The sequence below is a fragment of the Bos taurus genome, chromosome 10 (genome assembly GCF_002263795.3).
Source record: "Bos taurus isolate L1 Dominette 01449 registration number 42190680 breed Hereford chromosome 10, ARS-UCD2.0, whole genome shotgun sequence".
Lineage (NCBI taxonomy): Eukaryota > Metazoa > Chordata > Mammalia > Artiodactyla > Bovidae > Bos > Bos taurus.
This window is the reverse complement of record NC_037337.1, coordinates 48,887,436-50,040,868: the sequence shown is the minus strand read 5'-3', so window position 1 is coordinate 50,040,868 and position 1,153,433 is coordinate 48,887,436. Positions and strand designations below refer to the sequence as shown.

The window sequence follows — 1,153,433 nt, the reverse complement described above, 5'->3', positions numbered from 1 at the left end:
GAGTTGCCATCTCGGCATTTGTAAATTGATGCTCCAGTGGCCCCGTCGGATGTTGGGTCTACATACTGTCTCAAGTGGTGAGAAGCTGGGGTTCAACTGCCCACTTGATTACAGGAAGGGTAGAATGGGGCCCGTGCAAGAAGGGGAACTAGAACTGACAAGCCATATGAAGTCAGGATCCTAGAAGGCATATTTGGGCATGCAGGGTACAGAGTCTGAACTCCTGTTATCCACCCAAAAGGAAACCTCAGTTTGGTAATTAAAACAACAGCTGGCTGCAGTCATTGTTTAGATGCTAAGTCATGTTTGACTCTTTGTGACCCCATGAACTTCAGCATGCCAGGCTCCCCTATCCTCCACTATCTCTTGGAATGTGCTCAAATTCATATCCATTGGTCGGTGATGCTATCTAGCCATCTCATCCTCTGCCACCCCTCTTCTCCTTTTGCCTTCAATCTGTCCCAGCATCAGGATCTTTTTCAATGAGTAGGCTCTTCACATCAGGTGGCCAAAGTATTGGAGCTTCAGTATCAGACCTTCCAATGAATATTTATGGTTGATTTCCTTTAGGGTTGACTGGTTTGATCTCCTTGCTGTCCAAGGGACTCTCAAAAGTCTTCTCTAGCACCATAGTTCAAAAGCATCAATTCTTCAGTGCTCAGCCTTCTTTACTCTCACATCATCCCTAACTACTGGAAAAACCACAGCTTTGATTATATGGATTTTTGTTGCACAGTGATATCTCTGCTTTTTAATATGCTATCTAGGTTTGTCATAGCTATTCTTACAAGGAGCAAGTGTCTTTTAATTTCATGGCTGTAGTCACCGTCCATAGTGATTTTGGAGCCCAAGAAAATAAAATCTATCACTGTGGACCAATAAAACCACTGAGATGCCCATCATAAGAAAATGCAAGACTACTCTGTAGAAACATTTCACAAACCAAGGGCCATGGGACATCCCCCAAATGGGAAAAATCCCTTGTTAAAAGTAAGCCTGCAATTCAAAGAAAACAAAATTACAAATCACAAGAGAAAATAATCCTTTAAAAGAGACAGTAAATGGGCAGGCAGAACAAAAAGGGAGACTAAAAAAACCACCACGACATTGTAAAGTAATTAACCTGCAATTAAAATAAATTTTAAAAAGACTTAAAAAAAGGGAGACTAATATTCTAAGAATTTAAGATAATAGGACAATCTGAAGCAGGCAATAAAAATAAATATATTCAAAATGATTAATGACATAAAAGAAAGAATGGAAGCCATAACATTAGAACAAGAATCAGAAATAGCTTTGACTAAGTCATGTTATACTTCTGGAAAAAAAAACAAAAACAGAATTATTGAAATTTCAAACTAAATAAATGACAGGTTAGTTTCCTAGGACTGCCATTAAAAAGTACCACAAACTGCACGGCTTGGAACAATAGAAATGTATAATCTCACAGTTCTAGGGGCTACAAGTCTGAAATCAATCATTCTCCCTCTGAAACCTGCAGAGAAAAGATAAATTCTTGCTTGCCTCTTCCAATTTTGGATAGTCCCCAAATGTCCCTTGGCTGGTGACAGCGTAATTCCAATCTCACACAATATATTCCACATGTCTCAGTATACAATGCTCCCTCTGAGCATGTCTCTGTACAAATCTATCCCCCCTTTTTTATGGACACCAGTCAGATTAGATTAGGGTAATCTTAGTGATTTCATTTTAACTTTCAAATAAGGTCATATTCTAAAGTACTGGCAGTTAGGACTTCAATGATTCTTTCTTGGAGAACACATTTCAACTCATGTAACATTAGATCAGATATAACAGAATGGAATTAATAAAAGAAAAGATAAATCAGAAAATTATCCAGAATGCAATATAAAAAAGAGACAGAAAATCTAAAAGAGAAGTTCAGGGCTTCGCTGGTGGCTCAGTGAAACCAACTGCCAATTCAGGGGACACAGGTTCAATACCCGGTCCAGGAAGATCCGACATGCTACGGGACAACTAAGCCTGCGTACCACAACTACTGAGCCTGTGCTCTAGAGCCCTAAAGCCACAGCCACTGAGCGCATGTGCAAGCGCTAGTGAAGCCTGCACTCCCTACAGCCCCAGCCACACAATGAGAAGCCGCCACCATGAGAAGCCTGTGCACTAAATGGCGCTGCAACCACAGAAAGCTCTCACTCAGCAACAGAGACCTAGCGCAGTCACAAATGAATAACTAAGAGACAAATTCAAAGTTATACAGGACAAGACAAGATTCAACACACCTCTCTTAGAGGAGTTTCAGAAGGATGAGGGAGAAGCAATATTCAATGAGATAAAAGATGAGATTTTTTTCCAGAACTTATGAAAAATAAGTGCTTAGATTCAGGAAACATGCCAAGAGGAAGCAGAGCAAAATGTCCAAAGCCATATATATATATATATATATATATATCTCACATAATGAACTGAGTGAAAGTGAAAGTCGCTCAGTTGTTCCCGACTCTTTGTGACCCCATGGACTGTATAGTCCATGGAATTCTCTAGGCCAGAATACTGGAGTAGGTAGCCATTCCCTTTTCCAGGGGATCTTCCCAACCCAGGGATCGAACCCAGGTCTCCCACATTGCAGGCAGATTCTTTACCAGCTGAGCCACAAGGGAAGCCTAGGAATACTCAAGAGGGTAGCTGATCCCTTCTCCAGCAGATCTTTCTAACCCAGGAAACAAACTGGGGTCTCCTGTATTACAGGTGGATTCTTTTCCAACTGAGCTATCAGGGAAGTCCAATGAACCTATAGAACACCAAAAATAAAATTTTCTAAAATGTTAACTATGAATAAATAAAGATTAGACTGATGGCAGATTTCTCATCAGCAAAAATAGAAACCAAATGAAAACTAAACTATGCTGGTATTGAAGGCTTTCCCACCCAGACTGAGAAGGCTAAGGAGGTGGTAAAAAAAAAAAAAAAAAAAATGCTCCATGAAATCATTCCAAGATTTGGTCTGCCCAGGTCATTACAAAGTGACAATGGGACATCATTTACTTCTAAGGTCACCCAAGGAGTCTCAAAAGCATTGGGCATTACTTATTATCTCCATTGTGCCTGGAGGCCTCAATCTTCAGGAAAAGTAGAAAGAGCCAATCAATTCTTAAAATCAGAGATAAAAAAGATAACCCAGGAGACCTCCCTGGGATGGAAGGAGGCTTTACCAATAGCTCTCCTCTGCACCTGCATTGCCCCTAAGGAACAGGTTGGTCTTAGTCCTTATGAGATACTATATGGGACACCTTTTGTTTATGTCAATGACCTCTTTCTAGATCCAGAGGTTCAGACCCTCCAGTCTTATACCATGGCCATTGGGCAATTCCAACAGGATATACGCTTGTGAGGTATGAAACAGGACCCAAAAGATTCTAAAGAGTCACCACTATATGCTCCAGGGACTCAAGTCCTAATTAAAGTCTGGAAAGATGGGTCCCCAAAGGCTCAACTACAGCCCACATGGAAGGGCCCCTACCCTGTAATACTTTCTACCCCCACAGCAGTCAAGGTACCAGGACATGACTCCTGGATTCACTACTCACAAGTCAAGCCATGAAAGAAAACAGAAGAGGACACTCAATACACCTGTGAGGCCCTGGGAGATCTCAGATATCTATTCAGAACTACCAATTAGTGCCATTCTAATGAACACCCCCAAAATCTGGTTTCTGGGGATAAAATTTCTCAGGATAACTCTAAAGAGCCAACACAGCTTGACAGAGACTGTACTCCAAAACAGACAGGAGATATATCTTCTGATCCCTGAACAAGGAGGGACTTGAGCCATCGTGGCCATGTGAATTTAAAATTGACCAATGTCCCTACTAGTCCTTGTTATGCTATATTGATGATGCTTATGATTATTCCACGTACTGTCAATTGGCTAACCTGTTTTGTCTCTGCCCAGGTCAACCAGCTACAACATGCAGTGCCAGTTCAACAAAGATATAAAACTACAGCTGACCACGGAAAATATCACACACCCTTGGACACTGCTATAAGGACTCTGAGGCTTGAGACTAGCAAGAGGGGGAGGCCCAATACCCCTCGCCGTCCCAGTTCAGCAGAAAGTAGCCAGAAAGACCTCGACGCCCCTATTCCCAAAGAATTAGGCCTCCCATCTCTTGAGGGGGGAATATTAGGTAGGTAGAATAGGGAAAAGGAGTCCAAAATGGTGGTGGCCACAAGACAAGGAAGGTCAAAGGGAGGTCCAAGGACCAGAGTGAAGACTTCAGGCAGAACAAACAGCACTCCTGGCTAAGCCCAATTTGCATAGGGCAGGCCCAGGTGGAGGAAAAAACATATAAAAGGAGGAGCCAAAGCGCTCTCTCACGGACTCTCTCTCCCGCGTGCGTGCGCTCTTTTCTCTCTCTCTCTCTCCTGCTATCTTCTAAATAAAATGGAGCTGTAACACTGATTTGCCTAAGAGCTGTAGCACGGTTTGTCCAAGACCCAAGAGCTGTGACGCGCCGAGGGCTTTAATGTGCGTTGCTCCAAATCTTTGTTGTGACGAGACAAAGAACAGAGGAACATACACTCGCATGGTGGCTGGCTAGGAGCATGGTGAGGGCTCTTAGGCCAAGTTCTGTTTCTTGATCTAGGTTTTGACTACATGGGCTCATTGAGCTGTATAATAACGCTATCTGTGTTTTTTATATATATCAGTTCAGTTCAGTCCCTCAGTCATGTCTGACTCTTTGCGACTCCATGAATCGCAGCACGCCAGGCCTCACTGTCCGTCACCAACTCCCGGAGTTCACTCAAACTCATGTCCATCGAGTCAGTGATGCCATCCAGCCATCTCATCCTCTGTTGTCCCCTTCTCCTGCCCCCAATCCCTCCCAGCATCAGAATTCACTTCATTCTTCTGCAAAATGTTGAAAATGACAGTCCCAGTGACTGAGCATATTAGTTTGGGAATCAGAAACACAAGACTCGAATCTTGCCTTTTTCCACTTGCAACTTCATCTGGGGTGCATTTCTTGGCAACCTTACATTTTTATTTCTTTTAATATCAAGTGAGAAGAATAATCCACCTCATAAGCTGTTCAGTTCAGTTGCTCAGTCATGCCCGACTCTTTGCGACCCCATGAATTGCAGCATGCCACGCCTCCCTGTCCATCACCAACTCCCAGAGTTTACTCAAACTCATGTCCATCAAGTCAGTGATGCCATCCAGCCATTTCATAAGCTGTTCAGTTCAGTCGTTCAGTCGTGTCCAACTCTTTGCGACCCCACGAATCACAACACACCAGGCCTCCCTGTCCATCACCAACTCCCAGAGTTCACCCAAACTCACGTCCATCAAGTCAGTGATGCCATCCAGCCATCTCATCCTCTGTTGTCCCCTTCTCCTCCTGCCCCCAATCCTTCCCAGCATCAGAGTCTTTTCCAGTGAGTCAACTCTTTGCATGAGGTGGCCAAAGTATTGGAGTTTCAGCTTCAGCATCAGTCCTTCCAAAGAACACCCAGGACTGATCGCCTTTAGAATGGGCTGGTTGGATCTCCTTGCAGTTCAAGGGACTCTCAGGAGTCTTCTCCAACACCACAGTTCAAAAGCATCAATTCTTCGGCACTCAGCTTTCTTTGTAGTCCAACTCTCATATCCATACATGACCACTGGAAAAACCATAGCCTTGACTAGACGGACCTTTGCTGGCAAGGTAATATCTCTGCTTTTGAATATGCTATCTAGGTTGGTCCTAACTTTCCTTCCAAGGAGTAAGCGTCTTTTAATTTCATGGCTGCAATCAACATCTGCAGTGATTTGGAGCCCAGAAAAATAAAGTCTGACACTGTTTCCACTCTTTCCCCATCTATTTCCCATGAAGTGATGGGACCAGATGCCATGATCTTACTTTTCTGAATGTTGAGTTTTAAGCCAACTTTTTCACTCTCCTCTTTCACTTTCATCAAGAGGCTTTTCAGTTCCTCTTCACTTTCTGCCATAGGGGTAGTGTCATCTGCATATCTGAGGTTATTGATATTTCTCCCTGCAATCTTGATTCCAGCTTGTGCTTCTTCCAGTCCAGCGTTTCTCATGATGTACTCTGCATATAAGTTAAATAAGCAGGGTGACAATATACAGCCTTGACGTACTCCGTTTCCTAATTGGAACCAGTCTGCATGTGTATATCCTCAGTCACTTCAGTTGTGTCTGATTCTCTGTGACCCCATGGACTATAGCCCACCAGGCTCCTCTGTCCATGGGGATTCTCCAGGCAAGAATACTGGAGTGGGTTGCTGTGCCCTATTCCAGGGGAACTTCCCAACCCAAAGATTGAACCCAAGTCTCCTGTATTGGCAGGTGAATTCTTTACCACTAGTGCCACCTGAAAAGCCTATATATACATGCGCGCACACACATGTATCTGAAAGTGAAAAGTGAAGTCGCTCAGTCATGTCCGACTCTTTGTGACCCCATGGACTGTAGCCTACCAGGCTTCTCCGTCTGTGGGATTCTCCAGGCAAGAACACTGAAGTGGGTTGCTATTTCCTTCTCCAGGAGATCTTACCAATCCAGGGATCAAACCCGGGTCCCCCACATCGCAGGCAGACACTTTACCATCTGAGCCACCAGGGAAGCTCACACACACATATACATATACATATTTCAACAAAAAGTTTTTAAGAGAGAAACCAGAAGAAAAAAGGATAGTATCTTCAAAGCACTGAGGAGAAAAATTCAGCAAAATGATCATTCAAGTAACATGATAAATAAAATAAAGGCATTTTTCAATCAAATGAAGACTGTGAAACTCTACGATTCACCACCCATGCAGAAAGAACCACTAAAGGATGTGTTGTAACAGGAAAAAAACTGTACCCACGATGAAGGAATAATATTGCAAGGAGCAACAATGAAAGAAAAAATTAACATATAAGGTAAATTTAAGTAACACTCCCTGAAAAACCAACAGTAAAAAAGACTAGTTTTTAACAAAGGAAGAAATAAAATCCTGAGGGGAAAAATATGAATGATGACAGTGATCTTTGGGTACAAAGGCCCTTGTATAAATTGGGAAAAGGGAAGAAATATTAAATTTTGGTTTCAAGTATTAATATATATGTTAAAAAAATTTAATGGAATTTCTTATCTTTTAGTTATTAAATATAAATTTCAACCAGTGGAGAGGGGAAAAGGGATATAGAAAATTCAAGAGAAGCCAGTAAGTTTAGCCAAACTAACTAAGAAAAGACAGGTATACTGGAATAAAAAAGATTATAGGGAAAAGTCTAAAGAAAGTGAAATTTAAATGGATTAGATTGGCCAATAAACAGAAATATTCTTATATTTTTAATAATTTAGTTATATGCTATTCGAAAGAGACATGCATGAAATAGAATGACATATAAGGTTGACACCAGTCAAATACTAATCCAAAGAAAATTTAAAAACACTAAGATCAGAAAAAATTTAAGACGGGATAAAAACCTACTAGGAGTTAAAAAGGTCATTAGCTTATGAGAAATAAAAGTACTAGTTAATTCTTCAAGAAAATATAACAATCATGAGATTGACTAAAGCAGACAACATGGCCTCAAACTACAGAAAGAAAAAAAATTTACCAAATTATAAGAAGAAATTGATAAATTCTCCACTATGCTCCATTCTTAAACACTATTAGACTTTTAGGTCTGCTAGGTCTGGCTGATGTGCATACATTTCATCTCCATAACTAAACCCTGAACTCTCTGAAGTCTTCTGCCATGTCCTCCAGCATATAAAAGGCACTTTCCCACCCCTCAAAGTAATCATACATAACCTCTTCTCATATAATGGATGAAAGGCTAAGTGCTATAACAAGTACAAAGCACAAAAAGTGCATACTAATAATTTATTACTAATAGTAAATACTTATTTAAATACTTAAGCAAATATGAATTAATAAATTCATAAATACTTAAGCAAAATTAATTAGTAGTAGAATAAGTAATGAAGATTTAAAACAGTGGCTTGAAAAGAGAGAAAACCTATTATTTCACTATACTTCTTTTACAGCATTTATGAGACACCAGGTCCAGGCTGAATTATAAAATTACTATATTAACCAGAGGATCACTTATATTCCTTCTAAATGGGGGGAAAAAATTAAACCTGGAAAAATGAAAGAATAATAAACAGAATTTGCATTTAATGGACACAAGACACTAGCAATTATGCTACCCCCTAGTGGCAGAGCAAGGCAAACCCAAAGAGTTTTGTATCTTACAGGTCATTTTCCTAACGAAAATACAAAGCTACAGACCACAGAGTTGATAGAGATGTGTTCAATTAATGTCTGTTGTTATTGTCATCATTATCACCATCATTTTCATCATACTCAGCCTATAGCTAAATGCCCTTGTGACAGCCAGCAATTTCCAGGCTATCAGCTGCGGCCAGGGCTGCAAGGTCGCGTCACATAGAGAGGGTGATTCATATTCAGGGAACAGCTTTTGGCCACTGTTCTCAGTGGTGGCAGTATTAAACACCAGGAAAACAATCCAATCAAAAGGTGGAGAGAAGACTTAAACAGACATTCTTCAAAGAAGACATACAGATGGCTGATAAACACATGAAAAGATGATCATTATCGCTCATTATTAGAGAAATGCAAATCAAAACAATGAGATATCACCTCACACTGGTCAGAATGGCCATCATCAAAAAGTCTGCAAATAATAAATGCTGGAGAGGGTGTGGAGGAAAGGGAACCCTCCTGCACTGCTGATGGGGATGTAAATTGATACAGACACTATGGAGATTCCTTAGAAAACTAGGAATAAAACTACCATATCATCCAACAATCCCACTATTGGGCATATATCCTGAGGAAACTATAACTGAAAAAGACACATGTACCCCAATGTTCACTGCAGAACTATTTACAATAGCTAGGAAACAGAACCAACCTAGATGTCCATTGACAGGTGAATGGATAAAGTTACAGTACATATACATCATGGAATATTACTCAGCTATAAAAAGGAACACATTTGAGTCAGTCCTAATGAGGTGGATGAACCTAGAGCCTATTATACAGAGTGAAGTAAGTCAGAAAGAGAAAGACAAATATCATATATTGATGCACATACATATGGAATCTAGCTGGAGGAGGAAATGGCAGTCCACTCAGGTATTCTTGCCTGGAAAATCCCAAGGATAGAGGAGCCTGGTGGGCTACAGTCCATGGAACTGCAAAGGATCAGACATGAGCAAACGAGCATGCATGGAATCTAGAAAGATTGTACTGATGATCCTATTTGCAGGACAGCAAAAGAGATGCAGACATAGAGAACAGACTTGTGCACACAGTGAGGGAAGGAGAGGCTGGGGCAAATAGAGCGGCACGGAAATATATACATTACTATATGTAAAACAGATATCCTGGTGGGAAATTGCTTTACAATGCAGGGAGCTCAAACCTGGTGCTCTGTGGCGACCTAGAGGGGCGGGATGGGGTGGGCAGTGGGAGGGAGGTTCCAGAAGGAGGGGACATATGTATGCTATGACTGATTCATGTTGATGTATGGCAGAAACCAACACAATATTGTAAAGAAATTGTCCTCCAATTAAAAATAAATAAAATTTAAAAAATAAACAAACCACACATACAAAAAGAAAGGTGTGAGTGTAATCATCAGACACTTGGAGACTTCTTGGCCTTTATAATATATCATGCTAAAGTGGCTCTTTGAAGATTAGTAACGTATAGTTCTGTTCTTCACTGTTCTGAATAACACTAAGGGTGTCCATCATGGTATAGAATACCATTTTCAAATGGCCCTAAACTAAAAGAAATGGAGGAAGACAAACATTTCAGTTATAACTCTATAGGCCCCATCACATGTGTATGTATGCCCCACGGAAAGTCTATTAAATTCATGTTCAGAAATGAGTTAAAGCCCCTAATTGACATGAGATTCTATTATAGTAAATGCCATAACCTCTAGATAGTGGGCAGTAATTTTATCATTTCTTACTTTCATGAGGCTCCAAACTCAAATTTGTTGAAAAAGTCTAGCATGTGGTTTCCATTAAGCTTCCATCTAAACCCAATTCCCCAGTGCAGGCTTTGCACAATGTACTTCTTTAACAGAAAAGTAGTGTTAGAATCCCTGTCCTCCACATGAAATGGTACTCTTTGTAACTTGAGTAATTTCCCTTAGGTGCTAGGTCATTTTAGTTGTGTGTCTTTTGGACTAGTCAGGTGGAATGCTTAACTAACAGTATTAAATATTTTCATGAGTTACGACTAATCAGTGGCAAAGGAGCAGGAGCTGGAGACAAACACAGAAGGAATGTGAGCAATGGCAATTTGAAGGTGACTGGGCAGTCTGAAAGGCAATAGGTCCAAGTATCCTGCTTTAAACGTTTAATGTTTGCACTTCACACAAAAGCTAAACACAAATCCAATCCACCTGCCTATTTGGTTGTTTTAAGTTTAAGAACACTGTTGAAATAAACTTAGCTACAAAACAGAAACATAGAAAACAAACATGGTTGGGGGTAAGGCGGGGAGAGATAAATTGGGAGATTGGGGTTGATATATACACCCTATATATAAAATGGACAGCAAATAAAGAGCTTCCTTAGTGGCTCAGTGGTAGAGAAGTCACCTGCTAATGCAGGAGACGTGGGTTCAATCCCTGGGTCAGGAAGATCTCCTGGAGAGGGAAATGGCAACCCGCTGCAGTATTCTTGACTGGAAAATAGCCAGGATAGAGGAGCCCGGTGGGCTATAGTTCATGGGGTCGCAAAGAGCTGGATGCAACTTTGTGACTAAGCAACAACAAAGTAAGGACCTACTGTATAGCACAGGGAACTCGATTCAACACTCTGCAACAACCCATCTAGATAAAGAATCTAAAAACAGAGTGGATATATGTGTGTGTGTAGCTAGTCTCTTGGCTGTGCACCTGAAGCTAGCACAACATTGTAAGTCAATTATACTGCAATAAAGTTTTAAACAATAATAATAAAAATAAAAACATTGTTCACTGTGAAAACCACAACTGGTTACCATTTCAAGCCCCACAGAATGGCTAAAATGAAAAGCAATGTACAACACTGCACATTGGCAAGGACATGTTGCGTCTGGAACATTGTTCCACGTTGTTTGGGGGACTGTAAAATGGAACATTGTGGAGAATCGTTTGGCAGTCTCGTACACAATAAAACCTACATCCACCCTATGGATGTAGCCCACTACTATGTACTCACTTAAAATAAGTGAAAATGTAGTTCCACAAAAAAGATTTGGACATGAAGAGCAGCAGTTGTAAATTTTGACAAAATTCAATTTATTGGTTGTTTATTTTACAATATACTCTTTTGGCATCTTACCTAGGAAAATTTTGCCTATCTTTGGGTTGTGAAGATTTTATTTTCTTCTAGACTGAGCGGCTTCCCTTTCACTTTTCACTTTCATCATTGGAGAGGGAAATGGCAACCCACTCCAGTGTTCTTGCCTGGAGAATCCCAGGGATGGGGGAGCCTGGTTGGCTGCCGTCTATGGGGTCACACAGAGTCGGACACGACTGAAGCGACTTAGCAGCAGCAGCAGCAGCAGAAGCTTTATAGTTTAGCTTTCATAGATAGGTCATGATCCATTTTCAGCTAACAAAAAATGTGTGTACATAAAAGTTCAGTGCAGCTTTATTTATAATGGCCCCAACCTAGGAACTATTAAGTGTCCATCAACAAGATGATGGAAAAACACAGTATGGCATATATATCCATGCAGCAACAACAAGGAATGAGCAACTGATGCACATAACAACCGAAATCAATCTCAAAAACATCATGTTGAGTTTAAAAAAGAGCAGACGCCCAAAAAGTATACCATTTGTTTCTATTTATAACAAGTTAACAATAATCACATCTAATTGAAGGCACAGAAACCAGAACAATTTTTGCCTGTGTTTAGGAATCAGAGGATGCTGAGTGAAACAGGAACAGTGGAACTTTCTTGGGGAGAGATAAAAATGTTCCATAATTTGTTCTGAGTGACACAAAAACTCAATCTCCAAAAGTCCTCAAGTTGTATACACTTAGGACTTGCACATTTTACTGTATACATATTTTATCTCATTTTAAAAAAATTGCTGATTTCAGTGGTGATATGCTGATATTTGCCCTGATGAACTGAAAATCCACTTGAGAACACCTTCCAAAGAGCAAGGCTACTTTCCTGGAACAAAGTAAAAGTCAAGTCCTTGCACAGTGTTGTCAGAGAGAGAAGCTCTAAGGCAGAAAAACCAGAGCAGAGCAACTTGTTTGGCTTCTAATATTGAAAAAATTCACTAATGACAGGTTCCTGAACTTCTGCTGCTTTCTTCCCTAGGAACAGCTGAGTGACAACAAACAGGATCCATTTTTTTTATATTAACTTAAAACTAAATACTTTTATTTTCAAAACAGGAACCTGCAGCAGAATCTCAGATTTCATTTTGAATTCAGCATACCCGTTTCATCCATTATTCATCCACACTGCACTTTCTTGGTTTATGATTTTACTAAATTTCTTCATTTGAATTATGGCCTTGTGGTCAACAGTGGGCGATATATTATTCTTATATAATTTTTAAATACAAAGGCAAATGGCACGGAACAATTAGAATCGATGGCTTGGGAGTCTGGCTCTCGGATGTCATAGGCAAACACTATGCTCTTGACTTTAACCTATGGGTTCCACTTCATGAGGGTTGTATTTTTCATACATCAGAGGTTTTTATAAATTTACTATTCAATCCAGCAGCCCTACTTTGTTCGCAAAATATAAGCAAAACAAATATGTCAGGGTAATGATGCCAGGACTCTCCCTTATTGAAAAAAGCAGTTTATTAATACCTTATTGCTACAAGCTAGATCTTATTATCATCTTGGGTCATTTAGAATCTTATTAGGTATTCTGCTGGTGGATGAATAATCCTGTGATAAATTCTTTGCCATGTCCTTCACAGTTGTCATAGCAGGATCATAAACAGCATTTATAACAATCTAGCCTAGAGGAAGCGGCTGACAATGGTCTGCTTAGCATGCAGGAAATATTCAGATCGGCTGTGTCTGGTTAGACACAAGCCCACAAGAGAGATCCCAAAGTTAAATGTAGCATGGGTTTCTCTGAAGATTCCCCTTCGAAAAATGCATGAGGTCAGGGACATGGGGACCAAAAACACTTTGGAAGCCACAGATAGTTTCTTTCCATCAGATCTGCCGGGCAGCAAGGGAAGGCCCAGGTACAGGCTATTTTATTTCTGATAGGCTGTTTGGGTCTTCATTTGAAAACTCCAGATCAAGTTACACATTATTTCACACTGACCAATTCTGTGTTCTCATTTTGACTTCACATACAAAACTGAGACTCACTTGTGTTACTAATTAGTACATTTGATGAGTCTGAAGGAAAACAACATTATGGGTGTCATTCCCAGCGTAAGCCAAGTACTCGTGCTCTGTTTCAAAAGTATAGATTTTGGCACTTAGAAAAACCCATGTTTTCATACATATTAAACATGCAATTTTGTGTTATGTGATATTATATATGCCTATACTCGTTCCTGTTCACATAAGGGGAACTATAGGTAGACGAGTGCAAATCTGCTACCGCTATTCTTAGCAAAATCCACGCAAAGAGGCAAAGGAGCCAGTCCAGTATTTTTCTAGCCTCATCTTCTGCTACTCCCTGCCAGTTACCTCAATTAATCCATAATTCATCTCTCATCATTCTCTAGATATGTCAGGCCCTTTTTCAAGTCTGGGTTTTTATAAAAGCTGCGGTCTTTGTCCAAAATACCCTTGCTCTTTTTTTCTTTGCTAAATACTCTAAATTGGATTCTCCCAGAATCAGAACCTAAAACAAGCATTTGAGGGAAAAGACTTTATTTGGGAGGTGACCCCAGGCAACAAGTAGAGTGAGGATATGAGCCAGAGAAGAGAAGGAATTCAACAGTGAGTGTAAACTGTGAGCAATCGAGGCCCCACCTTCCTGGGGACCTCTGAGAGACAAGATAGAATGCACTTCAGGTTGCCCACCTACCCAAAGGGCAAAGAAGCAAGTAGTCATTGGCTACAGGCTGCTCCTGGCAGGGCTTAACTCCCCAGCACTTTCAGCCTGCTCCCTGCATGGGCTGAATCTACTGTCAGACAAGTTAGGAACAGTGGCGTCAGGAATATCCTGATGGTGAATGCTCAGGGGATGTGTATAAGACACTGACATCCTCTATTTCCCAGGCCAAGTCCTCCTTATATTCTCCAAGTCTTAGTCAAAGTATTATTTTCTCTGGGAAAGCTTCCTTCTTTGATTTCTCCCATCTGTGTTCGATGGTCCTTCATTTGATTCTCATACCATGATGCTTAATCATGGCACTAATCAGATCATGCTATAAATGTGACTGGTGACTGTCTCCCCTTCTAAATTGTAAGCTCCTTTAGTAAAGAATTTATGTCTGACTCATGTTTGGATCACCAGTATAGTCCTTGACAACATTACCAAAAAAAAAAAAAATTTAGCAGATCCAAATATTTACCGAGGACCCACCATAAGTCAGACACTATTTTAGGAGCTGAGGAAAAGAGCAGTGAACAATATATTCTACTCAGGGGTCTTATAATGAAAGTAGAAGCGAAAAAAGTAGGTAAAAGCCATATAGTCAAAGTGATAGGACAGATTTTAGGTATTAGTAAATGCTATAACGAAAACAAAAGAGAGGAAGGGGTAGAAAAAGACTAGCGTGAGAAGAGGTTGCTATTCTTGTGAGGCTGCTGAGAAAAGGCTTCTCTGAGAAAGTAATCTATGAACAGATATTTAAAATAACAATGAGCAGGAGTTACTGGAAAGGGAAGGAGGAATAGGCGGAGCCCAAAAGACTTTAGGTAAGTAAATTACTTTGTACATTATAATGGTGGATACATGTCATTATACATTTGTCAAAACCCACAGAATGTACACCACCTAAAGTGAACCCTAATGTAAGCTATGAACTTCGGGTGATAATGATGTTTTAGTGTAAGCTCATCAGTTGTAACAAACGTACCACTCTGGTGAGGATGTGGATAATGGAGATGCTGTGTGGACAGGAGGGATATGGAAATTTATGTACCTTTTGCTCAGTTTTGCTGTGAACCTTAAAACTGCTCCCAAAATATGTGAAACAATAATGAGAAGGACTCACAGTTGTGAAGGCATGGGAGAAAGATGGCTCCAGGTGAAGAAAGAGCATGGTCAAAGGCTTGGCAGTGGTAGCAACTGGGGCATACTAGAGGGTCAGGAAAGCTGCACTGTGGTGAACAAAGAGGAAAAGATGAGGGGAAGAGCTCTGAGGGGTGTGCAGGGGCCAGGTCATGTAGGGATTTTCTGGTGTTATAAACTAACTAAGAAATTCCAGATGTTCAAGTTGGATTTAGAAAAGGCAGAGGAACCATAGATCAAATTGTCAACATCCATTCGATATAGAAAAATGAAGAGAATTCCAGAAAAACTCTACTTCTGCTTCACTGACTATGCTAAAGCCTTTGGCTGGGTGGATCACAACAAACTGTGGAAAATTCTTCAAGAGATGGGAATACCAGACCACCTGACCTGCCTTCTGAGGAATCTGTATGTAGGTCAAGAAGGAACAGTTAGAACTGGACATGGAACAATGGACTTGTTCCAAATCGGAAAAGGAGTATGTCAAGGCTGTATATTGTTACCCTGCTTACTTAATTTATATGCAGAGTACATCATGAGAGATGCCAGGCTGGATGAAGCACAAGCTGGAATCAAGACTGCAGGGAGAAATATCAACAACCTCAGATATGCAGGTGACACCACCCCTTATGGCAGAAAGTGAAGAGGAACTAAAGAGCTTCTTGATGAAGGTGAAAGAGGAAAGTGAAAAAGCTGGCTTAAAACTCAGCATTCAAAAAGCGAAGATCATGGCATCCGGTTCCATGACTTCATGTCAAATAGATGGGGAAACAACGGAAACAGTGACAGACTTTATTTTTTAGGGCTCCAAACTCACTGCAGATGGTGACTGCAGCCATTAAATTAAAAGATGCCTGCTTCTTGGAAGAAAAGTTATGACCAATCTAGACAGCATATTAAAAAGCAGAGAAATTACTTTGCCAACAAAGATCCGTCTAGTCAAAGATATAGTTTTCCAGTAGTCATGTATGGATGTGAGAGTTGGACCATAAAAAAGGCTTAGCACCAAAGAATTGATGCTTCTGAACTGTGGTGTTGGAGAAGATTCTTCAGAGTGCCTTGGACTGCAAGGAGATCAAACTGGTCAATCCTAAAGGAAATCAATCCCGAATATTCATTGGAAGGACTAATGATGAAGCTGAAACTCCAATAGTTTGGCAAACTGATGCAAAGAGCCAACTCAGAAAAGATCCTGACACTGGGAAAGATTGAAGGCAAGAGGAGAAGGGGACAACAGAAAATGAGATGGTTGGATGGCATCACTGACTCAAAGGACACGAGTTTGAGCATGCTCTGGGAGAAGATGAAGGACAGGGAAGCCTGGCGTGCTGCAGTCCATGGGGCTGCAGAGTCGGACACTATTGAGTGACTGAAAAACAACAAATCTAAATTGATCTAACACCCTCACATCAAACAGAAGAAAATTCAAGACTAAGTTAAAAAAAATTTTCCCCCTCAGTGGTCTGGATATTTAGGGTACTATTAATTTGTGAATTTCCTTATCACCATAATACTTGCTTCACTCTGGGTGGTGCAACCATTGGGCTGCAATGCTTGTTAGAATTCTTTCTCAACTACCTATTACTCACTCAGTCAAAAAAAGAAAAAGAAAACCTCACCCAAAATACCACCTTTGAAATAGCAACAATGAAGTATCAGTCCCTTATGGCAACTGGCTCTTGCCTCTATTACAGCTGACCTTTGGAAGTACTGTAACATCACATGGCCTTCCGCGTTGGCTCAGACGGTAAAGAATCTGCCCGTAGTGTAGGAGACTCCAGTTCAATCCCTGGGTTGGGAAGGTCCCCTGGAGAAGGGCATGGCAATCCACTCCAGTATTTCTGCCTGGAGAATTCCATGGACAGAGGAACATACCATCACATCCTCAGTTTCTCTTCAACCAAGTAAAAGGGCAGAGACTTAATGGCCTTTAGAGTATCTGGCAGTCCTACAAGTCTATGCATCAAAACAAAGTGAGAATAGAAGTTATATAGCTGATTCTTTTGTTTAACTTTGTAATAGGAAAATTTTAAAACATGCAGAGAAGTGGAGGGAATGTATAGTGATGTTGCATGAAGTCAGTATCAATCTTGAAAATTTTCAAGCATTGTATCATGGCCAGCTTTTTCATGTACATCAGAAACTATACAACCAAATATCCACTGTTCCTTCAAGGTGGAAGCTCTGAAAGTCCATCTTCTTATCGAGTGATGCAGTATACTCTTCCACATATTCTTTATGTTGACTTTGGGACATGGCTTGGAACCAAGGCCAAAGAATAAGGCAGATGACCATTCAGATGATAAATGTAAACCTTAAATGGTACATACTGAGTTTCCATATTGAAAACAAATACTTTTTAAAAGGAAATAGCTTCTTTTCCTTGACTGGGTAAAACTAGCTTTGAAACTAAATACATATTTTGAGCAGTGGTTTATCCACTACTGGAATAATTGCTTTTGTGTATTTATTCAATAATTATTCAGTGAATACTGCACATAAGGCCCAGAAATAATACCATGACTGTGTGTGAATCACAGTCCTTTCCTTAAGGGCTCACAACCCAATAGATGAGAACTGCAGGGACTCTGGTGCCTGTGTACCAGTCTGCTTACTCACACGTGGTATAATATCTAGATACTTCAATTTGTTTTTGCTTCCCTCTCCAAGGTGGTCTTTGCTATAGTTGACAGTCACCCGTCTTCACCTTGCTGAGCAAACACATTTAACTCTAACATGTTTCCCTCTCTAGCATAGACAATCTGTTTATCCTTAAACTCTGCACATGGAGAAGGGTGAGACGCAGGCGACCAGGCACTCACAGACACTTGCTACCAGGGCACTTTGAAGCATGCATTTCCACTCTGAGTAAGCAGTTGCTCCTGAAGTGTCTGGTCCCAGCTAGATCAATTGCTCCCACAATTCCCAGTGAGTCGATGAGCAGCTCTCTCACTGACTGAATGACTTAATGCCAGCCAATTAAAGCTTAAACTGTCTAATTAAGCCGGAGAGGGAGCCATCAACTCGCTGAATTCTGAGGCCCGTTAACGTCACCTAAACAATAGAATGATGTTAGGTGTGTATTTGCAAAAAGATGTGTCTGGACTGAAAAAGGTCAAAACCTGTTTCAAATTCATACACAACTCTTTCAATGGACGTTCTTCTGAATTCCCTTTCCTTTTATATAACACAAAGCTAAATGTACATCATTACATGGCACTCTGCCATAAATGTTTTCCATTTTGATTTGTGTTTTGCGATTCTCATTGACTAGTGTTGTTTATCGTATGACAACTACCAAACAGCTCCATTGCACTCATTTAGCCACAATTCACGATTAGTATGTGCTTCTTTCTCAACTCCTACATCAACATCACAACAACTCCCCATTTTCCCTCCTCTGTGAACAATAAAACTGCTCACTTCAGAAGCATAATGCCCACCATCCTCAAGAACACATAATAGAAAAATTTGCTTTAAAATCAAAGCACTCATTTGTGAAAAATTATAAATTATCTGTTCTAAACTCTTTTCCCTGTAAAACTAGCACTTGCAAAGAATAGAAACATATACATGGAGAGATGCTAGATCCTGACTTCTTTAGCCAAGCATGAACGCCTTATAAATACCACTGCAGACAGAGGTACCACCGTCCTAGTTTATCCCTAATGCTAGAACTGCATCGGCCCCTGAAATAATATTTAGCAAAGAGGCATTTTAAGAAAGTCAGCATGAGAGAGAAAAAAAAATCTTCTCAGGTACGTGTATGTTATTAATCATAATTAAGGCATATTTGACAGCTTCTTGGCAACAGAGACGATTAGTTCCTTTCTCTGACATCAAAATCCTAAAGGAATACTTGCTGTTTCATTACCAACTTCACTGGTCTTTATACCTATAATATCCACTTTGAGAATATGAGGTCTTAGAGAAACCTGAGCTCTGACAATTACTGTTTGCCCACTGCTGACACCATGTAAGGTATAACATAAGCCAGGCTCTTACTAAAGATAAAGTACAGGAACCTTGCTGGGGTTAAAATGTGAGTTCCAGGAAAACTCGTGGTCTGCCCCATAATGCATTTCCACTGAAGGGTCATCCTTCAGAGTTGTTGGTTTTTGTCTGTGCAGGTAGCTCTGCACTTTTGATTTTCCATTAAATTGGAAAGGGAGCACTTGGTTCCCAATGCAATGGCATCCTCTGATAAGATGGTGAGAAATGGGAAATGGATCCGTTTCAAGAGAGAGACTCATTTTAATAAAACCAAACAAGAGACTCACTCCCATTTAATCATGCCTCATTCCATTAATGTGCTTTCTAAAACGATGCTGCTTCCTAAAGGTTCTTATGATGGCTACATCATAAAGGAAGCATCTTCAGGATTTCTGTTTGGTGCCTTTACAGGTGATTTCAAAGAATTTATTCTGTTCATTTATTGATTACAAATTTCAGCCAAGTTTTGCTCAAACCCAGCAAGGAGATTTTGACCTGTTACATGCAAATTCCCAGGCTCACTTTCTGCTGTTACCTTTCACAGACAACATGGGCCTAAAAGACGCTTGCCTATTTTGGCACCTGTCTAATAGCCCAGGTTGAGATTTAGGTGGTTCTCGAACAGAATGTTTCTACTTGAACAATGATCATTGCCATTCTCAAATTTCTCTTGCTCATGGTTCGTCTTAGGTTGTCTCTTACTCTCTCTTTCTTACAACTTCTCTCTTTGCATTCTTTTAGACACTCTCTCTTCCTCTGTCTTCTTCTCTTATGTCTTTTTTTATCGGTCCAGGATGAGAAGCATGGGGATCGAGGGAAGACAAATGGCTTTGTTTCCATCATGTAGATAAATTGAAAGCAAGCAAAAAATTAAATCTAAGTCTTCAACTTAATTTTCCCACAGAGATCTAGAAGCAGAATCTGTGATGTCCTGGGGTTGGAAGGGACCTCAAGGGGGAAAAAAAATCAAGTGCCCTTTCTCCATCACACAGGCTACATGTCCCCTGCCAGACCAGTTATTCACTAAGAAATGGTTTCTGCTTCCACCAACTCAACATCATGACTATAATGTACCTTTTAAATATGGTCTTCAAGATGTTAAAATCACCACCTCTGCTGATTTGGGGTTTTATTGTCTATTCTTCACTGTATCGCATCTTAGGTGAGATCTCAGGGATTTAGCGATTAGCATAAATACAGCAGTCTGATCATCAAAAGTAATTAATGGCATAAAAATACAGTCTTCCTGCTTTTGAGGACTTGTTACACACATCTTGATCTTTCTTGTTAAATGAGTACTTCATTCCTGTTAGCAAATTATCTACCACAAATTGTATTTAGATAGAAAACAAGTTAGCTTAATATATTGACATGTTTGAAACAACACAGGAAGTGACTCAGTATGCTGTGTTAGCAATAAGTTAATAACCTATGAGTAATTAATAATTCTAACAACAAAAGAAATACCAAAGTTGCTTTTTGCAACTAGGTACAATATACAAAACAGGCTTTATGGTTTTTTTTTTTTTTAAGTAAAATTGTCAAGTAGGGATTCTGTCAAACTGTCAGATGAAAATTTAAGAAAAATTATGGTTATTTATTTTTTCTTTCAGAACTCTCATTTAAATATTGCTGAGGAAAGGAAAAGGGGAGGGAGATACTTTATTGTAAGTGTTCAATTTACCATGAATCCAAGTTTTTAAAATTCTAGGAAGTTCCCTAGTGGTCCAGTAGTTAGGACTCGATGCTTTCACTGCCAGGGACCCAGGTTCAATCCCTGGTCAAGGAACGAAGAACCCACAAGCCACGTGGTATGGCCAAAAAAAAAAAGTTTCTCACAGTAAAAGAGAAGTGTAGGGGAGAAAAACGTTTTCCTCAATCCTTAGTGCCTGGCTAGGTCTGAAAATTAAACTGACAGATTAACAGAAGGAAAAGCATAAGTATTTATTTAATCTAAGTTTTATACGATGCTGGAGCCTTCATAAGGAAATGCGGATCCAAAGAAACAGTTAGACCCAGTATTTTTGTGCTGGGTTTAAAGAGGAGTGGGCAGTCATGGCACACACAGTAGGAGTGAATGGCAGTAAACTGGGGGAAACTCAGCAAGGCCTGTTTGTTCAGATTCTCTTTGTCTCAGCCTCTCTTTGTATCCAGAGATAAGGATGCTCCTTTCCTCTGGGTACAAGGAGGGCACCTCTCACATGAGGGTTTTATGACCTGTTTCAGAGAAGGGCGAGGAAAGGGTCAGAGTGACGGTTCTGCTTCTGCTTTTTTCTCAAATTTCTTCAGCTTAAAATTTTCAATATGTAAAGTTGCCATATTTTGGAGTAGCATGTCCTGAGTTCCAACAGAAGTACAACAAGTGTAGGTTTCAACAGATAAATGCAATTCTTAACTGAGAACCTTGGATTCCCTTTAACAAGTCTCTACTCATCATGTCATTGTTTCCAGGGAGTCAAGCTGTCCTGTCCCAAGAGAACCTTCTTTTTGAATTGATTTTCATTTAAAATACCCCTAGTTTCAGAAAGACAAGCTTAGCACATATGAGTCCTTACAGTTCACATCTGTGACTCGTTTCTTAAAAAATCAATGATATTTGCTTTAACGCCACAATCTCCCCTCACCACAAGAGATGATGTGAGCTTCAGGCAGCTCAGCATCATCATTTGTAAAGCTCAGAGTTGGACTTTTACAGGAGAATCGAAAATGAGAGACTGACTTAACTGACTGCTGTCAGAGAAGCTCTTTGGAAGCTCTTCTGGAAGCTTCCATGTTTGGCATTTCTATTTCTTGTGCCACTAATGTTAAGATAAACAGCAAGTTTGGGCAATTTGAGTAAACCTCTCATGTCATCTGCTAATCTTCAAGATCATATGGAATAAACACAAATTTGCCCTATCGATGATTTAAAGTCTCTTTGGTATGAGGATTATGAAAATATGCTAAACTAAAACAAGTCTTATTTTTTTTTAAGTGTACTTCACTTTAATCATGTTTGCAACCTGTTCTGTGCTCAAGAGATAGATGAGAATAATTTCTTAAGTTAAAGCAACTAAAAGAGATTAACAGTGAAAGACAAAGGGACTCAGACTTCTTTTCTCTGATCTAGGAAGGGAAACATGGAAGTAAATTACTGATTTCTCACAGGCAACTGCATCAATTGCAACTTCAAGCTCACATACATTACCATCTCCCAATGATAACATATTACATAGTTCATCCAGGTTGAAGGCAGCACACATAAATAAAAAGAGACTCAAAAACTTCATATTCAAAGCAAAATTTTGAAAATGGGGACCTTCCATGGCCCTTGCAGACACTCCCATTTATACCTCCTTATAGCTGCATTTATATAAAATGAGCTTTCCTCATTATGTTTCCTTCTATGAAATCTCAAAGGTTATTTTTATTATGAAATATTTAATGGAAACAAGGATAGAAAGTCATTGAAGAATCACAAATGTAACTTACCACTCACTGTGGCACATGAACATTTTGACATTCTGACATGAACATGCGTCAGATCTTTTTTCTTAAGGAAACACACGACAGAGGCAGTTGAGGCCCCTCGAGTATCTCAGTCAAATTCATGGTGCTGTCCCCTCCCACCCACCAGAGCCACTGACAATCCACCATGGACAAGACAGCTGTGTTGCATAACTCGCATGGCCCCTGGAGTTGTTCTCGGCAGCATTCTCAATGCTGGGGTTGCACTTTATCGAAAGTTTTCCTCATTTTCATTTTTCGGGGGGCAGGGCTGGGCACACTAAGAAGCAGACTTCCCTGGTGGCTCAGTGATAAAGAATTCGCCTGCCAACTCAGGAGACATGGGTTCAATCCTTGGATCGGGAAGATCCCCAGAGAAGGAAGGCAACCCACTCCAGTATTTTTGCCTGGGCAATCTCATGGACAAAGGAGCCTGGTGGGTTACAGTCCGTGGTTATTATTATTTTTTTAATAGATCCTATAAAAATACCACCACCATGGATTCAAGATGATTGTAATAAGCAAAAATGGTCAAACGAATAAGCCAAACAGTTCTTTTGTGGACATGGGATGGGCCAAGCATTCTCAACTATAAGCTTGAAAACAATGCCAGCCCATGAAGCAACCATTTAGGTTTAAAAAAAAAAAAAAAAAAAAGGATTCTGAACAGAATTGCAAGGATCATTAACTATAACAGAACAGTGCATTCCCATAGGAAGTTCTTATAAACACGATACACCATCTTGTCATCCAATATTCAGAGAACATTTGGAGATTTAAAATTGGATTTTTATTCTGGATATAAAAGTTCTCCAGTCATAGTTTAAAATAAAAAGCAGCAGCAGCAAAAGGTGGGGCAACAGCAAATTAAAATTGACACTTAAGATTAAGTTAGTCAGTACCCTGTTTCTTTGAAAACTATTAGATGTTTTTAAATATATTTTCGACCTTCACTGTTCACCCTCACACAATTCCACCACCCACTCCACATTTCCTTTTCCTGCAAGGACTCTGGATACGACTTCAGTGCAATTGTGGAGCACATGCCTCTCTCCCTTTAAAACTGAGACATCCTCAAGATTGGAAAAGGTAGTCACACTGAGAAGACAGATCAGAGACACATAGTTCCTATTCCCAAAGCTAAAGTTACAAACGGAAAACAGAGCGTTGAATTCACAATCCAAAATTTTGACTGGAGGATGTTGCTAGCTGTGTTCTTCTAACTCTTTTGTTGCCCAGAAACCTACAATTCCTACTGTTTAGAGAAACACTCCAGACCAAGGAAGGACCAGGTTTCCAACTTCCTTCTTGATCTTGCTTCCAAACTAGTGATTTAAGGAAGACAGCTGAGAGGAGTCAATGAAGGATCCACCAGTGAAAACTTTAAGGCACCATTCATTCACTTACTCATTCAACAAGTGTTTATTGAGCTTCTATGGTCACAAACATATCATGGTGAACAAGATTCCTCACCTTCGTGAACTGTCTAGGGATGAAGACCAACCTAAGTGAAACTATTACACAAATGAATATAAGTCTCCAAACCACAGCCAGTACTTGGAAGGAAAAGTATAAGCTCCTATGGGAAATTGTAAAAGAAGCAGGCTTTTCTAGATTTTTAAGCTGAATTATAAATAAAAGAAAGATGAATAGGTATAGGGGGTGAGTGGGGCTTCTCACTGGCCCAGGTAATGAGTGCCAAGGGCCTGTAACAGGAAGTCACAGAGGATGGTGCACCTACTGTATCAAGAAGATTCAAGTAGAAAGAGGCAGACAGGAAGCTGAAAAGTGAGCCAGGGCCTGATCACCAAGGGTCTTGTAGGATACTGTAAAAGATTGTGGTTCTGGTCTGAAGAGGAATTTGAAGCTATTGGAAGGTTGTGAATAGTAGGATTCATGATCTAATTAAGTTTTCAGATCACTCTGACTGTCATGTTGAAATGTATCAAAGGGGGTCAAAGAAGAGAACTAGGAAGACCAGTGATGACATGATTTGATGTGCAATTTTTAAGATCACTGACTACCAAGTGGAGAATGTGTTGGAGGGGAGCCAGAGTACACTCGAGAGAGGAGTTCATCGGCAAGTGCAGCCACACAGGTGAGAGATGCTGCTGGTGTGGGCCAAGAGGGAGCCAGCACGCCTGGAGAGCCACGTGGTGACACCGCCACTCTCCCTCTGTGCGGCCCTGTGTGGGTCCCAGGAGCGCTACCTTCCAAGGTGTCTGCATGGACAGAGAGAAGCTCCTCTTCAGGAAGGCTCCTAAGAGACTGCAATCTTCGGTTTCAGGGCCGAAACCTCTCTCACCCCTCCTGAGCTATTGACTTATTTTAGCCCCAGGCACATGAGACAACCACCAGTTCCGGTGCCTTTGTCGTGTTGGTGGAGAAAACTCCACGAATTTCAAGCCCGCATTCTCCAAGCACACCACTTTTCCCTTCCCGCCTCTCTGTGACTAAACTCAGTCTATCTTTTAGTTTACTTTTCCGTTTCTTATTTTGTTCTCTCAAGTTTTAAAATTTTATCTAGTGGCTATATGTAAACACATGGCTATTTACCATTTAGCAAGATTCCATAGGAAATTATTAACTATTTATTATTTAACACTTATTTTGCTATTTAAAATATAAAAGGGAAGATTGCTTTTCTATTTACAACACTTTTGTCACTAAATGTGTGGGTTTTCCACCCTAAGGAATTGTCCAGTTCCCTGAAGACACCAAGTGGGGGTTCTACAACTTAATTCAATCCTGACACTAACTATCCCGAGTTAGTGCAGACCCCACAAATTAAGGGCTCCGTCCCACAATTCTGTCCCACTTCAGACTCCAGTCACAAGTAATAGAAGCCTAGGGTATCCCCACTTCTGTCGTACATGGCCACAAATTAGAGTTTCCCACAACCCTCTCTTAGTGTTTGACAATTGTCTGTAATGGCTCAGTGAACTTGGTGAAACACTTTACTTATATTTGCTGGCTTATTATAAAGGATATTATAAGGGATACAAATGAACAACCAAATGAAGAGATACAGAGGATAAGGTCCAGAAGGGATCCAGCTGGAGTCACAACATCCTCCCAGCGTGTAGATGTGTTCACCAACCCAGATACTCTCTGAACTCTGCAGTATAGAGATTCGTATGGTGGCATCATGTTTTAAACATGATTAATAACTCAATTCAGACCCTCTTCCCACCCCAGAAGATGCAGGATAGGTCTAGAGGATAGTGGTCTGAGGGTCTCAAAGTTCCAAGCTTCCAGTCATGCTTGGTCTTCCTGGTGACTAGTCTCCATCCTGAAGCCACCCAAGAGTCCCCAAACATCAGTCATCTCACTAGTACATACAAGAGACACTGTGGTCACTCCAGCGATTTCAAGAGTCTGAGAAGCTTTGGGGTCAGGAACTAGGGACTAAAAACAAATTTTATAACAAAAGATGGCCCTATCACTCCTACCAGACAGGAAATTATAAAGATTTAGGAGCTCTGTGCCAGTAACTGGAGATGAAGACCAAATATATATTTCTTGTTATATCATAGTATGATAGATATTCATTTCAGAAATACTCTAAAATGTAGAAAAGCTCAAGAAGAAAATAAAAACAATCTGTAATCCCATCATGGAGAAATAACACCAGTTAACATTTATATGGGTATAGTCTTCTAATCTTATTTCTATGCCTGTGTATATACCTATCATCTGTCATCTTTCCCACAGAAAAGAGAGACAGTGCATGTATGTGTGTGAGTGTATGTGCAGGCACATTTGTGGTTATACGTGTTTGTATAAGTCTCAAGTCCATTTTGGAACAATGAGATAAATGGATAAAAAGATAAACAGATGACAGGGACTTCCCTAGAGGTCCATTGGTTAAGACTTCACCTTCCAAAGCAGAGGGTATAGGTTCGATCCCTGGTCAGGGAGCTAAGATCCCTCATGCCTCAGGGTCAAAAAACCAAACCACAAATCTTAAGCAACACTGTAAAAAATTCAATAAGTACTTTCCAAAAAAGAAATGGTCCACATAAACCAAAAAAAAAAAAACTTTAACAAAAAGAGATGATAGTTAAGTAGAGAGACACAGAGATAGATAGACATTTTGCCCTGAATTTTGAGTACTAGAAGATTTAAATCCTAGGCTGTTTATTTGACAATGTCAAAATTGGTTCATTTCAACTACTTCTATCAATAAATAATATGCCTGCTTGTTCAATCAGAAGCAATTATTTGGCTAAGTGATGACTGATGACTTAGAGGTTAAGTTATTTCTGTCTTTCCATCTTGAGTCCTAAGAGTATTCAGGTTGATGGAAGATTGACTATAGATAAAAAGTAAACACTCTCATGGTGATGTAACAGGTTCCCAGATCATACAGCACATCATATTTTAAATTGTTTATACAGCAAACTAGGTTGCCAGTGTAAATGACAAATCTCTTAACTTTCTTGTTTCTGGCAGCAATCTGTGAAAAAGCAGAAAACTGCTTCCAAGTTATATCAAGACTTGTTTTTTTTTTCCAGTTGTAAACCAACCTGAATTTTGTTCCCAGAGGAAGGCACAACCAAGAACTACAAGCATCTGGACTATCTGCCTTAAGTGGGCTGTGACACCACCACCACCACCTAGAACAGAGCACTTGGAACTCACACAGTAAAAACAAAAAACCCATGACCAAACTGCTCTTGAACAGATATTCAACCCTGCCCAACTCCTTCTCCGATACCACTTGCATCCGCTTACAAATAAAAATATCTAATAGCCAATTTAGTCCATATGGTTGCAATATGGCCACATGAGTATGACCTTTTTATATAGACATCCATAGAAATTTGTGGCCGCTATACCATTCCCCACCCCAAAACCAGAAGAGCATACTGAAGAGTTTCCAACATGTCTTAACTGTATTAACTAGAAGGACGAAGGGCTCACTTCCAGGGCTTTACCACGCCAATTCTTTCTGCTTCTCTTCTATCTTCTCTTTCTCTCTTCCTATACTTACTTAAAAAACTTCAATTCTTTGAGGGTTTACTGTTGAGAGGGATACAGTTTTTTTTTTTTTTTAATTAAATAATTCAGTTGAAAACTGTAATATGGAGAAATTTTTACACCCTAGACTTAGCACCAAATCATCTTCTAATTCCCTACCTCTGATCAGTCAGGATATGCTTAGGAAATGTAATTTTATTGGAATATAATTTAGCCAATTTGAAAACTTTTATTGGCATGTTACTTATTTCAGACACTATTCGAGGCACTAAGGACTCCAAAAGAAGGAGGCATAGCCCATCCTCATGAATCTCCCAGTTTAGTAGATATCCCAATAAACCCTAATTGAGTGGAATATTCTGAATTTTTAAAAAATACTTTATTAAAAAAATTGAATGTGTCCTTAAATTTTAATATATAAATACATGGGTCTATATTCAACTGTAAGTTCTCTCTGATTAGCCTAGTATCTATTCCTCCTGACAATGAGTGACAAAAGTTGATGGTATCTATATAATAGACACGTTTAAGAATGTCTGCTCATACTCTCCTTGTGAGAGAGAGAGAGAGAAAAAAAAAAAGAGAGCCCCAGAGTTAAGTTTAGTCTATAAAACATAACCCACCTGATCACAGCTAAATAAACCAGGAATAAACACTTGGCTCAAGCTGGTTCCAGTCAGATTTGGTTCTTCCTCTCATAGTTAAAGTAGACAAGCTTGGGTCAGAACAACTCTCTCATTGAAAACATCTAGAAAAGTTAACTATTAAAGAAAAAAACTGTTTGAAGGCAGAACACTATAAGGCATCAAGACTTGAAGAAATAGGATCCCAGAGAGAAAGAAGGCTCAGAGACTTGATTCATACACTTACGTCCTTTGAAAAAGTGAAAGCATTAGTCACTTACTTGTGTCCTACTTTTGCGACCCAATGGATTGTAGCCCACCAGGCCCCTCTGTCCATGGAATTTTCTAGGCAAGAATACTGGAGTGAGTTGCCATTCCCTTCTTCAGGGGATATTCCCAATCCAGGGATCAAAACTGGATCTCCTGCATTGCAGGCAGATTCTTTACCATCTGAGCCTGTCCTTTCAGTTTAGTTGCTCAGTCATGTCCAACTCTTTGTGACCCCATGAATCACAGCGCGCCAGGCCTCCCTGTCCATCACCAACTCCTGGAGTTCACCCAAACTCATGTCCATCGAGTTGGTGATGCCATCCAGCCATCTCATCCTCTGTCGTTCCCTTCTCCTCCTGCCCCCAATCCCTCCCACCATCAGAGTCTTTTCCAATGAGTCACCTCTTTGCATGAGGTGGCCAAAGTATTGGAGTTTTAGCTTTAGCATCAGTCCTTCCAAAGAACACCCAGGACTGATCTCCTTTAGGATGGACTGGTTGGATCTCCTTGCAGTCCAAGGGACTCTCAAGAGTCTTCTCCAACACCACAGTTCAAAAGCATCAATTCTTCAGCACTCAGCTTTCTTCACAGTCCAACTCTCACATCCATACATGACCACTGGAAAAACCATAGCCTTGACTAGATGGAACTTTGTTGGCAAAGTAATGTCTCTGCTTTTCAATATGCTATCTAGGTTGGTCATAACTTTCCTTCCAAGGAGTAAGTGTCTTTTAATTTCGCGGATGTGAGCCTGTTCTTTAGGCATCTGCTAATCCTAAACAAGAAAAAGAACAATATACCCATTTGAGTGCAGAGTTCCAAAGAATAGCAAGGAGAGACAGGAAAGCCTTCCTCAGCGATCAATGCAAAGAAATAGAGGAAAACAATAGAATACTAAAGACTAGAGATTTTTTCAGAAAATTAGAGATACCCTGGTACATTTCATGGTACATTTCATGCAAAGATGGGCTCAATAAAGGACAGAAATGGTATGGACCAACAGAAGCAGAAGATATTAAGAAGAGGTGGCAAGAATACACCGAAGAACTGTACAAAAAAGATCTTCACGACCCAGATAATCACGATGGTGTGATCACTCACCTAGAGCCAGACATCCTGGAATGCAAAGTCAAGTGGGCCTTAGGAAGCATCACTATGAACAAAGCTAGTGGAAGTGATGAAATTCCAGTTGAATTATTTCAAATCCTAAAAGATGATGCTGTGAAAGTGCTGCACTCAATATGCCAGCAAATTTGGAAAACTAAGCAGGGGCCACAGGACTGGAAAAGGTCAGTTTTCATTCCAATCCCAAAGAAAGGTATAGCCAAAGAATGTTCAAACTACTGCACAATTACACTCATCTCATGCACTAGCAAGGTAATCCTCAAAATTGTCCAAACCAGACTTCAACAGTACATGAACTGTGAACTTCCAGATGTTCAAGCTCGATTTACAAAAGGCAGAATAACCTGAGATCAAATTGCCAACATCTATGCAGAAAATGAAGATCATGGTATCTGGTCCCATCATTTCATGGCAAATAGATGGGGAAACAGTGGAAACAGTGTCAGACTTTATGTTTTTGGGCTCCAAAATCACTGCGGATGGTGACTGCAGCCATGAAATTAAAAGATGCTTACTCCTTGAAAGAAAAGTTATGACCAACCTAGACAGCATATTCAAAAGCAGAGACATTACTTTGCCAACAAAGGTCCGTCTAGTCAAGGCTATGGTTTTTCCAGTGGTCATGTATGGATGTGAGAGTTGGACTGTGAAGAAAGCTGAGTGCCGAAGAACTGATGCTTCTGAAATTTGGTGTTGGAGAAGACTCTTGAGAGTCCCTTGGACTGCAAGGAGATCCAACCAGTCCATTCTACAGGAGATCAGCCCCGGGATTTCTTTGGAAGGAATGATGCTAAAGCTGAAACTCCAGTACTTTGACCACCTCATACGAAGAGTTGACTCATTGGAAAAGACTCTGATGGTAGGAGGGATTGGGGGCAGGAGGAGAAGGGGATGACAGAGGATGAGATGGCTGGATGGCATCACTGACTTGATGGACATGAGTCTGAGTGAACTCCAGGAGTTGGTGATGGACAGGGAGGCCTGGCGTGCTGTGATTCATGGGGTCGCAAAGAGTCGGACACGACTGAACGACTGAACTGAACTGAGTGATTGTGTCATCAAAAAAGCAAAAGAGTTCCAGAACAAACAGCTACTTCTGCTTTATTGACTATGCCAAAACCTTTGACTGTGTAGATCACAGCAAGCTGTGGAAAATTCTTCAAGAGATGGGAATACCAGACCACCTGACCTGCCTCCTGAGAAATCTGTATGCACATCAGGAAGCAACAGAACTGGACATGGAACAACAGACTGGTTCCAAATCGGGAAAGGATTACGTCAAGGCTGTATATTGTCACCCTGCTTATTTAACTTATATGCAGAGTACATCATGAGAAACGCTGGGCTGGAGGAAGCACAAGCTGGAATCAAGTTTGCCAGGAGAAATATCAATAACCTCAGATATGCAGATGACACCACCATTATGGCAGAGAGCGAAGAATAACTAAAGAGCCTCTTGATGAAAGTGAAAGCGGACAGTGAAAAAGCTGGCTTAAAACTCAACATTCAGAAAACTAAGATCATGGCATCCAGTCCCATCATTTCATGGCAAATAGATGGGGAAACAATGGAAACAGTGACAGACTTTAGGGCCCCAAAATCACAGCAGATGGTGACTGCGGCCATTAAATTAAAAGACGCATGCTCCTTGGAAGGAAACTTATGACCAACCTAGACAGCATATTAAAAAGCAGAGATGTTACTTTGCCTACAAAGGTCTATCTAGTCAAAGCTATTGTTTTTCCAGTAGTCATGTATGGATATGAGAGTTGGACTATTGAGAAAGCCAAGTGCCAATGAACTGATGTTTTTGAACTGTGGTATTGGAGAAAACTCTTGAGAGTCCCTTGGACTGCAAGGAGATCCAACCAGCCAATACTAAAGAAAATCAGTCCTGAATATTCATTGGAAGGACTGATGTTGAAGCTGACTCCAACACTTTGGCCACCTAATGTGAAGAACTGACTCATTTGAAAAGACCCTATGCTGGGAAAGGTTGAAGGCAGGAGGAGAAGGGGACGACAGAGGATGAGATGGCTGGATGGAATCACCGATTCAATGGACATGAGTTTGAGTAAACTCGGGAGTTTGTGATGGACAGGAAAGCCTGGCATGCTGCAGTTCATGGGGTTGCAGAGTCGGACACGACTGAGAGACTGAACTGAACTGAACTGAATCCTAAAGTGATGGCTGAAGGGCTGAGAAAACCAGCAGAATGTTCAGTGGCTTCACAGGACTGTAGGAAGCAAACTTGTAATTTAGGACCCACCAGAGAACAGTAGCCATGCTAAATATCTCAGGGTTTCAACTGGGAGTCTTTAAGAGCGTATACTCTGCTAGTAAGAGGGAATTGGAACTAGATGGTTGTTGTTCAGTTGCTATATCATATCCGACTCTTTGAGACCCCACGGACTGCAGCATGCTCAGCGCCCCTGTCTTTTACTATCCTCCGAGTTTTCTCAAATTCATGTCCTTTGGGTTGGTGGTGCTATCTCACCATCTTCTCCTCTGCTGCCCACTTCTCCTTTTGCCTTCAGCCTTTTCGAGCATTAGTGTCTTTTCCAGTGAAACCCTCACAATGGCTGAATTTCACTTCTCAATCAACATAATCTCAGGCTGAGTCAAGGTGATCTGTCCTTGTGTAGGCAGCCTCTAAAATGGCCCCCAGTGAAACCTACATCCTGGTCCTCATGCCCCTGGGGTAATCCTGTGAGTATGGGCTGGACTTAATGATTGCATTCTAACAAACAGAACTAGCAAAATGTGATGGGTTATCACTTCTGAGATTAGGTTACAGAGAGACTCTCCTTTCGCCCTGCACTGCCTCTCTGCTTCTCTCTCTTGCTCTGAGGACAGCCAGATACCATGTTATGAACTGATCTATAGAGGAGGTCTATATGGCAAGGAACTAATAGCTCCAGAAAGCAGTCAGTGAAAACTTGAGGCCAGCCAATAGTCATAGTAGTTATTAGCTTGTCAGAAGCAGGTCTTCCCCCAGGGGAGCCTTCCGATGAGATCATATCTGTGCTGAGTTGTGTCCGACTCTGCAAACCTATGGACAGCAGCCTGCCAGACTCCTCTGTCCATGGGATTCTTCAGGTAAGAATACTGGAGAGGGTTGTCATTCCCTCCTCCAGACAAGGCCATGCTGCTACTACTGCTAAGTCACTTCAGTCGTGTCCGACTCTGTGCGACCCCATAGATGGCAGCCCACCAGGCCCCCCCATCCCTAGGATTCTCCAGGCAAGAACACTGGAGTGGGTTGCCATTTCCTTTTCCAGTGCATGACAGTGAAAAGTAAAAGTGAAGTCACTCAGTTGTGTCTGACTCTTCGTGACCCCATGGACTGCAGCTTTTCAGGGTCCTCTGTCCATGGGATTTTCCAGGAAAGAGTACTGGAATGGGGTGCCATTGCCTTCTCCGAGACAAGACCATAGCCCCTGCTAATAACCTGAATTTCAAATATGTGAGAGAGTTAGAGACAGAGGCACCCAACTAAGTCATACCTGGATTCCTGATACACAGAAATACCAAGATAATAAATATTTTCATCTAAAGCCACTGAGTTTTGGAGTAATTTGCTACTCGGCAGTAGCCTATATCTTAATGCCTTAAAGAGTGAAAAGCAATCATCTCTCAAGGACTACAAAATCATCCATTTTCAAATTAGCTCTAAAATTTTTATAAATGTTGTCTGACAACAACAAAATCTGAATAAAGATAAAAACGACCTCACTATTTAAGAGGAAAAAAATTAGCTTCAGATTCGCCAGAAATTAAGATAATGGTATTATCTGAGAAGGACTTTAAAAGGATTGAAATGTTTATGAAAGTAGATGGTAGGACAGAGAATTTAATCAGAGGACTGAAAAGTACTGTCTGAAAGAATCAAACAGAAATGACAAAACCAAAAATACAATAGCTAAAATTAAAAATACAATGAATAGGTTTAACAGCAGACTAGACATAGCTAAAGGGAAAAACTAGGAACTTGAAAATTGTTCACCAAAAGGAAAAAGAGAGAAAGAAAAAAAACCCAGATTGAAGAGCACAGTAAAAGTTAAACCTGGATGACAGATGAATGGATAAAGAAGATGTGGTACACACACACACACACACACACACACACACACACACACACACACACTGGAATACTACTCAGCCAGAAAAAATGGATGAAATGGCATTTGCAGCAACATGGATAGACCTAGAGATTATCATACTAAGTGAAGTAAGTCAGAAAGAGAAAAATAAATAGCATATGATATCACTTATTTGTGGAATCTAAAATATGATACAAATGAACCTGTTTACAAAATGGAAACAGACTCACAGACAGAGAAAACAAACTTACATTACTAATGGGGAATAAGGGTGGGAGAGGGAAATTAGTTTGGAGTTAGGAGATACAAACTATTATGTATAAAGTAGACAAATAACCAGGTTCTACTACATTGCACAGGGAACTACTGAATACTTTCAATATTCTATAATAAACCATAATGGAAGAGAATATGGAAAAGGAATGTACATATATGCATGAATCACTTTGGTATACATCAGAAACTAATACAACATTGTAAATCAATCACATTTCAATGAAAAGTAACAAAATAAAAATTTTAATTAAAGATGGAAAATGCAAAAAGTTCTATGTGCAGGAATTTTATAGGTAAAATTATAATACTACTGAAAGACAAAAAGAACATATATAAAAAAGAAACTCTAGCAGTAAAAAGTAGGAAACACCTAAATGTCATCAAGAGGAAAATGAAAAAAAAAAGTGGTATCTTCATTAAATGAAATATTGCATAGAAGTTAAACAGAATAAACCAGACATATGTATCAATAAGGATAAATCTGGAAACCTTAATGTTTAGTGATTAAAAAGTTACCAAAAGATAGTACAGTATCATAACTCTGATCAGTCAGGTATGACTCTTTGCAACCCCATGGACTTGCAGTACACCAGGATTCCCTGTCTTTCACCGTCTCCCAGAATTTGCTCAAACTCATGTCCACTGAAACAGTCAGTGATGCCATCCAACCATGTCATCCTCTGTCATCCCCTTCTCCCCCTGCCTTCAATCATTCCTAGCATCAGGTCTTTTCCAATGAGTCAGCTCTTCACATCCAGAACTTGTTATTATACATAACTATTCAATCAGGAGCAAAATTACTCCAACCTAGGCTTCTTTGATGGAGAAGGCAATGGCACCCCACTCCAGTACTCTTGCTTGGAAAATCCATGGACGGAGGAGCCTGGTAGGCTGCAGTCCACAGGGTTGCGAAGAGTCAGACACAACTGAGTGACTTCACTTTCACTTTTCTCTTTCACGCATTGGAGAAGGAAATGGGAACCCACTCCAGTATTCTTGCCTGGAGAATCCTAGGGACGGCGGAGCCTGGTGGGCTGCCGTCTATGGGGTCACACAGAGTCGGACACGACTGAAGCGACTTAGCAGCAGCAGGCCTCTTTGAAAGCCTTGGGAGGGGCTCCGGCAATGTGTTCACATGGTCACGTGGTGGTTTAGTCTCTAAGCATGTCCAACTCTTTGCAACCCCATGGACTATAGCCCACCAGGATCCTCTGTCCATGGGATTTTCCAGGCAAGAATACTGGAATGTGTTGTCATTTCCTTCTCCAGGGGATCTTCCCCTCCCAGGGATTGAACCTGGGTCTTCTGCATTGCAGGCGAAAAATTTGTAAAAATAAAATATTTTAACAATGTTTGGTTAAGACAATTGTCTCTTCCTATGCCAAGTTCATCATCTGTCTCCCTTTCCTTCATATGAGGTAGCATTGGAGTGACCATGAGTGCATTTGGAAATGTGATTTAGGAGAAGTTGGGGGACACATTTAGGTTGGGTTTTGTGAGGCATGCTCATGGGCTTCACCGCATCCAATGCAGAAAGTGCTCCCAGAGATACTCCTGCTGCTCACCGTGTGGACCCTCGAGCGGCATCGTGACTCAAAGGTAGATATCCAAGGTCAGACCAAGACGTAAACAAACCCTGCACCACCAGGTCCAAGAAGCATGGTGAAAGTCAGAAAAAAAAAAAAAAAAAAAAGCCAAAATTTAGAATGTGTGAAAGTAGAAGCTGGTCTGTGGAAAATTCTTCCAGCCAGATACATAAATCTGAAAACTGGATACTCGGTTTTCATCAATGTCTAATCAAAACAAAGTTCCCTCTTGTCAGGAATAAACTCACAACTGAGCCTATATAATTATAAACACATTGTTTTGTTTTCTTTGGGAGAAAATCTTACAGAAGAGAATTTATCCAGATTTTAGTGCTTCTAAGGCAAACACATGTAGTAGTAGCACCAAAGTGAGAATCTGTGTCTGCAAATTTCATGCTGTATAAATTTCAATTATCAAGAAAAAACATTGATTAACCATGCTAAAGTAAAAAACCGTCCTGTATTCAGGTTACTGTTTTGGTAACAGAATTTCTCTAAAAGTTCAGAAAGAAGTATCTATTTAGAAAAAGCTAATTTAGAAAATTAGACAATATTATTAAATCATTTCATAGGAAATAAAAAGTATGCAGCCAAAAACTTACAGAAAAAGTGTAACAGAGGTATGTCAAATAGTTAATTACAAAAAATTATATCATTTTTCTAGACTTTGTGATATTCATGAGTTTATTTGTAGTTTGCTATAATTTCTTTTCCCATTATAAATAAACATTCATTTTTTAAAAGCTACTAAAATTTTATAGGTTTCTGGTGTGGAAAATTAGGGTCTGCCCCCAACCACTGTTTATTATTTATTTATTATTTATCAATACCAGACCACCTGATCTGCCTCTTGAGAAATTTGTATGCAGGTCAGGAAAGAACAGTTAGAACTGGACATGGAACAACAGACTGGTTCCAAATAGGAAAAGGAGTCTGTCTGTTTATTTAACTTATATGCAGAGTACATCATGAGAAACGCTGGGCTGGAAGAAACACAAGCTGGAATCAAGATTGCTGGGAGAAATATCAAAAACCTCAGATATGCAGATGACACCACCCTTATGACAGAAAGTGAAGAGGAACTAAAAAGCCTCTTGATGAAAGTGAAAGTGAAAAAGTTGGCTTAAAGGTCAACATTCAGGAAACGAAGATCATGGCATCCGGTCCCATCACTTCATGGGAAATAGATGGGGAAACAGTGTCAGACTTTATTTTTCTGGGCTCCAAAATCACTGCAGATGGTGACTGCAGCCATGAAATTAAAAGACGCTTACTCCTTGGAAGAAAAGTTATGACCAACCTAGATAGCATATTCAAAAGCAGAGACATTACTTTGCCAACAAAGGTCCGTCTAGTCAAGGCTATGGTTTTTCCTGTGGTCATGTATAGATGTGAGAGTTGGACTGTGAAGAAGGCTGAGCGCCAAAGAATTGATGCTTTTGAACTGTGGTGTTGGAGAAGACTCTTGAGAGTCCCTTGGATTGCAAGGAGATCCAACCAGTCCATTCTGAAGGAGATCAGCCCTGGGATTTCTTTGGAAGGAATGATGCTAAAGCTGAAACTCCAGTACTTTGGCCACCTCATGCGAAGAGTTGACTCATTGGAAAAGACTCTGATGCTGGGAGGGATTGGGGGCAGGAGGAGAAGGGGATGATAGAGGATGAGATGGCTGGATGGCATCACTGACTCGATGGACATGAGTCTGAGTGAACTCCAGGAATTGGTGATGGACAGGGAGGCCTGGCGTGCTGGGATTCATGGGGTCGCAAAGAGTCGGACACGACTGAGCGACTGATCTGATCTGATCTGATCTGATTATTTATCAACATATACAGTAAAAACTGAAAATGTATGGGAAGAATACGAAGTAACTTCGGGATCTTGTTTACCAAAGGCATAGAAAGAGCAGCCAGGGTGATGGGGATGCTGATTTCTCTGTATTTACAGCATTTTAAATATTCAGCAACTGGAATCATTAAAGCCTGGTATAAGTAAGCATCCAGTTAAATCTGAGAAATGGTTTCACTGATGGAATCATCTTTTAAGAAATCAGGTGGGATAAGATGAGCCTCATTCTGTAAAATTGAATATCTTATCTCTATTTTTATTAAATAGATGCAGTGAAATTAAGTGAGATCATAGGTAAAAAGACTTTTGCACATTATAAAATAATACTGTCAAAAGTGTTACAGTTTGCAAAATGACAATCTATACACAAGTATTTATAGTAAGAATGTCAATAATATTACCTGATATTTATTGAGTACTCATTTTATGATAGGTACTCTCCTATGCATCTGACATGCCTTTATCTCATTTAATATTCCCAGTAAGTCTATGAGGGAAGTACTGCTATTATTCCCATTTTATTTATCAGATCAAATAGGTAGCTTTTTAATGGCACTAGGAAATATTAATTATATTTAACACCCACAAAATATTTAAGTCAACTGTCTCATTTCACTCAAAAACCATCAATCTGGGTATACGATGTCATGCAAAGGGTGGTGGGGGTGATGAGCAGGAATAATGCAAATAATCACTGAGTTAATTTTATTCTCACTGAGTTAATAATATTCTCTCAGTAGTTGCTGCTGCTGCTAAGCCACTTCAGTCGTGTCCGACTCTGTGTGACCCCATAGATGGCAGCCCACCAGGCTCCCTTGTCCCTGGGATTCTCCAGGTAAGAACACTGGAGTGGGTTGCCATTTCCTTCTCCGATCCAATGACTACATTTGCATAAAGCAGGGAGTATGTGCTGCAAACAGGGGTTGAAAGAGAAAAAATTCCCTGCCCCTACAGAAATAGCCAATCAAATAATAAGGAGTAAAGAGAAACTCAGAGAACTCTAAAATTAAAGGGGGTAGGGAAAAACTGGAAAGAAAAAAAATCACCAGGCCAGATTCTTGGTAGACCTCATCCTGTCTCACCCCTAAACTGATCCAGAATCCAGTAGCTTTGTTCCCAATGCCCTGAGTCAGGAGCAGGAGCTTTGACATCTCCTATCGTGGTCAACAATGGAGGCGTGAAGGGGATCTTTGGTGAAACCAATGGAGAAAAAGAGTTGGATGGACAGTTTCCTGCTGGAACATGTTGGGAGCGTGTAGTGTTTCAGCCACAGGCTCCCGATGATGGAACTTTCGTTGCTGAACATGAAGATCATTTCAGCACCCTACAATTATGTGCCTAATTAAAATTAAGAAATTAGAACACAGTTAAAAGGAATAATATTTTGCTCACAGCTAATTTCATTAAAGTATTAATGAACAGGACTCTTTTTATGGCCAGAGGGCAACCACTTTCCACAGAGTACTTCCATGCCAGCTAATTTATTCATGCATGAAAAACAATCCAATGAGAAATGAGGGAGCTCAGAACTGCTGGTCCTAATTAAAATATTTAAAACACCAAGTCTCTTTTCTTCCATCTAGCCAAATACCTAAGCTTGAGCCAGCATGGTGCCAATTAACATGGAAAAAGCAAACACAAACACCCATGGTTTCTGATTAAAGAGCACATTATGGTACCATGCAATACATTGTTCAGCACATATATGTAAATGTTTAATTAACCCATGTGTAAATCTCAGCAACATTCAAAAATCGATAATTTAATCCCTAAACAAGTGTCGATCTGTGGAGGGGAGACACTGACTTATATATTACAGTGTTTTATTCTAACCTAATTTGAAGCAGTCATGTGCTTACCCTACTCAAGTGTTTCTTAAGGCAAAGAACAGGGAGGAGATTCTTTGCTTGGCAGATTTCTCTTCCTATGGCAGCAAGACTGTTTGTGTGAAATTGTTATTCGCCGAAGACTTGTGAAAGAAACTAGGTTAGCCTTGGGTGATAGGAAATTTTTCATTAATAATGTAGGGGGAAGTCTGGACCTAAACCCATTTGTCAGCCTGGACAGCAATGACAATACACACACACACACACACACACACACACACACACACACGTACACACACACCCTCTCCTCTCTGTTAACTAAAGACCTGTCTGTCAGAACAAACTCCAGGGACATCACTGCCTTGGAAGCATGTTAGAGAGAAACATTTGAAACTGAGAATATAAAGATTTGAAAACTTTACTAGTATTTACTTGAACTTTATCAATATGTTACAACTAATTCTAGAAGGGGAATTAACATTTCATAGGCTGCAGTCCATGGGGTTGCTAAGAGTCAGGCACGACTAAGCAACTTCACTTTCACTTTTCACTTTCATGCACTGGAGAAGGAAATGGCAGCCCACTCCAGTATTCTTGCCTGGAGAATCCCAGGGACAGAGGAGCCCAGTGGGCTCCCGTCTATGGGGTCGCACAGAGTCCGACCCAACTGAAGCGACTTAGCAGCAGCAGCTGAAATAGTTTTAAATACTTTCACTCTAGTTATGTCTATCTAGTTAACCATCCCTTGAGGCAGGCTGAGCAAAGGAAACCAGAGATGAGAGCAATGAGTCACTTGGTGAAGGTCATGATCAACATACGTTAGAGTCAGAACTTGAACCCATGTCCTTCAACTCCAAAATCATTCTACTATGTAGCAACTTTGCAGAACTATTAAGAACTAATAATTTTTCTTTACATAAGCAATATAATCTTAAGAAACCTAATTACCGACCTTTTAGCCATTAAAAATCATCTGTAGTTTGCTTTTGAGCACTTCTTGGAAGGGGTTGGGGGCGGGCGGTTAGGATATATTATACAACTTTTACTCCTAGGGTTTCTCATTGTTTTTCCAACAACATAAATCATGGGATTTTAGACAAAGATCTGAGAGGTCATCTTGTCCACAGGGTTTCAAACTGTAGCAGCAGAATCCTTTTTCAAACATAATCTTTAACATAACAGCAGTACACTGTCTCCAGTAAAAGCAGAGCCCCCTAATGGAGAAGGTGAATCTTACTGCCGAAGATGGAAGCTGAGGCACCACCCCAGAACTCATCTTCTAAAGAATCGTGCAGGAAACGGGGTCCAGAGAGGTGAGGACACAAGCAACATAATAGACCTAGAATATGCTGAGAGCAATCTTGACCACTTGCCCGGTTCTTTTTACCATGGTCCCTAATGGAATCAACAGAGACTATAGCACAGGTAAAATTACAAGAGCCAAAAAGAGGTGAGAAGTTTCATGCAAAATTACCAATGACAATTAAAGAATGTGTGGCCGTGAGGAAGGTTGGTGCACAAAACAAGAGGTAAGATTGGAGGCAAGAGGCTTACAAGAGAAGCATGTTTCATACCCACAACTGCAGGTTCTTCATTTCACTTCCCTAGGCCCCAGATTCCTCAGCTGCGAATGGGGTTAATATCTCACAGAACTTTTTTAAGAATAAAAAAAATTAGTGAACATGCCATTACAAAAGTGCTTTATCACACTGCACTGCAATTGCTCTGCTGTCTATTTCTGCCACTAGACTACATTTATTTCAAGATAATGTTTTTTACTATCTCTTTATCCTCAGTGCCTATCTGGAAAAGGTATTTCATTCGCATTGGACAATGTTGTTAAATCCTTAATGCTAGGATTAATCTCTAACATACACTAAGCATTTACTGTGGTTAACACTGACACTGAATATCTGATTTTACTTATTTATTCCTCATAACAATCCATAGACTGATATTATTATTGTCTTCATAGCAAAACTAAAATCCTGAGACACAGAGAAGCAACGTGCTTGCCCAAGTTTCCAGAACCATTAAGCTGTGGAGATGAGATGCGTATTGTGATGGTTCAACTGCAGAGTCCAAACCCTTATTCACTATGTCCTTCAAGAGCAGCCAAAATGGGATAAAAGATACTTATCAGCTAGAGAACAAAACAAGTTTAATAGATGGAAAGCCATGTGAAGCACAGCACACATTCACTGAGAAACAGGAGATGCAAATTCAAAGAGTTTTATTTTCCATGACTATGCTCACAAGCACAAGTTAGGGATGTTTAGAGTACATCTCTGATCTCTAAGGATGATGCTGTGGAGTCCAAGTTTCCATCACACAACTCTCAGAAGGATCACTGATCTGATTCAACAAGCCTAAAAAAGAAAGACTCAAATATGCAACGGCCAAAGGAAGAGAGGAATGGGGTGGGGAGGAAAGAGGGAACATGAGAACAAGGTTCATGATGCACCAAGAATTAATTATTCCTGTGATCATCAGCCTCCCTATCCTCATACCTACATACACAAAAACCCGTGCTAAACAGTGAAGTTGATGTGTCTGGTTACGAAGGAGACTGATGAGAATCAGCAGAAACTGGCATCAGCCCTCTCTCATATTGAATCACTCTTCTAAAATATAAGAAGACTCAGCAAGGCTTTATAGAAACTAAGTGATATAGCCATACTTGATCATAAAGGAAAGCTGTGCACACCTGGGTTACATCCCAGATATTTTCAGGGGCTTTCTAAAGACATTTTTTATTCTTTTTTAAAAATTTACTTATTTTTAATTGAAGGATAATTGCTTTACAATATTGTGTTGGTTTCTGACATATATCAACATGAATCAGCCATAGGTAAACATATGTCCACTCCCTCTTTAACCTCCCTCCCACCTCCCACCCCATCCCATTGCTCTAGGCTGTCACAAAGCCCTGGTTTGAGTTCCCTTTTCTGGGACTTTTTATTGGGAAGTCATGATTCATATTACAGTCAGAAATGGAATAAGGTGCTGGATGGACCACTATGCAATATTCTTCATTAGATTTCACATTTAATTGGTAATTACATTGATGTATACAAAATCTCTCTTTGAAGGTAAGATGGATTACATGTTCTTGGGTCTCTAATTTGCAGATGGCATTGATTAAGCCCTTGGTGATTATAGCATTTCAATTATTAAGATGATTTCAAGGAAAGAGCTACTACCTCATCACTTTATCTTCCAAAACTTTCCTATATCTTATGAAATTTCTCAGTTGCTTAGAATCTGAGTTAAACAAAATGCATTTTCTTATATTCTAGCAACATGCAAGTATTCCAAACATTTGACATGTCCTCCAAAACAGTCAGTACGAGAAAACTGGATTTTTCAAAAGGTTTGTTTGTTTTAAATTCTCTCTCCATAAGCAAGTTTGGTTTTTGAAATTTTCACGTTCAAGAAAAAGAAAAAAAACAAAAGCAACAAAGCAGATCTCCAAGACAGGGCTTGCATTTTTACGCATCTTTAGCCAGACAAACATTTGTCCTCCCCAGAAGTGGGACAGCTATTCTGAAGAATGTAAACTTGCTGTTTTCTCAATATGCAGATAGGCTGTTGTCACAGATCCCCATAGTAATGAACAACTTTTCAATATTTAATAAGCCTGGCATTTCTGTCCCCAGGCAGAGAGCGCAGACGTTTGGTATCCAGCTACTAACTGACCATTAAAATACAGAATCTCTCTTTAAAACGTGCTTCACAAACAGGCTGCATCACGTGCGGTGGGCAGCGAGTGCTGTCCTCGGCCAGGAGGTGGCCTGTTCTTCCGCCTGACGAGGGCTGGGAAGGAGCAAGCAGGACTACACTTCTCAGTACTCAAACAGCGGCTATAACACAACACTGCTTAGAAACAGCTTTTTAAAAGGAAGGGAAAGTCCATCAAAAGCCCTTTTCTTTGCAGTGTTGTTAGCACCAACAACAGCCAAGCAAGTGGTAATTAGGAAATCAGCCTTGGGGTTTTGTTTTTTCTTTAAGTGTGAAAAAATGAAATTATTCTTTCCATTCTTTGAATCTGTTATTTCCTTTTTTTTTTTCATGTTTGCCTGTACACAGGAGTGTTTTATGCTGTCTCTGGTGTGCTGTGTGAGTGTGAATGTATTGCAACAATAATGCTCACTAATTGGACAGAGGAGCCATTATTCAGTACAATATTTGAGCATTTTAACAGTGGCTTTTCCCCCCTTTAGTCCAAGGAGTAAAAACTAATGTGAATGTGATTATAGGGAAATTCAGAAAATTTTCGGATCATTTTCTGAATAATGGGAAAGCTAATATAATGAGTTCTCCTTGCTCTTACTGAGCATTAAGAGAAGTTGTTGGGTTGTAACTGTAATTCCATGTTAACACAAATATTCCCAGGATCACATCAAGCACACAGATGTGAAAATTCTTGAGTGCACCCACTACAAAAACTATTGTTACCATCGCTTTATAACACATGATTGCTTCTTATTCTCTTTCAACATCAGTAGAAATTGTGTTCTTCAGTACTGATTTTTATGAGGAAACAAGGTAATTTTTTTCTTAATCATTTCAGAATAGCTGCACACAGAATGATCAGAGAAATAATGAAGATGCACGTGATGGGTGACTGACTTCCTAGCAGAGGATCAGCTCTAATCACCGTTTTCCATCAGTACAACCCCAACCCATGTCTCTAAAATGACAACTCTACGGTCTGTGGGCCACTTTCCAGGAATATCAATTCTAAAACTATTTATGGTCATTTACTGCCATGCATGAAAGGGAGCAAATCTGTTCTGTGTTACGTCAGGAAATAAAATGAGGACCAGGGGGTAAAAATACAATGAAGCAAGTTCAGGACCCTCATGAGAACGTCCAGGCAGAATTGTACAGTCAGTAAAAAAGGAATGACATTAGGCCATTTGTAGAGACATGGATGGACCTAGAGACTGTCATACAGAGCGAGGTAAGTCAGAGAAAAACAAACATTGCATATTAATGCATATTAATCTAGAAAATGTGCAATCTAGAAAATGGTATAGATGATCTTATTTGAGATAAGAAATAGAGACAGAGGTACAAAACAAATGTATGGACATCAAGGGGGGAAAGGGGAGATTGGGAATGACATAAATACTATTGATAATATGTACAAAAATATATAACTTAATGAGAACCTACTGTATAGCTCAGGGAATCTTACTCAGTGTTCTATGGTAACCTAAATGGGAAGGAAATCCAAAAAACTGGGGATGTATGTACACATGTAGCTGATTCACTTTGTTGTACCACAGAAACTAATACAACCTTGTAGAACAACTATACTTCAACAAAAATTAATTTAAAAAAGAACTGTGCAGTCATGGAATGAGCAACATAACTTACAAAGTAGGGATCCTCAAAGAAAGGGTGAATGAGTGTCTATCATGGACACTACTAGCAATGTTTTAAGAAAAAACATTAGTCTATTTTTTAAAACCTCATGTGAAATCCCAAAATATAATAAAAGTGAAACAGCTCTGCTCTGGTTGAAGTAGAAGACATAGAACTCCATTCAGTTTTAACCCCCAAAGCTCTTCAGGCAACTCCACAAGGCTCCAAGGAACACAGTTTTAAAAATACTGCTATAAAAAATCTTCCTCAACTATGTGGAAGACCATACTAACCCAGCAATTTTCAAATTTTCTACACTGGGAAACACAGGGCAATGATAATCAACATATAGAACTTGAACCCATGTGCATACCCAGATTCAAATATTCCCCCAAAAAACATCAAGAGGAAGTAAAGCAACACAAAATTCACAGGCAAGTGATAAGAGTTCAAGCAGGTCTCAGAGAGCTGGTTTTAACCTGGCCCACCTCACCCACTCAAGAAATCACACAGAAGACAAGAGGGTTAGAAATATGACTGAGGTAGCCTTGTTCTACTCTAATTTGCCAAAGTAATACATTAAGAAATATTCACAACTTTGAGTATCTTACCAATAGTGATCAATTCTTTGGGTCACACCTCACCACTGACCACAGCACACCTGGGATAACCATGGGCTTAAGACCCTCGATGACAAATGAACTGACACCCATAGCCAGACCAAAGCCCCAGAGCTGATTCTACATGCTAGCTAACACTGGAAAAGAGGTGAACATTCGGATCTCCTTGCTAGTCCAGTGGTTGAGAACCTGTCTGCCAATGCAGGGGACACCAGTTTGATCCCTGGTCCAGGAGGATCCCAACTGCTGTAGGCAGCTAAGCCCTCATACCGTGACGACTGAGCCCTCGTGCTCTAGAGCCCGTGCTCCACAAGAGAAGCCACCACAATGAGAAGCTTTAGGACCATAACTAGAGCGTAGCCCCCACTCGCTGCAACCAGAGAAAGCCCGGGCGCAGCAACACAGATCCAGTGCAACCAAAGAATATGTACATTTTCTTAAAAAGGTGAACATTTTTATGAAATACTGCAACCACTTTAAAGTCTCCAAATGCTGGGGATTTTATGTATAAAAACACAGTGGTCAGTTTCTATGAGGTCAGAGGGTGGGGCATTACACAAAAATCAGCCTGAGGGAATTTTACTGCTCCTGCTCCTTTGAAATTCTTGCAAAGCGCTCAAAGTTGAGATCTATCTACATGGTATAATTTAAAACGATGGTGTATTTTTTTGAGCAAAGAACTTTTTTGAGTCTTTATGAGGCACCAGGTGTGGTTCTGAATTTTTCACATACATTAACTCTCTGAGGTTTCACAAGAACCCCATAGATATCTGGCTAGTGTTGTTACCCCCTGTTTATAGATGTGGAAACTGAGGCTTAGACGAGGCATCCAAAGTAGCTCAGCAGACTCTACACAATAGTTGAGTTGCACAGATGGGATTTGGACCCAAGTAAATCTGACCCCAAAGCTCATAAGCTGAACTTCTACACTGTACAAGAAGCCTGAAAATTTCTACTGTCCATGAGGAGACTGAAGCAGTAGCTCACCAAAAAGCTAATTCTCAAATTGTGAGTGAGCTCCTTATCTCTCGTCTATGCTGTTACTGAGCAGCAAAAGAAAAAGAAATAAATAGCAGAGGTGACACAGTATTGTAATTATCTTTCAACTAAAAATAATAATAATAAAAAAAAGAACAGAGGTGAGGAATTGGAACAAGGGTGTGGCTAAGCTACTTTTCCTGCAAAGGGAAAAAAAAAAAAAAGCCAAGGATTCAGATTAACTCACCCAAAGATCAAAAGAGAATTTTTTCCCTTTTGGGCCAAGTTAGTTGCCACTCTTGGGCAGCTAATGTAGGACTCCAGGGGGCGCTGACTCTCTGCTGTACTCAGTGCAGGACTGAGAAGCCTCTTGGGAACTAGCCCTGAGCAGGCCACAGGAGACCTGTGGCTCTGCCCTGTGACCACCACAGCAGTAACACTACTGACAAATACCTAGAGTTCATTAGAATTGCAAAGCCTCCTAGCCATCACGGAATTGGATCCTCAAAACCAACCTTGTTTACAAATAAAGAAGTTAAGAAACAGTACAGTAAATGTCCTACATACAAACTTTCAAGTGGGTAACTTTCCAAGGTACAAACATGCATTTGCATGTCCACTAATGCCGTGCATGAGTGAAACTGCAGCTTACCCTCCTTCTCCTGTTGCTGATGATCCTTCAGTTCTACCATCTTCCACCTCCTCTCCCTCCTCCAGTCAGTAACTCTTCTTGTCTGTTCACTCAAGGCCACACTGGGGAGAAATAACTCCAGAAAGAATGAAGGGATGGAGCCAAAACAAAAACAATACCCAGCTGTGGATGTGACTGGTTATAGAAGCAAGGTCCAATGCTGTAAAGAGCAATACTGCATAGGAACCTGGAATGTCAGGTCCATGAATCAAGGCAAATTGGAAGTGGTCAAACAAGAGATGGCAAGAGTGAATGTTGACATTCTAGGAATCAGCAAACTAAAATGGACTGGAATGGGTGAATTTAACTCAGATGACCATTATATCTACTCCTGCGGGCAGGAATCCCTTAGAAGAAATGGAGTAGCCATCATGGTCAACAAAAGAGTCTGAAATGCAGTACTTGGATGCAATCTCAAAAACGACAGAATGATCTCTGTTCGTTTCCAAGGCAAACCATTCAATATCACAGTAATCCAAGTCTATGCCCCAACCAGTAATGCTGAAGAAGCTGAAGTTGAACGGTTCTATGAAGACCTACAAGACCTTTTAGAACTAACACCCAAAAAAAATGTCCTTTTCATTATAGGGGACTGGAATGCAAAAGTAGGAAGTCAAGAAACACCTGGAGTAACAGGCAAATTTGGCCTTGGAATACGGAATGAAGCAGGGCAAAGACTAATAAAGAGTTTTGCCAAGAAAATGCACGGACCATAACAAACACCCTCTTCCAACAACACAAGAGAAGACTCTATACATGGACATCACCAGATGGTCAACACCAAAATCAGATTGATTATATTCTTTGCAGCCAAAGATGGAGAAGCTCTATACAGTCAGCAAAAACAAGACCAGGAGCCAACTGTGGCTCAGATCATGAACTCGTTATTGCCAAATTCAGACTTACATTGAAGAAAGTAGGGAAAACCACTAGACCATTCAGGTATGACCTAAATCAAATCCCTTATGATTATACAGTGGAAGTGAGAAATAGATTTAAGGGCCTAGATCTGATAGATAGAGTGCCTGATGAACTATGGAATGAGGTTCGTGACACTGTACAGGAGACAGGGATCAAGACCATCCCCGTGGAAAAGAAATGCAAAAAAGCAAAATGGCTGTCTGGGGAGGCCTTACAAATAGCTGTGAAAAGAAGAGAAGCGAAAAGCAAAGGAGCGAAGGAAAGATATAAGCATCTGAATGCAGAGTTCCAAAGAATAGCAAGAAGAGATAAGAAAGCCTTCTTCAGTGATCAATGCAAAGAAATAGAGGAAAACAACAGAATGGGAAAGACTAGAGATCTCTTCAAGAAAATCAGAGATACCAAGGGAACATTTCATGCAAAGATAGGCACAATAAAGGACAGAGATGGTATGGACCTAACAGAAGCAGAAGATATTAAGAAGAGATGGCAAGAATACACAGAAGAACTGTACAAAAAAGATATTCACGACCCAGATAATCACGATGGTGTGATCACTGACCTAGAGCCAGACATCCTGGAATGTGAAGTCAAGTGGGCCTTAGAAAGCATCACTACAAACAAAGCTAGTGGAGGTGATGGAATTCCAGTTGAGCTCTTTCAAATCCTGAAGGATGATGCTGTGAAAGTGCTGTACTCAATATGCCAGCAAATTTGGAAAACTCAGCAGGGGCCGCAGGACTGGAAAAGGTCAGTTTTCATTCCAATCCCAAAGAAAGGCAATGCCAAAGAATGCTCAAACTACTGCACAATTGCACTCATCTCACACGCTAGACAAGTAATGCTCAAAATTCTCCAAGCCAGGCTTCAGCAATATGTGAACCGTGAACTTCCTGATGTTCAAGCTGGTTTTAGAAAAGGCAGAGGAACCAGAGATCAAATTGTCAATATCCACTGGATCATGGAAACAGCAAGAGAGTTCCAGAAAAACATCTATTTCTGCTTTATTGACTATGCCAAAGCCTTTGACTGTGTGGATCACAATCAACTGTGGAAAATTCTGAAAGAGATGGGAATACCAGACCACCTGATCTGCCTCTTGAGAAATTTGTATGCAGGTCAGGAAGCAACAGTTAGAACTGGACATGGAACAACAGACTGGTTCCAAATAGGAAAAGGAGTATGTCAAGGCTGTATATTGTCACCCTGCTTATTTAACTTATATGCAGAGTACATTATGAGAAACGCTGGGCTGGAAGAAACACAAGCTGGAATCAAGATTGCCGGGAGAAATATCAATAACTTCAGATATGCAGATGACACCACCCTTATGGCAGAAAGTGAAGAGGAACTAAAAAGCCTCTTGATGAAAGTGAAAGCGGAGAGTGAAAAAGTTGGCTTAAAGGTCAACATTCAGGAAACGAAGATCATGGCATCCAGCCCCATCACTTCATGGGAAATAGATGGGGAAACATTGGAAACAGTGTCAGACTTTATTTTTCTGGGCTCCAAAATCACTGCAGATGGTGACTGCAGCCATGAAATTAAAAGACGCTTACTCCTTGGAAGGAAATTTATGACCAATCTAGATAGCATATTCAAAAGCAGAGACATTACTTTGCCAACAAAGGTTTGTGTAGTCAAGGCTATGGTTTTCCCAGTGGTCATGTATTGATGTGAGAGTTGAACTGTGAAGAAGACTGAGCGCCGAAGGGTTGATGCCTTTGAACTGTGGTGTTGGAGAAGACTCTTGAGAGTCCCTTGGACTGCAAGGAGATTCAACCAGTCCATTCTGAAGGAGATCAGCCCTGGGATTTCTTTGGAAGGAATGATGCTAAAGCTGAAACTCCAGTACTTTGGCCACCTCATGTGAAGAGTTGACTCATTGGAAAAGACTCTGATGCTGGGAGGGATTGGGGGCAGGAGGAGAAGGGGACGACAGAGGATGAGATGGCTGGATGGCATCATTGACTCGATGGACGTGAGTCTGGGTGAACTCCAGGAGTTGGTGATGGACAGGGAGGCCTGGTGTGCTCTGATTCATGGGGTCGCAAAGAGTCGGACACAACTGAGTGACTGAACTGACTGACTGTACTTTTCAAAGTATTTAAAATACAAGATTTAAAATGTTTTATTGTTTGAGTTTTATGTATTATTTGTGTGAAAAGTATTATAAAACTTATTACTGTGTGTCCAGTTGTGTTAGTTGGGTACCTAGGCTAACTCTGTTGGACTAAGAAATTGGACTTACGAACATGCTCTCTGAATGGAACTCGTTTATATGTAGGGGACTTAATGTACCTGAATCTTGCAGAGGTGAGGCACAGATCTCCTGATGTCAGAGTACCTCCTTCTTATCACATCCCTTGGTACAGACATTACTCACTTGCTAGACAAGTAGTAGAACCTCGTATAGGTGGGCAGCCTGTGACCTGAGTTCACAGCCTGGCTCCACCATTGTTCAGTTGTTAGATAACCTTGGCAGGTTACTTAACCTCTCTAACCCTGTTTTCCAAGCTGTAAAATGGGAATCATAATAGTACATGTCTCACAGAGTTTTTGTTAATTGTTAATTAATTGAAATTAAATGACAATGTATATCAAGAGTAAAGCAAAATGGGGCTATATGGGAAAATAACTAAAAAAATAGTGTATATAAATATTTGATTGGTTCACTTTGCTACACACCTGAAGTGCTAACATAACACTGTAAATCAACTATACTCCAATAAAAAATTTTTTAAAAGATAGTGAACATATATCCATTGCCCCCAAAGATGTCCTCTTGACTTGTTGTAATCACTCTCTCTTAGATGTCTCCCTCTTCCAAGCAAATACCATTCTGATTCATGTCACTGTAATTGAGCTTGTATATCCTAGAGCTTTAAATAGATAGAATCATACAGTATGTACTCTTTTGTCTGGCTTCTTTCACTCAACATAATCATTCTGAGAGTCATATATGTTGTTGCTTATATAGAAAGTTCATTTCTTTTTATTGCTGAATAGTATGCCATTACATGGGTATATCACTATTTGTTGATGGCTCATTGATGGCCATATGCATTGTTTCCAGTTTTTGGCTGCAATAAACAAAACTGCTATGAACATTCGTGTATATACCTTTGTATGTGTGTTAGTCACTTAGTCATGTCTGACTCTTTGCAACCCCAAAGACTGTAGCCCACCAGGCTCCTCTGTCTAGGGAACTCTCCAGGCAAGAATACTGGAATGGGTAGCCATTTCCTTCTCCAGGGGATCTTCCTGACCCAGGGATTGATCCTGGGTCTCCTGCACTGCAGGCAGATTCCTTACCATCTGAGCTACAGGGAAGTCCCTATACCTTTGTATGGATATATATATTTCCTTCCCTCTTGGCTGGAAACAACTTTGAGTGGAGTGGCTGAATCGCACGGTAAGTGTATGTTTAACTTTATCAGCATGAGAGTTCCAGTTCCTCCACAGTTCTATCAACACTTAGTACGGTCAGTCTTTAAGCCATTCTAATGGATGTCTCATTGTGATTCTAATTAGCATTCCTCTAAGTACTCTTGCCTGGAAAATCCCATGGATGGAGGAGCCTGGTAGGCTGTAGTCCATGGGGTCGCTAGAGTCGGACACGACTGAGCAACTTCACTTTCACTTTTCACTTTCATGCATTGGAGAAGGAAATGGCAACTCACTCCAGTGTTCTTGCCTGGAGAATCCCAGGGACGGGGGAACCTGGTAGGCTGCCATCTATGGGGTCGCACAGAGTCGGACACGACTGAAGTGACTTAGCAGCAATGCCTATAGGTATAGAGCTTCTCCTCATGTGTTTATTTGCCATCTGTATATCTTCTCTTGTGAAGAGTCTGTTGAAATGTCTTGCTTGTGTTTAAAAAAAAATTGGGTTGTTTTCTTACCATTGATTTTTGAAAGTTCCTCATTTATTCTGGATAGAAGTCCTTCATCAACTATATCTTTACAAATTAAAGAGTAAATCAGAATGGCTAGTAATAGTAAGCATTCATCAAATGTTAGTGTTTATTACTAATTATTCACTCGTTTAAGAAACCTGAATCATATATTGCTGTTCTCTTCCAGGCCTGTGTGCTTGGGCCTGATGATATGTGACAAACCCTGCCCAAACGTTACTTACAGTCCTTGAGAGACCAACAAGAGGAGAGGTTTATAAAGCAAGGGAGGGGGGAATAAAATGATACCGGCAAGTTATAATATTATACAGGTACATAAAATGTCATTTTATCTAGAGCAGCCAGCCAAGATGCTCTAAGAGAGTTTATAAAGCAGTATCTTTAATTCTAAGAACAATGCTACAAACTGAAACACAGTTTCAAGTTAAATATCGATGTCACCATACTTTATAAAAACAAACAACAAGCTCCTAAGATTTAGAGTTGAAGACTCTCAGTTCAAACCCCAATTCTATAACCTACTAACCTTATGACCTTAAGAAAATAATTTAACTTTTCTCTGAACCACAATCAACTCATCTCTAAAACTGAGATAGAAACGTTCCTGGTGGTTCAGTGGTTGAGAATCTGCCTTCCAATGCAGGGTACATGAGTTTGGTCTGGGAAGATTCCACTTGCCTCAAAGCAACTGAGCGCACACACCAGAGCTACTGAGCCTGCCCTCTAGAGCCCACATGTGGAAACCACCAAGTCCGCATGCCGCAACTACTGAAACTCCTGCACCTAGAGCCCACATTCCACAGCAAGAGAAGCCCACACGCCGCAACTAGAGGAGCCCCTACACACTGCAACTGAAGAGAGCTTGCATGCAGCAATGAAGATATAGCTGCTGCTGCTGCTAAGTCGCTTCAGTCGTGTTGGACTCTGTATGACCCCAGAGATGGCAGCCCACCAGGCTCCCCCATCCCTGGGATTCTCTAGGCAAGAACACTGGAGTGGGTTGCCATTTCCTTCTCCAATGCATGAAAGTGAAAAGTGAAAAATGAAAGTGAAGTAGCTCAGTCGTGTCTGACTCCTAGCGACCCCATGGACCACAGCCTACCAGGCTCCTCTGTCCATGGGATTTTCCAGGCAAGAGTACTGGAGTGGGGTGCCAGCACAGCCATAAATTTTAAAATATATAAAACTGACATAAAATAATAATACACTTCACGTTTGTTAGGCAGATGGAATGATGTACATGAAAGTGCTTTGTAAATTTTCAAATGTGATTATAATTATTACTAATTATGGGGGGGGCAGGAGGATAAAGAAGTAGAGATAAAGGAGGACAGGAGGAGAAGCACTTGACATTTGCTGAGGGGCCTGGGCAGCCACAACCAGCAGGGGTCCTGCCATGCTCCCATGGTCTCAGGTGTACACAAGGATGATGTCTCTCATTAAAAACAGCAGACAGGGATTCACTCCAAAATTTAAATATGCACAGCCAGTTCCCGTCCACGTAGTCAGCTTTCTTCTTATTCACAGCCTCTACAGACTCTTCTGAGATTCAGGCATCTTTACTTCGGGAAACCACATTGCCCCTCTGTGAATGTGTGCAACCGGAGCCCACACTGTGCCTCCATCCTGGGAGACTTTTTGGCCCCTGGGGCTCACTCCCTAGTCACAAAAAAATGCCACTATCAGACCCAGGCACATGGGTGGGCAGCCCATCCCAAGCTATCTGAAGAAATGTTTCTGTTCACCATGATCCCTCTGGAGGCTCTGCCAAGCAGTACTGATTAGAGCCCCAAGGGGGGTACTCTGAGGTTGCTAAATGGACAAAGACAGTGAACCTGGGAAAGAATTGGCATCATAAAAGAGCCTAGGGACTGAGAGAACAATGAGCAGAGCAAGACGGCAGGGTGGGAAGGAAAGGCCATACGTGCCAGACTGGGACTTTAGACTTTCCTATGGAGAGGGTATAAAGGTAATTCAGTCAACTCAAGGAAAATCAGTGGTAAAAGCTGTTTCTAAAATTTTATGAGGCTATGAATTCACAGTTTTTTTCCAAAGAAGCAAAACATTCTCTTAAGCATATACAGAAGTAGGAAGATGAGGCTAACAGCAGTAAAGAGTACAGGCTTTGGGGACTTCCCTGGTGGTCCAGGGGCTAAGACTTGGAGCTCCCAATGCAGGGCGCTTGGGTTGGATCCCTGCTTAGGGAACTAGATCCCACATGTCACAACTAAAACCTGATGCAGCCAAATAAATATTTAAAAGAAATAAAAGAGTACAGACTTTGTAATCAAACAAAATTCCAGTGCTTTTATTTACTCACCATGTGGACTTGGGAAATTATTCATTGCTCACAGCCTCAGTTTATTCACCTGCAAAAATGGCTAGTATTTACTAGGGTTTGAACAAGCTAAAATGAACTACTTAATTATGTAAAGCACTTACCAAAGTTCCTGGCACATAGTGAGTGCTCTGAATTGGAGTTACTATGGATGAATTAAAGCAGCACGAAAAAAATGATGATGTTTGCCAACACACTGACTAGCATCAACTGACATGAACTTGCCTCCCCAGTGCAATTTCTATCTTCCCAGAATAGAGAGTGTAAACTATAGACTTCTAGAAATAAATTCCATCTAGTCTATTAGAAAATATATATAATAACATCAAAGTGAGGAGAAGAAATTCAGATCGAGTTGGTCCAAACATTCTGGTGTGGTGAGAAACCTGTATGCAGGTCAGAAAGCAACAATTAGAACTGGACATGGAACAACAGACTGGTTCCAAATAGGAAAACGAGTATGTCAAGTCTGTATATTGTCACCCTGCTTATTTAACTTATATGCAGAGTACATCATGAGAAATGCTGGGCTGGAAGAAGCACACGCTGGAATCAAGATTGCCAGGAGAAATATCAATAACCTCAGATATGCAGATGACACCACCCTTATGGCAGAAAGTGAAGAGGAACTAAAAGGCCTCTTGATGAAAGTGAAAGCGGAGAGTGAAAAAGTTGGCTTAAAGCTCAACATTCAGAAAACAAAGATCATGGCATCTGGTCCCATCACTTCATGGGAAATAGATGGGGAAACAGTGGAAACAGTGTCAGACTTTATTTTTCTGGGCTCCAAAATCACTGCAGATGGTGATTGCAGCCATGAAATTAAAAGACGCTTACTCCTTGGAAGGAAAGTTATGACCAACCTAGATAGCATATTCAAAAGCAGAGACATTACTTTGCCAACAAGTCATCTAGTCAAGGCTATGGTTTTTCCAGTGGTCATGTATGGATGTGAGAGTTGGACTGTGAAGAAAGCTGAGTGCTGAAGAATTGATGTTTTTGAACTGTGGTGTTGGAGAAGACTCTTGAGAGTCCCTTGGACTGCAAGGAGATCCTAGAGGAGATCAGTCCTGGGTGTTCATCGGAAGGACTGATGCCAGAGCTGAAGCTCCAATACTTCGGCCACCTGATGCAAAGAGTTGACTAATTGGAAAAGACTCTGATGCTGGGAGGGATTGGGGGCAGGAGGAGAAGGGGACAACAGAGGATGAGATGGCTGGATGGCATCACCAACTCAATGGACGTGAGTCTGAGTAAACTCCAGGAGTTGGTGATAGACAGGGAGGCCTGGCATGCTGCGATTCATGGGGTCACAAAGAGTCAGACACGACTGAGTGACTGAACTGGAACTGGAAGCACCACTAAATATTTTTACACCATTTTATGGTGGGGAGGGACTCATCATTTCTGTAAGCAAACTAAAGTTCTCACTTGCCACTGGAAAACACAGTCAGTCACAAAAGTTACGAAGCTAAAGAACACTAATTTTCAAGCCCTTTAACACTTAATCTGGTTCTACACATAACACAGACAGATGGAAAGTATAAAATAGGGTTTAAATGTATAATTTGTGATCTCACTGTTAGCAAAACACAGGTTCGTGTGCCTGATGCACAGCAAGACCAAACAATACCAAACGTTGGAGTTTGGGGCAGAGAAAGGTTTATTGAAGGCCATGCAAGTAGATGGGTGGCTCATGCCTTAAAACCCCCAAATTCCTCAAAAGCTTTCAGCAAAGCCCTTTTCTAGGAAAGGTGAGGAAGGATCAAACTTCTTGGTATCAGAACTTTTGTGCTTGAGGTCAAGTTGTGGTCTGGCAATGAAGTTCCTATAAATCTCCACCAAATAAAAGTTACTCTCCATTCTGATGAGAAAGGGCAAGGTTCTAAGGCACAACTTTCACCCTCAGAGGTCCAGTCCTGGCTAAGAAGAGGTAGATCTCAGCTGGAGACTTCCTCAGGACAAGATCCCCAGACTCTGCCTAGCCGTCACTGCTGAGGAAGCCAGGAGCCCAACCCAGCTGGGCCTCAGGCTCCTCAGGCCACCAGTATGGCGGGAGCCAGTCCTAAAGACTGATCCTATGTAGACGGCAGCTGCCATTAGGTCTCAGAGACAGGGATGGGGGCGAGGTTCACCAAGACCTCAAGGCCTGGGCCAGGCCAGTGGGTGGCCCTGGAGAGGGCTCTGGAGCCCTCCAGGACACAGCCCCCAGACTGTTCCCTAGGGCCCCCCAGCTCACCCACTCAGGGCTGAGTGACCCAGGGCAGGGTGAGCTAGAGGGTCCTGGGGAGGAGGCTGGGATCTGCCTCTTACCTCACTCTCCATGTGACAGCCACCACTCTACCAACTGTTGGATGAATCCCCCCAACTAAGGGTCGCTCATTGACAGTCAGTCACTCATTGATAGTCGGTCGCTCAGTGACAGTTGGTCACTTGGGGGCGGGGCCTACTGCAGCACTGACCAATGGCTGAGCAGGACTACTACCAGTCTCGAGGTAACCACTCACTGCCTGGTAACAGGGTGGGTGTTTTAATGGCCCACAGCAACTGAGGCCTGCTAAGTGCTCAGTGGCACTCTATTACAATTAGACAAAGGGATTCCATTCAAAAGCCATAATCCACAGAGTATAATCAAGGCCCAGCAGCCAGGGTTCACCCCACAAGGAGAGTATTAAGAGGGCATTGAGCTATTAATAATATTTGGAAAGAAATACCAGCTCAGGGAAGAAGTCCTTTTGAGAAGAAAAGAAGCCATTTTCTGACAGCCTTGGGCAGGTGACCATGGCTGAAAACAACACTACACATGTCTTCTGGGCTGTTTATCTTTATTGTCACCATTTTTACAGGCAAATAAAGTATCTGTTCCCAAGAGAACCCCCCACTATTAAAACTTTCAGAAATCTCCTCCCTGCTATGATCACAATCACTACACACACACACACACAAGTGCAGCTGTGGGACTCTCCTTCATTAATGTGACCTTTTCCTGCTCTGTCTAACCCTACATGGGGCTCTGGTGACAACTTGGGCCGACTTTTTCTGGAGAACCTAGTTCTTCACTCCTAAGTCGGAAGCATGTCCCCTTATCCTGCTCCATTCAGTGATCAGAAAATCCATGAGACAACCTTCTCCCTCAGAACAAAAGGGCTTCCAGGATGTTTCATAGGCTCTTCTCTGTGGGTTTGAAATTATACACAGCAGTGCCAAAGGTAAGGCATTTCTAGAGGTTTCTTTCCCTTTTTATTCCAGTTCTGGGTGTTTTTTAATTTTTTTATTCCCGCTCCCTCTCCCTCTTGTGGTATCTATTTGTGGCCTACAGCAATCACTTTAGACTTTTTAGACACGTCTGGATAGAGATAGATGACACAAGTGATCTACTTATCTTCCTTTCCCATCACCAATAAAAGTGACAGCCCGCCTAATTAGGCCTAATAAAGCAGCCGCAGAAAGAGTGGCGCCACGGCGATCTGAAGAGAGATGGCGCTGACCCGGAGATTCAGGTGCTGCCTTAAGGCGTTGCTGCTATTACTTTATCTCCAGTACATTACAGCTCGGCTCATGCCATATTCAAATGCAAGTAGCATGTTTTTCTCCTCAATTCTTAGATCAAGAACAAAAAAAAAAAAGAACCCCATCTAATCAAAAAAGGCACTGACAATTTTTCAGCCCCACATTAAAAGCAAAGAGTCATTCAGAACAGTGCACTCCATATTCTATTTTATAATATCACTTTAAGCTATTGCTTTGAATCTCAGACATTTCTTTGTTAAGAAGGAAAATCAAAAATTCATCAGAAGAAGTTCTTTCTTCCCCCTTCTCTCTCTCTTTTTTTCTTCCAGGGCTAGCATGGGGTTTGGAGCTGGAACCAACATTTGTAGAAGTTAGGAGTCCTTAAGCAATTATTGGCGGTGAGAGTTTGACACGCGGGAGAGTTGTCAACAACTGACTTTAAACAAAGTGGAAGGAAAGAGAAGCAAATGGTGCTCTCAGCAAAATTAATACACAGGCCTGCAAATTAATGATGTCATTTATTTTTTTAAAGAAGGGGAAAAAAATCTGAACTTTGCATGAAACAGCATTTTAAGTACATCTTTGCAAAAATTATCAGATTGTCAAAGGGCATCAAAGTGAACTGAGTCTGCAACTACTCATAATATTTCCATATATGCTAAATGCAAAATTTATCTTACTTTATTCTCCTATTCTGCAGCAATTATTTAAAGCTATTAGAAAGGGGAAAGTGTCCTTGATCTGAAGTGCCAATGCTCGTTCTATAGCATTTATAATACAAAATATAACCCCCTTCTCCCCCATTTAAGCAAGCATGCACGCACATGCACACACACTCTCACACACACACACACACATTCTCCTCTACTTACTATTGGCCAAATGCTACTTGCCCTGAGCATTCTATCTTACTTTACATCCATGGTTTTGACTGCTACATGTTTCTAAGTAAGTTCCCCCAATCTCTACTTCCATCTATTAGTTCTGACCTTCTTCTTCTGTATCCAGAATGACACTTATCACCTTCTTAGCCTTGCCCAATGTGAACCCTCTTCAAACATTCCTCCTCTCCCACGTTCCCCACCTGCAGTGGTAGTTACAGCTCCCCTGCTGGTAAGCTGTGGTCCATGGCAAGTTCTCTCTCTTTGCTGTGCTTGCCAAGACGGGGATGCCATGTGTAACACTCATGGCCATCATCTATGGATGGCTTGCCAAGTGTTATGAAGAATGACATATGCTGCATACAGTAGTTAATTACCCTGAAAATTCTGTGGAATAGGCATATTTTGTCCACATGTGCTAATTGGTGAAGGAACTTTCAGAAGTAATGTAATCTGTGCAAGGCTGCTCAGCCAGTAATGTTCAGAACTGGAACTGGTACCTGCTGACTATTAGGACAGATCAGTTAAGTGGGGTGAGGGGGAGGGGCTTTAGAATTAGTGGCCAAGTTGTTTCACTTCATCATGAGCATCCTTACAATTTATGCACCCTAATCACTTCTCCTGAACAGTGGGATGGGCCTTTAGTTGAGTTTCTCGTCCCTACTATCCCTCCCAATATATCACATTATAAGAGCAATCCCCATTTCTTCACACACAGAATCTCTGGCTCTTCCCCCTATCAGCTGGGTAATGCTGGGAGACCCACTTCCCTTCCCTGAGGACCAGTTTCCTGTTCTATAAACAGGGATGCATGACATTGCCTTGTAGGCTCTGATCAGGATCAGAGAGGCTTCATGGAGAGGGCCTAGCACAACTGCCACAAACCAGAAAGCTCAATTAAGAGCAATCGCTGATAGAAGCAAAGTCCAATGCTGCAAAGAGCAATACTGCATAGGAACCTGGAATGTTAGATCCATGAATCGAGGCAAATTGGAAGTGGTCAAACAGGAGATGGCAAGAGTGAACATCGACATTTAGGAATCAGCAAACTAAAATGGACTGGAATGGGTGAAATTGACTCAGATGACCATCTTATCTACTACTGTGGGCAAGAATCCCTTAGAAGAAATGGAGTAGCCATCATAGTCAACAAGAGAGTCTGAAATGCAGTACTTGGATGCAATCTCAAAAACGACAGAATGATCTGTTTGTTTCCAAGGCAAATCATTCAATATCACAGTAATCCAAGCTATGCCCCAACCAGTAACACTGAAGAAGCTGAAGTTGAACAGTTGGTTCTGTGAAGACCTGCAAGACCTTCTAGAACTAACACCCAAAAAAGATGTCCTTTTCATTACAGGGGACTGGAATACAAAAGTAGGAAGTCAAGAGACACTTGGATTAACAGGCAAATTTGGCCTTAGAGTACAGAATACAGTACGTACACTTATGTAAATCCTTTTTCACTCAGCATGATAGTTTTGAGATCTAGCCATGTTGCTGAAAACATCAGTAGTTCATTTTTATTGCTGAAGAGTATTCCATTAACAAATATAATATGGTTCAGCCATATTGTTGTTGATGTACATACACCTGAGCTGTTTCCAGTTTGGGGCTCTTATGAATAAAATATTATGAACAACAACAAAAAAAGAGCAATTGCTATTGTTATGGCCATTCCTTTCTGTCACTCATACCTCACAACTCCTTGAAAGCACAGCTGATGAGGTCTGCTGGGAGGTCAACTGTCGAAGGAGGATAAGATCAGGCTTAGAATTTTATAGACCTAACTGGATTGGTGAGTTTGCCACTTATCATCTTGTGATGTTCAGAAAATCACTTACCTTTCGAGCCCTCAGCTTTAGCAATGATAAAAACTGGGTATGATGACACTATATGAGCACTTAAGAGTTGGTGAACACTTCCCTGGTGGTCCAGTGGTTAAGAATATAGCTGCCAATCCAGGCGAAATGGGTTCAATCCCTGGCCTGGGAAGATTTCACGTGCTGCAGGACAACTAAGCCCATGTGCCACAACTACCGAGCCTGCGCACTAGAGCCCATGGGCAGCAACTACTGAGCTCACATGCCCTAGAGCCCGTGCTCTGCAGCAAAGAGTAGTCCCTGCTCGCCACAACTAGAGAAAGCCCATGCACAGCAATGGAGCCCTAGCACAGCCAAATTAATTAATTAATAAAAAATTTAAAAAGAATATGAGCGACCTAAAATTTCTAAAAAAGAATTTGTAAAAGTTCTAAATGTGATAACACAGAGAGAACCCCTAGTACTGCATATGACAAGCAGATCCTCTCATTAACCAGAAAGAAAAGGAGGGCCTACTATAATACTGCCTGTATTCCATGCCAGGCATGTGCTAAGTGTTTCACATACATTCTTTGCTCTAACCCCCCACAGCATCCCTATTAGGTCACTCCCTGAATCTCTATTTTATAGATGAGACAAGTGAGGCTTTTCTAGTTGTAATGTATGGATGTGAGAGTTGGACCATAAAGAAAGCTGAGTGCCAAAGAATTGATGCTTTTGAACCGTGGTGTTGAAGAAGACTCTTGAGAGTACCTTGGACTGCAAGGAGATCCAACCAGTCCATCCTAAAGGAAATCAGTCCTAGATTTCATTGGAAGGACTGATGCTGAAACTGAAGCTCCAATACTGTGGCCACCTGATGAGAAGAGCTGACTCATTTGAAAAGACCCTGATGCTGGGAAAGACTGAAAGCAGGAAAAGGGGACGGCAGAGGACAAGATGGTTGGATGGCATCACCAACTCGATGGACATGAGTTTGAGCAAGGTCTGGGAGTTGGTGATGGACAGGGAAGCCTGGCATGCTGCAGTTCATGGGGTCGCAAAGAGTCAGACATGACTGAGTGACTGAACTGAACTGACGCTTAGGGAGACCATGCAATTACAGAGAAAGTAGCTGGGCTGGTATTTTAACCAAAGCAGCTTCCCTCTGGAAATAGTGCTCCAAGTGGGCTTAGATAATTTCAGAGCCCCTTTCCTCCCTTTGTGAAGACGTCACTAACTAACAGCTCCACTCCCCCCAATCCCTTCCCACAGACTCAGCACACAAACACACAACTGCTAAACTCAGTCACACTAGGAAACCTTTCAAGCATACACCTACTGCTGGCACCTACAAGTGTGCCTTTGTTTCTATTACTTGCATTGCTATGCATCCCACTCTTTCGTCATCCACCCTCCTTATATTTTCTCAAGAACCATGATCATATTTTTTATTTCCCTTACCTCTCACTGGAGTTCAAAGCCAATCAGAAAGCATTAGTAAAGGTTGTTGATGGAGCAAATGTGGTCACAGGGTTTGTACCATCACAAGAAGGATGATTCATGTATGCCCAGGGCTCTTCTTCATTTTAAAGAAAGAACACTTAGCTGCCATGTCCCATCATTTGCACATAAACTCCAGACCATGTCAATTGAACAGAACAGAAGCTGGGCTTCCTTTGCAGCTACTAGAAGTCCTAAATGGATGAACGCTAGGTCAGAATGTTACCATTAAATATTTTTTACTATCTCTTTTTTTGGCTACGTACTCCCTGCTATTGATTCAGCATCTTTTCAATATCTCAGGGACTCAAATGTCAAATGATTCCTTCACAGATATATTTCTAACCTCCACACCCAAGTTTCAAAACACATATGTCATACAAGGAATCTAATAAATCCCCTGTTTTGTTTAGTCTGATCATCTTAGCCAGAAGCAATTAGAGAGCTGTATTAGTATTTGGTTCATTTCAAAATGTTTGGGCATGCTTTGGGTTCTGAAAATCCATACGGTAACTCTTGGGAAGAATCCTTAGGGCCCCTTAGAGGTGTGCTTCTGTACCCAGGCAACCAGAGCAATGCCTACTGACAAGCATGTTACAAACACAGCCAGTCTGTGAAGGACTAATTATGGGAAAGAGTAGTGCTTCTCTTTTCTCCATTGCTGGTTAGAATCTACTGCAAGTGGAAGCTGGCTTTTGCACTCCCCATCACTGATTTGATGGACATGAGTTTGAACAAGCTCTGGGAGTTGGTGATGGACAGGGAAGCTTGGCGTGCTGCAGTTTGGGGTCACAAAGAGTCGGACACAACTGAGCAACTGAACTGAACCTTGGCTTTCTGCTCCCTCGTTTGCATATACCTTTTTTTTGTTTTGATACCACTGGTTTTTTAAAAAATATTTTTAAAATGTTTATTTATTTGGCTGCACCAGGTCTTAGTTGCAGCATGTAGGATCTGGTTCCCTGACCACGGATTGAACCTGAAGCCCCTGCACTGGGAGGATGGAGTCTTAGCCACTTGACCATCAGGGGAGTCTCCCTTGAATACACCTCTGTAAGTAATTCATCAGCACACCAAATGCAAAGAAATACGCTTCTATAAAACACAAGTGGACCCTGAGGGTCTGGCATTGCTCTCTCAGGGATTAACGGGTAACAAATGGCATTAAAGCCTTTATTTCATTTTTTTGCCACACTGCTTGGCTTGCAGGATCCTAGTTCCCTAAACCTGGGCCTGGAAGTGAAAGTGCCTAACCTCTGGACCTCTGGGAGTTCCCAAGCCCTTAATGCAATGAAACCACGAGCTCTCCCGTGTACTCCTTTCCAAGGAAGGCACATATACACGCAGATGTATTGCTTTTAAATGCGGACAATAGAGCTATGACAAGAACAAAAAAACTTCATCTGTAAAGAGTTTTGTCAATAACCCCCTGGCAAGGACGGGTCCTTCTCCTTTTGAAGGCCATGTGCTCAAATTCCAGAACTGTTTGGTGAACTCCAGGGCAAAATGGGAATGACATTCCTGGGATTTAATACATTGAGTGACTTTTGCATTAAGTACATCTTCCATATCACAAAGAGGTTTCCTCTGGTCTGTGAAGCCTCCCTCCTTCCAACACTGATAGCACTTCTTGCCAGACGGGAAAAAAATTGCTTTTTAAATATTGACTTTCTCAGTCACTGCCAAGGCCACCCAGTCAGCCGTGAACCACATTTGTTGCTGCCACCTTATATAGATCTTGAACTCCGCCACTTGCCAAGCAGCATCTCTAGGGCAAAAGCAAAGTTACAGTCATGACCCAGAGCTGAGATACTAGGCATCCAAGCCAGAGGCAAAGGAATCACTGCCTCACTTCACTTTAGGAGTCACTACTGAACCTCAAACCTTTCACTCCAATGCTCCTGAGCCCACCTTGCCCTATGAAGTTCTTCTCTATCCTCCCTTCCTCCTCCTCATCATTATCATCACTAACACTTTTTTTTTTTTCCTTAGAGGGGTTTTTGGGGGGAAAACGAATCTAGTGGTAAGTTCTTTTTTTAAATATTTATTTATTTATTTTAATTGGAGGCTAATTACTTTACAATGTTGTAGTGGTTTTTGCCATACCCTGACATGAATCAGCCATGGGTGTACATGTGTCATCACCACTGACAATTATTTTAAGAGTTACAGCTTTCCTGGTGGCTCAGATGGTAAAGAATCTGCCTGCAATGCAGGAGACTGAGGTTCAATCCCTGGGTTGGGAAGACCCCTAGAGAGGGAATGGCAACACATTCCAGTATTCTTGCCGGAGAATTCCATAGACAGAGGAGCCTGGCGGGCTACAGTCTGTGGTGTCACAAAGAGTCAGACATGACTGAACCAACTAACACTTTCACATGCTAGGCATTCTCTCAAATTATTTTACATATTACTACCTTCACGATTTCTAAGAATAACAGCTAATACTTGGATAGTACACACTGTCAGACACTGTCTTACAAATTTCACACACATAATCCTCACAACACCCCCAGTAGATAAGAACCCTTACCATCCTAGCTTCATAGCTGAGGAAACAGCACAGGGTAGTGAACACATAAGTAAGTGAAGGGGCTGAACTTCAAACACAGGCTGCCTGGCTCTAGAGCCTGCTGTTCCCCTCTGATCCCAGGGGAAAGACAGACCTAGAGCAAGCAATCGTATCTCCAGGTTTCTTTAGAGAGGGATTCAAAAGGGGTTTCTCTAGGGCTGAGTCTTGAAGGACTAGGAGGAGTAAGTCAGGGAGAAAAGAAAAGGCAAAGTTTCCTGAAGGGAGGAAGGGTGTACACACAGACCTGGGGGAGGGCTTACTCAGGGGACTCCAGGCCGTTCTTGAAAGTCAGAGCAAAGGATGCAGAGGAGGAGGAGGAGGAGGAGGAAATAAAAGTAAAACGTACTGAACTCTGTCCGTGATGACCCTGCTGGCTCGTCTAAAGTTAGACTGCACCCTGAATGAGAACAATGACAGCCTCAAACTAATGCGAAACTAAGGGCACTGTTACACGTGGGTTTCCTTTTCAGAACGATTCCATGGTAGCCTTGTGGCAGCCATGCTAGACAAGAAAGGGAAACCAGGTGGGAAGCTATGAGCATAATTTAGGTAAGAAATTATAAGGGTTTGAATGTCAATGTCAGTAATTATAAACTTAGGAGAAAATTCTCAGTCTTGACCATTTTGCTAATGTTTTAATTAAAAATACCTGTCTAGATAGGGGGTTCCTAAAGCCCTTGTCCTTTAGAGCATGGGTCCCCAACCCCAGGGCCACAGAGCAGAAGGTGAGAGGTGAGGGATTGAGTGAAGTTTCATCTGTCACTCCCCATCACTCCCATTATTACCTGAACCATCCTCCATCCCCATTCATGGGAAAGTTGTCTTCCATGAAACCAGGCCCTGGTGCCAAAAACTTTGGGGACCATTGCTAGAGTACTTCACTGCAGCCAACCCTTCTCCATGGAGCTCACAGGCTAGTATCGTATCTTGAAATCAAATGTAAATGAACTCACCATTTCACGTTTTATTATACTAGAACTCAACTGCTTAGCTATTATTGTTGTATAATATTAGTATCTACTTAATCAAAATATTAAGAGCTCATGTTTGTTTAATAAAAAAATAAAATCTTTTCCATCATTATCCTCTTTTACATGAAGCAACTTTTACCATAGGACTTCAAAGTACATCCCTATATCCCTATATATTATGTCTCATTTTGGGCCATGGTTCTTAAGTGCCCATAACTTACCAGGAAGTCACAGGCTGGCTGACTTCTTACAACATCTGTGCAGATAAGTGATACCATGCCTGGCTCAAACTAGATGTTCATTAAGTTTTATTGAAAAGAAATGAAATCAATCCAATGAAAACCTATCATTGGACGTAGGCATGAACAATTTTCATTTAATACTTCACAAACCTACATGTTATCCCATAATGTCCTCACAAAAGTCTATGCCGTTTTACTTCTTTTCTTTGGAAAGGTCTCTTGCCAGGATGCCTTACTATAGAAGCAGGGGTACAGTGACCAAGAGACTGGCAATCACTGCTAAGGGACTTGCAAGATTTACAAGAATGACTCCTGATTATCCTCACAATCACAAGGAGCAGGACTAGGGGACACTTGAAACAGGAGATAATTCAAAAATATTCCATAGACCACTAGGATTTTAGAGCCAGAAGACACTGGCCCAGAAAGGTGAAGGGGTTTACCTGAGGTCATGCAGCCAATTAACAGCAGCCTGATTCTTAATTCCTAGACTTGTATTCTTTTCACTATCGCATGCTGCCTGCTCATTTTGTGTGAAAATATTAATAAAATATAACTAGAAACTTGATGGTATGTAAGTCAAAGATGTGTAAATAATGGTAAACCAGCCTCAAAAATCCTAATGTTTAGTCCTATTTTGATGCTTGCTTTTGGATGGCCACTTAATGTTTTTGAATTTCAACATTCCTGTTGGTCATAGCTGTAAATCCAGCAGCTCTATCCATGAGGCTGAATGCTTCCTCTTCCACAGCAGCTTCCCCTCTGCTCAGAAATCTGTGTCTCTAAGCCCTGTGTTCACCTCAACCTATAACCTCCTTTTCCTTCTTTCCTTTCATAAGCAAATTGCCCAATAGAATCTACACTCACAGCCCCTACATGGTCTGGGTCAAAGGTGTCCCCACCAGTTCTCAGCTGTGCAACTTGGGGCAAGTCACTTAACCTCTCCATGGCTTGGTTTCCTTCTGTGTAAAACAGAACTATTAATAGTTCCTACAACCAGGTTACTGCAATGTTTAAATGACATAACGGAGACAAAGCATATAAGCATTCACTCAACAAATAGTTATCCATTGCCTGTTTCAGGAGGGATTCCGGTAGAGGGGATAGAGCACTGAACCTTCAAAATAAATGAGTTCTCATCTCCACAAGGCTTCAGAATTTCACTTTTGGGAGTTGTTCTGCACCTCCTCAACTCCTGTTTGGATGCTTACAATAAGGCCCTTTTACTTTCTTTTTGAACATTCATTTAAAAATTATTTATTTATCCATTTTTGGCTGCATCAGGTCTTAAGATGCTGCATGTGGGTGTGGCACACGGTCTTCGTTGCTCCACAGCATGTGGGATCTTATTTTCCCAATCAGGGATCAAACCCTCATCCCCTGCATTGGAAGTGTGGGTTCTTAACTACTGGACCACCAGGGAAGCCCCAGGCCCTTTACTTTCAAGTAAATAGAGTGTGCCTCTTTGCCTTAGAATTTAATGAAACTACAGTAGATTCTGAAACAACACGAGTATGAATTGTATGGGTCTACTTATATGTGGATAGTTTTCTAAAGTAAATATTACAGCACTACACAATCTATGGTTGGTTGAGTCCATGGATGCTGAACCGGCAGGTATGGAGGAACGTTATGTATGGAGGACCAGAGGGCTGGCTGTAAATTACACATGGATTTTTGACTACCCAGAGATTTAGTGCCCTTCACCCTGACCTTGTTCAAGGATCAACTGTACTGTGAAAACTGTTAAAAATTCAACACAAATACAAGGCATTTTATTAGTACTCCTCAAGTTTAAGCACAGGTCTGGCCACCCAATCCCAATATTGTCTTTCCTTCTTTGGGATGCTGGAATCTACAGTAAATTAGAATCTTCCCCAGGTATCTGAATAACAAACCAAGTAAAAATTATACGACTTTCTATTCGAGTCCCCAGGCCACAAATGTGCAAATCGGTTCAAAGTGAAGTCTCCCTCAATGAGATTTTCTTAACGCTCTTTGGAATCTGTCTCCTCATGCTGACTTGGCCCCACTCTGTGCTATATTACGCTCACGAGGCCAGAAGCTCCTGGAAGGCAAGGTGTGTATCTGGTTCACAGTCTCCCTCTCCCTGACACTCGCTTTGGCACAGAGCAGGCCTACAAAACTAGGTATTGGTGACCAGGCACCAGGAGCAGTGGAAGGGCTGAGCCCTCGGAGGGCAGTGTGTGTTGACGGCCAGCTCTCTGCCACACTCACCACATTCTCCTTTTCGGCCCATCTGTGTGCCTTATAAGTAAATAGAAAATGCTAACCTTAGCATATTCAAAAGAACGTTTTAGCATGCAGCAATTAGGTTATCTCTCGGTTATTTATTTCTTCGGCTTGTTATTAGCTCTGCGCAGAATATTATTCTAATTATGTCAGCCCAATCAGCAGTATTGCATGTCCAGGCTCATTTCCATTAGTCTGAGCTTTGTCTTTCACACTGTGATACTAATTCAATGAGACATCAAACATTTAAATCGACCCGGGATGCCGAGGTCAGGCGGTTTTGCCCTTCCACTCTATTAGCACTCGGGTGTAATTGTGTTCGTCACTCCCCACATGACGGATAGTATCAGGGTGACCATCGGAGCACAAATGAGCAATGTGCTAATATATTATTTTGTTCTATAATACCAATATGTGTTTATTCAGTGCTGGTGCTGGCCAACTTGAAACGCTCACTTTAATACAGCCTCATCAAATGCTGCTACTCCCAGTGAAGTATTTGGAACATTTGCTAGATTTTCAAGGGAACTGGACCAAAGTAAGGAAGATAAAAATGGTTGCCAGGGAAAGGAACCATGAAGGTCTCAAAAGCCTCTAACAGCAACAGTGAGGACTTGGAAATCATAAAAACAGAAGGTACAATGCAACTCTCTTTCTCCTCAAAGCACTTTGCAAAAGTCTTCCATTCTGTGGTAAATAGTTTAAAAATCAAGGTGCAGCCTACGGTATCTGAACAAATACAAACTTGACCTGGAGTTAGTGGGCACTCTTGATTTTCATGACTCTGTTTTTGACAGTGAGGGAAATGGAGGGAATCGATAAGCCGTGAAAAGAAAAGTTTTGGGAAGTCTGTTAGTTTGTTTTTGTTTCCATGACAGGTAGATATCTGACAACAAATGCTGTCCCTGAGACCTCAATGAACCCCATCTGTGCTCTTACCTGTTATTTACTCTTGTCATTATGAGACTTGAATTTGAATATTAGTATAACATAGTGTCACCCAGAGAGACACAGTTTTGATCCCTGGGTGGGGAAGATCCCCTGGAGAAGGGAATGGCAACCCACTCCAGAATTCTTGCCTGGGAAATCCCATGGAGAGAGGAGCCTGGTGGGCTACAGTCCATGGGGTTGCCGAGAGTCAGACACAACTTAGCGACTAAAACAACAACTGCTACCCATAGCCTTAGTTTATTATTATTCCACATTTTAACTTCTCAAAAAGTAACTAGGGAAGCTGGTTTGCCAACAAGTCCAAGTCAGTACAGCATACTGCCTGATCAGGAGGTACTGTGAATTCCAAGAGGAATTCTGTTACTGAGTCTCAAGGCCTTTTCACAATCACCATAGGGCATCTCAAAGTGTAAGTGAAAAACTGAAGGAACTTCCCTGGTGATCCAGTGGTTAAGTCTTTGCCTTCCAATGCAGGGGGTGTGGGTTCAATCTCTAGTCAGGGAGCCAAGATCCCACACCCCTTGTGGCCAAAAATCCAAAACATAAAACAGAAGCAATGTTGTAACAAATTCAATAACGACTTTTAAAATGGTTCACATCAAAAAAAAAAAAAAAATCTTAAAAAAACAAAAACTTAAGCCTGGAGAAGTTGGTATCTAAGCTCAAGATCCCATAGCTTGTCAATGATAATGCCAGAGCCAGGTCTGGGTTTTTAGATCCCTGTATGGTAATAACCTGTTCTAAACCCCCCAGCTGTCTGCCCCCATCTCTCAACTGCAGGCCAGAAGTTCGGGTCAGCCCTGCTCTGGTGACATCCCTTATCCAGGCTCTGCTTCAATCTTGGCTCCACACACAGTCCATGTAGCCTGGGCTTGGCTCTTTGCCCAGGTGGACTTATCTATCTTCTCCAAATCATAAACTTCTTAAACTAATGCTTGCATGTGCAAAGATCTGCACTGAAAGAACGGAAGAGGATAAATCATCCCTAACCTCTACTGATAGGATCAATGAATTACACCAATATATGTTAATTGAAAATCTGCTCTTTATAAATATAGATAAAGCTAAAAAAGGTACAATTAAGTACTTTTTTAAAACTCACCACTGCTTTAAGTCACCCTTCAATGTCTTTTTGTTCTATTGATTTTGCCATTTTAAATGTAGATGCATCTTTTAATTTACTCTAAGGAATTAGCTGAGAATCACCCATTTTCTGTTTTGGTCTCAGTTTTGCATGCCAGAATTGCCTCTAATGTAGATTCCATCCAAGTTTAAGATACAAAGTTTTTGTAACTGGTCCCATGTGAGGAAAAATGGAACTTTTAATTTTATTACTGAAATTCGATGAGGAAACTGAAAGCAAACTCATAAAAAAGAATTTGATGCTATTACTAGTCAACAGTTTGGGTTCAAAAGAATGAGCGGAGCTTCATGTGGTTTAACAAATTTTCCCACAATATTTCTGCACATTGATACCTGCATATTGAAAGGAGCACATTAGACTTTTGTTCTCAAAAGATTGAAGTTGAGCAGAAATGCAAGCAGAAATAAGAGACCAACTCCAAGGTGAAGGTCCGCCCCCTGAGATGCGGACACAGAACTTTTGAGTTCACAGCACTTTGGAAAGGTGACAGGAGCAGTAAATAAACCATTGGATTAGATGAGAGGTCAGCAACCTTTTAAAAGGGGTATGCTCAAGAGTTGACCCCTTTCTTTCTGGCAGGCTACTCCCTTATGGACCACGTCTCTGCAAAGTAAAAAAAGGTTGAACTACCACCTGCCAATGATCAGCTCGGTGGCTGACCCTCCTGGCTACTGGTGGTCAAGCCATCCATGTGCATGTCAGAGAGCTTGGCTTAACCGTCACCTCAGGCAGTGATCGGTCAGGCTCCCTTGTACCAACATGGAGATGTGTGGTACAGAGAGGAAAATTCATCACACCAGCTTCCAACATACTTCTGATGACAAAGAAAGCACTGGAAGCATAAGATAGTAGATATGATAATAAAATAATTCATAAGATAATTCTTTACCAAAAGGAAGTGGGAAAAGGCTAAAAGACCAGAACATCAGAAAAGTTAGTGATCATATCCTACGCTTTCTTCCCCTCCTATCAAAAAGAAATCAGACAATGGAAATAATTGGACAAGTTCTCTCATGGGGGCAGGGTGGCACATGGAAATCATAGACTAGGAAATAAAGAAAAAAAAAAACAAACCACAGTCAACATAAAATGCAAAAGTAGCCACTTATTTATGCACTCCTTCCGTTTATAAAAGATATGTTTGAGCCTCCGGCTGCATGTACATAATAATTAGCGGTAATGAATATAAATGATACTCACAACTCAACCTGTTTACAGAGTCCCCACCCACACCCCTCTCCATATCATTCAGGGAAGAACTGGGTTTGGAAATGAGATATATGCTGTGTTTTGGAGCTTGACAATGACTCAGATGTTATCAAAACTGAGGACAAGGAAATCAACTAGCAATTAACATGGCATGAAAAAGCCAAATTCAAAGAATTTGGCACTTGGAGTCCTAGGCACTGTCACAAAGTAGGACCCTCTTTCTCTGCAGATATTTGTCCACAGAGTAACACAATTATTCCTGCACAGCCCAGCACCTGAGAGATGCTGAGGGCAGAAATTCAAGGAGCAACTGTAACAGCATAAGAGGTCTGACAAAAAGAACACAGAACATTAAAAAAAAAGATGAAGAAAAGAATGACACCTCCTTAGTTTATTGGGACACTGCCCTCTTTGTAGAAATAAACTACAAAGCTGTTTGCATTTATATGTCAAACTGAAGAAACTTTTCTAAAGTTTGCTTTTTAGTCATTCTTGATTATCTGTAACATATTAAGAGATGAGAGTGCAAAACCAAGCTAACAAGAACTGAAATGGATGTCCTTCCTTTAAAGTTCACTCTCAAAGCTCACTTTATTCCAATAACTACTGGACTTACATGCTACTCTTATTTATTCTTCCAAACAAGAGAGGACATCTGGTTTCCTAACTGAGAGGATATTTGAAGCCAGAAATTCATATGTATAAGAGGTTAATAGTAACAGCACAAAGACAAAGGCAAGAAGTAATATATAAAATGCTAGAGACCAAGTTAGTGTTAGTCACTCAGTCGTGTCTGGCTCTTTGCAACCCCGTAGACTGTGGCCCTCTGGGCTCCTCTGTCCATGAAATTCTCCAGGCAAGAATACTGGTGTGAGTAGTCATTCCCTTCTCCAGGGGATCTTTCTGACCCAGGGATCGAACCTGGGTCTCCTGCACTGCAGGCATGTTCTTTACCATCTGAGCTACCAGGGAAGCTGGAGACTAAAAAATCCCATAAAATCAGATATAAAATCTCTTGGAAATAGTATCCAAGGACTATTTAGTGTGAAGGAACACATCTTTATAAAACTCAATAAATATACCTGAGAATTTTACAGTACAAAAATGGGCTGGACTAGAAATGGAAAGATACTGATGTTTGGTATGTTTTGTTTAGTGAGAAATAAAGAATGCCACACATTTTAGGAAAGGTTCATATCCTCAGTTACATACACAAAACAAAGTTTGAGGGTTTAAAAAGGCCAGCCTTGGGTTTCCCTGGCAGTCCAGTAGTTAAGAATCTGCCTTGCAATGCAGGGGACACCAGTTCAATCCCTGGTCTGGGAAGATCCCACATGGACGGGAGAACTAAGCCTGTGTACCACAACTACTGAAGCCCTCGTGCCCTAGAGCCTGTGCTTGGCAACAAGAGAAGAAACCGCAATGAGGGGACCGTGCACCGCAACTAGAGAGCAGCCTCTACTCGTTGCAACGACAGAAAGCCCACGTGCGGCAACAAAGACCCTGTGCAGCCATAAATAAATATTAAAAAATCAATAAAAAGGCCAGCCTCAGGGAGTTGGAAAATTCATTTGCAGAACACCTCATTTTCCTGTGGGCCCAGGAACCAATGCTTCGTGCTCTGACATTCCTGAGAAAACTTTCCTCGCTGTTGGATACACTTCTCTGTCTGAGGATCTTACAGTCTAGGACATTTCACAAGCGGAAGGGCCCCGAGAGATCAGCAGTCTCAACCACTGAGAAAACAAGCCAGCCCAGGGTAAGGTGGGGACCTCCCAAAGTCATGCAACAACACAGGGGCAGAGGCGGAACGAAGGATCCAAGACTCCAGTGGTTTCTATGAAATTAAGTACGATGTACAAAGACGGCTACAAATTTGGCCCCTTCGAGCTTACTGCCCTCCTAGCTTAACCTTCTGAAGGAGAGAGAGAAATCACAAGAGGGGGCAGGAAGTACCTGGGGCATCCGGGCATGTGAATAACAAGAGGAAGCTGAGCTCGTGTCACTTGCTAGATCCTAAAGCCCAAACTTTCTCACTTGCCCTTGCTCTTTTCTCGCTCTAAACCTGTGCCTCAAACTTACCTCATCCTGGAAGCCCACCAGGCTAGTCTATCCTGCTCCGAACTCTTCCCAGCATCCCAACCCTTCCACTGACCAGCCATGTGATAGCTGCCTGATGACTTAGGGCTCCATTTCTCTCTCTAAAAGATAGGAACACTAAGATCTACTTCCTAGGATGGTTGTGGGTTTCAGGGGAGATAATTTGTGTAAAGGGCCTAGCACAACATCTGACAAATAACATATGATAAGTAAGTGCTCAGTTAAAGAAAGATCTTAGTCCTTTATCTTGTCCATTATCACAAGAGCAAATAAATCTCCACAGCCAAGTTGTGGGGTGACTCTCTCTGGGAGACCTCAGCACATTATATTTAGTTTTTTCATTTTGTTTTTAATTGGAAAAGACCTTGATGCTGGGAAAGACTGAAGGCAAAAGAAGAGGGTGGCAGTGGATGAGACGGTTGAACAGCAACACCAACACAATGGACATGAACTTGGGCAAACCCTGGGAGACAGTGACGGACAGGGAAGCCTGGCAGGCTGCAATGAATGGGGTCGCAAAGAGTCGGACACGACTTAGCGACTGAACAACAAATGGTTGCTTACAACGCTGTGTTAGTTTCTACTGTTTCAGCAAAGTGAATCAGCTATATGAATATACGTAGCTCCTCTTTTTTGGATTTCCTTCCCCTTGACGTCACCACAGAGCACTGAGTAGAGTTGCCTGTGCTATACAGTAGGTTCTCATTAGTTACTGATTTTATACATGTTGTTCAGTATTTTATACATAGTACTATATATGTCAAGCCCAATCTCCCAATTCATCCCACCCTCCTTCCCCCTTGATATCCATATGTTTGCTCTCTAGATCTGTCTCTATTTCTGCTTTGTAAATAAGATTATCTATACCAATTTTTTTCCGATTGTACATACATGCATTCAATAGGCAATATTTTTTCTCTAACTTACTTCACTCTATATGACAGTCTCTAGGTCCATCTGCCATCTCTACAGAAGACCCAATTACTTTCCTTTTTATGGTGGAGTAATATTTAGTTTTGCTATTCTGGTGTCCCTCTGGTCTGACCCCCCATGAGTTCCTGGAGACCAGGGGTCAACTGTACAGATGTCTTTGCATGTGGGTTGAATTGAAGTCTTCTCCTCTCTTGCCTCTCTTCTCTCACTTGATTGGAATCATTTCCAGAACAGAGATTCTGTATGTTTTTTTCACAAATATGGTTAGCACAGGTTGGCTCCCTGGCACTGACTATGCCAAGCTGATAAATAGTAACTAAGTTTAAGGGTTGTTAGAATCGTTTGTGAGGCAATTTCATATACAGAAATTCAATTAATCCTCACAATTACCTTAGAAGGCAAGCAGGACTTTTATTATTATCCCCATTTTAGATAAGAGAAGAAAACGGAGGCTCAGGTAGGTAAAGTGACCTGCCTCTCCCCTTGAGTGGGGCTGACAACTTTTGGAATCAGGAGCAACCTTGCCTGGCTTGGCAGTTTTCAAAAAAGGGTATTAAGCCTTCCCCTAGATGAGCTTTAACACATATAACTGCTCCTGTGCAGTATCCATTCAACAAGGAGTCCCTAAACACAGATCAGATCAGTTGCTCAGTCGTGTCCGACTCTTTGTGACCCCATAAATCGCAGCACGCCAGGCCTCCCTGTCCATAACCAACTCCCGGAGTTCACTGAGACTCACGTCCATCGAGTCAGTGATGACATCCAGCCATCTCATCCTCTGTCATCCCCTTCTCTTCCTGCCCCCAATCCCTCCCAGCATCAGAGTCTTTTCCAATGAGTCAACTCTTCACATGAGGTGGCCAAAGTACTGGAGTTTCAGCTTTAGCATCATTCCTTCCAAAGAAATCCCAGGGCTGATCTCCTTCAGAATGGACTGGTTGGATCTCCTTGCAGTCCAAGGGACTCTCAAGAGTCTTCTCCAACACCACAGTTCAAAAGCATCAATTCTTCGGTGCTCAGCCTTCTTCACAGTCCAACTCTCACATCCATACATGACCACAGGAAAAACTATAGCCTTGGCTAGACGAACCTTTGTTGGCAAAGTAATGTCTCTGCTTTTGAATATGCTATCTAGGTTGGTCATAACTTTCCTTCCAAGGAGTAAGCGTCTTTTAATTTCATGGCTGCAGTCACCATCTGTAGTGATTTTGGAGCCCAGAAAAATAAAGTCTGACACTGTTTCCACTGTTTCCCCATCTATTTGCCATGAAGTGATGGGACCGGATGCCATGATCTTCGTTTTCTGAATGTTGAGCTTTAAGCCAACTTTTTCACTCTTCACTTTCACTTTCATCAGGAGGCTTTTTAGTTCCTCTTCACTTTCATAAAGGTGTGTTATCTGCATATCTGAGGTTATTGATATTTCTCCTGGCAATCTTGATTCCAGCTTGTGTTTTTTCCAGTCCAGCGTTTCTCATGATGTACTCTGCATATAAGTTAAATAAGCAGGGTGACAATATACAGCCTTGATGTACTCACTTCCCTACAATTTCAGCATCTCCCTACAGCAACTCGTTTTACCTTATCAACCATCAGTCAAAGAAAGGTTAGCAAACTACAGCCAAATCTGACCTACAACTAGTTTTCAGATGGTCTACAAGTTAAGGATTTTAAAGGGTTATAAAAAACTAAACAAACAAGAAAAGGCAACAAGAAAAGATGTATGAGGTCTATAAAGCCTGAAATACTTACTATCCAACTTGTTTTAAAAAAGGTTTGCTGGCCCCTGAATCAAACTGTGGTTCTCTTTGGCAGTCTGAACACTTAAGAGTTCAACCTATGGCCCTTCTCCAGCAATAGAATAGGACTTCATGCAATGTCTTTTGGGAACCTCACTTTGATTCCCATTTTGCTCTCAAAGGAAGTATCTGATGTGATTCTTTCAATGCTTAAAAAATTAAGACCACCACTGGTAATCCTAAAACACAAACCATTAAACTGATTGGTTCCTTTACCATCAAGTAATAACGTACAATAGACACCCCTGGTGTTGTTCCTGACCCAGTACATCCTTGGTCCTTAATCACATCCCATGTTTCATTCTTAAGGGAGCTTCAAAACGTCCTGCCTAATGTTACTGTTCACTATTTCTAAAACTTATTTTAGTCCTTTATCTTATACCATAATAATCACTTTTGAAAATGAGCAAATACTTTCAGGAACAAGGATTTAAGGACTACACCTTGAATAACTTCCTTAGAATCTCACGGGTAGTACAGAGCCTGTTTGACCCAGCTCACTTTATTCTACATCCGGGCCTTTCCATTGCTATCCCTAAAAGTCAAGAAGGTTTTTAAATGGAAACAATTAAGGACCAAACCCTGTTGGTTAGTGACCCTCCCCAGCTGCAGCCCACTTTAGGAACAGCTATCCTGAAACAGCCTCCCGGGCTTTCTCTTAGAGGGTCAGCCCTGGTAACTGCAGTTCCGCCTTCTCGGATTCAACCAACTGTGGACTAAATCTGCAGGTGCAGAACCTGTGGTTCCGGAGGTCCGTTATATTCCATCATCTTCCACAATGGACCTGAGATCTGCGGATTTTGTTATCCAGGAGTGTTCCTGGAAGCAATTCTCTGTGGATACTGAGGGATGACTGCTCACAATAAGCCACACACAGCACTCCAGCATTCCCCCCACTGTTGGGACTCCAGCTACTCACCCTGTCCAAAGAAAAGTGGGACAAGAACCCATTCCCAGTTACATGGATATAAGACCTGGTGGTTGGGTTTGGGTTCTCTCACTACTCACTAGCTATAAGACCTTGAATCAGTCACTTACCCTCTCTGACTCTGCATCCTTATCTAGAGGATTAGAGGGGTCACACCTGACTTATCCTCCTAGTGCTGTCATGAACTGCATAGGTGAGACTGCATGGCAAAGTGTTTAGTCCACTAACATTTTGAAAGCCTGTACAACTGTAAGAGCTGTTATCAGAGCAACAGCCATTCTGCAATCAGTCTGAGATGCTTGGAGCTGGAGTAATCAGTCTTCTTAGTACACCCGCTATCAGAATTTGGACATGTGGATTTTTCAGGGGAAAGAGATAAGAGTTTTGCTTTCTCCTTTATTTCATCTCTAAACCACATGGGTCTCCAAGGTCTCAAAGGACTTTTTATTTAAGGAAAAGACAGAAGACAATGCACACACCCCAAAAGGCTATAAAGGACTATCCACGAAGAATCTTTGATTTAAAAAAAAAAAATGACAGGAAGTCCTGCCACCAGGGAAGTCCCTAATAGTCCAGGGGTTAAGAATCTGCCTTCCAAAGCAGGGGATGTGAGTTCAATCCCTTGTCAGGGAACTAAGATCCCATATGTCACAGGGCAACTAAACCTGTGTGCTGCGACTACTGAGCCCATGTGCTCTAGAGTCCACATGCCATAATGAAGACCTAGCACAGACAAAATTTTTTAAAATTTAACTAAGACAAACTTTAAAAAAAATATGGCAAAAGTATCCTTATCCATACTGCCAATTAGATGAGACAAAGTGATACCAACTCCATGCTGAGTCCAGGGACCATCCAGAAAAAACTTACATATTATCAACTTCAAATTTCTGTGACAATGTCCTGTACATAGATACTCTCACATGAAATGAACTTAATATTTGTGTGTTTTGTACCTCTCTGCACTCACCTCAGCAATTAAGCTCCTGTGTACTTCATCTTTCACTTGACAACATGTCTTTCATTTGACATATCAAAAGATTAAGCATATATTTTTCCTCCTCTCTCAAACCAGCCATTGCGTCTATGGAGCACTGATGCCCTTCCTTGAAAGTGCTGTTCTTTTTGAGTAGTTTTCACCTTGGGACTAAACATCTTTCACCTTCAGACTTGGTCATAATGTAGGCTGGTCCAGAAGAGATGGGTAAGGCCAGGGGCCACCACCGTTTGCAAGGGGAGGAGGTTGTCTGGCATCATTTTAGGACTGCTGGGAAAGTTAAAAGGAAGTTGCTAGCTACCAACGAGCTACCAATGGGCCCCGTGCACTCTTGCTTTTCTGCAAGCCCCTCTTTCTCATGGGGCTTCCCAGGTGGCTTGGTGGTAAAGAATCCACTTGCAGTATAGGAGATGAAGGTTCAATCCCTGGGTTGGGAAGATATCATGGAAAAGGAAATGGCAACCTGCTCCAGTATTCTTGCCTGGGAAATCCCATGGACAGAAGAGCCTGAAGGGCTACAGTCTATGGGGTCATAAGAGTGGCACAGGACTTAGCGACCTAACAACAACAACCTCTCTCACATGACACCAAATACTCTGCATTCCATAATTTAAGGAAATGTGTACAAAATTCTTTGCAATTAATGGGTAAACATGTTTCAGTTTGTAAAAGCTTCAACATTAATTATTACAAATTTCATAGTTTCACATTTTTCATTCAGTAATTCCTTTCCAGAATTCCAACATGTTATTAAGCTCTTGCAAATTTCAAAGCCCCCAGCTCTGTGTTTATGGATCCAATGGTTTAATGGTCCTGTTGTCAACTCTCGCTTGGGCTGTAAGAGAAGATTTTGAAAGAGGAGTGGGAGTAGGAAGGTGTGAGGGAAGACCAGAGTTCCTGGAGCAGAAGGGCATAGGACCAAAACACTCAGATTTTTCACAGTGTATGCTGCTCCTTCCTATTCTCCCAGGGCCAAATGTGCCACCAAATACTGGGGGAAATCTTGTGTTTAAAGTTGCTCCATTTCTCAGTACTGATCTAGAGTATCCTATAAATCTTCCCAAATTTGGCAACATGATGTACTAATATTGGAAAGACAACTATGCTAAGAGCATGGCTCCCAGCTAAGGATCCAGGCGTAGATGCACCTCCTGGCTCCATGACCCCCACATTACAGACCTCCTGCACCTCACTCATTCATAAAGAGGGGTCAATGCCATCAATCAGCCTTAGCACTGTTATAAGCATGAAGTGTTATGAATTAAATGAAAGTTCTTTGTAAACTATAAAGTGCTACAAAATGCAAAAGAACATTGCTATTAAGTTCTCCTGGCTAGTCATGTGATAATTCACAGGACACACAGTTTGTAAGGAGATTATGTGTATACCCAGGGTTCCTCATGGTTCTTTGTGGAGATAATTTCCAACTTCTTGCTGAAACTAACAGGAATTCCCTGGCGGTCCAGAGGTTAGGATTCTGTGCTTTCATTGCCAAGAGCTTGAGTTTGATACCTAGTGAGGGAACTAAGATCGTATAGGCCTCCTGGGGTAGCCAAAAAAAAGTGTGTGGGGTTGGGAGGGATGAAACTAATCGCATAAGAAGTCTTCAAACATGAGATGTAGAAAACTGGCCTAGACTAAAAGGTGGAAGTATTCTAACGTTCAATCAAGCACCTACATTCTGCATGCATAAACACATATTCTATTTCGTTTCTTTTGGTTTAAGGAACTCAGAGAATTTACTCATGCCTACCTCTGGAAAAGAAGGGTTAATGGTTTTCACTCTTGACTGTGAAACTGCATTTTACTTAGTCTGTACACAAAAACTTGTGCTATACTACAACTAAGTTGCATAGGTCACTTCTGCTTATTCCCCAAGAATTTTTGTTTGTGGGGGGTGTTTCATTTTGTTTTGCCAAAGAGCTCCTGAAAAGTGACAGAACATTCTCACAGAAGGCTGTTTATCGGACCTGAGAGGGTTTTAAACTAAATTTAGGTAGGAAAAGGGAATAACAAAAAAATATCCAAAGAAAATCAACTTAAGGAGCTCCCAGTGGTTAAAGCTGAAACAATTTAGGCAACAAAGTAGGCAAATTGGTAGTGAATTATAACACCAGAGTATAAAATAAAAACCCTTGTGCCCATACTGATATAAATAAATATCTGAATAAGTAAAAATATTTGGGAGAATAGACAAATCTACCGAGCAGAAGAATTTCAAGTAATTTACGTAGCTAGGTGCCACAGCCTCAGGAGGTGGAGCCTAACTCTCCTCCCTTCCAGTGCGAGTCAGGCACAGCGACTTCCTTCCAGAGACAACAATGTGGAAAGGGGCAGAGGGCTGTGTCAACTTTGCAGTGGAGAAACCAGACAAACTACCTCAGCCAAACGATCGAGGTGAACACCAGCAGTGGTAAGTCATGTTGCTTGTATGTGGTCTCCATTTACTATAATGAGAATGGCACTTGATCTCTGTGGTCTTCCTCCCAAAACCTACAAAACCCTAGTCTAGTGAGGACAAAGCATCAGACAAATCTCAATAGAGACATTTTATAAAATTCCTGACCAGTACTCTTCAAAACTGTCAAATAGAAAAACAGGGAGAGCCTAAAAATTGTCACAGTGCAAAGGAGATTAAGGAAGCATGACTATTAAATGTAGTATGATATTCTGGATGGGATCTGAACACAGAAAAAGACATTAGGAAAGAACTAAGGAAATCTGAATAAAGTATGGGCATGCTTACCAAGGATCCATATTGTTCAGTCAGACTATCAATAATGGTTCATTAATTGGAACACATGTGCTATCTTACAATAAGATGTTAATAACAGAGGAAACTAGATATAGATATACAGAAAGTTCCTGTGTTAGCGCTTTAATTTTTTTGTAAGTTTCAAAATGTTCTAAAAAAAAAGTTAATCTTTCAAAAAGATCAAAAAACTACCTCTCCATTCAATCAGCAAATATTTAAATGCCTACAATATGCCAATAACTGTCAGATACAGTTCTTACTCTGATGAAGTTTATGTTCTAGTAGGAGAAGGCATCACAAATAATAAAGTAAATTCATAATATCAAATCCAAAGATGAATTTTAAGCCATGGAACAAAATGAGAACATCTCAAAGAGGCATGTGGAGCATTAAAACTTGGAAAATGCTTACAGATTTTTAAGGCTCTATTTGTCATTACAGAGCAAAAGGTTCTGCCTTTGGGCTTATCTAGGTTATCAAACAGATGGCTTGTAAAAATTTATTTAAAAAATTTTGTGATTATTAAGAATCAGCAAGTGGGGACTTCCCTAGTGGTCCAATGGTTAAGACTCCACACTTCTAATGCAGGGATATGGGTTCAATTCCTGGTTGGGTAGCTAAGATTCTACATGCCTGTGGCAAAAAACCAACAAACAAACATAAAACAGAAATAATATTTCAACAAATTTAATAGACTTCAAAAATGGCCCATATTAAAAAAAAAAGAATCAGCAAGTGTTCTCAGCAAAGAATGCAAAATCACACATTTCCTTCAATAATTTGGATGAATAGAAAGTAAGATTTTCATAACTTTATGTACTAAATGACAACACAAATCCAAAGGGATCTTGACAGGGTAAAACTATGTAGTAATGTCAAGGGTGAAATTTAACAAAAATTTGGTTGCAAAATTTGCACTCATATCCAAACATTTCAATTGCACAAATAAAAGATGAAGGATCAAAGTGAGTGGCATTTTCCATGAGCAGAGACTCAGAACTTTGGTTGACCATAGACTTGATTGGTGCCAACAGTTCAATGTGGTTAATGACACTTCAGTCCAAACTGATAGGAATTAGTGTACAGGTCAAAGAAGCTAGTAACCGTACTTATCTCTGCTGTTGTCAGGCCACACCTGGAGGTTCTTCACCATTTATAATCACCATATTCTTAAGGAATATTGACAAATGAGTGTATACAGAGGAATATGAAAGAACAGTAAAGACTCTGGTAACAAGTAGCTTACATGAGTAGAGTTCAAGAGTAAGAAATATTTACCATAAGAAAAAGGCTAAACAAAGATGTATTAGAAGGTGGATATTTTCTGGCTATAAAATAGTAAAAAAAAAAAAAAAAAGAAAGTTAGTCACATAGTCATGTCCAACTCTTTGGGACCCCATGGACTGCAGCCCTCCAGGGTCCTCTGTCCATGGAATTCTCCAGGCAAGAATACTAGAGTGGGTTGCCATTTCCTTCTCCAGGGGATCTTCCCAACTCAGGGATCAAATCCAGTTCTCCAAAATAGTAAAGAAGTTGATAAACCCTCTCCCCAGAAAACAATGATAAAACTGGACAAAATTGTCCAAAAAAAAAAAAAAAAGCAACCATATCAGGACTCTAGAAATTGATCAGATCCAAACAACAAATTGGGAAGACTTTCATCATGAAAAGGTGCTGAAACAATGGGACCGTGTGGTATTCTTACCTGGAGTGGTCCTTATCCCTTCCATCCCACAGCTCAGTCAGTATGTACTATAATTTTACCAGGACATAGCTACTCAAGAAAACCAGCAGATTACTGTTAGCAAATGAGGTTCAAGTGGTGAGTGAATTTGAGAGGGAAAATAGAAAACCCACTCTAAGAAAGGAACAGGGAATTTCAGTATCTCTTCTAGCCTGAGATTATGGTCCTAGGTAGGAAATGCAGCAACCACAAAAAGAACCAGAAATTTAGTGGGAAGATACTTGACTAGTTTCCCACAGAACCCTGACTGATCGCCTGATTCTGTTCATGCACAGGGAAGACAAAACCAGGCCTGAGAACAAGTGAAAACTGAGGCTAATCTGAAAACAACATGAACATTCCACGTGCTTTCCAATGGACACAGAGATCAACGGGCAAAGAGTGGGAGTCTAGTGTTTGTGCAAAGTTCCTGGCCAATTACTGATTAACTAATAACATACACAGGCCCATGGGAAACCTCTAGGTGACCAGGTTGAAAAATAAAAACAACTGAAAAATCAGAGCACAGATATCAGTGGTAGCACATCACAGGGTACACAGATTCCACAGATTAAGCCCAAGAAAGTTACTTTAAAAAAAGAAAAGAATTTTTGGTTTCCACTGCAACATGTAATGGAGAAGGCAATGGCACCCCACTCCAGTACTCTTACCTGGAAAATCCCATGGACGGAGGAGCCTGGTAGGCTGCCGTCTATGGGGTCGCACAGAGTTGAACAGGACTGAGCGACTGAACTGAACTGATATCAATGTGTCGTGTTCAACTTGCAACAAAAATGTACAAGTCATGTTAAGAGGCCAGGAAAAAAAAATGGTCTGAAGAGACAAAGCAAAATCACAACTATTCTAAGCTTTGACACTGACACTGGAAATAAGCTTGTCCATTTTTTCACTTGATCAAGAGCAGATGAGTAATATAAGCAAAGAGGTGGTAATTCCAAGAAAGAATCAGGGACTTCTCTGGTGGTCCAGTGGTTGATATGCCATACTTCCAATGTGGGGGAGGGGAGTGGGTTCAATCCCTGGTCAAGGAACTAACCTTGACTTAACTAAGACATACAGTGTGGCATGGATTAAAAAATTAAAAAGAAAAAAGAATCAAAAGGAAGTGCTAGAGAGCAAAACCACTTTAAAAGACATTCAGGTCAGATCAGATCAGTCGCTCAGTCGTGTCCAACTCTTTACGACCCTATGAATTGCAGCACGCCAGGCCTCCCTGTCCAAAACCAACTCCCGGAGTTCACTGAGACTCACGTCCATCGAGTCAGTGATGACATCCAGCCGTCTCATCCTCTGTCGTCCCCTTCTCCTCTTGTCCCCAATCCCTCCCAGCATCAGAGTCTTTTCCAATGAGTCAACTCTTCACATGAGGTGGCCAAAGTACTGGAGTTTCAGCTTTAGCATCATTCCTTCCAAAGAAATCCCAGGGCTGATCTCCTTCAGAATGGACTGGTTGGATCTCCTTGCAGTCCAAGGGACTCTCAAGAGTCTTCTCCAACACCACAGTTCAAAAGCATCAATTCTTCGGCGCTCAGCCTTCTTCACAGTCCAACTCTCACATTCACACATGACCACAGGAAAAACTATAGCCTTGACTAGACGAACCTTTGTTGGCAAAGTAATGTCTCTGCTTTTGAATATGCTATCTAGGTTGGTCATAACTTTCCTTCCAAGGAGTAAGCGTCTTTTAATTTCATGGCTGCAGTCACCATCTGTAGTGATTTTGGAGCCCAGAAAAATAAAGTCTGACACTGTTTCCACTGTTTCCCCATCTATTTCCCATGCTTTTGATAACCTCATCAATAGACAGTATGGTTTAGAAAAACAGTGATCTTGAAAATACATCCATAGGAATATTCCAAACTGAAAAGGAAAAATAAAATTTTAAATAAAAGGAATAGAATATCCAGTAACTTGGGACAACTGCAAAAGGTATAACATACATATAATAAAAATGCAGAAGGAAAAGAAAGGACAGAAAAGATATTTGAAATAATAATGGCAATGTAGTGTGTGTATGCATGCTAAGTCACTTCAGTCATGTCCGACTCTGTGACCCCCATGAACTGTAGCCTGCCAGGCTCCTCTGTTCATGGGATTCTTCAGGCAAGAACACTGGAGTGGGTTGTCATGCCCTCCTTCAGGGGATCTTCCTGACTCAGGGATCGAACCCACATCTCCTATGGCTCCTGCACTGCAGGCAGATTCTTTACTGCTGAGCCACCAGGAAAGCCCCAATAAAGGAAGAGAATATTGCAAAATTCATGACAGATACCAATCCACACACCCAGAAAGTTCAGAGAATACCAAGTATGTTAAACACCAAAATCTAGGCTGAGGAATATCACATTGAAATTGCAGAAAATCATAGTCAAACACGAAATCATGAAAGCAGCTAAAGAGAGAAATCACTTTAGAGGTGTACATATAGAGGAACAGGAATAAGAATTACACTGAACTTTTCTTTAGAAGCCACACAAGTGAGAAAAGATTAGAGTGAAATATATAAAGTGTTAAAGGAAAAATGCGACAATCTAGAGTTCTGTATCTTGTTAAATTATCCTTCATGGTAAAGCAGAAATAAAGGCTTTATTGAGGGAATAAAAAAAGGTGGGGGTGGAATTTGTTGTCAAATCCATTATTTTAATTGAAGACTTCACTCTGTCTCAATAATAGACAAGTGATCCTTCATGTAGAAAATAAGTAAGGATATTGCTGAAGAGCACCATCAATATAAACTGACACTCATAGAATACTTCACCCCAAAGCAGCAGAATATATATCCTTAATCTAACTTGGCATAACACCCCAAACAGATTCCATTTTGGTTAATATAATACAATGAATGAATTTAAAAGGATAGAAATTGTAAAATATGATCTTAGACCACAGAGTAAAGTGTGAAATATTAGTCACTCAGTTGTGTCTGACTCTTTGCGGCCCCATGGATTATAGCACAACAGGCTTCTCTGTCTCTGGAATTCTACAAGCAAGAATACTGGAGTCCCCTCTCCAAGGGATCTTCCCAACCCAGGGATCAACCCTGGGTCTCCCACATTGCAGGCAGATTCTTTACCTTCTGAGCCACCAGGGAAGCCCCTTAGACCACAATGGAATTAAACTAAAAATCAGTAACAGAATATATTACACAACCCACTTCTAAATTATACATGGGTCAAAGCATATTTTTTTCAAAATTTTAAGAAAACTAAATGAAAAGGAAGATACAAGTTACTGAAACTTGTGAGACACAGAGAAAGCACAGTCTGGAGGGAAACTGATAGCATCAAATGCTTATGCTGGAAAAGAGGAAAAGCTCTATAATCAACAACCCACACTTTCATCTTAAGGAAAACAGAAAGAGAAAAGCACCATCAGCCTAAAGCAAGCCAAAGAAAAATACAGTTAAAACTAGAGTAAACACCAATGAAATTGAAAATATGAAATCAATACAGAAAATAAAACTAAAAGCCGTTTCTTTGAAAAGATCAACAAAATCAATAAACCTCTAGCAAGGCTAATCACGAAAAAAAGAGAAGAAAAAATTATACTTTATCAGAAATGAAAGATGGGCCATCTCTACTGATCCCATAGACATCAAAAACATAGTAAAGGTATATTATTAACAGTTCCATGATAAACTTGATAACCTAGACAAAATGAGTTTCATTTCTTGAAAGACATAATCTGCCAAAACTTACATAAGAAGTAATAGATGGTTCTATTTCAAACTTTGAATAAATAATCAATAATCTTCTAAAGAGGAAGCACAAGGCCTAAGTAGGTTCACTCATGAATACTATGAAACATTTAAGGAAGAAATGACATCAATTCTCTGCAGTCTCTTTCAGAGGATAAAAGCAGAAATAATATTTCCTAACTCATTCTATGAGGCCAGTATTATCCTAATACCAAAACCAGACAAAGACATTACAAGAAAACTAGTGACCAGTATCTCTAATGAACATAGATGTAAAAATCCTCAACAAAATGTTAGGAAATGAAATCTAACAAATACATAAAAAGAATTGTACACCATGAGCAAGTTGGATTTATCCCAGGTATGCAAGGCTGGTTCAACATTCAAATATAATTAATCTATCACATCAAGAGATTAAAAAGAAAAATCACAGGATTATATCAATCCATGCAGTTTTTCCATGGATGCAGTGCTTTTTGCACTGACAAAATCTAATATCCATTCACAATAAAAACTCTCAGTAAACTAGGAATAGATGATAACTTTCTCAGTTTGATAAAGAATATCTATATCATTGACTCGATGGACATGAATTTGAGCAAGCTCCAGGAGTTGGTGATGGACAGGGAATCCTGGCATGCTGCAGTTCATGGGGTTGCAAAGAGTCAGACACGACTGAGCGACTGAACTGAGCTGATCTACAAAAAAACCTACAGCTAATATTACACATTATAGTGAGGAAGTAAAAACTTTGCCACTAAAATCAGGTACAAAGCAAGAATGCTCCCTCTAAAATGAGAACCACCATAGGATTTAGCAATTCCACTTTTGGGTATTTATGCAAAGAAAATAAAAACATTAACATGAAAAGATATGTGCACACCATGTTCATTATATCATTATTTATAATAGCCAAGAAATTTAAACAACCTAAGTGTCCACAAATGTGATATATGTGATGTAATACTGACCAGACCAAAGTCACCCAATCTGTCTGACTCTTTGTGACCCCATGGACTGCAGACTGCCAGGCTCCTCTACCCATGAAATTCTTCAGGCAAAACTACTGAAGTATCTTTGATGAAGAAGTATTCCTTCTCCAGGAATATTATTCAGCCTTAAAAAATAAGAAAACTTTGTTGTTTGCAACAATATGAACAGACCTTGAGGGCATCTTGCTAAGTGAAATAAGTCAGAGAAAGACAAATGCTGTATCATCTCACTTACATGCAGAATCTAAACAACAAATTCAAAATAAAAAAGCATGAATTCATGGATACAGAGAACAAATTAGCAATTACCAGAGGTGGGGGTGAGGAGTGAGTGAAATGGAAGGAGGAGGTTAAAAAGTACAGACTCCCAGCTATAGAGTAAATAAGTCATAGGATGTAATGTACAGCATGGTGATTAGAGTTAAGAATATTGTGATGTATATTTGAAAGTTGCTAATAGAGTAAATCTTGAATATTTTCATCACAAGAAAAAAATTTTGTAAATCAGGAGGACAGATGTAAATTAGATTTATTGCGGTAAAATTTGGGGGTAGAATTTGAAATTAAAAACAATACCATTTACATTAGCATGTAAATAATGAATTACTTATAAATCTAACAAAATATGTACAAGATCTGAGGAAAATTATAAAATCTCTGATGAATGAAATCAAAGAACTAAATAGATATTTTATATTAATGGATAAGAAAATTCTATATTATCAATATGTCAGTTCTTCCAAAATTGTTTTATAGACAAGGCAAACCAAATCAAAATCCCAGAAAGTTATTTTATGGATCTCAACAAACTCATCCTAAAGTTTATATGGAGAGGCAAAAGATCCAAAACAGTCAACGCAATATTAAAGAAGAACAAAGCTGGAGGAGTGGCACAGCAACTTCAGACTTACTATAAAGCCACAGTAGTCAAGACATTGTGGAACTGAAAAGGAATAAACAAACAGATCAATAGAACAAAGAGCGCAGAAATGAATCCCTATAATATAGTTAATTGATTTTTGACACAGGAGCCAAAGCAAGACAAAGTTACAAAGATGGTCTCTTCAACAATGGTGCTAGAACAATTGAATATCCACATGCAAAAAAATGAATAGACACAGAATATATATCCTTCACAAAAGTTGACTCAAAGTGGATCACAGACCTAAATGTAAAGTGCAAAATGATTAAAACTCCTAGAAGTTAACATGAGTTAGATGACCTTGGTTATGGCAATGACTTTCAAGATAGTACATCAAAAGCATCATCCAAGAAAGGAATAATTGATAAGTGGGACTTCATTTTTAAAACTTCAGCTCTATGAAAGACAATGTCATGAGAATTAGAAAACAAGCCTCACATGGGAAGAAATATTTCCAAAAGACGTATCTGATAAAGAACTATTATTTAAAGTATACAAAGAACTCTTAAAACTCACTCATAAGGAAACAAACAACCTAGTTTTTAAAATGGGACCAAAGTCTTCACAGCTCTCCAAAGAAGATACATGGATGGCAAAAAGCATATGAAAAGATAGTCCATAGCATATGTCATCAAGGAAATGCAGGTTAAAACAATGAGATACCACTACATACTTATTAGAATGACCAAAATCCAGAACAGTAACAATACCAAATGTTGGTGAGGTTGTGGAACAACAAGAATTCTCTTTCATCACTGGTGGGAATACAAAATGGTGCAGCCACTTCAGAAGACAGCCTGGTGGTTTTGTTACAAAGTGATATACTCTTACCATATGATCCAGCATTTTCATTTTTTTGGTATTTACACAAAGGAGTTGAAAATTTATATCCACTCAAAAAATCTACACACTGATGGTTATAGAAGTTTTATTCACAATTGCCAAACCATAGAAGCAACTAATATACCTTTTAGAAAGTGAATTCATACAACAAATATTATTCAGAGCTAAAAAGAAATAAACTATTAAGCTATGAAAAGACACAGGAGCCTTAATTACAAATAACTAAGTTGAAAGACGCCAGTCTGAAATTGATGCTTTTAACTGTGGTGTTGGAGAAGACTCTCGAGAGACCCTTGGACTGCAAGCAGATGAAACCAGTCAATCCTAAAGGAAATCAGTGCTGAATACTCATTGGAAGGACTGATGTTGAAGCTGAAATTCCAAAACTTTGGCCACCTGATATGAAAAACTGACTCATTGGAAAAGACCCTGATGCTGGAAAAGATTGAAGGTGGGAGGAGAAGGGGATGACAGAGGATGAGATGGTTGGGTGGCATCACTGACTTGATGGGCATGAGTTTGAATAAGCTCCGGGAGTTGGTGATGGACGGGGAAGCCTGGTGTGCTGCAGTCCATGGAGTTGAAGAAAGTTGGACACAACTGAGGGACTGAATTGAATTGGACTGTCTCTGTGACACATTTTGGTAATTATTGCAAGATTTCAAACATTTTGATTGTTATTAGTTTTGTGTTGGTGATCTGTGGTCAGTGAGCCCTGACGTTACTATTGCAAAAAGGCTGCAGTTTGTTGAAGGCTCAGATGATTGTTAGCACTTTTTAGCAAAAGAGCATTTTAAAATTAAGGTAGGTACAGTGATTTTTCAAACATAATGCTATTTCACACTTGCTAGACTTTGGTAGAATGTAAACATAAGTTCTACACGCACTGGGAAACCAGAAAGTTGGTGAGACTTGCTTTATGTTGATTCTTGCTTTATTGTGGTGTTCTGGAACCAAATCCTCAGTATCTTGGAGTTGGTGATGGACAGGGAAGCCTGGTGTGCTGCAGTCCATGGGGTTGCAAAGAGTTGGACATGACTGAGCAACTGAACTGAACTGTATAATTTCAACTCTATGAGATTCTAGAATAGGCAAAACTACAGACACAGTAAAAAGATCAGTTGTTGCCAGAGGCTGGAGAGAAGAATGGATGAATAGGTGGAACATAGTGAACTTTTAGGACAGTGGAAGTGCACTATATGATACTATAATAATGAATACATGTCAATATATATTTATCTAAACCTTTGGAATGTACAATACTAAGTTATTGTTTAGTTGCTAAGTTGTGTGAGACTCTTTTGTGACCCCATGGACCGTAGCCCACCAAGCTCCTCTGCCCATGGGATTTCCCAGCCAAGAATGCTGGAGGGGGTTGCCCTTTCCTTCTCCTTGCCAACTTAGGAATTGAACCTGCGTCTCCTGCATTGCAGGTGGATTCTTTACCAGTGAACCACCAGGGAAGCCCCACCAAGAGTGACCCTTAATATAAACTATGGGCTTACAGTGATGACGTGTCAACATATGTTGGTCAACTGTAACAAACGTATCACTCTGGTAGGGGATGTTGATAATGCAGGAGGCTATGCATGTGGAGGGATAGTGAGTTTGTGAGAAATCTCTGTAACTTCCTCTTAGTTTTGCTGGGAACCTAAAGTGTTCTAAAACAGTAAAGACCAAAATTATATAAAAAATGAGATGAGATAAGATAAAATAAAAATCAGTGGTTGTCACGGGTTTGGCAGTAGGGGAGGGAGAATGAATAGGCAAAGCTTTGAACACTTTTATGGTAGAGAAACTTCCATGTAAAACTAATGTGGATACATCTATATGTCAAAACTCACAAAAAATACTACATAAAGACTGAAACTTGAGCTTCCCTGGTGGTCCAGTAGTTAAGAATCCGCCTTGCAATGCAGGGGACAAGGGTTTGATGCTTGGTCCAGGAAGATCCCCCATGTCATGGGGCAACTCAGCCCATGTGCCACAACAATTGAAGCCCACACACCTAGAGCCCAGGCAGCAAGAAGTCCACGTACACAACTAGAGAGGAGCTGCTGCTTGCCACAATTAAAGAAAAGCCTGCATCCAGCAGTGAAGACTCAGCACAGCTATAAATAAAAATAAAGTATTTTTTAAAAAAGGAATGAGCCTTTTGGTAAAGGATAGACAATAGTTAAGGCCTTACAAATAGCTGTGAAAAGAAGAGAAGTGAAAAGCAAAGGAGAAAAGGAAAGATATACCGATTTGAACACAGAGTTCCAAAGAATAGCAAGGAAAGATAAGAAGGCTTTCCTCAGTGATCAGCGCAAAGAAATAGAGGAAAACAACAGAATGGGAAAGACTAGAGATCTCTTCAAGAAAATTAGAGATACCAACAGAACATTTCATGCAAAGACGGGCTCAAAAAAGGACATAAATTGTATGGACCTAACAAAAGCAGAAGATATTAAGAAGAGGTGGCAAGAATATGCAGAACTGTACAAAACAGATTTTCATGACCCAGATAATCACAACGGTATGATCACTCACACTCACCTAGAGCCAGACATCCTGGAATGTGAAGTCAAGTGGGCTTCAGGAAGCATCACTATGAACAAAACCAGTGGAAGTGATGGAATTCCAGTTGAGCTATTACACATCCTGAAAGATGATGCTGTGAAAGTGCTGCATTCAATACGTCAGCAAATTTGGAAAACTCAGCAGTGGCCACAGGACGGGAAAAAGTCAGTTTTCATTCCAATCTCAAGGAAAGGCAATGCCAAAGAAAGTTCAAACTACTGCACAATTGCACTCATCTTACACGCTAGTAAAGTAATGCTCAAAATTCTCCGAGCCAGGCTTCAGCAATATGTGAACCATGAACTTCCAGATGTTCAAGCTGCTTTTAGAAAAGGCAGAGGAACCAGAGATCAAATTGCCAACATCTGCTGGATCATGGAAAAAGCAAAGAGTTCCAGAAAAACATCTATTTCTGCTTTATTGACTATGCCAAAGCCTTTGACTATGTGGATCACAATAAACTGTGGAAAATTCTGAAAGAGAAGGGCATACCAGACCACCTGACCTGTCTCTCGAGAAACCTGTATGCAGGTCAGGAAGCAACAGTTAGAACTGGACATGGAACAACAGACTGGTTCCAAATAGGAAAAGGAGTATGTCAAGGCTGTATATTGTCACCCTGCTTATTTAACTTATATGCAGAGTGCATCATGAGAAATGCTGGGCTGGAGGAAGCACAAGTTGGAATCAAGATTGCCAGGATAAATATCAATAACCTCAGATATGTAGATGATACCACCCTTATGGCAGAAAGTGAGGAAGAACTAAAGAGCCTCTTGATGAAAGTGAAAGAGGAGAGTGAAAAAGTTGGCTTAAAGCTCAACATTCAGAAAATGAAGATCATGGCATCCGGTCCCATCACTTCAAGGCAAATAGATGTGGAAACAATGGCAGACTTTATTTTTGGGGGCTCAAAAATCACTGCAGACGGTGATTGCAGCCATGAAATTAAAAGATGCTTACTCCTTGGAAGGAAAGTTATGACCAACATAGACAGCATATTCAAAAGCAGAGACATTATTTTGCCAACAAAGGTCTAGTCAAGGCTATGGTTTTCCCAGTGGTCATGTATGGATGTGACAGTTGGACTGTGAAGAAAGCTGAACACCGAAGAATTGATGCTTTTGAACTGTGGTGTTGGAGAAGACTCTTGAGAGTCCCTTGGACTGCAAAGAGATCCAACCAGTCCATCCTAAAGGAGATCAGTCCTGGGTGTTCATTGGAAGGACTGATGTTGAAGCTGAAACTCCAATATTTTTATCACCTGATGTGAAGAGTTGACTCATTGGAAAAGACCCTGATGCTGGGAAAGATTAAGGCAGGAGTAGAAGGGGACGACGGAGGATGAGATGGTTGGATGGCATCACTGAATCAATGGACATGAGTTTGGGTAAACTCTGGGAGATGGTGATGGACAGGGAGGCCTGGTATGTTGCAGTTTATGGGGTCACAAAGAGTCGGACACGACTGAGCAACAACTGAATAACAATATATAAATATTGGTTCATAATTGTCACAAATATATCCCACTAAATACAAGATGTTGATAGAACAGAAAATTGGGTGGGTTGGAGGAGTATATATGGAATGCTGTTTATTTATTCTATAATCCTAAAATTGTAAGTCAAAAGCATATTTTTTAAAAACATTGAAACATCCCTACACATACACACAGGAATGGCTGCTATCTGTCCCCCGCCCTCCCCAAAAAACAGGCATTACCAGGTGTTGGTGAGGATGTACAGAAACTAAAACTTGAATACTACTGGAAACAGTAGTATTAATGGCATAGTCACTCTGGAAAACATTTGGGAAGTTTAAGGGTAAATTCAGATTTACCATACAACCCAACAATTCCACTCCTAGAAATCTATGCAAAAGAAATTAAAATGTAAGTCTATACAATGAGTTATTCATGAATATTCATAGCAGCATTATTTATAACAGACCCAAACTGCAAAACTGCACATGTCCTTCAAATGGCAAACTGGTAAACAAAATGTGGTATACCCATACAGTGGAATGGACAAATGGAATCTATAAAAAGGAATGAATCAGTGATTTGTGCTACAATATTCACAAACCTCAAACACATTATCCTAAGTGGGATGTGTTAGACAGGAAGAACTATATAATATATTATTCCATTTATTTTTAAATTTCAGGAAAAGAAACCATAGAGCAGGAAAGCGGATCCGTGGTTGCCTGGGGCTGGAAGTGGGGAGTGACAGTAAGGAAATTTATAGAGGTAAATGATATACTCTAAACTGGAATTGTAGCTATGATTACACAGCTTCTTTAATTCACCAAAGCCATTAAATTGTACACTTATAATAGGTGAGTCTTATGGATATAAACTATACCTCAAAAAAGCTATTAAAAAGTATTTATAATTTTCTGGTGGAAAAGAAAATAAAATCATTCCATATCATTCAAACAGTGAAAATGAAATTTCATAGAAAATAATTCTAAGGAGTTAGAATTTTAGCCAATATGTAGAAGTACATACACTGATAATCAGAGCTCCTCACCAGGAAAAATTATGATTCTAAAGCAAGAGCATTAATACTGTTGGTTGGCCAAACCAAGAGAACCCCTTCTTTACCAAAAGAACCTAAACTTTAACTAGCTGGATATTCTGTTATTTGTATCTGAATAAATCTTAATGGATAAACCTACTTTTCAGCAGAAGGAGTCTGAAAGAGCTGAATAACTTTTTACCAGGGAAGGCATGAAATAGTCTTACTAGAGTGAAGGGATAACAGTAATGGTTGGATTAAAAAAAAAATTTAAGCGTCCATTTTGAAAACCACCTGCATATAGCTATTCTCTGAAGAAAAAAAAAAAGCAATTGTCATCATGAAAATATCTTTATAGATATAGATCCATATAAATATAGATACAGAAAGATATATCTATTTATAGATATAGATAAAGAAAGATATAGATTGTTCCCTGGGAGAACTTGAAGAGCAAAATAGAAGACAACTTTTTTGTTTCATTTTGTTTTTTGTATTTTTTTAATCTTTATTTTTTAACATCAAAAACATTTTCTATTGGGGTGTAGCTGAGTAACAATGTTGTGATAGTCTCAGGTGAACAGTGAAGGGACTCAGCTATGCATCTACATGTATCCATTCTCCCCCAAACCCCTCTCCCATCAGGCTGGCACGTAACACTGAGCAGAGTTGCATGTGCTATACAGTAGGTTTTTATTGGTTATCCATTTTAAATATAGCAGTGTGTACATGACCTTCCCAAAGTTCTTAACTATCCCTTCCCCCCAGCAGCTCTGAGTTCGTTTTCTAAGGCTGTGAGTCTCTTTCTGTTTTGAAAGTAAGCTCATTTGTATCCTTTCTTTTTAGATTCCACATATAAGGGATATCACATGATATTAGTAGGAGACTACTTTTACTAGGAGATGCAAGGCACACAAAAGTTTCAGATTTGTCCTCTGTCCTTAAAACGCCAGAAAGGCAATCTTTGTAGAAGCAGGTAAATACACCTGAAGCAATTAGCAGATAACAGACATTGTACAATGAAACCGTAGATTGTAGGGTATAACAATTAAATTCTGTAGAAGCCAAATCACAGACAGCTTTAAGATCCACCAGGATTAAAATATGCTACCTGATGGTGAAACCATACAATTAACTTAACTGTCCACAGCCAAAACAAGTTATTTTGAACCAGGTATTAAGTAGTCTTTTGAAGGCTTCTGACACCAACATGCTGTTAGATAATATTCAAGTGGTTTCACAGGAACAAGAGAAATTAGTGCTTTCAAAAGAAGTCATTTAAAACAGGCTCCCCAAGATCATTTCTGGATGTGCAAATTCACAGTGGATTATTTCTTGAATTTTACTTATCTCTAAAATCTACATATGAGATACAGCAGTGAAAGTTTTGATAGATCAGTGCAACTTAAGCACTGCTATCATGACAGTTATCACAATTGGATTTTTTTTTCTTTATATTTTTCCATCTGCAGTCTTGCTTTCTGTAACTCTGGGATTTTTCAGAATGGCATCAACACAAAGACCTGTGTTATTTCAATACTATATATGGAAAAGCCTCCAAGCAAAGGAATTTTTTGGTGGTTCAGACGGTAAAGAGGAGAACTGGGTTCGATCCCTGAATCAGAAAGATCCCCTGGAGAAGGAAATGGCAACCCACTCCAGTATTCTTGCCTGGAAAATCCCATGGATGGAGGAGCCTGGCAGGCTAAAGTCCAAGGGGTCACAAAGAGTTGGACACAACTGAGCAACTTCCCTGTTCTTTTTTTGGGAGAATTAAAGTCCTTTAACGTATGCACTGGTAGGATTAATGAATCATCTGCTTTAAATACATTCTCATTGAAGCTGACTCCAGTAATCAGTTGTGTGAATTGCTTTTCCAAGAGTTGTCACCCACTCTCTCTTCCCCACCTTGTTCCATCTCTTCTCCTCCCTCTATCCATTAATGAACTTAATTTCAAGAGGTCTGAAGAGGCAATAGGTACATGGACTCCAGGAGGTAACTGGTTCCCTTGTGAAGCTGACTAGCTCTTTTGGCACTGAACCCACAGTCTTTGCTCCTTTAATACCACGACCACTCACTGAGAGCTCAGAGGACCCATCTCCCAACCACTAGTAAATGACCTGCTGAGAATTCACCTACCACAAACTCCATCAATGGCAGATCTGGTGTCTAAATTTGCAGATAACTTTTACCTGCTGATAGCGTTTGAGATGGAAGCCCCTATAATAGAATAAAAACATCTCAAATACAACACTTCTCTTGACCCTGAGTAATTATACATAACAGCTACTTGCTGTGAAAATTTACAAAAACTCATCTCCATTGCTCTGTTCATTCTACTTCTAAATAGCACACACTGACTTACTTCATTATTCCTCATACCCAAACCTCACTTTCTAGCAAGCAAATCAACTTTTGGTGCCCTGTGCGAAGGAATAATTCCCAAGAGTACTTGAAGAACTAAAACTAATAACTGCCAATACATATTTTTAATTTTTTTTTCTCTAGAGCAAATCAGATCAGATCAGATCAGTCGCTCAGTCGTGTCCGACTCTTTGCGACCCCATGAATTGCAGCACGCCAGGCCTCCCTGTCCATCACCAACTCCCGGAGTTCACTCAGACTCATGTCCATCGAGTCAGTGATGCCATCCAGCCATCTCATTCTCTGTCGTCCCCTTCTCCTCCTGCCCCCAATTCCTCCCAGCATCAGAGTCTTTTCCAATGAGTCAACTCTTTGCATGAGGTATGCTGTAGCATATTTAAAATCTGTTATTTTCCCTGATATCCTTCTGAAAGTTACTCCATTTTAAAAATTTTCTCAAAAAAAAAAAATTTCTCAGCTTAAATTTTCAACTGAATGGAATAAGTATCTGACAGAGTTCTGTTCTGCCTTCACTTTCTATGGTATTTCTTCCAAAGCTGTTTATTGCCATTCTGACTTCTAAACTGGTTTTATAATTATGCCACACATTCCTATCACAATGAACTTCCTTGCCTTTAAAATGTGTATATCTGAATTTAAACGCTGGTCACCATGACATTTGTGGATTTACTTGCCTCTACTAGTACTGGGTATCAGCTCATATAATACTTTCAATTTATTTCTCTTTCAGAGAAAAAGCCTAATAGAGTTAGTGAACAGCATTAATAGCCTAGGATCAAAATGACCCAAGAATGAAAGGAGTCTTTTTTTATTTTTTGCTTTATGTTAAAATCACAAATTTAACTTATGATGATTTGGAAGTGGAGGCAAATGTAACTTCTTTGTTTCATCTATATTTGATGTCTTCCTTCACAAGTTCTTACCCGCTGTTAAGTGAGAAAGAAAGAGCTAAATATTCGAATTCAAAGCTCAGTCTGATCTGATTATTTCTTCAGTCTTTTTAGAAAATGTTCAGCCTGTCAGACAGCATTTCCTTCTTACTATTTCTCTCTTGTGAAAGAATTGATGCTTTGGAGATGTGGTGCTGGAGAAGACTCTCGAGAGCCCTTGGACAGCAAGGGCAGCAAACCGGTCAATCCCAAAGGAGATCAGTCCTGAACATTCATTGGAGAGACTGATGCTGAAGCTCCAGTACTCTGGCCACCTGATGCAGAGAGCCAACTCAATGGAAAAGACCCTGATGCTGGGGAAGATTGAGGGCAGGAGGAGAAGGGGGTGACAGAGGATGAGATGGTTGCATGGCATCACTGACTCAATGGACATGAGTTTGAACAAACTCCAAGAGATGGTGAAGGACAGGGAAACCTGGTGTGCTGCAGTCCATGGGGTCACAAGTTGGACACAACTTAGCGACTGAACAATTTCTCTCTCAAGAGAACATTCTGGGTTTCTGGGCAGAATGGTGTCTACATATGCTGGTGAATGAGAGACAAACAGACCCCTTGGGCATGTGCTGGCTGACACCTGAGGATCTCCAGGACAATGTCCAGCTGTTGTGTGTCCAACCAGCCTCAAAGCTGGAATTGTCCATTCCCTTGGTTTGGCCAATACTCTCTGTCATGGCAAGACTGGCTATCTGCTCTGCAGCCCCAAAGACAAAGGCACGTGGCCCTTTCAGGGTAAGCGTCTCAGGCAGGTCCCTAGCCTCTTCTCCTTGTCATGCCATATGCCCGAATTTATTTCATGGGGCTGCACCTTAAGTTAATGAGGGAAAGTCTGGAAGATGATACCATCCCAGAGTCTTCAAGGGAAGTTAGATAGGACAGACGAAGTGGAAAGAATCCCTTAGGCTTCAATATTATACTCACTCATATAACATATGTGCAAATGCTCTGGCTCTTGATACTCTGGACATATCTAACACTGACTACTGTTAGTTCCCTTTTGGATGTTCAAGCTTGCTCTTACTTGGCCTCAGCACATAGTCTAAAGTACAATTTCTAGTGCTTTTGCCCTTGAATCCCTCTTTCCTCACCAAAAAATCTTAGGTATGAGGACTCAAAAATACACATAAGGATAGACTGACTAATACATAATAGAGTCTCATTCATTTGTGATGAGCTTCACTAAGGAATATTTTAAAAGAAATTCCACTTTTATCATTTACTCACAATATCCATAATAACTCACAGGAAGCTAATTATATCATTCAATAAGCTTTAGGGAACAATATAGGGAAAAGAAAATAATTATTTTTAAGTACTATATTATTCTTTTGTAAGTGAAAAGTTATTTAATGTGCTTGGGAATACTTAAAAACTGTTTTAGTCACTCATATAGCATACATAGAGCCTAACTTTCACTTGCAATCTTTATATTCATCATCATAGAAGTGAAGTTTGTTCTCTTCAAACGAAACTACAGATAGGCCATAACATTTAGTTTTAGTCACATTACAAATGACTAAAGCAAAATTATTGAAATCTTCACATTGCAAATCGAATGTAAACTGATGTCAAAGTGGAAATGTACACATACGCATTGTTTAATAAAGAATGCTGAAAAATAACGAAAGCAATGATTTTCTAAAACCATGTAATTTTGTTGAAATTGAGACAAAGCTCCTGACTCAGAATGCCTGGGCCAGCCTGGAAGTTCTTACCCTGCCAATATCCTGCCTAGCTTTCCAAAAGTGATGGCCTTATTATTCAACTAAAAAATAAAAGACCCATTGCCTAGAACACCACATCCACTTAGGTTGTTTTTAATATGCTGCTATGATATCTTAAAACATCTTATTAACAGACTAACCTAAACAAGATCAATCAGCAAAACCATTGTTTCCAAAGCTTTGGGAAACATGGTCCATTCCAGATTACCAGTCTTATCTCTCCACTGGAAAATTAGGCAGGCACGTTAAAGTCTGGCCTTTAGGACTGCAAGACAAGACCAAGGATCACATCCTTCTCAGGCAATCAGCATACAAATTCTACAAAGCACTTTTAAAATAAGCAGACTAAATTTATCACGAGAAAAATACAGGAAAACTTCAACTAAGCCAGCGAAGTGAAAGTTGCTCAGTCGTGTCCAACTCTTTGCAACCCCATAGACTGCAGCCTGCCAGGTTCCTCTGTCCATGGGATTCTCCAGGCAAGAATACTGGAGTGGATTGACATGCCCTCCTTCAGAGGATCTTCCTGACTCAGGGATCAAACCTGCATCTCTTACGTCTCTCCTGGATTGGCAGGCGGGTTATTTACCACTAGAGCCTACCTGGGAAGCTAGATAACTAAGTGCTTTGTAAATAAGTTGTCCTTAGACATCCAGGACTACAGGATTAATTAAATCAATTATGGTACATCCACACAATAAAATACACAGGGATAACTAAAAATCATGTTCCAGAATTTTAACTGACAATGGAAGTGTTGTTATATAAAATCTTCATATATGAAAAGGTCATTAAAAAAAAGCAGGATCAACTTCTTTGTGTGTGTTTTTAAAAACATATATAGAGACTAGAAAACTAGACTATATAGACATCAAAAGACCAGGAAAGTTTATTTTACATGATATGTTTTTTTTTCTTCTTTTCATTTATCTCAGTTTTCTAAATATTATGCAATAAATGTTCATTATTTTAATGTTAGAAAACATAATGATAGGAAAGTGATTAAGCTACTTCATTATATTTCCTAGTTAACTGAAAAGTAGGCAAAAGAACTTTGGAATGGTTCAAGAATTTTCATCCACATCCTGGTTACTGTCAACAAAACCCTATGATCTAATTATATTCAGTGGGGCTTCCCTGATGGCTCAGTAGTAAAGAATCTGCCTGCCAAAGCAGGAGACAGAGGTTCGATTCCTGATCCGGGAAGACCACACATGCCTCATAGCAACTAAGCTGGCGCATCACAGCTAGTGAGCCTATGTTCCAGAGCCCAAGAGCCTCAATTGACTACTGAAGCCTGCCCACCCTAAAGCCTGTGTTCCACAAGAGAAGCCACCGCAATGACAAGCCCTCTCATTGCACCTAGAGAGTAGCCCCAGCTTGCTGCAACTGTAGAAAAACCCACGCAGCAACAAAGACACAGGACAGCCAAAAACAAATAATTATATTCTGTGAAATCAGTCAGCCAATCAATTCTGATGTCTGTGATATCCAAAGGAGTTAAGTCTTAAGTTTTTACTTTCATTCAGTTATTACATCACTAAGCTGATAAAGAACTTGGTAAAAATTCAAAACAAGTGAACACGATTATACCTTACTTCTTAATTAAGCATCTCATAGGAACTACAGCTTATGAAGATAAACATCACTCATCATATCCAGAGAACCATGAATGCTGGTGTTAAGGGTTTAATATTCACTAGTTCAAGCATCATAGTTTGGAATGGTATTTAGTAACTAAATTCCTATTTCTTGTTTACACGGTGTCTGTCTCAAAAGTTAAATGCAACACAAATTCCAAAGAGTTTAGAATGTTTGAGATTCTTGTTGCAATCCTGTTATAATTTAATGCCTTTTTTGTTTTTGGCCATTTCAAATGTGCAAGTTCTATTTAAGTTCTTATACCCCCTTCCAGATTTTAAAAAATGCGTAGTCACTTACTTTTTTGAATAGGTTATAATATTCAGGTGGCTTAAACATCAAAAAGTAGAAGCTCCCCTCCCATCCACATACCTATCAACGCAGTTCCCACCCTCCTTCAACAATCCTCATTATTAGTTTCTGGTTTATCCTTCTAAAGATTTTTTTAAATGTATATTCAAGCATAGTATATGATTGTATGTATCTTATTTCCCCCAAAATATTATATTGCTATTCACCTTCTTTTTATTACTTAACAATGTACCTTTGAGATCTTTCCAAAATCAGCATAGAAAGAACATCCACATTCTTTTTATAGTTGTACTGTTTTTTGTATGAATATGCCATAGTTTATTAAACAATCCTCAACTGATAGACTGCTGGGTTGCTTCCAATCTTTTGATAATACTGTGATAAATGGTCTTCTGTGCATAAATTATTACACAAATGCTCAAGTATTACTGCAAAGTAAAACGTTGAAATGTCAGGTCAAAGGGTATATGCATTTTTAACTGTCACAACATTGCCACATTGGCCTCCAAAGGAGTTGTACCAACTTAAACTCCCATCACCAATGAGTGAAATTCCATGTTTCTCCACAATCTTGCCAACATAATGTGGTACCTAACTTATAGCTTCTGCCAAACTGGTTAAAAATAGTATCTCAGTATATTTTTGATAGACTTTTCTTATTATGTATAACATTGAGCATCTTTTCATGTATTTAGGGATTCTGTTTGCTTCCCTTTTAGGTCAACTCTTCAATAAATGTTTTCTTATTGAAATTGAAGGAACTCTATAAACATTAAGGAAATTCAACATCTGCAGTATGAGCTTAAAATCTTTTCCCCAATTTGCCATCTTTCTTTTGATTTTGCTTATCATGATTTTTGCCATGAATATGAACATACAGACATGCATATTAATACATACACACAAATGTGTTAATCTTTTCCTTTAAGGCTTCTAGATTTTGTTATAGTTTATAAAACCTTTCTTCCTTATTCTGAGATATAATTTTTTGTGCCTTCTTTAATGGGCTCATTTATTGATATCAAAATTTCTATGCATTTGGATTTTTCTTGGTATACAGTGTGAAGTATTGATCCAGTTTTAATTCTTCCAGAGGCTACACTACTGTCTCATCAATAGTTTTTGAATAGGTTATTTCTCGCTAATTTGCATTGCCACCTTTCACATATCAAAACTGTATATATTTTGAGATCTATTTCAGGATATTCTAGTCTATCCCATTGTCCTGACTACATGTACTAATAACATTAATTTAAAACTAAGAGTCTGTAACACACATTGACATCTGGAATATCTAGTCTCACTAATTTTTGCTCTTTACAAAGGTTTCTGGCTGTTTTTAGGGGGAAAAATTGCCTGATTCTGAAAAACTAAAATCTCTTTGATATTTTTGAGGCACCATGTTAAATTCATAAATTAACTGACATTTCTATAATGTTGAGTCTGTTTAGCCAAGATTAGGATATGCCTTTTCCCATTTTTTTCAATTACTTTAGGTCCTTCAGGAATGATTTAAAGTTTTTTTCATATAAGGCTTTATTGCTATATTTATTTCTAAGTATGTTATCTTTGGGATTGGTAATTGCAGATGTGTGTTTTCCTTTCTTTTATGTACTCATTGTTCTTTGTATATATGAAAACTAGTCATTTCTGTTCATTTTATACCCTATTATCTTACTAAATTCTCTGCTTTCTTCTAGACTCTGTTTTTTCTCATAGGCTTTTTAAGTATACAACAATAGCAGCTGCCAACAGAAATTAGGATTGCTCCTCTGTAATTTTAATGTATTTATTTTAAGATGTTGAGGAGTAGTATCTCCAGCCTCCAACACAATGTTAACTATACTACATCTTTCTCTTATTCCTAACTTTAATAAGTAATAAGTGAGGAATAAGTCTATAGTCTCCCCATTAAAAATAATACTTGTTTCAAAGAAAAACATGATTCTGAATTAGTGGGTTTGGGGTTGTCTTCCTTGAGAAGAGGGTGAGCCAATTCTCTATGTGTCAGGGAGAATGACCAGATTTATTTGATGAAAAGAAATTTCCATTTCATTCTGGCACATAGAAGACTATGTTTCCTAGTGCCCTTGCTTTTAGAAAAGAAATGTGGCTTCTTCTGACCAATTGTTATCACCTTTGAGCCAAAGAACAAAAGAGAATGTGTAAGATTTCTATGTGCTTATTATTTCCTTTGACGGCAATTGAAGAAAGCATGAGTTTCGGATGATGTACCCACACAAATGCCATGCCTCCAACACCCTCCCCATGTGTGGCTTATGAAAAAGAGGTTCCTTCTTACCAGCAACCAATGTTTCACGTACACTCTGAAAAGAAATAAACCTTGTCTTGTTTTGTTTTTTTTTTTAAATAACAATAATTCTTGTTATTTTATCTCAGCCCTCTCAGTTTGGGAGCGGAAACAAAAATATTTTCTTTCAAAGAAATATATTATTTTACTGTGGATTTTCTATCAAGGATAAATGTTGAGTATTTTTAAAAGTTCCTTAGATTTACCAGTATTATAAATTATGATCAAAGATTTTCTAATATTCAAATGTGTGTTTCTGAAATAAAACCCCACATGATTTGTACTTTTAATATGTTTCTGGATTATGCTTGTGAACACTTTATTTCAAATTTTAAGTCTATGATCATAAGTGAGATTGGCCTGTAATTTTCTTTGTCTAATTCCTTTTAGGTTTTGCTATCAGTTTTTACACTTGCTTCTTACAGAGATGTTGGAGACTTTCTTCCTTGTTTGATGTGCTGGAACAACTGAATTATCTTTAAAGTGATCTGATCTTTAATGGCATCCTGGAATTTCTCTGTGAAACCATCGGGTCTTAGTATTTTTGGGACTGGTTCTTGGTCAATTTCCTCTGTTTGTACAATGGAGCTGTTTAGATTGCCAATATCATTTGGAGTCTAGTTGATAAACTATTACTTTGCAGAGTAAACTATTAAATTTAGAAGAGTATTTCTTATAATTATCCCAGTTTTTTTCTTTTCTATAAATTCCCCTTTTGTTCCCTAGTTTTCATATTTGCACTCTCCCTATTTTTACTGAATAAATCAGCAAATAGTTTATCTTGCCAAAGCTTTTGGATTTATTATTTCTACTACATTCATTATTTTCTGTTTGTAGTCTTTCCTTCATTCTCTCAATGTATTTCTCTTTTTATAACTTAAATTGGATGCTTATATCATGATTTCTATTTTTATAGTGTGTGTATACACGTACACATACAAACATATACACATATACATATATAAATTTTCCAAGGGTTACTTTAGTTACATCCCACAGTTTCTGATATGTAGTATTTATATGACCATTTTCTAGCATCCTGGCATTTGAGTTTATCCTTTTTCTTTGATGCAGTTATGGCTTATTAGAGAATTTAATTACAAGAAGATACACAACAATTTTTTTCTGTCATTCTAATCCTCCACGTTAGTCTTCATTATACTGTTAAATATATTCAGTGCTTACCTCTAGTCCTTTCGCTGGTATTAACCTAGTCGTAGTTAGTTGAAATGTGTTTTCCAGCAATTTCCACAAGAAGGACTCCTGATATTGCTGCACCAAGTCATACTGGAGCCTGGGGCAAAAGAAAATCAGTAGTAATGATCCTGTTTTCCTGTTAAAGTTTTGATACTTTATTTAACATAGATTTTTTCATTATTTAGTTTAACACTGCATTAAATATTATTGTTGATTATTGAACTTTCTGTACTCTCTTAAATTCTGTGCCCAGGTTCATGTTTCTTATTTGAAGAATGGTTTGACTGACTCACTCTTTCCTTGAGGAACTTTCAGGTTGCTAGTCATTTATAATCTTCTAAAAGATATTGTAGAGAGACTTCCCTGGTGGTTCAGGGGTTAAGACTTCATGCTGCCAATGCAGGAGGGGGCATGGGTTCAATCCCTGGTCAGGGAACTAAGATCCCACATGCCATATGACATGGCTAAAAGATAAAAAAGTAAATAATTTATTAAAAGTGTTTTAATTTAAAAAAAGATGCTGTGGAAAAGTCTGAATCCAGCCAATTTTTTTTCATTTGTTTTTTAACTTTTTGTAACAATTCTTTATCTTCAAAGTTTAACAACTTTTCCAGGATCTGTCTTGGTGTTGATCATTCTGGGTCACATTTCCTTGGCACACAGTATGACTATTAAATATAGAGACTTGAGTCTTTTTCTTTTTTGAACTGTATTTTAAAATATTAGTATTTGTTTTGTAACATTTTGGGTTTTCTTCTTTGGATATTCAACTTAAGTGCTTACTGGATCTCCCTTGTATATCTTCTAATTTTTAAACTCTTTGATTTCTACTTCACCATGTTCCCTTTTCTTATTTTTATCTTTTACATCCCTAGCAATATTTTCCATATTGCTTGTTACTTCTTCCAGTTTTGTCTTTATTTCTGTGCTGGTTTATTTTTTCCTTCTACTTCTTTCCTGATTTCCACCAGTTTATATTTCTTTTCTTATGACCTCTTTTTTCAAATACTGTACTGCACTTCCACCTGGTGGGACTTGTTAGAAGAAGTGATTGCTTTACCGAGTTTTTGTTGTTGTTTTGATATCAAAATGTTTATCCATAATTCTTATCTGCTTCATGACAACATCTCTGGTGAGTAATGATCATCTGCTAATACACTTTGCTGCACCTTTTCTTCCTTTTTCTTATAGTTTCTCTACAGACATTGTTCTAGTTTCTTTTTTATTACTTATTATTGATAACAATAGAGGACTGAAAATTTTTTATCTGATGAGGTTAAAACAAAGGGAATTTGGACTTAAAACTATGAGGTACAATTTCTGGTGGATATATAATTCACGAGATAGTGGGATCATATGGAACAGACATTCTTCCCAGCCTTACTTGGCTTAGCTTAGAGGACCCTGGCAGCCAGGCAGTCAGCCCCAGGCAGAGCCTGGACAGTCCTATACAGTCTTAACAGCCAGAAGCAAAGACTTATACATACTGATGCCAGGGGTTCCTCACTAAAGGCTCAATCTAATCATTTCAAAACACAGTTGTGGTTACCAAGTCCACCCACAGGCTCCAACATTCCAAACCAATCTTTAGTGCCTCTGTTAGTCTGCCCAGGATGTCATAACAAAATGCCACACACTAAGCAGCTTAAACAACAGACTTTTTAAAGCCTATTTTCCCCACACTTCTGGAAGCTAGAACTCCCTGATCAAGGTGCAAGAGAATTCAGTTTCTGGCGCAGGCTCTCTTCCTGGCTTTCAGACAGCTACTACCTTGCTCTGGGCTCACATGGCCTTTCCTCAGCACATGTGCATGGAGACAGAAGGAAAGTGAGATCTCTGGTATCACAATTTTAAGGACAGTAAACCTGCTGGGTCAGGGCTCCACCCTTATGGCCTCATTTAACCTTCATTACTTTCTCATAGGCCGCAATCTCCAAATACAGTGACTTGGAGAGTTAGGGCTTTAACCTGTGAGGCGGGGGGGGGGGGGGGTGGGCGGAGACACATAAATATTTAGTTCATAATAGTTCCCCAAACGTTGTCAAAACAAATTTAACTCTATCTATGGAGTTTCAGTATACAGATGGTGATTCCCAACCATCATCTCTTCCTTTCTTATTTGACTGTTTTCACCTCTGAGTGTGTTCAGCGAGTCTCCAAACCCGAGGGTAACTAAGTGGAAAGACACTTCCTGTTTCAAAACCAGTGTATTTAGTTCCATTGGGTCTAGAGTTAATGGACCTGATGTTGCCTTCTGTGGACAGTGCTATGCCCTCTTTCAGAGGTTTAAGTCTGTTGAAGTCTTGTAAAACTGGTAGAGATGGAGAACTGAAGACCACTGATTTAACTTTCTCTTTTTAGTGAATATAAAAGTGAGTGAAGTCGCTCAGTCGTGTCTGACTCTTTGCAACCCCATGGACTGTAGCCTACCAGGCTCCTCTGTCCATGGGATTTTCCAGGCAAGAGTACTGGAGTGGGGTGCCATTGCCTTCTCCAGGGGATCTTCCCAGCCCAGGGCCATTTCCTTCTCCAGGGGATCTTCCCAACCCAGGAATCGCACCCAGGTGTCCCACATTGCATGCAGATGCTTTAGTGTCTGAGCCACCAGGGAAGCCCTGTAAATGTGCTCAATTATAATGCACTGTTCCAAAATATCTATTAATTGGTATACAGACATATGCATATATCTATATACCCTGTGTAAAAGCTGTGTCTCCTCTGTTGATGTACAAACTCTTCACTCCCTAATAATTCTTCAGCACAGACAGATCCTCCATCATCAACAGAGGCTGATGACAGCTTCAGAATAGAATGGGTGAGCATTGCAAAAAAACCCAGGTTGGGATATCTATATGCCTCTCCATCAGCAAAGTCACCCCTTCAAGGTACCCTCACCTCTACTTTTGTGGGTTCTTTGACTCTCTCCCATCTGTCTGTAGGGCCCAGAAGGAAACTCTGATTCTTCAGCAAAACCAGCTCTTAGCAGTGGGTTTATGTGAGATATGTTGTCCCTTTGTTTGCTGCTGACAAGCGTAAAGAACCACTTTCACTGCTGATAATAATGGTTAATTTATCACATCCAGCGGAGGCTGACCTCTGGGTGTCCCAGCCCCTCCATCACCTTCACACCTGCTCAAGCTAATTGTTAGAGCCAAGTGTAAATGAAAATCAACTGGGCTAATAATGAATGGAGCCCATTACTCGCAACAGCACATTGCTTTACGAAGGTTTATCAAGAAACATTATAACCAGTCCCCTGGTCACAGTTCCCTGTTTCATAGATGAGAAAAAGCAAGCAAACAAGAAGGGACCTGCCCAGGAAAACAAGCACAGTGACTGAAAACAACGTCTGATTTTACCTCCCAGAGCTCTAGAACAGTCACCCCTGCATTTACCAAAATTCACTCACATATAAACAGAAGAAGGATTAAGATATTTCTCCAAATGTTCTTGTCATCTGTTTGTATAAGCAAATGAGATCATTACCAGAGATGAAGACTCTAATTAATATGCTAATCTCGTTCCTCCATCACAACCATTTTTAAGGCGGTTGTCTCCATGGCTTCTCCAGTCACTGCCACCTGCCCTAGAACTGCCTTGCCATTTCCTTCTGAAAGCACAGACCCAGCTCCAAAATGTTAGAAATGAAAGAATGAGAACTCCCATTAAAGAAACTCCCATGAAAGAACTCCCATAAAAGAAACTCAGAGAGCTTTACTTTGATCTACTTCACTGAGCAAGGAACAAACTGTTACTGAATTCCCAAACCAAAGGTAGTTAAGTTCTTAGCTCCCAGTACTATTAATAAAAGCTCAGGTGATGAATAAGTACATTGTTTTCACTTGGGATCTTTTACCAGAAACTTTTTTTTTTTTAACTGCATAAGCTTGCTTGCTTGTAGCTGCTTTGGCTAGGAAACTGCAAGGTCCTACTGACATGAGGACTACTTTTATTTGAGGCGAGAGTCAGCATTTCAGGGAAATCAGGGCATTTTACACTTTGGTTATGTGACTATGAGTGTTTGGACTAGGGGTATATTCAAACTGTGGTCTCCATTTTAATTGCCTTTTGACAACTGAGTATCTTCAAGAGGCAGATATTAGAACACCAGGAATTGTCAACTGTATTTGAAGAAACAGCTTGATGGAGTGCAAGAAATAGCTTCCAGTCCCCAAGGTAAGGGGTTGGTATATTTAGGGAATGTTTTAAAGTTTTTTCATCTTGTACTTTATCTGTTCATTTTTAATGCCACTTATAAGCAGTTGCATACTAGCAAAGTAATGCTGAAAATTCTCCAACCTAGGTTGCAACAGTACGTGAACAGAGAACTTCCAGATGTTCAAGCTGGATTTAGAAAATGCAAAGGAACCAGAGATAAAATTGCCAACATCCATTCAATCATAGAAAAATGAAGAGAATTCCAGAAAAACTCTACTTCTGCTTCACTGACTACACTAAAGCCTTTGACTGTGTGGATCACAATAAACTGGAAAATTCTTTAAGAGATGGGAATACCAGACCACCTGACCTGCCTCCTGAGAAATCTGTATGCAGGTCAAGGAGAAACAGTTAGAATTGGACATGGAACAATGGACTGGTTCCAAATTGGGAAAGGAGTACATCAAGACTGTATACTGTCACCCTGCTTATTTAATTTATATGCAGAGTACAGCATGTGAAATGCCAGGCTGGATGAAGCACAAGCTGGAATTAAGACTGCTGGGAAAAATATCAATAACCTCAGGTACACAGATGACACCACCCTTATGGCAAAAAGCGAAGATGAACTAAAGAATCTCTTGATGAAAATGAAAGAGGAGAGTGAAAAAGCTGGCTTAAAACTCAACATTCAAAAACAAAGATCATGGTCTGTGGTCCCAATCACTTCATGGAAATAGATGAGGAACCAGGAAACAGTAACAGACTATTTTCTTGGACTCCAAATCACTGCAGATGGTGACTGCAGCCATTAAATTAAAAGATGTTTGCTCCTTGGAAATAAAACGATGATGAACCTAGATAGCATATTTAAAAAGCAGAGACATTACTTTGCCAACAAAGGTCCGTCTAGTCAAGGCTATGGTTTTTCCAGTAATGTATGGATGTGAGAGTTGGACTATTAAGAAAGCTGAGTGCTGAAGAATTGATGCTTTTGAACTGTGGTGTTGGAGAAGACTCTTGAGAGTCCCTTGATCTCTTGGATCTCCCTACAAGGAGATCCAACCAGTCAGTACTAAAGGAAATCAGTCCTGAATGTTCACTGGAAGGCCTGATGCTGAAGCTGAAGCTCCAATACTTTGGCCAGCTGATGTGAAGAACTGACTCAATGGAGAAGACCCTGATGCTGGGCAAGACTAAAGGCAGGAGGAGAAGGGGATGACAGAGGATGAGATGGTTGGCTGGCATCACCAACTCAATGGACATGAGTTTGAGCAAGCTCCAGGAGTTGGTAATGGATAGGGAAGCCTGGCATGCTGCAGTCCATGGGGTAGCAAAGAGCCAGACACTATTGAGTGACTGAACTGAACCGATAAGCAGTCGACATCCCCCCTTCAAGCCATAATCAGAAGGAATATGCATCCCACAGTAAATTCAGCCATAGACGTAATATCTTTAATCCCATACGTCTGAGTAACATTTTTACGAACTTCTACCAAGTGCTTCTCTGCACTTCCAAACATATCAGACCTCAAGATCAGCAGCTTGAGATCAATTGGGGCCAAATACCAAGTCAATCTGTTTTAGAATTGAATTGATCATTCATAGGATGCAAATAACCCCATTATAACTTGACCAAGTGGAATTGATTTCCCATAACCTTGATTCTTGTCCAACTTTCCAGAAGACTACTCTTAAACCTGGTTGAAGACCCAGGGCTTTGCACTGATAAGACCTATACTTGTCATCTGCTTAAATATGGGCATCTTCCTTCCAGGTTTTGTAACTCATGGACAGATATAAAAGAGAGATGTACTCATCAGGGGCTTCTGTGTTATCTGCTTAATAGCCTTCAGTCTGAGGGGCACCATTCCAAATTTATACAGCACAGCTTCTGCCTGTAATGTGACAAGGCCAGGGAGGTAAGCACACATTGCCCTCAATAGCAGTATCCAGTGATTCCAGAGGAACAAGGTGTGAACTGTTGGTCAGGCTGGGGGAAGGAGGCAGGGAAGAGAGGGAAATTTCCATGGTCAAATGAGATGGGACAATACTGGGTTTAAGGGACAGGGGAGCCTAGTGGGCTGCTGTCTATGGGGTCACACAGAGTTGGACACAACTGAAGCGACTTAGCAGCAGCAGCAGCAGCAGCAGAAGTCCTTTTATCAAGGCAGAATTTTAAGTCTAAAAAACATTATCAGTCTTTTAATTTCCATGAATACAGAATCCTTGCTTCAGAACACTAGTAAACATCATATATAACATTGGTATTCAACAGGACACCAGATGGAAACACTATTCTAAAAGGCCCTGCCCTATAAAAGATCCAATATACTACTCTAGTAGGGAAGAACAATTAACAAATCTATCCACTCACACTTAAAAGCGAGGGGTAGGGGCTTCCCTGGTGGCTTAGTGGTAAGGAATCTACCTGCCAATGCAGGAGTTTGATCCCTAAACTGAGAAGATTCCACATGCCTCGGAGCAACGAAGTACATGCACCCCAACTACTGAGCCTGCATCCTAGAGCCCTCAAGCCCCAACGACTAACCTCGTGTGCTGCAACAACCGAAGCCTGCGTGCCCTAGAGCCTGTGCTCTGCAACGAGAAGCCACCGCAAGGAGACGTCTGAGCGCCGCAACTGGAGAGTAGCCCCCACACATCACAACTAGAGAAACGCCCACACGGCAGTGGAGATCCAGCACAGCCAAAAGGAAATAAATAACTCAAACAAACAAACAAAAACAGTGAGGGGCAAAAACTATTACCTTCATTTACAAACTGATATGGATGAGTTTTTTGATTTGGGGTTGTTCAGGTATTGTTGCAATAAGCCTGCAGAGCGAACGATCTCCAAACCTCACCCACATATAACAACCAACATTTACATCTCGTTGATGCATCTCTGAATGGGATGGAACCACTTGGCTTCAAGCAGTAGGTCAAATGCAGGTGTCTTCCAGGCATTTCTCACTCAGGCATCCAGTTTAAAAAGCAGTAGTCTACTGTGGGTGTGCTTTTCTTGTGGGATAAAACAGGAGCACAAAATTGCTGTCAGACATTTGCCGAATGTCAGCCTCAGTGCAGAGCTGATACACTATCCCTTTTACTGTGTTTCATCAGCCAAAGCAAGTCGAATGGCTAAGCTCAACATCCACAGGACTGGGAAATATTACACCCACAGCCAAGCCAGGCAAGGGCTGGGAGGGAGGAACCATGGTGGGCAAACCATATCTACCACACTGACCATAAATTCAAATCCAAAGTGTAACCATGTGTGGGAACAGCCATACTTCTATTTTCTTCAAACACAAATGGCCCGTTTAGTAATAATTCAAATATACTAATGGTTAGACTTGACCATAGGAATATAGACTCCATTTCTATTCTTCATTCTTCTTCCTGTACTGGACAAGTTAGTATTTGGTATTTCTAATCCAGGAGAGTTACATGTTAGGGCATTTTCCAGTTGATTTCTTAGTATGTATTTTGAATACCAACACCACAATCAACCTTTTATGTAAGAGCAGTGACACATCTTGTACATAGCATAACAAATGACCACCAACTAATAGCTTAAGACACATATTGGTTATGTCCATACACAGCTTAGCAGGGCCTCTTCAAGGCTGTGATCCAGGCCTGGGTTCTCCTCTGCAAGCTTGGCTGGGAAAGCATCTGCTTCCAGGGTCACTCAGGTTGCTGGCAGAACTCATGTGCTTGTAGTCATAGGACTCATGGGCATCTTGCTTCTTCAAAGCTGGCAAGGAGAGCAAGACCTTAGAGCAATTTTGTTGGCAATTGTAGAGCCTTTGCTAGCAAGACAGAGCCTTATGTAACGTAATATAATCCCAGGAGTGATAGCCCATTATCTTACCATGTTCTATTGTTTATGCACAAGGGGTAGGGATTATACTAAGGCGTGAACACCAGGATGTAGAGCTTACGGGGACCACCTTCAAGTATGTCCCTTGCAACAAGAAACCTAAAAAATATATTATTTGTGACTTACTCTATCCCAGCGTTGCCCAGCTTTTCTCAGTGGAGAGTCCTTCTCCATCATGTTCTAGAATTGCATTTACTTAGATGAACCCACGTTCACTGGGCAGTTCTATTTCACTTTGTATTTTAAGATCTTTTCAGGGTAGGAAACTAGCCGATGTTATTCAATCACTGAGTGTAGTCAGTGTCATTAACACCTGAATGGCCCAGAAGTCATTCCAGCCAGAAAAGACCCAAGTACCAATTATTAGACTGTCGTGATTTATGTTTGTGCCTGATGTAATAGACATAAGTCAACTGCTTATACATGGAAACGTAGCCATTGCCTCACAAGAACTACAGAGTATGACTCATGCTGTGCCTACCCACAGCCAAAGCCGTCAGTTAATTCCAAAGGTATAAACGTCAATTAAATAAATGGTTTGGCAGCCTAAATATTTAACAGCTGGATGATGACTGGAATTTTCACTTTTCATTCAGTCACACAGACATGGTTTTGGTAAAAGAAATAACTGAAGTTTAGGGTAGTTTTCCTTTTCCTAAAAGTCATCCACCCCCAAACATTTGCTGAATGCCTACCATGTTCTAGGTACTTTGCTTACTGTTGGGAATACAGAGATAAATCTATTCTTCACACTGTTTCCCTTTTAACTTCATGTTACCTACCCTGCAAATAAGCAACTTTCTCAGAAGCCATCAGTACCCAGGGGCCTTCCCCACTGCTCCTTTTCAAATATTTCTTATTGTTCAGAAAACCCTAATAATTAACCAAAAATCACTTTGCTGTGGCAAAACCTCAATACCTATACATCTCACTGGCTCTGAAGAGTAACTGGAATGAGATTACTGCCTCTGTTGACAGAAATTTTGTATTTATTAAAATTCTGAATGATGGAAAAACCCATATGATAAAAATTTATTACTATGATGCCCATTATAATACCCCAGGATAAGAATATTTTGCATTCCTACCATATATAAAATAGATAAACAACAAAGATTTACTGTATAGCACAGGATACTGTATTCAGTATCTTGTAATCATCTTTAATGGAAAAGAATCTGAAAAAATATATAGGTAAAAATGAATCACTTTGCTATACACTGGAAACTAATACAATACTGCAAATTAACTATACTTCAATAAAAATAAAAAAGAAAGACTGCTTTGTTCTACAAACACTTGAGAGCTAAAGATCACTTGTAACAAACCAAGCAAATGCTTCAATGTGTGATAAACAGGAAATGCCACACGGAGAGGGACAATCTCAGACCGCTTAGCCCTTTCTTTCCCTATACTTTTTCTGTAAGTAATTTTATATATTCCCATGGCTTTTATGTACTGAATCTTCAGAGGGAAAACAGATAACTTACTTTAATAATCATTTATCATAAGCGTGGGATGGGGGTGATGGTGAAACTCTTGACAAATACCAAGGACTCCTCTGTTCTTAAAGCCCCTTTATTCTCAAGGACTCCTTTATTCTAATGTAATGGCTCCTGAAAAACTTCCCTTTTCAAGGATACTTTTTTCAAACACAATCAATAATCTACAATCAACTTTGTAATCTCTTTGGAAACCAGGACCTTTTTGGCTTTGGAGTTTTAAAGATAAAATGCACAGCAGGATTCCTACAGACCAAATATTTAATTTTTTTTATTTGTGGGTTATGAATCAGATTACTAATATGGTGGTGTTTGATAGGAATAGAAAGTCAAAATATAGTTTCTCAAATTATTAGTTTTAGAATTCCAGAGATGAAATGAGTTTTAAAGCACATCTGGAAATGATATGCTGGAAATGAGCTTTAAGGCACATCCACCCAGAGCTTGGGTCCCTTAAGCAACATCTGTAACAAGTGGTTGTCAGCCCTTGTTCCAGCAGCTCCAGCAATGGAGAGCTCCCTACCTTTAGACCAGAGATCATTCTGTCTTCCCAAACCACTTTAAAAATGTTTTACTTGGTCTGAGTCAGTTCTTCTATAACTTTAATCCTTGATCTTAGTTATAGTCCTTTGAGTCTCATTGGACAAATATAATCCCTTCCTATAACAGTCCTCAAAATATGTGAAATCCCCTACCATATCCTCAACACTCCATTCTAAAGATGCTTTGCTCCTTGAATTATTCCTTATAGAACATATTTTTGGTTCTGTCACTGTCCTGCTATCTAATCTCTGGGCCAGATGATTTTAACCAGGATTTTGTAAGAATCACAGCCATTCTTGTGATCAATAAGAAAAGAAAGGGTGAGCAGCTGTAGTAACTGCACCCAGAATTAAGGATAACACTTTCTATATTATTCTGTGCCATGGACCAAGAAGAAACTAAATATACCCAGGTGAGTATTTTGCTTCCGTGAATGTGATAAACCACATGATCCATAGTGGATTAAAGGCTGAGAATCATTATTTTAAATGCATTCCAGTTTATTCTTTGAAAAGTGTAGCAGCTGAAATGTAATACAAAAACCCAGAAGTGGGTTAGCTAGGACAATGCAGACTGGTTCACTAAACAAAATATTTCCCCTCTTCCTACACCTCCTTGTCTCTCAGGAGTCACCTGAAATCTTAACTCTTATGTGAAACATTAGTTCAGCTCAGTTCAGCCACTCAGTTGTATCCGACTCTTTGCGACCACCATGGACTGCAGCACGCCAGGCTTCCCTGTCCATTACCAACTCCTGGAGCTTACTCAAATTCATGTCCATTGAGTCAGTAATGCCATCCAACCATCTCATCCTCTGTTGTCCCCTTCTCCTCCTTCCTTTGATCTTTCCCAGCATCAGGGTCTTTTCCAAGGAGTCAGTTCTTCACAACAGGTGGCCAAAGTTATTGGAGTTTCAGCTTCAGAATCAGTCCTTCCAATGAATATTCAAGACTGATTTCCTTTAGGAATAACTGGTTTGATCTTGTAGTCTAAGGGACTCTCAAGAGTCTTCTCCAACACCATGGTTCAAAAGCATCAATTCTTCGGAACTCAGCTTTTTTAATAGTCCAAATCTCACATCCATACATGACTACTGAAAAAAACCATAGCTTTGACTAGATGGACTTATGTCAGCAAAGTAAAGTCTATGCTTTTTAATATGCTGTCTAGGTTGGTCGTAGCTTTTCTTCCAAGGAGCAAGCATCTTTTAATTTTATGGCTGCAGTCACCATCTGTAGTGATTTTGAAGCCCCCCAAAATAAAGTCTGTCACTATTTCCATTGTTTCCCCAACTATTTGCCATGAAGTGATGGGACCGGATACCATGATCTTCGTTTTTTGAATGTGGAGTTTTAAGCTAGCTTTTTCACTCTCCTCTTTCACTTTCATCAAGAGGCTTTTTAGTTCCTCTTCACTTTCTGCCATAAGGGTGGTGTCATCTGCATATCTGAGGTTGTTGATATTTCTCCCAACAATTTTGATTCCAGCTTGTGCTTCATCCAGCCTGGCAATTTGTATGATGTACTCTGCATATAAGTTAATAACCAGGCTGACAATATATAGCCTTGACATACTTCTTTCTCAATTTGGACCCAGTCTGTTGTTCCATGTCCAGGTTTAACTGTTGCTTCTTGACCTGCATACAGATTTCTCAAGTGGCAGGTAAGGTGGTCTGTTATTCCCATCTCTTGAAGAATTTTCCACAGTTTGTTGTGATCTGCACAGTAAAAAGCTTTGGTGTAATCAAAAAAGCAGAAGTAGATGTTTTTCTGGTATTCTCTTGCTTTTTCAATGTTGGAATTTGATCTCTGGTTCCTCTGCCTTTTGTAAATCCAGCTTGAACATCTGGAAGTTCATGTTTCACGTACTGTTGAGCCTAGCTTGGAGAATTTTGAGCATTACTTCACTAACATGTAAGATAAATGCAATTGTGTGGTAGTTTGAACCTTCTTTGGCATTGCCTTTCTTTGAGATTGGAATGAAAACTGGCCTTTTCCCAGTCCTGTGGTCATTGCTGAGTCTTCCAAATTTGCTGGCATACTGAGTACAGCACTTTAACAGCATCATCTTTTAGGATTTGAAATAGCTCAGCTGGAATTCCATCACCTCCACTAGCTTTGTTGGTAGTGATGCTTCCTAAGGCCCCACTTGACTTTGTATTTCCAGGATGTCTGGTTTTAGGTGAGTAATTACACCATCGTGATTATCTGGTTCATTAAGATCTTTTTTGTACAGTTCTTCTGTGTATTCTTGCCACCTCTTCTTAATATCTTCTGCTTCTGTTAGGTCCATACCATTTCTGTCCTTTATTGTGCCCATCTTTGCATGAAATGTTCCCTTGGTATCTTTAATTTTCTTGAAGATATCTATAGTCTTTCCCATTCTTTTGTTTTCTTCTATTTCTTTGCATTGCTCACTGAGGAAGGCTTTCTTATCTCTCCTTGGTATTCTTTGGAACTCTGTATTCAAATGGGTATATCTTCCCTTTTCTCCTTTGCTTTTAGCTTCTCTTCTTTTCACAGCTATTTGTAAGCCGTCCTCAGACAGCCATTTTCCCTTTTAGCATTTTTTTCTTGGGTATGGTTTTGATCACTGTCTCCTGTACAATGTCACGAACCTCCATCCATTGTTCTTCAGGCACTCTATCAGATCTACTCCCTTGAATCTATTTGTCACTTCTACTGTGTAATCATAAGGGATTTGATTTAGGTCATACCTGAATGGTCTAGTGGTTTTCCCCACTTTCTTCAAGTTAAGTCTGAATTTGGTTATAAGGAGTTCATGATCTGAGTCACAGTCAGCTTCAGGTCTTGTTTTTGCTGACTGTATAGAGCTTCTCCATCTCTGGTTGCAAAGAAAATAATCAATCTGATTTCGGTGTCGACCATCTGGTGATGTCCATGTGTAGAGTCATCTCTTGTGTTGTTGGAAGAGGGTGTTTGCTATGACCAGTGTGTTCTCTTGGGAAAACTCTGTTAACCTTTGCCCTGCTTCATTTTGTACTCCAAGGTCAAATTTGCCAGTTACTCCAGGTATCTCTTGACTTCCTACTTTTGCATTCCAGTCCCTATAATGAAAAGGACATCTTTTTTGGGTGTTAGTTCTAAAAGGTCTTGTAGGTCTTCATAGTACCGTTCAACTTCAGCTTCTTCAGTGTTACTGGTTGGGGCATAGACTTAGATTACTGTGGTACTGAATTACTTGCCTTGGAAATGAATAGAGATCATTCTGTCATTTTTGAGATTGTACCCAAGTATTGCATTTTGGACTCTTTTGTTGACTATGAGGGCTACTCCATTTCTTCTAAGGGATTCTTGCCCACAATAATAGATATAATGGTCTTCTGAATTAAATTCGCCCATTCCAGTCCATTTTAGTTCACTGTTTCCTAAAATGTTGATGTTCACTCTTGCCATCTCCTATTTGACCACTTCTAATTTACCTTGATTCATGGACCTAACATTCCAGGTTCCTACGCGATACTGTTCTTGATAGCACTGGACTTTACTTCCATCACCAGTCACATCCACAACTTGGCGTTGTTTTTGCTTTGGCTCTGTCTCTTCATTCTTTCTGGAGCTATCTGTCCACTCTTCTCCAGTAGCCTATTGGGCACCTACCAACCTGGGGAATTCATCTTTCAGTGTCCTATCTTTTTGCCTTTCTATACTGTTCATGGGGCTCTCAAGCCAAGAATACTGAAGTGGTTTGCCATTCCCTTCTCCAGTGGTCCTCATTTTGTCAGAACTCTCCACCATGACCCGTCTGTCTTGGGTGGCCCTACACAGCATGGCTCATAGTTTCATTGAATTAGACAAGTCCATGTAATCAGTTTGATTAGTTTTCTGTGATTGTGGTATTCATTCTGTCTGCCCTCTAACACATAAGGATAAGAGGCTTATGGAAGCTTCCTGTTGGGAGAGACTGACTGTGGGGGAAACTGGGTCTTGTTCTGATGGGCAGGACCATGCTCAGTAAATCTTTAATCCAATTTTCTATTGATGAAACCTTAACTGGCAGAGATAAATTTTGAATTCCCAAAGTGCTTCCTTTGGATGCAGGACTAATCTAGACTCCAAGGTCCTCTACTTTCAGCCATGTGTCCTTGGACAGAGTTCCTGACCATTCCTCCCAACCTTTCCAGAGCTCACTTTCCTAAGGACTAACATGGGCGTTCTTCTACTTCACCAGGCAGCTCTGAATTTCTTAACATAGTATTTGGCAATGTTAATTAATTGCCTTTCTTTTAGTCTGCTCTAAACTGTGCTCAAAACACTGAAGTGCTAAGCTCCAAATACAGGATATATCCAGAATTATGGGCCCCAGAGAAAAGATATTATTGTAAGAAACTGAAATAAGAGTCAACATAATATTATTGCATTGGCCATCTGGGGAAATCATCCTAGGATATTACCCACAGTTATGGATAACTTCTGATATAAGACTTAAGGTGCCAACCCAAAATGTTCTCTGCAATGTGTCAATCCAAATAACAGCTATCATCAGATGATCAACAAACTTGCCACATGCATTACCTTAAGAAATGTAATGACAAATGCCTCTAGTTTACAGTAAAATTGTCCACGAGATTGGTGCTCTAATTTGGCGTGATGCCAACTTCTATGACAGACAAGTCCTTGGATAGGAGAAGGGCAATTCATCAAGTCATCACTCAAGAATCTTCAGTTCCTCACCACAAACCTGGGACTCCTGGAGCAACCTTATCACGTGTAGCACAATCTTCTGAGTACATAAACACAAAGGAGAGTCTGCCAGCCACACTCTCCCACCACCAATTAATACATCAACACTCCAGTTTGCACATTGGTCTCTTGGGGGCTTTGTACACGTGAATTGATTCCTTAGCCTAATCCCCTCTGGGAAAACGAACTGAATTCTGTTCTTGAAAAGCTGAGCTATACAATCTATGCTATCCAAACTCCCACACTGGCAGTACGCTAAGTGCCCTGGAACCCCTAATGACAATACCTATGTATTGGTGTCTCACCGACCATGTAGGAGGGGAATAACTTGCAACCCCTTTACCCGCCACCAGACCCTCCTCTGCACTACTTACCAACTCTGCTCCCTCCAAGCAAGGAGGAGTTACTGTTCTGTTTTTTTTCTGGTCAGATTTAGACATCTGACAGGCCACTGACAAGACAGGGTGGTCCTTAGCAGCCTGACTGACCTCTTTACCCCCTTCCCCCAGTCACCTGGCTCTCAGGTATGGCCTTCATCTCTCCACCTCCTCTGAGATAGGAGTACAACTGGGATGACAGACCTGATCACTTTCTACTCTGTTCCCACAGGCTCAATGGAATACCCGGTTTCAATGCTCAACTTAGTGATAAGATAGGTTTGAATGGAATAGGATATATCTTTTGACCTTAAGCACAAGTCACCTTTCTCTTTCTAACTTTTATCAGAGAACCCTCGAAAAACCCCATCCCCTTAAATCCTAAAAACTTGCCAACTGGTTTCATTTATGTTAGTCTAATTTTCCCAAAGAGAATATAATCTCCCTGAAAATGTGGCTGATTTCTGGATTCTTCCTGTACTTTTTTTTCTTTCATAGTGCGCAGCACTAAATATTTATTCACTGAGGCCATTTAACCTTCACTTAGTATAGATATATTTATTTTTATCTTAAGCCTCTGATCTTTTCTCACTAGCCCAATCAATCATCATAGTTGGGTTCTTGGTGCCAATGCAATTATAACGCAAATTCAACTTGAAGTGGAATTGTGGGACAGGACTAATTACAAGGTGATCCTTGAAGTGACCCAAAGTATAGTTATACTGAGTTCCTAACAAAAATTAACAAAAATTTTAAAATTCTTACAGAAAAGGCACAGCTCCCCTAAAATTCATTTGAACATTCTAATTTGAAAAACACTGATGACTACACAGAATAAATCAGAGATGATGAATAGATGCCAATAACGGATAAAGAGGTATCAGATATCCACACCCTCAAAGTACACACATTACTTGAACTTCAAGGACCAAAGTGAATTAATATTCATGAGGAAGAAAGAGACAGCCAGTTTAGGGAGAGAACTACCTAGGGCAACAAAGGATACCCAGGGAGGAAGGGGGTGTGGGATGAGTTGGGACATAGGAATTGACATGTATACACTATTGATACTGTGCATAACGTAGACAACTAATGAGAACCTACTGTATAGCTCAGGGAACGCTACTCAGTGCTCTGTGGGGACCTGAATGAGAAGGAAATCCAGAAAAGAGAGGACATGTGCAAATGTATAGCTGATTCACTTTGCTGTACAGTAGAAATTAACACATTGTAAAGCAATTATACTCCAATGAAAATTAATAACAACTAAAAAGGGTATCGATAAATACAAAAAGCTATGACAAATCTAGACAGCATATTGAAAAGCAGATACATTACTTTGCTGACAAAGGTCCATCTAGTCAAAGCTATGGATTTTCCAGTAGTCATGTATTGATGTGAAAGTTGGACCATAAAGAAGGCTGAGTGTCAAAGAATTGATGTTTTTGAACTGTGGTGCTGGAGAATACTCTTGAGAGTCCCCTGGACTGCAAGGAGATCAAACCAGTCAATCCTGAAGGAAACTAGTCCTAAATATTCATTGGAAGAACTGATGCTGGAGCTGAAGCCCCAATACTTTGGCCACCTGATGCAAAGGTCCGACTCATTAAAAATGACCCTGATAGTGGGAAAGATTAAAGGCAGGAGGAGAAGGGGACAACAGAAGGCAAGATGGTTGGATGGCATCACAAATTCAATGGACATGAGTTTGAGCAAGTTCAGGGAGATGGTGAAGGACAGGGAAGCCTGGTGTGCTACAGTCCATGGGGTTGAAAAGAGTCAGACACAACTCAGCAACAAACAACAAAATAAAACAAAACAAAAAACCAAGGAGACCCAAGTCAGATCTCCTGCCATGGTTTCCTGAAGCTTCCCGATTCTTGCCTGGGTCATGAGCCTGACACAGCTGGGTGTGTGGTCAGGGAGCAGGCTCTGCAGTGACACTGCCCGTATTCCAGTCCCAGTTCCACACCACCAGCTGTGGCTTGGGAAACTTGCTGGACTTCTTCAGCCTCCCTCTCCCCATCTGTAGTACTGGGATTACAATGGCTTACTTACGTACAGGACACACAGCATGCAGCTAATTATCCTGGGGCCTTGACTCTTATTAACTTTCCAGAGCCATTCTTCAGACCTCCCTATCAACAGAGAAGAGGATTACTCCTCCGGCTTAGGCTAACCCTTCCATCTTGGCCTGGGACTCCACCATCCTTCTCCCACTTTGGAGAGGCATTCAGCTGATTACCTCTTCCCTGTCTGCTACACACATCCACTCAGCATCCCAGTGCCCTCTTTCACCTTAAAATCTCCTCCATCAACAAGATATCCCTCTGCAAATACTTTCCTATATCTATCTTGTTCTTCAGAGAAACTAATAGAAAAAGTGGTAGGGTAATTTTTTTCAAAGGCCAATTCATAACAGCGTTATAAATGCCACACCTATCCTCTGTTCATTTCTCCACTCTGTCAGCCTGGAGACTGACCCGCACTCCACTGATTGCTCTCCACAGCCTGACAGTGCTTCCCAGATGCCAGATCCAATGGCCATGTGTCACTGACAGTTATGTACTGGACAGCAACATTAGACTATACTGAGCCCTCTCTCCTGATGTTCTGTTTCCTAGGGTTTCATGATACCACAGTCTCCTTATTTTCTTCCCACCTCCTTAATCACTTTTTCTCTACTTGTCCCCTAAACATTGATATTTTTCAGGGCTCAAAATTTGACTTTCTTCTCATCTGTCTGCTTACATGACGATTTCATTGCCTTCCTGGATGAGTTTATGATTCCAAAATTTACAGCTCCAGCCCTGGTTTCTCTCTTATATTCCAGTTTGCCACTTAGCCAAATGCCTGTGTATCTTCACTTGAATGTCCTACAAACATCTGAAATTCCACGTACGTGAAACTAAACACCTACATTTCCTTCCAAAATCTACTACTACTCTTGTCTTCCCTACACCCATATCTGACAAATCAAAAACGTACTTTTGCATTTGGAAATGTGAGTTTTTTGAACCTCAAGCACATACATGTATATACACACATCAAAATTTTAGCAGGATTACTCCAAAGTGTTTGGAGTGTTTTTAAAGGACCTAGAAAAGGAAGGAATCCTATCCCCTTCCTCTACCTGAAAGCAGACTCGGTTCCTTTTCAACGAGATTTACCTTTTTATCTTTAGCACTCATCCCCGGATATCACCTCCTCCAAGAAGGCTTCCCTGAGCCCCTGAGAGCACGATACATAGCTCTCCTCCATGACCCCCTATTTCAACCACTGCACTGTTGAATATCTTAGTAACTTACTATCATCGCCACCAGTTAACAGAGCTTTCTCCCTCACCAGGATCTGGGCTACTGTTTTATTAATATTTATCTTTGTAATCCCAGTGCCTGACATAAACAAGTGCTCAATGACATTGGCAGAATGACTGCACGGCAAATGCTAAAAAGCTGGATGAGGGAGGAAGAGTCCATGATTGAAATTAGAGGCTGAGCATTTTACTTCAGATGCTGTGACTCATTGTGTGACCTTGGCAAGTCCTCTTACCTCCAAGCCTGGGTTTTTACATCTTTTAAGGAAACTGGAACAACAACAGTACCACCTTCCTTATAGGGTTACTGAGACAATTAAATGAGATGAAGTCCATTACATTTCCTAGCAGGTTCTGTAATATTTTGGGGAATCTATTGGGTCGGTGAATAGAAGGCAACAGAGCAGGGGAGGTGGAAAGAAGACAGAGGAAATTAACAAAGTTCTACTTGGTTTCCCTGGTGGCTCAGACGGTAAAGCGTCTGCCTGCAATGTGGGAGACCCAGGTTCAATTCCTGGGTCGAGAAGATCCCCTGGAGAAGGAAATGGCAATCCACTCCAGCACTCTTGCCTGGAAAATCCCATGGACGGAGGAACCTGATAGGCTACAGTCCATGGGGTCGCAAAGAGTCCGACATGACTGAGTGACTTCACTCACTCATGTGATATAAACTCCAGTTCCCTAACTCCTCCATTTTGAAAATGAAAAGCATGTCAGGATAACAAAGATAATCCAAAGGATCGTTGGCTAACAATGTGATCAGGGATTAATGGGGTTTAGGTTGGAGGAAACATTGAATAGATAGGAATGGAATACTGGTGGCTTTGTGGTGCTTGAGCTTTCTCAGGAGGTGAGGAGAAGGGCCAAAGACCTGGAGCACTAGAATATGTTTTCTCCCCGAAAAAAGATCACAGTGCTATACCTAACCCAAATGGAATTAAAATGGTTAAAGTCACAAAGCAGCTCAGCATTCATTAGGGATTCGGGCACAGGCGATGCTCAAGCACTAATATTAACTATGGTTCTTAGCCTTTGGAGTTGGCGAGATGAACCCAGCTTCCTGCAGACCAAACACTTATGCTAATTGAGGAGAAACTTTCTGGAAAAAAAAAAAAAAGGCAGCCAAATCTAAGAGACCTGTCAATGCCAGGGTCATCAGTGAAGTGATAACCAGCAAAGAGCTGAAATCAAAGGCTGCATCTGCCTCCCTGTGCACATTCTGTTCAGTGGGAGCCCACGGTGGTCACAGCTCCTTTAACAATATTTATAATGAAGGAACGACGTTGGAGATGTCAACCTTGATTATTCATAAAGCGTCCTCCTGCTCAGATCCACCCTGGGGCTAACAGTAAAAGTACCTGATTCCCAATTCTCAAACACAAAAGCATACAGAGCTTGAAAGAGGAGCTGACTAATAAAGTTTGCATATCCCTAAGAAAAAGAGCATACAAGGAAGAAGAAAAGGAATGGCAAGATTAAACAAAAACAGTAAGCTTGGATGGGAAATGATAAAAATTTTAAAAGGCAAGAACTTAAATCTATTTTCCTCTTTTTTCCTAACGTCCTTGTTCATTTACATTTCAGTATAAGCCATTTGGAGGAAACAGCTGTTTCATCTCCCGACTAGAACGCTGAGGTGCTTTGAACACTTACTGTGGGAGCATAATGTTGCTAAACTCTATTCTGGAGAGGAGTCTAGTGGCTTTAAACTGTGAGGAGAGGCAGAGAGAGGCCTTCCTCTCTGGTTCCATTAGACAAGGAGGCCTCAGAGCAGAGGCTTTGAGGACTCACTGAGGTGGTCTATGTAGGGTGAAGAGTCCCAGGCCAGCTCTGGAGTTTACACCCACCTTCTCCAGCCCCCTAGAGCTCTATGACCTAGTTACTTCTTTCTCAGTTTCCTCATTTGTAAGATGGGAAGATTAATACCACCTCCTCCTAGGGCTGCTGAGAATATTTAATAAATGAGAAAATAAAACCCAGAGCTGGGATGATGAAAAAGTTAAAGCGTTAGTCTCTCAACTGTGTCTGACTCTTCGCGACCCCATGGACTGTAGTCCCCCAGACTCCTCTGTCCACAGAATTCTCCAGGAAAGAATACTGGAGTGGGTAGCCATTCCCTTTCTCCAGGGGATCTTTCCAACCCAGGGATTGGACCTGGGTCTCCTGCATTGCAGACAGATTCTTTACTGTCTGAGTCACCAGGGAAGCTGGGATGATGGTCAGCACTTAACGCCACTTGGGCTTCACTTGTAGCTTAGTCAGTAAAGAATCTGCCTGCAGTTCCAGAGACCCAGGTTCTATCCCTAGTTGGGAAGATCCCCTGGAGAAGGAAATGGCAACCCATTCCAGTATCCTTGCCTGGAAAATCTCATGGACAGAGGAGCCTGGTGGGCTGCAGTCCATGGTGTCTCAAAGAGTTGGGCACAACTGAGCGACTAACACTTATTAATGCCACTTAATTGCTGTTGTTATCAATCCCGAGAAGTCTGGTCAAGTAGAAACTGAATTATTCGCTTTTGGAGTTGATTTTAATAGAGCTATGGTTTGAGCTTATGGTAATAACATGCTGACTGTCAAATATCCTAACTCTTCTCTCCTTGGCACACACTGGATCAGATTCCTGGTTCCCTATGGTTGGATAGGGTTGTGTGACTAGTTCTGACAAATAATTGTGAGAAGAAATACCATGTATCACTTTTAAGCCAGAGCTTTAATCGGCGGTGTAAAACCTGCCAGAACTCTCTTGCTCTTGCCATGATACCTGCAAATGTTCAAAATGATGGACCATTCCATCAACCTGTTCCAGGTTTATAAATCTCTTGAATTTTAGCTGATTTAATATCTTTTCTCATTTTTGGAAACCCTTGCTGCCGCTGCTGCTGCTGCTGCTGCTAAGTCGCTTCAGTCGTGTCCGACTCTGTGCGACCCCATAGATGGCAGCCCACCAGGTTAGTAGCTATTCAAATATTGGTTCTGCCTCATTATCTCTATTGCATGTGACCACAAAAGACATGTACAGGGTGTTCTTGCAGCAAATGTTCACAATAGTTAAAAATGAGAAGCAACATCAAAATTCATCAATAAGAGGATCACTAAAGTGAATTATATTCCTTCAGTGAAATATTACATAGTAGTTAAAATGTGAACCAACCATATACAAATAAATATGTACAATTCACAAAAATCTCATAAGAATAAAGTATTTTTAACATATAAAAATGCTACCTATATTTAGAGGCACACAAAAATGTAGTTAAAAGTATAAAAGTATGCACGCGTGTATGCTCAACTGCTTCAGTTGTGTCCAACTCTTTGTGACCCTATGGACTGTGGACTCCAGGCTCCACTGTCCATGGGATTCTCCAAGTAAGAATATTGGAGTGGCTTGCCATGCCCTCCTCCAGGGGATCGTCCTGACCCAGGGATCGAATCCACAGCACCTGCATTGTAGGCAGATTCTTTACCGCTGAGCCACTGGGGAAGCCAATATAAAAGTATACATGAAAATTATAAATATAAAATCAGAATAGAGGTGGCTTCTGAAGGAAAAAAAAAGTATTACAATCTGAGGTTGAGTATTAACTCTAAATATAACATCTTATTACTTAAAAAAAGAAAAATATGAAGCATATATCACAAAAAGATTATTATAACTGTGTATGTTTAAAATTGTTCAAAATTTTTAAACAAACATGACTAAATGAACATATAAAGATACATGCCAAGGCATGTTCTGCTAAATAACAGAGTCATTCCTGAACACATTCAAAAGGTACTTATTATGTTGGTCCAGTCTCTACAGAGATCCAAAACTACAGTAGGTTAGACAAGTCATAAGTTTCTCTTCTGTGATCACAGTCTAGGAGCTGGTTGTCCAGGACTGGCAGCACAGTTCTGCCATCTTCAACCCCATGTTTCCATGACAAGATAGACCGATGCTCCACCATCTCCATCACATGTACAGAAGAGCCAATGGGATAGCAAGAAAATGTCAAGGAGACTACACTTCATTCCTTTTAAGGTTATAACATGAAATTGCCACACACAGCTCCTTCTCATATCATATTTGTGAGAACTTTACTGCATGGCCACATCTTGTAAGGGAATGTGAAAAACGTACTTACTCTCTGGCTGGGAAACCACACAACCAGCTAAACTTTGCAGTTCTGTTGGGCTGGCCAAAAAGCTCATTCGGATTCATCCATCACATGTTACGGAAATACCCAAAAGAACTTGTTGGCCAACTCCAATACTACTAAAGGAAGAATTAAAGAATGGATACAGCTGAACCACTAGCCACCTCTGCCATAGGATAGATTAGGCGGAACTATGACAGAGGCACAGCAGGAACATTTACAAAGGGGAAACTTGTCCTTCTGACTTTATCTTGGGATCCAACCTCACAAATAGTCCCTGCTCATCTTTCATTTCCAAAGGTGCCTAGCTCTAGTCTTACTCAGCTGTCCTGCATCCCATAAGCACCTTCCAAGAGCAAGACACTCTATGAGGTGCTATAAGTTCAAAGATGGAATGACATGGACCCTGCCTTCACCTATGGTCAGCACTAAAATGGTAGTATCGGTTTAATCTGAGCGTTGGGGTGGATCTATGAGCCAGCCAAAAGAGCCTCTGAAGACTTCTCTGTAAAGTCTCTCCAGGCTTTACAGAGCATGTGGTCCTGGAATTGAGGCTTGCAGTTTGCGAAGGAAGCTCTCAGGGAGATAAGGTTCTGACCAGAGAGAATAAAATATGCAAAGAGAAGGGGAAGCATAACATGTACAAGAAAACAAAGATGTTCAGTGTGATGTAAATTAATAACACAGTGAGCCAAAAAGGAAGCTGGTAGCTTGCGTGAGGTCAGATCATGGGCAGTCATTCACATGGAGGCATTCGGATTTTATTCTGCATATACAGAGGTAGCCAGTAACAAATTGTGAACCAAGGAAGGGACAATGTTATAATAGGTGTGTTAGATCACTCTGAAAATAATGTGGAAGATGGATCAGGAGGTAAAGAGAACTATTAACAGGAAAAAAAGGCAGGGGTCAACAGTTTGGGGGATGGGGAAAGATGAGTTCAAATTGCACCTCGTTTGCTTTGAGGTCCCCAAAGGATAACCAGTTTGAGATGGCTGGTAAATATGGTGTTAGATACACATGAAGCTCTGGAGAGTTCTGGTTTCCACAGCCTGTTACTCCTTGAGTTTGCAGTTTCTGGGACAGATAAGACGCTTTTCAGCCTCAGCACTCATTTCTGCTTCTCATTTCACAGGCTGGTCTGCCATTCCATGGCAGTCGAAAACTCGTGTCCCCTACTCCCCATTATACTGTACTGGTCCCCATTATACTGTACTGTCCCCATTATATTGTGCTGGCGGCACAGGCTGGAAATTCAAATCTAGCTGAATATCTTACTAACGGAGTAATGTCAGCCTGAAGGGGCACCTCTGGGGTGAGCACCCAGCTTTCATTTGTCCCTGTCATGTTGAGCAGCTTTATCAGACAAGATGAAGGCAGACAAAGCATCATCAACCCATTTCCAATGACACCAAGACATTACAGGCAAATTTGTGGATGTCAGGTGGACAGTTCAGAGAAAACTAAATATGCTAAAATCAACAAGATAAAATAGAATGGGGAAACATGGAAAGCTTGTCAAATAAATGAATCGCAAAAGTAAACTTGTGGGGAAATTCTGCTAAAGGTGTTTGCTACCCAGAATATTTAAGTCTTCTAAAGGATGCTGGAAATGTTATCCAGAGCATAGCAACCACCATTTCTCAGGGCTCAATCAGCAAAACAAACCTGAATCTATTTTCCAGGGAGATGGTTTCCACTTTAAATAAAATAGGTGACCAATGATCTCTGTTAATCACTGTTCTATTCTACAAGTATTCCCATTCACTCACTCTAGATCTCTGGACACACAGCTTCATTTCTCTATAAATATCTTTCTAGAAATGTTATTTCATAGTTACCTGTTCATCTATGTATTTTTATAAGTACTAATCAAGACTTGAGACAGCTTCCAGACTGTCATCTGACCAAGCTTATCCGTATTAGATAGCCCCTTGACTAATGTTCACAAAGCCCACCGTACTTCTCTCTCAAACTTTCATCGCCATTGTAGTTCATTATGTCAACAAGTTTCAATGTTTGTAAGCTCCATGACTGATTCATTAGTCTGTCTCCAGTGCCTCATGCAGAGCTGGCCCGTAGTAGGCACAGAATAAATATGTATAGAAAGAGTGAATAAGTAAAAGAAAAAGTAAATGACTGACACCCAACAAGATTCATAACCTGACCCTCCTACACTGTTAGTGGTAATGTAAATTGGTATAGCTACTATGGAGAACAGTTTGGAGCTTCCTCAAAAATCTAAAACTTGAGTTGCTATATGATCCTGCAATCCCACTGTGGGGCATGTATGTGGATAAAACTAATTTGAAAAGATATATGCACCCCAACATTCATAGCAACACTATTTACAACACCCAAACATGGAAGCAACCTAAACATCCATCCATAGAAGAATGGATAAGGAAGATATGGTAGGGACTTCCCTGGAGGTCCAGTGGTTAAGACTCTGTGGTTCCACTGCAGGGGGTGTGGGTTTGATCTCTGGTCAGGGAACTAATATCCTGTATGTGCTGAGGTGCAGCCAAAGAATAAATAAAATAAAAAGGAAAAAAGATACAGTAAATATATGCAATGGAATATTACTCAGCTGTAAAAAAAGAATGAAATAATGCCCTTTCCAGCAAGATGGATGGACCTAGAGATTGTCATACAAGTGAAGTGAAGTCAGAAGAAAGTGAAGTCAGAGTTGTGAAGTCAGAGAAAGACACATATCATATGATACCTCTTATATGCAGAATCTAAAAAAAATATACAAATGAACTTATTTATAAACAGAAATAGAGTCACAGATATAGAAAACATCTACAAAGAGGAAAGGTGGGGAAAAGAGATAAATTGGGAGTTTGAAACTGACAGATATACATTACTATATTTAAAATAACCAACAAGGACCTACTGTATAGCAGAGGTAACTCTATTCAATATTCTGTAATAATATAAATGGGAAAAGAATTTGAAAAGAACAGATACATGTATATGTATAACAATCATTTGGCTGTACATCTGAAACTAACACAACATTGTGAATCAACTACAGTCCAATATAAAATAAAACTGAAAAGTTATCATTACCAAAGGGGAAAGGGGGTGAGGAAAGATAAATCAGGAGTTTGGGATTAACACATACACACTACTGTATATAAAATATAGATTGCCAACAAGAACAGGGGACTATACTCAATATCTTGTAATTACCAATAATGGAGATCAATCTGAGGGACTTCTCTGGTGGTGCAGTGGCTAAGACTCTGCATTCCCAATGCAGGGGGCCTAGGTTTGATTCCCAGTCAGGGAACTAGAACCTGCATGCCTCAACTAGGATCTAATGCAGTCAATTAAATAAATATTTTTTAAAAAGAACCTGAAAAAGAATAAATATATACATACACAGATATATTCAATTTGGGGTATACCTGAAATGAACACAACACTGTAAAACAACTACACATCAATAAATTTTTTTTAATATTCATAATCTATATTAGTAACACAAGATAATGTCAAAGCTCTTTTTTGTGCAACTATTTCATGATGGGAGAATAAATTCTTTTAATCACTTTTTTTTTTAACTAACTGTTCATCATTACTCATGTCCATCTTGTCAGCTATTTCTACTTAAATAAACTATATACCTCTAGACACCAGCAACAGAGGACTCGTCTGAGAGAGAAAAGTAGCAAAGAATATATAATATTGTCACCTGCTCTCCAGCACTATAAATTCTGCTTGTATAAAGTAGATGCTCCAGAAGAGAAAGACAGTCAGTTCCTCCTTTGCTCACATTCATTTTTTAGCTAGGAAAAAATCATTGTTAAAATTCCAAGCAAAAGCCCTTATGCATAAGGCATGAATAAAAGACTATTTGCTATACAAGAGCTGATTTGGCTATGAACAGGAGAAAGGTGGAAAGAGAGAGAGAGTCCGGAGGTAATTCAAAGAATGCGACAGAATGTAAGTGAAGCTAATCGCGTCAATTCTCTTTGAACGGCTCCTGCCCTTTTTTATTACAGATTCCATGTGCAGCTGGTGACGTGGCTCTGCTCCACACTCAACTTATAGCCATCAAAAATTCTCTCTGCGGAACTTCCAGGGAGGATTCCGTCTGGTGTAAGTGAGACACATTTCATTTTTACAGTGGCCTAATTAAGGTGTTCCAGTCCACATTGGTTCCATAAACTGTACCATAAAAAGCTGCTATTTACAAATTTTGCAAGCAAGCAATGGATTCCACTACCCCACGAGGAGCAAAATGCCATTTAAAAATTGCCATCGTGGAAGAGTACTGGACAGGTGCTCTTTATTCGGTAAAGACCAACCCAGATTCCTGCCTGCCTAGATACTGGAACTTCTCCACCAGGTAGCTCAAATTGTTAATTTTAAAATGCCCAAATTTTAGCTATCCTCACCTCTAGTCCAAAGACCCAAGAAGTAGTTTCAGAAGATGACCAGTTCCTCCCATACCAACAGACACAGGAAGTGAGGGAGCCATTTTTCACCCTCAAAAGGATTAGCTCATTAACTGAGGATCCAAAGCTCCAGGTAACATCCAACCTCAGGTAAGTAACCCCAGCCGCTGCCACTCCTGGTGACACAAAGTGACATTTCACAAAAAGTGTTTTACTGCTTAATGTTTTGCTCCTTTAAGCATCTGGAGGTTATGATCACCTTTAAAGTGAAAGTCAAGTCTCTCAGTCGTGTCCAACTCTTTGCAACCCTATGGACTGTAGCCTGCCAAACTCCTCCATCCATGGGATGATCACCTTAAACCATAGTTTTATTCTAATTCATTTCACAGTTGGGTCATCCTCATTTTTAATATGTGGAAAAACAGACCTTTAAATATAAGTTTCATAAACAAACTTTTCATTCCAAAGACTCTCCCTCTTTTTTTGTCTCAATTTCTTTGTACCAGAAAAGGCTGCTTGCTTGTTTTGTTAACTTGTGTTATCAAGTAGAAACAGTATTCCCAAGCAGACAGGCAGCAGGTAAAGCAGGTCAGTCTTCTTCCCCTTTTTATATGGTTCACGGGCTTCTCAAGCAAGAATACTAGGGTAGTTTGCCATTCTCTCCTCCAGGGGACCAAATTTTGTCAGAACCTTGCACTGTGATCTGTCTCTCTCGGGTGGCCCTGCATGGCATGGCTCATAGCTTCATTGAGTTACGCAAGCCCCTTCACCATGACAAGGCAGTGATCCGTGAAGGGGAAAGACTGAAGGCAAAGGAGAAGAGGGCGGCAGAGAATGAGATGATTGAATAGCATCACCAACTCAAGTAGATATGAACCTGGGCAAACTCTGGGAGATAGTGAGGGACAGGGAAGCCTGCAGTCCATGGGTCACAAAGAGCTGGACACGACTTAATAACTGAGTAACAACTTCTTCCCCTGTGTGAGTGCTATAGAGCAGAGGTATCTGCTTTACCATTAGGGTAGATTTGAATATCCATACCCACTCAGGACAGAAAAAGGATATGGGTCTCATTTTTCCATAAGTACATGTCAGAAAGTAATCCAAAATTAGGCAACTGTGCAACCATTCTTGTGACCACTCAAAAATAAAGCATCATTCACAACCCAGAATGGGAGACTTTTTCTTTCCTAAAGAAACATATTATGTGAACATTTTAAATACCCTAACAAACATTCAGGCAGACTTGCAGAAACTTTAGCCTACTCTCTAAAACATTTGGGCTGTCATATATAAATTTCACGCCCCTTCAGTGGAAATGACCATTCAGAAGGCCAAAAAAAAAAAAAAAAAAGTTGAGGGTTACATTGGCCAAATTCTTTGGTTGCCAGCTTTAAAGTTTTTCCTTCCTGTGAAAGGCATTCATACATTTAAAGGACTGTCCACTGTCCCCCACCTCTTTTATTTTGTCAATAGCAACAACCTAAGAAATAAAATGTATAAAGCACCATACAGCACATCCTCCAAATTCATTTCTTCAACCATCTATCGATCATGCAGTGCTTCTTACTACTGAAGATTTCAAATACTTCTTAACTATGGCTTCCATTCCATGCCCGCATGCTCAGTCTCTAAGTCGTGTCCAACTCTTTGCGACCCCATGGACTGTAGCTCGCCAGACTCCTCTGATCCTGGGATTTCCCAGGCAAGAATACCAGAGTGGGTTGCCATTCCCTTCTCTAGGGAATCTTTTTCCAACCCAGGGAGTGAACCTCTGTCTCCTGTGTTGGCAGGCAGATTTTTACCACTGAGCTACCTGCAAAGCCCCTCCAAACCACAACTGTACCTAAATCAAAGATAAGGTATACTGGAATTGAGAAGAAAGTAAGAAATTTAGATTCTTTTTTCCATCTCCAATGGCCAGGACACTTGAAGTATGTCCTTTTACATTTTTAATCCCAGTTCCCTAGAAGCAAAATGTGTAAGTATTCATAGCATAAAACAAAGGGAATCAAAAGAATAATTTCATGCCACAACTATTATTATGAGTGATAAAATGGCTAGTTAGAAGGCAATTCACACTTTAACCACTTTTGGAAACAGATGGTTCTAAATGTGACTAATTTTCCTCAACATTTAACAGCAACATCAGAAATTAAACATGTTACAGAAACCATTCAGGTTCGGTCCCACCCGTTTTCATCAGTGTTGTCTACTAGGGAAATCATACGACATTAACGTATTTACATTAATTGAAGGAGGAAACTTGAAGAAAGACAAGAATTAGCTATTCACTGCATACTCCAAAGGGAAGGCTGGCTGCTTCTTTCCCATTTCAAACCAAACACTTGCTGGTTTCCCTTTTGGCCAAGAAAGTTGATGGATCAAATTCAGGTTTTAAAATAAATTCCCTTAACTAGAATCCTGATGCATTCCCAGGAGCTATAGTATATTTCCACCTCAGAAGAATAAGAATATCCTACTTGTAAACATCTTTGTCTATCAAATGGTAAGAGGGCTTGAAGCAGCAATCCCAACTCTAATGCTGGTTTTGTCTGAACCTACAGCAAACAATCAAGGAAGAATGCAGATTTATCCACTCCTCCTAGTGGCTTCCCCAGGGCTCAGATGATAAAGAATCTGCCTGCAATGCAGGAGACCCAAGTTTGATGCCTGGGTTGGGAAGATCCCCTGGCAAAGAGAATATTCTTGCCTGGAGAATTCCATGGACTGAGGAGCCTGGTGGGCTACAGTCTATGGGATCACAAAGATTCGGACACAACTGAGTGACCAACACTTTCACTTTCACCTGGTGGTTTGCAAAGGCACTGTTTAAACTCCAAGTCTTGACATGCATTGGCTGTACTGACTTTTCTCAACTAGCCAACTTCAGTGAAAACTGGTTCCCCAAGCCCTCCGTGTTCATATATGACTTAGATGATATAAAAACATGAAGTGTTTGTAAAGGCTTCTTCTGAAATCCTTCACTCTAAAGATGTGATCATCATTAGCATCTCCTGTCCTTCTTTTTCAAGGATGCACTTAAAACAATTTATGAAGAAATACAGATATGGATGTTATGTTTGAATCTCAAAAGGTCAACCTCAAAATAAGCAGGGGGACGAGGTGTCACCTACCATTCCCAACAAAGGCAGAGGGACAGCAAAAGTCCTGAGACAGGTGAATGAGGGTGAGGAAGGAAACGGGGAGCCTGGTGAGCTCAAAGTCTTAGGATCCTTTAGTCTGAGAAGATGGAGAATGAAAAGAGGGATGACTGAGGGTGACCAAAGTCTTTAACGTCATCAGGAAGAGAGAAAGCATCAACGAGAGCTTGTTCACACAACTAGAATAGACTTGGGGGGACTTCCCTGGTGGTCCAGTGGTAAAGAATATGCCTTGCAATCCAGGGAACATGGGTTTGATCCCTGGTTAGGGAACTAGGATCCCACAGCTGAAGAGCAATCAAGCCCAAGCATCACAACTACTGAGCCTGCATACCACAACTAGAGAGTTTATGCACTGCAGCTAAAGATGACGCGCGGAAGATGCCACAGCTGCAACTAGACCCAACACAGCCAGATAAATAAGAGTGAGGGAAAGGCTGGGGGCCTGAAAAAAGGGGCAATTTTGACATTGCAAACAGAAGCATTTAGGATAAAACAGTGCTTTCCACAGTAAATCGATGTAAACAATTTCCTCCAGCCTCCTCCCTTTTGTAATGATTAAATGAACTAGTATCTGTAAAGCTCTAGAAGAGTATACATGTTAAGTGACCATGACTACTTATTATCAACATCATCATCATCAATTCCTTCTACCAAATTACAAGATCCTTAGAGACTGGGTTGTATCTCATTCACATTTTAATTCCCGCACAGTGCCCTGCCCACACAGAACATGTGTCTGCTGGCCAACATTAAACAACCAGCTATGTGGGGTAAACTGATGTGGAATGACGACCAGTTTCATGGTATAAATACCCCCATCAGGATGAAGTTCAAGCAACCAAGATGATGTCATTGAAAATGGTATTGGGAAGAGATGCACATCATCCTTTCTTGGGGGCTGTAAAAGCTGCTCCAGTCCATGCCCGGATTCATTTAGTAAATAATTATGGAACTGGAAATGCGCCAAACCTTAAATGATTTTACATGATGGCCAGCAGAGAGCCAGGTACATGACTGTCAGGAGTAGAAGCATCTGTTCACCATCATCTGTACTTTCAGTAAAATTATCAGGTTTTTCTCCCAACCAAGAATTTGACCTCTTCATCACTCATTATGTCACTATGACCAAGGAATTCTACTTAGAACTTTAGCAGAAAACCTTGTCATAACAGGATATATGGGAGCTGTATGTGCCCATAAACAAAAACTATGTGCTATGGTATTTACTGTCACCAATAAAATGTATACTATGGGTTAATAAACCAGGAACACCAAGTACTAAATGAAATGAATATGAGTCACTCAAGAGAAAAAAACCACAAAGCATTAGAACACTTAGTGAATTCTCAGTTAATACAATCTCTTCTTGTGAAGAAGCCTCCCTTCTACACAGACTCAAGGCCCTGTTGTCCTTGAATGATCCACAACAACTCCCTCTTGATCTACTAATAGTCCAGTCCCACACTAGGTCCCTCCCAGGGCAGCTGCCTCAGCCACTTGGGCACGGGAGCAGGTCACCCTGGGGGTTCTGTCTCCCTGCCTTTCACTGAGCTCTCCCTAACCTTCACTGAAGGTACTCAGAAACAGAAATATACTTTGAACTGCTTTTCTGCTTAGCAAAATTAGTCTCTGAAATCTCTGCCTGAAATATGTTTTCTTTTCCTCCTCTTTTAAAATGAGGCCCAGCTTAAAGATTCTGAACTTAGCAGGAGACTACATTGGATCTCCTGCTAAGTGAATTGGTGGAGAGACTTCATTGATCACTGGTTGATCAATATGTCAGTCACAGAGCTGGGGATAAGATAAGGGTAGGATGCATGGATATTAAGACAAATATGATATGTTTTCTGACTTTAACAAGCTTGCCACCCAGTGGGAGAGCTAAACATACAAAACTATAATATTTTATTTTAAGTAGATAATTTCAATATAATATGATACAACAGGAAAACACATGGGCATTAGGTGCTGTAGGAACTAAAAGGAAGTCACTAAACACAGTCTGTGAGTTGGATGGAGTCACAGGAGGAGGCTTCCTATATAGATGAGCCTGACCCTGAGTTTTTGTTTTTTTTAACGCAGGATTTATCAAGGTAGCACTTATACGCAGTAAAAATTATACTTTTAGGTATACAATTTTACGAATTTTAACAAATGCACATGTGTACACAGCCATTAGCCCGATAAAGAGATAGAATATTTCCATCCTCTTAAAATGTTCCCTTAAACTCTGTTGTGGTCAAACTCTTTCCTCCATATTCAGCCACTGGCAATCCCTGATACGATTTCTATGCCTATAGTTCTGCCTTTTCCAGAATGTCCTCCAATAAAGGGAATCATAGAGTATGTAGCTCTTTGTGTCTAGCCTTTTTTATTCATCATAAATGCTTTTGAGACTTATCCATGTTGTTGTACACATCAGTAGTTTGTTCCTTTCTATCACTGAGTGATATTCCATTGTATGCAAGTCTCCCAGTTTGCTTATCCGTATATCAGTTGAGAGCCTTTTGGACTGTTTTCATTTTGGGCAATTATAAATAATGCTGCTACAGACAAAAATAAAATGAGCCCCAGCTCTGGTTGCTTTCATCTGCAAAGAGGAACACTATTTTTGTTGTCATTTCTGTTTCAAACTGCCCCGTCTTTCTTGGTGTACCTCCCTCAGTCTCCACTTGACTTCTCTCAGTCTCTGAGTGACTGTGAATTTCTGCGTGTCTATTTAATCAGAGTGCTTCTTCGGCATGAGATGTAACTTACAATGAAAAGCTGCTCTCAGTTAATGCCTCACTAACTGAACTCTTTCCTTTCTTTAAGAAAAAGTCTTCATACTTCAGGCAGAAATCATCATGCTCTGCCAGCAAGTCATGTATCTCTCACCTCCGGACATCTCTGAATGTTTTTCCCTCCCAGTCCCAATTACAATGGTCCATACCTCTCTTCTCCTTAAAGAAGACACAGAGCTTTTCCAGGTCCAATAAACAGATAACCAAGACTGCAAAAAAAAAAAAAAAAAAATTTCATCAACCTAACCAAGTACAATAAAATGTAACTGGGGTTCAGATCCAGGCATCCATAAAGGACTATGTATTTGATTTCACTCAGTTTATTGTTCTAATACCAGGTGACATTCATCAGTGGAACAGTCTACAAATTATTAAATCTCATCAAAGAAGATTCCACACTCTTGCTTTCCTTGGCAGAAATAAATCCCTTGTTTAATATATGTGTGGAGACAAATTAATTCTTCTCCCTTTACATAATTCCTGCCAATGAGAGCTCTATCATAACATATATCATGCAGATGCTTAAAAAATAGTGTCTTATTTTTAATAGTCATTAAAAGCAGTTTTAAATTCATGAACTCTGGAGTCTGCACCCAAGTAGGAGGGATAGTGGAACCAGCTTATGAAGAGGGCTTGACAAAGGAGGCTCAAGGATTTACCAAAACATGTAATTTGGGAATCCCTGTTTAAGAAAACATAACATGGGCTTCCCTGGTGGTCCATTGGTTAAGATCCACCTGGAAATGCAGGGGACATAAGTTCAATTCCTAGTTGGGAAGATCCCACATGCTGCAGGGCAACTAAGCCTGTGTGCTGCAACTACTGAGCCCATGTGGCTAGAGCCCATGATCTGCAATGAGAGAGGCCAGCACAGTGAGAAGCCTGCACACTGCAACTACAGTGCAGCCCCAGCTTGCTTCAACTAGAAAAAACCTGAGTGTAGCAATCACCGACTCGATGGACGTGAGTTTGAGCAAGCTCTGGGAGCTGATGACAGACAGGGAAGCCTGGTGTGCTGCAGTCCATGGCCGACTGAACCACTGAACTGAACTGAGTATAGCAATGAAGACCCAGGGCAGCCAAAATAAAAATAATAAATAAATCTTTAAAAAACACAACAATAATGAATATCAAATTAGGTATAAAAGAAAATCTTTACTTAACATGGGTATGTGCAAAGTGAGGAGTCCTGAAAACTATATTTCATAAGCTTCATGGTAAACTACCTCCCACCTAGGTTTTCCTAAGAGTCCCTACCAGTGCTTTCTACACGTTAAACCCATTACAGAGGGATGCCTACTTAATCATCACCCCATCCTTCTGAGAAATGCCCTATTTCTAGCTTTGCTGCAAACTGAAGAGACCAAGGTTTTAAAAGGTTCAGCAACTTGTCCAAGGTCACAGTGCCGTAGAGGATAGAGTTAGCACCTACCTCCAGCAGCCTATGGTTGGCCAGAACACAATGTGGCCTCCTAAGACCCAAAGATTACACAGAAGTCTTCTACACTTCTCAACATTAGTTTATTTTTTTTCCCATCCTAACTTTCCCAAGGAAAAAAAGGCACAAACATAAGAGTGTTTAAAGTGCACATAAATCTGGACCTTGAAGTTGCACAGAAGCGACTCCATCATTAGGTCTTACGTTTTCATCCCCAATTGCTCCAATTCAATTCTCCCAAACACAATGAGCCCCTTCATCAGTCATGGCCAAATGGGTTTCGAGTGGATGAAAGTTATCGCTGCTGGTTGTGGGGTTCTCCAAATCACTAAATTCAGATCATTTCGAATGTCAAACTGGCACTTAACAGGAAACAGCTGAGAATCTGACTTGATTTTATTTTGGAGTAAAATCCTTTCCGAGCTAAGGTATTATACGATAATTCCTCACATTACCTAGAAGTGTCATCAAATAGAAAATAAAGATATTCTTCACCTCCTTAAGTAATTCAGAAACATTGGAGATGATCCTTCTAATGCGGAAAGCTCAGGAATAAAGTTGCTCACTTTCAATGGGCGCATTAACTTCCTTAGGACCCAGAAGCTATCGGGTGCAGTGAAATAGGTAATTTAACAAATGGACCCTAAGAGGCAGAAGGAGCTAAGTATCTAATGAATCCACCACCAAATGTCATTTAAAACTGAAATGAAAGCCACAAAGACCTGTGCAAGCATGAATTAAGCTAATCAAGAGTGTTTACCAAACATACTGAACTTCACACACAACATACGCATACTTAGAGCCTTGCTATAGCAACAGTACTGCTGTGTTCCAACCAAAAAATGAGAGCTTTAGACAGATTTGTCAATGCCATCCCTATTTTCAAAGCAATCTAAGAACAGTTTACTTGCTTAACAATTAAAAACCATTTGCTGTCAGTATGCATGGGTGCTCAGTTGTGTTCGACTCTTTGGAACCTCATGGACAGTAGCCCACCAGGCTCCTCTGTCTATGGGATTTTCCAGGCCAGAATACTGGAGTGGGGAGCCATTTCCTTCTCCAGGAGGTCTTCCCAACCCGGGGAATAAACTCATGTCTCCTGTATCTACTGCATTAACAGGCAGATTCTTTACTACTAAACCACCTGGGAAGCCCTTTGCTATCAGTAATGGAGGGGAAAGAAAAGGGAGAAAAGCACTGTGTTCCTCAATTCTGGCTGGCATACTAAGAAAAATTATCCAGATGAACTCAATGGCCTACTGCTTCTGCCATCTCTTTTCTGTAACACATTCTGGTCTAAAGATGTGCCCCCTATAACAGTGTGGGGCACCAAGGATAAGTCTGAAAGGACTAAACAAGCAGGAACCTAAAGTCAGGATCCTGTAAGCTTGTTTGAACTGAAGGGGCCCAAATGCAGCATAATCTCAGAGTCACCTCACTTGCCAAGGAGTTGAATTTGGTATGGAGTGGAGCTATTTTGAGCCTCATACAAAGTTAAAGTTATTATTTTTTCAAGAATCCAAAAGATCTCCTTGGAGGTCACTTAAACACTCTGAGCATCACTTTTTTCTTTTTTTCTTTCAAATATTTATTGAACAACATGTGCCAGGCACTGAGGTAGGAGCTCTACGTAGATAGTCATTCATCTTTGATTATCTTGTTCATTCTTTTGACCCCAGGACATAGCATGGTACCGGGCATACAGCAGATGGCTCAAAAGTAGCATCATCATCATTATCACTCTTGTTAATGGTGGAGGCATTCAAAGGTGACACAGAGGTCAACATTTTTCAGAGGTGCACTCCTATCAGGCTCATGGAAGCCCTAAGTCCTGAGAGAGAGAGAGAGAGAGAGAGAGAGAGAGTGCGTGTGTGTGTGGCTAAAGTAAGTTGTTACTGGTTAGAAAAAAATGATTCTTGTGTTCGTCATCAGAAATCTACAGTACTACTTTCTAAGGAAGGCCTGTGTATTACACACTAATGGCTTCTAAGTCAAATTACAAAAGGAGATTTAATTAAGAATATGACAATTTTACCATGGCATCTCTGAGTGACCCTCCACGCCATGCTCTGCTTTAGACGATTTATATTCATCCACACACTTAAATCTCATCACTTCCTCTTGTGGTAGTATTGGCTCCATGCCCCACTTTATAGGTAGAGACGCTAAAAGACTACTAGGAAACCAGGGAAAATGAGCAGGGGGACCAGGCCATATGTTCAGGAAGAAGCCCTTCTGCAAGTAAGGCAGAAATCTAGGCAAAATCCTGAGAGGGTCCCTGGGGTGAGGAGGTAGAGAATTTGGTGAGCTAAAAATCAGTGAGCTCTTTAGCTTAGGAAGAAAGAATGAAAGGGGAAATGATCAAAGGCTATAAAATCATGAAGAGTAAGGAGACCATAAACATGGGTTTGTTCACAAGATGAAAGACTGGAGATGGAAAATATGAGAAGTGAAGACAGATAATGGATTGGATGTAATCACCTAAGAGAAAATCACTAAAGAGAAAAAGATGAAGGGCAAAGTCAAGATTGATGGCAAAATCTGTCCAAAGGAAGATGAATGTCTTCTAGACACACTTTTACTGACTCTCTACTAGGTTTCTAGCTTCACGCTAAGCTCCTTGCTAATGATTGCATTTGATCCTAGTAACAACCCCTCCAGGGGGAATGTCGAGTTTTTTTCACAGTTGCTCAAATGCTTGGTCAATTAAATTCAGTGCTAGTGACTGCACCAGAATAGCTAGGTTATTTTCAAGTTTTCATGATGTCTCTAAATCCATTGCTCCTGGTCACTCAGTCTTTGTGTTTACCTATTTCTCTGTTTCCATTTCACTCTAATTGAATTTGGAGTAACTCTGCTATTTGAACAACTATGCTCTCCCAGACTCCTTGTTCTCCTTCCTAACGAATGCCCCCATCAGTCTCTCTATCTGTTATAGACTGAATGTATGCCTCCTCCTCAAATTGCTAAATTGTAACTCTACCATCCTATGTGATGGTATTAGGAGGTGAGGCTTCTGGGAGGTAATTAGGATTAGCAGAGGTCATGAGGGAGGGGCCCTCATGAATGGGATTAGTGCCCTTTTCAGAGTTAGGAGATAGGGGACATCCCTAGCAGTCCAGTGGTTAAGACTTCACCTTCCAGTAAAAGGGGTGTGTGGTTGAGAAGCTAAGATCCTATATGCCTCACAGCCAAAAAACAAAAGCATAAAACAGAAGCAATATTGTAACAAATTCAACAAAGACCTTAAAAATGGTCCAAACTAAAACAAAAATTTCAAAAACAGAGAAAGCTTGCTTCCTTCTTGGCTCTCTATCATGTAAGGATTCAATAACAAATCATCAGCCTGTAACCTGGAAAAGGGCCTCACCAGAACCCAACTGTGCTAGTATACTATGATCCTGAACTTACAACCTCCCGAACTGTGAGGAATACATTTCTTTTGCATATAAGCCAGTTCATCAATAGTATCTTTGTTAGAGTAGCAACCCAAACTGACTAGGACATTGTTGTGCAGAAACCTAGGGTTTCAGAGGGAGGGGAGGGGAGGGAGAAGAGTGGAGGGTTCAGGATGGGGAACGCGGGTGTACCTGTGGTGGATTCATTTCGATATTTGGCAAAACTAATACAATATTGTAAAATTTAAAAATAAAATAAAATTAAAAAAAAAAAAAGAAAGAAACCTAGGGTTTCTTTTTAAAAAAAAAAAAAGAAAGAAAAAAAATCAAGCAAAGAAAGCTGTTTATGTGGGTCCAATGGCAAAATGTAAAGTAGACGTAGCCAAAAGAAGTCTTTGCGAGCTAGAATAATAAAATGCAGGTTTTTAAAAAGATGGTATTCAGCTGTGATAAACATAAGTGTTTTGACTTTAGTTGAAAAAAATGTAGATGTATATAGGTTTATCCTGTTAAAAAAGAAAAACAGAGATTTGGTCAACAATAAACCTAATATGTGGCTTCCCTCATGGCTCAGTGCGTAAAGAATCCATTTGCAATGCAGGAGGCCCCAGTACATTCCCTGGTTTGGGAAGATCCCCTGAAGAAGGAAATGGCAACCCACTCCAGTATTCTTGCGTGGAGAATCCCCATGGACAAAGGAGCCTGGCAGGCAACAGTCCATGGGGTCGCAAAGAGTTGGACATGACTCAGCAACTAAACCACCACCACTACCAATCCCAGTTTGTATCACCAATTTAATGTAACTTCCACAGAAGATAATATGACTTGTGCCTCAGTAATAGCTACTGTGCACAAATCAGAATATACAACACAGGGACTTCCCTGGTCGCCCAGTGGTTAAGACTGTCCTTCCACTGCAGGGGGCTTGGGTTTGATCCCTGGTTGGGGAACTCAGATCCGGAACAGTATAAAAAAAGAAAAGAGTCCACCCAATCCCACCCTCGACAAGAATACTGCTTTCACTTCTAGAAGCTATGCCTAGAACAGCTATAATTTGTTCAAGGCAAGTGATCACGACAGTGAAGAAATTCAAGCCCTGTCATATGAGGAATGATTCCAGTTAATGGGAATACTTAGCTGCAAATACTAAAAGGAAGACCAGGCATCAAGGAGAGAAAATAATTGTTTTCAATTATGCAAAGGGCTCCCATGTGGAGAATTGGTTTGTGTTGGTTCGTGTTATACAACTTCAAGAGGCAGAACAAGAACCAATAATAGCAATGATAAAAGCAGTTACCTTTTATTGGGTTCTTTCTCTGTGTCAGATACTACACTATATTATATATATAAGTACATTATATTCATTACCCTATTTAATTGTCACAACAATCTTGATGTTAATAAGTGGCAGTTACCAAGAAACAGATATAAAACCAACACACAGAATAATATTCTAACAATTAGTCACCAGAGATGAAATAGGCTATGTTGAAAGAGACCGGTGTCTGTCTTGTCACTGCCTATGACCAATTATGTGCTGGAAAACCCTAGGTGCGAGGATGCTGTCGAGAGAATTCGAGCAGCAGGGCTGGGTGAGGTCCCACAAGTCCCTTCTAGTACTTGCTGGAATAAAAAAGATATAAACAAGGAAGGCCTAATAGAGGCTTCTGAATGGATGAAAACAGAGGAACATGAAACAGACTTGAAGGAAAAACTGAAACTTATTTCAAGGAAAGTGAGAGGTCATTAATATAAATCAAGACATCTTCAGTAACAGAACAAAGTCTCCTCTCTACAGGGTGGTTTCTGTCTGGTCTCCTGCAGTGGCAAAGGTGATTGGGTGAGTGAGCCCTGGAGCCACGTGCACCCTTTCGATTTTGTGAAGAAACTTCAGGTGACGTGCTGGCTTCTCTGGATCCTTTTAGGATTTGATAGCTGCCAGATTCTAGAATCCAGTAAAGTCTCCAAACTCTGATGGTTTCTAACCACCTCAAGATGCTATTCCCCTCATGGCTATTTAATAACTACAATGGTGTGCCTGCCAAAACAGCCTCGTGTACTCTGAAAGGCCTTGGACAATCCAAAAACCTGCCAGCAGCAAAGAAAACTATGGGGAAGTGAGTAAATTGGAATTCTTCAAAATAGTACTGGGAGTATTTTAGATATTTAGGACAAGATGTGTGATGGCATTCGATTTTAGAAACCATATCCAAAGCCCATCTTCACTTTTTTTCCTGCCTCTCATGTGCTCTTTGCCTAAAGGAGCAATTGGATCTACTATCTAAGATGTGCTTCCTACAAGGAAGGGAGAGAGAAGGGAATGAAGGGCACATGAGAAAGTAGATAGCAGCACGGAGGCGAAGGAGAAAGAGAAGAGGAAAGAAAGGTACATTTGCAGATAGATGCACAGAGTGGGGTTGTGCCCCCTTAAAGATAGTAAGGGACTAATGGAATGATTACAGCTGAACTGTAAGAATGGGGAGCCAAGTCTACATGAAGCAGCTCAGGATACAAATGGAAGACACAGGTGTCAGCTGCCACCAAACACCGCTTCCTGGGACTTCTCTGGCAGTCCAGTGGTTAAAACTCCACTCTTTCCATGCAGGGGGTGCACGTTCCACCCCTGGTCAGGGAACTAAGATCCCACATGCTGTGCAGCCTAAAAAATATTAAAACAAACCAAAAACCATTGCTTCCTGCCTTTCACTTCAGAAACAGGAAGGAGAGTCGATATCAAAAGTTAATATCAAGAACTTCCCTGGTGATCCAGAGGTTGAGAATCTGCTTGCCAGTGCAGGGGACACTGGTTCAATCCCTGGTGTGGGAAGATCCACATGCCACGGGGCAACTCAGTCCATGTGCCCCAACTACTGAAGCCCATGCACCTAGAGCCCGTGCTCCACAAGAGGGGCCAGCACAGTGAGAAGTCCACATATCGCAACTAGAAAGCAGCCCCTTCGCTACAACTCGGGAAAACCCGAGTGCAGCAACGAAGACCCAGTGCAGTCCTCCCAAAAAGTTAACATCCAAAAGCCTTTGAGACCCAATTTTTCCCCAGTATTGAGCCAGTGTGCCAGTACATCAGCCACCACCTCTTCACTGGGAAATGCACCGTCCTGGCCTATAGTTTTGTCCTAGGAGGGCAGTATACCCATTTGCTAAATGATGTTTCTAGAAGAAACCCTTGCTCTTGAGTAGCAACAAGAGATTCACAGAAATTCAACTCCAGCAAGAACCCTCTCAAAGCCATTTTTCCTAGTTCCCCTGCACAAAGCAGGTTTTTCCCTCCACTTAAACAACAACAATTTGTTTTACTTTGATAGGTCCTCCTAAATAATGGTTTCATCATTAAACATCTGGCTTCTTCCTAGCAGATTAGGCCTCCAATGAGGAAAGTGTGTTTATAATTTTAATTTGAAACACAGCACATTAATATGCTGATTCTCATAATGTTTGCCTTAACCTGTTTGGAGAAATTATGACTACAAATATCTTGTACACAACACCTCTAACTACCAGCTTGTACAAACAACATAAGAGCCGGAGCGCCTCATCCAGACGATTGGAACCACTTCAGAGGCGATCATGATTAGTGCTTTGGCTGGAAGCCACATTTTACACATAAACTCAGCATCTGTCTCTGAGATGCTGTCCTGGGCTAACAGACCCACCTCCACTGTTACTAATAAGCACATTCAAGAGAACCAGATGGTCTGACGGGAAGAATCTGCCTTTTCCTGAGCTAGGCACACTGGAGGGAGGGCATCCAAGGGAGGCTCTGAGTCCTATTTCCTCAGGCTCCAGGTCCCTGCGATGCTGTGAGCAAACAGTCTCCACTAAAAAAGAATGTAAATGAGGGTTCTATTCATTATTTACGGCTGGCACCTTGCCATCCCCTCCTCCTCTGGGTGACGGCTGCCCGTAGGAACAGGGAAAGCATCTGATGAGAGCTGGGCAACCCTGGAGGCGTCAAGTCATTGCAAAGCAGTTTCTTTTCTTCTGCAGAGGATCCTGCAGGCTCAGCATTTCTGGCCCACAGAACAGCTGAGCTTTTCACTTCCTTCCTAACAAAGCACTGGAGTTCTCTGGCCTCCACGTTTGTTCCAAGAGTGTTTATTTACAACCCAACCCAGAAAAGCAGCCTTGCTGCTCTATTCTCTTTCCAGAGCTAAGGTTCTTTCCCCTGAGCCTGGGTTCAAGGGAATACAAAAACCATTGGTCTACACAGGGGAGGCACTCGCAAGCAAGTTCAAGACTCAACTGGCCAGAAGTTGCATCAAGAGAATGGCTCTTTCCTTTTGAGTGAGTGTCTACAGACCTTAAGCTATGATACTTATATATTTCACACATCTACATCATCTTTTGCGAACTTATTTCAAGCAACATGAGAGTATGGAACATGCTTTATATTTACTCTTAATTTCTCCAAAGTACCAACCAGTGTCCAGAAGATCATTGTTAGACCCTTAAACATGGTTTTTAACTCTTCAGTGAATGTTGTGACTGAATACAAAATGTTTAACTTTATATTTTGAATTGAATCGAATTTATTTCCATACATATTTCAAAATCAAAAAGCTCTTGTTGCTGGGGTTGACACAGACCAGCTCTGTGTGTTGACTGCCAAACATCAGATTCTTTTCCATCCCATATGAGAGTTTTTTCTTTCAAAGATATAACCCTAACTGTTAAGAAAAAAATTAAACAGAGAGTAATGGACATGACTGTATGCTTTCTTTTTGAACATGGAAAAATTTTCTTGCCTAAGGATATAAAAGATGCTGGCTGATAGTACTAGTCCAGATCCTTTGACGCAAGTGACAAAATCCCAACTCTATTCTTATCAAGGGGGTAGGGATGTGTTAGCTTCTGAATTCAAACTATAAAAAGGGCATGGATGGAGCTACACTCAGGGTTGGGTGGATACAAGGACACAGAGTTATCCCCTCTCTCTCTTCCTCCTCCCCACCCCACATCTCTGTATGGGCCTGCATACTTGCTTCACTTTCTCTATACAACTAACCCCACAAATTGGAGATACGGCCACAGGCAACCCAGGCTTATATCCCTCTAGCCACACAAACAAGACTGCAGAAAAAGGATTGTTTATCTCCATCAGTCCAGTTAGAAGAGGGAAGGATCTGGTTGGCCTAAGGTGAATCGGGTTCCCATTCCTGGGCCAGTCACATGACTAGAGGGAGAGTGAATGAGCTCAGCTCTGACTCTGTCGGGTGTCCACCTCTGACCCAGGAGAGAGAACCAGCAGGCACCCACCAATGACCGATGAGGAAATACAGACACTTTTCAAAGATAAGCAGTGCTGCTAAAGGAGAAGGCAGGAAGAGAGTCTGGACCAACTCAGTGTTTTCTGTTACTTCGTCGTTGTTTAGTTCGCTAAGTCATGCTCTACTCTTTTGCGACTCCATGGACTGACAAAACGTGGTCCACTGGAGAAGGCAACGGCAAACCACTTCATTATTCTTGCCTTGAGAACCCCATGAACAGGATGAAAAGGCAAAAAGATATGACACTGAAAGATGAACTCCCCAGGTCAGTGGGTGCCCAATAGGCTACTGGAGAAGAATGCACAAATAGCTCCAGAAAGAATGAAGAGACAGAGCCAAAGAAAAAACCCAGGTGTGGATGTGACTGGTGATGGAAATAAAGTCTGATGCTGTAAAGAACAATATCACATAGGAATCTGGAATGTCAGGTCCATGAATCAAGGTAAATTAGAAGTGGTCAAACAGGAGATGGCAAGAGTGAACATCAACATTTTAGGAAACAGTGAACTAAAATGGACTGGAATGGGTGAATTTAATTCAGATGACCATTATATCTACTACTGTGGGCAAGAATCCCTTAGAAGAAATGGAGTAGCCTTCATAGTCAACAAAAGAGTCCAAAATGCAATACTTGGGTACAATCTCAAAAATGACCGAGTGATCTCTGCTCATTTCCAAGGCAAACCATTCAAAATCACAGTAATCCAAGTCTATGCCCCAATCACTAATGCCGAAGAAGCTGAAGATGAATGGTTCTATGAAGACCTGCAGGACATTCTAGAGCTAACACCAAAAAAAGATATCCTTTTCATCATAGAGGAATGGAATGCAAAGTAGGAAGTCAAGAGACACCTGGAGTAACAGGCAAATTTGGCCTTGGAATACAAAATGAAGCACAGCAAAGGCTAACAGTTTTGCCAACAGAACGCACTGGTCATAGCAAACACCCTCTTCCAACAACACAAGAGACAACTCTACACATGGACATCACCAGACAGTCAATACTGAAATCAGATTGACTATATTCTTTGCAGCCAAAGACAGAGAAGCTCTATACAGTCAGTAAAAACAAAACCGAGAGCTGACTGTGGCTGGACTCCTTATTGCCAAATTCAAACTTAAACTGAAGAAAGTAGAGGAAACCATTAGGCTATTCAGGTATGACCTAAACCAAATCCCTTACAATTATACAATGGATGTGACAAATAGATTCAAGGGATTAGATCTGATAGAGTGCCTGAAGAACTATGGACAAAAGTTGGGAACACTGTACAGGAGCCAGTGATCAAAACCATCCTCAAGAAAAAGAAATTCACAAGGGCAAAATGGTTGTCTGAGGAGGCCTCACAAATAGCTGAGAAAAGAAGAGAAGTAAAAGGCAAAGGAGAAAAGGAAATATATATCCATCTGAATGCAGAGTTACAAAGAACAGCAAGGAGAGATAAGAAAGTCTTCTTCAGTGATCAATGCAAAGAAATAGAGGAAAACAAAAGAATGGGAAAAACTAGAGATATCCTTAAGGAAATCAGAGATACCAAGGGAACATTTCATGCAAAGATGGGCACAATAAAGGATGGAAACAGTATGGACCTAACAGAAGCAGAAGACATTAAGAAGAGGTGGCATGGATACACAAAAGTACTACATTAAAAAGATATTCATGACCCAGATAACCACAATGGTATTATCATCCAGAGCCTAGAGCCAGACACCCTGGAGTACAGAGTCAAGTGAGCCTTAGGAAGCATAAGCATTGTGACGAACAAAGTGGAGGTGATGGAATTCCAGCTGAGATATTTCAAATCCTAAAAGATGATGCTGGGAAAGTGCTGTACTCAATATGCCAGCAAATTTGGAAAACTCAGCAGTGACCACAGGACTGGAAAAGGTCAGTTTTCATTCCAATCCTAAAGAAAGGCAATGCCAAAGTATGTCCAAAGCACTGCACAATTGCACTCATCTCACGCACTAGCAAAGTAATACTGAAAATTATCCAAGCTAGGCTTCAAAATTCTTCAAGCTTGGCTCAACTACTTGAACTGAGAACTTTTAGATATTCAAGCTGGATTTAGTAAAGGCAAAGGAACCAGAGATCAAATTGCCAACATCCGTGGGATCATTTAAAAAGGAAAAGAATTCCAAAAAACATCTACTTCTGCTTCATTGACTATGCTAAAGCTTTTGACTGTGTGGATCACAAGAAACTGTGGAACATTCTTAAAGAGATGGGAATAACAGACCACCTTACCTGCCTCCTGCGAAATTTACATGCATGTCAGGAAGCAACAGTTAGAACCAGACGTGGAATAAGACTGGTTTGAAACTGGGAAAGGAGTATGTCAAAGCTGTATATTGTCACCCTGCTTGTTTAACTTATATGCAGAGTACATCATGTGAAATGCTGGGCTGGATGAAGCACAAGCTGGAATCAAGACTGCTGGGAGAAATATCAATAACTTCAGATATGCAGATGACACCACCCTTATGGCAGAAAGCAAAGAGGAACCAAAGAACCTCTTGATGAAAGTGAAAGAAGAGAGTGAAAAAGCTGGCTTAAAACTCAACATTCAAAAAACAAAGATCATGGCATCTGGTCCCATCACTTCACGGAAATAGATGGGGAAACAATGGAAACAGTGACAAACTTTATTTTTTTGGGCTCCAAAATCACTGCAGATGGTGACTGTCACCATGAAATTAAAAGATGCTTGCTCCTTGGAAGAAAAGCTATGACAAACCTAGACAGTATATTAAAAAGCAAAGACCTTACTTTGCCAACAAAGGTCTGTCTAGTCAAGCTACAGGACTTCGTTTTTCAGTAGTCATGTATGGATGTACCAGTTGGACCATAAAGAAAGCTGAGTGCCAAAGAATTGATGCTTTTGAACTGTGGTGATGGAGAGAGAAGACTCTTGTGAGTCCCTTGGACTACAAGGAGATCAAACAGGTCAATCCTAAAGGAAAGCAGTCCTGAGTATTCATTGGAAGGCCTGATGCTGAAGCTGAAGCTCCAATCCTTTGTCCACCTGATGCAAAGAACTGACTCACTGGAAAAGACCCTGATGCTGGGCAAGACTGAAAGCAGGAGGAGAAGAGGATAACAGAGGATGAGATGGTTGGCTGCCGTCACCAACCAAGGGACATGAGTTTGAGCAAGCTCTGGGAGTTGGTGATGGACAAGGAAGCCTGGTGTGTTGCAGTTCATGGGGTTGCAAAGAGTCAGACATGACTGAGTGAACTGATCTGAACTGGACTCCCATGGACCCACCAGGCTCTTCTGTCCATGGGATTTCCCAGGCAAGAATACTAAAATGGGTTGCCATTTCCTTCTCCATGGGATGGATCTTCCTGACCCAGGGATGGAACCCACATCTCCAGCCCTGGCAGGTAGATTCTTTACTGCTGAGCTAGCAGAGAAGCCCTATCTCTCTTATAATGTGGTGTTGTGGGGAGGGAATTATGCAACACATGTTTTTATTATGTCAGATGTTTGTTGCTTCAAATAAGTTTACTTCTACAACTTTGGAGAATGAAGACAAGGATTTGACTCTTGATAATATTTTTGATCTTTACCCTAACAACTTTTGAGAAATACAGAAATTCTGTCATCCCATACCTCATTTCTAATGTCTGACTGCTGTTGTTTTTGTCTTAATTAAAATCCAATGTGGTAGGAGTTTTAAAAGGCATATAGTTCTACAAGGGGTGGTTATAGAAAATAATTGTTCTCCTATAACCTCCCCTCCATACCAGTAAAGCATCTTTACTATGTAACTGAGTATTTACCTCCATAACTCTAATAGCAAGTATAAGCTTTTTCCTTTTGCATTTTTAGTTTTAAGTATTACTTACTGGGACTTCCCTGGTGATCCAGTGGTTAAGAATCTGCCTTGCAATGCAAGGGACTTGGATTCGATCCCTGGTCAGGAAACTAAGATCCTACATGCCATGTGGCAACTAAGCTCATGTACCACAACTAGAGAGCCCTCATGGCTACACCAAAAGGTCCTACGTGCTGCAACTAAGATCCAACTCAAATAAATATATTTTAACATTACCTATTGATTTTTCCTATTAAAAATAAATATTTCACTTTTTCTCTGCCCCAGCTCCCCAACACACACACACACACACAAACACACACACACACAGGCATACTTCCAAATTCTCTGTGCCCAAACCTATTTTTATCATACTTTTGGTCTGCTCATTATCCACTTTTACATTATGATTATGTAAATGCTATTCTACTACTGAACCATGAAGTCTATTATAATTTTACTTCTTTTGCAACTTTCTATTTTCCCTAGTTTTGCTTAGTTTTCTGGTTTGCTTAGTTTCTTAGGAATTCTCACTACTATTATCTTCAGACTATCCCCTGATTACCCAACTTTCCTTTCAATTCAGTCAAACACTACCATTTTATTTTTGGAATTCTCTCGTCCTGGACCTTCTGATCAGCTCCAATCTTCTGGTTGCTCTCTTGCTCTGTTACACAGATTCATCCAGGAGTCTCCTTTAACCATCATCCTGAAAATTTTCTTCACCTCTCACTTGGGTTGAATTCTTTTTTTCTCACTATCTGTATCTTCATCATCGTTTATTTCTTTGTTTTGACAAATACTTCTTCCAGTTGCCTACGAGAAAAATCTACAGGAGAGGCAAAATATTGTGGCCTCACATGTCTAAAAAATATAATATTTATTCAATTGGTACACTTCACTGATATTTTAGCTGGGTATAGCATTCTGTGTTAGAGAGCACATGCAGAGTCTAAAGTGATTTGGATTCCTGATCTTTGACTATAATCTTCCCCCTGTTCTTTGAAAGCTTTTAGGACCATTTTGACCCCAGTATTTAGAAATATTTTCAGGATGTGCCTTGGCAGGAATCTATTTTCATCTATTTTGCTAGGTACTCGATGGATCTTTTCATGCTGAAAACTTTAGGTCTAAGTTCTTTTTATCCTGACACCTTCCAGCCCTTGAATTATTTATTGGATAGTTTCCCTCATTTTCATTCACTCAATTCTCAGTTTCAGGAATTTCTATATTCAGATGTTCAAGCTCCTCATCTCATCTAATTTTCTTATCCCCTTTTCTACTGTTTTATGTTTTCTTGCCTTCTTATTCTGGTTTCTACAAAATTTCCACAATCTTATTTTCCAAATCTTATATTAAGCTTATGACTTGCATCATAATTTTTTCCAAGACCATTTTAGTTTCTATTCTTCTGATTCTCCATTTATTACAACATTCTATTCTTGCTTTGTGAATGCAAAATCATCTCTTAACTGATTCTTCCTGAAATCGCCTCAATTTTTTTTTTTTTTTTTGGCCTAAGAGTCTTTCATTTTAGGGAGAAGCAATTCTCAGATGCCTGGTTGATTCTTCACTGTCTGATCACATTTAAAATTATATCACTAAAACACTTATGGAAGTTTTGAGTATGTAGGTTAGATTTTCAGCTCTGGCTTACTGTTTCCTTGGGAAGTCTCCAACATTAATATTTTTAGATCTTTTCTCATAGCCTAGTCAGACTGTTCAGACACTGAATTCCCAACCTCATGCATGAAGTAGAAACTGGCTGCTAGCTTAACAGGAATCAAATGGAAAAAGAAAACCAAGTTCTCAAATTCAGGAAATTCTCCCTATTTCTATATGGGATCCCTACCCTCTTAAATACTTTATGTACCTTAGTTCAAAGAAAAAAACTTTACAATTTTCTGTTGTATTGTGGGAGGGGGGCAATGTTTAGCTGTTCTTGGTTGAGGAGGGAACAGATGATTTAACCTGCATTCCCAGGTGCTAGTGGTAAAGAACTTGCCTGCCAATGCAGGAGACGTAAGAGACATGGGTTTGGTCCCTGGGTTGGGATGATCCACTGGAGGAGGGCACAACAATCCTCTCCAGTATTCTTGCCTGGAGAAACCCATGGTCAGAGGAGCCTGGTGCACTACTGTCCACAGGGTTGCAAGGAGTCAGACACGACTGAAGTGATTTATAACATATATAGCACATGCATGTCCAATATAGGAGCTACTAGCCACTGAAGCTATGTAAATTTAAAATAATTTAAATTAAGCAAAATGTAAAATTTGGTTCCTCAGTTGCACTAGTCACATTTCAAGCACTCATTAACCACATGTGACTAGCGGCTGTGGTACTGGATAGCACAGATAGAGAATACTGCAGAAAGTCCCCCGGGCCAGCACTGCTCTAATTGTTCTGAAATACACTTTTGACCAATGCTCATGTTTCAGTCCTATATTCCAGAGATATCTGGTATCCCCAATTCCTGAGCCCACTGGAAGTTCTGAGGTACAAATCTGGTTGAGTTTTTGGCTTTTCCTATCAGGTTGGTAACTCCATACAAACAGTGATCTTGGTTTTGGTCACTGATAAGTCAAAGGACCACGAAGAGGGCCTAGCACAAAGTAGATGCTCCATGATGCTTACGGAATGCTGAGAAAATGTTTTCCCTCACAGTTGACTTAGGCTTCAGAGTTCTCAGATCTGCTAAGTCAATTAACTACTCATCCTCCCTGCTGTCTGCTTCTAAAATGTTATTGTTAACCTCTCCACTTCCACTCTTTCTGTTACTCTCTACGTTTTATTACTGCTATGTTGGAGGGGTGTCAGGAGGGAACAGGGATAAATGTTCATACTCAATCACCATTTTTAACCCCAAGTGCATTTCTAAATGAAAGGGAAGGAAAAATACATTAAGGATACCAACTTTTTAAAGGAAAAGATGTAGTTTTTCTAGGGGGGAAAAAAAAACTGAAACAAATACCAGAGAGGCTCACAAAGACAGGACTTATACTATACTCAAAAGAAGAAAAGACTGATAGTAGTTTTAAGAATAAAGCCAATTCATGGTTTAGAAAAGTACGTTGTTTACGGTTTTCTTACATGATCATGATGTAATAATGCTTATTATAGAGCATTCACAGGACAGCATACCTCATAAGTCAAAGCACACTCCACCACAGAAGGAGGCGGTCACCTAACCAGCTTCCAACACAGCTATGGTGCACAAATAGGCCGAGGTTTGCTAAGAGTCCTGTAACCTAGACCAAGAATTGGAAACGAATGACCCAAAGAACCAGGGATGGCCTAGGACCCATACGGCTGGAGCATCAGCAGCAGTGCACCTTCAATGATCAGTTCTGCAGCCTAACTAGAAGGACAGTGTCTGGCTGCATAGCTAGCCAAATCTATTCTCAGATCCTATTCTGTATTTTTAAAATTGCAATAAAAAGTTTAATTTCAGACACTGAGTTCACCATTTATAAATACACTAAAACATAGTCAATGCTAATTCAGATTACTAATAAGTACAGTATTTTAACAAAACAACTTCTCTAAAAGGTCATAGGCAAACCAGTGACCTGTTTCACCGAGAATATTTAACTGGTTTGAAATAAGAAAATGAATTCTTTTCTAGGTTTTGAGGCAAAAACTCTGAAGACATATTATTGTTAAAAAAAAAAAAAAATGGATGACTGATACTCCATTCTGATGTCCTTGCTGCTGCTGCTGCTGCTGCTAAGTCGCTTCAGTCATGTCCAACTCAGTGCGACCCCATAGATGGCAGCCTACCAGGCTCCCCCGTCCCTGGGATTCTCCAGGCAAGAACACTGGAGTGGGTTGCCATTTCCTTCTCCAATGCATGAAAGTGAAAAGTGAAAGTGAAGTCTCTCAGTTGTGTCCAACTCTTTTCGACTCCATGGACTGCAGCCTACCAGGCGCCTCCACCCATGGGATTTTCCAGACAAGAGTACTGGAGTGGGTTGCCATTGCCTTCTCCATCTGATGTCCTTAGGGTCCTAAAATACCCCCACTGACAGCTGAACCTTTCCTATCATAGAAAAGAAAATCTCCTCTATTATTAAAAAAAAAGAAAATCTAAGCACCTAATCCAATATCCTTTAAATCGATGTTTTTGATTTAAAAAGAGCAGAATGAGTTTCTGTAACTAGCAAGGAAGAACCCAGACTGCCAAGAATTCATATCCCCCATGTTAGGAACCTCTAATTTACACAGAGAATAGTGTAAGAAGTAAATAACCCAACATTTTTAAAAAAGAACAGTAAGAGATTCTTGGGGTTCTGAACGTTCCATTTTATGCCCAGTATAAAAAAACAATTTGGAAAAAAAAAAAGGGTACTTGCATAACTTCAAGGTGTCTTCCAAAATATTTATTACTGTCTGGTTGTAATATATCTCTACAAACTCTGATACTCCTCACTCTTCTCCTTAGTGTGGGCTGGACTTGCTGACTATGGTCTAGAGTATAGAAAGGGAGAAAGTACCTCTGGAGTAGAGAAACCTGGTGGACATGACCTGACACAGAGATCAAAGTTTACACGGCCAGTGATGGGTCCTGTGACAGCGCTGTCCACCCTCCCATGATGGTAGAGCACACTGCCACTTCTATGGTATTTCTCCCCCAAAGCCACAACTCAGTCTCATGATGAGAAAAATCACACAGACCCAAACTGAAGTACCTTCTACAAAATGCCTAAACAGAAAACCAGAAGGACTCAGAAACTGTCATATTGGAGACACGACAGCTAGATGCACATGCTACCCTAGATGGGCTGCTGGCTAGAAAGAGAACGCTGGTAGAAAAGTGGTGACATCGAAATAAAGTCTACTTTAGCCAATGGTACCGTATCGCACCAACGTTAATTGTTTAGTTTTGGTAAGCATATCACGGTTAAAAAAAAAGACAATCAATTTTTAAATAAGGCTTGGATAAGAGAAAGGATCCCTAAAATATTGCTTTCTAGAGAGGTATTTATTTCAAGGAACACGATTAAACTCATGCTTTATCCAAATTTATGACCTGCCTTTTAACAGAGCTAAAGCAGTGCTGCTTTGTTACACAGAAAGCCTCTCTCTGTCTCTCTCTGAGTAGCACTGGAAATTTGTGGTCTTTCACACCCATTCTAGAAGCATTAGTCTCTCCTCTGTCAAAGATCTTTATACTCTAAGTTGCAGAAGATGCACTGAAGAAAAACTCACATTTTAAGGCAGGTTAGCTCCCAAGATCTAGCCCCACAGCAACATGGAATAAAATTATTTTAAAAGAGTAACTGAGACTGATTTTGTTCTGAAGGTTTGGCCTGCTATAGCTGTAATTTCAAATACGCCTTCTAAGAATCCTCTTTAAAGCTGTGTAAAGACATTATAACTACATTACTTCTATCTCTATTATTATTAAAATACACCATTCTATACCAAGCCAACAGGCCTACCCTGTAGGCTGAAGTTGGGCTGGAAAATGCGCTTGCTTTGACTTTATTTCCCAGAGCTATTAGTAGACAAAGGGTGTGACCTACCTTACTGCTCTCCTTTCAATCAGTGGGTATAGTGAGCAAGTGTACTTGGCCATTCACTGTCTTAGGTACCAGGGATACACAATTAAAAAGACACAGTCCCTGGTATACCTATTTGGCAAATGTTTGAAAAAAAACTGGCAAAGGTTCAACTTCCTGAATATTCCATTCAGGTGTCCCGCTGCCAGCTACATCTATCCTGTTACCAACCTGCTTGTTCACCAGAAGATATGGGCAAGAATGTTCATAGGTGCCTTGTTTCCAGGTTTTGAAATTATGAACAAGTCATCAACAATAGATTCAATAAATAAAATATAAGGGCTCCTTGTTCAAAAATGAAGAAATTGAAGACAGCACACAGGGACAGAGAGATTATAGATCAGGAGTCAATGAGATTTCTCAGCTCACTACAAAAGTTTCAGAGCTCAAAAGTATCACCACCATTATGAAACACAGTTTTGGAAGTCCTAGCCATAACAATCAGAGAAGAAATAAAAGGAATCCAAGTTGGAAAAGAAGAAGTAAAACTGTCATTGTGCAGATGACATAGTACTATACATAGAAAATCCTAAAGATGTCACCAGAAAACTACTGGGGCTAATCAATGTATTTGTAAAGTTGTAGGATACAAAATAATACTTAGTGTCACTGAACTATACTGCTAAATCTGGTTAAAATAACATGTTTTATATAACTGACTTGTACCACAATTTAAAAAAAAAAAAACATTTAAAAAGAAGTATTGGTTAATAGAAGGAACATCCCCAAACTTGCTTTCTTCCATCATGGGGAGTAACAGGAAAGTCCATCTAGGATTTAGAAAATTAGGTTCAAATTCCAATTCAACTCTCACTGGCTGTGTGTCTTCAAGCAAATAGCTAAACCTCTGTGAGAGGCAAATGTGGTAATAGAAAAGTAAAATTTTTAGAAAGCACTAGACTTCAGAAAACTGGTGGCCAAGTCAGAGCTGAGCCTTATGCAAATGAGTTTATAGTGCATAGGTCACAGAACTGCTGGAGGGGGTGGGTAACAGGAGCAAAGGCTATGTCCCTACCTACCCCTCAAAACAGAGGGAGTCAAACCAGGAGGTCCGTCAATACCCCTTCTTGATCCATGTTTAGTCAATGATCCTTTGGAGAGAAAGAGCTGGTATACCACCTACTCATGTTGAGTGCCTAGCAGGTGAAAGCACCCCAGCTTCAAGGGCGGTGGGGGACACCCCAACCAGCCACACAGTTTCCTGCACTTAGAGGAGCCCACACAGGGGTTAAGGTCCTGTGGCCACTGTCTTCCATTTCTTCATTTTTGAACAAGGAACCCTGCACTGTCGTTTTGCACTGAGTCCTGCAAATCATGCAGCAGGCCTGGTACCCAACACTGTGCTTAGCGTCCAGGACATAGAAACAAAACAGACCAGTACTCTCAGGGAACTCCAAGTAAGGATATTACCTGGGAGGCAAATTCTACATAACAAACAGGACATTCAAGGAAAGACATTAATGTGCCTGTTTTATTCCTTAGCCTGATGACAGATAGAAAGCTCTAAAGATTAAAGTACTTACTTATCCTTAAGACAGGTTCTGGTTTGGTTGCACACGAAACACACACAAACACCCCTATAGACTCACCTAGCCACACCCTTGTGAGATGAGCTGTCTTCCTGGACGCTTATAGCTCCCTGAGGAATGTCCATCTGGACACGCCAGGGACAGCTAAGTGCCTGAAGCTGTGGTTCTTAAAGTGTGGTCCCCAGTCCAGGAGCATCAGCAATACCTGGGAGCTTCTTAGAGATGTTAATTCTCAAGTTCAGCCCCAGACCTCCTGAAAAGCTCTGGGTGTAGGCCCAGAAATCTGGATTTTAACAAGTCCTGCAGGTGATACTGATGCAGAGGTTAGTTTCAGAACCACTAGCCTAGATGATGGGCTTCCCAGGTGGCTCAGCGGTAAAGAATCCACCTGCCATTGCAAGTAGACAGGGATTCAATCCCTGGGTTGGGAAGATGCCCTGGAGAAGGAAATGGCAACCCACTCCAGTACTCTTGCCTGGGAAATCTCATGGACAAAGGAGCCTGGTAAGCTACAGTTCATGGGGTCACAAAAGAGTCGGCCACAGCTTGGCAACTAAAGAACAACAAAGCCTAGATGATCAAATGTAATCACTTTATCACTTTGAAGTATGTTTGTTATCATTTCTTTTTTTTTTGGCTGGGGAGGGTGTGTTGGGGGAATTGATGGAGGGTCAGGTTCTTCCCAACATCCCCCTTCTCACCCCACAATACCACAATCAACAGCAATTCCCAAAGTTTCCTTTTTTTGTGTGTTTCCCACAAAATTGAATTTAACTTGCACACTTTGTTTTCGCCTGTTCATTCAGGACACAATGTAGCCCCCGGTTCCTTGTGAACAAACGTCCCATTAGAACATGTCAAGTACCTGATCACTTGCTTCATGTCTGCAAGAGAAGCCTCCGTGATATTCTCGATCTAAACAGCTGAGTTAATGCCCTGGGACAAAGGGGCCTGGTGTTTGGGTGAGCTTCCATGGGACTGACCGCCACAAAGAGAAGCTTGTTGAATGCACACACAAAAAAAGGAAGAGACAGGTGGCAGAGACGAGATCTTTATGACCCTCTGATTATTCTATCAGTTAGTTAAGGCATAAATCCATCCCCTGACCTAACAAAATACTATTTTACTTCCTTTCACTCCATATTTTATCTTTTATAGCCAATAAAACATAAAAACCTTACAAAGTTTATGTTCTCATCAATTTTTGCACTAAATGACAATAAATTAAGTGGCAGTTATTGCAGCCTCAACACAGGCGTCAGCCTGAAACTTTCTGGAAAGACAATCCTCCCTTCCCACTGGCAGAGTTCAGAGCTGCCAGTCAAAGACGCAGCCATTAAAATGAAATGTTAATGGCATTGCCATTCTATTTCTTTAAGTAATTAGATGATGCTGAGCCTTTACTCATGTTTCTTCAAAATCTGCTCTGGACACAGACTTAGAAAACTGCAGGGGAAAGGACAGTTAGGGAATTTGGGGTGGACACGTACACAGGGCTGTATTTAAAATGGGTAACCAACCAACAAGGACCAATTATACAGCACATGGAACTCTACTCCACGTTATGTATGCCATGTGCCAGCCTGGATGGGAGGGCGCTTTGGGGGCGAATGGATACATGTATGAGTGTGGCTGAGTCCCTCTGCTCTTCACCTGGAACTACCAGAACATTGTTAATCGGCTGTATTTCATCACAAAATAAAAAGTTTAAAGTTTGGGAGAAAAAAATCTGCTCTGGAGGCCAATAAATAAAAAAGAATATGAAAACACGAAACCTTAAATATTTGTCAGATATAAGAAAAAGCTACAGAACTACTCTGAGTTCAATATCTTCCAGTTCTCACTGTAATACGGTTGCCCAAAGCTCCACAACACTGAATGCTTCCCAATGCATAAACTCGAAGTATACTTTTAATTTATATAAAAATCACTTAACCAGTGTTTCTCCAAAGTTCCATGCCATGAGTCAGTACCAAGCACTTAGAACAAGACCTGGCGCACAGCAGGGGCTCAACATTAGCTCCCACTCTTATTTGTTATTGTTGTTACTGTAGCTGTTACTGTGAGATTTTGTGCTAGTACATGCTATTATGCGCTAAGAATATGAAGTGAAAAGTAAAACAGATGTGGCTCTTCTGTTTTCATGAAGTTTATGGGCTAGCAGCAGAGACAAATACCAAAAAATAGTCAATAAACATAAGTTAAAACCTGAACAATTAAAATGTAACCCATGGGGGATGCAAACTAAGAAAAGCCCAGAGTAGTTCTGTATCATTTTATGATTCTGAAACCTCTTGGATACTTAGTTCAACCAAATCACAACCCCTCCCCAGATGTTTCCAAAGCCTTCTGTACTACTATGCAAATTTCAAATATAAAACAGCCCCCAAAATTGCAAACAAATATTCATATTTTATTACTGTACCATTCAACATCAGAAACACTGTACTAATTTTGTAGATAAGAATTTATTTTTTTAATACTCTTAACATTTCCAAATACAGAAACTGAGATATCCCAAGAAACAAGCCTGTGTTCAGATATATTCGGTGAATCGTCCATGAATTTTCTTAGAACTTTATCTGTTCAAATTAATTCATAATTAAGGTTAAGGTTTAAGTATGCGTACCACTTTCTTGAACATTATAACTATTTCTAAATAATATAAAAACTTGATTAAAAACTTTTGTATTCAACTTTTTAAAATTATAAACTGGGTTTTCCAGTGACTTCACTTACAGCCAAGAGCAAGAAAAAGAAATTCTTGACCACAGAATGTGGAGGCCCATTCTTAAATATAATCTGTTTCACAGGGAGAACTGGGGAAATTCAGGAAGGCCCACTGGGACTGTCACTCAGAAAAGTACTAGGGTTGGGGGGAACCCTGAGAGCACCCCCCAGAATTCTTTGTACCCCTGCAGGAGGGCCTGGGCTCTGGATCCAGACCCCCATGTGGATTCTAGCTCCACCTCTCCATGTCTGAACTGACAGCCAGTAGGTTAACCTTGCTCAGTCTCAGTCTCCTGCTCTGGAGAACGGGTACTCACTTCATAAGGAAGCAACTGGAATAGTTGGGGGAACGGATGCAAATGCTTCTTAGCATGATGCTGAAACACAGTGAGTGCTTCTCCACAACCATTCAAGCCTCTCCAAACTCTGTTTCCTAATGAGACAAGACCCAAAGTCACAATTGCAATAAAACACAAACCGGGACCCAGAATGCTCTTTCCACTTCCCATGTGCTTGTTCTTGAACATCATAGTCCTGCCCTCGGATCCCCACAGGCCCCCAGGGGAGGTATCACCCCATGGAGCAGGCGGCAGGTAGGTGTCCTCTGAGTCAGTCTTTAGAGACCTCTACAGCCTGCCCTCTGGGCTTCCCTGGCAGCACAGTGGTCAAGAATCCACCTGCCAATGCAAGAGACATGGGTTTGATCTCTGGGTCAGGAACATCCCCTAGAGCAGAACATGGCAATCCACTCCAGTATTCTTGCCTGGGAAATTACATGGATAGAGGAGACTTGTGGGCTATAGTCCATGGGGTCACAAAGAGTCAGACACGACTTAGCGACTAAACAATAGCCTGACCTCCTGATATGTTCAGCCCTGGGCCACATCTCACAGGGCAACTTATTACCAAAGTGGAGACTGCAGCTAAACCAATAGGTCCAAGCAGAACTCTGCCCTCCACAGTTAGTTCATCACACATATTACCTAGATACATAGCAATCAACTCCTGTGTGCTAAGAACATTAGTCCCATAACACACTCAGGAAGGGAACCTCCCTGGTGGTCCAGGGGTTAAGAATCCACCTGCGAATGCAGGGGACATGGGTTCAATCCCTGGGCCAGGTAGATTCTACATGCTGTGGGGCAACTAAGCCTGAGCAGCACAACTACTGATCCTGTGCCCTAGAGCCCATGCTCCCAACAAGAAAAGTCCTGGAAATAAGCCTGTGCATCCCAACCAGAAGGTAGCCCCCACTCGCCACAATCAGAGGGAGTCTGTGTGCAGCAACCAGGACCCAGGGTAGCTATAAATACATGAATAATTGTTTAAAGACACCCGGGAAGGAAAAGTCTTTAGACTGTGATCCTAAACCCTTTCCTCCATCCATTTAAAACACACTTACTACTGTATGCTATCTGTCACACTTCATGCTAGACTCTAGATACAAAAATGCCAAAGATTCAGTCCTTGTCATCAAGGCCTTCACAATCTTGGAGGAAGAAGCTGCTTAACAGACAATTTTAATATGATGTTGTCATTATAGTGGAAAAAGCTACACACAAGATATCAAAATGTTTTTCTGTTTGGAATCTGGCCTGGGAAGTAAGGTATTTAAGACCTAAGTGTTTTAAAAAGCTCTTTCAAAATGACTATCATACCAACTTTGGTTAACTGATTAATACACATCAATTGTAAAAGACCCATGAAATGAAGACAAGCAAAAAGGAAAATATAACTTATAATCTTACTATCTGAAATAACTACTGTTAACATTAGCTGCATAGACTTCTAGGTTTTAAAATATTGATAGATATTGATTACTAAACAAGATATGAGATCATTTTATGCAGAGTATGGTAACCTGGGATTTTCCATAAACATATATTAACGCATTTCTGGAGCAGTGAATGCTCCCCTAATTTATCATTTTAAGTGATTACATAGAATTCCACTATAAGTTTCATCATTTCTTTCACTGTCCTCTACTGTGTGATATTTAGACCACTTCCAGTTTTTTTGGCTATAATAAACATTATGACATTCTTGTTCACTCATCCTTTCAAAGCCAGATTACTTCTCCAGAATAACCTCCTTGAGAGTTGAATAGTTGGATCAAAGGGTAAGCATGTTTTTAAACTGACACAAACGAGCCTATCTATGAAGCAGAAACAGACTCAGACAGAGCAACAGACTTGTGGTTGCTGAGGGGGAGGATGGATGGGGGAGGGATGGAGTGGGAGTTTGGGATCGGCAGGTGCAAACTATTACACACAGAATTGATGGACAAGGTCCTACTGTATAGCACAGGGAACTATATTCAATATCATGATAAGCCATAATAGGAATTATGAAAAATAATGTATACTTGTGTATATCTGAGTCACTCCGCTGTACAGAAGAAATTCACACAACGTTGTAAATCAACTATACTTCAGTTAAACATTTTTTTTATTTAAAGGGTTCAGCATATTTTTTAAGACATTGATACCTGTCACCAAATTGCCCTACAGAAAAGCTGTATCATTAACTATCACCATTTCCCCATGTTCAATTTAGAGCATTGTTCTTCTTACTCTTTGCATTTCATACTTTTATTTTTTTAAGATTATTTTATGTAGACCATTTTCAAAGTTTTAATTGAATTTGCTGTTAATACAATAGCACATCATTTTTATGTTTGGTTTTTTGGCCCTGAGGGATGTGGGATCTTAGCTCCCAAACCAGGAATCGAACCAGCACTGGAAGGCAAAGTCTTAAACACTGGACCGCCAGGAAAGTCCCCATATTTTTAAATTTTAATGTACCCACCTTAGTTAAAAATGTTGCTTATAAGAGCATCTTTTTCAGAGGCAACTATGACATTTGCTGAAATTAGGCAGCTGTCAGCTGCCCAATCATCCCAGTTTGAATTTGGGGCCTCAGCACTTCTCAAATTTCACCATGCACAGAAGTCCCCTGGGATCTTATTGCAATGTGGGTTCCGAGTCAGTAGGTCTGGGGTAGAGACTGAGATGCTGCCTGTCTAACAAGTTCCAAGTGATGCCAAGCTTCTAGTCCATGAACTATACTTCAAGAAGCAAGGAGCACAGCTCTCTTATCTCAAGCCCCCTCCCAACCCCTAAAAGAGGCCCTCATCTCTCCAGCATCTTCCTCCTCAAAAGTGCCCAGCAGGCCTGAAATCCCTCTACCACTCACTCCTACTCCTTGTGCTGTCTTAAACAATTCACGGAGGGCTTCCCTCATGGCTCAGTGGTAAAGACTCTGCCTACCAATGCAGGAGACATGGGTTCCATCCCTGGTCCGGGAAGCTCCCACATGCCTTGAAGCAACTAACCCACGTGCCACAACTACTGAGCCTGTGCTCTAGAGCCCACGAGCCACAACTCCTGAAGCCCACACACCCTAGAGACCATGCTCCACAAGAGAAGCCACTGCAGTGAGAAGTCCGTACACCATAGAGAGTAGCCCCCATTCACCACAACTAGAGAAAAGCCGGCACATCAGTGAAGTTCCAGCAAAGTCAAAAACAAATAAAATTATAAAAAAATAACACCAACAATTCACTGAACATCAAAGGGCCTCAGTTTACCCATCCGTGAAATGAATAGCATGGAGTATCTGGTCCCTAAGCTCCTTCTCACCTCCCTGCACAAAGAGGTGTCCCTGCACAAAGAGAAGTAGGCGTACCCTGGGATGGTTCTGAGTATCTTCTCCCTGTCAGCTCACAGGCCGCACTCGGAAGAAGGCCAAGAGAGGGGATGACACTCCAGCAGCTGGTGACAGCCACAGCCCAAGGAGAAAGTACCCTGAAAGGGAAAACTCTTGTCCAACTTCCTCTCTCCTGGGGAGTCTCCAGTTGTAATCACGTACACCTCTGTTCTCTTCCCCAAAAGAAGAGATTTAACAAGAACCTAAGGCAAATTCGCTCATTAAAGGAACAAAGGGGAAGGAGGCAGGAGACTGTTAGAAATACTGCATCTGTAAATATCTCACCAAAGAGCCTCTGAAGGCAGCTCTGGGCAAAGGGAGTCCAGCATCCTCGATGATACTTCACGTCGTGGCCACTCCCTTTTGTTCTGTTTTACCCTCTAGCTTTCCTGCAGCAACACTTAAAGGTAGGCAGAAACAGAAAGAGATCCTCAGCACCAGTGCTGGTGGAAGTGGTTATTTAAACAGATGTTGGATCTACAGACATATTTTCTGCTTTGCCAATAACATGAAAATGTGGCTGTTCTTCTGTGGGAGGCTTCCCAAGCAGCTCAGAGGTAAAGAATCTGCCTGCGAATGCAGGAGATGTGGATTCGATCCCTGGGTCAGGAAGATCCCCGGGAGAAGGACATGGCAACCCACTCCAGTATTCTTGCCTGGAAAAGTCCATGAGCAGAGAAGCCTGGCAGGTTATAGTCCACGGGAGTCACAAAAAGCCGGACGTGACTGAAGTGACTTAGCATGTATGTACGCTTGTTCTGTGGGGACATCAGACGTGTATTCTCCACCCTCAAAGAAGACGGTCATGTGCCCAGTTCAATTAATTTACTGAATAAGACCATGAACCTAGTTCACTTTAGTTATCAAATAAGACGGTGAAAGGTTGTCTCCTTAAATCCTCTTGTCTTTGGAAAGACTGAACCAGGATGGTTTCTTATTGGTAACAGTGCCCTTCCTTGACCCTCAAAAGACACTTTCCCCACCTCTTTCTAGGTACTGGCAGGAAGTTTAACATGTTCATGAAATGTTTTTTCTCACATTCATTTCCTTTATCTTCCTCTGAACAACTCCTAAGTATTTGACTGGTAAGTGATCTTTTTTTTTTATTTTAAAAAAAGTACCCACATCCTCTGCCTTTCTCTTCTGGGGATGGTATCCCTTTCTTCCCAGGGTCTCCCACAAAACTGGGAGACTTTTGTTGCTCAAATCAGGCCTGAATTAGGTATGATGGTCAACTCTAATCGAGACAGAACCGAATATCAATAAGCACAAATACATCAGCATCTTCCACTTTAAATGCTGGTGCTGCTGGCATAACTCACTTCCACTCTGCAAGCCCAGAGTCCCCCTGTGGACTGTTCACCATGTCCTGCTTGCCCATGTTGAGGTGGAGCCCTGGCCAGGACGTGTTGCTCTGAAGACCGACAACCCTAATTCCTCCCCATCATTCTGCAGCTTTTCAGCAGGACCCAAGCAATAAAAAGATCAATAAGAAAACAAATCCCCCCTGATTAGGTCCTACTTGATCTTAAACCCACAGCATCCAAGATTTCAGCTACATAATGCTGACTCTGGACAAGGGGAATGGACTTTTCTTAAGAAAATAAATTAGATGAGCACACGGAAGAAAGAAAACGGACATGCGACTAACTGCTAAAATATCTGAGAGCCTTCACTGAGGTTAGTGAGCTAAGCAAAGGGCAACGGTTTCTTTTCCCATTTTCTTCCGTTTTTTATTCTCTATTGTCCCTTCTCCCTGGAACAAATGTTTTGCTTTCAACAAATCAGAATCTGAAAAAGAATAAATATGATTATATGAATAACTGAAAAAGAATAGATATGTGTATATGTGTAACTGAATCACTTTTCTGTACACCTGAAATTAACACAACTGTAAATCAAATATACTCTGATAAAAAAATCTCAGTAGAGTGCTTGGGATGGAGTAAATGCTCAAATATACATTTTTTTTTTCAGGTACTACTTTTTGATCAGAGATGCCTTTCTTTCTCTTGTACACTGGTGTTTTGTTTTCCACATTGAAATTATAACATACCCTAAAGACAGCAAATGCAAGTCCTAGGAGTCGCCTTGCTACAAGCCATCAGCTGCGATCATATCAAGATGAATGTATTGTCAGGAACCTGTAGGTAGCATTTCATTTACCCCACTCCCTCCTCTAAGACAGGCTCAGCCAGGGACTAGATTATTATGCAAGCTTTCTGGACCCACTCCAAATGTAGATTGCAACTACAATTCGAAGGGAAACTTATAAAAGGTGATAGGAAATAAACCTTCTACAGAACACTTTTTATTAAAAAAAAATTAACCTTTTCAAAGTTTAATTCCATCCTATGTACCCATAAATAGACCAGCTTACAGGAACTAAAAGCTAATCCTATAGTAATAACACAAAGCTTGATATCTCATTCCACACGATCATTAATACTGCTTTAAACATCACAAGAAATCTCTTCGACTTCTTAAGCTTTGTAATTCATTTCTGTACACCAATTCAAGAAACCTCATTAATTTAGGTGGCCTTTTTGTGGTACATCTGAGGCACGCAAATATTTGAGGTTTTTACCTTAGGTCAGAGATTAAGAAAAAATTAACTTTTCATTTTCAGGAAGGATTTATAAAAGTGAAAAAAAAAACACCACTTTTGACAGTAACGTGTTTATGTCATCTAGTTCGAAAATAAAACAGGCTGCACAGACCATCGGAAGTAAAAACTGAAAGGAAAAAAGGAGAAAGCTTTATATAAATGGTAGAGGTATTTCTTATGAAAGGAAAAAAAAATCTGGTTACCTCTTCACCATTTTCTTCCATAACCCAGTTTCCATATTCCAAATGAGAGTAAGATGGAAGAGCTTTGATTTGGGAGAGGAAAAAAATCCTTTGAACACTGATCGACACACGATTTGTGCAATTATTTTACCTAGATTTAACTCCCTCTTCTCAACTCTCTAGTCATTTGATTGACTGAGATGCTGTGTCCATTGAGCCGGTTTACAATTATCCTTAACTTCAAAGCCTGTTCAATAGGTATTTTCCATTCTTCATTAGAACTCGTAAATGTATAACCTGCACATAAACAAGTCACTCTGCCTAATTAAATGGAATCTCGTCGTCTCTATTAAAAATTTAGAAGTGCTGCCTGAGTATAAACATGTCATCTGAGAAGGGGGGAGGGAGCACTCCTGTAACATCCGTGCATAACCAACTGAATCGCTTGTAAGCGAAGGCACGTTAATAATAGCAGAGATGCACATAAATTTTTCTAATTATTTTACTATCAAGAAAGATTGTTTAAAGGTAAAGGATTTTCATTTTTGGCAGTTACCCCCTCAAGTATTATCTAAATAATATTTCTAGGGAAATGTAGTCTGGGTGCTTAAATTTACTTCAGAGATTATCACATAGCCTTTCCCCTACTTTCTTTTTCAAGCACCTGTGTCCTGGAACAAATAATGGTGTTTTTCTCTAATATTTGTATTTAGCTTAGAGAATGAGTTGTTTGTTCTGTTCTATTTTTTTTTTTTTAAACCATACATTTAGAGCTAGAATTCTTAGGAAGATAATCCCTAAAAGCTGTTTTGGAAGTGCAAATGTGCCCAGAGTGTTTTGAGTTTGTATTGTTTGGCCTGTTGAAGAAAGCAACGGTTTTTAAACTCTGCCTTTTTTTTTGAAAATTGATGTAGGAATTTTAAAGAACCTCCAGCTAAACAAGCAGTTGAACTTGTGCTTCTAATTCACTTCCCAGGTTCCCAACATTCTTTAAAAAAAAAATCTCTTCATAAAGTTTGAAACAATATTTGTGACATTGAGCTTTATGTCAGAAGACCAGGCAGAAATGGTAGCGTGTAAATGTTTGAGGAGGCAGATGTAGATTTTTGAGCTGTGAGGTGTTTTGTTAGCGCACCCTCTTGTGGTCAAACATTGTCAACACACTTTCTGTTCCACATTTTTTTTAAAGAACAAGTTCAGCAATTCACGTAGTGTAATCCTGACAAAAATAAGCCGCAAGTCAGAGTTGGACTTTCTAGTTTTTTGTTCGGTTTTGGACCCTCTCCTGTTCTCCAAAAACAACTTATAATGCATTCACTCAAGAGAACAGGAAAACGTATGCAAGTTCTTAAATGTACGAGATCTAACACATATGTGCACAAGTTACACACAGTATTCCTAGTGATCTGGGAAGAGAGAAATTCTTCTACATGAAATGACACCCATCCCCAAATGTCCTTCAGCTGGCCGTGGAAGGGATTCCTTCCCCAGCATCCACACCCCTGGCAGATACCTATCTATAGCATGAGGTTGACATAACAGCTCTAAGCCATGTGGATGATGTCACCCATCACTGCCTGAAATGTCTTAAAATGCTGTGATGCAGACTGAACTCATCTGCAAGGAGAATATATATCCCCAGCAGACCAGGGGCCCAACTGCCTCAGTCCTTGAGTAGAAGTAAGTGTAGCTTTTTGTTATATCTGCTCCAAAAGAGCTGCTGCTGCTAAGTCGCTTCAGTCGTGTCCGACTCTGTGCGACCCCATAGACGGCAGCCCACCAGGCTCCCCCGTCCCTGGGATTCTCCAGGCAAGAACACTGGAGTGGGTTACTATTTCCTTCTCCAATGCATAAAAGTGAAAAGTGAAAGTGAAGTCTCTCAGTTGTGTCCAACTCTTTGCGACCCCATGGACGGCAGCCTACCAGGCTCCTCCATCCATGGGAGTTTCCAGGCAAGAGTACTGGAGTGGGTTGCCATTGCCTTCTCCGTCAAAAGAGCTACAGGTATTCAAGTGAATGAAGTAACTATATTCAGGAAGTTCCATAATTAGTTAAATACGTAAAATATAAACCATTTAAAAAACTAACATCATGGTACCTGGTCCCATCACTTCATGGCAAATAGAACAAGAAAAAGTGGAAACAGTGATAGATTTTATTTTCTTGGGCTCCAAAATCACTGCAGATGGTGACTGCAACCATGAAATTAAAAGACACTTGCTCCCTGGAAGGAAAGCTATGGAAAACTAGACACCATATTAAAAAGCAGAGATACTACTTTGCCAACAAAGGTCCATAGAGTCAAAGCTATGGTTTTTCCAGTAGTCATTTATGGATATGAGAGTTGGACCATAAAGAAGACTGAGTGCCAAAGAATTGATTCTTTCAAACTGTAGTCCTGGAGAAGACTCTTGAGAGCCCTTTGGACTGCAAGGAGGTCAAACTAGTCAATCCTAAAGGGAATAACCCTGAATATTCATTGAAAGGACTGATGGTGATCTGAAGCTCCAATACTTTGGCCACTTGATGCGACAAGCAGACTCACTGGAAAAGACCTTGATGCTGGGAAAGATTTGAAGGCAAAAGGAGAAGGGGGCGGCAGAGGATGAGATAGTTAGATAGCATTACCAACTAAATGGATGCAAATTTGAGCAAACTCCCAGAGATAATGGATGACAGGGGAGCCTGGCATGCTGCAGTCCATGGGCTCACAAAGAGTTGGACACGACTCAGCAACTGACCAACAACAAACCACTTCTGTGGTTTCAGAATGTTCTACCTAGAAGCTTCACTGAAAATCAGGATCTTTATAATAAATCCTGCCTTTGACCAGAAAACCTGGGTTAAGAAGCTTTGAGAAATGAGACCTTCTCTTTCATACATTGGATTTTAGATCTTGAGGGGAGCCTGGAGATTATAAATTGCAAATTTGTCTCATCACAGGTTAAAAAATAAATAAATAAAAGCCCACTGAGGTGTAGGGATATGCCCAAGGTCTCCTGGTAAAAAGCAGCAAACCCAGGACTAGAAGGCCATCTCCCAAGTGTATAACTAGCATGGCCCATTCTCCTTGCAAAGAGCATCCTGGCACCCCATTCCTTGTGGAGGCCTGGGGTCCACAATCTAGCTCAGTGGTCCCTGAACTGCTACTAAAACTACTTTTCTGCTAATGAGTGGTCTGTCCTGTTCTCTCCTCACCTTAAGAAATAAATGATATTCTTTCTTTGTGTTTAGTCTTTGTTAGTTTGATTAGTATGTGTCTTGGCGTGTTTCTCCTTGCATTTATCCTGTATGTGACTCTTTGTGCCTCTTAGACTTGATAGACTATTTTCATGTTGGAGAAATTTTCAACTATAATCTCTTCAAAAATTTTCTCATATCCTTTCTTTTTCTCTCTTCTTCTGGGACCCCTATAATTCGAATGTTGGTGTGTTTGATATTGTCCCAGAGGTCTCTGAGACTATGCTCAGTTCTTTTCATTCTTTTTACTTTATTCTGCTCTTCAAAAGTCTTTTTCACTATTTTATCTTCCAGCTCACTGATTCATTCTTATGCTTCGGATACTGTGCTGTTGATTCCTTCTAGAGTATTTGTAATTTCAGTAATTGTGTTGTTTGTCTCTGCATGTGTATTCTTTAATTCTTCTAGGTCTTTGTTAATTGATTCTTGCATTTACTCCATTTTGTTTTCAAGGTTTTTGATCATCTTTACTATCATCATTCTGAATTATTTTTCAGGTCATTTGCCTATTTCCTCTTCATTTATTTGGACTTCTGTGTTTCTAGTTTTTTCCTTCATTTGTGTAGTATTTCTCTGCCTTTTCATTATTACCTTTTTTTAACTTATTGTGTTTGAGGTCTTCTTTTCCCAGGCTTCAAAGTTGAATTCTTTCTTCCTTTTGGTTTCTGCCCTCCTAAGGTTGGTCCAGTGGTTTGTTTAAGCTTCGTATAGGGTAAGATTTGTGCTGAGTTTTTGTTTGTTTGTGTGCTTTTCCTCTGATGATAATCAGACAGGTAATCCTGTCTGCTGGTGACTGGGTTTATATTTTTGTCTTGTCTGTTGTTTAGATGAGGTGTCCTGCACAGGCTGCTACTGGTGGCTGGGTGATGCCGGTCTTGTATTCCAGTGGTTTCCTTTGTGTGAGTTCTCACTATTTCATACCCCCTAGGCTTAGTTCTCTGGTAGTCTAGGGTTGTGGTACATATTCACAATGGAATATTACTCAGCCATAAAAAGGAACACATTTGAGTCAGTTCTGATGAGGTGGATGAACCTAGAACCTATTATACAGAAGGAAGTGAGTCAGAAAGAGAAAGATAAATATTGTATTCTAATGCACATATACGGAATCTAGAAAAATGGTACTGAAGAATTTATTTACAGGGCAGCAATTGAGAAACAGACATAGAGAACAGACTTATGGACACGGGGAGAGAGGAGGAGAGGGTGAGATGTATGCAGAGAGTAACATGGAAACTTACATTACCATATGTAAAATAGATAGCCAAAGGGAATTTGCTGCGTGCTTCAGGAAACTCAAACAGAGGCTCTGTATCAACCTAGAGGGGTGGAATGGGGAGGGAGATCAGAGGGAGGTTCAAAAGGGAGGGGATATATCTATATACCTATGGCTGATTCATGTTGAGGTTTGACAGAAAACAACAAAATTCTGTAAAGCAATTATCCTTCAATAAAAAAAATCTAAAAAAAGAAACAAATGACAACCATATTCTTTAAAACAAGACTAGCAGCCATTGCAAACCACAACCAAACTCAATACAACAGTGAATACAGCATCCTTCCCAGAAATGTCCAGAATTCCCAGTCCATTTGGGGTCATGTACTGTGGGGGCTCCCCTCATAGCTCAGTTGGTATAGAATCTGCCTGTTGTGCAGGAGACCTGGGTTTGATCCCTGAGTTGGGAAGATGCCCTGGAGAAGGGAATGGCAACCCACCCCAGTATTCTTGCCTAGAGAATTCCATGAACAGAGAAGCCTGGCAGGCTACAGTCCATAGGGTCACAAAGAATCATACTGTGGAGCTCATCAGCCAAACTTTTTATACAAAGTGGAATTAGAGTACGTAAGGGAACCAGTAATGTGCCATTTTTATTATAAACGCCAATGTTAATACTCCTCCATGACTGACTTTATAGGATATTGGTCATTCATGAAAATAAAAGCCCACAGGATGACTCACTTTAAGTAAAAGAACTGAAGAGGGGCATCATCAGTTGCCCCCAGCTGATGATACATTACACACGGATGTGTACATAGCAGAGCGATTCTCTGAGGTTGGAAATCCACCAAGATCTGATGTGGTGGTGGTCATAACAGAGACGCCCACAAGATGGCACTCTTCTTTACCTTTAATTCATAAGCCAAAAAGAGGCATTTTCCACAGTCTAACAATAAATGGGATATGTAGGTAACTCCATATAGTATCATGTTCAGTGTTGTAACATGCATCACAGTAATGAAAATCTGCCCCTCACCTCATTGAGGATGAGGTTTGTGTTGATGGAAGACAGAAAGGCCTGGAAAGATGAGTGTTGGTGCTCTGAGGAAATGCCAGGCCTTGGGAGAAAGGGTATGTTGGGGTGGGGGGGCAGGGTATGGTTGGGTGTGGTGGGGGGTGTGTGTGTGTGTCTGTGTGTGTGTCTCTGTGGGTGTGTGTGTACCACATGCTTCCATATTTTTCCCAAAAGGTAAGTTCTGTCTTAAAAGTATGTAAATTAGATAGACTGCCTACTGTCTTAAGAGTTTTCTATCTTCAAGGCCAAAATAGAGGCTCTCCAACTACTGTGCCTTGCTCCACAAAGTCCCCTCTGAAGAAGCCTTTCCGTCTTGGTCACATACATACACAGAGCACTCCCTCTCCTGAGCTGGGAGTGCAGGAACTGCCAAGTTCTCTTTAGTAGGTGGTAGATAACATCTGACTTGGCAGGAAGATGGATAAACGAAAAGAATAGACGGACATTATCAGAAGACCTCAGTGACCAGGCCAGAGCTCTCAAAGCTCACTTTCACAGCACTCCAGTTCCACAAACTAGATAGAAATGTGTGGCCAATAAAAAAAAAAAAAAGCTGGCTTTTAAACAAATGGTCCTGGAACAACTGAATGTCTCCGCACAAGATAGACCCTAGGCACAGACCTGGCATGCTGCAGTCCATGGAGCTGCAGAACTGGACACGACTTAGTGACTGAACAACAACAACAGAGCATAGACCTTACTCTTTACACAAAAATTAGCTCAGAGTAGATCGTAGGCCCCAGCATAAAATGGAAAAATACAAAAACTTCTTAAACATGGAAGAGAATCTACATGCCTGTGGATTTGGTGATGAATTTTTAAATACCAATAACACGCTCGAAAAGAAAAATTAGTTGGACTTCATCAAACTTAAATTTCCGCTCTATGAGAGTCACTGTTAAGAAAATGAAAGCTAAAGCCACAGATTAGAAAATATTTGCAGAACACGTACCTGATAAAGGGCTAATATCAAAATATGAAAGAACTCTTAAAAGTCAATGATTTAAAATAAAGAATTAAAAGGAGTCAAAAATCTGAGCAGACACCTCACCAAAGAAGATATAGACGGCAAACAAGCATATGAAAGGGGCTCAATCAGTTCAGATCAGTTCAGTCACTCAGTCGTGTCCGACCCTTTGCAACCCCACGGACTGCAGCACGCCAGGCCTCCCTGTCCATCACCAACTCCCAGAGTTTACCCAAACTCACGTCCACTGAGTCGGTGATGCCATCCAACCATCTCATCCTCTGTCATCCCCTTCTCCTCCCACCTTCAATCTTTCCCAGCATCAGAGTCTTTTCCAATGAGTCAGCTCTTCACATCAGCTGGCCGAAGTATTGGAGTTTCAGCTTCAACATCAATCCTTTCAATGAACACTCAGGACTGATCTCCTTTAGGATGGACTGGTTGGATCTCCTTGCAGTTCAAGGGACTCAAGAGTCTTCTCCAACACCACAGTTCAAAAGCATCAATTCTCTGGCACTCAATACTACTGGTCATGAGGGGTTTGCAAGTGAAAACAACAATGACATACCATTACAAGACGATTAGAATGACAATATCCAAACAAAAAAAACTGACAATACCAAATGCTGGCAAGAAAGCAGGGTGCGGGAACACTCACGCAGTACTGATGGAAACACAAACCGGTACAGCCACGGTGAAAGACATTTTGGTAGTTTCTCACAAAACTAAACATAGCCTTACCACCTGACTCAGCAATTGTATTCCTAAGAATTGTGTTCCAAGACGGCATCATCGATTCGATGGACACTGTCAAAAACTGGAAGTAACCAACATGTCCCTTAATAGATGAAAGGATAAACTGCGCTACCTCCACACAATGAAGCATTCCTCATTTGATTAAAACAAACAAACAATCAAGTCATTGAAAAATATGGATTTATCTTAAGTGCATATCACTAAATGAAAGAAGTCAGTTTGGGAGAGCTGCCTACTATATGGTACCAAATATATAACATTCAGGACAGGAAAAAATATAAACCCGATAAACATATCACTGGCTGCCAGGAGTTGAGGGGGGAGGTGAGGTTGAGGAGGTGATGTGCAGAGGATTTGGGGGTGAAGGTAATTCTGTGTGATACTGTAAAGCAGATGCAAACTAGGGAAAAAAATTATTTAGAAGATTACAGAATGGAACAAAAAGTATGATGATCCAACTGTTAGGTCCACAAATCAAGGCAAATTGGAAGTGGTCAAACAGGAGATGGCAAGAGTGAAAGTTGATATTCTAGGAATCAGCAAAATAAACTGGACCAGAATGGGTGAATTTAACTCAGATGACCATTATATCTACTACTGTGGGCAAGAATCCCTTTGAGGAAATGGAGTAGCCCTCATAGTCAACAAAAGAGTCCAAAATGCAGTACTTGGATGGATGCAATCTCAAAAATGACAGAGTGATCTCTGTTCGTTTCCAAGGCAAACCATTCAATATCACGGTAATCCAAGTCTATATCCTGACCAGTAATGCTGAAGAAGCTGAAGTTGAATGGTTCTGTGAAGACCAACAAGACCTTTTAGAACTAACACTCAAAAAAGATATCCTTTTCATTATAAGGGACTGGAATACAAAAGTAGGAAGTCAAGAAACACCTGGAGTAACAGGCAAGTTTGGCCTTGGAGTATAGAATGAACCAGGGCAAAGGCTAATAGAGTTTTGCCAAGAGAACACACTGGTCATAGCAAACACCCTCTTCCAACAAGAAAAGACTCTACACATGGACATCACCAGATGGTCAACACCAAAATCAGATCTTCTTTGCAGCCAGAGATGGAGAAGCTCTATACAGTCAACAAAAGACCAGGAGCTGACTGTGGCTCAGATCATGAACTCCTTATTGCCAAATTCAGACTGAAATTAAAGAAAGTAGGGAAAACCACTAGACCATTCAGGTATGACCTAAATCAAATCCCTTACGATTATACAGTGGAAGTGAGAAACAGATTTAAGGGACTAGATTTGATAGAGTGCCTGATGAACTATGGACAGAGGTTCATGACACTGTACAGGAGACAGGTATCAAGACCATCCCCAAGAAAAAGAAATGTGAAAAAGCAAAATGGCTGTCTGAGGAGGCCTTACAAATAGCTGTGAAAAGAAGAGAAGTAAAAAGCAAAGGAGAAAAGGAAAGGTATATCCATTTGAATGCAGAGTTCCAAAAGAATAGCAAGGAGGGATAAGAAAGCCTTCCTCAGTGATCAGTGCAAAGAAATAGAAGAAAATGATAGAATGGGAAAGACTACAGATCTCTTCAAGAAAATTCAAGATACCAAGGGAACATTTCATGCAAAGATGGGCTCAATAAAGGACAGCAATGGTATGGATCTAACAGAAGCAGAAGATATTAAGAAGAGGTGGCAGAAGAACTATACAAAAAAGATCTTCACAGCCAAGATAATCATGATGGTATGATCACTCACCTAGAGCCAAACATCCTGGAATGTTAAGTCAAGTGGGCCTTAGGAAGCATCACTATGAACAAAGCTGGTGGAGGTGATGGAATTCCAGCTGAGCTATTTCAAATCCTAAAAGATGATGCTATAAAAGTGCTGCACTCAATATGCCAGCAAATTTGGAAGACTCAGCAGTGGCCACAGGACTGGAAAAGGTCAGTGTTCATTCCAATCCCCAAAGGCAATGCCAAAGAATGTTCAAACCACCGCACAATTGCACTCATCTCACATGCTAGCAAAGTAATGTTCAAAATTCTCCAAGCCAGGCTTCAACAGTACATGAACTGTGAACTTCCAGATGTTCAAGCTGGTTTTAGAAAGGGCAGAGGAACCAGAGATGGGACTGCCAACATTCGCTGGATCATCAAAAAAGCAAGAGAGTTCCAGAAAAACATCTATTTCTGCTTTTTTGACTGTGTGGATCACAAGTGGAACTGTGGAAATTCTTAAAGAGATGGGAATATCAGACCACCTGACCTGCCTCTTGAGAAATCTGTATGCACATCAAAAAGCAACAATTAGAACTGGACATGGAACAACAGATTGGTTCCAAAAGGAAAAGAAGTATGTCACCCTGCTTATTTAACTTATATGCAGAGTACATCATGAGAAACGCTGGGCTGGATGAAGCACAAGGTGGAATCAAGATTTCTGGGAGAAATATCAATAACCTCAGATATGCAGATGACACCACCCCTATGGCAGAAAGTGAAGAACTAAAGAGCCTCTTGATGCAAGTGAAAGAGGAGAGTGAAAAAGTTGGCTTAAAGTTCAATGCTCAGAAAACGAAGATCATGGCATCTGGTCCCATCACTTCATGGCAAATAGATGGGGAAACAGTGGAAACAGTGGCAGACTTTATTTTGGGGGGCTCCAAGATCACTGCAGATGGTGACTACAGCCATGAAATTAAAAGACGCTTACTCCTTGGAAGAAAAGTTATGACCAATCTAGACAGCATATTAAAAAGCAGAGACATTACTTTGCCAACAAAGGTCCATCTACTCAAGGCTATGGTTTTTCCAGTGGTCAGGTATGGATGTGAGAGTTGGACTATAAAGAAGGCTGAGCACCAAAGAATCGATGCTTTTGAACTGTGGTGTTGGAGAAGACTCTTGAGAGTCCCTTGGACTACAAGGAGATCCAACCAGTCCATCCTAAAGGAAATCAGTCCTGAATATTCATTGGAAGGACTGATGTTGAAGCTGAAATTCCAATACTTTGGCCACCTGATACAAAGAGCTGACTCATTTGAAAAGACCCTGATGCTGGGAAAAATTGAAGGCAGGAGGAGAAGGGGACGACAGAGGATGAGACAGTTGGATGGCATCACCAGCTCAATGGAGATGAGTTTGAGTAAACTCCGGGAGTTGGTGACGGACAGGGAGGCCTGGAGTGCTGCAATCCTTGGAGTCACAAAGAGTCAGACACGACTGAATGACTGATCTGATCTGAACCCAACTGTGTCACAAATGTATGAAACAACTTTATTATAATAAACAGGCCGGCGGGGGTGGGGGGAATAATGCTAATCCTGGTAACTCTGAAAATTAGTAGAATCTGTAACACCAAAGGAAATAGGAACTGCACACAGCACTGTACTCTAGTCAATAAAGACTTTTCCTTGGGGACACGGGTTAATAATTCTGATATCTATACACATATACTGAAATTGAACAACTAAGTTAAAGGATGGCAGATGGCAGGAACCAGATTTCTCATTGTTGGAGTATGAATTTACAGATAAAGAAGGGGAGATGGCTAGAATGAGCCACGCAGTGGTGGACTGGAGCTGGTGATATTAGTATGCACTCATACTTAGCTTAATACACATACAGATGGATACATACAGAAAATTTTATAGGCATGTGTATATACACAGATAGGGCTTCCCTCACAGCTCAGTTGGTAAAGAATGTGCCTGTGCTACAGGAGACCCTGGTTTGATTCCCGGGTCAGGAAGATCCCCTGGAGAAGGGAAAGGCTACCCACTCCAGTATTCTTGGGCTTCCCTTGTGGCTCAGCTGGTAAAAGAATCTGCCTGCAATGTGGGAGACCTGGGTTCCATCCCTGGGTCGGGAAGATCCCCTGGAGAAGGGAACGGCTACCCACTTCAGTTTTCTGGCCTGGAGAACTCCATGGACTGTATAGTCCATGGGGTTGCAAAGAGTCGGACATGACTGAGCCACTTTCACATATACACCGATTAGTATACCCACATATATTTCCTTGCTCTTTCGGCTGAGAGGACCTAGAAGCAATGCATCCCCACAGCAGTGAGCATACCTAATGCCCAGATCCTGGTTTCTAATACTATTCTCCATGAAAGGAACCAGGGCTGCTTGGAGAAGTGGTAGATTCGAGGACTGGAGCAGGAAATATACAAGATGAGTTTGGAACATATTGTAGCTCCAAGAAATAAAGAACTGCTGAAAAAAATTGATGTGTCACAGGGACACAGTGTTGTGGGAAACACACTGACTGAATCATCAGCACGAGTTATTTTATGACAGGAAGCTCTGGTAAGGAACACAGAATTAACAAGCCACCACCAACCAGAAGAATCCAGGTCAAAGGTCAAAAGGAGACGCCACGTATCTTACCACCTCCCAGAATCCTTCTTGCTGGCATCCACTTTGGCTGAGCAATGCATGCACCATGAGGAAGGGCCCTGAGTCAGAGAGACTGGCCGAACACAGCCCAAAAACTAACCCCATGACCATAAAACCCGAGACTGCGAGCCATGTGGCAGAGGAGTCCTCCTGGGTTCCCTTACTGTCCTGTTCTTGGCCCAGGTGCCCCTCCCCAATAAAGTCTCTTGCTTTGTCAGCACATGTGCTGAATGTGCTGAATTCTTTTTAGACAATTCATTTCTGAGTATTAGAGAAGAGCCTCCTTTCAAGCCCCAGAAGGGGTCCCCTTTCCTGCAACAGTAGGAGTCAACTGAAAGAGCTCCTTATGGCCAAAATGGGAACAATTAGAGCAAGAAAATTAAGTGGTGTTGGATTACAACCTAAAACATGAAATAAGTATCCATGAGGCCATACTGATATAAACTACTAATTAAATTAATGAAAAAGGAAAGGAGACAAATCCACTCTGCAGAATTCCAAATAACTTATACAGATACTCCATCCTCAAGGAGACGGCATGTAACCCCGCACTTCTTAAGTCACTTCCTTCCACAGAGGACAGCATGGAAATAGGAGGAAGGAGTAAGACAGCAACCTAAGACAGGTGATCAACGTTAACATCTAAGTGATGTTACAGTGATGGGAGGACCTTTGGTACAAGATGAGGAAGATGGCATCTTATCTCTGTAGACTTCCTCCAAAAATATGCTAATCTAATCATGAGGAGAACATCAGACAAATTCCAACTGAGGAACATTCTACAAAATATCTGACCAGCAATCCTCAAAACTGCCAAAGTTACCCAAAACAAGAAAAGTTTGAGTAACAACCATATAAAAGAGCCTGAGAAGACACTACTACATATCATATCGTGGGTGGGATCATGGAACAGAAAAAGGACGTAAGGGGAAAACTCAATAAACTATGGATTTAAATTAATAACAATATATCGATGCTGGTTTATTCATTGTAACAAACATATCACACTCTCATGTTTTTAAAAAGGGAACACTGGATGTGGGAATACAGGTACTCTTTTACTATCTTCACAGTAATTTTGTAAATCTTAAACTATTCTAAGATTAAAAGCTTGCTATAAAGAAGTGTTAACAGTTTTTTCCCATTTCACACACATGCACACACACAAAATTAATGAACAGATTTTTCTTCCATTTTTATTAAAATTCTGCTGCAGAGGCAGTGGATAAGTTAATTACCAACTCTGTTTGAGTAAGAGAATAAGAGATTTGGGTTCCACTTCTTACCGGCCATAAGATTTTGGGAAAGTCGACCTTGCTGAGCCTCAGTTCTCTCGTCAGTCAAATGGGCTCATGATACCTATTCCAGGCATGCTGGCGGAATTAAACATCATAATCTATGTTAAACACATAACACAGCACTTGACACAGAGTAAGCGCAAGAGATTGCTGCTGTTACAAGCTAGCCAGTGTGGACTGATTGATAAAACAAACGTCCTGGTAGTATATAGATTTAAACAGAAAAACTCAGAATGTATAAAATCTCTATACTGGGTTCCTTATTGTGAAGGAGGGAATAACAGTTTTTCTCTTAACCCATCAAACATCAATATCAGTGCCCGAAAAATATTCAATATGTACTTACTCCAGGTTCAAGCAATACAATCTAATTCATAGAGAGCCAGGTTCAAGCAATACAGTCTAATTCAGAGAGAGCCAACCTCTATGGGAGAGATACAGGTTTTTTCCTTCTCTAATCAGCTCAGTCTGTCTCCTGCGCTCAGCCCACACTAACGGATCTTTAGTCTCTGGCTCTGTGGGTGCAGCCTGAAAAAGGTGCTTCCTCCCCATTCCCTGTGCCTTCTTTTCTCTGCCTCTCCTCTTGCTCCTTCACTCCCTCTTCTCCCCAAACCTCCCTCCCATGCCTATCGGCAGAGACCCATCTCTGCTTCACGGTCAAGTCCAGAGACTAAAACCCTACACCCAGCAATGACTCATGCCCACTAGCAAGCCTCCTTATATGCTACGAAACTCAGCGGGGACATTTATAAAGCTTTCATAACAATGTGGGGAAATGCTTATGTTTTATGGTCTCATATTTAGTGAAGGCAGGTCCCCAAATTTAATATACCTTGTGTTCTCTAATATCTTTAAACATGCATGGAGATTAAAAAAAAAAAAAGCTATACTAGACCTAAATGTTAACAATGGTTTTCACTGGATACCTGTTATTTTTACATGTTTTTCTTCATAATTTGAAAAATATTTTTCATGTTTTCTACATCATGTTACTATTATAGTCAGGAAAAAAACTTACAGCTGTGGAGCCCACTGTAACAATTGCTTCTATTTGTCTAAAACAGAAAGGTTACTTTTTAGGTTATGCTGTATATGTGACAGTCAAGTTGATTTTATATGATTAAACTGTTTTTAAAAAAGAAAGAAAGAAAAAGCAGTAGCTCACAGAGGAGTTTCATTGTAAAAGGCCTCCTTCTACTCCTTGGCCCCAGCAAGGCAGGCTGCAGAACAGGAGGAGAGAACGGTTCAGGAAGAGCCACCATATACACTTCATTTCCTAGAAACATTTTACACACATATTTGTGAGGCATGGAAACTCTACATACATGATTATAAAATTCCCCATCCATAAACCTACTTCTCACTTATATAACACATTCTGTGATGTCCCCAGAAGTGACTCCTAGGGGCCTGGCCCCAGGAACAAGAGTGAAAGCACTGCCTGGAGGTAAGACCACCACGCTGGTTTAACACTTCCATCTGAAATAGACACCACACACTGCGGGCTTCTGGCCTTTTCCGTGTTTGCTGATCTTGTGGGACCAAAACTCCCCTGAATCTAGGCGGCCTGCTAGTCCCTACAGTTTCTATGATTATCTTTAACTTCAGCCATCTGACTTACAGTAGCAGACCTGGATCTAGACACAGGCTACCCACTGGGCACCCCCAAATCTGTGTTCTTTGTTGTGGCGGTGGTAGAAAATGACTGATTGATTATTTAACTCACCTCTGAAAAGGGAGCCCTCATAAACCTTTGATATCTAAGCCAAAGTTTCATCCTAAAATATAGCAAGGCAGGTTTGAATGGCAGTTTGAACTGTGCTTACAGGTAGGTTTTTTCCAACATAAACAGTACGTGTGTTTTCACTATATAGATCTTTAATTAAGTGTGGGGTAAAGTGTGCATTCAATTAGAGATCACGCTATGCAGGATCCAAAGAACTAGGCCTTGAATATGGAAAAAAATGAAGGCAGTAGGTGAAGGGGACAGCACGAGATGGCTGGATAGCATCATCGACTCAATGGACATGAGTCTGAGCAAACTCCGAGAGACAGCGAAAGACAGGGAAGCCTGGCGTGCTGCAGGCAGTCCATGGGGGTCGCAGAGAGTCGACTGAACAACAACGAGGGCTTGAATTCGGATTCTATCTAAATTCTTTAAGCTTCCAGCTCTCAGGTGAATCGTGTACCAATTCCTTTGTTTTCAAGACAGCGATAGAGCATGAAGGATTTCCATTCCATGGGAGGTCAGCTCCCCTAACCCGCGCGTCGTTCAAGGGTCAAATGACCTATCTTACCTGGCTCTTCCAGTTAAACGTCTAGAATTTAGTTTCCAGTAACGCTGCCTATTGAGTTATCCTCAGGCCCAGAGCAAAATTTCCCCGCCAGGCTGCTGGGATGGCGAGCGGCCCACAGGACGCCGAGCGTGCAGGACTAAGGAGAGTTGTGATGAGTCTCACCTGTGGGAGGGCAGCCGTGGGCACTTGCACGTGGCGTGGGCGGAGCCACTCGCACCCTCACCCCCCACCCGACTCCTTGGCAACCTGGGGCGTGCTCCGCTCGCTCCCCGCCCACCTCCCCGTGTGCTTCAGGCCCCCGCCCAGCGCTCTAGGAGAGGTTGCCTAGGGGACCGAGGGGCGCATCCCGCCCACCTAGCTTCTCCTGCACCTGCCCACTCACCAACAAGTGTGGTTCCTCCAGGGGAAGATAGGAGGCTTTCTACTTGGAATATCTTGAGGGTTGCGGCTGCAAAACGCATTTCACCAAAGACTGAAACCAGATAGGGCTCATCAGCCAGTGTGGGAAATCAGTGCTCAAGAGCAGCTAGGGTGCTGATGTTGAGCTAAATATCAGTGCTAAACATCAGCTAAGGACCACGGCAGCTCATATACAGTCCTGTTCCTCCACCTTGAAGGTACCTACCAAGCCCTCCAGTGCCAGTTCCTCGCCACCTGCGCCTGATCACGCCCTGCTGAGTGTCTGGCGTGGGCCTCTCAGGCCGGCACGGCCCACCTGCACTACAGATGGATTCCGGGCGAGACAGCCCCATGTGGCTGATATTCGCTCCTGCTTCCAAGAAGCAACAGGCTTCATTGGGTCTGAGAAAAGGGAGGCAAGGGCCCAGTCCACTGTGAGGCAGGGATCTGGCATTAGCCAGCCCTCTGCATTGCTCACTTCTTGGAGACCAGCAGTTCCACCTGAAGGAGGCCTTCGATCACAGTAACAGAGGAGAACTGCAGTCTCCCCCGAAGTTGGCTTCCTGGGCCAGCCCTGCAGTGTAAACCTGAGACCCTATATCCCATGATCTTCTCCCCGCTCCCTGCTGCCTGGAGGACACAGCTGGCTCTTCGTGTAAAGCCCATGTGCAGACACTGAGCCCTGATGCACAGGGTTCCTACTGCACATTCCCTACCCCACCCAGTGGGCACCAGTGCCCACCTCCTGGACAGTCCCAGAGCTTAGCAGGAGCCCCATGGCCACAGCCCCATCCTGCTAAAAATGGGATGGGGAACCAGCCCAGCCCCAAGAATAGCTGTGGTTGATATTTAAACTGATGGACATTTCATCCCTGTGCAGTACTGAACTCACTGTACAGGCTGCCTCAGTGGGAGAGAGTGGCCACGAGGCTTGCAAACGTTAAACTGACCTAGAGGTTAGGTTCTCAGAGGTAAAGAAAGGTCAAGTCGTTTCAAGAGTACAGCCTGTGCTGACCAACCACTGTTCTTCCAGAGCCCCTGCCCTCTCAGGATTGCCCATTCCTTGAAGCTCAAAATTTGCCTTTCCATTTCAAGTACAAGGCAATAAATACTTGCATTCACGTGGGAGAAAGCAGTTGCTAGACCAGGAGAAAAGACAGTTACAAAGCCAACTGATTTTGTAGGAAGCATGATTTCCACCTTATTTTGTTAACTTTGGTTGTCTCAGTCTCTGTCGCTTCAGGGTGTAAGCTGATCACCATCTAGTCAGGAAAGCAACCTGCAGGGTTTGTGGGGACATGATATACAAGCTGAGGGAGCCCTTTGGGCCCAGGAGAGGCAGGTTCTCTCAAAGAGGTGGGCTCTGGGGTGAAAGGAGGAAGCAAATAGTCTCTTCCCGGAAGAGCTGAGCCACGTGAGACTGAGTGGGATAGTGCTAAGTGGAAGACAAGGCTGGTGAAATATTCCCTGCTCAGGCCAGCAAAGGCCTGGATTTCTATGTGCAGATTTGGAGGTCTTGGCCAAGGGAATAAACAGAGGATACAGAGGCTAGGAATAAGGCTGATGTGCATTCTCTGCTTCTGTTCATATTAGAAACTAGATGTGAACTATGCAGAAAGCTCACATTAAAATAGAACTGGCAGTTATCCCACTGAAGAGCTGAGAAGTTTTGATTCCACCTCCTCCTCTGTTTCATCTATGCTCTGAAATAATTTTCTATGGTTTGTTTTCCCAGCAATTTGGAATACACTATCCAGAGAGCATCCGTCATCTTCCTTCTCTTGCTTGAAGATTCTAAATGGAACCTCTAACTTAGGCTCTTCAAAGCACAAAGTTAGATCTCAATCATGGAGCTCTGAAGTATCTGGAATACTTAGGATTTATATGGAACAAATATTGTAAATTATAAAATTTCAGAAGAGAAAGAAGTCAGGAGGTAAACATAAAAAGATTCCCTTCCAGCAGTTCATCCTGGCATGGGGGCTGTCCTGGTGACTGAGGGAAGAAATGGTATAGAATCAGAGCAAGACTGGAAAATAGATTTTACCATTAGGCAGGGCCTTATCCCCCCATTCACTACACCAGTCACTAAGCTGTTCCCAGATAGAACCAGTACTGTGGTGGGCAAGTTTTTAATTCCCTGCAAACATCCAGGCTCCCCCGTCAGAGGTCAGGACACTCCAGACGCTGTGTGGAGGTTGGTACTGTTCCTCATCCCTGGGCACTGCCGTGTTCAGTCTCTGAACCCCGCTGTCCCATGGCCAGGCTACTTGCTAAAGGCTTGTTGCTTCTTCCTTTACTCCAGAACCCTTCCCTTGAAGACAATACAGGTATATACATCTTCTTGAACAGGACTTTGGAAACTCAAAAGCTGCCTAAATCTTCCATGAAGCAAGGGGAGCCTGATTTTTACTGCCTGAACCTCGGTCTTCCCTTGTCAGGATGGGGAAGGAAACCTGCCTCTCGCTCTATCCTATGAACTTACTGCCAAGGAAACAAGACCTCATTCTCAAAAGGTTGTCCTGCCAAAATGTTAACAGTGTGATTAGTTCCAGTTGGAGTTCCAGTTGATTCAGATTTTCTCCTTTATACTTTTCTGTAGTTTTGAACTTCCTATAGTGACTCTGCTGTCTTCTTCCTGTATGTCAGGGAAAAAGTACAAAAATAATAAAATTCCTGTTTTAAGGATTGTTGTTGTTGTTCATTTGCTAAGTTGTATCCAAGTCTGTGACCCCATGAACTGCAGCACTCCAGACTCCCCTGTCCTTCACTATCTCCTGGATTTTGCTCAAACTCATGTCCACTGAGTTGGTGATGCCATCCAACCATCTCATCCCTGCCTCACTCTTCTCCTTTTGCCTTCATTCTTTCCCAGCATCAGGGCCTTTCCCACTGAGTTGGCTCTTCGCATCGGGTGGCCAGTTTGGAATTTCAGTTTCAGCATCAGTCCTTCCAGTGAATATTCAGGGTTGATTTGCTCTAAGATTGCCTGGTTTGATCTCCTTGCAGTCCAAGGGACTCTCAAGAGTCTTCTCCAGCACCACAATTCAAAGGCTTTAAGGACTACCTCTTACAAAACCCTTCCAGATGTTTTATCCCAGGTGAGAATCAGCTACTGTGGACCACCAAGTACCTTACCTGTGCCTCCATCCTAGCCTTTATCACTCTATGTGGTCAGCACTGCCTTGTTCTTCCAATTCTCAGTGATTAGTTCAGTCACCAGCATATAGCAGGCTTTCTACTGAATATGTTAATAAGTCAATAAATGAATAAGTGAATGACTGACAGATCCTGTATTACCTGCTCCACTCTGGACTTTAAAATGTTTCTTAGTCATAGATGAGTTCATATCTATTAGTCATAGATGAGTTCATATCTATCTATTAGTTCATATCTATTAGTTCATTTTAGGACAAAGGTGATCCTTTAAGACCAAGATGGTTTTCCCAAGCTCAGAAATCCAAGAAATATGGCAATTTTGCTGATATAGAAACCTAAAACCTGTTTGAAATATTTATGTATTCCTGATCCAAACTCCTTGCTAATCCTGGTATTAATTAATCTTTTAAAATTATTAATTATCTTTAATAATTAATTATCATACTTGGAAGTATGATAGTCTTGGGCTCTAATGAATTACAGCTAGGAAAGTTCTAATTGTCCTTACCTACTACTTGAAAAGGACAGTCACCTCCACAGCCAGGTTCCATTGACATAACATCTTTTATGGTTTGTTTCTTATTAATAGAAAACTGATGGTTCTATTACCGAACAACAAGGGTTGCAGGGAAGGGCTAGTGACCATTCTAAATACTCAGCCCACTTCTCTATTGTGATTTCAGGGGTTTAAGAATGCCCTCTTGAACCCCAGCCATTCTCCTTTTCTTCACTAACTCCTTTTGTTTCCATGATATGGGAAAAAAGCCTTCATTCCAAGATAAATCCTCCCTATAAACTTACCTTCAAGAAAGAGACATGGCTAACAACACTGTCAAGATTTCACCAGCATCCTACAGACACTGAAAGGAGAGAGAGGCCCTGCAGAGACCAAGCAGGGGAGTTTGGAGAACTTAAGTCTATCCTTAATCAGTCCCAGTTTTGCCCAGAGCTTACCTAGCTTTCAGACTAGACATAGGCTATTTAATGGTAGAATCTTTGGGTTGGGATTTCTCTAAGGCCTATATAACGTGGCTTCTGGTTCACTCTCCCTTTACCCTATACTGTGGAGAACAAGACTGAGCAGGATGATTAGGGACGCAGAGCTGGTAACAGCACAAATGCAAAAGAGGACTTGCAAAGGGGGAAGTGTGTTTTTTTCTGTTTTAAGAAACCTGCTGACATAGGGAATGCTCCCATTTTTCTGCAGAAATGCTGCCTTCAGTGGACAAAATTCAGCCACAATCAAGCTAATTGAATGCACAAATGTAATATTTTTCCAGGGCACCTCCAATTTAATGCTTGATGAAATCGTGTCTTTCGCATATATTTACAAAAGCTTTTCTTCATCCAGAAATGTCTGTTAAAATTGCTTATAGATGCTGAGATAGCAAATCACTCTTCTAATGTAATGAGATAAGTCATCTCTATAAACTTTGCTTGCTCAAATGTACTCGCATAAAAGAAATCAGGCTACAGGCTTTTTTCAATAAATAGAATGAACAACTAGAACTTGATGGCTATAGCATGTTCTGCCTCATTGCTAAGAGATGTTTAAAATTGCTCCCTCTCTCTCTCTCGAGCAGCGCAGTTTTCATTTTGGTAGTTGATGGAAAAAGGAGGTCAGATAAACTGATGTGGATAAGAAGCCAAAGCCGTTTGTCAAAATGTGGGGAGAGGCCTGGAGATTGGAGTCATTTTAAAAACTAAAAATTGATTTAAAAGATTTCTGTCCTCAAATCATTTTTCTTGCTAAATGTAGCCACTTTGTGAGCCTGGTTTCCTCTGCTCCAGTTATCTTTACCAATAATTTCTGCCAAGGGAATTTCACCTACTGGGAAGAATTGTATGTACAATCATTGGTGCATATCCTGGTAAGACAGGTCCAAAGATCAGAGTCCATGGTAAAGATGAGGCCTTGAGAGCTTTAGCCATCTGTTTCTTAAGATTTGTCTTCCAACTCTAATCTGGAAGCCAACAATGTGACACAAAGGTTTAGTAGGCCATCTCACACACCCCCAGGGTCACCATATAGGGCTGGTACGTATGGCTGCTCAGGCCATGCACTGTGTAACTCTGAGGGGACACACCATTCACATAGGCTGCAATGTGAAGGGTGTCATCTGGAGCTGTGCAATTTAACAGTCCTGTCCAGCCCCACCATGCGAGTCAGAGGAGAAAAAAAAAATCATATCTTCTCATTCATAGTTTAATTAGTTTAATAAGTTCCCATGGCTACACTGCATGAATTTATCTTTAACTTCTCCAAGAATACAATCAGAGTTCTTATTATCAGCTGCCAAAGTATGAAAGCCTGCCTGGTGCCCTTTTCCTTCCTTTACAAAGTGAAATTGGGAGAAAAGTCAAATCCCCAGATGGTTCTTTACTTCAAGAAACAGTTTGGACAGTGGACTGTGGAGGACACGCTGGAATCCAGAATATGAGACCGAATTCCACGTGCTGTTTTTGTTGGTTTTGGAAAACACTAGGCAGCCACTGGTCCATTCAGAGGAGATAGCAGGCAGTGTCTGGAATGGTTCTCTGGGGGCCTTCCTTTTGCCAGTCTGTCTTTTGAATTTCCTTTCATACCTGGTGGGGGGTGTGGACCACCCAGACCAGGGGCTGGGAGCGCCTGCCCAGCCCTGCCTTCTCCCTCCACTTTTCTGTCTGCTGGTCAAACTGTGTGATGGGAAGAAACAAAGCCTAAATACTGCTCAGCCCCATCCCTTCTGAGGTCAACACCAGACTATGGGGGGAAGCAGAAAGTCTCCACTTTGTAGGCAGTTCTTTGAACTTTGCCCTCAAGCACATGAAAAAGTCTATTTTGGGATGAGAGGAATCAAATCTAATATGCATAGGAGGAGACATTTGAGAAAAACCCCTATTTTTAGCCTAACTTGCATTATTCTTTTCTTTTTATTTTTTATTGAAGGATAATTGCTTTACAAAATTTTGTTTTCTGTCAAACCTCCACATGAATCAGCCATAGGTATACATATATCCCCTCTCTTTTGAACCTCCCTCCCATCTCCCGCCCCATCCCACCCCTCTAGGTTGATACAGAGCCTGTTGGAGTTTCCTGAGCCATACAGCAAATTCCTGTTGGCTATCTATTTTATATATGGTAATGTAAGTTTCCATGTTACTCTTTCCATACACCACACCCTCTCCTCCCCTCTCCCCATGTCCATAAGTCTATTCTCTATGTCTGTTTCTCCATGGCTGCCCTGTAGATAAATTCTTCAGTACCATCTTTCTAGATTCCATATATATATGTTGGAATATGATATATATCTTTCTCTTTCTGACTCACTTCACTGTAGAATAGGTTCTAGGTTCATCCACCTCATCAGAACTGACTCAAATGTATTCCTTTTTATGGCTGAGTAAGAGTTGACTCATTGGAAAAGACCCTGATGCTGGGAGGGATTGGGGGCAGGAGGAGAAGGGGATGACAGATGAGATGGCTGGATGGCATCACCAACTCGACGATGGACATGAGTTTGGGTAAACTCCAGGAGTTGGTCATGGACAGGGTGGCCTGGCGTGCTGTGATTCATGGGGTCGCAAAGAGTGGGACACAACTGAGTGACTGAACTGAACTGAATATTCCATTATGTATATGTACCACAACTTCTTTATCCATTCATCTGTTGATGGACATCTAGGTTGCTTCCATGTTCTAGCTATTGTAAATAGTGATGCAATAAACATTGGGATACATGTGTCTTTTTCAATTTTGGTTTCCTCAGGGTATATGCCTAGGAGTGTGATTGCTGGGTCATAAGTTGGTTTTATTCCTAGTTTTTAAGGAATCTCCATACTGTCTTCTATAGTGGCTGTTCAATTTACATTCCCAACAGTGAAAGAGCATTCCCTTTTCTCCACACCCTCTCCAGCATTTATTATTTGTAGACTTTTTATAATGGCCATTCTGACTGGTGTGAGGTGATATCTCATTGTAGTTTTGATTTGCATTTCTCCAGTAATAAGCAATGTTGAGCATCTTTTCATGTGTTCGTTAGCCATCTGTATGTCTTCTTTGGAGAAATGTCTGTTTAGGTCTTTTTCCCACTTTTTTATTGGGTTGTTTGTTTTTCTGGTATTGAGTTGTATGAGCTGTTTGTATATTTTAGAAATTAATCCTTTGTCAGTTGTTTCATTTGTCATTATTTTCTCCCATTCTGAGGGTTGTCCTTTCACCTTGCTTATAGTTTTCTTTGCTCTGCAAAAGCTTTTAAGTTTAATCAGCTCCCGCCTGTTTACTTTTGTTTTTATTTCCATTACTCTAGGACGTGGGTCATAGAGGATCTTGCTTTATCAAGTGTTCTGCCTATGTTTTTCTCTAAGAGTTTTATAGTTTCTGGTCTTACATTTAGGTCTTTAATCCATTTTGCATTTATCTTTGTGTATGGTGTTAGGAAGTGTCCTCATTTCATTGTTTTACATGTAGCTGTCCAGTTTTCCCAGCACCACTTATTGAAGAGGCTGTCTTTGCCCCATTGTATCTTCTTGCCTCTTTTGTCAAAAACAAGGTACCCATAAGTGCATGGGCTTATTTCTGGGCTTTCTGTCTTGTTCCAGTGGTCTGTATTTCTGTTTTTGTGCCAGTACCATACTGAACTGATGACTATAGCTTTGTAGTATAATCTGAAGTCAGGAAGATTGATTCCTCCAGCTCCATTCTTCTTTCTCAAGACTGCTTTGGCTATTCTGGGTCTTCTGTGTTTCCATATGAATTGTGAAATTTTTTGTTCTAGCTCTGTGAAAAATGCCATTGGTAATTTCATAGGGATTGCATTGAATCTATTTCTACCATTTTATCTTCCAGCTCACTAATTTGTTCTTCTGCTTCAGATATTCTATTGATTCCTTCTAGAGTATTTGTAATTTCAATAATTATGTTGCTTGTCTCTGTATGTTTATTTTTTAATTCTTCTAGATCTTTGTTAATTGATTCTTGCATTTTCTCCATTTTGTTTTCAAGGTTTTTGATCATCTTTACTATCATTATTCTGAATTATTTTTCAGGTAGTTTGCCTATTTCCTCTTCATTTTTTGGACTTCTGGTGTTTCTAGTTTGTTCCTTCATTTGTGTAGTATTTCTCTGTCTTTTCATTATTCTTTTTTTAACTTATTGTGTTTGAGGTCTCCTTTTCCCAGGCTTCAAGGTTGAATTCTTTCCTCCTTTTGGTTTCTGCACTCCTAAGGTTGGTCCAGTGGTTTGGTTAAGCTTCCTATAGGGTGAGATTTGTGCTGAGTTTTTGTTTGTTTATTTGTTTTTCCTCTGATGGGCAAGGCTGAGTGAGGTGGTAATCCTGTCTGCTGATGATTGGGCTTGTATTTTTGTTTTGCTTGTTGTTTAGATGAGGTGTCCTGCACAGGGTGCTACTGGTGGTTGGTGATGCTGGTTTTGTATTCAAGTGGTTTCCTTTGTGTGAGTTCTCACTATTTGATTCTCCCTAGGGTTAGTTCTCTGGTAGTCTAGGGTCTTAGAGTCAGTGCTCCCACTCCAAAGGCTCATCAGGGGTTTATCTCTGGTCAGGAACGAAGATTCCACAAGTGGTTTGTTATGGAATTAAGTGAGATTAAAACAAATATCCAAAAACAAGAAACCAAAGATGAACCCCAGAATAATGGCAGTTCCAAAATCAGGCAAATAATAATTAAAATAATGGAATATACACATATACACCCATGCTGCTGCTGTTGCTGCTAAGTCACTTCAGTCTTGTCTGACTCTGTGCCACCCCATAGACGGCAGCCCACCAGGCTCCCCCATCCCTGAGATTCTCTAGGCAAGAACACTGGAGTGGGTTGCCATTTCCTTCTCTAATTCATGAAAGTGAAAAGTGAAAGTGAAGTCACTCAGTCGTGTCTGACTCCTAGCAACCCCATGGACTGCAGCCTACCAGGCTCCTCCATCCACGGGATTTTCCAGGCAAGAGTACTGGAGTGGGGTGCCATCGCCTTCTCTGATACACCCATGAGCAAAGTCAAAACAGTCCAACAAAAATAGAGTACAGTAGATTGACCTGGCAAACAAAGGAAACCAAACATTATATTTACCAGTTAAGAATGAAACTAATTAAAGCACAAATTGGAAAACAAAATTAAAGCAAGGTGCCAAGTGGGGAATAAAGCAATGAAAGCAAAACTAACAAATATGTTGAGAGGAAAGGAAAGAAAGAAAGAATAGATATGCAAAGTTAAATAGAGGTAGATGAAGAAGATTTTCATACATTAAAGATTAACTGCAAGGGGAAAAGAACAGTAGGAAAGGCAAACAAAGGAATACATGTAGAAACATATAATAGGTTTAAAAATTAAAAATATAAAAAAGAGAAAAGAAAAAAACGGAAGAAGAAAGAAAATAAGGAAAAGGAAAATTCCACAGAACTGCAAAAGCCCAATGTAGAGGCAGAGGTTTATAACAATAAAAAAATGTGACTGAGGGGCAAAAAAAACTCAAAAGCTTAACTGGATTTCATATTGCCAATAAAATCAACAAGTAAAACAGAGGGGGAGGGGGAGAAAAAAAATCCAAAAGATTCTACAGAACAAGTCAAAAAGTAAGAATAATGTTTTTACTGAGTCACTGCTGTCAAGAGTCCTTTCCCACAGTGGGAGTCAAAGTCCACCTTCCTTCCCTAGGATGCCCTCCATCGCTGTGCTGATCTCTGGACCTGCTGTGGGGGCCACTCTAATCTGATCCTATTCCTGTGCGTTCTTGCCTTCAATGTCCACAGTTATCAGCACTAGTGCGTTTTCTTTTGTGGGAGCTCTCAATGGCTTTTTATATATTCCATAGACATAGAGGCTGTCTAGTTGACCGTGTGGATTTAATCTGCAGCTTGTACAGCTGGTGGGAAGGTTTTGGGTCTTCTTCCTTAGACACACTGCCCCTGGGTTTCAATTGTGGTTTTATTCCACCTCTGCTTGTGCATCGTCCGCTGGGCTTTGCTCCTGAGGCTGCCCTGGAGGACTTGGGTTTGCCCCTGTGAGGGACAGGTGTGGAGGTGGTGCAGCTGCTTGGGTCGCAGGGATTCTGGCAGCACCAGGTACTCAGGGGAGTTGGCGGCTAGGGCAGCAGGAAATATAGTGCTCTAGAAGGGCATGGCAACCATTATTGGCCAATACACTCCAGTATTCTTGCCTGGAGAACCCCGCTCCCTGACAGAGAAGCCTGGCAGGCCACAGTCTACAGGGTTGCAAAGAGTCAGCCACGACCAAAGCGACCCTGCATGCACAGACAGAAGACTTATTTTGCCTGTGGCAGCTCTGCCCCACTAAGAGTTGAGCGTGAAGGTGGTGCAGCTGCTTGGCTTATAGGGACCCTGGCGGTGCCAACTGTGCAGAGACATGGACTGCCTTCGCCACAGGAGTTATGGCCCTATCAGTCTTTGTTCCAGCTTCTTGTAGCTGGCGCTCAGGCCTCTTTGGCCAGTCTTTCTCCACAGCTCCGCCCGTTCAGGCACTTAAAGGGTTCCCTTGCCTGGGGTCCTTCTCTGTTGTTTGGTGCATCAGGCACATAGAGGAGCCCCCTGGCTGGGATCCTACTCTGTGGATCGGAGCAGCAGGCACTTAAAGGGGCACCCTGGGTGGGGTCCTATTCTGTAGTCTAGTGCCTCAGGCACTTGCTGGGCCAGCCTCTTCATTGTTCAGCTGCCAATGCTGGCCTGTGTGGGGAAAGAGGCTACGGTGATGGCTCCACCCCCTATGCTGGACTCAGTGGTATCGCCTTGCTTCCACGGCTGCTGGGCTTTCCTCCACAGACATTTCCCCCCACAATCTCTTCCCTCACATCCCCTCGATCTGTCTCTTCACAGTCAACAGCAGCCCTCACCCTGGGATTGCTCCACAATCCCTAAACTCCAGCTCCTAGCCGCTGCACCTTCCAGGGAACCAGCGTTCCTGTCTGGGGTATATATGGCTGTGGCAAGGACTGTCTGATTCTCATTCCATTTAGGGTGCCACAGATCAGTTGTTTCACTCTCAGCCTTAAATGTTTTTCCTCTGCCTCAGACAATTGCCCTGATGTGGGGATTGGACTCCTGCTTCAGTTCCCCAACTTGTTGAGAGCTGGTCCAGTCCCACTAACACTCCTGTTTTTCCCCCTGGTTCCTTCATCCTATCAACGGACGTGGTTCTCTATATTCTTTTCCACTGGTCAGGTACTCCTGTTCACTCTCAAGGGGTATTCTGCATGCATTTCTGTGTCTGAAGATGTATTCCTGATGTATCCATGGAGAGAGATGTACTCCAGGTCCACCTACTCCTCTGCCATCTTGTTTCCCCCCTAATTTGCATTTTAAAGAATATCTCATTGGATTTACAGGCACTTCTCAGACCACTTAGGGACTCAAAGAGTTACGTTCCATCTGAATTTCTACCTAAAGTTTGCCAAAGGTCAAAACAGCAAATCAGTCAGCTCACAGATGTCTCATCATGTGCTTAATGTGGTGGTGTTTTCACCAGATCTGAGAGCTGCAAAGTGGGGCAGAGGTTCTCCAGATTCCCCTCTGTCCAACCAGCCCATTTCACACCTGCATTTCCATTACTGCCTAGACCCTGCAGGCCACAAGTGCATTGGACATTAGCCAGAAGTCAAGAATTAGCAACTAGCAGAGCATCCTCTCCAAACAGGAAATGTAAGAATTTAGGGATAGTTATCAACACTGCCCCAGCCCTACCCACAGCTGACGGGAGATACCTGTATGAGTAAGCTGTCCGCAGGGTCCTGGGCTAGAAGCCTAAGAACAGTGTCTTCACCTGGTGAATGGAGACAGACACATCAACACACATACCTGTTTAGCTCGCAGCCTAGCCTATCCATGGAAGGAAGGACCAGAGACCACGTGACTCTAGGAAGGCACCTGGCTGGTTGGGAGGAGAGTAAGAGGGAGATGTGATTCTCACTGCACTGACCCTTTGTGCCTTTTGAAATGTGAACCAGGTGTAAGGATTAGCTCTCCTCCGTGATCAAGACCGTGTGAAGTGTGTGGAGAGCTTCCTCCCAGCTGTAACACTCTCCCTTAGATTTCAGGGTGAGGTTGAAATGTTTCCTTCTCTGGGTCATCCTTCTCAATCCTCCCAGGCAACACCGCTTTCTTCTTGATGCACCTGTCCACTTGTGTTACACTGCCTGGACAAGAATGCTGTAGCCTGACTCACTGACATGTGAGCCCTAGAGGTTGGGACAGGATGTTGTTTATTCCTCTGACTCTTATGGGAACATTTGCAGTATTTGCTGAACACACCATCCCACCCTCTTCCCAGTTTGAGGCCCCTGCAGATGCTGGTTTTCACCTGTATAAAGATGAGCAGAGATGAAGGGGTCATTCTGGGATTTCTCCCAAAGAAATTTCTTGGTTTATCCCTTGGGTAAACAGAGATGCCCAATACAATCTTCTGTTTATAATGAAAGGTGAACCCATCCACTCTTGATATGCTGCCTGTGCTGTTCCAATACACTAGGTGCTAACCACGTATGGACATTGATTATTTGAAATGTCAATAGCGTGACTGAGGAATTAACATTTTAAATTATTTCATTTAAATAAATGTAAATGTAAACAGCCACATCTGGATAGTAGCTACCATATTGGACAGCTCCTTTCAAGAGCTTTCTTCCTCGAGGGGGCAGCCTTACCAGCTGAACAAGACCACCCTGAAGCCTGTCTTGATTTTGAAACAATTAACTGAGAGCAAGGTCCACAAGTACCTGTTCCAACAGTAAAAATTCAGTTTATTCATCTGTTTATGACACAGTACTCGAGAGGCAAAGTGTTTCACATCATAGATTCCACTTCCAAATCCTTGGAATGTTCATTTCTTTGGCTATAAAGAGGGACTAGCCGGGAAAGCCAGGTAATGCGTAGGAAACTAAACTAACAAAAGAGCGGGTGGGGCGGGCAGCGCTAATGTCATCCTCCCGGGGACGGGCACAGGGGGCTGTTAGCCGCGGGCTGACTGCGGAGAACTGTTAGCTGGAGCACGGAGCAGCCGTCCTCGATGCTTGGGCTGTCGCGGGGCTTCAGTCATCCCCACCACACAGGTACAGCAGCGCTTTCTGGTAGTCGCCCTTGGTGTCTTGCTACAAATGGCCGAGAAAAAAAGAAATTCTAGGTCAGGAGACAGATCCAAATTCTGCAGGAACAGAGAAGCAGGCCCACGGCACATGGAGGCCCTCTGGGACCTGCCCAGATGCCCCCACACCATCAGAGGATCCTCAGAGAACGGTCCAGGGGGGTTACTGCCACAAGCGTAGAAAACAGGGGGTTCTGGGATTAACATGGGAAGTGACCAGAGGACAGAACCTGGTCTGCTCCTCCTGCACTGAGGTCCTGCAGACACCACCCTCTTTCTCCCCGGCCTGCACCGTTCCAGAGAAGACACACGAGGCCCCTTCCTGTCTCCCTGTGTTGTTTTGTGGACCTGTAACGTCACGTGGGAATAAGCTGATGGATTAAGGAAATAATTACTTAGAGTCTAAATGGCCCCAGAATTTTAAACATATGCCCTATGAAACCTAGTTGCAGTGAACTCAGCTCTGAATTCATCCCTGGTGACCACTGACATGCCTTTGACATTTTCAGGATCTTTCAGAAAAAGGGGTTTGCAACATACGTCTGAAATAAACACAGTGGGGGGACCACGGTGACTGCAATCAGTGCTTATAAAAGGATGCTCCATCCCTCCCAAACAGGGACAGGCTACACCAGGGGAAGAGACGGGGGTTCCGAGTGAGGAAATGCTGCCCAGGCTTATCACAGAGGAGTTTCAAGAAATGCAAATATAATAAAATGCAGTTTGAATTGCCTGAAGTCTTTTCAGGATGTTAGCAAGTCTTACAGGATCACTGTCATGAACACCAACTATCACTGTAGAATAGGTGTGGGAAATATAAAATATTTGCCTGATTCTTTAACTTTCCAGGACACGTCGTAATAGCACTTTGAGAATAAACCCCTGATATTTGATGAGTAGCATCTCTCCCCTGGGGAGTTAGGAAACAGAAAACCACCAATGGCAGAAAACCGCCATTGTTCTGACGGACACCCGCCTGGGACCCCCAGCCCTCTGATGGCCAGGTGGGGCCTTACCTGAATATAGTAGTACAGGGACTTGCCGTACTTTTTCTTGAACTCAGATCTAATTTTCAACATGTCCACTTCACTGCGCGAGACCATGATTCTAATCAGGACCTTGTCGCGAGTGCCCTTGCCCTGAAAATCAAATTCATACTCCCAGTTACAATTCACTGACAATGTTAATCATTAAAAAGGAGTCTAGCGGGGACTTGGTGATCCAGCAGGTAAGACGCCAAGTTCCCAACTCAGGGGGCAGGGGTTCAATCCCTGATTGGGGCACTAAGATCCTTAATAAAAACTAAAAAAATAATAATTAAAAAAAAAGTCTGGTCGGTTCTCTTGCACATGGAACTGATCTAGGTTCTTGATGCTGCCCTAAGAGATTACAATGATAACATTGAAACTGCTGCCTAAAGAACAATGCGCATCTTGGAATTCCAAACACACAAGGGGCACAAACCCCTGCACACCATGCATTTAACAAACGTGAACTGAGCACTAACTACTGCAAGGCTCAGCGTTAAAGCACGCGAGTTCACCCATGTAACACAAAGCTCCTGGCTCTTGGGGGTTCGGGGAGCACACGTAACCATGTTCACCACAGCTCCGTGCCATCATGAATGGAACAAACAGTAAGGACCACTGAGTTTACTTCCGGAACCTTACACCAGAGAACAGGTCAAACGTGACATGGAACCTAAGGGGAAAGGGAAGTGAGGCCGTGTGGATCAGAGGGTGGCCCAGGAAGAGGCGGCAAGGGCTCAGAAGCACAAGGCACATGTGACAAGTGGAAAAGGGGATGGGACTGCGGGAAGAGATGGCCACTGAAGGGAAGATCGCAGGGCTGGCTTTGGACTCACACAGACTCAAGTGCAAGTCTGGCTATGCAACCTCAAGCAAGCCGCAAGCTTTCCAAGCTCCATTCTCCTCCTCTAGAAAGAAGACGGCCACACAAGCCCCGTAGGTTTTTCAGTAATGATTTACGATGAGGTCAGCAGCACAATGCCTCCTGCACAGTGGTTGCTCAGGAGCCTCTCTCTTCCTTGCCCATCCTCACCCTGGGGCACCAGGGGGGAATCACTGAGAAAGCTGAGCAGGAATCTAACGTGATCACCATCTGGCATTTTCCGTCCTGTGGCACTCTGTTTTCTGCCTGTCCACAAAAACGCACTGAAGTAGCTGGGAGAAGCCGAAGACTGAAAACCACTGGATTGCGGGCTTCCCTCTGTCGGGTGCAAGCACAGCTGACCAGTGTGGCCACCCAGACAATGGGGTCTCTTCCGCCATCCATTAGTTAAGGAGACTTAGTGTGGGGCACAAAGAAAGAAAAGCCTAGTGCGGAAACATGGACCTCTCGGCAGGCTGCTCTTACCTTCATGGAGTCATACAGTCTGTCAGCAAAATACAGGGGCTTGTTCTGAATGCACTGAACTGCGGGGAGAAGAAAGGGTCAGCAAATGGGCCGCACAATGGGAAATGCTCAGGGAAGACGGGGATCCTCTGAAGCCCCGAGGGCTTTCAAATCAGGGGAGTCTGAGGGCCACAGAAACTGACGCATATATGTGTGTTGCCCCCAAGGAGAGAGCCCTTTCCCTGGTTATCTTATTCTGCCTGGGCAGCTCTCCATTCTACCAACATAAGCCCTTCTTCAGTCCCACATCTTAAACTCATACGGTGAAGATTATGAAACTACCCACAACATGTAAAGAAGTCACACTTCCCAAAGCCACCTGAATTATCAGGATGGTCATTCGTTACTGCTCTGCTTCAGCACAGTGGACTGAAAGATGATTCCACTGGGACGGGGCAGTGGCGGGGGCGGGGTGTGAGTGTGTGTTTGAGTGTGTGTGTGTGTGTGCGTGCACTTGCTTACCCAGATTCAGAAAGGCATTTTCCAGGTCTCCTTTGACCTCCTTCTTGATGCTCTCCAGCATGTCGTAAGGGCTGTAGCTCTTGTACCTTTCAAATACTAAAGAAAAGCAACAAACAATTATTGTAACAGAGCCACTAAGAGAGCTGTCAGTGGTCACCCACAGAGTTACACGTCACACACACATGGATGATCACAGCATCCTGGGGTCAGGGACTGCCTTGTGAGCCAGGGCCAGCACTGCACCAGTTGCCCTGGGACAGCCCTCCCATGCATCCGTCCTGAATGGCACAGCTCAGGGCATGTATTTTGACCATCTTCATCTCTATAGAGTGGAACCCTTTTTATCTAAGCTACAAGAAACAGTACATAGCACCCAGCCAAGTCCATTATTTCAAAAAATTTGGCAAGATAAAATGACCTAGACAAGAAGAGGCAGCCCACCAAACAGGCACCAAACATGGAAAACATTTAGGACAAAAATAAAGCATCCAAAATGGGAGAGAAGGTTGAATGGACTTGGTGAGGAAAAACGCATGAGATTACAAGGTATAGAGTAGAGAATGAACTCTGTTCTGGCAGACCCGAGCCCCAACACAGACACCTGCTGGCAATGACCCAACTGAGAGGGCCCTTCATTCAGGCCCCGGACTCTAAGACCTCCCCAGAGCAGCACCCACCTTTCTGGAGGTGGCACACGCTCCGCTCGGTCATGATGCTGATCCACTTGGGAACATCAGTTCCTTTCCTCTTCACACCAGCATCATAGAGATCCTATGAGCACAACCAGCCAGGAAAGTTAACCCCACAATCCAGAGAGCAAGGTCGTTAAAAACACATCATGCAAAAAAAAAACAAAAAAAAATCTATGCGTTCAAAATGCCAAATGAGAAAGGAGGATGGCACTGCAGGCACAGGAAAAATGTGCTATTTTCTTGATCAATGTCAAAGTCTTGATCAAGAGCAGGCTTCCCAAGGCACAGACATGCAGTATGAGACTAGGCTGTGCGTGAAGCTGATGCTGAACCAGTCTTCCCTGAACGCCAAGGGAAGAACCAAGAGCTCATCTACAGAAGGACAAGCCAATGCTCACTAGTGCCTCCAGCTCGCCTCCATGTGGCCCTTCCATCTACTGAAGACAGCTGCAGGCCAGGTACCTACCCTGGGCTTCTTAGAAACTGAGAAAATGATGTAGCTGGGAAAAAAGCTGCTTCAACCACGTCCTCAGTTTCTAGAAAATTTAGGGGCTACAAGTAATGCTAAGACTGTCAAGGAAGGAGGGAGAAAGGCTTACGCAGGAGCCAATACTCATTGAGTGACCGTCCACTATCTGGGCGCTGCAAAGCCTAACTTCCATTTCTTTATTAAAACGCTTTTTCTACCTTCTGCTAAAAGTACTCTGTGAAATATACTGAATTTTAAAACTAAAACGAATAACCTTGTTCTTCAGCTCCTCTGAAATACACTGAGACATCTGTCGACCCTCTGGGAAAGGCAGGCAGTTCACAGTGATCTGAATCAGCTTCCCAACTAGTTCTCAGTGATTATGGGATGAGAAGCAGCAGGAGTTCCATTTGGCCAGAAAGGAAGGAAGGACCTCTGCCTCCCTCGTCTTCTCCCCACGACCCGGGGCGGTGAGCTTGCCCATCCCTGGCCACGCCTCTACCACCTTCTTCCACTGCTGTGTGCTGTATATACTGTATTAGGGTTCATTTGCAGCAACTGCACACCAGTGCGCACAGCTGTAGCACACCCTGCGGAAACTGGTTCCTCCATACAAGCAAAGCCTGAACGAGCAAATGTGAGTCAGATGCTGATCCTGTAACTAACACCGGCATTATAAGGTCGTATAACTATGACTCCCAGAAAGTGAAAATGAAGCCCACAGGTTCTTTGACGTTTCTCCCTCCCAAACACGGAGCCTACTTCCTCTCCTGCTGTCTGGAGGCCAGACCTAGGGCCTTGCCTCTAAAGAACAGAGTGTGACAGAAGTGACAGCATGTGGCTCTTGAGATCACATCCTAAATGGCACCTGGCTTCCTCCTGACAGTCTCTCTCGGATCACTCTCTCTGGGAGAGCCTGCTGTCACGCTGTGGGATCACTCAGACAGCCCCTTAGCGAGGCCCATGTGGAAAGGGACTAAGGCCTCCTGTCAACAGTCACGTGGGTGGGCCATCCGGGAAGCCTCCTGATGCAGTCAGGCCCTCAGAGGATGTAGCCCTGGTCAAAAATTTGTCTCCAACCTCAGGAGAAGCCCTGAGCCAGAACCACCCAACCAAACCACTTCCCACTGCCTGACCCACACACACTGAGGGGTAATACATGCTTGTGGGTCTAAGCCACTGAGTTTCGACGTAATTTGTTACACAGGACAGATGACTACATAGACGATCCAGAGACTAGGAAACAAAATATCAAACCAAGAAGCTTGGCACTGACCCTGGCATCCTGGTCAATCAGTTCATAATCAATGACAGAGCCATCCTCTGCTCTCCGACCCTAAAAGAAAAAAAGAGAAAGAACATCAAATTTATATCTTTGTACATTTTAAAACTGAAAATGTTGATTTCTCCCCAACTCATGTAAGCCACTATTTACTGAATGGACACCCTCTGAAAATTTTTCTTCACTTAAAAGTCTAGGCAAGACCAAGAATTGCTACAATAATTGAGGCAGTGAAGTGGGGCGCTATACCCTCTGTGGTACCCATTCCTGGGCTAAGCACCTTACAGAATCCACCCTCTGTCCACCCCCCAAAAAGGTAATGATATTTAAATTCCTTCCCTTGGAGAGCACACAATCCCGAAGGAGAAATAAGGATGGGATAAATGGTAAAGCAACACAGTATCTGTGGCTCTAAGCAGATGAGAAATGCAAAAAAAGGAAGAAATCCATCAAGTAGTATCATCAGCAAAGTCTATGGACAACGGGGTGCAGCTGAGGTAAACCCAAAGGATGTGTCAGATGAGGGTGGTACAGGGGAACGGGAGAAAGCCCCTCCACACAAGAGGAAAGTCTCAGAGGACTGAGGTGAGCAGGGGGAAAGCCGGGGAGGAAGATTAAGGGAGGGCCGGTGGACGGAGGATGCCTGAAGGCAGCTGAGAGTTTGTATTTGATACAGCAGAAATGAGTTTTGATCAGGGTACGAGTAAAACGATACAGTGGATTTCAAAATGATGGGTAGGTGGCCACACTCAGGGCAGGTGGTAGAGAAGGGAGCTAGGGAGGGCGGAATGGAGCTGTGACAGCAATGGAGGTGTGGGTGGAGTGTGCCCACTTGTCTTCAGGGTTCCTGGATGAAATTCCTCTTCCCTCGCAGCGCTCAGAGTCATTAATCTGCACGTGGGTCAGACCTCAGACTTAGACGGAAGTGCCTTTCAGCTACATTAATGTGTTAACCTTGGCAAACAAGCAAAGACCTCCTCTCCAGGCAAACCACTACCTGGACAAACTATCCCTTAAGAAGCGATAACAGGTGAAAGAAACAAGAGGGTCACTTCCCACTGGGTCCTAAGTGATGACAGAGAGAGGCAAAATGACTTTCCCCGAGTCACAAGGCTGGCACACAAATCCAGGCCAGGAGCTAAGAGCTGCCTCTTCCTCCTCTGGCCCCAAAGTCCACCTGACCATACGGTTTTGCAGGATAAGAAATCCTATTATACAAAAATGACAACTCTGCAGTTAAGAGTGCAAACCCACTGTCAAAATACAGCTGGAATTTCTGAGGCAGGCCCAGAGGACTGAGTTAATTTGCTCCTGAGTATAAAAGGAGGTATGCAACTTGCATTGGGAGGAAGCAAGGACAAAGCAACGAACCGGAAACCAACCTTTGCGAGGGCGACCATCAGCTTGCGGAAGTCGCCAGATGTGTCGGAAACGATGTCCTTCTCCAGATCGGTCTTGTACACTTGGAAAACAACACATCTAGTTTAACACTTCCTGCCTACGCAGCCAGCCACCCCACCCAGCCCCTGCCCACTAAGCCTCTGAAAAGCAGAAATCTGTGGCAGCGTGGATGTACCCCTAAAAATGAGGGTGGATTCTCAAGAAGGAATTTTACCCTCATAAAATCAGAACTAGTATTATTGAATTATTATCAGTGATAAGGGATACACAGAGCGGGATCAGACAGGGGATCCTCAAGCTCAGCTGTGATCAGGGACCTCCTGTCTAGCTAAAATACTATTTCCCAAACTTCTTGATTACACTTATTTAGAACATCGAACAAACTGGAGGACTACATACACATACACACACAAAACTGTGCTTTATATCTACTGATTGAGGAAACGCACAATGGTAAAAAACTAGTAAGAATTAAAGGGTACTTTTGAATGGATTTGTATTTTACTACTCAAAATAACACCTATGTTGAAATGAAGTACCACATATCAGGTACGCTGCATCATTTACTCCACCTCTGGCCTCCTATACTGCTTGGTGCACATGGGTTCTTTTGTCTCCTGAAACAATGATCCACAGTCAAGTCTGGGAATCTTCTCAGCAGACACTGGACAGCACTCAGTACATGAAATCCATGGGGGATACTTTCTACTTCTCCCCATCAGATCTCTTTTGTTTCATAGTCTCTGCTTTCCCTCCCATATATTCTTCTGAACTAGTTCTAGGCGGATGTAGTCACAAAGCCCAGGCCATCAGGAGATGGAGGAGAGTGACCTGGTCACAGCAAACCCCTGGACAGTCCAGATGGCAGATGTTTATACACACGGAATCCAGGGATCCTATCCTGAACACCAGACCAGGGGGCCAGGATAGTGGTCCCGGAAACAAGGTGGAATGGGTGCACCATGGAACTGGGGCTACTCACTTTCCTTGTAGACTCTGTTGATTTCCTGCAGCTCCTGGTTGGTCCTTGAGCAGATGATCTCAATGAGAGAGTCCTCATCAGTCCCCAGCCCCTGGGAACCAGGCAGCAGAGACATTAGCAGGGAAACCCCTCCCAGCCACTAGCCCACTTCTCTGAACTCAATCAGGTAAATTGCACACATGGGTTCGGTCTACAGTGCACCCCTTTCTGCATTCCTCCAGAGGGATCTGTACTGATTCCTTGGCACAAGGTGATGTTATATTCTATTCCTTTAAAAAAAAAAAAAGCTTCACTAGAATAAAGGATGGTTTAACTGGCATGTTTTTTTAGCTCAACTATATATATATATATATATATATATATATACATAAATTTCCTTACTATATATACACATATAGTGAAATGGGAAGAGACAGTAATGGAATACACTAAAATGTTAAAATATAGCCCTTTTTGGCGATGGGTTTATAAAATGAATAACTTCATCTTCTCCTTATGTTTCTTTATTTTTCAACTCCTCTAATAATCAGCCATTATTTTCATAGAAAAGAAATCATTTTCTTTATTACACAATTCTGCTCATTAATTTAAAATAAAGGAATATAGAAATTTTGAGCTGTCATTGGAGGTCAGCATTGTTAGATTGAAATAAGTCTTTGACGAGGGAAAGGTATAGATAAGATAAAATTTTTAGCTTTACCTCTTTGAAATGTAAAACTGGGTTAATGTTAAAAATTTCATTCTTGTACTTCCATTTTTGCTTGATTACTATGCACTCTTCAGGCATTTTAGAGAAGCAAAAGGAAATAATGAAGTGCCAAATAAACCTAGACACCAACACTTTATTAAGGAATGAGAATTTGATGGGTGATGTATTCAAATTTAATATATACACTTTTGAGCTGGCGTGCCAGATAGCTTGAAAGGACTCAATGAAACATGTATTTCAAAGCTGGCTTCATGATCAAAGTCAAGATTTAATAATCAGGATTCTCTAATACTCATCTTTCCGAATATGGAAATATCACTTTGAACTAAGCAGAATTACAACTGTTTAAAATGTAAATCAATTATAAGGTGTTAATACAATAAGAAACTTACTTATCCACATGAGAAGTGTGTCAGCTATTAATTAAACTTATTAGAGTTTATATGCCCCTAAAAAAGTAGTTTGTATAATATGAGCTAAGCCTCAGGTTAATAGTTAATTCTGAATTTTATTCCTCAATCTAATCTATGAGCCAAGGCCTCTTCTCCCAGAGTTTTTAATCATGGTTTGTAGAGGTGCTTGCAAAACCAAAATTTCTTCCCTTAGCAAAAGGTCTACACAACATTCTATACAAATATTACACAGAGACTACGAAGCATCTTCAGATATTTTAAGGGGCAGTTTGTCAATCTCGAGGATGTAAAAATAGTCTAAAAAATAACTCATGCATTGGAAGAAATGTTATTTCTTAACATTGTTGAAATATAAAATAGGTATAGCAACATAGATTTGTTTTCTTGCATCAGTGATATGCCCATTTTAATATAGGAAAATTCTGACAGTGTTTTTTCTCTATATTTAAAAGTGACCTTGGCGATTTCAAACTTGGCCCAAGCTCTCCACAGACTGTCCACAGTTCCCATCACAAGGGCAATGTCTACTGTAACATATGGCAGATACTGCCAGTGGTACTGCCAGAAGTCAAAACAGATATTTTTTTAAGCATTGTTCAGTTAATGTCACTTGGAGCTTTATGGATTTCAGAAGGGTACTCAGCTGTGATAGCTAATGGATGAGCTGGCCCAAGGTCAAAGATCCAGCAGGCAAAGCACGTTTCATTGGACCCAGTTACAGAGATTACAATGGCGATGGACAGCTCTTACAGGTCTGTTTCAGGTCACTTATACCTAATAACAGATACAAGTAAAACTGCACAAATTGCAACTAAATGAATTCTTGGAGAAAATAAGATAGACTGATCTGAAGTGATGATGGTCAGAAGAAACCCAGGGGAGGCTGGTTCATCCACGGCTCCAAAGGTCCCAAGACTGAGTGTTTTCAGTGTTCTTTTTATCAAGCAGAATCTTTAAGTGTTGTTGACATCTTATCATTCTTAATTATACCTTCCCTCCAACATAGTCTACTTAGATAACTCAGAGCAAGTCTGCTCAAATAAACTGAGCACAGCTTAGGCTTAAGCCGGAAAACTGATTTCAGAGCAAATAGCAGCCCTGAGCTATCAACTTTTGGGCCCTGAAAATGCCTGGCTGGGAAGCTGCCTCCCTTTCGAAGTGTTCTGTGGGAGAAGTGATGACAACTGAACTGTAACATTAGCTAGTGACAGGCTTACAGGTCTGTCTCTCCATTAATTCAGAAATGGCGGCATCACAGAAAACACACTCGGACTTAGAACTGCAGCTTTTCCCTCTATACTGAGGCTTTACCCAGCTTTACCAGCAGAGGGCAGTGACACATTATTCAAAGTGTCACAGGCACCTTAGGAAAAGGATTCTATGCTTTGCTGTAACATGTGTTTATGTTTCTGTATCTATTGCATTTATGTAACACTTGATGTTTTAGGTACACACAAAATACAGGGGCACTTGAAACCTGGAATTTTTACTCTCTACTTTAACCTTAAAATCCATGTTCAAAATAACTGCAAAAATACAAACACCACTCAGCAGTATATGCTTTGAAAACACAGGAGCCATTCATGATCTGAAATCTCCCTTAATATCCACAGTGATATTCTGATTTTGCCCGAAATTTGAATCAAACAATGGGACCAGCAAGGAGAAGGTCAGAAGAAGAAACAACCAAAAGAGCATCAGCAGATTTCTGTTAAGCTTCACTTAACAAAAGCTATGAGTTTTACTTTTGCCTTAATGTCATAACAAATCTTTTTTAAGGAGGAAGTGTAATCAAGGAAGTAGTTTTTCCAAATGGTATTCCAATTGCCCAGGTGCCAAGCAGTAGCAGCTGGTAACTGACTTCTCTGCATCATGAAATTTCTTTACAGTCTTAAAAAAAGTAATTGAAATATTTTTGGTACAAATCCTGAGACTTAAAGCTTCAGTTCATTCCCCCAAAATGACTCCAAATGAGAATTCAACAAAACTGAAAATCACCTAATTATACTCAGAAAGCTGTAATTCACAAATATTAATGGCAGATTTGACAGAGATTGCATTTTACACGTTTACCTTCATGGACGCTTTCAGCTCAGAAGCATCATACTGAGCAGGTGTTTTCAATAGGCCCAAAATCACTGTCTCCAGGTGGCCAGACAAGGCTGACTTCAGTGCTGATGCAAGTTCCTTCAGAAAAACGGGCGAGAACATGGAAAAGTTGATTAGTAACTGATAGTCCCTTTAAAACTAATAAGACAAAAATAGAGGCCTGTGTTTGTAAAGCAGGTTGTGATTCTTTGACAACTCTGGGGTGTTGGGTCAAAGTATTCTTCAACAGCATTCCCTTTGGCCAGACCCAAAGGTCAGAAACTGGAAGATCAGACCTTGCTCTGATAAAATCCAAGCTGATTCTGCCTTCTCCCCCATAAATAAAATGAAACCAGAGCGGCACACAAAGCCTCAAAAAGCTATGAGTGAATGCCTTTCACGACTTGCTTACACTTACCCGTGATTCAGCCTACAGGGGGCAGGGCCCTTTCCAGGGTCAAGGGCCTTGCTAAGAAGGAGGTGGTCAGAGTGGAGAGCTGCCAGGGAAGCAGAGCCCTCAAGGCCTGCTGATAACTTCCTGTAAAAGACTTTGTGCAACTGTGCCAGAGGTGGTTCCAGAAAGTCTCCAGCTGAAACCAGAGGCTGCCACGTGGCTGAAAGTAGGCTCATGAAGTTTTCCTATGCAAAACACTTCACCTATTGAGAGAACCTCTGTTTTCCATGCCAAGTTGGAATGGTGTTGACAGAGGTAGTGAGGATAAAGTCCCCTCATTCACTTCTTAACTTCCCCATTGTGTACTGTTTCTTAAAGGTTCCACTGTCACCATAAAAAATCCACTGACTGATTTTAAGTCAGAGGCCTGAGTCAGCAACACATATGCAGACAGATATCCCAATTCAATGTGGCTTTTACAGATGCTTCCTCGGGGATTAAACCTCCTACAAACCATGAGCACTGAGTGATGGCTGAACTCTCTTGTTACAATAATTTTTCTTCTTTCTTTTCACTTTTTCCCTCTTCTTCTGTCCCTTCTTTCTTCCTTCCCTGCTCTCCAGCAGCACCATGGCATCTATGATGTTTAGCCTCTAGAGGTGTGTGCAGGCTTTAAGAGGTGATGTGCAGCCTGCTTCAGAGAATCTTCTCAAATCATTCACAAATGTCGAGAACTGAGATGGGTCTTAGAGATAGTCTGGACCAACCCTCTCATCACCTACTTTCTCCGGCTTCCCCAAGTCCTAGTAACACCTAGCACTTAGGAGGGGACTTTCAAAGCTACTCCTTCCAATTATAGCACCAATTTTCCAACTTGAAACTCTGAGGTTAGGTAATTCCAAATTTAGTCTACCCTTGACACTTCCCTCCGTCCATTCTCTGTTCAGATCGCAAATAGCATCTGGGCACCTACTGACTTCTTCCACTTCTATAATAAACTTCTCATGGGCGGTCAACTTCCTGCTTCTCACACTGTCAAGCACAGGGCTTTATACCCTGCAGAAACTCCAGATATGTTTGACAAATAAAATACGACCATTCCTTATACAGAGAAACCTGGCATCTGCTCGAACATGAAAGAAACATTAAACTCAATCCTCTGCCCCAGCACCTGTCCACTTCTACTAGCTGTGCCCATGGTTCCTCTTACCCAGGCAGCCTTGGGCCCTATTGTTAAAGACTCTACAATACAGGGCTTTTCCCATTATTATGCAAACAATAAGGTTTTGCTTTGAGGATTTCCTTCAGAAAGTATCTCAAGGGACTTCCCTGATGGTCCAGTGGTTAAGACTCCATGCTCCCAATGCAGGGGGCACAGATTCGGGGAACTAAGTTTCCACATGTCACACAGTGTGGGCAAAATAAAATAAAAACAAGTGTGCAAAAAGTTATCTTAAGTATTTTATGTATCTCAATTTAAAATACAACAACTCTCCTTAGTCCAAGGCTGACAGACATCAAGAATCAGTAGGACAGTGAGCTGACCCCAGCCCACAGCAAAGCCTATGAAGTCACCAAATCCAGCATGATTCTGCAGTATCTTCCCTCCAGCAGGGTATGCAAGAGCTTGGTTCTCTATCTATCTCATATGAAATTGAGATCCAGGCTTCTATGATTCAATGTACACTTGTGTGTCCACACCCAACTGTGTTCAAAGACCACGCCCTGTAAGTGACAGCTGAAGGGGCAAGTACAGGCGTTTTGTCCAAGGAGGTGGGCCTTCTGCTCCAACTGAACTCAGCTCTACCAGCTTACAGATCCTTTTGGGAAAGGAGAGAAATAAACACTCCCTTCCATGCCTCACTACAGTAGGTTAGTAAAAGTCTAGCTGGAAGAATGGAGAAGGCAGTGGCACCCCACTCCAGTACTCTTGCCTGGAAAATCCCATGGACGGAGGAGCCTGGTAGGCTGCACTCCATGGGGTCGCTATGAGTTGGATGCGACTGAGCGACTTCACTTTCACTTTTCACTTTCACGTAATGGAGAAGGAAATGGCAACCCACTCCAGTGTTCTTGCCTGGAGAATCCCAGGGACGGCGGAGCCTGGTGGGCTGCCGTCTATGGGGTTGCACAGAGTCGGACACGACTGACTCAACTTAGCAGCAGCAGCAGCAGCAGCTGGAAGAAGAGCTTTATTGCATATGAGAGGAAAGAAACCACATGCTTTCCTATTTATGTCCTTTCCAACTGTTTGAGAGGTTGGGCTTGGGCTTGACCTGCAAATCCCTGGACCCTGGGGGTCATGCCACCCCAAGTGTAGAAACATCTTTTCTAGAATCCTTCCAGCTTACCTCCACTGTGACTACCATCTTTTCTAGAATCCTTTCAGCTCACCTCCACTGTGACTATGAGTGAAAACTAAAACAGAAGCTGCAGGGAGCCATGCTTACGGCACTGTCCAAGAATAAATCAAACGCTTTTAATAGCAAGAAGTTAAAAATAAAGCAGCTTGTCCTTAAAAATAAAATTTCCTAACACCACGACAAAATAAAGGATGAACAAGTGCTAGGCTGATCTTTAACCGCTAGCAGACAAGTAAGTGAAAAAAAACAGAGAAGACCCTTTCAGCAATGGCAGCATGGCACATTGAAGATGGCCTGGAGACCAAATAAACTACACTAACTAAACCCCGGTGGTTCCAGAGGTCTTAAGAACTCAAGTGAATTTTTTTTTTTTACTTTAATGAGAGGTGCATGTCAGGATCAATACTCAATAGAGGTTAGTGTCCTAAGATTAAATTAAAAACGTTTTATCAAGAGCCAGCAGAACTCCTGAAGGTGAAATGAGTGGCTACATGTAGAGAAGCGCATGCCCACCACAAAGTAAGCATTCAGTAAATGATACCTGCTGCTGTTGTTCCCCAGCCTTTCTATTTCTATTTCCAGAACTGCTGCCTCTACATGCTCTGGCTCGGAAGAGGTTGTGGTCTTTATGGAATGACCTCCAAGCACCCCAGGGGCCACACATGTGTGAGCTGTGACTCTTACAAGGATGGAAGGGGGAAACCTTGGCTCCCCTACAGTTCCAGAAGGCGCTTGCTGGTAAGAGAATTCATGAAACGAAAAACTAATGGCTGAGGACCTGAAATTCAACAAGCAGTGCCCTACAGCCCTGCGCCTGCTGTACCTTCTTGGTCCTTCTCTGGTAGGCGAAGGCAATATCCTGTCTCTGTTCATTGCTGCGGTTGGTCAGGATGTTGACGATGGTGACCTCATCCACACCTACGGAGATACAAGTTGTGAAGTTACTCAACCATATACTCTAGTCCTTTGGGTTTACAAAGAAGGGTTTAAGCATTTTTTTTCAACCTGATATATATATATAGTTCTCTAAACTGAAATATCAAGACATTAAGGTTTGTTCTCTTTCTTTTTGTCAGCACCCTCAACTCAACATGTACATCCTCTTTTTTTTTTTCCTGACAACCTCAAACCTCAAGCCCAATTGGACCTCTAAAATATCTGTATTAAAAAAAAAAAACTACTTTATTCATAAATTGCTTTCTGGAATCAACAGTAGGAGGTGCATTTGTGGGCTTCAGCAGTCAAATGAACAACAAAGATTTAGAGGGATTTGAAATGAAGGTCCCGAATTGCCATTTAACTGGGGATTTAACAGACAGTAACTACAACCTGAATTAATAGAGACAATTATTTATATTTATTGCAGGATTATAGCTGTATAAGCAGCTAGGTATAATTTCTATAATTATAGAAACTGTCATGACAAATGAGTCAGATTTAATATGGCAGTTGTATTTTAATAGCATAATTGATTAATACAATTCTACTTACCGAAGACTAAATTGTTTTGTAAGGAAAATAAACGTTCCACTGCTTTTAATCTTCAATAGGCAATTTTAATAATCAATTTTATAACTTTATTAAAAAGAGTAAGTGTTTTAATCTAAATTAAATCTAAATTGGGAGCTTTGAAGTGCCACCAAAATATTTTAGTACCTATTTTAATTGGAACATGTGTATTTACAAAGATAAGCAATGCCTTCTGGTATCTGAAAGTTTCCAATTTTACATCAGAAATACTCCTAACATGCCATTTAACTGAAGAAAGCACAATTTTTAAAATTCAGAAAGTGAAAGGTCTCTCTCCTGACTGATGATGACTTTGTTTAATAAAAGGAAGAGCCTTTGCCATAATAGGATAGGTAATTTCTGAGTGAGAGAGAGCACAGTGGTGAAGCCTACAGGGTCATACATGAATTGCAAACAGCCTGGCCTAAAGAAAATCAGGAGTTGCCAAAGTCAGAACTGTCGTGCTCTGAGGCAGAGGTCATGAGCAGACTGACAGAGAAGATACTTTAAACTCTCAAGTGTGTTAGAAAGATCAAAAGCAGAAAGTTAGAATTTCTGGGTATAAAAATAAATAAAATTTATTTTTGTATTTATATACTCATTTCTAAGTGATTTTATACCAATGTTAGGGCTTCCCAGGTGGCTCAGCAATAAAGAATCTGCCTGCCAATACTGGAGACACGGGTCCTATTCCCGTGTCAGGAAGATGCCCTGGAGAAGGAAATGGCAACCCTCTCTGGTATTCCTGCCTGGGAAATCCCAAGGACAGAGGAGCCTGGGGGGCTATAGTCCATGGGGTGGCAAAAGTTGGGACGCAACTTAGCAACTAAACAACATACCAATGTTAGTCAGTTACCTTAACTGCATTTATACCTTCAGCCAGTGTTAATGCTGACACCCAAATGCTGAATATGAAATTATTTCCAAGATGCTTATTTCAGCACTGCATATAATAAATAAACAGTGAAATGTCTAATAACTGATTAAATGTTTTTGTTCATATAATGGGGTACTATATAGACATTTTAAATGATGGTATTAACTGACATGAAAAAATGTTCACAATATACTGTTAAGGAAAAAAATGGGTTGCAAACCATATGCCTAATCTACCCTGATTTTTGTAAAATGAATGCTCATGTGTGAGAAAACACAAAAACCTCTTTATACCAAAAATAAATTTTTAAAATTTCTATTAAGAGTATAGCTGATTTACAGTGTTGTTAGTTTACACCAAAATTTTAATAGTGATCATCTGAGTGGTAGGATTATAGATAATTTCAAGTTTTCATCCTTTCAATTATCTAGAGTTTCCAAATTCACCGTGATGAGCATCAAAAGGGTATTGTGAAAAAATATATACACTGTGAATGGCATATAACCACTGATTAAGAGTCAACTAGTGATTTCACCTCATGAGACTCCTAGTGTAGTTCTAAATACTTTGGTTAGAATAAAACATGATATGCATGATAGTCAGGAACTGTATCTGTATCATTCTCTTTGGTTTCTAAGACATCCTAATGCAAACCATCTTACGTAACCTTCACGACAACAACGTGGCAGGGTGGCTATTTCTCTTCCTAGTTTATAGTTGGGGAAGCTGAAGCTGAAGCTGCTGTTACCCATGGAAACATCTGCCCTCCTGGGGTCCTGGTCTCTACACCAGGATAAGGGATCTGAACCATGACCTCCAGTTCTGCTTCCACAAAACACTAACACATAAAATTGAACTTGATCTTACATTTAGTCTTAATTAGGTCCAAGCCTGATAGATTTCTTCACAGACTCATCAAGGCTTTTGGGACTACTTTAGGGTATGTCTGGGCACGTGGGTATGCATGGCTACCCACACAAGTGTGTTCACAGGTGCTCTCTCTCTCTCAATAGTCTATACCTCTAACTTTATATTAGAAAAAATGCTTGTTTATAAATGTCTTTTTATTTGACACTTAACTTTCTTACCCAAATCTGAAAATGCTGGGAAATAACAAAATACAATTATATCCTCTAACCTCTAATAGTTCTGAAACCAACTGGGGTTGCTGACCTGAATTCAGGCCAACAAAACTGACCCATAAAAAATTATTCTTCCCTGGAAACAAATACAAGGTTGTGTTTGTGTCAGAATAGGTCCTGAGCCCACCTGAATGACAGTCACATGAAGCTTTTATTAAAAACACAACAGCCTGGGCCCCATCCCGAGATCTGATTAAAGACGCTTGGGGACACGGGACCTGGAAAGCACCATTTCAACCAGCTCCCAGGTATTCTTTTAGAATCACCACTAGAGGTGGAAAAGCATGTGTAGGGATTGGAAAGGCTGCTGGCAATCTGTCTTGTGTATATTAAATTGCTTCTACCACCTGCTTCATTCCATTTCTGTCCTTTATTGAGCCCATCTTTGCATGAGATATTCCCCTGGGATCTCTTATTTTCTTGAAGAGATCTCTAATCTTTCCCATTCTATTGTTTTCCTTTATTTCTTTGCATTGATCCAGTGAGGAAGGCTTTCTTATCTCTCCTTGCTGTTCTTTGGAACTCTGCATTCAAATGGGTATACCTTTCCTTTTCTGCCTTTGCTTTTCACTTCTCTTCTCTTCACAGCTATTTGTAAGGCTTCCCCAGACGGCCGTTTTGCTTTTTTGCATTTCTTTTTCTTGGTGATGGTCTCAATCCCTGTCTCCTGTACAATGCCACGAACCTCCATCCATAGTTCATCAGGCACTCTGTCTTTCAAATCTAGTCCCTTAAATCTATTTCTCACTTCTACTGTATAATCATAAGGGATTTGATTTAGGTCATATCTGAATGGTCTAGTTGTTTCCTCTACTTTCTTCAATTTAAGTCTGAATTTGACAATAAGGAGTTCATGATCTGAGCCACAGTCAGCTCTCGGACTTGTTTTTGCCGACTGTATATACAGCTTCTCCATCTTTGGCTGCAAAGAATATAATCAATCTAACTTCAGTGTTGACCATCTGGTGATGTCCATGTGCAGAGTCTTCTTTTGTGTTGTTGGAAGAGGGTGTTTGTTATGACCAGAGCGTTCTCTTGGCAAAACTCTTATTAGTCTTTGCCCTGCTTCATTCTGTACTCTAAGGCCAAACATCCTGTTACTCCAGATGTTTCTTGACTTCCTACTTTTGCATTCCAGTCCCCTATAATGAAAAAGACATCTTTTGGGGGTATTTGTTCTAGAAGGTCTCGTTCAATTTCAGCTTCTTCAGCATTAGCGGTTGGGGCATAGACTTGGATTACCGTGATATTGAATGGTTGGCCCTGGAGACGAACAGAGATCATTCTGTCACTTTTGAGATTGTATCCAAGTACTGCATTTTGGATTCTTTTATTGACTATGAGGGCTACTCCATTTTTTCTAAGGGATTCTTGCCCACAGTAGTAGATATAATGGTCATCTGAATTAAATTTGCCCATTCCAGTCTATTTTGGTTCGCTGATTCCTAAAATGTTGATGTTCACTCTTGCCATCTCCTGTTTGACCACTTCCAATTTTCCTTGAATTATGGACCTAACATTCCAGGTTCCTATGCAATATTGCTCTTTACAGCATTGGACCTTGCTTCTATTACCAGTCACACCCACAACTGGGTGTTGTTTTTGCATATCAATAACCTCAGATATGCATATGACACCACCCTTATGACAGAAAGTAGAGAACTAAAGAGCCTCTTGATGAAAGTAAAAGAGGAAAGTGAAAAATTTGGCTTAAAGCTCAACCATCACTTCATAGCAAATAGATGGGGAAACAGTGCAAACAGTGACAGACTTTAATTCTTTGGGCTCCAAAATCACTGCAGATGGTGACTGCAGCCATGAAATTAAAAGACGCTTACTCCTTGGAAGAAAAGTTATGACCAACCTAGACAGCATATTAAAAAGCAGAGACATTACTTTGTCAACAAAGGTCCGTCTAGTCAAGGCTATGGTTTTTCCAGTAGTCATGTATGGATGTGAGACTTGGATTATAAAAAAAAGCTGAGTGCCAAGGAATTGATGCTTTTGAACTGTGGTGTTGGAGAAGACTCTTGAGAGTCCCTTGGACTGCAAGGAGATCCAACCAGTCCATTCTAAAGGAAATCAGTCCTGAATGTTCATTGGAAGGACTGATGCTGAAGCTGAAACTCCAATACTTCGGCCACCTGATGTGAAGAACGGACTCATTTGAAAAGACCCTGATACTGGGAAAGATTGAAGGCGGGAGGAGAAGGGGATGACAGAGGATGAGATGGTTGGATGGCATCACCGACTCAATGGACATGAGTTTGAGTGAACTTTGGGAGTTGGTGATGGACAGGGAGGCCTGGTGTGCTGCAGTCCATGGGGTCGCAAAGAGTCTGACACGACTGAGCAACTGAAATGAATTGAACTGACTGAACTGACCAACTGCTTCTGTGAGGTGCAGGGTCAGCTACAATCTTAGGGAAAGAAATGCTTACCTTTGTTCAAAACCCAGGTAAGAAATAACACCTGAAGAAAGTTCACTCCACAAACTTCAGTGCAGTCCCATGCTCTTGATCAATGAAACCTCTCTTAGCAATCAAACAATGAAACTTTCTGTTCACAGCAGCTTAGCGTTTAGCCAACAGTCAGAATCCAATCCAATTATTGAAACTCCCCATAAAGAGCCTGCGTGGTTAACCTGAATCTCACCTGGGAGGCAGCAAAGGCTATAGTCTGAAGGCATCTCAGTGTATTTAACTAAATTATTCATCACGCAAACAGCCTGCTGTGATGCAGTATCTAGCATGCTGGGACCCCTGACCAGTGAAGGATCTGATACATTACACAAATGCTAATACCAGCAAATACAGAGACAACTGAAAATGATCTACCAGTAGAAGCCCCTCCTCCTTCTGAAAGCCTCACCTATATCAGCTGTTTCTCCCCTACCTTTGTCTTCAAGTTTCAAATCGAACTAGAAAGAGGAAAAAAAAAATCACTGGGCCCAGGATCAATGGTTGAGTCAAAGCCACTTAAGGCATATCCTACGTTGGAACAGTAGGATGCACACATCTGCCAGTGGGATTTAACCATCTTATCTTCAGAACACCGCTGCTTCCTCTCAACCTGCTATCGTAATTGGTGAGACGGTAATTCCTGCGGAAAATGGTTCAGTCCAGGTTGAAGCTGCAAGGGTCATCCGGTGACTCATCACTTCTGCTCAGGATGCAGCTCAAGGATGATGGCCGAACACTCAGCTGCCTATGTCAGCACAATCACCGTCAAAAAATACACAGCGAGTACCAGCGCTCCAGGAAACCTCTACACTGAACAAAGTTAATCCCGGCGCGGGTGCCTCTGCCACTCTGGATCTGTACTCTCTGCTCTTTTGTGCCCGTATGAAGGGTAGTGTTTGCTGAGAGAAGAAGCCTAGCTTGAAAATAAACTGTGTGAGTGAAGCAAAAGCATAAAGAAAACAACAAGCTTGAATAACGCCTCTTTCCTCTTCCCATTCTTCTTGTGTTGGATATGGACGGTCACAAAGTAATGTGAGCAAAGCCTCAGCCTGGGAGACAGTGACACGGATGGGCGATCCCACAGAATGTGGGTGCAAACACAGTAAATTCTGTGATTCAGACAGATTTTTTTAAATGTTTTTTCAATGTAGTTTTTATTTTATATTGGAATATAGGTGATTTACAATGTTGTGTTAGTTTCGCTGTACAGCAAAGTGATTCAGTTATACATGTCCATAAATCTACTCTTTTTCAGATTCTTTCTCCATATAGGTTATTACAAAATACTGAATTGAGTTCCCTGTGCTATACAGTAGGTCCTTCTTGGTTATCTATTTTATATGTAGTAGTGTGTATATGTTAATCCTAGCCTCCTAATTTATCGCTCCCTCCAACCCTTCCCCTTTGCTAACTGTAGTTTTATTTTTGAAATCTGTCAAGTCTGTTTTGCAAATAAATTCATTTGTATCATACTTTCAGATTCCACATATAAGTGATATCACATGGTGTTTGTCCTTCTCTGACTTACTTTACTTGGTACGATGATCTCTAGATCCATCAATGCCACAAATGGCATTATTTAATTCTTTATTACGGCTGAGTAATATCCTGTCATATATGTGTATCACATCTACTTTATCCAGTCCTCTGCCAACGGACATCAAATGTCTTTTCAGCACGAAGAGAAGTTAAAATTTTCAAGACTGATGAGGATCTAAGACACACATTTATTTGGCCCCTGAGAGAAAACAGCACAAAAGGTTTTAAGCATTTATTCCTTGAATGAAAATGGCTGGCCAATCTTCTCAGCTAACTATACAAATAGTCCACTCTGAGCTAGGGCATCTGGAAAATCAGTCTCTGATCTAAGTGCCAGTCACCTGAAGCCACAGTTCTGGCAAGAGATACCACAGGAAGGCACCATTGACAAGCAGGGTTCACACAGAAAACTCCGGGGTCGTGGGTCTCTTAAAACAAAGAACACTTGCAGTCTAAAATAATGGCTGAATCCAAACCCACAAAATGGGCCTCCTGGAGTCTCCTCCTCTCTGCGGGTGGAACCCCAGGCCTGCTCCACACGTGGCATTCCATGGAAAATGTGCATCCTTACTGACCATGGCAAGGAACCAAGAGGCCATTCTGAACAGGATGCTGACTCACATCTGCCAAGACACTCTGGTTGCACAGAGAAAATAGATTTCATTATGCTTGATAAAGGACTCAGGAGGCCCTCAGGGCAGGGCTGACTGGTTAGAAAATAAAGGAAAACTGCCCAGATCTGCTCCTTATCTAGATCAGAGGAAAAACCAGGACTTGGCTTAGATTACTGGGCATATATCAAAGCTCGGAAACCACCTTTGCAATAAGGTCAAAGGAAGGCCATGAGAGAAAGACTCATGGGTTTTATTAAAACAGTATCAACTATTCACTGAATACCTACAATTTACCAGACATTTTACGAGGTACTTTGTACAAACAAATCTCTATTGCAATTGTCACCATGTCTGTGTGTGAGGGGTGTTATGGTCACCTCCACTGTACCCAGTGAGGAAACCAATGCTCACAAGGCAAGGGCTCACCCAAGGTCACACAAGTAAGTCACCTGCAGAGCTGGGATTCAAGTCAGGATTAAAGACCTGCATTGGGCTGTTCTGCTTCCTGTTAGAGAAAACTAACCAAAACTAAAACATGAGGCAAGAGGAAGGGAACATGTCCTCTGAGTGCAGCTAACTGCCCTCCAAGACTTTCTCCAGGGCTCACTCTCACTCGACTGGCTACTCACCACTGATTACAGCACAGGCTCTATGGCTTAGGGTTTCACTTGTAGATTTTGGTCCAATAGAAAGGACAGTTCCCAAGATTACGGCTTCAGTGCTCTCAAATTCATGAATGGTCTTGTATCCAGCCCAGTAAACTTCTCTCATTCTTTTCTCAGTGCTTATAAACAACCGGCCTCTCAAATTTCCTTTGAACCAGCCCCATCTCAATGAATTAATGTTTGACATGTGTTTATCCTGTATCACACGAATATCCTGTATACTCTTATGAGTCACATTTGTACCTTTCTGGAATTATACTGTGGTGCTTTTTTACATGACACTCCTCCATCTTGTTCCTAAAAATCATCTGACACAGTAATGCATCTGTTTGTCTATAGAACTGGATTTACTATTCACAACATACAAATGTACAACCATCAAATAATCTTTAGATAACATTTGCCACACAGTAACAATGCACAGCCACTGATGAAATAACCCCACTGAGGTTTCTTTAGGAGAAAGAGCTAGAAGACCCTCTTCTGAAAATAGCCATTCGTAACTCAGCAGGAACCTAAAGTGCCAACAAGAGTGGTTTTAGGGACAGGGAAGCACGTGCATGCACACACACACACACGCACACCATTGCCCAAAGTATCCTTCCTCCCATCTGACACGGTGCTACCTGGCCTGATTCAGAGAAAGCACAGTTTAGCTAACTACCTCTAAGAAGAAGGTTCGGCTGAGAAATTAAATTTCTTCTATTTCCATTCTGCTCTGGTCTCACCTCAGCTGAGTCCCTTAGAAAGGATTTAAGCATCATCTCTTTGGTAATCCCACTGGATTCTTTAATAATCTAGAACCCTGTCGGCCTTCTGTGCATAATCACATTTCTGCGATACTACAGGACCAGCAGAAAAACACAAGGGCCACTGCTCAAGATCCAAATCAAATAAAACTGCAAACGAAGGATCGTGCATAAAATGCAAGCAGCAATTTGTGCCCTGTCGCTCTATCAGCCTCCTGAGTCAGAAAGTAAAACATCCGAACAGATGCAAGAGAAACTGCCACACTCACCCTGAGCTCAGCTGACAGAGAAGTTACTATTTATTGCCCCAGCACTGCAGACACCAGATAAGAATGTGGTGATTTCCATGGTCCCAGGGTGTCACCGGTATTTGATTTCCTCAATGGACAAGAGGTAACGGTTTTTTACAAAAGAAAGAACTGAGAGGCAGGCAACAACAGCCAATGCCTACAATGAGAAAGGCACCAGGGACTCCTTTACCCAGGTTGCACAGGCTCCTTAGCTTGAGTGTGGCATCTACATACCTGAGTAGACAATGATCTTCTTAAGAAAATCAGAAAATCTGCGCCCGCAATAAAGGTGGCTATGACTCAGCACTGGTCACTTTGTTCCCAGCAGTGCTGTAAGATGAGAACTCAGTCTAGAGTAAACTTGAACACAAAAGAGAAAGTCTTCAATGGGAAGGTTGTGTTCCCTTCTATTCAACTTCCAGGATGGTGAGAAGGCCTGGGCTATGTGAGTCACAAAGGCCGTTCCCACAAGCGGGCTAGCACCCAAACTTGGGGGTTCTTGGTTTGGGCTCTCACCTCCAAAGCCCCTCCCAGAGGAGAGAAGCCACTTTTCCCAGCCAATCTGCCTCCCAGCATCTTCAAGAAAATACATTCCTAATTGCTGTCTCAACTGAATAAATATACCTGTAGGTATGCAGGTGAAATGCAAAACACACATCCAGACTTGCTTCCCACTGCCATGGGATGTTAGTCTTCTAGCCATGCTTGAAAACTTAAGCAGTTCCATTTTAAAAGTATAAGAAAAAAAAAGTGCAAAAACTTGCAGCATTTATGCTTCTATACTTGTGCTAATAAGAAGTGGGGGAAAAACACCCGCTATTGCAACCCTTCCGGAGAACACAAATACAGCTAAAATCAAAACTGGCAATAATAATAGGGCAACTCATTACCCTCCCCTTCCAGAGAAAGAGAGACCAAAGCTGTACCAATTTATTGGCACTTACTCTAACTCTCGGGTTGTGCTGCTTCTAATTACAATCTATTTTATGGAGTCTAGATTCATCCTTTTCTAATTTAGCTGACTTTCCTTTCTAGTTATTTGGACCCATATGGTAAACCACTCACAGCTGTGTTGTACACTCCACAGTATATATTTAACCCAAGGCCAATCTAGACCAAGAGACTCCTACAGATTTAAGTCTCAGCAACCTCTTGTTAATTAAGCAATATTACTACTTTTGCACGGCTTTATTCAGTTTCTAACTAGACATTAATTGAGGTAAGTAATTGCAGAGTCTACCTCAAGCCAGAACATACACAAAACAATCATGCCTTTGGTTGAGGTGAGATACACGAAATACTGAGACCCCTTAAAACCAGAAACAAAGCAGACTTTCAAGGCATGAGCTAAATTCACTTTCGAAAAAGGGACCCAACCTCACTAGGGGACTGTTAATCCTTTGTGGATATGGTCCGGATTCCGGATCTGTCTTTTGCTGCCTTATCTTGCCAGCCACGTGTCCACACTCACCTTTAAGCTCTGGTATCTGTGTACATTTTCACTACTATACAGGTTAACTATGTACCTTCTCACATGATCCCAGTGGCCTGGGTGTTAGAAAAGGTTAATGAAATGAAGCCGTCACCCTCAATGAACTCACATTCTAGTAGGAGGAGACAAATCCGTAGATAAGTAACTTTAACACAATGTGACAAGAGCTATAAATGAGATGAAAAGTATTATGAGACACAGTCAAGGAATAATTGATTCTGCCTTCCTGCTAAGAGAAAGCTTGGAGAAGAGGCTGTGCATTGGCTCAAGAGACGAGTGAGGGGACTTCACTGCCGGTCTAGTAGTTAACACTCCACACTTCAAATCAGGGGATGGTGGGGAGGAAGGTTCAATTTCTGGTTGGGAAACTAAGATCCCACAAGCCATGTGGCATGGCCAAAAAAAGTTTACCAAAAGAGAGAGAGGGATAAGTGGGAACTGCCCAGATGTTAGAAGTGGGATAACACTCCCACTAGAGGAGGGCTGCACACTCCTGAGAGAGCAAAGGCTCTGTGCGGGGCATGAAATAGCCTGGAGATGAGGCTAGACAGAGACTCTGTCACAGATGAGGCAAGGAGGCTCTTTAGAAATAAAGACAGATGCCCTCGCAGCCCAGATGAGAGATTTTAAGGGCAGAGGGCAAGGGAGGGATGAGAGCTACTTTGAGGCCTTCTGACCAGTCTATGCAGCACCACCCTACAGATCTCAGCCAGGTCTGCCCCTGCTCACACTCCCCACCGCAGGCTTGCCCCAGTTCACAGTTCTTGTGTTTCACAGCAATGAGTAACCCTCAGCCACAGGTGACCTGCTCGCAGCCCTTCTTCCTTAGAGCACTCAGATGACAGGACAGTCGATGTACGTTAGGCAGTATAAGTAATGCCCAGCATGCTCTACATTTGGCACACGCATAAACACGTATGCACACACACCTGGGCTACACCATCTGAGAGGGAGGCCACAGAGAGGCACCTTTTCATGGCCCTTTGGCTTTTGTTTGTATCAGCATTTGAGCTTTACCCTTTGTTTCCTTTGATATCAAGGAAGCACCAATTATTTGCATTGTGTTCTGGAAAAGGGTTTGAGGTGGAAGCTGGGTAAGGTGTGGCACAAGCTTCCTAATTACACTTAAAGTGAAAGGCATTCTAAAAGGGAAGGTAAGATCTCAATTAGCTTATTTTTTTTTTTAAAGTAGTGTTAATATCTTAAAAGATCAAGAAGGAGAAAAAAAACAAAAAGGGATGTGACTTTCTCAACTATAGCTGACCCTTGAACAACTCAGGGATTTAGGATGCTGACCCTCCCCACAGTGGAAAATCCACATTTAACTTATAATCCACATATAAGTCAACCCTCCACATAACTGATTTCATACCCATGCATCTAACCAACCTCTAACTGTGTAGTACTATAGAACTCACTATTGAAAAATATCCATGTAAGTGTAGTTCAAACCCATGTTGTTCAGGAGTCAATTGTAATAACTTCATTTGTTTTTAATTTGGTTTATTGCTTCCCGTTACAAAGGTAATATATGTCATCATGGAGAATTTGGAAAATACAGAATATATTGAAATTATATATGTATATATATGTATATACACACACACACAGAACAATGCTTTATCTTTCTGACATAAAAAAATTGTTGTGGTGTGATCACACTGTACATACTATTTTAGGAAGAGAGAGCTTAACCGTGAGGCTCGTGAGATCTTAGTTCCCTGACCAGGGGTTGAACTCAAGCCCCTGGACCACCAGAGAATTCCCTGTATATACTATTTTATGTCCATTTTTTTACGCAATTGACAAATCTAAGGTGAAATTTATGTTAAAATGACTGTGCCAAAAGTTGCACAAATCTGTGAATATACTAGGAAAAAAAACAAACATTGAATTGTACATTTTCTATAGGTGAATTGTATGGGATATGAATTTTATCTCAATAGCAATGTAAAACAACTGTTCATAAACTTTACTTTTCATATTGTGGTGACAGTCTACAGATATTCTGTGTAATATAAATAGAGCTATCATAATTTACCAAGTCACTCCCCAGCTAGAAGAGAGACCTGGATTTGTCACCATCATGACCAATACTGACAGTAACATCTTTGCTACAACACTGAGCTCTGTATGGGTATCACAGTCTTTCCTCTCAAGAGTATCTTAGAAGAATTTAAGGTTCTAAATATACCAAAAATCTAGAACTTATTTTTAAGGGTCAACAGATTTAAGAAAATTCAGTTACTCTTTAAAACCACCAGGCACCAAAAATAAGTAAATAAAAAGCAGTCCTAAGTGGGACTCACTGGGCATTACGTTTGGGAAAGAAGACAACAGGGGGCCAAAAGCTGGACCTACAAATATGACATATATCTGATATCTCTAAAATCACAGATAGAAAACGTTCTCATGCCTGAACACAACTTATGGCAAAGTAAGAAGTCTGGTCCTGCCAAGTGGGTGGCGAAATGTTAGGGTGCGTGAGAACACAGCCCTGGGGCTGGACCGAGTCACATTCAAATCCCAGTCTGAACCACAGTCAAGAGACCTGGAGCATGTTAATCCTAAATTGTGTCCTCCATATATTGGGGATGATAGCACCTAGCATGAGAGGATTAATCTGAAGTTTACCTAGGAATAATGTTCCTGAAGTGCTTGGTGCCATGCCAGCCCATAACGAGCAGCACTCAATAAGGAGCTCCTGCAACCCTGATAATGGTGATGTCAGCTGCATTTGACCAAACGGGAATGTAGGAATCCAAATCTTAGCTTTCCAGACGTTTCTGCTTAGAAACTTGAGTATTTTTCTACTAACTCAGAAAGGGCCTGAAGGTATTTTTATTACCCTGGGAGTTTCAGCTGTTACCAGAGGTCACTTGCGCAATCTTTACATTCCAGTGCGCTAAAAGCTTTCTCATGCAGGGATAAAGGCAGCCTTTGTCTCAAGCTTGTAAAAGGCACCATCTTTGTTAGATGAGTGAGCTGTTAAACTTCGATTGTATCTCTACAATGGCTTGTTGGGAAACCCTAGGAATATAGGCACATCCAAATAGTGAGAAGGGGTGAGTTTAGAGGAGAGCAGACTGTGTGTGCGTGTGTTAAGGTAACATACTCTGAGTTGTCTATATGGCAGGCACCACGCTACATGCTTCATACTTCACAACAACCCTGTGAGGTGGGAACTTTTATTAGCTCCCCCTTTATAGTAAGGAAGTTCAGGCTTAAGGAAGCGAAATGTTTTCCCAGAGTCTGCAGTTAGTAAATTAGTGGCAGAGCTAGGATTTGAAGCCACAAACACACATGCTCTCATCCACCAGGTTCCACCAAGTATAACTGACTGCAGGGAGATAAGACCTGCAGATTTTAGTCTCACTTCCTGATTAGTGACTTCCTGACTTCCCAGGCTGGCCTTTGACAAGTATGGTCATTTAAAAGCACCAAAAGAGATGGCTTTTTGAAGGTTAGTTAGTCATCCAGGCCAGACGTGCCCACAGTGTCCTCATGGAAACTAAGGTTGCTTTGAGGCTGATGATGCAAGCCTATGTCGCATCAGAACCACAGGACCTAAAGGATCTTTCTACATTCCTTCTTATCCCCGGAAACACAGTATCCAGTTTCTCCAAGGGTTTTAGGAAAGGTGACTATGCAATTTATCCTGCAAAATATGACAGTTCTGAGGGTGCAAGGGGGCACAATCAGTAAATATGCAGGCATAACGGGGATATATGGTGATCCCAGTTTTAGGCCCCCCAGGTTACCCTGACTGAGGTCAGGTCTCCAGTCTGCAGTGACCTATATGTGAACTGTTGGGGTGTGTCAACAAGCAAAAACACTCTATTATCCTAATGTCCTGCGGCTCATCAGCAGGGGATGAACCAGCAGTCAGAACAGCTGCTGGATCACATCTGTGTCTCTCAAGCTTTGCATGTAAAGAAGTGCTTTCTCCAAAGGGAGGAAAGAGTGTGGTGAATCACAAGCATCACCACAATCATCACAGTGTTTCCAGGGAGCCAAGGATGGAGCAACCCCAGAGGTACATGCTTCATCAACAGAAGCCTGAAAGTCTGGTCACAGGCTTTTGTAGATACAGAAAACAGCATGATGACCTGAACAGGTCCTTGCTCAACTCTACCCGCAAAATGCTTTATCTGCTTTATTTCAGAACGGAAGCTTTTATGCCTCCTGGTCCTCTCTTACTCATCCTGGAACTCTAAGAAATACAGTCATCCCGACAGCTCTTTAAATCTAAGCTCTAGGCCCAAGGAGTGACATAACTTGTGGAGTTAAAAAAAAAAAAAAAAAAAAGCCTGGATTTTTTGCTCATTAGATCAATCTAAGAGCAAAGCAGCAAAATGTATCCAGCAGTTTTCCAACAAAAGTGATGAAATTCAAGGGGACTTAGGACCACAAAGAGGCCCTTAGGGATCACCATGACCAATCTCGTCCTTACAGAAGGGGTACTGAGGCCTCTGAGCTCAAAGCACACACCCAGGGCATCAGGCCTCCTGGCCCTGAAATATAAGCTTATATCCATGTCACTATGCCATTCGGTTAACTTCTCATCTTTAAATCTTCTCTCTCCAAGGGGAGGAGAGAGGGAGGAAGCTGGAAAGAAGAAGGGAAGGATGGGATGGAGTAGGTTTGGATCACTTCATTAAAGCTCAATGACAATTTCAAATGACCAATGTATGAAAATGAAAGACAGAGACTAATAACATTTTGGTGAGAGTCTGACAAGATGATAAACATATGGCTTACCTTTGGTCTTGATGGCTGTTTCAATGTTCAGAGCATCCCGCTCAGCATCAAAGTTAGTGTACGCTTTGACTGACCCGTATGCACTTGGAGGTGTGGAGTGCTGAGGTTAAAAGACAAACACACTGAAGTCATACACATTTAAAATCTTTTTGTTGAAATGTCAATTACTAAAATTTTTTATCCTATTGTTTTGTTTTTTAGCAATTCACATCATTCTTAGACCAGGGAACTTGTAAGTATTCTTTGTTTCCAATGAGAATTCTTCAAAGCCTCAACTAGTTAAGAATTTGATAAATCTATTTTTACTTTTCATCTTAATTTTTGTGCAAGCTCAAAGTGGACAACACAAAGCTGGGTACTTGAAACCACCTGTTTCTCTGGGGAAGGCTTTGAAGAGCACAAAACCGGGCTGGCAACAATTTGAAACAAGCTGGAAATGTGGAAATGCCTGAATGACAAGTGTGTTTTGCCAAGTTTTTGCTACAGGCACATGAATTTCCACTGGGCCTGTATCACAGTTCTTTAAAAAGCAAATGCAGAGTGCCTGTCTGCTTTTCTCTATCAGATAAGTGAGGGAAGTGTCTTCCTCCTACCCCTACTTTGGCCACAGCCGTGGCACCAAGGTGGTCAGGCCACATGGCCCACATCCTCTACATACTGGCCAAGTCCCGCCTCTTTTCTCTCCTCTCTCTACCCTCCCTTCTGCTGTCTTTTTTTTTTTTAACTTTTTACTTTATATTGGGTGTATAGCCAAGTAACAATGTTATGATAGTTGCAGGTCCACAGCAAAGCAACTCAGCCACACATGACATGTATCCACTCTCCTCCAAATTCCCCTCCTATCCAGGCTCACTGAGCTCTACTCAATGCCACATAACATTGAGCAGAGCTCCCAACGTATACATATTTCTCCAGACAAGACATACAGGTGGCCAAGAGGCACATGAAAAGATGTTCAACATTGCTAATTATTAGAGAAATACAAATCAAAACTCCAATGAGATATCACTTCACACCAGTCAGAATGGCCATCATCATAAAACCCCTCTGCTGTCTTTCACACAACCCCTTCCACCAATACTCTTCCTAGAATTTTGTTTTTCTGTCTTTTAAACCATGCACTCACTCTTGCTTTCCAGTGCTTTTCAAGGCCCTGGAAAGCTGTTCTTGATACTGTTCTTGATCTGAGGGCCCCACCCTAGACTGAGGTAATAGCACAGTTTTATGTCAGTTCTCCTTTCCAAAGTGTTAACTCTTCTCCTTTGAAATGCTCTTACAGCTTTATTCCCCTTTGCTATCCAGTCCGAAAGCAAAGGACAGACTAAACAGCACTGGCAATGTTCTTTAGGCTGGCTGAAGGGCGGTGGAGCTATCCACCACCTTCAGCACCAAGGCTCCCCCATCCTGCCTCCCCCTAGAACATACGTCCCATCATATATGACTTTGTCATGGCTCGGTTTCTGGAAAGAGTAAGAGACCGAGTCACCCTGACCTACCTTTCCACACACACACATCACGTTACAAGGCATCCCAGCATTTATTATTAATAGCAGGGAGGTTGAACAGGTAAACAACTAAGATGCCATCCTTTCAAATGGCTCCCAGGACAAACCCATGAATCTAAGTTCATGACTGGACAGAATATTTTAAACTAACTTGTGATCATCTTGGCTAAACAGTAAATCCAGTTAATATATATAACTGAAACCCAGTGGATTATCAAGGTGTTTTTCATTATAATTTCACTAAACTTTTCAGTAATTAACTCAATGGAAATAGAGCAGACAATCAAGAAAAGGTAAGGACAGAGTATTATTCTGAAATACTGACTAGATATGTTAGAGTGGCTACAAAACAAGTAAAGAAATCTATGGGAACACATTTTCCTATTTATTAACAATTCCAACCATTATTCACAAAGGCAGGCAGTCTAGTCATTGAGCCATATGAAATGTGGCTTCGTATAGCAGGTGCTATGTCATCTCATTTCAAAAACAACGGTGAGTAGGGAAACGTTTTGCATATTTTTATATCTCTGGAAATAGAATTAAATGGGCAATTGAAGCAATTACCTATAAAATTCATTTACCCGAAATTCAAATTAAGAAGGAAAAAGTAATGTTTTTCTTCTCTCAATGTGCTAGAGAATACATGACATTTTCTGCTGCAGTCCCATCTCTGCACACCGAGAAACACATCATACCTGAGGAATTTCAAAGGCCACATGAAAAGCGCTCTTATGAAACCTGATACTAAAAACGAATTAATGATCTACTCCATTAAGAAAAAAATTATTTAGACTTGTCTGGACCTCAGTGTGCCACTTGTATGGTTGCCAGCAACAGTATGCACAAGGTCCAAGAGGAAAGATGAAAATGAGGGAGGCTGTATACGCCATACGACTTGTGCTTGCACCAATGACATCATCGGAACATTTTATTGGTAAACATCAGGGGCAAAGGATTCTGTTCCTCGTGACCCAGGCTGCTGGTGACCCACTTGAGTGCTTTGTATTTTAATTTCAGTGACAGCATATTTTGAAATATCTCTAAGATATGCCTACAGACCAGTGTCACTGCGGAGTTTCTGTAAAAGCCAGTTCTGCTAAGATGACCTGGAAGATGTATGGTATTACTAGGTAATTTACACATTCACAACTTTATATTCTACTTTATTCTAAAAGCATTTGCAATGACTTATAATTTTGAATATAGCTTTCAAAATTTTTGACTGTAAAATGAAACAAAAAAACCAAATGCATCAGAATGTCTAGGTTCCTGTGAAAGACAAATACAATTCTGAGCTCCCTGGAAGCCAAAGCAAAAAAAGCATCACGATGAATTAGAATATAGAATACTTTTATTATTTAGTTAAAAAAAAATTCTAGCGGTTTTAGAGAAAAGCTTTTCCAAAACATGCAGGATCATTTTCAATATGGCTGCAGCTTGATGCAGCCATTAATAAAATCTGAGGGCGTGATGCTAAAAGTTCTGTGTCATCATAACAAGTACTATCACTGGCACGTTAAGTATATAGCAGGATAAAGTTCCAGGCACATCAGTGTCACCAGTGCATGCCCAATTTTGATCTGACACCAAAACAGTTTCTGGAGCCATAACATTTCTTTCAAACTGAACTACCAGGAACAGCTAAAGTAATGGGGAAGACAGGAACCAAGAGGGGAACGAGTATCTTAATTCCGTCCTCATTTTCTTTAGACGGACAAGAAAAGAAGGGGCACAGTTACCCAGAGATGCCCAACTATCAAAAATTACACAAAATGAAAACGATATACTTACATCACCCTCCAAACTGAGCTTGCACAGAATTTCATGAACGGTAGACATTTTGAAAGAAGCTGGAAAAAAAGTACAACAAAAAGTCCTTATTATGAAGAGACTTTGCCTTCCCCTGAAGCACAGCAATTCATTATACTAATCTCTGCTTCTTGGACCATTTCATCTGGTGATACTAGAGTAATATTTGCAAATAGATGCAATTCTCATCTTGTGACTCAGAAAATTAAAGCTGAGAGATTGTTTGCATTGTTTGGGATGGACTACAGAACTATCTAGTTTTGTTCCTGCTCTGCTCAAAGAGAACTTGGGATGACTGACTTGTAAATACAAAAATCAAAATGCTTCCCAACAGCAGTGCAACTTGTCCAAACAGGATGAGGCTGAATCTTTTGGTTCTCCTAAAAAACAGTAATCTTGGCAAACTAGCCATTACTTCAGTATTTTTCACCAGTAATTTAATATATGGAAAAGGGTCTGCAAACTATGGATGTGAATTGAAATCAACAGCATTTCATGGTGGCTCATTCCTAAATAGAGCCCTTTATTACTATCCCTAATTATTCTCTTAGCTCACCAATGATGAGAGGTATTAGAAGACATTAAACTGTTGATGAGAATGACAATGGACATATCTTCTGATGTTAACTCATCCTATGAAAGAGTAATAATCCTTGTATTTAAGATTCAAAATGGCTGAAATGATGTCATCTTCCAGTTAATACACTTAACCCGGCAGTGATACCACAGCCTGATGAATTGGCTTTCCAGCTTTGTGATCACAGTTCTCGGAATTGATGCACCAACCCCTGCCAAAAAAAGTGCTCAACTGGCAAGAAATTTACCTCAGCCGAGACAAGACAGATCATTCAGCAGCAGCCTCCCCAAAATAAAGAAAATAGAGCAAAGCTGTGTCCTCAAATAGTGGAAATGACCTCTGAACTACAGCAACTCCTGTTTTGCTCTTTTATTATTATTTTTATGTTTTTATATATTTGCACCAGGTCCTAGTCATGGCATGTGGGATCCCTGATCCTGGGGAATGCAGGATCTTCAGCTGTAGCATATGAAATCTAGTTCACTGAACAGGGCGAGAACCTGGGCCCCCTGCATTGGGAGTGCAGAGTCTTTGCCACTGGACCACCCAGGAAGTCCCTGCTCTTTTTGCTTAATGTTCTCTGATCAAGGAAATAGTTTCCATGCAATTCAGCTTTCTGTTTTCTTCCAATAGTTGGCTTAGTTTACATGTTTTCATACAACTGGCTTGGAGGGAGTATTTTGACACAGACATTTTCTCATTTATCAGAAGGCTCTGAACTAGGCAGATTCCAGGCTCTGTGGGGAGTGAGTTATAAGAATGTAAGAGAAGAGGATTTGCCTTTATTTGTGGTTATGGAAATATTTCTGCAAGACTTTCACAATGAACTTTGTCCTACACCAACTCTTCTCTCTCGACTGATGCTTATAGAAACTTTTTGAGCATGGCAAAAAAGAAAGTCACAGGTATTCCAACTCCTCCATTCCCACAACTCTCAGACACTATCACATACACTCCCAATCCCTGCAATATACCCCACCACTGGGATATAATCTTAATTTGTAAAGTTGTCCTCCATAAATAAACTGTGGTACATCCAGACAATGTAGTATTATTTAGCACTAAAAAGAAATGAGCTATCAAGTCATGAACAGACACAGAGATAACAAATGCATATTACTAAGTGAAAAAATCAGTGTGAAAAGGCTACATATTGTATGATTCCAATTATATGACATTCATGAAAAGGCACAACCATGGAGACAGTAAAAGGCTCAGTGGTTGCCAGGGATTAGAGGGTAAGGAGGGAGGGAAGAACTGGCGGAGCATAGAAGATTTTTAGGGCTGTGATGCTATAACAGTGGATACATATTATTATACGTCTGTGAAAACCCATAGAATTTACCACACCAAGAGTGAAGCCTAATATAAACTATGGGATTTGAGTGATAATGATGTGTCAATGTAGGTTCAGCAATTAAAACAAATGCACTACTCTGGTGGGGATCTTGAGAGTTAAGGAGGCTGTGTGTGTAGAGGGGATGCTGGAAATACACACTCTGTACTTCGCACTCAATTTTTCTGTGAACCTAAAACAGCCCTCAAAAGTCTACTTTCTTTAAGAGTAGCCAGACTGTCCAGGGGCTTCCCCTGTAGCTCAGTTTGGTAAAGAATCTGCCTGCAATGCGGGGAGACCTGGGTTCAATCCCTGGGTTGGGAAGATCCCCTGGAGTAGGAAAATGAATACCCATTCCAGTATTCTTGCCTGGAGAACCCCTATAGACAGAGGAGCCTGGTGGGCTGCAGTCCATGGGGTCGCAGAGTCGGAAACAACCGAGTGACTAAGCACAGCACGTCGCACAGACTGTCCACTAGCCACCAGCCACACGGCAACCAGACAGCCACCAGCTATCAGACACTGAAAGGTGCTCAGTCCAAACTGAGATGTGCTCAAGGAAGTGTAACATACACACCAGATTTGGAAGACTTAGCGTGAGAAGGAGACTGTAAAATCTAATAATTCCGAACTTCACCTTGGGCCAAGAAACATTTTATAGGGTCACCTTAGTATCCTGCTGAGATTCACCAAAGCGGAGGTGGATTCCTAGGACATGGACCACCTAGCCTTGACTCTCACTCATGGGGCTCAGTCAGAACTGGACTAAGTCTGCAGTGAGGGATAAACTGTTATCCTCTGCCTTGTGGAATTCTAGGCCTCATTATAAGCAGCTAAGAAATAAAAACGCCAAAACAAAAAGACCAGTAAATCACAACTGTTTCTGGATGGATTTATTAGGCCAGGTACTTCACATCAGTTCTCATATTTAGGAATCCGCAGCCACAGAGGCAGGTGAGGTTCTGCCAGGGAGTTCTTTCAAGTTGCCTTTCCAGCTCTGAGCACCAGCCTGGGAGACAGCTGTCTCACCGTGCCCTAGATGGATCCCTTGGTGCTGTACAAACCACAGAACATGAGATTTAATAATCCTTCTCACGCCCACAACACACTAACACAGAAAATCAGATTTTAAAAACCAGATTTCCCTTCCCATTAACTATTTTGGCTCTTTCATGCCACTATCAACTACATTCCTCTATTTTATCTTGTCACAACAGTTCATTATCCAGCCTTCTGCAATGTTCTCTTACTCCAGCTCCATCCAGCCCTCTATCTATTCCCAGCAAAAGTGGACTTGAGGGACTTCCCTGGTAGTCCAATAGTTACTTAAGAACCCACCTTTCAATGCAGCAGTTGTGGGTTCGATCCCTGGTCAGGGAACTAAGATCCTACACGTCGGAGGGCATCTCAGCACACACACCCCAACTAGAGAAGACCACAAGCTGCAACTATTGAAGCCTGCGTGCCACAAGGAAGAATCGGCACAGCCCCCTCAAAAAGAAGAAACAACAAAGTGGACTTGAGCCAAAGTGTCCCTTGCTTCTCCTCAAACATACTGTAACCACTCTAATCCACAGCATCTTGACTCGTGTCTCCTGTCTCTTTGTCTTCCCCTCATCTTCTCCTAGTTACAGACTCTGCCCATTTCTCAAGTCACTAGCACTTTGGCATATGCTTTAATAGAGTGGCTGCGGCCCCCTCCCCGCAACACCGTCTCCCACCTTTCGGTATCAGAAATACTTTCTGATACCACTCAACTTACTTGCCGTGAAACAGTATCCATGTAATCAAATGGCAACTACATAGCACAATTCAACAAAACGGTCATCTGCTGGACAGAGTCCCAGTTCCCCAACAGATTTAAGAAGCCTCTTCACACTTCAGGTGCTAAAGAAACTTTCAGAAACAGCGAATTGATATTTTGCATAATTAACATTGATATGTTACTATTTACAAGCATTCTGCAGAAAAATAACATCACAATAACCAAAAAACAAGATCCACGAAGCTTGCTATTTCTCCATGCAAGTGTCTTCTGCATCCATATAAATACTTCCTACTTCATGCAAGCTTAATGGCAAAGACATTTTCACCTTAGAAATAAACATGGTCCTAGTTCTTCACTACGGCCAATCCATTTATTTCTTCACTATATCCTGGTCTCCTCACTATATCCAAGATCCTGGCAATGCAAAGTCATTTTGCAGATGACTAATTAATCTCCAGAAGAAACAGTCGGCTTTGCCACTCATAATATTTGTTAAAACATTAGCTTAATATAGTGCTTTTGATTAATGAAAAGATGTCAGGGTGCTGCTACCCTTGAAAGTGGAAAGAGAAAGTCTTGGCAGGGCTACTGTAGGTTACAAACACTGGTGACACCCAGGAAATCAATCAACAAGCCCCTAACACATACACACACACACACACACACACATTCTCTCTCCCCCTCTCAGCCTGCCCCTCATTAAAAGCTGAGACAGACACACACAAAACTATGTAACACCGACTTCACTTCTGCAGGACCTTCCAGCTCTCTTCCTTTCTCGGCCCAGGAAGACAAGACCAGGTCACCCAGCTAATGACGAAGGGAGGCAGGGGCCCAGGTCCAGGTCCTCAGACTCAAGGGCCCTTTCAACTTCACCACAGTGGGTCTTCATTCCAAGAGGTTAAAAGAGAAGAGAAAGATAAAAGCATGCATGAGGCTGGTTAAATACCTAAGAGGTGACATACTGACTAGTTTGAGAAGGGCAGTCACTCACTCTGGAAGGCTCAAGCCAGAACAACAGAGGAAGGTCAGAGGAGATGAGACGCGTGTGAATGTTCCGGGGGTGTGAAGACACAAGGCCAGGTTTAAAACCAGCCACATCTAATGGGGTAGCATGTGGGGGCCTGAGAGGTAAGTTTCTGGATGGTGCGTATTTAAGTGTGGCTGTGGAAAGGGATTTGACCCCAATACTCACAGTATCCATTCACAGTATTTGCTCTGGAGGCTGAATTTTCTTACTGAAACAATAGCTTTGCCTTGGTGTACCTATTGTTAGGACAGTAACTGTCCATACCATCGGGGACAATTCCACCCCTACTGACCACTCAGCACAATGAAAAATTCATAAGCCCATTATAAGCAGAACCACCACTTCTTTTCAGGCAGATCTCTCTATGGAACATGAAAATGCCATCACTGCTTCCAACAATGCAACCTCACCCAGATCTCCAACTGGTTTCAACTTGCAGGAAAGAAAAACACAAAAATCAGCAAATTCAATCTGTTGATGAGTACCTCCACATAACTGAGAAGGGCTGGGTGACTAGACAAGGCTGTTAAAATTACCTTTATCAGGTAAAGTTTTTTAAGAAAATAACCAGAGGGGTACAAGGAGACTGACTGAAAGAGCCACACCCATTTCAAACTGGCTTGAAATAACTCACCACTGGGAAGGGAACTCAGACACCCCACCCTAATGAAAGGAACAGACAGTTTCCTCTGGCCTTGAAAATATTCATAAATGAGGCTGTTAATTGCCTGACTACCAAAGATTTTAGAGTGCAAAGCTAGACATTAAAGAAAGCTGTGCAGCTGCTGGAAAACAGGCAACTTACATCGAACATAAAGACTATCTTAAGGATCACTTAAGAGTTTATCTTAAAAAAAAGATTATACTGTACTTCAATGCTTCACTTCCACAACACAGTTACAAGTCGTACAAGTAAAACAGCCTTAAACTCTCCGCTAACCCCCACCCAGTAAAAAGTAAAACAAAGTTTGCAAAAAGGTGGAAAACAAAAAGTAAACCAGAAGTTAGCATTTCAAATAATAAAAACAAGTTCTACTGAGAACCAGATCCAGAAAGCCCAAATAGCAATTTGTACAAACAAACAAAAACACACTGCAACAGGCTCATCTGCACAGCAGAACCTGAGTATAACCCAGCAGTTTCGTGGTCACACCCACTTTCAAAATGTGGAGTGTTGATGTGTTACCACAAAACACATCCCTAGCAACCATGATGAATTAATCAGGAACTGGATGATACAAAGGATTTTTAAAACCAAAAAAAAAAAAAAAAAAGGGTGAGGGTGTGGAGGTGGAGGGCTGGGATTCCCCACCAAGCCCTTGTTTGCAGTCCTGTGTCTACAGGACCAGACTGAAATTTTAAACCAAAAGGAAGGAAAAAAAAAAACGCATGAGTCGGGGGGAAGAGGTGGAGCTCCCACTATACTCCACTCTCCACCCCTTCCCCAAACCATTTTTATTTAACAGAACCTTTCTGAAAGCACCCAGTTTTCCCCTTGGTTTTTATGGTCTTGATTAATGTCTGAGTCACAGGCGCAAGTCATTCCCGAGAAATACTGGAATTCTGCCCAGTGGCCTTGCTCAAACAGAGCAGGATGGACACAGCAGCACTTGCTCTGGCCTGTCCCTTTTGCTGCCTGATCTGAATCAATATTTGTTTGCTAACTTCAGACACAATGCAGCCCCCAGCTCTCAGAGCCTCTCAGTCAATCTCCTGATGCAGGGTTAGAGTAGGCGGAAAGAGACAAGCAGAAGAATGATGTCACTTGGCTCCAAGCACTCTCAGGGTTGAGAAATCAAGGTCTTCCCATCTACAACTCAATTTCAGTGTTTTATGGCCCACATATTACATTTCTAGTGGGGCCCTGCTGCTTACAGTAAGAAGTCCACACAGCATTCAAGATTTTCCACACTCTGGACTCTACCCACTTTTTCTTAAATAAAGCACATGCATACACACACACATACACACACACATGTAAAAACACTCAGCACTGAAGTCGGATTGGATTGGTAATTCTCCAAACACACTCACTGCTATTCTGTGACCTCCATGTCTGGGTTTTTCAAGTCCCCAGTACTGGGAATGCTCAATGTGGATCAGCTGACATCCTCATGCAACTTCAGGGTACAAAAATTACTGTTAACTTTTCTCCTGCACCTCTCCCTGCTCCGGATTCCTGTCTCTTGACGTGTCTGTGAAGTATCAGAGCTGAGAGCATAAAGTCAGTCTTCTACTCTGTTCACCCCCAGGGTTCCCGTCTTAATCATCGCCATTTCCCCATAGGTCTGAGCACAGTGCTCAGCAAACTGGAGGTATTCACTGACATTTTGGTGTGTTTTACACACACTGAGTCTTTCCACATTCTGTCCTTTCTCCCTTCTTTTCCAATACACTCTCCTTTCTCAATTTTCTTTCTCTTCCTCAGACTGAATCTCTCAAACGCAGTTCTAGTTCCACACATACAGAGCTGGAGGCGTCAATTCCCAGCCTCTATTCACATCTTTGTAATGTCTGGTAGATCCATTCAGGGGACAGACTCTTTATCGTGATCTGCAGCTCTTCCCAACTCCCACAGCCCCTCATTTATACCACCTTTATATCATCAGGGCCCCCTGGGTCCTAGCTCTGTCCACAGGACAATGTGGAAAAGTAACCTCCATCTGCCATGGCAAGCAAAGTGGGAAAGGAGGCAGGAGGGAGTAAGGGTTTGCAAGTGGCCTTGGGACTCCGATTTCCTCTGAGCTGGGAGTGTGGAGATGGATGTGGCAGGTAGACACAGGGCAGGGAGTCCATGTGACAGACACTCCCTTGACTCAGAACTTTCGGCACCAAGCCTGGGAGGATAACTCAGACCACTTGTATGCTACTGACTTCTCTCTGACAAGACTAAACTAAGATGGTTTAAAAACCTTCAGGCTGTGCCCTAAAAGAGAGCTTTGGAGGTCATCTCAGTGGACCCACTGAGAAGGGCGAGCCTGGGCACCTCCTGACCCCTTCTGCTGACCTGCTCCCCAGCTAAGTAGACGGGGACCACATCTGGCAACTGGAGGAGGAAAAAGAGACCCGACAGTGAATGAGTCGGGTAGGGGGCATCTTTTATTCAGAGACTGCTGTCCTCTGAGGTAGCCTACAATGAGAACAGGGTGTGGCACCAGGGGAGGAAAAAAAAAGGAGTTGGATTCCAGTAAGCAAAAAAAAAAAAAAAAGAGTATTCCATTTCTGTTCTTACAGTCAAATCCAGAAGGCAGGTTAAGTCATGATAACAAGCAACAACACTTTGCCTAGCAGGTTTTAAACATGAAGCTCAGGTCTGTGGAATAGCTGGATTAAAGGGGAAATGAGCCCCAATCAAGTTCGGAAGCTAATATTAATTTGGGAAAACGTAAAGTTTACAATCAATTACTGCCTATACAATTCACTCATTTTTGTTTTTCTCCTCACTAGATTTAAAACCTAAAGAGCAGAGTGGTGCTTTTTTTTTTTTTTGGTCTGTTTTGTTCACTGCTGTATCCCTAAGTGCTTATACTAGTGAGTGGAACATGAAGTGAAAATGAGGTGTTAGTTTCTCAGTCATGTGCAACTCTTTGCGACCCGATGGACTGTAGCCCACCAGGCTCCTCTGTCCATGGGATTCTTCAGGCAAGAATACTGGAGTGGGTTGTCATTTCCTTCTCCAGGGGATCTTCCTGACCCAGGGATTGAACCCAGTTCTCCTGCATTGCAGGCAGAGTCTTTACCATCTGAGCCACCAGGGAAGCCATAGTGGAACATAGTAGATGGAATACCTGAGTGGAACATAGTAGATGCTTAATAAATACTGTCGAATGTAGAGATGTTTAAGGCAGCCCAGGAGAGCCTGGGATATTCATCTGGCATACACACACCCTCAGTTTGTAAGATATGCCTCAGCAGGCCCACAGCCCCACACAAAGGAAGGACAAAGGCCAGATTCTAGGTGCATCGGTGCAGGAAGAGCCTACAAACCCCAAAATCAATAACAATTGTAGGAGGATATCTACCTTGCCAGGAAAAATACTTAAATTAGAAATCAGTCAGGAAACTAATGGCCACGACTGCAGACGTATCAATCGATACAGTATTTTTAATAGCTCAAAGGATGTTAAATATTGACACCCCAGTCCCAAACCAAGTTAATGATCAAAGCCAGTGAGTCAGCAGTATTTCCTGGGCATTTACAACAGGCAAGCCATTTCGCACTACAGGAAATCACAAAATCTAGGCAGTTTCCCAATCATAAAACTCCAACTAAAAAAATTTAGCTTGATGGTCACACCCTTCCATGGCAGTTGCAATTTATTTCTGGGGAAAGCCTTGACTTAAGCTTTGAGATAACAGATGGAGTTAGGGAGGTGAGTTCCACAGGCAGTGATCTTAACGCCCCTGACCAATAAGGATACCGAACCTGGCCTCATCTGAGATCTTCCTTCACGCTGCCTGGATATTATATGGCTCTCTGATTCCATAGCCTCAAATGTTATAAATTGCAATGTTTAGGTTCAAAAACGTGCCTTGCTATTTTTTAAATAACACAACTCCCCTGAGTTGCTAAGGATTTTAGGACCACCAACATTCCTAATACTGAATATTAACATATATTGATTCAATCTGCTACTCTCCAGCGGGGTATAAGAACAATGAAGGAGGAATGGGAGGAATGCATCAGAACTGGATAAGCATGGTCGGGCTTTTGCAATATGTCAGGGAGGAGGATCTCCAAGGAGGCAGGAGGAATACAGAGAAAAGTAGAGATGGTGATAAGGACATAATTACAATTACAATAATGTGATCAAGGCCAGCATTAAAACTAAGAAGACTTCCAGTAAAATATTTCAGTGATTTTTTTTCTTCTTACCTACACATCTTCCCTCCCACTTCCCACCACTCCCAACCCCCAAGCTGGGCCTGTTCTATCAGTACTTTCTATGGAAATGCCTTCTACAACATTGCTTCAGTGCGACAGTGCCTTCTACATTCCAAATGACCAAGTTCGGGACAGGCAAAGTATGATACATTTTGGATAGAACCTATCAAAACAATCAGTATGAGCTCAAGGGTCCAGAACCCTGGACTCCATGACCTTAGGGTTCTGGATAAAGACCCAGTAAGTCCCTATGAGGGTACTCCTCTTTTACACACAAATTGAGAATATCTTCCAACAGCTTTAAAATGGCAAACCTTAATACAAAAAGAATGATACTGCTTTGGTATGACACAACGCTTTCAGGGTGCTTTACAAATTTATTTTTGAATGAACATGTTTTGGAACCTTTGATAGTAACCCTCAGGGACAATTCTTAAACTTTCATCGATAAGGAAATACATGCCCACTTCCCACCGTCTTAACAGCGCCTTGATGGAAAACAGCCCTCCACGCCAGGCGCTAGGACCGACCTCACAGAGCTACAGGGAGAGGCCTAGGGGGCCACGCCCTGTTCTGTACCCTCTGTCTTTGACTCATTGTCGCATCAGCACCAGTAAGTCAGTGACAACTCTGCCCACATAACCACGGGGGACACTTCCTTCCTGAAGCAAAAGTGGTCGAGCAAATTGGAAACTCTTCAGATACACGGAAATCAGAAGTGCTCTCCTACAGGATAATCTAGACAAAGGAGAAGTAGCTGAGGTTCTTTCGTTCTGTTCCGTTCTATAGGGGCAGGAGGTCGCTGCTAAAAACCCCTACCCCTTATCGTCCGACCAGTTGCTTCCCTCTTGCTGGTTGGCACAAGTTCCACAAATGCACATTTGTTTCAAGTCAACTTGCAACAGATGGGGATCACTTTCTAGACGGTCGTAAGGCTCGTGTTTAATGTGGAGGGTGTCGCACCCTCTGCTCTCCTCCCGACCCGGGGCTCCTAGGGTGGCCACACCCAGCCCCCCGCATCGCCTGGCGCGTCTGGAATGTGGTGCCTCCCTCTGGCCCCCTCCCCGGCGCCACCTCGTCTGGCTTCCTAAGTACACTCAGGAGGGATGCCCGACCCCTCCTTCTGCCTTGCATCCCCCATGCCAAAGCACACCCGGCGCCCCTCACTCCTGTCCAAATCTCCTCGCCACTGGGCACCGCCCCCACCCCCCGCCCCTCCCCCGAGCCCCTAGTGCAGACGATCCCTCCGGCCCTCTCCCGGGTCCCCGTCGCCGAAGCTTCTCTTTGCAAGGCTGACTCCTTCCCTGCCTCTCCGCACCCCACCCCTCCACCCCGCTAGCTCTGCGGCCTCGGGCTGTAGCGGATGGGCGGGCGGGGCGTCCCGCTTACCTGGGCCGGGCGCAGTGCGCTTTGAGCTTCCCCAGAATCTGAACGGAGCCGGCTGGCCTGGGTGGGGCTTTTATAGTCACCACATCCTCGCGGTGCACTGGAGGCCTGCCCTGCCCCGCCTCTCGAAAGCGGACTTGGGGGTGACTCACCCTTCCCGCCCCGCGCGCCGGCCAGGGCCGCCTCGCCCTGGAACATTCCCTGGGCCGCGCCAGTGGGAGTGGCCCCGCGCCCACTGCCGTACCCTCCGGTAAAGCGCCGCTGGGACCTCCCTGAGGCCTATCAGCGGCCTTTTTCCTCCCTTTCTCTGCTTCTCCAGCGCCACGTCGAGTTCTCAGCCCTGCCTCAGGTTCATATCAGTACAGTTGCAAGACTTTAGTAGACTATGAGGTTGGTTTGTTTTTTTTTTTTTTTAAGGCGTCGATGCAATGGAAGGAAGAACAGTTCCAAGAAACATAAATCGTGATTCCCCTGAGCTGGGCCGTTGGCATCCAGTCCTCGGTTACCGTCTGCAAACATATTAGCTTAACCTCTGACCAGCCATTCCCGGGAGGAGCGCTGGGAGGAAGAGTTCCGCAGTGTCCTGGCTGGCAAAGGATTCCTCCGCCTTGGGGCACGCTGGTACACAGGGAGCCACTATGGCTGTTGGTTAGTGGGTGGGAGGCTAAAGCCAGGAGCAAGATCCCACCCTCCAGGCCGGGGAGGCGCCCGTTCCCCAAACCTCCCGAGACGCCGGGCCTCCCGCGTGTCGGGCAGCTGTGCGTGTCCTCGTGGCAGGCAGTCCCAGGCTGGGTGGGGACCAGTGGCTTTGAACCTTGAGTTCCAACAAAGAAGTTCCTCCCTTCCTTCTTTCCTAACTGGCTTTTTTTTTTTTTTTCCTCTCAACCTCAGCTCCCTGGCTTAGTTTTGCTATTTCTCGCTTTTTTTTTCTCTGCTTCTATGAACCACCGTGGCAACAAGCACGCAAATGTGATTTTGTGTGTGATTGTGAAAATACTGTACTTCAAAGTAGCTGGAAAGTTTTGCTAAGAATCCCAAAAATCTCGCTCTGCACCTCTGAATTCTTTCCTTTCACACACCTCACGTAGTAGCTCTTTCTCCTGATGCTTCTATGTTTTAATCTCCTGTCTCGCTTAACGTCTGTTTTTACTTTCCAGTTGAGCGTCATTTCATTCCTGGGAATTAAGAAATGGCGAGGCCAAGACATCATTGCCAAGCTCACAGTAAGTCCAGACCACAAATGAGGTCTCTAAACACTCAGCCCAGAGCTCACTGTTACCCGTTTCTTCCACTCATAATGAAACATGACAGACACCGTCAGAAGGACAAATAGAAAACAAAGCAATTCTGTTGATACAATCTCTGATTTACATTTGCGTTCAGTTGCTAAGTCGTGTCTGCCTCTTTACCACCCCACGAACTGTAGTCCACCAGGCTCCTCTGTTCATGGGATTTTTAAGCAAGAATACTGGAGTGGGTTGCCATTTCCTTCTCCAGGGGTTCTTCCCCCTCAAAGATCAAACCTGCCTCTCCTTAATTGGCAGGCAGATTCTTTACCACTGAACCATCAGGGAAGCCCATTTACCTTTCAGTTCAGTTCAGTTCAGTCGCTCAGTTGTGTCTGACTCTTTGCAACCCCATGAATTGCAGCATGCCAGGCCTCCCTTTCCATCACCAATTCCCAGAGTTTACCCAAACTCATGTCCCTATGGGGTCACACAGAGCTGGACATGACTGAAGTGACTTAGCAGCAGCAGCAGCATGTCCATCGAGTTGGTGATGCCTTCCAACCATCTCATCCTCTGTCGTCCCCTTCTCCTCCTGTCCCCAGTCCTTCCCAGCATCAGGGTCTTTTCAAATGAGTCAACTCTTCGCATGAGGTGGACAAAGTATTGGAGTTTCAGCTTCAAAATCAGTCCTTCCAATGAACACCCAGGACTGATCTCCTTTATGATGGACTGGTTGGATCTCCTTGCAGTCCAAGGGACTCTCAAGAGTCTTCTCCAACACCACAGTTCAAAAGCATCAATTCTTCGGTGCTCAGCTTTCTTCACAGTCCAACTCTCACATCCATACATAACTACTGGAAAAACCATAGCCTTGACTAGACGGACCTTTGTTGGGAAAGTAATGTCTCTGCTTTTGAATATGCTATCTAGGTTGGTCATAACTTTCCTTCCAAGGAGTAAGCGTCTTTTAATTTCATGGCTGCAGTCACCATCTGCAGTGATTTTGGAGCCCAAAAAAATAAAGTCTGACACTGTTTCCACTGTTTCTCTATTTCCCATGAAATGATGGGACCAGATGCCATGATCTTAGTTTTCTGAATGTTGAGCTTTAAGCCAACTTTTTCACTCTCCTCTTATAGCTCCTCAATTCAGGCTGAAATCTTTACAACCAGAAATTGTGTTTTTCTGCCTACTCCCTGAATATTTTGGAACAGAAGGAGACCATAGACTGACAATAATGGTGGGCTGGATTCTGTCTCCGTTCTGTTCTCCCGGCTGGTTGCACAGCCTCTGATTCCCAGTTGTGCTGTGATAGGCACTCTACAGAAGATAAGATTTAATTCAAATCATGTGGAATACCTAGGAGCCAAGTATCCAAAAGAATGCTTTTGCTTATCTAGGGCATCTAGCAAATCCAAACATACAGATCTGTTCAATAGCCAGAGTCGGCTTCATACTGCAGAACTTCACATTGGTGTTTTCATAAAGAGGAAACTGTTGCAGGTCATGGATTGCTCTTTCTGAGGAATGTGGGGCCAGTTCTGCCAGTTGAAATGAGCTTTTGAAACTCTGTGCAAAGATCCTTTTTTCTTTCTTTCCCGCCATGGTTGGAAGAATGTTTACAACAACAAATCTCAGATTATGTCTCTGCTGCTGTGCATTGTCCTCCAAAGCCTTGACTTTATTTTGTTCATGCTTCATCTGCTGTACTTCAGCACTACTAATTGTGCCGAGCTAGCTCCAGTACTTTGGCTGGAAAATCCCATGGACGGAGGAGCCTGGTAGGCTGCAGTCCATGGGGTCACTGAGTCGGACACAACTGAGTGACTTCACTTTCACTTTTCACTCTCATGCATTGGAGAAGGAAATGGCAACCCACTCCAGTGTTCTTGCCTGGAGAATCCCAGGGATGGGGGAGCCTGGTAGGCTGCCATCTATCAGGTTGCACATAGTCGGACATGACTGACGTGACTTAGCAGCAGCAGCAGCAGTGATAAGATGGAGAAGGCAGTGGCACCCCACTCCAGTACTTTTGCCTGGAAAATACCATGTACAGAGGAGCCTGGTAGGCTGCAGTCCATGGGGTTGCTAAGAGTCAGACACGACTGAGCGACTTCACTTTCACTTTTCACTTTCATGCATTGGAGAAGGAAATGGCAACTCACTCCAGTGTTCTTGCCTGGAGAATCCCAGGGACGGGGGAGCCTGGTGGGCTGCCGTCTGTGGGGTCGCACAGAGTCGGACACGACTGAAGGACTTAGCAGCAGCAACAGCAGCAGCAGTGATAGGCACTCACTAAAACTTAGCAAACGATAGAACTATTCACCCAATAATAGAATGTTAGAGCAGAGAGGGGCCATAACAGGCTACTTATCCAGTCCTTGATTTTTATAGATGTAGAAACTGGAGCCCGAATAAAGTCTCCTGCCCAGTCCAGAGATGGAAGAATGCATTCAAGTTACTTATTGCAGTTTAACAAATTACCACCAAAACTTAGTGGTTCAAACATAAATAAAACTGTTTGCTCATGATTTTGCAATGTGGACAGGACTCAGGGGACAGCTAGTCTCTTCTCTAATGTTGGGTGGGGCTGCTCAACTGGGGCTGCAGGATGGAAAGGCATTTCACTCATTTGTCTGGTGCCTCCACTGGGGCTGTTGGAATGCCTGGGAGCAGGCTAGATTTCTCTGTCCCTTGGACTGTCATCTGCCAGGTCCTCCTCTACACCGGGATAGTAACAGCAGCCGGCTCTCAAGAAGCAAAAGCTGGAGCTGCCAGGCCTCAGCTTGTGGGCTACCCTAAAACAGGCTGGATTGGTTTTGTGGGCTGTAGTTTGCTGATCTTCACTTTAATCTGTCATCTGATCCGTCTTTGGCTTTGCCTTCTGGCCTCTTGATTCCACTCTCTGAGATGTCTTTCCTTTTCCTTAAGAATGGTCCATATTTGTTCCCGAGTAGTTCTCTCAATCTTTGTCATGCTAGTAGAGACTCGAAGGCCCAGAAACTTCTTTTCATTTTTGAACTGTTTCTGTGTCCAACCTGGCAGTCCTTTCATTAATATAATTATCTTTAAAATTCTGTGGGCTTTCTATACATCTTATTGAGGTTCCTTCTGTGCTCCAAAATTTATATCCGATGGAATTTTTCTCAAAACTTTTGAGGAATTTCTGTAAATTTTAATGAGGCTTAACATCCAAATGCTCTAAAATTCACATTGATTATTCATATTGATTATCCTTTTTAAAAAAGATCTCTCTGAGTTTGTCAAGCTGGAACAATGCACTTAAGATTCTTAGAAGCCCTGAGATGGCCTTCAAAGTACCACATTAAATCTTTCTGGAATCTTAAAAATAAATAAAAGGGGACTTTTCTGGTGGCGCAGTGGATGGGAATCTGCCTGCCAATGCAAGGAATCTGGGTTCCATCCCTGTTCTGGGAAGATCCTTCATGCCTGGAGCAGCTAAGCCTGTGCACCATAACTCCTTAGCTTGCACTCTAGAGCCCGAGCCACAACTACTGAGCCTGCAAACCACAACTATTGAAGCCTATGCTCTGCAACAAGAGAAGCCACTGCAATGAAAAGCTCATGCACTGCAACAAAAAGAAGCCCCCACTTGTCAAAACTAGGGAAAGACTGTGCAAAGCAACAAAGATCCAGTGAAATAAAAAATAAATAAATTTTTTTGGAAAAAAAAAAAAAAGATTTTGCAACCACACATGATTTGATCTTTATCCTGGGGCCATTTCTTATTTTCCAAATCTTTCTTTGGCTAGAATTCTGCTTAAAAGCCAAACATATGCTTACTTAGTACTTTTTTTTTTCTTTTTTACTTTATCATACACAGCTAAAAGAACACCACTGGCATTTTCAGCATTCTGCCTGGAAATCTCCTTGGCTAGATTCATAAGTTCATTAGGCACATTTTCTATCACTTGTGTTACCACAGGCAACAGTAACATTAAACATTCTGCCAACACATAACCTGGGCTGCCTTTTTTCCAATCTTCCATGGCAATTTCCTTACCACTTTTCCAAGCTCCAGTAACAGTCTTCTCTCTAGTTACAGTCTGGAAGTAAAGTCCATGTCACATATTTTAGGTTTTTCTTTCAGCAACACTTCATGTCCACATTCTAATTTCTGTTTCAGTCTCCCGTTACTAGGAAATAAGCCTACTTTCAAATATTAGAAACTTAGAACAGCAACAAATGTATTTGTTCTGATTCTATAAAGGGCAGAGTTCATGGAATCAGCTCATCTATGGTCTGTTTAGCGTTGTTTCAGTTCAGTTGCTCAGTCGTGTCCGACTCTTTGCGACCCCATGAATCGAAGCACGCCAGGCCTCCCTGTCCATCACCAACTCCCGGAGTTCACTCAGACTCACGTCCATCGTCAGTGATGCCATCCAGCCATCTCATCCTCTGTCGTCCCCTTCTCCTCCTGCCCCCAATCCCTCCCAGCATCAGAGTCTTTTCCAATGAGTCAACTCTTCGCATGAGGTGGTTAGGGAGACTCAAATGAGGCTGGAAGATCCATAAAGGCCTCCTTCCAGCAGAGTAGTTATTGACCTTCAAAGGACTGAAAGTGGAAGCTACCAGGCCCAGAAGTGAAACAGTGGCACTTCCCTGCATCCCATTGATCAAGGGAAGTGATATAACCTAGATTCAAGGGAAGGGGAAATAATTTCCTTTTCATAAAGGGAGTGATATATGTCTACATGAGTGGAAGGAATTGTTGGCAACCACTTTTGTATACAATCCACCACAATCCTTAAACTAGTAAGTGGCAGAACTAAATCTACTGCTTTTTCCATCACACCATCTCTCTCACACACCACCACTGCTTCAGTAAGAAGCAGGCTGTCTCTAAGTCCTCTACATTATATGGTTTAGAGTTTCACTAACCATAAAGCTGTTCTTACCTTGAAACTTGTTATACACAATCAGTATATAATAATGTATTATATTTGAAGACATGGCCAGAAGAGGAAAAATACCTATTTGGAAAACCTGATATCCAGAATATCAGAATATTCAGATATCAGATATATCACATATCAGAATATCAGAGTAATAGAAAGAAAAATAGGGAAAATGAAGGGGAGAACATCACCAAAAAATAACTGAAGACAATTTTCTAGAACTGAAGGCTATGAGGCTTTAGATTGGAAAAACCACAAGTAATGGAAAAACAAACCTAAGACACATTATCGTGAAATTTCAGAACACTGAGCGGGGCCAGGGGAAAGATCCTAAAAGATTTCAGAGAGATTTAAAAAACAACTCATTTATGAAGGGTAAGAACAAGACTGGCATGATACTCAAGACTCAGATCTTAGTTTCCAAATACTATTCCCAGTAAATAAACCAGTTCTTAAAGCAATGGCTGGATCCAGAGATGGAACAGAGAAAATCCATGGTGAGCTTTGTGCTAAATGACTGATGGTAAAAAATCAAAAAGACAAAAGAGACAATTTAAAGGAGTTCTCACTGGTTAAAACTGAGGGTTATTTGAGCATCATATTGAATAGTGATAGGAACTGATGATACACATTGAATAGTAGTAAAATAGAAAATACAGGAGTGGACAGCAGAAGTTCTTAATTAGAGAAGAATGCTAACTTATAAATGTATCAGGAAAGATAAATAAAAAAAAAAATCATTATTTTGCAACTAGAATTCCATACCCAGGCAAACTATAAATCAAGAATGGACTTCCCTGGTGGCACAGGTGGATAAGAATCCACCTGCCAATGTAGGCAACATAAGTTAGATCCCTGGTATAGGAAGATTACAAATGTGATGGAACAACTTAGCCCATGTACCACAACTAATGAAGCCCATGTGCCTGGAGTCCATGCTTCACAACAAGAGAAGCTACTGCAATGAGAAGTCTGAGCACCACAACAAAGAGTAGCCCCAGCTCACCACAACTAAGAAAGCGTGCACACAGCAACGAAGACCTAGCATAACCAAAAATAAATTAATTTTAAAAAGAACGCATGCATCATTAACATTTTTCAAAAATATTGTTTATGCCTACGTGCCCTATGTTAATTTCCTAACACTGCCGCGAACAAATTGCAACAAGCCTGGTGGCTTAAAAGAACAGAAAAGTACTCTCTTGCAATTCTGGAAGCCAGAAGTGTGAAACTGAGGTAGCTGCAGGGCCACACTCCCTCCAGAGGCTCTAAAGCAGAACTCTTGTCTCTTCCAGTTTCTGGTGGCTCCAGTCATTCCTTCTGGCTGCATCACTCTAATCTCTTCCTCCTACTTCTCAAGGCCCTCTTTTCTCTTCCCGTGTTTTCTCCTCTTCTGTCTTTCAGAAGAACACTTCTCATTGGATTTAGGATCAATCTAGATTCAGTTCAGTTCAGTCGCTCAGTCGTGTCTGACTCTTTGCGACCCCATGGACTGCAGCATGCCAGGCCTCCCTGTCCATCACCCACTCCCAGAGTTTACTCAAACTCATGTCCACTGAGTCAGTGATGCCCTTCAACCATCTCATCCTCTGTCGTCCCCTTCTCTTCCCGCCTTCAATCTTTCTCAGCATCAGGGTCTTTTCCAATGAGTCAGCTCTTTGCATCAGGTGACCAAAGTATTGGAGTTTCAGCTTCAAAATCAGTTCTTCCGATGAACATTCAGGACTGATTTCCTTCAGGATGGACTGGTTGGATCTCCTTGCAGTCCAAGGGACTCTCAAGAGTCTTCTCCAACACCACAGTTCAAAAGCATCAATTCTTCAGTACTCAGCTTTCTTTGTAGTCCAACTCTCACATCCATACATGACTACTGGAAAACCCATAGCCTTGACTAGACAGACCTTTGTTGGCAAAGTAATGTCTCTGCTTTTTAATATGCTGTCTAGATAACTGAGGATAATCTTTCTTCATATCTGTAACTTATCTTCAGATCTGTAACTTAATTATATCTGCAAAGACTCTTTTTCTCAACAAGGAAATATTCACAGATTCTAAGACTGAGGATGTAGACATAGCTTTAGGGCACCACCATTCATCCCACTATACACCCTCATCTCAGGAGACTTCTGAATGGTGTACTTCACCAGAACAAGAGAATAAAGCAAAATTAGGAAGCAGTGGATTCAGAAAACAAGGGATTCAATGCAAAAATAAGTGAACAGAATTCCCAGAATGATGGGGAGGAGAGAACTTGGAATGAGAGCTGTGCAGCAGGCATTCAGGGCAACCAGTGTAGCTTGGAGAAGGGGACTAATGGCTCTAGCACACGTGCCTCGGAAACAGTAGGAGGAAGCAATTACCACAGGGGTTTTAAGTTACTGAGAAGAAATTAACAGCTCCATTGAGCATGATAAGGAAAACTATCAATGAAAAGCTCTGGGAAAACAAAAACTTGCTGCAGCATGCTATAAACTGAATGTTTATATCCCATCCATGATTCATATCTTGAAATCTAACCCTCTACATGAGGGTATTTAGAAATGGGGCTTTTGGGAAGTGAATAGGTCATGAAAGCAGAACACTCATATGAGATTAGTACTTTTATAAAAGAGTCCAGGGAATTCCCTGTTGGTCCGGTGGTTAGGACTCTCTGTTGTTACTGCTGAGGGTCTGGGTTCAAAATCCCAGCTCGGGAAACTAAAATCCCAAAAGCCACGTGGGTCCTCATCAGATCTTGATCTTGGACTTACCTACCTCCAGAGCTATGAGAATTTGTGGCAGTTTGCTGTGGCAGCCCAAATGGACTAAGACACACATATTATATTCTCTAAAGATGACCCATCCCAGATGCTCCGCTACAATTCTACCACTTTTCCCTCAAGAGGAGGAGGATATGCCCAGTTCCCTTGAATCTCATGACCTGTTGTGAATTATTTGACCAACAGAACACAGCATAAGTCATGCTGTGTGCCTTCTGAGGCTAGATCATGATTGCATTTCTACTTTGTTTACTTGAGACATTTGCCTTGGAATCCAGTCACCATTCTATGAGGAAGCACAAGCAGCCTATGGAGAGGTTCCAAAGTCTACGGCTGACAGCCAGGACCAACCTGACATAAAGCCATCTTAAAAGTGGGCCATGCCAGAAGCAGGGCACTCAAAAGCTGGGGCTCTGGAACAACCCAGAGGGATGGGGTGGGGAGGGAAGTGGAAGGGGGGGACACATGTTCACCCATGGCTGATTCATGTCAATGTATGGCAAAACCCATCAATTATCCTCCAATTAAAATAAATTAATTTTTTAAAAAAAAGTGGACCATGCCAACTGAAGTTGAGTAGAGACAAACCTCTTCCACCAAGCTCTGTCCAAATTGCAAATGAGTAAGCAAAACAAATGACTGTTTTAAGAAACTGAATTTGGAGGTGGTTAGTTATTAACATACAGCCAAAAGGAGTTTCCGTGAGAAGATAATGAAAACATAACACATTATGTTATGCTCAGGTTATGTTCCTGTAATTTTAATTCTATAAACAACATTAGAGAAAAATAATGTAATCATTTGTGTGTATAACATAGGTAAGGAGTAAAATATCTCTTTTCATTAAAACATAATAAATGCTACTTAAAACTGAAAAATTAAGAAACAGTGGAATGTTATTCAGAAATAAATTGGTGAAACTCCACAAGAAATAGCTGCAAGTGCTGAAAATATTTGGCTTCTTGGAGCAGAAATTGTGAGTACTGTGGATGAGGGTGAGTAATTTCTCTGTGTGTGTGTGTGTGTGTATGCTGTCACGGAAGATCCAAATTCCTGACTTCATTCTGATTATTTTCTTTAGCAACCTTTTTCTTTAAAGTGGGCAGCAATATACTCAGCTAAAAGATTGCAATTTTCAGCTTCAAGAAAAGCTCCTTAAAAAGAAAACAGCAGTTGACATGGTGTTTTGGTTTGTTTGGTCTGGTTAGTAACTTTTACCTGAAATCCCCTTTCCTCCCTACTTCCTTTGCCTAATACTTGCTGTGATATCTGGAGCTCTTGCAGTTACTGTGGGCGCTGAGAAAAACTAGACGATGGAAACTAGGCACAAAAGATGGAGAACAAAAACCTTGAGCATGAAAACAAAAAAGCATAGGGCAAAAAGTCAAGAGGAGACTGTTTTCCTGATGATTGTTAAGCCATGAGTTCAATCCTGGACTGCTTTCCTCCAGACTTCTTTTACATGAAAGAAAAAAAATTAATTTGTACCTTAAAGTACTTACATTCAGTCTCTGTTACTAACAAATAAGCTGAACACTAACTTACATAGAATTATATAGAAATCTTGTATAAATATGTGCCTTGTACAACTATTCTCTTGTATAACTTAGCTGAAGATAAAAATTAGAAGAGGAGGGAAGATGAAAGGAAGAGGGAGAGGGAGAGAGGGAAGGAAGGAAAGAAAGAGGAGAATCAGAGAGAATGAGTCAGTAAACAAGAATGGGGCTTGGAGTGAACCCAGTCCTGGGGTCTTATTCTGTGTCTGCTTCTTTGACAACCTCAGTTTTCTCACTTGTGATACTGCAAGACAAATGTAAAGATTAGACAAAGTATTAAAAAGTGCCTAATGTATTGTACTGTTGCAAAAAAAAAAAAAAGGGGGTATTTCATTGGCTTTTTGAGTTCTTCCAGCATCTAGCCCTGTTGAACTCATGGTAAGTCTTCAAGAAACTTGTGTTGAATTAAGGTGCTTTCGGTGTGGACAAACCACAATTTGAGATATTTTTCAGGGAAATGTATGCCTCTTTTTCCCAGTTGTAACATATACTTTTGGTCTCAGCTCATTCTATACAAGGCATCCAGAAAAGCTTTCCAAGAAATAGTTCTGATTACATGACCCCTCTCTGGAAATCCTTCTCGCTCCCCGCATCTTTCCCTTCACTCCCACTTTGCACCCCTGCCAATCACACTCATGCCTCCACAGGCCTTTTTTCAGACTGTTTCCCTGCCAGGAATGCCCCTTTCCACTTTCCTCGATAGTGAGTTTCTTTCCCCCCAAGCCTCAGACCAAGTATTTTCTCATGAAGGAAAACCTTTCCCAAGCTCTTCAGGTAGATCTGGCTCTAATCTGTTTCTCTTGATATTTTTGTGTCCCTCTCCTCTCTATCACTTTGTATTCTTATTCTTTTATTTGTTGGTCTCTGCAACTAGCCAGGAGCTCCTTGAGGACAGGTCTTTGGTTGTGCTGACACTGTTTTTACCCAGTACCTGCTGTTATTGTATTTCTCTCCACAAACACATTACTTTGTCCTTATTCAAACTTAAACATACCTGTTAAATATTAATGGGCTGTTAGTAGTATCCAGAGTGGCTGGAAATGGCTGAAATAGGAATTCCTAAATGTTATCAGTGAGAAGACAATTTAGGAGTATCTATCAATATTAAAAATGTTCATACTAGGGAATTCCCTTGTGGCCCAGTGGTTAAGACTCTGTGCTTCCAATGCAGGGGGCACGGGTCTGATTCAGGTGCTGTGGCCAAAAATAAATACAATTTTAAAATTAAAAAAAAAAAGTCTTGGGGGCCCAGTGGTTAAGAATCTGCCTTGCAATGCAGGGGACACAGATTCATTCCCTGATCAGAAACTAAGATCCCACATGCCACAGAGCTACTGAGCTCACACACCACAACTTAAGAGTCTGCACGCAGCAACGGAAGATCCCGCATGAAGCAATGAAGATCCCGCATGCCACAACTAAGACCCGACGCAGCCAAATAAATAAATTAAATATTTTTTGAAATGTTCATACACTTTGACTGAGTGATCTTGCTGCAAGAAAGCTATCCTGAAAAGGGTGTGTCTTATATGATCACAACATATGTGTGTAAGGATTTTTATTGTAGCGTTAAAAGACTAATATACCCTAAATGCTTATCAGTGAGGCTAAATTAAAATGATAAAATATCTGTATTATCAACTGAAGCTGGAATAGATCAATACGGACAGTTTTCAAAAATACAGAGTAGGGACTTCCCTGGTGGCCCTACTCTAGGCTAAAGCTAGCCTACTCAGTGGCTAAAGCTCCCTGCTCCCACTGCTGGGGGCCTGGGTTCAATCCCTAGTCAGGGAACTAGATCCTGCTTGCAGCAGCAAAGATCAAAGATCCTGCATGCGTCAACTAAGATCCGGTGCAGCCAAATAAATAAAATTTTCTAAAAAATTTAAAAAATATAGAGTAAAACAAGAGAAAGCAGAATATCAGTGTAGCCTGTGTCTTGTTGGCATGCTAAGTTACAATACTAATATATAAAACATTATAAAAACAGATTTGGCTACAAGTATCCACCTTATTGTGATGATTCTTACATTAAATTGCTGAGATATTGGGATGCTTCCTGAGCCATCATAGTGGCATCTTAGTTCTTACCTCAGCACATTTTGCTGCATTTTTATGGTTTGGCAAGTAAGAGGATAAATATTTCAAATTCTCCCAGCCTCTATCATTCCTTCAAGCAGTATTTTCCACAGATGTTGCACAACATATATACAAGTATTTGGTGCCAAGTGTCTGGAATGATCTTAATTCTATAATAAAAAATGTATCTTTTAGTCATAAGAGTTTGCTCAAAACAGTATTCATCATAAAATAAAATGTTTAGTGAGTATAAAAACACATAGAGATAGCTACACCTTGAACATTTTCATCTTTATTAAATATCTACTAGATACTTTTTTGAGTGTTTTGACTATTTTTAAACTTTAAAGACCTTATGATTTGTGAGTTAAAAAGTCAATTAGACTAATAATACTAATTTTGAGTATTTATATTGTTATATATGTATATTTATATTTACATATGTGTGTAAGTGTATACATATATTGGAAGGATATACACCAAGCTGATACTGGCTAGCTCTTGGGAAAGAAGAAGACTGGTGTATATGTGTAAAGGAGAATGCTCACCTTTTATTTTATACACTTCTTTATATTACTTGATTTTTGTTAACAATGAATATATGTTACTTCTTTAATTGTAAACATGGTTTACATAGAAAAAATAAATATAGCTAGTGAAAAGAGGGCTTCCTTCTTTAAAGGAAGATTATGATTATGACATATTAAGATTATGACAGTCTGTGCCAGGCTTTGGGGAAAACTTCCATCTTCTTGATGGTATTTTTCAAATATATTTAAGAAAATACAATTAAAAAATAATAGAGTAAAAGTTATACCACAGCACCCTCTGTGAAAAACTCAATCTGTGAGAAAACCATCTAGTAAAATTTCATTTGATTTTGATTCTTCTGATCATAATTTATGATAATACAACCTATGCAGGGCCAACGCTTACACAGTTCATATACTATACAGAAATAAAAAGGTTTGCTATACAAACTGATATAATAAATAAGATATATTGTGGCATAAGGTTTGTGGAAGGGTAGATTAGACTTCTTTATTCAGATAACCTTTGTCTTACTTGTAGTAGTTTATTTCAGGGCACCATAACTGCTTATGTATCAAGCTGTACCATCCGAGTGGGAGCTCCCTATTCATCTTTGCAACTCCAGCACCTGACCCAGTGTGGGCACATGATAGGCTCGTCATCTTTCAAGGTCTGACTTTGCCGGACTCTTCTCTATTGCTGAGTCCTGTGCTAATCATCATCAACCTCAGGAGGAAGAGGTTCTGGTCCTAGTTCTGATCCTAATTGAGTTTACTTGAACAAATCATCCAGGATCTATGATTCTGTTTCTTACCTGGAAAACAAAATGAGGCACTTTGACTAGAAAATCTTCAAATTATCTTTTAACTCTAAAACTCAATCTTTAATATGCAAATATGACTGATTTAGGCACATTAAAGTATATAAGCACATGGATGTTACTAAACAGAAACAGGTCTTATCTATTCATTAAAACAGACCCAACAGGATTTCTAAATGGATATATTTTGAACAACAAAATTACATCTATTTACAAGGAGATCAATAGATCATTTTTTATTGAATACAATTGGCCACCTTCTTTCTCTGCATTCCATTTATGTCCAGATTAGGAAGTGTACTCCTTGTGCAACTGAATATATTCATATAAAGTTGTTTTAATTCAGATCTTTGAGTCATGAGACCCCAGCATGTTTTTCATCCCTAAGTTATTCAAATGCATAGCTGTGACTGAGAAACATCAATTTAAAGTGAAATAAAGCTGTTGGGATATTATCAAAATAAAATGAACTAACAGGCAACTGTTGAATCTCTCTCATGTTGCAAAGGACTTTAGATTTTTAATAACCTGAACCTGTGATAACATACTTAGGTAACTAGATACGGGACATTATGCTGGGCATATTCAGATGCTATCAGCATTGATTAGGTTCAGAGTCCTCCCCATTTTGTAAGGGGACATTGGCAAAGAGCAAGCAGTATGAAGCTGGTTTTGCAACCTAAGAGGCCAAAGCTGGTGCAGGGGTGCTATAGAAGGATGTTGGAAGCTAGGAGAGAACTAAGCTAGGCATCAAGGGAAGAGCTAAGGACATTATGATCTTTTAAAAATTTTAAAGGACAAAAAGCAAAGATGAAATCAAGGTTATGTAGCTGGAAAAACACAGAAGCAAACAGAAGGAGAGAAGGAGCCTGGCAGACGAGCTCCAGGTGAGCTGACATGGCGTCTTGCCACACTTGCCTCTGTGGCCAACGGACAGTGATACCTGGTGGCCAGGCTTGCTTGATGTGAAGAGCAGACATAGACGCTGAATCATCTCTCCCACTGCTTCAACCAACAATGCAAAAAAAGAAGACAAAAAGGAGAGGAGAGGAAGAAGATGACGGTGGAGGAGAGCACTGTGAGGGAGGATACTGTGACACGGGGGAAAGGGCTGAGAGTCAGCACTCCTGACCTTGACATACCTGCCTCCGCTCACCAGCTCCACCTGAGTCTCTGCACCCGGGGACTAGGCATTTTAGCCCAGATCTTCAGTGAGGCTCTCGCTAGCTCTTAAATTTGTAAGACCTAGTTAAAAACAGAGTTTAAAATTCTTTAAGACTCCATTAAAACAATCAGTGAAAGATTCATCATCTGACTTTATTACCCAAGCAGCAGGATTTTAGTTTGACTCCTTAACACTTTGGCAACTGGTTGTCCATGGGCCCTTGATAAGAATTCCTGATTGCTTTCTAACAGGGTGGATCTCAGGACTGTGTTAGAAGCAAAAGGCAAACAGATGGGTGGGCTGCTCTAAACAGCTCTGGTTGCACTTTTTTTCCTTTTCTTTTTTCAAATGAGAAGTTAGTCTTCCCCAAATCCCAATGCTCCACTCCCTAATTTGGAGATGAACCAGATGATTTCACTGGTCTTTCCCTTCTCTGGTTTCTGTGACTCATCAACTATAGCAACCAGGGTGGGGTTAAAATAAACAACGCTAATGCTCAGGTTATGCTGTAGCTCAAAAGGAAGGAATCTGAGAAAAACTGTTAAGATAGTCAAAGAATGAAAAAAAAATAGGACTCATAGTACTCCTAACTCATTCATCTTTCCCAGGAGGTCATCCTATATCCAGTGCCCCCATTTTTCTTCTTTAATTAACAACTACATGAATGTTTTGTTTATTGATGTGTATATTTTTCTATGAAAACTGGTAAAATGGTTAATGTAGTATAGAGAGAAGCCTACTTGATTTTGATCACTCACCTCCCCGAAAAAGCTCCAGAATCTATCTGACTATAGAAATCAAGGCAAATTCATTCCATTTAACCAACATGAAGTATCCACTATATGCCAGGTACTAACTAGGGCAAGATTGTATATAGCAGATGCATGACAGGAAAAAACACAGTAACTCCAATTTCAAGATCTGGTGGAGGTAAATGAATAATTGTAATTTCACAAATGTATCAGAAATGAAATCAAAGTGCTAGGGAAGCCCAGGAGCAGTTAACCTTAGAGAAAGGAATGAGATAGTCCCTCTTGACCAATGCATTCAAGGTTACTCATAGCTATTAATACTTGAAGTCATTGTGAAAGCATAAAAGAGGAAATGTAACACATACCAAAGTATTCCATATCCATGTGAAGGATCAAAGTAGAGAGACACAGCTGTTAATTCTTAAAAAAAATCATTCCATTACAAAAAAAGGTACAGAGGATTAGTCACTGGAGAAGGTGTGTCTACTTATTTAATGACACTATTGTGAAAACTGTGGAAATATTTTTGAAAATTTTTCACTTAAGTATTTCCCTCAGAGCCCAAGGCAAATCCTGGTCACTTGAGAGTTTTCAGGAACAACTTTGAGACAAGGCTCATGACTCAGAGAGTAAAGGGAGCAGAAGATACTGCCAACAGGGGTTAAAAATGCATGAAGGGGTGATCAGGTCCTCGTTGGATCACATTGTTCAATGGATGAGTAGTATCTTTTTTTTTTTCTAGTTTTAAGGAAATTGATTGTTCTGATATGAGGTCTGAAGTCAGCCCAATGAGGTTTTCAGAGTTTTTGAGATACTAAATATTCACAGTTATGTAATGCTATTTAAAAGTGGTTTCTTCCTTTTTTTTTTTCAGTGAAAATGTCCAAAAATATAGTGGACTGAAATGGAATCTTCAATAATGACATAAATGAGGATTGAGGTATTTATATACCAACAAAAATTCTCAAAAACCCAATACTCCCACGGGCAAGGGAATGGTCAGGTTTGCTGCTGTTTCCAATGAATGACATCAGCTACCTGTAAGTCTCCATCAAAATGAATTCAGTTAATACTGTTAATTTCTTTTCCCTTCCAGAGCCTGTGGTATTCATGTGGGCATTCCGGAGAGCTGCAGCAAACTTAAGACGGAAACCCAGACAGCTGAAGAGGAAAGGGATAAGGCACAGAGTTACTGGATAGAGATCAGCCCAGAGACCTCCACCAGTCAGGCCTTACAAAGGATGACTACTCGCCTGGAGCTGCAATTATTCATCCTTCATAAACAGAGATCGCTTCTCAGAATTGTTAACATTGCTTCTGTTAGTCTTTAAACAAAGCGGTCTGTTTATAAGTTAGGAACATTAAAAAAAAAAGTCATCCACCTTGTATTGTTTAAAAAAAAAAAAAAAAAGAAGTCTGCACACACTCGATACCAAACTGAAAAGGAATGGAGAGGAGATGGAGGCATAGCCTGAGACCCACATGGGTTTTTAACTGGCTAAGTTCAATTTTCTCTTTCAAGGCTGTAGTAGCCATTTTAAATATTTAAACATTAACATAAATACCACACAAACATCAAAGCGTTCTGGGGAGGAGGTCATGCCATTATTTACCCAAATGCTCAAGTCTCTGAGGGAGGGCACCTTGGGTTTCAGCTTGGGCTCAGGTGCTGGGCTCACTTTCTCTTTTTTTATTTTCTAGACGCCAGAGTCCAAGCATTAAAAGGTAAGGAGAGTCCAGCAAGATAAAAGTAACATTTAAAGAGTTAACCATTCTTTTTTAAGTGACCTTCTTGGGAGGATACCAACTTTTCCGCCCCCCAGATTTAGAATCCACTTCCAAATGATACAACTGGAATTTAATTCCCCAAAAGAACAACTTTTGCAAAGGAACCTTTATCCCATTTAGTATAGCTTTGAGCTCTAGAGGAAGGCGAGCCATCTGACTTACCCTGCATGAGGATCTGTAGTACTGATTACCACCAGTTCTGATATGTCCAACTCCAGTAGACTTAAGATCTGCATCGTCCATATCATTGGCTTGGCCACATCGTTACATATGTGGGGGCAGGCGTATCTGGTACCGCAGAAACAAAGGTGAACAGATTGCCAGTAAGACTGATCACTATAGCCTCAAGTTTAGGCTGAAAAAATAGCCTCCCTTGATTTCTCTGCCCTCAGATTGCCCTAGTTTCCATTCCGCCTCCCAATCTAGCTGACATATTTCAGCCACAGTTTCCATTATAGAAGTTTAATCATGTGGCCCACCTCTACTGCCAGCCTCATTAAAAAGCTTTTGATTATTCCCCATCTCAAGACAAAGGCTTCTGTCTCTAAGAAGGCACGTGGGGCTTTTTATTGACAACTGCTCCCCACCACATTTTCTTAGGTATCTTTCGGTTCCTTCCCCATAAATACCCATGGCCAGGTCTTAGGCACCCTGGAAGGCCTGCCATTCCAACAAGCGGTGCATGTTTCTACCTCTGCAGCATGGATTTTACTGTCCCTCAGCCTGAAATTTCCCTTCCCATCTGACAAACTCCTTTCAAACTTCAGCTCAAACGATACCTCTCATTGATGTGATCTGACAATACTTCACATTTATACAGTGACTTACAGTTTAAAAATAACTTTTATATACATATATATATATATGTATTATTTATTGGAAGGCCACTAGAGCCTGTAGAAAATGATGGGAAGGCATCAAATTCTGGATTTCACAGATGAAAAGACACAGGCTCAAAAGGGGAGAGACACTGCCTTAGCAAATGGTACAACTGAGACTCATTCAGTGCTCTCTGCTTCCCACTCATCGCTTGCTTCTTCCAACAAACTCTGTACTGGTTACTTCTAAGATGCAGCCTCTCAAACCTCTCCAAGTTACAGCTGACAATTCCCCAACTGCTGGATGTGAATTAACTTTAGCAGGGGCCCCTGAGAGGTGGAAGGCTTGGCTGACAGCAAACTCAGCACTCCCTGATATGCAAAATGACATTTTGGCCTTAGGCACTTAGTAAGTTACACAGTCCTTGCTCCTTAGGAGTAAAAGTTTTCAGGCACTAGAGTGTAGCATTAAAAAAAAGCCAAACTGAATTACGAACTGACCTACCACTTTATTAGCTTCCCAACATGCATACATATAGAGACATTCAAGCCTGATGCACTGTGATTTCAGTCTCCCTTATCCTCTTCCTGAACTCAAAAGAACTCATTGTTCAAGTCTATGAGGTTGCATGTTGGAATTGGACAGAGATTACTTCCCGCTGCCCACTGTGGCACTCGGGAAATTATAATTTGCATCACTTTTGGTGGGGCAGAGAGCAGATATACTTGGGAAATACATTCAATTATTTATTTTTCACATTAGTAAAACACTGTTTGCATATTGTTGGAACCCAAGACTAGTTAAAAATAAAAAACAAACTCCATAAAATACATTCCATTTCTTATTTGTATAGAAATTGTTTACTTTCTCATTCAATTAAACAAAGATTGTAATCACTTTATTTTGGACTCATTTCTCACTTTCAGTTGAAAACTTCAGGAGTAAATTTAAATATTGTCTCATGGAAGATTATGCAGTCAGTTAAGACTGTTCCTGGACACAACATGCTATTTATTCGGAGTCTCATCTAACAGGTTAAAATTTAAAAAAAACCTTACAGTTTAGTGTCTGCAGTCTAAGTTCGGTAGAAGTTTGTTGAAAAGCCAGTTTGCAGAGTGGGGAGGAATTGAGTTTACTTGACATTGGAGAACATCCCTGGAGCTGGAGTGGCTTCCAGAGTTGTGTGAAAGAGTAGGTTTCTTTTCAGCATGCCAGTGACTTGTACATGGGTGGACATGGGTATCTCTTTGATAAGCTTTTTTTTTTTTTTCTGTCACAGAAAGAATCACAGGTTACATATTCATGGCCAAACAAGTTTTGGGTGCTAGAAAGAATGTTTTTAAGAGGTTTTAAACACTGTATCTTCCAACTATTAAATCTAACCTGAATTTGAACTTACCTTGTCGCTCTTAAATGAGATATAGTAACATTAAATGAGTTAGTATTATAAAACTGTATCCAAAACACGGAACTTCAGTGTTTTTTGAGAGGTAGGTGACTGGTATGGCCTTTATTAAACATGAATTTTTATTAAAATTTTTTTTTCTTTTTTTGGGGGGGTGGATAGGGGTGGGCCTCATGGGATCTTAGTTCCACAACCAGATATCGAACTCTGGCTCTCAGCAGTGAAAGTGTAGAGTTCTAACCACTGGTCTGACAGGGAATTCCCTAAATACAAGTTTTTAAACTTCTTTTCTTGTGCAGGGTTCATAGCTGCCCATAGACTTGCCCTTGTGAGTAAGGGATCTAAGACTGAGTTACAGACAATTTAGCTACATGCTGGAATATGGGGAGGGTCTTATCAGCACAATTTAATAGGTGTTGATGGTGTATCTGGAGGCTGGCTAGTCCTGAGTTTGGTCTTGGGTTAGACATACATGTATAGAAACGTAATTGTTGCCTCCAAGGAGCATCTGTTTACAAAATACTTGAAAGAGAATAATGGAGGTAAACAGCTGAAATTCAAAATTGTGGTATTATAATAGGCAGAGTAGGAATTTAAAGCAGAAAAATTTTGTTTTTAGGGTGTTCAATTGTAAGGAATTTTCATGTCTGGGACTCTAAAAACATGAGCCCCTAATTCTCTTACCCTTGCCGTTTAATTTAGGCACTTCTATTGCCTGATTGATTATTAAATCTAATTAGCCTTTTCCCCTCAGTCGTCATCCTTTTTGACTTTCCTATAATATCTGACACTGGAACAATACATTTTTAATAAACTATCTATAAAATAATCTCAAATTTATAAAGAAGCTGTAGAAATAGTACATACAGCTCCTGTACACCTTTCACCAAGACTCCCTGTTAACCTTTCTCTGCCCAAGTCCCTCCAATTTGAGGCTAAGTTGTAGACATGATGTCTCATTACCATATTATACTTCAGTGTCTATTTCCTAAGTACAGGGCATGCTCTGACATAACCACATCGAAGGAAATGAACAAAGATGCATTCAGTTTAGTTCAGTTCAGTTCAGTTGCTCAGTCGTGTCCAACTCTTTGCGACTCCATGAATCGCAGCACGCCAGGCCTCCCTGTCCATCACCAACTCCTGGAGTTCACTCAGACTCACGTCCATCGAGTCAGTGATGCCATCCAGCCATCTCATCCTCTGTACTACCATGTAATCTACAAACTCCATTCAAATTTTGCCAACTGTTCTAATAATGTCCTTCACTGGACTATACAAACCAGGATTATGAGTCCCATTCAGTCAGTCTTTAAGTAGAACAGTCCTCCAGTGTTTCTCTTTCACGATCATGACATTTTTTAAGATTACTGACCAATTACTTTACAGACTATGCCTTTGGGTTTCCCTGGTATTTCCTTATAATTTATTTGGCAAGAACATATCACAAAAATGATGTGTTTTAGGTGCACACCTAGAAACATACATTGCTGATTTGTCTCATTACTGGTGATATCAACTTTAAGCACTTGGTTTAAAGTTTCTGCAAGGTTTAAGCATTAAGTAAACTAATAAGCATGTTATGCTTATTATTAATATCTGAGTGTGAGATTCTTTATGATTACTCAAATATTCTCATCTGCTATCAAGTTTTCACCCATTGCATTTAGCATTCTTTGATGGTTTTTAGCTTATTATTATTGTAATGGTTGCAAATTCGTGAGCTAATTCCATCATTCTCTCAAGTATATTGATATTCTACTACAGAATATTCCCTTTTGCCCCATTTTTAATTCATTCATATAAGTATGAACTTGTAGACTACTATTTTACTCAAAGGATTTCAATCTGTTGCTATCATTAATTCCTGCTCAAATGTCACCAGACCTGGGAACTCCTTTAAGCTAGCTCCTGTATTCTCTTGACATGGAACCATCATTCTGTGAGCACATCCACACTTGCTAGTACAAGCTGATGCTCCAGGTTCATCTTCTTCTTTTTTTAATAATTTATTTTTGGCTGTGTTGTCTTCATTGCTGCACGGGGTTTCTCTAGTTGTGGCGAGCGGGAGCTACTCTCTAGCTGCAGTACACAGGCTTCTCTCATGGAGCAGGGGCTCTAGGGTGTCTGGACTTCAGTAGTTGCGGCACATGGGCTCTGCAGTTTCAGTTCTTGGGCTATAGTGCACAGGCTCAACAGTGGTGGTGCAGTATGTAGAATCTCCTGTATTGATAGGCAGGCTCCTCAACTACTCAACCACCAGGGAAGCCCTCCAGGTTCATCTTATAGTTTCCCTTCCCCATTCTCAGAACTAGTAATTTCTCCAAGGAGCATCAGTTTTAGTGATGAATGGGACTTAGAAACCAAGGTCTGGATACCGGTGCTAGGTATGTTCATTACTACCAGAGGGCTGTTGCTTCCAGAGCCTATCAGCAGAATTAGGCAGTATGGATGCATATGTACACAAACACACATCTATTTCACCATCTCTCTATTAAGTACCATGAATTCATTTCCAATTCCAAATCAATACCACAGGGTTTATTCTTGCTTTCCTCTTTCCCATTATTCTTGGTGTATTTGCTTGCTCAGTTAATTTGGTATATAACTAAACTCCCAGCCACTTGACCCAAAAAAAGGGGGAAGTGGAGGAAAGAAAAGAAAAAAGGCCACCTTGGTTCCAGACATGTCCCAGTTTCTTAGTATGTCAGCCCAAAGGTGGGCCCCTAACTTTCCTGTTTCTCTCTCCTAAGTTGCAGACCCACATCTTCAGTCTATAGGTTCTGAAGGATATCACCTGAATCATAATGCCGACATTTGGTTGAAAACATATCTAGTTGTCTTTTCACCCCATCTATATTCTCCCTCTAATATTTTCATAATATAAAATAATATGAAGTCTTTTTCCTTTCTGAATAAACCATTATATTATAACTCTTACAAATGATGTCATTTTGCTTAAAAAGCCTTCAATATCTCTTTACTTTATAAATTTATTATTTTGGCCATGCTGCACAGCTTGTGGGATCTTAGTACCGCCCCTAGCAGCGAAGGTGCAGAGTTCTAACCACTGGACTGCCAGGGAATTCCCTCTTCACTGCCTTTAGAATCAAACCAAACTATCTGGGAACAATAGTCAATCCCTTCCACTACCAAGCTTTAACTTAACTTCATCCTCCATTTATCATCCTTTGTTGTTGTTCAGCTGCTAAGTTGTGTCCAACTCTGTCACCCCATGGACTGCAACACACCAGGTTTCCCTGTCCTTCATTATCTCCCAGTTTGCCCAAATTCATATCCATTGAGTCAGTGAGGCTATCTCATCATCTAATCCTCTGCTGCCCTCTTCTTGTTTTGTCTTCAATCTTACCCAGCATCAGGGCCTTTTCCAATGAGTCGGCTCTACGTGAGGTGGCTAAAGTGTTGGAGCTTCAGCATCAGTCCTTCCAATAAATATTATTTAGGGTTGATTTCCTTTAGGATTAACTGGTTTGATCTCTGCTGTCCAAGGGACCCTCAAGAATCTTCTCCAACATCACAATTTCAAAGCATCAATTCTTTGGCTTTCAGCCTTTTTTATGGTCCAACTCTCACATCCATATATGACTACTGGAAAAACCATAGCTTTGACTATGCTGCTGCTGCTAAGTCGCTTCGGTTGTGTCCGACTCTGTGCGATACCACAGACGGAAGCCCACAGACAGAAGCCCACCAGGCTACCATCCCCAGGATTCTCCAGGCAAGAACACTGGAGTGGGTTGCCACTTCCCTCTCCAATGCATGAAAGAGAAAAGTGAAAGTGAAGTTGCTCAGTCGTGTCCGACTCTTAGCGACCCCATGGACTGCAGCCTACCAGGCTGCTCCATCTATGGGATTTTCCAGGCAAGAGTACTGGAGTGGGGTGCCATTGCCTTCTCCACTATAGGGACCTTTATCATCCTTTACCCTCACGCTTATTAAATGAGCATCTTAGCTACTTCCTAAAATCAGTTCTTTTCATAAAAATTTCTCTCACGCTCTAATGCTTTGCTTCCTCTTTATCCACATTAGTATTTATTTGTTTTTCAAACATAGCTTAAAGGTCATTCCTACCATGAGTTTGCCTTACTTCTAATTATCCCCTTATTCCTGTCACTATTGTGCGTGTATACTTATCTCCCCAACTAGATTAGGAAATTCCCTTAAGGCAGAAACCAGTATTATCTTTAAATCTCAAGAGACTGGTATAGTATACCCAAATGATGGTCAAATCTGCACTATCAATTAAAGAGAGGACAAAGTTTTGACAGGTGTTAATAAATGCAAGAAGATATAGCTTTACATGGTAAAAACATGCAGGTAGGGACAAGAAAGGCTAATCTGTGTGTTGGTAAAGCCGGGATGGAGCAGATGTTGCCTTAATGCAGGGTTTGGGAGAGATCTGAGACCCGTGGCAATGGTGTGGCACTGCCATACTGGAGTGTGCTTCTTGAAGTTAACATGCACACACTCTCCTGTGCTGTATACTTTTGAGTAAGCAAAACCTGGGATAGGGAATATGAAAAGATTAACTTTTCCCCTCTAAGAAATGCATTTTCAAGAAAGGGGAAGGAGTGATTCAACTCACTAACCACAGAGTCTTTAGGTGTCTTCACTTTCAAAACATCAATTAAGTCACACTCATATTCCCTCTTCCCAACCCCAGCTCCTCAGAGGATTGACAAGATTATACCACGCATGTACAACAATAAAAACCAACCCTTCGTAGGTCCTTGCTTGATCACTTCTAGCAGTAGCTCATATATAGAAAGCAAACATATATGCCAAGGTAACTGAATCTTCCTATTTGTTGAGATAACCTGGAGACTCATCCTAGAAATATGTCTGGGCCTCGACACTTTGAGTAAGCTTTGCTCAGCAGATCACCCTCAATCTCCAGATAGATGTGTATGTGTCTGTCCTTATGTACTCTGATAAGAAGTCTGCACACTAGCCAAGGGAACACGACAGTGGAAGTGGAAGGATCAATGAAATGCATAGCCTTTATTTCTACACCTCAATGATAAGCTCAATAAATCCTGACATAAAATATTCTAAGGCTTGATTAAAAAGTACCTGCATATATCTATAAACATGAAAAACTGTCTTAATATCTCTACCTGCATGTACATCAAGAACTTCAACTTGGGAGCAAAATATTAAAAAGTGTTCCCTCTCTACCCTAAACATGTGCCTCCTTCTGATGTCTTTAAAATGTGCATGGTATCTAAACAGAGAATCCAAAAGAAATGAAAAGAAATAGGTTAACCTCCTTTGTAGTTGAAAAAGTAGATCCAAACAGAACTATTTCCAAGTTTTGCAATGAAGATTTTCATTGTTTCCACCTCAGTTTCTTATTCTTTAACAATTATAAATCTGACTTCCATACTGGCCACTTTAATAAAATCCTCCTGTTACTAAAGTTCTATGGTTTTCCTGGGGCCGCATTCATGGTCCATTCCTCATTCATTCTTGCTATGCCTTTCTTTGCTCTGATTTCAATCACCACAGATACACCAAATCTGCACTTGAGTTTAAAACTCAAATGATCAACTATCTTTGACACTATCTATCCCTATCTCAGATTTAATATGTTGGTAATAAGACATTAAAAAAAAAAAAGTGTCCTTTCTTTTCTCTCTACCCTAAACCTAATCTTTCTATATGCCTAAAGTCTTCAATGGCATTGTGGAGGTTTAAAAATAGGCTCACTAAATCTTTCTATACTCCTCCCTTGTGAATCCTCAGTGTGGACTTGGTGACTTATTTCTAACAAGGAAAGTACGGCATAATTGACTGTACTTGACTTCTTGGACTGAGCCATAAAATACACTGCGGCTTCCTTCTTGCTCTGTCTTGGACTGCTCACTCTGAGATAAGCCATCTGCTATGTCATGAGGACACTCAAATAGACCTGTGGAGAGGCACATGTGGTGAGGATGCGTTACAGCTGACAACCAGTGAGAGACTGAGGAGGCCCACCATGACCACGGTGAGCTTTCCTGGAAGCAGATGTTCCAGCCCCATGCAAGCCTTCAGACGACTGCAGCCCCAGCCAACAGCTTGATGAGACCCTGAGCCTGAGGCACCCAGGCAAGCTGCATCTGAACTCCTGACCCACAGAAAGTCTGAGATAATTATTTATGGACTTGCCTGGTGGTAGAGTGGATAGGAATCCACCTGTCAATGCAGGGGACACGGGCTCAATCCCTGGTCTGGGAAGATTCCACATGCCAAGGAGCAACTAAGCCTTTGCACCACAACTACTGAGCCCACATGCTGCAACTACTGAAGCCCATGAGCCTAGAGCCTGTGGTCCACAACAAGAGAAGCCACTGCAATGAGAAGCTCCTGCACTGCCACAGAGTAGCCCTGACTCTCTGCAACTAGAGAAAGCCTATGTGCAGCAATGAAGACCCAGCAGGGCCAAAAATAAATAAATTTTTAAAGAGAGTCTTAAAACATACCTACTCTTTAAAAAAATAATAATAATTTGTGGTTTTAACTAGCTAAGTTTTGGGCTAATTTTTTTTTAAATTATTTTCAATTGGAGGATAATTGTTTTACAATATTGTGTTAGTTTCTGCCATATATCAACATGAATTAGCCATAGGGATACATTATATCCTCTCCATCTTAAAATTCCCTACTTCCCACCCCATCCCACCCGTCTAGGTGTCACAAAGGACTGGATTTGATCTCCCTGTGTCATATAGCAAATTCCCACTGGCTGTCTATTTTACACATGGTAACATATGTTTCACTGTTACTCTCTCAATTCATCTCATCCTCTCCTTCCCCCATTGTGTCCATAAGTCTTTTCTTTATATCTGCATCTCCTTTGTTGCCCTGCAATTAGGTTCGTCAGTATCATCTTTCTAGATTTGGGTTAATATAAAGTATTTTTCTCTTTCTGACTTACTTTACTCTGTATAATAGGCTCTAGGTTCATCCACTTCGTTAGAATTGACTCATAGATGTTCCTTTTTATAGCTGAGTAATATTCTGTTGTGTATATGAACCACAGCTTGTCTGTTCAGCTGTCAGTGGGCATCTGTTGCTTCTGTGTCCTAGCTAGTGTGGGATAGTAGTAGTTTCTTATATAGTAATAATAGCACATCCAGCCCAGAATTCAAGGGATACAAGTGATGAAAGGAAATGAATGTGTTAAGCAAGCCCTCCTCTTGCTCTAGTCACACTCTTCATCCTTTCTAAGTAGTGTATTTACAAAGTATCCCATGAGGAACCTGGAAGCCATATTTTACTCCCCCTACAAACTATATCACCAAGTTGTCAGTTTTTTCTCTTATCACTTGAGCCTGACCCTATTTTTATTACTTTAATTCATTTTTCAATTATTATAACATAACTTTGCAACTTTTCTACTTCCCTACAGTCTTTCCCAGCTCCATTCCATTCTCTACACTAATGCCAACAAGAACTTTTTCAAAATTATACCTGATCATGTTATTTATTTTTATTAAAAAATCACTACTTGTTCCCACACTGCAGAGGACAGAATTCAAATGCCATAGCATAGCACGCCTGTTCCTGTCCTATAGCTCTTTCTCTCTCTCCCATGCTCACAGCCTACACTCTGGCTGGCTGTCACCTCTGCATATGCTGCTTTCTTTTTGTGTCGAAGACCTTTCATTCTTTCCTTGTAACTCTTACTTATTTTTAAAGGCGCAGCTCAAGGTTTATCCAGACCTTCCTCCTTAATTATCAGGTCCTGGTTAGATGACTTCCTTACTTTACTTTCTTGGGGTACTTACCACAAAGATCAGTATTGTGTCTGCCACTAGAAGGTTAGCTCATGGGAAGACCAAAATCTATCTTTGATACTGAGATATTCATCTATTCATATATTCAAGTTCTATCTACTGAGCGACTTATGTATTATGTATGTTGTACACAAATGAACAAAACATATATGCCCCGCCTTGGCATAGCTTGTAATCTATTTAAGAAGAAAGACAGTAATAAGTACAACAAACAAATATTCTGATACATGAGTAAGAATTTTATGAGAGTAAACATGGGGACCAATTTTAGGTTGTGTGGCACACAGGTACACTCAAACATTTACTGAATGAAATGTTTATACCTTCACCACAGAGATTATGTAGGCCAGGCTCATTATATCCTTGCCAATACTGACTGTTTTTGTTTTTTTAAAAACATCTTTGCTCGTACTGTCAATGTCACTTTCTTGCTTATACATTCTCAGTACTAAAAATCAATAAAAAGAACACAAATTCAAATATACATTAAAAAAAAGAAGCTTGATTAAGCACAAGTGGAAAACAAAAACTAGCTTTATATATATTATCAGAGTTACTCTAATAGATGGCTAAGATAATTTTAAAATAATCTCTTATAAGATCACACATTTTATTAAGTAAAAACTAAAACTAAAAAAATGAAAGTCATGTCTTTCTGGTATTCAGAAGTCTAAAGTAATCATTGCTTAGCTTTTCTAAAAGAGAAAATTACTAGGGAATCCCTGCCTCTCCCATGGTTCACTGCCAAATGATTCACAAGTAGAGTATTTCAGGAAATATGGGTATGTGACAAAAGTTAAAAAAAAAAAATCATGACTATTGAAACAAAGCTTAATATTTTAAAAAGGGAATGGCAGGATGAGGAAACTATATATTAAAATATATAAGACAATTTCATTAATAACTAGTCATTAATTTAAAATATTATATAACCAACCAAAAAACTCAAAACAAAACTTGGTAGTAAAAAGAATATTTAAATGCTACTTACAACAGCTGAGAAGGTCACTGGGGCTAATTTCCTATATTAATATAAAATGCATAAAAAAATTCCAAAACCAAATTTTGCCTTGGATTATAAAGCTTGTATTTTATAAATTAAATGAGTTCATCCCTTCATAAATACAAATAGTTGGCTATAATAACATTAAATGATTGGCCCTTTCCTAAATTCACCTTCATGGTCCTGAAAATTTTAAATTAATTAGTATAGATGAGGAAAAAGAGCTTCTGTTTTACCACATGTTAGTCTTTCTAGTTGAAATATGAGATTTCTCTGGAAAATACACTCATCTGTTTGTTTTTAGTAGTGTATTTCAACACCTAGCCAGGATTTGTGCCAAGGGACAGAGGCAGTCACCGAACCTGTTACACCACAAGCTTTTTTTTTTTTTTAAACAAATTGATGATTGCCCAACAAAAAACTGTTAACTTCCTTGTGAATTTACATAGGCAGAGAGCTTTTTATTTTTCTTTTTGGCTTCTGCAATGGAATTTCACCAGTTTTTAAAGGTATTAACTTTGTAACCTGCAACAATCATCATTTTAAATCAGTATAGAAAAACTGTCAGATAGGTCAGAAATAGGGTTTACATAAGTCAAAATTATCTCTGACAGTAGCAAGATTTAACCTTCTGAGCAAACCCCAATAGACCAGCATTACAACTGAAATGATTAACCTAATGTGTAGTTACTAAGTCATGTCTGACTTTTTGAGACCCCATGGACTGTAGCCTGCCAGGTTCTCCTGTCTATGGGATTCTCCAGGCAAGAATACTGGAATGGGTTGCTATTTCCTCCTCCAGGATTAATCTAATACATAATGATAAATATTGCTCTTGAAAGAGCAAATTATTTTCCTACTTTTTTTTTTGCTAAAGGTCTAGTATAAAAATATTTTCTTCTCTCTGTATTTCCCTGCCACGATAATGCTAAAACATATCTATAGTCTCCTCAAACCTCAGGTGTTAAGGGCATATTAGCCTGTTTGAGTTGGAACACTGCTTCACATAGTCCAAGTGTTTTTTTAAGGCACTCTAAGAACTCTCAAGGACAGTAAAACAAAAACATTCCTGTTGCCTACAGATCTTTCAGGTATATTTTCCCTCAAATTTTTCTAAACTAAATGTTGTGATAACTGGTTTTTCTTTGTTTTCCATGGTACAGTCTTTAAGTTATTTTTCTTTTACTCGAAGCCACTCCTTCATTTTCAACTTGCTGAGCAGGCAGGCTTTTCGTTTCCACGGAAACTGAATTCCTGTGGCTTCGGGTAGGCATTCTTGTCCCACCAATCTAGGAGAAGCAGCAAAGAACAGGACAGTTTAACATGTTTACAATACAGTCAACTCTATTGTTTACACATGAAATAATTACCCTTCAAATTGTCCTTTATATATTTTTAGCCTCTAGCCACTTAACTGCCTCTATGCAAGCTTTAATCTGACAGTTTTAAAGTACGACAATTTCAAATAACAATCAGGGAAGCAGACAGATCAGGGTAAACTGAGAGAAGTAAAGAGGAAAATCACTCTTTTGTGATTTTTTTAAATTTGGAAAAGTTTGAAATGTTAAATGAGGAAATGAAGGAATGACAGACCTTTAGAGCAATGTGCTTACAATAATGAAACTGAAGGGCAGTGGAAAAGAAGAAATGAAAACTAAGAAGGGAGGGAAAGGAACTATAAGAAGGTCAGCGATGGTAAAGACAGAGAAGAAATTATGAATTCGAGAAACAGACAAAGAGTAAGAAAAACATAAGAGTCCAAAAGAGAAGAAAGATACAAAGAATAAATGTGAAAGGAAGAGAAAATAAGACTCCTGTTTGAAACGAAAACTGAAAAATACCCAACAAAAACTGTAGCTAAAATGACTTAAAATACTGATAACTCGTTCTGTCTATTCTTTCACTTGTTCCAACTAATTAACCACATTTATGTATTTTCTTGGCCAAAGTTAACAATGTACAAGAAGTTGTCATTTCTAAAAGGATTCTCTCAATAATAAGAGTGGAGAATTGAAAAATATAAACAACCTTTGTAAACCATAAAACCACTGTAAATTACAAAATAATCCTCAGTATCTGCATTCTAGCTATTTCTCCAAAGGAATTGTGGACATTTGCAGATTAATACAGAAAGAAAAAAAAAACAGAAAATATCTACATGATATACAAGCGATAGATGTTGTGGAGTGAAATATTGAGAAGAATAGAGGACTCAATAATTTTTGACTCAAAGATTTTTGGCAGCAGGAAAGGAAAAGTCAGATTCACTCACAGAGAAGAAAAGTTTTCCTTCAACTAAACTCGAACTGGAACTTCTTACATGATACAAAGAATGGGCTACATGGTAAACAGTATCTCTAACAATGGTTTTACAAAAGTTTCTGAGAAATATCATTCAACTGTTATTTCTAGGACGGATGCAAAAAAAAACATTAATTATAACTAAAATATTGAGTTATAAAAAATACTTAGCATTAAAACACAATTTACTTAACATTTTATTGTACTTTTAATAAGGCACTGCAGTCACTAATTACTAACACTTGTTTTTATATTTTTCCATATCCTACTTATCAATTTTTAATTGCATCACCATAATTTTATTCTATGTATTCTTCTGCAAATTGCCTCAAATATTTAATGAAATAAAAAAGTATACATAAAAACTGAAAAAAAATTATAACTCTGCTTTTCATAGGAACATAGGGATTTAACTATGTGGTTGCCTTGCTCATGCCCTCACTGGGCAGGCTAATAGAATTTTCTTTAGTTGACTATAAACCTAACAAAAAACAGAAAGTTTTGCTAAAATGATGGGTTCACAAGAGCATACAACTTTACCTATCGTTCCAATAAACACTGTTTTTAGAATGGTGTTGTGATTAACATGGCAAATATGGACACCAGGTTGAAATGCATAGCGAAACAGATTAATAATAAACAACCTAGTGGAACATTTTATTTCAGAAAAGATCCTACCTTTTGTTGCGCTGTGGGACCCAGTGACTTAGGTGGAAAAGTACAAGGTATTCTTCCGTGATGGATATGATATGGTAACAAGAGACTGGGATCTAAAGGGACCCAGGGAACCGAGAGGCTGGAAGGCACACCAGGAAGACCACAATGTGTTTTATGCAAGTTGTACGCTGTCCTAGTAACTTTTCCATCAGAGGTTTTGTAGATCAGGAGCGAAGAATCTTCTGCGGCGTGAGACAACAAGTAGGAACCCTCCTGCAAGCTAAATTCACACAGTAAAACTCAACTCACTGATTCACTGTGTCAATTTCAATAGCATTTTCTTAATCATGACCTATTAATAAAATAAAAAAACAATTAGGGGAATGGGACATCATCTCTAAAAACACTCTGTTGATCAAATAAGATTTAAGAATCTTCTAATCTATTTTCATGCCTTTTTAGCAACTAGTTTTAGTTCTTATTCCAAGTTCAGGATATATAATTATTTTCTTTTCATTGTTATGTCAGTCAATTTGGAAGTTTTCAATAATTTAATGGGAGACAAATAGTCTGCCTAATTCTCTAATTCCTGGACAACACATAACGAAAAGTACACAGACATATGAGTATGTAAGAACACATACATACCATTTCTATACACAACATTTAATTAAACAAGCACTGTAACTACTTTCTGTCTACTAACAGGTGAACAGAGATAGAAAGGTGAATGTGACACACTACACTGAAAAGTTTAAAATAAAGCGGCAGAAACAGTTAACAGAACAATCACAATATGAGGGGCCCTGAGAATAATAGCAACCTAAGCAGTTAATAGGTACTGAATATTTATCATGAACTAACTGTTGCACTGTTTATGTCCTTTTTGTCATTAAATCCTACACAACAACAACAACAACAACAACAAATCCTACACAACAAATCTTGAAGGGATAAAATTATTAACTCCATATTAGAGACAAACAAAAATTAGAGATATTAAGTAATTTGCCCAAGTTCTGAGTGCAGGACCTGCATATAAACCCAGGCAATCAAACACCAAAAAAAACCCATACCCTTTATTGTGATCCTCTACTATCACAATAAGAAGTTCTGTCAAATTTGCATTAAACCCTTTCTCTTTAGAAAGCTTTAAGGAATTCAGTGTACCAACATGAAGAGGTAAAAGGATATGATTGACATCCTGTGTGTTCCTTTTTTGTTGTTGTTTTTACACTCTTCCAGTGCAAAGGTACTATGGAGGATATCAGTTCTTCCTCACAATCTATCATTAAAAACAAGGATTAATCATACTTATAAGTCATTCTTCTCTAGAATTTGTGAACATTACCCATCAATGGCTTGTAAATGTGATTAAGGACACAATGTAACAACAAAAGCAAAAATGTGAATAATGTACTTTGGAGATGGAGTAAGGGACTACAACCTAAGAAATATAGGTATTTTTCCAAAGAAGGCATCAGATCAGATCAGATCAGTTGCTCAGTCGTGTCCGACTCTTTGCGACCCCATGAATCGCAGCACGCCAGCCTCCCTGTCCATTACCAACTCCCGGAGTTCACTCAGACTCACGTCCATCGAGTCAGTGATGCCATCCAGCCATCTCATCCTCTGTCGTCCCCTTCTCCTCCTGCCCCCAATCCCTCCCAGCATCAGAGTCTTTTCCAATGAGTCAACTCTTCGCATGAGCTGGCCAAGTACTGGAGTTTCAGCTTTAGCATCATTCCTTTCAAAGAAATCCCAGGGCTGATCTCCTTCAGAATGGACTGGTTGGATGGCCAATACCATTAATCATCAGGGAAATGCAAATCAAAACCACAATGATATACCACCTCACTCCTGTCAGAATGGCTATCACCAATAAGACAATAAATAAGTGTTGGCAAGGATGTGGAGAAAAAGGAATCCTTGTACACTACTGGTGGGATTATAAATTATGCAGCCACTATGGGAAAGAGTAGGGAGGTACCTCAAAAAATTGAAAATTGAACTGTCATATGATCCAGCAATTCTACTCTTGGGTATTCATCATATATCAAAAGATATATAAACACCAATGTTCACTGCAGTATTATTTATAAAAGCCAAGATACAGAAGCAAGTTAAGTGTCTACTGATGAACAGATAAATAAGATGTGATAAAAGTACAATGGAATACTGCTGCTGCTGCTAAGTCGCTTCAGTCGTGTCCGACTCTGTGCGACCCCATGGACTGCAGCCCACCAGGCTCCTCCGTCCATGGGATTTTCCAGGCAAGAGTGCTGGAGTGGGACGCCATTGCCTTCTCCGACAATGGAATACTACTCAGTCATAAAAAATGAAATCTTGCATTTGCAGCAACATGGCTGTATCTAGAAGTTATTGTGCCATGTGAAACAAGTCGGAGAAAGACAAATACCATACGACCTTACGTATATATGGAATCTGAAAAGCAAAAGAAACAAAAGTAAGATAGACTTACAGACACATAAACAAAAGGGTGGTTGCTGACTGAGGATAGTATGTGTGTGGAGAAACAGGCACAGGGGGCTGAGGAGGTACAAACCTCCAATTATAAATAAGTCACAAGGATGTAACACACAGCATAAAGAATATAATTGTAACAACTTTGTATGGAGATATGTGGTTATTAGACTTATTGCAATCACTTCATAATGTATGAAAATATCAAATCACTATCTAGTATACCTGAAACTAACATAATATTGTACACTAACTATATTTCAATTAAAAAAGAAAAGAAATACAAGCAGCCACTAGAAGCTGAAAATTAGGCAAGGAAACAACTGATTCCTAAGAGCCTCCAGAAGGGGCCAGCCCTGCTGACACAAGTTTAGTCCATTGAAGAGAATTTCAGATCTTTGAGCTGCAGAACTACAAGAGAATAAATTTGAGTTGTCTGAAGCCATTAAGTTTGTGATAATTTGTTATAGTGGCAATAGGAAGCCATTATAATAGCTGTACAGAAAAAAATGTTTAACTGTAAGCTCAGTAAAGCCAGATGTTATTATATTTCCTTCCTATTTATATTTTCACAATTCCACTTTGACACAACAGAATAAATTTTGTATTTCTAGGTTATTTTCTGTCTATTCCTAACAAGATGTATTCAAAGTTTTTTCACCCAAGAAAATTAGACATACCAATGAAAAACGCCTCCAGAGTACTTACCTACTTAATTTTCTTAGAATGTGTTGGAGGATGTTAAATAAACTTGAAATCCTATTAAACAGAAGAAATCAAAATAAAATTAAGGAACAAAAAAACTTACTCTTAACAACTGTAACTCCTTGGGAAAAGAAATGTCTCAATAACAAAACAACAGATGAAATAATGTAAAACAAATATCTAAATGTATTTCTAACTTGACTGAATTTTAGTATTTACTTCATTTTTGCCATTTTCTGATTTCCCTTAAAAATCATAAAGTATTTTGGCTTGTGTCAGTCAGAGCAGTGATGAGTAAAGAGATCACTATTTTAAGCTATGATTTTTTTTTAAAGAATGTATTTCCCTTTGAGTTCGTGTTTTTTAAAAAAATGTTTTTGTTTTTATGGCTATACCACGCAGCATATGGGATCCTAGTTCCCCCACCAGGCATCAACCCCCCTGCACTGGTTCATGGAGTCTTAACCACTGGACTGACAGGAAAGTCTCTCAAACTATAAATGTTTTAATAAGTTTCTAAGTTTAAAATTTTTGAAGTTTAAAACGTCTTTAGCAGAATTAATCTGCAGAGGAGTTTGCCTTTTAGAGATGGTGGTGGTGAATTTCAAAGAAATTGAGAGGTACTTTAAATGAATAAAAGGAAATGAAATATAAGATATTGATTTAAATATCTCTTCTAGACCTACATTCATTCCCTTGATTATTTATTTAAAAAATGGTTTTCATTGGGAGAGGTAGAGCAGGCAGTGCATAAATGTACGGAAAAGCTTTTCTATTCACATATGTAAATAAAAAGTTACCCATCAAAAGAAGTAATACTTATAACAGATGTTTAAGTATAAGCAAGGAAGTCAAACTTGAATCTACAGCCTTCAAAAACTATGACAAGCCCCAAAGCTGGAACTACAGAACTAATATAAGTCAGGGCGATTTCCCATCCTTTCAGATGAATCAAACATATTAACTACCAACTGTCATCCTAGCTCAGCAGTGTGCTCTGGGGAAAGTCACTCCAAGTTCCAGTTTCCTCATGTATAAAATGTAGATTAAAGGTACCACCAGTTCTTCCTGAAAAGTTGTGAGATGCAAATTAAATTAATTTCAATCTGATGTACAGTAACAGTTGGTAGAAGAACAAATTTTTAGAAGTTAGAATACCTGAATGAATGTATATATCCCTGAGCTCAAAGTCTGACTGGCCTATTTATTCCCACCTCTGGAAAGAAGTGAAATATGTGTGCCCATACTTCACCAAGATGGAAGACTCCTCTATTGTTTTAGCCTCCTTTGTCTTAAGTAGAAATACTGGTGCCACTAGAACATTTAATTTGGAGATGGAAATGATTAATGTAAAATGGATCACAAACTGGGTCAAGGAAAGCCTCAATTTATAAAAGGATGAAAGTCTTGAAAATAAATAATTTAAACCAATATTTAGTGATAGAGGAAAATTAATGATCACGTTAACAAGCTTTTAAATTCCTACCACAAAATTTCTTACTTGAGTGCTGAAAGTTTTTCTTTCAATTCTTCTGAGGTAATTTCTTCAAGCAGGAAAAGCTTTGATGTAAATGCATCAATATGTCCTAAAATAAAAGATCAAACTTAAAAAGAACAATTGCTGTATTTAAAAATCAAAAAAGCTAAGTTATCCAATCTTTTTAAAGATGTTTTTACACAATTGTCATAATTATAAAGGAACTTTATATTCTAAAAAGAGAAATAGACATTTTATTAAGTTTATTAAGTAAAGCTGTACTTTAAAATAATACCAGAAGTCAGATTATAAAGGAATATGTATTAATTCTAAAATATTTGCTGAACATAGAAAAGTTTATACATGTCCACATCAAAAAAATCATCTCTAAGTCTACAATTTAAGAACTGTTGAAACAGTGGTTTCTAATTTCTAGTAAAACTTTCATTTTTATGGAAATTAAATTTTTAGAGAGCTTCCCAGGTGGTGCTGGGGTTCCCAGTGGTTCAGCAGTAAAGAATCTGCCTGGAATACAGGCACCATAGGAGATGTGGGTTTGATCCCTGGGTCAGGAACATCCCCTGGAGCAGAGCATGGCAACCCACTCCAGTATTCTTGCCTGGAGAATGCCATAGACAGAAGAACCTGGTGGCCTACAGTCCACAGTGTTGCAAAGAGCCATGACTGAAGCGACTTAGCATTCATGTATGCATGTACCATAATATTATAAAAGCAAGCAGATAAAATATAGTTTGGGTATGATAAATACATTACTCAGACAAACTTGGTTAAGGTAAAAACTTGGCTTAAATATTCACAATAGCCAAGATGTGCATAACCTAAGTGTCCACCAACAGATGAAAGGATAAAGGTGTGATACACACACAAATAATGGAATATTATTCATCCATGAATTGGATGCTAAGTGAAATAAGTCAGAAAGAGAAAGATATATACTGCATGATAACTTATATGAGGAATCCGGGGGAATAAAAGTCAAACTCAAAGAAAGAAGTAGAAAAGTGGTTCTCAGGGGTTGGGGGCTAAAAGGGTACAAACCTTCAGCTACAAGATGAATAAGGTCTGAGGATCTAATGTATAACACAGTGACTCTAGCTGATAATAGTAGATTATATAACTGATATTTGCTAAGAGAGTACAACTCAAATGTTCTCATCCAAAAAAAAAAAAAAAACCTGGAGATGATGGATTTGTTAATTCAACTAGATGAGAGGAATTCTTTTACAATGTATACATACATCAAATCATTACGATGTATGATTTAAATATCTTAAAATGTTATTAGTTATACCTCAATAAACCTTAAAAAAATCTAGCTTATTTTTTAATTAAAGCACATGATAAGATTTCCTACGATTAAAAAAAAAAAATTCAAAATAGTCTGCTCCAAGTCTTACTTTCTTATAAACATGACCTAATTCTAGAATTCAAAGAAACAAAACAGCAAACGCTCATGATTACACTTGCACATGTTCTCCCACAAAACAGGTTGAGACACAACACTGAGGCCTGGGAATGTGCCAGGGAAGTGATACAAAAAATGGCGTTTAGTTAAATGTTATATAATCACATTCATACAAAACCCATGTTATTACACCAGTCAAAAACATCAATCGCTAAGAGTATAATATTCACTAATGCTGAAAATAGTATCACTTTAATTTTTTTAGCTTCCAAAATTTGGTTATCAGAACACATGACCTGGATAGTTGACATCAATCATAATACAAAAAACCTGCAAATAATTTAGTATCTCATTTCTTATCTTGCCCCCTTTCATTTCATCTGCTTTGTGCTCATAAAAAAGAATTAGAAATATTTTTACCAGATACTTTTCTTCTAAGACAACAAATCTTTTCCCATGCCTACTTATTCTTTCCTGTGCCAAGTTTCGGTTTCACCTCTGCATTTCTAACACTCATTACACAGTGACGTTTCTAATAAAAAGGACACAGTTTAATGGTTTAAAGACTGTCAAAAGGCAATAAATATTAAGCACAATAAAACAGTTTAGACATTTACTAAATGTGTCTTTGAGGAAACTCACAGTTCTTACCTTTTTAAAGCAATCTCAATGAAAAGTATGTATTATAGTATATGTCAAATACAGTTAGTCTAAAATATACAGAGAATACTGTACTAAGTTCCATGAGGGCTTCAATTCTCTCAACATTGGAACATTTTAACCAGTGGGCCTCAAATGAGTTCAGATGTTTATTTCCTCAGTCCTTGGGGCAACTGCACAAGACTTGGGATGGCAACAGCTTTCTGGCCTCGTAGACTCTTGCATATCACAGTATGCTATCCAAATACTTTTTTAAGTGTGTCAAGGTTGGAAAGGTTAGTTAATACAAATCAGGGCTTTACATACATGCATGAATTCATACATATATATATACATACACACACACACATACATGTATATAGGCAGTCCCTATTCTACATGTAGTAGGGGATGATAAAAATAATCATGCATAAGTCAAAATTATGCAAGCGATTTTAATAATCAATGGGAAAAATTACAATTGCTCCATTACCTTTAAGATTTTTTGATCAAAACATTATAAATTCCCCATCAGTAATAAATGCATGGAGAAATGAAGACAGTAAAAACTAATCTTTATTTAGTAGACTATAAATTGCAAACACTGAGATTTAAAGTATTATTTCATTATAAAACTCATTAATAGTAGTCTGAATAGTGCTTGTCACTTTCTCCTGTTACAACTTATGATAGGGAGCAAGCACCTTTTCTATGCTGTGGAGGGGTTTCACACTTGCTGATCATTGTTGGATCAGCTCCCAACGTTATACCCTTTGCACTTTTAAGGTCCTGAAATATCTCAAAGTGTTTCTTCAATGTAAAATACTGTGCCAGGGTCATTTCTTCATCCTTTATGCCACAAGCACTTTCCTTATTTATGTGAGTCAGTTCACTTTCACTAAGTTCCTCTGGTGGCTCATCTTGTCTCTTGAACCTCAGCAGTGTCAACATTTCTACTGTCAGTTATTTCTTCTATAACTCCATTTATATTCAATTCAAATTCCATTTGCAGCAGTATGGTCTTTTGTTTCTTTGCTGTGCTTTAATCTTTGTTGGCCAATTCCCTCTTCTGATTATCCACTTTTACAAAACATCATGTGAGTTTATCACTGGGAGACAAGGAGGGAACACAACTAGACATTTTGCTTTCTATGCATGATCTCAGTAACAGGTACACAGCGACCAAAAACAATGACAGACTCTTAAAGGAGTGATATGATTGGTGACTGGTCATGACGCAAGTCTGTTATTTATGTAGTGATCTGTGAACTGAAGAGTCAGCAGTAAAGTTGGTAGTTTACACAATTACAGTTAATATGCCTTTGTAACTGACATTTGTGGATATCAGAATAGCACAAAGGAAGGACTGCTTGTATGTCGACTGCAGAATTGATATACATTAGATAACTGAAAAGTAGATACAGAAGTTGTGGTAAGATGACTTTTGGAATTTTCTTTAGGGAGTACATATTAGTGTTTGGGGCAAGAGGGAAAAAATAACACAGCAATCTAAAGGAAGAGAAGAACATGTTCATAGCAAAGCAGGGAAACAAAAAACAAGTATTTTTATTCTACCTAAAAAGGAGACTAGGAGCTACAGGAAAGGTATTCAAGGTATGGTCCCTGGACTACCAGCATTAGCACTACCTGAGAACATGCTACAAACGCTAAAGTCTTAGGTTCCAATCCAGACCTATCGAATCAGACACTCCTAGGGTCAGGGCCAATAATCTTCAATCTAACAAGCTCTACAAACGACTGCGACACACAGTCAGTTTAGATAACTGCTGAACTGGAGTCCTATAAATCAATACACTCTTCAGTTCAGTAAGTGACATTTTGTATCTCTTGTGTTTTGTATGATACGCTGTATCTGAATCTCTCAATCACACATGTAAACTCTACTCTCACTTTTCTCTCCAAAAGATGTAATGTCAAAAAAAACAAAGAAAGCAAGCTCTAACGCACTGGTCCCCGGCTTTGATTTCTGAGAAGAAACTGTCTTAAATTTCTTTGAAATTTTGAGATCATAGAGCTGGGCAGGGAAAACTAACAATGAAATGCCACAGTTAAATGGAGGAGCGGCTAGCAAAGGTTGAGTGAGGAAAACACAGGTCACAACTTAGAAAGGACGAGGGTGCATGATTGCATGGGAAAGAAATAGGAGCACATGGAAATTTTCTGGTTAAGATTTTATCCCAGTTTCTAAGACACAATGAATTATTTGTATTCAGTCACACTGATTAACATTGTTATACACACAGTGAGTGCTTCATTTTTGTTACCTCTGACCTCCCCCCTCCCCGTTTTTTCCTAGCCCTGTTTAAGGTTTACAGCAAAGTTATAAACACTTAAAAATTGTGACCAGGACTTCCCTGGTGGCACAGTGAATGAGGATCTGCCTGCCAATACAGGGGACACAGGTTTGATCCCTGGTCAGGGAGGATTCAAAATACTGCAAAGTAGCTAAAGCCCGTGCACCACAACTACTGCACCTGCATGCTGCAACTACTGGAGCCCATGTGCTTAGAGTCTGTGCTCCACAACAGGAGACGCTACTTAATGAGAAGCCCGTGCACTGCAATGAAGAGATGCCCCTGCTCGCTGCAACCAGAAAAATCCATGTGCAGCAACAAAGACCCAGCAAAACCAAAAATAAATAAATAAATACTTGAAAAAAACTGACTAAATTCTGATCCTGCCACTGGTGGACTCTGTGGCATATATGAGGGTTTCTTTTTGTTCTTGTTGTTGCTGTTTTAAATAAGCAGCATCTTTCATTTTCAACAACAAAGTCATCCTTAATAAACCCGAGGATGCTATACAGCACAACTCTGAGGATGACCATTCATATGGAATGGACTGGGCACACTGTTTCTTGGACGGTGTACAATGTGGAGATAATAAAAATATTTTCTATTTTATATGTAACAGAACTCTACAACAACATTCAAAGGAGAGGACCACCTGTCACTCCACTTACTTAACATGAATAATGTTTAGTTTTTAATTTCTTTAGAGAAAAAGTAAAAGCTATAATATTTTCTTCTTGTATTCCAATGGCTTGTCTTACACACATCTAGGAAAAGTAAAATGAATAAAGTATATAAATTCTGTGGTTTGTTATCTACCATTTCCCTTCTCCTTGACTTTTTACTGCTCCTTCAACCAATTATGCAAGCCAACTTCACTCTCTAAAAAATACTTATTGAGCACCTCTGTGTGTCAGATACTGTTCCAGGTGCTTATGATGTATCAATAAACAAAACAGACAGAGACAGGCCATAAATACTATGAGTGATTAAATTACATAATTTGTTAGTGGTTACCAGAAAAAGGGAATGGGACTATATTCAGAGCCAAAAACCAGAAGAAGAAACACACTTGGAGATGTGAGTCTGGCACTGAGGGCTGCTTCTCTCTTAGGAGCACCTGTTAATCTGGAGAAAGCAACTGAGACCTAAGAGATGAACCAGAGTTTTCAATAATCTCTCAGGATTAGAAGAACAAAAACTGCTCTATGAATTAGATAAACAAATGTTCTGAGTTCGGACACAGGCTCAGTGCTTCTCTACAAGGACTTATAGCTTCAACATACAGTGGCACACATGGATAAGATTTATTATAGCAAAAGGATACAAATAAAAGGAGAATCCAAAAAAGGCAAAGAAGTGTGGGATAAAGTTCAGAGAAAATGAGATGCTATCTTCAAAAGTCCTTTGTTGGCTTTCTATTCGGGATGATAAAAAAGCTCTGAAAATGGACAGTGATGATGGTTACATGGCACTATGAATGTACTTAATCACAGTAAATCATGCACTAAAATCATACAGTAGGACCTCCCTAGCAAGCCAGTGGCTAAGACACTGTGCTTCCAGTGCAGGGGGCATGAGTTAGATCCCCGATCGGGGAACTACGAGCCCACATTCTGTGGCCATAAAATAAACAGGTAATTTTTTTTAAATGTGTAGTAAATTGTACCCTGGAATTGTTAAAATGGTACATTTTATGCTACAAACATTTTTCTACAATTTAAAAAAAAAAAGGCCTTTCTCACTGGAGCCACACAAGATCCACTTAATTCCTCCAGCAACATCTTTTTGTACCAGATAAACTTAATGAAGACTCAGCACTCAATGCTTTTATTGGGGGATGCATCATGCAGGCAACCCTCTGCCTAACACATACCAAAATTCCAGACACTCAGAAAGCAGATGTTCAGAATAAGCCATAGTATTTATACAAACAGTGTATGTACAATGAGCCCTCCTTATCAGCTAATGGACGTTTTACATCAGCGTAGGAAACTGTTTACTAGCCAAGTTCCCAGATGCTAGCAGACAGCCAGCCTTGCAAGCAGGTTTTTCCAAAGACTGGCAATGTCAGACCATGAATGGCAACATCCCAGCAGTAAGAGGGAAATATACTGGGCTTTCTAGGGTGCAAAGCCAAGCTTCAAACTACCTAACTCCCTGTAATTGGATTACAGTGAATCCAGATTGCTAGTGTAGTCAAGAGTAATACAGGAAGACAACACTGTAGCTTTGACATCAAGTCCAGAATTTTTCATATACAATTTTCTGGCCCCTGATAAAGAATATTCTGACATACAATGAAGAAACATGGAATAAACAAGAAGAGAGAAAAACAACATGGCACGGAATGAAGTGTCCCTGTAAAAAGATATGCTGAAACCCTAAATTCCTACTCCCTCAGAAAGTGACTTTCTTTGGAAATAGAATTGTTGTAGATGTAATTAGCTATGATGGGTGGACCTTTAATTCAATATGAATGGTGTCCTTATAGGAAAAGGACAGAGACATACAGGAAAAAAGATCCTGCATGATGACAGAGGCAGAGATGAAAATGATATATCTACAAACCAGTAATGCCAAGGATTGCTGGCAAACACCAGAAGGAAAAAGGGGCAACAAAGGATTCTCTCTTATAGGTCTCAGAAGGAGCATGGCCTTTTAAAACCTTCATTTTAAACTTCCAGCCTTCAGAATTGTGAAACAAGAAGTATCTATCATGTTAAGCTATCCAGTTTGTGGTACTTTGTTATGGAAGCCTTATAAAATTAACACACACACAAATAATAGAAAAGACTTGCAAAGACTCTACATAACAGAGGTATTAGATACAGACTTTAAAGCAATTCTGCCTAATACACCTAAGATGGATTCACTGTGCCTAAGACATAATGCTTTTGAACTGTGGTGTTGGAGAAGACTCTTGAGAGTCCCTTGGACTGCAAGGAGATCCAACCAGTCCATCCTAAAGGACATCAGTCCTGGGATTTCTTTGGAAGGAATGAAGCTAAAGCTGAAACTGCAGTACTTTGGCCACCTCATGAGAAGAGTTGACTCATTGGAAAAGACTCTGATGCTGGGAGGGATTGGGGGCAGGAGGAGAGGGGGACGACAGAGGATGAGATGGCTGGATGGCATCACTGACTCGATGGACGTGAGTCTGAGTGAACTCCGGGAGTTGGTGATGGACAGGGAGGCCTGGTGTGCTGCGATTCATGGGGTGGCAAAGAGTCGGACACGACTGAGTAACTGAACTGAACTGAACTGAAGACATAATTGAGACTTTTTATAGCAATTATACAAAAGAATTTCTACAGAAATGTATAAAAAGAACCAAATGAAAAGTCTAGAACTAAAAAAATACAGTAAATGAAATTAAGGACTCAGGGGATGGGTGAAAGAGTGTAATAGGGATAGTTGAAGAGGAAATTAGTAAACTAGAAGAAAATACTGAGAATCATGCATGAGGAGTCAAAAGGAGGGTAAATACAGAAGAGCATGTAAGGGATGTTCAGAACACAGTAAGATGTAACATAATACAACCTAGATCCAGAAGAGAAAGCAAATTAGCAGGAAGTGATGTCTGGTGAGATAGTGACTGAGAATTCTCCCAAACTGGTAAAGGTCATCAAATCACATACCAAGGAGCAATATGTTATAAAATGAACATGTACAAAGGAATATTTACAACAACAAAGACTAACATAGGTACAACGTAGGACAATTGTTGAAAGGGGGAGAGATAAAATTTAAAGTCTGATAAAGAAAAGAAACATATTACTTGCAAAGCAGCATAAATGGATAAACAGCTGACTTTTCAACAGAAACAAAGCCAGGAAACATGGAGTGGGGGAGGGGCAGGTTGGGAGTCTGGGGTTAGCAGATGTAAATTACTATATACAGGATGGATAAACAACAAGGTCTTACTGTATAGCACAAGGAATTACATTCAATATCCCATGATTAAAATATAATGGAAAATAATATAAAAAGAACATGCGTATATATATACACACACACACACATACACACATATATATGTAGTGTAACTGAATCATCTTGCTCTACAACAGATAAACGCAACATTGTAAATCAACTATACTTCAATTTAAAAACAGCAAACATTGAACTGATAATTAGAAACTCCTCTAAAAGAAAGCTCTAGGCCTGCAGGCTTCACACGTCAATTTTACCAAACATTTAATTAAGAAATAACACTGATTTTTACAGAAATTCTACCAGATAACAGAAAAAGAGGAAACAGATCCCAAATCACTTTAAGACATAAACTTAATCTTAATACCAACACCTCACAAGGAAACTTACAGGTCAATCTCACTTATAAACACAAATGGCAAGATAAATATTAATAAAATGAATCTACCAATTGTTGGACAGAGGCATGGGGTCGCAAAGAATTGGACATGACTGAGTGACTAACAATTTCACCAATATTTAAAAAGAGTAATATATCATGAGCAAGCCGGAATTATGGCAGGAACACAAGTTTGGATTAACATTTTAAAATTAATTAATATGATTCATCACATTAGTAGAATAAAAAGGTTATACCATCACATAATCTCAATAAATACAGAGAAAATATCTGAAAATTTCTTTTTTTACCCATTCATTATTAAAATTCTTAACTAGGCATAGAAAGGAACTTCTTTCTTCAAACAAAAGGCATACACAAACACCCATACAAAACACTACATAAAATGGTGAAATGTTGAAAATCTCCTCCTTTAAGATTAAAGACAGACAAAGACGCCCATTATTTACCTTCTATTTGAATTCTAGGCAAAGGGAGCAAGGAATAAACAGGTATAATGATTGTAAAGAAGAAGTAAGATGGTCATTATTTGCCAAGAACATAATTGTTTAACTTGAAAATATAAATTATTAGAATGAGCTTAGGCAAGTTACTAAGATACAAGATCAACATACAAAATTAATATGCAAATAAATCCTGTATTATCAGTAACAGCCTAATAAGAAAATAAAATTTCAGAAATATCATTTATAATAACATATCAGCCAACAACAAAAATATTTAACAAAAGATGTGCAAGAACTTTACAAAGAAAATCATAAAGATATTAATAGAAATTGAAGATATAAACAGAAGAATATCTAAAGTTCACAGATTGACGGATTTGTTATTATAAAGCTGTTAATCTGTTCCACATTGACTGAGTCAATGCACTTCCTAACAAAAAGCCCAATCTTCCTGTTGCTGTTGGCTGAAACTGACAAGCTGATTCCCAAATCTGTAAATGCAAAGAGCCAAGAATAGCCAAGAAATTCTTGAAGAAAAACAAGCTGACACGGAACTACTCCATACTCTGTAATGACCTATATGGGAAAAGAATCTTAAAAAGAGTGGATATATATGCCTATATAACTGATTCACTATGCTGCACACCTGAAACTAACACAACATTGCAAATCAAATATACTCCAATAAAAATTAATTAAAAATAAAAAGTTGACAAGATTTGCTTCATCAAACAGTAAAAGATTTTATAAAACTAATGCAATTAAGACAGTGCTAACTGTCTAGCTAGAGTAATTACTCTAACTAGAGTAATTAAAACAGGATAAAGAAATAGGGAGTCCAGCTTAGATTCATATATATAACTCAAGTAAAATGGGACAGCAGAGAATGGATAGTCTTTTTCAATAAATGGTGCTGAAAACTGGAAAAAAAAAAAAAAAACCACTTAATATTCCAGGCAAAAATAAATACCACATAAACTATGTGTCTGGAAAATAGAAAATAATTTTAGGAAGGTTTCCAGAAGATGTTATATTCATGATGCTGCTGTAAGGAAGACTTGTTAAACCAGGCAAAAAAACACTAATCATAAAGAAAATGGCTAAATATTGGTCTTTATTAAATCCAAAAGATACCATTAAGAGACTGAAAAGGCAAGAGCAGGAGAAAATTACTTGTAACATTTAAAACCAACAAAGAACTAACAAGCAAATAAACAAAAACTTGACAACAGTGAAAGAGGTTTGAAAAGGCAATTCACAAAAGTGAATATCCAAATGATTATTAATCATATGACAAAGTGTCCAACCAAGGAAAAGCAAATTAAAACAATAATGAGAGGGGGGAGGGAGAGAGAAAAATAATAATAATGAGATGTTAATAATACATACCCACCAGCGTGACAAATTAAAACTGATAATGCCAAGTTTGGGCAAGGATGTGGAGAAGATATAACCCTCACATGCTGCTAATATAAGTGTATACTGGTATAATCATTTTGGAAAGCTTTCTGGAATTATCTAACTGAAGATAATGTAGCTTAAGCTATGACCCAGTAATTCCACTCTCAGGTATGTGCCCAATAGCAATACATACACATTGCTCTAACAGACACTTATGTTCATAGCTGCATTAACAGACACAACCGAAACAGGCTCCCAAAGTTAAATGCATAAATAAATGGTGGTATATTCTTAAAAAGGAAAATGTGAAAAAGAAAAATATTGTTACATACAACGTAAACTTTAAAAACTATTAAGCAAAAGAAGGTATAAATGAAAGAACTTTATAATTCCATCCGTACAGAGCTGGCGAAACCCAAATGATTACGTTAGAAGGCGGGACACTGGTTATTAGTGGAGAAGAGGAAGAAGGCTATATAGGCAAGTGGCAAAAAGTGGGTCTCTGGCAGTTTTCAGCTTCTTGATCTGGGTGTGAGTTACAGAGGTGCAGACTTTGTTATGTAATTCCTTGAGCTGTACATTTTTCACTTTTCTCCTGCATTGGCAGGTGCGTTCTTTACCACCTGGGAGGTCCTTTTCTTTTCACTTTTCTGAATGTATGTTATACTTAAAAAATAACATATATGAAAGAAAAATATTATCAAAGCAAAGGTATATGTTACAACTGACAGTATTTTAGGACAGAAGTAGTACTACGTAGATCTTTTTGAAAATTATGCATAAATATAGAGAAGTTCTCAGTTTTTTGCTGTTGTTTTAGCCTGCTTTTAATCTTTGGTTAAGAAATCCTTTTTTACTCTCATATTTTGATCTAAATTTTAGGTTAATAGCTATTTTTTCTCAGTACAAAAATATACAAAGTATAACTTCATTGTCTTGTGGTATTTATTTTCATTAAGGAGAAGTGTACTTTTAGGGCATTATATTACATAATATAATATAGAGAAGGACAGGGAAGTCTGGCGTGCTGCAGTCCATGGGGTCGCAAAGAGTCAGACATGACTGAGTGATTGAATAACAAGAAAAATTACATAATCATTGTAAGAAAAAGGATTTGTGTATAGAGTCCCTGAGGTAGATTCAACAAAATGTTACTATTATTACTATTTTGACTGTACCCTGTGGCTTGCGGTATCTTTTCCTCAGTCAGGGATTGGACACAGGGCCATAGCAGTGAAAGAACTGAGCTGTAACCACTGGAATGCCAGAGAATTCCTTGAACAAAATATTATTATGTCCATTACCTACAGATGAAAAAGCTGCGGACTCAAAAGCTTAAATGATTTTGCCCAAAGTAAAAAGAAAACTGTAAAGTATGAAGTACTCATACACATATCTTCTGACTCACACATTCAGCATGATTTTTAAATTCCATTATAAATGAAAAGCACAGGCTGTGGAATCAGAAAATACATGGATACAAATCCCAGATTTCCCACAAACTGTAATCTTGAGCAATAAACTCTATGAGCCTCAGTTTCCTCATCTGTAAAACAAAGACAGACAACACTTATTTTACAGAATAGTGAGGATTAGTAACAATGGATATACAGTCCTTGACCTACATCACATACTTCATTAATGACAGTTAGAAATACTGCTGCATTACTTTATATATAGAAAAATACACATATATATGTCATATATACACACACACACATACAGTTTCTGAGGAAAATTTTGGAGTATTTCAAGTGTATTATATTATAATTTGGTTTGAGAGTGGTAGATACATAAGGAAGCAAAAGGAGAGAACAAAACAAAACACACAGCAATACCCTAAGAGCTGTTATATTGGGAGCCTAAGAGGAGCAGAAGCTAAAAGGACAAGAATAGTACAGGGAGGAAGACTGACACACAGAATCAAAAAACAGAATACTTGAAAAGAAAGACATTACTAATTTCAAGTGTACTGTTCAGTTGCTAAGCCGAGTCCAACTCTTTGTGACCCCATGAACTGCAGCATGCCAGGCTTCCTCGTCCTTCACTATCTGCTGGAGTTTGCGCAAACTCATGTGCATTGAATCAGTGATGCCATCCAACCATATCCTCCTCTGTCACCCTCTTCTCTTGTCCTCAATCTTTCATAGCATCAGTCCTTCCAATGAATATTCAGGGTTGATTTCCTTGAGGATTGACTGGTTTGATCTCCTTGCAGTCCAAGGGACTCTCCAGAGTCTTTTTTGACATCACAGTTCAAAGCATCAATTCTTCAGCACTCAGCCTTTTTTATGATCCAACTCTCACACATGTACATGACTACTAGAAAAACTGTAGCTTTGACTATAAAGACCTTTGTTGACAAAGTGATGTCTCTGCTTTTTATTATGCTGTCTAGGTTTGTCATAGCTTTTCTTCCAAGGAGCAAGCATCTTTCAATTTGGCGGCAGAAGTCACCATCTGCAGTGATTTGGGAGCCCAAGAAAATGAAATCTGTCACTGCTTTCATTTTTTCCCCATCTATTTGCCATGAAGTGTACACTATAACTCATATCTAGCAAAGCATCATACAGGTAAAAACAATTAGCCTTTATTTAGATGTCAAAGGGAAATAATAAATACTTTTGAAGACAGATGTACCAAATAATATTTTGTATACATCTTTTACCTCTTGACCATCTGTAGATAGGCACTCTTCTTTAAAACTAAAACCACTTAGTCTACACAATGTAAGGTAGAACTACAAAATAGAGAGACTAAGTAATGAGTCACACATGCTACTTTAGAGTCATATCTGATATATAACTTATTTTAACTATATTGTCATACCAGACACCACGAGGACAAACTCTTACTGTTTTTATCTTATTTCCTGAATGCAACTGTAGCAAAAACTTATTTAGGAGTCTATTCTCCTAAACTCCCTTCCTGTTGCAACATTTCTCTTAAATTAAAAGAGTAATAAAATAAAATTATAAAAAACCTCAAAACTCACAGATGTTTTTAAAACAGTATTTTGAAACATTCACCCCCATATAAAAAAAAAAAAAACCCAAACAAAGCAAACACATCATGTAAGAATACATAAGTTTCTCACCAAACAGTTGTCAAAGACACTAAAAACACCACCTCATTACATCAAAATGAATGGCTTATCAGGATTCACTGATGATAAACAGCATGTAAGGCAATGATTACTTATGACTTTACAGAGTACAGTAGTCCCCCCTTATCCACAGGTGATACAATCTAAGAGCCCCCAGTAGATGCCTAAAACTGATAGTACCAAACTTTACATATACTGTTTTTTTCTACACATACATACCTATAATAAAGTTTAATGTATAAATTAGGCACAGTAAGAGTTTAACAGGGCTTCCCTGGTGGCTCAGATGGTAAAGCGTCTGCCTGCAATGCATGAGACTGGGGTTCGATTCCTGGGTCGGGAAGATCCCCTGGAGAAGGAAATGGCAATCCACTCCAGCACTCTTACCTGGAAAATCCATGGACAGAGGAGCCTGATAGGCTACAGTCCATGGGGTTGTAAAGAGTCGGACACGACTGAGCGACTTCACTTTCACGAGTTCAACAACAGTAACTAATTATAAGATAGACCAATTTTAACAATATACTATAATAAAAGATTTCTGAATGTGGTGTGTTTTTCCTTCCTCTCAAAATATCTTACAAACTGAATGCCTTTTCCATTTAATTTAATACTTATCTGCTCTGTGACAATAACCTTGCACTATGAGGTTTGTTTTGCAGTTTGACAGCAAAACAAACATGCGTTCTTTATCCTTCAAAACTTCAAGACAGAAGATTCATTCTGACCACAGATCTTTGCCACACTGCATATAAATTTTCTTTCCTAATTAAGAAAAGAAAGCTGAAAACTTTCACCTTTTCACTTAAAGGAAGCACTCTGCAGTTTCTCCTAAGCATATCTAAATTCCCAGTATCACATACTCTTGCACTTTGGGGCTGTTAAGTTAAAAAAGGGTTACCTGAAGATAAGCACTGATAACTGCGATACTACAAAGTGACTAATGGGCTGGAGAAACTAGAAAAGGGGTGATTCACATCCCAGGCACTATACAAAATGGTGTGCTTTTTAAAACTTACAATTTGCTTATTTCTGAAATCTTTCATTTACTATTTCAGACCACAGTTGACTAGTTGAAGATAACTGAAACCACAGAGTGAAACTGCAATTAAGGGGTGACTATTGTAGTTTTGATGAAGTAAATCATATAGATGTAAATGACGGTAGTTTTATTTGTTAAACTTTACATTAAAAAAAAAACTTAAATGTTTAAGTCAAGAATGTCTATTCTCTGTTAGTACTTTAAAAAGGATTTCAATAGTGAGTTTTTGCTCGGTCCCCTCCTAACACAGACATGGCTGACAATTGTTTTCAAATAGTTTACATGAAGACTGTTGGTGGGTTTCATGGCAACAGGTCTTTGGAGGAACACTGTAACTGTGGTTGTTGACTGAAAACTACAACAATAAACTTCTGGCAGTGTGTATGAAGAGGCAGGAAGAGGCTAGAGCACCACCAATCTTTAGCTACTTCCTTTTGGGGTTAAGTAGAGAGAGGGTGGTCATGTATGATGTGAGAGTTGGACTGTGATGAAAGCTGAGTGCCAAAGAATTGATGCTTTTGAACTGTGGTGTTGGAGAAGACTCTTGAGAGTCCCTTGGACTGCAAGGAGATCCCACCAGTCCATCCTAAAGGAGATCAGTCCTGGGTGTTCATTGGAAGGACTGATGTTGAGGCTGAAACTCCAATACTTTGGCTACCTCATGTGAAGAGTTGACTCATTGGAAAAGACTCTGATGCTGGGAGGGATTAGGGGCAGGAGGAGAAGGGGACGACAGAGGATGAGATGGCTGGATGGCATCACCGACTCGATGCACATGAGTTTGGGTGAACTCCAGAAGTTGGTGATGGACAGGGAGGCCTGGCGTGCTGCGATTCATGGGGTCGCAAAGAGTCAGACACGACTGAGCGACTGAACTGAACTGAAGAGAGAGTGAATCGATGATCTTATTAATACTCTCATAAAACATGAAGACAAAATATTGATTAACCAAAATACAGAAAAGGTTTTCAAGTGAGTGACCTATTTTTGGATCAACCAAGAAAAGCACACTTATAAACACTTAATTACATACCAGAAATTATGCTAAGTACTACAAGAATATAAAGTTTCATCAGACTCTGACTTTAAACCAGTTATTGTCTACTGGGAAGATAGTGAAGTGAAAGTTGCTCAGTCGTGTCTGACTCTTTGTGACCCCATGGACTATACAGTCCATGGTATTCTCCAGGTCAGAATACTGGAGTGGGTAGCTTTTCTCTTCTCCAGGGGATCTTCCCAACCCAGGGATCGAACCCAGGTGTCCCGCATTGCAGGTGGATTCTTTACCAGCTGAACCACAAGAGAAGCCCAATGGGAAGATAGGACATGCTTTAAAAAAACAATTAAGTAGAAAGCAACAAACCGTAAAAGTGGTTAAAAAAAGGCAATGCATTGAGATATCAAAGGAAGGAAATCACATGAAGGAAGGGCAGCTTGAGAAGTCTGGCATGCAGTGAAATATAAGGGATGAATTGAGAAGTATAGGAGTAAGGATTCCAATGGAATGGAACAACATCAGTAATGATTATCAAGTAATCCTTTGTGTGAAGTATGTTAACTGTATATGAACCCAGCCAACACAAATTAAGATCCTGCCTAACTATTCCCCTAACAAAAAACAAAACAAAGTAAATAAACTCTTTCATCAAGATAATATGTGAGATTTAAAAAATGTCATAAATTTAAGAAAATTTCAAAAAATATATTTTAAAACCAATTATATAGTACTTTTAAAAGAAGCTTGTTAGAAAACACATGTATATTTTTTCATTACACTCCTATTTTTTTTATTTTTTAACTTTACAATATTGTATCGGTTTTGCCATATATCAACATGAATCTGCCACAGGTATACACGTGTTCCCCATCCTGAACCCTCCTCCCTCCCTGTACCATCCCTCTGGGTCCTAAATATCTTAAAAATAAAATGATTACACTGACATTCATATGTAACTAATAAAGAAGTAGGAGAGAAATCAAAACATATGATAATCACTACTCACACTCTGCTATTTAACTCTGCAGTAGAAATGTTTTAATAGAAAGAAATACTAATACAATCAGAAAACTGAAAATTAAAAGTACAGAATTTACAGATGAATTGAACTGTGTATATTTACAAAGGAATTAAAAAGGAGAACAAAGCCTCTTGTTTAACTTACCAACATAAAATGAGGAGTTGGAATGCAATAAACTTTCAGTCCATAAGCGACAGAGTTCACTTTCAGTCAGAGCTTCAACTCCATAACAAGCTTGATACTCCACTTTTGGTAGTACATAAACTGGAAATTGCTGCAATTCAAGGTTATACTCTTATAAGGCTTTATTAATTTACTATTAACAGTAAATACATTTGCCTATATAACTTTGCCACTTTTCAAAATGCTTTCAGGTAATCTTATTTCATCCTTTCAAATACAGTTGGATGCAGGCAGAAATATGGACAGAACCCTTAGTAGACATGGGCAGTGGTGGATAAAAAAGAGATCGTGAACCAAGAGCCTCCCCTACTGCTGCTAAGTCGCTTCAGTCGTGTCCGACTCTTAGCGACCCCATGGACTGCAGCCCACCAGGCTCCTTCGCCCCTGGGATTTTCCAGGCAAGAGTACTGGAGTGGGCTGCCATCACCTTCTCCATCCTCCCCTACCCCCAACCACAATCAACATAGCTCTCCATACATAAGCATATTTTCTTTCTGTCACTGAACATGACTGATAGGATACTTGGAATAAAGCCTGGGTTACATAATTGCCCAAAGGTTCAAAACTAGAAGCTGGGAAGCCATGACTGTAATACATACTAATCATTCTCAAGAGGGTTAAAAAAAAGTATGATTTTTTTTGCCCGTTTAAACCATTAGTCACATCATCTCAGGCTTAAATACTCTGAGCAGCTTGTTTTCATTCTACGAATGTGTGAGCACTAGTACTTACATTAATACACATGGATGTTGCTCTCTTCATTAATACAAAAGACTTTATTCCAGACACTACGTACTTGACAAATTAGCCATTTAGCGTTTATTGGTCAGGACTGTACAGATTAAGCAAAATGACTATACCTACGACTAGTCTAAATGAGATGTAAGGAAATCCATGCCTGTAAAATAATATAATGCTAGTCATGTTCACTGTGCTCATATTAACTCATTTCTGTCAAAGAAAATTCTAATCTTAATAGCAGTCTCTTCATTTCTAGCTGCAGAGGGAAAAACACATGATTTAAGGAACTTAAAGTTATATACCCAGTTAGTACTTGTGAGATTGGGCTTCCCTGGGGCTTCCCAGGTGGCTCAGTGGTAATAATCTGCCTGTCAACACAGGAGATGCAGGTACTGCAGGTTTGATTCCTGGGTCAGGAAGATTCCCTGGAGGAGGAAATGGCAACCCACTCCAATATTTTTGCTTGGGAAATCCTATGGATAGAAGAGCCTGGTGGGCTACAGTCCATGGGGTTGCAGAGAATCAGACATGACTTAGTGACTGAACAACTTCTGAAATTATACTAAGCTGTCATTCACTTTTGTACTTGAAACTACTTCATAAATGTTTCAGAATGACTGATTTTTATAAACTGGCGAATTTAGTGGGCCTAAAAAAAGATCTTCACGATCCAGATAATCACGATGGTGTGATCACTGACCTAGAGCCAGACATCCTGGAATGTGAAGTCAAGTCGGCCTTAGAAAGCATCACTACGAACAAAGTTAGTGGAGGTGATAGAATTCCAGTTGAGCTATTCCAAATCCTGAAAGATGATGCTGTGAAAGTGCTGCACTCAATATGCCAGCAAATTTGGAAAACTCAGCAGTGGCCACAGGACTGGAAAAGGTCAGTTTTCATTCCAATCCCAAAGAAAGGCAATGCCAAAGAAGCTCAAACTACTGCACAATTGCATTCATCCCACACGCTAGTAAAGTAATGCTCAAAATTCTCCAAGCCAGGCTTCAGCAGTATGTGAACCGTGAACTTCCTGATGTTCAAGCTGGTTTTAGAAAAGGCAGAGGAACCAGAGATCAAATTGCCGACATCCGCTGGATCGTGGAAAAAGCAAGAGAGTTCCAGAAAAACATCTATTTCTGCTTTATTGACTATGCCAAAGCCTTTGACTGTGTGGATCACAATAAACTCTGGAAAATTCTGAAAGAGATGGGAATACCAGACCACCTGACCTGCCTCTTGAGAAATTTGTATGCAGGTCAGGAAGCAACAGTTAGAACTGTACATGGAACAACAGACTGGTTCCAAATAGGAAAAGGAGTATGTCAAGGCTGTATATTGTCACCCTGTTTATTTAACTTTTATGCAGAGTACATCATGAGAAATGCTGGACTGGAAGAAACACAAGCTGGAATCAAGATTGCCAGGAGAAATATCAATAACCTCAGATATGCAGATGACACCACCCTTATGGAAGAAAGTGAAGAGGAACTCAAAAGCCTCTTGATGAAAGTGAAAGTGGAGAGTGAAAAAGTTGGCTTAAAGCTCAACATTCAGAAAACGAAGATCATGGCATCCGGTCCCATCACTTCATGGGAAATAGATGGGGAAACAGTGGAAACAGTGTCAGACTTTATTTTTCTGGGCTCCAAAATCACTGCAGATGGTGACTGCAGCCATGAAATTAAAAGACGCTTACTCCTTGGAAGGAAAGTTATGACCAACCTAGACAGCATATTCAAAAGCAGAGACATTACTTTGCCAACAAAGGTTCGTCTAGTCAAGGCTATGGTTTTTCCTGTGGTCATGTATGGATGTGAGAGCTGGACTGTGAAGAAGGCTGAGCGTCGAAGAATTGATGCTTTTGAACTATGGTGTTGGAGAAGACTCTTGAGAGTCCCTTGGACTGCAAGGAGATCCAACCAGTCCATTCTGAAGGAGATCAGCCCTGGGTTTTCTTTGGAAGGAATGATGCTAAAGCTGAGACTCCAGTACTTTGGCCACCTCATGTGAAGAGTTGACTCATTGGAAAAGACTCTGATGCTGGGAGGGATTGGGGGCAAGAGGAGAAGGGGACGACAGAGGATGAGATGGCTGGATGGCATTACTGACTCGATGGACGTGAGTCTGAGTGAACTCCGGGAGTTGGTGATGGACAGGGAGGCCTGGCGTGCTGCGATTCATGGGGTTGCAAAGAGTCGGATGCGACTGAGCGACTGATCTGATCTGATCTGAACATAATGGTGGTGTAAAGAATAATTCAAATCCAGTAAAACTTCTGTGAACAATAACTTTGGTTCATTATTACCTTTGAATATTGTAAAATTCAACAGCAGTGCTTCTTAAATTTCAATGTGCATGTGAATAACTATTTTAAAATAAATGTGGAATCTGAGGTGAAAATGAAGTCTCTACATGTGTAAAAAGCTGTTGTTCCTGGGGCCAAAGTCTGAGTAGTAAGTTCCCTACAGTGTCTCTGTAATTTAAAAAAAAAATTATGATTAGGATAATATTATTGCTGTGTGCTAAGTCGCTTCAGTTGTGACTGACTTTTTGTGGCCCTATAGATCCTAGCCTGCCACGCTCCTGTGTCCACGGGATTCTCCAGGCAAGAATATTGGAGTAGACTGCCTTGCTAAAATCACTTAATTGTATAATAATTCTTCAGTAATTGGTAATCTGCATTTAAGGTTGCTTATAGTTGCAAATAAAACCCAGAGATAAAGAAATGAAGGCTCAAAGGGTTAAGATACGTGCTCAAGGACACATAACCAGTTCACAGCAGAGTTGGAAAACGAATAATTGAGAAAGAAGATCCTCTTTTGGATCATGAATAGGTAACAGAATTAATTCAAGATTTCTTTTCAAATTAAAAAACATTACTCTTTCTGAAGAAAGTACTCTGGGGGATTTTCTTTGATAATACTGTCATATCTATAAAACTAAGTCTTGAATCTGGTATTAATTTATGTATTCTACTGCCATCTCCAGGAAGCCAAGGGAAGGAAAAGTCTGAATATTTTATGTCAGTACTCCAAAATTAAAGTGAAATTTTAAGTACAAAGTTCTACAATTATATAAATTAAACTTACTGTTTTCTTTATCCCTTAATTGTTCACTTCTAAGTGAAAGCTTCTCTTGGTTTTCTACCTTCCAATTTATCACATAAACCTTCCAAACTTTTACATACATTCCAAAATATTTCATGGCTAGTATCCTGTCACTAGGATAGTGACATAGGTAGTATCCCAATAGGTACATTTCTGTTGTTTCCTAAGATTCAAGCACCTTCAGGATACTTTTCTCTGGACCGACAATGCCAATATAAACTTCAAGATAACTAGATCTGAGTTTTTTAATCCCTTCAGAATATCACTCTTAGGAAATCTGGTTAACCAAGACAGACAATAATATAATAATAAATCATTCAGAGGTATTTGGTCTGGATTTCACAACTACATGTAGAACTCAGTAAGTTCTAGCTTCATCTTGTGTTCCAAATTAGCCTCTTTTTCATCAATTGAGAGTGGCTGCTGTTCTAGGTTCCCCTCTGTTGTACAAGATTAAGCAGAATCTTGATGAGAAAAAATAAATGATACTGGAAACTAAAATCTCAACTACAGTAACAGAGAATTGAAGAAACAAAGGGGAAACAAAAAAGAAGAAATAAGGTTCTTGAATAGCAGAAGTTGAAGAGACTTCTGAGTGTTTTAAAACTTGGTCTAAACCAGTTGGTTTTTAAGAAGGAAATGTTAATGAGGATGCATTTTTACCTAACTGGAGTTCAAATACTACCACTTCAAAATTTTAACTAGTGCCTCAATTTCCCTTTCTTAACACCCTCCTCTGTCCTCATGTCTCAATTTTTTCTCACTTATTCAATATTTGTTTATTGAATTTCTATGGAACAAAACATTTGAGAAAAACAGATGACTAGGATATGATTCCGAAGGGAACACATTCTACTAAGGAATTTATAATATGTGTACTAAACTATTACATATAATGATATATAAAATAAGTATTTGCTGAAAATTTTAAAATTATACTCAGGGTTTGACATAATGAGAAACAGAAGGCTTCTATTTAGCTATTCTTTGGTGGTTTTGATATATTTTGATGAAGAGTGAATACTCTCCTATAAGGTTTTACAAATTTCACTTTGGTCAAGTGAATGACAATGTCCTTAACAGGTTATCTCACTGAACAATTAAATCAGGGTCTAAAATATTCCTAAGCTATCCTTACTTAAGAGATCTTGCCCATCAATAATTTCTAAGTGTTATAAGCTGGTAGGTCAGTGCAGAGTGGTACGGGCTCACAGAAATGATGTTAGCCTCCAAATAATCAGATAGCAGGTAAGAACGAATGAAATAAAATCTTGAAAATACAATCCAAAGCACTGACGCTGGATGTATTCAACATGTGCATGCTATGGCTATTAACTTCATCACAGTTAAGTACAGATGAGACAGGAAAAAAATTACTAAATAAAATCTTTTAATACAGAGGATACTTGTATTTATAGAAAAGGAGACTAAAATCAGACCTATAGCATTTTGTCATTCCCTATGTTCTCTTTTAAAAAACTCTCCACCATACATTTAATTCAAAACCAGCTGGTTTCTAAAATTTCAAGTCTGAACCAGTGATGAGTACCAATTATGAGAACTTCTCTTTTCTTCTTCTTCTTTTTTAAAATTCAGTTACACCTTAATATGATAAAAGTAGTAGTCAGGGACTTGATCCACAAGGGTCAATGCTGGAACATCACAGTTCCTTAGCCCCAAACACACTGACATTCTACAGTGATCACTCAGCATTCTTAATGGGTGGCAGGTTAAATAGCAAGAAACAGATTATCAAAAAAGGAAGGAACTGGGACTTCCAATGTAGGAGGTGTGGGTTCAATCCCTAGTTGGGGAACTAACATCCCACATGCCTCATAGGATGGCCAAAAACATTAAAAAAAAATACAATAAAAAGAAAAGGAGGAAGAGAGGGAAAAAAAGAAGGAAGAAAGGAAAGCAGGAGGAGGAAAGAAGAGGGGAAGGTAAGAAGGAAGGAAGAAGAAAGGAAAACGAAGGAAGAAAAAGTGAACTATGATAAAATAGAAAAAGTCTTATTAAGAAACAAAGGAGAGACTTCATTATTTCTTACATAATCATTTATACCATAAAAACTCCTCTTTACCTAAATTCATTGGTTACATACACAAAAATCGAACTAACCTGAAAGAGAACTTAAAATATCAAATATAACAAACTGCCAAAAGAATCAACTACTCAAAGTGTAGCAAAAACTTTAAGAAAAATATTTATACCAAATCCCCAAAGAAACAATAGGGGAAAAAGAAAAGACATTTAGTCTTCTATCAAGCCTGGGAAGACATCCTCAAATGTTCATGAAAGCCCACCTTTCAAAATGTAAACTTCTAAAATAACTCAAAAAGACTCTTAAAGAAAGAAAGAAAGGGGCCAATAAAGGAAAATCCAAAATCACAGAGAAAGCTGGAACATATGAGCCAGTCTAGGTCAAGTCTATAATGGTGCTGTTTTTCACAAAGTTTATATATAGTCCACACAAGTTATCAGCATTCATGATTATTACATTCAACTAAACTTTATTAAAAGTGCTTTTAGTATTTTACTAAAAAAATCTCAACCTGAAAAAACTACTCTAAGAAAGATCAATAACTTAAAATCAAACTTCATCACAATGGCATGTTCAATATTTGCTGCCCACCTACTTATGCTACGATATCCCAACTCCCCAGGTAACAACTTACTCTTCTGATTTTCTTCCGTTTTTTAGAACGTGGTCTGGTCTCTATCCTCTGGACGCTGCATCGCACAAGTAACAACAGGTCTTGCAGGCTAAACAGCTTATAAACAAAATTTCCTTCCTGAGGAGCTACATATTCTGATGTATCTTCAACATAGTCCTGAAGTTCATATGGCAATCCTTTAAAAATAATTATATTCATCATTTTTATTTTAAACTACATTAGCCCTTTATCCATCATAATCCAAGATAAAACAATTGAACTACCAGCTTTCTATTTCCTCTGACCATTACACTATTAGCATTTCTGTTTACTGCAACTGTAACTCCAGCAAGAGCTGAAATCAAAGCTTTAAGGTTCTCTTCCTTTTATTCTACTACCCTCACAAATATATCAGTGAGACAATGTCTGAAGTAAAAAAGTTTTAAAAAGTAAAAGTTTTAAAAACTAGTGTTATTCATAATAGAGACAGACCTGAGGTGCAGCCATATATCTATTTTACAAAATGAAAAAGTACAAAACTGCATTATAACATCAAGAATAAGTAAAATTTAGATTAATACACATTTATCGTGATTTTTGACACACTTCCCCTTCATCATTCGGCAAACCACATTATCTATAGCTTATTGGCCATTGTAAATGTTGAATAAACACAGGTTACAAAAAGCCATACAACTGTGGGTGGGTTTTTGGAGTGAAGGTTTTTACACAGTCAATGATAGTTCATTTTCCAATCAAAATGAACCATCAGTGACTATGTAAAGATCATAAACTTTATTACAAAGAGCAGGGAGGGGAATGAGGGGGAAAAAACCTAAGGACAAGGAACAGGCAAAACAGTTACTATAAAATTCTTTGTAAATATTTACTTACGTCCTTTTGGCTTCTGAAAGGCAGAAGGCCAGATAGACTTCGGCCAGCTACAGGCATCTGACGGAGCAGAAGGCTGCTCAGAAATAGGAGGCTGTTTAGAGTTTTCCGAATTCATTAAGGGCAATTCAGGTATTTTTCTGGAAATTGGTTTTAAGAGTTCATCCTGCATTTTTAAAATTTCTCCAACTGGATCAAACTTTTTATATACTCGTTTGATAGGTTTTTTTAAAACACATGACTCTTCAGGACAAGTACTATTGGTCTGGTTTCCTGTAGAAGTCTGTCCTGAGGAAGAATTTAGGCTAGCTGGTTTAGAACTTAAATTAGAACCCACTTCAGCTGTCTTTCCATGACTATTACTTTGACACTCCATATCAATGATTAAACAGTCTTCATCTGTATCACTACTGTCAAGAACTACATCTTCAGTGTTCGCTGCTTCTGATGTAACAGTCTTTTCCTTTGAATTAGTGTCTGTGTTCTCTAGAACATTTACTCTTTCATCAACACTCTCCATTTCAGTGGCCATATCATTTTTACTAGAGGTTTCAATTTCCATAGAACTTTCTAATTGTAAGGGATCAGATGTTTTCAAGTCACTATCTTGCACCAAAGGCTTGTCAGAATTTGATACCTTTTCACCACATGGTATAAATCTCTGATCATCTTTATTTTTGGACTCTTCAGGGCCACTGTCTATCATACCAGTCACCAGCTGTTTCTCCTTCTGCAACTGTTCCATCAGAATCTGAGATAAGCTTCTAGAATGAGCAGAAATGTCTGGTGAAGTTGGTGCCTCAGATGTGTCTGCTATGCTGGGGGCTGTGAGTGTATCTGTCATGGGGGCTACTGTGGAGGTACTTGCTGGACTTGGTGACTTTGATGGTTTGGTGGTGGTTGCTCCAAAAGTTTCAAGTTCTGTGACATCATCATCAAACTCCAGATCCAAATTTTCTAGGGTCTCAATTTTTCGGCACTCGTTAACTTCATAAGATATCTTAAGAAAATATATTGGCAAACTATTAGCAACAATTCTAGGCCACCCCTCACCTATCAGTGACCCATCACAGACATAGTTCATACTCTTTAAAAGGAGAAAGAAAAGTCGAATGGTTTTGAAAGGTTCTTGCTTTGACAGAGTATTAGCAACTATTACCCTTATCCTCCCAATGAAATGTTGACAAAACACAGAAAAAATTTCCAAGTTGCTATACCATAGGAAACGGGAAATACTTGTGAACTACTACATCTCAAGAGGTATTCCCACTAATCAAAAACAGGTAGGACCTCAAAGAAGAAATGTGAGGCCAAACAGGAAGGCAGTGGATTTCCCTTCACACACACTTTATATGCTCTCGCAGAGACTTAGGTGACCAGGAAGAAAGCCTCTTGCCACTCTAAGGAAACTGCAACTGTGGAAGAGTCACCAGCCTCTAACATCAATCAGTACCTTTTTTCACACATCCACTCAGGGAAAACAACTCTCAGCAGTATGAGGAAAAATGGATAGGAAATGGTTTTACTGTATCTTGGGACATGAAGCCATTGAAGGTTATAGTTTTTACGTACTGTTTTAGTTGTGGAAGAACTCCAGACAGTTTTAATTTATTCAGGAATAAACTGTCTTGTCAAGTAGCAAAATTTCTCCTTAGTCTGGCAGAGTATTTTGGATAAACACCATGAAATTGTCTTACAGCTTAGGATTTGAGAGAAAAATACTCTGATAGCCTCAGGCAGTGAGTAAGATCTATCTGTGTAAATCACCTCTCTGAAACTCAATTTCCTCATCAGTAAAATAATGATAATAGGGTCATCATCTTAGGTTTGTTCTAAGCATTAAAAGTGCAATTATATATAGAAAATTTCTTGGTATAGTCAATCATAGTAGTTTCTCATTAAACAATACCACATTTAGTAAAAAAAAATAAAATAAAGCTATACACTGTTTACGTGAGGCATTCTTACACAAACAGGTTTAAAGAGAAACAATGGGACATGACATCAAGAAATAAAGGATTAACAATATTAAGTGTTAGAGAAAAGTCAATGCAAAAAGCATTGGATAGAAAAAGGAATCCTATGTTGAACAAAAGATCAAGTCCAGGAAATTCCTGGACAGTCCAGGGGTTAGGACTCTGTACTACCATTGTCAAGGGCATGGGTTCAATCCCTGGTCAGGGAACTAACATTCCACAAGCCACAAGCCACATGGCTTGACTGAATTAAAAAAAAAAAAAAAAACCTAAAAGGAAAAAGATGAAATCCATGATGAATAGATTATGATTTGTGACATGCCAAATAACATTAAAATTGTCAAAACTGAAAAATAAAAGAAAAATTTGAAAGAAACAACTGTACTTGGTCAATGATACACTATTTCTAAGTAAAGAAAGAGATGTAGAAAGTATGAATATTTAATAACTGAAACAAAGATACATGAATGACTGAAAACATACACATAGACTACAAAGATATACCTTTTCCCGCCCAAGGATCGAAGGGGTATTTCCAAAGACGGACTACAAATTAATACACAAAGAAAATATCAATAAAGTACAAAGCAGAATCTACTAAGGTCTGACTGTTTAGAAGGAAATAAAATTAGAAATCATTAAGCAAAAAGTCAACAAACAATAATAAATGCAAGCACTTGGAAATTTAAAACTGCCCAAACTGTTGGATAAAAGAAGAAATTAGAGAGATAATTACTGATTATTTAAAAAGCAACAAAAATGAGAACAATTATTAAAAATCAGAAATATCATTCATAGCCTTTTCAAGAAATAGGTAAAGGATAACATATTCAAAATAATGAAATTTCATAAATATAAAACCAAAATTAATGAACTGAAAAACAATGCTCTCATTCCTGACAGAACAAATTTGGGTAAAATTAAAAATGGTATTTATCTATAAATATGTGCTTATAAAAGAATTCTGTTAAACATATTAATTATATCAATAAAATTAACACTTCCTTAATGTCATGAAATACCTAATCGGTGTTAAAATTTTCTAGTCTGATACATTTCTTTTTACAACTGTTTATTGGAATAAGGATCCCACCAAGATCCTGACTCTACATTTGGTCGATGTCTCTCAATTTTCTTTGTCAACAACTCTCCCTTCAGTTCAATTCAGTTCAGTCGCTCAGTCACACCTCTCCCTTACTCTCTGCCAATTCCGATATCCACCAGATATTTGTAGAAGAAACTAGATCAGTTATCCTGTGGAATTTTCCACATTCTGGATTTTGCATCCCCATGATATCATTGAACACATGCTTCCCCTACAATTCCTATTAAATGATCTAGTAGCTTAATCAGATTCAGGCACATTTTAAAAAAATCTTCATATGTTGTATGTGGTAAAGTATACCTCCCACTTCAATCAGGAGGCTAATGATGTTTGGTTATCTTTCTTCTTGTGATACTACAATTGTTCTGTTGCTTCATCAAGTGTCAACAACCTATTCTATCAAAATTCCTTACTGACCTTTTAATGATTTTAGCAGTCATTGATGATGATCATTGCCTAGATTAACTATTTCATTAGGAGTTGCAAGGTCTTCTCTGGTGGCTCAGAAGGTAAAGAATATGCCTGCAATACAGGAGACCAGGGTTCAATCCCTGGGTCAGGAAGATCCCCTGGAGAAGGGAATGACTACCCACTCCAGTATTCTTTCCTAGAGAATGCCACAGACAGAATTCTGGTGGGCTACGGCCCATGGGATTGCAAAGAGTCGAACTCGACTGAGTGACTAATGTTTTCACAATCACCTAGAAGCTGCAAAATGGTAACAGTAAAATTCTAGCATTACCGTGAAATACAGTTTGTACTGGAAAAGACAGATATTTGAAATTTTAAAAGTTTTCAGAATAATGATACACTAGCATCCTCTGAAGGTGACTAACACTCTTTTAAAAAGATATTATTTTAAATTCATGGATTTTAACATATTTCATATGTTTCCAGCTACTGCAGAGTTGTTTTTTGTGACAGTCAAGCTAACACATCTCGGGTCAACGGGAAAACCTTCAAGCATCTTTTTTACACAATTGCAGTTTTATTATAAGATTTTTGCTTCTTTGATTGGCATTTGTACCTCCTATGCTACAATTCTTGGTATCTAATACAAACATAAGTACTTGTGTGTTTTATCATACTATCTAATACGTTCAAAGTAAGAACAGCAATATCATTACTAACAATGTGATTGTTAAATGAAATTTAAGATTTTTTGGCAATTCTTTCTGAACATGATATAAATTTTTGGTCACTAAATTATCTGAATGACCATTTTCACTTAATATATATTGGATATCACATTATAGTTGCATACCTAGAGCTTTCTGATTCTTTTTATAGGCATACTTTGGAGATATTGTATATTTCAGTTCTAAACCTCCCCAATAAAGCAAATATCACCAAAAAAGTGACTCACACAATTTTTTTTTTGTTTCCCAGGGTATATAAAGATATATTTACATTATAGTCTATTAAGTGTGCAATGACTTTATGTCTTTAAAAGTATATACATCTTAATCAAGAAATACTTCACTGCTAAAAAGTGCTAACAATCATCTGAGCCTTCAGCAAGTTGTAACAGTAACGTCAAAAATCACAGATCACCATAACAAATATAATTATTTTGAAATATTTAAGAATTACCAAAATGTGTCACAGTGACATGAAGTGAGAAAACGCTGTTGGAAAACGGCAATGAGTGACCTACCTGATGCAGGGTTACCAGAAACCTTCCATTTGTAAAAACCCAAAACAGCATCTCTGAAGTGCAGTAAAGCAATGTGTGCCTATAATTGTTGCATAGTAGGCTACTGAAGATGTACAGTTTATTTAATAAATACCCTATTAAGGGACATGAGGACTGTTTCCAATAAATACCTTAGAGCTGATATGAATATCCTGCACAAACATTTCATTCTTTTCCTAGTGCACCTTTGAGCTACATTTCTAGAAGTGAGAATTCTAGAACAAAGGATGAACATATTAGCTTTCCTCTGTTCTGTTGGTACATCTTTCTTCTTACTATTTCTGACTGTAGAAATGTTACAGCAATCATCTTTTTTTCCTCTAATAACTTTGTAAGAACTTCCATCAACAATCCTCTTTTGCTTCTCATGTTTAATTGAGATGGGTTTATCTGTTTAGATTGTTACCTGTAGGATAACAATCCTGTGTGGGACTGTCCCAGGACAGCATTCATAGACTCATGGCTCTAAGCCCATGTTTCATTGTTACCACTAGATATGTATCTATGTATGAAGGTTGGTTTTTGTTCGTGTGTGCATATAAAATCTTTAGTACATTCTACTATCTGCTTCCTCTTTTCCCCTCTACCACAACTGTCTGAAAACTTATTTTTCCTTTACCTTTAATGTCTTGTTCTGCTCAATACAGACTTTACCACTAATGATTTTTCCCGAGTGAAGGCTTCTGTCTCGGAAGGAACTTTTGTTTGTTAGTTTCTCGAGTTCTTAGGGCCCACGTCATCTCAAAACTACGTTGAGATCCTGAGTGTCCCTGCACTCACCTACAAATTAGAGTCCATCCACATTATCTTCATTTATTTTCACATCTTTCACCATCCTCTTTCCATCTGAGATTATTTTCCTTGTGCTTAAAGAATATCCAGGCTTCCCTGGTGGCTTAGTGGTAAAGAATCTGCCTGCCAATGTAGCAGATGTGGGTTCGATCCCTGGGTTGGGAAGATCCCCCAGAGAAAGAAATGGAAACCCACTCTAGTATTCTTACTTGGGAAATCACATGGACAGAGGAGCCTTGAGGGCTACAGTTCAGAGGGCTGCAAAGAGTTGGACATGACTTAGCAACTAACCACCACAACAAAGAACATCCATTAGTGGGGGTTTGCGAGTAGCAAATGCAGTTTTTATTAATACCTGAAAATATCTTTACTTAATTTTTTATTATTTAAGGATATTTCACTGGCTATTTTCTCCCACCACAATATACTGTCCCCACAAGTCTCCTGGCTTCCATTGTTGTTTAGAAGTTATTTGCCAGTCAAACTCTCAGTCCTTTACAGGCAATGTGCCTTTTGGTTCTTTGGTGGCTTTTAAGAGTAGTTTTTGTCTCCAAGTATGGTTTTGTCCGTTTCTCTCTTTCATACCTTCCTTTTGGGTCGAAGTATACTGATGTTGGACATTCTCACTATATTCTCTATACCTTGTGCCCTATTCTCCATATTTTCTTTTCGTTGTTTGTGTTTCATTAAAAATAGTTATTTCAGACCCAACTTCAGTTTATTAATTCTCTTATCAGTTTTACCTAATGTGCTAATAACCATCTTTACAGAATTCTTAACTGTACTTGATATATTTTTCACTAAAATTTTTTTAACTTAGGTCTTTTTCAAATCATTGTTTGTGATGGTTCTTGCTCAGAGTATCCAGTCTCCTTCAGTGTCTAGTTATCTTTAAATGCTTTCTGGATGCTATATTTGAAAGTTATTTGTAGAAATAATATGGAGCTCAAAATGTCATTCCGTCCCTCTAAGAATTATTTTCACTTGCTTTTGCTAGGTATCTGGAGATACCAGCAATCCAAAAGCATCTGAACCCAAGTTCAAGGCCTGAAAACCCAGGATACAATCTATGAAAAAGCCGATTTATTTCTGGTTCATCCTTATTCCTGGGGTACAGCCCTGCAGGGTCCAAGCTGCAGGGTCCAAGGTGGAAAAGTGACTGGTCCTGTGATGCTGCCAAAAAGCACATTTTCTGTTGCCTCTTTAGAACTGGCAAATATCATTAAGGCAAAAATTACCCTACGTGACAGGCCTACCAACCTGGATTCCAGTTTTCTTTACTATCTCAGTCCTATACGTTCCCCTTATCTTGTTAGGTCTTTGATGATTCTAAGAAATAAATTTATATAATAAGTACAGTGTTTTTCAATTGACATCAGTAATGGATGGTCCAAATTATCTGGCCTGCCATTACTGAAAGAAGTTACTCCGTCATTTTTTATCCCTCTTAACCTACTTCATTTTTTTCATAGTACTTGTTACTGACATTCATCTCATACCAATGTAAGTTTTAGGTAGATTTTAAAATGTAAAACAAAACAGAAAACAACCTATAAAAACTTAAGAAAGGTTGGAAGTGCTTTACGACATACACATCATAAAAACATTGAAAGGCAAATAGTAAACCAAAAAATACATAGGCCAATGTGAAAAACAAAAGGTCAATATTCTTAAAATAGTATGAGTTCTTATGTGTAAATAAGAACTACATTTTCCTATTTTATTTTCTAATCTGGCTTGCTCTCTCATTTTATTCAAGTCTTTTTTCATATTTCCTGTCCTTGGAAAAGTGTTCCTGATCATGAATCCTATTCTCATCTCTTTTCCCTAACCTGCTCCATTTTTATGCATAGCATTTATTAATATTTGTTTTTGATACAGTTTTAATTATGTGTCCTGACACTGATGTAAATTCTGAGAAAAAAGAGGCTTCATTTTTATTTACTGTTGTATCAGTGCATGCAATAGTATCTGCTCAATAAATATTTGCGGGATAAATAAATAAAAGTTTTGTAAAATAGAATGTCTTACTCTAATAATCATGGGAAAATATTTTACAATACACAAAATAATAAAGGTTAGTATTTATGAAATGCCAAGCACTGTTCTAAATGCTTTAGATGCATTAACTCATTTAATCTCAAATAATTCTACAAGTTAGGTTATCATTATGCATGCCTACATGCTCAGTTGTGTCTGATTCTTTGTGATACCATAGACTGTAGCCCACCAGGCTCCTCTGTTCATGGGATTATCCTGGGAAGAATATTGGAGTGGGATGCCATTTTCCTCCTCCAGAGGATCTTTCCTGCTCAGGGATCGAACCTGTGTCTTCTGCAGCAGCAGGCAGATTCTTTATCACTGAGTCACCTGGGAAGCCCAGGTTATCATGATATCCATCTTATAGATAAGCAAACTAGACACAGATTATATAGTTTGCCTAAGGTCACATAGATAATAAGTATATACTAATAAGGATTAACAATTCTGCTAAATACTTTCTGCATCAAACTCATCTGATCCTTTTCATACCTAAAAACTATTGAATACTAATGAAACCAATTAAATAAAACCATTACCACACTGACCGCCATTACTGAGTTCTTAGTATATAAATACTACTAAAGGCTGTGCTCAACATTTTATGTATAAATATCAAATTTAATCCTGACAGTAATTTTATGAAGCAGTAATTTTTATCATCCTTCTTCCATAATAGAAGAAAACTGAGGCTGAAGGAGGTTAAATAGCTGTCTAAAGTCTAGATCCACCAGGGGTTCAACTTTAACTTTTAATCTAACGTTTATATTTTTAATTACCAGATTTAGAGACTTGTAGTAAAACATTACACTTTAAAAGGATAAACAAGTACATTCTCTTAAGGAAAAAAAAAATAAAGTGTTACATACATCCATTTCAGATATATATTCTTCTGGTTTGTCCATAAATACTGCAGACACTGGAACAGATGTATTTTTGGACATCATGAATTTTAAAGGAACTTCATGGAAGATTTGATTTCTCTCTCTCATTGTCATTTTCTTTTGGGGAAGTGGTGAATTAATATAAATTACTTTAATTGGTTTTGAACCTTAAAACAGAAAAAGAATAGGAGTGATTAATTTGTAGTAGTCATAAAAAAATAAAACAATATAGGATGTACAACAGAAGAATTACTAAACAGAGAGACACAGGATAGGAAAGTGGAAGCACATGTCCCATACATGTGCCTTGAACATGAAGAAATTCAAAGACTCTTAGAGATGTAAAGGCAAGAAATTCTTACTGGCAAAAAAATATGTTCTGTTTCTAACAAGTTTTTAGAGGATTTTCTGTTATTATTAATATTATGCTTTTACTGTCATTATTACTCAGTTACTCTTGAGTTATACTTTCAAAAAGTGATAAAATGGTTACCAGAGAATATTTCATATTTAACCCTAACTTGTAGTTTTATTTTTAGACACAGTCCTTCATTTACTAGAACTGTGCTATTACATATAAGAATATTAATTCTAGAAGATACAAAAATCTATTACATATGAACAAAAACAGAAAGGAAAAAATATTTTATACAGAATTCATGTGTAAATATTAATTTTACCATCAAGAGAGAGACTATGTTTATAAGTATAGACTTACTTTAAATCTGAATTCCAATAATAGGTAAGTAAACAAGCCCTAGAAACCAATCCATTTGAGACTGTCTAATAAAATATTACATTCCTTTCATTTCAGTGAAAGACAGAAGAACCTTTCCCATTTCATATGTTTCTGGCCACCCTAAACTATAATTTTTTTCTCTACTTCTCACAAACCTAGCATGCATACAGGTCCTAGAGATCTAATAACTCACTTATGAGAGTCAATTCTAGAGCAGCACTATGTAATAAAAAGTTCTCCTGAACATAATTGTCAAATTTATATCAACCTTAAATCAAAACTTAAGCTTTTTGTATTTGACAAATGACCACCTGTATTTAGAGAGCTTAAAATCAACTGTTTGAACTCCTCTTTTGAAAGCATTACTTGATGTGGCAAATCACACACCTGCAACAGGTATTACTTGAATACACACTGGAATTTCCCACTGTTCCTTGTAGCTTGGTCCGTGATTATTTAATAAGGTAAATAATGACTGACTAGTTAAAGCTATCTGAGGGTGGTATCTTGCAACAAGCTTCTCTGCATTTGGGTCTTCACTAATGTCCTGAAAAACAACGTAAGACTTGTTACTTGATTATACTTTTGGAAACTTTGACTAAGTAATGAGAAGAAGGGAGAAATTAAGAAAGGATACTTTAGAACAATCAGTTTACATGTACTTTATGAGAAGTAAAAGATTACCTCATAAAGTTTTAAGGAAGATCCCAAACCATCTTACTACTTACATAATGCATAGCTGCAGCTATTTGTTCTGGTGTTTCAATGGCTGGTATGGTATCTTTTGACAGCTGCAACTTTGCAGGCATTGAGGGAAATACTGTTTTCACATATTTTACACTTCCCTAAATAAGAAAAAAATGGATGTTTTATAGAAAAATCGTGATGTATTTTTTTCCTGAAGTATCGTTTCATTAAACTTAAAATTCTTCATTCTACTAAATGCAAATTATCAAATTTAGAGCCTTCTTAAGACAAGACTTTCATGTTTTTACTTGACAATCACCATATATGTGTTTTAAAAAAAGGATCCAAGATAAGGATGCCATGGAATTTTCTCTGTCACTTTAAATTCTAACCTCTCATTTTATTCAGTACAAGTCAAAACCTGGTGTAAGAGAAGATATCTTCTCCACACACATACTTCCAATATGATTGTGAGTAAAATCCTTTAAAGAGGCTTTTTGCTTGTATTCAGGAACATTAAAAAAGGTAAAAACTAAGAAAATCAAGAAATAAAGTTGGTAGTAATAATTTTTAAAACATCAAATACTTGTAGCCATATAATAAAAGGGGACACATATGTATCGCATATTTTAAAAATTACATCTTGCTACTGCTCAAAATTTAAGCATAAATACTGAAATATATTTAAATTATGTTTCTATGTGAAATATAAATATTTCAGACAAAAATATGTTTATTTTTATTTTCACATGGCAAAACTTACCAATGCGAGAAGAGTTTTTTCTAACTTGAATCCCATCTCTATTCTGAATGGGAAGAATCCCATTAAGCTGGTGACCTCATGGAGAGTATAGAATTCTGGATACTTTTTCACTTGTTCAATACAAGCTTTTAAAATTTGCTAAACATTAAAAATTAAGAGAAATTCATTTTTACTGTACTTCTCTAACAATGCAACAAAAATAATTTAGTTACATATGATTATATAATTGTTTATTTCAAGTATGAGCCTCATTCATTAACTGAACTTCTAATAACTCAGGCATACTGTATATTCTTTATTTGATTCAAACTCTTATTTTTCATAACAATTCTTTTTAGCTTAATTTCTTAAAAAAAATGATGTTTAATAATCCTAAAAGTAGCAATTGTATTAGAATTCTCCAGGCCAGAATACTGGAGTGGGTAGCTTTTCCCTTCTCCAGGGGATCTTCCCAACCCAGAGATCGAACCCAGGTCTCTTGCACTGCAGGTAGATTCTTTACCAGCTGAGCCACAAGAGAAGCTCAAGAATATTGGAGTGGGTAGCCTATCCCTTCTTCAGTGGATTTTCCCAACCCAGGAATTGAACCGGGGTCTCCGGCATTGTAGGCATATTCTTTAACAACTGAGCTACCAAGGAAGCCCTAGAATTTAAAGTTAGAGAAGACATATTTTCTATGCTACTTAAGAAACTGTCAAAGAAATAGAGACGTGAAAATTTTAACACACTTTGTGGCAATAAAATCAGCTACATGAATGATTAGAAATAAGTTTAATACCCTAAAAATATTCCCAAGCACAATGAATTAATGAAGTAGTTATCTTACAGGTTATTCTAATCTTCAATCTAAAAACTAAATGAGGAAGGTTATAACTAATTTGTATTTTCTTCTCTCTAAAATGTTCTCAAAATATTAATGACTTACAAGGAAATGTAATGAGGAAGGAAAATTCACTGTTTCACCCAAACAGAATATATTCCACTTGTGATGACACGTAAATAACTCAAAGAAGCACAGCAATTTTGGAGGGGGTAGGGGAGTTAATAATGTAAAACCATACACACTACATTATCATCTAAGATACAATTGTCTCTCGGTATCTCTGGAATCTTCCATGGACACCAAAATCTGAGGATGCTCAAATGGCTCACATAAAATGGTATATAGTACCATCAGCCATCCATATTGACTGACACAGAACTGGCAGACATGGAGGACCAAATGGATGTGTTTTTTCTTCATCTCTCAATAAACTTTAATCTGAACCTTTTAGAATATAGTTAGTATCACAAAAGATTTCAGCAATAAGTATACTTTTATATTTTATATCCCCTTTCCCTTCAGACATTTATAAAATGTGTCATTACAAATCAGTATCATTACTCTAATACCTTTTCAAATATAATTTCATTTCATCTTCTCCTCTTCTTTAATCTTCTCTCCCTGCTATCTTTCACAGTTTTCCCCTCAATTCTATGCTTTTTAATAATGACTCTGATATTTAATTCAGGATATTATTTGCAATTGGGCTTCACCGGTGGCTCAGATGGTAAAGAATATGCCTACAACGCAGAAGACATGGCTTTGAGCCCTGGGTTGGGAAGATCTCCTGAAGAAGGGAATGGCTACCCACTCCAGTATTTCTGCCTGGAAAATTCCAGGGACAGAGGAGCCGGACAGGCTCCGGTCCATGGGGTAGCAAGAGTTGGATGTGACTGAGCAATTAACACACACATACACACACATATTACTTGCAGTTAAGGCATATGTAGGATAATATGGAGAATCTGTTTGATTAGATATTTATCTGAACATCTTTCTTGGTAAAACTCTGTTGAGTGTCACAGCCTTTAAGTAAGTTTACTCAGTAATCATGGCAAAAGAAAAATTCAGTGTAAATCTATGACAGTTTTATACCTATACTCAGGGGCTGGAATCAAGATTGCCGGGAGAAATATCAATAACCTCAGATATGCAGATGACACCACGCTTATGGCAGAAAGTGAAGAAAAAGAACTAAAGAGCCTCTTGATGAAAGTGAAAGAGGAGAGTGAAAAAGTTGGCTTAAAGCTCAACATTCAGAAAAGTAAGATCATGGCATCCGGTCCCATCATTTCATGGCAAATAGATAGGGAAACAGTGGAAACAGTGGCTCACTTTATTTTCTGGGCTCCAAAAATCACTGCAGATGGTGATTGCAGCCATGAAATTAAAAGGAAGGAAAGTTACTCCTTGGAAGGAAAGCTATGACCAACCTAGACAGCATATTAAAAAGCAAAGACAATACTTTGTCAATAAAGGTCCCTCTAGTCAAGGCTATGGTTTCTCCACTGGTCACAAATGGATGTGAGAGTTGGACTATAAAGAAAGCTGAGCGCAGAATTGATGCTTTTGAACTGTGGTGTTGAAGAAGACTCTTGAGAGGCCCTTGAACTACATATAAGGAGATCCAACCAGTCCATCCTAAAGGAGATCAGTCCTGGGTATTCATTGGAAGGACTGATGTTGAAGCTGAAACTCCAATACTTTGGCCACCTGATGCGAAGAGCTGACTCATTTGAAAAGACCCTGATGCTGGGAAAGATTGAGGGCGGGAGGAGAAGGGAACGACAGAGGATGAGATAGTTGGATGGCATCACTGACTCAATGGACATGGGTTTGGGTGGACTCCAGGAGGTGGTGATGGACAGGGAGGCCTGGTATTTTGTGATTAATGGGGTCGCAAAGAGTCAGACACGGCTGAGTGACTGAACTGAACAGATATATTACATAGTATTAAAGGTATTTCACAGCTGGTAGGTATTAAGTAACTAAAAGATCTTATTTAAAATATTTAATTTAAAAATTTTAATTAATAATTTACTTACGTTGGAAAAACAACTAAGTGAACAAATGAGGTTAAGAGATTCAGGCTGATCCCCATCACCCACCCACGAATATTATTTAACACTCAAAGTATATTGAAAATTAAAAACACCAAAAACATATACATGTACACATCATTACGAAGAAAGATGAAAATGATTATGCTCCAGAAAGAGAAAATACATTTTCATACATGTTTCAAGCTTAACATTTAACAGACACTACTTCTGGCAATATGCTAAAGTAGTATCTTGAACAGCACTCCTATCCAAATAACACAGATGCTGGCTAGGTTACAACTAGCAATTTTCATGCATTGCTGGGCTTGGTAAAAGCGAGAAGAATCTCCAAGAATCATAACTAAATAAACTCCAAATACCTATAATGAGGAAAAACAGGAGCAGTGAGCAGTAAGAAACACATGAAGTGGCTTGAGAGCAAATGTCTCAACTAGTTCTAAGATTAGGTAGGGAGATGAACATCAGAGTGCTACATTTAATGCTTGAGAAGCAGAGATCTTAATAGATATATATATACCCACATTCACAGCAACATTATTCAAAACAGAAGCAAATCAAGTGTCTATCAATGGATAAACAAAATGTCCATATACATACAATGGAATATTCACCCTTAGAAAGGAAGTTCTGCCACACACTACAGCTGGATGAATCTTGAGGACATTATGGTAAGTAAAGTAAGTCAATCACAAAAAGACAAATACTTTATGATTCCACTTATATGGGGGTATCTACTTTGGCCACCTCATGCAAAGAGTTGACTCATTGGAAAAGACTCTGATGCTGGGAGGGATTGGGGGCAGGAGGAGAAGGGGACGACAGAGGATGAGATGGCTGGATGGCATCACTGACTTGATGGACGTTTGAGTGAACTCCGGGAGTTGATGATGGACAGGGAGGCCTGGCGTGCTGGGATTCATGGGGTTGCAAAGAGTCGGACATGACTGAGTGACTGAACTAAACAGCAGACAAATTTAGAGACAGAAAATAAATGGTGTGTGATACCGTAAGAACTAGTTTGTGTTTGTTCCTTATTCCTGACACATAGCCCCTAAAGCTCTTGGAATCTCCTAAGTGATAAGAATGTCTTCTTTATGCTAATAAGATGACAAAAGGCCCATAGGCAGCTAGTCACAAGTAGCCAATGATTTGATCAAGCATACCACTAAGTAATCCCCACAGAAGCCCCCCTCAACAATCTCAAGAATGGGATCCAGAGAGCTTCTGGGTTGAAGACACGGAGGTTTGGGAGGGTAGCGTGCTTGGAAAGGGCATGGAAGCTCCGTGCCTCTTCCCTCACAACTTGCGTTATGCATCTTTCTCTTCCATTTGGCTGTTCCTCAGTTGTATTCTTTATATTAAACTGGAAATAGCAGGTAAAATACTTTCCTGTGTTCTCTAAGCCATTCTACCTAATTAATGAACTCAAGGCAGGGGTGAGTCATGGAAACTCTAGGCTCAGTGTCTCAAGAGTTGGAGAATCGATTGGTATGAGGGAAAAATCCCACATAAATGGTTTCAGAAGTGTTGTGAATAGAAACAGTTCAGAGACAGGGATAGTTTCAGTTTTACAGGATGAAAAGAGTTCTGGAGATTGGCCATACAAAAATATGAATGTAGTTAATACTATAGAACTGCACATTTAAAAAATGATTAAGCCAGTAAATTTAATGTTATATGTATTTTACCATAATTAAAATGAATTTTTTAAAAAAGGTAAGGAAATTCTGACACAAGCTACAACATGGTTGAATTCTGAAGGCATTATGCTAAGTAAAATAAACCAATCACAAAAGGACAAACACTGTAATGACCCACTTTTATAAGGTACCTAGTGAAGTTAAATTCATAGAAATAAAAAGTAGAATGGTGGTTGTAAGGGACTGTGGAGGGCAAATGATGAGTTATTTAATGAATATAGTTTCAGTTTGAGAAGATGGAATAGTTTGGGAATAAATGATGAAAATCTATTCACAACAGTGTTCAAGTATTTAATGCTACTGAACGATCCTTAAAAATGGTTAAAATGGTAAATTTTGTTATATATTTTACCACACCAAAAAAAGAGAAATATAAGACAGACTGAAACCTAATAAGTTTGGGAATCCCAAAAAAAGACTTGAGAAAATGAAAAAGAAGCAATTAATTGAAAATGGCTGAAGGAGGTGGGAGGGGAGTTCAGGATGGGGAACACGTGTATACCCATGGTGGATTCATGTTGATGTATGGCAAAACCAATACAATATTGTAAAGTTTAAAAAAAAAAGAAAATGGCTGAGAATTTTAAAGAATTGATTATGAATTTAAATATACAGATAAAGAGACACAATGAACCAAGTAGAATTTTCTTTTTATAAAGTACATTGTAATGACACTGTAATATATCAAAAATAAAAAGCAATCAGAGAGAAAAGACAAATTCCGTAAAAGAAATTGACAATTAAACAATACATTTTTCAATAATACATGAGCCAGAAACAGGAGAATTTTATCATCAAACACTGAGAAATAAAACAAACTGTCAACTTAGAACCATGTATGGACTAAAGCTATCTTATTAAAATGAGAACAAAGTAAAAATATTTCCAGGTAAATAAAAAAGAAGATGGTTCACCACCAGGAGATTTTCATGAAAGGAACATCTAGAACATAAAGCATTTTAGGAATAATGAAGAGGATCTCAGAATGTATATTTGAAAAGAGGAGATGGAAAGGCAAAAAAAGGTCCAAATTTGTAGTTAAATGAAGACAAATATTGCCCACATAAAATAATAATGCAGGTTGGTTTAAAAAAGAGACAGGATTATCATATGACCCTACAATCACATTTCTGGGCATATATCCAGAGAAAATACACTGTTTGAAAGGGATAGGGGTCAGTTAGGTAGTTCGGTATGGTCATGTACACACCGACATATTTAAAATGGATAAGCAACAAGAACATGCACATGGAGCTCTGCTCAACGTTAGGTGGCAGCCTGGATGAGAGAGGAGTTTGGGGGAGAATGGATACATGTACATGGATGGTTGAGTCCCTTTGCTGTTCACCTGAGACTTCACAACATTGTTAATGGGCTATAAATCAATACAAAATAAAAAGTTTTTAAAACTTTTATTTATTTGGCTATGCTGGGTCTTAGTTGTGGCATGGGGTTCCTTCATTAGGGATTGAACCCAGGCCCCCTGCATTGGGAGCATGGAATCTTAGCAAGTGGACCACCAGGTAAGTCCATTTTTTTTTTCTTTAAAATATACTTTTTCTAGCTCCATAAACTGAAATATTCTCAGAAACACTGATCAACGTAGGTGCAGTGAGCATCCCCAGTGCCCAGACTGTAGTCTTGAAATACCACTAGAAACTAAGGCTCTAGGAGCTTCCTGATTCCAGGGCTCAGTTAGGTATTGTACAAAACAAGCTTCAAAGACTTCTAGAATGACTCGAAGCCAGTATGAAGAACCCATCACTGTTCAAAGCTGGTATTATCTGAGTTTCAAAAAGGATAATTGTAGTGGACTAAAACCCATCAAATATACTTATCTTCATGATTTAATAATATTTTTAAAAAAACAGTGATCACCATTGTAAAGTAAGAAGGGGCCAATTATGTTTTTGAAAACTGATAAAGAATCTAGCAGTTTTTCTTCTACATGAAAAGGGAAGCCAAACAGTAGATGAGGAAAAATATCTTCATAAAATTATTCCAACTAACGAATAAAAATAAATGATGCAAATAGAATCTTATAATTTTGCAGACCAAGTGAATCAATGAATCCAGGCATTAAACATCAATAGCTCCTAACATCTCAAAATCAGACATTATATGTCAACTGATTAAAGAATACACCACCATCTAAATATGTTCAATCCCTTTGGCAAGACTATAATTCTGATCAAGTTTTGGATCCAGTTGACAATTTCTAAGAAATACAGAGGAAAGAGGAACATGTTGAGGATTATTATGAATATGTAATGATCAAAATCTAGACTATAGGAAAGTCTACAGGTCAAATGATCCAGGTTCTTGATTAGATAGCTAAAGGGAAAAAAAAATATGGGGGGTAACTGGTAGATTAAAAGAAACTGTTTTATCAGGTAAAGGAAAAAACATCCAATGTACACAGTAGTTTCCTTTATCCAAGGGGGATATACTCTAAGACCCTCAGTGGATGTCTGAAATCATGGGTAAAACCAAATATTATTTCCTATCCATATATATCTATGATAAATTTAAAAATTAGGCACAGTAAGAGACTAAAAAAAATAAAAACAATTATAGTGATATTGTAATAAGTCATATGCATGTGGCCTTGGCCCTCAAAATATCTTACAAAATCAAGGTCTCTTCAGTCTTAACTAAGCACTGCAGCTGTAACTTTGGCAGTTTGAGGTGGGGCAACAAAACACAAATTTCTTTTTCCTTCATTATAATTTCATGGATAGAAGATTTGTTTCTGATGTAAATTTTAGCAACTTCAGCATATGATTTTTGTTCTTTCCTTACTAAATTGAGAACTTTCACCTTTTTACTTAAAGGAAACACTCTGTGGCTTCTTTATGACATACCCAAATTGCCAGCGTCACTACAGTGGCATTACTGGGCTATTATCAAGCAAAGTAAGGGTGACTTGAACACAAGCACTGTGTTACCTCAACGGTCATCTGATAACCGAGGTGGTTACTAAGAGACTCATGGGTGGGAGATGCTAGACAAAAGGATGATTCACATTCCAGGTGGGCTGAAGCAGGATGCTGAGAGTTCATCATGCTACTCAAAATGATATGTGATGAATTATTTCTGCAATTTTCCACTCATGGATAACTGAAACTGAGGAAAGTGAAACTGAGTTGAAGGAGGGACTACTATTCAAGCCATAAAACTTTCATATTTACAATATTCAAAAAACTCCCACAGATTAGTAACAAAAAGGGAAAATACAATAGAATAAAGGGAAAAACCTGAACAATCAATTCATAAGAAATGACCAAAAGACACGTGAAAAGATATACAGTCTTTTGTACAGAGCACTCTATCCTTTAGCTTGATTAAAACTAACATGACTAAGTATCAGTTTGTTGAGAATGTGGAGTGAAAACTTCTCAAAACCTGATAGGTAGAATGTAAAGTAGCGTAACCAGTTTGGAAAACAGTCTAACATTATCTATTGAAGTTGAAGATGTGCCTATACTATACCCACAATTTCATTCCTAATCACATATCCAGTAGAAATGTGTGCACATGTGCAAAGAGACATGTATTGACAATTTTCACAGGGGCACTGCCTTGAATAGCTCAAATCTAGAAACAGTCCCAATTTTTAAAAATTTATTTATTTTTTAATTGAAGGATAATTGCTTTACAGAATTTTGTTGTTTTCTGGCAAACGTCAATATGAATCAGCCATAGGTATACATATATCCCCTGCCTTTTGAGCCTCCCTCCTATCTCCCTCCCTATCCCACCCATCTAGGTTGATACCAAGTCCCTGTTTGAGTTTCCTGAGCCACAGAGCAAATTCCTGTTGGCTATCTATTTTACATATGGTAATGTAAGTTTCCATGTTACTCTTTCCATACATCTCACCCTCTCCTCCCCTCTCCCCAAGTCTGTAAGTCTATTCTCTGTACAAACAGCCCAAATGTTGATCAACAGAATATACTATTTATGTGCATTCGTAAATGTACAGAAATGAAAATGAATGAAATACAACTACACACATATATATATACGTGAAACTCACTAACATACTATTGAGTAAAGCAAGAATTTTGCTCACATAGTACAAAAGGGGGGACTCCCCAGGTGGTCCACTGGTTAAGAAAACACCTTGCAACGCAGGGTATGTGAGTTTGATCCCTAGTCAGAGAACTAAGACCCTACAGGCCATGGAGAAACCAAGCCTACACGCCACAAGTACAGAGGTCAGCACACTCTGGAGCCTATGTGCCACAACTAGAGAGTCTGTGCCCTGCCATGAAAGATCCCACATGACACAACAGAGATCCCATGTGCCACAACTAAGACTCAACGCAGCCAGATAAGTAAATACATAAATATTAAAAAATAATAATTCACATAAAATTTAAAAACAGACAAAAGAAAGCCTGAACGACCAAAAAAAAATTTTTTTAAGGCATGGAAATTATCAAAGAAGTCACTTGGCACAGTGATTATTTCTTCAACAAGGGAAAACACTATTTAGGAGGGATACACAGAGGGCTTTCAGGTTAATGGTAACATTTTATTTCTTGACTTGGAAGAGTCACAAAGGTGTTCACTATATAATTATTTGTTGGAAAGCTATATATATTTGTTCTAAATACTTTCCCATAGGTACATTTCATACCATAAAATTAAAATTTGAAAACAATAAAAAATTAGTTAAATATCAATGAGTCTTTGGGGTGAGATATAAAACGTAACAAGACAATGTGCTGCCAAGTCAATCTGGGTAAAAAGACTTAAAGCTGATTGCTAGCTATCAAATAATGTACTTTGTTAATAAACATGTTTATTTTATAAAAGTGGTAAAATACCCTTAAAATCTACATCTTAACCATTTTTAAGTGTAGATTTCAATACTATTAAGTGTATCACATTGATTTGTACAGAGACTAGTTTTAAAGGCTTAAAAATAATTCAGACTAGGGTTGATATGTTTAGATGAATACTACAACTCTAAATTTTTACTGTGTCCACTAAATGATGGGAGGTTGCAAGGCAGAGCGATTTCCATGCTTTTTTATTTTTGCTAATATATCTGCATGAATAATTTAAATATAATAATAAAAAAATTATCTGATGAAATTTATCATCTGGTGGCTGTTTACCATGAGGATAGTGAACACAAATTTATGATTCAGTTCTAAAGGATCATTCAGATTTTTAAGGACTAAGATAACCCCTTAAACCCCATTCTCTCCTAAGGCAAATCAGTTCATCACATTAAATCATCCATATGAGTAAAATACAACTCAAATACAGTAGCTAGATCATTAAAAGAAAATATATGAATATACTGTAGTGTCTGATTTTGAGGTGTTATTATTTCTAGTATTTCCATCACTTAAATACATGATGAATAAAAGACCTACATACAATTTGGTCTCTAATTTGACAACATTAATATATACTTTTGGAAAATCATCACACATTTTAAAATGCTGCTATTGCCTATCACTTGGCAGCTTAAATAAATGTGACTTTTCTTTACCTCTGTGACGAGACAAGCATCGTCAGAAAGCATATTATAATCCTGGGCACATTTCTTTGCAGAATTCTGCAAAAATTTTAGGAATTCTGTAACCTCTTCATTCACATGTTTTTTCATTTCCTGATTTTGAAAAAAGAAATAGACACATCTTGGAATAAGACGCCTAGTTAAAAACAATCACTTCTCAATCAATGCATTAATAATTTGAACTTAAATTATCATATCCAAAGCAGAAATCACAAAACAGTTAACTGTGCAAAAAGAGAAAAGCTGATGACTAACATGACAATCAGAAATTACATTAATACAGAATTACAGAAATACATTAATTTTAAATAATTTCAGAAATACATTAATTTAATAAAATGTTCTGAATTAACATAAAAAGGGACAAACACTCAAATGGAAAAATAAGCACACATATGAATAGGCAAGTTACAAAACAAGAATTAGAAATGGCTTATAAACACATGCAAAGTGTTTATTTTCATTAGTAACCACTATAATATAAAGCAAGAGATTGCCATTTTTTCCCCATATGTTCAGTATTAGTGAAGATATTCTGGAAAAACCTTTGTACAATAGTGGTATATACAAATTGGTTTAAAATTATTGCAGAACGATTTGCTCATGTATAACTGCAGCTCAAAGCCTTAAGAACATGTATAGTTTTTCATCTTGTAATTATATTTCTAAGAATTTATCTCAAGGAAATGATCACAGATATGAACAATGAGTTTGCAACAGTGATGTTCAACACAGCAACACATAACTGAGAATTCGGAAACTACTTAACTAAAGTAATGATTACACAAAAATTTTAAAGTGATTCAAGGTAAAGTTCTACTACTAGTACTTAACGTGAACTAGGGTGAAATATACTCAGAACTAGAGCAAAATGCCTTAACTATAATAGAATAAAGAACAGAATTAAAGCATTAATATTCTGTCAATTAAATTCCTTTTATTTTTAATTTTTATTAATAATATTTATTATACCTAAAAACAAATTTAAAATACTTCCTAACTTTTAAATATTTTTTATGGAAGTTGAAGAACAGAATACATACCAAGTACTGCAAGTAGTCATTTTTATTTATTCCAACAGTTTTGGAATTTGGAGGGACTTTTGCATATTTAACCAATAAATCCACATAATTTCTCTGTTCTCTCTGTGAGAAACGAGAGAAACGAGGATAAGGAACTCTTGGTTTTGGAAGAAGAACCATTCCAACTGTGGTTTTAACTTTTTCCTTTGCTTGAGCTGCTGAATTAACTGTTGGCTCATTTTCTACAGAACCTGCTGAGGCATTCAAATTTTCTCCTATACGTCTGGAAAAAAAAAATACAGTTTACAAATATGTGCTTTTCATAAGAAGATTACTATCATGAAACTTCATGATTCTCAATCACCATGGAGAATATAGAGTGATTAACAGACTAAATTCTGGATTATTATCTAACTCTGCCACCTGCATTTTGATATTTAGCCATTTAGTATAAATTAAGTATTCTGTAGGATAGGATCATATCACAAGTCTACCTTCAATTATCTGATGGAGAGGAAGAGGCATATCCTGAAACAAGTTATTCACCTTCAATTATCTGATGGAGAGGAAGAGGCATATCCTGAAACAAGTTATTCAGTTTGGAAGTTTCTCCCCTTTATTGAAGAGGGGTTAGTTAATCACTCTTGCCAATTACATATGCAAGTATTTTGGATTTACATTTTATTACAATGCAAGTTGCTTTTTAATACTTAAATTCTTCAATAAGATATATCAGTTAATGTAGTGAACAAAAGCCAAGAGGAACAGGATAGGATGAGGTCACAAACTTGCAGTTCACAAATTCATTGAGATTCTAAATTTTCTGGTTTCCTCTGCATTTAATATCTCAAGAATTAAAAAGAAAGTCTGAACACTATGTGGATATATTCTATGGAAGCAATAGTTGTTTGAAAAAAGTTGTATAATCCTCTATCACTCATGCACGTGGCTGAGTCGATAGAAATGTCTTGTATGAATACAGGAAATCTTGGCGTGCTGCTGCTGCTGCTGCTAAGTTGCTTCAGTCGTGTCCAACTCTGTGCAACTCCATAGACGGCAGCCCACCAGGCTCCCCCGTCCCTGGGATTCTCCAGGCAAGAACACTGGAGTAGGTTGCCATTTCCCTCTCCAATGCATGAAAGTGAAAAGTGAAAGTGAAGTCGCTCAGTCTTGTCCAACTCTTAGCAACCCCATGGACTGCGGGCCCACCAGGTTCCTACGTCCATGGGATTTTCCAGGCATGAGTGCTGGAGTGGGGTGCCATTGCCTTCTCCAGAGAACCTGTTACCATATTTATTTCTAAAATGCTACCCCCAATTAAAAAAAAAAAAATCACCTTATTAACCCAGTTAAGGTTCATGAACACAAATTTCTTACCTGGTACATATTCTGTCTCTGTTATTGCTATTCAGTGTTATAATCTACATTTTTCATAAGAGTCTTAAATTACACACACAAAACTACATTTTCTTAGCCTCTGCAACTTTAATTTCCACCACAGTAACTGTACCCTACCTATGATTTGGTTCCAAACTAAACAACAATAACCAAAAGGAAGGGAAACTAATGATAGGATGAATGTCTGCTGATTCATTCTTCATTCCTCCATTCATTAGTACTTATTTTGAGTGACTACCACACGCCAGCCCTATGCTGGGTAGTAGACATACAACCATACAACCAACACTGAGTGCGATAAGTCTCTACTCTCTAGGATTTTATAATCAAGTGGATCAGGCAAATGGATGGGGAAGAAAGAGAAGTAAATACGTACATCAATACAATGTGACTATGGAGACCTTGGGTTTCCAAACCGAACATATTGACTAGGTGACTGGGGAGAATCCTAAGGATATGGAAATCAGGGATTAAGAGGAAGAAAGGGGAGGGGAAAGAAAGATCCAGAGCAATGATTTTCAATCTAACAGTATTAACCCTCAGAGCATTCTGAAATCCTGTGCATGTATCTGGGTTGTCCCAAAATAGAAGAATAGAAGGCATTTAGAGGTCAGGAATACTAGATTTTTATAATGTGTGGTAGTGTCCTGCACAACATTCAGAGGTCATTTCAAACTTTCCCTTCTCATATACAAATAAGTGTGGTCTGTTATTATTATTGTATTATTATTATTTATCCAGCAATAAATTTTACTTTTATTCTTATGATTTTTTTGTGATACAGTTTATCTTAAATCCAATTTTATTCATGTCAGCTGGTGCATCTGACTACTTCATTAAATCTTCTACTGCAGTAGCATCTACTATAGTACATGATAAAAATGATTTTCCTTTTATTTCATATAAGGCATTATTTTAAAGTATTATGTCTGTGGCTACTAATATCTATGAATTTCAATTCATAGCAAAGAGGTGTCTTATTTCTTATTAACATTTGTCACGCAAAGTAGGAGAGTTTCAGCCTCGTAAGTCTGAGAATTACCAATATCAGTGTCTGGATGAAGGGTGAGACAAACCCCATCTAAAACTACCACTAATGTGTTTTAGATCACCTTTAAAATACTAGAATAAATATGGTAAAAATTTCAAAACTCTTAAAAAAAAAAAAAAAAAGACTTAAGAGTCCCCCCAGTAAGCAAAGTATTCAAGACTACTCTTTTAGAACTAAACTGTATGGAAAACTAATCAAGAGAGCAGGTTAGTGAACAGAAAAAGAATATTGGAAATTAAAATAAGGATGCTTAGATTGGCTCTGAAAATAATAGAGGTGAAGACATACTTAGCTACTAAAGTTTCTCCAATAACTGTATAAAAATAAGCATATTTTAGGTTAACAAAATGAATATTAACTGCTGATCTTGGGAGAAATGTATTACAGAAAATTGATTTCTCACTAGAAAATGTCTTGAGAGCTATTCAAACCTAACAGTATTGTGTCCGCAACTCTTAACAATACTGCTTCACAGCTGTCTCTCTGAATATGAGAACATGTCTGTCCTTGTGGCACCAACTGGCAAATTTAATTAAGCTGCTGCAGCAACAAGATGCTGACTCAGATATGCCAGAGTAGAAATGTCAAGAAATTCTAGCAGTTTAAATTGGCTACATTCAGCAAAGAATGAAATGGCAGTGCATCAAGATCATTTCTGTGTGCACTGCTGTCAAAATCTTCATCAGGGCGCAAGCCAAAAGCATCTGACAGGGTTTCTCTATCCACATTTACAGCATTATATTTAATTTAAGTTGATAGTTTGAAGTTTTCTTCCTTCATTTTGTCAACTACCCATTCTCCTTTTTTACCTTAAGTTTCCATGAAAAAAAGGCAGAATTCAAAACTTTTTGCTTCCTATGCTTTAAAGTCTCCTGGTTTGGGTAGCTTCTTTAAGTGGCATTTGGAAATGGTACTTCTAGCTCCCATCTCAAGTCTACCTGTACCCACTGAATTTGATTTACTTATGTACATTAAACATGGTAAAATTTTTTCTTCTTTTTTTGTATTTGAAGCTACTTTCCCTTTTGCTGCCTTAAAACTCAGTTATAAATATCTATAACCAGAAACTAATTTTTTTAAAGGCAAATTTTTACCTTTTAGTGGCGGGAGAAGCGTTGAATAAAAACCTCATGTTGTTGAAAGTAGCATAAACACAGGTATCACTATTTTCCCAAATATGTTATTTATAGAACATAAAAAATTGCAAAATTAGGACTAATAAATTTACATTCTTTCTAGTTTTTTTTCCATCAAGAAAACTGGTAATTAAATATAGTCTGAAAATTCATTCTTACTATAAGAAAAAAAGATTTTAGGAGTTAAGGGTACTCAGCTTCCAGTAATATGTCCTCTCCTTTACATATTTCAGACTATAACCCACACTTGGAATATGCTGAACAGAACCAGATTGACAAAGAATCATAAAATATTTAAGAAGCAGAATGAATAAGACTAATACTGGAAATTTTTAGTCTCGAAAGATGAGGCTGAGATAAAAATTAATAAAAGTGAGTTTTTTTTTATGAGTAAAGATATATGTGCACTAAATCTCAGGACATGAGTATTGGTAGGCATTCTTAGATTCAAATAAACAAAGGCAATTGTTTAACTGGTAATAAGTTTTAAGAAGTTAGTTATCTCCAAGAAGTGGTACAAGTTGGATAACAGAAATAGCTTCTGAAAAATATTCATAGATGCACACTGATAAGGAATTTACAGTCTTAACCTTTTGTAGTTGACACTTGCAAAGACAATAATTTCTTGCACTTTGGCAAGAAATGTTGCTCCTGAAACTGCCTCTTTAACGCAATTCTGAAAATGTCTTATTAATACAATTTCTGCTTGCCTTTATTTGAACTTATCTATTTATCTGATGGAATCAAAAAAGGACTTGTTTAATGTTTTTAATGGCAATCTGGCAATATCTATAAAAATTAAAATCACACACGCCTCTTCCTTTCATAGGAACTTATCCTTATAGCAGCATGTATATAAAAAGGATGCTGTTTGTAATAGTAAAGGAATGAAAACAGCCTAAATGAACATCAGTGGTAGTAATGAATTGATCCCACTAAGAAATACCACAGTCACCAGAAAACTAGAAGGAAAATTAGAGAGTGAGATATCTCCATAGAAAATAGCTCATTATCTTTAGAGGAGTAGTTTTAACAGCCTAGTGAGGGTAGGAGACAGATCGTAGTGAGATGTTTAGTGAAAGCAAGTGCAATGGGATGTGCAGTAAAGGGAAGGTGTTCTCCCCGCCCCCCACCCCCATTCTGTTTCTCAAATAGATGCTCCAAATCTGTCTTTTGGCTGAAGCATTTAATCCATTTAAAGTAATTTTTGGTAATGCTATCTTGTTAACTGTTTTCTGTAGGTCTTACAGCTTTTTTGTCCCTCATGTCCTCCCAGCAAGCATATACAAGCACAAAGAAGTCTAAGTACAAATGAGAGAAGAGGTAACAAACTAACTAGGAGGGAATGTGAAATTCAGGGATTGAGACAGGACAAACTTGAGCATGCTTAAATACTGATCAAGAGAGAAGAAAGAGGGAACAAAGACCTGATGGTCTAGTGGTTAGGACTGAGCTTCCACTGTAGGGGGCATTGGTTTGATCCCTGGTTGAAGAACTAAGATCCTGCAAGTTTGCACCACTTGACCAAAGTATCCCCCACCCAAAAACAAAAGAGAGAAGTGGGAGTAACAGGGGATGCTAATTGACAGGATATTGAAAAAGTAGAAAAGATGGGGTCCCATTCCATGCAGAGAGTGGAAATATGTTTCCTCCATTGCAAAAGGAGTGGAGAAAGATGAAAGTAGACATTGAGCTCTCCTAAGGGAGCTCCCCAATTCTTCATCTGGCATATTATCACTTCTTTCTAGTAAACTTCATGACTCAACTTTAAGATTCATCCACAATAGAGTAGAAGCAGCCAATCACAAAGGAAAGAAGAGCTGTTATAGGCAGGTAAGCAGTGAGAAGGGGAAATTATTACTGTCACAATACACATTTTCATACCAGAAATTTGGACGTATGACATCTATGGCAATTTGGTGGTATCTATTAAAATACAAAATGTTTATAGTATCTGCCCAAATAATTCAATTTCTATAAATTTATCTTATAGAAATAATTACAAGAAATTTATAAATGTTACTGTTTAAAACTGCACAAACATTTTACAATGTAAAACTAACTAAAAGAATTAAAAGTATCTCTGTAAAGTAACATGTAGCCATAAGAAGACTGAGGTAATATAGGGGCACAAAATACCTGAAGTATTATGTTAAATGAAAAAAACAAATTGCAAAAGTTTTATAGTGTTTATAGTATTTATAGTGTGATTTCCACCCCCACTCCCCCTCTTTTTTGGGCCACATACTGCATGGCTTGTTCCTTGACAAGGGATTGAACCCAGGCCCTCAGCAGCAAAAGCATGGAATCCTAATCACTGGATATCCAGGGAACTCTCCCCATTTTAATATGCATCTGTTCACGTGTAGAGAAAGATCTTAAAAGATGTTACATATGTACACCAAAGAGTGGTCTTTTGAGGATACTAAGTTCTTCTATTTTCTAATTTTTACATTCCTATAATTCAAATGTTTCATAGTGGATATAGACAGATATAAAACTTCAAGTATCAGAAAAATATCAAATATGGATATAAATAACCAAATAAATAAGCATATTACCTGCTAGATAAAATACATAGTTCTTTTAAACTTGGAGCCATGGACTGATCTTTATAATTTTCTCGAGAAAAAAACGTCTTAAGACCATTTTTTGGTGAAACATCCCTGAAAAACAAAGTAATTTACTTGGATTTGACAACTGAAATATCAGGCTAGATTAACAAGCAATTACAACTGCAATTTAAAACTACATGTCCCTGACCTCTCCTTTCCCAGAAAATCACCTCTTAATATTTTAACTTCATGCAGCCATGAAATTAAAAGAAGCTTACTCCTTGGAAGGAAAGTTATGACCAACCTAGATAGCATATTGAAAAGCAGAGACATTACTTTGCCAACCAAGGTCCGTCTAGTCAAGGCTATGGTTTTTCCAGTGGTCATGTATGGATGTGAGAGTTGGACTGTGAAGAAAGCTGAGCGCTGAAGAATTGATGCTTTTGAACTGTGGTGTTGGAGAAGACTCTTGAGAGTCCCTTGGATTGCAAGGAGATCCAACCAGTTCATGCTAAAGGAGATCAGTCCTGGGTGTTCTTTGGAAGGACTGATGCTGAGGCTGAAACTTCAATACGTTGGCCACCTCATGCAAAGAGTTGACTCACTGGAAAGACCCTGATGCTGGGAGGGATTGGGGGCAGGAGGAGAAGGAGACGACAGAGGATGAGATGGCTGGATGGCATCACCGACTCGATGGACATGAGTTTGAGTGAACTCCGGGAGTTGGTGATGGACAGGGAGGCCTGGCATGCTGTGATTCGTGGGGTCGCAAAGAGTCGGACATGACTGAGCGACTGAACTGAACTGAACCAGATGTATGAGTTTAGATGTTTTATTTCTTGTACAGTTTTTAAGCTAGGCCCATTTTGAAATTCTCCAATTTCAATAATCAGCTTTGTTTTTTCTTTTAGTACTCATCTTAGGCTCTGTGGCATACATTAAGCTGTTTGATTGCTCAAAGAAAATGCTTCTCAACTTATTTTTGTCTCATTCACTATTGTGCTCGGCCAAAAAACACTACAAAGACTGATTATCCAACTATTTTTGTTTATTTGGCAAATGTGATCAATAGTGTGCCTCTACTAAAACCACCTGTAAGGTCATATATGATTTTCCATATTGTAATTAACTTACAGACTAACATACTGTTGTCAAGGCTTTCCATCTAGTAAGCATCAAATAAATGCTGGTTGAAGGAAACAATTTAAAAATTAAATACACTGAGACCCATTAATCTAGGGATGCCAAAAATTAGTAGGATTCTATAGAAAAGGACAGTTCCAAGGTCTATAATGCAATGCAAAGGCAATGCAAAGGCCCTGAACCACACTTGGTTTCACCATGTCAACGGTATAGAAGAGCATCTGTGTTGCATTTGAACATATTTTATAGCAAGAAACATAAACGAGCATATCTCTAGGAACTTACAACAGAACAATCTAATCAAATAGCACCTGCAGCTGGCCATTCCTAAAATGGGAAATTCTAGCATATTTGTACCATATTCATTTCTATTTTTAAAGGTGTTTATCTAAAAAACAATGATTAACATACAAACAACAAAATTAAAAAATCTTATTTGGTATACACCAGGGTAGTTTCTTATTACTTGCTATGGTACTGTATTTGTGACATCTCATTAAATTCTAAAATTTTTGCATAACATACAAAACAAAGTCACAGGCCCCAGGGATTGTGAGCTCCTTGGAGGAAGGGAGCACTGTTTGCAGTAAGCAAGTACTTATTAAGCACATACTGATTTTATTTGATAAATTTGACATGTTACATTTTGTAAATTGAAGGTGTATAGCATGTTACTTCAATGACATTTCTATATTGTAATATGATTGCCAGTGAAGCAATATGAATTATATTACATCATTATACACAATATCATCATCTACATTATACTAGAATACATACTGATTGAATCTTTGAGTCAGGTGCTATCTTAGCTATCTTTGTTATCTCTTATATTCTCCTCTGCTAGCAAACTCCTTCACTAGTACAGATGCTCAGTTAATGTGTGTCAAATTGACCTAAAGCAGCACATACATTAGATTTCTAGAGTCCTTTATTTGGGATGGTCTCATACACTTCTAAAATAGTCTATGCATCTACATTATCACTTGATATAGAGTCCAATATAAAAAAAAGCTTGTCAGTTCTTAAAGAAGTTCTATTACTTGTACAGATATGGGCTAGGTTCTTGAATACAAGAATATTCCAGTATTTCTCCTTCACTAAGACCAACAATAAATACAAGATGGACTTATACATAGAAACAATCTACGTGCTTTGGGAGAGGAAGTACAGTCAAAGATAACTCAAAACTGCTCAGTAGGTGTAGATGAGAATCGTAAACTCTTAAGCCATTGAATTTGTCCTCTTGTTTCCTCCAGATCTCTTCAGGCCAGATACCCTCCTTTCCTAACCTAGTCACCAGACCCACTCAATCTTGTTGCGTAGGTGCCTAGTCAGTCCCTCAGTTGTGTCCGACTCTTTAAGACCGCCATGGACTGCAGCCTGCCAATCTCCTCTGTCCCTGGAATTTTCCAGGTAAGAATACTGGAGCAGGTTGCCATTTCCTTCTCCAGGGAATCTTCCTGACCCAGGGACTGCACCTGTGTCTCCTGAATAGGTAGGTGAATTCTTTACAGCGGAGCCACCTGGAAAGCCCCTCAATCCACTTTAGGGAATTACAAACAGATGTAACTCACCAGTTCAACCTTGGTTCACCCATGGCCATCATGGAAGTCATATTCCTAGATTTCTCCTTCACTCTAGTTCACAACTGTGCTGCCTGGCAGTGCAGGCTCTTAAAGGAAGAGGATTTCTCCAGAATTTGCACTCAACTGAGGAAAAACCAAAGATCAAGAACAAAATCAGGTGATTGGCGGGCCAGATACTGTTAACTCAGATGAGGCAAGAACCTGTTCCTAACACCTACCCTCACCCGACACAGACACTTAAAAAAAAAAAAAAAAAGAGCAGACAGATGAATATTTCCAAGGTCTTTGAGGAAGAACCGCGAAGCTGACACAGGATCAGTCCTTCTCCATTTAACTTATTCCAGGAACTTCGCGAAAATAAAGATGGAAACAGATTGGCATTCTCATTGTTCACATATTAAATCCCATTAGGGCACGGGATGTATGTCTTGACTCAGCCCCCTGCCCCGACTCCCTTACTGCCAAAATAAATCATGCTTCCACCTTCCCAAAGATAATTATGGGGCAAATTCTGGCGAGCGACGAAGGGCAGAAGCTCTGGATATCAAGAATCTTTCAAAGAGAACCTCCCTTTTGCGAAGACTGAGGTCTAGATAACTTAAGTGGCATTTAACGGGATCAAGAAGAGGAATCACTAGCACTACAAATCTGGTCTGAACATCAACATTCCAAGTTCAGTGCATCTCCTGTCACCCTGTGCGTACAGATAAGAGTTTGTGAGCAACGCAGTCAAATGCTAGTCTCTCAGTAACGAACGGGCCTCACCTGTTCCTACTGAACCCACCTTCCACACTTTTGCCCAGAGAGGGGCTGGGGCAAGAGAGCCGAGGAAGACACAAAGAAGGCTGAGGGAAAGGGAACTAAAGGAGAAACAAGGTTCCAGGGAGGTAAGAAATCTGCCAGCAAAGCCGGAGAACAGGTCTGCGCTAGCATCAGCTGTGTGCAGGGTCCCGGCACGGCCGCCATGTTCCCGCCTCCCGACTCTCACGAGCGCGCCCTCCCCACCGCGTCTCCGTCACGAAGCTGCCTTGCCGCCCACCTCGTGGTCCGCGGCGGCTCTGGCCCAGACCGCGACCCCCACGGAACAAAAACACACTCCCCGACCGTCTCCTTTCTCTCGTGCGTGCGCGACCTAGGAAGGCCTTATTTAAAGGAGGCGGTGGCGCCGCCTCGACCCTGCGTGATGGCGTCAGCAATGACGCAGTGGGCGGGACCCTCTCCGGGTCCCCAGACTCCTGGCAGTCTGCCCTGGAAGCTGAGAGAGGATTTGCTGGATACTCGCTTGAGGGGCTACCGCTGCTAAGTCGCTTCAGTCCTGTCCAACTCTGTGCGACCCCATAGACGGCAGCCCACCAGGCTCCTCTGTCCCTGGGATTCTCCAGGCAAGAATACTGGAGTGGGTTGCCATTTCCTTCTCCGGGCTGCATGTTGTCCTAGAAAGTCCTCCACCTTGAGGGTATGGTAAATTGGAAGGACAGGTGACAAGTACAGTACTGGAAATACCCAGACTTTATTGTGACTTTACTCAAGTGTCTTAACTGACTCATCAATAAAAGAGATATTGTGAGCACGTGTGTGTAAGCGTGGAGCACCTATTCAGTAGTTTTTTGAGAGGATTAAATGCATTTTCCTATACTTAGAAAAGCATTACAACCATTAAGCTGTCTATTTCTCTTGACTAGCAGTAACCTTTTACCAAGAAGGTTTGCTTGGTTACATCTCCCTTCCAGAATATCACATGTATACTGACCTGTCCCCTTACCTCTTTGGTTCCTTAGAGCTAAGAGGCAGTCTCTTGGATTATACTCTTCAGTAAGTCCTTAAATAAAATTGAAACTCACAGCTCTCATGTTGTGTTTAACATTACAGATACTATGGGAACCCAATGAAGAGGGAACTCATTCTGACTGAGACAATTTAGAGACTACTTCAGAGAAGAAGTTTCATTTCGCTGGGTCTTGAAGGACTACCTCTTGAGAAATTTGTATGCAGGTCAGGAAGCAACTTAGAACTGGACATGGAACAATAGACCGGCTCCAAATAGGAAAAGGAGTATGTCAAGGCTGTATATTCTCACCCTGCTTATTTAACTTATATGCAAAGTACATCATGAGAAACGCTGGACTGGAAGAAACACAAGCTGGAATCAAGATTGCCAGGAGAAATATCAATAACCTCAGATATGCAGATGACACCACTGTTATGGCAGAGAGCAAAGAGGAACTAAAGAGCCTCTTTATCAAAGTGAAAGAGGAGAATGGAAAAACTGGCTTAAAACTCAACATTCAAAAAGCCAAGATCATGGCATCTGGTCTCATCACTTCATGGAAAATAGATGGGGAAACAGCGGAAACAGTGTCAGATTTTATTTTGGGGGGCTCCAAAATCACTGCAGATGGTGACTGCAGCCATCAAATTAAAAGACACTCTTTGGAAGAAAAGTTATGACCAACCTAGACAGCATATTCAAAAGCAGAGACATTACTTTGCCAACAAAGGTCCGTCTAGTCAAGGCTATGGGTTTTCCAGTGGTCATGTATGGATGTGAGTTGGACTGTGAAGAAAGCTGAGTGCCAAAGAATTGATGCTTTTGAACTGTGGTGTTGGAGAAGATGCTTGAGAGTCCCTTAGACTGCAAGGAGATCCAACCAGTCCATTCTGGAGATCAGCCCTAGGATTTCTTTGGAAGGAATGATGCTAAAGCTGAAACTCCAGTACTTTGGCCACCTCATGTGAAGAGTTGACTCATTGGAAAAGACTCTGATGCTGGGAGGGATTGGGGGCAGGAGGAGAAGGGGACGACAGAGGATGAGATGGCTAGATGGCATCACTGACTCCATGGTCGTGAGTCTGAGTGAACTCTGGGAGTTGGTGATGGACAGGGAGGCCTGGTGTGCTGGGATTCATGGGGTCGCAAAGAGTCGGACATGACTGAGCGACTGAACTGAACTGAACTGAAGGACTACTAGGAGTTCACTGGATAAAGGGGCTGTGGTTTTGGGGGTGTGAAGAGCACAGAAGTATGAAACAGTGTGCATGCTATGGGGAGAACAGCTACTGTATCACTGTGTTGGGCAAGGTGAAGGCCCTTAGACCAGGGAAAAGGGAGGGGCCTAAGAGGATTTTTAAGGCGTGCTAAAGAATTTAGAACTTTGGACTTATTCTTTGAGTTATAGGGAAAACACGGTGTGTGTGTGTGTGTGTGTGTGTGTGTGTGAGAAACAGTTTTTAATTGAGGTGTAATCCATGTTCCATAAAATTTACTTCAGTTATTCACTGATTTTTAGTTAAGTTCACAGCTATGCAGCTATCAACACTACCAAGTTTTAGAACATCTCCATCACCCTGAGAAATCCTGTGTGCTCCTTTTCAGTTAAGGAGCCCTGAGAAATCCTGTGTGCTCCTTTTCAGTTAAGGAGCCCTGAGAAATCCTGTGTGCTCTCTCTTCCCACCTCTGCTGCTGCTACTGCTGCTAAGTCGCTTCAGTCGTGTCTGACTCTGTGCGACCCCATAGAGGGCAGCCCACAAGGCTCCCCCGTCCCTGGGATTCTCCAGGCAAGAACACTGGAGTGGGTTGCCATTTCCTTCTCCAATGCATGAAAGTGAAAAGTGAAAGTGAAGTCGCTCAGTCGTGTCTGACTCTTAGCGACCCCATGGACTACAGCCCAGCAGGCCCTCCATCCATGGGATTTTCCAGGCAAGAGTACTGGAGTGGGGTGCCATTGCCTTCTCCACTTCCCACCTCTATCTCTGGCCAAACACTAAGCAGCTTCATAATTCGACAGAGTTGCCTTTTCTGGATGCTTCAGATAAACAGAATTATACAGTATATAGTCTTTTGCATCTGGATTCTTTTCTCCGAGTAGATCATCCATTTTTGAAGATCATCCATGTTGTAGCAAGTATTAGTAATGGTTTTGTTGCTAAATGGTAGCACATTTATGTATATACCCATTTTGTTTATCCTGTCGACACAATGAATGTTAGATGGTTTCCACTTTCTGGCTATTATGAGTTATCTTGGTATGAACGATTGTATACAAGTCTTTGTGTGAAATTTGTGTTTTCATTTCCCTTGGACAGATACATAGGAATAGAATTGTTGGGTTGTATGGTAAATTTGTGTTTGACTTTTTAAAAACACTGCCAAATATTTTTCAAAGTGATTGTTCCATTTTATTCTGTGGATATTCAAGCAGAAGAAAGATTTTATTTCATTTTTGCTAAACTGAGAAATAAACTCGTAAGTTGTACAAGAAGCCAATTTCATTTTGAAAGAATTTACAAGAGTAGTTACTCATTTTGAGTTTATAAAATGGTTCAGTGGACCACAATTTCAAAAAGAACTTTGATTGCAAATGCAAGTACCTGGCTAAGTGAAGTTATCAGACTTGTTATGTGTATTTCTTCTCGTCAACCAAATCAAGATAGAGAAATGTGCAAGATCATGTTTTTTTTTTTTTTTTAATCAGTACCACATTATTTTCCTACCCCTCAGCTAACAAGCTTCCTTTTTTGCTTTATCTGAGATGAACTTGGCCATGAAGTGAAGCTGGTAACTACTTCACTCAGGGAATTTCTTGAATTTACAATCATCCATAAGGTATTTTCAAAGTGAGAATCCAGAAATAGCCCCCTAGCAAAGACGTTTCAATCTAGTAATTGATTCAGAAACTAATGGGAGAAATATTGTTGCCAATAGTAGTTTGTTCTAATTAGGCTTTTCAGCAATAAATGATACTTCAAGTGAGGAGGAATTATCATTACTCCTGAAAAGCCAGAGAAATGCTAGCTATGCTGTCAGAACAGAATGACTTAAGTATTCAAATTTTTCTATTCAGAATATAATAGTTTTGAAGTATATTTTATTGGATTCTGTATAAGATGGTCTCTGGGCTAAAATAAGACCCCGAATTAACTGTTCATTTGAATACCAATCTTTTTTTTCTTTTAATTTTTAAAATTTGAAGTATAGTAGATTTAAAATGTTGTGTTACTTTCTAGGTTATCACAGGATTTTGAATATATTTCTCTGTTCTATTCCATAGTACCCTGCTGTTTATTTATTGATACACATTAATAGTTTTTAACTGCTAATCCTAAACTCCTAATTTATTCCTCCCTATCCCCTTTCCTTTTTGGTAACCATAAGTTCGTTCTCTATGACTGTGAGCCTGTCTACATTTTGTAAATAAGGTCATTTGTATATTTTAGATTCATCATTTAAGCGTTACATATGGTATCTGTTTTTCTCTGACTTATTTCACTTAATACAATAATCTCTAGGTTCATCCATGTTGCTCCAAATGGCATTCTTTCATTCTCTTTTTTTTAATGGCTGAGTCCACTGTATGTGTGTACCACATCATCCTTATCCATTCCTCTGACAAAGAAGAGAAATTTAGGTTGCTTCCAAGTCTTGGCTATTGTAAATAGTGCTGCTATCTTTTTAAATTAGAGTTTCCTCTGGATATTTGCCCAAGAGTGAGATTGCTGAATCACATGGAAACTGTTTTTCCATTTTTAGTTTTTTTTTTTTTCCAACCCCCATACTGTTTTCCACAGTGGTTGCACCAATTTCTCAGCAGTTTTTTTTCCCCCTCCACATTCACTCCATGAATGCTAGTTATTTATAGGTAGCCCCTAACTATCCCACAGAGAGAAAGTAATGATAGCAGAAATAATTCCAAGTAGGATAACTAAATAAGTATCTGTCTTTAGAATACAATGTGTATTTTATGGAAACAGTAAAGAAAGAATGGTAGAAGATAGATGTGAGACTTGTTAGGGGGTGACTATTGTAATTAACTGTGAGGGAGGCTAAAATTAATTTTTGTTCTGTAAGCAAAGAACAAGTCACAGTTGAAGCATCTTCTCCCCTACAAATAAATCATTCTGGAATTTTAAATATTGTTTGAGAAATCTATCAGGCAGATAAATAACAAATGGATTACTGAGACATGACTATATCTTACTAGAGTCAATATTTCCCCTCTAAAGGAGAAAAAAATCCAGAATCATAGTAAACACACAAAGACTTTTGTTAGCTCCTTAATCATAGATAAATGACATTAAGAAAACAAGCTCACAACTGATGGTACAGGAAAAGGATAAAGTGGCTGTTAATCTAGCAAGAGGCTTCTGCCACTCTTGGATGTTTAGGTTTGCCTCCAGACAAACTGGGGATCCATCAGTGTGATTCATGATGTTTGTTATATGCAATGACTTTGGGGATCATTTCAAATATTTATTTTACTAAGTGCAAGAGACGCTTAGGAATGTGGGTAGAGGAAAAGCCCAACTCAGTTGCGTTTAGTCTGACTTCAGTCTGACTTCCAAATATTTTATAATGTCAATGTCCTTGAGATTACTTTGAAAATAATTTATGATGAGGCTTTGCATCATTAAAATCATGTGATATTTAGCTGAAGTTAACTCTATTGGTTTACTCCTATCTGATCTACTCAAGAGAAGGGGCCAGGCTGGGATGGTACAATGATAGCCCAGGTAAAGTCAGATTTTTAAAAAGTCTTTGGCATCTTTAAAGCCTTTGGCATCATTTTGACATTCTCCTTTAATGATTTCTAAAGCAAAGATGACAAAGTGTGGTGTGAGTTCAGGTTTTCTCCCCTCCTACATTCAGGGTAGATATCACCGATCAGTCATGGCACTCCTTTGAGAATCCTCATTTCTGCAATTCTGGCAGCTACTATCAATCAATAGATGTTTCCTCACAAGTTGAAATTTCCTTCTTTGCCTTTTCTGATCAAAGGGTAGCTCGATCCTTGTATATGTTTTGTTCCCTGCAAAATAGAGACAAATTATATTTTTTAAAGTACTACCTTATAGACCAGTGCTTCTCAAACGTTAATATGCAAACCAATCACCTGGGGATTTTGTGAAAATGCACATCCTGTTTTAGTAGGTCTGGGATGGTGCCTAGGTTTTTGCATTTCTGACAAGGTCAAGGTCATGAGTGATGCCACTGCCACAGGTCTATGGACCCACTTTGAGTAGCAAGGTTGTCCTACTCCATTCTATGGAGACAAGGTAGAAAACTGTACATGCAATTCAAGAACCAAGTAAAAGAAAGAAAAATGAGGCAAGTGTTCCATTAGAAGCTGAAATTTTATTATAGGATAACAGTACATAAAGCACATCTAAAATTGATGTGTTCAATGCACTTTTAATAAAGGTAATGTAATATTAAAGGTACAGTTTCTAAGTACAATATAACAACATTCATATTAGAATGAAAATCGGAGTATTTAAAAGACAACATTAAATCTCTCTTTTTTACAGCTTGTATTTACAAAATGAATCAAAATATTTTTTTTTAAATTGAGGACTCAATAAAATAACAAACGGCTGGAAATAAGCAGACTACTGTAAGAGTGAATTGAAAAGAAAACCCAATGTCAGTGAAAAGTTGGATGATCCTCTAATAAAGATCATTAGCAAAGTTTTAGTACAATACTATTTTTTAGGATTCCCATAAATGGCTTGCATTTTTAGTGTGGCAGAAAAGGAGTTTTTACATACTGTACACAAAACAGACAGCGCATATTTATAGGTACAGTATTACTGTTTCCGAACTTGCATGTATATTTACAGAAGGCTGAGTTTGTTACTCACAGAGTTTTGTGAAATTTGTGTGCTTAATCCTCAAGACCTACACACAATTAGAATCAGCATTTCATGTGGTCTTTGAAAATGTGGCTTTAAAACTTGGTTGTAGAAGAAAGTATTAACCATAAGGCTTGGCATACTTTATAAATTTACCAAAACAACCCAGGAAAAAAGGTGGAATTGGGGCACACTTGTTGTTATTTAACAATTATCAAATGCTGACATGTGCTGGCCACTGTGCAGACACAAAGAGATACTATCCCTATCCTTAGGAACCTTAGGATATGAAATGGTGCTAAAAAAAAAAGTTTCAATCCCTTTCTAAGCGAAGCAATAAGGAATGAAATAATTTGTATTCAAAGAGATTTCTCCCTAAACTGTAGCCAATTCACTTTAAAAGGTTAACTATAAGCATTAGCTCTCATTAACCACATGATTGCATTTATAATTAAGGTAACAGCAACTCTTCCATAAAAATGGAAAATGTCTAGAATTGTGGGTAAATATTCAGTGCATGGAAGCCAATAGCCATGGCTTGAGAATTTATCACCTTCAATTACAAAAAGTGCAGTAAACAGAAACATTTGCTCTATATTTATAAATTGCTCAAAAATCTTTGCTAAAGATCTTACAAATTCAGTAATATTACAGAACAATTCTAATCAATATTTAATAAGGTTAACTACATCCTTAGTTAGATATTTGATATACGTGGATTTTTCTTTTTTAAGAAAGCCGATAGGTCTTGGGAGAACAGGTGAAAGAATTAACTAAGCTCATTATTAAATGACTTTTAAATGAAGGTCCTTCACTCAGTTCATGGAACTGGTTGAGGTCAAGTTAACACAGAACATCCCTTGTCAAAGCTGCTTTATGGCCCATGTTCTGCCATGATAGCGGATGTCTCTATACTTCTCATGGCTCAGGTAGGAGGGGAAAGGTTTATTCTGCCATCAAGCCAACAAGGATATTTTATATAAATGTGTATTATCTATTATAGGAGCTAAGTACACAACTCTGTCAGGTGCCAATAATAAGGTGCCTTAGTAAGGAAAAAATAATACTCCATTAAACTAGAGTGTTTCTTTAGGATCTTGAAGGCCTGGCAAATTATTTTTCAGCTTAGGAGATATGGTATAAAGCCAAGTAGCAAACATAAAGTAAATGCTAATACATTTTCATATATCCATATTTATAAACAAATTCACCCTATAGATGTCAAATATCCATACTAAGGAAGTAATTTTATCCTAATTAAATACACTCTAGAATAATTTATATCATGATATTATGTATTTAAAGAGAAAAGCATGTCCCAAATCCAGCACTCTGATACAGCTGCCAGTTGGGCACAGGTAGATATATATATATGTATATATATACAAATATATAGTTATACTCAGTGAAATTAACAAGACCCAAAGGTGGTATTGTCTAGGAATAAAAGGGTTTTTTTTTGTTGTTCACAAAAGTAACTTATCTAGCACCACACATCAGAAAAACACAAAAATAGCACACTCTAGTTCTAAACAGCTATGTCTAAAATAGATTATATAGTAAAACCAGTATTATACAGCATATTGTGGATTTGATAAACAGATAAATATTTGCACTGAGTAGGCTGTTTATAATATAACATTTTCTTATCTATACAGAATGAAAGCCAAAAAGTTAACTGTATAGAGATGTGCAGAACAACATTAAATATTATGACTCAAAAGCAGGGACGAAGGTAAATTTGAAAGAAGAGTAAGAGAGAAAATGTTTACAGGCCATTACAAGTTCTTAAGTTAATAGTAAATAAGGAATCAATTGCTCAAGTTGAAGAAAGCAGTAAACAAGAGATTGCATTTACATGCAGATGTCTAAAATTTGTATTTTTTTAAGTCTATGCACAAAAGTCATTTGTTTTATTGCTTGACATTCAGTTATGGCTAGATTATTTAACCTATTTTTTTTTTGTACTTTGGAAACAAGAATATTGTTAAAGGTGCCATAAAAATGGACAACATTGAAAACGGTTTGCAAATAAACCACCTAACACTGCAGTTCTTTATACATATTAAAAGCCTTGTCTGGGGTTTGTCGTATGTTAAATATATTTAAACTGGGAAAATATGTTGTTGCTTGAAGCCTCCCATTGGCCCAAACATCCAATACAAAAACACATCTCCACAAAAGGAGCAGGCAGACAATACAGGTACATTTAAAGAAGCAGCCAGCTAATGTCCTAATGTTTAAAAATTTACCACTGTTTTATATGAGATTTCAAACCATTGTGGCTAAGAAGAGAGTTTTAGATTCAGGAAGATGTGTACAGTACATACAGATTTGTGTGTGTGTGTGAAATCATATTCACTATATTGCTCAAGAACTATCTGCATTTACATATGCAATCTGTTCAATGATAACCAAGTTCATAGGAATACTATTCATCCATGTTGAAGTAATGAGGAGAAAGGAATCACACACGAACACTGCAAAGAACTTAGTTGCTCTTGGAGAACAACATAATGGCACACGCAGCATGTCAAAGCTAATAGGAAGCTATCTTTCATCAGTTCTTAGAAGGGAAAGAGAAAAAGAGGTGTGAAGTTTGTTGTGGCAAACACTAAATGTCAACAGTAAATATGGGTTTTCTAGGCATCTCCTTAAAATTCTCATATTCACCTTCTTAACACAAGCCTCCACGTTATGTTGCATTGCTGAAAAGACATTGTTTCTATTTAGACTGAATATTCTATCATTCATTTATAAATAAATAAATGACTGAATGTATTTATTGCTCTAAGTTCTGAGGGTCTGGTTAAACATGGAGATCCCCTCCATCTACAATATTTCCTTAGTATGAAGCCAGCCTTCCGGATTATTTTAAAAACTGTACTGAGAGCCTGACAAAAATGAGCTCACTTACACAAACAAACAAGCAAACAGCCCCAGAAGTGAAACCAACTACTTTGTAAAGATAGTGCTTGCCAGCCTTATCTTAAGAATAAACAATAATAGGAAGGTCTCTTTCATCAAATCTGGTGGAACCTCTATAATAATACTAGTGTTTTGGGAATACAATGAAGACGTGTATCACAGACTGTAATAGATGATTTACTGTTGCAACTGCATTTACGGGCATATACTCTGATCTATAGGATAAAGTTGTTTGTATGGGCTTCTGCTGTGTCATACGGAGAAGGCAATGGCAACCCACTCCAGTACTCTTGCCTGGAAAATCCCATGGGCAGAGGAGCCTGGTAGGCTGCAGTCCATGGGGTTGCTAAGAGTCGGACACGACTGATTGACTTCACTTTCACTTTTCACTTTCATGCACTGGAGAAGGAAATGGCAACCCACTCCAGTACTCTTGCCTGGAGAATCCCAGGGACGAGGGAGCCTGGTGGGCTGCCGTCTATGGGGTCGCACAGAGTCGGACACGACTGAAGCGACTTAGCAGCAGCAGCTGTGTCATATCTTTGTAAGAATGAGAACTAAATGGTATAATATGTATGTCAATAACTTCTGTGTGTGTACATGTATGTGTGTATATACATACATATATATATATGTATATGGAGAGAGAGAGATTTATGCCAGTTTTCACAGTCTTTATCATCAAAACAAGGTGACGGTTTCTTTTTTATCTAAACAACATGGAAAGTTATCCTAAATTTTGCTTTTCCATGGGGTAAGAAAATATGTAAATCTTCTTGTAAAAATGTACTCTAGGTGTGGAAGAATCAAAGCGAACAATTACACTGAGGTTCACTGAGGTTATGGAAAGTAGCATATTGAAATAATTACTTTCAAAATGTTTCAAAAACATAAAATGTTACCCTAAAAGCTAGCTCATGTTGCTGTTACATTGGTGGGTTTTGTTTGTCTTTATAGCCATTTGCTCTTATATTAACTCAACAGATTACAAATGTGGAAGTAAAAGACAGTTAAAATCCCCCCCAAAGGAATTTTTTTGTTTGTTTGTTTCTAGAGGAGAACACAGTGAAAATAGGAGTTACTTGCTGGTATTTGAAAAGAAAAAAAAAGGTTTCATCTTTTACCTCTCTCACTGCACTGACAGGCAGGGCTCTTATCTCATGACTGCTTCTAAAAATTGTTATCCATACTATATAGAATTTGAAATACCTTTTAATATATAATGATATAAATAAAATATATCAAGAATATTTTAATTATTAGAGAAACGGTGAGTAAAGTACGCAGGACTGTACTTTGAATGATGCTCTTGGTTGATTATGACCTATTAGTTTATCTTTTGAACATACTGGCATCACTTTATACTGCTCTGGAAGTTATTCAATGTTTTTAAGCACATAAGACTGAAGAACATATACATTTTGAACAAAACAAAATGAACAATAGTGAGGTTTACACACACGCAGTTCTACACAGTTCACTTGTGCCTTGGAGGGATAGTATTATCATAATTATTAACAATACAAAACACAATTTTGTCCCAGTAGTACTGGCCACCCTGTTTTAAGAGTTTTAGAAGATCCCTGAGCACATTGTTTGTTTCTTATAACCCGAACTCCAAAATGATAGGGCTTCTATTATTGATATCAAGATGGATTGTCATTCACAGTAAGTCAATCGTAAGGTGCTTATTTACCCTTTCTTTTTTCCACCAATCAGCACAAAGAACTGTCAGAAAATAATGTTTTATTATTATTATCTTCAAATAATAGCATTGGAAGGACACATGATTTAAACAATCAATGTTGGAAACAGTGGCTTTAGGATTATTATCTGGCTGCCCCTCAACAATAACAAGTGATTCAATCGACATTCCTTAGCCAAAAACAAAAGGCAAAAAAAAAAACAAAACCATGAAACAAAACCAAAAAAACTGTACAAATATGTAATTTTCCCTGAGGGATCAAAGTACACCTGGAAGTGCTCTATGTACATATTGCACTAGAGAGGAATGAAGAACATGTGCAAAAAAGCAACAATGAGAGAAGCTTACCTCCTACTTAAACCTTTTCATTAAAGATTCTACTAGGCTGTTTTGCATTTTGGAATGTCGGAACACAAACAGCTATTCCTTAAGTCTAAAACTAAAAACACGTATTTCTACTATGGCACATTCAATGAAATAAAAAGTTCTCCAAAGACAGATAGACAAATTCCATCAAGAAAATAATACAAAGTTTGTTTGTTTGTATTTCTTTTTTTAGAAAATTACATTACTTTCTTTCTTTGTTTCACATTACAAAATCTTTTTTTTCTTTACACAAATCACATTTTATTGCAGGAATATTTCAAGTGCCATCAAATATTTATAGAAGGGTTAAAAAAATAGAAGTCTCTCTAAAGTGGTCCAGACAAGGCTTTGTATAGAATAAATCTTTTTTTTTCCATCTTCTAGTTTTGATTTAAGTATTTTGAATACATTTTCTTTTCCATTGACACTTAGTAGCCTAGAAGCGGTCCGACACATACACATCATACATACAAAAACCACACGCACGCGCGCACACACACACACACACACACACACACTCCCTCCTCACCTGACCCTCAGCCCATCCCCATACGCTCACAGAGATCTGAATATCCACACTATAAAGAACAACCAAACTTAGAAGCAGTGTCTTAAGTAATGTTTTCTTTAAGTTAGAAAGGGTGAATTAGGATGCTGAAGACTTAAAAAAAAATCCACACCTTTAAAGCAAATTAGGATGCTGAACACTTAAAAAAAAAAAATCCATAGCTTTAACCACAATTTGCAAACTGCCCCCAAAAGCACTTTCATCTGCACTTTTGATTTCATTGTGACCAAGGCCAGTTTCTTCACTACACAGTGCAACCATTTGGACACCACTGTAACCCAAGGTATTCAGGCTTTGTGCAAAAGCCTTATTTACCAGACGTTTAAAAATTGTATAAGAGGCATCACAGCAGTCAGGATAACAATGATGTGATTCCAATCTTTAAAAGACTATTGGACATTTGAGTTTAGGCAATTTTAATTACAAGAACGATTAAGAATAATTGTTCTATATCAGCAAGTATTTTGTGTCATCACACAGGTATTTCTATAATAAGGAAGAAAATAAAAATACAAAGTTTTTCACATCCTTCTCTGCACTTCATATTTTTTCAACAAAAACTGTTTAACTTCAGATCCCAACTTCGATCCGTATAATAGTTGTTCCCTCATTTCACCGAGCGCGCCTCTACTACTCTGTTCCTACACTGTCGATGTACTTCGTCTTAAAGTCCACACCCTGTTTTCTTTCACAAAGACCTGGTAGCAGCATCATGTCAATGTATCTTGGTTTACTCCAAAAGCAACGTCACCATGGAGTGACTTACTGAGATTAGAGCGTCATTTTTTGTTTGTTTGTTTTTTTTTTTTGCATTAGGTACATGCAAAATCCTTTCTGGGAAAAGAAATTTATGTTCAACATTGTATTCTCTCTCACCCTCAGAGAAGTCCAATTAGCTCTCATCATTTCACAAATGGACACTGGAATTAGGTTTAGTTGCTCTTTAATGCGCTAGCACCTGAGGCTGGTCATATTCAGAAAGCTTTGGTTAAAAAGAAGTTAATAGACTTTAACAAAATCACCCCCAAATTTAGTGAATCAAAATGACAAAGAAACAAAAACAAACCCAAACCCAAACAAAACACACTGTTTCTTCCCAACAGGAGAAACAACAGGGGGAAAAAAAAAGGATGAATAAATAACTGAACTAAAGTTGGTACTCTATTCAGAGTATAAATACTATTGATTTTTCAAGGAACTATATTTATTTAAATTAAAAATTTGATTTAACCCTTCTTGCCCAAATATAAATACTATATGCTGGTAGTTACCTCTCTATATAAAGTCACATAAAGTTTTATATGCTTGTAAGAAATTTAAGTAAATACTATTCTCATCTTCTACTCATGCTTATACCCTTACTGTATTTTTTTAAAAAAACTTTTTTTAAAAGATGTTATTTAGGCTTCATACACACTTCTGTGTGAATAGTTCCTTCCCCTTTTCCAAGTCCCTCAGGAAACAAGTCAGAACATCAGTGGAGTTAAAAACAGAGTGGAGGGCTCTGGGTGACCCAGCAGGAGTTGAATTCCTGCAGAAGATTGGAGGACGGGGGAAGAAACCCTGGTGGTAGAGGAGATCCTTTCTTCCCTGTAAAAGGGTGCTAGGAAATGTTCACCTTTACACTATGGGAAGATGTTCTCTCTACTCTATAGACATGGTCTTTGATGTCAGGCCAGAGGTTTGAATCCCACTTCAAGTGTGACTAAAATCTTCTAAACGCCTACATTCCCAAAGGTCACTTATTTTAGAATATGCACACTTGTCTTATCAGACTGTTCCTTTCCCCTTCCCCCCTACTGGGAATTATGTAAAAATCAAAAGACACACACATACACAAAATTAAACAAAAACAACTCAATATTTCTCACCTGAATCCAAAAGCCAAACTGTCTTCTAAAGATTTAATAAAATAAATTACAGTCCACAGTTTTCTAGTGAAGATAAATACAAAAGAAAATGTTTGCAGCTTGCATCGACTTCACTTTAAAGACTTAACAATAGTTAACATTTAAATAAGAGAAACTGGTTCAACATTGTATGTTTCCTTTGCCTTCCTGTCCATTGACTGTGACATATGGAGAAGAGTGTTCTAGAATGACACCATGGAGAGGCAGTTAGTCTAGAAACCATTCACTCTGAAAGTCTCAGGGTTCCTAGATGATACCAAGAACATAAACATTCACGAAGTAAATGCTTCATGTCTTCACACATGGGGAGTGTGCGTTTGCTCCAGACAAACTCTTTGGGTCCTTCTTCTACTAAAAGCTAGATTCTGATAAATATTCTGGTTACTGATCTGTTCTTAAAGCCTAAGAATTCCAAGTTGAGACTGAGTCTACTCAACTGTGTGAAATGAGCACCCCCCACTCCCCAAGCTCCATGAGGTGGCATGCTCAAAAGCTTTGGATAAATACTATGCACGAGGGCGTAAATCCACCCTAATCAACCACTCAACTTTGTATGAAGCATAAACACATCTATCCTTAAACTCATCCAAAAAGCAAAGGACAATTTAGGGAGAGTTCTGTGTCTAATTCCAAATTCACGTGTAAAAAAAAAAAAAATGAATCCAACAGCATGATTTCTAGATATGACCAGCCAGTCTTTTAAAAATAATTGTGTAAACAGCAGCATAAATACCTCCCGACGTACCTTCCAAGCCTTCTCAGTTAAACTTGTGTTTCTGGTGCACATGCGACACGACAGTGAACACGCTAGCATTTAATTTAAAGAAAAAAGGTGCAAAATGAAAGTGCCTTATCAATTCAACAGGAAAAGCTACTCCAGTAACTACATTTTATATTAATTAAAACAATATATAAACAATATCTCTTTTTAGCTATATATAGTCTTCATGCCCATTTACCCTGTAATATATTATAATGCTATTGTTGCTAGTGCCATGGACCCTTTTCGTGCCGTCCTGCTGACTGGCAATAATCGGTGAAAAAAATAAAAACTTCCTTCATGAGACAAAGAGCAAGTTGTGCAAAGTAATGCCGCAACCTCCGCTATGCACACCAGTCACCGATTAGTGCTGGACCCTCTGTGGTTACCGACAGATGGGTGATTCTGTAGAAAGTCTGTGGGCAGTGAGCTACAAGAAAAGGACATCTTCCAACTTTAGTACCCGCCTTCTGTTGTAAACAGAGGTCAACGATCAAGAAGTCGAGACAGAAAAAGGGTCCATATCTGTAGGCATAATGGAAATCATATGCATGAGAAAAACAAGTTCAACTTTTATTTGTTTTCATTGTTTCCCCTCCTTTGCCTGACCCCGATCACCAAAGGATGTGCAGCGTGTTGGCGCTCCAGGTCTGTGCAGGGCCATATAAAGTGTCTCGGTTAATTGATTTGTTTGTTTGCTTTTCATTGTTTGGACTTCAGACATTCTAGAAGTGCTTAGGTGATACATTTACCCATCAATCTGCATGGCTGGCTCAAATTCTGAAGTGAACAACTCCTTGTATAATGGAGGAAAATGAAGTCGCACAATGTCTGGGTATATTGCTTTAAACGCCATGAGCTTTTCTGTATGCCGTCCACATAAGGCTCTTAATGTAGACACCTTGCATATTAACTGTAAGTGGAAGAAAGGACATGGGGTCAGGACAGAAGAGATGCCAGAATCAAAAATCAGGGAATCTGGACGATCGTCACAACACTGTTTACAATGATGAAACACACTTGAAACAGCTTAAACATCTAGTAATAGAGGGATGGTAAAAATAAATGATATAGAATACCAGGTATATGTTAAATATGATTTTGAAGACAAATATTGTCTTCAATAATTTGCAACCCGAAAAGACGCTCATAAACAAAAGAACTCAAGTCTCTTACTTACTCCTCCTATTCCAACATGCTTTCTTCTCTGTCATCCTGAACCCTGCCTTTTACCACTGGGGAAAAGGAAGAGATGTGGTGACAGAGAACCGAGAAGTGGGCAAAGGGGCAGCCACGGGTAGATAAAGTCACTGCTACTACAGGCAAAGCCATCTGTTACATATTTTATGCAAAAGGAATACTGGCTCACTCCAATGACAACAAGTTTCTTCTCTAGAAAGAGCTCTGCCTAGAACAAAGCAATTCTGGGTCTGAGCAAAAGGCCCTGGTTTGGGGGAAAAAAAAAAGGTTAACAGGACTGGTGGAGTCTCAGCATGGACTATTTACCTGCTGAGGACAGTAGCATGACTTGCACAAATGCTTTTTAAACTCTAAAGCACTGTGCAGCACAGAATATTCAACTCAGAACAATTCACCAGAGCATCAGTCTTGACTCTGTGTTATGTTAGGTGCTCTCTATAATCAAAGACCCGGATGGTATCCTGGCATTGGGGCCAGAAGATGGAGAAGAGGTCTTCTTCCATTTCCCATTCCGGCCTCAGTGTCTCATTTAATAGATGCAAAATCAAAAACAAACTGCAATTAACCCCCAACTTCTTTCTGACCTTGCCTAGCTATCAGGAGGAAAGAATGAAAGTAAACAGGAAGAAAATCCCAAAACTTTCAAATCATGGTCTGGAACAATAAAACAAATAATCCAAGAAAGAACGGGGCTGATTTTTCTAAGACTACATACATACTGCTAGCACCAGCACCGAAGGATATTAACCTATTTTAAATTGCCATCCTAATTATATCTTTACTGTGAAAGATAATAAGCACAAAAGAAATCTTATGTTTTGCATACAGGGTAGTAATGAGAAACTGATGAAGAAAATACAAAAGCCATTTATTGTTGATTAAATAGAATGAAAATTAAAATAGATGGTTACTCTGGATGCTTTAGTCCTTCATCACTTCCTTCTTCTAAATTCCAAGATTTAAATTCTAAGTTCTCTAGTTTATATCAGTATGGGACATTAACTCTGCTTTCTGCCCATCTCTTATGGAACAGGGCGGGGGGTGGTTTCAGAATGATTAATAGTTGAAAAAAAATTCTATCATTGCTCCGTTATTCCAATAGAACTTAACCTGAATTTTGGCACAAGAGAATTTTTTGAAATGGAGATACTTCTTTCTTTTCAGTAGCTTGTCACTTACTGAGAATTCTGGGGTCTGGTGGGATGACTTACAAACATGATTGGTGTGATCATTGGCAAGGGATAAGCCAGCTGTGTCAACTGGAAACCTTTAGCTCTCACCTTTGTTAGTATTCCATCTTCTCGGTGATTCTTCTGTAGGACATGTTGAAGAGCTAGCTGAATTTTCTGTTGCAGCTTTTCAATTTTTACCTTTTCCTGCAGCCATGAGCGATCTAAATGTGAAAACCAGACTCCTTAGTATTCTTCTAACATTCTGTCAGAAAACCCAACTCCTCCTGACTCTTAGATATAGATTATTATACCACAATACAGAGTCAGGGACTATTAGGCCACCTTCACCCCTCATTCAAAATTTGCTCCTAAAGAAGAAGAAAACTAATCTATGACACAAAACAGAGTGCTAAGCCTTTCCATTTTTACTGACATCTGAAGGAAAGGAGGGTCCTCCTCTTCCAAAAAGATAGTCATTTAAATCTAAAACCATGCTCAAACAAGTGCAAATGAAACCACCACAGCCCCTCAACACTTTCTAAAAGTTACGTTTCTGAATGAAATACTCATATCAATTCACCTAGCCATTACAAAAAATATGAAAATTGTCTTATAATTACAAGGCAACTAAACTTGTCAAGAGAATGCCAAATTAATTAAGGTTGTTAGTTTAGGATAGAATCTTTATGACTAAGAAGTCCAAAAAGAAGATAGCAAATTTTCAAAAGTAGTTATCACCAAGAGGCAGTACTGGTTAAAAATAGAGATTAAATTTAGATAAACTTGTGGATGACATCCAAATGGACTTTAAGAAAAAGGAGAAGGTTTTAAACACCACGTTATCTTGGAGATTGGTGTTAAGGAGGGCAAGCCTACTCTACCACAGCGTTTCTCTTGTTATCAGAGGTTAATTGTAGACAGGATTTTATTCAATTCTCATCTCTTAAGAGTTTATCAGAATAGCATGAGGTCTTCTTAAAATAGGACATGTATAAATGTGTGTAGCAGAGGGATTGTTACCTGAAAAACTGAAAATTAGATTTTAACAAGGATGGCAGTCTCTCTTGGTATCCCCCTGAATATCCTACAGCCATTATAAGTTGTGTACTTGTAAAAATTCTTTACCTGGACAATTGAAAAACCATTAGATTTGGTTATCTTACCTGCTGACATCAGGACAAATGCAGAAAATAATGCAATTTCATCTTCAGTCAGGTGCATAGAACATAAACTCTTTCCAAATTCAAACACAAAGCTAATAAAGTCTTCACAACCTGCCAAAATTAAAGACAGGTTAGGATTTTAGTTATTATCCTAGGAAAAAAAGATGGAAAAAAGTGAAGAGAGATCTACTAGTTGAAGATCAGGGAGAATACCAATAACATTTCTTGTAGTTTAATACTTTCAAACCTTAAAAGAAAAAATCAGTTTAGCTACCATCACCATTACTACCATCATTCACAGAGGGAACTTTAAAAAATATTGTAACTTAAGATATATACATGTATTCTTTTATTGATCACACCACATGGCACGTGGGATCTTAGTTCCCTGACCACGGATTTAATCAGTATCCCCTGCAGAGGAAGCACAGAGCATTAACGACTGAATTGCCAGGGAAGTACCATTGGCAGTAAACTTTTATTAGGTGATTACTATGTCAGGTGCTGCTCTGAGAGGATTCTTTGAGCATTCTATCAATACTACAACAGCCCTATGAAGAAAGTATTATTGTTACTACCCCACTGTAAAGGCGAGGAAACAAACTTGGGAAGAAAAGGAATGTACTCAAGATTTCACAGGTAGGAAGTAACAGCCTGAGATTCAAAGCTAGATGCCTAACTTCAGAGCCCACACTTTTAACCAACAGTCTAACAGCTATAGTCTGAGATGCTAATTTCACTCATTTTTTGTTTTCCTTGAAACAAACAAGAGTGTTAACATGCTTAAAAATGAAAACAAATGACACTTTATGGTAGTAAAACCATTATAATTATTATAGAAGTGAAAACATAGAATGAGAAAGTCCCATAAAATAAAAATCCACCCCCCAAAACTGGTTAACTTTGGTGTCTGTTGTTTCAGATTTTCATATTATGTGCATATAGTTAAATGTCAATGGGCTATTCTCAAGTATATATACCTCTCAAATATATATTCTCAAGTATATATGCCATTTAATTGTTTTTGAAATCATTTAACAACATATTTTGGATACTATCCCAATCTTAGTGACTTTATCTCACTTTATTTATAGACATCTAAAATAATTTATTTCTAAGGTATATGCCACAGTTTCACTTAACTATACTTTCTTTCCCTGATATCTCATTAACATTGTTATTTGAGGGGTATGGAAGGGCAGACTTTCAGGTCTTTGCTTGATTTTATGTAGCAAATCATATCTTCCAGTTTACTGAATAACATCCCTGCAAACCTCGTTCTTAAAATTTGGAAGGGAACTGGAAGAATATATAACATACATTTCTTTGACAACCAAATAGATAAAATCAAACTCTAGACCTTTACATGTCATATGGACACAAAGCATTTGAGCTGTGTAAATTTTCTATGGTAATTAATCAGAAAGTATTATTAACACAGGTATGCATTAGTATATAACATCCTTTAACTCTTATATCCAAAAACCCCACGATTTCCATTTTGTTTAAGAGCTATCACCCAACTCCCAATTTTTTCCCCTAGCCCTGATCTGAAGACCAAGCACCCAGAGGTTTTCTTACCTAAGGATTTGAAGACATCGGGGCTAGCATATTTCCCATCGAAGTACACGGTATTGTTCTGAGAGTCAAAGGCACGGCACATTCTGATAAATACCACCTCTAGAGAACCTAAGCAAAGGCAGAAATGGAATGGGTTATTCTGTCTTGGTGAGTTGATTTTGACCTTAGAGACCCCCTTCTGAGTCAACAGGGCTGGGCTTAGCCAATGGGCACTCAGTTACTTATCTCTTTTTTTTTTTTTTAATTTTATTTTATTTTTAAACTTTACATAATTGTATTAGTTTTGCCAAATATCAAAATGAATCCACCACCGGTATACATGTGTTCCCCATCCTGAACCCTCCTCCCTCCCCATACCATCCCTCTGGGTCGTCCCAGTGCTCTAGCCCCAAGCATCCAGTATCATGCATCGAATCTGGACTGGCATCTCGTTTCATACATGGTATTTTACATGTTTCAATGCCATTTTCCCAAATCTTCCCACCCTCTCCCTCTCCCATAGAGTCCATAAGACTGTTCTATACATCAGTGTCTCTTTTGCTGTCTCGTACACAGGGTTACTGTTACCATCTTTCTAAATTCCATATATATGCGTTAGTATACTGTATTGATGTTTTTCCTTCTGGCTTACTTCACTCTGTATAATAGGCTCCAGTTTCATCCACCTCATTAGAACTGATTCAAATGTATTCTTTTTAAGGGCTGAGTAATACTCCATTGTGTATATGTACCATAGCTTTCTTATCCATTCATCTGCTGATGGACATCTAGGTTGCTTCCATGTCCTGGCTATTATAAACAGTGCTGCGATGAACATTGGGGTACACATGTCTCTTTCCCTTCTGGTTTCCTTGAATAGTCAAAGCAATCTTGAGAAAGAAGAATGGAACTGGAGGAATCAACCTACCTGACTTCAGGCTCTACTACAAAGCCACAGTTATCAAGACAGTATGGTACTGGCACAAAGACAGAAATATAGATCAATGGAATAAAATAGAAAGCCCAGAGATAAATCCACGCACATATGGACACCTTATCTTTGACAAAGGAGGCAAGAATATACAATGGATTAAAGACAATCTCTTTAACAAGTGGTGCTGGGAAATCTGGTCAACCACTTGTAAAAGAATGAAACTAGAACATTTTCTAACACCATACACAAAAATAAACTCAAAATGGATTAAAGATCTAAACGTAAGACCAGCAACTATAAAACTCCTAGAGGAGAACATAGGCAAAACACTCTCTGATATACATCACAGCAGGATCCTCTATGACCCACCTCCCGGAATATTGGAAATAAAAACAAAAATAAACAAATGGGACCTAATTAACCTTAAAAGCTTCTGCACATCAAAGGAAACTATTAGCAAGGTGAAAAGACAGCCTTCAGAATGGGAGAAAATAATAGCAAATGAAGCAACTGACAAACAACTAATCTCAAAAATATACAAGCAACTCCTACAGCTCAACTCCAGAAAAATAAATGACCCAATCAAAAAATGGGCCAAAGAACTAAATAGACATTTCTCCAAAGAAGACATATAGATGGCTAACAAACACATGAAAAGATGCTCAACATCACTCATTATCAGAGAAATGCAAATCAAAACCACTATGAGGTACCATTTCACACCAGTCAGAATGGCTGCGATCCAAAAGTCTACAAATAATAAATGCTGGAGAGGGTGTGGAGAAAAGGGAACCCTCTTACACTGTTGGTGGGAATGCAAACTAGTACAGCCACTATGGAGAACAGTGTGGAGATTCCTTAAAAAACGAAATAGAACTGCCTTATGATCCAGCAATCCCACTGCTGGGCATACACACTGAGGAAACTTATCTCTTTATTTAAAAGGGCAGAGTTCACTAGGGTAATTAAAGACTTCTGCCTAAGCTAAAGCCTGTATTACTTAAGAGAGATTGTGTCCTGCAAAAATACAGTCTTGGAGTTGCTAGAAACACATGTGTGCGTGCGTGCTCAGTTGTGTCTGACTCTTTGCAACCCCATGGACTGCAGCCCTCCAGGCTCCTCTGTCCATGGAATGTTTCAGGCAAGACTACTGGAACAGGTTGTCATTTTCATACTTCAGGGGATCTTCCTGACCCAGGAATGGAACCAGCGACTACTGGGTCTCCTACACTGACATGCAGATTCTTTATCACTGAGCCACCTGGGAAGCCCAGAAACACATACAGTCCTGTTATTAAAACAAACAAACAAAAAGCCAGGGCTATCTCTCTGAATTCCATAAACAGCCATCTTCCTAACAACTTATCAAAACATCCTGAGGACCTGGGGCACAGAAACAAAACACAAGTGATGGTTAGGACTGGGGAATGCAGTGTGTCTTTCAAATTAATCTTTTCACAGAGAGAAGAAGCAAAATGGAGGGAATGTTTCCTTCAAATAACTCAAACATTAAAAAAAAAATTCCTTAGTTTCTGCAAGTGAAACCTGAGCTATTATCATTTGGAGAAAAACTGTTCCCGACACCTTCCTTACCAAGCATTTCTTTAATAAGCTGGTGAAAGCAGGTTAGGAAGAGATCTCAAAATTCACTTGCAAAGCACATACCTGCTTTGAGAAGCACAATTTGATCGTTTTGACATAGTTCCATAAATCCATCAATGCGTTTGGCAAACTCCACCACGTACTGTATAGCTTCTGTAATTTTGATGGCACACAATTGCCACATCACCTCCCGCTGCTGTTGAAGAAGGAAATACATTAACATCCACGGTTACCCATATCTTTGACTCAGCTGTTTTAAGTTTTCCTATTGTGTACAATCCTTCTTTGGAAATAGATTCCCAAAAGCTAGAGGATTTAAGAATAAACAGTTGGCCAGTTACTTGGGTTACAATGATTGCTCCCAAGTTCTTTCTCATCTTCTTCAATTTCTCTCTTGCCATGTTGTTAGCAAAGGGCAGGGGGGAGATGTTATGGTCATAAAGGCAGCGGAAGATGAAAGCCCATGTGAGGAAAGTCACGCATGCCGCTGCTTTAACCCTGGGCCACAGAGAGCGGGAAAGTAGAATCTCCTTTTAAGCAATTACCTGGCCTTGGGGAATTTCATACCACTTTACTTGAGGAAGAGAAGAAAGGGGAGTCAGTTACATTTCCTGTGCGCCTGCTATGAGCTGGGTGTTTTCTGACATCCTTGTCTCATTTCACTTTCACAAGAACTTTTTCTCATTTGCCATAAATGAACACAAATACTCAAAGAGGTTTCACAGCTAGGAGGTACTGGAGCTGGGATTTAAACCCCCGCATTTCTGGCTCTGAATCCTGTTTTGCACACCCTGTGGCTGTTTAATGCTTTCCTGCTTCCCATTGTAACTGTGGCTGCTGGTGCTACCTCAAAGGCAAGCAAGGTGATGTGCTGCTATTTCCCAACCTGTCGTGCTTAATGCCTTTTTATACAGCCACTCTCCAGTTTAGTTACAGGCTAACCTGGGTCCGTCTTGCTGCTCACTTACTTTCCCAATCGTAGTTTAAGGCTGTTTCCACCAATATAAGGGGGTGGGAGAAATACTCAATCAGGAGCCAGGGCTCATGGTCTAGTCCTGATGTTTTCAACCTCCAGCCGTAAGCTAAGGGATGTTAGTTTCCTTGTACGTTAAATGAAGAGGATTAACCTAAATAATCTCCACGGCACTTCCTAAACCAGCATTTCCATGATTTGGAGGGGAAATTGAAGCATTTTCTTTTCCTAAGGGCAGAATGGATAATTAAGTGTCCCCCTTCTCCAGCCCTGCCTTCGCATTTGAGTAATCTGTTGAGCAGTGTGTTTTATAGAAAAAAAATGAGTAGCAGCTGCACTACTTCTCAGTCTCATATTGCTAGATTCAGACTGGAGTTAGGATCATAGCTTCCAGATCTTTTTTTTTTAAACACATATTCTCTAAACTCCTTCTTTTTAACCTCTGAAACCATGAGGCTAAGATTATTTTACATCGACTTCCAGACCGTGAAATCTCCCATTGTGATATCGGGAAAACTCCCAACTCATTGAGGCTTTTGGAAGCAGCTTAATCTAGCCCCCTGTAGATAAATGATGGGACAAACATGTACAGTTATCAGAACAACAGAATCTCTGTGCTATTTCTGAAATTTTGCATAGTGACATTTCAGTAAGGTGACAAAGCCCCAGGAACATAATCAGCTCTGGAAGAAAGATTATTAAATAGAAATCTGGTATCTGATGAAAGACATTCATTTTTTGGTCTGTTTGTATTCAAATCTTTTCCATTTCCCAGCGTTGCCTCAATCTTAGGTAAAACTGTTCAGAGTCTACCTTGTTTTGATAATTCTCAATCTCCTCCTGCAGAAAGGTCTGCCACGTTATCTGCTGGAGCTCTTCTCTCAAGTATTGGCAAGTTTCCAGATGTGATTTAGATATATTCTGTGCAAGGTGTTCTAAGGAGAAAAACAGGAGATCACGACATGAAAAGCCATTCTTCTTTGGATAACCAGTGTTTTCCCTACTCAATTATTCAATTTAAAATGTAACAAGTATAAAGCAACAGGCTGAACCAGGTTTAATTATCTTGACATATTTAAGTAAGTAATCTGGAACGATTCTGTGTTTTAGAGCAGGAAGAAGGACAGGCAAAGCCAACATCTAACAATAAGACGGCATGCCTTCAAAGACCCTGCTAATCTTGACCTTCTGTGCCTTTACACTAGTGTCTGGGAGTAAGCAAATATCGACCTAGAAAAGTTGTGAAAAATGACTGACACAATCTCTACTTGGCATTTTTATGAAGACACATCTGCCACATACATTTATGGGGAGGGATTACTCTTGAAAAATTGGGAAATGGTATTTTGTATGACAACAATTATGTGTGGTATTTGTTTTTCCTGCAAAATTCAGAACAAGCATTGCTGAAAGCCTACCCAGTCGTTATATATATAGTGTGGTGGTTAAGAGCTGGACTTTGCAGCCAGATTGACTAGGTTGGAATCTCAGCTCTGCTATTTAGTAGTTCTGTGATTTTAGGTAAGTTACTTAACCTCTCTGTGCTTCAGTCTCCTGATATGTAAAATGAGAAAAATAGTACCTATTTCATAGAGCTTCTGTGAGAATTAAATGAGTTGAGCACTCAAAATAGAGAGGATAACACAGCATCTGTTACATAAAACATTTGTTCTCATACTGAAGTGTAAGGATTTTGGAGATATTAAAGAAATAGAAGCCAAACAAGTTTCTCAAGGAACTTATAATCTGGTGAACATGTACAGACATGCGGAAAGGACAATTCAAGACATTAGACAATAAAGCGTGAGGTTGAATTATATCAGAAGAGAAAGAAAAACAAAGGTAGTAGGTGCTATCAGGGAAGGGAGAGATGAGGAAAATTAGGCGATGCTTCTCGGCAGAAGAGGAACATTTGGACTGGATCCTGAAGAATGGGGAGGGTTTGGTAGGCAGAGGCCAGTGGTGTGAGGCAGTGGGCCAGTTCCACATTCGAGGGATGGTAATTGAAAGAACAAATATGGCATTTGTAGGAGATAGGAAGATGTGATAGAATGATGATTCAAAACAGGAATATTGGTAGGTAAGAGTCCAAATCCTGAAGGATCTGAATGTGGAGACTGAGAGTATGGACTTGACTGACAAGAGGAGTCAGTGGGATTCTCAAGGGGGAGCTCACATAAAGAACACTGTACTGGGAAACAGAACATGTAGTTCTGCCACCGGGGGACTGAAGGATGGAGAGCCTGGAGGACCAATTAGAAGGCTGCTGAAATCCAGACGTAAGGGACTAACGGCTTGAAATACGTTGCTAATAACTGTTACGGAAGGGAAGGACAATTAAAGACGTATTTTAAGGAAATCCCCTGGTGGTCCAGTGGTTAGGATTCCAGGCTTCCACTGCCGCAGGTGTGGATACAATCTCCGGCTGGGGAACTAAGATCCTGCAAGCTGTGGGTGTGGCTATAAAAAGAAGTATTCTAAAGAAAAATTGATAAGATTCCAAGAATACAAAATCATACCCCAAAGTGATCCTCTCCTTGCATCTTGAATATAGAATAAGAAAGTTATTTAAAACAATGGTGCCGAGCGCAAACTTAGGAACTAATAAGACTATTTATTTAGAAATTTGTTACTGTCTTTCTCAAACAGAATCAGACTTGTTTGTGTGAAAACAGAGCCAGGATCACGTAAATGAAGCTTGAAACTAGAATCTCCTTAGAGAAACTGAAACACAGTAAACTCAACAACCCTACTTGGCAACACACAGACATGAAAACAACATAAGTAAACATCATAAACAATAAAACACAGATGCAAGGAAAAAATACAGGAAAGAGACAGAAACTGAGAGGGGAAAGACGGAGAAACCAGCAAATTATTTGTCTTAGAATCAGTGATGCTTGTGAAGAGAAGTGGGGAGTAAAGACAAAAATAATGGGGAAGCATAAACAAGAAAATAAATGTGTAAACAGTAAACCAATTTTTATAAATAGGGGGAAAAATGATGTAGATGAAGGGTTCACAGGGAAGCTGGGGGAATCCTGGAAGGGGAAGAATGGGAAGAGGCTCTCGGTATTATCTTCCAGATCCTCCTTTTCTCTAGTTAACATGGTCAAGCATCTTCCTGTTTCATTTCATCCTAAAAATTGTCGCCCCTACCTGTTTGAGTCCAGCTTTTAGAAGCATTAACAAATGACGCAATGTTCCATGACCAGTAGAGGGCAGTGGCTGCATTCTCACCAGCTGCCTTTGATCGAAATTCAGACTTGATTTGGCAAGTGTAAGATTTTAGACACTTTCCTATTTTTAAGTCTCCATTTCAGCAAAGAAGAAAATGCTCAGATGGAGTAAAAGCTAAGGAGTTAGTGCAGTCTCTCAGACAAACAGTCTGGTATAGTGAAATACCTTGGAACTAAGAGTTGCTGCTACTGCTGCTGCTGCTGCTAAGTCGCGTTAGTCGTGTCCGACTCTGTGCGACCCCATAGACGGCAGCCCACCAGGCTCCCCCGTCCCTGGGATTCTCCAGGCAAGAACACTGGGGTGGGTTGCCATTTCCTTCTCCAATGCATGAAAGTGAAAAGTGAAAGGGAAGGTGCTCAGTCATGTCCGACTCCTAGCGACCCCATGGACTGCAGCCTACCAGGCTCCTCTGTCCATGGGATTTTCCAGGCAAGAGTACTGGAGTGGGGTGCCATTGCCTTCTCCGTGGAACTAAGAGTTAGGAGACCTCTTTTCTGGTCTGAGCTCAGTTGGGTAACTCATTTTGTGACAAGCAAATCAGTTCACTTCCTCAACCATGACTGTGCATCAGTAGAGCCAAGGTCTAGATACTTCAGATAGAAAATCCTGTCTTCTAAGTCACAGATTTTCATAGTGGGATGGAACTTTAGATATTATCTGGTCCAAATCCTCCTCACTTTGTAGGTAATAACATTAACAATGATGATGAAAGATGACACTGAGGTAGAGTTTACTATGTGCTATGTGCACATATACACACACACATACATATACACGTACACAGTCATACACACACACACACACACACATTTTATCCTTAGTCTTTATGACAACAAATCTAGGGAGAAAGATACTAATGACAATTGTACTAATTATCCCCATTTTACAGATGAAAAAACCAAGCAACAGTGAGGTTAAGTGACTTTCAAGGTGTCATAGCTGGCAAGCGGACAGTGATTCAAACATATACAAAAGCTCCAGAATCCATGCTCTGAATCTTTACATTCCATGGGTAGGGAGATTGCAGCTTACAGAGATAACGTGACTTATACTAGGTTGTACAACCTACAGCAAAGCTAGAATCACTCACATAAGCTGACTTCTTGTCTCATGCTTTGCCCAGCTGTCTCTCATAGAAGGCTTTAGTAATTATAGTAATAACTGCAATTAGCTGTTTTATTTTTTATTTCTTTTTCTTTCTTTTTTTTACTACACCACTTGGCTTGCTGGATCTTGGTTCCCTAGCCAGATCTGTTTGTGTGAAAACAGAGCCAGGATCACCTAAATGAAACTTGAAACTAGATCCTCTAACCAGGGATGGAACCAAGGACCCACGGCAGTGAAAGCACCATGTCCTAACCGCTGGCACGCCAGTGAATTCCCGAGTCAACTTTTAAAAAAAATGAACATAGATTGTTTATCTGGAGTATGTAACTCAGGTACTAAGTGTATTGGGTGGGCCAAAAAGTTTGTTTGGGCTTTTCCATAAGACGTTACAGAAAAACCCCAACAAACTTTTTGGCCCACCCAATACATAAAGGGCAAAATTTCACAGCCAGAAAGTCAGATATATTTCACTAAAAGTAATGGAGTGTAGATACTATTACGGAAAGAATTGATCTTAGGATATGTTAATTTACAATTTTTTCCAATTGCACAAGTGGTTTCATTTGTTTCAAATCTAATGACAAAATTTAGCCTAAAATGAAGTTTTTAGTTAAAGAAAGAGCAGGGACTTAAACCCTAAAGGAAATGTCAGGGAATTTTTGGAGAGCTTTATTTTGGAGAGCATTAGCAAAGTCTTTGACCACTTTTAAGCCACTCTTAACCCCTCAAACAATTTTACACATGTAAATGGGACAGAAAATCAGAACCCCATTACATCCTTTTTCCAGTTAAATTCTTGTTTAGTTTTGGGTTTGCAGAAAATCCTGATGATGACTTAATTTTATTCATTGTGGGAAATGCCACAATACATGTGAACAATCCCTAGTTTAGGAGAAAGTGGAGAATGGAGGAAAGCACAGGGCTCCCAGGCTCACTGGAGGTGACAGCTATGGAAGAGGAAAGAGCTTGGTCAGGGAAGAGGGGCTGGGGAGGCTGAGTGCACTTTCAGCCCAAGTGCCACGTTCAGGAGCCACACACAGGCCAAGCCGTGTGGGTTACCTCCGGGTTGAACATCCGACAAGCAAACAGGAGAGATTCACTCGTATTTCTCATCAAGTGGAAGCACACCTAAAGTGAGTCAGGTCATCTTTCATGATATCATGTCAGCTTTCAATCAAATCCTTATTCATTTCTGAAAATTTTACTTTCATTACAGCTCTGCTTAAGGTTCAGCCAACCAAGATCTCATGACAAAAACGGAAGGTTTTTGTTCTAGTTCAAGAAAAAAAAAAAAAAAATCAAACCTACCTCTGCTCAGCTTGGCTTCTAGTTCAGAGGTTTCTCTGTTAATCAAAAGAGCTGTGCTACACCTTTAATGCTGTGCAGTGGTTAAAGACCAGGCTTAAAATGTCCCTGCTCTTGAGGATTTAAATTTAGACCCATAAAAAGGTGCTTGTGTAAAAACCGTAAAGAACATTCAATTTGTTATATTTGGAGAAAGATTTTACTGGAAATATAAATTTCACTTAAAAACTGTTTTGTGGGGTACAGAGGTAGAGGAAACCATCTAAAGAACACAACCGTTATTTCTGTGAACCAAGGACATCTGTGCTCAAGTCAGAACCTGCTGGTTCTTTTCCATGTTCAGTCTTCCTTCTCTCCTGGTCTTCACTTAGTCACCCCCACAGCAACTAATTGAAATATCCCAGAGGATTATAACCTTGTATGAGGAACCACGGGGTGAAACAGATCAATTTCGCAAACAGCAAAGGTCCTTATCAAAGTTTCTCTAATAATAGTGCTGTACTTAAAAATCGATTAAATATAACAGAGGATGTTATAACACGACTCCCTTGAAATGAAAAGCTTTCTATTGTCTGTGCTAACATTTCTAGGTCACATCTCCCAAGAAGCACCAATGTCACAGGAATGAGGAAATGACAGTTTTTTTTTTTTTTTTTTTGCATGGTGAGTCTTCTATGGAATACATCAGTTTTGTCATTAACATCCATCACCAAAATTTTGGAAAGTAAAGAAGCCAATTTCCCTTTACTGTTTATAGACTACATCACAGTTGCAAAGGTGAGATGCATACAGGGACTGGGAAGTGATGTAAATGCCGAGTGGGATGGACCCATGGAAAGGTGGGAGGCCTTGACTGGTACCAGTTGGTTGTTGACATTTACAAATACTGACCCAGTGTAATCAGATCATTTTTCTCCCCTCCCACAAGAAACTGAAAATCTGAACTTTCAGATGGAATCCTCCAGGTTTAAATTTTTAGCAACTAATTCAAAAATTGAAAAGCTCTGCACTGGTTAAAAAACCATGTTTATGGGCCAGGTTAAGTTGGTGGGTTGCCATTTTTATAACTTCCAGTATAAATCAATACTTAGAATATAATGAAAGCAAAGGAGTTGGTGGGGCCATTCCCTGAGCTTATAGTTTTCTCTGGAATTTAAGACTGCTTTAAGTTCATGTTGTCTCAGCTCCGAAGCTGAGAGGTCGGTCAGTTTCTTGGACATGTGACGGGAGACAGTGGATAGAGAAAAGCAAGGGGAAAGGTAGAATTATGAAGTGCTTCCAAGGGAGACTACCCTGCTGGCTCAGACGGTACAGAATCCTCCTGCAATGCAGAAGACCTGGGTTTGATCCCTGGGTTAGGAAGATCCCCTGGGGAAGGGAATGGCTACCCACTCCAGTGTTCTTACCTGGGTACTTCCACGGGCAAAGGAGCCTGGAGGGCTATGGTCCATGCGGTCACAAAGAGTTGGACATGACTGAGCAACTATCACTTTCACTTTCCCAATGGTAAAGGTGACTTGCCCTTCTGCTGCTGCTGCTGCTAAGTTGCTTCAGTCATGTCTGATTCTGTGCAACCCCATAGACGGCAGCCCACCAGGCTCCCCCGTCCCTGGGATTCTCCAGGCAAGAACACTGGAGTGGGTTGCCATTTCCTTCTCCAATGCATGAAAGGGAAAAGTGAAAGTGAAGTCGCTCAGTTCTGTCCGACCCTCAGCGACCCTATGGACTGCAGCCTACCAGGCTCCTCCATCCATGGGATTTTCCAGGCAAGAGTACTGGAGGGGGGTGCCATTGCCTTCTCCAGAATTGCCCTTCTAAATGCATGTTTTGTTTTTTTTTTTCTGTGGGGCATGTGGGATCTTAGTTCCCTGACCAAGCATTGGAAGCGCAGTCTTAACCACTGGACAACCAGGGAAGTCCCTAGACGCATCATTTTAATATCATAACTTAGAGGAAAGTCAGACATATCCCATTTCCTTCAAAGGCATCAGTAGTACATCCCAATGGAAACACAGAAGCCATTACCTAGTTCTGCCATGGACACAGTTGGGGAAGTCTCTCCATTGGTGAAAGAGCAGTAGGGGAAGAAGCCTGATGCTGGTGTGTAGTCACATATGGGTTCTGGTTTGATTCCATTGATATCAAGACCTGACTGGTCCGGGGAAGGCTGTATGTCCAGGTAGAAGCTGCTGACGGCAGAGTCTGCCTTGCTGCCCTCGGGGGTGTGCCCGTCGATGTAGTTGCTGAGGTCATCGTGAAGCTCCGTGAGCCCGTTGGCCGAGATGTTATAGGTGGGAGTCAGCGGCTCGGCCTCTCCAGGCTGCTGTTGGTGGTCTCGCTGCTGCTGCTGCATCCGGTGCTTCTGTACTTCTGCATACAAGCTGTCTCTCTGCTTTTTCGACATGCGGCCAAATTTTACAGCTGGAAGAAAAAAGCCAAGCCACACCATATACAATATGTTTTTCTCCATGATCCTCTCTGGTATGCTTTAGGACTTCCTTTGAAGTTGCAGATAATTTTAATCAAAAACCACATAACCACCAAATAAGGACATGATCCAGAGGTGAAAATGGTCCTACCTCACATAGGCTTGCTCCACATCCCTGACAGCAAAGATACATCCTGGAGGAGCTAAGTTTCAGAAACAGACCCAGGGCTGGTAGAAGAGACCTAGAGCAATGATCAGCTTGGTTTTCATGCTGTCACATAACCCTATGCTCAGTGGGAGCTACTGGACTGCGGTTTGATGGGTTTGTTCCCTCTCGACCCAGGCAGTTGGTCTAGACACTTCTTTTCTTAGTGTTCAGACTCGAGCACAGGGATGCACAAACTCACCGGTCTACATCAGGGCACAAGCAGTCAAATCTCCACATGCGTTCATTTCACTAATCCGTACACTTAGATGAGTTTCTTTCTGATCAAATAGCCAAATCTGGGGCTTCCCGGAGCAAGCTCAACAGACTGCATGAAGCATTTGCAATTCCCTGGGTTACACCTCTGAGTGTACCCCTCGCCTGCTCCTGGGTCATGTGGCCCCTTTGAAACCCTTGGACCCATCTTAAAAGGATACGTTCTGCTATTCTCATTGAGCCTCAAGTGAAAAAGAATATTAGGATTTTGGAAGTGGTAGGCATGGACAGAGGGGCCTGGTACACTGCAGTCCATGGGGTCGCTAAGAGTCGGACACGACTGAGCGACTTCCCTTTCACTTTTTACTTTCATGCATTGGAGAAGGAAATGGCAACCCACTCCAGTGTTCTTGCCTGGAGAATCCCAGGGACAGGGGAGCCTGGTGGGCTGCCGTCTATGGGGTCGCACAGAGTCAGACACGACTGAGTGACTTAGCAGCAGCAGCAACTGCAGCTCTGGGGAAGATCCCTGCCAGGAGAATTTGTGTTCGCAGCCCTTCTCTGTGCCATGTGTCCCCACGTTTAAAGTGGAACAGTGACTGGAGTAACTTTCCAGTTCACTTAGCATTTCAAATGATTTCTCTTGAAACATCGAGATAACTGAGAAAAAAAAAAACTCTGTGATTTCCTGGTCTGAACTCCCCCACTAACCCATTTATTTCTCAGCCTAAGTAGGTATAGATAAAGCCTCTGGCGGAGGGACTAAGATCTCCTGATTATGGTTAAATTTACACCCGACTGGGTAGATGAATTCACACATTTGACCATCAACAAAATTCTGTGAGTCTTGGGGCAAGAGGCAGGGTAGATGGAAGTGAAGTTGGGAATCAGTGCCCAGCCCAACTTGTGGGATCCTTTTCCTGCCAAGGAGGATGTGGTTTCCTTTTGCCTAGAGGAAACAAGTGAGCAGGATTCTGGGCAACTTCCAGTATCCATGGCTCAGGTGACAAATTGGGTGGGACTTGTTAGATAGCAGTCAGGCTGATGTGGGCTATGAATTTCAGGCCTAAAACTGTCGTCGTTTAGTCGCTAAGTCACGTCTGACTCTTTTGCGACCCCGTGGACTATAGCCTGCCAGCATCCTCTGTCCATGAGATTTCCCAGGCAAGAATACTGGAGTGGGTTGCCATTTCCTCCTCCAAGGGATCCTCTGGAACCAGGGGTTGAATCACGTCTCCTGCATTGGCAGGTGGATGCTTTGCTGCTAAGCCACCAGGGAGGCCCTGTCTAAAATTGTATAAGCCCCCAAATTCACTCCAAGCCCACAATAACATGAGCTGTCACTTATATACAAAATCTTCACAAGGCATACTGAAGGTACTTAATTCTTTTTGAAAAGAATAGTCTAGAATCCCCAAAGGGATTAATACCTCTAATTAATAGGGGGAAACTGGTTCTGCCATGACTCTGAATTGTGTTCTCTTTTCTTAATGTTAAAAAACAGTAATCACACTATCCCCTAAGTGAAATAAATGGATCAGGTTTTTGTTTTTTGGCCACAGCACACAGCTTGTGGGATCTGAGTTCCCTGACCAGGGATCAAACCCATGGCCCTTGTAGTGGAAGCATGAAGTCCTTACCACTGGACCACCAGGGAATTCCCTGGATTAGGTTTTGAGAAAATGCACACCCATCTGTGATTTTTTAACTTACAGACTCATAAGAGATAAACCTAGTTGTGTGAGTTCAGGGCCACTGGAAGTTGAAATCTGTAGAGTTGCATATCACAGGAATTTCAGAGGATATGGTGTAAGTTTTATGACTTGCATCTTCTGATCCGCAAAACTTCCCTTTGCTTCTACAAATTCTAAGAGGCAATCCTGTGTACAACTTGTGCCTGGGTAGGTCCACAGGCCCGAGAACTTCTGATTCTAGGGAAAGCAGACACTCAGAACACCTGTCTAGCAGCCTGAAAGGTTTTTCAGACCCTTATTTTTCCAGGGTCTGAAACTCCACTGGAAGTGATGTTTCCTTCAGAGGGATCTCTCACGGTAGCCAACCAGCCAGTATATTCAGAAAAGTCCTTAAACTGTATCTACTGTGCTATCAGCCCAATTTTCTTATATAAGAATAGCCTTGAAATCTGGTGTTGATTATTTAGTGCACTGAAAACAATTTTCCAGGAAGATCCTAAACTGTTTTGCAACTGTTAAAATAGCTTGTTTTAATGAAAAGAACATTTGTCATTGAGGCCTGCTTTGCACTATTTCCACACATACTGGATGTACAAATATTTGACTTTGGATCCAGTTAGCATAACAGCTAATGCGTCCCAACTGCCAATAAGCTGACTAGTATAAAGCACATAACAATTAACTCTGCCTTGTGTTTTCTATGAGAAAAAAAAAAATACTTCTAGAAGGTATCCTTTTTCAGACCCTCAGGTGACACCTTACCTCCCATCAATCCATCCACCTGCAATGACTTAAACATCAAAAATCTGAAGGTGTTCTGACCACATAGACATTTCTTCTCCATGCCCCCCATCCTGCCCTGCATCAGCCAGTGAGCTGACTGGATGGTTTATGGATGAGAAAGTAACTGCTGTGATACCCACAGGGATGCCAGAGGAGGGAAGACTGGAGGGGGTGGTGAGGGACAGAGGGGACATATTCTGGCAGACTTGGGTCCAGGCTTCAGAAGGTACTTTCACAACCCTGTGCTATTATGCAACATAGGCTGCGAGAGCTCACCATCTCGAGACATCCCCACGGCAAGGCATTTCTGTAATCGACAGTGCTGGCAGCGGTTTCTACTGGTTCGATCAATCAAACAGTTCTTTTGACGAGGACAGGAGTAGGTGGCATTGCTTTGCTGACTTCTCCTGAAAAAGCCCTGTGATTCAGTTATGAAATAGAAAACAGGTTAGTGTCAGCTTGAGCTGAATGATACTAAAGGCAGGAAAGGAAGCGCCCGTCGGCATGAATATTTAATGGAGAATTAAAGTTGTAGCACAATCATCCTGGAAACCATTAATGAAATTAAAGTCACTTCTTTTTCCTTGAGTAAAATGGGTCCCCAGAGCCCAATCCTCTGTCCCTTACACATGCAAAACTTTCTTTAATTGCAATAGACATTTGCTTATGTAGAAGGAAGAGGACCAGGCCCTGTTCTTGGCTTCTAATGATTGAAAGCTATATGCTTAATAACAGTGGCACAAAGGCACTCATCTTTAACCTTCACCTCCAACACATTTTTAGTAGAATAAACAGAATGCTTCTCCGTATGCCCAGAGACGAGAAAGTGCTAACCTAAGCGGACACTGTGGCAGTCTCAACTAGACCAAATAAATCCACCACTCTTTAGGTATCTTTCATTCCCCAAGTCAGAATCTACTGCTCTAAGAAGTTAAATGACACGTGGGTGGATTATCTTGGCAGATCAACCAGACTGGGAATACTCTACCCTTGAGAGTTTGGAAAAACCATCTTTTCAGAATCAAGGACTTTCAGATTGAACAAATCTGAGCTGATGTTCATCAAGTCCCACGTTATTTGTTAAGCACTGTTTTGTAAATAAGAAGGTGTAATAAGATGCATAAGGAGTACTGACCTCAAGGATTCCATTCATTTACTCATTTATTTATTGACTCATTCATTTTTGCTAACTCCTTGAGCTAGATTCTTTCTAGCTCATTAATGTTCATTGCTTAGTCTTTTCTTAAAGCTGTCAGTGTTCCTTTTAGTTACATTTTGGTAGCAACCCATGAGTTTTGGTATATAGTATTTTCATGATTATTCAATATGAAACACGTTCTAGTTTTCAATAGATCTCTTTTTTAATCCATATGTTATTTAGAAGCACATTTTAAAAAGCTAAAGTAAGGTTGATTTACAATGTTGCATTAGCTTCTGGTGTACAGCAAAGTAACTCAATTAGATATACTCTTTTTCAGATTCTTTTCCATCATAGGTTATTACAAGGTATTGAATATAGTTTCCTGGGCTATATAATAGAAACTTGTTATTTATACAAGCACATTTCTTATTTTACAAATGCATGTGGGGTTTGTTTCTGGTTATTGCTTGATAGTTGACTTATCTCTCATTGGTTTTGAAAACTAGGAATGTATTCTGGAAAAAAAAAAAAAGGTAACCAGAGCCATTTCTATGAAGCAGAACCATGAAGGTTACAAAAGTCTGTTATCATCTTTAAATCTTTAATGGCAACGATAGTTGACCATGACCAAGGGGACACCAGCACCAAAGGGTAAGGTAAAACCCTGAAGAACGGATAGAATGACAGAGCGCTGGGCAAACTGATACGAGTGCTCTCTCACCAGAAGATTTTTCTGGAGGCCAACTTGGCAGTTATACTAAAATCCTTTAAAAACATGCCTATCCACTGAACTAGAAATTACTCTTTAAGGAATATATTTTAAAGGCATGATAAGAAAGGTACAAGGATTTACCTACTTGGATGTTCATCACAGCACTATCTGTAAGGTAAGACACATTTATAAACATGCTAAATGTCCAACAGTAGTGAACTGGAAGAGTCATGTTGGATATCTGTATATTCAGCAACCACTAAAAATGGTATTTCAGAAGTACAGTTATTGACATACGGTGGTGATAGAAATGTACTACTTAATAACAAAAAAACAGCTAAAGAACTAAACACAATATAATCCAATTTTGGAGGGAAAATCCATATATTTAACACAGAAGAAACCTTTGGAAAATTATGCCCTCAAATGAAAACAAATGCTGATCTTTTTTTTTTTTTTTGGTTTGTTTATCTGTGCTTTTTGATTTTTCTATACTATGTGAGTGGAAAGGTATTCGAGCTACACAAGAAGAACTATTCACTACATCTGCTTTTTTCCCTGACAGCTGGGGACTCTGTGGATTAAGTCATGGTTCTGATGGATATAACCTCGGTTTCCAGTTTTTTCCTTTTGGAGACCAACCTAGGATGGGAGGGGCAGGCACTGACCTTTTACCAACTCTCTGATGTCTACCAAGCTATTCACTAACCAACGTGGGCAAGGTTAGGGGCCCAGGATCTCAATCTCTCTACTATACTTCAAATTTTCCTGATATCAAGTCTGATCTCTACTGTGAGGCAATCCCTCTTTTCTCAAAATATCTAAAGCTGTTTTTCTTTTTTTTTCCTTAATGTGTTTCTTTTCTCTGTGACAAGAAAGTGAGAAGTAAAACTTTCTTGGCACTTAATAGACTTCAAGAAAATATAAATGGTAACAGAGGCAGACGATCCTTAAAAAGAGATACCAAGAGGTCACCTGTCTATGTATTCGGTCGAGTCAGGGACATATAATCTCTGCCAAGGCTGAAAGGTATTTCGTTCTTTCTTGAGACTATACCACTCCATGTTTGCTGTCACTGCAGGGGCTTGTTTGTTTGATCAGTTGCTCAGTCACATCCGACCCTTTGTGACCCCACGGACTGCAGCACACCAGGCTTCCCTGCCCTTCACCATCTCCCAGAGCTTGCTCAAACTCAGGTGATTGAGTAGGTATTGCCATCTAACCATCTCGTCCTCTGTCGTCCCCTTCTCCTCCTGCCTTCAATCTTTCTCAGCATCAGAGTCTTTGCAATGAGTTGGCTCTTTGCATCAGATGGCCAAAGTATGGGAGTTTCAGTTTCAGGATCAGTCCTTCCAATGAATATTCAGGATTGATTGGTTTCATCTCCTTGCAGTCCAGGGGACTCTCAAGAGTCTTCTCCAACACCACAGTTCAAAAGCATCAATTCTTCGGCGCTCAGCCTTCTTTATGGAAGTGGAAGTGACAAACAGATTCAAGGGATTAGACCTGATAGAGAGCTTGAAGAACTATGTACAGAGGTTCACAACATTGTACAGCAGGCAGTGATCAAAACCATCCCCAAGAAAAAGAAATGCAAAAAGGCAAAATGGTTGTCTGAGGAGGGCTTACAAACAGCTGAGAAAAGAAGTGAAAGGCAAAGGAGAAAAGGAAAGACATAACCATCTGAATGCAGAGTTCCAAAGAACAGCAAGGAGAGATAAGAAAGCCTTCCTAAATGCACGATGCAAAGATAAGAGGAAAACAATAGAATGGGAAAGACTAGAGATCTCTTCAAAAATGAGAGATACCAAGGGAACATTTCATGCAAAGATGGGCACAATAAAGGACAGAAACGGTATGGACCTAACAGAAGCAGAAGATATTAAGAAGAGGTGGCAAGAATACACAGAACATCTATACAAAAAAGATATTAATGACCTGGATAACCGTGATGGTGTGACCACTCACCTACAGACAGACATCTTGGAGTGCGAAGTCAAGTGGATCTGAGGAAGCATCACTACAAACAAAGCTAGTGGAGGTGATGGAATTCCAGCTGAGCTATTTCAAATCCTAAAAGATGATGCTGTGAAAGTGCTGCACTCAACATGCCAGCAAATTTGGAAAACTCAGCAGAGGCCACAGGACTGGAAAAGGTCAGTTTTCACTCCAATCTCAAAGAATGTTCAAACTACCACATAACTGTACGCATCTCACATGCTAGCAAAGTAATGCTCAAAATACTCCAAGTTAGGCTTCAACAGAATGTGAACTGAGAACTTCCAGATGTGCAAGTTGGTTTTACAAATGACAGAGGAACCAGAGATCAAATTGCCAACATCTGCTGGGTCAGAGAAAAATCAAGAGAATTCCAGAAAAAAAATCTACTTCTGCTTCATTGACTATGTTAAAGCCTTTCACTGTGTAGATCACAACAAACTGGAAAATCCTTCAAGAACTGGGAATATCAGACAACCTTACCTGCCTCCTACAAAACCTGTATCCTTGTCAAGAAGCAATAGTTAGAACTGGACATGGAACAACATACTGGTTCCAAATTGGGAAAGGAGTACGTCCTGTATATCATCACTCTGCTTATTTAACTTATATGCAGAGTACATCATGTAAAATGCCAGGCTGGATAAAGCACAAGCTGGAATCAAGATTGTTGGGAGAAATATCAATAACCTCAAATACGCAGATGATACCAGCCTAATGGCAGAAAGTGAAGAGGAACTAAAGAACCCCTTGATGAAGGTAAAAGAGGAGAGTGAGAAAGCTGGCTTAAAACTCAATATTCAAAAAACAAAGATCATGGCATCTGGTCTCATCACTTCATGGCAAATAGATGGGGAAACAATGGAAACAGTGAGAAACTTTATGGTCTTGGGCTCCAAAATCACTGTGGATGGTTACTGTAGCCATGAAATAAAAAGACATTCCTTGAAAGAAAAGCTATGACAGACCTAGAGAGCATATTAAAAAGCAGAGACATTATTTGCTGACAAAGGTCCATTAGTCAAAGCTACAGTTTTTTCGGTAGTCATATATAGATGTGAGTTTGACCTAAGCAGGGGTTTAGTTTGTGTTTCCTTTTGCTGATAAAAGGGAAAAAAAGGGTCTGTGTCACAAGGATTCTGTTCCATTTTGTTCTCTAATCACTGAATATGAAGAATGTCTACACGATCTCTCTTTTTTTCTTTAAATGGAGCCAGTATATGCAGACTGCACCATTATCTCCCAGGACCTCGTCTATAGACCAAATCACAGTATCTGCCACCTTTCTTTCCAGGTTCTTTTGTACCTTTAGTATTCTTAGGATCCTTTACATGTCTCCACTTTCTTAAAAACTAAGAAATCCATGTCTAGACACCACTCTTGAATAATGCTTGGGTCATTATCAAGGGGAAAAAAGGTTACTCTTTAGGTTTTACACATTAAACTTAAGTGAACATCAAACCACCACTAATCAAGTTCCAAAATGTTAGCACAGAAGCCATATACAACCACCAGTTTGCTCTGCTAAAAGGGAACCGTGAGAGGGAATAATGATGATGATACTGGTGAAGATATGATGGAAGGAGAGATCTTAATGAATGCATTATTTTAAATATATTTTTTAATGTGGACCATTTGTAAAGTCTTTACTGCATTTGTTACAATATTGCTTCTGTTGTTCGTGTTCTGTTTTTTTGGCCATGAGGCATGTGGGGTCTTAGCGGATTGAACTCACATTCCTTGCATTGGAAGGTGGAGTCTTAACCACTGGTCTGCCACGGAAGTCTTCTAATCATATCTATTTATACTGTATTTTCAATGCTTTCACATCTTGAGGTCTTGCTAACTCAGAGCCGATTACACTTCCCAGGGCTACCTAGCTTCTAGAAATAGCAAACAACTTGCCTGGGAGCATACAACCAACCAATCCGGAGACTAGACCGGTCACCGCCTCCCAGGTTTTCCTCGCCCTCTCTCTGCCTCTGACTGACACGGCTTCTCACTGTGGTCCCCTGTGTGGCATGCTATGCCTCCTATTTCTGCTGCTGCTAAGTCACTTCAGTCGTGTCCGACTCTGTGCGACCCTAGAGACGGCAGCCCACCAGGCTCCCCCGTCCCTGGGATTCTCCAGGCAAGAACACTGGAGTGGGTTGCCATGTCCTTCTCCAATGCATGAAAGTGAGAAGTGAAAGTGAAGTCGCTCAGTTGTGTCGGACTCTTCGCAACCCCATGGACTGCAGCCTACCAGGCTCCTCCGTCCATGGGGTTTTCCAGGCAAGAGTACTGGAGTGGGGTGCCATTGCCTTCTCCAATTTCTAGGGACCTATGTTATAACCAATTTCTCTCCCTTCGTGGCGGTCATGTTTGTGTCTTAGTTGTCTTACCGTATCTGATTAACACCAATCCCAGGTAGCATTAAAGCGTGCTGATTATTTGCTCGTCACCCTGTGCTTTATATGGATTCCATCACTTAATTTTTTTAAATTATTGGAGGATAATTGCTTTATAACGTTGTGTTGGTTTCTGCTGTACAACAACACGAATCAGCCTATATCAGCCTATGGACCAGTATACATGCGTCCCCTCCCTCTGAAGCATCCCTCGCCCTGCCATCCCACCCCTCCAGGTCATCACAGAGTGCCGGGCTGGGCTCCCCGTGTTCTGCAGCAGCTTCCCACCAGCTAGCTGTTTCACAGATGGGAGTGTGCACATGTCAGCGCTGCTCTCTCAGTCCGTGCCCCTACTCCTTCCCCCGCCGTGTCCAAGTCCGTTCTCCACGTCTGGGTCTCCATTCCCGCCCTGCAAGTAGGCTCATCAGTACCATTTTTTAGGTTCCATATATATGATTAATATATGACATTTGTTTTTCTCTTCCTGACTTACTTCATTCTGTGTAAGAGGCTTTAATTTTGACAAGGGCAGCCTGAGGCAGGCACTATCATTTTCCTGGTTTTTAGGTCAAAGAACCTGAGGCTTAGAGAGGCACTAGCTCAGAACCCAAACCCCTCCCCACTCTCCCCCTCCCCCCGCCCCCCCCCCTCCGCCCCCCAGCGTGGGATAAAGTCAGGATCTGAATTCAGGTGGTTTAATTCCAGAACTCACACTTTTATCCCTTTTGTTGTTCTTCTGCTTCTTTTGTGTGTCAAAAAGGATTCCCACTTGGGGGTTCTTACAGAAGGTGACCATTAAAGGAAGCAGTGTCAAGACACAAGGTATGCATGATCAAGGAGCAAGACTGATCTGTTCTGAAATTAGTTTTCCTCCCGGTTAACCCCTTTAGCTGGCCATGTTGTCACTGCCCAGGCATTTAATAAATTCCTCTTCTATAGCCACCTCCTGATGTGGGTTATTCACACAAGAAAGTCAGTTTCACAATTTCATGATTTTTCCCTCATTTATCACCAGGAGGGTTATGTCCTCTTTAATTCACCCTAGTTATTTCTAGATTACTTTGGCTCATTTAGAAAACAAAACAATAACAACAACAAACTGAATCCAAGGCGCAGTCACTATCTTTAAAGATGTCTGAGAAATTGTACCACCTATTTGCAAGACAAATCCATGAGGCTTTCCACATGCTCTTGAAGCAATGGTGCTGAGGCCGGAACCAATACGTGAAAAAGGACTCCACTTCTTTAGCTGTCTCAGCTCCGAAGGGCTTGGGGAAAGCAAACGTGCAAATAGACACACCTTACTCTTTACAATCCCATTTACTTCTCACTGAGTCATTTGAGCAAGTGCCTGTGGAAAGTTCAGGGAGTGGCAGCACTAAGAACCACAGGAAAAACCTTTCTTTTGGACTAAGTTGACAGCCCACAAGGCTAGCTATCAAATACCAAAGGGGAGGGGTCAGGCAGGTTTATAAGGTGAGAGCCATGGAGGGAGGGAAAGGGTAAGCCTAGGTGAATCAGACACACCAAACTCTGCCTTTCAGATAGAACGAGGGCTTGGTGTTCCTTTCCTGCCCCTTGTCTCCCCTTAAAACAACAACAACAAAACTCCACAACCCTACAGGGATTTCCCTGGTGGTACAGTGGTTAAGATTCTGAACTTTCAATGCAGGGCACATGGGTTCAATCCTTGATCAGGGAACAAGAATGCCACGTGTCACAAGGCACGGCCAATAAACAAAAAAATAAGAACTCTTCATTTCAGTATATTCTTGGGGTTTCTCAGAGGATTTGGGCAGTTAAACTGATGAAGTATTTAAAGCGAATGAGCATATACGAGGAGAAGGATTAGAAGGGCAGAAAGGAAGAAAGGGAGAACGTATGGTAGGTATCTTCCTTCATAAAGCGAGAAGCCTGCTCATAAATGGAGAAGCCGGATCTTGATTGATGTGGGACCTGGAGAGGGTCCCACTGATAAACGAGTAGGCTGGGATCCCGGTCCTAGGGGTGGGGAAGCTGGCGGCCACACAGAGAGCAGTGACAGCGCAAGGCAGCGCTTGGAGTTTTGGGGAGGAACTGAGGAGGTATGGGTAGAGAAGAAAGCGCGGAAGCTGCGAGTCAGCTGGGACAGATGTTAAATATACAATGGTGGAGTTTCACTTCTAAAAGCTGAGCTAAATGACTTCTTTGGCTTTCTGAAAAGTTCACTTTTTATGGCTGTCCAGGTACATGGAGATGTGCCATTACAAACACGGTGGGCTTGAGCAGGGGGCCACCATGATGACATTCAGGATACCGGTATTTGGTGTGACTGTGGCACACTACCACCACCTAGTGGCAGCAGACTCACATGCAGTTATTGCAAACAGTACGTTAGAATATGCAAACAGCCTTTAGAGATGAAAGGAAGTTGAGATTACTTGACTCAGTAGTTCTCCAACTGAATGTGTATCAGAATCACCGGTGGAACTTTTAAAAAATACACCTAAGATCTTCTGAACCAGAACATCTGAGGGTATATTCGCTGACATACATGCCCGTTTGAACAATGTGAAAGTGCCATTTTTGTAGGTCAAAAAAGACAACGCGTCATTCTGTATGGTAAGCATTTTAACAAAGCTTCCTGAAGACTCTGCTGCTTTCCCTTTGTTAAGAATCAGGGATCTACTCTAGCTCTCTGATTTTGCAGATAACAAAAATGAAGCTGAGAAAGCTGAGTGACATGTCCAAGGCTCCCCCGTGGCTTCATGTCATTGCTGGGACTTGAACTCCAGCATCCTAATTTTAAGTGTAGTGCCTCCCACATAAGCATCTCTCCTGCAGTGTTGGGCTAACAAAACCCATGTTACTCAGTCTTGATTTCCTCACATTCATCAACCTTCCACCTCCATTTCTACTGCCTCAAAGAGAATTTGCCAGTGTTTCCTGCCTTATTTCACCAAGCCTTTCAAAGTGCCTTCTGTTGAGTTTTATTTCTAACTTCTGCCTCTGTTCTTTGGAAAATTCTATTGCCTAGTTAAAAAAAAAATTATTTGGCCATGCTAGATCTTAGCTGTTGCATGCAAGATCTTCTATCTTCACCGTGGGATCTTTAGGTGTTTCATTGTGGGATATAGTTCCCTGACTAGGGATCAAACCTGGGTCCCCTGCATTGGGAGTGCAGAGTCTTAGCCAGGGAAGACTCTACTGCTATATAAAAAAAAAAATCTGGCTGTATACTCTGAAAATTTTCATTGATCCCATTAGATTGGCGTTTCCTAGGATGGGGACAGAGGCCATGGGTATGGGAGAAGGCTGATACTGGGTTGCAAGAGCTGAATGTCAAAATTTCAGAAATTTTGTGAACCAATTGTTAAACATAACCATTATTAAACATTAACTTGACATATACATACTACTATATATAAAATGGGCTTCCCAGGTGGCTCAGTGATAAGAATCTACCTGCCAAGCAGGAGATGTGGGTTCAATCCCTGGGTCGCAAGATCCCCTGAAGAGGGAAATGGCTACTCACTCCAGAATTTGTGCCTGGGAAATCCCATTGACAGAGGAGTCTGGTGGGCTGCAGTCCATGGGGTTGCAAAGAATCAGACACGACTTAGTGACTAAACCACCACCACCATATATTAAATAGATAACCAACAAGGACCTACTGTACAGCACAGGAAACTATACTCAATATTCTGTAATAATCCATATAAGGTAAAGAATCTGAAAAAGAATGAATATATGCATATGTGTAACTTAATCACTTTGCTGTACATCTGAAACTAACACAACCTTGTAAATGAATTATATTTCAATAAATTTTTTTTAAAAAGTGATGAAGAAAATGATAACAATGCAGGTTCAATTTAAAAGTATGTCATGTCTGTAGCCATCACATTGTGAAGGGCACAAAAAATGTGAAGATCGATCCTTCCAATTTTTAAAAACTATTATCTGATTCAGAAAGTAGTTGCTCACATCATCACTGACAAATGAGAGAAGTTCCAAAACATGCTTTTCCTTGTTTCACTTTCCTCTTATTATTGTAAATGAAAAATCACATTGACGCTATAGTCTTTCATCAACCACAACCACAAGTGTGGATGTAAGAGTTCAGCAAAAATCAATGAGTGTATTCAATGAGAATCATCTGTCTACACACATACTATACATCATATATAGAATATCTACTATATATTATATGGGTGGCTCAGATGGTAAAGAACCTGCCTATAATGTAGGAGACCTGGGTTCGATCCCTGGGATGGGAAGATCCTGTGGAGAAGGGAATGGTACCCACTACATTATTCTTGCCTGGGAAATCCCATGGAGGGAGGAGATTGGCGGGCTACAGTCCAAGGGGTCGCAAAGAGTCGGACACGACTGAGAGTCCAACTTTCACTTTCGTTTCATATATTATATATTCTGTTTATAATAATGTATTGTCAATTGCACTACTTGTAAATTGTATGTAATTGTATCAGTGACATACATACTACAGTTATGTATATATAGACACTGTTTTCCAGAGAGCTGATTGTTAAAAACTGACCAGCGGGTGACTGGACTGAGCCCAGTCCTTGCTGGATGCTCAGCTTTCCAACAGGCTGTCTAAGTGGCTCCTCTCTATTTTGGATAGGCACATACCCAGAGTTGTGGCGTGGCCTTCTACAGCCCCATCATCCCCACCACCAACACACACATATACAAACATTCTCCAGAAACTTCAGCTGGATGGCTTTATCTTTTTAAAAAATTAAACTATAGCTGGTTTACAATATGCCAATTTCCTCTGTACAGCAAAGTGATTCAGTTATATATGCCTTCTTTTTTATATTATTTTCTACTATGTTTATCATGGGATATATTTTAAAAATATATTTATTTATTTATTTTTGCCTGTGCTGGGTCTTCACTGCTGAGTGGGCTTTTCTCTAGCTGTGGCAAGTAGGGGTCACTCTCTAGTTGTGGCGTGTGGGCTTTTCACTGCAGTGGCTTCTCCTGTTGTGCAGCACAGGCTCCAGGGTGTGTGGGCTTCAGTAGTTGTGGCTGCTGGGCTCCAGAGCGCAGGCTCGAGAGTTGTGGCGCACAGGCTTAGTTGCTCTGTGGCATGTGGGATCTTCCTGGATCAGGGACTGAACCCATGCCCTGTGTTGGCGGATGGATTCTTTACCACTGAGACACCAGGGAAGACCCTATCATAGGATACTGAATATAGATTTCCTTTGTGCTATACAGTAGGACCTTATTGTTTATCCATTCAATACATACTGAATGGCTTTATCTTCATTCCGAACAGAACACTTCCAGACCCACTGATTATTTTCCCAGTCTCTTTTCCTCCAGTGTTTCCTTGCTCAGGCAAGGGTACCACCCTTAACCCAGATATTCAAAGCAGAAAGATGGGCCTCCCTGCTCCCTCCCCATCCACATGCATGCAGTTACTAAATTAGGCTGTTTCTGGTCATCTTCATATTCCTCAAATCCATCTACTTTTCTCTATCTTCACTGCAATTTTCTCAGGTTCCCACACCTGCCATCTTCTGAATGGGTTATTACACAGCCTAGGACTTGGAGCAGTCAACAAACACTTGCGGAATGAAAGACCAGAGGAAAAATGATGCCATGATAAAAACCTGTGGTGACAATCACATGGTGAGCTCCTATTCTATACCAAGCACCGGGGAGCACGCTTCACAAACATGATTCACACGCAATTCACAGCTTTACAAAGCAGGTATTTTTATGTCTATTCACAAATAAGAAAATTCCAGTTCAGAGAGGTTAAACCATCTTTTCAAAATCACACAGCAGTTGAAGGAGAGGCGCCAAGATTTGAATTCTTGAAATCTGGGTACATCTTAACCCAAAGGCCAGAGAGTTCTTAATATATTACCCAGAAGACATGCATACAAAGATACGGGGCAGACCAAACAAAAACAGATAAACAACAAACAGGTAAAAAAGCCTCACTTTTCAGTTGTACAAGGTTTCATATAATGGTTCAGACATGAGCTGAGGGAGATGGCATTTTATAGGGTATCAAATACTAGGTTTATACAAGTAGGAAAACAACTTTCCTTTGCTAGGTCTCTTTAATAAAAGGCTTTGAAATAGACGTGACATTTCCTATTGGGGTTATTAATATCTTCGCCCCCAAGTGGGCCTTAGCGGCAGAGACCTGTAAGTGTGGCTGGGAAGGTGTTGGGGTGGGGTTCTGGCTCTCAGGGGCTCCCCTCCTGCTCGGGGCTCCTTCCCAGGGAGGCACAGGCTGAAATGCTGATCTGATGTTTGGTCTTTTGACAATTTTCACTTAATGAATTGATTCCTACAGTTCATTAACATACCCACTTCCACTTCTGTATACACATATGTCTTAATTAGCTGCTCATTGGCTGTTTAATTACAAGAAAACAGCTGACAGCTGCCTTGCTGAATTCTAATGGCAGACGCGTTGGAACGGCTACACATTTGCTTTTGACAACCGAGATTTATTCATAACTCTATGATTTATTGTGAATGCTCATATGCCTGAGTGGATTATTGTATTTTCCAAGCCAACTGAAATGTTGGGATCTGGGAGACTATGGAAGTGGGAATCCCTCTCATTTCACTCCCGAGGCTGAGAAGAGCAGAGAATCCTAGCTGGAAAGGTATGAACTCAATTTCAGTTTTATTTATTTTCGGAACTTCCTGTTGGAATGTTCAGAAGTATGGGGGAGAGAAAAAAGACGTATCTTTGGATAAACGTGGGCTTGAAAGTTAAGGATTTAAAGTTAAAAAAGAATATAACTGGCAACTTAATTTTACTGAGGGGGAAACAGGGCATGCATAAATTAAAATCAAAGAAAGGAAGAGGCAAAAGAAATGATAAAATTAAAGTCGGGGGAGGCAGGAATAACATTCCAAAAGGAAGCAAAAGAAAAGGGAAATTTGTTCTTTAGGAAAAAAAACAAAACAAAACAGGAAACATCATTTGCCAAAGTGAGCTGGTATGGCCCCACACTCAGGCAGCTGGTAGCAATAAATCATGGCAAGATGGATCTTCTCAACCACTTTTCCGTTCAATAGTGACTGAACTCCCCGTAGAATTGTACGTGCAAATGCTCTCTGATTAAAGCTGACCTCATGTGTTGTATTTGGTAAGAGATGTCTGTTTTGCCATACATCTGGTGATCTGCCATGCTCAGATCCAATCCTGGTGACACATTCAGCAACAGTGATTCCCAAGCAGGCATGAGAGGCCTTACTCTGAGCCAGACACCACGGTACACCCTATGCACCACAAGCTCACAAGCCCAGCATTTTCTATGAGCAGAGGCATGATGAAGATCAAACCAAAGAAATCGAAAAAAAAAAAAAAAAAAAAAAACTAAAACCAAAAAACCCCCTCAAATACCCAAATCATCTTGATGCAAATTGGGGTTTAACACATCCAACCACTTGTGCATTTATTTCATCACAGGCCTGGAATATGTTGCTAAATAAAAAATTTGTTCTTACCACCTGTCTAAAACAGAAATGAAATTCTGATGTCACAGGATGTAATAACAGCCAAATATAATTTTCATTTTAAATGGCTAGCTCTAATACTGGGGCCAAGTGCTATAAAGTGCTGAAGTAAAAATGTTGAGCATAAATGTACTAATGCTGAAAAGTGGACAAGATTGACCCAGGGTGAGTGAAATTTTACAACTGAAATGAAAATATTAGAACCCTTAAAAAAGAAAAAAAAATTTGGGCCTAAAAGGAACATTTGTGGATATGTGTTTTTAACCTAAAACATAAGCAACTCCAGAAAACGCTTTAACTCTTTAACAGAAAAAAAAAAAAAAGTACTGATTTATATGTTCTGGGATATCTCTGAAAAGACTTGCTAATTTCAGAGAGAATATTTGTTAATGCAAAAAAAACAAAAAAATTCCAAGTTCTCCCTTTCCTGGGTGGAAGAGGAAGCTTTTCATAAGACATCATCTTAAATGTATTAATTGATGAATAAATATTTGACACATTCTTAGACTTATCACAAGGTAAAGGGTCTTAAGTGTAATCAGAAATCAATTTACTAACTTCAGTACTCAACTGTACATTATTATTTAAGAAGTTAGGGACTTCCCTGGCAGTGCAGTGGTTAAGACTCCATGCTTCCACTGTAGGGACCATGGGTTTTAAACACTGGTTGGGGGAACTAAGATTCTGCATGCCACGTGGCATGGCCAAAAACTAAATAAAAATTAAAACTGGCACACACAAAAAAATCTATGATGGACAAAAGCGATCAAAATTTAAAAAAGAAGTCATAGTTGAATGATAATTATAGTTAACACTACCATATGATATGTAAGAAAGTTGATATGAGAATAAATCCTAAGAGTTTTCATCACAAGGAGAAAAAAATTTTCCCTTTCTTTCTTTTTTTTTTTTTCATTGTATCTGCAGTTAACCTTTGAACAATGCAAGGGTTAGGGGTTGTAAACCCTCATTTAGTAAAAAATCCAAGTTTAACTTTTGACTCCCTGCAAACTGAACTACTAATAACATAAATAGTTAACAAAAATTTTGTATGTTGTATGAGCTATATAATGTATTCTTACAATAAAATAAGCCAGAGAAAAGAAAATGTTATTTAAAAATCACAGGGAGGAGAAAATATACTGACAGTCCTCTGTTGTATTTATCAATACCATAAGTTTATGTCCTTTGTTTTCAAGATGAATTGTCTGTCAGTATCTACATCCATATTGTCATATACAATACAGGAGATGTTATATGCATTACCAACAGTAGACATCAAATATGAAAAGATAACATTAAAAAGAAATTCATATTTATTTACAATTTCTCCTCAGTATTATTTATTGAAAAAAATCTGTGTGAGTATAACTCAGTGGACCCATGCAGTTCAAACTCAAGTTGTTCAAGCATCATATGTGTATGAGAAAATGAATGTTAGCTGAAATTATTTTGATAACCATTTCACAACATATGTAAATCATACCATCATGCTGAATGACTTACTTATACAGTAACGTATGCCAATTATTTCCCAACAAAACTGGGGGAAAAAGTTATGATAGAGCCCCAAAGACTGAGAGAATATGGATGAAAAACTGTGTGTGTGTTTTTTAATCTTGAGATAAATGTTTCATCATTATCCTCTAAGCAGCCGCTGTATCTAATACTGAAGGTAGGAACTGAAGTCGGATGATAAACAGAACCATGTCTCAAAAGAAAAGTGAAAAGGAAAGTGAAAGTCACTCAGTCATGTCTGACTCTTTGCAACCACATGGACTATATCCATGGACTTCTCCAGGCCAGAATACTGGAATGGGCAGCCTTTCCCTTCTCCAGGGTATCTTCCCAACCCAGGGATCGACCCCTGGTCTCCCCCATTGCGGGGGGATTCTTTACCAGCTGAGCCACCAGGAAAGCCAAGAATAATGAAGCAGTAGCCTATCCCTTCTCCAGTGAATCTTCCCGACTCAGGAATTACACCAGATCTCCTGCATTGCAGGCAGATTCTTTAAAAACTGAGCTACCAGGGAAACCATATCTCAAAAGAAAGCCTCAACCATAAACACTTCAGCATTTGTATTCACTTTGAAGAGCCAACCTGAACCCTGAAAAGCAGCCTCTCATTTTATTTCTGGCCTTCTCCTCTGTCTCCATGCTCCAAGGCCCAGCCCCTCCTCCCTGGCAAGCATGCCCAGCCTACATGACACCCTCTGCTAGTGCTCACCCAGGGCTGGGACTACTTTCTGTTCCAAAAGCTCAGAAACATCTTTTCTCACAAAGCTAAGCCCTTCTAGGCCTGGATTCAACAGTCTTCTGAAATGCAATATTCAGGGCTCGCCCAATGCTAATACATTGTTTCTTCATTATTTCCAAAGAACAAGGGCAATATTTTTATAATAAAAACCTTGGCATAACAGAGCTCTTAAAAATTTGGGATGGCATACTGTCTAACCTTATCTTCCACTGTAGAGAGAGTAACCCGCTGCTGCTGCTGCTAAGTCGCTTCAGTTGTGTCTGACTCTGTGAGACCCCAGAGACGGCAGCCCACCAGGCTCCCCCGTCCCTGGGATTCTCCAGGCAAGAACACTGGAGTGGGTTGCCATTTCCTCCTCCAATGCATGAAAGGGAAAAGTGAAAGTGAAGTCGCTCAGTTGTGTCCAACTCCTAGGGATCCCATGGACTGCAGCCTACCAGCCTCTTCTGTCTATGGGATTTGCCAGGCAAGAGTACTGGAATGGGTTGCCATTGCCTTCTCTGAAGTAACCCGCTGCTCTTGTTAAACCAGGCTACTACATCTTGTCCCTAGAATACAACTAAGACTTGCCCATTTTTAGGCTCTGGATGCCTAGAGGATGTGTGCTTCATGGGTCACATCTCAGACTGTGGCCTCACCCTAGTATTGCATTCTTCATATGCTACAAATGTCTCATCTCCACAAGTAGACTGTGAGCTGCATGAAGGAAGGATTCGGTCATCTTTTTTTTGGTTTGTTTTTGGCTGTGCTGCATCTTTGCTGTGGCAGGTGGGATTTCTATAGTTTTGCCACTCAGGGGCTTTCCCAGTTGCAGAGCATGGCCTCTTGAGTGCAGAGCCTCAGCAGTTGGGTTTGTTTGCCATGCGGCATGTGGGACCTTAGTTCCCCAACCAGGGATCGAACCCGAGTCCTCTGCAATGGAAGAGCGGAATCTTAATCACTGAACTGCCATGTCTATAGCCACACCACTCTGAATGCACCCAATCTCGTCTTCTGTGTCTTTAGATTCCTTATAGCATTTATAAAGCACCCAAGGGGGTGCTCGTATTTTCGTTGTTTATATTGGCAGAGCTACATATCAAATTATGAATGGTCACAAAATCAAGACTGGACCCACAGATGTCCTGGAAATAGTGTCTGACTATACAGAGCACATTGCTCAGGCTTGCCCAAGAATAACGACCAGAACCAGTACTCAGTGAGTGCTTCTTACACTAGCACTCTTGTGAGTGCTTCACCTAAACGTGTGCAACAACAGAGGCACAGAGAGGTTGGGTGGCTGCTCAAACTGGTAAACAGCAGAACTCTGACTTGAACCCAGGCAGTCTGGCTCAAGAACCAGAACATAAGTCTGACACTGTGCTGTCTCTCTGCACACAGCCAAAGGGATATAGAGAGAGTGAGCTGGGAATACTCAGGAACCAGAAAAAGAGCTACCAAAACACCCACTTGTGCTGTTCATGTGTAATGCTTACCTGAGCAAGTATGTGGTGAAGACAGAATCATTTCAGTGACTATATATAGGTCCTATGATTTCTTGTGGCTTCAGGTTGTTTTTAAAATGCAATTCAAAATACATTCACAAAGTGATTTTTTTCAGACAAAGACTGAGTCACTTTTTTTCCTCTTATTAGATATCTATTTATATATCTAATCAGAAAAGTGAAAGTGAAGTTGTTCAGTCGTGTCCGATTCTTTGTGACCCCATGGAATGTAGCCTACCACACTCTTCTGTCTATGGGATTTTCCAGGCAAGAGTATTGGAGTGGGTTGCCATTTCCTTCTCCAGAGGATTTTCCCGACTCAGATCGAACCCAAGTCTCCTACATTGTAGGCAGACGCTTTACCATCTGAGCCACCAGGGAAGTCTAATCAGAAATTTTCCTTAAATCTGATGATTCTATCACAGAGATAAATTATCGACAATCTGTCATGATACAACCATCTCCATCTGGTTAGAATATGATAAATCATTAACACCACTGGCAAAAGTAGAAATCTCTTGACTTCACTCCTACTAGAGATAAAAATGTTAGTTGTCATGTACATACCACCATATATAAAACAGATAACCAACAAAGACCTACTGTATAGACTAGGGGATTATACTCGGATATTAAAGAATCTGCCTGCAATGTGGGGGACCCAGGTCAATCCCTGGGTTGGGCAGATCCCCTGGATAAGGAAATGGCAACCAACTCCAGTATTATGGACAGTATTATGCACATCCCATGGACAAAGGAGCTTGGTGGGCTACAGTCCATAGGGCTGCAAAGAGTTGGACATGACTGAGCAACTAACACACACATAAGGGAAAATAATCTGGACAAGATTCTGAATAACTGTGCTGTACACCTGAAACTACCATGACATTGTAAATCAACTATACGTCAATTAAAAAAAATGTTAATTGAGGCAGAAACTATGGTACAGAACAAATACTACATTCATCAAATATAAACACATACCACTGTATAGATCCTAGACTGGGCATAGGCCCAATCTGTTAATGAAATTAAGTTTTAATTGTTTTTGATATTTCCATTGTATAAAGTCAATAGTGATGAAAAACAGAACTGCAGACAACCAAAACCACGTTGGCACTGAGGCTGCACAAGACCTGGAAGGGAATCTAGGAAAATGACAACAGGGAAATAATAGCTGCCCTTTGCTTTCTTATCACTTTCATTTTTGTCATAAATAAACAAAGAAAACACACATCGTTCCTGCCTCTGTAAACAGTGGTACTCAGGGAATCAATTCAAATCTTTCTGAATAGCATGTTGTTAATCTTCAGAACTGCTGGGGTGTTTCCTATGAAGTAGCCTGTGCCCTCTCCCTGGCCCTGCCAGGTTCTGTATTCAATTCAATTTGCCACATTAAACTATGTGCGGCATTACTGAGAGACACAGACGGAGTGAGCAGCTTTGTCTGCTTGGGACCTGTCCACTTCAGAAAACACCTAGGTGACAGGCAATGCACAAAAGTCAAGTCTGCTTGGAACTCCTGGTAGAGGAGCACTGCTGGCTATACACCTTTCATCAGGAAAGGCCATGCTAGGCAATTATCCTCCAATTAAAAACAGGAAAAAAAAAGAGAAAAAAAGAGGCTATGCCATCCCCTACAAGGGACAAGAAGGTGCAAACACAGAGTGAGTGAGGATGATGTGTGACAACTGTCCAGTCACATCAGCCAAATTAACCTCAAAAATCAATGAAATGACAGCTGTCATAGACAGATCCCTCTCTTCCTTACAGCTTGGGGTAACATAGGCCAGGCAGCTGATTTCATTTGTTTTAATTTTAATTTAGTAACTAATTTGGAGGGAGGGCAAATTGAGGAAATAATTTATTTTCCTTGCTAATACAGAAGCTTGAGGTCTTGAGGGTTACCAGAGAGATGAATAATTCAGTTTCCTTTGAGTAGAAAGTTCTCTATTTCTAAAGATGAGTGAATTAAAAAAAAAAAAAAAGTATGTAGTTGGTGTGCGGAAATCTCAAGCTTCCCCAAGATGAGATCGATATGAAGCATTTGTACACTTACAAAGTGGTAAATGTTACGATGAATGATTAACAGTAAAACAAGACATAAGGATGCTATGAGGGAAATTTCTCTTAAGTCTCTTCAGTAGTTACTTGTGTGTGAAGGTGGTTTTGCATTTTATGACATTGTATTTTCTAATTTCACTAAAGGAAATCTAACCAAATATGTGGATTTTATTTTTTTCCTTCAGCATCCAAATGCTTTCGGGCTAATCCAGGCCTGGTTCAGTAGCAAGCAACTGTCTCAGAGGCCTCCTGCGTGTCTAAATAGCTTCTCTCCTGTTTATCTTGCACTGTTTTATCCTGTAAGCAAGCTGTCTCAAGGCCCTTCCAAGATAAGCAGGAGGATTTAAATCTTAATAAATTGAAATTTGAATAACAGAGGCAATCTAGGTGCAGGGGTCTTGAATGATTAGGAGAAATGTCTCTATTTTCCATTCCCACATTATGCGTGTGCTGTCCATGTTGCCCTGTGATCAGCATCAGTAATGATTAAAATAGTAACAACAGCAAGAAGACTATTAGATTTAAATAGCACTTTTCAGCTTATAAGGACTAAGTATAGTTTTTACTTCTATTCTTGGAACAGTTCTAAAAGACAGGAAGGATGTCACTTTATGGATGAAGAAACAGAGTCACTAAAAGAGGCAGACGTGCCTAAAACAATAGGAACAAGTGGCGGCCCTGGGACCAGAACTCAGTTCTTCCCAAAAACCTTGCCACAGTTTGACCAGACGTATCAACATCTGTGTGCCAACAATAAGATTTTCAATCGCATTCCCATTAAACTTATCGGAAACGCCTTCTTATAAAGCTTATAACAGGGACATTACGAAGTCTAGAGTCATCTCTTTTTTGAAAGAAGATAACCAGAGAGATATCAATGCTGGGATTGGAAGTGACAAATGAGCCACACTCAAACGCTTCTCTCCAGCCTCCCATTATTTTGATGGGAGGTGTTTTATATGTGTGTGTGCCTGTGTGTATACACACATATATCTATATATAAAACTTCCTTCACTGTAATGAACACCCAATGCTTATTTCGTCCTGTTGTTTCTCGTCACTCAAAATGCCAAGGGGTTGAATTTTTAGGCATCGTAGAAGTAAAAAATAAAAGTCACAAAGATACCCCCACCCTGAACATTAATAGAAACAACAACAACAATTGAAAAGGCTTACCTTGCAGCCTTCACATGTAATGACACCGTAATGGATTCCTGATGATTTGTCTCCACAGATCTTGCATGGAATAATTTCAATTTGAGCTGCAACAGAAGCACGCAACCAGTTAATTACATTTTCTTTTAAACACCTTATAAAAGCGTTCCCTGATCAGCATTTGTATCGTGAAAACTAATAACCTGCTAAACATTATACTGCATTAACTATTCATTGCTGAACTGTGAGGGTCCCCCTAGAGCCCTGGACTAAATTATGGCTGCTCGTTATATAATAGCTTTCAGGTTATTAAAATGGGTCATTTGAGAAGGTGTTTAAGAACCCACAAGAAGACTGGAATCAGCATTTCAAAGCCTTCAAGAACTGGAGAGTTCGCAGTTTAGGCCTCAAAGCAAAGCAGATACTAAAATGTTTCCTCCGATCTCATTTTCCATCATTATTTTTAAAAGGTCATAAATCTGTGTTGGCTAGAGCATTGTAGCTTGGCAGGTGAAGAAAAATAGACTCCAAAAAGTTAAGACTACTTAGGAAAACGATTCAAGATATTAATAAGTTACATATGTTGGTAAGAATTCCTTACTCATCTTTTCTTAATTAATGGACTTGCCATGTGTTAAAAATTAGTCCATTTGTGTATGATCAAAACCTTTCAACCATAACGTTAATATCCTATCAGAATTTAACAGTGATGAATCTGGACAAATAGAATATGTAGCTTCTGAGTTATTTATGCTGAAAATTGATTTTCTGGTATAGCATGCATGTATTTCTATCTAACTGATTACTTAAAGATGTCTCATACTGGAGGAATAACCAAATAATTAATATATATTACACCAAAGTTCCCAAATATGATAAAGCACATTTCTAAGCAAACATACTTTATCTTGAGCAGAGTTGGAAAGAGCATAATTAAGGATCAAAAAATAACTTAAGGAATAGAATAATTAGGCAAAACAAAGTACTTGGACCACCTCTTAAATATAATTTATGTGTGAAATAAAGAATTGACACTAGGCTAAATATACAGGATGGTAACATTCACCAGTTTACCTGAAACATGCCATTACACTAAATTTATTTCCATGGTTTTCACTACTGGATATGTTAGATTATCTACTAAGTCACACATAAACACAAATTGCAAGTGCCCAAGTATACTTCATTTTCATAAAGACCCTACCTAGTGCTATGCCTCACACAAAGCAATGACTGGTCTATGGAATGTATCGATATTGCATGATGTAACTAACACACGTACACAGAGTCCAATGTCACATTGAGCCCAATTTCTTCCAATGTCATATCACATCATATCCAGGGGTAATTTCCACAACCACTTACTCTAGATCTGATGTAATGTCATATTCGATACTTTGAAAGAGCACGCATTACTGGACTTAACCTCATTACACATGATGTGTTCCCGTTAACTTCCTTCCAAGGGGACTACAAGTACTGCAGGGTCTTTTAGTGAGTCCTTTTCCTATCAATCCCTTTTAGCGTTGACTTACTTAGTTTCATGGTCCAGAGCTAGACACTGTTCAAAATCTCACATCCAATAAACGTGCCATAAACCCAAAGCCTTCTAATACCCCAATAATGGTGTCTTTGTACACGAATATGTCTATTTGGAATTATGCAGCTTAATATGTTATAAGATCACACTCAACAAAAAGATCTTCTTTAAGTTGGTCTCCTCATCTTACAGACTAGCTTGATTTCTTCAAGGAGAATTCATTGTTAAATCTAAACTCTAGTAATGTTACACACTTTTGGCTCCTCCAATATTTTTAATATATGGTAGAGGCACAGTTTTATGCCATAGATTGTTTGCAGCTCTAGAGAGAGAAGATTTTGCCCAGTGATTTTTAGAGACAAAAGCCAAGTGGTAGTAGAAAAAGCCTGAAAGGTGGTATCAACTGAAAGTTACTGCCTGGATTCTCCTATGTGGATGAACTAGTCTGTAATGAGAACCAGCCTCCCCCATCCCAAACCTTCAGGAAGAGAATAAATAGACAACACAAAGTACTTGAAAGTGTTCATCATTCAGTCATGTCTGACTTTTTGCGACCCCATGGACTGTAGCCCACCAGGCTCCTCTCACAATGGCATTCTCCAGGCAAGAATATTGGAGTGGGTTGCTATTTCCCCCTCCAGGGGATGCGATCAAACCTGGGTCTCCTGCATTGCAGGCAAATTGTTTACCATCTGAGCCACCATGGAAGCCCCATCTATTAAATTCAACTGATATAAGAAATAAGGAAGACAGAGCTGCTTCTGCTTATACCTCACCTCAAACTGTATTAAGAAAAATTAGACAAATCTTGTTAGGCTTTATAGTTTAAGTCAGCATCAAAGTGAAAAGCAATATTAGCACTAAACTTGGGCCTTTCAAGAGTTATTTTCTTAAAAAAAATGTTTATTTATCTATCTTTGACGGCACTGGGTCTTCATGGCTTTGTGCTGGCTTTCTCTAGCAATGGGTCTCCATTGCTGTGAGCTGCATTGTGGTGAGAGGGGGCTGTTTTTCATTTTGGTGTGTGGGCTTTCCATTGTGATGGCTTCTTTTGTTGCGGAGCATGGGCTCAGTAGTTGTAGTGCATGGGCTTAGCTGCCTGGAGTCATGTGGGATCTTCCCGGGCCAGGGATTGAACCCATATCCCTTGCATTGGCAAGGGAATTCTTAACCACTGACCACCAAGGAAGCCTAAAGGTTATTTTCATTTCATCTTAGCAATGGGGAGGTCAAGCATACCTATTCAGTCCTCTATAAGATAGGAAAAGCACTAGGCAGGCCAGATAGGGAGCACTGAGTAGAACTATATGTATCTGGATCAAATGGAAAATGGTGTACAGTTGTTCACTGCCTGGATTGCTAGTGGATGATCCAAGAGAAGTGCCATGATGATGTTTAAGGCAGTGACCAAACTGCCTACTAATGGCTCCTGGAATCTTGAAAGTGGTCTGGAAGCCTGGTAAGGAAGGGTTTACTCATGATGGGGGTGCCCCTGGGATTGACACCCCAACCCAGAACTTCTACCCTTGGGATGGCTCTCAACCAGGCTGGGAAGAGGTTGGGAGTCAGGGTGGGAAAGTCACTGTGGTATAAATCCAGGGTTTGGTGTTACTACCACAAAGGACCATTGGCCTACGTCAGGCTCCCAAACTCCTGCTGAATCTTCAGTCTTGCTGTAGCTCTGGAGGGCACTCTAGCTGAGACATATTTTGCAAGACTTTATGGAAGCCAGATGCTTCCTATGAATGGACTCACTGTAGACTGGCCTGCACTGTCCAGTGAGCGGCGAACTGCCTAGACCTTTGGTCCCTGCGCTGTGTTTGTGCCTGGCTCCAGTGGGCAGTGTTGGCCAAAGATTCCAGGTTAGAACAAGCTTCCCTAGGAATCTCGTGGTGAGGTGATGGGAGGGTTCGCCAAAGCCAGGTTCTGATATTTAAATTCATCGGGTTAAACTATTCTTCTAGCCTACCTCTTTGGGTGGCTCTCTTAGCTCAGAAGACAATTTCAAACACAAGTGCTCTTTAGGAAATGACTAAAATCCACTTGCCCCCAAAAGCAAATTCTCTGAAAGTGATCTGATCACATGTGTTGATCTTTCCAGAAAGCAAACATTTGCAGATCAGAGCAGGGCACTTACTCAATCTTCCATTCAATCCAACAATGCACAAAAAACCACCTCCTTCTATCTTTTTCAGTCAAGGTACAGAATTCAGACGTATCAAAGAGGGGAAAAAAATAGTCAATGCCTCACAAATTTTTCAAAAGGAAAGCAGTTCAGCTCCACAAATTGGCGTTTTCAGACCAATAAGAGGGAACAGGACAAAAATCTCCCTGCCCTTCGCTTTCCATCCCTCAGGCTTTTCCATTTTCTAACAGGCAGTGTTGCGTCCTTTTAAAATAATCTTCTTGTAACAAAAATTATGAGTCTTGGCCCATATATATACTGCACATATTAACTCAGCCAGTATTTCAAAGGATGAAATCTGTCAGACACCACTACTGTCACAAGTATATTGATTAAATTAGTCCACATCCATATTCATTGCAGCAAAGAGAGTTTATTGTGTAGCGCGGAATAGCTGAAGCAAGACGCACACATATAATCATGAATTGGCTTAACAATGAACAATCTTGCTATGAAAAATTCTAATTTGCCCACATTTTCAGCTCTATTGCCTAAATAATTTGCTCTTTCATGCACCCTAAATAATTCAAGCAGCTCTCCACACCTGCACAGGCAAATTTCTGCAGTTTTCAAGGAGCTAACAACAAGTGGCAATGGGGCGTCAGGAAATTCTGGAATGCAGGTGTGCTAATTAGCCAAGTGGTCCTTAGGCTGGCCTGTCATTTAGCACTGCACCTCTGAAAGAAGTTTGCTTTCTACTTTTCATTATAGAAGATAACAAGACATTGGTGTTCTCAACACCTGACTTGTTTCTCAGACTTATTTCTGGTGTTATCTTGGTCCCAGAGAAAAATGCCCATTTTTCCCAAGAATTAAAAAATACAAAAAATTTTTAAACATGTAATTGCACAAGAGTTGTATCCATCACTTTAATCTGTGGGTGAAGAGTGATCTCTCAACAATAATCTAAATGGATAGATAGTAATCAAAAGAAAGAAAAAGAAAGTCGCTCAGTCGTGTCTGTCTCTTTGCCAACACCATGGACTGTAGCCTACCAGGCTCTTCCATCCACAGGATTTTCCAGGCAAGAATACTGGAGTGGGTTGCCATTTCCTTCTTCAGGGGATCTTCCCGACCCAGGGATTGGACCCCAGTCTCCCGCATTGTAGGCAGACGCTTTACCATCTCAGCCACCAGGGAAGTCCAGATAGTAATCAATAATATATCAAATATTCAGGCTTATAACATGTCAGGCATTATCTAATCTATAATTAGATAATCAGGCTGTTCTAACAACCCTACAATGTAGGTGGTATCATTGTGATCATCATCTGTATTTTTTTAGATGACAAAACTGAAGCTCAGAGAGGCTAGATAACTTGCCCAGTGTCAGAGAGCTAGGAAGAGGTAAGGCTGGAAGGTGGACACATTTTGTCTTTTTCTCTAGCTCAAAGTCTTGCACCCCTTTGGTCCTGCCTCTTCCTCATACTGAACAGTCAAGTTGAATGTCTCCAATACCTTCAAACATCAGGACAAACTGCTCCCGGTAAGAAATCATTAACCGAGGATCAAAAGACATCCCATAGGTAATCGAGTTAAACTTAATACTACTGAGAACTGATGTCAAGATGTCTTTCTAGTTTATAACTGGAAATAATCATCAACCTTCTGAGACCATTCTTCTCAATTTTATAAAATACCAAGTTTGGGGACCTTAGGGTGACCAGTACCAATGCTGAACACTTCTTAAGACCAGGAATGTTACTTCACCAACCTCTCAGTCTCAGTTTCCTAGTTGAAGAGTCAATGATATAATGTCTAAATGACATAGCACATACGGCCATTTTATATATGTATTCTATATATATGCACACCACACAATTCTTAGAGTTGGCACTCAAAACACAATTATTATTATTGTTATTGTTGATAAGAAATCCTGCCTTATAGCGAAATGAAATTCTTTTCTGCGGACTTTAAGCTCTTTCCAAAGTGAGGATAGAGAAAAGCAGCTTATCCTCCAAATAATATGACAGGCAGTTCATACCAGCTACCACAGCAATCCTTTACAACGTTGGCACTTAACTGGTACAACACAGCACATGTTACAATCAATGTGGGATGTGTCATAAGGCATTCATTGCTAATAATAGCAAAAAAAAAATTAAAGATTTGAATGGCTCATATAAAAAATAAACTAATACAGACCTAAGCTTATCCCAATAATATCTTTCACTCTAGCTCACTTGCATAACCATATACTTTCTTGAATTGGGCTGAACAGGGTGGGATTACTGTTAGACTTGCTAGGAAATGGGCAAGTCCTGGGTACATCCATGACAGTATGTCACATATATGAATGCCAAGCAATTGTATGTGTTTTGCAAAAACTGTCAAGAACTGCTGCTTAAAAAAAAAGTAGTTTTACACCGATCTGTTGGCAGCATTTTTCCTGGAAGGCTGAGAATATGGAGGACTTTTCACCTGCTATGTTACATATTCCTCTAAAGTTTGAATTTTTTTTACTACCAACATGCATTACTTTTGTAAGCAGAAAAACCAATAAAGATTAAAAAGAAAAACCCTAAGGCATTTGATTTTATTTTCAGCAAAAATGGCTTGAGTCCTTTATGGATTAGTCACTTTATTTTATCCCCTGTTTAAAACTGCTGGGGTATTAAAGGCTTCAGCAGCTGCCTGGATGGCGGTCTGGCTTGCGTGTCAAGGCCAGCTGTGGGGGGAACAGGGAGTCTTCACCTGGTTCCCTGGAGGGACTTTGGTGACTCCTGACTTCTACAGTTTTGTAGCCCCTCTGGTCTGGCATCACTAGTTTCAGGGTCTCCAAGGACTCTGATGGTGCCCGGCTGAGGGGGCAGAAGTTGGGGCTGAAATTCACCTGCTTGTGAGCCCTGCTGCAGAGTGGCTGGGGTAGCCTGGAGGAAGGGAGCCTTTTTCTCTCTCCACGCTCTCACTGTTGTTGCCCAGGGCCCCAGGCCACCATCAGGGTTTGCAGAGAGCTCACAATGCAGCTTCATGGTGGGAGAGAACAGACTGTGGGCTTCGAACAGTCTGGCATATTCTGTCACCCTGGGCCTAAGGCTTGGAGTATAGCATGCATTTGTTTCCCAGGCCAGGCATGGTCAATAGTCCTCCTGGGTGAGGAGGACCAAGTTCCAATTACATACCCTGCAAACTAATAATCAACTTGTTCTGCCATTTTGTCTACTAAATATATACTAAATATAATACTGGTATGTGTTCCTGGTATAGTCTTTTCTTCCACTGACTTTTGGATTTTCTTCATTATAGTACTTGATCCTAGTTGAACATCACCAAAGCAATGACTCCCCTAATAGAAAAGTCCTACCCCTTTGGTCGAGCTGTCTTGTGGTCATTTCTGGCAGCAACGGTAATGCTTGATATTTGCAGAGTTCTGTAACAGTTTTTAAAGTTTTTGTCCTCATTGGCTTCTTTTGGTTTTGATGTTCACAACAACTCTGAAGTAGGCAGATGGGTCTTATTAAGCCCCATTCTGCACATGTGGAAAATGAACCTCAGGAGGGTTAAATGGCTTCTTCTCTATGTCTAGATTCTCAGGGTTTAATTGTAGAGGCAGCCACCAAAGAGGGGAAAAAAAAAACAATAAAGCTTGGTGTCTCTTTCTTCCTCAGAATTATCTGATGCCTTTAGGTTTATGTCATCGTCAATCTGGGGCTCTCAAGGGGAAATGCCATGAAAAAGTAAGAGGTGGAGGCTGACCCAGCTCAGAAATGGAATTGGCAATCCTCCTGCATTTCCCTGTGACCCTCAACTCCCTGGGTGGCCTCAAGCAAGTCGCTTACATCTCTACTTCCTCCATCCATAAAATGGGAATAACTCCTACCTCCCAGGCAGGTGGTGGTAAATGAATGCTCACAAAACTCTTTGAAGATGAAAAGACCTATATAAATGGGAAGCTTTAGGAAGCTTGGCATATCATCCTTGGCAAGGACCAGGACGCGGTTCCCTCACTACCCACAACAGGCTCTGCCACAAAGAGAGTAAAGAAAAACCCAAAGAACTGTAATTTTCATCTGCTAACTAGACTCAAAGTTTTTCTTTGTTAGTTTCCAAAATGCCTTCCTGAGGGACTGTGTGTGTGCATGTAAGTTGCTTCAGTTGTGTCAGATTCTTTGTGACCCTATGGACTGTAGTCCACCAGGCTCCTCTGTCCATGGGGATTCTCCAGGCAAGAATACTGGAGTGGGCTGCCATGCCCTCCTCCAGAATCTTCTGGACCCAGGGATTGAACCCACATCCCCTTAAGTCTTCTGCATTGGCAGGCAGGTTCTTTACCACTAGCGCCACCTGGGAAGCCCCGAGGTGACTAATGAATTCAAATGTCATTATCTTTGTCTCAGCTTGACAGACACATAGATGGAGAAGTCACTTCTAACAGTGTCACAAGCAAAGTCACTGAACTAAGCCTTTCACCAGGACTTGGGCTGTCTTGCAGAGGGATCACGGAAATGGCATGATTTCTATATTTTATACACAATAAACACGTTACCCTCTGGCATTCTAATCCTCGGTATTAAGTTTATGTCTGACTCAAGTGTTAGTCGCTCAGTCCTGTCCAGCTCTTTGCAACCCCATGGACTGTAGCCTGCCAGGCTCCTCTGTCTATGGAATTCTCCAGGCAAGAATACTGGAGTGGGTAGCCATTCCCTTCTCCAAGGGATCTTCCTAACCCAGGGATTGCACCCAGGTGTCCTGCATTGCACGCAGATTCTTTACCATCTAAGCCACCAGGGAAGTCTGACTCAAAGGACCCTGTTAAATTACAGCCACGCAAAAAAAAAAAAGTCCTGTACCTTACTTCGCCTTCCCCCACCCCACCGAAGGTCTATGCCTTTTGTACTATTGAAAGCCACCTCTTAAAAGCTTTAACTTGATTGTGGTTTCTGCTGAAAATGTAACAGCTTTTTAAAAATCATTTTTAAAAATAAAACTGTTACATATACTTGCCAAATACTTACACATAAACATACTTCAAACTCTCCAACAGATCAAGCATTTGCAAAGGAAATCTAAAATATGACAAAATCAGAGTTTTGAGACAGTAACTCTTTCCTTCAGTCTTTAGCAAGTACAACTTAGGCACTTAAGAGTTAAAACTCTGGGCCAGAAGGCCCCATATGAATTCAGAGAAAGCTGAGCCGTGTATGCAGGAAATCTCTGAAGAATGAAGAAGATAGGCACATGCTGTCATGTGGCTTTCTGTGAATATGCAGGTAGTTCTGACAACGGGAACTGAGTATTAATCCTTTGTGATATGTTTCTATCTCTGCTGGATTAAGCTTTCCAGAGAAACTGACTCGCATTCCCTGATGCACATGTGTCTTTGCTAAAAGCCAAATCCAAAAGGGTACTTTTATCCCTAGACAGGGAAATTATGTCAAATTGGAGAAGAAACAGATTTTTCATACAGAAGATCAGTGGATGGTTTTGATTTTTAGATCAAGTTCTCTTTCTTGAATTTTCCTACTACACAGCCATGCACAGAAGACCTCAATTTAAGGCAGCATACTCTTTATTTTTTTTGGTAATTATTGGTGACCAGCTAAAACTTAGGACAAAATAATTGAACAGTAAGAGAAATTGCTTCCTAATTTTACTTATCCAGGAGGTCAAATGCTGAATAAATTCTCACCCAACAAAAGATGATGCTGTTAAAATCAGCAACACAAATACTTTTCTCTTTTTTGGGGTCTTTCCTAATCTAACCTCCATCACTTTTGTGAACAATGGGAATATACTTGTTTTTGAGGATTCGTGGGGTTATGTGAAATCAACAATGAAGACAAGGGTAACTGGCCATTCAGCTAATTATTCTCAGTTGGGATAAGCCCCCTCAGTGAAAACAGTGTCAGACTTTATTTTTTTGGACTCCAAAATCACGGCAGATGGTGATTGCAGCCATGATATTAAAAGACGCTTACTCTTTGGAAGGAAAGTTATGACCAACCTAGATAGCATATTCAAAAGCAGAGACTTTACTTTGCCAACAAAGGTTCGTCTAGTCAAGGCTATGGTTCATCCTGTGGTCATGTATGGATGTGAGAGTTGGACTGTGAAGAACGCTGAGCGCCGAAGAATTGATGATTTTGAACTGTGGTGTTGGAGAAGACTCTTGAGAGTTCCCTTGGACTGCAAGGAGATCCAACCAGTCCATTCTAAAGGAGATCAGTCCTGGGTGTTCTTTGGAAGGACTGATGCTAAAGCTGAAATTACTTTGGCCACCTCATGCGAAGAGTTGACTCATTCGAAAAGACCCTGATGCTGGGAGGGATTGGGGTCAGGAGGAGAAGGGGACGACAGAGGATGAGATGGCTGGAAGGCATCACCAACTCGATGGACATGAGTTTGAGTGAACCCCAGGAGTTGGTGATGGACAGGGAGGCCTGGTGTGCTGCGATTCATGGGGTCGCAAAGAGTCGGACACGACTGAGTAACTGAACTGAACTGAAGATTCTAGAATTAACTACGTTTTTTCAAAATAAAGTTCTTAAGAGATTTTCTAGGACCTTGAGATCAGATATGTCTAACCAAAATCCTTCTCTTAAGTTTCTCAGTGTGGGTTAAGTCATTTAATATCGGCAAGAAAAAGAATCCATCTTATCTTACTAACAGGTTAGACTATGATCAAGAGAATTTCTTAAAACCTTTTATTCCGACAATAGACATATGTCCCTTATATAATTCTGGATAATACTAGACCAAAAAAAAAAAGTGTCATCTGACTCACAGAACTGCAGCTAATCTTTTCTAGCGATCAACCTCACTCTAGATACCCATTCCTTTTTTCCCCTTAACAAGAGCAATTGTGCCACATTTAGGTTACGTCTTCCTTTGCTCACAGTTGAGAGCAATGGGGTCAGCTCTTTGCTTTCATCATTCAAGGTCTGTTTTTGACAACAACAGAAAAGAACATCTTTAAAACCAAAGCAAATCTGTAGATCTTATCTAGTTTCTGCTTTACCAAAAACATCAAAATTACTCTAACTGCGTTTTATGAAATGACCTTACTTTACACCATTACCTCAAAATTCTCACACCCAAGCCCAAGAGATAAGCACTCTATTTTACAGCCCTCTTAACTTTGTACCTGCCTATGCACACCTCAAATTATAGTCATTCTATGACCTTGGTAATTCAATTTACAAGATTTTGTTTTTCAATGGATACTTGAAATGTTACAAAAATGAACAAACCTGGTGATTCAATTACCAGTCCAAAGACAGAAAAATCCATTGACACAGTATGTGTGTGCTAAGTTGCTTCAGTTGTGTCAGACTCTTTATGACTCCGTGGACTGTAGCCCACCAGGCTTCTCTCTCCATGAGATTCTCCAGGCAAGAATACTAGAGTGGGTTGCCATTTCCTCCTCTAGGGGGAATCTTCCCAACCTAGGGATCAAACATGCGTCTCTTCTGCCTCCTACATTACAGGTAGATTCTTTACCACCAGACTAACCTGGGAAACCCCATAGAAATCTATTTGTTCTATATGATTTCTTATGAGTCTGGTCCATTGCATGCTTAGCATAGAGCATCACAGTTCCCTGAATAAATCAATCAAAACATTCTGTTTGTCTCAGAATCCTCTTTAAAGGGCCAAAGTCTCCTGCCTAAAAAGTCAGCAACTGAGTGCAAACTCCAACTGCACAATTTCTCTGACTTCTTAACAGTGCTATAACCTGCTGAAGATGTGCAGAAGTAGGTCAGAATAACAAGAATCCAGGTTAAGCCATCATACCTCATCAGGCAAAGGAACCTATTGTTTCTTTCCATTAGCTTGGTTTTCGTGAAGATCAATTACTGTTCACTGGATATTAGATCATATTGTTTAAGAAATATTCCCTAACCAAATTGTTTGGATTCATGCCGGAAAAAAAAAAAAAAAAAAGAAAATAACTTGTAACTTTAAACCTTGAAAATACATTTGCTTTCCTCTATATTAAGCCATTGAAGGCTAAGATGATAACACATGCATAGCCACAGAAACACAGATCGGTGACACCAAAAATGTCGTGCTCTACAGACCATTTCAGGGGGTGACGATGGTTAAGACGATTGCCTCACAGCCCAGACCCCTACTCTACCTTCGCACTATTTCCCACTTTACAAAGTCACCGTAGAATTAACAGGAAGAATGGAGTTCTGGGCAAGAGATCAAGGAAGGCTCTGGTCTTTATTAAAAATCACAAGCAAATTATTTAGACTTGCCAGAAGCAGAAGTGTAGATGTTGTCATACTAATCATTTTAAGACTTTAGGATCTTGAAGGATTAGTGACCAATTCCTAGAAGACAAATTCCACCAGGTTTCCACCTCTAATTTCCAGAACCTACCCAGTAACATCTAAGCAACAGATACCGCAAGTTCTAAGCCTCTGAATACAACAGTGCTGTATTTGTGGATTACAGGCCAACGGTAATTTTTCTTGAAAAAAATTCTCTTTTATAATGTTTCTCTAAGATAATCCACTCAGCCAGACATAAGAATGATCAGCAAAGATCCCAAGGAATTTTTTTCTGACTATCTAAATGCGTGTTCTTTTAACGTGCTTATTAAAGAAACATTTCCATTCTTAGTTACAATATATAACATCAATTAGACAATAGATAACAATATGCATTGATAGCTGAAGCACAGTTGTTTCTTTTGTCTGTTCCCAAGGGCAGAAAGCAGGAACGAGTAGCTCTTTCCTCATTGGAAAGGGAAATACAAAAAAAGGCAGCAGAGCCTTGAGGATATTAAGTGGTCGTGAGACAGAAGGAGAATGGAGGCTCCAGACCAAGCTTAGAGATCATCAGATTTATTTTAAGAAGGTCTGACATCTAAGCATCAATTCCCAGACCATAACACCTAATAAACGTCACGTTTCTGTGCAAGAAAAAAAAAAATGTATATCTTGGGGGTTTATCTTGAAACTATTTTTATGTAAGTCATACACTAGGGGTGGGGTAAGAATGCCACAGCCGTGAGAAGATAGCAAGATAAGGTTCACAGCACTGTCCTTCCTATTCCATTTTCAGTTTCTGCTCCTCTAATCCAAGGAGCTTCTTTTGCCTGCAGACAAACATTTCAGATGACATTTTATGACTGTCCTGCACAGACTCCTATCAGCTAGCCAGCACTTAGCAATGTGTGTCTCTGTCATTTAAGAGAGCCTGAGTGAGCATGACACTATGGTTGGCATATGTGAATCTTTCTAATTTGCAGTAAAAATGCACCATTCACACACTTTGGTACTTTGGTACGGCGAGGTTTTGAAATCTACTTCACAAGCAATGGCAGCACATTTCACATCCGATAGAAACACACTCTGATTGCTAACAGCTGCTACAGGCACATCTTACTGTCAGAGCGAGAGCTCAGAATAGCAGGTCCTTTTTAATGCCATTGGCTGCTACCATCTTAAATCATCATAACACATGCACACACGTCCCACACGCTCACGCATGGGGGGTCTCTCCAGCTATAAGTCTCACCATCACTAGCTGGGAACCTGCACCACCAGGCATGCCAAGAGGGTACATAGAAGCCACAAGCACACTTCCATCTTGTTACATCAGCTTTCCTGTATGTGAATTAAAGATGACAGTTAACCCCCCCTCCTTTTTTTTTAAGGGAGAAAAAAGAAAAGTCCAACCTTGAAAGTGAAGAGGAGAGGCTCACTTTGCAAACTCTAGAGGATGGGATTGAATTCCTGCCCCGTTACCTACTAGCTTTGTGAACCTGGGTGGCTTTTTAAAATTTCTCTGTGCTTTATTTTCCTCACCTTTAAAATGATCCCTACCTTCTTACTGGGTTTCCCTGATGGCTCAGCAGCAAAGTATACGCCTGCAATGCAGGAGATACAGGTTCGATCCCCGGGTTGGGAAGATTCCCTGGAGAAAGAAATGGCAACCAGCTCCAGTATTCTTGCCTGGGAAATCCCATGCACAGAGGAGCTGGATGGGCTATAGTCCATGGGGTCACAAAGAGTCAGATACACTGAGCACAGCATGCATACACACACATCCTTATTATAGGGTACCCAAGTGCTTGTAGAATAAGTGCATAGTACATGTGTGCTTAGTTGCTCAGTTGCGTCTGACTCTTTGTGACCCCATGGACTGTAGCCCACCAGGTTCCTCTGTCCATGGGAATTCTCCAGGCAAGAATACTGGAGTGGATTGCCATGCCCTCCTCCAGGGGATCTTCCCAACCCAGGGATCAAACCCAGGTCTCCTGTGTTGAATGTGGATTCTTCATCATCTGAGCCACCAGGGAAGCCCATGAATACTGGAGTGGGTAGTCTATCCATTCTCCAGGGGATCTTCCTGACCTAGGAATTGAACCGGGTCTCCTGCCTTGCAGGCCGATTCTTTACCAGCCGAGTTACCAGGGAAGACCAAGTGCATAGTCTAACATAGTAAGTGCTTAAAAAATATTAGCTATCAACATCATCATCATCACCTATCTTTCAAGGACAGTAGCATTTGGCAGGGGCTGCTACTGGAATTGCAGGAATGAGCAGAAGAGAGAGAGGTCATTATATTCCTTTTCAGATACAGTGAGTTCGGCAGCGCTATTTCTACTGCAGAGGCCTTGTATGAGATATAACACCAAGCAGGTACAAAATGTGATGGAAAGAAACCATTGGGGATCAAGCAGCTCCCCCACCTTCTAGGTAAAGCCCACAGCAAGGCTGGCATCATGAAGAGATGGTAAGCAGAGGAAGTGGGAGCAAGGCTTCTAAGCACTGTGTGGTGAAGCAGGGAAAGAACACAGCTACTGGGTTAGGAGGCTGCGAAATTTACCAGATACTCGTGAAATTTTGTGAACCTCTTTCTCCAGGGCTCAGCTTCTCTCTTAGGGAACAGTATAGATATTCCCTGCCCCAAGGTGCAGTGTTGCACTGGATAATCTTCCAGATTCCGTCCTGCTATATTTCACAGCAATATGATGATTTAGAGTGAGTTGAACCCTTGTTTCCCCAACAGTTTGGACATCTTAAATGGCAAAACCCAGCAGGTGTCATCTAAGGTGTCAGGAAAAGTAGATACAGAATGTGGAAGAGAACTCCATCTGGAAACCAGTTTGTCCATGTTAATGGCATTTGGTCCAGGAAAGGGAATGCAATGAAATGTTCTCACCAAGGTCCAGAGTAAAAGCTCTGGTAGAATACCCACAGGAGCTAGAACACGCTGTTTCTATACACCTGCTCCTCTTTTTTAGGCCTTATTATTTATTTTTTAATAAGGTTTATTACTATCAATCAAAGAGAATTCCTTTCAATATCATACCTGTCATGAAGAAGAGACAGGACAACAAAATGCAAACCCGATGTGGATGGAAAATATTTTTTTCCCTTCAAGGTAAAAAATTTCATTGAATGTCGTAGGGGAGAATTAGGATGCTTTAATTTTTCTCTCTCTTTCATTGTTGTTGTTCAGTAGCTAAGTTAACATCCGACTCTTTGTGACTCCATGGACTGCAGCACACCAGGCTTCCCTGTCCTTCATTATCTCCCAGAGTTTGCTCAACCTCAAGTCCATTGAATTGGTGACGCCATCCAACCATCTCATCCTCTGTCATCCCCTTCTCCTGCCTTCAATCTTTTCCAGTATCAGGGTCTTTTTCAGTGAGTTGGCTCTGTATCAGGTGGCCAAAGTATTGGAGCTTCAGCTTCAGCATCAGTCCTAGTGAATATTTGGGGTTGATTTCCTTTAGGACTGACTGGTTTGTTCTCCTTTTATGGAAGGCCACAATAGGTGTGCTTTTGCTTTAAATCCTTAGAGGCAAAGACTATATCACATCAGTGTTCTTGTCTGGAGAGTCCCAGGGACGGGGGAACCTGGTGGGCTGCCATCTATGGGGTTGCACAGAGTCGGACACGACTGAAGCGACTTAGCAGCAGCAATGCAAATCTACTTCCCATTGTTACTTGTTTTTCAAAATAAAACTATCTCTATCAGTGAAGCATTTTAGGACCTTAAGCTACATAGTTCCCAGCAATAATTTTCTTAGTCAAGGACTAAGTCCGAGGCCGTGTCGGGGACCATCAGGACATAGAGAAGTAACTTCGGAAGCAAGGTCTGGTGGTATCATCAAAATGTACTCATCAAACAAAAAGAGACTTTCCTGTGAGATGTTGCGGAAACCAATGCCCAGAGGGGTGACTGGAGTCAGTCTGCTGCTGCTGCTGCTAAGTCGCTTCAGTCGTGTCCGACTCTGTGCGACCCCATAGACGGCAGCCCACCAGGCTCCCCCGTCCCTGGGATTCTCCAGGCAAGAACACTGGAGTCAGTCTAGTGCTCCAGGAAAATTAACCTAACTACTTTCCATTTCCTGCCCTGATCTTGCCTTTCCTGTTATTTAAAGGGACCGAAAGCAGCCACAGGCTTCCCTGGTGGCTCACCAGCACAGAATCCTGCCAGCACAGGAGACGCGGGCTCGATCCCTGGGTTGAGAAGATCCCCTGAAGGAGGAGATGGCAACCCCCTCAAGTAGTCTTGCCTGGGAAATTCCATGGACAGAGGAGCCTGGTGGGCTGTAGTCTATGAGGCTGCAAAAGGGTCGGACATGACTTAGCGACTAAACAACAAAACAGTCACTGAAAGCAATTCCCCAAAAAATAGAACTCAAAAAAATTAAGGCTTAGGAAAAAAAATCATTTGCATAAGTGTACAGATGTTCAAATTGAAAATCTGAATGGGACGGGATTTTTTCAGGTGTGTATCCTTGGGTAACTTTGTTTAAAAAATCAGTCATACCTCAAACACAACCACCAATAATCAGAAAGATGGCTAGCACTTATGAGGAATTATTATTTGTTTAAAATAAATTTTGAAAATATGTCACAAGTATAAGCTTGACCAGGTCCTTACCCATCCCCACCCTCTAAAATAAACAAATAGCTTTTCTATTAAAGCCAATTTTCTGTTCTTGGAATTAGCTTTTTGAGTTGTCAGTTAGACGAGATGAACTGATAATTTACCAAAGCAGGTAACTCTACCAGAGAAATATCCAAGTGTTTCTTTAGAGTGAATTACTTCATCTATGAAAGAGCAATCCTTTCCCATCTTTTGGTCTATTAAGCTAAATGGTGCTCAAGAGAGAACACTTCATTGCCCAATTAGACAGGACAGTTCATTTTAAAGTGAATTTATTATTTTCCTTTCTTTCCTCATTCCTTTCCTTCTTGACTTCTGTACATTACTAATTCATTTCAAAGAATGTTTTCTCAGGGCATAATTTTACAAATATTCTTTGAGAACCTATATCAAAGTTCTGGGCACTCTGCAAAAACATAATGCTATCTGTAAGGCAGGGAGTTCTCAGGCATAGTGAGTGAGAACAATGATTTTAAAAGGTCTGAGTGACTTTTATGTCGTGTCCTTCCAGGGGCTTTCCTTAAAGGGGCTTTCAGGAAGAGATTAAAATGGGGAAAATCAAACCCTGAAAGCGGTCTTTCAAACTCTGAAAGACCCAAGGCTGCCTTTGGTCTAACCTATGTCAAAGGGTCAAAGGGTTAGGGAACTCTCAGCCCCATCGGATACCATGTTTCTTCACTCCTCTCCTAACCTGATTAATAGCTATGTTGCTTCTCTAGCCCTACTGACTACCAGGCCCATATTCTATTCAGCTAAAACCGAGAGATGGGAGGTAAGAAAGGATGATATAGGAAAATGCTGAAAACCCTGAAGGTCAACTAATGAACTCCCTAAACTCATGATGTATTTTATTTTACCTCTTTTTTTTAAACATTTTTCAGCAGAACATTTTTGTTTTTTATTTTAACTGTAACCAAAGGCTCTTCGGATATCTTGATATCAGTGATATCAATGAATTCAAAGAAACAAATTCTATCAGTTTTTTTCAAGATTCAGATCATTAGTGCCTAATACACTGAACACACCCAAGATCTGTACATTTCCAGTGTGCTTTCTCTGACCCACTCCCATCTGCACTGTAGCTTGGTTCTTTGCCCTCTTAATCTACAGGCCCCCATTTCAACTGCTTTTAAAGGCACAAGTTAAAATAGGCAACAAAATGATGTATTTTAACATTCTAGGGATTTAAATTTGTATTCATTGTTATTTGAATTAATGTTTAGGCAGTCTATGGAGAGAATAATTGCTAAATGGGGGTGGAGGTGGGGAGATGAGCCACAAAGGCTTTAGCAATGGGCTTAGAGGGCCGAAGGGTCTGAGATCACGAAGGGTAGATTTAAGAATGAACACTTGGTCTAGATTGCTGCCGCTATTTCATGCCCCTGTAGCTATTTTCCTCCATCTGCAACAAGTCAAAACAATCCCTGGGAGAAAGGCACAGGGACAAGAAAATTAGTAACAGTTTTACATATTATCCAGTAAGTGGCATTTGAGAAACCTTACAAAAAAGAAACTTTAAGAAAGTCCATTTTTATACTCTCAAACACACTGAATTGTGAAACAAGACAAAACATGGGTAGGACTTCTCATGGAGAAAACGTCAACGCCACACCTCACATTTCCCGTCAACTTTTTTTAGGGTGCTCTCGTCTCGAACCCCGTGCTGAGTAAGGAGGTGAGGTTCGCCCAGCCCGGAACCAGGGAGCTCTGCACTGCCTAGCACTAAGAGCACCAAGCGGCTCCACGGTGCTTTAGAACCTAACTCTGTCCTCTTAGAGACTTCTCAACCGGTGCTGCAGTCAGAATTCTCCTGTGATCACCATCGGGTTATGACAGTGAAAATCATCATTCTGTGGTCTTCCCAGGCAGGAGTGTCCCTTCTGTTTTGCCTCCATTTGGCTTCCCACCCTTGCTGCTTGCTGTACAGCTGTGTTAGTCAGTGGAACAGTAATTCTGACATGAAAACATGTGCGATTGAGATGGTTGTCTGGACAGTGGACACATACTGGGCGTGTGGAGGTGCTCCTGTGCTGTGACAGAGGATGGCTTCTGACCATCCTTCATTTCTGTTGTAACCATCATGCGTGCGTGCTCAGTGGTGCATGACTCTTGTGACTCCATGGACTGTAGCCCACAAAGCTCCTCTGTCCATGGGATTTTTCAGGCAAGAATACTGCAGTGGGTTGGCATTTCCTACTCCAGGGGATCTTCCTGACCCAGGGACTGAACCCCCATCTCCTGTGTCTCCTGCATTGGCAGGCGGATTCTTTACCATTGAACCACATAGGAAGCCCCTTTTGACCATTATCTACATATTAATTTTCTGGAAGAAGACAATTAGCTGCCAATATTTTCTTCCAGCAAAATCACTGGCACCAGCCTCTACCCTAGAATGAGGACTGATCTTCAAAGTATGATGCTATCATTACCACAGGCCACTTTGAACTCCTTCTTTGGCAACTGCTCTTAGTGCCAACGGGATGAGAAAGACAACTTGTCACTTAAGAGTCGCTTTTTTTTTTTTTTTAAAGGTGCACAGCCTGGCTTGGTCTCTTTATTCATCCCAGTAACGACTGGCTGTTTTCAAAAATGAAATGTGCTTTTTCAGAGGAACAATGGTCACTATGGAGAATATTCAAACTTTGCCAGAGGAATGGAAAGTGGTTCCAGAAAAGAAATCACGTATTCGTTTTTGGCCGTGACAGTGCTTTTGGCACAGAGGTTTAGCCTCCCTGGTTGACTGCTTTAAAGGGGCAAAGTTCACGTGGAAGCATACCTTCTAGTACATTTGTTAAAATAAAATCAGCCTCATTACCTAATAATCTAAATGACTTTGGGAGGAACTTCTGAGTCACCTATTTCCTCCTCCTTAAGTTACTGTTCAATTCGTGTGGACTTTGTGGAAATTCTGATTTCATGACCCATCACTGCTGCATTAAAATATGCTTTCTGATGTCATGTTCTGAAATAAACTAAGTTGTTTGTGACAACTACCTACACACAAATTAGAAAATTATATGACAAGGAGTTCAATACAGCCTGCAGCAGGGACCCAGGTTATTACTGGAAGTCGCCATCGGCATGGTTTCTGGTTTCACAGTAAAAGAAGACGACTTGAAAGTACTCGGTGGTTTTGATGCTCTTCTGAAATGAAAACATTCAGTGAGTGCATAGCACTGGGTTGTCATTAATGTCAGCCATGCGAAAACACTGTCTCCATGAACACAACAGTCACTCCCCATCCAGACCATGGCTTTCCACTCTCTGGTATTTTGGACATTGTGCTGGTACTTTTCCAAAAGAGAATCTTTGGGCAATCCAGTCTAGGTACTCGAACAATATAACACTCTTCAGTGAACAAGTGGCCTGAATTTGCTGAAGTTACTCAATAATTTCCATGAGAGAACATGTTCCTTTCTGAGAAATACTGCAACTGAGTGATGAAATCCTCAAACTTTGAAAGGCAAGAAGTATAAATACTACATGTAAAGGTGCACAGGATGGGAATTCATTGTCAGTCCAGTGGTTAGGACTCCATGCTTCCACTGCAAGGGGCACAGATTTGATCTCTAGTTGGGGAAATAAGATCCCACAAGCTGTGCAGTGCACCAAAAAAAAAAAAAAAAAGAAGGTACATAGGGTTGGTTCAAAATAATTTAGTGGATAAAAATCAGATTTTATCAAATACCAGGATATCAGAGTAGCTTTACATTGTTCCCATTGAACTTCTTAGTAAATATGGTTGCACAGTCTTATTGATCATAGCAGAAAACTCTGGCATTCTTGCTATCGTTGATGATGTATAGTATCTTTTATGTACAGTGTCTGTTGCCTGACTATACTGTAAATAAGCAACAAAACATGATACTTCATCTCAAAGTTATGAGGAATGAGAAATCAAGAATGTTGTATAGGGGGGATTTAATAGAACATTAAAAAACAGTTGCCTTTTTTTTTTTTTTTTGCTCTATGCAATCAAGTTGGGCACAAGAGAGAAGAAAATAAACTTATTTTCTGAGGTTTGAGAGTGTTAGGAAGTGGTATCTGCTATCATATCATCAGTGTATTTTGCTTTTGTTATTCCCACCCCTCCATGCATTGCCCATGAATTAATTTAAGAAACAAGGAAGGCATCATGGAATAGGCAAAATTTATAATCTGTGTATCAATAGTTTCTTCCTTTAGTGCTCACCAAAAAGACATAAAAATTTGTTTTTGGCTATAGAATCATATCTGGAGAATATCAATAGATGTGTTCTCAGTTATCAATTCTCTTCATCTGGACATTAAGGAGATTAAAGTTACTGGAGGCATATAATAAACTTTCACTGCAAAAGAATCTTTCTTGACATCATTTGTTTTCCTTAAGGATGGTCAGAAAAAAGATGTATATGGAAGTATATATTGTCATGTAAATGGTGACTCTCAAAAGAGATGAAGGAATCTAAATAGCACTGTCTTCATTCTGAAACAATAACAGTTCAATGGCTGAATTCACACCTTAATATTATACCAAACGCAGGCTTATAAAAATAAGTTTTCAGTTATGTGAAATCATTACCACACTTACAGAAAACAAGAGGAGCACTGTGCAGAACCACAATGGTTTTGGTGCTCTTTCTGCTAATTTAATTTGTGTGAAAGATGTGCTGTGTGGACCACTTATTCTATATCACACCAAACCAACACCTTTAGAGGAACATAAGACAGCTATGAATCAAGTCACATCTTTTCATCTTTCAGATTTCTACAAGATGTCTCAGGGTTCCATAGTGATGTCGACTGAGGGACACGACAGCTACGCAAGGCCTGTGCAAACATTAATACACCCGTGTGGAAGAGACGGACGCACATTTATCTTCAGCACTTGGAAATTGCTGGTAAGAGTGATTCAGTGCCCTTGCCTCTTGTCTTGATAATCTCGTATCTTTTAAGCAAAAGGAAACAAATACTGCATAAGAGCCTTACCACACTGACCTCAATGTGGAGTAAAATGACAGATACCAAGGAAGTAGAAGCCAGGCGTTCACACAAGTGATTCTGATGGTTTGGCTCCTTCTGGTCTCTGCTCAGTTCCTACATCTTGGTCAGCAGATGTGACAGACTTAATTAAAACCTGCTATTTCTAAGGTTTAAGCTATTAAAGATGGTTTGGGTGTATGAAAAGCCATCTCTGTTCTCATTTCATTAACAGTCTCCATAAGAGGCCATCATACTAACTGTCCATACTAACATTTCCTTCCTCTGGAAGGAAAGTTAGAAAACCCTGAATAATTTCTCTTGCTGCCCTTGTAATGACACCTCACCAGCAACCTTCCTTGTCTGAAACTCTTTCTCTGGATTAGACAATAAAAGTATGATTCTCCTCTTGTGAATCATAGTTTTTGTTTTGTTTAGTGTGCTCTAAGGAATTAAATTTAACCTTCAGACAGAATTCCAGGTCTGTAAAGACCTCTGAGATCACCCAATCACACCTCTGACATTTTAGCTAAGACAACCTGGGCTCAGAGAGGTACAGCGACTGTCCCAAGATTTCCAAGTTGGTGGGAGACACAAGAGAGAGTTCCTACCCACATCTTCTCAGTCTCCAGCCATCCTTCCCACTAGGTTGACCCTTACCTCCTCATTTCACAGATGAAAAAAACAGAAGCGGTATCAACAGAAATCACTCACTTGGGAGGAGTGAGCAGAGGTTAATTTATCAGAGTGGCTAGTGGAGGTCTTGGCAGCCACAGTGGGCCTGACCTTGATGACATGAAACACAGGACAGTTCATGGGTCACGGCGGTGGTGGAAGGGAGATGCAGAGAGCTTTGGAATCACAGGCACAACAGCAGGCAGCTGGGGGTGGAGAGAGTTATCAAGGGGGAGAAGGTCCTGGCAGACTGAAAAAAATTATACTGTTACCAAAGAGGAAAATGATATTGAAAGAAAACTGTTCACTGGACATTTTCTCCCAGTCTCAGTCCTGGCCACCATGCACTGCAGATGTACCTCCTGCTGCTGCTGCTAAGTCGCTTCAGTCGTGTCCGACTCTGTGCGATCCCACAGATGGCAGCCCACTAGGGTCCTCCGTCCCTGGGATTCTCCAGGCAAGAACACTGGAGTGGGTTGTCATTTCCTTCTCCAAAGCATGAAAGTGAAAAGTGAAAGTGAAGCCGCTCAGTCGTGTCCAACTCTTAGCGACCCCATGGACTGCAGCCTACCAGGCTCCTCCGTCCATGGGATTTTCCAGGCAAGAGTACTAGAGTGGGGTGCCATTGCCTTCTCTGGTAGACGTACCTAGAGATACAGAAACTTGACTCGCCTTTACCACTCCCTGGAAGGCTAGATAATTATTAGCTGTCTCTACTCTCCACATGTTGAGAATGAAAGGTATATAGAACAGGGACCAGTCTTTCCTCCTCATCCAGTATCCCTAGTGCCTAGGTTCATGCATGACACACAAGAATGAACAGATTAGAGAATTTCATCGCCTGCTTCTAGAGGGAATGAAAGGGTTGTTGAAGCTATCCTAGACAGTTCTAGGCATTTCCTTCGTGGAAACCATGAAGAGAACCAAAATAAATGAAAGAATTCCTAATTTATCATAAAAACAAAACAAACATAAATCACTTGGGTAAAGCAAGTGATTCTTTTCTGAACTACATTTACTACATTTGCCACCCAAAGTTGTCAAAGGAACTTACAGGATTGAAAAAAAAAGAAAAAAAGGCCAGGGTTAGGGGTGGGGAGGCAAGGAGGACTCTAAGGATGAGAATTGTAGTAATACTCTTCTAACATCGTGGGCTGGTTCACAGGTGGTCAGCACATGGATGGCCTGTGTGGGCTGTCAGATGGCAAGAAGTAGCTTTAGAGATAGAAATCTGGACCCAAAAGCTGAGCAGGCCACTTATTAACTCAGTGACCACAGGCAAGTTATTTAACCTCCCATCCTCCATTGTGTAATTTGTACCTCAGAGGTAGTAGTAATGACTTCACAAGGTTGTTAGAAGGCTCAATGTCTCAATGTAAGAAGATATATAAATGACTATCTCAATGCCTGGTACAAACTGGTAGCCCTGTGATTACATGAGCTATTGGTCTTTTTATCTGATCTCAGATAATACTCAATAATCAAAGTCAATCTCCATCTGCTTTTCTGAATCAGGTGTTACTGCTTTATCCTGAGATTACTATAAGGTCACGGTGGCAAGTGGGTTTCAGCTCATTTTCCCAAGTCAGATGGATTTCTAGTGGATGCTTAGGATGTTGGTTGTGATGAACCATGCTCTGGTTGATTGTGATGTCTGCCAAAGGTGTGGAACCAGGCTCGTTGGTGCTAATATTAGAAGTGGTAAGCCTCTTCTAGTGTCACAGAGTAGCAGCTACATTAATATTATATAACAAAGCATAAAGAAACAGAAAGAAGGGGTTAAGAGTCAGGTGGTCTGGGTTCTAACTCTAGCTCTGTAACTAGCTAAAATGATTTTGTTCCAGTCATTGCTTCTCCATGAAATCACTTTCTATTCAAATTCTGTGATTTACCAATCTTGATTTTTAAAATGCAGGCAAAAAAAAAAAAAATACATAAGGCAGGGCCTGGCCTCCAGGAAGTCCTTGATGGTTATCTGTTGAGATCATTTGAACAAAAAATAAAAGCCCAAGTTTGTCACACGGAAGTGTAACAGTTAAGTATTTTCTGTCCTCATTCAAAAAGTTTGACTCTTCCTACCAATGAAGAATAAATTTGAAAGGAGAAAAAAGTTACCATATTTTTGGCACTAAAAAAAAGAAAGATCAGCTAGTGCTTAGGGATGCTCTAAGAAACACACGGCTGTTGAGAATATGGCAGCTCTTTAATAACCAAGGCACCATTTAAAAATAGCTGAAATTAATTACAGAGCTAATGACCCATTGAAAGGCCGATTTAAATACCAAAGGCAGCACTGAACGATCATGGAAAATATGTTTTAAAAGGGTTTTAGAGAACAGAAACCAGGAACAGCAATTGAAACAAAAACCGCATTATCCAAGGACACTAGCTACTTTGGTGAGAAACATTCAGGATGTGAACATCTCAGGGGAGTTTTCAGACTGGGTAAGAGAAGCCACTGGGATCCAGAGAAAGACAAGCAGATGTCACAGACAGTACCTGCTTGGAAAAGAAAGGCCTCTATTGAGCATTCACCCTTAACAAACAGCTCCCTCCATCCCCCAGACTTTTCCCCATCCCCGTCCTGGCCCCACCCCTACTTTCCTGATATCCTTACCCATCTTTACAGTGCCATAGGATAAAATGAAAATTTCCACAGAGAGGAAAATAGATACTTTAATAAGTCTCTGTGGCTATTTTAGAGCTGTATTGTCTCCGTGAGTTTCCTGCGTCTCGGTCCTCTGTGCCTTGCATCCACACCACCATGGGCCAAAGGAGAGGTGATAATCTTCTTCGGTGTGCCCTACTTGCCAGCAAAAGCGACACGGCTGCACTTTTGTAGCTTCTCTCTGTACCAAAATGGCCTTTCTGCATGTGGGTACCCGGGGAGCACCCCGGGTGGCCAGAGCTGGAAGAGTTTCATTGCTTCTTTCATGCCCATTTATTAAGTACATCACTCCTACCCCTGTTTACTGCAGCCCAGACGTGCCTTGCAGTTGCCTCGCTGAGTTAAAAGTGCAATGGAATCAAAAGGTTCCAAAGCCCTTGAGATCTCAAGGTGGAGAGGTGGGGGTGGTGGTGAGGCACTCTTGACGTACATTGGTTTCAAGGAGCAAATATAAATTTTAGTATAAATTGCTGCTCACAATAACGCTTTTAAACCCACAATTATTTATACTGTACTACTCGAGGAACCCTATAATTATTCCAAAAGCGCTTGCCAACGTCTGCCCTGTTTCATAATTGCCAGCACAGCCTTGTTGAAAAGAATGAGTGGCTATGTTTAAATTCTGTTTGGTATTAGGTTCTTGTTTGAAACGAGAAGTGATTGCACGATGGACGTTGTGATCTTCAAGCAGAATGGGGCCAGTAAAGGAAAAAAGAATTGTGTTCACAGGTGGGAAGAGAGGGAAGACCAGAGAACACTCAGATCACTTGACATTTTCTTCTACTGCTTTTCTAAGAAAGACTGTCATCTGTTGAGCAAAATGACTTTGAAGAAACTTAAAACAAAATGTTTCAAGCAATAGTTACTTGAAAGAAAAATGATAAACCCTCTTTTCCATCTTCCCCTCTTCTACCTGTCCAGAGAACATCTTTCCACTTCCGGCCTTTACTTTCAGTGAATCTGGGTAGTGACTGTGGAACCACAGCTTACACATCTCGAAACACCCATCTGTAGGTCACTTGACTTTGTTGACCTATTTTCTGCTCTTTCTGTTACACAAATCTCCCCCACTTGAAACAGGAGGTTGTCTACATTCCCAAGAAGCAGGAGGGTTTCCCATTAACCGTAATGGATGCTTTTAGAGCATCTGGCATCTCAGATGAGTATTTAGGGGAAAAAATGGGATACCTCTTGGGTGCTTCTTGTCTTTATTTCATGCTCTCTCTCCTTCAGACCCATCCAATTGTTTGTGGGTGGCAGGGTGGGGTGGGTGGTATTCCCTCTGTGTGTGTGTATATATGCACGCTAAGTCGATTTAGTTGTGCCCCACTCTTCGCAGCCCCATGGACTGTTGTCCACCAGGTTCCTTGGTCGATGGGATTCTCCAGGCAAGGATACTGTAGTGGATTGCCATGTCCTCCTCCAGGGGATCTTCCCGATCCAGGGGTTGAACCCACATCTCTTACATCTCCTTCATTGGCAGGCAGGTTCTTTACCACTAATGCCACCTACATTCCCTAGTCATCTCCAAATGAAACCTATCCTCAAAGCTGAAGGCTCTCTCAGTTTGTTCCATCCTCAACTTGGTGCTATGTAATGACTAAAGGGGTGGGATGGGGGGTGGGAGGGAGGCTCAAGAGAGAAGGGATATATGTATACATGTGACTGATCTACTTTGTTTTACAGCAGAAACTAAGACCACATTGTAAAGCAACTATACTAAACAAACAAACAGAACTGAGGGTGCTGGGGATAGGTTTATGAATAGGAACAGGGAGAAAAAAATCTGGCCTAAGTGATAACCTTGGATTTTAAACCAGTGATTCTTACCTTATCCCATGCCCCTTCTCTTTCACAAGCCCATCATAGAAACATAGAGAACTAAGGTAGTTATCTGAAAACAAGTTTTGTAAAACTCACCTAAATATTTCAGGGAAACTTTTTCCTACTCTGAGGATCCAGGCTATCTCCCTAGTTCTGTTTATTCTGTAGGTAAGAGAGTACCATTGACGACTCCTCACACTCTGAGAAGGTAGGGCAGGTGAAAGTGCTGTGAGCCCATCAAAGTCCGCAGCCACGAATCCACTGGCCACTCACAGAGGTCCTCTATACCTGGGACTTCATGCTTTCCCTTTGCTAGCCATCATTCCAGGTTCTACTGGAGATTCCATGTTTGATTCAAACTGTACTTCCTCCAAAAAGCCTTCTAAAATGAAGAAACCTTGCACATAAAACAGATGTTTCCCTCCACCATTCATGGATCCAGTGTGAACTTCCTTATCTTCCTTTTATGAATATGTTACCTTCCCATCTTCCCTCCAGGAACATTTGTATGTCCACACTAATTCAACGATAAATGACAAGGAACAGATTTATTGGAGCATGTATTTCCTTCCTTTTTTTTTTATTTCCTTCCTTTTTTTTAAAGTAAGAAGTGGATTTATTTAGAGAGAATCACACCCCACAGACAGTGTGGGCCATCACAGAAGACAAGAGGCCCTGAAATATGGTGTGGTTAGTTTTTATGGTCTAGGTAATTTCACAGGCTAACAAATGGGAGGATTATTTCAACTATTTTGGAGAAGGAGTGGACATTTTCAGGAATTGGGCCACTGCCCACTTTTCACCTTTTATGGTTGGCTTCAGAACTGTCATGCTGCTGGTGGGTGTTTCATTCAGCCTATGCTAAGGTATTACAATGAGTGTGTAATGAAGCTCAAGGTTTACTGGAAATTGAATCTTCTCTCATCTTAGACCTAGTTTGTTCTAACCGGTTTTTGTCATGTTGAAACATACATTTCTGCAACATCTCCAAATGTCTGAACATCCCCAAATGCTTGAACAGCAATAAACACCCCACAGTAGTCCTTTAAACAGTCAACTCCAACTTTCTGATTTTATTTTCTTGGGCTCCAAAATCCCTGCAGATGGTGACTGCAGCCATAAATTAAAAGACGTTTGCTCCTTGGAAGAAAAGCCATGACAAACCTGAACAGCATATTAAAAAGCAGAGATATTACTTTACCAACAAAGGTCCATATATATTTTCCTGTAGTCATGTATGGATGTGAGAGTTGGACTATAAAGAATTGATGCTTTTGAAGTGTGGTGTTGGAGAAGACTCTTGAGAGTCCCTTGGACTGCAAGGAGATTCAACCAGTCCATTCTGAAGGAGATCAGCCCTGGGATTTCTTTGGAAGGAATGATGCTAAAGCTGAAACTCCAATACTTTGGCCACCTGATGTGAAGAACTGACTCATTGGAAAAGACCCTGATGCTGGGAAAGACTGAAGGTGGGAGGAGAAGGGGACAACAGAGAATGAGATGGTTGGATGGCATCACCAACTCGATGGATATGAGTTTGAGTAAACTCCGGGAGTTGGTGGTGGACAGGGAAGCCTGGCATGATGCAGTTCATGGGATCGCAGAGTCGGACACGACTGACTGAACTGAACTGAACTTTCTGATTTAATTCCACTGTCACCGGATGTCCTTTTCTCCTTTTGTACTAATGAAATTCCTCCTCCTCCTTGCTGGCGGGAACATTTTTCTGCTACTTGTATTCTTTCTGGCCAGTACTCTGATTCTGTGAAGGCTAAACTCCAAGTTGTTGTGGAAGAATCTGCCTTATTCCTCTACAGTCATACCTAAAATTAACCCACTTCCTTAAGTAAGATCTAAATTGCACACAACAGTTATGGTTACCTGGGAACTAGAGAGTGGGGCTTTTTGGCCCTAGAAGAGGATGTGTAAGATGTGGTTTGGCCTTCATTTGGAAGCAGCAAACATCACAGAGGTCGTGGTTACATGACAGGAAGGGCCAGGATGGTGAACACTGTGTTTTGGCTAAGTTACTTTGTACTATTATGTAATGAAGTACAAGCTCAGCCTTGCTTGAGTTTAAATAACCAGAGTCAACTGTTACAAGCTCTGGGATGGGAGGATAAACACAGGAAATTCTGTCCTCCGTCCTCCCGTGTGTCAAGCCCACCATTCATCGGGAACATATTCCTTTGGGCTACGAGAGAAACATCTTACAAATCGGAAACAAACAGAAGTCGTTTTCTAGATAGTTCTCTCTAAGAATGCGATGAAGTAAATTCTCCTAACTGCGGAAAACTTTGTGAACATTATGTATTTTAGAGCATCACCAGAGCAAACAGCAATGAATCTCAGCTGATTAGAGCCTTACTGAGTAATTTGGGATAGTTAAATTTTCTAATAGTTGCAGTTTTATCCAAGCAAGCACATAAAAACAAAGGGGGTAGTTATTCTAAATCTTTGTTATGAAATATTTCTAAAATCATGAGACATGTCTCTTCTTAGATTATTTAGAATATAATTTGCTCTTTCCTGATGATGAAGTATCATTACAAAACTTATTTTCAAATTTACTAGCAACTTTTCAAAACACTACAAAATTATATGCTGTAATACTCTTAAGACCATTTATATGACATTTTGCCCCAAAGCTAAATGCCTTAGTCTCTTGTCCCTTTTATAATTTTTCCCTCTTTATCAGTTTTTTTTTCTTCCATCCATAGACATATGCTACGTGTTATGAGGCCTTCCTTTTACTTATAATTAATATTTTCTCTTAAATTAGCTATGTGCTTGGAACCCTACCAGATAATCAAACTTGTCAGAGGACTCATATAAAAACCAGTTATAAATAGGATGTATTGGGTCTACAGAGATTTCCTCTGAGTCAAGCTCATGAGCTGTCATACTTGAACTTTGGGACTCTGTTTTGGCAACCAAAAGGCCTGTTTGCTTACTGCCTAAGTCCTCACATAGTTCCTGATAGATGAGGTTGCAAAAGGATGGATTTATCATAGGTGAAGTACTGTTATAGCAGAAAGGCAAACAAAGTTATTGTAAGACCATGTTCTACAAGCTACCCAGAGAAAGTGTGTGCAGAGAATATAACAATCACCTTCTGTTACTGGCATTAGGGCCTGATAATTATAGAAAGCTCATTCAGTTTATGAAAGTTTTTCAGACACTTCTCAATGCCTTCAAGTAGATATGTTTTAAGGAACAGCAAATTGATTTGATATTACTTTAGCAAGATGAATTTTATGCTCTCCCCAAATATTCCAAATATATAGACTTTATAAATTCTGGCTACTGTCTTTTTTCCTTTGTTATAGATAGCATCACTGACTCAATGGACATGAATCTGAGCAAACTCCAGGAGATAATGAAGGATAGGGAAGCCTGGCATGTTGCTGTCCATGGGTGGCAAAGAGTCAGACACAACTTACTGACTGAACAATAACAACAGTGTAGTCAAAAGCTACTATTGTTGATATTTTTAAAGGGCTCATTTAAATTATAACAAGAAGTCTATGAATGATTTGAGTGTGTGGTTTGATTTCATTTTGAACCATGTCAACCAATCATCTGTCATTCATATACAGCAAAGCAAGAAGTTTATCAGAAACAAGTCATTATGTTTCCTATGAGACTATATTAAATTTAAATCTCTCTAGAGAATCTGACTCACTTCTGAAGGAGATTTAGGTTGAAAATGATTATGCTGTTCAGTTGCTCAGTCAAGTCCAACTCTTTGAGACCCCAAGAACCACAGCATGATAGGCTTCCCTGTCCTTCACTATCTCCTGGAGTCTGCTCAAAATCATGTCCATTGAGTTGATGATGCCATCCAAGCATCTCATTCCCTGTCGCTCCTTCTCCTCTGTTAAAATCTACATCACTTAAAAACGCAGAGTAACAGGAGTACTGAAAAAACTGTTTTTCTTTTCTTTGGGTTTCTTTTTGTTTTCAACAGTGCTTTCTGAAACAATCAAAAATCATGTGCTCTAACCAGGGTCAAGTTGCCCGAGTCACACCCTTAATATTTTATGAACACAGAAACTGAGCTGCCATTTCATTTTTTAAACGTTTATGCTTAATAACTGTATTCAAGTAGTTATCTTCCCTCTAATGTGGCTGCTTGGGCAATTTGTGGATTTGCCCTTAGCAGCAGCTGCTAATATTTAACTGTAATTTTAGACTAAATCTTTTTTCCTATTTAAAATTTACACAGGCTTACTGAACAAAATTTAGAAAATAAAGTATAAAAGAATGTTTTCACAGTCTTCACTCCTAGAGATAATCAAGGTTTTAAACATGTGTATGCCTTTATGCATATATCTTCACATATACATTGAGATGGTGATATTTTAACATATGAGTGCTTCCATACACAAAATTTTAATTTGAACTTTTTGAATATTAGAAAACACAAATATTTATAAACAATTGACAGAATTGCAATTCTGATAATAAGTGATAAAGAATATTTTAAACTCTTTAACTTTGAAATGAATACAATAATTTCACACAGTGTTGTCGATCCAGGAAAACTTAAGGAAGGTGCTTTAACCACAAGATGGTTCCCAAGGTTTTGGACTTCCTTCCATAGATTCCAAAGTGTAAAATACCAAAGCATTTTTTTCTAAAGGGTCAAGTAAAACAGAAGGAAAGTAAATATAAATCCAAAACTATATCCATAGAAGTTGAAATTCTCCCAAAATGAACACAGAGCCAGTCTACCAAAGCAAATCCAAAATGAGGCGAGTATTCAAATGTTCAGACAAAATTCCATTACTGAAAAAACCCACAACACTTGCTAAACACCTACTATGTGCAAGATGCTGACTATGCAAATACCAGGTGTGCCAGACAACTTCCCAGCCCTTTTTGCTTCTCTGCCTAAATGGATACACCCACCATTTTCCATGTGGGATTACACTTCCTGTATTTTGGCTTAAGTGTACATTTATTCTAATGGACAGAAGATATTAAACAGGCTTTGATTTAGAAGGTATCTCATTTCACTTCAAAATAAAGTCTGCTTTCTGTGGTGACCTAAATGGGAAGGAAATCCAAAAAAGATGGGACAGATATAAGCATATAGCTGATTTACTTTGCTGTACAGCAGAAATGAACACAACATTGTAAAGCAACTATATTTCATTAAAAAAAAATGAAATCTACCTTATGAGTTTGATAGGAAAGTTTCATGAGATTTTATTTTAGCCACTGTGTATATTTTCCATCTATGGTAGTGCTGAAGATCACAGGATTTCTGTTTTGCCACTTATATAAATAGATCTTAGGAAAATTTCCTTAAGCTTCGGTTTCTTCATATGTAGCATGGGGATCTTTTTTTTTTTGACAACACCTTTAATTCATGTTTTGCAAAGAATGATGCAGATGAAAAGTATTACCAATATTCAAGGTTTTTCTTAAAAATTCTTTGTAAATACAAATAGCCCATCATAAAGAGAGTTTTTTAATTGATATTTTCATACATTTTTTTTCCTCTTTACCATATCCCATAGCCTAGGGGAAAATGTAGACAAAGTGGAAAAGTAAAAAAGAAAAATGAAGAAATCAAGAGGGATATAGCCTGCAGAGCTTTTTTTTTTTTTTAAGTTTTAAAAATTTGACTTATAGGGGTCTTACCACTCCCTTCATTTCATGGTGTTCTAAAAACAAAATGAGATAGTACAGTGCCTGTGGGACAAAGGACTCTGAGTAAATGTAGGAAACTGGCTTTCCAGGAGTTCAAATCATGGCTTTTCCTGTGTAGCAACATCACAGACATTGCTTATCAGAGAATGTGGGTTCTAATTCACTGTGGTTCACTCTGAGTTGTCACTGGGAAATTGGTTCCAATATGGTGGATACACACATCGGTAAAGTGAAAGTGTTAGTCACGCAGTTGTGTCCCACTCTTTGAGACCCCCGACATGGACTGTAGCCCACCAAGCTCCTCTGTCCATGGGATTTCACAGGCAAGAATACTGGAATGGGCAGCCATTCCCTTCTCCAGGGGATCTTTCCAAACCAGGGATTGAACTCAGGTGTCCTGCATTGCAGGCAGATTCTTTACCATCTGAGCCACCAGAGAAGCCACACACACATTTATAACAGTGGCCTATATATTTATTCAACAGGGATCATGGCCCTCAGGACTGGGTGAAATGCTCTCATGGTATTTCATGGCCTTGGATCCAGCCTTCACTTGTCTTCTCACGTGCAACCCCCCACCAGCCTTCTAACTTAAGCCTGCTTGTCACCACACACTTCATTCCTTTAGCCTGTGAATTACATGTCCAGACAATGACTCTGACTGTTGAGAAATGTGTATGCTTACAATCAGTTCACAGCATGGCTATGGAGACATGGTTGAGGGGCTTATTAGGGGTCAGACACCCTAATGCAAATCCCAGTTCACAAATCCCTTGCACTGTGTGGCCTCATGCGAATCACTCTGTCCTCTCCAATCCTCAGCTCCCCTTATCTGTAAGAGGGAAGTAACTACAGTTCCTACGTAGGGAGCTATTAAAAGTGGAATGTAACCAGGCATGTGGACTACTAAGGCCAGGGCCTGGAAGATAGAAAAGATGCAATAAATGACAGCTTGTGTTGTTACTGTTGCTGACTTTATCCTAACGTAGTATCACAGCTGGCCCTCGGACTAGGATCTTCTTCCGGAGCTGGTTTTTAACTTGCAGGGGTGATAACTTGCAGAGAAGCTGCCACACTCTCTCATCCAGTTTCTTTTACTTCCACTTAGGAGAGAGCTTGCTAGGGTTAGGAGTACAATGGAGGCCTGCAAACAAACTGCTTTCTTGTGTTTGAAGTCTCCTGGGCTGTCATAAATCTGATCTTTTGGTCTCATTAGGACAATCCTCTAACCATGAAAGATAGGGGCCCACGGGAGAAAGTTATCTTCCACTTGCTGAACTTTCAACAGATGTACTGTTCAAATATATGTGGGAGAATGGGAACCAGAGAGGATTCTAGACTAAATAGTTTTCTCAAAGTAAAATAATGACTACTCTCAGGAAATTATAGCAGAGCCTACAAATACTGATATTTAAATCACTGGATATCCGAATGACACCTGAGTTAAAACCCTACAACCAGGGCAATAATAGCATCATTATACATTTTTGTTTCAGTCTTTGAGGCTTTTAATTTCAGTGCCACAACCAATTGCTTACAGACTGCTATGGGCAAGCAGCGCCCTCACCGTGAGCTCAGTGAATATTATCTATTGTGTTCTACCAGTATCTTAGCAAAGAGACCAAGTGTTCCCAGAAACCTTAGTCTCTGCATTCATCCACCAGAGCTCTGAAAAACACCGTCTTCTTCCCATGTGGACTGATTTCAAGGGGTAACAGAGGTTGCACAGAGGACACTACAATCAAAGTTAGATAAACTGGTGGATTCCCAAGAATTCTTCCATAAAGGTAAATTCCACAGAAAAGACACTGATCTGTTTTTTCTTTTTAAAGGAGCTGTTTCTTATAACCAGAAGCTCAGGAACTGTTGCTATTCAAACAGGGTTGGTTTCAGACAGTGGTAGAAGTGGCAAAAGTAATTTTGCAAATGTGACTCACAGTGTACATGCTATATGCAAATCTATTTTAATGTATTCATTAGGCATTTGGAATACCTCACTGCTGAATAATGAAATATACTGCATTTGTCCAATATCTTCCCATTTGTACCATATTTATATTTAGCCTTGAGCCTGAGCCTATGTTATTCAACAAACAACTGTCTCCTTCATAATGGATATTCTCCAAATGAATCTGTTTCATGTTAAAATTAATAATAAAGGTAGTTTTTTAAAGCAATAGGCAGCAGGCGACAGCAACTTCTGAAAGCATAACCAAATGCGGATGACTTAATTATTAGCTCTATCATCTACACAGAACCAGGATTGTAATAAAACTCAATTTGGCTCAAACACATATACCTATCATTCCTGTTTTTAAACAAAAATTTGCTAATTGTGATGTGACCTGAATTGAGAAAGCCAACACATCCCTTTGAACAATCACTCAAACACTTAAAGAAAATAAATTGTCCTTGAATTCAGGCCAGGTATTTGATCTATTTATAAACACCACTTGCCTTCTGGCTTGAAAACAGAAGTTAAGACTGATATAAGTTTCTTGCCCACCTATCCCCTTGATGTTGGTAAACTGTTAAGTAAGCATTTGGGTAATATAATGCAAAGTTAATAACAGAGGTCTATAATTAACATATGCTCCTATACGCACTCTAAAAATAGGGTACCAATGAAAGTCTTCTTATTAGGCAATATGATCAAGAATTAATTGGTTAATGTCTATATAGCCCAACTATATATAAATAAACTGTATGATTATTATAATTATGAAGAGTACAGTTCAAAATCCACTTCAAGTTCAAAGAATAGTAATTTATATGTCTAAGTATAGACGCAAATACTTAACTATGTAAAAACACTATTTTAATGCTATTTCAAATGTTTAATAAGTATTACTCATCTCTGAAGTTTTATATTTTTTTCTTAATAAAAGGTCTTAGATGATGCAAAATTTTCACAATTCCCTTATTGCCATTAATAACATTATCTGAATGTTATTTTAATTTGGGGGGAAAGCTGGTCATAGGAAGGGATGAGAGAAAGTTTGCCAGTTTGAAAGAAACTGCTGTATTAGTCACAATGCGTACTGGTGGATGGTTAAGGGGAAGGTGATTTAAATTTACTGAAAGCTGAGTTTACATGCAGGAGAGAACAATAAGTAAAGTTGGGTTCCTAGTCTCCAGGTCTTATATATTTCTTGAAATGGAGAGATGACTAGATGAATACGTGGTAAGTTGTAAAGATCATAACAACATAAAACACCAAACCAGATTTTTTTTTGAGAGAATTCAGGAAGCTTCTTTGTCATTTGATCTGGGCAATGAGTAATGAATATCACAGTTCAACAGACAACGAAAGTTGAGATGGGAGTGAGGGAAAATGCCAGGTTGAGGTCCCCACATATGCATGTGTGGTATGTTCTAAGAAAGGGTGGAGAGAAGCTAATGTCTGGAAATTAGGTAGCCAGGTTGGTGAGACCTAATCTTAAGGAAGCTTGAACACTTTGCAACAGAATGTGAACTTATTTTCTGAGTCACTGAGAGTTTTCGAATGGAGCAAGTGGGCAGCCTCTTCAGATCCATGACTTTTGTCTCATCTGCTCTATGTTCAATGCCATAAAGTGTATGAGTTTTAAAATTCGTTTTTAAAAGTTAATAGCCAGGGAATTTCAATAAAAGCCCAGGTCTCCAGTTTTTCTTGAAAAAAGCCAAAGACCTGGTGATGGTGGACTAGTTATTCTAAATGGTGACAGGTGGTCAGAGCCAAGGGAGGTGGCTTGCTCCAGATGGCACATGTGCTGTCCAGTAGCCCAGGTGCCTCTTCTCTCTGCCACCCTCACATCACCTGCCCAGGGGCACTGAGCATTTGAGTCTGTGCCTTCCTTTTAAAGAGATGTCCTCTTTCAACAGCACATGTCTTTCTACCACTGCAAGCAGCATGAATTAACTTTAATGAGTTAATTTACATTGATGATCTCTGAGTTCTTTGGGGCTCCTCCTGCCAGTGAGGTTTTCCATTTATACCTTTATTTAAAAGGGAAGATAAATACTTTAAAATAAAAAGTACTTGGGTTGAAAAGGCAGATGTCATGTGTGAGGGGCCCACAGTGAACACAGGGTAAAGGACATGCTCTGTGGCAGGATTTCTCAACCTCAGCACTATTGACATTTAGGGCTGGATAATTATTTATTTTGGGAAGCTGCCCTGGACACTGTGGAATGTTTAGCAGCATCCCTGACCTCCACCCACTGGATGCTAGTAGTACTCTCCAGTTGTGATAATCAAACGAGTCTCCAGACATTGATAAATGTCCCCAAGGAGTTAGAATCGCTCCCTGCTGAAAACTGTTGCTCTATACGGAGAAGGGTTTCCAGGAAAACAGGCTCTGGATATAGGAGGGTATGGAAACCCACTCCAGTTTCTAGAGAAACCCATGGACAGAGGAGCCTGATGAGCTACAGTCCATAGGGTCGCTCAGCATCTGACATGGTTGAAGCAACTCAGAACACACCCACAGAGGAATAGCGCTCTGCTGGAAAAGGGATAGGATGATGCCCTGTACCTCCTGCTGCTGCTTCTGCCTCTGTGCACCCTTCCGTTCTGCAGAGATAAAGCTTACCCCAACCACTGGGAAGCAGAACAGCCAGGCAGCCTCAGCGAGTGATGCCAAAATTGGCCCCTAAGGCCCCACCTACCTGTGAGAACCTTCAAACATCTCCAGGAGGTGGTGCGGCAGCGAGGGTTCCTCTTTCTATGCTCTTTGTTACTGGGATAGTTAAGGGAAAGAAGACAGGAACTGACATGATTTACTCTCAAGACCCAAACCTCTCCATTCATATACCCTGGCCAAGTGTTAGAAAGCCTCTGAGGACAGAGGACGCCTCTTCACCCCAACAAGGTAGTGGCGAGTCCACACTGGGTGTGACCAGGGAGGGCAGAGCTTGCTGCGTTAACTCTTGGGAGAGGCCAGGTACAATCTTGGAACACATTTGACCACTTCCAGGGCCTCCCTGTCTTCCAAATCTAAGGCCTCCGACACAGAGCTCACTTATCTGAGATCACCTTCGTTTTTCTGGGAATATAAGTTTATCTTGCATCTAAGCCTTATCCTCCTATCAGCAACCTGTCAGGGTGATTTTGCATGCTTCCCCAGTATACATAAAAAAGAAGAGCTTCTTTTGCATGGTGGAAGAGTGGGCAACTTTTGAATGACAAAGCCAAGAAGTAGGTAAAAGTTGATGGGAGAGTTTTTATATTTTTCACATGGATTTCCCAGGTGGTGCTACTGGTGGAGAACCTGTTTGCCAATGCAGGAGACATAAGGGATGAGGGTTCAATCCCTGGTTTGGAAAGAACCCTGGAGGAGGGCATGGCAACCCATTCCAGTATTCTTGCCTGGGAAATCCCATAGACAGAGGAGCCTGGCGGGCTGCGGTCCACAGAGTTACAAAGAGTCAGACACGACTTAAATGACTTAGCATGCACGCATGCATAGATTTCAGGTTAGATTGGTTCTGAACTAAGAAAAAAAAATACTAAGGTTATGACATTTCCTGGATTATAAAATAGAGTGTAAAATAAGCTGATGATATGACTTACAAAATCAAATTTTTGTGGTTAGTGCTTTTCACACTTCCTTCTTTTGGCATATAGAGTCTAATCTAATTTCTCTCAGGGGAGAGGTATTATACAGAGAAAATTGGTTGAATTAAATTAGTCAATGAAAGTGGCTTGCTCATTGTGCCCTCCTTCTCAAAAGAAACCAAAGGCTCCATATTTTACATAATTCAAGTCTTCCCTTTAGCAAATAGGGAGTAGATACTCAATATGGTTTAACTCATGACAACAAGGATTCTGGTCCTCATGATAATTTGGGGAGGGGTGATGGGTAAAAGTAAAAACTGGACAACAGCAAAGAAAAATGACAATTGGTCTTCTCATTCAGTAAATAATAAGTAAATGAAATCCCAGGCACCTCCGCAAACAGATATTGTGTTGATAGTAACGACAGTCCAAAAGGATGAGCCAGCTTGAACAGGAGGAGGATGAACAATACAGGGGTAACAGAGGGACAAGGACAAGGAGGGTTTTGAGTAAGTTAAACCTACTGGTGACAAAGAAGGGACAGAGAGCAGGGCTGGCCAGCTGAAGCATCCTTTTATGCACAAATCAATAGAAGCTATTCAATCCAATATGGTTTGATTTAGCAGATATTAACTGCAGCTAAAGTGATGCAAATACGTCAGTGAGTGGAGAGTAAGAGAAACAGGAGAAACCCACATTGACTAGAAAGGAAGAGAACAGAGACTGACATTTAGAGACTAGATTAAAAGGACAGGAAAATGTAGAGGACAGCGAGACGATGTGAGCATGACATCCTTAGACAGAAGGGAGGTGAAGTGGACAGATCCAGTGATCCCCTTCCAAGAAGAGAGAAGATAAGTGAGTCTGGACCACAGGTCACACAAATACAGCACAGGCACTCAGTAAGTATTTGTTGCATAACTAGACACGAAAAGTTCCTTCCTTTCTGGATCTGATGACAGCTTACGGTTTTAAGCAATATCAAATTAACAGGTTTTTGCCCTTTGGAGATGATTTTAAAACATCTATCTATTTAGAGAAATTTCTACAAGCCTCATCTTGTACCCCTGACACCACTCCTGTCATGGATTCAATTAGGGGGTCATGCTACAGTTGCTGGAACACTGGACTGACAGGCAGGAGACCAGGGTTCCAAAATTGGCTTTGCTGTGAAGTGTATGAGGCTGGGGCAGCCACTTAACCTTTTCGAGTTTCTGTTTCCTCTGGAGTAACAGGAGCGGCCCAGATCAGATAATGCTCAGGACCCTCTTGTGATCCTACGCATGCGATGATGTACATTACCATGTTAATCACGTCTTTTGCTCTGTTTCACTCCTGCCTCCTAAGCCCAGAGTTGAATGGCAGATAAAAGTCATCTTTTCCACTCTCTCCTCATTTTGCCTGCTCGTGGCTTGTCAACAGTATTTTATATAATCAATGCTGGAAATGTTTACCCATCTGTATTATCTGAGGGTTGTTATTTACTGTTCCTGCTATTATTTTTTTCCCCCTTGGGGAGGAATTTCGATGTGCCCCTTGCCAGGAGACCACAGCAAACAATGAGGATAGATTTTCACAATACTCAGCAGGAAGGGACAGAGTTCTGCTGGCTTCTCTGACACAGTCTGAACTCATTGTGATGGTGTATTTGAAGCGGTTTCCTGTGTTTTTCTGTGTTTTAAAAAACTAAATGAAAGCCCAGGGCTTCTCTGTGATGCTGCTGTTAGCTGGAATTAATTTTTGTTCCTTTCCTATGAAAATACAAATAATGACGCAAACGGGCGTTTTGATAAAAATGAATGGCCTTCTTACTAAAGAGTTAAACAGACCCATCGCATCACTCATACAGCCCTTTCTGATATAACATTATTTCCAGAAAACTCTTTGCAGATCTCTTAATGAAACACAATCAGTGAAAACAATTCTAGAAGAAAAGTAAGGAGATGCTGAGTCTACTTAACCTGCCACTAGCTTATCCTGGGCAGGGCATTTCATGTCCCAAGGACTTGCTGTGTACAGATTGGACTAGATGATTTTTGAAGTTGCTATCTGTCAAATATCCTATAAAATGCCCAACTAGCCAAGGGACTGTTGTTTTTAGCTATGTCACTTTCCATGATCAGAATTCTGCTTCCATCTGGGGAGTTATCAAAACTCATCAGAACACTATGCCAACTCCTAAACTGACCTCACTGCTTTTCTCATTAAACTGTAATAATCCATGCAAAATGGCAGAGTGTGAGTTATATAAACAGAATAATGCCCTAACTTACATATACCAGAGCATGCTGCATGGGTCATAAATTCCAGCACTCTGAGATGGGGAGAAGGAGGCTTCAGCTCTAAGTTCCATGCATTAGATTCCATAGATTCTGCAGAAAAGATGCTGAGTGTACTCTCCTCTGTTTCTCAGTACCCATAATCTGAATTTGGGGGTTTACTTAAAATGACATAACAAAGTTGAGTAGCCTTAAATGTAGAAAGCAACTCAGTATAAAGTGGGTTTAAAGTGGATTCACTGGTTGGAGAAGATGCTGGCCTGCATTTCACATGGCTCATACAGGGCAAGCGGGGAGAATGACTTTGAAATTTGTATGGTGAGTGGAAGAACCCACGAGAAACCAATAACAAAATGGGCGTGATACCTCACATTTGCAGATTCTACCATGGCTTTCCCAAACACTTGGATAATGTGAGCATATTATCTAACCACCAGAAATGCAGGAAGCCTAGCTCAAAGAATTTAATAAGCCAGTGGCTATTACAGATACTGGACTATTCTGCCTTTATCAATGGTAGCCAGAAAAAAAAAAGGGTGGCATGTAAGTCATACTCCTGCCCATTGTTTAAGAAAATCTATAAAGAATAAAATTAAATTACATTAGGGATGAACAACAAGGTCCTATGGTATAGCACAGGGAACTGTATTGAATATCCTGAGATAAAAACCATTGCATCTGCGTTCAGTTGTGTCCGACTCTTCGTGACCCCGTGGACTGTAGCCTGCAAGGCTCCTCTGTCCATGGAATTTTTCAAGCGAGAATATTGGACTGGGTTGCCACTTCCTACTCCAGGGGATCTTCATGAGCCAGGGATCAAACCCACATCCCTTGTGCCTCCTGCATTGGTAGGTGGATTCTTTACTGCTGGCACCAGCTAAACAATAATGGATAAGAAGAGTACTTTTAAAAAAGGATATACATATAAGTGAATCACTTTGCTATAGAGCAGACATCGACATAACATTGCAAATCAACTATATGTCAATAAATATATACATTGGGTCACCTTAAAGAGACACTATATTATGAAGCACTCAGTGACGGGCCAAGCACCAGAAAGGTATTATCTCATTTAGTCCTCAAAACAATCCACTGAGGGGGAAGTTATTATTAGCCCCACTGGCAGATGAGAGCTGAGAGAGGTCAGTAACCCGTTTTCAGGTCAGGGAGTCAAATTCCTCTCTTCTGGATATGTCTGCTCAGTGCCAAGTGTTGATCTTGAATCCGTGAAGGAGAACCAACCTGAGAGGCAGCTGGCAATGGTATTTACTGCTTCACAGTTTGGGCCTAAGTCCTGACTAACACGGATTCGATTACCAAGTGTATCTTTAAATAAACGTGTGCTCCAGCCTCTTGAATTCAAACAGCAGGCGTCCATGGCATAATTACGCTGGCTGTGACACGAGCCTAGCTGCGAGTGGATTTTTATTTTAACAAGCTTGAGTAGGTGCACGCGTGTGGGCTGGGCTTTTTGCTTGCTAGTCAATACTTGAAAGCGGGCTTCAACCTTTAATTTAAGCATTCGCTTGTAGCACCAACAGGGCTACAGGGTTTCCAGTATCAAAGACACGCTCCTCCATCCTTTCATGGCCCTGCTTCTGTAAGCAGCGTGATTGAACTGCAGCACCACAGAACCTTGTTTTCCCTCCTCCCGGCAGCGCAAACACTGCTGCCCCATTCATCTTGGCGACATCATAATGAAGTCCCCGAATCAATTTCTAACAAGCAAAGCGCAAAAATCCACCGAAGGAGTCTTGTAGCAGATGCCTTTCATATATCAACAGCTCATGAGAGGTGAAGTGCCTGCACAGAAACCCAAACTGTACCATAGAAGTGTCTTTTGCTACATCTGAAAAGTGTTTTTTTTTTTTTTTTCTCCCCTTCACTGAAATGATTAAGAGAAAGGAAGATACTGAGAACATCTGATTGTTCCTAGTGATTCCATGTGCCTTAAAAATGCTGGGTGACCTCCCTCTGTGGTTTACCATCACCTGTTTTAGGAGAACAACCCCCTTAGAGCGACAGCTGGGGCCTTTCATGGTCTGAACCCCACCACCTCCTCTAGCTGCTTCGTCTCCTGCAGTCCCTGCAGGCCACTCAAGTACCTGATGCCCCCAAACTCACCTCCCTTGCTGTATTGCCTTTGAGAATTTTCACAAGCTCTACCCTTTGTTGGAAATATCTTCCTTCGCTTTACAGCTCAGCTAAGCCTTGGCCTCCTATAGAAAGCTGCTCCTGACTCAGTCTGATTCTGGCTGCTCCTGTGTGCTTCCAATAACCTGCCCCCTATTACTCCAATCTGGCAATTACACTGTATCACGATTTTATTTCCACCTTGAGTTCTCACTGGCTTGTGAGCTCCTTGAAGGCAGGGACTCCATCATCCCTTCTCTCTGCTTCTAGCGCTTTGTACTGCCACACAATAGACGCTCAATGAATACCTGTGCAAATTTTGCCTACCTGCCATTCCACCAAAGTGCTCTGAAGGAGCTCACAACCCCAGTTTGCTGGCAACCCAAGTCCAGAGTCTGGAACCATGTATCTCTTTGAGACCCCCTTGGTGCTGTGCTGTTGGGTCAGAGTAGCAAGGAGGTTCAATGCATGGGCTCAGGAGTCAGACAGGCTTGACCTCCAAAGGCTGCTATGTGCTAGCTCCGTGGTTGTAGGTAGGTTGCCCTGCCTCCAAGGGGGCATGAAAGGCTCACAGGGGCATGAAATATGGGGATCCATTTCACACAGCTTGGCACAGAGGAATCACTTTAAAAAATGACAGTCCGAGGACATGTATTACTGTTCACCGTGGCAGGGCTTGGTTGGTGTAGAATTAAGAACCTCTTAGGCTGTATGATGAGAAATACCATCAGAGTTTGACTTCCATCAGCCCCTATCTGACCAGCTCACATAACTCATGTCTTTGGGCACAAGCAAAGGCCTTGGTAAAATGCCAGCGAGTGTCAGCTGAGATCAGACGGGATGAAGTCATTACCCTGACTTTAAGTTTGTGTACACGGTGTGTCCCATTCCCCCATGTGACATGATGCGGATGGCATTATTTACCATAATGTTTGTTCACTGCCTACAATGGGCCAAGCACCTCTTACAGTGAAACATTGTAAAAAGCACCTTGGATGTGTTACTGTCTACTTTCCAAAACACATGAGGTTCACGTTATTATCTTTTAATTTTACAGTTGATATAATTGAGGTATATGTGTAAAATAGAGAGCTAATGGGAAGCTGCGATATAACCCAGTGAGCCCAGTCTGGAACTCTGTAACGATCCAGAGGGGTGGGGATGGGAGGGAGGCTCAAGAGGGAGGGGGTATATACATATACGTATGCTGATTCATGCTGTTGTATGGCATAAACCAACACAACACTGTAAAGCAACCATCTGCCAGCTTTAAAAAACAACAACAACTGAGGTTTAGAGATGTTACATGATTTGCCTAAGATCTTTCAGCTGGCATGGCATGCAGTATTACTGGGACTTAAACTTTCTACTTGGAAAAATTTCCAAATCCATCCATGCTCTTATACTTATGCCAAATTTCTCATATTCCTTCTCTATTCGTTTCCCTCATATCACCTGGAAAATCTGGGAGAGAATGGGATACAAGATGGAAACACTGAGTTTAAGGAGAGGGAAGAGGAGGTGGTCTGGAAAGAGGCACCACTGGTCTTTAAGTGCTGGAGGGCAGGGGCAACTTTGCCCTTGGCTGCTAAGCTAGGTGACCACTGGGAGCACTGAGAAAATAGATGATACACTTTGAAAACACAGCCAGTGGGCTCAGCCCATCCTTTCCTAAAACCAGACCCTTTAGCGAAGAGCTAACGATACTAACCGTCTCAACTGATTCACTTTCTCCTCCTATCTTCCTCCTGGATCATTCAAAAGCCAACATTAGAAAAAAAGAAAAGGAAAGAACAATGCAGAGGTGGCTACTGTGAGACAGTTATGACTCTGCACACATATTTGAAGTCTACAAATGCCATTAGTTCTCCTTGCATCAGGTCACAGATTCAGTCTTGTTTACGAAGCGGTGGTATGAAGGAATTGAGAATAAACAAAATGTGTGTTAAATGAGAATGAAAAATTCCAAAGCTTAGAGTACAGAGAATATTTTCAGTACTGTGAGCGTTTTATTTACAAAAGGGTACTAGAATGCCCCCACCTTTTAGTAAGCTTGTTATAGAAGTGCAACATACACAGAAATAGGCCCGACTCACAAATGTAAGCTTGATGAATTTTCACAGTAAACACTCTCAGATCAAGAAAAAAAAATGCCTTTTGGGGTTTTTAGTTTTTCTATGCTTGGGTCAAAACTACTGACTAATGCAAAACTAAACATATAAAATTCATGATTTTAAGTTAAGTTAGCAGGAAAATGTTAGAAATTGAATAAAATACAATGTCTATGAAGGGCCATTTTACTTCAGAGAGAATTAATTATCTCAAAGATTTGGAGGCAATTTTGTTTTCTCTGTAACCACGAGTAGGCCTGCAGGTGAATCTCTAACCCTTCTGACAGAGGTGAGGACTTGGCCTTCCCCACAGCTTTTCTAAGGAAGACAGGATGCTACCTTCATTTCCTTCCTCTCCACTCCCATCCTTCCCTCACGTTATCACTGTGTGTTGTTCCGAAGCGAGGTCACCTTACTCTCCTGCTCTCCTCAGCCCTCCTGATTTTGAGCAGATCCAAGAGGAAATGAGGTGATCTTTCTCCTGGCCAGGCTCGCTCTGGACCACTGCAGAACCTCTATTTACACATGTTTCAGCTTAACCTTTAATTGGTTAATAAAACTACGATGGGAGTGAGGGGTCCTGATTACTCCGACACTGAGCTGGCTCTAGGGGCACCAATTCCTCTCTTAGCTGCAGGAATGAGAAGAAAGACCCTGGCAATGCAGATCTGTCAAAATGCCTTTGCTCCCAGTCAACTGACCATCTGCTGAAAGGAAACCAAATGGAGCCAAGACCTGTTTGCCCCTTATTTGATAACAACAAAGAGGCCGATGGCCCAGCAACAAAGGCCACGATTATAAAATTAAGAACAAGCATTTGGGCATTGCTTTCTAATTATTTTTCACAAGAAGTTTCAGGGAAGGTTGGACTTTCCTGTAGTTCATCAGTATAATGGAACTAATTCTGCCAAGCACATCTGAAGTCAGTTGAAGGCTCAGCCTTCTTGTCACTCTCTAGGTGCCAATGGCTATCTGGGCAGAACTCTTCTCTCTTGGAGGGGATCTATGGGACTGGTGAACCTCAAAGGAAGGTACACATCACTTGAGGGGTGGCAGAATCTTGTGAGTTTTCCACCTCTACACACAGCAATAACATTATCCAAAGCATTCATATTAATGACAAACATTTCACATCTACCAGGACTTGAGATCCTTCTGAAGTTGTACTCATTGTACAAAATGTTTTTCGCATATTTTTTATTAAAACAAAAGAGAGAGAGAGAGAACAAAACGGCCACCATAAGCAATGGCTGTCCACAACCAATAAAGAGAAAAATATTATAAAGAAATGGGGATTAGTTCTTGAATTTACATTTGAAAGTGCTTTGTTTGGTATATAATCTGGGGTTTGTCTGCTAAATTCTGCCTAAATATAAAGTGCATCTCTATTGTTACTTTGTGCTTTGTCACAAAATCTTTTATGCCTCTTAAATTGTAGAGAACAGTTTTCAAACTCTGGCTGTCTGGATCATTTCATGCTCTTATAACAGCTTTTGTGTATTTGGGCTAAATATCAATACCATATAAGAAATTAAAACTGAAAACACTGAACAATATGTATCTATAATTAATTTGAAAATAACAATAATAAACTCATTACACATTGACACAAGGTATTTTTATGAAAAATAGATATTTACCAAACAAAAGGTTAGTAAAAAATGCCATTATTTTTGCATCTTTAATTTCTGGCTTAAATAACCCAGGTATATTCTCATACCTGCTTCTGCATTGGATTTGTTGTGTTCTTTTGGTTGAAGTAGATGAAGAAAATCTGCCCTCACACAGATATGAAGGTGGAAAAGGGAGGAGCATTTTAATAGTCTTTTCAGGTAACTCTGGATTTTCTGCCTTGATACTATACCAAAACTCAACAAGTGGCAGTTTCTTAAAGGTTAATTGAAATATGAAACCTGAAACTATATCAATAATTTTCTACACCCTCTATTAAATTCAAATATATTGGTATATTTTGTACTTTGAATGATCTTTTATATCCATCCATATTTTTATACTAGCATGCATTGGTCCTTTGGATTCTTTACCATCTGAGCCACTAGGGAAGCCTGTGAAAGTATTGGTATTAGATAAATGAGTTACATAACTCTTTTAGATGCTGACATGTTACATCACCTAATTTCATTATCAAATGGAATTATATTCAATAATCACATTTATTGATATCACCACCTACATTAACAAAAACCTCTACGTTATCAGGATACTGTCAAGTTCATGGTGTTGGATAAAGGTGTTCCAAAATTTGAATATGTGCCTGAAAGTATCTGGGCAGATATCTACTAGTAACAGATACTGTCAACTTTTTCTTGAGGGCTTCCCTGGTGGTTCAGTGGTAAAGAATCTGCCTGACAATGTAAGAGATGTGGGTTTGATCCCTGGGTCGGGAAGATGCCCTGGAAGAGGAACTGGCAACCCACTCCAGTATTCTTGCCTGGAAAATCCCATGGACACAGGAGCCAAGTGGGTTACAGGCCATGGAATCACAAGAGTCAGACATAACTTAAAGACTAAACAACAAACATTTTTTTTGAAATGATGGGCTTACTTGATCCATTTTTGAGAAAATGTAGGATGTGTATGTAAGTCAGAGAACTGTAGTCAGTTGTTCTAATAAGAAAATGGCCCGGGGTTGCCTGCATTGCAGGCGGATTCTTTACCAACTGAGCTATCAGGGAAGCCCTTAAGAAAATGGCATTCCACCAAAAAAGCACTGAGTTTAGCTTTTTTTAAAAAATCTTTTGGCCATGCCAAAATGGCATGTGGGATCCTAGTTCCTGGACCAGAGATTGAACCCGATCTCCTGGCATTGGCAAGGTAGAGTCTTAACCACTGGACCACCAGGGAAGTCCAAACTCAACTCTTAACTCAAACAGTGGCAGAAGTACTTTTCCCTGGAGAACAACATCCTTCTTTGGTGAGGAGCAGAAATGCTCTCTGTGCTTTCTGTGCACTTCCCATTTCGTCAAAAAGACTTGTACTCAAGGGTCAAAATTTAATAAGCTTAATAATTTTTACTGCTTCATCAGGACAGCCTCAAGTGAACTTGGTAATGTTTTTTTTTTTTACCAGAGAGTCCACATTAATAGTGAAAATGACTACTGCCTTGATTCCTGCAAAGGCACCAAGAGTTTTACCTGCCTTGGCACTATCAATGCAAATGGTCAGTACAGTCAAAAGGGCAAATAATGTCTTAGTGTTATTATGCAAAGAGTTTTAATCTCTTGGAGCCTCTGAAAAGACCTTGGGGACCCCCAGGGGTACCCAGATCATCACACGTAGAGGACCACTGCTGTAGAGGATAGCATTGGTATAAATCCACTCTCTAATCTGCTCAATGCTCATGTCCTTGTGGGGTTCACAGAAAGAAGATTTAAAAGGTTTATTTCTGTCTCCACATTCCTGTGCTCCCCGCTTAAAAAAAATTCCATTGTGGCAATCCAACATAAATTGTGTGTATAGAACAAAGAAACAGCAGTACTCTCGAGTTCATCAGCATTTTTCTCCCTGACAAAGAAAGCTACTCTAACAAGCTACTGGGAAAACTATGGTGAGTTATAGGAAATATGACATCCTCAGTCCCCCCTCTATCCCATGTAAGTCCCAAACCACCCAAACCTTTCACTTCGGGGATATTTTGGATGAGCTCTTCATAGTGTCCTCAGAAATAATTGGGTGTCCTAATTCAGCCACATGCAAATTAATGCTCCCCTAAAGAGGCCTTATTATAATTTCCAACCCTTGATGTCTACATAATCCCCTATAGTTCTTTAACTTCTTGCTTTCTAACTTCTGTTTACCGATGCACTACTTTTGTCAGCTCGGTATAGCATCAATTAGTAACACAGCTGTGTTTATTAGGTCTCCCTAGAGCCTTGAGAAAGCCGCTTTGTATTTATTAATGATTACACAGAGCACTACTATTTTTCAATAGCATTTAAAAATGAGTAAATTACTGAAGATGAACGATAAAAGAACTCCAGATTTCAAAGGCAGGGGAAAAAAAAGCATATTATTTCAAAATACCCATAATGCTTGCATAGTTAATTTTATTTTCAATTTAATAACAAGGAGGGGGGGAATCAAATCTAGACTCTTCTTCCTGTTCTACTTTTGGTATTCTTGAGGACACACCATTGGCTTTAGAGATTGAAGTACAGATCTGGTGATTAATGAAGAGCCGGTTTAACAGGTCTGAATTTCATTATCACACACACCTGTTAGGTAACACACACCTGATTCAGCAAAAATCCACCCACAAGGCGAACGTTGAAAAAATTTAAAAGAAAGAGAGAGAGAACTCCAGAAACTTAGGTCCAGCTTTTTGTCAAGCATAATTCAAAACAACCAACCTGAAATGTATCCAATTTGTACTCTCTTATCTTGTGCCTAATTCCCCGGACCCTATTAGGTGAAGTCAGAGCTGCCCATGTCGGTATGGAATTTGCTCTTTAAGGAAACCAGAGGGACCAATCTCTGCAGCGATGAGTTTCTCCTAACCAAACTTACGAGTGATGGGGAGCAATTACAACGTTCATTTGCCCTCCTTTCATATTCCTGGTCATTTATGAGATGAAAACTATGATCGGCAAAAAAAAATCACTTTGCATTCAAGAGAGGAGCTCTGGGAGCTCCCCGTGAGCATCTGGCTACCAGGCAGAAACATACCTCCGTGCACTGCCTTTGTCTTGCGCTTCCTCTTTGATGTGCAAGTCACTGGTGGAGTAAGCTGTGATCGCTTTGATGTTGAACTTCTAGACTTTATTGTTACTAGCATGCCTACAAGGAGAGCTGTCAGTCATGTCTTACATCTGAACAACCATGTTTCTTTACAGCACCTCTTTACAAGCATCAATCCTTAAGTACATGTTTTCCCATTTCTGCTGATTACCACACTATCTTTGTTGGGGGAGGGCTGTGCTCAAATATAACTACAGCACCCACATTTTCTGTAAACACCCTGAGGCGTCATCAGATGGCTGGTAACCAACCTTCTTCAACAAGAGAAGCCTGAGTGCAAAACATATTTCTAGCAAATGAAAACATTCTGAAAACACTCAAGCCATCTTAACAGTCAAAATGAGGAGTTTAGCCAATATTTCCCCTAAGCAGCCATTGAAATCACATGGAAACTTCTAAAAGAGATTCTGAAAGCAACAGCAGCAGGGGGCTTAGAAAGTCTGCCAAAACTTTGAGACATCTTAACTCATATTAAACGACTTTGTTTCTCTGCAGTGGTGGAAACAAAAACACTTCTGTTCTACATGATTATGCTTGTGATAGAAACATTGCTTTTGAAATAAATTTCTGCCAATTATTTTGTTACATGGTATCATTTTTCAGAAGGTGCTTGCTATTACGGATACAACTTCAGTTACAGGAAGATGGTGTTCCATAATTTTCTGTTTTAGGAGAATAAATGGATGTATATCATGTGTGTCCAATTTCCGAAATACATACATGCAAAACAGGCAATGTGCTTATTCTAAAAAAAAAAAAAAAAAAAAAAACCTGTTGAAAAAGACACAGCTCTAATTTCATGTGCCAGCTCCTATGAGATTTACTTTTCAAACTATTATCACTTGTGGAACTGCCTAATATTATCAAACCCCGCTGGGAGATTCCACACAAAAAGGAAATAAAGTTAAGGTGCTTACATATCATGCTGGTTTATAATGAACTGCTATCTTTCTGAATAAATGTTTCAATGAAACCCAAGTTCTTAGAGATACATGGTCACAGATGAGGAAGTACAATGATATTTTTCAATGACAGACTTCAGTTTCATAGTTCTCTTTTATAAGCTGGCAACACAGGAGATACACTGTTTCTGCTTGTTTTTTTAAAAAAGAAAATGCAAATAATATACGGAGAAGACTCAGTGTCTTTGGATTTCTGGCCTGGAATATTTGGTAACGAATAAAATTTCTGTGGTGTGCAATGGTTAAGACTATTCCAGGGTTTCCATTTTTAAGCAGTCTCTCTACCCCAACCTCCTCGGTTTTAACTCAACCATCAAAAATGGAAAAGGTTTTTGGCTAGAATTTGATAATATATGACTGTAATTTACCAGAACTAAGTCTGGGCCTTAATATTAATGAAAGTTTGTTCATTCTTAAACTTAGTTAAATAATTGGCAAAAAGTAATCACCTTTTTCTACCTTAAATTTTCACTTCCTAAAGGAGCTGATCAGCTGATGGAGGCACCCCTAGCAATGAGGAGCTAAGACAAGGAATAAGGAAACTAGAAGGGAATTGTTATGGACAATAAACGTGGCCCTTTTCTTATTTTAGGAAACATTTCCACAGAATGGGAGAGGTGGAAAGCTCTTGATGGCTACAAGTTTCCCCAACTTTACAAAAGGGGAAAGCCAGCAGTTGAGGGGGTCTGACAAGTACTGAGTAGCTGACTTGGGAAGAGAATCTATGTGTCTGCCCGAACCCTATGGGGTGGGGGTGGTGGTTTCCACTACCCAACGCTGCTGCCCTGACTGGGACGGATGACTCACACGTTAAGTAAGGGTGTTGGACCTTGGAGGTTTCTCCACCGCAGTCATCTGGACAGTTTTTTTTTTTACACATTATCAGTACTTGAGACCCACCTCAGACCAATAAAATCAAGAGCTTCCACGAGTGGAGCCTGGGCTCATATTTTTCATAAAGCTTTCTAGCCAAGTCTAATGGGCAGACAAGGCTGAGCACTAAGAGAACAGATGACCTCTAAATTCCCTCCTGGGTTATGGCAGAACGTTCACCACCTGTTAAAAAAAAAAATCTCGGATTTTGTTCCCTCCTGTTCATCCACGAGGCCGTAAGCAATCCTAAGCCATTCCACTTTCTGTGTTGGCCATGCTCTTGCCACTATCTGTATTTCTCTAGTTCACTTATGTTTACTTAGGTATCATCTGGGCTTCCCTCATAGCTCAGGTAAAGGATCTGCCTGCAATGCAGGAGACCTGGGTTTGATTTCTGGGTCAAGAAGATCCCCTGGAGAAGGAAATGGCAACCCACTCCAGTATTCTTGCCTGGAGAATCCCAGGGACAGAGGAGCCTGGCAGGCTACATACAGTGCATGGGGTTGCAAGAGTCGGAAACGACTTAGCGACTAAAGAGAGAGAGGTATCATCTGTCTCTTTCCGTCAGAATATACACTCACAAGACCACAGATGAACGTTGCTGTGCTCGACGTCGCTCCCACAGCATCATGTCTGCCACATGACGGGCTATGGCGCCTATATTTTCCAAGGAAGGAGGGGGCTGGAGTTGGTGCGGAAGGGGGTCGGCCTTCCCCTGCTCACCCAGCATAGTTCCACTTGTATCTGTTTCACCAGACTAGAATCTAAGTTGCACGAAGGCAAGATTGTGTCTGTGACATTCAGATTTTGCCATTCTAAAGCCTGGGCACTGGCAGATACAAGCAGGGTGCTCAGGGCTTCAGAAACACCATCTTGTAAATAGGAAACATTTGCAAGCTTTCAGGGCTCTAAAACCTGTACTTTGTTGCTGGAAAAAAAGCAACATAGAAAAAAGTCATCACTGTTTCCACTGGAGTTGGCCTTGACTTCTGCAGCACAATCCTCAGCCTGCCCCCACTGAGTGGTCACCATGGTGGTGAGACCCAGCCCAGTGGCTCACTGAGGGCTAGAAAGCCAGAGAAACTGGCTTTCTGATAGAAACCCTGAGCAAGATTTCTGCAGAAGAGGAATATGGTCCTCTCCCGTTTGGGCCACTTCAGGTAACAGACTCGGAGTCTGACCACTTGTTCCTACCCACTAGTTGATAGAAAAGCCAGAAATAAGACTATCTCAAATGTGTCTATAACATGCACACTACGGCAGAAATTACTCATAGTGGGCACCTCTTCCACTTTGAAAGGAGACTTCAGTGGCCTCAAAAAGAAAGTGTCTGCTTACCTTAATATCCCTGACCTTCTAAGTATCCTTACCTCACGGGGACCAGGAGAGGGTGAGACCAGAGCAGCAGTTTTCAAACATGTCAGATCCTCAGTCCCCAAGGGGGGCTTTTACAGGTTCACATTCCTTGGCCTCAGCCCAGACTATCAGAATCAGAACCAGGCAGGTAGGGATGGAGACTGGGCATTTGTTTTTCAAATGTTTCTCAGCTAACTGTGAAGATTGATGATATTTGAGAACCACTGAAGGGTTGGAGGACTCCACTGCCCAACTGTGCTCTGATAGCAAGAGGGAAGTTTTACAAAGTGAGCGAGAACCATCTGAATTGGCAACATCTGAGACACCTTTTAAATACTCACCTTCCCAGCTGAGACCAGGCTGACGGAATCAGGGTCTCCCCAGGAATCTGCCTTTGTAACTCTCCGGGTTATGGGTAGCTGTCCAAAGTTTCGGAGCCACTGCTGAGGCAGGATTTTAGAGCTACTCTGTGGCTTATTTGGAAGGAAATCATGTTCACATGTAAACTGAAGGACTAACTTTATCCAATTACATTAATGTTTCATTGCATGTTGCAAAGTCTTTGTTTTAAATGGCGTGGAGCTCAGAAACTACAGACCTATAAGCTCAGTAGTCTTGGAGCAGCTTTCCCTGGTTAAGCACGGCTGCCAGTTTCTCAGTACAGGTCTTTAAATGCTGATTCATGGCTTAAGATGGGGAGGGAGGTGTGTTTGTTCTGTTATGAAATCACAAGGGTGGCACCTGAATAACGCAGCACACAGTAGGCACTTCATAAATATTTGTTGAGACAAATTCAGTTTGTTATTTATATCCAGAGTTCTACTGAAGATATGACATGAGATAGAGAAAAGATAAAAATAAAAACCCCAATGACTGAAAAATGAAAATAACATTCTGTGAAAAAAAGGATATTTCTCATGTGGTGAAAGAATCACACTTCTGGGTGGCGCAGTTGAAAAACGGTCTGCTTCAAGACCAGATCTGAGACTTAACCACAAGTCTTCACTGCTGAACCACTACCTTATTTCTATGATGAAAAAGTTTAAACAGTATGTTTTCCTGGCTTTTTAAAAAAAATTCCCTTCCTTCTTTTTCACGTAAAGATGAAATTTCATCTTTCCGGTAGGAACAAGCCAGCACTGTCATCCTTTAAAATCCTGGTGATTATCTGTTACTGCGATCACCCCGGTTATCACGGCTCAGCTCACAAACTTCAACTACTTGAGCAATGCAAAATTCATGTAAACCTGCATTCTCCTCTCTTCCCATAGCACCAGTGGCAAATGACATTTAAGGAAATAGAAAAATCAATACTTATTTCTTCGATTCCAATACAGAAACCAGATTGTTTCATAACTGTTTCACACTCAACAGACCACAGAAATCTAAGCACACATTTCATTTGTATTATTTATCCTAAAAATGACACAAATGAATGCTTACCTCTACTTCGTGCAGTGTTTTAAAGCATATGTGATATGTTATATAAACCTGGGTCATACATTGCTCTATTTCTTTGGCAAATTGTGTATACTGAGGTGAGCAGGATGCTATAGCACTAAATCTTCAGAAACAAAACAGGTTAATAGATTTGCATCCACTGATAAACTGTTTTATTGCCAAAAAGAGCTATAGTAGTTTACTTCTAAGTGTCTCCCTTTTTGGAAAACAAAAAACTCCCAAAACTTTAGATTTAAAAAAGGAAAATTCTGGATTTCTCTGATCAAGATGGCTGAAAATCTCTATTTTAAAAAAAAATATTTAATGGTTGGGGAATAGAATTAAGGTTGAAATTCTTTTTTTTTTTAAAAAAAAGGATTACCACAAAAGTCATAATAATTGTTTACTCACAAACCAAATATCACTTAAATATTTACATTTAATATGGAGCCAAATGAAAATTTATAAATCATCTTTAATCTATCTTAAGTTTTAAAAAAATATTCTTATTTTCTTCAAGAAAACTTTAAAAATTTATTACCTCTACTACAGATACATTTCTATTAACCATGCACAACGATAAATTACACTTTTGAATCTGATGTAGAACGCCCCACAGCAATGGAGAAAGTAACTTCAACCTTTGACCTTCTCCACTAGCCTGATGGGAAATTCATTGGCACCATTACCGCTTTCAGCGTTCCATGGGAAAGTACCCACTAGAGGGCAGCCTTATCTCAGCTCTGACACTGGAGAAAAACGCCTCAGAAATGCTCCAAATGTTCCTTTATTTTTTCAATATCCTTGATTTTCTTGGATATTTAATATCAACTTCAGTTCATCTAAAAGTCCTTCTAAGTAGGTCAAAAGTCCACTTCCAAAAATTACAGTGGCATCACAAAGGCCATTCATGACATGGTCAAAAGATACAGCCTAGGTCATGTATCTCAAAGAAATTAAAACAAAATTTAAAATCTTTATGCTTTACTACCTAGTGGGTTAAGTGCTGAGTCAGTCATATCACAACTAGGACTATGGTTGTGGTACAAAAATTTGGTATAAAAATTTTAAGAAATTCTAGACAAACTGAAATGTGTTTGAGGAAGAAGCTAACCAAGGATGCTGGAAGGCTGACTGTGAATAGAATGGAGTGGATAGGGAAAGCAGAGACTGAGAATGTAGTGTGGGTATGTTTCATACTCAGTCTTCAAATAACTGACAATCTTTCTTTCATATGAAAGATGGATTAAATGTGTTGTGATTACCCCCAAAGAAAGAAACAGAATAGAATCAAAGGATTAAAAGTACAAAAGAGACCGCTACGCTTGATATAAAAAGAATTTTCATATTCAAGATGGAATAAGCTTCCTCTAATGATAGTGAGCTCCCCATCACAGGAGGTGTTCAAGCAAAACCAGACAATTCTTGGCAGGAAGGCTGCAGAGAGGAACCGAATGCCAGTAGGGTGTGTATCGAAATGACATTTTAGGTTTCTGCTCTTCCTAGGACTCTATGAGATGATGCTTGTTTGCTTTCAGGCAGACAGCTCAATCCAGTTGCCAGAGAAATAAACCCCAATCAAGTGAGAAATGAGTTTTTGCAGATCTATCTGCTCGGAAACTTTGACTCTGGTTTCCTAAAAGACAACAGATTTCTCAAGATTACATCCATGATCATGCCCTTTAACTGTCACGGAAACAACCAGGACAGCACTCACAAGCCCAAGGAATCAAGAGCTTTCTACTCCATAAAGGGATATTAAAGATGTATCTGTGAATGCTTCCTTTGCCTAAAAATATGTGGATGTACAGATAAATCTCCAGCTTGATTCTACCATGATGGAGATAGGTTACACAGGTTAGCTATGTATCATAGTATTCCATATTCTTTAGGAAAATAATGCTTGCATTTCACCCAGATCCTCTTATAACATGCAGACTTAATGAAAATCGTGGATGAAGAGAACTAATGGTAAGCAAATAAGAATAACCCCATTTGTACCAAATTGATTTTATTAAATAGTAATTTAAAGATATTAAGCTCAGCAAAGCATTACATAATTGAATCTTTTTCCTTATAAATGCCAGAGTTATAATTTCTACTAACTAGAGACAAAGTTATATCCAGGACATTTTCACAGCTTCCTCCAAGAGAGGCAGCATGAAGACAGCAGAAATTAGGGCTTTAGTCCTTGCTTCACCATTTACCAGCTGGAAGAGTTTGACTATAACAAATAACCTTTGTTAGCCTCAGTTTCTTCAACTAAAAACCAGGACAGAGTCAATGACTTTTTAGGGAGGATTAAATGAGACAAGAATGTAAGCCATAAAGCAAAAACCAAATATAGATTAACATCCTCCCTGTATTTATGAAATGCCTCATAAATTTCAGAGGCAATGAAATCAAAAGCAAAAAATCAAATTGCTGGCAAACCTAGGGAATAGGTTTGATATTACTTTTTAAAAAAATTTATCTATTTTTTAATTGAAGGATAATTTAATTATCCTTTTGTTGTTTTCTATCAAACCTCAACATGAATCAGCCATAGGTATACATATGTCCCTCCCTTTTGAACCTCCCTCCCATCTCCCTCCACACCCCACCCGACATTACTTCTTATACAAAGATTTTAAAGTTATTGGGTTACTTCCTTATAATATGATCAGGGCTAACAAATGTCACTTAAAAAAAAGAAAATCTAGAAACCAAGGATTTCAACTGCTTTCTTGTATTAATATTTTGCCTGTTGGCTAATTTACCCTATTGTCTGTCAGTTTAGACCTCTTATCTCTAGATACAGCGTTCGGACAATGAAAAACCATGTTCCATCATGTTACAGACGATATGACAGATACAGAAAGCTCTGACTGCAAATCTCTAAGTCCATGCCTCAAAGGCTGGTGTGAAAGGGAGGTACCCTTAGTGGAGGAGCTAGAAGGGGGAGAAAGAAGGAGTAGATCATTCATCAGTGGGTCAATATGTGGTCTCTGAGATAATATCAAATGTGAATTCACACCTGTCTTGTCACTGGTGGGCCTCTCCAAATTATTATTTTTAAAGCAGAGAAATATAAATACAGTGTAGCTGCTAACTCTGAGCATCTAATTATGATTTATAAAATTAATAAATATAAAATATATCGGTTAAGGTAGGCTTGATTTCTTATTAATAAACACTGAAAATTTAGAATCCATGCAGAAAACATTTCTACAATGAAAAGTATTTATAGATTTGTTCCACTCATGTTTTTTATTTTATAATGTTACTTTTATTATTTTTTATTCTTGTTTAAAATTGGAATACAGTTGTTTTACAAAGTTGTGGTAGTTTCTGCTGTATAGCAAAGTGAATCAGCTATATGTTTACATATATCCCCTCTTTTTTGGATTTCCTTCCCATTTAGGTTAGGGCAGAGCACTGAGTAGAGTTCCCTGTGCTATACAGTAGGTTCTTGCTAGTTATCTATATTATACATAGTATCAATAGTATGTGTAGATATATATATATATATCTCAACCCTAATCTCCCAAATCATCCCACCTTCCTTTTCCCCAAGGGGTTTTATTGATCACTAAAATAACTTCAAAAAATTTTAAGATAACTGAACTCTACCTCTGCAGATCTATCTATCCATTCAGTAACTTTTTCTCCCATAAAAGGTCATTTGTAAATGTTATTTTTTTAGGTGCCCCAGAACAAATTACAAATAGCTGGGTGCTATTGCAGATGCTCTGCAATTATCTACTTGCTGATCTCACCCATTTTATTGTGATTCACTTGACTGGGAGGGAAAGGTGGGAGAAAGAGAAGTCTGGTAAGAACTATTCATATATTTACCTATATATTTACTAGATAGTAAAAAACCCTAACATTTAAATTACATATGTATTTAAATATATATGTACATAGACATATTCAAAGGACTAAGTCTATTAAAGACTATCATTTTATAACTGGGCAGCATTAAATAAATTATACAGTACTCAATTCAAATCGAGGGCAAAGCGGTTTACTTGAGTATGATATTGCTTTGCATTTCAAGTGATGTGAATGAAATATATAAAATCAAGAGACTGCTCATGCAAACAGTGCTTCTAAAATATTTTCAACTTCATAGATGGTCTGAACTCCCTCTATCACCCATGGGCAAATGAATTCAGAGATCTTCCTTGTCTATAAAAGAAGTGACCTCTCCTTGCCTGCTAAGCACTCTGCTCACTGGAATAGCCATTTGGGATTTCTTTTTCCAAGATCCAGACATTACTCTCTCCCAATCCTACCCATCAAAGGTCATGAAAGTGGAACCAAAGTCCCAGCTGAGGAATACTACTGACACAGTGCTTAAAATAAGATGAGGGATAAATTCAAACTTCATTTGGGAAAGAGAAAGTCCACACTCTTCAAAACTATAAAATCACATTTATTAGACTTGGAAATACCCCTAATCACCTACATATTCAGTATTTTCAAAGTAGTATCATGCCTTGTGTTTGCGCACAGACTGTGCACACGGAACAATCTATTATGGGACAGACATTCCCCTTAAGCCTCCCTTCACTCTCCTAACTCCATTTACATGAACACTGGCTGAGGGCTCCTAGGAAGCAAAGGGGGCATAATCTACTGAAACTGATGAGGCACTCGCATTTCCTTTCAGCACTGGCTGCCGCCTGACATTTGGCCAAAGCACTTTTGTGATGAGCAGAACAAGTGCTCCCCTGATTATAAATGTTATCGCTGGCTCTCTCCGTTTGCCCAAGAAGCCATCCAAATGGTATTGGAATTCTGTTGTTAATTAAACAAAAACAAAACTGAAAGATGAGACTAGAGTTGCTCCAATGAAGATTTATTACTTCTAAGCATGAATCCACTTTAAGCCTAAACTTATTTGACAACGAACGCAGAGGAAGGATTTTCTTCTTTCGTGAGTTCAAAAGGCCTGATTTAATGATGTTTAAAAAACATCAGTAAATCACCAACAAAGCGAATGTTTCTCTTTTATGGTGGCTTGTTCTACCCTCCCCCTGCTACATGCATACACATACTGAAAAGCTATATTGTAAAGAGTGTTTCTGTTTCATATGAAAAAAATCTAATTATACAAACTCCCTTCCATATGGAACCAATTTAACTATTAAAACTGAGAGGCAGCAGGGAAGTATTTAATATGATTCTGGGCCAGTTTCCGCCCCCCTCTTCACTCCCCCGGCACCTTAAATCTGATATGGAAATATTTACAGCATTCCTTATTTTCCCAGAAACTATTTTTCTTCAGTTTAAATATGCATCAGAGCAAGATAACCCTATTAAGACACAGGATATTATGATCCTTGGAATGAAATATTCTAATTGTCTAGATGCATCACCCCCTTTCCCTGACCTCCCCTCCTCCAGCTGAGCTTATAGAAAAACTGCATTGCCAGTGTATCTGAGCCACTTTTCCCAAAGCACAATACTCTGAATCTATTATCTTCTGGCAGCCAGAGGTCACTCCAAGACAAATGTGTGGGCTAGAGCTCTGGGGGGGCGGGGGGGATACGGTGGTGGTGTGATTCCCCTGATAATAATCACCAAGTGATAGTATGGAACTTCGTTTTGTACTAGAACTACAAAAGCAAAAGCCTAAGTACTTAGAAACATCAAAATTAAGTTAAAATCTTAAAACGCACTTTCCTTATTGTTTGGTGGTTACTGTTCATTAGGGGAAATTGTCTCTGCTTCTTACCCTTCCCCAATCGACACCAATTATATCAAATAAAATAGATAAGGACTAGGATTAACACCTCCCCAAATCTATTTCATGCCGTAAAGAAAAAAAAAAAAAAAAAGGAGGAAAATGTCTTAACTACAAAGGCTGTCTGAATCGTTTTACAGGATTAATGAACTGCAGGAAATAGCATAAAAGTTTTTTTGAGAGGGAGGGGAGGAGCATACACTTCTACAAAAAAAGTCGGTAAGAAAATCTTAAAATCATTTTGGGAAGAAAAAAAAAACAACTTCAGGCTTAAGAACGTGGATCACAGGGAGGTCTCCTCCCTTTTCCTTTATCTGATGCATATTCTAAAAATGATTAAATTCCATTTCCCTCAAACCACCGGGGAAAGGACAAAAATTTTGCTCTGGGCACGTCGGATAAGCAGATTTCATCTCAAGCAGCTCATCTTAGCGTCCAGTACGTTTCGGCCTGTTAATAATTAATAAAAGAGATGCCACCCAATCTCTAGTGAAGAAAGGCAAAGCTCGGTGATCTGAAAGTAAACCTAGGCCAGATACCGAACCTGTTTCCTTCATCCAGGATTGCAACAAAACCTCCACCTTAGCAAACGTTTAACGAGCGCCCCGCGCCCGCTCTGATGGGCAGACCCCGCAGGACTGTCTAGGTCTGAGAAACTGCGGCGCGTTAAGGGAGCCCGGTCCGCGGCAAACAGATGGGGCTCTAAATCCCCGCTCCCAACGGCCGGGTCTGCGAAGCCACTCGGGCAGATTAACCACCCCGAAGAACCTGCTGGCGCACAAGCGGGCGGCGGGGTGCGAGCTGAGTTTCTCTCGGGCTGTTGGCTTGTCTCGGCTTCTCCCGACCGCGCAGGCGACTTCCTGCACACCTCCAAACTTTGGCTTTCTCATTAGAAACTTCCCTGACTTGCCACGGTTTCTTTCCTCCTCACCTAGGGGGACCTGAAGCCAGTCCGGTCTCCAGCTAGTCCCCCCTGCCATCCGGCCACCAGCCCGGCTAAGGACTTCTGATCAGGGCCGGCGGCCGGGCGAGGAGGCTCGACGGAGTCTTGACCACGACTAATCTGCGCCCGCCGGCTCCTCGCCGCCGTCTAACCTCCACTACTGCCCGCGAATCCTGTGGGGGGTGAAGTTGCTTCCCCACATCCATTCACAACCCAAAAGTATCAAGTCGGGGTGCGCTGCGGCTGCGGGCGGCCCCCGAGGGAACCTTGGCACGTTCCAGAAGCCCGTCTCGCTAGGGCCTGGGCGCTTTCGGAAGTGGCCGGGGCGGGCACGCAGCGCAGACCGGCCGCATGTTCCCCCCGGCGGCCGCCGGGCGCTCGGGGCTGCCGGGCCGCAGAGGAGGGGAGGGCCCAAGGCCCGGGGCGCTGACCAGTCCCCAGGGATGACACCGCACCCGCGCGCACGCTCGGCCGGGCCTGGCCGCGGCGCTTTCCCTACGCAGGCCAGAGCTGTCCGGGGTGCGGGCCCTGGGGACCAGTCGCGGGCGCCCCCGGCTTCCTCCTAGCTCCTCAGACCCTCCCCTCCCTGCCAGAAGCGCGGCGACTTCCAGCAAACTTTCTTCCGGGAGCCCCGCCGGGTGCCAGGAGGACCCGGGCGACTGACAGGAGCCAGAGGGGACAGAAGTTGGGGGGAGGGGGCGTCCAGCCCCTGAGCCTTTGCCCCGACAGGAGGCAGGCAGATCCCGTGACCCGGCTCAGGGGGCGCCGCTGCAGGGGCCCAAAAAACCCTGGCTGGGTTCCCGCGGCCAGCCCCGGGCAGTACGTGCGCTCGAGCAGGCGCGCCCACCCCTCCCCCTGCACGCCCGCCTCCCCGCCCCCCGGAGCAGCCAGCCCACCCGGCCCCGGTGGGGCGCCCGGGCTCACCTTTCATCGCTGCGATCACAAAATACATCATTTAAGCCGCGGTGAGGAGAGCGCAGGGAGAGCGGATGGTCCGACCCCGGAGCCCCCTCTGCCGCCGCCGCGCCGCCGCCGCCCGAGCCACAGCAGCAGCTGCAGCAGCTGCCCGCCCGCCGAGAGCCATCCCGAGCCATAAGAGGCTCCATGTGACCGGCTGACATCACGGCCGCCGCTCTGTTTACACCGCGCCCCTCCGCTTCCTCCCCGGGCGGGAGGCGGGTGGCGGGAGGCGGCGCGCCCCAGCACCGCGCCCCGCCCCGCCCCCGCGGGCAGGTGAGCGGCCGCGGCTCCTGAGCGCACCCGGGCTGGCGTTGCCCTCTGGCACCCCCGGCCCGCATCCGGACCCCCAGCCTTGTGCCCGCTTCCCAGGGCACCTGTGGCCTCCCGGGCGCTCTGTGCGCTCAGCGCCCTTCTGATCGCGCATCTACTTTCTCCTTCGACCCCTTGGGCAAGAAGGGTGCAACCTGACACTACTTTCCCGCTCCCTTCCCGGCCCTCCCAGGGGTGACAAAAGCCCCAACTCGTTGGCGGAAAAGCAGGGTATGTTCGGTCTGGCGGGGGGCGAGGGGTGGGCTACAGTCTCTCTAACTTCCAACTTCCCAGATCACCCCAGTTTTATTCGGAAGGTAGAGCCCCCTCCGGGGCGGTGGGGAACGAAGTCACCCAGGCAGTTCCAGGAGTAATGGTTTCCTCAGCCTTTCCTGGGAGACTCGGCCTGCGAAAAGGGAATTCCGCCCACCTAGACATTGATATTTCTCATCCTGCCAACATTTAAGGTCCTGGTTTACACCTCTCCCTTCCTGCAGGACCACTGAAACCTGGAAGGAGAACAGACAACTGTATGTGAATCACCTAAATGTACTCCAGTTGCCAGCCGATTTGAGCCACTAATTTCCCAGGCTCTTCCATATCCACCATTCTCTCTAGAGAACCCATCTACAAGTGGAAAAGGTTCTAGGTTTCACACCCTAAAAGTGAGATGTTTCGGTACTTTAGACAGGAAAAAAAAAAATCACCACCACCACCACCAAATAACCAAGCAACCTCTAAAGGTCAACTTTGTGAATTTTAACTTGCAACTAAGGCTTAATTCCCTCCAAACTTTGAAGCTTAATCCTTTTAACTGGCCTTGTAGAAACTCAAACCATGATATTATCATCAGATGAATTTCTTTACTATGAACTTCAGATGCTACATACCCAGAGACCAAATTATTTAAAATTTCAGCATTCTTTTCCACAGTATTGAGCATGGCAGAAAAAATTATCAAAAGCCAAGTTTGTTACCTACTACTGTTTCTTTACACAATTTCAACTCTGCTTTCTTTTCTGATGGTCTATGTTTCCATTTACAACTCAGATATTAGATGGTTATTAGTTGTTGCATTCATGGTAATTAAGCAAGAAGAGTCCTAACATTTTTTCCCATATAACTGAGTTGTCCTTGCCGCTGAGTTGGGACTCAATTTAAAACACATGCAGACAATCAGCACTGCAAAAACTAAGATTTATACTCTCCCACCCTCCGAGCCCCCTTCAAGGCAAAATTTACAGAGTGTTCTAATTTAGAAGGCTAAAAAAAATTCATGGTACCTTAAATCAAGCCATACCTTTATAAAAGTTTGATTTCAGCTAAAGTTATCCTAACAGTTTTTTTCCCCTAATAAAGCCCCCAAATCAGAAATCATAACAGTGTGAAGCCAAGACCTACCCATGTTAACTCAGCTGTCCAGCCATGGCGAAGTGGACAAGAATTTCAAATGAATCAACCATACCCACTCTGATGTTTACAGTGATGAAATTAAATCACATCACGTTCCCATGATGCAACTACATCTCCCAGTGAGGCAACGCCCCTCAGTTACACGGACACTATCCTTCATATGTGGTTCTTGATTTCCCTTGTCCTACCGACTTTAATAAGGACAGGTAATGCCGAGCTGTCCTATTGGTAGGTTCTGGGTACAGTTTTCTTTCCTTTGTATTGTTAAAGGATGGAAAAACATCAGAGACTGCATGCTCCTAGGGGTGCTTTTCCATACCCACTGCAAATGAATCCAGATAAACGACTCTGAAAATTCAGCGTTACTTTAAAACAGCATCCTGCTTTAGAAAATAATGCTTTGAAAATGACCAAATCCATTAGCTCCAGCCTGCCTGTCAGACATCTGACTCCAAGGTAAATAGTCTTACATTACTAGTAATCGGTATTTATTTCCAGACCATTTCAAATGAAATCAGTAATCGGGAATGACATGTAACATGACATATGCTCCTGCAATTACAAGGAGAAGAATCATTCATCCTATACATATGTCCCCAATAGAAATATAATCTCATAATACTTAAACTTGAAATATTTATACTTTTATTCAACAAAGACATTTCCATGATAATGTAACACTGACCTTGCCCTTTAGAAATGTATTTCATTCTCACCATACAACTAATGAGCAACAGAATTTCAGATATTAAATCACAGTAACCTTCCTGTGTGGCTAGATGCTATTTGTAATACATGCCTCTATTAAATGCATTTTTTCATTTTCAACACAGCTTTTAACCCAGAGTATATTAGTGTTTATATCAACACAAAACTCTCATGAAACTTCAAAGGTAAATATGAGAGGTTTTCTTTAAAAACTCTCTTGAAATACAACTTTTCCACAGAGTTATAAGTCCTCAACCAAGTAAATTAGTCAGGAATGAAAGGATCTGTATTTCCCTTCAGTACTTCCACATTGAAGCCAAAAAGGAAGCACATTTCGGTGCAAACTTTAACCAGCTAAATATTAAAATACAGGAATAATTATTTGGTTTCCATAAAACACACACTCCTGGAGTACCAACTATGGGGGTAAAACAGTGTTAAGTAGTTTACTCTTTCCATTTGAAAAAATTTTACCAAGTGTTCTGAAGGAAAAAAAAAGCATAAAAAAATTGATTACAGGAAGGTAATTAAACAAGATGAGAACTCTTTACCATGAATGGGATTATATCATACATTAATTCTCAAGTCAAATAGTTCTGTTGGCTAATCTCAGAAAAAGAAGGCATACTACATACTGAAAAAAACATGTAATTCAACTCAGAATCCTCTACAGACAGCTCCACGTGGTGTCCCTATGTACTGGGTTTCACATTGGATCTGTCACTTAGCAAGGAAGTGGAGGGACATGACTGATGGCAAGTTATCCCAAAATGCCCATGAGGAAAGCTTGCTGGATTTCTGCAGGAGTCTAGACTGGAGTCTAATCAGTAAATTAGTGCCTATCTTCCCATTTTCAGAAGTTAAATAAGGAAATGATACTTGACTTTAGAAAAGTACATTTGACTTTCTGCCAAACAGAATCTGATCTCATGGTATACACCACACTGATTCACACCTGGAGTGCTACTGGGGAGAATGGCAAAATGACCGGTTGACAAACTTATCCAGAATCAAGTGGCTCCCCATGCAATGTTTTCAAAGTTGGCTGATGCACATGAGAGGGAAGCTACATTTTGACTCTGAGGTTCTGTCTCGCCCGGGTCCTGGTTCTCTCTCTCCAGTATGTGGCAGCTTGCTAATTCAATTAACTTCTTTCTAGCTGAACAAGAAAGGGATCAGTGAAAGGTTAATATGGTCCTGGGCAGCTTGATTCAGCTGAATCCTTAGCTTCCATGGCACTGTGATCTGTAGGAGCTGAGCCGTTTGGGCCAACATAAATCTAGGGGACCAGGTCTCCTACTTACAAACAGGGTCTGAGAGGTAGTTTGAGACCCTGGTGTCTAGGTCTGAGACCTAGAGAGTTCTAAGTAAGATTACTTGGGAAGCTAAAGAGTAGATACAAACTTGCCTACAAATGATTACAGCCTTGCTTAGTTTTGAGTCTGAAAGTGTCTCATAAAGAAACATTTATAAATGGAATAATGCTGTTAAGACCTGGACACCAAGGTGGAAGAGGGGTCTCTTTCTTTACGTGTGTTAATGAAGAGGGGTGATCAGATTAATATAACCTGTTTTATTCATGATTTTAAAGCAAATATAGATGCCAGATTTAAATGTACATGTATGTGTGCACATACATAGTCCATGAAAATAGTGAAATTGATGGTATTTTGATGGCAAGAGACATCTTCAATTTTATAAACACACACACACACATATATATTTCTTATATTTCACATCATCAAGCACATTTACTGAATATTTATTATATGGCTGGCCCTCTATTGGAGAATCAAATAAGAATCAAGATTTATTCTTGAGAAGCTTCCTAATCAGGTGGCCTGGGCTCTGAAAACTCTATGCAGAAGTCAGTTCCCTGAGTTGGAAGTTCCCTAAAGAAAGGCAGTGTCTGGCCATCTGCTGAAAAGATGTTTGCACAGTGTTTCACTTCTCACAGTTGATGAGTGGCTGTAAGTCATTAGTGCGGCGGTTAGGATAATAGGATGTTGGAAGTGAAGGATCTGGCTGAATTGAGACAACGGTGAAGGGATTCTGAGATTCTCGGAACCACGTGTCTCACATATCTATTAGGAAATTCAAGAACTGACAGATGTTTTGTAACCATCACAAGGAGGGAAAGGATAAAGTTCACAGGCATTCAGACCTAAGCAACCTCCACAGAGTAGGTAGGTGGCGGGTGCCTCGCTACACACACACCTGCTAAGGGCAGTGAGGAAGATGACTCATATCGCAAGCCAGAGGGACTGCATAACTGTGTTCCCAAGGGATATCTTCCCCCTGCTCCTACAGCTGGCAGCGGAACAGGAAATGACGAGTCTGTTTAAAAAATTATTTTATTAAAGTATAGTTGATTTACAGCACGTTAACTTCTCCTATACAGCAAAGTGACACAGTTATATATATATATATATATACGTGTGTGTGTGTGTGTGTGTACTCTTTTTCATACTTTTTTCTATTTGGTTTATTATAGGATATTGAATATAGCTCCCTGTGCTATACAGTAGGGCCCTGTTGTTTATCTTCTATGTATAATAGTTTGTATCTGCTAATCCCAAACTCCCAATCCATCCCTCCACCCTCCCCTGCCCCTTGGCAACCACACATCTGTTCTCTACATCTGTGAGTCTTCCAGTTTCATAGATAAGTTCATCTGTTTCATATTTTAGATTCCACATATAAGTGATATTGTATGATATTTGTCTTTCTCTGTCTGATTTACTTCACTTAGTATGATAATCTCCAGGCCCATCCATGTTGCTGCAGATGGCATTATTTCATTCTTTTTTATGGCTGAGTAGTATTCCATTATATATATGTGCCATGTCATCTTTATCCATTCATTTGTCGATGGACAATCAGGTTGTTTCCGTGTCTTAGCTATTGTAAGGAGTGCAGAAACTTAAGATTTTTCTTTTAGTTAAAGGAATATAGGTAGTAGAAGCAAACTCAGAACTTGGAGCTCTGGGTTCAAGTTTCACACTTGTCACTTAGTGTTCTATGTCACCCTGGGCAAGTCATCTCTCTTCTCAGGCTGTCGGGCCCCTGAATGTAGAATGAAGCAATAGGAAAGACTTCAAAGGGCTCCTGCAACTCAAATATCCCATGACTACTTTCAGGACCATGTCCTAGCCCCTCCTCAGAAACACCTTCATCCCTTTCTCTCTACTGCGCCATGTTGACTTCCTTCTCCAAGGAGCCTTCCTTGTTTCACTGAACCCCGAAGAACGATACCATGAGCTCTGGCATTAGATTAAACTGGGCCCCAAACCAACCTTTATCCTACTCACTAGCTGAGTGAGCTTGAGCAAACCTTTGTTTCCTCATATGTGAAATAGGATAGTTGAGCCTTATAGGGACACTGGAAGGAGTAAATGAAACAATTTAAAGAAAGGACAAAGTGATTATCTCTTAGCAGGGTTACAAGAGGAAATACTATCACCACCCCATATTGTTATACACACAGACCATGTGCCTGGTAAAAAATTATTGACCTTAATAAGGATATACGGAAATGATTATCAGCAAGCACTTTTGATAAGCTTAGAAATGTGTGTGTGTGTGAATGCACATGTGTGTAATAAGTATTTATTATGCACCTGCTAAGTCTTGGGAATATAAAGATGAATAAGAATTAAGTTAGCCCTTTGCATAAGGGACCTCTTTTTATGCACTATTTTCTATAAGACTTCAAGCTTTTTTTTATGTCTTGCTTCTTATAAGAATGCAAGTTCCCATCCAATGAACAACGATAAACATCTGTGTATTACATTGTGCTGGGACATGGAGAGGAAAGGAAAAAAGATTAAAATGTCAGACCTTTCCTCAAGGAGCTTGCAATCTAGTAGGAAAATGAATGCAATGCTCATATTGTAAGGCAGAAGATGTGACACATAGTCTAAGCCAGGTGCTATGTGGGCCAAGAGTAAAAGAGGTTACTTTGTGCAGGGTTAATCTTAAACTTTATGAGCAGAAGGACTTCATGGAGGAGGAACCACTTAAAGTAGACTTTGAAGACTAATCAGATTTCAGTAGACAAAAAAAGGAATAAAGGCCCTCTAAGAAGGAGAGCAGAACACACCTAGGAGCACACATAAGAGCACAGACAGAAATCACGCATGTTTTACTTAAGAAAACGTGATGGTTTAGAGTAACACGAAGTACATATAGATAAGGAGGGGAAGAAAGCTCAAAATGTACGCTGTAGGTGTTCCTTTTGCTTTCCTTCAAAGTGCCTAGTACAGAGCTTTGCAAACTATACTTTATACATTCAGAGAACAAGTTCTGAAAAAAGAATTGAGGGCAGAAGACAGGAATCGCACTTTCAAAAATAAATCTCTTTACGGCTTGCCTATTTCATAGTCTTATTCTAAGGATTAATAGTTGGTTTGATAGTCATAAAGTTAAATTACACTTAATAAAACACATAGAGCAAAAGAGTTCCACATCACAGCACACTGGGGAAGAATAAAACTGGAAATGGGTGTTATTTCATCAGAGCGAAAAGCTAAGCAGAGCATTTTAAGAGGAACAAGATAAATTGAATGTTATTTGATTTCATATCTCATCCATTTCAGTTCTGAAAATGATCTGAGACAGTTCTATTAATACAGATGCTTCGTGTAGAGGCCATATTTTTAAAGGACTCTCTTAAATATAGATATATATATATTTCAAATAATGGAGAGAAGATAAGCAGTTACAGATGGTTTTCCCTATTTTTGTCATGCATGATCAAGGACCACAGTGTAACGTGGGCTTCCCTGGGAAATCTGAGTCTCGCAGCTAGGAATGTTCCAGGAGCAAAGGCTGGCATTATTTTGCTTTCACAGAGAAAATATGTTCCTGTTCAGTCAAGCAAAGTAATCAATTATTCTGCATTATGAAATACTCATTTTATAACTATTGACATTTCAGACAGTTTTGCCACATGTCAATAGTGGTTTGGAGGCTCACATTTGAGCTGCAGTTCACAGGATGGAATTTACTGGGCTGGCAATGTCGGGTCAGGAGTCTGTTTGCTGCCCTCAGAAGTACGCTTATTATTTATCTCTAGTCCTGCACAGTGGAAGTACGCTGTGAGGACTGAAACAAGAACAGACTTGAGGGTGTTTCTCTGCTTTCATTGAAAAAAAAATATTAACTCTTCTAAATATGTTAGATTCATATTAAAATTCTATACTTTTCTCTTGAGTTAAAAAAAAAAGATTCCTACATTTTGTAAGGTGGAGGTTGACTAAATTAGGTATTCCATTCAGAGGTTCCAAAATTCACATGAGATTTTGACTATCCAGTTAAAGCTTGTGCCCCCCAAAGATGATTTTCTGAAATCAAAAAGGCTTTCCAATAATTATATCACACTGAAGCTCTTGCTTTTACCTCACCTGTTGGTTCACAATTCTTTGGAACGCATTCTTTAGCAGGCACTTTTTCATATTGAATTCACTCAAAACTCTCTTTTGAGAAACTGACAGATAAGTAACTTGTCCAAGAACACAAGGAACCATAAAAAGTGGAATCTGGGGTGTGTACTCTTAACCAATACGTTACAACTCTCAAACATTTTCTGAATTTTCCTTTAATTGTGCACTACTCAGTATTTTGAAAAAGGCAAGCTGACTTCTTCAGAAATTAAAATTGACTAATAAAATGTAGGCATATGTGCAAGAACTTCTTTTATCCCTAGCTCCTGTAATTGAGCAGGGTTAGCGTGTGCCATTATGAATTATTGCACAATTTAGTAAATTATTTAATTACTTACTAATGAAGAAACATACTGTACATGGTTGCAATTATCCTGTTTGAAAACAATGTTGTCATTTGTCCATTTAAGAAACACTTGCTACACATTAAATTAACTCATGAGGGGAATTCTTCCTCTTTTGGAAAAATTAAACCACTCTAAATATTGGCAATGGAATGGGACACAGGAACAGAAGAAAACTAACAACTTAAAAAAGCCTAAGTTGGCATTTCCAAAAGACTTCAGACAAAATAACAAATCTGCTGGAAACACACACAAAAAATAATAATTTTAGACTTCATGTTCTTCTACAGGAAAAGCACAAGATAGAGATAGTTACTGATTTTACTTTTCCAAATTGTATCAAGGCTGCTCTTTTTATAAATAATTTTTGCAACATGTCGTATAATATAGCATTTCCTGCACCTACTTTGGAGAAGGCAATGGTACCCCACTCCAGTACTCTTGCCTGGAAAATCCCATGGATGGAGGAGCCTGTTAGGCTGCAGTCCATGGGATCGCTAAGAGTCGGGCACTACTGAGCGACTTCACTTTCACGCATTGGAGAAAGAAATGGCAACCCACTCCAGTGTTCTTGCCTGGAGAATCCCAGGGACGGGGGAGCCTGACGGGCTGCCGTCTATGGGGTCACACAGAGTCGGACACGACTGAAGCGACTTAGCAGCAGCAGCACCTACTTTAATCACCGAACAAATGGTTTACGCAGCATAATAATCTTAAGCAGAGCTACTTAGTTTTCAATACACTTTGAATAAATCATTGTCTACATTTATTAAGTGATTACAGTCATGCGTGGCCTCATTATCTGTATAAAGACATAGTACATATACAGCCTCAAGATGTTTTGGCAACACATCTTAAGTAATATATTTTCTTTTTTACTTTACCACATCTTTGGTTCTTGAAATATAACAGAGATAATGTGGCAGAGCCACTGTAAACAAGGAAAGATTTCAAAAAAGACACATCAGAATTGGGAGACACTCAAAGATGTCATGCGCGCTGCTTCCGAGACCATACGCTGCTCAACAGTTTCCACGTGTGACAGTTGCCTATCATTGCTGTTGTTGTTCAGTCGCTAAGTCATGACTGACTCTTTTGTGACTCCATGGACTGTAGCCCGCCATGTTCCTCTGTCCATGGGATTTCCCAGGCAAAGATACTGGAGTGGGTTGCCATTTCCTTCTCCAGGTGCCTATCATTAAAGAATCATATGTAAGCAAGAAAAATGATATTACATTTCTTTCTTTTGTTGTGTTCCTACCCCAGGGTCAATATGCCATATCACTGGGTAATTTAAGTTAAATGAAAGTTTTGTTCTCCTATGAATAACACATATATTAGAGCTATTGTATTGTTGTTGTTGTTTAGTCGCTCAGCCGTATCCGACACTTTGCAACCCCATGGACTGTAGCCCACCAGGCTCCTCTGTCCATGGGATTCTCCAGGCAAGAATACTGGAGTGGGTTGCCATTTCCTTCTCTAGGGAGAGTTATACAGGGAGAGTTATAGTTTACAGAATTCACCACTTGCCAAAATACAGTAAGGAACTATTTCCTATAAACCAGTAAGAACTTCAATAAATTTGAGCATTATGAAACAATAGAAAGGAAAACATATTTTATATGTTCACAGTATTCACTGCTCAATTTATAGTGTAACATAAATTTCTACATAGTATTTATTTTGTACTCACAGTGTTTTATCAACAAGAACACTAGTAAAACACATGCTTTAATAGTATTTTCTGATGTTACCTTGGCAAACTAGAAGAACTATATTTTGATCAAAATGCATCCTTAGATATGTTTTTATTTCATTTCTTATAAAAATATAACATATACAGTAAAAGTCACTCTTCTTAGTGTATAGTTCTATGAATTTGACAAAGGGTTTTGATTTTGTAATGACCAACACACTCAAGATATGAAAGAATTCCATCTCCCTTACCTCCCAAATTCTTTTGTGCCCTTCTGTAGCCAACTTATTCCCCTTCTCCAAACCCTGGTAACCACAGATCTGTCTTCTGTCCCTATATTTTTGCCTTTAAAAGATATCATTTAAATGGAAAAATATATTAATGTAACCCTTGACTCTGGTTTCTTTACTCAGCACAATACATTTCAGATACATTCCATCAACAAGTCAATAATTTGCTACTTTCTATAGTTGAGTGGTATTCCATTCTGCAGTTTACTCATTTCCTAATTGAAGAACATTTATATTGAATCCATTTCTTAGCAATCACAAAGCAGCTATGAATACTCATGTACAGGTTTTTGTGTGAATGTAAGTTTTTATTTTACTTGGGCAAATATCTAGTTATGGGACTTTTAGATTATATGGGCTATAGAAGTTTAATTATAAGAAATGCCAGGGTCTTCCCTGGTGATCAAGTGGTTAAGAGTCTACCTTCCAATGCAGGGAATGTGAGTTGGATCCCTGACTAGGGATCTAAGATCCCACATGCCTCAGGGCAAGGAGGCCCACACATCACAGCTGCTAAGCCCCAGTGCCACAACTGGAGAGAAGCCTGTGCTGCAACTAAGACCAGATGCAGCAAAAAAGAAATAAAAAACAAATAAATATTAAAAAGAAATGTCAAATGGTTTTCCAGAGTGGCAGCGCCATTTCTTCATTCCTTATTAGCAATATGAGAGTTCCAGTTGCTTCAGATCCTCATCAGCACTTGTTATTGGCAGATATTTATCTATCTTGTTATCTGAGGTAGTTATTTATAAAGTTCCTGGGATCACTGAATTCGTGAATACTGAATAATTATTTCTAGGAGAAATATGAGTTTTCTAGGAGCTTCCTATAAGCCTGTGTTCGTAACATTCTTGTCTGTTGATCAAGATACAACCTTATTTTTTTGTGCTTCTACTTGAAGACATCTTATTTGACATATTCTATTAATTCACTAACATTGAACCCACACGCAACAGCAATGGACAAAGCTTATCAAACGTGTATTTTCTCTGTAGGGCACATCACAATGGGAACACTAGCCAGCACTTCAGCACTGTGCTTGGGGTCCACTTTAAACAGCAGTATCACCAACAAAAAGCAGACAAATGAGAAAAATGTGGCACTGAGGTGACTGTGAAAACAGGACACTTGTTTACAGTATGAGAGCTGAAACAAGAAGGCAGAATGTTGCCTCATCTGATCTCAGCTGGGAACATGTGTATCAGGATGCTCTGTGCTTGCATAAGTATGAGAAAAGGCAGTATTTTTTTTTTAATAGCTGAAGTATAGTTGATTTACAGTATTGTGTTAAGTTTCAGGTATGCAGCAAAGTAATTCAGTTATGCATAATTTCAGATTATTTTTCCATGATAGGTTATTACAAGATATTGAATGCAGTTCCCTGTGCTATAGAGTAAATCTTTATTGCTTATCTATTTTATGTATAGTAGTGTGTATCTGTTAACTCCACACCTCTAATCGCCCCTCCCTTTCTTCTTTGGGAGAGTTTGTTTTCTATGTGACTCTGTTTCTTTTTTTTTGTATATAGTTTCATTTGTTTTATTTAGATTTCACATATAAGAGAAATCATTAAATATTAATTTTTCTCTGACTTACTTCACTAAGTATAATATTCTCTAGGTCCATTTATGTTGCTTCAAATGGCATTATTTCATTCTTTTTCATGGCTGAGTAATGTTAAGGGCAGCAAATATTGATTCTGGAGTTATAAATAAATTTTGGTGAGTAGGCAAACATGCAAGTATAGAACGTGCCAATAATGTCAATTAACTCCATCTATCTATCTATCTCTATCTAATCTAACCTGTCTTGCCATCCTATAGTCTCAGTTTAAATGTCACAAACTTTCAGGATATCTTGTCCAAACTGTTAGCCTCCATCAGATGAGCTCCGGGCTCCCACTGGCATCCTGTTCTTTCCTTTCTAAAAACCTGATTCTTCACATTGTATTGTTTTTGTGTTTTATAATCATTTGTTCTTTCAGTCTTTTTCACTGGACTTTAAGAGGCAAGGATTTACCTTTGTATCTCCTGTAACATGAAGATTTAGCACAGTGCCTGGTTCCTTTTGGATAAATATTTGTTGAATAAATGAATGCTTCTTTCAAAGCAGCAAATATGGTAAAAAGAGAACTAGAATTAGAGTTGGAAAATCTGTCTTCCCATCCTAGTTCTAATACCTCTTGGTTGTGTGACTGGTGACAAGTTACTTATATTCCTAGAGCCTTAGTTTTCTCACCTGTAAAACTGGAAAAAACAAGACCCATATAAATATATAAAAATATTAAAGCTTTAAAGTCAGACAATCAAACATGAAAACATTACTATCTGGCACACTGTTGGTATCCAATATTCACTGGATTGGAGTGTTTTATGAACCACAACTAGACTTTTATAACTATATGAGCAAAATAAAATATACTGATGACTACTATGAACAGTGAGTTTATTTAGCCATCCACATACTACCAACTCTTCATGTATTTAGTTTTATGAATTCAGGGGACTCCAACAGTGAAAATGATTTTTCACTTTAGAAGTAGAAGTTTTGGCACTTCATCAAGCCACACTCTTCAGGATCAAAGGTTATGTATACTATATACTATGAATATATCTTCATATGAACTGATGATATATCTGCTACATTTCAAAAATATTTTCTGAATGTTTAAAAGTCACTCTTCAATAACACAGGGTTCTTATTCTTTGCTAACAAGATTTTTTCTCTTTCAAACACTACTGAAAAAACAAAGAATTAAATTTAAATGTAAGCATATAATGATTCTGCCTGAAATGTTTTCTTACAAAGATCTATTATGTCCCTTAAGATGTCAAGGCAATAAAAATCAATCATTTCTATAAAATTATCACAATCCTTTTTTTGTGTGTAACTAAGGGTAACAAAATAAACTAAATGCTCAAGTCCTGTTGAAAAGAAATTGCATAAACAATACGATGGTTACATCACTCAAAATTTATACAGAGGATTGCCTTACAAAATCATGATGATCAGATATGATTAAGTGACACTATTTAAGATTATTGGTCTTTAGTGGATACAAAGCATGATGACTCACTGGCAAAGCAAGCTAATGGTAGGGAGGGAGAGATGTAACTTTATGTTTTGATTACAAAGCAGAACAGATAGTAAAACCTCAGAATCAATAATCACCATTTTCTATGAAACTTTCATTGTTTCCTAAATTAGATTCATAGTAATTTTCTTGGCGATGACATTTTTTTTCAACACATACATTCTTATAAGTAACCTAACCACAGGCCTAAATTAAACCTAGAGTTTAAAACATTATTTGCTGACAGGCATCCTCCAAGTGTTTTCCACAGAGAGACATCACTTCCGATTGTTTCCAGGCTATTCTAAATGATCTTGGACAGGGCTACTGAGTGACTTGTCAGGGAACAGGAAAACATTATGACACCGTTTCTCCAGATTTCTTCCCAGAACATGAAATATTTGGGATCTCTCTAATGGAATCAAGGCTAGTTTCATGTTAAGCGTCAGTTTTAACTGGGGGAATGCTTCTAACATATGGCCACTGGGCTCTGACTCACAGCAACCTTCAAATTCTGGCCAAAATGTCTGTTTCCTGAGATTGTGTCTGAGGGCCTGCACATCCCTGGTGGGGCCCGGGAGGCTTCAATAAATGCTATTGTTGGAACAAATGAATGAATGAAAAAGTTCCTAATTAGCAGCTACAAATTCCTCCATCAACAAAATAATCCCATAGGAAAATGGCAATGGATTTGGAATTCATATTTATGAAGAGTTCTATTTTCAGCCCCTTTACAATTTTTTTCTTCATTTCTGCTTAACCTGATCTTTGATTTTTTTTTTTTTAATACAAAAACTAAGGTGTGAAAAGCACTGAACCATTTTCCAGAACATGAAAGACAAGTGCAGTTCTTGGAAAGTTTCATTTGTATGTAGCTTGTGCATGAAAATTATTTTTAAATCTCAGTTAATCACCAGATATTTTCTGAGAACAGACTGTGGGGGAGGCACTGTGTGAGATATTTGAAAAATAAGGTTAAAAACATCCTATCCTTGCTTATGCACCAAGAAGTGTTATTAAGACTAGTAGAAAGTGTGCAGGTTCCGGAATATCCACAGGTGAGGCAAATGTTTATCAAAGTGTCACTAAACTAGAACTGCTATCAAAGGAGTATAAATAATTGTTATCACACTTTTCATAATTAGTGAGGTCTCACTTGAAAACCTTATGAAATCCAACATAGAAGAAAACAAAACAGAAAGATCCACAAAGATACCACTAAAATTCGAATAACTAAAGCTTGTATTTGTGCTTTAAAAAAATCCCTCAGGCATTTGCTTGGAGACTATTTACTTTTATGTAAGACACAGTTCTGACAACCTTGATATCTGATTTTCTAGTATACAGAATATATTAAAAAAAAAATCCCAGCAGAAAGGGGTAGAGAGTTCTGCTCATAGGAATAAGGAGAAATGATAAATACTAAAGGAAGAGGTAAAAAAAGATTAAAAGTTAGACCTAAGAACTCAAAAAATATAGCAGCATGGGACTACTTAGCATAGGGGCAAACAATGAACCACACCTGCAAAGTCTCCGAGGCCATCCTGCATCACAGCATACTACACACGCCATCATAATTAGTGTTTATCATGACTTTGAAATATTAAGAATGGATTAACCCATGATCTCTAAGAAGCCAGGGACTTACATAATATATTTTGAAAGGCTTCTCCCACCACCGAACAGAGTGAAATAGTTTAGGCACTTAGATAGATTTCAGAAAATTAATTTACATGTAGTATCTCATTTTCTAATAAGTCTGTGAGTGTGGTATTGATATACATACTTCAAATAATAACTCTAATTACATAAGACCTTACAATTAGGGTCTAGGTTATTTCAGTTTCAGTAAGCAATATTCTGAAGCCAGTAGGAAAAATAAAGGCCTTTCCATAGTAGGAATAACTGTGTTCTACACCGGCATTTCATTCAACTGTATCATAGCCAAATATCAATAAAATAAAAACCGTTTAAACACTCCCTCTATTTTTAAAGCAACAATGTTTTTGTAAATGTTTACTTGAATTATGAGTATTAAGGGCTGAGGTTTAAATATATATCATTATATTAAGATACTTGCTATTTATATCTTAGTAAAGGCTATTTATATAATAATGTTTAACCTGCCCTTATTCTGGAGAAGGAAAAGTTAGTCAAATAAGTTCAAGGAGGGGTAAAGAAAGGAAAGAAAAACACATTGGCCTAACTTGGCATTGCTTTCATTCAGGGCAGGTGAAGTGATGGGTTTTGAAAAGGACGCTTTTTACATGCACACACATGACACCAACACCCTTCTTCATGGCTGCGATAATTCTTTTTCAAAACTGTAAGCCTGTTTCCAGGGCAGCTGCAAAACATCCGTGAACACTCGTTAATTTATTGGAGTCATGGAAACTGCTGCCTCTACACCTGCCAGCTACATCCACATTGTGCAGACTCCACAATGCAGGAGTCGAAGGTGCCGAGATGAATTCTCTTCGCTCCAGGCTGGCTGGAGGAAAGGGGAGCCGCTGCTCAGGCCAGGACCGTACTTTTGGATTTCTGCTGCTTTCACTCCATCTATTGTCCAGGCTCCAGAATAATGCTTTCTGCATTAAAATCACCATGCTGCTGCTGCTGCTAAGTCGCTTCAGTCGTGTCCGACTCTGTGCGACCCCACAGACGGCCTTTAAATTGCTATTAAATGTATTATTACCTTCACCACTATTGTTGTTGTTAATGAGAATGCAGTTTAAAGGCTACCACTGGGCACTCACCAATGGCTGGGGAAAGACAGCAGGCAGGGTCAACACCCTCACTTACGGATGGGGTAGATGAAGCTTGGAGAGGTTTCCCAGCTTAGCCTGGGACACGGAGAAAGGGAGAACTGAGAATTCAGCCTGGGTTTCTGACTCTTGGTCCAGTGCTCAATCAGTTTTGCTACAGGCTGGATATTGAGAACTGATTTCTTATTCTTTAGGAATTTATATCCCGAGAAACTCAGATTGGCAAGTGTAAGGAAAATTTCCACTGTAGTATTTCTGAAAGTGAAACATGAGGCTATCGTATTCTTTCAGAAAACTTTGGTCACTAATTATATCTTCCTTTCAGTTCATACTTTTTTGTGTTACCTATTTATTCCTGCCACAAGAGATAATTTACATGGCTCTTCAACAATATGCCACCAATAAATTACCAATCAAATGTTAATTATTGGACCTCATGACAATCCACAGAAAACTAACTCATATGATGCAGGTTATAAACCAAGCCTGATCATATGATTGTTGTTTCATAATTTCTAGCCTTTTCTAAGTGATAGAGATTCACAGAGTGCTTGCAAGGGGCCCCAATACCCATTACTACAATGGCCTCAGAAGTTAAGACTAGCATACTTTGAAGTTATATCTCATTTTTTATGTATCTTTTTTTCATTAATCAACTTAAAATTTTCTGGTACTTTATAATATTTTTTCTATTCAAGTTGGGAAGGGGGTGGTCCAGACAGGCTGTATTACAAGTGCTTTCCAGTAGCATAAGGGAGTGATTCTTATGATTAATTCCAAAATTCCTTCCACATTGAAAGGGTGCTCATTTGACATCTCTGCTCTGGCCCATAATCTTGCTCTTATCAGCCTTTGTTTGGTGTAAAATACTGAATTAGTTTATAAAAGAACCATAATAAGTTACCTTTAAAAGTTATATTATTTGATAGCAGGGCTTTTGAAATAAAATGTTAAAATTTTAATTGGGCAAAATAACAGGTGATATTTATTTATGGCAAGGATTATAGACAGAACAAAGTGTGGCAGCTCTAGTGTAAAAGTCTCAGGTAGAGATACCGCCAGACCCAGAAATAAAATCCTCAAGGTCTCATTCCTATTCAATGTTCTGATCATTTGGCCACACTCTAGGAAGAGACAATAAATACACATCCATGGAAAGTCCAGAGATGGAAATGAGGTAGTCTGACTTTCATCATTTGCAATGATCAGAGCTGAAGCCATTTATAAAGATACCGGCCATAACAGAAACCTCTGCATGTCGACTAAAAATGGGAAGACAGAGAAGAGGTTGATAAAAACGAAATCATGATATACTCATCCTTATCCTATCACCAAAGTGGTTGCCCAAAGAGGGGTCTCCACAGTGGTGTGATGAAAGGCATAAATCATGGACCACCCACTGGGGCAGCCAGGCCAGAGAGGGGAGGAAATGGCCTTTTCCTCAGAGGGCTGAATGACCGGACTCGCTCGGATGAATAGATAACACCATCGCGGAACAGACAGCAGAGATGAAAGTGGAAACCAACGAAAACAGAAGAACGGAGGAAAACCATCAAAGGCGTGGAAAATAACAAAAGTTCAGGGACTGGTGGGATCAGCACCCAAATGCTAAAACTGCAGCACGAGCGAGCTGTTTGAAGCTGCTAAAGGGATTGAATACAATCTGGAATGAACAGAATTTGCCATCAAACAGAACAGAAGGGCCACTAAGAGACCTCAAGGAAGGACAACCTAATGTAACATGAGCCCTGCTAAGAGCTCACACGGCAATGTCCTTTTGAACATCTCAATCATTCTAAAGTAGTGTTCAAAACACACACTCACACATGCACGCACACACACATAGTCCGGAGTCTGTGGGGAATTTTGATGGGAGCTGCTCATCAAAACTCTTAAATAATGCAAGGCAATGGCAATCTATCCGATCTTCCACTCCGAGGACCCGGAGCAGAGAACAGACACGGGTTTTATCAAAGCAGCCTCTAATCCTTCCAGCACATCCGCAATGTCCATCTCACCAGGGGCGACCTTCTGAGTGAACTTGGGGAGAGATATGCTCTTTGGTTTTGTCTGGGTTGCAGTTTAATTCAGCAGGAAGCAGGCCATGGCTGGGAACCACAGCACAAAGAAACCCACGGTAAGGAGGTGAAAAATGTAGGACTGATCGACCATAAGTGAGATGAAATAAGTGACTGGTAGTTTTTTATGCGACCAGCAGAATTAAAAAAAAAAATACAATGGGTTATCACTTTTATGGCTCATTTCCCATTGCTGTTACTAAGTAGGCAATGACAGAAACAGCACAATTGAGCAATCACACACAGATCAGAGAGAGAGAGAGTAGAAGAGAAAATGAAAGAATCAGAGAGACTCTTGAAGACTGTGTCCTATCCAGGGCAATCATCTGAATAAAAAAGTGTCAATTTCACTCAAATATAGTGCATATAAATTGCACTGTGAAGACATATAGACTTAAAAATTGTTCTGTTTTTATGCAGATAATTGTCTCTAACACCTCTGGATTGAAAGAGTTTTGGTTCATTTAAGGTAAAAAATCTTCAGATGATCAAAAGGGATGCATGTATTTGTAATAAAGCTAAGAAATCATGTTATCTAAAGTTTATGAGCCAGTGGTTTTCCCTGTGCTAACCGTTAACCTAATTTTGGACCAAAGGGAGGGAGGAGATATTCCTTAGAAGGGATAAGTCAAAGGAAATCTGCATACGAAGGGAAATAAACCAAGTCTTCCCACTTGATTATCTTCACTCTGTCGGGCTGGGTATCATTACATAGGCAGTGGGGAACAGAGAATTCTTTACTCTTGAATGGGTTCAATCTTGCAAAAGATCTCCAAGCAAGTCTCTAGAACAGGAGTGGCTGGAGCCAGGTTCTGATTGCTTCCATTACTTTTGGCTGTTGATTCCATATCCCATCAGGCGTCCAGCACTGAATCAGCATGAGAAAAGGGCACAGAAGGAGGGGAAAAGGGGATTCAATTCAGCATATCTTTAACCCTCCTCAAAGATTCTGGTGTTTGTACACTACTGGATTCCTACCAATATGAAAACACGTTTCTTGTTATTATTCCATTCAACATTTTACTTTCTTTGTCCCAGTGGAAAATAAAATCGCCACCTGTCTCCACCTCAATCTTAAGCTCAGCAACAATAAAGAAGGAGTCTTCTTTGCACGATGGGTTTAGAGTCGTCTGAGCACCTAGTAGGTGCTCAATAAATACTAGCCAACAGACAGGGCTCTTTTCCTCCGACAGCCTCCCAGAGATGCAAACTGCTTTGGGAAACCTGATGAAGAGGCCCGCCTTTCTGGCAGAGCCATCCTCACTCTTTCATCACTGTACTCAAAGATATTACTGATGTTGGTCCTCTGGTTTAGCTGCTTTTTTCCTCTGACTGGACTAACTGAGTCTACTCTGCTCACTAGCTGTCACTTCAGAATCCTGTCATGCAGCGGAAGGCCAAAGGACATTTTCCCCTAAGTCCTTTTAACTTCCTGGCATTCCGTTTTTCAACCCCACATTAAAGGTGCTGATGTTTCATCCTAGTCCTACCAGCCAATGGGTGGCCTCAAGTTAGACTAGTCAGGGCTTCTCTCCGCTCTTTCCCTGTTGGGCACAGGGAGAAGGAACCCAGAAAAATGTTTCCTCAAGCTCATTTTGTAATTTTCCCTTGGATGCTATCACTGAAGTTCTGAGATCATTCACTAAGAAACAGACACACTTGAAACTAACATACAACAGATGTCAACCTAGGGCCACTGTTGGCCAGCAAGACCTCTTTCTTGCAAGTTCTCAAAAAAATTTTTTTTTCCTTTTTCACTTTTTTTTTTCCCCTTCTGCTCTCACCCAATGCTCAGTCATCTTATAATCCATTAAAGCTGGTATACCAATTCAGTTTCTTTTCCAAGATAAGACCTGCCAACTTGAAAAACAAAAATGAACCTCCCCTAATGTTGGCAAGTTTCTCCAAGTCTCAACTAACCCCGGGCAGAGATTGGTGGATGTGAGCCCAGTTGAAGCCTGAGGTGAGAGCCATCATTTTTTACCTGCTTTAGCGAACAATCTTCTGATATGTTCTTCAGTTCTCATCCTTGGTATATTCCAGGCCCAGGAATTAGCAAGCCCAGAAGACTGGAATTCTTCGCAGTTTAGCAGAGCAAGCCATCTGTCCCTAGAAGCCGAGATCTGAGATGCCCCTGCTCCCATAAGAATCTCTCTGTGTTTCTCTGATTTACTCTGTTCCCTGTGGTAAAAAAATTAGTTTATATTTTAAGGGCTTTGGAATGACTAATTTCGACTAAGTTAAACAGGGCAGAGTAGTGACTCCCGAGTGACTCGATCTGTGATTCTTAGGAGGAATTTAATGGACAGATTTTATTTTCGTTCAGGGTGACCTCACTGATCATTGTGTAAAATGCTGCTTCTTTATTTTTTTTCCCTTTAAAACAAAGTCATCACAATTTTCTAGGCATTTTGTAGCGAAGAAAACTCTAATTACATTTATGTTTAAGGCCACTGTTCAGAAATTACTATTTTTTTAAAGACCTCTATTTTAAAAAGAAAAGTGTAGGTGAAGGTGATTATATCTTTCCAAAGTCAGTAAAACAAATGTGTTGCATAAGACATTTCAATTCAATTAAGAGAAACAGGTCAGATGCTAAAATATTAGTAAAATCAATTATGAGTAATAGGCCTCCTGTTAACATGTATCACTACAGCTGCCTCTCTCATAATTTTTGAGTACATTTACATTTGTTTCATATTCTCTGTGTGCCTGTAATATATGTATGTGTCACTGACTGTAAAACCTTGTCCATTTCCTTTTCTTCCTTGCCTTTCCTCTCATATGCCTTGGAAATGATGCATGGACTAATATTTTTTTAGTGAAGATTTTTCGAAGAGGAAAGTCAGGTGGCAAGTTGAAAAGAGCTCTGAATCTTGTCCTGTCACCTGTCAGCAGGGCAGGGAGCACCATCCTTCTGAACCTTGGTTTCCTCATCTGTAAATGAGAGTAACAGTACTTTTCCCCCAGTTGCTGTGTGACTGGAACTCAGCTTATTATAATGTGCCCACCAGGATGTCAGGGACATGGTGTTCAACGATTGTCTCTTTCTGATCTTTGAAAAGATCAGAGTCGTTTGAGTATGGAAGAGAGCATATTAGTCATAACATATCAAATACGACATGGCAACCCACTCCTGGATTCTTGCCTGGCGTATCCCATGAACAGAGGAGCCTGGCAGGCTATAATCCATGGGGTCACAAAGAGTTGGACATGACTGAGTGACTAACACTTTCACTTGCACTTTCAGGGTCATTAAACACAACTGAAAAGAGGATGCCAAAGAGAAGGATATTTTCCCTTTATTTTTACTGTTTATTAAAGGAGCACCTTCAAATTCCCATATTGATAACTTATGAAAAGGCAGCACTAGGGGGACAAAAAAATTTGCCTCTGTAACTTCCATTAGCCTTTCCTTCAGACAAACAGGTGAAGCCTGATATGGGGAAATTATATAGGAAAAAAGTAATACCACTATGAATCTATACTATAATTACAAAAACATAAAACTGACCTATATGCATATGATAAAACATCAAAGAGTAAAATTGGAAATATTTTTGGTAGATGAGTGAAAAAAATGGGTACATTTTTTTCTCCTGTATGTTTTATCATCCATATAATGAAGTTAGATGTTTAGGTGGAAAATTGGGTGTTTGTTTAGGTTGGTGGGCTATCTGTTTGGCTTCATGGGATGTTTTCCTCCTAAGAACACAGACTGAATGTGAGTGTTGATGGAGCTGAGGAAGAGGAAGGAAGGACAATTTTGGAGCATGGCCACCTGCTGAGGGGAACAGACTTAGAGAAAATGGTCTATATTTAGAGGTCGAGTAGGTGGAAAATAGAAATGAAAAAGTTGTAGAAGGAAGGCAAGTAATACAGTGAGGAACATTAAAGCATTGATTATTTTGGGGGTGTGCATGTATACTTTTGAAGAAAAGAGGCATCCATAAAGTGCATTCCCTGAGGAAGGGAATGGCAACCCACTCCAGTACTCTTGCCTGGAGAATCCCATGGACAGAAGAGCATGGTGGGCTACAGTCCATGGGGTCACAAAGAGTCAGGCACGACGGAGGGACTAACACTTCCCAATTAAAGTGCATTGATGAGCTCAATACCTCTTGAGAAGGCCCCAAGTAATCAAGAGTTTAGAATATAGTTCACATTGGCACTTCCCTGGTAGTCCGCATTTCCAATAGGGGAGTGCAGGTTTAATTCCAGATCAGGAAACTAAGATCCTACATGGCACAGCCAAAAAAAATAAATAAATAAAAGTATAGCTCACTGACACCCTGCTTACAATGGCATTGTGTCTACCTTTGGTCCTACAAACTCTGGGAGGTATAGGGCAGCCTGGCATAGCAGGAAGGACAAGGCTTCAGGGCTTGACAGAAGCAGCTTGGTTCAAGCCCACCTCTACCACTCACTAGCTATGTGGGTTGGGCAAGTTGCTTAACATGTGAAACTCAGCTTCCTCAATTAATATTCATAGTTATACTTAATAGTTACCATGAGCTTTAAATGTGATTACACACACAAACACACATACACACCCACATACATATAAAATGAGTGCAACATAGTAAATTACATATCTATTCTTGCTATATGGATGAGAAAAAAATAAGAACTCCCATCCTGAGATAATAAGCAAATTAGTAAGGTTAAGGTTGTGTCTCCATCCAGGTTTCTATGCCCAAGGAGGGACCAGGACAATTTTCTCCAGAAGCCATGCTTTAAGAGCTGCCACTGAAAAGAGGGAGCGCCACCCCGCAGGCCCCCACTCTGCTTCCATGAACGTGGGTGGGGGTGGATTAGTTGCCATTATCCACAGTCGAAAGTCCTAATGCTCTTTCGTTCATCTTAGAGCTGGAGCACTTGGCTGAGCTGATCGCTCTGATTCCTGTATTTTGAATCCTGTAATACACCACGCTTGGGGTCAGGGGCTACAGATAAAGGGGCACGGGGTGGCTGTTGTTCTCTACTGAGCCCCGACACAGACTGCTTCTAAGTCCTGGAGGTCTGCCTCTCTCCTCGGGGAGGCTGGTAAGAGGACAGAATCACACCCCAGCTGGTATCTCTCACCTGCACCTTGCAACATGTATAAAATGAGAAAGGAAGGGAAGGTGCTCCCCTAAGTCTCATGAGATGAGGACTCTGAGCTGGGAGCCGGCAGGTGACTATACCTGAGGCTCCGTCAGCAGTCGGGGCACAGAAGGCTAGTGACGCCCTGTGAGTGTAGCCAGTAAAACCCACGACAGGCAAGAGCCTGGTGGGCAGAGGAAGAACATGACCACACAAGAACCAGGGTCTGCCAGGGGCGGCTGCTCCCTCCCAGTACAGCTCATACGGAAACTGTTTATGTTTTCTGTTTGCCAGAAAACCCTCTGTGGGTTGCTGAACCTGTTTGTCCTGAACTCCTAACAACAAACACATGGCAACCAGTTCTCCAGATGACAAGTCCTTTTGTTAATGAGCAGAGAAGGACTGACGAGGCCCTGCCGCTGTGAAAACCCTTCGCTGCCTGGAACCTGGTGGACAAAGGGTAACAGGGCTGCTTTGAGAGGGGGGTCTGTTTCCTTCCTCTCCATCTCACTCCTTCACAGGTGGGCAACCCAGAAGCAAACGTGTAGGTAAAGTGTGAGCCACTCAGTTGTGTCCGACTCTCTGCGATGCCCTGGACTGTACCTCTGTCTATGGAATTCTCCGGGCAAGAATACTGGAATGGGTTGACATTCCCTACTTCAGGGATCTTCCCAACCCAGGAATTGAACCCAGGTCTCCTGTATCGCAGGCAAATTCTTGACTGTCTGAGCCACCAGGGAAGCCCTAACCCAGAAGCATGCCCATCTAGATATGTCTCATTCAGGTGAGCTGAATTTATTTTATCCCCAAAGTGCCACTGCTCCAGGGGAAGTCAATGCAACTCCGTTCGACTCATAAGATTCAGTATGAGGATTAGAAAATACAGAAAGTTTTGTAAATATAGACACACTTATATACATAAAACACTTTCTGTTTTATGCATGGGTGCATATATACATTCACATATATGTAGCTGTGGTTTGGGGAATCAACAAGAGTAAGGTCAATTCGAGAACATGTGACTTGAGAGTGGTAATTAAATACAAGTGGTGATTAAACCCCATAAGGGTGTGCATCTCTCCAGGGTGGTGTGGTGATATGTCTTCAGGGAGTATGAGACAGATGCTAGCACATGCATCTCCTCTCCCCTTTCTGTCCCCTTCTTGTCTATTAAAATCTGTCTCTCACACCTGCCAGGTACCCTCCCCATTCCACCAGGGGTGTTGCTGGTTGGCGATGATTGAGAAATTTCGACTTTCGTTCATTGCTTTACCCAAATCTGCTGTTAACCAAACACAGGAAAACATCCCATGTCATCCTCAGAAAGGTTCAGAGAGAAATCAAGAGTCTGGAAGAGCCCCAGAGAAGTGTTGAGGGGAGGTCTCGAGGAATTCCTGTGGTCACAGGGTTTAAGAGATTCTGATCTTAGAACCAAAATAGACCCTAAATATGTCAGAATGGTGTTCCAGGAAAAGAGCTTGGAAAAAGGAAGCCTGTCAGGTAAAAATAAACTGATTTTCTCTGAACAATCTTGTACTTTGTACAAGTAAAAATGACCACACCATTCTATGCCTGGGGCAGATCCAGGGTCAGTCTGGCTCGCCCAAAGGTGTCCCGAGTCCACAGCAAGGCTGTCGGAAGCCCCTTGTTCTCAGCCCAGTGTCATGCACACACCTCTGAGCAGTTCTCTGAGAGAATAACTTAGAGAAGCTTCGATGGAAATGCTCTTACTGTGAAAGACAAGCTTCATTTAAAAAGACAATGCATTTCATGAAAACTTCTGGAATACAGAAATGCCTTAAAGCAACAATAACATCAAAAACCAGAAAACAAAAACCACCAACAGCCCCATGATCTTTCCCTTTTAATCTTACGATAACTTACCAAAGGCAGGGCTTATATGTAGTGTTTGCTGGTGAACCCATTAGAACGAGGACTGTCTCTGTCTGACTCAGTGCAAAGTCTCGGAGTCCACTGTGCCATACTAGGCACACAAGGCATGCCATTTTTGTTGCTCATAAGGAAATGGCAACCCACTCCAGTGTCCTTGCCTAGAAAATCCTGTGGACAGAGGAGCCTGGTGGACTAGAGTCCATGGGGTTGCAGAGTCAGACACGACTGAGCACAACTGTTGATCAGTCATGCAGTGTGGGGGATCCAGTGGGTTCCCAATAGGTGCTTGTTCACTAATCAAGGCAAAATTTACACCTGGCACCAGTGAAATGTGGGGCCTCTACTTTTACCTGAGAAATACAGAAGAAAAAGGTGAACTCTGTACAGTCTCGAAGGGCAGCAAAGTCTGAGGTAGCCACTCAGCAAGAAGTAGAACAGTGACAGTGACAGTGAGAAGCCCTCTCAGAGAATGCCCTGCTCACAAGCTTCCTCAGAGGGACTCACAGCAGAGCTGTCATGTGCCAAGTCTGATGCTTGTAACGGTTTCATAACACAGTGGGTGACAAGCCCTATTACTCAGGAAGAGAGAATAAAGCAAAAAAATAATATATACACTCACACAGAAAAACCTGTAACTGTGAGCTTCTCCACAGCCCAGTCTTCATTAAGTCTTCAAACATGCCCCATGGAGGGCAGAAAGCCTGGCTCCCTCTGGTCCTTGACAACAGTTGCTAGGCTTAACTTGGGGCGGAGCTGTTTCAGAGGTAGGGTGCTACTGTATTAGAGACTGGGGTAGCCCTGTGTGCAGCTGGGAATGAGAGATTCCTGGAAAGGGTGTTGTGCTCTTAAGAGTGATGAGGAAGTCAAACTCTGCTTCTCAAACCTATTAAGTCATAGAGAAGTGACTGGGGTTTGTATCTGAGGGCAATTTTTAATGATCCAATGGGGACAGGATAACTGTAGATCACAGATAAGTTGTTAAATATCCTTCTAATTATTACCACATATGTTTTCTTTTCTTGACCATTTAGCTTGCCTGGATCTTCCCCATTATGTTCCTGGAGGTGAGGCATATGTAAATGGGGACTCCAAGAATGTGATGGCAACGCCATACTCAGAAATAGTGATGGAGCAATGCTTGAGTATCAGGACTCCAGCCTCTCCCAACTTTGACCAAGACCAAGAGAGGACCTCTGCTATGCTTCCTCCCTTTTCTGCTTCTCATCTACCCATATAGCCTCCCACAAACACTCAAGAGTACTTGCTGACACATAGCACTTACACACTTACATATACACTTTCTGAAGTGTGTCCTGTTGTGTACACTCCAGGCACCTGGCACACAGCACTGTCCAATAAATACATCTGTCCCTTAGCATCCATAGGGGATTGGTTCAAGGACCCCCACAGATACCAAAATCCAAGGATTCTCAAGTCCCTGACATAATATGGCATGGTATTTGCATATATTCTATGCATATCCTCCTGTATACTTTAAATCATCTCTAGCTTACTTATAATACCTAATACAATATAAATGCCATGTAAATAGTTGCCAGGACCAAGAAAAATCAAAGTTTTCCTTTTGGAATTTTCTGGAATTTGTTTTTCAAAGTAATTTCCATTGATGGTTACTTAAACCAGTGAAGGTGGAACTGCACGTCAAATGTTGAGTGATTGAATTAAAATATTAGGAGGCAGGGTTCCTACTCATGCTGTATTTGACCCTACCAAGCTTTGATTCATTATAAAATTATGGGGATACAACTTTCTCCATGTATTTATTATCCATAAAAGAGCTTTATAAAAGTTAGGACACATAGGTAATATGTTTTTCATACTGTGGTGACAAAAATAAAAATAATTTACTTTCCCATTTCAAGAGAAAAGTCATCTTTCTTGTGAATTTTATTTTTGAAACACAATCCCTTCCTCACCACCCCCCAATCCCCAACCCAGAATAACCCTCCAAATATCAGTTCTCATTTAAATGAGATAAGAAAGGACAATTTCTTTGAAAAAAAATTTCTTTTTTCTGTCTTGCCCATTTCCCCAAATCTCGCTAATCTGCTGGGGTTGAAGCTGGTGTATATATATATATATATATATATATATATACATACATACATATACACACACACATATATACATATTTATCTTTCCCAACACCTCCTGCTGATACATGCCCAAAGGTACTCAGCTTAAGAAGGGAGTGGTCTTCGAAAACATAAACTAGGTGTTCCCTGTTTAAATGAAAACTTGACAGATATTCTCACAGGGAATCCTGGAACCTTTCCCTCAGTAGCTGTACAAAGGTTAAAACTTGTTCCTGGCAAAGGACTTCACACGGATGTATCCTACATGGATCGTCCCTTCTTGTGGTTCACTAAACTCTAATTGCAATCATGTCCATCGCTTACTGTAATGTTTCATAATGAAAAGCACTCTCCCCAAAATTCAATACACAGTCATGGCTTCTTTGATTTAAAGTATGATTATGGTAATAAAACCATGACAAAACTGACACATCTCCTTCAGTAGATTATTCTTCTTTGGAGACAAAGGCGAGTTCTGATTACTCTGATAATAGAGTATCAAATTTAGAGTCTTGTACTTCAGCAGTCATTTCAGCTTTTTTTGACCAATTTTGGTGTAAAATATCTTGGGGCTACCACTATGGCTATCCTGTATTATAGATAATGTATCATGATGACTCCTTTGGGGTGCATTTGTAATTAGTGCATTTGAAAAATATTTTTTTTGTTTTAATTGCTAAAAAAATTAAATTCTACTGCATAAGAATACCATAACGTAAAAGGGAATTGAGAAACTCACAATCCTGGAAACTTAAACACATTAACTACTTTGCTTCTTCACGGGTCTCCTTGAATTGAAATCTGTCTACATTTACACTGTATTTCCACACTCCCCCAATGCATCTCTATGTTATCACTTCACCATATGAGTCATGACAGATTGGAGCACAATGGTTAGGCATCCTGAACCATCACTAGGGCTCATGAGATGGCAGAACAAGCAAACTACCCAAGACTTTAGGGCTTTATAATTTTCAGCTGTAGAACCATAGACATTACTTGAGACACCTTCTGGAGAAGGTACATAATATCTTTGCCTGTATTTTCAGGCCTCAAAGCCCAGGAAGCTATTGGCCATACAAGGCTGATCCTTTTGGTTCCATTTATCCAAAGGTGATCTAATTTTCAAAGAGTTCCATCTACCTTCTGTAAGGCTTTTCCCAACCATTCCTGCCCGTAAGAGGACACTCTCTTACTTTCAACTCCTTGAAGCTCTCAAGGTCACCATCTCTCACTTTCTCCTTTTGTTGCTAAAGTGTAGATGTTTCACCTCCCTAACCAGATTCTACTGTACTTAGAGGGAGGAATGTTCTTCAGACTTCTCTGGAGAGCATGGGAAGTATTAATGCATATTTATAGATTGATCCAAACAACAATGTGGATGAGATCATTGCCAAATGGAAAAGTAGGTAAGTAAAAAACAATGTATTCAAAAGCAGAGACATTATTTTGCCAACAAAGGTCCGTCTAGTCAAGGCTATGGTTTTTCCAGTAGTCGTGTATGGATGTGAGAATTGGACTGTGAAGAAAGCTGAGCGCCGAAGAATTGATGCTTTTGAACTGTGGTGTTGGAGAAGACTCCTGAGAGTCCCTTGGATTGCAAGGAGATCCAACCAGTCCATTCTGAAGGAGATCAGCCCTGGGATTTCTTTGGAAGGAATGATGCTGAAGCTGAAACTCCAGTTCTTTGGCCACCTCATGTGAAGAGTTGACTTATTGGAAAAGACCCTGATGTTGGGAGGGATTGGGGGCAGGAGGAAAAGGGGACGACAGAGGATGGGATGGCTGGATGGCATCACCGACTCGATGGACGTGAGTCTGGGTGAACTCTGGGAGTTGGTGATGGACAGGGAGGCCTGGCGTGCTGCGATTCATGGGGTCGCAAAGAGTCAGACACGATTGAGCGACTGAACTGAACTGAAAAAACAATGTACACTATATGAAAGGGGAAAAGATATTGCAGTATTAGTTTAAACAAGGGAAGAAACCCAGTCCCAGCCTCTATGTTACTTGACCTTTCTGCATGGCCCAAATTGAAATAATAATACTAACAGACTTCATAGGCTGTCATGAGGATTAAATGAGTTCATGTTTGAAAACTGTTTTGAACAATTGCCAGGCATGCAGCAAACTGCCAAATAGGCATTTGTTACATGAAAATGAAATACCATCACAATGTCCAAACTTACCCTGCTGCTGCTGCTAAGTCACTTCAGTCGTGTCCAACTCTGTGTGACCCCATAGACAGCACCCACCAGGCTTCCCCGTCTCTGGGATTCTCCAGGCAAGAACACTGGAGTGGGTTGCCATTTCCTTCTCCAATGCATGAAAGTGAAAAGTGAAAGTCAAGTCGTTCAGTCGTATCTGACTCTTAGTGACCCCATGGACTGCAGCCTACCAGGCTCCTCCATCCATGGGATTTTCCAGGCAAGAGTACTGGAGTGGGGTGCCATTGCCTTCTCCAAAACCTACCCTAGTCCTGCTCAATAAAGGTTGAACTCAACCACGGTCTTTGTTTTCAGACATCTAAATCAGCATGGAGCAGCTGCCAGGGTTAGTGGGTGACAGCGCCTTCCAGAAAGAGCAGCTCCAGGTAACACAGCTCCACGTTCCAGTTCAAGGGCTCTAGAAGTTCCCAGGTTCTGCCACAAACTCAGCAGGAGCGCTCCCTGGATAGGGACATGTGGCTTTTCTGGTTAGCCCAAGGAAGAGCGGTTGCGGAGCACCCTGGCGCCCGCCGGTGGTGGCTGCGCGGCGAGGGGACAGCTTAGAGCCCCGCCCCCGCCGCGCCGCCCGCCTGGAGCCGGCACGGAAAGTTACTGCGTGCTAACGTGGCAGGAACCATTGAGCGCCCGGGGCTGCCAAGTGCTGAAATCCTGGGCTGTGTTTCTCATGCTCACAGGCAAGGCTCTTCTGAGAGTCTAGTCTATACACGTCTCCGGCACATAACTGTATTCTTTTAAGCAGTTACTGTATTTTGGAGCAGAGGGAGGAGAAAAAGTTTGAGGGAGTGGCCGGAAGGCAGGAGCCAAGATCCCATTTTTTTTTTTTTTTTCTTTCTGCCTGTCCTAAGATGTTCCTAAGATGGATGTATAATCTCACCTCCTGTATTGTGTACCGCTGAATTTTCGGCATATAGATTTAAAGAAACAATCTAACTCTTTATCAAGTTCAACTAATCTGAAGCTTCCATTCTATGTGATCATTCTTTTTTTTTTTTTTTAATTGGGATATAGTTGCTTTATAATGTTGTGTTAGTTTCTGCTGTACAATGAAGGTGATCAGATATATATATACATATATCCCCTCCCTCTTGGACCTCCCACAACCTCTATCCCACACTCTGAGAAAACCATAATTGAAAAAGACACAGGAACCCCCAATGTTCACTGCAGTGCTATTTACATCAGCCAGGACATAGAAGTTGCTCATACATTTTTTTAACAAACATTTCCTAAGCACCGGCGATCTGTCAGTTACACAAGGGGCCCTGGGAACCCTGAGAAGCTCACAGTCCAGTGTGGACAGACAGTATAAATGGTAGCTGTGTGTTAGAAGGGCTATCACCGTGGCTGCACAGAGAGCTGCCGGGCAGAGAAGTTTTTTTTCTGCCAGATGGGAGAGAAGACACAAAGGCTTTCAGGGGAGCCTTGTTAGAGCTGGGGCTTTGAAGAATGACTCTGGTGAGAAGGTCACCAGGTGAACAAATGGCCTAATTAGGCTGTGATATACATTTATCATCTTTGTCCCATACCTGCTTTTTCAAGGGAAGCTTTAAAAATACAAAAACTGGATTGGAGGTTGGAGGAAAGTCTTATATCAACATTATATTCTCTGATTATGATCATTGTACTGTGGTCACAGAAGAGAGAGACCATATTCCTAGGAAAACCACACTGAGAAAGAGTAAAGGGAAATGTCTTCTTCCTCCCCATCTCTCTCTCTCTCTCTCTCTCTCTCCCTCTCTCTACACATATCCACACATTTGTGTATGGTAGGGGGCAGAGAGAAAGACTGAGAATGAGACTGATAAAGCAAATAGGACAAAATATTAACAACTGATAAATCTGGATAAAGGGTACTTGTGCTATACTTGCAAATTTCTATAAATGTGAAATTACACCAACACAAAAAGCTAAAAAAAATGTAAAGTACAAAACATACTCAATTTGTTTGAAAACTACCAGAATGATAACGTCTTTCATTACCATCATTCTGAAAGGCAATAATCAGAACACCCAGGCCAGATGGACGCAGCAAGCCACCTAGGCCTTGGGGACTCTGAGGAGTGCAGCATCTTCTGTGGTTACCTCTTCACTCCCCCACCCTGTTCTTTTTTCAAATTGATGTATAGTTGATGTACAATATTCCCACTCTATTCTTTTTTCTTGAAACCTTTGAGACTTGAAGGGTGAGAAGGTCAGGACAGCGGTGAAGCCCATAGCAGGTGTGGTCTGCAGAGGGTCTTGAAGGAAAGGGCCTAAAAGATGCTGCCTGTTCCTCTGCAGTGGAACCCCCCACCCCGGGAACCTAGAGGAAGCAGTGCCACCAGGAGTGGGCAGTCAGATTAGTAAGGGTTTGTGATCTATCAAACAATATTTTTTTATACTTGCTTTCAATATATTTTAAAAAGCAGAAAGCAAAATTGTATAATAATATAAATAACAGCAGCATCAGCAGCTAACTTATACCAGAAGCAGACTATATTCTAGGCACTTTGCTAACTACTTCATATGGATATTTCATTGGTGCTCCATAATAGCTCCATGAGGTGGGTACTGTTAATATTCCCATTTTACAGATACGGGAACTAAGACCCAGCTACTCAAACAGTGGAATTGGATATATATAAGCACAAGTGGCCAGGCTCCAGTGCCTGGGCTCTTGCCCACAGTTTTATACTCTCACGGTTCTAGTTACTAGTTTACGTGCATGTAGGCTCAGAATTTCAGAGGACATGGAGAGGGGAAGAAAGCAGTGTGATTGGGGCAGTGGGACTGCAGTAACGTTCACTCTCATTTCATTCTTCAGTGTTATTTGTGTATAATTTTTAAAAATCAACCCTATGAATGGATAATTCCTGATCTGGTAGATGTAGTTTGGGATATGTGTGTCTAACACTGAATCTATGTCACTAAATAAATTACAGCTTCTCTGTGCCTTGGTTTCTGTATCTGAAATATGAGATGCTATTTGCTAACATTTTCCCACTAAGATACTTGCTCTGTGGTTGATATTCTGGGCGTAATGTGTGTAGAATATGGAGATTGTGGAGACTATGGGGTAGGGAAAAGGTAGGGAGGAGTAGGGTGGAGTGAAGCAAATATCTATGAAGACTGTTACTTACCACTGGGATCAGATATGCATGAGGCAGCACTGGGCTTTCTGACAGTCCAATATGGGATGAAAACATCAGATCCAAATTAGACCTTCCCCTCCACTTGCAGGCCTCCCTTTTTTTCCGTCCCCTGCCCTGTCTCCCTTCTTCCTTTCTTTTCCTGGGCCAATGGAAGTTGTGTTCTGTTGTATTTACATTTTCTCAGATAGAAAAGAAGAGCAGAGACTCAGACCTGAGAGAATATGAGTGGCCTGAAGGCCTGAGCACACATCTCTTTGCATCCAGGGACTCACTCCTGGATATCATTTAACTCCTTTACCACATGCATGGAAGAGACACTTTTCTATTTGCTGCTTATACACAGATAATTCACTGGAAAAGCATCTAAAAAAAGGTAAAAAAAAAAAAAAAAGAAAAGAAAAGAAAAATTAGAGCAACCAAAATTATTTACTGCTATGGTAGAAACTATGCTGATCCATTTGCATTCTCTTCCGGGTCACCTTTCAGGCAATCTGGCTAGAAAGCAAAGTTTTCATTTCTCTGCATCATCCATCTAGGTTCAAAGATGCTTTTGAGACAGCCAAGGGAATGATGATTTAATGTTGTCAAGTACTTTGAGATCTCAGACAAAGAAACTCTGTAAATACTGCGAATTGCTGGGCATTACTGGCCCCAGAATCCATCCCTCAGTATTATCAGGGCTTTGGAAAAATTAATGAAGAAATGGGTCCTGACATACTGGCAGCAGCAATCGCTTCTGCAAAGATTAAGAGACCCTCTGAATTGAGGACTGTGGGACTCAGTGAAAATACTCACCTAAGAATTCCTTTCTTTTTTTTTTTTTTTTGCAAATTGAAACCACCAAAGATGAAAACCCACTGCAATATGAAAAAGAAAGAATTAAAGCTTTTAAAGTTAAACTGTAGCAGGGAGAGGGCAAGGCTTTGTGTGCATGTACATATCTGTACAGGAGCAGAGAAGAGAGAGACATTCGGAGAGACAGACTGGGCTTCAGGGAAAAAAAGAGCTGGGCAAAAGGCTTTTGCTCATATGTTTATATTTGCTATAAAACTAGATCCTTTTAAAACACAAAAACAAAAAACCATATGCATTCTGGTTGGTGAGGGTGTAGGGCAAAAGGCAGTCACATACATTCTTGGTGGGCATGTAAACTGGTAACATCTCTATGGAGGACCCCTTGGCATTATTCACTGACATTACACATGCATCTTTCCCATTATCTTAACAACTCCACATCCAGGGATTTATCATGTACATCTATTTGCATATATACGAAATGGTATATTCTTGAAGCTATTTGCAGCAGTGCTGTTTGTATCAGTCAAGTTTGAAACAACTTTAAAGTTGATTAGTAAAGGATTATGTAACTTTTGGTATATCCATAAAAGAGAGTATTACCCAGTCATTAAAAAGAATAATGCAGTTCTGTATGGACTCTATAGAATTAGCTCTAAAGATGTAGTGTTCATTGACCTGGTGGTCCAGTGGTTAAGACCCTGTGCTCCCAGTGCAGGGGGCACAGGTTTGATCTCTGGTCAGGGAACTAGATCCTGTGTGCTGAAACTAAGAACTTGAATGCTACAACTAAAACCCAGTACAGACAATTAAAAATATATATAGTGTTAATTGAGGAGAACCAATATGTAGAACAGTGTGTTTGTGTGTGTATAAATATATTTGAATACATATGTTTGGATTCATCATGCTCATATATTCATAGAATGGATTATTTCTAATAGATTGCATAAGAAACTGATAGCTGGCCTAAAGATAGGGCTCACCTCTGCTTGAAGGCTTCCCAGGTGGCGCTAGTGGTAAAGAACCCACCTGCCAATGCAAGAGATGCAAGAGACATGGGTTCAATCCCTGAGTCAGGAAGTTCCCCTAGAGTAAGAAATGGCAACCCACTCCCCTATTCTTCCTTAGGAAATCCCATGGACAGAGGAGCCTGGTGGGCTGTGTTCCATAGGGTCGCAAAGATTCAGACACAACCCAAGTGACCAAGCATGAACACACTTCTGCTTTACATGCTTTCAAATATTGTATTGTGTACCCTTTCAAAAAAATTAAATAAACAGTGTTAATGTGTGTGAAACCACTGATTAAATGACAAAGTAAAAAGATGAACCTTTAACCATTTTCTGGGGGTGGGGCTGGGTAAGATGTATTTTCAGAGCTCTCTCAACACCTGACTTCCCTGGTTGCCCACAGCTCAATTCGGGTGGGTCAGCCTTGGAACAAAGACACACTAGGCTAGGGGATGCTCATCTCAAGGCTGTAGGTGGAGTAATAAGATTTCTGTTCTCCTGAGAATCTAGTAAGAACAATAAAATAATAATGATCTCAAAAGTAAATATGGAACACTTAGGTGTCAAGCACTGTGCTAGGAGCTTTGTGCAGATAATGTTGCTTCAATCCCACCACAAACCATGATGCTGTGTGTGTGATTACCTCCATTTTACAGGTCACTGTAGAGGTCCTTGGTCCCATGGAGCCATGGGGCCCTTGGAAATGGAAAATCTGCTGCTCCCCCAGTCTCACTGCCATGGGCAGCACAGCATCTCTCAGGGCCTTGGCTTCTCCCTCTATGTTTGCATCTCTTCTCTGACACCAGTTGGTTTATTCGCTATCTGCTGGGCTCACTCACTGATGTTGCTTTCTCAAGTCCTTTGAGCATGGTCCTTCGACACCCTTCTCCACCCCCAGTTCTCAGCTGCCTCCTAACTGCCTCCTCTTCTTGGACCACCTGTTCTAGTCTCATGAGAGATGACTTGAGAAGCCATCCCCACTGAAGGTCAGCCACTTCCAGACTCGAGGGTGGGCTGTCCCAGGTCAGGTTCCCATTCTGCTTCATTTCCCTGTGGCTGAGGGCTTGGGGTTAAGTCTTCTCCTTCATTCATCAAATCTTTTTCTGAGAGCTGACCTCAAACCAGGCACAGGGACACTGGGGGTGCAGCACCAACAAAGCACAAAGCCCTTACTCACCCTGTGTCTCCTGGACCTGCAATCATGGGGGTGGCAGACACGCTGGCCTGGCCAGTTAGGAGAGAATAACCATGCCTGGCCACTGAGCTCTTGTCTCCATCTGTACATTACAGCTCCTGTGGTTCTATCCTCCTGGTTTTCTATCCACCTCCTGAAACTTGGTCCAGTCAACTTCAAAGTCCAAGATGACCAAGCAGATGGCCAGCACAGCTGGGTGGAGAGTAATGGGAGGGAATTCTGGTGGACAATAATGCTCAAGCCTGAGCCACCAATAATGAGGTTACCAACGGTTCCACCAAAACTGGGCAGCAAATACCCAAGTGGTGCTCTTCTCGTCTCTTCCTTACTTCTCTTCTGTCAATGCCAAACTGCTTGAAAGGATTCCATGCTGACCTTTCCAGGCTTGTCTTCTACATTCTTCAAACTCCAAAAATCCTTCAAAACCCAGCTCCAGGCATTTCCCTCCTCAGTGAATCAGCCCTTAAATTCTTAGTGACAATCATGGCTGCATTTGGGCTACTTCTGTATTTGGTACATAATTTTATTATTACTCTTATTGTGCTATATTGCAAGTGTTTATTTAAAAGTGTATTTTCTTGACTCCAGTGTAAACTCACAGAAGACAGGTTCCATGTCTTGATTATTTATTTTGAATTTAAATAAACTATTTTAGAAGAATCTTAGACTTATAAAAATGATACAAAGATAATACAGAGAGTTGTTCTATACCCCTTGCCTGCTTTCTCCTATGGTTAACATCTGGCTTTATGATGGTATGTTTACTATAACTAAGGAATCAGCAATAGGTTGTTACTATTTTTTTTAATGTTTTTTACTTATTTATATTATTTATTTGGCTGTGCTCGGTCTTAGCTGCAGCATGCAGGATCTTTGATCTTCACCGAGGCATGCAGGATATTTAGTTGTAGCTTGCAAACTCTTAGTTTTGGCATGTGGGATCTAGTTTCCTGACCAGGGATAGAACCTGAGACCCCAGCATTGGGAGCACAAAGTCTTAGCCACTGGAGCACCAGGGAAGTTCCTGGGTTGTTGCTATTAACTGATTTTCATAGTTTATTCAGATTTCACTAGTTTCTCCCCTAATGACCTTTCCTAGTCTCAATGCCATCCAAGCACCACATTACATTCAGTCGTCTCCTTAGCCTCTTCTGGTCTGTGACAGTTTCTTGAACTTTTCTTGTTTTTGATGACCTTGACAATTAAAAAAAAATTTATTTGGTTGTGCTGGGTCTTCGTTGCCTCGTGGCCTTTTTTCTAGTTGCGGTGAGCGGGAGCTAGTCTCTAGTTGAGGTACACGAGCTTCTCATTGTGGTTGCTTCTTTTCTCTCAGAGCACAGGCTCTGGAGCATTTGGGTTTCAGTACCTGCAGCACACTGGCTCTGTAGTTGTCGCTCCCCAGCTCTAGAGCACAAGTTCAGCACTTGGGGCACAAGGGCTCAGCTACCCTGAGGCTGTGGGGTCTTCCTGGGCCAGGGACAAAACCTGTCTCCTGCACTGACAGGTGGATTCTTTACCACTGAGCCACCAGGGAAGCCCTGACTTTGACCGTTTTGAGGCATATTTGTCTATGTGTTATAGAATGTTGTTCAATTTGGGGTTCTCTAATGTTTTCCTCATGGTTAGACTGGGGTTTCTTTATTTCTAAGCAAAATATCTAGAATATATCACCTACCACAGACCAGGCTTTTGATTTAATGGTGAATGAACTGACTAGAATTCAGCTGTTTCTTTAGCACGGTACATATAAATGGAATCTTGATCAATGCTCTTGGAGAGATGAAGTATGGAACCCAAGTCTTGTAAAGATCTTCCACACAGTTCAGTTACAAAAAATAGCATGTGTTAAATAAGGAGAGCCACAGAGAATTATCTGTGGCAGCTCAGAAGATGGATTAATCAGCCTGAGTGGGTGAAGCCAGCCACGTCTCTGAAAGAAGGGACTGGAAAAGCAGGGAGGATTTAGAGAGGCCCTTTTCAGTTCTCAAACACACCCTCGCTCCCTCCTGCCTTATGGTCTGCTTACCTGCTGAGCCCAAGGTCTGGAAGACATTGCCAACCCCTCTCCTCTCACAGCTGGCTTCTCACTGCGGACTATATTATCAAAGATATGCTCCAACTCTGTGTGCTGCAACTACAGAAGCTCGAGCACCTGGAGCCTGTGCTCCTCAGCAAGCGAAGCCACCACAATGAAGAGTAGCCTCTGCTCACCGCAACCAGAGAAAGCCTGCGCAAAGCAATGAAGACCCAGGGCAGCCACAAATAAATAAATAAAAATGTAAAAATAGGCTTCACCAGTCTCTCTCTCTTTTCTTCACAGCTTTTGTCAACGTGTATACTGATTATTTCTTTACTGTCTGTCTCTCTCACTGGAATCTAAGCTCCTTGAGGGCAAGGACTGCATTTTTTAATTCCCTCTGGCAGAGCACATGACCCACAGAGAGAGGCACTCAAGTTATCTTGCTGAATCGATAAAGGGTTGATTTTGGATGAGTCAGTCAAGAGATGAGACAGTGAGAAAATCCATGAGCCCTGAGAGGCACTGGGATGGAGCAATGACCTGGGTAGGCAGTGGGATGCTGCCAGCCCATGAGGCTGATCACATGTGGTGTCAGGTGACCCTGAAGGGGCGGCTTAATTTGGGCAAATGCCAGCAGTGTAATAGGTGTGGGCTGCAAAGAGGCAGAGGCCATCCAGTGATTTTCCATCTTAGGAAAGCCAACGAGAGTTCACAGTAAAAAAATGGAGGGTCAGGAAAAAGTGGGGTCAAGGGAGGGCTGGGGGCTATAGGAACGTTTGTCCAAGTTGAGAATGCACCCACCAATGAGAATAACACAGAAGCTTCTGGAAGGCAAATGGGGTGCCTGGTTTAACTGCTCTGGTGTTGGCATAAATCCAAGGAGCCCAAAGAGAAAAATAGGGGACTCACATCAATGCCCCCAGGTAAGAAAAATAAAATGGAACATGAAGACTTGTGATTTTTGCTCTAGGATTTAGTATTAGTAAAGGACAGCCATCTGTGGAAGCAGGAGGAAATCAATGAGCATCTGGACTCAGGACGGAAAGGATTTCATTGAAATCTTGGATAATTTCCACCATGTTTTCTACATGGTTACAAAGGACAGAATTGGAGTATATGCTGATTATCTTGAAAAGTATACACATTCCCATATGAGTTCAATTTTCAAATGCTGACCAAAGGACAGTGTTTCATAGATTCTGACTGGAACAAGCCCAGTGGGAAAGGGCCTAGAAAGCATATGGCAAAGAGACTCTGAGTCCAGAGTATGATTTAGAAACTAAAGCAGTATGTGTCATCTGTGTTGGTTGGCTGGTTGGTTGAGTCACTCAGTCGTGTCCGACTCTTTGCGACCCCATGAATCGCAGCACGCCAGGCCTCCCTGTCCATCACCAACTCCTGGAGTTCACTCAGACTCATGTCCATCGAGTCAGTGATAGCATCCAGCCCTCTCATCCTCTGTCGTCCCTTTCTCCTCCTGCCCCCAATCCCTCCCAGCATCAGAGTCTTTTCCAATGAGTCAACTCTTCGCATGAGGTGGCCAAAGTACTGGAGCTTCAGCTTTAGCATCATTCCTTCCAAAGAAATCCCAGGGCTGATCTCCTTCAGAATGGACTGGTTGGATCTCCTTGCAGTCCAAGGGACTCTCAAGAGTCTTCTCCAACACCACAGTTCAAAAGCATCAATTCCTTGGTGCTCAGCCTTCTTCAGAGTCCAACTCTCACATCCATACATGACCCCAGGAAAAACCATAGCCTTGACTAGACGAACCTTTGTTGGCAAAGTAATGTCTCTGCTTTTGAATATGCTATCTAGGTTGGTCATAACTTTTCTTCCAAGGAGTAAGCGTCTTTTAATTTCATGGCTGCAGTCACCATCTGCAGTGATTTTCGAGCCCAAAAACATGAAGTCGGACACTGTTTCCATATACCTATGTAAATAATTACAATGGTTGAACTCTGCCTATTTCTCATCCAACCCAAGTAACATCCCTGAAAAAGAAAGATAACGATGATCTGTGTGTTTGGAATTCCAGAGGGACTGTTGGTGACAGAGCTCATGGGTTCCCTGGGAGGACCAAGAACACAACCAATCTTCCTCTGACAAGGTAGGAATGGGCAGAGGAAGGCATGAAGAATGGCTCCACTTCTACATCTGAAGATCAGAACACGAGATCAAGCAATGCGTCTTTGTCATTTTAAATCAACAGACTTCGAACCTCCAGTAGGTAAGCAGATGAGTCCTGTTCCCTGACTTGTAACGTAAGAATTTCTCCTCTCCTCTGTACCACCTTAGATCAGGGGTAGAAAGGAACGCAAGTATTAACTGCTGCAATGCCTTCGGAAAGAAACTAATGTCCAGAGGACAACATGACCTGCCCGGACTCACCTGGTAGATGGCTCTGGGGCCAGGATGGGACCATCTAAGTCACCTTTCCTATCCCAATCCTCAGCAACCCACCTGGAGACTGACCACAAAATTGCCTCTGATTCTACATTTTGGGTTTCACACTCCATTCATTTGAATATATTCAAATACATCAAGCACTGTTCACTATATAGTTGTTTCCCACCGCCCCCCACCCCCCGCCCCCATACGTTTCTTCTATAACAGCCTTGAGGTGGCTAGGGGAGAAAAACAAAACAAAGCACTCTTCACATTCACATTCATTTAAATGAAATGCACACCAAGTATCTGGCCTGGACTCTTGCTTTCCCTCCCAGTCTCCAGCTTGTATCAGTTCATTTCCCTAACAGAAAATAGGCGTCGACTTTGCAGATGGAAAGTAAATTTCCTTGCAGATATTACCAGGCAGGTTACTAGCACTACTGGACAGTTTTATTTTTACTTTTGTTTCAAGGTAAGGTGGGAACTCCACATTTGCCAGGTAGTCTGGTGAAAAAAGGTAGAGTTTAATTCTTTTAATTTTATTTTTTAACTGAAGTATAGTTGATTTACAATGTTGTGTTAATTGCAGGCATACAGCACAGTAATACATATATATATATGTCAGATATATTTGTGATTCAGATATATATATATGTAAGTACATATATTTCTTTTTCAGATATATAGATATATATATATATATATATATATATATATATTTGTTTTTCAGAAAGACTTCCCTGGTGGCTCAGATGGTAAAGCGTTTGTCTACAATGCGGGAGACCTGGGTTCGATCCCTGGGTTGGGAAGTTCCCTGCAGAAGGAAAAGGCAATCCACTCCAGTACTCTTGCCTAGAAAATCCCATGGACGAAGGAGCCTGGTGTCCATGGGGTTGCAAAGAGTGGGACACTACTGAGCGACTTCACTTTCACTTTCACTTTTCCCTTACAGGTTGTTACAAAATACTGAGTATAATTCTGTATGCTATACAGGAGGTCCTTGTTGGTTATGTATTTTATATACTGTAATATGTATATGTTAACCCCAAATTCCTAACTTATCCCTTTCTCTCCTTTTCCCTTTGCTAATTATAAGGGTGTTTTCTATGTCTATGGGTCTATTTTTGTTTTGTATATTAGTTGGCTGCTAAGTCACTTCAGTCGTGTCCGACTCTGTGCGACCCCATAGACGGCAGCCCACCAGGCTCCCCCATCCCTGGGATTCTCCAGGCAAGAACACTGGAGTGGGTTGCCATGTCCTTCTCCAATGCATGAAAGTGAAAAGTGAAAGTGAAGTTGCTCAGTCGTGTCCGACTCTTAGCGACCCCATGGACTGCAGCCTACCAGGCTCCTCCGTCCATGGGCTTTTCCGGGCAAGAGTACTGGAGTGGGGTGCCATCGCCTTCTCTGGTATATTAGTTTACTGGTATCCTTTTTTTTAAGACTCCGCATATAAGTGATATCTTATGTTGTTTGTCTTTCTCTGTCTGACTTACTACACTTAGTATGATAATCTCCAGGTTATCCATGTTGCTGCAAATGACATTATTTCCAAAGGCAGTGTTTCTAACTTTGTATTAGCTTTAACATCAGAGGGCAAAACAAAAAACAAAGAACAAGTATGCCGGCTGCGTGCTGAATAGAAGAGCACCTCGCAGGATCCTGGCTTTCTGCTTCTCTTCCCACATACAAACTTTCAAATCCTGAAACATTACGTGGGTTGAAGGGAATTACTCTGCAGCGCCTGAACTGTCAGCTTGGAAGTGGGTAGCTGAGGTGACTTGGCAGGACCTGCCTGTAAACATCGGTTATCAGCTCATTCGCAAGGTAAGCCAATTGGCGGCAAGTTCACGTGTTTCACTCTCCTCTATATTAAATTGAAGGTTGTTGTGCTTTATAAAAAACCCAAACATCTAAATATTTCACATTTAGATGAGAAAACTAGACAACATAAACACAACCATAAGATTATGTCATTAGTAGCCACTTAGGTGTATTGCATTAATAGTCACTTATAGGTATGGGCTCGGAGAAGGCAATGGCACCCCACTCCAGTACTCTTGCCTGGAAAACCCCATAGACGGAGGAGCCTGGCGGGCTACAGTCCATGGGGTCTCTAAGAGTCGGACACGACTGAGCGGCTTCACTATATTTTTTCACTTTCATGCACTGGAGAAGGAAATGGCAACCCACTCCAGTGTTCTTGCCTGGAGAATCCTAGGGATTGGGGAGCCTGGTAGGAGGCCGTCTATGGGATTGCACAGAGTCGGACATGACTGAAGCGACTTAGCAGCAGCGTAGGTATGGGCTACTTAAAGTCAGATTTCACTTCCTATGTATTTTCTAAAGGGTCAGATAGTATTGGGTGTGGGGTTGCCAGACAAAATACAGAATGTTCAGTTGGACTTGAATCAAAATAAATTTGAATAAAATTTTAATGTAAGTATGTTCCAAATACTGCATAGGAGAGACTTCTATCCATCAACACTGGGTCTGTTACTCAGCCAGTTTATTGATTATTCAGATAATTTTTGCCTCTGCTTCCTCCTTTTTTGACCTTTCAGTGACTTAATTTTAGGAACCCCATTAGAGGGTGGAGAGAAATACACAAATCAAGCACACTGGGTGTCCTACTTACCATCAGCTGAGGCTCATGTTTTAGTAGGGGAGGAATTTGATACTTTGGATTGAAAATGGTGATTATCTGCATTCTCCCTATTACCATATAGACAGAATTAGCCACAGACTGATGTTTTCCAGAGTTTGGATTTTGCAGAGCAGTAAAATGTAAAAAGAAAAGGAAATTGTGAAATTGTGAGAAGATCAATATATGGTTGCCAAGTTTAACTTTGATCAAATAAGAATGTTAAAAATACCACAACTGCCATCTTCAATGATCATTAATTCATAAGAGAAAATAACATTTGAATATTTCCGAAGTAGGAAAGATGTACTCTTAGAAGAATAAAAGTTCTTAAATAACTTTGGCAGGCTTCCAATGAACCCATCCTTAGTTTTGTGGAAACTTTGTTGCAGTGTGGTACCAAGTATGCCACAGGAGCATAAAACCTGCAGCAATACTGCATATCATACAGGTTTGTGCTAATGGGGGTGATCACAGAGTGATCAGTTTGGATTTTGACAACCTTAAATTAATAGCTAATTTAAGATTTCATTTCTGAGATGCATCTTATTTGTATGGGAGTCTGTTGTAATTTTTCTCAAACCAGGTAGCATTTTCTCAAATTAAAAGGTATAGAAAATCCTTTTCTAAATTTCCTTTGGAGCATAGCACACTGTAGATACTCTTCCTCTCTCTTTCTCTCTAAAATGAATGCTTCAGGAAATGGATAATATGACATTGAACTTCAACAGCTTCCCTTCCTAAGAGAGTTCAGAGGTCTTTGAAACCACAGGTAATGAAGCCTCCTGGCTCCCGTGAGCTAGCAGAGTGGTGACCCTGGCTGAGAAGAGTTGGCCCAAAGGAAGGTGTAGGTGGTGGCAGTGCTGGGAGACCGAGTCCCCAAGTTCAGAGTTTCCATCACCCTTCCCATTTTACACAAAGGAAAAGGATGGTATGAACGTGGAGAACTGCCTGAAATTTCTGAGTAATTAATAGAAACCATGGTTAAAATCAATTGCCCAATCCAAGTCTTGTGGGTAATTTTTTTCTGTCCTACTTCTGCCTGAGAAACCCATATGAAGATTTCTTGCCACAGGAACTTTTCTTTAAATAGGACTGAAATTCAATTTCATAAGCCGCAGAGACATTCAAAGTATTATTTACCCATGATCTTCAGATATTCTTTCCTTCTCCCCATGCTGGAAAGTTGGAAACTTTTTGGGGTCTCTTGGAGTCAAAGTAGTAGACCCTGAACTCACAACACACACACTGAAATATACATTAGCATATGTTCAAAAACATGAAGAATACCCCCAACTTTTAAAATATTTTGATACACTTTTATTTTTCTAGTTATAGGGTTACTTGGTGTCTTTTGATTCTATATATTTGCTTGATAAAATTGATATTATCATAAAAATATTTCTCACTTTATAACCATAGCTTTATTTTAAAACATATACTACAAATCATGTGAAAAATATTTTTACCCCTCATTTTAACAAATGATAATCTCTGCTTTAGGGCAGTGGGATAGAGGGCCTTTTGTACATTATATTTTCCTGTGATGATGGCACTTTCATAAGTAAAATAATTGTTTATTACTTTCATATTAAGTAAAAACAAAAGATAAAAAATACATGCACTTCCATTGAAACTAACTTCAATCCAAATTTTAAGTATCACCTCATAATTGAAAGTGAAAGTCGCTCAGTCGTATCCGACTCTTTGTAACCCCATGGACTATACAGTCCACAGAATTCTCTAGGCCAGAATACTGGAGTGGGTAGCCTACCCCTTCTCCAGCAGATCTTCCCAATTCAGGGATTGAACTGGGGTCTCCTGCATTGCAGGTGGATTCTTTACCAACTGAGCTATCAGGGAAGCCCACAATTAAGCTTACCCGGTTAACCACCGTCTTCTTCCTGACCTACCTGAGAAACTCAATACCCCTTCTGTGTTTGAGACATTTGTCTTTCTGAGAGAAATGCACCCAACTTTTTTTGTTTTTTAGCCTCTCAATCTCAGCTCTTCTGTAACTACTGTAGTGCAGGTATTTTCCTCCCTGCCCTTTTCCACAGCAGCTTGTTTTCATTCCCCTCTCTTTGTTATTTGCCTTACTGAGAAATTCTGACATGATGACTTCTTTCAGGCTCAGCCAAATAGAAGTGCGAGATTTTGGCTTGGATTCCACACTGATGTTTCACAGAAAGTCAGCTCTGGTTCCAGGTACTTGATAAACATCTAACTTCTTGCTGTTTCTAAGTGATGATCATTTTGGTTAGCAAGTGCGCAGCCCTTCAGACATCGTTCCCTCCTACACAACAAGTAAGTTAATGAACCCCATGGAGTGTGGCCGGCTCTCTACTTCTTTTGAATGTTTTCTGTCACCCGGGCCAAGCTGCTGCGGCTGGGACTCTGCACATGGGGGCTGCCTCGGGGCAGGTGGAGGGGTTCAAATAACCGTGGCCCTCACGTTGCAATGTAAGGAGAGCTGTTAGCTTCCACCCTTCCCATGTGTTTCTCTTCCTAACCACCAAGTGTGAGGATAATGTGCTATTTTTATTTATTTTCAGGGAGTGAACATGAAATCTTAGGGTGATGGTGGCATATGGCTGAATTATGTCTTTTTTTAATATCACTTTTTTTTTTAACAAATGAAGTATATGTGTGTGTATTTTTTTTGGCTGTGCTGAGTCCTCAGTGTATTGCTTCTCTAGTTGTGGCATGTGGGTTCAGTTGCCCTGCACCAGCTGGGATCTTAGCTCCCCGGCCAGGGATTGAACCTGCATTCCCTGCAATGGAAGGTGGTGAATCATGTCTTTTAGTCCTGACTCAAATAAATTAGACGTTTTGGTTGTTGTTGTTGGCAAGAGGGGAAAAAAGAGAGATTTGAATCCAAAGAAAATTAGATTAAACAGCTAGATTTTCCTAATTCCTGGGTTCTAGATATAAAGAAAACACAGCACAATGAATAATATAATCAAACTGGAGGAAGTTGTAATCACTGACATTTTTTTCCTGGCCAGACACCCCAAATCTGTGTACTTAGATTTTAATTACGTTTGCCCCTATCCATTTAAAATATGCTTTCTGCAATCAGAATACAACAACAAGATTTAAAGGGAAAAGAGCCAGCTATAAAGCTTTCCAAAAACATCTACAGCTTCTTGGGCAGTGATACTTTCATTCAGGGATCCTGTGTGGTCTCATAGAAATGAATCAGAGACTTGGCCCTCCATTTCCTCAGAAAGAAGCATGCTTAAAATCGTTAGAGTAAATGAGGTGGACAAAATACAATCTGCATTTTGCTTTTAATTTCAACTAAACAAACAAACAAACTCACTTTGGACTTGCCGGAGAAAAATACTGACCCTGTTCATCTTCCTTCCTCTGCCCAAGTTAACTCTGGCATGACTGAGTGCATTTTCAGACCCGGCTCTCGCTGTGATTGTAATGCTGTTAATAGCGATAGTGATCACAGGGTTTATCACTTTAAGAGTCACCATTTTAAAACACCAAAATAAACTTTTTTAGGTTGACCTTTCCCTTTGCCTGTTTGGCAAATGAACTCCCTGATGAAGCATGTTTATGCCTATTTAGAAATGGTCTACAAGGTGGGCAGAGAAGTTCACCGAGGTCCTTACAGAGACCACTCCTTTCCACTGTAGGAAATGTGTGTTTTCATTCCTTTCAAGTCTCTCTTCTCAGACCGGAAAGGACAGATGGAAAACAACCCCATCTTGCCACTCTTGGAAAGGTGGTGGTGGGGGGGTGTCCTGCTCGTATTCCCTGGCTTTTATTTAGATCATTTGTGGGTGAAAGAGAAGAGGAAACTAAACCTTGAGGAAGGAGAAGAAGAGCAAGTAGCCACCTTACAAATCACCTAGCAATCTGCCCTTTGGAGTAAACTGACTCACAATAGCTAGAGTACCTTTATGGATCTGAAGTATCCAGTGGTCTCTATTCTCAAGCAGAACACAATCTAAGACTGCTGAAGAAAGATGCCTACCACTGATTCTTTTTAAAATTATTATGATAATTTATAGAGGAAGAAAATAATTATTTTTCCTGTACCCATCTTCCTTCATGGCTGGGGTTCCACAAATTAGAATGATAAAAGACAGATGAATAACAAGTTTCTGAACTCTACACATAGGATACTCAGTGATGAGAAACTCAAAGGAATGGTCACAAGCTGAGCTTCTATGGCATCTTGTGTGCCTGTGTGCTCAGTTGCTTCAGCTGTGTCCGACTCTGTGTGACCCTGTGAACTATAAACCCCTCAGGCTCCTCTGTGGGTTCTCCAGGCAAGAATACTAGAGTAGGTTGCCATTTCCGACTCCAGGGGGTCTTCCCAATCCAGGGATCAAACCCTCGTCTCTTGTGTCTCCTGCATTGGCAGGCGGGTTCTTTACCATTACTGCCACCTGAGAAGCATTCTAAATATCCTATGGCATCTTAGGAAAGAACAATAAATTTATAGAGAAGTGACAATACAAAGGAGAAGGGTTTTAGATTTCCAAGGGTGGTAAACAGTAGGAAGGTAAATACATGGGGGGAACCAATGGAAAATAAAGATTATTTTAGCCAAGTTTGTTATGTAGATTCCCCTGGTGCAGTTTCTGGGCTGGTTAAGAGTCTAGAGTTGTCTCTGGTGGTTAAGAATCAGGTTACTACCCGTTCTTCCTGGTAGTAATGGGGAGGTCACAGGGCTTGTCTACTGCCTGTTTTTTCTCAGTAGTTTTCAGTTCAAAATAAGCCTTTTGCCAGAGTGGCAAGTTTTGGGTGGCATACTCTGAACCCCATTCAGGTTCAATTTCTCCTTCCTAAAATTAAGACATATACATGGTAGAAAGTTTGGAATGTATACAGAAGTTTCAAAAAGCATGCACAAACATGACTAAATCTTATTAGTCACATGCAGGCACATTTAGGAATGGTTCCAGTATTTTTTCCTATGCTCTTTTTTTCTTCACATAGCTGAGCATTCCTTACACAGGATTTCACATACCATGTTTTTGTTCAATTGATCAAAAATGTTTTTCTTATGCTATTATTCATTCTTTAAATATTATTCTAATGGTAATATAATTTTCTATGAGTATATCATAATTTATTGATAATTTTCCTAATATTAGACATCTTGGGTATACTTAAATAAATATTTTGTGTGTATGCACAAATCTTAGCACTTCAAATTATCTCCTTAGGGCAATCTACCAGAAGCAGCAATATGGGATGAAGAATATAATTTTTCCAGTCTCTAGTACATATTACCAGGAAGGTTATATCAATTTACATTAATACCGTACATTAATGTCTTCCTGAAGCTCTGACTGCATTGATTAATGTCATTTTAAAATCTTTGCTATTTTGTAATGTCCCTGTTACTTAACTTTGTATTCGCTGGTGAGGCTGAGGATTGTTTAGTATATAATTAGCTATTTGTGTTTTCTCATCTGTGAATGATCAGTTCATGATCTTTGTCCATTTTCTCATTGATTTACTATAACACTTTATAAAGCACAGTTATTAGCTTTCTTTGTGTCTCAATTTTTGAAAAAAAATATATCTTCTTACCAGTTTGCTTTTGCCTTCTGATTTTTTTATGATTATTTTTGAGGTATAGAAATTTTATATTTCTCTATATTTCAATTTATTGGCCTTTTGCCCTGATATTTCTTCCATTGCTTTAATGTATATAAAAACTTTATCCATCTAGACTAGATAAATATGCAGAAATGACATTCTTCTAGTTATTTAATAAAATTTTCAAAAATAGTATTACTTAAATCTACCTAGAACTTAATTTGTTACATGGCATGAGGAAAAATTCCTTTTTTCCTAATAAACTAACATCCTGGCACCACGTACTGACTCTTTTCCCCACAGTTTTTATATGTATTCTCTATACATGTATTCAAGACTATTTTTAAAAATGCAAGATTACATTTCAGAGTTTTCTACTGATTTCTTTGCTTATTCTCTTACCAGTAGTTTCTCCACCCCTGATTTTTCTTTTTTGAGGTTCTTTTATCTTTTGCGTTAGACTCTTTCCACTTAAAAGGTGGCCAAGATGATGCACAAAGAAGACTGTTTCAAATTACTGGAGAAAGACAATCGCTGCCTTTACAGGTTTGGGTCTTAGGTGAAAAAGATACAGTGTTAGTTCCTGCTATGACACAGAAAATCAGAAAGGACTTTCTTAGCTTCTTGACAGTCATAGTAGTAGTAATATGTAGAAGAAGAATTACGTATCTTTTTATTCATCTCAAGAGAAGAAAATTTCCACTGAGGAGACTAAGACATTTAATGTTGAAAGATCATCTCTGCTTCTAGGGCACCAGTAAAGATTTCTACCCATGTATCTGCAGAAAATTGCCAGAAACTGTCACAAAATGAAAAATGAGAGAAAGCCCGGTGGTCCTGCTAGGTTTCTATAAGGTATGTGCCAAATAATTTTTTGTTTTTAAGGCTTAACAGTGAGTATCTTAGGATGACAGAGTTATAGTTGAATTTTTCTTCTTTAATTTCATTATATTTTCATTTCCTCTCAAATTGCATTTTTTCCCCCTTCATAATGGTCTGTTGATTAACTTCTGAAAATATAGTACTGGAAGCCTTAGTCCCAACAAGTGCAATAGTACCAAAAGTGTATTTTCTGTTTCTTCACCTCTTTTCTTAATAGACACAGCAACACTAAAACTCATCTCATTAGAACAGATTTTGTGAAAATGAGAAAGGACATTTCTAAACCAAGTGCTTTTCCTCTGAATAAGATTTAACCCAAAGAGAGGTTTGGGACTGGAAGAAGGAATGAAAAACTACCTCTTAAAATTTCTATATCTAAAGCTAATAGGAATTCTTTTGCAGTAGCTTTTTTTTTTTCCTCTTGACAACCAAGGATTGATACATCTTGCATGTTAAAAAGTAGAAGACTATCAGTAAGCACTGACCCGCTACAATTTATTTTCCTTGTAATTTCCCTTTTTGTGATACAATTGGAGCTCTTTTACTGTCTTAAAATTTTCCATTTTTCTTTAATGGTCTCTACTTTCCTCTTAGCTCTTAATTGTTCTGCCTTTTCATTAGTAGATAATTCTTTCTGGTTGACCAACAGTGATGGGGGTCAGAGTCATGGACAATATATGATATCTGGTTTTGTTTCACTTGAGAAAACTTAAAACTTCGCTTCAGCCTAAAATTAGTCACTTTAAGCATAAATGCTAGTCAGCCTCTGTGGTGGCAATCATTTAGTTGTTGTAAGCACTTCAGAATACCTGGTGTAATATTTTCACACACCCGCCCCCGCACCCGCCCCCCCCAAAGCAAGTTTATCTTTGTTCTTAAACCATAAGCTGCACTCGGTATTTCTTTTCCATGGCACATTGAAAAGAAATAAAAATCAAGTGCCGTACATATCTCTTCAACACATAAACAATTAGGTAATAGTCCATTTCCCCCTTAAACATTTTATGCTTGTTTTCCTATCTTAGAGTCACACTTAAAAGCCATCAAAACACCCACAGAACCAGTAGCTCTTCATTTTGGGGGCATGGGGAGTGTTGGGCATGGAAGGTGTTTGCTCTACCATGGATGTCCATGTAATTTCTTGGAATGAGGCTTCTGATGGATAACCCAGGGAGATGGAGGAAGCTTCTTTCAACTCAGATACTGTCAGGGCCAATGTGCCTTTCAGGACGCTGTCTGTGAGATTCTGAACATTGAAAGTGTAAAAAAAATTGAGCTGGACAAATCCTTGTCACCACTTTTTCTGCTAAATATAGATGAGTTGTCATCGGGTTGCACAAGCAACTTCCAGCTACAGCTCCTCTGGAAGAGAAGCCGGCACGGGGCTTTTGTCTCTGTTAAAATGCATAGAGAAGAAATGGCCCTGACCTGGGTGTTGTGGGGAGAAAGGAATCTAGGTTTTGGTTAAATATATAAGGACACACTGTAGGGGAGGATGTAAAGCAAAGGATGGTATTGGCTTAAAATCTCATTAAACAGTGATAACTTGGAAGAAAAGATGGACAGAAGGAGTGCTTCCCCTGGGGTCTGTGTTCAAGTTCCTCCTCTAGTACTGCTTTGGAAGCAACGTGGGAAAAGGACATGAGGTTATGAAATATGGCATCAGATGGTCCTGAGCTTAAATCTTGGCTTAATCTAAACTTCTGTTTGATTTGGAGTTACTTAACTTCTCTGATGGAGAAGGCAAGGGCACCCCACTCCAGTACTCTTGCCTGGAAAATCCCATGGATGGAGGAGCCTAGAAGGCTGCAGTCCATGGGGTCGCTGAGGGTCGGACACGACTGAGCGACTTCACCCTCACTTTTCACTTTCATGCATTGGAGAAGGCAATGGCAACCCCCTCCAGTGTCCTTGCCTGGAGAATCCCAGGGACGGTGGAGTCTGGTGGGCTGCCGTCTATGGGGTCACACAGAGTTGGACACGACTGAAGCGTCTTAGCAGCAACTTTTTTGAGCTTCAGAATCCTAATACATAAAATATTAGGTAAAATAATATCTCATGGTCTTACTAGGATTAACATTAGGATTAAAGTACAAGGCATATGTAAAATAGATACCTGGCAGGAAGCTGCTGTATATATAGCACAGGGAGCCCAGCTCAGTGCTCTGTGATGACCTAGAGGGCTGCGATGCTGGGGGGAGGGTGGGAGAGATGCTTAAGAGGGAGCAGCTATAAGTATACATATAGCTGATTCACTCTGTTGTGCAGCAGAAACTAGCGCAACATTGTAAAGCAATTATACACCAATAACTTGTTTTAAAAAGTAGATGGTACTACTAATCGATTAACTTGTGTTGGTGCCTGTCTCCTTATCCCAATTGAGGCAAATAATTTAAGCTTCCCTGAAAAGAAAAATGGAGAAGGCAATGGCACCCCACTCCAGTACTCTTGCCTGGAAAATCCCATGGATGGAGGAGCCTAGTAGGCTGCAGTCCATGGGGTCACTAAGAGTCGGACATGACTGAGCGACTTCACTTTCACTTTTCACTTTTATGCATTGGAGAAGGAAATGGCAACCCCCTCCAGTGTCCTTGCCTGGAGAATCCCAGGGACGGGGGTGCCTGGTGGGCTGCCGTCTATGGGGTCACACAGAGTTGGACACGACTGAAGTGACTTAGCAGCAGAAGTAGCAGAAAAGAAAAAAAGCTTGTTTTTCTCTTATCAAATCCTATTGTTTCTACTTTCAAAGTATATCCAGAATTTGTCCCTTTTTTCCCAACCCCAGGGCTACCAAGCTAGTACAAGTAACTCTCTCACCAAGGCCATTGTCAACAGCTTTCTATCAACTTGCTCTCTATTTCTAAACCCTGTACAGTCCATCACTGCAGAACAGGCAGAGAGAACTTTCAAAAACCGCATGTTAAACCATGCTATTCTCCTATCTGAAACCCTCCAATGGCTTCTTACTAACATCCAAACCTCATCACAGCCTTCAAGGCTCCGTGAGATCCAGCCCTTTCTACCTCTTTCCTCTTTGACTTCATCTGCCATCACTTTCTTCTTTTATTAATATTTTCCAGCTATATTGGCCTAATTTAACTCCCCAGAACACCTCATGTTTATTTGTACCTCAGGCCCTTTGTATGTGCTATTTCCATAGCTTGGAAGAAGTTCTTTCCGTATTCTGTTGTGGCTGAAACCTTCTCAACAGTTAGGTCACACGTTCCCTTCTAAAATTTTTCATCCCTGGTCAAGTCTCTATCACAGCTCTATTTCATTTTGTTTTTTCATAACACTTATCACTAAATGAAATTATTTTACATTTGGCTTCTCTGATTCCCCCACTAGGGATGTGAACTTCATGAAAGAAGAGGACTATACTTTTTACCTCTGAATAAACGGAACACTCAGTCAGCACGTGGTGAATGAATTCTGAATAAATATGTAAAATGGGATAATAACTTCCTAAAAGTTTGTGACTGGATTTGACAGTCTTTCTGTGTCTTTCCGTTTCTAAAGAGTCTATGTTTCCTCGAACAGCAAGACAGAATCACAGAATAATTTTTAAGAAATGTAGTTAGGAAATTGTCAAATATCCAACATATAGTTATTCATATTAGTTTACCCAGTCAAAGCGTTTTGTGTATGAGATTTAATGAAAAATTTGGAAGGACTTATAATTTGCATGTCAAGTATTTGGATATGAAGGGATCCTCTTAAACTACTATTTAAAAGCTGTGTTTCTTTCAGTAGCATTAAGGTTTTCCCAATCATCCTATTTACAGTTGGCTTAGCATATCTGTAATTCACAGATCTTAGAAAGGGATGTGATTCTACAGCATATCACATCTGCTAAAGGAAATGGCTCAGGTGAGCACAGGCTGCATCCATGGCATAGTTGTTCAGTTCAGGGAGTTATTCATTCCACTTCTGGGGCTGGGTTGTAAGGGGGACACTGTGCAAACTGGATCAATCCTAGGGAAGGAACTGGAAACTCTGGCAGAGGAACAAAATAGGAAGGACTAATTGAAATTAGGCCTAATTGAACCGAAGTCTGATAGTTGTCAAATATTTGAAGGTTTCTAATGAAAAGATGTTATGCTGTATATGCCCTAGGACAAGTCTAGAACTGACTAGTAGAAGCTACTGGGAGGCAGACTTTGGTGCCATCAATGAAGGATTGATGGTCAGTCAATCCTAAAAGAAATCAACCCTGGATAGGCATTGGAAGGACTGATGCTGAAGATCCAGTACTTTGGCCACCTGATGTGAAGAGCTGATTCTTTGGAAAAGACCCTGTTCTGGGAAAGACTGAGGGGAAGAGGAGAAGGGGGCGACAGAAGATAAGATGGTTGGATGGCATCACTGACTCAATGGATATAAGTTTGAGCAAACTCAAGGAGATAGAGGACAGGGAACCTGGCATGCTGCAGTTCATGGGGTTGCAAAGAGTTGGACACTACTTAGCCACCGAACGACAATAACCATGGAAGGAATCTCTAACAGTCAGTCTGCCCAATGGCCTGCTTAGAAATACAGTGAACAGGTGCCACCGCTGGATGTTTATCTTTTAAACAGGCAGACCACTATCAGCAGTGCCCTACAAAAATCCTCCTAATTATAGATGGGCAAGTTCTCCTGGAGCTCATTTCACAAATTCCTGGCTTGCTAGTTGAGCCTGATATGGTGTGATTTGCATCATATAGTGTTCTTTCTAGTATGTAATGTTGAGGACGTGATGAGTCTGTTATGGTTAATAATTTAGGCCCAGGAGATTTTGAATTTCAAAAGTAAAGCTAGAATCTCATAGACCCACGGTTTTACTTTTTGACCTGGAAGCAAGTTACTGGCTATTTTTCCTACCCAAGAGATTTCTTATCTGGAAGGCTGAAGCAGGCGACTCCTCTTCTTGGTGAACGATAGCGTGTGTTCCAAAAATAACCCTGGGTTTAGGGATAGAAGATCAAGCCGAAGAGTTTAAGGGTTGAATTAGATCGCCTTTTAATTTGCAGCTTAAGAGCTATCTGTTGGGCTTTTCCTCTCTCTTCTGGCGTAGTTGGGGGTGGGGTGGGGTGGTGGTGGGGAGGGGGAATGGTAACTCTAGGCAGAAGCTGACCCTCTGCCCCCGTCAGGGACATCCCCCAGCCTGTCCCCTCTTTTCTCCTTTCTTTCCTTCCTTGCCTTTCATTAGCAACCTCTATGAGCCTTTGCACACTTAGCATGAAAATGAACCCATTGTATTTTTGGAACCCACAGAGGCAGCCCTGAGGGAAGTTACTGTCTTTTTGCAGCTAAACAAAAAGGTGTGAAATCATTTGCTGACTCTTCTAGAATGGGAAAAAACAAACAAAAAAAAACGAGAAGGAAGGTTCAGGACAGTGTGTGGCCTCTTGGACAGAATCTCATGACACGGGCTTCTCTGAGACTTATTAGTAACCGAAGCGGCTGTGCGAATATCTGTATGTTTCTCTCACCTTCCTGGGAAGTTACTAGAATAACATGGGAAGCCATCAGGAATTTTTTTTCTTCTTCTTAAATGATTCATTTTGAAAAACTAGTTTCACACTGCTTTGAAAATGACTGGGGGACAGGACTAGTTTGAGAAAATTCCTTAGAGCCCTTTGCAAGGTTCCCTGTAGATGGCGGATGAGGGAGGGAGAAGAGGATGATTTTACCAAGAGTTTAAAAATATATGTATTTGTTTGTATTTGTGGCTGCACTGGCTCTTCAGTGCTGATGGGCTTTCTCTAGTTGCAGTGAGCAGAGCTACGCTCTAGTGGTGGGGGGCAGTGGCTTCTCTTGTGGAGCGTGGGCTCCACAACATGTGGGCTCAGTAGTTGAAGAACATGGGTTCTGTTTCCCCGTGGCATGTGGGATTTTCCTGGAAAACAGATCGAACCGATCTCTCCTGCACTCAAAGGCAGATTTCTAACCACAAGACCACCAGGGAAGCCCCTCATCAAGGATTTTTAAGAGCTGGGAACACCCAGTGGACAGGTATGGGAGTTTTTATCATGGGCCTGTAATGATTTAATCACATTACAAGAGTCTTTGTAAGAGACAAAGACTACCAGCAACAAAGATTTCTTGTGAAACGAGGTTTTTGCCTCTTGCTGATAAAATTCCCTGGGAGCAGGATCCTGTTTTGGGGGGCTACAGGCCCTCTCTTTTGGAAGAGCATCATATTTTGAAATGTCTCTTTGTTAGCAAAGGCAACTTCATTTTCAGTTGCCATCTTTTATATGGGATTTTTTTTTTCCTTTTACAGTGATGGACTTAAAAAAAAATACTACAATATATCTAAAACTTACAAAAATGCAGCAACTTGGTGAATGCATAGCCTTACTCCCAAGATGTCACAGCTGCTAGTTGATCTCTTCTTTAAAGAAAAAAATGCTACTGCTGTGCTTTCCTATTCCCACGCTTCTTTCTTCCTCTTTCCTGAGACACAAATCCTGTGCTTCAACTGGTGTGTGTCCTTCCACCCTTGGCCCTTTTGCAGGCCTTACCAAATAACCATTTTGTTTAACAAACTTGGCCTTCGGGATATTTAGCCAGGCTTCCGTGATGGGTGGATAATACCATGCAGTGGGCAGTCAATGGGCCTGTCTTACTGTAACAGCAAAGCTTCCTTGTATCTAGCATTCAGGGCAGAATGACAATAGAGTCAAACACTAGGATAAGACAGACCTTTTCAAAGTACTATTTAATTGATTAATCAATTCATAGAACAAATGTATTGACTGACCGCTTATTGCCAGGGACCATGCTCTGTGTAGAGATATGGTGAGTCACAGACGATGGAAATTATAAACACTATAATTCAAACTTTCTCTTAGGAAAGGGAATGTCTTTGTTTAGAAAAAATCCACTAAGAAGCCATGACCTTGACAAGGAGGGCAATAAGAACCAATAGATGACTTCACTGAACTGAGCAGGACTGTGGAGTAAAGGAGGAGAGAGGAGAAGGAGAAGGAGGAAAGAATAACTAGGGATCTTAGGGTAAGAGAGAGGCAGAGAAAGACAGAGATACAGAGTGGGAAAAAGGACAAAAGGGCGAGAGCAAAGGACATGTGACAAATGGCTAAAGTGAAAAAAAAAAAAACCCAAAAAACTACAGTGTTTCAGCTACTGGAAGGCTTCAATAACAAGGTCACTAAGGGTGAATTTGAAGTTACTTGTGTTTCTGTGAAAGAAATCTATTGCTTGGTAGTCAGTATCTTCTCCATACCCCAGTAAAATAGATTTTTAATCAAGTAAGGGGTAGATTTTATATACATATTCACATACCAGTACAGTTCAGTTCAGTTACTTAGTTGTGTCCGACTCTTTGTGTCCCCATGGACTGCAGCACTCCAGGCCTCCCTGTCCTTCACCATCTCCCAGAGCTTGCTCAAAGTCACGTCCGTTGAGTCAGTGATGCCATCCAACCATCTAATCCTCTGTCGTCCCCTTCTCCTCCCGCCTTCAATCTTTCCCAGCATCAGGGTCTTTTCAGATGAGTCAGATCTTCACATCAGGTGGCCAAAGTATTGGAGTTTCCTCTTCAGCATCAGTCTTTCCAATGAATATTCAGGACTGATTTCCCTTAGGATGGACTGGTTGGATCTCCTTGCAGTCCAAGGGACTCTCAAGAGTCTTCTCCAACACCACAGTTCAAAAGCATCAATTCTTCAGTGCTCAGCTTTCTTTATGGTCAAACTCTCACATCCATACATGACTACTGGAAAAACCATAGCTTTGACTAGACGGACCTTTGTTGGCAAAGTAATGTCTCTGCTTTTTAATATGCTGTCTATGTATATATATGTGCATGTGATCTATATGTGTGTATATATACATACACAAATATGTCCACATATATGTACCTGATGACATTGTATAAACTGAAGTGCATCAGTGAAAAGCAGAAATTCAGCACCAGAGGTGCCCATGAAAACAGCCCTGGTGCCTCCATCTTATGCTCTCAAACCTTAGAATTTTCAGAGATCCGACAAGGTCTTGGCTTTCCATGTGACCTAGGGAAAGTGAATTAAGAGCTGTCTCAAAGGGCAGAGAGAGCTTATTTGACATCACAGTTGGGAGCTGAGCTTACTATTTCAGTTTTAGACTGTAGGTAATAGGGAACATGATTTGAATCCAGGGGTGGATTCTGAAGTCATGATTTATCAAACCTCTACCACAGTTGCCCAAATGCTCTTTTCCCTTGTTTCCAACTAGCACACACCTACTCATCTTTTTAGATTCTATTTAAATATCACTTATCTGTGAAGCCTTCCCTGACGCCCAGGGAGGGACATTTTCTTCCTCTGAATTTCCATCTCTCTCCATACATTATCTTTCTCTAGTACACCATATATGACATGATATCACATGGGATTGAACCTATATACAACCAAGTAGACCACATGGTACCACTTTTGAATCCCCCCAGCCCAGCAAGACATATGGGTCATTTACAGAATACAACCTGGTGATATAAGTAAGAAAGGGAATCTTACAAGTAGACACACAACTTCAGAAAGAGCAGAACTCCAAGCCCCTAAAGAGAGTACCACTCTCTTTTCCATCTCTTTGCTATTAGACGCCATTTGTCTTGCCCCTTGTTCCTATTTTGAATAAGGACCCATTGCTCCCAGAAGTAAAGGCAATGTAATAGTCACTTGTTTGTTTATCCCCTGAGCCAAGACCCAGGGTGACGAGGCTGGATTGCACACGGGGTGTGGGCATCAGAAACTGGGAAGTCTCACCCTGCCTGGCCTGTCTAGCTTGTATGCTTGGGCAAGTCACATAGCTCCTGTGGGACTCCCTCTCCTCACCCTGTGGTAATGACTGGCTTCACAAGGTGGCTACAAAGCTTAATTAAGGATTGAGAAGGAGGCAGAAAATACAAAGTGCTTCATACATGCAAAGGATTTTTCTCCCCATATTTATTTTTGGCCTCAGTAGGCTGCGGTAGGAAATGTTGATGACCTGGAAGAAGAGTCTAGCAAAAACTGTGACTACTATTCTCATCCTAAATGGCTCCCGTGGTACTGGTTGAGGCATGGACCTCATACTTATTTCTTCTATTCCAGTACATTCTGTGACCCTTACTGTTAACTTCATGTGTACAGTTTTCTACCTACTGGCCTCAGTTTTCCTGACTCCAAGGACTTTCTTTATGTTTCCTTTATGCTCAGATGTATTGTTGTTGTTTAGTTGCTAAGTCACATCCTACTCTCTGTGAGCCAAAGGACTGTAGCCTGCCAGGCTCCTCTGTCCATGGGATTTCCCAGGCAAGAATACTGGAGTGGGTTGCCATTTCCTCCTCCAGCAGATCTTCTAGACCCAGGAATCGAACCTGCATCTCCTGCATTGGCAGGTGGGTTTTTCACCACTGAGCCACTTGGGAAGCCCCTCAGATGTATTATGATGCCTTAAACTTTAATCTCAGTCTCTGCACTATCAAACCACTCTTAGAAACAAGGTTCAGTGATAGTACACCAGAGTTTGTGAATGAATCCATAGGGGCTGGTCCCTGAGCCAGAAGACACAAGGGCTTGTGAAGCCTTTCACAGGTGACCCCCCAACTCTGCCTGGCTTCGTAAATGCCCACCTCTCTTCTGAGCACTTGGAGGCCTCAGTAGAGTCACAGTTTCCATTGCTGCCAGCGCCTGAAGCCTCATTGCCAGTTTTTTTTGTTTTTTGGTTTTTTTTTGCTGAACAATTGAGCAAAAGAACAACTGATCCCGAGGCAACAGTGAGAAGGCAGGAGGGACACAAAGACAAACCAAAACAATGGATTGAGTTACTGCCTTGAAAAACTTATTCCTACTGCATTTTGTGTGTGTGTGTTTTAATCACAGAGGCCATTGCTATACTAGGGATATTCAAAGACCAAAACTGTGGAGAAAGAAGAAAAGATTCCAAAGTTATATACCCTAAACAAACTTCGCATGTGGTATTTGTCATTGAGAAAAGAATCAGGCCAGAAGGATAGGATGTGTGCTCAGTCATGCCCGACTCTCTTGCGACCCCATGGACGGTAGCCCTCCAGGCTCCTCAATCCATGGGATTTTTCCAGGCAAGAATACTGGAGTGGGTTGCCATTCCTCCTCCAGGGGATCAGGCCAGAAGATGGCTATTATTTACACAGCGCCTCCTCTGTAGGCTGTCTTCAGAATCCGTGGCCTCACTCCCTAGGAGACAGTTGGGTCAGCCATAGGGATCAGGTGAGGAGGTAGAAGAATGAACAGCTATTGCAGGTGCCCAGCCAGGTGCGCTAATGGCTGTGGTGCCACCAAGGCTTATACAAGGAGAAGGGAGAACATGGGCCAAAGGGGAAGAGGTAATGTTGACTTTGATCGGCTAACTTGACAGGAGGCCGACTGAAAGAGGACAGGGAGGATGGGAGAGGAGTCACTGCTGAAAGCATGACGGTGTCCCATGTGTGTGCAAGTGACTATGAAGGTGGCTTCCAAATACAGTCCTGAAGAAGGTCAGGATAAACAGGAAGTTTGATAAGCAGTAAACCATATGCTACCTTAAATAGATACACACGTATTAAAGAAGGTTGCTGTTAGTAGAATATGATATATGTCCTAACTATGTCGATATTGGATTAATACAATTTCTCAGATGTATTTAAAGATCACTTGAAGAAAATGAAAAAAAGAACAAAATAATGCCATTTGCAGCAACATGGATGGGGCTAGAGATTTTCATACTAAGTGAAGTAAGTCAGAGAGAGAAAGACAAATTTCATATGTTATCATTTCTATGTGAAGTCTTAAAAAAAATGATACAAATTAACTTATTCACAAAACAAACAGAATCACAGACATAGAAACAAACTTATAGTCACCACGGAGGAGAAGGGGGGTAAATTGGGAGACTGGGATTGATATATACACTCTCAGTTGTGTCCGACTCTTTGTGACCCCATGGACTGTAGCCCGCCAGGCTCCTCCGTCCATGGGATTTTCCAGGCAAGAATACTGGAGTGGGTTGCCATTTCCTTCTCCAATATACACTCTAGTATATATAAAATAAATAAATAATAAGAACCTACTGTATAGAATAGGGAACTCTACTCAATACTCTATAATGGCCTATATGGGAAAATAATTAAAAAAAGAGTGGAGATATATATATATATATATTATATAAAACTATTCACTTTGCTATACACTTAAAATTAACAGAACATTGTAACTCAACTATACTTCAATAAAAATTCAAAAAAAAAGAAATTGCAAAAAGAATTTTTGGAATTTTAACCTTGGGTAGCATAGATCATCTTCTTAGGAAAATGCGGCTATTGAAAATATTAAATTTTTTTCAAGCCAAAGCATTGTAACTGATCTCCCATATGCTAGGGTAAAAATTTATGCTGAAGCCCTGTTATAGAAAAATACCACATGCTATAGATAAACATAGAAACCAGCTAATCACGACATATGAGAGGAAATGTAGCATGTTCTGAGAATGGCAAATATGTTGAAACATGTCTGCCGCAAAATATGGGTTTAACAATCCTCTGAAAAACAGCTCTTTTGCACGGGGCACTTATACTTCATGGAGGGTTCTCAGTTTCAAATAAGGTTCATTTTACATACTTGGATGATGGAAACAAAAGACATTCTGGAAACATACTTTTAGTTCTAAGAACCTCCTCTCTTTTTTGGGAGGAGAGGAACTCTCGGTGATTCTACATATATATCTTACATTCAAGAAATGGAGGATGGAAAGCAGTGTCAGGCAATTCCAACATTTAAATGGCTACTTTAGCATCTAGCTATTAAAGGAGTTCAGATGAATTGTTAGTTATAAAACAGGTTTCTCAATCTACATCCCACTTCGAGGTCAACTCTCGTCACAGGTGCACTTGACTGTGAGGCAGTCGTAATCTCAGAAGTAGATACGGCTGCCAAGTTCAAGTTGCCATGACTCTGAACATAGTATAACATTCCGCCCTGAGCCAGAGTCCATAACTCTTGCGGCTGTTCAGATGAGGGCCCTTCTTAGTACCACTTTGGCTCACACCCACTGGCTACAGTAATGCAGCAGGTGAAGGACTTAAGTGTCACTCAGTTGGTTTCCAGTTGCTTCCAGGAAAAAAAAAATGGCATATAAGATTCTTGCATCTGACACCTGGCAAATTTCCCCTGTGTTCACAGGCCACAGGCAGGAGATCTGACCACTGCTGTCACGGCCTTAAGTGACACACTTTGAGGGGCCCTGTGATACCCAGAAACCTGGGGACATTTTGGAGACAAGGTATAGAAGAAGACTCTACATGTATCCAAAAGCCCTGCCAAGCACCTTAGCCCTGACATGCCACTTATGAGCTCTTTCAGCTTCAGAACATTCTGCTTTAGGAGTTGTCAGCTTGACATCATATTTTGGTTTTTATGATGTTGATACACATCTACTAGAAAGGAGGGCAAAAGGAAAGGCTTGCCTCCATCGCTTTCTGCAAATGAGCCCCCTACTTTGCCCCTGGGTGTTTTCTTGAGCTGTTTGTCTAATCTGGACTGAGCATCTGTGGCCTTGAGGTTCCACAAATACTAAAATAATAAACAATAGTACTAATTACCAGTAGGTTCCTCAAAAAGCAAGAGAATCACAAACTCACCTCAACCTGGCCTTTGTTTCTCTGGCACATGAAAGGTCAGAATGCTATTTTGCCATTTTTGCATAGTCATTGAAGTTGTTTTCCCCTTGTGGGATCCAATCTTCAATGTGAAAATAAATCTAGAAACTTTCTGTTCACACGCTTTTAGGTGTGTGCCCTGAATGACACACTCCAGGAGGTAAGCACGAGTCAGGGTAAACTGGCCACATCCTTTATCTTTTGGGACCTGAGAGTTAGCAGAACTTTATCTTTATGATGAAGTAGCCTTTAGAAGTGGGTATCGCCGAGTTCAGAATGCGAACATCATTACTGAGAAAAGGCACTTTCTTTTTAAACAGAGAAACCAACAGCCATGCACTACGAAGCATAAAAAAAAAAAAAAAAGCTGAGCTCTAAGCACACCACAAAACAAACAAATATTCAGCTGGGTTTCAGGAAGTTTAGAGAGGATCAAACAAGCCTTTCTCTACTGAAGTTGTTCAAGAACACTGGTGCTTACTTCAGTCTCAGTTCCTATTTATGCTGCTGGCTTTTATACACTGACCTCAGGAGGGCATTCCAACTTCAGGTTACTCACACGTATCTTCAGAAAAGAAGGTCTGAGCATCCCAACCCCAGCGTCAGGGAGGGGAGGCATGCGGATTTGAATTTGTTTCCAAACCACTACTCTGTCCTTGAGGTGAAGATATCTCAAAAACCAGAGAGAGAAATTACACACAGAGACACACACACACACACACACACACACACACACACACACACAGAGACACACACACACACACACAGTGAGAGCGAGAAGGCTTCCTCATGGTGTGAACATGCCTGTGAGGAGACCATCTCTTCTTGTGGGATGAAACCAGGAGATGACAGAGGCTATTTGTGGAACCCTTGTGGAGGTTTCCGCTCAGAAAGAGCTCGAAATTTTCTGCTGGTCCCTGGGGAGGCAGATTTGGTAGACAGTTGAATTTTCAAGCAAATGATCTTCCAGAATAAAAGAAGAATGATGCCAACCCCTTGCAAACAATATTCTTGTTTTATAAACCTATTACCTTTTAGTTCTTGGCATCATTCATGCTTTGGATAGTGTTTTTAATCCCCATTTGATGGATTAGGAAATTGAGGCTTGGAGATTCCCAAAGTCACACGATAAATACATAGAAAAGCTAAGATTCACACCTGGGTCTTTCTGCCTCTAATGCCTGAGGTCTTCCCAACATGCTATATCAGCTCCTAGCTGCATCCTCCCTAACAAAGCATATTATCCTTGGGAAGAGAGAGAAACTTTTGGAGAACTAGAAAAGAGTTTTGACTGGGGAGTAGGCAACCCACTCCAGTGTTCTTGCCTGGAGAATCCCAGGGACGGGGAAGCCTGGTGGGATGTCATCTATGGGGTCGCACAGAGTCATACACGACTGAAGTGACTTAGCAGCAGCAGCAGCAAGCACAAGACAGAGGGAAATGTTGACACTTTGGTCATTGTTACTATGTCCCCACCTTTTCATGTAAATATACAGAGATTTCTTCTTAAAATCTGTAAGTTGGAACTTGGTAAAATTTAAGTCCCATTCTCCAAATGGTGCAACTTCACATCAGAGATGCAAAAGATTGAAAAGCTACTATCTTCAGAAGAGGCAAGTCTGAAGGATGAGCAAACCTAAAATCACATAAATACCCATGTTGCTCTGGAGAAGGTCTCAGTAAGGTTTATCCACATGGCAGCAAGAATGAGTCTTTCACAGACATATAGATGGCCAACATACATGTGAAAAGATGCTCACTGTCACTAATTATAAGAGAAATGCAAAACAAAACTACAATAAGGTTCCACCTCACACCAGTCAAGAATGTCCATCATTAAGGAAAACCAAAAGCTACAAATAACAAATGCTGGAGAAGGTGGGAAGAAAAGGAAACCCTCCTACCTTGTTGATAGGAATGTAAATTGGTGCAGCTACTATGGAGAACAGTATGGAGGTTCTTCAAAAAAGCTAAGAACAGAGCTGCCACATGATCCAGCAATCCTATTCCTAAGCATATAGCCAAACAAAACTACAATTTGAAAAGATCTATGCACCCCGACGTTCATAGCAGCACTATTCACAATAGCCTAGATATAGAAACAGCCTAAATATTCATCAGCAGATGAATGGATAAAGAAGACGTCGTACATATATACCATGGAATACTATTCGACCATAAAAAGAACAAAATAATGCCACTTGCAGCCACGTGGATGGACCTAGAGATTATCATACTAAGTGAAGTAAATCAGACAGAGAAAGACTAATACAATGTGATATTACTTACATGTGGAATCTCAAACATGACACAGTTGAGCTTATTTACAAAACAGAAATAGAATCACAGACATGGAGAAGAGACTGGTGGTTGCCAAGAGGGAGATGTGATGAGGGAGGGATGTATTGGAAGTCTGGGACTAGCAGGTGCAAACTATTATATGAGTGGATAAAGAAAAAGATCCTACTGTATAGCATGGGGAACTATATTCAGTATCCTGTGATAAACCATAAGGGAAAAGATATGAAAAACAGTGTGTATATATACAAGTGATTCACTGTACTAACTATATAGCAGAAATTAACACACCATTGTAAATCATCTACACTTCAATAAAGTAAAGTAAAAAAAAAAAAAGAATCTTCCACAAGCATAGTGTTTCTGTTTAGGTATCTCTCACCCCATACATGCCTCACTATGTCATTAGCCACTTGGCTTACTCTGGAATTTAGAAAAAACTTGGGCTGAACAACTCCCCACTTTTCGTTATTGAAGAATATATTTTGGTAATACAGCCTCTGAAACTCTTTTACAGTAGGACATTGATGTGTACCCCCTACCTGGACTCCCTTCTCCCATGAGATCAGTACCCTCAAGTACACGAGAAGGCTCCACTCCAGGAGGCAGCCTCCTCCCACCCTAATCTTTTTTAAAGCTACAACATGTCCATAAAGTTGACTATCCCTTCCAGGATTTCCAACAGCCATTTTAGTCACCTAAATCTGAGAGAGAGAAATTTACAGTCCACTTTAGGTTTACGTGGGGAGCCATAAATATCAGGCTTGAGCCCTGAGGGCTAGAATTTCATGGGCCACTGAGTGTGTCACCAGGTGGAGAGCTGTCAATAGCTGGATGTGAGCTACTCAGAGATAACCACAGTTGACCAGGCTTAAGAAAGTGTAGCCCTGATCAGAGTTCCTGATCACCGTGCCACTCACCGGTTCATCCCTCCCTCTTTGGATGTTCTGTCATTTGTAGCCAGGAAATAATGCACAAGTTACTTATGCCATCTTAAGCCCAGTTTTTCCAATCGTAAAATTATTAAAGGTAATTGATGGTATAAGAAATGTATGCTGCTGCTGTTGAGTTGCTCAGTCATATCCTACTCTCTGCAACCCCATGGGCTGTTGCCAGCCAGGCTCCTCTGCCCATGGGTTTTCCCAGGCAAGAATACTGGGGTGGGTTGCCACTTTCTTCTATAGGAGATCCTCCTGACCCAGAGATCGAACCGGAGTCTCCTGCATTGGAAGGTAGATTCTTTACTGCTGAGACACCAGAGAAGCCAGGAAAGGTATAGCTAGGGCCGATAGGGAGAGGTTGTAGGGAGATAGATTTCCTGGTTAGTAAACAAAAGAACCTGCTAAAAACCAGATTGGCTCAAAAATAGAATGGGCTGCTGTGAAAAGAGATGAAGAAGTAAACATCACTTGCAGGCTTTGTGCTTAACCTGGATGCTGGGTGGAACATTCTGGGTAGACGTGGGAACTGAGCGTGGCTACTGAGAATTTCCCTGCTAATCCTGAAATTCAACAGTTCTACAATTTGTATATGCGTCTTTCCAGAAAAGCCGAGATAAATCCTCTCAAAATCCCCAGTGGAGAATCAAAATAAAATGACATTTTTTTTCTGCCTTTCATTTTCCTTCTAGAAAACTAATCCCTCCCACGTTTTCCCCCCTCCACTCAGTTGGTAGAGAAGCACATTTCCATCAGTGCACAGAACATATTTAACCATTTTGAAACACTTAACATTTAACACAAACCACATGGCCATACATTTTAATTACTTCCCACTATACAAATAGTTTCATTTTTAGAAGAGTCAAAATTCTGTCCGCTGTCTCTTGCTCTCTTTCTCTCCACTGTGTTTCTCTCCTGGACTAGCCCAGCAGTGTTCTCCCATCCTGCTCTAGCACTGTCTGAGCCCATGGCACCTGCCAATAACAGTGATGACAGACTTGGACGCTCACGCAGGTTTCCAACAACAGAGTTCATTCTGTAATCACCAGAGTTCAGCCAGCAAGCCTGACCTGAGTGACACTGGATTTTTCACCTGAGATGTTACACTGTGGGCTTTCATTTCTATAGGTGATGAACCACTTTGAAAGTTAATTTTTTAGCTTGCTAGGAGAAATGACCTATGAGCCCACAGACAAATCCCACCAGATTGGGCAAAGACAAAACCCTTGTTCCAATTCTTGAGTTTGCTTAGAAAACTGCCTGTCAGGTATGAGTCATAGAGACAGGGTCATCCTCTGGGAGATTGTGGACCTGTGCTTGGGTGTGTGTATGAACATATCCAGGATAGGAAGTGAATCATAAGTGGATCTTACAAATGGTGGCTAAAGGGAATGTCAAGGGCAGCCTTAAACTGGAGGAGGGCCACAAAAGGTAAAGGATACCATGCAACAGGGGAAGAGAGGAGGACTAAGCCAGCCTCCCCCTCATCACAAAATGATGGTTACACAATGATCACACATTGATCAGCCAGGCACTGAGAAAGCAGGTGCTTGTACCCACACAATGTTATTTATTTGACTAGGTGCTGTCATCCCCACTTAACAGATGAAGCTCAGAAAGGTTACACACACACACAAAAAAAAAAAAAAAAAAGAAAGGTTACACAGCCTGCCCACAGCCATATTCCCCAAGGTGGTGGCAGAGGTGGAAGGGGACCCCACGACAGTGCCTCTGAGGTTTCATGGCACTGCCCAGCTTTCTGGTGCAGAGTATGACTGTATCTGCCTCTCGGGCTCTGTCTGAGCACCTTGCTTCATGTTTTGCTGCTGATATTTTATTACTATTCCTTGATATTAATGGCCAGATTCCTCCCCCTCCAAGTCAGTTCTCTTATTTCCTAATGTCATAGTTCATGCTTCTGAATCCCAAAGACACAATTTTTCACATTCAAACTTTGAAAACTACAAAGTACTTTACGTTAGGGACAATTAAAGTCCCAATGGGAGCATCGATTCTGCCTGGAGACCCCTACTTGTGCAACCAACACTGAAGATGCAGGTGTAGCTTTTCTTCCTCTGCCATGGATGCTGCCTCTGTGGATACTTGGGATTTAGAATGTCTATCATCTTCATCAAAGATGCCACGAATAAAGACTCATTGACCAGAGTTTCTCACTGGCTAAAGACGGAGCAATCTTCTTTCCTTCCTTTGCAAATCAAGATTCCAATCTTTTCACGTGGAAATATGGATAATGTGCCAGTTAAGATTTATACTCTAAAATATTTGATGGTACCATTAACATTCGGTCTTCAAGGCAGAGTTTTGTAAGAGGAAGATTTATTTTAAAACTTGACACAATTTGAATTTAACAGACATATTTTCTCTACATTTTATTTTCCAAATGTATTCCACTGAAACTATATGACTGGAATAAAGCGTCAAAACAAACAGGCAGACAAGTAAGCAAACAAATGAAAAATGTACTGCATTTCCCTTTGCTAGGCAACTAGAACCTAAGATCTCTGAGGTTAGAAATGCTGTGCAGTTTGTTGCACAAGGCTGAAAAATGGCCCTCCCTCCCCGAGACATGTCCACATCTTAATCCCCAAAACCTGTGGCTGTGTTATTTTAGATGCAAATGGGACTTTGCACATGTGATTAAGTTAAGGATCTTGAGATAGGGCGATCATTCTAGATTACCTTGGTGGGCCCAATGTAATCACAAGGTTCCTTCTAAGAGGTAGGTGAGAGGGTCAGAGATACAGAAGGCACAATGACCATGGAAGCAGAGCAACAGAGACAAAGGCACTGGAAGATGCTCTTTTGCTGGTCTTGAAGATGGAGAAAGGGGTCATATGGCCTGGAATATAGGTAGCTCTAAAGCTGGAAGGGTCAGGAAGTAGACCTCCCCTGGAGCCTCAAGAAGGAGCTAACCCTGCCGACAGCCTGATTTTGACCACTGAAATTGATTTCAGACCTTTGAATTCCAGAACTTTAATGAGTGTGTGTTAATCCCATGCTTGTGGCTTGTGGTGATATGCTATAGAAGCAATAGGAAACTAATATACTTGGCTATCATTTATTGCATCTCATGTCTAGCATAGTGCTTGGCATATAATCTGGACTCATAAATGAATATTTACTGAATGAATTGAAAATATAAGTGAAGGAAGTCATGAGAATGGGATGCTCAGTTCATGGCAACATTTTTTTGGTTTAAAAATTTCCGTATTTCTGGAGAGGACATATGTATACCTGTGGCTGCTGATTCATGTTGATATTTGGCTGAAAACAACAAAATTCTGTCAAGTAATTATCCTTCAATTAAAAAATAAAAGAAAATAAACAAATAAAAAGAGGACTTAAAAAATTCCCCTATTTCTAAGGACAAGAAGAACAGTTCTTAAAGCTCAGCTGGGTGGATGGTTACCCAGTTATCTATGACAAGACCTCAGAGTTTAGGCAATTTTGCATTAGCTTTTCAGGGTCAGCAAGCTCTTTCCTGGGAGCAGATCCAGGAGGCCATGGAGCATGATAAGCAGCCTTTAAAGGTCAATTGCTTTAAGAAAACCTACTTAGGACTTCCCTGGTTGTCTAGTGGTTAAGACTCGAGGCTTCCAATGCAGGCTCGATCCTTGGTCAGGGAACTCAGATTCCACATGTTGTGCGGCATGGCCAAAAGAAAGAGAGAAAGAAACTTATTTAGTGCTTTGAAGGACTCAAAGCCCCAGGAAGACAGGGAGGAAGAAGAGGCAGTGTCTACACTGTATAATACAAATACCAGAACCTTGAAGAAAGTCTAGTACACAGTTGGCTCTCAGGAAGAAAATTGTCAAATGAACGACATTTAGAGCCAGTGTATAAACGTGACCCTGAACCCCTGCCCAACCCCTTTCCCAAAGCCTTGTACAGCAGACATCAATTTCCCACCACCTCTGCCTGCTGTACCTGTTTGCATGTCATTGCCACCAGTTTTTACCTGTATAAACTAAAGAAGAGCAAAGGAGGGCACCTTCTAACCTCAGACACACACACACAGACACCCCCACATGCCATGTGTACTTTGGCCACAGGGGCTGCAGACCATATTAATATACCCCAGCTTTTCTGGGACCCTCTCGCTTGTTCAATTTTTACAAGTCTTATAATCTAAAGAAAAATGAATTAAACCATTCTAGCTGATTGTAGAATAGTTACTCTAAGGAATTTAATACTTAATGATCATATTAGTGATTTACAGTAACTTCTCATTCAGGATTCTTTTAGATTTATCATAGAGGTAAAATCAATACTTTCTACCAAACTGGAGAAATTTAGATGATTCACTTTTGAAATATAGGGATAGAAAAATAATAAATGATAAAGACTAAAATAACTCCAGTTCTTCCAATTTAAGATCTGGCTGACTCTGAAGATGATAATTTAGGAAGGGAGACAGTCCTGCTTCTTCACGGCACAGATGAGGAAAACTGAGGCCCTGGGGGCATTTCTCAGATCACCCTGGCCATGGGGCCCAGGCCTTCTGAGACCTGAATCCAATATGCACATTTGTCTGCCTCACGTCATTTGATGATGGGACAATGGATTTGAAGCACATAAAAATAAATAGAGAACAATCTCATTTTCAAGGTGTTTGTAGTTTAGCATGGGAGATAACACAGCTATATCTAAAATTATGACACAGAATAAACAGAGATAACCTCTATAAAAGTGGTATAGATTCAGAAGGACCCCTGAAAGTTTTTTCCCCCAGTTTCTTGTATAATAGTAATTAAACTTGTGAAATATTGAAATTCTTCCTTTACTCAAGATTCCTTGAAATCAAGTCTGTGGACTATAACTTAGTTAAGGATTTCACAACAGACCGTACTTGGGTATCTGATTTGAAGATGCAAACAACTGAGCCAGACCACACAACACACACTGGATGAGGTCTTCTGGGCAGGTGTCTCCCATCTACCCAGGAAAGCCAAACCGAAGAAGGCACTGGGTCAAAAAGGAAGGAAGGGTAAAGGATAAATCCACTGACCACCACCCAAGGAGGCCAAAACAGTCTCTCCTCCTGAGTAGTCGTGGCTGGTTTCAAAATAAAAATAACACACTCAAGCTGTGATAGAGGAAAGCTCTTGGTTTGGAACCCAACTACAAAGTATCAGCAAAGAGAGATTATTACCCACTAGAGACTCTCTTTTAGGTATAATTAGAAGAAAAGAAAGGCCGCTGAACAGTGGGATTTATGAGACATATGGGTCACATGTCCACGGCACTAGTTGCTTGCAAAATTGGCTGTGTGGGTTGGCACATGGTACCGTGAATATTAGAAACCACAAATCTCCAGAGTTTCCTCAACAAAGGAAAAGGCCTTGTCTACGGATTGCCAGCTTGGAGGTCAGCTCATGAAAAAGGCCCTGGGTGAGCTCCAGTGCTACCTGTGCATTTTCTACTTTTCATTCTCTCCCCTCCCCCACTTCCTCCTCCTCATCTTCCCCTCCTTCTCCTCTCATTTTGGACGTGGACATCTCAGTGGGTCTTACTGTAATTAATGATGCTTCTGCCAACCCCTCCAGAGGAAAGAGGCCCTCTCCATGACAACGACCAGCGAGGGATCCACAAGCAGCTCTGGATAATGGGACAGACCACATTTCCATGAGGGAAACAAAGGGAAGCTGATTTTTTTTTTTTTTTTGCCCCTGAAAGACTAGAGGAGTTACTCCTCTATCAGATTATGTTGCATTCAAAGGCCTGAAAAAGAAACAAACCTTCCTCTATCCACAAGGCAATTCTTGAGATGCTGAGCTACAGGAGGGACCCTTTAGAAACTTCTTGGGAGCCTGTCATGGAAACCAACACTCCCGTGTTTTCATTTGTCCTAAGATAGAGTCTTCTACAGGATCATTATCTTGAGTTCTAAAAAGTAAAGTAGATTCTTTTAGTAGGCGTAATTTGAAGGGGAGAAAAGGAAAAGTTGAAATGAATTTTTCAAATCCTCAGGATGAAGTATCCCACGGACAAGACAAATAGCCATGTTCGTGCACCGAATGCTCATCTACCTCTGCCTGGAATGTTCTGTTTTCCCTTCACCTCCCTTCATGCTCTGAAATGTTACTTAGCTACATCTTCATCCCAAGTGATTTCCAGGAGGCCCCAGTTTTGAGCGGGGCGGGAGTCCTATGTCATCTGTTTTCTTTGCAGCACTTGTCTCCAAAACACTTAGATTTGTGTACTTTTCTGTCTCCGCACCCCTGCCTCCTCCAAAAAAAAAAAAAAAAGGGAGTGGAGGTAGTAATAAAGATTCAGTGTTTTCTTTCTCTGTCTCCAGTATTTACTACACATTAGGAGGTCAGTAACAGCAGGACCATTCTTGAATGAAAACACAAACCCTGTGGCTGGTCTCTCTATAGATAATACTAACATCTATCTATATTTCTATTTTCCCATCTATTTATATAATTATGTTTTTAGGAATTAGAAGGTTGCTCTTTTTAAAACTCTTGAAAATATTGGGTAAACATTATTTTATACGTGCCAGTCTGATCTTCTACTTTATCCCAATGAGCTGCTCTTATGTACAATGCAAAGAAGAGGAAATTTAGCAGGGAAGTTTGTGCTGAAAAGAATTTGGCCACAAATGCTAAACAGGATCCATTTTTCCAGTTAGAGAAAAACATCCCTATTTCAATTGTGATATTTGGAATTTCAGCTTAAATTACAGAAGGCCTTGGGAGAGGCCTTGTACCAGAGGCTGAGGATGCTGTGGAACCACTAGGCTAAGTGCATCTTCCTGTCAGCCTGGATTGTTGTTTGAGTATATTGACCTGTTCCTGACGGAAAGTCTATGAAAAGCCAGAGGAGGAAGAACAGGCTATAACCTGCTGCAAAGCATTAACAAGAACAGAATTAAACATTATCACTTCTGGGACTTATCGTACAACTTGAAAATGGTGTTCAATAAAAGAAAAGATAATTTGGGGCCACACTATCCAGAATGAACATCTGACACATAGTCACTGGTCTGGATTTAGAAAACTGCTTTGATCCCCAGAGAATAGATTGTTAATGAGTATTTTTAAGGACAAGATTGAGGTAGCATGATAAGAGTCAAAAAGGGTACTGGTTTCCAAGGGTTCTAGTTTTGCTTCCACTCCTGTAAAAGCAACTGGAACTGACTTTGAACAAGACATTTTCTAACTCCCTGAGAAACTGTCCACATTTCAAATACTGGAGGGGAAACCAACAAATAAACACTCTGATCCATTCAATTCTCAAATCTGGGCCTTTAAGACCATTGAAAAGGTTTATAAACAGAGCAACTAACACTCATATCTTTTTCTTTTTAAAACTTTTTATTTTGTTTTGGGGTATAGCTGATTAACAACATTGGGATAGTCTCAGGTGAACAAGCGAAGGGACTCAGCTGTACATGCACACGTGACCTTCTCCTCCAAACTCCCCTCCCATCCAGGCTGCCACAGAACATCGAGCAGAGTTCCCTGTGCTATAAAACAGGACCTTGTTGATTATCCATTTTAAATAGAGCAGTATAACACTCGTATCTTTTCCCTACCTAAAGTGAAGATCAGGGAGCCTTAAGACAAAAGGCCATTTTTCTTACAGGCATGATAACAATTCATGTAGAATTTTTACAGCAATGCATGGATTTAAAGAGATTATTATCAACTTTCTGAATTTGACAAGCTCATCAGTGTCACTTCTTTCTCCTTAGTTTTCCAAGGTGATCAAATCTCCATGTAAAAATCATCTTTTTATAAGTCCCAGACAAGAAGGTTAAAAAAAAAAAGTAACCTATTAAAACATTTACAGTTTATTAAAAAATGGAGTAGTATAATACATCTTCATGTACTCCTTCTCTCTTCTCTGGTAAACATTTGGTCACTCTGATTTCATCTATCCCCAATTTACTTTTTTTCTGGAGCAATTTAAAGTAAATCTTAGATATCTTGTCATTTTACCCATAAAATTTTTAGTATTCATCTCTGATAGAGACTAAAGAAAAACAAAACCAACCAAACAAAAAAAACCCTGCCAGGCCACTATTTTACCTGACAATATTATTTAAAAAATCTTTTCACGTCATCTAAACTACGAGTTCATATTCAAACTTCATCAACCATCTAAAAAAGTTATTTTTCTGTTTTAGCTTGAATCAGCCTCTAAACAAAGGCAGAAGTGAAACTGATTGTGCCCAACTCACAAGCCTTTGTCTTTCAACTATTTCTTTTAGGCGCTCACATGACTTAGGCACAGTGTATCTGGTCACAGATATCTCGTGAAGGCTGCTTTCATTGCTACTAAATATTTCATTATTTGAAATGCCCTGTTCTATGAATCAGATACAAATGTAGTTAAAGGCTCACTACTGGAAAGATATCAAGTAATTCTCACAGCTTTCTCTAATGCATGAACAATTTGGGCAACTTTAACTGCATGCTTTAAAGATATTTTGTTAAATTTTATAATATTCGCAGGAGGAATCCATTTGACAAACCCTAGTGGGCCTTTATTTTACCCGTATAAAAGCTGAATGCCCTGAACTGTACAGCAGCCCAATGGCAAATATAGTGTTTTCATTTGTAGCTTCATCTATACTTTAAAAAAGAGACATTTGAAGGAACATAGCCACAAAGCGGCCAGCTTTTAAATAGGGAGAAGAGCCCTAAACAGTCGTGGACTCTGACTTTTCTGGTAACACACAGGCACTGCTATGACACATAACTAGAAACACTGCTTTGTAACCCAAGTCTGTGTTTTAGAATACACACTGAAACAAACAAACAAACACGTCTGTTTAGAAACCCAAACCAAGCCCTGCCGCTGGGCATTGGTATCAAGGATGTCAGAGTGGCTGTTCAATCCAGGTGAAGTAGCAAGGCTCTATCCCTTCTCTTGGCAAGAAAGTAGAAGCTTCTTATCTGATGCTGCACATGCCCACATGAGGAGCAACCATGAATTTAATTTTCTTAAAACAGAAGCATTTTCAGACTTGTGTTTTCCTGGACAGCTGCCTGGTGGTTGTAATACATAATAAGGGCATGTAATTGACAGTAATGTGAATCACTCACAAATTCTGGCTGTATATATATATATATGGAGCTACTTTTTTCCAGGAAAAAGTTAAGGAGCAGATTCATCTTGTCCATTGAAAATAGCAATTACTTTTCATTTCAGCTCATTAGCTAGCTTTATATGTATATTAAAAAAAACACTGTGATTTGCACTATCAACTTATATTGCAAAGAAGTGGCGTGGGTACACAGCTCATGCAATGGGATGATCTGGGTCAGACATAATCTGTGAAATGGCAAATTTAGATGGGTTACTTGATATAGCATATATGAGACTCCTCTCCCAAGAGTCAGTTACAAGAGACTGTCCTGCCAATGATTTTGCCACTTGAAAAGCTGCCATCTGTCAGGACTTTGTAATTATTATGGTAATACCCAGGGCAGACTGATCAGGCTGCCATTGACATTCATGGGCAGCTTCAGAATTCCTTTCACAAGACCTCAGACACGGGGATTTCCAACATAATGGCTGGGGATTTTCCCAAGTAGGACCTCTTGGAACCATGGAAGCTTTCAGACAAGGTAAAGGGTGGCTCCTATCTATTAATTCCTCTTTGGATAAGGGACAGAATAATCTGAATTAACTTCACTATTAACCTGAAAGGGGCCCTCTTTTCTAAGGCAGAGGCACAGAAACTGAACTGTGGAAAGTCATGAAGCTGAATGCCATTGAGATAAACCCTGACTCCATCTGAACTTGACAGGTTAGGGAATTTGTTGGTAGCTTCAGCATCTGTGAAACTGGAAAGCTCTTGTTCAGATCTGCAAGGTGTTTTGAGCTTCTGTGTTCTGAAGGCAACAGGGGTGTTGATCTGTGGAAACTTCAGAAAAACATAAAGACAAAGCTGGGGCTTTGAATGCGGGGGTTTGTGTTGCAGCGGTGGGGGTGGGGTGGGGTGGTGTATCTTGAACTAAGATGAAAAGAGTGGAAACACTTACATTTTCCCTCCCATTTATAATACTCCATGAAGACAGTTTGGATTAATTTTTCTCAGATTGGGATCTCTCATTCTTAGGAGTAGAATTAAAGTCAAATTTCACTACATCAGAGGTTATGTTGAGATGTTAAGTGAAACTAAAATTCATTCTGTACTTGACCACTGACACTAGTGAGAAACTTTTTCCTCTACAACAGCAGTTGGGGGCTGGGATTATTGGCTCATCATGGTTCTCATCACTGACAGCTACCACTAATCTCTAAGCTAATTCTGGAGTTTATTTGGCAAGTAGTTGCTGAAAGGCAAAATGAAGGTGGAGTCCCATAAACCACAAAAAAAGAGAGACATGATGTACATAAAATGGCCCTGTGAAATATTTCAGATACTGTATCTCAATTATAAAACAGTAGCAGACTGTCAAAATCCAAAAAGTAACATGTAACACGTGCTAAGTAAGCATCGTCTTGTTCATATGTGAATACATTTCACATGAGCCCAAAGAGTTGGAAATGTGTTATCTATTTCTTTTAATTAAGAAAAATGTGTTAACTCTCTGGAATGTCCATGTGTGGAAAAATAATGCATTATGTGGAATTGCACACACATGATTTATAATGCACATATCCAGGACCAGAAATTCTAATGAAGAACCTTATTCAACAGAAAAAAATATTTTTTTTTCTTTAGCATTTGCAATTCTGGTATACCATAATGCTGAGGCCAAGCATATATTTTATTAGTTTAAATCCTAGCTAAGCAATAAAATGTGTGTCATTTTAAATAAAGAAAACATGTTTTCACAAAATTTAATGTCCATTTTGGCTCCCCTGCAAATGCTATGGTGTGCCACCCAGATTCTTCCCTGCAGGATGGAGGCCCTTATTTCCCCCGGGGCCCAGAGTGTTGACTGCCAGTGGCTCACAGCTGACTTGTTTTCTGAGCCTTGTCTTTAGCTAAAGGGAGCTGCCTTGCCCAAGATGATGCTTTTCTCTGGGCACAGCTGGCATCCAGTGGCTGGCTGATTTAGAGTAAAATATCCAGTCCCTTTGCCTCAATCTAGGATCTCTCTCAAAAACTGTATGCCTGCTTCTGATCTGTCTGTGGTGTCTGCTGAACTCCGGTTGCAGCTACATGACAGTTCAATTTCTCCTGCCCAATCCAGGTTCCTTCACCCCTTATAGCTGTTGTTCCTAAGAGTATTCCCCAATCAGCTTTCTGTATATAAATCTCAGTTTCTCTGAGTCTATTCTCTAGGGAACCCAATCTAAGATCTCCATTTCTTTAAGGATACCTTAGTGGAGTGACAAGTTGGGAACAGTGATGAATTTCAGATGAGAATAGTGTAGAACTTCCCTTTATTCAGTGTGAGGTTATCCCAGCCTCATCTTGATGCCGAGGGTTGGTTCCAGAAGTTTCCTAAGTCTGGCATTTCGAGGTGAGCTAACTTAATGGTGATTATACAAGAAATTTCATCATGGGGTTTTACTCTTGTATGAATACAGGCAAATGATGGACAGTATGTAGATGCTTAGGCTATATGCAGAATGTTAGAAGTTGGCTCTTCTCTCTTGGATTAGAAGTTAACCCAACTGTTCAGAGTTCTTCCCTATAAGTGAGGCTCTGGAACAGATCGGCCATTAAAGAGGAGCTTAAGCACTAGGAGAACCTGTGAGAATGGGACCCATATTGGTCATTTTATTCATTAGAAATCTAACTTAAGAGAAGCACATCAATAGAACCTCAGGTAAAGCAATTTAGGGCAATAAAAACATAGTCTTTTAAGTGATACTGTCCCCCAGTGGCTCCCATAATGAAAATGAGAACATTTTCCCATCTCTCAAATCACCCCAATTATACACAGGATTAGGTAACTTCCACAAATCAGGCCATGGAAAGTTCTTTGATTTAGAGGTATCAGTCAGAACTCTTTTTTTTTTGGCAGAGGGATGGTGGTGTGTATGCATGAAGGCATAACACCTTTTCCTTTTCCAGTCTGTAAAACCATAGGTTCAGTTGCCTTTTAGGACAGTTTCTACTTTGATTGCACTTTGCTGTGTGAAATTGCAGCATGAAATGAAGATAGTCCCTCTCCCTGTGTTATTACAAACCCCCATCTACCAGTGCAAGTTCAATGCATGAAGCAGGGTACATAAAGTCGGTGCTGTGGGACAACTCAGAAGGATAGGGTGGGAAGGGAGGTGGGAGGGGGGTTCAGGATGGGGGGACACAGGTATACCTGTGGCGGATTCATGTTGATGTATGACAAAAATCATCACAATATTTTAAAGTAATTATCCTCCAATTAAAAACAACAACAACAAACCCTCCCATCTGAGAAAGGAAAGGGACGAAAGAGGCTACCAGAGATGACGCTTCTATGAAAAAACAACTTCAAGTCCCTAAAAATCTCCTAGGTCCATCCTGTTGTCACTCAGCTTGTTAACAGATGCAAAACAAAAGAATTATTGTGAAGCTGAGAAAACTTGGATTTAGATTTCATATGAAGGGATGGACTTTACATTAGAGGCAAAGAACCTTCATTCTCTGAGTATAATCATCCCAAAGTGCTTTTTGACCTTGGAAGAAAGAAAAAAATCAGTGTTAAGGTGGAATTGGTTAGGTCATCGCCTAAGGAGGCATAAAAGGCCATCAGGAAATAAATTAAAATTAAAATAGATTCTTTTATTGGGTCATATCTCATCCCTTCATTTATAAGCAAGGTTTCCACTCAAGGAATTGATACTGCAGGGGATAATCTTGCTCCTGATGTTTTGTCTCAAGTAAAAGTTACAAACAAAGCTGGGGAGGAAGCTGCACATAAACCTTGAAAAACAGAGGGTTCCAAGGAATAGCAGACAGAAATCATGGTTGTGTGCAGCTACTTACCAAGTGGACAACGGTTTTGAAATCAATGGTCCCTGCTAAGTTAAGGAAACACACTTAAACATTCCAGACCAGACAGACACAGCAATGTCACATGTTCTGACCTTGAAAAATAAATGTCATTTCTTTCCAGAATTAACTTTAAGATTCAGTAAGTAATCTAGGATTATCAGAACATATATTTCCTAAATTGTTTAACAAATCTAGATCGCTTTTTCCTCTAGAGACCAGACAGATCCAGGATATTTCCCTTGATAGAACATAGTCTCCATTCTTGGGAAGATCAGCCAATTCTCTTTTCTAGTAGGTAGCTTTCTCCTTTGCATTTCAATAGATGCCAATGGTAACTGAAAATGTCTCTTTTCTTTTTACTCTATAGATTTGATGATCTGGTTTATAAAATCTTGTGTGGATAATGCAAACAGTGTCAAAAAGGTCACTCCAAAAAATAACACACTCTGAATCTTTACATACTATATGAATATTTTAAAATTTTCTGGATGAGATTTTGGCTTAAATCTTACAAACTCCTAATGGAAACCTCAAGGCAAGCAGTCATATAAATCAACTATACTTCAATTTAAAAAATTAAAAGAAAATAAAACAGAGAAATTTGATCAATTAAAAAAAAAAAGCAAGCAAGCAGTCTTGAAACTGAGACTCAGAATATATCTAGTAAATTGTCAGACATTAAGAAGCCCTTTGAGTTCTAATATTGGTTTCCAAAGTAATATAGTACAAATCTCACAGTATCATTTCAAATAATAAATATCTGTTCTCCCTTATAGCTGTTAACAAGGAAAAGATTATTTTTTCCTATAATCAAATGCGTAAGAAGAGTGGTCTAAAACTGTATGTACACACACACACACACACACATTTAAGTCTACAGAAAGGACTTTGCTTACAGTCCAGTGGTTAAGACTTCAACTTCCAATGCAAGGACTGTGGGTTTGATCCCTGGTTGGGGAGCTAAGATCCCATGTGCCTTGGCGTCAAAAATCCAAAATCCAAAATCCAAAACATAAAACAGAAACAATATTGTAACAAATTCAATAAAGACTCTAAAAAATGGTTCACACCAAAAAAAAAAAAAATCTTAAAAAAAATATAAAGTCTACAGAAATCAATGGAGCACATGGTAAATACCAATAACTCTGCTAAGACCAAGATACACCAGGATAATTAAAGCATATCTAGTGAGAAAAAACTACAGAACTACAACTAATCTACAGTACATTTTCTATAGTGTCACCTTAACAATGTTCCCTGGGGGCAGAGGAGCTGTTAAATTAATTTAGCAAGGTGGGATCAGAGAAGGCTTTGCACAGATGTTGCTATTTGCACTGGCCTTTGGTGGAGCAGTAAGACTTCCATAGGCATAGAATTCGGTGAAGGCCATTCCTGGACAAACAAGGTGCAACAGAAGCAAAGGCACTGAGGTGTACCCGTGCACAGAGTCATCTAGGAACTAGTCATGGGTAGTGGCAAAAACTGCCAGCACAGCCAGGGAGAGAGCAGTGGAAAGATTAACACCAGATTGTGAAGGGCCTTGTTTCCCATACTAAGTATTGATAGTTTCGATTCCTCAGGCAACAGAGCGCCCCAAAGGTTAAGGAGGTGGAATAAGATCCTGCTGACAGTGGAATCCCAAAGTTTTTCTTTTTCTTTTCTTTTTATTTGGGAGAGGAGGGAGTACAATCTGCTGAATGTAAAGGTTGTATTTTCTAATCTATCTGGTCTCAGAGAACAGAATTCAGCCAAGGCATGTTCTTTCTTCTCTTTAAAAAAATATTTATGTATTCATTTATTTGGCTGCATGGGGTCTTAGTTGCAGCAAGCTGGATCTTTCGTTGTGGTGCAAGGACTCTAGTTGTGGCACACGAGCTCTGTAGTTATGGCATGAGGGCTCAGTTACTCTGTGGCATGTGGGATCTCAGTTCCTTGACCAGGGATCAAACCCACCTCCCCTGCATTGCCAGGCAGCTTCTTAACTACTGGACCACCAGGGAAGTCCCAGCGATGGCATGCTCTTAGCACATGATCCTAGCACCACAAGGCTGACATCCCCACTAAGAGAATTACAACAGTCCTTCTTATTACTGGTGCTCTCCTCTATTCACATAGCAAAGCGAGAGGGGTGCCAAGCCACATCTTGAGAACCTTGCTCTGCAGATTTACTGCCTGACAAGCCTTAAAGTTAGAAAACTATTTCAAGTGGAATCTGTCACTAACAGCTTTATACGGTCTGTTGTTTCCTGAGCACCTGGCCACTGGGAGACCAAGTCTGAGGAACACATTTCCTATGGTGAGCCTTCCTGACAACTGCATTATCATTGCTCACATGATATATACCAGTTCATCAAAGCTCTTTCAAGCCAGAAAGCCAAGCTGATGATGTGAACCACCAAGTGATTTTTCTCCTAATAGCCTACATTTACAGAAAACCTTTGAATTTATACAATACATGGGTAGCAAAGAAAGCAACACTAATTTTTTATTTTGATTCCCCTTCACGACAGTCCCTTGTGGCAGGAAAATGGTTAGTCTGCAGATAGACACCTAGGACCAGAGAAATAAAATAATTAGACATCATGGTTTTGATGGCATTGGGGCAGAGTTAGCAGTCACATTCCTTCGGTGCGGTTTTCCAAGGGAAACCCGACAGCCTTGCTCCCACAGCAGACTTAAATATCCTCCATCCATGTTGATCAATTCGATGTCTGAGCCCGAATGACAAGCTCAACTGGCAATAATGCCTTGGACAGGATTTTAAGCGACATAATCAACTGGAGAGGGACTTGTGTCAGTTAGACTTTGTCTCCTTAAAAATCAAGAGTAACAGTGGTGAGAGAGAAGTTTTTAACAAGGAGGAAAACCCTAGACAGTTGTCTCTGAGATTCTTCACCACAGCTTCAAGGACAACCAGGAAAAGAGCTGCTATTTGAGGCAACTTCATTATAAAATCATTTTTAATAAGCAATCTTAACAAAGAGAGGGAATACTCTTGTGGAGAAGGCCTCCAGGGACCCAGAGGCTGCCCAGTTAAGTTATTAGGAAGTTTCACACAAGGGACCAAACAGCTATTTCATTGGCCTCGGGGGACAGAGTTTAGTTTTCACCTGTTCTCTAGAGGCACTGGTGTTATCCTGTCTACGAACAGCAGAGACTGGTAACAATCAATTATCTCGATGCCCCAACTTGGTGAGGGAAAGTGAATTTTCAGTTTTGTCGACGCAAAAAGACACAGTGAAGAGAGACAGATAAATTACCGTGAGATGGTTCATTATATACTGAAGACTTTTCTGAACGTGCAGCCAATAGAATGCTACATCTGAACCTCAGTGTTAAGTGTAACAATAGAAACCCATTCTTGTGAAATTAAGAAAGAATAACAAAGAGAAAAGGACATATCATTAGCTAGCTTTGAACTGTACTGTGCAGTCATGTGAGGGAAATAATTCTTTGTGTTTATGAAAAATAATAAGGCTATTTACTTTGTCTATGTAAGGAGTGAGCAAGATTGGGAATGTAGGGTTCAAATTTTTAGAAAGCTCTGTGTGGCTGAGTTGAAAAGGGTTGGAAAGATATGGGCTCTTACAGTTGCCTCAGCCAATTAGCAGTACGAATGAAAGAAAGCAAAAAGAAACATTAGCCACATAATTGAAAGTGTATATGTATTTTTCAGGTTTCACTGTTTGCTTCATTCCTCTGATTTTAATGAAATGGCAAGCATTGGTCTTAAAATTAGACCTTCAAACTGGGAAGATGGAGAGAAAAAAAATGAAACACTTTTTCTTTAATAATTAGAACAGCCTTCTCTTTTTGGACTAAATCTTTCCTGCTCAATAAGCACTTTTTTTACACAGGTGATCAGAGGAAAGACCAGAAAAGAACCTCCATCTGAGGCTAAGAATTTTGTTGGAGTTCAGAAAAGGGATTGAAGTATGGAATGTGTGATTCCTATGATACTCACTAAATGACAGCAATAAAAACATTGTTTACAGGTCACTGTGCTTTTCACACCCATTTCATGGCTTCCCACTGGTTATGAGATAAAGCTAAAATCTTATCTCTGTTCTCTACATCCTCTCTTTTTCTTGTTAATACTCTACTCTAGTCGGATAGGTTTATACAACCACCCACCCCAAGTCCTCCATCAATCTACCTTCCAGCTGATCTTCTAGCTACTCACTACTCTTCCAGCTGATCCAGTTCAGCTCCCCACCTGGGTTGCCTACTCAGACAGACAATCCCATTGAATCACAGCCCTGCATTCTTCTGCAACTTCTTCATTACTAAAAGTTCCTCAAGTGTCCTTTCTACTCAGATGTAGACTAAACTACTGGAGAGTGAGGATTAAGAGTTAAAACTTTCTGTTTTATGCTGTGCCTAACACACTGCCCCACACCGAGTAGGTGTTAGGAATATTAAGCTAATAAAATCTTTCTGACTCCCGACTACCTGCATTTGGTACAGGGATTGGCTGTGGTCTGCTTTCTAGCCTTCCCTCCTTAGATTCCAGTCTGGATCATCCACCATAGAGTCTCCTCCTTCTCTCCTCCAAAACAAGATGATTAAAGTAAAAGATGTATGGATTAAGTCTCTCTGAATCGAAACCTGAATCTTGCACATTCTTGCCGTTTCTGCTCTTTTTCTTCAATATGCCCTCTAATTTATGCTTGACGGTTAAGCATTTAAGACATGAGGGGCTAAAATCCATGCCTACAATTTCAACAAAGCAAAACAAGACATACAGAGCTATCGATCCTACATAGGAATAATGTGTACCCAGAGGTGGAGGTGAAGTGGGTGGAGAACTGTGAGGAAACTCTAGCAGTCACAGGAAAAAGGGTAATTGAATAGTGTGGAAATGAAAAACTTAGTCATCATTTGTGTAGTTATAAACATCAATTATAATCAAAAGGACCATGTGACTGAATTCACTAACTTCCTGCAAGTACATTTGATAGACCTAGTGTGCAATTTTTTTGTGTAATTCATTAAGTTCATGTAGACAGTAACTTTCTTCATATTTCAGACACTTTGATAATATCTGTGCTTCTTTTTAATCCTTTGGGTGCAGATCTCAATAAAGAGAGAAGCTGGTATGACTGCAAACCCAATCCGAAATTCAGGTACTCTCAGGCATACTTGAAACCCAGATGTTTAATTCTCCTACACATCCCTTTGATATACATTTCAGTTCCCTAAGGAACTTTTAGCTTTCATGGTTTTGTTTGTTTTTGGTTAGGTTTAGGGAAACCACAGTATCCTGAATTGTTCTACCTCTTAGTGGCAATGATAGTTGTACATGAATTATCAAGCTGATCTGACAAAAGAATGCTAACGTGCAATTTTCTTATAAATGCCGTAAATAACTGTTAAAGGTTTTGTTGCAGCAGAAAACAGGTTCCTGCTGTCAGAAATACATATTACTGCTAGTGCAAGGAGCATGACTATCTTAGAAGCAAAAATAACCATTTTAAACTATCATTTTATCATGGAATCAGTTGAGGTGTATGAATAGTGGTATTAAATGGAGGTTTGTTCTTTGATGAATGAGATTAGGTTGTTAAAAAATAAGTAATAATGTATTTATATTATTAGTCATCATACAGACCTGGTTCATAAACAGAATACCCAAACATGTGCAATAATAATTAAACTCAGTTTCCTTTGAAAAAAAAGATAAATAATGATCATTTTAGTTCAATTGGTTTAAATTAACTTTTTCATATAGTGGGAATAACATATCCTTTTTTTGTAATCAGTTGATTCACCAAGGTTAGAAGTCTTTATAGGCAAAACAGTTATAAAGTAAAAGAAAATCTGAGTCCTTTGTAGGAATGACTATTATACTTGACTTTCTTCCTATATTTTTGAGTGAAACGATCAATCTAAGGAATGCAGTTCTTTACTTCACTTTGTGGTTCTGTGGGTTGGCTTAAACCCTGGCTTAAACCACACACCAGCTGCTTGTAGAACCCTGGGCCTCAGTTTTCACCTGTAGAGGGGGGATAGTAGCAATACCTTGCCCACAAGATTATGGGAAAGATGGAATGAAACAACACATACAGATTGTTTAGAAAAGCATCTAGCACTTAGCAAGTGCTCCGTGGTGATTACCCAATGCCGATATTGGAGATAACAATGTGGCACCAATGTGCGTGCAAGGAGTCAATCTATTCCGAGTCCTGGCTCTGCCCATTTCCAGCTAGATGAATGAATTTGCAAGTTGTCTCACTTCTCTAAGTTAAGTGACTGATCTCTCAGACAAATTTTCTCATCTCAACTTGGGGGTACACGTAGGACAAAGCTCATGGGGCCAATGAGATTAAATGAGATAATTCATGTAAAGCACCGAACATAATGCCTGGAATATCAGAACCGCTTAGTAAGTGATAGCTCCTGTTGCTACCACAGCACCTACTGGAACCTTCACCATTTCTATCACCACTGTTACTACTATTATTACTGAACTTGAAGTAACACAAAATCCTGAAAAGACATACAGCTCTTCTTTAACGATCAGCACAATCATGTACAAGAGTTTCATTAAATGTACAAGAAATCCATCAAGTAGACACCAGTACTTGATAGGCTAAGCATTTTTATTTTCTAGCACTGGTCATAATTTTGTTTTTGGCCATGCCACGTGGCATGTGAAATCTTAGTTCTCTGACCAGGTATCAAACCCACATCCCCCGCATTGGAAGCGCAGAGTCTTAACCACTGGCCCACCAGGGAAGTCTTGTGACCATGGACTTTAAAAGAGCTATTCACCCTATGAGCTATCCACTCATCTCAATTCACCCTTTTGAACCTATGTTCTGAAATGAGAACACAAATACTTTTTGTCCAAATTCAGTTCACAAATCTGAGGTCCATAAACAGCCAATATGAACCAGTTGGATGCTCTGATGGAAACACTTAGCTAAAGACTCAGATTTTTAATGGAATTCACAGATCCCCACCATGAATGGTAGATTTTTAGACTATGTAAATCTCCCACCTTGGAAGAACTGACTGGCAGGGCCAAATGTGATCCATTTATATCTTAATATGATGAGACAGAGGAATCCTATATAGTTCAAAGAGCTTGGCTCTAGACAGTCAGGCTGAGTCTAAACAAGGCAAACGTCTCCAGACGGTTCGGGGGATTTTTACTTCCTTGGATTAACTGATCTTGAAGGAACAAAGTAGGTATTCCTCTGGGTGAGAATAGGGGGAGAGGAGGAGGAGCAAGAGTCATTTTTAGCATCCAGGGTTAAATATTCACTGCTCCCTTCATTGCTACTGTATGCTTGGGTCACAGTGTCAGAATCCTGGAGGTCTCCTAATTCTTTTCTCCTCTCTCACTTTTCTGGCTTAATCTGCTTTCCAGTTATGAGCTGAAACTTCTGGAAACTGTACACTTAGCCTTTGTATTTTCAGATTATTTCCTGTGATTATGTGTTCACACTTTCCTGCAGTCCCAATCTTGAACTAAGTGTGTAAGCTCCTTGGGGTCAAAGAATCTGTCAGTACATAGTAAATCCTTAATAAACAATTGTCCATTGAGTAGCCCTCTAAAGAGGCCAGCACTTGTATTTTGGTCATGCTCCATCAGTAGCAAACTTAGTGTCTGGGATGGTTAGTGGTCTCAGCAAGCTAAGAAATGAAACTTCTGGCAACTACGTGAGCACTAGTTTGTGGCTGTTGGTCAATGCGTGGATGAGAGCTGGATGAAAGCCAACTGAAAGAACTTCAGTGTGGCTTCTTCTCAGGTCTGTCCTAATGAAACATCCAGCCAGCAATTGAAATTATAATTGCTGTGAGTCACACCATGACTCACATTGGTTGTCACAGCAACCAATTAACTATACAACCAAAGCACCTTCCATTCACTTTGCCAAGAATGGTTCTTGAGTTTTCCTGGACTGTGAAAACACTGTGGGTGAGCCCCAAGTTTGGGGTTGCTAAGAGTCTACAACCAAAAGGAATGGCCTCAAGGAAAGGAAAAGAAAACAAGAAAATAAGGCGAGTCTAGTTCTCAGACCTCCTGAGTAAACAGCAACAACCGTGACAGACTGTTGGGTTCACTTTGCGATATCAGCAAATATCCATGGAGAGGAGGCTGAGGCCTCAAAACTAATTTTCTCTAAGTCAAATTTAAAGCCAAGTCTCTAGGGGTAAGAAGTGAATACATTAACCAAGTTTGCTTGGTTAATGTAAATAGTTTTTTTTCTTTAAAGATACAAAAGAGTTAGTTGTCAAAGAAATATTCTGATTTGTACTAAAATATTTTTACTTTTAAGAACTAAAATCTATTTATAAATAACACAGTGCTTTAATTTTTTTATCTTAGGTGTTCAGTTCAGTTCAGTTGCTCAGTTGTGTCCGACTCTTTGTGACCCCATGAATCGCAGCATGCCAGCCCTCCCTGTCCATCACCAACTCCCAGAGTTCACTCAGACTCACGTCCATCGAGTCAGTGATGCCATCCAGCCATCTCATCCTCTGTTGTCCCCTTCTCCTCCTGCCCCCAATCCCTCCCAGCATCAGAGACTTTTCCAATGAGTCAACTCTTCACATGAGGTGGCCAAAGTACTGGAGTTTCAGCTTTAGCATCATTCCCTCCAAAGAAATCTTAGGTGTTAGTCTGATGCAACCAAACATTTGCAAATGTACTAAATTCACTTTTGATGGTTATTTGGGTTAAAATGCAAAGTTCCAGAAGGTTCAGAAGCATATTCTATTTTTATTTACTAGGTAAAACTGATTCTCAGTGGGACTACACTGACAAATTTTCTTGATTGCTTACTGAGTAACTTGTAATTTTTGAATGTCTGGAAGTCCCTGAGTGTGGAAGAAAGCAAGGAGAAGAGACTTAAACAAGAAATATAAGGGATATGATTTAGGAATATAAATTAGGATGTTGGGGTTAATATATATATATACACTACTATATATAAAATAGATAACCAACAAGAACCTACTATATAGCACAGAGTAGGGAACTGTACTCAATATTTTATAATAATGTATAAGGGATAAGAATCTGAAAAAGATCTATCTATCTATCTACCTCCCTATGTATCTGAATCACTCTGTGCTGTACACCTGAAATAACACATTATTGTGACTCAACTATACTTCAATAAACAAAAATCTCTAAAAAAAGAATAAAGAATATAAACAAGGATGAGAACAGGAGGAAGTGATGATGGTCTATTGACACTCTGGAGGCAATCCAGGAGCCAACCAGGTATCTCTCTGGTCTACACTGTGGCGACTAGATGCTATATTCCCTAAGATGATGACAATGATGGTAAACTCCCTAGTAGCTGGAAATAGCTAAGATTATTATCTGTTGTATTTTTCACTTTTTCATCTCATTATATGTCGTCTTCTAACATTTTAGTGAATGCAGAACTACCCATGCAGAATTAGATTAAAAAGTCAGGAGCAAATGAACAGTTGTCCTTGGCAAATAATAAAAACAAAGACAGCAGTGGATTCCAAGAAAAAACATATTTATCCACATAGTACTATTTCAGCAGGAAAGAGACCAGAACAAACTTGTGAATCACCGAAGCTAAAGCAATCTTGGACGTGTCCAACCAAATACAGGTGCTATATAATCAACCATGAAAATTAAATTCTACACCTCGGTAAAATTTCTCGAGGACACCCCTATCCCACAAATAAAAACTCCCTTTTATGTTCACACACCAAAACCCATCAGGAACACTTCCTGTTGACAAGCAAAGAACATCGAAAGCATAAGAATTCCTTGATCTGTCATGATGACTTCATAGCAGAAGCCCCCAAACTTGGCCTTTCCTCACCTGCCAAGTAAAGCTAATGACACTGATGGTGCTGTCCCAGGAACCGAGGATCAGTGGTCTCCAAAGACCATGCTTATGGATTTCTGTGAGGCCAACAGATCTCTTTTCCTGGGAATTTATGGCTTAACTCACCCCAAACACTTTTTTTTTTTTTTTAAAGAAGCAATACCTGTACTTTCCAGATAACAAGGTGGCCTAAAATATGATCAAGTGTCACAACTATTCAGGTTCATTTTGTAGTTCTTACACCTCTGACTGGTGTACCTGTGAGCTGACACTCAGGTCTGATAATATATTCTGCAACTGTACATGTTAATTTGTAAGTGGAACAATCTCTCTGTGAGGGCAGTTAGGAAATTCAGGTTGAAACTGCTAATGGGAGGTGACTTCAGCTATGGGTGATTATACAGTCAAGCCTTGACTGAAGTTTGCCAAACCCTGGCTAAAAGTAGAAGTCTCGAGACAGTCCGAAAAATGAATTCACACTTCCCTGAGAGTGAAACTTTTGAAGAATAGATGTCAAGATGATTTAGGAGGAGCTGGAATTTAACATCTTAAGAAAACTGATCAGCAAGTTGGGAAAGTTCAGTTTTCAACAAAAATCGGACAGATGCTAAAGAAGTCATTTGGGTGATGGTTATTAGAGGAAGAACTGATTTGTTTTCCTCCTCACAACTTGCAGGACCTGTAGAGACACTAAGATCAGAAATATGATGGTCTGTCTGCTAAGCTTAGTGACAAAAACAATCTCCATGTTTAAGTGTCATAGAAGACTTCACTAACATGCAACTTGGACAGTTCAATTTCTCCTTGGCATGTGCAAAGTTTTGTGTCAACTGTCTATTCAGATGCTATTCTTCCCAGCTTGTCATTGGGACATTTTATCTTGGGCCCTGTCTCCACATCATGAAAGTAAACATCAACCAAAAAAAACCAAGATGATTTCCAATCTAAATCGTTCTTATAAATGTAATATCGAAGCTACACAATAAAGGACGTATGAAATCTTTCTACATTTACATTATGCTTAATCCCTAAGAATTTTCCTGCTGATTTTCATACTTAGAAAGGCACTCAAAATCTACCCACTCTGGCTATATCTTGATTTTGTTTTCAAGCAGGTATATCTGATAGAGTTCAGTAAGCCTCCATTGAAAGACCAATCTGTTACATTGCCTGAAGTGCGACCTTTTCTCACTAGCTACAACTCTCATGCTGTCACCCAAATCCTTCCATGAATTTCAATCCAACCACAGGTTATTATTTCTGCAACAGGCCAATGAAATTATTCTTAGGGATGATAGTTCCTTGAAGGTCCTTATGGATAGATGGTCTTTATGTTAAGTAACATCTCTGGTCTCTGTCCTATTCATTGAATCCAATGGAGTTCAACTAGTGGTTTTGTTCGCTTCTCCAGGAGCCAAGTCATAATGCAAACAGTCAGCGGCTTTCTGTATATTGCCAGGTGGCCAGGAGTCCATACCCCAAACCGCCATCAATAGTAGGCACAATCATCCGCCCCTGTTCGGGAGAGGCCCAGGACTGAGCTAGCAGAAAGACTGAATTACTTACCACCTCTAGAGTGGGTCCCACCAGGCCAGGGACGAGCTCATGGGCAAGGCTGTGCAAGGAAGCGCTCTGTACCATGCCTGCCCTGCGGATATACAGAGGACTTCAGTCTCCTGCACTGTCAATCTCTCAGTCATCATGAGCTCAATTATGCACCGACAACAGCAAGAACAACAACAACGACGACGACAAAACAACCCCCAAAAAACTAAGGGCCACAGACTATCCTGGTGGAGGGACAGCCAGCTGGAACTGTGCATTGAGAGATGAGGTGCTGTCCTGAGCATGTGTCCATTACGGGCCTGAACTTCGCTCTATCCTCAAACTAACGTTCCACTGGAGCCCACGGGAGAGCCACGTGGAGAGACTGCAGGACTGGGACCTAAGAGTCAGGCAACCATCAAACTGGGTGGGGTTGTTGGCTTTTGTGCTTTTTTTGCTTTTTATGTTTGTTTTCTACAAATACAGATAGACAGACAGACAAATCCAAGAGCAGATTTTAAGAATCAACCGAGGCACAAGATAAACTACTTTGATGGTACACAGACTTTTTTTCCCCTCCAAATGGTTCACATAAAATCAAAACTTTTCAAAGCATATATAGGAAAAATTGGAGGACACGTCTCTGTCGGCCCTAAATTGTGCCATAAGTATCTCCATTGCTTGCCTTAGAAGGATGCCCAAACATATCTCATAGGTAGCACGTATCTGTGGTCTAAAATCGTTATCAAATTCTAATGACACTCTTAATTCGAAGTCTAAATAATATGCTGGTCGAGTACAGCGAAAGTTGACTGCCTGCCATCAATGACGTTATTGATTTCATCCTGAGGTTCAAGGCACAGTCAAATTTGCTCAGAATGCAAATCACAACACTTTACATTGACGTGAGTTTGCAAACTTATGGTGGAGTTCGAATGAAGGCAATTGATGAAAGCAGTTGAACCTGAGAGGTGGGAATGAATACAGAGGGTAAATTCAGCACACGTTTCCACATCAAACTACCCATGCGATTTACCAGGGCCCACAAAGGCCACACTCAGGGTCAACCGGCAGCACCCAGATTCCTGGTCAGTATCTCTGCTCCACAGACACAAGTACAAAACAACCTACGTCGTGAATGGTGAGGAAAAGGAAACCCAGGTTTAAAAGAAATCAAGGTGATGTTTCCTAGAAACATACCGACTCCTCTAAGAAGGATCCAGAGTTAGGGTGACCAGTAAGTAATTAATTGATCCTCCCGGCTAGATTGTATGGTTTTTCTACAGATGAATGCCTTGAATTGCTAGAATGTATCACACTACGCCTAGACCCTGTTTAACACACACTCAGTACACACAGGTGGAGATGTACCACTTCCAACCACTACAGGTAGAGAAGTATGACCTGTACTGACCATGGATCACAGTTGAAACATTAGTTTATACTTGGAAGGGCCACAGCAGCCAGACATATGCGAATTCCAATTCTGCAGAAAACTTTGGACAAGAAAAAAAGATGCATTACTTACATGTATGTGTCTTCTTTGTTACTGAGATACCTAGAAGAGAAGAAACAAGGACAAGCGTGAGAAAGCGGCCTATGTGTATTTCTTAGAACATACATCCTTCCCAGTGTACTCTGAAATACATTTTGTTCAGATGGGGATGGAGAGGGAAGATGAGTTCTCATTTCACCTACAACATCACGGGATCTACCCCAGCGTAATGAAATCATTCACCATGGGGCCAGCAAGCATTGCCTACTGGCTTAAGAGATTCTGTGGTAAAAAAAAAAAAAAAAATAGCAGCATAGACAGTGATTAAACAGTGAGGGAAGACTCTTATTTTTGATTTTAAAAAGGGAAGATGATCACGTTTATAGGTAAAGTGGGAAAGATTGAAGGGAAATATTTGAGAGTGATGCCAACTTACTCAGACAAGATGAACCAAGCCAGGGAGCAATTAATTTGCTCTGGCCATTGATTTCATGTTTACTTTTTAAAGAAAATGACTCTTGCTGCTTACATGAAGCATAGCATTTAATGGGGAGGGAAAATACATCCACAAAGTGGACCTCTCTGTCTGTACTCATTAAAGTCAGAAGGGGGATGAACGCTACTTCTGCAAATGGCAGCAGAATGCACACAAACCACGTGAAAACACGAGGGATTCATGAGTCAGCACCCCTGAGGCTTCCAAGCTGCTCTACAGAGAGCAGGTGAGGAATGGAGCTGGGCAAGATTCAGCACATGAGGACCTCAGAAAGATAATGTGAACGCATCCTTCAGTGAAAACAGTGCTACTGCCATTTCAGAAGTGTTCCACTTATTAATTCTGTATGCTTCATTCTTCTTGGGGGATATTCTTAAGATGAAATAGGCTCAAAGTCATAAAACTCTTGAAAACATTTAGCCTGTGACTAAGAAATGCGGTAAACCTTAAATGTGTTTTTTTCTTTTAAGTTATTAAGAGAACTATTTAACCCTCCTCTAGAAAGTAACCTCATTGAAAAATTTGGCACCCACATCAGACCTATTACTTAAGCTATGGGATGTATCATACAGGGAAGAAATCTGTTGTGAAAATCCATGGTAGACATTAAAAAAAAAAAAGTGAGTGCCAAAGTTGTGCGCCAAGACCAAAATCATACACTTGTTCCTCCCACAACTTTCCAAAGGACTTATTTAGGGAAGCTGAAATTACATAGCCCAACTCAAATTCTTTTTCCCCCCCTTTTTATTGAGGAAAACGAAACTATTGTTTTTCATAGTGTTTGAGTTGGCTTTGCAGAGTGAAGTTAAAACCCTCTGCAAAGAGTCTTAAAGACTCTCTCACATGGGAACTAACCAAAGGGTTTTAGGAGTTTTTGAAATAAGCTTTTTCATGGGAAGGGACCTTCTCCCAACAGCAACAGGGAGTCAAATTGAAAATCTGAATACCATTTGCAACTCCAGCTCATGACACCAGCACCAATAAATTGATATATGAGTGCTCTTTCAGCATTATGAGAGCTATATGTGTACTTTCCTTAGGAAATAATGCTTTCTGTAAAAATCACTTTGAAGAGAAAGTGCTTATGCTGTCACTCCTGATTATTCAGAACCTTCACACAATTGGATTTAACACAGCCCCAAACGCACCTATCTATATTCGCTGAGTGTGGAACAATTTTTCCTGACATCCAAAGGCCTGATGAAAATACCACTGCTTTGACTTTTCTACTTAAATTTATTATACAGTGTGATGCAGTGTTCTCATCAAATATTTTCATGACGATTATAATGATAATAGATTTTGAAAATCTTTCCAGGAAAACTGCTTGGTCTTTGCGATCAGAATAGCACAGAGCTAAAACTTCTCATATCTGTCTCCAGAAGAAAGTATGACTTCTGCAACAGCACAAACTCAGCCTTTTTTTTTTTTTAAAAACTGCCAATTAGTGATCAGTATAAATAACTGGGGGATACATCTATACAAGAGCTGCCAGATTTAGCAGAAACAATACAGGATTCCCAGTTACATTTAAATTTCAGACACTAATAACTTATCTGAAATTCAAATGTAACTAAGCATCCTGTATTTTATCTGGCAACCCTAACTTATACAAATAAAGTGTAAATTATATTCATTACAGCAAGGAAAAATATACCAATAAATTAGTAGATATACTTTTATGGAGAAATGCTTAAAAAACACATCCCTCTCACATAAGTAATATCTTTTAAAATGCATTACAACTCCTAAGTATAGAGACAGAACTGTGTATAACACTTAATTTTCTTTTCCTTTGTTTTTAACTTAAGAGCCATTATGAAGTCAAAATTCTGTTTTCATAGGATAGGAAAATGAACTGAAACAATTTGAACACATAAAAGACAAATTTAAAGAAACAATCAGAAAATTTCATGGAATTCCTTACTTCTCATCTCCTTAAAAACAACTGTGATCACACTAATGTCTTACGGTAGTCTTTTCTCTATAGAAGCTCCAGTACTTCAAAGTAACTGACTCCATAGAAGTGGGGAAAAAGGAGAAAATGATCTTCTCATTGCACAAATGTGTGAACTCTGGAAAGTTTAATGAAGACAATAAAAATTTTCTGTGGAAAGTTAATATCTGGTGGGAAGTGAATCCATGGTATGTATTTAAAGCTCTCTAAGGAAGTAAAAGACTGGTACTTGAAAACTATAAGACACTGATGAAAGATATTGAAGATGACACAAAATGATGGAAAGATATATGATGTTCTTGGACTGGAAAAAATAATATTGTTAAAATGATCATACTACCCAAGGCAATCTACAGATTTCAATGGAATCCCTATCAAAATACCAATGACATTTTTCATAGAACTAGAACAAATAATTTAAAAACTTATATGGAAACACAAAAGACTGAAACAGCCAAACCTTGAGAAAGAAAAATGGAATTGGAGGGATCATGCTCTGTGACTTCAGAAAATACTATAAAGCTACAGTAATCATAACAGTATGGTATAGGCACACACACAAAATATATACAGATCAGTGGAACAGGATAAAACGCTCAGAAATAAACCCACACACTATGGTGAAGGAATCTATGACAGAGAAGGCAATAATATACAATGGGGAAAAGATAGTCTCTTCCATAAGCATTACTGGGAAAACTGGACAGCTACATGTAAAAGAATGAAATCAGAACACTTAACACATATACTAAAACTCAAAATGGATTAAAGACCTAAATATAATACTGGAAACCATAAAACTTCTAGAGGAAAACATAGGCATAACACTCTTTTACATAAATTGTAGCAATATTCTTTTTGGCTCTGTCTCCTAAAGCAAAGGAAATAAAAGTAAAACTAAACAAATGGGACCTAACTGAACTTAAAAGCTTTTGCACAGGAAAGGAAACCATCAACAAAATGAAAAGACAACCTACCTACTGGGAAAAAAACACTGCAAATGATACGACTGATAAGGGGTTAGTATCTAACATATGTAAACAGCTCATACAATTCAACATCAAAAAGGCAAACAACTTGATTTAAAAATGGGCAGAAGCCCTGAATAGACATTTTTCTAAAGAGAAGAGGCAGATGGCCAACAGGCATATGAAAAGATGCTCAAAATTGTAACCATCAGGGAAATGCACATCAAAATCACAATGAAATATAACTTCACACTGGTCAGAATGGCTATCATCAAAAACATATCACTCAGCAATCAGCTCTATAAATAATTTAAATGTACAGGGCCCTGTCCCCCAGCCTTAGCTAAGCCACGAAGCCCCACCAGTGCTTGGGTGAAATAAATCCTTGAGAGGCCTGTGTACCCTGGCTTCTGACCAGCAGCCATTTCTTCATCACCCCCTCCCTTAAATGGGTTGGCTGGTCTTCCATTTTGCTTTCTTGTCATTTCCTCAGAGGCTGCAAGATCCCTGTCTTTCTTGCTATAGAGCTTATCATCCCTGAGATCAAGGCCATCTGTGTTGCCCATCTTTGTTCTCAGGTGGAAGGGGTAAGCCTTTTTCAAACCTAACGCTCCCAGCAGCGACTCAATCAAGAATTCCAGGATAGTTGGGTTTTCTAAAGATAAATTATGAGTGTTTAAGAGAAAAACAGCTCTAATTCAACCTAGAAGTGAAAAAGAATAGACTTTTTAAAGGCAACTTAAAAAACATTATTTATTCATTTTTGGCTGCATTGGGTCTTAGTTGTGGTTTGTGGGACCTTTCGCTGTGGCATGTGGGCTTCTCTCTAGCTGGGCCCACAGGTTTCAGAATGTAGGGGCTCTGTAGCTATTGTGTGTAGCCATCATTGCCCTCTGGCATGTGAGACATTAGTTCCTAGACCAGGGATTGAACCTAAGTCCCCTAGGCAGATTCTTAACCACTGGACCACCAGGGAAGTCCCAAGGTAGCTTTTAAGATAACTGGATTTGGAGTCCAGCTGACCTGAACTTAGGTTCTTAGTCCATCCACTTTTCTTCACTTGGCAGAGACCCTGGGCAAGTTACTTCACTTCTCCGGTCTCTACAATTGCGTATAATCAGAATAATACTCAAAAGGCTGTTGTGAAAGTCAAAATAAAATAAAAATGTGTAAAGAGCTTTACATAGTGGGAAGTGTGATATAAATGTTAATTATTAACTTCAATAAAGGATGGGCAACCCACACAGTCTTGCTTTAACAAAGATGAATTAGAATGTTCTACCAAAAGTTATGCCTTAGCTTCTTATGGTATCCTGGGTTTTATACTGGTTATCAGATCAAGGGCTCTGACTTCAAAGTGTGTATCTGATGAGCGTAAGACAGAGAACTAAGTTTCTAGAAGTAAGTGGACTCTTATTCTAGACCCCAAACTCCACTGGATTTTACTCTCTAAAATCAAGGGAAGATACTTGCACATGGGCAGTTGGCCTGCGTGGACAAAGGACTTGGATCAGTACCACCAAAGCATGTCAAACCAAGTCCAGATGTTGTGAAGGCTTTGATCCACTTCCCAACGTCTGGGAAGTGACGGCAATATCCTTCCCCAGAGATCTGCAGAGGCATGCGCTCTACAGAGATTGGGACTCCATGGAGTTGTGGAAGAATGATGGCTGGAACCTGGAACTAACTTTCTAAACACAGACCACTCATACACCCTGAGCCAAAAGTGACCTTGCTGGATGATTTGGGAAAGTCATTTAACTTCTCTGGGGCTTAGTTTTTTCATGTGTAGAATGAGATAGCTGAACTACACGATTTCTTGATTTCCCTTCTAGTGTCTTGATCAGTGACTCCTTGCCCTGCTTTCAAGCTATCAAACCAAACTTCCTCTATGCAACAGGCTGCCAGGTCTATTTCTCACTGCGAAAAAAATCTAATGTAGCTCACAATCAAAGGCAACCCCCTGAAACTTTTCTTCTTTTTACCTTTAAAAACCAAAGAAGAAAGAAGGCAGTATCCACAAAAGGTTATATAAGGAAAAGATACACTTCTTTTGGGTGATATTTTAAAATTATCTGGGCTAGAGAAAAATGGTACCTTTTGATAAAATTGTGAGACTCCTTATAATCTTACCCTGCTCATTTTATATGTGTGTGTGTGTGTGTGTGTGTGTGTGTGTGTGAGAGAGAGAGAGAGAGACAGAGACAGAGAAGAGAGAGGGGGAGAGAGAAAAACATCCCTAGGTAATGCTTTAGAGTAATTTCTAACTTAACAGTGTGATAACAATTTTAAATTGCCAATTAATATCCTTAAAACTAAGGGCAAAAAAAAAATCTCCACAACAACTCTTCCCAAACTAGAACTTCTTTTTTTTTTTAATTTTATTTTATTTTTAAACTTTACAAAATTGTATTAGTTTTGCCAAATATTGAAATGAATCCGCCACAGGTATACATGTCTTCCCCATCCTGAACCCTCCTCCTTCCTCCGTCCCCATACCATCCCTCTGGGTCGTCCCAGTGCACCAGCCCCAAGCATCCAGTATCGTGCATTGAACCTGGACTGGCAACTCATTTCATACATGATATTATACATGTTTCAATGCCATTCTCCCAAATCTTTGAGAAAAGGGAACCCTCTTACACTGTTGGTGGGAATGCAAACTAGTACAGCCACTATGGAGAACAGTGTGGAGATTCCTTAAAAAACTGGAAATAGAACTTCTAATACAGCAAGATTCCTTGACTCTATTTAGCCGACCACACTTCAGAGTAATGAAAAGGAAATGTCATGAAAATACCACAGATTCATCACTGTCATGGTTATCAGTAATTTCAGAGTTACAGTTATCATGGAGCAGCGTACTCGAGGAATGAAATCTGATATACCCCCTTGGTGCCAAGTCTTTGACCAATTAAATTCCTCCATGGACTTCTTATTGTCTCTTGGTTTCCAGGCAATGGTATCAAGTTTAACTTTTTTTTTTTTTTGTAAGAAATGGCATCTTTCCTCCTCTCCAGACATGCCAATTACCATACTGGCATTTGTGAGACTCCCTCATGATGAGATAATAATTGTTGAGATAGAGATATTCGCAACATGGATAAGGTCTGTGTTAGAATAAAAAACAAAAGGAAAAGCAAACACAACAAAAAATAGCTGAAATAACAGATATGCTATCATATATAAAAGAGATAAACAACAAGGACCTACTGTTTAGCACAGGGAACTACATTCAATATCTTGAAATAACCTATAATAAAAATAATTTGAAAAAATATACATGTATATCTACATATATCTATACATATCTGAATCACTTTGCTGTATAATTGAAACACAACATTGTAAATCAACTATTCAGTTCAGTTCAGTTCAGTTGCTCAGTCATGTCCGACTGCTTGAGACCCATGAATCACAGCACGCCAGGCCTCTCTGTCCATCAATTCCTGGAGTTTACCCAAACTCATGTCCATCGAGTCAGTGATGCCATCCAGCCATCTCATCCTCTGTCGTCCCCTTCTCCTCCTGCCCCCAATCCCTCCCAGCATCAGGGTCTTTTCCAGTGAGTCAACTCTTCGCATGAGGTGGCCAAAATATTGGAGTTTCAGCCTCAGCATCAGTCCTTCCAAAGAACACCCAGGACTGATCTCCTTTAGGATGGACTGGTTGGATCTCCTTGCAGTCCAAGGGACTCTCAAGAGTCTTCTCCAACACCACAGTTCAAAAGCATCAATTCTTCGGCGCTCAGCTTTCTTCACAGTCCAACTCTCACATCCATACATGACCACAGGAAAAACCATAGCCTTGACTAGACGGACCTTTGTTGGCAAAGTAATGTCTCTGCTTTTCAATATATTATCTAGGTATACTCCAATTAAAAAAAAATAAGATATTGTGGAATTTGTATTTTCTTCTTTTTATTTTTAAATATATCAATGTTTCCCTATTTCAAGTGGCTGTGTATGGTGGGGAGGAAAAGAGGTGCCGAAAGATAATTTACAAAATTTTTACTGGGCCAGCTTGTTTCATGTGTCTACAGTGACCCCAGCACAATGACTCTTGGTTTTATTTCTAGAAAAGGAGGGCTCCAAATACAAAGGCCTTTGCAATATTCATTATCCCTCCTCATGAGATGCCTGAGTTAAATAAGATGCCTATTGTTTAAGCTGTGGTCTTGGGAAAATGGCTTAATGTCTCTTGAACCTCTGTTTTCTTATCCATAAAATGGGAATAAAATTCTCAGTGCTAGGTTTATAGTAAGACTTAAATAATGTAATTCACATGGGATGCACAGTATAGTGCCTCTTTCCTACTAAAGATGTTTTTAATTGCAGATACTCTGCACTGGATAAACAGAGAACAATCCCTGGTAGGGGGGTGGGGAACTCAGGCAATGCCCATTAGAGCACCGCTGTTTAATGGGTGGATAATCTGGTAAATAAATATTTGAGAGCTCGGGCAGAACTTTCAAAATACAATCTGGAAAATTAGGGCTCCCTTCTGCCATATTATCAACAAGCATTGTGATAAGGTTGAGATCGTCTGGTCCACCTGCTCCCTCCTGTACTTCTCTTTCACTTCCTCATCATAAGGAGCTGGTAGTTAAAACAGCGATCTATACGTAGCATAAGAACATGAAATAAGAAACAAGGCCCAGCATGTAGGATTTTTTTTGAATGGCTAACAACTGTTTCATAAAGAAAACATATCACTTTGTGCTGGCATCTGGCCCACTGTCACCCATTCTGACTTGTCCTGTGAGCTTGTTCCATTCCACACTAAGGAGGGCAGAATCAACATAGGATTCAGATCAGGAGCACAGCCCGAGAAGGTCTGGGCCAAACAAAATGATATTACAAAACAACGTCCTTGCCTAGGACAAAAGAGCTATTAATGATAATCAGTACATATTACTGAAAGTGCTCCAAGTAATCTCTGGACTTTGTTTTAAAATTTCTTAATGGACACTAATGCTTAGGGTTCGCTCAAAAGAGAAATAAATTATGCGCCAGGGTTGTGGGGACCAAGGACAACATGAGGAAGGCAACAAAGCGTTAGCAATGTTACGACAATCAAACATTTTGTAATTGCATTAAAAAGCCTTTAAAATCATCAGAAATACTAATTATGATAATAAATAATACTTTAATGTGAAGTTTCTTTTCTGTTAGATCTGAGCCCAGGTTGAGTAATTTTGATAATAAAACTTCAGTTCTTTTACCAATCAAGGTACATTTTACCATACACACACACACACACATAAATTGACAGTTTAGTTTGAAAAACGATTATGGGAATGAATAAGAGAAATTTTTTTTCTGTTTTTTGAATTCAAAAAAATTCTTATTATTGCCCTTCATCTCTAGGTCGTATTTCCTGACATATGTGCCCAGAAATATCTTTTAATTTTGGGCAGGCAGGACAGAGTTATGCTTGCTTTCAAGTCCTGCCTTTATCTTTGACAAACAGTTCCAAGGACAAAACCTTATTCCTGGTCCCCCAGCGAAAGTAACATAAAGAGACCATCGTCTCTCCTAGAAAGAAAGTTTGAGACTAAACGTATTTGGGAAACATCCGTCTTCTCTCTTTGAGATGGTCATTCAGTGCATTATGAAAAGCCCATACCTAAGGAGGGTCATTTCTCCTCTTATGGCTTGCTGGTGCCAAATGTATGATTAGTACTCGTGGACAGTAAGAATAATAGGAATCTTTATTCTTTCAAACTTATTTCCTTTTATCAAGTCTCTATCCTGAAAATGGAGCTACCCATTAGCTATTACTCCGATGACTTAAATTTGATCTTGGCTCTAGGCAGAGATATGAATGGACAACGGTTAACACTTACAGCTGAGCCTTCTGAGATTGAGTAGTTTTAGCTTATAAGTGAATGATCCAACGCAGATAAAATTCAGCAGCTTTTACCATGTTTCCCAGCAAATGCTTTCCTTATATGCCTATGAAACCTGTTGAAATTGCTTATCTTTGCCACTAACAGGTCAAGTACTGACTTGTACGGTCTGTAGGAGACTTGTCTGGATGCTGTCAGACTCATGGCCACAGCTGTAAAGCCCACAATTTAGAAGCTACCAGAGTTAGTTGGTTGCTTCATCATCAAAGGTGATGAAGTTGGGGCCCCAAAGCAAGTCAGGCTTCTCATATATTATGTCCTTGTATATGGATACTTCTCATATATTATGTATGTCTTTGTATACTTAACATAATCATATTCCATGGACCATGTTTTGTGGTCAGCATATCAGGTCAAGGCAAGTAATGATGGAAGAAATCTCACGTGGTCTGCAGCCACCTCAAACCAGTTTGCTACTACTGTGAGAAGTGTGGATAGAGCAAGGGTATTTTGGGTATGTCAGATGAGGAAACAATTCCACATGTTTACTCATGTGCTGACTCACCTAGAAAGGAGAGGGAATCTAATGAAGTGGAAACAAGGAGAATGTGGTTCTAAATCTGGAGGAAAGGAGCTCCACTCTCAGAACTAAAAACTCCAGAATTCAATGAGGATATCAAATGAATATTCAGAAATGGAGAGATGGCTTCAGTTATTCCTGAATATATAGGATTCCAAGAGTCTATAAAGGTTTTGAAAATGTTAACATTATCATCATCTTGAAGAAAGATGAAAAATCCAGTTAAGTCAACTACATAGCCTTTCTCTTCTCCTCTGAGTACAATTTTTGGCAGTTTGTCTGGATTGACCACTGCTAGGTGACAATTCAAGAAGCAGCCACCAGGGCATATACTTTGCATTCACAGAACTGGTAGAGTATGATCATTATTAGAGTAGACGCAGAAACTCTTTTCCCATATGCGATTTGGAGTCAAGAAAACTGGATCCCAGGTCAAGCTCTGTCACCTGCCAGCTGTGTGAGTTTGGCCAAAATACTTAATCTCTCTTGAGCCTCAGTTTCCTCATCTCTGAAACAAGGAAAAAAATTTTTTTTTCTTTTTCATCTGGCAATTCAACTACTGGAAATGTAGGCTTAGGAAGTAAGTATGGATTTTCATCACAACATTGTTTCCATTAGTAAAACATGAGGGGGGAACAACTCAAATGTCAATAGTAGATGATGAGTTAAACTTTAAAAAATGTGTGTTTACATAATGGAATACCCTACTATCATTAAAATAATAAAAACTTAATCACATAGAAAGATGTCTTAAGAGAAAGACTAAAAAATATACACAAAATTAATAACACTGGTTATTTTTGAGTGGAGAAATTAACAATGATTATTATTTAATCTTCATTGTTTATATTTTTCTAAAGTACCTATAATAAAGCCCCACAAATAAAATTTTAATAATAAAGAACAGTCAACATTAAAATGAAACTATGAATGGAAACGTGACAATTCTGGTTTTTAGTATCACAAACATCACCTCTCTGAGACCAGTAGGAGACCAAGTTTCTTATGGTAACTACTAATTTTATTATACATTACAGGAAATTCTATCTGCAGCCTTTAGTGTATGTGTGATGGCATAGCTGGCAACTATAGGAGGCCCCATGGTGATGGGCAATCTCATAGTACATCTGACCCTTGAACAACTCAGGGTTAAACCACATATAACTTATAGTTGGCCCTGTTAGCCCTCCATATCTGTGCTTCCTCCACTTCTATGGTTTCACCTAACACCGGACTGCATAATACTGCAGCCTTTAGTATTGAAAAATATCTACCTGTAAGTGGACCTGCAGTTCAAACTCATGCTGTTCAAGGGTCAATTGAGGGACTTCCCTGGTGGTCCCTGGTGGCTCAGACGGTAAAGCGTCTGTCTACAACGCGGGAGACCCGGGTTCGATCCCTGGGTCGGGAAGATCCCCTGGAGAAGGAAATGGCAATCCACTCCAGTACTATTGCCTGGAAAATCCCATGGGCAGAGGAGCCTGGTAGGCTACAGTCCATGGGGTTGCAAAGAATCAGACACGACTGAGTGACTTCACTTTCCTGGTGGTCCAGTGGTTAAGAATCCACCTTGCAATGCAGGGGAGGATGGGTTGATGCTTGGTCGAGGAACTAAGATCCCACAGGACAAGGAGCAACTAAACCCCAACACAGACAATTAAATAAATAAATTTATTTTTAAAGGGTCATTTGGACTTTGTAAAGTAGTAATCAAATCACCAATCAATATGCTGATGAAGTTCTGAAAAATAACACTTTTTAAGTTCAGTGTATTTTACATAATGTTCTAGAATGCAGTGAGAAACTTGGACTCTGATATTGAACAAATCTTGACTCCTGGGCAAACAAGCATCCTTTAGCTATTTAATAGAGATTTTGTTTATCCTGATCACCAAGGGTATCTGATTGTGCTATTAGCACATTCTAACACTCAGGCCCCCATAAGTTTGTGGAGATCTCTGCAGAGCAGGTGTGACCTCAGACACTGTTCACAAATTCCTCAAGGTAAGAGGTGGCCCTTTCGTGAGTATGCCCTGAGAGTCTCTGGGATTCAAACACCGTGTAATGTGATCGATCTTTGACAACACAAGGACCCAGGCTGCAAGCCTGGCTTCACCATCATCAGTGAAGTCATTTCACTTTAGGCGAGTTTCTTAGTCTGAGCTTCAGTTTCAATATCTGTGGGGTGAAGGTAAGAATATCTTCTTTGTGGGGCTTCTATGATCAACAAAAGTGTATACACCACAAAGCTGAGAGCTGTTGATAGTTCCTGAATTCCATTACCTAAACTAGGTATCTTACACCAATGCACTGGAATGACCCCAAAGAAGAAGAAAGGAAAAAGGGCCTATATGACCCTGGATTGAGGCATTAAGGTGGCACCATGCTTCAGAGTAAACTATGGGTTCTTTTTGAGACTGATATACTTTGTTATAATTTGTTTGATCTCAGTTAACGCAGCTATTCTCTGCTGAATTTTTTTACCCAGCCTTCCTCCCTCCATCCTTTGGTCTTTCTTCCATCTTTTTTTCCCCCTAGTCTTAAGAAGGTTGTAATGACTTGAGCTATATCTCCCAAGAAGATATGGTCAAGTCCTAATACATGAATGTGACCTTATTTGGAAATTGGGTCTTTACACAGATGTAATCAAGATTACATATTCTTGGTCATATTCGATTAAGGTGGGCCTTCAGTCTAGTGACTGCTGTCTTTGTAAGAGAAAGGAGAGGACTTCCCTGGTGGTCCCATGGCTAAGACTCTACAGTAACAATGCAGGAGGGCCTGGGTTATATCCCTGGTCAGGGAACTAGATCCCACACACTGCAAATAAGACTGAAGATCCACAACTAAGACCCAGTGCAGCCAAATAAATAATTAAAAAAAAAAAAGAGAGAGAGAAAGGGGGATTTTGATCCAGTGACTCAGAAGACACACAGAGAAGGTCATGTGAAGATGGAGGCAGAGATGGAAGTGATGTAGCTACAAGGCAAAGCATGCTAAGGATTGCCAGTACCTACCAGAAGCTGGAACAGAAGCTTCCAGAAATTCTTCCCTAGAGCCTTCAGAAGGAGCATGCCCCTGCTAATTTTGGACTTTCAGCAACCCTAACTGTGACAGAATACATATCTGCTGTTTTAAGCCACCCAGTTTGTGGCAATTGGTTACAGCAGCTCCAGGAATTAATACAAAGGTGCACAAAATTTTAAGAGTTTAAGGAATCATGACAATACGCTGGATTTTCCTAAAACAAGATAGGGCAGTTTTCCTGCTACCCCTTCAAACCCATTCTGCGATCTTCCACAGCAGGTGCATTTGAGATGGGTGAACAGAGGGCCAGTTAGAGATTGCATTTCCCAGAGTCCCTCTGGGCTGGGCATGGCCACCATACTAGGTTCTCCTCAAGCACTGGATGTGTAATGCCCATGTCACTTAAAAGGAAATGAAGGAAGCTGCTCACCCAGATCTCCTCTCTCTCTCTTCGCACAGACTGGAACCTGCATGAGGCCATGACCCGACTCCAACCATGGGGGAAGGGCCATCTTTGGAGGCAGGACCCTGGAGCTCATGAGCTGGGCTTCCCTAGCAGCCTCCATTGGCTGACACCCCACAGATGAGAGAAGCAAATCTCCTTCTCACAGATGCCACTGTGTTCTTGGGTCTCTTTGCTACAGCAGTTTTTAGGCTTTATCCTAAGAAATACATCTGATTATGAAGTAACTCTTATTTACAGTTTAGAACCACCAAATGTTAGATCCAGAAGAGTTTCAAGAAACTGTATCTCTCCCTGGATAAGGACTCAGAAACTTTAGGGCCTGAGAGCTATTAGGTGATGAGTTCCAAGTCAACTGACCAATGAGAAGCGGAACAGAGAACAGTGCTCAGCTCTGTAGCCTCTGAGTCTGCCCACAGTTGCACAAGATACCTCAGCAGTACCACCAGCATCACTGAGAAGTGTCACTAAGGCCAGACTGAAATTTTCAGCTATTAATAAGAGCATGTAAGTCTCCTGCAGGAATTTGAGGTCCAGGTCTTCCAGGACCCAGCCCACCTGGTTCTCCACCTCACGTCCTCTACCCTCTGCCTGGCCTAGGTCACTCCTCTACACTGGCCTTCTTGGATTTTTCTCTAAAGCACTGAGCTTGCTCTGGTCTTAAGTCCTTTATGCTTATGACTCTCTCTGCCTGGTTCAGTTTTCCTCTTGACCCCTCCATCACAACCATTCCTATCTCCACTCACAGGCCACTTCCTCCCAGGATGCACCCTGACCAGCTCACCCAGAATTGTGTTCCCTGCCCCATTCTTCACTTTGCTTTTACCTTTCTTCACAGTATTTCTCTTCTGGCAGTATATCAAATGATTGTTGGGTGCCTTTCCAACAATGTCAGCTCTTGCAGGCAGGAACTTCGTGTTCTTGATTTACCACTGCGCTTTTCAGTGCTTAGAATGGTCCCTGGCACAAAGGAGGATCTTGAGAAAATTTGTTCAGTGGATGAAGATGGCTCCCAAAAGCCATGTGTCTAGTTTACCAACTGTGACCCCAAAGCTTAGTCCTCCAGAAATGTACAGAGGGCACAAGGGGAATACAGATGGTGAGGCAAGTGCTAAATGAGATGGTTTAAAAGCACAGGAAATGTTTTGCACAGGTGAGGAGAAACCGGAAGGCTCCATACAAAAGAGTGAGATGGGGAGAGAACACATACGGACCCCAGCACCCACAGCAGAGGTCAGGCAATCAATAGCAAAGTTAAAATGGCCCTTTTAAACACCTCTGATAAAATCAATTTGGTCATTACCAGAGCTGAACACGGGGCACGTCGGCCTCATCTGTTAGCAAGATCTTTATGATCTTGTTAACGGATCCCGACATAGAAGCTGTAAAGGTTATAACCCAACTTGTAAAGCTAATCTCACATTGGCTGTGGGATAATAAAGAACCTACAGAAAAATTCCCACTTAGCCATATGCTACAGCAAGAAGTAAGGGTTTGTGTGGCTAACAGTTTAACTCTCCCACTGCCGAGATGGAGGAAGCTATTGTGGAAGCAATGATTTCAGTACGCAGGGTCCTCAGATACAACAGCTTAGAGGTTGGGTTTAACAATCTCCCTTCTATTCAAAATGACTTAAAAATAAAAGCCAGGATGCTACCACCACTGAATTATGCTGGGATCAAGAAGAAATAGCAACTTGGCAAAAGACTCTGCCCAACTTAGTTTTTTTTTTTTTTTCAAAGGTAGTTCTGTTTTGGGAAGCAGCTATATAACACCGGGAGCCCAGCCTGGTGCTCTGTGATGACCTAGAGGGGTGGGATGGTGAGGAGTGGGAGGTGAGCTCAGGAGGTAGGGGATAAATGTGTGGTTATGGCTCATTCTCATTACTGTGCAGCAGAAACCAATGCAACATTGTAAAGTATTCGCTGATAAAAAATAAAAAAAGGAAAGAAAATAAAATCACACTATTTAACTGGTTAAAAAAAAAAGATAGTTCTGTTTTATATTTGTATATCCATAAGTTTAAATCCTTGTATTATTATTATTTTGTATGTGAGTTTGGGGGCATTCTTCTTAAATTATGCAGCCTCATTTCTTGATTCATATTTTCCTGGATCATATGGTCCAGGGCATCTCTATGGGAGTAGAACAGAAAGGGAAAAACCAGTTTGCGCTACACAGCCAGTCCAGAAAACACAACAAAATATCACAAAACCTTTCTGAATGGCCTTGAAAAGGAAACAAGGGGATAGTGTGAGTGCACCAGGCATTTAGTTGCTACTGAACATGAAATATGTGTGGAAGATATGATACAATGTCTGAAATTTGATTTAAAATGCTTCAGCAAAGAAAAAAGGGCCAGATAAAGCAAGTATGGCAAATCTTAAGTGTTGAATCTGAGTGTTGGGTTTGCCAGAGTTCATTGCACTGATGGCTCTCTTTATGCATGTTTGAAGTGTCCATGCCAAAGCCTTTGACTGTGTGGATCACAATAAACTGTGGAAAATTTTGAAAGAGATGGAAATTCCAGACCACCTGACCTGCCTCCTGAGAAACCTATATGCAGGTCAGGAAGCAACAGTTAGAACTGGACATGGAACAACAGACTGGTTCCAAATAGGAAAAGGAGTCCATCAAGGCTGTATATTGTCACCCTGCTTATTTAACTTATATGCAGAGTACATCATGAGAAACACTGGGCTGGAAGAAGCACAAGCTGGAATCAAGATTACCGGGAGAAATATCAATAACCTCAGATATGCAGATGACACCACCCTTATGGCAGAAAGTGAAGAGAAACTAAAAAGCCTCTTGATGAAAGTGAAAGTGGAGAGTGAAAAAGTTGGCTTAAAGCTCAACATTCAGAAAACGAAGGTCATGGCATCTGGTCCCATCACTTCATGGGACATAGATGGGGAAACAGTGGAAACAGTGTCAGACTTTATTTTGGGGGGCTCCAAAATCACTGCAGATGGTGATTGCAGCCCTGAAATTAACAGATGCTTACTCCTTGGAAGGAAAGTTATGACCAACCTAGATAGCATATTCAAAAGCAGAGACATTACTTTGCCAACAAAGGTCCGTCTAGTCAAGGCTATGGTTTTTCCTGTGGTCATGTATGGACGTGAGAGTTGGACTGTGAAGAAAGCTGAGTGCCGAAGAATTGATGCTTTTGAACTGTAGTGTTGGAGAAGACTCTTGAGTCTCTTGGACTGCAAAGAGATCCAGCCAGTCCATCCTAAAGGAGATCAATCCTGGGTGTTCATTGGAAGGACTGATGCTGAAGCTGAAACTCCAATACTTTGGCCACTTCATGCGAAGAGTTGACTCATTGGAGAAGACCCTGATGCTGGGAGGGATTGGGGGCAGGAGGAGAAGGGTACAACAGAGGATGAGATGGCTGGATGTCATCAACTCGATGCACATGAGTTTGGGTAAACTCCAGGAGTTGGTAATAGACAGGGAGGCCAGGTGTGCTGCGATTCATGAGGTCACAAAGAGTTGGACACGACTGAGTGACTGAACTGAAGTGTCCATAAGAAAACAGTCCTTATTGATGGAAAACTTTAAACAGTGGCTCTGTCTCCCTCACACAGAGTTTGTGAGTGACTGCCTGTGCAGGTGGATATGTAGCAGTCATATTTCTTCAACAGGTAAAGAAAGTGTTACTAAAGCAGGTTTAATGCTTTGGAGAGCAGATACCTGAAGAATATTTACTTATTTACTGAGTTATTCATTTATGTTCTTATGAAAAGGAATATGTCATCACTTTTATTCCTCCTCTTTAATTCTCATTTACAATGAGGTCTTAGTTTTTCCAATCATGACATTCTCAACCATGATACATTGTAGGAACATACCCTCATTGGTTGATGAGGGAATATCAGAATGCATTAAGCCACATGAAGGAAACACTCAGTAGAACACAAACCAGGAGACCTGACTTTGAACCCCACCATCCCTTTGTTCTCAGCAGGCCACATTTTGTTGGCTGGATAAGGAGTCCCATTGGTGGCATATGATAGCAGCCCAACCTTTCAAGCTGGCCAGCTAAACCAAACACGGACCTAAATAGAATCAGACGTCTCTTGTTGATGATCCCAAACAAAAAACCTGAGAAATCCTGGCAACCCTATTAAGTGGTTCTTTTCAGGTAAACAGCTGTCTCCAATTTGCAGTTCAGTCTCTCTCTAGGTAATTTCTTTTTCTTTTTATTTATTTTTGTAATTGAAGGATAAATGCTTTACATAATTTTGTTGTTTTCTTTTAAATCTCAACATGAATCAGCCTTAGGTATACATATATCCCCTCCCTTTTCAACCTCCCTCCCATCTCCTGCCCCATCCCACCCCTCTAGGTTGATACAGAGACCCTGTTTGAGTCTCCTTAGCCATACAACAAATTTCTGTTGGCTATCTATTTTACATATGATAATGTAAGTTTCCATGTTACTTTTTCCATACATCTCACCCTCTCCTCCCCTCTCCCCATGTCCATAAGCCTATTCTCTATGTCTGTTTCTCCACTGCTGCCTATATATAAGTTCTTTAGTACCATTCTTCTAGATTGCATATATATGTGTTAGAATACAATATTTATCTTTCTCTTTCTGACTCACTTCACTCAGTATAATAGGTTCTAGGTTCACCCACCTCATCAGAACTGACTCAAAGGCATTCCTTTTTATGGCTGAGTAATATTCCATTGTATATATGGACCACAACTTCTTTATCCATTCATCTGTTGATGGACATCTAGCTTGCTTTCATGTTCTAGCTATTGTAAATAGTGCTGCAATGAACAATGGAATACATGTGTCTTTTTCAATTTTGGTTTCCTCAGGGTATATGCCTAGGAGTGGGATTGCCAGCCATATGGTGGATAAATGGCCATTTATTCCTAGCTTTTCAAGGAATCTCCATACCGTCTTCCACAGTGGTTGTATCAATCTATATTCCCACCAATAGTGCAAGAGTGTTCCCTTTTCTCCACACCCTCTTCAGCATTTATTGTTTGTAGACTTTTTGGTGATGGCCATTCTGACTGGTGTGAGGTGATATCTTATTGTAGTTTTGATTTGCATTTCTCTAATAATGAGCAATGTTGAGCATCTTTTCATGTGTTTATTGGTTATCTGTATGTCTTCTTTGAGGAAATGTCTGTTTAGGTCTTGTTCCCACTTTTTGATTGGGTTGTTTGCTTTTCTGGCATTGAGTTGTCTGAGCTGCTTATATATTTTGGAAATTAATCCTTTGTCAGTTGTTTCATTTGCTATTATTTTCTCCCATTCTGAGGGTTGTTTTTTCACCTTGCTTATAGTTTCCTTTTCTGTGCAAAAGCTTTTAAGTTTAATCAGGTCCCACTTGCTTATTTTTGTTTTTATTTCTGTTACTCTAGGAGGTGGGTCATAGAGGATCTTGCTTTGATTTATGTCATCGAGTGTTCTGCCTATGTTTTCCTCTAAGAGTTTTATGGGTTCTGGTCTTACATTTAGGTCTTTAATCCATTTTGAGTTTATCTTTGTGTATGGTGTTAGGAAGTGTTCTAATTTCATTGTTTTACATGTAGCTGTCCAGTTTTCCCAGCACCATTTATTGAAGAGGCTGTCTTTGCCCCATTGTATATTCTTGCCTCTTTTGTCAAAAACAAGGTACCCATAGGTGCATGGGTTTATTTCTGGGCTTTCTATCTTGTTCCATTAATCTGTATTTCTGTTTCTCTGCCAGTACCACAGTGTCTTGATGTCTGTGGCTTTGTAGTATAATCTGAAGTCAGGAAGGTTGATTCCTCCCACTCCATTCTTCTCTCTCAAGACTATTTTGGCTATTCGGGGTCTTTTGTGTTTCAACATGAATTGTGAAATTTTTTGTTCTAGTTCTGTGAAAAATGCCATTTGATAGGGATCGCACTGAATCTGTAGATTGTGTTTGGTAGTATAGTCATTTTCACAATAATCATTCTTCTTACCCAGGAACATGGAATATTTCTCCATCTGTTTATGTCATCTTTGATTTCTTTCATTAGTGTCTTGTAATTTTCTGTGTACAGTTCTTTTGTCTCCTTAGGTAAGTTTATTCCTAGATTATTTTTGTTGCAATGGTGAATGGGATTGATTCCTTAATTTCTCTTTCTGATTTTTCATGGTTAGTGTATAGAAAGGCAAATGATTTCTGTGTATTGATTTTGTATCCTGCAACTTTGCTAAATTCACTAATTAGTTCTAGTAATTTTCTGATACTATCCTTAGGGTCTTCTACGTACAGTATCATGTCATCTGCAAATAGTGAGAGCTTTTCTTCTTTTCCAGTCTGGATTCCTTTTATTTCTTTTTCTTCTTTGACTGCTGTAGCTAGGACTTCCAAAACTATGTTGAATAACAGTGGTGAAAGTGGACACCCTTGTCTTGTTCCTGATTTTAGGGGGAATGCTTTCAGTTTTTCATCATTGAGCATAATGTTTGCTCTAGGCTTATCATATATGGCCTTTACTATGTTGAGGTAGGTTCCTTCTATGCCCATTTTTTGAAGAGTTTTAATCATAAATGGGTGCTGAATTTTGTCAAAGGCTTTTTTCTGCATCTATTGAGATTACCATATGATTTTTATCTTTCAATTTGTTAATATGGTGTATCACACTGATTAATTTGCATATATTGAAGAATCCTTGCATTCCTGGAATAAACCCAACTTGATCATGGTGTGTGAGTGTTTTAATGTGCTGCTGAATTCTATTTGCTAAAATTTTGTTGAGGATTTTTGCATCTATGTTCATTAGTGATATTGACCTATAGTTTTTGTGTGTGTGTGTGTGTGTTGTCTTTGTCTGGTTTTGGTATCAGGGTGATGGTGGCCATGTAGAATGAGTTTAGAAATGTTTCTTCCTCTGCAATTTTTTGACAGAGTTTTATAGTCATGAGCTCTTCTCTATATGTTTGATGAAATTCTCCTGTGAAGCCATCTGGTCCTGGGCTTTTGTTTTTTGGGAGATTTTTGATCACAGCTTCAATTTCAGTGCTTGTAATGGGGTTGTTCATAATTTCTATTTCTTCTTGGTTCAGTCTTGGAAGATTGAATTTTTCTAAGAATCTGTCCATTTCTTCCAGGTTATCCATTTTATTGTCATATAGTTGTTCATAATAGTCTCTTAAAATCCTTTGTATTGCTGCATTGCCTGTTGTAACCTCTCCTTTTTTGTTTCTAATTTGGTTGATTTGATTCTTCTCTCTTCTTTCTTAATGAGTCTGTCTAAAGGTTTGTCAATTTTATTTATCTTCTCAAAGAACCAGCTTTTAGTTTTATTAATCTTTACTCTTGCTTCTTTCTTTTTCATTTATTTTTGCTTGGATCTTTATGGTTTCTTTCCTTCTGCTAATTTTGTTTTTTGTTTTGTTTTTGTTCTTTTTCCAGTTGTTTTAGGTGTAATGTTAGGTTGTCTATGTGATGTTTTTCTTGTTTCTTGAGGTAGGATTGTATCGCTATAAAGTTCCCTCTTAGAACTGCTTTTGCTGCATCCCATAGGTTTTGAGTTGTCTTGTTTTCATTGTCATTTGTTTCTAGAAATTTTTTTGACTTTCCCTTTTGATTTCTTCAGTAACCTGTTGGTTATTTAGAAACATGTTTAATCTCCATGCGTTTGTGTTTCTTACTGTTTTTTCCTTGTAATTGATATCTAGTCTCATAGCACTGTGGTCAGAAAAGATGCTTGATATGATTTCAATTTTCTTAAATTTACTGAGGTTTGATTTGTGACCCAAGATACAATCTATTTTGGAAAATGTTTCATGTGCACTGGAGAAGAAGGTGTATCCTTCTGCATTTGGATGGAATGTCCCAAATGTATCAATGAGATCCATCTCATCTGATGTATCATTTAAGACTTGTATTTCCTTATTAATTTTCTGTTTTGATGATCTGTCCATTGGTGTGAGTGGGGTGTTAAAGTCTCCTACTATTATTGTGTTACTGTCAATTTCTCCTTTTACTTCTGTTAGTTTGTCTTATGTATTGAGGTGCTATTATGTTGGGTGCGTAGATATTTACAATTGTTATATCTTCCTCTTGGATTGATGCCTTGATCATTATGTAGTGTCCTTCTTATCTCTTGTAACCTTCTTTGTTTTAAGGTCTATTTTGTCTGATATGAGGATTGCAACTTCAGCTTTCTTTTGCTTCCCATTTGCATGGACTATATTTTTCCTTCCTCTCACTTTCAGTTTATATGTTTCTTTAGGTCTGAAGTGGGTTTCTTGTAGACAGAATATATATGGGTCTTGTTTTTGTATCCATTCAGCCAGTCTGTGTCTTTTGGTTGGAGCATTTAATCTATTTACATTTAAAGTGATTATTGATATATATGTTCCTATGCTTACTCCTTGGAAGGAAAGTTATGACCAACCTAGATAGCATTTTCAAAAGCAGAGACATTACTTTGCCAACAAAGGTTCGTCTAGTCAAGGCTATGTATGGTTTTTCCTGTGGTCATGTATGGATGTGAGAGTTGGACTGTGAAGAAGGCTGAGTGCCGAAGAATTGATGCTTTTGAACTGTGGTGTTGGAGAAGACTCTTGAGAGTCCCTTGGACTGCAAGGAGATCCAACCAGTCCATTCTGAAGATCAGCCCTGGCATTTCTTTGGAAGGAATGATGCTAAAGCTGAAACTCCAGTACTTTGGCCACCTCATGCGAAGAGTTGACTCATTGGAAAAGACTCTGATGCTGGGAGGGATTGGGGGCAGGAGGAGAAGGGGACGACAGAGGGTGAGATGGCTGGATGGCATCACTGACTCGATGGACGTGAGTCTGAGTGAACTCCGGGAGTTGGTGATGGACAGGGAGGCCTGGCATGCTGTGATTCATGGGGTCGCAAAGAGTCGGACACGATTGAGCGACTGATTTGATCTGATCTGATTGCCATTTTCTTAATTGTTTGGTGTTGATTTTGTATATCTTTTTTCTTCTTTTCTATTTCTTGACTATGTAAGTCCCTTTAATATTTGTTGTAAAGTTGGTTTAGTGGTACTGAATTCTCTTAACTTCTGCTTGTCTGAAAAGCCTTTTATTTCTCCATCAATTTTGAATGAAATCCTTTCCAGGTACAGTAATCTTGGTTATAGATTTTCCTCTTTCAGTACTTTAAATATATCCTGCCATTCCCTTCTGGCCTGCAGTTTCTGCTGAAAGATCAGCTGTTAAGTGTATGGGGTTTCCCTTGTATGTTACTTGTTGCTTTTCCCTTGCTGCTTTTAATATTCTTTCTTTGTGTTTAGTCTTTGTTAGTTTGATTAGTATGTGTCTTGGCATTTTTCTCCTTGAGTTTATCCTATATGGGACTCTTTGTGCCTCTTAGACTTGATTGACTATTTCCTCTTCCATGTTGGGGAAATTTTCAACTATAATCTCTTCAAAAAATTTCTCATATCCTTTCTTTTTTTCTTCTTCTTCTGGGACCCCTATAATTCGAATGTTGGTGCATTTGATATTGTTCCAGAGATCTCTAAGACTATCCTCAGTTCTTTTCATTCTTTTTACTTTATTCTGCTCTTCAGAAGGTATTTCCTCCATTTTATCTTCCAGCTCACTGATTTGTTCTTCTGCTTCAGATATTCTGCTATTGATTCCTTTTGGAATATTTTTAATTTCAGTAATTGTGTTGTCTCTGTATGTTTATTCTTTAATTCTTCTAGGTCTTTGTTAATTGATTCTTCTATTTTCTCCAGTTTGTTTTCAAGGTTTTTGATCATCTTTACTATCATTATTCTGAATTCTTTTTCAGGTAGTTTGCCTATTTCCTCTTCATTTATTTGGACTTCTGTGTTTCTAGTTTGTTCCTTCATTTGTGCAGTATTTCTCTGTCTTTTCATTATTTTTTTTAACTTACTGTATTTGAGGTCTCCTTTTCCCAGGCTTCAAGTTTGAACTCTTTCTTCCTTTTGGCTTCTGTCCTCATAAGGTCTAGTGGTTTGTGTAAGCTTTGTATAGGGTGAAACTTGCACTGAGTTTTTGTTTGTTTGTTTTTCCTCTGATGGGTAAGGCTGAGTGAGGTGGTTATTCTGTCTGCTGATGATTTGGCTTGTATTTTTGTTTTCTTTGTTATTTAGATTAGATGCGGAGTCCTGCACAGGGTGCAGGTGGTTGGGTGATGCTGGGTCTTGTATTGAAGTGGTTTTGTTTCTGTGAATTCTCACTATTTGATACTCGCTAGGGTTAGTTCTCTGGTAGTCTAGGGTCTTGGAGCCAGTGCTCCCACTCCAAAGGCTTAGGGCTTGATCTCTGCAGATGTCACTGAGTCCCTTTCACCTCCCTTCAGTATGATGACATCAAGTGGAAATGGCATGCGTTTGGGAGGCAAGAGGCTGACAAACAGGAAGCACAACTGAGCCCGAGCTTTGTTCAACCTTGATGGGGACCTCGATGTGGTCCCTTCCTCTGTGTGAGCAGGGTATCTTTTTTAAAAAAATTATTTTATTGAAGTATACTTGATTTACAATGTTGTGTTAATTTCTGCTATACAGCAAAGCAATTCATATGTGTGTGTGTGTGTGTGTGTGTGTGTGTGTGTGTTCTTTTTCATATTCTTTTGTTATGGTTTATTACAGGATATTGACTATAGTTCCCTGTGCTATACAGTAGGACCTTGTTGTTTATCCACTCTATATGTAATAGTTTGTATCTGCCAACCCCAAACTCCCAGCCCATCCCTCCCCCTCTTCCCCCTCCTCTTTTGGACCACAAGTCTGTTCTGTGTGCCTCTCTGCAGGTAATCTCAGTTCACCATCTAGAATAGCAATCTGATCCTCATTTAACAAGATGGAGTGATCTCCATCAGGATTTTTTTTCTTTTTTTTTTCTGAGTCCTACATTAAAAAAAACTCATTTGAAGATTATTCAAGGGCAACTTGCACTTTGCTGTTGTAACAATGTATTCACTCTTGTACACTGGACAGCAGATTTTCTACCCATCTTCTGATTCCCTCACCTCCCTCTGTGAAGTAAGTAGTGAGGATATTGTTAAACCATTTTTTCTGTGAGAAAACAGTGTCAGAAAAATGGAGGGGCATGTTCAAGGTCAACTGGTCTCTGTACGGTAGAGCTGGGGCCAGAGCTCAGCCATGTGATGTTTTCAGTGGTCCATGCAATTATTCCTTCATCTGGTTGAATCCTTTAAGGGCTCCTCCCGTGCCCACATTAAAAGCCAAAAAGCATCCAGCAAACGGCATCAGAGACACCTGAATCCTGGCTCCAGGAGCTCCCTGTGTTCTCTCATCATCCACACCAGTGCTAACTTTTTCACTACTAGGCATTCTGGCTTTACAGTCTGACTGTCCCTTCTTATTCTGGGCAGTTAGGATTGGATTAACCAGAGTTTAGATGGCTTACTCCTGCACAAATAAGTGCCCCTTGTTCTACTCCCTGTATCTGTGAACAAGATGGAGGAGCCTTGCCCAAGTCTCTGGGGCCCTCCTTGCTGCAAAGGGGAGAGATGGGACCCCTCGGATATTTTATTATCGAAATGCATGGGGATCCACTCTGCCACATATAGGCCTCTGCTCTGCTCTCTGCCCTTCTAACCCACAATATTAAAACAGCACTCTCAAGGCCTTTATGAGTTCAGAAATCAACCCATATCCAGTGACATAGCTTTAGTTATCTCTAATTTCAGAACTGTCACTTATTTTGTCCCAGAACCAAATGAAAATGTGAAACTGTTTGAACATCTAGTAAATAGACAACATATGGACAAACAGATCTTTCAGCTCAAAGTGGAATTTGCTCAAGTATGAAGCTTCAGACTTGTCGTCTATACAACCTGGTTGAGTGGATGATTGTTCTCTCCCAGACCATGTTGTCAGATACTAAATTAGATGATGGGGATACAGCAAGACAGCAATGATCCCTTACTCAATGGTGCTTAGGAGGAGATGCCTACAGTATGGGAGTATCAGCCCAAGCCACAACCAGTGACCCAAATTCCATTCTGGTCATCCATTTCACATCAGTCCCATTCATGCTCCTGGAGGTCATTTCTTCTCCCCAGGGAAGTCCAACGACTGCTCTTCACGTCCATGAACTTCAAGAACAGAAAGTGTTTGGGAGGAGGGCATGGAAAAATGTAGCTTATGTTCAATTAGCCCTGCCCTTAGCACATTCCTTTTGCATTGTTGGTCACTTGAGGGCCTGTTGACTTTTTTCAGGGCCATCAAAGAATATACACAACAGGGACTTCTTCCTGCTTATATACTTTCCCTACAAACATCTTGGGTTTTATTTTGCATTTTAAAAGATTCTTATACATGATCTAAATATTCCAAATAATTCCTGCAATTGTTATATGATGAACATAACTGATTTAGTGTTCTTTATTTACACCAATCAAGCCTGTGCCTCAATTTCCAAAGTTGCAGAACAAATAAAACAAACCATTTCCCTGTTGCCACTGTGGGATGTCAATACGTCACGTGGCTTTAAACTTAGACATTAGGAACCTTTCAGCCAATTTAACATCTTCCTGACTGTTAATATTTTTTCCCCACCAGTCATGTTTGGTATCACTTACTGAAGGGTGATTTCCATATGGCTATAAAAAACATACTAAAGAAGCAGGCAAACTTTCAGGATTTTAGTTTGAGCAAATGAAAGCAAAGTGACTAATCAGAGTGAATATGACTCAGTCAGGAACATCCACAGCAGAATGAATCAGCCTCAGACAGCGTCTGGCACAAAGTGCTACGTCTTCTACGACCACCGTGTCTCAGATAAAGTACCAAGCTGCACAGAAATCCGACAGCACTTCTAAGCTGACATGAGTCTTATTATTATTATATATTATGCTGAAACTCTGAGCCTTCCGGTAAGTCATCATTTTATATAGTTGGAACAATGACAGTCAAATTCCGCCACAAGTGGCACTGTCAACTCTTCTGTGAGGACTACCGTCTCCTCACAGTGACATTCAAAGTACAGAGTCTCCTTCATCTAAAGGAACTGTCCTATCCGCTCGCTAATGGGAACAATTCATTTAACCTGCACTGGAAGTACAGCCAAGGAATGGAGTGATGTGTACATGATCCAGGGGGAATCGGCCCTCCCAGCCGGCCCTGCCCACCATTTGATTCACTGATGAGAGTTCTACTTTCTTTCCACTTAGGCTGACTTACAAAAAAAAAAAAAAGGACATTCCAGAAAAATTCAGTTACCTATTTAGCCAAATCCCCTCAAGCGGCTGGCTTGGATTAAATATCAACTTCCTAATTCCAGAAGCTGAGGAACAGGAGGCCCACATTTCTCTGATTTTGTATCATTTTCATGCCCCTTTCACTTTCCCCTCTCCCTGCCTCAGCCCACCGCAAGGCCACGTGTGTCTCTGACAGGCTGCAAAGCACGGATTCCTCATCTGTTTTAACGACGGGGGATGCTTGTGCTTTCACTGCAGTGCATCCTGGCTTCTGAAAATCCTCGCTTTTCAGGACCCTCGCTCACTGCCACTGACCCCCTCACCAGGTTACATTTGCAGAGCCAAGATTCTAGAAACAGCACCTACAATCATTAATGTATTAAACCGCTGTCCCAAAATGACTAAATGCATTATTTCTGCTGCAGGAGAAAATGCTGAGGGGAAGCAAGAGCAAAAGTAAAGGACCCGATTTTCCTAAACTGGAGATGGCCTCGGAGGCATTTATATTTTGAAGGACACAGTAGCAATTCTTCTGATCATTTTTTTTGGTAGGGTTTTTTGAATATAAGTTTTTATTGGAGTATAGTTACTTTACAATGTTGTGTTAGTTTCTGCTTTTCAGCAAGGTGAATCAGCTATAGGTATACATACATCCCCTCTCTTTTGTATTTCCTTTCCATTTAGGTCACCACAGAGCACTGAGTAGCATTCCCTGGGCTATACAGTAGGTTCCTATTAGTTACCTATTTTATACATAGTATCAATAGTGTATACATGTCAATCCCAATCTCCCAATTCATCCCCCCACCCCATCGCCTGCTTTCCTCTCTGGTGCCCATACATTTGTTCTCTATATCTGTCTCTCTTTCTGCTTTGCAAATAAGTTCATCTGTACCATTTCTCTACATTCCACACATATGCGACATTATACAATATTAGTTTTTCTCTTTTTGACTTACTTCATTCTGTATGACAGTCTTCTAATCCCTAAGTCAATGAGTGTGAGATGGTCCCCTTAAACCGATACAATAGAGAAACAATACCTGCATTTAGTCTGGGAAACATGGAAACTGTTTTCTGAGATTCTAAAGGGTTTCACAGGGGACCAAAAGTGAGGGTCTGATGTCTAAAAGGAGACTTATGCTCAGCCCTCACTCTTGACCGGCTAAGATGATAAACAGGGGGAGAGATTTCTGAGCTACAATGAATGAAACACAACTCCAGCTGGGATGGATTCCTTTTTGTGGGATTTTGAGCAATTTCCATATCACAAATTTTACCTCTAGTTAGGTCTGCATTGGAGAAGGAAATGGCAACCCACTCCAGTGTTCTTGCCTAGAGAATGCCAGGGACGGGGGCACCTGGTGGGCTGCCATCTCTGGGGTCGCACAGTCGGACACGACTGAAGCGACTTAGCAGCAGCAGCAGCAGCAGCAGCAGCAGCAGCAGGACTTCCTTAAGAGATAACTAAGTGCCATGGCAGTTGCAACAATAAATATCTACAGAGCTACATTAACCTCAACATACTGCTTTTCCAAAAACCACAAGCCTAGGGACTTCCCTGGTGGTACAGTGGATAAGAATCCACCTGCCAATGCAGGGAACATGGGTTTGATACCTGGTCTGGAAAGATTCTACATGCCTCAGAGAAACTAAGCCCATGTACCACAGCTACTGAGCCTGCATGCTTCTACCACTGAGGCCAGTGAGCCTAGGGCCCGTTCTTCACAGTGAGAGAAGCCAACACAAGGAAAGAAGCTTGTGTACCACAATGAAGAGTAGCCCTAGCTCACCACAACTTGAGAAGGCCCATCTTCAGCAACAAAGACCCAGCTCAACCAAAAAAAGAAAAAACACCAAAGAACTCCAAGTTAGATGCTCTGTGTCCTATATGGCTGCCCAAATGAGGCCTCCCCTCACCCCAATCTCCTCAGTTCAGTTCAGTTCAGTCGCTCAGTCGTGTCCAACTCTTTGCGACCCCATGAATCGCAGCATGCCAGGCCTCCCTGTCCATCGCCAACTCCCGGAGTTAACTCAGACTCAAGTCCATCGAGTCAGTGATGCCATCCAGCCATCTCATCCTCTGTCGTCCCCTTCTCCTCCTGCCCCAATCCCTCCCAGCATCAGAGTCTTTTCCAATGAGTCAACTCTTCGCATGAGGTGGCCAAAGTACTGGAGTTTCAGCTTCAGCATCATTCCTTCCAAAGAAATCCCAGGGCTGATCTCCTTCAGAATGGACTGGTTGGATCTCCTTGCAGTCCAAGGGACTCTCAAGAGTCTTCTCAACACCACAGTTCAAAAGCATCAATTCTTCAGTGCTCAGCTTTCTTCACAGTCCAACTCTCACATCCATACATGACCACTGGAAAAACCATAGCCTTGACTAGACGTACCTTTGTTGGTAAAGTAATGTCTCTGCTTTTGAATACGCTATCTAGGTTGGTCATAACTTTCCTTCCAAGGAGTAAGCGTCTTTTAATTTCATGGTTGCAGTCACCATCTGCAGTGATTTTGGAGCCCAGAAAAATAAAGTCTGACACTGTTTCCACTGTTTCCCCATCTATTTCTCATGAAGTGATGGGGCCAGATGCCATGATCTTCGTTTTCTGAATGTTGAGCTTTAAGCCAACTTTTTCACTCTCCACTTTCACTTTCATCAAGAAGCTTTTTAGTTTCTCTTCACTTTCTGCCATAAGGGTGGTGTCATCTGCATATCTGAGGTTATTGATATTTCTCCTGGCAATCTTGATTCCAGCTTGTGCTTCTTCCAGCCCAGCGTTTCTCATGATGTACTCTGCATATAAGTTAAACAAGCAGGGTGACAATATACAGCCTTGACGTACTCCTTTTCCTGTTTGGAACCAGTCTGTTGTTCCATGTCCAGTTCTAACTGTTGCTTCCTGACCTGCATATAGGTTTCTCAGGAGGCAGGTCAGGTGGTCTGGAATTCCCATCTCTTTCAGAATTTTCTATAGTTTATTGTGATCCACACAGTCAAAGGCTTTGGCATAGTCAATAAAGCAGAAATAGATGTTTTTCTGGAACTTTCTTGCTTTCTCAATGATCCAGAGGATGTTGGCAATTTGATCTCTGGTTCCTCTGCCTTTTCTAAAACCAGCTTGAACATCTGGAAGTTCACGGTTCACGTATTGCTGAAGCCTGGTTTGGAGAATTTTGAGCATTACTTTACTAGCATGTGAGATGAGTACAATTGTGTGGTAGTTTGAGCATTCTTTAGCATTGCCTTTCTTTGGGATTGGAATGAAAACTGACCTTTTCCAGTCCTGTGGCCACTGCTGAGTTTTCCAAATTTGTTGACATATTGAGTGCAGCACTTATACAGCATCGTCTTCCAGGATTTGAAATAGCTCAACTGGAATTCCATCACCTCCACTAGCTTTGTTCGTAGTGATGCTTTCTAAGGCCCACTTGACTTCACATTCCAGGATGTCTGGCTCTAGGTGAGTGATCACACCATCTTGATTATCTGGGTCATGAAGATCTTTTTTTGTCCAGTTCTTCTGTGTATTCTCGCCATCTCCTAGTCACAGCAAAACCCCAAATTGGACCTTTCTACTGATCTGTTACACAGTGGATATTAAAAGCAAACAAGGTATCATCTAACTAGCTGTACTCATGCCTCAACATGCAGTGTTGTCCCTCCTTTTAGAAACACTGGTGGGCTCCTATTTAACTTTCCGTTCCCCAGCACTAGAAAGTTCAGGGCCAGTCACACACTGCAGAGTTTCCACCTGCCCTGAAACAAATAAGGCTTGGTCTTGTGTTAATGCAACCAGACCTTCTGCTCAGTACAATCTGGGGTCTAGGGTGACCCTGAAGAGACATCAATTTCTCTTTTTTACACTTTGTTCGAATTTCATGGTTATTTTTGTTATTGCAAAATCCAGTGCTTTATGATAAATTTATAGAGTGCCTAGGGGGATAGCCATTCATATTGTATAACATCTCATTCACGGTTCCTCCGGGATGGAAATGCGGAGTTGTACCTCTCAGTCAGCCAACAACTCTCCCCTGTGAAGTTGCTGTCTGACGGGACAAATGAGGCTCCTGTGGGATTCCGCACGCACGCAGAACATGAAAGGCGACAGCGCGAACGCGGTGCCGCTCCACTCCTGAAGTCGGATCACCCAGGCAAGCTGGAAAAACTCCTGTGTTTGTACTCATGAAATGATTATGTATTTTATTGCAGAACTGGTAAAAGTACCGATCTCAAGTGATTTTTACATACTTGACATGCTGAACTTGATGTGTTGCCCTTCTTCTTTCTTTCCAGAAGTGTCAGCAGCCACAGTCCTATACCAAGGAGTGGAGAATGCCATAGGAGCAGCAGACCAGCACAGCCTGCCGGGGATGATTTGAAAACAAAGAGCCCAGCTAGATGCTGGTTTGCTTTTGATTTTTACCATGGGCTGACAATTCTAAACAATGTCAGTGATAAAATATTCCTTCCCCAGGGCCAGCCACTCCCATCACCTGCCCCTGTTTGATATGCCACTGGGAAAGCCTTCCAGTATTTTCTTGAGATCCATCATCATTTAAAAACATAAAAGTAATGTATATTTACTGTAGAACATGTGGACAGATTTTTAAAGATTTAAGGAGAAAATTAAAATCCTATTAACTCTATCACTTATGAATAATCATAGTCCTTTATGCCAATTCCTTTTTTGTTATTAAAAATAATTCTACTCTAATTATCCTTGTTACATGTATCTTTATTAATATATATATATTTTTAAAAAGAACCTTCTTGAAAGCTTAACTTCTAAAAAGAAATGAACATATATCATTAAGATATCCTGTGGAAAAGTCTTCATCAATTTATAATTCCTGGAGTATAGTACACAGAACATTATCGTCAAAAAGAAATTGATACTCAGTTAGCTAAAAAGGTATCTCCTCTAAATTTATATCTTTATTTACTTATGAGATTGTTTTCTCTAAGATTGTTGATTTTTATATTCCTCTTTTGCTAGTTACCTGTTCATAATTTCTGCTTATTTTTGTATTGCAGTATTATTAGTCTTTTACTTACCAATTTATAATAATTCTGCAAAGATAGTCACATATTGTTTATTTCTTTTTCTACATTTTGTTTCAGCTCAGTCGCTCAATTGTGTCCGACTCTTTGCGACCCCATGGACTGCAGCATGCCAGGCTTCCTGGTCTGTCACCAACTCCCGGAGCTTGCTCAAGCTCATGTCCATTGAGTTGGTGATGACATCCAACCATCTCATCCTCTGTCATCCCCTTCTTCTCCTGCCTTCAATCTTTCCCAGCATCAGGGTCTTTTCAAATGACTCAGTCCTTCATATCAGGTGGCCAAAGTATTGGAGCTTCAGCTGCAGCATCATCCCTTCCAATGAATATTCAGGACTGATTTCCTTTATGATTAACTGGCTTGATCTCCTTGCCATACAAGGGACTCTCAAGTGTCTTTGTTTGAGTTATTATTTTGTTTGGATTATTATTTTTGCATGTGCAAGTTAAAATTTTTTATTTTATTTAAGGGGATAGAATCAAATATAGTGGTCTTTTATTTATAGTTTTTGCCTTGTTTATATGCACATAAAGACTTTGTCTATCCCCAAAATATATTTGCCTATATTTTATTTTTAGAATTTTAATTATTAAAAAAATTGTTTTAATTTATTTTCACTGGGTCTTAGTTGTGGCACATGGGATCTAGTTCCCTGACCAGGGATGAAACCCAGGCCCCTTGCTTTGGAAGCATACAATCTTAGCCACTGGACCACCAGGGAAGTCCTTATTTGCCTATATTAAAAAAAAAAAATTACTATTGTGATTGTATTCTTTATAGCTGATTTTAATTTTTAAATGGAATTTAATCTATTTAATCTTATCTATAAGATGCACTATTTTTCTTTCTTTAGCTTAAGCTTGTAGATAAATTATTCTACTCCACTTCCCGAGATTTGAGTCTAAACAATACACCAACTATCTTATGTCTTTCTTTGTTCTCCTCCCAAGTGAGATATGTCACTGTGTCTGTCATGTCAGGAAAAAAGTCAGGAATATCAAAAGGCTTAGATCCAAATTCTAGACCAAAAGTTTTATGTATAGAATTTGAGTTAGTTCACTCCTTCCTTAGAAAATGAGGCTAACATTAAGATTTAAAGCATTCATTTCTTAAACTCATTTTCACCAAAAAAGCCTAGGCACATGATTTGTGCATAAAAAGGTGATCATAGGGAGAAGCAGAGAACTGTAGCACCAATGTCTAACACTTTCTATAGCAGTGTTAGAAACTGTCGAGTTTCCCTCTTATCTGTAGAATATTTTGTTTTTGCTCCCAGTGAAAATTACTGGTGACATTTTAATAGTTACCAGTAGTTTTCCAAATAGAGCCGATTCTATAAATTAGGCCCATGTGCTCCTTACCCCGGAGAAGGCAATGGCACCCAACTTCAGTACTCTTGCCTGGAAAATCCCATGGACGGAGGAGCCTGGTAGGCTGCAGTCCATGGGGTCACTAAGAATCGGACACGACTGAGTAACTTCACTTTCACTTTTCACTTTTCACTTTCATGCATTGGAGAAGGAAATGGCAACCCACTCCAGTGTTCTTGCCTAAAGAATCCCAGGGACAGGGGAGCCTGTTGGGCTGCCGTCTATGGGGTTGCACAGAGTCGGACACTACTGAAGTGACTTAGCAGCTTAGCAGCTCCTTACCCAAGTTTGTTTAAATCAGAATTATATTCCAGAAGCTAAGCGGGCTTCATTCACTGATTTCCCACAGTACACAGAACGTGCTGTGACACTCTCAATGCTGTTCTGCTAGCTGATCTGCTTTTTGTCCAGGAGGAAAGCCAGGGAGGTCAGAGAGACAGGAAGGACCTTGCAGAGAGGCCTGTCCTGTCCAGATGTGGGAACTGTGCTCATTAGGAGACATGAGGGGGGTGGGTGGCTGGGGAAAGTACACATTTTATGAAAAGAAAAAAAAAAAAACCTAGAACATGGTAAAAAGTAATGTGCACTCTGGGCATCAAGTGGGATTTGAATAACAATTTCCCATTCTATTCAAAAGCATCCAAGATACAACAACTCTTCTTTATTGTTCCCTTTCGCAAGGACACCTGCCAGCAGAGCGGTAATAGAGAACATGATCTTCAGCAGCAGTGCTTCCCTTAAGTGGAAGTAAAACCTACAAAGGGGAGGGGAGCAGGCAGGCTGACCTTGATCCAGTCCCACCAAACCTGCCATCTTCAGTGTTGCAGAAGCTGGAGGAAGCAGAGCCAACGTGATGATGCGTAAGGGACAATTTTTACTCTGTTCACAGGGAACTGAAGTCCAAGGGACGTGGGAACTGAGTATAAACTTGTCATTCTCTACTTTGTGTGTCAGTGTGGAAGGACAGCCTAGTAGATACAGCAAGGAAAAAGTCAGGAATCTTCACTGATATATTTCACCAGCAATAAACATTTTCCTAAAAGAATGCATTATCCAAGGCATCAAGGAAGTTACTTAATGAAGAAAGGCACCTGGTTTCCCAGCCTTTACAGCTCCCCAAGTATTCCATGTTCTCAAAGACCTCTGAGCTTTCTGGTCCTCTGTTTTCTCTGCCAGGAATGCTATATACCTTTTTTCTTTCCTGGGCTAATTCCCACAAAACCTCCAAAGACTCAGTGCAGACTCCATTTACCAGCACACGCAGACTCTGCTGCTTGTCTCCTGCACCCAGCTCACCCTTCATCTGGTCTCGGTTTATTGTGCAGCTTCATCACAGCTCACAGGTACTGGTTAAAGGATGGGCGGGACATATTTCCTCCACAAGTCTACGAGCCCAGGTGTGGGTCTGCATCCACCTCTAGGAAGGGGTGATTTTTCTTTTTTAAAAAATTATTTTTGGCTGCACTGGGTCTTCAGGCTGCATGTGGGCTTTCTCTAGTTTCAGCGAGTGGGGGCTGCTCTCTAGTTGGTGTGCGGGCCTTTTATTATGGAGGCTTCTCGTTGTAGAACGCAGGCTCTAGAGCTCAGTAGTTGTGGGCCACAGGCTTAGTTGCCCTGCAGCACGTGGAATCTTCCCAGACCAGAGATTGAACTCATGTGCCCTGCATTGGCAGGTGGATGCTTAACCATTGGACAACCACCAAAGTCCAGGGGTGCTTTTTCTAAATTCCCCCAAAGTTGGCTCTCTTCTCCCTGCTTACCATTTTCAGAGCCGTCATGCCACATTACCTTTTATTTACTTAATTGTCTAAACACATCTCTTATGTACCCTCTATTACCCACCACACTCCCTCTCAAAGATAGAAAATACTACCCCTTCCTGTTAAGTACAGAGACTTTCGTTTCTGAATCTTAAGGTCCCGCCATTGCACCTGGCACATGTTGACTCCTTAGAAAATATCTCTGGGATGTTTGCTGAATGAATCAAAGGTCATTCTGTCAATTACACCACAATTAAAGGAAAAACAGTGAATGCCTTCAAGAAATGCACAGTTCTATATGAGTACCATATCTTCTGATAAGCACTGTGACACGCAAGACAATGCTTCATATGTTAAGTATCTGAAGCATGGCTTGGACAAGAACCACCATGGATCAAAGGGCTCTGAAGAAGTTAGAAGGATTTTCCCAGAGGAAGTGAGATGGTATGACTGAGAAACTTTTACTTGGAGATTCGATTTCTCTAAAGTTAGGGTAAAGTGGGAAATGAATTCAAAAATCACCAGTGTACTACCTCTCCTCTGTCCTTAGAACTGTGAGCACTCAGTCACACACTCAACAACATTCAGCTGTTACTTACCGTGTGTGAACCCCTAGTGGTGCCCAGACCCTGCTCCATAGCACATGGTACAGGAAGTGCCTGCCCTTCCAGCAGAGGCTCTGATTTTGCCTGGTCTTGTCTTATGCTGCCATTTTTGTACAAGAGAAAGACGGTACCCTCCTCCACCATGTCACTAGTGTGCTCATCACGACCTCCAAGGTCTGGGAGGAAGACTGAAGAAGTAGTATTTGGAAAGGGCTGTGGGTACCACAGGGACTGATTCATCAGCCTCGGATCCTCACAGACCCCAGGATACATAAGACAGCAGCATCTTCTCCAAAGTACACACTCCTGCGATTTCCTCTGAGTCCCTTCCAAGGAAGACTTAATTTGACCCAACTAACACACTGGATCCACTCCCTAAAAGACCGTCTTCCCAGGCTGGTGGAGGATAAGGATAAGGACTTTGGGAGGGAGGTAATTTAGGGTCATAGCTGAGAGTGCAGGCAGATAATAAGAGTCTAAGGCTGGGATCAGCACTTACCATCTGTGACATATTAGACAAGTCATTTCTCAAAACCTCACTTGTCTCATCTGCAAAACTGGCATGGTGGTGTCCACAACCTATGTGTGCAAACTATTCAGTAACGACCATGAGAAACGAATCCCTTTAGGGGACAGCTGTATAATCTTAAGAAATTATTGTCATTTATAAGATAGTGTGGATAATACCTTGCTGGGGAGATTTTTATAAGGATTAGCAAAAATAATTCATGTGCTAGTTTTTGCCACAAGGCAAGCCCTAGAAAAATGTGAACTGTTAAGATGACTGCACTGAGATCTTTCTATCAGGCTAAGTTTAAAATTCTTAAATCAGTTTGGGAGGAAGCCTCACTTTCCATGGCAAACTCGTTTGGAATGGGCCTTTTCTCTCCTGCCATTTTCATTCAAAATATCTGTGGCAGAGCTGCGGAATATTCTGATATGTCCTCTTGACCTCTATCCATAAACAGCCTTTCTCACAATGAGATGTTCTGAGTTTAGGAGCCTTGCTATTTTCAACAAAGAATTAATTGCAAAGTAATTAAGTTTAGAGCAGGGGAATAGATGAACCCTGTCTATCACAAAGGAACAGTGTGGATGGTGATATAATGAAGCAAGGAGACGATGCTTTAGATTAACACACACACACAATCTCTTTTTGAAAGCACACAAAGAAGCCTCCCATCACTTATATTGACAAGATAAATCTAAGCTGCTTAAAGAAGCACTTAATTTTGTTCTCATTAAGTCCCAGGGTTAAGGGCTTTACCCTCAATGTCCATGGAAGCAATGTTAGGTTTTCACCTTGGAAAGTTCTCTGAGGCCCTAAGTCCATTGACAAATATAGCACTAAGATGTGTTACAGAAACATGCATCGGAAAGCCAGCTGCATTGCTGGCTACATTCCCACTTGGCTCCACTTTCCTCAATGAACAGAGAACGTGCAGGGAACGCCAGAGGGGCACAAGTGTTTACCCCTCTGTCTTGAAGCACGGATATTTGCAATTAATCAACAGTGGATACTGAGCAGGGTAGATGAGGACAGTAACCAGCAGGTTTTACCACTAGAACTAGGAGACTTAATCTGCTTAAGGGCAATTAGGTTGCTGTCACTCTACCATTTTTTTTCCAGTTGCTTTAGGGACCAAGAAGATAACCAGCTCACATCACACACCTTTTCTAACTGATGTGAGTGGGCAAGGTGCTGGAGAGGTGGTGGAGGAGGGAGATGTAGGGTGCACCTTACTCATCCCTGAGTGTTGATTAAAGCAGTATATATCCAAATACCATATATTTGAGCCTGGAAACGTTCTACCTGGGACTTAAGGGAAAAAAAAAGAGCACTCACAGGAAAGAAAAGAAGGATGATAGCCATTCTAACAGGTGTGAGGTGACATCTCATTGTGGTTTTGATTTGCATTTTCCTAAAGTTAGTGACACTGAACATCTTTTCATGTGCCTGTGGCCATCTGTACATCTCTGGGAAAAATGAGTATTCATCTCCTCTGCTCATTTTTTAAAGCGGGTTGTTGTTCTTTTTCTGTTGTTTAAGTTGTATGAGTTCTTTGTATATTTTGGATATTAACCCCTTTATTGGGTATTTGACTTGCAAATATCTTCTCTCACTTGGTAAGTCATCTTTTCATTGTGTTGATGGTTTCCTTTGCTGTGCAGAAAGAAAGGAAAGAAGGAAGAAAATAAAGGAAGGAGGAAGGTCTAGAAGGAAATATAAAATTTTTAATTGTGTGTCTAGTGCTTTTCCTTCTTTCTGCTCTTATAGCTTTTCTGTTATTTAAATAATGAATGTTGTTTCACTTTTATAGTGGGGGCACTGAAATGAATTTGATTTTGATATTTTATTAAAATCTCTTAAAAAATTGATTCTAACAAAATGTGCTTTAAACCCCCTCAAGGAATCTTACCTCTACCTGTAGGCAATACAGTTGTGACAAAGATGGGTGGCTCCAAACTTGAATAGGCAAAGCTTAAAGTCAAGGATTTTTCCAAAGTGTCTATATTTTGGCTTTTTTTGGGTGCTTTTTCATGGTTTTGGGTTGGAGAGGAGTTGTGGGAGGAGCTATATCAGGCTGTGGTTACAAAGAAAGAAGGATGTGGCCACACTCCTTTCATCACACCCATCCTAAGAGCAGACACAACCCACAAAGCCTGTTGTCAGACTGCCTGGGTGGCTCCCTGAAGATGCTGAAGGCACCCTCCGAGAGGGTGCGGTTGAGGAGACTGAGATGCAAAAATAAAAACAATCACCCGAGCTCTCTCAGGCAAAGGTTTCTGTTGTCTCCTTTCTCCCTGCCTTTACTGTCCACAGAAGCTGACTGAGTTTTGCTTAAATCACTCAAAGAAGCATTAACTTTCTCAGAAAATAAAATAAATGGAAAAGATAGACACTTGAAAAAGATGGCCATAAATGGACTGGAGAGAACGAGGAGCTAGACCTGAAGTTGTGAGTGCCTCAGATGCATAATCTAGGTCGGACAGGCGCCAGTTCACAGCATGCAGTGTTAGAGACACTTTCAGCAGGCCTTATTGGCTACTGATTCAGTTCATCCCACGGTTACATTTTGGATTACAATATACTGGCTTCAGATCTTCCACACTGAACGCCCCTGACTCATATCATTCTACATGGTGAATGAGCTTGCACACGATGCCACATTGCTCTCCACACTGACCTACATTACATGTTCCTGTGAATGAGTTTAATGGATTAAGATCTGATTCGCATGAGCTTCTTCTGCCTGTGATGCTGGGGGCTGGATGCTCCCCATGGGCTCACAGAGGCACTACAGATACTGGCTATGGGTTTTCTTCTCTAAAATTCACTCCAACACTTACTTTAAGGTCCCTCTCTCTCTCTCTCTTTTTTTTTTTTTTGGTCTTGTTTCCCACTCTGTGCTTTGTTTTGCTTGCCTCCAGCAAGATTCTTATTCTCACCGTGGAATTTTCTTGCCAGACAAAAGGAAGAAAGAGAAGAAAAAGAAAAAAGCGAGCAGTTCCCTACATACATAATGAAGAAATCCACGCAGTTTGCACCTCACTGCAATAAGTTATCCAAAACACAGGGCACGTCAAACTGGCTTCACGTGAAGGCTGGGCTTATATAAATGCCGAATAAGGCATTTTGACACGATCTGGAAAATGAGGTGAATAGAAAAATGGAGACTGATTTGAGTCTTTCCTGAAATTTCTGTGGACTGGAGTTTAGATTTAAAAAATTCTATTCATAACTCACATTATTAATTTGTAAGATATCAATAAAGTATGAGTGTCATGATGACCCTATGACTTCTAAGCAGTTACTCAACTACAATGTGATTTAATCAAAGGATTCAGCAATTTTAAGGGTCAAAAGGCCTTAAAATGAACACACAGAGAAATGAAGAGCTATCTTTACCATATAATCGTTATGGATGAGACAAGGGCATTCTATAAGATCAGAGGGAAGGTGATAGTGGTGTCTATTTTCTTTGGTAACTAAGTCCTTAAAACAAGCTTCTTGAGTTATGGCTAGGAATCTACCCTTTTCTTTCACCAACCAACTTGCTTTTTTTTCTATGAGTATATATTCCATTCTGGAGACCATAAGAATTAGGAAAACTGGGAGATAATTCCTCTAAAGGGAAGCATAATCTATTTGCTTAATGATCCTACAAGGAGCTAATATGTTTCATCCCTCTTAGAAATAATAATACTTTGCTTTTATGTAGAAGCTTTCTCCAAGGAGCATAAAGTATGTTAGAGATACTATCTAATTAATCCTCTAGGGTCCCAGGTGTAGTACTCTTCCCTGGAAAATCCCATGGACAGAGGAGCCTGGTGGGCTGCAGTCCATGGGGTCTCGAAGAGTCGGATACGACTGAGCGACTTCACTTTCACTTTTCACTTTCATGCATTGGAGAAGGAAATGGCAACCCACTCCAGTGTTCTTGCCTGGAGAATCCGAGGGAAGGGGGAGCCTGGTGGGCTGCCATCCATTGGGTCGCACAGAGTCGGACACAACTGAAGTGACTTAGCAGCAGCAGCAGCAGGGTCCCAGGTGGAAGGGAGGTGGCTACTATAATGAAGGTTTATCAACATCATCAACGTGTCTCAGTTTAGGAAATGGAACTGTACCAAGAGTGGTAAAAAGAGCACACGCCTAGGAACTTAGGCTAAGGGCTTCCCAGGCGGTGCAGTGGTAAAGAATCTGCCTGCCAATGCAGGAGACGCAAGACATGCAGGTTTGATCCCTGGGTTGGGAAGATCCCCTGGGGTAGGAAATGACAAACCACACCAGTATTCTTGCCTGGAAAATTTCATGAACAGAAGAGCCTAGAGGGCTACAGTCCATGGGGCCGCAAGGAGTTGGACATGACTGAGCAACTAAGCACCTACACGCTCTGCATGACCTCGAAACACCTCATCAACTCATTGAAAAAAAGAATCAAGTTTGATACTGTTGCTAAATGAACAACAGGACAGGACAGTTCGACCGGATGATTTGCCATTCCCCACAGAGTGCTCATGTGGCCTGAGCTTCAATGGGGCTGCCAATGGAAATATCCACATTTCCTGGCTTTTAACCTGGTGGTTTCTTCAGAAGGCAGACTTGGATCCCACTGATGGTGTGGATAGCTCAAACTTTCTCTGCACTGCTTGACACAGGACTCTCAAATCGTGCACTAGCTGTGTGCCTGTTTTTGCCTCTCACTGTCCTTTTAGGTATAGTGGATCATGCTGGTGTCCGTGGCCTTCTGCGTGTGTTTCTGTATGGTATTTTGGGGCAAGGTACCTTTGGGAAGAAGGGGATGGGGGCTTGAATGATGGGTTTGGTATTCTTTACTAAATCAACAGGAACCATGCCACAAGTCTGCATCTCTTGAATCGAGAGGGATCTGATCTGGGAGTCCTGGAAGAGAATGTGTTGGCCCTGTTGTCTTAAGGACTATTTCATTTGTAAAAATTCTACTGGCAGAATCCATCTTCTCATCATTACACACCCTCCCTGGAGATAGAAGCCTATATCAGCGTGTTGATCAATAACTGATGCACTGAAGATGGTGCTTCAGCAAAGATGGAGCAAGCCTGAAAACAACAGCCCGAGTAGCACTTTTTCAGCTTCAAACTCTTCTAGGGCCAAGTTCTCTAGGGAGTTAGGCCTCAGCTAAAATCACTTTCACAAAAGGAAAACCCCCCAAGAGAAAATTCCAATTAATAAACTGCTTGCCTCTGATGTGAACTACATTTTTTTGACACATTGCTATAATAAATAGTTCCTGATTCTTACCTAGCTCAGGAAATGTTGTTACTTGTTTTTTTTGTTGTTGTTGTTGTTGTTTGTTTTGAGACACTAACAATGTCATTTGTTTGGAAAATAGAGATATAATAGGGTGTGTCTGAGGAAAGAGACCACTTTGCTCAACTTTGGAACTTAACAGGGTGACTGATAGTCCTCAGTTTTTGTGGGTATCTGTGGGTCTTGGTTTGCTAGTGCTGAACTGGGTACCTGGTGAAGCAACTCAGAATGACAAACTAGTTTACGGCTGGCTATTACAAAGGGAAGACCCTTCCCCTAATCTCTGAATTAACTCACTGACTCTAGTCTGCCCCTCAAAAAGCAAGAATAATTCCCTTTAAGCATCCATGATCTTCTACTTCTTGAAGTTACTCTTGTGGTTCCCTAGGACCACCTCCTTTTCTCACTCCCACATCAATCCTCTTTTAAGATTCTCCTTGGCTACTTCCTCTCCAACAACTCTTTCTTCTTTCATTGAATTCCCACCTTGTGCCCAGTTCTTAGCTTATACACTTGCCATTCTCCAGCCTAGAATATCACTCCATCCCTTCGAATTTATTCTATCTCCTCTTTGACACTGGGATCCCACTCTAATCGTTCCCAGATCTGCTCCTCATCCTGATGATCTCAGGAGCCCTGTAAGACTTACATAAAACTAATTGCATACATATTTGATTTCATGTTTATCACCAATTTGCACACATGATTATGGACGTTGGCTCAATGTGCTCCTGGCAAAGAAACTTGGCTCCTTGGACTGAGGCATCAAGTTTAGGCTCTGGTAGGAAAAGAGAGTATCTATTGGGTCCTCTGAACCTCCCCACAGCACTTTGGCCACAGAGGGTCCTTCTGTTTTATCTGTGTCTACTGCCCAGTGGGAACTTTCCTAAGCATCTACCTTCATTTTTAAAAAAAGTGGGGGGGGAGTATAATTGCTTTACAATGTTGTGTTAGTTTCTGCTGTACAATGAAGAGGATCAGCCATACATTTACATATATCCCCGTCCTCTTGAGCCTGTCCTGCTCACCTCCATCCCACCCCTCCAGATCATCACAGAGCACTGAGATGAGCTCCCTGTGCTATATAGCAGCTTCTTACTGTCTATTTTACACATGGTAGTGTATATACTACCAATACAAGATAGTATATATATCTATATATATACTCCAATACTTTGGCCACCTGATGCGAAGAGCTAACTCATTTGAAAAGACCCTGATGCTGGGAAAGATTGAAGGTGGGAGGAGAAGGGGACAGCAGAGGATGAGATGGTTGGATGACATCACCGACTCAATGGACATGAGTTTGAGTAGGCTCCGGGAGTTGATGATGGACAGGGAGGCCTGGCGTGCTGCAGTCCATGGGGTCGCCAAGAGTTGGACACGACTGGACTACTGAACTGAACTGAACTGAGTGTATAGGTGACAATGCTACTCTTCCAGTTCATCCCACCCTCCCCTTCCCCACCCGTGTCCACATGTCTGTGGTGCCTACCTTCTTTTAAATATCAAAATGTCACCAACTTCTCATTCAAGTAGCATTCCACTGTGGCTCAGCATTAGGAGTTGAGCTTCTTTGTCATTTTTTGCCTGTGTGTGTCCCAAGGTGGGTGGGAGGAACATTTAGAAATAGCTTCTATTATATAAAGGGCCAGGAAGGAATTTTCCATACTATTTGGATAAAAATACTTTCGCTCTGCTCCCCAGATGCTCCATAGAAATTCTGACATCTTCCCCTCCCTCCCAGGCCCTTTCCTCTCTCTACACTTTGGCCCTCCCTGTTCCCACCAGAGTATAGCAGCAACACGGTGGCTAAGTCTGTTTGGTATTAGAGTTAGAATTATTTACATCTTACAGCTTAGGCTTGTTTATGCAGGAGAATTCTGAGAGGAAGTGAATCAGGAGATCTGTCCTTTAGCAGGGCATCCAGGGGTCAGGCTGAAAACAAGTACTGATGATAAGGTAAAACCCCATGCCGCACAGTCAGCTTCACTGCAAACCTTGAACAACATAGGCCATGCAGGGAAAGAGCCTTGATGTGGCTTTGGTGCAGCTGGCAAAGGGTGTGTGAGCAGTAGACACACACCAGCAACAGTTCCTGAAATCCATGAGGATGGGGAGAATCACAGAGGCAGTCAAGAAACCACTGAGCTGCAGTCCCTTGCTCCAGGTCATCCTACTTCCAAACTTACTGCAGAAAGCTCAGTGGTAGGACTCTACAATGTAACATACTCTAAACTTTCCTCCCTGTGTTTAACAAACTATATGTATACTCCTCTTTGAACTAACTATATTTAAGTTTCTTAAGCAGCAGTAATTAACAGCCACGACTATTACCTGGGTTTCTACTATGCATCAAGTATTTTACATACAGATCTCATTTAATTCTACATCACTGAGAAATCATTGTTACTACTCTCATTTTACAGATTTAGAAATCCAAAGAGGCAAGATAACTTCCTAAAATCTCCTATCTATAAAGTAACAGACCAGGGCCTCAAACTCAGGCCTGTGGATTCCAAATTTCATCGCCTTTCTTTAGACCTTCCTCCTTTTGGCATGATGCAAAATGAGGCCATGACCATGGCTAGAGGGTGGGGCCTGAGGGTTTTGATATGAAGGGAAGAAGTAAATATCAAGTGTTGGGTTAACTGGAGTTTTTAACCTTGATTTTATGTCTCAGGCACACTTTGGGGTTGGAGACTTGTTAAGGTGGAGACTAGATTCTAAGCCAGGCTCTGCCACTTTGGAAAAAGCCCCCATCTTGCCTTGCACTTGGACTTGGAGAGAAGGATTCCTCCTTACCCTAGGAATGATCTATATCAAACAATAGAACAGATAACATAGCACAGGGAATTATGCTCAATGTCATGTGGCAGTCTGGATGGGAGGGGAGTTTGGGGGAGACTGGATACATGTATATGTATGGCTGAGTCCCTTTGCTGTCTACCTGAAACTATCACAACATTGTTAATTGGCTACACTATAATATAAAATAAAAAGTAAAAAGACAAAACAAAACCAAAAACAAAACAGATAACCTTCTACTGTAAATACTCAAGCAGACTGTAGTTAGATATCCAATTAGGATGCAGTAAAGGAGACATTTAAGTCTCTACCAAGGCAAGAACTGTAAGACGAGGTGTTGGCTGTTAATGGCTGGGTAGCTTTCACTTGGCATATTTACTCTTACTCTCATTGTTGTGGCCCAAGTTCCCCATGAACTTGGGATAGGCATGATGGCTCCATGGTGTACTGGTCCCAGGCTAGAGAAGAGGGAGGGCAGGCCCAGCATGAGGAACCCAAGCCAACCTTTGCCCTTCAGGACACAAATGCAGTCAAGACCGGAAGCCCCTACAGCAGAAAGGGACCTCAGTGATGGCTACTTCAGTTCTATTACTTAGAGGTGGGAAACCAAGGCAATGGGGAAGGAAGCTTCTTGTGTAATTGGTCCCATGGCTAGGGAGAGGTGCACTCAGTCTAGAAGCCCAGAGCTCCTGCTACCCTATGGTGCCAGGGCTTGCCCAGCCTCTCTTTTCCCCTGCAGTTCAGTTCAGGCAAACTGATCTCAGAATAGAGAGGCATTGCTTCTGTAATGCCTCATAACAATGGGTCACTGCTGCCCTCTCTATGTGCAGCTCCCAACACAGCCTCCATGCCCTCAAAGTCCATGCATCTCTTCTCTCACTTGGAATTAGTCATGAATGTACATTTCTCACTCCTATGTCTAAATGCCTGCTTCTGCAGGGCTGGGACCACGTTTCTTTCTCTCCTCACTGCCAACTTCTTTTTGCTCAAACAACTGCCAGCATAGAGCCGGCAATCAATACATATTTATTAAATAAATGAATGTATAATGAATAAATGTCAAAAAGTTGCCGACAGTACTCAAGAAGATGGACAGCCTGAGGCAGTGGTTAGTTAGAAGCCAAGAGAAAGAAGGGGTAATTTAAGGTGACCCTTCTTCCCCATTACTGTGCCCTGCCTTCCATGAACACACACACCATGAACCAGAAAGGCTTATTTTTAGGGATCTATTCTTTGGTTGTAAAGGGAGCTAGATTGAGGACTGCCCATCTTGTGAGAGGGCTTCCCTGATTGCTCAGATGGTAAAGAATATGTCTGCAATCTGGGAGACCTGGGTTTGATCCCTGGGTTGGGAAGATCCCCTGGAGAAAGGAATGGCTACCCACTCCAGTGTTCTTCCCAGGAAAATCCCATGGACAGAGGAGCCTGGCGGGCTATGATCCATGGGGTTGCAAAGAGTCAGACACAAAAAAGAGATGAACACTTCATCTTGTGACAAGCACCCCTAGTGGTGGGTTTGGTTTTGTTCCCATTCATTCCTTATTCCCTCTCACTGTTTTCGACCTTGCAGTCTCCCCTGGTCCTGAGACCCACTAATTTAAGGTCTATGGGGAGATGATAGTTCCTCTAGGGCAGACGGTTTAATTTCAGATTAAAATGCCAGTTGTGCTGACTATTTGTGACCCCATGGACATGGGATTCTCCAGGCAGAAATACTGGAATGGGTTGCCATTTCCTTCTCTAATTTCAGACTAGTCTTCCACATTTTTCAAAAGTGTCCAGCAACACACTTTTGCATTCAAGACCTACTAGAAAATCCCAAAGTTTAAAACACCTTTACTGAAACAAATTAGATAATAATGAAAGGCCAAATTCCTCAGCCTTCCCACACTTACTCTCAAGATGCTATAAATTATAGTAGCAGCAGTTTCAATTCTCTTTTTTTCCTGTAACAGTACAATAACACTATTTTGTTATAGGTAATCTAATAATACATGGATTTTTTTTTCTCTTTTAGACATGAAATCTGAAATGTCAACAATGGTATATTTTTCTTCCATGAATATTAGAAGTGATGTTTGTTATCTTAGAAAAAACGGCTGATATTTTCAAACGGAACTCACACTCTAAATAGGATATGTTGAAAACATCCTTGTGGTGGTTTAAGGAGGAAGATTTACTCCAGAGGTGACATACTAGTGGTTTTCTAGATGTTCTATTTGGATTAAAATGGCTGTTTAGCATGTTTAAAAAATTGAAGTATATTCCAATATTTAATCATTCATATATTTCCTTTAAGAAAAATATATAGTGTATAATTCAGATCAACTATATAATGTAACTGTATGATAATGGAATGTAGGCTTTCTGTTGCCATCTTGCTATATTCAAGAAAAGGTGGAATATATATCTATCTATGTATTAAAATTTACATGTACCTGGAAATCCTGTCCCTCAGTCTAGGAAGTGCAAAATCTCTATGCTCCAGAATATCAGACCTCTATTCAACAGTGAGGGTGGATACTTTGAACCTCAGTAAAGCAAAAACAACAACAACAACAACAACAACAGTTAAGGTTACATTAATCAGCAAGGCAAACGTTTTTTTCATTTCTTTTATTTTTTTCAGACTGTGGCCGAGGTTCACTGGCACTAAATTGTAATTGTAAATGATCACACTATATTGTTCTAAATTAGGTAGGAAGATTATAGTCATTAATACAGTCATCTTCCACAAGAAAATGAATGTGCTAAAGCCAACAATCCACGCCAGAGAAGCCCAGGAATTCCACCTTTTATTAGGCCGCCTGGCCACCTGGAGACTCATTCCTCCGATCACAGCAAGGAGGCTCAAGAGGTTGTCAGGTTTAAGGAAACGGCTTCTTGCCTCCTCCTACCCCTCTTTACCCACTAAGAAAACCAATGGCGCCTTTTATCAGTTTGGCAAAAAGACAAAGGGAATGTTTAACTCTGTACTTAAAATTCCTGGTTCCTACTGTCAGCATTCCTAGTTCTTAGAGAAGACTGAATGGGTATTTGAAGAGTTTTGTGAAACTGACATTGCACAGTGGCAATGAGGAGGGAAAGATCCAAACTTAAAAAAAAAAAAAAAAAAAACCTTAAAATATACTTCCCCATATATTCCACTCTCTCCAATTTTCTCTTTTCCCCAACCAAGTAGTAGATGCCCTTAGGAATAATACCATAAATTCAATTTGGTTCAGTCGCTCAGTTGTGTCTGACTCTTTGCTACCCCATGAATTGCAGCACGCCAGGCCTCCCTGTGCATCACCAACTCCCGGAGTTCACCCAAATCCATTTCCACCAAGTTGGTGATGCCATCCAACCATCTCATCCTCTGTGGTCTCCTTCTCCTCCTGCCCTCAATCTTTCCCAGCATCACGGTCTTTTCAAATGAGTCAGCTCTTCGTATCAGGTGGCCAAAATATTGGAATTTCAGCTTCAACATCAGTCCTTCCAATGAACACCCAGGACTGCTCTCCTTTAGGATGGACTCATTGGATCTCCTTGCAGTCCAAGGGACTCTCAAGAGTCTTCTCCAACATCACAGTTCAAAAGCAACAATTCTTCGGCGCTCAGCTTTCTTCACAGTCCAACTCTCACATCCATACATGACCACTGGAAAAACCATAGCCTTGACTAGACAGACCTTTGTTGACAAAGTAATATCTCTGTTTTTTAATATGCTGTCTAGGTTGGTCATAACTTCCCTTCCAAGGAGTAAGCGTCTTTTAATTTCATGGCTGCAATCACCATCTGCAGTGATTTTGGAGCCCCCAAAAATAAAGTCAGCCACCATTTCCACTGTTTCCCCGTCTATTTGCCATGAAGTGATGGGACGGGATATGATGATCTTAGTTTTCTGAATGTTGAGCTTTAAGCCAACTTTTTCACTCTCCTCTTTCACTTTCATCATGAGGCTCTTTAGTTTCTCTTCACTTTCTGCCATAAGGGTGGTGTCATCTGCATGTCTGAGGTTATTGATATTTCTCCTGGCAATCTTGATTCCAGCTTGTGCTTCTTCAAGCCCAGCGCTTCTCATGATGTACTCCGCATAAAAGTTAAATAAGCAGGGTGACAATATACAGCCTTGATGTACTCCTTTTCCTATTTGGAACCAGTCTGTTGTTCCATGTCCAGTTCTAACTATTGCTTCCTGATCTGCATACAGGTTTCTCAAGAGGCAGGTCAGGTGGTCTGGTATTCCCATCTCTTTCAGAGTTTTCTACAGTTTATTGTGATCCACACAGTCAAAGGTTTTGGCATAGTTAATAAAGCAGAAATAGATGTTTTTCTGGATCTCTCTTGCTTTTTCAATGATTCAGCGGATGTTGGCAATTTGATCTCTGGTTCCTCTGCCTTTTCTAAAATCAGCTTGAACATCTGAAGTTCACGGTTCACGTATTGCTGAAGCCTGGCTTGGAGAATTTTAAGCATTACTTTACTAGCGTGTGAGATGAGTGCAATTGTGCAGTAGTTTGAGCATTCTTTGGCATTGCCTTTCTTTGGGATTGGAATGAAAACTGACCTTTTCCAGTCCTGTGGCCACTGCTGAGTTTTTTATATTCTCAATCTTTCTGTGTTCAAATCCTAGTCACCACACTCAGGTAAGAGTGGGCTTAGGTAAGTAAAAGACTTCCCTGGTGGCTCAGATGATAAAGAATCTGCCTGCAGTGCAGGAGATCCAGGTCAGAAAGATCCCCTGGAGAAGGGAATGGCTACCCACCCCAGTATTCTTGCCTGGAAAATTCCATGGATAGAGGAGTCTGGCAGGCTATAGTCCATGGGGTTGCAAAGAGTCAGGAACAATCACTATTGGTCAGTAAGCGAACATCTCCATGCCTCAGTCTTTCTGTCAGTAGAGTTAACATCAGTCCTTGATTCTGCCAGCTGTTATATGGGAAGTGCTCAATAGGAGCTACTGCTATTATTTTAGTTTTCTAAAGAAAGCACCAGATTTCTCAGACATACACCTTACAACAGGACTTACAATATACGGGGATAGCTGCCAGCTGGTAGACCACTGACCTGGAGCTTCTCAGGCTAGAATTTCATAGAATAATACAGTTCTGTAACCATCTCCAGTGAGTGAGGTGCCCTTACTTCTCAAACTGGATCCTGTAGTACCCCAAGGGCAATTCTCTTTCTTGTTTAAAGGATTATTCTTCCTAGACGGAAAATTGTCAAAATGGACTTCTGCCTTCCCAGTTTGACAATATACTGATGGGAATTGTGACTGGATAGAAAAAGAGATCACCCGACGAGCCTACTGCTGCACTTAAAGCAAGTCTCCTTATTTTGTAGACTGAATAATGGAATCCTGAAATTCCAAGGCCAGAAGAGGTTGTACCAGCTCTTTTTCTATAGAAGTGCCAGAGCCAACCCTTGAGAGTTAAAGAAAGAGGACCCAAATCTCTTAACTGTTTAGAGGCAAGGGTGGGGCTAGAATACACATCATGTGACTTCCCATCAAATGAGTTTTTCATTTTACAGGCTACCTCTGGTAGTTGGCTTGATTGACTACACTATTGGACAATGTTAGCCTTGCAAGATTCTAACTCTAGCTCTTTTTTGCAAGACAGGATCAGCTTTCACAGCTATGTAACACATCCCAAATCTTCTCTAGTAGGTTCTGTGACACAAAGCCTTGGCCATGCCTCCAGTGTATAATCATTTCTACAAAAAGACCTACCAGGAGCAGGAATCTGATACACAAAACACAGCTAGGAGGAAAGGAGCAAATACGACGCAAAAAGAATTTCACTTGTGATGGAAGTTTGAAAACACTGAATACTGAGAACAATCAACGTGATGTGGCACATTTAAAAAGATGCATCTTTTTCCTTTGCTGACTACCTTGAAAAGTTTCCTGGCCACAGGCGGATGGTGAATTCTTGTTTCGTTTTTCCAAAGATCTTAGCCTACTGAAGGGGACTAACTTTGAGATTGTCTAAGGAGAATAGAAGCAACCTAGGCAAACCAAGCTATGAAAACCACAATTTTATTTATTCCTTAAGGCTTGCATTCGCACATATTGTGCAAATTGGTCTCTATGCTAAAAAACAACAAAACTCAAATTATATTTTTAGAAAGGGAATATAATGAAAACACAATTGAGTTTTCATTAACCTTGCAAACAGTGCCCAACAATTTCTAACAAGTTCAAAGGCTAGCTTTTTCAAATTCCATGTGTGCAAGGGCACACACATACTCCTGGTTTAGTAGTTCAAAAGCAACCTAAATGCTGGAGGAGAGACAGACTTGTTTCCTAGTTCAAGCCACCAATCTAGAGATTCACAGTTGGAATAAATTCTGTTACACTTTTTTTTTTTAATAAAAAAATTATGATTCTCCCTCTCAGGCTAATGCAGGAGAATCGCCTTTACCCAGAAATGATCTTACGCTACACTAGAACTACTCAGTCAGCATCGTTAATTATCATTTCCCACAAGCCTTTAGGCTAGTGCTTCTCAAAGTTTAATGCACATACGAATTGCCTGGAGATCTTGTTAAAAATGCTGATTCTGATTCAGTAGGTCTGGGGTGGGCTCTGAGATTCTGTACTTCTTACAAGTTCCTAGGTGATGCCACAACTTCTAGTCCAAGGACTTAACTTTGGGAAACACAATTCTAGATGAAGTCCACTTAACATTGTTCTCACCAGGGCCAGAAACAGGCCACACACAATTACAGAAGAGCAGGCTTCTATGAACTACTATGTTCCCTGAGAATCTTCCCTCCTTGCCAGACCTCCTCAGTACCATCTTCCTTCCCTCTCTTCTGACTGTACTTGCAGTTAGTAACCCAAAGGAGGCAGTCAATCACACTGGCACAAGGAAAAGATGATGCAAGACTTGGGCTTGAAGTTTCAGCAACACCCTTTACTAGCCAGACAATTCTCATCTCTGAGCCACATCTGTATTATGAGGCTAAAGACACTCACCCATGCACTTGTTATTGTGAATAAATGAGGAAATGTACAAACAGTGCCTTGCACAAATTAAGAGTTCAACAAATATCAGGCTCCTGTCCTCCTTCATTTTTAAAAACTAGTTTCAGAAAAAAAAAAAAAAAACTAGTTTCACGTACAGGAAGAAATAAACGGTGGTCTGAACATCACTAGGAAAACATATTTATCTTGCTCATCCATCAGCCACCAATGGAAGAATCTTTCTAGAGTGCTCAGGTTTCTCACCTCATCCTTGATGTGACATTCAGATGCAGCCGCTCTGCCTACCAATTTTCTAAATGCTCTTCTCTTGCTCTGGAATTTAAGGTGAGCATGACAGTAGAGAAGTAAAGACATTCACCTAAAAATAGGGGATCCCCACTTATAAAAGGAGCCCGGTAAATGAAAAAAAAGTTGGGTTTACAAATTGAATAGGAAAAACCACTTTAGAAGAGGGTTTTCTGACTGGATGTGAATGCGAGTCTTGGGTTTAAGCACATTCGGATGAATAGTGGTGGTTTTCTAAGTTGGACTTTCCTGTCAAAACTGCCACCATGTTGCAAACAGACTTGAAAAAGATAACTGGGGCCCCAGTGGAAGAGTGAGAACTTAACACACAAAGCTTGGGTTGCAGGAAATTCACCTAAACATCCATGTCTTGACCTCCTTCTAACCCAAAGCACACAGCCTGGCAGACAGCCGGGGGGGAAGTCATTAATATTGGAAAAGGGGGCTCACCAAGACCATGTGCCTGTCACTGATGAACACCAAAAGGAACTGTACAAATATTTATTGCAATAAAATAATAAGTCTGTCACAAAGCTGAGGAATTTCCACAATAGACACAGGGCACTAAGTCGTCACCAAGGCAGTTTCTGTTTAGTACAGGCTCTGGATCCCTTCTGAAAGTGAAGTGTGGAAGTCAGAGCTCAAGGACTGGCTTTTCTTGAGCTTTAAAAAAAATGATCAGCAGTGTGTGTACGTGTCTATGTGTACCTGTGCATATGTGTTTGTTTGTATGTGTGCATAGATGCACGTTTGTGTGTGTAAGTGTACACGTGTTTGTGTGTGTGTGCATACGTGTGTGTGTGTGTGTGGCACTTTTAGATGATGGTTAACAAGATTAAAGCTTCTAAACACATCATGCAAACCACTCACTTATGATACACTGCTTTTCTTCCTTGGTTGACTCTTTGTAAATTTGAAAATGGACTCAAAATGACTACATTAAGGAATTATTTGGCCACCTCATGTGAAGAGTTGACTCATTGGAAAAGACTCTGATGCTGGGAGGGATTGAGGGCAGGAGGAAAAGAGGACAGCAGAGGATGAGATAGCTAGATGGCATCACCAACTCAATGGACATGAGTTTGAGTGAACTCCGGGAGTTGGTGATGGACAGGGAGGCCTGGTGTGCTGCAATTCATGGGGTCGCAAAGAGTCGGACACAACTGAGCGACTGAACTGAACTGAAGGAATTATTAATTTTATTTTGCTTGATAATGGCTTTATGGATATATATATGTAAGGAATTATTAATTTTCTATTGTTTGATAATGGCTGTATGGATATGTATATGTATGTATATAATTTAAAAGAAATGTCTACCTTGAACTATTTATTAGTGAAATGACCTGATGTTTTGGATTTTCATTAAAATATTCCAGCAAAATTAAAAAGTATATGCATGTTTTTGGGGTGGGGGAATTGATGAAATAACTCTGGTACCATGTTGATTGCTATTGAAATTGTATGATGGGTCCACCAGAGCACTGCATTGTCTTTCAACTCTTGAGTATGTGGGGACATTTTTACAATAAAAGTAAAAAAAAATCCACCCCCAAATACTGGAGTGCGTAGCCCGTTCCCTTCTCCATGGGATCTTCCCAACCCATGGAATGAACCCAGGTCTCACTAATTGCAGGCAGATTCTTTACCGTCTGAGCCACCAGGGAAGCCCCCCAAATAAAGAGGGTTTCTTTAAAAAGCACTAAAAATAGTTTACACAATAATACCATCTTTTGTGGTGAAACACAGGGAGTAAGTGCAAAAACCCAAGAGCAATAATTAATGGCCAATCCTACGTGCATTCCATTAAGCCCAAGCAGCTGTCACAAACATCTTAATTTAAAGAGTTGGGGTTTGGGGAATCGTGGCACTGCAAAGAGCTATGTCCTGCTGCTGCTCCACAGAACTGGTACGTATCAGATCCTTAAATTTTTAAACACGGCTTTCATGTTTTCAAGAGCTGAAAAACCTTTGAAAAGTCAGCTTGTTAGGAAATTCACCTTGCAGACTCCTGCTTCAAGGGTTGGTTGGGTACTGGCAGCGTTGGTTTGGGGGTGGGGTGGATGTTCACAGGTCAGATAGCTGTGTCATATGGTGGGAAAGAGCAGAGAGATGGCTCTGAATGTATGGGGCATAGCTTTGTTACCTAATGCAGGACAGACCACCTTGTTGCAGTGCTGTTGGTCTACAAACCCTCCTTCCTTTATTTTTTCCTCTCCCAGTTTCTGTCCATAATATTGGATAGCGGCAGCATTTTTGAAGGCAGGTATATGGACTAACCACGAAGCAGGAACCTAGAATTCATTCCCCTCTGAGTGCACTACTGTGAATCTTTAGGCAATGACCTTGCTTCCATGCCGTCTCTGGGACACGGGAAAAGCATCCCACATCCATGTCCTTTCCACTATAATGGTGGCCCAAACCCTGCTGCCCCAGAGCTAGATGGTAAACAAGGGTCCTATCTAGGTTGCTACATTTAAAGCAAACAGAGAGGTACAAAAGATAATCAACCCGATCTAAGTCAGCGATCAAAAAATCCAGGCTCCCCAGTTAAAAACATCTGAATGGGACCAATCACCTTTCTCAGTAGCAAATTTAACGATCCCCCTCAGTGCCTGCATTTTTTGCCTAAATAAGTAAGTACCTTGGGATTCTATGTATTGATGGTTCCCAGTGCAATAAAAAACACCTGCGTGCTGGCTGAACTTGACAAGAAAGGAAGCTTTCTGCCAGCCCAGAGCAAAGTCTCCTATTAATTTCTTAAATCGATCCTGGCAATATTATTATCCGGCCTAGGGAAGAACAGCTCTTTACTCATAGCATCAGATTTGAATTTTTTTTTTTAAACAACAGTCTCTATTGCCCGTAAGGATGACTAATAACTGTCGGCTGTAATTTCCCAGAGTTTGCGGGTATGACTTCTAACAGCGCTCCTTGCGTTTCAATTTGCCATAGTTCGTCTGGGGGACTCTAAGGCTTTCAAACACAATTTAACCAAAACCCCCAGCTGTCTCTCAGTTCAGCCGGGAGAACTTTGTGGTACTCTTGAACTCACTACCTCCGCCCCCACACCCGAGAGTCTCCCTGGACGCTGCTTTCCTTCCCTGCATCACACATCATCAATCAAACAACCAGAGAAACGCAGAAACCTCAGTTCTCAACTGCAATCAATACAACCACCTTTCCTGGGGTAGTGCTGTGTTCGTTTTGAAGGTCACAGAATGAGTCAGGGGCAGAAGAGAGAAAAAGAGGCCACGGGTTCTTTGACTCCGTGTCTCAGAGAGATCAGCTTGTACAGAAAAATAACCTCATTAAAATGGACTGATCGCCGGGGAGCGGACAGTCCCAGTGAACAAAATTTTGCACTATCAAAATACTATTGTGTTATTTTACATCTGGTCTCAAGAGCTAGACAAATAAATTTGCCTGGTGTAAGTTCTGATTCACCAACAGATAAGAGGATAAGAGGAAACTGAAACCACAATAGCCAAGTACCTCTCGGAGGAGAGCAAGGGTCTACTTCCATTACAATAACGCTCTTATTTACGCATTCTTATGTACATTATTTCAGTAAGTTATTTACTCATAGAAACCAGATTTGTTGAGTAGTACTGTATGTAAGCCACAGTAAAATGTGTCACGGGGAAGGCAGACCTGGGTATCTTCAAAGAACTTGGTAAATAGCTATTTCTTAAGTGCTCTTCCGTTCAAAAAATAATTGCTGGAAATTTTATTTCTGCTATCTATATATGGGCTATTTAAAAGAAACCAGATATAGGAAACATTTACAAATAAAAAAACACTATAACAGATGAAGCAGAATAGGTCTTCTTGATTAAAACAAAAAGACAAAATCCTTTGTAGTTCAAGCAAAGATGATTTTCGCAAAGAGACATCTCTGTCAGAAGCACCTGACCCCTCACCCCAACAGAGCTTCATTCTTTAGGGGTCATTCCTTACATGCTGGTGATTTATTTTATGGAAGAAATCACTATAGAAGATATACAACCAGCTCTTTAGAAACACATCAATTGTTTAAATAAGCTATACATCTATATTTGTTTGTTTAGTAAATCCTTTTGTTATGGATTTAACCCAGAGTCTACATGACCACACTGGCTACATTATACAAATACTTTTCCTACTGAAAACCTATCAAAGAAATAATAGCTCAGGATATCACTGTTTACTATTGACTCCATTCTCTTTTAGTTTGCTAAATACCGTTTATTTTCTAAAGTCCTAAATTTCAAGAAAATTTCTATGTTATCAACATAATGAAATCACCTGTCACTGAAGAACTGAGTTACTGCTGCAGTGAGCAGACTGAAGTGGAAATGAAATCACAGAGACAACCCAACAAACCGAGGTGCTGCTGAAATGGTAGCTCTCTCCCCTCATCTGCTACATTATTTCTTAGAATTTAATACAAATGTATAAATAAATCGAGTGTTTCTGTCCTGCCTTATTCTTATAGAGGACTCACCTGCAGTTCTCTGAACTTCTGATTCTGATTAACCTTGAAGGGACCTGAACCCACATGCAAGAGGCTGACGACACCAGAAGAAAGCGGCCTTCTGAAGAATCAGAGTTCGTAGCTCATTTTTACTACTCCTGTCACTGTCTGACCTCCTGGACTCGAGGCCCTGCCCACCTAGGGTATCACCTCCCTTTGCTCCTCTGTGGTTCAGCTGACTTCCCTGGATTCATTTCCTTGTTGGCCTGAACTCTCTACACACTGGATCCCTCCAGCAAGGCTGGACTTCCGTCATTCCTGGGTGGCCAGGTCCTGCGGTCATCCCAGAAGAATGCGGGAAAGGAAGACCACATCTGTGGTGGATGCAGACCTTCTTGTTCTGCATCAGTGATGCCCAACATCAGACCCCAGGGTCCTCCTTCCCACTTCTCACCCTTTTCTCTTCATGTCTCACAAACAGCGAGAACATTTCCCAGAGAGGTGATCGGGATACAGTGAGACCTGGAGGAATTCTGGGCAGGAATTCTGCGCATGAACTTGTCACCACGGACTACTGAGTTTGTCTCAAAAGATCTTTGCAAAGATGGAACAAGTCTAGTTGGAAAAAAACTCCAGATGATTGGATTCTCTGTCCCCAAGCTCCTGAGATCTTTAAGGGTGTGGAGATAATGGAACTTCACTTTTCCCATAATAAAACATAGAAGTTTTCTTAGGCTACAGATCTCCTTATCCAAGGAAGGAAGCCAAGTAAGAGAGGGCCAAGGCTAGATTTTATTAAAAATTTAACAGTTAAGCAGCTACATATGGCTTAATATGTGGGCTTTTATTTCAATAGCAGCTGCCCTTGGTTTTGATGAGTAAATAGGTTGAAGGATTGACTGAAAAGAGGAAAAATAAAGACCATTTGTAACTTAAAACTGGTAGAGATAGATAAATGTGAGCCTCCCAAACCATTTACATACACATACACAGCCATTTTCTTTGAAAAGTTAGAAGGGAAAAGCAAAGCAAAAGAAGGTAGGTTGGACTAGTTGAGCACTTTCCCAATGACATAATTTGAAAGATGACTTGAAAAGATTTGAATCTCCCTAAACAAAACAGATGGCAGATTCTAAACAAATAATTCTTCTTGGAGATTTTCATACATTAAATAACTGTGGTATAGACTCCTGACAGGGTAATTCCCTAGTGTCCAGTGGGTAAGACTCCAGACTTCCACTGCAGAGGGCATGGGTTTGATCTCTGGTTGGGGAACTAAGATCCTACATGCCTAAGGCATGACCAATATTGTAAAATAAAATAATAAATGTGTATATCTAGAAAAAAACAAACAAACTCCTGAGATGTTACCAGGCTCAAAGTGATGGCTCAAGGCAAGCCAGTCTTTAACACCATTCATGCATCCATGCCGGAGAAGGCAATGGCACCCCACTCCAGTACTCTTGCCTGGAAAATCCCATGGATGGAGGAGCCTGGTGGGCTGCAGTCCATGGGGCCACTGAGAGTCGAACACAACTGAGTGACTTCACTTTCACTTCTCACTTTCATGCATTGGAGAAGGAAATGGCAACCCACTCCAGTGTTCTTGCCTGGAGAATCCAGGGACGGGGGAGCCTGGTGAGCTGCCGTCTATGGGGTCTCACAGAGTTGGACACAACTGAAGTGACTTAGCAGCAGCATGCATCCATGCATCTATCCATTCAAATAACAAATCAAGAAGTATTTAACGAGTGCTTACTATGCACAAGATCCTGTGTGAGGACTGGGGACTATAAGATGGAGCATGGCAAGGCCTCAGTCCTCAGGAGGGTGAGATGAAAGAGACAGCTTGGAGAATGTGCAGATTTGCAGGGTTCTCCTCCACCATCCCAGAGACTAAGAGGTCTATCTGGGTAGCACAACTCTGGACCCCTTGACCTTGTCTTAGAGAGACTATATGCTTAGGTAAAGGTGTTCATCCTCTCAAAGCTAGCAAGATCTGACAGCATGCAATTTGTAAACTTCACCTCTAGCTTCATTTTATTATTTTACCCATATTTTCTTTCCACCCTGATTTCTTCACTGAATTTTTATCTTGTGTACCATCTGTACTATTATAAGCCATCTCAATGCCTCTAAAGAAATAAAGAGATTTAAATTCTTAAAAAAAATACAACTGCCCTACTCAATCACACAATATCAACGACGATGGTAATTTTTATTATTACGGGTAATGTCTATGGAGGAGTCCAACATGCCAGGCATCATTCTAAGGACTTTATAAGCATTTTCTCACTTTTCTTCATGATAATCACATGAGCCTGTCATGACTATTATTACTATTTTACAGATGAGGAAAATGAAGCACAGAGAATTGATGTAACGTGCTAGGAGGTGTGAAGCCAGGACTCACACCTGCACACTTTGCTTGTGGAGGGCTCCTTATGGCTCACCCAGGTTCACGAGCTCTCCGGGTCTCCTGATAGAAAACAGGCCCCGTGCTTCCTGTTCTGACTCACCCTAGATTTGACACTAGGATTCCTAAATGGGCCTTAGCTAGCCTTGGGGCCTTCTTGAATATTGGCTTCATCCTCTCTGCGACCCTTCCCTGACCCTGTGGCTGGGTTAGCAGGAGGTTCTCACATCGGAGCACTTGTATCTCCGGAGGGTGAGCTCCTTAAGAACAGGGGCTGTGTTGTCCTCACTTTCAAGGTGTCAGTGCCTGATAGCATATACGAGCCATAGCAGCTGTTTAATTAAGGTTGGTGTGGGTTGGTGAATGCATGAAGGCTCCATCACTTTGCCACAAACACTGTACAGCTCTCCCAGAGAGAGGCATCCCGATCTGGGCCCCCACCCTCTCGCACTGGTCCATTTACGATGGCAACCGTCGGGAGCTTCACCTACTTTATTTGGATAGTTCTACCTCTCTAGGTGCTGCTTCTACAATTAAACAACTATTAATCTGTGAGCTGTAAAGCTCATGCACCCAGGTTTTATCAAACACAGAGAAGCATATTTTGCAAGGAGAAAAGGTCTTCTTGATTAGTGATTATAAAATTGACTTGATTTCAATCTAACTTAGTATATTCAAAAGCACCATATTAAAAATTGGAATGGGCACTTTTAATTATCTTAGGAGTTCAGGCATTTCAACATCTTCTCCTGCACTGCCCCCATCTCGATTCATTTTAAAGCAACGCCACCAGCACCAAAGACTTCCCTCTCCTGCTCTGACTTAGTCTTTCCTCTCTCTTATGTTCTATGCTCTTATTTCCTGGGCCACTTTACTTAACAATTAATCATGTTTTACTTAGAGATATAGACTACTGTGTTCAATTATTATTAAACTCTCATATTGTCATGGTCTCCATGTTTCTGGTCTCCTGTAGAAACTTCTTGACAAGAGACCGTTGTGACTTGTGCCTTGCTACGTAGTTTAGTCACTCAAGTATTGATTCTATGGTGGTTTGGGAAAGTCCATGGAAAGTCATCAAAGGTGACTTGTGCCTCAAATAAACTGAATAGAAATGTCCTCCACTCCTGGCTATTTGTAAGTGAAGTGGAAGGAGGTTCTATGGAGCAGATACCAGCAGAACTGCAGAAGTTCTGGTCAAATATGAATGGCAAGAAAGGCAGAAGGTGAGGGTGGTGGTGGCGGTGGGTATTCAACATTTATTGAATGGCCACATAAGATTGGCACTGGGATACATGTTTTTTATACTTGATTTCACTTTGATTTCTTTTAATAATCCCAACAACTCCCAGATACTGACATAATGCCCCTTTCCTTCTACCTATGATTATAATGAGATTCAGAGGATTGAAGTAACTCAGCCGAGGTCACACAGTGGTGGGGCTGGTATATGATTCCAAGTTTATCTGACTCCACAATTATACTTTTTCCTTTATAAAGCTTTGCAGAGTCACCTCCATCTGAAATGCATGCACCAGCTAGAATCCTCCTTCAGCTGGCAAGGCCAATAAATGGATGAGTTCAGGACCAATGGGGAAGAGATGTGGAAAGGTCTAAGTCCCTAGGCACAATACAATTGTAAAAACAAAGATGGCAAATGGTCCTCAACAGGTCTTCCATAGCCAGTTTTGAGCACCTACTGTATGCAAGGCAATATGCCCCAGTGCAGTGTGGAAAAGACTGGGGACAAAGTCCGATTACCCAGTTGCAGACTTGCATCCAGGCCAGCTGACCCAGAAGGCCTCCCTTCGCCTTCCATTCCCACCCAAAAGTCAGCATCCAATCGGGTCTGGAAAGACCCAGCAAAATTGGTCCCCAGCCTCCTTGCCTCCATCCTATGGGGCTGCAGACATGCCAGGTGTCTGGAGATAGCGGTGTGTGGCAGACGCCACCAGACTGCAGGCAAGCAGGGGGTTAATAGCTCATAAAATAAAACCCTCTAACACAAAAATGTTATTTTAATTGTATTACATTGAGGAGCCCTGAGGGTCGTGGGGTAGATAATCAAAAAGGACAAGGAGGAAATTAAAAAAGGGAAGAAGGCAATCAAAAAGGCCATTTAGGAGAGCCCCTTAATCCTCCATAGAAAGAACACTAATTATACTCCAGAATCTCCTTATAATTAACCCTGATATAAAGTGTTTTTTGAGCAGTAATAACTTTCACATTCACAACTGTTTGGATCGCAAACTCTGGTGAACGCCTCACAAACAGCAGCCCTCGCGGGTTGGCCACCTTTCCTCCCCTGCAAGCCTCACAATTACATGTCCACAACCAGAAAGAAATATTTCTGCCCTCAGCTAACTCCCCTGCTCAGTTGAACTCAGCCCATTGCTTTTTTGGCAGGAATAGCCCCAAGCGCAACTCTCCGTCCAGTCTCTTCCTTGTAATTGCTTCCCTGTGTTCATTGAGCCTTTACTAGGGCTTGGAATCCTGACGGGTACAAAGCCACTGAATTCCCAGCATACCTTCCTGAGCTCACAGACACTTGCTTGGATGTACCTCCACTCCTAGGCCACTGGGCACACATTGCTGTAATCATTCTTAACATTTCCAGACAAAAGCAAGGATTCAGACAGACTCTGCCCAAATCCCATCCAAACTCGAGAGCCTCACATTCCTTGCCTTTGACAGCTGATCCCTTATGAACCAAAGCTCTAAGCTGTCAACTAGTTCAGGAGCAAAACAGAGCAGGGAAGGACTGCAGACAGATCTATGCTTCAGGTGTGCGAGGATCCTTGGGAAGAAAGATGCCAAGGAAAGACAGCTGAAACCAGTGCTGCAAAGGAAAAAGGCCTGGATAGGTTGTTTGGGCCTTTTTTTTTTCTTAAGGCATGAAAAGGAAAAGAATCTGTCCCTGTCCTCATATGAACTGGCCAGTGCTCTCATCCCACCCAGTAAGAGAAGGAGCAGGATCTCAGATCCCATGAGATCCCCAGGGAGTAGTTTCAATGGGGCACCTGGCTGCCAAGTGAAACCCTAGCAGAGGTTCACAGGGCTCCTGACATTCACTTCACCGAGAAGGTATCCATCCCTTCTTTGAATGTCCTCCTGGACCAGCCTTCCCCTCCTCCCTCCAAACACAGTAAATGGGTTTGAAAGGTCTGCTTGCTCACAAGAGGCTGCCTCCCCCCTTTAACCAAAGATTAGGAAACCAAGGTCTGTGGAACACTGAGTGCAGTGTTTTTCCTCTTTATCAAGAGAATGCATGCCAAAGGAATTTTTCCATTTTTTCTTGCATGTTATGGGAACTAAAATCGTACTTCTACTTTCCATCTGGGTGATTATTCTTTATGTAGAATTTAACACGATAAGAAGATGCTTCCTTGTTTTTGTTTTTTAAACCCGAATCCATAACTGAGAGACAAATATTCTCTTACCATTCAATAGTACTGATTAATGATCTCTAATATGCCCAACTGCCCTGGGATCTAGGCAATATGAAATAGAGATTATATTGTCCCTGCTTGTGCAGGGACTATGCTGCTCCCATGTGATTATATATTTGATTGAGCAGCAAGTTATAGTTTGTTAATACAAATATAGGATGTTGGCTCATTTGCACTTTAAAATATCAGTACTAAATAAATCATTTGTTTTGTCTAAAACACCTATCAGATCAGATCAGATCAGATCAGTCGCTCAGTCGTGTCCGACTCTTTGCAACCCCATGAATCGCAGTATGCCAGGCCTCCCTGTCCCTCACCAACTCCCGGAGTTCACTCAGACTCACGTCCATCTAGTCAGTGATGCCATCCAGCCATCTCATCCTCTGTTATCCCCTTCTCCTCCTGCCCCCAATCCCTCCCAGCATCAGAGTCTTTTCCAATGAGTCAACTCTTCGCATGAGACACACAATTCACTTATAAAGTTGAATAAGCAGATTAAAAATGAAGAATAGATTATGAGTCTCCCACTTCTTAAGATTTATAAGTACAATGCACATACAACTATAATACACTAAAGAGAGTTAAAGAGATCTGTGTTGACACCTTTGCTGTGTTCATTGATTCAACAAGTCCATGCTGAGTGCTAGTCATTTCTCCATACCTAAAGGTGAGGCAGGCATAGATTCTGCTCTCAGAAATCTTAAGAGTGTGGCTGAGAGAGAACAATTCACACTTACATATAATCAAATTGCAAATTCACACTTACATATAATTACAAGAGATGTGAAGATTAAAAAAAAATAATTTGAAGTTGCTGTTGTTGTCTAGTTTCTAAGTTGTATCTCTTTTGTGACCCCATGGATTGTAGCCCACCAGGTTCTTCTGTCCATGGGATTTCCCAGGCAAGAATACTGGAGTAAGTTGCCATTCCCTTCTCCAGGGGATCTTCCTGACCCAGGGACCAACCCCCAGTCTCCTACATCACAGGCAGATTATTTATCACTGAGCCACCTGGGAAGCCTCGGTGAAGTTGCTAGATAAACATAAAATATTATTTATCTCTTTTGGCAGAGGTCTCCTCTTAAATTATTCCATCTGGACAGAAAGTGACACTATTGTCTCCACAGATGGGATATTTACAACTTTCTTTGGTGGGGTATTTATTCTACTCTTGCCTGGAAAATCCCATGGACGGAGGGGCCTGGTGGGCTGCAGTCCATGGGGTCGCTAGGAGTGGGACATGACTGAGCGACTTCACTTTTTATATTTGATTAATAGTAGCAATAGGAGCTGGAAGCCCATAGAAAGAGCTGAAGCTGGTGCTGATCTTTTCCTCTCACTTTTCAGTGTTCCTGTCTTTGGGTTGCAGTCTTCCTCTTTGGCATCCTTTCGAGCCCCCCCCCCGCCCACTCCACCCCATACTCTGGATACCTCCCACCTCTGTTCTGTTTCATCACAACTTCATCACTAAGAAGACTCATGAATGCCAATGAAGAGGACAACACATTAACTCGGAAGGCTCAATCTCTTGGTCACTCTCCTTATTCCAACCTCTGCTGCTGCTGCTAAGTCGCTTCAGTTGTGTCCGACTCTGTGCGACCCCATAGATGGCAGCCCACCAGGCTCCCCCATCCCTGGGATTCTCCAGGCAAGAACACTGGAGTGGATTGCCATTTCCTTCTCCAATGCATGAAAGTGAGAAGTGAAAGTGAAGTCGCCCAGTTGTGTCCGACTCTTTGCGACCCCATGGACTACAGCCCATCAGGCTCCTCTGTCCATGGGATTTTCCAGGCAAGAGTACTGGAGTGGGGTGCCATCGCCTTCTCCAATTCCAACCTCTAACAATGTATATTTTACAAGGTCTTCTGCAGATGATTCCTAAACCAAAAGAAAACTCCATATAAGAAGAGTTGGAGAGAGTAGGGTCAGAAGTCTTGGGTTCAAATCTTAAATTACTCACTCACTATAGTGATCTGGCGGAGAAGGCAATGACACCCCACTCCAGTACTCTTGCCTGGAAAATCCCATGGATGGAGGAGCCTGGTAGGCTGCAGTCCATGGGGTCACTAAGAGTCAGACACGACTGAGCGACTTCACTTTCACTTTTCACTTTCATGCATTGGAAAAGGGAATGGCAACCCACTCCAGTGTTCTTGCCTGGAGAATCCAGGGACGGTGGAGCCTGGTAGGCTGCCGTCTATGGGGTCGCACAGAATCGGACACGACTGAAACGACTTAGCAGCAGCAGCAGCATAGTGACCTGGACAAACCCTTTTACTTCTCTGAGCTTCCCTTTTGTTCATTGTTAACACTGAACAGTAGCAGATTTACTGCGTTATATGTATTATGTAATACAAAGCTCTCATGAGTTATACAAACACATATGAAGACAATCATAGGTGGGAGGTTTAGTCACGTGCAGGGAATCTTTTTGATAGGCGTCCTGTCTACAGTGCCTTGAGTAGGCTTGCCCTACTGTGCCAACAAATGGCACTGAATCCATCCCAGTTGGTTTGCAATAATGTAACATAGTCATTTGGTTACTTCTTCCTCTAACTATGCATTTAATTCAACCTACACTTTATACAGTCAGCAGTAGGGATAATAACATAATGTTTTCCATCGGATAATTCCCCTATCTGTTTTAAGGCAATTGCTGACAAAAGGTTTAGTGTCAACATTAAGAAAATGGCCCATTTCCCTCTTTGCTGGTTCTATCTCTTGGGGTAGTAACACTAAAGCCCTAAATCAAAGTGGCCCTTGTCATGACCTGTCACTTCTTACATTTCTCTCTTGTTGTAGAAGAAAAAAATAAGTAAAGCCACAAACAAGAGTAAATAGCTAGTGTACGGGAATCAGTTTTTAAAAAGTAGACCTTGATATCATTTAAAAATAGTCAGCAGTTCCAAACGAGGCCCCCAGCATCTTATCTTCCTTCAGCTGACCACAGGAGAGGGCCTAAAGCAGAAGATGCTAGAAAGCCTTCATCATGATAAAGGAAGATGGCTTTCCTCGCTCATTTCATGTGTGTGTACAGGACCCTGGGAGCTGATAGTTAGCAGCTGGAAAGTTTAGTGTTATCAAGGACAATAGGAAATGCCATTCTCCTCACTCTGAATAACTGCATTTGGTCCAATGACCTTAACCTTTTATGGCCTGATTTCTTTTGCTGTTCTCTTCCAATTAATTTCAATCATTCTTTCCTTAAAATATAGAGGTAATACACGCTGTCAGTAAAAGCTAAACAATACAGTCAGATGTAGAAATAAAAAAATCAAAAGACTCCATCCATTTCCCCCCACATTCCCTAATACCTCTTCTCTCTTCTAAGGTAAAAGTTTTGTTTTATTTATTTGGCTGTGCCGTGTCTTAGTTGGGGCATGTGGGGTGTAGTTCCCCAACCAGGGATTGAACCCTGACCCCCTGCATTGGGAGAGTGGAGTCTTAGCCACTGGACCACCAGGGAAGCCCCTAAGCTAAAAGTTTTTAATATAAAATGTTCTAGGCTACTTTATAGGCTTAAATATCTATATATATGTACACATATATGTGTGAGTGTTCACTTACATTTTTCTTTGCACGTTGTTTTGTAATTGTCTTGTTTTACTTAATGATATATCACAGATTGGGTTCCAAGTTAATATATCTGTATTTGCATCACTCTTTCTAACTGCTGTATAGTATTACTTGGAATAAATTGAAAGGCATGCTAAAGTCTAAATTGTTATGTCTCAGCAGTCAGCTACTTTATGTAGGAAAGGAATAGTTTTTCGACAGAAAGAACAGTATTTACATTGCTTCTTGACAATAATATGGCATATATTAAGGTTAAGCAGTAGCAAGTGGTGAAGCAAATAGCAAATCAGTCTGTCATTTTTACCTCAAGAGACCTGACAACTCTGATGGGCCATTTAGGGTGAACAGCTATGGTGAAAATGGTCATCTGAACATGTGTGAAGGAAAGGGCCATGCCTCAAACCTCCAAATAATACACCTGAATTTCACGAATAGAAATTCATTCCTTTGGTCTAAAAATGGCTAACTCTGAACATTCTCTTTAAACATGCATGTTTTCCTAATGAGAGACCACTTGGTTGGGTGCTTTCCTTCCCAGAAAGCATGATTCAATCTGAAAATGCTGAGTGTTTGTGGTGGAAGAGAATTCTAAAACTGGGGAGGGGCAGATATAAGAGAGAGGGGATGTGACTAAAGAAAAAAACAAAAATAAAAACAGTAGGATTTCCAAATTAGCTGAAATGTCAGTCACCTTCCTACAGATGGGTCCCAACTGCTTACAAGCAAAAGTTAATTTCACCAAGCAAATAAAAAGACTTTTTTTTTTAAATTTTATTTAACTTAACAATATTGTATTGGTTTTGCCATATATCAAAATGAATCTGCCACAGGTATACATGTGTTCCCCATCCTGAACCCTCCTCCCTCCTCCCTCCCCATACCATCCCTCTGGGTCGTCCCAGTGCACCAGCCCCCAGCATCCAGTATCGTGCATCGAACCTGGACTGGCGACTTGTTTCATATATGATATTGTACATATTTCAATGCCATTCTCCCAAATCATCCCACCCTCTCCCTCTCCCTCTCCCACAGAGTCCAAAAGACTGTTCTATACATCAATGTCTCTTTGCTGTCTCGTATACAGGGTTATTGTTACCATCTTTCTAAATTCCATATATACGCGTTAGTATACTGTACTGGTGTTTTTCTTTCTGGCTAACTTCACTCTGTATAATAGGCTCCAGAATCAGTTTGAATTCTGATTCAAATTAGAACTGATTATGTTCTAATTTGTCTAATCAAATTCAAACATTTGAATCAGTTCTAATGAGGTGGATAAAAAGAGACTCTTACGAAGGTGGTGACTTTCCTTTGTGGGCTAGAACAGAGGAGAGATGGAGAAATACAGCGAGTATGCCATCACAAATCTACTGCAGCATTCTTTTCCACTGAACGAGGACTTGGCCTCAGATTTCTTCTGGACTCAGTGTTCCAGGTAGCTATTACCCAGTGACTCTAGTTGGTGCCCCAAACGAAAGCCAGTTTGTCATACAGTCATGGGAGTCGTTAGCTCCATTAAGACCAACCACGGGCTTGAATTTCACAAGTGGACAGTAACTGTGCGTGCCTGAGTGTTCAATCATGTCTGACTATGACCCATGGACTGTAGCCCACCAGTCTCCTCTGTCTATGGAGTAATGGTGTAAGATTAAAGTTGCTGTTGGGATTCTTTGTCAGCCAAGCATCTGCAGAGGACATATCCCAGGACAAACAGATCTCTGAGCTATGAACTGGGATCCTTCCCCACCAGACTGGAAGCTCTGTGTGGGAAAAGACTGCGTCTCCCTAGAGCCCAAGAGAACATCCAATGTGTACAGCAGGTACCGAGTTGAATGATCACCCAAATCAAGCATACAATAGAAAAAAACACATCTCCAGCAGACACTTGGTCAAAGAGGTCTTGAGAATTAACAAAAAGTTTGCCTTAAAACATCTCATTTGCACAGTGCAGCCTCTATGCATACACCCCCCCCACCAAACTCCCTGTGATTTAGATATTGTCAAAGGATCTCTTATCTAAAATGATGATACTGTGTTTTAAAATATGGCAGTCATCAAGGAAGGCAGGAATGGAATCTGACAGGAAGGGCATGTGAGTGTCCAGTTGTTGGGTAATGTAAGATGGATTGGGAGGTAAGAATAAGCCAGCACCTTCCAGATTCTGCAGAGGTGGTGAAGCTGGCTGCCTACTCAGTAGTCAGGCTGCAGCTTTCCTCCCTGTGCTGAAGCCTTAACAAGTAACTGACTTCCTGCACCCAGTGCGCACTGAAGAATCTGCCATCACATTTAAGGAAGCCTTCTTGAAGGTTCAGGGCAGAAACTGTCCCAGTCAAAAAAAAAAAAAATCAGCAAATAAAAAGACTTCACCTAATTTGACCAGCTTTGTTCATCACAGCAGAGGGAGCAGGGCCATGAGCCTGTTTGAGATGGGATAAACAATATCCTTGTCTCTCTCATACATACACACAGCCACGCACAAATACACCCATACACATACACATGAAAACACACATATGTACTCACATCCACATATGCTCACACACTCACATATCCACACACATACACATGCATTCACACAGACATCCACTCACATCTATTCACACACTGACACATACACCCACATACACTCTCACACACATGCACACAAGAAAACACACACACACACACATGCACAGCCACATTTACTCACACACCTGCTCACTCACACATCCACACACTGTCCTTGCCCTATTGCCAGCTCCCAGAGAAGCAGACTCAGATGCTGCCCCTCCGCATCATATTCTTTTCCTTCTCAACAAACATGGCTCTCTTTTGATAGAAATCACCTTCTTCTAAAGGGACAGTGTCACCCAGGGACTGTGTGGAAAATAAGCACACACCTGCTGTGCCATCGGCCCCTTTATTGGCAAGATGGTATTAGCCTGTTCCTCTGGAGGAATATGGCTCAGAACTTTTATAAGTAGGAGACTCAATTATGCTTCTTAAGGGCTCCCTAAATTTGGAAATAGAGCTAAATAAGGAAATACATTAGTCAATGTCCTTTTCAACCTCCTCCCCTACTTGTTTCTCAATCTTTTTTCTTTCTGCGTTCTTGGGGTGATTTGACTTAGTAAAACTGCCAGTTGTAGCACCATAAACAGGGCACAGCACTGAGATGAGAAAGAGGAAAAAATAAATGCCAAACATAGGTCTTCTAAGTATGATCAGCATATGATTAAGGCTTCACCAAGCCAAATCACATTAATGCTGAGTCTACTCAAGGGTAATCAGAATCACAGTGAGTTTCCCAAGAAATAAAACATTTCAATACAGGAGATCTTTAAACCTTAACTAAAGTGCAAAGAATAATGTTGCTAATACTTGGGGATTACAGAGGTATCTCCCAAGAGAGTCTAGGGAAGTAAAAAGAACATGGCCTGAAAGGTTAAACTCTATGATCCCACATAGTCATGGCAGAGATAAGCAGTTACCTTATACAGGTCTTTCTGGAAACAAAATTTGATACCTGCTTGAATTTAGAAATACATCAAAAGAAGGTATGACCATTAAGTCTGGCCATGGAAGCAGTGAGAAAGGAAAGTTATGGAGACAAGCTTGGGCAATGCCCTTCTAGGGACTTTTCAGGTTGAAGACCACAATCAGTTGTTGCAAGTGGCAAGGAAATAAGTTTAACTGCCTAATTTATGTATATTCAACTACATGCACATATAGAGAGAGGGAGAGGGAGAGGTGGAGGGGTGGATGAATGAAGGGAGGGAGGGATGGACAGAAGGAAGAAGGGAAGAAGAGGAAGAGAGAGGGGAATTGAGAGGAGAAAGAAGAAGAGAAGAGAGGAAAGCAGAGGGTGAGGGGGAGAGAAAAAGGGAGAGTGAGGTGGATATAGGAGATGTGACTCTGTTGAATCTTCAACCAGCCCCTGTTCTTGAGCCTTATTAGCATCTCTCTATGATTCATGATTATCAGTGCTTAAATAAAGCTATTGTTCATTCACTATGACCCCTAACCAGTGTTTCCAAGTTTGATCCTTAAGCCAGAAGCATCAGCATCCCCTGGGAATTCGTTAGACGTGAAAACTTGGGTCCCACCCAGCCCTACTAAATCAGAAAGTCTGTGGGTGTGGCCCAGCAGTTTGTGTTTTAACAAGCTCTCTCAGTGATTCTGAGGCATGATAAAGTTTGAGGACAACTGCCCAAAACACAAGCCAACTACTGCATCTTTGGCACTCCACCGAAGAAATAGCTGGAGGAATCTCTGATTTACATAAACACGGGAACATTCGGGTTTTATACATCAGTTTGAGAGCTTGAGGGGTGTGGATCTGTCTTCACATCTCTGAATATTGCAAAGAAAAGTCTTTGAGTCTAGAGGGCTGAAAGGTGATCATGGCCAAGAGGAGAGAATCACTAAGGTAATGACCTATTGTTAATCTTCTGGACACCTGATCTCTCCATATGCTTGACAGGGGGGAGATTCTCCTCCATTTTTAGACACTTAAAGAAAAATAGGTTTCTGTGATTTAAGAGAGACCCACACCTTGGTACCACACTTCAGAAAGGTCTAGTGCACTCTTCCAAAAGCCCATTCAGCTCTGTGTATAACATCATGGTAACCCTGTGGCCACTTTCAGGTGGGGCTACAAATTTCTGTGATGCTTTTTAACAATGGCTAACTAAATTGTTTTCTTGCAATCCAGTATATCACTCTGGTGTGTGTTTCTATACTACTTGTATTGTTTCCTGTTCTTTGCTATGTGCACTCAGAGTTGACTTGTAGATAACTGTGGGCAGCACAGTTGGGTATAAAAGAGTTATTTAATGGTGTTATTTCAGGTGTGCACCTTAGCCATGCAGTTTACAAAAGCAAATCCATGTGAGGTATAAAGCATCAGAGAGAAGAAAAAAAAAACAACAGTCACTGATATCTCTGTAGAAGACAGAAAGAAGCTGAGTCACTGAGCCTGCAATTCAAGAGAAGGCAAATATATCACAGAACAAAGGCTGAACCTCCACCCTGGGTCACAGGACATCAGCTTCAGAAATGTTCACCAACACAGAAAGATTTGTTGCTTACGATAAAAGACATCTGTGAAATGTCTTTCACTGAACAAAGCATCATCTGACCCCTAACTAAACATAGCTTGCTTTATAAAAGGTTGTTTTTTTTTTTTTATATAATATTGCCAAACACTATTTCTGTAGCTCTTTGAAGAAAAGAGAGACCAGTTAGTGTTATTGAATCTGTGGCAGACATCATTCTAATCTGTGTCGGGAAAGTATATCACTTAACATCTACCTGACTAATTTGTTATTTAGAGATAGAGATTAATGCCATTTAGTCAAAAACAAAGCAAAACAGCTACACTACTGAGTGCCTCCCAACTGTGGCATAGTACTAAGCGCTCTTAGGAAAAACAGAAAGGCAGGTACCACTTTGGCTTCCAGAAGAGATAAGGTACTCAGAAGTTCAGTACTGAAACATTTGTGTTTGGAGAAGGTTCATGTGAACTGGAATGTGGCAGGAGAAAGTTCCATGGAAGAGATGAGCTTTGCTCAGTAAGTAAAATTTAACAAGGAGGTTTGGCAGGAAATAAAAGCAAAGCAGAATAACCAAGACAAGAGTTGGTATTTTTTAAGATTAAAATTCAATTTCTCACTTCCGTTTGGGATGAAAAAAATGCAAGCAGCAAAATCACCAATAGGAAGGTTGATTATTCACCATCAGAGAAAGATGTACTGACTTGACTGTCCACACCCAACTGAATGTTCTATTTCAAATTGTAAACACAAAGTAGATGAAATGTATCCATGCCCTTCACACCAGGGCATCATCTATATCACATTTCAGCTTTTAACATTCCTAATTATCTTGCTCCCTCATCACCTCTAAGAAGTCACCCAGGGATCAAACGGATGCTATCATTGAGGAATCAAACAGATGCTATCAGATGCAAGGACTGAGTCTGGGGGAAGAGTTGTGCTGGTTGTGGGGGTTGGAGGGAGTGAACAGGGATGTCAGTTCACTGCTGGCTAAGTATAGGGCCCAGATTCAATCTTCTGCCTTCCCCCCGGGTCCCAAAGTATCCTGGAATAGTACTTCCTGGTTGTGCTAAGAGCTTTCATCTTTGCAATGTCAGCTGGTTATAGGGACCTAAGGCAGATGACAGGTGCCAGCAGCATGACAGGAGGTCAGATTTATCAAGGAAAAAAATCTCAAAGCACAATCCCTTCTGTCTCTCTCTCTGAAAGGCATTGAGAAGAGGGGCCCTTTGGCACTTAGTGATATTAGGAAGAAGGACTCTCCTCCCAGAGGAAGACCTTTGCATATGCCAACATTCAGCTGAAGAGTTTTGGCTTCCATTTCTCAGTCCATGATCTCTAATGTGATATTCTCTGATTTAGACACACGCTGATCTGATGTTCTTTTTTCTTCCCCCTCCTGAAAGCTAATTACATTTGCGGTATGATGATTTCCGGAACATCTTTGAGGAATTGTGAGTCTGCTTTTGTGGCACTGTCTACAGCGTATGATTTGTGGGCCTGACTCACTTTCCCCCACTAGAACATCAGCTCCCCTGGATTAATCACCTTGGCATTCTCCAGCTACCCAGTACAGAAACGTGCCCAGCAAAAGTGCTCAGTGAATACACAGCAGGGAGACCTCAGGTTCTTTCCATTTATACACTGCAGAAGACAGAGTCTTGTTAAATCTTTATTAATTGATTCTTCCCACTTCCACCCTCTGTACCTTTTCTTAGACCTCCACCCCCCACCTCAACACACAGCTGTTCCTAAGTGTCTCAGCAACCAAGTATATTTTCACACCTGAACCCCTGCAATGCCTTGATCCTGGACCACCCTGTTATAATCATTTAACAATTACATATCACTAGAGAGGATGCTAATGGGGTAATGAGGAAGGGAGCAGTTCGCTTCGACTGGGAGCAGGGTACCATCATGTTACTCACGTCTGGTAGCTAAACGACATGACATCCCTTTTGGGAAAGTGATGGTGTCCACTCCAGTTTCCAGGAAAGAAGATTCCACGACCTCAGGCAGCCCATTTCTATGTTAAAAATGCATTGTGTCCCCTATGAACTGTGGGATGGTGTTCTCTTCCACCTGTTAGCCACAAAGACCAATTGAAGGCTGATGTCTAGACCAGGGCTTCTCAAAGTCTGGCCCCTATACCAGCAGCATCTGCATCACCTGGGAACTAGGGAGAAATGCAAATTCTCAGGCCCTCTCTCAGACCTACTGAATCAGAAACTCTGGGGGTGGGGTCCAGCCACTGGTGCTTTCAAGATACCCACCAGGTGACTGTGATGCTCAGTACAGTTTGAGAATGGCTGGAGTATGGACTGGGAGTAGGGAGGTTCAAGTGTACATACTGTTCATCAATGCAGAACCACCTTTTATTTGACCCAAGTTTCCTGTGTTTACTGCTGCTTGTCAGGAAGAAATATTCACTTTAATTTCACAGTTTGTGTGAACTGTCAGCTGGAGAGGATGGGATACATTTTCATAGGCCACTAGGCTTGTGGAAGCTCAGGCTATTTGACTCCCAAGAAGTCAAATATGTCCTACCACAACCTAATTAATGAATTTGTCAAGAGCTGTTCCCCTTTGTGAGGATTTTAGCCAAGATTTCAGTGACAGCCCTCCACTTTTATGGATTTTAACTGCGTAATTAATAGGATAACAGTTACAAGTACAAGTTAAGTGCATATTATTTCCACTGGATTGGGTCATAAATAAGTCATATAGCTTTAAAAGTGAATGAAAAGAGACGGTTGAAAAGAAGGACCTATTGGGAGCTGAAGGAGGGAGGCCAGACTTAATTTTAAGCCCTACCTTCTCATTTTCGTGAAGCAAGCCATCCATAGGGGACCGGCTGAGACCGTGGTGGATTCTGTTTCACTTTGTGCTTCAGCACAAAAGTATCGGCCCGAAGACAGTCTACCAAATGGAGACATTCCAGAGTCTCTCTCTCCACAGAAATCAAAAGTGAAAACAGCTCAATACGCTGGAGGTAAGGAGGAGGGACAGAACAGCAAAGCTTCAGGAATAGTTTGCAACACAGTTACACAAGCTATTGGACGTTTGATCTCTTTTTTTTTTCCTCAGTACCTGGGCCAACTCCCTCCCCAGCCACAAATTCCAGGGCTTCTCTCTAGCAATGGAGAGACCTCTCAATTCAACTCCTTTTCCGAATCAATGCCAGGCCTCAGGGCTGCATCACATCGCTGGTGGGCCCCGAGTGCTTTTATTTTCACAAGCCCTTTCCTCAACAACAACAGCGAATTTGTAATTATATTTGAGGACTCAATTGGTATAATGACAAATATAACCCAGGCTGGGTTTCATTATTACGTATTTATTATTATAGTCACTCAAAATTTAAACATTTTATTGGATCCTTAAAAGTATTGGATGCCTGTCAGTAGCTTCCTAGGGCTGCTGTAACAAAGTTCTGTAAACTAGGTGACTTAAGCATCAGAAATTTACTATCTCAGATAGTACCGATGATCCTACATGCAAGGCGGCAAAGGAGACACAGACAAAAAGAACAGAATTTTGGACACAATAGGAGAAAGAGAGGGTGGGATGATTTGAGAGAATAGCATTGAAACATACAGTACAATATATAAAAGAGATAGCCAGTGGGAGTTTGATGTATGACCACCTGGGGGAGGGGGGAAGGAGATGGGAGGGGGTTCAAGAGGGAGGGGACACATGTATGCCTGTGGCCAATTCACATTGATGTATGGAAAAAACTATAACAATATAACAAAAAGCTAAAAAATATAACAATAACTATAATAATATAACAATATTATTATAACAATAAAAAAGTAATAATCCTCCGATTTTAAAAAAAAATGCAAAGAAAAAAAATCTACTATAGAGATCTGGAAGCTAGAAGTCCAAGCTCAAGTTGTCAGCAGGGCTGTGCTCCCTTTGGAGGCAGTAGGGAAGGAAGCGGTCCAGGCCTCTCTCCTAGGTTATCGTGCTGCCTAGACTTGTGACAAGAGAATTTTAATCCTCACTCTGTGTCCTCCCTGTGTGCATATCTGTTTTCAAACTCCCCCTTTTTATAAGGACACTAATCGTGTCTGGTTAGGGGACCGCAGTACTCCAATACCACATCATCTTAACTAATCACTATGAATGTGACCCTATTTTCAAATAAGGTCACATTCTCAGGTGCTAGAGATTAAGGATTTTGAGGGGACACAATTCAACCCATCGCGGGGTCTATGCCCTGTGTCTGCTGGAGAAATTGTCCATGCAAAGATTTCTCTGGGATGCTAAAGGGAAGATGCAGTTCTGGGGTTTCCAAAGTATCAGAAAGAAGAGCCCAGAGGTGAAAGAGGGAGATGTTTTACATTTTGTCTTAACCTCTTTTATTAAAAAATAAGTAAATAGGTTTTATGTATAACTGACATACAACAAACTGCATAGATTTAAAGGGCTTTACACATACATATGTCAAAGCTTATCAAATAGTTTAATCCTATTTTTAAAAGAAATACTTCAAGATTAAAAAACACTTCAAGAGGACTGTTCTGGTGGTTCAAGTGGTTAAGAATCTGCATGCCAATGGAGGGGACACAGGTTTGATCCCTGGTCTGGGAGGATGCCCCTGTCACGAGGCAACTAAGCTGGTGTGCCACAACTACTGAGCTTGGGCTCTAAAGCCCTGGCTCCACAACAGGAGAAACCACTGGCACGAGGAGCCCACACACACAACCAGAGAAAGCCCTCACGCCACAGTGAAGACCCGGCACAGCTGAACCAACTGAATACAAATGTTTTCAAAAATAAAATTTTTCAAACAGAATACTTCAAGGGAGACTTTCTGTGGATCAGCTCAATCTAGAGGAAAGTTAACTTCTCCCAAGACCCCACCTCCAGTAAGTCCAGGTGAGCCCTAACCTGCCTCAGTTCCAGATCAGGAGCCAGCCTTCCTTCACTCTGAGGTTTCCATCCTGAACATTTGCTGCTTGCTTCTTGGAGCTGTGCCCTCCAAAGAATTGAGAATGGACACAATTTCTTTCTTTCTTTTTTTAAAATCTGATCTTCACAGAGGCAATGCACTTCTCATGCTTGTTTCCCCACATTAACCCTTTTCTTTCTCCTGCAAAAAACCGTCAATTTGCCCCTGGGTCTTAATGGATGTTCCAGTTGAAGACAGAGCTGTGTCTTTTGCCCCCAAACACTACCTCTTTTCCCCACTCCTCTATTAAAAAAGAGAGAAAAAGGCTGAGGGAGACTGGGAAGGATACCCGAGATGATCACGCCCTTTGTTCCTTCCATTTTTAAAGTTACTATCAGCCCATGGCAGCAAAGGCCTCCAAATTCTTTCTCAGTAACTGGTTCAATGGTTTCATTCCCAAAGGATTCTAGAAACCCAAACAAAGTGCTGGCTGTCCTTCTTGAACCATCCCCCTCCCAATCAAAAATCATCTCACACAAAAACAGCCAAATAAAGCAGCACAGCCTGTTGCCCACAAAGTGAGAACTGAACAGTCCATGAATTCGGCCTGTCCCACTGAAATTGCAAAAGCTCCAGCTCATTTGTAGACACACAATTGGGTCTGCCAGCACCATTCACAGACCTGGATATGAACTGGAGCCTAAGCTGTTGTTAAAGGCACCCAGGACAATGCCAGTTGGGCTGTATCAAAAGCCAGGCCGTCCCCAAGAGAAGGGTCTCCTAGAGTAGTAAATAACAGTAATGGCTTTGAGGGCATGTGTGCCAAACATGAGCATTCCATGTTCCCATGGAGGAGCACTTGATCCCACCTGAGGAAGGCTTTTTCTCTCTGCACAAATTATAATAAAATAATGGCAACAGTGACTCTTGAGTCATAAATCTCTAGGGTCTCAGTTAAGTTTTAAAAAAACGGGATATAGTGATATACATATGCAAGTTATAAACACACAATGACTTGTGAAAGAAGCTAGTTCTCCCTTTTCCTCAAAAGAGATCCTCAAGTTGGTTGACCTACCAGACTCAGCCCAGAGCTTGAGCAAAGAAGCCGTGGTCCCTTTTGAGGCTGTTCATGCAGATCATCTCTATTTCCTGAGTTCAGTACCTATAAAATATAAGCCCCAAATGTCCTGCTAGGGCAGCAGAAATGGTGTGTTTTAGAAGGAATGCACAAGAGACTTCCCTGGCAGTTCAGTGGTGAAGACTATACTTCTAGTGCAGAGGGTCCAGGTTTTACCCCTGGTAGGTGAACTAAGATCTAAGATCCTGCATGCCGTGCAGTAGGCCAAAATTTTTTAAAAACAGATGAAATGGATGATCTCAGCTCTGGGTCAGTATATGATGAACTGCTGGAAATGTCCCAAGGTCCTCTCCAAATGCTTCAGCTAACTAAACCTATACAACACTGACCATGAGCAAATCATGTGCAACAAGAAGAGATGGTTCAGTGGACAAGTGAACTCAAATTCCACTTCTAGCCAGAAACTTCACACCACACAAGACAGATTTCCCAGGACAGTGTCCTCAGGAACAGTGGCTTCTGTGTCCTATGACCTTGAGCTGTACTTTACCTTGCAGGAGCTGCCTGTGCATCCGTGTTTCTCCCTCCCAGAAAATGAATAAGACAGTTTCCTCTGTCTCATAACAATGGCTTTCATGAAGCCACCAGCTTCAGGCTTTCCTTCTATAGGCTATAATAACCAGGATCAGGGCAAAGTGAAATGGGAAAATACCTTGTTGGGGCGAGAGTTTCCAAGGAATGGAATGAGGCAGAGGATAAGATCAGACTGACTGAAAATTTAGCTTCACTGACTTAATGGGTTCCAAGGACTTGGCCGTGGGGCTCCAGCCCTCTCCCTCCATTCTCATCTTTATAGTCTCAGAGCCTGTCTTACCCTCCTCACCTCTTCTTTATTTATGTGGGAGGCCTTGGCAACCTTATTTTCTTTGTCTGCTTTTCCTGACTTCCTAAATGGCCATGGTTGACACTCTACTCCCAAAATGCCTCACACTAACTGTGCAAATCTCCTTGGGAACCAACATGTCATCCCTTGCCAACTTTCCTCAGAACTTGGCCTTCCCTCCCAACTGAACAAAAGCTTCTCTCACAACATTTATATAACTCCTGCAATCTGACCTCCTCCAGGAAGCCACTCTAGATTGATTAGGGAGAAATGCAAATAATTCCCATGGTCCCAACTGGGGGAAAAAAAAATAAAACAATAAATATATATAAACATTTCTCCAGGCACCACCAAGTTCCCAGATTATCCCTTCTCTGTCATAGCCAGTGAATGCTGTTATTCTTTTTAAAAAGTTAAAGTAAGATTAATGTTTTATCCATCATAAAAATGTCAGATGCTCACACTTAAACAGATACATAGATGCAGAAACTTATCTGAAGAATGTAAAAAAAAAAAAAAAACCCACACAAACCCACTATACAGAAATCACTTTTTACAAGATACACTTCTTTCCATAAATGCATTTACTCTTGATGGATATTGCCTCTAGGGCATAGACAAAAATGAAGCTAATTAACATAGCAAAGGGTAAGTAGCTACTCATTAATTGGTCCTATTTACATGCCAACCATGAAAAGATCATTTTTATGCTTAAGCAGAAACTTCAAGCTTGACTAGGATTGTCATTAAGAAAACAGTGAGTGGAAACTTCGCCGGTGGTCCAGTGGCTAAGACTCTGCACTTTCAATGCAGGAAGTGTGGGTTCTATCCCTGGCCAGGGAACTAGGTCCCACATGCACAACTAAAAATTCCATGTACTGCAACTAGAAGGTCTTGCATCTTCTACAACTAAGACCTGGCACAGACAAACAAATAAATAAATGTTAAAAAAAGAAAACAGTGAATGGAAGTAAGATACTACTGTGAACCGAAAGAGGAATGAAGTTCAGTCCTGCTATTCCTTTGCTACAGACACTGATGAGTCTATCAAACAGGGGAAACACTGGTTTGAGTAAAGAGCGACTGAGGTTGACAGACAAAACGCAAGCAGGCCTGGTAAGCAAGTCTTTTAGTCTTTCTTCCCAATATCAGAAAGCATGAGGCTAAGTCCAAATCTAGTGTGAGGATCTTCCAGGCACAACTGATGCATTGCCTTGAATGTCTGAGGCCACCATCTCTATGTCATATGCATATGTGACCAGGATAATAAAAGAATCACAGGGTCTGTCTCCCTCCTGCCCTCTAGGGAGAAGACAGCCTTCACCCAATTTGTTCCTGGGCCTGGTTGTTCCAATCAGAGTAACTGATTGGGGATGAAGGAGCCTAAAAGGTGTTGAGACTAACTGGTCATGCTGGAGAAACCAGACTCATGGAATTGGAAATAGTAGATTTGGAAGAAAAGAGACAGGTGAGGAAGGTTAAGAATCAGAAGACACTGGGCTTGAGAAAAAATCTGAAGATCTTTTTTTCTTTTGAGGCGGAGAAGTGGTTAGGGCAGCTGTCATATTGTGATGGATACCATTTTGGGAAGATAAAGAGATATTTCCAATACTTTGGCCACCTGATGCGAAGAGCCAACTCATTGGAAAAGACCCTCAGGCTGGGAAAGACTGAAGACAGAAGGAGAAGGGGGCGACAGAGGGTGAGACTGTTGGACGGCATCACCGACTCAATGGACATGAGTTTGAGCATACTCCAGGAGATAGTGAAGGACAGGGAAGCCTGGCGTGCTGCAGTCCATGGGGTTGCAAAGAGTTGGGCATGACTTAGGGGCTGAACAACAACAACAAAGAGCTACTCAGAAAATCTGCTATAAACTATAGATGGAATCTTTCCTTTAACATTTTCTGAAAAAATGTAAAAAAGATACAAATTACTTTAAAACTGCTTTTTAGAAGTCAATGCATGCTTCTTTGGAAGTGATGCTGTGCTGACACGAGGGACACTAGGCAGCTTAGTCTTGTATGGGTTACATACAAAAACTTGTGTTTGCTTTGAGCTCTCAGTTTGTTAGCGGGCAGGGATCCATATCCATGGAGCTAATCTGAGCTATACATCCCAGGAGGCATCTTGCCATCATTTGAAAAGCTGTGAAGGAGGAAGCTGAATTTAAGTCCTGGTCCACCTTCTTTCTAACCATGTGGCTCAGGATACACCACTCCCTGAGTTCAGTATCCTCGCAAGTATTCTGTGGGCAACGATGGTGACATCTGTCTGCACCATGGGCTTCTGTGAAGATCAAACGAGAAAAGTATATACGAGTGTGTTCTGTGGACTGTAAAGAGCTACCCAAATCATCATGTGGTATGGCCTCCTGGACAACACAATATTCAGCTACTTACTGTAATTCACAAGAACAAGGGTGGCTGGGGGATTCCCTGGTGGCACAGTGGATAAGAATCCCCCTGTCAATGCAGGGGACAAGAGTTTGATCCCTGGTCCAGGAAGATTCCACATACTGTGGAGCAACTAAGTCCGTGTGCCACAGCTACTGAGCTTGCACCTAGAGCCTGTGCTCTGTAACAGGAGAAGCCACAGCATTGAGGAGCTGGTGCAGCACAAGGAACAGTAGCCCCTGCTTGACACAACTAGAGAAAGCCCACGCACAGCAATGAGGACTCAGGAGACCCATAAATGAAAAAAAATAATAATCAAACAAACAAAATTATAAAAAAGAAAAACCATGGCAACTGGAATGATTCCAGAACTAATAGCCCAGGGCTATTAGTGAGTGCTCTCTACCCCTTCCTGGTATCTCCTCTGACTTGGGAGCCAGGGAGGAATAAACTCAGTCCTAGGAAATCTACTGGGAACTTCACAACTTCCTTACCTCATCTCACCCAGGGCCTCCACCACTGATTAAATGGAAATGCTGGAGGGCATCATGGGCCCGGGCCAGCATTCTGTTGAGTCCAGTCTATGCCTGGCCACCGCGCCCTGTGCTGATGGTGACTTCACCGGCTGGCTCCCATCTCAATGGACAGCTCTCTCTGAAAGGCCATTCTGTGACTTGTCCTGGGAGTACTTCATTCATGCTGGCTGAAGTTCTCCCCCTTTCTGCTCAAAGTTAACCCTACTCGGCACAGAGCAGCTACAAAGAATGAATGAGACAGCAATGAGGGAGGACCTTGCACAATCTAAGTGTGTTTCCAGGGGGAGTTTTCTCTGCTTTCCAGGATTCCAAGAGAATGTCATCCAACCGCAGAGGCAAGGGCTTGGCGGGCGATGAGGGCCCGCCCCCCGTGGAGGTCTCTCCCCATATGTTCCCATCCCTCCCAGGAGCTGCACCTCCCTATGGAAGAGAAGCCAGACACATGTCTACCTGCTGTCTCAGAATCTGATCCTGCCTTTTTGTTTTTAGTAGCTGAGACCAAAGACCTGGCCCATTCCCTCCTTGGTTTGAGGCAAGAGGCCTTGCAATGGATTTTCCTGAGAGGCAGCCCAGAGGCTGGTGCGACAAGGAGCTGGCCTGCTTTCCTTGGACTCAGCCTGGCCGGTTCTGCCCTCGCCCTGAGCCAGGCCAGCAGGAATCACGGCCCAGAGCGGCACCAAGACCTTGAATTAAGACACAGGCAACTCATTCCACTTTCCTGGCTGTCTCAACGCTTCTGTCTTGTCGGCCTGTGTCTAAAACCCTTGAACGATTCCAGCTGCTGAGTAGGGCCTGTGGACACAGTGACATTTGGTTTCTGTTAGAACACAACAGATCAGTGTCTTCACCTGCTTCATTTTTTCCTTCCTGCACAAGGAGGGGGACAGAGGCAGCCAAAACCTGATGCTGCTGATCTGGAGATTTCCCATTTTGTTTCGGTGACTTCATGCCTTGGCCTGGCCTCTGCTGGATCTTCCAAAACCACTTGATTTCCTGTGTATTTCCAGCACTTGGCCAAAAAGAATGTACAGTATGAAAAAAATGTCTGTTGCCCTCAATTGCAGAGACCCTCTGGAAAAAAAAAATATCTGGAGGGTTTTTAAATAAAAGAAAATAATTACAACCTGCTGAGTGCCTTACAGAATCTATGAAACTCGACCTTTTCCAAAATATCATAGTATTTCCTGTGGCTTCTGTAGGCTAAGCCTTCATGGATTTATAAGACTGTGTCCAACACAGTCTCTGGGCTCCATTTTTTGAAATTGAAAAGTCAGATGTGAAAAGCACAAACACATCCTTCTGGAGGACAACATCACCAAAGGTGTTAAGCTAAAACCCAGCTGGAAAAATAGAGGCCGCCAGCTCTCAGGGTGGTGGGCCTCATGCATTTATTTTATTTTATAATTTTTTTTAATGAATGGAGGCTTGATTTTCCAGCTTGCCGCTCAGTTGTAGCTTTGCAGATGCTGAACATGGTAGGTATGTCTCACAGATGTGTATGTCATAGCTTACAACTATAAGGTGGGTTGAGAGTGGTTTATGAGCCTTGAGCTTCATAAATTCTAGTCTTTAGAACTCTCTGTATAAACATGGTGGAAAGTTGGAAAGGGAGTAAGAGAAAACATTCTGACCTTAAACTACCTGTGATCAATGATCCAGACTCCTGCAAGTCTTTCCCAAGAGTAAACTGAAACCTTTTGAAAGAGAAACTCCAGGAGACAGAAGCTTCCACTGACTTTCCGGAAGAGGTGAAGATTCCAGGCTTCGGTTCATTGTGTGTGACTATCGCCCACTAAGTCTACGTGTGGACAGACAAGATGAAACACACGCTGGTACAATTAATGGACACTTGAATCTGCACACACCATCTAAAATCCATAGTTATAAAAATCTCTCTCCCCTGGTGGTTTTGCAAAAATAATTCAGATTATTATTTTAACTTCATATTGTCAGCTGCCCACTTTAGTGAAACCTGTGGAATTAGGGTCTTTGTTTCCAGTGAGGAGGAGTTGAATTCCCTATCAAATGACTCTTAATAAACTAGTGAGCACAAATTCACTCATCAACTCTAGTTAGTGTCAGCCTCAGGCTGAACTGTGAACTGGTGAACATTTGTTTTCACAGCCCCCCATCACCCTCTGTGTTCCCCTTGTTTCCCCACTAGGGACCCTGTCTGAAAGCTTGGCAGCATCCCAGGTTGGGAGAAGGCCCTCGCTCAGCTTAAAACCTACTTAGGAGTTTTCTTCTCTAAGAAACCAACAAAGAAATTTCCACAGAGGTGAGAACAGCTGAGTAGGGCCCACCTTCCAGAGGGCAACCATGTTTTAAACACCACAGGAGAGTCCAAAAAAAGTCAGATTCCTGGGAACCAATGTAAGATATTGAGAGAGAGATTGTAAATTAGGAGATGGGAATATTCAAAACTCCTCATCCACCAACTTCAGGGAAGTGGTAGAACGTTCTCAAGAGATAGAAGAGGAGGAATCTGCTTTCCTTGTGGTATGGAGTTTGAATGATGAAAGTGGAGGAAACTTAAAGGAACAGGCTGGAAATAATCCACACCTTTTTATTCAACCTTGGCCTGTTAAATAGAGAAATAGTAATACTAACAACTATTTTATATATAGAGAAAAAGGCTAACACACACCAATCACCTTCCAGAGGCATTTTATAAACTTCCTACAGTTCAGGCTGCCTCTTTTGACTCAGGACTTCAGAATAGATGAGACTTGTTACCATATGCCCCAGCAGTCCCACTCCTGCACATATATCTGAGAAAACTCTAATTTGAAAAGGTACATGCACCCTAATATTCATAGCAGCCCTTTTCACAATATCCAAGACATGGAAGCACCTAGATCTCCATCAACAGATGAATGGATAAAAAGATGTGCTATATATACACAATGGAATACTACTCAGTCATAAAAAAGAATGAAGTAATGCCATTTGCTGAAGAACTGATGCTTTTGAACTGTGGTGTTGGAGAAGACTCTTGAGAGTCCTTTGGACTGCAAGTAGATCCAACCAGTCCATCCACAAGGAAATCAGTCCTGAATATTCATTGGAAGGACTGATGCCGAAGCTGAAACTCCAATACTTAGGCCACCTGATGCAAAGAACTGATTCATTTGAAAAGACCCTGATGCTGGAAAGATTGAAGGAGGGAGGAGAAGGGGACGACAGAGGATGAGATGGCTGGATGGCATCACTGACTCGATGGATGTGAGTTTGAGTGAACTCCGGGAGTTGGTGATGGACAGGGAGGCCTGACGTGCTGCAGTCCATGGGGTTGCAAAGAGTCAGGCATGACTGAGCGACTGAACTGAACTAAATGCCATTTGTAGCAACATGAATGTATGTGGAGATGATCATACTAAGTAAGGTAAGTCAGACAGAGAAAGAGAAATACCACACGATATCATGTATATGTGGAATCTAAAAATGCTACAAATGAACTTATTTACAAGACAGAAATAGACTCACAGACAAGAAAACAAATTTATGGTTATCAAAGGGGATAGAAGGGTGCAGGGGAGGTAAATTATGAGTTTGGGATTAACAAACTTCTGCTGTAGTAATATTAACTACTATATATAAAATAGATAAACAACAAGGACCTACTGCATAGCACAGGGAACTATATTCAATATCTTGTAATAACCGATAATGGAAAAGACTCTGAAAAAAATATGTATAACTGAATCACTTTGCTGTATACCTGAGACTAACACAATATCATAAATTAACTATATTTCAATTAAAAAATGGTTGATGAGGTATCACCTCATATGGGTCAGAATGGCCATCATCAAAAAATCTACAGATGATAAATGCTGGAGAGGATGAGGAGAAAAGGGAACCCTCTTGTACTGTTCCTGGGAATGTAAATTGATACAGCCACTGTGGCCAACAGTATGGAGATTCCTTGAAAAACTAGTAATAGAACTATCATACAACCCAACAATCCTATTACTGGGCATATATCCTGAGAAAACCATAATTGAAAGAGACACGCGTATCTCCCAATGTTCATTACAGCACAATAGCTAGGACATGGAAGCAACCTAGATATCCATTAACAGATGAATGGATACAGAAATTGTGGTATATATACAATGGAATATTACTCAGCTATAAAAAAGAATGTATTTAAGTCAATCCTAATGAGGTGGGTGAACCTAGAGCCTATTACACACAGTGAAGTAAGTCAGAAAGAGAAAGGTAAATATTGTATATTTACACATGCGTATGGAATCTGGAAAAACGGTACTGATGAATGTACTTGCAGGGCAGCAATGGAGACAGAGACATAGAAAACAGACATGTGGACACAGTAGGGGAAGGAGAGTGTAGAACAAATTGAGAGAACAGCATGGAAACATATCCATTACCGTATGCAAAATGGGTGGGAATACACCGTGTGACACAGGGAGCTCAACCCAGTGCTCTGGGACAACTTAAAGGGGCCGGATGGGGAGGGAGATGGGAAGAGAATTTGGGAGGGAGGGGCACATATATACCTATGCCTGTTTCATGTTGATATATGGCAGAAACATATATGATATTGTAAAGTAATTATCCTCCAATAAAAAAATTAATGGTTAAAAAAAAGAATATGTGAGATTTTACCATAGGGACCCTGAGAAGGAGTGCTGTGCAGAGAGCAGCATTCTCAGATGCACAGTGTGTGATGGCTGGAGGGCATGAGCAAGGCACAGAACAGACTGTGTGAACAGACCGCGGGAAGTTCTCGGATGAGTTGTCCTGGGTTCCCAGGTAAGACACAAATCAAGTGCTGGTAAGTAGACAGAACCTTTCCTGTGTATATGCCTTTTCTTTAGGGATCTAATTCTTAGTAAGGCAACTCAGGAAGAAAAAACTAATGCTTCTTTGTTTCTAGGACTTGGCCCTTTGTTTTATAATTAATATAGATTCCCACCCAATGCATAAATGTTTAAAGCATCATTTATATTGCATCACTCACTTGTTAAAGTTTAAAATGTTGCAAATAGCCAAGAGTCTGTGCTTCAGTTACAAGCAAACTTGCTCACCCCGTGATCTTAATTGCAAACAAGGGACATAAAATTGACCACTAGGTGAATTTTACATTTGCTGTACATTCTTCGCCATTATAAAAAAGATGATTCAGTTTTAAGTCAAAGCCTAGATTAAATTATTTTAAGTTATATACATATCTGGACTGAAATGTGTGTGTGTATGTGTGTGTGATTGCACATGGACATGTTCACATGATACACTATATACAGAAATGGGTGAAGAAAAGAGTCCCAATTCAATATTGGTGCAATTAGTTAATATGGATCTAAGGAGATATAAACCAAGACCTTCAGACATTAGGGATTTTTTTTTAATTAAAATACAGTTGATTTATAATATTGTGCTGGTTTCAGGTGTACAGGATAGCCATTTAATTATTTTTTCTGATAATATTTCATTATAGGTTTTTATAAGATATTGGATATAAATACCCGTGATATGCAGTAAATCCTTGTTGCTTATCTATTTTATTTATAGTAGTTTGCATCTGTTAATCCCATACTCTAATTTGTTCCTTCCCCTTCCCTCTTACCTTTGGTAACCATAGATTTGCATTTTATAGACATAGGGGCGATTTTATTAACAAAAAAGGGGTCCAAATATTGAAAAAGCAATCTGTTTTCAAAAAGTCCTATGCAAATAGAATAAGAATATTCCTCTCCTCATATCATTCTTAGATATGCTAAGGTTTCACATCTTTTGGTTCGATGGATTGTGCAGTAACTGGAATCAAGGCAGGCTCTTTGCCAACCTTCATTCCCATCACTGGGCTCCTGACCTGTCCCGTGTGACCGAGTATCTCCTGATTCAGTAACCACGTCTTTGCCATATTCTATCAAGACCATCCCCATGGAAAAGAAATGCAAGAAAGCAAAATGGCTGTCTGGGTAGGCCTTACAAATAACTGTGAAAAGAAGGGAAGCAAAAAGCAAAGGAGAAAAAGAAAGATATAAGCATCTGAATGCAGGGTTCCAAAGAATAGCAAGGAGAGATAAGAAAGCCTTCCTCAGCAATCAATGCAAAGAAATAGAGGAAAACAACAGAATGGGAAAGACTAGAGATCTCTTCAAGAAAATTAGAGATACCAAGGGAACATTTCATGCAAAGATAGGCTCCATAAAGGACAGAAATGGTATGGACCTAACAGAAGCAGAAGATATTAAGAAGAGGTGGCAGCAATACACAGAAGAACTGTACAAAAAAGATCTTCAAAACCAAGATAATCACGATGGTGTGATCACTCACCTAGAGCCAGACATCCTGGAATGTGAAGTCAAGTGGGCCTTAGAAAGCATCACTACAAACAAAGCTAGTGAAGGTGATGGAATTCCAGTTGAGCTATTTCAAATCCTGAAGGATGATGCTGTGAAAGTGCTGTACTCAATATGCCAGCAAATTTGGAAAACTCAGCAGTGGCCACAGGACTGGAAAAGGTCAGTTTTCATTCCAATCCCAAAGAAAGGCAATGCCAAAGAATGCTCAAACTACTGCACAATTGCACTCATCTCACATGCTAGTAAAGTTCAAAATTCTCCAAGCCAGGCTTCAGCAATACATGAACTGTGAACTTCCAGATGTTCAAGCTGGTTTTAGACAAGGCAGAGGAACCAGAAATCAAATTGCCAAGATCTGCTGGATCATCGAAATAGCAAGAGAGTTCTGGAAAAACATCTACTTCTGCTTTATTGACTATGCCAAAGCCTTTGACTGTGGATCACAATAAACTTTGGAAAATTTTGAAATAAATGGGAATATCAGACCACCTGACCTGCCTCTTGAGAAACCTATATGCATGTCAGGAAGCAACAGTTAGGACTGGACATGGAACAACAGACTGGTTCCAAATAGGAAAAGGAGTATGTCAAGGCTGTATATTGTCACCCTGCTTATTTAACTTATATGCAGAGTACATCATGAGAAACACTGGGCTGGAAGAAGCACAAGCTGGAATCAAGATTGCTGGGAGAAATATCATAACCTCAGATATGCAGATGACACTACCATATGGCAGAAAGTGAAGAGGAACGAAAAAGCCTCTTGATGAAAGTGAAAGAGGAGAGTGAAAAAGTTGGCTTAAAGCTCAACATTCAGAAAACGAAGATCATGGCATCTGGTCCCATCACTTCATGGGAAATAGATGGGGAAACAGTGGAAAGTGTCAGACTTTATTTTTGGGGGCTCCAAAGTCACTGCAGATGGTGATTGCAGCCAGGAAATTAAAAGATGCTTACTCCTTGGAAAGTTATGACCAACCTAGACAGCATATTCAAAAGCAGAGACATTACTTTGCCAACAAAGGTCCGTCTAGTCAAGGCTATGGTTTTTCCAGTAGTCATGTAAGGATATGAGAGTTGGACTGTGAAGAAAGCTGAGTGCCGAAGAATTGATGCTTTTGAACTGTGGTGTTGGAGAAGACTCTTGAGAGTCCCTTGGACTGCAAGGAGATCCAACCAGTCCATTCTAAAGGAGATCAGCCCTGGGTATTCTTTGGACGGAATGATGCTAAAGCTGAAACTCCAGTATTTTGGCCATCTCATGGGAAGAGTTGACTCATTGGGAAAGACTCTGGTGCTGGGAGGGACTGGGGGCAGGAGGAGAAGGGGACGACAGAGGATGAGATGGCTGGATGGCATCACCGACTCGATGGATGTGAGTTTGAGTGAACTCCGGGAGTTGGTGATGGACAGGGAGGCCTGGCGTGCTGCAGTTCATGGGGTGGCAAAGAGTTGGACACGACTGAGCGACTGAACTGAACTGATCCTGATTTTCTTTCCAGGCGTCCCCCAGTTCTTTTCCTTGCCTCATAATCTTCTTGAATCCCAATCTTACCATCAACTTTTTAGATTTTCTGACTGTCAGAGGGCTTTAACACAGGAAGTCTGGCATTGATTGTGGGAAACTGGGTCTATTTTCATAACAGTTCTTCATTATGGGGGAAGATAAGTCTGCACAAGAAAAGTGTGAACTCTGGAATCTTTTGAAGAGAAGTTCTGGTGTTTTCCAGCAAGAAAACAGAGGAGCTCTGTTCAAATGCTAAAAAGAATTTCCTGGGATACTTTAGTTAAGGTATAAGTGATTTGTCAATATTCTAAGTAACAGCTGATCTTATACTTCAGTAAATCTAGGAATCATCACTCAAGGAGTCTATTAAAATGCATATTCCTAGGTCTCCCGTCCCTTCCCCCCAGGATCCTTATTCAAAAGTTTTGGGTGTAATTCAGGACTTTTGGACCTTCCCTCCCCATGATTCTTTCTTGGATGGAATTTTGAGAAACATTGCTCTATGTATTCAGTGAACAACATCCATGTATTAATCATAAGTTTTATTTTCGTACAGACTGTTATTGTTAGGAAAATATTTGCTGTCTTTAAAAAGTCTAGTGGGCTTCCCTGGTGGCTCAGTGGTAAAGAATTTGCCTGCCAATGCAGGAGATGCGGGTTCAAACCCTGAGTCAGGAAGGCTCCCTGGGGAGCTTCCTGGGGAAGGAAATGGCAACCCACTCCAGTATGCTTGCCTTGGGAAATCCCATGGACAGAGAAGCCTGGTGGGATCACAAGAATTGGACACAACTTTGCAACTACAACAATAACAACGAAAAGTTTAGCATGTTCCCCATGATTTCATTTGCATCGTTAATTTTTTCAGTAAATTATTTCTATAAAACATAGATGTAAAAATTAATGTAGCTTGGTCCAGATTGAATTACTGCAAATTGTTCTAAGAATGGATGAAATGGAAATTAATAAGATTTCTGTAAATGATTGTTATTTTGCTAACTAATATTCTATGGTGGTGAGTTATGATATATATATCATATATTTGAATAATGAATATATATTCAAATATTTGAATATATATATGTATTCAAATTCTGAACTGTTGGAGATTAATTTCAAGACTATTTTTATACTATCTAAGAGAGGGAAAATACAGTTTATGGTCACCTAATTAATAACCCTTTTGGGCCAAATGGGTATGAACTAGACTTGTCCAGGTAAATGTTTCAGGGTATTTGTTGGAAAATGTATACAGTGTCTCCTTTACCAGGAGTATGACAGAGTGAAAACCTGCCCCACAATTTTAGGCATGTAAAGATGGAAATCTAAATAACACCGATAACAATAATAGCTAATATTAATCCAACCCTTTCTATGTGTTGAATGCTTTACATTCATTAGTTCACACAGTCTTCACAGCTATCCTACTCGAGCATCCCATTTCCCAGGTTGGCATCCTTCTATTATACTAGGATAAAGGAATGACTCCATTCTGATGTGAGGGCTCTGTGTGTGGAGCCATCTCAAAGCACTAGTGATCCAAGCAGAGAAGAAAGGCAGCGGGAGAACTGAACACGGAACAAGGCAGAGGAATGCAGGGAGCAGGAGGGCCGGGAGAAGTGCCGGCAGAGGCTCCAAGGGGAACGTCTTCCAAGCTCTTCTGGCTGGGTGTGCTTTTCCTCCCCATGGCGGGCATCCCTCCCCACACCCTGTCCACGTGTTCAACTGTTCACCCCCTTCAGCCTGGCTGTCACGTCCCCATGACTTATGGCAAATAACATCAGGAGCGATTTGCAGTTGTGTGAAGATAAATGGTGGGAATAAGAAGTGGGGAGAGCAGGAAATGGATCATCATTATGATTATTATTTTTATTTAATTAGGTTTTGCTATTCTAACAATAAATAACAATAATGAGAATGATAATAATGCTGATAAACCAACACTTAGGAAGCCAGGCACTCTGCCAAGCATTTAAAATATGCAATCTTATTTAACCCTCTGCTATTCTGCTCAGTGTTATCAGTAATCTGCTTCCCGAATTGGGACACTGGGGCATGAAGAAGTCAGAACCTTGACCACAATCACTGGCTGGAAGAGGGTTTTGTTGGGACTCAACTCTCAAAGTCTGACTGTGGATTCTGACTGCAGAGCTGGCATCCATGATCACTATGTGCTGGCTTTTCATAGATGTCACTTTCTTGCATCCTCACAGTGACAGGCAGAGCTGGGTGTTGCTATCCACTCCTATGGATAAGGAAACTGAGGCTCAGAAACAGTAATTTACCCCAGGAGAAGGGCAGAGCTGAAGTTCAAAATAGGACCCCAAGCCACTCATCTGGTGTCACCTAGACCATCCTGAGAAACACATTCTGAAATAAGAACGGGACTCTCTCTCTTGAATCTAGGACTCTATGTCCAGGCAGGAGCTGGTGAGAGTCTAGGAAGAAGAAAGGATGGGCAGAGAATGTTAAAAGATAGGCAAGCTGAAATATGCAGTACATCTCCTGTGGCTCCTCAGCAGAGTCGGTTGGGTACCACCAAGGAGTTGGAGAAGGGTCACTGGAGTTAGGTGGAGAGGTTCTCTGACTTGCTAAAAAAAACAAAACAAAACTGGGGAGACAGGCAATGGCTCAGGTTGGGAGAAAATAAGAGAGTGAGGTAGACACAAAGGAAGACCCTCAGGCGAAGAGAGAAACCTCTTAGAACAGCATAAACATAACCCACATTTCAGGCATCAACAAAAACCCACTGATGGTCAGAGACCTCCATCACCCTGCCTCTCCTTTCCCCACGGCACAACTGGAAGCTCTGATTTCATAACTCCTTTTACTTCTGGATGATGCACACTGACAAATACAGTATGTAAAATGCAGGGACATGTGAAAAGAAAGTGTGGCAAGGGTTGTTTTCCATCTCCCAATAATAGCGTTTCAATTTGGTACCTAAATAAACAATCTATTTTAGTGGCTCCCCTTTGATACCTCGAATGTTCCCTTCTGTTATTTCTGGCAGTTCCCAATCCTGTGATGTGATTAGAGAGGATGATTACACTTACATAACAGCATCAAATTAATTTGCCGCCGAGAACAACAGGGGCAGGAAATCATTGGAGTTCTCAAATCGCTCCCCCCACCCCCACCCGCCTCGAGTTTATTTAAGTGACATCAAGGGATTAGAGCGAAGTCGGTCAGTAGAGCACTGTTGGGAAAACAACCAAAACATCGACGCTGACCTTGTAAACGAAAGAGGAACAGAGCAAATAATGAAAAGTGCTGGTCCCAGGCCTGGCACCAGGGCCATCAGATGAATCAGCCTTCCAAACACACATTTCCGTCTGCGGGTGAAAGACACACACTGTACCTTTTGGTGAAGATCATTTTCTCGGGCTACGTCCTGCCAACCAAGGACTGTCGAGACCGAAGATATTTGATATTGTGTTTATTTTTTTCTTTTCTTTTGGCCCCTTTTCAAGAAAAAAAAAAATTAAGATGCCTTGAATTTTTTACCCCGTGAGCTCTGATCGAAACAAAACACAACAAAAAGAGAGAAGGGGGGAGAAAACAGAGGCAAACAGTTGTCTCCGCTTTTCTAAAAGAGAGGCAATAACAGCTCAGAGCACTATAGTCCACGATCTCACACAAGGCCAGAGGTTTACAGCAGAGGGTAAACAGATGCCTGGCTTGTAGATTTCAGTTCTGACACTAACCCTTGGGCAGTCGTTTAAAGTCTCTGAGCCTCATCTTGTCTTACCTAGGAAAGCATCTCTATTACAGAGTTGGTGTTCACCCATCCGTTCATGCCACTCATCCATCCATTCAACAAATACTGATTGAACAATTTCAACTCAAGAACTGTACTGACCAGTGGGAATACCATTTGACATTGTCTCAGCCCTAGGAGCTCATGTACTAACAAAGTGCGACAATAAAGAGTCACTGTACGCTATGTGGGCAGCCACCCACCTCATTACCCTTCATCCACGATTGTTTTTAAATCTCATGACCACCCTACCAGGGGAGGGATCACCATCCTTATTTTACGAAGGAGGAAAGGGAGCCTGGATACTTTAAGTAACTCTATGCCAAGTCATACTGGCAAGTGACTAGACTAGAATTCAAACCTGGATTTTCTGAATTTAAAGCTCCTCTAGGTCCCTTTATACTCTTTTGGAATCTGACAAACTCTAAAGCATTCTTCACATACAAAGAATTATTTTAACTGTGTTTATGCAAGATGTTCATGTACTAGACAGACACCACAAATGTAAAAAGTTTGGTTGCTTTATTCCAGCAAATCTAGCTCTTCATTTGTTTTAAGGCAAATCATTTCTATGGTCTCATTTAATCCTTGTCACAGTGTTATTATTCCCATTACATGGATGAGGAGACCAAGGTTACACAATCTACCAAAATTGGACCTAAAGCTGTCCTAGAACAGGAACACTGGTCAAGGGCTACTCCCTTGCCACCCCCTACCTACCATCACCAACCTCCTTTCAGTGAGAATGTACAGGTGGAGGTTAATGTTTCCAGTTTGGGCTTCAGTAGATTTCTGGATGCTGTCTGTGTCAGCCTTTCGGGTTTCCATGGCATCCTGTGTTTAGGTAGAAATCCACGTATGAACTACAACATGGTGTATTTTTATACTTGTCCACTTTGAATATCATTTGCTGCTTTTTCCACCTTGTAAAAATTTGCAGCATTTCCCTTCATCCTTTATTAACATCATCACCATTTATTAACATGGAGATTTCATCGTGGGTTCTTTCACTTAGCTCTTTTGTAAGACTGCTCTTAACATCAGTATACGGGAGTTTGAAAGTTGGTACTATTCCAATTAGATTATCATAACCTTGTGGTTCCTGTATATAAGCAATCATATATTACCAACAAAGAGACTTGTGCTAATTTCAACTTTAGCACGGAATCCATTGTATAACTTGATACTCCTTGTTCATATCTCTCCTCTAACGAATTCATAATATGGTTGTCAGAAAGATTTTTGTACCATTTTACGCTCCGTGGCTGAGTACATTGCTAGTCCTTTTGCCGAAATGCTTGCCACTGCACTTCTACAACCCTTCCCCATTCTCCAAGATCAGTTCACTCCCATGTCCTTGAAGACACACTTCTACAATTACTCTGCCAGCACCAACATCCCCCTACTCTGATTGTCAGTTTACTGGGCAGGCTCCTTAGTGGAGACCCAGTCCAAATCTCTTCTTATATAGATAAGGAGACTGGAGTCAGAGACATCAAATGCCTTTCTGCTTGGTTTGTGGCAGGTGGGATCTTTTAGTTGTGGTAGGCGAACTCTTAGTTGCAGCATGTGGGATCCAGTTCCCTGATCAGGGATCAAACCCAGGCCCCTTGCATTGAGAATGCGGAGTCTTAGCCACTGGACCAGCAGGGACGTCCGCCAACTTCCTGATTCTTGAGGAATCAGTTTCACTGTTTTCATCAGACCCCTTTGCTTCACCCCTGACGTTTGGGGAACTGTATAGCGTGTCCACAGTCTAGAATGGGGATCTGTCTCATTACCCCCATAAACCCGATGAGCTTCTGGAAGGCAAAGGCTGAGTATTTCTTATCACTGAATTCTACAGCATCTTTCACAAGTCCAAATACACAGTAGTCATGCAAGACGTAGTCGGGGATAAATTACTATCTATGGATGGTGCATTTGTTATGGAAACTGTCTGCTTCCCCATCCCCTGCTGGTTCTATCTCTTGTTTCTCCCTGTTTCTCAAGCTCCCTCATCCATAGCGTTCCCCACCTCCGCAACCACACATTCATTCATCTGCCCATTCACTTTGTAGGAAATGCCTATTCTGTTCCAGGCACCATCCCAGGTTGGACATGCAGCAGCAAACAAAGCAAATTCTCCACCCTCTCAGAGCTCATCAGCCCTCAAAGTCCCCACCTTCTCCTCCTATGTGATGGTCTCCAATGCGAGGGAACCCAGAGCTGAAGAGTTGCTCCAAAAGTGTTCAAGTCGTTATAGGTAATGATGGCAGGTATTGTAATTTTTATTTAAATATCTGAAAAATGCTCAAACGTGTCCGACTCTTTGTGACCCCATGGACTGTAACCCACCAGGTTCCTGTGTCCAAGGGATTTCTCAGGCAAGAATACTGGAGTGAGTTGCCATTTCCTTCTCCAGGATCTTCCTGACCCAGGGATCAAACCCATGTCTCCTGCATTGCAGGTGGATTCTTTACCCATGAGCCCCCAGGGAAGGCCCCCATCCCAAGTCCCCACTATGGAGTGCTGAGCTGAAAACTAGCCACTGTCGCAATTTTAAATTGTATTTATTTAAAATGTTTTGTTGTTGTTGTTGTTAGTTACTTACTTGATTAACTTGTCTAACTTTTACCCACAACTGCTTAGGTAAAGGTAACTAGAAGAATTCTGAAGCAAAAATTTGAAAAGTTTAAAAAGAGCATACATAGGGTAGAAATTCTGTAAATATAAACTTTAGGCTGTTCTTCACCAGATTTCAGAATTACATTTGATTGATCTCTCATATAACCCACTGAAATCTATCATTTTTAAAACATATTAAGAAAAGAAATTTGGTATTATATCCAGTTCAATTTCAATTATCTGTATGTAAGTGCTTATCAATAGTGACCAAAAATCTTTATTTCACTATTTAGAAATAAAAGAGACAAAGAATAAAAATAAACCAGGTTTTCTTTTACCCAAAATGCAAAGTTTCCAAACATTACTTAGAAAAGTAGATTTGTCTGTTTTTGTCAGTATTTGATGTGATGATGATACACACTTAAATTTCAAGCCACAATTTAAGATTCATTTGGTTTTCCAAGTAAGCACACTATTAAATGTCATTTTAATGTATGTTTTATAAATTGTCATTTCTTACATAATTAAAGTAAATTAAACCATGTGCATCACTTGTTAGATGGAATTCATTCAGAATTTATTATTATAACCATGAATATTAGCAAATATTATCTTCAATTAATTTTGTAATAAAATCTTTAATACATACAGATCTAAAGTGACACATATTTTAAAACATTAAATCATTTAATTTTGCATTACATGTGAAATGATCAGATGATTAAAATTTTCCAAAATAATATATATTCTTAATGAATTCACAAGTTTAAAAATGGTTAAAGAATGCTGTTCTAAGCTTTTTATATCCATTTCTGCTTTTATCATCCATGCTCCTTCTCAAGATGAATGTCCTCCTCAGCACCATCTATCATCCTTTCTCTGCCCTGTATAGTCAACTTTTTCCTTTCTACTTTCTTCTTTTCCTCAATCTACAAACATTATCAAGTTTCCCTGTTCTAAACAGCCAGCCAACCAACTGTAAGCAGCATCAGGAAAACTCCTCCTTAGTCCTGTCTTCCCCTTGAGTTGCTAACTTACAAGACACACTTCAGGGAAGAATACTTTTCTGCTCTCCCCTCTGCCTCAGGGCCTTTGCACTAGCTGTTTCTGTCACTTGGAATGCTCTTCACTTAGTCCTTCATGTAGCTGTCTGAGTCCTGTAGTTCAGCTCTCAGCTCTTCCACAAACTGACCAACCTTGATAAAGTGCCCATTTAATCCCCTCTCCACCACATCACCCTCTTCTGATTCTCAGTATTTATACTGTCTGATGTTTATTTGTTTTGGAACAAAGCATTGCCTGCTCCCTGGATGTGACTCCAGCATGAAAATGGTGTTTGGTACGTAGAAAGCTCAGTAGGTATTTGTTGAATAAAGGAACAGGTGAGCAAATGATGATCTGTTTCAGTCTCCTTTGCTTGCTTATTCCTTCACTCCTTTCCATCCTCTTCTCCTTTTTCACACTTTCCTTGGGTTACCACAGCCACCCTCATAATTCCAACACCCATCTATATGGAGATGGAAAATACAGAGCACAGTATATGCCCAGGGCAGACATTACTGGTGGATTTCAGTTCACTTTTTAAAACATGTCTAGTCCTAGTGTGCACGGTCCTCCAGGGAGGCTCTACTAACTGATAGGAGTTGTTCTCCAGATGAAAGCTACTTCTCTGATCTATATGCCAATGACTTCCCATATCTATGTCTGCAGCACTGGAGTTTTCCAATCCCCTTTCACACTGCCTCCTAGACACCTTCGTTTGTTCACCTCCATCGTCTAGCACTGTGCCTGGGGGAAGGTAACCACTCAATAAATGCTTTGTGTCATGATAAGCATGTATTCAGTGACATTATCCACTCAGACAGTCCCTACCAGCTTGCCAGGTATGAAAGTGAGACTCACCTATTTGTCCTTCTCTGCTTTCAGACTTTCAGTGGCAATTTGCCAGGTCTGGAGCACAGTACCCGTTTGTAACAAGCTACACATTTTGGCCAACAGTTACACAATTTCACCCTTGAGTTCCTTCAAAACTCTTGGGCGGATGCCATCCGTTCCAGTGATTTATTCACACCTAGAGTGTCATTCCAGGACATCCTGTCCACTCACCATGGCTTGTTCGAACTATTTAGACTTTTCTGTTTGCAAACACAATTAGGGAGTGGGAATTCTCCTTTTCATTTCTTTTAGTAACAGCTAATGTAAGGAATTTACCATGACTCTCTCAGCTATTTTTTGCTTATCTTTAGAGTGGTGGTGATCAAGTGGGTCCAAGTGATCTAATTGACTCTCATTTCCTTACTGCCAGTGGTACATATTAAGAGATTGCTTTCTGATTGGCACAGAAGTTCTCTGCAAAGCCATCCTCAAATTCTCTTCAATAGCACTATATACCAATTAACTCTATGAAATTCAGGCTGATCACTCAAATGGATTAAAGAGCTTTCACATCTAACAACTCATTTATCTTCATAAAAACTCTGAAAGATTGATAAGATAGGCTAGATTATCATTTTATGGATCAAAAAATATCCCAAAACAAAAACAAGATTCAGAGAGGTCAAGAGCTTTGAGTCAGTAACTAAGCATAGATTAAAGAGCTTTCACATCTACCAACTCATTTATCTTCGTTAAAACCCTGGAAGATTGATAAGATAGGCTAGATTATCATTTTATGGATCAAAAAAATATCCCCAAACAAAAACAAGATTCAGAGAGGTCAAGAGGTTTGAGTCAGTAACTGAGCTGAGCCTGGAAAAATTCTCTAGATTTACAATGCAGTGCTTTTTGTTTGTTTGCTTGTTTGTTTGTTTGTTTGTTTTCTTCCTATACCTTGATTAAGTTGAACTGTATCAACCTATTCTAATCCAATCTAATGCTCAATGAAATGTCATTAGGACAACTGGAAAGAACTAACTGACGTAAAATGGTTGATTCAGTGGCCACATGTAGCTATGGCCTCATGTAACAAAAATGTGCTCTGCTAAGAAATATTCCCCAAGGAGAGCCCGAGGGAACAGGCTGAGAGCCCTGACCCACAGAGGCCAGTCCAGACTGTGTTTGAGGGTGAACATCACATCACACATAAATGTATACACAGCACTGTGCGCTTCCAGGTTTAAACATGCATTCTACTAGATTTCATCTTGAGACTAATTGAATTCTCATGATAAGACCCTCCACTGGAGTCCAGGCTGAGGTGAACCTCAGGGCCACCTCTAGCAATTAAAGCATCACCAAGCATAGGGGCGGGGGGACAGCGTTAAGTCAGTAGCAACCGCAGTTCCCACAGGGGGTAATGAGGAAGCTGAGTAGCTGGAAGGATTAAACACTGGCATTTCATTTTGAGGATCACATTCTGCGTGCAACCGCAGCTGCAGACCTGAAAGACTGGCAGTCTCAGATTTGCCCGTGAACAGAGAGAAATCTGCCTCTAATGTAATCTGACATCGTCCCTGCTCTCTGATTAACCACTTCTGGGGAGGCCTCGAAGAGGTGCATGCCAAATGCTGCCCTGTGGATCCCAGGGGCTGCTGGCTTCATTCTTCCCTCTCCCTAGAATTTCCCCAAATATTATCCTGCCAGCTAACCCTATCTGGCTGAAAGTAAGATATGGATGACCATCTCTGATACAATGATAAGCAAAAAATATTACCATTATTTCCCTCCCATCAAGGAAATACCAAATAATTTGTCATTTTTGTTTTCATTTCTTTGGTACAAAGATCAGTCTGAGAGTATTTGAGACTTACTAGTCAATTACTCAATAGTTGCTCAGTATTTAAAAAATTTTAATGAATGAATTTGGACTATTTTTTTCATAGTTTTAAATTTGTAACACCCAAAATATTTTTTTTTTTTTAAGTTTCAGTTTGCTTCATTATGAGTTCTGAGTTTTCTTAAATTTTTTTTTGTATGTTCCAAACTGCCCTTTGGAAGAATGTTTTTCTAACTAATGTCAATTGATGATTGATGTTAAAATAAAATTCAGACTTTGTTGGGATAGGGGGATGGTGGAGGAGGTGAATGTGGGCTAAACATTCTCTGGACCCCTCACTGATTTGGCTCTTACATTCAGAGTATTTGCTAATGAAGGAGCACGGGTATGGGACTGAAAAAGGATTCCCTAGGTCTGTTAATTTATTGGAATAATTCATTAGCTGACACTTTCAGCTGTGAATTTAGCTGGTAACTCCCATGTCACCCCAACGTTATGTGTAAAAAGGGTAGTGTGGTTTTTGTGCAAGGACTTGCACAAGGATGGAATAAAGCCCTCTCTGCCATAGTTACCCTAATTTGAGGGAGATTGTTAATAAAGAGCTCTTCAGAGCCTTTCTTTTGTACAGCCACTATATGAATATTTATAAAGTATTCCATTGGTAAACAGCATTAAAATATAAACAGAGCATACCAAGAAATAGGAAGGCCATTTTCACCTAATACACGGCAGCGCTGTGACACGCTGGGGTTCTATTCCTGGAATGGCTACAGAACAGCACAGAAGGAACAACCGTTTGCTTAACAAACCAGGGGGCAGCAAATGGTATGGTTTGGTGGAACTTTAGTGCTCTTGTTAATTGCGTCTTCTGAGTAACTGAATGATATATGCATATCTACACACATAGACATGACTACAAATAGGCACCTGATATTCACAATCACCGAAATTGGCCATTTGAAACCACTCCTTTTGTAGACAGAAAGTAGTCAAATATCAGCACTTTCATATGGTTAACTTAATTCACGCTGCCCCAAGTTTCTGGCCCTTTTCCTTTTGGGCATAGGTGGGGGTGGGAATATGGAATCCTGCTTAATGTGGGCTCCAGCTAGTAAGCTGGGCAGAGGAAAAGGAATTGGGGGTGGAGGTGGGGACTTGAATGGAAACCTTCACAGAGACCAATTTCAGCAGATTCCCTGGACAGCATCACCTCCTCTGAAGGAGTGGGATGGAGGACGAGAGGGTGGTACTCAGCCTGGACACCACAGGGGCATCCCAGCTTGCCAGCTGTGGCTGCGTGCTCTTCACTGCACACCCCTGGTACCTGTCATAGGTGTGTTAGCAATTTTCAAAGGGATTAATATACAATAAAATACACTCAACAAGAAAACCACCCAGAACGCAATGAATCATTCTTTGATGATTCAAAAGGCACTTTGGGATCCTGTAGTGCCTGAGGGTCAGCATTACAAACATCAATTATTTTCTGGTGAATGTGTAGAAGAGCCAGTTCACTAGAAGTACTAGTTAAGAAAGTGCTGGGCGATATTATCTTACAATATTAAAAAAAAAAATTATGTCCTATCCTAGGCCTTTTCTACTTTAAAGCTTTTGCCAAGACTATAATGCTTCTATTCTCCACAAAACTGGTTCATTTAACAGCTTGGAGAAATACCCATTCTACAGAATGCCTGAGTAGGTCAAACTGAAATCCCCCCATCTTCCTAGGAACCACTTTTTGGATAGACTTCCACTCTTCTCCCATAACCATCTATATAGGCCTCTAATTACAATTCAAATCACTATATAAGAAATTTGGTTTGACAAAGCTGACAAAATTATTTTTTAAATAAACAGAGTCAGGTAATACACTGGTGCTTTGCTTAGTTTTAGATGTTCCTAAAACCCAGGAAAACGTGATTCAATCACACCCAAATCAATCACAAGCTGAGTTTCTCCCTTCTTGAAAACCACAGTGGCTGGTAATGAAGAGGAAAAAAAAAATCTACTCCTTGGAAATCAAGTTCATGGGCACTTTTGAAAACACATTAATTCAAAACATCTGCAAGGTTTTTATCTTTAAAAAACCCAGGTGTATAAAACTTAAGAAGACAAAAACACATACATAAGATTTTAGAAAGCAAGTTTCTGAAAACAGGCTTCTAGCAGAAACAAATTTTCACAAATAAAACGTAGTTGGCGTTATGCATCTTTATTTTCCATGGATTCCTCCTGTTGGCCTTCAACAAAGAAGGATGGAATTTTTAGGTGAGTCTCATCAGATTTTCCAAAAGGCTAATAAATGAAATGAGGGGATTCCAAGCAAAATAAAGTCTCCAGGAGGCTTTCTGACATGGATCTATTGAAAAATTCCAGTTTTTCTTAATTTAAAATTTAATGGCAGTAGACCCAAAGTAGTCAGACCTTGAGGTGATGGTATCATAACTTCATGGTATCATATCAGGCTTGAATAACTCAAGACATACGCAGTTGTATTTCTATGAAATGACAAGCTCAGGTTTTACCTAATTTGGAAAATACCCTGATGCTGGGAGGGATTGGGGGCAGGAGGAGAAGGGGACGACAGAGGATGAGATGGCTGGATGGCATCACCGACTCGATAGATGTGAGTTTGGGTGAACTCCGGGAGTTGGTGATGGACAGGGAGGCCTGGCATGCTGCAATTCATGGGGTCACAAAGAGTTGGACACAACTGAGTGACTGAACTGAACTGAACTGAGAAAGATTACCAAGAATTTAGCCAAAGGAGTACATGTTACTGCCTCTAAACATATTTAAAGATTGTGTAAAATGTGTGTACGCGCACACACGCACACACAGAATGAATAAGTGTCTCCAGCTGCTGCTAAGTCGCTTCAATTGTGTCCTATTCTGTACGACCCCATAGATAGCAGCCCACCAGGCTCCTCCGTCCCTGGGATTCTCCAGGCAAGAATACTGGAGTGGGTTGCATTTCCTTCTCCAATGCATGCATGCATGCTAAGTCGTTTCAGTCGTGTCTGACTCTGCGACCCTACGGACAGCAGCCCACCAGGCTCCTCTGTCCATGGGATTTTCTAGGCAACAATACTGGAGCGGGTCTCCAGCTTGCTAGCATATGTATTTACTCCTATTACTATGACTAGGTCAGCCTGCACATGATCTAAAAAAATGTCCTTTTTCTTGAAGTGATTGTGGCTTTGTAGCTGTTTTTTGCAACATCTACAAATTCAATACCAGCTAACTGCTACCCTAAAATTGTGTCTCCAAGAGAGACACTATTGGTGTTTTGTAAAGCACTGCTGCTTCCCCTCTCTCTCTGTTAGACATGGTCTAATGGGTTTAGAAAATGACATTCAAGATGCTGCTTTGCCAATTAGAACTTCCGCTACCTGATTCTTGAAGGACATAAGCATGCCTAATTGTGTGCTCAGCCATTTTATTAAGTTGTTTTGAGTGCTGAAAGTCTCTTAACCTTCAGAGAGACCCATATTCATAAAAAATAAATGTTTTGAGGGAAAAAAACAACTGGAGAAAAAAAAAAAAAAGACATTTAATTCCAAATGGAGGTTCTATTCATTTCTGAAACACACAGAATTTTACTAATCTACCAAAGCAAAAGCAACCTACAGACTTGCACAGATATTTTCTGCAACCTGTCTTGACAATGTGGTAAGTGCTGTTCTGGGTAGCTAAGGGGGAAAGAGCATTGTCTTGCCAGGGGCAGGACTTATTCCCAAACCATTTTTTGATAGTGAGAGATGAACAAATAGGACTTAGATGTATCCTCTCCCCTGGATTAATTGGTGCTCAGGCAAATTTAAATCTGGGGTCTTGGACTTTTCTGATGATGATGCAGTGGTTAGGAATCTGTCTGCCAGTGCAGGGGACACAGGTTCAATCCCTGGTCCGGGAAGATTCCACATGCCATGGAGCAATTAACCTCATGTGCTTCAGCTACTGAGCCTGTACTCTAGAGACTGTACTCTGAAGCCCAGGCACCTAGAGCCCATTTCCACAAGAGAAGCCACTGCAATGAGAATCCTGTGTACTGCAATGAAGAGCAGCTCCCACTCGCCACAACGAGAGAAAGCCTGTGAACAGCAATGAAGACCCAGCACAACCAAAAAATAAAAAATAAAAAAACTAGGTTTCCCTACCAGGGAAATTATTTCATGCAAGGAAGAGACTTCCTCAGTATCAAACTCCTTCTCTTTAGCTTTATTTTTAAAATTTTAAAGTATGTTTAAAGTTTTTATTGAATTTGTGACAATATTGCTTCTGTTTTCTGTTCTGGCTTTTGGCCTGGAGGCAGGTGGGATCGTAGCCCCCTGTCCAGGGATTGAACCTGCACTCCTGCAATGGAAGGCGAAGTTTTATTCAATGGACCACCAGGGAAGAGCCATCCTTAGCTTTCTTTTAGAAAGTTTCTTTCTCAAAGTTTAGGAGGTTACAGAATATGTTAAACTCTTGAAAAATCCTGAGGCAAAGGAGGGACAAGATACGCTGCTGCCAACCTTCCAAGGCAGCCCCTTATTAACCAACCCCAACTGGCACCAATACTATGGGTCCTCATGTGGGACACACTTAGTGTGATCACAATCTTGCCTCGGGAAGCCCGTGTGAGGACACAGGTCAGATGGTAGCTCCCTGATTCTCCCGCTCCATTTCAGAGATGTTTCCTATAAACTTCGGGAACACTGCCAGCTCCCTCCGGACCTGCCCCTCCAATTCTAGACCATCCACGTGTGTTTCTCACTTTGGGAGGCTTTTCTGTTCTGCTCTCTACCTTCTGGTTCCAGTGCCAATCACCACTCTCCCCCAGCCACCCCCCTCCCCAAAGGCTCTCCGAGGCTGCTCCCTTTGTGATTGGCATCTCATTAATGAAGAAGGGCTGGTGTCTCTCTCATTACAGTTACAGAGAGTGAGAGGACCTCAGAACTAATTTACTTGCTCTCACTAGGGAAGACACTTCCTTCCATCAAGAAGTTCACTTTCCTGCTGCCTGTGGCAATAAAAGAACCCGTTTTGTTTCAACATTAATAAGGTGAGAGAATAGAGAATTTCCAAAAGAAATTAGAAAGGCAAGAGGGTAGGTGTCGGCCCGTGGAAGTTTCCCAAAAGCAGGCCTGATGCTGGAGGTCTGAGAGGGAGTTTGATTCGCAACAATAAAGATGACTCTAGAAAGGCTGGCAGGCAGATGAGAAACTAGCCTCTCAGGGAGTGTGGGGTGCAGAGCAGGAGATGTGGGTTCTAGTCCTGGGTCCTACGTCCCTGAGTGACCTTTGCTCAGTCTTTGACTTCCTCCAGTTCTCTGTTTTACTTTCAGTAAAACACAGGGAATGAATAAAGTGATCTCTTAGGGTTCTCCCAACTCTGAGATTTTAATATTTTATAAATGAGCCTCTGGACTATTTAAAACTTTTTTCCTGTTTGGAGTGAGTCTTTATCTCTGGCAACAAATTAGAAATTCCTCCAGAATTAAAGAGCATGGAATGGAAATCATTTGACTTCTCCAGCTGAAAAGGTCAACTAGATTCAGAAATGTACTCCAAGCCTGCACTGTCTACGTGGAAATCTAATTAGAGATCATACTTCATTGGCTGAAAGGGATCAAACTTATCCAAGCTTTCATCTAGATATGTATTTTTTTTTTAATTACTCTGAGTTACTAATTCATTTATCTTTTGACTTACAGGAAATCCCACTCATTGATAAAGCTCCGCTTTGACACTCCTGCTCACATAACCTTCCCCAACACATTACTTTGTGATCGTGCCCTATATCATGTTGTGTTTAAAATGCCTTGTCGTTTAAGAAAGCATAAAAGGGACATCTTAAAAAATGTGTTCATCATGTAGCTGAGATGACTTCTGTGCCTGGAACCAGAAGTGTGCCCTCTTGATGTCTTGCCTCAGTGAATGGAGGGCAGCCTAGAGATCATTACTGCCAAAGATAGCATCCCGTGTAGCCTTGATTCTATCTGAATGGGCATGTGGATGTTATATTTCAATATGGTTGGCAAAGCAGTGGAAATCAAATGCTTTCATTAGGCAAAGAATGGAAAGACCCTCCAATCTATAGCATATTTCTAATTCCGTTCTCTCTTGCTGAAACAGGCTATTGGAAAATAGGAGAATCAAGTTTACAGTTTGGTTTTGTACCTTTGATATCTATGGGTTCCTGCTCCCGAGATTCCCCACTGAACCCAGTGAAAATTAATCCCATGGGTACCCGCTGATTTTGGCCTGGGAGATCATCTTAGAATCACGGTGTTCCTGTCATTCTCCAAACTCATACCTACTTGTACCAGTTCCTAAGTATTGCCCTAGGGTACTGACAACCTTTTCTCCTACTTACAGTTTTTGAATGAAATTAAAACTAATCCTCTCTGGCTTGGCTAGGTCTTGTGCAAGATTCCCACACCCCACAATCAAGGCCTTACGATGTGGTGGCAGAAGACAGAGCCAAGCCACCACACCTCCATCATGATGTGGACAAGGATCTTTCTTTTTTTTTTTTGGTCTTCTGTGTAGCAGCTTTGAAAACCTGAGTCACAGAACCTCGCTTATGCAAATCATCAGGTTCTCCTTCTCAGCCAGGACATCAGCCCCTCCATTTCAAGGGGATGAACAAGACATGAGTGCACTGGAGAATAAAGATTAAAATCTTCAGCTTTTCCCCCAGAATCTCACTAGGTTAGTGTGTCCCGGCTTCACTTTCACCTATACCATGGGGCTGTAAATCTTCTAATGCTGGTATTTTACTCTGCGAGTAAGAAGAATAAGAAGAAAAAAAAAAGAATCAAAGGCAAGAAGGCAAGAGACAGGGGACCAATTTTCAGGTCATCCTTTCCTTCTTAAAAGAAGGGATTTGCCTGCAGTGTCTGTAATTTAGAAGGTTTTAATGAGTGGCTTCTAAATTATTTATTACTCATCGAAAGTCATAAACATCCCTGCCTAAACCATTATGAAATTATCTGGGCAGGAGTCAAATGGTTCAAACATTTGGCACTTTTTTAACTGGACTGTTGTTGAAAACAGCTCTGATCTGTGAATAAAACTTCTTTTCCTTCCTCGTTACCCAGGATTGTGTGTGAGCATGGGAGTCTGTATTTGATTACTGACATGACATAAGGCATCTTAGCTTTGTAATTTGTTCTTTTGCAGACTTCCAACTTCATAAGCAAGTCCAAAATTAGTAAAAAAAAAAAAAAAAAGATAAAAAAATTTAAAAAGCTATCAGCAGAATATACAAACTGGATATTCAAGCAGAAGTGTTTGAAATGCCTGAGCCTCCTTTCAAAGAGCTTCCCGCTGTCAAGCCCAAACACCCAGACAGGTAGACTGCTGTGAAATATGTAGGCGATGCCTGCTGCCTGATTTTCAGATGGCGAGCAGGCATTTGAAAGCATCAAAGTTCCCTGTATAGATGTGTGTACATTAATCCCGGCTCCTCTGATCTCCACACTCGCCTATTGTAACTTGCTGTTTAATAGATGGTCAAACTTTGCCCTTCATAGACTGCATTTTTTTTTTTTTTCCCAAGGATCTGCTTCTCTCCCAGGAGCTTCTTGCTGGGGCCGAGTTTTAAAAGTTTTTCATTCCCGGGCTTGTGCTATGGCACTGGGTCACCCTTTGAATTCTGCACTTTTGAACACCTCACTTGTTGGCTGGCTTTTCCTCACCCTGGTGCCGGTGTCTGTATGTGGCTCCACTCAGAGCTCTCCAGCCATGGAGCATCCGCCATGAGCCAGCCCTGATACAAATCATTAACAGCCACAGCCCTCGCCCTGTAGGAGCCTGTAATGTGATGGGAGAGAGGAGACGGACATCAAAGGCCATAAACTGGCAGCCCACAGGTCGTGGATGGCCCACAGAGCTGTTTTGCCTGCACTGTGTTTTAAATTCGGATTAGTAGCCAATATATATAAGAAAGTTGGGAAATTTTAGTTAGATGTCTGTACTTCCAGCTTCTCCTGGAAAATTGGAAGATGTGATTGCATGGGGCTTTCTACCTGCATGTGGCCTGTTTTAGATGTTCTTTCTCAACTCAGGTGAGCGACAGATGACATTAAGCACCTTGGACATAGCTGCCTTGTTATCTTTATGTTACCCGCTGGGCCACTGGCCTTTTGAGTTGGTGACCCGTGGTAAGGACACACACAAAGGCAGATAATGATAACTGGCGTACTTGGGAAACACCAGCAGATGCTAAAGAGATGTCATCTCATTTAATTGTCCCAACACATCGACAAGGCTAGGATTCTAATAATGGCTTCCCTGGTGGCTCAGTGGCAAAGAATCTGCCTGCAATTCAGGAGACCCGGGCTCAGCCCCTGGGTTGGGAAGATCCTCTGGAGAAGGAAATGGCAACCTACTCCAGTATCCTTGCCTGGAGAATTCCATGGACAGAGGAGCCTGGCAGGCCTCAGTCCATGGGGTCGCAAAGAGGCGGGCACAGCTGAGTGAATGAAACACACAACACACAGGATTCTAATACTCATTTTGCACAAGGGAAAATTGAGGCTCCCTGCTCTTAAGTAATTTGCAGTATTTCACACAGCTGATGAGTACAGACTTGGGTGCTGGAACTAGAGCTATTAGCTTTGAAGCACCTTTCCAATTAGCAATGCACACTTCCTGGGAAGGGTGTACCAAGAGCTCTTGGACCCACCCTCTCTTCTCTCATTCTCACTCAGTGTTGCTGGGGGTCAGCCACACTTAACTTCTCACTGTATCCCAGACAGTCCATATCATTTTACCTCTTCCTGCCTTTGCATAGCCTTTTCCCTCTGCCTTGAATACCCTCTTCTTACCTTTCCTTCTGGACTTGGAAATGCCTCCCCACCTTGCAAAACCCAGTTTAACTGTCAACTCCTCTGTGAAGGTTTTCATGAAACCCTGAGTCCGTCATTCTGACCTTGGACCTCTTGCAGCCTCCATTCTTATTTTTTCAGTGTCCTATGGTAGAAGGTCAAAGTCTCCTCTTGGGTGACCGCCAGGTCCTTAAAAGCAGGATTGTATCACATTCATCCCTGCACCCCACATGTCTAGCACAGGTGTTTGATATGCAGTAGGTATTCAACTCAGGGTGGTCTATGGAATGGAGTGAGCTGAACCATACACCTGTCCAAGTCTCCCTGGGGAAGTAAACTTAACTTGGAAGGGTCAACAGTACATTTCATGTATGCATTAGTTTATATTCTCCTGCCCCATCACTGAATGCTGATTTATCCTCCACACTCAACACTTAACAAGACTGCCACTCACTCTCCTGGTGTCAGATAGCTGTATACAAGCACTACTTTCAATACCCAGATAAGTTTATCAAGTGGCTTCAGAATGAAAACACATTAGAAACTTGCTGGGTATCACGTGGATAATGAGAAACTGGCATATGTGCACTGCAGGATCATGACACAGCTGTAAACTCAGTCAGGAAATGACCGATGCTACCAAGAGCCTGTGAAGATATATGAAAGGATGGCAGGTGTCACCAGGGGTGAGCTGAGGGCTGGCCAAACATCTCTTTCCCGTACCCGTACAAGTATGGGAAACTCTGAATAGAGAGATTTCCCTCCAAATCATTGGCTTCAACTGACCTTCCCAATTTTATTCTCTACTCCCATACTATCTCTGAACATGTAAAATAATCGTCTTGACAGCAAACCACTAAAGGCCTCATTAAATAACTTACGGAATAGCATAAGCATGGAATAAACCAAACCAGAGCCCAAAGCTTAAACTCCATCTCATGCCCGACTTGTAAGTAAGTGGTAAATTTAAGAGCAGGCACACAGACAAAGCAGGAAGGCTGGCCTTATAAAATGGATTTGTAGTCTCTCTAATGAACTCATCACATGTAGACAATGAGAAAGGAATGACCAGGCAAGAGGGAAGAGTTGACTTTGGCATTGAACTATTAAAGGTGAGAAACATGTCTTCTCACAGAAGGATTATTTCAAGAGAGGATACAGAGGAGAGGCAGTAGTGCATTGAAGGGAGTTGTAATCAGCATATTTTTGTTCCTCAACCTGAGTAAAGCTTCATTGAATGTGCACTCCAGGTGTGGCTATTCCTAAAACATAAACAGAGCCTGAGGAATTACGACCAACATCATCACCAGGCCCCTGATGCCCTCAGTATCATTGGATGTATGGTGGATTGGTGTATGGCGCAGACCATATTTTTTGAATTATTTTTCCTAGTGTTAAGGGAGGGCAAAGAAAGTCCATTCTTTTCGCTTAGTAACAGATTCTTAACTGTTAGTGCTGGAAGTAAAAGTACAAAGGGAAATTAGCTTCCATGATCAATATTTGTTAGGCAAAATACTCTTTAATTGAGTTAGCATGAAAGTAAATGTGCAAACTGCTATTTAAGATAACTGTCTTGATAAGCTCTGTGCAAGTATGAAGCAGAAAACCTGTTAACTATTTTGTTTCTTCTTTATTCACCAAGATCAGGTGCTCTTAAGGGATGGAAGTCTGGGAGAGAGGAATCTGGACCAGTGATATCTTGAGAGGTTTATAAAAAGAAAAAATCTACTCTGTTGAAATGGTGACTGACATTTGAATATGTAGACCAATATTTGGTTAGGATTTAGGGAATGATCTTCAGTCAGTTCAGTTCAGTTGCTCAGTCGTCCCCAACTCTTTGTGACCCCATGAATCGCAGCACACAAGACCTCCCTCTCCATCACCAACTCCTGGAGTTTACTCAAACTCATGTCCATTGAGTCGGTGATGCCATCCAGCCATCTCATCCACTGTCGTCCCCTTCTCCTCCTGTCCCCAGTCCCTCCCATCATCAGGGTCTTTTCCAATGAGTCAACTCTTCCCATGAGGTGGCCAAAGTATTGGAGTTTCAGCTTTAGCATCAGTCCTTCCAGGGGACACCCAGGACTGATCTCCTTTAGGATGGACTGGTTGGATCACCTTGCAGTCCAAGGGACTCTCAAGAGTCTTCTCCAACACCACAGTTCAAAAGCATCAATTCTTCAGTGCTCAGCTTTCTTCACAGTCCAACTCTCACAGCCATACATGACCACTGGAAAAACCATAGCCTTGACTAGACAGACCTTTGTTGGCAAAGTAATGTCTCTGCTTTTAAATATGCTATCTAATTTGGTCATAACTTTCCTTCCAAGGAGTCAGTGTCTTTTAATTTCATGGTTGCAGTCACCATCTGCAGTGATTTTGGAGCCCCCAAAAATAAAGTCTGACACTGTTTCCACTGTTTCCCCATGTATTTCCCATGAAGCAATGGGACCAGATGCCATGATCTTTGTTTTCTGAATGTTGAGCTTTAAGCCAACTTTTTCACTCTCCACTTTCACTTTTATCAAGAGGCTTTTTAGTTCTTCACTTTCTGCCATAAGGGTGGTGTCATCTGCATATCTGAGGTTATTGATATTTCTCCTGGCAATCTTGATTCCAGCTTGTGCTTCTTCCAGCCCAGCATTTCTCATGATGTACTCTGCATAGACGTTAAATAAGCAGGGTGACAATATACAGCCTTGACGTACTCCTTTTCCTGTTTGGAACCAGTCTGTTGTTCCATGTCCAGTTCTAACTGTTACTTCCTGACCTGCATATAGGTTTCTTAAGAGGCAGGTCAGGTGGTCTGGTATTCCCATCTCTTTCAGAATTTTCCAGTTTATTGTGATCCACATAGTCAAAGGCTTTGGCATAGTCAATAAAGCAGAAATAGATGTTTTTCTGGAACTCTCTTGCTTTTTCAATGATCCAGTGGATGTTGGCAATTTGATTTCTGGTTCCTCTGCCTTTTCTAAATCCAGCTTGAACATCTGGAAGTTCACGTTTATGTATTGCTGAAGCCTGGCTTGGAGAATTTTGAGCATTACTTTACTAGCATGTGAGATGAGTGCAATTGTGCGGTAGTTTGAGCATTCTTTGGCAATCCCTTTCTTTGGGATTGGAATGAAAACTGACCTTTTCCAGTCCTGTGGCCACTGCTGAATTTTCCAAATTTGCTGGCATATTGAGTGCAGCACTTACACAGCATCATCTTCCAGGATTTGAAATAGCTCAACTGGAATTCCATCACCTCCACTAGCTTTGCTCGTAGTGATGCTTTCTTTTTTTTTTTTTTAATTTTATTTTATTTTTAAACTTTACAATATTGTATTAGTTTTGCCAAATATCGAAATGAATCTGCCACAGGTATACCTGCATTCCCCATCCTGAACCCTCCTCCCTCCTCCCTCCCCATACCCTCCCTCTGGGTCGTCCCAGTGCACCAGCCCCAAGCATCCAGTATCGTGCATCGAACCTGGACTGGCGACTCGTTTCATACATGATGTTATACATGTTTCAATGCCATTCTCCCAAATCTCTCCACCCTCTCCCTCTCCCACAGAATCCACAAGACTGATCTATACATCAGTGTCTCGTTTGCTGTCTCGTACACAGGGTTATTGTTAGTATCTTTCTAAATTCCATATATATGCGTTAGTATACTGTATTGGTGTTTTTCTTTCTGGCTTACTTCACTCTGTATCATAGGTTCCAGTTTCATCCATCTCATTAGAACTGATTCAAATGTATTCTTTTTAATGGCTGAGTAATACTCCATTGTGTATATGTACTACAGCTTTCTTATCCATTCATCTGCTGATGGGCATCTAGGTTGCTTCCATGTCCTGGCTATTATAAACAGTGCTGCGATGAACATTGGGGTACACGTGTCTCTTTCCCTTCTGGTTTCCTCAGTGTGTATGCCCAGCAGTGGGATTGCTGGATCATGAGGCAGTTCTATTTCCAGTTTTTTAAGGAATCTCCACACTGTTCTCCATAGTGGCTGTACTAGTTTGCATGCTTTCTAAAGCCCACTTGACTTCACATTCCAGGATATCTGGCTCTAGGTGAGTGATCACACCATCATGATTATCTGGGTTCTGAAGATCTTTTTTGTACAGTTCTTCTGTGTATTCTGGCCACCTCTTCTTAATATCTTCTGCTTCTGTTAGGGGATGATCTTAGACTAACAGAATTAACATCCCTTGAATGTCCCAGTCACCAGGTTAGAAAAGTAAATTCTTTCTTTCTGGTCTTTCCGGGAGTCAGATATTGATGGTCCAAACCCTAACATAACTAGCTTGATTCTCTGAAATCTGAGGTCATTGAGAACCATCTTGAAAACTTACTATGAGCAGTTTATATAGAACTCAACCATCGAGCTTTCCTGGTGGCTCAGTGATAAAGAATTCACCTGCCAATGCAGGATACACAGATTTGATCCCTGGTCTGGGAAGATAGATGCCATGTGCTGTGGAGCAAATCAGCCCATGTACCATGATGACTGAAGCCTGCGCCCTGACGTCCGTGCTCTGCATCAACAGAAGTCACCGCAATGAGAAGTCCGCACACTACAACTCAAGAGCAGCCCCCACTTGTCGCAACTAGAAAAAAAAGCCTGCATGCAGCAACGAAGACTCAGAATAGCCAAAAATGATAAGTAAATACATAAAATTATTAAAAAACAAAGACCTCAAACAGTCCAGCCTCTATCACCTGGGCCTTCTCTGAAGAGGCTAGTTGGTCTTTCTCCTTCTTCTCCTCTAATAATAAACTACCCAGTGTCCCCCTCAAATCTCTCCCTACTGTTTCCTAGCCCCTGCATTTTTCAAGCTTCTTTCATTTTTCCTGTGTATGCTGACTCCCTAGTTCCCCTCTACTAAATTATGCGCTATTATTTCCACAGCCTGAAGAACTCACAGCTGAAGCATTATTTCTAACCTTATTTTGTATTCCTAGCATGTGCTATAACCTGTTTTGAGTTTTATTTGCAGCCAAGATGCTGACACAGCTCCAATTTTGTTTTCCTATTTTGATTGGGTAGGAGTGTTCATTACTGTGGTACCAGGGTACAGAAGAAAAGTCATTTTAAAAGGCACAGTTTATACCTCCGTTAAGGGACGTTTTGTTTCTGAATGCTGCCCGTTAATATTCTTAAAACTACAAATGTTCAAGAAATAGATGACGTGTTCTTGGAGGAAAAAAAAAGATTTTAATTAAAACTGAAAATTGTAGTGGTCCAATATCAATTTCCTATCATGCTTTTTTATGTCAAGCTTAAACAATTTGCCTGCAATGCAGGAGAACTGGGTTGGATCCCTGGTTGGGAAGATCTCCTGGAGAAGGGAATGGCAACTCACTCCAGTATCCTTGCCTGCAGAATTCCATGGACAGAGGAGCCTAGCAGGTTATAGTCCATGGGGTCGCAATGAGTCAGACACAATTAAGCGACTTTCACTTTCACTATTACATCAGATCTCCTTTTTACTTAACTTTCCAGCACACACAGGCAGGTGGAGAAAGCCTAGAAGTTGGGGGTTTGTCAGAAATGATGTTTTCAAAGCCCAGTCCCAGCTCGACATTAATCAGCCTTCCTAGGGTCAAATTCTTCATTAGTGATACTGTTGAATTTGTGGTAAATGTTAAGGCACATCTTATAACCAGGTAATTACCTTATAACCAGTTAATTCATGCATTTCACCTATAGGAAGTCCCTTAGACGGGGCATGATATTTCCACTGAGCTTTCCCATAAAGAAACATATATGATGAGTAAGGTTTCATAATACCTCAGGTCTTTATATTTTATTTTTAGACTTCATTTTGGAAGAGATTTATCCTCATGAGCTTCTTCTATTTCAAAACTAGATGACCTGGTAAGATACAGGATACCACTTTCCCCTGAATTTTAGATACATAATGAAGAATTTCTCTATAAGTCTGTCCCATGCAATATTTGAGATGTAAGAATTATTCTCTGTTCACCTAAAATCAAAATCTAACTAGATGCTCTGTTTTGCTTTGTGTGTTTTTCTAAATCTGACACCCCTATCTGCAGTGTGTAAGAAGAGACAGGCCTCATCTCTTAAACAAGGACTTCTAAGCCTTTCCTTCATACGCTGACTCTGACTCTTTTCTCTCTGCCTTCTTTTCTTCTATATCTGAGCTCTCCTCCCTCCTCCTGTGCTCCATTTACCAGCCTCTGAGTTTGGGTTATTTTTCCATCTGGAAAGCCTCCTTTCCTTCTCTCTCCCTGGATTATTCAAAGGTACCTCTTCCGAGAAGCCTTCCCGGAACACCCAGCCAAAAGTAACCTCTGGCCGCATTTAGGTTCAACTTTCTCTCTGGACCATACACTGGTACCTCTTACACGTGAGGAGCCTGAGTAATCATTTCCCCTGTATGTTGCACTCTTTCTACAAAGGCACACGCTCCGGGGTGAAAGCAGCCTTAGGTTACCCCTTTTTGGATACTTTATAGGGTCTAGCCCGAGGCTTTGTGGTCAGTGATCCCCAGATACCTAGTGGTTTCAAAAGTGACTATTGATTGTCACAGAGTCTATCCCTTGTGCAGCTTTCAGTTTGCTTGGTTTCTCGCATGGAGCGAAGGCATAGCACCTTCTCCACAGTATGAGCCACTGGCCACAGTGGAAGCCCTCGCACGTGCATTCGGCTACAGGCATGATGAAAAGTTTCACGGCCAGACCCATTTCATGGATTTACTCATGGACACACAAGTAAGTAATGCAAAACTCCGTCTTCCAACATCAGATGCCTCATCTGGGAGAAGGTCTTGGTACCCACCTGCCTCCCAGATCCTAAGGATACATGTGATCTTGGAAAAAGACAGGTAACATGATGTCTGGAGTGCATTTAGTGATGAGGATAAGAACACAAGATAAACGTCTCTAAAGTATATACTGTTGAACCTGGATGTTTGGGTTTCTCAAGAGGATTTCCAACTTAATGCCAGCATCATATCTTCACATCATGACTGACAAGATGTGTCCTAGAAGTGACACAAGTGGAGAGAAAACCAGCTAGACAGCATGTGCCTGGCTAAGCTGGGGTCCTATGTGACAGACCCTGGGAATTTACACTCACAAGCTATATCGCACAATGGTCTGGATTTAGAAATACTCAGAGAAGGAAATTCTAGGAAGAACACAACAATAATACTGGCTTTAACTTTCTTGGAAAGCTATTCTGTTTTCATTTTTCGATTCTGCTTTTCTTTGTATGCCTATTGGTCACCACACCTCGTGGGAGCCATTAATCGTCTCAAGAACCAGAGCTCTTGGAAAGGGTGGCCAGGCAACAGGTGATCTGCACACCTTGTTAGGAACTTGCTTTCCTTTTTTGCTCTGGTTTCCTTGCTGCAAAGACAGAGGGGCTTTCATTTACCAGGGAGCCATACAGTAGGGTGAACGACCCTCGGGGTAGCTAAGCCAAGACGGCCCAATGCTCTCACAAAACCTCCTGTAGCCACTGGATGGGCAGGCTGTCTATCTGCTGTATACCCGCTCCTCATGCCCACATTCCAGGCTCAGTGAATGGAAATCTAGTCTCACATCCACACCACAGCAGCACATTAAAATGTCTTCGATTAAGCCCTGGATTAGCATGTGCCCTGACTTTATCTTAATTGCCGATTAAGATTAATCCCTCTAGGGAGTTTTCCAAGGCTGCTCTATTACCGTGAGGTGAATCACTGAATATTTGGGGTTGTGAGTGCCATTTAGTTTCCTTGGACTAAAATAGGAGATCCAGACTCTCCCGGCCTCAGAGGAAGGGGCTCTTCATTGTTCTCTGAAAACCACCCCGACAGCTCATTTGCACCTAAAGTTTAGGGGGAATGAAGAAGCCTTGATCCATCGTGACAGGTCTATGCGAGCTGTAGCACAGAAAGCCATAGGCTTTCGGGTGGTCTCTTGGCTCTAAATGTCTATGGTGAATTTTGGCCTGAAGAATGATGTTCTAATCCACACAGTTTTGACTTTATTATTCACAGTGACTTGTTTAAACATTTTTTTTCCTCCTCTTTTTCTAAATGGATACATATACTTTGTCCTATGAACTGTCTGAGGATAACGTGTATACAGCTTGGTCCTTGAGCCTAAATACTTCAGTGTCTTTCTTAAGAATAGAAATGTTCTTTTACATAACCACAGGCATCAACTTCATAAATTACATGACTACAATGAACTGTATCTACCCTATCAACTCACTTTGAAATCGGCTTCACTAAATAATAACAGGGTATCTGTTAAGATCTGGTTACAAAAGAGAGGTGGAAAGAAATAATGTTTTCAAGGAAGAGTAAGAAAACTCTCTACCTTGAAGAAAGAGAAATGAGAAACAACCTGCAGTTTACACAGCAGCAGAAGAGCCAAGACAAGCTCAGGAACTCAGGCAGTCAGCTTTTCTGTCCTGCTAGAGTCTCTCAAACTGTTCTGCAGGGCCCCAGGGTCACGGGCGCCCTTCAGGGGTGGGCGGTGGAGGGCAGGGGCGGGCAGAGTGGCTGGAGTTCTCTCCCACCCATTGCCTCTGTCTTTTGAAGGAAAAAAAAATGCCATTGCTAACAAGCATTTCAAAACTGGTCATGAAGGAGCACACGTAGTTAAATAAAAGGCCAAGAAGGCCAACCTCTGGCCGTTGAATTGATAAGAGCTTAAGGAGTCAAGGAAGAACAGGTCAGTCTAGACTCTGCGAACATTAAGAGACATCCGCCCCACCGGACTTGACACTGCCCTGTCTAGATATGGAGACTTCCCCAGTGCAGCAGCCAAGAAATCTTTTTTTTTTTTTTCCTTTCCTTTTTATTGGTATGCTCAGGCATTTGTGTGGTGTGTAATAAAAACTTGATGATAGGGACTTTTTGGTGGTCCAGTGGTTAAGAATCTGCCTTCCAATGCAGGAGGCACAGGTTCAATTCCTGGTTGGGGAACTAAAACCCCACATGCCACGGGGCAACGAAGTCCACTTACTGCAAGTACTGAGTCCACAATTAGAGAGAAGCCCACATCATGATGAAGACTCAGGGCACCGCAACTAAGACTCACCACAGCCAAAAATAATAAATAGATTAATTTTTAAAAGATGACAGCTGTACCTATTTCACATCCTTTCTCTTAGGTTTAAGATGGTAATTGTTTATGAAATGTTGTGTGGCTATCTGGGGAGGCATATATCAGGCGCATTCAGCAGCCATGGGAAGGCCACTAAGGCGGGACACAGCTCAAAAGTCCTTTCGTGATAGCATGTACCTCTGGCCTGACTCCAATCTGAGAAGCCGGCTGATACCGGTGGCCATGGCTTTTGAGATTCCTAACAGGGCAATCCCCTGCTTTATACACCAGAGAACCTAATCCTGTTACTGGTCAGATGAATCAGCTTTTTCTCAGAGTACATGGGTCAGATGAGTCTATGTAGTGCTTATCAATGTCAAGGTCAGCCTTACTTTTCTTCCTCAGATGCACTGCCCCCTTTCATGATGTCTTCATCTGAGAATGTCTTCATTTAGGAGCCATTACTGGAAACTGCTCAATTCTGAAAAGCTAACATCAGAGATCTCAGGAGGATCCTAGGAGGCCAACCTCCTTCTTGGATCCTCCACCAAACACACCTTTCTAAAGACTCTTCCTCACATGTTTGTTGGCATTCCTGCTTCTTCTTAGGAGAGTTTACTCCTGGAAAAGAGAAAGTCACTCCCTCATTTCCTTCCTTCGCTTACTGACCTGAGAAGTGACTAGTCACTAGCCTTAGCAGCACTTGGGAGTTCCAATGGATGTAGCCCTGTGAACGTCACTCAAATATCTCACAACTCTCATCTTTCTTTACACTGAAGTCCCGAGAAAGGCCACAACTGTCAAAAGTATTTCTGAATGGACAGAAGTCATTTATGGTCTCTAAGTGTTCTAGTCTGCCCCCTCCCACAGTAATCCTGTTTTCATCCTGAAGCAGAGCACAAAAATTGAGGACGAAGCGCTCTCTCTCTTAAACCCACATGATAGCCATGTTCCTTAGATTCTGTTACAAAACAACTCTTGGCTTTAACTGGAAACTTGAAAATTTAGGGTAATTGTAGTATCAATTCATGATTACTCAACACATTTCCTCAACTTCCTTTATGACTGATATTTTGAGTCTATTACTGTAACCTTCTCTGAATAAAGTGTGTTGTCCTGAAACAGTGGGGTCTGAGACACCCCACACCTCTAAGATTTCTCGTCTATGAATCACATGGTTGCCAAAATATCTTTCCCCTCTTCTTTCAATCCCTCTCTCTTAAACTCCCTTCACTTCTACTTCCTGGATCTGCCTTCGGCATCTGCAGTAACATGATTCTAAACGAATGGGATTTCCACGTTATTCTGGTCTGAGCTGCAAATGATTAGATTCCCTACCGAGCCCTGATGGCAGTATTACTAGGCTTTAACTTGATGAGACTGACTTCGTTAATAGAATTCTCTCTTCTGCTGTTTGACTATGTTAATGTTGCTAAAAGAAGAGGAAGAAAAAAAAAACACACCAAAAAACCTGATTTTCCTATATGTAAGCTATTTTCAAATTTACATGAGGGGTTCTCCTAACAGATCTGCAGTCTTCTTCCTATTGAGACACTAAAATTACGTGTTTGTTTTTCTCCCTATCTAAAAACCAATATCTTGTGAGGCACTCCACGAGGAGCACTTAGATTTAGTTCTGATTAAAAATTCCTCTTGGATATTTCTGTCCTAAGCTCGAAGACCTCTTTTCCTACTTTCCCTCTCTGCTCTTCATCCCTCCCTTATTACCCTTACTCAAGGCATTTGTGTACACAAGCACACGTGCGTACACACACACACACACACGCGCGCGCGTCATCTGTGCTTACCTTGGAACAGATCTGAGCCAACATATTCCCTGGGGGTCCAGTGGTCTCTTTTCCTATTAATGAACAGTATGTTGTTGCAGATTCATGGAGGGCTTAATTGAATAAACATAGAAAGATGAATATGCTTATGGGATATCAAACCTCCTTAGGTTTAAAGTTACTGACATAGAAGAATGATCTTGTGTAGCATCCGTGTTCTTTCACAGTTGGGACATTATGGAGTACAATGTCACAGGGAAAATGTTGCCTGCATTGAGCTTCGACTCTGACTCCATCTTCTCCATCCCCAAGTGCTGGGGGGAGGCGTCAGATTTGCAGATGTCAGCAATGCCGGTGTGTGAACTAGTTCAACCTCAAATTCTGTGGCTTAGTCCTTATCGGTGATTCGACGGGAACCTGAAACTTTGTTGAAGGGGAAGGCATTTTGCTAGCTCAGTGAGAAGTTAGTTCAAACGGCAGCCAGGATATTGTGATCATCAACAAGCTTGAGGTGGAGGGACTCAAAACCAACTTGCAGGAGCGAGCATCTCCCCAGCCCCCAAACTCACACTTTCCCAGTCACTGTTCTGCTCTCCTTCCCTTGACACTTTCCATACATGCACTTCATACTGTGTCCTCTGCATTTCCAACCCCACACTCATGGGCAAAAAAAAAAAAAAGTCCACAATAAGAGAACAGAATCAAATTCAGCTGGTAAATCAGACAGTTGACTTTGCGATACGATTTAATAGGGACTGGCCCTTAAGCACCTCCCTCACTGGCCATGCCCTGGGCCTGACTCCAGTACTCCTCTGAGTTAAGGAATTAACACCATGAATTCCACCATCCTGAACCCATGGGAGGCATTGCTAATCAATCACAGAACTCTTTCTCATTCCTCATACTTCAAGCAGTCACCACTAATCCACTGGAGTTGACATGGCATCTGAATTCTATTTACTTCCTAGATTAAGGCAGTGAGAAAGCCTGGACTTCAGGGGCTTACATTTCAGCTCCACTACTTAAAAGCAGTGTGATTTTTGCCAAGTTATGCTGTGCCTCAATTTCATTAAGGGCAAAATGAGGACAATTAGAGCCTCTTTCTCATACGTTTTGAGTATTAAATGATTTAGTATTCTAAAATGCTGAGACCACTACCTGGCCTATCTCAAAAGGGATGTATGTGTTTGCTATTGTCATTATTGTTCAAATGCAAATATCACTCAGGAGGGAAGTGTTACAGTGTATTATCGCATTCCCTTCATATTAAATGGGTCTGTCAGACGGCTGGCTAGGTAATTTCCTAATAAGGTCTTTAGGAGGAAGAAAATAGAGTAGGGCAACTCTGTCCTGGCCTTTGGAAATGCCAATGGATGCCAGGTGGAGAGTGAAGGGCTGAGGAGCTAGGAACACAAGCTGAGAATTGAGTGAGTGCTGGGTAGAAAGAAAGGAGGGAGCATTACATAATTCACAACCCAGCTTTCTTGAAACACATGTGTTTTCCCGGCTCCTTTTAAATTAAGCAAACCAAACCGGGACAGCAGAGCTTAGATCCCCAGCCTAAAGGTTTGCAATCAAGCCATGGATGCAAAAGGCAGAGACAAGGTCTGGGTTCTCAAAGTTTGGGGTCCAGATCTAGTTGGGACAGTAGAGAAATTGTAAATCCTCTGATCACCGTCTGCACCAACCACTGTCCAAAGGCTACATCAAGACAGTGAAATCACCGTCTCTGGATTGATGGACTATTCTCAGCACCATACTGAAACCAGCAATTTGCCTCCCCTTTATCTGTTCTTTTTCCTCCTTCCCTTAGCTCTTAACACATTCTAACACAACTATATCATTTACTTATTTCTCATAGATTTTGCTAATTGTCTTCTCTCTGTAGGAATAGAAGCAACTCAAAGGCATGGATATTTGTCTGTGTTGTTAATATATTCCTAATACCTAGAATTGTGCCTGGTTGATAGTATGTCGTGAGTAAATATCTACTATATCAATGAATGAATGAATGTTGTTAGTTCTTAAACACAGTTCTCCATGCTAAAACATTGGAGTCCATTTAAGACGGTAGCAAAAACAAGACCACTCAAAACAAAAACAAAGTATAAGCATTGGCATAATTTAGTCCTCTCTAAAAAAGTATACTGTACTCCAATTACTTAAGTGAAAAGCTGAAAAAGCAAACAAATAAACAAACCCAGAACATTAACTCAGGAGGAAACACATATGCCTGAGCTAAACACAGAAAAATCTCCTTCTTCATCAGGAGAAGCCTCATGATATCATAGAAAATTCACTAGCCTAGATATAGGGAGGCCCTTGTTGAAGACCCAGCTTGGCACAAACCAGCTGTGACGACAGACAAGTCACTCTTCCTCTCTGGGCCTCAGTTTCTCCATCCACATTTAGCTTGATTCAGTGCAAGTATTTAATGAATGCCCACTTAATCACCTCTAGTCCTAAGATGACATAACCCTATCCAGTCCCACTGGATACTAAGATGCTAAAATAGCCTACTATCTAAATGTGATCATTCATGGGTGAGAAATTTAAGCTGCATCCCCTCCCTTCATCACAGTGGATGAGGGGACTTCACTTTCACACAGACCTCCTTACTCAGCAGAGCACACATTTACTCAGAGAGGCCAGGTGCTGAGAGCCCCTGGTGCAGCTGAGTCCAGCGTTCACCTCTTAATCGGCACTTTGAGAGCCAAGAATCCAACAGCAATCTCGTGAGCACAGAGGATGAGTCCAGTGCCGATAGTCAAGGTGCTTACGGAACTGCTGAGCCAGGGGTGTGCCCATGCTCTTTCAAATGGCTTACAAAGCATCACAACAATGTGAGTGGGTTTACCACTGTCTTACAAAAGCACATCTGGCGGATCTCCGTGTTCGCCTGCACCCATGAATATTGAACCCAGAAAACTAAATCGATTTGCTGTTTAATCCAACAGTCAATACGAGCTGCTGTATAGACTCGATTGGCTTAAAACTCAAGCCAGCGCCTTCGGCAAGGAAAGTCGAATGCAACTGTGCAGCCTGGTATTGATACACACCACAGGTAGTTGTAAGAAACAAATATCCCAACTGTATTTGGTGGGAATGGTCAGCGCTCAGTGATCGATGTGGCTAATAATTTTTGATCGCGCTTACTGAAGAGCCGAGCATGGGCTTGTGAACTTCAAGGTTTAGGAAAATTCTCTAATGGGATATGGTTAAGATTTTGTTCCCATGCATAAGGATTCCTCTTTCTGCCCCTATTCTGACAGAAGGGTTAAACATCCCCAGCTCGTAAGAGCCACTGCCCATGAATGTGCTCTCTGTCACGTGTTACTCTGGCATCAAATCTAGCCCCATAGCACAGCCCAATTACCTGGTTGTAGACCAGTGTCTATATTTCACTGTTTGGCTGCTGAGTGACAAAAAGATAAATTAGAAGAGCTAGAAATTAAATTATACTGAGTATGCTTTAATGCCTTATGTGTAAATCCTCTGCCTGGCAGACTATCTGGTTTCCTCAGGGACTTAATGATGGCAGAGGGGCAGAGAACAAAATTTTCTGAGAACCAACTCCCTTTACCAAAGAATAAAATCCTCCCCCCGATTTCCCATTCCTCAGTTCTAAGAACCGCTGCCTGCTTCTTTGCATGGAAGGTGGCTATTCTTCTCCTTTTGCTTCAGGATTCCTAACTTAGAGCCTTAGAAAAAACACAGTGTCTAATGATCAAAGGGTAGCCCTTTTCAGGGAATTTGTCTTAATTTCATTACATTCTGCCTCCCCTTTGGGGGCTCAGCGGATTGTGAACTGTGCTTTGAGTTTCAGTTTGGACACACCCCAGAACTCAAAGTAAAAATGATATAGGCTTAATAACAACTTTGAGGGAATCCTTTTCAAGTTCAAAGTAGAGGGTAAACATTAATTAATCGGTTCCCCTGCCAGCACTGTGTGAGGTATAAATGACTAGCCCCATTTTATAGATGAGAACATTTAGAGTGGAGAGTATGAATGACCTGCTCCAAGTCAAGGTAGACTCTCGTCAGTGAAGGCATGAGCAACTTGGATGCTTGTGTACAGTAAGGGCATGCACGACTTTTCTCATTCACAGAAATTGATGAAAACCCCGTCCCAGGCACAGGCATCTGAGCCTAGCTCAGCCGATCAATCTCCTGCCTTGGTCAGAATAGCAACTCTCAGCTCAGTATGGCTACTACCAATTTCTGCCCTTAGTTTTCCAGCCAGAAGGGACTGCCTTCCTCTAACACAACTCAGAGAAACTCAGATCAAAGTCTCACCAATGGGTCATTTAAACGACAAAGCTTGTCCGACACCTCCCTCTAATAAGACTCCCTGAGTTTTATTAGCCCAGCTCTGCGATGGAAGTCGTGTTCAATCTAAGTTGCTTACCGCACCTTGGACCTGCAGCCTAGGGAGGTGTAAACCAGTGGCTGGATTATATAAGGGAAATGCCATTTGGCACAAGCAGATAGGTGGGTGCGTGTGTGCTCAGTTGCTTCAGTCGTGTCCAACTCTGTGAATCAATGGACTGCAGCCCACCAGTCTCCTCTATCCATGGGATTCTCCAGGCAAGAATACTGGAGTGGGTAGCCAGTCCCTTCTCCGGGGTATCTTCTCGACCCAGAGATCGAATTTGTGTCTCTTATGTCTCCTGCATTGGCAGGCAGGCTTTTACCACTAACGCCACCTGGGAAACCCAGATAGGTAGGTAGGTAGGTAGGTAGGTAGATACATAGTTAGGAAGAATACAGAGAAACAGGTCAATACATTTTATAACTTTTCACTATATGAACCTTTTGGCTAATCTTGGTCATCTACATCTGCTTTACAAAGACCAAGCTGGTGGTCACTTTGTAGGAAGCCGTATAAGGTTTTCCACAAGATAGTCCCAGCTGTCAGAGCTTTTGATGACCCTGACATGGTTCCATATCTCCCCCATGCCTTGCCTTACACTGATGAGCACTGATAGTATTTCTGTTGACAAAACATTGTGAAATAGTTAACTGAGTCCTGGGAAGAATTCTCTCTCTAGTTCATAAGCACCAAGGGGTTTTGCCTCACAGAGGGTGGCAACACTAAGATTTCAGCATTCCCTCATCAAAAACATGTGGATACATATTTTCCAAAGCACTTGGAAGGAGGTTTCCGGCAAATCTTTATACATCTCACAAAAGTACCTTCAGAAGCAACAACAGTCATCCTTCACAGAACACACGTGAAACATATCTGTTCCATAGAGAGATGGTAGGAAGAAGAGCTTTAGATGAACCATAATGAATATGGAAATTTAAGAGAAAACAGAGGGAAAGAAATTTCTTTACTACCATGCTGGGAGTGGAAAACTTTAGCCTAGTGGATCTCAACCCTGGCTGCTTATCAGAACCATCTGGAGGACTTTTGTAAACTCTCATGTCTATTTCAGTCCTACTGAATAAGCTTCTCCAGGAGTAAGACTAGACAGAGGGATATATATATATATATTTTTTTTTTTTTTTTTTTAAGCTGTCTTCGTAATTCTGCTGTGCGGACAAGTCTGGGAACCACTGGGCTGGTCTAGGGAGTACAGTGTAGACTATGAACACCTACATGTGAGTTACATCACCTGTCAGGGAACACACAGATATTCCTTTAAAAAGAATTGGGCAGCCACTTCCATGTGGAATCTAAAAAATAATACAAATGAATGTGTACACAAAACAGAAATGGACTCACTGACATAGGAAATGACCTTACCGTATCCAAAGGGGAAAGAGGAGAGGGAGGGACAAATTAGGAGTTTTGGATTAACAAACTACTACACATAAAAGAAATAAGTAAAAAAGATTTACTATATAGCACAGGGAATTACACTCAGTCTCCTATAGTAACTTATAATGAATATAATTAGGGAAAAAATAACTGAATCACTATGCTGTATACCTGAAACTAACATAACATTGTAAATCAACTATACTCCAATAAAAAATAACACAGTAACAACAACAAAAAATAATTGTTTTGGGGGGGCTCCTTGGGTAATTGCCTCTAAATTGCATCATTGTTCCATTAGTAATTTAGTTTTATTTGACGCTTCATGTGAGAAACTATTTTAAAATAAGAAATCCTTCACGCTTATTTTCATTTAAATGGACTCAAAAGAAACTATTTGCTTGATAGATGAGCAGAATTAGGGCTTATGTGACTGACTCCAAAATAATTTAAGATGAGAAGTTATTTAAAAAAACAAAATGAAACGAAACCTACGTGGCTGCATCTGTGACCTGTGCGGCTTGGTGTCCTCAGGCAGCTTGCATCCACACAGCTATGTAAGCGCCACGCGTGTGGAGGATCCACTGTGTGCTTGGAAATGTGCTTGATCCTAGCAGTGCTGGGATGGAACAATACAATCTCCACACGATAGGGTCACCCAGTCTAGTAAGGGAGTGGGTCAAAGAAGTGCTGGGCTTCCCTGGGGGCTCAGTGGTAAATAATCCCCCTGCCAGTGCAGGAGATGTGGGTTTGATCCCTGGGTTGGGAAGATCCCCTGGAGAAAAAAATGGCAACCCACTCCAGTATTCTTGCCTGGGAAATCCCACGGACAGAGAAGCCTGGCGGGCTAGTCCATGGGGTCACAAAAGAGTCAGACATGACTTAGCGACTAAACAACAATGATAAAAAAAACTGGCTTTTATTTGTCTCCTCTCATGGGTCATGTAATCTTTCAAGTTCCATGTCTCATTTCATCCTCTCAACAATCTCATTAAGCAGGTTCTATTATTGTACCCATTTGACAGATGAGGAGCCTGAGACTTAGAGGACTTAAGTAACTTCTTCAAGGTCATAAAACCTGTAAGGGTCTTTCTGATGCAGCAGGCCAAATTTATATCTCCATCTTATTCTGCTTCAGAAGTACACAGAAGGTATGGGGGGCTCCGGGATGGGCATGGGGTGCTTATTTGGGCTGGCTGTTTTGGAGTCAGGTGGGGAAATTTGAGCACATCTTTTTCTCTTGTTACATCAGCACTGCTCCACATCAGAGCCAACTCAGCATCTTGGGTGCCTGCCGCTTTCAAGATTGGTGTTAAGGAGTCTCCTTCCCCTTGAACTTGCCCATCCAAACAGACCCAGCAGTATGATGGTCAGCAATGCCTTTGTACTACTCTCTCGGTGGAGAAAATACGCAACCAGCGCGGAGTCCTCAGGCTGGGCTAAACGTAGTACCTGAGAGTCATTTACTTCAGTTCCCCAGGGTGGGACTCTGCCTGGCTTGCTTACCCACATTTCAGCAGCTCAGAGTGCCAGTCTGGCCACAGCGTTAGGTGCAACTGAGCTATAACTCGAAGTCATCAATTTATCCTCAAACTGCACTGCTCGCTGGCAAGCGTAGAGGAGACCAACGCACGCCTTTGCTATGGTTCAGTGAGCCGAGCTCCTGGGCTCCTGTACCTTGGCTGTGGTGTCAAGTCAGTTATATAACCACTGGGCTGAGTGCCTCCCTGGAGAGGGAGATGGGGCGGGTGAGCAGGAAAGACATTATTAGTGTAATGTTAAGAAAACAGACTGTGAAAGCTTCCCGAGACTTCAGCGTTTGGAACCGTAGGGTCCCCTCCAGTTTGTTTCCCATTTAATTCTGTCATCTTTGAATCTTGCCCATTTGAGCCTGGATGGCTGTGGGTGGAGAGACTGGCACAGCGAAGGGGCTCAGGCTCTCTCAAGTAGTGAGCTTATTTAGCCTTAAAATATGCCCTGTTGGACATATGGACACATGCTGAGGGGTGGGGGGAGGAAGGAGACGGGGAGACAAGTGGAGAGAGAAGCATGGAAGCATATACACTACCATATGTAAAACAGATAGCCAGCGGAAATTTGCTGTATGACTCAGGGAACTCAAACCAGGGCTCTGTGACATTCTAGCAGGGTGGGATGGGGTAGGAGATGGGAGGGAGGTTCAAGAAGGAGGGAACGTATAATACACCTATGGCTGATTCATGTTGATGTATGGCAGAAATGAAACCAATGTTATAAAATAATTATCTTTCAATTAGAAATAAATAAAAATTTTAAAATGTCCTGTTGTATGACTGTTATTTGGTAGACCGAATCCGATGCTGAAGAACGTGTGAAAATTAATGCCCAACTACAGCTAAGGGAAGTGTACCTTGTCATAAGGTTTGCATTTATTCTTTTGCTTCTAAAGCCTCAATGTGGACAAACCGGAAAGATTGAAAGACTGGAGCATGAAAGGCCCTCCAGAAGTGCCCTGAAACTTTTCAACAAGGATAACAAAAGAAACAAACAAGTACCCACTTTGGCGACTTATTTTTGGGTTATACAAAAGTTAAAACCATTGATTTTTTTTTTTTTTAATTGGCGAAGTGGTCATATGCTATGTAGTCACTCCATATCATAGAAATCAATGCAAGTTTTATTCATCCATAGCTGTCATCTGCCCTCCAGCTCTGAGAAGTGGTTTCCCATTCATAGCCCCCACACCCACATGTGACCCTAAAACATTTTTAATCAATGGCATTTGATAAGTGAGCATATAGGAAAATGATCATCCCTGCCAGTAATAAAAAATTCAAATTAAAGCAACTTTGAAAGGTAGCACTTTAGTCTTACTAAATAATGCCCTAACGCTGGTCAGGCTGCAGTGGAACGGATAGATTCGAATGCTATAGGCACTGAGTTAAATCAGCATAATTCTTCTTGAAAGAACTAAGGCAATGTGTAACAGGAATCATAGAGATACGCTTCCTCTGACCCAGTAATCCTTCTCCTGGGAGTGTATACGGAAGAAATAATCTGAAAGAGGCAGAAATCTATACAAACTGTAGCACTGTCTCTAATGATCAAATCTAATCACACACACACACACACAATTCCGGAAGGAGCCTAATGTTGGGTAATTGGGGATGGCTTAACAAATTATGGGGTACTGATGATGGAATATTATGCAACTATTAAACTCCAAAAGGCACAAGGGGAAAATTTAAGATTTAATATCATGAGGATGATAGGATTTACTTGAATGTTTTTCTTTATCAGTTTTTAATATATAAAATAAATGAAGAGCATTATAGAAAATGCAGTGGGAGGCCTCTTGGACAATTATTTTCTGGTACAAATGGGCTTTTATAATACTAAGGATCTCCCAAATGAAAATACTGAAATATAAACGGTCACCTCTATGGTGGGGGAAGGCTTAACATATTGTATCTCTTACTCTCTAGTCTAAGTCTGGTATTTGGCCTTGGAGTCTCTTCTTTGTACAGGACCTCTTCCATTTATTCTAAATAAGATGACTTAGAAAGATGCTGAAATGGAGCCCACTCTCCCTATACCAGTCATATTAGCTTGCATCTGTTTAGGTTCTGGAGGCACCCTTGGAGGAAGCCTAAGAAAACTCTCAATGCCAGGGTTTCAGAATCTCTAGATGGACAAATCTGTCTCTTATCTATCCTGAAATTAAGGGAACTCAGGTCTACATGACTGCTCATAGACAGGCAAAGAACTAAATCTCTATCCAGGATAATAAACCAGCACCACAGTGGGTTTAACACAACGGTTTCCAGTCAAAGAAGTGCAGCCATGCCTTTACTATGGACCAGTAGCTTCCTGTGACTGCCAGTAAGCAGTGTGGGCAGGTCTGTGCTTTAGTTTTCACTGGTCTGTGTCCAATCGGGGAAAACGAGTTTTCATGATGCTAAATACAGTCAAAGTAAAAAAAAAAAATTTTTTTCTTACTCTAAGATAGTGCCCTTTCCAGCTTTTTTGGTGTTAAAACTCCATCCTTTTGAGAAAAGACAGTGACTCTGGATGGGTAAATTTTTTTGTTTTTCGTTGTTTGTCCTCCTTTGTGGTAGAATACGTGTGTGTGTGTGTGTGTGTGTGTGTGTGTGCGTGCGTGTGCGTGTGCGTGCACTAAGTTGCCTCAGTCTGACTTTCTGCAACCCCATGGACCATAGCCCACCAGGCTCTTCTGTTCATGGGATTTCCCAGGCAAGAATACTGGTGTGGGTTGCTATACCCTCCTACAGGGGGTCCTCCTGACTCAGAGATCAAACCCACATCTCTTGGGTCTCATGCAATGGCAGGCAGGTTCTTTACCACTAGTGCCACCTGGGAACCCTCCTTGGCCCTCAAAATGTTAGTGAAATCAAACTACTACATCCCATACATTGACCTTGAATTCCCATTCAGTAAGGAACTGAAGATTCTGGACATTCTTATTAGGCCACGCCACTGTTTAGTGAAAAGTTCTGGTCCTGTGTTGACTCTTCAGTGTGCTGTATGACTTATAAGCTTTGCTTTCATGACAGCTTGTGTCTGTCCTTCTGGGTTGTAAGCATCTTTGCTGAGGAACCACTGCATCGTGTTGTTGGTAACTAACACAGCATCGAGTATATCACTGTTAAATGTAGTCTGTAGCTCGGCAGACAAAGTGGGTGAAATCTGAAGACCAGCTGTGGAACTGAGAAGAAAGCTTCTGGTGTGGGTTCAGCAGACCCGATCTGAACCCTGTTCTGCCACTTAACGGCTGTGGGATTAAGCAGCTAATGACCCGCTCCAGCTCCAGCTCTCACTATCTTATACCCAGATCGGATGCGTCTCACATTCATTCCCATGCCATCCCAAGCTCAGTGCTGGCCAGAGGGGACCCCAAAGCAATGGCCAGATCCCTCCACCTACCAGGTAAGGTAGAGGGTCACAGGCAGTTGTCAGTGAGCTCCGGTAAAAGACAAAATCAAATAGAAGCAGCATCCGCTCACATTGACTCACGATTATTGTGTTTGACAAGATAACCTGCACCCACTTGTACATTCATTACAGAGCTTCTGAAATGATTGTTCTTTGTCTGCTTGAACATAGGAATTTTGAATGAACAGTTTCAATGTCTGGTTTCACGCACTTGAAACTTAAACACTAGTGAGCATCTTTCTAACAGGTTTGGTCCTTACCTTCAAACGAGTCTATTGGAGACTCCAGCCGGGGGACTTGTGTGGGCTTGAAACTTGTGTGCTTTCTTCCTGAAGTCACTGATGCAAACAAAGAACCTTAAGCCTCCCCTTTCCAGTAATAAATGTTTTAAATAAATAGAGGTAGGATTTGAATTTTAATGGCTGATGAGTGAAGCTGGGAAAGATTGAAGGCAAGAGGAAAAGGGGACAACAGAGGATGAGATGCTTGGATGGCATCATTGACTCAATGGATATGAATTTGGGCAAACTCTGGGAGATGGTGGAGGATAAGGAGGTCTGGTGTGCTGCAGTCCATGGGGTCCCAAGGAGTCAGATACAACTGAGCGACTGAACAAGTGAGGCATGAAGGGGCAAAGAGAGTGTTGTAACTGCCATGTGTTATTTTTAAAAAATTCATTGGAAGATTATATCACATGTAGCACAGAGAAACATTAGATATTAGGCCCACTGTAGCATCGGAAGCTTCAGTAAGACCCCTCACCCATCTCTTCAGCTGCATTTCATGCTGCTCTTCCTTGCGTTCCTGGGATCCAGCTTCAGCAATCTTCAACCTGTTCCTCAAACACACGTTCTCTACCCTGCCCCAGGGCCTTTGCACAGGACACTTCCTTTGCCTGGTTCAGCCCTACTCTTGTTTCCCATCATGCTCTTCTCAGGGAAGCATTCCCCCGTCTCATGCTGGGACAAATCTCCTGTTACATATTCTTCCACGATGTATCCTTTATAGTACTTGTTGCTGTTATTTTACAATTATTTGGTTTCAGTCTGATGAATTCCACTTCCCCCACAAGACTGTAAGCTCGGCAGAACAGAGACTGCCTGTCTTTGCTCCCCATCTTATCCACATGGCAGGTGCCAGTGACTATGTAAGTACTAATGAATGGAATAAATGCATCCCTGACAACCTCACCAAAATCCCTTTTTAATGACCTGTTTTTGCAAGGCACCCTGTGGAACAACTTGAAAGTCCTGGTTCCAGGCCTATGGTGGTTTTGGTAGCTGGAGAGAAACTCTTCAAATGCAAACAGCATCTCTGCGGTGGCATCAGCAAACCCAGGTGTGTTCCAGATGTGCCTACTGTTTGGACAAACCCTAATACCCTTTTCTTCCTCCATTCTCCATGTGTCAAATGGTAACTAGATCAGTGTGCCCTTTGCTGAATGGCCAGAGGATAAGAACAGATAAGAGAAATGAAAATGCCTTGCAAATGGAAATGTTGATTTAGAGGTTGAAACCTCTACAGTCTTGGACCTTCCTAGAAAAAGATGATGGAAGTGATCCTCTTAGGTGAGATATGGCTTGTGTAGCAGGAGGGGGATTGAGCCAAGTTGGGGGCACAGCTCAGTGACAGAGAGAGGGGGATACAGCAGGGAGCTGGGGGAGACCACCCTCCTGCCACCAGGGCTTTCCGAGGAGGATGATGGTTGGATGTCAGCAGCAATACTGAGTGACTTCGTGATAGCAGAGGCTCAGAGGGTGTGAGTGAGGGGGCAGGTTCTTCTCAAAAGCAAACCACCCATCTGCCCTGAGCTCCTTTGTTTCTCTAATGGTTCTTAGACCCCGTTTCAACTGCGTTGGGCAAACAAACAGGAAGCCTCCTCTCTACCTGATTCTCACCAGACCAGATCCAGCCCTCACTTGGGGGCAGTTCCCTCTTGGTGTCTCAAGTGTGACAACCATTTAGCAATCTTAGGGGCAGCAGGGTGGAGAGTCCCGTGTGACCACAGAGCAAGAACCATTGCCTTGCTCAGAATAAAATGACTCGAGAACCACTGGGTGGGGTGTGAGTGGAATTGAATCAGTGGTTTCTAAAGATAGTCAAGATTTCCAGTCCATAGCTCACCAAAGACAATGTCATCCCATGGTGGCTCAGATGGTTAAGAATCTGCCTGCAATGCCAGAGACCCAGGTTCAATCCCTGGTTGGGAAGATCCTCTGGAGAAGGGAATAGCTACCCACTCCAATATTCTTGCCTGGAGAATTCCACAGACAGAGGAGCCTGATGGGCTACAGTCCATGGGGTCACAAAGAATCAGACATGATTGAGTGACAAAGGAGGAGCAGAGAGGTAAAGTAGCAAGCCCCCTGTTAGCCACTGAATGCTGGGAAGGTAGGCGTAGGCTCATCCCATGAGACCTAATGGGACAAGTGGGAGCACTGTTGGGTCACCACGTGGAGTATCAGAATGGAAGGTCCTGTTATGCATCATTTGGGAGCTCAGGGACCTTGACCCAGCCAAGAGACTGATGTGGCTGTCACAGGATTAAACACTGCTCAAGTCTCTTTCTTATTTGGAAAGATTCCCTCTTTACATGAAAATGTGGAATCAGGAAGAATCCTCTAAATGTGGCATTTCTGCACAACACTACACCCCACTACAGCCAACACTGAGAAGGGATGGCCATGGCCAGTCATCCTTTCTGGATGTCCCTTTGCAAGGGGTGGAGTAGGGAGAGCTACAATAGTGGTTAAGAATCTGTTCATCTCATTGACTGGTTAGATAAGATACTGCCTATCGGACTTCCCTGGGGGCTCGTCGTTAAGAATTCACCTGCCAGTTCAAGGGACAAGGGTTCAATCACTGGTCTGGGAATATCCCACATGCCTTGAGGCAACTAAGCCCATGTGCCACAACTACTCAGCCTGTGCTCTAGAGCCGAAGAGCTGTGCTCTGAGATAAGAGAAGCCATCACAATGAGAATCCCACGCACTGCAACTGGAGAAAGCCCACTTGGCATCAGTACCCAACACAGCCAAAAAAATCAATCAATAAATTAATTAATAAAAAAGATGCTGCCTATCTAACTGAGTGGTATGTGCAGTTGTTTTCACTAATTCTGCTGTCCTGGATGGAGCACTGACAAAGCACTGTGCAAAGCACTCAGAATGCAAAGCTGAATAGAGCACCACAACTGCTCTCAAGGAGCTATATCCTAGTTGGTTAGAAGGGCATAGAAGCCACATTTTACAGCTGCCGCTTGGCACACCTTTTGGTGTTATATGCAAGGTACTGTGGGGACTCAGAGAAAGAAGAAACTCTGCCAAGAGAGCCTGGGAAACTTTCCTGAAACAAGGTGTTGATGAGAGATTAGAAATTTACCAGGCATCAGAAAGACCATCGCTGAGTAATTCAATGAATGCATCCGTTGACTTTCAACCTCTCTGGGATACAGTGGTGACGAAACAGCCCTGTCCCTACCCTCACTGAGCTCACGGTCCAGTGGGGGTGGGAAAGCACATGAACAGTTAAACACACATTTGGGAAGTCCTACGAAGGGAAAGTAGTCTTCCCTGGTGGCTCAGTGGCAAAGCATCCACCTACCAATGTAGGAGATACAGGAGACACGGGTTTGATCCCTGGGTTGGGCAGATCGCCTTGAGAAGGAAATGGCAACCCACTGCAGTATTCTTGCCTGGGACATTCCAAGGATGGAGGAGCCTGGTGGGCTAGAGTCCATGGGGTCAAGAGTTGGACACAACTGAGCACACAAGCACATATGAAGGGAAAGTACAAAGTGTCTCAGCAGAGTCCACCAGGGAGTTGGTCTCATCTGGGAGATGGGAGAAGCTCTGCCAAAAATGTGGCATACAGCCGAGATGGGATGGATGCTCAAGAGTGTACGAGGCCGAGGGGCTGGAAACGCAGGCAGAGAGATGGAGCAGAGGGAACCTCATGTGCATTCATTTATTCCCTGAACGTTCATGAAATATCTGTGAGTGTTGGTACAGTGCTCAGTACTGTGGTCACCATGATAAGCAAGAAACCTCAGTGAGTGTGCAGTGTAGTGGGGGAGGCAGATCATCATAACAGGATGTGCTACGTGCATGGTTGGGGAGGGGGAAACACCTCCCCCCCAGAGGGCATCGCATGTGCAAAGGCCAGGAGAGCAGAGCAAAAGACATGGGAGACAGAGGTCGGGGGTTCCTCACTCCCCTGGTCAATGGCTGCGTAGGGTGCTGCCTGGCCCTTCAACATGCTCTTCCTTGCTTAAGAATGAAACTCCTTTCTCCACCAATGGCAACGATGTTGCACGGAGAAGATGCCACCTCAGCAAATGCTGATGCACGCATTCTGCAGTGAGCTGGAAGCAGCTGGCCTGGCTTGGCCTGTGCCGCCCTCCCCTCCTCCCCAGGCAGGATCCACACTGTCATCAGCACCGTGGGGCTGATTGCTCAAAGAGGGGAGTCTTCCTGCCTCACTACGCCGAGCCTGCCTCAGCCCAGGCAGCCTGGCCACACCCGAGGCCCATCCAGACTTGCTGTTTGAGGGTCGAGGCCCCCTTCGAGGAGAAAGGCCCCCAACTCACTTAATAACATTTTCCCTCTGCCTGTCTAATTAACTCCGTCACTGTATCTGCAGTCAGATAAAATGCTCATTTCACACCACATTAATTTTTATCAGCTGAACATTAAGCAACACAAAGCTATCTATGCTTGGTTTAATTTACATACTGACAGACCTACAAAGCGTTACCCACAGTGGCTGCGAAGCAAATAAGCAGAACTGGCATCAAACAAGGCTCTTCAAAATGAAATATTGATTTGCAAAGCTGACAGTCGAGAAGTGTTGGAGGGAAGAGGGTGAGAAAGTAAGGGGTACAAGGGCTCTTTTTCCTTGAACAATTACTGATGGGGTCAACCAGGAGGTCTCCTGAAGGTCAAGTAGAGGGTTCAGTTGAGCTCCAGGATCTAGAGGATCAGCTGTGCTTTGGGGACACAGCCCCACAGAGTCCATACAGCTCCCTGGAAATGGAGATCTGTGTACCACTCTATTATCAGAGTCCCCGCCCCTCCACACACACACATATCTTACTTCTGTAACTGTGCTCAAGCTATTTCTCTAAAAGTATATTCCTTCCCCAACTTCATAGTCAAGCTCAGGCATCCCCTCCTCCAGGAAGTCTTCCTTGTTCATCCCTCCTCAAAAGAATACCTAGAAGAGGGTCTGTATTGCACTTATCACAATGAATTTTAATAATCCATTTCTTATATCTATTTCTCCCACTGGTTGCATTTATGTAATTTTTTTTTTATAACTGGAGTGGGGCCTGAGAACCTGCATTTCAAATGTGTATGCCTAACCATGGTTTTTCTCCATCCATCCCCTGCCTTATTTGGGATATAACTGCCACATAACATTTGTGGAAATTTAAGGTATACAACATGATAATTTGATACACGTACCTATTGCTACATTTTTACTAAAGTTAATTAATTCATCTTTACCTCACATAATTCCATTTTGTTGTTGTTGTCATGGTGAGAACATTAAAACTCGTCTCTCATAACAACTTTTACCTATATAATACACTATAGTGAACTACAGTTACATGCTGTACCAAGATCCACAGACCCACCATCTTACTGCAGATTTTCTAAGAGCACACTTTGAGAACCTTGGTGATGTTAGAAGGGAGTGGATTGGGGGAACAGGGTGCGAGCTGGTTGGTAGGGGGGCTAGCAGAGAACTCTACTCTCCTGAGGAAGCTGGAAGCTGGAATTAGACTTGGACATGATGCAGCATCACAGCTTGAAAAAGATTCAGGACTGACAGAGGGTGTGGAAAACACAAATCTAAAACCTGGAGAGTAGAGGAGACTAGATTTACTTTGAAATACCTATGTAAATCCCAGTTTCAGACCAACTCTTGTCCTCCTGTGAGTTTCAACCTGCAGATATCCACTTTGCATCAAGCTGCCACGAGGGAGAAGAGCACAATACCTTCCCAACCATACAGGCCAAAGTAGGCTGAGTTTTCAGCTTTGCAACACTAAGAATTTTAGTAGATAGTCATGCATACGCAACACACAACATTCATGCTATGGTTGTACATGGCTCCCCCTAAAGAAACTTCTGGGCTGGCTTCAGTTTCACAATCATGCATGCCAGGGCTTGTAGATATCAGTTGGTTCTAGAATTACACAGGTTTTTTTTTGTTTTTTTTTTTTTTTGCTTTCAACACCAGCACAGCACAATTTTTCAGAGATGTCTAACTCATAGAGGGCCTAGATCCTTCCTTTGGACCAAAAAGCTTCAAAATGATGGACTGGAATTTGTTTATTCAGTGGTGTTTAGTGGGATAGGAGCTTTTAAAGAAAAGTCTGCCTCATTTAGACTCAAATGTGCATAAGACCGACTGTGGACTGAGCCCAGGAAAGGTCATGGGCTCTGGGTGCCAGGCCTGGTTCAGGCATAATCAGCTGTATGAACTTGGACAAGTCACTTAAATTCCCTGAATCTGTTTCCTCATCTCTAGTATGGACTTAATAATATGACTTTCGCATCACAGAACTGTTATACTGAGTCAACGTGCTTTGAAAAATCTAAATCTAAAGAATATTGGCTTTTGGTAATTATCTACTAACCTTCCCACAGATAACAGTGAAACTACCTATACAAAATAATTTTTAAAAATTATTTGAAGACAATGGAGTACAACCAAAAGCAAAAAGAAACTGGAAAAGAGCCTTTACCTGGAAACATAGGGCCTCCACTTGGTAAAATTTATGAATTTGTAGATTTTTGCCTAAAAACACACCCTAGTTAGTTTTTGACTCTGCAGAGCTTAAACTGTTAGAGATAAGATCTGAGTTTGGAGAGGAACTGAAAGTTAGGGGACCAATTCTGGAAGGGTGGAAACTGCAGAAGAACAAGTCACAACACCTGTGTATAAAATCTGCCCAAATTCTTGGCTGACTGCTAAACTTTGCATGCATGGGGAAGATCACAAGGAATTCAGTACAAAAGCAGCAGCTGAAGGATTAAAGAAAAGGGTTAGCTGTTGCTGACCACGGGGAAGACAAAGCTTGAGTTGGCTGAGTTAACCGGCTGCTTTAAAAACAGACAAACTCTTCAGAGGAACATAACAGAATGTAGAGTCTCTGTAACATATACTATATACTATCTAATCAAAGTCACTGGACATGCAAAGAAAGAGTAAACTTTAACCCATACTCAAGAAAACATAAGAAAAGGAGTCAATAGAAACCAATCCCAAGAATATTCAGATAGTGCATTCAATAGGCAAGAACCTTAAAGAAAGTATGTTCAAAGAATTGAAAAAATATATATGTATATACATACATAATGCATGAACAGATGCGTAACCTTAGTGACAAATAGAAACTGTGACAGCAAACCAGACGGAAATCCTAGAATTAAAAAGAAAAGTGACTACAATGAAAAAAAAATTGCGTATGAGCTTAACAGGAGATTGAAGATGGTAGGAGAGTCCGTGTATCTGAATATGGATCAATAGAAAGTATACACTCTTTAAGAACAGAGAGGAAAAAATTGGAGAAAAGTGAGTAAAGTCTCAGAGACCAGCAAACAGTTTAACATACATGACACTGAAGTCCTGGAAGGATAGGAGAGAGATAATGGGCAGAAAATATATTGGAAAGAATGGCTGAAAACTTCCTAAATGTGGTGAAAGATATCAACTTATAGCTTCAAAAAGCTCAACACATCCCAAGCAGGATAAACTGAAAGAACCCCATACCTTGTCAAACATAGTCAATTTTTTTTTTGAAATCCAAAGATAAAGAGAGAATTTTGAAAGCAACCAGAGAAAAACAGACATTATATTCAAAAGAAACAACAATATGAATAATAGCCAACTTCTCTCTCAAAAAAAAAAACCAAAGTCCAAATGATGATGGAATGACTTCATTAAAATAAAGAAAGAAAAATTCAGAACTCTATATTCAGGAGCACAGGCAAAATAAAGTCATTTTAAGATAAGCTAAAACTCAGAGATTCATTATCAGGAAACCAGCACTAAATGGAATGTTAAAGAAGCTCCTTAGTTTGAAGGGAAATGACACATAATGGTAAACAGATCTACAAGAAAGAATGAGGATCACTGAAGAAAAAAATTTTTCATGAAAATATGTAGTTATTCATATTTTCAGTGTTAAGCAAATGTATCCCATATAATCATATTTAACTGTATGATAAATGGCATGTAATCTCTAAACAGAATGTATAAATCCTATAAATTCTTTTTCCTGCCCCTAAAGAATCCCTTTCCTTTCAAAAAAAGTAAAGAAAACTTGGTTTTATTACATAGCTCTGTGATCTTAGGCAAACAGTGAACTTATCTGTGCATTTGTTTCTCCATTTATAAAACAAAAAGATGCACTAAATCTCAAAAGTGAGCTTGTACATACAGTGATTCTATAGTAAACTGGAGCAGTATATTAATAATATTCTCTATTTCATTTTTACTAATTATTATTTCTATATTTTCATTATTATAGTTAAGGTAACTTTTCTTAATGATGAGATGAACTCATAAAATTTACCCAAGGTAGTATGAACCTCAGAAGCTTCTTAGATACACCAAACCCTTCTGTGACTCACAGTTCAAAAACAACCCCAAAGGTACTCCTGTTGCTCAAGTAATCAAATGAGGTTAAGTTCACAGTACATATGGGCTGCACATGGTCCAGCCTTAAACAGATAAAGGTAAGGTGGTTTGATGATCCCAGTTGTCAGATCCTTTCACGTGTGCAACATAGCGACACTGGAAGCCTGCTTCTTAGTCATCTTGGAACACTGAAGGAACTACATTAAGCCACATCAGCATGTGCTTCGCCGAGCGCAAAAGTTCACCGCGCAAGTCCAGGCTGAGTGTGAAGCAGCGAGTAGTAAGGCCCCAAGGACTAGGGACAGTTAATTAAACCTTCAGTGTGCCCATGCTTCACTGGGGGGTGAACCTGTGGACATTCCAAGGGCTTCCTGGTGATCTGCCATAGAGATGGACTGAAGCCAGGCTAGACCCAAGGCTTGCTGGCCACCACGTGCTGGCAGGTTGCCTCTGGGGTGACCTTCCACAGTTACAAAGCTCTGTGACATTTAAGCAAGGGGACCATTCCCTCCCGCCTCAGTGCCTCTGACACTCTGCCGGAGTACGCCAGCCTTGGAAGGTTCTCGACTGAGTGTACTCTAGAACGGCTTCTTTGAGGACCTGGGTCCAGGCTGGCCCTCTGAGGTGGCAGAAGAAAATCAGAATAATTTCATCCCTTCATCGGCAGCAGCCGTCAAATTCTGCTGAGCACAGCGTGTTCAGTCGTCTCTTTTCTCCCTCAGAAAACAGTCACTGTGAATAACCTGCTGTTTGGCAACAGCTCTACTTAAAATGTCATGTTAATATGATTATTTACAAATACTGGTATAAATGAAATAAAGGCCTGACTGAAACAGAACATTTTGAAGCCTAACACCATGGCTTTAATGAACAGAGCAGAGAAATGCTGAATAATTTTCTGCTTATTTTGCAGCATTCTTGATAAGCCCTTTCTCCCTCCTCTACATACATCCCAGGTTAAATTTTTCTTTTTTAATTTGTTCCAACTTCCCAACCCGTGGCCCATCGTGTGGTAAACATATCATTTGTGTTTTGAAGGACTTGTAGACATATTTGAAAGTTGCCGCTTCAGGACCATTACACCTACTTTTATGCTATCCTTTGGGGAAAGACAACATGAAAGCCTTAGGGGAAAAAATCTGGGTATATAACCAGTGAGCTAAAGTCTGCTTTCCCATATCCAAATCTCCACTAATGTCAAAGGCAACTGAGTCACTGTAGTTGCTGTAAACTGCCTGTGGGTTTCTGACAGTAAAATCCAATATATTTTCAAAACAAAAACTAGAATCTTCTAAGCCATGAGCCACTGTTTCATTTTTGACAGTGCAGAGTCACCAATGAATTAGAATCTGAGCAGAAAACAACTGGCTTTCTTTCCTGTTTTCTGTTTAGATGAGTGCTTTGACCCATCTGCCCATATCCTTGACTTCACTGATCAACGCAGGTTAGGCCTGGAGTTTTGTCTTTCAACTTCCAGATCTTCACCCAAGCACATGTAGGAAACATGAGGTGGTGGGGCTGATCTCAGATATGTGTGTCTGAAACCAAATTCTGGACCTCAGTTTCTAAAATGCAACACCACCTCCCACCGTTTGCCAACCACATAAAAGCCTCAAGGAAACACTGCTAGAGCATCATAATTTATTTTTCTAGCACCATTTTAGGCTTTCCAGATGGCACAGTGGTGCAGAATCCAACGCAGGAGACTCAAGAGACCCAGGGTTTGATCCCTGGGTTAGGAAGATCCCCTGGAGGAGGGTGTGGCAACTCACTCCAATATTCTTGCCTGGAGAATCCCAGGGACAGAGGAGCCTGGAGGTCCATGAGGTCACACGACTAAAGCCACTTAGCACACAGCACAGCACCATTTTGGCATGGATATTTTTGGGTGATAGCAGCTATTCACAGTCACCACCCACTTGGTGTGTTCCAGCTCAGGAATAAAGACAAAGAATCCTTATCTACAGAACTAACCTAGGCGAAGAGGCTGCGAGTGAGGACAGGAATAGAGAGAATTCAACCTGGAGCCTCCAAGACAGTGGTGCTCAGCGTGGGGTATTCCCCACGTGCACGCTGGCAGCAATGATCACTTTACTGCTATGCTCACCACGAAACAACGGTAGTGGCAGCGATAAAACCTCAGCTCCTAGACGAGTGGCTTGTGATACGTAAATTGCTTCCACACTCTTCTTATGAACTGTCTCAGAAAAAGCGGCCAAGCCTCAGGAGAGTATTTTGGAGGGGGTTCAAAGCTTGACAGTGGTTTAGACTAGAAGCTCCTAGAGGGAAGCAGGCTCAGTTCTTGACCTCATTTCTGTTGGGCACAGCATGGCACCATGGTGGTATACGGCCATCTAAAAGTGTAATCATGAGGGAAGGATGTGGAGCAGCCACTGAACTCTTAAGTTTACAACTGTAAACAGTTTCTTCCCTTCCCTCACTCCACAATGAGCCAGCCAGAAACAACAGGTTTACTTGCCAACCTCACAAGTTAGAGGAGACTTTCTTTATGATACTCCCTAAGTATGCCTCCTCTCATCTACACCCTCATCCTTCCTTTTCCTCCAGTCCCACTCAAGGCAAAAGTACCTCATAGGCTAGATCACCATGGGACATTATTTACAGCAACTTATTACAGTAGAGATAGCTCTGGACAATTACCCAAATGGCCCTGTGCCTTAGTTTCTTCAGCTTTAAAATGGGAACAGTACTACCAGACGTCTGGCCTATATCCCAGGATTACTGTATCAGAATGTTTAAAGCTTATGTAAATATTATCAGCATCACTGCAATATTTTTCTAACCTCTGCATCCTCCAAACAGGAAGTGTGAAATGAATCTGTGGTTCATGACAGAGTGGAAAGAGGCCTGCATGAGGAGTGAGCCAGGGTCTGGCTGTGGTTCTGCATCCATCTCATTCTGTGTGCTGGAACAAGGCTACCTGGCTCTCTGGATTATGGACAGGGTGAGAGGCTAGCTCTGGTGGGACACATAGACTATGTCAGCTCAAAGGGACTCCTGAGATGGCAGAAGGACACAAAACTAGGCGGCTGGCAGTTCTGGTGCAGGCTGCAATCTTAGAGGTGACACCCTGCTGCTGCTGCTACTGCTGCTAAGTCGCTTCAGTCGTCTGACTCTGTGCGACCCCACAGACGGCAGCCTACCAGACTTCCCTGCCCCTGGGATTCTCCAGGCAAGAACACTGGAGTGGGTTGCCATTTCCTTCTCCAATGCATCAAAGTGAAAAGTGAAAGTGAAGTCGTTCAGTTGTGCCCAACTCTTAGCGACCCCATGGACTGCAGCCTACCAGGCTCCTCTGTCCATGGATTTTCCAGGCAAGAGTACTGGAATGGGGTGCCACTGCCTTCTCCAAGGTGACTCCCTAGATTCCCCTAAATGCAAAAGCTGGATTCTAAACTTAGAATCGTGATGAGGACTCAGTGGGAAAGGCTGGGCTGGGCGATGGCAGTGATTTGGCCTGTAGAAGCCTTTTAGCACTGAAAAAACAAACTGTTTTGAGAAATAAATCCCTTCCAGAGAAACCCAAATACCATTTTATACCCGCTAGGATGGCAATTAAATAGAAAAAGAAAAAAGAACATAAAGAGTGTTGGGAAAATGGAGAATAATTGGAGCCCTCACACATTGCTGGTGAGAATGTAAAATGGTATAGCCATTTTGGAAAACAGTTTAGCAGTTCCTCAAAAGGTTAAACATGTATTATCATATAACCCAGCAACCCTAGGTTCAATCCCAAATGTATACCAGGAAGAACTGAAAGCAAGTGTTAAACAAAAACTTGTATATAAATCTTCATAGCAGCCCAACTCGCGCTTGGCAAAAGGCGGAAACAACTTTAACCCTCTACCAATGAATGAATGAATAAACAAAATGTGGTGTATCCATACAATAGAATATTATTGACCAACAAAAAAGGAATAAAAGACAGATACAACTTGCAAGACGGATGGACCTTAAAAACATGATGCTAAGTGAAAGAGGCCAGACATAGAAGGCCACACGACAGATGATTCCATTTACGTGAAGACCTCAAATAGGTAAATATACAGACATCAAAAGCAGATTAGTAGCTGCCAAGGGCTGGGAGCTGGGAATGTTCCCAGTTTAGTTCGGGAAGGGGGCTCCTTTTGGGGTGATGAAAACATTATGGACTAGACAGTGGTGATGGCTGCACAATCTGTGATATGCTAAATGCCACTAAGCTGTGAAGTTTAAAATGGCTAATGTGGTAAATTTTGTATGTCATGTACCACAATAAATTAAGAAAAAAGAAAGACAACCAGACAAAGATGGTGATGAGCTGGGTGGAAGGGGAGGTTCTAGAGCTCCAATAGCGGAAGAACCTTCAAAAACCATCTCTGCCACACAATGAGTGCTCTTCCAAGGGCCTGTGTTGTTGGTTTAATTGACAAATTATTCCTAATAAGTCCCAAGGAGATACAGGTCTTTTCCTTACAAAGAGGAAACGATCATATCTCCTGGCAGCTCATTACACATTCTTTTGGTACCATGAATTGTTTTAAAACCGTGAAATTAGTTCTGGCAGAGTTTACAGAAAAATACCCATGAGATGAGACTGAATGAGTTATGTAAGACTCCTCGTACTCTGCGTATGAGATATTAACTCTATATTGGCAGAGCCAAGGACATAGATGTCTCTTACAAAGCAGCAGCACACTTTGGCCTCTGCCAAGACTAGCACGTGGTTGACGGGGAGAATCAGTCATATGGACATGGATCTGGATGAACCCATCAAACCATCTCCTGTGTCTAGCCACATCCTCCTTCTCCACTTGAGGCCATGGAGGCACCCAGACAGGTGAAGGGAAGAAGGGACTCGCCCACAGAAATCGGTTCTACTAAAGTTCCAGACTTTTTCCAGGGGGTTGGTTGACACTCGGGTGTGGATAGGAAGCCTTTAAAATCAACCAGGTATCAAAAACATTAATACAATCATCACTGTTGGAGAGCTGTGTCATAGACCAGCCCTAGTTCAACTAGGAGGGTGACTACTTTGATCAATGGAGCTTGAATTCTGGCATGAAGGAGACACATATTACAAAGGTTTTACCTGGCAACAGTCACTAAACCAATGAGCGCTGAACAAGTTGCTAAGTTCATGAGCTCTGTTTCTTCCTTCTCTTCTTCCTATAGACATACACACACATTTAACCTAGAGTGTACCTCCAAAAGATACATCCAGATACATATGGAATATTCTACCAGTAAGATGTAATACTTCATGATTTCATTTATTTAGAAAATAGCAAGGAAACAGAAAACAAGTTAGGAAAAAAAAAAAAAAAAAAGCCTGCTCAAGGTATATGTCTCAAAGATCAAATACTTAAATCTGGAGAAGCCCTTAGGATGCTATTCAGAATTCATGGACTCTTATTTCATAGAGAAACTACAAACTTGGTTATCTGGTTCCTAAAACCAAACACTGGCTTCTGAGAAGGGCGAGAGGAAGCCCCACAGGCCAGATGCCCTGACTGCAGCAGTATGTGACTTCTGACCACGGAAGGAGGAAGATCCAGAAGGACTTGGAGCAAGCAGAAGTAATCAGAAATCGAATAGCCTGGAGCCAACAAACCTGACCCACCAGAACAGGCGTTCAACAGAGTACAAACCTAGGAGTCATGCAGACCCAAGTCTGAAGTCCAGACTTTGCAACTTACTTGCTGTGCAGTCTTGGGTAAGTTACTCCCCCTCTCTGACCGCTAGTTTCCTTCTCTTAATGAATAAGACAGCCCCATTTTAGAGTGGGAATAGGTATATTGACATACCAGGGTTATTGTGAAAGTGAGATGGTTTATGTAACAACATAACAAAGGCACCTAGTAAGTTCTCAAAAAAAAAACCAAAAAAAAAAACCAAGGATGTTTTATTTTAAAGACCTGAGGACATTAGGGTACCACAGTGTGGTGTGGTTATTCATGTTTGAAGTGAGAATCCTGAGTTATCGGAGAGCAGGCTAACCAGGCTCTGCTGGTTCTCAGTGAGAGGGCAGAGACTTTCCCTCTAACAAGGCTCTTCATCCCCTTCCTCCCTCCCCCAGGACCCTGGTACCTCAAGCATTCACTCCTTCAACCCTTCCCTGGAGCCCTGTTTTGACTTATTCCTTCTCTTTTCAAAGTTTATTCTCAGGTAATTATGCTTCTATGTATTATCTGAGTAAACTAGTTTATCCTAAGGTGTCAACATTTGATCCTAGCAAAGCAAAGTTTTCGTGGGTATTGGTTATCTAGGGGCACTGCCATCAGTCAAAGGAATCCATCCTCAGTGGTGACATTTCAGCAAAGGTGCATCTTCTCAATCACACCTGTAAGAAGTTTCTTCTGTTTGGCTAAAACATTACCATAAGGAGTCTGGGGGCACTGAAAAGGTTTAAGACCTGGATCCTGAAGGTACCTGTGTTCCTTATCAGAGTGAGAGTGAAATGGGTATCCTTTCAAAACATCATAGCTCTCCTTCGGATTGGTTCACAGTGACTTTATTTCTAATTTACCTTGGTGCAAAAACATTGTGGAGGAGAGTTCTGAATCTCTAAAGGAAACAAGGTCTTATGCTAAGAAGATCCCACCCCTGAAATACGAAGTTTATTGTGATGCTTTCCTGCTAAAATGCACCGAGAAGTAGCACACTTTTCTTTGTTCTTTTTTCACTTCCTTCTGCCATCTGATGTTCTTTTAAATACCCATGTGCTGGGACTGCCATTGCAGAGAGGCAGATAAGGATGGAGGGACACAGGAATAGACAGATGGCCGAAGGATTTCGGAATCTATCAAGATGTGTAGAAGGAACATCTCAGTCTTTTTGTCTCTGTCTTTCAGTACCTCTGACTCTGGCTTTCCCTTTAAAATGATCGCTAGGATCAAGTGGAAAATATTGTCCATATTTCATCTTCCCAATGATAGGCTCTGATTTCTTATGGGAATAGGAATCATGTCTGTCATATGCACAGGTCCATCTCTCGTACCTGGACTAGGGTCTGCAACAATTCTGCCTAATTCCTCTCAATGCTGCATGCAAGAATATTTATACTAGTTGCCTGAAACCGATTACAATGGAAGTGTTTACACCACAGAAATTGGCAGGCACTGAAAATCAGGACTTCCCTGCCCCCACCCACTTGGAGAGCCAATTATTAAACATTTATCAGCAAACTGCTAATAGGTCTTCCATAAATATTTGTTAAATAAACACAGGAAGAATGACAAGCTGTCCCACTTAATGCAGTCATTTCCAGCACCTCTCAGCCCCTTCCCACAGCATACCCTCTGTTAAGTTCTCAACAACAGGATGACAAACCTTAGGATTTGGTTATGAAGCAGAGAAAGAAATGCCAGGAAGACTAAGTTAAAACAACATTTCTCTTTGGTGATAGTGTCTCTGACTCAGCTCTGGCGGAAAGTAACAACCTTATAAACCCACAAGGAAGTGGAGAAGATTTCACATCATTTCTCATTTCTTTTGATGCTAAAAAGAGAATCGTTTTAAGTGTAGGGACAGGGCTGTGAGAGGAAGGATGCCTGGCTCGGAGAGAGCAATCACACACAGCAGCCTTCTCTCTGTGACCTCAGGGAGCAAGTGACTTTCTCTGAGTGTAGGTTTCCTTGCTATTAACTAGTAAACAATACTTCCTCTGCCTAACTTAGAGGGTAATCCCCTGTTGAACTCCTATTCATCCTCCAGAACCCAGTTCTCATGCCTCTGCTCCTTCTGCTGCTTCAGAAGAAGAGGGCTTTGCCCTTTGGGGTCCTTCACATCACTGCTGTCTTGATCCCAGCCTTAACTACGCTGGGCTGCATAGAGGTGCTTATATATCTGGCCCCTGCAACTTCTGTCATTCTGCGACCTCCTCAAGGGCAGGGGGCCACTTTGAGGCTGCACTGCCAGTACCTTTCACAGTGCCTGGCACACAGTAATTGATCATTTCATGTTTACTGAAGTCAACCACTGAAAAACTTGAAGTGAGAGGACTTTAAAACTGCACATGTTATGTATGCTGCTGCTGCTGCTGCTGCTGCTAAGTCGCTTCAGTCGTGTCCGAGCCAGGCTCCCCCGTCCCTGGGATTCTCCAGGCAAGAATGGGCTTGGCCAAAAAGTTTGTTTGGGTTTTTCTGTAACATCTTATGAAAAAATACAAATGAACTTTTTCAGCCAAAGCAATGTATAAAATATAAAGCATTATTATCAAGGACAGCCAGCACAGAAGTGTGGCATGTTCCTGCCAATCCTTAGGGATGGCCCTTGCCTGCACAGACCCTATGAAAGTGTTTAATCCCATAGCTGCCAGATAAAACTCATGAACACCTGGAGGACGGGTGGAAAGGATCAATTAGGAACTACAGAAGCATTCTTCTCAATAGTGGCCTCCTCCTCCTTCTCCCAATGTGTTCCAACAGCTTTATTCCACGTTCTGAACCCTCCCTGCCCATAGGGCTCAGAGGTAAGAATATTATATAAGGAATAAATTCTGCCTTCATTTGTTTTAATAAAAGAAACAGCCCATTTAAAGGAACACAGACATTAGCGGCTCAGATATTTCAGAATGTGAATACAACCCAGAGGCTCAGGAATACAGAACGGCTGTCTTGAGAATGACCATTTTTTCCTACTTAAAGCATTCTGGAAAATTGCTCCGTGTCCCCATGCCAAAATGAAAAAATGAAAAACATAAGGGCTATTTGGAATGTCTCTTTATTTTACAGATGACTTTAATGCATAATGTTATAAAGACATGGAGCTCTCTGGCCTCAAATGCCCTGATGTGGCTGCCCAAAGCCCAGAGAAGCAGCTCGCCACCGTGTGGAGTCTGTGAGCAGACCCTTGCAAAGCACACTCACCATCTCAGATGAGTTGCATCATCGTTCATGAGCTTTTTAGTTTTCCTCCTAAAATATAAGCCTGCTGCTGCTGCTGCTGCTAAGTCGCTTCAGTCGTGTCTGACTCTGTGCGACCCCATAGACGGCAGCCCACCAGGCTCCCCCGTCCCTGGGATCCTCCAGGCAAGAATACTGGAGTGGGTTCCCATTTCCTTCTCCAATGCATGAAAGTGAAAAGTGAAAGGGAAGTCGCTCAGTCGTGTCCGACTCTTAGCGACCCCAGGGACTGCAGCCTTCCAGGCTCCTCCGTCCATGGGATTTTCCAGGCAAGAGTACTGGAGTGGGGTGCCATTGCCTTCTCCCATAAGCCTGCTAGTGTGGGATAATTCCTTAACTGTTTCACAGAAGAAAATGATGATGGTGGTGGTGTATTGCCGTGTAAAAAGCTGTTTTCATGTATATCTGCCCCCTTTTATTAGACATAACAACCATGTTCACTAGGTAGGGAATGAATTACTGATGTTGCAGATGTAGAAAGGAAGGCTGAGAGAGGTGCCTTGGCTGGCTCCAGGGGTCATTGCCGGGCAATGGACCCAAAGCTCTTTTATGATGGCTGGTAGGAGTGGCGTGGGGGTGGGGAAGTAGAGAAGGAGAAGCATTTCTGTAAGTAGACAGAATTTGAAAGAACACAAGGGCTGGAGTCAGGCTGACCTGAATCTGCACTCAGGCCCTCCCAAGGACAGGTCTCCTGTCACCAGCCAACTCTCACTCCTCTGTCCACAGTTTCCCTACCTGAAAATATGATTAAGAGTTCCCAACTCAAAGGCTGTTGTGAGGACCATTTGGGGTTGGGTAAGAGGTAGAAGAAAAAGTAGATGGTAGGGATTAAAAAAAATATTAGCATTACTTCTAGCTTGACCAAGGGCTCTTGGCCCTGTAAAGGGATTAATTTCATTCATCCTCTGAGATTCTGCCTGGTGGAAATCCTAAATATTTCATGAGGCCCATCTCTCTTTTACCCCTTTAGGGGCTAAGCAAAAGACAAGTTGTCCAAGTGTCTGGCTTGCATTTTCAGAAGGAAGAAACATGCCTGTCCAAGATACTCTGTGTGTGTGCGTGTGTGTGTGTGTGTGTGTGTGTGTTGGGGTGGAATAAGCCTGGTGGCCTATCTCTTCCACTCTTCTCAAATTTTGAAACAATATTCACTTGTTGACAGACCATTTTTGTCTTTTTCAGATATTTCTGTGTCTACAGAAATGAAATTCTTTGCCCAGATTCAATAAGGCAGGAAATCAATTAAGGTTTTCATTTTCTGCTCAGCCTCAAAAGCAAGACAATGAGAGAAGGCCTAAGTAAAGAAAATGTGTACAGATTCCTGGAGGTTTCATTCTGGGTTCTATGTTCTGGAAAAAAAAATAAAACAAGAACAAAGAGACTTCTATGTTTTATTTAAAAAATAAATGCTTTTTTTTTTTTCTGTTTAAAAAAACGTACAAAGTCACTCCACTCGATTTTGATTAATACGGACAAATCTGACAGAGGAAAGACACCTCAATTTTTGAGAGACAGCCCTCCACCTAAGCTTGGTTTTTAAATGGCTACATTTAAATATTTCTTTCTCTGTTCATTTCCAAACCTGGGCCATAAATCACCCTTATGAACACAATGGTCTGTGCTATAGCAATTTATCATTTGGATAATGTCACCTGTTCAGGTGTGCATTAATTTATGCCTCAAATTAGCACTCGGGTTGGCTGAAATCTTCCCCCTCATCTGTACATCCTGAGCAAGAGCCCCAGGGGGACCCACGTGCACAGCCCAGGGCAGGGAGGAACATCGGGACCTCTTTACTCTCAGCTGAAGAGGAAGAAGTCAGTGGAAAAAACCTCGGGGCCCAAGAGTCCTGTCTAGGTGACTTGTTCAGTCTCCTCACGTTCTTCGTCCAAGGAAGGTATCTATTATGAGACGGTCAACAATTCCACCCCGAAGAGCAGACAACACATGTGTCAGCTTTTAAATTTTTGCTCAAAGAGAAGACAGGGAACTGAAAAGGAGTGAGATGGAGGGATGTGGATCCCTTAAGGCAGTGTCACAGATTGGAAAGGACGCCAGAGTGGATGTCGGGCTGTGTGGGTCCTAGTGCTGCTGCTATTGTGGGTCCTGTTGCTCAGCTCAGTATCATCTTTCTGAGCCTCAGGGTATCTAGTCATAAAATAAAAGATCTCCAGGGTCCTTCACTGATACTGCATGGCTCTAATTCAAGAGAAAGCAGCTGTTTATTACTACAGCCAATTATTTATTCCTACCTGCAACCCTTACAATGTAATTATTTTCTCCAGCTACCCCAAAATAGATGAGGTGGAGGTGACTGTAAGTTTCTGGGCCATAATCTGAAGAATTGGTTTTTACACATCTGGGTTGGGAAACCTTTATTTGGTTTTCTCCTTTTCTAACTCCACTTTGTTGTTTGTTTTTTTTGCTCTCCTCCCCTCTGCCCTGCCTCATGTTTCACTATTTCTTTTCTCCACATATCTCAGAACAGACAAAACACTAGCAGGAGCTGGTGTTTGTACGAGCAAGCATTCAAGAAGGGTTTGCTCTGTGTTAGGGATCACCTCATCATTTTTGAATACAACTATCTCTTTTAATGCTCCAAATAGCCTAAGGAGGCCTGCATTAATCCTTCCCATTTGACAGGTGAGGAAACTGAGACACTGAGAGGTAACTTGCCCAAGATCTCACAAGGAATGCTGCTAAGTCTGCTGCTGCTGCTAAGTTGCTTCAGTTGTGTCCAACTCTGTGCGATCCCTAGAAGGCAGTCCACCAGGCTCCCCCATCCCTGGGATTCTCCAGGCAAAAACACTGGAGTGGGTTGCCATTTCCTTCTCCAATGCATGAAAGTGAAAAGTGAAAGTGAAGTCGCTCAGTCGTGCCCGACTCTTAGCGACCCCATGGACTGCAGCCCACTAGGCTCCTCCATCCATGGGATTTTCCAGGCAAGAGTACTGGAGTGGGGTGCCATTGCCTTCTCCGTCACAAGGAATAGCAGAATTTGAATCTGATCCCAGGGCCATCTGACTTCCAAATGAGTGCTATTTCCGTAAGTGTTGAAGGGAGCAAGTTCAAATACCAGGGTCCTTTAAAATGTGGTTTAGTAAGTTTGATTGCTTAAGCTCCCCTGGTGATTATGATCACCTATAGTCAAGTGGGATTACAAATGTTTTCGAATTTCCACAAATGAGAGAGGTGTGACTACAAAATTACATATGCATGAGATTAAACGACTGATTGCAGGAGCTACACACAAAAACTAGTCTCCTATCATTCTGGCCAAGGTTTATGCATTTGAATTGTAAATTTGGAGATCCTGGCTCAGTTTACTCCTCTTAATAAGCCTGTGATCACAGCTTTTACATTAAAATCGTCTCTTCAACAGAAGAAACCTAAAATCTAAATTTATTCATTGTTCTTTTTTAATGGCCTCTATAAACGCATAATTTAAAAAATGATTTCCTCATGGCCCAAGTAAACCCCTGGGGAAACAACTTCCCAGCCACAGTTTTTAAAGGCACCAGTTCTGTGGAGGGCGTGCAAACTGTGAGAATCCCATGGACCCAGTCCTGAGCACATCCAGGGCGATGAATCAGTGCTTCCACCAGTCACTTCCCCAGTATGCAGCCTGAGTCCTCCCAGGCTCCTCTCTGCTCTCCCCTCCCCCTCACGTGGCCAGTCCCCTCTGACCATGACGCCACTCTCCACTGACAGGCAAGGGAACACCTGCCAGAGGGTGACTTCACCACACCAATCACTCTGACAACAGCCCAAATAAAACCGTGTCATTGAAACCACAAACAACAATGCAACAGGGTTGCAGAACTCAGAGTCACAGAAGAGGGGAGAGAGAGAGAGAGAAAGAGAAGAGAGAGAGAGAGAGAGAGAGAGAGAGAGAGAGAGAGAGAGAGAGAGAGAGCGCGCCTTATTGCCACAGACAGAAGATGATCACCCGCACTGTGACTTGGAAGATACACTCAGACAGTGCACCCAGAGGGGAGAGTGAGGAGGCAGAAAGCACTGGCTTTGAGCCCAGTAGGACTCCTTACTAGGGATGCAACCTCGGGAAACATTGATCCTCTCTCGGCCTGTTTTCCTATCTGTAGCTTGGAATAACAATAGGACCCAACTCATGGGGTTGTCCTAAGATACCGAGCACTTAGATAGAAAATGAAGTGCTTGCCATTTGATTTGAGTTCATTGACTTTCATTGTATTATTAAATTGAGATTTCATGGCAGGTCTGTCTCCCCTGCATATTACGGAACGTTCTGGAGCCTGGAGTGCCCCTCTTTGGCAAACTGCTGGCTGCACCATTCAGGAGGATGGGGAAGAAGCCGGCATTTCAGTCCTGGTTTTGCCTCTGACCACATGAGGGACTTGAGACAGTCACTTCACTTGGTGTCAGTTTCCATTTCTGCCAGATAAACATGTGATTGTCTAATACAGCATCGTTTCCTCTCCTTATTGTTCAGTACCAGACCATCAATATGAGTGGCAAAGGCACACATTCTAGGTGGCCAGGATCTGTCTCCTTTGGAACCTGGAGTTCTCTTCCTCCACACCTGCTCCGCCCCCAGGAATGTCAGGGCAGGCTGGGCAGGGCTCAGTGCCTGGGAACTGTTTGCAAGGCCTCCCTCCCCCTGCAGTTCTCCAGCCAAGGCCGGCATCCCTAGTAAGCATTTTAGGCAGTGATGTGCCACTTAGAAATTTTTCCTTTCAGTAGGAAAGTCGGAACTGTCAGAGGAGTTTAACTCTTCTGTATCTGACTTCTTGGTAGGAACTCAAGAGGGGAAAAAAACCGCAAGGAGTTTTAAAAAAACAAAAACAAAACCATCAGGGCAAGAGGAAAGTCCATATTCTAGTGGCTGGCTGGATCAAAAATCATCCAGTGCACCCACGCTCTGACTGCAAGCTTATTTCTGGGCACAGAAGCAGCACCATACTAATTCTGAGCCAGAGAGGAAAGGAACATTTCAAACTTCTCTTGCCATGCCTTTTGGAATGCCATCCTTTTAGTTCAACAGGAGTTGCTCATCAGTATACTAATGGGAACTTTTAGATCACCTTCATTGTCGCCTCACCCAAGGAGATGCAGTGGTCATGAGAATAACAGCACCTCCCAGGATCTGAAAAGTCTTTACAGTTTCATAAAGTGCTTTTATCGCTATGCTCTCCTTTGATCCCTATAACAATGCTGCCAAATGGCCAACACAGGTATTATTATCCCCATTTCAGAGATGAAAACATATTGAGTGAAGTTAAAGATGAGCAGGTCAGGAGCAGAGCTGGGACGGGAGTCAGGGCTGACTTCCTCCACTATCATCACGGGTCCCTGCCACCAAGTGAGCACCCTTCCAAGCACAAAAAGGAGAAAAGTGGAGCCTTGAGGGTGTGGAGGAAAGAATATTAAGTGTGAGGGGCTTGGTTTCAGTTTTGATTCTGCTCTGAGCTGGGGGCCCTAGGACAAGTTACTTGCCTTCTTTGGAGGAAGGTTCCTATCTAGAACACAATGTTTTTCAGCTCTAAATTTCGAAACTCGTTCCCTGCCTCCTTGGAATGACCAAGCTGACATTCTGTTTGGGTTGGTAAACCGTATGGTAGTAGCAGTCTAAACGACAACCATCATTGGAAGTGTGCATGGGAAATTTTAATTCTGTTTGAAAAAATTCATGTTGGAAAGTTATATCTGCATATTATTGAAAAAGATAATTCTAGAAAACCCAATGGTCTTCTTCCTCCATTTCTCCATGCCCCAAGAACAACCAACCACTTTCAACTCCTTTAGCTGCTCTTTATATATTTCCCTCCATATCTCTAAATAACATGTTTATGTAACTTCTTCTCAACTTTTCAGTTTTAGGCTTTATCTATTGACCTTCCACTATGGAAGATGAGGTTTGTGCTTTCTTTCAACAACTCCCACCCCTCCCCCACACACATGCACACTTCCTGTCCCCCATGCTACCAATGGAGTTCTATCAGTTTGAATGGATCAGTATTCTGTGCTTCCGGTGTAATGACAGTGGAAATGCTACACTCTGCTGGGTTCTATTGTACCCAATGAGTCATCTTCCTTTTCTGTATAATATTATGTTTCTCTGGAGTTAATCAGGAACTGGTTTGCTTAATTTTCTAACTACTGATTACTTATTCAACCCCTGACTCTCCTCTAGTTGTGCAAGTCTCAGTACATTCAAACACATCAGGAATTCTGCCGATTTCACCTGCTTGAAATGATTTCTCCAGGAGCCTGTGAGCAGCTCTAACCTGGGCTAGTGCTGCTCTGGGCTATTGCCCAGTTACTGGCCTGTGATTTCTCTTCCCCTGATCCTGGAAGTCTTCATTCTCTATTTTGTTGGCTTCCTTGTTTCTTAGAGTCTGTGGCTGTCTTAGCTGATGTTCTCATTTTGATAGAGCTTCCTTCAATAGTCTCCTGAGAGAGGGTGTGTGAGAGGTAAAATTTTGGAGATCTCATATGTCTGACAATGTTTTCGTCTAACCTCACATGTAATTGATAGTTTGGTGAGATACAGAATTCTACACGGGAAATCATTTTCCCTTAGAATTTTAAAAACTTTCCTCCATCATCTTTTAGTTTCCAAAACTGCTGTTCAGAAGACTAATATGAGTCTCATTCTAGGTCCTTTATAGGAAACCTGTTGTTTCTCTTTGGGAACCAAGGGTCTATGCCTTGTCTTTGGTGTTCTGAAATTTCATCATAATTGTACGGACTTAATTTCAACCATTATAATAGGAATTCAAAAAACTTGACAGAAAACTTGTGTCCTTCACTTGAAAATTTTCTGAATCATCTCCTGAATTATTTTACCCTTTCCAACCCCTTCTATGTATTGTTTTTCATTTCTACTCTTAGATTCTTAATTTGTTAATTGTTTCCTTTTATTTTTGAGCATTCCTTCTTTTTTAAGAACATTCCATTCTTCTTTCATGGATGTCATATCTCCATTTATTTCTCTGTGTTTGTTAAAAGCAGGAGTATTTTCCTTTCAGCTTTTTTCCCTCTCCCTTCATGTTTGTTTCCTCTAATTTGTTACTTTAAAAACAAACAAACAAAACCCCCTCTGTCTTTCATATCGGACGCTTTCCTCAAATGTTTGGTAATTTTTGGTTATCTGCTTATATTAAAGACTGGGGTATTAAAACGCTAAGTATGATCTGGGGTGCACGAAAGAGGTTTATTCACTGTTACAGTACACGATTGGCCCATTTCCTCGGGGGAACTTCAGTTTGTTCAGTGTTTCAGTGAAGTTTCCAGCTCCTACTAGGAGGTATACATCTGGCTGCCCCTGTTTGGAACCAAGTTAGGGGAGGAAAGCACGAGTCTCCAATTAGATAGATAGATGTACCCTTAACTCCACTGCTTGTGCATGGTGACCCAGTATGCACATCCAAAGAATGATTTAGCTCAGAGGAGTGGGGCAGTTTCTCAGCAGGAATTTAGGATCAAATTTCTAAACAGGTTTTTAAACAATATTCTATTGTTAATCCATGTTCTGCACCACTTTCAGACATAACTGGTGCCATCAATTCTTGGACCAGTTTGGTGATGTTCTAGATTTTCCCCATTACTGGACTGGAATTCAGCTTTCTTATTTGGTAAGTCAGTGGCCTGTATTCCATTGGCTTTCCAGCCTCAAAAATAGTTGCTGATATATTCTCAAAATGTGGTCTTGTGGGTTAAAAAGGCTCTTTACAAATCATTCTAGTGGATTTTGAGGATAGAATAGAATTAAATATGTGTATTTAACCTGTTATCTCTAACCCTTTTGTTTAAGCTCCTTTATTCTGTCTTTGACATAGTAAAATAGTCAAATATACTTTGGACCAACAATATAATAACATTATTTGTAAAGGAATCTTAATCCACTGGAAAACTGACAGTTCCTTTGCGTCATTTATTATTGTCCATATTTCAGCTCTCATTTCTGCCTAGTACCTATCTGTAGGCCTGGTCCTGCCCAGTGGATTTGTAATTGGAGCCTTTCAAATATCTACTTGACCATTAATCCATGGTGAGCAATGTGCAAAGCCAGCCAAGACCAAACAATGTCAATTTTATTTACTGTCTCTTGGGCAATGGACAATTTTCTTTCTCAGGTTATTTACGAAAGCTGAATCATTTGCATGTCTATTATTTTAATTCTGGAATGGCTATTCCCTACCTGTTTAAAAATCCCAAGCCCCCAAATTTGATCAAGTCGTAGAATTCCTTAATTTGAAGAATTGTACAAATTGTGGGAAAGTGTGCTGAGGACCATGGCCCCTGGCATCACACTGCCTACAACTGAATTTTTGCTTCCCTCTATATGACCTTGAAAAATTGATTAACCTCCCTATGGTTTGGTTTCCCCATCTGTAAAATAGAAGCAACAATACCACTTCTCCTGTAAGTTTATTAGGAAAACTAAATGGAAATATGAGGGCAGCGGCCAAGAGGAGCTACCACACACCCAAGGTCAGGGGAGGCGGCCCAGAGGAGCAACCCCATGTCCAAGGAGCGGTGGCTGCATGGGTGCAGGAGGGCCGAGAGGAACTACTCCACGTTCAAGGTCAGGAGAGGCGGTCCTGAGGAGATACCCCTCGTCCAAGGTAAGGAGCAGTGGCTGCGCTTTGCTGGAGCAGCCGTGAAGAGACACCCCATGTCCAAGGTAAAGAGAAACCCAAGTAAGACGGTAGGTGTTGCAAGAGGGCATCAGAGGGCAGACACACTGAAACTATACTCACAGAAAACTAGCCAATCTGATCACACGGACTGCAGCCTGGTCTAACTCAATAAAACTAAGCCATGCCATGTGGGGCCACCCAAAACAGGAGGGTCATGGTGGAGAGGTCTGACAGAATGTGGTCCACTGGAGAAGGGAATGGCAAACCACTTCAGTATTCTTGCCTTGAGAACCCCATGAAAAGTATGAAAAGGCAAAATGGTAGGATACTGAAAGAGGAACTCCCCAGGTCAGTAGGTGCCCAATATGCTACTGGAGATCAGTGGAGAAATAACTCCAGAAAGAATGAAGGGATGGAGCCAAAGCAAAAACAATACCCGGTTGTGGATGTGACTGGTGATAGAAGCAAGGTCCAATGCTGTAAAGAGCAATATTGCATAGGAACCTGGAATGTCAGGTCCATGAGTCAAGGCAAATTGGAAGTGGTCAAACGAGATGGCAAGAGTGAACATCGACATTCTAGGAATCAGCGAACTAAAATGGACTGAAGTGGATGAATTAAACTCAGAAGACCATTATATCTACTACTGTGGGCAAGAATCCCTTTGAAGAAATGGAGTAGCCATCAAGAGAGTCCAAAATGCAGTGCTTGGATGCAATCTCAAAAACAACAGAATGATCTCTGTTCAATACCAAGGCAAACCATTCAATATCACAGTAATCCAAGTCTATGCTTTACAAATAGCTGTGAAAAGAAGAGAAGTGAAAAGCAAAGGAGAAAAAGAAAGATATAAGCAACTGAATGCAGAGTTCCAAAAACAGCAAGGAGAGATAAGAAAGCCTTCCTCAGTGATCAATGCAAAGAAATAGAGGAAAACAACAGAATGGGAAAGACTAGCGATCTCTTCAAGAAAATTAGAGATACCAAGGGAACATTTCATGCAAAGATGGGCTTGATAAAGGACAGAAATGGTATGGACCTAACAGAAGCAGAAGATATTAAGAAGAGGTGGCAAGAATACACAGAAGAACAGTACAAAAAAGAGCTTCATGACCCAGATTATCATGATGGTGTGATCACTTACCTACAGCCAGACATCCTGGAATGTGAAGTCAAGTGGGCCTTAGAAAGCAGCACTACGAACAAAGCTAGTGGAGGTGATGGAATTCCAGTGGAGCTATTCCAAATCCTGAAAGATGATGCTGTGAAAGTGCTGCACTCAATATGCCAGCAAATTTGGAAAATTCAGCAGTGGCCACAGGACTGGAAAAGGTCAGTTTTCATTCCAATCCCAAAGAAAGGCAATGCCAAAGAATGTTAAAACTACTGCACAATTCTACTCATCTCATATGCTGGTAAAGTAATGCTCAAAATTCTCCAAGCCAGGCTTCAGCAATACATGAACTGTGAACTTCCAGATGTTCGAGCTGGTTTTAGAAAAGGCAGAGGAACCAGAGATCTAATTGCCAACGTCCGCTGGATCATTGAAAAAGCAAGAGAGTTCCAGAAAAACATCTATTTCTGCTTTATTGATTATGCCAAAGCCTTTGACTGTGTGGAGCACAATAAACTGGAATATTCTGAAAGAGATCAGAATACCAGACCACCTGACCTGCCTCTTGAGAAACCTATATGCAGGTCAGGAAGCAACAGTTAGAACTGGACATGGAACAACAGACTGGTTCCAAATAGGAAAAGGAATAAGTCAAGGCTGCATATTGTCACCCTGCTTATTTAACTTATATGCAGAGTACATCATGAGAAACACTGGGCTGGAAGAAGCACAAGCTGGAATCAAGATTGCCAGAAGAAATATCAATAACCTCAGATATGCAGATGACACCACCCTTATGGCAGAAAGTGAAGAGGAACGAAAAAGCCTTTTGATGAAAGTGAAAGAGGAGAGTGAAGAAGTTGGCTTAAAGCTCAACATTCAGAAAACGAAGATCATGGCATCTGGTCCCATCACTTCATGGGAAATAGATGGGGAAACAGTGGAAACAGTGTCAGACTTTATTTTGGGGGGCTCCAAAATCACTGCAGATGGTGACTGCAGCCGTGAAATTAAAAGACACTGACTCCTTGGAAGGAAAGTTATGACCAACCTAGATAGCATATTCAAAAGCAGAGACATTACTTTGCCAACAAAGGTCCGTCTAGTCAAGGCTATGGTTTTTCCAGTGGTCATGTATGGCTGTGAGAGTTGGACTGTGAAGAAAGCTGAGCGCCGAAGAATTGATGCTTTTGAACTGTGGTGTTGGAGAAGACTCTTGAGAGTCCCTTGGACTGCAAGGAGGTCCAACCAGTCCATCCTAAATGAGATCAGTCCTGGGTGTTCATTGGAAGGACTGATGCTGAGGCTGAAACTCCAATACTTTGGCCACCTCATGAGAAGAATTGACTCATTGGAAAAGACTCTGATGCAGGGAGGGATTGGGGGCAGGAGGAGAAGGGGACGACAGAGGATGAGATGGCTGGATGGCATCACGGACTCGATGGACATGAGTTTGAGTGAACTCCAGGAGTTGATGATGGACAGGGAGGCCTGGCATGCTGTGATTCATGGGGTTGCAAGGAGTCGGACACGACTGAGTGACTGAACTGAAATGAACTGAACTGGAAATATAGATATAGTCACTTTTCCTAGTGACTGACACAGAAAAAAACTCAATAGATGTTATCTAATTCTAATCATTATTATTCAATATTTTTAAGGATTTTGGAATAAAATTAATAGATATGCATTATGTGTAACTATGACTTGACAATGAGACACTCTTTCACCCCTCTGTGATATAAGAGAAATCATAGTGTTATGTGATGGGTAAATTATAAATTTAGCACGTGTTAAGTTCAAGAAGAAATACAGTCAGGTAAAACAAGGTCTCAGGTCAGAACCCTAGTGGGATATGACTGATGGAATGTGCACAGCGGATGGATGAGCAGCATCCAGAGGTGTGTCCTGCTATTATATTTAAAAAGGATACTGCCAGAGTCTGAACTATGGTGACAATAACTAAGGCATTTCTGCAGTACTGACAGAAAAAGTTGGGCTCTGGGGTAACAAAGAAATCCTTACATCTCAGTAGCTTAACAGAAAAAGCTTTATTTCTTGATTCCAGCAGGTCTGACATGTATCAGCAGTCCTTCGCTATCTTGCTTCTCTGCCGTCTGGAGCACGTGGTCTCCTAGGTCCCCACAGGAGAGAAGAGAGATAGAAAAGGCACATCCATTCTGCAATGCCTTGCTTGAGAACTTGTACTGCATCCACTAATGTTGTTTGCCAGAACTCAGTCTTTTGGCCACAACCTAACTTGGGGAGACTTGGAAAAACCATAGCTTGTGTACCCAGAATGAGAGACAGGGTGGTGAGCAGAGAGCTTCACACAAGCCACTCCCTTTGTGGAGATCTATCTGGACAGCCAGCTGCTTTCTCTAGGGAACACTTTTCTGTCTCTTCACTGAGTACCCATGGCTGTGCACTGTGGACTGCCAATCTCTTTGCTCAAGTCCCAAGGAACCCCATAGGGACCAAAACCTGAAGCCTTTGTGATTAGTACTCAAGATGGTGAGAACCTAGGCAGGAATTTGCTGACTAAAATCTGGTTTTCAAAATGAGCCCTGAACCACTATATTCCTTGCCCTTCATCCCACCAGTTCTGCCTTATGGCTGAACTTCAAGATTCCAGTGGATGACAGTTGAGGGACTAGGAAGAAAAGAAATTAGAAAATTATATCTTTACGATAATTATTAGGTCAGACCTAAGGAAAACAATATTTTATATAATGTATCATAGTTAACACAAAGTAGTTTTGTCTCTGATACCTTATTTTATCATCAAAATAATCTGAGAATTAAGTAGCAGAATGCTCATAATTTTACATATCAGAAAGTGAAAAAGAATGGAAGCACCACATTGAAGGTCACTCAGTAAGTTGCTGCTGGAAGTGACCTTGGAGCCTGGGTCTTCTCACTCATGTCTAACTTTGACTCTTCCTTTCTGTGTCTTGGGCTTCCCTGGTGGCTCAGATGGTAAAGCATCTGCCTGCAATGTGGGAGACCCAGGTTCAATCCCTGGGTCGGGAAGATCCCCTGGAGAAGGAAATGGCAATCCACTCCAGCACTCTTGCCTGAAAAATTCCATGGACAGAGGAGCCTGATAGGCTACAGTCCATGGGTCGCAAAGAGTTGGACATGACTGAGCGACTTTACTTTCTCTTTCTTTCACTTTCTCTGTCTTAGTTGCTGGACAAACCTTATTCTGTGCTACAGAAGTAAATACGGTCTTTGAACTTAAGTAATTCAGAATTCATCTGGATAAAGAGGCCTACTGCATTTCATAAAACAATCTATAAAAAATTAGGAGCGACTATATAATTAGGGTTTAATTGAGTTCTTCCGGTCCAAAGGGATAATTTTGCACAACAAAGACTGAAGTATTTAAATGGTCCCCAAACCCCACACAGTCTCATGTCTTCATGTCCTTGTCCGGTCTGCTCCTTCCATACTGAGGACCTTCTCTTAGTTCTTAGCCCAATACTCTCATCTGGTTACTGCTGGGTCACATGCTACTTTCTTCTCCCCAAATCTTCCCCAAGCTCCCCAGCAGAGTCAGTCAGTCTGCCTTCTCCAAGGCACCTTGCACATGCCTCTTCTGTCCTGAGCACAAACCACATATGTATTCATATCATTGATTTTGGGTGGAGGTGGGCAGGACAGAGATGGGCATCTTTTTCTCCTTTAGTTAAGTCTTTCATTTTCTGAAGGTAGGAATCAAGCCTTTTCCTGCTTTGCATCTCTAGGGTCCAGTGTATTTGCTGACATGAATGAAAGGTTCATGGAACGAAAAAATAAACAATCTGGAAGAGAGCACGGAGTTTAATAAGGAGCCCAGTATAGTCCCATTAGGTGTCTTTCCTAAGCTTGAATTCTAGAATTTTGGAGGCAGGGGACCAGAGCTGAAGAAAATGGGCGGAAGAGTAGAAAGAGGCTGCATCAGTAGACGCTTACAAATTTCTGGAGTTTGTGACTGCAGCCATGAAATTAAAAGGTGCTTGTTCCTTGAAAGGAAAGTTATGATAAACCTAGACAGTGTATTAAAAGCAGAGACATTACTTTGCCAACAAAGTTGAGTATAATCAAAGCTGTGGTTTTTCCAATAGTCACGTACAGATATGAGAGCTGGACCATAAAGAAGGCTGAATGCTGAAGAATTGATGCTTTTGAACTGCGGTGCTGGAGAAGACTACTGAGAGTCCCTTGGACAGCAAGGAGATCAAATCAGTCAATCCTAAAGAAAATCAACCCTGAATATTTATTGGAAGGACTGATACTGAAGCTCCAATACTTTGGCCATCTGAAGCGAAGAGCCAGTTCACTAAAAAAGACCCTGATGCTGGGAAAGATTGAGCGCAGGAGGAGAAGGAGGCAATAGAGGATGAGATGGTTAGATGACATCACCAACTCAATGGAAATGAGTTTGAGCAAACTCTGGGAGATAGTGAAGGACAGGGAAGCCTGGCATGCTGCAGCCCATGGGGTCATAAAGAGTCAGACACAATTGAGGGACTGAACAACAAATACTCCTGTCATCAGGACACAAAGCCCCCCATGCATGACCCTTCTGTTCTCCCACCCTTCTCTATGCTATTGGACTTTGTATACAATTTCTTTTTAATTAATTGATCTGGCTGCAATGGGTCTTAGTTTTAGCTTGAGGGCTCAGCAGTTGAGTTTGACATGGGTTTGAATGCCCCTCTGCAAGTGGGGTCTTAGTTCCCTGAAGAGGGACTGAATCTGCGTTCCCTGCACTGCCAGGCCGATTCTTGACCACTGGACCACCAGGGAAGTCCTTTGTTCACCAGTGCTGACCTGACCCATGCTGTGAGTCTATTGCAAAGTGCTGCCTTTGGTGTGGCAATGAATCCGCTTCTCTATGTGCAGAGAGTCCATGAATGTGGAGGAGCAGGAGGTAGAGTTAGCAGGATGGTTTCTGAGTGCTTCTCCCCAAAGTTCTCTCCCAACCCTTAAGGGGTATTCTTTGCTTAGGCACTGGGAAGATCTGACTCTGTGTGCAGAAGTGGGTCATGCAGAGTGAAAGGGGTTGCTAAAATGTAAAATTCCCCAACTTCTCTTCCCACAGTTTGACTTCAAGGAAGTCAACTAAGCCAACAGCATTTCAGTTGACTCCTCTATAAAGAATCTAATGATACTTCGCCCAACTCATGAAGGAGTGGCGAGGCTTAATTAACCAATGCTCATTTCTTTCAGCACTTTGGATGCCCTCCATGGGTACAAAATTATGTTATTACTTGGAATAATAATAATAGTTCCCCCTAATAATTCTGTGTTATTATTGCATTTAAGGAACTGTATTAGAGGCCTTCTGGATCTAGTTTAATACCTATAAATGTCTCTCCCTGGCAAAACAAGGGAGCATTGCCCGGTGATTATGGTTTGTCTCACATTTCAAAACTAGACAGTTCAAACCCTCAGAAGAGTCCTTAAAAGAGCCTGGCCAAGGGGGACCTTTTTTGATTTCAATTCGTTGGACCACTGAAAGCACTTAACTTTCACAAGGCGGCCGGCTTTCAAAGTGAGGGCTTGGCAACTCTGAGGGCCCAACCCAGCACTGAAAAGATAGGCGCAGAGCCCAGATCAGCAGGTCCAGCCTTCCCCTGCAGCCAGAGCAAGGTTCCTGTATCACAAATCCAATTATTGCTGCCCCCCGATTTATTTCCACGATCTCCCCCTGCTCTCAGAAACCCCAAGGCATGCACTTCTTTCAAGTGGTAGGTACCCTGATTGCGCCCCGATTTCATCTCTAGACACCCTCCCTTGTGTGCTCCGTGCCTCCATCCTGATGTTTTCTTTCCCCAAACACAGCAGGATCTCTCTCTGTCTCTCCGGTCCTTTAATAAGGTATTCTGCAGCCTCTGCCAGCTCCTTCTTCCCTGTCCTTACTTCCAACTCTCAGGTGGAGGGGTCCTCCTTCCCCAGTTCTCCCCAGTGTCCCACCACAGCCTTTGTTTCCTGGGTCAAAGCACTTGGCAGTGAAGATCACACTTTCCTGTTGAATTCCAGGTGTGCCCATGAAACTGAGTGGGAGCACAAAGCATGCCGATCTTGTGTTCTGCGTCTGTGCACAGTAGGTGCTTCATCAGTATTTGTTGAATGTGTGAAAGAATAGAGTTTCACTCTCTTTTCTCTTCTGTTCACTTATATTTGATGCTCTGACTCTCACCCTTCTCCTTTCCTACTCTTCCCCAATCACGGGTAAGGAAAATGGGTAAAAAAGGGAGAAAAGGAAAGAAGGAGTAAATTCCTTAGAGAGACATATTGCAAGTGAGAAGGATGAGGAACAAGGCAAAGTGAGAAAGGAAGAGGAATTTCTGGGAGGGGAAGATCTGACGTGAAAGTAGGGGACCAGCACTGATTCTAATCTGCTCAGATTAGATGATTACCATCCTTAAATTTTCTTTTTCAGGAATAACTTTCCATACAAGAGAACGGGGAGGGAAGGGGGAACCTGCTAGAATACTTACTGTACATTATCTCCTTTATTATTTCACTCATGCTGTGAGACAGCAATGATTGCCAAAGGTAACAGAAGAAGGCAGAAAAGTTCAGAGAGGTAGCATGCCCTGCTCAAGGTCACACAGCTTAATAAGTGGCAAAGCCCAGCATGAAACCCAAATGTGGATGAATCCCATCCACTTAAAAGAGCAAGATGCCCACTCCACTGACAGAGCATTTTTTCTCTGGGACCCTCAAGTATCCCTTCTCTTTGAGATGCAAAAGAGAAAGGGGTAACATAACCAAAAGGAAAAAAAAAAAAAAAACACCAAAATTTAGCATCCAGTTACATGTTAAATGCTACACTTTGAAGAGTGATTTCTTATGTTAGCACAAAAACAAAAAAGAATAAAAGTTTTCTATTTTCTTTCATCAGAAGAAAAATGAGTTGAACTGATTTTCCTTGGCTCTTGGTTTGTCTCCCTTTTATTAGGTACATGTCTCTGAGTCCCTTTGCATAGGTAGGCCCAATAAGCACGTCGTTAATTCCTCATCACAGCAATATTTTCTGCCACGGTTTGGGCCTGGCGGACACAACCATGCTTATGCACTTCTGCAAAGCTAGCACAACGAAGCCCAACAGAATATACCCTTCACCACTGTTTGCCCTTTGAAAGGCTCTGTGACACCAATTAAGAGATGCTGGAAGTCCATTTGCTTACTGACATCTAAATAACTTGGTTGCAGTGTCTGGTTTTCGAGGTCTAAATTCCCCGTCCCTTTAGGGAACAAGATTAAAAACAAAAGTCCTGCATAGAACGAGCAACTGTCTTGTCTTTGATTTATGCTATTACAGGAACTGTGGTCCTTGAAAGAAACTCCATCACTACCATCTTGAGGACGGATGCAGTTAACTAATAAATCCTTCAAGAGATTGCTCTGATGCTGTTGAACTTTTCATGAAACAATAATGCAAAAGAAAGAAAGATTATTTTAAATAACATGATACAGATATATATCCGCTATGAAGTGAATTGAAGCTTAGAAATATCTTGTGTAAGAGAACCAAGTTGATCATCAATAATAACACATTTCTCCTGAAAATACTAGGTAACTTTGCCTTTCTTCATTCCTGGGCCTTTCTTTGTAAAGGGAAGAACGAGAACCAAAACCTATCTGTGATTCAATCAGAAAATGCAAATGAGGTCAAGTTTCTTACAGGCTTGTGAGATTTCCCTAGAGAAATTTCCACAGCGTCTGGGCGGCTGCCGGTGCCCTTTGGAGGCTGGGGCTTGTCTGTGGAGTGAAAGGCAGGCAGTGCAAGCCGCCTCCATCTTCCCTGGGACCGCGGGCCAGCTGGACATTGAATTCCAGTAAAGGACTTCTGAGAGCTTTGGGAACACTATCATCCAGGGGCTGGGGTCATGCTGGATGCGCCCAGGAAACGGTCATCTTTTTGCAGGTGCAGCTCACATCGTGCCTCTCTGTCCTGCCTCAGAGTGAGGACCCTGTACCACAAATGAGGCAGGGGGGAGGTTCCCTCTGCAGAAGATGTGCTAGAAGCGTCCTGCCTGCCTCTGGGAGGGTGATTCCACTCCTGTGAACACTCTAGGGAAACCTGGAAGGAAAACTCTCTTACACAAGCCCTCCACTTCCTGACAACTTAAAAAGTGTGTGTGTGCGTGTGTGTGTGCATGCACACCATTTCACACAGCTCTGTCCTCTCCTGGGCCACAGAAGTCTGAAGCTATCCGGCTATCTTGCAATTGGGAAACTCGTCATTTGGGACAAGCTGACAAGTGAAGTTACGAGTCAGGACGCTGCCCTCTGCCTTCCAGGGACCTGAGGGTGGCTCAGGGAATTTATAGGCTTTCTCTTTGCTCGTGCAGGTTCCAGCATGTGTTCTTTCAGTGGCTTTTTTTTTTTTTTTCCTTCCCAGAGATAGGTAAACATTGCCCATCAAAACCACATGCTAGTTCCCTTAAGTTATAAAAGACCAGAGAGTATTTGGAGCTGGCCTTCTAGGGGCTGAGAATAGCTGAGGAAAGACAGAACCCGCCCTCACCCCCAACCTGCCCCAGCTCTGAGCGAGCCGGAGGTCTCACAGAAAGCAAACCCTTGATTAAATGCTCCACACTCAGGAAAAGAGCTGGTGAGAATGAGGCCTACGTGGCTTGAAGGGAGTTTAAGAGTTGAGGTCAAAAAGTGCACTCTCTTTCCTGTTAAATTTTTTTTTAATGATTTTTGAGCTAAATGTGATTCTTCTGGCCTGGAGCTTTCACACCGAGAATGAGCATGGGGGTGGAGGGGCAGAGGGGGAGGGGGCAGGTGTACAGGTCTTACAGGAAACGCAGAGGAAAACAACACAGGTTTCCCCTAAGCTGTGAAAACGGCACGTCTGGAGGTCCCAACTCCACTACCAGCCAGCCTTGTCTCAGTTTTTCCTTTCTGAGCTTCCCTCCACCATGTGTGTCTCAAAGCAAAGATGCAGTTTACAGACATGAGAATGATGGCGAGGGAAGATTGTGAAAAGGCACATCCCCAGGCCTTGCTCTGAAGGATGCTGGATGTGGTCCAGAGATCTGGAAAGAAGACAGCTGATTTCCAGTCTCCACCCGCCATTGCAGCCCACCCCAGCTCTGCTGCCTGAAGAGTTTAGACTTTCTGGACATGAGCATGACCAGATCAGCAGCTACCCCATTATCAGGGTACACCTCACTTCAGCCAGGTGTCCCAGTTACATAGTCCCCTCTGCAGGGCCTCCAGCCTTGGCCAAGATTGGCTCCTCCCACCAGCCCCAAAGAAGATTCCAGAAGCTGGCCGGTTGGCTATACAAGGGATTTACCCTTCATTGAAGATGCCCGCAATGCCTCCAAGCTTTCCAATTACTGGAGGTGGTGTGTGCTCCACTTCTAGGTAACTCCCCACCTTGCTGCAACTTCCTTCTATCTCTCTGCTCCTGGCAGCCTGCCCATCACCTTCAGGCTGACTCCGAACTTGCTCTTCTGATCAGCATGGTCTGAATCTCCTTAGATCAGGAACTCCTAGCCACCGTGCTTCATTTCTTGAGCTACCCAGATCCTAGTGCCAGGGGTTCCCAAAACCTTTGGCCCCCCAGAAAAGTGGGGCTCACTAGTCTTTCTCCCATCAACAAAGTGTCCTGAATAGGTCCATGTGACTGGCAACTCACCACATTTACCCTAGAAATAATAGCTCCCTCTACTGCATTCCCCAAAGGCTTGGGACAAACTTCTATCATTTCATATCATACTTCAATTATCTGTATCTATCTCTACGTAGGCTGTGAGCTCTCTGATGCCCAGGACTATAGCTTACTCATTGCTGCATGAGTATGGGGCCTCTTGATACTGAGAGAAACAGTTACTGAGCACTTACTACCAGGCAGGCCCTGTGCTAGGTGCTTTCAGGCAATATGCCACCTTATCCTCACAACAGCTCTCCAAGAGCAGCACTTTCATGAATTCCACATGAACAAATGAGCCAGCGAGGCCAAAGAATTTAGGTAACTTGACCCAAGTAACACAGCTAGTAAGTGGTCAGGTTAGGATCAGAATCCCAACAGTCTGACTCCTGAGTTCCATAGTAAGAGTTCATTCAAAGTCTGCTGAGTAAATTAAAAAAAATGTAAGCAAGAGGAAGCAGCCGCAGAAGCACTGTATTTGGAGCTAAAAGGAACTTTGAGGCCATTTAGTCCAAACTCTGATTTTGTGTTGGAAAAACTGAGGGTCAGAGCAGTGTGGTGATGAGGGTCCCCCAGCTGTGGATGAGATGGCTAGGGGCAGAGTACGACTCTATCACCTACTCTCTGTGTGAGCCTGGGCAAGTTACCTAGCTTTCCCATTCCTCAGTTTATTCATCTATGAAGTGGGGATGGCAACACCAGAATTTATCTCATTGTTTGGTTGTAAGGATTAAATGAGATAATGCAAATTTCTTACAACTGGTATAAAGAAATGCTCTTTCTGATAAACACAGGAAAAGATGCTCAACATCACTCATTAGTAGAGCAATGCAAATCAAAACTACAATGAGATCACCTCACACTAGTCAAATGGCTATTATCAAAAAGTCTACAAACAATAAATGCTGGAGAGTGTGGAGAAAATTGAACCCTTTTGCACTGTTGGTGGGAATGTAAATTGATACAACCACTATGGAGAATAGTGTGGAGATTCCTTAAAAAACTAGGAATAAAGCTACCATATGATCCAATAATCCCACTACTGGGCATGTACCCCGAAGAAACCATAATTGAAAAAGACATATGTACCTCAGTGTTCACTGCAGTATTATTCACAATAACCAGGACATGGAAGCAATCTAGATGTCCATGGACAGATAAATTGATAAAGAAGCTGTGGTATATATATACAATGGAATATTATTTAGCCATAAAAAGGAACACATATGAGTCAGTTTAATGCAGTGATGAACCTAGAGCCTATTAAACAGAGCAAATAAGTCAGAAAGAGAAAAACAAATAGTGTATATTAAAGCATATATATGGAATCTAGAAAGATGGTACTGATGAGCCTGTGTGCAGGGCAGCAGTGGAGACACACACGTGGATCTGGGGGTGGTGGAGCGGGTGAGACGAATGGAGAGAGTAGCATGAAAATATACACACTACTACACGAAGGACAGGGAAGCCCTGCGTGCTGCAGTCCATGGGGGTGCAAAGAGTCGGACACGACTGAGCAGCTGAACAACAACAACAGCTGTGTGTAAAACAGATAGCCAGTGGGAATTAGCTGTATGACTCAGGGAGCTCAAACGGGTACTCTGTTACAACCTAGAGGGGTGGGATGGGGTGGGAGGTGGGAGGGAAGATCAAGAGAGAGGGGACATATGTATACCTATGTCTGATTCATGTTGATGTATGGAAAAAAACAACACAATATTATAAAGCGATTATTCTTCAATTAAAAATAAATAAAAAATAAATTCATTGAAAAAAAGAAGCGCTCTTTCAATGTCAGCTATCGTTATTAGTAGCAGAATTGCCACACTCAAACTGACAATAATCTTTGAAGTCACAAGTCCAACTCTGATTTTATCGAGGAGGAAATGAAGCTTCAGTTCGGGTTTCCTTGCACAACTAGCACTGCTAGAATTTGATCATTAAAACAAAAACAAAGCCCAGTGACCTCCTAGTTTAATGCCCTCATTTTGCAAACGAAGAGGCTGTATCCCAAGGAGTCAGATGACCTGCCAAAGTCTCCACCTCATCAAGGCAGAGCTGGAAGGGAACTTGGGCCTCCTGATGCTAGTTGCACTGTCACAGAACTGTCGGCGAGTCAGCCCATTCCCCACCACCCGCTTGTCCTGGGCTTCTCAGTGCAGGAACAGTGAGTCCGACTGTCCATGACTCAAGTTTAGTAGAAACACTGCATGCTAGAGCTCAAATTCACGGCAAGCAAGTCCATCAAGCTCCAGTTCTTTCATATGACAGATGGGTAGGATTACCGAATCACATTGCAACTGGGGATTTGTGAGAGCGACACTGGAAGAAGGCGGAACTCCCTACCATAGACTGACCGGTGAGTGAGTGAGTCAGCATTTGTGCTGCAAGTACCTAAGCATGTGTACTCCAGCCAGCACTCGGCAAGCGACACTCACGCTCCCTGGGGCCATCTAGCATCAGTGGTTCTTTATTCTCATGTGCATTAGGTGCTTTGGAAAATGCAGATACCCAGACCCCAACCCAGATCAATGACAACAAAAATCTCTTGGGATGGGGCCAGTCATCATTATTTTTCCCCCACTGGTTATTTCTTTTACACATGGTGGTGTATATGCTTCATATTACTCTCTCCATCCGTTCTACCCTCTCCCTCCTCATCACCCCCAATCCGTGTTGGTAAGTTTGTTTTCTATGTCTGTCTCCATTGTTGTGAACCTAGAGCTGATTATAAGAGTGAAGTAAGTCAGAAAGAGAAAAACAAATGTCATATATTAATGCATATATACGGAAACTACTGAACCTGATTTTCAGGGCAATAATGGAGACGTAGACAGAGATCGGGCATCATTATTTTTTAAGGGCTTCCAGGTGATTCTAATACATTCTGAGCTAATCCATAAGGTAATCCACCCGTAATATATAATACTAGGGTAGTGACTCTTAGAGGATAGGCCCCAAACCAGCAGTATCACTTGGCAACTTGTTAAAAATTTGGATTCTACCTTAGGTCCCTTCCATCATTTCCTCTCATCATACTCTACTGTTAGCTTTCATGCCATTCAGCATGATGTGAAATCATGCCTTCATTCATTTAACGTCTTTGCCTACCCTCCTCTACTCCAGACAGTAGCCTTGATGAATGAAGGTTCTAACCATGCCTGTTGCATTACTCAGAGTGCCTGGCACACAGCAGGAGAACTCAACAAATACAGATTCAGTGAGTGGATGAATGTTGAGTATGTATAGGTAAGCCAGAGGTACTATTGAATTTTTTCATTATTTCAGATTTAATTGCTATAGCCTTATTGGGTAGAACAAAAGCATATGTAACATAGTTATCTCCTCCAGAAATAAGCAAATGAGTTCAACTCAAGGAGCAGGCAACTGGAATTTTTAAACATCTACCATGAAAAGGAAAAGACAGAAAAAGTAAAGAACTGATATTGATAAGGAAAAAAAAAAAAAGAAACTGATGTTAAAACTTTGGCCAAAAGACACTGTCTTGGCAAAAGTGTCTTGGCCAAAAGACACTGGCTTTGCCTTAATCACTACTGCTGCTTCAGGTCAGGTGCCTGGCTATTTATTAACTGTAGCTTTGGGGCATCCAGCATATTAATAAGTCCTTTGTGAAAAAATTACATTTAAGACATGGTTCAAGGCCTTTAAACTGTTATGAAAGCAGAGTTTACTGATGTGGAATTATAAAGAGGATAACATAAGTTAGTAAGTAGTGAAGTGTGATTTCCAGGATTCAGACCTGTCGAATGCTGATAAATATGCGTGCTGGTCCGATCAGCTATCCCAGTTCAGGTTCAGGGAAGATCCAAAAAAGAGATACACAGAGAGAGGACGCAGGACCTCCTGGCATAATCAGGGGGCCTTTGTGGAGGAGGAAGAGGTCCGGGATGTGGAAATATTCTTGACTCCACCAGGCTTTTGGAAGTTCACTGAGTCAGCATTTCTCCCTAGCATTGCATGGAGAACAGGCTTAATCTATGAGGTCAAGATAAACTTTGCTCTTGGATGGGGTTTAGGGGGTTCAAGTGAGGAGAAACAATTGTTGCTATGAGCATTAAATACCATTTTTCTGACAGAGGCCAACTGGCTCTTTTAAGACACACCATCCTTTGTAAAAGGGATCCTAAAGTTCCGGTAACTGGGGTATTACATTTAATAATACAATCAGTGTTTCAAATCTCAGTGAACTAGTAGTGATTGAAGCAGACTGGCTGGATTCAAATCTCAGCTCTGCCACTTAATAGCAGTATGACCTTGGAAAAACTACATAACCTCCCATTGCCTCAGTTTCCCCATTTGTAAAAACGGAGATAATAATAGCACCTTGCTTGTACTGTGATAAAAATAATAGTGCCTTACTTGTTACTGTGAAGATGAACTGAGGTAATTTATATAAAATTTCAGACTGTGCCTGACATATAAGAATTGCTATTCAATCTCAAACCCATGTAATCTGTTGTTTAGATCTATACGCCTAACCAAAAGACTATTCAAAATGAACTGTAACTCAGCTAAGGGACACGAGAGCAGCTGGTTAAGGACAAAATAACCTGATACTTATGGAAAAGGTCACAGAGGTATCTTCAGTGATGGAATATAAAATATCACCATACTGAAGCCCGCTTGCCCTAGAGCCTATGCTCTGCAGGAAAGAAACTACCACAGTGAGAAGCCTGCGCACGGCAACCAGAGAGCAGCTCCCACTCACTGCAACTAGAGGAAGTCTGTATAGCAATGAAGACCCAGCACAGCCAAAAATAAATACATAAATACAATTTTAAGACAATACCAATAAAGAAGGTCTGAATAGATTAAAGTAGGACAGGATAGCCCTGAACTTCTAGAACTGTCTTTGCTGATGCTTGGGGATGAATTCAGGGGCCTAGGGCATCGTTGTAAGGAACAAAACATTACAGCTGCTGCTGCTGCTAAGTCGCTTCAGTCGTGTCCGACTCTGAGAGACCCCATAGACGGCAGCCCACCAGGCTCCTCCGTCCCTGGGATTCCCCAGACAAGAATACTGGAATGGGTTGCCATTTCCTTCTCCAAGGTTACAGGGTTAATCCTAATTGGAATCAGTTAACTTCCTCCCTCCCTTCCCTTGTCCCCACCCCCAGCCGCCCCACCCCAACTGGTGCCATGGTAATAGGGATAGCTGGGTAACTTTCTAAATTTCTGTGCCATGTTACCAAGTAGAACTGGAAGAAAGCATGGCAGGGATGGCTTACCACAACCCATCACCACTTTTAGCACATGCGTAGGTACTTCTAAATCTGCACCCTCCATATACACGGAAGGTGTTAATGCAATGACTGCATAGGGAAGTTGGCTTGGATAAGAGTAGTAAAATGAAGCTTTTCTATAGAAGTCACTGTGACACTAACAACTATGCTCATTATTCATTAGATACCAGAATTTGAACTATGACAAACTATCTCAGAGCCTCATTCAGGAGGCTTGTTCGAATCACTGGAACTCCATAAGGGGTCTGATTCAAGGTGGCCTCATTTATAAGTCCCAAGGCTGGTGAACGCCTAGCACAATCCACAGTCAGCTCTGAGTAGGTCTTCTTTCTCACCCTATAGCTCCAGTCACCCCCTCTCACCCCAAAATGTGAATTTAAAATGATCTTTGATACGTATGATTTAGATCTAATTTATTGTTTTAAGATTTTTTTTTAATGTGGACCAGTTTTAGTCTTTATTGAATTTGTTACTATACTGCTTCTGTTTTACGGTTTGTTTTTTGGCTGCAATGTGGGATCTTAGCTCCCCAACCAGCTCTCTAACCCGCACCGCTTGCATTGGAAGGTGAATTCTTAACCACTGGACCACCAGGGAAGTTCCCTAGATCTAATTTATATGATTCTTGGGCACAACAGCTGCCACAAAAGATAACACAAAAGAAGAGTCTCCCCACTGAAAACACACCCCTCCTCCCTAATGTAATTCCTGATGTTTTACCATGATAAATATATTACTTTGGTCTTCAAAGGCTTTGTACATTGTTAAGAGTCTTTTCTTAAAGGCAAGTAACACTGAAAGCAATTTAAGCCTTTACTAGTTCTCAGCTTATAAGCTAAGCTAAGGCAGGGCCAGTTGGTTAGGTGCCTTTCCAAACATGACTAAGAGAAGAGCCGTAGGGGAACAGAACACTGCTTGGGGATGTGGTGGGTTCCATTCTCCCTGAGAGTGGGACTCAGTCTCATTCATTCATTCAAAATCCTATCCAATCTCTATACAAGTACTGGCACATGCTTTATATCTGTAAATGTTCTTGTAGTTTTAGAAGGAAGAAACTAAGGAAGAATGGAAGGAAGGAAAGAAAGGGAAGGAAGGGAGAGAGAAAGAAAGGGAGAGCAGGAGGGGGTGGGGGAAGGAGGGAGAGAGGGAGAGCAGATTGGAGGAAGGACTTATGAATGTCCAAACAACAAAGTACTCTTGAGACTACCTCCTGTACATACCCTTGTCAGTGTGTACCCAAAGGCACCTTTCCAACTTGGGTCCCAAGTGCTCAAGCACAGCCCACACATCGAGGGGCAATGTCCAGCCCGGCCACTGCCTCCCCTGAGCTCTGAGAGGGTGCTGGCTGTCACTGAGGACTGTTCAGGGACTCTGGCAGACCAGCTGCTGCTATGCTGAGCCCTGCACCAGTTCTAGGTGCTACACTTTTTTTAAGCACTTGATTTAAATGAAGAAAGAAATTGGCTTATATTTTTAGCAGCTCCTGCTACTAAAACTCATTTGACAAAAGTGCCAAAGGGACAGTTAAGTCTGAGTATGATTTTTTTTTTTCCCATGGAGGAGGAGGAGGGTATAATTTATCTGAAAATGACTGGTACTTTCCTGGCCTGGGGACATTATTTTACCTGCTCTCTCTTTTTTAAAGACATACATTCTTTTTTTTTCTTCCTATCAAATTTCAAACTGAAGATTATTTATTGTGTTTAGCTTTAGTTCCCAAGCCCTGACCAACCACACAAAGGAAAAGGTGTGCAACCTCAGTTCAGAATCTTTACAACTTCCAATTATATTTCAGAATTAGATGGATTTTATTGGGTAGACCAATGCCCTCCCCTTCCCCTACCTGTGGTATAGATATAAAGTCAAGTATCCTATAAAGCGTAACAGTAAACCTAACTGGAAAACAGTAGTAATGCTGTGCTTACATATACTGGGCACCAGACGCAAAATACATGATTTCAGAGCAGCTTAAATGTTTCTATCACCAACTTGCTTTACTGTCTGTCTGAGCTCCCCTTCATTACAGAGAGAACTACTAGAGTGAAGAAATCTTTTCTAGAGTTAAGGCATTAGTCCACCAGAAGTCTCTGCTAAAAAGCTTATTACTTAAGAAAGGAACATTTTAACCCAATAACACCTTGACACAAATGACTTTGAAAGATGAGTTAGGTTACAGCAATGGAGCCTTGAGAGACTGAGAGTTTTGAAGGATCTAGGGCTGGTAAGAAAATATCTGGTGTATAAAATCCCAAATGAACTCATTTGTTCATTTATTATTTGGAAGCTTTTCCCCAGAAATGCAAAATTGTGAAGGGTGGTTATGTTCCCCAAAGGCAGTCTAAAAAAGTATGTTTCAACCATAAGGCACTTGGAGTGCAATCCTGAAGGTTTCCCCAAACCACCCTTCCTGGCGAGGCTTCCACAGCAAAGTGTGTTCAGGGACCAGTTTGGGGGCCAAGACTCCATCTTCCCACTAAAATGATGTGGGAGATACCGAGCTGCCTCCGGGGAGACAGGGATCTTGAAGGAATCCAAGGGAGGAAGGAAATGCCTGTGTGGGTCCCTGAGAACAGGCCAGTTTCATCCGTGATTGTCTGCTCCCCAGGACCCCAGGGGTTATGGACTGTTTCTTATGACTGCTGTTTCTGGTCAGGATTCTTAAGGCCTTCTTTATAGCAGTTGGTAGTAGTATAGCAGTCAGAAAACTGCATAGTAGCCGATGTGTTATAAGCAGCCAGACAAACACAGTCTCTCCTTCAGGTTTGGAACCCCTGGTATATTGGATGCCATGTGTTAGGTGCTCAGGGAGAACTGGATGAAGTAAGAAGGAAGTGTGTACATTTCAGAGACAAGCTACTACCAACTATGTGGGCATTTCCTTGTAGAGCATCATGAGGGTGAAGCATAGGGGACATCAAGAGCGGTGGGGAAAGGAACAGACCGCAGAGGCTTCCTGAAGAAGGAAAAGGAGGAGATGGAGAGGGAGCTGAGAACAGAGCAGGCAGTCAGAGAGGAGCAGTGCCCAGCGTGAGGAGCAGGGAGCACAGATGGGCAGAGATTCACTTCCCTGTCCTCTAAGCCTTGACTCCAGACCTCAGCCTGGAGACAGCAGAGGAAGAGGCAGGTAGGATAGGAAGGTGGTCCTGCAGATGTGGTGGTCAATTCCAGGACGGGAAAGCTTGGGTTGGGGTCCCAGAAGGAAACACAGTCTAAGAGGTCGACAATGGAAGGGGAGGTGGAGACACTCTCCAGTGACTGTCAAATCTGGAATCAACCATAGCAGGCGGGGGCCAGGGGTATCTATTCTGGTACCTACACTCTCCTGCACAGCAAATGGATTCACTCCCTACCCTGGTCCAGAACCACAAGAGACATGGGACCCTTGAAGAGAAAACTCTTGGGAGGCACTTGGCAGAAATCACCCAGGATATATTTTTTTTATAACCTTAGGAATAAAGTAATAAAAGTCAAGTCTTGGTTAATAGCTTCTCCAAGGACTACGACTTTACACTCTCCTTCCCTCTCTTCTTCCTGATTCCCATTGATTTTGATTCTCTCTCATCTTCAGACAACGTCTTGCCACGGGAAGCTCCTCTCGTCTCTCTCAAACCTGTGCAAAGGTACAGAATTCATCTGCATTCATTATGGTCCCTGGGCAACTCATTTACTTTCATCTTGTGATATCCAAAGAGTTACTCATTTACTTAGATCATTTAAGGATTTTCCAGGAGTTAGTATTAGGAATCCCCTCCCCCTAAGACTTTCTGTAGAATTGAAAGCCCTGGCCTGGCTGTGGGGGGCGGGGGGTGGGTGGTGAAGAGGGAGGGATGCTGGTGGTGTCTCCCTGGGGTGGTGGGGGTGGGGGTGCGGTGTCCCAGTGAACAAGAGAGCCAGTCAGGCAGAGCATTTAGTGAGAATGGAGCAGGGAGGGGATGTCTTTCTTCTGGCCCAACCTGGTTCAGGCCTCACCTTTGCTTACTTGGATTATTGCCAAGCTGGAGACAGGATATGCCCCACGGAGTTTCACAGCAGGAAGTGTTAGTCTCCCTTGGCATTTCTTTAAACCTTAGGGCTGACGGAATTCAGTGGGTCGCTGCTCCCTGGGGCACTGACCTGTTAAACTCTATCCCTCACTGGAGTGGAAGATGCTGGCCTTGGTTGTTGCATCAGTGATCAGGAGACAGTGGGGGTAACAGAAGGGCATTTTCAAGAGCTTCCGCCATCACATTGGAAGGATACTAACTTCTATCCCCTGCTGGGCCCAATTCTGCCAAAAAATCATGGTCCGCTCCTGTCTCTGGCTTGAGTTCTCACCCGAGAGGAACCCTGCAATAACTGGGGAGAAACTGCATCTGGAGGCCTCCAGCTCTGACTCCTTCCAGAGTCATCCATTCTTTAATCAGTACAAGCTCGCCAGGACAGCACATGGAAAGAACTGGTCAGTTCTTCCATGAGACTTTGTCATTTTATGAAGCAATTAACAGAAAGGGTAGGGCCAGACACTTGAGATTCCTACAAGGAGATGGGAGAAAGTTCACAAAGCTTCAGAAAATTCCTGAAGGAAAGGTCAGTGCCAGAGACAAACTCTTGCTCTGTTTATTAATTGAACCATCAATTAATTCCCAATTGGCTTCCCAATTAATTCATTCAGCAAACTCATACCTTATTCACAACACTGTAAGACAAGGAACATGCTCTCTCTATTAATAGTAGTTAACGTGTCTTGACCATGTGGTTGCTTCTCAAGGATGGGACCAAGACCTGACTAGTTTAGCACTGTGCCTGGCATATAGTGGGAGCATAATAAACAGTTTACAAACAGATGAATGAATAAGAGAATGAATGAAAAAATTTAAAGTATTCCACTGAGCACATGAGTTTTGTGTTAGAACTCATTCAAAGGCAGAGTCAAATATTCACCCAGGATTTTTGCAGAAAATTATCTACTTTCACCAATCTCTTCACATATTTATTCGATGGCATTTTTGCCTTTATTCTTTAAAAAAATAAACAGCTTTTTATAGTTACAAATGTGGTATGTATTGCGCTAAAACAGAAAGAATAGCTGCTTACTTAGACAACGTGGAAAAGATCAATTGTTTCAAGGACAAAACCAGTTGTTCATAATCTCACCAATATGGTAACACTGTGAAGAATATCCTTCTAGTCTTTTTTTTTTCTATATGTACAAATCAATGAAATTGGAATCATGCTGCAGATGCAGTTTTAGATCTTGATTTTTCCATTGAATGTTCTATCATGAGCATTTTACCACACCATTAAATATTCTTTGAAAATGTTACACTTAATGGCTACATAATATTACATTACAGCTCTTCAATTCTTAACTAATGCAGATTTATTGTCCTTAATAACTCCCTGAATCACTGCACAATCAAAATTTTTCCCAGGCTTCTGTAACCATCTCAGCGGCTGATGTGGACTGAAAATCTTTACAAAATGACAAATACTTTCAGGCAAGTAAAGTTGTTGCAAGTATGGCTGGATCTCATCTTCAGCTTTTCCCCTCCTCAAAGTTACTAATTCATACCAGCACGCTAATGCCTTTGGAATGTTTATTCTCTTCAAGTTGGAGGCTCCAGGGTACACAAGAAAATAGGCATAGAGCATGATGAGAAACACATGGCAATAGTCTAGTTGGTTCACAAAACACTTAAGCACTCAAGATTTACTTGGGCAGGAGGGACCACACCTCATTTTAGGAACAGAAATATTTTTGTCCAATACCACAAAGTGATTTTGCTTTAAAAAGTTATCTTAAGATATCAAGAAGAGAAAAACATAATTTTAAGTTGACACACAGTCCATCATAGGCTTGTATCATCAGTGTGAGACTAGGAGTACAGGTGAGGCTATGAGGATGGAAGAGGTAAAGCAGGGCCTTGACTTCCTTTATTTAGGGAAGTCCTGAATAAGTTCTGTCCTGGGTTCTCTTTCATTGAATGACTGGCTTCCTAATGTGGCCATAGGTGTTTTCACTCCTTAGGTCCCATCCCACCCAATCCAATCTTCTTTGGCTTGTAGTTTGACAGTTTTTGTAAAGCAAATTTGAAATTCTGATTAGGAGGGTTTTGTGTGAAAAACCAACCCCAATATAGCCAGGACAAAGCTAGATGACATGTCTGGCAGAGTGGAAGTAAATGATCTCCCCATTCATTGGCCACACCTGTGTTCCATGGTCCCCACCCTAACCCCGACACATCAGCTTTAGGACTGATATCCATCTCCAAATAGTGTTGGGCACACAGCAGACCATTTTCTGAAAGCTGTGCTAGGGTGCTAACTAGCTAGTTAAAGGGATAGTCCTCTCCAGAGGGCAGGGTTGAGGCAAGTACTCAATTTCCTACCATGGAGTCTTCTAGAAACATGCAGCTACATACCTCTGATAACATTTAAATACAAAACTCTAGATCCATATGCTTGTCCTCACCTCATTTAGTTCTTTAGAAATTAAGGAAAAGACACACCACCCCTTCAGATGAATCCTTCTCCAGTACTTTCTCATCACGTCATTTCGTGACTCCTGAACTCAAAACCATCCTGAGGACATGCCAGAGTGCATTTGAATTTCCATGTCCGGCCACATTTGTGTGTTGCAATCAATGTAAGGGTATTACAAGAAACATTTGTGACCTATTAATACATTTTTTTTTAATAAATGAATAGAGTCCAAAGTTATCCCTATAAAACATCACTCACAGCTATGCCTCCTGGATTGGGAAAAGAAAAAAAGTTCCAGCTAATATGGTAGGATGTACATAAAGCCCACAGCCTGACTCCTGGGACAGTATTTGCCGAACTACCATTATGGATACAGCACCAGAAGTCACACAAATGGTTGTTGATCTTTATTAACACTATTCTCTTCTGCCAATAAAAATTTTTCTGTGTTAATAGCACATATAGCTAGTTATGGCTCAAATATCAACTATCCCCTTCCTTTGTAGGTATGAAGACTTTAGCTGGGCACAGGGTCACCCAAAATAAAGATTTTTATTTCCCAGACTCACTTGCAGCTAGGTGTAACTATGTGACTAAGCTCTAGCCAATGGTATGTAACCAAGGACGAAGCTTGTGACTTTCAGGTAGGCCCTCAAACTAGCAGGACAACTCCTCTCATTTTCCAGGACTTCCTGGTTTTAGCACTGAAAATCCTGAAAAATCTAGTTCCTGGAAGAAGTGGAATATTTGACCATTATCTCCCCACGACCACTTCTTTCAGCCTATTTCCTCGAGCATGGACCATGTGGTGAGCCATCTTGGACATGGAGAAGAAGGGAAACCCTCGGAATGCCAGAAGGAGCTGGGTCTGTGCCAATTTCATGGAGCACAACTGCCATACCAGCTCAGATTTTTATGTGAAAGACAATCTGCTTCTATCTTATTAAAGGTCTCTACTACTTTCTCTCCAGCTCATCTAACCCACCAAGCCCCATCCATCTCTTCCACCATTTTGGGCTACCATGTTGACTGTGTCCTTTTTCTGGATTCTGGCAACACCTGTCATTACCATGTCTTTGATAATTAACCACAGGCTTCTTTGAATAGTCATTTATCTTACTTATATGTTTCGGTTCTATCTCTTGGGAAGATTCTAATATCCTGAGAGGCAATATGGTTGAGAACATGGCTTAGGGTTTAGAAGATCTAGGTTCAAATTTGAGTTCCAACACTGCTACGTGGGAGATCTTGAGTGATAGTTTCCTTATTTGTAAGGTGACAGTGATTATAATACTTCCTCTTCCTATTACACTGTGTTGTTTTGAGATTAAATACTGTGAGAATCGTTCATCGACCATCAGGCACCATAAACATGGTAACGGTTCTTGAGAACTGGTCTCTCTAATATTCACCAGATATCCCTAACACACTGATCATAGTGCCAGGGACAGAGTAAATGACAACTCCATGAATCTGCACAAAATCACTAACGGAGGGGAAAAAAGGTAAATGTAACAGTTCCTTAAATATTACAAAATCAGGCTTTTCCTGGTCATCTACTCCTTCAAATGCAAAGAAGTCATGAAACATTGGGCCTATATCAAACTGAGACCTCAGATCAAGTCTGCCATTGTGAGAGGTTTTAAAAAGCCACATCACTAATTAGTTTATGGCAATACAGTCAGAGCGCACAATCCAGTGATAAGAGGTTAGTTTCTATGAACAATGACACCTCCCTCCTCAGCCCCAGTTCTGTGTGTCCCTCACCTCAACATGACACAAGGAAAAACCAAATGGGGCCCGGACACATTTTATGTCAGGAAAGAAATGACTTCTACTCAGCAGGCTGCAAGAAGGAGCTGCTATTTTCAGGTGCTGTATAGCTTTGCAGATTACCAAGGTAATGACATTAAATTTAAGACTACCTATTAATGGAAAGATAAATGTGAGTAATTCAGGGAGGCCTCTTCAGCAAACAGCAACCGAAGGATAAAAATCACCACAAAGCCTGAGGCAGAAGAGAGATGCTGCTTCTTCCAACAGCTCAGAAGATGAACCTGACCCCATCACAAACACGTACAGAGCTTCAGCTCATCTGTTGACAGAAAGCCATCTGTTGGCCCCAAAGATGGACAAGTGCATCCTAGCCATAACTCTCTCTCAGTGAGGCTATGAGCTGATCCAATGGTACAAGTTCTCCTTCTTGATCCCCTTTTCCTCTTGGACTTTGTCAAGGCATATTTTCCCTGGGGACCCTCATTTTTGCATGATTCCGCCCTCCACAGAGCCCTCTTGGCATTCAAAATAGAAGCCAACAAACTCAGCATCACTACGCTACAAATGACTGATAGTTCTTTTTCCTAGAAATATTCAGAATTTCAAAGAGATAGGAGGTCTTAAACTCAGGGGGTAGACTTGTAACCATGGAGCTCAAGTATGTCTCTATGGATAGGGTGGGAGCAGCCCTGTAAGGGAAGGTGGTTTTGGATGGAGAGAAGACTCCAGTATCTTCAGAATAACATCACATGACTGCTGCCTGCACTATCTTTCCACAAAGCAGGACCAGAACACTGCACACAAATTGCTCTGATCAAATCAAGGGGCCCTAAAGGGGATCAGCCCTCGGCTTAAAAGCTCTTGGGCTATGAGTTAATAAGAATTTTAATAAAAATTGAAAGTATAGCCCTGGGCTGTGGTACAATATCTCTAAGGGTTGCTGGTGTTCTATCAGTCAATCATATAATGCATCTATTGTTTGTAAAGTGGAGAGGGTAAGCAACAACCACGTGGACCAGATAAGGTTTCAAAAACATAACCTGCAGGAAGATCATCAGCTCTCTGATTGGTCTTCCAGGGGCCTGAAACATACTTGAAAGTGAAGTCTTCCCCGCATGATAAGTTACCCATAAAAGAAACCTGTGTCCAACACACTTCACACAGCAAAATATTTTCACACACGTCTAATTATGAAAACCTGTGATTTTAATTGGTTATCATCCCTATTTTACAGATGAGGAGTCTGAGGGTCAGACAGGTGGTGGTGATGGGGTGGAACCCGATCCTAGGTCTTCTGACTCCTACCTTCTTTCACTAATTCCTCAGTGGTGTATTTGCATTTTAAACTTGGACTGTCTGTTTAATTACTACAATGCTCTGTTTCAGTTATGTCAATCAATGGGTATATTTCTTTTCTTCTTTCTTTTGTACTCTATTTCTTTTTTAACCATTTTATAAGTTGAAGTATATAGTTAATTTACAATGTTGTGTTAGTTTCAGGTATACACCAAAGTGATTCAGTTATACATATATGTTTTTGTTCAGTCACTCAGTCATGTGCAACCCCATGAACAGCAGCACTCAGGCTTCCTTGTGCTTCACTCTTTGCTGGAGCTTGCCCAAACTCATGCCCTCTGAGTCGGTGATGCCATCCAACCATCTCATCCTCTGTCGTCCCCTTCTCCTGGCCTTCAATCTTTCCCAGCCTCAGGGTCTTTTCTAATGAGTCAGCTCTTTGCATTAGGTGGCCAAAGTACTGGAGCTTCAGCTTCAGCATCAGTCTTTCCAATGAATACTCAAGGTTGATTTCCTTTAGGACTGACTGGTTTGATCTCCTTGCAGTCCAAGGGACTCTCAAGAGTCTTCTCCAACATCACAGTTTAAAACCATCAATTCTTCAAGGCTCAGCCTTCTTTATGGTCCAACTCTCACATCCATACATGACTATTGGAAAAACCATAGCTTTGACAAGATGGACCTTTGTTGGTAAAGTAATGTCTCCGCTTTTTAATATGCTGTGTAGGTTGGTCATAGGTTCTATTCCAAGGAGCAAGTGTCTTTTAATTTCATGGCTTCAGTCACCTTCTGCAGTGATTTTGGAGCCAAAGAAAATAAAGTCTCTCACTGTTCCATTATTTCCCTATCTATTTGCCACAAAGTGATGGGACTGGATGCCATGATCTCAATTTCTTGAATGCTGAGTTTTAAACCAGCTTTTTCACTCTTCTCTTTCACCTTCATCAAGAGGCTCTTTAGTTCCTCTTTGCTTTTTGCCATGGGGGTGGTGTCATCTGCATATCTGAGGTTATTGATATTTCTCCCAGCAGTCATGATTCCAGCTTGTGCTTCATCTAGCCCAGCATTTTGTATGATGTACTCTGTATATAAGTTAAATAAGTAGGGTGACAGTATGCAGCCTTGATGTACTCATTTCCCAATTTGGAATCAGTCCATTGTTCCATGTCCAGTTCTAACTGTTGTCTCTTGACCTACATACAGGTTTCTCAGGAGGCAGGTGAGATGGTCTGGAATTCCCATCTCTTTAAGAATTTTCTAGTTTGCTGTGATCCACATACTCAAAGGTTTTAGTGTAGTCAATGAAGCAGATGTTTTCCTGAAATTCTCTTGCTTTTTCTGTGATCCAATGGATGTTGGTAATTTGATCTCTGGTTCCTCTGCCTTTTCTAAATGAAACTTGAACATCTGGAAGTTCTCGGTTTGTGTACTGTTGAAGCCTAGCTTGGAGAATTTTAAGCATTACCTTGTTATCATGTGAAATGAGTGCAATAGTGTGGTAGTTTGAACATTCTTTGGCATTGTCTTTCTTTGTGATTGGAATGAAAATTGACCTTTTCCAGTCCTGTGGCCACTGCTGAGTTTTCCAAATTTGCTGGCATATTGAGTGCAGCACTTTAAGAGCATCATCCTTTAGGTTTGTAAATAGCTCAGCTGGAACTCCATCACTTCCACTATCTTTGTTCTGTTCATAGTGATGCTTCCTAAGGCCGTCTTGTCTTCACACTCCAGGATGTCTGGCTCAAGGTAAGTGATCACACCATCGTGTTATCTGAGTCAGATCATTATCTGAGTCATTAAGATCTTTTTTTGTATAGTTATTCTGTGTATTCTTGCCACCTCTTCTAAATATCTTCTGCTTATGTTAGGTCCATACTGTTTTGCTCCTTTATTGTACCCATCCTTCCATGAAATATATTCTTTTTTTCAGATTATTTTCCATTATAGGGCCTTATTGTTTATCTATTCTACATATAGTAATTCAGTTCAGTTTAGTCGTGTCCGACTCTTTGCGACCCCATGAACCACAGCACACCAGGCCTCCCTGTCCATCACCAACTCCTGGAGTCCACCCAAACCCATGTCCATTGAGTCGGTGATGCCATCCAACCATCTCATCCTCTGTTATCCCCTTCTTCTCCTGCCCTCAATCTTTATCAGCATCAGGGTCTTTTCAAATGAGTCAGCTCTTCGCATCAGGTGGCCAAAGTATTGGAGTTTCAGCTTCAACATCAGTCTGTCCAATGAACACCCAGGACTGATCTACTTTAGGATGGACTGGTTGGATCTCCTTGCAGTCCAAGGGACTCTCAAGAGTCTTGTCCAACACCACAGTTCAAAAGCATCAATTCTTTGGTGCTCAGCTTTCTTTATAGTCCAACTCTCACATCCATACATGACCACTGGAAAAACCATGGTCTTGACTAGACAGACCTTTGTTGACAAAGTAATGTCTCTGCTTTTTAATATTCTATCTAGGTTGGTTATAACTTTCCTTTCAAGGAGTAAGCATCTTTTAATTTCATGGCTGCAATCAACCATCTGCCGTGATTTTGGAGCCCAGAAAAATAAAGTCAGCCACTGTTTCCACTGTTTTCCCATCTATTTGCCATGAAGTGATGGGACCAGATGCCATGATCTTAGTTTTCTGAATGTTGAGCTTTAAGCCAACTTTTTCACTCTCCTCTTTCACTTTCATCAAGAAGCCCTTTAGTTCTTCTTCACTTTCTGCCATAAGGGTGGTGTCATCTGCATATCTGAGGTTATTGATATCTCTCCTGGCAATCTTGATTCCAGTTTGTGTTTCTTCCAGCCCAGCATTTCTCATGATGTACTCTGCATATAAGTTAAATAAGCAGGGTGACAATATACAGCCTTGACGTACTCCTTTTCCTATTTGGAACCAGTCTGCTGTTCCATGTCCAGTTCTAACTGTTGCTTCCTGACCTGTATACAGGTTTCTTAAGAGGCAGGTCAGGTGGTCTGGTATTCCCATCTCTTTCAGAATTTTCCAGTTTATTGTGCTCCACACAGTCAAAGGCTTTGGCATAGTCAATAAAGCAGAAATAGACGTTTATCTGGAACTTTCTTGCTTTTTCGATGATCCAGCTTAACTTTGTCTTTTCCCCTCTCCCCAGCCTCCCTGAATGGGGACCAGGACAGTGAAAGGACTGGTCAGTTAGAGGTAGATCCTGGGCTAGAGCCCAGAAATCTTATCTTCCCATCTTCCATGTCACAAAACCCATTTCTTTCTTGTTTTCTATTCCATATTTTCTATTTTTGATCATTGCATTATAATAGGAAAAGAAAGTGATTAGAAGGAAAAAAAGTAAAGGCTATTTGATTGAAGAAATTTTAGATACAGGATGGAGCTTAGCTAACGCAAGCTCATCCAAAGGTGGGGCTCTGATAATTATGCAGTGAGGAGGACGCACGCATATCAATCAATGGGCACTACACACAGCCAACCTCACCACTCCCTGTTCACGTCAATACAGGCTTGATAGCAGGTACTACAAGTTCAACATGTGAAAAACAAAAAGGAATGAGCCACCTCCTCCCATGGGAAGCAGTCTGGAGTGGAGAGATGCATCTGCTCCAAGTCAAGTCTCATGTCAGTCTGGAGCCTTGCCTTTGGTTTCCATGTGAACCACAAAGTTGGAGACAGCACACTATCTACTCCTCTAAAGAGTTAAGTGGGGGCAAAGTCTTCATTATCTCCATTTTCTTTGAAATCACAAAGGGCCCCACCTATCAAGTAAGCATCTGATTATTTCTTCTCATTGTGCCCAAATCCTGGATATCTCGAAGTCTCTGGAGGCAGCTACCTGTTCACTTTGCATGCGGGCACTTGCTATTGTGAAGGTGTGTCTTGAAGGATGGGCTATCTCACTCATGGATGGGTTATCTTCTTCATCTTTGCATCCCTGTTCCCTGGCATGCAGGTTGGCAGAGGAAGTGCCCACGAATGGTTTGGAAGGGACCATATAAACAAAGAAACTCAGCCATATGTTGTGGGATGGAGCACTGCTGGTTCTCCAGAATTTTCCAAGGTTTGGTGTCCCAGCTCTTCTTTGAAGAGAGATTCCATTCTTGCCTATATTGATCTTTGAGGTCCTCTTGAGCCTTCATAGGCTGTGGATAACCTGGGCCCTCTACCTCCCTGACTGCCCTAATGCCATCCTTTTCCTTAGCATGCAGCTGCTCTGAAACTACACTCATAGTAAGTTTCATCTACCAACAGCCCTAGAAAACAGGTGCATTGTCTGCCCCACAAGCTTAGGCCTGATGCCTGCCTCCTGATTTGAGCCTGGCCTGGCCAGTAAGCGGCCTAGATTCTCATCCTGATTTTACCCCTGAACACAGATTGACCAAGGCAGTCCCTGGGTGTGGGATTTTTACCTTGGCTGTGTCTGCAGCACACCAAATATCTGCAACAAAATGGAAAAAAGCTAACCAGCTGTTCCTAAACATGCTGATGTCTGGCACAGGGACGAGGACTATCCTGGCATCTACCCCACTAACCATGGCATGCTCTCCAAGCAGGAGGGCTGACAGGTGCCCCATGTTGACTGTGGAGTCAGACTCCTGTGGTCCAGGGCTGCTGCCCTGTCTCTGAGCAGGGTGAAATCCAGCCTAAATACCACAGACTGAAACCTTTCCTTCTGGAAGATTCCTTTAGTGAAGAAGCATGCCGACAGTCAAAACCAACCCACCCAACCAGATACAACTGTCTCATATTTGTAGGTGCCCCAAGTATGACCAGGTCAAGATTTCTCTTTCTGCTTTCAGTTCCCAGGGAGCACAGTTTAACCAAAACCACATTAAAAAGCTTAGTGTCTTCTGTTTCTGATTCAGTTCCCCTGAGTAATTTTCTTTTTCACACAAGAGAGCATTTGGATTTCCACCTGACCATCCTTGAAAAACATCAGTTCAACACATATTTGTTAAGTGCTTATGCATTGGGCACTGTCAGAATAGTATAGCCTACCTTTAATGAACATAATGACAATAAGACCAAGTGGTAATTACATTAATGATTAATGACAGTAATAATTGCTATTAGGCATTGACCCTTTATGTGTGTGCGTATGTGCTCAGTTGCTAAGTCGTATTCGACTCTTTGTGACCCCATGAACTATAGCCCACCAGACTCCTCTGTCCATGCGATTTTCCAGTCAAGAATTCTGGAGTGGGTTGCCATTTTCTTCTCCAAGGGAGCTTCCTGACCCAGGGATTGAACCTGCATCTCCTGCATTGGCAGGCAGATTCTTTACCACTGAGCCACCAAGGTAAACTCTACCCTTTATGTGTCTCACTGAATAATAATCTCTTTATTTGTATTTTTCGTTGAATTTATCAGATCACACTAAAATATAAAATATTATCTTCCTGACACTCAGATTAAGTAACTGATTCAAAGCCACACAGTTTACAGAGGGTCGAAAGTCCAGATCAGCTTGCCTCTGGGGACCACACCCTCAATCCCCGCACCATCATCACACATCCACACAGCACATGCGGCATAGAGGACCCTGAGTCAGTACAATGATTTCACAACTCTGGGAAGCACCATGCATGGTATTCCAAGAGATTGCCACCTACAAGAGTCAAGTGCTCTACAGCATACAAGGAAAATGATCCCTGCCTCCCGCCACCTTGCTGCAAGCTGTGAGACAAAGCAGGTCCATCCTGGCTCATGAAGAGGCTTTAGAAGTGCTGGAGAAAAAACTGCTATACAGGGGTGGCTATGCAAGTCTCTGTATCACCATCGTCTCCAACATGGAGGCTGGCAACTAAGAGGTGCTGTCACATTTTTTGTGTGCCGAATTCAATGAATACATTTGAAAAAGTTAATGGAGGAGGAGGATGCCTAGACTGGAAGGAGAACTGAGAGTCACATTCTACTGTGCTTAGTACGTGGGAGCAGGGTCAGGCCAGAGAGTCCTCCTCACAGAAGGATCACCCAAGAGATGGGAGCTGTGATGATGGGCAGGGGACTCAGCCTGTGGAGCTGCCCTGAGACAGCTCCCCATGGGCAGAGGAAGGCCTGGGTCTGCAGCAGCAATGAGAACTGCTTGCAGGTTGAGCCCTACTTTGCTGAGCATTCATGATGCCAAATGCTACCTTAAGCTGGGGTCCACCTTGGTTTCTTTAGGCCACCCCATTCTGGGGTGGTCCATTCTAGCCTAGGAGGGTTTGTTCATGGGGGGAGAGGGAAGAGGGAGTCCTCTTTCCTGTGACTCACTGGTTCCAGGTGTCTTGTCCTCCTGTCCAGATGTCCTCAGCATCTCGTGGTCTCTTGTTTCAGGGGAGGGGTGCAGAGGGCTCAGTATGGTGCTGGGAAAAGACAAAATCTCCCAGGTTTTGAGGCTGGATTTGGTCCAGGTGCACCTGGCTGCAAAGCCTGGCTCTCTGCACTTAATCGAGAAGTCTCTGAACACTGGATTTGGAGCCACAGTACCTTATGTCCTATTCCAGCTCTAGGTGGCCATGGCTTGACCTTGGCAAAGCCAGTTCCCTACTCTGAGCCTCAGGGGTCCCACTAGGAAGAGGATCATGAGAGCTAAATGATTGCTAAGCTCTTTCCTCTCCAGAAAGGGACCCTGCACAAGTCCAGCCATGGTGAGACTGACAGTAGAGACAAGGAAGGAGGTCTGTGTTAACCAGCACAGCTCCTCATCCAGCCCTTCTCTCTCCACATCCCAGGAACCGGTGGGTCTGGACTCTGGTCTGTAATGGGAGACGATGCGTTTACCAACTCCCAAAGCCTGCATCGGTGGCCCGCATCCTGCCTGACAAGCCACCTGCTTTTCACACCGTGGTAACTGCTCTCGAAGCCTGGCCGGCTGGAGCCCAGTGGATGGTTTTTCGAAAGCTGTTACCCCCCAAAAAGCAACACCAACTTGGGTGCGCAGATAACCATCTCTGCACCGTCACACCACACGGGGAGGGCGGGGATGATCTTACCACCTCCTTCCTCGACAACAATAGCTCCCGGAAGCCAGAGAAATTTGGGCACTGAAAGTAAAAACATTCACGGCACTTACCAAGTGTCGAGTGACTCTCTGTTAGCAACTGCAGCAGAGAATTGCAGGAAACACTTGTTTTTGTCTTTTCCCCTGGCCTCTCAGAGGCAGATCCCATCCACAGAAAGGCCGCTTGTCTAGAGACTCCATACATTTTGTGTCTGCTCTGAACACTTGCGGAGACTTAGGCACTGCAAGGTGCCCTCCCAGACCTCTTAGGTTGTGAAACCCCGAGGAATCGAGGGGTGAGTGATTCTGTGCTACTAGAGAGAGAGAGAAAGAGGAAGCAAAGTCACAAGCTGGATGGCTCTGTGGCAGTCACCGCCATCCAACCAGCGGGTCAGCTGGCAGTGCCTACTGGTGGTGGGTCATGATCTCTCCCTTTTTTCCTTTTTGAGGCTCTTTCTCGTCTCTTCCTTCCCTCCCTCCCTCTCATCCTTTCCTGGAAGCTGTACTGGTGCTGGAGAAGAAGCACCTGCTGTTGCTTCCTCCCTTGCAAAGAAAAGGAAGATTTAAAATGTGGTTGAGAGATATCCCACTATTATTCTGGAAGTTAGAAAAGAGGTCAAAGGACCTGGTTTTTCTGTCCCTTTTGGGAGGGATTCTTCCCTCAGAAAGGGAGATGAGAAATGGTGAAATCTTAATTCTAAGGCCAAAGAGTCGACATTTTGGGACTCAACACCACCGCTCGCTTGTCAGTCATTTCTATCTCATTCTCCATGCTCCATCATTTCCCTCTATTTTCTATGTCCTTTTTTCCCTGGTGATTCAGTTCCTTTTTACTTATGAGGACAGTGTAAACCACCTACTCCCTCAGGGTATAAAACCATCTCAACTTCTTTCTGGATAAGCAGGACACAAATGTACAAGCCAGTCAAGGTGCCAAAGATGCCCTTGGGGTTTCCAGATCAGGGTCGCTTTCCCCCTGTCCCCACAGCAGCCCTACTCCAGGACAGCAACATGTCGTTCTTCCTCCCTTCACACCTCGGTTTGGGTGGATGTAACAAGGCCACATCCTTAAAACAAGCTTGGATCCCTCCTTTATCCTGCTCCACTGTCTGAAGGCTAAATTCCTATCCCTCAATTCTAAGCCATCTTCCTTTGTTTGTTAAGTTTTAATTGGAGGATAACTGAACATACAATGGACTGGTTCAAAATTGGGAAAAGAGTACATCGAGGCTGTATACTGTCACCCTGCTTATTTAGCTTATATGCAGAGTACATCATGGGAAATGCCGGGCTGGATGAATCACAAGCTGGAATCAAGATTGCCAGAAGAAATATCAACAGCTTCAGGTATGCAGATGACACCACTTTAATGGCAGAAAGTGAAGGGGAACTAAAGAGCCTCTTGTCGAAGGTGAAAGAGGAGAATGAAAAAGCTGGCTTAAAACTTAATTTTCAAAAACTAAGATCATGGCATCTGGTCATATCACTTCATAGCAAATAAATGGGGAAAATGTGAAAACAGAGTCAGATTTCATTTTCTTGGGCTCCAAAATCAATGCAGACAGTGACTGCAGCCATGAAATAAAAAGGTGCTTACTCCTTGGAAGAATAGTTATGACATACCTAGACAGTATATTAAAAAAGCAGAGACATCACTTTGCCGACAAAGGTCTGTATAGTCAAAGCTATGTTTTTCCAGAAGTTATGTATAGATGTGAGAGTTGAACCATAAAGAAGGCTGAGCACCGAAGACTTGATTCTTTAAAACTGTAGTGCTGGAAAAGACTCTTGAGAGTCCCTTGGACAGCAAGGAGATCAAACCAGTCAATCTTAAAGGAAATTAATCCTGAATATTCATTGGAAGGACTGATGCTGAAGCTGAAGCTCCAATACTTTGGCCACAAAGAGCAACTCATTGGAAAACACTCTGATGCTGGGAAAGATTGAGGGCAAGAGGAGAAAGGGGTGACAGAGGATGAGATGGTTGGATGGCATCACTGACTCAATGGACATGAGTTTGAGCAAACTCTAGGAGAGAGTGAAGGACAAGGAAGGCTCAGTGCTGCAGTTCACGGGGGTAGGAAAGAGTCGGACACGACTTAGTGACTGAAAAACAACACCAAAATTGCTTTACAATGTTGTGTTGGTTTCTGCCTTACAACAACATGAATCAGCCATAGGTACATGTATGTCCCCTCCTTCTTGAACTTCCTTCCCACATTTCACCTTCCTTTTTAAAGTGCTTGTTTCTGCTTTTTCCATTCCATTCCCCCTACCACCTCCCTGGCCCTCATCCATGGTGCTTGGACACTGACAGAGCCTCCTCACCAACATTCCTTCCTTCTTCCAATCCACCCCACATTGATGACAAGTGGAGAGTTCCCCCAACACCAGCTTCTTTTAATGCCATTCCCTGCTAGAGGACCTTCACTAGCTACCCATGGGCTGCAGGACAGTGTTCAAATTCCTTCCCTTGGCAGACAGGAGCCTCTACATTCTGGCTCAACTTACTATTCTAGGCATTAAAAATAAGAGGGTTTTTTGTTGTTGTTGTTGTTGTTGTTTTTCAAGCTTCCATTTATGGGATACTTCTACGCTCCCAAAACAGCATTAAGCACTTCATCTGAGTTTGTTCTCAGGAGAGTCCTACAAAGCCCTCTTACGTTCACTTCACAGATGAGAGAATGAGGCTGGCAGAGATGAAGGAACTAGCGAAGGCTGTACATTCAGTCAGTGGTGGCTTCAGTATTTCAACCCAGGTCTCGCTTTCATGCATTGGAGAAGGAAATGGCAACCCACTCCAGTGTTCTTGCCTGGAGAATCCCAGGGATGGGGAGCCTGGTGGGCTGCCGTCTATGGGGTCGCACACAGTCAAACATGACTGAAGCAACTTAGCAGCAGCACCAGCTTATGATACTAAAGGGGCTTCCAGGTGGTGCTAACGGTAAAGAACCTGCCTGCCAATGCAGGAGACATAAGAGATGCAGGTTCAATTCCTGGGTTGGGAAGATCCCTTGGATGAGGGTATGGCAACCCACTCCAGGATTCCTGCCTGGAGAATCCCATGGACAGATGAGCCTTAGGGTCTACAGTTCCTGTGGTTTCAAAAAGTTGGACGTGACTGAAGCAACTTAGCACACAGTTAATGATATTAAAACTCAGGCTCATAACCACCTCTCACCATGGCCCGCTAGGTTCAGCCTCTCCTGTACACTGTCCTCCACACAGTCCTGGGGCTGCCACCTCCTTTTCACTCTGCCCTCTTTGTTCATCTCCTGCTTCTTTTAGGAAGCTCTATTCCTAGGGTGTGCTTCCCAAATTTCCAGACCCAAGGATCTCTCAGGCAGGAGGTAGGGTTCTGACTCTCACCCCCGGCTGTTCAGCCCCAGGGAGATGGAGGGAGGGGCGTCCTCACAGGGCCACTGGGTGAATCCTCCCACTCCTTTCCATAGAGATCCCTGGTCCTTTCCCCCTAGCTCCCCTCAATTGTCTTCCCTCACGACTCCATTCTTGGCACCTCCCTGGCCCCTGCTGGGTCGAATTCTAGCTGTTTGATAATGCATTCTCTTCCTGTAGTTACACAGACAATCTCGCAAGGACAGTCATATGTATTTTTGTACCTTAAGTAGCCAGTGCAGTTCCTAACACATAGAAGGAACAGCAGAATTACCAATTTAAATTAAATAGAAATGTGTCTGCTTAAGCAAAATTTTGCTTCAAATTCCTAAGTGGAAAAGCCAATGAAGGCGTCTTTTCTCCCCGCCGCTACTAGTAGAGTAAAAGCCTTATTATAAAGGAAGGGTAAAGTATCATTTCACAAGTTGCTGCCATGAGCATATATACATGCACACATGAATGCACATGTGTGTACACACACACACACACACACAGAAGCTGAGAGAAGCTGGTGCTTGGTGGCAAAGTGCAGAAAAGAAGATAAGATCACCACGCTGCAGAAGAAGGTGAGTCACATGATGATGTGGGTAACCCCAAGCACACACGATATCCTCGGCAAGGCCTAGCTGAAATCTAACCACATCATCTTTTCATGAAGCAGATATGAAAAAAACACAACTAAAACAATTACACAAAAGGTGGTTTAATACCTTCTTGCCTCGATGGTATCAAAGCTACGGACTCTGGGGCTACACTTGGGGAAACAACTCTCTGAGATAAGGAGATGAACTATCTGTTCAAGAGAAGGCACAGGAAGCCGAGGGGACCAGGCAACACATAATGAAACAGCTTGTGGCCAACACGCCATCTAAACCCAAGTGTCCTCAGGCGGCATGGGTTGTGTAAGCAGAGGAAGCTGAACCCACCCTTGTCTCAAAGTGAAGACTTTGTGGGTGACGATCTGTGTGCGTGTGTGCGTCCTCACTACACATGATGGCTGAGGTGAAATTCACAGCTCCCCCACCTGTGGCTGAGATGGATGTAAAAGGAAAAGGTTGCAAAGGTGACATTGTTGTCATGCAGCAGCCTCGAAGTCCCTTTCTGGTGTGTGACTCGCTTGCTGAATGGCTAGTGGCCCATGAATGCAAACTGAGATACCAGTGTGGACAGATCAGGATGCTGATATCCTGGTATCCTGACGTAGTTAAGTCTGAATTCTCCAAGGGACAGATGACGATGGTCTTTCTCCTCTTTGAAGCTTGACTAATACCTGGTCCGTGTTTTACGGCAACATGGTTTCCTTTATCAGACTTCACTCTTCTCCAGTTCCCCAAGTAATCTTTGAATGATTTGGGACGGCTCCTACAACTGAAGAATGTGCCAGCTGTGATGGGCTTCAGGGCATTTAGACCCCAAGCTTTACAGGCTCAAAGAGTCGCTACTGAATCCCAGCTCTGCATCAGTCCTTTGGGGCAAGTTACTTAGCCTACGTCTCAGCTTTCTCATATATAAAATGGGAATAACAGAAACTTTCTCCCAGTTAAATCTCCTTTAGGAAATATGAGTTAATTCCTGAAAAGTACATAGCACTTTAACTTTTCTTTTTTTCATGAGCACAAAGTTAGACCTTACAAAATGGAGCTATAAATATTACCATCATTATAAACCATTCAAACTCTTCTGATGTCGAGAAGAGGATCTGTAGGTCCAGAGTTGGTGATTTATTCCTAGGCAATTACTCTTGAGTGATCCAGTAGTTATTGCCCCTGCTAGATGATGACCAGACTGAAGGTAGTAACACTTGTAAGTGGCTGAGTCAGGGGCAGAACTCAGATCTACCGATTCACTGGCCAGAGCCGGAACCTATGCACCATGCTGGCACCACGTACTGTTGAATTTCTCATTGAGTGGTCACTTTTTTCCAACCAGGTCTTAAGCCTGTGGAAAGTAGGGACCTTCTACTTCTGAAATTTCTCCAGAGTGCACACATCATATGTGCTGGATAAATGCTTGTTAGCCAGCCGATTGTTTGCAAAGATCACAACTGATTTTCAAGGCAACACGTTTCTCCCCTACAGCACTATGTCCTCATCATTTTGGAAAACTCATCCAAGGAGGACTTGTGCTAATGCGCATCAGAGGGAAACATTCCACCCTGTTTTGGAAGGCAGCTATAGCTTGCTCCAGATTGCAGGCACAATAATTAGAGACACTGGTAATTTGACTGATGCTCTAAAGCCCCAAATCACTTTACTGAAGCCACCTTTGTCCTTGCACATTAGGGGTTTTGTCACTCCATGTCAAAATGGCCAAGCTGCTTTCTGATGGGTCTGCCTTCTCATAGACCAGATGTGAGGGTCCAGATGCTAGTCTGCCAAATCCATCATCAGAAGGGAACTCAGCACCAGCCCTTCTGAAAGCCCAGCATGTTGTATAGATAGCTGGCTCTACATAGGATATTCTAATAAACGTGCTGTTATTTTTATTGTCTTGTACCATACTGAATGTTCCTTATAAGTTGGCCTTTACATAAACCATCATGACCTACATGTTTAATTCAGGTCTTTATTTTCTGTTTCACAAACCTGTTTAATTTAACATCACTGCAAAAATCTAAATGAATGTACATGATGTTCTGTTGGTACTAAACCTTTCAGGCTAGACTTTTATAGTTAGTATTGGAGGGGCGGGGAGGTGGTCACAAGAGGAGCACAAAAGAGCATGGGTCATAGCTTAGAAGTGCCTTAGAGAGAGTTCTTGCCCTCACAGCTGACATTCTCTCATTGCTCCATGGATTTTTCTCCTGTTCTTGACCTCTGCCCTGTTCCCAGTAATACTGATATAGTAAGATGAATAAATGGCTTCGTCTATAATGAAATGGGAGAGGTCTGACTTTCGCTAAAACTCTTCAAGGTATTAAACATATGAGGGGTGGATAGCAAGGTGAACCTTAACACCCATCATATGGATACAGACAGGTGTTCTTTGGAGGCTCCAAGAGGCAGGAGTTCACTTCTGGTCTGGAACTGAGCCCTGCCAGCCCCACCAAGAGACACATTCCTTTCCAGAATCTATAAATCCATCATTTGCTTCCCAAGGTCTACTCAGAGCCTCTGAAGTTGGGGATGGTTAATAGTCATGACACAGGCCCGATAATTTCTGTGACACTTCACTGTCCACTTTTCCAAACAGCGCTGGAGTAGACTTTGCACAGGACCCTGAAGACCCTGTCTGGATGTGCACTGCCAAAAATGGTCAGACAGATGGCTACTGAGCAGTTACAATGTGGCTAGTCCAAACTGAGCAGTGTTATAAACATAAAACACACACCGGACGTTGATCACATAGTACTTAAAAAAAAAACAATGCAAAACATGTTCGTATTTTTTTTATATTGCTTACATGTGGGGATGATAATATTTTGAGTATATTGGGTTAACTGTTTTATGAAGGTTATTAAGATTAATTTCCTGTTTCTTTTCACTTTTTAAAATGGCTATGAGAATATTCAAAGTTACAAATGTGGCTTGCGTTATATTTCTACTGGACAGCACCACTCTAGACAATTACCAAAAAACTTGTTTCCATTCAAGTACATATTCACCCAGTGAAAAACACAGCTCTCAGCTCCTTGTCACACTGAGAAGACAGACCACTCCTACCTGTGAGGTGGATGATGCCAAGCTACATGGGCTCTGCCTGCCTCACCAGCTTCCCTCTGGGGACTCCCTTCAGTCATGCGGTCATTCTTCTCAAGACTCTCCAGGCTCGCACCAGGCTCAAGGGCTTTGCAGGCTGTTCTTGCTATCCGAGATCCTTTCCTTCATCTGTTTTTCTCATCTGGGCCTCATCTCAAATGTCACCTCCTCAGAGAGGCCTTCCCTTCCTTCCTGTGGTAGGCAGGATAATGATTCCCCAAAGAGGTCCATGTCCTACTGCCTGGAACCTGTTGTTATGCTATCTTACAAGGCAAAAGAGAATTTCCAGATACAGTTAAGTTAATCAGATATCCCAGATTATCTGAGCAGACGCCAAATCATCACATCACAAGGAAAAGAAGAAGGCAAAACAGAGTCAAAGAAGGTGATGTGATGACACAAAAGAGGTCAGAGACTTGCAGGTCTGGAGCCAAGGAATGCAGGCAGCCTTCAGAAGATGGAAAAAGCCAGGAATGGATTCCTACCTAGAGTCGCCAGAAGGAACACAGACCTGCCAACCCATTTTAGACCTCTGATCTCCAGAATAAAAGGCAATGAATTTCCACTGTTTGAAGCCAAAACAATAATGGTAATTGGTTACAGTAGCAAAAGGAAACGAATATGTATCCTCATATGAGACTATGCACTACCCAGTCCCCAGGTCCTCCATTCCATTCTTCTAGGTTAAAATCACTGCAGATGGTGACTGCAGCCATGAAATTAAAAGACGCTTACTCCTTGGAAGGAAAGTTATGACCAACCTAGATAGCATATTCAAAAGCAGACATTACTTTGCCAACAAAGGTCCGTCTAGTCAAGGCTATGGTTTTTCCTGTGGTCATGTGTGGATGTGAGAGTTGGACTGTGAAGAAGGCTGAGCGCCGAAGAATTGATGCTTTTGAACTGTGGTGTTGGAGAAGACTCTTGAGAGTCCTTGGACTACAAGGAGATCCAACCAGTCCATTCTGAAGGAGATCAGCCCTGGGATTTCTTTGGAAGGAATGATGCTAAAGCTGAAACTCCAGTCCTTTGGTCACCTCACGCGAAGAGTTGATTCATTGGAAAAGACTCTGATGCTGGGAGGGATTGGGGGCAAGAGGAGAAGGGGACGACAGAGGATGAGATGGCTGGATGGCATCACTGACTCGATGGACATGAGTCTGAGTGAACTCCAGGAGTTGGTGATGGACAGGGAGGTCTGGCGTGCTCTGATTCATGGGGTCACAAAGAGTCAGACACGACTGAGTGACTGATCTGATCTGATTTGAGGTTACTCCTTCTATACCATTTCAGTTCAGTTCAGCCACTCAGCCATATCCAACTCTTTGTGACCCTATGGACTGTAGCATGCCAGGCTTCCCTATCTATCACCAACTCCTGGAGCTTGCTCAAACTCACGTCCATTGAGTTGGTGATGCCATCAAGCATCTCATCCTCTGTCATCCCCTTCTCCTCCTGCCTTCAATCTTTCCCAGCATCGGGGTCTTTTCCAATGTGTCAGTTTTTCACATCAGGTGGCCAAAGTATTGGCATTTCAGCTTCAGTCCTTCCAATGAATATTTGGGACTTATTTCCTTTAGGATGGACTGGTTGGATCTCCTTGCTGTCCAAGGGACTCTCAAGAGTCTTCTCCAACACCACAGTTCAAAAGCATCAATTCTTCAGTGCTCAGCTTTCTTCATGGTCCAACTCTCACATCCATACATGACTACTGGAAAAACCACAGCTTTGACTATACAGACCTTTGTTGGTAAATTAATGTCTCTGCTTTTTAATATGCTGTCTAGAAGGCAATGGCAGCCCACTCCAGTACTCTTGCCTGGAAAATCCCATGGATGGAGGAGCCTGGTGTGCTGCACTCCACGGGGTCACTAAGAGTCAGACACGACTGAGCGACTTCACTTTCACTTTTCACTTTATGCATTGGAGAAGGAAATGGCAACCCACTCCAGTGTTCTTGCCTGGAGAATCCCAGGGACGAAGCGACTTAGCATCAGCAGCAGGTTTGTCATAGGTTTTCTTCCAAGGAGCAAGTGTCTTTTAATTTCATGGTTGCAATTACCACCTGCAGCGATTTTGGAGCCCAAGAAAATACAGTCTCTCACTATTTCCATTGTTTCCTCATCTACTTGCCATGAAGTGATGGGACTGGATGCCATTATCTTCGTTTTTTAATGTTGAGTTCTAAGCCAGCTTTTGCACTCTCCTCTTTCACTTTCATCAAGAGGCTCTTTAGTTCCTCTTTGCTTTCTGCCATAAGGGTGGTGTCATCTGCATATCTGAGGTTATTGATATTTCTCCCGGCAAACTTGATTCCAGCTTGTGCTTCATCCAGCCCAGCATTAGCATGATGTACTTTGCATACTGAGTTAAATAAGCAGGGTGACAATACACAGCCTTGATGTACTTACTCCTTTCCCAATTTGGAACCAGTCCATTGTGCCATGTCCAGTTCTAACTGTTGCTTCTTGACCTGCATACAGATTTTCCAGGAGGCAGATAAGGTGGTCTGATGATATTACCATTTCTTTAAGAATTTTCTACAGTTTGTTGTGATCCACACAGTCAAAGGCTTTAGTGTAGTCAATGAAGCAGAAGGAAATGTTCTTCTGGAATTCTCTTGCTTTTTCTATGATTCTGCCTTGTGAACTAGTGCCTGGCACATAGTCTCTGCTCCTTGGTGTGAATAAATAGTTGGTGGATGAATCAGTCAATAAATGACAGACACTGGCTACAGGAAAGATTTTTTTTTCAATCAAATGGATAACATCTGAAAATTTTTAGGGAAAAATTGCACCCAAGCAGGTAAAATAAAGACTACCAATAGACACTGAAGAGTGCTTACTATTCACATGGTATCATGATGGTACTGCAGACACAAAGAACCTAATGATCCTGTCTCTCCTACAGTCTCTGTAAGAGACACACACATGGGCACATGATAAAGTTATGACCAGCAGAGGGGTGCCAAACTGTTGGGGTAAAATGCCTGGTGAGGCATTAGGCATGTACAGTGGTACACTGGCAAATCAGCTATCAAAACAATAATCATGCAACAACAAAGTCCTGATCTGTAGTGTGTGCCAATTTCTGTGGTGTAAAGACTCTTACTATGCCTGTTTATTTAACTTATATGCAGAGTACATCATGAGAAACGCTGGACTGGAAGAAACACAAACTGGAATCACGATTGCCGGGAGAAATATCAATAACCTCAGATATGCAGAGGACACCACCCTTATGGCAGAAAGCAAAGAGGAACTCAAAAGCCTCTTGATGAAAGTGAAAGTGGAGAGTGAAAAAGTTGGCTTAAAGCTCAACATTCAGAAAACGAAGATCATGGCATCCGGTCCCATCACTTCATGGGAAATAGATGGGAAAACAGTGGAAACAGTGTCAGACTTTATTTTTCTGGGCTCAAAAATCACTACAGATGGTGACTGCAGCCATGAAATTAAAAGTCGCTTACTCCTTGGGAAGAAAGTTATGACCAACCTAGATAGCATATTCAAAAGCAGAGACATTACTTTGCCAACAAAGGTTTGTCTAGTCAAGGCTACGGTTTTTCCTGTGGTCATGTATGGATGTCAGAGTTGGACTGTGAAGAAGGCTGAGCGCCGAAGAATTGACGCTTTTGAAACTGTGGTGTTGGAGAAGACTCTTGAGAGTCCCTTGGACTGCAAGGAGATCCAACCAGTCCATTCTGAAGGAGATCAGCCCTGGGATTTCTTTGGAAGGAATGATGCTAAAGCTGAAACTCCAGTCCTTTGGCCACCTCATGCGAAGAGTTGACTCACTGGAAAAGACTCTGATGCTGGGAGGGATTGGGGGCAGGAGGAGAAGGGGACGAAAGAGGATGAGATGGCTCATGGCATCACTGACTCGATGGACGTGAGTCTCTGTGAACTCCGGAAGTTGGTGGTGGACAGGGAGGCCTGGCGTGCTGCGATTCATGGGGTCTCAAAGAGTTGGACACGACTGAGCAACTGATCTGATCTGATCTGATGACTGATTTCAAGCTACAAGTGTAGTGTCCTCTGTCACCCCCTTCTCCTCCTGCCATCAATCTTTTTCCAACATCAGGGTAATTTCTACTGAAAGGAAAGGGGGTGACAGAGGATGAGATGCTTGGATGCCATCACTGACTCAATGGACTCGAGCTTGAGCAAACTCTGAGAGACAGTGAAGGACAGGGAGGCCTGGCATGCTGTAGTGCATGGGGTTACAAAGAGTCCGACGCGACTTAGCAACTGAACAACATTGCAATGTCCCTGAACATGGCTATATACAAGCAGGGTCTTGTTGAGGAGGTGGGATTCAAACTGGATATGAAAATATTCGTAGACTGATGATGTTCTCAGGAGGGGGCATGAGGTCTGATGTACACAAATGCAAGAATCTCTAGGGCTTCAAAGTGGGGTCTCAATAGTCCCTGTGGCTCCAGTGGGTTTCCTGTCATTGAGACAAACAGAAAAAAAGCATCTCCCAGAACTCACGCAGAAGAGGGCTTCCTGGAGAGATGCAGGAGCAGAGAATCTTACTGCCAGGAGGACTGGGATGATATTTCAGGCCAGCACTCATTTAATGAGAATGAGCATGGGGGAGAGCTAAGATCTCAGAACACCAATGTTGAGGGATGAACAGTGAAAGAAGTCTGTGTTCAGTGGTCTGGTTATAGAATACCCAGATCTGAACTAGGCTGATGTCCTCACTCATTCTGCCTCTCATGCTCTTGATGGATTGATACCACTGTATGCAGTTCCCCACATTCCTAGCCTAAAGATGAGCTGTCAAGTGAATTCGGCACAGTCCACTCAAGTTTCTCAAAGTAACCCTTTCTAAAATCTCCATTGTCATCCAGGCCTCATCCTCCATAATTTGTAAGGCTGGGAGAAATTATTCTGAGAATCCTAGCGTGGTATTTAAGAGGTTACTGTAGAGGGCCAGATGGTATATCTGTGTGCTAAGCTGCTTCAGTCGTGTCCGATTCTTTGTGACCCCATGGACTGTAGCCCACTAGGCTCCTCTGTTCATGGAATTCTCCAGGCAAGAATACTGGAGTGGGTTGCTTTTCCAGGGGATCTTCCCGACCCAGGGATTGAACCCATGTCTACTGCAATGGCAAGCAGATTCTTCACCACTAGCAGCATCTGGGAAACACATGATATCCAGATTCAAATCCTGATTCTGCCTCTTACCAGAGAAGTGGAACTAGGACTTTAGGTTCCTCATATGGAAAATGCTAGTAATATCTTTCTCATACTGTTTTGTGAGGATTATAAGATGCCTAAAGTACATGCAGCACCCTGCATGAGGCACAGTAAGGGCCTGGCCAATATGCACAGAGATGTAAAAGTCACGTATTTCTCTTTCTCCAGGTCCTGCGACATAGAAGCTAGTTTCCAAATAAGCTTTGCAGGCCATCCAGAGCCACCCGTCCACTGCCTTCACCCTGAGAAGGAAGGCCGTCTTCACACCCCTCTAGACACCCAGTCTGACACCCTCCCGGGCCCATGCCTTCCTTGTTGATCACTTTAAGAGCACACATGTGTTGTGTGCAGGGGAGATGTTTTCCTGGCTTTGGGTGTGTTTCAATGAAGGACAAGGATGAGGCCATTATGAGAACACAGGGGCAACAATGAAAACAAGACTGCTTTCTGAAAAGCACTGAAAAGCTTTCTTTTGCCTGAATGGCCACTATTTTCATTCTTTCTCCCCACACAAAGCACCGGGGCCCACTTCATTCAGGCTGTTGCCCAGGGAGTGGGTGTGAAGATGTGGTGCAAACAAAAGAAGTAACATATTTCTGTTGTCAGGTCTCTTGTTCAGGGCTCTGCGAGGTGGACCAAGCCTCCCTGCCAGCCCCACTGCTTGAATCATCAGGAAAAACAGTGCACACACATACATAAATACAAAAACCCTACCTAATCCTTGACACGGTTACATGACGATTTACGAGCAGGAGCTGGATTTCAAAAGTCGGCAGAATATAAAAGCGCAGTTCTCCCAAGATGTTGGCAACTTGTCATCCCCTTTGACAATTTTAAGCGTCAATCCAGCCACTTGGGAAATGCGGTTCCTCTTGCCCCCAAGGAAGGGGCAGGATTGCTTGAGGAAGAGGGGTCTCTGGGCATAAGGGCGAGGAGGTGGGAGGGTCAGCAGCACTGTCCTTGGAGACGAGGCCTGGTGGGGGGCATGTTTAAGGTACCTGAGTTTTAGGGAATTTTGGTCCCAGTGTCCAATCACACAACTCAAAGTAAGAGAGAAACACTGTTTCCTACTCAGAGTTTTCTGAAAATAAAAAGCAACATCCAATAGGGGGAGGAAGGAAATTTTGGCCTTCTGCAAGTTTTCCTTTTGACAGTGTTGTTGTTCAGTTGCTAGGTCGTGTCCGACTCTTTACGACTCCATGAACTACAGCACGCCAAGCTTCCCTGTCCTTCACCACCTCCCGGAGTTGGCATTCTGCAAGCTTTCCTTTATTAAAGACAATTCAGTGGCTTTGGCTGATAGCTCTGGGTGTGTGTGTGTGTGTGAGAGAGAGAGAGAGGAGATTTTTCTTCTCCACAGCAGTTTTCCTCTCTCCTTCGAACTTTTATCAAAACAGTCACTGTGCCAACCAGATAGAAAGTTCTGAGAACCTCTCTTCTGGATCACTGGACAGTTCTGAAGAAAGGGAAGTGGTTCTGGATAATGTCTCAGCTCCCTGAGGGCCAGGCTCTGCCACACTTCCCATCAGGTGTCCCCAGAGTCCAGCCTGTGCCAACACTGTGTTTGCTGAGTGAACTGCCGAAAGATCAACATCATGGCATCATGGTGCCATTTTTCTGATTTCAGTCTCTGTGAGGCCCTATCAGAGGAACCCTGGCCCAGCTACCTGAACCTCAGTGGGCAGCCTGTCCCTATGTCATTCAGCCATAAAATCACCTTTAAGAACCTATTCCCAGGGCAGGAAAAGAGACGCAGTTGTAGAGACTGGACTTGTGGGCACAGTAGGGGAAGGAGAAGGTGGGACAAATTGGAAGAGTAGTATTGGCATTTATACACGGCCATGTGTAAGACATATTATCATTGGGGACCCGCTGATGGCACAGGGAACTCAGCTCGGTGCTCTGTGATGACCTAGAGGGGTGGGATGGGGGTGGGGTGGGTGGGAGACCCAAGAGGGAGGGAATATGTATACTTACAGCTGACTCCCTTTGTTGTACAGCAGAAACCAGCACAACATTGTAAAGCAATTATCCTCCAATTAAAAATAATAATAATAAAAGAATACCATCCTTACAGAACACCCACCACGTGCCTGGCATTGTGGAGTCCATGATACAAGGGTAATGTAACTCATGTTTGGGATCCTCCAGGAGCCAGCTGTTGTAAGCTTTGAGCTTCCCCACCCATCCCTACACAGGCTCTGGTGTTTGGTACATAGAGCAGTCGGCGGCCTGGTTCCCCTGCTGACAAGCAGGGTGTGACCCCTGACAAGTTTATAACATGCATACTGTGTATAACTTCCAGTCTCTCATTTATAAACTACTCAGCATTCAACTCCTAGGAGTGCCATGAGGACTCAATGAAACCAAACATTCGATCAGCCCACAGCAGTTGCTCAGGAAATTTTGGTTGCCAGCTCCTTTTTGATAACTAGTAAAGAAAAAAAAAATCAGGAAACAAGATGAACATGCAGAAAGTCATTTGGGAACATGATAGAGTCAGAAAGTCATAAAGAACGAAATGGAAGAGATGACAGGATGTTTGGTGTGGACTGAGCAGTCTGGAGCCCAGAAGGGGAATGATGGTGCTGGATGAGCAACCAGCTTTGTGAAGGACACAAAACTGAGATGGGACTTGAAAAAAAGGCTTAAGTAACCATGGCTCCCCTTGAATAATAAGAGTTCTGGGGCAAAAATATATGCCGATTGAAAAAAATATCCGAGACTTCCTTGGTGATCCAGGGGCTAAGCTGCCACATTCCCAATGCAGGGGACCTGGGTGTGACCCCTGGTCAGGGAACTAGATCCTATATGCTGCAACTAAGAGTTCCCATGTGATGCCACTAAAAAACCCCACATGCTACAACGCAGATCAATGATCCCACATGCACGACTAAGACACAGTGCAGCCTAGTTAATTAATTAATAGAGAAAGAAAAAAGTCCCAGTGTCAGATTCATCTCCTGGGACCATAAGGGTAAAAAGAATATGAGAAACAAGTGTGGGCTGGGCCAGGTATACAAAGGCCCTGTTTCCCCCGGAAAGGTCATCCATTTTATCTTCTGTGTCTCTAATGGTGGCAATCAGTAATGTCCCCAACTTAGCATTGAGAGCACTCCTTTATGATAAGAGCCAGCCACACAGTCTCTCAGCACTCAGGGTGTGTGCGTGGAGGGAACCAGGCAGATTCACACTGTACATGCTTCCAATTAAAACCAACACGAAGAGGAAAAAGCAACACGAATGTCACAGAAAAGAAAGTGCTGCCACCCACTCGTGGCCTAAAGGTCACTGTGCCTCCGCCTTGGCCATCATCTCCAGCCACAAAGGTCAGGGGGTCTGTCTGCATTTCTGGGCAGTGTGTTGGCTTTCATGAGCCCTCAAAATGACTACAGCTTTGACACCAAAATTAGTGATAAACTCTGAGGAGAAGACGATAATAGAGAAATGGAGTGACTGTAACCTTTTCCACCATCTCTCTAGTCAGTTCCATGAAGCAGAGTCACAAGGCATAAAACGAGAAGTTTCCACATTCTACAAAAGACTACAAGACTGCAGACTTAATTGGGTAGTGTAGCAAATGGCTAAACGATTGCCAACAAGAAGATGTCAAAAAAGGAGGAGGAAGTGATGATTAAAACATCTCATGACAGCACCTTGGTGTGGCAACAAGCTCACAATGTAGCTGGATAGGTTTTGATACAATAGTGCAGGGCATTTGCCATGTGCTTCCAACAAGAGTCCAATCACTATGGCCCAGAATGGGCAACAATACCCCTATCCCACTAGAAAAATTCCAGGAATTTAAATGCAGAATGAATTGGAAGGACGCTGGACTTGGAGTTAGACAGATCAGCATTCAAACCTCAATTACTGTCCACATTTGATAGGCAATTTGTATAATCTTTTATCATTCCTATGGATTCAGTTTTTGCATCTGGAAAGTTGGAATGATCTGAATATCTACAGCTTAAGGCCCTAGTGAAGATTCAATGATGGAAATGTCCTTTATACATTATCGGGTACAATACAAATACAAATAATAGTTGTCATTATTATTAGCTAGTGATAATGTCCATGCTGAGGTAATTCATATACACTCTGAGATAAGGCTGCTTTTCTATATTAGATACAAATTAGGAGAGAGGAATTTTCTGTTGTTGATGATTAAATGGAATCTAGGAGATGCCACACACACAACTATTTAGGTGGAATGATACATAAAACACAAGAAGAAAAATAAATCAAGGCACATAACAGGTATATGAGGTATGACTTAATGTGGCCTTTGGTGGATGGGTATCAGAAACAAAATTAGCAACCTGTAGCCCTTCAGCTAAGCTTCCTAGCAACAGAAGCATACAAATAACAAACACTGATGCTCATCCATAAAAACACAGTAACATTAGGATGTGATACTGGTCCCTCCAAGAATGCTCTAGCTAAAGATGTTTGGCATTTTTCAACTTATCCTGTAGTGAAGAATCTGATGTTCAAAGCTGCAAAGTATACAGAATAAAGCAAGAACAAGAGTTTGGTCATTTAAAATATCTTTCCCCCTTCTTACCAGAAGGAAATCAATTGTAGAATCAGCGACACTTGCAAACATAGAGAATTACCCAACATAGCAACCAGGATTTTCTTTCTAAAGTTCTGAACCTGACACTGGTAAATATTTCTGAAAAAGACGCTTGTAGAAGTTTTGAGCCTAGCATAGTAATCCAAAAGTAGCTGACTCAGGCTCGAGATCTGGGGCAGAGCTTCAGAGCACGTTCATCTGTGTGGCTGACCACATTCACAATGCTGCTTTATTGGCCTGCATATAACTCACTGGTAGACACAAGCTATTTGGTAAGATGTGGGAGAAATTTATTCTGTCAAGCTCCCTGGAGCACTGGGTATCAAAGGAATGAGATGTCTCCTGGCCTTTCATGTTGCCAACTAGAGAGAGAGAGAGAGAGAGAGAGACAGTCTAACCAGGGTGCAAAAATTTAGGATCAACTTTATGGTAATATGGAAACCACATGACAGATTGTCTAGGCGCCTCCATTCCTTCTGATTCATTCCTTGGTGCTTCTTCTGTCTATAGCTACAGGAAGCCATATGGAGGAGATAAATAGTGCTCATCATGGGCAAGACTTTTCACTTGACGTGTATAGATCCCTTATCTTTCTCATCCCAAAAGTTAAGAATCAGTGCAGTAGAATTCCACCTGGTGGAAGTGGTCAGACTTAGTGATATAACCATGAAGGGGGCACCAGCAGAAACTGATGCTGAGTTATGTTTGAGTTGATGCTACCATGGTTCTCCCATCATGCAGGTGGAATGTAACTCTAGTTTTGGAGGACAAACGTGCTGTCTTACATTTTATTGATCATTCTTCTGAAATGCTGGCTTATTAAAAACTGGTTCCTAACCCAATCAAAAAGTGGGAAAAATACCTAAACAGACATTTTTCCAAAGAAGACATACAAACAGCTAACAAACACATGAAAAGATACTCAATATTGCTCATTATTAGAGAAATGCAAATCAAAACGACAGTGAGATATCACCTCACACTTGTCAGAGTGGCCATCATCAAAAAGTCAAGAAACAATAAATTCTGGAGAGGGTGTGGAGAAAAGGGAACCCTCTTGTACTGTTGGTGGGACTGTAAATTGATACAGCCACTATGGAAGATTCCTTATGGAGATTCCTTAAAAAAACTAGGAATAAAACCACCATATGACCCAGCAATCCCACTCCTAGGCATATACCCTCAGGAAATCAAAATTGAAAAGACACACATACCCCAATGTTCATTGCCACACTATTTACAATGGCCAGAACATGGAAGCAACCTAGATGTCAATCGACAGATGAATGGATAAAGAAGTTGTGGTACATATACACAATGGAATATTACTAAGCCATAAAAAGGAACTCATTTGAGTCAGTTCTAATGGGTGGATGAACCTAGAGACTATTATACAGAGTGAAGTAAGTCATAAAGAGGAAGAGAAATATTGCATACAAACACATATATAGGGGATCTAGGAGGATAATACCAAAGACCTTATTTGCAGGGCAGCAATGGAGAAACATATATAGAGAACAGACTTATGGACACTGGGAGAGGGGAAGAGAGGTGAGATGCAAGGTGAGAGTAACATGGAAACTTAATTATCATGTGTAAAATAAACAGCCAATGGGAATTTGCTGTATGACTCAGGGAACTCAAACAGGGGCTCTGTATCAAACTAGAGGGGTGGGGTGGGGAAGGAGATGGGATGGAGGCTCAAGAGGGAGGGGACATATGCATGACTATGGCTGATTCATGTTGAGGTTTGACAGAAAACAACAAAATTGGGTAAAGCAATTATCCTTCAATTAAAAATAAATTTTAAAAGGTTCCTGTATTAAATTTGAAGTGCAAATAACTAAACTGCATATTTCTGGCCTTATTCCAAGTATACTGAATCAGGAATCCTGATGAAGGGTCTGAGAATCTAAATTTTTTACCAATATCAAGAGATCTTTAAATACACTGAAGGTAAATATGGCTATTTGATCCCTCCTTGTCAACCACAGCCCTTAACAGGTCTGAAGATCATCACCATCAATCCAAGAAGCCCATCAAATTGAGGAGGAAATTAGGGGAAATAATGAGAAAAACTTGGTATGATTCTCCTCCTGGCACACTTGAGGCCACAATGAAATGGCCTGATAGGTTTTTGTATCTTAAGGAGGAAGAACTCCAGGTGCCTCTCACTGCTCAGTATTTTATTTCTCTTTCAACCCTCTCTCTCCAGCAACAACACCCTCTGTATTCACACTGGCCAGGTCTCCCTTTGACCAACAAATCACCTGTTAAGATAGAAGCTCTGGTAGCAGATCCCCTGAATGGAGAGCCATCCCCGATTTGCAGAGCTGCTGACTTTAAAATTTGTGTTCCAGAACTGGAAAGGTCCCTGCTGCTGCTGCTGCTAAGTTGCTTCAGTCATGTCCAACTCTGTGTGACCTCATAGACGGCAGCCCACTAGGCTCCTCTGTCCCTGTGATTCTCCAGGCAAGAACACTGGAGTGGGTTGCCATTTCCTTCTCCAATGCATGAAAGTGAAAAGTGAAAGTGAAGTCGCTCAGTCATGTCTGACTCTGTGCGACCTCATGGACTGCAGCCCACCAGACTCCTCCATCCATGGGATTTTCCAGACAAGAGTACTGGAGTGGGGTGCCATTGCCTTCTCCGATGGGAATGTCCCTAGACTATACCAAAATATTAATTGAAAAAAGCCAGATTTTAGAAAAGCCACTTATGCAAAAAAATCAGTAATTTTAACAGCTTGAAAAATACACATGTATAGAATTGTATGTTGTAGATGGATCAGTGGGAAAGAACAGAGTATTCTGTAGAGTGTGAAGACAGACTAGTCCTGGAAATTGTATGTTTTACTTCAAACAGGGTAAGAGAGAAAGCACTGTCTTTTTTTCTGGCCAATCAGAGAACATGCAGTGAAATGATAGAGACTGAGGTATCATTTCAGAGGTGGAGGACAGAGAGCCTGGCCCATCAGAGGAGTGTACGGGGTAAGAAAACAGAGGAAAAAGGGATGCTGTTCTGGCCATAGAGAAGCTTGGGAGAAAGCTCAGAGCAGAGATCGAGTGACTGCATAAACATTTTGCAAATCTGCCAGAAGAGAAAGGAGGAGGAATAATGGAAGGGCATCAGAAAGACAAAGAAAAATCATATTCCTCACCTGAACACTAGAGGGGTGAACACTGAGAATGTGATGATTTCATCCATTCATTCACTCTTCACTCAATAAACATTTTGTGGGAAAACACCCAGGGGTAAATGACATATGGCTGGTGCTCTCAGTCAGAAAAATAATGAAATACATTTTCATTACAGTGGGGCAAGGGCTCTGGCAAATGGAAATTCAAGGACATATAGAGGAAGTGTGACTGCAGACAGAACATGTTGGGGAAAACTTTCTAGATAAGGTGGCACCCATGAGGCTTGAAGGGAAAGAATGAGCAGAGATTTCAACCACAGGGGGAGGGGTGATCATGGAGAAGTCAAAGACTGTAATTCTCTTTGCTCATGCCCCCATCATGGAAGTAATGTGTCATATATGTCTTTGCTCTCTTCACCTTGAGCATCCCATCGACACAACGTGCCAGGCTTTGGAATAAAACCAGCAATTTACATTCAGCCAAAGGTTACCCACAATGCTTTCTGGGAATTTGTAGCTGAAGGTATGCCCATTGCTTTCCAGTATAAACAGAGAAACTAAGCTGGCATCAGGACAGAACATGGTAGCATGGAGCCAAGGAGAAGGCCTGCCTGGCTGCTGAATACGCCCTGCAAAATGGCACACAGGTGCTATCATGCAGCTATAGACTTCATCAGTGCGACAAACTGAAGTGTGTTGACAGTTGCGGTAAAACACACTTGAAGTTAAACATAATTAAGCAAAATGATTAGCACTAAATAGAAGCTGGCAGTGAAGAACTCTGGTTTCTGAAACTCAATGGCATGATCACAGCCTATTACAGCTGGGAAGGGGTCTCACAGATCACACACATTGTATCTATTTCACAGGAGAGAAAATAAGGCCCAGGGAAATGAAGTGAAGGCAGGCCTGAACTGCAGAATGATCTGAGCAGCTCACCTTAGCTTCTTAGGAATCACCACTTAGGAACTGTGGCTTCCTGGGCCTCAGTTTTTTCCCCTGTTAAATGGGGGTGAAAATGCTAGTTCCTTCACTAACTACTTGCCAGTGCAAGGCTTGAAAATGAGACCTATGTACATTTCTAAGCAAACTGTTGCTGTAACTTGTACGGCAAGGTATGTTCTGGGCCAGTCTGCTGGTTAGTGGACAGAAACGCCAGATATATGCCTTGACAGAGAAAGATCAGGTGAGATTTTTTTCTGAGTAAAAAATTGTTGGATTGCAATGCTTGGTCTCTCCCCATCATATCAGAGAGTTTGATAGGAGTTCATGTATGAAAAGAGACCTGCAAATACGTGCAATGCAAACAGTTTTCATTTCTGGGAGGAATTCCAGAGTGGGACTGGAGTGAAGCAGAGATGGGCAGCAGAAAGGAGAGGGAAAATCCTGGGGAAATGGTACACTCTGCCTGAGTTTCCCTCTGAATTTTCAGATGAGGATGGAAGGGAGGCAGGCAAGAGGTTAAGAAGGAAGGAAGGAATAAAATATACCCCCAACCCCCCTAAAAAAAGCAAAACCTCAGTTCAGTCAATACACAAGAAATAACAGCAAGGTTGTAAACAGTGCTGAGAATGGGACTGCAGGACTTTTTCATAGCTTTGGCTGGCTCACAATCCCCTCAGCGTGGTGCTTCTCCGGGTTCCACGTCTCAAATGCTCTAATTATACTGTGCAGCAAAAAGAAGGCCTGGTGCTCCTAGATGTGAGTGATTGCTTACTTGCCACAGGAATGTTCTATGCTTTCATAGGCTTCATTCCCTGGCCCCCTGCCCCTCTTCCCCCACACCAGGCCTGGGAATGAACTGGGCACTATTTTAGATGTCTTCTTTGCAGGAAGATGACAAGCTTGTATTAGGTCTCGCCTCTTACCCAGGCTCTTATTTGTGCCTGAGATACTCTCTTCTGGCTTCCCTACCTGTTTGTCTCCTGTTCACCTCCAAGGCCAAGTTTAGAGCCTACCTGGACTCCATTCAACTCAGCTTCTGCCCTGAGTCCCTGTGGAATGAATACTGTTCACCGGCCAGTCTCCTGGCCACCATGTGGCTGCCTAAAGGTAATAACTTTGTCTTCACATCTGTATTCTCTACATGCTTCAAAGGTGGGGCTTTGCTTCTCAAAATGTTTATGGTCCAGCAGAATCAGCATTACCTGGAGCTTGTGAGAAGAGTCACAGGCTCCACCCAGACCTGCTAAATCAGAATCTTCCACTGAACAAGATACCTGGGTAATACTAATACACGGCCATGTTCAAGTTTAAGACGCTGGATGGAATAGGGTGGGGAACACTTAATCAGTGATCCTGGAATTTACTTGAGGCAATCAATTATTCCTGATGACGTTCTCTCTCTTCCAAGAGGACACCACCAACAGTTAAGGGAATGCAAACCCTCCAGCCCTTCTCCTAGCCCTGCAGTGGCTCCCTGCCGTGAACTCTGCAGAGCTTGGTGGCCAGTTTCCACGTACCTACCACCTACACCTTCTACTTTCAAAGAAACCACAACCTGGACCTGGAACAGAACTGGATGTGCCAAAAGGCCTGAGGACATTTCGTTGAACTGTGGCTGGCCTGATGGGAAGCTGGCATGGCCAGAAATGTTAAGAGTCTTTGCTCTTGGGGTTTCAGGCTTTGAGTTGCAAATTCAATGGTCCGGATCGAGATCAGATGAGTCAGAGAACCATCCAAACCTTTAGCTGGGGACTGAAACCAAATCTGTGTTCTCAAACCATTCTAAATGTGTTGATCACCGGTTAGAGTCTGCTGTACAATCCAATCCAAAAGAGTATAGTTATTTCTCTAACAGTGGATGCATTATTTGCTCATCAATGGAAAATCTAATTGTAGCATCAAAGGTCAAAAGTTGCGAGAGAAACTTGACACCTTTGAGACTATGCCAAACCTCAAGCTTTCAATAATATGCGCTTTCAGGTCAAACTATCTGAGGAAAATAGAGGCTATTTGCCCCAAAGTCCAGCATAAATACACATGAATTATACTGTCCTTCAAAAATAGTGGAACTGTTTGACAGACTGTTAACAGCCTAAGCAGTTGGCCTTCTACCCCAGGAGATGATAGCCCACCTATGGTTCAAGACACGGCAACTCCTAGTTATGGCTCTGTGAAATATGGAGATATTGATGAAATCTGAAAAGTAAAGCCAAAGTCTTTAGCTTTATCTCTTAAGTTCCCCTACTGTGACATGCTACTAAGGATTGTTGTTGTTCAGTCGTTAAGTTGTGTCCGACTCTTGTGACCCCCATGGATTGTAGCCTGCCGGGCTCCTCTGCCCATGGGATTTCCCAGGCAAGAATACTGGAGTGGGTTGCCATTTCCTTCTCCAAAAGATCTTCCCCATCCCAGGGATTGAACCCACATCTCCTGCTTGGCATATAGATTCTTTACCAATGGAGCCACCAGGGAAGCCCTTACTAAGGATTATTTAACTATAAAATTCTAAAGTATCTGCTACATTTATCAAAGCTATTAATTCAATGTACATTTCTGGGGCACTCCCTGTGTTCTAGGGGAAGTTTCAGGCATTTAGGATTCAGTCCAGGACTTCCTGCCCTTTTTCATCCATCACTGCCTTTCTCTTTTCAAACATCCAGTGACCAAGTATCAAAAATTGTGCTAGGTTTGGGGCAGGAAATCCTCCTTGAGCCCCTCATGTCCCACCTGGGAGTGAACAGATTCATCAGCCAATAATGTAGAGGGAAAAATCCTTTAAGAATGATGAGTACAGTCCTTAGGGATATCCTTAACAATCATGCTCCAGCTTGAGTCCCTGGAAAAAGACTTTCAGTTGTAACCAAGAATGCCAACAATAAATCTTGATCCCAAAGACACCATTCCACAATGCTGCATCCTTACTGGAATTGAAAATTTGCGAGGAAATCACATGCACATCAGAGCTGATAAAGAGGCCAACTATTCATAACAAAGGTAGCAGCATAATGCCAATCACACAGCTCAGAAATATGTGGTGGTGGTGGTTTAGTCACTAAGTCATGTCTGACTCTTGTGACCCCATGGACTGTAGCCCGCAAGGTTCTTCTGTCCATGGTCTTTCCCAGGCAAGAATACTGGAGTGGGTTGCCATGCCCTCCTCCAGGGGATCTTCCTGACCCAGGGATAGAATGTATGCCTCCTGCATTGCAGACAGGCAGATTCTTTACTGACTGAGCAACCAAGGAAGCCCCAATTCCCCTCTTAATTTTTGTAAATCAACTCCCAGTAGAGGAGCTGGGTATGTTTGTAGCCTCAATCACCTACATTGGTAAGCCACCTTTCTAGTGAAGAGCACTTTCATAAGTGTTTATTCATCCGGCCTTCAGAGTCACCCTGAGTAGCTGCTACCTTGCTATAATGTGACCTGGCTAGTATGTGCAGGGTTGAGATGAGAACTCTCTTATACCGTACTCCCAAGCAACAAAAGGCAGCTATTCCTCACTTAAAAAGTGTTAGAAATCTTTTTTTCTTTTTTTAATTCCTAGGAATGGATCATCTCTCTAAACTGCCTTCTGTTTTATATAATTTGACAGCATGCATCCTGGTGTTTTAGACTCTCCACAGTCTAGTAGCCCTGCAGAAGGAAATGGCACTCAGATTTAAGAGGACAGAAGGATCTAGAGGAATTCTAGGTCTCTGAGCTCTCCTCAACAGGTACCTAAGCTGCCCTAAAAACAGTTCCATAGTTTTAGGATGGGAAAGATAATAATTCATGGAGATGCTTAATTTTAAATTATTTTCACTCTAGATTTTATCTTGGTTCCAGTTGGTGACTACCCCAGCTTCCATTAACATGGAAAGTGACCACCCCAGAGAGACAGGAACTGAGCATTTTATGAATATCTTTTGTGTACAAATAGTTAACCTCTTTGGGAATTTTCTAAGCCTGTGGACTCTCCATTATTCAAAGGCAGCATTTGATTTTTACTCTCCTTGAGGTTCCCCGCTATGGGTCCTGGCATTCCTCTTCCTTATAAAGGTCAGGATAAGAGTGAAGAGGGCAAAGTAGAGAGACATTCAAAACTGTTTATCTGGGACTTCACTGGCAGTCCAGTGGTCAGGACTTCTCACTTCCACTGCAGGGAGCATGGGTTAAATTCCTAGTCAAGGAATTAAGATCCCACATGCTGCACGGCACAGCCAAAACAGAACAAACAGAAAAACCTCCAAACTATTTATCTGTTAACATTAACAATGGGATATATACGTTGGCAAAGAAAAGTGGGCAAGAGAAAGCAAAACTAATAACAGACAAGAAAGCCAATTATCCAATAGGGAGAGAGATTGCTTCAGAGGACAAGGATCTCTCAGAACCACAGCCTTAAGGACCAACACACTGCGGGAGGAGGGCACTGCCGAAAAGTGTTGAAAGCGATATGGCAGGCACCACTGGAGTTGAAACTGCATCCTCTCCCACCAAAGAAACACAAGCCACTGACAGGAACCAAGTGGAGAGTGACAGGCGTGTTTTGCAGCAGCAGAAGAAACAAAAAGAGGCACTCGTATGAGTTTTCATGTTATTTCAGTGAAGTCACAACAGGACAGTTTCCCTTCTGCAAGCTTGGCCGGAACAGCTTTTTAAAGGTGGGTGCATGAACTGTATGGGTTTGCTACTAGATTCTGAGGTCGGAGCCTTAATTAGAGTCACGACTATATTATACATCTATTTGCGTAACTGTTCAATTAGGAGTATAATAGCTGGGACAGAGATCTTAATGAGCTTCTAGTGTCGTGATGCCTCAAGACTGCTTTTTTTTTTGGTTATTATTATTATTAAGCATTCATACAGGCTTTTTCCACTCTGCAGTCCAATTATACCGTTTCTCCCTTCAGACAGCTTTTAACGCAAGGCTAAGTTTTTGTAGGTCGATGACTGTGCATTAATGACAGTTAGCTTTCCCCTCATCGTCTTCATGGTGAGTTTGTCAACAGCTCCTTGGATCTCCCCTTTGGTCAATGGAAACCTCTGGGAACATTGGGTCATAGGGTGAATTTTTTTGAGAAAACTGGTTCAGAAAGACCAAGTGACCTCCCTGATACGGTACAGACAGTGACAGAACCAGGGCTGGGATCCCGGTGTTCTGATTCGCCATGAGCAAAACAATCAAAACACAGGTACACATCACAGTGAGGTCATCTTACGGCTACAATATAGGCAAGTACCCCAAGGGGATAATTTATCAAAAAAAAAAAAAAAAAAAAGAGCAAAAGAATTCTCTTCCAAAGACGTTGTTTTGTTGGTCTTAACTCAATAGGTGTCAATACTGAATTTTTCTCTCCTCTTCACTACTTAGACTTGAGAACAGTTAAAGAGGGTAGTTACATTTTGAGTTAAACAAAAGAAGCAGCACTCAAACATATGCTGACTTAAGCAAATACGGTCTACGAAATCTGTACTCATTAAACTTCACAGATGGGGATGAGGTTTTTTTTGTTTGTTTGTTTCAGGAAAGGATTCCCTGCCTCAGTTTCCTTATATGTAAAACTGGCATAGTAATGGCAAGTTCATTAGTGGATTACTGGGAAGATTAAATAAAATAATATAGTTAAACTGTTTAAAATACTACCTGGCACTCAGTCGCAATCAATGTGAGCCCCTTTTGTTTTCTTCTTTTCATTATCACAAAAGGATAGCCAGAAGATTCTGCACACCAACCAATCAGAATCAGTTTTGTATTTGTAGGCGGAGGTAGAGAAAATTGGGTGGCAAGCTAGGGCTGGTGCATGTGCTAGTATTTTTAGATGATTTAAAAGAAAAAAAAATTTACACCAGAGTTTGTGAAGATGACTGTTGAGAAAAAAACAATGATACTATTATAAGTTAATAAAGCAATTCATTTATGATGTGTTATTCAGCGCTTGAAGCATGAATTTCTCTCAAATATTCTCTTCAAAACCCATTTATTGCCCAAGATAAATTGAAGGATAGTATCACATTTTGAAAAATGTTATTTTATTGGCCATAATTTTTCATGGTTCCAATGGGGACCTGGTGACAGCCCAACACAGCAAATGTCCTTCATGTTGCCAACCTTGCTTTTTCTATAAAGCTGAATTGTCCTGGGACCACTCAAAATGTGATTTATTTGTCCCTGGGCCAGTAGAAGGTTCCATGTAGGTGAAAATGGATGTTTGGATAGTCAGAGAGAAATGGAATTGAGACCCGCAGGTTGATTTACTCAGTGGAAAGAGGGAAGTAACTTAGGAACATCAGACCACTCCACATTCTGACTACATGGGGTTCTGAATGACCCATGTACCTTGGGGATACACATGGACTTACATGTGATCTATCAGGAAGGAAGAAGCAGGGACACGATAAGAGCATCCTGGTGCGAGGCCTTGTACTTGTATTTGGTATACATTTACTCGCTCAGTAATTGCAACAGTCTAGTGAAGCCTAGCGGAGAAGGTGATGGCACCCCACTCCAGTACTCTTGCCTGGAAAATCCCATGGACGGAGGAGCCTGGTAGGCTGCAGTCCATGGGATCGCAAAGAGTCAGACACGACTGAGCGACTTCACTTTCACTTTTCACTTTCATGCATTGAAGAAGGAAATGGCAACCCACTCCAGTGTTCTTGCCTGGAGAATCCCAGGGACGGGGCGGGGCCTCGTGGGCTGCCGTCTCTGGGGTCACACAGAGTCGGACACGACTGAAGCGACTTAGCAGCAGCAGCAGCAGTGAAGCCTAGGGTTACTGAGGCTAGAACATGTGTTCAAAGTCACAGACCATCAAGTACCACCAGCATGGGTTTGTCCCAAATTTGGGCTCATTCAAAATGACCATTATACTAAGCGAAGATAGAAAAAGAACAACAAATATCCCAAATATTTCTTAAATGTAGAATCTAAAATAGGACACAAATGAATTTATCTAGGATACAGAAGCAGGCTCACAGACATACAGAACAAAGGGGATAGGAACAGCGGAGGGATGGATTAGGAGTTTGGAATTAGCAGTGCAAACCATTGTGTATAGAATGGATAAACAACAAGGCCCTGCTGTATAGCACAAGGAATTGTATTCAATATTCTATGATAAGAACCTCCTTGGTGGCTCAGTGGTAAAGAATCCAGCTGCCAAAGTAGGAGAGATGGGTTTGACCCCTGATCCAGGACGATCCCACATGCTGCAGAGCAACTGAGCCCGTTTACCACATTTACTGAGCCTGTGCTCTAGAGCCCAGGAGCAGCAACTACTGAGCCCACATGCCCTAGAGCCTGTGCTTTGCAACAAGAGAAGCCACTGCAGTGAGAAGCCCGCATACCCTAACTAGACAGTAGCCCCTACTCGCCACAGCTAGAGAAAAGCCCTCATAGCAATGAAGCCGCAGCACAGCCAAAAATAAATACACGAATAAAGTATTTTTAAAAAATCCTGATAAACTACAATGGAAAAAAATATGAAAAAGAAAGTATAAGTGTATAACTGAGTAGCTTTGCTGTACATCTGAAATTAACACATAAATCAACTATACTTCAATAAAATAAATTATTTTAAAAAAGGACCACGATGCTACCATTACTGTGGACACTTTGCCTTATCTCATCTCTTCCTTTGGGAACAATATGAGGCATCCACTTTCACAATGAATTTGCTGTTGTGGGGAGAAAATAAGAGGCTAGAGAAACTCGGGATAAAATGAACGGAGGTATGTTTCAATCTTAGTTTTCCTACTGCCTGGTCCAGTGCTTTTTCCACCACACTCTGGTCTCAGAGATGAGGAAGGAAGATGTCAGACAGACCTGAGGAACCCTGCACAGGGCTAGTTGTCAGAGAAACTGGGTTCCAGCCAGTCCGTAAAGGTGCAACCTGGCCCTCCACTTCCTCACACCTCTGTTTCCTCACCTGTCAAGTGAGGAGGTTGAACGAGATGAATTCCAAGGTCTCTTTCAGCTGGAATATCCCATTATTCTATTATCTTTGTGCTCTGATAAATAGAAGCTGGTAGCCCTGGGCTTATGAATATTAACTGGGGCAAACAAGTGAAATTACTTTATGAAAACAGAGCTATGATTGCTGCTTGGAGCCAAATTTGCCTTAGGAGACTCACTGTAAGCATTGGTAATGGGATTGCTGATGGCTCCTTGGCCACAGCCTACGAATGCCTTGCAGTTTCACTTCCCAGTTGGTGCCAAGGGTGAGTATCCCCCATGGACGCATGAAAGTGAAGCATAACACAGTTTAAGTAAAGAAATAAATCAGCCACGTTCAGCCTGACTCATCTTTCATCCATCTTCTCCCCAGTGCTTCTTCAGTCCAGCTCAGTGCAAAAGCCAATCCATCGCATCCTTTTAAGGCTCAGTCCTCAGTGATAAGTTGTCTTTCTGAACCTTAAGAGAGTTCTGGCTTTCTACACTCTAAACATTTATAGTCTAGGACTCAGACATCTCTATATGTTTCAAAATCTGAGATTTATAATGAAGATCCTTTTTGACATAGATAATATTTCATGTTTTTGGCCGGGGGCAAGGGGAGGGGGGAGGTGAAATGGACTGAAGGCCACAGGCTACACACATGACCTTTATTGCCCTGTTTGCCACATTTATTTTAATATTCTACTCTTGCGTTTTAACAAAGGATGCTGCAAAAATGACCACATGAAGTATATTAATGCATATCCTATAGAAATTCTGCTGAGAAGTTAAGTCAGTTCTCTCAATGCTCCCCAGGTGAAATCCTAGGAGCTAGATTTCTTTCACTATTTAACTCCAGGAATACAACTATCCCAATTCAGTGATTATTTTGTTAATAAAAGTTGTAAATTGACAAGAGTGTTTCTCCTTTTGTTTTGGTTGCCAAGAAGTCCAGGCCAAATAGGAAATGAGCTGGAATCATCTTTTTTGTTCCATGTGATCTGTATAGTACATTCTTAACTTGGTCATGATAGCTTTCAATTTTATTTGTACTAGCTCTGATTTCTTTTATATTTTGCCACAGCTGTATATCAGGAGTTTCCCTTTCCTTTAAGTTTTCTCCAATATTCTCTAAAATGAAGTAAAATATAAATAAATAGATAAATAAAACCCGCTGCTTCTTTGACTCTGAAATGCGGGCATCATGCCTGAAAATCAGCAAATATTCAGTAAATACATACTGCTTGATTTACGGGGAGACACAGCTCATAAAAAAGTACTTTCTGAGAGACAGAGCTGCTTAGAGAAGAGATGCATGGTTCCTGTCACTGAAAGTGTCTGTGAAAAAACTGGGTAAGTGCTTCAGCCAGCTTACTGAGCTCCAGTATCTATCTATAAAGTGGGAATAATAGTATCTCCCTTTGAGGTTGTTGTGAATAGCGTATAAGTTAGTGCATGTCAAGCACTCTAGCTCTTAGCACAGCGTCTGACACATACAGCGAGCCCTTGAAAAAAGCAGCAGTTATTATTAAAGAGGACTCATGCACCGAAAGCCATTTTATTAGCCTGCGTTCACTTCCAAACCCAACCATTCTGTTGGGTTAGCAAGCTTGCAGTCATCAGAAGAAGCTCAGACATGGAGTCACGGACCAGCCCTGCCACTGTGGCTACTGTGAGGATTTCCACAGTAGATGAGGGGCTGGATGAGGTAACTTTTAGGCTTCTTTCCAATCCAAAGTTCATGGTACTCAGATTTCAAATCTGTTCATTCAGCGACAGTGTAAGAGCGTTGGGAAAAAGAAAAAAAAAGGGATTCTGGGGTCATTTTATAAGGCATTCTTTCTTCTTTCATGTGTAAATTTCATTTGGGACCTTATCAATTGGATATGAAAGCATTTTCCAGGGAAAAATACCCAGGAAGAAAAGAGTGGAGGAAACGTCGGACAGTGCTTCATGCCTTGCTGTCTAACTGTAAGGGAAGAGCTGTTTTCTCCGTGGCCTGCCACACACAGGCTGGCAACCTGATTATTTCTGGGAAGGCACAGACCCCACGCTTCAACCTATGAAGCCATTTGGATGCATGCTGAGCATGATGGACATTCCAGTTTCTTTACTGCCAACCTCACACTGCATCACCCCATTATGCAACCCCGTTATTGTACAGTCAAAGTTTCCCCACTATTTAGTAGTGTTCCTATGAAACCTTTAGAAAACTGAAATGATGTAAAGCAAAGAAGCAATCACCTTAGGACGCATCTTGCTAACGGGTAGGGAAAATAAATCGAGGGAAAGCACAGATGCTCACAGTTAGAAGCTATGGTAGCCTGATGCTAAGATGCTGAGTATGCATGTGTGCATACTCAGTTATGTCCTGTGGACTGTGCAGCCCATCAGGCTCCCCTGTCCATGTAGTTTTCCAGGCAAGAATACTGGAGCAGGTTGCCATTTCCTTCTCTAGGGTATCTTCCCAACCCTGGGATTGAACCCACATCTCTTGTGTCTCCTGCATTAGCAGGTGGGTTCTTTACCAGCTAGGCCACCAGGGGAAGCCTAAGATGCTGAGTATAGTTCCTAGGGAAGGAGCTTGGTGGGGCCACCCTTGGTGCTCAGGGGTACACACTGCCTCTGTAAGATCCACTGCAAAACAAACATGGAACATGGTTTTTCACTTTTCACCCTTTTCTCTAATAGTGAAAATCGTCTTTGGATTTCTTCTGGCTAGTGGATACAGATCAGATCAGATCAGCTCAGTCGCTCAGTCGTGTCCGACTCTTTGTGACCCCATAAATCGCAGCACGCCAGGCCTCCCTGTCCATCACCAACTCCCGGAGTTCACTGAGACTCACGTCCATCGAGTCAGTAATGCCATCCAGCCATCTCATCCTCTGTCGTCCCCTTCTCCTCTTGCCCCCAATCCCTCCCAGCATCAGTCTTTTCCAATGAGTCAACTCTTCTCATGAGGTGGCCAAAGTACTGGACTTTCAGCTTTAGCATCATTCCTTCCAAAGAAATCCCAGGGCTCATCTCCTTCACAATGGACTGGTTGGATCTCCTTGCAGTCCAAGGGACTCTCAAGAGTCTTCTCCAACACCACAGTTCAAAAGCATCAATTCTTTGGCGCTCAGCCTTCTTCACAGTCCAACTTTCACATCCATACATGACCACAGGAAAAACCATAGCCTTGACTAGATGAACCTTAGTTGGCAAAGAAATGTCTCTGCTTTCGAATATGCTATCTAGGTTGGTCATAACTTTCCTTCCAAGGAGTAAGCGTCTTTTAATTTCATGGCTGCAGTCACCATCTGTAGTGATTTTGGAGCCCAGAAAAATAAAGTCTGACAGTTTCCACTGTTTCCCCATCTATTTCCCATGAAGTGATGGGACCGGATGCCATGATCTTCGTTTTCTGAATGTTGAGCTTTATGTAAAAATTAACTAACAGAAGCTGAACTTTTGAAAAGCAGGGGATACCTGGATTTTGATGGTGGTGTCCTTCAGAAAAAGTACCACATCTAAGAAAAAGAACTCAAATGCTCAGTTCCCAGCATTTTGGCTGAAATGACCATGAAATGGCAGGGTCCCAATGCAACCATGGTAACCATTTCCCACTGACCTTTGTCTAAGAAGTTGTCAGGTAGCTGAATGGTGGAGAATGAATTGATGGGGAATTCTCCAGAGACGCAAAAGCCAGGCACTGATTTCATGATTTTAAAGATAGATTTTTCTTTTCCGTGAAAACCCCAGAAGGAGTGTCTGTTTCAGAGGTTGGAACTCTAGGGGTCATCCCAGTAGCGCACAATGTAGATGGTCCACGTGTACCTGCACCTCAATGGACAAGAAATGGCAATCCCAGGCATGAAGGATGGCTTTGAATTTCATACTCCTTGCTTAGTTAGTCCTTTGGTTGGAAACAGGACTGGCAATTTCTTGTTGGTAGAGCTTCTTGAAATATGAATGGGCAGGTCTGATGACAAACCTTGTCCAACCACATGATGGGTGCTATAAATATTTGTTAAAAGTCTCAAACTACCTCACCTGATCCAGGTTAGGGCTCTCCAAAAGCTCTTATAAAGGAGATTCTCCAGTCTTCAGATGGAGGTAAGAGAGGGTGGGAATAAATCCCAAAGGATAAGCAGGAAACTCTTAGTTACCCCTCTCCTTGAAAACCCATAAAATGGATAAGAAATTGCGTAGGTGACACTGACCCGTGGAGAGCGCTGGTCCTGACAGTGTATCCTCCTCCTCTGGGCCCCTCTGGCTTTTGAGTGTGTTGTCTTCGCACCCCCTCCTTCCGTGCTCCCCTCCCCACAACCTGGAGAGTGGAGACAACTCGGCTAGGACACAGTGTTGGACTCAGAGCTCCGAGTCATGGCAAGACAAAATGACTTTAGGACAGGCTAGCATTCTTCCTCGGCCTATTTATCTTTTCTTACCTGCTGCTGAAAACTCATCATGGTTGATTAGGCCAAAGCACAGATCTCTATGAAGTGATTTTTGCAACTATGGCATTAGAATTCAATCAGACCTCTGGCCAGGATTTCTTATTATTCATGATTTCACTCATAAGGTGATGAGTAAGGCTAGAGTTATTCTGTTATCAGCAGAACTGGCTACAGAAACCAGGTGCTATTTAGTGAGATATTTATTGAATGGCTGTTATGTGCCAAGCAGTATGCTAAGCGCTGTGGGGATATACAAAGGTGAGTTAAACATAAATCCTGTGCGCAAATTAATTGTACTAAATGAGGAGGAATTAGCTGCCTACTTATATAACTGGAGAGAGAAGTGCATCTAAGAGCCACAGGCAGAGATTTGGGGGATGTCAGAGGAGGCAATGATGAGTTTTTTCTTTACAGGGATCCCCAGTTTGCATAAAAGAGGGAGCTCAGATGCTGGTCCTTGATGAATCAGAAGAACCTGGACAAGGGACATGGGAAGGTGGTGGTTGTGCAGTGGCAGCAATCATGGGAGCAGAGAGATCTTCTGCCAGGAAATGTCAATGTCCCAGAGGTGAAAAATATTCTTTACTGCTTGATGATGTGTGTGATGATGATTGTGTGTGTGGTAATGCTCAAACACTTTTGCTTAGAGACCTGCCTGTTGTCACAAAAGCATAAGACCTGGCAACAACCTGAGTTTCCTCCTCCTCACTGAGTTTTCGGGTTCTCAGCGGTTTACCTGCATACTGTGCTAGCTCAGTCCTCATCCTCACTAGTCAGAGATGATCTGTCCCTGTGACAGTAGAACACGCCTGACTCTGACCCTCGTGGGAGACACAGCCTCATGTCACTCTTTTCTAAGACAATCAATGTGCTCTTCTGCCAAGAAGTATTTTTTGAACAACTTCCTAACTCTTTCAGTTACTCCACTAGTCCTGTCATAAGACACCTGACTTGTTTGTCAGAAAATTTGAGACGCAGAGGCTCTACTAGCCTGTGGAAATACAGCCAGCCCCTTTCTACTCCAAAGTGAGAACTTTTGGAAGTGGCACATCAGAAGAAGACTGGGAAGTGGTAATTAGAAGGGGCTCCAGTGCACAACAGGTCTAGGGAAGAAGACGGTTGGAGAGATTCAGGCAACAGACATTGTGCATATTTTCCCAAATTACATTCCTGCTGCAGATCAAAGATTTTTTTTTTATCAACCACACTAAAGCATACGTTTGGAGGCCAAACTCTTCAAGGCACTTTAGAAGTATTTGGTAACTTTCCTGTTACATTTGGAGTTCAGCTTACAAGCCCAAGTTGTACTACGTGACCTAGCAAACAAAGCATTGCTTGTGGGACTAGAAGACTGCATCTGCATGAGGTTTGAAGTATTTTATGAGCACCATCTGTTTCAAGAGGTCATGGCTGGCCAAACCTATAATACCTGCCATATCACCATGTCAGACTTTGACTCACCCAATTTTTGTCTGCCTTGCTAAAACCATTCAGCCTAGGAAAGTTCATGAAGGGAATGTAGCACCTACATTACAAAGGTATTACTACTTAAAAAGGAAAAACTCGTCCTTCTATAGAAATGTCTGTCTCCAGTTTCACCAGGTTTAAAGCTTCTTATGCAGAATAGTCAGTTTCCATAAACCACAATCACATATAATTAAAAATACTAAGGATACAATGAAGTAAATAAATGTATAAGTGCAATGAAATACCCTGTGTTGGATCCTGGAATAGAAAAGGACATTAACATAAACCAAAGAAATTCAAATCAAGTCTGGACTTTGGTTAATAGTAATATGCCAGTGTTAATTTCTGAATTTTAACAAGTGAATCATTATTATGACGTTAACAATAGAGGAAACTGGGTGAAGGGAATACAGGAACTCTCTGCTGCTCTGTGTAAATCTAAAATTACCCTAAAATGAACAGTTTATTACAAAACTTGAAGGATGAACTTATACTTTGGAGAATAAGTCAGTGGCTCTGAGGGAATCTCTCAAGCCAGTGTGACAGAGCAGAGAGAACCCCAGCTTGGGAGATAGGGGACTCTGTGTCAAAGGCTCAGGAATACCTATAATTAGAGTGATGACCCTGGATCAGCCATGTAATCTCTTGCAGCAGTCACCTCTGAGAGGTTCTGCATCTGTCACAGGAGCATTATGAGGACCAAATGCAAAGATGCTTCAGAGAATTCACTGAAAACCTAAAAACACAACAGACTGGAAAGGTAGTCTGAACAAGCCACTGTGCAACATTTAGAGACACGATGGGAAAATGTATAGAGGAAACTGTTTGATCTCAACTCTGGAAGCTGTACAAGAGCAAGTTTTCAAATGGTCCCCAAGAGAAGACACCAGAGCGGCTTCAAGGCGCACAGAGGGGACTCAGCGGCCAAGGGCAAAGCAGGGCAGTGACAGCAGCAAAGGTTTTCTTTTCCAGCTCCTAGAAGCTCTGAGAATCCAGAGTGAAATCACCCCACTGTCTAGTGATGAAAGACGTGGCTCCTTCACAGGCAGAGGGACTCCTGCTGCCCCAAACTCTAGCAGCACTGCTTGTTGAATTGTCATTCCAACAAGTCAGTTCTTTCCCTCTGGCAGGACATCCAGTCATTCTTTCAGGGTGCCCCCCACCTAGACTGTCAAGTGCAACTGCTTAGCAAGCCCGAAGGTCCTTCTCCCCTGCTCATGTCTTGTTCTCTCCTCCTTACACCCAGCTATTATCTCCCATTTGCTGTTTCTCAAGTGTTCAATGCTATGTGCCCTTCACCTGCTATCCTTTTCCCTGGAATGCCCTTCTCCACTTTCTCATAAGAATACCCTTCATCTTTTCTTTCTTTTCTATCTTTCATAATCCTTTGTGGTCTCATAGGCTTTCCCATTTTTCTTTCTTGGTTTTTCAGGTTTCACATCAAGTGTCAAATCCTAAAAGTTTCTTCTCTGATTTTTCCCCTCCTCCAATGTCTGCTGGTGCCTCTTCCTAATCTTTGATTTAACTATTCACCCAATTTTCTCACTGTCTTCCAATCTTTCACACCAATGTGCAATCTTCTATGGGTAAAGGATCTGTGTGTTTCTAGTATCCTAATCATTTAGCCACATATTTCAGCACAAACTAGGTTATAGGGATAAATATATCAGTGAATAAACTGGTCAAGCCACTTAGATCTACTCTCTAGAATAATTGCACATATTTCTAAGGCCAGGAGAACTTGGTATTGAATGTTACATATTATTTCTACTGGCATAATTTCCAAATATGCTCATGCAACCAGCAATGAGCTGATATAGTTCAGATATACTAACACTGTGTTCAGAGCATTTCGCTGAATAACATGAGAATGACAACATTTTATGACTAAGTACCAGATAATAAAAGGAAATTAATTAATTCACTGCAAAGATAAATGACTGTAAGGACTGGGTGGGGGGCGGGGAAGAAAGCCACAGTAGCTATTATGTTTCTAAGTTTGCTCTGGAATGTAAAGTACCTTCCACTGAACAACTCCTATCTCCAATTAGCTGTATTAGCTCTATTAAACCTACAACTAGAGATACCTACCAACTGCTGTTCGAAACATCCCCAAATAATACATTCTGGAGCAAAACAAACAAACAAACACATTTTGCAGGTAATTGACAAGTGTAAAATATCAGGGAATTTATCTTTTGCAGAGTAATTCACAAAGGAAGGGGTAAATATAAAATGCAAAGAAGTCTGTCTATTCTAGACAATTACCAATGACTTACCAATTAACTTTATAGGGATTCAAAACAAACTAGTTTTCAATGTCAGTGGTAATCAATGCTAATTTTAGTAAGCCAAAGCATCAGGTCCTGAAGTAGAGGTGGCAGAAAAACCTAAACCAACTGCTTATTTTATACATCTAGAGTTTCCCAGCCTTCAGTAAATACTGAGCAAAATTGATAAAAAATCTCATCTTATGAGTTCACTACTCATAAAATTCATATATTTGAATATTAGACTTTATAGGTTTTAGTCTTTAGGGGATAGCTCATATGAAAATTCTGTTTATTTGCAGACTGAAGCTGTGTCTAGGGCAAAGTAGAAGAAGTTACAAACAAAAGATTTTACCTTATTTTTTTCAAAACTATTTATCAAGCACCTACTATGAATCAAGCATTGTTCTAGCTGCTGGGAATGCAGCAGTAAACACAGTAAAGTCCCCAGCTTTATAGACTTCCATTCCAATATAAGGTTCAGCCAAATTCTCTGTAAAGGGTCAGAAGAGTAAATATTTTGAATTTGTACCCAGAGTCTCTTTTGCAATACTCAAATACATGCCATTGCAGTACCCAAGCGGCCACAGACAATATGTAAATGAGTGAATGTGGATGTGCTCCCATAAAATTTTATTAATACAGACAGGCAGGGGGCCTGATTTGACCTGTGGGCTGTAGTTTACAACTTTTGCTCCAGTTTGTAAAATTGCTTATAAATCACTGAAACTAAACAGCACTACAGACTCTATGGAATGATTTATAGAATTATAGAAATTTAGACTTCAGAAAGGATATTCACTTATCCTAAGCTTCATTTCCTCTCATGTGGTAGCATCATGGTTAAGTGTGGGGTCTTTGAGGTCAGCCTGCCAATGTTCAAATCCTGTATTTTCCGTTTACCAGAGGTGATTTAACTCCTCTGGGCCTCATTTTTTTCTCACTGATAAAAGGAAAAGGAGAATAACACCTACATCTCAGGAGGCTCTTGAGATGATCCAGGTAAACATGTATATGAGCACATGACTGGCAAGAAACTAACAACAAAGTCTAGTTATTCAACAGAACAACAATGGCAATAACGGTAACAACAAAAACACTGAGTTCAGGCTGGTGACATGACTTGTAAAATGTCCCATAGTGAATATCACAGTCCCAGTGGAAATCCAGGCACTATTTCTCCAAAGTTAAGATCCTACCTAAAACCACACTATCCATGAGTAATGAAAACTGGAAATGCTACAAATGGTAGCAGAACTCACTCAGGTCAATTTCCATTTAATTTTAGGGCTTCCCTCTGATATATAGAGAAGGATTTGGGGGAAATAGGCCCAAACCAAACCTTTGTGTTAGAAAATCAATACTGCCATCAATACACCCAATTGTGACACTACCAGTGGAAATTACCCATGGTCATTCAGAGGATAAACTCTGCAGTAGAGGCCTAAGGTGGGCAAGAGAACCCAATTTGTCGAATTGCATGAATGAAGCCAGGCCTTCAGCAGATTTACTGTGGACCAGAATGCCAGATGAGGTTAAATGTTTTGGCTTCTTCCACCTCATGGCATGCTTCAGGAGACCATCCAATGAGCCCTTCAAAATATTACTTTTCATGATAATTATTTTCAACCTTTTGCTTGTTTCATTTAAGGATCAGATTCTCCAAAAGCGCCTTTGAACACCACAGTTGTTCAGTGTATTTAAGGTAAGCTATCCTCAGGGAAAGAAAAAAACCTAGAGCTCTGAGAGCCAAGGTTTTTGTACCACTATATCCTTCTGAAGGCCCACGTATTTCTACTATTTCAAATAAATCAGCCACAACAGCATAAATATTCTCTCAAGGAACTTTAAACTAATTAATTGTGAATGTGACAGTTAGAGTACAGAAAATTAACTTCCTGAGGTTGGTGCACAAAAAAAAAAAAAGTGTTTTTTCTGAGGTTGCTGCTTTCTGGGATCTATCATTTGTGGGTTCTGACAGGAAGTAGAAGGGCTAGAAGACCACCGCACTTTCAGAGTTGGTAGAATGATCCTTTTGACAAATGATTTGCTGACTTGAGATATCTGGGCCATACTGGGTTTTATTCGATTTTAAAGTCTTTCTTCCCAGGCCAAAGACAATGTTCTCTTTGGAAGTCCTCTACATCACTGCCCTGGTGTCCCTACATACCATCCTCTCACCTGTTTTTAAAACATTTGTTATCAGATCAAGGCAATGTGAGAGAGTCACATGATTTCAGTCCACTTGTGACACAATAGATTGTACTTGTTGAGATTTTTGTTACTTCCTTTTCTGAGATCACTTGGAAGATCCATAAATTACTATTTCTAGGAAGTTTTTAAAGAGGGACTCCATCTAGTATTTGGGATTCCAATATTCATTTGTTTAATATATACGTATAAGACATCTTCTTGAGAATTACCAGGTCAATGATGTTGTAAAAATATGTTTCTTTCCTCAAGGATGAGGGAGACTGATAGATGCCTTGGTACAATTCTACTTGCTAAGTGCTATTAAAGAGGTATTTATAACTCTCAGGATATTGCCGAAAACCTTTTAGAAGAAATGGCATCTGAATCTGAGAGTGAGAAGTAGTTAACTAGGGCAAGAAAACAGGCAAGCACCTGCCAGCCTAAGCAGGCATAAACACCAATACAGATTCTAGAACCTCTTAGGACCTAAGGTGGTCCTAGGAACTTAAACCTTGTGTTTTTCTTCACCTGCTTCAGTGTGGTACACTTATCCATCTTATATATCCAAGTCTCCCCAGGGTCCAGCATAGGGTTGCAATTTTGTAAAAATACAATTATGATGCAGAATGAATGAGTGGTATGACTTTTTTTGCAGGCCTTCTCCCCTGGAGTCAACAAGTTCTCCAAAGACAGGGAATGGGATTCTTTTGATGTGATCTAAGATACCTAGTTGATGAGTAAAAAACAATCAAGGTTTAGACAAGGATTCTAAGCCGATTCAACAAAGAACTGTCCTGTCAACAACATTTTTAAAACAACTGGGTATCTACATATAAAAGAATTAAGCTAGACCTCTACCTCACGCTGTGTATAAAAATTAACTCAAAATGAATCATAGTACTAAGTATAAAAGCTAAAATTATAAAACTCTTAGAAGAAAATATGGGAGTAAATCTTTATGATTTTATATTAAGCAATGGTCCCTTAAATTTGATACAAAAAGCCCAAATGACAAGTGGAAAAACAACAACAACACAGACAAAATGGGACTCCTTCAAAAGTGAAAGTATATGTGCTTCAAAGGACACAGTCAAGAAAGTGAAAGGACAACTCACTGAATGGGAGAAAATTTTGGAAAGTCATATATCAGACCTAGCACAGTCAATAAATTTAAAAAATTTAAAAATATATAAAAAGATAAAAATGGGCCAAGGATTTAAACATACATTTCTCCAAAGGACATGCACTAAAGGCCAATAAGCACATAACAGGACACTCAGCTTCATTAATAATTATGTAAATCAGAACCACAATGAGACATATCTTTTGCATTCACTAAGAGAGACTAAAATCAAAATGACAGTAATAACTGTTGGAGGGGATATGGAGAAACCGAAACTCTCAAACAGTTCTGGCAAGATTATAAAACAGTGCCTCTACTTTGGAAAACACTGTGGCAGTTTCTCAAAATGTTAGTTACCGTGTGATCCAGCATTTCCACTCCTAGGTGTCAAACCAAGAGAACTGAAAACACATGTCCATACGAAAAGCTTTACATCCATATTTATAGCAATTTTATTTATAATAGTAAAACAATGGAAATAAAACCCAAATGCCCATTAACTGATGAATGGATAAACAAAATGTGGCATATCCATCCAATGGAATATTATTAGGCAATAAAAAAGAATGCACATGTATCACAGATAAAACTTATAAACAGGCTACTGAAAGAAAAGAGTCAAGGTTCCCCCTTGAGCCTCTCCTGCTCCCATTCCCATCCCTCTAGGGTGGAATGTCCTATCAATTCACTCATATGAAATGTTTAGAATAGGTAAATCCATTCAGGCAGAAAGCAGATGAGAGCGGCTGCTAGGAGCTAGAGAGAGAGAGCATGGGGAGTGACTGCTAGTGGATACTGGGCTTCTTTTTGGGGGTGATGCAAGCATTTTGAACTCATTTGATAGGATAATTGCAGTCTGACTATACCACTGAGTTGCAGAATTTGTTAGGGTAAAAATTTATGATATGTGATTTATATCTCAATAAAGCTGTTAGTTTTAAAAAATCATGGTAGATGTTATCCTTCATCATTGCCATCACTGTTACCATTACTGTATCAAATGTCACTGGACAGTGACTTCCTGCTAGCAGATGACTTCACAAAATAACTACTGATTAGATTTCTCTTTTGAAACTTGAGCCCATGGGAACTTTGTTTTAGAGCAGCCCATATATTCTATCTCTTTGGTATCTTTCCACAGTGCCTTGCCCAGGCCTGGGCCCAGAGTAGAATTCAGTAAATATTTTCTGACAATATATTATCAAAAAGCCAGTGTCTCTTCTGAATCCAAGAAATAACCAAGAATTTTTTAAATAAAAATACCAAAGTTCACATTTAAAATCATTTATTCATTCCAAGGTCTAATAATTCATTAACAATTTGAGGTCCTAGGCTGAGCACCAAAGAATTGATGCTTTTGAACTGTGGTGTTGGAGAAGACTCTTGAGAGTCCCTTGGACTGCAAGGAGATCCAACCAGTCCATTCTGAAGGAGATCAGCCCTGGGATTTCTTTGGAAGGAATGATGCTAAAGCTGAAACTCCAGTACTTTGGCCACCTCATGCAAAGAGTTGACTCATTGGAAAAGACTCTGATGCTGGGAGGGATGGGGGGCAAAAGGAGAAGGGGACGACAGAGAATGAGATGGCTGGATGGCATCACTGACTCGATGGATGTGAGTCTGAGTGAACTCCAGGAGTTGGTGATGGACAGGGAGGCCTGGCGTGCTGCGATTCATGGGGTCTCAAAGAGTTGGACACGACTGAGCGACTGATCTGATCTGATCTGATCTGCCTGGTTCCTGATGCTTACTATTTCAGAAGTGCAAGTAAGATAAATAAAATCCAGCAGTCAAACTGCTAAAAGAGAGACTCCACATTTATGCTACAGAATTATGCCTGAGTGTACCCACAATTTCTTCTCTTTGTGGATAATGGTAAACTGCCTAAATCATACACTAGTCATGCTCTAATGAGACCTGATTTAGATTCATTTCTAGTCAATGCAAACTAAATGTCTAAAATGCTAGAAATATCTAATAGCTCACCACAGTACACAAACTTTCAAAACAGAATCCGCTGAAGTAAGTTTGGGCTGGTGAAGAATCTAGTGTGGAGCCTAAATTAAGCTAAGAAAAATTTCCCATTTTAAGGAGGACAAAGTGACTTTCTCTCTAGCACTCACCCTCTCGGGACATGGCTAGAGCTGCAGATTCAGCATGTCTGTGCTGGTGGCTGGTGTGACTCAGAAGGGAGGAAACTCAGAGCCTGGAAACTCGAGATGTGTTAAAACTGCCTTGCTCCTTCGTGGGTCTGCCTGCTTGGCCTCCGGTGTCTGAGTCCTGGCCACTCACTGAGGCGAGTCCTGATTCCTGAAAGCCCTTGCTTTGGTAGGCAGCTCTGTTCTTCCTTTCATGTGTATTCTGTTCATTTAGCTTTGTGGCTAAACCCAGAGTTCCTCTGTCTGAAAGCCTGGCCCCAAAGAAGCATCGGCTATTACAAGCAGCATCACTATAGTGACCTACTCTGCTTATCTTTCTGGATGAAGTAACTCATGCCCAGAAGAGATATCCTTTTCCCCAAGTTACTGCAGTGGGTTGGTAAAAGGAAAATTTCCACTCTACAGTCCTCCCTCTAGGTATCCAGAACTGGGGCCTTGTCCTACCATCATTAGTCTTCCTTTCCTTCATTTGAGCTCCTGGGATTCCAGACTCCCCAGACCTCCACCATGGACCTACTTGCTCTTCAAGCCCCAACTCAGCCACCCATCAGCTGGAGTTGGTTTCAGAACAGGACCCAAACACCTCCAGTGATCCTTCTGGCTTTTGGAGTCATGCTCTGGGGGATCCTTCAGTCCCTCTTACTGCTCAAGATGCTGTGTGACAAGGTCAAGCTGTTCCCACGTGTTAGAAACACATGCTTAACCTCCAGTGGTGATGGTGGTTCAGTCACTAAGTCATGTCCGACTCTTTTGCGATCCCATGGGCTATAACCCACCAGGCTCCTCTGTCCATGGGATTTTCTGGGCAAGAATACTGGAGTCAGTAGCCATTCCCTTCTCCAAGGGATCTTCCTGATCCAGGGATTGAACCCAGTTTCTTGCACTGTAGGTGGATTCTTTACCAACTGAGCCACCAAGCAGCAGCAAAGAACAGCCCTCTACGTCTTAGAGTATATGATGATGAGCAAGAGTTGTGTGGACCACAGTGCTGAGTATGCATTCTGGCTTCGCTAGTTGCTAGGTAGCCTTGGGAAGGTCTTTGCCTGTTTTGTTCTGTTTTTTTTAAGGCTTCCTGAACTTCAGTTTGTTTATCAATAGCGTGGGAACAATTTTAGTACCTTCTACATGGGAATGTCAGGTAGAGTTCATGAGACGATGTATGTAAAACCCTTACAACAGAGCCTGTCACACAGTGAACGCTCAGAAACATTAGCCATTAGTGTTATTTGAGAAGAAAAAGCAAACAATTATCCAAAGTCAATAGATGACACACCAAGCATCTACTTATTTACAATCTGATCATCATATAAATACATTATTTATATAACTTGAAGCATTTTCTTACAAAATACATTTAGTTTCCACAGTCAATTATTTGGATTATAGAAACAAATTGTAAGGACTTGCTTTAAGACAACATGATTGGTTACATCAGTGATTGGTTACCAGACATAAGGGGACATCAAAACATGTTTCTCTAACAGACTGAATCAAGTGGGACTTGGGGTCAGGGTTATTGAAATCTCTCTTACACTAAGAGGAAATGCTCTGAAGTGTTGTTTAACAGAAGCAAAAAAATTTTCCTTTTTCACCACTTGCCAAAAAAGACACAAACATAAACCTTCCACCTCTATGTGCCATTCTAAAATCCTATTTCCTTTAAAAACAAATATGAAGCTAGCATCATGAATGTGGTCTCATCTGAGTCATTAGAAGAAGGAGATTTATGAAAAGTGCATTTGTATTTCCTGTTAGCACGCTTTGAAGAAATAATCTACTCCATTAAGTCATGGGTCCCCTAAGAGGGCCTGTACATAAAATTTCTTTCACATAAAAGTATAATGAGCAAGTCTGCCACCCTCCGAGACTGAAATGCTTTCACCTAACCAACTACATCTCATTTTACTCCCTGGTTTCCAGGAACATTTAAGGCTCAGTGACTAGCAAGGTTGCAGGTCCGTCTCCCTCTCCCGCCTCTCCTTGGCATCGGTTTGGTATCCTTCTCTTCACATTTCCTTGACCCTCATCTCTCAACAATTACTTCTATTAGGTTAAAGCTACCATCACTTTTGTAGGTCAAAAGTCAATGAATTTGGCAATTTCATTTGATTCAACCCATTTTTAGTTTATAGATATGTGGTAGACTAGCTCAAAGGCTCTGTAAAAGGGGATAAGGTATAAATGAACGGTTTAGTTTTTAAAGACATTAAAATTCTAGAATAAAATGATTAACTTAATATGTGTCTACTTTGAGAAAACCAGAAATATAAAAATCTGCCAATGGGTATAACTTTTTAACCTTAATTATGGGATTTCTTTCTTTTAATGAAAATTGAGGCAAGTACTAATACACAAAACATACTGCCATTCCCCTGACCATTTGATGCCTCAGCCACCATCTTGCAATCCTGTTTTAACCTTGGGGTTTGTTCTGTGAACCCCCTAAAGTTTTTTCAGAGCACAGTCTGAATAGTGATCTAAACAAATAATCACAACAGATAACATTAATTTTGAGACTGAGTCGTGAACCTTGTCCTCCCTGTGTCCTGCTTTTCTCACAGTGAGTCTTACAGACTCTTCATCATGACCTTCAGACTTGTGGTGCAACTTTATCACTGTCAACCTGGCCTCTGCCTTCTTGGCTGCACTTGCCTCTCGTCCACCTGCGATCCTGAATTCCTGGGGTCTCCTACACCACGCCTGTCCTGGGCATACCAACTGGAGCTATCTATCTCTGCTGGGGAGAGGTCCCTCATGCAACCAGAGGGTCCAGACAGACACAGGCTGACCAGTCGTGGCAGGACCCACAGCTGCCCCATTATTGCTCCGGAAGGCTGTTCTCAACACATTCCACCCTCCTCAAGTTCCACTCCCTGGATGAAACACTACTCTAACATTCAGTAAAGCTCAATGCCATTACTTCGAAAAGCAGGATGCTATTTCCACTACTAGGTTGGCCATTACAGCTGAGGCTCAAAGCACATTTCAAAGCCACTGTGCTCCCACCTTTTAATAAACCCCTGGGCTTCCTTTTACCATCAAAATAAAAAAAGACAGCTAGTGAAAGAGAAAGTGTTAGAAAACAGAGTGACTCTTCTTTTGAACAATAACAGCATTAAAAGTCGTCCTTGAGGCAGAGAGACCACTGGGGAAGGAAATAACACCTCAAACCAGGGAGCCGTTCACAAAAGGAGGGAACATTCGAAGCTCTTTGCAAAATGCTTCCCCATTTCTGCCTCCCCTTGTTCACCACGGGATGGATGAAAAAGAAAGATGATAAATATGTTTATAGAAAAAGGACCCATTCAATAATTCATCACCTTGTTGGCGTATAAGGACTCCAAAAGAAATTTGTTTTCCTACCTGCTGACCATGAATGGGCACCTGAGACTTTAAATGTGGCTCAGAGCATTGTCCTCATGTATACGTGTTCCGGAACTGTCCCCAGCACGCTGGCAGGGCCAGCACCCAGTAATGCTTCCTCCTCCATCAGCCCCGCTGTTCCCACATCTACCATCTTTTCTGTCTCCCACTACAAAGCAGGCTGGCTCCCACTCAAATTTTTGTTTTGTAGTAGCCATTAAAATGCAGTAGTTATGGAGTCACAGTATTTTTTAGCTTCTCCATTGGGAGCCGCTTTGTCCCCCAGGGTACACTTGGCATTGTCTGGAGACATTTGACACGGCCGGGGGGTAGTAGTGGCCACTGGCGTCTAGTGAGGAGAGGCACAATGGTGCTTAACAGCCCAAAAGGCACAGGGCGGCCCCTACAACAAACGAGTATCCTGCCTAAAATGTCAACATCACTGAAGTTGAGAATCCCTGGCCTATAAGAAACATAGCAATAAAAATCTGTGAGGCCAATCTCTCATTTCACAGTTGAAGATGCTGAAGCTCAAGGAAGGGGAGGAGTGTTAGGATCTTTCCAGAACTCAGCCAGCTAAGAATCACAGCCGAGCATGGTACCCAGGTCAGGGATTCTGTTTTCCCTAGAGTATGTTTATTCTAAAAGGACTTACTCTTAAAATGGCCGGTAATCTCAGGAAAATAAAAAAAGAAAATCTGGAAGGACACATACCAAAATACAATCTGGGATTACCTCTGATTAGGACTGTACTGATTTTTCTTCTTTGTTCTGATATGTCCAGCTTGGATTTATTTATTTTTTTTTCCATTTTGTTATTTTTGCTTTTATAACAAATATTGACTGCTTTTGTAAGTCAAGAGAATGAGAAACTATTTTCATTTTGAAAAACTATATGAAATGCAGATTTCACCCCACTGCTTAATGTTTATTGCTGGCAAGGATATGGCAAGACCAACATTACAAGGTGGTAGGGTGGGGATTGTTAGTGGTGACTCTTCTGAAGACAAACTGATAATGTGTGTTCAGAGTCTTTTAAAATGTCAGTCTTTCACCTGGTAATCATCTCTTAAGAAATGTATGCCAAGGAAAGGAAGAGTTTCAAATATTTTATGTACAAGAATGTGAAATGAAGTTTTATTTATAATAACAAAACACTGGGGATAATCCAAATATCTAACATGATTAATAAATTCTAGTTGGGCTTAACAAAATGTATAAATTACTAAAAAAGTGTTAACCTGACTCCAAAGATACGAGTAAACTCTGGGAGTTGGTGTTGGACAGGGAGGCGAGGCATGCTGCAGTCCACGGGGTCACAGAATCAGACACAACTGAGTGACTGAACTAACTAAAGATATGAAAATTATGAAATGTCACACAGTTGCTAAAAGTCATGTTATTACTTCAGTGTTTGTATTTCCGTTAAAGTCTGGGGGCTTCCCTGATAGTAAAGTGGTAAATAATCTGCCTAACCATGCAGGAGACACGGGTTTGATTCCTGGTCCGAGACCCACATGCTGTAGAGCAACTGAGCCCACGCATCACAGCTATTGAGCCTGTGCTCTAGAGCCTGGAAACTTCAGCTACTGAAGCCTGCATGTCCTAGAGCCTCTGCTCTGCAGCAAGAGAAGCCACCACAACGAGAAGCCTGTGCAACGCAAATAGAGGAGCCCCCGCTCACCGCACCTAGAGAAAAGTCCGTGCAGCAACGAAGATCCAGCACAGCCAAAAATAAATAAATAAACTTAAAAAAAACGAAAGTCTGTGAGTCCAAGGATCCTGCCCTTTTGATTCCTCCTGCATTCTTGGTATCCAAAGCAATTCACACAGTAGGTAAGTAATCATTATTGTGAAATGATTGCAATGCATCAGTGAATATGATTACCAGTCAGTGACAGTATTAAAGATAATCAGCATCTTTTAATTTTTTTTTTCTATTTTTCAAAGATTCTCCAATGAGCCTGTGTTACTTTTACAAAAAAAAAAAAAAATATATATATATATATATAGGCTGTTTTGTAAAATATAAAAATACTGTCTTATTTTACTTTTTCTCTTTTCCCCCCAGTTTTATTGGGATATGATTGAATATAGCACTGCACAAGTTGAAGGTGTACAGCATAATGATTTGACTTATACACATCATGAAGTGATTACCACAATGGGTTTAGTGAATATTCATCATCTCATTACAGATACATTAAAGAAATAGAAATATTTATTTCCTTGTGATGAGAACTCTGAGCATTTACTCTCTTAACAACTTTCACATATAACATACAGCAGTGTTAATTATCTTTATCACTTTGGATAGTACATCCCTACAGTATTTAGATTGTTTTGTTTATGCACAAAGTAAAAGAATGTAGTAAAACTTAAGGACAAAAGGGGGAAAAGAGAAGGCAGCAGAAAAGGTCATTAGAAAGACCATTCGGCACTTGGGAAGCCGATTCCATGACGCACCTGAGGGGCACCATGATACAGCCGCCATGGATTCAAAACACAGGGATTGTGTACACCCGACTAGACGGGCAGCACCCCTTGCTCAGCGCTGGTTTACTCTTACAGCATTCCTCCTTCATTTGAGCTTTTCTCCCACTGGTAACACCAAGAACTAAAACAACAGAGAAGCCACAAATCAACAGACTCGTGTGGTCAGAGGCTCCAGTGGCCACAGGATCAGAGGCATTGTGGCGGTGGAGGCTGGGAATGCTTTTCAACTGGATGTGCGTCTGTGGCTGACAAATGGAATAAAAGAGCTGTGCTGTGGGGCTCAAAATAGAACAGAAAAAAGTATCCCAAAGAGAGAGAGAGAAGAAGAAGAAAATGACACAGACATGAGAGGCTAGCTTCTGGGACAACCTAAAAAGACCAACATTAACCCAGACCCATGAATATAATTCTCACATCTTTTGTAGAACTTTTTTTTTTTTCCTTTTCACAAATGCCTCATTGGGACTGCAACCCTGAAAAATGTCATCTGCCCCTTTATTGGAATGGCTGGATCCTTATGTCACCTAGGTAGAAAAAATAATGGTAATGTTATATATTTGACTACTTGTGATTCTCCTGGTGGAGTGACTGAAGAAAATAAACAAATCTAAAAATATAAACCCACATGTGTGTATACTGATGGAATAAAAGAGTAAGAGTGAAGAAAGAGGGATACAGAGAGAAAGAGAGAGAGAGACAAGGAGAATGTGCAAAGCTTATAAAACTTAGTGGACACAGCCACCACTGTCTTAGGGTAGAATCAGCAATTATTGCAGTGGTCTGCAGGTTACTGGCTCTGTCAAAGGCCCTCTGCCCAAACCTGTTCTCTCTTGTCTTCTTTTTTCCCCCCAAACTTTGAGAAGCAATACATTTCTTTAACCAGAGAAAAATCCTTTCATTCTTCTATTAGAGATACAGCTCAGGATGAAAATGGCCCCCAAAAGGGCATGTGGGTCATGGGTGTCTCATCTTTCTTAAGTGCACATTTTAGGGAACCGGGGGAAGGGTGAGAGAAACCATGGAGTCACAGAAAGGATAATAGGCTACAAAAATGAGTGCTATTTCCTTTATAGTTTGACCCATAGCAAGCTTTGTCTTAAGACGGAGGCTTTTCACTTGACTCCATGGAAAGGGGCGTGTTTGACTACTCCCTAGATTAAAGATGGCAGTATATTCTTTGGCATTTTCTCCAACAACAAGTAGGTTCAATTTCCTCTCTCCTTGAATCTGGGCTGGCCTGTGATGGTCTCACTGATAGATTACAGCAGAAGTGATGCTATTGATACCTGCTTGGTCACCCTGTTTATTTAACTTATATGCAGAGTACATCATGAGAAACGCTGGACTGGAAGAAACACAAGCTGGAATCAAGATTGCCAGGAGAAATATCAATAACCTCAGATATGCAGAGGACACCACCCTTATGGCAGAAAGTGAAGAGGAACTCAAAAGCCTCTTGATGAAAGTGAAAGTAGAGAGTGAAAAAGTTGGCTTAAAGCTCAACATTCAGAAAACGAAGATCATGGCATCTGGTCCCATTGCTTCATGGGAAATAGATGGGGAAACAGTGGAAACAGTGTCAGATTTTATTTTTCTGGGCTCCAAAATCACTACAGATGGTGACTGCAGCCATGAAATTAAAAGACGCTTACTCCTTGGAAGGAAAGTTATGACCAACCTAGATAGCATATTCAAAAGCAGAGACATTACTTTGCCAACAAAGGTTCATCTAGTCAAGGCTATGGTTTTTCCTGTGGTCATGTATGGATGTGAGAGTTGGACTGTGAAGAAGGCTGAGCGCCGAAGAATTGATGCTTTTGAACTGTGGTGTTGGAGAAGACTCTTGAGAGTCCCTTGGACTACAAGGAGATCCAACCAGTCCATTTTGAAGGAGATCAGCCCTAGGATTTCTTTGGAAGGAATGATGCTAAAGCTGAAACTCCAGTACTTTGGCTACCTCATGCGAAGAGTTGACTCATTGGAAAAGACTCTGATGCTGGGAGGGACTGGGGGCAAGAGGAGAAGGGGACGACAGAGGATGAGATGGCTGGATGGCATCACTGACTCGATGGACGTGAGTCTGAGTGAACTCCAGGAGTTGGTGATGGACAGGGAGGCCTGGCGTGCTGCAATTCATGGGGTTGCAAAGAGTCGGACACGACTGAGCAACTGATCTGATCTGATCTGATCTGGGGCTCAGCCTATACGAGGATGGTAGTTTTCACCATCCTGTCTCAGATCCCTGAACTGCCATGTAAGAAGCCCCTGGTAGGGGCTGTGGTAGGACCATGTGGAGATGACTTAATAACACATGAAAAGGGTTGAGGGGGGTCAGCTAAGTCCATGGCTTCCAGTTGTCCCTTCCAAGTTACTGGACACACAAGTAAATCCACTTTGGATTCTTCAGACAAGCGTGTCTTCAGGTGAAAACCAACCAATGACTCCAACAGATGTCACCTGGAACAGAAGAGTAACAGCCGAGTCTTGCCTGAATTCCTAACCCCCTAAAAATTGCGAGGTGGGATAAAATGGTTGTGATTTTTTTTAAAAGAATTTTTGAAACACAGTTGATTTACAGTGTTGTTTTAATTTCTGCTGCACAGCAAAGTGACTCTTTTTCATATTCTGTTCCATTATGGTTTACACAGGATATTGAATATAGTTCTCTATGCTATATGATAGGACCTTGTTGATTATCCATTCTCTACATAACAGTTTGCCTCTGCTAATCCCAAGCTCCCAGTCTACCCCTCTCCGGCCAGCAGCCCCCTTGGCAACCACAAGTCTGTTCTCCATGTCTCCTAGTCTGTTTCTGCTTTGTAGATAAGTTCATTTGTGTCTTATTTTAGATTCCACATATAAGCAATATGATATGGTATTTGTCTTTCTCTTTCTGACTTATTTTGCTTAGTATGGTAATTTCTAGGTCCATCCACTTGCTGCAAGTGGCATTATTTCATTTTTCAAATGACTAATATTTCATATGATATATATATATATATAAATCTTATTTATAAAAGGGTTATGTTTATAAGCCCAAAGTTTTGAGGTAGCATGTATACAGTGAGAAATAGTCTGGTCCAGGCAAAAGGGTGGTCTTATTTATCCATCTTCAATGCTAGCTTTGCTTCAAGAAGAAATCACTGTATGTATTTATCTATCTACCTACCTATTTGAAATAAAAGATAAAACATATCTGTGTTCTTTACTGAATGTGATGCAGTGCAAATAGTGTCTGTCTTGGCTTAAGTTTTAGCATTCTCACTTGCCTGGTAGTATGACTCAGGCAAATCATTTACCACTTTAATCTTCAACTTCCTCATCTGTAAAACAGGAATGATAACACCTACTTGTCATTATGCTGTTATATAAGAAAGCAACTATAACACATGAAGCACAGCAGCTTGCTCATGGCAGAAGCTTCCAGAGGCTGAGACCTCTGCACCGTCTTGCCTACCTTTGCCTCTATTCTCCAAATCTCAGCTAGCTTTTCTGCCACCTCATTTCCTGGACATTCTGATTTTTCCTGATGAATGACTGCCTTAATTTTTGTCTTGTTTATATCTCAGCCTGACTCACTGTTAGAATATTAGCAAACCTAGGGGATCTTTCAAAGAACCCCATCTGGTACATAGAAGGTCCTTAAAGTGAAAGAGACAAGACCTGATTATATAGGCATTTCCCCAACAAAATCAGACAACATAATTTTCTAATAGAAGGCAGAGCATCTAAAAACCAAATCAGATGCAGAGACAGCAGAAAACCAAAAAAAAAAAAAAAGATGCAGAAGAGCCCTGAGAATTGAGATGTTAAGAAAAAGAACTAGAAGGTCCTAATTGGGGAATTTAGTTAAGAGATTAGACAAAAATGAACAATTCAGCACCCCTCTGTATCTATTATTTCATTTCATTCCACAGCACATGAGGGTTAAGGTAAAACTAGGTCTCAAAGGCAATGTGGAATGTCTTTTGCTAATGACCAAGTGTAGAAATACCCCACATGAAGGGCACCAACGCCATGCCTGGGTGGTTCCTGTGGTACTTTCCTTACACTTGCTTATGTTAAACTCTTTATAGAGTCTGCTTGCCAAGGGCCACCCAGTTACAACCATGGATTTTTATTTCTCCTGCAAAAATGTCAACCCATTGGTTTAATCAATCTATACAGCTTTGATCTCCATCTGAGGTGGGTCAACGGTAATGAAAAAAGCAGCCCTTTCTGCATAAACAATTATAAGTATGATGAAAAACCTTAAAAAAGAACTTAAGATGTTACTGAAATGACTGTGTCTTTATCTGGGTTGAGCAATGAATGCATTTTATAGCTACGACTTCTTCCTAGACAACCAGGTCTATTTCTGAAATGGTTTGGCACACTTGCTAAGTGTTTGTGGCAAAGACTTAGGTGACAACTAAAAACATTAAAATGCTTGCAATTGTAAAGACAAGATTCACGGTCACCATATTTAAACCTAACAGCTCATTAAAATAGCATCATCTGTGACTCTCTTTTTCTTCTGGACCACAAGATTACCTTCCTTGATAGTTTTTTTTTTATTGCTTCTGGAAGTGATTTGCTCTTCATCAGGTTATCACAAATGAAAACCAAGACAGGTCAGAAGAGAGCTGGCTTCTGTGTTAGCAAGACACTTTCTTTTGCCAGAGCTGAGAGAGAGACTGATTGCTGGAATTAGAAAAAAAAAAAAAAGGTTTCAAGTACCTCTCTGACGTCTGTGATCTTTTAAGAGAGATGTAAAGTGTATCAGATTTGCAACCCTTCCTGGCCTGAAGGGATCTAGTTATTTGGTCAGTTGTGAAGACATTCTCTTGTTCCTACTCTGACTGTCATGCTGTCACTAGGGTGCATGGCTGGTTCATGATAAAAGGAAACTAAACTGGGTCTTTACAGGAATTTCAGAAGTCTCAGTATTACCGGAGACCCGTACCAGGATGAAACCTGAGTCCAGTAAACCAAAGTGTTCTACATATTAGAGACAAGAGGAGAGGAGCAGGAAGAAAGAGAATGAAAAGGCCAAGAAGTAGGAGTACAAAATGGGTAGGAAAAAAAAGTATCTTTTTATTCACAGTCGATGTAACTCTAGGGACATCTATTATTTTTTTCTTCATGTTATACATTTGTGGTTATATGCCATTTGGGTAGCAAAGACGTTTTGAAAAATAGCCCACTCTCTCTGACACAAGACATAATCCTAGCATGAAACATTGGCTGTTCCAAACTACTAGTATGGGCTGTCTTCAAACAGGTGCCACACCATGACCTTGGTCTGTTTGTAGTGATGAGTAAGAGATGAACCAAGGTTTCAGTGATGATGTTTCGTTTCACCCAAGAACAACCAGATTCCTCCCCTCTCCCTTCACATGTGCATGTGCTTAGTCGCTCAGTCGTGTCGGACTCTTTGCGACCTCATGGACTGTAGCCTGCCAGGTTCCTCCATCCATAGGATTCACCAGGAAAGAATGTTGGAGTGGGTTGCCATTTCCTTCTTCAGGGGATCTTCCAGACCCAGGGATCGAACCCAGGTCTCCTGCATTGCCGGCAGATTCTTTACCATCTGAGCCACCAGTGAAGCCCTTCACGTAGTATTTCATATAGTCTAATCATGGGCATCTAAAAAGAAGGCTAGTAAGAACCAAAACAAAGATAAACTGAAAACTGGCCATACTCAGCTAACAAAAGGTATCCTGAGATAACCCAGTCTGCAGATGGGAAGGAACCCAGGATCACTTCTCTCTAGCCCTGCTGATCCTCTCCCAGCCTCACGCACATCCCTCGCCATGGCTGCTTCACTGCCTGGATTTGCAGTCCTTCATCTGAGCATGCGGGTCTGGTTTTGCTGTTGCTGTTTCATGTGACTCTTGTTCCATTCGCTTGAGGTGGGCATTTCAACTCCAGGGATGCCCCCCAGGGGCACTAGACTGAGCTGACACAAGGTCAGCAGGACAGTGGATCTGTCCTGCCATCCCGGATGGCACTGACCTCTGGAGTAGGTTTACTAGCAAGTTCTTTCAGTGTGGGGGGGACAACATCATGTAAGTTACATGGGGTGGGAGCCAGGGCAGGCAGGCAGAGGAAGGCGTGTAGCCAGGTGTACATGTGTGTACATGGGCACACACAAACACGATAATCTTCTTGGGATCAGCAGCTCATGTTCAGTTTTCCTCTACTGAAGAAAATCAGACCAGCCCCCCAGGTAACAGAAGCTGCCAGCCCCACCTACACATGGCATTTCTAGGCACAGGGTGGCCAACGGCATCCTTTGCCTGCAGCTCCGTCCAGCATGCTGTTTCTGGCTCCCTGCAGACTCTCTTCCCCTTTAAGACTCCAGGCGGGTGCCTGTCAGTTCCAGGAGCAGAGAGACAAAAGCTGTCCTAGCTCTCTGTGATATGAGCATGCCACTTTGTAAGTCCTTCCTGACTTGGCAGCAGGCCTCCTGCCCTGAGGGGATGGGCAGAGAGACCGGATCGGACCATCACATGCCTTCTGCTCCAAGAGGCAGGTGGGTGGGAGCAGAGAATGGGCCTTCACTACAGGAAGAAAGTGTGTCTCCAATGCACTGAGAATCCCTGGAGCCTAGAAGATGCTGACACCATGAGGGATGTCTAAGATGAAGGAGGCCACCTCTGAGGCACCTTTCTGACTCTTTATTGCCATACCCCCAGCACCTGGCTTGGAGTTAGGTCTGCTCCCAGAGCCCCACAAGCATCCTGTGTTTCCCTGGCTATCATCCTGGCCCTACTTCCCACCAGACTAGTAACTGCTGATGGTAGGACTAGGTCCTCCAGGCCTGTGCTGCCAGCATTCTGTATGGTTCCAACAGAGAGATGCTCCCTAAATGTTTGTTGAAAAGCTGACTGTTAAGAAAAAGAAAGATAGTTTTCTAGAGCATCCTTTTGCTGAGAAGTGAGCTGGTGCTTAGAGAGAGAAAAAAGGAGGGGAGGAGGAAGGGAAAGAAGCCAACCTTTCTGAAAAACCCACAGGACAGAGAACATCTTAGGCATCTGACATTCCTTGGTTCAATTTCTCCCAGAATCCCAGTGAACTAGGTCTCCTTGCTCTGCAGACTTGCTTATGGGCGCTGGGACACACATTTACTGGGGAGCGAACAATATGCAAGGTTGCATAAAGGGAAAGGCTGAACAGTTGGGGACAGTGACCACAGGAGGGACCTGAGTCACAAGCCTCATGGTGAGCTGGAATGAGAACAGGGCTATACAAGGGAGGAAGTTTGAGAGATACCAAGTCCTCCCTGGAATTTACATTTGGCCTGCCTTGCAGGCAAAGATGCAGAATGCTTGGATTTAAAATGTTAAAGGGCAACAGACCCAAACTGGGGAACGCCCAGCTTCTACCTTGCCCCCCTTCACCTTTGCCCGTCGGCAGAGTTAAATTTATACCAGGTGGAACTCATATGTCAAAACCGAAATGCTCTACTGCTGGAAATGGGAAACTTGACAACCCTGTGCATGGCAACAGATGTAAGAATGCCTTCAAAATGTCAGATTACTTCTGAAAACTGGGGGCAAGTTACAAAGAGATTCTAAAAGAGCATTAAGTATTTCCCAATTTTGGAAAGAGAGGGAAGAGTATTGTACATACGTGCATATACTCCAGAAGGCTCACTGCTCACAGCAGCCTCTATTATAATTCTCAGGCTCCATATTTCTATAATAAGAAATTCAGAGGTCATTGTCTTCTTTTCCAGTTGTCTGTGCCATACATGTTAAGTGTCCCTGTATCAGATCAATACTCGTTTCTTTTGAAATACGTATTTATTTATTTGGCTGTGTTGGGTCTTAGTTGTGGCACACAAGGTCTTTGCTGTGTCACGTGGGGTCTTTCATTAAGGTGCACAAACTCCAGTTGCAGCACACGGGCTCAATAGTTGCAGCACATAGGCTTAGCTGCTCCGTGGCATGTAGGATCTTAGTTCCCTGATCAGGGAAGGAACCTGCATTCCCTGCAATGCAAGGTGGATTTTTTAACCACTGGACCACCAGGGAAGTCCCTCAGCACTTGTTTTAAGCCATCTGATGTTAGAGTAAAGGCCCTTTTGTGATGATTTATCTTAACCCCCTTAGTTTATATTTGGGAAAATTGGGAGCTCAAGGAGTTTTCTCCAAGTTTTAGTAGAGGTCGGCCTTCTCACAGCATGTTTCTAAAATATGTCTAATCTAATGTCACTCCTTAACTGTCGACCATCCTAACTCTTCTCAGAAGGATACAGGGTACAGATCTTAAACAAGAAAGAAATTACACTTGGAATATTGCTTGTCCACACCATTTCAGCTTTTTCTTTGCCCCAGAGGCCTCAGCTGCAGAATCCTGAGCGTGTGAGCCATGGAAGGTAACATTCAAACAACATGTGTCTCCGAGGCCACCCTCGCATGGTCCGGGCCCCCGTCATGGGGACTGCAGAGAGCAGCTGTCATAAGGTGGGGCCAAGGGTTGTTCTGCTTGTGCCAGTTTAGTGGAGCCGTGATGTTATGCACGGAAATCTTGGGTGTTGCAATAATCCTGGATTATAAATAATTTAGCATATTTCTTTGTAAACTGCAGTCCAGAATCCTTGCAAATAAGAAAAGGATTAACTTTTTTAGAAGGACTTGCTCTTGAGACTTTAAGTTCAAGGCAGAACAATGCTTGCCGTGGTAATTCCATCTATTTTAAGATCACAAAACCATACCAAGTTGAAACCAGAGCAGAAGATATTAATGCAGTGCTCTCTCTGAAGTGCCCAATAGTGGGACGAGAAAGCTTTCAAAGGGAATTAAGTAGACAGAGAAAGCTCCCTGTTCATGTCCAAATCATAAGGAGCCAGCTGAATAGGATTCACAGTTCTCCGTGGGAAGAACCCACACCACCGCTAATGTTCAAAACAGGGGGGCGATGTCTTGGGAAGATCAAGGACCCAGAATTCTGCTGTCAGAATCAGCCGTCTGCCCATTAGAGCCTCAAAAGACCCTTTTCCATGGGTGAGCTGATACGATCCTGCAAATGAGCCCATTTTTCCTTTTCTAACCAGCCCAAACTCTATCTGAAGGAAGCGGTCATTATGTAATATTTCCCAAGCACCCTTGATGTAAGCTTCAGATCTGGGGTCTGTGTGTGTGTGTGTGTGTGTGTGTGTGTGTGTGCACAGCGGGAGAGTGTGAGGGGGCAGCAGAGAATAAGATGCACATACAAAGCAGAGAAACTGGCTGGGGAGCTACCCAGAGTGTGGAAGAACAAACAAGCGTCCAGAGCACGCCTTGGGTCAAGAGGTCAGCACCTGGTTGGGACACATGGATGGAGGTCATCAGAGGAACAAAGTTAGCCACAGAGAGTCATAGTCAGGGATAAATGAAGGGCAACAAGAGACAGATGCCGACAGATACAGGCTCAGAAACTAGCAGCTGCCAAGTGGGGGGCAAGGCAGGAGGGTGAAGGACTAGAGGAGCAGGTCAGTGAAAGCACACCACCAAAGCCTGGCCTCCAAGAGCCCCCATGAACCACTATCTGCCTGTTTTTCCAGCCTCATCTCTTGCTGTCCCCGTGTGACATCTTATATGCCACTACATTAAAAATGCAGCAGTCTCTGTGCTCATCTCCATTCTTGCCTGTGTTCTTTCCGTACTCTGCACCTAGGCAGCTCTCGCTCCCTTCTTCTAATAATATCTCTCATTCTTGAAGATTTAGCCGTAGAGTTACCTCCTCCTGGAAGCCTTCCTTGGTCCCCCAAATTTTAGGCTGGGTTAAGTACCACACCCTCATGCTCTGATGACATCATGCCAATTTCCCAGCTTCTGCCTAAGAAAGATGGCAAAGAGTTTTCATGTGAAAATTGTGAATTCTGAAAGGGTCACGGCTGACTTGAGCACTGTGTTCAGAACGACTGTGCGGTTTCATCTGGACTCATTTGGATAGAATATTGCCCTTCCTTAAGGATACCTGCCACTTAGGAGCACGGACCACAATTTGTCATTCCTGATCTACAGCAGCATCTCATTTGCCAGATGAAGGCACCTGAGTCTGAAAGATGTGAAATATCTGCTTAGTTAACACAAAGTCTTGTGATTCCTTACTAAGTGCTTCTTTTAAGTGATAAGATTCCCCCAAATTCTAAAGCTGGGATATTGAAACTCTTAACAGATCCTTAGCTATTCCCAGAGGATGAAGATTACATAGTGATGGAGCCGTGAGGCAAAGCTTAGAGGTTTGGCAGTTTTGCTTAGACACCCCTCACCTGAACCTCTGTGTCTTAGGATGTTTTCTCCTGCCTAATCCTCCACAAGTCCCTGTCTTCATGCTCTTCTCTAATCAGTGCTGTTGGCACTGCCAGTGCCTGTTACCCAAGTTAAAATGAAGACTTCTGAGCTGACTCTCCCAATAACACAAATACACCATCAAAATGATGCAATGCCCGGCATCAGGCAAGAAAGTGGAGAAAGCTGAAGTCACCTTTTCAACTTCATCTTTCACTCCTCACTCTGGAACCCGAAACTTTCCTGAGAAAGAAATATACTTGGAATGGTTTCATTTGATAAACTCCTTCTCTGTCTTACCATGGAAGGAATTTTCCAGCAGGTTCCAGTTTCAGGAGGTTACAAGGCACAAGGGAAGGAAAGCTGGCACAGTCTCAGTCTGACAAGAGGTTTTCACATTACCACTGTACTTAAATTTAGCTGGACTATCTCGTGATTCAATAATTCACTTTCCTGAGATGTTAAATAGTGAGGAATGCTAGTCACTCACCTACCCGTCCCCTCTCCCACCGTCCCTGCTTCCGTGAGGGTCTGTGATTAGAGATGAACTCTCCCATCATGACTCAACTTGGCAAAAGATCATCTAACCTTTCAACTTCATTTTGGCAAACTAGGCTGGAGAGAAGTCGCCAGGATGTCCCCCTGCGACACGCTTTAACATCAATGACCTGCTTCACCAGGTTACCTGAGGACACGGCTCTGAGCAAAGATGGGTGAATTCCCAGCACTGAAAGCAAGTAAGAGATGATGGCAGGACATCCTCCTTGACCCCCTATCCTGGGATACTCACCAGCAATCAGCAACTATGTCCTCTGTCTCACTTTGCTATGTTTTTAGCAGCTCAGTTTCCTCAGAGGAGAGGGCAAGAGGGAATGGGATTAAGCTGGGAGCCCTGATTTTTCCGAGGGAAGAAGGTATTACACGTTCTCATTTCAAGGTTCTCTGAAGGGTTTCTGGACAACCAATCCCCTACCGTGATCCAGGCGCTATTATCGCTGGGTGCCCACCTTACTTCTGCACAAGAAATCAAAGCAGCCAGTTTGCAGTTAAATTTGCAAGTGGCTGAAAAGAGAAGATGCTGTTGAATCTGTCTGTTTTTCTTCAAGTCCTGTAAGAAAGAGGCTCAGAAGGGAAGCGGGGCTTGGAGGAAGGAGAAGAGAGTGAGAGAACTTCTGAATGGTCAATACATTCAGCGGAAACTGTGCCTCAGTGGAAGGATGGCGCAAGGAGGCAGGTGGGAGATGAGATCCCCAGATCATAAATATTAAGGATGAAAGGACCTCAGAGGTCACCTGCTATAACCTCCTCTATTTTACAAATGGGTCTTCCCAGGTGGTGCTAGTGGTAAAGAACCTACCTGCCAATGCAGGAGACATAAGAGACATGGATTTGATCCCTGAGTGGGAAAGATCCCCTGGAGGAGGGCACAGTAACTCCAGTATTTTTACCAGAGAAGCCCGTGGGCAGAGGAACCTGATGGGCTACAGTTCATAGGGTCACAAAGAGTTGGACATGGCTAAAGCGACTTAGTACACAAGCATTTTACAAAAGAGAAAACTAAAAGTCAGACATGCCAAGGGATTTGCCCAAGGTGACACAACTTGTAAAGAGAGAAGCAGAATCTGGATCTAGCTCTCCCAGGTCTCCCATCCAGGGCCTTCCCCATAATCCACCCAAATGGCCATGGGGACGCCTGGGTCCTATAGGAGGACTCTACGTCCAACTCCAAGAGGTGGCCCACCATGCTCTTCTCCTCAAAAAACAATGTCACGGCTGCCCACTTTCTGTAAAAACTCTCTCTCTGTCTGTCAACCACATGGACATAGAGACAGCTCTCCCTGTAAAGAGCTCTCGTGGCTGACTTTTACCGTAAAGCTGGCAAAGCCATTTTGGTGATCATTTTTTCTAGCACAGAAGCTTCTTGACAAGAGGATTAAAGTAGGCAGCTTTCGAAAAAGTCTCAAGAGTAATTTAAACTCTGTATGTTAATCCTTGTCTGGAGTTTTGTACACTTGCGTGAAAACATAAATCTTGCCTGCCACACCCAATCAGCAATCCCATCACGGGTGTGGTTTACAGAAATTAAGAAAAAAAAAAATAGAGTGAACCCAGTCATAAATTAGGACCAGGAACCTAACTCTGCAAGAGGAAGTTTTGGAAGTTATAAGCCAAAATGGAGTGTGGGGTCATAAAGCTGGGGATTTCTGAGGCAGAAGGTGGTAGTTTTTTTGGAGCATGGTTCCTTAGCACAGGTGTCCCCAACCTCCAGGATCTAATATCTGATGAGCTGAGGTAGAGCTGATGTAATAATAATACAAATAGAGTGAAAGTGAAAGTTGCTCAGTCATGTCCGACTGTTTGTGAGCCCATGGACTATGCAGTCCATGGAATTCTCTAGGCCAGAATACTGGAGTGGGTAGCCTTTCCCTTCTCCAGGGGATCTTCCCAACCCAGGAATCGAACCCAGGTCTCCTGCATTGCAGGCGTATTCTTTACCAGCTGAGCCACACGGGAAGCCCAGTGCACAATGAATGTGCTATACCCGAATCATCCCAAAGCCATCCCTTCTCCCTGCTCCATGGAAAACCTGTCTTCTACAAATTGGTCCCTGGAGCCAAGAAGGTTGGGGACCTCTGCCTTAGTAGTTTTTTCCTGAAAAATAAGATGGGAATGGGACTGGAAAATATTGCCTCTCAATGTCAGTCTACATCAGAATCACCAAAGGAGTGTGTTAAAAGTCAGATTGCCAGACCCCTCGCCCCTTGACTTTCTGATTCAGGTCTGGGGTGGTGCCTGAGAATCTGCATTGCTAACAAGTTCCTAGGATACCCTGCTGCTGCTGGTCTGAGACCACACTCTGAGAACTTCTGGGCTGGAAAGACCCCCTCAGGCCTCCAATGGGGAGAGACTTCATTACAAAATGGAAGACAGGATTCGAGATGGAATTTAAAAATCCATTCACAGGTGCAGCAGGCAGGTGGGAAACCCCAGCACATGCGTGCGAGGGTCCCACTGTCATAGCATTGGCATCCAGCAGTCCCTTTTACAGGAGGCGGGCATTCCAGCTTTTTGAGTAACCTCTAAAAAGATAATGCCCCTCTGAGCAAAAGCAAACACCAGGAGGCTTAAAAACCTGGGGTCCCTGTGCCCGCTCCTCAAGCCAGCAGAAAATACATATATGTCAAGAAAGTGCAGTGTAAATAGAAAGCAGGGCTTGATTTCCACCAGCCCGAGTCAAAGAATCTGCTGAGGAGGCCACATGACACACGAAATGAAACCCAGGTCCTTGATACCCAGAGGACAGAAAGGGAATGGAAGATCCAAGAAAATCCAAACGTTCCTGAATCTCTACAGTAAACACTTCTGATCGGATCCTCTTGCTATTTTGGAACATACATGAAGTTCATTAACTGGTACACATTAAACAGGAAAAGGTAGAGGAAAAAAAAACATGGTGCTGGAGGACAAATCAGTAATTGCTCCTTCAGAGCAAACCAAAGTTACTGAGAAAATCTCCTATAAAGGCTCTGTCAAAACAAGTCACTTAAGGATTAGTGAGAGCTAAATCCTCCGTCAGAGAGATTTTTCTCAACAGTCGTAAATGGGTTTTAGTATCAGAAAATCTTAGAAAATATACTTCCCCTGCCCCTACCCTCCTCTCGTAACGGCTCTTTCAATACTTTGGCATCTTCTGGAAGCACAGTGTTTCCTTAGGCTGAGACTTCTTTAAAAAATAAAATAAACTCTGTCATTTGCAGCAGAGTCAGTGGCTGGAAATAAATTGTTACAGACACTGTATTTCAGAGGCTTGCCCATACAACACACATGTTCAAGTATAGTCCTTTCTTTTCTTGGCAATTTCCCTGAGAAAAATTAATATAGGGCTGTTAGAAGCTAATACTCCTACTTTATCTTTTTTATCTTTTTTTTTTTTTTCATTTTGGACTCCTTCCTTAAGGTTTAACTGCTCAATTTGTTTGTTTGGTAATGGCAAGAGCTGAAATTTAAATTTCATTTTTGAACATGAGTAGCTGGTTACTTATTTTTTTAATTAGAAAAAGGCAAACCCTGAAAGAACTATATGTTTTCCAATGGTAGCCTATGAAGAGCACACATTTTAATGCTATCAGTAAAGGGTCATCTTATTTACTCTCTCTAAACCATCACCAGGACTTGTGTTCTATTTCTGAACAGTCTGCTCTGGAACTCCTATTGATGGATTATGGAGGTCTGTCTCTTTCATTAAGCTAGTGTGTAGAAAAGACGTACTTACACCATAAGCTCTTAGAAACACTGGCATTTATCCCCACAAGAGGGGGATCAGGCAAAGGCATTTTCCTATCTGCCTCTTAGATGGTTACACTCCATTTTTTCTGACCAAATCTTTGTTCTTATATCAGCTCTCAGAGCTAATGCATCTAGATGTCACTAGTGCCAATCAGTGGAAAGCTAACACACTTGCAAAATGCTCCCTGTGTGAGTCAGGACTGATTTCACTCTTTGGATACAGACTATGTTTCAAATTTCTCATTTCTACCATTAGATCCCTTAAAAACATTCATCTGCCATGCAAAAATATTTTTCCTGACATCCAAATGGCAAATCTTAGTTACAAACCTGTTTTGAGGCATTAATATACTCGGCCATCCCTCAGCATAGTGTATGTGAGGAGGTGACCAAAAAAAGACCCCAAATTGTTCCCATCCCAACACACCTTATGTCTAAAATTTTGCCACTGAAATCCTTTATGATTTTTAATGTCTGGGACTATCCTTTTCATATTAAGTTATTCCAAGAGAACCTATTTAATCTATCGAATCAGTAAGACTATAGAGAATTTAGCAAGTCTTTTATTTTGGTGGTAAAGCCAAGAGAATTTAGGCTTGGGATTATACAGACCTGAGTTGGCATCCAGGAGCCGTGGTTTTCTAGCTCTGGGAACTTGGGCACGTCATTTCATCTCTAAGAGGCTCAGTTTTATCATTTATAAAAGGGGAATAATAATACCTACCACCAGGAATAAAGAAACAGGAAAAGCACTCTGCGTGGGGTCTGCCCCCTTGACAGTGCTCACTAATGTGAATTCCAGGGGCCAGTTGGGTGGGGAGAGTGAGGTCAGGGTAGATTATCCTCCTCGGGTTGACCAGCGGTAACAGAAACAGGGTACACTCTGGAAAGGGAGCTCCAGGAGGGGGCCACTCCAGTGTGTGTGTGAGTGTGTGTGTGTGTGTGTGTGTGTGTGTGTGAGAGAGTGTGTGTGTGTGTGTGTGAGAGTGTGTGTGTGTGTGTGTGTGTGTGTGTGTTGTTGTTGTTGTTTAACCAACCAGCAGCAGTGGACACAAGTCCACTTGAGAGAGCAGACTGCAGAGCTGAGGAAACAGCCACAGAGGAGAGAGGACAGCGTTCTGCCCACCCCATTCTCAGCTGATTGCCGGCACTACCCACAGTTTTACAAGTTTCACTCCAGTTCTGCCCTAACTTGATTACAAACAAGGCTTTTGCATACATTATCTCAAAAATGACACTGTGAGATCTTTGCCTTTGGGATTAAAGAGTAATCAGGATGTACACATCCATCTCCACTTCACTAACGATCAAACTAAAGAGTTGCCGCAGATCTTTCTCTTGTGTGGAGGGGGCATGACTGCTAGCTGGATATGTACAGGAAAGCCTGACCCAATAATCTTGGTCACATGTCCAGAGACCAGGAATGCCTATTTTGGCCGGGGTAGGTGGGGGTGGATGGATGGGTGAGGATGAGTTTCCAACAGCCTGATATACCATTCTTCAGGAAGAATCTGTTTTTGTGCTCCTCACCCAGTGGGTAGACCTGCTGTAGTTAAATACATATTTCTGAGCCCTGAATTGAAGCACTTGTTTTCCAAATGACTTACGAATTTTATTTACATGGTTGTTTTCATTATGTTGCTATGAAATTGCACGTTTATTGAAAAGACAAAGCTTAAATGATAGAGATGAACCTGGAAATATCACCATGCCCATCTACAGATAATGTGTATGTACAAAGACAATGCACGTTCAGTCGCTCAGTCATGTCCGACTCTCTGCAATCCTATGGACTGTAGCCCACCAGGCTCCTCTGTCCGTGGAATTCTCCAGGCAAGAATACTGGAGTGGATTGCCATTTCCTCCTCCAGGGGATCTCCCCAACCCAGCGGTCGAACCTACATGTCCTGAAGCTCCTGCACTGGCAGGAGGATTCTTTACCACCGAACCACCTCCACCCCATAAGACCTGACAATTGTTACTCTCACATCTTCATTCATTCACCTCAGTATTCTTGAGTCTCAGCTTAATCACAAAGTCATGCAACTGGGAAAGCAAAACCACACATAAGAGAGAGATGAAGACCTCTCTGTGAAAAGAACAGACAAGGCCCATACTAAGTTCAGTTCAGTTCAGTTGTGCAGTCATGTCCGACTCTTTGCAATCCCATGGACTGCAGCACTCCAGGCCTCCCTGTCCATCACCAACTCCTGGAGTTTACTCAAACTCATGTCCTTTGAGTCGGTGATGCCATCCAACCATCTCATCCTCTGTCGTCCCCTTCTCCTCCCGCCTTCAATCTTTCCCAGCATCAGATTCTTTTCAAATGAGTCAGTTCTTCACAGCAGGTGGCTAAAGTATCTCTACTAAGTTAGAGAAAGGATTTGATGTTTCCCCTCAACCCCTATATCCTTCTTATCCTGGATAAACAATGTTGAAGATGGATCTTAAGTAGGAGTCAAGAAACTATAAGATTAGAAAAGGATGCTCTATTTCTTGTTCATATTAGTAAGTGACAGAACGCATTCAAATTGAGTTCTAGTGACTCCAAAACATATGTGGGAGAGGGCCAGGATGGTCTGTAGGCTTTGGAGGGTTCTGTTTCCTGGAAACATGGGCTTAAGGAATAGGAGTAGACAGAACTGGTGAATCTCTGTGTGGCTCAGGTCCTCTGTGGTTAAAATGGAAGCAGTCAGGGCAGAATTCTTCAGAAAATAAGGCAATACATTTTGAGAAATATCACATGGGGTTGGATGGGGAAGTACTACTAAAACAACTATTCAAAATTAATGTGAAGAAGTTTTACTCAGCATATAGTTTTCAGGGATCTGATAGGAGGGCATAGGAGATTGGGAGGGAGAGGACAAGCCACAATCATAAGCTTACTGATGGATGAGACCATGGTAGAAATGCCCTAGAAACATTTAGCAAAGAGTCCCTGTGGGCAGCGACTTACCCTCACACCATTGTTAACCAATATAAGGGTCAAGGGTGATCCACATCCTACTTAGGAGAACAATAAGCAGCATTTTGTCTCCAGGCTATCATGGGTTGTCCACAGTACAACAGAAACCCTGCCTGAACTTGAGAGGTCGGCCAAATGCAAACATGTTTCACAAGCACTATTTTCCTACCTCATCTTCATCTATCCAGCTTTAGGATCTCACAGACAAGATCTCGGAGACGTGAATATGAACACATCATACTCAGAAGTCCTCAACACAGAAAATAGAGAACTCTGCATTCAGCCACCTGGGCTGAACTCAAAGCATATGTCCCAATATGGACATGGTACCTTCACAGCTCTTATCTGATTGCTGTGCACAAACGTGGATTAGAAATGACATGATCACTAACTTTCTGAGGGGGAAAAAGGGGAAATCCAGTAGAGTAACTGGGTAAAAAGTTAGTAATGAAAGGTAAGTAACCCAGACAGGGAGTTTCCTGAGCAAGCATACCCTGGCAGTTTTAGCCATGCTCCTCTGACGGCGCCCTTTTCTACTTCAGTTGATAGATATCTGACCCAGTGCTTGACCATCTACTCAAACCACCTCCTGCCATTTCACCAGGTAGGGACGTCAGCAAAAAGTCATTTCAGTGGAAGTAGCAACCCGCTTTCCAAAACAACCCTCCACACTTCAAACTAAACAAACGACTAAGTAAACCCAGATTACATACAGCTTTATCAGGAGGAGTTTGTGTAATCTCTGAATCAACAAAGTCTGGGAAATGTGTGTACAGAATATCCATTATACAAATGTCAGGCCACAAAGTCAAACTCTTTTTTTGAGATGCTATTAAGGGCTTGCTAATCCAGCCAAGATGGAGAAGGGAATGGTAACCCACTCCAGTTTTCTTGCCTGGAGAATCCCATGGATAGTGGAGCCTAGTGGGCTACAGTCCATGGGGTCACAAAGAGTCGGACACCACTGAGTGACTAACACAATAATCCACCCAATAGAGGATAGCAGGGGAGGCCCAGGGTCTGGTAGCCTCCACCTTCTAGCCTGACTCTCTTTATGTAAAGAGCAGGAAAGCAAATTTTCCACAGAGTTATTCTCACTGCTTCCTGGAAAGAGCAAGATGCCCTTTCCCATCAGCCTGAATGGAAATCTTCTCTGAGCTGGTTTAGTTGATGTGGGTTAAGCTTGAATATCACACAGCTTCACAACCACAATACAACTGGGATCATTTGGTGCTTTTTAACTTTGTTGGTTATAACTTACAAAGTCCAAGATTGAAAGGGTCATTTATGGTCTGCCAAATAAAAAGTTTCAAAGTGAAATGGTTAAGTCACATCATTAGCGGAAGAAGAAAGAATTAAAATGTATACTGACATATAGAATTAAGTATGCTTATAAAATGATCAACACAGGAAAATATAAATAACAGCAGTTCGAAAGTACAGAGTTACTTGGATTGTCATGGAAGTCTTAAAAATGGACATGTACATGTATAACTGAATCATGCTGTATACCAGAAACATAACATTGTTAATCAACTAAGCTCCAATATAAAATTAAAATGATTAAAAATGTCATCTTTTTGATCTATGTGGAAACACATGGACTATTTCATTATTGCCGTCATATAGTCCAGAACACTTGTACAACAGGCTGGATACTCTTCAAAATCAAATAGAGCTAAGTCAGATACCAGCTGACACATTCACTACCAACATTTGATTTGGGAAAAGAATTTTATTCTTGAAACTATCTCACAAGCCATAAAATGCAGACCATATGGCCTTCCTCATAGGTTTTTATACAGATACAATAGGATTACATGTATAGTACCTGGCCATGGCAGACACTGCTGCTACTGCTACTGCTAAGTCACTTCAGTCGTGTCTGACTCTGTGCGACCCCATAGATGGCAGCCCACCAGGCTCCCCGGTCCCTGGGATTCTCCAGGCAAGAACACTGGAGTGGGTTGCCATTTCCTTCTCTAATGCATGAAAGTGAAAAGTGAAAGTGAAGTCACTCAGTTGTGTCCCACTCTTAGTGACCCCATGGACTGCAGCCTACCAGGCTCCTCCACCCATGGGATTTTCCAGGCAAGAGTACTGGAGTGGGGTGCCATTGCCTTCTCCAATGGCACACACTACAACTATAATATTATCCCTGTCCCCCCAAATCCTTTGAGCAGAGAGATCTCATGTGTGTGTGTATACATTTAGCTTTGAAGTCATGCATTTAGCTTTGAGGTCACATAATGGACACATACTAAATACTTCTTGTCATTTATTCAATATCAAGCATTGATTATTTACCTTTTGTACTGCCTGACCTAGAAGTCCCCCAAAACATTCTTGTTTCATGATTAATGGGTCAGAATTTTTTATAACACCCCAAGTTAAAAAGTGGTCATGTATGGATGTGAGAGTTGGACTATGAAGAAAACTGAGCACTGAAGAATTGATGCTGTTGAACTGTGGTGTTGGAGAAGACTCTTGAGAGTCTCTTGGACTGCAAGGAGATCCAACCAGTCCATCCTAAAGGAGATCAGTCCTGGGTGTTCTTTGGAAGGACTGATGCTAAAGCTGAAACTCCAGTACTTTGGCCACCTCATGCGAAGAGTTGATTCATTGGAAAAGACTCTGATCCTGGGAGGGACTGGGGGCAGGAGGAGAAGGGGACGACAGAGGATGAGATGGCTGGATGGCATCACTGACTCGATGGACGTGAGTCTGAGTGAACTCCGGGTGTTGGTGATGGACAGGGAGGCCTGGCGTGCTGCGATTCACGGGGTCGCGAAGAGTCGGACACGACTGAGCGACTGAACTGAACTAAAGTTAAAAAGAAATGCCCAACAGTTGAGTTTATTAACTAATTAGATCCAAATAAGTTAATTACATCCTAACAATTTAGTAGTTTTTCAGAAAAATAATAAATCCAATAAATGTAAAGAAAATAATATTTCATTTCATTGTGAAATAATCGGCAATGTTTATTAATACTAAGAAGACACATGTGCCTGGTGGACACTTCACAAATTCTCAAGCCTGGGCACTAGCCTGGAAACCCCCGCCCTCATTTCCTGCTCCACATTGTACCATGTGGTGCTGCTTTACATGACAGCAACTGCCCAAACCCTAGCTTTGCAAATGTATGACATCACTGAGAAGAATGTCATGCATTCCAATAGTGAAACTAAGAACCACCTTGAGCTAGTAGTTCACATGCTGTCTGACAGATGTCAGGAATTGATATATTTTCCTCGACTATTTAAAGTATTTCCCAGCACTCTTTCAAGTTTGCTGCAATGCCTGGGGTGCCTTGGCTCATTGTCTGGGAACCAAAAAAGTAATCAATTACATCAAATCAGATTCTTCTCATCTGCTGCTGTACCATAAGAAACACAAATTAGACAACATCATAAATAAACTTAAACAGTAACAAGACTTGCTACAATGGAGTTCTGTATTTCTATTGCACATTTTAGCCTCTAATACTTCACCTATTTAAAGATATCTGACATGTGTCGTATGGTCACCAGATTGACCGTGCAGTGAAGGTTCTGGGTATTTGAACAGGATAAACATCTACTTATCTTCGGGCTTCCCTGGTGGCTCAGTGGTAAAGAATCCACCTGCCAATACAAGAGATGCAAGTTTGATCCCTGGGTTGGGAAGATTCCCTGGAAAAGGAATGGCAACCTACTCCAGTATTCTTGGCTGGAAAATCCCATGGAGAGAGGAGCCTGGCAGGCTACAGTCCATGGGGACACAAAGAGTTGGACATGATTTAGTGACTAAATGACAAAAGCAAAATCTTGATCTCAAATGTTGACTTACTTTAAAAAACATAGAGCCATGCAGAGTTGCCCAGATGATCCTCCTCACTAGTGGGAATTCGTGAGCTCTGTGGATCAGCTTCCCGTAAGGTCATTCAGGGTGAACGAGGGGAATCTCCTTTCACATGTGAAAATAGCTCAATACCCAAGAACTCTGCTGGCACCTTAATTCTTCGACATCTAGAATCCAGGCCTCAGGAAGCAACAGGGCTAGCCCTGCTCCCATTTAGACTCTACCCAATGTTGTGTTGTAGGCATGTCTACAGAGCTGAATGAGGGCTTAAAAACCTGTTCAGGGGGACAGTGGTAAGGACAGGTGCGGTGGGGCAGAATGTATATGCTGCATGTGCTCAGTGAAGACTAAAAGGAAAAACCCTGCTTCATAATGCTGGCTGATTTCCCTGTTACCAAGACCCCCACAGGGGAGGAGTGAGGTCCCTGAGTTCAGGGTAGGGAGAATTATCAGCCCACTCCCAGGCAGAGGGGTTTCCTGTCCTATACCTGCATGCAGAAAGCTCTGAATGGAGGGATGTGTTCTTTGCTGAAAGGGAGAGACGCAAATGTCCAAACTTATTAGCTGCTAGTAGAAGATTTCTCTTAGACACATTAAATAAAATCGAAACACACACACACACACACACACACACACACACACAAAACCAAAAAGAGCACTGTGGAGAGTAAGCAGGCTAATCTGAAGCATTTCACAGAGGGGATGAGTCCTGGTCCTCCTACGGTGTGTGCGGGGAACCATCCTTACCTTGATGGCTGAACCCTGCAGCCCAGGGGAGAGTCAAGGGGACCATTGATCATGAGGCACCAGGCAGAGGCCCAGTAGGTCTCTTTGTTGTTCTGGAGGGCCCCAGGAGAAGACAGCATAGATTGTCCTGAGGAGTGGACCAGGTCACTGGAAGCGGAGGCTTATTACACAAGAAGCAAGAAAAACCCACCTCCACACTCTCCTCCCTGCAACTTTAAAGTAAATTAAGTAACACTGTCTTCCTGGGGGTATCCTTGGCAGAGATGAGCAGGGCCCACTGTTCCTAGTGATGAACACATGTATGGGGCCCTATTGGCCTATTTGCCCATAAGATATATATATATATATATATATAAATGCCTTCTGGAATCAACCTGCCCGGTGAGCATCAGGGGCCTCAGAGTCCTAGCTCTGTCCACTAGAGCTAGGACCAAGGCCTCCTCAGGTCTGCCTGAGGCCCAAGGCATAGGACTTGGTACCCGCTGTCAAAGCTCTGTTTCATTTTGAAATTCAACTGGCAAAAACTATTCTATTCCACCAACTCTTTCTCCAAGCACTGTGCAACTCAAGGTGGAAAATTCAGAGACTCGCCGTTCAGAATGCACCATGCTATCCAAATGTGAATTCATAGACAAGGACACACAGAAAGAAAGAAACAGAAATGCAATTGTTATTACAGGGGTGATGATCTTCCCAGGGACCCTGAATTTGGAAGTAGGAAAAATAGAAGAAGACCAGCCTCCAAGCTCATCTAAGGTGATTTATATGAGGTAGAAACAAGTACACTACCTTGTAATAGGTTAGCATTTCCAGGGCAAACTCCTGCTATAAAATGCTTTCCTGGTCCGCTGATTAAATAAGCCTTTGGCATTCATATATAGTGTTAATCAAGTATCTTGTTTGTTTTGAAAAACAAGAGGCCAATAATAACAACCCTTGTGTTGCCATGATGTTCCTGGCATTCTCAGATTATGTGCCAAGTCTGGACTTGAGGCCCAGTGTCAGGAACAGCATTTGTTTGGCTCTTGAGGAATTTTCAGACCAGTTACTTGGTGTCCATGTTGCCTACGTAACTTGTAGTAATATATTTGAAATGAGTCAATCATTATGCCATCTGCACATTTATCCATCCCAAGATTCACTCTGGATTTTCCCAACAGCTTCCTCTCTTACTAGGTTTACCTTTATGATCTGGAGGTACTCGCTGGGACAGGATGGAGCTGCAGATACATGGTATGTGGTGTCAGACAAGTCTTTCCTGTAAGTATTAATTTGCATGAGGGTTAAAGAGCTTCCTCAAGAAGGGAGGTGTACTTGATCTTTAGGAACACTGGAGATTCAGATGTGTTTACCTACAAATATGATGGCTTGAAGAAGAGAGTGGGGAAGAAGGTCAGGAGATGGAGATGAAAAATAAGGGTCATCATGGGAAAATCTGAGAGGGCCAATTAGACTCAGCCACAGTTCTGAGAGTCATATGGGAAGATGGTCCCCCACTCCATGACGGTGAAAAGTGAAAGTGAAAGTCGTTCAGTCATGTCCAACTCTTTGCGATAGCCTTTCCCTTCTCCAGGGGATCTTCCCAACCCAGGGATCAAACCCAGGTCTCCTGCATTGCCAGGGGATTCTTTAACAGCTGAGTCACAAGGGAAGCCTAAGAATACTGGAATGGGTAGCCTATCCCTTCTCCAGCCGATCTTCCTGACCCAAGAATCAAATTGGGGTCTCCTGCATTGCAGGCAGATTCTTTATCAACTGAGCTATCAGGGAAGCCCTCCATGATGGTGGCTGGTGTTTAAACCCACCCGGTAGACCTACTTCCCAGGAGCTGTATATACTTTGAAGAGAAAAGGGTTATGTGTACAAACTTAAAGAATTCTCTCATCAATTTCCAGAACACTCCGGGCTCAAACTACTTTACTATGGTGATGTACTCCTATAAGCCCAGAGACAGAAATATTCCTCACTTCAACACAGACTGCTATTCAATTGTCAAGGTAATGAAAGATCTGAACAGGTTGGTACACTGGGCCAGCAGTTAATCATAAGAAGAAACAGAAGCACATAAGTAACACTCAAGAAAAATAAGAGTGGTGTGGTTTGGGGTGGGCCAAGACAATGGTGCTGACCCTAGTGGAACTTGGAATAGCAAGCAATCTAGTCCTGAGTGGAAGCCTCGGCTAATTCCTTAACAGACAAAAAACACCCCTTTGGGAACTCAAAGAAATGCTGAGGTTGGGATGAGTTTTGTAAGGGATTGTATTACCTGCACTAACAGGTGAGGGCTTGAGGCTCTGATCTTGATGTTAATAAGATTCATTCACACCCCAGGGCTGGAAAGGCTTGGAAACATTGTAGTTACATAAGTTTACATCAGCCCCTCCTCTTTTTTTAACTGACACAAAATCTTAGCCCTGTTATCATCTCTGATCTTGGACCACTTCCCTGAGCCACTGTGCAATGTGATCTTTTTCTGAAAGGCAGGGATAAAAGTAAATTCACAGGTTTCTTTCAGAGTGGCCTGATATTCCCTAATTTGCATTGCTCTGTGAGTGCAAAGCATGATGATAAAAAATGTAATTCTTCACGCACGTCAAAGACAGCTCATTAGATCAACTTCCCCCCAGCCCGCCGTATATGTGTGTGTGTGTGTGTTTTTTTTTTTTAAACAGGAACCACTGTGCTTTCTTTCAAGTGACAAGAGTTGTGACAGCTGCTCTAGAAGGTGTTCAATGGTTAATTAAGACACCGGTGTCATCGCTGAGCTCTTTTGTGTTTCGTAGAAAGCAACTGCTAAACAGATGAAAGTAGGTCTGAGGCAAGGGGTAGCATAACTATTATTTCAATTAATAAATAGCTCTAAAAGTGAAGGAAGTGATAAAGGCCTCCAGAGCGTCTGTATCTGCCCCGGTTCTGTCAGGAAAATTAAACAGAGTGCTCGTGATTGTCATTGCTTCTGTTTAAGAGATCCAAGCGAGTGGGTCACCTGTGCTGAGCCGGTTAGTCTGCTGGTTCCTGGGGCACCCCCTAGTGACACATTTGTATACCCTGGCTCATCCATTGCTACAGAAAGGAACTGGGCCAAACCACCTCTCTTTCTTCCACCTACATCCTCTCCTCTCTTCTCCCCCTCCCCCTGCCTTCCACCGAAAGAAGCTCTAAAACGTATTTTCAGACAAATATCAGGAAAGCATTTATAAATATTTCAGAGGCGTTTCATAAATAAATAAGCAAATCTACAAAAAGACTTTCCTCTTTTAATGAGATCTTAGCTGTGGTATATGCCTTTTATTTGTGCATCATTAACACCAGTTGGGGAAATTTCTATACTGGACTCTTTTGGAGTGCGGGGAGGGCTCATAATATATGAAAAAGCCTGTGAATGCAAGTCTGAAATGTGTAGCTTCGTCCCTGACAGATTAGGCAGCTCTGGTGTGAGGGAATAGCTTTTACTCTTTTAAAAGTAAATACTAATCAATAGCAACTGTGCCGACAAAAACCTTCTGGCCGCCTAATTGCACCACAGCTACTCATAGACCCCAACAGAATTTTCCCCTGGATGTAACAAAATTAACTACCAGGGGCTGAGCTAGTGAGTTATCACCAGCTCGCTATTCAAATGTAATTAACACAACCCCCCGACTGCCACATGTACCATTAAAGTACCATTTGTACGTGTAATTTCCAAACAGGGTCTGAAGGTCATGCCCACATTAATCTTTTCAACATACTCATCTGCACAGGAAATCAAACTGGCAGGGAGGTGGTCCCGACCATTATAGGAAATCTCTTCCTCTCGGAAATCTTGTTTGTAGTTTCTCTTCTGCAGCTTAATGCCCTCTGTGGTCTCTTTGGCCATGTCAGAAATAACCAGACTGTGTCAGAGGCAAACAAGTGGTTTAAGCTGTCTTAGCTTTGGGCTGATCTAGCTGCTAGATATGCAGAACTCTTACTTGACAGGAGCTTGGGATGGATGCTATGGTCACTATTATTAGTTAATAATAACTAATATTTTTACCACTCATTAGGATTTTTTAAGGACTTCTACATATATCTTCTGAATGTATTATTATTACTGGTGATTATAATAAGAACAGTGGCCATTTATTGAGCACAGGCTAAAAGCTTTACATATATATTTTATCATTTAATTCTCACAACTTTATGAATTAGAAATTATTACCCCTATTTTAAAATCAAGGAAGTTGAGGCTCAGAGAGCATGACTCAAATGCTCTGTTCCAAGCATCTGGAATAATAAAGTGCCAGAATTTGAACCCAGGTTTCTGACTCTAAAGGTCCTTCTTTAACCACTATGGAAAGGACTGATAATCATCACCATCACCAGCAACATCAGCATTTTACACACATGGTAAACGAAGCACAGAGAGGTAAAGCAACTTACTCAGGGATACTCAGCATGTAAGAGCTTCAAAGGAGAGGGAACAACCAGTCATGGGGGTTAGTGGAATCTCTGACTCCCTAAATGCACAGCACAGCAGCCTTTCTGTCTTTGAACCAGTGGAGGTGTTGCCAGAGTTCCTTCAGGTCTTTGCTCAAAAACCATCAACTCTCCTCCCACTCCTACCTTTAGCAGGAGTGTCCTTGCTCAAAACCTGACACCTCACTCAACTTCAAGTAAGTTAACATCAGTCTTCAAGTTAAAGGGTCCAGAGATAATATATGAAGCTACAGTGAAGTCACTCAGTCATGTCCGACTCTTCGAGACCCCGTGGACTGAAGCCTACCAGGCTCCTCCATCCATGGGATTTTCCAGGCAAGAGTACTGGAGTGGGTTGCCATTGCCTTCTCCAGATATGAAAATATAAACAACAACAAAAGCCTAGATGGAACCAGCTGGGACCAAGATGGCAAGGAACTTCCACAAACCCTTAGTCTCATTGTATGTTGATTTGAGTACATTAGCATATTAAATATGACACACCTACCAGTGGCCATGATAAGCCATTAAGGACCAAAGAAGGATTGAAAGAGGGTAGCACCCCACCCCCTCAGAAAAAACCCTGCCCCTTCCCGGTAGACTAAGGCAGATACCTCACCATAATTGGCCTCACTCCTCTCCCTTTGTCTTTACTCTTTAAAATTAAATCCCTCTTGCTGGGTGGGTGAGGAGTTGATCTGTGAACTTATTTCTGTTTCTCCCTTCTTTGGCCACCAAAAAAAAACTTGTGCTATGTCAATATCAGCTTTGGTTTCATTATTTGCCTACTCCAACCCTAACAGAAAAGGAATCTTTCCACCCCAAGGCAGAGAGCCTTGTTGAGCTAGGGCCTGAACAGGATCCATATGACTTATTACTCAATTCAGTAATAGAAGAATCCAGAAACATAGCCTATTAACCCGTGCAGGACAGCTGTACAAGACTTTCAGCCAGAGGTCCTCTCTCTGGGCTCAGGGACCTCAACTACATAATATGCTCAGTTATACAGTCATGTTTGACGCTTTGCAAGCCCATGAACTACAGCCTGCCAAGCTCCTCTGTCCATGGGATTCTCCAGGCAAGAATACTGGAGTGGGTTGCCATTTTCTTCCCCAGGGGATCTTCCGGACCCAGGGATCCAACCTTCCTCTCTTGCTTTGGCAGGCAGATTCTTTATCACTGAGCCACTTGGGAAGCTCATAACAATGAATTAGATAAAAGCTCTCTTGGTCCCTTCCAGATCTATCATTTTAGGCTAATGGTGAATTCCTTGAGCTAGGAGAGGCCATACACAGAAATCTAACAGCACTATTTTCTCAAAACTTGCCCTGTACTGTCCCTGTAAGAACCCAGATAACCATGTGGTCACAAAACCATCGCTTTATAAAAGGAGGCATGCTGAGCTGAGGATGCACATTGTTAGGTAACTTTGAGAAATAATCAGCCACTCCAGGAGCCAATAGGGAGAGAGAATATAGGCTGCTCTCCCTCTAGTTAGGATGTGTAACTGGGCAAAGCTGCCGAGTTTGTGAAGAGGTCTTCGCAAAGCCATTGAGGTCTGAAACTACAACTGGAAGTCTTGTAACTTTTCAGCTGCAGACTCTATTGTCAGAATCCTGTTCCTGGGAGCACAATATGTATTGAGGGTCCTGCTATGATAGTGGTTTCTTGACTTCTTCCATTTAGAAATGCCTGGTGCTGGCCTCTAAGCCTGGAGTCTGCCTGATGGCTCAGAACTCCTCATTTCCACCCAGAAGCACACAGGCCACTGCTCACGTGGTTTCTTTCTGGCCCAAAGCTCGCCCTGTTCCATGTCAGTGAAGCCCCTGTGTCGGAGACACCATCGGCCCAACTCTGAGGGGACACTCATGCCTGAGTTAACTGTGGTGTTTGTGTGTCAGGCGTAGAGGGGACTTTGGTGTCCAGAGATCCTTGGCATCAATTTATCTCCATTTAAACACGCTTTCCCTTGATTCAGAATGAACTGCGAGAAGCAAAAATACTAATCAAAATGGAATGCAAATATCCAAGGCTCCTTTTTCTCAGAAATGCCCTATTTTCCCCCCTCCATGGTACTAATGTTTTAGAAATAGAAGGCACCTCTAGAGAGACAGGATAATACCAAATTTTTAAATCTGTAGAAAATGAGTACAGGGGTAGGCGGCACTATTAGTGCTACTAAAAATAAGCTTGGGGAAGCGACAATAAATGGAAAAACCAGAAGTCATTCCTTTTTTAAACTGCATTGAAAACTCTGTATATTCAGAAGCCATTTTCTCCAGAGATTCCAACAATAATACTTTGGATTAAACATTCATTTCCAGAGTGGTCTCTCTCCCATTCTATCCCCATCTCGACCCTCCCCTCATCACTGCCCCAGCAATGCAGACTAATTATCAAGCTTATTACCCACACAAGACCGTGCGGTTCTGCCAAATGAATATTGTGCCAAATGCCACAATACTGGGGCCATTATGCTATGCCTGGTGTTGGAGATGAGAATTATTTTCCTTTATTTTATGTTTTACAGAGAGTTCTAAGGTTGCTGTAGACAAACAACCCAGTGCAGGGGAGAAAGGATGTCCCCCTTGGACTGGATGTTCTTTCCAGTCTGTTCTGCCCGTGGTGGATGAGGTGCCTGGTATTCTGACCTCCGGGAGGGGTGGGGGAGGGTCCACTCACACCACTGTTCTCAGGGCAGGTCGAAACATGTCCCGAGAAGTCATGCCAGCCATCGACAGTTCTACTGGGCTGGAAAACTGACCGCAAATATTATCACTGCAAGGACACTGGTTCCGAATATTCCACCTGCTCTGTCTGTTCCAGACACCATACCGGATGCATCTGCTAGCCTCAGCTGTGGACTCTCAACTGAGCTGTATTCAGGCATCTGGGCATTTCTGGGATTTGAATAATTTAAAAAAAATACCAGAAAGAGAAGAGTCTCACCAAGCACTAAGTCTCAGGTGTCAATGCACTGGAGACCGGCTCCTTCATACCTACAGTGGGCTAGTAGACAAGGTCCGCATGAGCAGGAATCCCAGGGCCAAAATTTATTCCTGCTTTTCCATCTTCTTGAAAACTCTATCACAATATTTAATCCTCTCACACATAAATAAACGGAGGTACTCTTAGAAAATCTGTAGAAAATAGAGTTGCAGGATATTTATCAAGGGGCATGTATAAAGCAGCTGGTCCACTTCCTGCATTTCATAGAGGCGGAAACTGAGGAACAGAACTTGAAGGTTCTGAATTCAGCATGTGTTGGAGCTGGGAGAGTGCTCTGGCCAGGGCTCTGGCTCCTAATTCAGAGTTCTTACCACCATCCCGGGCCCTGGGCAGGGTTTCTGGTTTCATTCATGGAACCTCAGGGAAGAAAAAGGCCTCAGGTCTGACAGCAGTGAAAGGCCAAGATTTAGAATACCTCCCTCTTTTTCACAAGGCAAACTGGAACACATCACTATTTTTCCCTTCTTTGTTTCAGTCCGGGCATTTCTGCCTCTTAAAAGCAGCTAACCCTTCACCATGGAGGTGATGCAGAAATCTACCAATAAAATAAGCCTGAAAGCCCTTTGCTTCCCACAGAAAAATCCATATGTGCCCTTCAGCCTTATAATTGAGTTGCAAAGGGGAAAATAAAATTGTTTCCTAGCTGTGTGGAGCCATTCCACCCAACATGCCAATAAAAAGCAACTGATGTTTTTGTCCATGGGATGTCCAGGTTCAAAGTCGGATCTATGAAGCTAAACAAGGGCTAGGTTATTACCAACAAACGATTACACTCCGGGTTGTATTGAACAGAGCGCTATTTGAACTCTTGAGACTAATTGGAAGGGTTCTGAAATGTCAGTGTTGACGTCCCCCATCTAGATTCCCTGAATCACAGTGGAAACTAACCCTGAATCTGAAAAATGTTGCCATCCAGAAAGGCTCATGTTTCTAGCAAGAGATGTGAATATTAATCCTGGGTAGACAAATCACTTAGCTATGAATGTCCTGCTTGGCCATCAGATAGATAAGTAATAACCATCTACATTATCTTTTTCTGAAATTGATCAGGAAGATTGAGTAAACAATAATATTCTCTACTTGTAGAACATTTTAACTTGTAGAAATGCTTTTATTCAACTTCAATTACTCCTTGTGATATCTGTAAACAGGTGAATACCACCTGCCTCAAAACAGCCCTGTGTATTGGGGGGTACAGCCACATTTTAGAGATAAGCGTACTTAGACTCAGAGGGGTTAGGTGGCCCATCTAAGTCACACAACTAGAGAACAACAAAGGCGGGACAAACCTAGATTGGCTAGTTCCACAACCAATTTTCTGTGCAGGAAATCACAACACTTCCATCTTGGTACACAGGCGATGCTTTTAAAGGTTAAAAAGTGTGACACCATAATAGCTAATTAAAGGCATCCCCATCCTGTTAGTCATGTCACTGTTTAGCAGTCCAAGCCCCTCTCCACCAACATAAATCACCCTTGTATGACTACAGCTAGCTCTGGCAGCACCTGGCTGTTTCTGCTTCACTGATGGATGGATGAAATGGCTGGACCAGTCCTGCAGCATACCCTCTGCTCCCAAGGCCACTTACCTGGCCAAGTCCAAGAACATCGGACCAACCCAATCTTTCATCACACTTGGTCGGTTGATTTTACTTTTAGACAAAACACAAGGCTGCCTTCCTGGTGTAATTTCCAGGTTCTTATGAGAAACAACCTCTTCTTCAACTCTCTTCTAGCCCTTCCCCTAAGGCTTTAAATCCCTCAAATGGGGATCTAAAAATAATCATTCTACAATGAGAGACAGGCATAAAGTACAAATATATTAAAGAATCAATTCAGGGCAATGGACTCATTCACTAATGAATAAGTAAAATACTTAGCAATTTGGCAGGGGCAGGAGTGGGGGCGTGGAAACAAGAGGGGCAGAGACCCAAGAAGAGGGTCTCAGTCAACTGATGTGGGGAGAGGTCACAGGGGTGGGAATGGGGCAGAATAAGGGTCCTAGGAACACTGAAGACAGTCCACTGACTGCAATGCCTATTGAATGTTCTAGACACTAGAGAACTGGTTGTAGGATCTATTAACAGGTTGTTTGTTAAAATTTGTTAGATTAAAAAAAAAAAATTAAGCAGCTTTACTGAGATAAAACTGCTGCCGCTGCTAAGTCGCTTCAGTCGTGTCCGACTCTGTGCGACCCCTGAGACGGCAGCCCACCAGGCTCCCCCGTCCCTGGGATTCTCCAGGCAACAACACTGGAGTGGGTTGCCATTTCCTTCTCCAATGCATGAAAGTGAAAAGTGAAAGTGAAGTCGCTCAGTCGTGTCTGACTCTTAGCAACCCCATGGACTGCAGCCTACCAGGCTCCTCCATCCATGGGATTTTCCAGGCAAGAGTACTGGAGTGGGGTGCCATCACCTTCTCCGCTACATACCATAAATTCTACATACTGCAAGTGTCCAGTTCAATGATTTTTAGTAAAGTTATCAAGTAGTATAACCAACACCAGAATCTAGTTTTAGAAACAAGTTTGAAGAAATCGTGCTTTGAAAATGTCTACTTCTTCCCCATAACAAAGAGTATTTCCTTTTGTCCTGTGAACTCAAGGATTTATTCTTGCAAACAACTGCTTCACTTAGGTTTCACTGGAGCATTGCATCAAGGCTTTAAAAAATCTGCCCTGTTTTTGTGGTTTCTGTGTATTGGGATTTGAGGTGAGCTCAGAGACCAGCCACTCAGTACTCAGACTCAAGGAGATATCTCTGGCCCACCATCACTTCCACAGTCTCCACACCCACTCCTTGGAGAGTTACAGGGAGCTCTTGGTCACATCTCTGGTTTCCAGAAGGAGAACAAGCACGTGACCAGCCCCTCCACCCCAGCTTCCTACACTCACCCTTCCTGGAAAGGCATGGGGGAAACTGGCCGCCACCATGGCATTCCCTTCTGGTTGCCAGGTCCTCTTGTGGTTTCTACACTTCTTAGAGACTGTCAGCCCAACTACACACCACCCCCTCCTGCCCACCACGTGACAGGTCACACTGTCCTTTTTCTCAGGAGACCGAATCAATGACCTACCTCATTCCAGGTCTTTCTGTTTCACTGTGAGTCAGGTGCAAGACAGAAAGGTAGCCCTGTTTTAAGGCAAATACTAGAACGAAGATACTGCTCTGTTTTGCTGCCATTGGTTAGCACCAGACATGGGTAAAGAATGAGTGTGAGTAAATGTTTGGTTAAGTATAGAACCTACTTAAACCCTTTAGATTGATTGTTTAGGTTCAAAGTTACAGTTGTGGAGTGGGAGTCTATTTAAGAGAGCTGAGCACTGAAGAATTGATGCTTTTGAACTGTTGCGTTGGAGAAGACTCTTGAGAGTCCCTTGGACTACAAGGAGATCCAACCAGTCCATTCTAAAGGAGATCAGTCCTGGGTGTTCTTTGGAAGGAATGATGCTAAAGCTGAAACTCCAGTACTTTGGCCACCTCATGTGAAGAGTTGACTCATTGGAAAAGACTCTGATGCTGGGAGGGATAGGGGGCAGGAGGAGAAGGGGACGACAGAGGATGAGATGGCTGGATGGCATCACCAACTTGCTGGACGTTGAGTTTGAATGAACTCCGGGAGTTGGTGATGGACAGGGAGGACACAATTGAGCAACTGAACTGAACTGAACAAAAGGTATATACAGCCTTTATACATGCTATTCTCTCTTTTGAGAATCTTCTTTCTTCCTCTTGCCTGTCCTTCCATCTCACTGTTCTGCAAGCCCTGGCAACTGACCACTCCTTTCCCCAGTATCACCCCTTCCTGTGGAACTGAGGCCGATGGATCAAGTGTTTCTGTTTGGTGTCTGTCATCCTTCCACACGGTGAATCTTACAGAAAGAGGACCATGTCCTTTTCAACCCTGGTGTCTAATACTATATCTGGTACATAAAAGACACTCCAAAGATGCTCTGCACTCAACTGATGAGGAGAGAATCATGAAAACAAACAGAGGCTCACATGCCAAGTAATTATTTCCTTCTTCAGGCAGCTGTGCTAATCTGCCAGACTTTACGTGACCAGGGAAACTTGTATGATAATTTTGTGAATTAAGAAATTGTTTTGGACTCAAGAAGCATCAAACATAAAGGGCAGTGTTAGATTCCAAGAAAAAGGGCTGCAGGCTCTGGGAAAGGAGCTTTCCAGAAGTACTTGTCCATTGGGAAAGTCATGGTGTGCAGACTCCTAGTGAAAGAGAAGACATTTACAGTCTTCCCAGATTTGGAAGAATAAGGCAAACACTCCTCCTTACAAACATCTACAGTCAGAGTTAGATCCACAACAAACAATATAAAGGTGTACTTTCCCTCTGTGTCTTATGAAATTGCCTTCACGATTTTCATTTTGTCTCTCATGTCCAGTTATCACACCCACCACCCCCCCTTCCCCGCCATGCTTAGCACAGTATCCAGAACACAGAAAGCACTTAGTAGATACTGGAGATATGAATGAATATTTTATAGTCTGGCTGGCCTCTTTCCCCACAAAACGTGTATATTTTGCTCCTCTGTGCTCTAAAAACGTAAGTGTGATGGAATGAATTTTCCACTGACCATCTCACTTGTCTAGGAAGCAGTCCACAAATATGTTAACAAATGAGAAATTAGCAAATCCATGCAAACCAAGGCCTGGGAGTACCCCCATTTAGAAAAATAATGCAGTGAAGACTCAAAATCTCAGACATCCTAAAGTGAGTATCCACCTTTTGAATGAAGAAATGTCAGAGGATTCTGGGGGCTAGTGGGATAGCGAGAAGGAAGCAGGAATGAAGGGGAGGGAAGGGAACTAAGGCTTCTTTGGCACCTACTTTGAGACAGGTATCTGGCCACAGACCCCACTTCTCATGTCAGTTCTAATAATAGAAACTACCATCTGGTTATGGCCATCATGACTATATCCTTGAGGAGGTAAACATCAAAGAGACTTTCATCCTACCCAAGGTCATCCACTAGAAAGTGGCCATGTTAGAATTTGCACACAGAGTTGTTAACTCTAAAGCTGAGGCTCTCTCCAGTTCACCATGTATCCAGGCCCTAGAGTTCCTCTAAATCTGGAATTCCACAGGACAGGGACATGTCCTACTCATAACTGGAGCCTGTCCTCCTCAGTTCAGACCATGAGAAGCACTACCACATGTTTCCTGAGCTGCATCGCAGACCACAAGCATTAATACTCTTCTTTTCGTCTTAGATTCTTATTCATTTTAAAAAAAATATGAGTGATCTATGATGATCTTTTATTTATTTTTTGCCATGCAGCATATAGGATCTTAGTTCCTCAAGCAGGGATTGAACCTGTGTCCCTGGCACTGGAAGTTTGGAGTCTTAACCACTGGATCTCCAGTGAAGTCCCAGCATTGACACTTGACAGAGAGTTGTCTGACTATAGCCCAGACATCCGAGGGAAGACACACGCCTACCCAGCACTGGCCCTGGAGGAAGTGCTTAGGCAGCACTGGATTCACTGATGGATCACGGAGTGCAGAGATATTTCCTGGCTATTACACAGACCCTTGTGATTCAATCTTAGCAGCAACAACACTGGGGGCTTCAGGAGTTCCTTCTCCACTTTCGAAAGGCAGCGTGCGAAATCTCCTCCCGATGGTTGCCCTGGCCACCCAGTACGGCCAGTGCACAGCCTCCCAGGTTGTCCTGACTCCCTCTGTTCAACGTTCAAGACCGGTTTTGAGCAGCATGTTTAGTCTGGTGTGAAGACTGCGAGGGGTGAGCATCAGGCAGCTAGGTTCTAGCCCCTGCTTGACCACTGGTAGGAGCAGGGGTGAGGCAAGGGAGGGCTGAGGCAAGTCACTTTTACTCCCTGGCCCTTAGTTCCTCTTCTGTCAATTGAAAAGACTTGGCAGGTAATTCCTAAGCATGGTAGAATTTTCTATGGTGACACAAATACTCTGCTTTCTGCACTGCTCAATATAGTAGTCACTGGTTATCTCCATCTATTTATCTATCTGAACATACATACTAAGTACGTGAAGTGTGGTTAGTGTGATTCAGGAACTGACATTTTATTTATTTTTAATTGGAGGATAATTGCTTTACAATAGTGTGTTGTTTTCTTCCATAGATCAATATGAATCAGCCACAGATATACATATGTCTCCTCCCTCTTGAACCTCCTTCCCATCTCCCACCCCAACCCACTCCTCTAGGTTAAGACAGAGTCCCTGGTTTGAGCTTCCTGTTTTACACAGCAAATCCCCACTGGCTATCTGTTCTACAAAAGTTAAAGTATATGTTTCAATGGTATTCTGTTAATTTGCCACACCTTCTCCTTCCCCAACTGTGTCCACAAGTCTGGGAGCTGACATTTTAATTTTTTATAATTTATATAATTTTAACTAATATACAATTTACATAATCTTAACTAGATTTAAATTTAAATAGCCACACATGGCTAGTGGCTCCCTATTGGACAGAGAAGCAAGAAGAAAGCTCGAGCTCTGAGAAGCAGAGAAGGAAGCAGCTTAAGGTAGGATTAAACGTTCCAGCTCACACAGAGGTGGACTGAAGTCCCATTCCAACACTTGCTAGCTATGGGACCAAGTCCAAGGTATTTAACCTCTTTAAGCCGTGGTTTCTTCTTTTATAAAATGGAGCTAATACTGGCTTCTATACACCTGTGTGAACACTGAATGAGATAGAGCTCTAAGTGTGCCGTCCACCACACAACCAGGGCTCTACACATGAAGGGGTGGGGGAGTTTCTTTCTCTGATTAATCCATTATTTCATTCACCAAAAGGTCACATCGAAAACTGAGTGAAAGGAGAGAAGGTTCAAAATCCCCTGGGTGGGGCCCTAGGGGAGGGGAAGCGATAGGGGAGGGAGGAGCCAGGGAAGAAAAGGCAGTTTTGCCTATTTCACATTTTTTCCCAGGGCTGTCCTGTACGTGTTGTGTGACGGACTGGGTCCAGTTACACAAGATCTAGCTAGATATTTAGATTCCCTGAGATGCACCTATGTTGTGTAATCTTCCCACTCCTGTAAAGAAATAGCTCTGACTGGCCAGGGATTTTACAGGAGGCATCTTCAGTGAGATTTCTGGCAAACAAGGGGAGGGTCCTTGACAGTCTACAACAAACGTGCAGTCTGATACATTGGGATGACACTTTCTGTGCTCTTTAACTGGTGTTTTCTAGCAAGAACAATTAAACAGAGGCCGAAAGAAAGTTATGACCAACTTAGACAGCATATTAAAAAGCAGAGACATTACTTTGCCAACAAAGGTCCATCTAGTCAAGGCTATGGTTTTTCGAGTGGTCATGTATGGATGTGAGAGTTGGACTGTGAAGAAAGCTGAGCACCAAAGAATTGATGCTTTTGAACTGTAGTGTTGGACAAGAATCTTGAAGGTCCCTTGAACTGCAAGGAGATCCAACCAGTCCATCCTAAAGGAGATCAGTCCTGGGTGTCCATTGGAAGGACTGATGTTGAAGCTGAAACTCCAATACTTTGGCCACCTGATGCGAAGAGCTGACTCATTGGAAAAGACCCTGATGCTGGAAAAGATTGAGGGCAGGAGAAGGGGACAACAGAGGATGAGATGGTTGGACGGCATCACTGACTCGATGGGCATGGGTTTGGGTGAACTCTGAGAGCTGGTGATGGATAGGGAGGCCTGGCGTGCTGCGGTTCATGGGGTTGCAAAGAGTCGGACACGACTGAGCGACTGAACTGAACTGAATCACCCACTTGGCTAAAGTGGAAGCAGTTCATGAGAAAGTGTCTGACTTCTTTTGCTCCCAAAGTTGCCAAATGTGACTAGTTAGCATCACCTCCATCTTAATAAATAGCTTCCTATCCATGTAACTCTTACAAACCTCATTTAAATCAGTTGGAGGATTTTTAAAAATCCCAATGCCCAGGATATACCACATACAATGAAATGAGAAAGGGTGAGGGTGGGACCCAGGTACCAGTCCTTTTTAAGTGTCCTGAATGATTCTAATACACAGCTTTGTTTGAGCACCAGGCATTTAGAGGGAGTGATCTGGGTAGAAACTCAGGAGTTAAGTCCATGGGGAGCCCTGATCTATATCACAGACTCTAGGCCTCATCAGATCATGCTGATATTCTATTTAGCTCACATTGCTTACTGCAACTAGCATATTTCTCAACCAACATGCTCTTTAACAAAGTCTAATTTGGGCCATTTCCACATTGTTAGCGTTGACAGGGAAATTCCCCATGGAACTGGTGATGGGAGGGGTTGGTGCTTTAAAATCAAGCCTTGCAAAAGTATTAAGCTGGCTTCCGGAGCCCAAAAACCATCAACAGAGGAGTTGCTTCAACAACTTCTGCATGCTGCCACCTGGTGGGGCCTGCTCCCAACTTGATCATGGCTCCTCATTCTTGGGCTCCTGCCCCCTCCCCCAAAGAGATGTAATTTAGGAAAATGTCATGCATTTTCAATCCAATTTACTGGTGCCTTCCACATTGATCAGACTTCCTTCTCCTTTTTCCTCCCATCTGGTTAATATAATTATTGCTTTCACATGGTGAAGCCATTTTATGTAATAGCTTTGTTTGTTACTACGGTTACAAGTTAGGCAGTACTTTGGAATATAAATCTATCATCTCCCAAAAGCCGCTTTCTATTTGTCAAAGTGCAGCCCTCACACGCATCAAAGAGCAAGCCAAGCGGTGGCATTCATTTTCTGTCTTAAGGAAAAGTGGCCTTTCTTGGCCAAAGTGTATTTGAAAGTCCTCTGAGTCTAGTGTGGACACTCCTTGGAAATTGCTGGGTGCCATCACCCTTTCTCCCCCAGGGGATTTTCCTGCCTGAGTGAGAGACCCATAAGAATGAGCTGAGAAAGATTCAGAAAAGTTGGTAACAGGGCAGCTCCAGCTTCTAGGCAGGAGCCCTTCTACTGTACAGCCAGCCAGAGTTGTTATTAGACTGTTCACTCTTGGCTGGTTTCTCAGCTAAAGGCAAGGCTGAGAACGTAATCTCCCCAGAGTTAAATTTCTTTAGGTGTAATCTGTTCCTCTCACGCATCTCAAGCCACGCCCCTTATTTCCTGATGGGAATGGAGTTATAATCTCCCTTTGGAAAGGCAAAAGTTTAGAGCTGGGTTCATTCTGCCACCCTCAAGTGATGAAGCGTGACCGAGTCTCTGCTGTGACAGTGCTTCACACCCAGCTGAATCAGACTCGGCCCTAGGAGGATGGAGTACATACGGCCTGTGAAGCAAGGCTCTCCTCCTTGTCTTGGTCAGAGATAGCAGCTAACCCTGGAGAGGTTTGTGGGCTTATAGCACCCTCTGTATGTGTAAACATCTAATCCTCATGACAACTGCACGAGGTCCCCATCATCTGGCCTCCCTCTCATTTTATAGAGGAGGAAATTGAGGCTCAGAGGGATTAAGCACTGTCCCCAGATCACAAAGGCCATACAAAGCCTGGCCTCATCACCTTTAGGGTCAGATTTCTGCTTAAGAAAAGTCTAAGGAACCCTTGCTGCCAACTCAGCAGAGGTTCACTTTCCCAATTCAAAGAGCAGGGACCAGGAGAAAAGAAAGAGCAGGGACTATCCATGCCTTCTTGAAGGCCTTCATTAAACCAAATGGAACAGACTCCAAATATCTTCTTCCCCGCCTTGAGGATAAATTTATTGTTTTGGTAGGCCATCAGTGAATTTCCAATGGCTATTAATTAACTAGCCATGTTATTCAAATTTATTATTGCAGAGCAGGAACATACTTATTTACACCACTCACATGGCAGGATAATTTGCAGTTATATAATTTCAATGTAATTACGATCGAAATTGCCAGGTAGAAACTAGGCACTTTGGAGGTGTGTGTTTATCAACAACTCACTACCTTGGAATTACTCACTCCTGACATGAGTAGTTGAGGCCTCATAAGAAAGGCTGTTAATTGGGGACTTTATGTTTGTATTCCCAAATGACAGAAAAAGCAGGAACCTCAGAGCTACTAGAACTATTTTCTTCTTCTTCTGGTAGACTTCTGCAGTTCTGCAGGTCCATCCTGTTTGTGGGCATGTCTGGGGTACTCTGGTGACAGGGAGGGAGCAGAAAGAGATGTGTGAGCTTTAGTGAAGGGTGCAAGCGCTGAACTGTACCAGGTTCGTCTCTGTATCTGTTGAACCTGGGCATGGGAAGGAAATACGGATTTGTGACTTGGGAAGGAGTGAGTGAGGAAGGTCAGAGAACCTACGCATGGGCTAAGGGGCACAGAAGTCCTGGTCATCTGCTCCATGAGCAGAATGAAAGCTGGAGAAAGGAGGCCAGAAGGAGAGGAGATGGTGGATTCCATATACACGAGATGTTACGAGAAAGCACGCAGCTTACATAACCTGTACTGGGCACGCGTCACCCCTCTCCTCTCCCACAGAAAACAAAAATGATCCCAGGGCTGGTTTTCTTGACCAGTGTCTCCCTTTCTCTATATTTCCTGGTAGTCCTGAGGCTGTGTTTATTGTTTGTAAGATGGGGGCAAGGGGAGGAGAAACCCACCCAACGTGATGATTCTCAGCTCTTCAGATGGTTCTCCACTCAGCACACATAGAATAAGATAAACACTGACTTTTAGAACTGCAAGGGGAGTTCACTGAACAGGAGAGAAACCTAGGCCCCTGAAGGGCTGAACTTATGGGCCCAACTCACCCAGCAGATGAATGGAAGAGCCAGGCCTGGAATGCACATGTGTCACCCGCCAAGTGATCTTCCATAAAGCAACTCTGTTGTGAGAGAGGAGCTGTGGATGTTGTCGAATATTATTAAACTAATATAAATAATGGCCGGATGGGGTGTGTCTCTGCAGCCATCCTAAAAGCTGCTCTGGCATCTTTTTTTCTTTCCCCTTGCCTTTTAAAATAACCTTACATAAAGACTGCTGTATCAAATCCTTCCAGGGGCCAAGAGCAGAGAGACATTTGTTCTTCCTGATGTGAAGTACCTCCCACCCCGAGATAACCAAGATAACAGAACTCCACAGTCCACAACAATGCCCCCTTTTCTCCAGGCTGCTAGAAGGCTGAAGGCTACACGTGGGGCTCATTTGCTCAAATTTTCCTCAGGAAGGAGTTTTCAGGATCCTTTTCTTTCCTTCTCTTTCACTTGATACCTGCTTTTACATCAGGTAAATTGTTTTGATCTTTCTGTACCTGTGTTTTCATTATAAAATTTCCAGATGGAAGTGCAGCTATTAACCAGTCACAAATATAAATAAACAAGTAATAATCTTAAACCTTGTAGTTCAGTGCTTAAAGAACTAAATCTTACAGAATTCACAGCCATGTTGCAAAGGATCCCACCCACTCTAGCGCCACGGATATACAATGTGCAAGAGGAGGAAAGCTCAGTTTTCATGAAAAGGAACATTAGGCAGAAGAGGCTGGTTCTCTTTCTCAGCCAGAAGCACCATCTTGCCCCACTAACCATTATACTGAGAACCTTGGAGTGGTGCAGTTTGGAGAGAGACCTATAATAACCTGAAACATACTCTTCTAACAGCAAAGGAAATCAGCTGCCATTTCCTGGATGGCTGCAGCATGCCTGGTGCTATACATGGGATCTAGCTATCCAGCTATCAATATGTATCCTTTCATCATCCCCCTCTCTCAGCTTTCTAGTTTGTTGTTGTTCAGTTGCTAAGTTATGTTCGACTCTTTGTGACCCCGTGTATGGCAGCACACGCCAGGCTTCGCTGTCTTTTACTGTCTCCCAGAGTTTGCTCAAACTCATGTCCATTGAGTTGGGGATACCATCCAACCATCTCATCCTTGGTTGCCCCCTTCTCCTCCTGCCCTCAACCCTTCCCATCAGGGTTTTTCCAGTGAGTTTCTTCATATCAGGTTGCCATAGTATTGGGGCTTCATTTTTCTCTAAAATTGACATCATCATCCATACTTCGACAGATAAGGAAGCAGAGATTCGGAACTAACATTTTCAAGGTCAAAGAATAAATAGACATAGGGTCTGAAACCCATCCTCGTGTGTACATGACATTCACAATTTCTACTGCATCACTCATCCTCAGAAAATCACGGTCACCTAGAATTGTCAATAGTAGGCACCCATTTTAGATCGCTCTCAGGCCCAAGGTCACCAAGCTTGCCCAGTACCCAAACTCAACTCCCAGGAAGAACAGTTTGGGAGTGACAGATGTGAAGGATAAGGATGACCCAGCAAACCAAGGGGGAAAGCCTGTTTCTGGGGGTCATAGTTAACCACAGGCTATTATTAATACAACAGCTATTTTTCATCCTTCCAAATGAAATAGAATATTATTGCTAAAATAATATTCTAACCATTCTAACCATTGTTAGAATATTGGCAAATCTTCAAGTATGCACAATGTCAAGATGGATTTTATTAAAATTTTTATCTTAGGAAAAATTTGTTGCTTTTGTTGATGGTTTAGACAGGAGTATCCATACTTCTGTTATATGATTTTTGGTATCCTATTATAGAATGAGAGGAATTATGTTAAATCACAGATGCAGGACACTTCAGAGCAGTGCTTCTTTTGCATTAAACTTATTTCAAGGAAGATTCATGAAGCCCTGAAGGCCTGAATTGGGACTTGGGATTCAGCGATGCTGGATCAGAATATTTCAGGCTCAAATCTCAATCCTGGTTCTCCTTCAGAGCCTTTCAGGACCTTATGTCAATCCCTAGTCTTATAGAATTAATTATATATATATTTATATATATATTTATATATGTAATAGCTAATTTCTTTGTCTATTTAGACAGAAATGGGTGCTTGAAAAAACTGGAGCCTCTGGTTCACATGTGTGCCCCTGTGCCCCTATCATTCCCCTTTAAGGAAAAAAACCAACAAAGATCCATCCTTCTGTCCACCCAGGGACACGCATCACAATGCTCATAAATCCACTACTCATGATAACTCCAAAGTGGAAATACTCCCAATTCCATCAATAATGGAACAGATGAATTCTGAACATATTTCTACCATGAAATATATAGCAATGAAAGGGAAAGACCCATGTGAGGCATCACCACGGATAAAGTTAACCCACATACTGTTAGGAAAAAGAAGTCACAAATAAAAGAGCATGATTCCACTCACATCAAGCTCAAAACACATGCAAAACTCATCAAGGGTGCTAGAAGTCAAGACAGTGGTGACCTCCGAGGAGGCATTGTGATGGGCAAGGTCACCAGATGGCTTTGGGGATGCTGCTGCTATTTCACTTTTTTATGTTAGTCTAGGTTATTTGATGTGGTCACATTAAAAAGTCATTGAGATGTACAAATATGATTTGTGCACATTTCTCTCTGTGTGTTATACTTCAAATAAAAGTTAAAGAAAAAGATCAGGGTTCAATTCCCAGCTCTGCCACGTGCTGTGTGACTTGTGGGATTCACTTTTCCTTTATGCTACAGCTTTTTCATCTGAGAAATCAGCGTAATACAACCCACTTACAGAGATGTAAGAATATAATAAGAGGCTACATATGAAACAACCAGCCCTGAACTTGACAAATGGTAGCTGCTCAATTACATTCACTATTTGAATGCTTTTTAATCTAAAGAGAATAATATAACAACCCCCCATGGACTCATCATCCAACCTTAATACTTATCAACTTATGGCCAATCTTGTTTTACCTAAATGTGTCTCCCCAACCATTAAATACTCAAAGTATAGTTTAAACAAATATACTCCAACAGCAATGGAATTCCAGCAGAGCTATTTAAAATTCTAAAAGATGATGCTGTCAAAGTGCTGCATTCAATATGCCAGCAAATTTGGAAAACCCAGCTGTGGCCACAGGACTGGAAAAGGTCAATTCTCTTCCCAGTTCCCAAGAAGAGCAGTACTAAAGAATGTTCAAACCACTGGACAATTGCACTCATCTCCTATGCTAGTAAGGTTATGCTCAAAATCCTGCCTGTTAGGCTTTACCATTACATGAACCAAAAACTTAACATATGTCCAAGCCAGGGTTAGAAAAGGCAGAAACACCAGAGATCAAACTGCCAACATTTGCTGGATCTAGAGAAAACAAGGCAATTCTAGAAAAACATCTCCTGTTAAATTGACTATGATAAGAAAGCCTTCCTCAGTGATCAGTGCAAAGAAATAGAGGAAAACAAGAGAATGGGAAAGACTAGAGATCTCTTCAAGAAAATTAGAGATAGCAAGGGAACATTTCATGAAAAGATGGGCTCAATAAAGGACAGAAATGGTAGGGACCTAACAGAAGCAGAAGATATTAAGAACAGGTGGCAAGAGTACACAGAAGAACTATACAAAAAAGATCTTCATTACCAAGATAATCATGATGGTGTGATCACTCACCTAGAGCCAGACATCCTGGAATGTGAAGTCAAGTGGGCCTTAGGAAGCATCACTAAGAACAAAGCTAGTAGAGGTGATGGAATTCCAGTTGAACTATTTCAAATCCTGAAAGATGATATTGTGAAAGTGTTGCACTCAATATGTCAGCAAATTTGGAAAAATTAACAGTGGCCACAGGACTGGAAAAGGTCAGTTTTCATTCCAATCCCAAAGAAAGCTCAAACTACTGCACAGTTGCACTCATCTCACACGCTAGTAAAATAATGCTCAAAATTCTCCAAGCCAGGCTTCAGCAATATGTGAACTGTGAACTTCCAGATGTTTAAGCTGGTTTTAGAAAAGGCAGAGGAACCAGAGATCAAATTGCCAACATCTGCTGGATCATTGAAAAAGCAAGACAGTTCCAGAAAAACATCTACTTCTGCTTTATTGACTATGCCAAAGCCTTTGACTGTATGGATCACAATAAACTGGAAAATTCTGAAAGAGATGGGAACATCAGACCACCTGACCTGCCTCTTGAGAAACCTGTATGCAGGTCAAGAAGCAACAGTTAGAACTGGACATGGAACAACAGACTAGTTCCAAATAGGAAAAGGAGTACGTCAAGGCTATATATTGTCACCCTGCTTATTTAACTTATATGCAGAGTACATCATGAGAAATGCTGGGCTGGAGGAAGCACAAGCTGGAATCAAGATTGCCGGGAGAAATATCAATAACCTCAGATATGTAGATGACACCACCATTATGGCAGAAAGTGAAGACAAACTAAAGAGCCTCTTGATGAAAGCGAAAGAGAAGAGTGAAGAAGTTGGCTTAAAGCTCAACATTCAGAAAACGAAGATCATGGCATCTGGTCCCATCACTTCATGGCAAATAGATGGGGAAACAGTGGAAACAGTGGTTGACTTAATTTTTCTGGGCTCCAAAATCACTGCAGATGGTGACTGCAGCAGTGAAATTAAAAGACGCTTACTCCTTGGAAGGAAAGTTATGACCAACCTAGACAGCTTATTAAAAAGCAGAGAAATTCCTTTTTCAACAAAGGTCCATCTAGACAAGGCTATGGTTTTTCCAGTGCTCATGTATGGATGTGAGAGTTGGACTATAAAGAAAGCTGAGCACTGAAGTATTGGTGTTTTTGAACTATGGTGTTGGAGAAGACTCTTGAGAGTCCCTTGGACTGCAAGGAGATCCAACCAGTCCATCCTAAAGGAGATCAGTCCTGTTTTTCCATTGGAAGGACTGATGTTGAAGCTGAAACTCCAATACTTTGGCCGCCTCATGCGAAGAGCTGACTCATTGGAAAAGACCCTGCTGTTGGGAAAGATTGAGGGCAGGAGAAGGGGACGACAGAGGATGAGATGGTTTGATGGCATCACCGACTCAATGGACATGGGTTTGGGTGGACTCCGGGAATTGGTGATGGACAGGGAGGCCTGGCGTGCTGAGTTTCATGGGGTTGCAAAAAGTCAGGTACGACTGAGTGACTGAACTGAACTGAACTGGAGGACTTTGACTGTGTGGATCATAATGAACTGTGGAGAACTCTTACAAGAGATGGGACTACCAGACCATCTTACCTGTCTCCTGAGAAACCTGTATGCTGGTCAAGAAGCAACAGTTAGAACCTTGCATGGAACAACGACAAGGCTGTTTACTGTCACCCTGTTTATTTAACTTATATGCAGAGAATATCATGAGAAATGCTGGGCTGGATGAGTTACAAGCTGGAAGTAAGATTGCCAGGAGAAATACCAACAACCTCAGATATGTGGATGACAGCACTGTAATGGCAGAAAGTAAAGAGGAATTAAAGAACCTCTTGATAAGGGTGAAGGAGGAGAGTGAAAAAGCCAGCTTAAAACTAAATACTAAAAAAAAACAAGGTCATGACATCCGGACCCATCACTTCACAGCAGATAGAAGGTGAAAAGGAGGAAGCAGTGACAGATTTCCTCTTCTTGGGCTCTTAAATCACTGCAGATGGTGACTGTAGCCATGAAATCAGGACAATTGTTTCTTGGTAGGAAAGCTATGAGAAACCTAGACAGTGTGTCGAAAAGCAAAGGCATCACTTTGCTGACAAAGGTCCGCATAGTCAAGACTATAGTCTTTCTAGTAGTCACATATGGTTGTGAGAACTGGACCATAAAAAAGGCAGAGTGCCGAAGAATTGCTGCTTTCCAACTGTGGTACTGGAGAAAACTCTTGAGAGTCCCTCGGACAGCAAGGAGATCAAACCAGTTGATCTTAAAGGAAATCAACCCTGAATACTCATTGGAAAGACTGATGCTGAAGCTGAAGCTCCAATACTGTGGCCACCTGATGCCAAAGCTAACTCATTGGAAAAGACCCTGATGCGGGGAATGACTGAAGGTAGAAGGAGAAGAAGGTGTCAGAGGATGAGATGGCTGGATGGCATCAACAAAGCATTGGACTTGAACCTGGGCAAACTCCAGGAGATGGTGGGGGACTGGGAAGCCTCGTGTGCTGCAGTCCATGGGGTCGCAAAGAATCGGACATGACTTGGTGACTGAACAACACGTATACATCACTTTGCACCTCTAAAAATAACTCTTTTAAAAATCACCACCATGATATTATCATTAGGTACAGCTAGTACCACTGCACCTAACCATATGACCATTTATAACTGATTCAATCAACTCAACCCAAATGAGATATAGTGATGTGTAATTTTTTTTCATTGTTTCATTCAATCTCTTAACAAATCACAAAGGCATATTCTCTGACATGTACCCGCCAATCACCGAAGTCTTTTGTGGGGGGGCAGACGGAAAAATAGGATGAAAGCTCCTAAAAACAGCCCTAGTTTCTGTCTATAGCACTCTTCTGGATTTTTTAGAACCACGAATGGCTGCTGTCACTGTCCGAACCAGATCTGACACTGAAGCAAAGGAAAGACCCTCTAGCACAAGACTGTGACAATAAATGGGAGAGCAGCTCTTACTATCATGCAATACACAGAAGAAATCCTGTACAGGACACTCCCTGGAAGACAAGCAGGCGTGGCATCTGGTCTCAACTAAATATTTCTTGATTTTTTTTTTTTTTGATGTAGACCATTTTTAAAGTCTTTATTAAATTTGTTACAATACTGCTTCTGCTTAATTTATTTATTTGGCCACGCGGTATGTGGAATCTTAGCTCCCCAACCAGGGATCGAACCTGCACCTCCTGCATTGGAAGGTGAAGTCTCAAGTTGATTCCTTTAAAAAAAAAAAAAAAATTGTCCCCTGGACTGCATTCATCTGAAGGTCCTTCCTTTCAAGGAGGCATTGTACTGCATTTTATGAAATCACCAGCTCATGTTCATGTCTCCTCTCACTAAATCATGAGTGCCCTGAGGAAAAGACCCTCATTTCATTCAACTGTGGATTCCCTACCCCAGTACAGTGTCCAGTACAACAGAGGCCCCCAAACAAATGTGTGTGAGATAAATGAGTGAATGGGAATGAGCAGAGCCCATGGGACAGGCTCTGCACTGGGAGCTGGAGGCCTGCAGTCTAGCCTTCTCTCTGCCTCTGACCCTTTCAGTGACCCAGAGCAAGCTACTAACTTTCATGGACTTCCAGTAATTCCTAGGATCTCTTCCAACTCTAAAAGAGCCTCCAGTTCTAGAATGTTCTTACTTTACTTACTATTGTGCTGTGATGACCCATTTATTAATTTATATCTGAGACCTAATTGCTGGGCAAAACTCTGATGTTTTTCAGATACCCCCATAGCAACCCAACTCTGTTTGCTGGTCACCCTAGAGCTTCTTCACTGGTTGTGTTCCCAGCACAGATGATATGCTAACAAGCCCATCCAGGATGGCCAGGAGGAACCATCCCACCTAACTCACTCATGGCATGCTGTGTACTCACTGGGCTTCAACTAAGCTGCTCTGGAGGCTAAGCTGAGCAGGGACTAAAAAGGCTCCTTTTCCTCGCTTAGTCCATGTCTGGCTCTGTTGTCCACAGAGCTGTGAGGCCTAGCCACCTGTAGATGCAGGCATAGGCCACTGAGTCTCAGAAGGTGAGCACAGGAGAAGTGAGCACAGGAAGGGTCAGCCCACTGAAATCTTACCAAGTGAAGAAACCCACTTAGGTACTAACTTTCCTCTCCTGCCATCCATCCCAGACCCTCCATCCTATTTCACAAGATAACTCTGGCTCTTAGCTGGCCAACTATTCATCTCCTGAAAGTGTTAGCTGATAACTTCTCTGAGGCTTAGGGTGTGATCAGTATGGGTCCTGGGAGAATGAAAGGGAGGTATTCAGTTATCTTTATTCCAGTCTTTTCTACTTGTTGAAAATGAAACATACAACTGGAAGGAATAGTCTCCTAATTTTTAAGAACTATTATGACACTACTGTTAATACAGGCTCATGCTATAAAAATATAAAAATGCAGATTAGAATAAAGAACACTAAAGCTGCCATATACTGTCCACATACAGAGGCCTTTGAAATTAGAGCCTCTATTTTTTATATAGTTTTAAGTGTGTATATTTCTTACATGCCCATAATCATATTTTACCTACTGTGTTTTACTGAATTCTATTTTATTTCTAATGGAATATAAATTCTATTCTATTCTGTTTCATTCTAATTCCAACAGAATAGAAGCCATGCGGTTCTATTATATGGTTGCATTTTTAATTTGCTGAAGTGGAGAGTTACATTTTGAAAAGAAATTCTTAATAACAGAAAGCATCTAAGATACAAAGGATTGACTATTTTATGGTAAGGACAAATTTTGAAGGCAAAAGGTCTTTCTTAGCCCACCTTCAGATCTCCATGCAGAGAGGCCTCTTTCCCTGCTGACCCTCTCAACTAACCATTCACCTAACTGGCCTGTGTATCAACCCAGGAAACACCAAGGGCAGATCTGGAAAAAGAAAAGAACTGGAAAAAAGAAAACCTAGTCTCTAATCCAACTCTGTCTCTTGTTAGCTCTTGGACAAGTCACTCATTGATTCATTCAGAGTCCTAAAAGCACAAATACACAGTGAAATAAATTAGTGAATCACTAATACACAGGGCGGTGTAAAGAAGTAACCAGTTAATGTGGGGAAAATACTTTGTAAACTAAAGATCACAGGGATATGAGGAGTGATTCTTGGAAAGATGGGTTACTGTTTTCAAGGATTCAAAGGTAATCTAACCAGTTAGATTAGAGCCAACCAGTCCATCCTAAAGGAAATCAGTCCTGAATATTCACTGGAAGGACTGATGCTGAAGCTGAAACTCCAATACTCTGGCCACCTGATGAGAAAAACTGACTCATTTGAAAAGACCCTGATGCTGGGAAAGATTGAAGGTGGGAGGAGAAAGAGATGACAGAGGATGAGATAGTTGGATGGCATCAGCAACTCTATGGACACGAGTTTGAGTAAGCTCTGGGAGTTGGTGATGGACAGGGAAGCCTGGTGTGCTGCAGTCCATGGGGCCACAAAGAGTTGGACACAACTGAGTGACTGAACTGAACTGAAAGCCCCTCTGTATCGCATCTTGGCAGGTTGACCCTAGCTGCAGCCATAATTGTAGAGTGCTCCCTCAATAGCATTATTTTGAAAGTTGTCATTTGCTCAGTGATGGAGCATCTCCCAGCTGAAATTGAGTCACCTTCAGGCTATCTAGCCTCTCTAAATAGGATCAACTTCCAAAGGAGTGTTTTAAATGCTCCCACGCTCAAGCCTACAGTAGATGGCTGGTCCAGCAAGGCCGGTGGAGAGAGGTCAAGTTACACACACTGTCAGGAGCCACAAAGCACTGCTCTGTTGCCCCTGCACCTCCCAGATCCCACAGAACACCACCACCGTGTCTGTAGGGCTGAGTCATAAAGACTCTGGCCCTGTAGGACTGGTTACCTCACAGGGGAGTTAGGCCATCCCTCACCAGAGGGCCCCATGTGGAATTTTGGCCCAGCCCCTCCACACTTTCGGAACAGCCCTTCACACCAACTGGGGCAGTAAGTGGCAGACAGGCCATTGGAAGTGGAACACTTCATTTTTCTGGGCCTCAGTTTCCTCAGGAGGAATATGAGGGGGGTGGGCCTGATATGTGTCAGGATTCCTCCTCACTCAAAACACCACGGACACGTAAGTTCTTGTTTGCTTTTGTGTTCTGCTCAGTGCCTGTAATAACCTGAGTTCTTAGTGATGTTTGCTGGATGAACAAGCCATGAATAAACAGATAGAAACTCCGTGCTTGTCACAAGTGGCAACAGTGTTTGGGGAATTCTGCTGTAGCTCATCACATCGTGTCAAGGGATGACCAGACATGCTGAAGCCATATCTGGCCTGCATGCTGTGCCATACACGGGGGCACCCCGAAGGCAGCAAGATGGAACGTATTTAACCAGGCCTGCTTTGAGCACCCAGGACAGAAGGCTGTCCAATCAGGGACCAGTAAGCATTGCACGGGGCCCAGAAGAGGGAGTATTTCAGACAGGTACATGTTTTGCTGTTGGAAGCCTCTCTACATATGCATCTCCTACAGCTTCTGTGTGTAGTGACACATGGCTATTCAAAGACCAAATATCCCAAGATCCAGGGTTAGCTACCTTGGAGAAGAATCTAGAAAGCACCCTACCTGGCCTGGTATCAGTTGTTACCCTGACTATCTAGAACCTTCCAGGAGCCCTTGGCAAAGTCTCAGACTCCCATCAGGCTTACGGATTTGGCAGTGCTCAGAAAACAGTCACTGGGCAAACCACATACTGTTCCCTGACTCCATCCTGCCCCAACCCAACCCTTGGCACCCTGGTTTGCCAGTGACACAAAACACTAAATTACATTTAAAGTGCATCGACAAATCTTTGCAGAAAGCGTGTTTGGCAATACATAGCAAAACTATGTAAAAACTTCAAAATGTGCACACACTTTGCTTTGTGGCTTCATTTGTAGGAGAAATTTTTACAAGTGCACAAAAGTACATGTACATGGCTGCTCCTTAGTCTTATTTAAAAAAGAAAAATTGAAAGCAACCTAAGTGTCCAGTAATACTGATGTGTCAGTTGAATACATTATGATTTACTGATGAAATATATGCATCCCAGAAGGATGATGCAAAAATATATCATAAAAGATGCATACAAGATATAATGACTAAGAGTTTATGTGATAGAGCTCATACATTAAAGATATCTAGATTATTACACATGGAAAGATAACTAAAATGATTCTCTCAGAAATGTTAACTAATCACCTAGATCTTGAGATTTGGGCTAAAGTTTACTCGGTGGGACTTCCCTAGCAGTCTAGTGGTTAAGAATCCATGCTCCCACTGCAGGGGGCATGGGTTAGATTCCTGGTTGGGGAATTAAGATCCCACATGCCCTGTGGCACTGCCAATAAATAAATAAAAATTGAAGTAAGCATCTTCAAAAAAATCTTACACGGTACTTATTTTTCCTTTTCTCCTCTCTTCCTTCCTTCCAATTGCTTGAACTCTTTACTATGAGTATGTTCTTTATTAACACTAGAAAAAAAATTATTTTCATTTTGGAATAAGAAAGAATTTCACTGACAACCTTGGAAAGGAAAAAGAAAGAGTGGAGATCTCTCTCCAAATAATTGGCATGGATTTCTAAAGCTGTAGGCACTAGTCACGCTCATTCTTCTCACTTAACTGAAGTACTGGGCAGGCATGTACCAGTTCTTCCAAGGCCTTTCCCTTCCAGCTGCCCGCCTAACAATTCCTAAAGCCGAATGAGGGTTTCACAAACCCTTATTTTTGAACAAGTCCTAAGGATGCCTTCTGTGTGAATTGTGGAATGGAGGCAAAGAATCTACTCTCCTATCCACTGCAATGTGCATTTATCATGGTCCGTCTACATTCTCAGCAGGATGCAGCTGATCCAACCATTATTATTAAAAGTACTTCTATCAACCGTTAATACTGACGCTGCACCTTCACCCCAGCTCTACTTCTAACATACAGAAAACCCAATCCTTACTGAATGTCAGAGTCCATTAGAGACCATCCAGTCCAATGTCCTCATTTTACAGAGCAATATACACATTTTGGAGAAAAGAACTCAAGGTGGATGTTGACAGAGACTGGATTAGAACTCAGGTCTTCAAGCTCTCGCTCCTATCTATGCTCCCTCACCTCCCTCACAGTCAGGCCTTTGTTTCAAGCCTGTATCTCCTCTTGCTTGCAGTATTGCAATAGTCATCTAGCAGGTTTTTCCTTGCCCAGACTCCTGCATCCTGGCACCAGAGGATCTCCATAAAATACTGATCTGATCATCTTTCTCCTCTGAATAAATCTCTACAAATGTTCCTCCTGTCCTTCAGGACAAAGTGCAGGCTCCTCAGCATTTCACAGGAACCTCTTCAAGATTTGGCCCTGTATCAACTTCCCCGTTAACACACCTATATTCCAGTTTATATAGAACCATTTATAATTTCTCAAACAGCTAAGGTGCCTATTTGCACTTTTACAGACACCCTTTGCTCAATCTAAAATAGTCTTCTACAATTTGTTTTTCCAGTAGTCATGTATGGATGTGAAAGCTGGACCATAAGGAAGGCTGAGTGCCAAAGAATTGATGCTTTTGGACTGTGGTGTTGGAAAAGACTCGTGAGAGTCCTTTGGACAGCAAGGAGATCAAACCAGTCAATCCCAAAGGAAAGCAACCCTGAATATTCATTGGAAGGACTGATGCTGAAGCTGAAGCTCCAATACTTCAGCCACCTGATACAAAGAGCTGACTCACCGGAAAAGACCCAGATGCTGGGCAAGACTGAAGGCAGGAGGAGAATGGGATGGCAGAAGATGACATGGTTGGATAGCATGACTGACCCAATGGATATAAGTTTGAATAAACTCCAGGAAATGGTGAAGGACAGGGAAGCCTGGCGTGTTGCAGTCCATGGGGTTGCAAAGAGTTGGACATGACTTAGTAACTGAACAACAACAATTTGTTTGCCCAAAGAACTCCTAGCCTTCCTTTAAAACCCAACTTAAATATACTGGAAGCCTTCCCAAAGCTCTGGGACACAATCAAACTCCCTCCTTCACGGTCCTGCAGATTCCTGAGAACGACTCTATGATAGCATTCAATGATAGTGGCATGCATTTACCTTCCCAATGGAGTGTAATTTCCTTGAATTCTTGAGTTTTAGCTCAGTCATTCATCTTATGAACACAGTTCTTGACACAAAGATGAGAATACATATTCAGTAAGATTTTGTGAAATAAAGGAATGACTCAGTGGATGAATGGATAGAGAAATGAATGAAACAATGCTATCATTCCTTTCATTGACAAGTACTTTCCACAGCATGGAGCCTTCTAGAAAACAACAGGGAATACACCCGGCACTTTAAAAGAGAGGCTTTTACAGTTTACTCATGGACCACAGAGGCCCCCTGGAGAAATAGCTGGAAACACTGCAGGCTCCCAATTGTCTGTAGAGGAGGGTTTACGACAAGGGACTGTCCCGTAAGTACTCTAGTGTAGTAGTGTAGTGTAGTCAAAGTCACTTGGTCCTGTCCGACTCTTTTCGACCCATAGACTATGCAGTCCATGGAATTCTCCAGCCAGAATACTGGAGTGGGTAGCCTTTCCCTTCTCCAGGGGATCTTCCCAACCCAGTGGTCGAACCCAGATCTCCCACATTGCAGGTAGAGTCTTTACCAGCTGAGCAACAAGGGAAGCCCAGTAAGTACTTTACTTAGGGATTAAATTAGTGTTTATGTGCTAACCAGTTGTTGAAAACACAAAATTCTAGACTGAAAACCCATGGAGGCCGATAGCAAGACCATGCACACCCAGTATGTCCACATTCCCCCTGGAACAAAATACATGGCAGGATCCCAGTAAAAATGATTTGCCCAATGAATAAACTAATTAATAACCAGACATGGAGGGGTTAAACCTATACCAAAGGAAGTGAAGGGCAAACTGTTCTTTGTTTTCTTAGAACTGAAAAGAAAAACTCTAAGGTCACGCCATCTGATACCCTCACTTCACAAGGGACCAATCTGAAGTCCAGAGAAACTGCGTGACCTTCCCAAGGTAGCACAGCAAGGTCATGAATGAGCGAGACCAGTGTCCAGCTCCTCTAAGCGTCTCCACTGTACGGTCTTCCCAGACGAGCAAGACAGGCCACCACGCACAGAGCTGTCAGCACAGACCTTCTCTTCTCTACAAGTTGCCAGACAACAGCACAGTCTGAGCGTGAGGTACCCAGCTAACTATCCCCAGAGACGTTCACCTGAGCTCCCAAAAACAAATCTGGAATTCTTTGGTGAAGAGCATCTCTAGCCAAGGAGCAGAAACATTAGTACAGCCCTCCCCTCTTTCCTCCTTTGTTCTCTGCTTTGAGCTGGGCCCACTGGAGGAGTATTGTAAGGTGCCCCTGCTGGGTCTGCAAGGCCCCTTTTCGGTTCAATTAATGAGCCATAAATAACCCAATGAAGGTGTCAACAAAGAGGGTAATTTATCATACCTTGTCAGGAGGGCGAGCCTCGCTCGCAAACGCTCATTCACCCGTCTGGTGCAACATGTTAAGATTTATTCGTGGCCAGGTCCCTCCTCCTCCAGCCCTCCACCTCTCCCCAGCCAAAATTTATCTTCCACAGGAATCCTCACAGGTGTACTGCTTTGACAAATAAGCTATGAAGTCTGGTATTCATCACGAGCTGGTCTTTGTTGGGATGAAGGCAGTAGGAAATAAATTTATTTGAGAGAGAAGGTAATACTTGTGATTCAAACATGCTCAAGGGGAACACGGAGGTTATTTCCATCGTCCTGGTTCTGCAAGAGGAATGAAGGAGATAATTCTTGGACAGCCTCTTTCTTCATTATTTACTGTTTCGAGGAAGCAGAGCCAGGACTTTTCTGAGAGGGCACCCTTAGCTGCCAGCCTGGAAGCTCTGGTCACAAACGCTGGGAAGTCTTGGGCAGGGAAATCTGACAAGGGAGTGCAAAGCACTGTGAGACATCTCAGATGCTCAGAATGGCAGCACCAGGAAGCTTCCCACATTTGCTAGTCAACTTCTGTCTTCCCTCAGAGCACAGAAATGTGAGTTTGCAGAACAGCCGTCTGGGAGTGCTTATTAAAATACAGACTCCCAGTCTCCCCATCTTCTAGAGATCCTGATTCAGGAAGTCTAGTGAGGAATCCAGGAATTTATATTTTGACAAACTCTCCTCTCCTTTTGCCTTCATATAACTCAGATGCATATGTTTGGTGTACACGTTGGATCAAGAAGTGTTGCTCGGCATCCCCAGGGCCATCCATTTGAAAGTTCTGCAGTGACAGGAGTGTTCATTGTCTGTGCTAATACTGTAGGTAAGAGTCAACTTGTGGCTATCAAGCATCTGAAACACAGCGAGTGTGAGAGAGAATTGCTTCATTTGGTTTAATTTTAATTATTTGACATTTAAGTGGCCACATGTGGCCAGTGGCCCCCATATTGGATCGAACAGCTCCAGTCCATCACTCTGCATATTTGAATTCTGAAGAGCAGGTACAAACTGAAAAATTCACCATTCATACAAGACCCACTATACCAGTTTCCTCCCACTCCCCCTGATTTTCCAGCTAATAAAATACTGCAAACTCCTGGGGGGTACCCCATGTAGTCACTTAAGCTCCTCCATCCTCTACTCCCGAGGTCTACACGCATGGAGGGTCAGAGCAATCCAATCCCTTAGGCACTTGCTATGTGGGTGTGACGGGGAAGCCTTTTAAATGAGACATAGTCTTGGTCCCTTAGCACCAGGTCCTTCCCTTCCCAATACAGGAGAGAAGATAAATACACAAGTGACCCAACACCAGATGGCACAGTGATCAATGCTCTGAACAAGCCCTGGGGTTGTAACAGAAATCACTGACAGAAGCATGGGGCCAGGAATCTAGCCCCACGCTGGTTCGTGTTGTAAGCACTTGGACAGGAGCCCTGCCTTCTCCACGATGGGATGAACCGGACACCTATCAGGCAATGGTGCCCAATTCATGGAGAGAACTCAAACTAAATTCCCTCCTTGAAGTGTCCAAGGCAGACTGCTTACTGTCTCTGCCATGTTGAGATGGGTCCCACCTATACAGTCACACCAGCCTAAGTGACTGTCCTCACCTGTTCCCCGCAAGCCTGTCAAGACTGGGTGACCTATGGAGACAGAGGGTCCTCTCAAAGTCCCAGGGCCTCACCCAGCAGCTGATGCTGGTGGTGACACAACCAGGAGGGAGTAAAGTGAAAGAGCCCCATACTGACTTAAGTGAGGTTCCCTTGCGTCTTCCTTAAGGCTGTCCATCAGATGGACAATGGGCCCTGAAAAGTAGAAACTGGTCTGCTTCCTGATGGTGAAAGAACACAGGTGTTTCCCCTTTATAGGGATGTGAGAGGGACACACCCTCTCACATATATGTAGTTATATATATAAAGGACAGGGGTATAAAAGCCAGATAGGCTTACAATAAAAAATCTGCCTACTAATGCAGGAGACCTGGGTTCAATCCCTGGGTGGAGAAGATTCCTCGAAGAAAGAAATGGCAAACCACTCCAGTATTCTTGCCTGAAGATTTCCATGGACAGTGGAGCCTGGTGGGCTACAGTCTATGGGGTCATAAAGAGTTGGACACAACTGAGTGACTAACACTTTAACTTTCAGTAAAAGACATATGGAGGGGAAAGAGGTCAAGGGTATGAGGAGGAACTGTGAACCCATGAGAAAACTCCACCTGGGAGAGTGAAGGGTGCATCTGACTGCTGCTGCAGAAAGGGTTCAGGCCTTACAGTAAGTGGGGCCAGCCAGGTCCCACCAGGGAAGAGGCCTCCAGAGGTGGGCTGCCTGCTGGCCAGAGGCACAGGGCTCCCTTTCCAAAAGGGGAGGAAAGGGTAACCCATAGACCATGACTAGATATTCCCTCCCTGCTCAAGCGCTTTTCCTAACACACCTGTCTCCCTGGGAAGGCAGCACCCAGGCTTGTAACTGCAGGGCAAGAGCTGGGGAGAGGAGACGCCTGGCTCTAGCTGGCTAAGGTCTCGCTCTGCCAAGCTCCAAGGCTCCTGGAGTCTTTCAAGTCTCCAGCATTCAATTCTCCTTTCTTTTCATCAAGTGGCTTTACTTTGCCTCTAGAAAACAGGCACTGGTAGCAAGAATTATGTGCCTGATGCCAAGACTTTGGGCTCCCGAGTAGCTTGTACTGGGTCAAAACTGCTTTTCCCTGCAGGGGAGAGAGAGGGCTTCATACAGGAGAGCTCCCTAGAGGCCCCAGGCCACCAAATGAAAGGGCAGGAAAAGAAGGGGAAACTCTCAGCCTTCTCCCTTGTGAGAGCCCTGCTGCCTTGTGAGGGTAACAGATTAGAGCCCAAACATCTGGCTGAGATCTCCAGCTAAATACTCACTTGATCAACATCAGCTCAGTGTTAAGCCACTGTGTTGGCTTGGCACCCCAGCTTAATACCTGCTGGCAACTAGGATCAAGAATGAGCCCCTGGGACCTGTTCTCATCCTGAATCCTAAAAGCAATCTGTAGAACGATACTGAATCAAGAGATATTTTCCAAAAAAACCAAAGATCCAACAGCAGAGGGGCATCTCATCTTTGGAATAAGAGAGCAGTACCAATGTCTTTGAAGTCACCCTGAAAAACAAATCATAGTGGTCCCCTGAATGGCAAGATTTCACAGTACTGGGCTGGCCAAAATGTTTGTTTGGGTTTTTCATAAATTCTTATGGGAAAACCTGAATGAACTTTTTGGTCAACCCAGTGTTTGAAACTTTAAGTTGGTAACTAAAGGAAAACCGGAAAAGGCAGAGTCACTTGAGAGGCAGTAAATACAGATGTAAGAAACAGAGGGGCCATGAGCGGACTTGGGCCCAATTCTATCCCTACCAGGAGCCTCAGGCATGTGGTACTCAGAGGAAGGCAGATCTTTGTAAAACGCGGGACATTCTGGATCTCCCTAAAGAGAAACCATTAGGAACCATCAACTCTTTCTGCAGTCACACATGTTCATTGGGAATTATTTAGTCATGGTTGGGGAAACTGAGACCACCTTAAGAACAAACACCCAACAGGTGAATAAGTATGTAAAGAAGTTCCATCTGTTTATCTGTCACTGCCAAGTGCCAAGTTTCTCTATGAAGTGCAAGGAACAATTTCCATGCAACAGCTCAAGAGATGCAACGTGTGTTTGCCCAAAGCCATGGCACAGTGACATGCGGCTCCTTTCTGATCTCACAGGCTACCAGCCATTTGGCGGGGTGTATACCTGGCTGGGAAGCCTCCCAGGAAACCACAGCTCCTGCAAATGACTCAATAGGTGGTTCGACTCCTGTGAGTCAGGACCAAGCCCATGGTCCCTGTGCCAAGGCTCCCTGTCATGGTTGAGATGCTCTGGGCTTGGCTGACATGAAATACTGAGGACCTCTGGTGTTCACCTACAGAAGGATGGACTCTCTTTCTGACAAGTGACCAGGACGGCAGCTGACATCATTCAGTGGCCCTTCTCTTGGAGAGCTGGGCCTTCTATATCAAGCCCGATTTGAGTTTTGATGGCTTTCTACATTAGGTGACCTTTTAATTTAAGAGCTCACTCTTGGGACTCCCCTGAAAGTCCAGTGGTTAAGACTCTGCACTTCAAATGCAGATTGAGGGTTTGATCCTTAGTCTGGGAACTAAGATCCCACATGTCGAGTGGTGCAGCCTAAATAAGTAAATAGACAGATAGATAAAAGTTCAATTTTCCTTCTTACCAAGGGCTTCCAGGTTGCCTCCTAAAGTCATGAACTGGTGGACACAAAATACCTAGTTCTAAGTTCCTACGGTGAGGAACCTGAGGAAGACACTCACTGGAGGCCTTAAGTTCTCCCCATCTGAATTTAATCATCAGTTCAATTGTTCTCCAGCACCATGACAATCATACCAATATCCAACTTAACTTTCCACAGGCTCTCCCACCGATGGAATCACGTCCAAACTTCCTGGCTCGGTATTCAAATTCCCATCTATCCTTCACATCTTCTCTTTCTCTATGAGTCTACCTGTAACCTATGTTTTGGGAAAACTGGAACACTCACTCTTCTCTCAAGCAACTGCCTTTCCCATCCGTCATGCTGTGCCGGTCCCTTAACTTGAAATGTCTTCTCTCTGCCTCTTGAAATTCTGCCCACCCTTCAAGGCTGAGGTCAAATGCCACTTCCTCTCCCACACACCTTTCCCCATCATTTTTTGTGCAGCCCCTTTGATCTCACACCACACCGTGTTGGTACTTCCCTATCGGCCCACAGCACCTAGTCTTGAAGTGCCAGCCTTTGTATGAATGACTTGCATCTCCTCCTGGATGGCATATGATCCTTAGGAAATGATGGGCGTGAGGAGGGAGGATATTATTGTTGTTGTTGTGTCACTCAGTCGTGTCCAACTCATTGTGACCCCATGGACTGTAGCCCACCAGGCTCCTGAGTCCATGGGATTTCCCAGGCAAGAATACTGGCATGGATTGCCATTTCCTTCTCCAGGGATATCTTCCCGACCTGTGTCTCTTATGTCTCCTGCATGGCAGGTGGATTCTTTACCACTGAGCCACCTAGAAAGCCTAGGAGAAAGGATACCCTATTCTTATTTCCCATTATGCCCACGTTTACAATTTGTACTAATTAGCAGATGAATGAATTTAGAAGATGCAGATGAGGGTTCTAAAATTATCTACACTGTGGGACTTTGTTCCATAGGTAGCCATACCCCCATAATAGAAGGTATACCCAGCCATGTGCTTTTCATATGGAAAAAGCAGAAGCCTTGGTGCGATCCATTCTGTTGGCTTTGCAATGCCTTTGGGTGTGTGCACACAGACTCCCGGGAGCCAGAAGCCGCCTCTGCTCTGAAATGGCCCAGAGCACGGACTCCCTCGTTTCTCAATATGATGAGAAGCACACTGGAGTCTTGGAGCTGACAGTCTTCCTGGTAAAGACGTACCTACTTAGCAGAGCCCCACTCCACCTCCACACCACATGGATCAACAGGGGTCACAGTGCCCTCTGGGCAGCGAGCCAGCTGGCAATCGGAAGCTTGGTTTTGCTGTGTTCCTGGGTGGCCTTGATCTGCGTTAACAAGACTCCTGCTTCTGTATGACCAGTTAACAAGGAGACTGGCGTGCCTGGTGCATGGAGACCCTATCCAAAGCTTGTGCACTTGGCCCAGAGGCATCCAAATTTGTGTGTGTGGTGGTGGCAGGTGAGGGAAGGAAGAGTTTCTAAAGCTCTCCTTTCTACTTGCCCTCAAAACACCAATGTTCCCAAACTTTAGCAAGAGTCAGAGTCACTGGGTGGGTGTTGCTAAAAATAGGTTGCTGGACCAAAACTCTAGAAAACTCTGATTCAATAGCTGTGGATTGGTGCCTGGGACTCTGCATTTCCAACCAGTTCCTAGGTGATGCTGACAGTCAAGGTGCAGGGCCCACGCTTTGAGAACCATTCTTCTAGGCCCAGGAAGGCAAGTGACAGCTATCAGAGGCTGGGCTAGAGTTATATGACGTTATATGTCTGCCAATGCAGGAGATGTGGGTTTGATCCCTGGGTTGTGAAGATTCCCCTGGAGAAGGAAATGGCAACCCACTCCAGTATTCTCGCCTGGGAAATTCCACAGACAGAGGAGCCTGGCGGGCTACAGACCGGGGTCACAAAAGAGCTGGACACAAGTTAGTGACTAAACAACTCTGCTTCCAGGTTCTGGCCCACAAAGATGGGCCCTCCTCCTCTGCCACAGAAACCACCTTTTGGAAGCCCACACCTGCTGAGACCATTGGCTTCACTGCCTCTTCCTTATAAATAAAACTCCAACTTCCCAGCCAAGCTTCTACTGACAAAGCTCTAACTGTGTGCCAGGCACTCTTCTACACCCTTTGCCCATATTAACTCATTTAATCCACATAATTCTATGCAGTAGGTACTATTATTATCCCCATTTTAGAAATAATGAATCCCACAGTGAGCCCTCAGGAAATATTTTCTGAATGAATGGATAAAGGGACACGCATAAGCATTGACACCATGTACTACAGGAGGCTGTTTCCATGCCAAGGGAAGCCAGCAGAAAGTGAGGAACTGGCTTGCCAACCAGTTATTTGTTCCTGCACTCCACCAAATAACCCGTTTGCCTGCCATTGGCTGGATATTCTGGCTTTGTGTAGACATCTCCTGGCTGGGAGGAAAGCCAGAGTTAATCCCTCACAAAGGGTTGTTTAATAATAACCAGAAACTGGAGAAGAGCAGAAAGGAACACAATGATCCCACACAATCTGAGGAAAATGGACTGTTCAGGCCCCCAGTGCCCACCCTGTCAGCAAGGGCCCCTGGTGGGGCCTGAGGTTTCTTAATTTTTATTACAAAAATAGAACATGAATATGTCTCTCCTGATTATCACCACCAAGTGCGCCGGGAAAAACATCCACAGATGCATATTACTCTAATGCAGCACTAATGCCTGCATCGGAACAGAAAACCAGGTCATCTTTGAAAGTCTATAAATGGACAGCCCTCTCTGTCTATTACTTATTTATGTTTCCCGCCTTTTGCTTAACCAGCCTTCAGGCCCAAACAGGGAAAAAACACCATACATAAAGCTACCAGTATAGATAAATAAAACATCAGACTCACACTGGTAGCTTCAGCCCTCACTGCCTTGGAGGGGGTGGCCTTCAGCAGCTAAATATTATACAAATGACCAGCAAAATGCAATCCTATAAGAGGAGGCAGGTCATTCCTAAGGTATGTCTTCTTCCCCAAGGATATTCAGCTTTGACTTTCTGGACAACATTCTTGTTGGCTGTGGATGGAAGACGATGATTGCAAAGTGAGTCTGAACCCAAATCTCCTTGAGTTGAATGAACTGCGCTTGATGTTGAATTCATCACCAGCTGAAGTTTCTGGATCGCCTCCAAAGCTTTCCCCACTGGCCTTCCCTGCAGTCACCCAGCCTCAGAGTTCACCAGGTTTAACACAGTCATGGGGAAGTCCATACATGAGAGAAGTCATCAGAGTCTCCCTGAGAAGTTCCAGCAGAAAGACACCAATGCCTGTTTCAAGCCTAATGGATGTCCCTGTGGGACCTATGGCACTGGAGGAAGACCTTCTGGGGAAAGGGAAAACGCATCTCTGGGAGCAACATCACTTGCCTTGCCTCTGGCTTCTCCCAATAGCCCTCCCTGAGCTGGAACAGACTAGGTTTTACTCTCACCCCATTCTCAGGGTAGCCTGGTGTGTAGAATGGCTTGTCTGCAGAGATCTGGTGTGATGAGCAGCACAGAGGCACATTTCCAGAGACATCCTGGATGAAGAAGCAGAGGGCATCCTTATTAGGCATTGAGCCCCCACCGCTTCAGAAGTGAGAATATTTGCCTCAGCATCCTCCAGGTCCCCCTCACTACCATCAAGCTTCTCAAATACAGGTCACAGCTGCTCTATCCAGCCCCAAGAGCAACTGTGTGGAGGAACCGATACGGACTGCTCTGCCCTCGACCAAGTGGTGGGAGCAGTCAAGAAACAAGCCCTTGTCTTCATTATGTCCTCTTTTTCTAGTGCAGAGAATTAAACACCTCTTAGCTAGGTAGAAAAATTGGGCTGGTGAAATGTATGAGACAGGCATTTTGATGGGGCAGGAGAAGATGAGGGGAATTTTCAGATGCCAAAGACTCTACTTCTGAAACCACTCAAGTGACATCACTTTAACAAACAGAAAGCCCTGAGTGGAGCTGAGGCATGATTGTCAGATAAGAGGAGTGCTAGACCTTACATTCTGTGATGGGAGGGGTGTGTGTCTTTTATTTTCCTGATTGTAATTGTAAGCATTTACCTACTGCTGTGTTCCAGGCAGTGTATGGAGTGCTTTTTGTTGAATTATGGATATGGAAACTGAGGCACACCCATGGCAAGTGGCCAAGCGGGGATGAAAACCCAAGATCTGACAGCAGAACTGACTGCCCCCTTCTGCTACAAAGCCTTTGGCTGAGCTCAGAAGCACACCAGGCCCAGTATAGGCAATCTCTGATGGTCAGCACAGAGCTTGAACACGGAGATGCTCAAGAGTATTTTCTCTCCAGGTGATTCTCACTGTTCATTTCATAAGCTTTTATTTTGGGGAGAAAGGACTCACCCTCATCCAGTTGGAGAGCCAAGTTCTTCCAAGCTAGAGGAAATCCTGCCTCATTAAAGCCATGTGTTACCAGGCAGTACAGGAAAAGCTTATCACAGATTTCCTGAAACTGGGTGTGACCAGTTGGTTCAAAGCCTTACGAATAGTGTTCTATACTTAAAAATGTATGACTGGTCCTCAGAGCCTATTCTTAGGGGTGATTTCTTCAAACCCCTGAACTTCAACCTGGGTGTTCATAACACAATCGAGTCTGGTAGCACCACAGACAGCAAGGAGCAGCAGAGAGACTCCTGAAGCAGAGAGGTGTGAACTAGGACACCCGGGCTCCAGTCTCAGCCTCCCCCACCACTCCCAACCAGCATCACCATCTTCATGACCTTGAGCTCATCACCAAACCACTCTGACCATCCATCTGTGCTATTTATTATCAGCAAAGTAGAGATGATAGCTATAATTGATATAAATCTACAAATCTCAAGAAGTTTACAATCAGAATCAATGAAGATACTATATGTGAAAACCTAAGAGCAAAAATAATAATAGCAGTGATGATAACTAACATTTCCTGATCTCCTCCTATGTGCCAAAAACTCCAATTAAGTAGACACTGAAATCTCCATTGCTGGTGAGGAAGAAGGTGAGGCTTAGTGGAAAAGAACTGGCAGAAGTGAAATAAGAACCCAGGTTTTTCTAACCCATGCATTTTTAGCAGGGTTGAAAAATTGGTTCTTAAGGGCAAAGAAAAATAATCTTATTTTTCAATGTATTCAGCACAGATATACACACAATATGTAAAGAAAAATACTGTGTATCTGTGGTATTAACATTCCATGGGGAAGGCAATTAGGAAAAACAATCTCTAAAAAGGCTCCTTGGGAGGCAATAATGAAGAAAAATTTGAGAAATACTTGTCTAATTTAACTACATCATGCCATCTCCCATAACTAATAAAGATTATTATTACTATGCTATTAGGCTCCTACAATGGAAGCTCAGATGCTAGGTTCAAACATGGTCCCAGAGGAGGCGGTGGCCACTGTGGATGGTCCAGCTCTGAGGTCGTGTGCAAAGAATTAAAAAACCTTGATATTTAAATTCCAAAGGGTAAATCTTCTGCAATTCAAAAAAGAAAGTTAATGTATCCCGTCTTTCCTCATCAATGGTACCTACTTAGATCAATTTCCACAGACCACAAGAGGGAATAATTCACTGTAACACTTTAAATATTTGGATTGGCAAAAAAACTTCCTTTGGTTTTTAAGTTTAAAAAAAAATTGTTTTCATTTTTACCAAGAACTTTATTGAACAACATATTCACCATTTTGTTCCACAACCTTCTATCATTTTTGAAGCAATTTCATAAATCCACCTTCCCAAAACTTTGTATCTTTCTGAGTAAAGAATTGTTTAAGGTGCCTTTTATAGATTTCCAGGAAACTGAAGTATTTTTTCCATTAAGAGAATTTTATAAAGACTGAAATAAATGGAAATCTGAAGGGGCAGGTCTGGTGAATATGGCGGAGGAATCAGAACTTCCCAGCCAAGCTGTAATAGTGTTTGCCTAGTCATCAGAGAAACATGCAGTCTTGTGTTATCCTGATGGAAGATAATGCGTGGTCTGTTGATTAATTTCAGACACTTTTTGTCAAGTGCTGCCTTCAGTTGGTCTAATTGGGAGCAGTACTTGTTGGAATTAATCATTTGGTTTTCTGGAAGGAGCTCATAATAAAGAACTACTTTCCAAAGCCACCATATACACACCACCTTCTTTGGATGAAGACTGGCTTTGGTGTGGTTGGTGGTGGCTCATTTCACTTACCCCACAGTCTCTTCTGTTCCACATTATTGTACAATATCCACTTTTCATTACCTGCACGGTTAGTTTTAAAATGGGAACGTTTCCTTATGTTTAGCTTAGCTTATGCGGAACCCAAACATCAAAGCGATTAACATAACCAAGCTGGTGCAAATGATTCTCAATGCTTGTTTAGGATATTTTGAGTATGTCAGCTATCTCCTAGCATGGTATAACGTTGATTGATTTCAGTTAATGTCTAAACTTAATCAGTGTCAACTCCAACTGGTCTACTTGAAAATGGAACATCATCCAGCAAGAAATTTCCAGCATGAAACTCTGCAAACCACTTTTGTCACATTCAGTCAGTCACAGCACCTTCTCCATACACCACACACATTTTTTTTTTTTTCCATTCAGTTGCGTTTTTACCTTTCTGGCAATAATAAAGTATAGTATGCCCAAAATGTTGCTTTTATCTTCCACCTTCAATATTTAAATGGCTACACAAAAATTTACCAATTTTGCTGTTTCCTTTAAAATGCATGCTGATATGACAACTATCAGAATACAACTTAACAAAATTGTTTTGAATGACAATAAAGACAACTAAGAGCTACCAAAGCCAAAGGATGGTAAAAAAAAAAAAAAAAAAAAAGAACTTATTGGTCAACCAAATTTCTCCCCAATGAAACATTGGGAAAAAATAATTTAGAACGTCATTACAATTCTGACTAGATCTGCCAGTGGGGCCATGGATTTCTCCCTTTCCTTTGCTACTGGAAAAACTGGAGATGTAGTCATGAAATTAAAAGATGCTTACTCCTTGGAAGGAAAGTTATGACCAGCCTAGACAGCATACTAAAAAGCAGAGACATCACTTTGCCTACAAAGGTCCATCTAGTCAAGGCTATGGTTTTTCCAGTGGTCATGTATGGATGTGTGAGTTGAACTATAAAGAAAGGTGAACGCCAAAGAACTGATGTTTTTGAACTGTGGTGTTGGAGAATACTCTTGAGAGTCCCTTGTACTACAAGGAGATCCAACCAGTCCATCCTAAAGGAGATCAGTCCTGTTTTTCTATTGGAAGGACTGGATGTTGAAGCTGAAACTCCAATATCTTGGCCACCTGATGCGAAGAGCTGACTCATTAAAAAGACCGTGATGCTGGGAAAGATTGAGGGCAGGAGGAGAAGGGGACGACAGAGGTTGAGATGGTTGGATGGCATCATTGACTCGATGGACATGGGTTTGGGTAGACTCCGGGAGTTGGTGAGGGACAGGGAGGCCTGGTGTGCTGCGGTTCATGGGGTTGCAATGAGTGGGACACGACTGAGAGACTGAACTGAACTGAACTGAACTGATGTGTAAATTCCTACCAGTATCTGTAGATTAAGAGAAAAGGAACTGGTCCATCCCCTGATCATTAAACACACCAAGCTTACTCATGCGACATGCTCTCAGCAACATGTAAAAGTCCAGTCATTGTCAATGGTGAATCAAGTGTCTCTGAGTTAACCTACTATATCCCACTCTCCTCCTTTCCTTCTTTCCGACGTCCTGCCTAGGCATCCCAGCCGCTGATAATACCCATCATTGGTCTCCCCATACTCACTTCCCACCTTTTCCCTGACCTGGTATTCCACTCACAGATTCATTGATTTTATTCATTTGATTGTATCTAACAAACAGTGACCCTATACTCACAACGAAACAGGCACTCTCTGGACAAGGCAGTCCTGCGTCTCTCTAGTCTGAGGTGCCCAACCATCTGGGCCAGCATGACCCCAATTCCCCACTGGACAGGGGTGCAAGAAAGGAGGGATTTGCAACAATCAGAATTTCAGTTTGTACAAACTGCCTTTGAGGTGCTTTTCTGACTGCAGCCTGGCAGGAGTGCACGTGCTCACTTGTAACGCCGGGCCAGGCTGGTCCTGGGGTAGCTGTGATAATCAATCCAGTTGCCACAGCGGCTGTAAGTGTTCATTTACCACTCTGCGACCTGGAGCAATAATATATTATGCTTTTCACCAGCGGGAGCCGTGCCAGCTGCAGCATGGGGCGGCCGTGTCGGCCATCAGTCACCTCTCTCCTTCACAACCTTTTGTTCCCTGCTCATTACAGTGAATTATAACAGGGGGACAGCACATTTTTCAGAAGAGTCTCTCCTGTTAGGTCTAAGCACTAATTCATCCCAGGTTGTTCCAAGTCGGCTACACCAGCTTGGAACAGTATCGCCCACTGGGCTTCCCACTTTCCCCTCCCTAAGCACTTAGAATGGGTGAAAAACAAATGTGTGCATTTTTCTACAAGGCAAGATAAAAACCCACTCAACTCTACCTACTATAAATATTGAATACCACATTTTGTTGCACTCTGTCATGTCCCCAAAGGCCTGTCACGATGGTAACTTGCTTTATAGCTCACTAAATAGGCCATCATGTCAAGTTTGGGCCTTGGCACTGGTGCTTTGAGATGAGTAGAAGATCGCTTCTCAAGGGGCAGATTGGAGCATCAGAGGCAACACCTCCACCCATCAGCATTTTTTGAAAATCTTTGACTGTGATAGTAAAGGCAAACAATCTAAGATCATAAAAATTAGAAACTGGGTCAAGTATTAAGTGACTAGGAGAGATCAAGAATAAAACTATTGACAAAGATTATTCTGCCTAGCCCCCAACTGGAAGCAACCCAAATGGCCATCAACTGGTGAAGACAAGAACCAATTGTATACCTTATATCCTGTATGAGATGGAATACCATTCTAGCAATCAAAAGAAATGAAACGTAAATGCACATAATGACATGGATGAGTCTCAGAAACATTATTCTAAGAGAAAGAAATTGAATACAAAAGACTATATTCTATAGGACTTCATTTCTAAGAAATTCTAGAAAAAAACAAAACCATAGTGAGAGAAAGCAGATCTGTGGTTGCCAGTGGCCAGGGCTACAGAGAGGGATTTAAGAGAAAGTGGGCCCAAGGGAGCTTTTTTAGGATAAGAGAACTGTTCTCTATATTGATTTTGGTGGAAGTTACAAGGTTATACACAATTACAGAAACTCATCAAACTGTACACTTCAAATTGGTGAATTATATTGTGTATAAATAGGACCTTAATAAATGGAAATATGGCAAAACAAAACCCACAAGCAAACATTGCTGAATAAGAGAAAGGGCACTGACTTTTCTTCCTATGTGACAGAGCCCAACAAGAGAGAAGTGATATTTGATGAGGGATTAATATCCAAAATAAACAGCTCATTCAACAACAACAACAACAAAATCCAATTAAGAAATAGGCAGACGACCTGAAGAGACATTTTTTTTTCCCAAAGAAGACACACAGATGGCCAATAGGTACACAAAAAAATTTTCAACATCACTAAATCATCAGAGAAATGCAAATCAAAACCACAGTGAGATATCACCTCACACCTATCAGAATGTCCATCACTGAAAAGACCACAAATAACAAATGGCAAACGGGTGTTTAAAAAAGGGAATCCTAGTACACCGTTGGTGAAAATGTAAATTGGTGCAGCCACTGTAGAAAATATTGTAGAGGTTCCTCAAAAAATCTAAAAAGAGAACTACCATATGATCTAAGAATTTCACCCCTGGCTATACATCTGGAGAAAACAAAATCACTAATTCAAAAAATGCACTCCAATGTTCACAGCAGCATTATTTACAATGGCCAAGACACAGATACAACTAAGTGTCCATCAACAGAATAATGGATAGAAAGATGTGGTACATATGCTGCTGCTGCTGCTAAGTCGCTTCAGTCATGTCCGACTCTGTGCGACCCCATAGACAGCAGCCCACCAACTCCCCTGTCCCTGGGATTCTCCAGGCAAGAACACCGGAGTGGGTTGCCATTTCCTTCTCCAATGCATGAAAGTGAAAAGTCAAAGTGAAGTCGCTCAGTCGTGTCCGACTCTAGCGAACCCATGGACTGCAGCCTACCAGGCTCCTCCATCCATGGGATTTTCCAGGCAAGAGCACTGGAGTGGGGTGCCACTGGTACATATACATGATGGAATATTACTCAGCCATAAAAAAGTCTGAAAATTTTCAGTTTGCAAAAATATGAATAGACCTAGAGAGTATTATGCTAAGTGAAATGTCACACAAATGAAGATAAACACTGTATATTATCACTTACATATGGAATCTAAAAAATAAAATGAATGAATTTAATAGAGACTCACAGATATAGAGAACAAACCAATGGTTTCTAGTGGGGAAAAGGAAGTGGGGAGAGACAAGGTAGGAAAAGGCATTAAGAAGTACTGATAATTATGTATAAAATAAATACGCAACAAGGACAGCAAGGTGATATAGCCAATATTTTATAAGACCTTTAAAAGGAGTATGAGAGCGAAAGTGAAAGTCGCTCAGTCATGTCCGACTTTTTGCAACCCCATTGTCCATACAGTCCATGGAATTCTCCAGGCCAGAAGACTGGAGTGGGTAGCCTTTCCCTTCTCCAGGGGGTCTTCCCAACCCAGAGATCAAACCCAGGTTTCCCACATTGCAGGCGGATTTTTTACCAGCTGAACCACAAGGGAAGCTGTAAAAGGAGTATAATCTATAAAAATATTAAATCATTACACTGTACATCTGAAACTAATATAACATTGTAAATCAATTATACTTCAAAAAAAAAGCAAGAAGCAAGCACTGGTATTGTATAGGAAAGTGAGTTATACTCATTAGGCAGAAATGAATAAGCCAAACTTGTGGGCCTGAACATTGTAAAGAATAAGCACTTCATAATCTCTATTGTATGATGATAAACTACATAGACCACCACTGTGACAGCAAAGTTTGATAAGTTTCAGCTCAACTTCTGGTTAATTCAAGCTGGGTCTAAAAGACACTAAACAGAAACAGATTCACAGACTTAGAGACAAACTTATGACTGCCGGGGGGAAGGGTGGTGGGAAGGGATAGTTAGGGAGTTTGGGTCGGACACATACACACTGCTATATTTTAAATGGATAACCAAAAAGGAATGGGTGAATTTAACTCAGAAGACCATTATATCTACTACTGTGGGCAAGAATCCCTTAGAAGAAATGGAGTAGCCATTATAGTCAACAAAAGAGTCTGAAATGCAGTACTTGGATGCAGTCTCAAAAATGACAGAATGGTCTCTGTTCATTTCCAAGGCAAACTATTCAATAGCACAGTAATCCAAGTCTATGCCCCGACCGGTAATGCTGAAGAAGCTGATGTTGAAGAGTTCTATGAAGACCTACAAGATCTTCTAGAATTAACCCCCCCAAAAGATGTTCCTTTTATTATAGGGGACTGGAATGCAAAAGTAGGAAGTCAAAAAATACCTGGAGTAGCAGGCAAATTTGGCCTTGGAGTACAGAATGAAGCAGGGCAAAGGCTAACAGAGTTTTGCTAAAAGAACACTGGTCATAGCAAACACCCTCTTCCAACAACACAAGACTCTACACATGGACATCACCAGATGGTCAATACCAAAATCTGATTGACTATATTCTTTGCAGCCAGAGATGGAGTTCTATACAGTCAGCAAAAATAAGACCAGGAGCTGACCGTGGCACAGACCACGAACTCCTTATTGCCAAATTCAGACTTATATTGAAGAAAGTAAGGAAAATCACTAAATCATTCAGGTATGACATAAATCAAATCCCTTATGATTATACAGTGGAATTGACAAATAGATTCAAGGGATCAGATCTGATAGAGTACCTGAAGAACTAAGGACAGAGGTTCATGACACTGTATAGGAAGGAGAGATCAAGATCATACCCAAGGAAAAGAAGTGCAAAAAGGCAAAATGGTTGTCTGAGGAGGCCTTACAAATAGCTGTGAATAGAAGAAAAGCAAAAGGCAAAGGAGAAAAGGAAAGATATAACCATTTGAATGCAGAGTTCCAAAGAATAGCAAGGAGAGATAAGAAAGCCTTCTTCAGTGATCAATGCAAAGAAATAGAGGGAAAAAATAAAATGGGAAAGTCTAGAGATCACTTCAAGAAAATTAAGAGATACCAAGGGAACGTTTCATGCAAAGATGGGCTCGATAAAGGACAGAAAGGGTATGGATCTAACAGAAGCAGAAGATATTAAGAAGAGGTGGCAAGAACACAGAAGAACTATTCAAAAAAGTTCTTCACGACCCAGATAATCACAATGATGTGATCACTCACCTAGAGCCAGACATCCTGGAATGTGAAGTCAAGTGGGCCTTAGTAAGCATCACTACAAACAAAGCTAGTGGAGGTGATGGAATTCCAGTTGAGCTATTCCAAATCCTGCAAGATGATGCTGTGAAAGTGCTGCACTCAATATGCCAGCAAATTCGAAGAGTCAGCAGTGGCCACAGAAATGGAAAAGGTCAGTTTTCATTCCAATCCCAAAGAAAGGCAATGCCAAAGAATGCTCAAACTATTGCACAGTTGCACTCATCTCACACACTACTAAAGCAATGCTCAATATTCTCCAAGCCAGGATTCAACAGTATGTGAACTGTGAATTTCCAGATGTTCAAGCTGGATTTATAAAAGGCAGAGGAACCAGAGACGAAATTGCCTACATCTGTTGGATCATCGAAAAAGCAAGAGAGTTCCAGAAAAAACATCTACTTCTGCTTTATTGACTATGCCAAAGCCTTTGACTGTGTGGACCACAACAAACTCTGGAAAATTCTTAAAGAGATGGGAATACCAGATGACCTGACTTGCTTCTTGAGAAATCTGTATGAAGGTCAGGGAGCAACAGTTACAACTGGACATGGAACAACAGACTGGCTCCAAATAGGAAAAGGAATACATCAAGGCTGTATATTGTCACCCTGCTTATTTAACTTATATGCAGAGTACATCAGAGAAACCCTGGGCTGGATGAAGCACAAGCTGGAATCAAGATTGCCAGAAGAAACATCAATGTAGATGACACCACCCTTATGGCAGAAAGCGAAGAAGAACTAAAGAGCCTCTTGATGAAAGTGAAAGAGGAGAGTGAAAAGGTTGGCTTAAAGCTCAACATTCAGAAAACTAAGATCATGGCATCTGGTCCTATCACTTCATGGCAAATAGATGAGGAAACAGTGGAAACAGTGGCTGACTTTAATTTTGGGGGCTCCAAAATTACTGCAGATGGTGACTGCAGTCATGAAATTAAAAGATGCTTGCTCCTTGGAAGAAAAGTTATGACCAACCTAGACAGCATATTAAACAGCAGATACATTGCTTTGCCAAGAAAGGTCCACCTAGTCAAAACTATGGTTTTTCCAGTAGTCATGTATGGATGTGAGAATTGGACTATAAAGAAAGCTGAGCACTGAAGAATTAATACTTTTGAACTATGGTGTTGGAGAAGACTCTTGAGAGTGGATCAAGGAGATCCAACCAGTCCATTCTAAAGGAAATCAGTCCTGAATATTCATTGGAAAGACTGATGCTTGAAGCTGAAACTCCAATACTTTGGCCACCTGATGGGAAGAACTGACTCATTGGAAAAGACCCTGATGCTGGGAAAGATTGAAGGAAGGAGGAGAAGGGGACGACAGAGGATGAGATGGTTGGATGGCATCACCAACTCAATGGGCTTAAGTTTGAGTAAACTCTGGGAGTTGGCGATGGACAGGGAGGTCTGGTGTGTTGCAGTTCATGGGGTCACAAAGAGTTGGACACAACTGAGCGACTGAACTGAACTAACAAGGACCTACTGTACAGCACAGGGAACTCTGTTCAATGTTATTTGGCAGCCTGTATAGAATGGGAATTTGGTGGAGAATGGATACATGTATATGCATGGCTGTGTCCCTTTGATGTCCACCTGAAAATATCACAACATTGTTAATCAGCTATACTTCAATATAAAATAAAAAGTTAAAAAACAATAAAAGGCACTAAAATGATGGAGTGATTAATAACCAGTGGTTGTCGTTTAATCTTCCTGGACCTCAGGTTCCTTGTCTTCAAAAATGACGATTTGGATATAATGGCGTTAAAACTTAAAAATGGTAGAGTTGTGTCATCTAGCTCTAGGAATGCGCCCCTCCTTGCCCCTCAACTAAATCTGCCTGGTTTCAATGTGGGCATTTTGTAGAATAGAGAGCCTGCAGGACTTGGAAGGATGATTACCAGTGCCTCAGTCCACAGTGGACCCTAAAAATGAGACACTCCCATTCTCACTTCCCTCCTGTGGCCAGATTCTATTATGTTCTTACCAAGAGGGGTTCGTGGAAGATCTCCAGTGACTTATTTCCCTTATTTTTAGTTCCTGGGTGTGTGCTTACTTTGCAATCTTCTAGGTCTCAAGACAAGGAATTTTTTTTTAATCTCACTTTTTATGCAATTATGAGTCATTAAGCACATTAGCATCAGAAACCCAAGCTCCCCCTCTTATCACTTTTTCATGTCTTCAAAGATTCTGCAGGTAAGGAAGGGCTTTAAATATTTGCCCTTGAAGAGAAAAGACATGAAAATCTGATTGCAGTTATTTGTAGGAAAATGGTTTTCAAAAGCAGAGCTTTTACAAAGTTCACTGCTGATCTTCACTTCATCCACCAGTTCAGGGAGCAGCAAATCTCCTTTGTCATAAAACCTGCTAAGTTTTCAAGCAAGCCCTCCTTTCTATAGAGTTGACTGAAACTTAATCCATAGTATCTTGAGAAGATTCTTCTTAATTTTCTGAAAATGTTGTTTTTCGCCTTCCCCCGCTCCCCCCACCCGCCACCAACTTAATAGATCTGGCCACAAACTAACATATTAGCAAAAGCCATAGCTAACTATAAAAGTAATCTGTTCCTATTGTTTTAGTTGCTAAGTTGAGTCCATCTCTTTTGCAACCCCTTGGACTGTGACCCACTAGGCTCCCCTGCCCATGGGATTTTTCAGGCAAGAATGCTGGAGAGGGTTGCCATTTCCTTCTCCATGGTATCGTTCCGACTCAGGGATCAAACCTGAGTCTCCTGCATTGCAAGTGAATTCTTTACCATCTGAGCCACTTGGGAAGCGCCCCTCCCCCTTTAATGTTTGATACTCTAAATACAGTAGGTATTTCAAACCATACAACTAATGTAGACACTGAGTCCTAGTGAGTTCATGTCCCAAGTCAGTCAGACCAGATCCATATTCGATGCTCTTCTCTCTGCTTATTTTCAAAGTTGAGAACCAAGAGTCTGTTTACATTTCTATTCACAAGTCTCATTGTGTGTGTTAAGCAAGATATTCTGCAATTATTTGTCCATGGATTAGAAAGGTGTGTGTTTAGGTTTCTCATGTCTTGCACTTTACTTCCCATTAACGATGTAGCCTCAGGAATGCGTTCCTGTGAGCATCCATTCATGAGTGACCTGTAATCAGTTCATAAGATGATCACTTAAAAGAAATTTCCTGATACCAATGATGCTTGAAGCCCAGCTACTGGAACACTGTGTGACTGTTATGTGCATATATCTACCAACATTCTGTTTTCTCTTTAACCTGTATCTCCCTATCGTCCCTTGAAACATTATCTTTCACCTTTACGTTGATGTGCAAAAATGCAGAGACAGACAGACCCTAGGATGGGGATGGGGATGGGGAGGACATAGGCAGCTAAGCATCACAAGAGAGAAAAAGAGGCAAAATCTCATCACTTCAAGCCAGGCCCTTGCTGCTCTTACCCATTATGGAACAAACAAGGCTAGTGATATCATGGAGCCCACAAAGCTCTGTTAGAGTTGAAACAGCAGCTCACTGAAGGTCAAATTTATTAGATCTTCCTTTTTAACCTTGCAGGATGGTTGAAGAACAACTTCCTATTTTTACCACGCACTCTCTTCTGCAATTCCTTCACCTAAACCAAGAAAATTGTGACAAGGAACTTGTATCCGTCTTTGCGGGCATCAAGTTCAACTCTATGTCCAAGTCACTACACGTCTTCTTATTTTGAGACTGGTTAGTAGTTCAGAGAGGCGATTTTGCAATGATGTTGCAGGCTGCTAAGTTCTGCAGGACACTTTAAAAGTAGACTGCCAGGCTTAGAGTTTCACTTTTCACTTTTGTTTTTTCTAGTTTAAATTAACACAAGAACTTCATTTGTGAGTCTATTCTATCTTATTCTGGCTCTTGCAGTCACTCTTCTGGGATGCTCACGCTCTTTGCTGTAATCAAGGTCACACTTAAAAAGGGATTTTATTTGATTGGAGTTCTGAGATGGTAATGTTTTCAGTGTAAAGGTTCAGCTACTGTTAAGAGGACTGGACTTATATGAGGGTAAGACTGAAGGTCTCGACTTAGAGAATGAACCTATGGTTGTTGGGGGGAAAGGATAGCTAGGGAGTTTGGGATGGACATATACACACTGCTATATTCAAGATGGATAACCAATAAGGTCCTACTGCTTAGCACACAGAACTCTCCTCAACGCTGTGTGGTAACTTGGATGGGAGGGGAGTTTGGGGAGAGTGGATACGTGTATATGTATGGCTGAGCCCCTTTGCTGTTCCCCTGAAACTATCACAACATTGTTGATCACCTATACCCCAATAAAATAAAAAAGACTGAGAGTCTCAGGCCAGGGAGGACCTGCATGAGTCCTCTTCTCCAAGTAGGATATCTTTCGACCGCAGCTGGCCATCTAGGGGGCCAGGCAAGAGGGTCTGTAGCATGAGGATAAATACATCACCCCTGTTAGCTAAACAAACCATAAAACAGTGGCCTTTGCCATGTTCTATCAGCTGACCATCACTGTGAAGGTAAAACCACACACACTCACACAAGGTCATCCAACCGTGAGAGAAATCCTATAAACTGAAGAACTACAACACGGGCTGAACGTGAGAAGTACCTGGGGAGCTTTAAAAACTCCTAAAGCCCAGCCTATCCCACTCCTGGACGCTGGGAGTCTGACTTAACTGGTCCGAAATGGTGCATAGGGCTCAGTATTATTTCAAAGTCCCTGGGCGAGTCTCATGTGCATCTAGGTTTAGAGCGCCTGCTCAAAACCCAGCCAGTGTGAGTCAACCTGGCACTAGGGACATGGCACAAACTGCTTAATGGACACGGCTGCATGAAGAAAAACCCCCAGTGTGTGAATGGTAAGCAGCAGCATCTCAAATTCCTCAGTGCTTCTTCCTGTAGTCCCAGAGGGCAGGAAACCCTTTCCAGTGATTGCTTCCGAAGGAGACTTGACACGTCAGCGACAAGAGTGACAGTGAACACCAGGCCTGTGGCCCAGGATGCCACAGGACCGGCAGAGTCTAAATCCCCACCAGCAGTGACCTGGGTTTAGCAGCAGGCAGAGGACACAGTCATATCAGAGTGTCTGCAGGGTCCAAAGTGAGAAGATGTAATAGATGCTCAATTCAGTTCAGTTCAGTTGCTCAGTCATGTCCGACTCTTTGCCACCCCATGAATCACAGCACGCCAGGCCTCCGTGTCCATCACCAACTCCTGGAGATTACTCAAACTCATGTCCTTTGAGTCGGTGATGCCATCCAGCCATCTCATCCTCTGTCGTCCCCTTCTCCTCCTGCCCCCAATCCCTCCCAGCATCAGGATCTTTTCCAATGAGTCAACTCTTTGCATGAGGTGGCCAAAGTATTGGAGTTTCAGCTTCAACATCAGTCCTTCCAATGAACACCCAGAACTGATCTCCTTCAGAATGGACCGGTTGGATCTCCTTGCAGTCCAAGGGACTCTCAAGAGTCTCCTTCAACACCACAGTTCAAAAGCATCAATTCTTTGGGGCTCAGCTATATTCACAGTCCAACTCTCACATTCATACATGACCACTGGAAAAACCATAGCCTTGACTAGACGGACCTTTGTTGGCAAAGTAATGTCTCTGCTTTTGAATATGCTATCTAAGTTGGTCATAACTTTCCTTCCAAGGACTAAGCAATAGATGCTAGAGGTGAGCAAAACCAAGAGGACTTAATGACAACAACAAAAGCCAACAGCTCACTTTGTTTTTAGAGTGGAACAAGCCAGAAGCTGCTTGCCTTAAGAGCAGAGGGTGGGGGGAAGGGGGCTATGCCTGAACATTCCCAGAAAATTGAAAAATTTGGGGTTGGAATGGACAGACAGTCTATAAAAGATCATTTCCCTCCCCATTCTTTCTGAGGATCCAAACCCATGATCTTCTCAACCACTGATGTCATGGGGGGTGGGGGCAGTGGGCAGGAACTCTTTTGTCTCTTTTGTAAGGGAAATATCTGGATTCTAAGGTTCCTGCTGAAAGGAGCTAGGTGCTGCCAGGCTGACATGGGGACAGATCAGAACGCAGGCTTCTTGCAAGCAGGTGGGTGGTACTAGCTGTCCAGCCTAGGCACCTGGCTCATTCAGGAGACAGAACTTGCTTGAGCTCTTGTAGGGGGAAACAGCACTGTTATATGGTGGCTGCTGCAGACAAGAAGGTGAGGGGAAGGAGGAAGCTCTCCAGGCTACAACTCTACATCTGCCAAAAACAGAGCTTGTTAGAAGGAATAAGGCTTCTCAATAATAAGGGAGAGAAAGGATTCTTTCTCCAAACTCCTTCCATTCACCAACGTCCCAACATGCAAAAAAGACATTCCATTAAGAAGTGGTATTAGCAATAAAGGAATAGAGTCACAACTATGTTTTGGAGAAGGGAAAATAATTGGTTCAGGCAAGAGGCACCACCTTGGCAAACCCAAGACAGCTTGCATCAGGGTATATGCTTGTCTATTATAGAACAAATGGTAATATCTGAAATAATGAGGTCACCCACACTTTTGGGAAAGCCTAGGACCATCTAAAGTCACCCAGCTGGCCTGACAAGCCAGAAGCAAGCCCTGCTCTCAACTCAACTCTCAACCCATGAGACGAAGGGCGTCTGCTACCTGCACCTTTCCCCAGGTAATGGTGGTAATGAGTTCTCCAGGAAGCTGGGCACTCTGAAGGTCAGGGATGTGGCAGGGTTCCCACCTCCAGCCCCCAGATTTACCCTAAGCTTCAGGTAAGTCTGGGCTCTCCCACACTATGACATTCAGTGTGAGGTCTGCACAAGTGGGACCAAGGAGCCTCCAAGAAGAAGATGCATTCTAAGGAGAAAGTGAATCAAAGTGCATCTATCTGAGTCAGAGAATGGGCCAGGATCTGAGGGAGGGGTGACTCTGAGTAGACCAGAGCATCTCTGGCCCCAACTGTCCTGTGCTTCGTGGGAGAACGGCCACAACTGCATGAGTGAGGAAAAACAAAATGAAACAAAAACGAGCAAAAACCACGCACAGGGAGAGCCTCTCGGAACAAGGGCATTCTGGCTGCTTTGCTGCATTCACCTCAGCAGAGGGAGCTGGTACCTAAGTGAGGGTGTTGGGGGAGCGGCAGCGCTGATGGCACCTTGAACAGACAGGACACAGGGTCTCCGGGACTCTGGGGCAGCTTTCGGTGGGCACTGGAAGTGTCATCAATGCGCTCAACAGGGAGCAGCTACCCATCCCCTTGGCCACTCATGGGCATCTCTGGCAGTAGATGATGTTTTCCTTGGACATTAACTAATCTGCTGTTTTTACCATCAGTAGATTCAGAAGGTGTCACCACTGAAAGACCACAAGGAACACGAAGGCAGCCAAGATGACTAGGTCACCTGAGATATACCCTGAGAATCCCAAATTACTTAAAAGATCATTTAGGAAGGGGAGGGATTAAAGTTCTTTCCAGAATGGGTGGGAACACAATGATTTGGTGACCCTAATTTTTATTCCCAGGCAAACACGACCCAAGAAATACAAGATACAGGAGTTAAAGAAGGAAAAGAAAACTGAATGGAAATTTTCCTCTTTTTCTGGTGATGCAAATGCAAGGCATCATCTATCACATAAGAGACGTGAGTTTGATCCCTGGGTCGGAAAGATTCCCTGGAGGAGGACATGGCAACCCACTCCAGTATTCTTTTCTGCAGAATCCCATAGACAGAGAGGCCTGGCAGGCTATAGTCCATAGGATTGCAAAGAATCAGACATGACTGAAGCAACCTAGCACACACCTATTCCAAAGAAACAAAATCTTTTTTTTTTTTTTCCTCTCTCTCTCCCCCTCCAAGATGCCAACATTTATAAATGAGTTATAGGGCTTACTTCTAGAAGGAAAAACGTTCTCCATGGTTCATTTCCTCAGTCACTCAACAAAGAGTAAGTAAAAAGAGATGAAGCTCCCAGCTAGTGCCGGCCTCTGATGGAGATAAATAAGAACAACAACAACACAACATTTAATTCATGCCAGACATTTTAACACATGCAACTGCATTTTTTCCTTATGACCGCACTGTGACAAGCATTGTTTATTCCTATTTTAAAGCTGGGAAAACTGAGGAATAGAGACGTTAAGTGGCTTCACCAAGATCATACAAACATCAAGGGGCCAGAACCAGGTCACATACTTGGATTTTCCAATTCTAGCTCCAGATTTTTGCCATCCCCCCACCCTTAAGTAACCCCCATGTGGAGTACAAAATATGGCCCTACTTCAAGCTTTTAGTGAGACATGAGACAATGCAGAAATAGGGGCAGAGGTAGAGATCAAACATATGCATACCAGGAGGGAAAACAGAGCGTAGGATGAACTGGAGATTGAGATTGACATATATATACTACTGGTACTATGTATAAAATAGAGAATTAATGAGAATTTACTGTTTAGCACAGGGAACCTACCCAACAAGTACTACTGGTTCAGGGCTTCCCTGGGGGCTCAGTGGTAATGAATACGCCTGCCAATGCAGGAGATGTGGGTTTGATTCCTGCCTCAAGAAGATCCCCTGAAGGAGGAAAATGGCAATCCACTCCAGTATTCTTGCCTGGAGAATCCCAGGAACAGAGTAGCCTGGTGGGCTACAGTCCATGGGGTCGCAAAGAATTGGACATGACTGAGTGACTGAGCACAAGCAGTGAATGAGGAGAAGAAATAGGAATATTCTCGCTAAGATGAACCAGAGTGATGGCAAACAGCATGACGGTGGTGGCCAGCCACTCGTTCTCTCTTCACAGACAGCTCCAAAGCAACTAGCACGTGCCAGGCCCTCTGCTATGTCCAGGAGCACACATCCACCTAAGCCATGGTTTCTCCCTCCAAAAGCTCGCAGCCTCACGTGGGGAGGCGGTTGAGCCTCATGAAGGGAGGCAGTGGAGCCCCACGTGATTCCCAGGCCAGCCAAATTGCCTCTCCTATCCACAATGAAAATGTTGTCAGTTCCCAGTCCAAATCTTGCTTGGCTTCTCAAGTCAGGCTGCTTATCAGCACTGCCTCACAGAGATAAAACCTCTCAGCATAGAGCTAAAGGGGAAAAACTCAACCTGCAAAAATAAACTGCCCAAACAGCGTTTCCTCACAGCTTCACTTCAGCACGTGGTATCACTACATTATAGGCTTCCTAGATGGCTCAGGGGTAAAGAATCTGTCTGCCAGTGCGGGACACACAGGTTCAATCCCTGTGTTGGGAAGATCCTCTGGAGGAGGAAACGGCAATCCACTCCAGTATTCTTGTCTGGAGGATTCCATGGACAGAGGAGCCTGGCAGGCTGTAAGTCCATGGGGTCACAAAGAGTTGAACAAGACTTAGCAGCTAAAAAACAGCAATCATCCCACTCAGGAGGATGCCACATAGCTCGCAACCTGATCACTAGAGCAGCTGCTCTGAATGAGAACATGGAACATCAATGCAGAGATGGCTCCACTTCTGTTCTCATTGCTGAGACCTCGTCTGAACCCTGGAGTTTGGACTCTCCCTGCAGGACACTGGGGACAGGTGAAGGGGATGCTTTGTAATTCTCTCCTTGGCACCTGGAGTCTGGCTGCAGACCCCATGTTGGGGAGTTAGAAAAGGCATTGACACACTCCTACAAATCACCAGCATTACATTTTCCACTCTGCAGCCTCCTTACATCTTTATCTGCACTTGGTTTCTAAGTGAAGTCAACTGATAAAGCTTCAATTTCATACCATCTGTTATGTGTCACAAACACTGGTTTTGCAAAAGGGATGAAAAGAATCTTTTAAGGCTACGGAAACTTTCTGAATAGTTTCAAGCTCTGCAGGCTAGAGGTTAAATCTTAAAGAGTCTCTGGATATACTCAAAGGGAAACTTTCCATAAATGTGGGGGCAGGACTCCCATCCTTCTTAGATGTGGATGGTGAAGGCTTTTGTTCAGTTGAAGTATGTTTTGGGAGGAAGGTTCTGATTTGGTCCCCAGTGGATCCGGTATCCATCACCTATGGGCTTATATGGGGTTTCTGCTGGATTTAACAAGAGTGAAAAGAGCCTGCGGCCAAAAACTTCAAGGGGAAATCCTATTCAACCCCCATGTGGCAGGAGAAACATCACTTTTTCTTGAACACATTCTATGAGCCCAGGCAGAACTAATTATTTCTCTGGAGTCCCTCAAACACTGTGTGGGTATTAATCAGCTCTCATCACACTCTGAGCTGAACAGTGAGCTCCTTGAGGACAGGGCCACCCTTTTTCTCACCACCCATCCAGGAATTGGCAGAGTTTAATTCAAGGTAGTTATGAAAGAAAACTGGGTATTTTTCTCTAGTTATTTCCTGTGTTGACATTTATGTGGGTTTTCTGTTTCTCTAAAGATGATTTCATTTACATGTATTATTTCACATTACTGAAATTTCAGATGAAGAACTATGAACATTATATTATTTTACATGTAAAACCTTCAGCATACGATGGCTACAAAGTAGGTGCTTAATACATATTAACTGTTAGTTGCACTGTTACCATATACAACGTATTTTGTTGTTGTTGTTGTTCAGCCTCTAAGTCATGTCCAACTCTTTGCAACCCCATGGACTGGAGAATGCTATGCTTCCCTGTCCTTCACCAGCTTTCAGGATTTGCTCAAACTCACATCCATGAGATGCCATCCAACCATCTCATCCGCTGTCATCCCCTTCTCCTCCTGCCTTCAATCTTTCCCAGCATCAGGATCTGTTCCAATGAGTCAGCTCTTCGCATCAGGTGGCCAAAGTATTGGAGTTTTGATATATAGAACATATATATCATGCAAATATTTTCAAAAAGATGCTAAACACTTTCAGGAATTCAACAGTAAACACAAATTCAGATGTGTACAGTATAAAGAAATGTATGAACTGTTTTTTATAAAGTTTCAACTGCTGTGTTTTGCTGGTGAAGAAATGGAGGCTCAGCCAGGGTTAAGTTTGTCACTCAAGGCCATAGAGCCAGGATGGAACCAAAGGAAGAATCAGAGGCAGCGAAGCAGTCTGACTTCCAATCCTGATGTCCCAAAGCCTCTTTGGTTCTTCTCTGCAGCATTCTAATATGTTTTTAGTTATCCATTCTTGTTTATTCCACTGAGTAAAGGACAGTTTACATATGTACGCTCTCTGGAGGGGCCAGATGATGTCTGAAATTGCAATAATGGTAGGCAAGCTTTTAAGCAGGATGGTGTATTATTGAAAACAGAAAATCATAAACAACGTTGTAATCGCTGGCACAATTTTAAACAAGATTGCTTTACCTGGTTTTGTTTTCTTTCCTGCTAGATAATTTCACCAGCAGGTTTGTAACAAAAAGAAGCAGAGAAAGTAGTGTCTCTCCCTAGAAATTTAATAGCATTATGTGCAGGGATGAATAGAAGTATTTCTCTCATTTTGATCATGCCTTGCCCACAGTATGAACTCGATAAATGCTTATTCAATCGAATTATTATTACAATAGCTTGTTGCTTTTTTCCAGTGGGCAATAATAACTTTCATTTGTATGATGCTTTCACGCTTACAAAGCATATTTTTCATGTATTACCATTTTATTCTCACAGCAATTCCAAAAGGTAGATATTAATTTCTTCCTTTTACAAATCAAGAAGCAGAGGCCCAGGTAAGTTAGATCATTTGCTCAAGGTCATAACTGTTCACAAGGCGTTGATTTGTTAGGCCACAATGACGATATAGGGGGGAAAAAAGGTCTTTTAGGGGAGACAGTATGGCAGAGTGATTAAGAGTTTGGGCTTTGGGGGTTTTCCTGGTGCCTCAAGTGGTAAAGAATCCACCTGCCAATGCCAGGGGCACGGGTTCAATCCCTGGTCTGGGATGATGCCACATGCCAGGGAACAGGTAAGCCTAGGCACCACAACCACTGAACCTGCACTCTAGAGCCTAGGAACCACAACTGCTGAAGCCCATACACCCAAGAGCCTGTGCTCGGCCACAAGAGAAGCCACAGCAATGAGAAGCCCATGCACTGAAACTAGAGAGTAGCCCCAGTTTGCTGCAACTAGAGAAAAGCAAAGCAGACTGGAATAGTCCCAGCTCGCTCCAACTACAGAAAAGCAAAGAAGACCGAACACAGGCAAAAATAAATCTTTAAAAAAAGAAACAAAAAAGAGAGTTTGGGCTGTGAACTCCAACTGCTTCAGTTTATTTATTTTAAAAAAAAGTTTTGTGGTAGAATATACAAAACAATATTTAATATTTTACCTATATTTAAGTAAACAGGTCAGTGGCATTAAGTACATTGTTGTGCAACCATCACCACTACCCAGCATCGCCAACTGAGAGCCTGCCTGTATCCAGCAAATTATAACTACTAGTCTACTTTCAAAGACGTGTATTCAATATCATCACATCTAGTCTGCTATAAATAGTAGAGGAGGTTGTGAGTTAGGGGGCTTCCCAGGTGGTGCGAGTGATAAAGAACTCCTTTGCCAGTGCAGGAGACGAAAAGGATATGGGTTCAATCCCTGGGTCAGGAAGATCCCTGGAGGAGGGCATGGCAACCTGCTCCTGTATTCTTATCTGGAGAATCCCATGGACAGAGGGGCCTGGTGGGCTACAGTCCATTGGAGTGCACGCGCGCGCACACACACACACACACACACACACACACACTGTGGGTTAGGGGTGGAGTCTATGGCTCAAGCCTCTGAAGGCCTGGGTGTGAGTCCTGGTCCTGCCCTCTATCATTGACAAGATATGAGAAGTTCTCTCATCTTTGGGGTGGCCTTCTGCTATGAAACGGGACAGTAACTCTAGTCCTGTCACAATCATAGTGTTGCTATATGAAGTCAAGTGACATTTGAAGGGAACGTACTACACAGTCTATTAGGTGTGATGAAAATACATTCATTCATTCATTCACAGCTTGTGGCAGCACATCTGCTGAGTGCCAAGCTCCGTGTTGAACACTGATGATCTAAACACCCTAAGGGTGCAGAGGAGACAAACATGTAAAATGACAAAGGATTACACTAGGATATGGATTCAAGTAAGGTTCCAAATAGGAAAAGGAGTACGTCAAGGCTGTATATTGTCACCCTGCTTATTTAACTTATATGCAGAGTACATCATGAGAAACGCTGGACTGGAAGAAACACAAGCTGGAATCAAGATGGCTGGGAGAAATATCAATAACCTCAGATATGGAGATGACACCACCCTTATGGCAGAAAGTGAAGAGGAACTAAAAAGCCTCTTGATGAAAGTGAAAGAGGAGAGTGAAAAAGTTGGCTTAAAGCTCAACATTCAGAAAACGAAGATCATGGCATCTGGTCCCACTACTTCATGGGAAATAGATGGGGAAACAGTGGAAACAGTGTCAGACTTTATTTTGGGGGGCTCCAAAATCACTGCAGATGGTGATTGCAGCCATGAAATTAAAAGACACTTACTCCTTGGAAGGAAAGTTATGACCAACCTAGACAGCATATTGAAAAGCAGAGATATTACTTTGCCGACAAAGGTCCGTCCAGTCAAGGCTATGGTTTTTCCAGTGGTTATGTATGGATGTGAGAGTTGGACTGTGAAGAAAGCTGAGTGCTGAAGAATTGATGTTTTTGAACTGTGGTGTTAGAGAAGACTCTTGAGAGTCTCTTGGACTGCAAGGAGATCCAATCAGTCCATTCTAAAGGAGATCAGTCCTGGGTGTTCTTTGGAAGGAATGGTGCTAAAGCTGAAACTCCAATTCTTTGGCCACCTCATGCAAAGAGTTAACTCATTGGAAAAGACTCTGATGCTGGAAGGGATTGGGGGCAGGAGGAGAAGGGGATGACAGAGGATGAGATGGCTGGATGGCATCACCGACTCGATGGACATGAGTTTGAGTGAACTCCGGGAGTTGGTGATAAACAGGGAGGCCTGGCGTGCTGCAATTCATGGGGTCACAAAGAGTCGGACATGACTGAGTGACTGAACTGAACTGAACTGAAGATATTATTACAATGTGCCAATGGCTGAAGTAGACACCTTGGGGACTCCAAGATCACTTTAAAAATGTGAAGGCAGCCTGCAATCTTGTTGGAGAGGAAAGATTAACATCCTCATAACACCCCCATTTAGGAACTTTGCAAAGAAAGGCGGGTGAAGACACCACTGTGACTGTTAATTTTCTTCTGGGAAGAGGGAAGAGGCTCTAGGAGGCAGAGGGCCTCTGTACCTAGAGTCCCATCAGCTCTATAACACCATGTGATTCCTCAGCTCTCTCTCCCATTAGGGCAGTGATGTATCAGGATTTGTTGTAGTTCAAGTAGACACTGATGGAAGACCTTCTATGTGCTAGCCTTTGTGTCTGTTAAACAGAGATGGAAAGGACAATTTGCTCAGACCCCAAGGGGAGGGGACTGCAGTTCAGTGGGGCAGGCACACTCAGTAATTATTCTAGAATAAGGCACTCATGGATGAGACACAGGTAAGCAAAGAGCTCAGTGTTAAAATGGTGAAAGGCCCCTTGGCCCAAATGGAGAAGAGAAAATTTCCTGGAGGAGGTGACATCTTAGTTTGAAAAGTTAGGTAGATGGAAAGAAAATGATGGGGGGGTGGGACTGGTAGGACAGAAAAAGGAAGGATGCAGACAAAAGGTAAAAACTATTCTGCAAAAGAAAACCACTTAGCCCAGTGAACTGCTGCATGTTTTCTCTCAAATATAAATACGTGGTCTCAAAATATAATCACATTATGTCACCTACTTTTCATGGTTTGTCTTATAAGGAGCTTTGTAAACATAACTAATAGTCAAAATTACCTGTGAGGTATGTTTGATATCAGAATCATCTTCTTTTATTTTCCTGAACCAGAAGGGAAGAATTAGTGATCCACTTCGATTCAATGTCTCTTTTGAAAACATTCATCTGCTTTATTTCTCCAACTGCATAAGTAAATTATTCAGAAACCTGACTATGGGAGCGTACAAATCTAAAATCTGAGCTAGAATACTGGTGGTCAAAGGTTCCTCTCTCATTATAGAAGATGTTTAATATAAATATTAATTTTCCGAAAGTGGTGATGGCAGAGATTTCACACAAAGAATGTTCATACTGGATTAAACTTTAGACTCAAATTACCTGAGCCTTCACATGTATGGAGAATCAAATTCCATCTCATTCTGATAAGAAGCGGCCCTGGGGAGTCATTCTGGATTTAGCAGGCTAATGTGGTCCACGGCCTCTTTACCAAAATATATGACTGTCGAAAATATTACTGTGGCCTAATTGCCTTGGCAAGAGGTGGGGAAAGAAGGAAGTGGGATTTTATAATAACCTACATGATATAAATTTTGCCCCAATATACAACTATTTATTAATTGCCTAGTATATGCTTAGCATGACACAGATGCTCATTCAATGATACCTTAGAGTACTTACTCTTCCCAAACCCGCCCCTCCTCTCCCCAGAGAAAACTGAACCACAGAGGAATAAACATCTTATTCAAGGTCACATAACTAGGATTTTGTAATGGTTGTTGTGAGAGTAAATGAGATAAAACATATGTTAAATGCTTAGTACAGTGATGGATACCTAAGCAATAATGTTGGCCACTGTCATCATTAAGAAAATCTGACTTAGCTTATGTCCACAAATATGTATCCCTTGGAAAATGTACCCTATGGGAATAAGCTTCCTGATTGTTGGTCAGGGTATGACACGATGCTTGACTTCTACTTGACAGGTTTACATAGCAACTTGGCTCAGGCATACTCTTGAGGGGTTGGCAAGACCGAAGACAGGGAACGACTCTCTCACTTTCTGGGTCACGTGGGCTAGATTCTCTCCCAACAAAACAAATTATCACAAGTCTTCAGACGCGGCCAAAGTCTGCATATTGGCACATCTACTAGACCTGTACCTGCTAATAGATCCCATGGACACATTTCAAAGCTAATTACGTGCCATATTTTGGAAACTTTGAACACCAGGATTACTAGCCTGCATAGTACAGACATTCCTATTGGGCACTATTGTGCAGAAGGAATAGTAATTCAGCGTCCCTTCTCTTTCCCTTTAGGTCTGTTGGACAGAGGACTCTATCAGCTATTCTGTGTGACACATAGAGACAAACAGAAATAGAAAAAACCCAAAGAGGTCAAAGAAAATATTTTTTGAAAACACTGTTTCCCTGAAACATTCAGACAATGGCAGTTAAAGTGGGTGGCTTAGCCTGCCTAATTTGAATTTTGGAACTCTGAAGGAGAGGCTTAGGAGACCTGGGCTTGAGTCTTACTTTGAGCAAAAACTTGATACTGACTTTGCTTCCGTTTCTTCATCTGTCAACAAAAAGTATCCCACAAAATCAGAGTGTCCCAAAGTGCCACAGAACACAAATGCTGGGAGATATTTCTAGGAGACATGACAAAAAGGGTTTCTTTACCAAAACACACAACACCAACAAAACCCCATAAATAGGGCTAATATTTACATCCCTTTCTAAAAGTATCACAATGCGAAGGCAGTACCAGTGTCAAGTCACTTCAGTAGTATCTGACTCTTTGTGACCTCATGGACTGTAGCCTGCCAGTCACCTCCGTTCTTTAGATTCTCCAGGCACGAATACTGGAGTGGGTTGCCATGCCCTCCTCCAGGGGATCTTCCCAACCCAGGGATCGAACCCAGGTCTCTTATGTCTCCTGCATTGGCAGGTGGGTTCTTTACCACTAAGGCCACCTGGGAAGCCCATCACAATGCTAATGGTAGTTTATTGAAGATTCTGCAATTGCAGATGCAAACAGACCTGGGTTATTGTTCTTCAAGTCACCATGTCCAAATTTAGTGGACCGTGATATGTGACACCTTAAACATCTTGGGAAACTGGTAGCACACATTTTTAGAAATATTGGATTAAATGCTCCTGGAGGTTCCCTATGACACTGGATGCTGTGATCCTTGAGAGAAGCTTTCATTTTTGCCATGGAGGTTTATGGTAGAGACACATGATCTGTGACCATCTCTCTCAGTTCCTCTCCCATCCTGCACCTAAGACCCCAGCACTGCCCACGGCTCAGATTGGAAATGGGAGTCCGGGAGCTCGGCACAGGAGGAAAAGTACAATGCCTCTACACTCTCCAGCAGCCAACAGGGACTGTAGAATTGTCCTCTGAAGTCCCCAAACTACATGGAAGCAGGGCTTTCTCTGGAATGAGGAAAACATTTCCTGAAACTAAGACTTGAGGTTTTAGATACTTCTTCCCAGCTGATGGATCCACCTGGTTTTGTATCCCCTGCTCACTGTTACAGAGACTAGTTTTGGGACCCCCTCCCACTCCAAGATGATGATTCCATAGAGATGAGTAGATAGACTTTATCATAACATCATCAGCTTATGGCTGATGCATTTAATAAACATATTACTCTTTAAAAATTCCCATGGCCAAGGGAGCCTCTGGAAGCAAAAGTGCTTTTCATTTTCCTTGTCCTCCTGAAGCCAGCCTCAATGCTGGGTGACTCTTGTGGGAAGCAGGGGCTAGAGATTATGTAGCACTTTAAGTATGTACTGATTTAAGTCACACATTTATACACCTGATTAAAATAAAGCACCATTCCGAAAATGGTCTGGTTGAAGGTTTGAGCCACTGGGACGTGTGACTAGAGGCCTGTCCAGGTGATCTAATGATGAGGGCAGGGACTAGAGATTTAAATGGCCAGTGAAGATAAACTGCTGACACACTAGCTTTCCCTTAAAATCCATTTCCACCCTGCCACACCCTGGCATGCACACACATGCACACACAGCTCCTAAAAACACTTTCTCTTTTCCTATTGCACAAAGTGCTCACTCCTCTGGGTGACTCTGATGGCCCCCCAAAGGCTGGCTTCACTTGATTCCTTCTGCTTGAAATGCATTCCCCTCATTCTCCACAGTTCTGCTCTTTGCTCTCAAACAAGCTTTATCTCACCATTATTATCACTGCAGTTAAGCTCCGTGCTTTTCAGGTGTTAATTCAGGCAATCCTCAAAGGCATCCTTTGAGACGGATACTATTGGGTTGGCCAAAAAGTTCGATTGAGTCTCTCCATAATATCTTATGTGAAAATCCCAATAAACTTTTTGGCCAACCCAATCTTATTATCATTTTTTACAGTTAGGGAAACTGAGGGACGAAGAGAGCAAGTAACTTGCCTGAGGTCACACAGTTAGGCAGATTTACAGCTGGAATTTAAGACCAAGCCATCTCTCTCCAGTCATCACTCTTAAGTATCAGTTTATAGAGACTATGCCTATCTTGTCATTTTCTCCAAATCTGACCAATCCTTTAAAATCAAGCACAGATCCCACCTCCTTCATGAAGCACATTCTCAGAGTTCAGTCTGTCTTCCTCCAATTTGCTACACTCTCACTGTCTCTAACTCCTGCTGTTGTCATGCCGAGCTGTGTGTGTGAATGACTCCTGATCTGACTGTGAGCCTCCTGAAGTCAGGAATCAGGCTAAGTATTAGGTCTACATCTGCTATAAAGCCCTGTACAGAATGCGGTGCAGGGTATATCACGCTCTAAAAGAAACCTGTTCACAGGTGAGTTCTGTGATGGCCTTTTCGAGGCACTGAACAACCATGCTCCATCTCCCCGTTCCCACAACATAGACATACCAGGTCCTGTGAGCCAACATCCACAAGCAAAGAGATATAAGCTAACAAGGAGAAAATGTTTATCACTCAACGATGTACATGACAGACACTTCAAAGTCAAGAGCCAATCCTCTAAAGCAAACACTTTTGTGTCACCATGAAGCATCTGAGCTGCTACTGTAGATTTGGCCTAGGATATGAATGGGCAGGAGCCTCTTCCCTTTCTGAGACGCCTCTGGCTCTGAATGGCCCAAAAGCAAGGAGAAGGCAGGAGGGGGAAAAGCCATTATGGTTTTAATGGTTTAATCCTCAGATATATGTTGTCAGCCTGGCCTCCCTCCAGGAGCACTGAGAACCGCCAGCTCACGCCAACACAAGCTCCAGCTAAGTTGACAGGCAGGGTAACAAGACACAGATTGTATAACCTAAGGAAAGCGCAAAGCCCTCAGCAGGGTTCTTCTCCCTGGGGTCCCAGCCTGAAAGCGTAAGTGATACAGGCACCACGGGGACCAGCTTAGACACACAAACATGGAAGGTCTGCACAGAAGGATGGGGCGAGGTGCTGGAGCCAGAATTTTGTTTGGCACAGAGGACAGCCACAGATGTGTGGATTCTTTGGGGACCTGGAAAGTAGCCCCAGTCCGGACCTGGTGCAGCTTTTTCTTTGATTGCAGTTGCGTCTGTGAGACAGGAGGGTATGAGTGGCTTGCTTTGAATTCTGAGAGCCTTTGCTTTTCTGGAAGTTTTTCAGTTGGGCTTTTCTTCTTTAATGCCTTCAATTATCACAGTTCAAATGATTATATTCCCAGCACCTCCACCCAATAGCCACAAAAGTTTGGCATTTCCTGTACTTGCTTAAAAAATGGCCTGGCAGTAGCCTGGCTTTTCAGCTCCCTTTTTTTTCCCCCCCCATCTAATGTAGGCTTTAATTTATTTCCCCCCAACCCCTCTCTCTAACTGCTAGAAAAACAAGAGATTACTGCAGATGGATGGAAATATTTTTTCCGCTTCAGCATTTGCTGTCAGAACCAAGTACTGGGAAGGTTCTCAGATGGTGTCTCCAGCAGCATGGAAATTCCCAAACCCATCTTAAATTATAATCACCTGGTCTCCAAAGAAACAGATCAAAGAAGCCGGCCTATTTTGAGAGCAGTCCCTTGACAGGGCCCTTGGAGGATTTTTTTTTTTTTAATTTGTTTTTGGCTGTGCTAGGTCTTCATGGCTTTTTCTACTTGCAGTGAGTGGGGGGTACTCTCTGGTGGTTCAAGGGCTTCTCATTATGGTGGCTTCTCTAGTTGTAGAGCACGGGCTCTAGGGCACACAAGCCCAGTAGCTGCAGTGCACACACAGCCTTAGTTGCTCCTTGACATGCGGGATCTTCCTGGAGCAGGGATCGAACCTGTGTCCCCTGCATTGGCAGGTGGACTCTTAACCACTGGACCACCAGGGAAATCCAGCCCTTGGAGTTCTTTCTGAGGCTCTCCCACTATTGGACTTTATCTTAGTCCTTTGTGAGTTGTCCTCAACACTCTAGTACCATTTCTTGTACATCATGAAATGAACACTCGGCGGCCTTAACATGTCCTGGTATTCACAGCTATCAGGAGGCCTGTACTCTAACACTTATTAGAAGGGTGACTTATTAGAAGGGTCTCTGTCTGGAGGTGCCTGCAGTCAAATAGGGAAAATATAAGGCTTGCTCAGAAGAACTGGAAGCAAGAGATAAAGGCCAAATAAGTGGTAGAAAGTAAGTGTGAATTCAGAAGAAATGAAATAGAGAAGATGAGGAAGATGGTATGGCGGTAATGCCACCTGTGGTCATGAAAAAGAGATAGGGTTTTGAAAGCTAGGGAGACAGTATTCTTGGCATGAATAAATGCATCTAACAACTGCCATACATTCCACCACCACACCACCTAGAAATAGCCATTGTACTACACTGCCATATACTCAGATGCCATACATACACCATCTCATTTCACTTCCAAATTTGTAAGGTGGATGTGACTATCTCTATTTAAACTTGGAAGAGATGGAAGCTTTCAGAGGGTAATAGAAGAGCCAATAAAAGTGATCAGCTCTGATTCTAAAGCCTGTGCTCTTCGTGCCTTAATGTACAGCAGTTAGAAGGTCTACTCTGCTTGTCTGACATGGGGCATGAGAGCTTCAGAGTGGAGGTGAGGGGCGTGGGGTAGGGGGCACTGTTCACTCGGCCAGAGTAGCAGTGATAAGGAGAGTGGGAGCAAATGGTTGAAAAGGGCCAAGTTAGGGGACTTCCCCTGTGGTCTAGTGGTTAAGACTCCATGCTTCCAATGGTCAGGGAACTAAGATCCCACATGCTGCAGGGCACAGCCAAAAATAAAATAATTTAAAAAGACCAAGTTGGGAGGGAAACTCAAGAAGTTTCCATCAATTTCCCTTAGATGTAAAGTTGTTAATTGTTTCTGGTGGACAGGAAAGTGGCTTCCTCTGCTTTTCAGCCCCTTGGTCTCCTGGCGGTGGTCAACTGGTGAAGAAGAGGTTGCATTTACTAGTAAGCTTCCTCTCCCATCCCTCTTCTCCCTGCTCAGCTCACTGAGCTCCTGGTGCTTCCCTCAGCTTCATCCAAAACCCCTTCTAAGCATCTTAATGAAAGAGTTCTTCTGAACACTACAGAACTCAGCAGGAATGGCCCAGTTAGCTCTGCCAGCACATTCTGGGAGGTTCTGATGGGCGGGTGTGGACCTCAGTCCTGGTTACCACTAAGAAGCTCAGACACATATGTGTCTCAGCTGCTAGGGGATGGGGATCCTTTCCCAATCCTGCTGCTAGGATATTCAAGGGGAGGTTCATCAGTGGGTGGTTTAAAATCAAAGATTTATATCAGAAACTTCCCTGCTGGTCCAGTGGTTAAGCCTCCATGCTCCCAAGGCAGGAGGCATTGATTCAATCCCTGATCAGGGAACTAAGATCACTCATGCCACTTGGCATGGCCTATATATATACGTGTGTGTATTTGTGTGTGTAATTATTCCTCACTCCTGACTTGAGGGAATGGAAAGACAAGAAAAGCAAAGTGAATTTAGCGTCTCTTATTTGCCAGCAACATTATACCCTCATATTTCCACTCATAGAAACTTCTTCCAGCCCCATGGGGTGGGAATGATCCCATTTAATAGACTGGGAAACGCTGCCCATAAAATCCTAGTAACGAGTCCTGGTTACAAAGCTTGTAAGTGGTCCATCTAGTTTCAAATAGAAGTCTATCAGGTTCCTGGCCGACATGGCCTTCCTACACTGCTGAAGCCCTTCTGGAGCTCATATGGATTGTTTTTGGCAACTGTGGCATTAATATGTCCTCCTGGGCAAGAAGAAGTACAGCCTCTAGCTGAGGAAGACTGGCCTGCTTTCTTCTGGGAGCAGGGATCCCAGCATGAGTCCCACTGGCACTGGTCCCAGGATGCAGGTTTCGCAGGTGGAAGGGAGGGTGGGGGCCTGTGTGTGCAAAAGGCCCTGGGAGTTTCCTGAGGGAGCGAGCCTTGACAGCCACAGTGCTAAGGGCCAGGGCCAGGGCCCGAGGGGAAAGACATCATTCAGAGCTTTCATCTAGCTCCATTCCCTGTGGCCTCAAATGTGAGCCCTGAGTCCTGAAACTAGAATAAAAGAGCTAAGAAAAACTGCTGGGGCCTGAAGAGTGAAAGGAAGGCAGGGGTGCCTTTGGCAAACAGGGTCAGTACAGCCAGCAGGAGTTGGAGTGTGGGGTCCCGCTGGCACAGAATGAAACGGCCTGAGTAGTTTTCCGGGCCAGTTTCTGAGTGAACCAGGAGAAACGAGGGGGGGACATTGGTCTCTGTCTCCACGCACTGCAGCCCTAGAGGCAAAGGGTAGTGAAGGTGCTGTTGTGGGAGAACAGGAAAATGGCAGCCTGGGAGGACTAGCTTTGGAAACACACCTGAGTCACCTCTGGGTGAAGCACTTACAAGAGGGTGGGGGAGCAGGGCAAGGTCTTGTTGGAGATTCTTGGGAACCACAAATTAAGCAGATTTAAACCATGTTAATTATGCTGCAAGCGTGTTCTTCAGACCAAAGAAAGAAAGCTTCTCTTCCTCCTTCTCTCCTTGTAGCAAGCATATGAGCACCAACTAGGAACTGGGCACAGACTAGGACCAGACTCTAGAGATACTGAAAGAGCTAAGGGAGGGTCCCTGTGAGTGAGTATTTGCCATCTGGGGGGACTCAGTGAAGTAATTAGCGAATGTAACTCAGGAGAGCAAGTGGTGATGGGATGGCCATGTTGGCATCCACCCCTCTCAGAACAGAATAACTCCTCGCACCTTTGCATGGGACTTCCTGACGACCAGTGGGAGGGTGGTTCAAGACATGAAGGAAGATGGGCTATGTTATTATTCAGTGAGAGACAATGGACTTCTCAGCCAGCACTAAAGATAATCAGAACCTTTCACATGGATGCCTGAAAGACCTCCATGAAGTCAGCTTTCCAGGCCAGCAGGACTGACACAGGACCTCTTGTAACTGCACCAATTTCTGCGTCCTTTGAGCATCAGTGCAGTACCATGTCCGCCACAAGTATTTGCAGCGTTTGACTTCACATCTTTGAGCACATGCTCCACCCTTCCTTCCCAGCTTTAATTTTCAACACCCTGTCATATAGCTTCCCAATAATAGAAAAAAGAATGGCAGCATACCACCCTCTTCTCAGTACTGCTTCTCTCACCACCAAGTATGTGTCTTGATGTTGTCCTGAGTGGTCGGGCACAAATCCAAATGCAGAATCAGCAATGGTCTCTGCTCACTGGGCTTAAACTCTTAAGTCTGAGCATTAAGGAAACATCTAAGTGCGTAATCACAAGAGACAAAGCCAGTCTTATCCGGCAAGAACTGAACATGTCTGAACGAAAGAAGGAGCGAGCCTAACACGAAGCCATTTCCCTTTGTTGTAAAACAAGACAATTCAATAAACATGGCATCAGGGGAAGGTGCCCTCTGGAGAAGGCAGAAGCCTCTTTCACATTGATGATGTTATCAGGATGCAACGAGAGTTGCATCTTGATTTCTCTTTTTTTTCTGTTTGTAAGAGCTTTTTATTTTTTTTTCAAGAACTGATTTCTCTTTTTATTCCCCGACACATTATCCTCACTTCTTACTAAAAACCTTATTTGTTGCCGCTTGAGCAGGCTGGTCGATTCCCTGTCCACATTTGAGCAGTTAATATATTTGTACTAGTTTGTTAGAGCTGCTGTAACAAAGTACTGCAGACTGGGCAGTTTGAACAAGAAATATTTACTATCTGGAGGCTAGAAGAACTATCTGCCATCAAGGTGTTGGCAGCATTGGTTCTGCCTGAGAGCTGTGAAGTATGGAACTGTTCCAGGCCTCTCTCCTTGGCTTGCAGATGCCCTTCCTCTCTGTTTCCACATTGTCTTCCTGCTATGTTATCCGTGTCCACATTTCTTCTTATAAGGATACCAGTCATGCTGGATGAGAGCCCATTCTAATCATCTCTTTTTAACTTCAGTACTTCTTTGAAGACCCTATCTCCAAGTAATTCTGAAATACTGGGGATCATTTCAACATATGGATTTTTGGGGGGTGGGGAGGTAACACAATTTGACCCATAACAATCTTCTGTAGAGATGGCTTTCTGATGGGTTTCTGGAAGACAGTATTTAGTTCCTCAGTTAGTTTGCAAATTCTACCAATATCATTCATTTCCATTTTCACAAAACTTAACGGTGAGTTAACAAAAACTGTAAGCTCCAGGAAAACCACAATTTGAAAAGATACATGCCCCCCAATATTCAATGCAGCACTGTTTACAACAGCTTAGACAAGGAAGCAACCTACATGTCCATCAACAGATGAATGGATAAAGAAGATGTGGTACATATACACCATGGACTATTACTCAGCCATACAAAGATGAAATGATGGCTTTGCATCAACATGGAAGGACCTAGAGATTATCATACTAAGTGAAGTCAGAGAAAGACAAATATCATATGATATCATGTACCAGTGGAATCTAAAAAATTACACAAATGAACTTATCTACAAGACAGAAACAGACTCACAGACATAGAAAACAAATATGGTTATTAAAGGGAAAAGGTGGGAGGGGAGACATAAACTGGGAGTCTGGGGTTAACATACACACACAACTATATATAAAATAGGATCAACAAAGACCTACTGTATAGCACAGGGAACTCTACTCAGTGCTCTGTAATAACCTATATGGTAAAAGAATCAGAAAAAACACAGAGGTACGTATATGTATAACTGAACTGGGACTTCCCTGGTGGCTTAGTGGTAAAGAATTCACCTGCAATGCAGGGGACATAGGTTTGATTCCTGGGTTGGGAAGATCCCCTGCAGAAGGGAATGGTTACCCACACCAGCATTCTTGCTGGGAAATCCCATAGACAGAAGAGAGTGGCATGCTATAATCCATGGGGTGGCGAAATAGTTGGATACAACTTAGCAACTAAACAACATAAGTGAATCACTTTGCGATACACCTGAAACACAACACTATAAAATCAACCATACTCCAATACAAAATAAAAATTAAACAAAAAAATTTGTAAGTTTCATGAGAGAAGAGATTGTGCCTGTCTTATTAACCACTATTCACTCCTAGAACAGTGTCTGCCACACAATAGGAATGTATTAAATATGAGACAAATGAATAAAAGGACCAGAAAGTTCCACCCTGGGAATTACATGCCTCTGACCTCCCTGAGACTCATCTCGCCTTTACGAAACAACTTTAACGTTGGTTTTCGGTATAAGAGAAAATACTTCTGTATGGTTATTAAGCCTGAACACTTGTAAATAATGTTGCCCCAGCCATGGAAGTAAACACTTGCTAGCCCTCCATCAGGCAGGCAAAAATATGCTTTGAGTGTGAGTGAATAACACTGATTATATAGTTCACCAAGGAAGTCAGCTCAGCGTAGCACCAATTTTCACTGCATCAAGGTCAAACTGGGCGCTTAGAACTAACGTCTGTCCTCTCAGCCACCATGATGTTCTTCAGGCACATATATCCCAGGTCATATCTTCAGAATATCCCACTCATCCTTCTGCCATCTCAGCAGAATTATCCTGGAAATACTCTAAAGCAATGGATTACCCAAAATGACCTTCCATGAGTCCAATTTCAGCCACCTACAAATGCAGATGGATCCTAATCCATAGCAGGAATTCAAGTGAAGAATCAACCCCATTATTACTTAAGGTCCTTGCTACATGGGTATATTTTGAGTAGATTTTTCAAAATAACATATAATTATTGATATAAATATGCATATGTTTTTTATGCATGGGCAGATGTAGCTATATTTATATGCATGTATTTGTAAATACATGTTTTAAAGTATCATGTGTTCATTGCAGCATCTACTTCATTACCCCCATCCCCAAATTTCCCATCAAGAGAGCCAAGGGAATTGGGAATCAGCATCCACAAGATGTGACACCACCAAATGGAGCTAGAAGAGGCAGCAGCAGTTACAGCAAAGAAGGACCCGAGTCCCTGGTTATGTCGATCACTGTGACATGCTCCCAGCTCCATCCATGTGATGGATGGGTCTGTAATTTGTTGTTGCTGCTATCCTGGCACACATTTGCAGAAACAAACTCATTCACGGTTCCCCTGCTGAAAGCTCAACCATCCGAGTGCCACAGGAAGCAGACTTTGGCATTTTAGCTGCTCACAGACTGGGTCATCCATAAAAGTTTAATTTTCTAAAAATATTCAGTGAGGTGCTTTTCCTGAATGAGATGGTTTCTGGCTCATGAACGTATTTATTTGAGTAAATAGGAGGAAGATCGGTAAGTCAGGAATCTAATCAGCTATCATGCAGTCCATCTGGTTTAATTAGCGAGTCCAGCAGCTCGCAGGCACCTTTTTAGTAAAAGGCTTCAGAACCAGCTCCCTTAAAGGCAGAGGTCCTTCTGAATGTGGTTTCAAATGCCTGCCTTGTTCCCTGCCTCACATAGCCCCTTATCAAATTCCCATCACCGAACAACTTGAGACACATCACAGCATGCTTCTAAAGGGCATGCCAATGAAAGTAAATGTGGCCTACGGGAACCCCATGAACCATCACGGCTGGTCCCTCCATTTATTTGATCAGCATCAATTAATTAAGCATGCATTGGACCCTACTCTATGCCAGGGACTGTCTGAATGAGGCTTGGACCAGCTCTGGTGGGGGTGACAAGTGTGTCAACAGATGATTTCTAATTGCACACTAGAATAGTGAGGTAGCCCCAGGCATGGGACCTGATGAAGGTCTGACCTGACTCCGGACGGATAACTGGCAGCAAGTATGCACAGGAGAGTGAGGAAGATTCTTAACCAACAGTTCTTAAACTTAACCATGAACCCAATCCACTTGGAGAGCTTGTTCAGGTATAGATTGCTGGGCCCTACCCTTGGGTTTTTTAATTTAGGATGTCTGGAGTGGGGCCAAAGAGTCTGTGTTTCTAACAAGCTTCCCACTGACTCTAATTCTGTCAGTTCAGGAACTGTACTTTGGGAAAGGCCAGCAGTTCTCAGCCTGGGTTCACAGTGGAACCACCAGGAATTTCAACAACTACTGAACGCTTGGGTCTCCTCCCTAGAGAGTGTCCTAATCAGTTTGGTATCCAAACTGGACATCAGGGATTTTGAGCATTTGTATTTTAAGAATTTCAAACTTACAGAAAAGTTACAATTACGGTACAAATAGCTTTTTTTACTGAACAATTTGGAAGGAATTGTTGATTTGGTGTCCCATCTTCCCTTCTTTAGAGTGTGTATTTTCTTCCAAACAAGAACACTCTCCTACATACTTACAAATCAATATCCAAAAAAAACCCCCCAAAAACCACATGGATATATTATGATCATTCAAGCTTTGCCAAATGTTCAAAATAAATGTTTTAATATTTATTTATTTGGCTGCCCCAGGGCCTTAGTGGAAGCATGAGGGATCTTTTGTTGCAGGGCACTTACTATGTAGCTGTGGCTTCCAGGCTCGCTAGTTGTGGCATACCAGCTCCAGATCAGGAATTGAGCCAGCGCTCCCTGCACTGCAAGGGGAATTCTTAACCACTGAACATCAGGAAAGTTCCCCACTCCCCAAATTTTTAATTGCAAAAGAATCTGGTTCAGATTACATGTTGCCTTTAGTTGTCAGGTTTCTATTTAGTCGCCTTTATTCTGCCAAAGGTTCCCAGTCTTTCCTGAACATTCATACCTTTGACACTTTTAAAGATGACAAGCCAGTTGTTTTGTAGAAATATCACTTAGTTTTGGTTTGTCTGATGTTTTCTCATGATGGGACCCAGGTTATACATCTTTGACAGGGCAATCACAGTCGTGATGTAGTGCCTTCTTATTGCAAGGTAGTACCTGGTTTCTCTTTGTCCCAATATTGATAATGTTCACTTTCGTTTCTTGCTTAAAGGGGTGACTACTAGGCTTCTCCTCTGAAAATTTACTCATTTTCCTTTTGTAATTCATCAGTCCTTTGTAGGGAGGTGCTTTGAAATTATGCAAATATCCTATTTATCATTAAACTTTTAATTTACTCATTAAGGTAATTTACATCAGCATGAACTCACCGTTTCTTATTTTGTTCAGTAGGTTATACTGTTCCTATCATTATTTGTTTGAGGCCAGTGGGAACCTTTTAATCTGGCTCTGATTCCTGGTTTTTCTAAATCTTGCCAGTCAGTTCTAACGTGCAGCCAAGGTTGAGAACCACTTCTGTAGATAGAGCAAAGTTGCGTATTCAGAGGACTGAAGACAATGAGCACAGCTTCAGGGAACTGCAAGGTTTCAGCATGACTGGTGGGCAGGATGGAGATGGGGGTGGAGTGGCAAGAGATTTAGGGTTCATTTGGGCCCAGACTATCCCTTCATCATCCTTTCCAACAGTGAGATCCTAGGACTTCCCTGGCTGTCTAGTGGTTAAGACTCTGTGCTTCCAATGCAGGTTTGATCCTTGGTTGAGGAACTAGGATCCTGCACACTGTGCAGCATGGCCAAAATAAATAAGTAAAATAGAAGTCTCATTAAAACAATAAAAAAAATCCAGTGATGTCCTATCCCTCTGTGTACATGAGGCTGTAAGCCCATACATCATGGAAGTGCTGCCTTGCAGTTAAGAGCACAGACTTTAGGCAAAGGGATTTGAGTTCGTGCTCTGACACTTCTTAATGATGCAACCTTGAGCTCATTACTTACTATGGACTGAATGGTCCCCACACTGACCCCAAATTCTTATGTTGAAGCCTTCACCTGCAGGGTAGCTGTACTCAGACATGGCGCCTCCAAGGAAGTAAAGTTAAATGCAGTTCCAGGGGTGGGACCCTGACCCTAGGAGACAGTATCCTTACAGGAAGAGATACCAGACCTTGCTGTCTCCCACCTACCCACCCCCAACCCTGCTCCTGCACAAAAAGAAGGCCACGTGAGCATTCAGCAAGATGACTGCCATCTGTGAGCCACAGAAGCCTCAGAATGAAATCTACCCTGATGGCACCTTGATCTTGGATGTTAAGCCTCCCGAAATGTGAGAAATAAATTCCTGTTAAGTCACCCATTCTATGGTGTTTTGTTTTGGTAGCCCCAGCAAACTTATCTGACCTAAGTCTGTTTCCCACCTTTAAAGAAAAAAAAGATACTAATGGTCCTACCTCCTGGAGGTCTGATGAGGGTTAAATAAGAAGAAAACATCAAGTACTTAGCACAGTACTGCCTTTGAGTTATTTCTATTCCTTGACTCATCCTCAGCCACACCTGGCAAATTCCCACGCCCCTGCCTTTGTCTACAATCAGGTCAGTCCCGCACACACTGTCTGAGCACAGTGCACCAGCACTGTTCTAGGCGCAGCGATACAGAACACAACAAAGCACTGCCTCAGGTCCAAATCCAAGAGTGAAACGCTGCCCACGGCTGCCCTAGGTCAGGAGTCGTTTCAGATTCCATCTGTACTAAAGGGTCTGATTCACTATGGTTTGAAACCTGTCTCAAGGCTTTGGCCTAATGAGAAAGACAGTAAATCATATGATGAGACAATCTTCCATACACTCCCTCGGTTTTCTTATATTCATATGGTTACAAAGTCCTCCCCCAGCTTACTAGTAACTAGTTCAAGGCCTGCAAACTAATAGAGGTCTTTTTTTTTTTTCCTTGCCTGTTAAAGAGAATTTTATTCCCCCTGTGTGTTGGTCTGAGATACTAGATAATGACACTGTAAAGTGAAAGCAACTTTAAACCAACTATCAAAAGTAGAAACGCCTTGCTGTGCTCCGCTGACATTCAGATGGGAGGACAGAAAAAGTCCTGAGCCGCAAGCAACCAGGGCTTACGGCAAGTGACTCATGTTAGAAAAACCATGGTTACAACTTTATACCTCCTCTGGGGGTATAAACAAAGAAGTAACTTTCCTTTTTTTTTTTTTTTTTTAGTTGAACTAAGTTAAGATGAAGGAGTCAAAATAAAGTTTAATGAGATAAAAGTCTTTAGTGTGCAAAATTTTGCCCGAAGTTCATATTTAAGCATTAGAAGGAAGCCACGCATTAGACTTTCTAGTTTTGGCTCAGGTTATTTTCACGCAAGGCTTCTCTTCCGATCTCTAATAACTCCATGTATATCTCTCTTACCATTGATTCCCGATTTCCTCCAGGATTGAGAGACTTTTGAGTACAAGCCCTATTTAGTTCTGTCCTTATGATAGGGATCCCTGTTGGTGCCCCCGGGGACCCAGCACAAAGCAGGTCTGCGCTTCCCTCTCCCAACTTTGCAAGCCCCTAACTTCAGTGGGAGGCTGGACACATTGCCAGGGGCAGCAGACATCCACCATTCAGCCTGGGGTTGGGACACGCTGGGCTTTCCGCTTTCTGCTGGAAATCCCCACTCTCTATGCTTTTTCTCAGTATCTTTATGATTCTTTTCCCTGTTCCATTGCAATTCTTCAATTTTCTCCCCTCTTTTATCATTCTTGACCTCAGAACTAGCTTTTCTATTTATAGCCAGCAAGCTCCCTCTTCTTCCTTCTTTAAAGCATTTCTGCAAACCTCTGAAACCTCTTCCACAAATATGAACGGTGGATTAAAGACCCTGAAGAGTCTTTCACCAAGGAGTCACATTCTCCTTTCTTGCAGCCTTAGGTAAGAATTTTCAGGAGAGACCTGTATGTTATTTCAGTTCATAGACAGGACTTGCTCACACTGGGCCAGCAAGGAGGCTTGGAGCTCTTAGCATTGCCTCTCCCACCACTGGGCAGCCTGTGCCAGGGCAGTGGTTTACAAACTGGGTTCTCTGGAACCTGAAACCTCCCTGATGGTACCCTCTAGGCCAAGAATGAGAAGTAGAAGGGCAGGAGAGAAGAGTGGATGGGGATCATGCCACCTATTCATGCTTCAAACACAGATGCTCTGCTTTTATCTGCCTCAAAAATTGGGTGTTTTTTTTTTTTTTTTTTTTAAGATTCCATTGGAAATAAAAATAGCTTCACTGCTAAAATATTTTGCAAGCCACTGGAAGAGTGGGAAAGCATATAGCCAGATAGACTGGTTGAATGGTGGCACATCTTTCCTTTAAAAGTAGATGGAATTTACGTGTTGGAAACAGCCAAAGATCACTTGGAGTCAAAACTGGTGAAAAGATATGTGAGCACAAGGAATAAAAAAGCAGAGGGTGGCCATGATATGAAAATACAGTATATGTGGGCAGCGCACGAAGTATCCCTCTAGGAGAAAGAATCCTAACCAAGCATGTGTGACATTGTTGGAACAAGTACGTAAATTGACCCAATAAGGTAATAGTGTTGTTTAGAATGCATTCACTTACATAAAATTTCCTATTGGTCATGAGTATGGCTGTGTGTGTGTGTATTTAGTCTCACTGCTTTAAAATCACAGTTCAGAATTTCTCTAGATAGTCTTTGGGGAAAGGAGGCCAGAGTGTTTAGTCTGCGTTCAAATGCTGCTCTGAAAGTTATGAGTTGTATGACTCCAGAAAAATCATTTAACCTCTCTCAACCCAGTTGCCTCATCTGTAAAGCAAAAATAATATCACTTAATTCACGAGGGTTTTTTGTGGAGGTGTAAATGTGGTAAAACACGTTACCGCCTCAGCAGCCTAGGGCCAGGCACAAGGTAAATTCTCTTAATATTTGTTGTTCTTGCCCTTATTGTTATTATGATCATGATCATTATCCTCTGACCTGAGGACTCTCTACCATATCTAACCGGCTTTCTCAAGAATCCTCATCTTTCTTCAGATAATAGATGAGGCCCTGTTTTCAAAGATTAAAAAGAATTAAAAATGGAGGCAGCTTTGCTAAAATCATCACATGACTCATAGGAAATCTGGGATTAGAACTCAAAAGTAGAGGCAGTTTGAGCAGCTGGGCAAGGGGAGGACATAAATTAAAGCCCTACCCACCTCGTCTCAGTGGGTGGAGATGTGAAAGAGCCATCAGAAAGGTTCTGGAAAGGAATGTGGAAGATGACAAAACATGAGAGAATTCTAGAATCACAGGTTTACTGAATGTCAAAGGGAGATCTGTGAGAGCCCTCCCTCCAGTCCATACAACAGTATGGCCCAGAGAGTTTAAGTTACTTGCCTAAGGTGACACAGCTCATTGGTAGAAGAGCAGGATAAAAGCTCCTACCTCCAGTTTCAGGGGCCACTGACTTTTCCTGGCCACCTGCCCAGTTTTACTCAGAGTGGTGTCTCTGTGAACTGCCACTGCCTATAAGGGACGAGTGGCAGAGGGTGAGCAGCCTTAGCCTGCTGCTCTGAAAATGCTCTGATTTTTCAAGTGTGCAGCCTCAAAGCACAGCCTGCAGTTCTTCTGTCTCACCTTCTACTAAAAAATGTTCACTCTGAAACTTGTAACAGCAGTGACCTCTGACAGGCTGGCACGTCCCAGCTGTTAACATTCTTCTGCTTACAACAGAAGTTGCCCTTAAGACCCTTGTAGCCAGGCCTGGAGAGGGGGTGACTCTGTCAGGGCCAGGCCTCAGGAAGAACAGAGAGCAAAGTCACCTTGGCTCTGGGACTGGGAACCACTGGCCACTCAGTCCAGCTTCCTGCCTCCTCTCCATCCTGTACCTGTGCCTTACAGATATGAGATCCTGACTCTGGCCAATCCAGAGAGAGACCCTTTTGTGTGGAACTGATCTTAGCAATCAGCAACCAGAGCCATTGTACAGGGGACTTGCTCCACCCATCCCTACCTGTAGGACCCTGCATTTCACACTTCTTTTCATTGATTTCCTTTAGCTAACAGGCTGCTCCTTGAGTCACAGGACTAAGTGACCCAGATGAAGAGCCCTTTGGAGAAAGAGTGTGGACAGCCTGGAAGGATGATGCCCATGGCCTGATCCCCCATGGAAGGAGCATCAGGTCCCCATGACTCACCTCAGAAACCTCTAATGAGCTTGGGTTTCATATCCTTTCAGGCTATTAGGGGACTACGGTGAGAAGTGTGCCAACAGGATCCATACCTGAAAACCCCAGAGCAGCTTTCCCCCTTTGCCAGCTCATGTGGATCAACCTGCTTCACCCCTCAAGTTCCTTGTCTATAAACTAAGGCAAATGTCTGCCTTATCCATCTTTCACCACCCCCTCCCCATTTGTAGGTTGCGCTGGGTTTTTGTTGTGGTGCTTGGGATCTTAGTCCCCTGACCAGGGACTGAACCTGTGTCTCCTGCACTGGAAGGCGGGTTCTTAACCACTGGACTACCGGACAAGTCTCAAACCTCTCCCCTTCACACAGCCACCAGGAGCCTGGGGACAGAAGGCTATGTCTTACTAAGGGAAGCGTTACTGCCCCCCTGGGTAGCAGGGAAGTTATTCACTCTGTGCTTTACCTTTGTGATTTCTGAGTTATCAAGACCCTTGAGAGTCAAAATATGTGAGAAACACAGCCTTCTAAAGACCTCATTTGGAAAAGGAAATGGCAATCCACTCCAGTATTCTTGCCTACAGAATCCTGTGGACAGAGGAGCCTGGTGGGCTGCTGTCTATAAGGTCGCACAGAGTTAGACACGACTGAAGCGACTTAGCATGCATGCATGCAAAGACCTCATTTACTCCACACGCACTGAGCCTGGTCTCTGTCCCAGGTTCTGTGCAAGGACACAGGTGGGAAGAAATCACAAACCAGGCCTCCAAGGAGCCTTGGATAAACAGCAGCATTATGTGACTTAAATGGAATGTCTCATTATATGGACAACCTCTCCTCTTAGACCAGGGCTGAGGGGACCAAGGCACCAGGAACATTTTCCTGGAGGAAGGGAATCTTGAAGGTAATTTGAGATTTGCCAGGATTCAGCCTGTGGATAAGGGGAGGTGGCTCCCCTCGGCATTAGGAAGAGGACAGGAAAGGCCGACCTGTCCAGGCCAGGTGCGGGTGGTGGTGTGAGGCTGGGCTGGCTGAATGGGTATTGGGCCTGGAGAGTGCAGGTCAGAGAGGTGGGCCAGGGCCTGCAGACAGCCCTGAATCCGCCTGTGGCAGGGAGTGTGGGGAGGGGGAGACCAGTGGGATTTCAACAAGGGGAGTGTCACTCTGTGGGGAGAGGAGAGGGAGGAAGGCGACAGGGCAGGGTGAGTATACATACTGCCTGTGGGCCCCTTGGAAGCTGCTACCCTGATCTGGGCAGGGAGCAATGAGGCCTTGACAATGCAACTGATCACAGCACAGAGTAGTGAAGACAGGCGAACATTAAGTCAGGTCAGGAAAGAGGAAATGAGCAAGCCAAGCAGTGGATTCCTGTTCCTACATCACCTGGCCTGTCAAGTCTCTTCCCAGGCTGTTTTGCCATGGTCACAGCATCTTCCTGGGCTTGTCAATAAACCATTTTTTTTTTATAGTTTATTTATTTATTTAGCTGTACCAGATCTTAGTTGTGGCATGTGGGATCTAGTTCCTTGACCAGGGATCGAACTTGGGTCCCCTGCGTTGGGAGCACAGAGTCTTAGCCACCGGACTACCAGGAAGTCCCTTTCAACAAATTCTTACAGAACTTCCCAAAGCCCATTTCCAGTTTGCCGTACTCAAATGACAATTAAGAAAAGCTGGTCCCACAACTCACTATGAAAACCACTGAAACAAACATGTGGGACCACATTCTGGATCTGAGGAGTGTATGGAACATGGGTTACCTGTGATGAAACACCTCTGCAGCCTGCCTAAGCTGGTTTCTGGGGCAAACTTACTCTCATCTAGGAAGCAGGGAGGAGAATGCCTATGTCTAAAAATTCAGAGGATTAAAAAAGGGAATGGTTGTAAATAACAAAGAAGGTGCCAGGCAGGGTGCCAAATATGTGGCCTCCAACATAGTTCCCTGATGGTTACATGGCTGGCATGTGTCCCCTAATTCACAGTTGCTGCCACCACTGATAAACACACACACGAACCTATTTCACCTCCCACTTTCAGTCAACAGCTGGGGCCTACAGTCTGAGAGGTTTTCTGGGGTGGGGCCTTTTCAGAGGCCTTTAACTCCCACAATGCCCGCCTATCCCTTCTCCACCCCTGAGCAGGGGTTAGCTGGGGTGATGGGATCAGTTGGAAGGATTCATGTAATCCCTTCCTTCTTTAAGGTACCTTCTGATCACTGAGCAATTAATCCACCACCCAGCCCAGGGAGGCCAGAGCGGATTGCCATTCCACTAATGAGGTTGCTGAGCTGTGGCTCTAAGCTGGGATGGGCCAGGTGGGGAGGAGGGTGGGGGATGGGCAGGGAGCTTAGCATCCTCAGCTACCTGACTCCCAGGACAGCAAAATCCCCTTAAGGACTCAATGCCTTGGACCCTCTGGATCTTCACCCAACACTTCTGCAAATTCTTCTTTTAAGAATCCAACTCTCCACCCCAGTAAAATGGAAGCTGAAAAGATAGAGATCAATTCCTACTCCAGTAGAAGGGCTATCAAAAGGAAAAATCTTGACCATTTCTGAGCCTCAGATTCCTCATTTATAAAATGAGGGAGTCAGATGAAATAATCCCAAAGAGTCTCCAGACAAATGCAGATCAGCATAGAGTTAAATGAAGACAGATTTTTCATACCCAACCATTCTGCTTGTGTCTGAGTAGCCCAGGCCAACATCTACAGGCACAGTTCAAATTTGCCAATTTGATCTGCCCACATGGATGCTCGCACATATGACAGCTGATGATGGAGAGAGAAACGTTAGCAAAGTAGCCCAGGCAAAGCCCAAAGACCCCTTTAGATGCCGAACAGGAAAAGAGGTGATCATCTTAGGAGGAGACTCTCAACAGGCACATTGCAGCCCTTAGAAGACCCCCACTCTTCCCGCATCCATGAAATCCTGGCTCCAGTAAGGTGGGATTACAAGGGGCTCCATGGAAGCCAGTAATTCTTGCTGCTGGGGAGAGGAAGCCACACCGGTCAGCACCACCACCTGTTGCAGAAGCAGCAACAGCAGCACAGTTATTACCTTGGAAGCAATCTTCCCTTCCACTCTTAAGTATTTTTTGAGTATCCAGCCTATGCCTGCAAGTAAATGTCACCTCTGCTTAGAGAACTATATATCCAGCTTGCCCAGGACAGTGTGGTCTACACCTGTTCTATAAGCATCCCTTATGGACAATAACTAGGGTGACTACAGGCTCCACTGAGTTGTTTTCAAAGTTTGTTAGAGGGAAGGAAAAGGGGGTATAGAACCATTGATGATTAAACTCGAAGACTATTTTCCAAAATCAGAAAGACTGTAAGTTTTTGCCCATAGACGTTATTATATATTTAGTTCAAGGAATAGATGGGGAAGGGATATTAAATACAATTTAGTATTATAAGATTATAAGCAAGAATGGTATTCCATAGCCTTTTCTAAAAACAAATGTCAGTTTCCAGCATAACAAGTATTATAAGATTATAAGCAAGAATGGTATTCCATAGCCTTTTCTAAAAACAAATGTCAGTTTCCAGCATAACACAAAGTATTGTGTTAAAACCAAATGTTTATTCATACTCATTTAAAATATTTTCCAATGAAAAGAAAGGTTTTCCTGTTTTTTAATGAGAAAATCTAGCTTTAAACAATTGAACATCTGGAGTATAATACTAAAAAATAGAGGTTGAAAACAGTTCTAAAAAGATTTATGTGTTAAAAAAGAACAAGTAATGATAATAATAGCAATTCATTGATATTACTGATAGTATTACTAATTATTTTAATTATTTTTAAGAATTTGAGTTATCATCATCCTCATTTTTATAATTACTACTAACAATTATCTACTTACAAGTCTTACTGGAGAAATATGTACTGTGTAAGGTTTGTCCACAAAGTAATTTACACAGTGCAGAATGTAACACATGCAAAAATAATAAGATATTGCATGTAATGACCAGTGCTACTCATACAAAGTATAGTTCATGGTTCAGAGCTGATCTATAAGCTTGTTGCTACCAGTTCGAGACAAGATAAATATAGAACTTGGGAGGATTGTTTAGAAACTTACAACATTTTGAGAATGTGATAGATCCCTTCAAAAATGAAAAGTGTTAAGGAATTTGGTAATAATAAATCTAGGTTTTTATATTTTACATGTCTTTTTATTTCATTTTTCTGGTAATTCATTTTTATAGTGTAATTGAGTCATAAATGCAGGAGATAATTTTAATAAGGGCCCAAAATGTAAACCAAAATTTTGTTAAATAAAATTCCTATGTCTACACTTATTCCTAGACAGAGATGGCTGAGCTCAAAGAGTCAGAGAAGGATTTTAAAACCTCAAACGCAAGAGGTTGTCACTGGGGAGAAAACTGAGGCCAAATTGTACGTGAGTGTATAAAGCCACATTTATAAATAGTTCAGGGCCCAACAGAAGTGTTTTAGGTAGCAACTGGGGAGTTAAAAAAAAAAAAAGTAATGCTCTGCGATACATTAGAGGAAGGTAGGAACAGATCCTTCACTATAGAAAGCTTAAGAAATACTAATTTAGGCAATCTATATTACTTGGTTTGGGAAATGAAAGGTTTGGGTGATATCTGCTATAGAGTACCTAACACTATATAGCAAATGCATATAGCAAATGTACCATATAGTACATAGTATATGTAACAGTACATTGGAGGAACAGAGTGGACCAATTCTGTTCGTGTTGGAGGAACAGAGTGATCACTATGGACTATGGTGGTTTGAGCAGGATTTATGGAGCAAGCAGCACTTTAAATTGCAACAAATTATAGGTGAAGAATAGGAGAAAATCCCAGGATTGAGCTGCCTAAAATTGGGAAATAAAAGGCCTATAAATTCTCCTAAGGTTTTGCATCTCTCTTTTCTTAATATAGGCACCCCTTTCCATTACGATGACTAAGATCAGGAAGTGGATTAAAATCTTTTCATTTCCTCCTTGGCTTTGAAGTTCCTTAAAGAAGGGATTTAGAATATAAATAGTATGATTGGTAGAATCTATGAGTGAAGGAGAAAACGTAAATTAAATGTCTTCTCATTTTCAAAATTAAATAGAAGAGCTTGCTCCTGCCTAAAAGAAAGAAAAACTAAATTAAAATGTTTGGCACTAAAAGTAATCAGAATATTTGATCAAATTAAGAAAAACTAAACCCATCTTAAACTTCAGTACCTTTATTTTCAAAAGGCATACTTTTATTTGAAAACATATAAAGACAGTGTTTGGGCTCATGTATGAAAAATTAATCTTGTGCTAAAAGGTAGACAAGGGGCTCAGCCTGATATGCTTTCTTAAATCAAGGAGTTATTCAAAATCAAGAATTTACATAAAGCTAAATTAAAACCTCTATAGCACATGAAGCCTATGGGAACAGGACTGTACTATGGCTAAGCCAAATCAAGTCACTTAAACCTAGAGATGAAGAGTTCCAGTCCATGAGAAGCTAAGACTTCCCGGGGGGCCCAGTGTAAGACAGATGTAGGTAGGACTAGGACACAGGACCCTGGATTGGGACTTAAATGCCCTGAGATCACCAAATTTCTAACCCGTGACACTTCCTTGTGTAGGCTTCTCTCACTGAAACTAGACATTGCAAATCATTCGTTTCCAGCTACTTGCCTTCTCACATTCCTGAACAATTTAAGGTCTTCTCATCAACTACAAGAAGCAGGCAATTGTCAATGGGTAATGGAACTTCAGACTTGGGATCACCAGGTGGCAATACAAGGCTGTTAGGGGGAGGGTGAAGTCTTCTGCTCAGGTTCACTTTGCCCAGCAATACATAAGTCCTGAATCTTCAAAAGGCTCTGAAAGTGCTTAGATCATAAAGTCCATCACACATTGTGATTATTATTGATGTACATTTGTCTCGAAACACAGGAGAGCTTTTTCCAAGCTATTGGCACAGGGTCTGGTTGAGGCATAAGCCCACACCAATTTCCACTTTTTTCCCTGAAATATTGGCTCTGTCTCCATTTAGGGGACATAGAGAAGTACCTAAAGTTGTTGGGACTTTCATTTAGCACAATCCTCAGATTGGGGGATTGAAGCACTTTGGATCAGGTTACTTCTGATGTTTAGAAAGGTCAAATGCTTCTCTAGCAGAAGTTAAACAAGGCTCTTTATGGAAAGACTATAATCACATGAAACGGATGGGAAGATGCTGGCAACATGCTGTGGTCAGCTGGGGAGATTGGTGCTCAGAACACATTATAAGACTGAAGACTTGGGGCTGCAAGGCCTCATTCTTTCCTCCCACTCCACATGGATTTTATCTTTACTGTTGGGTGATGTCATTCTCCTCTCCAGGCCTTTATCCTGGCTGTTCCTCCTTGCCTGAGGATGGTCTTTCCCATCATGGTCACCCAAAATACACTTGCAATCTATACAAGTGTGTTCATTCTTCCAGGTTCAACTCATGCTCTACCTCTTCGACAAAGGTTTCTTTCTAAAACACTACTGGGTGGTAAGAAAACCATGGACTTTGAGGCTGGCCAGGTCAGAAGCGGGCAAATTACTTGAGTGATAGACTCATAACTATAAAATTCTGGATCATTGTGAGATGTAAGGATTTGAGGTGCAAAATATGGTGTTTATTATAACTTATTATTACAGCCATCTATTTGGCTGATGGTCTTTTCTCATGAATACCCAAACACAACAATCAGAGCCACATCCTTCACACTTATACAATGGTGCAATAGTTAAGCAGTTTTGGCCTTAGCTCCCTAAGAATCCTTGAGGGCCATGACAGCATCGAAGCAGAGAGTCCGTTATACTGAGTATCCACTTAACGGGATGCTTGCTTTTGATAGGTACTGAACTGTTTTCACCTTGCTTACTTAACTCATATGCAAAATACATCATGTGAAACGCTGGACTGGATGAAGCACAAGCTGGAATCAAGATTGCCAGGAGAAATATCAATAACTTCAGGTATGTAGATGACACTACCCTTATGGCAGAAAACAAAGAAGAATTAAAGAGCCTCTTGATGAAAATTAAAGAGGAGAGTGAAAAAGTTGGCTTAAAACTCAACATTCAGAAAACTAAGATCATGACATCCAATCCCATCACTTCATGGCAAATAGATGGGGGGGAAATGGAAACAGTGAGAGACTTTTATTTTGGGGGGGCTCCAAAATCACTGCAGATGATGACTGCAGCCAAGAAATTAAAAGATGCTTGCTCCTTGGAAGAAAAGCTATAACCAACCTAGACAGCATATTAAAAAGCAGAGACATTACTTTGGCAACAAGGTCCATCTAGTCAAAGCTATGGTTTTTTCAGTAGTCATGTATGGATGTGATAGTTGGACTGTAAAGAAAGCTGAGTGCTGAAGAATTGATGCTTTTGAACTGTGGTATTGGAGAAGACTCTTGAGAGTCCCTTGGACTACAAGGAGATCTAACCAGTCCATCCTAAAGGAAATCAGTCCTAAATATTCACTGGAAGGACTGATGCTGAAGCTCCAATACTTTACCACCTGATGAGAAGAACTGACTCATTGGAAAAAACCCTGATGCTGGGAAAGATTGAAGGCGAAGGAGAAGGGCACGACAGAGGATGAGATGGTTGGATGGCATCACCAACTCAATAGACATGAGTTTGAGGAAGCTCTGGGAGTTGGTGATGGACAGGGAAGCCTAGAGTGCTACAGTCCATGGGGTCACAAAGAGTCAGACATGACTAACTGAACTGAACTGAACTGGACTGCTTTCATTTAATTCTCCACATAGTCCTGGAAAGAAGAGATTTTTACCCCTTGTTTACAGATGAGGAAACTGAGGCCCAGAGTCACTGATTACCTCTTGGAGGTCATGCAGCTAGTAGTGAGCCTCTCTGGCCTTGAGCTCAAGTCCTCTTTAATCATGGCAAGTGTTTTCCAGAAAGTAGATGCTCAAGTACAAATTCTGAATGACTGATTAGCTGGACTGCATTCATTCCCCTGGCCCAGTTGCATTCTTCTTTTCATGGCATCTTTACTTGCTGTCCTCCTTGTTGTTGAGAAGTACATACCCACTTCAGCTCTATTTTCACTCCTGCCACTGCATGGAACATCAGCATAATGCTGTACAATGCTAAAGACTGAGGCAGTTAGCAAACCACATTTCATGGGGCAACTGAGAAGAGCAAGATCAAGATTGCAGGCAGAACCCCTAAGCAGGTCTGGTGGAGTCAAAACAGTGCTTAGGAGAGAGCAGATACTGATGGCAAATGATAGATCACCTATTTCTAGAATCAGATGGAAATATTAATTTCCCTTGGGGTGGAAAAACCAGAAGCAAACATACCTGCCATCAGTCACAGCATGTTAATGGCAGGGGAGTTACATTTGATGCTTCTGGAAACGGACCCATAACCTCATGGGTCAAAAGGCAATTACCTTCATTCGGCTCAGGAAATGCCTATTTTTCGATAAGTAAGTGTACTGTTTGGGGATTTTTGTTGTTCTGTTGTTCTGCCTCTGTTGGAAAGAATATATAAAAGTCATAGCCAAAGGCTGAACACTTACCTCGCTGACAAACAGCCTATCGACCATGGAAAATCCTGTTGCTAAACTATTAGAGCTATGACTCTCTGCTTCTTTGGCAAATGCCTGCCTGAGATGAAGTGTTCCACACCGCAGCTGTCTGCATCCTGCCCCATCTCTCTATGGGGTGGTGCTTAAAGGCCATGTGAAGCACTCTAGACAAGGCATACAATGTGTTTCGATAGACACAACATGGTAAAGGGCTGGCCTCTACTGACCCACTCCAGGCGCACAGAAACTGGGATTCACACCCCTCCCTCCTCATTTCCACTCACTCTCAGCTGAAAATACTATCATCTCACTCTCCTTTTCCACCAAAGAATGAATCATCATCCAGAAAGAGGGAGGGATGGACAACAGAGGCAGAATAAAGAACAGGGTATTTTTTGAGTGCTTATGTACACGTCACCCTACTTAAATTCTAATAGCCTTCAGAGTGAGAGGTATCCTTATGGCGTTATTTTTAGAGGTGCAATCCACACAGCATACAATGAAGCACTTTACAGTGTGCAATTCAGTGGCATTTAGTATACTCACAATGTTGGGCAACCATCCCTCTCTCTAGTTTTAAAACATTCTCATCACTCCTGAAAAATACCCCAAGCATCTTAGGCAATCATTGCCAGTCTTCTCTCTCCTCATCACTAATCTGCTTTCTATTTTTATGAACTGGTCTATCCTGGAAATTCATAAAAAACAAATCATATCATTTGTGAACTTATGGGTATGGCTTCTTTCTTTGGTGGAGTGTTTGTTTGAGGTTAATTCAAGTCGCAGGATGTAATTCATTCTTTTATGTTGCATAATTTTCCATTGTGTGTGTGTGTGTATAAAACATATGTGTGTGTGTGTGTACATGTATATTATCGGGGGCTTCTCAGGTGGCACAGTAGTAAAGAATCCAGCTACCAATGCAAGAGCTGAGGGGGTGTGGGTTCGATCCCTGGGTCAGGAAGATCCTCTGGAGGAGGAAATGGCAACCCACTCCAGTACTCTTGCCTGAAAAATTCCCCAGACAGAGGATCCCACTGGGCTACAGTCTATAAGGTCACAAAGGGTCAGACACAATTAAGCGAATGAGCATACATTATGTCATATTAATATATATATACATATTAAGTTGCACATTTGTTATCCATTTATCAGATGATAGATTGACATCTAGGTTGTTTCAACTTTTTGACTACTATAAATGATGCTGCCATAAACATTCACATATAATACTGCAGGAGGACATATGTTTTTGTTTATCTTGAGTGTAGATCTAGGAGTAGAACTGTTGCTGAAGCCACTATAAGATGGGGAGACTGAGTCTGAGAAAAAAGAGGTACCCTGCCCAAGGTCATTCAACTTGTTACTGGTGAAACCAGGACCGGGACCCAGGTCTACCTGGTCGTCAACTCTATAGTCCATCCACTAAAGCTAGGGTTTCTTGGGCTAAAAATTTACCAAAGAGTTGTTTTGTAGACTATGACTAACTTTTAACCTCAACTCCAAACACCTTGAGGTCATATGATTAATAACATGAATTTAAACACATGGAAGTAGTAGTTTCATTCAGTTCCTGCTGAGATCTGAGCTTTTTGTTTCCTAGGCAAGTCAATAGCAACATACTTTATCTTATTAGATCAAATATAAGTTTTATTTTAAAAAGCTACCATTATACCCTAATGTAGCCTTTACGTACTCAGAGGGCTTGATGAGATAATAAATAAAATCTTAATTTGACAATTAATAGTATAAAAGTATTAGGATAGTTTGGAATTAGGAAGCCTTGCATGTGATTTTTATTTTTATTAGCCATTGTTTTAAGGTATAATTACACTTGTCTCACATTATGACTGGGCAGTAACTCAGTCATTAAGAGGTAGAAAATGAGTAAAATTTCTACTCTGGTGCTGTTTGCAGTAAATTGAGGAAACAATAAAAAACAAAATACAATGTAGAGTTGTATACAGTGTCCAGAAATAAAGTAACTCTTTCAAAGCCTATTACTCCTGGATAAGAAAAGGCTGATCAAACAGTAAATACATTTATCTGGACTATTTATGAGAAAAACTTGTGAGACAGTGAACTCTGGAAGATTTTGGGTTCTCTGAATGAAGCAAAAAACAGTTTAAAATATGTGTAATAATAACTGTTGTTTAGTCACTAAGTCACGTCCAGCTCTTTTGCAACCCTATGAACTGTAACCTGTCAGACTTCTCTGTCCATGAGATTTCCCAGGCAAGAATACTGAAGTGGGTTGCCATTTCTTTCTCCAGGGGATCTTCCTGACCTAGGGATTGAAACCGGGTCTCCTGCATTGCAGGTGAATTCTTTACCACTGAGTCACCAGGGAAGCTATGTGCAATACACCCACATATGCAATTACAAGGGTATACCCTCCGATGTGTGAACACACAGCTCCTGCACCTGAACACCACCAAGAGCACAGGCAAGTTTCCTAGGCTTCCCACAAAGCAAAAACTTCTAACTTGAATCATTATTTTAACAGGCACCAGTTCAACACTTGAGAGTACCAAGCACTAGATGTTGTAAAGGAGTTAAAGTAAATGGAATCTCAAAATACAACACAGGCAGAAATCAGTTATAAACCTTATCTACCTAGCAAAAGTGAGGTTATCCAGGAGATGGTGAAGGACAGGGAAGCCTGGCATGCTGAAGTCCATAGGGTCACAAAAAGTCAGAAAGGACTGAGCAATTGAACAACAATCAAAAAGGGAGTTCAGTTCAGTTCAGTCGCTCAGTCGTGTCTGACTCTTTGCGACTCCATGGACTGCAGCACGCTAGGCCTCCCTGTCCATCACCAACTCCCGGAGTTCACTCAAACTCAAGTCCATTGAGTCAGTGATGCCATCCAACCATCTCATCCTCTGTCTTCCCCTTCTCCTCCTGCCTTCAATCTTTCCCAGCATCAGGGTCTTTTCCAATGAGTCAGTTCTTCTCATCAGGTGGCCAAAATATTGGTTTCAGCTTCAGCATCAGTCCTTCCAATGAATATTCAGGACTCATTTCCTTTAGGATGGACTGGTTGGATCTCCTTGCAGTCCAAGGGTCTCTCAAGAGTCTTCTCCAATACCACAGTTCAAAAGCATCAGTTCTTCAGTGCTTAACTTTCTTTTCAGTTCAACTCTCACATCCATACATGACTACTGAAAAAAACCATAGCTTTGACTAGACAGACCTTGTTGCCAAAGTAACGTCTCTGCTTTTTAATATGCTGTCTAGGTTGGTCATAGCTTTTCTTCTAAGGACCAAGCGTCTTTTAATTTCATGGCTGCAGTCACCATCTGCAGTGATTTTGGAGACCCAAAAAATAAAGTCTGTCACTGTTTCTATTTTTCCCCCATCTATTTGCCATGAAGTGATGGGACTGGATGTCATGATCTTAGTTTTCTCAGTGTTGAGTTTTAAGCCAACTTTTTCACTTTCCTCTTTCACTTTCATCAAGAGGCTCTTTAGTTCTTCTTTGCTTTCTGCCATAAGGGTGGTGTCATCTGCATATCTGAGGTTATAGATATTTCTCCCAGCAATCATGATTCCAGCCTGCGGTTTACTCATGATGTACTCTGCATATAAGTTAAATAAGCAGGGTGACAATATACAGCCTTGACATACTCCTTTCCCGATTTGGAACCAATCTGTTGTTCCATGTCCAGTTCTGTGTCTTCAAATCCCATGTCATCCTTATCTATATATTAACTAAAACAACAAACGACTGTTTCTTTCAGATTAGGAAGAACAAATTTTATTCACTTTCATTTTTTCAGTAACTATTGGATGCTTACTGCAAAAATAAAACATTTAAAAACAAATGTAGACCCTGTGGAGAAGACATCAATAATACCTAGGAGAAAATAAATAACCATCTCATTCTTTTTCCTAGAAGCAAGTGGGAAGATAGCCAAACTTCCTGTATCAAGTTGACTTCTAGACAGACGAAAACCAAAGAGCAAAATATAACAACATTAAAGCAAGTAGGACTATTTGTTGAATGAATGAATAAATGAAGGAAAGAAACACTAGAGACAGAACCAAGAAGTAGGTAGAACTTATTTGGAAACTAGAGACTGGGTGAGGGGAGTCTCAATGTGGGTCGTCAGGGAAGTGATGGGCGTTGATTAGTGACAATAACAGAGGACATTTCAGGTCATTTTAGTCATGCAAAGATTAAATTGACAGGCAATATACATTTAAAAAAATTCTAAAAGTTCTAAGAATTTTGTGTCCAATAATATTAAACCTAAGAGTTTTTCCCAATAAAAATGACTCAAAAGATGAAAAAAAAGATTAGAAGTATTAATAGTACTGGTTTAAAAATAGAAGTCCCAGTGTTATTTAAAATGATAAAAAGGTAGAAACAAACAAGAACTGAAATACATTAATAATAAATATTAAACATTTAATATTAATAAATTATTGATAAATTATTGTCTTAACATTATAAAATTAGAGAATTATGATAAGTGAATAAATGCAATTAAGTCCTTGGAGAGGCAGATGTGAACCAGTGTTAAGTTAAAAAGATTGTATACCAATCTAACTATTATTAATATAATATATGTTTCTAAATATTTTACTACGAAGCACAAGAGTTTCAAACAGGGAAGAAAAATGGATTCCTGCTAGAGGAAATGGCACTGAAAAGCCCATGGGTTTGGAATGATGGTGAATAGAGTTTGAAAATGAGACTTGTCTTGGGACAGCATTCTAATCAAAGGAGGACTTAGGCCATACTCATTTCTGCTTAAGAACTGAGCTAGGGATGAAGTTAACCTAAACTTCGACAGAGATGCTAACTGCAGTCCTTAGGCCTTTTGTTGTGGGCAGGGCTATGAGCATCTCAGCTTCTAGGAAGATACCACAGTCCTTGTGGTTTGGGGACTTACCATTTCATGAACCTCCTCATGCGAGGAAATGCAGTAACTACTCGGCAGGGAGGTGGGGGTGGGTGAGGTGGAGAATAAACTAAATTCACAAACTGATTCCAAACGCCTGCAAGCAGAGGCACTACCACCAGAAGGTTTTCATTTGAAACCACTAATTCCAGAACAAACTGGTCAACAATTTGCAAGATGGCGCTGATTTCTTGCAAGATTTCTCTTCAGCTGAAAAATTTACTGTCTCATCCCCAAGCTCGGGGGCTTACACAGGCCAAACTTTGCAGATATAATTCTAAACTGGGGAAATAAACAGAATTTTCCAGAACAATCAAGATACTGAGTAGCTATCCTTTTGCAATATCCTCTTATAAAGTCACCCCTACTGTCCCTCTCCTCCTGCCCAACAATCCAACTCAGTCGCTCAGGGTGAATAAACCATAATAGTAGATATGGATTCCCATGAATGTCCAGGAAAAAACACATTAGACATTCATGGAAAAGACTACATTTGCTCTGGCAGATTTAAAACCACTGTAACATTTTTGGCCCCAAGGGTGTTGGATGAGCCACGTCCCATGTGTTAGTAATTCATCTAAATGTTCCCACATAGTTCAGCATTTAAGTAAAATATTTGTTTCCATAAGAAAAATAAAAAGGGAAGGTGGTATTCACAGGTATGAAAGTGAAAGTGAAGTCACTCAGTCCTGTCCGATTCTTTGCGATCCCGTGGACTGTAGGCCGCCAGGCTCCTCTGTCCATGGGATTCTCCAGGCAAGAATACTGGAGTGGGTTACCCAATTAAAACACACACACACACACACACACACACACACAAAACTTTCAGTTTGAAATAATTTTAGATCTACAGAAGAATTGCAAAAATAGCTTAATTGTCTCTTGGTATCCATAGAGGATTCACTGCAGAAGCCCCTACGGATACAAAACTCCCCAGACCCTCAAGTCCTTTAAATAAAATGGAATAGCACAGGTGGCCATCTATATCCATAGGTTCCACATCCACAGATTCAGACTTGAGTCTATGCAGGTGGAACCCTTGGATAAGGAGGACCCACTGTACAGAGAAATCCCATAAACCCTTTATCCAGCTTACCCTAGTGTTAACCTCATGTATAACCACAGTACATTTCTCAAAAGAAATCAATATTAGTATATTACTATTAGCTAAGCTTCAGACTTCATTCACATTTTGCTAGTTTTTTCCATTAACATCTTTTTTTTTCTTCTTTCCAGAATCCCACATTGAATTTAGTCATCCATACCTTTTTTTCTTTTTTTTTTCCTCAATCATTGACAGTCGCTCAGTTGTTGTTCTTCATGACTTTGATACTTTTGATGAGTCTCTCAATTTGGGTGTGTCTGATGTTTTCTAATGATTAAATTGAGGTTATAAAGCTTGAAGAAAAATAGTTTAAGGGGCTAAGTGCCTTTCTAATCACAACTTAATCAGGGAACACATAATATTAACATGATTTACCAGTGGTAAGATTAACCTTGATCATTTGTTTGAGATGGGGTCTGTCAAATTTCTACACAACCTAACTTTACTTTCAGACAGAGTTGTCAGATTTAGCAAATAAAAACACAGGACATCAAATGGGACATATATATACTAAAATTTTATTTATTTTTAGTTCAAATTTAACTGGGCATCTTAGATTTTATCTGGCATCCCCACATATTGTAAAGTAAAAAAATAAATAAATAAAGTGATTTTTGCATTAAAGAAAAAAAATCATAAATGTTTACTAAGCCCCTTACCTTGCCATAGAACTCTCCTTACTCTACTTTCTAGAGACATCCCTTGCCCCAAAGACTGCAGTATAGATAAGAATTCAATTGAATTCTTAAACCAGTAACCCTCAAAATCTAATATCCACTAGATTTCCTTAGCAGGTTGGGTCCTATCACCAGAGTTTCTGATTTAGGGAGTCTGGCAGGAAGCTCTAGAATTTGCATTTCTAACAAGTTCAAAGGAGATGTTGACCATCCAGGGATCATAGTTTAAGAAGCACTGGCACTGGCATGGAAGGGAATCTAGGTACCTGCATTTCCTTCATTTTCCAGAGGATTAAAGATCTCCATAACCTGTGCATTAAAAGTCTGGCACTACAACTCACATAGGGTGGGTCCTAACTGACACAACACACTTTCAACTTATGAATAACTCATATAAAAGAATAGGAACAGGAACTTCCCTGGTGGTCCGGTGGTTAAGACTCTGTGCTCCCAACGCAGGGGGCCTGTGTTTGATTCCTGGTCAGGGAACTAAGATGTTGCATGTTGTAACAACACAGCCTGAATTTTTAATTTTTTTTTTTTTAGAAAATATACTTAAAAATAAATTAAAAATTTAAGTTCTATTTTTTTCCCCAAGAATAGGAACAAAGATAGTTAGAAATCCTTTGTCCTCCAGTTAGAGAGCAGGATTCAGTCTAGATCTTGTTGGGTACTACAGTGGGATGACTCCTCTCTCCTGCAGCCTCTGTTGTTGAGAAGGTTCAAGTTCATTCCCATGAGCACCTAACCATCTGTTGCCAAACTTCATCTCACAATGAGAGCCCACGGCACCATGGAACTTGTCAGAGAACCATCCCCACAGGTTGTGGAGATGCAGGTAAACAGTTTCTGTTTAGAAATCAGAATGCCCTGTTTCACAGAAGGAAATACTAGAGATGGTAAGAAAGTCAAAAATCAGTCTGGAGTATAAGAAAGTTTACTTTGGGCTGGTTTGGGTACTTTGGATACTTAAAATACTGTTTCACCGTGCTTATAGAAGGCTCTCTTGGACTCAAAACATCCAAGTGCTTCAGCAGAAAACAAGTGGTCCATAGACTGAAGGTATCTCACCCACCAACACCCTCTTCATTAGTCACCAGAATATTCTGAAATGGAAGGAATGGGCACACTCGTCTACACAACTTACCTGTCTTTGGCATTGGATATCTAACAATGTAGATAGAAGTTGGTTACGTACGGTTTCTCATTGCTATGCTCAGCTGTTACTTGGATAAGTGGTAAGTTTTCTAACTTGAGAAAGCATACTACAGGTCTTTGAAAAATAGCTCATTTGTGCATTCTTCTAGCATCCCACCAGGCACTCCATACACAGAATCTCATTAATCTTCACCAAATTATTGTGAGGAAGGTATTAAGGATACCCTTTCAAAGACTGGCTAAGTAACTTACAAAGCAAGTTACAAACCTGGGATCTAGCTTCAATGTTTTAGACATGCCTGTACAATCAATACCCCATTTAATTTTCAATCAGCCCAATCCAAGCTTGTCCAAGAGACATAACTTCAATCTCTTAAGCCATCAAGTAGAGTATGTGGTATTCTTTAACTACACATCTATAAACAATTCTACTAGGAGGTTGGTTATAAAGACAACTTGGGGGGGGTGGATCTCTGTTCACCACAACCCCCCTTTCACCAAAAAAAAAAAAAATCCACTTTTTCTTATAATGTTCCACTAGACATACAATTTTCAAAGGAAAATGAAATACAATCCATACCCCAAATCTCTAAAATCCATAAAAGTGGAAACAAAACCTTAGTTTTATCTTTCACTGGATTTAAGCCCACCAAGTGTTATTTGCTAACACTTTGGGTTAATGAGAAAATCAATCTGAGGATAAACAAAAATCTAATATCATGTCCAACTTTTCATTTATAAAAGCCACCTTTAAGAAAGAGTGATCACCAAATGTGGTTGTCAAAGGCTGTTCGGCATTTACTTGCTTTTGAGCCACAGATTTCAAAATGAAGGGAATAGAATGAAACATCACCAATCCTGAAGCAACAAGACTAAAACCTCTCATAATTTCTTCTTTATATTCTGAAGACTTCAGTGAATGTAAGATTTCCAGGCTTTTACACACTCCGTTGAGTTCAGTTCAGTTGCTCAGTCGTGTCCGACTCTTTGCAACCCCATGAATCACAGCACGTCAGGCCTCCCTGTCCATCACCAACTCCCGGAGTTCACTCAGACTCACGTCCATTGAGTTGGTAATGCCATAAAGCCATCTCATCCTCTGTCATCCCCTTCTCCTCCTGCCCCCAATCCCTCCCAGCATCAGAGCCTTTTCTGAGGCTCTGATGAGGTGGCCAAAGTACTGGAGTTTCAGCTTCAGCATCAGTCCTTCCAATGAACACCCAGGACTGATCTCCTTTAAAATGGATTGGTTGGATCTCCTTGCAGTCCAAGGGACTCGCAAGAGTCTTCTCCAACACCACAGTTCAAAAGCATTAATTCTTTGGCTCTCAGCTTTCTTCACAGTCCAACTCTCACAACCATACAGGACTACTGGAAAAACCATAGCCTTGACTAGACGGACCTTTGTTGGCAAAGTAATGTCTCTGCTTTTGAATATGCTATCTAGGTTGGTCATAACTTTCCTTCCAAGGAGTAAACGTCTTTTAATTTCATGGCTGCAGTCACCATCTGCAGTGATTTTGGAGCCCCCCAAAATAAAGTCTTGACACTGTTTCCACTGTTTCCCCATCTATTTCCCATGAAGTGATGGGACCAGATGCCATGATCTTGGTTTTCTGAATGTTGAGCTTTAAGCCAACTTTTTCACTCTCCTCTTTCACTTTCATCAAGAGGCTTTTTAGTTCCTCTTCACTTTCTGCCATAAGGGTGGTGTCATCTGCATATCTGAGGTTATTGATATTTCTCCCAGAAATCTTGATTCCAGCTTGTGATTCCTCCAGCCCAGCGTTTCCCATGATGTACTCTGCATATAAGTTAAATAAGCAGGGTGACAATATACAGCCTTGACGTACTCCTTTTCCTATTTGGAACCAGTCTGTTGTTCCATGTCCAGTTCTAACTGTTGCTTCCTGACCTGCATACAGGTTTCTCAAGAGGCAGGTCAGGTGGTCTGGTATTCCCATCTCTTTCAGAATTTTCCAGTTTATTGTGATCCACACAGTCAAAGGCTTTGGCATAGTCAATAAAGCAGAAGTAGATGTTTTTCTGGAACTCTCTTCCTTTTCCCATGATCCAGCAGATGTTGGTGATTTGATCTCTGGCTTTTTCTTTTCTAAAACCAGCTTGAACATCTGGAAGTTCACAGTTCATGTATTGCTGAAGCCTGGCTTGGAGAATGCCTTTTCTAAAACCAGCTTGAACATCTGGAAGTTCACAGTTCACGTATTGCTGAAGCCTGGCTTGGAGAATTTTGAGCATTACTTACTAGCGTGTGAGATGAGTGCAATTGTGCAGTAGTTTGAGCATTCTTTAGCATGACCCCTCAAATGTGGTAGCTATTATTACATGTACCCTGGTACTAATTTTCCCTAAAAGGACTTAATGGAATGCAACCAAGCATTGGTGTAAATAATCAGATCTACATCCCTCTTCTTGAGCTTAATCAAAGTGTGTCCCTTCTCCTCTGACCATCACTGCTTGAGCCACAGGACAATGGGGTCTAGCTGCATTCACCTGTGTCCTCCATCACTGGCTTTCTCTACCTCTTTGGGGTTTAGGACTTTCTATCTGGGTTGGGAAGATCCCCTGGAGGAGGGCAATGGCAACCCACTCCAGTATTCTTGCCTAGAGAATCCTATGGACGGAGGAGCCTGGCAGGCTACAGTCCATTGGGTCACACAGAGTCAGACATGACTGAGCACACACGCCCGTGTCTTCTCAGGAGTATTTGACAACAAGAAATCCCATCCTCCTTCTCAGAAAGCTGTATGATTTTAACCCAGGATTGATGAAATAGAGAAACTGCAATCCAGAAATGAATAGGCCCAAGAATAGGGGCTGGGATGTGGGGCGAGCTCTGCAGGTGAGGTGGTGACGGGAATGAAGACATCTCAACACACGTCTTACTTTGGGTCCTTCCATGCCCTTGTCTATTGTAACCACGGGCCTGAATGAACTCACAGGCCTCCTGGAGGAAGCCAACTTTATCACCCTTTTGAAGACCCTTCGTTTTAACAAGTGTGGTTATTCCACTGGGGCATTGGGGTGTCAAGGGCCAGAAGCTTTAAAAAGGAAAGAAAGAGAAGGAAATCAGGAAGTGGTGTAACAAAGGCCTAATTATAAGGGAGGAGTATCTCTCTACAGACAGGTCACTGGACGGATGCCAAGGGCTCTTGCCACATAAAGAGAAAGATTGTTATAAAAAGATTTTAAAAAAAAGAAGAAGAAGAAGAAAGAGGCATGGCAGTAGAGACTGCGAGGGGGTGGGGCAGAGAATAGGGAAATGAATAAGAATAATGACTTAAAAGCTTTTTTTTTTTTTTCTGGTTCTCTGCTTCCTTTCTGCAGATGCTCAGCTGAGCCAGTGCAGCTGGCTCCCTGACAAATGTGGAAAAATCAGCCAATCTGAGCTGGTTGTTAGCCATCCAGGCAGAGGCTCAGATACATGAGGGGCTGTCTCAGGTGTGGCGGGTCTTCTGGAGACACTGCTGGGAGATTCTCGGCCAGAGCGTGTCCTCCCAGACTCCAGGAACTCAGCAGCACCCCCTTCCACCTCTGGGCTCCAGGTTCTAACCAAGGTGACATTGAGGGAGGGCTCTTCCTCTGTTTGTTACCCTGCCCCCCCTCCAACATCCTCCCCTAACTGACAAGCTCTCCTTTCAACCTGCTGGGGTTTCTTCCACCTCATTCAGTGAAAAGCCTGCAACACCAGGACTCTTGTCCCAAGGCATCCTAGTGTACATCTGACGACACAACTCAAGGCCTCCAGAAAAATGCCTGATGCTCCTCTGTCCATGCAATTCTCCAGGCAAGAATAATGGAGCGGGTAGCTTTTCCAGTCTCCAGGGGACCTTGCCCACTGTGAGATCGACCCCAGGTCTCCTGTATTGCAGGTGGATTCTTTACTCTCTAAGCCACCAAGGAAGCCCCTATTCCTTTTCAGATCACGTCAAACTGCAGTCTGTGGACACCCAGGCAGAATACCCTGGAGTTTCCCCATAGGATAGTGAAGGCCACTCTGGGAATGGTCACTGAGACCAAAGAGTACGCCACACACATTTATGTATACATTATGTCCCCACACGGAATATGAACATGGAAATACATCTGATCGTTCAGCTCAAGAAAAGCAATTAATACTTTGAATCAAGTTCAAGACAAAAAGAGTATTATTGTAAGGAGCAGTCCAAGTTCCTTATTAAGCTGTCCACTTTTCCTGTGATTCTTGTTTATGGACTATTTGATAATTAAATAAAAAAGGTCAAAAATTAGGAACTAAGATCCTAAAAGAAGTGCTCACATGAGGGAAGTTTCTAGAGGGATGGAAATGTTCTAGATCTTATTTTGAGTGGTGGTTACACGAGAGTAAATAACTGTCAAAACTCACTGAACTGAATAATTAAGATCTGTGCATTTTGTTTTAATTATACCCACATAAAAATTTAAAACGTAAGGCCTCATGTTCCAGTTCTGTGTCTACAGCTATACCAGCCTACTGAAGCAGCTGCCACTGTACAAAAATGCACAGATAAAGCATACATTGGGTCACTTCATCAGTTATCCTTTACATAATGGAATACTTCCAAAAGAAATGAAAATAATTCCTCTACGACCCTTAAACACTTTTTAGAAGCTTGTAATAATCCAGAGTAGCTCCGAAAGATTTATTTTTGGAGGGAGAAATGATTATGTTGCACACTACATATGAACTGACTAGTTACTGCTATTCTTATAACCTGAAAGCGAAGGTTGGCTTGGTTGGTCTCAAAAGCCTTGATGCGGGGAACACTGGCTAGTAGTGTGGAGGACAGAGAAACAAAATGTGTCTGTTTGAACTACTACTGATTTTTAGATGAAATGAGAACACTTGTTTAATCCAGTAAGAGAATAAAAAAATTTAAGAGGTGCAGAAGTACATTACGATATGTAAAATAGATAGCTAACGGGAAGTTGCCCTATAGACTAGGGAGCTCAGCCTGGCGCTCTATGACAACCTAGAGGGGTGGGATGGGGTGGGAGGAAGGTTCAAGAGGGAGGGGACATGTGTATACCTATAGCTGATTCATGTTGATATTTGGAAGAAACCAACACATCATTGTAAAGCAATTATCCTCCAATTAAAAATAAACTTTAAAAAAAGAGGTGAAAAGGCACTGTGTTATATGGTCTGATTCCCTCATTAATGAACATAGAAATTGAGGCCCAGAGAAGGAAAGCAATTTTCCCAAGAACACATTGTCATTTTTTGCCAAACACGGATCTTCTGACTCTCAAGTCTATCTTCTCTGTTCAGTTTTTCATTATTCCTGTTTTAAATGCTGTCCTCTAATAACACTTTAAAGCAAGTAGGATATTTATATCTATCAACTCTCCAAAATATAATATTTGTACTAATATTTTAAAACATCTTCAGAAAAATATTTTTCCCCTGAGAGAGGTTGTTTCTCAAATAAACTATGTTCTTAAAATTAAGAGTCTAGTGCTATACTCAACTACTCTCATTTATCTTCTCAGAAAGCACCCATGTATATCTTCTCTACAATAGTTAGAGCTTTTTAAAACTCTAGTTCATGTTTGCTGATATCCCATCCCTAGAACAAAGATTCTCAAAAGCAATTTTATTACCGTAAACCCACATTTTTCTCCCGTTTGGAGCCCAGTGTTATCCTTTAACTTTACTTCACTGATTCCCAAGTCATCCTTTTCTCTGTAGCTCTAAGAAATGCCCATGATAAGGTAAAAGAATCATATTATCATGGAAACCAATTCTTATGGTTAATATGAAAAAAAAAAAATACTTTTGTTCATGTCTTCAAGATAATGTTCCTAAAGAGAGTGAGTTACAATGAACAGATGCCGATAAGATGGTCAGATCCCCACTATCCACAATGAAGACCGATAACTTCCTACCCACACGCAAAAGTGAACCCACCAGAGAGACAGTACTTGTTTTGGGGATCTAGAATCCAGTGTCCAACTATCCTGGTTAATACTGTAGTGACAGCACCCCAGAACAAGAAGGGAGCTGAGTAATCACAAGGGGCAGTGGATTCTGAGCAGTTTTTTTTTTTTTTTTTTCCCCTAGCAGAATTTCTTTTGAAATTAAATCTTACTTGGACATCTGACATAGAAAACAAATTTGAGTAATAGCTGTTTGTGGGGTAGTTAAAAATCCTCACTGTTGGATGGAAAGATTCATCTTCCTGTTGGTGGGACTTTAAAACACTGCTGTGGGAGGTTTCCTGGAGCACTTAAATGTGGGAGTTTTTCTAAAAGTAACGGGAGCTTCAACTGGTAAGGTCCTTCCCACCACTGGCAACCCAGACTCTTAGAGGATCCCTTCCACAACACAGAGCTGAAATCTTTCTCCTGGTAGCTCTTTATTCTTGGATATTAGTTTAGCTTTAAGGTCAAATTTTTAAAATCCCCATTTCACAGGGGGAAATCTTCACATATTCAAAAGGAGCAGGTGTGTTGTATCTTAGACATGCTCATCCTAATACAGAAGGCTGTGTACACACCTGTCCTCACACAAGGTGTTCATGCTCAAACCACCTCTGGTCCCCACCTCTCCTTGGCCCCAGTCTGACAGTGGCTTCATGTATTCGTGTAGGCTGGGGGCTCAGCTTTCAGCTTGTGGCCATTTAGAATTACATCAGACTCTGGGGACAAATTCTAAACAGATTTAATATGTTAAAAGAAAATGAAAACAGCTGAACTGCAGGCAAAAAAAAAAAAAGAATCTGCTCCTCATCCCTCCTCAAAGGCATCCTAACAGTAAGAACTACTTTGAGACCACAAGGAAGACTTCCTGTTCAGTAACGTTCAGTGTTTAGAGCAGAGCAACAGCTGGAAAGGCAAACTTTTTTAGCATGAATGTTTCACAGTTCGAATCACTTAACAGATGTAAAATTATAGGATATACTTAGCATTGAGGGTTTTTTTTATTATTAGCTAAAGAAGATCTTTTTGGAAAATACATTTGATGTTTAGTCCTTCTTGATGACGATGGCAAGAATTTTTTTAAAATGTTCATTACACCAAATAAAAATGTTCATTATACTAAATCCTACTTTAATCAGTTTAACATGTGTTTTATACAGGTTTACTCAAGATTAACATTTTAAGGCAATACATACACTAATTTTAAGGTTGAGAAGAGACTACCCTACTGACCAGCCAACTAGTAAAAGATGAGAGGCAGCAAGGCTAGAAATGCCATCAGATGCAAAGTAAATATTCTATGACTGAAACTGACAATCATACTGGTGAGAGAAGTCTGAAGATAAGAGATGTCCAGGATCAGAGGAGTACACTGATCTTAAAGGAGAACACTCAGGAGATCAGGGGAAGGTGATGGCTGGCCACTGCCCTCTCCAGAGTGTGACTGAGCAGGGCCCTATGAGGCCTTTCCAGAACAGGCCCCCACATCCATGTTCTCTGCTTGAATTTTGTCTATAGGAAAACTTTAGTCAGAGAATAGATTTAAATCAGAGAAGTGAGAAACTGCAGAAAAGAAAACAGTCAAGCAAGACAAAATAATAATACTTTGGCCATTAAACAAAGTCAAGAACATTTAGTTTTTCCTCAAGGACTATAGATAATATTTTGAGCCAAATCCTTTGAACTGTTTTGCAGAGACAAACTCCAGCCGGGTTGAAGAAGTTAACTGTTTGCTGCCCACGAGCACATAGACCTCAGACCTGTTGGAACCAGAAGGTTGATGAGGCTGACTTACGATTACCTCACCACCAACCAATCAGAAGAGTGTCCACAAGTTGATCACACCCTGCTCCTTGAATACTGTAAGACTCTTTACTACACCCTCCAGGTGGGACATAGAGTTTTCAGGGCATTAGCCTGCTGTGGCCCTCTTTGCCTGGCAAAGCAACAAAGCCATTTTTTTCTACTTCACCTAAAACTCTGTCTCTGTGTTTCTATTCAGCACTGGTGTAGAGGCTGAATTTCGGGAACAGGAGGGGCAGAGGGAGAAGAGAGGATATACTGGAAGACAGAGCTAGATGGCTAACTAGATGGAAAACAGATCCAGTGAGAACAGATTAGTGGAATTAGGGTGGTTTTCAGAAGAAAAGAATGGAGAGAGTAGCATGGAAACATATACACTACCATACGTAAAACAGCCAGTGGGAATTTGCATGACTCAGGGAGCTCAGACCAGAGCTCTGTGACAATGTAGAGAGGTGGGATGGTATGGGAAGGGGTGGGAGGGAGGTTCAGGAAGAAGGGGACAGATGTATACCTATGGCTGATTCATGCTGATGTATGGCAGAAACTAACACATTATTCTAAAGCAATTATCCTTCAATAAAAAATAATTTTTAAAAAAACAGGCTACTTGACTATCAACATTTACATGACTGACTTTTAAAGAGACTTCTGGAAAATTAAGTGAAATCAAGAGACATTTAGATGGGCATTTGGGGAGGAAAGCCAGCCAACAGGAAAGTGGTGAGTCATGGAATTAGGAGGTCTGGCTGGCCCCACTGGAAACAAATAAGTGAGGACACTGCAGATAAACATCTTGCTCTCTACAGGCCTCAGTTTCCTTACCTGTAAGGCATGAAGCTTGCAGCAAATGGTTTCTAAGATCCCAAACAGTTTAAGAGAATATTTTATTTATTTAACTTGTAATCAGTTCAGTTCAGTTACTCAGTCGCGTCCGACTCTTTGAGATCCCATGGACTGCAGCATGCCAGGCCTCCCTCCCTATCACCAACTCCCAAAGCCTACTCAAACTCATGTTCATCATGTCGGTGATGCCATCTGACCATCTCATCCTCTGTCATCCCCTTCTCCTCCGCCTTCAATCTTTCCCAGCGGCAGGGTCTTTTCCAAGGAATCAGTTCTTCGCATCAGGTGGCCAAAGTATTGGAGTTTATGCTTCAACATCAGTCCTTCCAATGAGTATTCAGGACTGATTGCCTTTAGGATTGACAGGCTGGATCTCCTTGAAGTCCAAGGGACTCTCAAGAGTCTTCTCCAACACCACAGTTCAAAAGCATCAATTCTTCAGCGCTCAGCTTTCTTTATAGTCCAACTCTCACATCCATACATGACTATTGGAAAAACCATAGCTTTGACTAGACAGACCTATGTTGGCAAAGTAATGTCACTGCTGTTTTTAATATGCTATCTAGGTTGGTCATAACTTTTCTTCCAAGGGGTGTCTTTTAATTTCATGGTTGCAGTGATTTTAGAGCCCCCCAAAATAAATTCTCTGTTTCCCCATTTGCCATGAAGTGATAGGACCAGATGCCATGATCTTAGTTTTCTGAATGTTGAGTTTTAAGCCAGCTTTTTCACTCTCCTCTTTCACTTTCAGCAAGAGGCTTTTTTATTTACTTTCTGCCATAATGGTGATATCATCTACATATCTGAGGTTATTGATATTTCTCCCAGCAATCTTGATTCCAGCTTGTGCTTCATCAGCCCGGCATTATGCATGTTGTACCCTGCTATAAGTTAAATAAGCAGGGTGACAATATACAGCCTTGACATACTCCTTTCCCAATTTGGAACCAGTCTGTTGTTCCAAGTCCAGTTCTAACTGTTGCTTCTTGACCTGCATACAGATTTCTCAGGAGGCAGGTCAGGTGGTTTGGTATTTCCATCTCTTTTAAGACTGTTCCACAGTTTGCTGTGATCCACACAAAGGCTTTGGTGTAGTCAACAAAGCAGAAGTAGATGTTTTTCTGGAACTCTCTTGCTTTTTTGATGATCCAGTGTATGTTGGCAATTTGATCTCTGGTTCCTCTGCCTTTTCTAAATCCAGCTTGAACATCTGGAAGTTCACAGTTCATGTACTGTTGAAGCCTGGCTTGGAGAATTTTGAGCATTACTTTGCTAGAGTGTGAGATGAGTGCAATTGTGCAGTAGTTTGAACATTCATTGGCATTGCCTTTCTTTGGGACTGGAATGAAAACTGACATTTTCCAGTCCTGTAGCCACTGCTGAGTTTTCCAGATTTGCTGGTATATTGAGTACAGCACTTTCACAGCATCATCTTTCAGGATTTGAAATAGCTCAACTGGAATTCCATCACCTCCACTAGCTTTGTTCATAGTGATGCTTCCTAAGGCCCATTTGACTTCACATTCCAGGATATCTGGCTCTAGGTGAGTGATCACACCATTGTGTTTATCAGGGTCATGAAGATCTTTTTTGTATAGTTCTTCTGTGTATTCTTGACACCTCTTTTTTTTTTTCTTTTTTTAAAAATTTTAATTGGAGGTTAATTACTTTACAATATTGTATTGGTTTTGCCATACATCAACATGAATCCACCACAGGTTCTTAATATCTTCTGCTCCTGTTAGGTCCATACCATTTCTGTCCTTTACTGTGCTCATCTTTGCATGAAATATTCCCTTGGTATCTCTAATTTTCTTGAAGAGATCTCTAGTCTTTCCCATTCTATTGTTTTCCTCTATTTCTTTGCATTGATCACTGCAATAACTTGTAATAGTTATTTTAAAAAATGGTCTCTTACCACTTTGAGGGTTAATTGGTATAACAGCATATATATTCACAGTGTACAATTTGATCATTATTTTTAAGAAAATTTAAGTGTAGTTGCAATGTTGTGTTAGTTTCAAGCATACAAGTGATTCAATTATCCATATATATTCTTTTTCAGGTTCAGATTCAAGAGAATTGTTTAATTAAAAATAACCTAAAAATGAAAATAAAAAAAACCTTGTCTCAAATAAGAAGGTTAATAAAGACTATCAAGTAGATTGCTGATGATTCTTCATTTTAAATTTCCTTACCAAGTAACAGGTGTCTGAGCCAATAGTTTCTTAAATATCCTCCCATCATTCTGGTTCTAGGCTGCCTTTTCACTGCTCACCCATCACTGCATCAGTCATTGCTGTGATTCAGATGATACTTTCTAATCCATGATCTGTTTGAGGAAATGATGCTTTTGAAAAATGAATTACAAATCCTTGTGGGAAAAGAATAGTGTGCACTAGAAAAGTCATTAATAACTCAACTTGGAGCTCAACTTCCCATTTGGGAACAGCAACCAGTTAACAATATGACTGCTGGCTGAATAAGGATTGGTCTTCAAGAGGCAAGAGAAAGGGGGGTTTCTGTTTCTCTTTCTCCAAGACAAAGCATTTGGAGCTGAAATTTTAGAACCCAAAGAATGACACTAGAATGTATCAGTTGTTGTCCTGGGCCAGTTTGCTTGGAATGGATTTAATCTTACAGTACCATGGGGAGACACATATTTATTATCTCCACATCCTAAGTGAGGGATCTAAAGTTCAGAGGTCAAGAAGTCTGTTCTAGGTCACATAAGCAGACTGAGAAGTCACCCTCTCCTTAAGTATCTACCGAGTCCTTACTGTGTTCTAGACATTGGGTACAGTGGGTGGTGCCACCATGGCCTATACCTGATAAGAGTTTTCATTCTACTAGGGGAGGGGGGAAGAGTGAGCAGCTGTGAACACACTAGCTAACCATGAAGATACATTCTGTAGCATAAGATATGACATATATAAGCCCAGGGAATATGACAGAGTGTGACTGAGGGGCTACTTCTACATAGAAAACGGAAAAACAACTCTTTGAAGAGGTGACATTTAATCAAGAACAGAATGACAAGAAGGACCAGCCATGCATAGATCTGGGCAAGAGTCAGATCAAATGAACAAGAGAAAAGGGCATGGGTTATATGATGGAGACAGCAAACAACAAACAGAAGGTAGCCAGAAGAGGCAGCCAATGGGCAGGAGAGGCAGCTGGGAAGGAGCCTGCTGATTAAGAAAGTCCTCTCTCTACTGGGCTGCTGAGGTGGGTCATCTGGTTTCTCCCTTGTTTTTTAATAGAAGCAAGGGGAGGGACACAGAAGCCATGTCCAAATTACAGGGGCACCTGCACCTATGAAGGAGGAGGTCGTTGTAGGAAGGCTGGGTACCACATTTTAGCATCCTGAAAGCTTAAAGCCACATTCTGCTTCATGTGCCAACTTTCTCTCTCAGCTTTCATGTCCCAGGGAAAGGTGCCTCAGTGTGTTGGAGTTGTAGCCTCTGATCCTATAAACCACTCCTAAGTAATGCAGAAGCAAGGTAGGAAGGAAAAACATCCCACTGCGATCTCAGCTGTATTTCTTCCACATGGCAAGTTTCATTTTGTTTAATTTAACAATAAACTCATTATATTAACTCAATTCAATAGAAGCAGCAGGGGGATTTCTCCTAATTTAATCTTGGGCTTTGAGGAGCCTTGCTCGGTGCTAAAACAATGCCATGCAGAGAGATTAAAGGACTTGTATCATGTTGAAAAAAATACCTTAGAGTTTCTGAGCACAGCCCACCTGTAATTTAGGAACTGGTCAGCCCACTTCTTACTTTATCCAAAGCATCATCTAGTCAGAGAGCTAATCTCTGCAAGCAAATCATTCTCGTGAACGACGTCACTGTAGGGTTTAAACTCTGAGAAGAGATCTTTTCATCCTTAGAGCTGATGCTCCAATTTGAAAAGGAGTTAGTGGATGCACCCAGCCAGGGAATATCAATATCTTGTGCTTACCAATGTCACAAAATGGGTTTTCTGTAAGTCGCTTGAAAATACAAGGACGTAACTATCTAACATCTATCATTGCATGTCCATTGTGAAAAGCTATATAGCAGGCAGCCTTTATAAAAGGTTGTTTCTGATGATTAACCATTATAAGAAAGAATATCTACCCTTAAAAAAATCTTAAGGGATAGAAAAGACTATATAATCTGCTGATACTGTGATTTGAAATCTGGAGATTCCATATTCACACACATATACACAATGGCTAGAGACCAGACAATAGTTTTTGTCCCCAGATGGCAAGGAGAATTAACAAGCTCATTAATTAGGATCCCGTTGGTGCTGGTATTGAATATATATGAAGGCAGGCCCGCTTGAGGGTTCCATCTGGGAGATGGAACTTTTGAAATTCAAAGACAAACTAGATTTATCTTTGGTGCCTTCATGTGCTGAGCGTGGTCCTACTGACCATTGTGGGCTGGTGTGTATCTATGAAGCCCATGATTATTTATGGAATCAGGCAAGTTTTAAAGTTTATTTCATGTCCTTTCAACTACAAAATGCAAAACAAGGTCACCATGGGAGGCGGAGGAGAAAAAAGCCAGCTCTGAGGAAGACTTTATCCTTATCCCAGATTGCTTTTAGAAGAAGAAAGAAATGGCTGAAATGTGAGAAAAGGTATGGATAATAGTTTCAGTTCACTCCAGCAGTGGCTAACAAGGTCCAGCCTCTGTCCCTGGTGGGAAGGAAATCAAACAGAGGAGTTGGTAGGAGAAAGGCCCAGGCCTTGCTCTGGCTGAGGTTTCTCCTTCTCCCCATCTCTCTGTCTCCGGCTCTCTCTCATACAGACTCAGGCTGAAAGTCTCTCTATCAACCTCTCAAAAGATGAGACACCTTTTCTCGAGGTCAAAAGTAAAAGTTTTTGAGGGGAGGGGGGAAAGAAACCAATATCCCAACATGGAGGATCTGAAGCAAGAGGGAATTCTTTCACAGGTTTCAGCTCCCAGAGTGAAGGGAACTCAGAGGAGATGAGGTTTCAACTCTGCAAAGCAAGAAAAACCCTTCTCACCCTGTCAATTTGCAAACAAAAAGATGTTTCGAGGTTTAGGAAATTTTTTTTTCTATTATTTAAATTCCTTGTTATGTGTTTGCTTTCTTTACTGACAGCACTTCTTGTCATGGGAAAGTGTAATTTGCTGGAAAGAAAGTCAGAGAAAGGGAAAGGGGGAGGGGAGGGGCCAGGCAGGGTGGGAAGGGGGAGAGGCAAAGACAGAGACCAATACCAGAATTCAAACAACACAGTAAGAGGGCACGTCCTATTATAGGGTTCTTTATGCTTAAAATGGAGTCTATTCTTCCTATCTAAAAATAAGCCTGTGACCTTTTGCATTCTCCAGACCATATGTATTTTTGCAACATCCAGAGTCCCAAGGCACACCAGGCAGTGTGAGAGCTGAGGGCTGTCTGGTCCAGGTCCCTGGAGCTAAGAAGTACACCTGTCAGAGAAGCAGCAGCCAGAATCAAGAGAAAGAATCCACAGAGACCTGGGGGTGGGGAGCGGGGGGCGGGCACTCTGAACCCAACTTTCTCTGTTAGTCATTGACTAAAGCTCTTATGCATACACACCCGCTCCAGGAGAGCTGAACTTTAATTTTATGCCTCCTACAGAAAAGACATGATACAAACTTGGGAGGAAATAACAGTAAGCATCATAGGAACAAACACCTGCACGCATTCTCAGTGTCAGATTTGTTTTTTAAGTCCAAAGAAATAACAAAGAATGTCAAACCTCACTTATAATCAAAGAAACGCAAACTAAAATATGTTACACTTTTTTAAACTTATCCAATTAGCAAAGATGAAAAAGAAATATAATACCAATGTTGGTGAGAGTTTATACAAACAGACACTCTCATGTCTATTTAGAGTGGGAATATAAATTAGTGGAATTTTCTGAAGTTAAATTAGGCAACATGTTGGAAATGCCTTAAATGTGTGGATTTCAGTGTAGCAATCACACTTTTAGCAGGTAATTGCATCAGTCATATTCAGTAAGTTGTTCATCCCAGCATTGTTTAGAATAGAAAATGGTTGGAAACAATCCAAGACAGCAACAGCTGACAACCGGTTAAGTCAATTGTGTTATATATGTACAATGGACGTGATTAAGAGTCATACTTAGTGCAAAAATAACAAATGAAATGAAAAAACTGTTCAGGAAATGTTGCTAACCAAAGTGGGAAAAAGTCTAAAAGAAAGCTATCTACCTATCTATGCACCCATCCTACCAACCATCCTGCTTACTGTGTGCTAAGCACTTAGCTAAGGACAGCTGCATTACCTCCTGTAACACTTCGAACAATCCCATGGAGTATGTACGTACCATTATCTCCTTTTCATAGATAAAGAAACTGGTAAACAGGAAAGGGAAGATTAAACTCAAGTGGGGGCTGGTCTCAACCACACAAGCGTACTCTCTGCCATGACAACGACCATGTGTAAGTTTAGGAATATATGTCCTTCCTTGGGAATACATCCACTCTAAACTATCCACAGTCATCTCTGAGAGGTAGGCTTCCAGATGATTTTTGATTACTGCTTTGTGCTTTTCTGTGGTTTTCATGATTTCTACAATGAGCATGTATTTCTTTTGCAACTAGGAAAAAAATGAAATGAGCTCTCCTTCTGAGATGATATTCTGACTATAATTGTCTGACTCCTTGAGACTCAGGAAGACTCAAGAAGAGCCAGGAAATAGCAAACAGACTCTTACCCAGATGGACTCTGGAGCCAGGCAGCCACTTACTGACCATGTGCCCTGGGCAAGGTCACTTAGCCCTCTAATGTAAAGTAAGAAATCAATGTGCTCAGGCATCCCACGTAATATTGGTTCAATAAACACTATTTCCCCTTTCTCTAGCCTGACTGCAACATACCAATTCTAGAAGTGGTATTCTCCAAGCCATGCCTAATACATAGTTGTCGTCTTAGGGAAGACCACTGACTCAAAATCAAAGGGAAATATACCCTTCCTGAAAAATGCCTGATTATCAATGTCTGTTAGATTCAACTGACCTATCTTTCTCCTCCAAAATTCCAGCCTTCTGTGAATTATAGTCCTGGTGTTTTAAAGGTTATTTTTTTCTGTTTTACAGTGGTCTTCAAACTAGGAAATGTATACAAAAGAAGTGTTACAAATATCCTCCAGGAAGGATGTGGACACATGGTTTTAAGAGAATTAACTTCCAGAATCTTTATTTCTCTAAGATTCTTTCCTCAATTTGTCTGTGATCACCTGGGTTGAGGAGTTCATTCCAGCAGACTCACCAGACCCCTTACTCCTCCTTCACCTCCTTCTACTTTGCAGCAGAAAGACATCACTCTCATCCATCACAAATCTACTGTGCCACCCTGCCTGGAGCCATGAACAGCACTGGAGGGCCCCGGAAAGGACCAACTTGATACATGAGTTAAAAGTAAGCCTCCTATCATCAAGGTGACTAATAAAACCAAGGTGGGTAGGGCTCTAGGTTTTTGTAAAGAAGTAGACAGCCCACTGGGCTTCCCTGGTAGCTCAGTTGGTAAAGGATCCACCTACAAATCAGGAGACCCCAGTTCGATTCCTGGGTTGGGAAGTTCCCCTAGAGAAGGGATAGGTTACCCACTCCAATATTCTTGGGCTTCCCTGTTGGCTCAGATAGTAAAGAATCTGCCTGTAATGCAGGAGACCTGGGTTCAATCCCTGGGTTGGGAAGATCCCCTGGAGGAGGGCATGGCAACCCAATCCAGTATTCTGGCCTGGAGAATACCCATGGACAGAAGAGACTGGCAGGTCGCCAGGAGTCAGACACAACTGAGCGACTAACACAGCACAGCACAGACAGCCCATTAGAGCCTAGGAAGTTGGTGAAGACTATCAATGGTCGTACAGTCTTCTCACAGCCAGGCCACAAGCTCAGGGTTCCCCAGCGCCATTCCTCAATCTCAGGGTCTCTCAAATATCTCTCTCTCCCCTTTTCTGACAGATATTTATTGAAAAATTATTCCCTCAAAAAAATAAGAATAACGCCCTACTTTATGTACAGGGAACTCTATTTAATACTCCGTAATGACTTTTATGGGAAAAGAATCTAAAAAAAGTATGTGTGTGTTATATGTATATACATATATATACATATAACTGAATCACTTTGCCACAGAACAGAAAGGGACACACGTTGTAAGTCAACTATACTCCAATAAAAAATATTAAAAAAAAAAAAAAACACCTATCCTCACCAAGCTATATTTTAGTCAAATTCTCAGTTGAAATCTGAGTTCAGAAGAGGTGTGGTTATCACAGAGATGCCTATTAATATATCAAGAAACATGTCCATTGAAAAATGAAGTCAGATTTTTTCTGACACAAAATAAATCTGACTTGGCTGGCTGATTAAATAATGAGGACAGATAATTAGGGTATATTATCTATGCATTGAATGAAGTAAATCTGCAGATCCAAGGTTTGATGAATATGTATTTATAGAATGTGATAAAAAGCATTTTTTACCAAAATTATATAAAAATATTGTCAGGCCAAGGTTTATTGAAATTAGCAACATTTTAAAATTAGCAACAGTTTCAAAGTAGATCAAGTTAAGCAGCATATTAGTAAGTGAAAGAGTAATTAAAGAATATGATTTTTAGTCATGTAATGTCATAGTAACACCTTTCTGATAACATTTTGGGGTATATACTGAGAAAGTTTAATGTTTAACAAATGGTTTTTGAAGCCAGGTGCCCACTAATTCTTTGATTTTACAAAAATCAAACAAGACCTAACCAACTGAGAGATGACTAAATATCACTGCTGGGGATGGTTTGTTTTCAGTTTGGTTTGGGCTAATTTAAGAGCTAAAGATAGAAATGATATTGGTCTCACAGAACTCCATCTGTGCCATCACATAATATGTAGACAATGTTTCTCACAACTTACATCATAAAAACCAAAACTAGGAATAGAAATGATGTTGAACCTTTTAAGCAATAAATAATATTAATCCATGTGAGCCACTAAGGAAGCCCAATATACATCCATAGGATAAACTAATTGGAAGTAAAGCCTCATCCATCTCATTAAGAAAGACATTTTCAATAAATTTTTACTCTGTGTTTTTAATAATTATCAAAATATTGAATACACTTAAGTTGTTTTCATCAACTTGGTACTAACGTCATTGCAATAATCAGTCTGGAATACCTTTAATTACTTAGAGCTTTTGATCACAGAACTTCTAAATTTAAATTTATTTTTACATATGCTTATTGCAGAGGATTATGACAGCAGTATCAATAAAAGACTTTTAAGCATAAAAATATATAACAGGATAAAATATCACAGGGGAAGTATAATAGAAATACAAGTTTTAAAAAAGATGTTAAATTTTTGCCTGTTAAAGAATAGCTTATTTGCGTATTTTTAAAAATGAATGATGGTGAATATTCCCTGTAAACATTATTTAGATTTCACTGAATGACTTTCAAAGATGATCACACCACCTCACTGAAAAAAAAGTCAATATTTATAATTATGTCCTTTTCAGCTATTTAAATCTAAGATGAAAAAAATGTTAATGGTAAATTTCAGATCAGTTCAGTTAAGTCACTCAGTCGTGTCTGACTCTTTGTGACCCCAGGGACTGCAGCACGCCAGGCTTCCCTGTCCATCACCAACTCCTAGAGCTTACTCAAGCTCATGTTCATCAAGTCAGTTATGCCATCCAACCATCTCATCCTCTGTTGTCCCCTTCTCCTCCTGCCTTCAGTCTTTCCCAGCATCAGGGTCTTTTTTAAGGACTCGGTTCTTCACATCAAGTGGCCAAAGTATTGGAGTTTCAGCTTCAGCATCAGTTCTTCCAATGAATATTCAGGACTGATTTCCTTTAGGATGGACTGGTTGGGTCTCCTTGCAGTCCAAGAGTCTCTCAAGAGTCTTCTCCAACACCACAGTTCAAAAGCATCAATTCTTCAGCACTCAGCTTTCTTTATAGTCCAACTCTCACATCCATACATGACTGCTGGAAAAACCATAGCTTTGACTAGATGGACCTTTGTTGGTAAAGTAATGTCTCTGCTTTTTAATATGCTGTCTAGGTTGGTCACAGCTTTTCTTCCAAGGAGCAAATGTCTTTTAATTCCATGGCTGCAGTTACCATCTGCAGGGCTTTTTGGAGCCCCCCAAAATAAAGTCTGTCACTGTTTCCACTGTTTCCCCATCTATTTGCCATGAAGTGATGGGACCTGATGCCAGACATTTTCTGAATGTTGAGTTTTAAGCCAACTTTTTCACTCCCCTCTTCCACTTTCACTAAGAGGCTCTTTAGTTCTTCTTCACTTCATGCCATAAGGATTGTGTCTTCTTTATATCTGAGGTTATTTATATTTCTCCTGGCAATCTTGATTCCAGCTTGTGCTTCATCCAGCCTGGCATTTCACATGTTGTATTATGCATATAAATTAAATAAGCAGGGTGACAATATACAGCCTTGACATACTCCTTTCCCAATTTGGAACCAGTCTGTTGTTCCAAGTCCAGTTCTAACTGTTGCTTCTTGACCTGCATACAGATTTCTCAGGAGGCAGGTCAGGTGGTCTGGTATTCCATCTCTTTAAGACTGTTCCACAGTTTGCTGTGATCCACATAGTCAAAGGCTTTGGCATAGTCAATAAAGCAGAAGTAGATGTTTTTCTGGAACTCTCTTGCTTTTTTGATGATCCAGTGGATGTTGGCAATTTTATCTCTGGTTCCTGTGCTTTTTCTAAATCCAGCTTGAACATCTGGAAGTTCACGGTTCAGGTACTGTTGAAGCCTGGCTTGGAATTTTGAGCATACTTTGCTAGCGTGTGAGATGAGTGCAATCGTGCGGTAGTTTGAACATTCTTTGGCATTGCCTTTCTTTGGGATTGGAATGAAAACTGACCTTTTCCAGTCCTGTGGCCATTGCTGAGTTTTCCAAATTTGCTGGAATATATAGTGCAGCACTTTCACAGCATCATCTTCTAGGATTTGAAATAGCTCAACTAGAATTCTATCATCTCCACTAGCTTTGTTCATAGTGATGTGCTTCCTAAGGCCCACTTGACTTCACATTCCAGGATGTCCGGCTCTAGGTGAGTGATCACACCATCGTGTTAATCAGGGTCATGAAGATCTTTTTTGTATAGTTCTTCTGTGTATTGGAGAAGGAAATGGCAACCCACTCCAGTGTTCTTGCCCGGAGAATCCCATGGACGGTGGAGCATAGGGATTGCTGTCTATGGGGTCGCACAGAGTCGGACACGACTGAAGCGACTTAGCAGCAGCAGCAGCAGTCTGTGTATTCTTGCCACCTCTTCTTAATATCTTCTGCTTCTGTTAGGCCCATACCATTTCTGTTCTTTATTGTGCCCATATTTGCATGAAATGTTCCCTTGGTATCTCTAGTTTTCTTGAAGCAATCTCTAGTCTTTCGCATTCTATCGTTTTCCTCTACTTCTTTGCATTGATCACTGAGGAAGGCTTTCTTATCTCTCTTTGCTATTCTCTGGAATGCTGCATTCAAATCGGTATATCTTTCCTTTTCTCCTTTGCCTTTAGCTTCTCTTCTTTTCTCAGCTATTTGTAAGTTTCAAAATTCTTTATTAGGGGGTAAATGACTGAAAAAGAAGAGAAATTCAATCTACTTCATTTAATGGCTATGCTTTTTCCTCTATGAGACCCAAGAGAATGACATTCATTTTATTGGGTTTTAGGGGCTAAAGAAAACATTTGATTTAGTCCTCTCAGAGATCTGGCCTTACCCTCTCTGCTGCCACAGGCCAGATGTTGATTGCCTCACCCATGAAGCACCTCACACCTGCTGCATGGGGCAGCTCCGAGGCCAAGGGTGACATCTAACACTGGGGAGCTCCCTGATGGTGGAATAAATCTGATTCATAGAATGAAAGTTTCCCACCTGTGACTTAAAGTAATAGTCAAGTAATTAGTATTTATCATTTTGGGGAATGGAAAAAATCCTATGGAAAAAAGTCAGCATGCAGATAGAATTCTCTTTTCCTCATATGCTTTATCCTTGACTTTGTTAGGCAAAAATTCCACAAAAGCATACTACATTATTTAGGAAGTTGCATGCATGTACCTACCCTCAAGAAGTCGTGGAGATAAATGACACAGAACATTTAGCGGGATGCACACATGGCCTTTCCTACTCTCTGCCAACTCTGACTAGGGGAAACTTCTGCAATAGGAAATTACTCACTCAACACAATTAAAGAGACGGGGGTTGTGAGAGAATCAGGTCCTATCTCTCACCATCTTAGCCTTTCAGAGTCTTGGTTTTCCTATCTTTAAATTGGAGTTCAAAAGGACACCTGTCTACTGCTGTGCATAACTGCTTTGAATGGCAAATTAGAGTACAATCCTAAAGAATACCATACACCGTGACTGATTCATCACTTTGAGTCTTAAATGCTTTTCTACGCCAACATTTTTAGAAGAACAACCTTAACTCAGTATTCTCCATTCTCTTCTCTGTCCTGCTATCACCTCATTCTCCATAAAGCAGTCCATCATGATGGAAGGATGGATACAGAGAGGTGCTGCTGATGTCATAAACACAGACCAAAAATTTACTATAGGGAAGAATCATACCACAATGAAAGGCTAAAGCCTGAAGCCCTCATTTCACTACAATGAAAGAAACAGCTGCAACATGAGCACAGTCCTCTTCTTAAACAGGCATGGTTTGTGTAGATGGATACATTGTGATAAAAGACATTTCTACCTTGATTCATCCTTATGACACAGAAAAGAAAACCTGGCAAATGAATTTTCACTTTTCAGGTCAAGACTAAACACTGATTTCAAGTCAGATGGATCGTCTTAATAAAACTGTTAACAACAACGAGAAACAGAAATATCTGATTTGTCCTGACTATGTTTCAATCTTAGCAATCTTCAGCTGCAATCCAAGAGCCAAGATCACTTAACACTTTCTTTACTTGATTTCTATACATAATGCCAAAGCTCTCTCTTGAGGTAAACACTGTAAGTCCTGACATTATTAACTCAGACAATTGGCACATAAAAGTATCCTAATTCATTAATTTGGTAATTGACATTCAAAGTTTTGGACATGGGCTTCAACACTGCCAGTCTAGTACTTATTCGTAGGAAATAAAGACAAAACTGTAACTGTGCAGATCTGGCCACAGCTTGAAAAAAATCAGGGTTTAAAATTCTCTGAACATGAAAATGAAAAACACAACTAATAAACAGTTGTGTCGCCTTTTAGTCTTTGCCCCCAACTGCACTGCTTCATTTTTAACATATGTTTAACTGCTATTTTTTTTATTAAACTCATATTTAGCCAGAGAGGAACAAGCTAACCACATATGCTTTGGGTTATATACTAACTATTCCCTGTCAGATGTTGAGTTAAAATGAAAAGACACTGGGAGAGAAGAATTAAATTTATATCTAGCTTATGAAAATCCCTAGCTTTGGGGAGGAAGAGCCTATGGTTGAAAGAATTTCGGATCACTTTTGTATAGAGAATTTTTTAAGGCACACCACAGCCCGAGTCTGACTTTCCTGGTGGCTCAGAAGGTAAAGCGTCTGCCTACAATGCAAGAGACCTGGGTTCAGTCCCTAGGTCGGGAAGATCTCCTGGAGAAGGAAATGGCAACCCACTCCATTATTCTTGCCTGGAGAATCCCATAGACAGAGAAGCCTGGTAGGCTACAGTCCATGGGGTCACAAAGAGTCGGACATGACTGAGCAAATCTAATCCTATCATGGAGAGGTTCTGTTTTGAGTAGAGTCATCTTGAGCCCCATTGAAAAGGTTCTTGAAGCACTGAAATTATCCCCTTAGTGTCCATCTATAAGCTATTTCACACTCTAGACCATATTCCTGGCTTGTAAGGTCCTCGTGAAAACTAGTGACCTGGTAATACAAGGACCCAGTTGCACATGGCTGCTGCGTAACGCACAGCAAACAAAAAGAACGATCCATGACTTTTCAGAGCTGGGAAGTTAGGACTGCTGACTGGAAGCAATGAAATGAATTGACTCCTTGAGATGTTTACATTATGAGCCTAGTTCTTCAGTTCTGATTTGCTATCATTTCAAGACCCTGACTTAGATTTCGTTCATCTTCTTAAGCCAAGCACCTTCACCCCATCATGTCACTTCAACACTCTAAGGCTTGTAAGATGATTCCCATGTGAAGGAAAAGGAGTCTGATGAAGGTCAAGAAACAAGTCAAAGGTCATGCAGACAAGGAAGGGGCAGATCTGGGAATCAGAAACAGATCTTCTGATTTCCAAATATGGCATTCTTCCTCTTGCCTCATTCCACTGCATACACATCTAGCTTCTTAGCCTTTCTTTTCTCTCTCCATTTCCTCCTTGTCTTCTCACCATTCAGAGCTTTATCTCTTCCTTTATTAGCATCTATTACCTCATTATTCAATGTGTTTCTCTCACTTTGTACAGGTATTAAAGTTCCAGGATCCTAGGAGAAGGATGGAAATTGGAAAAGAAATTCTAATTATAATGACATCCCAAAACTAAGGATGTCGAGACTAAGAAAATAATAAGACATTTTGCATTTGTTGTTTATTTTTAAATGTATAAATCTTTTCTATGTTGTGTGCTAGACGAGTGGTTTCAAATAGAAACTCCAATCTAAAGAGGAAACAGAAGTGACATTCCCTTCTATTTTCTCAAAGGAGATATTGGGAAAATACTCTTACTGAAAGTGTATCGGTGAAAGCTTTCCCATACACATCCCCCAACAAGGTTTTAAAGAAGTATTAGCGCCCTGACACTTATAAAGTAGATTGAATTACTCCAGCCAGTGCTGGGTACCTTGCATTTACCCAGGTCACTTGAGCTATTCTGATTTATGAGGGTTTAACCCCGAGCAGGGTAGGTTTAACCAAGCCTGCTACAAGTGCCCACTTATGGATTCTTTCAGCAAACAAGAGGAAACATTCTTAAGCTAGAGTTCACGTCTTGCCAGGAATGATGCATTAACTCCCAGAGAATGTGCCCTCCGTTTTCTCCACAGCTTACCTCAATTTACATCTCTATCAAAGCTACAGAAAGGCTGAAAGATGACCTCATCCAGCCAACTGCATGGAAAGCACAGGTAGGCAATCCAAGCTTCTCAGTGATGTAAAGCCGCTGATTCCCCTCTAGGTAATTATAGAAAACTTGGCTGTAATGTGATACTTCCAACATATTTATTGTAAGCCTCGGGGCCTCATCTTCCCTACCTCTAAAATGGACATAAGACAGCATCTATGTCACAAAACTGTTTGGAGGATTAAATGAATTCATTCAAGCACAGCCCTTAGAACATGCACTGGAAGATAGTATTAAGTATCCCATGCTTTAGCAAATATTAATGCCTTCTCCATTCATTCCTACGGGACACCCACATTGGTATAAGAATTTCTTTTTTTTTTTAATTATTTATTTATTTGGGTATTTATTTATTTAGTTGGGTCTAGTTGTGCCATGCAGGATCTTCATTGAGTCATGTGGATCTTTTATTGCAGCACATAGACTCTCTCTAGTTATGGAGCTAGGGCTCAGTAGTTGCGGTGGCTTAGTAGCTCAGCAGCATATGGGACCTCAGGTCCCTAACCAGGGCTCAAATCCATGTGCCCTGCTTTGCAAGGCAGATTCTTAACCCCAGAACCATCAGGGAAGTCCCAAGATAAGAATTTCTGTTGACAATCTTCCTCCCCACCCTGAATGCCAGTAATAAAATACTAAATTGTCCTGCTGCCTTTTTCTCTCTCAATCCTCCCCTTAACTAGCTAAGATTCAGTGCCAACATGATAACCAGACAAAGGAATTTGTAAGCCACCTAATGTATTTTCTCTCACAGATACAGGAATGCTATAATTCAAATGAAATTTACATGTCTCAGGAAGATCCTTAAGGAACTACTTTAATGGAAATTTCAGGTAAAGCCAGAAAATGTTTTTTGACGAGATACTGCTTCTCAAGAACTCAGCAAAAACTCTTTCACTAACATCCTGCTGCTGCTGCTGCTAAGTCACTTCAGTCGGGTCCAACTCTGTGCAACCCCAGAAATGGCAGCCCACCCTGCTCCCCCGTCCCTGGGATTCTCCAGGCAAGAACACTGGAGTGGGTTGCCATTTCCTTCTCTAATGCATGAAAGTGAAAAGTGAAAGTGAAGTTGCTCAGTCCTGTCCAACTCCTAGGGACCCCATGGACTGCAGCCTACCAGGCTCCTCTGTCCATGGGATTTTCCAGGAAGAGTACTGGAGTGGGCTGCCATTGCCTTCTCCAAACATCCTGATGAGTTGGCTCCAAATGTTAATCGCCATCATAAGCAAACAGTATCTCAGGATGACAAACCTCTCTGAAATCTTGCTGGGGTCACGTCTTCAATTTAGAGCACTGGGCACCAAACTATGAGCCAAGGAAACAGAATTCCGTCTCCAGGGCCATTGTTTACTCACTGAATTGTGTTAGACAAGTCATTTGCAGGCCTCAATGTCCTCATCTGTATCATGGGAACAGTAATACATCCCCGTGATACAGGGAACTATATAGCCCCAGAGCCAAATCTGCTCCGCCACCTCTTTTTATAAATAAAGTTTTATTGGCTCACAGTCATGACCATTTGTTTAGGAACTGCCTATGGCTGCTTCCCTGCGCTATTACAGCAGACGTGACAAGCTGTGACAGAGATCACACGGTCTGCAAAGCCAAACATATTTAACCATCTGACCTTTTTTACAGAAAAAGTGTGCCGACTCCTGCTCTGGAAGACTGCTGTGAGAAACCAATAAAATGACTGCTCTGGAAGTGCTTTGTAAACTGTGATATTTATGTAAAATGTAAATCTTTATTACTGCCTTTTCAGTGTTTATAGGCAATTACTGTGCCACTCATCCTGTGGCTGCGTTCTTCCAAGCTAAGCAGTCCCAACCACCTCCAGTCTTCTCCTGTTAGGTCAAGTTTAAATTTCTTTCACTGCCTTTGTTCCTGGGTGGGGTATTTTTGGACTTGTTCCAGTTTCCCCTGCTCATTTTTCTTATAAATTTTAATTAATGTATAGTATACTGGGAAGGTTATTATCTGGTTCTCAAGTGAAATTCAAGTTAATACAGCCAAGAACTGGGTTGGCTTTTAAAATAACAGCTCTGTAATGAAGTGCTCTTGGTCAAGTAGAAAGAGCACAGTTCAAAACCAGTTAAGTCATTCATGAACTGTGAACACTTCAGCAAATGATTTAACCTCTCTCAACCTTAGCTTCCACAGCTAGAAAATGAGAGAACAAAATTATATGGGGCTTGGAGACGTATTGCAGAGATAGTGTATTTGTAAATAAAACTGACTTATGAAGGATGCCTGGCACATAGTAGGTTCCAGGACAAGACTATGAATGTCTTCGACACATCTCTGACCTCTCTGCAACAGTAGCACTCACACAATTTTAAATTTGTGAGTCCATTTATTGGACATAAGAATCCTGCCTTACATTTGTTCCTATTGAACTTCAACTTGCTTTTGATTTATTGAGGTCACTCTGACTTCTCTTTCTGTCTTCTGAGGAGTTAGAATTTATGCCTTTTGGAATTTGTGTTCTGTGAACCTTATTTCCAAAGGATGAAAGAACAAGAGAAAACACAGGTTAACTACGGTTATAAGGCTACCTGTCTAAGGCAAAAGTTAAGTGTAGATTTGGTACAATTATTCAAAACCCAATATGACAAAACAGTTTAGCTGTAACTATCAGAGCCTTAAGAAGTAAAATATGTTTGCCTCTCAATTTTTCACTTCACATTGCTAACACAGACCAGACCAAAGGGGCAGAAGGACATGTGGGTGGCCAAAATGAGCAGTAGGATTGGGGACAGAAATGAATGGGAAACATGTGACTTTTCTCTCCAGAAAGCTCCCACCAGTTTTTAAATGCTGCTGCCTTTCTAAGGTTTGTTTTGGGATTGTTTTAATCTGAGACATTTTATCTACTAAAACCTTAATTTTTCTGCTCCATTTTCTGCATTTTCCTCCAGCATCTTTGATTCCCAGCATTTACAACCAGCACCAGATCTCCCCCATTAGCCTGGAGCTTGTTAAACTACCGCAAAATAAGATATAAGCACCTCATTAATTACCATCATCAAGAGAATTAGTGAGCCTATCGATAAATATTAAAGTTGCAAATTCTATCTCTAAAGAATGTATTTGCCATGCCCAGGTACTGGCTGCCTCACTGCCTGAGACAGATCTCAATCACAGAAGACAAGGAAAGCCCTGGCAGCAGATTCTATTTTAATCCGAGGATTTGAGGAGGGGGACTTGCCTGCCAATTGAGGATTAGTTGTGAGTTGTTTTTTTTTCCCCCTCAGAGTTTTGCAACTTTGAAAACCAGCTAAAAATGCCTATGAAAATGCCTAAATCAGCATTGTGGGAATCATTTTAAAGGTGTTGACAAAGCCGCTCCTATAAAGTGATATTAATGCAAAAAATTTTAGGAAACATTAATTTTGTTGAAATGCACAGAAAAATGTTTGGAAGGAAGTCTTTTTGCTCAACTGCAACTTCTAATTTTCTAATAACAACAATAATGATTACGCTGATTAATACTGATTGAATAGTTATTAAGTACAAGGGACATGTGTGAGAACTTCACCTGCTCATCTGTTGCCCCCACAGCTCCAAGAGGCCCGTTCCATCATCATTCACATTTTACTCATCAGAAAACTCAGGCTTAAAGAGGTTGACAGACTTGCTGCAGATCACAAACAGCAGTTTTTTAAAATCAGCCGCATACATGGGAAGATACTATCCAATTCTGAGAATATGTTCCAAATGACACAAAATAATTATACACTTGTAAGGCACCCCACTCCAGTACTCTTGCCTGGAAAACGGAGGAGCCTGGTAGGCTGCAGTCCATGGGGTCGCTAAGAGTCAGCACGACTGAGCGACTTCACTTTCACTTTTCACTTTCCTGCATTGGAGAAGGAAATGGCAACCCACTCCAGTGTTCTTGCCTGGAGAATCCCAAGGATGAGGGAGCCTGGTGGGCTGCCGTCTATGGGGTCTCACAGAGTTGGACACAACTGAAGCGACTTAGCAGCAGCAGCAACAGAGCCACTGGAAAAGGAAATGGCAACCCACTCCAGTATTCTTGCCTGGGAAATCCCACGGACAAAGGATCTTGGTGGACTACAGTCCATGGGGTCACAGAGAGTTGGACACGACTGAACAACTGTACAACAACAACAGAGTCATTGCAGTCTTAGGCTGCATTATTTGAATTAAAGGGCCCAGGACGAAGGAGGTGATGTTTTGCCTAACTCCTAAGACCTCAGCATCCATCTGGGTATCTGTGTTCAGGAGTGTGAGCACAGTTATTAAATACATGGGATATGGATACAGGCAGAGGGGCTGAGATAATGAGACTTGAATCACGACACCTGAGAAATGACTGCAGGAACTTGCAGTGGTCGCTTGGACAAAGAACAGGACTGGGCTTAGTGAGAGATCACAGACAGGGTAGTAAGTAAGAGCACTGACCTGGTTTTAAGTCTCACCTCTCTCTCTCATTATCAGCATAATGTGAAGTATGTTATTTAAGCTCTCTAGGTCTCAGCATTCTCATCTCTTAAGATGACACTACCATGGCACTTTAACTCAGGGGGTTCTTGAGAAAATCAGATGTGATATTGGGTTGACCAAAAAGTTCATTTGGATATTTCTATAACAATTTTATGAAAGTGGAAAATGTTAGTCGCTCAGTCATGTCCGACTCTTTGTGACCCCATGGGCTATAGCTAGCCAGGCTCCTCTGTCCATGGAATTCTCCAGGCAAGAATACTGGAGTGGCTTGCTATTCCCTTCTCCAGGGAATCTTCCCCACCAGGGATCAAACCCAGGTCTCCCTCATTGCAGGCAGATTCTTTACCATCTGAACCACCAAGAAGCCCCTATGTTATGGAAAAACCCAAATGAACTTTTTGGCCAACCCAATAATATAGGAAATATATACACAATCTCCAAAATCACTGCAGGAAACTGGGTTCCCAGGGTGAACAGGTGGCATGTCAACAAAGGCTTCCATGGTCCCAAAGATTTGGGACATATCAACTTAAGGAATATTCAGCAAGGTTTTTATTCTAGGCATTGTGGCTCTCCAAGAAGTGGTAAAAGCAGGTAACAATTCTCAGACATGTTTCGCTAGAACCATTTTTTAAGAACATTCCTTGGAAAGTGTGTGTTCTGCCGGACAAGCTCTGGCTCCCCTCTCTACAGAAGAGCCTACACAGCAGAAGCTATGCACATCATCATTTGATGTTGATAAACCACACTCCAGAAAGTCTGCCCAGAGGCTTCAGGACCTATAAGAGGGAGAGAAGGCCCCTGAATGACATATTTGGGAGGTGTACCACTGGGCAGGTTGAAACACAGGAAATGTGCCTGGTAGCCCAGGACATAAGTCAAGAAGCAGCTCATTCTGAAGAAACTGGCAGAGCAGTCCCCTGGTAAAAGATATTTTTTTAAAGTAAAATGGCCCAGATAAACCTGAGATTCATTAAGGGAGGCCTGAAAATAAGGTTGCCCCATATAGACTCATCCAAACACATATGAATGAAAAAAGAAATGAATGAACACTTTTATTTCAAGGTTATCCCCTCTCTTTTAACGCATATGAAAAAAATCACGCCATTATTATTACCATTGATAAAATTATAAGTAGCAACAAAAAGAGTAACAGTGGAGCCTTTCTTTTCCTATTTGAGTAGATCACATACATTGGATCCTTTTGATTCCCATGTCCTTATTTGCTGGCTTAACCTCAAGGGCTCTGTCGGAATGTGTTACACACAAACAAGTTCCAAATAAGAGATGTGACAGAATCCAGGACAGGCTTTGGGTAGACATGGATTTTCACATGCTTATTTTCACATGCTTATTCAAAATATTTGCTGTCAACGGTACTTGGTTAAAGTGATTGTTACATACAGCATGGCTAACTTTTTAATGTAAATGAAATGCAAATGTATGCAATGTTATCTTTAATGCAGATGTAGCAGAAAGTATTAAGATATGCTGAGAGCCTAATTAGGTCCTACATCAAAAACTATATATAAACTTGACTCCAGTGTCTCAAGAACACAAATTGAATCTAGAAATCCCAGTTTGCAAGCTTAAAAAAAAGATGTACATATATATTTTAAACCACAATTCTTTTTCTTCTCCCTTTTCTAAGACTGAGCACTTAAAAGGATGATCTTGGACAGACATTTCAGCTTGGGAGAGGGGGTGTGGAGTGGGTGGGAAAGGAATGACTTTCTAGCAAAAACCAGGAAGCAGAAAATCAATAGCAACACCCTCCCCCCCAAAAAAGCAAAACAAAGCTGTCTGTGCTTTCCGTCTTCATATTAAAAATGATGACTTGCCAGAAAAGCATATTTTTGCATTTATTTCCATTTCTAACCTTCCCAGAGACAAACACGCGTGCATTCCTTCCTAATTGCTGGTACAATAAAACCTTATGAATTCCAGCTCTGCTTATTCTCTGTGTTGAGCATTCTGATTGGGGTGGGGCAGGAGCTGACCTTTTACCTATGGGGTAAGTGGGTTGGTAAAGGAAATAAACATTGTACTGAAGCTCACATATTCCATTCTGGAGGGAATAAGCCTTTCTCCAGCCTCTACAAACGATGTTACAGAAAAGTGGTTAAACTATTCAACTTCCTTTTCTATTCATTACAATGGATCCCTCCCCCTAAAACTCTCTATAATGCTTTGTGAACCCCTTATTAATTCTCAGTGCATAGTAGGAAAGTGATAAAATTGAACTTGTTTATATTTGTCTCTAAATCCGAGCTGCTCACAAACTCAGAGGGGTCCCATCTTCTGATTCCTCAGCCATGTGGAGTGGGGTTAAAGTCACAGCTTCCTGGGGCATCTGAAGCATTCTTGACTGTAACTTGTTCTATGTACTCCGATGGCTCAGGGGCCACACAGCATCTGAGAGCTTGTTCTCTCTTTTAAGGGACTTTTCTCTTCCCATTGACTTCCAGGATTGCTTTAGGAATTGAAAGAGGGGAAAAGAGATGCTAAAAGAGTTTGAAAATGAATTGAAAGTACCTCATAAATGTAAGATGTCACAGGCCTCCAAACTGTGAACGGACTTGTGTGTATGTAGTGAAGAAAACACATACCATATATTACTTGCATACACGGATATGTATTTTCATCCATGAATATTTATTGATCCCCACGCATGTATATATTAAGCTCGTAGCACGCCTATGTATGTGTACAGGTACACATGTATATGCATATACATACCTATGGGCAAATACAGATGTATAGATAAATATACTAACCTTAAAGTAAAGATGTTTATAAGACATGAACATATATGTATATGATGTACTCACACAGATCTACTCATACACTTACTGCTCATTAGTACATATATATGCCCATATGTGCCAATTCACACATCACATGTGCATGTATCTGAGCTGATTAACCTGTGCCCTTGGCATCAGAGGGACCTGAAATGGCTCAGGACTAAATCTAGACCTCTGTGCCCAGACTGAAGGGCTTAAAGCAAGCAGAGCTTATCCTGCTCTATTCCCCTCTGAGTTTTCTTCCATCTTATCTAATACACCCTCTGAAAGGAAAGATCTTTTTTAGTTCTGCTAAGATCCCCAAATGCTCTTAACATCTCCAAAGCTCTCTAATACAAAAGGACCCAGTTGCTGCGAGGCACAAGAATTGCACTGGCTTCATAGCTCCACGGAACATGCCCAGCGGAATACATTACACACCGCTCGCTCCAGCACGGCTCTTCTGAAATTGATATTGCCGGCATCACTCGCCCCAAATTTCTAACATTGTCATGATAACCCCATTTGTTCTCAGGCTGTGCTTCTCACATTTTAAAGGAACAGAAATTTCCCCATGTCTGTCCTTCATCATGCCCTTTCTTTAAAGAGGAAATACGTCTTCCCCTGGGTTCCTCCTCCATTTGGTGGACTAATTCCCAGTTGCTTTTGTCATTCAGTTATCAAGTATGTAGTAAACATTACTGTCCTAACAATCTGTGAGATTTTAAGAGACAAGATCAGAGACCAGTGGAAGATTCAGTCTTTGGCTGAATGGTTTGGTTCAAATGACAACCGCTATGGATGCTCAGAAGACACAGAGGCCGTGCTGGGATGAGCCATGAGGAGGAGTTGGAAACTGAGTGATCCTGGTGTCCCACCCCTCCCCCATGAAGCAAGACACATTCATGCTCTTCACTCTGATGATAAGCTACCTTCTTCAGGAGGTTCCCAAAGGCATCCTCTCTGGCAGCCTGTCAATCACCTTACGCCTTCAGCCCCTCCTCCCACTTCCATAGCACAGCACCCTCCAGGGTCCTCTCTCACTTCTCAAACATCTTCTGATTCCTGCTTGGTTCCAAGTACACACCCGTGGCCAACTTCCTGACCTCTGACCTCTCCTCCTTCCCCTACATCCTTCACCATCTCTCTGATGGCTTTAACCATCAAGAGGGATGGCTAACTTCTCTCAGGAGCTCCCTATGCACATTTCCAGGCATCAGCTGAACACCACCACAGAACATCCTTCTGTGAAGAGTCTGTGAAAATCAGCTCTGAATGCTGCCTCTTCCTTCCAGATCCCTTCGGGGCTACCACTCCCTGAGATGTGTGAGTGCGAAATGCCTCACAAAGCCTTTTTGGTTTTCTCCTCTTTCGGCTCCCGCATTAGGTCAGCTTGCAAGTGTCACCTCCGTGGATCTCCTCTCATGTGTCACTTACAATCCATCCTCTCTCCTACCATTCACATTCAGGCCTTCCCACCTGAGGCCATGATGAAAGAGCCCTCTGACTCAGAAGTGAGCCCCATACCAGTGGGAAGCACACAAGCCCTGGACAAAGATGAACCAGGATCCTCATTTCAAGTTGCTGCCTCTTCACGATCCAGCTTCGGACACTGTCTCCATGCCATTCGGTCTCTATTCTTCCATCTCTAAAATAGGAACCAGGCGCTTTTCTTTTGACTTAGAAAATAACGATGCCTGCCTGCTGTACCACCACCAAGGTCTCCCTCCTCCAAGTAAGGTATTTCCCAAATCTTCACCCTTAGAGCTTCTGATTCAGAATGTCAACAAAAGCCCCCTCAATCTGCATTTTGAAAAGTTTCTCAGGGCATCTTGGTGCACAATTTGATTTTGGAGGCTCTGTTCTAATCCATCATAGACCATGGAGTCAGAATTACCTTCCTAAGGCATAACTCAAGTCACATTATTCTCAAGCTAAGAAACCTTCAAGTGCTCTTTAATTTTCTGAGGACATTTTTGTACCCCTCCCCATATTCTCTACCTACCCAATGGTAACTGATCCTTGTTACAAATTAGGTTTTTTCTTGGTCACTATCCATCATGATGAACTTAGTTGTAAATATAAAAATCCAATTGACAGTGACCTAAACAAATTAGCATTTATTTTTGTTTTTCACTTGATGAAGTCTTGAGGCAGAAAGCTTTATACTTTGTCAGAGGTTCCACAATGTCAGGGCTCCAGGCCATAGGCAGTAATTCCCTTGGTCTTTCTCTCACTGAGAAGAAAAGACAGCTGCAGCTTCAAGCATCAAGTCCACACTCATGGTCCAAAGCAGGAAAGATCTGCACAGGCAGACTCCTCAAGGGTCCCCTCTTTTGCCTCAATGGCCATAACTGAGTCACACCATTACAAAAGGGGCTGGGAAGGTGAATTCTATTGTGTAGCCTCGATAGCAGGGGGCCGGAAAGGGAGAATGAGCTTTGTGAATGGCTTTAAGCAGCCAATCAGTAGAGTTCCCTAAGTGTACTCTAGATGTCACTGCCTAACTCAAAAAAATCTTCCTTCCTGAACCTGTCTACTTAAACAGTTACTGTGAATATTTAGTAAGCCCTGGATCTAGTAAGAATATTTAGTAAGCTAGGCTTTAACCCTGGTTCACACACTTTATAGTATTAGCTTTAAGTCTGCACAGTTACCATAAGATAAAAGTATCATTACACCCATCTCACAGGTGAGGATACTGAGGCAGAGAGGTATTTAAAGCAGACAGGCTGACTCCAGATTCCATACTCCTGTCTGCCCTGCAAGGATACAGCTTAAGGACAACCTTCTCCATCAAGAGTATCTTGCAAGCAGTCCTCACTAGCTACACTCTGCCTCCTTCAGCTCTCAACGGTACTTCTAATGGCTGAGGCAATGATGTCATTCAAAGCAGGGCATGTGTGAAAGTGAATGGAAGCACAAGGAACAATGACACCAGGGAGTCATGCTGTTCCTGGCAAACCAGGGCGAACATCTCCCCCCACCCCGGGGTTTCAACCTCCAGAAGGGTGCCTGTGGACACACTACCTGAGATCCTACTTGTGCAGTGAGGTCTGTGGGCAGGGACTAGCTGTGCATGGTGTGCGCATCCCCCTGGTAGGCTTTGTATGATGTTCTGCTCAGAGAAAGTGCTCTTGGTTCATCAGCCATGTGCTGATCTGAGGGAACCTTGGAATGCCAGCAGGATTTGCTTACGCAAAGGGCCACAGGGTGGCAGCTAAGAGGAGTGGGTAAGGTACAGGCTCTATAGTCAGACTGCCTGTATTCAAATACCATGTTGACCACCTGTGGGATCTAAGACTGGAAATAACTTACTTCACCAGTTTGTTGCTTCAGTGTCCCTTTCTATAAAATCATGACAACATGAAGACACTTATCCTACAGGGTACTGGCAAACCACTGCATGAACTAATGCATATAAAATGCCTGATGCAGATAAACTAAAAATTTTGGCAACCATTAATTAACATACACATTAATTAATCTGTAGGAACAAATGTATTTCAGCAGAAATGTGAGTGGCAAGTGTGTCACATGCTAAGATACTGTAACAAGATCACTTAAGATTGGCTATGTGGCCACTGGGCTTGAGCTGAAGGGCATTATTATTTCCCCAGTGCTTTGATGAGCTCAAGTTTCAGAGGACCATCTTTGTTTTCATGCCAGTATCGTCAATGGTACTCACACAGACACATTGTGCTGATATCTGCTGTAGACTCAGCAAGACGCAAAACCCACAATGCACTTAGAAAATTCCATTTCACAAGGCCTTAAAAGTGAACTGAACAAAAGCCACATTTAAATTGATGTCCAGCACTAAGAACTGGTGAAAAGTGAAAGTAGTGTTAGTTGCTCAGTTGTGTCCGACTCTTTGCGACCCCGTGGACTGTAGCCCGCCAGGCTCCTCTGTCCATGGAATTCTCCAGGCAAGAATACTGGAGTGGGTTGCCATTCCTTTCTCCAGGGGATCTTCCCAACCCAGGGATTGAACCCGGGTCTCCTTTATCACAGGAAGATTCTTACTACTGAGCCACTGGGGAAGTATTATTATTATTATTCATTATTATTTTGGTTGCACTGAGCGGCATGTGGGACCTTAGTTCCCTGACTAGGGATTGAACCCATGCCCCCTACATTGGAAGTGTGGAGTCTTAACCACTAGACTGCCAGGGAAGTTTCAAGACTGTACACAGGGTGGGAGAGATCACCACACTTATCTTCATCAGTAGGTAACTCCCAGGCGCTGGGGAAGAAAATGAAGAAAATGAAAGTAGCCAATGTGAATACACTGATGTGTACAATCATGGCACTCTCCTACCCAAGCTCAGTTCAAGGCCCAGTTACACTGCACTGGGCCCACTAAACTGGTCTCTAAAGAGTTTATGGGAAAAATGGTAGAGGCACGAGAAAGAAAATCGATTGTGTGCGTGCCTGGCGCTGTATGAGGTTCATAACATACTCCTGATTTTTCAATACACACAACCCCTAGAGAGGAAGGCATTAACCCCACATGTTGGGATCCCAGTTGAGGACACCAGCCTAGCAGAGACACAGGCAAAATTTGGGGGAAAATAACTTCATAATCTGAAAAAAATCGTTCAAGTGGCAATCATCTTGGGCGAAAGCAGAAATCTGCTTCATTTCCTGATAGATTCTGGTTGAACTTTTTTGTTTTGTTTTGCTTTTTCACATTCCATGTTTTTGCAACTTGGTCCAGGCCCAGATCACCCATCTCATAATTCCAGCAGCCAGGACTCAGACCCAGGTTGCTGTGATGCTAAAGCCCCATCGTGTACAAGATGACGAGCCCATGCTGGACTGTGGTTACTCTGGAATGTTCTAATCACTTCCTCAGCATAGCAGCACAAGACCTGGTTTCTCCTCAGACTTCTCATAAGACTCATCTCTGTCCATATGTCAGACAGGGTATTACTGAGCCCTGTGGAAATGTCTCGCCTGAGAGACCTTTCAGCTCCCAGAGAGCCACTCATCCTCTTGAAGGGCAGCCAGGCCAGATTCCCAGATCACACAGCTCTGTGGTGACACGACACAGGCTCATCATCTCTGAGGTGGTGGGGCAAGCCCTGCTCATTTCTGAGAGCGACAGCCCTTGAGTCTTAGCATTTTTCACAACTTCTAGAGAGGAAAATGTGGTTTACATCATCTCTGTGACTAAAGCATATAACGGAGACCACAGGACAGCCCAGAGCTATGGAGCAGAAGACACACATTTATGAGAAGTCCCTGGGCTGAACGTTTTAAACTCAAAAGAGCCACCAGAGAACGGTTCTGAGCTTAAAAGCAGAGAAATCTGGTCCAGCGTAAATGAAGCTTATTAGGATAAAGAATCAGTGCAGAAAAATTAAATGAATAGATGAAGAAAAAAGTTTGAGGGAAAAAAACTCTCCCTACTACCTTTTACCAAAGGAGTGTGGGCAGCATGGGAGGGGGATCACCTTTTACCAGCCGAGCGGCAGCAACACTGGATGGGGCTGTCTTTGTTAACACAATTCACCATGCCCACGTTCTTTCAGGCCCCACAGTAATGCTCCTTGCCGTGTATTTGAATTAACCAGACCCAGAGGATAAAACTTTCAAATTAAACACATTCCTAAAGGATTTCAGGCTCATTGTGTATGCACCAAGGAAACATAACATCCTAAAAATAATACATACACAGAGAGAAGCACATTTTCCACGAACATTAAAGTGGAATATGAATTATGACCCAGCTCATGGGAATAGACATCTGATTACATGCAAAATGTAGCTTTTGTAAATAACATCAGTCTTTGTGAGCTACCACAATTATTATCAACCATTTAATTTTACTCCCTAGCAACTCATCCATCATTGTTCAAAGTGTCCACTTTTGTTTTTTTTCCCGTCTGATTCATGAGGCTCCAAATTTTATAAAGTTCACCATGAAAGCTGTGTCATTTACCAACCCAGCAGCGAAGGAGTTCATGAGATTACGAGATTCACTAAAGCATACACTGCATTGTGTATCTGCTATTTTGGGATGTACTCTGCTGGCGAATTGCTAGAAGCAGCACAATTACAACAGTAGCCATTCTGTTAGATTTTTATACAAAGGAATTGTGAAAATGTGTTTACGCTTTGGGTATTTGGGTATTTAAGAGCAAACTGACTCCCAAGAAAATCGAGTATACTTCATCTCCCTGACTCTCTCGCCCTCAATATTTGACACTATTCCATGAGTTACCATCCATGAAGCCAGTTGGTTTATGTCATATTTAATATGCTTGCCTTATGAAGAGTGAAATAATTCATGAAATAAGTCAGTTGCCAGCCTTGCAAATTCTATTTCACAACAAAGTAGTGAGAAATGTCTATCAATAGAATTAAACTTTTCTAGCTGGCCTCCAAGTTTGTCCTAGTCTATTTCTGTTTTCAACTCTTAAAAACCAGACACAGGAAGTACCTATGGCTGATGACCTTGTGTTCCTATAGGAATTGCTAGGGAGTACATCTGAGCAACGCTGTCCTTTACACCCAATAAAGACTTGGCCTCACAAAACACGTTGCACTTCCTCTCCCTTGAAATTACATTTAAGTAAGAGGTAAGGATTTTCACTGGCTCCCAGAGGCCTTTGAGTTTTAACTCCATCAGAAGTAAGCTTAGAAAGCCTTCTGGCCTACAAAGTGTTAGTTGCTCAGCTGAGTCCAACTCTTTGTGACCCCATGGATGGTAGCCCCCCAGGATCCTCTGTCCATGGGATTCTCCAGGCAAGAATACCGGAGTGGGTTGCCATTCCCTTCTCCAGGGAATTTTCCTGACCCAGGAATCGAACCCAGGTCTCCTGCATTGTAGGCAGATTCTTCACCGTCTAAGCCACAGGGGAACTGTTGTCAAATATCTCCATGCAGCTTCGATGGCATTTGTCATAGTAAGTGAGCTGTATTCGGTTAAACTATAAACGCCGTGTGTGTGTGTGTGTGTGTGTGTGTGTGTGTGTGTGTTCTTTGTTGGAATACGAGTCCAGTGTGGGCAAAGCACCATTACTACCACACGCACTTCTGTGCTCAAATAGCATTAGTTGAATTGATATTCAGGGTAAAATGAATGAGAAGAAATACTTCAGATGAGAATGCAAGTTTCTAATAAACATATTAACTGTTCAGCAGATAATTTCTTTCCTGTCTTGGCATGAAAAAGTATTAACTGGAAGGGCTGGGAAAATTTTATGCTAAAGGAATTCATTTGCATGAAAATATAGAAATAGTAAAAGAAATAAAAAAAGTGGCCTTTTTTTCTTTTTCTTTTTAAGCACCTACTTTGTGTCAGGCATTGGGTTGGAGTTTTGTTTGTTTTGTTTAATCCCTAAGTATCCTATTGCAATTGATAATAATTATTCTCAGTTTTAAAATTAGGAAACTGGGGTTCAGGGAAAGTAAATGTCATGTTCAACTAAAAAAGGGTAGAAGTGGAAGTTAAATCCAGGTCCATGTAACTCCAGAATGCAAGCTATTTCCTCCAGTCTGTTACAACAAAGGTTTTTAAATTCAACCATAATCCTTAATGGGACTTCCCTGGTAACTCAGACAGCAAAGAATTTGCCTGCAATGCAGGAGACCCAGGTTTGATCCCTGGGACTGGAAGATCCCCTGGAGAAGGAAATGGCAACCCACTCCATTATTCTTGCCCAGAGAATCCCATGGACAGAAGAACCTGGTGGACTTCAGATGGCATCAGACCACAGAGTCAAACGCGAATGAGCGACTAACACATAATCCTTAATAATTTTCAATATTCAACTTTAATTCTCTACTTGAAAAGCTGTAGTTAAAAGGAGACCCCAGATCTGCCAAAATGAACAGGCAGTGTCTAAACTTGTGTAAGTTTACATGAGATTTGATATCAGAAGAACTGTGGGATAAAGCCCAAGTTATTTTTTCTCTCAAAGCCTCAGTTTACTCATCTGTAAAATGGTTAACTGTAGTGCCTGTCTCACAAGGTGGTTGAGACAATGAAATTAACACTCACACCTGAAGCTCAAAGCATAGCACCTAACCCAGTAATTCAGGAAGCAATTTGGGAAAGGAGGTAGCTACTGTCATTCCAGCAAAATGCCATTCAAGCAAAACGTTGACCATAAACTATTTCCCACACTCTACTGACAAAGAGGAGACTCACTAAAAAAAAAAAAAAAAAAAAAATCCCCAGACAACTGACAGAAGGCTGCCCCAGTAATAATTTCTTTTCTCTTCCCATCTGCTAGTTACCTAGGCCACTCCAGCTCTGTGAGAGCCTAGCAATGCATTAACTTCTGCACGCTTCTCTGCTTCTGCCTGTCATGGTTACTTCCATATTTTTGCAACTTAATTCAAATAAATACATACAATAAATGCTGAATTCTATTAAGAAATACAATTGAGTAAAGGCCTGCTGGAGGCAAGAAGAAGAACAGAATGGTTTATGGCGGGCCCTTCTCATCTAAAGCACAATACAGGCCATGCCAGGGAAATTCATACAAATGGCTCAAATATCTCCACTGCCAGATGCAATCTTGTTTCAATGAGCAGAATTAGGATTTATTCATTGAACAAGTATCTAATGAGCTCCTACTGTGTGCACAGCCCTGTGTGAGCAGTTGGGAAACCTTGGTGAGCCTGAACAGATATGATCCCTAGCTCCTCGAGTTTATAGTGAAAAGACCAGCATCGCATTAGGCCAAGAAGTGTGCAAACAAATGTAAAGCTGGAGCTATGAGAGACATCAGCAAGAAGAGAGAAACAGTGCAGTGAAATTCAATCCAGCATGATCAGCCTGCTTCCACAGATCAGGGAAATTCTCTGAAAAAGGGATGCTCAATTCAAGATTTGAGGAATGGCCCCAGTGTCCATCAATTGATGGATAAAAAATGTTAGACTCTTTGCAATCCCATGGATTGTAGGCAGTCAGGCCCCCCTGTCCATACAATTTTTCAGGCAAAAATACTGGAGTGGGTTGCCATTTTCTTCTCCAGGGGATCTTCCTGACCCATGGATCGAACCCAAGTTCCCTGAATTGACGGTGGATTCTTTAATGTTGAGCCACCAGAAAAGCACCACCTAGTAGAATATTATTCAATTGTATGAAGGAATAAAAAAGTGCTTCACACTACAACATGGATGGACTTTATACTAAGTGAAAGAGGCCAGTCATAAAACATAATGTGCTGTAGAATTCCACTTAATTCAAATGTCCAGAATGGAACATCTAAAGTGACAAAAAATAGATCAGTGGGCAGGGTAAAGAGTAAGTGTGAGTGGGTATGAAGGAGTACTTACTAACAGGTATAAGATTTATTTTGGAGAGTGATGAAAATATTCTGAAATTAGATAGTGGTGATGGTTGCAGAACTCTGTGGCTGCTAAGTCTCGTCAGTCATGTCTGACTCTTAGCGACCCCATGGACTGTAGCCTAACAGGCTCCTCCATCCATGGGATTCTCCAGGCAAGAGTACTGGAGTGGGTTGCCATTGCCTTCTCCTGTAGAACTCTGAGAATATACTAAAAAGACACCGAATTTTACACTTTAAGTGCGTGTGTTGTATAGTATGTGAATTTTATCTCAATAAAGCTATTTTAAAATATTGGAAGGCTGAGAAGATAATGAGTGGGGAAGCAAAGGGGCTGCACTTCGTGGAAGCATGGAAAGCATGGTAAGAAAAACAGGAAGAAGGCCAGTGTGGCCAGAGCAGGGAAGGTCAGACATAATCAGTCCACACAGGATCCATCGGCCAAGTTCATCTTAGTCTGTCCTAAGCACAGTGGGATACCATTAAAATGTTTTAAACAGAGAATTCACATTCTTAAAAGATCACTCATGCTAAAATAAGGAGAATACACTGCAGGGGGCCAGAAAGGAGTAAGTATGATCAAATCAGATCAGATCAGTCGCTCAGTCGTGTCTGACTCTTTGCTACCCCATGAATTGCAGCACGCCAGGCCTCCCTGTCCATCACCAACTCCTGGAGTTCACTGAGACTCACGTCCATCGAGTCAGTGCTGCCCTCCAGCCATCTCATCCTCTGTCGTATACATACACACAAACCAATTAAGAGGCTGTTAACCGTCCATGGCAATTGGAGGGGGTACTGAAGGATGCAATGAACAGCTTAGCAAGATGTTTAAGACAGTCAATCAAAAGAACAAGGTGGTAGATTGGTATTTAGTAACCAAGAGAAGAAAGTAGGGAGAGAGTGGTTCTAAGAGTCCACAACTCACTGGAGAATGTTAAGCCTGAGATGTGAATTTGTGAGCAACATAAGAGAGGGATAAGTAGAACAATGCATGTGTATGAACATGGCTCAGGGAAAAGATAAGAAGGCCTGAAACTGAGCTTTGAGGAATTTCAACACTTAATAGGCTGATACTTCCCACATAACTGGAATCTAATTGTTAACACAAATAAGTGTCATTCTATGAACCAGTGAAATAAGTGAAGTGAAAGTCGCTTAGTTCAGTTCAGTTGCTCAGTCCAGTTCAGTTCAGTCCAGTTTGTGACCCCATGGACTGCAGCACACCAGACTTCCACTCCATCACCAACTAGAGTTTACTCAAACTCATGTCCATTGAGTCAGTTGAGTCCATTCAACTATCTCATCCTCTGTCATCCCCTTCTCCTCCCGCCTTCAATCTTTCCCAGCATCAGGATCTTTTCCAGTGAGTCAGTTCTTCCTATCAGGTGGCCAAAGTATTGGAGTTTCAGCTTCAGCATCAGTTCTTCAAATGAATATTCAGGATTGATTTCCTTTAGGATGGACTGGTTGGATCTCCTTGCAGTTCAAGGGTCTCTCAAGAGTCTTCTCCAAAACCACAGTTCAAAAGCATCCATTCTTCGGCGCTCAGCTTTCTTTATAGTCCAACTCTCACATCCATACATGAGTACTGGAAAAACCATAGGTTTGACTTAGACAGACCTTAGTTGGTAAAGTAATGTCTCTGCTTTTTAATATGCTGTCTAGATTGGTCGTAACTTTTCTTCCAAAGAGCAAGCATCATGGCTGTAGTTACCATCTGCAGTGATTTTGGAGTCCAAAAAAATAAAGTTTGTCACTGTTTCCATTGTTTACCCATCTATTTGCCATGAAGTGATGGGACCAGATGCCGTGATCTTCGTTTTCTGAATGTTGAGTTTTAAGCCAACTTTTTCACTCTCTTTCACTTTCATCAAGAGGCTCTTTAGTTCTTCTTCGCTTTCTGCCATGAGGGTGGTATCATCTGCTTATCTGAGGTTATTGATATTTATCCCGTTAATCATGATTCCAGCTTGTGTTTCATCTAGTCCAGCATTTCTCATGATGTACTCTGCATGTAAGTTAAATAAGCGGGGTTACAACATACAGCCTTGACGTACTCCTTTCCCAATTTGGAACCAGTCTGTTGTTCCAAGTCCAGTTCTAACTGTTGCTTCTTGACTTGCAAACAGATTTCTCAGGAGTTAGGTAAGGTGGTCTGGTATTCCCATCTCTTTAAGACTTTTCCAGAGTTTGTTGTGACCCACATAGTCAAAGGCTTTGGCATAGTCAATAAAGCAGAAGTAGATGTTTTTCTAGAACTCTCTTGCTTTTTTGATGATCCAATGGATGTTGACAATTTAATCTCTGGTTCCTCTGCCTTTTCTAAATCCAGCTTGAACATCTACAAGTTCATGGTTCACATACTGTTGAAGGCTGCCTTTGAGAATTTTGAGCATTACTTTGCTAGAGTGTGAGATGAGTGCAACTGTGCAGTAGTTTGAAGATTCTTCGGCATTGCCTTTCTTTGGGATTGGAATGAAAACTGACCTTTTCCAGTCCTGTGGCCACTGCTGAGTTGTCCAAATTTGCTGGAATATTGAGTGCAGCACTTTCACAGCATCATCTTTTAGGATTTGAAATAGCTCAACTGGAATTCCATCACCTCCTCTAGCTTTGTTCATAGTGGTTCTTCCTAAGGCCCACTTGACTTCACATTCCAGGATGTCTGGCTCTAGGTGAGTGATCACACCATCGTGGTTATCTGGTCATGAAGATCTTTTTTGTAAATCTCTTTTGTAAAGTCACTCAGTTGTGTCCAACCCTTTGCGATCCCATAGACTATACAGTCCATGGAATTCTCCAGGCCAGAATATTGGAGTGAGTAGCTTTTCCCTTCTCCAGGGGATCTTCCCAACCCAGGGATTGAACCCAGGTCTCCTGCATTGCAGGCGGATTCCTTACCAACTGAACTACCAGGGAAGCCCCAACCAACCTATAATCTCCAACTGCATTAAGGTCATGAAAGTCAAGAAAGATTGAGAAACTGTCCCACACGAAAGGGAACCAGAGACATATAACAACTAAATGTAATAAATGATTAGGTAGTGGAAACTTTTGCTATAGAGAGACAATTTATTATACTATTTATATTTTATTTACATATGCACACATACGTACATATAGGAAAAGAATTGGGATAACTGGTGAGACTTAAAGGGGTTGATGGACTTGAAGATTGCAATGTATCAGTGCTAATTTCCTGGTTTTGATAGTTATTATCATAGATATACAGTCCCTTGTAATACAGGGATTATATATACTAAAGTATTCCAGGGTAGTAGGGCAAGAGGTTGGAAACTTCTCAAATGATTCAAAGGAAAATTAAGTTCTTTGTACTAGTCTTGCTACTTTCCTGTATGCCAGCGGGCACGATGCATTTGACACAAGATTACAGAAGAGAAAGGACAACCAGTGGTGTATGGACCTGAGAAGGAAGTTTGAGAAGACTTGATAAGCAGGAGAATGAGACTGCTAGGCAGGTTTGGGCTCGTAATCCAAATGGTGATTATGGACAAAGCAACATACCTTTGAACCACATTCAAGGACTCTGAAAAGAAATCATTTTAAACTGATTCCTTAAGCTAATGGTCCCCAACCTTTTTTGGCACCAGGGACCAGTTTCATGGAAGACAATTTTTCCATGAACAAGAGCAGTGGGTGGTGGTGGGGTGTTGGGGGAAGGTTTCGGGATGATTCAAGCACGTTACATTTATTTGCACTTTATTTCTATTATTATTACATCAGCTCCACCTCAGATCAGCAGGCATTAGATCCCAGAGTTCGGGGATCCCTGCCTTAAGTGATATGTATATACAACTTAGAAAACACATTTATTTCTAACAACAAACTATATTTTAAGCTGTGTCTTCTTCAGTTTTGAGGGAAACTCTAACAATTGTAAAAGATGTTAGGAAAGATAGTTTAAAAGTCACAAAGCAGTAAAATTCAATAAGAGTATATACATATGTATGTATTCATGTTACATACATGTATTTCATTTTAACAAATTATTCCACAGGTTGTGTAAAACATTATCCAAATACTTCAAAACCAAAACTGTTTGATTTAGTAACTATTCAATAAATAGTTTCTAAACCAAACCAGGTCTATTTACCAATTATTAATCTCTTGATAGTTTTTGGGCAATGGGAAAGAATGGGCAAGAGAAACAGTTGCATAAAAACATGAAATCCCAAGTTGTTTAGTCAGTTGAAACTATGATATAAATAAATTTTCTCTAAATATCCAATTCATTGAAATGAGATGGTTACAAAGTGTAATTTATATTCTTCCTTCTCCAGATCTCACTATCCTTCAGGTAAAGTGTAACTTTACTTTGACGCATCTTCACCTACAATCTATAATGTTCGCAAAACACAATGCATCCCATTAGTTTATTTCAGTTATTTCCTTTCTGGTCTACAGAATGGAAATACCCTTTTTTGTTTTAGCTTCGATGCATTTTTTGAACTAATACTTGACTTGAAGTTAGCAACCCCCTGAACTACTATCAAGACTGGGAACATAATGAAGTTGTATGTTTTAAATTTCCATATAGGAGATTGTTAAAGATCTTAACAAATTAGAGGTAAAAGACAGAATTAGAACTGGATCTACTGAATTTTAGGTGTGTACATGATGTACTATGAAATTGAAAAAATAAAAAATATGTGTAGTATGATTTTATTTCCATATCAAAAAAATTCCCAGAGATACCCCATAAGTTATATCCACGCATATGTCCATGTACGTCAGCAAGGAGAAAAAGGTTTAGACAACAGTCTACTATGGCTGTTCCATCATGATCCAGGGTGCGAGAGCATGAGGGTGGAACCACAGAAATGGCTATAGCACCTTCTTATGTAAAGTATTACATACAGATGTTTCTGTATAACAGATGAAGATGTTCACAATTTTGTTCTCAATATCAGTGCCATCCTTTCTGAAGAGTTCAAGGATATTTGTCCCTCCCATTCATCCTGCCAAGAACAGTCATTTTATCACCAATTATCAGAAAAGGTTTGCCTTTGAAACAGTGTCTTTTTGTGTCACAAGAGAAGTACACCATGAAAGGGATTACATTTTACGTAAGTGATGTTCGTCAAATTTAGCATATGCTCTGCCCACGAAGAACACTTCAATAAATTGACTGGTCTTCAAAATTATATGCAGGGCACTTGAAGCTGGTGGAATCACAGAGAGAAGCTTTCCAAGTGGCTCACATCACATTTACTCAATTGCGGTCACCACTTTTATGGATCATAAAAGAAGCTATAAAATGTAGCCCCAAAGTCATCTAAAGAAAAGAGTTTTGATCAGAATGATAAAGACCCTCATCTCCCTCTCCCAGCAAATGAAACAGAATCCTGCAAATCATGTCTCTCCAGCCCAGAGGAGGAGTCTGTGGAATATTTTGCTAACTTGCAACCTTTAGAGAACACAAAAAATAAAAAGTTGGTTTCCAAGTAAACCCCAAGCCCCTAAAAAGTAAAAACCCAGAATTTCATCTATATTTGGTAAACAAGAGTAGACCAAAGCATGCCTGTCCTATCTTTTCCGATGACGACCACAAGGAGTTTAATCACAAAGTAATACACTCAGGCTGGACCAAGTATACATGTTTAAGACATTTTACATTCACAGTTTGAAATCATTCTGAAAAAATGGAGAGAGAGAGGAGTTTAACACTTAGTTTTATAACATAGTCCAGATATCTACAGATTCCTGCCCTAGCTTCAGCAAGAAGTAGCTTCATACAGATCATAAACTAGAGAACCTAGTTTTCATTCATGGACTATAGAGCCATACAAGAAATCTTCCTGCACAGGGTCACAGTGGCAGCTTGGGACAGTAACTCAATATGGGACCATTTATTATGTCCACACACACACTTCATAGTTATACAATATCGTGCAATGATGGCTATCATTTATTGACTGCCTACTATGTATCAGACACTCAGCCAGATGCTTTATACACTTTGTAGTATTTACTCCTCAAACAACTCTGCAAGGTAGGCACTATCTTTGCTGTTTTATAGAGTTGGAAACAGATTCAGATCTGCGATTTGCTTCAAGTCACCCAGCTGTTCAAACAGAGGACTCTTCAATTTTCCAAGTCCACACTCTCTTGGCACCACCCCAAGGACTCTGTGTGGGAATAGGTTTAGGCTCTAGGCTATGGGTACACGACAAGGCAACCAGCTTCTTTGATACAGCAGGAGTAGCCTCAGGTAAATAGGAGACAGCGGTGCTGAACTTTCCTGTAATTCTCACCTTCCTTCTGTTCTGAGATTGTTTGAAGGTGAAGGTGAATTCTTTCAGTCGTGTCCAACTCTTTGCAACCCCGTGGACTGTAGCCTACCAGGTTTCTCTGTCCATGGGATTCTCCAGGTAAGAATACTGGAGTGGGTTACCATTTCCTTCTCCAGGGGATCTTCCTGACCCAGGGATTGAACCCAGGTCTACTGCATTGGAGGCAGACGCTTTAACCTCTGAGCCAGCAGATTGTTTGGAGAGAAGTAATTCTTCCCAACGTGATCCTTCTAGTTAAGACCTAGCTCATTCCTAATCAGAACATAAGCCCAATAAGAGAGGACTCTCATACAAGTAGAAGTTTAGAGCCCCAAATGGGTAGTTTTATGCTCCAACAAAAACAAGTTATGCTACCAGTTGGACCCTCTAAATCTATAAGACCTCCTGACATATACTTTTCTCCAACTCCATCGTCAGCCAAGGGAGAAGCAGGGGTTGATTCTTCCATTATCTTCAAACTGACCTAAAGAAGTAGCTCCATGTAAACAAGACACTCAACGTTCCAGAGTCTGTGAATTTAACAGCGGGTCCTCTCCAGGCATCACTTACAGTTGTGCTGTTCAATGTGCTCACCATTAATCCATAGAGCTAATAAACATGTGAGATGAGGCAAGTCCAAACTGAGATGTGCTCCAAGTGTGAAATACACACTGGACTTCAAAGACTAAGTATGAAAAAAAAAGTAAGATATATTGTTAAAACATATTATCAAATTTAATTTCCTGCTTCTTTTTGCTTTCTTAAAATATGACTACTAGAAAGTGTAGTTATCTATGCCACTTGTATAATAATTCTGTTGGACAGTGTTGGTCGAGAATGAAGGCTGACCACTGCTCTTTAAAGACTGCTACAGTTCTGAAACACAGACAAGTCCTTCTTGTTTTGTTTAGTCTTAAAAGGAAGAACTGCAACTATATTAAGTCTTGGGTGGACTGCAACTTAGGGGGAAAAAACATCAAGTAGGTGAATTTGTAAGGAGTGAAAGAAGGGGAAAGAGAGAGGGGAGAAGAAATTGTTTTCTTTGAAAAACATGATTGGTGATCTGTTGGTTGGTATCAAGTGATTTTCAAAAGAGTATCAACATCCAGTTGGAATTAAGTTTCTTCCTAATTCCCAAGGTTGAGTCAAGTGCAGTATATACAGAGGCTATTCCTGGACCTTCGTTGAAAGCTACTGCCTTTCCAATTGTTTAGCTGATCACTTTTGAATGATAATTATAGCTCATTGTTGTTCCCTCTTAAAAAGCATTGACATCCATCCAAAAAATTACAGCTTACAGTTCAGGGAATATTTATGTGATATTTATAGCCTGTGAAGAAAACCCTGGGGAACTGCCAGTAGGGAGGATTATTTATCAATTTCTCATTCTTCAAGTTTGAGTCTTCTTGAGATTCATATCCAAAGGATATTTTGTAATCCTATGGAACGCTAACGTGTGAATATAATTTGGCATATGGGTCAAGTTCAAAGAAAAATTCATTTTATTTGAAAAATGGTGGTGATAGTGGTGGGGAAACCTAGCTGATCCCACCTAAAACACAGCAGACCCAAAAAAACACGCTCAAGGAAGTAGTGTTATATATTTGAAGAATTTTCTTAAGTTAGCCAAGAAAAATAAAGTAAAATCAAGGAGGGAAAGCTGGAGTTTCAATTTCTGGAGACTACTTCCTGGTGATATGAAAACAAAAGTTAAATTCAGAGAGATTCAATTCTGAAGTTAGTATCGCATAAAAAACAATCGAAAATATTTAACTATGTGCATATGTTTGTACACAAACAGAAATAGATATAAACAGACCTTAATTAGCGTTGTAGACTTTAATTATCTTCGTACAGTAATTGGGAATGGTTTTGTTCTGATTTATTCCATAACGCTTACTGTGTTCTGTTAACAACTCTTTTTTCCCCTTACAGCCCGTAATAGAAGGCTTTTACTGCGCACTTTATTGCATCTGCTTTTCATTTAATGACCATTGTTCTGGTCTGTCAGAGCAAGCAGCTACACAACTTCCCAAATCTGCAAGATTAAGCAAATATTTTGACAATGCCTAGACTTTTTTCTCTCCTTTCCTTTTTTTTTTTTTAACTGAATAAAATTAAAAAGAATTTTTTACTTCCCCACACAATGGTAGGCGAGTTCTTAAGCCAAAGAGTACAAAGAATAAAGTGGCAGTTAAATGTGCTTCATGTGGCAAAATACATTAAGTCATTTTCTGACAGTTTCACTTAAGAGTCCTAAGAATCCGGCCTGAACCACACAGCTGAGGTTGCCAGAAGCCTCCCTGGACAACGAGGAGGTCGCTGGACCCCTGTGGCCAAGCACCTGGAGGCTTTCAACTATGACTAGCTTCTGGAACAAAACAGAGGTCTCCTGGTCACCTTGGAAGGCCACGGAAGGTAAGCTGAATGACAGCTGTCCGAATCACTAGAAGACATCATTAAAAAATAGTTTAGATAACATACAAAATTCCAATACTGATTGCAGCAAGATAGGATTATGACTCTACCCACAGAAGGCGGCTACACATACAAGAACACAAGCATTTCTAAGAGACCGGGGACACAAAGTTGGGGAAGGAGAGATGGGGAAAATCCATCAACCTATAAGCATTCATTTGTCTTATAAATATTCTAATAGTAGAAGGCAGAAAATACCTCCAATCTGCAAAAAAAAAGTAAGTGCTACTAAGTATGTGAGGTAATGGATGTCAACTAAACCTACTGTGGTGATCATTCAGCAATATATGTGTGCTCAGTCACTGAGTCATGGCCAACTCTTTGCAACCCATGGACTATAGCCCTCCAGGCTCCTCTAGCATTTCCCAGGCAAGAATACTGGAATGGGTTGCCATTTCCTTCAGAGAGAGAGAGAGAGAGAGAGAGAGAGAGAGAGAGAGAGAGAGATCTCAAATCATTAAGTTGTATACCTTAAACTTATACAATGTTGTGTGTCACTTATATCTCAATAAAACAGGGGCATGGGAGAAAGAAATAAACAAGAGATAATGGCAGCCTTGGCATGTGGTGATGGCAGTGCCTGTTCCTGGAGTGAGGGACAGGGTGAAAAATAGAAGAACTTGAAACAGTCTCTGCCCTTCAGAGTAGTTTATGAAACCAGGCACAGAAAGGTAACTAGCAACAGAAAGCAAGGACTGAATTAATCCCAGAGATATAAGCCTCTTAAAACTTTCACGTAGGGAATTTCTCCTTGGATGCAGCACCTGGCAGGGAGAATTCTTGCTAAGAGGGCAAAACTCTGCTAGAAAGATAGGAAAGATGGCTTGACATGAATGAGACACAGAAGAGCATCAGCAAAAATAAAGCAAAGATCAAGAGCCCTCTAGAGGAGGTAGAGCTTTGTCTTGCTACTACTGGATGTGGCATACTACCACTGGTTTGCATTTACTGCTGCTGCTGAGTCGCTCAGTCCTGTCTGGCTCTGTGCAACCTCATAGATGGCAGCCCATCAGGCTCCTCTGTCCCTGGGATTCTCCAGGCAAGAATACTGGAGTGGATTGCCATTTCCTTCTCCATTTGCATTTACTACAGTGAAAGAAAGAGTACAAAGCTGGAAGTGTACTTCAGGAAGATCTAGGGGAAGGCCATCAAGTTCAAGGGTAAGCCATGGACATGTTGCCTAAGGATTCTTGTGGAATGTGCCCCTCAATACTCCCTGCAGTGCTAACACCACTGGCCGAGCCCTTAACTAGGACAAGTCTTTACCTAGTCCTTAACTAGTCAAGTCTTAACTAGGACATGACTTTTAATGAATGCCTTGAATGAGTTCTCAGACTGTTCCATTAAATACTCATTTTATCAGAAAAGTCTGGTAACTCTCTTTAAAATTGTTTTCATGTTATCACTGATGGTTATTTCTAGAGTTAAGCAGTACGAAGAAACAAAAAACCCTAGAGTCTTGTCTTTCATTTCCAAGTCTCAAGGAGTGTATTTACCTTAGAGCAGAGATTATGAAGTTGTGGTATTGAAATCTCTTGTCCCTTCTCCTCTCAAAACAAGAACACAAACTAGTATCAAAGCTCCTGAAGCTCAGAACAGAATAAAACATCTTCGTGCAGATTCACTGGCCTTAGTCAAAAGAGTGAATCAGCAGATCTGGACTTATCTGTATTTTTCACAAACATGGGAGGTGATTTTGACTTTGGTAGGATTACTCTATGTGATTCTGCATATTTTGAAGCAGGCGGTTGAGAAACTAAATGTTGAAGCTCCATTACCAAGACACAACATGGTAAATTTCAAGAGCAGGGTTTGGAGCCAGACCCTAGGCTTTACCACTTCCAGGCTGTGTAACCTTAGAAAAATGACTTAATCATTCTGTGTTTTAGTTCTTTTCTCTTCAAAATGGGACAACGATAGCTGTGAGAAAGAAATGAAAAATATAGGACTAAGCGTAACACCAGGCACGAGGTAAACGTTCCAATATCTTAGTTGCTCTTAATAGTGGATTCCTCCAAAGGTGCATTCAGCTAATGAGCCAGATGTGGGGGGAGAGGGTAAGTCGAAGCAGAGTCCAGTAGAAAAAATAAACAAATGTGGCTAAGCATAAAATTTGGTCCTTATTAGGTATCCTCCCATTATCATCTCAGTATGGTCAGTGCTGTTCTACAAGCTGTAGGAAATCATTAAATTATTCATGGGAACTTCCCTTGTGGTCCATTGGTTAAGAACCTGCCTTCCCATGCAGGGGACACAGGTTCTATCCCTAGTTGTGGAACTAAGATCCCATACATCTCAGGCAACTAAGTCTGCAGGCCCCACTACAGAGACTGCATTCTGGAGGCCATGTGCCACTAGATAGAAGCCCACACGCTGTAACTAAGACTTAACACAGCCCCCCCCAAAATACTCATGTATATGGAAAGCTTTAGATATAACATGAACCTCTTATAACACAAGATTTCCTAGCAACCTTCTCTGGCACAGACACAGCTATGGGCCAGGAAACAAAGCCACTGAACCTCCAAGCACAGGTTCCACCACCTCACTGTATGGGAATCCTGTTAAACACTGGTCTCCAAAGAGATGAGCTTGCAATGCAAACCCAGTGCATTCAGTTCAACTAGCATTTATTGAGCCCCTGTGATGATCAGGAACTCCACGAGATGCTGAGGATGATATAAAGAGAAAAAAAGAAAATGAACCTGTCCTCAAGGACATCATAATCTAGAGTGTGAAGGGGATGTAGTTGTGGATGAACGCTGTAACACAAGATGGAAGAATGCCACGTGAGCAGAGAGGAAGCAGTAATTAACTCTAATGGGGGCAGTTAGGAAAGGCTTTCCTTAAGAGCAGAGGTAGCATGCCATTCTAAGAGATCAATAAGGCAAGTCTGCGAAACAGTTTAATGACTTTTTCATTCACAGAAACAACCCAGGAAAAGCCTGAGGGACCAGTCCTGTCTCTGCAGTCACATGAGTGTGATTTGATTAAATGTTTGTTGTTACTACATCACATTTTAAAAAATGAATATGAACATTTATCTACTATTCCATCTTCTTCAAAAAGAAAAAAAATCCTATAATTCTTTTTCAAAAGCAAATCCTCTAATAACAATTCAAGAGCAGTGAATTAGTGAAGGTATCACCTACTAGTTGGCCAAAGCATAACCCTGAACAAAGCCCGCATTTTATGTAGCAATAAAACCTGAGGGTTTTTTTTTTCCCCCTTATAGATGGCTGCTTCTTTCTACTTGACTACAATCACTAATAATTTCTTCAGACCAGCATAGGAAACAGGTATTGATCACAATAAGCCACCACATCCACAAACAACTGCTAAAGCAGGTTACGGTCTCCATGGAAACCCTCCAATAGAACCAATCTGAATTCAATTTCAGAAGTAATGAGAGCAGATAATTTTACACTCGATCAATCACTGTCAGCCGCCGTTATCAGCCAATCAGTCATCATGTCAGTCAATCACACTTTCAACAAACTTCTTCTGTGGCGTGGTCAGACGAGAATGTTTTGACATCCAGGAGCAACACGATCAAACTGGCTTGTCTCCCCTGGCAGGAAGCCCAAGACACAGCGATGCATTGTGTTCGCAAAGGCAATAAACAGATAGGGCAACCAAAATACACTGATCGTGGGAGCTTCTAGGCAGCAGTTGCAGTAATGGTTACAATACTTTACATAGAAAAGTACTTTAGCCCCAAAGGTCATAGAGTTTAATCCTCTCATTTAAACCTAAAAAAACCAGAGGATCAGAGAGGTTAAAATACCTGCCCAAAGCCACACAGTGGAAAACCCGAGAGAAAACATGTGCTTTCTCCCAGCCCAATGCTCTTTCAGGATGTCAGACTGCTGTTATTAAATGCCTTCTTTTTTTGTAAGGCAAGTGGGATATTTGAAGGTGAGGTTCCAGCTCTAAATAGAGTGCCCAGAGCCTGCAGGAGACTCACAGGATACTTGTGGGGCTTGTGTTTTAGAATCATCTCAAGTCTCTCTGTTTGGGGTTAGTTAGTCCTTGACCAAAGGCAACTTCCAGTTTCTAAACGGGGAACAAAAGACGTTTAAATACTAAAGGGCTACCAAATCATTGTTACAAAAATTACACTTTGATGAATTTCAGGCAGGACTATCATGAACACATTGGTTGCATTTCCTTAAAGATGCTGGGTTAAATTTGAGGGGGCAGTCTGCTCCTGGCAAATATATTTGGGCTCTTCTCAACCTCAAACATTAGCAAAGTTATCTCGGACTTCTCAAAAACCTGCAAGGCATTTGGTTCAGCGATTCTTTGTAAATACAGATTTCATCATGAAAATCTCAAATATTCCAAGATTCCTCTGTATTTTCTCAAAGAGATGCTTTATTAGTTTTCTTTTTTTTTCTTTCCTACTGTATTATTGATGTGCCCATTCCACAGGGAGACAATTTTCTGAGGTTTATGCTTACATTATTTCTTGGTAAAATGGATTAACTTAATGGTTCTCAAGCTTCAGTATGCATGGGAATCCACCAAAGTTGTTAAAACTGAAGATCCCCAGACCCTTCCTCTAGAAATCCTCATTTAGTTGGAGGGGGAGGGGGCTGGGCCCAGGAACCACCTTTTCATCAAGGGGCCAGGTAATACCAATGAACTTCCTCTTCAACCATCCTGGAAAATGTCAGTAACTAATGATATCTGGCAGCAGATTTGGATGATTATTTTGTTGATGACTTTTCATGCACATTTCTCCCCAGACATTTTCAACTTCATCACTTGTATCAGAAGAACACAATTTTAACGGCCTCTGATCACAAGCTTTTATACATCTATAACCATTTTCTATTTGTTGTAAGTAGGCATTATCTTGGGCTTCCCTGGTGGCTCAGACGGTAAAGAATCTGTCTGCAATGCAGGAGATGTGGGTACAATCCCTGGGTTGGGAAGAGCCCCTGGAGGAGGAAATGGCAACCCACTCCACTATTCTTGCTGGGAAAATCCCATGGACAGAGGAGCCTGGCAGGCTATTGTCTGTGGTGTCACAAAGAGTCTCACATGACTGAGTGACTGAGCGCACGCGCGCACACACACACACACACACACACAGGCATTCTCTTAAACAGGTAGATGGTATACAAGGCACTAATTCATCCCATCAAAATCTGTCTAAGTCAAATGAGGTGGAAAAGCAACACAGATATGGGTTCAGGCTAGATATGAAACCATTAATTAGAACAACAGTCATGTGGCAACTTTAACATGAAATGGCTGTTGGATTTCTCCAGTCTGTTTGCCTGATCTGGTCTCAAAATTCCTGCTTTATCTTCTTGCAAAACGGATATAAGGTTTTTGCTTATTTCTGGATCAGTAATACTGATTCCTTGCCTGAATTTCCTTCTTAGTTCAGTCTTTGTCTTTCACTTGTGTGTTTTAAGACAGTTCATGTTTCAGGAGTGTGTGCCAATAACAAGTATGTTGTGTGTACACTAGGTAGATGGTACACCCCGTGAGGACAGACACAGCTTTTTTTCACACTTGCACCCTCTGAACATGGGAGACTGCCTGGCACAGAGTAAACACTCAGTAAGTCTATGTTGAATAAATAAATCAAACTAAAGATGATTGGATGATACGCAGTAAGTAAAAACTCACTTGTCTGGATATTGAGTGAAGAGAGCTAGTTTTAAAAGTCAAGTTTATCATATTAATCAATGACTACTCATTTTCTCAAAGGTTGCTCTTACTGATGAAACTCTTAGTTAGGTGCTGTTTATCTCACAGAAACCAAAAGGCAAGGCAATGTTTTAAACATGCCCTCCTTCATAATGCAATCTATCATATAGATTTTTCTTTGCAGTCTTGAGCTTGTTTCATCAGCAGCAGCACCAGCAGCTGTCTTGATGGAGAAGGCAATGGCACCCCACTCCAGTACTCTTGCCTGGAAAATCCCAGGGACGGAGGAGCCTGGTGGGCTGCAGTTCATGGGGTCACAAAGAGTCAGACAAGACTGAGCGACTTCACTTTGACTTTTCACTTTCATGCACTGGAGAAGGAAATGGCAACCCACTCCAGTGTTGTTGCCTGGAGAATCCCAGGGACGGGGGAGCCTGGTAGGCTGCCGTCTATGGGGTCGCACAGAGTCGTACACGACTGAAGTGACTTAGCAGTGGCAGCAACTATGTTTGAGTGTCTCCTGTGGAGGTATGGGTCAGCACTGGACTGCTGCAGGGGCAGGGACTCTGGGTGCAGTTAACCTGGGTATGGCATAAGTCCTCTTGGAGGAGGTCGCCATTAACACCACCATAGAGCCACCAGAACTTACACAGGACTGGGAAACAGACTCTGAGGGCACGAAGAAAACCTTGTGCACACCAGGACTCAGAAGAAAGGTCCAGTGACCCCACAAGAGACTGACCCAGATATGCCCATGAGTGTCCAGGAGTCTCTGGCAGACGTGTGGGTCAGTGGTGGCCTGCTGCAGGGTTGGGGGACTAAGTGTAGTAGTGCATGCATGGTACCTTTTGAAGGAGGTCACCATTATCTTCATTACCTCCACCATTTTTGGCCTCAGGTCAAATAACAGGAAGAGAACACAGCCCCGCCCATCAACAGAAAATGAGCCCCGCTCATTAAAGACTTACTGAGCATGGCCCTGCCCATCAGAACAAGACCCAGTTTCCCCCTCAGTCAGTCTCTCCCATCAGGAAGCTTCCATAAGCCTCTTATCCTTCTCCATCAGAAGGAGGATAGAATGGAAACCACAATCACAGAAAATTAACCAATCTGATCACATGGACCACAGCCTTGGCTAAGGCGATAAAACTATGAGCCATACCCTGTAGGGCCACCCAAGACAGGTCATGGTGGAAAGTCCTGACAAAACTTGGTCCACTAGAGAAGGGAATGGTAACCACTTTAGTAGTCTTATCCTTGAGAACCCCATGAACAATGTGAAAAGGCAAAAAGATAGGACACTGAAAAGATGAACTCCCCAGGTCAGTAGGTGCCCAATAAGCTACTGGAGATCAGTGGAGAAATAACTCCAGAAAGAGTGGAGAGACAGAGCCAAAGCAAAAACAACATCCAGTTGTGGATGTGACCAGTGAAGGAAGTAAATTCTGATGCTGTAAAGAGCAATATTGCATAGAACCTGTAATGTTAGGTCCGTGAATCAAGGCAAATTGGAAGTGGTCAACAGGAGATAGCAAGAGTGAACATCAACCTTTTAGGAAACAGCAGACTAAAATGGATGAATTAAACTCAGAAGACCATTATATCTACTACTGTGGGCAAGAATCCATTTGAAGAAATGGAGTAGCCATCATAGTCAATAAGAGAGTCCAAAATGCAGTGCTTGGATGCAATCTCAAAAACAACAGAATGATCTTTGTTTGTTTCCAAGGCAAACCATTCAATATCACAGTAATCCAAGTCTATGCCCCAACCAGTAATGCTGAAGAAGCTGAAGTTGAACGGTTCTATGAAGAGCTACAAGACCTTCTAGAACTAACATCAAAAAAAGATGTCCTTTTCATTATGGGGGACTGGGATGCAAGGAACCCAAGAAATTCATGGAGTAACAGGCAAATTTGGCCTTGGAGTACAGAATGAAGCAGGGCAGGGGCTAACAGAGTTTTGCCAAGAGAATGCACTGGTCATAGCAAACACCCTCTTTCAACAACACAAGAGAAGACTCTACAGGTGGACATCACCAGATGGTCAATACAAAAATCAGACTGATTATATTCTTTGCAGTCAAATATGGAGAAGCTCTATACAGTCAGCAAAAACAAGATCGGGAGCTGAGTGTGGCTCAGATCATGAACTCCTCATTGCCAAATTCAGACTGAAATTGAAGAAAGTAGAGAAAACCACTAGACTATTCAGATATGACCTAAATCAAATCCCTTACAATTATACAGTGGAAGTGACAAATAGATTCAAGGGATTAGATCTGATAGAGTGCCTGAAGAACTATGGATGGAGGTTCGTAACATTGTACAGGAGGCAGTGATCAAGACTATCCCCAAGAAAAAAAAGGCAAAATGGTTGTCTGAAGAAGCCTTACAAATAGCTGTGAAAAGGAGAGAAGTGAAAAGCAAAGGAGAAAAAGAAAGATATACCCATTAGAATGCAGAGTTTCAAAGAATAGCAAGGAGAGGTAAGAAAACCTTTCTCAGTGATCAGTGCAAAGAAATAGAGGAAAGCAACAGAATGGGAAAGACTAGAGATCTCTTCAAGAAAATCAGAGATACCAAGGGAACATTTCATGCAAAGATGGGCACAATAAACGACAGAAAGGGTATGGACATAACAGAAGCAGAAGATATTAAGAAGAGGTGGCAAGAATACACAGAAGAACTATACAAAAAAGATCTTCATGATCCTGATAACCATGATGGTGTGATCACTCACCTAGAGCCAGACATCCTGGAATGTGAAGTCAAGTGGGCCTTAGAAAGCATCACTACGAACAAAGCTAGTGGAGGTGATGGAATTCCAGTTGAGCTCTTTCAAATCCTGAAAGATGATGCTGTGAAAGTGCTGCACTCAATATGCCAGCAAATTTGGAAAACTCATCAGTGACCACAGGACTGGAAAAGGTCAGTTTTCATTCCAATCCCAAAGAAAGGCAATGCCAAAGAATGTTCAAACTAACGCGCAATTGCACTCATCTCATACGTTAGTAAAGTAATGCTTAAAATTCTCTAAGCCAGGTTTCAACAGTATGTGAACCATGAACTTCCAGATGTTGCTGGATTTAGAAAAGGCAGAGGAACCAGAGATCAAATTGTCAGATATCAAATCGGATCATCGAAAAAGCAAAAGAGTTTCAGAAAAACATTTACTTTTGCTTTATTGACTATGCCAAAGCCTTTGACTGTGTGGATCACAATAAACTATGGAAAAGTCTTAAAGAGATGGGAATACCAGACCACCTTGCCTGCCTCCTGAGAAATCTGTATGCAGGTCAAGAAGCAACAGTTAGAACTGGATATGGAACAACAGACTGTTCCAAATAGGAAAAGGAGTATGTCAAGGCTGTATATTGTCACCCTGCTTATTTAACTTACATGCAGAGTACATCATGAGAAATGCTGGGCTGGATGAAGCACAAGCTGGAATCAAGATTGTGGGGAGAAATATCAATAACCTCAGAGATGCAGATGACACCACCCTTATGGTAGAAAGCAAAGAAGAACTAAAGAGCCTCTTGAAGAAACTCAAAGAGGAGAGTGAAAAAGTTGGCTTAAAACTCAACATTCAGAAAACTAAGATCATGGCATCTGGTCCCATCACTTCATGGCAAACAGATGGGGAAAACAGTGGAAACAGTGACAGACTCTATTTTCTTCAGTTCAAAAATCACTGCAGATGGTGATTGCAGCCAGGAAATTAAAAGGTGCCTCCTCTTTGGAAGAAAAGTTATGACCAATCTAGATAGCACATTAAAAAGCAGAGACACTACTTTGCCAACAAATATCTATCTAGTCAAAGCTATGGTCTTTCCAGTAGTCATGAATGGATGTGAGAGTTGGACTATAAAGAAACCTAAGTGCTGAAGAATTGATTCTTTTGAACTGTAGTGTTGGAGAAGACTCTTGAGAGTCCCTTGGACTGCAAGGAGATCCAACCAGTCCATCCTAAAGGAAATCAGTCCTGAATATTCATTGAAAGGACTGATGCTAAAGCTGAAACTCCAATACTTTGGCCACCTGATGGGAAGAACTGACTCACTGGAAAAGACCCTGATGCTGGAAAAGATCGAAGGCTGGAGGAAAAGTGAATGACAGGATGAGATGGTTGATGGCATCACCAACTCAATGGATATGAGTTTGAGTAAAAGCTCTGGGAGTTGGTGATGGACAGGGGAACCTGGTGTGCTGCAGTCCATGGAGTCGCAAAGAGGCAGACAGGACTGAGTGCCTGAACTGAACTGACTGAAATAGAAACATTATTAGAAGCTGAAATTAATTGTAGATACTGGAGGAGTAAAGGGCAATTAGGAAGGGGGATGGAAAGATTAAAACAAACAAAAACAAAACCTTCACAACGTTATCTAGCTTCCCTGGTGGCTCATATGGTAAAGAATCTGCCTGCAATGCAGGAGAACCCAGGTTCGATCCGTGGGTGGGGAAGATTCCCTGGAGAAGGGAATGGCAACCCACTCCAGTATTCTTGCCTAGAGAATTTCTTGGACAGAGGAGCCTGGTGGGCTACAGTCCAGGGGGTTACAAAGCAATTAATACTTTCAGGGTATTTAGCAGTTGGTGATCTAAAAAGCCTGTAAAAATTCAGGTAACTTTCAAAACTCTCTTTACTACCTCCATTGCAATTGCTCCCAGGCTCATGCTCTCTCTACATCCTTCAAATGACAGAGACAACCCTTAGGAAAGTTACTTATGGGCTTCACAGCCTGACTGAAAACAACTTTAGATTTTGCAAGAAACAAGCACACTAGAGGAGAAATGAGCTCCATGAGATATCAGAGATTCTTCTCATCCCATTAAGGAAAACAATGTCTCAACACTGGTTGAGACCTCATTGACAACTAGGTACCACGTTAAACTCTTCACACACCCTATCCCAATGGATGCTTACTGTGTTTCCAAGAGGTAGAAATCAGTATGCTCACTTTACAGGGAACCATGGTTCAGCGAGCTCCATCCCAGTGGCCAAACTGATGAAGAACAGTAAAGCTGAGACTAAAATAATAGCAAATATTTACTAAGGGCTTAGTTAACATCAGTCATTGTTTCATGTGCATTAATTATTAACTCCTCTGATCCTCACTTCAACCGTATAAGGTAGGTACCTCGATATCCTTTTTACAGGTCAGAGAATAAATACAGAGAGATTAAGTAACTTGCCCAAGTAGTCACAGCTGGTAAGTGGCAGAGCTGGGATTGGAACCCAGATGGTCAGCTTTGGACCCTGTGCCTTAACTACCAGACCCCATCAGTCTCTATAATAGGTTGGCTTTTTCCAAAGGCCAGATTTTTTCCAGGATACAATGTTGATTCATATTTCTGGAGAAAACAAACAAACAAAAGGCATACCTTAACCAGAGCCCCATTAAGACTCCGTCAATATCATAAATCATGCGTTCTTTATTATACATAGAGACATCCTATGTGCTTGTAATTAAGGAACCGTATAATTCATTGTCCAATCCAAGACTCATCTGAGAGTGAAAGGGCGTGCTATTAATAATTACCCAAGGACTACAGATGTAACCTGGCACCATCCCAGGTGCCCAAGAGAGTGTGTTTACCCAAGTAATGAATGTGTCCACACATGCGATGTGATATAGTCAATTTCAGACCTTCTGATAAGCTTAGCTGGATGACAACTGTGAAGTCAAATGCCTTCTGACACTGCAGGCCCACCCATTCTCTCACTCCAAGAGCTGCTAGCCCTTGCTTTACCTAATGCGTTTCTTTTAACTTGTTTGCTCACAAAAGGCTGTGCGTAATTGGTCAGCCACGAGAGATTAATTTGTACTTAGCTGGCTGAGCAGACGCCGTGATAACTCAATAGCGGATGGTGCTGGCACACGGACCTGAGGCTGCTCTTTAGAAGCCTTCCCACCAGCTCTTCACCCTTCACACCATCCCTCGCAAGCCTGCCTCTGTGGAAGTTATCAGCCAAGCCCTTTACTACCTCATTGTTGTCTGCCTGAATGAATTCTGATATGTAGTTTTCAATTTTCTCATGGACCATTTTAAAAATGAAAATACCTGTGAAGACACCCAGATTCTCCCTTTCTAAAACAATGCAAGAAAGAACCAAGCAGTTGGTGTGCATAATGAGCAGGAAAACATAGAACTAAGCAAGAGCAAGGTTACATAGACCTTTCTTCTCTTTCATGCTATTTACGACTATAATCAAGATATTGGAGAAGGAAATGGCAACCCATTCGAGTATTCTTGCCTAGAGAATCCCATGGACAGACGAGCTGGCGGCTTACAGTCCATAGAGTCACAAAGAGTCGGGCACGACTGAAGTGACTTAACACACATAATCAAGGTATACACTTACCTGTCATGAACTTTGTAAAAATGAGAGAAGTTTAAAAAGTTACATAAATCAAAAAGTGCTATATAAACGCTAATTGCTATCATTGCATCAGCCCTGAAACCTGATTTCAGAATTCATTTTAATCAAATAGAGGCATTTAAAGTCAAGCACCAGGCACAGGGCCTGAGAAAACTCGACCTAACCTTGGAAATGCATCATGTTCTAGGTTCGCGCCTATAACACAGGTCTCCCAGAGCAGCCATACTGGCCACATCCCGGGCATTGTCACCAAGGATAAAGTCCCTTCAAAACACTATAGAAGCAGAGCACGGGGGATGGGGAATAGAAAAGAGAGCAGGTGAGCAAGGTAAAGATTCTGTTTAAATGTCCTCCAACCTGGTCCCTTTGCTCTGACTGGTGGAACCAGGAGGTGGAGCGGGGACTCATAAGCACCATGCATTGTGCTCTCAGCTCACGTTTTTACCACGCTGGCCAGGGTGTCAAGACAACCTACAATGCTGCACAAGGTATGGTACCCAGAGTAAAGCTGTCTTCAAAAAATTGGACAGCAGGGACTTCCCTGGTGGTCCAGTGGTTAAGAATCTGCTTTGCAACGCAGGGTACATAGGTTCAGTCCCTAATCAGGGAACTAAGACTCCACATGCCAGGGAGCAACTAAGCCCACGAGCCACAACTACTGAGCCTATTTATCACAACTAGAGACTCCATGCACTGCAGTGAAAGATCCTGCCCAATGCAACGAAGATCCCATGTGCTGCAACTAAGACCCAACACACCCAAATAAAAAATAATTATAATAATAATAAATTTAAAAAAACTGGACATCAGACACAAACCTGGACAGAGTCAGAATGCGGCCCTGGCTTCTCCTGTCCCCTTAACTCAGCAGCAGTTTGAGAAGAGTCCATTTTAATGGAGCAGGATGGGCTTACCAGGTAAGAGGGAAGGAAATCCCACCCACCCACAAACAGCGAGCATTCTCTGATTGGAGGACAATGGGCTTGTGCACTGGGATTTCTATTTCACTTATTCACATGGGGATGGGAAACAAGCTGGTCTACGATTCGTATCACTGAGGCTGCTCCTCATGAAAGGAGATCACATAGCCCTACAACTGGAGTTCTGGCCCAATGGTAGCACCATCTGCATTTCTGAGTCACTGTGCTGCGCTCCCCAGGGATAAGGGGAGTGCCTGGACCTACCCTGGGGCACACAAGAGCCAAATGCTGCACGTGAACTTGAGTACTCGGAATGTGGCTACTCCCACCTGAAATGTGCTCAAGATGTGCAAAACCCACACCTGCGTTTGAAGACTTCAAGTGTGTCTCTCAACGTTTATGTTGATTACTTGCTGAAATGACGGTATTTTGAACACACTGGGTTAAGCAACACAGTCCTTCAAAATCCATTTCACTTTTTTTTTTTTTTTTTTAACATGGCCATGAAAACATTTAAAGTTGCCTCTGTGGCTAATCAGGCCTCCCTGGGGGCTCAGCAGGAAAGAATTCACTTGCAAGGTAGGACATGGGTTTGATCCCTGAGTCAGGAAGATCCTCTGGAAAAGGAAATGGCAACCCCCTCCAGTATTCTTGCCTGGGAAATCCCATGGACACAGGAACCTGGCAGGCTACACTTCACGGGGTGAAGAGTTGGACACAACTTAGCTACTAAACAACAACCTGTGGCTAATATTTGTAGCTCAGGCTATGTTTCCTATGAAAAGCACTGGTCTAGACCCTTATCAGCTGTGATGTGCTCCATGGAACAGAAACACCATCATCAACTGGGAGCTTGTTAGAAACAAAGAATGTTCAGCCCCACCTCTTGATCTACTGCCTTTTCGTACTCCATGGGGTTCTCCAGGCAAGAATGCTGAAGTGGTTTGCCTTTCCCTTCTCCAGTGGACCACGTTTTGCCAGAACTCTCCACTATGACGCATTCATCTTGGGTGGCCCTATACGGCATGGCTCATGAGTTAGACAAGGCTGTGATCCATGTGATGACAGAGGACTAGATGGTTGGATGATATCACCAACTCAATGGACATGAGTTTGAACAAGCTCTGGATGAAAGACAGGGAAGCCTGGTGTGCTGCAGTCCATGGGGTCTCAAAGAGTAAGACATGATTGAGCAACAGAACAACAACAACTGACCTACTGAATCAGAATCTGCATTTTAACAAGATTCCCCAGGTAATTTGCATGAACTTTAGAGTTTGAGAAGCAGTGCCCTAGGGCCTAGAATATTGCTTGGAACTCAGTAGGCACTTGGGAAATATTTGTTAAATGAGGAAATGAGCTATCTCTAGGAAGTAGCTGCACAGAGAACACTTGGGGGAGAAGGGAAGGTCCTCTCCTGGCTTTCTCTTTAGCTCATTAATACTGATACCCTTGTCAGATTAATCACCTTTTTTTTTTTTTTTTTTAGCAGGCACATAGTATCAGGTCTTAAGAAAAACTGTGGTCTCTACATCCCTAGGTCCTAGGAGCTGGTCAGAAATTAAGGATCCTGGATCTCTCACCAGACTCTCTGGTTTGGCAGCAAGACTGTAAATAGACCTCCTAGGTAAATGATAATCACAGTACTGAGAAGCTAAGGGCCGGCTCTCAATAACTTCACAGAAGCAAGAAAGCAGAGATCAGAAGAGGAGGACTTAAAGGAACCAAACTGTGCAGGTTGCTTCTCCGGGCCTCTCAAGGTACCCAGAGCATCCAAGGGGAAGCACAGAGGAGAGGCCTTAGACAGGGGAGGTGGAGCAGAGCAGGAGGACAGGGCAAGGCAGGCCCTGCGGCACAGGGCGCACGACCGTGTTTGGCCAACCAGAGAACTGACAAAGGATTGCTCTGCATCCCAACTCTGCACTTCATTCCTTTTCTAGACCTAAAATCCTCGACACAGCTGGAATGTCTGATCACGTTAGCTATAAAAACATACACTCGTAAAGCTGATTTTTCTAAATCAGAAGCAAATGCTCAGGGAAAGGGACGTCATGGCCTGTGGAGAACAAAAGTCACAACTATTGTCTCTGTCTCCTGGCATTCACTCCCAGACATCCGCAACTCCCCACCCAGCCACCCTTAGGCCAGAAAAACAGAGGTTTGGGGCAGGTGGTGGGTAGACAGGAAAAATAGCGGAGGCTAAGAAATCGGGGAACAAGGCAAAAGATGAAGAAAAAGAGACCTTGAGAGGAAAAAAAATGAAGTCCTGAAAATGCCATCAGAAGCTGCAAATAGATGGTGGGGAGATACAGAGGAAATGGGAGTGGGGCAATATAAAGCAGTGTCTTTTAAAAAGTCTCCCTGTTAGTGAGCAAGAGGAGGAAGAGCAGTCCATGTGTGGCCAGGGGCACACAAACAGGGCTGGCGCGCCTACAGTCCCACCTTTCTTCCCCTCCTTTCCTGTAAAGCATCATCTGCTCTTTCTCAGCTCTGACAATTGTCCTAGGGGATGGGCTCCCCAGGCAAGTGGTGGGATACAGCCTGTAGGTTTCTATTAGAGATAAGCCTCGTGTGAGGGGGAAGGTGGACTTGGGCACACAGACGTACATCATAGCCAACTTGCCTGCCACCACACTAGGGCAGCTTGGAGTTCAGCCTGCCAGAGCCAGAGGAAGCCAGAGAAGTGCTGCCAAGGTGTTCATGGTGAATGGAAGGTGTTCCCCACCTCCCAACACCAAGTAGCAGGGCTCCTTTGCCAATTGTGTTTCATGTTTCAATATCTTTTTAAGAAAGCCAACCAATCCTACTTGGCCTGGGTGCAGTATTATGCACCAGGCTCCAGTATTGGCACTGGAGAAAAGGAGCCAGAATTGCTCCTAGCAAGGACTCCAACAGGATCCGTGAACTCCGAGCAGGGAAGGAAGGAACGGCCTCATCAGTGTGAACGCCTCTGGGTTCCTCTGACTTCGAGGCTGCTCTGATGAAAAACAAAGACCCTCTGGGGCATTCACAGCCAGCTTCTTGCCAGACAGCACATCTTATCAAGGTGGAGTTGGCATTTTCAAGCTCAAGGACCTCTCTTCTTTGAGAGCATCTTTTACTTCAAACGGTATCTGGGTCTGATGAGAGTGCTAGGGCAGTCAGATGGGCTCAGTTTAGGTGACTCACTCCAGCATTCTTGCCTGGAAAATTCCATGGACAGAGAAGCCTGATGGGCTACAGTCCATAGGATTGCAAAGGAAGGACATGACTGAGCACACATACATATGCACACACCACCAGAATCCCACCTTCTCCAAAGGGCAGCTGGAACTTCTCCATGGAGTGTTTCTCACTGTCTCCTTGAGAAATAAATCAGAATGCGGGTGTTCAAATTGGTCAAGGAAAAATCCAGTGAAAAATTCACAGGCATCACTTTCCTTTCACTGCATTGCTCCTTGCCAAGAATGACAGTGTTATATCTTTCCTTTTTTGTATGTCTGATAGTACACAAAATATCCCACTCCATTGTTGCCCCATAACTCTTCACATCCTGAATGGACTGGAAAGAAAAGTAAAGTTGGCCACAACTTTTTGCTGTGGTTTCCCCAACTATAAAAAGAGAACAGAGTCATTAATTTGGGATTTCTTGCAGACCCATTTGCCAGGATGGACCATCTTAACCAAAATGCTTATTCTCATGGTAACAAAATGAAGGACTTTAAAATTCTCCAAGCAGTGGAAGTGATGCGTGTGTTTATGTAATCAGAGATTTAGACATGGCTTTGGAAATGAGCACTGGCCTAAAAGGGGATACCAGCATCCAAACAGAATGTGCGATCCATGTGTTCAAAATGGAGCTGAGCTTCATCTGACATAGTGCATTTTAAATCAGCATCCTTCATGAAGTCTTCCTTGTAAACTGCATTAAAAAATGAACAGCACCAAGAGCACTTTAAAGTCGGATTATGATGGTATCACTGGTTAAATCATATGCAGGTCTGTTCAGCTTGTTCTCATCCATAAGACTGTGAGAACTTGTGCCGAAGTCACCCAGTTCCATTGATCTGAGTGTACATGTTCCCCTAGCAAATGAGAGCTGAAGACTTAATCCTGGTTTCCTCCTTCCCATCAGCCAGGCCTCCAGGGAGGTAACTGGCTCAGCCAGACCTGGGAACAGAGGAAGGCAGAGACGTCTTCTGACACAGGGTCTCCGCCTTCTGTGAACGGTCACATGGAGAGGAGGATGAGATCCCTTTCTTTGGGGGAGCTGCTCACCTCTTGCCCACACCCCAGACCTCGTAGTGGCCTTTGCCCCAAAGCCCAGTGAGCATCAGTGCTGAGCAGCCTGCCTGTTTCTGGTTATTCCTCAACAGAGACAATCTGCCGGCATGCACAGTTTTAGAAATTTCATCAGCTCAGGACACAAGGATATTTTGACGTCAATTCCAGCAAAACCCATACAGTCCCCTCAAACAATTTCTCATCTGTGTGGGAGGCCTAACGGAGGTTTTAAATAGTGGCTGGTGGTGAGAGTTGGGTTTTGGCCTTACTATTTACAGTTTCTTCTACTTATGACTCAGAGCACACACCGTATCCTGAAGCTTAATGGGAGACAAGACCCGCTTCTGGCTGCAGGTGCAGCCAAGAGTCATCTGCTGCAAAACACAGAATCACCTTTGAATCCCTTTCTTCACATCAACTTCCCCTTCCGGTCTCCATTATGTTTTTGTATGGTGGATCAATCTGCATTTACAAATCCTTACTTGGAAAAAAAGACGCCCATGGAGGCAGCCACTCCGAGGTGGCCCCCTGCATACTCCTTTGGGTCTGAAACACCACATTCCTAACATCACATCTGCTGAAGTTGACCGGACCTGAAACACTGGCAATGCGGTGTTTTTGGAGACTGTGGAGAGTTCTCTTGCCACAATTCTCTTGTTGTAGTCAAAAGCAATTACATGTTTCAGATGATGAAGAGCACTGTCATGAAAAGCTGGCATAGCAGCCAAGGAGACAGATGTATTAAACCACACAGCTTCTAAGAACTCCCACTTAATGCTGGAGCTCAACACAGGGAGTGCACAGCCATATCCCCTGCTCCAGCACCCTCCCATTCGGATTTAGTGCATCAGGCCCATCTTGGATAAGATGCTAACTTCTTTTGGTGGACAAATACAGAACTGTAGAAATCAGTCATCATACAGGTCCATGGCCTCCAGTGAAAGTAACACTTCTGTAAAGGCAAATACTCTACCAATAAAAGATACAGTGGGTTTGACTGTAGTGAGTCAACACCAAGAAATCCAACATTTCCAACTGGTCATGCAGGACATACTGGTAGGTAAGAGGTTAATTAAGTGACATCCTATGAAAAAGGCATTCTGTGCTCACAGAAGAAGGGAAGCTGGAGGTTAACAAGGTGAATAGTGTTTAACTGCAGGACTTCTCAGAGCTCTTAACATATACTAGGTGTTGTGAAGTTTAAGAGGCTCGAATCAGTGTATATATGTATATACTGTGTGTATGTAGCTTAATACTTCTAATACGTATTGTCTTTTCCCCCAAACCTTCCTAATGCCTTCAAAGTTGGTCACATGGCACCATCACTTTCTATCCACCCTAAATACCTCATTCCTCCCTTCCTTCCTTATCCTTTAATACCCAACTCAGAGGCAGTCCATCTGCATTAACTGCTCAGTAACCTTCCTACCCCCTGAGGTGCCATGGTGTATGGCTCGTGGTTGTTCAGAGCAGAGTGTCAGAGCTTTAAGCACATGAAATGCTGCAGCAAGTCTGTGAGCAAGGTGTGTTGGGACAACTTGCCACCTCAGGGAAGTGCTGAGGTTAAGTAATATCCGTATGGGAGAACCACTCTAACAGAGTGGTCACTTGTCACACATTCCTGATTTGGTCCTTGTTCATCACTTCCTAGGAATACACTTTGTTTTCATAAGCTGCTGCTGCTGCTGCTAAGTCGCTTCAGTCGTGTCCGACTCTGTGCGACCCCATAGACGGAAGCCCATCAAGCTCCCTGTGCCTCAGATTCTCCAGGCAAGAGCACTGGAGTGGGTTTCCATTTCCTTCTCCAATGCGTGAAAGTGAAAAGTGAAAGAGAAGTCGCTCAGGCGTGGCTGACTCTTAGCAACCCCATGGACTAGAGCGTACCAGGCTCCTCCATCCATGGGATTTTCCAGGCAAGAGTACTGGAGTGGGGTGCCATTTTCATAAGCTAGTTAACCTGAAACCTTGTTTCCTCAATGATAACCTGGGATCACTATACCACTGTGGTAAATATTAAAGGAAATTTAAACAATGTCAAACAGTTGGAGAGTTCCTGGCACATAGTAAGTGCTTGATAAAAAGTAGGTTTTATTGTTATCACAGGCTAAAGTGTTACAGCTCAAACTAAACTCCAACCTTTTGGCTTAAATTCTGTGATCATTTCCCTGATTCACCCGCCTGCATTCTCTCCACTCTGCCAGGTTGCTTCCTCGTACTCTTGAGAACACCCACTGGCACCCACTGGTCTGTGCCTTGTGCTCTTTCTCACATATATGCCCTCCAACCTAGTGTGTGAGCTCCTTAAGGACAGAGACCATATACAATGGCCTAGTGCCTTCCCATGTTATTGACAAAATGCTTACATTGTCAACAAGGAGGTTATTTACTATTAAATTTTACTAGCCATGGGAAGTGTCTCAACGTTGACTTGAGAAATTTGTTAGAAATATTGATCCTAGGAATGAAGTGGGTTTCCCAAACTGTTTAGAGGGCAGGAGTTAGCTATGCTTTCAGTCAAGGACCAGAGAGAAAATATTTTAGGCTTTATGAATCATGTGTGCCTGTGTCAGTGCTCAGCTCTGCTCTGCTCTTCTGTGAAAGTAGCCACTGACAATGAACAAAACCATGAGGCTGGCTCTGTTCCAGTACAACTTAACAGGCAGTGGCCAGGTTTGTCTCATGGGTGGTGGTGGTTTTCTGACCCCAACTATAAGGATGGTAAAAAGTGTGGTTCAGGGAAATGGGTTAGTGGTCAAATCAAATGGGTTTGTTGTATACCGATTTGAGTCTTTTAATGTCATAATGCTCATTACCATACGTAAACACACCTGCATGCACACATGTGAAATGAAAGTGTTAGTTTCACTTAGCTGTGTCCGACTCTTTGCAACCCCACGGACTGTAGCCCACCAGGCTCCTCTGTCCACAATATTTCCCAGGCAAGAACACTGGAGTGGGTTGCCACTCCCTTCTGCAGGGGATCTTCCCAACTCTGGGATTGAACCTGTGTCTCTTGCACTGCAGGTGGACTCTTTACTGTCTGAGTCACCAGGGAAGCCCACGTGTGTATACGTGTGTATGTAGATACGGTAGGTTTTCCTAAAATCTCCCTGATCACTTCAAGGTGGAGGATATACGTATGCATGTATACATATTGTATGTGTGGGGGTCAGGTATGAGCTGGTAAGGAGGAAGCAGAGACACAGTCTTGTGGGGCACATTGATCATGAACTTGAAAGCCTAAGCTCTAGCAGCAACTGTGTTTCAGCAGCAGCCTGAGCAGGATGAATGGTGGTGTGCAGAGGTTTACACTCAGGATTCCTAAACCATAGCTTCTCTTTGACTTGGAGTCAATCCAGCGATCCACTGCTAACGGAATCTTCTGCTAGACCCGAATGAATTGTATTGGTGCCTCTGGATAGGTATCCTGTCAGGTATAGCATCAAAGCATCCCACCGCAGTTACAAGCTAGGCTCCACGAGAATAATACACCAGGGCAGTTATGCCACCTAGTGATGCCTGCATGTACTGTTCTTATCCCGAAGAGAGCTGGAAAGGCTTCTGGGAGGGCTGGCATTTGCTATTTCTGGCCAACACTTCCACATGCAAAGGAGTCCGAAGCCTCATCTTGACTTTGAAACATTCCTTGTGGCTGCGTTAGCCATTCCCCGCAAAGCTCAGAGGATATGATTGACTTCTTGCTAACAGGGAGAAGCCCAGTTTTGCAGCACAGATTACCAAGGAATTGACAGCACACACATACACACTCCCATCCTGCCCTTCAACAGAGAAGGATGATACATCTTCTCCTGTATATGAATTTGGGTGCAATATCCTGTTTTCCTGATTGTACAGCCTCAAAGTCTTCTGTATACAGCATTGGCTTTCTAAACTACACAAAAATGCTATTGTCTATGCTAATACAGTCAGAAACAGAAGAGACACAGGGTCAGTGGTGCGGATTTGTCCACCATCCCAGACTGGCAAGCGTCAGAGGTCCTGGCTATTAGTTCCATGTGGATGTAGCTTACACACGCAGAGAAGTATCAGTGTTTTCATAAAATGAGACCAGTCCTCCACCAAACCTAGTGGCAGAGGGGAAGATCTCTTGAGCCTCACCAAGGTTTAGGAGAAACTCTGGCCAAATCATACTTTTTCTCTCCCTTTCATTTCGGATTCCTTGTTAAGAAGTCTACCACACAGCTAGAATCTGGAGGGCCAAGCTTCATGCATGCTTTTCATCCTGCAAAATACAGTAAACTGCAGCAGTAGCACTAACACAGCTTTCAAATAGTGGTTCTAGTATCATACGATGCTGAGATAATAAGCTATGACTGTGTGTTTTCCATCAGGAAGGAAAACATCAGTCCAGGAGAGAAATGGAGGATGAATGACATTTATCAGATTGCAGTTCCTGAAAACGGATTTGCTTCACTAGATCAAAGACAGCCCATTTCTACACATCATCATCAATTCTGTGGGAACCATCCCAGACACTCTAAGTGTGTGTTTTGAGACAGGGTAGCTGATTCTCCTTCTGATTGTTTCTACTCTGGGACATTCTTGATGGTCTCTGTACAGTTCATCAACACAAAAGCACAAAAGATGAACATACAGCTCAACAGGGAAGAGAGATGAAAGCTCCAGGCAGCGTGCCATGGGTGCTGGTCATGCTGTGCCTGGCACGAAAATGTCCAGTTTGTATCCCACTTACCCACTTGTGAACCTGGTACAGGATTCCAGAAGGGACGTCTTTTTGCCTAATTCTCCTTCTTAAGTGTCTTTTGGGGAATAAATGGTAGCATGGTATAAATAAAGCATCCTAAAGAAAAATCAATCTCATGTTCATGCCCACTCATTTCCTTTATATGATCAAAGGTGTGACCAGATCTATCACCCCTGCTTTTGTCCTTGGAATCATCATACCTGTGTGGTCAGGAAGGGACATGCAATTAGAACTACTCGGTCACTGCCTTGGAATCATCATACCTGTGTGGTCAGGAAGAGACATGCAATTAGAACTACTCGGTCACTTCCTTGGAATCATCATACCTGTGTGGTCAGGAAGGGACATGCAATTAGAACTACTCGATCACTTCCTTGGAATCATCATACCTGCGTGGTCAGGAAGAGACATGCAATTAGAACTACTCGATCACTTGCTTTTCATCCAAAGCCAATAATCTCAAATCCTCATAGTTTTAAAATGCTCATCGAAGTGGACTGTTACTCTCTGCATACAGCTGTCAGCTGTGAAAACATTCTTTTTTGGACACAAAAATCTGGCTTTTGCCCCCTTTCCCCCCAAGACTCGACGGTGGCCTACCGACTCACGCTGACAAAAAGGACACAGATTCCCTGTGCACAGGTGACCCCTCTGCTTCAGAGAAAGCTCAGGGAGAGGCATCATCGCTGGGAACACAGCTTCATGACAGCCACCACGCAGACTCGGAGCAGTTACACATGGACAGACCCATGGACGGCTGTCCTGGATCTCCCATCACAGTTGGCTCTGAAGTTTGTGTCTGGGGAAGAGCCCCTTCAACAAAGCTGGATGTACCGCCTTTGAGAATGGCTCTCGGAAACAAAATTCTTGCTTCTCCCTTCTGGAAGGGCTATGGGGAGACAACACAGCTGATGGTTATTTTTGTAGCCAGAAAACAAGTAGAATAAGAGTCAGGCATGTGTTCAGACAAATGTGCTCCTTCAAGGCACTCCGCAGTCTGCACGACAGTGGAGCGTGCTTAAATCCCATTTGTGCCCTCAACACTCCCAAAGCATAATATACCTACTGCATCCTTGGGGAAGATTTCCTTCTACAAAATTATAGAAAAGGGAGAGTAGGGAACATCCTACTTGAGTTGTTCTGTTTCCTGCAAAATTATTTCTTTAAAAGGAATCCTTTCAAAGTAAAATAGACTACATGACATTTTTATCCCAAAGCTGCTGGGTGGTAGGTGTGACTTGGAAATCTGCAGTTTTGTTGCAAGCAAACCTGCTTGGGTTGAGCATGAAGGCAAAAAAAGCAAAAGGGGTGGTGATGAACAAATGGCAAGGTTTAGGACAGACTTAGCATCTTCATAGTTAATTGTTGCTTTTACATGTATATAGTTTCCCCTGAAGACAAGAGGACATGTATTATTATCAGGTGAGGAACAGAAAGAGCAACGCAGGAAGCAAAGAACAGCCACCAGCTATGCTGTCTCCTTGTGTGTGCACACGTGTGTGCTGAGTTGTGCACGACTCTTTGCGACCCTATGGACTGAGCCTACCAGGCTCCTCTGCCCATGGAATTTTCCAAACAAGAATACTGGAGTGGGTTGTCTCTTGGAGTCCCTGAAAACAATTGAAAAGAACTGCTTTCTAAACAACTATGCTCCCTTAGACACAGAAGAGCCTACTTTCATCACCTGGCACGGCCATATTCTATTTCTGAAATGCCTCAAACGATACCTAGCATCTCCTCACAGAGAGGGAAATGAAGGGTAATGTGGACAAGGCTAGGGCCCCAGGATCACGATGAGAACCCCCAGACCTTGTCTTTCTCATCCCACCAAGACTTAAGAAACAGCTGCCCTGGGACTTCCCTAGTGGTCTAGTGGTCAAGACTTTGCCTTCCGATGCAGAGGCTATGGATTCCATACCCCATCAGGAAGCTAAGAGCCCACATGCTTCATGGCCAAAAAACTGAAACAAAACAAAAGCGACACTGTAACAAGTTCAATCAAGTCTTAAAAACAAAGAAACAAACAGCTGCCCTTCTGAATTAGACTCCAATCAATACTCAGTGTTCCAATAAAGTCCCTCCACTGAGTGTTAATGTATTTATCAGTAATTATTTTAAATACTCTATTTTTGAGAAACTTGAAGTATGGGAAAATGATACCATCAAACAACGCACTGTTTATGAAAAAGGCCAAAGTCTCTGGGCTGTACTGTTAAAGTAATGATTGACTTTCCCATGAACTTTCTTCCATATAAGTTGTGGTCCTTAGAACAGGGAACTATATAGTCCATATCTTGTAATAACCTAAAATGGAAAAAAATCTGAAAAATAATAATTTTTTTTTCAGATTGTTATATACAACTGAAAAACTTTGTTGTATATGTGAAGCACTGTAAGTCAACTATGTGCATTGTGCTAAGTTACTCCAGTTGTGTCCAGCTCTTTGAGAAATCAACTATACTTCAATTTTGAAAACACACACATACACACAAAAGACACAGTCTTCATGGTCTTGCACTTTGTCTGAGTTCATTCAGTTGGCTATGCCACCCTGATCATCCTAAGCTTTCTCTGCTCCTTCCCAGTTCTCTTTTTAAAAACTCGAAAGTCAAAAAAGAGTGGATATATGTATACAGACAGCTGATTCATTTTGCTGTATAGCAGAAACTAACACGACGTTGTAAAAGCAACTGTAATCCAATAAAAATTAATTTAAAAAAAAGCAAAAAAAAATTAAATATTGGGAACCTGAATTTACCCTTTCTGTAGTGAAGTTTAATATGGTGGGTTTTAGTATGTTTTCTGGGTTGGTTTTCATTCAGATTTTCCTTCATTGTTCCTGAGAGCAGTTCCTGAAGCAAGCATGGCTTCCCTGAGTGGCTAGGGCCACTGTGAGGATTAATATTTATTTTGCAGCTTCTGTTTAAAGAGCACCTAATGCTATTCAGCAGAAAATCACTTCATTTCCCGAAGCACGTGTTTTTGTCTGCTTACTCCCCTACCTCGTCCCGGGCAATTTGTGCAAGTGTTTTGGCTTCTTCAGGTGTTTTCAGATATTCAGGTCATCTGCTAGGCCATTATTAGGTCCACCACAAAAAAATAAATTCAGAAAGAAAAAGGCTGCCTCAAAGATTCTAGCTGGTGTTTAAAAACAAAATTTAAATAAAGTACACAGGCAGAAAAGTTTGATCATCCTGAAATACCACCACCCATCAAAATGTCCCCTCCTGTATTTTTAGAACCATGTCAATGACAGTGTAGAATAGCACTGCTAATGTCTATAGGCAACAAATAGAATCATTTGGGTTTGGGAAATGTTTTTTAGAAAAAGTGGCTTTAAATAATTAACATCAGGGCATTCTTCCTCCCTTCTGTGTCTAGTAAAGTAAATACCTCTTGACAGGGAGTATTCCTTTATGGAAGCCCTAACTCCAAACTTCAAGTTCAAGGTAACTGCACTATTATTAAAAAGTGTACTTCAAATACAATGTTTCAGAAAATCATACTGTTTATAACAACAAATATTCAATTAATGTTACCAACTTAATTGCATTAAAAGATTCATGTACTACTACTATCTTTGGAAAAAAAGTAAAGGAAAAGAAAAATACTAAGAAGGAAAGCAGAAAAATAAAAGAACTAATCAAGAAAACGGAGGCCAGTTTTGGACAGTAAACTACTAAGTGGCTGGCTCCTACATTAGACACTTTTATCTGAGTTTTCTGATTTAGCCTAAATACTATAGTAGGTATCAACAACCTTGTATCAAATGAAGAAAACAAGGTTCAGAGAAACTAAGTGTCTTGCCCAAGGGCAAAAGGTCTCACATAGAAAAGCCAGAACTTCTATCTGGGTCTCTCTGAATCCCATGTTCCTTTCTTCATTCACAATGACTCTCAAACTGGAGACAAGAAGGGGAGAAATTAAAGCCTGATCCATCCAAGACAACAAAATCTAGGATTACTCAGAGACATTGAATTAACCATATTTTGAGTAAATATGTGTTTTCCAGCCATTGGATCAACTATGATGTGATTCAGACTGGCTTTTCTGAAAGCCAAAGATACCAGATGGACCGTCTTTCAATCTGGTGTTTTTGTCATTTAAACATGGTCCTAGAAATCAAAACAAATAGAAACATAAAAATCTTTTTTTTTTTTTTAAATATGGGCAATCTGTCCCCCAGAGTAAAGACAAAGAATGACAAACAGTTACCAAAACCAGTCCTATAAGAGATTAGGCCTAAATCTATGATGAACCTAGACAGTGTATTAAAAAGCAGAGACATCACTTTTCCAGCAAAGGTCTGTCTAGTCAAGCTATGGTTTTTCCAGTAGTCATTTACAAATGTGAGAGTTGGACCATAAAGAAGGCTGAATGCTGAAGAATCAGTGCTTTTGAATTGTGGTGCTGGAGAAGACTTTCAGAGAAGGCAATGGCACTCCACTCCAGTACTCTTGCCTGGAAAATCCCATGGATGGAGGACCCTGGTGGGCTGCAGTCCATGGGGTCACTAAGAGTCGGACACGACTGAGCGACTTCATTTTCACACATTGGAGAAAGAAATGGCAACCCACTCCAGTATTCTTGCCTGGAGAATCCCAGGGACAGGGGAGCCTGGCGGGCTGCCATCTATGGGGTCGCACAGAGTCGGACACGACTGAAGCAACTTAGAAGCAGCAGCAGCAGAAGACTTTTGAGAGTCCCTTGGACAGCAAGGCAATCAAACCAGTTAATCCAAAAGGAAACCAATCCTGAATACTCATTGAAAGGACTGATGCTGAAGCTCCAATATTTTGGCCACCGGATGCAAAGAGCTGACTCACTGGAAAAGACCCTGAAGCTAGGAAAGATTAAGGGCAGGAGGAGAAGGGGGCGACAGAGGATGAGATGGTCAGATGACATCACCGCTTCAATGGACATGAGTTTGAACAAACTCCAGGAGATAGTGAAGGATTGGGAAGACCAGTGTGCTGCAGTCCACGGGACTGCAAAGAGTTGGACAGGACTTAGTGATTGAACAACGAACAACAACCATGAAGAAAGGCAGTCACCCCTCCAGTTTCCTTCTGCAAGAGAGTCATCAATCACTACTTCTGCTGTGTGGAGATAAAGGTCCCCTGACGTGGGCATCCAGAGGGCTTCTGACAGTACTTGGCCTGCTCCACCTTTCCATCTGCCTTCCCTTGTGCCCCCTGACTTTTCCAGGTATGTCACAAAAAAGCAACAATGCCTTTAATAATCTATACTTGACAAGACTGGAAATTAACCTTTTAGTGAAATCTTTCACATTGAATGTGAAACAACAGAAGCAGTGGTGATGTGACATTTTTGGTAGGTGAGCACATCAAAGGCGCCTGCCTCCAACCATCTCCCTGAACACCCAAGGGTATCTCTGGCTGCCACGTCTCCTTAGTCTCGACAGGCACAAAGCAGAGAGGAAGGAAGCCTAAGCAAGTTTGCCGGATCCTCCACACAAAAGGAAGGTATTTCAACCCACTTCTACTTCAATCTTATGCACTTCATTATGCCTGGCTTTTTAACATTTAGGTAAAAAAGGGAAAGACAGGATGAAAGACAAAGAACATTATTTCTGACCGCCAAGCCCCCAAATACAGAAATACATGGACACGTGACTTCAAACCCCTACACACTCCACCTTAATCTTTCTGCTGGCAGTTTTCAGAATGATCATGTTTAGTATTTTCTGTTGGGAAGGCAAGTGCCTTCAGCATTTCTTCAGATGTCAAAAAGCATTTTAAAACTGAAAGCACATGAAATCCGGAATCAGCTCATAACACTATCATATAATAACGAAAGAACAAATAATTATGCTCATCTCTAAGATGCCCATGTTCTTGCATCCCCATAGTTAGCGTCTAAGGGCCACAGTGAGTCACACACGTGTTCAGTTCAGTTCAGTCGCTCAGTCGTGTCCGACTTTTTGCGACCCCATGAATCACAGCACGCCAGGCCTCCCTGTCCATCACCAACTCCTGGAGTTCACTCAGACTCAAGTCCATCGAGTCAGTGATGCCATCCAGCCATCTCATCCTCTGGCATCCCCTTCTCCTCCTGCTCCCAATCCCTCCCAGCATCAGAGTCTTTTCCAATGAGTCAGCTCTTCGCACGAGGTGGCCAAAGTACTGGAGTTTCAGCTTTAGCATCATTCCCTCCAAAGAAATCCTAGGGTTATCTCCTTCAGAATGGACTGGTTGGATCTCCTTGCAGTCCAAGGGACTCTCAAGAGTCTTCTCCAACACCACAGTTCAAAAGCATCAATGCTTCGGTGCTCAGCCTTCTTCACAGTCCAACTCTCACATCCATACATGACCACAGGAAAAACCATAGCCTTGACTAGATGAACCTTTGTTGGCAAAGTAATGTCTCTGCTTTTGAATATGCTATCTAGATTGGTCATAACTTTCCTTCCAAGGAGCAAGCGTCTTTTAATTTCATGGCTGCAGTCACGATCTGCAGTGATTTTGGAGACCAAAAAATAAAGTCTGACACTGTTTCCACTGTTTCCCCATCTATTTCCCATGAAGTGATGGGACCGGATGCCATGATCTTCGTTTTCTGAATGTTGAGCTTTGAGCCAACTTTTTCACTCTCCACTTTCACTTTCATCAAGAGGCTTTTTAGTTTCTCTTCACTTTCTGCCATAAGGGTGGTGGTGATGTCATCTGCATACTGAGGTTATTGACATTTCTCCCAGCAATCTTGATTCCAGCTTGTGTTTCTTCCAGTCCAGCGTTTCTCATGATGTACTCTGTATATAAGTTAAATAAGCAGGGTGACAATATACAGCCTTGACATACTCCTTTTCCTATTTGGAACCAGTCTGTTGTTCCATGTCCAGTTCTAACTGTTGCTTCCTGACCTGCATACAGATTTCTCAAGAGGCAGATCAGGTGGTCTGGTATTCCCATCTCTTTCAGAATTTTCCACAGCTTATTGTGATCCACACAGTCAAAGGCTTTGGCATAGTCAATAAAGCAGAAATAGATGTTTTTCTGGAACTCTCTTGCTTTTTCCATGATCCAATGGATGTTGGCAATTTGATCTCTGGTTCCTCTGCCTTTTCTAAAACCAAAAAAAGTTCTAAAACTTTTCTACACACACATGTAGAAACCTCCAGTTTCTCTCCCCTGTCACTTTCCTTAATACCAGAAACACAGGAGAAGAAACCACACACCAGATATTGATCTTTGTACAAGGTCACCTTCAGGATCCATTACTGACAGAGCAGTGATTAGGCTAATAATAGACATTTGGGACTCTACAGTTCTGAGAATTTCTCTCTTCATTCATGGATCAAACCAAAACACTAGTTAAAATAGACCACCATGGATGGGGAAACTTGAAGGATGCTTGATTAGTTCTGAACAAAGTTTAAGGAGAGATTCAGTCACAGATTTAGGTACTAAGGGTTTCAAGGGCACTTCTTCCATGAGTGTGGTTTGTTCCTGACTGGATAGTGTGTTTCCTGTTTTTCAATTCTGCCCCCTTATGGCTAGAGCAGTCAGGGAGGCCTCACAGAGGAGAACTTCAACTGGACCATGGCTGGGGCGGTGGGTAGGCTGTGGTGGAGGGGGGCGTGGGGGCGTGGATCTGGCGCCCTGGTAGGAAACAGCAAGAACAGAGGAGAGGACAAGATATGAGGAAGGAGAAGGCATTACCTGGAGGGTCCGTGTTTAGAGAGGGGAGATGAAGGTCAGACAGGCACGTGAACCAGACAGGAGGTTGGGCTAAGGTTCAGAGTTCATTCCCAAAGCCACAGGGCGTTTCCAGGGCTTCTCAGCACCTCTTAACTGTTTGCTGAATGGCTAAATGTGCAGGAGACGCAAGTTCAGGAGGAAGGACATGTCTGAAGGCACATTACTCTTGCTGCCAGGTCTGGGATGGATGTGAACGGAGTTGGTCCATGGGCAGGAAACAGGGAACATGATGTAGGTAAGTGGGAGAAAGGCCCTGTTTCAGGCAGTGGCAGAAGAGAGCCAGGTGGATGATTTTAGGAAAGTCAGGAAGGTTGCAGACGAATAGAATATCAAAGGGTGAGACTGGGAAGAGAGGACAAAATTGTGGGTAACTGGGTGATTACACCGAGGAGACCAGAAGAATAATGACAGCATCGAAACACAGAGTTCATGGTCACTGGGCCCTGGCTTCCAGGTCTATCACTTTGTATTTTAACCAGATAAAACACCTTGCATTATCATTAGTCAGTGTTGTCCATTAGACAATAATCTAGACAAGGACAAAGGCTGCATCTTACTTGCCTTCATCTGTTCCAAGTTTTGGAAGCACAATATCTGACACAAAAGAGTTCAGATGTTCAACAAATACTAGCAAGTACAGGAGACTCTGTTTTGGAGAATGATGAAGTTGTCAAAAATCAGGTGAGTTTGTAGTGACGAAGCATTTCCCTAGCCATGACTAATGGTGACATTGGGGATAGAGAGGCTGTCTCTGACTTCTTTCATAACTGTGGGCCTTCTCCTGACTAGAAATATCCAGTTACTCCTGCATCTTCCCTCCTAATGTCTATCAGGGGCATACTTTGTTTTCTAAGGTGCAGATGAATATTCTGGCTATCAGGACACCCTCTTCTCCTGGAAGAACACAGAGGAGATGAAAAAGCCAGTAACTGAAACTCAAGGGTGCCTGCATCTTGGCAGCAGGAAGAGAAAGACAATCTAGTTGTTTTAAGGAACTCAGAACAACCAAGATTCATGCCTATGGAAGGAAACACTTAAAATGCTGGCCACCTGAACCACTGGACCTCAGAAGATGCTCACTGCATACCTCAGAGTGATGCTTACTCAGCTATAAATCCTATTTCTCATGGCTTTGAAGGCTAGTTCACTTTCTGATTCCCTGCCTACCAAAGAGTTATTCATTTTTATTAATTTATTTATTTTTGGCTGTGGTGGGCCTTCATTGCCGTGCAGGCTTTTCTCTAGTTGCAGCAAGCAGGGGGCTATTCTCTAGTCGTGTGTGGGCTTCTCATCATGGTGGCTTCTCCTGTTGCAGAGCACAGGCTCGAGGGCAGCGTGTGGGCTCAGTAGTTGTGGCTCCCGGGCTCTACAGCACAGGCTCAGTAGTTGTGGTTCACAGGCTTAGTTTTTCCTCAGCATGTGGAATCTTCCCAGATCAGAAACTGAACCTATGACTCCTGCATAGGCAGGTGGATTCTTTACCACTGAGCTACCACAGAAACCCACCAAAGAGTTATTCAAATGTGCCTATTTACTACAAGACCAAGCAATTGCATGTTTGTGTCTGGAGGAACGGAAGTTTGCAGTTACCTTCCTTACTCCATTCAATATCTGCTTTGAGATATGTTATTCTGATTTCTATCAACAGAAACCTTTCCTTCATAGGAAAATCAGAGCTCAGGATTTCCTACTACCTATGCTGCTGCTGCTGCTGCTGCTAAGTCGCTTCAGCCATGTCCGATTCTGTGCGACCCCATAGACGGCAGCCCACCAGGCTCCCCCTATCCCTGGGATTCTCCAGGCAAGAATACTGGAGTGGGGTGCCATTGCCTTCTCCACCTACTACCTATGGCATATAATAAAAGATTCTTCATCGCAATTTTCTTTACCTGTCCCCTAATAGGGCTTCCCTTGTGGCTCAGCTGCTAAAGAATCCGCCTGCAATGCGGGAGACCTGGGTTCGATCCCTAAGTTAGGAAGATCCCCTAGAGAAGGGAAAGGCTACCCACTCCAGTAATCTGGCCTGGAGAATTCCATGGACTGTATAGTCCACAGGGTCGCAAAGAGTCAGACATGACTGAGCGATTTTCACTTAACTTAATAGGGATCAGTCGAAAAGCTGAGCCAAGGACAGATGGTATCGAAGAGAAAAATTAAAGTAGACACAAATCTCTCGTTTGAGCAGCCAATAACTCTAATCAAGAGAAGGGGATTTGGTTACATTCAATAAACCAGTCCATAAAATATAAAAGATGGATCAAAAACCCTTCTGCATTTGAAAAAAAACAACAATGCCCTTCTGATAAGTGCCACCCAATGATTAGTTCCATGGAGGCAGGAGGAGGCAGATGTCTGTATTATTATCTGATTAATCCGAATCACCTATTGCAGAGTATAGCTCCAGAGAGGTACCCCATTACTACTTGGTGAGTGAAGAGACTGTAAACTAATTCCTTGCAGAGAGAGGCAAATTTCACCTTTCCCAGGCTCTCCCCCCACCATAGCTGGCATCACGCTGTGTCAAGTGAGCACGTGATAATCATGCTGGTCCTCTGGCATCCACACCCCTGTCTCACTGTTCTCCTGGCCCACTTCCCCTCCCCATGGTGCTCTGTCTACGTCAATGCACTGTAGGAGCCCCTTCTCCCTGGCCCTGTCCCAAGTGGCTGCCATGACAACCCACCCTAACAGCAGGCACTTGACAAGGGCCTTCCCCTCCACCTCAGGACAGGAGGCAGTGTGGAGACCCTGGGACCCACAGGAGGGGAGGAAATGAGGAAATCCCATCCCCAGTTGCCATCACCTCCCTTGGTCAGACTGCTCAGCTGCTCAGGGAAAGCGGGGACTCTGTCTCTGGGGTTTCCACTTTTCCATCCCAACAGCCTGTGGGAGAAACAGGATGCATCAGTGGTCATATCACCTAAATTATTTTTATTAAAACAAGCAAAATGGCTAAAATCCAGCATCCTAGATAATTTCAATATCCAGCCTGAATCTAAAGGCAGGTATCCCTGAAGTCTTTATGAGGAACGAGGTGCTATTTTCCACCCCCAACCCAGAATTTAGCATTGAAGGACAAGGCAAGAAGTGAAGTCAAGGTGCGGGTAGCAGGCATATCTCTCATGTGTGAGGATAGGCAGCATGGTTGATGTTATTGGGTGTGGTTGGCACCTGGTACACAGCCTTCTTGTCTCATTCCTCACTCTAAGGTATCATTCTCTAAGGTTCCTTCCTATGCATAAGCCCTTTATGATTTATTCATCCCACTTATATTGAAAATAATTCAAATTTACATAGCCTTTCTCTAAATTTCAAGAGTTTAAAGGAAATTTAAGCTACTGCTTTAGCTGCTGGGCAGAAAGGGACTGCAAAGAGTAAGGCATTATGCATCAGTGCATCAGCACCTTGGTACTCAATAAATGGTGGTGGTGGTGGTGGTTCAGTCGCTAAGTCGTGTCTGACTCTTGTCACTCCATGGACTGTAGTCCACCAGGCTCCTCTGTCCATGGGATTATCCAGGCAAGAATACTGGAGTGAGTTGCCATTTCCTTCTCCAGGGGATCTTCCCGACCCAGGAATCGAAGCCAGGTCTCCTGCACTACAGGCAGATTCTTTACCAACTGAGCTATAAGGGAAGCCCAACACTAAATGAATAAATGTTAATGAGTTAAATAGAAATACTAGAAGTGAAGCCAGCACCCTGCACCAAGGGCACTGTCCCCTCTTTACTAGGTCTTAGTTCCTAAATCCTGAGACGGCACCAGAGTAACGCCATGGCAACAACAGGGACAAAGTCACTTGCCCACACAACACTGCTGTTGTTGTGTTTGGCCAAACCTTGGGCAATGCTTCCCACTTCTTGAGTCTTTCTCAATCCTCTCCTCAAGATCCAGTTCTATTTCCCTAAGGCCTCCTGTTCTTAGGGACTTCCCGCTTCTCGACAGCGCTGCACAGTTGATTCACCTCATGTGGAATTTAAAATCAGAATAAGCACCCCTTTTACTTTCTGAGAAAAGGTGTGAGGTTTGGGTGATAAAGCCTCAGGAGAGCCATGCAGTGGCTTCCAGCCAGTCATGCTGATGATCCCCATCTCTATACCCAACCGAGTGGCCCAGATACCAGTGAAAGAAAGAAAAGTCATTACTTCTGCTCCCTTGGCTGGAAAGGGGCATTTCTCTGGACTGGTGTTCCCCTGGAGAGGCCTCTGGGGGTCCTGAAGATCAGGTCTGTTTAAGAATATGAACCACTCTAAACCAGCATCCTGCAAAAGCTTACAAGGTCAGCAGAGAGCAGTGGGGAGGGGCTGTGCTGGCCGGGATGGAGGCAGGGAAGAGGTCTCAGAGGAGGAGACCTGGAGCAGAATGTTGAAAAAAGAAGGAGTGAACCCAGTAGAGAAGATCCAAGAGGGCACTTCAGGCAGAGGGAACAGCCTGGATAAAGGCTCTGCACGTTTGTGACCACTGCTTCTTCGATGAGCAGCCTTCAGCCATTTGCAGGCAGTAGGTGCATTTCACGTGTGTATTTGTGCATTTGGTGGCCCCATGGCATTGCTACCTGGAGTGATGGCAGTGGCATCCCCTTTTATCTCCTTCATATGTAGGGCAGGGATAGGAGTTCTGTGTCTACAGGGAAATAGTCTCCATCCTTGAGGGCGAGTGTTTCTACTCTTACTACCAAGGTCCGAGGACACGCTCCCTTCAAAAAGCCTGTGATAAAGTAAAACAAGGTATCCCACTTCAGGTGAGTTCTCCTTCCATACTGGACTCTTCTAATTTAACACAATCGTCTGAAAGCAACAGAATTTACAAAGCTTGGGTATCTCACCCAAGACAAAGATCCACAAACAGACCGTAATGTAAAAAGGTCAGGAGTGGGCACTCAGATCAGACACGTTCACCGGTGTGCTTGCTGACCTGCAGGACACATCTGTGAGCACCAGGGTGGCCACGCAAAGCCCAGCAATCATGACACACCATTCAATGGCGCCGCTGACAACAAAGCTCCCCTTAGAGACCAACGAGTATAGTATCCAATGCCTTCACGTGTGGAGCTGCTATTGTCCCTAAATAAAAATTCAAGTTCCACAGAAAAAGAGATTCCCTTCATCATGGGTTATCTTATTTCACAAAAAAGAAGCTTGTTAAGAAAGATGGGCATGGAAGGAGACAGGGAGAAGACAGCCACAGCCCCATGAGACAATACTATAGAGTATTTACACCTATCAGTGTAACCTGATAATGCAAAAGTTGTGTCATTCAGAACCTGGTGTAAATGTTGAGCACACTTTATATTGTATTATATAAATGTAAAGAGTAATTCAGATAATGTTCCCTGGCCTTGTATTTGTACAAAAGAGAATTTTTGTACATCAACATAGTCAACTAATAGTTTGGTAAAATAAAAGAATAACCTGGAATCAGATTGGCCTAATTGAAATCTTTGGTCTCCTATTTACTAGTTGTATGTCCTTGGAAAATCTTCAATGTTTCAAAAGCCTCATCTTTAAAATGGGGATCTTCACCCTCACAGGCCTGCTGAGAGGCTGAGACGGTTAATGTATACCAAGTGTTTAATGCACTGTCTGGCACATGGCATGCGATCAATAAATATTAACTATTATGAGTATAAAAGAGTAGGAACATTAAATGATACCTTTTCAACTTAAGAATCCTAGGTGATTCCAAACTGAGTTTCCTATGAGAACAGTAAAAAAATAAGCCAGTATTGCTTCTTTGGTTGCTCAGTGGTAAAGAATACACCTGCCAATTCAGGAGACGTAGGTTCGATCCCTGGTCTGTGAAAATCCCCTGGAGAAGGAAATGGCAACCCACTGCAGTATTCTTGCCTGGGAAATCCCATGGACAGAGGAGCCTGGTGGGCCACAGTCCATGGGATGGCAAAAGAGTTGGACACAATTTAGTGCCTAAACAACAACAAAACAACAACGAAATTGCAAAATAAAGTAAGAACATGTTGGCCTACATGTTAAACTATGGAAAACACTGGGAAAGTCAACTTTAGTCCTGGTCCTGAACTACCTTTCTGTATTGGGCCTTCCACTAGGTTCAGAATAAGCTTTGGTAGAATTACTGCGGGATAATGCCTCAAACCCCTTCCAGCCATAACATCCTGGAGTCAACCTTCAGGGCAGCTGTGATGGCAAAGGTCAACTCAGTACATTTCATAAACCATAATTAGAGGACAGTGTGATGGGGCCTATTGGCTGTGTTATGTAATTAGCCTTCTGCCTCAAGGGAGGGAGTGCCTGTGTACAATTATGCAATCACATTCCGAAAGGAAAGGCACTAAGGCACATCAAATCACAAAGAAAAACAACTCTCATTCCTTGGAGCCACAGTTTCCACCTAGGAATGCTGTCCAGGTAATTTGAGTCTGCACCTTCTTAGCACCAAATATTTGAACAGCTCTTTACTTTTGTAATACCTGGTAATACAAAGGGCACATTTACATGGCCCGTTCTTATTGGCTTTATATTAAACTGGAGAGCTATAGCCCATTATACCTGTGCTGTAACCTGGTACCTCCCGCTTAGCCTAAAATCCTAGTGCAAACTTTACGGTTTTTAAACTTTGGAGTATGTAAGATTCACCTAGGGAGCTTGTTAAAAATGCAGACCCTCTCCCTCCATACCGATTCTTCAGGTCTACTGTGGAGCCCAGTGATATGCCATTTTCACAGCCTCCCCAGATTCTCGACATGAGTGATGCCTCTGCAAAAAGCACTCTAAGACTCATTTTGAGTAGCTTTGGGGAGACCGTGTAAGTGGCTGAGCAACCATCACCACCGAAACTGAGACTTGTGCACTTCACCTCACCATCAGGTAGCAAGAAAAACTAAAACACCATCTGTCCATCTCCTTTCCTGTACAAATTTCCAAGATTTAAAACAACTTGGGAGCACTGCCTGAACCTCTTTATCATTTTCGAAACCTTCATCCCATCCATTCTCAACTTCTTAGATGAAGGGTATCAGATACATCTATTTGCTCTTGCAAAATATTTAAAATCCCTTAGCTCCTTTATCCCTTCCCAAACCTTCCTTGGCTTCGTTAGGTTGTTCTTAAGGTATATTGGTCCAGCTACAGATCTAGTATAAATGGCCAGAGACATGTTTTTGATTTTGATCCCAACACCCTCCACAATTACACCCAGCCTGCCTTTTGGACCATAACCACAATTTGGTCAGTCTTCAGAGAACTGTCCACAGTAACATGTAAACCCATTTACTGGGTTATCACCTATAATTCTGGCTGCTCACCTCCAAGTGCAATTTGAGTTATCTTTTCCATGTGCTTTGTTTATACAGATGCTCTTTGGCTTCTTTTCTGCACACATGGCTCATGTCAGATCAGTATTTCACTATTACATCCAGAAGTTTCACTACACACAAGATTACATAAAAGCGAACAAATGGACCAGCGTCTAGAGGCCTGTACTGTTTATAATCTTCATTCAAAGAAATGACATTGTCTATCTACCCATTGTTTCCTGTCTCTGAGATAATCTCCACCCTTGAGACTGTTTCCTCTGATACCATGTTCATTAACAATTGTAGGAGGAGGACATATCTGGAAAAATGTGCTATGTCAATTGCATTTATTCACCAAATTCTCATGACAATTGCTCAATTGTTCCAGGTTCTTTGACATCTTAGCCTTGACTCCGGCTTACCGAGTATTTAATTGTGCTGTGCATTTAAGTCTGCAAGCAAGGCTGAGTAAGTGCTGCCCATTGTCCTGTAAGCCTGAGTCATTCATTCAGTCAATACAGACCTTTCTGGGAAAAATGAGATTACCTCACCCACATCAAGAGTCTTAGCTTTTGGGAACGACCACACTCAAGTATGTACCTATCTGTGCAGTCCAGTTCTTCAGTGTAGCTCACTTAGCCCTGGATTTACAGCCCATCACCCTATAAAGCAACAAAATTATATTGGGCACCCAAACAGTTAAAGCCTTTCCCCTACTGACTAAGATGCAGAAACAAGTACTCTTGAAAAAACAAAGAGAAATTAGTCTGATAATGAAAAACCACTGAAAGCAATTTACAAACCATTTCCCCTGACAGTATATAAACTGTTAATATAATGTACATAATTCAGGGTCGGTCCTTTTTGGATTCCTCCCTTCTAATCATGCATCTTTCTAGCAGCAATACTGACACCTGAATCTTTTCTCATAGTTTCAGAAGGATATATGGTAGCAAACATAACTATGCATTGAATGAAGCTAATGGTTTGTATTGTTTATTCAATGGAAATGTCTCTTGTAATTAAAAATAAAGGTTGATCAAGCAACTGTGAAACCAAATATTCACAGAATCCAAGCACTTGTGCAAAGCCTAAATTGGTGCTCTGCACCTTTAAATAAACAAACTAGGGGATCACCACAAATAAAAGGGAACTTAAGTGGTAAAACTACTATTTCCTTAAAAAACTATGCAAGCCAAGAAAGAAGTTTTGCAAAATAAAATTGAGTGGAGGCTATAATAAAGGGGGAGCCCTGATATCCCAAAGAAGAGAAAAGCAAAAAGAAATTTCAGAAAGGATAACAAATTAGTTTAGCAAAGTCACAATGAGCGAGGGCAGACACAAATAAAGGCAGAGGATGCAGCGTCCAAGCAAAGAGGAAGGGGCGAGTGGAAACAGCTGGAACTGTTCAGCTGTGTCAACATTCGGCTGTTTCACAGATTGACTAGCAAAGTGTCATCTGAAACCAATTACATTCCCAAAACCCCACGGACCCAGTTCATAACATTGATTAATCCACATTGTGAAAAAATCCCCAAGCAAGACTAGAACAGCTGTCAGCCCTTGGAGCTCAAAACACACACACACACACACACACACACACACACACAACAGCAATTGCTTAAGAAAAAGAAAGGAAGAAAAAGCTCCTCTTGAAATTTTAGGGGTTTTTCAGAAGGTATGCCTACTGAAATAGAATATAGATTTAAAACCGCTTCTACCAGTGCCTGTTTGAGAACAAACGACTATAATTAGAAAAGCAGGGGTTACATTAAAATAAACCGAAAGTCCATTCCCAAAATCAGAATGAGCTGCCTCCAAGTCTAGAATACCTTGTGTCTTTTTGCTCCTTTTTGGGTATAACACTACGCATTTCATTTTTCTTAAGTGCTTTTCTTCCTTCTCATTATCTTAAATGCATTGCTCCCATCAAAATATATATTTAATATATTTTCTAATCAAGACATTTTTAATACTTCTGTCACATTTCACAAAGGGAGAAGTAAACACAAAGTCCTTGATTTGCAAACATGCAGCTTGTTCTTGAGTCGAATATACAAACGGCCCCCACAGCCCTGCCACGCCTCCTCTCCTTGTATGGGCACCTGTTAAGGTTTTCACGAAGCTTTGGCCTTGCCTCTGGAGACAGCAGGGTTAGCTATCCAGCCACCAGGCACACAGAGGTGACCTGGACACTACATACATGGCTATGAAAGGCCTTAAGAAGTTCCAATTTTGTACTTGGTCTGCTATCTCCACAGTGATACCATAGAAGCTGTAAAAGTCTGACATCCTTTGGATGGATTTTTTTTCTGCCCACAGAAATAAAATATAGGCTTACTCATTTGTTCACTCATTCAGCAAACATTTGTTGAATGTTTACTCTATACCCAATACTGGGTTTCAGCATTCACTTTTTATATATGTGCAAAAGCACTGAAAGTTTTAGTGACCTGGGTGACCTGCCTAAGGCCATACAAAGAGATTGTGCTCCAGTCTGGACTCAAACCCAAAGCCACCTGATATCTAATTCAGTTCTCTTTCTAAAAAACCATGTTACTACATTATGCTTAACATAGATTTTCATAAGCTAGATAGGGAGCCCCCAAAGCAAGCAAAATATAGTTCCTACAGGGGAACGCATTCCAAGTTACAAAAAACGGTACAAATAGGACTTTAAGGACATAAGCAGTTCATATATTCAGATTACACTCTAATTTTGCTCTTTTCCTTTCTAAGTATCCCATTAGTAATCTAATGGTCTCCTGTTGAAATGCCACTCTGTAAATTTTATGAAACTGAAGTATGCCTTTGATACACGGATCCTTTTGCTTGTGTTTCATAGACTAATCTCTACTACTAGAATTCACTTTTTCTCTGTAACTCAGACCTTTCAGAGAAATACAAACCTTCATTCCATTGGTATATCCTTGGATTTAAAAAACAAAGGAAAGCAAACAAACCACAATTTACTGTCAGGCAAAGGAACCTCGGCTTATTCTTTGGATTTCAGAATTGGAAGGCCAACATTAACAACAGCAACTTATTTCAGATATAAAGAAGTCATGTTACTAAATACTGTTCTTCAAACCATAACATTCTCCAAGCTTTGCAGTAGGTAACACCTACACTGGGTTTTGTAGGACTTAAGCAAGTCCAAAAAAGTAATTGGGGTGGAGGCAGGACAAAAACAGAGCAATAAGAAAGTCTCTAGACAGACTCTCCAATTCTTTTCACTATTTTTTTTCACTCTAGAGGATATTTATAATTATTGTTTTTTAAATGCTCGTGATGTCACAGATAACGAACACCAACTGCTCCCCACAGAACTCTTACTACAGTACATGTTTATAAGAGCAAATTATTGTTTATACACAGATTGGATTATAAATGAGGGGAAGAACATTACAAATTACATGTTATTGAAAAAAAGCCAGAACATTTCCATTTCTTGCTTTTCATGAAAAAACATCATTACCTGGATCATGCCGCCTTCTCTCAGTTCCCTCACTGGACACTGGCATGGATAACCCTACAAGATTAGAGTAGTAAGTTTATGTTTTTATGATATGATTTTAGAACACAGGGTAATACCCACAGTGATAGGAGCAAAATCACTCACATTTCCATATTTCAAACTACTCTACGAATCATTACAGTAGAAAAGATTTTAACTTTAAGTGCTGGACAAAGAGATCATCCGTCCCAAGAACTACATACATCTAGGACCTTCAAATAAATCCCTCCTAAAAGGCTGATCTTTTAACATTTAGAACTGAATCTTAAAAGAACCTGAATGAAGTTTTGTACAAAATGGGGTCTTTTCTCTGCACATTTAGATTAATAAAAAGTGATATTGTTTTTACTTTCTTATCAATAGTATCTACTTTATAATGTGAGCTCTGCTCCTGGAAATAGTATTTTTGTGAACTAACATAGGGTCAACTTATGTATCTACCTCAGGCTACCATATGACCTTAGAGAGGACTGAGAGACCACAGAAGCAGCATCTTTCTTTTTGGTTCTAATACTATTTTCAGGATTAAATGAGTTAATACACATAAAGTCCTCAAAACAGGTTATGGACCATAGTAAAAGTCTTGGAATAATGTTACATGTTCAGTGTTTCCACTCCACTGGAGTTCCAGGAATCTACACCTGGGCAGGCCCAAAGTGGTTCTGCAGCAAATGAATGGAAGACTTTTTTAAAGGTATGGCTTCCGATCCACTTCTCTCCAGTATCGAAGGCATCTTTTCCTGACTCATTGCAGAAAAGGAGTTGAAACCGAGCAGGCAGTTCACCTGTGCTCTGAACTACAACTGGCAGAGACCTGGAAATGGCGTCTTCCCCATTGCTTCTATGCTATAAATGGCCCTCTGAACAGCTTTCTGAGATTCATATGCTAAAAGACTCTTGTTTGATTCTAAGGCAAGTTTGAAGGCACTGTGCAGGTGCACCATTTACCACAACAAGCTTCCTTACTGCTCCTGTTATTTAAAACCAAGATACTCACTGACCCTGTAGGATTATGAACAGCTCACACCTCAGATGCCTAGATGCTCTCAGGGTTGGAATGGATATTAAAATGTTGTCTAGGCCCACCACCTTGTAGCACTGTTAGGCACAGCTCAGTGCTTCAAATTTCTCAAATGGCATGAACTGCCTACCCATGGCACCACTGTTTATCTTGTAGGGCTATTAACTTCCCTTAACCCAACAGAGTTTAAAGGATACTGGGCCTAGGGGATAAAGGGAAATAGATGAGTGGAGAGCCCCAAGAAAAGCTCTCATCTCTATTTGTCAGGTATCCAACTTAAAGCAAATATTAAGGGACTTGGAGAAAGGAATGGTAACCCACTGAAGTATTATTGCCTGGAGAATTCCATGGATAGAAGAGCCTGGCGGGCTACAGTCCATGGGGTCACAAACAGTCAGACACGACTGAGTGGCTTCACACCAGACCTGGTGGTCCAGTGGCTAAGACTCCACATTCCCTTTGCTTGGTATTATCATGGGAAGCAAAGCAGGCTCCACCAGGACCTCCACAGTCATGCCAACACACTTTGATCTAAAAGCCATTCATAAAAAGAGTAATGTAATTTGAAAATACACATTGAGCACCTACTCTTTCCAGACTCTGCCCTGAAGTAGTCAAAGGTTCACTGAATGATAGAGACATGGAAATAGACATGAGATACAGGCAATTATTCTGTTACTCTAGAAAGAAACCACTGCTTCTAAACTAAACTAAAGGCAGCACATTTACAAATGGGTCCAAAGGAATTCTTGACCTGGAATTGATTCTGATATTGAAATATCTTTAAAGAAACAGATCGTGTCTACCAGTTGCTTACAATTTATCAAAATCACCTTTCCACCAAACTAACTTTCTTCCCATGAGGAATGGGTAAAAATTCTCATTATCTACTGGACTATTTCAGATAAATGTCATGAAGGTGGTAGGGTCCTTCTCAGTGTTGAAGTCCCTTCTCCTTTGCTTCAGGTGAGGTAGAGGCTATGGTTCCCAAGCTGTGGGACTGCAACTAACTCACAGGAAAGCCATGGGATATTTTAAAAAGTCAAGGGTAGCACAGTCTCTGTCAGTAGCAGACACTGCTACTAGTAAGTTGAAACTATTAATATATGGAACTGTTGCTATTTCTCTTGGTCTAGGGAGTGAAAAAATTACTGAGACACAAAGACACCATGAGCTGAGAATGTTTGAGAACCTTAGGAATTGGGCAGCGGGTTGGGGGTGGGGGTGGGGGTTCTCTCCATCATATCTCAACAACCTCAGAAAGCAGGCTTAATAGTGTCTCTACTCTTCAAAGTCACCTTGAAAGGAGGTTCTAAGAGAGACTTAATAGATTATCACTGTGTAACATGTCACTTCTGATTTAGTAAAAAAAGATGGGCCTGTGGAATCGTAGTTAGAGGAAGTCTTAAGATGGTCTTCAAACATGTTATGTGCCTGGCATGTAATATATATAAATATACACACACACACACACACACATATATATATATAAACACACATATTCTTTTTCATTAAAAACCCTTCCATCAGGGAGTTTAGGTCTTTTGAGGATGAGCTGCCCATTCTCCTTGCTTGGTGCCCTCTAATAAATAGTATATTCTCCTTCACTACAACGTGGCAACAGTAGCTTGGCTTTGTTGCATGTTGGAGAAGCAGATGCAAATTTGGTTCTGTAATGGGGGCATGCCCAATGTGATGGGTTAGAGCCTGGCTGTCACTGGACACAATCACAATGGCAAAATTGTTGTCCTCTCACACAGCCTCCTAGGCTCACCTCCCTCTCTTTTACTGGCATCTATGGAGAAGACTCAACTCAGGTTCCTGCCTTTATCTGGTCTTCACACCCTGACATTGGTCACAGGCTTGGGGTTCCAGCTGCTCATACCTGGGCTGGGTGGGTAGGTATTGGGATGGGGAGTCTGACCACAAAATGGAGATGGGAGCACTCACTTAGATTAACATGATTCAGCCTTGTCTTTATCACCCCTTACCAGAAAAGCCCTACAGTGTGTGTATGTGTATATGTAAATATATCTGTATAAGAAACTAACAAAGTGCTCTATCCCCACTGAGCTCTGATTTTTGGTGGTAGGGCACCTTCATCTTGGAGTCTATTTGAGTGAAGTGAGTGAGTTTGGGCAAAATCCCATCTTGACCTGTCTCTCAATTGAGCAGAACGTCCTATGAAACAGATAGGGCAAATATAATTAGCTCTGGCTTTGAGATGAGCAAACTCAGGTCCACCTGAATTTAGTGAGGTTAATGGATTTTCCCAGAGTCCCCAAGCTCCCAGAGCAGGGCAGTTCCTTGACCCAAGTCTTCCACATCTAAAGCTCTCTCTCTTCATGCCACTGCTGCCTTGGTTTTGAACAAGAAATCAGTGCCCTTCTCTTCCTCAACATGCATACCCAGTGGAGAAGCAAGAAGACATTCTCTTCAAGGCAAGAAACATCCAGGTTCACCCATATGGTTCTGTGGAACTCTACTGGGCTTCCAGGCAGCCCTAAAACATCCAAAGGCAGAAGTCATCATGTTGACACCCTGGAAGGCTATGTCAAAGTTTGTCCTTATCTCTAGGAAGTTCAGTCCTCACCCTTCTAGTCTTGCTGGTATTACAAGTCTCCTTTCCACAGAAGAAAGGAGAGGCCTCTGCAGAGACATTTAAGGGCCAGGAAGGATGTAGACCTGTGCTTCTCATACATGAGCATGCATCAGAACTACAGGAAAGCTTGTTAGTACACAGGTTGCTGGGCCCGAGCCCCAGAGTTTTCCAGGGTAGGGCAGAAGCATGTGCATCTAACCTGTTCCCAAGTGATGCAGAGGCTGTTGGTCGAAGGACCACTCTGAGAACCACTGATTATATAGTGAGTTGTCTCTCCCAAGGGCCTGGTTTATTGGTCCACACACACCAAATGCTTCTTGAGACACGTCCAGGAGGGCATTCACTGATCATCTTAACAAAATCATTTAAGTGGCTTCTCTCTTCAGCTTTGTTTTAGACCCAATGCAATAGAAGTTAGATAAAAGTCTCTGCCTTTTAGAAACATAGAAGCTAGATACGGACAAAATTCATGTGGAGAGGCCTAGAAATACTGCCGTATTCTGATTATGATAACTCTCCCAGAATAAAACAAAAGGCTTACAGTGGCAACCTCACGTTTCCTTGGGGGGGTCTCCAAAGACTGTGCTTTCTAATTTTCAGTGATACCATCATGATCCCGAAGATCATTAAGCAGCTGTTACAGCTGTGTTTAATCACAATCCTACCGTCATATTGAGTGGCTCTGACCTACTGACATGCGAGTCCTTGGCCTCCATGGAGTCGCTCTGACAGGCAGAAGTGGCTGCAGAAGGCAGTGATAGAAATGGGTTTAAATGCTGAGACTCGTGGCATCAAAGATCTGTGAACTGTTGAGCTACACAGAGGAATCATCAGAATAATGATCATTTTTCTCTACCCCCTCCCTCGCTTGTTCAAAGAAAAGAGCCCTTAATTGCTTCTTGAACTACACACAAGTGGGCCATTGACTGTGACTGTAATTCAGCCGAGAGGCAAGGAAAAGTCTAAAACGGATTTTGTTGAGGTGATGTCTTAAACACAGAAAACGCTGCAGAGAGCTCGCCACACACAGGACACTGCTAGGTAGAATTGAGAACAGCTTGGTATATATATGGTCAGCAGTCAAAGCCATCTTTCATTATAGATGATACCAGTGTGGTCAAGGCAAATGTATTTTTTTAAGTGGAGAGGGGGCGAGAGAGATAAAGAGAGGGAAGAAAATGGAATAGAAGTCGTATTAGAAGGATATCCCATTGCAGATGACCTAGCAAATTCAGATTCCTAAAGAAGATGACACTGTTTAAGGAAACTGATTTCTGAATTCAGTTGTTTACTATTTACCTATCTCTTTACACCCACATCCCAGGTATACATGACATCTGAAGGAGTCTGAATCATTTCCTTCCTCTGGAATGCATCAGCCTAGAAAGGGTTATGGACTTAGGCAGCAACTCTCTGCCCATACTGTCCAGTTTGCCAGCCATTCCACTCAAGGTCATGGCAACAGGGACTAGGAAAGGAGCGCCAGCAACTGAGAAACCTACTGCCAACTACATGCCTACATGCTCATCTAGGAAGAAAGCGGACCTTCCAAGGAAATCTCCTTTTCCAAAATGTGCTTTTCTAAATTCTCTGTGCCGTTAGGCCTCTTAAATAAAAAGTAATGCCTAATACTTCTCTGAAGCCTCTCATCCCACTCCATCCAGAGATCTCTTTTTTCCATAAAGGCCTTTTGCACCCCCTGCTGGGTAGCTCCTCCATTCCTCTACCCTTCCATGGAAACCGGCCCACTCACCGCACCTACATGCCCTGCACTGGGGGAGGTTAGAGGGAGGGCCCCCACTCCTGCTCTGCACAGAGTAGCTAGGTCACATCCTCCTAACACTCAAGTAGAACCCTGTTTGCAAATAAGCCTCAGTGGTGAGAGCAAATGAGTGATACTGACTTCCTAGTAAAGCAACCCCTGGATAATCAGAAGAGTAGGTGATAAAAATTGGCATTGATTACTTACTATGCATGGAGTCCATATTAAGGGCTTTAAACACTTTCTCTCAGTCAGTCCCAAAAATAACTCTCCAACCATGATCTCCATTTTAAAGAGAAGAAAATGGATGCACAGAGAGAGTAAATAAGTTACAGAAGTCATAGTGATAGCTGTCATCTCATGATGTGAATCCACATCTTTGAGTTCAGCGTCCAAGCTTTTATAATCTATTTATGACCGTAAATGGGGCACATGCCGCACTGGGACAAGCTGACCATCTGGAGGGTATGTGTTCTCACCTATCTCATGGAGTCAAACACTTACATATCTACTACATGTTGGGCAAAGAACTTGATGCCCTTTACATATTACTTGTACACTTCACAATTCTAAAAGGTGAGCTGTTTTATCCTCATTTAGCAAACAAGAAAACCCTGAGTCCACATGACAATAACTCACCTAAGTTTCTCTGGTGGTAGGGACAGGACGTGAAATTAAAAATCCCATGTGCTTTATTAACTCACAGCATATGTATTACCATCATCCTCCTGACAAGTACAAAAAAAAAAAAAATACTAACTATAATCCAGGACTATTTTAAGACAATAACCTTGAAGGATCTTCTGAATTCTACACATCAAAAATGATGCCACCAATTCATTTAGATGGTGTCTTCAAATTTTCATATAAAAGGTACTCACCTTTTAAAAAAGCAATAAAATGGAAATGTATTAATAGATCAATTAAAGAGACGTAAGTCACTTATTTCATTACCAGATCTCAGATGTAGTTCTACATTGTTCATCTAGTTTGTCTAACTTTTTTCCTGACATAAGCCTGACTTTAATTCCCTGGTGGCAGGATACACTCTCTCCCTCTCAAGCAATTATAATGCCACTTGCATAACGAAGTAGCATACGAAGATTTCAAGGGTCTCTTAACAGTGGCTAAATTTCTCATACATTCACTCGTTCATCTACTACTGAGTCACGTACTCAGTCTCAGAAAAGCTACGTAGAAAAGGCCCAAGTGTAAATGTCATTGTTGAATTCCTTCCAAACTCATACAAGAAGGACAGAAAGGGGGTTAAGAGATAGAGCAGCCCCTCAGTTGGCAAGCATTGATTGAGAAGGTATAATATGCCTGCTCCATCCTAGGCATGGGAGGGCTACCTAAAGAATCACTGCTTCTCATCCTCAAAGAGCTGGCTCAGAGCTGGAGTGGGGAGATGCTCAGACAACACAATATGGGTTATTGGGTTTCATGGGCTTCCCTCTTTCTGGCTGGGGCACTTCTGGTGGGAGGTGCTAAAGAGCTCATGTTCTGAGTTAGACTTGGTCTAAAACCTGGCTCTGGTGCTTTCTTTCCTGTGCATCTGTGAGCAAGTTGCTTCAACTCCTGCAGACTCTGTGTCCATATTTGTAAATGGAGATGACAGTACTTATAACAGGGCAGGAAGGAGGAAGCCAGTCCTGTAGAAAGAGGTCAGCACATGACCAGCACATGGCCAGGACTATTAAAGTTAAGGGCAGCACAAAGTTGGCAAGAAGGGAGCTGGCTGGTCCTGTCCCATTGCAGGTAGCTCAGGAAGCCACTTAGTTCCTGAAAGCTTCCCTCTCTTACTTCTCCAGGCAGGGGTTGGAACTCTTTAGCTTGGTTTCAACTCCCACTTCCCTATCCCTGAACCTCATGCAAACTTCACTTGGTTAACCTGTATTCATCCTTCAGCCCAACCTGAACCTCCCTTTCCATTTCTCACTGAAACTCCCACTCCCTCACAAGAGGCATGAGTCACCCCTGATGCTCTCCAAGCACCTAAGCTCACCGGTAACTCAGCAGTGATCACTCAGAGTCCCTGTGTGCCTGCCTACATCCCCTACCAGAGTGTATGAAACTGGAAGGCAGGACCACACGCCCGGGGCTCTCTGCCAGCTCCTCATTTGATAATGGACAGTAGCAGGTGCTCGGTAACCATTTGTTTAGAAGACACATGAATGAACGCAAATAGATACCATGTCTAAACCTGTAATAAAAAGTACATGGCTCAAGTGCGGCATCGAATTCTGCTGTCCTGTCTCGCACCTGGTGTCATTACATCTCTGGATAAGTAGAAACACTTATGGTGTCAATCTGAGGCCTTTCTAATACGACATCAGCTGCTTTTCCTGCACATGGTGGGCAGAGTTATGAGATTTGGCCAACTTTCTCCTAGTCAGTTCACCATTGGTCAACAGAGGTGTTCATGTGGATGCAGTTAAGATGTTTATGCCAACGTCGGGCACAAATAAACGTGGAAAGAATTCAGGTCAGTCCAACCATTAGTAACAGTATCTTCTTGCTCTCCTGGGAGCTGTTTCAGATTTCGGCTGCATCCCCACCCCTACATAGAGAGACCGGGAGAGGGCTGCAGCTTCTAGAATTACAACCATTTTGTCAACTTGTCATTTGCCTCACTGTCTGGACGGTGCCTCTCCCTCTGGGTCCAGAGACATTCTGCACAGGAAGAAAGCAATAAAGTGAACACAGGGCCGATGAATTCTCCAATCTTCAAAGTACCTTGTTCTGTCCCACAGAACATACATATTTCTGGCAAGCACCATGGAGAGCCTCACATTTGTTACCTCCTGCTCTGCTGGGAATCAAAGCATTTACCCCCCATGAGATGTTTTTTAAAGGCCCAAGGGCACTGGGCCATCTTATCCCCACTCCCTTGGTGAGCTTCCCTGACTACATGAAAATACCTGAAAAGGCTAACTTTGTCTGTTCCATATTGCCTTAAAAATAAGAATACTCTTAACCTTTAGGGATTTATATTTGGAAAAAGGAAATGAACTAGATACAGCTTATAAAAAAAAAAAAAGGCAGGAAGGTGAGTCATTTTTCAAATTATTTACAAATTTGGGATGGAAAATACATATATATTTGCAGATATTGAATACGATGAACTGATTTGTTTCATCATTTCTCAGTGTACCATACCTTTGTTGGTTATATTTTACTTTCCAGAGAAAACTGAGTGGGGCCCATAGCAGGTGCTGAAAACCGACTTGATGAACAGAGTAGCCAGAATTTATAATCCGTAATTAGTTAGAATTAGCCTGGGGAATAATAACTAAAATTCTAGAGAAGTGGGAGCCAGAAGATCCATATTTAGATTTCAGCTTTACCACCTCCTAATCATTCCCAAAATATGGGCATAACAAACAGTCCCTTCACAGAGCTCTGTGATAATCAGACGTAACAGAATTTTGTAAAGTGCTGTATGTCTCAGTAGTAACGGAGATCTTTCCAGTTCCTCATCATGATTGAAGGACAAATGTCAATGGGGTTGCTCTTTCAGAGAAAGTTACAGTTAGGTATTTTTTGAAAATGTTAAATTGTATTTATAAATAAATCTCCATCAATGGTTTCTTTAGGTTTCTTTTGGCTAGGACATTCTAGAATCCTAAGGGAAATGATACAACACAAATCATTGACTTGGTCAGTTTAATACTGGCTCAAGGAGTTAGAAAGTATTATCATTAGAAGAAGTTTAGAAAACAACTAATTCTAATCCAACCTCTTCATTTGACTATCATGGAAAGGGAGGTGAAGGGAGGCTGAATAAATTCCCCAAGATGACACAGACAATCATGGAGCCAGGTTTAGACGGGAGGGCTCCTGACTCCTGCAGCGTGACCCATCTTCAGTGCTCCACACTAAACAAAACCTTCCATTTCAGCTTTCCACATGCAGCCAGCATCTGAGGCCACAAAAGCAGCCCTCTCAAAAAGGTGTGGAATCGCTGTGAAAGCCGAGTCTAAAGGTTGCAGATCATACCCAAAGGCTCACTGTGGGATCCTTTCTCTATATGTCCACAAAGGGCAGACAGGACTCACACCCCCTCCCTGAAGCCTGACCTGGCTTCTCTCCCCATCCCCTCCATATCTCAGTGGGTCAAATCAGCTTCAACCACAGTGACCATGTTATCAAAATCCCAGGCAGAGTAATATTCCATTGTATATATGTGCCACATCTTCTTTATCCATTCATCTGTAGATGGACATCTGCTGCTGCTGCTTCTAAGTCGCTTCAGTCGTGTCCAACTCTGTGCGACCCCATAGACGGCAGCCCACCAGGCTCCCCCGTCCCTGGGATTCTCCAGGCAAGAACACTGGAGTGGGTTGCCATTTCCTTCTCCAATGCATGAAAGTGAAAAGTGAAAGTGAAGTCGCTCAGTTGTGTCCAACTCCTAGCGACCCCATGGACTGCAGCCCACCAGGCCCCTCCATCCATGGGATTTTCCAGGCAAGAGTACTGGAATGGGGTGCCATTGCCTTCTCCAGATGGACATCTAGGTGGCTTTCATAAAAAAAAAAAAAAAAAAAATATGAACTTGTGTCAGTGAGGTGTATGAACCTAGAGCCTGTTATACAGAGTGAAGTAAGTCAGAGAAAAACAAATGTTGTATGTTAATGCATATATACGGAATCTAGAAACATGGTATTGATGAACCTATTTTCTGGGAAGGAAGGGAGACACAGATGTAGAGATGGACTTGTGGACACAGCGGGGGAAGGAGAGAGTGGGACAGACAGAAGTAGCAGCATCGACATATACACACTATCGTGTGTAAAACAGACAGCTGCTGACAAGTTGGTATATAACACAGAGAGCCCAGCCAGGCGCTCCGTCATGACCTAGACGGGTGGGCTGGGTGGGGAGGGAGGCTCAAAAGGGAGGGGCTATACGTACAATTATGGCTGATTTGCCTCGTTGTACGGCAGAAACCAACACAACGTGGTAAAGAATTTTCCTCCAATTAAAAAAGAAAAATAAATCCCAGGCAGAATCCAAAGGGAAAGATCCAGATTATGAAATGTCTAGTTCCAGAAGGTACCAGATAAAAGAGGAGCTCTGTTCCTCATCTTCACTTGGGCCTGAAGCTGTTCCCCAAAACACAGCTGTGCACACTCATGGACATTCTGGAATGGGGTAGTTCATTTCTTAGCCTCTCTAAGCCTGAGGCTGGAAATCTCTCTGTGTTCAAAAACCCCATGCATTTCACAAAATCCTCTGGTGCGGGAAAAGCCCGATTTGAACAGACCCAAATAACCCCCAAATGCTGTGGACGGCACATCTGTTACAGTGTCTGTTCATCTGGAAAAGGAATCTATAGCACTCGAATGCTGACAGGGAAACTGGGAGAAAAAAGGAAAGACACCTTGGCCAAGTCCCCCCACCCCCACCAAGCATATTCTCCCTTATGGAGATTGCTCTCCCCCAGGAAATAAAATGCATCAGCCTCAACAAACAGGACACAGAGAAGATGGAGGACACAGACCTCTAGATCAAATCCAAAAGCTGAATAATAAAGAACACAAAACGACAGGATAATTCAAGAGTCATTTCTGCTTGGCTCAGAGTGATATTAACAGCACAAGCCTCCCAAGTTACCCCTGTACAGAAAGCCCTTTCCTGGTTTTACTAGTGTTCAAGACCAGGAACTCAGCTGGATGGAAGTGGGCAAGAGGCTTTCCACCACAGAGATGATTTCCTGTGGCCACCTAAAATGAGGGGCACCCAAGGGTTCAGGGAGCTCTTGCACCCGGATGGGGCCCAAGAGGGATTGTCTAGGCCACTTCTCCACTCGAATTTTCTGCTAAGACTCTCAGTAAAGGCAAACAAATTATTTCCTTCCTCTACTTTAGAATGCTGTAATCTATTTAGCTCTTTTCAGGTTCATTGGGAAAGCACAAGATTCTTCTAGACTCCATTAACCATGCTTGCAAGAAGCCCATTAGGCTGGTTTCACCCCATGTGGCAAGACAAGACCTTCTAGGTACCAACCGTACAGACCCAAAGTCAAAAAGTGAGAGAAAAATCACAAAGCCTCTGGGAAAAGGACCGCACAGACTGCTGAGGTCCCTTCTTCAAGGGCAAGGGTCATCACAGGAGAAGGATAATGTATTTGACCTTTCTTAGAGACGTCTGGGGAGAAGGCAATGGCACCCCACTCCAGTACTCTTACCTGGAAAATCCCATGGATGGAGGAGCCTGGTAGGCTGCAGTCCATGGGGTCGCTAAGAGTCGGATACGACTGAGCGACTTTACTTTCAGTTTTCACTTTCATGCATTGGAGAAGGAAATGGCAACCCACTCCAGTGTTCTTGCCTGGAGAATCCCACGGACAGGGGAGCCTGGTGGGCTGCCGTCTATGGGGTCGCACAGAGTCGAACACGACTGAAGTGACTTAGCAGCAGCAGCAGCAGAGAGGTCTGGATATTGGGAAACATCCCACACTTTTCTCTGGGACTTGCTGTATCTTTTTAGAAGTGTGTGTGTGTGTGTGTGCGTGCGTGTGCGCGCGCGTGAGAGAGAGAGAGATTTTCTAAATTTCAAGTAGTCTCTTGCCAGTTTGAGTTCTCTTGGCAGAACCTTCAAGTGTTCTCAGTAACAGATGCCTGGAGGAGAAGGAAGCTAGGAGTTCTGCAACAGAGCAATGCACCGAGTTGGGGAAGCAGCTGCTCCGCTCTAGTCACTGTGTATACAACTTCACCCAAAGTGTTTAGGAAACAGATCATTCGGGAGCCTCTACCACCTATTCAAAATTCAGGCCCTTTTAGTTCCACTCATTTTTTTTCCTCTATGCTGTTTGTTTTCTGCCATGAGTTTTAGCAATCTGTTTATGTTGTGTGTGTGTGTGTGTGGTGTGTGTATTTCCCTCTCTAGCCTGGCTGAATTATCCCCAAGTGACTCTTAATCCTCAACAGTAATTCCCAGTGATCGCACTGACATGATGGTAACAGGAGAGCCCAGGCTCCTCCCGCCCCACCTCACTCCCTCCTCCCTTGTTGCTAAGCTCAGCGAGGATGTTCCAGAGAGCTGTTTATTTACAAGATGAAGTTTGAGAGCAGGGCCACCAGGCTTTTAAGTGGACTGAGGCTGCCCAGGGTAGGAGAAGAGCTAGAGCTCACAGTCACAAATCCTCCCATTTCTTCCTGCCTCCAGCACCCCTCCGCCATAGCATAAATGTTGGTCCCATATCATCACTCTTTTTAAGGCCCTTGGTCTCCTCATAGTTCATCTAGACTGGCACTGTTACTGAACAGAGTGCTGGACTAGAAATCAGATCACCAGCTCCCCATGCCCAGCTAGCTGGTTTAAGGTGGCACGTTTCCTGCCCTTGATTTCCATAAACATTAAGAATGGACTAGATGGGACCTCCTTGGTGGTCCAGTGGTTAAGACTCCATGCTTCCACTTCAGGGGGCACAGATTCAATTCCTGACCAGGGAACTAAGATCCTGCATGCCAAGTGGCACAGTTGAAAAAAAAAAAAAAGACTAGACAGAGCTGACTGGTGAATCAAGTACTTCTCAAACTTGACCGTGCTGAATAATCAGCTGGAGACCTTATTAGGACAGATTTCTTGGCCAACATGTAAAGGTTCTAAGTCAGTAGTTTGGCCATAGGGCCTGGGATTTTGCATTTCTAACATGCTTTCTAGAAGGTCTGAGGACCACACTTTGGGAATCACTGGCCCAAGCTATCTTCCAAATGTTCTACTGGTCTGTCACCACACACACTGGCACGTGAAAAGTCAGAATATTTGGTCCTGTGATGAAAGTCACAGGCCTCTTCCACATTTAGCGTTTTTCTCTTAGTCCCAACTTTTGATCACTTATTTGCAAAGATAAGGAGCAAAGACATGGGTCAGGAGTGCCACTGGCTTAGCGTTTAGCTGGCAGCAGCTACTACACCTGGGAGGGCAACTTGAAAACCATGTGAAATTACAAGATGGAAACAAAAGAGCAGAGGAGGAGGCATAAGAATACATTGCATAGGCTCCACTTGCCAAGCTGTTATCCTGGGTCATATTTTTTGCCAGCTGCATAAGTCACCTGGAAGGGTACACTGCAAATGCAGTGGTCTTACTCACTGTTTGGAAACACATAAAAAATAACTCCAAAGCAATATAAAAAGTAGTGTTACAAGGTACACTCTCAGATATTTACCTTGCTCTTAGCTCTATAATCCTTTTCATATGGTGAAACCAGAAACCTTTCTGCCGTACACAACCTAACCATGACCCATGAGGCCTCTGTAACATCCTGCTAGAGCATGCCCATTTTTACAATTATGTAGCCTGGTGTGAAATGGAGAAAGCACTGCACAGGGATGCTGGGATTAAGTCTAGAGGAATTCTGATTCTAAGCTCCTGCATTCAGACGCCTCAACATTTCTGCTCATCTGAAACTCTACTTATTCAAATACAAGAGCTCATGCTAAGACAAAACTTTAAAAGAGAACATAAAGAAAAGAACTCAGGATAATGCCACCAGATCAGTGTTTGTCCTCTCCTCTCTTCAATTGTTTGCTGTAGTGAGCAGCTGTTATGAGGAATGCATCCTATGCAACTGATGAACTAAAATCAAATAAATCTTAAGAATCATGGGGGAAAAAAAAGAACCAGGGCACTAGGATAAAGAATAAAAATTTGATTTACCTTTTAACACTGTAACTTGATTCGGCCACTTTAGAAATTGCCAAGTAGAATGGGAGTCAGATAAGAGGTCCATTCCCAAAAGGTCTGAAAAGGTTTCCATAATTACCCAAAAGCATTTTGAAAAATCTGTATTTGTTTGAATCAGGGGTTAGCTATAGCCTGCTGCCTACTTTTGTAAATCAAGTTTTATTGGAACACAAATTCTCTTATTTACGGATTGTCTACTGTCAGTGTACAAGGCACACTTTGAGAGAGCATAACGACCTGAAGAGCCTAAAATATTAACTATTTAGCCCTCTACAGAAAAAATTCTGCCAGCTCCAAATAATAGAAAAAATAATAATAATGACAGCAATTTATACTCCAACTATCTTATAAATTAATTACAAACCTGTTCAATCAAAAAACTATCACCCATTATTAGAGTCTACAGCTTCTTCCTGACTCCCAATAGTGTCTTCAAATGTAAAGTAACCATGCTTTGAAATTCACTCAGCTGTTGAACAAACTTTTGAAAGCCTAAATCAATCTAAGGGCTGAAAATTTATTCTTATGCCAGATCCACCAAAAAATAAAGCACAGCCACACTCAACACGAATTTCTTCATGTGATTCGAGTCATATAAAAACAACATACGAGAAGGAAGGCAAATTGGGTTTTTAAAGCCATAAGTCTGCACTTGGCAGATAAAATGCCATCTCAGATAATCACATTTGATTGTCACTAATGTTAATATATGTCGATAAGAGTCGAGCGCCGCACACCAGAGGTTAGGTTTACTGCTCACATGCAGATGTTTGCTATACTGAATCTCTGCCATAACCCTGTGGGAATGGCATTTTTTATGTGTTCTGCAGTGAATTTATGGCCAGGGAGCCATAAATGTTATAGTTCTTCAAACCTTTTGCTTGTGGAGATTGTCACAGTGATTGAAAAGGAGAAAGACACAGATGTCTTTTGTTAGCGGGCCATTTCCAGACCCACTCAAGGATGCAGCCTATGTCAGCTCCGCAAGTTCAGGCCATCTGAATTATCAATGCCACACAGGTTTGCAATCTCCCATTATCAACTTGCTTCAGTTCAGATCTGCATTGAGTTGGCAAGGCCCATATGTACCAGGTCCTGGACTAGGCCCTGAGACAAGTTTCCTGACCACAAGGCACTCACATGCTGGGTACAGGCAATATACACAGCATGGAAAGTGCTGTAACCACCAGAGAACGAGGCAGAGTGTCACGGGGGCTCTGCATGGACAAGAGCAGGGGCCAAGACAAGAGCTGTGCAACATTGCTCACAGGAGGTCATGCCTGAGCCAAGACTTGAAAGATCAGCTTCAGGAGCATAAACAAAGAAAGCTCTGTGTGTGTGCATGCATGTGCAAGTGTTACTCATGAAAGAAAAGGCAGGAACAAAACCACATGTGCAAGACCCATGCTGACGTGCTCAGAGTATCCATGGCGTTCAGCACTGGTGTAGCATGAAGTGGCAGGGGTTTGAGGGGAAAACAGTTGTGTCATGTGGGAAGAATATGGCCTTGAGAGTGAAAAAGATCTTAGTTCAAGCTCTAGTTTCATCACCCACTAACAGTGTGACCTTGAGTAACTTCTAGAATTTCCATAACCTTCAAAGTCTGGTTAGTAACATATACCTCTGAGGGTTGGTATAAGGGTCAAGGGAGGTGATGGGTGGGTCCTGAGAGCAAATGGGCTAGTAAACTGGTAAAAGAACAACACAGCCACCAGGGAGGACATACACACACTCTGTAAAGCAAGAAAGAAATTTTTTTTTTTTTTTTTTAAGAATTCCATCCATAGCTTCTTCCATCAACACTGAATAATGACGGAAGGAGTCATTTAAGAAAGAAAAAGCAAAGGCATGGCAACATTGCTTGAATCTCCTATTTTCCTGTGTCATTGTCAGGCGGGTGAAAGAAAGGCCATCAGGGAGACGCTGAATCATGAACACAAGGGACACCTCTAAAATGGCAGCGTCGTAGGGGGACCTTCCCAGCGCCTAACCCATCACAAGCTCCACGTGAATCCACTGTGTGCCCGGTACTTGTCCCTGCATGAACACCGATGGGGCGTGAAAGAAACCTCCCCTCAACGTAACATAAAGCCCACTTCTGACTCGCCAGGAGCTACATGACAGATGCAGAGGTTCTTTCAAGCAAATGAATCAGCACCTCAAGCATTTAAAAAAAAGTGGGGGGGAGTAATTTAGAACTTTCAGTTAAGATGAGCTTTGCCAGTTTCTCTTAGGGAGACTAAAAAGCCCCTAATGATGATGAGTAAATGCCTGTGCTCTGGGGAAACATTAAAGATGAGCGGCTACTCTTCACCAAGGCCTTCCTTAATTCTGTGTGAGAGGGAAGTCTGCAGAAGAATACAGCCCTTGCTAACTTGGGAAATCATCCTGTCTCCTGCAGCTATGGCTTTGTTCATGCTCTTTCTTGCATGAACAACACGCACGCACGCACACACACACACACGGAGAAAAGGGGATGAATCATCATGTCTGCAGGGTTGAGACCTCTATCTTTTATAAACATCATGCACGATGGAAGGGATGTCTAAATACGCAGACCATCCTTGGGGACGCCTTCTAAGCAGTCTCCAGGCAGAAGCCCGTGGAGCCCAGGAGGAAAGCCGTGGCAGAGCCACAAATGGAGAAGATCCCCCTAATCGACAAATTATCCTTCAAAGGTTTAGAGTGACCCTTTTTTTTTTTTTTTTTTTAAGGAAGGAAGGCCCATCCAACTGCAGTAAAAACCATCACTGCAGACTCTGGGTCCCTAGAATCAGGATTGATTTGAGGGGTTTCTCTGAAGCCCGCCAGCAATAACAAGTAGCAAGCTCCTAGTATGCCACTGGGGGAGCCACAGTTCGTCATTCTGGTGGTAAACACAGCTTCCCAGAGAGGACTGCTTTAAAAAAAAAAACCCTAATTATCATGCCTATGACCATTCTGAGGGCAGATCGAAATAAACAAATGAACCATGCAAAGGCAGCCTCTAATTACATTGCCCAGAGGCCAGAATTCACACAAGCCCTGGTCCCTACTTCCCAGTTCAGAGCACCAGATAGGGCCAGTCCAGGGTCTTCTCCCCAAAGACTTATTTTTCCCTCAAGAGAAGATTCCCCATTCTTGACTTTCAATAGGTAAGAAAAGGATGAAGTTTTGCCCTAGAATGGGGTGAAGTGGGGAGAGCTTCAGACCTGAGCCTGGGTTCTGGGGACTAACTCTTTCACTAGGGTACTGCTGAGTGCATTACCTTCAGGACCTTTGTTATTTTTTATTCTATTCAACTCTTTGGACCAAGAGATGATCCTAAAACTCCCTGCCAGCTCTAAGTTTGTTCAGGATACTAAGTGAAAGTAACGCAAATCAAGTTGACTCTTGGTGGATATGAATGAGTCAGTTGCCAACTCAGTGTCATTTAAAGGTGGAAAAAGTGGGAGGGAAAAAAAAACAAAAAACAAAACAGGCCTTGACTGGGGATCCTTGAAAATCTTGCCATTTAGTGACTCTTGGATGAAAGACTGAAAGCTGCTGAAATGTACTCACTGCTTCCTCTCAGAAAGTGTGACCATTATCAGTCATTTAGTCATTTACAGAAGCAAGCTATCCAGCAAGTCAGCCAAAAGTTAGGTAATTGTGGTGGTGGCGGCAGGGGGAAGGGGGGCAGAACAGATCTTAAATTTGTAGCCCAGGAAGACGACAGTAGCCACAAGTCCAAGTATGTGTATATCACAATGCCTGCGGTACATACACAAGAAGGAACAGGAGACAGGCTACTGAATTAACATGGATTCTCAATCTCTCAGTGTGAAGCAGGCATCAGTGGCCTCCGACTCGCTGTCATCTGCCCCTATACATAACATGCCTCTGTTTGATACCTTCTGTCACTCCCAAAATGACCCCCAAAATTCACTGCCTCAACACACACCGGCATTTTTGAGTTTCAGAACAGCCAAAAACAGCGTCTGAAAGCCTTCCAATATAGCTCTGTCCCTCCTCGTACCTAAAATGATCCACTGTTCCATTTCCATAGGCTTTTCTTCAGCAGATTGACAAGGTAACATCTGCTTCAGAAACAGATGTTTATGCCAGAATTCTCTTCTGCTCATTAATGCTTTTCCGGTTAACATCTAACTATCTCACTCATTAGTTCTTAATAATACTTTTTGTATCCAAGCCATGCCAAATACGCGCTCTTTAGAGCTCTGTATTATTGTTGCTTCTGTTGCTGTTGAATTACGCTGCTGAATAAAGGAAAAGTAAAAATAAGCCCCTCTAAGAAGGCTGCTATGTGTCAGAGCTCTATCTTTGTGAACTGAACAAGCTGAAATCAATTAAAAGTGTGTGTTTAGAGAATGCATCTCAGCTGTCTAATTGCACCACCTCTGCTTTAGGGCCAAAGTTTGACTTCCTGCCAAATTGCCATCAAAATGGGCGTCCGTCAGCGCTGCTACAACTGCCACTTGTCTGGGCGTGATTCAAGAGCTTGTTCAATGAAGGAAGCCCAGGCTGCTCTGGGGCTTGGCGCACAGGCTCCTACTTCCCAGAAGCAGGCCTCAGCGATGGTGCCCAGACAAAGGACACCACAGAGCCCTCTGGGATGAGAGTTCTGGGACTGAGTTATCGATCCCACCCAGCCCCCGTGCTCTGACAGGCCTAACAGATTAACTCTAGGGAGCATTCACATGATGGTCTCTACTGACCCACATGCAAGTTCACATAAAGAGAACTGCTTCAAGGAAAGCAGAGTCAACACACCTCTGCTGAGTACCTAGCTAGGTACTGTTGATCCATCCATTATTAAAACCACAAGCACTGTTTCTACGGTTCCATACCCAACAGAAGCAAAGGGAAAACAAAAGGTTCAGTTTTTCACTATTTGTAATACAAGGGCACAGGTTAAATTATATTTGAAATACTTTTTAGAAACACTTTTAAATACTTCCTGGTGATCCCAAGGATGGGCCTTTACGTTTCAAGAAGTCAACACCATAGTCAAACAACCAAACAAACCAAGAGAGAAATAAGGCTACTGTTGGTCTGTAAGATAAGGCAAAACCCAATCCTCCAGGGAACCTGTGCCAACACAATGTATTGTTTGGGGTTAGGAGAAAGAATGTTTAATAAATCATCAACTATTGTTTCCATGGTTACAACAGATGTATAGTCACCTATATTGTTTAGCTTGGTGTGATCAGTCCTATAGGAAAGAAATGATTAAGGCTCTTGGTGATAAGCAAATATGGAATTCAGTTTACTTAAAGGCTGGCATACTATCCAAAAAATCTGAAATAAAACAGAAATTTAAATCTAATCAAACAAATTATCAGTCTCCAGACTTCTTGGTAACCAAGGTCTTTTGATTCCAATGAACTTGACTGCAGCTCCATAACATGCTCTGTTCTTTTTATAGCATGCTCTTTCCTTTTCACTGAAGTGGCTGCTTTTCAGCAAAATTACTTGGCAAATACTGCTTTATCAAGTATAAATCAGATATGCTACTCTGGAATCTAAACCCACAAAGGATATGCCCCAGAACACTACATAAAAATGAAAACTAGAAATACCGCATCATTGCTGCCAAAAGAAATGGAAAAATATGAATGAGAATGATCCCTGGGTGTGTCTTCCATGAGATTCCACTTAAATAACATTCTCCACTTATTTAAATCTCTACAATCTGATGGGCTTACACAGTGCAAAACAAAATCACATTTTAGGAGGAAATTAAAATGTTCTGAACTGCTCTGGATGGTGCTGGCATTGTGTAAGGAATGGTGAGTACTAACCACAGTCAGAATCTCTCTGCCTCCAGTTGGCAGATACCATCTGAGGTTTCAAAGCAATGTGCGAAGGGAGTTCAAACTAGAGACTCAGGGGCCTCTCCCCAGCTCCTCTCTCCAGATACAGTCCAGAGGGAGCCAGGCAATTGTGTAGGGGAATGATGATGCAGGTGCAGACCTATGACTTTTAACCCCCAGTCCTCTGGCCCTTTAAACACTCCCCACCTCCAGACCAGTCTCCTGCTGCCGTCTTTACTCACTGTGAGCACTGCTGCCTAGCGCTGCTGGACTTCTTTCCTGAAGCAGTATTACTTTCATCTTCTTGGACTCTCTGGTCAAACGGATATCTGATAGCTCTCTCCTGTGACTGAGGTTACAATATTTTCTCAATTATCCCACAACAACAACAAAAAGACAATATTCCATCTTTAGTAGTTTTCTAAATCTTAACTAGAAAGAAAAACTTCCTTTCTTATGACTGTTTGGTTTCTTTTTTTAAAATAAAGGACTGGTTTTTGTTGTTGTTGTTTTATAATTTTAGTTATTTATTTGTTTATGGCTGTGCTGGGCCTCCACTGCTCATGTGGGCTTTCTCCAGCTGCAGCACGCGGTGGCTACTGTCTAGTTTCAGTGTGCAATTTCTTACTGCAGTGGCTTCTCTTGTTGTGAAGCAAGGGTTCCAGGGCATGGGCTTTAGCAGTTGCAGCACATGGGCTCCATAGTTATGGCTCATGGGCTTAGTTGCTCCTCGGCATTGGGATCTTCTTGGATAAGGGATTAAACCAGTGTCCTCTGCATTACAAGGCCAACTCTTAACCACTGGACCACCAGGGAAGCCCTACTGGGTTCTTTTTAATTTGAATACATTAGGTGCTATTAGAGACCATCCTGGACTCAGTTTCCCCAAGACACAGAGCAAGGTCTAGCACTAGGAGGTCATCAGGTATGGGTCTATCAAGGCCATGAGTCAAACAAATGATGTGAGGCCAAAGGCATACAGCAGGTTATCTGGGCATTATCCCCTAAGCCTGGAGATGTGGCCAAGCAACACAGTTCTATCTCCACCACCAATGGCTGAGCTGTTGGTTCACAGGCAGCTGAGCATGGCCCACCCATGATACATTTCTTGGTAGAGTGGTGACTGCAGGTACGGCAAGAATGATCATCTGGACATGCAAGGTTGTAGCTCTTCTTGAGGAAAGCAGATTTCACATCAACCCCTGGGGGCAGGGGGTGGCTGTCACAAAGCTGTCCTCATTATGACTGACAACTTGACAGCCATCTCCAAAGCTAACAAACTGAGAAGTGGAAGAAGGTGCAAGGCATGACTGCTCTCTTGCTCCACGAGGTCTCTAAGTAGCCTTATGTGCCGTCAACAATCACTCACCATTAACAGAGGTCTAGAGCTCCATGAAACAGGGTTTGAGCAGGGTAAGAGCTGAATGAAAGTAAAACAATGTCCATCACACTCATAGACCAGAAGAGAACAGAGATGACTTTGGGGCGGGGGTGAGGGGCAGGGGGGTGAACTACAGACTTACCTGTTTCCATTGCCAATCCCATGAGGCCCATGATGGCCTGAGATCTTCACCAAAGCTCAACATGGCCCAGGGCTTTGGCTTCACCAAAGCCCCAGTTGTAGTACTTGAGCCCAGGAGAGACCCTAACACTGAACTTGGCAGGTTCAAGGTGCATTACTCACTGGAGAGACCCAGCCTTTTCTCCTAAGGACAGAGGATGAAGAGGCTTTCATTTCTCTAAGAAGGGGTGACTCTTCCCTTAGGTGAGTAAGCCAAAATGCTGAGATTTCTGTATCTTTCAAGGAAACCTCCAAGTACTGCGAACTCTTGCCCCTAGAAACAAATCTCTAAATTTAGGTGGCAGAGATTCACCTTCAAGTCACAGGAAGATCTAGACCATCAAATTGAGCTTAGAGTGCTATTTTAATCTCTCCCACTCTATTTAATCAAGTGACTACAAGGTATAAGCAGAATCCATGTAACATTCACTCCCTTGTCTATTTGAATAGATAACAGTACAGAGCCCAGGCTTTTCTAGGCCTCATCCCTAGGTGATGACCCTCTGGCTAGATGGCAAACCAAGGAAGACAGCTCATGCTCTCAGAAAGGGAGTTCCTCGTTGACGGCCTCAGCTCTCTCCAACAAGATGTGATGAGACCCACAAATGTACCAAGCACATCTTATTTGTGTGGCTCTATTAGGAATGCAATGCTGCATCAGACAAGTGACCAGCCTTCTGGGTGCTTACATTTTAGTAGGGAATAGAGAACAGTTACACACATAACTTGTAAGCATGGGGAAAGATACATGTCATAAAGGGAAGAAATAAGTTATTTTCAGCTTAGATAGGAAAGATCAGGAAGAAATGGGAAATATTCTTTGAACAACCAGTAGGTATCCAGTTGGACCAGATGCGGGGGTTATAGTAACACATATAAGTCACATGCTGCACTTTGAGGGGTGTAATTCATCCAATAGACAACTATCTACAACAGCTGTGACGTAGAAGACTGAGAAGAGACATACATGCAAAGCACCTCAGGAATGAGAAAGAGGAGCTGTTTCGCCGAAGTGAAGAGATGAATTCACTAGAGTTGCTATCTGAGCTGGTTAATGAAAAGGAAAGCCCACATTTCATCAAGCAGAAAAGAGACGAGAATTCCAGGGAGTAGGCACTACATCTCCATGAGGGCTCTTTTTTTTTTTCCCCTTCTCTACCATCCTTGATTCTTGAGGGTCTAGCAGTGCCTGAAACATCATGGATGCTCAATCAAGGTTACTGAATGAGTCAGAGAATTCAGGACACAGATGGACACAATACCCTTTGGGGGCAAAACTGTAATCAGGGGAATCTCTGGGAAGACTCTTGTTTTTGAAAAATGCTTCCAGCAGTCTAAAGCGTGGGAGTGAGCTGGCTCCATCAGGGAGAAACTAGAAGGTTCGGGTAGCAGAATGCTATACATGGTATGAAGGGCCAGCAAGACCAGGATGTGCAGAGATGATCATAGAAGGCAGTTTCCAGAAATTTTTCAGATACTAAATACAGGGATTTATTACCCAAAAGATACTTTTCAGAGTATTTGTCTCTCTCTGTCTTTTTTTAAAGGCATTACCTTTTAAAAGATTTATTTTCTGGAAATAAAGAACTTTTCATAACACATACTAACGATTTAAAAATAAGCTATATACAAAACCAAAAGACTTTGATACAACTAAACAAGGTCAGTGGCTACCCATCTGAGGAATCCTGGCAACTTTGTAAATATCAACTCAGTCTGGGGGCTGGGCCCTGGTGACAAATGCATTTTCCAATTTCATGGAGAATGAGATAAGACAGCGCCAAGGTTGTGCAAGGATACAAAATCGCAGAGTACGTAAACTGGAGGTTTTAAACACTATTTTTTAAAGTAGCAGAACCCTTACCTTAAAATCATAGGCCATAACCAGCAGGCAAATCAGATATGCAACAAGAACGTTTGTTTGAGATGGCAGAGTAGGGGCTGGGGGACCCTAGGGGGGCATCATTTTCTGTCCCCTCTCAGCCCTGGAGGCAGCCCACGGAGACCCTGAATGAACCCACCCTGGAGTCCCCTTGGGACACCAAGTACTCTCCTCAATTCAGGAAGACTTCCCAACTGGCCCAGCTTCCACACCAGAGACCCAGGTCCTCAGAATGACAAGATGTACTCCAAAGCCATCTGGATCGGACTTCCGGCTGCTTCTTGTATAATCACCAGTAGGTCTGGAAATATGAATCATAGACAACAAAGGAAAACTCCCCAAATCTGTCCACATGTGGGAGAAGTGAGAGTAGCACCAGGTGGGTTCCTCTTGATGAGTCCTGGAGCTAGGGTTCTGCAGAGGAGATACTGAGAGCCCTAGGGCAGCACCTTGCCCAGGCACTCACACACATGGGGGAAGGCTGCAGCCAAGCCAGAGCCCAAGGCCCCAGGACTTCTACAGGGCTCTGAGGCATAGTGGCTGTCTGCCAGGGTCCCTTATGGAGCTGCTGCTTGCAAGGGAAAAACTGAAACTGGGCATATCCTGTATCTAGCACTCTGGTATATGCATGCAATGTAATGCAATGCATTGCGGGGTGAATCCAAGGACATTTGGATCTTTAGCAGAGACTGACAAGCTCATTTAGTAGCATCCATTCACAGTCCACCAGAAAATGCTGAATCTCACTTACAGACATGGTGAAATTCAGGCAAAGACAGCCAAACAGTGCTGAAAGCTATTTTGGACGTGCATATTTTAACACCATAAATCTTTATTTTTCTTAATAAAACGAAAATTATCTGTTACAGCAGAGAAGGACCTACGAGAGAGGTTATAATCCCCATTTCAGAGATGGAGAAACTGACAAGGGCAGGCTTCCAGACAGGGAACGAATGCCGAAACTTCCTCATGCACAGCAGCCGTGGAGCGCACACAAAGGGCCTCCACAGTCAGCAAAATGCAGCCTCTGGGAGCCTAGGGAAGGCAGTTCGGAGTCATTAAAAATCAGTCCTGTCGCATCCCAAAAGGACATCTGGATAAACATGCACTGGGGAGACATGACTAGCGGGCTTACCTGAGGAATTTAATCCAAGGGTGCTTTAAATTCACAGTACTTCTGCCCTGGCTGCGCTTTCCCTACTGATAGAGTGGCAATTCTCTAAGCACTTCATGGGAGAATTTACTTTCATGTCTTTCTCACAAACCCTTTCCAGGAAATAAAAATTAAGGCCACTAATTGTATATAAACCACTCCATCTAAACAGTCTTTCTCCATTCTTTCTGATTTTCTTTTCCTGGTCCTTTTTAAATGGATTTCACACTCTAAAGGTTGCAGGCTGACATCCTCAGGGACCAGTCTTATCCATTTATGTGTAGGATCCAGAGAAGATGCTTGCCCTCTCCGCACACAGACTAAGCAGATGGAGAGGAAGGAGGGAGTGGGGAAGAGCAAGAGAGACAACAGGGTTACCAGAATCCAGGGCTGTCCTAGTGAAAAGCAGTGCCCACGGTAACAGCAAGTCTACTCCTGAACTGGCATATTAGCAAGGCTTCTTTGAAATAGCGGGGACCTATTTTCTAAAAGGGATCTTCCTTGGGAGCTCAGTGGTAAAGAATCTGCCTGCCAAGCAGGAGATGTGGGTTCGATTCCTGGATGAGGAATACTCCCCTGGAGAAGGAAATGGTGACCCACACCAGTATTCTTGCCTGGGAAATCCCATGGACAGAGGAGCTTGGTGGGCTCCAGTCCACGGGGTCGCAAAGAGCCAGACACGACTTAGCGGCTGAGCATACTTTCTAAAACATATGGATCTGAATATGCAGCAACATCTTTCATACTTGCATTGAATACAGTAGAATGAGAAAGAAGCTCAAAAAACCTCCAAACTCTTTCTGATTCAGAGGTTTCCTCCAAACCCCTTATGATTTGGTCCCAGGTCATCTCTTCAGCCCCCATGTTCTCCTCTTCCCCATCCCCTCATGATTCCCCCCGAACACCCTACAACCCAACTGTACCACTGTTTTATCCTTTGTCCTAAAATGCCCTTCTCCAGACCTCCACCCCCTTCACCTGATTTAAAAGCCCAGCCCTTTCTTGGCAAAGCCTTTCCTGAAACCCACTGGCAGGTCCGAGTGTTCTCCATGCAGGGAACCGCACACCTCACAAGCCCCTCTAGTCTCTGCTCCCATTCACTGTGTACAATTACTTGTGGAGAGTCAGCTCTCCGCACCAGGTGATGCGTTTCTTGACAGCGCAGTCAATGTCTAATTTATCTTTGTGTGGTCTGGAAAACTCTGGAAGCAAAGTGCCAGACACACAGCAGGTAGTCAGAAAATGTATGCTGAAAAAAAGATGGAGACTGCACTCCTAGCTTGACTCAGCAAAACAGACCATTTGAGTGACACAGTCGGATGTGTGAAGAGTTCATTGCAATAGCAAGAAATTGGCAACCATCTAAACAGCCCTCAATAGGATGAAGTGTAAATAATCTGCCCACATTAGGGAAGACTCTGCAATCGCTGATAGAGTCTATTGATAGAGGCAGGTCTGTGTTACTGACACGGACAAAGGAAATGGAATAGCGTGTGGAAAATAATGGAAAAATAAATAGGGAAGTCTTAGCTATAATTATCCTGGAATGACAAATGATACTGCAGATTTGAGAGGTTAATTCTAATTTTTCTATCCTATGCATTTTCTTAAAAGTTTGAATTTTTACAAATATGTATTATGCTTGGAACTTTCTAAATGGATTTTTAATTTTTGAAAAATTTTAAAAATTTCTATTAAGTTGAATCTTTTAAAAAATGAAGTACAGTTGATTTACAATGTTGTATTCATTTCCAGTGCACAGTAAAAGTGGTTCAGTTATACATCTACATACACTTTTCCATCATGGTTCACTCCAGGATATTGAATATAGTTTCCTGTGCTATAGAGTAAGACCTTTTTATTTTACTCATTCTATAAGTGGAATTTAATAGAGGTGTCCAGGTTAACAATCCTCACAATTAAATCCATCTGGTAGATGAAACACTCTGTTATGGACCCAACAAGTTCCTTAAAGTATAAAGACAAAATAGTGGAACCATGCTGTGAGGGCTCAGGACATTTTCCATCATGTTTTAGATCAGCTTCTCTCAGGCACAAACAATGCTTTGGAAAACTGCCCTGATATGCAGACTTACTTCAACTCAATAGATATCTACTGGGCACTTCCCATGAAGAAGGCAAACATTCACAGCAATGGATGCAAGAGGAAAAGTGAATGACATAGAGTCTAGCATCTCCAGGCTCCTCCTCTCCAGGGTAGACCAACACCAGGCCTCTCAAACAAAGCAGAACAGGAGAAGCACCACACCAAGGAACAAGCAAATGGGAGGGGAAATAGTTTTAACAGGATGACTGGAAGATCTTGGGGAAGAAAAAGATGGAAACAGGGTCCAGAAAGTTTAGACTGACCAGCCAGAGACAGGGGAGAATTAGAGAGGTGTCTGCTTGTCCCGCTATCTTGCTGACCTGGCACTATGGACTTCCAGCCAGTTCATCTGGGATATTTAGAAAATCCCAACTTTCAAGGACTTTCTGCATGCAAAGTCAATGTAAGACACACACACACACACACACACACACACACATATATGCATGTAAAGCTCTATCTGGGCTATAAATCACTTCACCTGCCATAAACCACAAGGCACTATACCAAGTATTAAGCCTGACACACTCTTGCCTTCCATTCCCAGGGTACTGATGTAGCTCTCGAATACAGGGTCATCTCAGTGTGTACAAAATGCCTTGGCAATTTAATTCTTACTTCACAGTTTAGAAAACTGATACCCAAGGCAAACAATCTCCTGAGCAGCCAGGAACTAAGCTTCAAAGTTCTGTGCCTGGTTTAAATCCTATTTGCTTATACTAAACTCCAGCTGATATGTTGGTCTTGGAAGAGAATTACTCCTCCAATGCTTAACAACCACCTGCCAATGAGGGAGATGTAAGAGATGTGGGTTTGACCCCTGGATCAGGAAGATCCCCTGGAGAAGGGCATGGCAAGCCACTCCAGTATTCTTGCCTGGAGAATTCCACGGGCAGAGGAGCCTGGGGGGGGGGGCTACAGTCCACTGGTTCGCAAAGAGTCAGACATGACTAAAGTGACTTAGCACACATGTGCTTAACACCAAGCCATGAGGGCTTCTAAGTCTCTGATTATCTAGAAAGACCATCAGTGAAAGGTATCAACAAGGGAATGCAGTGAAGACTGGAGGAAAACCTCCCTCCTGGTACAGTCAGGAAATAACCAAGCAACTGTTAAACAATTACTCCTCATTCGTGTTGCTTTAAAGCAAACATAAGTCCTCTTGATTACTGTTATCGGAATGTCTAAACTTTTTAAAATAATAAGTACCACTTAGGAGCAATTGTTATTTCAACTGTGAATTAAGATCACAAGTCTTTTGTTTAAAATACAATCACGGGTTCTACCAAACCCTTCCAAAGGTGCACGGCTGTGATTTGTTTGCAGGCTATGTATGCTTCAGTGAAAATTTTCATTTCAAATTAGGTTGGTTTATGGCAGAAAGGGCTAAATGAAAAGCCATCATCAGACAGATCAAGAAATGGGGCCATTCTTTACCTAGAAGGAGCAATTAGCTGAAACATCTGGGAAAGTTTATCCTTCATATACTGTCGATTTTAAAAAGGTATGAAAGAATCATTCTAAAAACCTCAAGAACACACGTAAATACTGTGCACCCCAGTGATCATTCCTAGCTGCCTATTTATTCAAATTGAAGTATGAGTTGCAGATTTTCCTTGAAAGAGATACCATACCTTCCAATATGGAATTCTACAATGTGCTTCTGGTTCTCAAACTCCCAGCACAGGCAGGCCTTAGAAAGCATCACTATGAACAAAGCTAGTGGAGGTGATGGAATTCCAGTTGAGCTATTTCAAATCCTGGAAGATGATGCTGTGAAAGTGCTGCACTCAATATGCCAGCCAATTTGGAAAACTCAGCAGTGGCCACAGGACTGGAAAAAGTCAGTTCTCATTCCAATCCCAAAGAAAGGCAATGCCAAAGAATGTTCAAACTACTGCACAATTGCACTCATCTCACACGCTAGTAAAGTAATGCTCAAAATTCTCCAAGCCAGGCTTCAGCAATATGTGAACCATGAACTCCCTGATGTTCAAGCTGGTTTTAGAAAAGGCAGAAGAACCAGAGATCAAATTGCCAACATCCGCTGGATCATAGAAAAAGCAAGAGAGTTCCAGAAAAACATCTATTTCTGCTTTATTGACTATGCCAAAGCCTTTGACTGTGTGGATCACAATAAACTGTGGAAAATTCTTCAAGAGATGGGAATACCAGACAACCTGATCTGCCTCTTGAGAAATCTGTATGCAGGTCAGGAAGCAACAGTTAGAACTGGACATGGAACAACAGACTGGTTCCAAATAGGAAAAGGAGTTTGTCAAGGCTGTATATTGTCACCCTGTTTATTTAACTTATATGCAGAGTACATCATGAGAAACGCTGGGCTGGAAGAAACACAAGCTGGAATCAAGATTGCCAGGAGAAATATCAATAACCTCAGATATGCAGATGACACCACCCTTATGGCAGAAAGTGAAGAGGAACTCAAAAGCCTCTTGATGAAAGTGAAAGAGGAGAGTGAAAAAGTTGGCTTAAAGCTCAATATTCAGAAAACGAAGATCATGGCATCCAGTCCCACCACTTCATGGGAAATTGATGGGGAAACAGTGGAAACAGTGTCAGACTTTATTTTTCTGGGCTCCAAAATCACTACAGATGGTTACTGCAGCCATGAAATTAAAAGACACTTACTCCTTAGAAGGAAAGTTATGACCAACCTAGATAGCATATTCAAAAGCAGAGACATTACTTTGCCAACAAAGGTTCATCTAGTCAAGGCTATGGTTTTCCTGTGGTCATGTACGGATGTGAGAGTTGGACTGTGAAGAAGGCTGAGCGCCGAAGAATTGATGCTTTTGAACTGTGGTGTTGGAGAAGACTCTTGAGAGTCCGTTAGACTGCAAGGAGATCCAACCAGTCCATTCTGAAGGAGATCAGCCCTGGGATTTCTTTGGAAGGAAAGATGCTAAAGCTGAAACTCCAGTCCTTTGGCCACCTCATGCAAAGAGTTGACTCATTGGAAAAGACTCTGATGCTGGGAGGGATTGTGGGCAAGAGGAGAAGGGGATGCCAGAGGATGAGATGGCTGGATGGTATCACTGACTCAATGGACGTGAGTGTCAGTGAACTCCGGGAGTTGGTGATGGACAGGGAGGCCTGGCGTGCTGCGATTCATGGGGTTGCAAAGAGTCGGACACAACTGAGCGACTGATCTGATCTGATCTGATTTACATATAGGCTCCCCTGGTGGCTCAATGGTAAAGAATCCTCCTGCCCATGCAGGAGAAATGGGTTCAACCTCTGGGTCGGACAGATCCAATGGAGAAGGAAATGGCAACCCACTCCAGTACTGCTGCCTGGAAAATTTCATGGAGCCTGGTGGGCTACAGCCCATGGGATCACAGAAGAGTTGGACATGACTTAGTGACTAAACAACAACAGTAATCTATATATAGATATACAGGAAAAGTACTTTGTTCTTGGCTTGTTCATAGCACTCATTAATTGTCTGTAGAATGAACAAACTTAATAGGTAACGACTGCTTACATTTATCTCTATGGAAGCACCAGCTGGGACACAACGACCTGCTCTGGCGAATTCATTCGATTATCTCCAAAAATACAGTCTATCTTGTCCTCCACTGGATCCCCCACAGGAGAGGGAACAGCTTCCTTGGAACATTACCTCCCTTGTTTAATTTTCTAGATAAATTGGGGAAGATCCAAGGAGAATGAGAGATGTAGGCTCATATTTCACAGGCATTCTTAATAGTTATCAGACATGACGCTGTTGTTAATCAGACATATGTTGATTGCTATTTATTAAAATGTTACTTATGACTTCCAAAGTAAAACATACATATATCCCCTATCAAAAGAGAAAAAAAAAATCTCCACAACTATTTTTATCAAGTCTGTGTATCCTGTTCAGATCTATTTTTATTTCCAGCAAGTTGAATTCACTCCATTTTTAGTGGCAACTCCTTTAGGAAACACTCAAAACCTGTGTTTTGAGAAATGAAGTTAATGGGCCAGAACTGGTTTATCATGAAATACTCATCAAGTCAGGAAATAAAGTTCAAAGCCTTCTGCCCTTAGGTGAAGGGAACCGTTTGCAGGACAATCTCAGAGTAACTATCTAAAGGTCATTTTCTAGAGTTAGTAAAGAGAGTTCTAGTAGTGATGGACCTGGATTCCGTACTATTATTTCCTGTCATACATAATTTATAAAGGAGAGAACACATTTAATGTACTCAATAAAGTGGTCAATCACCCTAAATTACAAACATAATTCAAAAGAGCTTGTGCATATATATATATATATATGGCTAAGTCCCTTCGTTGTTCACCTGAAACTCTCACAATATTGTTAATCGACTATATCCCAATACAAAAAGTTAAAAAAAGTTTTAAAAGAGCCAGAAGTCAGCCCTTTCCTCTGTTTGCCACATCTAGTTATGAGGGGTCAGTTTTTAAACGTCTCCCAACTGGAAAGAGCATTTTTGAAAAGCTGGCAGAACGGGGGTTCCACACAAAAGCAGCCGAATGGCTTGCCCTTGCTCCATGGCAGGGCTCCCAGTACCCAGAGAGCAGGCATTTGTTTGGAACGAGGGTCTCCACTTCCCCAGAAGGTGAAGGGCAATGGCACACTCCTGCACTTCCAGACTCTCGTTCTCAATGTTACTTATCAGCCACCACATTATCTGTCACCAACACGTGCCCTCATGTTACAATTAACTAGATCACAGCTTATCTTACACTCCTTAGGTTAATGTCTGTCTGATGAGATTTGGGAATGGTTAATCACTTGCCTGGTACATGGATTCTTAGCAGCTTTAATTTCAGAAAAATATACTTACTACTTTACCTGGAAGCTCAGCACAGGAGACCATTCTCAGGCCACCTCGTCTGTTACTCTACTGAAACAGTTCTCCTACTGTGTGGAATATTAGCTTATTATAAGATAGTTGCTTCCACCCAAATCCTCTTGAAAATGCAGGCAGGCCTTATTCTTGCTTGCACATACTCACCACTCATTAAATATTTGCAGAATGAACAAATCTAAAAGGTAATAACTGTTTAAATTTATCTACATGAAATTACCAACAGGAACAGATCAACCCACTATAATATATCCATTCAATCCTTCATTCTTTGATGTAATCAATACTGAAATTACACTGGAAACACTAAGATGAATTAAACAGATATGGCCCCTGCTCTTAGGATGTCGACAGTTAATGGAGAAGAAAGACACTGAACAATCATACAAATGATAGTCCAACTGCAAACTTTGACAAAGGATATGAAGGAAAAAGCAGGGGTATGTAGCTGCCGCTAAACCACTTCAGTTGTGTCCAACTCTGTGAGACCCCATAGACGGCAGCCAACCAGGCTCCTCTGTCCCTGGGATTTTCCAGGCAAGAACGCTGGAGTGGGTTGCCATTCCCTTCTCTGGGGGTATGTAGAGGTAGTAAGAAACCTTGAGACACTGAGGAAAAGACTATTTATTCAGAGATTGGAAGAAAGAGCAGGAATTCAGCAGGGGGAGAGAAAATGGAGAGAGGATAAGAAAAAAGTTTTCTAGGCATTGGCAACAACATGTCCAAAGGGCCTGAGGTGGAAAAAGCTTGACACATTCAACAAACTGATAAGTAAGGATGACTATAATTTAGGAGTAGGACAGTGAAGCAGGAATGACTGTGGAAATCTATTCTTTCCTCCTTTGACGCAAGTGAATAACCTTCCTTCCTTTAAAATTGGGCTTCCCTGGTGGCTCAGATGGTAAAGAATCTTCCTGCAATGTGGGAGACTTGGGTTTGATCGCTGGGTCAGGAAGATCCCTTGGAGAAAGAAATGGCTACCTACTCCAGTATTCTTGCCTGGAGAATATCATTGACAGAGGAGCCTGGTGGGCTGCAGTCTATGGGGTCTCACAGAGTTGGACATGACTGACTGACTAACACAAGGTTCCTTTAAAACTACAAAACAAAATCTACGCAAGGCTTCTGTAAACCTGTTGAAGGATCTAATTTTGTCCTCAGGTTAAAGAAAGTCTTCCAAACAGAAGAGGGACAGAATCAGACCTGCATTTCAGAAACAACATTCTCCCTTCTCTGCCTTGGTGGAGGGAAAGGTGGGGAGTAAGAGCAAAAGTGGGGGTTCAGCCTGAGGGCCCTGGGAGTCAGTGGAGACCAGGCCTGAACCAGAGTCGGGAGTGGGGGTGTGGGTTTGGTATGAATGTTGGAAGAAGTAACTTCCAGGATCCTGGAGGATGGATTCAATGTGGAGGTGAAGTAGACAGTGTGTGTCTGTGGGTTTATTCATTCTCAAAGCTACCTTAGACCACCAGGAGCAATGGCAGTAGGCCCAACTCCCAAACCACCCTCCAAGCACACACCTGGGATGGGAGGTTTGTTGGAATGCATGGTAACAAGCCTGAGGTCTGGACCCTAGTTCTGCATAAGCAGTACGTACATTTCTCCCAGCCCTCGTCACAAGTTCTCATACCTTGGTCCAGGTCCTGGCTGCCCTAAAGAAAGTAGCTGGGCTCATCCTTGTCAACAGAGGTCTTGGGGTTTCCATGTGAGGAGCCCCTTCCTCAGCTCTATCAACTTGACACGCTCTGTGCTGCTGATGACTGACTACACAATGTCACAGGGACAGTGAAACCTAATCTCTTCTCTTCCTGGAGTGGCCTGTAAACATCCTTCCTTTAAAATAACAAAATAAAAGCCCTGCTTCCCACTGTGAGTTCTGGCCTTGGCTGCCCCCACGGTCAGGGCTACAGCTGAGGACCTCTGGCCTCCCAAGCTTTTAGTGGCTGCTCTTTATTCCCTCTGCTCCATTCCCCTGACATCCAAAGCTCTTCTTAAAACATCCTTTGATATCCAGTTTCCCTTTCATACGGCCCCTACTGTCAAAAGCACGGTTTTGTTTTCTCGCTGGAGGACTGATCCAAATTTTTCTGCTGTGCACCCACCACTTCCTAGCTGTGCTCTTCCATCCCCACGCCAGACTGGTCGTCCTCACAAGCCCCCAGCCTGCTCTTCTCCAGTGCCACCTCCTACTCTGAAAGATGCCCCCCACTTTTCCTTCTGTTAATATCAAACAGTCCTTTTACCTTTTCCCTTGCTTGACTACTCTTTCCTCTGTGACAGTATTTTTTTTTTTTTTTTACAAAACCAGATTCCTCCCAATAAAGAACTGGGTGCTTTCCTGAAGGGACCACCAGATAAAAGCCCTAGAAAGACACAAAAGGGAAGTTGCTCAGTCATGTCTGACTCTTCGCGACCCCATGGACTGCAGCCTACAAGGCTTCTCCATCCATGGGATTTTCCAGGCAAGAGTACTGCAGTGGGGTGCCATTGCCTTCTCCGAAAGACACGAACCACACTCCAATTCCTCTATCTCAGAATCAACTTGATCTCTGACTTATAATGTCTCTTAACTTCGAATGTTCAGTTGGGTTAAAGCTTGACAAAAATTATGGCGTGTCTACTGTGTATTTGGCATAGGATATCAATGATATTTCTATTCAAACACCCTCACATCTTTCTCACTTCTTAGTCCCTGCACTAATTTTGGGTGGATAACTGGAGACAGGGTGCTCTGGAGTGGGAGGACAAGGAGGAGCAAACAACATGCTGGCTAAACACAGGAAGGCAGAATGGGACAGGGGTTTCAGTCCCCAAGGGGACGGGGACGCATCATCGGGTGGGGAGGACTAGCAATGAGCATGGGGGAAGGGACCGGGGAGCCAGAATCATGATTGCATGGCTTATCAGCTTCCGGACAATTGAGAGTTAACTGGATGAGAACTTGAAGTGGGGGAGCTTTTTGCCCACTCTAACCCCTACCCTAGTACATTGAGGGCTGAGAGTAATGACTTCCCCTCACATGATGTCAACCATGGGTTGAGGGCTTTCTCCAAGCCCTCGGAGGGTGGGTGGGACACTCAGAAGCAGAGTCCTCCCTCATATCCAGCTGACTTTGCAACACAATGCCAAGTCACCCATACCTTCCATGGTGTCCAGCTCTCTCTCCTCCAGGTAGCCTCTGTGGGCCACTGCAGGAGAGCTCGCAGACCCGAAGACAGTGGGTGCAGAGAGCTCAGGGATCCATTCTAATTCCCATGGCGCTTACACTTTCCTGGCAACTCACCCCCAGAACAGATCCCAAACACTGCGGCCAGCAAAGAACTGGATGAAGGCAACACCAAGATCATTTGCATGCTGGGGAGAGGCCATACCCCATCCCATCCATTTACACGAGCAGAATGTGCCCGGGGACTTGGCCCTCTGCAAGCACCACAAGTTTTACAGAATGAAAGGGGAACAATAACCAACTCAACAAATCCAGAGGGAATAAAAGAGGATTTCTTCCCCTCCCATGTTGTTCACACTATGCCAATTACAAAATAATTCACCAGCTTATTTAATTTCCTTAAAACTCTGAACACCCTGAGTTCATAAAAGCGAACTTCCTTCTGTGCAGGAAGGAAGATGTATCTCATATGAACAAGGCTGCATTTGGGAAGGTGGGAAAAGCCACACCTGTTCTTATCCTCCCCTCCCCCTTTCTCCCCATTCACCTGTCACCTTTCTGTGCTTCTCCATTGCAAAACCGGCATTCCTCTCACGGTTGGCTATGCACAAAATATCCTTCTGTTCTCCTAGTCACATCAAAGCACCTTCACGCTATGCAGACAGGTCATCAAGGGAATGCAGAAAATTAACAAACCCACCTAGGTTATTTCTATTAAAATTAGCCCCTCAGCCTGTAGGCTCTGTCAGTTTCCATAGAACACAAACTCTGACAAGTCTGTTGAAGACTCTTAACCTTTCCAGGTTGTGTCAACAGCTTGCAAACACAACAGGAGGATGGCACCTCCGCATTCAGTCTTCTCTTTTGAAATAGAGGAAATATCAGGGTCCAGTCACTAGCAGATTTCACCTTTATCTTCATCCTCTGTCTCCTTGCTCATCACCCACTGCCCCCTACGGGGCATACAACCACCTAACTGGATAAAGACTGATGCCTTACAATTGTCTGTAAGGTCCTGACAGAGGTCTTACTCCCTCCATCTTATTGCACTCTCCTTTTCACCATACTCAGCCCCACGGAAGGTTGCTTCCCCACTTCTTCAAATAGGTCAAGTTCCATCTGTCCCAGGGCCTTTGTACAAGCCAGTCCTCTGCATGGGGCCCTGTTCTCACTTACTTAACCCTTTCTCATCCCTTTGGGTATCAACTCAAAAGTCACTTCCTCAGACCAGGGGACGACTCACATTTACCCTGTCATAGATTTTATATATTTAAGGTGTGTTCCATAGCTGGTAACTATACATGGCATTTATAAGACTATTTAAATAAAACTCTATCTTCCCTACCAGAATATAAGTTTCATAAGAGCAGGAACAAAGTACAATTTGCTCTAACACAGAACTTGACATATAGTATGTGCTCAGTAAGTAATTATTTTAGCATGTTATTCTTAGAGTTAAAAATTTTCCAGTAGCTCCCATGACATTTCACAAAGTCTGAAGAAATCTCACCAAATCATAGGAATTCAAGTGGATTTCTTATCAATCACTTGAATATCCTTCTCCTGCCAAGGTCATTGTACCTCATCTGAATTGATCTCTTTCTCCCCCTCTGCCTGTTCAAACCTAATCAATCCATAAAAATGTAATTACATAGGAGGTGGTTAACCCAGTGGGAAGAGCATCACTCTGGATTGGAGTCCTAGATTGAAATTCAGCCTTCACTACTTTTTGTGTGACCATGGACATGGCACTTCCATGCCCTAAACTTCTCTCTTATAAAATGGAAAATATAAATGACATTTTTTCAAGCTTTCAACACAGTTCCTGGCACATAATAGATACTATATAACTATCAGTAACCTTATACAATGTGAAAAAAAATGCCTTAGTTTTTCATGTTAGACCGTCTTAAGCCGAAGTCCATATGCCTAAAAGTTGACATACTGTAGAAGCAACATGAGTCAAGTTCACACACAAAACTCATTGCCAGGAAAATCAAGAGTTATTGTCACCAGCTGGCATGGAGACCCTCATCACAGGTATATGGGCTCATTTCCACTGAGGTCATACGGAGCCTAGAGGTAGCTGCGCTGTCTGTGGTAGCAAAGCAATTCATGTTACAAAGATTTCTTTCCCAAGTGCCCAACAGAATCCTAGCTTCTATCAAGGCTGAGCAAGGAAATCAAACCAGTCAATCCTAAAGGAAATCGACCCTGGATAGTCATTGGAAGGACTGATGCTGAAGCTGAAGCTCCAATACTTTAGCCACCTGATATAAAGAACTGACTCATTGGAAAAGATCCTGATTCTGGGAAAGATTGAGAGCAGGAGGAGAAGGGAGCAACAGAGGATGAGATGGTTGGATGGCATCACCGACTCAAGGGACATGAGTTTCAGCAAGCTTCAGGAGATAGTAGAGGACAGAGGAGCCTGGAGTGCCGCAGTCCATGGGGTTGCAAAGAGTCGGACCCAACGTAGCTACTGACCAACAAGACTTCCTAAGAGCAACTAAACGCAGAAAGACAGGATAAGGATGGAAAACAACTTTTATAGAAAAGCAGCTATGTGCTAGGTACTTCCTCAGACTCATTTAAGTCTTAATAATCCCAGAAGAAGGTGCTGAGCCTTCCTAGAAGACTTGCTCTCCTCCTACACACATCTTCTGAGCATGGTCACTGAACAGCCAGCATTTGTCCGCCTTGGCCCTGGCTACATTTATTTCTAAAGTGGGCGTGTATTTCCCTGTTTCCAAAATCACTAAAGTAATTACTTGCTGTATCCAATGGGCTGGAATCACCTCTGCTCTGCTTGTTCCTAATACACCCATCAACCAAATCTAAACACACAGGAGACCAGTGATAGGAGCATGAGCTCTTTTTGCATGACTGCCTATTTGAACAAATTCACAAAGGCCTCCAAGTGCCAGTAAGACCATAAGAACATAGAGGTTTAAAAATGATAAGTGGCAGTTTTGCCAATATGTACAGAACTACAGTATTTTTTTTTAAGGAAGTCCACTATTCTCCATCTCCCCAAAAGTTCTTTGTTCTTTTGCTCTAACAAAATAAATTATTCCTCACCTTGGGCAAGTTGGTAGGAACGTGAGAAAATTATATTAAATCAGACATCCTTGAGATCAAAATAGATTGGAACAGGGGTTCTCTTTGTTTAAAATAGTTCTTCAAAGAGAAAGCAAAAAAGCTTAAGGGAAGAAAAAAGTTGTCAAACACCCTCCAGCACTTTGGAAGCACCTAAGATCTAGGAACAATTGATATGTTAATTAAATTTACTTTTATCTAGGATAGGTGTTTGCTGGTCAGGGTCCCATTACCCTGTGGCACTTTTCGGTCTCTTGAATAAAATTTCATTTCTTGAAAGTCATTAGAAAATGCTTCCTTTACTCTATTTCAGAGTGGCTTCCTCTCCCTTAATATGCTTTAGTGAGACCTCATCAGACTAGGATGTTAACATTATAAAGTTCATCACCCAAGTTCAGGGAGAACATGCAACCCATTAAGTTCCTCCACCCTCGGCCTTCTGTCCAGATAAGGAACCAATCATCTCAGATAAGAAGAAAGTCAGGCTTTTTCACCATTGAGTGATTAACAATTGTGTTGACTAGCTGCCAGAGTGGGCCCTATCTAGAATTGTAAATATCTAGAGAAGGAAAATCCTTTTCAGCAATAACCCACTTCAGTAATCTATTTCAATCTATTGCAAAGCCTTCACTGCTGAAAATTCTTCCTCATAACCAACATAAATCCCCTGGGACAGTTTAACTCTGATTCTATTCCAGGAAAGATGCCCTTTCCGGGTTCTTGAAACATCTTCCTCGTACTGGTCTTGGTCTCAAACCAATCAGGAAAGAAGGTCAGGCAGAGTACGAAACTGAGAGCATCAGGAATTGAATGAATCCAAACCTAAAAGTATCCAAGGAGTAGCCTGTGGATTTGAAGTCAGTTGATGTTACTTGACTATAAGCTCACATTTTCTTTTCCCTTAAAAAGCTAATGGCATCCATGATATCATCACTATCAGAATTTTTATTTTCTTCTGGAATAGGGGTTGTTAAAATATGAACTGTGGGCTGAACGCCCGCTTTTATAAATCAAGTTTTCTTGGGACACAGCTGTGCTCATTTGCTCATGTATTATCTATGACTGCTTTCTTGCTACAGTGAAGGACAGAACTGTAACAAAGACCCCACTGCCCACAGATCCCCAAATGTTCACTGTCCGGCTATTTACAGAAAAAGTACGCAGTCCTTTGTTACCATCAAAGTGCACAGTTTCAAAATACTAGTCTAAGACCCAAAGAGAAGCCTTTGGCTATCTTAAAAACCAAGGCCAACGGTTGCATTTTGAATGCAACAGTGATAATGATGAAGAACCAACATCATCACCTTGCATATGACTCAATTTACCATCAGCATCTACAAACCCAGTTTGGCCCCTTTCATTTGACTGTATCTTGTCATAAAATTGGGAATGTACCACTACTGCCTGTCAAAAGCACTGAATAGCAGCACCATAATAACAGAAATAACCAACCAGAGGCACCACACACATGATACATTATCAGGTGATCAGGATAGAAGCTCCACAAGGGCAGGTTTGCTGGCTCCATTCACTGTAGACTTCTCAGGACTTTAGAACAGTGAGTAGCACATTGTAGTTATCCAACGAATGTGTGTATGCTCAGTTACTCAGTCATGTCTGACTCTTTGTAACCCCACGGACTATGGCCTGATAGGCTCCTCTGTCCATGGGATTCCCCAGACAAGGATACTGGAGCAGGTTGCCATTTCCTACTCCAGGGATCTTACTGATCCAGAGATCGAACCTGCATCTCTTCTGACTCCTGCAAGGTCAGGCAGATTCTTTGCCACCGAGCCACCTGGGAAGCCACCGGTACCCAACGAATGCTTACGGAATAAGTGAGAGTTCTCACAAAAATGTCACAGAGCTCATTCTGGCATTAGGCAAAGTGGCCAAGCAGAGATGTAAAACCCCATGGTTTCAATCTCTCAATGGCTCACTGCCTGTGCCCATATGTGGTTCAATCGGCAAGCCCTCTTCTAGCCCATCTTGTTTTCAATTAAATAAAGACCCCTCGGCAATGGGAAAACTAAATCTAACCTGATTAAATGGTAAGCATTTATTGGGGGTTGATTTACTTAGTACTGCATTAGAAACTACAAACCTAAAAAGAAACACGAGATGTTTTTTGCCTATAGCACATGCAGAACAATAAAGCTATTAAAAATTTGAATTCTGGGAAAAAACAAACTGCCCAACTTTCCCATCCTGGCTCCATCATTCATTTGTTATGGGACTTTGGGCACATTATCCAACTGCCCAAACCTCTGTTTCTCCATCTATAAATGGGAACAATTATAATATCTAACCAAGGGTTGTTGCACAGTTACAGTGCAACACTTACATACTTATATTAATTATATATTATATAACATATTAATTATATTAATACTTATATTAATGAGTGGCTTACTATACATTTTTTTCATAGAATTACTGCCTTTTATTCTTCTATTGTCTCCTGGTCTTACTATATTTCTTTGATATTTATTTTCTATGGGAAAATAAGAAACCTGCAACTGAGGCAATTAGTGAGCAATAATTTATCATTCCTAATTTTGAAATTCCATGTGTGGGTAGGGTTTATAGTTAGAGAACAGAATCCTTTCTAAGTCCTGGAATGCTCTTTCCCTAACACATCCCTTGGTTAATTTCCACCCATTGTTTAAGTCTGACGTTCAGTGTCATTTCTCTGGAGCAACCTTCCCTGACCAATCCATCCTCCAACTGGACCAGTATCCACCATATGGCACCCTCTCTGCACCCCGCACCTCCTTTCTGTAGAGACACCACTACTGAAAACACTTGTGCAAAAGGCTGTCAACGGCATGTATGAAGCTATTGGTTTCTGTGTGAATCGTCTTCACACACAGGAAACCTCCATAAACGTTAGTGGATTGAAGGACTGTGTAGAATGGAAGCCGAACGAAGCAGAGAGCATTGTGGGCTTGAAGAGTTTGTGGGGAGGTGAAACTGGGGGTACTTAAGAGAGTAAAATTAAGAAATGAAGAAAGCTGACTGGTTTGCAGGTCTTAAGTTTTTTGTTTTTTTTTTTAAGGTAAGAAACAACAGCAGTATGTAATTTCTTGAGAAGAATGTATACAAGCTCATGCTCAATCTCAGATGTTCCTTTAGGTAGTTAATGGAAAAAACTGAGCTGGGTCTCTTCTTTTGAGACAGAGGTGAGATTTTCAGAGAACATCCATGCCAGCTGATGCACAGGTTCCTTTGCACATCTCTGAAAATTATCAGTGTATTCCTCAAGGAGGGAGAAAACATCAGGAGGGAGATTTTTCCATTCAACATTGACTTGATCATCAAAGGCAATACTATAATACAAAGTAATTTTTTACTCTGTTAATTCAATATGGTTCTTGAGTTGTGACTATTCATGTGAAGTCTGTTACATATATTAAATATATATATACACACAGAGACATATACACACATATATACAATCTCTTCCTTCTGTTCTCTAATTAGCACTCATTAAAAACTCTGAAATTCTGTCACTAAAGCACAAGGTAAGTGTTCTACTAAGACTCTCATCTATGACTTGCTTCTCAGGATATTATCAAGTATGTCCATTATCTAGGGAAAGTACAAACCTTATCTCCACTTAGCTATCAGAGATGGAAGATTTTAAAAACTAAGCAAAAAGAATGAGTCTTAATATGCAATGCAAATGAGTGAATTTTACAAAAGGCAAAGATAAAAAAATTATAATCCCTTTGGCATGTCATTAAGCAAATTCTTCCTGAGGATTATGAGTTTTAAAAATGCTCTGAACAATCCATTCATTCATTCAACTAATATATGTTGTGCATTCATTTATTCGTTCATTCAATTCAACTAATTTCCCAAGCACCGTTTATGGACAGTACTGCTGGGTGTGGGAGGTTGGGGTCACTGGATTCAATGTGTAGCTGAGTAACGAGCGCCCATTGAGCCAGAGATGACGTCACCCTTCACTTTTCAGAGCACTTGTGTACCAGGAACCACATAGGTCCTCAACCTGGCCATTACCAGTCTGGAGCAGCAAAAGTACAAAAACTGAGAGTAAGCCTTTATAACCTTTCACATAGATTTGACAGAGTAATTTTACCTCTGGTAACTCTAATAGTTAACGGGGGCTGGTGTTTTTTAATTGTCTTTGTTTTCAATTTTATCCTATTAAAGTTATCAATCCACTATAGACTGAAGGCAAAGAGGGACCAAGAACCTTGCCTGAGGGAAGGAAAACTGGCATAGAACCCAGGAGAAAGAGAAAACAGGACAGAGAGTGAGCAAGAAAGCTGGAACAAGGAAGCAATGAGCAGTCCTTAAAGGCTTCCTGGAGGTAGTGGCATTTGAGCAAAGTCTGACAGAACAGGGCAGACCTGGGAGAAAAGACCTTTTGAGGCAAAGTGAAAGGTTGAGGTTCAGAAGTACAGGGTTTTTATAGGGTACAGCAAGTACCGAAGCCTCTGTAAAGCAAGGAGGACAATAATAACTATAATCATGGCAAATATTGGGAATTATCTTCTTTGTTCCTTCCAATAACCCCCAGGGACACTGACTTGTGAAAATGGTTCCCAGATAGATGAGGAGGCAAGGGTGCATCCTGGGCAGGCAGGAGACTGATGCCACTCAGGGACGGATGGACCCCAAGTCTGTGCCTCCCACTGGATGAGGGAGGGTGGGGCCTCCCTGGGACTGAGTCGGGGTAGTCAATAATCTCTTCAGCCAGAAAGTTATCCTGGGGGTTCTTTTGAAAGGGTAAGGTGAGCCCAGGAATGAATGAACAGATGAGCAACAAACACGGGTTTCTCCAGGTCTAGGAAGATTCCCACTGCAGTCTACCTCTTCTGAGTGACCTGCTGAAACCTCCACTGAGCTGGCTGCATCTGGCTCCTGCTCGAGTAGCCACCTCGTGCTGGTGAGATGTTGTGCCAACAGCTATTTAAACATAGATATTCATCTAATCTTAAAATATGCATGCTCTGCTATCTACTAGTTGGGCTTCCCTGGTGGCACAGTGGTAAAGAATCTGCCTGCCAATGCAGGAGACCTGGTTCGAACCCTGGGTCAGAAGATCCCCTGGAGAAGGAAATGGCAACCCACTCCAATATTCTTGCCTGGGAAATCCCATGGACAGAGGAGCCTGGAGGGCTACAGTCCATGGGGTCGCAAAGAGTCGGACACAATTTAGCAATTGAACAAATACAACAACCTACCAGTTAGTACAGAAATGCTGTACTTGCTTTTATTTAAGTGTGATGTGACGTGTATAGATGATCTGATCTTAAGCCCGATGGCCTCCCAAGAGGCAAGAAGAGATCCCTGCACATCAGGTAGGGACCAGGAGATGGATGGAGGCCCTGATTTCTGGATTCAAGATGTGGACTTGGAGCCTGAAGATTGGAAGGAGTTAATGCAGAGCATAAAAATCCTATGGGTAGCTCTTTGCTTCCACAAAGAACATTCTTTGGCACAATAGACCAATACTGTGAAAATAACCAAGCTACTCATGTGGCCCTAGGTCCCAGTCCTCTTGGGGAAAAAAAGCTGGGCTGAAACAACACAGTCAGCTCTTCCTAAAACAGGTTCCTATGATGCCCAGACATTCCCAAGTCTGCACTTTGCAGGCAGAGCCTTAAAATGTCTAGCTAGGGAATTCTTGAGTCTGCTTTAAAATTTTATATATATTAAAATACTAAACATAATATTTAAAATTTATAATATCAAAATATCCACACATATATATATATTCATATATATACACATGTATACACCTCCACCTTTTCTTGAGACCCTGCATGTAAGAAGGTCTCGTCCACTTACCAGTTTGGGAGACACTTCAGCAACTTTTAAGATGTCAAGCACCATAAAATCAAAGTCCCTGTTATTGTGGTAAATTGGCCTTCATTGCCAAAGCAAAACTAGAGACAGAGTTAACCATTGTAGCCACGAATAGCTGTTCTTGAACGGCCAAGAATCATGATTTTCAATGTTTTTCCATCCAAAAGAGGGGAACATTACTCACCAGGGCCTGAAACCGTTTCCTGCCCCATGAACCTAAATTCCTACGCTAGGAAGACGGTCTCCACAGAAGCCCTTAAAACAGAAATGTCACTCCACAGAGTTCTCGTTGCGGCCAACACAGCTCTAGGTTTAAACTTGACTGCAGAGACTGAAAATCTGTCTCACCACAGAAGCAACGAGAGACCTTTATTTTTTGAAACGCCTGGAGACTGATGTCATTGTTCTGCCTCTTCAATGTCACCAATTCCCAAAACCCAAGTGAACTCTGGAGAACGTGACAAAGACCTGAGATTTCAGTTTTATCCCATGGCTGGCATGTATTTCCAAATTCATTTAGTGCTCAGGTAAGTCTCAGCTTTAAAAAACATGGTGAGGATAAAGACTAGATAGTTGACTCCACTGGTGTCTGTGTCATAGGAGGGGGACAACACTATTAATAAGATTTTCAGCAGAAAAATGCACTGCTGTTAGGCAGGGTTCTCCAATTTCTTTACTACAGCCATATTTACTATAATGGTTGTTGCCGTGATTAAAAAAAAAAATGTCATTAATACATACCTCTAACACCAGAAAGAACTTACTGGTGATTCCTCCAGGAAAAATTCTATAGAACGCTATACCTAAAAAAGGGTTGAATAGGTGCTGGTCCATGACCCACCCCTCCCCCACTCCCCAGGAGGAAGTTGGTTATATAAATAAATGGATTTTCTGTGAGGACAACTATCCCTACACCTTGCTCTAGTTACAGCAATTAGCCTAAGTAGGCTTTGTTATTACTTAGTCGCTAAGTCATGTCCAACTCTTTTGAGACCCCATGCGCCATAAACTGCTAGACTCTGCCCATGGGCTTGTCCAGGCAAGAACACTGGAGTGGGCTGCCATTTCCTCCTCCAAGGGATCTTCCTGGCCCAGGGACTGAACCCGTGTTTCCTGCACTGGCAGGCTGATTCTTTATCACTGAGCCACTGGAGAAGCCCACTTAGCAGGTTCACCCCTTCTGACTTATAGTCCTGGCCAATGTATGTCCACCGGGACATGGCCACAGACAACCCCCCAGGGTCTCTGGACATTGGCTTTTTTCCCAAAGGGTGTGAGGACTCCTTCATGACATCAAAATATGATGTTAACTTCCAAATAATTAAAGTTATTATTTTAGCCCATTAATTGAGAATGCTCATAAATTATTTAGCCATGCTTCAAATATTTATAAATTGCAAGGCCATCTACATTTATTTCCCAAAGACGACTATAGAAGATGTGTGTGCAGTGAGTGGGGAGGTGCTGTTTGGTGGTGGGAGGTATCCTGATTCCCACATCCCTGGTGAAGACTCTGAGGTCCATGGGAATCCAGCACCCACAAGTTTGGCATCTCGGGTTTGGCTGCATGAAGACACTGCTCCCTTTCATATCTCCAGAGTACAGGAAGGAGCTGGCTTTCAAGTCTTTTAATTTTGCCCCTTTAACTGGGATGCGCTCCACTATGAAGGCTTTGTAACGGATATTCCAACGAAATGCAAATATGAGCCACATTCAAGGGCGCCATTTAAAATGAAAACCCACACAAGATCTCTCAGCAAACCACTGGCTTTAAAGGGAGCCTGGCTGACTTGAAAGGCAGGACACTTGATCCTGGACGCACTGCACCACCCGGCTTCCTGCCATGGCTCTGCTGGTTCTGACCATGGAATTTCCAAAACAGACACCCTCCAACAAAGCCAAGAGCACATTTTTGTGGCTACAGAGTGAAGTGAGGTTTCTCTTTATTAGAGAGAGATGGCATTGCTACATGCATGGACTAGTTTTCCCTCAGAGGGTACCAGTCTCAGCAAGCCAGCCTCCCAAGAGAAGTGCAACAGGAAGAGAAATACCACATGATTCAGGCGCCACATGGTTTGGGAGGCAAGCGGGCTCCCAAGAACCCTGGGAAGGAAGAAGCAATTTCAGCACCACAACTTTTCTGGAGCCAAAGGAACATGGACTCAGAACTGAACGATGCAGTGATTATTCCACAAGGACCACCCACAAAGCAAAAAGACATGAAGTTATCAATGAGGGGGCTTCCTTGATGGGGGAATCATGAGCTCACTTCTGTGATGGCAGAGAAGAAAGCTACTTGCGGAAGGTGAAGAAGAGTGAGCCATGCGTAGGTAAACTGGTTCAGTGGCTCAGTGTAAAATACAGACCTACCACTAGTGAAATGCCTCTGTGGGCAACCCACTGCTGGTCCTACAACACTTTCTCGAAAACACTGTCTTGATGGAGAATGAACCATTTTAGCAGTAATGGGCCAGATAAATTGGAAAGGCAAGATGACTAGGGATAAGTCTGTAGTCATCACTCAAGTGTGATACAAGATGGCTTTGGAATGAAGATGGTGGATATAGAAATGTGAATTAATATGGAACCCCAGAGAGAGGCCTTCCCCCTCCAAGCAAGGTATCAGACTTACTACCCAACTGTGGATCTGACTGTAACATTTTAGGTGGAGACACTACAGGATAGGGGTTGGCCATATGCACCACTGGCCTAAAGTAAAGAAAATTCTAGGATAACCACAGAATAAAAGGATCCCCATTTTGTCTCTTCTCTTGAAACCTTCCCAGCACCAGCACCGTCCCTGAACACCCTATTCTTAGATACCCCATGCCAAGTCAGGGTATCACCATTCCTTAGAGGTGGACTGATAACGATGATGCAGTAAAACAGAGAAGTCATCCAGCTGATGACAAGCATCACTGCAATGTGACCTCTCCGGCTGGAGGGAAGTGAAGCTCAAACAAAGCACTCACTTTGTGAAGGAGGCCATGAAGGCCCGTGAGGATACAGTCCCCCTGGGGAACTGAGAACTGGGCTCTGTGGCGCTGGGTGAGCCCTGTTGTGGCCTCTGCCACTGTCGCACCGGATAAAGCTGAAAGAATGATTTTTCTGAGCCTCGAGATTCTGTATTTGTAAACAGAAGAGATATAACTAAATGGCTCCTAGGTCCCTGGGAGCACTAAATTCTCGTGTGATCAGTGCTTCTGAAATTGGGCTGTGTCCAGGTGGAGAAGTTCATTTACCCCCTATCTGGCTTACGCTCACGAAAGGGAGTGATTTCTTCCCTCTGAGGCTCTCATCTTGCCCATTATTCAGAGTGAGCTGCCTCCTGGAGTGCTGTCAAAATACATCAGCTTCAAAGACAAACACACACCTTTCAATCCAAGGCCAAGATAGTTTACTGTATAATTTATGATAATGTTAAGTCTGCTTCTCATAAATGTTAATGGTTCCACTTTTTCCCTTCATAGATGGGTAATTCTTAGAAAAGCAGCTGGATGCTAAAAGTTACTTTTTTTTTTAAACAACATAACTGCCTCAGCCAACAAATCGGATTAAAACAAAATCAAACCCCACTAGGTTGCAGGCACAAAGACTCTGTTAATGGCAGTAAGTAAATCCAAAATGAAACCATTCAAAGTTCTGTTCTCCTGAGCATCTACCATGATTTTGTTAAGTTCATAGTCACACACCTTTCTCCATGTTAGTGTGTACATACTAACAGAGAAAGAGTTCATTATCTTACTCCACCTTCTTTCTATTCCTATCAGTTGCTGAATTTGTTGTACATCAGTCTAACATGTCTAATACGTCTGAGTGCCACCAGAGTAAATTCTTTCCTGCTAAAAATATTTTGCCATCCAGTCTTCAACCTTTTCTCATTTATAGAATTAGCAAACTTTAATTTGAATTAGAAATGCCATCCCTTCATCGTTTATACCCTATAGAATTGCTTTGACTGTTAAGTGTGTTTGAGGAAGGTTCTCTCAGACATTAGGAAGATGGATTTTGAAATCACGCGAACCTTTCAAACTCATTTTCTGACAAAAGAGTCAATTTCAGTTTAGCTACTGAAGGTGAGGCTTTTGAAATTCCAAATTTTGAACCATCAAAATAAGACTGTAAGTCTTCTAAATTACTGATTCTACAAAATACAACAATACACAAATTATAACCAAAAAAGTTTTCAAAATTCCGCACTAAAACACCCACAAAATCATATGAAAGAAATAAGTTAAATGTCTTCAAATTGCTTGGTCTCAGGATACCAAGGTTCTAGTTTCTCTTCCACTTGATAACTCTGTAACATTATTCATTTATTCTTTCTTTCATTATTTCATTCAACTAAGACATACTAAATTTGACAGCAAGATCCTGCTCTGGACATTGGTTATAAAGAGATGACAGAAGATAGTCTCTGCTTTCAAAGAGCCCACAGTCTGGGGGAGAAAGAGACATACAAACAGATAATGCTACAATGTGGTGGGTATGTTGATCAAGACCTGCAGACAGTATAAGGAAGAAAAGTGGGTGGTGATGAGGGCAGAATGTCAGGGTTACAGGGTGTTTTAAAGAAGGGGATGCCTCCATGGAGCCTTAAGATCTGCCCTGTCTTGGCTTCCCGAGCCAGTTGTGAGGCTCTTGTAAGATAAAGCCTGGGAAAGGGCCTTGTGAACTATAGCACAAAAGAGTGGGACTGAGATTATTTTCCATGGTGAGAAACAGTGAGCAGCAGCATAATGAATGAGTTCTTTGGCATCTCTGGCTGTTAAGGAAAACATCCAAACATGATTTGCAAGAGGGTTTTTAAAAATCCAGTTTCAGCCGATTTTCTCAATTTTACCTGTATTTAGAGAGGACTTAAAATGAAAGGACTATACATCTCCATTTCACAGATGAAGAAATTTCGGCAAAGAGCCCCCAAAACTGGGGAAGACTACAAAGGAAAAAAGGTCCAAGAGCCACTCAGGCCCAGGGGGTGGTGATGGTGGGAGATGCTATTTTCCTTAAATCATATTCTTTTTTTAGAAGATTTTTTTTTTGAATGTAGACCAGACCATTTTTAAAGTCTTAATTAAATTTGATACAATATCGCCTCTGTTTTCGGTTCTGTTTTTTGGCCCTGACGCATGTGGAATCTTAGCTACCCAACCTTGGTTCAAACCCACACTCCCTGCATTAGAAGGCGAAGCCTTAACCACTGGACCATCAGGGAAGTCCCTTAAATAACATATTCTTCTCAAGGATGACACTCCTGCCAAAAATGGGAAGAGTGATTTTTTTTTTTTTTTGGTTCATAAAAACACATCAGAAAGTAAACAATATCCACATTATAAACATCCCAAATACCTATGAAACACTTTTCACCACCTCTTTCCAAGGCAGACAGAACACAGCAGGTGTTAAGACTCAGTTCATCTTTCACTTGAGATGAAGGTGGCCCTGACAAGCTTGTCATAAGTGCCCCTGATATGGATTTGAAATACAAGAGGAAATAAAACGAAAAGAAAGAAGGAATCTGGGAGGGTTGGGATTCTTGGAAGACACTGTAAAGACAAGATATCCACACGAACTGGGGAGATTCACTGAACACAGAAGGAAGGGCAGCCACTGGGCAGAATGAACCAAAGCACAGGGACCAGCAATGGCCTCGTCCAGGGACAAGACAGCTCCCAGAGAGGTCGTCAGGAGTCGCCCGTGACCAGGGCTTGCCCCATTGCTGCTTCCACAAAGAAGAATTAGACTTAACTGCCCCTGTTCCCCGGAGAAGGCAGTGGCACCCCACTCCAGTACTCTTGCCTGGAAAATCCCATGGACGGAGGAGCCTGGTAGGCTGCAGTCCATGGGGTCGCTAAGAGTCGGGCACGATTGAGCGACTTCACTTTCACTTTTCACTTTCATGCATTGGAGAAGGAAATGGCAACCCACTCTTGCCTGGAGAATCCCAGGGACAGAGGAGCCTAGTGGGCTGCCGTCTATGGGGTCTCACAGAGTCGGACACGACAAGCGACTTAGCAGCCCCTGTTCCCTGAACGCCCTCCATCACAGCTAATTCTTGTGTTGAGAAGCGAATGGCCAGGTTGATAAGAGAGTACCAGAGTTGACACATGTATTCCACGCATGCTCCGTTGTGCTTTCCCTGGAGAGATGAAGAGCCAGAGCAATCCAGTCTTTGTGCTAAAGAAGCTCCTAGCTCCCCATGCCACCCACAGGCTCAGTAGCACATAGTGCTCGGGGCAACAAAGGAGGAGGGTGTGGTTGCTGGGGGCACCCACAAGGGGAAGAATACGAGCTTTGTGAAACAGATGATGAGAGGAAAGAGCCTGGGCCCAGGGGTGTGAAAACACACAGGGCATTTTGAGGAGGGAGGAAAAGCTAGTGTCAGATCCAGTGTGGGTGGCCATCTGCTTGGGCTGTGGTTCTCAGCCCTGACTGCCCATTAGACTAAACAGGAGAAAAAAATACAGATGTCAAATGTCCGATGTGGTGTTATGGGTGGTAGCACATGGCTGTGTTCCTATGTGAAAATTCAAACCATACCCTAAAGATTTGTATACTATACTGTCTTAAAGCACACCTCCCTAAACAATTAAAATCCCCAGGTCCCATTTCAGACCAATGAAGTCACAACGGAATATGCAAAAGCAGGACTGAAGATTCTTGTCCTGGGGGAGAATTTTTTTTCTTTTTTTTAAGTCCCCTCATTTTAAGGTCACAAATGTTTTTTAACAGGAATTAAAAAGTTATATTCCACTATCTGCTAGGGAGAAATTAACAAAAATAAAATGTATTGAGGGTCCTTTCAGCAATCTTTTTTAAACAAGCATTAGCTTCAATCCTTTCACACCACCTTGTAAAATAAATAGGTTGAGTCCCGTTTTACAGATGAGGAAACTGAGGCTCAGAGAAGTTACTCTCTTGTCAAAGGGCACACAGTCATTAAGAAGCAGAACCGGGGGCTCTGTGTTGCGCAGGGATGAGTAATTTTTCTAAAGGATCCATGCATCTTTTCTGAAGGGAGTTTAGTAAATACCATCAAATGACATACACATCAAATGACAGGGAGCCCACCACCTTCTCTGACTCAAGCTCTAAAAACTTCTTAAAACAGGAGCTTTTTGCTGCTTATAGGAATTATTTCCGCAAACCAGTAAATCTGAAGTCAGCAATGCTTAAATTGCTCCTTGAAGCCCATAGCCACTCGCATGCCTCTTTGTCTTTGGTCGGGGGGGTAGGGGTGGTCTCATCTGCAATTCATTTCAGCTTCAGTCTATACCAGAATCTCCAATCTGTCATGCCAAGAGCAAGAAGAAATACCCTCCTAACAAGACTCTGGGCAACACTAGGGCTGCCTGCAATCTAGACTTTCAAAGAGTCATATTCTGCAAGAGCAGCTAACGAAGCTCACAGGAACAGGAAAAACTGCACAAAAGCAGAAAATGACAATTTAGAACGTACACCCATGGAGTGATGGCATTAAGGAAATCCTCAAAGCCCCTAGCAATGTAGCTGTCAAAAGAAAAAAAAAAAAAGACTTCTTATATACACACACACAAAGGCCCAAGCTATAATAAGGATCCATATACATACCACAGGTTATGAACATTACTGCAGCATTTAAAGTGATAACAGTGCAATATTACCTAGTGTATATGAAATCCTGGACAATATAAGACAGGTTGCTTAAGCATAAAGGCTGACAGAGTCTGGAAACACCAGGGAAATAAGAAGCACATGCAAGAGAAAAATATTCACTTGTTATTTCTGGGCCACTTTTCCTGGTGCTTGCAGGAGAGTAAACAGTGTTTCCAGATGACATCTTAGTAGTTCCCTGCATTCACACAACTTCCTTCTTTCCCAAGCCCAGCTCTGCTGTTTGAGCTGCAATGTTCTGGCTGCCTTCATTCCATCTTATTCCTTCACTTCCCATTCTATTTCTACAGTTTCGAAATGGATAACAGAGACAGGGAGGAGGGGCATCAAGAACTAAGAGGCACTTGAAAAAGGACACGTGTGGAAACCTATACATCCACCATCTCCGTAGAATCCAGACATAAGGACTATATAAAGTTAGAACATACTAAAAAGCGTCCATTCCAAACTCCTGACTTTAAAACTGAGGAAACCAGGCTCAGGGCAGTGGGATGAGTTGCCTGAGATTACAAAACTGGCTTCCTGGCCAGAACTGGATCTAACAAAGTCATAATTTGTTCTATCCTTCCCAGCTATCTTATAAATAATGTACTGAGGGTATCCCTCACACAGACAGTGTGACTTTTTTTCTAAGCTAGTCAGGGGTGGATCTTAAAGCCAGGTGTCTGGAATCCTCCTCGGGTAACCAGAAAAGGACTTACGTTAGGTGTGTGGCTGGCAGGCAGACGTCTCTACCTATACCAGGCTTCATTAGTCCGATTCATCCCAATCGGAACTAAGGCATCCCTCTCTGTCCACATCTCGACTAAGGGAGACCACATTACTGTGTAAAATATATTCGGGTTGCTTAAGGCACATGCTGTACTGAGAAAACTGAGACAAAAGGCTAAGGGTGTTTGGGCAGAGGCAAGAAGCTGTATTACAAAGGTACATCACTTTCATATTCATTTGCACATTTTTCCTCATAAGAAAATTAGGCTTTAATGTAACCTCAATTTCAACCTTGTTGCTTTACTGCCTAAAGCCCATTAGAGAGCTATTTCCCAGGGCCAGGAACTTACGATTGAAGGTCAGGAGGCTTGAGTTTTAATCGACTCATGATGAAACTTGTTTCCCGGGGCTCCACTCCACTGTCTGGCTCTGCTTTACTATGGGGGAGGCAGGGTGCATCCTATATAGGTAGTGGTAAGTTTTCTTAATACACCAAAGGCTCAGTTAACTGCCTGTGTGGGTGTGCGCATGCATGCACTGGGCAGTGGGGACAGGGCTTCTACAGACTCACTGACAAGTATGCCTCAAAACTTGGAGAAGGAAATGGCAACCCACTCCAGTGTTCTTGCTTGGAGAATCCCAGGGACGGGGGAGCCTCGTGGGCTGCCGTCTATGGGGTCGCACAGAGTCGGACACAACTGAAGCGACTTAGCAGCAGCAGGTGCCACCTTGTCTGTGTCTTCTTCCTCCTCTCCCTTCCCCTGAGGTAGACGGGTGTGTCTAATCCACTTTAGGATATAGATGAAGAGACTCTGAAGAGTTTCCTATGGCTCAAAACAGTGGATTCCCACTCTGCCCCCCAAATTCCTCAGACACTAAAACTATCTTGTCCCCTGGAGGAATGTTCTTGTCCCCTGGATCTTAAAACTTGGATCGGTATGGAAAGGACCTAGGTGGTCTTTAAAATTGCTGATCCTTCAGCTCCCCTAGTGCCTCCTGATTGGTCAGGGGTGCAGCATAAAGCAATGGGATTTTTTAACCACCTCTTCCCCTCCTCCCAGGGTAACTAATAAGCAGGCAAGTTTGAGGAACACTACTCTGGCCTAGGGTCTTCCAAGGTGGCGCTAGTGGTAAAGAACCCACCTGCCAATGCAGGAGACCTAAGAGAAGCTGGTTCAATCCCTGGGTCGGGAAGATTCTCTGGAGAGGAGAATGGCAACCTGCTCCAGTATTCTTGCCTAGAGAATTCTATGGACAGAGGAGCCTGGTGGGCTGCAGTCCATGGGGTTGCACAGAGTCGGACATGACTAAAGCAACTTAGCATGCACCCACGCTCTGGCCTAGGTGAGACTTCGAAGCATGCCTCTGACATCAAATGTTCCCTACCCCCCGCCCACCTCTACCCAGGAAGAGGGAAAGCTGTCTACACCCTCCATGCCCAGGCCAACCTTTCCAGCCACTTGCCATCTCAAGGTAGGATCCTGGGGAGAAGACAGGGACAATTCACTGACTGCTTCTGAGTCCTTTAAGTTTCTTTTTCTATTAAATAAAATGCTTATCAGGCCTCAGACTTCCTTAAGTACACGTGAACAGCCCTTGGCAGCCCATGCAAGGTTCCTTACCCCTCAGCAGCCAGGACCACGTGGGCTCTGCTGATTCCCTTCAAAGCACATTTCCCTCCCTGCTCCCCAAGGCGAGGCTCCCACCTCTTGGCCAATTATGCAGCCTGGCAACCCCCACCATTAAGGTATCAGCTCCTTTTCCTTAAAGCCATTCCCTTATCAGGGCTCAGAGATAATGCCAACACTAGGAAAATACTATTTTTATATTCCAGTGGGTACAGCTTATAATAATTCATGCTGGTAGGTTTTGTTTCCCATATATGCGGATCCTGACTGCAGTCTACCTCCAGGCAGGAACAAAATGCATGCACGTTGGAGGCAGTGGGGGAGGCTCTTGCCTGCCTCAAATGCCGATTCAGCACACTCTCTGTCCCCTGAAGAGTGAAGGGTGGAGGGGCTGCACACATCCAGCTTTTCATAAAGCAACTCAGCAAGACTAACAGCAGAAGGCCAAACTTGAACATGGCTTTCTAGCCAGAGAATCACAAAAGGAAAAAATCCTGGAGTTCCCGATACAGGTCACTACAAGTGACCTATTCTCTGCATTTATTCAACCAGTTTTTAACTTTCTTTAAAAAAAAAAATTCAGCATCACTCTTCCCTAATTATTTTTCAAATCTGGCCTAGAAGTAATAAAAAAAAATCAGTCATAACCCAGGTGCTGCAGTGAATGAGCCTCAGAACTCTGAAGAACAAGGTATGCCTTCCTAGGCCTCAGTTTCCCCATCTGATAAGGAGATTACACTTCACCAGGTGACTGCTAATCTTCCACACTGACCTCACAGGACTCTGAGACTGTAATCCCTTTCTATTCCATTATCATCTTTAGGTCTTCTTTCCAGCATCTAATCTACAGCAGGAGCTGACACTGTTATCTTTCCTTGTACAGTCCACCCCAGTCCACCTCTAAAAGGGTGTGTTTGGGTTGGCAGAGGAGTTGTGTGCATGTTCAGTCGCTCAGAGGTGTCCGACTCTGCAACTCCGTGGACTATAGCTCACCAGGCTCTTCTGTCTATGGGATTTCCCAGGCCAAGAATACTGGAGTGGGTTGCCATTTCCTCCTCCAGAGGGTAGAGGAGAATCAAAATGACTTAAAATTTTTTAAAGTTTTTATCAACTCTTCTTATTATAGCATGGTGGTATAAAAATTAATTGGCTATAAAATATAAAACTACTTCTTTTTCTCCAATAATATCATATTTTACATTTATTAACATTAGTATTATTATCAAAAGCCAATTATTACATAGTTGCAAAAAGCACATCTTTTGAGAGCAAAAAGGATGAGGAAATGCCAGAAAGTTATTAAATACTCTACATGTATATGTAAAGTAATGGAGTTTTGTAATATTCTTGGTATTACAGGTAGAGAGGTATTATCAAATTACAAAATTCAAGACTGCTGATATTGTTTTTCTGCAGAGCAGTTTAGATTACAAGATATGTACATTCCACTGTTCTGAATGACGTTCAAACAAGTGGGCATAGTCTATTAGATTTGTTAGAATTCATGCTTATTTCAATTATATATCAAACTATTCCATTTATTAGATTACAATGGATATGTTATTATTTGATCCCAAGTATTCCCTTTCATAAAAATTAGATTAGAATAACATAGTTTTATTATACTAGTTCAAATTATTCTATGAGCAGTTTTTTTAATTGACAATGCTTCTGACTCCTTTAGCAAATACTGCTAAATTTTTGTTTCTTTTTCTGTCCTTCCCCATTTCTCCTCCTAGCTGAATAACAACTACCAACAAGGATGAACCTAAAATTTCTGTTTTACATCAAGCTCTGCTATCAAATGCTTTTGATTTGAATAAAATCAGTGCCATTAGCACATTTTAAAAATTCAATTAGCTAAAAGGTAGTGAAAAATTGTCACATTTACTGTGAGCAATATTGTAATAGCCACAGAACTGTAGCACAGAAGTCAAAAAAGCAAAATTTTTTGGTTGAGAAGCCATACTGTAATACTAGTTGACACCACTATTAATGTCATTTTTTGAGGTCTCATATTACATTAAATTATGGCTCTACAGCTGTGAAATGAGTGCTGGGAAGATTTCTGGTCACTCTTCTCTAGAAACTCCCTCTTCAGGGCTATGAGGAATTAATCTTCATTGTCATTAACCACACCTCCAGTCAACAGTCAGACCTTGATTTTCCCTATCTTTGAATTAACAAAGCCCCCCCCCTTTTTTTTTTTAAGTAATTACTATATGGGGACAGTGAAGAATGCTTAAATGGGAAAATTACCATTATCCAGAGAGTTGTAATTAATAAGCTATTACTTGTTAATAGAAATCACTTTCTATTCCAGATTCCAAGTACATACGCTTCATGACTTACTTCATTTAATAATCATACCTGCCCCCTGACACACACACAGACATGTATACACACCTAATAAAAAACTACTTATCTTCATTTTACAGGTTTAAAAAAAGAAAACTGGAATTTTAAGAAGCTAAGTATTGAGTCCAGGGACTCAAGACTGGGAAGAAGCAGAATCACTGTTGGAACTCAGACAGACCACGGTGAAGCCCATGCTCTCTTCACCGGGCTGCAGGGCTGGAAAGTGAATGTGTTAGTCACTCAGTCATGTCCGATTCTTCACGAACCCCACGGACTATAGCCCACCAGTCTGTCCATGGAATTCTCTAGGCAAGAATACTGGAGTGGGTTGCCATTCCCTTCTCCAGGGGATCTTCCTGACCCAGGGATCAAACCCAGGTCTCCTGCACTGGAGGCAGATTCTTTACTGTCTGAGCTAACAGGGAAGCCCTATACAGCTGGGGTGAACCACAAAACAAGATAAAACACCCAACAATAAAGTGACTTAGGTTGTTAAGTCAATAAACTAAGGGAAACAACACAGCATGCATTTTATTCTCCCAGTATATGTTTGGTGGAGAACAAATTGCCCTGGGAGAGGTACTGTATAATTTCATTTGGAGGATCATCCTTCTGCAGCAGCAAACAGAAACACACACACTAAAATCAGATTGCAATTAAAATCCAATTATATTATATTACAATATTAGACACCTACCCAGGAAAGATTCAGCAGGGACCTTCTCTGGAAGGCAGTGTGTCACAGTCTTCAAACTGTTTCCAAGTGTGCTTCTGACTCTGCCCTCTGACCCTGAGCATGTGGTAAACAATGCCTGGCAGCCTTTCTCCAATAGCAAAGGACTTGGTTTATTTCTCATGACAGATTAACTTTAATAACACCATTACTAATTTACTTCAGAGGATGACATAGGAGGAATATTAAGTCTTCCTCATGTATATTATCAAACAAATTAAACACAGCATTTCAACTGGTGGGAATCAAGAGATGGAGTTTGTGTGCAGTCAGGAAAATCAGGGTCACAAGAAAATGTCCCCTGTGTGACTTCACATCCTCTATGCCCTTTGTTTCAACAACTTGTCATTTCACTAACTTAAAATGTTCAGCAAATACTTATTCCAAGAAATAGTCATTTCTCCACCACCCAAGATTTTCTTCCCTCATCACATGATTTACAAATCCAATTTTGGGTAATAACAAATATGCAGTCTATCTGAAGATGTAAGAATTTCCTTCTGGTGGCCTTCTAGAAGATCTGCACTGCTGGCATTTAGGCTGATTTTCTTTCATTTGAAAGAACATTACAACTACAGAACTCAGGCTTCCAGTATTTTTCAACAGTTGTCTTCAAGTTCATTTGTCATCATTAACATGGGCCATCCAGAAAATCACCCAGCAAAACTCCATTCAGCCGTCCGGCTCTCTAGTGAGGACAGAACACTAGGGCTGGCTCTCAATATTTTTAATTTATGAAAATGTCTAAAGGCCAGAAGTTGAACCCCCACAGTTCCTTTGTAAGTGGTCTGGCATAGACTCTAGGTCTACACTATATGCATCTTCTTACAGCTACAGGACAGGTGCTAATTAATCTACCTAATTATGTAGTCCGTGGAAGAGGCTTACCCATAGGATTCTAAATCAGAAGGAAAAAAAAACGGACGGGGAAAGGGAGGAAAAATGCTTTTGGTTTCACACTGAAACAATTTTAGGAGTCAGCTTCCTTGTCATTTCCACTTTAGTTGGATTGATTCTTTATTTCTCCTACATCGTGATTGATGCGTGGCTTTTTTTTTCTCTTCCAGGTGTACACCTAAAAATCACTAAGGAAAAAAAAAATGGTAAACTGACCTGAGGATGACTGGTTAGTCTTTATTTTTTTCCAAATAAAGAAAAAAATCCAAACAGCACACAAAGTCCAAATCAATTCAATGAAACATGCAAGACCCCAAATGGTGCTGTTCCTCCAACAGGCTTCTGTTTGTAGTTAACCACTCACAGGGCTCATCACTAGAATTCCCCGGGTACCTATACAAATGAATTTAATTACAGATATCATGAGCACGGGCCTCTGAGGCTGTGGATTACATTAGGTAACTCAGGGATGCTGGGAGAGAGAAAACCTGGGGTGTGCAATGAATTTTGTCGCATATACTCCCTTGGTCTTTCCAGCTTTACGGAAGGGCTGAGGTGTTCTTTCTGTGGTTCTCAACTGCCAGGAACACATATGAATGCTATGGTAACTGTCTGAAAAGAGGAGAGGAGAATGCTTTCTGAATTTCCTCCAGGGGAATAAAAGCAGATCACAAGGGATATATTCTCTCAGGGCACAAGCTAACACTGGCAAAGCATCCCGAGAGAAGGAACATCAAATGATAAGTGAAGTCCAAGGGCAGGAGCAGACTGTGGCCGGGAAAAGAGACTCGCGCATTCAATGCTACACACTAACTTCCACGCCGCCCACAAAGAAACACAGGCCACCACAGGCATGTGTTGATGTCCCATTCCCTTCTCTGAATGCCCCCAATCCTTTGGACAATAACAATTTAGTGTCCTGAATTAAAATAGCTGAAAATATTTTATTTAAAATAATTTAAGAATTCACATGTCTCGTTAACACTAAATGACTTTCCAGCTGGGCAGAAAATCAAAATCTGCATTTGGCAGTTTTACAAGTCATTATGGAAATATGTCTACTCTTTATTTGATCTCCTATTTCTAGATATGGTCTTCACTCCCAGATATTTTTCTCTTCTGTGGATTACTGCAAGTATCTGAAGAGGCTTACAAAAATCAAGCACCATGTGTGATCTGAGGGCAAATTAAGAAAAAAGTAAACTACCTGGCAATTTAAGATAACATGTTTTTAGGAAAATAATGACAAGTGAAAGAAGCCAGACACAAAAGGCCACTTATTATATAATTCCATTTATATGAAATGTTCAGAATAAGCAAACACACAGAGAAAGATTAGTGGTTGCCAGGGGCTGGAGGGACGGAATTCTGGGAGTGTTGGGAGTGACTGCTAAGGGGACAAGGTTTCAATTCGGGTGTGTGCAAAGGTTCTGGAACTAGAGTGGTGATGTTTGCACAATACCGTGAATGTACTTAATGCCACTGAATTGCAAATTTTTTAGCAGCTAAAATGGTCGGTTTTATGTGTATTTATTTTATCACAATTAAAATGTGACAAGGTTTTTCATTTCTTTTTTAATTGGAGCATAATTGTTTTACAGTGTTGTGTTAGTTTCTGGGGTACAACGATGCGAATCAGCTATGCGTGCGTGCGAGGTCGCTTCAGTTGTATCTGACTCTTCGTGACCCCATGGACTGTAGTCTCTCAGGCTCCTGGTCCATGGAATTCTCCAGGCAAGAATACTGGAGTGGGTTGCCATTTCCTTCTCTAAGAGATCTTCCTGACCCAGGAACTGAACCTGGGTCTCCTGAATTGCACAGATTCTTTACCAACTGAGCTACAGGAAGTCCCTTTACACATGGTAGTGTACACAGTTGGGGATTCCCTGGTGTATACAGAGTCAATAGTGTGTATAACATATATAGTCAATGCTGCTCTCTCAATAGTGTTTATAGGGTATATAGTCAATGCTACCTTCTCAATTCTCTCCTCCCTCTCCTTCCATGTAGAAAAAAAAAAAAAAAAACAACATGACAGAGTTTTAAATGGTAAAGTGCAAAGTCTGGGTTAAAATGAATGGCAGATGAATCAAAGGATCAAAAACTCTGGGTACTTGACGACCCCACCAGGTCTTCCTGAAGGATTAGAGAAAGAAATGCCTCCATCTACCTTCTTTCCTAATTCAACCTTCTTATGCTGTTTGTCTGAAGCTCAGACATTCAAGACAGAGAAGACAGTAAGGACAAAATTCCACCATCTCTCCTTCCCTTCTTCACTGAAAAGTCCTCAGAGTCCAGCTAAGCAGGTAACCAAACCATAGCCAGCTAACAAAGTTTCAGATGTTTTCAATTTCTTAAGATTGTTTGCAAACAACAGGAAGTTGAAGATGACTGCTCATCAATTACTAAATGCTCTGACAGCTATGACCTGATCATGTCTCCTTTATCAAGAAGGAAGGAGAAAACCAGGAAGGAAGGAAAGGAAGCAGAAAGACAACGAAGAGTAGGAGAGATGACAGTATCTATAGAAAACTTCTCTTGAACCTTGAATGCCTAATTACTATTTTTCCATCGGTCTGAAGAGGCATAATAATCTTAGTTACAATAATGCTGGCATGATATTTTACAGTTCCTCCATCTATACGCTAGCAGCAAGTCAGATGTGTCTGGGAAGTGATGATATACACATAAATACCTGATGATTGGGAACGGTAATTGTCTCTACACGATCTACGAAGAGGCTGGAAGAGGCTTCCAAATCCTCTACAATCCCCTCATCTTACAGATGGGAAAAGAGGTCCAAGGAGATGAAAGAAGGTACCTGAAGACCTACCAGGACAATGTTTTAGATGGCCTTTGAAGATCGAGACGATGAGAATCAAAGAATAAAGTGAAAGCTTTGTCATTAGCAGTGTGAGATGTTTTGGCAGTAGGGTGGTGGTTAAATGCAGAATTTAGAATTAACAGACAGGTTCAAACTGTGTATTTTGCCACTTAATAGCTAAAAGTACTCTGAGTAAATAATTTTATCTCTTTCAGTCTGATTTCCTCATCTATAAAATGGATTTTAATTTATTTTTAATGTTACCAAGAGGATTAAGTGAGGAAAATACAGATCAAGGGTTAGCACAGGACTTGGAACATATATCTTCAATACATTAGTTGTTGGTGACATTGCAACCATTGAAATCCACTGTGCAATGGCTTTTCCCTATATATTTCTTTCAACTTTATGTATAGTTCAACATATTCATGATAAAGTATTAGGAAATGAATTGAAAAAATAAACAAAAAAAACTAAGTGATGGCTTCAAGAAGCAACAAAGAAGAACAGGCTGACGTCTGTAGTTCTGGTATTAATAAGACCCAGCTCATCAATAGTGGATGAAACTCAGGTCTCTTGTCTCCAGTATAAAAGATTTCCCAATACTCCATGCATATAAATAATTTTAGCTCATATACATATTTCCCAGGATGCACCCACTACCGAAACCCTCTACAGTATTCAGTGACACACAACAGAAATCATCTCAGAGCTACCTCACCAGTGTGTTTTAGGGGAAGAATTAGCGCGTTCTGCTTGAGTGGCAAGGTCAGACCACTTTGAACACTAGGTGTGAACATGACCGTCTCAAACATTCCCACTTTGCTTTACCTTGGGCCTATTTCAATAACTTTCTAGTGGACCAGATCCCGTTCATGTCTCAGCAAAATGTTTCCACTATTTGTGTATTTATCTGTTAATGCAGTTGTCTTTGAAGTTTTTGATCCACATGTGGGAGAAGTCAATCTAGACTGTTTGTCAAGGAAACTTCTAGCAGATTGAAGCAGCACTGGCAGGGGCAGTGCTCCAGCTTCTCTGGAGGGAATACAGCTGCAATCTCTTCAGAAGCCAGTTTAGTGTTGGGTGCCATGGCAGCTTTGATCATTCATTGGAAAATCCAGAAACCGGGGTCAAATTACTAATGCTACAAAAACAATAGCATTAATAGCCAATGTTGCTATACTGTTTACTATCTGTTAGATGGTGTCCAAAGACTTTTGATATATTAATACGTTAATCACACAATGAAAGTCAACATTTGAAAATCCAAGTCCCACTTTTGTACAGTGTACAAATAAACAGCCTGAGCCGAAGTTCCAGTGCTCACAGCGGAGTCAGAGGGAAGGAGCATGGGATGATTGAGAGAAAGCAGACCTGACTCCTGATTCCTGCCACCGAATGGTTCTAAGTGTCATTCCTGTTCAGTAAAATGTCATCATTGGCAAAGGAGAAGTTTTCATTTGGAAAAACAGCACTGAACTGGAACTGGGGGGTGGGTGCTGAGATCCTGATTACTAGAGGATCTGGAACATATGCGCAGACTTCATGTCCCTCTGGGCATTCCCCATCGCCTCTCTCTCTCCCCTTCCTGCCCTCCCTCTTTTTACAAAAGAGAAATCAGATTTGCATTCAAGCCTTTAAAAAAGAAGTACTTTGCTCACTGATCTGTCGATTCTCTGTATAAAATGGAAGCAGAAATTCAGTGAAATGCATAATTCAGAGTGGTTTATAGAAACCATGCCATTCCAGAAAAATAAATTCATCTTAATTTCCCCAAAGTATAACCACATTAAATGCTAGCATACATACATGTCAACAAGAAAACTATTAATTTTTTTATATCTTAACGGATGTTTGAATGATCAATAAACCATGACCTCCATCATGGCAAAAGAAAAATGATTCCACAAAGTGTCTCCTATGTTAGACTGTTACTGCTGTTTAAAAAATATTGTCTCCCATAGTAAAGTATAATCATCTTTGCTCCTGTTTTATAGGCATCAAACATTCCAGTTCAGACTTTTCCTTCTTCTCAATATTATCTTTAATAATCTCATGGTACTGCAATAAGTAATGTTGAAAGATGAATGATAAAAAGTAAATTTCAATGTGCTATAATTATAATTCTTTGAAAATGAAGTATAATACTTAAGGACTTGTTCTTTAGTGATTATAAACATACATAGAATTTCCTCTGCCTTTTAGATACATTTGCCTGTAACAGTACTGCTGTCAGAAATGCAAACAATTGAAAGAACAAACGTCGACTTTACCTACTGTTCTATAAATAAAGTCCAATTGCACTGCTGGCAGGGGAAACACGGTCCATACGTTTGGTACCGTCATTTGCCGGGTACAGTTATAGGACTGACCTGTATAAATGTGTGCTGTTTTCATTGGTGACACTTTTATAAATATCAAGAACTTGCTGAATAAATCCTGCTATATATCTCTTTGGATCAAAATGGAACACTCCACTGTTGTGAAATCTGACAGTTAATAAAAATAGCCTACTTTTCATTAGATTTTCTTCCAACTATGGGATCACAATAGTTTGATAGTAACTAAGCATGCTTCAAAAGGCAAACTCGTCAAAAGTGAAAATATTAGGAAACGTATAAAAGAAAGTTTTGTTTCCTATCCCCAAACCCACATTTTCTTTTTTTGAAGTACTTTCCAAATTATTAGTATGTATGCAAAATACTGTCAATCAAATAATATATATAAGGTTCTGCACCATAACTGCTAATGCCCTCTGGGAGTATAAAGAGAAAGCAGTTTTGAACACCTTCCTGAACCTTTTTACTACGGGATAGCAACACAAATTGGCATTGCCTAACTCTCACTTCAGTAATAATTATAGTAACAGTAAAATGAGTTAAATTTACCCTTTCAGCAGGTTTACATAACGATCTTACTGTGAAAACAAAACTAAAACAAAAATGATTCAAAGCAAGAAGAATATGGACAAGCATACATAACGAGCAAGAAACCCAGGAAGTGACCACCGACTGATGGGAGAGGAAGTTCAGCAGGCGCTGTGATGTCATGCAAGACAGGAAAAGGGCGGAGTCAGAAGTCAGAGTGGCCAGGGGAGCCCAGACAGACCCAAGGTCCATTGGCTCCCAGGGAGGGACTCTCAGACCATGGCTACATCTATGGCCACATTTATGGACTACATCTGTGCTCACATTTATGGACTACATCCATGGGCTACATCTATGGTCACATTTATCGACTACATATATGGTCACAGAGAAGGTAAACCTACCTTCTCTGCTCTCCTGCAACTTGAAATCAATCAGCCATTTGTTGAAATGGACTGGTTTTCTACAGCATCCTACTTACGGTTCCTTGCAAGTTCCAAGAATCTGGGAACACTTGCCTTCATGCCACAAACCCTTGGCCCTACCTTTTCTAACACCTAACCTTCTTTCTACTCTATCACTAGGTTCAATGAAAATGATTCTAAGGGCAGCACAATACACTGAAATTTTCCCCAAGGCAGGCAAATTCTTGTGAACATCTTACCAAAACCCAGCTGAAAGAGGAAGCCCAGTTTGTTTGTCGAAAGCACTGGCTGGTTTCTTTTATGATATGCCTGACTCCTTGCAGGCTCAGGCAGGGAGATCATGGATTTCTGGAATCACAGTCGACTAAGTGAGCAGCCCTGAGATTTTTTCTTCAGCATTAGAACTCTTAGTTCACACCCACATTTAGCACCCTCATTTAGACATTTACGGCTCATTGAAACTTTACTTACCTCCCACAGAAATCTTCAAGTCTGAGAACAGGCTTGGCCAGGCCAGTCTCAAAGTGTTGAATGCTCTACTGGACTTTCAGGGCTTACTGACGGTTAACAGTGTTAATATAAAAGTTTCTTAGGCTGGCCTAAAAAAGACTTCTCCCATCTAAGAACAGCTAGTCTAGGGTTAGCAGAGTACGGGCCCTGCAGCTACCAACAGTGCTTGAACACCAGGTCCCTGGTAACACTGCACCCTGGTTCTTCATTGATAAGGCCAGAGGACAGAAACAGGCCCTCGCCAGCTCTGTACGGCAGCATCAAAAGAACACATATAAGTCACTAAGTAATTATTAGCCTTGATAATTAACCCATAAGGAATTGAGCAAGAATTCCTGTTCTCAGTCCCTTGAGTAGGAAAAATACACAAGTATGCAACGATTCAAGTTTGATTTCTAAAAAAAAGTAAATGTGCATCTCATTTTTAGATAACCAAACATACAATTTTCAAAACCTCACTGAGACCTGTTCTGGTGTCCTTGGCCCAAGAAAGATAACATAACTATGTGGCTGACAGGTGTGATTATACCTGGAGTGTTTCTATCTATGTTTTGATGGTCCTTCAGAGAACGCAATGGCAACCCATTCCAGTACTCTTGCCTGGAAAATCCCATGGACGGAGGAGCCTGGTAGGCTGCAGTCCAAGGGGTTGCTAAGAGTCAGACATGACTGAGCGACTTCACTTTCACTTTTCACTTTCGTGAACTGGAGAAGGAAATGGTAACCCACTCCAGTGTTCTTGCCTGAAAAACCCCAGGGATGGCGGAGCCTGGTGTGGATTAGTTAAGTCCTTCAGTCGTGTCCAACTCTTTGTGACCCCATGAATCATAGCATGCCAGGCCTCCCTGTCCAACACCAAATCCTGGAGTTCACTCAAACTCATGTCCAACGAGTCGGTGATGTCATCCAGCTATCTCGTCCTCTGTCATCCCCTTCTCCCGCCCCCAATCCCTCCCAGCATTACGGTCTTTTCCAATGAGTCAACTCTTCACACCAGGTGGCCAAAGTACCGGAGTTTCAGCTTTAGCATCATTCCTTCCAAAGAAATCCCAGGGCTGATCTCCTTCAGAATGGACTGGTTGGATCTCCTTGAAGTCCAAGGGACTCTCAAGAGTCTTCTCCAACACCACAGTTCAAAAGCATCAATTCTTCGGTGCTCAGCTTTCTTCACAGTCCAACTCTCACATCCATACATGACCACTGGGAAAGCCATAGCCTTGACTAGACGGGCATTTGTTGGCAAATTAATATCTCTGCTTTTGAATATATGATCTAGGTTGGTCATAACTTTCCTTCCAAGGAGTAAGTGTCTTTTAATTTCATGGCTGCAGTCACCATCTGCAGTGATTTTGGAGCCCCCCAAAATAAAGTCTGACACTGTTTCCCCATCTATTTCCCATGAAGTGATGGGACCAGATGCCATGATCTTCATTTTCTGAATGTTGAGCTTTAAGTCAACTTTTTCACTCTCCTTTTTCACTTTCATCAAGAAGCTTTTTAGTTCCTCTTCACTTTCTGCCATAAGGGTGGTGTCATCTGCATATCCGAGGTTATTGATATTTCTCCTGGCAATCTTGATTCCATCTTGTGCTTCTTCCAGTCCAGGGTTTCTCATGATGTACTCTGCACAGAAGTTAAATAATCAGGGTGACAATATACAGCCTTGACATACTCCTTTTCCTATTTGGAACCAGTCTGTTGTTCCATGTCCAGCTCTAACTGTTGCTTCCTGACATGCATATAGGTTTCTCAAGAGGCAGGTCAGGTGGTCTGATATTCCCATCACTTTGAGAATTTTCCACAGTTTATTGTGATCCACACAGTTAAAGGCTTTGGCATAGTCAATAAAGCAGAAATAGATGTTTTTCTGGAACTCTCTTGCTTTTTCCATGATCCAGCGGATGTTGGCAATTTGATCTCTGGTTCCTCTGCCTTTTCTAAATCCAGCTTGAACATCTGAAAGTTCATGGTTCACGTATTGCTGAAGCCTGGCTTGGAGATTTTTGAGCATTACTTTACTAGCGTGTGAGATGAGTGCATTGTGCGGTAGTTTGAGCATTCTTTGGCATTGTCTTTTTTGGGATTGGAATGAAAACTGACCTTTTCCAGTCCTGTGGCCACTGCTGAGTTTTCCAAATTTGCTGGCACATTGAGTGTGGCACTTTCACAGCATCATCTTTCAGGATTTGAAATAGCTCAACTGGAACTCCATCACCTCCACTAGCTTTGTTCGTAGTGATGCTTTCTAAGGCCAACTTCACATTCCAGGATGTCTGGCTCTAGGTGAGTGATTACACCATCGTGATTATCTGGGTCGTGAAGATCTTTATTGTACAGTTCTTCTGTGTATTCTTGCCACCTCTTAATATCTTCTGCTTCTGTTAGGTCCATACTATTTCTGTCCTATATTGAGCCCATCTTTGTATGAAATGTTCCCTTGGTATCTCTAATTTTCTTGAAGAGATCTCTAGTCTTTCCCATTCTGTTGTTTTCCTCTATTTCTTTGCACTGATCGCTGAGAAAGGCTTTATCTCTCTTTGCTATTCTTTGGAACTCTGCATTCAGATGCTTACGTCTTTCCTTTTCTCCTTTGCTTTTTGCTTCTCTTCTTTTCACAGCTATTTGTAAGGCCTCCCAGGCAGCCATTTTGCTTTTTTGCATTTCTTTTCCATGGGGATGGTCTTGATCCCTGTCTCCTGTACAATGTCACAAACCTCCATCCATAGTTTATCAGGCACTCTGTCTATCAGATCTAGTCCTTTAAATCTATTTCTCACTTCCACTATATAATCATAAGGAATTTGATTTAGGTCATACATGAATGGTCTAGTGGTTTTCCCTACTTTCTTCAATGTAAGTCTGAATTTGGCAATAAGAAGTTCATGATCTGAGCCACAGTCAGTTCCCACTCTTGTTTTAGCTGACTGTATAGAGCTTCTCCATCTTTGGCTGCAAAGAATATAATCAACATGATTTCAGTGTTGACCATCTGGTGATGTCCATGTGTAGAGTCTTCTCTTGTGTTGTTGGAAGAGGGTGTTTGCTATGACCAGTGCATTCTCTTGGCAAAACTCTGTTAGCCTTGGCCCTGCTTCATTTCTTACTCCAAGGCCAAATTAGCCTGTTACTCCAGGTGTTTCTTGACTTCCTACTTTTGCATTCCAGTCCCCTATAATGAAAAGGACATCTTTTTTGGGTGTTAGTTTTAAAAGGTCTTGTAGGTCTTCATAGAACCGTTCAACTTCAGCTTCTTCAGCATTACTGGTTGGGGCATAGACTTGGATTACTGTGATATTGAATGGTTTGCCTTGGAAACGAACAGAGATCATCCTGTCATTTTTGAGATTGCATCCACATACTGCATTTTGGACTCTCTTATTGACCATGATGGCTACTCCATTTCTTCTAAGGGATTCCTGCCCACAGTAGTAGATATAATGGTCATCTGAGTTAAATTCACCCATTCCAGTCCATTTTAGTTCGCTGATTCCTAGAATGTCAGCATTCACTCTTGCCATCTCCTGTTTGACCACTTCCAATTTGCCTTGATTCATGGACCTGACATTCCAGGTTCCCCTGCAATATTGCTCTTTACAGCATCAGACCTTACTTCTATCACCAGTCACATCCACAACTGGGTATTGTTTTTGCTTTGGCTCTGTCCCTTCATTCTTTGTGGAGTTATTTCTCCACTGATCTCCAGTAGCATATTGGGAACCTACCGACCCGGGGTGTTCCCTTTTCAGTATCCTACCATTTTGACTTTTCATAGTGTTCATGGGGTTCTCAAGGCAAGAATACTGAAGTGGTTTGCCATTCCCTTCTCCAGAGGACCACATTCTGTCAGACCTCTCCACCATGACCCTCCCATCTTAGGTGGCCCCACACAGCATGGCTTAGTTTCACTGTGTTAGACAAGGCTGTGGTCCATGTGATCAGATTGGCTAGTTTTCTGTGATTATGGTGCCGCCGTCTATGGGGTCACACAGAGTCGGACACGACTGAAGCAACTTAGCAGCAGCAGCAGGAGAGTAGGCAATTTCCTTCATCAATATATCACTTCAACAGCTCCCATCCTTCGCTGATTATCACCTCCAAAAACATGGCCCCTTCCAACATCCCATGTCCTGAGAGATTAAGAGAATTTACCATGTAAGGTTATTTTTTCTTAGAGTGATAGAGTTGAAAATTTAAACAACTATTTGGTCTATTAGGAAAAGCACATAAGAATTCTTCTTTTGACCTTAACTACCTGTTTAATCAAGGGGAACATGTTTTTATTCTTCAGTATCTAGATAATCATTCCATTCTTTCCTTGGTTTTTGAAAGTGGGTATGAAAGTCAACAATCCTGGTTAATAATTGTTGTTTTTGTCAGTCACTAAGTCACAACAATAATTGTTATTGTCAGTCACTAAGTCGTGTCCAACTCTTTGTGACCCCATGAATTGCAGCACGCCAGGTTCCTCTGTCCTTCCCAATCACTCAGAGTTTGCTCAAACTCAAGACCATTGAGTCAGTGATGCTATCTAATCATCTCATCCTCTGCCAGTCCCTGCTCCTCCTGGGCTCGATCTTTCCCAACATCACAGTCAATAAATTAGCTTCCTATTAAAGATGGGAATACTTTGAGGAACAGAAAAAAAGTCAAAGGATATCAGAGCTGGTACTCAGACCAGACACTGTAAATAAATGAGAAGATAGGTGATTTACATTAATTCCCAAACAGAGGTAGAATGCATCTATTTATGAAACCAGTTTAAGGTTTTTTTGTTCAAACTCAATCAGTTCAGTTCAGTCGCTCAGTCGTGTCTGACTGTTTTCTATCCCATGCACTGCAGCATTCCAGGCTTCCCTGTCCAGCAATTTCTGAAGGTTGCTTAAACTCATGTCCATCGAGTCAGTGAAGCCATCGAAACTTCTCATTCTGTTGTCCCTTTATCCTCCTGCCTTCAATCTTTCTCAGCATCAGAGTCTTTTCAAATGAGTCAGTTCTTTGCATCAGGTAGCCAAAGTATTGAAGCTTCAGCTTCAGCATCAGTCCTTCCAATGACTATTCAGTACTGGTTTCCTTTAGGATGGACTGGTTGGATCTCCTTGCAGTCCAAGGGACTCTCAAGAGTCTTCTCCAACACCACTGTTCAAAAGCATTTAGTGCTCAGCTTTCTTTATGGTCCCGTTCTCACATCCATACATGACTACTGGCAAAACCATAGCTTTGACTAGACAGACCTTTGTTGGCAAAGTAATGCCTCTGCTTTTTAATATGCTGTCTAGATTGGTCATAGCTCTTCTTCTAAGGAGCAAGTATCTTTACCCAGGGGTTAAAAAAGTAATTTCAAAAATTAGTATCTTCCTTCCTTTTTAATCGGGAATGAACTTGGTCAGGGGCATCATGATTTTAATAGTTCAATCAGAATCTGATACAGACTTTCAATGCTTAAGCAGTAGAAGAACTCACTTTAGCTGTTCATTTCTTGAGGGTAGGACCATTCTTGAAGATCAAGAATTCTTATAAACCACAAAAAGTAGGCTCCCTTCCCTTTTTTTCTAACAGTAACCAGTTCTTGTTCTTTATATTGTTTTGTTTCTAGCATGTGTACTAGTCAAATGTTTAACAAAACTTTTGTGTTGTTATCTGTTTATATCATAACTTTGGAGGAATAATATGATACATTCCACTTACAGCAAGTGCAGACACAACCTACCAATAAAGCCTTATTTTTTCCCCAAAGTGTGAGAATAATATCTAAGTGTGAGAGCTTTTCTCACACTTTGATGCTATTCTCACATTTGTAACATCAGACTTTTATTTCTACATTTCAAAAAGCCAAATAAAACCTACCACCAAATACTAAAACCATGTAGCTACAAAAGACCAACACACCCTTATGCACAAGTACTTTACCCAGCCCCAGGTAAGTGTAAAGCAGGACTATTAGAACCATAGGTGATGAACTCAGAGACAGCTGAAAGTGACAACTGGATAATCTAAGGGACACCAAGCAGAGACATTACTTTGCCAACAAAGGTCCATCTAGTCAAGGCTGTGGTTTTTCCAGTGGTCATGTATGGATGTGAGAGTTGGACTATGAAGAAAGCAGAGCGCTGAAGAATTGATGCTATTGAACTGTAGTGTTGGAGAAGATTCTTGAGAGTCCCTTGGACTGCAAGGAGATCCAACCAGTCCATCCTAAAGGAGATCAGTCCTGGGTGTTCATTGGAAGGACTGATGTTGAAGCTGAAACTCCAATACTTTGGCCACCTGATGCGAAGAGCTGACTCATTGGAAAAGACCCTGATGCTGGGAAAGATTGAGGGCAGGAGGAGAAGGGGATGACAGAGTATGAGACGGTTGGATGGCATCACCGACTCAATGGACATGGGTTTGGGTGGACTCTGGGAGTTAGTAATGGACAGGGAGGCCTGGCGTGCTGCAGTTCATGGGGTCACAGAGTCGGACATGACTGAGTGACTGAACTGAACTGAAAACAGTTCAGAGACACCAGTACTGATCAACCAACATGAGGCTGGCATTAAGTATGATGGTCACAACAACAATGGCTATTATAACACAAAGTCCTTGTGAAGCACCTGAAAGTTCATTCACAGTGCTTTCATGTACTGGATATTATCTCTTCCCCAAGTTTATGCTCTTAAAATCAGGTTCATAACTGCCATATTTACTTTAGCCAAAGACAAGATGGCCTCACTTTCACATATAGATGTTTCTTGGGATTTGCCATGTAGGCATCCACCCATGCCAAGCAGGCATGGTCTAACAGCCAATGAGCAGTGAACAAAGCTAGTGAAAAGCAGGAGCATGTATCTCTTCAGACCTAGATAAACATGGTACACATTTCTCAGTATAAATGAAAAATAAGATTTTAGCAAAACCTGTTGTTGTTTAGTTGCTAAGTTGTGTCTGACTCTTTTGTGACCCCTTTTGTGGACTGTAGCCTGCCAGGTTCCTCTATCCATAGGATTTCCAGTCAAGAACACTGGAGTGGGTAGCCATTTCCTTCTCCAGGGAATCTTCCTGACCCAGGGATCAAACCTGCATCTCCTGCATTGGCAGGCAGATTCTTTACCACTGACCTACCACAGAAGCCCTGAACAAAACCTAGGTTTACACTAAAACTGTCATCTGAATTCTACCAACTTGTTCAGTTGTATTTCTCTGCAGGCTCTTGATCACTCATTTGGTCCACAGCATGTACAATGCAGAAACAATAGTAGCTGCTGGTCTAACATTCAAAGGTGTTTTCTCTCAATGAAGGAAAGAGGCCCAAATCTGGACAATGAGGTTCAACTGCCTTTTGTGTTTGTGAAAAGTAACTGTCTTAAAGGAACACGCTTTAAGATATTGCCTGCAAAATTCATATCTCTCACACACATTCTCATTTATTAAATATCTCCTTTCTTGGGCTTGCCTGGTGGCTCAGATAGTAAAGAATCTGCCTGCAAAGCAGGAGGCCCGGGTTCAATACCTGGGTGGGAAAGATCCCCTGGAGAAGGAAATGGCAACCCACTCCAGTATCCTTGCCTGGAGAATCCCATAGACAGAGGAGTCTAACATGCTATGGTTCATAGCACAGAGTCAGACACATGTGCCTGTACCCTGGCTGAGCTCATAGTTGAAAGGCATCAGACTGCAGTGCTGAACCACCCTGCTCTTGTCAGTACACTATGCCTTCTAAATGCAGACATTCTCCAGCACCACAAAGCACACCTCCTCTCCATGCTCAGAACAGAGCTCAAATATATTTACCATTTTTAAAATTTAAAACGTGTCTGAAATGAATGCCACTCTTGCTGAACAATCAATTTGCATTAAGTTAAATTAACACAGTAATAGACAGCTATAAAATTACACTTTTCATGCACTGAATTTAATGATGAAATAATAGGTAGTAACAGGTTACAATTCTGACATAAATATCACACAATGAGTAAATCCACTCAACAGTAATGAAAAACTTTCAATATCCCATTTCCTGAGAAACAATATTGAAAGAGCAACAAATAAATTACAAAGTTATTGTCCATTAGGACAACATAATTTTCTTCTGGAAAGAGAACTACAAGGAGCTGTTAACCTGAGCATATGGTTATAATGGAGTTTTCTGGGTTTGGTTTATATTGGAGAATTTAATATAGTATCATCTCTATTTTGACATGTTGTTGTAGTATCATTCATCTTTATGGTTAAAAAATGATAACTTGCATGCTTAGATTAGGACAAGAACAAAGGTGATAATTATTGGCAATCCAAGAAAGTGAGAAACCTATGTATTTGGTGCTTAAGGTTCATTTGGGTTTTTAAATTAGACATGATTTATTTTTATTTTTTTTCTAATTATCTATGTGCATGAGACACTTTTTTCAAAAGTACTTTTAAAAAAAATGACATGTAGACGTGGGATGAAGCTAGATCGTTCTGTGTAAGCTGAATGATGTCTGAATAAAAATATTCAGAGCAAGCAGACTTTCCACAGTATGAAAACTTACTGCTTCGGGTTGGCTGTCACTACTTCCCTGGGGCAAAGAAGACCACTCTGAAAATGTTCAAATTTCAATGGCTGCCTGTTCTAAGCACAGATCTTTGGAAATCTTTTGCAAAATGTGTGAGCTTTTGTATTGCAAGGAATCCAAGTTCCTTCATGCCTTAAAATCAAACTACTACACCAGCAAAAAAAACTTGTGAACCACACATAGAAAAGCTCCCATAAGATGCGGGGAAGGTCTTACTCTGCACAGTCTAGACTACTGTGTGGAACACTTGTGTGCCCTGGATATTAAGATGTACTATGAGTGAAAAAACATGCTGGGGGGCGGTGGGGGAGAAAGTTCTGCAAATACTGGACTCCACAAATTTTACAAATTGTTTCTTTTAACTGCAAACATGTCAGGCTTAACATGCTAATGTGCAATGAGAAGCAAGCAGGGGAGATAAGGCAGGTAGTGTTTCCCCAAACTAAACTGAACTCGGATATATTATCCACAGGGTAACAGTAATGCTCTCACTGATTACCAGTGTTCCATGGAACGCACTTAGGGTAACACTTGTTTAACCTAATAGATGAGAAGAACTGGTCAATTTGCCTGGGAAAAAAAACAAAAACAAAGACCAAGTCTTCTTTACTTCCTTACAAAATAAAAACACAAACACACCAACAAATAAAGGAACACAAAATATTCCTATTCAAGGAATCAGACTGGGGAAAAAAGAAGAGGATTTTAACATCTCAACTTATGAATAAATTAAAGGAAAAATTTTTGATTTGCAGGTAAGAAAAAGTCATCAAGGCAACCAAGGCAGGGACCACCTGAGTCAGCAGCCCAGCAGCCCTGTAGCTTTAAGGGAATAAAGTCTCACCCAGGGAAGCAGATCCCCTTGAAAAAGCCTAGGAGTTTGATTTTGCAGGATCTTCAGGTAAACCCCTGGCTCACTTTTCTCTTGATGAAATCCAGCTGTTCTGCCCTAGTGGCTGGTACCAGGCATGGGTGACACAGCGGGGCCTAAGACCTGAGGGGAGAAAACAACCTAAAAAAAAAAACAAAAAAAACACACAAGAAAAACAATGCTCCCCAAAAGCTTTTTTTTCCCCCCCGAATTCTAGCTTTTTTCCAGGTTCTCTTCAAAAATACTATTTTCAAAAAACTGGACTAAAAGGCATTGTTACCTGAATGGAAGTTCCTCTCATCCCAGGAAAGTTCTGCTCTATGCTGGAGGACACCGTTTGGCACCTCCCAAGACTTCATTTGCACATTCTCAGTTGTTCTGCTATAAATGTAACCACCGGTATGCATATACATTCACGGTACACTGAATTTACAATGCCGAGCTTATTTTTTGAGAGAGAAAACTGCTCCTCTACGTGTCAATTGTCTTATTTTACCAGAATCTGCTCACTCCAAAAAATGCAAAGACAGAGGAAGAAAACTTGGTTCTGAGTTCACTTGCTTCCTGTTTAGGCAGAAGGTCTAGCATAGTCCGTAAAGTTTTCAGCATTACCGTGATTCCTTCAAGGCCTCCACGTTCTGGGTGCTTTTCAACTAAGCTACGAATTATGTAGCCTGGTAGGGGTACTGAACAGACCAGCTCGAATAGATGCGCCTCGCTGACAACTCTCTGTTCAAATCCTACTCATGGTAAAGATTCAGTTTAAATGTCATCTTCAACAAATATTCTATGATGTTCCCACCCAGATGTGAGCCCTCCCTCAGTCATTAATGGTGCTCTGCCAGAACTCTCAGACGATGCCTTGAGAGTGCTGGTTTTTAATTTTTTTTTTTAATTGAAATAGAGCTGATTTACAATGTTACGTTAGTTTCTGTGGTTCAGGAAAGTAATTCAGTTCATACACATATATGCACATATACGTTTCTTTTCTAGATTCTGTTCCATTTGGTTATTGAGTAGCATTCCCTGTGCTATACCATAGGGCCTTATTGGTTATCTATTTTATACACAGTAGTGTATATTTTTTAATTTCAAACTCCTAATTTATCCTTCCCTATCCCTTTCTCCTTTGATAGCCATAAATTTGTTTTCTATGTCTGTGAGTTATTTCTGTTTTGTAAATAAGTTCATTCATATCCTTTTTTGTTTTTTAGATTTCATATATAAAGTGTATCATATGATACTTGTCTTTCTCTGTCTGACTTCAGTTTAGTTCAGTTGCTCAGTCATGTCCGACTCTTTGCGACCCCATGAATCACAGCACGCCAGGCCTCCCAACTCCCAGAGTTCACTAAAACTCACGTCCTTCAAGTCGGTGATGCCATCCAGCCATCTCATCCTCTGTCGTCCCTTTCTCCTCCTGCCCCTAATCCTTCCCAGCATGAGGGTCTTTTCCAATGAGTCAACTCTTCGCATGAGGTGGCCAAAGTATTGGAGTTACATAGTGGTAATTAAACAAGAAGGCCTTCAGACTGAAGTGGCTCTAATTTCCTGAAAGCCTACATAAGCAAATCAAACCTGAGCCTGTAAATGTCTCAAAGTTACAAAATCAAAATGCTAAGGCCGACCAATTACAAACAGCCAACTAGGCTTGAGGCTCTAGCCAGTCATGTGACTTAAGCCTTTTTGGGCTTCTGTACTTCTCATACCCCTGGGTCCTGCAGGCAGGCCTTCCTTCTAACCACTTCTGGTTTGGTACTACCAAATTCGAATCTATTTTTCAATCAAATTAAATAAATTTAGTCAAATCAACTCAAATTTAATAGGCCCCAGTTTACCTTTTAATAGAAAGCAATAGAACCAGGGAAGCTAAGTTGCAGTGGTAGATGGAAAGACGAGCAATTGCTCAAACCGTGGGGGAAGGGGTGGAGCTGGTCAGATAGAGAACCCTGAAACCTTCATTAAAAGATAGAAATAGCCAATGTGGGGCCAGGGGTAGGGGGCCCAGGAAATTTAGAGCAGAGGCACAGGGGTTCACCACAGGGGCATTTCCACAGGGGTCAGGGTTTTAACACTGGTTCTCTGGGGGAAGAGAGAAAAGGAAGAGAAGAAACTACTGTACAAAAAAAAAAACCTACTATATATTCATATTGGGGGAATATTTTTAGTCTTGTGTTTTTGACGTGTGAGCTGCCAGCACAAAATACACCAAACACCTTCCTAACTCCCTCAAACCAAATAAATAAATGAAGAGAGAGGCTGCTGAAAACCTTGACAAGCAGCTTGTCAAGAAAAGCTGTTTTTCACACAAGAAACCTCCTTTCAGAACCCTAAATCCTAAACTCTCATTCTATTTGCAGTACCCTTATCTGTTAGTATCACAATGGAAAAGTGTAAATTGGACCCTAAAAGAAAAAAAAAAATCCTCTTCATTTTTAAAGCCAAAAACTGATCAAGCAGTTCTGTCCACATCTCAAAAGGCTGTATTCACATTTCAGATATATGGATAGAGATGTATAATTTAGAAAGGAGTACATATTGATTTCTGGTGTTGAAGCCACACGCATAGATTTGTCTTATGTATGATGTCCTTCAATTTATAAGTAAATTTTTATGATCAGTTAAATTTGGAATTAATGTAGAATCTGGAATAAATTTATCAGAACTGTGTGTGACTGGAACAGGTTTAAACCAATACACATGTCATTAAGCAATCTCTGCCCTGTTATAAAGTCTAATGTAATTTCTCAGAATTAGCAAGAGCAAAAGAAAAATCTGAAAAACCAGCAAAATGATCTAGTTTAATACAACTGTCTGGCATGAGAAAGAGGGAAAAAACACTAGAAAAAAAGTGCCATTCTTTAATAATTTTTAATTTTAGAAATCTATTGGAGGAGAGCAAAGATTGCTGAGGCTGAATCAGATGGTACAATTACTTGACTTTCTAAGTATAAGATTGACCCTATCCCTAATAGTCAGTCAGATGTTGGGAACATGGTCCTATCAGACATACAAAAAGACCCAGCAAGCCCATCTGGTAGGTCACTGCCTGCTCTTTGGGTTTAAATGTTATCTGATCACCCTGTCAAATATAAACAGGTCATGTTTGGCAGACACAGAACCAAACCATGACCAATTTGCACTTGAGTTTGGATTGACCTAACAGTTCCTCAGTAAGGAACTGTCACACAAAGGGCACATTTTCGTGGGAAGGAGAAATGACAGTCCTGGCATCTGGCCGGTGAGTACTGCCAGGTGGGTCCTGGGCTACACGGGGAAGGGGCAGGAGGCTCGGGTACGGGGAGGGTCTGTCAAGTAGGGTGCACAAAGGAACTCTGACACCATTTACCCTTCTCACATTTTCCTACAGGGCAACTATGTGAATAAAGAGTTACAATTTCAGACTGCACACAATGCAGCCCAATTTACAAAGACTTGTTTTGAGTGTTGTTACCCTAAATATCTCCAAGATTTTTCAGTGGGTTTCCAGAGTGTTCTGGCTGATATCCACAGCTCCCCACCTTCTCACAGAACTCACACACACACTTCTCATCTCCTCTGGCATCTCTTGCTAACTAAGGGACATATCTGTTAGACTTCCATCTTGCTTCTTCAGCTTGAATAGGATGGGTCTTCTTGAAAATTATTAACTATAACTCATCAAATACTCTCCTCCCAAAACATAGTTAGGGATGCACCGAAAAAGACACTAACAATGAACTGTTTCACACTGATTCAAATTAAAAGACTCAAATATATATTCAAGAAAGAAAACTCCCAGTTTATCTTTTCAAAACACTGATTTCAAACCTGACAAAATACTCCAAAAAATGAAAATTCAGATCCAACTTATAAATAATTATGTAAAAATATTAACTCAAATATTAGCAAACAGAATCCACCAGCACAATGAAAGAATAACATACCATGACCTAATAGGACTAATTATAAGGATACCAAGCTCTTTCAAGAACAGGAAAACTACTTTGATAATTCATAGTATTTAATTCAAGAAGCTAAGGGAAAAAAAACCATATAATCATCTCCACAGATGCTAAAAAAGAATCTGAAAGACTTACAGTCACCAATGTGTTAACAGACCAGGAATCTATAAATACTTCATAATTTTTTTTTAAACTGAAGTATAGTTGATTCATAATGTTGTATTAGCTTTAATACAACAAAGTGTATAGCAAAGTGATTTAGTTATGCATATTTCATATATTTATTCTTTTTCAGATTCTTTTCCATTATAGATTACAAGATATTGAATATACTTCTCTATACTATACAATTGGTCCTGTGCTATACAGTTGGTCTTGTTGTTTATTTCATATATAGTAGTGTGTGTATCTAGTCATCCCAAACTCCTAATTTATCCCTTCCACCCCTATAAACACTTCTTAATGTGAAAAAAAGATATTTTAAAAACCAGAACAAAGCTTAACAGTGACACATAAACAGCATTCTCATTGAGACAAGAATCACCACTACCAATACTCCGTATTAATAATTTTATACTTTCCAATTAGCACCAGCCAGTGCAGTTAGGAGAAAGCCATTGTTATGAACAGAATGTTTGTGCCACTACCTGAAATCATACAAAGCCCCAAGCCCCTAGGTGTGGCTTTAGTAGAAGTAAAATGAGGTCCTATTGGTGGAGCTCTCATGCAATTAGATTAGTCCTTCACAAAGAGATACTCAGGAGCTCTGCTTTTCCTCTTCTCTCAATCTCACCTTGGATTTCCCAGCTGCAAGTACAGAGAAATATAAATTTGTTTTCTAAGCACCTTTGTCTACAGTATTTTGTATGGCAGTCCAAGCAGAGTAACACAGTCACGAACACTTAAAGTTGAAAAGCTAGAGGCAAAAATATTATTTTTTGCAGATGATACATTTACAAATCTAGAAAATCAAAGAAAATCAACCAAAAATGAATAAAACCATTGAAAGAAAATTAAGCTAGATGATTATTAAATTAGATAACAAGTAACAGCTTTTCTTATAAACACAGAAGTCAATTAAATGTAAAGAAAGATAGTATGTACAAGAGAACACAGAATTTCAAGAAATTTCAAAGTGTGCAGAATTCCTAAGAAAAAAAACATCCAAATCCCACAGCAAGATGACAAATAGACAAACTGTTCACAAATGTGAAACTCACTGTAAAGATGTTACTTTCTCCTAAGTTACTTTATAAATTTAAAGCAATCCAAGTAAATATGCCAGTAAGAATATTTTTGAAATTTGGCAAGTTAAAATGCACATAAAAAACTCACCTGTAAGAACGGTCATGAAATATATGGTTATTAACCTCACTGGATATTAAAACATACTGTGAAGCTAAGGTAATTAAAACAGTTTGTTACTAGAAAATCATATCAGAAAAATGGGATAAGAATAGTTCAGAACAGACAATACATATAGAATTATATAATACAGTTGGCATTAAAGATGTGGGAGAATGATGGATTACCCAATGAATATCCTGGGTACAAGTAGCAAGTTCCCAGGGGGAAAAACTTTGCTGGTTCCATTCTCATGTCTTACATCAAAATAAATCCCAGATGGCTCAAAAAATGTAAATGTAAAAAATAAAGTTGTTAGAACAAAAAAGAACATTAAAAAAATATTTTTAGCCTAAGAAGGCCTTCCTAGGCAAGGGACAAAAAAACAAATGCCATAAATTTAAAAATAAAGGGAAAGAAAATTGATAAATTTGCATCAGCATTTGAAATGTTCAAAAAGCAAAGAGTAGCAACAAGAAACAAAAAAGCAAATGATGAAGCAAAAATACTTATAACTCTTAAGTGAGACAAATGTCTCATTTCTCCTAAATAGAGTATCTTCATATCTTTTAGAAAAAGACCAAGACCATGGAATAAAGTTAGTATTGTATTGCATTTTGGGCTCTCTAGGAAGCAGATAGAGATGGAGAATAGGGTGCAGGAGGCTTACTGGAAAGTGTTCTGAGGATCAACACCCATTGGGGAAAGGAGGAACCACAACCATGCAAAAGAAGTTGGGCAGTGATGAAATCCCAACAAGAACTCCATTAGTTCCCCACACAGCTCAGGAGCTGGGAATACCAAACTGGCACCAGAGGAGATAGGTCTCTCCAGTCGTATTGACTAAGAGCTGAATATGGATATTCCAGGGCCAGGGAGAGAGACCTCTGGCTTAGGGGGATCTCGTCAGTTGATGCAGTTCCCCAAAAGCAAAGGATGTGGCTAATAAACATACTAGAAGATACTCAACTTCATTCACAACTAAGAAAAGGTTAAAATTAGTACCATTTTTCCTATCAGAGAGGCAAAGAGTAGATGGCAGCCAATGCGGAGTGGTCAGTATTGATACTTACAACACTGGTGAGAGGAACGAAAACCCCAAGACCTCTTGTGCAAAGATGGGCACAGAAAGGACAGAAATGGTATGGACCTAACAGAAGCAGAAGATATTAAGAAGAGGTGGAAAGAATACACAGAAGAACTATACAAAAAAGATCTTTATGACCCAGATAACCACAATGGTGTGATCACCCACCTGCAACCAGACATCTTGGAATGCAAAATCAAGTGGGCCTTAGGAAGCATCACTACAAACAAAGCTAGTGGAGGTGGTGGAATTCCAGCTGAGCTATTTCAAATCCTGGAAGATGATGCTATGAAAGTGCTGCATTCAATATGCCAGCAAATTTGGAAAACTCAGCAGTGGCCACAGGACTGGACAAGATCAGTTTTCATTCCAATCCCAAAGAAAGGCAATGCCAAAGAATGCTCAAACTACAGCACAATTGCACTCATCTCAGGTGCTAACAAAGTAATGCCCAAAATTCTCCAAGCCAGGCTTCAACAGTCTGTGAACTGTGAACTTCCAGATGTTCAAGCTGGATTTAGAAAAGGCAAAGGAACCAGAGATCAAATTGCTAATCATCAAAAAGCAAGAGTATTCCAGAAAAACACCTACTTCTGCTTTATTGACTATGCCAAAGCCTTTGACTGTGTGGATCACAATAAACTGTGGAACATTCTGAAAGAGATGGGAATACCAGACCACCTGACCTGCCTCCTGAGAAATCTGTATGCAGGTCAAGAAGCAACAGTTAGAACTGGACATGGAACAACAGACTGGTTCCAAATAGGAAAAGGAGTATGTTAAGGCTGTATATTGTCATTCTGATTATTTAACTTATATGCAGAGTACATGATGAGAAACACTGGGCTGGAAGAAGCACAAGCTGGAATCAAGATTGCCGGGTGAAATATCAATAACCTCAGATATGCAGATGACACCACCCTTATGGCAGAAAGTGAAGAGGAACTAAAGAGCCTCATGATAAAAGAGGAGAGTGAAAAAGCTGGCTTAAAACTCAACATTCAAAAAACTAAAATCATGGCATCTGGTCCCATCATTTCATGGCAAATAGATGGGGAAACAATGGAAACTGACAGACTTTATTTTTTTGGGCTCCAAAATCACTGCAGATGGTGACTGCAGCCATGAAATTAAAAGATGCTTGCTCCTTGGAAGAAAAGCTGTGGCCAACCTAGATAGCATATTAAAAAGCAGAGGTACTACTTTGCTGACAAAAGTCCGTCTAGGCAAAGCTATGGTTTTCCCAGTAGTCATGTATGGATGTAAGAGTTGGACCATAAAGAAAGCTGAGCACTGAAGAATTGATGTTTTTGAGCTGTGGTGCTGGAGAAGACTCTTGAGAGTCCTTTGGACAGCAATGAGATCAAACCAGTCAATCCTCAAGGAAATCAGTCCTGAATATTCACTGGAAAGACTGATGCTGAAGATGAAACTAAAATACTTTGGCCACACTGATGCAAAGAACTGACTCGTTGGAAAAGACTCTGATCCTGGGAAAGACTGAAGGTAGGAGGAGAAGGGGACAACAGAGGGTGTGATGGTTGGATGGCATCACCGACCCAATGGACATGAGTTTGAGTAAGCTCTGGGAGTTGGTGATGGATAGGGAAACCTGGCATGCAGCAGTCCATGGGGTCACTAAGAGTCAGACACGATTGAGCAACTGAACTGAACTGACTGAAGACTTCTTTGGAGGAAAATCTGGCCTAACTTGCTAAATTCAAAATGTACACATCCTTTGCCCCAGCATCTCCACTTCTAGCAAATGCTCTTACCAACTGATTCATATGTATATCCCAAATATGAGCAGAGCCTATTAACCCTAGTTACTTCTGGGGATTCAATCCAGAAATAAAAGGAGAGGATATGTGTTTCATTGTATACCTTTTGATGCTATGCTGATTTTTCCCCCTGTATATGTATTACTTTTAAAGCAATGATCTGAAAGAAAATCTCAACATGAAATTTAAGTATCTACCTAAAGAGATATTATTATATATTAAAATACTTCTACATTGAAAAGAACCCTCTTTTTGCTTCCATACTACTATAGTCAGACATCACCTGGATTCTCTTACTATCACTGTGGTAAACTTACTCCTATATGCAGAGAATCCATTTAGAATGTTTAGCTTTATTTACTTTCTCATAAGAAACTACACTACCTGAATGCAAATCCTGATCATTCACAACACTTTCAGAAAGCAAACTTGAGGTACTGAAATACTATGCACTAATTATGCTAATAGGCACTCTAATATATATTCTAATTTAATTCTTACAACACTATGAGTTACGTCTCATCATGCCCATGTTACCGATATGCAGAGCACACAAAGATGAATTGACTCAAAATGGCCAGGTCCAGTTGACATCTAGCTATTCACCTCTTTCCACGACATCCTTCTATCTCCCACAGTGTTTTTCTTTTGCCTCTTAAAATATTTTAGAAGCAATCACTGGTATCCTAAGTGGTTGGTATGATTTTAAGTGGCATGCTTTTCATCTTGAACAAAATTGAGAAACAGTAATAGGTAAGTATCTCTTTCTAGCTGAGGAAGCTAAAATTTCACATCCTAGAATGCAAGTCTTCATCTTCCTATCGTTTCCTTTGAGTACACTTTCATCTGCTCCTAAACCTTTCCCTAAAAGAGAATTCACAGTAGGTGGATCTCTGCCCATCTTCCTGTCCGGACTGCCATTAGACAAAGGGTTAGAGGAAGTATGTTCTGCCAAGAGAAAGGGCAGGAGTCCAACACCATTGTTTTCCTGTTAGTCACTAAACTCAAGGTTGAACAAGGGAAACCCATGTATGTTTGGGTGAACTATTTCAATCTGAGGAGAGACGGGAGATGAACCAAATTCTGAGACAAAACAAAACAAGAAGGGCACAAAATGAAGGATGATTCTTACACGTCAAGATCATTGAATGAGTTTGGGGATGGTGGGTACACTGAGTTCCTGAATGCTGGAAGCAACTGCTTCCCAAATGAAAATAGCCAATGCTACCGAAAATTAGACTGGAACCAATGACACATCATTTTAAGATTCTAATCATAAGCAATCAGAGTGAACAATGCGTTGGCTTCAATGTATATATTGAGGATTTTGAACCTATATAGTGTTATCCAGAGGAGGGATACTATCGCTTCCGCTGCAGTGACACTTTTTTATCATCTCGCCCAGACCCTTCAATAGAAATTGCTCTTTCTCACTGCCGACCATCTGTTGTCATTGACACGAAGGATCTACATAAATCCCTACTAGTTTCTGTACCTCAGAAATGCCCCCTCCCAAAGAAAAACGTAAATTAATTGCTGCGGCTTTCAGGGTGGGGGAGGGGGTGGATTTAAACACTCCCGCTCTTCCCAATACATGCACACGTACACCCAGCAACTTTCAGTTATAATTTAGAAAATGGATGCAGTTCAGCAACAGTTAAAGACTGATTCCTTATGCTTTTTGTGCATTTACATAATTGATTCGCTAGATAATGCACTCTGCTTCCTTATTTAATAAACATGTTAATGATTTCAGACAATTACTCAAAACTGCCTACAAGTGTCTGCCTAAGAAAAGCAACAAAAAATAATTAAAATGAAAATACACACCAAAAGGCACATCCTTCATCTCACATTACACAAGATATTAAGTCAATATGTCACCCTGTCACCAGTCACTTGCTACCTGCTGTTATACATTTATTCAAATTCTAATGTATTAGCTGAAGCTGATACATTGGTTAGACACCCAAGCGGGCAGACACACAGAGCAAGAGAATAAACCTGGTGCTTTGTCAGGGTAGAGGCAGTAAAAAAGCAGCCGAGTAGGGGGAGACCATAAAACACAGGCCAGAAACAGAAGGCTGAAGCAGACGTTTTCACAAGAAAGCCCTCTCCAGGCTATTCATGGTAGGGGGCAGTCACGGGGGAACGAAATGGATTCCATTTCCTCTGCCACCCCTGAGTGCTTGGAGAGCAGTGAGCAGGCCAAGCATCAAAACAGGTCCAATTTTGGCAGATGCCTCATGCATCCTGGCCCTTTTCAGGCTGTCTTATTTTATTTCCCAGAACTTTCACATGAGTCACCCACAAAGCCAAAGCCTGAGCCGCAGACACTTTCACCATCCAAGGGGACTGTGAGGATGGTGGTGGCGGGGAGGTAGAGGAGTACTGAAGGAACCTGTTGGCTGGGCAGCCATGATATGGCCTTCTCTGGGGCATGGCCAGTCCACTTCGGCTTGGCTCCTCAAGCTTCTGATGGAAGCCAAGTCCCCAGGGCACAGCAAGTCCCAGCTGCCCTCCCCAGCCCTTGGTGAAGTAAAAGGAGGGTCACCTAACGGGTACAATAGGACACTGAAGGAGTCTGGGCATCTCCACCTCTTGCTAGATGCTGGCTGATTTTGGTTCAGGAAGTCCTGACTCCAGCCATCCCAGAAGACAGAAGACTTGGAGACCAAAGACAAAAAGATGAAACTGAAAAGAAACACGGGCCCTCCATCAGTACCTGAATCTGCTACAAAGGAGGGTAAGAAGAGCACTCAGGCATGTTCTCTTCACCAGGTGACCCTGCTTTCAGGTTTCAAAGTCCAGGCACACTGATCTCATGTCAAAAACAGGAGCCATCAGTGGGCAAGAATGTGTGTGCAGGTGTGTGTGTGTGTGTGCGTGTATCCCCAATTTCCAGTGTTTTGACCTCCCTGATTCACTGCATCAGCTCAAGCTGCTTAAAGCCTGGATATCATATGGAGGAAATGGTGAGAAATAGAACAGAAGCAGGAACAAGAACAGCTCATTTAGAAACACCTTAAGAAATATGCACTATTAGGAAGGTTATAGACAGCCACAAGGGGATTTTTATTTTTATTTTTTTTTTAATTTGTTTTCTTACAGAGCATTTTAAACCGAGAGAGACAGGGTCTCTGATTTGTTTCCTGGAGCCATCACTGTGGCAATAAGGTGACAAGTGTTGTGAAGGGGATACAGAGATCAGCGAGGAGGCTGTCATAGCAATCCAGGGAGAAGGGGACTAAAGATGCAGACCAAGGGTACAGCTGTCGCAGACAGGTGGGCAGCAGCGCAGGCTTAGAGAGGCAGCATCACATTTCTGAATATCAGGCCAAGATAGGGAGGTAGAAGGTGATGCTAGTCTCTCAGGGATAAAGGTAAACAGGAGGAGGAAGAGGAGGGGATGGCAAGCACTGCTTTGCGCATGTTCGCTTATTGATGCCTACTGCTGCTACTGCTAAGTTGCCTCAGTCATGTCCGACTCTGTGCGACCCCATAGATGGCAGCCCACCAGGCTCCCCCATCCCTGGGATTCTCCAGGCAAGAACACTGGAGTGGGTTGCCATTTCCTTCTCCAATGCATGAAAGGGAAAAGTGAAAGTGAAGTCACTCAGTTGTATCCGACTCTTAGTGACCCCATGGACTGCAGCCTACCAGGCTCCTCTGTCCATGGGATTTTCCAGGCAAGAGTACTGGAGTGGGGTGCCATTGCCTTCTCCGATTAATGCCTAAGATACACCCAATTGAAGGTTTCAGAAGCCAACGTTGGACTTCCAGCCTGCAGTTTCATTTCCCCAGATATTAAAAACAGTCCACTAGACTACAAGGGCATGGAAAGGGTGACCTGCTCCCTCGGTCACTGCATCACCTCGCTCACTATCAAAAAGCTCCCCTTCGTCTACAGAAACAGAACCTAGGCATGAAATACAATTGATCTACTGCTCCAAAGTATTAATAAAAGACCTAGTTAATTTAAACCACCCCTCCCACCCCCAGAAAGAAAGGAGAACAACAAAAGAAGAGTGGGAGGAACTGCCTAATAGTGTTTATAGCATTCTTGCAATTTCATGGCCAATTCATTCAGGTCAAAAAGTAGAGCAGTTAACACCCTGATCAAATGTTCCATATTATTACAAGGTCCTTGTAAGCCTCCTCAGTAGTTATATACTTTAAAGTTACATACTCATAATGAAATCATGAAGTCTAACTAGTCTAAGAGGAAAGGAGGACTGGGTAATCTTCTGCATGCATCAAAAATCTACCCACATGATCCCTTTTGAAAGCTGATTAAACCAAGGCAGCTCACAAACCCTGCATACAATGCACTCGATCTAGATGTACCCATTTCAGACCCCTTCCCTTGTGCCTGTCAGATGGGATTCCCTTGCCGGCTTCCAATCAGGCAACTTGCTCTGTTCCTCTTGATGATATTTCTGGCAAATGGAAAGAGGCTACGTTTGGGGATTCCAAATGCTAAAGTTTACAGAAGCTAATGTAACTCAGGTGTTAAGGACTTCATCTAGTTGGGTGATGTGTGCTATCACTCACAGCAATGATAACCCCTTCACCAGCTTCCATGAGAAACTCAACCATTCCCATCCTATGGTGACTGTGCACATTACTCAAGAGCTGTGAGGCTGTAAGGTAGAGTCTCCACTGGACAGTCTTCTTCCACATCTCCCTGTGCCCACATCTCCCTGGTCCCTCTTGTCCCTCTTCATCTACAGAGCGACCTTATCTTTGGTTTGAAAGCTGGGTGCCCCAAAGGCTTCCTTCTTTCCTACAGAGAGCTCAGAGACAAGTGTCTCATCGAAAGAATCCCACCACCAATGACTAAAAGTTATTCAGCTGCTAAAAAGATACCCTTCTCTCTAAATTATTTCCTTTTAAATTTTTTTTTAATTTTTCATTTCCTCCCAGAGAGGGTTTGAAGCAGCTTAGAACAAAGGAAAGATATGCCATAAAGAAAATCAGTTCCACATAAGGAAGAAGTCAACATACTGTTCTTAAAATGATCAGTAACTGTTGAGATTCAACACGAACATTAGCCAGGGGCTTCCAAGGAGCCACAACGAAAGTGAAACAACTGTTAGTGAAAAGTTGCCTATTTCTTAGTATCAGAAACGATCAAACATACTAATACCCCAGAGGAGAGAGCTTCAGGGCAGCTTTCAAAACATCGACTTGGGAAGGCTGAGTCATTGGCTAAGAACTCTCATTTCTTCTCTATAATATCCACATGACTTGCTCTATTTTATACCCTCTTGATTTTCTTAATTATTTGAGTTAAGAACAGATACTGGACCAGAAGTCAAGAGTTCCTTGTGTGATGCCTAGCTCTGCCATAGCTAGCCAGAGAGCCTTAGGCAAAGAGCCTCACCTTTGCAGGAAACCAAGAGACAAGAATCAAGACAGTCCTTCTAATGCCAACCTTACATGGCTTTTAAGATGACCATCACTGGTTTTGAAGAGTTTAGAAGCATCATACATGGAAAACTTTTTGTGTGAAGAAACAGGACTAAATCTTCCTTCTAAATTAACTCTAAAGTTTACATTTTTGGAGAAATCATATGGCAGTCTACAATTTATGTAGCAATAAGCCACACCCGGTGGTGGGCATTCTACCATATTTCTTAGAAGTATGAGAAATACACTATTAGAAAATCAGTTGTGAAGTATTTACCAGCCTCATGATTGATCCTGCTTGGGCTTTTAAAGCTTATCTATATCAACTGCCCATCTTCTAAATGGGATGTACAATTTAAAATAATTCTTTTGGAGAGTGGAAGATGGCAGAAGAGTAAGACGGGGAGATTGCTTGCCTCCCCACAAATACATCAAAAACTCATCAAAATATGGAACAACTCCTACAGAAAAACTTCTAAATGACAGCAGAAGACCTCAGGCTTCCAAAAAGAAATCAAGCCTATATTGTAAAGCAATTATCCTTCAATTAAAAATAAATTTTTAAAATTAAAAAAATATTCCTTTTGGAGCTACTTGCACAGAGATGAACATACATGGAGAGCATGTACATAAAAAAAGATCATCTCAAATTTGGTCCATATTTAATGACCTTCTTCAGCCCTGCCCATTGCTAACACTATTATGTATAACAACCTTAATTTAAACCTACAGTCAAAAGAAAACAGCCCTAATGAAACACACTTTCAAATTAGAGTTAAAATCTGTCTCCTAGACCAAAATATACAAAAGGTTCTTGCTTATATTTTTAAACTTCATGTGACTTATTTAAAGATTCAAGGTTTTCACTGAAATGACGCAGAGATGACTAAACTTTCATTTAGGGTAAACAGTAACTCAGGAAGAATTCTACTGATGCATTTGGATTAGTTTCAATACTCTTCAGCAAAACACATGGAAACAGGATTGGCCAGGGCAAACTACACTTTCTTTTGTTCTATTTAAGGCCAATGGTCTGAAGAAAAAAAAAAAAAAAAGTGCTTGTTTAAAAAAAAAAACAAAACTGTCATTTTTCTACTTTTAAGAAGAAATTTTTAATCATTACATTGCTTCAGGTGCCCTTTGGTGGTTTTCGTTTCAATTAAACTAAACAACTATACTTATCTGCAGAGGTTTTTAGTTCTTGGAAGGCAAGGACAACCTTATGGAGACACAATATAGAGGCATTAGAACTTGACAGATTACATGACCCAGGATGACAGTTAATTTGCACACGTGCTGTAACTTCCTACCCACTGTCCACAGCAGACATCACCGGCCAGTCATGGATAGCATTCATTTACTCCACGCCCAAATGTGGACTCAGATTTCTTTTCAACCCAGCACCGTAGGCAGTTAATACCAATTGACAACACATGAGGTGAAACTTTCAGCATTCTGTGATGTCGACAAGTCTGATGTTGACAAGAAAACACCAAACTCCAAGTTGGTTAAGATGCACAGTGGTTAAGCCTGAGTCAGGACTACACTCTGAACTCTACACCCCTGATTCAGTGCTCTTTCACTAGACACCAACGACAGTGTTGTAGACCTACTAAGTCATCGTCAAATGGGATAAATGAATATATAAACATTTCCCTTGTGTTCATTAATGCCTCCTGCTTTCTTTGGGGAAGACTGACATGGAACAGTGCTCCTAATCATTATCAAGTCATAATATTTGGGTACCAAAAGAAGCTTAGTACGTAAATGAAAAGTAGCAAACCACTCCTGGATTAAAAAATACAGAGCATCCCGTTACTACACATCTCATGACTGCCAATCCAAGTACACCACCAGTAAATCCCACAGGATAAGTACTGCGTGTATGTGTTAAATTGCTTCAGTCGTGTCTGACTCTTAGCAGTATTGCGTGTGCGTGCGTGCGTGTGTGTGTGTGTGTGTGTGCTGAGTTAAGTTGCTTCAATCATGTCTGACTCTTTGCAACCCTATGGACTGTAGCCAGCCAGGCTCCTCCTCTGTCCATGGGATTCTCCAAGGCAAGAATAATTGAGTGGGTTGCCGTGCCCTCCTCCAGGGGATCTTCCCCACGCAGGGATCAAATCTGCATCTCCTGGATTGCAGGTGGATTCTTTACTGCTGAGCCATCAGGGAAGCTCTAAGTACTACATACCTGATTTTGCCACTAGAGATCTGTGACACCTTAAACTGAATATTCCCTTTCCTAGGCAAAATCATTTTCATTTTTAAATGGAAAGTTTTAAAGATCCAATGTACAATACCCTTTTTGATGATGAAACAAACATTTCCTTTAAATACAACACCTATTTATTCATAGCTTAGTGTAAGCAGAGCGCTATGATCGGTGCAAGGCAAAAATCAACCAACAAAACAGGATACTGCCCTCCAGTCTGTGTGTCTTCTATTGGCAGATGGTTGGGCTTCTCTGGTGGCTCAGACAATAAAGAATCTGTCTGTGATGTAGGAGACCTGGGTTTCATCCCTGGATGGGGAAGATTTCCTGGATAAGGAAACAGCAACCCACTCCAATATTCTTGCCTGGAGAATCCCATGGACAGAGGAACCTGGCAGTCTACAGTCCAGGGGTTGCAGAGAGTTGGACATGAATGAGCAACTAACACTTCCACTTGTCTTGCTACTTGCCATGTTCATGTTGTAAAGAAGGCCCAGTTTGCTTTAGAGGTGGTGAAAATAGCTGTTCATCTTTCTCCATCAAGCTGTCAGTCATAGTAGCTTGGGGAAAATCCTAGTGTTATTTCAAACACTTTCTGCAACTCAGTAGCTTCTCTCCTCTATACCTAAACTAAACACAAGTGCACATACTTGCTGTCCCCTCCCTCAAATGTCCCAATAGGGAATGAAACCAGGGAAGGCTGTGGTAGAGAAGTCAGTGTTATAAACACATTTTAAATTAACCTTTTGGGGAGCTTGGGATTGACAGGTATGCACTGCTATATTTAAAACAGATAATCGACAAAGACCTACGAGTAGCACCGAGAACTCTGCTCAGTACTCTGTAATAAACGGGAAAATAATTTGAAGAAGAATAGATACATGTATATGTATAACTGAATCACTTTGCTGCACACCTGAAACTCATACAACATTGTTAATCAACTATAATTCAATATAAAGTTTTCATAAACATCTTTTAAATGGGCATTTTTCTAAAGTCTGTGACCCTAACTCCCCTTCCCTCAAAGATTCCCCCAGTTCCGACCATGGAGAAAAAGATAAGCTCCTGCCCAACTATGAACGACAAGAAGCTACCAGAAGCAAGTGGCAGTCCTTGAGAAAGATGACAAAGATGTGAATCCACTGTGAAAAAAAGAATCACTATAGGTCTAACATATTTTCTTTTAAATCGATCATACTTTTGAACAGAAATCTACTATCTTTTCAGTTTAAATTTTGCAAAAAAAATTCCATTGTGTTTCATTCATTCAACAAATATGTATTCAAATCTACTATGTGCTAACTACTATTGGAGAAGCTGGGCCATTCAGCAGTGAACAAACCAGACAGACTTCACTGCTCTTACAGAGTTTACATTTATATAAAAGATAAACCAGGAAAGCAGCTCCTGTGTTTATCCATCTGTCCTCCTGCACACTCATAGGTATTTCTTAGGGAACTATATGCCTTTCTAGGTTAAGCTAGGAGAAGAAAAAGATTCTAACATTCAAGCACTAACAAATGAACAATCAATTCAGAACAATCAACTACAGGATAATGGGCGACAGTCAAGGGAGGTAACAGGGCTTCCCAAGTGGCTCAGTGGTAAAGAATCTGCCTGCCAATGCAGGAGACCTGGGTTCAATCCCTGGGTCAGAAAGATCCCCTGGAAAAGGAAATGGTTACCCACTCCAGTATTCTTGCCCAGGAAATCCTATGGAGAGAGGAGCCTGGTGGGCTACCGCCCATGGGGTTTCAAAAGAATCTGCCGTGAGTGACTTAAGCCACTAAACAACAACAAGGCGGGTATGAGCAAAGCACTTCAGACAGAGGAGTCATCAATGTTCTTGACATTTTAGGGGAAGACAAACCACAGCTGGACTGGGCTTTCAAGGAGGAAAGGCTTCCTAACAGAGTTCCATCAGAAAGATCGTCATGAGCGGGCAGAGAAGGCTGGAAGATCCACAAGAAGTCCTGCAGCCTGAAGCAGGCATGTAGGGTGGGAAAGGATTCTGGAAGGGCAAGCTGGAGCCCCGAGGGGCTGGGTCTTAACACCAAATCCAGGAGTTTGTCCTTGAATCAGGGAAAATCACATGATAAACTCATTTCTGGTTAATATTCTGTTCCAATAGGCTTACCCTGTATACTCCTTAAGTGGGATGGGATGGTTTGTCTCTCAAGATTTTGATCCTTTTCCAACCTCTAGACAAATGAGGGAAATTCTGCTGATTCTTACCAGGAAAGGACATGTGAGTGTGACCGGCCCAGGCTGGATGGGGCCCAACACACCCAGAGAGATAGTATTTTCTTCCTTTCAACCACTTCATCCAGCGAGAAGCTGCTAACCCACTAGCTGTGCCAAAGAGACTCCATGGGTCCGATGGCTGTTAATGGGCTTTATTACCTTGTTGAGTACCTCAAACTTCAGTTACTAATTACAGGGCATAGATGTGAATGTTTGGCAATATAATTTTTGTTAATTGATTTGCATGAGGGGATTTGGGCATGACATGCTCTAAATTTTCTTTTGGCTCTAAAACACCATGACTCTTCTCTATGGCTATATGCATCGGTAATGACCTTGTGTATTCTGGATCATGAGTTTCATGCACGGGCTCCCTCTTCAATTGCTCAGAACCCTTAGGAGCAGAGTGTTATGCAAGGACACACAATGACATGGAGGCCCAGGCTGGAGGGCCATTCTCAGCCATTACACTCAGGGGATCTTCCTGACGCAGGGATAGAATCCAAGTCTCTTGTGTCTCCTGCATTGGCAGGCAGATTCTTTACCATTGTGTCACCTGGTAATTGCTTCCCCTGGAGGAAGAAATGGTAACCCACTCCAGTATTATTGCCTGAAAAATTCCATGGACAGAGGAGCCTGGCAGACTACAGTCCATGGGGTCGCAAAGAGTTGGACATGACTGAGTACACTTTCATGCAGTACCTAGGCCAACACAGGAAGGATCCACAGATAAATTGACTTGATGCTTACACCAAACTTCCTGAGGCCCTCTGCCAGGTAGTAATATATTGCTAAAATAATATATACCAGGCAGGCTGCTCTGACTCTCAGGCCCATAAGCTTTTTTATGCCCTGGTTTTCAAAGCGAAAAATACCATTACTAAGAAACTAAGCTACAATGCTCCATTACCAACCAAACTTCTGGGGAAGAGGTCAGTGGAAAATCTCTGGAATGGAAAGAAGTATTTCTCAGTGACTCTAGATGACCTGTCATTCCAGATGTGTCATCCACTATTTGTAGCTAAGAACAGGACACCTTCTCAAGTTTTCATTCAATTAAGGTTTCCTACAAAAATTAAAGGGACTAAAGGCTATCACTTAATGAAGCTCCTCTTGCAGCCCTATATTCTGATATGGATTCTCAAATGAGAAAGAATACAGGGATGCGGGAGCTAAAATTCCCACTTTATCTATGCCTCCACGTGGGTGTGTCTCCTGCAGGGAAATGTCATTGGTTATGTCATCCATTATGTCTGCCATGTATTCCAGCAGAACATACACGCTGGTCCAACAGTAAAGAGCAAACTGAGAAACATGAACAATGATGGTTCTGCTTCCTCCGTTATGGAGGGGACGTCAACTGGGGCAACATCTTTGGGCTACTCAATGATACAGACATTATCATTTTCCTGGTTCACAATATTGGAACCAACACCTCTTTAGGCATGTAAACTGTAAACACAGCCAAATTCCATTTAAGGCACCAAAAGTGCTTCCATTCTAATAAAAGAAAGAAGGGAGAAAAGTTAAACAGCAAAGCTAGAACAGTTGCTTGGTTTTTCCTCTTTAAATGGATTCTGGCTGTTTGGAGAGTTACAACCTCAGGCTCTTGGGCAATAGACATCATTCAAATGGGAAAGATAAAGCAAAATACATTTGTGTGTGATGCTTGACAAACTCTGTAGTCAGCTGTGAGAGGGGAAAAAATTCATTGTTTCCTCCAATAACATTAATTATCCAACCACAGCAGAAACTTGACAAAGGCTGATGAGACGTCTACATATAGCAAATGTGGTCAATCACTTGGTACAGTTCCAGAAATTCTGACACCTCAAGAGAGTGACTTTCTCCTCCTCACACTCGAGGTAAAGGGTGACCCTAGCATTTTCAAGGCAGGAACAGGAAAGTGTGTCTTCCAAGCTTTGTGTTCTGGAAAATGGGATCAATTAGAGAGAGACAGAAGCCACTGATGCCTCAGAATCCAATAGGCAGGGTGTTAATCCAGCTGCAACCATTTACCCACCACATGACTTTTCTGGAAGCAATTCCCTAAAACTTTTGCAGACGAAAAATCTCATGAGCTGCTCAAAGTCAAGGGCTGTTCCTACTCTTTACTGGGTGACAAGCCAGTTGCCTGTCACTTTTTTTTTTTTTTTTACGAGTATAAAGCAAAGCAAAGAAGATTTAAAAAAGAAAGGGGGGTAGTCACAAGAGAGGTATTAACATATTTAAATAGCTGTTCTTGTTACCATGTTTAGGATAATTCTAGAGTTTTTTGTTGTTGCTATTTTGTAATTTTTGCAAAGGGTCCAATATTGTGTAGAAGAGAAGTCTGCCAGAGACAGTAGGTTCCTTGAGTTGTTTCTTATAAGCAAAAGGAAGAAACAAAGGGAAGTCTCCCTTCTCCCCCAAGAGGCCTGAACCCCCTACAGCACATGAGTCATAAATTAGCTCATGGAAGAGGCTGCTCCATGGAGTCTTGTCTATTATGTTCCCCAGAGACAGGGAGAGATGGCGCCAGAGAACAGCCCAGCAGGAATCTGTGGGAGTGAAAAGCAAACAGGAAGCCTGAGACCTTAGGAGGTACAGGCAGTTTGGGAAGGAGGAAAATTTTGGGAACGATGGCATTCTACGCACCATCCTCTAGGTCAGGGCCATGAAATATAGCCAAGGCTTGGAACTATAGAGGCCCTTGGAGCTGGAGACTCCTCTAGACCCCTCCACTTTACAGATTATGAGAAAGCTGAGTGGAGAGAGCTTAATAAGCTTGCTGTAAATCACCATGTCTGTGACTGAGTAGTCACCCCTAACAAGGCTTTGCTTTTGAAAACGATCTTCCAGAATGTAAACCACGACCTGCACAGATTCGGCTCAACACCCTCTATCTTCTGGAATGAATGGGAAGAAGGGTGTTCTTATCGAAGAACCTGGGGACTGTCAGAGCCTCAAGTCCCTTCTCAATCACCCCAGCAACAGTACGATTAATACATTTTCAAAGGAATGTTTAACTCAATCATTGCTGTACAGTAGAAATGAACACAACATTGTAATATTGTAAATCAACTATATGTCAATAAGATCAATTAATAACATTTTCAAGGCAGAATGTAATTGATTCTTTTCCCACCTTCAGGAAACCCCCCCAAAACAAACCCACACACAAAAACCCCACGTTGGTACATGGAGTAAATCTTAAAACACAAGACTTAGGTTAGCTCCTGGCACACGGAAGGTACTCAGTATGTTTATGGGATTAATAAATGACCAAACCCAAGTACTTTGGCCAAATGGGAACAGATGATATCACTGGAAACACTGGGTCTTACCACCTCCTGGGGGAGAAAATAGCTCTTTAGTCTGATATAAGCAATGCCATGAATGCAAAAAAGGGACTTCACACAAGAGATAGGTCATCCTGGTCACAGTAACCAACACTGTCTGATACTGGAGAGCTCAGTTAGCTCCTGGTGTTTCATCTATCAAGGGAAAAAAACACCTTTTAATCTAAGAGTTATTGAGTAGAACAAATAAAACAGTGAGTATGAAACCAAAGGCTTAAATACTGGGCAGAATCAGGTATTGGTGCTATACAAATACCATGTATTTGGTCCTCAGAGCACCTTGCAAGCAGCTTGATTATAACTTATCCAATTGTTCTCAAATAGCCAAGATTTAAGAGACACACCCACCCTCAGGAGCCAGGCACTATGAAAAGTAACTGGCTTACACAGCTGAAATAGAATCCTTGTGATTCATCTTACATGGATCTGCCCCACTAGTGTTTATGGTGACTAGCCCGAGACTAGCGACTGCCACAAAGTAGGCTATCACTATAGGACTGTTGAATAAATGGATGGGAAATGCACGCATGCAAGGATGAATGGATAAAAATGAAAGCTGCACCAGCTAACCAGCACACACTGCAGACCCATGTCAGTAAAATCCCATAATCCACGGAGTTGCAGAGAGCCACAACATCAGGCCTCGGAGGTATGTGTATGTTCCTTGGTTGAAGCCAAATTCCAACCTCTGGAGAGCATGAGAGCCACTGACTATCCATGAGAGAGTGTGCCAAGGCCCAACTCCAGCTGCAAGTGGATGCGTAGGAGAACTTCCCCAATTCCCTTTCAAGAGAGGGTGCAGGACCACTATCTCCAACGGAGTGCTGATCACATGGCAGACTAGGAGGCCAAGCCCTCGTCCAGAGTGGGGATGAGCAATTCTATCCTGACAGACGTGATCTCCAGGGTGCCTGCAGTGACAGTGCAGAGTTTTCCGCTCCTCCAGACAGCAGGGGAATATGTGCTCATCTGACGTGGCTTAAAGGAAAGTCTGACAGTCTCCTCCCTGGCGGGGTCATCTCTCCTGGAAATCAGCCAGGATGTTTTTCTAAGTCCTGCCTTCTCAACTATGGAGAACCGGTGGGGGATGGGCAAGCTGGAGCATTCTTCGGATATTAACCTTCCATTCCCCCTCCAGGGTAGATGATATTGCTCACAGGCACATTATTTTAACCTACTCTATGTCTACATAGGTAGGAAGCTCATTACTTTCTGTGCAGCAATCTTTGCCTTTTTTGAATCAACATTCTTTGGGCCCTTGTTAAGTATTAATACCAACCACCTTTCTAGTGCTTTGCAAATATCACTGATTCACTTCTCATCTAATCCTTTGAGGTTGGTGCCATTATTCCCCTTCCCCTCACTACCCAGCTTACAGATGTAGTAACTGAGGCTCCAAGAAGCTAAGAAACAGCTCACCATCTGGGTAATTGCAAGAACTGTCATGTCAGGTAAAACAGCATTTGATGAAAGACTTGAGAATAAAAGACCTCCATTCCTTTTTAGGAGTGAGTCATTCTGAAGCAAAAAGTCTCTTGTATTTAAAGGATGGGACCACTGATGGAGCAGTGAGGACCACAAGAAAAAAGTACACCGTTAATATTGCACTCACATTTTTATTAGCACCTGTAGCCAAGGACAGAGGCTACAAAGGGAAGCACATGACCCAAATGTCATAGGCTTTTCCCTTGGATTCAGCCTCAGTCATTTGAGAACTAGACTTCAGTAAACAGAATAACTCACATGTAAATATACAGACAGGAGATATATATAGAAATCGATATAGACAAAGCAGGTCCTCTGAGTCAATATCTTAAGAACAACTTCCTACCCTTTGTTAATTAGAAAATAACCAGCTCTGGCAAATTCTCCTACATGAAATGCAAGGGGGTAACTCATCCCATATTAAGAGTTTCAGTTACCAGTCTTTTTGAAGATAAAGTCCCAGCCTTTGAGACCCTTCTCATAAAGAAATGGCTTTGCCTTTCCTATGCATCCATCTACTCTGGTAAACCATGATTAAAACATTAAGCCAAAAAAAAAAAAAAAAACATTAAGCCATCATCTAACCTAGATGACAAAATTTAATCCTGAAAATCTACTCCCCATTTTCTTCTTACCATGTTATCACCTACATCTCTCTCTTTCTTCCATCAGAAGTCCTTGTCAAAAACTGATGGTTTTTGCATACTAATTTCACCACAAATACCTGATCTGAATTCTAAGTAATTAGCAAATCGGGTAACCTGAGAGATGCTGATCTTTTTTTGTAACCACAAAAAAAGCTTTTCACTGAAGATATTTTAGTTCAAGAACATTTCCAATCAGGAAACCTCACATTGTGTTTCAAAATACCCCTCAGTGTTGCATTCATACATTCTGGCAACATACTGACTGAGGGTAATAATGTACTTCACATCAATCACACTGCATTTTGAACCGACAGTGGCAATGACATATTATGTATATTTCACTAGTTTGGGCAGTTGTCCACAAAGAATACTAGCTATCACCAAATTCATTTTTTGAGGTTCAGCTCTCTACTGTAAATGAAAAACCTTTGTGCATTCAAGCGGGAATACTTGTTTACTGAGATTTTCATTTGTGAGGCTCTGGAGACCGTAAACCCCAACAACAACAAACACCATTCCTATCCAATTCTGAAAAATCAAACTAGGATGTAGCAGACTGAGAAAATAATTCATTCCCTTCTCTGTGATCACCAGCGAGGTGACCTCAGTTTCCTTGTCTGTAAAGTGGGAACACTAGTAGGTACATACCTCAAAAGCTGTTGTGATGGATTTTTTAAATGGGAGAGTTTTATACAAACTTAAAGCAACACACTATATAAGCTTTCATGGTACTGACAGGGAACACTAAGACCAGAATTGACAAGACCAAGTTAAAACAAACAAAAAACAGCAAAGCTGCATAAACCTGCCTCTAATTACCGATACTAGTAAAAGCTGTTCTCTGTTTATAGCTATTAGCTTGCTAGGTTTTTAGCCTAAGGTAACATATGTAAAGTAACTGAGGTGAGAAAGATGGGTTTTTTTTTTCATAATTTACAAGTTCATGTTATGTTAAAATTTATTTTCACAGCACTGTTGTTTTAATGTTGAAACATTTCACACTATGGCGTCTTACTATTGAACTTTAATACTCAGTAAATAAGTTTATTCTTATTAGTATTTTCAATAAAGGTAAAAAAAAAAAAAAATCCCTCGTAAAACCGCATTCTACAAATGGTAAGAAGAGAGACAGTGGTGAGGAGGCAGTCAGGCTCCAGGCCTGGTCCTGAGGTGGTCTTCAGTACCTGCTTGATGAATAAATGGAGGAGTAAGTACAGCGCAGAGGTGATAAGAAACTGGCAAGAGAAGCATTTTAGATCTGCATGCTATTTTAGAGCCATCATGATTGATCATAGCCAAGACAGACAAATCTCTGAGTGGGAACTTTTAGGGGGTTAGGAAGACAACTGTCTTCATCAATGAAGATGTGAAAGTCACAAATACAGAGTTAGTACAAAGAGAAAATTTTTTCACTGAGTCCCAACCAATAATCTGTTCAATGAAGGGAGTTTCCATTAGAAATCTGGGGAAGATGTTTCAGGGGATGTACCACTTTAACATGCCCACTTTGCACTGGGGGAGCACAGATCTGCTTCAAGCCAAGTTCGCTTGAAAAGCTAATCATATCCTTGTCCAACACTAGGGCAGGAATTCTGCTACTTTGAGGTGGGGCCAGCTGCACAAGTGTGGAGGGGGCAGGGAGCGGGACATCTGACTCAGAAGCCAGGTCTGCAATACTAGGAAAAGCTGGGTTGCTCCGATAGAAGCTAAAGGAGGGGAGATGCTGGAACCTGAGCATCTACTTGGATCCCAAGTGAACCCCACCCTCCCAGGTCCCAGTGGGTCTCAGGAACCAAGAATCCTCAAGAGCAGGGGTTGTCTTTCTGAGTTTCTCCAACAGATTTTCAGTGATGTGGGGCCCCAAAGCAGGTAGAAATTACCTCAAGCCAGGCTTTCACATTGATACATTTTAGGAGAATTTGGTATTTTGTTTCTTTATAGGGGGTTTTGGTTTGTTTTCTGGGGCAGGGGTGGTTTGGTCACCCTGCCTGGCATGTGGAATCTTAAGTTCCCAAACCAGGGATCAAACCCACATCCCCTGCCATGGAAGCACGGAGTCTTAACCACTGGACTGCCAAGGACATCCCAAGAATTTCTTATTTTGGATTGATAGACCTAGGTTCAAACACTGGGTTTGCCATTTTCCAGCTGGATAAACCTGGGCCAGTGCAAAACCTTTCTGAGCTCAGTTTTGTCTTCTTTGAAGTAAGGTACCATTTATCTCACTGGTCGTGACAACCTTATGAAATGACGTACATGCCTCTACATAGTCTGTGTTCCATAATGTCATATCTTTCCTTCGTGTTTCATTGTTTTGACTCATTGTGTTTAGTCACACATAAGGACAAAAATAGAATCTTCAAAAGAAGTTCTTATGAATTCTTTGAATTTTTAAACATCTTAGATTGTGTCTAGAATAGAAAATTTTAAGATGTTAATTACCTGCAATTTCTTCTCACAATCAACATGAACTTGAATCTATTATTCTAAAGACCATTGGTCTTCCTACCTACAGAGGCCACTTTAGAACAAAAACCTCACAGGTCTAAATTAAAAAGTTGTTTTGATACATTGTGGCGACAGTTAATGAATTATGAAATTATTATAGATGATATAAACAGCCACTGATAACTATGTTTTTGAACTACTTTTAATCATATGGGAAATGGATAAGCTCTAATATTTAACATAAAAGGTTGAACATAGATACAAAATAGAAATTTATACATATACTAAAATGCCATTTCTAGGATATTTTATTGCTTTCTATTGCAAAATATGGAAATATTTTGCCTAGAATAAGAAATTAAGGATGGTTTTAAAAATATTCTACAGTGTAATAACGAGTTTCTATAACTATAATGAACTTGTTCTGAAATAGACATGTATTTTTCCCCTGTCATATGTGCACACGCCAATATTCTGCAGTGTAACAACGGTTCTATAGCTTGAATGAACTTGCTCTGAAAGGGACATGCAGTTTTCCCCATGTCAATGTGCCCTGGGTCATCAGAAGACCCAGAGAAAGATGTGTGCGGTGACCACCTTGTGGACTCTCTGGTTCTAGGTCACATTACAATGGTGATAATTTCTAACAGCCAACTTTGGTGTTTATACCAAACGAAGTGAAAAAAATGGTAATCCCCAAAAAAAGAAACACATTCACCTGTATTTTTGTAGAAACCAGTCTTGTCAAAAGGCCTGTCAGGCTACACCCAGAAGACCAGTTACGGGTGTAGGACCGTTCATGAGGGAGATCCTGCTGGCAGCAGCATTTCTGCTGCTCAAATCATAAGGGCACTTCCACACCAGGCTCACAAGCAATGGTCTTGGTAAAGGACTCCACCAAACCTGAGCAACATCAGGGCAAGGTGAGAGCAATCCAGGGTTCTTTTAGCCCTGACATTTCAAGTTAATTTTTTATAAATTATTAGAGTTCAAGGGCTGGCTCACCAAGACCAGCAAGCAGCCTCATCTCAGAGCTGCTGCTGCTGCTAAGTCGCCTCAGTCGTGTCCGACTCTGTGTGACCCCATAGACGGCAGCCCACCAGGCTCCCCCATCCCTGGGATTCTCCAGGCAAGAACACTGGAGTGGGTTGCCATTTCCTTATTCAATGCATGAAAGTGAAAAGTGAAAGGGAAGGCGCTCAGTCATGTCCGACTCCTAGCGACCCCATGGACTGCAGCCTACTAGGCTCCTCCATCCATGGGATTTTCCAGGCAAGAGCTAAAGAAGCCAAAGTCCAAGACGAAGGTTAAGTGTTTTATCCACAGTCTCAGTTAGTCACAAGCTGAGACCACTAACAAGGTCTCCAGACACACAATCCAGTGCTCCTTCAGCTGCATACAAGCTACTTTGTGGCCAGTTTCTAGCTACTCAATCCTCATTATACTTCAATATAAAACTAGACAAAAGCCCATGATCACTGAGGAATCTGGCAGAATGTAGAACTGTCTTATGCTCCATTTAAAAGGGTTGGAACAGGTCTTCTAATCTGTGTGTCACTCACTGCACGCATAAGAACAGCTCACAAGCTGCTGAGACCTGATGTAGCCAAGGTAAGTCAACGCATCAGGGAATCAATGTCAATGGCTGCAGGTAGCCAAAGAATCACATCCAATATAGTTACACATGATGACTTCTTTCTATCTATTCCCGGGGCGGGGGGTGGGGGGGGCAGGTGGGGGAGGGGTTACCAAATTCTGCTTCCTCTTCTGCAGGTATCTGGATCTTTGTGTGTCTATGCTTGTACACATCGGTTGTTTCAGTATCAGTTTACCAAAGCACAGAAGGTTACATGGGAATTAGGCAGGCCAGCGTCCTAGGTCCTGGAGGAGAAACCAAGAGCATTCGTGTTCCAGTTCAGACCAGGTTAAGTCAGATCTACTACGATCTTTTCAAGGGCAAGTCATCATTCCAAAAATCATCAAGGCCTCAGGGCAGAGCATGTGGAAGGTTCTAGAAACTGACAATTAGACAAGGCAAGAAAGCACCAGCAATTAACACTCAGACATGAGCCTAACCTTCAAAGTAAGAACAATCTGTGCTCAATACTTTCTCCCAGAGCAGTGGGGATGTGGAGGGAAGAGAGATAATTGAGTCCAGATGTGTGGAGATGTTGGTACACGTTGAGCTAAATAATCAATGGTAGCTGGTTAGGGAGGAGAGAAATTTGAGCTGCAGTTTTGCTCTGGAGCAAAGATGACTTACACAGAATTCTTGCAGGAAATCTGGTGTCACCTTCTCATCTCGAACCAATGCATAGCCTGCCGACCATCATACCCAACATCCTTCAGAGAGCGTTTCATAGGCAAAGGATTGCCCTAAGCTCTTTACGTACTGTTCCCTTCCAAAGACAGGCTGTTATCTCCCTGATTCACATGGAGAAGCTAAGGCTTGGCTGAAATCACGTGACTTGCCCAAGGTAACAAAGACTAATTTGATCTAAATTAGTCAGATTACTGAGGCCGGGCTCAATAAACTTCTGGATAATTTAATCACATGTCTGCCCAAAATAAACAACAAGGGAAAACCCCGACAAGCTTTCACAATTGAAGATTTCATCTCTTACTGCAGTGTGTCTATCCTTGGAACAGCCAACGTTTAGCCAGGTGGTTCAGTGACTTCTCAGATCAAAAACATGTGGGGAGTCCATTCTTAACTAATGTATTCATGTGTGCTTTTTTCTGACTTTGAGGAAAAGGTTTCATCAGCACTTTTAAAGGTATTTCCCATGTTTATTGCCTTTCGGTAGTCCTCAAACCCCAAAATTGGCAGCCTACTAATTTTCCTATGTGGTAAAGCTGCTCTGTTTCAGACTAATTAGGGAGAGAGGGGGGATGGAGAACCATTAGAATAAAAGGAAAAATGTTTGCTTTTTCCTGAACAATTAGGTATCATTCTTTTTTATCAAGAACAACAACAGAAGCCTTTAATGGAAAGGCAAGAAGGATCTGTGATGACGACATTACCTGGCACTCCGTCAAATACCTACAAGCCCCTTGCTCCTGTGAACTTGCGCTGGACCCTCTCTCCTCCTAAGCAGAGCTGGAACCACTTATGCTCCACCTCTGACACAGCAATCCCAAATTCTGAATCCATCAGGCCTAAAGGAATACTTATTCCTCTGCCCCAGATCTGCAGATTCTAAAGAAGGTTCCCATTTTAAGAGCTCAAAAGATCTAAAAGCTGCACATTTTGATTTTTAAATTATTAAAAGAGAAGTATGGAGGTATAACAGAAAAATTAGACTGTTGCAAATAACAGGAGCGCTCCCCAAAGAAGTCCCGCTCAATTCCAAGTGCCCATGTGTACCAAGGAACACAGTGCTGTTTTAAAACAGAGAATCTTTCCCAAGCCCGACTAGGTGTCCTGCACCCAGGACGACCTACCCCACTCCCGAAGCTCCTACTTCGAGGTAGGCATCCTGTGTCTCTTCCGGGGCTCTACTCTCAAACCCCAAAGAATCAACTGCTGTCATTGTGAACACAGCATTTGTGTCTTGTAGGAAGAACACCGTTTCATTCTTTTCACCTTCCTGCTGCTCCAACCTGGAGAGGAGCATCCCCAGGTTAACATCACACCGAGCACCCAGTGACAGAAATCAGTTTTTCACCAACTTTAGAAAAAGACCATCAACTGAAACACTGATCGTACACACAACTCCAGCCTGCATCCTTTGGGGTTATTTCTTGCTGGAATGACAGCCCCACCTTCAACTGTTCTGAAGTAGCTACATCTACCCAGGTCCACTCTTTATTTTATAGCTGTTCATAATGTGAACAGCATTTTATAGCTGTTCCACCTCTTCAGAGTCTAGTCCTTTATCTCTTTCTTATGATCCAAGGTCTTTATCCCAGACCAAGGCCAATGCTGATATTTTCAGACTCCTTCTTCCAAAGAATCTTTACCCCAAAGAAATCCCATTCCAAACTCCCATGTGTCAGACAGACCAAAGGCAGGCTGCCTGGTTAGAGCTAAGTAAGGGTGGGGCCCTACCAACCTTTTTAAAGAAACGTTTCCTTTAAGAAGTTACTGAGGAAGCTGATGGAGAGAGACAAAAGGTCGATACTGACAGTATTCAGGACCTGATAAACTGGCCAGTTTCTATTAGATACACACCACATGACCAGGCACTGGTGGATAAGAGGAAATAAGACTACTTGGAACACCAGAATAATGTTCCCCTGTCCACCTTCTGAATCTGACTAGAGAAAAGGGCTGGGGCCAGAGGCAGAAATAAGAACTGACACAGATTGGGAGCAGGAGCAGCAGAAAGGAAGAGGAATGGGGAGGGAATCAGAGGTAAACTGTACACAGCATTTGGACTTTTCAAAGAAACTGCACATCCCTGATAACTATTATATCACCTTATAAGAGTTGTTTGACTGAACTTCACAGCACCACTATATGAGATTAAAAAAAGAGAGAGATGGATTAAAAAACCTAGCTTTACAGCTAAGGAACACATGGCCTTAAGTCATCTTGCCCAGTTACAGAGCTAATTAGGGGTGGAGCCAGAGCTAGCACCCAGACTTCAGGACTCTGCAAAGCACTAACTCCCAACACAGAGAGGGCTCCATGGAAAGCAGACAGATTCTGTATGCATTTATCCACAGCTACTCTGCCAGCTAAAAGCTAACACAGTTGTCTTTTTTTTTTTTTTTTTAAGACTTTTTCCTTACTTCGTCTTCTCGATCATATGTAATCCTCCCCAACCACCTTCCCTAACATCCTTACTGAAACAACAACTATCTGAGCCGAGCTATGCTCACTCCTTCAGCTCAGCCCTCCTTAGAATTACAACAGAGAGTGAAAAAGTCCTAGTTGCCAGAAGATGTTTCAAATTGGTTATAGTGATTAAAAAAAAAAAAAAATCACTACATCGGCTACATCTCCAACTCTTCTGTTCAAAATCCAGTTCTTGTTGCAATGACATCTAATCAGGCAATGGAATCAGCTGAAATGAAGGCTTCCGTAAAAATCACTGCTTATTTGGTACTCAGCAGTTAAGTCTCTTAAATGTCAACCTGGTAGGAATTAAAGTTTTTTATTCTTCATAACAAGTCTCAAAACTATCAAGTGCTCTCAACTTTCAGCTGAACCCAGATACTCGTATATTCCAGAGGATATAAATGTTCTTTATCTGCTGGGTTTGAACAATTTTGAATTACTCAAAGAAGCAGTGTCCACATCATTAAAGATACCCAGGTTAAGACTAAAATATTCCATGCCTTATACAGATATTTATAAACCTTCGGAATTCTTTGGAGATAGAGAAACCTTGCCTAGGATTTTTGGCTTTTGACGCAGTTTTTCTACAATCGAGACCACTAACCCTACAATTTGGCTGTGCAACCACTAGGCGGTGATAGTGTGCCAAAACCCAGAACCAGCAGTGCTGGGATCAGTGGACTCTCCCCAGGGTTCCTCTACCAAAAAAGCAACCTGCAAAACACAGTCCCCACTGAATTCGTTGCCACAGTTTAACTGTTACTTTTAGCAAAGCATTTCAAATCCTAACCTGGCATTCAAGGCCCTCCAAGGTGGCACTAATTCCATAATCCATACCCAATGCCAGTATTGTCCTACACACACGTATTACATATTATTACAGCCGCATGTGATTCCTTGTTTCCTGCACATTCACACAGACACAAAAATAGTCCTAACATGTCCTGCTTCTAGACATGTGCTCTTGCTCTTCTGATACACTTGGAAATTCCCCCAAAGGCCACCCCCTTTCAGGCACCTCTAAAATACTTGGAAATCTTTGCTCAGACCAAATTATTTCAACTGAATCTCAGAGCTGTTAGTATTTAAATGTTTCCCATAGAAAATTTGTAAAATATAGACTCAGCAAGAAGAATTTTAACAAATCACCCCCCCACTTCAACACTCTGAGGTATCCACTTGACGACATTAAGGTGTGTTATATATTCATTCTCGATCTTTTTAGGATAAATGCGTGTTAATAAGAGCTGGATCACATAACCTGCTTTATCCACTTAGCTATATCTCTTGAACGGCTTTCCAAGTCATTAAATAACTCATGAGGCATTTTATGATTCCCCCCAGGAGTCAACTCAGTGTGGTGGAAAATATATTGGGCTCAAAACCAAAACCAAGTTTCACTCCTGGTTCTGGCATGGACTCGCTGGGATTGGGCAAATGAATGAACCTCTGTGAGCCTCATTCTACAAAACGGTGTAACATCCACCTCAGCATCTCTGACTGCCTAAAGGAGAGAATTTATGTGATGATATCTAGCATGGAACCTGCCTCGGAGTTAGCCTCTGTAACTAGCCATTTCTTTCCTGTCCACCTCAGTCACTGGTTTCTTTCTCCTCCCAAGCCCCATTCTTCTCTGTGCCTCCCTATGGCTCTATCCTGCTGGTTCTTCCCTGAGGGAAAGGTGTGAAAATGCTGTATTCTTCCTAGCAGGGCCTAAGAAGGCCCTTAAAGGAGGAGCTGGCCTGCCTCCAGGAACTAGGTCCTGCAGCTGCCAGCACAGTGCTGGCCGGCCAGTGCTCACTGCCTCTACCTGAGCCACTGCCATTCTGGCCTGTTCCCTCCTGCGTCCTGTTCACAGCTTCAAACACAGTCTGGGCTTCCTTCAGCCTCTCGCTTGCCTTTGATATTAAGAACATTACGTGTGCAGGGGCCACCACAGTGTTGTGAAGTGACTGTCCTCCAATTAAAATAAATAAATTGAAATATATATATATTAAAAGAAGTTCAGTCTGGAGCTTGGGTCTTCAGGGTCCTGACGACACCTCTATTCTTGGCAGCCTCTAACCAGAGCAGCTCTCGTGGTCGGCAGTTTTGCTGCCTCTTCTCCAGGCTCCTGAGTCTTTGATCCCAGAGGATAAACTTACTAAGTGAGAGGACAGGCAGCGTCTTCCCTCCGCCCCTCCTCCATCTGGGAGATGAACAACACACTTCAGCTGTGAACTATACCACAGAGGCTTGCTCCAGTCTTACAAGGCTTTCTTCACTTCAGTGTTTCTTAAATGTTATATTCCCCTGCCCCCATTTTCATGAAAAAGCACTTTGGGGGAGCTCTTTTTTGAATCATCTGAGAGATCTGCACTGGATGCTAAAGCCTCTTCCTGTTTTCCTCTCAACACCACAGCAAGAATCTGCCTTCCTTTAAAACCACCTTAGAAAAGAGAGATGGCTCACATTAACGGTACAGCATACTTGGGAAGAAAAATTCCTCTCATTTCACCCCAGCATTGAGTCTGCTGTGGACCTTCCTGCCAACTCTACTAAGCAAGTGAATAGAAAAGAGGGCCCAGAAGGCAGTCAGACTGTGCCAGAGGCCCCCTCCTGCAGACGCAGTGTGTACCATGAGGGCGGCAAGCATGGGCTCTGGAGCCTGATTTCGGCATGATTCCCCAGTGTACCACTTCCCTGGCTGAGTGACCCCAGGAGAGCTGCTTTGTCTTTCTGATCCCCAGTTTCCTCATCTGTCAAATACACACAGTAGTAAGACTTCCTACATTATTTCCTACATTATTTTTCACATGGCTGCTGGAACAAACGACCACAAACTTAGTGGCTTAAATAACATAATAAATGTATCACTTACAGTTCTGGAGCTCAGAAGTCCTCAAAGCAAGGCGTTGACAGGTTGTGTTCCTTCTGGAAGCACTGGGGACAGTTCATTTTCTTCCTTTTTCCAGCTTCTAAAGGCCACCTGCAGTGTGCGCCTCACGGCCGCTCCTGTCATCTTCAAAGCCAACAGTGTAGCATCTTCAAATTTTTGCCCCCCTCCCTCTCATGTGTTTGGGCATGCTCTGTCTCCTCACCCCTCCTCTCGAACTCCAACATCAGTCTCCTTCTCTAACTCTGACCTCTTGCCTCCTTACAAGATTCATGTGATTACACTGGGCCCACCCACATTATCCAGGAGAACCCCCCCTTCAAGGTCCTTAACTTACTACATCTGTGAAGTAATGTACTCCCGTGTTCAGAGGACTGGGAGGTAAACACTGTCAGGGGGTCATTATTGTGCCTCCCATCCTTCTCTATGTAAGAGAAGGGTGATATGAAAATGCAAGTAGAGAATACACGTCTAGTCCCCTGCACACTGCCAGGCTCCCTGAAAGGATTCGCACAACGTCAGCCACAGTTCTCTCTATAAAGCAACAGTAGCTTCGACAGGAGTGAGGGAAACACTTGTTCATGCTTACATAGGTAAACTGGAACCTTGTGGTCAAATTTTAATGCAAGCCACAGGAAGTACCACTGGGGCCCCAGAGACCTCCCTTTGGTTTCACACTCTCATCCTTCATTTTTGAAAAAAAAAATGTTTACTAGGCATACACGCGATATCACTATTTTTCACTCCTCGTAGTAGACCTAGGCTGCACAGTTTGCTTAGGTTATTCAGCTGGTGACTGGCAAGGAGAGGCTTTGAACCCCTTTTGGTCCGACTCAAGAGCCTATCCTTTTCACACACACCAGGACCTGGTAACTCACTGGCTCACAGGCGCTCTGGTCATCAGGACGCTGCAAGGCCGACCCGGCCGGCAACCAGCACACTCCTTCAGGGCAGAGAGCAGGTCTGTGCTTCTCTCGTGTCCTCTTGGTCCTCCACCCAGTGATGAGCACACGGGGATGTGGGCTGTGGAGCCTTGGTTATTTTTTGAGGTGCAGGTGATTCTGATGAGATGGACAATCACCTCTTTACCAGAAGCAGGCATCAAAATCACCTGGAGGGGCTGAGAAGCCAGACTGCAGGCCCCACCCCCAGACTTCGATAGGTCTCAATTTGCATTTCAAATAAACTCTCAGGTGCAGCTGCTGCTGCTGCTGGTCCAGGCTGACACTTTGAGAAACACAGTTCTGGATGGTATGGAGGTAAATTTAGGAGAGGAGAACAGATGGCTCAGGTCTGTGGGATCCAGGCTCCCTGGCCCCCACTCACTCTTCCCACTTTTTTATTTTCACAGACCTGCTAGGGCCACCTGACTAAGACGCCCAGCAGAGGGGATGGGACCCACAGCACACTGCTCACTCCATCGGCAGCCTCCCCATCCCCACTTCTCCAGGTGGCCCTGATTGAAAGCCTTAGGTTTGTATTATCTTCAGAGGAGAGGCCTGGGCAGGTTCTCACAGTCTCTGCAGCTCAGCCAAACAATGAAACCTAAGATACCAAGGATCAGCTTTGAGAATTGAGGCAGCAGGGTAGTGGGGAGATACCCTTGAAAGGGCAAAAGTTCTTGTGGTCACAGATTCTCAACACCTTACCCATGGCTCAAAGTCATGAGTTTGCTGCGTTCGAAGAATTTGGGAGCCAAGTTCTCCAGTGTGCTCTGTGGTGGTGTTTTTCTTTTAATTAATTTATTTTTAATTGGGGGATGATCACTTTACAATATTGTGTTGGTTTCTGCCATATATCAACATGAATCAGCCATGGGTATACATATGTCCCTCCTTCTTGAACCTCCTCCCCCCCTCCCATCCCATCCCAACCCTCTAGTTTATTTTTCTTACTAATTTCCATTGGGGTATAGTTGCTTTACAATACTGTGTTAATTTCTGCTGTACAACAAAGTGAATCAGCTATACGAATACATCTGTCCCCTCTTTTTTGGATTTCCTTTTCATTTTGGTCACCACAGAGCACCGAGTTCCCTGTGCTATACTGTAGGTTCTTATTAGTTATATATTTTATACATAGTATCAATGGTGTATATATGTCAATCCCAGTCTCCAATCTAGCCTCCTCCCCCCACAAACATTCTCTATGTCTGTGTCTATTTCTGCTTTGCAAGTACATGGTGGTATTTAGATATGACCCTCCAGGCTGAAGGTCATGCACATCAGCCTATTTTGGAATAGCTGTTGATGAAGATTTTTTTATGCTTTGCTCGGGGGACCAGTTGCAAGGAGGAGCTTTTTATGAGAACAATACATATCACAGACATCTGAATATATTTCCATGAGAAAATAAGGATGAAGGAAACCAAAAGATGGTGTCGTTTTCTTACATGGCAGATGAATATTTAACATGCTCGGGCTTATCTTTAAGGGGAAAAAAAAAGACCCTTTGCAATTTGACATGCTTCCTACAATAGCAATCCATACACAAAACACCAAACACTACAGACACCCATATAAATACCATGTATTTCATTATTCCCTTATTACAGTGGCACAAAGACCAGCTGCTACATGAAATATCATGAAAACATAAATTACTGGTTATAAATAGCATATTTAAAGCATGAGGCCATCCAGAATGGGCTGGTTTAACATAGGCTGCTGAGAACGAGTCCAAGGAATTGATAAGACAGGCAGGGGAAGTCAGGCAGGGTCTGCACATGGCAGGAGATCAGCCAACAGAAGCTGCAAGAGGGGCTCTCGAAACAGACTTGGAGGGGGGTACAGTGGAGCTCTCAGGAGCCCCGAGGAACAAGTCCACTTTCTGTTGACCCTTGCCACCCCAAGAGGGACCAATTCGCAGACTGCTTATCACCACTATTTTTAACTTCCTGGCAGGCTAACCCCGTGCAATGGGAAAATCGCCCAAAGTAAATACACACTCTCCCTTGATTCTTCTCCTGGCGAGTAATTTTCTATTATTTTCTGTTAGAACCATTTCCAGGATAAATCATGCTCCAGTGTGAGCCTGAGTGTGAGAGTCCTCTAAGGAGCCTCCATCCTAAACTGGGGAGCTCAGAAAAGCTACATCTTTGCTCTCCGCTCTAGAGGCTGTGTCCAAACAAGCCCTTTGAGAAGCTTTCCAGGCTTTTCACCTTCCAGGCTCCTTTGTTATTTTTATTTCCCTTGAGTTTTGCTACTAGACAAATTATGGATTGTCATATATAATTATCTTTCCATGAGACAGATTAATATGAATAACAGTTTTTGAGCTTAGAAAGAGAGAAAAAAAAAATTCTTTATGTCAGGCCCTGCATATGCATTCTCTCACGAAATCCTCTCCATGACTCTCTGAGCTGGGCACTACTGTTTTTCCCTTTTTTACATGCAGGGAATAAAGTCACACAGAAGTAATTTGCTTGAGATCATGCAGCTGGAAGGCAGCGGAACACGTCTGAAACTCAGCTCTGTCTCCGAACTCCATGCTTATAACCACTGCACGGTGTGGCCTTACCTTACAAGCTGCCACACCATGTTAACACAGTTCCAAAGTTGACACAGACCAAAGTAAGGGCTAGATAATAAATGCAGAATTTGATTTAGATTTTTTGAAACATCTAACACAGTTTGAAGACCCCCAGTGAAGTCTTTGTGGACCCCTATCTCTCCCAGACCTCCCATGAGGAATCCCTAACCTGGAACCATTCACATATCATTTGCCATGTACGACTTTATGTCTGCATAAAAAGAGCTAGTTAAAAATACTGCCTGCTTCCCTGGAATCTAAGACAAATCAAGTCCAAACTCTGAATGACGTTCAAGGCTCTTCTTAACCTGGCCCTCGCTATCTCTTCAAATCCATCTTCTAGAACCATCTGGAACAAGAAGTGAGAGGAGTGAGAATGTGAAGCAGAACCAGATCTTTACAGGCAGGTAAGGTTGGACTTCCCTGGTAGCTCAGACAGTAAAGCGTCTGTCTACAATGCGGGAGACCCGGGTTCAATCCCCGGCTGGGGAAGATCCTCTGGAGAAGGAAATGACAATCCACTACAGTACTATTGCCTGGAAAATCCCATGGACAGAAGAGCCTGGTAGGCAACAGTCCATGGGGTCGCAAAGAGTCGGACATGACTGAGCGACTTCACTTCACTTCACTTAAGGTTGGGCAGCATCTCCATCCTGACCATGACTCTGCATCTCCATCCTGACCATGACTCTACACAGACATGGTAACTCTCATCTTCCAAGGCAACTCACCATGTATTAATAAAAGGTACACTGCCTACTCTCTCAGCTTTGTTCTTTGGTCTGGACCATTCCCCAGCCTGTCCCACCCTTTCTTCTTAGGCTCAGTTCCCAAGCCTCCTCTGGGAGCCTTGCCTGCTGTCTCCTGTTAGAAGCTGTCAGGTCCCATCTGCCCCCACAGCACCCTGCTCACATTCTGCCTTCTATTGTGGAGAGCTGCCCCCTAGTCTGACCCAGTGGACAGTAAGCTCTTTAAGCACAGAGATGTTTCTCACTAACCTTCTTTGCTGCCCCCTGCTCTTAGCACAGGCAGCAGCCAAAGAAGGTTCTTAATAAAGATTAGCAGGTCTGATTCGTCACCAGAGACCAGGAGTAGCTACTATACTAGGAACAGGAGGAAGGAGGAAAGAGAAGGGAGAGGGGTTCACACAGGAATTAAACAAAGAGAAAAAACAATGATGGTTCATTTTTTCCTTTAAGAATGTGAGCCAGGATTAATAATGTACAAATGGTTCTCAGGAACTAGTATTTCACTGTGATCAAAACGTCCCGTAATAAACTCTGACATAAAGTTTTAATGTTTGCATTTGTCATCATTATCAACCACTTCATTCACACCCAAAATAGAGCAAACGTCTCCTGAGCCCAACTGCACCTTCCCAGACCCCAGGAAGCCTTGGCATCTGTCCCCTAGGGGACCAGAATTTACTGATTTCTAGCTAACGTTTATTGAGCACCTACTGTGTTCCAGGAACCAGAGCCTCTATTTATATGCATAATATCTAATCCTCATCAGAGCCCTCTGAGATATTGTGATCACCATTTTCTAGATAAGAAATCTGAATTCAGGAGGTTAAATAACTTGCCCACAGCTGCATAGTTAGCAATGCTGCAGGTTGAGCTCAAATATGCCTTACTGCAAAGCCCATGTTCTTAGCTATTCTACTAATTTTTAAATAAAAACATCCTTATGATTTTTCAGAGTATTAAGTTGTGACATCAAAATACTAGTGGAAGAAAAGGCTCTGGATCTAGGCTAGAAAATACTCTTTCAAAGGACACAGCTTCATCATGGGAACTCACCAGCCAGGGGCACAGGACTCATCAGGCAAAGGTTTGAGTCTGCTCAGGCACACTTCTAACTAAAGATGCCACAAGGGCCATGTCTTCAGTGCTGAGAACCCTGGACTCAAGGGGACCTGGAACCTCGTCAGCACTGAGTCTCACAAGGTTTCACATAATGGAAGGGTCAGGGAGATTCTAGACATCCCCAGTCTCACCTTCATTTTGTAGATGGGGAAACTGAGGTCCGTGGAAGTTAGGCATTTGCGCAGGTCATAGAGCTAACAAGGGGGCTTCCCTAGTGGCTCAGATGGTAAAGAGTCCACCTGCAATGCAGGAGACCCAGGTTTGATCCCTGGGTTGGGACGATCCCCCGGAAGTAGAAATGGCAACCCACTCCAGTATTCTTTCTTGGAGAACCCCATGGACTGAGGAGTGTGGCGGACTATACAGTCTGTATGGTCATGAAGAGTCGGACATGACTGAGCAACTGAGCACAAGCACATGTGTTGACTATATTCCCAGGTCAACAAGATTTAGTTCCTTCTTACTCAGAGACGCATCACTCCACTGCGAGGAGGGGGCACAATGCATTCAGACAGCCTGTTACCGGTAGACAGTCCGATCATGGGGTGTGCCTTCTGCAGGCCACCCCACTGCCACTGAAGTAATGAACCCTGCCAGTATGGGGTCAGGGATAATTCTAACTCATTTAGTTTCACATGGATCAAAATGAAAACCTGGTCTAAATGGAGTCTATGACTACACCACCTTGAACTCGCCTGATCTCATTTAGTTTTCATAGAGGTTCCATTTCCTGGCACATCTGATGGCTAGCAGTGTCATTAAAGCAGTCTATGAAAATAAAATATTTTTACTGAGTGGCATGAAATTGGATGAACTGATATTCCTGCATCTGCAAAATCAGAAAAAGGTAGTACTTACCCTATAGAACCTATGCATTTCAAAATCAAATGAGATAATACATATGAAGTGCCCAACATGATGCCTGGCACACAAATATGTTTAACAAAAATAGTTAACATGGGACTTCCTGGCAGCCCAGTGGTTAAGATTCCTTGGGCCCTGGGTTCAATTCCTGGTCAGAAAACTAAGATCCCACATGCTGCATGGTGTGGCCAAAAAAAAAAATGGTTACACTATTATGGTTGCTATTGAACTTTTGGCAGACATTGACATACGATCAAAAGAGGGACACACGTTATGATATGAAAGTTTTTGCTTTCTTTGTCTTGACCTCTTTGTTACACATGTTTGTGGAAGACCTTTTCCCATAGGTGTGAGGAAGAGGATGGTGGACAAGAGAGGACCAGGGTGAGTTGGCCTCAGATGAATGCTGGTGGTTGAAGGTTAAGACACTGAAGAGATGTAATCCCCACACAGCCATTCAGTGTGTATAACAGGCATGCGGTGAAACGACAGAAGGAGTTTCCACGTTTGAATCTAGAACACTTCTGCACCCATGAATCATGCTACCTGTAGCAGAAGGGAAGAGGAATTGCTGCCCTGGGTTAAGGTTAGAGCATCCGGGTGAGCACAAAGAGGCCTTCGTGGAGAATGTAATTAGCAAAGCAGGTAAGTGGGGACTTGTGTTTCCAGAAATCTGTTTTTAAAGTACTAATAGCCTTGGGTTTTTCACCCTAGAGAACGTTTTACATCTTTGAATATGTTTGCAATTTGTGTGATCTGCATACTCCAGATTTTGTTTTGCAAGGGGAACTTTTAAGTCACTGCATTATTACTACAAATAATTAAACCAAAGACTAATTTGTGGTTGCACACATGTTCACAACAATGTGAAAAATACTCCTGTCAGCACCAGGGCCCGGTTTCCATCACATCACTGTTTTACAATTTAATGGGCCTCTGAATGTTGCAAATCTGAGGAGAAAAGAATAAAGAAATTTTTTAAAAGCAGAAAGTAGGAAGAAAGAAGAAAGTGAAAAAAAAAAAAAAAAAAAAGAGGAAGGAAAGAGGAAGAGAGAGAAAAAAAAAATTTTCCTTCCATTTCTTTATTCTCAAGAAAAACTTCCAAGAGCTCCACTGGAAAGTGTGTTAGAATATTCTCTGTTAATGGTATTTTTAAAAGAGAGAGACAACAATGGACCTAATGTGTGTTTTTCAAAATCCTTTGATTCTAAATCCATTCAACTATAAATCTGGGTTCTTACTTCAAAAGCTAGATACATCCTGACTTTCCTAAAGTGATGCAAAATATTCAATCCTAGGCCAAGAAAAATCCCAAACCAACCAACAGAAGTCAAGGAAAATTGAATACAGAAGCTTTCAACTTGAATTATTCAGGTCCAAGGAAATTAAGTCTTTCATCTTTTCTCTCTAGTTAACTTTTAAAACATTTTAAATACTCCGCCCTAAATATTTCAGAATATAATCCAAAAGTGATCAAATTCCATTATATGAGTTGAATAGTACAGATAAATATATCAATTTTTATCTGGAATATGCATACCCATTTCTTCCACAAGTATTGAAAAATACTGATAGTACTGTGTCTATTCAAATGGTTTTAGAGTACATTGGAAAGCTTTTTGATATTGTGATTAATTTAACCCTAAACCTTCCATCTAAAATAAACCATCACCCCAAAATACTTCTAAAGATAAAAGATACTCTCTAGGAAGAAACTACAAATTATGAAACCCCTTTTGCCAATAAACACACCACCACCAGACAGGGATAAAAATGATTTATGAATTAGTTTAAATGGAAAACAACCCCACATATAACTGACAAACAGAAAACTGCCAAGAGACATGGGATAAGCAGAAGCATCACACAAAGGGCACTGCCCGTGAGTAGCTAACTGCCTAGAATATACGCAACTCTGGAAATAGCTTTTATGGGATGAAACATTTTCATATACCTGGCACACCATTTAATGGTTTTCCATGACTATCCCTCATTCATATACTTTGGCATGAAGAAAACATAAATACAGGAGGTCTCTTTTCTTATGTGGACTTAAACCCAGAAAAACAGTCTCGTGAATTATCTGTGGATTTCTCTTTTGGAGCGTAGGGTGGATGGAAGACCACTAGTCTGTAGTTAGCTTCCTCTCATTCTTTTCAAACACCTCCAGCATTTCAGCATCTCCCCTCTAGGGAGAATCAGGGCATCATTTAGCAAAGCAGTTCCCACAGGTGTGGTCCTTGGATCCCTCTAGGTCCCCAAGACTCTTTCAAGAAACCTATGAGGTCAAAACTATTTTTATCATAATACTTGTCACCAGTAGAGTTTTCCACAGGCTATGTGATGTGTATGGCCACAGACTGAATGCAGAAGCAGAGTTGACAATCCAGCTGTCTTCTGTTAAGCGCGACATAAAAGAGACTATTTACAAAAACACAAAAGAATGCCATTCTTCTGGTTTTGTTTTGCAAAACAGTTTTTCTTTATTATAATGTTTTTTATGCTAGGATGCAATGGGTTTATTTTTTTTTAAATAAATATACTGTTAAAATTTTTTCCATTTCCAGTTCTAATATGGCAAATATCAAGTAGCATTCACATAAACAAAAAATCTTGAAGGTCCTCAATAATTTTTAAGAGTGTAAAGGGATTCTGAAACCAACAAGTTTGACAGTGATTCAGTAGCACAATCCTTGACTTATAGTAAATGCTCAACATACAAATACGTGGCAAATTTACTGATTAAAGGGCACTGAATATTTTTCAATGTGCAAGAGACTCCAGAGTTCAGAATATGAATATGGCCAGTAAAGGCCCTGGGATGACCATGTTCAGGCCTCTGCACCTGCTTACAACATGATTTATTTTTTTTAAAGATGGTAAGAACACAAATGTGCACAGCCAAAACAAAGACAGAATATCCCTAGTAAATGTGGCTCAAAGACAGGTAAAGGCAATAAAGGAAAGGAGGGCAGGAATTGGTGGGGATGGCTTCTGTTAATCAGTGGATTTCCTTTATCCATCCTATCACCACCTATGCTTCATTTCAGGGGAAAAAATATCATCTATTAATTCAGAGACAATGTCCTTCCAAAGGGGTTTATGGGGACTTCATACACACACTAATTAAACTACATAACATCCTGAATGGTTCAAGTCCTAAGATCCCACAAGGTCACAGGGTCATCTGTGTGGACCAATTAGTTAACTTTCTTGGGTTCCATAGTGTTCATGTGCCTCTCCCAATTTTTATTCCTGGAAATGTCTTCTTCCTCTTGCAAAATCCACTTCCGACAATACCTCCTCCAAAAGTTTTCCTTGCCTTATTTCCCAGAACAAATTAAAAAGTCCTTCCTCTGCCTAACCTCTGTACCTTGCACATACGTCTGTGGCAGCATGGGGCACATACTATGGAAATTCCCCATTCTCACTGTCTCCTTAGCTCACGCACTGTCGACCTTTGTGTTCCAGTACCTATTGGTGCCAAAACATTGCAGACGCTTTAAAAACCCACACAAACCCTAGTCAGTCACCTTACAGATGCATAAGACAATTCCAGAATTAAGTACAAGGCAAAAGAATAATAAGGAAGTTATTACTCAAAATTCCACTTGTTTCCAGCCAACTAGAAATCCAGCATGGGTGTCTTAGTGATGGTGACTTAGTCTTGCCATGTTTGAGAATGAAGAGGAGCCCACTGAAAGAAAGCCGTCTCCTAAAAATGTGTCTCCTGGAAGAAAGTATAACTTTTCATCCCTTCTGAAAGGAGACAAATTGCAAATGGCATAGGCAAGTATTGCAAAAGATAAATCAAACCAAGGCAAAAACTCACAAGGCAAAAAGATGTGCTAAAGTGACTAACAGTCAATTAACAGGACAGGACTGGAGAAGAGGGGAAATCTATTTGAATGTTTATATGACATCAAAGAAGGCTGGAAAGTCATGCTCTAAAATCAACCAGGCTTCATCACCACCTTTTAAGTGACATACTCATCAGCAAAGAACACAAGAACACACATTTTCATTAGTACAGTAAAGAAAGAATTTGTATGCCTATGGTTAGCATTGGCAAAGAAATGGGTGAAGTAGGTTGTTTCCATGTTTACCTTTAAGAATGTGGCCATATGGTAAGAATTAAGATGCTGCCCAGAATCTAATATGGAAAGACGTCTTCGTGCCTCCAAAAGGTGAGGGCAAAACCAGTAGCACTCAAGTGGAAACTTGAGTTGGCTAACTAATGGCCATCTAATCTTATGAAAAGCTACAGAGAAGTTTTGAAACACAAAGAGCCTGTTCATCCTCATAACCACCCTGATATAATTGTATATGTATCCTTGTGCAGGACTGTGAAATTAGCACTTTCTCATTTATCAGTCTGATTTCAAACCACCCTTATTGGATATCTCAATTATCTGAGACTCCAAGGTTAACTAACAGTTGGACCCTCTCCATATCTGTTTTCTTTATTCCTCATTAGAGTTGAGAGTTTTAGCCCAGGGGAACTCTCACTATGGAACCCCAGAGTGCTAGAGCGGAAAGTCATCACAGAAAATGACTAATCTAACCCATCCACTTTGGGAAAACTGAGGCCCAGAGAACCCTTACCCTGGGGTCACACAGCTAAGGACTGTCAGAAACAGGGCCTCAACACAGCCCTTCCTGCAACACAGTACTATTTCATCACACCAAAGCAAAGAAGTATAGATGCTCATTTGGAAATGTGTGTTTGGACAAATCGCTAGCCCAAAGCACCATTTCCTCCCTACATAAATAAAAGCAGTGCTTTCCACCTGCCACCGCTACCCTGGGAACATCCATAGCACGTGTGTTTATTCCCTCGAGCTGACTGCAGGATGATGGAAGACAGACCATGGCCGCGAAGCAGCAGACCTGATCCTACGAGGAGGCAGTGAAAGGGAGCCCCAGCCAAGGCTGGGAGAGCTGCCACACTTCTGGATGTTTAGAAAGATGGGCTGTTTGTCTAGCCCCAAAGTGTCTCTCCGAAGTGTCCACTGTTCAAAGCGGAAAAGAGTGATTTTACAGTGGAGAATATGGTAGACCTCATCTTCTCGAGGGGACAAAGACCTACATTCCCTGAAATGGAGCAAAGTGGAATCCTGTTCCCCTGATGTGTCAGGAAGGGCTCTGCCCCACTGTAGGCTTCCCCAGAGCCTTAGCCTCCACTTAGCCATGAGGAAACATCAGATCACCCAACCTGGGGTTCGTCATCCTAGAAAGTACCTGACTAGTGCTCTTCATGAGGGTCAACATTATGAAAAACAAGGAAAAACCAAGGAACTGTCCTTGCTGGAGGAGACTAAAGAGACAAGACAATAAAATGCAATGTGGGATCCTGGATTAGATTTTGGAACTGAAAAAGGACTGGTGGAAAGCCGGGTGAAATCTAAATAAAGTCTGTCGTTTAGATGGTGGCATCATGCCAATGCTCATTTCTGAGTTTTGGTAACTGTAGCATGGGGATGCTGTGGAGGTTGCTAACTTTGTTTGAGGAGCAGGCAGGAGCTCTTTGTACTATCTTTGTAACAGTTCTGCAAATCTAACATTATTTCAAATATTAAAAGTTAAAGAAAAAAAAAAGTGGCTCATGGCTGGGTAGGAGACATAGCTGATGACTTTCCAGTCCCTCCTCTCAACCGCTTGTTAGAACCAATCACTCTTCCCTCTTTGTTTGGAAAGAATGTGGCACAAGTTCTTCCTTCTCCTTTATTCTGGGTTATCTGTATATCTTCAAAAAATGATGATGTTTTAAGAGCAGAGAGAATCTTTATCACTGCTAGGAGCATTCCCATGTCCTAAGTTTTCACAAAGTAAATGCTCAGAAAGTCGGCTAGAGGAATGAATGAGTGAATGCACCTGCTTCCCCTGGATGAGATGAGACACACATTCTGCTGTATTTTATGATTCTGCCCAGTCTTCCCCATCCCATGAGTTAAAAGGCACAAGCTGCATGTAAAACCACACTTCTTGCTTCACAGCACCTCATATGGCACACTGCCCTCACCCACTAAATGTTTAAAAAGCAAATGCTATTCAAAATCCCCTTGCTCTTTGACAAGACTGCCTTTCACCTCCTTCTCAGTTTGGAAACGTGTTGAGTCATCCTCCCAAACTTTGTGCCTTGTATCACCTTCTCCAGTAAGCCTCCTCTGGCCACCCCTCAGCCCTCCCCGTAGACTAACCCCTTCCTCCTCAGAATTAATCACTTTCACCTCTGTGGTACTTATGTACCTGGTACGTAATTTTGTTTTAGTACTCATAACAATCTGTTAATTACCTATTTACACATCCATCTCCCCAACTATAACAGGAGCTCATTGAGAGCAGTAACTTGGCTTTATTTATCGTGTACCCTCAACTCTGGGGACCGTACTTGGTATGTAGTCAGTGATACAATAAATGCTTACTGAATCAAAGAGTGACTGTTATTCCCATTTCCTGACTCTTGCCCAGGAATTTACTGCGATGGCAGACACATAGGCCATGCAGGCGTTACCCAGAACAAGGGGATGAGGGCTGCAAAGACATTCCAAGGGTCTTTTTCATGACTGCAGCAAGCTGGCAGGTTGGAGGCATCAGCATAGGTGTGAGACATGAACGATGATCTGCTGACTCTGACCTGGCTGAGCCTCTACAGCCAACTCACTGATACTTAGCCTCCAGACCTGTTGATCCAATCTTTTCTTATTGCCCTGTGAGTCTTCATGCTCAGTAAGAAGGACAGGAAATAGATTTGAGCAACCAGACCCGAAGGGTGTCCAGTGATGCCAGTGTCACCATAGTTATAAAGAAAAAGTATATAAATCTGGCCAGAATTTCCTCATCAGAAACTTCATCTCAGCCAACCCAGTATACAGAGTGAATGGGCTTCCTCTGTTTGCCGCCTCACTCGTGCCTTCTGAAGGCTCCTGGACTTTAGGCCAGCTGCTCGGCCATTTCCCCTAAGCTAGAAATCTTCCATTCTTCATTGTGTCTGTCTCCCTCGACCCCCACCACCAAGTGAAAACCTCACCTTGTTGACAAACAACTGCAATAACCTAAACAAACACGCCTCTCCATCCTGGGACAGGGCTCAAATCCCGGCCTTTGTTATCTCCTGCTCAGCCTGGGGCAGGGGCCTCTCTGGTTTCCCTACAGACCACCCAATATGAGACTCAGGCACAGCAAAAACCTCAGCTCCTCCCCCAGCTCTGGTGGCCCCACCAGGGGGTGGTCTGCAGTTGCCTCCTCCCTCTGGTGTCTTACATTACAAGCTCCTTGAAAGGCTCAGGCTGAGACCTGCTCTGCTACCACTCGCCTTTCCTGGGATGTTCCACTCTCTCTCTCTCAGCGATAAACTCCTAAACACCCTGCACGGCCCAGCTCGAAAGTGCCTGGTTAACCTTTAGCCTGGAGAAAACACAAACACACGGAATCACTCAGGACTCCACGTTAAAGCCCTGTCTGTGGCTGGCCCCCACCACACGGTGAAGAACTGCCCATCTATGAACTGTCTCCAGGGTACAATTTTTCTGTTTCATGTAATTGCTTAGCTCCTGTCACTGAAGTTTTCACATGCATATGTGTTGTGTCTCTGCCTAGATGGTAAGCTCCTCCCTCCCTCATATCTCCCAGCACAGCTCTCTGCCTACCTGAGTCATTTAAAAAGATGTGCTGGGGTGGGAAATGACCGAAAAACCATCTTGTACCAGCAGATGAAAGCATCCAGGATTATACCTGTGGTCCTCAGCCCCTGTGTGAATCAGAAACAGCCAGGAAGCTTGTTAAAAATGGAAGTGCTTTAGCAAGGCCTCTGCAGATTTGGACTCAGAGGATTAGGGAGGGTTCTAGAAATCAGTATTTTCCACAAGGTCCTCCACGCCTGTGAGTTAACTGTGAAAGTAAAAGTGAAAGTCATTCAGTTGTGTCTGACTCTTTGCGACCCCGGGGACTATACAGTTCACGGAATTCTCCAGGCCAGAATACTGGAGTGGGTAGCCTTTCCCTTCTCCAGGGGATGTTCCCAACCCAGGGATCAAACCCAAGTCTCCCGCATTGCAGGCGGATTCTTTACCAGCTGAGCCTGGTAAAGGGAAGCCTGAGTAAACTGTGCTGCTCCCCAAACGTAAGAACTACCCACTCCTTCACCCATCAGGTTTGAGGAGCTTGAGTCACCTGCTTGCCCTTCAAGCTTCCTCCCTCTGGGGTCAGGGGTCAGAGGTGATGTCAGAAGGAGTCACTAAAGGAAAGTCCAGGCCCCTCCGTGACAGCTTCCCTCAGGAACTGGCTCCTCACCTCAGAAGCAGCAGCTGAGAGAGGTGATCGTATCTAGAGAGCACACAGGCTACTTCTCTGCTCTCTCCAAAATGCCAGTGAGTTTGAAAGGCACTTTGTCCAATTAGAAGTGTGGAGAAATATTCATCCTGTCCATGACAGAGATGAAGTGCTTCTTTCAAAAGCAGCGGTGGCAGCCTGCCAGGTTTAAGAAGTCCAACTATTTCACATCGAGCCAGCAGTTATTAATTAGTTTTATTAGTGGCAGGTCTTTAATGCAAAATGACAGAGGGAGAGCGCGAAGATCCCCGTCGCTACTAAAATACAAATTGTCCGGATTTAGGTTGTGTTGTTCCCCAACATGTACAGGCGGCCAGCCAGGCCCAAGCGGGGAACAGAGGACGCAGCCAAATGCCTTTCTGCAGAGTTCCGGACTATTAATGGCGTGACAAAGAGGCTCGGGTTCTTACCTCAGGTAGCTCTCTAGGGGAAAATCCACCAATTTCAACGATCGAGGAGGAAGAGGGAGAGGATGGGGATCTAAGGGGAACCCCAGGAGCATGAGGAGGGGCTGTGGTGGGGACAAGACGGGGGCAGGCCTGCGTCATCCACGCTGCTCAATGTGCCCCTGCGAGAAATGAGCGTTTCCAGAGAGCAGAGCGGGGCTACTTTGTGAAGAATTAGTCTTACACTGTCAACCTGCTTTTTATGACCATTAATCACATTTGTATTTATAAGCACTAAGACAGGATAATCAAATCTCATGCTTCAAAGCATATGTTTATCACCGCAGGCATAAAAAGGAAGGAGAAAAAGTTTACAAGCCTGCACTGTTGGCAAGAGCTGCTGTTTATCTGGTCGCTTCCCCAGAAGCCCCCTGGGGGGCTCTGGAGAACATTCTGTGAGGGAGAAGGCAGAACTGCCCAGTGTCTCACTCTGTCAGTGTTTCTACTTTCCTCTGCACTGGTCTGAAGGCAGGAATTTAAAGACAGTCCCCAAACAGCCTCTCCCGGAGATGCTCACCTAATACAGCCCAGAGCTCTTGGCCTCAGGCCTTCCAGACCTTTCTCCTTTGCCTCATGAAGGGGTTCCTCACAGACTCTGGGCAGTGCATTCTCCCCCATGCCTTTTCTTTAAGCATCCTACACGTTTCCGGCGGTCCCCGAACTGCCCTGTAACCCAACCCTAAGCTCCCTATGCTTTGAAGAGGTTTCCCATACCACCCACCTCAGTAGGCTTCCTCTAGACCAGGCCAGAGACAGCAGAACTTTTTCTGTCAAGTGCCAGATAATAAATATTTTAGTGGTGTTGCTGTTTTTAATTTAGCAAAGATTTATTTTTTAATTTTATTGGAATATAGTTGACTTAAAATGTGTTAGTTTCAGGTGTACAGCAAAGTGACTCAGTCACACATCTATCCGTTCTTTTTCAGATTCTTTTGCAATCTAGGTTATTACAGAATACTGAGTAGAGTCCTCTGTGTTATACAGTAGATCCTTGTTGGCTACCTATTTTATACACAATAGTATGTGTATGTTAATCCCAAGATCCTAATTTATCCCTCCACTCACCCCAATACTTCAGTCTTTGCAGGCCCTGGAGTGTCTGTAGCAACTATTCAACTCTGCCCTGGTAGCTTGAAAGCATATGTAGACAATATATAAATAAATGGGCATGGCTGTGTGCCAATACGGAGAAGGCAATGGAACCCCACTCCAGTACTCTTGCCTGGAAAATCCCACAGACGGAGGAGCCTGGTGGGCTGCAGTCCATGGGGTCGCTAAGAGTCGGACACGACTGAGTGACTTCACTTTCACTTTTCACTTTCATGCTTTGGAGAAGGAAATGGCAACCCACTCCAGTATTCTTGCCTGGAGAATCCCAGGGACGGGGGAGCCTGGTGGGCTGCCGTCTATGGGGTCCCACAGAGTTGGACACGACTGAAGTGACTTAGCAGCAGCAGTAGCAGCAGTGTGCCAATAAAACTTAATTCCTTACAGGGCAGAGGGTGGGCTGGGTATGACCTGTGGGTTGCAGGTAGCTGGCTCTTTCTCTAGAACAGCAGGGCCTGATCCAGGAACCCAGGTTCTAATGAGTTCTACAAAACTGGATGGAATATTTCCAAAATGCTGATAGAAAAGTTGCATTTGCATTGGCCATAATAGCTCAGATTAACCCAGATCTCCTGGCTGGAACCATATCAACTACTTAGTTTGATAATATATACCTCCCATTGTCTGATTAACAAATATTGGGAAGTAACCATTATATGCAGTTATGCTATGCTATGCTAAGTCACTTCAGTCGTGTCCTACTCTGTGTGACCCCATAGACAGCAGCCCACCAGGCTCCCCTATCCCTGAGATTCTCCAGGCAAGAACACTGGAGTGGGTTGCCATTTCCTTCTCCAATGCATGAAAGTGAAAAGTGAAAGTGAACTCGCTCAGTCGCGTCCGACTCTTGGCGACCCCATGGACTGCAGCCTACCAGGCTCCTCCGTCCATGGGATTTTCCAGGCAAGAGTACTGGAGTGGGGTGCCATTGCCTTAGAGGGAATCTTCTAGAGAAGCATGTGCTGATATGCCCTGTTTACATATAAGCAGTAGGACCACTTTTACTATCTGTTCTCTTCCCATCATGAACCCAGGGTCCATGATGGGAAGAGAACAGATCCTGGGTCCATGACAGAAAGAGAACAGATAGTAAAAGTGGTCCTATTGCTTATATGTAAACAGAGCATATCAGCACATGCTTCTCTAGAAGATTCCCTCGAGCAGCTCAAAACAGTTTTAATGAAGGAGGACATCTTCTCCTAACATATGAGTAACACAGGTCAGTATGAAAATGTCTTATCATCATTATCAATATTAAGAAGGAAAATCTGGAGGACTTACTGAGAAAGGAACTATTTTACAAGCCTTTTCAGAACCAAAGGCACTACCAACCCAGGCACAGATTTTCCAGAACTGATAGAAAATGAAAAAACTACACAGCTCTGGGGAAAGAAAACAAGGAGATCCTGCTTCTCTTGATGATTTACTGAGTGATAACTGAGGATAAAAAACATATCTTCTTCCTCTTTGACTCTTCAATGTTAACACGGTACTGAAATGTTTCTTTTTTAATTTATTTTTAGTTGGAGGTTAATTGATATACCATGTTGTATTGGTTTCTGCCATACTTAAATGTTTCTTGAGTGAATAAATTTTTACATCCATGTTTGATGTTATAAAAGATTCAAAAGTGAATGTGAGATGAACTTTGTTTTCCCAGGGTTAATGGTCTAATAACAGAGAATTTAAAAGGATGTAGACATAAATAATACACAGCATCTATATGTAGGTGCTGTGTTTGCAGGTTCTCACTCAGCATCTTTGGGTCCTGTCTTAGAAAGGATATACTCTAGCCTTCTTATCTAGCTTCCCAGCTCCTAGTAGATCCATAGTATATGATTCAAAGGATAGTAGAAGAAGGAGCCATATGAGGCTAGCACAATGTCTAGGTCCCACCAAGATAGAGAAATAGAGCCTAAAAGGGGCTACAAATGCTAAACACAGAACTATTATCTGTAATTATTCCAGCATTGTTTGCAATGAAAGGAAAAAAAAAAAAAAAAAAAGCACTGCAAACAATATATATATTCATCAACAGGGATGAATAAATTAACATGTATCTATACTATGGGAAATTTTGCAATTCTTAATAAAAAGAATGAATTAGATTTATACATGTTGTCTTGCAGGCCATGATACATTTTGAAGTTCATCTGCTCCTCACTCCGAAAGCCTGTTGAGGCACATTCTCATGTATATAAATAAAAATTTTTTTCTCCATCAATTAGTACTTTGGCTAAGAAAAAAAATCAGTGTGTCATGCTTTAAGAACATCAGTGTGCTCAGACCTAAACTGAGGAAACACACACACAGAAAAGCTGTAACTCCTCACCTTGCAAAGGGTGGCCACTAACAAAAAGAACTTCACTAGGTTTTCTAAAATGGAGCGTTTCCCAGGGTACATGGAAAGCATAATGTCTCGTGAAAACTAAATAGATTAAACTTTACAGAGATTTTCTGCGTAAGGTAAAGCCCACCTTTAAATATCAGAAGATGCTTTTGCCAAAAAATAAAACCATGAAAGAGTTCAAGGAAGAATACATAAAGAATTCAAGGAAGAACCTATATATGACCCAATGGGTATATTAAAGAATGCTTGGATATATGTGTGTGTATGTATGCATAATTTCATATATCTTTTACATAAAGCACAAATGCTTTCATACTATATATAAGAATACTATTTTCCTATTGACTTCCTTTAGAAAAACGAACACTCAATTGATCTTCAGTAGCTCATAACAGTGTAACTTTTAGAGTTTCTGGCCTTTCAGCTGAGAAATAAATGGCCTATAAACAAAGACTAAATGCGTCAGAGAGATATTTTGTATATTTGGGTTTTCACTGGGGAAGCAGTGTTGTGTAGTGGAAGGAACATAATCTTACCAGTCGAAGAGACCTTTGTTGAAATGCTGGCCCCACTGCTGTGGCTTTGGGCAAAGCCTGAACCTCTGTTTCCTCATCTAAAAATAGAAACAGAAGCCTTTCCCTTGCACAATCAACTTGAAGGATGGAAACACTACATACGAAGCTTCTAATACCACTCCTGGCCTAGAGCGCACACTCCTTGATTGTTACCTAGATGACTTTCACAAATTCATGATATCATCATCAGAAAGAAAAAAAGAGAGATCCACTCTGATCTAGAGCACACCTAGCAGGTGAGAGTGAAAAGTGAAATGGGAAGTTGACACCACCACCCAGCCCCTTTCGGGCTCACATTGATGTGTACCAGGACACTAAAAGGCTGGCTACTGGATTTCTCAGGCTGTGTCCAAACCACTTCAGTCAGAACCAGAGCTGTGCAGAACACACTGTCAAGCTTTAAAATATTCATCTTCCCTTTCTACCCTCCCTTCCAGTGGAATGGAGAGAGTAACTGCTGATCTAGGCTCTCTCTCTCTAAACAATAAACACAATAAAGTGACACTCAGGCAGCCACGACTCAAGCACCAACCCAAGGACACAGCCTCGTAACCCCAAATACAGCTCTGTCCATCAAGGCAGCTTCAGCAAGACCCATGCTGCCAATGGGCTCGTCCATGAATTCTGCTTCCCCGTGTTCTGTTAGTCTGGCTTCTATTCTGAAAACCTGGTGGCGACAGGAATATTTAAAAATCAGGTCTGCAAAGTGCTATCAGGTCTGAATGCCAACGACTGTTGCCATTCAAGCTTCACTTCTCGTAGAAGAGGCTGCCCGGAATGAAGATCACAACTGCAGGCCAGGCTCAATTTCAGCCTTGCTTAATGGCGCACAAGGTACTGAGGTGATAGTCGAGAGAGATGCACAGCTTTTAGGGGGTAGCTCTCCAGAGAGTAAATTGTGTGCAGACAGAGGTCAGATCAGCATGGGTCATCCTTAACCAACACATGGCTATTTAAGTGAGTACTAACCTGTGGTTTCAGCCATTGTGATTTATTGAGAAGGGTGGTGTCAATAATGCAGAGGACCTGACCACTGGCCCTTAATTCCTCTCATTTAGACAGGCTGCTCTTCATCATAAAATAGTCATCCTGTAAATTAATGTGTTTTATTTCAAAAGTGACAAGTTGTACTGGCTTGTGCTTCCAGGCAAATTGCTCTGGATTGCCGGTTTCCCAGCCAGGCTACAAGTGTTCCAGCCCACTTGACCCCCTGGTCCAAGAGAAAATCTAAATGGGAGGCAAAGATGACAGATCTACTATCCCTACCTGGGGCCCCCCAGGCACTCCATGCATCTGCAAAGGCAGACCTGCTACAAAATAGAGGGAGCTGTGCTCAGTAACTGGGCCTCATCTGCAGCTCAGTGCTGAGCCTGGTCTTATCTACCTGGAAGCATCTCAAGTACAGGTACCTGCAGGACCCAAGGTGGCTCTTAACTTCGCTGACACCCAAAGTCAGTTGGGCAGTGAGTTAGTCTGTGGCTTTCCTGGTTGCTCATATGGTAAAGAATTTGCCTGCAATGCAGGAGACTCAGGTTCCATCACTGGGGAAGATCCCCTGGAGAAGGGAACGTCTACCCACTCCAGTATTCTTGCCTGGAGAATTCCATGAACAGAGGCGACTGGTAGGCTACAGTCCACGGGATCACCAAGAGTCCAACACAACTGAGCAACTAATACTTTTCCCTGCTTAGCACTCAACAGTGAGTCAGGGAATGATTGGCACATGTGGCTCCCAGTTCACATTCAAACCCCCCGTGTCCCTCACCCATCGTATGTGATTGAGTTGGTGAGCAGAGCACCACCCAGCTCCAAGTCTCTGGCTCTCAGAGAGCCCCTTAAAATCTCAGAGTACATATTTTCTCATCTGTAAAATAGAGCTAACACCTGCCTCCCAGAGCTGCTGTGAGGTCCAACAGACAAGGTATCTATGGCAGCGACTGGCCAATACAGAAGTGCCTGCAAATATTAGTTGTTGCTATTACTATTACAACTTCTTAGTGTTGAAACTTTCAGCAACTCTCTATCACCAAGAGAATTAACAAAAACCCCAGCTGTCAGGACCCACCACAGCACATTCCCTCTCCCTCCTTATACCTCCCTCCTTCTCAGGATGAACCAAGTATTCCAAACATAAGTCTTTTGATTAATCTTAAAACACATGATGCCAATTCCCACCCCTTTTATTTTTGTTCGTATCATCCTGAAATAGACCTGTCTTCCTCCCAGCTCAGCCTATCTAAATTCTATCCTTTCATCACACAATAATTTGTAGAATCTACTGTGTGCTCTCAAGGCTAGACACAGGACTCAGGATGGCTGCTGAAGGTCATACAGCCCCCATTAGAGGCTGTTAAGGGTGCAGGTTGGAGGTCACATGACCAAGCCTAAGCCATTGAGCATGGTTTTAAGGATTTCACTAAGTCCCAGGGGAGACGCAGTTGTACTTTTCTCCTTGGATCTCCTGCTGGAGAGGAAATGCCTGAGAACAGAGAAAGGCCAACTCAGAAACTCTTTGGCTGTCCTGATCTTCCCTTTAAACTTTCTAGTTACATGAGCCCATTAATTTCCTTTTTTGGCTAGCCTGAGTTTGTTTTTTCTCATTTGAACTCAGAAGAATTGTGATCAATACCAATATGAACAGTAGCTCCATTTGAATGTGAAAAACATCTTGTTAATTACTTTACATGTGTATCTTTTAATTCACCACTTTTACAGTTGTAGATCTGCTAAGAACCAGAGAGGCTTCATAATTTTCCCAAGGTTGCACAGTAGTGCCAGTGTCAAATGCCAAGACTCCCAGCTTAATGCTCCATTACCACCATCAGTTATCGGAGCCACTGACCGAAGTGGATGGCTTTGAGGCATAGGAAGGGTTGCCTGTCTTCTAATGCCCGGTTTTCAAGAACTGCCTTAGTTGAAAGGGGCCTCATAGCAATTCTCCACAGCCCCGAGGAGTGCACTGTTACAAAGCTCACCTCCCGCTGCCCTTCACTCACCCTGGCAGCCAGGCCAGACTCATAATGAATGGCCAGTGAGAAGTACACTGAAGTCCAACATGAATCAATGAGAGCACTAATGAAATTGCTTCAAGTTCTAGAGCAGAAGGTAAGTTGAATACAGTTCAGAGATGTACAACCCTGTGCCCTTCCAAGTTCCCAGAAAAGAAAGGAAAATACACATGGGTAAGGGGTGGGGAGAACAGTTGCAAAGCAACACATACTTCTTACAATGACTTAAAACGTGTCATATTCTCTCAGACCGTTTTGTTGGAGAAAGCAACAAAAGTGATTTTATAGATAACGGAAACTCAGTCTAGCTTTTCACCATTAGTATTTTTGGATGAAACGCTGGACATTTCAGTGTGCTATTAAAAGAGTTTCCTGAATATGATTTTATCATGACTTCAAGTTTAGAGGTTATTAGGAAGTAGAGAGTATCTGTTAAAAGCATAGGTAAAGCCACATTGCCTAAGTTTGTATCCTGGTTATACAATTTTCCAACTGTTGTGACCTTGGGCAAGTTAATTAACCTCTCTAAGCTCCATTCTCCACATCTGTAACACAAGGATAATAACAGGACCATTCTCATTTAAGTGTCAAGAGAATTAAATAAGTAAAATGCTTAGCCCTGTGCCAGTCAAAAAAAAAATTAGCCCTTTTTTTGACATTAGAAGTAATAAAATTGTTAATGTTATTTTATGTCATCAAGTATTATTTTTTTGGTAAAACAGTGATTTCGTTAGGATCTGCAGTGGCATATAGGTGGATTTATGCCATCCCTAGATGATCCCCAGGTTGCTTTATAATTTTTTTCTCTGCTTTCTATAGTTCTTTTGACTCTGCACGTTTTCAGACTATGAGCCATCACTGCTGTCAGCCTGGACATTATTTACATCCTGCTTCCGATTCACAATATAGCCAAGTTTGTGAAAATTAGGTGTGAAACAAGACTCTTATCATTAGGCTTTGCAGTAACTTTCTCGGCCACTAGAGGTCTACCTGCTATTTAGAGGTTCACTGCCCTGTTGGGCTTCCCAGAAGTGTGCTGGTGTCTCCTGACTTTCATGTTTAAACAGACCAAACCACATTAGATAGTGCAGTGATTTCCTTAACTTGGTATTCAGAGCTCTGCACAGTGGGGTTCAGATCGATATTTCTCATCTCCTAGTCCACTATTTTCCATATTCAAATCATCAGCCCCAGACAAAGCATATTCTACTGTTGCCCATATCAGCCTTGGGCCTCTTCATCTTTGTGCATTTGCACACACTCTTTGCCCCCACTGATAGTCAAATGACACCCACCACACCCACACCCACACCCACACATTCTCCAGTGGTCTTTCCATCTACCCAAATTGTTTTCATCCTTCAAAGACTCGTCAAGGTACACCTGCACTTCAACTTAGTGATGTAGCCCCTCCTTTGAACTCAGTGAACTTCGGGTCTATATCAATCCTTAGCCAATGAGTCCTGGACTATTTGTGACAGATCTCAAACAATTACTTGGTACCTTGATTTAAATCAGTACACAGTCATGCTTTGCCTCTCCAATGAGCGTGTAATCTCCTAAGGCCCCAGAGGTATTTTATATTCCATATGAGTGTCCAAGAGCAATTAAAAGAAAGTCTGACCATTTAGTGAGCATCTCATATGTACCAAGCACATTGCTGGCCATTTTATAATCTTGATCACAATGCCTGTTCTGTGCTGTGCTGTGCTTAGTCGCTCAGTTGTGTCCAACTCTTTGGGACCCCATGGACTAGCCCGCCAGGCTCCTCTGTCCATGAAATTCTTCAGGCAAGAATACTGGAGTGTTGCCATGCCCTCCTCCAGGGGATCTTCCCAACCCAGAGATCAAACCTAGGTCTCCTCCATTGCAGGTGGATTCTTTACCGTCTGAGCCACCAGGGAAGCCCAAGAATACTGAAATGAGTAGCCCATCCCTTCTCCAGGGGATCTTCCTGTCCCAGGAATCGAACTGGGGTCTCCTGCATTGCAGGAGGATTCTTTACCAGCTGAGCCACCAGGGAAGCCCAATCAGCATGCCTATCAGATGGATATTTCTATTGTCTTTGTAGAAGTTGAGCCTTAAGGACATAAAATTACTTGTTCAAGACCACACTGTAGGTAAGCCAAAAGCCAGAGTTCAAAGGTATATCTGACCCCCAAAAGTCATGTATTTTTGCCCCATCAAATCACATCTATTTAGCATCGCAAGCAGTACTTCCTCAATGAATATTTTGGGCTTGCTTGAATAGTTAAGGAGCAGCTTGTGCTGAATATCTGGCAAGATCAGACCATTAACCAAGCAGTAACATGTGTCACCAGTCCTCAGTACCCCTGAGTCTCTGTGTGACAACTCAAGCAGCCCAGCAGTCCCCCAACGAGCCAAGGCTGCTTAAAGATGGAAAAGCCTTCTCTGGCTGAAGCAGCCCTGAAGACCCTACGCCCGATCCACCAGCCCACTCCAGGCTGCAAGGGCTCTAATGACCTTCTCAGATGAAAGCTGGGGAGGTGAGAGCCACAGAGAAGTGACACAAGAGCACACAAGGCAATGATCAAAGAGTACACGGAGCCTCACATGCACATTTTCCCTGCGAGGAGCTTTACAATTCCAGCAGCACTCCGGTTCGGTTAGCCATAATATTATGAAAGACGCTGCAAACAACTGGATTTCATTTCAAACAGCATAAATTAACAAATTGCACATGTGCACACAGCATCTGCTAACCTAATAATTAAGATATTACAAAAAGTCACCTAATGGCACCCAAGTCAGGATAATGGGATAATTGTTACAGTGCTTCAAAAAATTTAAAGACATATAAGCCGGTCACCCATGGAGCACACCAAACGGAAGGTTGCTTTTTCATGGTCTCTTTGAGCGCCGTGTTTGGATTAGCACGATGTGAAAGGCAGCAACTGCTGTTATGTAACTAAACCCTGCATATACAGTTGTCAGTCTGGGTAAATTTAACTCTGCAGGTTTAAGGCAGAGCTGGCTTGCCAGAGCAGAACTTAGGAAACAACAAAAATTTAAAGCCACACTGCCCTGTGGGCCACAGAGGGCTGATTAGAGAGCGGATGGAGAAGGCCACCCTGGCCAGCCCGTGCCATGCCAGGGTACTAGCTCCCTGTAATAGCTGCTTGGAAAGCAATGAGGGCTGACAAGAGCATCGTTGTTCAATTACCAAGCTGTCTGCATTTTCTCTCCCCCTACATGGCAATAAAGGCACTTAGGGGGCCTGTTGTAGTTCAGAAGGAAAGGCACTGAAACCTAGCATCGGGAGAGGCTTTAATAACAGGCGGCTTTGCAGCAAAAACAAAGTGGATCCCCATCCCCAGGCAAGAGTTCCACCATGGCCATGGCATGGCCCAGGTTGAAGGGGGTGGCACTATAGCCTGGGTTCTAGGCCTGGCCCTGCGAGGCCGGCCATGGGGCTCAGAAGGAGCTAGGCCATCTCCCTGAACTGCATGTTTGTCAAATGCAAAATAAGAATGAGGGTTAACTCTCCAGGAGGCCCTTCCAAATCTATCATTTCTCCCTCTGGTTATATCGGCAGATCTTTATTCATTACAGACAAGGAATAACTCTGCAGGGAACCTCTCATTCTAAACTGGGCTGTGTCAGGTGAGGCCAAGAGAAGGACATTCACTGGGAACTGTCAAGATGTCAAAAAAGATAAATCCACTGGACCATGCTGGCAATCCTCTTCACTCCCCAGCAGAACTCATTATGAAGTGGGTTTGCCCTGGACCCCATCCAAAGAGCCTTGGTGAACTCCATCTAGACAAAGAGGTGCCCACTGATAAGAAGTTCTCCCCCTGCACAGCTCAAAATCTGATGTTGAGGGCTATGGCCAGGAAAGACCCCATGGCCACAAGACACCCCCAGCGAGTTCAAGGGAGGCTGGAGAACTGTGTCTGTTTATTTACTGTTTGTTTCACGTGGTGTGAGGGGCATATTTTACAAGGACAGAGTGGACTGGAAGAGATGCCGAAAAAACTCACAGCATGGAGAAGACTTTCCACTCTGTTTTGTAAATTCAACAGGGCCAGGGCAAGCGAAAGACTCACCTCAGGCATAAAATTTAAAGGGGGCCAAAAAACCTAGTGATCAAGATAAATAGTATTTTAATATAATACTTTAAAATTTAATGTCATGAAAAAAAAATCATGATAAGCAACATATCAGAATAAATAAAGAGACAAGCAGTCCGGGAATAAGAGCACAGCCAGAGTCTCCTAAAAGCGTAAGTCTAGTTTGTGTGAAATAAACCATCATAACATCTTCCCATTCCGTTTTAAATTTAGATCTAAGAAAATAGATCTAAATTTGGGCATCTGGGCAAATGACCACTCACGAATTATCCACGTTCCCGCCCCTGTCCCATGCACATCTGCATTGGCTACACATTCTGATCATGGATATTCAGGAATGAGTATGATTCTGCAGAATCATGCTAGTGGGAGATGCCAGTGAAGGGGCTCTGGCTTCTATTGCTAAGACTGGACTGTGCAAAAACCCTCAAAGACGACTCCCAGGGAAGTTTGTGTCCTGGAAGGAAATAGTCTCCAAAAAAGGTATATTCTAAAATGACAACTCTTTAAAATAATTACTATTTAAGCATTGATAAAGCTTTGGCCTGCTTTATATTTTCCTCTAAAAGGAAAAGCTGACTCTCTCTGCAGCTGTATATTTTACTTCGGTGGAAGCATAATTCTAAGGATGCCACTCCTCACTCAAGAAACTTCCATGGCTCCCAAGTGCCTACAGACTTAAATACAAACCCCAAAGCCCAAAGTAATCAAAAGTCTTACTCTCTACACAAATTCCTATGATTCAGCTTTATTCTTTTTTCCTCTACCCACATTCCAGCAGGCCTGTCTTTTTCCCCACTCCGGTTTTCCAGCCCTCCTGCCTCTGCCGTACCCCCTAGAATCAGAAAAGCTCTTCTTTCATCTGCCTGGTCATCTCTCCTTCTCCAAATCTGACTCATTCTTCCCATCTCAATTCTACAACTGCCTTCTCCATGAAGCCTTAGAGCTCTGCTGGGTGCTAAACTACAGGATGAATTAACTTTAGTAAGAAAGAGCTGCAAGTAGCTTTGTACTTCAGTTTAACCCCAAATTAACCAAGGTACTTAATTAACCCAAAATGCCCCACTGTCAAAGCATACTGATTCTTCTTTCTTTGCCCTCAGGAACAACACCATTGAAGGGGAGAAAAGAAAAAAAAAAGGAAAAAAATAAAGCTCTTTTTCCTCATTGATTCCTTCTAGAACAAAGGAAGTATTCAATCAATGAAAAAACAAACACATCCAACTTCTAGGAAAGATGAAATATGGAAAAAAAGATCTGTCCAGTAGTCCCAGATACAGATGCAACAGGAATATTCTCTGGGGATGCTGAAGAACACACACACACACACACACACACATACACAGAAACACATACCACTCTTGGCCCGCAGGGGAGGAAAGAAAAATTCCATTTCGAGTTCTGAAGCTCAGCTGAAGCCCTCGGCTCTCCCAGGCCTGCACTGCCTGTCCCGGGTGATTTTGCTTCTGCAGCTAAGGGCCTGGTGCTCAAAGCCTGATTTTCCCTGAGCAGAGCAATTCCAAACCATCTTAGTCACACAGATAGAAGGTGAAAGTATATTCCAACCAAACTACTGGACTGAGGTTGGGTTTATCAAACCAATTACGCCAAGATGTTATGGGAAGTGGGGGGGGGATGTAATCACATATGACAGGGATGATCAAAACTGCTTACACAGTAAATCAGGAAACTGATAACAGGCTGACAACGGCATCTACCTGACTGAGGAATTTCAGGCTCAGATTCCCCAGGCTTGTAAAACAGAAATAACAACACAGAATAAGCTGTGCGGCACTGCCGGGCACCTGGGCACCTTTGGGGCGAGGCTGGGAGGTGAGGGAGAACCTGGTGCTGGCAGTGGGAATGGGCAAAGCAGCCCTTCTGAAACCACCTCCCAGACCGTGGTTTGCAGGAAGCAATTTCTCATTGCACTATTCAAAAACATCTTAATGGGTCCTGACCTTGGACACCACAGAAATACAGCACTGAGTCAGGGGACTCTTTGAGGAGCTGGAAAGAGACAGACTGAAGGCAAAGTTATCCATTGCAGTCGAAGACTGGTGACTGCCGAGCGCTACCGGGCAGAAGGCAGGGAGAAGAGTCACTAAGCAAGGTTTCCCGCCTAAGCTGACTTACTGAGGAATGGCCTAGAAAGCTATGTAGGCCTTCTCAATGAATGGACGCGTCCTACACACTGAGAAGGTCTCTCTCCTTTGGGGACCCCGCCTCTCAGGTGTCCAGAGAGCCATCCAGGGTAGGCAGGCTGTGGAGAGCGGGGTCACTGGGCATCCCAAATAGGAATAAATTAACTTTGGGGAACACAGAGTCACTGCAGGATCTGCGGGGCCCAGAGCAAAAGCCAATTGCAGGAGATACCTAATGAATCACTGACAGGACACCAAAATAGAGGCCCTAAATAAAGCAGCTGACCTGAAAAGGAAATAAACACCTGCATTTTAAAGGAGGGGGTCGTACTCTGTGCATCACCCAGCTTTGTTTTCCGTTCACAGTGTGGTGTCTTAAAACACCCTAACAAGTTTGGCTGACTCGGGGCACCAGCTTAAACTTTATCAAGGCCTTCGACAGCCGTGATTTGCATTAAGTTCAATGCCGTCCTTTTGGCAGTTGATGCACTTAATTGAGTGAAAAAAGCTGTCAGTCTAAAGCCCCAGTCCCAAGGTAAATTCACTCTGAACTAACCATCTGCCAGGGCTTCTCCCAGGGTAGTCAACACTTATCATCCAGAGGACTAGATTCACTTCCTCATAATTAGATCATTCCTGAATTAAATTGACGGTCCCAGGGAAAAAAAAAAAAAAAAAACAATGCAAAGTATGTTTTGAGACCAGAAAGGAGAAACTGGCTGGTTTTAACAAATGCAAGAAGCTACATATTTTTTCACAGCGATAGAGAGGCACAATAAACGATTTTTCTAAATAAGGCTTCATAACAATTATTATCTTCCATGCCACCCTTGTCATTTACATTCGGGTTTTTGTTTTGGAAGCTGAGGCATTTTCTTGCAAGCACCAAGCGCAAACTCAAAGGATGGGTAGCTATTGTCTTCAGACCCAGGTGCCCAAGCAAGGTCAGACCAGGTTGACCAATCTTATTAAATGTTATGAATGTCAAAGTCTCAGTGAATTTGTTGGCACATCCACGAACCTGCTACTTCTCCAAAATAAAGGGAAAGAATTATCGACTTTTTAAAAAAATATATATACCCCACAGTAGCCACAGTGGCTGGAAAAGCTCAGGGAAGAGGCAGATAAAATAACTCACTAAGTGATAAATCTGGAACCAGGCCCCCAAAATAATGCAATCATGCTGCAAGCCAAAAAGAAAAAAGGAGGTAAAGAGACGAATCGAGCGGGTAGGATTCTGAAGGTTTCTCTGTAAACATGATTTCATTCTCTGCCAGTAATTGGGTGATTTGCCTCTAGTCAGATTCAGTCCTCTGGGTACTTCACTGCACAAGGTTTTTCAAACCTTGCATATTAACTCAAAATTTTCCAGGAAATACTTCTGAATTAACGAAAGTATTTAGTAATTCTTTTGTTCTTCAGAAGTTTGCACAGCACTTGGTTATCCTTACATCTTTGATGAGACCGAGACAGAAAATAGTGAACCACTGTCTCACAAGGCCTTCTCCAGCCACGGACCAGGAAAGATTAATGTAACTCAAAATAGAATGAGACCAACTCATTTTTGCCTGAATATCCAGATTAGACATTTTAGGGCCCACTTTTGTAGAGAAGTGATATGAGAGGGAAGAGAAAGGAAGATGGACAGAAGCAGAGAAAGGTCCTCAAAACATCACAGACTAAATAGAACCTGAGAGATTACCTTACATAATATTTCTACTACTTGCCTGATTTTAACAGCCACCTGAAGCATGTGATAAACACACAGGGTTTTTAGACCCTCCTCCTAAAGATTTAGATTCAGGAGGTCTGGGCTAGGTCTCAATAATCTGTTGTTTGGCAAGTTTACCAGAGATTAAAACTTCGGGTAAGACACAGAGGCCAGAGCCAGATAAGCAATGGCATCATGATCCACTGATGGCCTGGGTTGTGGGGGGACACATGCTCTGTATATACATACCCTGGGGAAGGGGCAGAGGCCCGGGTCCTAACACCCTCACAAGGACAGGAGCTGTCACCTTGTGTCCATGATAGAACAAAAGCTAGAACTGAGATCTCTACCAAAACAGAGATCCATAAAAAGCTTCCCACTCGTGAAGTAAGCACTATAAGAACTCTACCCCTGATGCAGGCAAGTGAAAAAGAAACTTGCCACCTACTGAGAATCCCAGGTGGGTAACAAAAAAAAGTCTCCTATAAAAAGTTGTAAATCTTACACCAATGCAATATGCAAATGTATCCAGGTTCTGAATTTATACTACTCTTGCGCTGTTAAGATAGGAACACTTCTATAGCTCCATATATTCAGGACTCACTGATGAAAAATTCTGATTGAAGATGAATTTGCAATCAACAAGTACATAAGGAAAAAATCTATTATACATAAGACACAAATTTAAAAAATTAGCACCATATGAACTTAATAGAATGTTATAGCAGGTTCCAGAAAATAAGTAACTCTGAATTTACCAGAGGTTAAAAAAATAAGAAAGAGGATAAATAATGAAGCGACAGGCCACTATGGCAAAAAATAGACAAATTTTAAAAACATTTCCACAAGGGACAGATATTAGTCATTTAAAATTAAAAACTCAAAGAATGTGAGACAAAAAGATGTGTTTGGTATGTCTGGTATGTTTCCATTCATACGAAACTTAGTACAAGCAAAACTGATCTATGATGATGAAAGTTGAAAGAACGTTGAGCCTTGCAGAGTATTGTATTGCCTGAGAAACTGTTCAAGGGAGCAGTTGATGCACTCTATCCTGACCCGGATGATGGTTAATGAGAATATTCACAGGTGATACTATAATTACTTCCTTATATGCATATTAAACAACCACATTCAACGGGCAGTGTAGACACAAACTGAACACAGAAGATTAGTGAACTCAAAGAAAAAAAGCAAGGAGACAGCCCAGAACATTGAACAGAGAGAAACAGAGATAAGAGATGAGAGAGACAAGAAACAGAAGATAAAACGAGATCTCACATAAATCTGAAATGAGTTTCAGAAAGAGAGGAAAGAGACAAAGTCTGAGAATTTTCCTGAAGGGAAGGAAAGAATTATCAGAATGAATAAGCACACCAAATCCTGAGCAGAATGAATTTATGAATCCATGCCTAAACATATCATAGTGACCCTGCTGAACAGCAAAGACAGAGAAAATCTTAATAGCAACCAGTAAGACAAATTACCTATATAGGAGCAACAATTTGACTGACAGCCAATATATCCTCCACACAATAGGTGCCTCCTGCTGCTGCCGCTACTGCTGCTAAGTCGCTTTAGTCGTGTCCGACTCTGTGCGCCCCCACAGACGGCAGCCCACCAGGCTCCCTCGTCCCTGGGATTCTCCCGGCAAGGTGCCTCGTACGGTTGGTCAAAGGCTACTGCTAAGTTGTTGACAACATGGAAAATGTATTTTGTTTGAAATGACTGCCAGCGAGAACATTTTTCTCGCTAAGAACATTTCATGTTAAATGCATCCTTCATTCACTTCTTCAACAGGTTTTTACTGAGCACCTCCTATGTGCCATCCTGGTCAAGGAAATTCCCTGTTCTCTAAAAGCTCAAAACTCTGGATTCAGGTGAGTGATAAATGCTTTGACAGAAGAAATACAGGTGCTCTAAAAGGACAAGGAAGTATATCTAACCCAGAGGAGAGAAGTCAGGGAAAGCTTCCAGGAAGAAGCACATCCAAGCTGAGATCTATCAGATGAATAGGATTAACAAGGGAGGACATTAAACTCTGTGAGAACAAGGGCAGACTGCCCACAATGTTGTTTCCCTAGGGTTCAGAATAGTACCTGGCATCCAAAAGGGTCTCTATAATTACTTATTGAACAAATGAATGAGTGGGCAAATCCATAGAGTGGCCAGAATACAGGTACAAAGGAAAGAAGGCGGAGGCAAGGAAACACTGCATGTTTGAGCCCTCAAGTTCAGTAGGGCTAGAGAACAGAGTATGGAGGTAAGTGTGGGGAGAATGGGATGATGGGGAGACAGGTGCAAGATGAGCTCGAAAGCTAGACAGGAACCCTTTTAGGATATGTAAAGGGTTTGGATTTTATTTTAAGAGCAATAGGAATTCAAGGAAAGGTTTTAAGCAAGGGAGTGGTATATTAGATTTGCATTTGCAAAATCACTCAGGTCCTAGTGTCAATGTCAGGGAAGTTAGCACTGTTCTATAAGGAGAAAGAATATTTCCTCACCAGCAATATGAGGAACAGCTTTCAGATTTCCACCCAAAAGAGCTTGAGAGAGAAGAAGGGAGGGAAGGAGAGAAAGGGAAGAAGGAAGGCAGGGGAGAGGGGCAGTGAGGTGGAGCGGGAAGAGAAAGAAGGAGAGACCCAGAGACTGTGCATGAACAAGTCTAAGAAATAAACATAAAATCCCGGCTATCCGCATCCTGCAGTGGGTGTGTTTTCCAATCAGCCCTGAGACTTATGGCAGAGATAAAATAGGAAAAGAATATGTCCCCATCTCCAGCGGAACATTCTGTTCAGGCTTTTCAATCTAAAAACTTCAATGTGCCGGTCGGCACCGATGCTGTTCTCATGTTGTTTGCCCTGCACTGGGCCAAACTCTGCCCCAAAATACCAACGTGTCACATGTGAGCCCAGGCAAGTCTTACTAACTTTATGAAGTCTGGGTTTTTCCCCTTCTTGCAAAAGCAGTGAACCAAAGAAGGGTCCATGGTAATAATTATGATTTTCCTTGTACAAACAGCTTCCACAACAGGGGCAGCAAGCCCACAAGAGCCTGGCTGAATAAAACCATGCCCCAGCCAATGCCAAGTTCAGCATCTTCTCTGCTGGCAGCTCCTGTTGGGACTGCAAAGCGCTGAAGGAGCAGGGGAGATTCTGAGGATGTGTTCACAGGCCCTGGCACGTGGTACACTCAGCATCTTTAATATTCACAGCCCACGCACGGCACATGCGGCTGCCAAGCCACAATCAGGTTGCTCACAACAATCCGTTAAAGTTACTTGTCAGGATCGCAAGCAGGAATTCCTCCATCAAGATCGGGGCTTCATTCCTTCCAGTCAGCCGGAACTCAGCCAGGACAGTGAGGAAGAGTTAAATTGCGAGGAGTTCTCTGGGAGGACCACCTTGGGCCTGGGAAGGGCAACAGGATACTAAGAATGAAAGGAAAACCTGCAACCACAAGGATGAAGAAGCTGCCACAGGAACAAACAGCCAGAGGGCAAGAGAGAGTAAAGAGCCATTTCTAGGGGCAGCTGTGATCAGCTGACTTGGCTGAACACTGCACACCTCCAAGGAGCTCTGCCTGCCCAGACTGCAACCTCCTGCTTTTGCAGATGGAGAGGAACATAAACAGAGATGGAGAGGGCCCCAGGGTCCCAGGGCTGCTGTCTAGACACACTTATCACAGTCAGGGGAAAAGGAGGTGAGCTGTGGTAGGCAGAGTCCACATTCTGGGCTCTGACTAAGCCACTGGCAGAGGCCTCAGTCTTCTCATCTGCAAGATGGGGGATCATAATACTTGTCTCTGAGGAAGTCAGAGAGAAGTTTAAGGGCTGAGCTCAATATACCCAGGGCCTGCTCATCCTCAGGAAAGTCTGGAAGCACCCAGCCCTGGGCAGGCTTCTCTGCCCACACAGCTACCACAGCTCAGACTCGGCACAAGGGGAGTTCTAAGGTCTACTAAAGGATGTCCTGGTTTATCTTTCTCAGCACCAACCTACCATATGAATTCAACCAAAGCAAAGCTTTCCCAGGACCCAAGAGGCAGGGTGTGATGCTCTAAACATACTTCCACCACTGGGAATAGTAAACAGTCTAACATCTAAATTCCAAAAGATATTACTGATACTGTTTATAATTAGCATGCTAAATAAAACAGAATCAGGCTGCTGGCTTTCAGAGGCTGAGCAGTGTTATGCAGGTGGAAGAATATATGTGTGTGTGAATCTATGTGTGTGTATATACACACATATGTATATATATACACATGCACATGTGTGTACACAAATGTACACATACTACTCATGGGTCCAGCTTCTGAAATTTAGACTAGAGTATGGCTACAAAACACACTGATCCCGTGGAAGTGAGAAGGGCAAAGGGAGTAGCCTTCCCCTTCATCCTCCATGACGCACTGGCCAAAGATGGATTCCATGAAATTGAATGGACCTGGGAACAGCTAAAGATGGAAATATAGATTAACCACTTTTCAAGAGCTAAACTCCAAACTGGAGAATCATTTAAGAAGCATCCAGAATACTAAGTTGCTTACCCTTCATTAGCTAGAGGTTACCAAATGGCCTACACATCCCATCTTCACTCACAACACAAAAAGAACACCAAATTTCGAAATCTCTAGAGCTGTCTAGCCTATGGTGTTTTTTTCCTCAAAACTAAGAGCCTGAATGCTGAACTCAAGCATCTTCTCATCCTATCTACCTTTCCTTCGCAATTATCCTTAGTTGTCTTTGTGATTCAGAGCTAAAGAATAAAGCACGAATTTCTCTGCAAGTGTTTCCCTCTCTGGATTTGTGGCTCATAATAATTCTGATGATTTTCAGAGAAAAATGTTGAAAGTGACATACTGGCCAGTGTTCTTACCTCTTGTTTCCAAGTATTTCATCACCCTGCATGTAAAACAACAAGCAGACTGTCGTTGGGAAAGCTTTTGAGTCAAGTTCCCTAATGGGACACCGTACATTTATATTAGTTGTACCACAAAGAAGGGTTGAGTGCTTTCCACTTACCGATGGTTACTATGTGGTTGTTTAATCACAGTGGACCCAGCAGCATCAGTCCACTGACTTGGAAGATTTTAAGGGGTTTAAAACACAAAATTCTGGCCTCTTCCACTAAAGAAGACATGAGATACAGAATTAGTATTTTGCTAAGAGAGATCTGTTAGCTCCCTATACAGAGCAGGCTACATTGAGAATGCACAGTGAGAATATGTGTTCCACAGGACAAAAACGGAAGAAAAAGTAAACTGCCAACTGATGAATGGATAACAAAATGTGGTATATCCATACAATGAAATAGGATTCAGCAAGAAAAAGGACCCAGATACCAACATCTCCTACAACAGAGATGAACTCCAAAACCATGATACTAAGTAAAGTAAGTCAGACACAAATTACCACATAGTATATGACTGCATTTAAATAAACATCCAGAAAAAACAAACTCTAGAGTAGAAGATGTGCTTTGAGTCAAAGGTCAACATTTTGGGAAATGTAGAGAATATTGGACAACCTATGAATTAGTTATCCTCTGCTTGCTTCAGTGCTTGTATATTTCATTTTCTCATCTTCTCAATATTTGTTTGTATGTGAAACCTATGCCTGTGTATGACCTTCAGATGGAAGATTCTTTCCTAACCCAAGAGAGTCACAGATGTGTGTTTTAGAAGCTGAATCCACTCTAAAGTTCTCACTGCTTCAGTACCACTAACAGCAAACATCCTAATTCAGACCTAGCCACAGGGACTTGTCTTTCTAATAGAAATGTAAAATAGATCTTTATTTGCCACAAAATTAAAATGTGATCCAATTATGCAGAATAGGAAGGGACTTATTGTTGAATTACATTAAAAAAATCACCCACACTAATTTAAAACAATGATGCCACAGCTTTAATTACTACTGTAGCTTTCAAACAGTACAGGAATAGGACGAGACACAGTCTATGATAAAACATACACAGAAAAATAGGATTCTGTTTAAACAAACAAATAAGCAAGTTAAGAATTTTAAACAACTTTTGGATACAAATTGACAACCCTGGAAATTATTAGACAGCTTTAAGTGTCAACCAATATTACAGACTATAGGTATGTGCCCCACTCCCCCAAATTCATGTGTTAAAGCCATAACTGCTGCCCCCTGTGATGATGTTAGGAGTGAGATCTCTGGGAGGTAATCAAGTTTAGATCAGGTTATGTGGGTGGCGTCCTCAATGGGGTTAGCATCCTTATAAGAAAAGGAAGAGACACCAACTCCATCATGTGAGGATACTGTAAAAAGATGCCCCTCTATAATCTAGGAAGAGGGCCCTCATTAAGAACCAACTCTGCCAGCACCTGGGTCTGAACTTCCTAGCCCCAGAACCACGAGAAAATAAACATGGTATAAGCCACCCAGTCTACGGCATTTTGTCACTGTAGCCTGGACTAAGACCACCAAATACTTCCTTTACAGCTGTGCAGACCTCTGTACAATTCACTACAGTGATCAAGGTGATTACACAACACCCCTTTCTCAGGAACTCGATCAGAGGTTAGTTATCCATGTGCATTAAAGTACGTGAGAAAATATTTAGCCTTCCTAAATTTGCATTTTGCAAGGGGCTATTCTTGCAGTGACTTACTTATACATTTATAGCCTATCTCCCAATGCTTTCGCCTTGGCATAAAGTAAAAATTAAAATAGAACTGCATATTTAGCTCAACTTCCCTGTCACAGAACCAGTCCTTAACTTTCTAAAATGTATGACTTTAGCTTTAAAACAATGCCCATCTCCAAACTACTTCACTTTTCAGTTGTCTGTATTCACTGGGGGCAGCTGGATGGATGTGCCCAGGATGCTGGGGGTTCCCCCAGGAGGCAGGTATCTCCTCTGAAAATCCAGGTGAAAATATGCAGTTAATGAGGAGGGACAGAACTGTGCTGACCAGTATGAGTGGAAGCTCAGAATTTAAATATACCAATGACCTCAGGCTCATGAAGGCTCCAAATTTGCCCAAGGGATCAAACTTGTCCAGCCAGTCTTTGTCTAACAAAGCCCCAAAGTCTTCCCCATTCCACCTGACTGACCCAGGCGATACCTAAAGTAGAAAGAAAAATTCCAAAACTGAAGGCAGTACTTGTACAAGGAGGTCTGTGAGCCCTAAAGCAGAGAATCTTTGGGGAAGGAACAATATTCTTTAATTACAGAGCCTAATCCCATACCTGTGACAACAGAAGCAAATAAAATAACCTCAAACCGTACAATCTCTAAACTATCAAAGCCTATATACATCCTAATTTTCTCAGGTGACACAGTTTACCTAATCTGTGAAAGAAAAAGACAGAACTGGGAACAATAGAAATATGTAAGGTGGGCTAAAGTTATGGATATCTTGTTCTTTGAGGAAAAAATAAAAGTAAATGGAATAAAATGAACTCTCTGAAATCTTGAGTAATAAAGCAGAAAGATTACACCACTCTAAGACAACTAGGTTTATGGTCATAAAGATCTCCTCTGAGCCATTTCTTCTCAGGATGCTTATAGAGCCTCAACTGTTTACAACCTGACATTGGACCCTTTCAGCAACCTTTTTGGCACCAAATTGTAGAAGACAATTCTTCTAAGGACCAGGGGGGGGCGGGGGTGGGGGGGTGTGTGGTTTGGAGATGATTCAAGCACATTACATTTATTTGCACTTTATTTCTATTATTATTACATCAGCTCTATCTCAGATCATCAGGCATTAGATCCCAGAGGTTGGGGACCCCTGCTTTAAAACATAATCCAACCTTATGCTTCTTCAGCAGGAGCCGTAACTCTCTTCCTGTATCTCTGCACAGAAAGGCCATGGCCCTCAGCTTCCCCTGGCTCTTGGGATGGTGGCCAAGTGAAAAGTCAAGCTGGAGAACTCCCCAAGGTGGGTCTCAGGTAACTGGCTGGTTAGATTTTATCTTGCGTGGGTGAGCTAGCCTCACTAAGCCAAGGAGGCACTTGGCTTGGGCTGAGAATGATTTCTGTTTAGGTTTCTTCAGGCCTTGATTCTAAACAGCCGGAAGAAAGGCTCCGCTGTCTCGAAGGGCACCTTTCAAGAGAAACCAAAATAGGACGCTTGCTGAACAAAAGGGGACTGTTTGGCCACCAACGTGCTGAACGGGGTCTGCCCGTAGAACTGGAAGGGCTTTCTTGCAAAGTTAAAAAGACTGAGAAGAAAACAGCAGCAAGAAAAGATTCATCCAAGAAATCACCCACTCCAAACCTTCCTTCCCCCACATAAGTGCCAACGGATAAAATTTAAACCTCTTTGAAGAAAAGTCCAGCCAGAGCTCAGCTTTCAGGTCTTAGAAGGCACCAGCGTCCCAAGGCCTCCCCACTGTCAGATCAAACACACACAAAACAGTTCCTGATACAGGCTTGGTTTCCCCCATACCATACAAAACAGGCTTTTGTGTTAATCTACTTACTGCACGGTGGGGAAAGGACTCTAATTTCACAGCTCGGAGATAACACAAATAATTCATGTGACATATTAGCGGAGTATCTGTGGGGAAAGTGTTTAGTTAGAGCTCATTGAAAACAATAGGAGCTTGGCCACCACGTCAGAAGGTGAAGAGAGGGTCCTTCCAGCAGGCTAAGCCCCCTCCTGTCGCACACCTTGGAGTTGTTCCAAGTCAATGGGGCTCCCTAATTACACAGCACTTCTTTATTCTTTAGTCTGTCCATGGTCTGGGACATTATCAGCTTCTTTCCAGGGCCTTCAGAGGCCACTGAATACGTGAAAGGCCCCTGCAAACTAAGTGCCATCAGTGTGCAGACCAGCAATTCCATTAGAATCATCAACATTGTCTCCACCTCCTTACCAACAAACTACTTGTGTTGTGCATTTCTCTGTCTCTTAATGGTAAACTTAAAAATAAAAAATATTCCCTTATCTTCCCTTGTTTCCCATGGCTAGACCCATCCTTTGAAGATCTCATGTTCTTTCTCAAGACCTTCTTTCAAGTTTTTCTCCCATGAAGTCTTTCTCCCAGAGCAGTGTGGAGACCTCTTCACAGCGATTATTCATTCTATTTCTCCCAACCTTGAGGTTCTGCCAAGCATGAGGCAGATTCCCTTTAGAGACAGGATAAATCAATCCTGGGCTGTGCAGAAAGTTTTTAAAAGGTGGGGGTAAAGGGCAACAACTCTACAATCATCAGTTAGACATGATGGGAAGGAGACCACCACCCAAGCAGATAAAACTCAAATGCAATCTGGAGCATCGATATGCTTTAAAACCTCACTCTGAATTAAAGACATTCTTGGTTTGGGGTGTGTGCGTGTGTGTGTGTGTGTGCGTGCGTGCGTGCGTGCGTGCCTTGTACAGGATTTCTGAGTCTAAAGCCAGTTTTTTATGATACTTTTCTCTGTCACTGCACCAATTCCTCCTCTTTACTTTCTCAGCCATACCCACCTGAACCTTAGGTGTATTTTCTCAGTATTGCATTTCAAAATCCAGCAACAAAACCTGATGTAAAAATTTCACCTTCAAAAATGCTGCTTCATAACATCTCCACCCCAGCTATCCCTCCTGGTTAAATGATTGTTTGTTTGTCTCTTTAATTCCACAGCTGACATGCTGTCTCATACTCTCTGCCAGACCCACATTTCCAGCTGCCCAGAAGACACGTCCCCAGCACCTCCAACTCAGCCCATCCAAAATGGAACCCCTGTCGTCAAGCCATCCCAGCCAATAATCACACCCAACTCTGGGGTGACTCGCTGCTGTCACTACTTCTATCATGCACCTCCAATTTCACCTCTGAGCCCCATTCCAGCCCCAGCCTGCAGTATGTCTCTCCAGAATCACCACGGACATCCCCTGACTTGGCTCCTTCTCACCATCAATCCTCCACCCCAACTTCAACATACTTAGGCTTAAGTACTCTGTGTGTGTGTGTTCAGTCTCTCAGTCATGTCCAACCCTTTGCGACCCCATGGACTGTGGCCCACAAGGCTCCATCCATGGGATTTTCCAGGCAAGAATACTGGAGTGGGTACCCATTCCCTTCTCCTGGGGATCTTCTTGATCCAGGGATCGAACCCGAGTCTCCTGCATCGTCAGGTGGATTCTTTACAGACTGAGCCACTAGGGAAGCCCTTAACTACTCTATCAAAAAGAAACAAGGTATTTTTCACTTGCTCAAAATTTTGCCCTAGAAAAAGGTCCAAAAAGCTTAGCTGGGTCCCTGCCTTCTTTCTCCATCTTCATCTCCTGGTCCTTTCTTCGGCAAGGCTCAACTGCACTCATCAACCTAAACGTCTCATGATCCTGCACTTCATGAAACTTGGCCTCAAACACCTGCTCACTTTTTGCCCTCTAGCCAAATCACTCGCCATTTTTCAAAAAATTAGGCAGATGAACCCAGTGAGCTTCCCCTGATTCCTTTTGAAGTCTTTTTGCCCTTATGTGCATTATAATTTTTTTTAAATATTATAGCCCTCTCCATATTTTTTTTTTAAATTACTAGTTAATGTGTCTTTTCTGTTCATCAATTCCTTTCATTCAACTCTGTACCTCCACTGACCAAGAGGGGATCTGGCACATAGTAAGTGCTCAATTAATACCTGATGCATCAATGAAAGAAGGCAATTTACTGCATCACCTTTAAACATCTGAAGCTTTCGAAGAATATCAGATTTTCTTGTCTCATCCCTGTTGTGCCTTGGCTGGCTCATTTTTCACATATTGATTCTAAACTGTACCGTCACTAGCATCCTGAAGGCATTCACTGAATGCCCAAATAAGAGACAGAGATGTACAGAAGACTCAAGACGGTCTACAACACTGCCCTCCAGGAACTGAGATCAAAGAAAAGATAAACTGAGCTGATGCAGCAAAATGTGACTTCAATAAAGGCTGTAACTAATTAACGCTAAAACCAGAGTGTTTGCTACTGAGAAATAGTAACGGACAAGACCAATTAATACCAACATGTTGTCAAACACCATGGTAATTTTCATTGTAATATTTTATTGGGAACGATATGATACTGATTTTTTTACCAAAATCTGCAATAAACTTTCTTTACTATTTTCTTAATCCAGATGCCAGCCATGGATGCTGTGTACTTTCTCCTCAAATGTTCATGGAGTTTAAAAATCAACACGGTTGATCTGAGATACAGAAAATGCTCAGTTGTTTATGAAGAAAATTTGCTTTTGATATTTTTGATTGTCAGAGTAAGCATTATATAATGAAAGGTAAATATATCTTAAACTATATAAAATCTCAGATTCCCTGGTGGCTCAGACAGTAAAGAATCTGCCTGCAAATGCAGGAGACCTGGGTTCAGTCCCTGAATCAGGTAGATCCCTTTGAGCAGGGAATGACTACCCACTCCAGTATTCTTGCCTATAGAATTCCATGGACAGAGGAGCCTGGTGGGCTACGGTCCATTGGGTCGCAGAGTTGGACACAACTGAAGCGACTGAGCATGCTCACATAAAATCTCAACTCTTCGGATGAGGGGTTTCTGGGGTTTCAGATCACCAGGTCGGGGTGCTGACTGACAATGCTACTGATGTACAACAATGGAGTGAGGGCAGGTGAGAAATGCAGAGCACCATCAAAATCCCTTCCAGATGGCCTCTGCACGAAAACATGGAAAGGAGGTAATGGAGTCAGAAACCGAGTCCAGAGATGAACCAAGTAAGTCTTCAGGACCTCCCTGGACATGGTTGGAAATCCATGTTCATTTACTGCCAAACTTGCCCGGTGATGCCAATCCTCCTGCAGGTTCAGGGCTAAAGTCCCTGGAACCAAAGTGAAGAGTAATTCACATGCCCCACTGGGAGCAGCCATATCTGAGGCCGCCTTCACACATCCCATTTCTGCTCAAGGGTTAGCTTATGACTTAAGGCATAAAAATATGTCTTTATCTTTCTGCTGTGGCAGAAGCTGTTTGGCCAGTGATCCTTCTTGGGAGATGAATGACAGAATAAAATGACCGCAGTTCTGGGTCCTTAATGCTTTTTCCCCACCTTGAGACATGTCCATTAATAGAGGCTCTCAGACATGATAATAAGGATGAAAAGGCTGAAACGAATACACGAAGCCTTGTTTTCAAATGCTATCCTTGATACTATAATTGACTTGGTCAGCCATAACTGATACCTGTCCCCAGGCAAACCAACCAAGTTGTTAAAAAGGCAACACAAGCAAGCACTTTAATGCTAATCACGCGTTTTCTTTTTGATCTGCCTGACTGGTACAATATGTATATGCCTGTGTGTGTATATGTGTATGAAAATGTGTATATTTGAAGATATAAAAACTTACTTTTTCACTGAACAGCGGTTTATTTTCATTCCCTGACTGTTCAGTATTATAGGATTGGGGCTTCTCTGCTAGAGTCTGCTTCTTAAAGACCAGCTACTCTAAGTCTGTATGTGTGTATCACCCACACCATCACAATACAGATTAGACAAAATAGATGCTTAATGGTGTAATTCACTTTACAATAGCACTATTATTACAGCATTACTCTATTTTCATTACTACTGCACATTAGAATCAGCTTCCAACATGTTTGAGTGAAGAAATAAAACAACCTAATCACTGTGCCAATTAATTCTGTAAAAGTCATGTAGTATATCAAAATGAAAACATTTTCACAGCATCCCAGGAAGACAGGATTCCATGCCTGACTCACTTCCTCTAGCTTCCTACGCTTCTACCCCACCACACTTTGACCTAGCCTAGTCCAATTACAAGCCAAAAATCAATCAAAGACCCTTAGCAAGCTTAACTGATTCTCTAAGAAAGGATATTATAATCCATCAGCACACCCTCATCTTGTGCTAACATTATTTTCCCAGATTTACCCAACGTCATTGTAGTCCCAATAACTACTCTTTCTCACGCTGTTCTCTCATCAGCTCAAATACTGTAACAGCAGAGTGATTTCAAGCAGGTTGTGAGTCTCAGAGAGTATTGCTTGCAAAGTGCATGTAAATTATTAGATTACATTACAAGTGAAAGACTCAGCAGTGGGTCACCATAGTGGAGCATTAATGTAGAGCAAGTTGAATGGGAACCCTTGCAGACAGGCTTCTCCAATGTGATTTTTTGGCAGGGAGGAGAAAGTGACTACGGGGGAAGGGAGGGCAGGCAAAGATGGGGTGCTGAGAAATGAGACATGAGAGAACACCGAGCACAGTGGGGTGGAGGGTGCTCCCCCAGCCTCGATGGTTGGAGGGGGCAGCCAGCAGTACTACGGGAATAGGGAGGACAAAGGGGAGGGGAGCAGGCAGAAGTGGGACTCTCCTCTTGTTCAGTTGCAGGTATGGTATATAACCTCTGGGAAACCCAACAGGTGGCTGATGGGCTTGAACTTAAGTGATTCATCTGAACTTGGCAGAATCTAGCCTATGGCAGATGAACTGAAGGACTGGCATAGGATCCAGTCCAGGAGAGAGAACTGGTAGTTAAATGAAAGGCCCTTGATGTCCTGGAACTCATTAATTTCACAGAGCAACCAATCAGAAACAGGAAGCAAAAGGGGCTGCAGACCTGAGGAGATGGGGAGAGGTAGATGGAAGGGCTCTGCTTCTGGATGTGCTTCACCATCACCACCGTCACCAGAGTGACACTGGATGTGTGCCAGGCATCACGCCAGAAGCTGTATGGGCATCCTCACAGGGGAGCTTCTCAAGCACCTTGGGAAGCCGGCATCATTAACATCCCCAGTTTTCAGGTGACATAAGGAAAAGACTGAGTGGTGAATGAACTTACCAAAGGCCACACAGTTAGCACACCTGGGCCCCACTCCCAGCAGGCTTGTAACAACCACGTAAGCTGTTCATCATGGTCTGAGCTGCTCAAGACTGGAGCAGGCCTGGGCCTGCCACAACAGAGGGCAGGATTGGTGGACCCAAGAGAGACAGAAGTGGGACAAACTAGGGTGGCTGGGTCCAAACCCAAGACCCAGTTGGAGGTAGGAGCAAGTAGAAGCTGTGATTACAGAGCTGAATATTCTAAGAAGTGCAGACCTGAATATTCTGAGATGACAAAGAGCTCTCCAGGGCAATGTGGGAGACAATCTGTACAATTGATGAGCACCTACTTTTTGCAAGGCGTTGAGCTGTGAAGGAATACATCATGGAGCTCATCTTCTTGGGAGGACCTGACTCTTGCCCAGGAAATAATACTAGAAGACAATGTAAAGAAACCTGGAAAGGAAGAAGTGACATGTTGATTGAGTGAGCAAAGTCATCTATGTGTCTGAACACTGTAAAAGAGAACTACAAGAGGGAGAGCGTGAGTCTTATCAGGAGCTAGAATGACTGTAGGATCTCAGGAAGCAAGGAGATTGGACCAAAAGTGGGAACTCAGATGGGGAAGAGGAGGAGGAGGAGGAGGAGGAGGGCCTGTACTAGTGAAAAAAGAAAGTGAAAGTGTTAGTTCCTCAGTTGTGTCTGCCTCTTTGCAACCCCATGGATTGTAGTCCACCCGGCTCCTCTGTCCATGAGATTCTCCAGGCAAAAAAACTGGAATGGGTTGCCATTCCCTTCTCCAGGGGATCTTCCCAACCCAGGAATCAAACCTGGCTCTCCTGCAATGCTGGCAGATTCTTTAGCCCTAGCCCATACTAGGAATAGAGAGAGAGAAAAGAGGCTGAGGTCAAGACAGATGTGGAAGAGAAACCTTAGAAATCTTTGGTCAAAGGAGACCCAGACAAAGGGCTACACCAAGATGTCACGAGGAAAACTTAAGATCAAGCAAGGCAGGGATTCTGAGTTCCCTAGTCTATTGCTTTCTTCCCAGAGCTTACTTAGCACAGTGCCTGGCACAGAGAAGGTGCTCGGTAAAGTTTTGTTGATTGAAAGACTACCACCCTCGTGCCTGTACACAGTGATGACAAACTGCAAGCAAAGGGATTCCCAGAATCTATATGCTGAACCAGACTAGACAGATGCGTGTCTAAATGAAATAGGATGTTAATGAGCATGTTCTAAAAGGGCATAAAGATCCTGAATGATTACAAATAACAAGTATTTACCTTATTTTCCCTCCCTAAACTCTTCCTTGAAATTATAATAAAGTAACACTTGGACTCCCACATCAGTGACTATGGAAAAACCTCCCTCCCTCCTTCCTTCCCTCCCTTCTTCCCTCCCAGTCAGGCCATGGCCCACAGAAAGGCTGCTTCAGCCTCATGCCAAGGATACGGGTTTTCAACTTCATGGAGCCACCCATATAGACGGTGAAACCAATCTGGTGGCTCACGACTTGTATTTTGTCTTTAAATAATAGAGGAAAAATAACAGAGCATTGCAGGTAATGGATAATTTATATGCAAAGTTTATTGATGTGTGTGATATATCTGTGTACTGGATTTCAATATATTGCGTTTTTCTCATAATAAACACATGAAGGACACTGCACTAGAAGGGCAAGAAATTCCAATATGAGGACACTTGTTTTCATATCCAAGCTGAATGACCTTTGTTTTCCTGGCTAAATACAACCATCAAAGGTGCTGCTCTTTGGGCCAGAAAACTTGCTTCATCCTGAAACATCATGAAATATCCTGCAACATACTAAAAGTTCAGAATCAGTTCCCTCAAAGTAGCATCAGTTTCAGAACACACAATCTCTTTGAAAAAAAATTAGATTTATTTTTTTTCCAGTTACAAAAATAATACACACATTAATGCAAGAAACTCGGAAAATAGAGAAGGGCAGAGAGGAAGAGAAACTCATAGATAACCCCACTATCCAGAGATGACCACTTTATCATTTCATCATTTATGTACATTTGGGCCCATGCGAACATATACACACACACACACACACACACAGTTTTTATAAAAATGATCCCATTCCATGCACACTACTATGAAAGCTGTGACTTTTCACTAAGCACAAGATCCCAAGCATCTTCCACTACAACATGAGTTTTACTGACTACATAGTATCCCATTTGCAGACTTGCTCAGGAGCATCCCCATAAACAGCCCAGATAAACCCTCTGCCTTGAGGAAAGATGACAGCTGCTGAGAGACGCCCTCCCCCACTGTACAGCTAGGGCTGGCTGCCTCCAGTTCCAGAGAGTTTAAAGGCTCTAAGAACAGAATGCCGTACTCTACATCCCTTATTTTACTTTCTATTAAATCAGAGCAGGAGATGCAGACACAATTTTCACTATGCCCCTGAATGGCTTTACTGGCAGAGCCACAAGCTTACTAGCTAATTTTTAAAGAATAATAAAAATGCCCGATGGGATTAAAAAATAATAATACTGAGAATGTTCTGCTATTGATGCACAGCCAAGACAAAGTGTGTTGACCTTCAAACGTATCTCCACCTAAGGCTTGGTTAACTGATACCTATTGTAATAGCCTCAGAGGGGGGCATCTCCTGGTGGAAAGGAACTTACTGGAACTTCTGAGCATCTTGACACAGCATACAAGTGGAAGGAACATTGTTAGGGAGGAAGAAGATCTGCGTTCTAGTCACAGCCTTGTTACCTACTAGGAATGGGGCCTCAGGCATATTCTGACCTCTGTGAAAGCCAGTTTAAAAGGGGAGAGAGGGTAGATGAGATGATTCATAAGACCCCTGCTGGCTCTAACAGGTTTTAGTCTAATAAAACATGACCAATGGCAGTCTCATGAGTGAGCCCTACATATATGTGAACATGTACCCTCACGCTCAAGATTAGACATCAAGCTTTAGAATTTTCTAGAGTCCTCTCAGGGGAACCCCATTTATTATACTGAATCTCCTGGGAGTCTCAAGAAAGTTTAGCAGCTCACCAATCTTGAGGCACTTTCTGTGCTTATTCAAAGAAACGTGCTTATCCAAAGTGGGTCACGAGTGCCAGAAACGGTAAAATACAATTCCGGCAATTTCACCCTTGTCAGCATCAGTCAACCAATATGATCACTGAAAGAAGCATCGTCTTTGATGATCAAAGTATTTCATTTGCCGTGCTTTCCCCCTGCTTCATTACCTGCACAATTGAGAGTTATGGGCAGTTCACCCTTCCAGGTGCCCTGTCCTTTCAGATATATTATCCTTGTCATGCAAACTTTCCTGGGAGTACATGCTGTATTGTCACTATGGCCTTCTTACCATCATTCACTGGCTTTATGATTGTACAGTGAAAATGAAAAGCAATGCAGTTTATTTAAAAGTTTTTAAACTTGTGAAATATACCCTTGTTTCTTCTCTGATTTGACTCTCAGAAATCCATTAACTTTTAAGCAGTCACTCCTCCCCATGATTGGCATCGATCTTAAGGGATGATACAGGTCTCTTTGCTCCTGGAATGGCGGCATCCCATCAGAGCGTCTCTTCTCCGTCTCTGTCCATTTCTTCAGGTTTCTTTAAAACTAATTAGAAGAGTCAATAAACACGCCCGCCAATTCCCTTAACACACTCGGAAGCACATCGGCCTGCCCTTCAGACCTGTTCTTGTTCTGTTGCTCCAAGTATTCCCTTACCTGCCTTTGTCAATTGGCATTCTCGACAAGTTCGTCATAACTTCTCAAAGTGTCAACTTTTCCTCTGTTCATCGTCCTTGTTAAAGATAATTTAAAATTAGAAAGGCACGTTCCCAGCCATTACAGAGTCAATGCTAATTTCATTCTCTTTTGCACGTAAGTCTCCTTCCCTCTAGAGATTCCCTTCCTTGGTTCGCAGCCCCCACTCCCCAGCCCCCAAAAGGCAGCATCCTTAATCTCTGTACGCACGACCCCCTTCCCCTGTTCCACCACTCTTATCTTCCCTCCTCCCAAATACTTCACCCAGCGAAACACACTTTAGTATGTGGTTCTCCTTCCTTCACTCCACTTCTGAGAGAAATGTCTGTGTCTGGAGATTGTAAAGTCACCTTCAGGAAAGAGGCATACAGTCGGCTGTCAATTAATCAGGATAAGACAGAAAAAATTACAATGTGTGCAGTTCTGCTTCTCAGTACATGCATTTATGCTTTGGGGATCAAGAGGATTTCTCGCGCACAACCTAAAACTCGCAGCGATACCTTTTTGTTGGGCTATAATGAATTCTCTACCTAGCAGCAATTCTCTACCTAGTCATTAATAGTCTGGATTATTTAAAACAGTGATTAGCATACTTTATTATAAATTCAAGTGTTGGCCCCTCCTGTTTCTCCCCCATTCCGTTTCCCCTCTATTCTTTGCAACCTGCCTGATTCTCCTCAGTAGCACTCTTTGCTTATAAGTCAAATGACTCTATATGTATTAATTTTTAGTCCCACATCGAGTTTGACACATAGATTTTAAGCCAGTTTATTCTCCCCCATTAGGCACAGAACCAAACATCACCATTCTTGTCACATACACAAGTCCATCAAGTTTCAGGGTGTCATTTATACACCCTTTTATTGCTTCTTACTTCTTTCACACACGCCTACCACTTACGTACAGCAACTTCACAACATTCATATTTCATAAACTTCATCAGTATTCAGCCAAATCCTCCCCCGAAGTAAGCTAGGTATTTTTAACAGTGCGCTGCCTTCTTTCACAGGCGTGAGAATCCTGCACTGGGCGGTACCCTTCCTGGTGCCCAGGAAGAACCTCATCTATCACGGTCTGTTCACGGATGCAGGCACTTCCTAACTGTTTTCAAAAACTTCATGATCATTGATGATCAAAACTCCGATGCCCGATCACGCTGTTAGAGATGACTGGAGGCTGGCGATTATAAATCCTCTACACCTTGATTATTCCTCTGAGCTCCAGGGAAAGCAGCATGGGTGCCTGGGAGGGCCTGGAGGCCTCCAGCACTTCACAGACTGTGTGAAACCTGTCCTCACCATTGTTGTGGGCCCTACAGACAGTGCCTTGGAGGCCGCTTTCTGTGGACAAGACAACCACCAGGAGACTGCAGGGCCACGCCACTGCCAATGTGCCACAGCACATAATGTGATGAGACGGTTTGTAATAATGATGTGTCAGTGGAGGCCATAAACGTATGTTAGGAAAAAAATATGTTCTTCCACCAACACAAGGGAATTGCTACCTATAATTCCTTTTAATATTAGCACGCACGTAAGAGCCAGACCTGGAACGGAGCCTGCCTAACCCATGGGCTATGGTACATTTATACTTCATTATGCCTCACTCCACTTTTCTAACCATTTCTTGAGACAACCTCCTTGGTGTCTTTACTCCAAAAGCAAAGTAATAACAACAACAAGGCTGTCACAAAAGAACACCAAGACTCCCAAGCTGAATTTTCGACAGTAGGATATCAAAGATATCACAAGACAACTACGGACAACCATTAAGTCAGCTGGGAGGGCCCTGAGAAAGTCAGCCCTTGATGATGCGGTACCACACTGTCCAGCGAACAAAAGCCTAAGCTTGGATAGACAGCTTCCTCTGGGGAAATCTATATGCTCTTTATTGGCATTCTTAAAAGTCTTCCTTCTAACTCTAGAACTTCCTAACTTTCAGGGTTGATGAAACCCTTTCAACACATATAAGGAAGAAGCAAAATTAGTTGATATTTCTGTGTACCATTACACAGGGAAAAAACTGCATAATGTTATGGTAATACAACACATAACTTATTTGTAAATACAATAGCTTTGCTAAATTTTTGAGAATGAGTTTACATTTTCTAGAGAAAGAATTAGCGTCTAGACTTGGATTGAAATTTTAAAGTAAAAACCTTAACTAACCAGAATCAACTAACTGACATGAATTTCTATTCTGCTACTTGCAACTCAGAGAGCAAGGGAGGTAAATAACAAAACAGACAGATATTGAGGATTTAACCAAAAAAACAAACAAACAAACAAACAAACCACCAACCATTTCCAAGCTACAATCAGGACAGATTTAGCCCAATCTCTAACACCATCTCCATTTACAGTTCTATAATGTACAATCAGAACTCATCCTCAGAACAGTGAGCCTGTGGTACCCTAAGGATCCCCAAATCTCTAAGAAAGATTCAATTACATCCCCAGTGTTCTTCCCAGGGCAGGAAAGGGGACCAGCACACTTTCAAACACATTTGATAAGGAAAAGACAAAAAGTGCTTCTGCTCACTGTGCCAGAAAAACAAATTCATCAGTGACGCTTTGAAACTCTTATAGAAAAATCATGGTTTATTGTATCTTAATCAATGCTTGAACACTCATTATCTGGAGAGTTCTGGGCAAGCATTAATTCACAAGGATTCAATTGTATTTTTCTTAACATACAGCTTAATAAGATGGGTGAACATTTTAACAGCTCATTTCAAACCAACACTTGCCCTTCTGAATGAGATACCAAGGGAAAAATAAAACAAATCTTCATTTAAAAAAAAAACATTTTATTTTAAATGATGGAAGGGAGAACATCTTGGGGAGACAGAGAGAAGCAAAAAGGAGGTTGTTCTTAAATTCTCAGCAAGGAAGACAGTCTTCATTTTCAGAAAGGTACTGTACATTCGAGGTTGGTGTTCGCTCTGGCACCTGAAGGCCTTTCAAAGCAGACTCTTCTTGCTGTACAGGAACCTATCTCTAATCTGGGATGAATGGGTCAGGGGTCCCTCCAGGAGGAAGGATGCTGTCTACCTCAGAGTCTCTGCACACTGGCTTGTACAAGACAAAGAGGATACGATATTTGAGAACAGTGACATTTTCTATAAAAAATTTTGCACATGGGGCAATCACATTACAACTCTCTCCCAGATACCTGAAATGTAGTTAAGTATTTTGCTTCCACAGACAGAAATACATAGATGAGCTTAGAAGGAGACTGGAAAAATGGTGGGGGTTGGGGACAGCACCTTCAGAAAAAGTGGTACGTGCTATAATGGCCCACACTCCATCAACAGGGTTCTAAGCAACACCCAACTTAGTCAGTCCTTCCGACATCACACACACAACTTCCTCAAGGTAAGAATGGGAGAATCAGGAGAAAACTGTGCATCTTAACTCAGAAGTGACCGAGTATGGCTCATGGAGAACACCTGGGCTTGCCTGATTCACAGTCCAAAGGCTAGCTCTGGACAGGAGTCAGTTTGCTTTCAAAAACGATTCAGCTGTCACCAAAGACCTTCTGAATATCTGCATTCGGAGGCACTACCTATTGCAATTAACAATCCTATACCTCCCTACATCCCTCATAGGAGTCTGGTGTAGAAACAGCAGTATGCACTGTACCCCCCAGCTCTACCGACTTGAAAACACAAGCTTAATGTCTCTTGGTTAGGGGGTCCGTCCCTGCAACCTCCATATTTCAGTTTCAGAAACCGAGATGTTTTCTAAAGCCAAGGGCTCCTTTTAACACCAGAAGATTTTGGAAAATTCCAGCAGGTGACTAATATTTAAAAAAAAAAATGTCTGCTGTAAATGTTTTTAGCCACTCAGGATTTGACTTCTGGATTAATAATTCAATTCTTTTTAAGAAAGAAGGGGGAAGCAACAGAAAAGGTTTTCATAATCATCCTCAAATGCATTTTCTAAAATTATTCTATTACATTTTTAAAGGGTATAATTATAAATGTTTTTATGAGCAATTTACTGGAAAATGAAAGTCCCTTAGTTTAAAAAATAATTATTCCATCCCCCTGGCACAGAATTTTATCCCAGCCAGTAGCTCTTTCAAACTACAGGGCATCATTTGTTCACTGGGGAGAGCCAGGTCCACGTAAGAAAAGCTCATCTGAGAATCAATCTCTAGAAAACGCTCGAAATTGCCAGGCAAGAGCACCGACCAGAAAGTGAATCAGCCTAGACTGAAGTGGTGAATTGTGGAGAAGTACTTTGAGAGGCAAAGATTCCTGTGGGTCTAGAAGTCCTCAGGGCTACAACTAAACTTGTTAACTGATTTTAAGTCAATCTAAGCTCAGCTTCCAGGGGGTTCGATCTCAACCCAACTGAGCTTTTCAGTGTTAATCCCATCTTTTGGCTTCAATTTTTCCCTTAGGTCAGCCTGCCCTATCAGCCATCCACCTGCAGCACCGGTGTTCCAGACCACCGATGTGGCACACAGCCCCCTGAGGATAACTTTAGGGAGGTAGAATGTGTAAGTTTCTGGCATGCATATACTAATGAGATTCTGGAAGAGGGTTTTTAACAACAGTTATGTCACAATGCTCAGGGCTCCCTGAAGCCCCTGAAAGCCTTGTTAAATTAAAGATTCGCTGTGGTTCTTCCGCTTCATTCTTACTTCCCATGTTGTCTCCTGCCTTTCTTCCCTTTCATTGGGCTGAAAGATGGGCTGAACAACAACAGCCATCATTAAAAACACCCTGAAAACAAAACAGTTCTGCTGAAAATGCTAACATACCCTGCCCCGTTGTAAAAAGAAAGGGAGGCCGTCTTTCAGATTATAAAGTCACATATTTGATTTTGGAAGTGCAGGCACTAACGGTGCACGGTCCATTCACCCGTGGATTCCCAGGAGTTTAGAATCCAGCAATAGCTTCAAGTCTACCTAGGTAATGTCTCATGAGGTCACCTCAATGTCATGAGAATCCTGACCACAATCTCTGCAGACTGCAAACACTGGCTGCCTGGAAGCTAACCCCGCTACCTCCCAGGAAAGCATCCCCCAGATCAGAAAGCGGCTCTCTTCACCCAAGGCCAAAGTCTCCACTCAACCCTCCTTGAGGTTGAAAATGCTGATTTTAAGGTGATGGTGTTTGCTTTTCCTTTTGCGTTGTGTGCCTGTATGCTTTAAGTATTAAAAAGGCGTAATCACCTAGTGTGTAGGTTAATTTCTTTCCGATATTGTAATTTATGCAACATTAATACTGGATGCCAGCTCCAATTTTCTTGCCGCTTACACTCTGGGAGCCGACTTGCATATTCTGCCAATTCCATTACATCATCTGAAAACCCAAACATTTCCCATTTTCAAATCACTCTCATCTACTGAGCATACTTACACGTTCCCTCTTTTTCTCCCTAGCTCACATGCACAAAGATTGGTACCCCCGAGGAGCAGACAGTACATCTGAGGTTAAAGTCTGCAAATGCACATAATTTCTGGAAGCTATTACTACTGCTGTGTTAGCTAAAGGATGCCTCCATCTCTGACCTTCCTTTTCCATTCAGACTGTTATATAACCGAGTGCCTGCGTGCAGGATGTGAGTTGAGTGTTTGGGCCTTACCTCCTCTCCCTCCCCCCATTAACTCTCCGGAGGGATGGACAAGAGGTGGGTTCAAAGAAGAGGGAGTGGGGGGTGGCCCACTAGGGGGCCAGGGGATGTGGGTCAGCAGGTCAGTTGCACAAGATGCATCCTATCTGCACTTTGTCCCTCTTCCCTTGTTGCTGAGCCTCCGGGGCTGGTGGTACCGAGAAAGCCCCATCGGTTATATAATTTGCAAGAACAGCAAGTTACGGATTTGCTAGTCGGTTCTGCAGCCTGCCACCCTGATCTCTTGCAAGAACACCTTCTGGCAAGAATGACACCTGAAGATGCTAATAACACACGGGAGGGGGATGGCTAAGACAGAGGGGGTGGCAGCACAAATCAGAAATTAGTGCGGCTTCCTACATACTATGTTCCCCTCTTCCAAAAAAAAAAAAAAAAGCCTCAGAAACACATGAAGGGGATTTTCTCCAGTGTTTCTGATTAACCCTGTTACATAACCCGCTCGCATTCCAAATCCACCGTCTCAGGTCTAAATATACTCTTTGCAGCCAAAAGCTCTCTACACACAAACTCACCCAGCTAGCGGCAGGTCCCGGCCCCCGGCCCCATCGCCCTTCCTATACTCCCGACCCTCGCTGCCCCCTCCCTCTCCCTTAAACAGCGGTTTGATGTGTTCGCTCTTCCGAAATCGCCTTTAATTAAATGTTTTTCGCATGTGTCATCCTGATGGCTTTTACTGTACTCGAATTCCGTGAATGGGAAAGCGCCTGGACAGGGGGTGTGGCTAAGGTGGGGCGGGGGGGGGGGGGGCGGGGGGAATACTGTAAAACAGCCAGCACATGATCAGCCATATTCCTACCTCCAACTCTAACACTGAGAGGAAAGGAGGGGCTCTGGGGCCCCCCACTTGCCTCTTCCAGCTCTACGCATCTCTGCCTGAAGCTGAGTGGCAAGAGGAGGGGGTCCGCTGGGCCAGTGCCCAAGCCGGGGCTGGAGATCTCTGTCCCCCAGCCCTGGGCGGCTCGTGCGAGCTGGCTTCCTCCGGAGTGACAGGCGTGATTTATACATTATTTACAACAGTAATTAAAGCCATCCTGTTCTTTATAAACTCTGGGCGTTTTCAAATAACCCCCCTCCCAAAGAAAAATCCCACACCAGGTTCCCATACCTTTAAAAAAGAGGAAAGAGGATGAGCTTTTCCCAACACTCCACTTTAATTAGAAAAAAAGCAAGGAGGGGTCATGGAGCCGCCCCCCCGCCAAACAGACACACGCACACAGATCCTACAAATGAAGTGTGTAAAACATTGCCCGGGGTGGGGGGCATCGATCGCACTATCCAACAAGCATTCAACTCGCACTGACCATTCCCAGGTTCTTGCAGAAACGCTTGGCGAGGGAAGGATTTCCCAGGGCTGAAATAAGTTTGGGTGCCTTGCGATCTTTCTTTTTCTGCTTGTTTGCTTTTGCAGACGCTCACTCCGAATGCGCGTGGAGCGCCCCACAGGACCGCCGCCGCCGCCCCGGGCGCGCTGACGCGCACACGCCCCCCGCCAGCCTGGGCGCCGGGCTGCGAACCCCGGGTCTGCAAACTTGCGCACCTCCCCTCGCGGCGCCCGCCAGACAACTTGGCGAGCACCTCACGCGCCAGCACCCCGCTTCCCCCAGCCCTATTTCCAAATCCCAAATCCACGGCTGTGCTCCAGGGAAGGTAACCACGTCGCTCCCCCGCCCCAAGTCCAGAAGCGCTCCCTTTCCACCCCGGGGGAGGGGGGGCTGCCCTGATCTCTCACTTCTAACACCCCTTTCACCTCTGCGGGGGGCCGAAAACCCACCATGTCTCAGGCTGCCCGGGCCGACACTGTCAGGAGGAGAAAAGGTAAAAGGGGAGGAGGATGGCCATCAAAAGGATTTTTTTTCCCCCCTCTTAAAAGGACACTGCCGCTTTAAAAGTTTCTTTCCCGGGCCCCCACTCTCCGGTCCTCCGTATTTTGGGGGAGAGTATTTAATTTGAGCAACGCGGCTTTCTTCCTCTCTTTGCAGAAAAAAATCAAAGCCAGGGGGGTGAGCCCGCCGGCTGTCAACCCTCCTGCCGCCTCCCCCGCCCCCCTCTCCTCCCGCAACCCGAGAACGGGCTGCAAAAGTTTGCAACATTTCTGGGGGGCGGAGGGGGGAGGGGAAGGGGTTGCTCCGAGCTCCAGGCGCCGCGGCCAGCTAGCGCGCGGCCCCCGACCCCGCGCCCCGGGCGCCCGCTCCCGGCCGCCCCCCGCTCCGCGCCGGGGCTCCCGCCGCCCCCTCCTCAGCCCCTCTCACAGCCTCCTACCTCTGCTGGTGCTGGAATAGCTCTGTCTGCGCACCGGGGCGGGCGGCTCGCTCTTGCGGGCGGATTCCTGGTTCAGCGGGGTCTCCCTGGAGCCGGCGGCCGCGTCCGAGCCGCTGCTGCCCGGCTCGCTGGCGGCGGGGTCGGGGGCTGCCGGAGCTGACTCCATGTTTTTTCCCAATGTAGAGATCGCTGGAGATGGCGAGCTCCGAGACTCCCTCTATCTTCTGTTTTCAGAGCAACTCTATGGTACCAAAAAAAAAAAAAAAAAAAGGGAGAAGGAGACCGGGGAGAGCAAAAGGGAGAGAGCAGGCGGCGGCGGGCGGGCGAGCGAGAGCGCAAGGGAGCGCGCGGAGTGTGTCTGGGTGGACGTGAGTGTGCGCCCGAGAGGGGATGGGAGGCGGGTCTGGCCACAGGCAGCGCTAGCGAGAGCTTCTCCAGCCGGCCCCCACACCCACATTCCCCACCCTCCAGACCCCAGACCGAGAGCCGCGGACTGCTGCCAATTTTGGGAGGTGGGGAAAAGAGTGGAGGAGGAAGGGAGAGCCTCCCGTGCCCCAATCCTCCCCTTCCCTCGGCCCAGGGACAGCAATTAAGATTCGTGAGATTGATTCTGTACCTACTTCTGGGACTCTCTCGGGAGCAGAACTCGTCCCCATCAGCAGCCAGCCTGGGAAGAGACAAATCCGATTATCCACGTTGGGGACCCGCAGGTAGCTCCCCGCCAGCCCAGCCCAGGACTGAGGAGATGCTAAAAAGGACTTCGACCTGCGCTGGGGGAACTGAGGGTGTGGCACTTCTTACTTTGGGATGGGACGTCCAGTGGGTTTCCCGTATCGCTTTGATGTAACTGTGTGAGTTTAGCATTGCCACGGAGAGCCAATTTCTGGTGTGGTTGGAAGAGGTCCCTTTCAGCTCCTTCGCAGTTTTCTCCGAGAAGGGTCCAGAAACCACTTGGCAGGGCAATTTCTACTGGAGAAAACTTTGGCCTGTTTGGTCGATGACTATCTAAGCTGGATGAAATATGCCACACTGCATCTAGTTCATGCGTAGCTGCTAATTGTCAATTCCCATGGTACTACTGCTATTAAATGTACAGTCTCATCCATAAAAGATATACTAGAGAGGCGTTAATAACATCTGGATGATAAAATTCAGATAATTAACAGCTTTTAATAAGTCACATCATTGTAGGCATCATTCTGCACTCCCAGCTTTCACTGAAACTCCCCAGCACATAGTAGGTGCTGAATGAAATCCAAGGGTGGCAAAGAACTGCAGCAGTGTTACTTTGATCCCAAACTCCAGTATGAAGGAACAGTACAAATTGGATGAGTGGAAAATATTCAGGTGGTAGTAGCTTGATTTTCTTGTCTCAATACTCAATCCACCATTTCCTATTGCCTGCGGAGACAATGATGAAATCAGTACATTTTTAACACATACCCCCACCTTTCTTTCAGAAGATTTACAAATTTTGACAACAAAAAATATTGTTATATACCAGAAGGTGACATAAATATGTGTATTTAGGGGGTGGGGTGGGGAGGGAATCAGGGAACATTTTGCTTTTTGCTAACTTCCTGGTTTGGAAAAAAAGACTTTTCAGAAATAAGAGGAAAAAAAACCTAGTTAGATAATAGCCTAAGAGGAACCGCCATATGCCCAACTTCACACATGGTTTGTGTTACTGTTACTGATCTTGGTCTGATTTCAGATACACAATGCTATTTGCCATGGTCTATGTGTTAATCAGCAAAACCTGTGGTCCACCCTTCGGAGTGATGTAAATGAGATGTGAACAGTTTTGATACCTTAATCCAGTCTCTGCAAGGAACCCTGGCTTTTGGCTGTCTGTTGGCACCTACAAACAATGCCATGATCGTCTCCTCCCTGCCCCCCAAATCAGATGTGTGGGTTTCCCCATACATCAAAGCACAGATTTCCAGAGCAGCGTTCACACCTTTTGTAACAGGTTAGTGTTAGTCTGTTAATAAAGTTCTTGATGCACCTGACCCAGCTTGTCACATTTGACTTTTCTAAGTAAATATATCAAATATATATATCAAAGTGCGTAGTGTAATGAACAAGTTCCTCTGGGACAGTAAGTATGTCAAAACACATCCATGGCCCCAAATATTTTCAAATATTTGAGAGAAAAACAAACTTTTCCTATTACATTTCACTAATGATTCTATTTGGGATGCAAGCAGCTTAAAAAACATCTATGGCTCATTTTAGCTACCAGTAGCAGCTTATTAACATTTTGGGTGAAATTTATTCCCTTAGGCCTTTAATTGGTTCCTTTGTTATTCTCCTTTGACTAAACTGGTATTTGTTTACCCAGGAAAAACTGTCCTGAATATGGCCTTAGTGATCTTAGTTAGAGATAGAGTCCATATTCCCCTCAGCGGTAAATTGCAGCTCCCAAAAGCCGCTTCTCCTGCCTTCCTAAAACAATTACTGCTTCTGCAATTTAAAACAATTGGGAACGCAAGTGCTTTCCTCAAGGGAAAAATAAAAGTGAGTTAGATACATTCCTTGACTGTCAATCATTGTTGCTAAGGTGTAAATCACTTGGGGAAGCAGTGATTAAGATTATATTTCTTTCCTTCCCTCATGTCCCTTCCCTGATTACTAAGTAAGGCTTTACAATTTTCCAAATATTTGGAAAGATGGCAGCCTTCCTTAAACTCTGTTCATTGAGAAAGGGCAGTACTGTTTGCTTAAAAATGGTTATTTTACTTTGCACTACTGAGTTGAGACAATGGCTTAGAAAAATCTGTGCTTTGTAGAAGAGAGAAGCCTAAAAACCATTCTTTGCAGACTTCTCTTGCCCTCACCAAACTCACCAGAACTCCCCTACCTCCTTTTTAATCACAGGCTCCCCCTACCATGATGACTCCATGTTTTTCTTATTCCAAGGTCATTACCGGGAACCTGGAGAGTTGGCTATGACTCCCCTCTCTCACTTCTGCCCTTCACTTTCCACAGCCTATTAGACTTGCCAGGTGCTTTCAATTCTAACTCTGTGATATCTGCCCTTCCTATCTTTGGCTACCATATCACTCCAGTTCCAGACATTATCACTCACCTAAACTATATCTTCCAAATAGTTGGCCTTCGTTCTTATAACTATTCTAATCCATCCCAGAAAGCATTGCCAAGTTCATTATCCTGAACTACAGCTCTCATTTCCCACCATGTCACTCCCCTGCTTACAAGACTTTAATGGCTCCCTATTGCCTATCCAATTAACCACTAACTAGTCAACAAGGTATTCAAGGCTCTACCTCACTTATCCCTGCACCAGGGATGGCAAATTGATCTCATCTCATGAGGCACTCCTGAGGTCAGTTGAAAAGATGTGGGCTGTGATTGATGAATGCTGTCTCACTTGGGTGGAGGACTAGGAGCAGGATACTGGTGCCAGGAGTCTGCCAAACTGCCTGGCATCCTTACATACTTCCTGCAATCCATATGGAAGGCCACGCGCCACTTCCCTCTCCTCCTACTTGTGGTGCAGGATACACGCAGAGACATTTGCTTCTGCCTCTACCCTGGTGGCTCAGTGGTAAAGAAACTGCCTGCCAATGAAGGAGACACAGGTTCAATCCCTTGGTCTGGAAGATCCCTTGGAAAAGGAAATGGCAACCCACTACGGTATTCTTGCCTGGGAAATTCCATGGAGAGAGGAGCCTGGTGGGTCACAAAGAGTCAGGCATGACTTAGAGAGTAAACAACAGCAACAAAACAACTTCTCCTGAAATGTCCTTTCTGCCTTCTCTGTTAACTGAATCCCTAAATTTCTTTAAAGGTCTGTTCTATTGGGTTAGCCAAAATGTCCATTCCAGAGTGGATTGCCATGCCTTTGTCCATGAGGGGACTCTTCTATACAATTTTTATTTATTACAAACTATATATTGGAGTCACAGAAGGCAATGGCACCCCACTCCAGTACTCTTGCCTGGAAAATCCCATGGATGGAGGAGCCTGGTGGGCTGCAGTCCATGGGGTTGCTAAGAGTCGGACACGACTAAGCAACTTCACTTTCACTTTTCACTTTCATGCACTGGAGAAGGAAATGGCAACCCACTCCAGTGTTCTTGCCTGGAGAATCCCAGGGACGGGGGAGCCTGGTGGGCTGCCGTCTATGGGGTCGCACAGAGTCGGACACGACTGAAGTGACTTAGCAGTAGCAATATTTGAGCTCTCTTAGTATTTTGCACCCCTCTTAAGGCACCTGGTTCACCTTGTGCTGTGGTTGGTTGAACATCTGCCTTACCCTCTCTGGTGGAAGATCCATTCCTAGAAAACAGGGGTTTACCCTTGCACACAGTAGGCACACATTAGACTTAGTGGATTTGAGAAATGGTCTTAATCATAAGGTAGAATGTCCACACAGTGATTCCATTACACAACATGAATGAAAACCTAAGTGTTTCAACTTTCAATCACTTGAAATAAGCCTTTCTTTCTTGGGTAAAGGATTAGTTGACATGTATGGGCTGTTAAAATTTATATATGCAAAAATTTTGTTGACACTTATTTTCTTTGCGTTTCTTAGAGAGAAAGACAAGGAAAATTATGGAAATATATAGATTTTCCTTGGGCAAGGGGAGCTTTCTACAACATGCCTAAGAAAAAGAAGACAGAAAATTAAAACCAAGCGCCCAGGCAACAAGTTTCCTTTCTTTCAACAAAGCCTCAAGAAACTGAAGCTGGACATGATGCACAAAATAGAAGAAATTCAAAAGAAAATGTAGCAGCTCTTGGGCATGGGAGGGGCTCCCCTATCCTGCTGCAAGGTTTGTAGATTTATAGTCAGAGCCACCCCAACTAGAAAAGTCCAGATTGAGAAGACCCCTTTGTTCAACCTTTATTTTTTGTACAGTTATTGCCACCTCTTCTTAATATCTTCTGCTTCTGTTAGGTCCATACTATGTCTGTCCTTTATCGAGCCCATCTTTGCGTGAAATGTTCCCTTGGTATCTCTAATTTTCTTGTACAGATCTCTAGTCTTTCCCATTCTGTTGTTTTCCTCTATTTCTTTGCATTGATCGCTGAGGAAGGCTTTCTTATCTCTTCTTGCTATTCTTTGGAACTCTGCATTCAGATGCTTACATCTTTCCTTTTCTCCTTTGCTTTTCGCTTCTCTTCTCTTCACAGCTATTTGTAAGGCCTCCCCAGACAGCCATTTTGCTTTTATGCATTTCTTTTCCATCGGGATGGTCTTGATCCCTGTACGATGTCACGAA

At 41.6% G+C, this 1,153,433-nt stretch overlaps 3 protein-coding genes and 6 long non-coding RNA genes across 20 annotated transcripts; 5 read left to right on the top strand and 4 right to left on the bottom strand.

Moving 5' to 3' along the window:
• The first annotated feature begins 57,058 nt into the window (after positions 1-57,058).
• Positions 57,059-58,179, top strand: LOC132346304 (uncharacterized). Its single transcript, XR_009496094.1, has 2 exons — positions 57,059-57,369; positions 58,000-58,179. It is a non-coding gene; the product is annotated as an uncharacterized lncRNA (long non-coding RNA).
• Positions 58,180-80,251: 22,072 nt separating this feature from the next.
• LOC107132853 (uncharacterized) lies at positions 80,252-110,487 on the top strand. 2 transcript variants are annotated; one of them, XR_001501180.2, is made up of 3 exons: positions 80,252-80,368; positions 93,636-93,718; positions 108,811-110,487. It is a non-coding gene; the product is annotated as an uncharacterized lncRNA (long non-coding RNA). The 2 variants fall into 2 exon arrangements; XR_009496200.1 differs by lacking the exon at positions 108,811-110,487 and adding an exon at positions 97,436-100,737.
• A 72,640-nt stretch (positions 110,488-183,127) lies between these two features.
• LOC132346371 (uncharacterized) lies at positions 183,128-186,051 on the top strand. Its single transcript, XR_009496199.1, has 3 exons — positions 183,128-183,586; positions 185,104-185,304; positions 185,674-186,051. It is a non-coding gene; the product is annotated as an uncharacterized lncRNA (long non-coding RNA).
• A 10,202-nt stretch (positions 186,052-196,253) lies between these two features.
• On the bottom strand, positions 196,254-240,728 carry ANXA2 (annexin A2). Its single transcript, NM_174716.1, has 13 exons — positions 240,686-240,728; positions 229,683-229,741; positions 226,384-226,483; positions 211,107-211,201; positions 207,512-207,625; positions 204,317-204,407; positions 203,316-203,395; positions 201,928-201,987; positions 200,168-200,261; positions 199,491-199,586; positions 198,990-199,048; positions 197,630-197,752; positions 196,254-196,620 (listed from the first exon to the last, which is right to left on the bottom strand). Exons 2-13 carry the CDS (start codon positions 229,728-229,730, stop codon positions 196,561-196,563), a joined length of 1,020 nt encoding a protein of 339 aa, NP_777141.1. The 5' UTR covers positions 229,731-229,741; positions 240,686-240,728; the 3' UTR covers positions 196,254-196,560.
• Positions 240,729-240,829: 101 nt separating this feature from the next.
• Positions 240,830-260,000, top strand: LOC101902861 (uncharacterized). The gene is made up of 4 exons (XR_236136.5): positions 240,830-241,303; positions 241,840-241,905; positions 257,367-257,432; positions 257,589-260,000. It is a non-coding gene; the product is annotated as an uncharacterized lncRNA (long non-coding RNA).
• Positions 260,001-268,524: 8,524 nt separating this feature from the next.
• ICE2 (interactor of little elongation complex ELL subunit 2) lies at positions 268,525-333,124 on the bottom strand. Of its 6 annotated transcripts, XM_005211719.5 has the most exons (17): positions 332,979-333,060; positions 331,928-332,062; positions 329,214-329,318; positions 323,089-323,350; positions 322,019-322,138; positions 311,921-312,058; positions 311,199-311,315; positions 310,858-311,017; positions 309,717-309,898; positions 303,719-303,760; positions 301,242-302,238; positions 300,369-300,544; positions 293,804-293,933; positions 276,958-277,042; positions 275,460-275,510; positions 272,289-272,547; positions 268,525-270,598 (listed from the first exon to the last, which is right to left on the bottom strand). In XM_005211719.5, the coding sequence occupies exons 2-17, from the start codon at positions 331,966-331,968 to the stop codon at positions 270,476-270,478; spliced, it is 2,988 nt and encodes a 995-aa protein (XP_005211776.1). In that variant the 5' UTR covers positions 331,969-332,062; positions 332,979-333,060; the 3' UTR covers positions 268,525-270,475.
• A 5,371-nt stretch (positions 333,125-338,495) lies between these two features.
• Positions 338,496-1,148,445, bottom strand: RORA (RAR related orphan receptor A). Of its 6 annotated transcripts, none has more exons than XM_059890518.1 (13): positions 1,148,179-1,148,359; positions 985,529-985,582; positions 540,306-540,335; positions 388,107-388,192; positions 367,661-367,802; positions 364,084-364,479; positions 357,220-357,341; positions 355,497-355,629; positions 352,919-353,026; positions 351,338-351,448; positions 350,283-350,395; positions 338,827-348,715; positions 338,496-338,742 (listed from the first exon to the last, which is right to left on the bottom strand). In XM_059890518.1, exons 1-12 carry the CDS (start codon positions 1,148,342-1,148,344, stop codon positions 348,551-348,553), a joined length of 1,626 nt encoding a protein of 541 aa, XP_059746501.1. In that variant the 5' UTR covers positions 1,148,345-1,148,359; the 3' UTR covers positions 338,496-338,742; positions 338,827-348,550. The 6 variants fall into 6 exon arrangements, with proteins under 6 accessions (XP_059746501.1, XP_059746500.1, XP_059746502.1 ...); XM_059890517.1 differs by having other exon boundaries at positions 347,004-348,715; XM_059890519.1 differs by lacking the exons at positions 985,529-985,582; positions 1,148,179-1,148,359 and adding an exon at positions 727,259-741,313 and having other exon boundaries at positions 347,004-348,715.
• Positions 494,064-571,512, top strand: LOC104973153 (uncharacterized). Its single transcript, XR_809296.4, has 3 exons — positions 494,064-494,467; positions 498,482-498,586; positions 571,078-571,512. It is a non-coding gene; the product is annotated as an uncharacterized lncRNA (long non-coding RNA).
• On the bottom strand, positions 1,138,070-1,146,649 carry LOC104973154 (uncharacterized). Its single transcript, XR_809298.4, has 2 exons — positions 1,140,550-1,146,649; positions 1,138,070-1,140,308 (listed from the first exon to the last, which is right to left on the bottom strand). It is a non-coding gene; the product is annotated as an uncharacterized lncRNA (long non-coding RNA).
• Positions 1,148,446-1,153,433: the final 4,988 nt, after the last annotated feature.

Coding starts and splice junctions, on each gene's coding strand:
- ANXA2 (NM_174716.1), bottom strand. CDS start 229,730: ATGTCTACCGTTCATGAAATTCTGTGCAAGCTCAGTTTGGAGGGTGAT. Junction 226,484..229,682: donor AGCTCAGTTTGGAGGGTGAT/GTAAGTATATCG, acceptor TTTTAACCTCAG/CACTCCACACCTCCAAGTGC. Junction 196,621..197,629: donor CCCTGTACTACTATATTCAG/GTAAGGCCCCAC, acceptor GGCCATTTGTAG/CAAGACACCAAGGGCGACTA.
- RORA (XM_059890518.1), bottom strand. CDS start 1,148,344: ATGGAGTCAGCTCCGGCAGCCCCCGACCCCGCCGCCAGCGAGCCGGGC. Junction 985,583..1,148,178: donor CTATTCCAGCACCAGCAGAG/GTAGGAGGCTGT, acceptor CTAATCTTGTAG/GGTTATCCATGCCAGTGTCC. Junction 351,449..352,918: donor CGATGTCTTCAAATCCTTAG/GTAAGAAAACCT, acceptor TAATTTTGGCAG/GTTGTGAAGACTTTATTAGC.
- ICE2 (XM_005211719.5), bottom strand. CDS start 331,968: ATGACTTCCATGATGGCCATGGGTGAACCAAGGTTGAACTG. Junction 277,043..293,803: donor CAACTCCTCATTTTATGTTG/GTAAGTTAAACA, acceptor CTTTTATTTTAG/GACATATTGATGCATTTACA. Junction 270,599..272,288: donor GTCCCACAGCGCAACAAAAG/GTAGGATCTTTT, acceptor TGCTTCTCCTAG/ATTGGTGGGACAAGAATGCC.